Source organism: Balaenoptera physalus, assembly GCF_965194825.1.
Source record: "Balaenoptera physalus genome assembly, chromosome: 1".
NCBI lineage: Eukaryota > Metazoa > Chordata > Mammalia > Artiodactyla > Balaenopteridae > Balaenoptera > Balaenoptera physalus.
Window position 1 is genome coordinate 138,972,156 of NC_138882.1, and position 1,068,105 is coordinate 140,040,260.

A 1,068,105-nucleotide genomic window follows, 5' to 3' on the forward strand; every position below is an offset into this window, starting at 1 on the left:
TGAGCTGCTTGTAAATTTTGGAGATTAATTCTTTGTCAGTTGCTTCATTTGCAAATATTTTCTCCCATTCATTCTGAGGGTTCTCTTTCCGCTTTGTTTATGGTTTCCTTTGCTGTGCAAAACTTTTAAGTTTCATTAGGTCACATTTGTTTCTTTTTGTTTTTATTTCCATTTCTCTAGGAGGCAGGTCAAAAAGGATCTTGCTGTGATTTATGTCATAGAGTGTTCTGCCTATGATTTCCTGATAGTGTCTGGCCTTACATTTAGGTGTTTAATCCATTTTGAGTTTATTTTTGTGTATGGTGTTAGAGAGTGTTCTAATTTCATTCTTTTACATGTAACTGTCCAGTTTTCCCAGCACCACTTATTGAAGAGGCTGTCTTTTCTCCATTGTATATTCTTGCCTCCTTTATTCAAAGATAAGGTGACCATAGGTGCGTGGGTTTATCTCTGGGCTTTCTATCCTGTTCCATTGATCTATATTTCTGTTTTTGTGCCAGTACCATACTGTCTTGATTACTGTAGCTTTGTAGTATAGTCTGAAATCCTGGAGCCTGATTCCTCCAACTCTGTTTTTCTTTCTCAAGATTGCTTTGGCTATTCGGGGTCTTTTGTGTTTCCATACAAATTGTGAAATTTTTTGTTCTAGTTCTGTGAAAAATGCCAGTGGTAGTTTGATAGGGATTGCATTGAATCTGTAGATTGCTTGGGGTAGTATAGTCATTTTCACAATGTTGATTCTTCCAATCCAAGAACATGGTATATCTCTCCATCTGTTTGTATCATCCTTAATTTCTTTCATCAGTGTCTTATAATTTTCTGTATACAAGTCTTTTGTCTCCTTATATAGGTTTATTCCTAAGTATATTATTCTTTTTGTTGCAGTGGTAAATGGGAGTATTTTCTTAATTTTACTTTCAGATATTTTCATCATTAGTGTATAAGAATGTAAGAAATTTTTCTGTGCATTAATTTTGTATCCTGCTACTTTACCAAATTCATTGATTAGCTCTAGTAGCTTTCTGGTAACATCTTTAGGATTCTCTATGTATACTGTCATGTCATCTGCAAACAGTGACAGTTTTACTTCTTCTTTTCCGATTTGGATTCCTTTTATTTCTTTTTCTTCTCTGATTGCTGTGGCTAAACTTCCAAACCTTTGTTGAATAATAGTGGTGAGAGTGGTCAACCTTGTTCCTGATCTTAGTGGAAATGGTTTCAGGTTTTCACCATTGAGGACGATGTTGGCTGTGGGTTTGTCATATATGGCCTTTATTATGTTGAGGTAAGTTCCCTCTATGCCTACTTTCTGGAGGGTTTTTATCATAAATGGGTGATGAATTTTGTTGAAAGCTTTCTCTGCATCTATTGAGATGATCATATGGTTTTTCTCCTTCAATTTGTTAATATGGTGTATCACATTGATTGATTTGCGTATATTGAAGAATCCTTGTATTCTTGGGATAAACCCCAGTTGATCATGGTGTATGATCCTTTTAATGTGCTCTTGGGTTCTGTTTTCTAGTATTTTGTTGAGGATTTTTGCATCTATGTTCATCAGTGATATTGGTCTGTAGTTTTCTTCTTTTGTGACATCTTTGTCTGGTTTTGGTATCAGGGTGATGGTGGCCTCGTAGAATGCGTTTGGGAGTGTTCCTCCCTCTGCTATATTTTGGAAGAGTTTGAGAAGGATAGTTGTTAGCTCTTCTCTAAATGTTTGATAGAATTCACCTGTGAAGCCATCTGGTCCTGGGCTTTTGTTTGTTGGAAGATTTATAATCACAGTTTCAATTTCATTACTTGTGATTGGTCTGTTCATATTTTCTATTTCTTCCTGGTTCAGTCTCGGAAGGTTGTGCATTTCTAAGGATTTGTCTATTTCTTCCAGGTTGTCCATTTTATTGGCATATACTTGCTTGTAGTAATCTCTCATGATCCTTGTATTTCTGCAGTATCAGTTGTTACTTCCCTCTTTTCATTTCTCATTCTATTGATTTGAGTCTTCTCCCTTTTTTTCTTGATGAGTCTGGCTAATGGTTTATCAATTTTGTTTATCTTCTCAAAGAACCAGCTTTTAGTTGTATTGATCTTTGCTAACGTTTCCTTCATTTCTTTTTCATTTATTTCTGATCTGAGCTTTATGATTTCTTTTTTTCTGCTGACTTTGGGGTTTTCTTGTTCTTCTTTCTCTAATTGTTTTAGGTGTAAGGTTACATTGTTTATTTGAGATGTTTCTTCTTTCTTAAGGTAGGATTGTATTGCTATAAACTTCCCTCTTAGAACTGCTTTTTCTGCACCACATTTGTTTTGGGTCGTTGTGTTTTCCTTGTCATTTGTTTCTAGTTATTTTTTGATTTCCTCTTTGATTTCTTCAGTGATCTCTTGGTTATTAAGTAGTGTATTGTTTAGCCTCCATGTGTTTGTATTTTTTACAGATTTTTTTCCTGTAATTGATATCTAGTCTCATAGCATTGTGGTCAGAAAAGATACTTGATATGATTTCAATTTTCTTAAATTTACCAAGGCTTGATTTGTGACCCAAGATATGATCTATCTTGGAGAATGTTCCATGAGCACTTGAGAAGGAAGTGTATTCTGTTGTTTTTGGATGGAATGTCCTATAAATATCAATTAAGTCCATCTTGATTAATGTATCATTTAAAGCTTGTGTTTCCTTATGTATGATCTGTCCATTGGTGAAAGTGGGGTGTTAAAGTCCCCTACTATGATTGTGTTACTGTCGATTTCCCCTTTTATGGCTGTTAGTATTTGCCTTATGTATTGAGGTGCTTCTATGTTAGGTGCATAAATATTTACAATTGTTATATCTTCTTCTTGGATTGATCCCTTGATCATTATGTAGTGTCCTTCTCTGTCTCTTGTAATAGTCTTTATTTTAAAGTCTATTTTGTCTGATATGAGAATTGCTCCTCCAGCTTTCTTTTCATTTCCATTTGCATGGAATATCTTTTTCCATCCCCTCACTTTCAGTCTGTATGTGTCCCTAGGTCTGAAGTGAGTCCCTTGTAGGCAGCATATTTATGGATCTTGCTTTTGTATCTATTCAGCCAGTCTATGTCTTTTGGTTGGAGCATTTAATCCATTTACATTTAAGGTAATTATCTATATGTATGTTCCTATTACCATTCTCTTAATTGCTTTGGGTTTGTTATTGTACGTCTTTTCCTTCTCTTGTGTTTCCTGCCTAGAGAATTTCCTTTAGCATTTGTTGTAAAGCTGGTTTGGTAGTGCTGGATTCTCTTAGCTTTTGCTTGTCTGTAAAAGTTTTAATTTCTCTGTTGAATCTGAATTAGATTGTTGCTGGGTAGAGTAATCTTGGTTGTAGGTTTTTCCCTTTCATCACTTTAAATATGTTGTGCCACTCCCTTCTGGCTTGCAGAGTTTCTGCTGAAAGATCAGCTATTAACCTTATGGGGATACCCTTGTGTGTTATTTTTTGTTTTTCCCTTGCTGCTTTTAATACTTTTTCTTTGTATTTAATTTTTGATAGTTTGATTAACATGTGTCTTGGTGTGTTTCTCCTTGGATTTATCCTGTATGGGACTGTCTGTGCTTCCTGGACTTGATTAACTATTTCCTTTCCCATATTAGGGAAGTTTTCAACTATAATCTCTTCAAATATTTTCTCAGTCCCTTTCTTTTTCTCTTCTTCTTCTGGGACCCCTATCATTTGAATGTTGGTGCATTTAATGTTGTCTCAGAGGTCTCTGAAACTGTCCTCAGTTCTTTTCATCCGTTTTCTTTATTCTGCTCTGCAGTAGTTATTTCCACTATTTTATCTTCCAGGTCACTTATCCATTCTTCTGCCTCAGTTATTCTGCTATTGATCCCTTCTAGAGAATTTTTAATTTCAATTATTGTGTTGTTCACCACTGTTTGTTTGCTCTATAGTTCTTCTAGGTCCTTGTTAAACGTTTCTTGTATTTTCTCCCTTCTATTTCCAAGATTTTGGATCATCTTTACTATCATTATTCTGAATTCTTTTTCAGATAGACTGCCTATTTCCTCTTCATTTGTTAGGTCTTGTGGGTTTTTACCTTGCTCCTTCATCTGCTGTGTGTTTCTCTGTCTTCTCATTTTGCTTAACTTACTGTGTTTGGGGTCTCCATTTTGCAGGCTGCAGGTTTGTAGTTTCCATTGTTTTTGGTGTCTGCCCCCAGTGGCTAAGGTTGTTTCAGTGAGTTGTGTAGGCTTCCTGGTGGAAGGGACTAGTGCCTGTGTTTTGGTGCATGAGGCTGGTCTTGCCTTTCTGGTGGGCAGGTCCACATCTGGTGATGTGTTTTGGGGTTTCTGTGGCCTTATTATGATTTTAGGCAGCCTCTCTGCTAATGGGTGGGGTTGTGTTCCTGTCTTGCTAGTTGTTTGGCATAGAGTGTCCAGCACTGTAGCTTGCTCGTTGTTCAGTGGAGCTGGGTCTTGGCGTTGAAATGGAAATCTCTGGGAGATTTTCGCCATTTGATATTACATGGAGCTCGGAGGTCTCTTGTGGACCAATGTCCTGAACTTGGCTCTCCCACCTCAGTGGCACAGCCCTGACGCCTGGCTGGAGCACCAAGAACCTGTCCTCTACATGGCTCAGAACAAAAGGGAGAAAAAGAAAAAAGAAAGAAAGAAAGAGGAAGATAAAATAAAATAAAGTTCTTAAAATAAAAAATAATTATTAAAAAAATTTTTTAAGTAATTAAAAAAAAAAGAAAGAAAAGAGAGCAACCAAACCAAAATACAAATCCACCAATGATAACAATCGCTAAAAACTATACTAAAAATACCACCACAACAACAACAACAAAAAACGGACAGACAGAACCCTAGGACAAATGGGAAAAGCAAAGCTATACAGACAAAATCTCACACAGAAGCATACACATACACACTCACAAAAAGAGAGAAAGGGAAAAAAATATATATTTATATCATTGCTTCCAAAGTCCACCTCCTCAATTTGGGATGATTCATTGTCTATTCAGGTATTCCACAGATGCAGGGTACATCAGGTTGATTGTGGAGATTTAATCCGCTGCTCTTGAGGCTGCTGGGAGAAATTTCCCTTTCTCTTCTTTGTTCGCACAGATCCCGAGGTTCAGCTTTAGATTTGGCCCCGCCTCTGTGTGTAGGTTGCCTAAGGGTGTCTGTTCTTCGCTCAGACAGGAGGGGGTTAAAGGAGCGGCTGATTCAGGGGCTCTGGCTCACTCAGGCTGGGGGGAGCGAGGGGTACGGAATGCGGGGCAAGCCTGCGGTGTCAGAGGCCGGAGTGACGTTGCACCAGTCTGAGGCAGGCCATGTGTTCTTCATTAGACTTTGAATGTGTAAGAAATAAACTTGCATTGTGTTAATTTCTACACTATGAATATACATTATATACATGTGAATATTTACATATTGTTTTCACATTATATGTGTGAATAATCTTTTATGAATGATTTATCCAATAGTATATATTTTTAAAAGAGCTAGAGGAAGAGTAATCCAAGCAGAGGACCCTCCAGGTGTAGAGACCATCAGAAGGGAGAGAACACTGAGCAGCACTATGGTGGTCAGCCAGAACAAGCACCTTACAAAAGGTGGCCAAGAGGGGGGCAAGAAGAAAGTGTTTGACCCATTTTCTAAGAAAGACTGGTATGATGTGAAAGCACCAGCTATGTTCAATATAAGAAATATTGGGAAAACACTAATCACGAGAACTCAAGGAACCAAAATTGCATCTGATGACCTCAAGGGTCATGTTTTTGAAGTGAGCCTTGCTGATCTGCAGAATGATGAAGTTGCATTTTGAAAATTCAAGCTAATTATTGAGGATGTTCAGGGCAAAAACTGCCTGACTAATTTCCATTGCATGGGTCTTACCTGCGACAAAATGTGCTCCATGGTCAAAAAGTGGCAGACCATGATTGAAGCTCATGTTGATATGAAGACTACCCATGGTTATTTGCTTCATCTATTCTGTGTGTATTTTACTAAAACAATGCAACAATCAGATTCAGAAGACTTCTTATGCCCAGCACCAACAGGTCCTCCTAATCTGGAAGAAGATGATGAAAATCATGACCCAAGAGGAGCAGACAAATAAATGACTTGAAAGAGGTAGTCAATAAATTGATTCCAGACAGCACTGGAAAAGGCATAGAAAAAGCTTGCCAATATATTTATCTGCTCCATGGTTCTTTGTTAGAAAAGTAAAAATGCTGAAGAAGCCCGAATTTGAATTGGGAAAACTCTGGAGCTTCATGGCGAAGGTAATAGTTCTTGGAAAAGCTACTGGAGATGAGACAGGTGTTAAGGTCGAATGAGCTGATGGATATGAGTCACCAGTCCAAGAATCTGTTTAAAATTCAGACTTTTAATGGTGACAAATAAAAGAGCTTATTTGTGATTTTTTTTTTAAAAAAGGGAAAGAACTAGGTATGTTCTAGAATCTAAAACTGCTCTGTCTAATATGGTAGTCACTACTACACGTGCCTCTTTAGCAATTGAAATATGTCTAGTCTGATAGAAAACAAACTTATGGTTACCAAAGGGGAAAGCTGGTAGGGGGGAGGAGGGATAAATTAGGACTTTGAGATTAACATATACACACTACTATATATAATAGATAACCAACAAGGACCCACTGTATAACATAGGGAACTATACTCAATATCTTGCAATAACCCATAATGGAAAAGAATCTAAAAAGGAATATATATATAAATATATATACAGAATATATATATTTTATATTCATATATATAAAACAATGTACATATATATATAAAACACTGAATCAGCTTGCTGTACACCTGAAACTAATACAACATTGTAAATCAACTATATTTCAATAAAAATTAAAAATAAATGTGCCTAGTGTGAATTGAGATGTGATGTAAGTGTAAAATGCACATCAGATTTCAGAGAGTACAAAACAAAGAGAAGCTAAAATATCTCATTAATAATTTTGATAGTGATTATATGTTGAAATGATAATATTTTTATACATTTGGTTAAATAAAATATTAGTAAATTAATTTCACTTGTTTCTTCATAGTGTGTGAACTTGAAAATTTTAAATTATACCTATGCTTCACTTTTGTGGCTCACATTATATTTCTATTGGACAGTGCTGTTCTAGAGACTGACAGAAAGCTAGCCTAACAAACATTGGCATAAGCAGGAGATGGGTTAATTTAAGAGGTTATGTGTTAAGGGTGTATGTCACTACCACATTCACATTTCTTCATCCAACAAAGAAATGTTAAAAATTATCTATGCCCAGGCACTGTGTCAGGTTTGGCGACACAAAGATGAAAGAGGCATAAACCTTTCAAGAAACCTCTAGCACAGGGGAGGAGACAGATGAGCAAACCAAGAATTACAATACATCCATTTATGAATGTTCAGAGCTAAGGCGACACGAAGAGGGACACCTGGGGTAGAGGAGAGGCAGAGAAAGCTCTCAAGAAGAGTTACCGCTTGAGCTGTCTTTCAGGGGCAAGTAAGATACTCTTACAGACCCACCCTTATCCAGCCCTATCCCATCCTCCTTTCTCTCCAACTTCAATTTCTCCTCTGATAGCCCGTTCAATGTTCTGTCTAGATGTTCCATTCAATGGTTGACAAAAATGCCCATAATCAAACTTTAGCATCAACTTGCTTAAACTCAACGCTAGTTTTCCTTTAATGACATATTTTCTCTTTCCTCTGTGTCCACTGTACTGGAGACCATCTCCCTCTCCCATGTCCCACCCTTCATCCCCAACTCACTAGGTGAAGAGGGGTTGGCATTTTCTTAGTTCCCCATTTCAGCTTCTGTGTCAATCATTTGCTGCCATTGTCAAAAATAGCTTCTAGGTCCATCCTGCCTGCTTGCCCCCACTTTAGTTGTTTTTCTTTTTGTCAACCCCAGATCAACTCCAGGTCAAACTTTCCTCTATGACTTCAGCAACTGTGTCACAGTCCTCCTCTTTATCTCACTACCTGTCCTTATTATTCATGACTTCAGCATCCCTTCCATCATCCAGCATACTTACTTCACAGTTTCTTGACTTTCTCAAGTCTGATGACCTTAATTCCCTTAATTTCCATTGTATCTTAGTCACTAAAAGTATAGCCATATTTTGGACCTCATCTTTGTTTATTTTTATTATTTCACACTGTATATTTCACTAACCCCTAAACTATGTATCTACCCTTCCCCACCCTCCACATACCATACATATGCCTTAACACCTCCTGAATCTGCTTTTGTTTCTTATTGTGATCCCTAGGGCTGTGATGCTTCCTTATTCACTTCTCATAGTCTTGGGAGTAAAATCTGTGGTGAGGTAAGAGGAGAGCTTCTGGAAAGCAATCCCTCCCTCAAAACTCAATAATATCTGCTCTAGTCATTTTCCACTGACACTCACCTGGAATGCCTACTTTTATCTTGATAAATGTCATCCTTTCTTCAAGGTCAAACTCAAATTCCCTCCAGGAAACCAAGCACATGGATCTTTCCTTCTTTAGCTCCTACTACATGAACCAAATCAACTTTTGATTATATAGCTTAAGTCATCTCCAGATTATTTCTTATCTATTAGTCATTGCCCCAACAGAAATCTATAAGAAAAGGACCATACATTCTATTTCTTTGGCATTTCCTACCCAAAGAACACAATGCTGGATGTATATTTGGTGCTTAGATAATTATTTGATAAACAAATATATCATTTTTTATTTTGTTATGTAAATCCAGTAACAAAACATTCTGCTTATTCTCATAATTTCTTTGGCAGTGAAAAAATTGAGGAGAAAATAAAACTTTCTTGTGTAATCTCCTCAGAGAGGTCCCATTGAAAATCCTAATGGGAATATAAGCCTGGCAATTACTTCTCAGATTGGATCCAGAAGCCAGACCTGGTTGGGTGGGGTTGTTATTAGAGCAATCAGAAGCAGAAACCACAGAGCACCATGATAACAGCCAGAGTTTATGAAGCATCTCATAGCATTCTATACTTTATTAAGCATTCTATAGGCAGTCTACTAAATACTTTCTGATTATTATTTCATGCAATTCCTCCAAACCTATGAGTTAGGTATTCTATTCCCATTTTACAGATGAGGAAATAAAGACTCAGAAGTAGTAAATGACTTGTCCAAGAGAACAGCAAGTATCAGAGTTGGGGTTTGAACTCACATCTGTCTGACTCTAAAGCCTATGACTTACCCTTAAAATTCAATGAATATAAATTTGTTTTGTGAATATTAATTGGTTTGGGGAAGGTGTCTAATATTCCTTATTTCCTCTGGTAATACAACTCCCTTCTTTGGGGAGAAATTTCCTTCTTCTTTCCACCATGCTCCATCATGAAGAAGAAATGGTTACTGTCATCTCTCAACATGACAATACCTCCCTACCCATAATGTTTAGTCAAGGGAGAGATATCTGCCCAAGCTGAGCCAACAATACCTGATTTCCCAGATCAGAACCCAAGCTGCCCCAATTAGAATTCTTCCCCCAAATTCAAGAAACTAAACCTGTGTGTGAGGAGTGTTTCCTGTTAGGTACTCAAACTATACAAATGTAACCCTGAAGCCATGGCATGTCCTTCACTTCCTGAAAGAAGACTGCTTGCAGGAGAGAATAAAACTGACATGGAGAGAGAGGGAGAGAGAGCCAGCCCTATTGCTTGTGAACCGTCCCCACTCACCTTTTCTCCCTTGCTGCTTCTGACCTTCCCATGGTGAGTAGAACCAATAGCTTCCGCATTTTGCCCAAGCAAGTGCTTTCTGGCACTTGCAAAGGAGTCATAAATGATTCAGCCCAACCCAGGAAGTGCTGAAGGTCAAAAATCAGTAAAATTAAGACTCATTAGCATAATGAAGAAGTAAATGAAATACTGGAAGCAAGAGACAAAGCCAAGAGGTTGCAAATCAAACAGCACCAAGAGTGGATTAGGGGTGAGAGACAATGGAATTAAAGCCACCTAAGATCATCTATCCTGGAAGAGCTCTGTGAGACCTGAAACTATTTTCTTTTTAAAGGTCACTAGCCAAAATAAGAGCCAGTAGGTCAGCTTAGTTCAAAGACATGGATGGAGTAAGAGCAATAATCAGAATTTCATAAGATAAAATTATTCCTTTTAAGAATTAAGCCCAAATAAAGCTATCTCCATCTTAAAAGAGTGTTTTTTACTGGTATTCGCTACCTTCTTTTTAATGACCATTACAAACTAAATAAATCATATGTTAGACCCAAGGAAGGAATTAGAAGGAAATCAAAGACATTTGAATATGTAATATGTCATATTGGCTAAGAACTAAAGTTATATAGAATTTACTCACAGAAGAAAAAGAGGCTTGGCTCTTGGTAGACTTAATTTCACCAGGATGATGTGTTCAGGTTTAGAGTAGGTGAGAATCAGTCTTTGACAATGGACCAGAGAGGGACACTAATATGGCTGTAAAAAGAAGCTTTCTCAGTCTGCATTTTCATTTCAAAAATGTAGGTACACAAGCTTAATTTCCTAACTGGGTTTACCTGAAGATCAGTGTCAAGGAGCAAGCTCTAAAATGTAAATAATTCATTGGTTCACCGAGTGATTTTCCAAGCTACCACGGACTTTAGTGCCCTGACCTCTGGGAGAAAGGGGTGAAGGCTTGGATTGAAGCTTTTTTTAGCAAATCCTTTCCATTCAAAACCCATAAGCTTCTTGTCCTTGTCAGCAAGTGTCCAGAAGGTGCCTTGTCAACAGATCCCATTCGAGGGGAGCACAGCTGGGAGCTGACAGAAGTGGGAGGAGCCTTGGGAGCTTTTGCTACAATCCGGCCTGTGACATGAATTGAAAACTGCTTTGGTTTTTCAGCTGGAAGTAAATTACATTCCTTTGACTCACTTTCTGTTTTGTGATGTGCCTGTATGTGTACGCAGTATGTGTGGTTTGGACATGTACATGCACACATACAAGTGTGTTTATCAGTTGAAACTGGGCAGTGTTTTCACATAGTGCATAGTCTAATAAAAATTGTTGAATCTCCAATTGCTTCCTGTGGGTTTTGTGATCATTGCCCGGAATAAGAGCAGGATCCAATCCAACTCATTGCAGAATCTGCCACCAATACAGTCAAGTAGTGTGATCAAAAATTGTTGAAGGCTGCTAATTTAAATGGATAAATGTGCACCCAAGGTATAATATTAATCTTTCAACTTTTTTTTTGCTGAGGCTTTAAAATTAGGGCATGGCTTAGGATTTACACACAAAAAAGAGATGCTTATACAATTGCTTTTTTTTCCTCTTTAAGAAAATCATTGTGCCTCTATTTAGTCACTTACTGGAAATAGGCCATGGTGAAGTGTTTCTACCATAAAAAGGACAAATTATTAAGTTCTCTAAATCCTATCACTTTTACAGTTGACAATTAAACCAAATTATTACACCCATAAAACGGAATAAGAGAAGGTCCTTGCTAAATAAATCATTTCAGTTTCAGGGTTGCTTGATAAATAGTGATGGGAATATAAATTCTATTAAGTGAGAAACTCTACACTCTAAATTGGATACACATGGTGGACTTGAGAAATGAATTTGAGATGAGAAATATATTTGCTTTGTGAACCAAAGTAATATAGTGGTTGCTAAATTCATTAAAGCATTAGCTGATTATAATTCAGTGTGTCAATTTAATATAATGGGTGATAAGCTTTGCCCTAGTTCTAGTTATGATCTGTAATAAACCTGGATGTATATTTGTACCCCATTTTCAGACCGTGGCTTTTTCAGTCCCTTTGAACTAACATTGTTGATACCTTTTATCTGTAGCCTCAACTGCACTTCTTATGAACCTCTTCTGACAAAAGCTGGAAAGAATGTTAGTAATTGCATTCATTCCTCCCAGCAGGTGAAGCCAAGAATCATTTGTGTTTGCAGTGTGGTATCAGTGTACTGAGGGTCAACTCTGGATGCTTGAGTGCCCTCCATCATTTTATTCTGGTCCATATCCCTTATCTCCCCTTAGTTTTCCTCCCAGCTTCTTCAGAGGACCTGCTTATCAGGGGCTCTGGCACCTTTTCTGGTTTTACCAAACAATTTCTATGGTATCCATCTTCCACTTGCGGTTTTACGTCACTGGACATAACTGCCACAGAGGCCAAGAGTACTGAATATAAACCGGCAATAGAGGATCACTCATTGTCTCAGTCTGAGTTTGTTCAAAAAAATTGAGGCATTGCAAGTGTTGATGGGTGTAATTGATATTTAATAATGAAGAAAGGGCTTACACAAATATGGAAAGAGCTGCAGGATTATCAATCTGGTTGGCTGAAGCTAGAGAATCAAGAAAGAGTCACAAATATCAGACTGAGGTAAAGGAATAAAGAAAGAAGCATACCACTTATGGGGGGAGTTTTCAAACCAGTATGGCTGCTAGGTGAAAGCTCTTGAAGAAGTCTTGAAGCCTACCACATGGGGTTATAATAACTTTCCAAAAATTCATTTGCTTTACTTTACCTTCCAAATCTCAAGAAAGTTGTTCTCATTGGAAAACTCTAATCCAGAACCGTGTATGGAAGGAGATTTAAGGAAACACTCTTTCCAGGCCTAAAAGGGGATTTTGAAGATACTGCTAAATTGACAACAAACAATCTAACAGAGTCAACCCCTTTGGAAATTTGACAACTATGCCCCATTCCATTTAACTGCATTTAACTCGATAAGTAATATAAGTACATCATGCTTTTAATTAGCACAATGCAACCATCCTTTGACCACCAAAGACCAACAAACCCTCTTCCCAAAGAGTAGACTCAAGTCTCATATATCGTTTTAACTATCTCTAAATGATGCTTAACCCTCTTTAGCTAAGTTATACTTGCCCCTTTGAAATCCTGTAATACTAATGCTAATGTTGTGTTAAAATATCTAATGTTAGATAATACAACATGAAGAGACAGAACAGAAAAGAATAATTCATTAACATATGTAAATATAAACAAATCAAAGCAATAAGGAAGATGAGTTTAATCACTACAGTTATTGTTTCTACAAGTGATGATTTGGACATAATTGGTATTTATATCTTTCTTATTCCACTAAACTTTCCTTAGCCTCTTTGTTTTCGATAAGTGGTTCAGTTGGTTGTGGTTCTTTGCTCAATGGAATTACCCAAATCCTCCTGAAGGATCTGTCATCAGCAGTCTTGTCTGTATTGGGTTTCTGTAGTTTCTTATTATCTTTTGCTAGAGGACATAAGAATACTAAGAAACACACCCATAGAATATTCTGGGTTATAGTCATGTCCTCTTTACTCCCATTTTGTAGTAGCAACATAATTTCCCCTTTATAATCAGAATGAATTACCCCACCTATTAGAGTAACACCCTCCTTTGCTATTGGTTCAGTGGCATGAGGTACCCATAGTGGCCAGATGGCACTGGCAGTTTCTAGTTCATAATAACTATGTTGTGCCCCCTGATTCTAGGAATTAAGATCTTAAAGCAGCAAGCCCAAGTTGTAATATTGGGAATAGAAAATTTGCTAGTGGATTGTTAGGGGTAATAATGAGAGAATCCAGTTCCATTTCCACCCTATAGTTCTTAAATCCATACATCCTGGCTAAGGGTGAAATAACATCGTATACTGATTGCTGATTCAAAGCATGTACAGTATCCTGAGGACATTTTCCCAGCCTTGCAAAGTTTGTCAAGCACCTAAAGCCCTCCATCTATAACCTACAGAGGGTTATATTGTCCCTCTGATCATTGAAAGTCTCCTCTGTTGTGGTAGCCCTTCCATGAACATTTATATGACACAAAAAAATCCTAATATTCTATGCCAATTTGGAGGATTACATCTACTTATCTCTTCTCCAGACCTCCGTGTCTACAGTTTTCCAATTTTGTGTCTCCTCACTCCATGATCATCTAGCTAAACTGTTAGCGACTGCCCACAAAACAGTATAGATCCATACCTCTGTCTACATTTCCTTCCAAGAAAAATGAATAACAAGGGGCATTGCTCAAAGTTCTTTGTACTGGGAGGATTTCTCTTTGCTACCATTCTTTAGGATCACCCCTGTGTGGTGCTACAGTGTTGAAGCTGCCCACTTTAAATTGTTACTGGGATATAATACAGAATCATCTTGTAAACAAGCTCTGTGTTTGTCCATGAGCTGATCATAGAGGACTCACCATGAAGCTAGAGGTGCTGATCGGGGAAAAGAAGTCTGGCAACAGGAGTAGGGACCTCAGGAGTCTTGAGTAATTTGTCTGGGCAAATTGCTTGTGCCTCCAAGAGCTGCTTGGGCCCTATCGTGTATGTAGTACTTGATGATGAATTGCTGTTGTACACATCCAAATTTATAACTTCATGAGCCAGACAGCACACATGCTATGAGAAAAGCTTGTCATTTTATCATGAAAAGCTTAGGTCACATGGTAACTCGATGGCCCATTATCACACATTCAGTCTCTTTTAGGACCCAGGAGCAAGCTGAAAGCTGTTTCTCAAAAGGACAATAGTTATCTGCAAAACACAATATAACTTTACTCCAAAATTCAAAAGGTCTGCACTGTTATTTATCTATACGACTTGCCGAAGACTCCATATAGCATTCATATCTGTCATAGATACTTCACCACCATTGGGTATGCAGGCTTATACGGCTCAAGTGGCAAAACAGCTTGAAGAGCAAGCAACCTGGACCTGTTGCATAGCTTTTCCTTGTCCTGTTTTCCACTCAAAACTGACAGTCTTAACAGATTACTCAGTAAATGGATCAAATCCATGTTCCTAAATGAAGAATAGATTGCTTCAATACCCAAAGAGGTACCCTAGGTGTTATACATTTTCCTTACTGGTTGGAGCCACTTGTCCTTCACTTTGTAGTGATTATCTCAATGTATCCCAGAAATTCCTAGAATTTCTAGAAATTTCACTGAGTTTTCAAGCCCTGAAATTTGTGGTCTTACCCCCTGGCATGCATGAGTTTTATTAAGATGTACAAGGATATTAGCTACTTCCTGCTCACTAATTTCAATCAGCCTGATAACATCAATGCAGTAGGCCAGAATAATGTCCCATGGAATCACTAGATAATCAAGGCCCTTGAGCACTGGAGTATTGAAGGGGTCTGAGGTAAGGCCACCTAGTGAAGGTATATTGTTACTTCCCCTATATCAAAGAACACTTGTTCTGATTGTGCTTACTAACAAGTGTAGAAAAAAAAAAGCACCAGCTAGATCAACAGCTACCTACAAGATATCCGGAGCTGTGTTGATTTGTTCACTAAAAATCCACAACTGGTCAATAGTTTCAATTGAAGTCACCATCTAATTAAGTTTATGATAGTTCACTGTCATTTCCAAGATTTATAATTTCTCTGTCCTGGCCAAGTATGTAGGTAGTAGGTAGGTTGAATGGGTAAAGTGGTAGAGACCAATATCTCTCCATATTTCAAGTCTTTGATCAGTATTACTTTTGGTTTGCAATTTCAGTAGGAAGAGTACTGAAGAGCCTTTCCCACCATAATACCTCCCACTCCACGGATCAAGGTGCTAATATGACAAGTCTGCATATGCCTATCCTACCTATGTATTCAGAACTAAGAAACAGCCAGAAGCTTGGACTTATAGGCAGGCATGAGCCAAAACTCCATTAACCACCTGTTCTCCATAAGTTCCTACTTTTGACTAGTGGACCACAGTGGCACTTGTGTCTCCAGGAATGAGCATCAATTCAGAGTCAGTTTCTATTAATCCCTGGAAGATTTAGCTACCTTCCTTTCCTCAGTGTGCAATCACCCCGGTAAATGGACACAAGTCCCTTTGGGAAGGTTCAGAGGCAGACTGACAGCACAATTTTTGTAAGTATAGCAGATCCTTTACTTAAAGTGACCTTTAATATAGCATATTAGTTTCCTATGGCTGCTGTAATAAATTACCACAAATGTAGTGTCTTAAAGCAACACAAATACAAGTTTATTAACTTACAGTTTTGGAGGTCAAAAGTCCAAAACGGCCCAAAATGAAAGTGTTTGTAGAGTTATGTTCCTTTCTAGAGGCTTTAGGGGACAATTTGTTTTCTTGCCTTTTCCAGATTCTAGAGGCTACTTGCACTGGCTCATCACCCCCTTATATCTTCAAAACCAGCAGGGACCAGGTATTTCAAAATGGCTCCTTTCTCTTCTGCTTGTGGGAAGCCTGAGGGGATCCTTCTCTGATATTTACTGAGAGTTCCTGTAGGAAAATCTCACAAAATTGTGGGGGCCCTTATGCTTGGATGCCCCTGGAGTTTTTAAATCTCAGAGTTGTTCAGACTGAGTCCCCAGCAAGTGATTGATTACAGCTCAAGTTTTTCTAACCCAGCACTGGTTCCTGAGGAGGTTTCCACTGCTGACAACTCTTCAAGAACAACTACTGAACCCTGTGGGTTGAAGGAAAAAAAACCAGATTTCCAGATAGACTAAAAAACAATTTACCACTCAGCAAGAAAAGAGGTGAGAACTCAAGTTGAAACAATCTGTGTAGACAATGTCACCACAGAACTTCTAGATACTAAGAACCATGGAAGCCTGGACAGACCAGAAGCCATCTCCACCAGTGCATGGAAAAAGGAAAGAGCGTACCTGAAACAAGAAAAAACAGAGCCAGGAGGACCAGAGAAACATCTCTGATGACTTTTGGAGCAGGAGGACTCAGTAGTGCCTGAGACCATTTAGCTGAATAAAAAATTTTTCTTTTATTTTTCAAAGGAAGTTTGGGGTTTTTATAATTTACAGCTATAAGACTGAAGAAATACTGTTGTTAAACATCTGATTGAGCAGAAGCAAGAAGAACTACAGTCCTGCAGCCTGTGGAACAGAAACCACATTCACAGAAAGATAGACAAGATGAAAAGGCAGAGGGCTAGGTACTAGATGAAGGAACAAGATAAAACCACAGAAAAACAATTAAATGAAGTGGAGATAGGCAACCTTCCAGGAAAAGAATTCAGAATAATGAGAGTGAAGATGATCCAAGACCTCGGAAAAAGAATGGAGGCAAAGATTGAGAAGATTCAAAAAATGTTTAACAAAGACTTAGAAGAATTAAAGAACAAACAAACAGAGATGAACAATACAATAACTGACATGAAAACTACACTAGAAGGAATCAATAGCAGAATAACTGAGGCAGAAGAACGGATAAGTGACCTGGAAGACAGAATGGTGGAATTCACTGCTACAGAACAAAATAAAGAAAAAAGAATGAAAAGAAATGAAGACAGCCTAAGAGATCTCTGGGACAACATTAAATGCAACAACATTCACATTATAGGGGTCCCAGAAGGAGAAGAGAGAGAGAAAGGACCAGAGAAAATATTTGAAGAGATTATAGTCGAAAACTTCCCTAATGTGGGAATGAAATAGCCACCCAAGTCCAGGAAGTGCAGTGAGTCCCATACAGGATAAACCCAAGGAGAAACACACCGAGACACATAGTAATCAAATTGGAAAAAATCAAAGACAAAGAAAAATTATTGAAAGCAGCAAGGGAAAAATGACAAATAACATACAAGGGAACTCCCATAAGATTAACAGCTGATTTCTCAGCAGAAACTCTACAAGCCAGAAGGGAGTGGCATGATAGACTTAAAGTGATGAAAGAGAAGAACCTACAACCAAGATTACTCTACCCAGCAAGGATCTCATTCAGATTCGATGGAGAAATTAAAAGCTTTACAGACAAGCAAAAGCTAAGAGAATTCAGCACCACAAAACCACCTCTACAACAAATGCTAAAGGAACTTCTCAGTGGGAACACAAGAGAAGAAAAGGACCTACAAAAACAAACCCAAAACAATTAAGAAAATGGTCATAGGAACATACATATTGATAATTACCTTAAACGTGAATGGTTTAAATGTTCCAACCAAAAGACACAGGCTTGCTGAATGGATACAAAAACAAGACCCATATATATGCTGTCTACAAGAGACCCACTTCAGACCTAGGGACACATACAGACTGAAAGTGAGGGGATGGAAAAAGGTATTCCATGCAAATGGAAATCAAAAGAAAGCTGGAGTAGCAATACTCATATCAGATAAAATAGACTTTAAAATAAAGAATGTTACAAGAGACAAGGAAGGACACTACATAATGATCAAGGGATCAATCCAAGAAGAAGATATAACAATTATAAATATATATGCACCCAACATAGGAGCACCTCAATACATAAGGCAACTGCTAACAGCTATAAAAGAGGAAATCGACAGTAACACAATAATAGTAGGGGACTTTAACACCTCAGTTACACCAATGGACAGATCATCCAGACATAAAGTTAATAAGGAGACAGAAGCTTTAAATGACACAATAGACCAGATAGATTTAATTGATATTTATAGGACATGCCATCCAAAAACAGCAGATTACACTTTCTTCTCAAGTGCACATGGAACATTCTCCAGTTTAGATCACATCTTGGGTCACAAATCAAGCCTCAGTTAACTTAAGAAAATTGAAATCATATCAGGCATCTTTTCTGACCACAACGCTCTGAGATTAGAAATGAATTACAGGGAAAAAAATGTAAAAGCACAAACACATGGAGGCTAAATACGTTACTAAACACATGGAGGGTAAATACGTTACTAAATAACCAAGAGATCACTGAAGAAATCAAAGAGGAAATCAAAAAATACCTAGAGACAAATGACAATGAAAACACTACAATCCAAAACCTATGGGATGCAGAAAAAGCAGTTCTAAGAGGAATTTTATAGCTATACAAGCCTACCTCAAGAAACAAGAAAAATCTCAAATAAACAATCTAACCTTACACTTAAAGGAACTAGAGAAAGAAGAACGAACGGAACCCAAAGTTAGCAGAAGGAAAGAAATCATAAAGATCAGATCAGAAATAAATGAAATAGAAACAAAGAAAACAGTAGCAAAGATCAATAAAGCTAAGAGCTGGTTCTTTAAGAAGATAAACAAAATGATAACCCACTAGCCAGACTCATCAAGAAAAAGAGGGAGAGGACTCAAATCTATAAAATTAGAAATGAAAAAGGAGAAGTTACAACAGACACCGCAGAAATACAAAGCATCCTAAGAGACTACTACAAGCAACTCTATGCCAATAAAATGGTCAACCTGGAAGAAATGGACAAATACTTAGAAAGGTATAACCTTCCAAGACTGAACCAGGAAGAAAGAGAAAATATGAACAGACCAATCACAAGTAATGAAATTGAAACTGTGATTAAAATTTTTCCAACAAACAAAAGTCCAGCGCCAGATGGCTTCACAGGTGAATTCTATCCAACATTTAGAGAAGATCTAACACCCATCCTTCTCAAACTCTTCCAAAAAATTGCAGAGGAAGGAACATTCCCAAACTCATTCTATGAGGCCACCATCACCCTGATACCAAAACCAGACAAAGATACTACAAAAAAAGAAAATTACAGACCAATATCACTGATGAATATAGACGCAAAAATCCTCAACAAAATACTAGCAAACAGAATCCAGCAACACATTAAAAGGATCATACACCATGATCAAGTGGGATTTATCCCAGGGATGTAAGGATTCTTCAGTATACGCAAATCAATCAATAAGATACTCCATATTAACAAATTGAAGAATAAAAACCATATGATCATCTCAATAGATGCAGAAAAAGCTTTTGACAAAATTCAACACCATTTATGATAAAAACTCTCCAGAAAGTGGGCATAGAGGGAACATACTGCAACATAATAAAGGCCATATACAAGAAACCCACAGCAAACATCATTCTTAATGGTGAAAAACTGGAAGTATTTTTTCTAAGATCAGGAACAAGGCAAGGATGTCCTCTCTCACCACTATTATTCAACATAGTTTTGGAAGTCCTAGCCATGGCAATCAGAGAAGAAAAAGAAATACAAATTAGAAAAGAAGAAGTTAAACTGTCACTGTTTGCAGATGACATGATACTATACGTAGAGAATCCTAAAGATGCCACCAGAAAACTACTAGAGCTAATCAATGAATTTGGTAAAGTTGCAGGATACAAAATTAATGCACAGAAATTCTTGCATTCCTATACATTAATGATGAAAAAACTGAAAGAGAAATTAAGGAAACACTCCCATTTACCATTGCAACAAAAAGAATAAAATACCTAGGAATAAATTACCCAGGGAGACAAAAGACCTGTATGCAGAAAACTATAAGACACTGATGAAAGAAATTAAAGATGATACCAACAGATGGAGAGATATACCATGTTCTTGGATTGGAAGAATCAATATTGTGAAAATGACTATACTACCCAAAGCAATCTACAGATTCAATGCAATCCCTATCAAATTACCCATGGCATTTTTTACAGAACTAGAACAAAAACTCTTAAAATTTGTATGGAGACACAAAAGACCCCGAATAGCCAAAGCAGTCTTGAGGGAAAAAAAACGGAGCTAGAGGAATCAGACTCCCTGACTTCAGACTAGACTACAAAGCTACAGTAATCAAGACAATATGGTACTGGCACAAAAACAGAAACATAGATCAATGGAACAAGAAAGAAAGCCCAGAGATAAACCCATGCAACTATGGTCAACTGATCTATGACAAAGGAGGCAAGGATATACAATGGAGAAAAGACAGTCTCTTCAATAAGTGGTGCTGGGAAAAGTGGACAGCTACATGTAAAAGAAGGAAATTAGAACCCTCCCTAACACCATACACAAAAATAAACTCAAAATGGATTAAAGACCTAAATGTTAGACCGGACACACTGAAACTCTGAGGGTAAAAAATAAGAAGAACACTCTTTGACATAAATCACAGCAAGATCATTTTTGATCCACCTCCTAAAGTAATGGAAATAAAAACAAAAATAAACAAATGGGACCTAATGAAACTTCAAAGCTTTTGCACAGCAAAGGAAACCATAAACAAGATGAAAACACAACCCCCAGAATGGGAGAAAATATTTGCAAACGAATCAACAGACAAAGGATTAATCTCCAAAATATATAAACAGCTCATGCAGCTCAATATTAAAAAAACAAACAACCCAACCTAAAAATGGGCAGAAGACCTAAATAGACATTTCTCCAAAGAAGACATACAGATGGCCAAGAAGCACATGAAAAGCTGCTCAATATCACTAATTATTAGAGAAATGCAAATCAAAACTACAGTGAGGTATCACCTCACACCAGTTAGAATGGGCATCATCAGAAAATCTACAATCAACAAATGCTGGAGAGGGTATGGAGAAAAGGGAACCCTCTTGCACTGTTGGTGGGAATGTAAATTGATACAGCCACTATGGAGAACAGTATGGAGGTTCCTTAAAAAAGTAAAAATAAAATTAACACATGATCCAGCAATCCCACTACTGGACATATACCCAGAGAAAACCATAATTCAAAAAGACACATGCACCCCAATGTTCATTGCAGCACTATTTAGAATAGCCAGGTCATGGAAGCAACCTAAATGTCCATCGACAGACGAATGGAAAAAGAAGATGTGGTACGTATATACAATGGAATATTACTCAGCCATAAAAAGGAACGCAATTGGGTCATTTCTTGAGATGTGGATGGATCTAGAGACTGTCATACAGAGTGAAGTAAGTCAGAAAGAGAAAAACAAATATCGTATATTAACACATATATGTGGAACCTAGAAAAATGGTACAGATGAACCGGTCTGCAGGGCAGAAACTGAGACACAGATGTAGAGAATAAACGTATGGACACCAAGGGGAGAAAGCGGCCAGGGGGTGGGGGTGGGGGTGGTGGTGTGATGAATTGGGTGATTGAGATTGACATGTATACACTGATGTGTATAAAATTAATGATTAATAAGAACCTGCTGTATAAATAAATAAATAAAATTCAAAAATTTAAAAAAAACAAAAGAAAAATAAACCATCTGATTAGGGTGATTCGATTAAAGGTATTATAAATCATTCAAGAGTCTTTCGAAGTAGCTTTAAATAATATGAATTTGTAGTAAATGATGCTTGATTATTGTATAAGTAATCTTAAGTAAGCATAATACTCAAAATGGTTATAGCAGAAGTATACATTTAACAAATGTTCGATTTTGTTTATTCATTTTTGTTTGTAAAACTTTGTATTTAATTTTTCATTAATTTAGACTTTGTTTTATATTATTTTATTTATTTTAAATTAATGGTATCTTTAATAACATGCTTAGGTTATTTTTTTAGATGTAGAAGATATACAATCATTATCTCCCTCCAAACCCTGCCCACTTCCTCCCCATCAACAAATGACAGGCTACTAAGTAGATTTCCATATGTAGATCTTTATGCATATTTCTTATGTGTAATTCCAAAGATTTTTGTCCATATGCAAGTATGATTATATATCCCCCTTTGTTTTTACACAACAGGCAGCATAATATACACAGCAATCTTTCCCTTACTCACTGCATTTAACATCTAGACTGATAACTCCCAAGTTTATAGGCCAGACCTCTCCCCCTAATTCTAAACCCACATGTCTAACCACCTAATTAGCAACTGCACTTGGGTATATAATAGCCATCTGAAAATGAACTTGTCTAAAGTTGAACTCGAGACCTCTCTCCACACCAGCTCTATTTCTAGTTTTCTTCATCTCAAGTCACTAACATTTCCATTCTACCTGTTCAGGCAAGTGATGACACCCTTCAATTTCCCCCTATTTCTCTCACAACAGTTCCAACAATAAATCCTATTGGCCCTACTTCAAAATACATCCAGAAGTCAACTGTGGCTCACCATCTCTGTTTTGCCACCATCCTCTCTCCCCTGGATTATTGCATTAGCATTTGAGGTGATCTTCCTCTCTATTTCCCTGAAGCCCACTCTCAATGCAGCAGCCAAAGTCTGCTGTATCACCTGCAAGACCCTATGTGATGGGTACCTCCTATTCTCTAGACTCATCTTTTCTGATCTCCTCTTATTCTCACTGCTTCAGCCTCATGGCTTTTCCTTCTGTTCCTCTAACATTTCTTTCTGTTCTGTTCCTCAGCCTACTGCTTCAAGGCCTCAAATTACCTGCTTTAGTTTTTCTGTTGTCATATTCATTAAATTCTGTTTTAATAATTTTAATAGTCTTTAAAATTTTTGGTTTGTTCTTTATTTAAAATTTTTTAAATATCTGAGTCAGTATTAAATAGTTCGCCATTTTCTGTTTGCATATTTCTCTAAGTATTGAAAGCTATTTATTTTCCACCAAGCACTTCCTTAGAGAAATCTCATAAATTCTTCAATATAGTGTTTTCATATTCATTATCTTTATTTTCTAGATATGCTATGGTGTTGTTTTACATTTGCTTCATGAACTGGGACTTATTTTAAAATATAGTATTAAAATTTATAGTTAGAATGAAACAAAAAACAAAACCCAGCAGGGACCAGTAGAATCATTCTCACAATGACATCTCTTTGGTTCTGACTCTTTGGTCTCCCTCTTCCATCTTTTAAGGATACTTTGATTACGTTGGGCTCACTCAGATAATCCAGGATAATCTCTTTATTTTAAGGTCAAGTAAGTAGAAACCTTAATTCTGCAACCTGGTTTCCCCTTTGCCATGTAACAAGACACATTCACCGATTCCGGGAGTTAGGACATGGACATCTTTGGGAAGCCATTATTCTCCCTCCACACCTATTCTCTCCCTTTTAAAAAGGACTCTAGGTCTGTGATTTGGCTCAAGTATGGGAATTTGTTAAGGAAATATGACCGTCTATTATATCGGCTCATGTCAAACCTCTGTGATCACATCAAGTTTTGGTTTTTGTTTGTCTTGCTTATACAAATGAAGTAGGTGGCTCACCACGGTCCTAGGGACCCCATCATAAATTAGCCACCATTAAAGATCTCTACAGACAAAATCATTCTAATTACTTCTTGTATTTTGTCACTCAGGGATTTCACCACCTATTGAATTCAGAGTGCTTATTTCCATGGCAGCATCTTTGGCTTTCTTTGCAGAAAACTGCCACTACAGAACCTTTCAAGGATGCTGACACTGCCTTCACCAAATTATTTCTCAAAGCCTTGATGAAGGGTATGTACTCTGGACTCTCCTAGGTGATATAACCAGTAGGCCATTCATAATAAATCTACTCCAGGTTTCATATCTCCGTAAGCCTTCGGATACCTTCTTATATAGCAATTGTTCTCAACTGGAGCCAATTTTGCTTCCCACTACGGACATTTGACAATGTCTAGAGACATTTTTTTCATCATAAATTGGGGGAGGTGTTACTGGCATCCAGTAGGTAGTGGCTAGGGATACATCTAAACATTCTACAATCCACAGTCTCCCTCAACCTCCAACAAAGAATTATCTGGCTCCAAAATATCAATAGTGGTAAGACTGAAAAAACACTGCCCTACAGTATACCACAGGAATTCTGATATCTTAGCTTCATTGATTATAACCACTATTGAGCCCAGATTTTAGTCAACAAATCTAGAAACTAAGTCATTCCCAGCTTCTTGAGCTAATGCATTGTATTCAGAATCTCTAGTTGATGCATCCATATTTAGAAATTCAGTCTGATCAAATGTTATATTCCTCCCACCCTGGACTAACATATTTAAGATCTCTCTTTCTCTAATTTTATTTGTACCATTTTACCAACCTCTCCCTATTTCCCCCATATTCCAGTCCCTGGAAACCACTTTTCTACTCTCTGTTTTAAAGTTTAACTTAAAAGAAAATTAGATTCCACGTATAAGTGATATCACGTGGTACTTTTCTTTCTCTGTCTGGTTTATTTCACTGAGTATAATGCCCTCAATGTCCATCTATTTGTAGCAAACTGCAGTATTTCTCCTTTTTCATGGCTGAATACTATTCTGGTATAAATACACACTTCACTTTCCTTATCTATTCATCCCTTGATGAACACTTAGGTTGTTTCTATATCTTGGCTATTGTGAATAATGCTGCAATAAGCAAGGGAATTCAGATATCTCTTCAATATCCTGTTTTCATTTCCTTTGGATATATACCCAGAAGTAAGATTGCTGGATTTTATAGTAGTTCTATTTTTAATTTTTTGAGGAACCCTCATATTGTTTTCCACAGTGGCTGCAGCAATTTACATTCTCACCAACAGTGTATAAGTGTTCTCTTTTCTCCACATCCTCACCAACACTTGTTATTTCTTGTCTTTTGATAATAGCTACTCTAACAGGAGTGAAATGATATCTCATGTGGTTTTGATTTGCATCTCCTTGATGATAGTGATGTTGAGCACCTTTTTATGTACCTGTTGGCCATTTGTATATCTTCTTTGGAAAAACATCTATTCAGTTCCTTAGCCCATTTTTTAACTGGATTATTTTTGCTATTGAGCTATATGAGTTCTTTATATATCTTGAGATTAACTCCTTATCAGATATGATTTCCAAGTATTTTCTCTCATTCTGTAGGTTGCCTTTTCATTTCATTGATGGTTTCCTTTGCTGTGCAGAAGATTTTGAGGTAGTCCCACCTGTTTATTTTTGCTTTTGTTGCCTTCCTTAAGATCTCTTCTTATCCATACTTCCCAACTTTCTACTGATATGAATTGATAAACCTTATATTCTGTGCCTGTGCATCTGGATTATACTCAGTGCTGAGCTGTATTACAGGCTTAGAATCATTAGAGGTGGTGGGAGTTGGTCTTTGTTTTTTATTGAAGTAAAGTTGATTTACAATGTTGTGCCAACCTCTGCTGTACAGCAAAGTGACTCAGTTATATATATATATGTATGTGTGTGTATATATATATATATATATATATATATATATATATGTGTGTATATATATGTATGTGTATATATATATGTATTGTGTATATATATATGTATATGTGTATAAATATGTATGTGTATATATATATGTATGTGTATATATATGCATGTATATATGTATGTGTATATATATGTATGTGTGTATATATATGTGTGTATATATATGTGTATATCTCTATATATGTATGTGTATATCTCTATACATGTATGTGTGTGTGTGTGTATATATATATATATATATATATATATATATATATATACACACACATTCTTTTAAAAATATTCTCTTTTATTATGGTTTATCCCAGGAGACTGGGTATAGTTCCCTGTGCTATACATTAGGACTTTGTTGTTTATTCATTCTAAATGTTGTAGTTTGCATCTACCAACCCCAAACTCCCAGTCCACCCCTCTCCCTTCCCCCAACCCCTTGGCAACCACAAGCCTGATCTCTACGTCTGTGAGTCTGTTTCTGTTTTGTAGATAGTTTCATATGTGCCATCTTTTAGATTCCACATATAAGTGATGTCATATGGTATTTGTCTTTCTCTTTCTGACTTACTTCACTTAGTATGATCATCTTGAGTTGCATCCATGTTGCTGCAAATGGCATTATTTTGTTCTTTTTATGGCTGAGTAGTATTCCATTGTATATACATACCACATCTTTATCCATTCATCTGTTGATGGACATTTAGGTTGCTTCCATGTCTTGGCTATTGTGAATAGTGCTGCTATGAACGTAGGGGTACCTGTATCTTTTTGAGTTATAGTTTTGTCTGGATATATGCTCAGGAGTGGGATTGCTGGATCCTATGGTAATTCTGTTTTTAGTTTTCTGAGGAACTTCATACTGTTTGGTGGGTGTTGGTCTTAAGGATCAGCATTCACCTACAGGGAAGCTATCTCTGAAACGGTCATTACAGATTCTGCAGGCAAGAAGAATGTAACTCTCTTACATAGGGAAGGAAAGGTGCTTCCACTGGCAAGGGAGGCTCAGGGGAATCTGGAAGTTCCAGGTCCTCAGTTTAATTAAAATATAGCCAGATCTTCTCATTCCAACTTTAAAGGTCCAACTCTCCCAATCAGTGCCCTAAATTTAACATGAGAGAATAAAACTTTGGATTTGGTTGTCAGAAATTTCAACTCTGAGGCTACAGGAAATAGGATTTCCTTTTCGACAGTCATAGAAGTCTTCTGATTATTTATCTACCTTTGAGCTGGAATATTAGAGCCCTAAGTGCAGCTCCTCACCCTCCTTACGTTCTCTATTACATTTAGAAGCAACCAATCCATCTGACAGCACATTATTTCCATTACAGTGTTCTATTGCAGCAGCTTACAGCCTTGACTCCTATAGGTACTTGGCTCCAGGTGACTACAGTGCTCATTTAAGTAACTGTTTTGCTACCACCTGCCATAAACTACTAATGATTCATTACCACTGAAAATGAAGGTTATTAATACCTTTAAATCTAATCAGGTCAGAGAACCAATGCAAGACTCCCATCCACAAATTTCTGTGCCCTTAAGACTACTTTAAATAGCGAAAGTTGCATTAGTTTGGGTTTGGTTGAGAAAACAGAACTACAAGAAGTTTTATGAAAATAAGTACTTTAATACAGGAATTAGAGCTTACAAAATGGAAGGACCTGGGGGATCTGGGATATCTGGCATGCTGAAGCAGAAGAATTGGAGAAACTTTCACTGTGACATCAACGAAAGCCCTGGAACAGAGAAAGAAAGCTTCCGCTTGAGAAGTCTGCAAACCACTGTAACTTAAAAGTAAAAACTTCAAAAGGCGTTTGAAAGCCTGCCACGTATGTCTGCTAGACCACTCCAAATATAACAGCTTCTGCTTCACTTCTGCTTTCCCAGATCTCATGCAAGTACCTTCATTGGCAAATTCTAACCCAGAGACTTACAGATAAGGGAATCCTGGGTAATGTCGTTCTTGGCTTTAAAGGGACTGGTGGTGACGGTGCAAAGTTGATAACAAATGCAGCGCATTCACCCATTTTACAAATACTCATGAATCTCCACTGTTAAACTTTGCCACCTGTAACAACCCTGGTATCTCAATTCTTGCTTGTTTGACCACAATCTGCTTTTGAATATCCTTCCTAGCATTAATGAATCAGATTCTAAAAGTGACTGTTCAGCGTTTGATCCGAAGATTTGTTTTAACTTTGCTTTTCGGAACACTACCCTGGCGTGGAGGACCACGTTTCCGGACTGAATTGGGTGGTTCATGTGTTTGAACTTGATTTTGCTTTGTTAATCCTTTGGTCTTTTGAAAACCAAGTCTTCATGGTAGCTGCAGATAGAAGCCTTTCTGCATTTCCTTTGCTCCGTGATCCCGCCACCCCGATTTTAGTTCAAACATCACATCCTTGGAGAAGTTTAGCCTGACTTCGCATAGATCTAATCTACCCTATCAGATCAGATTGATTACATTCTCACAACAGTACTTTGTACTCCCTTACAGCATTTATCATAGTGTGTACTTTATACTTGTGCCATTATTTGATAAATAGCTCTAACTCCCACTGAACTATAAGTCACAGGAGGACAGAGACTATGACTGTTTTGCTTACCGTTACATCACAGTGCCTGATACATAATAGGTGCCCAGTAAATATTTGATGATGTGTCATCTGATAGCCTCATGCCATCCCTTGCAAAAGTGACAGCATGATATAAAGAAAGGAGTGCTAACAGACCATCAGGAGAGCTCGGTTCTAGTTCCACCTCACTTGCTACCTTGTTAGATGAGCTTGGGCAGGTGACTTAAACTTCCTGAGTTTCAGTTTACTCATTGGGAAATGAAGCAGTTGAACTGAAGGGAGGTCCATTTCAGTTCTAAGCCTATGACTTTTTTGTATGAATGAATCTTGTGCATAGAATTTTCTTAAAATAGGATATACTATCACATACTCCCACTGAATATGGGGGGTGTGGGAGATGTGGCATTCTGAGATGACCTCCCAATTTTTAGCTTGGATGACTGTTTTTTTTTTTAATATATCAATGAAAGCAATCAAAGTTTATAGCATGAGTCACGGATCTTTCTTTGGATTCAAGATTAACAATATCTTCCTTATTTTTACTTATTTTTATTAATTTGGGTCAGTTTTATTGGACTGCACTCATACTACCATTTTTCCTGAAAGGTAGCAGTGTGTTTTAGAGGCAAATGCATGGGCTGGGAATCATATAGATTTAGTTTTTAATCCTGATTCTTCACTTGCTGGTCATCTGATCATAATGAAGTAACTTCACCCCTGCGAGCCCCAGGTTTCTTTTCTTTAAAATGAGAATAAGGGACTTCCCTGATGGTCCAGCAGTAGAGAATCCACCTTCCAACGCGCAGGCTCAGTAGTTGTGGCTCACGGGCCTAGTTGCTCTGAAATTGAAACTGTGATTAAAAATCTTCCAACAAACCGAAGTCCAGGACCAGATGGCTGCACAGGTGAATTCTATCCAACATTTAGAGAAGAGCTAACACCCATCCTTCTCAAACTCTTCCAAAAAATTGCAGAGGAAGGAACATTTCCAAACTCATTCTATGAGGCCACCATCACCCTGATACCAAAACCAGACAAAGATACTACAAAAAAAGAAAATTACAGACCAATATCACTGATGAATATAGATGCAAAAATCCTCAATAAAATACTAGCAAACAGAATCCAACAACACATTAAAAGGATCATACACAATGATCAAGTGGGATTTATCTCAGGGATGCAAGGATTCTTCAATATATGCAAATCAATCAATGTGATACACCATATTAACAAATTGAAGAAGAAAAACCATATGATCATCTCAATAGATGCAGAGAAAACTTCTGACAAAATTCAACACCCATTTATGATAACAACTCTCCAGAAAGTGGGCATAGAGGGTACCTACCTCAACATAATAAAGGTCATATACGACAAACCCACAACAGACATCATTCTCAATGGTGAAAAAATGAAAGCATTTCCTCTAAGATCAGGAACAAGACAAGGATGTCCACTCTCACCACTATTATTCAACATAGTTTTGGAAGTCCTAGCCACGGCAATCAGAGAAGAAAAAGAAATAAAAGGAATACAAATTGGAAAAGAAGAAGTAAACTGTCAACTGTTTGCAGACGACATGATACTATAGATAGAGAATCCTAAAGATGCCACCAGAAAACTACTAGAGCTAATCAATGAATTTGGTATAGTTGCAGGATACAAAATTAATGCACAGAAATTTCTTGCATTCCTTTACATTAATGGTGAAAATTTTGAAAGAGAAATTAAGGAAACACTCCCATTTACCACTGCAACAAAAAGAATAAAATACCTAGGAATAAACCTACCTAGGGAGACAAAAGACCTGTATGCAGAAAACTATAAGACACTGATGAAAGAAATTAAAGATGATACCAACAGATGGAGAGATATACGATGTCTTGGATTGGAAGAATCAATATTGTGAAAATGACTATACAACCCAAAGCAATCTACAGATTCAATGCAATCTCTATCAAATTACCCATGGCATTTTTTATGGAACTAGAACAAAAAATCTTAAAATTTGTATGGAGACACAAAAGATCCCGAATAGCCAAAGCAGTCTTGAGGGAAAAATACAGAGCTGGAGGAATCAGACTCCCTGACTTCAGACAACACTACAAAGCTACAATAATCAAGACAATATGGTACTGGCACAAAATCAGAAACATAGATCAATGGAACAAGATAGAAAGCCCAGAGATAAACCCACACACCTATGGTCAACTAACCTATGACAAAGAGGCAAGGATATACAATGGAGAAAAGACAGTCTCTTCAATAAGTGGTGCTGGGAAAAGTGGACAGCTACATGTAAAAGAAGGAAATTAGAACCCTCCCTAACACCATACACAAAAATAAATTCAAAATGGATTAAAGACCTAAATGTAAGACTGGACACTACAAAACTCTTGGAGGAAAACATAGGAAGAACACTCTATGACATAAATCACAGCAAGATCTTTTTTGATCCACCTCCTAAAGTAATGGAAATAAAAACAAAAATAAACAAATGGGACCTAATGAAACTTCAAAGCTTTTGCACAGCAAAGGAAACCATAAACAAGATGAAAAGACAACCCTCAGAATGGGAGAAAATATTTGCAAATGAATCAACAGATAAAGGATTAATCTCCAAAATATACAAGCAACTTATGCAGCTCAATATCAAAAAAAAAAAAGAACAACCCAATCCAAAAATGGGCAGAAGACCTAAGTAAACATTTCTCCAAAGAAGACATACAGATGGCCAAGAAGCACATGAAAAGCTGCTCAACATCACTAATTATTAGAGAAATGCAAATCAAATCTACAATGAGGTATCACCTCACACCAGTTAGAATGGGCATTATCAGAAAAGCTACAAACAACAAATGCTGGAGAGGGTGTGGAGAAAAGGGAACCCTCTTGCACTGTTGGTGGGAATGTAAATTGATACAGCCACTATGGAGGACAGTATGGCGGTTCCTTAAAAAACTAAAAATAGAATTACCATATGATGTAGCAATCCCACTACTGGGCATATACCCAGAGAAAACCATAATTCAAAAAGACACATGCACCCCAATGTTCATTGCAGCACTATTTACCATAGCCAGGTCATGGAAGTAACCTAAATGCCCATCGACAGACGAGTGGATAAAGAAGATGTGGTACATATATACAATGGAATATTACTCAGCCATAAAAAGGAACGCAGTTGGGTCATTTGTTGAGACGTGGATGGATCTAGAGACTGTCATACAGAGTGAAGTAAGTCAGAAGGAGAAAAACAAATATCGTATATTAACGCATATATGTGGAACCTAAAAATATGGTACAGATGAACCGGTTTGCAGGGCAGAAATTGAGACACAGATGTAGAGAACAAATATATGGACACCAAGGGGGGAAAGCCACAGGGGTTGGGGGTGGGATGCGATGAATTGGGAGATTGGGATTGACTTGTATACACTGGTGTTTATAAAATTGATGACTAATAAGAACCTGCTGTATAAAAAAATAAATTAAATGAAATTTAAAAATTAAAAATAAAATCTAAATAAAAACATTTAAGAAATAAATGTAAAAAAAAAAAGAAGCTTTACTTTTTTAAAATATACATCAGGTTAGGTTCCAAAGGCTATTTCTGAACCCACTTGTTTATAACTTTAAAGTGTTGGAAGGGGTTTTTACATGTATTTCCTTGATGCAGTTCTAACTAAATTGAGGTATGATTTGTACCTTCACAGTTTTAAAGCCAAGTTCAAATTGGATGTTGTCTCAGGGAACGTTTCCCAAAATAGATCAGTGTCATCTACATTAAAAATTAGCAAAGCCTGTTGATCACCAAACCCCCCCGCAATACACCCACAACCCCCCCCCCACAAAAACCCACACCCACACACAGACGCCACACACTGATAATCTCCAAGGCAACCACAGAATGCCCCAATGTCTCTTTGCTTCCTCATCACTCCTTTGATATTTAGATTCCAGTAGGTGTTGAACCATTGCACATTCAAGAGCTGCACTAGAACTTCTTTCCATCAAGAGCATTTTCACCTTGTTTAGTCTTTACTCTTGTAACAAACTTTGAACCTTCTCCTGAATGAATATTAGACTAGTGGGTTTCCAGCATGGATGGTGACTCTCTGGCCACACATGTAGAAGGTTATCCGTTTTGCTCAAAACCTTCTTCATATCTTGCTGAAGCACCGTATTCGTTATCATTGGCATGATCTAATCTCTGTCCTTTCAGAAGCATTCCTTCTCACTATACTGCAAGTTCATCCATTTGTAATATTCATAATCTTTTCACTACTTTCTAATTTTAAACATTCATCTTGTTTTTTATACATTGTACATATACACCTCTTTCTACTAGCATTTACCACACATTGCTCATGGTAACTAGGAGATATAGGACAATCATCTGGAAACATGAAGGACCCACTTGAGACTCTTGGTCAATATTTTAAGGTGATTTCTGTCAGCACGGTTGAATGTTTTCCCCTAGGCACCTCCAGCTGAGATGTGGGTATGGAATAGAGGAGAATTGGATTTAGCCAGGGTTGTAGTTTTGCCTGCACGTAAGATGATGAGAGAGATGGCCAAGAGATTTGATTTGTGCAGTGACTACAAACATTGACCTTGGAGTTTTAAGCTGGATAGGAAGAAAGAGAAGATATTGAACCATGAGAAATAGTGATAAGATGGAATGATCAATTGATTGGAGATGACTTGAAGAGTCAAAGATCATTGGAAACAGCTGTCAGGGTAGAGAGAATGAGATGAAAAGATGAAAGATAGTGATCAGAGAGGAATGGTATGATGGCTGGGTTGCAGGTAACAATCTTGACAAGGTCTACAGTTTGACTTAGGGAGTGAGGAGGCTGAGGTAGGGTGGACAGCAAGATCATGGGGAGAAGAGACATTAAGGTTGTGAGCAGCCATGCTGTGAAAGCATCATATATACATATACTGAGATCACCAAGAGTTAAGATATAAGTAGTATGGAGAGCATGAGACTGAGCCAGGAGCTGAAATTGCCAAAAAAAAATGAGGAGTTGGGGTGATAACCTGGGAGTTAGTAGATAACAGCCAGGATTCCACTAGATGCTATAGTAATATTACTAAAAACCTCAGAACTGAGCATAAAGACCAATACTAACATTTTAGCCCATAGGTCTAGGCCAGTTAAGCACTAGAACCATGAATAAATCAAGCCCATTGACAAATTTTTATCTGAGGGACAATACACTTTTAAAAAGTTTGGATTAGTTGTCAACAGATAAAAATAGAAGAAATCTCATAAAAGTCCAATTTCCACCTTCTCTTGAAAAATGGAAAGTTTCGATGTTGGGCTCAAACTGACATACAGGAATAATACAGTGAAGTTGAGTGCTGACTGCCCCATCAAACAGTACACACTCGCTCCAGTTTACCACAGTCCCCACCACTCCCTCATGTCTCACTTGGCCTCTTTTACCAAGTTACTTATCAGTTCACCTATAGGCATTTGAGTTTTTAATCCTATCTCAAATCAATAGACAATATTTTGGCCAAATGACTGTAAAAGATTGCTAAAGCTATGCTTAAAAGTGAATCTCATAGAAGGAAAAGTATTTACGTGTTGGAGAGCTCTTTTCAGTTGGAATTTAAATTTACTGAAGTTTTACCGCCTTGCCCCACCACTTCACAAGCAATTATCCTCATTGAATCAACATTCCTAAATTACAATGCATTCCAAATTATATTCCAAATATATTCTTTGTGTCATAGAGATAAAGATTAAGAACCTAAAACGTACCTTACGCTCAACCTTCTTAACTTATAAGAAGAGAATGGAAGGAAGCATAGGGAGTTAAGGTAAGATGTTCAAGGTCATGAACCATGCTGCATGGCATAACTGGAATTTAAATTCTTGTCTTAACTCCCCCAAATTAAATTTAAAAATAATCATTTATCTGGTTTAGGATCTTTTGCAAATACTTTTGTTGTAAAATATTGCAAAAATTATTGCAAAAGCTTACAGAGTTTAATACATTAATATATGTGTACTTATCACCCAGCTTTATTAAAATTTCAAATATCTTTAGATTTGGGAAAGAAATATTTTAGATAGAGCTGAAGCCCTTCCCACATGTTCACCCCAAGTCTCTTCACTTCCCTTCCTCCTCAGAGGCAGCCATTATGGCAAATTTGGTATCTTTCATTTAGGAAGGCATTTAAAAGGAAATAAATTCTAAAAGTAATTATATTTATGGAGATATTTTATTCCTACTAAGATGTGTGAACGTACAGTGCTAAAAGGAGAATGCATATAGAGTTTATTTACAGACCAAAATCACCCTACAAAACGAAATGGAGCCATTCCAAATATGCCTCCAAGCGAAGTCCCAAATTGAAGCTAAGTATTACTGACTCAAGACAATACATGAGACTCATTGATTTCAATAATAAGAACTAAATCCTGTTTCTCCAAGAGTAAAAGTGAGGAGAGATGCTTCTAGGCAAGGCCAGGTTCGTGGGCATGCAACCTGTGCGGTCACACAGAGCCCCACAGCTCAAAGGGTCCCACACTTGGTTTAATGCTCTGCTATTGCTGTCTTGAAATTCTGGATAATTTTTGAACAAGGGGCGCCACATTTTCATTCTGCGCTAGGCCCTGCTTATTACGTAGCTGGTTCTGGTCTCGGGGCAAGTGAGAGCCAAACTGAACCTTCCATCCCCAACTCTCTCTCCCTAAGATGCAGCTGTCTTCTAGTGACTCCTGAGCTGACAGTGGCCGCCAAATTTGCTTTTTCCTCAGGAGGGTGCTGTTCTACCTTTAATACTCACTTCTAATCTTAGATGCAGACTTCATGCCTAGTTTCCCACGCACAGCTGTATATAAAAGAGGGAATGTTTAAGTAGGGTTTTAAAGGCCAAGTTACTTCAAAAGGGAAATGGACATGGAAATACAGATAGGTAAGAATTACAGTCATTTATTGAACTCTTACCTTGTGCCAGGTGCTATGCTAAGCAGAGTAAATGCAGTATTTCTTTTATCTGTACAACACCTTATGAGATAGATGTTATTATCTCCATTTTACAGGTAACAAAACTAAGGACCAGAGAGTTTAAGTACCTTCCCAATGGCAGATAGCTAGTGAGAGGAAGAATTAGAATCTGAGCCTTGTCCTGTCTGCCTCCAGAGACCATGAACGGAAGGCTTTTGTTTGTTTGTTTTAATCTCTCTAATAGATAGATCTTACTTAATCTAATCATTCATCCTTTGAATAAATCATTTCCTTTTGGTATTTCAAAAACATCTCTAGAGCAAAACATCAGAGTAAGAGGGATCAGTTAGTCTCACTGGATCAATGGCTTTCTAAGCTTAGTAAATCATTCCCAGGTCATCATTCAAACGAGCGCTCCAGGAAAATTCCTTGTTTCTCCATGTTAGAGGCCTTTGAGGCAGCTCACAAATGACTTAAATCATGAATAATCTGTGAGTGCTAAGGTGCTATTTTTGACAATAGCTTTAATGAATGTTTAATACATTCTAGATGTCATTTTAAGTATTTCGCATACATTGTCTCTTTTAATTCCCACTATCAGCCCTATGAAAGTGGTATGATTGCTATTATCCCCATTTTGCCGATGAAGAAACTGAGGCCCACAAATATATATATATATATATATATCTCAGTGAAAAGAATGAAGGTTGCATTGATAAATTAACTTGTCCCCAAATGCCTGGTAATATTTCCTCTACTCTCACTTTAACCCATTGTATAATGTGTGTGGTTTTATATCAGGAGGTACTGAAATTTGGAGGATTATGTTATTCTGTGCTGTGAATAGGATGTTCTGTAAAACCTGATTCAAGTAATATTCTTCTGAAACAAGCTTGGGCTGCTACATTGCCAGTCTTTTGTTAGATCTTTGGTGATCCCAGCCAAATTGGCCTTTTGCTTATTTTAAATTAATATAGGATCTTAAAGAGTTATATATTCTAAAAGAGGAGAGGGCTTATTAATACTGACAGTGAAGAGACACAGAGAGCAACGTTTCTTTGCTACTAAAAGTAACTACTTATACAGCTCATAGTCACAGACCCAAATTCAGGCTCTCTTTTCAGGTTGCATCCTTACCCAGCTCCAGGTTGGAAGGAGGCACTTTTCTCTGCCACCTCCATCACTACTGGGACTAGTCTAATTATCCTCAACATGTACATGTCTCAGAGTATGCTTAGTTATGTGGCAAATAGGTAAACTCTTTATCAACAAGAGAAAGATGCTCTCCAAAGGTAAGATCTCTATCAGCAAGAGAAAGATGCTCTCCAAACAATTCAGAAGGCCACCATTTGAGCCCTTCCTGCTTGCCCTAGAATTGACTTCTTTTAAGATGATTAAACTTGGGGACAATTATTCCATTTGTGTGAAACTCTTATACAGAAGTGTGGTCCTGGTCAGAATTTTATCTTTAGTTACTTTTATTCATGAAACATTTCATTGATCACTCTCTCCATCATATTTTCCTAAAAGAAAAATATTTTAACATTTTAAAAAATTTCTGGAACAATAAATCTTTATAGAATTATTTTTCTTAGTTAAGCTATTCTTATAAGTGTTAGCATAAGAACATTTCTTAATCTCTGACCCCAAATCCTGAAATTCAAAAACAAATTTTAAAATGAAAACATTTTTCCAAATTAGCAACAAACATATATGATTTGTAAACCTGTCCAAAATTAATATCTGTTCAACTGCTTGTCAAATCACATAAATATATTACGCATTTTGATAAATACTGAGCATAAACATTAAAATTCCATTGACCCTGAATCTCTTAACATAAAGGATAGTGCCTTTTTAAAAAGTTAGTTTAAAAATTTGTGGAAAATACTAATTTTTTCTAGAATGAGTCAAGAACAAGCATCAATTCTATTGCAATTTTTTTTTCATTTTTAAAGATTTAGATGCTGGAGGAATCTTTCCTGTAAGTAAGTAGATGGAAATGGAAGGAGTTTTGTGATAGAAATGTCACTCAGTTCTTGTAATTCTTTATGAGCTATGTGTTAAAATTATATAATGATTCATTATCAGGCTTTGTTTTATAGTCAGTTTCCAATTTGAGTTCTCTTAATTTCTTCATCTACCTTTGCAAACAAGGAACATGGAACCCGCCAGACTTCGAATAGAATTTTTTATCCACTCATTAAAGATACTCACTTTCTCCATATCCACACTAATATTTCAAATTGTTCTTTTTGTGTGGTACCCTGAAGGTGTTTATAACCTAGGGAATTTCCCATAGCAATTTAGAATAAGTATGATGTTTGTCTATTTTAGGGAAAGTAGAAAGAAGGGAAGTGTTGAAAGGGATTCTAGCCATGGGTGCCTTTTCATATTTCAGGAAAGAGTATGAATGGAAGTTAGATATCTGGAAATCAATTCCTCAGAACTACACTTGGAATGTTTCAATTATCCATAGGAATATATATATCTTGCCACAAGCTATGGGAAACCATTAATAACATTAATCAAAGTAGTGATATGTTCAGATTTGAGCATTAGGAAGATCACTGTGGCTGCAGAGAAGAGAGATCAATAGGCTGGGGCTGAAATGAAGGGACAGGTACCAGTGGCTAAAGGAGTAAAACCAAGACATTGTGACATTGTCACAATGTGACATTTAGACATTGTGAGCCACAGAAAGAACTTGGAGTTAGGGAAGTGCTAAAATTTGGCTACTGGTGGCTCAGAGCTACAGACTGGCACTATTAACTCATGATCTCCTTGAGATTTTATATCCATCTAGATCATAGGCCTTATGTAGAATGAATCCTAGGGAACAATGGAATAGGATATATTTTTATATATATATTTTTTAACCTTGAGAGTTCTGTTTTTTTTTTTTTTAGTACACCTTTATTGGAGTATATTTGCTTCACAAAACCGTGTTAGTTTCTGTTGTACAAAAAAGTGAATCAGCCATATGTATACATATATCCCCATATCTCCTCCCTCTTGCATCTCCCTCCCACCCTCCCTATCCCACCCCTCTAGGTGGTCACAAAGCACCGAGCTGATCTCCCTGTGCTATGCGGCCGCTTCCCACTAGCTATCTGTTTTACATTTGGTATTGTATATATGTCCATGCCACTCTGTCACTTCATCCCAGCTTACCCTTCCCCCTCCCTGTGTCCTCAAGTCCATTCTCTACGTCTACGTCTTTATTCCTGCTCTGCCACTAGGTTCATTAGTACCATTTTGTTGTTGTTAGATTCCATATATGTGTGTTAGCATACAATATTTGTTTTTCTCTTTCTGGCTTACTTCACTCTGTTATGACAGACTCTAGGTCCATCCACCTCACTACAAGTAACTCAATTTCGTTTCTTTTTATGGCTGAGTAATATTCCATTGTATATATGTGTCACATCTTCTTTATCCATTCACTTGTTGATGGACATTTAGGTTGCTTCCATGTCCTGGCTATTGAGTTTTCAGTAATCTCAATTCAAAAAGAAAATATCACGAATTGAATAATTTCCTAGATTTCTGTATGTTTTGGAAGCTAGTAAAATAAATCAACTTCTATTCCCATTAACAAATTCTTTACTTGTGGTAAACTGGCCTGAGTAATATGCTGTAAACAATTCTACCTAAATCCTATGCATTCTTTAAGGATTATCTCATATCTGATCTAAGATCTGAAACCTCAAATGAAACCAATTTACAGCAATCTCCATTTTGTACTAATTTGTTTACAATTAATTTCTACTACCCTATATTTGTCCATTCCTTCTATATTTTCTTGAGACTTCCTTTGGGGGTTGTAATAGATTGTTATAAATTATGGACACTTAGTATTTAGTCTTACCAATGTTTGTATCTTGCACAACCTATGAGATATTTTTTTTAGTTGGGATATAGGTGCTTTACAATGTTGTGTTAGTTTCTGCTGTACAACAAAGTGAATCAGCTATATGTATACACATATCCCCTCCCCCTTGGACCTCCCTCCCACCCCACCCCCCATTTCTACCCATCTAGGTCACCACAGAGCACTGAGCTGAGCTCCCTGTGCTATACAGCAGGTTCCCACTAGCTATCTGTTTTACACATGGTAGTGTATATATGTCAATCCCAATCTCCCAATTCATCCCACCCTGCTTCCCACCACCCGTCCACATGTCTGTTCTCTATGCCCGAATCTCTATTCCTGCCTGGCAAATAGGTTCATTTGTACCATTTTTCCAGATTCCACATATATGTGTTAATATACAATATTTGTTTTTCTTTCTGACTTACTTCACTCTGTATGACAGACTCTAGGTCTATCCATGTCGCTACAAATGACCCAATTTTCATTCCTTTTTATGGCTGAGTAATATTCCATTATATATATGTACCACATCTTCTTTATCCATTCATCAGTCAGTGGATGGACATTTAGGTTGCTTCCATGTCCTGGCTATTGTAAATAGTGCTGCAATGAACATTGGGGTGCATGTATCTTTTTGAATTATGCTTCTCTCAGGGTATATGCCCAGTAGTGGGATTTCTGGGTCATATGGTAGTTCTATTTTTAGTTTTTTAAGGAAGCTCCATACTGTTCTCCACAGTGTCTGTATCAATTTACATTCCCACCAACAGGGCAGGAAGGATCTCTTTTCTCCACACCCTCTCCAGCATTTATTGTTTGTAGATTTTTTGATGATGGCCATTCTGACCAGTGTGAGGTGATACCTCATTGTAGTTTTGGACTGCATTTCTCTAATAATTAGTGATGTTGAGCATCTTTTCATGTGCCTCTTGGCCATCTGTACATCTTCTTTGGAGAAATGTCTATTTAGATCTTCCACCCATTTTTGGATTGTGTTGTTCTTTTTTTTCCTTTTTGATATTGAGCTGCATAAGCTGCTTGTATATTTTGGAGATTAATCCTTTGTCAGTTGCTTCGTTTGCAAATATTTTCTCCCATTCTGAGTGTTGTCTTCTCATCTCGTTTATGGTTTTCTTTGCTGAGCAAAAGTTTTAAGTTTAATTAAGTCCCACTTGTTTATTTTTGTTTTTATTTTCATTACTCTAGGAGGTGGGTCAAAAAAGATCTTGCTGTGGTTTATGTCAAAGAGTGTTCTTCCTATGTTTTCCTATAAGAGTTTTATAGTGTCCAGTCTTACATTTAGGTCTTTAATCCATTTTGAGTTGATTTTTGTGTATGGTGTGAGAAAGTGTTCTAATTTCATTCTTTTACATGTAGCTATCCAGTTTTCCCAGCACCACTTATTGAAGAGACTGTCTTTTCTCCATTGTATATTCTTGCCTCCTTTATTATAGATTAGGTGACCATATGTGCATGGGTTTATCTCTGGGCTTTCTATCCTGTTCCATTGATCTATATTTCTGTTTTTGCGCCAGTAACATACTGTCTTGATTACTGTAGCTTTGTAGTATAGTCTGAGGTCAGGGAGCCTGATTCCTCTTGCTACGTTTTTCTTTTTCAAGATTGCTTTGGCTATTCTGGGTCTTTTGTGTTTCCATACAAATTGTAAAATTTTTTGTTCTAATTCTGTGAAAAATGCCATTGGTAATTTGATAGGGATTGCATTGAATCTGTAGATTGCTTTGGGTAGTATAGTCATTTTCACAATATTGCTTCTTCCAATCCAAGAACATGGTATATCTCCCATCTGTTTGTGTCATCTTTGATTTCTTTCTTCAGTGTCTTATAGTTTTCTGAGTACAGATCTTTTACCTCTCTGAGATTTTAAGTTACAAGTATTGTAGGCTTCTGAAGATGGGACTGAACTCTAAGTCTTTTCTGAGGCATCCAGAGTATCCAATGTAGTGTCACACAAAATGGATCCCATAAATGCCTATTAACTGATTCAATTATATCTCTTGGGTAGCATCCCTGTCTTTATGACCATTTAAAGAGGCTATCCTCTTTCTCCAAGTTCTCTTTTAAACATTAGTTTCTATGTTTCCATAAAACCATGGACTAATCAAGTAAACATGAAGAGAAAGGTGTCAGCTAGGTCACTTCATTATAAGGCTCATTTTATTTATTATTTATTTATTTATTTTTAAACATCTTTATTGGAGTATAATTGCTTTACAATGGTGTGTTAGTTTCTACTTTCTAACAAAGTGAATCAGTTATACATATACATATGTTCCCATATCTCTTCCCTCTTGCATCTCCCTCCATCCCACCCTCCTTATCCCACCCCTCTAGGTGGTCACAACGCACCAAACTTATCTCCCTGTGCTATGCGGTTGCTTCCCACTAGCTATCTATTTTACATTTGGTAGTGTATATATGTCCATGATAAGGCTCATTTTATAGGCGCCTCTCTTTAACACCATTAAAAACAGGGTTTCTGCACAACCCCAAACTTTATTATTTGGTTCTAAAATTAAACTGGGACTTATAAGTCCAAGGATGAAAAGAGATACAGGAAGGGAACACCTATTTAATGCCTACTCTGCAATGGAAAATTTATATCCCCTGTCCTATCATACCAGCAGTCTCTTGGGAAAGTCTGGGATGACAAAACACAGGAGAATTAAAAGCCTCTGCTCTCAGCAATCCTGTCTTGAAGGCTCTCTCTAATCCTCAGGAATATTCCAATGTTTGATATCTTCAATTAACCCAGACTCTGGGCACTCACCTAAGCTTTTATAAGGAGTTTTTATGGGAACTCCCAGAATCAGATCAAGGGAGTGAACAACTTGCCCCAGTTTCCTATAGATCATTCAAATTATCAAATTCTTTCCAGTAGCAGAGAGAAGGAAAGTTAGCAAGACTAGCAGCTCCAAAAACTTTGTCTAAAGTTGTAGGTGTAGTTGAGACCTCAAGCTAGCTTTGAAAAACAAGACTATAGTAGCTTCACAGTCTCTGGAGCCGAGGCCAGTGGCTTTCAATGTAGATAGACTCCAATAATGGTCTTCAAGCTGAGTGTGGGGCTGTATCTAGAGAAAGGTTGTATAAGGCTGAGGCAACTTGGCTTTGGGAACCAAATGATCTGTATGTAGCAACCTGAGTCTTGGCTTCTTGGAATCTAGCTGAGGGTAGTCTTAGAGAAGCGTGGAAAAGAGGAAAGAAAGAATACTACTAGCAAATGCTATTACTAGAAGAGGAAAGAATGCTACTGGACATTTTTGGAAAAGTTGAATTTGAATCTTGATTCTGTGACTTTTTGATTTTGAGTTAGGCATTTAAGCTCTCTGAACCTAAATATCCTTTTTTGCAAAAATAAGAGAATAATGATACCCTGCCTATACCAAAGAACCATCATGAAGATCAAATTTATTTCATCAATTCTTTAAGCAAATATTTATCATGTACTTTTTATGTGTCAGGCACTCTGCTACATGCTAGGGATACACTGGTGAGTACAGATGTGCTTCTTGGCCTGATGAAGATTTAGTCTAACACAAGTTTCTCAACCTCAGCACTATTGATATTTTGTACTGAATAACGCTTTGTTGTGGGAGGTTACCCTGTGCCTATCCTGTAGCAGTAGCCTCCCTACCCACTAGATGCTAATAATGCCTCTGCTTCCTGTCATAACAACCAAGAATGTCTCCAGGCACTGCCAAATTTCCTTTGGGAGGAATAATTATTGCCAGTTGAGAACCACTAGTCTAATGGGAAACAGGTGGATTCTGAGAAAGGGAAAACAAGTTTCTTTCTTTCTCCTTCTGGATGTTAATTAGGAAGCATTTCTTGGTGGTGGCTATCTTATGAACAAAAGGGGAATTGACTGATGCTGTAGGTGGCAAAACGAAAAGATGGAAGAAAACTTGGGGTCCTGGTAACACAATAAAAACTTAATCCCTGGAGTTTGCCCTATCTCTGGACCTCTGGATTTGCTGCTAAGCGAGATATTGCATTTCCATACTGTTTAAGTAAAAGAGTTTCTGTTGCTTGCAACTGTAAGAATCCTAATTCATATGGTCTTTCTTCATCTCTTCTTTCTTCATCCATAAAATGGGGATAATAAAACATTCTTTGTTTTACAGTGAGGATAAAATGTTTATAAAACATCTTGCCCACTGTTGGGCATCAAGTAACCAGTATTATTATAATGACTAGATTTATTTTTGATCTTTTAAGACACTCATCATCATTTGCATATGTCTCTGTTTAATGCCAATTCTTAATATGTGCATCAAATATTAATTTTCCTCACGGATTTCCTCAGAGAATGTTCCTTCAAACATACGGTACAACTTACCAGTCACTAATATTTGTTAACCCAATAATAATGAATGTCTATAATACTTAAACCTGCGGCATTCTTGGTAACCTGACTGTTTTCACCTCTCTATATGTGTGTTCACTCTTCAAGTTGTATATCTTCACTATAGTGTATTATTGCATTTCTGTCTCTTTGGTGAGAAGAGTCACTTCCCAAGAGGGACCTGAGCTAAAAATTATCTCCAGCCAGGAAGGATCATGGACATTATGACCCTTCCAGTGATGTAACATTAAATGTCCTTCTTATCCACACTGCAGTAGCCATTCAGGAAGTTTGTGATGGAGTTAATTAGTGCTCACCATATCCAGCTTTCCTTTCTTTCCTGGGCACAAAGGAACATGTCCCAGGCACTTACAGTTAAGTGGATCCATATGACTAATTCTGGACAGTAGTCTGTGTAGTATGTGACAAAGCAGTATTTGAGAGTGGGTGTCATCTCTGCAATTCTCTCTTTTGCATCTTTGGAAGCTATTTTTTTCCAGATGGTGTAGCCACAAATTGGAAAGAGCCTGGATCCCCACTTGGAAGGGAACAGGCTTGAAAAGCTGTCTGACCTAAAGGAGACGTGAGTGAGAAATAAACTTTTATGTGTAAGACCACTAAGGTTTCTGGGGTTATTTGTTACCTAAAAATAGCCAATCCTGTTTTAATACAAGGGTGTTCCTACTTATCCATTTCATGTCACACATCCTGGGGCTACATGAAATCCCTTTTATCTGGAATCACCTGGGAGGCAAGTGCTCCACATTGTGAATTTTCCAAATACCCGAATGGAACCAGTATGGAGGGGAGGTGAGATAAGGGGTTTGGACAGTTTTTATTTGGCTGTGTATCTTTTTGTCCTATGGCCCTGGAACATGTTAAATTGGGCCTGACAGCTAATTTAGGTTAACTTTCTCTTGGAGTGCTTTTGTGGGCTCTATGAAGGTGCTGTGCTGATGGCACCCTCTTCCATTTCTTTTGAACTAGGAAGATTCATCCTTATTCTAGATGGTAAGATTTGTGATTACTTTCTCAGTTTCCAGGTATCTTCTTACTCCTCCAGGTCACTCTATTGAGTAGGACCCAAGAAGACGCCGTACTGATACTGTTCTATGTGGCCCCCACCATCTATGGAAAACATTCCTGCATTGTTGGCCCTGATAAACTCTGGAATAAAAACTGGTCCCAATGTAGCAGTGCTCACCTGATTCTGGGTCCCTACACTAATCAGTCAACCTCTTTCCCACCTTCTACTTAACCCACAATCCTCTTTTGCTTTCTTAGACACCGGTTTTCTCCACAACATCTTCTGACTGCAGAGGACACATAAAATGTCTCCAAGTGGTGCCCTGGAAGATTCCCTCACTAGGACTGAGGTAAGAAGATTGTAACTGTACTTCTACTTCATAGGAGGCCAGGTAGAGACTCACAGCAAGGCAAATGCACTCCTCAAAGGTATCTCCTTTCCCATTTTTTCTGTCTGATCCCACGTTTATCTTTGATTTGACTGAGGGTTTAAAGAGACCTGGACTAGTTTCTAAATCTGCACATGGGAACACACGGAGGGAAAATTCTATCTCAGGCTCATTTTGCCATTCTGATATGTACAGTACAAGTGCTTTAACTGATACTAAGATAGAGCAAACAAGCCCCATGACAACATCTTGTTACATGAAGCTTACCTTTTTTTTTTTTTTTAAAGGAATTCCTTTTATTTTTATTATTTATTTTTTTATTTATTTAGTTAGTTTTGGCTGTGTTGGGTCTTCGTTTCTGTGCGAGGGCTTTCTCTAGTTGCGGCAAGCGGGGGCCACTCTTCATCGCAGTGCGTGGGCCAGTCACTGTCGCGGCCTCTCCCGTTGCGGAGCACAGGCTCCAGACGCGCAGGCTCAGTAATTGTGGCTCACGGGCCTAGTTGCTCCGCGGCATGTGGGATCTTCCCAGACCAGGGCTCGAACCCGTGTCCCCTGCATTGGCAGGCAGATTCTCAACCACTGCGCCACCAGGGAAGCCCTGAAGCTTACCTTTTTAAAGCAGTGCATTCTTTCTATTTTAATAATTTTTCAGTGACACATATTTTAAGTGTGTGCTTACATTATTTATAGATAACTAAAAAATTTTATTATGCATATTAGTTATTATGCCTAAAAATTCATGCCTTTGGGGAGTACTGATATATGTGAATTTGCTTATTTCTATATCAAATGTCCCCAAATGAGTATGCTTTAATAGTAATGTCACATGAAGAAATTGAAGAAATTTGTGGTATATGTATTGAAGAAAAAGAAGACATATGAGAGATATAAAACCATTCTTTAAACATTTGAAGGGTTATCTGTGGAAGAGAGATTAGAATTATTTCATGTTGACCTGGGGGCAGAATCAGAACCAATCCATGTGGAATTTTGGCTCAACATGAGAATGAACTTTCTGATGATTAAAACTGTGGTATCAACTGGCTGGCCATTTACCAAACCTGTTTCTCCTCATCCTGGACATGTAGTTAGACAACATTTCCCAGTCTCCTTTGCAGTTAGGTGTGTCCATGTGATCGAGTTCTGACCAATGGAATGTGATATTTGTTGTTGCAGGCCTGGTCCATAAGTACCCTCCTCGTACAATCTTCCATCCTCTTTCTCTCTCCACTGGCTTGATGTTTGTGATTCTGAAAGCTCTGGAAGCTAGATGTCAAAGATGGAAAAAGCCTGGGCCCTGAATCAGTGCTCAGAAGGGAGCCTGCTACCGATCAGGTAATCTACTTTGAACTTTACTTGACTAACTTTATTTGACTAGATTATTTGTTACAGATACTAGCACTGCCCTAACTAGCTTAATAACTATGAAAACAGAATGGGCTCCATTGGGAAGTACTTTTTGTGACTAAGGTATCCCTTCAGCAAGCGTGACTTAGAAGGAATTAAACATTTGCACAAGGGTTGAATTACATGTTCTGAGTTCCCCTCTAATCCTGAGATTTTTATTATTTTATTGACTCAAATATTTTTCAAACTACTGTACTCTCAGACTTTCATTTAACAGTTGAGAGCATGGCTCCTTTTAATGGTCCTCAAATTTCTCTTCTAATTTGCTGCTTCTAAACTGCTCTGAATATTTTAGACAACCAAACTTGTTAACTCTGGCCTTGAAATAACAATCAGTATGAAAAGGGCAGTATATGAATTTTTATATAGAGAGAATGATTCTCATTTTGCAATTTATTTACATGCATATGCACACAAAAGAAAAAAGATTAGAATGAAATACAGTAAGTCCCCTACATATGAACCTTCAAGTTGTGAACTTTCAAAGATGCAAACATGTGTTCGCATGTCCAATCACGTAAGTTAGTTCACGTGTCTGGCATACATTGTCACATGCATGCATCCTCTACAAGTGGTTGTGCTTTTGTGTACTCTACTGTACAGTAGTGTACAGAGTACAGTAGTAGAGTATCTTTATTTCAAGCCCAGGATGTCCGGAAGCAAGCATAAAAACAGCGGTGATGTAGCTGGTACTGCTAAGAAGCACCAAGCGATAACGATGGAAACAGAAGTGAAAACAATTGAGAGAGTGGAGCAAGGCGAAAAGATGGTAGATGTCGTTCGTTCTTATAACATGAGTCATTCAACCATTGGCCCAATTCTAAAGAACAAGGACAAGATCACGGAACGTGAAGTCTGCTGTGCTGATGAAGTCGACAATAATACTGAAAAAGTGGATAAGAAGAAGACAGTAATATGGAAGAAGAAAAATGATGGAGGAGATGGAGAAACATCTCAGTGTGTGGATGCAGGATCAGCATCAGCGTTGAGTCCCACTCAGCTTAATGCTGATTCAAGAGAAAGCTAAAAGCCTTTATGAAGACTTGAAGAAGAAACATGGCAAAGAATCAGAGGGTGCATTTTTAATGCCAGCCATGGCTGGTTTCATTGGTTCAAGACTAGAGCCAAACTTCACAACGTAAAAGTAAGTGGCGAGGCAACGATTCAGATACCGTAGTTGTCCGGGAATTTCCTGAAATGCTTCAAGAAATTATTGATGAAGGCGCATATTTACCTGAGCAGGTTTTTAATGTGGATGAGACAGGAATGTACTGGAAGAGGATGACAGACCGAAGTTATATCAGTAAGGAGGAAAAGTTGATGCCAAGCTATAAAGCAGCAAAAGATAGTCTAACTCTGTTGTTAGGTGGCAATGCTTCTGGTGATATGAAGCTGAAGCCTCTCTTAATTTATCATTCAGAGAACCCAGGAGCCCTTAAAAGCATAGCCAGGGGCTCTCTTTCTGTTGTGTGGAAGAGTAACCCCAAACCCTGGGTTACACAGGCCATTTTCCAGGACTGGTTTTTCCACCACTTTATCCCAGAGGTAGAGAAATATTGCTTAGAGAAGGACATCCCATTCAACATTCTTTTGCTGCTTGACAGTGCTCTGGGCTACCTCCCATTCATGGACAACTTTCATCCCAATGTCAAAGTAGTGCATCTGCCACTGAATACTACGTCACTCATCCAACCTATGAACCAGGGAGTTGTAGCGACTTTCAAGAAATACTATTTATGACACACTTCTCATCAGGCAGTAAAGGCAAATGACAAATCAGGAACAACCTTGCAACAATTTTGGAAGACTATAACATCTAGAAGGCCATAAAAAAATTGACTTTGCTTGGCGTGAGTTTACAGGCATCACCATGAATGGGGTTTGGAAGAACCTTTGCCCACAGTTTGTTCACGATTTTCGTGGATTTGAGAAGGTGGATAAGGCGTCCAAAAAGGTCTTCAGCAGTTTAGTGACCCTCAGCAAGAAGCTGGAGCTAGATCTGCAAGAGGACGACTTCATTGAACTCCTTGCTGTGCAACACGAGGAACTTACTAATGAAAACCTGATGGAATTGGAGGCCCAGAGAAAGGATGAAGAGAGACAAGAGGAAGAAGAAGTAACTGAAGAACCAAAAAGATTTATGATGCAGGAAATGGCAAGGGGATTTTCTTTATTTGAGGAGGCACTGTTAGTTTTTGAGGCACAGGACCCGAACGTAGAATGGTACACGAAGGTTGCAGCAGCTGTTCAGAACGCAGTCCAGTGCTACTGTGTCATCTATGATGAGAAAAAAAGAGCTACTGCCCAGACCTCACTGGATTGTTTTATCAAGAGGGTAGATAGAATTGAATCCAGCAAGGAACCAGAACCTGTGCCATCAACGTCAGGCCTGCATGAAATTGCAGCTTGCACTCCGTCTCCTACTGCTGATGATCCTTCATCTCTACCATCTCCCACCTCCTCTCCCTCCTCCAGTCAGTAACTCTTCTTGCCTGTTCACTCGATGCCAGCCCCTGTATGCCGGCTGTTGTACTGTACTACTGTACTTCTCAAGATACTGTACTGTAAGATTAAAAGTGTTTTTTTGGTGTTTTTTTATGTATTATTTGTGTGAAAAGTATTGTAAATCTATTACAGTACAGTACTATATAGCCGATTGTGTTATTTGGGCACCTAGGCTAACTTTGTTGGACTTAACGAACAAATTGGACTTATGAATGCACTCTCGGAACAGAACTCGTTCATAGGTAGGGGACTTACTGTACACAAGATAACAAAAGTGGTAATTTCTGAGTGCTGGGATTACTGTCAATGTTTAACATTTTTCTTTAAACTTTTCTGTACTATATTTTATTTAAACTAAAAAAGAAAAACAGATTATTTTTCATAATCTAAAAAAATCTAATAACTATTAAGGTTACTTTAAAAATTTAAAATAAATAGATTTTAAGTTAAACCTGTGAGGTATGACACAAGAATACAGCTCTGACAGTGGGTTTTGTCATAAACATTATGTCCAGACAGTGAAACTCTAGAGTGAAGAGTTCAGGTGATCTGCCACATGGCCTCCAGTTGAGGGATGCTGCTGTACTGTACACACACCTCAGTTTTAGTTTTATCCATCACCTGGCCTCCATTTCTCATTGCTCTATAAAAACGAAGAGCAAGGGAGAAGCTGCTGACATTAGGACTATTTATCCCATTCTTTATGGCTCATTTCATTAACTGATTGCTTACATACTACCTATTGTGGCCTCGTGGAAATCTTTGGAACAATTATTCACAATTGCAGGCCTTAAATGAATGCCTTTTTTGATGGATAACTTGGTGGGGTATTACTTTTTATTCGCCCAGAATTCTAATTGGATAACTCTCATTATAGCTCTCCTTTGTTTTATTACTCCCCAAGTCCCAATTTACCTTTCGATTACTTTTTGGTTTATTTGTTTTTCCCCTAAAATCTGCAGCTATCGTTTTACATATGATGTTTCTCTGATCGATTTTATTTCTATCCTTAAAATGACTCAAAAACTAGCCATGGAAGAAAAGTCAATTTTTGCAATATAACTAGACAATGGAAAATCTGATTGGTTGTCTCCTCCTGCCTCTAAATCACAGGAAAAGTCTATAGATTAACATACCTAATTTGGAGATGCCAAGTTAGTTACAAGAAGAGCTAGCCTGGGGTTTGCCCAAACTGTACTCAGTGCCATATCTCTGCCACTGGTGATGGACCACTGTTCTTTCCAAGTTCATATGTTTCCATAGACTGGGTTTTCATGGTTTTGGCCAAGTATGCTAAAGGGCCTTGGTATGTCTATGGTGAGCAGAGAGTTTTTAACAATGAAATGGTTCAAGCAGCTCTGAATCATTCTGAACACAGAGAACAAATGTTATAGGAGCCTTGAACCCGGTGTGTCTATGCTGTTCCTGCAAATGGTTGACAGTTAAGTCCAGATGTCTCAAAGGAGCCTTCCTGGATCTTGACTGGTACCAAACAGGTATATTATGCTTACACTTAGAAATATTTTTCAAACCAAAAATCAGCAACTGGCTCTGACAGCATAAGGAAGAGAAAGGTATTCAACATAGATGATGGTGACAACTAATACTTTGGGGGCACTGTTCTTTACATGTATCACTTATTTAATTCTCACAGCAATCCTGGGTGGTAAATATGTAAACAGTCAGTTAATTAAATGAGTCATGAGAAATAAAATAAACATTATTTTTTTTTACATCTAGAATAAACACAGTTTCTCCCTTGCATTCTCTTTTAATAGAGAAAGGAGAATTGGAGGCAAGTGAGGAATGTTAGTACTCCTATATCACAGATGAGAAAGCTGAAGCACAGAGAAATCAAGTTGCCTGTCCAAAGTTATATTGAATATTTAACATTGGAGTTTAAATTAGGAGACGTATTTGATATTGGAGACATGACGTGGGTGTAATGATAATAGTTTTCCTTTGCATACATTGCATCTAATCTTCGTAATAACCCTGGCAAGTAGGTATACCATCCCCATTTTACAGTGAGGAAACTGAGGCTCAGTTTTAGTGAGTTATTCATGGTTGCATAGAAAGAAATTGGTGGAGCCAGAGGAGATGCTCAGCTTTCTTTGACAAAAAAGCCTGCACTGTTTTACTAGATCACACCGCCAGACACATACTTCCTGAAGTTGGTCCCAGACCTTCTTTCTTTCTATTCCCTCCCTCCTTTTCATAACTTGCCCAAATGTTAGTCAAGGATATAATCAAGAAAATGAGAAAATTCGGATTTCAAGTAGATTAGAAAACAGGAAAATTGCCTTGTTTTTTTCTCTTCTGGATTTAGATATGGGGTTTAGAGTAGAATACTCTAGCTGTTTAAGAGTGAATAAATAGTAATAATGCTAGTCAAATAGCATCACCAGATAGATGAGAAAAGATGAAATGAAATGTAGTTTAATATGGAAATGAAATGTAGCTTAATATGATTGAGGATAGGCTCGCAATAGGAGGAAATAAGGTATTGATGGAATGGAAGTCTGGGAAGATTTAATAGAACAATTAATTGAAAATTAGACTCAAAGAGCATTGTGTAATATACATACAAAATCAGTTACACAATACATACAGTTTACTCTAAGGATCAGAGCCACTCCTTTATAAACACACATACACACACGCAGAAACACATGCACACATATCCTTATCTAATGAGGTAGGTCTCTCAAGGAAAGAGTCTTTTTCTGCATATGTAGTCTTTCAGGAGAGAGAAATGAATGATAATAGCATAAATCGATAGCAATTATTAGTTCAAAGCACTACCCATCATGTTCATTTCAGATTTAATATTTCAGATTCAATAGTACAAATGCAGGGTAGTATTTTAACATGATTTACAAGCATTTTCAATAAAAATAATTGAAAAACATCAGAAAAGTCTTTTGGTTTATTTTCCAATTGCATCTTTCATGTAGAAATTTTGGCAAATAAAAAAAATAACGTGAAAGGAAAAATAATTTTTTTCATTAATCCTTTCCAGAAATAAGTATTGCTAAATCTCTGGTATAAATATATACATGTATTTATTCAGCAGGTAGAAGAATTGCTATTAAAAATTAAAAACTGACTGCAGTTGCTCCTGCCTTCTAGATTAATGGCAAAATTCTTGTATAGTTGATAGATTATTATTCTGGTTTATTTGCAGAGAAGGAGGAGGAAAAGCTGTTGATGGGTCTTTTTGGTGACAATAATGTTGTTACCATATACCACCAACACACAACACAGAACACAATTTAGATGGGCAAGTGCAGGACAAAGGATGAGCTGTATGTTCAGGACAAAGGATGAGGAAAAGTAGAAGGAAGTTCAGTAGCTCAGATTTCAGGAAGGTCTAGCAACATGGTGGGAGGCTGTGGGTATACAAAGCAACAGAGCCAGTGAGAAACTGAAAAGAAATGCAAGACTGATGGTTGCCAGATTTCTGGGTCTGGCAACATCTGCCTTTGAACTGGAAATTGCTTCCGGTCCTATATTTTATCTACTGATTCTTCACCAACCCAATTTTCTCTTAAAATTTCAGTAAAATTCCATTACACAAAAAAGCTTTGTGTCTGTGATACTTTGGATGAAAATTATGTACAATGCACTTAAAAATCAAAATCATATTGTACATATAAAAATTTTTCTTATGGAAGAGCTAACTTTTAAATAATGAATCCCTTAGTTTTGGTATGTATTTTGATATGGACATGAATATATTTAGGCATATATCTTTGTATAGAATTCTATTTTCTTAATGACAAATGTCCAAAGTCAAGACACAGCTTGGCTGCAATTGACACATTTTGTTAAGAAACAGTTATGATTGTTATATCTTTATTCACACATTTTATTCTCTTCCAGTTAATCAACTTGTACATGTAGTTATCAATCCTGGCAGTTTCACTCAAGTTTATTCATCCATATGATAGCTAAAGTTGCCACCAAAGTAGCCCTAACCCTTCTGAGTTCTGAGTCCTTCTCAGACTTGGTCTGCTTAGAGATTTGAACATCCTTGTCTTTGACCTTGAGCCCTTCTGAGTCTGCTGACCTCTAAACCTGGCAGTGGAACGGGTTAGAGGAGCTGAGCAGCAAGGTCAGCAAAGGTCAGCTGAACCAAAGTGGTTAAACGTAGGGATCTTGCCCTCAGCTCCATTCATGCTGGTCATCGAGGTGCCTATGGAAGTCAGAAGGGTCTTGAGAAATGATATTTTTCCAGCTGTAAATATTACCTTATTTGGTCCTTGTATTATCTGTGAAATATAATTGTTATTATTATTCTCTCTATAAAGACGAAAAAACAGACTCAGACCAGCTCCTTGTCATGAGCTAATATGTGGCAACCTAAGGCTCTGTTAACTTGTTTTGTTGCTGTTCCTGCTCCCAAATTCTTGAAAATCCTGAAGAACAAACATAATATAGTTTGAATTATATCTCACTGATTTTATCTCTCTCTTCCTCTTCTCACTCTGGTGCAGTTGTTAAGGGGATTTAGGCCAAAAAGAAGTGGGAAGAAAGGAAGGTGTCACAATGGGACTTTGTACCTAAGAGTTAACTACACCCTCCTGGGAGCAGAACCGAGGTATGTCTGAAATCTTAGACTGTGAGTCTGATTCTTGTGGGGATTCTGTGGTCTCCTAAAATATTAGTGAACCATCACCGAAATATAACAAAATAGAATAGAAGTACTCCGTGTGACTTCTAAGTTTGAGATGCACTCGTCTCTACTTCCCCAGACTCAAGTATTTCACAAGCATTATCTTAGTCATCTAGCACAGTTTTATTCATTCCGCCTTGAAGAGGAAAAAAATCTGAAATTCAAAAATACTGCAAATTTGGGTCAAGGTCATACTAAAGCAAGACTATAATGAAAACAGGCATAATTTAGTTAAGTTTTGATTCATCTGGGCAAATGCCTGAGGATATAGATTGAGGTGTGACAATAGCCTTCTATGTGCTCTACTTCCTCTTCCCTATCTCTCTACTTCCTCTTCCTTCTCCCTACTTCCATCCTTCCTATCTCTCTCCAACATAGAACTCCCTGCCTGGTAAGTCTCTGTGTCTGAAGAGTAAATAGCATGTAGTTTAGCGTGGTATTTCATGTTTGCCCCTAATCTAGCTTTTCAACTTTTACCAAACACTTTCTGAGCTCTGTACATCCTGTGCATTTTTAGGTCTCCACGGCTTTCCATACAATGTTCCTTCCTCCTTGAAGCCCTCCCATCCTCCTCCAGTTTCCACAGGCCCTTTGCTTCAAGACTCACCTCCATGATTAGCCATTTAAGAAGCTTTCCCCAATCTCTGTTTCTCCCACTCCATAGTATTTTTTTCCTCTTTTACATCCCTTTCTACCATTGTAGGGAATATCTTTGTTTTGTCTGTCCTGAGACCTGGCTACACCAACTTTGGTTCCTTCAACATCTGCTCTGATTTTTTCAATGGCAGTTCCTTTGTTCTTATGGTTTCTTCTGGCCACATTTGACTGGTCTAGATGGGACTCCCATCTACAGTCAGAAGTTTATTAATCAGAGTCTTAAGATTTTTTAAACCAGAATTGAGGAAAAAAATAGTCAGGTTCTCTCTGGTGGCCAGAGTTGTTGGGAGTCAGGTTTGGGAAATGTAGGTAGCCTGCCATGTGCTTCCACAGAGAACAGTACTGCCTAAACTGCTGAGCAATGAAAAAGAAGGAGTTGGAGAAGAGAAATAAAATGCTGGCAACATCCAAGTCCTGCTTCCCATGGTTTCTGAGTTGAACCTTCCTTGCAGACCATGAGCCAATTTGCCAATTTGTTACCTGTTGTCTCTTAGCTCCAACCTACATTTCTTTAGTCTATAAATTGCATTTCCTAGACCCCTATACCAGCAGGCTCTTTGATAGCTTGCAGGAGGCACTAGAGAAGGATAAGAAGGCCCCAGAGGAGCAGGGTCTTCTTTTCTGTTTTCTGGTTGTTATTATCAGTGTCTTCCCAGCAGTGACAGTTTGCTACAGCTTCCAGCTTCTTTGACACTCCCAGTAGCTGATTTATTGCAGCCCCTCAGAGAGCTGGAGTGGGAATTGCCCCTTCCTCAAAGTCTGAGCATCAACTCTACAGTCACTGCTCTGAGATGCAGGGTTCTAGAAATGCAACCCTTCTGTTTTGGTCCCCTGGTCTGGAGGAGGTAGTTTCTTCTTGCAGTTACCATCTCTGTTCCCTCTTTGCCCTTTCAGCCTTCCAACACCTGTGAGACTATTTCTTATATATTATTCCCTCAGATAGCTAATTGTGATTTCTGTCTTTCTGACACACCCATTTAAAAAAACTCCCCTTTGGCTATTTGGGGTCTTCTGTGTTTCCATACAAATTGTAAAATTTTTGTTCTACTTCGGTGAAAAATGCCATTGGTAATTTGACAGGCATTGCACTGAATCTGTAGATTGCTTTGGGTAGTACAGTCTTTTTCACAGTGTTGATTCTTCCAATCCAAGAACATGGTATATCTCTCCATCTGTTTGTATCATCTTTGATTAATTGTATCAGTGTCATTGTTTTCTGAATACAGGTCTTTTGCCTCCTTAGGTAGGTTTATTCCTAGGTATTTTATTCTTTTTATTGCAATCGTAAATGGGAGTGTTTCCTTAATTTCTCTTTCTGATTTTTCATTGTTAGCGTATAAGAATGCAAGAGATTTCTGTGCATTAACTTTGCATCCTGCTACTTTACCAAATTCATTAATTAGCTCCAGTAGTTTTCTGGTGGCATCTTTAGGATTTTCTATGTATAGTGTCAAATAGCCAAAGCAATCTTGAGAAAGAAAAACGGAGCTGGAGGATTCAGGCTCCCTGACTTCAAACTATACTACAAAGCTACAGTAAGCAAGACAGTATGGTACTGGCACAAAAACAGAAATATAGATCAATGGAACAGGATAGAAAGCCTAGAGATAAACCCACGCACATAAGGTCACCTTATCTTTGATAAAGGAGGCAAAAATATACAATGGAGAAAAGACAGCCTCTTCAATGAGTGATGGTGGGAAAACTGGACAGCTACGTGTAAAAGAATGAAATTAGAACACTCCCTAACACCATACACAAAAATAAACTCAAAATGGATTAAAGATATAAATGTAAGGCCAGACACTATCAAACTCTTAGAGGAAAACATAGGCAGAACACTCTATGACATAAATTACAGCAAGATCCTTTCTGACACACCTCCTAGAGCAATGGAAATAAAAACAAAAATAAACAAATGGGACCTAATGAACTTCAAAGATTTTGCATAGCAAAGGAAACCATAAACAAGACGAAAAGACAACCTTCAGAATGGGAGAAAATATTTGCAAAAGAAGCAACTGACAAAGGATTAATCTCCAAAATATACAAGCAGCTTATGCAGCTCAATATCAAAAAAAAAAGGACAACTCAATCCAAAAATAGGCGGAAGACCTAAATAGACATTTCTCCAAAGAAGACATACAGATGGCCAAGAGACACATGATAAGATGCTCAACATCACTAATCATTAGAGAAATGCAGAGCAAAATAACAGTGAGCTATCACCTCACACCAGTCAGAATGGCCATCATCAAAAAATCTACAAACAATAAATACTGGAGAGGGTGTGGAGAAAAGAGATCCTTCCTGCCCTGTTGGTGGGAATGTAAATTGATAGAACCACTGTGGAGAACAGTATGGAGCTTCCTTAAAAAACTAAAAATAGAACTACCATATGACCCAGCAATCCCATTACTGGGCATATACCCTGAGAAAACCATAATTCAAAAAGATACATGCACCCCAATGTTCATTGCAGCACTATTTACAATAGCCAGGACATGGAAGCAACCCAAATGTCCATCGACAGATGAATGGATAAAGAAGATGTGATACATATATACAATGGAATATTACTCAGCCCTAAAAAGGAACAAAATTAAGTTATTTGTAGTGAGGTGGATGGACCTAGAGACTGTCATACCAAGTGAAGTAAGTCAGAAAGAGAAAAACAAACACCGTATGCTAATGCATATATATGGAATCTAAAAATATGGTACTGATGAACCTAGGGGCCGGATGGGAATTAACACACAGACGTAGAGAACAGACTTGAGGACACAGTGGGGATAGGGAAAACTAGGACGAACTGAGAGAGTAGCATTGAAATATATACACTACCAAATGTAAAATAGATAGCTAGTGGGAAGCAGCTGCATAGCACAGGGAGATCAGCTTGGTGCTTTGTGACCACCTAGAGGGGTGGGATAGGGAGGGTGGGAGGGAGGCTCAAGAGGGAGGGGATATGGAGATATATGTATACATATAGCTGATTCACTTTGTTGTACAGCAGAAACTAACACAACATTGTAAAGCAATTATACTCCAATAAAGATGTAAAACCAAAAAAAAAAAAACTCCCCTTTTTTTAAGGTGGTTCAAACTGAGGTTCTGTTACTTGCTCTCATATCCTTCCTGACCAGCACAAGCATGCTTTATGGTTACTGTTTAGAGTAGCAGCCACTCTGTCCTGAATGTTTACTATATGCAAAGCACTGTGTAACTACTTCATATGAATACTTTTATTTAATACTCTCATTGTTATGAGATAAGCATACTAACCAAAGAGGCTCCCTTCAGCACTCATCTGTTATCTTTACCCGGCTCCGTACACACACACACACAGGCTCACACACTGTGTTCCCACAGGTACCCAGAGGCACGTAAATCCTTTCCCTTTCTCTATCAGCAGCTATATGGGCAGACTTCATACCTGCTATCAAGGAACTGGCTTATTTCTAATACCAAAGGAAAAAGAGTTTCTGCATGACTGAATGGAGTGCATCTGATACGTGAGTGATATTGTCAAAAATACCAGACCAACCATGTGAATACTCTCTACTGGTCCCTCCACCAGCCTGGTAACTGTGGAAGGCAGACCTGGGACAAGGGGCCCTGGGCTTTGAATAGACTATCTTTGCTTTCCAGAAACTTATTTTAAAAACGAAGCCTTGCAAAGGAACTTTTGAATTTCCAAGGCCAGGGGCAGAGGGCCTTGATCTCATCTAACATGTTAAAGGTCCAAGTCTTTTATCTGGATACCTTCCTATAGATAGGAGGTAACCACGGTCCAGGAATAACTGCAGAACAAGTCCAATATAGAATCATTCACTGGGCACCAGAACATTCTGTCTTGATTCTTGATTCTAATACAGCATCCTTACTGTGTTATATTCTTATTGTTCAATCTAGTAAAGCTTTTCTTGAGAAGGGGTGTGATTTATCCATAATATTTGGAGATAACTGCCTAGCAGGGACCAGTAATAATTTGATGAAGGGCCAAGTCCTTCACTTGTTTTCTTTCACATCTGAGAACACTGAGGCATAATAAGGTTGATAAACTTACCGAAGACCACACTGTTAAAAAGTGAAAGATCTAAGCTCTGAAACGATATGGCTCAAACCTCATGCTTTTAACCGTTATACCTCACTACTTATCTCTTCAAAACTGTCATCAATACATGATTTCTTTTTATCCCTTCTCCACTCTTTAATCTTGCCCTCAATTTATAGGGCAGTGCCTTGCACTGACCAGAAACTCAAAGATTAAATGTTGAATATCTTTTAAAAAAGCACAAACAACCACCCTCTGTGAATTTAATCACCTTCCTCTTTGCTCTGAGGGCTTTGAGGAAGGCCCAAGCATTCGCCAGGCAATCACATCTCTGAGACCTCTGCCTCGTCTCATCCAGAGCAGTTCTTCTTTCTGTGTTGTATAGTATATCATCTGTTTTACATAAGATGTTGTCTGAGAAAAGGGCTTCTGCTACCAAAACAACTTTAAAATCCTCTGATATAGGGCTTCCCTGGTGGCGCAGTGGTTGAGAATCTGCCTGCCAATGCAGGGGACACGGGTTCGAGCCCTGGTCTGGGAAGATCCCACATGCCGCGGAGCAACTAGGCCCGTGAGCCACAATTACTGAGCCTGCGTGTCTGGAGCCTGTGCTCCGCAACAAGAGAGGCCGCGATAATGAGAGGCCCGCGCACCGCAATGAAGAGTGGCCCCACTTGCCGCAATTAAAGAAAGCCCTCGCACAGAAATGAAGACCCAACACAGCCATAAATAAATAAATAAATAAACCCAAAAAAAGTTAAAAAAAAAAAAAATTAAAAAAAAAAAAAAAAAAAAAATCCTCTGATATAGAAGATTCTTCAAACTACCTAAACTCATTCCTGTATATATATATATAATAGGAACAAGTAAAAGGGTTTGTCCTTATATATATATATATATATATATATATATGTATACATATATAATTTCTTTTCGCAGACACTTACCCATCTGTGGTACTTAAAAAGTTGAGCTGCTAAATCCTTAGGGACAGGCCACTAGTACTATAATACTGATGGCAGTAGAAAGAGGTGAAAATTGGGTGGTAACAAAGGTGGCAGAGTACATGGCAGAATAGGAGTGTTTCTCTTGCTGAACATCTTTGGAGAAAACATGAGTCATGTGCCTGCACCTCCAAGTGGCATTGCTGGCAAGGATGAAACCTCTGGGACTGGCAGGACAGAGATCAATGGAATTGCTTAGAGGACCCTGCCCAGCCTGGCTTCTGCTAGGTTCACTTTCTCACTTTTTTCTGGCCGCTGTTCACCTGTCACGTCCATAGAGAGCCTGCCCCTGACATGCTATCTATAAAAACATCTTCTCCCATTAGTCTTCCAACCCTACTCTGCTGCATTTACCTTAACTTTTTTATCTCTACCTGAATTATATTATATATTTGCGTTTTTTATTTGTTTATTGTCAGTCTCCGTGCACTAGAATGTAAGCTCTGTGAGGGCAGGCACTTTGTCTCTTGTATTCACTTGCTTCCCCAGTGCCATAGACACTCAATTCAACGTTTTGTTGATGGATGGATAAATGAATTCCTTATCCTGGACTTGTCTTTGGCAGAGCTAAAGCTCTACAACTTTATGCATTTCAGAAAGGGTTTGGAGCATACCCCTGGCCTATGGGGTTTTTTCCTTCTTTGCCAAATTAAGCTAAAAATGACTTTTCCTATCATGATTATTAAGTTTACACTGTGCATCTATGTTCACACCTATCGGGGAGGTAGAAATCCTTAGTAACTGTGAGGTTAACTTTGACTTACATTGAAAAACCCTGATATTCTCAAACACATTAACGTCTCATTTATTTAGTGCCCATAAATTTGTAATGGTATGGGCATTACAAATTGGTCTGCAGTATATTTTCTCCATTATTTGAAGTAAGGTTTTGCTGTGTCGATTGATAGTCTGAACAAGATTACAGGGAAACTGATTAACTACTTAACAAAATAAATTCTCATACAAGTTTTTTTTAGAGTATTCAGCAATACCGGTATACCCATGTTCCAATGGTTTAAATGGCTCATCTCTACAGAGTAAAGCAGATCCAATAGAACCTTGAATTGAAATGCTAGCTTTGGACCTTGTTTGACCCTTAAAACAATACAACTTTGCAGAGACTGGGACATGAAATTTCTGTATTCCATTTTTGGCAACAAAATTTAAGAAGGAATTAACAAAAGAGATGCATTCAAAGATGGTCCCCTTGATGGCTGAGACACAGATTGCACCTCTAAATTCCTCAGTTTCCTTGACTTGCTCATCTAGAACTTATGACATGATTGTTAGGCAAACTCATCTAGTTCCTAAGTCAGTCCTGACTAGGGCCAGAGTCATATTAGCAATCTTTGCTCCTGTCTGTAAAAAAATAATTTAAATAATAATATTGACCATGTCCTGAATATTTACTACATGCCACACACTGAACTATGAACTAAAATAGTATTTCCATTAACCTTCTTGATAAAGCCCATGAGTTAGGCATTATCTCATTTTACAAATGGGGAAACTGAGGTTCAAAGAGGTTTATTAATTTATGCCATAAAGTCCCATAGCTGGTAAAGAGCAAAGCCAGGATTTAGAAGCAAATGCTTTTAACCCCCAGGTCACTGCTCTTATCCAGCGCACCAAAGGTAGGTGGCCTTTGGTGCCATAAACTCAGCCACAGTGTGCTGAATAAACCCTGTGTGCCCTGGTATCTGCCATGTTTTTTCCCTCCAACACTCTTGTGGCTATCCCAGTCCATAGGCCTGCACCTTTGCCTTGGTTTCTCTGCCTAGCCCTGTAGTTATTTCCAGTAACAGCCTACTGGCTAGGCCCAATACGTAACTCAGATTTGGAGTGTTTCCCTTTCCTAAGGCAACTCCCAGTGACCTACTCCACCCCACTGATGGAAACCCTTTGATTCTCATGCCAGTCAGAATGGCATCTGAGCTTGCTCAGTCCTTAAAAATGCCCATTAGAGCCTTCTCCAGGCTCTGTAGACAACTTAATTTTCCCTCATCCCATCCTAAAGACCATGCCTGCCATCTTTTTTGTGAAGGTTCCATCATGTCTTGAGGTCTAATCCACTTTCCATAGTTTAGCCCAAAGACTTCTTTGGCAGAGGCTTTCTGCCCACATCATTATTTTCATTTCTTTCTTCTAGTGCAATGATTGAACTTGCTCAGTAGCAATTGTTTATCCAAGAACTTAGCAAAACGGCTATTGTTGATTGCAGTGCACCTGGAGATACAGCCTTGTCAGATGGTGCATTCTTATTCCAGGTGGATAAACTAATAGGGACAGTTGGCTACCCGAAAGAATTGAAAATCTTCTAAGCTGACATTCTGGGTAAATTAACTTCCTCACTTTCTTTATCTCCATCTTTCTGCCCAATCCACTTGCTTCTCCCAGGCAAATTTACTCAACATTCTTTTTGTGTCATCATCTTAATCCTGCCATGAAGACTTCTTCATCAAACCCTTGGCCCAGAACAATTCAGTTCATCCATTTATTATGTGACCATCTTCTAAATGTATGATTATGCATAAAACTCCATCTGACAAATTGGAAGGGATGTTGCAATTATCTCCCAACTCTACCTTTTTTCTAAACAAGCAACTATTCTTTCTCCTCCTGTCTTTCTATGTTACAAACACATTATCAGTTAACAGCAACTATCAAGATTTCTCTAATGCATTAGTTACGTCTCCAGTTGCAAAATAATACAAAATTAAAACGATAAACTGTATTTTAATAAAATACCACGAGTAGAATTAATTTGATTCATAAACAGTTTTAGATTTCTATAATTAGGGCCTATGGGGACCTTAAGAGTCAGGAGGTTGGTAATAAACATTACGCTGGGCAACCAAGGTACTGGACTGGGTGTCAAGGGGACTGAATTTCAGTTCTATCTCTTCCACTAGTCCTCTGTTATATTGGACAATTCTTTCCATATTTTTGGATTCTCCGAAAATACAAAAACTTGGACTACATGATGTCCTAGGTTCTGGAACATCCCATGATTATAGTATATTACAAACCTGTTTTAATGTTTTATTAAGGAACAGATGTTAACTTATTTAAGATTTTTAAAAATTTCATTGTAATCTACCAGATAATTTATTTCTCCACCATTCAAAATTTCAAAAAAATTTCTTTAAACTAGACCATTGAGGTTCCTGGTACTCTATTTCCCTTTTATTATCCCTAAGTCTATAATAAAATTTCATTTGAGTGTTCTAGTCCTGTGTCATCTGGGATAAGAGATATGAAGAGAGAGGCCCAGTGTCCCTGCTTGGATAAGAGTGTGAAGGGGGTGTGGGTCAGGATGGAGATGTCAGGGACAATCAGTGACTGACCCCAAAGGAAAAGATGAATCTCTGGGACAGACATGGGTTGATTCACCAGCTGCCCATCACCACTGAAAGATTCTTCTTTTGGTTGAAACCTAGAAAACTATGGGTTTAATATTTACGAAGAAATGAAGCTTTTCATTTATGTATTTAACTTTCATTCATTTTAATAGAGTAATTACTACGTGCCAGGCAGCAGGCTAGGAACTGGAGACACAGAGAGAGGAGAGCAAAGGAGCTCAGTGTGTAGAGACAAACATTAGCCCAATAATACAATTACACCATGTGGTAAGTGCTATCATGGCTCTGGTGTAACAGGTTCCCCCTGCCCACACCGTTTACACCCCTGTGATGTTCTTTACTCTACTACATGGTAGCAAGTGAGTGTGTGTGTGTGTGTGTGTGTGTGCATGTGAAGATCTGTGCATGAGAATAAGGTCCCAGTCCTTTATCTTAGCTAACATCTTTGCCTAGATACAAAAGGATTTCCATAGCCCAGGATTTGATATCTCACAAATGGAAAGGGATGCATTTCTCATTCTATGAGTGAGGAAGACTGTGGGTTCTCTGCTTTCAGATTACTCTCTATATCAACAAGATCTGATTACATCACAAATCACCTACAAGCAAGCACTCTTCACCTAAGTAAATATTATTTTCTTCTAAGATAACTTACATCTCTTATGAGTTATGAGGCTAATGCGTTTGTCCTATTAACATAACTTTTGACCCTGCTTCTTACAAAATAATTATCCTGGAAGGATACTGTTAAGAAACATCTGACCTCCTCCTAAATCTACTTATATTATAAAACCCACTATATTAGCTTGGAAAATCTGTGTCCAGACCAGGTGGACCTGACCTAAAATATTCTTTTTGATCATATTATCTCTCCCAAGATAGAAGATTAAAATTGTATATGTGGAAGAGCTCCGTTCACCCAATTCATCCAACTAAATTATGAAGGAAGATAAACTGAAGAATCTGACTTTGTCTAGGGCTTTTGTTATGGGAGTTGCTAATAAGCAATGGCAGCAAAAATCTAAAGACCATCTCATTGAGAGAGGATCTAGAGACCCCACCAGGAAACACACAAACCTCATGATTCAAGCCAATGTCAACCATTTGTAGGTTTGATCCTGTTGGTTCAGTTAGTTATTCATGAAAATGTGTACAGCATTATCTACCATGCATGCAAGATGATCATAAAGACAGAAGTGTTCTGATGTTGTTTACAATCTAGCTGGCTCTTTTATCTATCACAAACATATAAACAGTCCATGTTTATTAGCTGTGATATCCAAAAGATGTATTTTTCTTCTTATAACACATTGCTTCTGCACTAACAATGTAAGAGATCTGTGTTATTCAGTGTTGGCTGAAAATTTCCCAGCTACTCTTGACTATTGAGAAGAACACAGAGAAACATGATTCTCTACATAGTTGCTGACTCTCCCCTGTGTGGGATAGGAGGGTCCAACAGGTGCTCTGGGAACCCATCAAAATAAAAGCACATTTGTGAAAAGTGAAGTCAAAGGAATAAACTAAATTTCTTAGCATATGACCCAGTCTGGAATTTGTGGTTCTATTACTCTCATGGCCTGGTTTCACTAACTGGAGTGTTCATAGAAATGGTATCAGAGGAAGACCTGTGCACATCTCAGCACAGATGCTGGCAAAAGTCCCACCAAATAGAACTCAGCTCTATAACTGATTGAACCAAAGTAACCCAGGGCTGAGAAGCTTGCGATTTCCTGAAAAGTCTTTAATGTTGGGACTTTGAGATCCAATTCAGCTGCATTTCACTGCATGTTAATAGTCTTCTAATGGGATGAATCTTAAATGTTGTTGGCTTAGTTTTTGAGACTTTCTGAGTGCTCTTAAGCCTTGTAGAATGGTGCTCAGAAAAATATCTTTAGTGTGCTGGAATCTTGATGAAAAAGCTAACAGACTTAGACTGCATTCACTGAAATTTAATATGAAGTTGAGAACAGACTACAAATGGAGTGTTGTGTCCTGTTCTGGGTGCTGGACGTCAACAGTGACACTGACAGTTATAAAATGTAAGGTACAAGAAGTGCCACTCAGGAAGGAGCCTAGGAAGAAAGTTTTACAAATAATAGTTGAGATCATACTGGATGTTTTCCCTGAAGATATGAAGACTTGGGGTTGGTGAAGATGGCAGGAGCTTGGGAAAAATCGAGTTACAGAGAATTGGCTTGTTTAGGTTTACTCCAAAAGGATGCATAAAGACTCATGCAAGTTTCTAGTAGACAAATTTAGGGGTATAAAATTAGGGGAAAAATCCCAGATGTATTCAAATATAGAAAGAACTGTCTCTTAAAACAGAATCCACCCCAGGCTGTGATATTCCAGGTGAAGCTGGGGACTCCACTCCCTGTAATCTGTGATTAGAGGAAGTAAATCTGATTTAGGAACAAAAAGTTAAGGTCTTGGATTTGGGCACACCTGAGTGTGTATATCACCTCCATAACTTCTTGGCTATAAATATAAATAAGGAATTTACTTTATCTGAACCTGAGTTCTGTCATTTTAAAAATAGAGGTAGGGCTTCCCTGGTGGCGCAGTGGTTGAGAGTCTGCCTGCCAATGCAGGGGACACGGGTTCGAGCCCTGGTCTGGGAAGATCCCACATGCCGCGGAGCAACTGGGCCCGTGAGCCACAACTACTGAGCCTGCGCGTCTGGAGCCTGTGCTCCCAACAAGAGAGGCCACAATAGTGAGAGGCCTGCGCACCGCGATGAAGAGTGGCCCCCACTTGCCGCAACTAGAGAAAGCCCTCACACAGAAACGAAGGCCCAACACAGCCATAATAAAATAAATTAAAAAAAAAAAAAAAAGAATGAATGAAGAAAAAAAAAAAAAAAAATAGAGGTAACACTTTCCTCCACATGTTTGTTTTGTAATGAATGAATAAGACATTATGTGTCAATGGTCTATTGAAATGCTTAACACATAGAAAGCACCCCTGAGTAACTTGTAGGGTTCCTTCCAGTTTTAAGAATCCCAAATTCTGAGAATGGTGCAGTGAGTATATAATATTTTTTGCTAGGTAACTTTTTCTGTGCTTTTCTATCTTTTCTTGTACATATTATGGTCCTGCCTTAACATGTCACTTATTGACTGGGAGTACCTTACATTCAAATCTGTGACCAGAGGTTCTGAAATCAATGTAAGTTTGCTCAGGAGATGTTTGGTATGTTTAGTATTTCCATTATGGAATCATGAGTGAGCTCAAGTTAAGATGGTCTGTTTGACTTTGCCTTCAGTATTGGGGGGAAAAAAATCCCATGACACTTTACTGCCTCTTGGGATTTCAGGATTTGTGATTTGGATTTTCTATAAAGTAGCTCTATTGGAGAAGTCGTTTCAACTCTGATGACCTCATATTCCTTATCATGGAAACAAGAATGTTGATTAGATAATATTTAAAACCTTCCCATCTATAAAAATAACAGGATTTTACTATATGGCCAACTCTGTCAATATTTTTCTAGAAAGATTAGCACCTTGGAAAATGCAATTTGAATTCCAAAAAAATTTTATGATGGCAGAGAAGTAGGAAGAAAAAGTGGAAAAGTGTTCACTGGAAACTAATAAAGAGAAAAGTAAATTGTACTAATCCAAGGTTAGAAAAATACCAAATTTGGATTACATTAGAGACTTCAAATATACATGAGTCAGGAAATAAATAAAGACTAATGAAAAGAGATGCACAGGATGTCCTGGAAGACCCAAATCATGTACGAGTTGGTCAAGAAAACCTTCAAGGTCCCTTCTTGATAGAGGAGGAAGGGTTTGCCAGATGGACCAAGAGAGAAGACATATGGGGCTCATATCCAAGTGTGTGACAAAGGACATGCTGTATTTCAGGAGTAGCAAGTGGGACCAGTATGCCAAGAGTTCCAGGTGTATATAAAAAAGGTAGCAAAACTTGAAGTGGGAGAAGGAATGGTCAGAACTTGAAAATGAGTGTTTATTATTCTCTTCTCAAAAAACATTTAGGGGTGTGTAGTTATTCAGGGGACTTGATAAGTAATGCACAAAAAGAACTAACCAACTGACTTCTTTCATTCCTACCTGCCTTCCAAAAGCATTGACCATGCCCCTGTAATAGGGAGGGCAGACCTTGCATGAGATACACCAGGTATTCAAATCCTCACTCGAGGCTGCAGGGCATCCTTTGTCTGCACAACTCCATGGTTTGGGAACCTCAGTCTATGTCCAATTTACTCATACCCCCAACCCCCCTAAAATGTGCTCCATCCTGCTTGGGCTACCTGATTCGGCCGGCAGCCCAAGCTAATATCATTCTTGGTGCCGTCCTCAGGAATCTCAGGTAAACTCAGGACATGCTGCTTCACTATGCTCCTTTTTCAGCTCTGCTGTTTTCTAGTTCTCTCTTCCCCTGTTCAGAGTGATAAAGGGTCAGATTAATAAGCCACTAGCCAAGCAAGTTTCTGACTAGGGAATAAATTCAGGTCTCCTCTTGCAGGCACCCCTAATCTGTATGAGCTATTCTCCCAGAGCCCCCTAAGGAGGAAGTGAAGCCACCAGCCACCCCTCCTTCACAGGTGATCGTGAGGAAGGGAACGGCCCCTCTTTGTGAACTCTGCACTTTCTAAAGCGTTCACTACCTTCTCCCTTCCTGGTTCGTCTTATAACAACTAGAGTTTGGTCAGTTTTGGTGCCTCCCACAAAGCCCTTCAGGCAAACTTCTGGAGACCCTTTGTTCTTAAAATGCAACATACTTTGCAGAGTCTTTTGCCCTAAACTTTGGGCCTTCATTGCCCACCTGACGTCTTATACTGTTTTGGAAACTTTGTGGTGCCTATAACTGTATTTTGCCTTTTAGACATGGAAGTTTAGGAAATCAGGACAATTTAGAAGATTACTATCCAATCCCTTAATTGTTCAATGGAAGAGCTGAGGTCCAAAGACATGAAGGGGTCTGTCTAAGATTACATATTTGTTATTGGATACTGGAACCATATCAGTTAGGTTGCTCTTGGTTGTAAGAAACTATAACTCTAAACTGGTTTAAACAGTAACAGAATGCATTGTATCGTGTAACACGAAGTCCAGAGGTGGGACAGTCTACAAGGCACAATCAAGAGCTCTGACTGTATCACTTTGCTCTTTGCTCTGCCCTTCAACCAGGTGTCAGCTTTGGGTCAGGCTCTCATCCCTCATGCTCTCAACATGCCTGCTCACTGTAATTGTAGCAAAAATTATTCCTTGTTCTTATCTAACCAGTGAAAGAGATTCTTTCCTCCAACCATACAATGGAAGTCCTTCTTTGTAATCTGATTGAGCCAAATTGGACATGTGCTCAATCCTGCACCAATACAGCCCCTGGGGGATGCCTGTGCACTGATTAGCTTAAATCTGGGTCCCTGAATAAATCACTAGCTAGGGGATGGGATTACTCTAATTGGCTTAGTTGTTAGGATCCATTTTTTGGAGTGCAGATAACTTCAGCTATTCCTGAGATACATATGACTGTCAAGGAGTGGTGAAGGATGGTTATCTAAACAAAATTAGGAAGGAGGAAATGGATACTGTATAAACAACAAACAGTATCAACTATAGGAACCCAGGAACCCCATATATTCCAGTCCTATGTTGATTGGCTGACAAGAAGGAAGAAAGACGAAGGACTCTGGAGATTGTACTTGAAAGAGTACCACATTCAGAACAGACAGTGTGGGATTCCTTCTTATGAGTAATGATGCTGAGACAGTCCAAACAGAAAATAGCTAACTAAAGAGCAACCATTTTATTCTGCTGCCAAGACAATGCCACCTGCTATGACATCACAGGTAGATACAGCAGCACGTTTTATTTTCTGAAGTTGCCAAGGCAACATAGTCTGACCATGACAGTAGAATAAGGTGGGCAGCATAGAAACTGACTTTCCTTTTTTCAATATATTTTTTTCACTGTGAAAAGCAATTTAGACTAAAACAAAACTTATTGTTGGAGAATATTTTAGATACCCAGAGATAGGTTAGCCAGAGAAAAGATAATTAATTTTTTAATTCAATATTTTTTAGACATTCTTCAGTGGGTTAAAATGATCAATAAATTATTATGGGTCGGAGCCTTCTATGATGGGTCTCAGTTGCTTTGTTTAACTTCTTTGTCTAATTCTTTTTGACTTTTTGAATTTCTTATCAATATGACACAGGTCTGTGCAGATCTGGTTTTTTTTTTTTCCCTTGATTTTTTTTTCTCTATCAACTTCTGCCCAGCTCTCTTGAAGCTAACTGATGAGACTCATTCAATACTTTTTTGTACTTATACTCCACAGTGCCTATGATAGAACTAGACAAATAGAATGTATTTAATTATACTTGTTGGTGAATTGCTCTTTCCTTGTGTTTTCTTATTTTATTTTATATCCCACCACCAATTTTCTAAATTTATTTTTCTTACTTGCTTCTTTGTAGTAGAGATTTGTCCAAAACTAATAATGGTTGAAAATGCAGTTTACAAAACAGCATGAATCTCAGTAAAGAAGCATAACTTACACTATCTGTTTACCAGCCTAAGATGTAATTTGGTATACCTCTTTCATCTTTTCAGTTAGTGACTGAAACTTTCATAACCCTAATAAGCAACAGAAAGCCCAGCATCTCCTTCCTCAGGCTTCAGCACTAATTGTGTAAAAAACATGGGGCTTTCTCATTCATTAATTTATTCATAGAAAAAAATTATTAGGGCATGACCATTATGTGCTAGGCACTGTTCCAGATGCTGGAGATACAACAGTGGAAGAGTTCTGCTCTCAGATACTTTTAGATAGAGAGAAATGGGAAATCTATGTGCTCTAGTACTGATACTTTGATCATTTCTACATGGTTCACTGTTGAACACTCATTCTATACCATTAGGTTAAAACCTGTCCACAATTAGGTGTTACCTTTCCATGTACAGATCCTTAACCAGTGTTTCATTAGCACCTCACCCTGAGGTCCAGAGTTATTTTACCTTTGTTTGCATTCGTAGCCATTTCCTCCAAAGCTTAGAATTGAACCAAGAAAAATAAATCTTGCAGGAGTTGTATTTGTGTGAAATGATTTCCAGGTAACTTAATTTTTTTAAAGTAACTTTCACCATGGCTTAAACTTTTTATAGTGATCATGCATCAAATTTGTAAACAAATAAACAAAAGAACAACCAAAAATAATACATCTGGAGGCTTCTAGTCTCCATCTAGGATATAGAAAGCTGAAAAGAATGTTGCTTTTAACAATAGAAGATTCCAGATAATCCAACAAAATTCTAAGTTTTCTTAGGAAAGCCTGGACAGGGGAGAAACCACTGCTATGAGAAAAGCAAAAAATCCTGCCCAGACACTTCTCCCCTAAGGAACAAATACTTAGGTTGTTAGTGGAAGGGCAGCAAATACTTTTGTCCCCAGAGTACAGGTGAAGACGCATTTCAGCTGAGGGAAGGGGAAAAGAAAAAAACCTCTATGACTAGAGAACGGGCAGGGAACTGGACCTGGCTCAGATAATTTGAGGTCTCCTATTCTGGGGGAAGGGCAAGACCACCAAGTTTAAACTCTGAGACCCTTGGATATAGAGCCTGCCTAAGAATGAGGCAGAAGCAGGGCAACAGAGAATACTTCCCACATCCCACTACCACTACTGTGCTAGCAACCACCAAGTATCAAGTAATAGTAGTCTACTGCTGGGTGAAAGGCAAGAATATAGGAGAGACAACTTCTCTGATATGCAGGTGCACAGGGAAGGTGTAAAGCTAAGAGTAGAGCAGGAACATTGACAAAACCATCTGGCAAACCAGCCCCCACCTTAAGCACAATGTAATACTAGGAGAATGAAACTGGTGAGACACTAAAGCAACAACAAAGTTGAAACCAACTGAATTTCTGATCACGTTGACTCAAACCCCAACAGAAGGCATTATTCCTATTTGCAAGCATAAATAATATTGATATTTATTACACTCTCTACTGTTCTAGGTACTATATCCAGCATGCAATAAAAAGATAAAAATAACCACTGTCAAGAGACAAAACAATCAACAGGATCATACCCAGTGATTACCCAGGTATTGGGACCATCAGCCAGGAATTTAAATCAACAATGATTAATATATTGAATACTCTAGGAGAAAAGATGCACAACGTGCATGAACATATGGGGACTATCAACCCAGAGAACTGACTACTGAAATAGTATTCCAAACAGAAATGCTTGAAATAAAGGATACAGGTAGCAGAGATAAAGAACAACCTAATGGATACATCAGGGCAATCAATACGGCTGAGGAAAGAATCAATAAACTGAAGAAATTACCCAAACTAAATCACAAAGTAAAAACAGAAAACAGAACAGAGAATTCAGAAACTATGGAATAAGATCAATCATCTCATATACGTATAATTGGAACTCCAGAAGGAGAAGAGAGAATGACACGGAAAAAAATATTTGAAGAGATGACATCCAATAATTTTCCCAAATAATGAAATATATCAAACCACAAATCCAAGAATCTCAGAAAACCCTAAGTACAAAAATACCAAACACATGCACACCTTCCCCCCACCAAGAGACATTATATTCAGACTACTGGCAATGAAAGTTTAAGAGTAAATTGTAAAGGTATTCAGGGAAAATAAGACATATATAGAGAAACCAACCAACCAACCAAATTACAGCAGACTCCTCATCAAAAACTATGCAAGCTGGGAACCACAGAGTGGTATTATCAGAGTGCTAAAACAAAATCTGTAAACCTATAATCCTATACGCAGTGAAAAGACATTTAGAAACTGAGGGAGAAATAAAGACTTTTTCAGAAAAATAAAAGCCAAGAAAATTCTTCTTAGCAGAACTGCACTGCAAGAAATGTTAAAGACAGCTCTTCAAGCAAAGGAATGTGCTACCAGAGAGAAAAGTTGATGTACGCAAAGAATGAAGATCTCTGGGAATGGTGAAAATAAATGTAGATATTTTCTTTTTAATCACTCTAAAAGATAATTGACTATCTAAAGTAAAATTAATAATGATGTATTATGGCACATGTAAAAGTAAAATGTATGACAGTGACAGAACCAAGTATAAGTGGGAGGACTAGGGAGCATGTACTATGAGGTTATTACATAACACTTGAAGTAGTGTAATACTAGTTTAGGAAAACCATGCTTCATTAATGGTGAACATTGTGAACCTTGGAACAACCACTTAAAGTAAAATGTTTTTAAAAGATGTGTGAATAATAGACCAAAAGTGAAAATAAGATTGAAAGTAAATATACTCAATCCATAGCGAGTGGGGAAAAAAAGAGCTAGATATAGATGGAACAAGTAGAAAACAACTATTAAAATGGTAGGTTTTAACTAAAAAAATATATTAATTGTTACATCAAACATAAATTGTTTAAACAACAACTAAAAGAAATTATCAGACTGGATAAACAAGCAACTCAACTATATGCTCTCTATAAGAAACCCATTTTAAATACGGGTTAAAAGTAAAAGAATGGAAAAAAGACTTGCCATAAAAACACTGATCAAAAGAAAGCTAAAAAGGGTAAATATCAGACCAAGTAGACTTTAGAACAAGAAATATTACCAGGAAAAATGAGGGACATTGCATAATGCTAAAGGGGTCAATTTATCAGGAAGATGTAACGATCCTAAATGTGTATGAACTTAACAATGGGGCTTCAAATTATCTGAAGCAAAAACTAGTAGAATGAAGAAAAAATTGACAAATCTACATTATAGGTGGAAACTTCAATCCTTCTCTCTCAGTAACTGATAAACAAATGGATTTTTAATATCAGTAAGTATAGAGAAGATATGAACAACACTATCAATAAACCTGATCTAATTAACATTAGCAGAATACTCCTTCCAACAACAGCAGAGTACACATTATTTTCAAGTGCAGGTAGAAGTACACAATAGACTAATTTTCTGCAAAATGTTTCCATAAAAAAACTTCAATGAATTTAATGAATTGAAATTGTACAAAACATGTTATCTTATAGAAATAGGACTGATTGTCAACAGAAAAATACCTAGAAGACCCTGAAAAACTTGGAAATGAAACAACACAGTTCTAAGTATCCCATGGTTCAAAGAGCAAAACACGATGGAAATCAGAAAATATTTTTAAATGAATGAAAATTAAAACACAATATATTAAAATTTGTGTAATATAGCTAAAGCAGTATTTGAAAGGAAATTGCTACTATAAGATGTTTATATTAGACAAGAAGAAAGGTCTCTAATCAATAAGATAAGCTTCCACTTTAAGAAAATGGAAGAATATTTTAAATCCAAAACAAACAAAAGAAGGAAATACTAAAGATCCCTACAAAAACCAACAAAATATAAAGCAAAATAATGAGAGAAATCAAAGCTGGTTCTTTGAAATCAGTAAAAATCAATTAATCTCTAGCCAGTCTGATCAGAAAGGGGAAAGTCACAAATGAGAATAGTGACACCTTTACATATTCTACAGATATTAAAAGATACTAAGGGAATATATGAGCAACTTTATGCAATAAAGTGGCCATGGGCTGAGTGTTTTCAGGAAGAGTTTGGCTGGCTGTTTTAAGGGACTGAGTGACTACAAAGTAGAGAATAAAGAAATTTTTGTGGATGATGAAACTGTTCTATATTGTGATTGTGGTGGTTGCACGACTATATGTGTTTGTTAAAATTCACAGGACTGTGCATTATAAACAAACTATTTAATGTAAATTCATTAGTTTCTTTAGATTAAGGATCTCAATCGCCATTGTTTCTCAATCATCCTTGACATATGTAATAGCTATCCTTAACTTCTGGGCTTCTTTAACCTCTTGTTTTTAATTTATGTAGATTAAAAAGCTTAGATATCAAAAATTTTAGATATTAAAATTTCTTGTCATGAAGATTGGAGGAGATTATACAGGCAGGATAACTACATGCAATGCATGATTGGATCTTGAACTGAATCCTAGAACAGAGAAGGACATTATTAGGAAAACTGGTGAAGACCACAAGATAGAAAAATAGAGTCTGAAACATGATTTTTAATTTAAATATATTGCTTAAACTAATAATGTATGTAATTCAAATGAGAACAAGATTTAAAATTAAAGAAGAAAAAATACACCACGTCTTTGTGCTGGTGCAACTGAAGGAAGTCCCAGCATCACCCACCACTGGCCACCTCCTGAGTTGACTTGTGTACTGAAGCAAAGGACATAAGACAGGAAAGATGTGCTGCTCCTGAATGTCTGTGGCTGCCCCAGTCTCTCTTGATTCTCCATTCTGGGATATGTGATATTACTATTTAACAAGAAGGAAAGCTTAGAACTAGTCCAGGCAAAGATAGAAGGTGAGACATCTAAGCATCATCTCACCCTTGTCACAGACCTCTTAATGAAGCTTTGTGTGCGCCAATGGCAAAGAATCTGAAATCAAGAAATCCGTAACTTATTGCACATTTACGTTTTGCATATGACAACTCTTTATTGTAGAATGAAACATTTTCTTGTTGACATAGCCATCCATCACTTCCTGGGCAGGTCTAGAGTTGCTCATGAATTTCAAGGATCAACTTCCACACTTCTTTTGCAGCCCTCATGTGTTCACCACACAATCTGGCATTTACCTCTTCCTTCACATACAGCATTTGAGCCATTTCTTTTTAGAGATTATCCCATAAAACTTTCTCAGATCTATTTATCTGCGTGTCCTTGGTGCCCCTCAGTCTTCTGCCAGAATTTCTATATAATTGGAAGGAGTTCAGACTTTTTCTTTTTTTAAGGGAAACAAGCTTCCCTGAGTATTTCCTCAGTATGTTAATGCATCCATGGCAGATAGAACTGGCTGGTGTCCCCCATCCCCCAAAGAACACAATAAAAATGGATGCACCACCGAATTAAAATAATTTAAACTTGAATCTCTTTGGAAGCAAACATCCAAAAGGGAGCTAATGTTATTCTTTTATGATAAAACTTCTGTCTAGATTCCGCTAAGAAAATGACTGCAAGATCAGGGAAACTTCTCGATAGTTGAAGAAAATTTCCTTTACATTATAGTCTTAGATAACACTGCTCCCCAGCCACCATTCCTCCAAATTAATGACTTTTCTAAGGATATATGCATATAACAGGTAAGAATTTTCAAGCCATATGCTTAGATATGTATAGGAAATAAAATTTGTTTCCCTTAGAACTAAACCTAGTTTCTTCCTTAAGCCCTTGCTCCATCAGTAATGGGACACATGTTGCCAATTCAGAGTAAACTTTGACATCTTAGGCTTTTTTAGATGACTTAAGGAAAGTATTGTCCCTGCACACTTTTTCCTCAATCGTTTTTCCTCTGACAGGGCACCTAGGTTTCTGGCGGCCCTCAGAGCCTCCTGACAATGACATGATGGAGGAATTGTCCTAGCTCCCGGGTACCCCCAGCTCCTCCATCTTTCAGTGTCACATCCACATCCTCTTGGCTACACCAGAACTATTTTGCTGCTCTCACTGAGTGAAGGAGCTCAAGAGTCCACCTCTGGCCCATTGGCCTGGGATCTTCACACTGCATCTCCACTCTACTCCCATAATCATGATGATGTGGAAAACTCCCCAGCTGCTCCCCCCTCCTAGTACAGGTGGGAAGCCGAGCATAGGGCTTCACTAGTCTAACACCCTCACATTTCTCTGAGTGCATTACCATCCCTTACATCCACCACTTTGACATTGAAGGAGGGACAGGGATCAGTGCCACTTTTCAAAGCCCCTCACCAGGTTCTCTTCTGAATTTCTTAGAACTCTCTCTTCTCAACTCGGAGGTATTTTAACATCTCCTCAGTGTTTGTGCTTACTTATTTTTTTGCGTGTGTGATGGGGGATGAATGAGACAATGGAGTGGAAAAAAATAACTAGAAAAATGTTCTTAGAAATCTACAGTGTATTCCAAGACCTCAGCTTTTTTTTTTTTCTTTAATAGATTTTATTTTTTAGAACAGTTTTAGGTTCACAGCAAAATCAAGCAAAAGGTACAGAGACTACCCCTTACAACATGGGTATGCCTTCCCTATTATCAACATACCCCACCAGAGGGTCCATTTATTATAACTGATGAAGCTACATTGTCTGTAAATGTTCAACTAAATTGAACCAAAGTTCATACTTCACATTAGAGTTCACTCTTAGTGTTGCACTTCCTATGGTTTGGGTCAAATGTATAATGGATTATGGTACCATACAGAGTAGTTTCACTGCTCTAAAAGTCTTCTGTGCTTCACCTATTTATCCCTCCCTCTGCCTAAACCCTGGCAGCCACTGATGTTTTTACTGTCTCCAGAGTTTTGCCTCTTTCAGAATGTCATAAAGTTGGAATCATACAGCATATAGCTTTACAGACTGACTTCTTTTACTTAGAAATAGGCACTCTTCTAAAAGATTCCCCTACACTTCATTGATACTAGGATGCATCATTTGTAAGATAGATTACTATTTTATGCACCACTAGGGGAAAATATGCTGCTAATTGAATATGAACAATGCTTTCTTGCATTCTGAATTTTATTTTATACTAATCAAAGATGGCACTTAATGGATTTTTTAAATCAGAGATCACAATTGTTCACACATTAAACAGGAAAATCCAAGTGAAATAAATTATTTAATGTCTTTCTAAAACTCATTTATCTTTGGAGACTGTCTCTTCTTAGTAACTTTTGAGGGTCCCCACTTCAGAATTCCTGTTCCAGGATTTTCTTCCCAGCCCCTGACACCCATTTTCCAGTTTTGACACTGGAGCTTCCGGGATCTTACTAGAGGAGCATTTTCCAGCAGTCAGGAGGCACGTTGCTCCTAAAATCGTCCTGAGATGGCTTGTGACCTGACACCTGGAGTGACTGCAATGGTCCTGTCTCCCCACCTCAACAGCGGTCTTAGCCCAGGAGCAGCTGATAACAATTTCATCAGGACCACAGCGTGGACATGAGCGAGTGCAAGCCCCACGCATTGTCAGCACATCTTGATTTTAAGATGTTAAAACATGAAAAAAAAGTGCTCTTAGAATTGATGCTATACAGGTAAGCCATCTAATCCTCACAACCCTCTGAGGCAACTACGATTATATCTCCATTCTACAGATAAGGAACCTGTCTTCGTCTGTTCGAGAGGTTATAACAAATTACCATAGGCTGGGTGGCTCATAAACAACAAAAATTTATTTCTCACAGTTCCGGAGGCTGGAAGTCCAAGATCAGGGGACCAGTATGCTCAGGTTCTGGTGAGGGCCCTCTTCCAAGTTGGTTAAGAGGTTTTATCGAGTTTTAACCTCCTTCCCCCTTTACCAGTGGGCAGTGGGTGAGGCTGAAAGTTCCAAACCTCTAATCACTTTTTCTTTTTGGTGACCAGCCCCATCCAGAGGCTATCTAGGGGCCCCACCCTAAGTCATTTCATTAGCATAAATTTAAGTGTGCTCAAAAGTGAATGACATAAAACACTCCTGTCTCTCAGGAAATTCCAAGAGCTTTAGGAGCTCTGTGCCAGGAACCAGGGACAAAGACTAAATATATTTCTTACTAGGCCGCAAGCCCAAATGTCCACTGATGGATGAATGGATAAGTAAAATGTGGTATACACATACCATAGAATATTATTCAGCCTTGCAAAGCAATGAAATTCTAATATATGCTACAACATTCATGAACCTTAAAAACTTTAAGTTAAATAAGCACAAAAGAGCAAATGTGATGTAATTCCACTTGTAAGAGGTACCCAGAATCTGACTAAATTTACAGAGACAGAAAGTAGAATAGTGGTTATCAGGGGCTGGGAGCAGGGAGGGAAGAATGGAGAACTATTGTTTAATGAGAATCAAGTTTCATTTTGGGATGATGATGTCAACTAAAAATTGGCACTTGCCATCTGCCTCTACAAGGATTAAGTCACTAGCTACTGTAGTCGTTGACCTTCAACTCACCCCGAAGTGAGTTCGGGGTGGAGATCAGGAATGAGGCACTCTGTGCTCTGGCAGGACAGGCCTTCAGATAGTTAGATATTTTCCAGAGAAGATTTTATGAGTCCAAATTCTTGCATCTTCTCACATCTAGAAAAGCACTGAAATCATTAACAGAGACATCTGCTCCTCTTGACGAGCAGTATAACCTTCTGCAAGAAATGTGTGCTTGATTGCATGTATCCCCTTTCACCAAAATCACATATATACTGACTGCACCCACACCTTCAGAGAAGTTCCTCAAAGCTATCTGAGAGGGTATTTCCCAGGCTATAGTCCTCATTTTGCCCCAAGTAAAACTTAACTCACAAATTTCTAGAGATGGTTGGTGGTAATGGTGCACAAAAGTGTTAATATACTTAATACCTCTCAATTGTATGTACACTTAAAATGGTCAAAATGGTAAATTTTATGTTATGTATATTTTGTACCAATAAGAAAAAGGAAGAACACACACATACACACACACACATACAAATGCAATGTATGAGGCTTTGTTAAAGAATTGGATGTTAAGATATCAAGCGAAGCACCTCTATCTGTTGACTCTCTAGCCACCCTCCCTTGATAAGAAACTGTAGGGAAGCATTATTTCATGGTGCTTCCAGGGTCCTCCAGGAACTGTATCCATTGAAAACATAAGACCTGGCTTTGAAGCAAGGAATCCAGGAGATTCCAAGAGTCAGGGTAGAGAATTTGTGAGCAAATTCTTCCTCGTGGCTGATCATCTCCTAAATCTAAGGACTGGTTGTTCTTTTTTGAGTAGTCCATTGTGTTCAGTTTCCTGATGAGAACAAGGTGGGTGTTCAAATAAGCTTCATCTTTTAGTCAGATGTAACGAGTTTTGCCCAGTCAAGTTATTTATTTAGATGTATGGCACCAACTGGTATGGGCAATTGTGTCCAACCAAAATTCATGTGTTGAATTTCTAACTTCCAGTATTTCCATGTGACTGCATTTGGAGATAGAGTCTTTGAAGAGCTAATTAAGTTAAAATGAGCTCATTAGGGTAGGTCCTAATCCAATATGACTGGTGTCCTTCTAAGAGGAGATTTAGACACATACTACACAGAAGGACGACCTTGTAAAGACATGGAGAAGACAGCCATCTGTAGGCCATCTGAGGCCATGGAGGGAGGTCTTGAAGAAACCAAACCTGCTGACAACTTGTTCTATAACTCTAGCTTCCAGGATGGTGAGAAAATAAATTTCTCTTGCTTAAGCCACTCAACATGTGGTATTTGTTACAACAGCCCTAGAAACAATACACAATCTTTGAGGGAAACCTCTATTTGCTACAGATTGAAGCAAAAGAGTTTCTTGGATAAAAACTGTGGTATTTGACTAAACTTTTCTCCCCAAAGGGTAAGCTTGTTCCTACCTATATAATTTTCCTTCCAGATAAAAACACAGGACATTGTACACCTTAATTTTTTTTCTTTTTCTTTTGATACTAGTAAAAGACTGTGAGCTCCTACTTGTAGGGACATACTTCATTTCTTAAGTTGTTCTGTCGGTCTTTATAACAGACATTACCACTTTTCTAATGCACTGCTAAAGTGCTATAGCTTCCATTACTAAACACCTGTTTGCTCTGTTTAAAATGTTTTAATTTTCTTTTATTTGTTATAGATTCAGCTAGAAATGAATTAGCTTGATCTTGGTCATCAATTCAAAAGGGAGCCCTCAGGTGGTTATAACCAAGTGTTATAAAGCAAAACTTATAATGAGAATCAGAGGAACAAATAGAGATACAACATCTTCATGTCTTTGGCTGGAAAAAAAATACTGAATTCCTGGGCAAGATTTTTTAAAACATTTTTGTGTAAAGCAATATTCTATGTGTTTTACATGTAATAACTAATTTAATGCTTAGAACACCTTAGAGACTCTTATTATCCCTATTTAATAGTCACAATGAGCTTATGTTACTTGCCTCTAATCACAAAGCTGAGAAATGGGGGCGCCAGCTTGTGAATTCTGGCCTTGTGGCTCCAGGGCCCACCCTCTCAATGGCTATTCTTCAAGGCCCCCTCCCACTTGCACACCAATTTTTACTTCTGAGACTCTGGTTAGTTATGTTAGAATTTGCTTTTCATGATCTGTGTCTCTTGGTCTTTTATTCATATATACCACCTCTTTATCTCTGTGGGCTGCATTATAGGTAATTCCTTCAAATTATATTTTCCAGCTCATTGTCTCTTCAAGTCTGTTTAACTTTCTGTTTCACTCAACCGCTGAGATCTGTGTGTGTATTTGAAATCTACAAATCTTATTTAGTTCTAAAACCTGCCTTATCTTTTTTAATATTCTGGTTTTTGTTCCTTATTTTTTATTTTCTCTCTGATTTCTTTGAACCTTTTGCACATGGTTATTTCACATTTTCATCATATCATTACAATATCTGCAGTCTTTGGAAGGTCTAAGTCTTTATTGTTTCTGCTGCCTCTCAATTATTCCCTGTATGTTTTGTAGGTTTTTAAAGAAATTGTGGATTATATTTTATTGAATGAAATCTATGAGACTACCAAGAGCCTATGTTGGGCATGTTGATTGCAAGGATGTGAACATTTTCTTCCAGGCCATCTCATCTTACAGCTCCCTCCTCTGCTCTCTCTCTTCTTGCTTACTGTTACTATTACTGTTTATTTAATTCTTAGACCCTCATAAATTTCCCTTCACTCTAATAAGTGCTACAATGCTTTAACATTAGTTTACTGTGTTTGTGTAATTCATCATCTAATTATATTTTATCTGGAAGGCCCTTTAAAGTAACTAGTTGACCATATTGCCAGAAATTGAAAACCACATCTTTCTTTCATAAGGTAAAATTTTCTAGGCAGGATGAGTGTGGGTTGTCTGAAACTCTAAAAGATTTTTGCATACATTCTCCAGGAATATAACACACCTTCTGGTCATCTACGTGCAATCGTTCCAGACTCTTTGATTTTCTAATGAAAGAAATGAAGGTTAGAGGGGCGAAATGACTTGTCCAAGTTATTTCTGCAATTGAAAAACAAATTTAATAAAAGAATTAGAACTGATCACTAGGAACAAAGAAACTTTTCAGGTTTACCCAATGGTCTGTGAATTAGACTCAGAAAAAAATTGAGAGAAAATGGCAAAATTAGAGCTCTCCTAGCAGCAGACTGCTTGGCCTGTCTAAGCAATCCAGGATATTCAGCAAAGACACCGTCTCCACCCGTTTGGGGTTCAAACCACAGTTCTTTCCAACTTGAATCTGATCAGCCCTCACAAGACGGGGTGATAAATTGGAAGGAAAGAAAATTTAACAATTGATCAGATTACTTTTTGTGTCCTGGACACATAATAAGTTACCTCATTCCAGGATTCCATGGGAATGACCCAAATCTAGACGCTTTACTCTCCAAGACTCAAGAAAGCATATACATTTGCATTCTTAGATTGATAATAACAACTGGCTGGTATTATTCCAAGGGAAATTTTGCAAAAGTCTTGCTTGCCCAGAAACGTCCACATCAGGGGCTTGGGGTTTAAAACGTCTCAATTTTGTGGGCTCTGAGAAGGCCTGAGGTCACTTTGGATCACAGATTAAGGAGTGAGGAGGGAGATCTGTCTTAGCAACTTGTCAGAAGCCTGGCTCACCTTTTTGTAGTGAAGACAGCAGATTAGGGATTCCTATAAACTAACATAGACAGATCTTTCTGAAATCAGTGTATAAGTTTTTGTAAATAACACTTGTTATACCCCCAGTGGCTAGAGTAAAGCCACACATATCAAAGGCTTTCAAATAAATACTTGCTGATTGAATTTGCTATGAAGTAAAAATTATTGAACCCTGTTTCTGAGATTTAGTGGCAGAATTGCTTTGTGCCACTGGATGGTGCTGTAAAACCACTCACAAATACACACAATACAGATTCTGATGCTTTCTGGCCTCCCAAGCATGAGATATTTCTCTGTCTCAGCTTTTCAAATGACCTTAATCTGGATATCATGCACTTTTCTTTCTGAGAAAAGCTGAAAGCATTTCCAATTCATTCTTTAGTTAAACGACTTTATTTTTGTAGAGCAGTTTAGGTTGACAGCAAAATTAATAAGATACAGAGATTTCTTATATATCCCCTACCTGACACATGCATAGCCCCTCTGCATTATCAACATCCCCCACCAGGGTGGTACACTTGTTACAATTGATGAACTTACATTGACCCATCATAATCACCCAAAGTCTTCAGTTTACATTAGGATCCATTCTCAGTGTTGTTCATTCTGTGGGTTTCAAATGTAGAATGACATGTATCCATCCTGATATTATCGTACAGAGTATTTTTCACTATCCTAAAAATCCTCTTGTTCTGCTTTTTTCTCCTTCCCTCTGATTCATTCCTGGAGGCAATGATTGTTCCAGCAACACTTCTGCTAAAATTGGATCCACACTGGGAAGATTTCTACAGCTCTGACATTCGGATGATAGACACATCTATGAAGCATTTTGTTGTTTTTTTCAGGGGTGGCAGTTGTCGATTAATTAATAGAAAGAAAGGAAACCAGGAATTCTAGGCTTTGGGTCCCAGACCCAACATCCCCTTATGACTTTCCTCAAAGTGAAAATGTTTAACTTGACCAGTGATTTTCAAATTGTGCTCTTGTTCCTCAGTGACCTAAGGATTCTTCAGAGATACTTTCAGTTGCCAAGGGGTGTGTGTGTGTGTGCATTTGGAGGATGTGCAGAGGGGGAATGAGAGCAGGACTGTTCCTTCCAACCCTTTCAACCAGAATAGCTCCATGCCAGGGATGGGGATAGGAAACAAAATCTTTTTGTTGTCGTTGTTTTTAAGAATGTTACCCTCTTTCAGAAGAAAATTTGAACAAACTACCAGACTCAATGATCTCAAAGGCCCTTCCAGTCCTAACAGCTTATGGTTCTAAGTTCTTTCATTTCTTGGTTGAATATTTCACCTTGGCCGACCTGCATGCAGGCTAAGAGGATGAGGGGCTCTGGATTAGCCTGAAAGCAGCAGGCAGATCTCTGCTCACCCTCAGTGCCCTTCCCTTGGTGCCGTCTCCTCCCTGTGACCATGAATGCTGGCTGCCTGGCTCAAACAAGCCACCACTTAGGAGGAGGCCTTTGGAGAAAGATTGGAGAGACACAGAGCACTGGGGTAGTACAACTAATTGAAAAGATACCCACTTCTTAGAGTGGGCTTGGGAAAGTACATAGGCAGAAACTGAAGGCCACGGCCCTGTAACAGGAAAGCATCAACCCAGGGCCCACTGTGCATAGAGGCAGGAACCAAGTGTACACAGAGAAGAGGGTCCCAGAGATGGGCAGGTGAGAAGACGATGTCAACCAGTTCAACAAGCACGTTTTGAGTGTCTGCTGTATGCTGCACTCTAAGGATACAGAGAAGAATGTAAGGAGATATCAGGAGATGGGAGACAGACACATAAATGGAGAGCCATCAGGCCATATGTAAGTGCTTTGGGAATGAATGGAACAGGGTGTTAGGGCAATTGAGAGAGAAGGCACTGAATCTAGTTGGTGGGTTTGGGAGACTTTCTGGAAGGGCAGACACCTAAACTGAATCTCTATTGACCCAGAGACCACTGCTGTAATCATAGTTAGTGAAAAGGCTTTTATCAGTTTTTTATGAAAGTTGTTTTAAATTAATTTTTATTGGAGTATAGTTGATTTACAATGTTGTGTTAGTTTCTGTATGAAAGTTTTTAAACTCAGACTTCTGTATATTTTTGATGGTCACTTTCATCCCATATGTAGCATTAATAGCTACTCTTCAGTCAGTTCTAAGCATAGTGCTAAGCACTCTACATGTAATTCCACATTTAATCCTCACAACAATCTCATGATACAGGCAGGTATTAAGACCCTTACGTTGGAAACTTTTTATGGAAAACATCAAGCCCATACAAAAACCTTTTTTTAAGTATGATTATTTTTTTAATTAATTTTTATTGGAGTATAGTTGCTTTACAATTTTGTGTTAGTTTCTTCCTGTATAGCAAAGTGAATCAGTCATACATATACATATATCCACTATTTTTTAGATTTCTTTCCCATTTAGGTCACCACAGAGCACTGAGTAGAGTTCCCTGTGCTATACAATAGGTTCTTATTAGTTATCTATTTTATACATAGTAGTGTATATATGTCAGTCCCAATCTCACAGTTCATCCCTTCCCCCCTTGGTAACCATAAGTTTGTTCTCTACATCTCTGACTCTATTTCTGCTTTGCAAATAAATTCATCTCTACCATTTTTCCAGGTTCCACATATAAGTGATATTATACGATATTTGTTTTTCTCTTTCTGACTTACTTCACTCTGTATGGACCTACTCTCTAGGTCCATCCACATCTCTGCAAATGGCACTATTTTTTTTCCTTTTTATGGCTGAGTAATATTCTGTTGTATATATGTGCCACATCTTCTTTATCCGTTCCTCTGCTGATGGACATTTAGGTTGCTTCCATGTCCTGGCTATTGTAAATAGTGCTGCAATGAACATCAGGGTGCATGCACCTTTCGAATTATGGTTTTCTCCAGATATATGTCTAGGAGCAGGGTTGCTGGGTCGTATGGTAGCTCTACTTTTAGTTTTTTAAGGACCCCCCATACTGTATAATTAGTTTCAGTATACTCATCACCCAGTATGAATAGTTATCAACTAGGAGCCAATGGTGTTTCATCTATACCTCACACATTTTCTGATGTCAGGAGTATGTTGAAGCAAATTTCAGACATCATGTCTTTTCTGTACATAGGTCAATGCTTTAATCTAAAAGATAACAAGCAAATGTAACCACAAGTCTGCTGATAGCTAAGATGGAGTTAAGGGACTGGATTCACACTCCTGCCTGAAATAACCGAAGAAAAAGACAAAATATGTGAAATGATAGTGTTTTTAATACAGTGGATATCAGAAAATGAAGGACAATGATATCCCAGATATGAGAAACAGATGAGGTATGCCCTCCCCTTGCCCTGCTTATCACCCTGAGTTCAGGTGTGACAGGGAGGAGGAGCACAGAGAAGCAGGATGGGGTCCCTGAGCAGCTTTTTGTAGAAGTGATCATTTGACTGTAAAATTCAAATGGAAATGCAAATGACTCAAAATAGCCCAAGTAACTTTGAAACAGAAGAGCAAGGTTGGAGTAGTAGTACTACCTGATTTCAAAACTTATGATAAAGTTACGGTAATGAAAACAGTGCCATAATTGGCATCAAGATAGGCAAATAGATCATTGGATCAGAACAGAGGGTCCAGAAGTAGATCACATGTATATGAAAACAGATTTTTAATGAGGCACAAAGGAAATGAATGGAGAAAGGATAATCTTCAACAAATAGTATTGGAACAAGTAAATATCCATATGCAAAAAATGAAGTTTGATACATCACGTACAGTATACAAAAAATAACTCCAAATGGATCATAGATCTAAATTTAAAACCTAAAGCTACACAACTTTTAAACCTCTAGAACATTAGAGACTTTTGTGACCTTGGGTTAGGCAAAGTCTTCTTAGATATGACATCAAAAGAGTAATACGCAAAAATTAAAAATTGGTAATTTGGATTTCATCAAATTTTAAGACATGTGCTCTGTGAAAAATCCTGTTAAGAGAATGGAAAGACAGCCTACAGCCTAACAAAAGATGTTTGCAAATCATATGTCTGATAAAGGACTTGATCATATATATAATCAAGTCACTTCACCAAAGAAGATATAGATATAGACGTAGATATAGACAAAGATATAGACATAGATGAAGATATAGACATAGACGTAGCTATAGACATAGACGTAGATGTAGACATAGACGTAGATATAGATATAGATGTAGATATGGAAAATAAGAACTTGAAAAGATGCTCAACATAATTAAGCATTAGGGAGATGTAGATTAAGGCTAGAGTGCAATCCTATTACAAACCTATTATAATGGCTAAAAATAGAAACGAAACGATGGACCATGGTAAATGTTGGTGAGGATATAGAGCTTTAACTAGTATGGAACCTGGAGGCAGTTTGCCGAACACATTGCCAATTGCTTTGCTTTGCCAACTCTGCAAGGGGATATCTAGTTAGGGAACCAAAATGTGAGGTAAATGCAGTAAAATCAGACCTGAGAATATGGTCATTTGCCTTCCAAGTTAGGAACATTGAACAGTGAGGGACCTTAAGAGATCTGGGAGTTTTGAGGTTTAGTGGGCACATAACACAGAGTAGGCTTTAGGGGTTACTAACTGAACCACGCCTGAGGGATCCTCCTGAAAGAAGGTAGGCAGGGAGGTCTCTAAGCTGGGATATACATCAGCAGGACACATTTTCTTACCTGGACTGTCAGTCTTCACAGTTCAAATCCCCATCATGAATGGAAGTTTGATATTGCAACTCATCTGCTAAGAATGGAAGGGAAATTAAAGGGGGAGAAATATTGGATGCATTGTGGAAAAATATTGGATGTTGTCCTTCTGGTGAGGATTACCTATAAGTGTGAGGAAAACGCTATAAGTACTTTCAAACAAGCAAAACAATAAATCAAGTATTTAAAAAATATCATTAAGTTCTTATTTCTGATCAATAACTTAACACTATGAATTAACAAGGCAGTTAGTCAATAATGAGTATTCGACTTCAACAGTTGCATTTTTAGCCAGAGAAGCACACATTCAGGATTCAAATCATGGAACCGAGAATTGCAAAGTTTTTAATTGTTCTGGACACAGCTCTTCGTGCCCTGCTGCCCTTCCCCTTCCTACTCGGTCAAAACTGTGAGGTTGCCTCGAATAGTCCCTAACCATCTGGTGCCTTAATGTTCTCATCTGCAAAATAGAGACAAATATTATTGTTCTCAAAGAGCATAATAGGGGCCTAATATCTATTCCTTAAGTGAATTAATAGATTGGTTTCTTCAACACTTAAGTGTTATCACAGGTCACATCAGTGACCATTATCTTCCAGCGACTCTAAACCTTACAGAGGATATAAGCTATTTCCTGACTCCAACTGTAAAAACCAACTTCCTCATTTCAGTAGAAATGACACCATTAGCAACAAGTCAATACCATAAAACATGCATTTCCTAATATGGATATATTTTTCAAAATTTCTCAGTGTTTTTTTTTTTTTAAGTTGGAATGAATTTCAGCAGCCTTCCAGCTGTTACTGCTCTTTCGCATAGGAGCAAAGTGAAACCCTGAATGAATGAATGACTTGCTTATATTTACATAGCACAGACCCTGGGACTATTGATCTTTCTTCTATCCAAGAGCAAGTATTAGTAGAATTACCCATCCTCAATTAAATCCTAGGATAAATATAAGTATCTAATGCTCCATTAAACCTGCTGTTGGTACCACATGGCAGAGGTGAATCTGTTGTAAAAATTGACTGAAAGGATGGTAGGAGCCATAGTGATAATGGAGTTTGGCCACCCAGATTGGTTTAATCCCCAATCACTTTGAATTATCCTGAAGTCCTAAAAAGTCAACAGGGAGGATATATCAAAGACGGAGGATGTGGAAGGTCTGTTTAGTCCTGAAGGTAGGGCATTAATGCCAAAACACAGGATGGATTCAAATTCCAAAGAAATTGTTGGTAGGAGCAGTGGGGATGGGGAGTTGGGAGTGGGGGAATGAGATGAAAAACTTTCATGGAAGTCTCTCCCTATTGGGAGACACATCCCAGCCAAGCCAATCCTGGTGAGACCTGGATTGAGGAAGGGAGAAGTTGTTGAAAAGTAAGATGGGTCCTAATCCAATGGAACAAAAAAGTTATTTCCAGAATATGGAAACAAGTAAAAGGAGAGAAGATGTTTACCTGGGGGTTCTAGGTTATATTCATAGAAGTTACACATCTGCTGCTTTGAAATGTATACCATCTCAAACAGATATCCATGGCTGGATTTCCAGTGAATAAACAGGAAGCTCTGCCCCATGTTTTATTTGCCTGTTGGGTCTGCAATTATAAATGCAGTTAAGAGATTAAAGCTGGCCATTCCTAGCCACACCCATTATTGCTCATCATAATCTCCTCTGAACAACAAGAACAATTATAGGTCAGAATCATAGAACTTTAGAGTTAGAGGGACTCCCTGAACAGGGTTTCTATCCTTGACACTACTGACATTAAAGGTGTAATAATTCTTTTTATGAGAGACTGTTCTGTGCATTGTAGCGTGGGTAGCAGCAACCCTGGCCTCTATACACTAGATGCCAGTAAACAGCTCCCCAGTGGTGACAACCAAAAATGTCCCCAGATGTTGTCAAATGTCCCCTGGGGGTGGGGGTGAATCACCCTCTGTTGAAAACCACTGTCCTAGAACACTGTACCCAACCCCTCTCACACCTTGTACACATAAAAATTGAAAATATTTGTATAGGACAAAGAGTAAACTGGAGGGACTCTGAGAATAGCTATGTAAGCCTCAGTGAAAAAATTCATTACACTTTATACACTTATAGGAAAAATAAAATACAGAATATTAAATATTTAAATTTATACAAAAATTCTAAATAAACTCATTTCAAAATTTTAAATGAGAAATTTGAACTTACTTCCACTGACATATCTTTTTACTGACAGATATTATGCTTGAAATGATTTTATGCAATGCTGATCAAGATATTTTAATGATGATCGCTTCAAATTCTTAGTGGTCTCTATCAACGAGGAATTTCAGTCATACAAGCAGATGATTAAAAAAATTTAAATCATTGTTTATAGTCAATTGAAGATTTGTAACTTTTGATATTAAAGAACCTAATAGCTTATCCTTTTCTTATACAGATAAATCAGTGTTTAAATTTCTTATGATAAAGCGAAAGTATTTCAACTTTGAACTTTTATCTATCTTGTGTTTCAAAGTAATAATGAAGGTTGAATTTCTACGTCACACGTGTACTGTGCGAGCGGCTGTCCTGCAGCCAGTGTGGAAACCACTAAATAGGCTTCTTGGCCATCAGCTGCAGATGGACAAGAGAATCTGATACACGTGAAGACAGAAATCCTGGGCTACCATTTGTCACTGGGCAGACCAGAAAGGCCCACCATATGTCTGCACCCATCTATCCCCAACTGGCTGCATCTTGGCCTAAGCTCCAAGCTCTGGGCACCTGGCAACAAACTCCCTTCTGGTCCTTAGACTTTATCCAGGATGGTTATTGGTGAGCTCTGAAGCCAGCTGCTGAGATGCCCAGGCCGTAGAGCACCTCCTTGGCCGCACTCAGGGCATCATGGTGAAGCAACACATGGTAAATACGGCACAGTGTGCTAGCTGTCTTCTCTGGGGACTGCGAGCCTGGTCCTGGGACGCCAGCACTGCTAAGACCACTCCCCAAGGAGTGGTGATGAGACTCCTCTTGGTTAGAGGCACTGGCTCCAGAGCCTCAGCTACCAAGTCCCGTAGGGCACTCTGAGTGTTGAGACTCAGTAATTCATAGCACACTTGGAATCCATCTGCAGCACACAATTGTAACATGGCACACAGCTTCGGAAGCTTTGCCTTAGAGAATTCTTCCTGGCTCTAGGTGAGTACGCCATGGCCCAGAGAAAGGTGTGAGTCACCCCAGGTCACGTGCTAAGCTAATGACAGAGCTGGGACCGGAACCGAATTCTTCTGGCTTGCCGTACGACAACTATGTAGATCCTTCTTTTCTTGTCACATTTTTCCCCTCTGTGTCTTCCTTCCTCCCACTGACTCATTCACCGTAGATTTCTCATGTAACTAGCCTACTAATGGGTATATTTTACTGCTGTGTCTCTGTGAAGAAAGTTGCCACAGGAAGAGAGAAGAGTGAAGATGTACAGTAGAGAACATGAGGCAATATTTTCATTTTACTCCATCTAATATCTTTGGCTGCATCTTATGCTGAACACTACTAGATCTTGGTGACCTGTAAAGAGACACGGTGACCCAAAGGCTACAAATAGGCAAGAGGTCAAAATAAGATATCATTTTGTCTGAGAAAAAAAAGGAAATAATTTCAAGTGCTTGGAGAGACATGCAGTGGTTTCCAAACTCCAGTGTGCATGAGAATCTCATTGGAAGCTTGTTTAACTTATCTCGGCAAGTAATTCTAAATCAGTTGGTTTGGACTGAAGCTGACAGATCTGCATTTTAACAAGCACTCTGGGATTATCTGATTGAGAAATGCTGAAACAGGAGTAAGACCTTAGAGCTTGATTGCATTATATAATGGGGACATAGCAAAAGGTGAGAGGAAAATGATTTTTGTAATTAAAAAAATTCTAGTTTCTCTAAGGTAGCTCATATTCAGGGTATTCATGTTGTAAATTATTTCTTAGAGATAAAAAAATTCATCTCCTCTCCCTCTCTGCTTTCCTCCTCTACTTTCATCTATTTTGAAGCTGGGAAAAAGGGACTTTGGGTATTTTCCCTTAAATGAATGCAAGCCATTTATATAAAAACCCCATTCCAAGTGGAATAGCCAAGATGCAAGCTTCCCTGGTCTTCTGAGTCTTTGACCCTTTGCTGTACACCCCAAGTTCAAATACCTGTTAAGGCTCCCCTTGTTTTAGGCAACCTGATGTGACACACTTGTGTTAGACCCCCACTCCCTGTCCCTAGAAAAGGTGAGGCAGACAGTGAGAGAATAGGATAGAGGTGGTGTGCTAGTGACAGCCTCTCAGAATGTAGGATGTGGGAAAGCTCAGAGCACCGCTGGCCAGTTATGGTAGAGGCATTGCCCCAGGAAACCACAAGACAGAGTCCATAATGTAGGCCCAGAAATGGGCTCATAAACACATTTTTACCCTGAGTTAATAATTTTCTTCTCAAAGTCCTTCTGAATAAATCTTACGTGTGTACGTGTACATCATATTATATTGTTATAGATGTGTTATGTGTGTATGTGTGTGCGTGTGTGAGAGAGAGAGAATGATTACTACCATCTTACTCATGTGAAAAGAGAAGATTAAAAGCCCCTGACGTACACATCAAATACCATGATGCATTTACTTATATATTTTCTCATTTGAGCCATACAGAAGCTTTGTGAGGAAGGTAGACTTGATATTATTTTTCTCATTTTGAGGAAATGGAGATTTAGAGAGTTAACATGTTGTGTAACTTTGAACAAGTTATTCTTACTCTTCTGGCTTCTGTTGTTGTTTTTTAACCTACAAAGTCGGGGGATTAGCATAGCTTAATCCCATGGTAATAATATATCATCATTAACTTAGCCCAAATCACACAGCTAGAAAAGAACTTTAACTCATATCTTCTCCTTCCAAATTCAGTACATGTTCTTCTAAACAAATGGCTTATCAAAGAGGATGGCACTCAGAGCAGGTAACTGGAGTCCCACAGATCTTGCTGTACCTAGCGTAATGAAGTCAAGATAAGTCCCTGCGCAGCTGTCCATCTCAGAGACAGAATAGTCTGTGTGGACCGACCTCCTCTGTGTGGTCATGTGTTTGGGCTACCCTGAGGAGGTCGTCTGGCCCTACTCATGGGTATTCCCATGAACCCACATGCTCAGGGTCCAAGAGGCAGGCTGTGGTGAGAGGACCAGGAGAACAGCAGCAGCCTCCCATAGGATGGTTCCCTCTGCCAGAGCAGGGAGACAACAGCTTGCTGGAATTTTAAGGCAGCCACACCTGCATCCATTAGGCCTTAGTTTTTCCACCTCCCCACTTTGCAAGTGAGGAAATAGTACCTTCCATGCAACATCCAACCATGAGATATCTTGCAGTCTTGCAAGGTATCATGCAGTCTTGCATGGCATGGCAGAACAAGTCAAGCCTGTGAGTTAGAAGATCTCATCCTAGTTACAGAGAACTGTGTGACCTTGGGAGTGTCACTTAACCTCTTTGAACTCTGATTTCCACATCTTTGAAACAAATTCAGTTGGTCAAATAATCTCTAAGACAGGTGATTCTCAAGCTTTTAACAGACATTAAGAATGACTTGGAAGATTTGGGTATAAAAATGGGTTTGGTATCATACAGGTTCATCATATTAAACACAAATAAGAATGAACACATCTTAGATATTATATAATATTTATATTGGATATAATAAATAGAGGAACTGATCAATTTATACATTTAATTTCTTTCTAGTTTCCAAACAGGCAGTTTTAGCAAAATGTTATTCCTCAGTGTACATGTGTGATTAAACTGTTTGAATTTCATAAAAAAAAATCACCTGGGGATAAAATGCGTACTTGTGGGGGTCTTGGTTCCTATGATTCTGATTCAGTAGGTTGAAATAAGGCACAGGAATCTGATTTTTTAACAAGCACCCAAGTAATTCTGCTAGAAGTGGTCTGTAGACAATACTGCAAGGCTGAGGGTCCCTCCAGCTCATGCTGTGTGGAATATTCATCTCTCTCTGTAGTTTACCAATCACCAAGTGCAGGTGATTATTCAGGCAAATTATCTGCCTCATCCACCCCTTCCTTTGAATCCCACAACAAAGACAATTTTATGTCAGAATGACAGCAGTGACCTTTGATTTGAATTCCTGCTTCCATTATTTTGTCCTCACGTCCTCTTATCACAGTCTGCGTATATTCTTAACATCTTCTCGTCAAAACCATGCAATGGGTGTTGGTTGTCTGTAGGATGAAATCCAAACTTCTCAATCTAGCAATTGTCTCCAAATCCTTGTCTTCCGTGGGTCCTCCATAGGAATGCTCTGCACAAAGAGAATCTGACTGCTTGAAGTCTCCTGAATGAGCCTGTGTGTCCTCGCCACCAAGCCCTTTGCTCAGATTTCGTCTTCCTCCTGAAACTTTCCCCTTGACCCCTCTGTACCCACTGTCTAAATTCTATTCATTTTTTGAAGAACAGCTTTAAAGTTCACCTCCTTTAGGATGTATTTTCTGACCACTTCTCTTGACCGTGAGCTCTTTATTCCTTTAACCAGCCCAGCACCACGAAACAATCATTCTAACGTTTCTGCCTACATTGTGTACCTCCATCTCCTCACTTACCTAGAGCACAGTGGTGTCTCTAAGTAGTTATGCATTTCTGTATCCTCCACAAGGCTGTGCACAGAGCAGGTATTCAATTCAGAGGTACTGCACAGTCTTTTCTCACAGAAGGCCTTCACTGTTTCAACAACAAAGCTAGAATGAACCTGAGTGAGCTAAATTAACTTCTGACATTTTTCTCTGTTTGCGAAATACAAGAACCAAAACAGGATACTCCTCATCCCAGGATGTTACGAGAAACCATTTTTTCAAAATGAATAATTGTTGACCAAGAAACAAAATGAACAGGTGTATCTGCCTGCTTGGATTAAGAATGCTTCCTCTAAGTAATAACACAAGCTTTTTCCCCTCTATGAAGGATTTCCTGGCATCCTCAGCCATATTTGTTGCTGTTAATGATAATAGCATTTATCAAACATTACAAAGAATCATATATGTTATTTCATGTGATTTTCACAACCACCCTATGTATGAATCATTATTAACTTTCTTTTACAGATAAGGAAATTGAGGCTTAAGGGATTAAACAGTTTAACAAAAGTCACCAGCTGGTGTCAGAGCCAGAATTTGTGCCCAGGTCAGTCTGATCCCAAAGCTTAGGCATTTGGTCATTACATCATCTTGCTAAACTAACATCTTGCTGACCTAATATCACAGGGCCTTTCAGTTGTTGCTTGCAGGCTAGTTATCTGGGGAAACTGTAAAATTTTTGGAAGCCAGCTGTGTCTTTAATGCCTGGCACATAATAGGTGCTCAATGAAACCCAAATAAACGCAGACTGAAAGGGAAGATAAGAATGTGACAGATTATAACATGTTCCAGGCCAGGTGGTTATGACAAGTGCTAATAAGTGGCATCAACAACGTGAGAGGCGAAGAGAAAGGGAGTCCCTTCAGCTGCCACCAAGAAAGGTTGCGTGGAGGAGGTTGCCTTTGAGATAGCAATGCCCCTTTACCTGAGAGTCCCTTCCTCAGTACCCTTGGCCTGTACAAACTCCTGATCAGTAAACATCATGGTATGCACAGCACAGGGTCCTCAACCACTTAATCATTCAGATGATCTGTGTGTCACTTGGGTTCTTAGCTATAACCACAGGAACCAGCCCTAACTAGCTTAAGCAAAAAGGAATTTACTAAGGATCTTAGGGAGCTCACAAAATCTCCAGGAGGACCAGAGAATCAGTGTGAGGAGCTATTCAACCAGAAAGAACACGCAAACCCTCTGTGGACGAGGTGTTTACACCACTCCACGACTGGGGACAAATACCTCAACCTACAGGGGTGATGTTACATCAAGAATGCCCAAATCTCAGCCAATGCTGTACACCAAAGCTGGACACCCCAGCCACCCTTTTTATTAAAAGATGGAGTCCATGGGGTGTCTGCATCATCACTTTGCTCTCTTCCTAATCAGAGAGCGTGAGGTTGCTGGGGGAAGCCCAGATTTAGGTACTGACATTCGAGCTTCAAGATAGGCTGGGAAAAAGACTCTGGCTTCTTACTTGGCAGAGCAGAATTCAGAATGCAAGCCACTCTCCCAAATGTAGGAATGTAGTTCAAAAGATGCTGAGGGGTTCTATGAGGGATACCAGATGTTATTATCGTATAACAACAAGAATAGCTGAAACTTCCTGAACATATACTATGTGCTAACCATTTTGCATACATTTCCCTTTCTTCCTTGCAAGACCACACAACTGATAATATTTGTATCCCCATTTCACACAGGTGGATACTAGGGCTGGGAGAGGTTAGTTTAAGGCCATACAACTGAGGTGTTAAATTCTATACCAGATTAAATTACAGGTCCTGCTACTTCCCTGAACTTCCCCTATCATAACACTCTTCTTATGTTGTTGTTATTATGTACTTAACAGCTGCTTTTTCGGCTAAGTGACATGAGCATACAGGAAGCCTGTTTCCTGTTATATCCCCAGCACCTGTGATATTTATTCATTAACAGATACTCAACTTCCATTGTGGGTCGGGCACATTCAAATTGTGACTCAACAGTGATACACTGAATTCATCTGAAGTGCCAGGCACTGTCACTAGGTGCTGAGGGTGCTGTTGGAACAAGATAAGCAAGGTCCCTGCCTGAGGGAGACAGACAATCAACAAATAAACAAGTGTATAAAGTAACTGGAAGTAATATGTGCTATGAGGAAAACTAAAGCAAAGGAGGGGATAGAAAGTAATGGGGGTGGGGTGATGAAGAGGGGCTCTGCTGGGATGGTGTTCAATACACCAGAATGAAGGAGAGAATGACTCCTATGAAAATCTGGGGAACCATGATCTAGGTGGTGGGAATAGCAAGTGCAAAGGCCCTGAGGTGAGAATGAACTTGGCCTGTTCTGGGAATAACAAGACCAGTATGGCTAAAACATAATAAAGGGGAAAGTGGTTGGAGATGAGTTCAGAGAGATAGGCCAGGATATATACATTCCGGAAGCCACTCCCTGGTATGGAATTTAAGTTTTACTCAATACAAGGGCAGCATTGGAGGGTTTCGAGCAAGGGAGTGCCATGATAATGCTTTAGTTTTAACTAGATTATGGCAGAGGCTGTGTGGAAATTAGACTGGGAGTGGGGCAAGATTTGAAATAGGGGGGTTGTATAGGTATTTTAGCAGTAGAACAGCAGAGGGAGAACTTGGACTGGGGTATTTGGGATGAAAAGAAATGGCTGAATTGGGGGGTCTATTTTGAAGGTGAAGCAGACGGGTTTCCAAATGTATTCGATTGGGGGTGGATAGAAAACTGACTTGAGTAACTGGGTAAATGGAGATACCATTTCATGAGGTGCAGAAGACTTGGGTGGGAGAAGCTTTGGAGGAAAAACTCAGACTTCATGGTACTTGGATGTGGACACTTTGAGGGGCTTCCTGGGTCTGAGTGGAGATGTTCAGAGGCATTGGACGGATGGATGTAAGAGTCCGGATTTGAGGGGAGAAGTCAGGACCAGATGTACAAACATGGGAGACGAGTATACAGCTGAAGTTTCAAGTCTTAAGCCTAGATGATCACCTTAGCTAGAATTCAATAAACTTGTTAAATATTTAGGGATAGAGATTGTGTTGAAACATAGGTCTGACTCAAAGCCTTAAGGCACATAACTTGTCACATCCTTTCTGAACTTCAGGACAGGAAGAGGAAACAATTTTACTGAGGGAGAGAGAGATTGGTAGAGGGATAGAGACACTGAGGGAAAAAAGGGGTAGAAAGAGCAGTGCCAGATAAAGGGGAAAAACATGAAAGGGAGAGGCCAGCAGGGGATGGGGAAGAAGAGGGCAAGAGCCTACAGTTTCTGGCTGGGACTCCTTTAATCTTTAGTGATTTGTGTACTTACAGTCGCCCTCTGCCCACTGAGCGCTTTTCTTGGTTTTGTTGACTGCATTTTCTAAAATTATTCATGGAGCTAACTTTATAAGACCTCTTGGGAGCAATTTATTTCTATTTGGTATCAGGAATAGCTATCTTTTCTTGAGAAATTTAAAGCAAATCCTGAGAAATCTAGGGATCCCGTAACTAATCAGGTTTTTTTTTTTTTTTTTTGGTCGCGCCACGCACCTTGCAGGATCTTTGTTCCCCAACCAGGGGATTGAACCGTACCCCCAGTAGTGGAAGCGTGGAGTCCTAACCACTGGACCATCAGGGAAGTCCCACTGATCAGGTTTTCTTTTTGTGTATCAAAGCCTCTTGAGTGACATTTTTGCATCAGCCTAATTTCAACTCCATTTTAGGCCCCAATCATGTTTGTCTTTTTTTATGTATATGTGCTTCTTGTTTAAATTTCTTTGCTCTTTTTAAATATCCCTAAGAGTTACATCAACTGCTCTATAGAGCAAGGCAGGAAATAACAAACACATGCGGCATCTGAAAGAACCTTCCTTTCAAATCATCTGTTCCATTGCCCCTATAAACGCACTTGTCAGACGTGTGTCTCAACTTCTGGTAGAGAAATATGTCCCTCAGGTCCACCCAGGGACTGTCCCCCACATTTCTGCTCTGTCTTTCTTTTCCCAGGAGAGGGAGTAACGAAGCTCAGCTCTCCTTCCTCCAGTCACTCTACGAATGAGAAGTAGGATTATCTTAACTATTTATACCAGGAATAAAAGAGGCCCAAATGTGACCAGCATCACTTAGCATCACCTCTTTGGTCAAATCCAGATGAGTGTAGCTACTGCTACAACCAATGCAGTAGCAGGGGTTGCAGCTTGACAGTTTAAGTTGTAGTTGTCCTAGGATACAGTTCCAGGCACATACGGCAGACTGGTGGTTTGGGCCTCCAAGGATGTGTCCCTATGAAGGACTACCATCTGAGTCTAAGTCAGCTCACATCTGGAATGGAGAGGTCACCACTCTCCAGAAACAAGGTTATATCATGGAGTCTTTGGCAGTGGTCATGACCGAAGACATCAGTGTTACAAGCCTGAACAGGAAAACAGGAAAATGGTAGCCAAGAGCACTACATGAGATGGGCAACTTCCTGGGCACTCCCAGAGCAAATAGGGAGGAGTCTGAGGAAACCGGAAGTACTGCAATAGCAGGTGGGGGAAGAACCAGAGATATACTGTTTTGGTACGGAGTTATTGGTTTGACCTAGAGAAATTCTAGTTAAAGACTATTTTGAGAAAGAGTTCGATAATAACAGCGTAGACAATGTTTATGTAAATCTGCTTATGTTAGCATCCATGAACACTGGGGTAAATGTCCCTCTAATGCAGAAGAAGCCTTTAAGAACTCACTCACTGTTGGGAATGAGAAAGCTGTACACTGGAGAAGGGAGATGTAATTCCAGTAATCGATCATTTGTTTGTGAACTTTTATTAAGAACTGATTACAAGCTTCTACTGTGCTTGGGGCAGATCTACTTATAGAACAAAAGGCGATTGTCATGGAAACTGCAGATAGCTGCAGTCCTCTCTGGACCCGAATGAGGAGCTAAAACCCCTCTGACCAAGTTATTGTCTCTAGCTAAGACGCCCAGGAGCTTCAAGACCGTTCAAGTCAATAGTAGACTTCTGATTCTATGCATTACTCTCCCATTTTAGTTCTGAAATGAACTGTGAAATCAGGGCTTTTCTGATGAAGAGGACGATAACGACTCAAGCAGTTGACACATTCCTAAAGGTCTGTGTTGCCTTTTTTGAGCGTGCAAATCCACCCTTGTCTTTGCATTTGCGTTATCCTAGCTTACATTGCAGAGAGAGCAAGGGGCTAAGAACAGAGGGCATCTGATCTATGAGACGGACTAGGGTGAGTTGATCATATAATATGTACTTCTGTTTGGTTCACACTAATGATTTAAACAAGCCCAGAATCCCAAAGACAAATGGCAGAGACTAAGGATGAGTAGCTCACCCTTCTCTTAATGTACCTGCCCTCTCAAATTCCAGCTCTACTGCTTAATGGTTCTTTGACATTAGGCAAATCCCTCAAGCCCTCGGAGCCTCAGATGCCCCTTATGTTAAATGCACAGATCAGTTATTAGATCACAGAGTTATTTGAACAACAAATGAGAAGCTGCATGTAAAAAGTTTTTGGTTTTTTTTCTTTCAAATATTAGAACTTAGTGGTAATTTTACTTAGCTTCATGGAAAGAGGTTGGCACCCTGGTTAGGGCTATGTTTGCATTTATTCAGCTTTGTGTGCTTAGATTCTGGCACAGTGCCTGGTTTACTGTAGGAGTTTAGTAAATGTTTGTTGTTGAAGAAATGAGAAAGGGTTGTAGTCGCTTTGCTTGTAATCATTCTAATGTTCAATTCCAAGAATTGGAAGGGAAGTCTCAAGGTCATCTGATCCCTGACTCTGCCTCTGTCTGTAAAGAAGAGGTAGGTTGGTATACAATGAAAGCTCTTCCAAGGATATGACTGTCCATGGATCTCAAGGCTGATCAACGGGGGCTTTGGATAGAAGCGCCAATAAGACAAAAAACAGAGTGGAATTGGCCTACCTCTAGATGAAATAGGCTGTTTTTTGCATGGATGCCAGTAGATCTAGCTTCTCTAAAATAATTCCACCGTCCTTATCTTCCTGTTGGTTTATGGGATCATGTCTCTAGAAGACTCCAATTGAAAATACAATTATGTTCTCAGAAAATGGTAGCTTACAAAGTCATTAATAAGTTCTTGAACCAGCAGGGTAGGGACCACTGAACAGCAAGCTTTTCAAGGGAGGGAGGAGGGATTGAGGGTAGATTTGGGGTTATTTCTTGAGGACCATGAACAAGCTGGTGTGCCTAGGTGGGTCCCAGACAAGCTGGGAACATCCCAAAAGCACCAGGGAAAAGAGGACTCAGAAACTGTGGGAGGGACATCTAAGGCAGATGTGGCAAACTCTGTCATTTTGACCAATATTTAAGGTAATTAAAATTCTCAAAGCACGGTTACCTTAATTTTCTCACGTCACTCTCATAACAACTGTGCAAGGTGGTCAAGCAGGATCAAGATCATCACCCCACAGTTTCAAGTGAAGAAACGGAGGCCCGGATCAGTCAAATGGCCTGTTTAACACCACTCAGGTAATATGTAGCAAAAGTGGTACTAGAGTTTATTTCTTACAGCTCCTAATTGAGTTTTCATTAAATTCTACTGCCTCCTTGACTTGTACAACTGACCAAAAAAGCAGTGACAATGAAATACAGATAATACTAGCAGCCCTCTTACATCATGCTACTACTGTGTAGCAGGCATTGTGCTAAAGAGCTGAGAAACATTTTGTCATTTATTAACTATCACCTCATTTTACAGATGTGGGAAATGAGTCGTGGAGGGGATAAAATAACGTGCCCACACCCCTGCAGCCAGTGAGAGATGGAGCATGGACTCTAGTCCTGGTCTGTCTGCTGTCAAAGTCTGGGAGTGCTCAGAGCTTTTGCAGTAAAGAATCTCTGGGTTGGAAGGATCTTAAAGATAGCTTGGCATAACCGTCCATCTAAATCCTTCTCCAATGTCTCCCTAAATGCCTTTCCATGTGTTTGACTTAGAGAAAGCAATCTCCCTATTTCCTCGGGCAGCCTGTTCCATTTTAGGACAGTTCTCATTGTTAAATCACCAAAGGGAGAGATTTTTATTCTTTCAGCAGCAGATACAAGAACATTTTCACAGGAAAACACTTTGATAGCCTCACTTGAGGCCAATCTAAGCCTCTTGAGGTCTGAGAGTCGGCTGGTGCCACTTTAAAGAAAAGGACCAGGATTGTGTAAGAGAGGATGAATTGCAGCTCTCAGAGGGCTTGGAGAATGAGAGTATAAAAAAGGAGGAAAAGAGGGAGGGTGAGTAAAATGGTGGCATGATGAGCACTTCTTCATGTATCTCCTCTTTAACTACTACTCCCCAAAACAAAACAAAAACAAAAAATAAAAATAAAAAAAACTTATGCAAAGTCTACAAAACCCTAAAACATTTGTTTGGATTTTTATAGAAACCTTTGAAAGGGTCGGCCTGGGGATATTCCCAAAGGAATAGAGGTAGTGCTTGTATTCGGGGAAGCTGGCCATATGAGCATAATGGGCAGAGGGCTGGCAGATGACTCTGTGAGGAAGCTTTGTGGGTGGTAGAATGGAAGGTTGTGGTATATCTAATGAGATTTTATAGCCTACAAAGGCCTCAGTTGATGTTTGACTTCCAGTTACAAGAGTTCTCCAAGTTATTGCACTTATGTTTTTTCTTTCAGCTGGATTGTTTCAAGTAGAGAAGAGGAAAATTAGTCCAGTAGATTCTTGACATCCAAATGAGATACTTTTTGAGACTTTCTCAAATCCTCATCTTCACGACTATTGCCATAGACCATGATCTCCTATACATTAATCTGTAAAAGGAGGGTAATAATATCCGCCCAGCAGGGCTGTTTGTGAGAATTTAGTGAAATCATGTGTTAAGTAGAGATAAAACACCATAAAGAATCTGATGCTGGCAGTCAGCTAAGCTCACTCATTTGCAATGACTTGTTTTTCATAGTGTGACCCACATTTGTGCCTCAACAAAAATTTTAAATGGTGGCACAGCATGGCCTTTGGAGGGTAGCGTGAAAATAACTGAAATCTCAAATTTGAAAGCGTCAAGTGCCCAGATTCGCCTATGTCAAGCAATGTATTCAAAGTATCTTCCATATTCTCTGGGTTTGAAACCCTCAGATCTTTGCATGTTAGCCATCAGTTTCACACTTAAAAAGATGAATGATCCAGAATAATAGTGCCATCTTTTCTTGCCAGCTTTTTCCTCCAGCTAACAATGATCTCATCTCCGAGGTCTAATTCTGCCTCATATCCAGGAGCAGGCAGTAACTATTGATTCGATCTCCACTCCTTGCCTCTCTGTCATCAGCAGAGCTAGAAAGAGATGTTGTGCAACTGGCTGGAGTCATGTTGAGGACCAAGGGAAGGGCTGGGGTCAGAGATCAAAGCTTGTCTGGATGCCAGGTTTATGAACTAATATCATCTTGTTTTTGTCTCCCAGGGGAATTGTGAGAGGCAAAAACTGCACTTGTTTGATTAAAGAACATGAATCTTAAGATAGAATGAGTGAGATTGGTATCATAAATAATTTTGGGAATGATAGGGTGGTCACAAACACATTGTAAGCATCCGTGGGCGAGCCAGAACTCCAAGACTGCACGTTTATACAATCTACGTGAGCCCCTGAGTGCCCTGCGTGGGATGATTGACTCTCCTTGGAAAGTGACCAGCTCAGGTCCCCCAGCCCTCTGAAGATAAGACAGGGGAAGCGATGACAAGAGGGGAGAAGCTGAGAAATTGCATTCCCAGGACGATCACAGGGGATCAGCAGAGTGGCTCAGGAATGTTATTTCTTGCCGGAAAGATGTGACATTATCTCAGAACCATCTGGTGGCAGCAGGAGTGAGAAAGGGGAAGGAGGCTCTGAGCAGTGGTCACGTAGCCTTGTCTTACTGTTTGCAGATGCCCACAATCAAGCTATTTCCTGACAGAAGTGGGTCAGCTAATAGCCTTGGCTCAGGAAAAATGGAGCTTCAAGGAATTAAAGAGGTGATCTGGAGAGACTGTAGGATTCCTCTACCAAGAAACCTTAAGAGACACTATCCAAAGCTTCCTGTAACATGGGCAAAGTCCCCAGACTCGGGGAGAGTGTAGGCTGCTCTTGATCTTTCGTTGTGAAATTGATCTGGATTCAGGAGGGCCAGCTCTCTCGCAGCTTCAGTATAAGATGGCATTTATGGACTCCAGGGTTCAATCTGGCCTCTATATACCTTTTAGCCCACATTAGTGATTACAGAACTATTGGATTAGTTCCCAACTTTAAAATATCAAGGTATTTTACATAGAATGCAGATTTCTGGCTCCTCTGAAGAATGGGAAATCTGGTCACTCTGGGCCCACATTCTCACATGGCAACCCTTGGCTGGAATTGAGCAGCCTCTGTCCCCGGAAGCAAGGGATTTACTCTCCACTACCCCATATTCCCTACCCAACCACTTCACTTAAAGCCCCTGTAGGCATTTGTTTTGTGACTCTTGCCCTAGAATGCAGTATCAGTGATGGCAAGGAATGTGAGCATGTGTCCCGAGTGTACCTCTGTCCCCAGCACATGTCTGCACAGGGCACAGGCATTTAATAAATATTTCCTTAATAACAGATGGTAAGTGAAGACAGTTCTGTCGAAGCAGGTCTGCATTTAAATCCAGGCTGTGTGAGCTTGGGTAAATGATTGAACTTTCTAAGCCTCTGCTTTCCTCATTTATGAATTAGTACTGACCTCATAGCACAGTCCGAGAGAGGGAATGCAAAACATTTCACGTGGTGTTGCCCAGACTGAGCACCCAATAAATATTTGTTGAATGGCTGAAACCATGTTCAGTCACAGAGTTGTGATCCCTGGGCCTCCTTTTTTGGATAAAGTAGAAATTATTTCATGAAGCGAGCATGGGAATTGCAAAGTGCCAGAAAAGAATCACAAATAGCGACCAAAACAGTGGTTCTCGTGGGGGTGAGGGATTGCTGGGCAGGGAAGGATAACCTGTGCCTCCGTTTCATTGTTAACCATCAGGGTAACAGCATGATGTGCAGCACTAGGGGGGAGCAGCTGGGTGAATTTTAGGGATAGAGGTGGGGTTATGAGTACAGGATTTGGAGATGTGTAATGTGTGCTAGGCACTTGGCTAGGCTACTAAATCCATTTGAGACCTCAGTTTCCTCCATTAGAAAATGAAGATCATAATACCCACTGTTTGGGGTTTGGTCTGATTAGTTAATATGCAAATCCATATAATATGCTTAACATGTTGGCGAGCACATAGGAGATGCTTAGCAAATGATATAGTTATTGGTATGAGAGGGAAAGCACTGCTTTGAAGTTCACAGTCCTGAGTGCTGTTCTTTTTTTTTTTTTTAGTTTAGTTTTTTTTTTTTAATTGAAGTATAGTTATTTTACAATGTTGTGTTAGTTCCTGGTATACAGCAAAGTGATTCAGATTTTATATATATATACATATATATACTCTTTTCCATTATAATTTATTACAAGATATTGAATATAGCTCCCTGTGTTGTACAGCAGGTCCTTGTTGGTTATCTATTTTATATATTTAGTAGTGTGTATCTGTTAATCCCAAATTCCTAACGTATCCCTCTACCCCCCTTTCCCCTTTGGTAACCATAAGTTTGTTTTCTACGTGTGAGTCTGTTTCTGTTTTGTAAATAAGTTCATTTGCACTATTTCTTAGATTCCACATAGAAGTGATATCATATGATATTTGTCTTTCTTTGTCTGACTTACTTCACTTAGTATGATAATCTCTAGGTCCATTCATGTTGCTGCAAATGGCATTATTTCCTTCTTTTTTATGGCTGAGTAATATTCCATTGTATATATGTACCACATCTTTATCCATTCATCTACTGATGGACATTTAGGTTGCTTCCATGTCTTGGCTACTGTAAATGACTCTGCTATGAACATTGGGGTGCATGCTGGGGTGCATCCTTTCAAATTAGAGTTTTTTCCAGATATATGTTCAGGAGTGGGATTGCTGGATCATATGGTAACTCTATTTTTAGTTTTTTATGGAACCTCCATACTATTCTCCATAGTGGTTGTACCAATTTACATTCCCACCAAAAGTGTAGGCAGGTTCCCTTTTCTCCATGTTTTCTCTGGCATTTATTATTTGTAGACATTTTGATGATGGCCATTCTGACTGGTGTGAGGTGATACCTCATTGTAGTTTTGATTTGCATTTCCCCAATAGTGAGCAACGTTGAGTATCTTTTCATGTGCTTATTGGCCATTTGTATGTCTTGTTTGGAGAAATGTCTACTTAGGTCTTCTGCCCATTTTTTGATTGGGTTGTTTGTTTTTTTGCTTTGAGTTGTATGAGCTGTTTGTATACTTTGGAAATTAAGCTCTTTTTGGTTACATTGTTTGCAAAGATTTTCTCCCATTCTGTAGGTTGTCTTTTCATTTTGTTTATGGTTTCCTTTGTTGGGCAAAAGCTTGTAAGTTTGATTAGGTCCTATTTGTTTATTTTTGCTTTTATTTCTATTGCTGTGGGTGACTGCTTAATGCTATTCTTTATTCATCACCTTACCATGTGACCCTGGGCCATCCAACTTCCTGCTCTAAGACTCTGCTTCCTGTACTGTGAGAGAGTTAACGTGTGTAGTGGATCCTGCGGAGTGCCACCCCAAACTACCTTCAGAACAGAGGCATTCAGTACCCCCAGCGGCAGGGAGTGCTTGTTGGTTGCTGATGGCCCATGGCTGAGTTCCCCTTGAAGAATTGCTCTCAAAGATAACTATCTCATCCCAGTTTCCGCACACCCCTCCCTGGGGGTGGGTCTATGCAGAGGTTCAAAGTACAGAGAAGCTAATTTAGGACATCTCTGAAGGGCCATCCCAGCTTCAGAGCTCTCCCATGGGATCAGCTGAATTCTCTGTTTCATTGTAATTCAACTTCTCATCTGCCCAGTCTCCTTTCCCTCATCCCCTTATAGATGTTCCTGAGAGCACTCACCAAGAATTTGAGGGTATAAGTTTCCCTTTCAGAATATATTTCCAGGAAATATGACCAATAGCAATTTGGGTGATTTCAGCTTAGTCTCTCTGAGCTCAGAATTGTTTGGCTTGCTGTACTGCGCTTAGATGACAAGGAGTTGGTGTGTGTTACAGAGGAAGGTCAAAGTTATCTTCCTCCGAAATCCTTAATATAGACTCTAGACAATTCTCTATGAGAATTTTAAAATAACATGAGATAAAGGCAAATATTTTCTGGAAGGCCATGAGGATTCAAGGAAGTGGCAGGCCTCCTCTTGTGCAGCTGATGCAGGATTTGGGAGTTTGAGACACACACAGGGCAGCTCAATTAGATAAGCCTTTCAAAGGCCTGCATAGAAACCTGGCAGGGAAATCCTGTCTCAAACCTCGGGAAATGACCAAGGTTTCTTCCCCAAAATGCAAATGCAGGTTCTGCTGAGACCTTCTTGCCAGCAGGAGGAACGGAATTTGGTAGATGCTGCCTGCATTCCAGAGAGAGGAAATTAGGAAAATCAGCTGGGATGGGAGAGCCAGTACTGTCCGGCAGCACTGCCTCTTGCCGGCAGTTTTCTCCCCAGCATCAGGCCTGTTTGTGCTAGGAATGGTGAGGAAAGCCCGCCTTTTCTTGCAGAGAATTAGGCATCTTAAGCAAGGCAAGATGACCCCTAGGTGTCACTTCTGTACTCAAAAGGGGGACAGTGTGCTCAGCCCCTCAGAGAATGGGTCTGGGCCCCTCCAAGCACTGCGTGTGCAAAAGGAGCCGCAGTGGCAGCTGTGTTTGCACACACTCTCCCTGGGGACCCGATACTCAGAGCCATATGAGTCTTCCGTCTGGTTCAGAAGCAAAGATGCAGAGGCAAGAAGCTAAATTCGTCCTTCACAAAGATTCCCACAGAGGAAAGCACCTTGGCTAGAGCTGGAGGAGACCAAGATGGGGGGATGGTCTTAGGGTCTGAGCAGATGAGGGGAGAAGGAGGAGGCCCTCCTGCAGGACAGGGTACAGCATATCCGCCAGAGATTCCTCAGGCATCCAAAGGAGTTAAGGACATGTCTTGGAATCACAAAACTGATCCTTCCTTGGGCAAGTTCTTTAATTTCATAGACTGTTTATTTCCCCTTCTGTCTAACAGGAATGATAGTAAGAGTCCTGGCTTCATAGGTTGCTGTGAGGCCTAAGTGAGGTCACATATGTGTCTAGAGCACTAAGCTCAGGCCCTGACCCTCAGCACACACCCTCTAAAGCATTGCTGTCTTTAACCTCATTCTCCAAGGTAGCTGGAGCTGAGAGGTGCAGGCTGGAGGAATCTGGCTTCTAGGTCAAGTGTCCACCAAGAGTCAGTTTAAGAGACCCTGTTACACATAGCGACTCATGCCTGCAATTGTCATTGCATCCTGACGGGGTTGTCCTCCTGTATTTAAAGTCTGAATCACCATCATCAATAGAAAAGGATGGTCTTTCCCTTCCAATATTCCAAACTAGCTTCTACAGGTGCCTCTTAATTTCTATGGCCATCTAGTTTAAATCGGCAGAAGGATCCAGCAGAGTTGTTTTTTTCCATTATTGATGCTGTTATTACAACTAACTTGGATTTGTTGAGTGCCTACTATGTGTCACCTCATTTAATCCCTGTGCTCACTAGTGAGTGAGGTATCTCCATCACATGGAATGAAAGTCTCATGGAAAGGGAATGCTGGAAGAGAAGAAGAAAAATGGAGTAGAAGCAACATGGTAGTCAAAAAATCTCATTCATGAGTACATGTGGGACCCCTCCTGGGGACTCCTACTACTGGGGGGTACTCTCTGGGACCTAAAAGTTCTTCATTAACAAGTGGAGGCAAGAGCTAGCCACAGCTCACGTTACAGAGTCCTTCTGAACTAGCTCCTTGTCAAAGGTTTTGTGTTTTACTATAAAACATCTGCAATATCCTTCTCCATATCTCCAGGCCTGGATTTTGCTTTGCCAAAGAAAACAAACTTCAACTCCTACCCCTTAACATTCTCCTTGACATGGGAGCTCACCTTTTTAATTGAATCTTTCAGTTCAGAAGAATCTAGTATTGTCTGTGAGAACACAGAAGGACCTCTTTGTGAGCATTTCACAGAAGCTTCCTTGGGGGTTTCCCTAATCAGAGCCAGAACCCTCTACTAATGCTTTCCATTTCTGTGGGATAAGCCAGAACCTTCCCAGATTTCTTTTGGTCTGGAGAGGCCCCTCAACACAGGAATTGCCTGCCTGCCTGCCTGCTTTTCCTTTTTCCCTCTCTCCTTTATTTATTTATTTTTTTCTCCGTGTGTCTGTGTGTGTTTTAATCAAACTCACTTCCAAGTCCTGGCTTTACCACTGTCTATGTGCCCTTGGGCAAGTTAAACTCTCTGAGTCTCTAAAATGTATAAAGTGATTTCTAACACCTCTTTCAGCCCTAAAATCAAATTTAACGCTAATATCCAAGATAGTAAATAAGAGCTTGGGCATTGGAGTCAGTCAGGACTGGGTTTAACTCCCACCTACTTTGCCACTTACTTCATGACCTTGGAGTAGGAAGGCACACATTCTTTGGGTCTCAGTTTTTCTAGCAAGGAGATAGAATTGACCTCATATGATAAGAAGGTTGGATGTGGTAGCGGTACTGAGCAGTACACTTATTATGTGCCTGATTCTGCTCTAAGCTCTTTACATGTGTTGACTCATTTAATTTGCATGATATCTCTGTAATGTTTCATTTTGTTAAGGTCTCTGCTTATTTTTCTAGCTCGTTGGGAGTTTTTATTTGCTTATTTTAAACTGAATTCCATCACTTCAAACATAGGAAGTGATGGAATTAAGTTTAAAGTAAGCAAATTAAAACTCTGAACTATAACCCAAGTGGCTTCTCTGTCTTCATTCAATATGTTCTTTAACAAATATATTGTAAAGCCTATGGCCAAGAAGACAACACTAAGGAAGTAGTGCTAAACCTTTGTACATTAGAACGCTAGAGAGTTGTTGAAATATACAAATAGCTGATGGCAATGCCAGACAAACGAAATCTGCGTCTCTGAGGGTAGGGCCGGGTATTGACGTGTTTTAAAACTTCCCCTGTTTATTCTAACCATCGGCCAGGACTGAGAACCACAGCCCTATGTCATGAGTTTAAGGATACTCGTCTAGACTAATAAGCTGTGAAGGGGTGTGGATAAAGTGGTTATCAAATATGACTCTGGCTTATCACTGCACCCACATTTCTGCAATTAACCTAATTGTCAAATCTCCCTCTAAAATCAGAATACATTCTTTTTAGCATATTCCTGACCAGGCTACTCCAGTAATCCTCTCAGACAAGTGCTGGCTCCTAGTGATGACCATTTTCATGCCTCAATGTTTAGAAATATCCTCTAGGGTTTTGCCCAAATCAATGGCATAGGCTTATCATTTCTGAAATTCAACTTTTGTATAATTAGAAACTACTTATTTCCAGTCCTCTGGAACCTTACTCCATACTTGTCAAAGATCATAGAAAATTGGCTCTCTCATCAGACCTGTTAGCTTTCTCAACCCTATGGGTTATAACACCTATGTATTTACAGGCGAAAAGTTAAAGAAACTTTATGTCCTTTCCTATTCCTCGCTTATTTCAGGTTCTACATATTCAGAAACGCTGGGGGTGGCTGGCACTGACAGCTCACTAACAGCTCTCTCTGAAGAAATCCTCTTCACAAATCCCCTCTTAATCTTCAGCATCCCAAACCTCTTACTCTCTCAGTGTGTTTGAGTTATCCAATAGGCTCCTGACTACTTCCTGTTTGCAGGCCTTCTGGGTGGACAGCCTCAAAATTTGCTTCAGGGTCTAACATCAAGGCTATCTTGGTACTTTGGTTTACATCCCAGTTATCAAACCTGGTAAATGAATGCAAAACGCAAAACTGCCCACTTGGCTGTTTCTGTAAAAGTCTATTGCACAGCATTCATACTTGAAGCCAGCTCTCCAAAACCTTCCTCCGTGTCCTGGAAGCCTGATTCAACATAGCCTACGTGTTGGCTTCAGTTCCCTGGGTTAAGGGTTTTCGCAGTATACAGAAAACAGGTCAAAAATCTGTTGTGAATAGACGAAATAAATTGGCCTTTCTATTTTTTTCCTTTCTTCTCACTCTAAGGTAATTTCAACTTTTATTATTCCATGATTATATTCCCCAATTTCCTTTGCATACTAAGGGAGCTTATTATTATGGAGTCCATCATGGGGGATTGTTTAACATTTTAATTCTTATAATCCTCGCAAAATCTCTTGCAGGTGAGTGCTGCTTTGTTTATTTTACAGCTTGGGAAGCAGAGATCCTGAGTTATTAAGTAAACTGCCTGCATTCTGACAGGCAGCAAGTGGCAGAGCTGTGAGTCAAACCTGGGTCAGTCTGAGCCACTGTACTTTATGCAGCCACTGTTAGAGCAGCCAGCTCCGGCCTGCCCCAGGCATACATCATCAATGGACAATACTTATTCCCACTGGATCCAGATATACCCACAGAGTCCCCAACACATTATTCCCATGGCCACTCATTACCTTTCAGTGTTGGCAGGCAAGCGGAAGACTTGGCCATCTCTTCACAATATGATGGGTACTGCTGTATAAACCGTATCCTAAACAGATGACTTGAATTTTTACAGTCTATCAAAAATCCTAATTCTTTTGAACTAAATCCCTTTCCATTCTCTTAGAGCAAAGACTAATTCTGGATGCTCACCAATGTTCTGCACACTCTGGTTTCTTCCTAGCTTTCCAGCCTCATCTTGAATCCCTTCTCCCCTCTATTTCTGTCCTCTAGACACAGTGGGAATCTTTCACGCCCTCAAATAATCTATGTTCCCTTATCCTCAGGGCCTTGGCACATGCTGCCTTTTCTCTCTGTAATATTTATCTTCTTCTTTATCTGGTGAACTTCTCATCTTCCTTTAGACCTCCGCATGCTGTCTCTTGCGTCCCAGCTAGATCAGATCAGACCCTCCGTCTATCGTTTTCAACACTCTAGAACTTTTTTTCATGCAACTTACCATGTTTTGTGAATATGCACTCATTGTGTTGTTATTTAATCAATTCTATCACTTCTCCATTTACTTTCAAAGCCTCAGTGTCTGGCACATAGTAGGCAGACAATAAACAAATACAGACCAATGTCTTCAAGTTTCAAATCATTACAGGAGTCTCCTGAACTGCCAGTTTCCTTTGTCCTTTGAATATTTCAAGTATTAACCATAATAAACATGCAGAGAACCTGTCAGGAAATAATGCTTTTGTGAAATGGAACCACACCAGTCAGATGGCAACTCCCCTTTCCCTAGCTGACCCCTAGTCACATGAACGCAAACATGCTCCCTTGCTGGGCTATTCCACTTCCATCCATAGTCAGTGGGTAGAGTGATAAAAGAGAAAGTGGAAGTGCTGGGGCCAAGCTGGGATTTGAGTTCCAGCTCTAATTCTCTGTAGCTGTGCAACATTTGTCATGTGGCTAACTTCTCTAGTCGTCAATTTCCTCATTTGTAAAATCCCTCACTCATAGGATTCCTGGGGAGACACAATGGGCTAATGAATCTGAAGCACGTTCCCAGCACAGAGACTGGCTTGTTGTATAATACTACCTTCCCCCAGGGTACACTACATACCTGGGAAAACAGCAGTGAGTTTCTTCAATCAAGATATACGATTAAAATAGTTGACATTATGTTATGGTCCGTGGTCTAAAAATTCCTCATATATTAATCTATTTTAAACTCACAGGACCTGAACCAAGATGGCGGAGTAGAAGGACGTGCTCTCACTCGCTCTTGCGAGAACACCAGAATCAAAACTAACTGCTGAACAGTCATTGACAGGAGGACACTGGAACTCACCAAAAAAGATACCCCACATCCAAAGACAAAGGAGAAGCCACAATGACATGGTAGGAGGGGTGCATTCACAGTAAAATCAAATCCCATAGCTGCTGGGTGGGTGACTCACAGACTGGAGAACACTTATACCACAGAAGTCCACCCACTGGAGTGAAGGTTCTGAGTGCCACGTCAGGCTTCCCAACCTGGGGGTCCGGCAACGGAAGGAGGAATTCCTAGAGAAGCAGACTTTGAAGGCTAGTGGGATTTGTTTGCAGAACTCTGACAAGAAAGGGGGTAACAGAGACTCCACTCTAGTATTGGGTTGCCTCAGGCCAAACAACCAACAGGGAGGAAACCCAGCCCCACCCATCAGCAGTCAAGTGGATTAAAGTTTTACTGAGCTCTGCCCACCAGAGCAACAGTCAGCTCTACCCACCACCAGTCCCTCCCATCAGGAAACTTGCACAAGCCTCTAAAATAGCATCATCCACCAGAGGGCAGAGAGCAGAAGCAAGAAGAACTACAATCCTACAGCCTGTGGAACAAAAACCACATTCACAGAAAGATAGACAAGATGAAGACGCAGAGGGCTATGTACCAGATGAAGGAACAAGAAAAAAACGCCAAAAAACAACTAAATGAAGTGGAGATAGCCAACGTTCCAGATAAAGAATTCAGAATAATGATAGTGAAGATGATCCAGGACCTTGGAAAAAGAGTGGAGGCAATGATCGAGAAGATGCAAGAAATGTTTAAGAAGACCTAGAAGAATTAAAGAACAAACAAACAGAGATGAACAATACAATAACTGAAATGAAAACTACACTAGAAGAAATCAATGCAGAATAACTGAGGCAGAAGAATGCATAAGTGACCTGGAAGACAGAATGGTGGAATTCACTGCTGCAGAACAGAATAAAGAAAAAAGAATGAAAAGAAATGAAGACAGCCGAAGAGACCTCTGGGATAACATTAAATGCAACAACATTCACATTATAGGGGTCCCAGAAGGAGAAAAGAGAGAGAAAGGACCAGAGAAAATATTTGAAGAGATTATAGTCGAAAACTTCCCAAACATGGGAAAGGAAATAGTCACCCAAGTCCAGGAAGTGAGAGAGTCCCATACAGGATAAACCCAAGGAGAAACATGCCGAGACACATCGTAATCAAAGTGGCAAAAATTAAAGGCAAAGAAAAATTATTGAAAAAAGAAAGGGAAAAAAGACAAGTAACATACAAGGGAACTCCCATAAGGATAACAGCTGATTTCTCAGCAGAAACTCTACAAGCCAGAAAGCAATGACATGATATACTTAAAGTGATGAAAGGGAAGAACGTACAACCAAGATTAATCTACCCAGCAGGATCTCATTCAGATTCGATGGAGAAATCAAAAGCTTTACAGACAAGCAAAAGCTAAGAGAATTCAGCACCACCAAACCAGCTCTACAACAAATGCTAAAGGAACTTCTCTAAGTGGGAAATACAAGGGAAGAAAAGACCCTACAAAAACAAACCCAAAACAATTCAGAAAATTGTCATAGAAATATACATATGGATAATTACCTTAAACGTGAATGGATTAAATGCTCCAACCAAAAGACACAGGCTTGCTGAATGGATACAAAAACAAGACCCATATATATGCTGTCTACAAGAGACCCTCTTCAGACCTAGGGACACATACAGACTGAAAGTGAGGGGATGGAAAAAGATATTCCATGCAAATGGAAATCAAAAGAAAGCTGGAGTAGCAATACTCATATCAGATAAAATAGACTTTAAAATAAAGAACGTTACAAGAGACAAGGAAGGACACTACATAATGATCAAGGGATCAATCCAACAAGAAGACATAACGATTATAAATATATATGCACCCAACATAGGAGCACCTCAATACATAAGGCAACTGCTAACAGCTCTAAAAGAGGAAATCGACAGTAACACAATAATAGTGGGGGACTTTAACACCTCACTTACACCAATGGACAGATCATCCAAACAGAAAATAAATAAGGAAACAGAAGCTTTAAATGACACAATAGACCAGATAGATTTAATTGATATTTATAGAACACTCCATACAAAAATAGCAGATTACACTTTCTTCTCAAGTGCATATGGAACATTCTCCAGGATAGATAACATCTTGGGTCACAAATCAACCCTCAGTAAATTTAAGAAAATTGAAATCATATCAAGCATCTTTTCTGACCACAACGCTATGAGATTAGAAATGAATTACAGGGAACAAAGCGTAAAAAACACAAACACATGGAGGCTAAACAATATGTTACTAAATAACCAAGAGATCACTGAAGAAATCAAAGAGGAAATCAAAAAATACCTGGAGACAAATGACAATGAAAACACGATGATTCAAAACCTATGGGACATAGCAAAAGCAATTCTAAGAGGGAAGTTTATAGCTATACAAGCCTACCTCAAGAAACAAGAAAAATCTCAAATAAAAAATCTAAAGTTACACATAAAGGAAATAGAGAAAGAAGAACAAACAAAACCCAAAGTTAGCAGAAGGAAAGAAATCATAAAGATCAGAGCAGAAATAAATGAAATAGGAACAAAGAAAACAAGAGAAAAGATCAGTAAAACTAAAAGCTGGTTCTTTGATAAAAGACCTGTATGCAAAAAACTATAAGACACTGATGAAAGAAATTAAAGATGATACCAACAGATGGAGAGATGTACGATGTTCTTGGATTGGAAAAATCAATATTGAGAAAATGACTATACTATCCAAAGCAATCTACAGATTCAATGCAATCCCTATCAAATTACCAATGGCATTTTTTACAGAACTAGAGCAAAAAAATCTTAAAATTTGTTTGGAGACACAAAAGACCCCGAATAGCCAAAGCAGTCTTGAGGGAAAAAAACGGAGCTGGAGGAATCATGCTCCCTGACTTCAGACTATACTACAAAGCTACAGTAATCAAGACAATATGGTACTGGCACAAAAACAGAAACACAGATCAATGGAACAAGATAGAAAGCCCAGAGATAAACCCACGCACCTATGGTCAACTAATCTATGACAAAGGAGGCAAGGATATACAATGGAGAAAAGACAGTCTCTTCAATAAGTGGTTCTGGGAAAACTGGACAGCTACATGTAAAAGAATGAAATTAGAACACTCCCTTACACCATACACAAAAGTAAACTCAAAATGGATTAGAGACCTAAATGTAAGACCAGACACTACAAAACTCTTAGAAGAAAACATAGGAAGAACACTCTTTGACATAAATCACAGCAAGATCTTTTTTGATCCACCTCCTAAAGTAATGGAAATAAAAACAAAAATAAACAAATGGGACCTAATGAAACTTAAAAGCTTTTGCACAGCAAAGGAAAGCATAAACAAGATGAAACTACAACCTTCAGAATGGGAGAAAATATATGCAAATTAATCAATGGACAAAGGATTAATCTCTAAAATCTATAAACAGCTCATGCAGCTCAATATTAAAAAAACAAACAACCCAATCCAAAAATGGGCAGAAGACCTAAATAGACATTTCTCCAAAGAAGACATACAGATGACCAAGAAGCACATGAAAAGCTGCTCAACATCACTAATTATTAAAGAAATGCAAATCAAAACTACAATGAGGTGCCACCTCACACCAGTTAGAATGGGTGTCATCAGAAAATCTACAAACAACAAATGCTGGAGAGGGTGTGGAGAAAAGGGAACCCTCTTGCACTGTTGGTGGGAATGTGAATTGATACAGCCACTATAGAGAACATTATGGAGGTTCCTTAAAAAACTAAAAATAGAATTACCATATGATCCAGCAATCCCACTACTGGGCATATACCCAGAGAAAACCATAATTCAAAAAGACACATGCACCCCAATGTTCATTGCAGCACTATTTACAATAGCCAGGTCATGGAAGCAACCTAAATGCCCATCGACAGACGAATGGATAAAGAAGTTGTGGTACGTATATACAATGGAATATTACTCAGCTATAAAAAGGAACGAAATTGGGTCATTTGTTGAGACGTGGATGGATCTAGAGACTGTCATACAGAGTGAAGTAAGTCAGAAAGAGAAAAACAAATATCGTATATTAATGCATATATGTGGAACCTAGAAAAATGGTACAGATGAACCAGTTTGCAGGGCAGAAATTGAGACACAGATGTAGAGAACAAACGTATGGACACCAAGGGGGAAGAGCAGCGGTGGGTGGGGGTGGTAGTGGTGTGATGAACTGGGCGATTGGGATTGACATGTATACACTGATGTGTATAAAATTGATGACTAATAAGAACCTAGTGTATAAAAAAATAAATAAAATTAAATTAAAAATTAAAAAAAAAAAGATAGCTGGGTGCAAAGAAACTGGAAGTTTAATCAAGTCATTAGTTCATCATCCAACTATCACATTTTCTTTCCTGAATCCACTTAACATCTCTTCTTACTGTTTCAAAACCACTTGTGCCCAATGGAGGTCCATGAGCTGTTTCTGAAAGGTCATAGAGAACCCTCTGGAGACCAAGAGGCACTGGGGCAACGCAGCATCATATTGTCTTTAGTAAGAATTTCTGAACATTTGAGGACTATTACTATTTATTTCTTTTAATACCACTCAGCACCCCCTGTAAACTATTTTTTTTAATGAAAATGTGCTTTTTTTAGTTACCCCAGACTAGCTGAGGGACAAGATAAACAGTTTTTACAAATCTTGCTATTTCTTTTGTTGTAAGCATGATGTTGAAGATATGGGTTGTTACATAGCACAGTTACCTTTACAAGGAGTCCCAGGAAATATTGCTCTCTGACTTCACCCTCCTGAATCATTGTGGGGCTCATGAACAATTGGACAGTTTCTATATACAGACACTGGGAATTGTGTAACTGACCACAATGTTTCCCTTTTATTGTAGAATTGATTACTGAAAAGCTCAGAGTCAAACTTATGATTGACTTTCTATAGCAAGTGTGTTAGTTTTATAATAGGCATTAAATAAATAAATAAATAAATAAATAAATAAATAAATAAATAAATAAACTTACAAGAGCCCTATGAAGCAAGTACTAGTACTAACAGCTTCATTTTACATATGAGGAAACTGAGGTTAAGAGAGATTAAGTAACTTACCCAAAGTCACAGAGATAATCATGATTGGGCCAGGATTTAAACCCAGTCAGTTTATACTCTTTTTTTTTTTTTTAACATCTTTATTGGAGTATAATTACCCCACAGTGGTGAGTTAGTTTCTGCTTTATAACAAAGTGACTCAGCTATACATAGATATATATCCCCATATCACCTCCCTCTTGCATCTCCCTCCCACCCTCCCTATCCCACCCCTATAGGTGGTCACAGACCGCCGACTTGATCTCCCTGTGCTATGCGACTGCTTCCCACTAGCTATCTATTTTACATTTGGTAGTATATATAAGTCCATGCCACTCTCTCACTTTGTACCAGCTTACTCTTCCCCCTCCCCGTGTCCACAAGTCCATTCTCTATGTCTGCATCTTTATTCTTGTCCTGCCCCTATGTTCTTCAGAACCATTATTTTTTTAGATTCCATATATGTGTGTTAGCATACTGTATTTGTTTTTCTCTTTCTGACTTACTTCACTCTGTATGACAGACTCTAACTCCATCCACCTCACTACAAATAACTCAATTTCATTGCTTTTTAGGGCTGAGTAATAGTCCATTGTATATATGTGCCACATCTTCCTTAACCATTCATCTGTCAATGGACACTTAGGTTGCTTCCATGTCCTGGCTATTGTAATAGAGCTGCAATGAACATTGTGGTACAAGACTCTTTTTGAATTATGGTTTTTCTCAGGGTATATGCCCAAGAGTGGGATTGCTGGGTCATATGGTAGTTCTATTTTTAGTTTTTTAAGGAACCCCCATACTGTTCTCCATAGTGGCTGTATCAAGTTACATTCCCACCAACAGTGAAAGAGGGTTGCCTTTTCTATGCACTCTCTCCAGCATTTATTGTTTGTAGAGTTTTTGCTGATGGCCATTCTGACTGGTGTGAGGTGATACCTCACTGTAGTTTTGATTTGCATTTCTCTAATGATTAGTGATGTTGAGCATTCTTTCATGTGTTTGTTGGCTATCTGTATATCTTCTTTGGAGAATTGTCTACTTAGGTCTTCTGCCCATTTTTGGATTGGGTTGTTTGTTTTTTTGATATTGAGCTGCATGAGCTGCTTGTAAATTTTGGAGATTAATCCTCTGTCAGTTGCTTCATTTGCAAATATTTTCTCCCATTCATTCTGAGGGTTGTCTTTCCACCTTGTTTATGGTTTCCTTTGCTGTGCAAAAGCTTTTAAGTTTCATTAGGTCTCATTTGTTTATTTTTGTCTTTATTTCCATTTCTCTAAGAGGTGGGTCAAAAAGGATCTTGCGGTGAGTTATGTCATAGAGTGTTCTGCCTATGTTTTCCTCTAAGAGTTTCATACTGTCTGGCCTTACATTTAGGTCTTTAATCCATTTTGAGTTTATTTTTCTGTATGGTGTTAGGGAGTGTTCTAATTTCATTCTTTTATGTGTAGCTGTCCAGTTTTCCCAGCACCACTTATTGAAGAGGCTGTCTTCTCTCGATTGTATATTTTTGCATCCTTTATCAAAAATAAGGTGACCATACATGCGTGGGTTTATCTCTGGGCTTTCTATCCTGTTCCATTGATCTATATTTCTGTTTTTGTGCCAGTACCATGCTGTCTTGATTACTGTAACTTTGTAGTATAGTCTGAAGTCAGGGAGCATGATTCCTCCAGCTCCGTTTTTCTTTCTCAAGACTGCTTTGGCTATTTGGAGTCTTTTGTGTTTCCATACAAATTGTGAAATTTTTTGTTCTAGTTCTGTGAAAAATGTCATTGGTAGTTTGATAGGGATATACACTGAATCTGTAGATTGCTTTGGGTAGTATAGTCATTTTCACAATGTTGATTCTACCAATCCAAGAACATGGTATATCTCTCCATCTGTTTGTATCATCTTTAATTTCTTTCAGCAGTGTCTTGTAGTTTTCTGCATACAGGTCTTTTGTCTCCTTAGGTAGGTTTGTTCCTAGGTATTTTATTCTTTTTGTTGCAATGGTAAATGAGAGTGTTTCCTTAATTTCTCTTTCAGATTTTTCATCATTAGTGTATAGGAATGCAAGAGATTTCTGTGCATTAGTTGTGTATCCTGCTACTTTACCAAATTCATTGATTAGCTCTAGTAGGTTTCTGGTAGCATCTTTAGGATTCTCTATGTATAGTATCATGTCATCTGCAAACAGTGACAGCTTTACTTCTTCTTTTCCAATCTGGATTCCTTTTATTTCTTTTTCTTCTCTGAGTGCTGTGGCTAAAACTTCCAAAACTATATTGAATAATAATAGTGTGATTGGGCAACCTTGTCTTGTTACTGATCTTAGTGGAAATGGTTTCAGTTTGCCACCATTGAGAATGCTGTTGGTTGTGAGTTTGTCATATATGGCCTTTATTATGTTGAGGTAAGTTCCCTCTATGCCTACTTTCTGGAACATTTTTATCATAAGTGGGTGTTGAATTTTGTTAAAGCTTTTTCTGCATCTATTGAGATGATCATATGGTTTTTCTCCTTCAACTTGTTAATATGGTGTATCACATTGATTGATTTGTGTATATTGAAGAATCCTTGCATTACTGGAATAAACCCCATTTGATCATGGTGTATGATCCTTCTAATGTGCTGTTGGATTCTGTTTGCTAGTGTTTTGTTGAGGATTTTTGCATCTATGTTCATCAGTGATATTGGCCTGTAGTTTTCTGTCTTTGTGACATTTTGTCTGGTTTTGGTATCAGGGTGATGGTGGCCTCGCAGAATGAATTTCGGAGTGTTCCTCCCTCTGCTATATTTTGGTAGAGTTTGAGAAGGATAGGTGTTAACTCTTCTCTAAATGTTTGATAGAATTCGCCAGTGAAGCCATCTGTTCCTGGGCTTTTGTTTGTTGGGAGATTTTTAATCACAGTCTCAATTTCATTTCTTGTGATTGGTCTGTTTATATTTTCTATTTCTTCCTGGTTCAGTCACAGAAGGTTGGGCTTTTCTAAGAATTTGTCGAATTCTTCCAGGTTGTCCAACTATAGGCATATAGTTGCTTGTAGTAATCTCTCATGATCCTTTGTATTTCTGCCATGTCAGTTGTTACTTCTCTTTTTTCATTTCTAATTCTATTGATTTGAGTCTTCTCCCTTTTTTTCTTGATGAGTCTGGCTAATGGTTTATCTTTTCAAAGAATCAGCTTGTAGTTTTATTGATCTCTGCTATCATTGCCTTCATTTCTTTTTCATTTATTTCTGATCGGATCACTATAATTTTTTTCCTTCTGCTAACTGGTGTTTTTTTGTTCTTTGCTCTCTAATTGCTTTAGGTGTAAGGTTAGGTTGTTTATTTGAGAGGTTTCTTGTTTCTTGAAGTATGATTGTATTGCTATAAACTTCCCTCTTAGCACTGCTTTTGCTGCATCCCATAGGTTTTGGGTCATTGTGTTTTCATTGTCATTTGTCTCTAGGTATTTTTTGATTTCCTCTTTGATTTCTTCAGTGATCTCTTGATTATTAAGTAGTGTATTGTTTAGCCTCCACGTGTTTGTATTTTTTACAGATTTTTCCCTGTAATTGATATCTAGTCTCATAGCGTTGTGGTGAGAAAAGATACTTGATACAATTTCAATTTTCTTAATTTTACCAAGACTTGATTTGTGACTCAAGGTCTGATCTATCCTGGAGAATGTTCCATGAGCACTTGAGAAGAAAGTGTATTCTGTTGTTTTTGGATGGACTGTCCTATAAATATCAATTAAGTCCATCTTGTTTAATATATCATTTAAACCTTGTGTTTCCTTGTTTACTTTCATTTTGGATGATCCGTCCATTGGTGAAAGTGGGGTGTTAAAGTCCCCTACTATGATCGTGTTACTGTCGATTTCCCCTTTTATGGCTGTTAGTATTTGCCTTATGTATTGAGGTGCTCCTATGTTGGGTGCATAAATATTTACAATTGTTATATCTTCCTCTTGGATCGATCCCTTGATCATTATGTAGTGTCCTTCTTTGTCTCTTGTAATAGTCTTTATTTTAAAGTCTATTTTGTCTGATATGAGAATTGCTACTCCAGCTTTCTTTTGATTTCCATTTGCATGGAGTATCTTTTTCCATCCCCTCACTTTCAGTCTGTATGTGTCCCTAGGTCTGAAGTGGGTCTCTTGTAGACTGCATATTTACGGGTCTTGTTTTTGTATCAATTCAGCCAGCCTATGTCTTTTGGTTGGAACATTTAATCCAATTACATGTAAGGTAATTATCTATATGTGTGTTCCTATTACCATTTTCATAATTGTTTTAGATTTGTTAATGTAGGTCTTTTCCTTCTCTTGTGTTTCCTGCCTAGAGAAGTTCCTTTAGCATTTGTTGTAATGCTGGTTTGGTGGTGCTGAATTCTCTCAGCTTTTGCTTGTCTGAAAATGTTTTAATTTCTCCATCAAATCTGAATGAGATCCTTGCTGGGTAGAGTAATCTTGGTTGTAGGTTTTTCCCTTTCATCACTTTAAATATGTTGTGCCACTCCCTTCTGGCTTGCAGAGTTTCTGCTGAAAGATCAGCTGTTAACCTTATGGGGATTCCCTTGTGTGTTATTTGTTGTTTTTCCCTTGCTGCTTTTAATATTTTTTCTTTGTATTTAATTTTTGATAGTTTGATTAATATGTGTCTTGGCGTGTTTCTCCTTGGATTTATCCTGTATGGGACTCTCTGCACTTCCTGGACTTTATTAACTATATCCTTTCCCATATTAGGGAAGTTTTCAACAATAATCTCTTCAAATATTTTCTCAGTCCCTTTCTTTTTCTCTGCTTCTTCTGGGACCCCTATCATTTGAATGTTGGTGTGTTCAATGTTTTCTCAGAGGTCTCTGAGACTGTCTTCAATTCTTTTCATTCTGTTTTCTTTATTCTGCTCTGCAGTAGTTATTTCCACTATTTTATCTTCCGGGTCACTTATCCATTCTTCTGCCTCAGTTATTCTGATATTGATTCATTCTAGAGAATTTTAAATTTCATTTATTGTTTTGTTCATGATTGTTTGTTTGCTCTTCAGTTCTTCTAGGTCCTTGTTAAATGTTTCTTGTATTTTCTCCATTCTATTTTCAAGATTTTGGATCAGCTTTACTCTGATTACTCTGAATTGTTTTTCAGGTAGACTGCCTATTTCCTCTTCATTTGTTTGGTCTGGTGGGTTTTTATCTTGCTCCTTCATCTGCTGTGTGTTTCTTTGTCTTCTCATTTTGCTTAACTTACTGTGTTTAGGGTCTCCTTTTTGCAGGCTGCAGGTGTGTAGTTCCCATTGTTTTTGGTGTCTGCCCCCAGTGGCTAAGGTTGGTTCAGTGGGTTGTGTAGGCTTCCTGGTGGAGAGGACTAGTGCCTGTGTTCTGGAGGATGAGGCTGGATCCTGTCTTTCTGTTGGGCAGGACCACGTCCGGTGGTGTGTTTTGGGGTGTCTGTGACCTTATTATGATTTTAGTCAGCCTCTCTGCTACTGGGTGGGTTGTGTTCCTGTCTTGCTAGTTATTTGGCATAGGGTGTCCAGCACTGTAGCTTGCTGGTCATTGAGTGGAGCTGGGTCTTATCATTGAGATGGAGATCTCTGGGAGAGCTTTCGCCATTTGATATTATGTGTAGCCAGGAAGTCTCTGGTGGACCAATGTCGTGATCTTGGCTCTCCCACCTCAGAGGCACTTGCCTGATACCCGGTCAGAGCACCAAGACCCTGTCAGCCACATGGCTCAGAAGAAAAGGGAGAAAAAAAGAAAGAAAGAAAGAAAGAATAAAATAAAATAATTAAAATGAAACATAAATAATAATTATTAAAAATTAAAAAAATTAAAAAGTAATTTTAAAAACGAAAAAAAAAGAAAGAAAGAAGAGAGCAACCAAACCAAAAACAAATACTCCAATGATACAAACACTAAAAACTATACTAAAAAAAAAAAAAAAAAAACCAGACAGACAGAACCCTAGGAGAAATTGTAAAAGCAAAGCTATACAGACAAAATCACACAAGGAAGCATATACATACACGTTCACAAAAAGAGAAAAAGGGGAAAAATATATATATCATTGCTCCCAAAGTCCACCGCATCAATTTTTTTTTTTGGTTTTAAAATCAACTTTATTCAGGTATAATTAACATACAATAAAATATACCCGTTTTAAGCGTACAGTTTTAATGAGTGTTGACAAATTTATGCACTTTGTAACCACCAGCACAATCAAGATATAAAACATTTTATGAAAGATATAAAATTTTTCCCTCACTCCAAAAAGTTCCCTTGTGCTCCTTCACAGTCAAATTCTCACTTCCTACCTCTCTCCCACCGCATCAATTTTAGGATAATTCGTTTTCTATTCCAGTATTCCACAGATGCAGGGTACATCAAGTTGATTATGGGGATTTAATCCACTACTCCTGAGGCTGTTAGGAGAGATTTCCCTTTCTCTTCTTTGTTCGCACAGTTCCTGGGGTTCAGCTTTGGATTTGGACCTGCCTCTGCGTGTAGGTCACCTGAGGGCATCTGTTCTTGCTCAGACAGGACTGGGTTAAAGGAGCAGCTGATTTGCGGGCTCTGGCTCACTCAGGCTGGGGGAGGGAGGGGTACGGATGCGGGGCGAGCCTGTGGGGGCAGAGGCCGGCGTGACGCACCAGCCTGAGGAGTGCCGTGCATTCTCCCGGGGAAGTTGTCCCTGGATCACGGGACCCTGGCAGTGGCTGGCTTCACAGGCTCCTGGGAGGGGAGGTGTGGTTAGTGACCTGTGCTCGCACACAGGCTTCTTGGTGGCGGCAGCAGCAGCCTTAGCATCTCATGCCTGTTTCTGGGGTCTGCGCTGATAGCCACGGCTCACACCCGTCTCTGGAGCTCATTTAGGCGGTGCTCTGAATCCCCTCTCCTTGTGCACCCCAAAACAATGGTCTTGTGCCTGTTAGGCAGCTCCAGACTTTTTCCTGGACTCCCTCCCGGCTAGCCGTGGCGCACTAGCCCCTTCAGGCTGTGTTCACGCAGCCGACCCCAGTCCTCTCCCTGGGATCTGACCTCCGAAGCCAAAGCCTCAGCTCCTAGCCCCCGCCCGCCCCGGCGGGTGAGCAGACAAGCCTCTCGGGCTGGTGAGTTCTGGTCAGCACAGATCCTCTGTGCGGCAATCTCACTGCTTTGCCCTCCGCACCCCTGTGTCTGCGCTCTCCTCCGTGGCTCCGAAGCTTCCCCACTCCGCCACCCGCAGTCTCCGCCCGCGAAGGGGCTTCTAGTGTGTGGAAATCTTTCCTCCTTCACAGCTCCCTCGCAGAGGTGCAGGTCCCTTCCCTATTCTTTTGTCTGTTTTTTCTCTTTTCTTTTGCCCTACCCAGGTATGTGGGGAGTTTCTTGCCTTTTGGGAGGTCTGAGGTCTTCTGCCAGCGTTCAGTAGGTGTTCTGTAGGAGTTGTTCCACATGTAGATGTATTTCTGATGTATTTGTGGGGAGGAAGGTGATCTCCATGTCTGACTCCTCTGCCATCTTGAAGCTGCCTCCCGGTTTATACTCTTAGACCACTACATGATACTGTCTCTTGGTTGGAAATTTAGCAAGGAATCATAGGCAGTGAAAAGATCATTAGCTTTGGAAAGAGAAGAATCTCCCAGTTTTACTATTCACTGGGTGACCTGGCCAGCTCAGTTCTCCATTCTCTAACATGGGGATTGTGGGACTTCCCTGGTGGTCCAGTGGTTAAGACTCCATGCTTCCAATGCAGGGGGTGCAGGTTCGATCCCTTGTTGGGGATCTAAGATAGCACATGCCATGCCAAAAAATAAAAATAAAAATAAAATAATAAAATAACATAAAATGGGGATCGTGTTCCCCACCCCACCCTCTAGCGTGAGAGCCATGTGAGAGGACGAACGTAAACGCCCTGCACACGCCCGGCATCAGACAAACATCGGCTCTTTCCTCTCATGACAATCAAATCTCTTTCTTTCGTAAAAATGTGAACTTTGAGTTGTCTTGCCAATAACCTGGGAAGGGTAAAGAGAACTTTGGCCCTTGACCAGCTCTAGAGTTTCTCGGATACAAATTGTTGACATCGAGCCCACACAAAGCTGGAAACTCCCACAGGGATAACTACACGGGCTCTGACCCAGCACAGATTTCCCCTGAATTCTACAGGGTTTCAACACAGCTGAGGCTCTTAGAGAGCAAAGCCCAAGGTTCTGGAAATACAGAGCCCAGCATGGGGGAGGGGAGCACTGATCCTTTGAATAGGAGGGAGTCTTGGTGATCAGGTTTAGCAGACAGGGCTCCAGCCACACTGCCCCTGCCCTTCACAAACTTCATGAACGTCTCTCTAGGAACCTCCTTCACACAGCTTTACCCAGAGAAGTGTTTTTAAGAGAAAAAAAAAATTCTGACATTGGCCCTTTGATTGCCAGAGTCTCCCTGGGCTATAAAGGACAAGGGTCTGCCCAAGGTGGCCTTAGGACGTCTGCTGAGCACTCTGAGCCCCAAGAAGAGGTGGGAGTCTGCTCAGTGCCTCAGTCACAGCCGTGAAAGTGAGAACATAATGGATCCTATCTCCTAGGGTTACTCTGAGGATGCAGTGGGGTAATAAATGTTCAAAGCTTAGGACAGGGCTTCGCCCTTACTAAGCACTCCATGAACGTGAGCTGTAGTTGTGTTATTACACTTGTCTTAGATCACACAGCAAAGTGAGTAAAGAAACTAGAATTGGAGCAAAGATCTCAGAGAATCACAAGCCCAGCTCTTTCTGTCCCACAAAGCAGCCTCTCTCTGGCACGTCTGAGCCTCAGTATCCTACTTCATGGACTGAAAGGGCTAAGCCATGTTAGGGAGTCTTATAGGACATGTAGTATGAAAGAGTCTCCCCCAACTCTCCACCCCACCACAGATTCCACCCCCATGATCCCACTTCACTAACATGCTTCCCAGCCCCTCATCCCTCTGGGTTCTCTCTACCCTCACAGGCTTCCTTCAGCTCCAGAAAGTCCCTGTGGCATAGAAGCACACACACAGAGTTTTCTGATCAGTGTTTTCCTCTGAATTCCCATGTTTTGCTAGGCCGTGGACGCTGCATGTGGCGTCCCTCTGTCAATAGGGTGCCTGTGACCTGAGCTCAGGCATGGCAGATCTGATTCTGTCCTGGCCTGGGTCAGCTTGGCTAGTAAAACCAGGACAGTGTTCCAGTTCTGCGTGACTGAGGGGCGAGGAGCCCGGTTCCCATGGCGGCAGGTGTGTAGGGGCCATGGCACTGAGTTTGTGGGCATTTGGGCCTGGGAAGGCAGCACGGGCTGGGGGAGGCCTGACTGCTGGATTGGGCAGGAATTTTGGAAGAATACAGAATTCTTTGTCTGCTTCAAGTTAGATCTTACACAGGTGGCTTAGCTTCTCTGAGTTACAACTTCTCTGCAAGTGAAAGATCTTACTGCCCTCCTCGTGGGCCCTGGGGAAGATTAAGAGGGCAGTTAGTGTAAAGCATGGGGCAGAGACTCAATAAGTAACTGTTTACTTATCATTCCGTTCCTCTTCTCTTCTAATATAAATGCAAATAATGGATCTGGCTCCCAGGAAGATGAAAAGAGAAAGAAAAGAAGATAATAATTCAGTGTTATTCATGCTCCATGCAATATATCCTTTTAACTTCTCCGTAACCCTACAAGATAGGGATTATTATTATCCTCATTTTATGTATGAGAAAACAGAGGCTTGGAGAGCATAAGTAACTTGCTCATTATCACTAGGAAGCGGTGGAGTTGGGACATGAACACGGGCCTCCAGCCCCAAGCTTATCCACCACCCAAGCCTTTCTGACACCCACAAACTGAGCTGGCAGCCCTCAGCCAAGCAGCTGTGGACCAGGCCTCCTTGCAGCCTTTCTGGCAGGTTTTCCTGATAGCTGAGAATTCTTCTCAGCAAGGTTCTGCCATTTCTTCTCTTGGTTTAGTGTCAGCTTCACCTTTTTCTTTTGAAACCATAGATCTGTCAGCTGTCCACTCTCAGCCATACAAGGAGAAAATGCACAGCCAGGGCAGGATTATGGTCTTGGCAATCCAGACCCTCCTCCTGAGACTGTCCAAACTGGCCTGGGCCTGAGGCTGGAGGCATTTGTTGACTCTGGCTGTGGTCCCCCAGGATGTGCTTCTAATTCTCTTCATGGGTCATCTTACCCCCCCTTGGTCAGTGGTGGCTCATCTTCTGTCAGGGCTTGGGCCTTGCTTTGTCCATTTCATACTCCTTCCCACTTGCCCACCCCTGCTTTTGACTTCCCACAGTCCCTGGGTTGTGGTTATACCCTCCACTTTCTGGTCTTAAGGTATCAAGCAGGAATGGCCAGAGCTTGAGATGAATGGGAAAATTGCCATTGGCCTTCCATGTCCCCAAGAGCACCATGACTGCACAGGAACCCTCCAAAATAGTCTGGGCTTTGGAGGGATACACCTTCTACACTTGCAAAGAATACTTGGCTTCTCCAGTCGTCAGTTTTCTGGTTTCTTTGTCTGAAAAATGAGGGAATTGAGTCAGGTTCTTGCTAATGCTCTTTCAAGTGCTGACATCCTATGAGCTGGTGATTAAGATTTTTAAACATATTTTTAATCCTTTTCTTCTTTTTTTTCTGATTATAGAATAGTGAATTCTAATTGTAGAAAATCTGAATAACATAGAAAAGTGTAAAACAGAAACCAGTCGAACTCTTATCCCTCAGAGAAACTTAATATTAAGATATTGGTATTAATTATTCTTTTTCTTGTAGTATACATTTGTGTGTTTAATGTGGTTTTTGTTTTATATATTTATTATACAGTTTTTAATAAATTTAACCTAAATATATTATATAATTAAATATTATTCAAAAATATTAGTTTGAAGGCATCATAGAATCCCATCATTTATTTGTTTTCATGGTGTTGGACGTTGAGACTGTTTAAAGCTTTTTTTCCAATTTAATAATATTACAGTGAATATGTTATATATGATATTATAGAGCGAATATCAATAAATCTATGTGTATACTTAAATCATTTCCTTAGTCAGCTGCACTTAAAAATAGAATTACTAAGTTAAAGGATTAGAATTATTTTTAGTACCCAAATCCCTTTCAGAAGACTTGTATTGATTGATACTTCTACCCAAACTGAGTATGTGAGAATGTGAGTACTAATTTTACTGGAGTCTCAGTATTGGATTTGATTTTTTAAAATAACTTTGTCAATTTGAGAAATGGTATCTCATTGTTACTGTAACTTGCATTTGTTCTGTTACTTGTAAGGATAATATTTTTCACATAATAACTGGCCATTTTGATTTCTTTTTAAAATGAATTCTCTATTTATGGGCTTTACTCACTTTTTGAGTATTCATCTTTTCTTTTTTATTGATTTTTGAGAACTGTTTATTGATTTTGAGTATAAAAATCATCCCTTATTGATCTTTGGGAAACCTATTATATAAAAATTATATCCTTTGCCTTTCATATATGTGACATATATTTTCTATATTTATTGTTTCCTTTACTTTTGTTTATAGTAAATTTTAGCACATATATTTTAAATTTTATGGAGAAGAATTGATCAATCTTTTCCTTTATAGTTTCTTTCCTTGTTTTTTTGCTTGGAAAACCTATCTCCACCTTGAGATAAAAGAGTCTCCTATAATTTCTAATAATTCATTTCTACCGCTAATTCTATAACCAATTTAAATTTAGTTCATATATAATATGAAATTTGAGTCTATTTTTCTCTGATGATTAATAAATAGCTACAGGTTTGAACTATATTAATCAGCTTCCTTTGAAAAATGATATGATATGAAGTCTATCACATTTTGAAGTCATATATAAACAGTTCAGTTTCTAGACTTTCTCTTCCGTTGTATATGCCCATTTTCTTATCCTGTAACACTGTCCCTTGTCTTAATTATTATAGTTTTATAATAATTTTAATTACCTGGAAGTTCATGTTGTCCATAACTTTTTCTTTCAACAGTTCTTCAGCTATTCTCACTGCTTTGATCTTTCAGATGAATTTTAAAATCAGTTTGTTAAATTTCTCCAAAAAACTACCATTGATTCTTTTTTGAAATTACATTAAGTTCATATGCGAACCTGAGGTGAATTTAGATTATTATGACACTGAGTTTACCACTCAGGGATATAGTATATATTGCCACTTAGAAAAGTCTTCCTTTATGCCCTTAAGTTCCAATTTCTTTCTATAGTTCCTGCCTATTTCCTCTTAAGTTTGTTCCTACCTATTTTAAAATATTTTTGCTATACTCTTGTAACTGGGATCATATTTTTTATGACACTTTGTCTGTGGTTATTATTTCATGCTGATTATTTAGCATTAAACATGACTGTTTTCATTTAGCATTACATAATCAATAGTAATCATTTAGCTTTAGGTGATAGCATACAAATCGCACGGAAACAGCATTTCTTCCTTCTTACTGGTGCTAGGAAGCAGGGGATTTGCTTTTATTCCTGTTCCTAAACTCTCCCCACCCACCAAGAGTCAAGTATTCATTTCCGCACATACTGAGTGTCCTCCGTTTGTCCCATGCTGTGCTTGGCAGTGAGGCTCAGCACCTTCCACCTTAAAGTCACCTTTCTGAGTTTGTCCTTCCAAGTCCTCTTCCCCTTTAAGCCACAGTGAGAGGTTGGGTGTGTGTATTAATAACACTTTCTGGCTGCCTCACGATGCTTATTTGGAGGCTTCCCGGATTTGGTAGCATGGGCTTCCATTTTAATTAGCTTCTCAGTAGGTGTTTGCACAATTCATGAGATAAATAAGCCTTCTTTAGAAGTGAGAAGCCTGGCGCATAGTGGCCTGGTCTCCTGAGTAAAACTCCTGGGAGCCTTGTTTCTGGGAAGGGTGATCAAATTGTGACAGAGGAAATGGTGGATCTGGCTCAGCTCACTATGGATGAGAGGCTTGGCTGTTTCTGGAAGTGAGTGGCAAGCTAAGCCATATTAGAAACCCGAAAGGAAAAAAAAAATTCACTGATTCTGTCTTTATTTACTTTTTCAATATTTTTTAATTGTTGACTTTTGGCACTCATTTTGATTTGGGGAAATATTTTATTAAAATATTTATTTCTATTATTAATTTATTTATACTGCTGAGCTTTTTTTGGTGTCCCCTTCAGTTTGGCAGCTGAGTCGAGTGCCTCACTCTCCTCATCCTAGTCCTGACCCTGCTGGAAATGCCTCTGGAATGAGTGGAATTGTGGGTACACCCCCAAAGCTATGCCCATATTTAGCCTCTAGCATCTGTGAATGTGACCTTATCTGGAAAAAGGGCCTTTGCAGATATAATTAAGGATCTCAAGATGATCTCATTATCAGGGTGGGCTCTAAATCCAATGACAGGTGTCCTGAGAAGAGAGAAGAGAAGGCGACACAGAAGAGAAGGCCATGTAAAGACAGAGGCAGAGACTGGAGTTATGAACCCACAAACCAAGGGCAGAAACTGGAAGACGCAAAGGGGATTCTTCCTGAGAGCCTTTGGAGAGAGCACAGCCCTGCCAACGACTTGATTTTAGAATCCTGGCATCCAGACTATGAAAGAATAAATTTCTGTTGGTGCAAGCCACCAACCTCGTGGTCATTTGTTATGGTAGCCCTTGGACATGATTCCAGCCCCAAAGGCAGGTGTGCTGGGAAGAAGTTTATAAGTCATACTGAGGAGAAACCTCAACCATCGGGTCCAAGGCAGGGCAGCTGCAGGTGTTGCAAAGTGTGTAGAGAGAAACAGAGGTGCAAAATAAAAAGTTAAAGACAGATTCTGGCGAGTTAAATGGGCATGTGTGTATGTGTAAATTTCAGTTGACTCATCAAATATTTGAGTACTTTCTCTCTGCCAGTCCCTTGTGTGAGGCAGTATGTGGCCCTCACACACACGTGCCCATGCTCACTGAGCACAGACATGCATGATTTAAAGCAATCTTAAAAGACAGACTAAATTGTGAAGCTACTATAGAATTCTAATCAGCTCTTCCCAGAATACTTGCCACAGTTCTTCCAGCTCCCTAAGGAGACATAGCAAAAGCGTCTCTCTGTGATTTCATAACACCCTCTGTTTTCTACTAACGATGTACTTTCCCCACTGCGTAGTAAGGAAACGTTCTCTTACCTGCCTCTTACCCGCACTAACTGTGGGCTCAGTGAAGTCAAAGATTATCTTTTAAATCTCTATTTCCCCAGCACTATACATATATATACATATATATATATATATATATATATATATATATATGAAGAATAAGTTAAGCCCAAACCCCAAATAACATTTTGAGAGAAACAATCAAGGCCCCCCAATGTTAGATGTGCTAAGTGAGGTCAAAAAATTTTAACTTAGAAGATTTTAAAAAAGCGGAATCCCTAATAAACAAAAATGAGCAAACAAAAAGAGAGGGCAGTATGTGCAGTGGTCAAGCTTACAAACTCCAGGTCTGAACTCCTGGGTTTATGTCCTGTCTCTACTTTTTATCAGTTTGTCTCCTAGTTCTCTCATCTATAATATTGGACTCATAGAGGGATCTGTCTCATTGGGCTATGGTAGGGTTTAGATGAGTTATTATATGTAAAACTTCAATGCATTTTAATTAATATTACCCATTGAATCTAAAGCTTTTAGCAATGTAGCATCCTTATGCGGACTATCTTATAAACTTCATGCTGCATTGTTTTCATTTTTGCTTAAAGGGTCAGTTATCTTTTTAAAAGATTTTTAAAATTAAGATAAAAGTATATATTTAGTAGTATAGTTGTCATTTCTGGGGCTCTTCATTTCTTGGTGGATTCAAGTTTCCATCTGGTTTCCTTTTCCATTTGCTTGAGGATTTCCATGAACATTTCTTATAGTGTGAGTCTATTGGCTACACGATCTTTCACCTTTTGTATGTCTGTAAAAAACCTTTGTTTCTCCATTTTTGAGAGGTGTTTTCACTTGCTATAGAATTCTTGGTTAACAGTTTTTCTTTCAGTACTTTAAAGATGTTGTTCCATTGTCTCCTTGTTTCCATTATCTCTGACAAGAAATCATTGGTATGTTTATCTTTGCTCCTCTATACATAACCTAATTCCCTGCTCCACCTGCCTTGGCTACTTTTAACATTTTTTTTATCACTGGCTTTAAGAAATTTGATAATGATGTGCTTTGATGTCATTTTCTTCAAGTTTCTTGTTCTGGGGTTTCACTGAGCTTCTTATATTTGTGGGCTTATAGTTTTCATCAAATTTGGAAATTTTTCAGAATTTATTTTTTAAAAGATTTTAATGAACCCCTCCCCCTTCCTCAGGGACTCCATCTACTCCTTATTAGCCCCCTTGCAGCTGTCCTGAAGCACAGTGATGATTGGTCCATTTCTTTTTTTTTTTTTTTAATTCTCTTCTCTTTTTGTTTCAGTTTGAATAGTTTCCGTCACTATGTCTTCAAGTTCACTAATCTTTTCTTTTGTAACATCTAATCTGCTATTAATCCCACTTAATGTATTTTTATATCTTTCTTATCTCTCCTTAACATTTTGAACATAAGGAATACAGCTTCAACTGTATTTCTATCTCCTAATTCTAACATTTCTGCTAGGTAAGTGTTAGTTTTGTTTGATTGATTTTTATCCTCATTATGGGTGGTATTTTCTTCTTTCTGTGCCTGGCAAGTTTTCATTAGATGCCATAAATTTTGAATTTTACGTTGTTTGGTGCTGGATAATTTGTATTTCTATAATATTCTTGACCTTTATTCTGTGATGCTGTTAAGTTACTTGAAAACACTGTGATCCTATGGTTTTTAAAGATTTATTAGAGGAGACTATAGCAGTACTTTTTTTTTTTTTAATTAATAGCTACTTTATTTATTTATTTATTTATTTATTTATTTATTTATTTATTTATAGCTGTGTTGGGTCTTTGTTCTGTGCAAGGGCTTTCTCCAGTTGTGGCAAGCGGGGGCCACTCCTCATCGCAGTGCAGGGGCCACTCTTCATTGCGGTGCATGGGCCTCCCACCATCGCGGCCCCTCCCATTGTGGGGCACAGGCTCCAGACGCGCAGGCTCAGCAGTTGTGGCTCATGGGCCCAGTTGCTCCACGGCATGTGGGATCCTCCCAGACCAGGGCTCGAACCCATGTCCCCTGCATTAACAGGCAGATTGTCAACCACTGAGCCACCAGGGAAGCCCCTATAGCAGTACTTTATTTGAGATTAATTATTCCTTACCCAAGGCAGTTCATCCTTGGTACTCTAACTAATGCCCCATGAATCATGAGATTTTCCAGTCTGGCTGGAAGGTACAGGCACTCTTTCCAGCTCTATGTGAGCACAGGGAACTGTTATCTCTTATCCACTTCAATAATTCTTACCTTTGACTTGGGTTGTTTTCTCATAGGTATGTGATGATCAGTACTCTGCCATATACTTGAGAAGGGCTTTCGGCAGACCTCTGAGGTTCTCTCTGTTAAGCTCCCTCTTTCCTGGTACTCCATCCTGAGAAGTATAGTCTCCTTGTTCTCCTCTGACTCTCAGCTCTATCTTCAACTCAGGGAGTCAGCTGGGCTCTGCTTGGGTTACATGGCTTGGAAATTCTTTCAAGGGAGATTATTGGGCTCACCTCACTTGTTTTCTGTTTCTCAGAAATCACTCCCCTTCATTGACCAATGTCTAGGGTTTTGAAAACCACTGCATCATAATTTGTCAAGTTTTTTTTATTTTGGTTGTTTCAGTCAGGATGGTAAACCCAGTTAATTTATATTAAATGGAAGTGGAGTCTGAGACTGCTTTTTAAAATTTCATATGTCCTGGCTCCTGCAAAAGTCTGATACAGAATTTGTATTTTGCAAAACAAGATATTCTGGTGGATACTCCTTGTTGTACACAAGAGGACTAGATCTTTGATATTCAAAGTACTGTCCATGTACCAGCAGCATCAGCATCATCTGGGACCTTGCTAAAAAATACAGAATCTCATGCCTCACCCAAGATCTACTGATTCAGAATCTGCATTTAATAAGATTCCCAGTTGATTTGTATGCACATTCAAGTTTGAGAAGTACCAGACTGGCTAATTTCAAAGTTCCCTTCTAACTAAAATTCTTTTTGCCTGTGAAATGGGTAAGATGGTTTCTAAGAGAGCAAGGGACATTGTGGGAAAGTTGAATGTTAAAAGGTATGTTAAAGACATAATTTTCTAGGGTAGGTTTGTCATATTAACTGCAAAAATCCTAACAAAGGAAAAAATAAAAGAGCTAACAAAGGACAAAAAGGACAAATAAATACTCACTTGACTAACACATATTTTTGCAATTATTTGGTTAATGTTTCTCTATATGGTTTATGTGTTTCTTTTGTTTTTCACCAATCTATCCTAAGAGCCCAGATAGTGTTCGGCATGTGTCAGGCACTCAGTAAATAGTTTTTGATTGACTGAATGACTAACAGACTGAAAGTTTAGAGACACTGTCAAGGTGGGTGTTTTTATGCCTCTAAGAGGGACAATTTAGACACAGAGAGCTCAAAAGGGACAGAATAATTTGACTCAGAGAAGATGGCTCAGACTACCTAAGAAATATTAATATTCAAGAGAATTTCATAAAGGACGGTATCCCAGAAAGTTTATTCAGTAATTCAATAAATATTCTTTGTAACTAAGAGAAGTAACGAAGGGAACTGCAATTCCATGTAATTTCAAACAAAGAGGAAGAGTGTGTTACAGAGGAAATAGCAGGCAGTTTTGGAGAAAGTGACCGTGCCAACTCCAAATTTACAATAGCTGAGGACACAAGTCTTGGGGCAGCAGCTTTACATATAGAAAGAGCCTAGAGTTTCACGTCATGCAGATCTCCCCTTGAGTCTCTGCTTTTCATCAGTCCAGTGAAATGACTTGAGGCACTTTCTTAGTCTTCTCTGGGCCTCTATAAAACTGAGTTGGTGGAGATGATTATGATGGTGATCATAGTAGTGGTGATGCTGTTGTAGCTGGGTGGCACATAACTTGTATCTCAAGGAGTCTTTGTAATAATCAAATGCAGTGATGCCTATGAATGGATACTATAATGTTTATTAAGTGCTATGCAAATGATCATTATTCCTGGATTTTAGAAAGGTAATAAGAAAAACTCATGTGACTGCACAAAGATGCTCTCTAAAGAGCTCAGTTTGTAATATAATAGGTATAAAAAATGATAGGAAGAGGAACAGCTTTCCCAGAATGAATACAAAAATTTGAGACCATAAGAGTCAAGACAGCCACTTGATGAACGTGAATATATGCTTAGCAAGAAAACAATGAGAATAAGCTAGGTGGAAAATTGTTGAGGACAATAGAGGGAGTATTCAAAGCTCTGATGAAAATCAAGCCAAACAAAACACACACACACACACACACACACACACACACACACACAGTCAAAGAAGGACAGGGAGTCTTATAGCTTGGCAGATAGTGTAGAAGTTATATAATTCACAGGAAAACTCTAGCCTAATAATCCTCACATCTTCTCTTCTCTTTCTTTCCTATCTTCCCCTCTTTCTATCTTCTCAGGGAGAATTAACTTCATGCTGAAGAAGGAGAGAACAAATTGCCTTCATGTGTAAAGGGGAGAAAAACAGTCAAAGAAAGGGAAACTCCCACCATCCAGCCTCCCATCTCATGCTTGAATTTTCCCTTTAGCATCAGCCCCAACGTAAAAGTCTCCTTGAAAACCACTTCTAATATCTTCAGTTCACCACATCTTTGATCATATTATTCCATCTTTGGGCAACAAGAACAATTAGAAAATCCAGTTTGTCATAATTCTGGGCCAAAACAAGACTTCCCATATCTTCCTTTGGCCTGGGTCCCATCCTTACTGTAATTAAGTACAAACTAATTTTCTTTTTACTTAAGAATTACTTACACATTTAAACGTTTCTTCTATTTCCCTTCTCCAAGTGGAGTTATCATTTCTTCAGGCTGAACAATCAGTTTTCCTCCAAGAGTTGGATGCTTGAGTTCCTTTAGTATCCTCCAAAAGTGTTTTTACTCGATTTTAACCAAATGTTCCTCTTGGTTAAAAGAAATGGCTAGTGTGAAAGGACCAATGTTCTTTTGCTGAAAGAATATCAAAGATACCAGAAGAAAGAAATTCTTTCAACTCTCCTTCACTGAACTCACAAGTCCACTTATACATATACCCCTCCTTTTCTGGTATATTGGAGAAAGTAGCTTTTCTTCTAAGACTAATCCTTCCACCAGTGTTTTGGACCACACCACTCTGCTTTCCCAAGCAGACATTATCAATGATCCCTCCATCTTCCTTCCCTCAGTCCCTCTCAGTCTTCCTCTTCATAACTAAGCTTCTTGTCTGGTCTCACTGCCTCCATTTTTTCACTTCCCTCTTACTCTTTATTCAATGAAAACTGGCCACTGAGCCATCGCTTCACTGAAAATGATCTAAGTTCACCAGTAATATCCATAATTCTAAATAAAATGAATATTTTTTCCTTCTTACTTATTTCATCTCTTGGCAGAATTCAGTATTGTAGACCAACTCCTTATTAAAGCAATCTTTTTCTTTATCCTTCTTAGACACCAGGTTCTCTTGGTACACTCCCCACTTCTTTGACTTCTCTTTCTCATTCTTCTTTACAGACCTATCCTTTTTATATTCTGTCATTGAATAACAGAGTTCCTCAAAGATTAGTCCTACCCCCAACCCTCTTTTCTCACTATATAGTGTCTCCACAGGACATCCCACAGCTTCAGTTACCATACGTATGATCTGTGGGTATCTCGTAGCCCAGGCTTCTTTGAGTTCCAAACTGTCATATTCAAACTATCTATTTCACATCCACTTGGACGTCACAAAGACAACCAAACCAAAAATCAACACACCCCAAACTGGAATCATGCCTCCCCACAACAGTTCTTCCTAGTGTTCCTTTTTTCAGAAAACAACTTCAGTACCTTTCCAGTTTTATAAGCTAGAGACTTGGGATTTATTCTTTAGTCTTGTCTCCCTCTTTCTTCTCTAATATCATCCATCAGCAAGATCTGTAAATGCAAGGCCTAAATTGCTCCACATTCATGCATTTCTCTCCATCTCTACTGTCCCATCCTAGTCCAAGATATCATTTCATTTTTGCTGGACTACTGAAATCACCTGCTAACTTTTCTCCCACATTTTTTATTGTCCTCTCAGGATCTGCCCTCCACTCTGTATTCAGAATCATCTTTCCAAAATTCAAGTTTGATCATATCACCTCCCTGCCTCAAATTTTCAGTAGGTTCTCATTGTGTTTAAGGAAGAGCAAAATCCTTAAAATGCCCTGTGAGTTATAGTCTGTGCCTGCTTCACCAACCACCATCTCAAGTCAAACCAGCCTTGTTTCAGGTCCTCGTGGGCACTCTGCTCCCTCCTGCTACAGAGCTTTGGCACAAATTGTTTTTACAATCATGAAAATCTTCCCTCTCCCTTTCTTTACAAATAGGTCCAGGTGATTTCTTTTAATACTCTCATGTAACTGTATTTCCATCCTTTAGAGAACCGATATCAATTCCTAATAATACACTTGCATTTAAAAAATTGATTACTATCTGTCTCTCTAACTATAACATTATTTAATGCGAGTAGGTCTTTTATTTGTTTAAATATCTCTGTATCTCCAGTGTCTAGTATAGCTTCTGGCCCAACAGTATGCACACAATAAATTTTTGTGGGATGAATGAGTATATGGATAAGCCTCAATGATATCCTTTCATATCCCTACTCTTTTCCTGTGCTCTTTCTTCCTCCTGGCATACAGCCCCTCCTGCCCTTCTTCCCCATGCTCTTCTGCTAGACTTGCCAAATAAAGCACAGAGGTGTTAGAAGAGCATCTCTGTTCTTTGAGTGCTTTCATGTCTCTAGGTGCACGATTTCCCAGGATGTTAAAAGGACTTAACCAATGTGGTTTTTGACTCATAATTGGTGATCTTTGAGGAATCAGGGAGAACACATAATATGTCATACATCTGGGGGAACGTGATAGACAAATATTATCCCAATCTTTAGAAAGATAGAGTCCATCAGTACATGTTGAGCATGACATCAGTTGTACGAAAAATTCTAGAATAGATCATCAAGAATTTTAGAATAGATTAATGTATGGTGTGTGGGTCATTGAGAGAAAAGTAACTAGCATGAGTTCCCTTAGAAAAGTCATTCTAGGGGCTTCCCTGGTGGCGCAGTGGTTAAGAATCTGCCTGCTAATGCAGGGGACACGGGTTCGAGCCCTGGTTTGGGAAGATCCCACATGCCGCGGAGCAACTAGGCCCGTGAGCCACAGCTACTGAGCCTGCGCGTCTGGAGCCTGTGCTCCGCAACAAGAGAGGCCGCGATAGTGAGAGGCCCGCGCACCACGATGAAGAGTGGTCCCTGCTCGCCGTAACTAGAGAAAGCCCTAGCACAGAAACGAAGACCCAACATAGCAATCAATCAATCAATCAATCAATAAAATAAATAAATCTTTAAAAAAAAAAAGAAAAGTCATTCTATAATAGTCGCTTCTCTCAGTTAGTTAGGGTTTAGTAGATTGTACTAAGGAGGGAAGTGCTTTAGACACAATATGTCTAAATTTCAGAAAAGTCTTTGATCACATTTGTTCTGATATGTTTTTGCACATAGGTGAATGGCATACAAAGCTGAATTTATAGTTGACTGACCACCTATGAAACACTGACAAATGGATCGATGCTGATCTGGAAGACTGGTGGTGGTTTAACACACCTCCATTTTTGGTTAACATTTTTACTAAAAATGTAAATAAAATATAGAATACATTTTTATTAAAGATGTAGATTACAAATGTCGGGGTGGGGGTGGGCTCATAGGTAGCAGATTAGCAGAATCAGAATTCAAAATTATTTTTAGGCTAAAAGGAATTTGGTTTTAGGATTAAAACCAACAACATGAAGATTTTTCCCCACACGCATATGCTGCCTCATTTAACCATCATTGTAGGGTGTTAATATTATTAATAATTCTCATTTATGACATGTCTGAATGTGCCAGACTCTTTGCATTAGTTATGTCACTTAGTCTTTCTAAATCATGCTTTGATGTGGATATCATGCCTCCATCTTACAGAAAAGGAAACTGAAAATCAAACAAGTTAAATACCTTCTCTAATGTCTTAAAGGTAGTGCTAGAGCTGGGATTGACACACAAGTCAGTCTGACACCCAAACAAAAAACCCTCTTTTCTATACTACACTGGTTTTTCAGATAAAACGTATCAATAAAGTGTAAATGATGCACTGAGTTGCAGGAACTCAATTCTATAAGCACAGAAAGGTGGAGACACGGTTTCACAGTGGTTCGTGTGAAAAGGTGTGAAGGGCTTCTTTGCCTGTAAGCACCTTGTGAATCACCAGGGTGAGTCACTGACTTCTCACCAAATGAATATGATCTGGGCTGTGGACCAGTGCCCAGAACAAAGAAGGGCAAGAGCCACACTGTGCTCCACCGTGACTGAAACACGGTGCTTTTGGACACTCATCCTAAGAAAACACTGTCAATGTGAGCAAACCCAGGATAATTAGACCAGAATGATGAATTTAAGTCATATAGAAAGTGCTTGAAGGAACTACAATATAGAAGCCATGCTACCTCTAGCTATATACAGTTAGCATGTGTTAATGTATACTGTAGGACAGACACTATTCTGAGTATTTTACAGCCTTAATTCATTTAAGTCTCACAATAATCTTTGACATAGGTTCTGTTATTATTGCTTCTATTTTATAGATAAGGAAACTGAGGCACAGAGAGGTTATGTAACCTTTCCCAAGGTCACATAGTCACAAACTCTGAAAGGTTGGCTCCTATTTTCAATTGGAACAAGAAATTAGAAGAGGAACTATTTGGCCACAGAAGGAAAAATAACAGAGTGGGTGCTCTAGAAGAGTACAATTTGATTCCATCTCAAAAACTTAACAATTTACCTCATCTCAGAAGAATCTTGCTGAGTTCTCTATCACTGGAAGCTTTCAATCAGGCATATTTTTGAGGGATTCTACAGCATTGGAAGAGCGTGGGCTAACAAGATTACATGTTTCTTTCCATTTCAAAATGAGTCTATCAGTGTCAGCATAATCCCATATTGGTGCGTTGAAGTGAGAGCATTTATCTTCCTGGAGTCTTAAGGTGTGTTTGGAAAAATCTAGATTAACTGGAACTTAATTTACAGAACCTTAAATTAATCAAAACGTATTGTTGCATTCTGTTTTCAAAGGAGAAGGTGATTTTTAATCCTTCCACCCATAAGAACACACATCCAGACAGTAAAGATTTGTTGATCCCCTACTATATGTAAAGTTACATCGGATTCCATTTTTAACTGCCTATTGTTTGTTCCTGTTAATTATGAGAAAATTTAGGCTTGGAAAATTTAAGTGATTTGCCCAAATTGCCACAACTAGGAAAAGCATAACAAGGGCTGGAACACAGGTTTGTCAAACCTTGCTTTCCCCAGCGTACTCTACTCCTTCCCCCAAAAAATCAGATAGATGGATAGATATACTTCCCAAGTAATTTCAACAACAAAGTTTTCTACCTTGTTTCTTGGGTCATTTGCTCAACGAACATCACAGGGCACTCCTTTCACTAAGGGCCAGCATAATGATTGCTGGGGAGGCATACAAAGATTAAGCAAGCAAACAAAAAACATTGTCCTATCTCGAGGGGCTCAGTATTGAGTAGAGAGGCAAGTCTGAAAACAGGGCATTGCAAACTAGTGAGGAAAACTGAGAGCCAACTTGCCTGCCGTGCATCTTCCTATTAACTGGGGGTTTACTGTCCTCAACAACAGATTTATTCAAAAATATCTGAGCATCAACTCTGTGCCAGGCATGATGCAAAGCACTGTGGAACCGGGGGCAAAGCACCAAACGTGGTTTCTGCCCTCACAGAGGTTCCAGTTGCTTGATCTCATGTGTTCTGGCCTGACTCTTCTTGGAGTTTCCATATAGGAAACCAGAGAAACTGTGGAGTCACATCTTACTTGGATGTTAGGTTAGAAGTCAGTGAGAAAGACAAAAATAAATATAAACATGATTACTGTTGAAAATTGCTGTATCAGACATGACATACTATAACTCTAATCATCCAGAACAGCCAGATGTTTTTTTTTTTTAAATCCCCTGGTGTTGTAACAGACCATTTTTTACTTTGTTTTTATTTTTACCTAAGCACCAGACAGCAGGCTTGCTTTGACGGATCATGCTGTACGATAAAATCATATCTTGGAATATTAAATATCACAGTCAGAAAGCACAATGCAGGAACTGAGACGGAGTGAGGGAGTAGTATTTTTATGTGTCTCCACTTACTCTCACTGAGGGCCTGCACTCAGGGCTCTAAACTACGGAGAGCTGTGAGAGCTGCTTGGGGAAAAGCAGGAGACCCAAAGAATATTTGCAAGCAATGAAAGGGTCAGGTAGAATTGTTCTATCAAAGATATGGAGAAGAATCTGTGCCCTTGTTGGGATGGGGTGAAATTTGAGGGGAAAGAAAAAAAACAAAAAACAGAAGGATGTGGTAAAAATCACTACCCAATCCTCCAAGTCCCAACTACCAAGCCGAGGGCAATTCTCAAGCATCCGTGCAAATCTGGTCAAGCACGTGGGCAGCATTGGGCTTTGAGGTGGGGAGCCTTGGGAGACTCTTTTGAGTTTTGTCTTCTGCTCACGCATCTCTCAGAAAGTTTGTGACTGAGCCTTCCCATTTTTACTGGGGGAAGATAGATATAACAAGAGGCAGAAAGGTTCTTATACCTGAACTTCTCTTGGGAGAGCAATGTGTATATGTTTACAAAATACCTATTGAGAAGCTCTTTGGTTTGGAAGGTAAGATGCCCCCAAATCAGGCTCCACCCATAAAAGATGAATGCTGACTCTGGTGCAAAAGCCAGGGAAAATAACTGGTTCTCCTCCTGAGAGGGAGGTTCAGTGAGTTGGAGGAAAGAGTGAAAAGGAGAAAGAGGAAATGAGGCAGCTCTGTGATGGTGGAAAGCAGCATGCTGTTGAGACTGACCTCCCAGACACCCTGTAGTTTCTAGAAAATTCTACAACATCACAAAATGCTGGGTGTGGACAGCTTTCTTGAGGAAGCTACTGAAGGGGTCCCAGTGTGGGTGAAGGATGATTTGGGGTAAAACAGAGTTAGCCCACGTGGACACAGGGCCAAGCGGATAGGGAGCCTCCTCACTGAGAGTTTGGGGACTCTCAGGAACCCTGCCCTGAATTTCGGACACATACATCTGATTACCTCCTCAGCATCTCCACTTGGATGAACAAAAAGCACCTCAAATGTCGAGTCCCTCACCAACATCTGTTCCTCTCCAAAGGCTCCCCATCGCAGGAAATATTCCCACCATTCAGTGGGCTGCTCAGGCTACCTCTTCGGGATCTTTTTCACACCCTTTCCTGTGGTTTCATTTTCAAGTCCATCAGCAAGTACTGTTGGCTCTGCTTTAAGAGCCTACCCCAGGGAATTCCCTGGTGGCCCAGTGGTTAGGGCTCTGCCCTTCCACTGCGGGGAGCATGGGTTCAATCCCTGGTTGGAGAACTAAGATCCCTCGTGCCATGCAGTGCGACCAAGAAAAATAAAAAATAATAAAACGAGGCTGAGGATCATTAAAAATTTTTTAAAAATAAAAATCTACCCCAAACCTTCCAACTCTTAACACCTCTGCCACCACTAATCTTGTCAAGTCCCGGTCACTTCAGAAGACCCTTGCAGGAGCCTCTTGGCTGGTCTCCCTGATTCTGCATGTGCCTCAATATTGTTATTCTCCTCACAGAGTGATCTTTTAGAAATGTAGGTCTGATCATCTCAGTTCCCCTGCTTGAAACTCTCCAACAACTTCCCCATATCCTTACAATAGCCTGAGGACTCTCTGTGACCTGGCTACCAACTTTCTTTCCTACTCCTCTGCCTTCCGTGGTCTTGTTGCTGCTCTTTGCAGTGGGCAGACACACTGTATTTTCAGGGTCTTTGTATTTGCTGTACCCCAGTCTGGACCATTAATAATGGGTGAAGCTGGGATTCCAAGCCAGGTAGCTGAACTCCAGAGCCATTGCTCTTAACCACTGTCACTCACCAACCCCACAACACAGGTCATACTACCTGATACTGTATTACTTACCTTTTCATTTATTGGGTTTTTTTTTTTTTTCTCCCCCTCTAAAATATAAACTTCAGAAGGCCAGGGCCTTTGTCTTTTTTGTTCATCACACAGTGCCTGGCACACAACTGGCCACTCTATAAATATTTGTGGAAGGAATGAGCCTTAGCTGACATCTGTGATACAATGGCTAACACGTGCCCGTTAGATGCAATATTCACTAGTCTTTACAAAGTCCTCACTTTAATGAGGATGGAACTGTGGCTTGAAGAGGTTAAGTATTTGCCCACAGTACACAACTAAGAAGTAGACGAGCAGGGATTTGAACTGGGATCCGTTTACCTTCGGAGCCTAAGCTCTTAACTCCTGGGCCATGTTTGTCCTCCTACCCCAAGGTCCTGCTTCCTCTTCTCCCTGATCCCTCCATGTGGAACCTAGCTACACCAAGGAAGTAATTAATTTGTTTGAAGAGCTCAGAAAAACCTTAAGAAAACAAAAACACCTTGGTATAAAGCATTACACTTTTTATAACTGAATCGTACCTGTTCAAACATATAGTCCATTCCTCTGATTTTATAGCTGAGATTAAGGTGCAGAGAAGTTGAATGGATGTCTAAGGCTTCCAGATTCCAAGATGCTGCAGAAAAATCCCTGTGTAAGGAATCAGGAAATCTTCTAGTGAGTAACTGTGTGTTATGGTTTGAGTTATAGCCCCCTCAAATTTATATGTTGAAGTCCTAACCCCGAGTACTTCAGAATGTGACTTTATTTGGAAATAGGGTTGTTGCAGATGTAACTAGTTAAAGTGCTACTGGAGTACGGTGGGCCCTTAACCCATGACTGGTGTGCTTATAGAAAGGGGAAATTTGGACACAGATATGCACACTGAGAGAACATCACGTGAACATGAAGGCAGAGATTGGGGTGCTGCATCTACAAGCCAACAATGCTAGAGATTGCCAGCAAATCACCAAAAGCTAGAGGAGAGGGAAGAACAGATTCTCCCTCACAGCCCTCAGCAGGAATTCACTCTGACATCATGACCTTGGACTTATAGCCTCCAGTTCTGTGAGAATAAATTTCAGTTGTTTAAACTACCCATACTTGGTTATGGCAGCCCTATGACACTAATATACTGTCATCTCAGACAGGTCACTGGCCACCTCTGGACCTCAGTTTCTTTAATTATAAAACAAAAGGCATAGACTGGAAGATCTCTGAGGAAATTTTGTTTCTGGAATTGTATGACTTATCATTCTAGGGCTCTGAGACAAACACCTTTTTGGTTTGGAAAGCCTGAGACATGGGGTTGTATTTCACTCTTTCACAAAACTACTTGGTTCTATTCAGTTTGACAAATGTATATTTATTTCAGAAATTGGATTTGGTACTGGAAGTTCAATAGCAAATAAGATCCATCTTCTGACTTCAATGATGTATAGTCTTTTGGGAAAGACAGAAACCTAACTTAAATACATAGTGGTAGGTATTAATAGTCATAACATTTCTTAGAACTTTATGTATATCAGTTCATGTAATTCTCACATAACCCGCTATAAGCTAGGTATCATTATAATTATCTCCATTTTACAGATGATAAAGCTGAGAAACAGGGTAGTTAAGGGACTTGCCCAAGGTTACACAGTTAATTAGTGTCAAAGCATGAGATGTTCTGGGATTTCCAGAAAAGAGTCCTTATCCCAACCTTAGGGATCAGGGAAGCGTCTTGTAGGAGGTCACCTGATCTGAGTCTTGAGGGATGTAAGAGATGACCAGGTTGGAGAATTCTTGGTAAGGGGCGCAGGCTGCACAAATTGTGGGTTGATAAATGGCATTTGCCAGACATCTTAGTCCATTGTGGTTCACAGGTTTTAAGACTCATACAATTGTTGATTTCATCACTCTCAAAAGATATGAGGCTCAGAGAGGTAGCAATGAAACTGTAGAAAAAGCCTTGGGTTTATTATCCCCACCTGACAGATTTCTAATCCCCATTATACTGCAGGCCAGTGAATAAGTGACTTATTTAAAGTTGTACAGGTAGTAAATGAAGGAGTTAGGATTTGAACCCAGGCCATTTGGCTCCAGAATCAGTACAATAAACCACCTCCCTTCACTTGGACTCCATTAGGCTTCCTTCAGTGGACTGAGAATTACCATGACCTCCAACTTATTTATATCAAAATAAGCCTGTGGGAATATGTCGGGGAAATGCCATCCAGCATGTGTGTGTGTGTGTTTCTTTCCAACTCTGACAGTTCCTGAGTCTGTAAATCAGCCTTTAGCTCCTATGCATTTTGTTAAGCATAAATTATCACCCTCAGCCTTGGCAAAGATGCTGCAGTAACTTCTGCTTCTGCAGTAGCTCCCTGCCATCAGGTGGGAGGATGACTACTCTTATGGCCTATGTTTTGGAGTCAGAAGATGAACTTTCTTTTAGATTGATCATCACTGTGGTTTTCCTGAGAGCATGATTATGATTTTACAATCTGGAAGGCAAGTAGTGAGCAACAACAGCACATTGTAAGCTCCTGGAGTGCAGAGCTCCATCTTACTCATTTCTGATCCCTACTTGTCTCTATACTTGAACCAGCGCCTGGCCATGATGGGTGTACAATGTCTGAAGACAGCTGGGGTGAAAGAAAGCTGTTATGGTCTGAATGTTTATGTTGCCCTATGTTGCCCTAAAATTTGTATGTTGAAATCCAAAACCCCAAAGATGATGTATTAGGAGGTGTCACCTTTGCAAGGTACTTTAGTCATGAGGGCGGAGCCCTCATGAATGGGATTAGTGCCCTTGTTAAAGAGGGTCCAGAGAGATCTCCAGCCCTTTCTACCAGGTGAGGATACAAGTGAGAAGGCACCAGCTATGAAGCAGGAAGTGGGCACTCACCAGAATGTGATCATGCTAGTATCTTAATCTTTGAATTCCCAGCCTCCAGAACTTTGAGAAATACATTTCTGCTGCTTTTAAGCTGTACAGTCTGGAATTTTGTTATAGCAGCCTGAATGCAGCTAAGACAAAAGCCTTAGCTACAAGTGTGCTTCTTTCTTCTGGAGCAGTGGTTCTCCACTCAGATTACACGTTAGAATTACCTGGGGAGACTTTTAAAAATCTGATGCCCAGGGCTCCACCCAAGACCAATTCAAACAGAAATCTGCGAGTGAGGATGGAACTCAAACTTCAGTATTTAAAAAAATATTTATTCCCCAGATGATTCTAATTTTGCACCAAAGGTAAGAACTACTCTGTAGGAAGAGACCTGAAAAATGTTTATAAATATTTATAGCTCTAGATATTTTAAAGTCACACCTGTGGCTATTCTAACCAATTCACTTTTGTCACTCAATCTGTAAAAGCTCAGAGACAGTGGGGTGCAATCAGAAATCGGGGATGGTGGCAAAGAGCTATAAACACTAGCTCTGGAACCAGCAGGCAAGCTGGTTCTGCAACGGTGGCTCACCTTCAATTGTCTTTAAAAAGAAAAACAGTAATTTCAGTTTACTGAGTGGAGTTTTTCTAGAGCAGACCCCTTCCTGTTTCACGAACCACTTCCCCCTGTGGTTAAAATATCATGGGCCATCCACTGATTCTTATTTGCAGGCTTTCTCAACACACACACACACACACACACACACACACACACACGCGCGCGCGCGCGCACACACACACACACACACACACACACACACCTTTCTCAGGATAAATTTATTTTAAGCTGACTTTTTCAACAAAGCATTATTTTGTTTATGATATTTACACAGTTCTTTCCAGAAAGAAAAGCATAACCATATGATCAACAGGAGACTCCATGGATCACTGAGATGACCATGAGTGTCAGCCAGCACTCCTTGCATTGTGCTTTAAGGTGACTCTTTGGACCTCAGATTCTTCATGTGTCAGATGAATCAATGGGACAATCTGACTACACTAAGCTAATGTTGGACCATCTGACTACATTAAGTTAATGTGCTGTGAGTCTATGATTCATTTTTCTAGAGGACCCAGCCAAGTTGGAGATTCCCTTTATTCATCCAGTAGATTAAACTCTTCAGATTCTTAAAGTGGCTTTGTTTCTTTTAATTCACCGTCTCCCTTCTCGTACCACTGAGCTAGTTGAACAGTTGTTAAAAAAATAAATGTTTCAAGCTAGGGGACTTTTTGGACACAGATTATGAAACTTTAGTTGTGATGCTCGCCAAGCAAAGTGGGTAGTTTGTGTCTCTGTGGGGTACGGTAGGAGAGAAGAGAAAAAAAGATCTGCTTTTAATGCGTCAGAACTAACCACAAAATAATTGGGCCTACAGTCTAATCTAATCATGCTTTTGTTTATTCACTTCATATAAAAGTCTCTTAAGAATGCATCTGAGCACAATATATAATAATAATACTATAACATACATTGTGAGAAACTTTGGAAAACAATAAAATGTCCACCTGAAATAAGCAGTGTTCATAGACATACAAACCCATTGGTCATGCACATTTGTGCCATTTCTTGAACTACTGAGTCACAATGCTGAACTGAAAGCATGAAATAGATTTTACAAACAGAGACTGAAGCCACTCAGAGGCCTAACAAGTGTTATCAGAAGCTTCACATTTGCATAATTTACTACGTCAGTTCACATTTTATTATAAAATTCACATTGTTTTATTGTTTTCTTTTGTAATTAATTGGAACATGACATTCCTGCTTAACAGCAGGCAGGGGGCTTCCTCTTCAAAGTCAGTAGTTTGGGGACTCTCTGGAGAACCATCTGTGAGTTGCTTGTTAAAATGAATGTAGTGTTTCTTGTTAAACCGAAGCCACAATTATAGTAGAACCCAGTTAAAACTCAACTCATGTGTACAGATTTGGATAAAACAGGGGTAAAAACCACATCCCACTGCCCCCTACCCCTATCAAACTATACAAAAGTAAAAGCTCAATAGAAACCATTAGTATCTAATGTGAGAATCCTGTTTCCAAAACAGTTCATGAAGGGGTTGAGCAGTATTAGCAACTCAGACTGGGAAAAGGGCAGACCCAACTGGTGAGGGGGCCGTATGTCTCTCTTCAGCGATGTTCAGGTTCTATAATAATACACAATACAAAACGTTACAGGAAAAGTCGTAACTCTTAGGCAGAGTCTTCTACACAAATTGAACACCACCGTTGGCAGGCAATGTTAGATATATAAATTAATAACTTACAAAACATTACATTATATACATTAAGTAATAAATACACGGTTATAAACAGAAATGGAGGTGATAGCGCGGAAGGCAGTGCAAGAGAAAGACGGCAGCATTAAACTGGAAACGGTGTAACTGGTGTGAGCGTGAAGAGGGGCGCAAGAGAACAGGATGGGGGCTGTGCAACCCCAGTGGCGCAGGGGTTCGGGACCCGACAGGGCAACTGCTCATGAAGCTGAATTCTACACAGACTGTTACTGTGAACAACATGACTACCCCTTAGTTTGTTCAACTTTATTCTGTTTACAGCAAAAAAGTGCAACTCTAGAGGAGAAAAAATACTGTTGGAAGCAGGCAAACAGAGATACGTTATAAGGGCAACTGAGGAGTTGTTTGGGACCATAGGAGAAGGAAGTTGAATGTGGTTAGAAGCGTAGCCTTTCTATTTGCAAAAGTAACTATAGTCAAGTGAAAGATATTGCCCAAGAAAGAAGGAAGACCATTTTCTTTCCTTTTTTTTACCCCCAGAAAGAGTCAAAAAAGTTTATGTCAACTTTGAACGCTTATCTGTGTAGAAGTTAATACTAAACTCTAGGTATTCAACAGGCATTTTAAAGACGTGAAAATGTTTTACAAAAAAGGCACACAGGTTGGCAGACAAAGGGACAGGTGAGCAGGTTTAGAAATGACATTATTAGTCAGTCAGTTCAGTCACTAGAGGGGACAGATTCCCAAAACTTAGTGCAGAAAAATCTCTCAGTTTTGTGTCTTCCATTTTCAAGCCATTCGGTTGTGATGCGAACTTGGCCTCCAGAACGACAGAAAGCTTCAGCTCTCCACTAAGCTTGCAAGCAAGGCAAGTCAACTGTGGAATTTCCTGAGCTGCTATGTGCTTCCCGGTCTTGCATTCTGGCTCCAAACTCAAGTAACTGGAAAGGCCGGGAGGCCCTTGTCCTGTGCAGGCCTCGGCCCCCATGGTGGGCTGGCCCTACCGTACAGCTGGCATGCTTGTCAAGGGTGGAATGTTCATCTCCATATGAAGAGGGAGATTATGTGTCAATCGGGGACTTGTCTTCTGTTGTGATGTCTACATCAGTCTCTCCCAGTGAATCCCTATTTTCCGGATCGATCACACAGAGTGTCTTTGTGTTGCCAAAATAGTTGTGGCCCTCTCCTTCTTTTTCGGGGCCTTCAGAATCCTCCTCTTCGAGGGTCAGTTCAAATTGAAACTTCTCCATCAGACCCTGGCAGTCTCTGTTCTGCTCGTCCAGTGGTGGGGAGGGACTCTGGGGTATCATGCTCTGATACCAGTTCCTGTTATCTTCTAAAGTATCCAGAATGTCCTGGGCATCAGGCTGTACCAGGTCCGCCCAGGTCTCCCACAGCGGATGGACAATGTAGTCGATGAAGCCCACCTGGAGAAAAATAAGGTTACACATCTGTTATTGTTCAGGGCCCTGGAACACCAAAGAAGTCGTCCTGGTTTGCATGCAAAGAAAGAGCCACAACAACCCAAGAGAGGTCAATAATTCTGGAATCTGTTATTTGAGTACCTACTATATGGTGCATCCTGCACTGAATGCAATATATACATTATCACTCTTAATCACGCAGAGTAAGTATGGTTATTCACCATTCACAGAGGAGGAAACTGTGACTCGTTGAGATGAAATATCTTGTCAGAGATCACAGAGCCAGTAAGTGGTGGAGATGAGACACAGTCCCAACTTTGTCTGATCCCAAAGCCTGTGTTGGTCTCACTAGAACTGATTACTTTTCCTCTGACGTCTGCCAGGTAAGAAGTCTGGATGTAACCCTGGCTGGGAATGACTTTGTCACTCTTTGGATTCTGTGAGTCATTCTCTGAAGAAGGAAGCTCTAGGTCTACTGAGTTCTGACTCAACATTCTTTCCCTGATAACTTTAAAATATGCCGCTGTTTTAAAATGAAAGGGAGCCGGCCTCGTATGACTCTGAGATGTCTCAAGTTCTGTGGAATGTTTTTGGTTTGTAGACGACGTAGGTAAAACATTTGAAAACACTTCAAGCCCCTAAACAAACAAATATCCCCTCTGCAGACACGTCTGCAATTGTTTTAGATCCAGAGGGCATACCGTCATTTCCATCAGGAGAAAGAAGGAAAAATAAAGACAATTAAGCAGTTCCTTTGCTAGTGTTCCTGTGAAGAAATATGAAGCTTATGGTTCTGTTATGGTTTACACAGGGGCTATGCATCCTGCATGAGCTGGCTCTGTGGCCTTATACTGACCTCTCCACTGTGGGACAAACAGGAAACATTGGGGGTGGGAGCAGGCTGAGAGAAAGAATAGGCACTGGTTGAATGAGGGAATGGAATTCCCCTGTCATGGTCTGGGGAGCTGGAGAGATGCTGGGTCGGGATTCAGGGGTAGATGAGCAAAGGCAGCTTCTGTGCACCCATGGGCATTACATAGCTGTCTTTCCACACTGCTGGAAACTTCCCTTTATTAACATTCTGGATTTGGGCCAGTTATTTAACACATCAAAGTTGTACCATATCAAAGAACCTTAGTCATATGTGACTTTTATCTGTCTATCTATCAATCTATCTATCATCTATCTATCTTTTCTCTGGTGTTTCCCTAGCCTAAACAAACAGAATTCATACCACAGTCAGGGCATCTCTGATCTGCACTGATTACAAGAACTTCGACTGTGGATGATTCAGATATTTCTCTTGCTTCCACCCATCCCTCTTTCCTCCGTTTTACTTCTTTATGTATGTTTAGTGGTTTTTAGAGACTATTTTCAAGGTGTTTTCCAGGGACCCGAAAAATACAAGCTCAAGGCAATGGAGAAAATTCTATCAGCTGAACACAGTGCAGTCATTTTCTTTCTTCATTTGTTCTGCTTCTGCTAAATGTTCAGCACTTTTTTGAAAGGCAGCCTCTAGTTGCTTATTTCCTAGGCCCTGGGACGAGAGAACTCTACAAATCCAAAGAGCACCTAGTCAAGGGCTTCCTTCATTGCCAGGCTACTCAGACAATGCTCACCAGAGCCCATCTGTGGGAAACACCACGGTGGACCACAACATCATGGAAACAGTGAGACGTGTTCTCAGTGATGGACAGTGAAGAGTTTTGGGTGGAGGGTAGCTGGGTGAACTGGACCAAGAGGACAGCTTCTCCACCTGACACACTGGGGAAATACCTGCTATGTCTACGTCACAAGGCTGTTTGGAGGTTCAAATGGGATAATGTATGTGAAATGTGTGGAAAACCACACAGAACGTCATATACATACAAAACACCACTGTTGCTAACAAAAGGGCAATATGCTATTTAATTAACTAATTCATGAATATCTTGTTCTAATTAAGGCATTAGGGTATTTGAATTGGCCCTAACTTAATGTTATCATGTGTTTTTATGGCATATTAGACCTTCAGAGCACTTCCACAGATTTTAAACTCATTTGATTGGGTTTCTTTCAAAGGAACTATACATTGATATTATAACTACATGTAAATTTGGGAGTACAAGGTAGTGGGGAAAGAGGATAAATACTAACAAAAAATACTCTGAATGTTTTTGTGATAAAGGCCTTGGGCAGCCTAGAGACACAGTCTTAATCATGACTGCCTGGCTCAGGTCGTTTGTTGTCCTGAAAAAAATAGCATCTCAGCCGGCCCTGATGCCTTTGTAAGAATATCGATACTATCTAGTGCTACATATTTTGCAGCTAGCGGCATCTGGGGCATTTCTGCATCTCCCTGCCTACAGTGTAATGTCCCCCCAGTCCTTAGCACACAGGGAGTTTGTAGCTTTGGACACAACCAAAAGATGTCAGCATGCTCTCAGAAGTGTAGACATGACCTTGGAAGGGGACACAGGACAGCGCTTCAACTATGAGGCAGAGAGATGTGTGGGAATGAGATTCGTCACCTCTGGTGATGGTAGCAGTGTGCATGATTAGGGAGAGACAATGAAAACAGGAAACAAGGGTGAAAAGCAGAGGTCCTGGATAAAGACAGAGCTGGGGGAAACCTAGAGGGATGAGATGAAGGAGATGGCAGCATTCAGTTAAATCAGCAGGTTTTGCTAAGGTCATAGACAATGATCTACACTGAGGATACACGGTCCAAACTTTGATGGATTTCTGAAGACTGCTTTATCTCCTCGCTGTGAAATTGAGTGTAATGGAGAAGGCGAATGAGTCATGAGCATAATGGAACTAAAGAAGTAGTTGCTTCCTTATAATTTCATACACACACACACACACACACACACTTACACACACACACACACACACACACACACATATACACACATACGTATATTTAAAATAAAATAGAAAGAGCCCTCCAGTTCAGCCATCAGCAGAGCTCACAGAAACTTTGAAACCTTATATTAGATACCTGGGATTTTTCCACGGAAGCTGTGTGCTTATCACACATGGGGCTAATCTCCATTCCCCTCTCCCGCTCTTTGTCTCCCTGCTGGAAAAATTCCTCCATGATGCGGTCTGTCCATTGCCGATACAATTCCAGGGACTTGGTGGGGTTGCTCAGGTCTGCACAGTGTACCATGTTGCGAAGGACCTGAAATCATCAAATTTTGGAAATCCCATAAAATTAGGTATAAATACTACCAGAACATCTCATTCCTCTTGTACTAGTACACTTGGTACCAGACCCAAGAACATTTTAGTTGCATTATAATTATGGTGTTTGCAGGACACCAAAAAAGCAGGATTACAATGGTGCTGGCCAGAGTTGGTTATTTACCATTATAAGAGTCCCCAAAGGGAAAATGTGTCTTCTTTGATTGACAGTCATTGAATTTAAAAACTGGAAGGGACATTAGAGGTCAGATGCTGCCATGGTTTCTTCTCCTCAGTTTGGAAAAAATGCAAAGAATTACTCAAAGTAGATGTCTTCATATTTTCCACTTGTGGAAAGAGGAGACCAGCTGAGGGCAATTTGTATAACCAAAACAGAGCTAACAAAGTTCAAGTCAGTGGGATTTATATCCAAACATGAGCTTTTGGGATCAGCAGTCACGTATACCCTATTACAAAGAGATTTTGCTGTTTATTTTTAGAATTAAGCAATTCAATAAAAAGGGTTCTGTTTTTCTTCGTAAATTAGAGAATCAACTTGAATGTCCATTTTCCTTTGCTCGTTCTTAAAATAAGTCCAAAGCCGTAGTAGTAACTTAGGACATGCAACTAAGTAAGCTTGTTTGTTTTCTTTTTCTAATTGTTGTTTCATTAATTTGATGTGGCTTTGTGTTAAATCAAAGGCTTCTGTCAAATACCTGTATACGATCAGTATAGTTGTCCAGGAGAAGAACGCCGGAACTTGTAACTTTCTTTGTTTCTACCATTGTCTTCAGGTCTGCCAGCAGGCTCATGTGTTTGGACATATCAGTTGCTAAGACCTGAGGTTAAAAAAAAAAAAAAGGAAACTCTCAATAAACTCAGTTTATCAAGGAAATGGATTTTCTCTTCCCGCGAAAGTAAGTGAGGAACACAGGGAGGCCAAAGTCTTACCATGTCAATAACCATCTTCCTGAGTGTCTGACGCTGCTTCTTGGTGAGATTCTGGAAGATGTCACAGTGTTCTTCTTGGAGCAGTTTGAAACCCACGGCAAGGTGATGGTTTTCCAACACAGATTCATCATTATACATCAAAGCAAGTTCTGAATCTAATAAACAAGGAAAAATGATGATTTAATAAAAAGGGATACAATTCAAACTGTGGAATTCCCTCAGTGTGAAATCAGATCTAGTTCTCTCCATATGATTTCAAGAACCAAGACCCCATATGTCATTTTCTATTAGAGACAGTCTCCCTCTACAAAGAGAAATAGTCAGTTCCTAAGTAAAAAAAAAAAAAAAAAAAAAGTTTCCAGTAGATATTAGCTCATAAACTCTCTCTTTGATTAAAAGTCACAGTATTTTTAAAATCCTATTTTTCCTTTTCACTTCAGATGAAGAATTTGACATTTTAGGTAAGGGCATTCCCAAGCAATTAATCCTATTTTTATCTCAGTTTGTAACTTCCCTTATGTCTTCACAAATGTGTGCTTTGGAAAAAGAATAGACTGAAAATGCCACTAAACTTTACCCAAGGTATTAAAATTTTTCACATTATTTCACTTTTTGATATGTTTCCCAGCTCCATCAATTGTGAGTTTTGGATTTTTAAAGAAGATAATGGTGTGAGTGTAAAATTTCACTTTATCCAAATAATGTAGCTCTTTGGAGCTTTCTATAAATATGGTAACAAAACAATAATTTTTTACAACAATCTTGATATCCCAGTTTCTGCCCTATGGCCCTATACAACAGAAACTGCATTATCTAGATACCTAAACTACAGCGTCTAGCCTGCCTTTCACACAGAAGAATCACAGACATCCTTTGTTAGGCAGCGCCATGGTCTGCAATTGAGAACATGGTCATCAAACTCATGATGCCACATTTTCTCTTAGCCAAGAATGATAGCCAAGTGATGATAATATGTTACTAATTGTAGGTGTTGTTACACATAAACCACTGCTTTTACGGTGTGATTTGAGTTACATCTTCAGAAAAGGTGGTGGGATATGTGATGTCGTTTCAGCACTCTTGCCTTGTTCATCCTGCGATCAAGGGCATAGCTCTGCAAGCTGGCTTTTTATGGTACGTGGCTTTGGCAGAAAGACCATTTTTCTGTGTGAAGCTAACTGGCCTATATATGGAATGGTTCATGACACCACAGTACACCAGCTGATATAACCCACACAGACAAGCATCTGCCCAAAGTTTACGTGCTTTCAATAGAAAAACAAGGTAAAAAAAACCAAGGTACCTCACACTTAGTCATGCAAATATCCTGATGATAAAGTATGACAAGGGCTCTTTCACAGCAAGTAGCTCCAATATTTCTTAAAACTGTCAGCACTTGATGTTAATCTTGACCACAACAAGATAACCAGTATTCTCAGAAGAAAAAAGTACTTAGATTTTCAGCATTTAGAAATGGTACATTAACTGGGAAAAATCATGGATTTTCATTAACATGGATACTAAATATTTCGAGCATGACAAAAGCTTTAAGTAGGGCTTGGGATCCTAAGGATGGGCCAGCCCTTGAATTTCACTGAAGTCAGACCAATCCATACTACAGACCAGTGCATAATCAAACCTATGAAGTTGGAAGAGAGTGTGTGAGACTTTTAATGACCCGACCCTCCATCCTGAATTGTGGAAGCATTTTCTTGGAGTCTTATTTCTATATGGAGGCTCCCACGCTCAGATACAACGTTTGGACCTGCTTCCTCAGTAGAGAGGGACACTAGTGGGTCACCATGCTCTGTGTGAGAGCCCTGCATAATCCTGAAAAATCATTACCACATTATTCCCAAGCCTTTCCGTATCCTTACTGGATAATTCCACATGTGTTACTCTTTCCTCACATACTGCATTTTCCAAACATTGAGTACTTTTTATGGCTCCCCTCTGACCCTTTCAAAGTTCTCCATGCAGCTCAAAATGATGTTGCTAGACTGGACACAGTATCCAGGAAAGGTCTGACCAGCTTGAGTGGAATGGAAGGATTACCTCATTATTACCCTTATTATTATCCATAATGAAAACATCAGGAGGAAAAAAATGAAGCAGTGACTCATACAGTTATCTCAAATGACTGTTCTAGGGGCGAACTCACTTGTGTTGATGAGAAACTGATTGGAGACTCCAGGATGATCAACGTCATGAATGGCAGCTGCAAAAATGGCGGCCAGGATTTCCAAATCTGTGAAGACGGCCTGCAGGGCAAAATGAGTGCACTGAACTCCACGTTCCATTTGCCTATCCTGCTTAATTAGTTTCATACTAAGGTACCCCATTTCATTCTTGTTGGGAGAAAGATGGTTTGTTGATTTATACAATGTCTCAATATACTATTTTAATTAAATGTAGATTCTGTCCATCATCATAAGGTCTCTTATGTGAGAGGAATGATGGTCAGAGCCCATGCCCACATCGAGCTTGCAGGCTGAGGCTTGGGGAAGGCGTTAGCACAATGCTCATGGTAAGAGATCAGGTGATACCTGATATCTGTTTCTTGGATAAGTGGTATGACAGGATGGTGCTTATGCAACACAAGCACATGTACTGGTCAAAGAAGCACGTCAGACTGGCTCTGCTCTGATATAAAAAGCTTCATATACCTTCAGGCTGAATAACTAAGGCCAAATTCCAGATTTATTAGCCTGCCAAAAAGTTATTTCTTAAAGCTAAATTTGTAGCATGGTCAGAGCTTTCACACATTCATTCATTCATCCATTCAGTCAATACCCATCCACTCAGTGATTAGTATGGACAAGATTTGAGGACATTTCTGAGAAATGAGACCTAATGCCCACTGCTCAACTCCTTCATGCCATCCCGTGAAGCCTCCCTCCTCTGCCCCTACCTGTACGCAATGATTTAAACCTAGTATTTATTTAGGTATAAATTGCTTCTGGCTGAAATGTCTTTCATCATTCTGTGTGGTTACTTAAATCTTCTGATCCTTCAATTCAATCTAATTATGCAAGGACACATTGAACTTTCCCTTCTCTAAACATCTGTGGTACTCATACTCAATTTCTAGCAACACAGTAGGTAACAGCAGCAGACAGTTGATAAACAGTGTTGGCCCACCATGTGATACTGACACAGAACATAAAAATAATACTGTTTTTTTTTTTCCTTCAGGGCTATAGAACAGTCTTAGCTTCTTGGATTTCATTTCTCAGAATATATGGAACCCAAGCAATAGAGTTGGGGTCAGTTTAATCTTTCTTCACCTTTCAAGCTGAATCTGCAGAGGTGGGCTTGACTAGGGCGTGGCCAGTCCCTTCCCACAGTGAGCCTACACGTTTTGGAAATACCTGACCACCACTGCCATCTGTCAAGGAAGAGCATAGACTGCTGTACCCACTGGGCTGCTTATAGTGATACATACAAATGCATTAATCTGTGAGAGAAGCAGTCACAGCCACCTTCTAGAGAGATGTCTAACAAGTTGGAAAGCTGTCCCTCTTTGCTTCAGCATTGTTAATTCTTCAGTTCTAGATTTTTCAGTTACTTTTCCTTCAATCCATAGAACCAGTTTTATGAATTCTTAGGCGAATAAGCCTATGGATGCTTATTCCTAACAGGAACTCTATAGAACATTTTATATTATATTTCTGTGCTATCCCTCAGAGTACCTGGGATGGTGTAGGCAGCTCAGATCAGCACATGCAAACTGAGGATATACTATATACTAAATGCTGAACTAGACACTTATTAGGTACTAGAGACACAATGACAAATAGAGCACCTTATTAACTGCTTGATAATTAAATATTTTTCAATTGTAACAGAGGTAAAGGAAAGGTTACTCTGATATTAGAAAGCAAGCAGAAATGTCATCCATTTATATTAATAACCCAATTGATACATGCTCTACATAATAAAGAGCCAGTTCCAGTATGCACAAACATCTAATTACATTATTTCTATAAATATATCACATGTTGTACGGCACTTTTTAAAGAGGATGGGCAGGGTATGCAAAACAGATCATAACTACTCACATCTAACGCTGGCGTAGAAAGAAGAACATGGGTTGACTGGGCTACATCAGCAGCGTGTAGGCTGTTATGATATGCCACATCAGCATGGTAATGGTCTTCTAAAGTCATCATGTAGGTAACAAAGGTGTCAGATGAAATTTTGAATGTCTTTAGGAGGTCTCTTTCCTATGCGGCAAAAAGGATTAGAAAATAAATAAGTGGATGTCCAAAAATGAAGAAAAGCCAAATCAGAAAAGTAAACTGGGATGGAAAAAAATCATAAAGAGCATCTAATTGGATAACCAACATTCACTCCTGTTTACTCACCTGGAATATGGCATACATGATGCATGTTAGGGGCCTATTGTGTGAATATCCAGCCACATTGAAGATGTTAAGGCCCCATTTGTTCAGGTCTTCCAGCTCCTATCATCAAAATTAGAGACATTTAGAAATAAGGACAGTTTTGTTCACATACCTCATTATTTTTATTTATTATGGGGACAGGGGTTGGCTAAGTCTTTAGAGTATCTATTTAGAGTGTTCTGGTTGCATGAACATTTGAAAATGGAATGATCTGGGAAGGTGAGTATCCCCTTCATGCTGGTTAGAAGTTTCTGTATATATTTTTCAGAAAAGGGAGAGTGTGTGTTTATTGATAAATTTTGTTGCTGACCTCTAATTTTTTGCTGTATGTCAGTCCTCAACCAATGTTGCTTTCAGAAGTGGGTGCAAGTGATTAGAGATCATTCTAGACCCATTTCCCTGTCTCTCCCCTTCTCTGCTCACTGGTCCATGAGTAACAGCTAGAAAACAATCTCAGGGAAACTCCTCTGCCCTTTGGTTATTATCACTGAGAGCCATGTCAAGGAGACTTAGCTGCTAGAATGTGTGTAAGTCAACCCTGATTTAGTATAAAAGGTCATGAAGATGCTAGTCATCCATTACATCCTAGAGCTCCTGGGCCACAGAAAGACCTGAAAGAAACATCATTCCATCCTGTGTTGTGGGATTATTCCAAGATTATCTGATTAAAGGAGCAATTTATTCCATTATCAATTACTGCCCAGAGTAAGGGATCCAGGCTCTCCCCAGAGGCTTGGCCCAATGTGTAATCAACCTTCTTCTAATCTTTCAGATGCTCCCTCACTGAATGTTCATTTGTTCTCATTTCATATTCTCACAAGGCTGAGAGAACCTCAGCAGTCACCTTGCACAGCCTCCGAGAGGAGGTATGAATTCTTTCTGAGCCTTCCTCCACTACTAGGGTTTGGGCTCAAGGGTCAAGGCTGTCAATTTCTCTCATTTCTTCTTCAGCTCTACCAATCAGTGCAGACTTTCTCATCAGTCCTTGGCATACAGTCTCTGAAATATCCTCTGGGGTAATTCAGCCCTGCCTATTGCCCTCACCTTGGATTCTCCCAATATGTGTTCAACAGGATTCTCCATTCATGAGTTAATGGACCCAACTCAGGACAAAATATGGTCCTTTGGTATAGAAAAAGGGCCTTTAACTAGGTGTTCAACAATGGACAACGGGCTACATCAGCCTCATCATACTATTTAATAATAAAGCAAAAGCGATCACTGTTTTCTAGTAGGAGGTTTTAGACATCTGCCTGCTATAAAGCAGAGCTACATGAGCACACACCCAGCTCATACACACCTTGGCTAGATGATCTTCATTTTCCGTGTTGACTCCAAAGCGTGCGATACTTGTATTATTTAAGCTTGAACTATGCATCAGTTTTTTCACTCCGCTTATCTGTGTCATGAGCTGTTGCTTTTTCTTTTTCTCCCTGTCTTTCTGGGTGGGAGATGGAATCTCCACGTCATTCTGCTTGTCTGCAACAACACAAAAATAGGTTTTCCAGTCCCTGTGTGCCAATGAGAACCCACTGCAATATTCAAAAACAACTTGTAACGGTCTATAATGGATGGCTCATCTTATGAAGGTCTGTCATAGCGTTATCTCACTTGATCTCCAGGACAATCCGGTGATACATGATTTTATTGCTAAAGCAGCAAAGTGACGTCCAGAGGAGCTAAATAAGTTGTTCAAGAAGTGGCAGAGGTAGAACTCAATCCCATGTCCTCTGTTTGCAGGGTGATTTGGGTACAATTACACTCATACATTTTCAAGGTGAGGCATCAGTATTTATATGCAAATTTCTTATTAAAGTGAATAACTTGTATGTTTGTAAAAATAGAAAAGGTTCATGTAGCCAAGCCCAGGTTAATAAAAAAAGGCTTTATGTTTTGCTCACTTTATTATGTTTGTAATTATTTTTTAATTTAAAAGATCCATATAACAGTAGCTGGGTTCAGGTTAGACGAGTAGTATATATGTTAGAGAAATAAATGGCTTCTAATCTTCAAATGATTACTCTAAAGCCTTGGCTTATGACCATTTGAGGTTAAGAGGAAGACTGTAATTTCAGTTTTATTTCATGCCTTGTGTCTATGAATTCTGCTAGTAAATAATAACAACGCCTCTCATTGGTAACAGGCATTACATTTATTAATGTATTTGTGCTTATTAAATATAATCATCTCATTTAATTTTTTTAAAAATTCTGCTACAACAAGATGAAAGGAGAGCTAGGGTTAGTGAGAAAAACATATCTACCTGCTCATAGAAGCTCTTTCTTCTATATCATGCTATTAAAAATATCAGCAATCAAATATTCTATTTCACTTCACAGGGAGATGGATGGATCCCGAGTCCTTCTGAAAAATGCATTAACTCTCTCAGGTCACAGGGATGCCTGTGAATGCACTGAGGAAATCATTTATTGAGGTGCTCTACAGCTGCTCTACAGCTACTTCATTGAACTAAATGACACCCTGTGGCTGAAAGAGTTAATACAGCCTTCAAAAGTTCCTACACTTATCTCTACTTGTTTCAGCGAAAATGAGTCCAAAGACAACTTCTCTATTTGAAAATGACACATTTCCAGATGGCCTGCTGGGATCTAGATGATTTGCTTTCAACTCTTGCAGCTGATGGCATAGTCACACGTTCTCCCTGGAGACCTCCGCCTGCTCACACAGCCCTGTGGACAACTCATCAAAGCAAAGTGAGCGCAGGGAGGCGGAAGCAGCTGTCCTGGACCCTTGGCACCTGGCTGTAGGGCTGGAGCAAGAGATTTCTCTATCCCTAGCATCTCAGTGCTGTCTCTGGGTGCCCCCAAGTTCCTAGATTCATCAGCCTATGACTCTGCCTTAGGGAGGAATTTTAGTGGTCATCCCAGTTAGTTCAGGGGTTTCCAACCTAGTTCAGCATCAGAAGCACCCAGGGAACTTTTGAAAAATACAGATTTATGAGCCCCACCCAGTCCTACTGAATCAGTGTTTTTTAAAAATCTTCCCAAGTGACTTTGATGATCAGAGTCAGGTTTGGGAACCAATAATAATCCCACATGTTCACTTTCCAGATGAAGTCAGCAACTTTCCCAAGCTCAAAGGGCAATTTATTCAACAGATATTTATTTTGCAATCACTTTGTTCCAGACGCAGTGATTTAATAGCTTAGAACCCAGGCCTTCAGGTTCCCGTTAAAAGCTCTTTCTGGTCTCTCAACCTTTGGCATAAAAACTATATATGACATTACTTTTGAAATTACTTTTCTCCCTGTCACTTCACTCCTAATAATGACTACTTTTGCTAAAATAAAAGGCCACAATAGCCCCTGCGTTTCCTAACCATCAATCTTCACCATTCTTCATGCCTGGTTAACGAAGCTGTTAGATTCTTCTGTGCCAATGCAAATACAAAACCTCTAGTGAGACTAGCAGCTTTTTCCCTTTGTTTAATTAAAGATTCCCTGCGACAGCGAGAAATTGAGCCGAATCACTACTGTGTCTGGAACATTACGATAAAGAAGAAAGCCATTATCCACAGAGAGTGCCATTTTGACATTAATGGGTGTTTCCCTATGCAGGCATTGGAACAACTGATGGGTTTCCCAATTCTGAATTTCCTCTGCTAAATGCTTAGCCAGCCCCATGCGGAAATAACCTGAAACACACACTCAAAGAATCATACTACACGCTTTGTGAGTTCACATTTACAGAATGGTCAGACTACAGTGGGGAAAGAGTGGAACAGTACCAAATAAATAAATAAATAAACAGAGGCAAAAAACATCACATCAAAACTCTGATAATGGTGTCATTGAAGGTGCTTTTCTTGCTAGCTTACAGCATTTAATCATGCAAAATTCCTGAGTTCTCTTCCCTGTGTCTTGAGAATTCTATGTTCCAGCTTTGGAGACAGTAAGTTGGGAATTTAAAGGGGTGATTCTTCTCTGTTTGAAAAAATATTAACTAACTTGTAATATCACATCTAAATATCTTGCTTTAATCTGTGCTCCCTCCCCCTGGGTCCTTTACTTCCTCCTGTACCAGCAACCCGAGCCCATTATCCTGTATCAGCATCACAGAGTGCCTGCGGGGATGGTCTGGACACCATCCTTTTAAATGGAAACAACACAAGTTTCACACATTCCCCACAGTGAGGGATTTCCCTCCTTTCTGGATGACACATTTTAACTTTCAATGACTCTTATTGAGATACTGCTCTTCAAATTTAACTGAAATCAATAAGGTCTTCCCATTTTGTGCTCTTGGAGATGGTTGCTGTGCTCTGACAAGAGGCTCTTATATTACTGGAAGCTGTTAACAAACACATTTTTAGGTCCAACAATCCTGATTCTAAAGACTTTTCTCCATAGATTACATCTATTACTGAAAGGCGATTTTCTTCTGACAGCCTAATAACCTTTCCTAGTTAGAGAAGTGAGGTATTTTGATCTAGGAGTCAAGAGAGTGAAGTCATAGATCTGGCTCAGGAACATTTTAGCCAAGTAATCTTGGTCAAGTTACATACACTTCTGGGCCTCAGTTTTCTTTCTTGGAAAATGAGGGAACTGGATGAGGCCATTAAGGTCCCTTTCAGATCTGACATTTTGTGAAGAAGCCTTCATGGTCCTCCAGGAATACTCTCCACGCTCACAAGGCAGGATGTGGAGTTCCATGTCCTGCATTTGCAGTTTGGAAACAAGCTTTGTTTGTTTGCTTTTTAAGATTATCAAATTGTAAGCCTACAGGCTGTTCCAGAGAATCCAGGTTGCCAGGTATGTCTTAGCAAGACTGATAAACTCCGTCCATATAGAAAGTTAGAGCTGGAATGGACAGAGGGTGTCATCTACTCCAGTGTTCCCATTTTACAGTTGAAGTAGCTGATGAATCTTTTGTTTATATGATGGACTTTTTTCTCCTTAAATTTTCTCAAGAATATAATCTGTCTGTCTAGTCTGTTTGATCGGGTCTACCTTGTGTGTGCACATGAGTGTGCATGCAAACACACACACACAAACACACACTCAGGCTCACCACCCTCCTAATGTTGAGTGGGTAAGGACTGAGGTTCTAACAACCTACCTCAAACCACTTGTTGTTGATAATTTAATTTTTTTTGGAATAATGAGAAGCCAAATGATGGTTTTCCTCAAGAGATATGCCTCCATAGCAAATGGAATATTCAACAGAGTTGACAGTTACCCCTTCTTGAGATGCAAAGTGTTGAGACTGAGAACTCATTTTTATTATCTTCTCAGCCTCCTCACTTGATAGCCTTTGATGCTAAAATAAGAATAATTGGTATACTAAACTATTCCCATGGTCCTTGGCGAGCAGATAGTGAAAGAGGCTACAAGCCAAGAGGACTGCTTAGGTACAACCTTGGATGATGAAGGGCTCAGAGACTTCCTGCAGCTTTACTCCAGTGGTCAGAGTCTCTTCTGAGACGACAGACAAGCCCTGATATTTTAACATGCAATGTTTATGAAAACAAAAATGAGTTATTGCACTTATTGATTTTATTCTTCTTTCCCACAGTCATTAACCTGGAGACTGTCCTTAAAACAGTCCCTAGCTTATGAAAAATAATTGGGTGTCGCACACATGGACAGGAGAAGATGGCTGCCTTCAAAAGAATAAAGGGGGATAATGGAGAAGGAAAGGATCAGTATACAACACTTTCTGTTCAATTAGATTCTAGCTCCTCTTGGAGCTAGGAGGTACGAAAAAAATCTTCTCTTTGTTCTCTGACAAAGGTTGCCGCAACTGCCACTGGAGAAAACCAGGTGCTGCAGACACCCACATACTGGAAACAGTTGGAAAGGCATTTGTCAATCATGCCAATGCCCACTGGCCACAGAGTAGCGCCATGAGCTTTCCACTAGGCTGACCAAAGATTGATCTGCTGATAGCAGGAACTGCTTTGGCATTAGAGAAATAGAATTGATTTTTTAAAATAAAACTAGAAGAGGTATGTGTTTCCATAAGACATCAAGGCAAATGCTCATTGATTTAAGGATATGCAGCAATGCCAAAAAGAAGGGAGGTGTAATGTTCAACTGTAAGAATAGGTCATTTCCCTGGACAGTGGAGTTCTGCTAAATAAGGATAATTCAGTGGTAATTGAAAGTCAACAGAATCAGAGTCTAAAGGCTACCCATTCACTTTGAAGTACAGATTTGCAGGTTCTGCAGGTCTTATTCAAGAAAAATACACAACAGAATGGCTTTAAACATGAGATCAGAAATTCCTAGTAATCAAACAGGATGCATGACAGTAGTTGAGAGGCACTGATGCAAACCTTTCCGGTCAGTGACATGTGTTAAAGACTAGCAATGTGAAAGCAGAGATTGATAGGTAAGTATCAAATTAGGAAGATAATGATGCTGCTTGCAGAAGGCCAGCTCCTTCAGAGAGGTGGAGATTCTTTCTGCCCTCCCCCCATGTATCGTTAAGAAATACCTTAGCAAAGCAATAGCCGAATTATTTCCAAAGCTTATTATCATGGGTCAAATCACCATACAGTTCTCCAGCCATCTCTCGCAAAGCATCTAAAAGGAAACCTTTTGCTCAAAGCCCAGTTACCGGAAGAATTTAAAGAATACCATGTCAGAGGAGCCAATTGGAGTTGTCCCTAAGGCTTGGATGATTGCAACCCCCATCATCCCCCCCTTCAGAGGTCTTGACAGAGATGGAAGTGGGTGGGTAGATAAGGAGTGACCTGAGGTCTATATAAATTTAATTAGCCCATAATAAACTTCTCTCTTTGATGGGTATTTTCATTCATTTTTTTCACAACACCTTACAGCTTTTTTTTTTTTTTAACCTTAAAGATTGTCTTTAGTTCTTATTTTAAATGGATTTGTTTTTCTGTGACTTAACCCCATTCCAAACTCACATAGTGATGTTCCTGACAGGTTGCAGAAATTAATATTAAAAAAAAAATCTCAGTTATGGAATAAGTTTCCCAGTGAATTCTTACCTAAGAAAGTATTTGAAATGTATTCAGACACCTGGTTCCCCGATCGGCTCATTTCTGAAAGGTGTGTCAGCTCCCGGTTCAGCATTCTTTTGAACTGTTTATAAAGAACAAAAACATATTAACCACCTAAAAAATAGCAGATTATCATTTTAGATGTTTCCAACTTTATTAAGAACCAAGAGACCGAGTGAGCAGATATCATTAGATAAATGATACTGTTTCTACAAAATACAATAATGTGAAATTATTCCAACGTCACCTTAGGGAAAAAAGGTTTTCTTAAGATTTCTTAGAATTAACATCTGATTTCTTTTGAAGATACAAACATAGGAAAAGGAATTTTAACAGAGGTCAAGATCATTTCACTTAAAAATGTAAACACATTTTAAAATACGTTTATTGGAAATTAACTCTAAAATATAATTTGAGTTAATAACCTATACAGTGAGAGGTGATTAAATGTGAAAACTTTAAGGGAAAACAAAAGAAAAGATAAGCATCCTTTAAAAATAGAGATGTGTAAAAAGAATAGGATTAAAATACAACACAGTCTATTTAAATACAATGTAATATAACATGCCCCCATTTCACCATAAGCAGCCTCAGTGGGCTAAGTGATAACACAAATCATTACAGAGGTTTCCTACTTCACAGAAAACATTACACATGTAAATGTTTCACATTCTATCAAAGACACATAATGGTATCAAATTAACCCACCTTGATGTAACCCCAAGATACAGATAACAAATAGTTTGCCTCAGGCATTTTGGAATGCACTCCTTGTCACAATCCACAAATCCCTTTGAAAGAATTCACAGTTCTGAGAGAGCAGTCCCAAAAGGATCAGGAAAGCCTTGCAGATTCAGTGGTAAAATAATCAAAACTTATGATAGACAAAGCCTCCAAAATTTAGGGCGTTTTCTAATCCAAACAAAGCCCATCTTCGCACTCCATTCTTGCAAGAAGCCTATGTTCCCTGCTTCTTCCCTGGCAGAGAGAGTAATGAAATCAGGACGTGCACGAAGGAGCAAAAGCCTGTCCAAATGCATTCAGCTGGCTGGTTTGCAGCACTTATGAATTATGAATAGTCCTGGTGGCCGAAGGGGTTTCCACTCTAGATTAGTCCTGCTCAGCTGAACTCTGCAAGGTAGGAGCAATTCTTCTTTCCCGAGGGGATGCCAGACTAGGAAACACAGCCATCTTTTTAAAAGGAGAAGATTAAAATGGAGGAAGCCCCATGAATATTTAAGACAATCCGAAGTCGGTACCCTCCCCCTTTTCATCTAGGTGTTCTTCACCCTCTCTCCACTGCGGAGACCAGGACACTGCAGACGCAGCCTCCGCACAGAGCTCAGCCGCTCTAAGGGTTTCGAAGTGATGGTGTGTTTGATTAATTTACTTTCCGAACATTAAAAAAAAAAAATTGAAAATCGAGAACTGTGGCTCTTTTCAAACTAGGCTTTCAGTATACAAGAATATTTTTTAAGCTAGCTTTTGGGGAGATTTTTTTGCACACCAACGGCGTGCCAGTGCATTTAGACTTCTTTCACAATGAAACGAATGGGAATAGAATTAATGGATTTCGTTTTAAAAGTACTTCGTACGCAGAATGTAATTTTCTGCCCTCCATCAGCTCATTAATATGCACATGAGACTGCATTCGACAAATGAATTAAACACATTTAACCTTTCCATCTAGGATCTGGAGTGAGTTAGGAAATACAAGCTATCGTTTGCTGCATGAATGGAGAATTATTCGGGGTTATGAAAGACTGTGCTGTTTTGGTATTTCAGTGTTACATCTTCTAATTCATGCTAGAAATATTTAAGAATTAAATTAATTTTTATTTTGTTCTTGCAATCTGGAGCATGCTGAGGAAGTCTTTCCTATAGTCTCTCTCTCTCTCTCTCTCTCTCTTTCTCTCTCTTTCACCTTGTCAGCTTTAGAAAGATCACAAGCAAGAAGAAAGTCTGAGACTAGAGCCCTGCAGTGGGGTTCCCTACCCAGGCCCATCCCACTCCCCTCCTTCTCCCTCCTCCATTACCCCACCCCTGGACTCCCAGGAGTTCAAGTACAGCACGTTAAAGAAATAGCGAAGCACCATGGTAACAGCCTCCGCACGCAATTGGCTCTCTTTCCTGTGAGGCACTCCCCTTTCAAATCAGCATCCTGCACAGACAATGGCTTCACTTCAAGCATCCAGGCCCCCTTCATGCCACTGCCTGTGCCCAGGAGACGAGGCCTTTTGAGGTGAAGCCAATGCAAGTCAGTATTGCCGTCCTTTGGCTCACTGCTCTGTGCATCGTCCTCCAAGAGGCATGCACAGTCACCCTCTTTCTGGGGAACCCTGCTGGTGTACGTGTGGGTCTTCCCACGATATAATACGTTAGTAACAGTCACCAGAAATCTCCGAATTAATCATCTCAGCTAGTGCGTTTTACTTATCGAACTGCTCTGCAGTTTGAACTCCAGGTGAATCATGTAAGTTCTAAGTTGTTTATTTTTTTAAGACAAAACTGCTCAGTCATAATAGCCCCTCATTTTCAGTTCTCAAAAGACAGGCACTTACACTAAAGACTTAGAAGCTGGAAAAGACAGGTTTCTGTGCTCTGATGGATTAGCTGAATTTTGGCAAAGAAGCAAACTTTACTCGGAGCACTGCAAAAAAAATGTCTTGTAGAAAGCGTAGAGACAGATGGTTTTTTAAATTATGTCTCCGCACTAGACTTCACCAAATGTAATATTCAAGCAATCATCCTCATTTTGGTTCCTTTGGTCTCTTGGAAATACTTAGGAAGATTTTGGAGTCAATCAGGTTTGTACTAGTTGAATAATGCCATTTCATCTCATGTATTTGGTAAATATTTACTGAACCCCAAAATGTGCCAAGCAATGCATTAAGGATATAGCAGTAAAAAAACAAAAACAAAAAACTCCCCCAAACAAACAAAAACACTTTTCATGCTTTTAATAAGCGTTCATGCTAATAGAAATAGTCAGCTATATTAGGATATGTTCGTTAACCACAACAGTTACTAACTGTCTGGTGAGGCTGGGCCAACCCTTTATTAGCCATATTGACCCTTCAGCTCAGAATATAGGAGCAGCTAGAAATTCAATCATAAAAGACTAGGAAAGACTTTCCATCTTACTTTTTTTTCAATCACCTCCCGTTGCCACAGGATCCTGTTGGCATACATTGTCAATCAGTCCCAACGTGGGCACAGGGAGGTGGCTCTAAGCTACAGGACTGAGAATAAACCAAACTCCTCACCTTTCCTGCATAGCTCACAGATGGGTTAGTGAATTCATGTAAGTAGTTAACAGCTGAAAACCACCTCTCTCCTTCTCATGCCTAAATTAGTTCTCCTATGAGCCTTCTGCTAACGGCATGACAATGCCACCAAAACCCAAAGTCATTTTAAGGCAACCATAAAACACACAACATGATGAAGTACGCAGATGGAGGTCACTCAGTGTCAGAAACTGACCCAGTCCTTTAAATGTTGCTTAGCAACAGCCTTTGGTTTTCCTCCTCCATAAGGGAGGGTCCAACCACATTGACTAAGGCAATCACTGCTCTCATCATAAAGCGTTTATGAAGGGCCCACTTATATTGGGCTCTGTACAAGCTAAGCAAGGCAGACATGGCCTTGGAGCAGCAGACAGGGGGTATCTTTTACATTCTGGTAATGCAGAGTCCAATTAGTATGATTAGTGCTGGCCTGTGTGATGAGACACGTCAAGGAATGGAATAGCTTGTGTTTGAGGTTAAGGCCGGGGAGACAGTGGGGAAGCTTGGCTTAGTGGGGTTTTCAGTGTCTGATTCCCATATGGGAGTTGTTTCTGTTGAGCCAGAGGCAGCTACGATGTAGTAGACGAATCTAGACTTTCATTCTCAGCTCTCCATAACAGGTAACAGTCTGGTGAAGTCACCTTAGCTCTCATATACAAAATGAGAGTGATGCATGATTTTAGGATCTCAGCCCAAACCTGTCAAGATTCTATGATAAATTTTGTGGCAGCCTCCTACAGTCTGGACATATTATTTACCAGCAACCAAAATTTCCCAGAAAACAAAACTCTTTTAACACTACAGAGAAAAACAACCCAAATCGGAAATGCTTCAGTCCATAAGAATAGGTCAGCAACAAAAGAAGAGAAGCGGTTATCATCCCTTCAGAGTTTTATATTCTAAGACCCTTGGAGTCTCCTTGTCTCCTTATCAAGTTGGGTATTCCATCCAGATAAGAAAATTAAACAGCTCCTGAGGTTAACTGTGGCCCCAGGAGCTACAGGATTGAAAGGGAATAGACATTATTTACTTTATCAAATGCAGTAGAGAAATCCAGAAACAGGAGCACACTATTTCAAAGATAAATGTGTCTCTACAACCTAAGGTACACATATCCTATTTTTCTGTTAAGGAGCTGCCTTCACAAGAAAACCCTGTTAGAGCTTACCTAGAAATAATGTCCCCAGAGGAAATGGCCAAAGCCCCTTTTCAACACAGACAAGCAAAGTTTGTGAATGAACCCTTAGTAATACAAATTCCTCCAACGCTTCCTTAAGCTTACGCCCAACACTAGATTCATGAACACCGCCAGAAGTTAGTTATTTTCTGAAAAGGGAAAAAGATATCATTCTCTACTTAAATAATTCGATATTGTTTGCCTAGCATATATCTTCTCTATAAAATCATATGTGAATTTTTTTGAATAGGCTACCTTTAATAGTGGGAAGTTACTTAAAATATATAGAATAGCAAAAGCTGAAATTGAATTACACTTGATATAAACATTTTGTTTTATGGCTTCAATTTTTCTTTGGCTTCAATGCTACGTACAGAGAATATTTTCTTCCGAGCCAATTTCTCCTGAAGGGATGGAACACTTCATCATTTTTCTATATTTCTCATCAGAGGACTAGTTTGGGCTTTGCGCAAAGATCCACAGTAAAGCTAGAAACTCTCTTGAAAAGTTCTTGTTAAATCAGTCACACAGGAAGGCTGGACTAGAATGATCTCAGAAATTCATCCTGGTTCTAAAACTTGGTGATTCTATGTTTCTAAGAATAAAACCATCAAGAAGAGTAATAATACAAGGGACTAGTATCAAGCACATAAAAGACCTACTTTTAAGACTAACGTGGGCTTGTTAGGGGGTGACCTGGAAATCACTTAAGAGTGAATCTTTAGTGATCAAAAATATTCTTCAGCCTATCAAAGGCTAGATAAAGCAGGCACTTTCCTCTCATTGATAACCTTAAGATGAAGTAAGTAGATGAAAACTGCAGATGAAAAAAAGGTGCCCCTGAGAGGAAGACAGCCTCAGGAGTCACCCTTGTGGGTGGCCGTCTGCGCAGAAGCCCATCTGTGAGACAGGCGCCTTATTGTGTGAGATCTTCCTGTTTTTGCAGTATGAAACAACCGCCAAAGTCATTAAAGTCACAATGACTTTATTAGGGACTAAATTTTGACTCATATTTTACACTTTGTTAGTCATAACTTAATAAGAATTCCCGGGCATAAGAAAAAGTGAAGGGGCTGAAAATCCTGCCTGGAATCACAGTATGCTAGTAGTGGTAGAAGGAAGTTGAAAGTGCAGTGGCCGGCCCAGTTTAGTGAGAAATGGAAGTAAGGCAAGCTCGTCTCTTAGTTCTGGCACTCACCTGATGTGTGATCTTGGGTAAGATGAATTACCTTCTTGGGGCCCAGTTTCTGTAGTTGTAAAATGGCAAATTTCTCAGGTTCTTTCTGATTTTGAAAAAATTGCTTCTTCCATATTCCTAATTTTACATATGAAGTAACGAAGACCCAAGGAAGTGAAGGACTCGAATTCCTAAACACCTACACTTTCCTTTGCAAAATCTGATTTAAACAACAACGGGAATAGAGTGTACTTTTTCTAAACCCCTTTATCACACTCCGAATTCCCACAATTCTTAACATTTCAGGTTATCTGACAATGCATCTCATCTCTTGTCTCCTTTTCGTCTTTCCCTATGAACTCTACCATCTATTTGAAACTTGATGTCCAATTTCTTTAATGACATATTTGTCTTATTTGAGAGGCAAATGAAATTGAACTGAGTTGGTAATAGGGTTAAGAAAGGAATAACTTGCCATTGTCCGTTAATATCTACTTAACTGGAGACTATATAGTTCCATGATGGGGCATTCTAGCAGAAAAGTTCTGCTCTATTACTGGAGCAAACCCCTGGTGCTCCAAGGAATATAGTTAAGTCGTTCTAACTGTCCATGTGCCAGATCAGAAAGAAATGCATCTAAACGTATTAGAATTGAGTGATTCTCTTATTAACTGTCCAGTGATGTAATAATCCACAATAAATATGTAATGAAAAACAATCATGGACATCTCTACCATAATTCTGTAACAAAACATTGGCATTTATGATGAAGCTAAAATAGAGTAAATTCCATTTGCTGGTTAGAGGACTAGTATCTGTTGAAGAGACATTTTAAAAGTCAAGGTAGGGACAAACCATTAGTGCTTTCATACACAGAACTGAAAAAAATCAAAAGAATTTAAATATAACTTTGAATATAACTGCTCTACAACTTGATACTACGTCTTGAACAGGTCTCAAAATTATTACCATAGTTGTTTCTTCTTACCCAACTGTCTATCTATACTCTTTGCTGCTGTCTGTTTTTCTCAGAATTTCTGGAAACTTTTCAAGAGGAGATATGGCACACATTATTGGGATGCTAAAAAAACGGACTTTTTCTAGACCCAAAGTCATCCCCATAAAAATATTTAGAGAAACTTCTCATGAACTAACATTCCCCTAACTCTGAGAGTTGCTGCAGTGACACAATTTAATAGACAAAAGACACTATATTTATACCCAAAGACTTATATTTTCACTATGCATTTTTAACTATATATACATATATATGTATATATATGTATAAGCTATGATTTATAAATATAGTGTGTGAGTATATATATGTTTTCACATATGTAGGGTTTCTAGATTTAGTAAATAAAAATTCAGGATACCCAGTTAAATTTAAATTTCAGATAAACAACAAATGTTTCTTTTTAGTATAAATATGTCCCAGATATTACATGTCCTAAATATCCCTTAGAGAGACTGGATTTCAAAGTCATACACTCATAATGTGTAAGGTTTAGAGGTACCGTATATTTTTAGATAATTTAAAATATTCAAACTTGTTCTTTTTGACAGAAGTCTTTCCTTCTGATGAAAAACACCTGCAACTGTTACTGAAGCTTCACAGTTTCATTTTATGTACCTGACCTTTCCCTTTTAATATGGTTGTTAATAGTGACAGACCCCAAAAAAGGTACTGTGACAGATTGAGGATGCTGGCCTGATAATTACACACAGCAGAGGCTTTATTTTTCTACAGATGACAAAAATCACAGTAGCAATGAAAAAAATCAAGGAATCAAGGTAAACTCTTTAGTTACTCTTTTGTTTTCCCATTTAAGCCTTCTACAACTTCTTCTGTGCACGATGGCTAATATTTAACCTCAAGCTTCTAAAGCCAGTTCCAGGGCCATGGGACGTTAACGCGATTCCAAAGCAGAAGACTAAGGTTTCTTTTGAACGATTTCATAGCCAGAGGTTCTATAACTTGTTACATTTTTAAAATTAGAAATCTTACCATGGATCAGACCCACGGTCCTTTCAGTTTAGTGTCCTCTCCTGACCAGCGGAAAACACGACCTATGCTTTAAGTCCTTCATATTTAACTTGAAAGCAATGCCACAGAACAGGAAAATCATCCCCCAAACATTCTACTTTCTTTTCATAACCCCAGAAAAATTGGTCATGATTCTCTTCAAGAACTGATTTCCAATTTTATCCTATAACATCTCCTGGGTTGCTTAAAATCCTGCATTAAATATTGCCTTATTAAAATTTCCAATATTTTTGCAGCCATAAAAATCTACCATAGCTGATTTTTGAGATTACTACTATACCCCTTTTAAACACAATATGCAGCATATCTTGTGTTTAATATTAATCATATTGATTTCAGCTAGCAACTTTCACATACCCTTTGAGATAAAAGACAACGGGATGCTTCAAAACCTTCCCTGGGCATCTCTGCTTCTGGATTAGCAGTTTCCCAGGGTGTTGGGACAGCCCCTTAGTCTGGAAATTTTCAAGATCAACTCTAGGGACCATCAAATAAATAAAGAAAATCCCTGGGTTACATAGAAATATCCTTTTCTTCCCTGAATAAATATATGTTATCTGTTGGTATTTTGGTAATCCCTATGCTAGAATACGTCCTTGCAAATTGAGAAGAATCTACCATAGGTTAGAGGTTTGAGCATATTGTTAAACCATAAAGGATGAATACAGTAGTCTTAAGTAATTTTATCCTCAAAAAAGACAGTTATACTTGTTTTGCTTTTTGTTTTTCCTATTATTAGCTACCAATGTTTAGAAGAGATGGATGGATGCTTTGCAGAACAGTGCACCCCCAGATGTACAGGTTTGTTGGGTGCATGAAACTACTTATAAAAATAGTTTCAGAGTTAGATGCATAGGTTATACATGAAGTAGAAGGGGTTCTGACTACAGGATGGCCTTACCGGTGGGGTCTAACAGCATAAATAAGACTCTAACAGCCGACCCAACATCATAATAACATGACATAGGATCAGCTGAGTATACAACTGGGTCTGAAAATAAAATCCTATATTGTAACTTAGACTGAGAAACTTGGCAAGTTGTTGAGTTTCTTGGAGACTAAGTTTTTCTATCTTTAAAATGGGAAGGTTAGAAACAATACATATACAGTGGTTGGTAAGGTGTCTGAGACTGTTGTAGAATTTGTACTTAAAACTGAGTTTTTCTCTGAATTTTCAAAGAATCTGAGCTCTTGGGCACCTTTTTCACTTTGTTTGCGTCTGGGTGGAGGTTTTGGTTGGCTCTTTAGCACCTAAACTCTTTTCTTTTCATTGTTGACAAGAAATTAACTAGAGAATTCCCCTGATACGCTGCTGCAGGTGTGATGCAGTGCTATGTCATATAGATTACGTGACACATGAGTTACTCACAGAAGTTCTGGCTCGCTGGTTGACATTTAAATTATTCATCAGTCTAAGGAGTGTAAACCAGAATTGCCAGAAAGATAGATGAAACCTGTCAGATAAAGCCGTAACTCAAAATGGCGTTGTGTTAAAGCCATACCTTTAAAAAGTTTATTTTGGAGATATCCAGCTGTTTCAAATCTAGCCTTTCATGATTTCATGACTTAGCCAATTTCCTCAAATTAAGAGACTTTAGAACTCTTTATGTATTAACCAGAAGTCATGAATGGCCACAGATTCTCTGACATAAGGACAACTGTACCAAGTATGCATTTTACTCAGATTTCCAAAGTTCAGGTCAATCCAGCAGCATATCGGAATTAATTGATTATGTGGCCAAGGTGGGGATGAGAGGAGTACCAGCAATATGTCAGGAATGAAAAATACAACCAAACAATGGCAAAATGACTAAGCTCCTATGCTCCAGACACAACAGATATGGCAAATGGCTGAGTTTTAGACACAACATGTATTCACAGATATGCTCCCAGCTGAGTATGCAGTGGCTATTGTCAGTCTCTGTAGAGCTTAGATTCTTGTCCACAGGATGCGGACTTTTCAAGAGGAAGGTAAGCTGAATACCCCGATGTCGAACCAAACAACATCAAAAATTGCTTCATATTTCTGCTCACGAGGAAAGAACATTTGTCCCCAAGACTTCATTCTCTGTTATCTGATTGCATTTGGGGAAGGCTCTGGTGCAAGCTTTTGCTGCTTCTGAGGGTACTTTGAAGAGCCACTGTGAACCAGATGGGAATTTCTCATCAAAGCTAACAATTAGAAAAACTAGAATTGGTCATGGGAAGCACCTATGTGTAGCACGGTACAGTGTAACAGGAAACAGGATTCTTGGGTTCTAATAGATTTGCCACTAACAGTATAGTTGGTCCTCAACAAATTAAGTTTCTGAGCCATCATGCACATGATCCAACAAATATTTATTTGAATGCCTAGAGCTATTCTAAATGCCAGAACTACAAGAATGAACAAGGTAGACACAATTCATGTCACCAATAACCTTACAGTCAAAGGGAGGAGATTAGTAAAAACCAAGTTCTACAACAAAAACCAAAAAAAAAAGTCAAAAATCATAAATTGTGACAGCGAATTGTAAAACAAATAAACTACTGACTTAGGATAATTAGAGAAGACCTCTCCAAAGAGATAACATCTAAGCTGAGGTCTGAAAAATAAGAAGGTCGAGCTCTAGCTTTAAAATTCTATGATTATATGTTTTGTTGGCAAGTCATAGAAGAATATAATAAATTACCCTGTGGATTTCTTTTTAATTATTATTATATTTTTTTAAACTTTTATTGGTGTGCAAAATACACACAAAATAGTGCACAAAATGACCATACTTGTTTAACAAGCACTCAGGTGGGAAAGGAGAATATTACCAGCAAAAAAGTCCATTTTGCTCTCTTCCAATCATTAACCACCCCATTTCAAAGGTAACATCCTGATAAAAAATATTAGTTTTTCCTGCTGTTGTTCTTTCATAAAAATGTAAACATATATCATATTAATCTTTTGTTTTTCCTTTTAATTATTATTTTTAAGTCATTTGACTTTGAAGCAAAGAGAACAGATTTGATTCTAAGCATCATGATTTAGTGGCTGAGGGTCTTGGACACAGCTTGCAGCTTGGTTTCACATTGAATATGGAGATATAATAATACTTTCCTCTTGGTGAGCATCAGATGAGATAACATAGGTGAGAGTGCTGTATATGGAGCAAAGGGCTCTTCAGATAGGTTTCCTTACCATGCTATCTTGGATCGGGCAACACAAAAGTAACAAACAGCTATACACTTAAAGAAAGTGGCCCTTTATGTAATGCTGTATCTTGGTACCGCAGGAAGCTTTGAGAGCAAATAAGCTGTAAGTGAAGAAATGGGACTTAAAAATCTCCACACTGCCCCATAATTAATGTTCCCTCAGGCAGAACCAGAGTCCTTGGGAAAGTGCAGTCCTGGCTCATGTAGTTAGATATGAAAATTGTTCAAAGAAGAAAAATCTCTCCTGAATTATTTCTTACCAATATCTCCTCCTTCTACATTACTTTTATCAAAAAGCTCATTTTTTACTCATTTTAACTCAATATATTTATCTTACTTTAAAAAAAAGAGAATCCAGTCTTGCCCAAGGATTCATGTTTTTGTTTGTTTATTTTGGCAAAGTTCTCCTATCTTAGGATTTATCAAGGGCCCTGAAAAGCCTTTTTTTTTTTTTTTTTTTTATAAGAGAACTCTATATTTTTGGATGATTATAACTGCCTCTTGAGCTTTTTTTTTTTTAATTGGAGTTTATTTATTTGTTTGTTTGTTTGTTTATTTGTTTATTTTTTGGCTGTGTTGGGTCTTCGTTTCTGTGCAAGGGCTTTCTCCAGCTGCGGCAAGCGGGGGCCACTCTTCATCGCGGTGCGTGGGCCTCTCTCTATAGCAACCTCTCTTGTTTCGGAGCACAGGCTCCAGACGCGCGTGCTCAGCAATCGTGGCTCACGGGCCCAGTCGCTCCGCGGCATGTGGGATCCTCCCAGACCAGGGCTCGAACCCGTGTCCCCTGCATCGGCAGGCAGATTCTCAACCACTGCGCCACCAGGGAAGCCCCGAAAAGCCTTTTTTTGAAAAGCAATCTATGACCTTTCTCAGTTAGAAATTTTACTCTTTTACTATGAAGCCTTCAACAATGACCTTAGCTTAATGCCTCAAACATACAAAAAAGGATTATTAGTAAAGGAGTATTTTTAATTATTGCAAGCAAAATAAAATGAACGTCCTGAAATTAAGTTATACTGATTTTAAAGTGTTTCAAAAATAATACTGATAAATCTTGAGATATTATCAGGGAAGCGCCCATGCAATTGGTAAGACAGATGCAAATAACTGTGGTGCAACTAGATCTTAAGTGTGTTAAAATACAGCAGGGAAAAATTCAGTGGCAGCTCATCCTGTCAAGAACACAAGTAATGTACTGGCCCTGGCCAAGAAAAACATACCCATTGCATCAATAAACTCAGATCTAGCTAAATCATTCTGACTCAATTACAGAATGGAGCCAGGAGTAGCGATCGCAACGGACAGGGACTAAGGCAGGGAGGGCACTGTGCCCTTTCATCTTGGTGGATGGGTAGCATCTGGCCAGTGAAACTGACCCTTCTGGGCTATCTACAGCAGGAGTTGGAGTCCATCTCATTAGTGACCCATCAGAAAGTCCCTAGCTTCTCACAGGCAAATGGGTGTGCAAAAGGATACTGGAAGTGCACATTACCCCTGGATAGCCTAAGCATGTTCCACGAATTTAAAGTTTTTGAAAATGCAAAAAGTGTTTCCATCTTTAAACAGTGCTGTGCCCACCGGTGAGGTCATTACCTGTCCTAGCATTGGTCAAAACCAGGATAAGCTATCAAAACTCCCAATGCCAACAAATTTCCTAAATGACCAAATCAAGTAGAACTGCAGAGAGCTTTTCCAAATAAAACAAAACCAAAATCAATTACCACCAACTGACAAAAGCCTTCATCTGCTTTTCACTTCCCTCCTGACAGACAGAAGTAGAGCTATGCCTCCTTGATAATTTTTAGCCCCACTACCACTATAAGCAAATGTGGAGCCTCAAAAATGCAAAGCAGAATTTCAGGACTCAAGAGCTTACAAACTGGAGCACACATAAATAAAACCCCAGATAATGAAAATGTTAGCTATGATATTAACCAATATAAGATAGCTAAGAGGATGGTCTATGAAAATTTGATCCAAGTCAGGGTAGCTAAGGCAGGGTTTCAAAAAAGAAAGCCAAGAAGTCTAGCAGACCAGGAATAGGTTCGTAGTACAGGGCCTGAAGATGTATTTGAGCCAAAGGGAGGTTTTCTAGGCAACAGGATACCAAGAGAGGGGTAGAGCCAACATTCCTTCATTCTCAGGTTATCATAAAACTCTTCCTTGTTTTCAATAGATCTTCTGATATCGAGGGTAGAGAGGAAGTTGGAAGTCCAGTGTTGGGAACAACCAGAGCTACTAAAATTTTAGTCTATTTTTTTCAACTCTGTCAGTTCTTTTCCTATACTCAGCTGATTAACATGGTTATTAAATAATCTCCTCTACCCCCTTTCGCCCCCAGCAGTGAAATCTCCTTTTACATATTTTAACTTTTAAATTCAAGTCTTCTGTATCTTATTATAACGGCTAAAAAACTAAGTTTTCTTATCCATCCAGGAGTTAAAAATTTTCTTTTCATTTCCTACATTATATGCTAAGAAAATTTCTAACTTTGTCCTACTTGATAAAATAAGTAATGATTAGCAATGGGTAAATATCAAAAGAGCTAAAGTTAGACTATCAAGGATATTTTGGCATGGAATGATTTCCCTTAATAAACATTATCCACTAGTCCCTTTTTATTGGTGGAGGATATGTTCCACCCCCAGTGGGTGCATGAAACTGAAGATAGTACTGCACTCAATATATACAATGATTTTTCCTATACATTCATACCTATGATAAAGTTTAATTTACAAATTAGGTACAGTAAGAGATTAACAACAATAACTAATACTAAAATAGAACAATTATAACAATATACTGTAATAAAAGTTACGGGAATGTGGCCTCTCTCTCGAAATATCTTATTGTACAAATTTAATGCTTATACCGTCTCAATTAAGCACTTATCACACAGTGTGGCCATGACTTTTGCAGCTTGAGGCGCAAAACTGGCACAAATTTCTTTTTTCTTTTTCACAATTTCACCAATAGAAGATTTATTCTTGCCATAGATCTTAGCAACCTCAGCATATGATTTTTTTCTTTCCTGATTAAGTTGAGAACTTTTACCTTTTAACTTAAAGGAAGAACTTTATAACTTCTCTTTGGCATATCTGAATGGCCAGCAGCACTACTCTTGTGCTTTGGGGCCATTATTATGTAAAATGTAAAGTAAGGCTCACTTGAGCACAAGCACTGAGATACCAGGACAGTTGATCTGATAACCCCGCTGGCTATTAAGTGACTATCGGGCAGGATATGCTGGACAAAGGGGTAAATCACGTGCCTCCGGGTGGGTGGAGTGGGACGGTGTGTGATTTCATCACACTAATCAGAACAGCGCGCAATTTAAAACTTAGAAATTGTTTACTTCTGGAATTTTCCATTAAATATTTTTGGACTGCAGTTGATCATGGGTTACTGAAATGGTGGAAAGCAAAACCACAGATAAGGGGGAGGGACTACTATAAACGAGATGATCAGTTCTTCCCAAGTCATTTTCCCTTTATTTTTTCCTGCATCTGCTCATTTTAAGTAGTTAGGTTAATAGTTTAGAGTTTGTCAATGTTTTATGGCAAGATATTCGCAACATGTGCTTAACTCAGACATCTGAGTTAAACATCAGAACTCATCTTGAGCTACCTAAACACATCGAAATGTATCTCTATCTACTGTAAATGAGGTTTATTTGATTTAAAACGTTGACAAGGCATTAATTACATCAATATTGTTTCTAAATGTGTAGCTGCCAACACTGCTGAACCCAACTCCACCAAGATGTTGATAACACAACTCAAGAATCCAGAAATCTTATTTGAGTTGGGAGAGCTTTGCATAATTTGGGCCACTGGGCAGAAACATTCTGGGGTACAGGGACAGGGTCAACCTGAGATCACTGTCTTCGTTTCTACTTCCTAAGCTAACAGCTCTGCTAAGTAGCAGAGAGAATCAGAACATTGACTATTTTTCCACCAGTTGGTAAAACTCTCCAATTTATCACCTTCAGTTTCAGAGAGGGGAAAGGAAGAAATAGAAAGAAATTGAAGGAGTTTTACTAATCACAGGGTTTTTACTACTTAAACTTTGGCATTGGGATCAGTGGGAAAGCAAATAAGTATCAAAGCCTTAAAAATGTTGCCTTTTAATCCATTAATTCCATTTATGGGAATCTAACCTAAGAAAAGAATGAAGAAATAGGCTATTATGTTAACTGAAAAAGTTGGAAATAAATTATCTGTAGGGTAGCATTTCAATTATGTGAGGATGAAAATGTTAATCCTGGTTGCCTTAATGAGATTTTTTATCTGATGATATATGTATGTATATATATGTCTATTACATTAATATGTATTAATTCAGATATATTAATATGTATATTTATTCAGAAATTGAAACAGCAAAAAGCAAAGAGAAGAAAAACAAAACAACCAATGCCAGGGACATTTAAAGTAACTTGCTCCAACTATTTCCTGCTAGATTTTGATCACAAAATTTTCAGGAATACTAAATTAGTTCTCTTTACTTGAAACGATTAAGACATGTATAGCTTTTATTCATGAAGGGTAATGAGAAGGTTAAAAATCAATGCAAGCTAAAGAGGGAATGTCCCACGTCTTTCTTAAGCTTAATCAGCTTTTTGCTGAAGATGAAGAGCAAGCTGGATTTTAGTACCTTAATCTTCCACTAATTAACCTGATGACTCTGGAGAAGTCATGTCATAATAAAATTACTTTTCATTTAGATTGCTTTTTTATATTTTACAAAGATCTTTGGAGCATATTAGATATTTAACCCTCAGTTTTTATAATCCTCATCTATAAAATGAAGTCTTAAAATAGGTAATACCTATGGCTCCCTTATGGGCTCAAAGTTCTGGAATTTTGTCTAATGCAACCACATAAGACTATAGCTAGAAAGAATACATTCAGGTCTCTTTTGGTTAGGTTTATCAACTCATACTGACCAAAGACGTTAGATAGTTGCCAAATTATCACTCCACTTTGCCCCATTTGATTAGCTTTAGCACACAGCCTATGTGGTTGAGTTGGACAGATATTTTTATTTAATGATAACACCTCTTCTTGCTGTTTTCTTTCTAAAATAACCGTTTAAAATTTTCAGATATAAAATGCTAAGACCTCTTGTCTTAAATGCAAATTTTTAAAACTGGATAAGTCACTTTTACCTTCTGGTATCTGTACTCAAATTTCATTTTTATAATTTGCTGAGGGTTATAACATTATGCACCATGCTGTTAGCAAAGAATAAAGGGAACTGGGCCATTTAGAGTTTTAAAATGACTATCTTTAAGATGACCATATTCTGAATAGCTAAAAAAAGAAAAAGGAGATGAAATTGAGCCATGAAGATGAATTTTCTTTTCAATAAGTTCACTAAACTTCAATCTCTGAAGGTTTCTAAATGGCAAGTAATTAGCTGAAGAAACATGTGACTCATGAGCAGAATTGCATGATTTATAGCTTTTAAACTCTACTCCATAAAGAGAAAAAAGTATCAGGCACTTTTTAAAGAGAAAAAGATTATCAGTGACTTCCCACAACAGAAACAAAAGAAACAGGAGTTTTACTGTCTTCTTCATTTCTAAATAACTTAACAGTCATTTCTTTGTGGAAACACTTGGCTACTTTAAAGTAAATCAAACAAAGGAAGTTACAGTAAAATATCCAAGAGACTAAACAGTTTGGCACCAGTTGAGGGAAACATCACGTACAACTGGGCAAGACAGAGAGGGGTTGGCAGGTCTCTGAAAAATGCTAAAGTGGAGGGATGTGCAGAGATGCACAGTGACAATGGGCACAGAGCCTTCTAGAGTGTGAAATCTATTGACCGCGGCACAAGTTTGCCCTGGTATCTTCTGGTTTGGTAAGTCCTGGCTTCCAGAGCTGAGCTATCTCTACTTGCTGAGCACACGTTTACTTAGAAGTAAGATGTGCTGGAAGAATAGCACAAGAACAAGCTCCACCCTTGGCCTTTTCTCTCATAGATAACAATGGCATGGATCTGGGGAGCGTTCTAGACCAGGGCCTACTCTAAAAGAAAAAAAAAGATGAGAAAGACGTATAAAAAGATGTAAAACAAACCTTTATTCCATTGACATAGTGTAATTCTATTTTTCAAAACTAGTGTTCTAGATTTATACTTGCACTCTAAACATAATTACCTGATTTTTTTAATGTGGAGAGAAAGTCTCCCATTAAAATGACTTATTTATTCTATTTTGCAAATATCATCTCTTATCAGCTAGCCAGAGGTGCACCAATCAACGGTAATGTTCCTTCACTTCATTCCTGTTTTTTAGAGATTTTTTAAAAGATTCCTTGTTTTTTAGAGATTTGTTCACTTGGGTACTTTCAGGTGAATTAAGTGGGCTAAATGGATTAGAATTCAGTGGAGAAAATGGTTCTGTAAATACCAATGCAAAAATATTTCAATTAAGCAAAACAGATTACAGATCAAATTTACTACAAAGCACTAAACAAATTTCAAAATCTTCGATTTAGGTTTTGATAAGAATAGAACATGGAATACTGACTTACACTCAATAATACAACTCTATTTTGTCAGAAAGAGTAACAGAAATAATGCTGGATAAAGAATAAACAACTTAATTTTCTATTTCATCTCTGTATGAAGACAAATCTAAGGGAGACAGTCTCCATGTTACTTCTAGGAAATTTCCCTATATTGATTACTGCTACAGAAACATCGCTCCTCTGTTTTATGGTCATATTGCATGCATTGGAAAGGACATAGTATATGATGAAATTGCCCAATTATTTTAATAATAATAAAATGAAAACATAACAGGAATAGCCTCTCTCTGTTTTCTTTTTATTTCGGGGGTTGGGGGGGTAAGTAAAAAGGAAATCAGAGGGTAGGCTAAAGTCCTTTAAACAAAACTCTATTATCTTATCTTAGGTCATGTTAGAGAAGAATTTGGGGAAAAAAAATAGATCTTTAATTTAGCAAACTGATACAGTGGATTAGTTTAATATCATTATTTACAGTTTTATGGATGCTTTAGAACAATTTTCTATAACTATGGTTATTCTTCCACCTCTTCTATGTTAATGGACACTGCTTCCCAGCCACAAAGACTGAGCTGGAGGTTATTAATGGCCGATCTAGAGGCCCAGAATATGGTAATTGCAGATTAGGATTCTGAACCAGACTTACCCATCAGTGATAGCCAGAGTTAGAAGAATAAGACCTCCCAGAAACCACAACAAAATTCCCTTATAAGAATGATTAACTATCTCTTGCAAAAATCCTCAACAAAATACTAGCAAACAGAATCCAACAACACATTAAAAGGATCATACACTGCGATCAAGTGGGATTTATCCCAGGGATGCAAGGATTCTTCAATATAGGCAAATGAATCAATGTGATACACCATATTAACAAATTGAAGAATAAAAACCATATGATCATCTCAATAGATGCAAAAAAAGCTTTTGACAAAATTCAAAACCCATTTATGATAAAAACTCTCCAGAAAGTGGGCATAGAGGGAACCTACCTCAACATAATAAAGGCCATATATGACAAACCCACAGCAAACATCATTCTCAATGGTGAAAAACTGAAAGCATTTCCTCTAAGATCAGGAACGAGACAAGGATGTCCACTCTCACCACTATTATTCAACATAGTTTTGGATGTCCTAGCCATGGCAATCAGAGAAGAAAAAGAAATAAAAGGAATACAAATTGGAAAAGAAGAAGTAAAACTGTCACTGTTTGCAAATGACATGATGCTATACATAGAGAATCCTAAAACTGCCACCAGAAAACTACTAGAGCTAATCAATGAATTTGGTAAAGTAGCAGGATACAAAATTAATGCACAGAAATCTCTTGCTTTCCTATACACTAATGATGAAAAATCTGAAAGAGAAATTATGGAAACACTCCCATTTACCATTGCAACAAAAAGAATAAAATACCTAGGAATAAACCTACCTAGGGAGACAAAGGGCCTGTATGCAGAAAACTATAAGACACTGATGAAAGAAATTAAAGATGATACCAACAGATGGAGAGATATACCATGTTCTTGGATTGGAAGAATCACTATTGTGAAAATGACTATACTACCCAAAGCAATCTACAGATTCAATGCAATCCCTATCAAATTACCAACGGCATTTTTTACGGAACTAGAACAAATCATCTTAAAATTTGTATGGAGACACAAAAGACCCTGAATAGCCAAAGCAGTCTTGAGGGAAAAAAACGGAGCTGGAGGAATCAGACTCCCTGACTTCAGACTATACTACAAAGCTACAGTAATCAAGACAATATGGTACTGGCACAAAAACAGAAACATAGATCAATGGAACAAGATAGAAAGCCCAGAGATAAACCCATGCACCTATGGTCAACTAATCTATGACAAAGGAGGCAAAGATATACAATGGAGAAAAGACAGTCTCTTCAATAAGTGGTGCTGGGAAAACTGGACAGCTATATGTAAAAGAATGAAATTAGAATACTCCCTAACACCATACACAAAAATAAACTCAAAATGGATTAGAGACCTAAATGTAAGACCGGACACTATAAAACTCTTAGAGGAAAACATAGGAAGAACACTCTTTGACATAAATCACAGCAAGATCTTTTTTGATCCACCTCCTAGAGTAATGGAATTAAAAACAAAAATAAACAAATGGGACCTAATGAAACTTAAAAGCTTTTGCACAGCAAAGGAAACCATAAACAAGATGAAAAGACAACCCTCAGAATGGGAGAAAATATTTACAAACGAATCAACGGACAAAGAATTAATCTCCAAAATATATAAACAGCTCATTCAGCTCAATATTAAAGAAACAAACAACCCAATCCAAAAATGGGCAGAAGACCTAAATAGACATTTCTCCAAAGAAGACATACAGACGGCCACGAAGCACATGAAAAGATGCTCAACATCACTAATTATTAGAGAAATGCAAATCAAAACTACAATGAGGTATCACCTCACACCAGTTAGAATGGGCATCATCAGAAAATCTACAAACAACAAATGCTGGAGAGGGTGTGGAGTAAAGGGAACCCTCTTGCACTGTTGGTGGGAATGTAAATTGATACAGCCACTATGGAGAACAATATGGAGATTCCTTAAAAAACTAAAAATAGAATTACCATATGACCCAGCAATCCCACTACTGGGCATATACCCAGAGAAAACTGTAATTCAAAAAGACACATGCACCCCAATGTTCATTGCAGCACTATTTACAATAGCCAGGTCATGGAAGCAACCTAAATGCCCATCGACAGATGAATGGATAAAGAAGTTGTGCTACATATATACAATGGAATATTACTCAGCCATAAAAAGGAACGAAATTGAGTCATTTGTTGAGACGTGGACGGATGTAGAGATTGTCATACAGAGTGAAGTAAGTCAGAAAGAGTAAAACAAATATCGCATGTTAACGCATGTATGTGGAACCTAGAAAAATGGTACAGATGAACCGGGTTGCAGGGCAGAAGTTGAGACACAGATGTAGAGAACAAACGTATGGACACCAAGGGGGGAAAACTGCAGTGGGGTGGGGATGGTGGTGTGCTGAATTGGGTGATTGGGATTGACGTGTATACAGTGATGTGTATCAAATTGATGACTGATTAAAAAAAAAAAAAAAAAAGAAGGATTACCTATCTCTTTATTTCTATATTTATCTGTCCCATTGGGGTCATTGATGGTGAGTCAGATGGCCCTGGGTATGAATCCTGGCTCTCATCTTTACCTTAGGCAATTTATTTCAACTCTCTAAGCCACACTCTACTCATCTGTAAAATGGGGATAATAATAGTACCTATCCAAAGAGTTGCTGTGAGTATTTATTAATGACAGAATGTCAATCAGGAGCTTAGCACAATATCTGCACACAAAGTATACACCTGCAAAAATAGATTGGTTGTTCACTATTATTGTTCTATTGATAAATACAAGAGCTGAAGTAGACCATGGAGACAGTCCTCTCCAACAATTTTTTTTTTTTGTAGTTAAGAAAAGGCAAAGATTCAAAATGATTTAATTGCTTAAGATAAAACACCTCAATAAAGGCAGAGCTAGAACTCAAACTCATGGCTTATTCCCAGGCTCTTTCCACTTTGCTGTCTGTAGTACCATACATATCTGAGCAGTAGAGAAAGAAAAATTGGATCAAAACACTGTATAAGTCCCCTGCTTGGCCATCAGAACTGATTTTTATTCTATTCTGCCCTCTAATCCGAGGTCACCTGCAACATTTGTGGAGCCACATATCATAAGTCTAATTGTATAAGGATATAAATTGAGCTACCTCCAATACTCCTACTTTGAGAGACATCCCTTCCTATGGAAGGCCAGATTGAATTTAGAAAACTTGAACACCTTGGATATGGTAGTGCAGGGGGATCTAGTTCGTGGACCATGCCCTGCCCCCTTCTTTCCCCATGTCCTGGCACCACCAGGGACCTTGTATGTGGGTCCCATAAGTACACCCTCTGCTTAGACAGCCTGCATGTCCAAGCTTCTCCCACACTACTGTCTCAAGCCAAATTGCTGCCTCTTGGCTACTCCTTGGGCCTAAAGGTATGTTTTCCTGCAGCACACCCAGGAAAGAGGCCTGCATAGGTCCTGGAAGTGAGTTCAAAGCCATTTGAGCAGACAATGTGAGGGTGGATGTAGTATGGAAGGGGGAGCACAGGTGCTCCCTCGACCCAGCAGCCTCCTCACGTCCTGGAGCGGAGTACAGCTGGATGCAGACTAGGCTAGGCTCTCTATAAGCACAGTGCCCAGGAAGAGGAGCCCTCCTGCCCCATGGGGGGCACCGCTCTAATCATGTCATTTAATTTTGCGCCAAAGTGGAACTAATCCCTTTCAATAACTGATCACCTGTCTATCATCTTCCCAACAGAGTTCTAAGATGAATCCATTGATCAATACGATCTATTTCCTTTCAGTTCTGCTGGATCCAACATTTCCCATCCTTTCAAATTATACGATTGGATAGAGAATGACTCACCAACTGTAAGGGAATCAACCTATCATGGTCACATTCCAGTGACATGCAGCTTGGGTCCCAGGTGGCTCCAGGCTGGTAGAATTCTATGACTTAATTCCCTCCCACCCAAGAGCACAGGCAATCAGTTGGCTTCACGTTTGGTACTCTAGTACGGCTACACCTGAAGAATCGGAAAAATAAACCTGTAGAGCTGAGGGGACTCATTTCCCCTGACATGGTATCCGTAGCGGACTTTCTGATGCCCTTAGAGAAAAAGGTCCGTCTGTCTCCCATTCCCATCTTATAGACTTCCTTAGCAAACATTTACTAAAATGCTGGGTCCTGGTGTTCCATTCTCCAGAAAGTACTGATATTATTCAGGACTGCTCTTTTCAACAATAGAACATCCATTTTCATCGATAAGGCCCAAACCTTTGTACTACACATAAAATAGCCCCAGGGCAAAGCTAGTTGAGAAAGAAAAGTGTAGTGGGGGACTTTTAGGGGAAAGTTAGGTCAGTGACCAGCTGCTTGAACATAGCTCCTTACTGGGTATCACATCTTTTGAAAGACATTCAACATGCCGGGTACGAATGACCCCTTTGACATTTTTCACCTGAAAATTTTAGGCCAGAGACACTGTTTCTCAGTCAAAGCTCCCTATTTCCCCTCAGTCACAACGCCACTTCACTGGGATTGTTCTGTGTCGGTCCTTCCTCAGCCACTGTTGTTGCAACTCTGTAATTTTCTGCCTGCGTCTGTCAGGAAGGAGACAGGAAATTCTAGTCACCCTCACAGCAGCTGCGCCATTCCTCCTCTCCTCCTCCAATGACGTCGGTTGGCTTTGGTGACACGAGGTCAGGAACTGAGCTACAGTGAAGGTCAGGAAGATAGGTCAGTGTTTATGCCGCTGTTGGGCTGGGGACCCTGCTGAGGCTATTTGCTTTCTTCCTTTCTATACTGTTTCTCTTTCCGTTCCTCTTTTTATAATGCGCAGCCAAAGCATCCTGTTTTCAAAACATCTGACTGTTTTGCCCCTGAGGAACTCATGCTCTGATGCATTTCGCTGAAGTGTAAGACAATTCTTCTAATTCAGGAGGTGATAAAAGTTGAAACAAAAAAATTAATGAACAAATCTAAGAAGGCAATCTGTGGTTACAGAAAACAGCTCTCACGCGTCTAGCTGTTGGCAGAAGGTTCACTAGACATCCTTTTCATCTTGAAAGACAATGTCATTGCCTTGTAAAACTCCTACTTAATTTATTCCATCTTGTTGTAATTCTTGGGGGGAAATAATCTACAATACTGACCCACCTGGCTGCACCTTTCTCTGTAATTCTGGAATTCCACTTGGCCTGTGGCCAGCATTAAGGAATGAGGGAAATTTGAGCCAAGGAAAAGACTATGGTTTTGTAAGTCACAGAAACAGTTCCTCATCTTACTCTCTGGGCTCTGAAGCACACTTGGGATGGTTGCAATCTTTGAGTCACAGTTTTCTTCAAAAGGGTTAAGAAAAAGCAACAAACAAATCCATCCCTACCCAGATGAAGTGAATATAAAGACTACTTGTTTTCCTCTACTAGACACAGTCGACGTTCTACCATTTGCATGTAGACTGGCACACATGTAATCTCCAAACCCCTAAGCAAAACGCAGGTTCTCCCATCACCATTCTCATGCAAGTTCAGAGGCTGCAAACAAAACTCAGCAGTCACTTTGCTGATCAGAACTAGAGACAGATAGTTTTGTGCAAAGATGTAGCAGATGCTATTAATAAGTTATCACTTATTGAACTTTTGCTACACATCAGGGGCCTTGCTGAGTGCTTTAGACGCATTATCTCAATCTTCACAGCAACCCCAGTAAGGTAGGGACCACTTTCATCCCTGTTTTACAGATGAGAAAGTTGAGTCTTAGAGCAGTTAAGTGAGTTGGCCAAGGTCAAGTAGCTAGTAAATGATAGAAACAGGATCTGAACCATGATCTTTGGACTCCAAAGCCCATGCTTTTCACAAGCTTCCTGTATAGAACATCTTCACACTTACTTCCAAGTCTGTAACTCAGAGATTTGCCACAGCTCCTGTGTTCAGTGAGAGTAAGCAGAAGATGATCGAAAAAGACTACACAGTAATGATGATAATGATGATGATGACGATGATGATATTTTTAAACAGCAGCTCAGATGGAACACTCAAATAATTTTGAGAATATTTAAAATTGAATGTGAATTTTAGTTTTACCGCAGATAATTCAGTTCCCCCTAAACTGGTATAGATCAATTTCTTTTTGGTGGCCACAAAAATATTCACATTATATTATATTATATGTGCCATGGATTAACCCTGAGATGATTATCTGGATAATCAAGACTTCGGGATTGGGGGTGGGTAAAAAGAGAGCTAAGTAAAGAGAGAGAGATCTTTTTAAAAATTGAAACTGACTTCAGCTGTCATCTGGGCATTATTCATCCACTGGGTAATTGCTTTGCCCTACAACCTCTCCACTGTAGCTCTAGAAATAGGTGAAGCTGCATGCCTTCTACTTAAGCTAACTGTGTCAGCATTAAGGTTTAGCCCTTTCTTTAGGGTTAGCTCTATTCAACTTTCATTGCTTCCTGCACAGGACACCATAAAGGAGGAGCGGAAGCCTGAAGCGAGTGGAATTCTCACTGGGTCCTACACAGTCCCTGGTGTCAGAGCCTCATTAACTATACACTGAATATGAGATTATCTGTAATAAATTTGCAAGACAGACAATGTCTAATTTCAGCACTCTAGACACAAACCTGGTTAGAATCTACAAGGCATCAACAGTCAAAACGAAAACTCATGGCAATTTGCAGTTTCTCAATGAGTAATCTTTTTCTCCAGAGGGAGAAAGTTGCCCACTTTATCTTAGTGACTCCAGAAGAAAGTTCAGGGTGTCCTTTATGGTGAAACCTGCTAAAAAAACTACCCCTAAATACCAGATCTACATCTTGCATGTGTATCAATGATCACAAAATGCAAAGAACAGAGTATCTGTGAATGTTTCACAGGAGGCTAAAGCCTGTGTGAAAATCCTCCTACATGAACTCCAGTGTGGTTTGGAGAAGTTATGCAGTTACGCCCTCCTCTCATGGGGAAGCAGCTGGTTGAGATTTACAACAGCCTGGAAAAACCCAGAATTTAGCTTCAACTGAGAACTTCAGAGAAAAGTCAGTAAATAGTTAAACCTCAAACCTTCTTTTTTTTTCCAACTTGAATCTGAACTAAACTTTGAGAGAGGCTTATTTTTTTTTGCCCTGTCATTAACCAATAAACAAGAGTAAGAAAAGTCCACTCTCTGTACCACCCCCTCTACCCCGCCAACCTTCAGGACATGATGCTTCCTCTACTCAGACCCTCTGAGCAGGAGCCAGCAAGTCTTGAAGGGAAGGTGATACTTTTAACCCCAGGAAAAAGGGAGGAGGGACACACATGCGGGGCTGGAAAGGGCATGTTGGCAGGTGTGGAGCAAAATCTTTTCCCAGCCCCAGAACCTTAAGACAATAAGATAATACCTCAGGCTAGGATGATTGGGGATTTTGAAATGTGTATTTATGAGCGTGCAGTGTTAAGGCTTTCAATGAAAATAATACATACACAGACACACATATATGTGCATATAGATAGACAGATATAAAATTAACAGTCTCCAAGAGAAGAAGGCAAACAAAAAGCAACAACTCTCACTACATAAATTAGCACTCTAAATCCAGGTGTTACTTAAACAAATGATATAATGGGAGATAAATAAAGCTCTTCAACACTTAAGTTTTGCCTGGGCATTGTACATAAAACCATGTCTTTGCAGTATGGGTGGAATGACTTCATTTCGTATGAGTCCACTTTGCAAAGCAGCAAACTTTAAAAAATAACTTTCTTTTTTGGAGACAAAGTATATTGTTTCTTTTTTTAATCTTAGGTCATGCCAGCATCACAAAAGAAATGTTGGAGAATATCAGAACATCCTTCTGAGGAGAATTTCCGAATTTATGAAACTTCAGGGCAAACCATTCTCACCATCGACATACAGAAATCACATTATTTTCTTGTTCAGAAACACATATATAACACCTGATTGCAACGCAACATTTTACCCTATGGATTCATTCAGATTTTATCTTCCTGTTAATTGTTTACAAAAAAAAATAAAAAAACATTTTCACTTGTATAGTGATTGGTACACTTCATAAACAATAAACACCCCTCACCTTAAACACATTCCGCACGGCATCAATAAGAAAGAAGTTCTGGGAATTAAAGCCTGCTGAGGATCTTAAACTTTTGCTGTAGCATCACGACGCAAGCAAAGTGGGGCACTTTGGAACAGAATCATCGGAGGCAGATCAACAAAGCTGACAGTCGCGTCCCCATGCACCTCTGCTGCTGGCTGAGGCCAGGGCAGCCCCGAGCTCCCCGCGCGGTCACACTTTAATGAATAAAACGGTCATCTCTTACCTTGTTAGAAGCCATCTCACTGACAGAGCGGTAGGTCTGGATGGTCTCTAGCTGGTCTAAGCACCAGTCCAGTTCCTCCAGCGTTTCCATTGCTAACTTTTGATAAGATTCTTCTGCAAACAAACACACAGACATGTAGTTAGGCTGGAGCTGCGGCAGGCTGTCCATAGCCGAGTCACCGCTGCCGCCGCTGATGCCGGCGCTACTGAAGGTGGCCCCGTGCTCCTTCATTATTTGCACGCCGCCGACTCCTTCCTTCCAGCTCTCTCCACCAGGAGAACAAATCACCGTGGTGCTCTGCCCGGAATGGCTCGTGCCAAGTTTTCAACCCCCCCCCACCCCCGCCCCCAGGCTGGATGAGGTGTCTGCGATCTACCAAGAAACTTCCTCTGAGGAAGAAGGCGGGGAACCGGCTCTGAAAAGCTCATCTGCATACAGGAGTCCTAAAACTCAAGGCAGAAGCAGTCAGTTTTCTCAGGCTCTCTCTGCCTTCGTCATCTTGGGGCTCTTTGGGGTGCGTGATGTCATTTCTGAGTGTTTGCAGTCTAGAGGAGAAATGAGGGAAGCATTTTCTCATTTGGCTTTTCTTCTAAACGAAACGTACAGTCGAAAACTGGAGGGGGAAACTGACAGTTATGTTGTTGGAAGGCTAAGCAGTCATTCATTCTGGGGAATGTGCAAATGTTGGAATAACTTTCAATTCAGCAAACACTGACCAGCACAAGTCTTCCTCTCTCGCGAGTCTCCCTTTTAAGTAGAGGCAAAATGAGGTCTCCCTGATAAGAGTGCAGTCTCAGAGAAACTGTCTGGAGTTTTACATGAACACATTTATTGGCTGGGGAGTCGGGCAGTTCTTGTTATACTAAACAAAGCTAAAACTTCTCTTCTGCAACTGCCAGGATCACAGGGAAATTCTGAACCAGACTTTCAGGTGGAGCCAGATGTGAATGCTGCAGATTTTCTGATTAAAGCCAGGGCCTCGGATTTGTCACTGTAGGAATCCAGACTTTCTGTAAATATGTCTCAGCGGTCCATTCAAAAATTATTGCTTTTAAGATCATATTTTTGCTGGGTAATGAAACTCTTTTTCAGTGTTCACAATACGTCATTTCATACCCAAAAGTTCGTGAGTCTAAGCTAATACTTCAGGTTATTGACTTAAGAACCCTATGTTAATAAACACTGAAATTAATTTTATAAATGCTAGATGAACCAATGATGCTACAGACAGTTATAAAAACCAGTCAGACTCTCCTGCATGCATGGCTGATTTTTGAAAGGAACACCGTCCATTAACTCTACCAAGCTTTCTGGAATGCAAGCACACAACAGGCACTAATAAAATTAAAAATCTCACATGAAATTCTATTATAAGGAAAAGACTCACACATTCCTGTCATATTTAGAATACATTTTTCATATGTTCATGCAGAAATCCTAGGGAGATCACATAGCTTTTTTATTATTATTTGAATACTTTTATGTGTGTGGCACTCACACTTGAAGCAGAAAAGGGAATAAACAGAAGAGAGATTCCAAGTGACAGGAGCCACTTGGCACCGATGCACATTTCAAAGAATAGGTGTCTTGTTCATCCCCCACATATGCCTACCCTTCAGGATAAACGGGTTAAAATTCAACATCCTGTATGTCATACTTAAGAAGCCACAAAACCACTGAAGGTGACTTCCTCCATTTTTCTTTTCACACGCCTCAAAAATGTGCAGACAAGAATTGAAGTGTTTTTAGTAAAACTCATTTCAAGCCAGCCTTGCACATACCTTCCCTCCTTTCTTCCTCAGTTTTGCCATGCTGCTTCAACACGAAGAATCTCCTCACTGACTCTTTTGTGTGTCTGAAACACCCCCTTGCCTCTATGCCCTTCCAGAAGAGCGCTTCATCCAAGGAAGCTTTTCCTGAAGTGACAGAATCCTCCCGTTCTCCCTCCTGGCCTCTCATAAAAGAAAAAGTCCAACCACTTCCCAGTTAATCATGCTTCACGACCCTGGTGTCTTCCATATCACAACCTGTGGTCCTCAAGATCAGACATTCACCATGGTGGTGGGGAGTAAGTAACTTGCTTGGAGCATTTTGAACTGACTGCAGGATGATATATTACACTTCTCCTCCCCGGAAGAGGAAAAAAGGGATCCGATCTCCACCCACAAAGAAAATATGGTAATTATAGCACTGAAGCACTGAAGAAGGAGGAGAACTCTTCAGTGATCTGCCAATTAAGTGCCATCGCCACCACTCATTCCTTGTCTATTACACAGAATGAACACACGCATGCTCCTAGAGTTAGGACAATAGTGAGATGCCAGTGACTGGCCAGTGGATGTGGCAGGAACTTATTTCACTGCCCTCTCTGATTCTGGTCAGCCACAATATTTTTTTAGGTAAAAAGTTAAAATTTGAAGTTAATGAAAACTTGTCCCTTCCCAGATTCTTAATCCATGGTCAAGGCTTTCTTTATGTGCCATTTTAGAGCCTTCTTATCACAGTAACTGAGGCAGGAGGCACAGATGTCAGAGTGGGCTAAGGATGGGAGCATCAAACCCCAGCTACTTACTGGTACTGCCAAAGGAAAGGACCAGTGCAGCTCAAACTGGCCTCCACACTAGAACTTTGTGGCTCTAGCACCAGATCCGGTGCTTGGTACCTAGTAGATACTCAGTAAATACTCAGCGGGATGGAAACCACAGTGCCTGCCCAAGCAGCCTGAAAATATTGATACTTGGGTATCTAGAGGCTGAGGATACATCTGTAGCACGGTGAAAAGAGCACCAGCTTTGGATTGAGACTCAGGCATTTTGACTTTCTCTCCTACCACTTACTGTGTGATCCTGGACCTCCATTTCCCACATCTTAAAATAAGGAGAAGAATATTTATCTCATAAAGTTATAAAGGGGTTAAATGAAACAAAGTACAGAAAGTATGGTAACCAGTTCTTAGTAGGTGATCAGCACACAGGGGTATAATTATTAATGGCAGTAAAAGTAACCCCCAAACCTGGTATGTGTGGTGGGAGGAATAGGAAGGGAGATAGAAGAACTGCATATTCAACAAGGGGTTTTATAGTCAGGATCAGTTCCACAATTTGCAGGGCCCAGTGCAAAATGAAATGCATAGTCCCTTTTCAAAAAGCAGGAAAAAGTGCTGTGAAAGGTCTTAAAATATGAAGCTTTTTCCTTTCTTCTGAAGTTGCTCTCTCTTGACCTGTCATGGTGGTATTGTATTTTTTAAATAAACTTCTAAAAAATAGTTCTAGATTTACAGAAAAGTTGCAGAGCTAACACGGAGAGTTTCCATATACCCCACATCCAGGTTTCCCGATAGCTGACATCTTAAAATGGCACATTTGTCACAATTAATGAATGGCATGGTGTGTTTTATTTACTCTTTAAAATTGTGTTACTTCAGGCAGAGGGATACCAGGAGAAGAGTGCAGACCCTTATAGGACCCCAGAGGCCCTGCAGCCTCTGACTTAGGGCACATGCACAGCTTACCAGTTGCTGGGGTGCCCGAACCTGCTAACTTCCAAACGGCATGCTATGCCCCGGCCCAGGGCAGGCTCTGAGAAAGGCAGACATTTCCCTTCACCATGGTACCAATGCCCCAACCCACAGCAGACAGGTGACCCCTAAGGGTGCTACAACTTCTGCACCAGGATGTGCCAGATACCTGGATCAGGGTGGATAAGAGGATCACCCCCACCAAGACATGGCCTCTGTCTACCATGGTATAGCCATGCCGGCCCAGGGCAAGGACGGTTGCTCCCATGCCCCACCTGAGACTTTGCAAGGCACCCATGTCCAGCTCAGATCCTCTCTGCACCTGCGCCCAGGCCCCCGCTGGGAGTGGACAGCAGCAGTGGTCATGGGGTAGGGGTAGGGACATGGATGCTGGATGAGCCCCGGGGTGCCAAGGATCAGGGAAACAGGTGGGTGAGAACACGTCCAGGGGAAGCAGGTAGGTGGCAGGAGATGGGACAGTACGGGAGCCGAGGCTTCAAGCCACGGAGTATATGCTCCATTTTCCCATCCGACTTTACTTACAAAACACCAAGATAATAATATTATGAGTTTCAAGACTAACTATGGTGCCCTTGAGTGAGGGCCCCTGTGCAGCTGCACAGGTCACATGCCCATGAAGCTGGTTCTGTTCCTTTTCTTACAAAAATGACTCTGAGAAGGAACGATGCTTAGCACCCCAGAAGCAAGTCTCAAGGGGATAAGAGAAGGTATTGGGGCCATCTGTGGTCATGGGGTGACCCTACTGGTCAAGAATTTACGGAGAAGAAGGAGCAGGAAGAACCTCCCTTCTATTCTCCATTTCTTTTGCTCTTTCACTTCAACAAGAGCGACAAAGGAAGATTTACTTCCTTCTGCGGGTCTGGGAAGTATTGCACTTGACTCTGAGAAACAGGAAGAGAGGATGAATGAATAATTATAATTAGCATTAATCTGGTAATCATACGTGACATTCAAATAGCTCTTTTCTCAAAGGAGCGCCAAGCACACTACCCAGTAATCCTTGCAACATCTCTGTGCAGTAAACACCGAACAGATATGATTATCTCTAATTCACCTTAAGGCACAAGCTAAATCAGAGGTTAAACAGAGCAAGATTCCGGGCAAGACCCTATCTTGGTCAATAAAATAGAGGATTCACCTCAGGGCTGAAAATGCATGCATTCCTGAAATTGCTGCATTTAAAGTGGCATTTTACCCTTGGGTCTTTTCTATTTAAAATTGTGTAACTGCTTTCCTAAATGTTGTCATTTCTTGAGTCTCCTCTTCCCTTTTCTGATCCACCTAACACAGCCATTAGCACAGTATTTACTGTGCAGTGTTTACTCAGAAGACCTGGCTTGGTTCTGGTCCCGCCTCTTGTTTCCGAGGGTAACCTCAGGCGAGTTACTTAACTTTGCTGAGGCTACATTTCTTTATCTGAAAAATGAACATACAAAAAATACTTACTCTGTTCTCACAAGGAAGGTAGAATAGGAGAATACACACAAAACCAGACTCTAAGCCTTTAAGTATAATGCACATTTTGCAAATATCACATTTATTATTACAGACAGGATATAGGTGCATTGTAGACATTGTAGACAACAAGAAAATTACAGAGAAGCAAAAAATTTGAAATGATAAAAATGTCACGTTTTACCAAGCAGAAATCACCATCGCTATCCCCCTTGTGCATATCCTTTCATGTATGCATGTATATAATCAAAACTAGACAACACTCGTAATTCCCTGGCAGTCCAGTGGTTAGGTCTCCGTGCTTTCACTAACGAGGGTCTGGGTTTGATCCTTTGTTGGGGAACTAAGATCCCACAAGCCTCACAGTGCGGTCAAAAAAAAAAAAAAAAGAAAAGAATAGACAACACTGTACAAACTGTTGAGTAACATTCTTTTTTTTTTTCAGTCAATGATCTCCCCTCTTCTGCTTTAATAATTTTCCAGCTCAGCTAATATTTAGCACACATTTCAATATTCCCATTTTTTTCATGCAAATTCAGTAGAGAGAGAGAGAGAGAGTGTGTGTGTGTGTGTGTGTGTGTGTGTGTGTGTGTGTTTTAGCAGAAAGGTGTTGGGCAGGAGAGATGCAGAGAAGGGCAGGGCAACAGGAAAGGGCAATGAGAAACCTCAGCCTTGCCACGAATAGCGAGCTGCTCAGAGCTGGAAAGCATGGAAACAGATTTTAGCAGTGATGAAGTCAGTGGCCCAGCTGGTAAGAGACCTCAGGTGCCCTAAAAGTTGGCCCCAAGCTCTGTGCAGGAAAGCATGATCTTATTACTGATCTCTGGGAAAAATCAGGACGCAGGCCCTTCATGTACTTATATCATTTGACTTTGAAGCCCTCAGTATGAGGGTTTCTCAATATAGATGAGAAAAACTGGGGCTCAGACAGGTCCTAAATCCCTATTATTAGCAAGTGAAAGCATCACAATATACCCCAAATATAAATTTTCTACAAACTATATCTAAATGCAATTTTTTATTGAGATATGATTGACATACAAAAAAGCTGGGCATGTTTCATGTATACACCTTGATGAGTTTGAAGATAAGTACACACCTATGAAACTGCCATCATATATAATCTCATCTTAGCCATCGCCTCTAAAAGTTTCCTCCCTCCCTCTCTTTGTGTGTGTGTGTGTGTGTGTGATAAGCACATTTAAATAAAATCTACCTTAAATTTTTACATATATTATACAGTATGGTTAGCCATAGATACCATGCTGTACAGCAGGTCTCTAGGACTTAGTCACCTTGGGGATCTGAAACTATGTACCTTTTGATCAACACCTACCCAGTCCCCCTTCACCCAACCCCTGGTAACTACCATTCTACTCTCAGCTTCTATGAGTTTGAGTATTTTAGATTCCTAATATAAGAGATCATTCTAAATGCAATTTAAACACAGCTCTGTATGTATCAGAAATGTATTTGTCAAGATTCCGAGACTTTCTACCCCAATACAGTGCATAGAAAGGAAATGTAAACAACCTTTTGTTTATCTGCCTCACATAATCAGACCCTTTTCATTAGAGAAGGTGGTACTATTTGCAAGACTGTACGGTGGTTAAATCAATCAGAACAATTGCCACAGGCAACAACAGGGATGAATCTCATAAACGTTAATGTCAAGCAAAAGAAACCAGAGATTAAAAAGCACATAAAAATATGATGTAATTTATATAAAGTTCAAAAGACGCAAAAATAAACCTATGATGTTAGAAGTCAAGATAGTGGTTAACTTAGAGCGTTAGCAACCGGGCGAGAATTGGAGGGGGACTTCCATGGGGCCGACAATGATGTACTTCTTGGTCTGGGTACAAGTTACATGGGTCTGTTCATTTTATGAAAATTCACTGACTTCTACACCTGTGATTTGTGCACTTTTCTCTGTCTTCCTGATTTTCTGTGCATGCTTTCAGCAGAGAGACCCACCTAGGGAAAGCCTAGTTTTGTTTTTTTTTTAATTATTTATTTTTATTTATTTTATTTTTGGCTGCGTTGGGTCTTTGTTGCTGTGCGCGGGCTTTCTCTATTTGCGGCGAGGGGGGGCTACTCTTTGTTGCAGTGCCTGGGCTTCTCATTGGGTGGCTTCTCTTGTTGCGGAGCACGGGCTCTAGGCGCGCAGGCTTCAGTAGTTGTGGCTTGCAGGCTCAGTAGTTGTGGCAACCGGGCTTAGTTGCTCCGGGGCATGTAGGATCTTTCCGGACCAGGGATCGAACCCGTGTCCCCTGAATTGGAAGGCAGATTCTTTTTTTTTAAATTTTAATTATATCACTCTTTAATTAAGTTATTGATTTGTACATCATAATATAATGTATAATATGATAAAATTGTTGTTGATCACATCAGCTTCTCTCTTTTTTTTTTGACATCTTTATTGGAGTATAATTGCTTTACATCGTTGCGTTAGTTTCTTCTGTGTAACAAAGTGAATCAGCTATACATATATATATATCCCCATATCCCCTCCCTCTTGCATCTCCCTCCCACCCTCCCTATCCCACCCCTCTAGGTGGTCACAAAGCACCGCGCTGATCTCCCTGTGCTATGTGGCTGCTTCCCACTAGCTGTCTATTTTACATTTGGTAGTGTATATATGTCAATGGCAGGCAGATTCTTAACCACTGCGCTACCAGGGAAGTCCCAAAACCCCAGTTTTTTAAAAAAAAAAAAAGAAAGAAAGAAAAGAAACAAGAAACAAGGTTTCTAAAAATATGTTTCCTTTCCTTTCGTTGAACTGTAGCAATGGGTATCAACAGAGCTTGAGGGCTTCCCTGGTGGCCTAGTGGTTAAGAATCCACCTGCCAACGCAGAGGACATGGGTTCCATCCCTGGTCCGGGAAGATCCCACATGCCGCGGAGCAACTAAGCCCACGCACCACAACAAAGAGTAGCCACTGCTCGCCGCAACTAGAGAAAGCCCGCATGTAGCAACGAAGACCTAATGCAGCCAAAGTAAATAAAAACAAAATAAAATAAAAAATAAGAAACTTACGGTTATCAAGGGGAAAGATGGGGGCAGGCAGAAATTAGCAGGTTGAGATTAACATACAAAAAAGACAAACAAACAGAGTTTGAGTAAATCACACACAGCTGAAAAAGGATGTTGGCTTTTTTGGGGGTTTTTTTTGTTTTTTGTTTTTTTTAGGATGTTGATTTTGACATTGCATAGACCAGGATGCTCCTACGAACTCAAAATTCAGTGGAACATATTGGTGTCTGGCCCAGCTGTTTACAGATCCTGACTCTGCCATTTGTTTGTTAGCACTGTGACCTTAGACAGGGTAAGGAGCCTGACTGTGTCTCTGTGTCTTTACCTGTAAAACAGGAAGAGAGCATAAACTAGCTATGAGAATTAAGTGAAGCAAGGCATGCCAAGGCTTTGATACAGAGCTTAGTACCTGTCAGGAACTTTTTCCTCCACCCCACCCCCTACAAGCCTCTCCCTGGTCCTGGCCACTTTCCTGAGGGTAGGTAGCCATATATTTGGTAGCTGAGTTGGTAGAGTTGTGCTCTGGCCCTGGGCATTGGAGGGGGGGGTGGGTGGGCGGGGCGGCACATATAAAGTGGCCACGAAATCCTACAGTGTGCCTCTGGCTGCATGACCTCAGACAGGGAATTGGTTCTTGGTTAGGTTAGAGTTTGTTGGTTTTCACTTCTAAAATACAGAACTCGCCTGATGTATCATTCTGCTTTTACCCAATGCATATTGACACACCAGATCAGTGGACCTTTAGACATGGAGAATTGTATAAGAAAGCCATTTGTTCATTCATTTATTCCACAAGATATACGTTGAGTATCTACTACGTGCCAAGCCTGCTGCTGCCGGGTGCTGGGACCACAGCAACGAAGAAGACTCGGTCCATTGCACTGAATGATTACATGGGAAACCCCTTTCCCATCTTCAAAATGGTCAGTCTGTGAAGCTGGGTGCCTTATCATCTTCCTCCCCTGCCTTGCTCCCCATCCCAAGCTTATATAGTACCTTTGTGAAAATTAGAAAAATGTGCTCTCTCTTGGCAGCCATAGCCCTTGGGCAGATAGCTTGGGAAGTGACGCAAGGGTTGAATTTCAGCTCCCCTCACCACCTGGCCAAGTACCTTTGATCAGTACCCAAACTACACAATGACCTTTTGCAATGGCCCAGTGGCACATGGCACAGTCGGGGCCACCTAGCATGAAGCTTCGCCTGGTCACAGCAAAACCTGCACTTTTAGCCTCAAAATAAAGTAAACCGTTGATGTTGAAAGGAAAGCATCCCAAGACCTTTCCTAGCTCTTAATTTGTGAATATCATCAAATAACTGAAATAACATTAAATAAACCTCCATAAAATAACAAAAAAATTTAATTTGGTAGACTAATTGTTATCTTTAAATGCAGTTTTTGTTTTTGTAGACACAATTTCTAAAGCAAGGGCTCCCTTGGGGAAAATATTAAAGGAGATCTTGATGGAGAAAATTTAAAAAACCACTCTTCTGATTCTTGGAAGTAAGAAGTGTATATGAATTGGACTCTACATCCAGCTCATAACTAGCTTTTTCCACGAGCTTCTAGCCCTGTAGATGTCCTCCCTAGATTCAGTGGGCCTTGAGGTTAGCAGGCTTATTTCACTCCTGGTTCCTCCTCAAAGTGCAATAAGTATTTGTTAAAATGTAAAATTGTTTCATACATATGGAAATCAGCCTCTCTTTATTTAAGGGAGTTAGGTTGGGGCTGTGAGCCTATTTATTTAGTGATCTTGGTTATGATGTTTTTTCCCTGATGGTTAGCAACAGCTTTTCTTTTCATTGTAAGTTATTAAGTCCAAAGGTATATATTTTCTTTTGATCACTCTTTGGTAAATGAAATGCACCTGTGTTAGAGTGCAACTTTTCCAGAAGGCTGTTGTTTTAACCTTGAGTAAAACATTCTTAGAACAAATCCCAGGAACTGAAGAACACTCATACAGTCTGTAACACAGTTCTTCCAAAGGCCATCTGTAAGCCCCAAATGGCCTTTCATCAGGCAGGACTTTGTTAATGTGTCTTTATAAATATGAGGAACTTTGCAATTGCACATGACAGGGATTTCACTCTGGGTGGATTCACGGAAGAAGAGGTTCACCGCCCTCAAGGGAAATAACAGTGAAAGTAGGTCATTTTGATGCTGATCTCCTTAGCAAACTCCTGTAAGACTACAAGTTAAAAAAAACTCCAATCACAGCTAGCTTTGGTATATACAACTTGACAGTTTACCAAGCACTTTCACTTGTGGATCTCATTTTTTCCTTGCAAAATAAACCCCATGAGATAGAAATTATTATTATTATGACATACATTTTCCATTATGCATGTTAGAAATTTGAGGCCTGGAGATGTTTAATGATTTGCTCAAAGTCATCTGATGAGAGACAGAGAGAGATGAGAGATGAAGAGGAGGGAGGGAGAGAGAGGGAAGGAAGAAAGGGAGGAGGGAGAAGAACCAAAGTTCTCTGATCCTGAATTCCATGATCTTTTTTGCTAAGCCATGGGGCCTGTTATAAACAAATGGTCCAACTTTCTCTTTCTTTCACCCAGGCAAGATTGGACAAGGTGAAACTGTCTTTGATGTGCCAGCCTCATAGCCCTATTCCCTTTCAGTGTTCTTACCCTTGCCAAACTCTGCTCTCCAGAAGGACTCTGACTTTGGCTTTACTTACTAATGAGAGTCTGTACTCATTCAGTTAATAACATGTACCACAAATGTGAAAGGGTGCCCAAGGAGCTTAATTATCCACCTGTGTTGGTGTTACAGGGCAATGCCACAAGAAAGCAATCAGACATGGAGGTCAGTCGGTGTCCAATTATTTTTCTAATACATTAAATATATACAAGAAATATTTATGAAGAATATAGAGCAGTGGTTAAAAGCTTGGTCTCTGGAACTACACTGTCTGGGTTCATATTCCATTGTCTAATCTTAGAGGAGTTACTTAATTTCTCTCTGCCTCAGTTTCCTCACCCATGTAATGAGAATAATAATGGTATCTATATAATGGGTTGTAGTCTTTACTTAATGAATAAATGTAAAATGCTTAAGACAGTCCATGGTATAATATAAGTGCCAGATAAATGTTGGCTATTGGTTGTTGAATATGAGACAACAAATATTTATTTAATGAGTGGATTTTTTTTTGAGTGCCTATTATGTTGTAGGCTCAGCATGAAACTCCAAGGGTATAATGGTAAATTCTATGGACATAGTTTTTGCTTACTTGAAGCCTATATTCTAGCAGGAAGAGACAAATAATTATACAAAAACTTACTTAATTACAATTGGAAAAGGAGCTGCTACTAATTTTAGAGTGCCCTAAGAATTTATAACAGGGATAACAGAGGACTCAAAAGTCTAAGAAGTGGGATGTGATAGAAAGTTCAGGGAAGGCCTAACTTGGAAAGTTATGAGATTTGACGGAATAAGAATTAGGTGCAAAGAGGGAGGAAAGCATACCAGACAGGAAGAATATCAGGGTGCATTCCACGGACTAAGATCTGTCCATGTGGCAGGAACACACCGAGAGAAAAAGACTGGTGTGAGAAGTTCAGATCAGGCCCTACACAGCCATGGAAGGCCATGGAGAGAAGCTTAGAGTGGCCTAGCCAAATCTGCGTTTAAAAAAGATCACGCTCCCTGGTGGTCCAGTGGCTAAGACTCCGTGCTCCCAATGCAGGGGACCTGGGTTACATCCCTGGTCAGGGAAATAGGTCTCACAGGCCAACTAAAGACCCTGCATGCCACAACTAAAAATCCTGCATGCTGCAACGAAGATCCCGCGTGCTGCAACTAAGACCCAGGGCAACTAAATAAATGAATAGATAAATAAATATAAATAAATAAATAAAAATCTTAAAAAAAAAAAAGAGATCACTCTCCATGCAATCTAGAGATTGAACTTGAAGGCGGGAGTGGCTGCAAGGAGGCTAGCTAAATAGTATTTAAAAGCTCAGGATAAGGAGGAAGACAGATAAGTTTGATTTCTGGCTCTGTCATTTATTTTATTAGCAGTGCAAACTTGGGCAAGTTGCTTAATTTTCTCTAAGTCTTAATTTCCTCATTTCTAAAATTAGGGGATGTATATCTTTCCGGTGGGGTTGTTATGAGAATTAAGTGAAGTAATCCACATAAAAATACTTAGCCCAGTACCCAGCACCTAGTAAGTATTCATGCCAGTTGCTAGCAGCATTATTACTTATTTTATTGCTTTAACCTATGCAGGAAGTAGTGATGGCTAGAATTACGTTGTAGCAATGCAGATGGAGAGAGGTAAATGCATTTGAGATATTTATGAGTTGAAACCGTATCGTCCCTAGGACAGTGGTATTTGGTTGGTGACCAAAACTCTCAGTCATCTCAGCTTTTCAGGTCAGAATGCGATTTCTGTCAGTGTGCTTTAACTTCATTCCACTTTCAGTACTAGGCCAACTCATAAGAGTGCAATGAGAAATCAGAGACCAACGAATTAATTTACAGAGAGCAATAATTTATGGTAAGCTTTTCATGTCATCTAGTCATTACACGTTCCTCAACATGGGAGACCAAATGCTTATCATAAGATTGTTTGGCAAGCATCAAATCAGAGCAGGGGACCTAGTTGGATGGTTTTAATCTGCTTTACTCAAGCTTGATACGCTTAGCTCAAGTGTTTCCATTGGCCTGAAGTGCCCTTCCCAACTTTGTACACCTGGCTAACTCTTATCTTTTAGGATTCAGCCTAGAGTTATCTCCTCTACAAAGCTTTCCAAATACTCTGAGGTTGGATTAAGCTCCCTTCCTCTCAGCTCCCACAACAACTGTGTTCAGGCCTCTTATTTCCAACTGACCACGTCACTGGAATTCTTTCTCTTCGTTTATTTTACCCATGACTTCTTGAGAGCAAGGAACATATCTTTTTGGCTGGTCTTTAATGTAGCACAGTATCTACTTACCTAGTAGAAGCTCAAAAAAATATTGTTTCAACTGCTGACTTGCTCAACATATCAGTAGATGGGATATCCACTACCCAAAGGAATGGGGTCTTGGCTACTGAACAGTATTGGAGAAGCAATATCAGGAATTCCTGCTCTTGGTTCTTTTTTTACTAGTCTCCAAATAAACCACCTTCTTTTTGCTGATTTATTCAACGTTACCACAATTAATAAGCTCTCTATTTCTTTTGCATTCATGTCTTGATTAGATTTCTAGCTGGCTCATTTTAATATAGGGGATATTCTGTCTCCCAAGGGGACTTTTGCAAAATCACATGCAGGATTTGTTATTTAACTCTCACAGAATAGCTGCAGGTGTCTGTGCACTAAGCAATACTAGAATTCCAAATTGATTTTGACAGTTGTCATACAAAAGATACAAGTAAAGTTCAGAGGCAACACAGACAGATCTTAAAGACATGGGGGAAAGGGCGATCAGGAGGGACTTGGAGGCCACGTAAAGAAGAATGGGTGGAATTTTGAGAGATGGAAAAACTGAGGTAAGGCAATGAGCAGCATGAATAAAGGTATGAAATTAGAAACACGCCACACCTTTCAGTCCTATTTGGGAGAATAAGCATAATAGTCCTATTTGATTAGAACATTGGGTGTCAGCAAGGGTGCAGATTGGAATACATTTGCAAAAGTAGCATGGTCAGGCCCCGATATTGGAGAGTGTTTTATGCTAGACCAAGGAATCTGACTTTATTTGGCAGACAATGGGGAGCCATTGAAAACTGTTCAACAGAAGGATGGCACACACAGTGGTTAATAAATATCTTAATATTGTTATACAGTTGTTTAATGTTTTGCAGTTATAGATCTCTTTCATATGTATAATCTTTTAAAATCCTCATCGTGCCTTGTGAGAAATGTTTTACTGTCTCTATTTTATACAGGAAGAGACTGAAGTTTAGGGAGTTTAAGCATCTCACCCCAAATCCCATAACTGATAAATGCAGAACCCAGAGAACTGAGCCTGGGCTTTCTGCCTCAAGTTCCATGCTCTTGCTATTACAGTGACGCCTATAAGATGAATAATTGATCTGATAGATGTAAGTTGTAAGGATAATAAGATGGAGCAGAAAATAAGCACCTGGTAAATTATTATTATCAGGGATTACTATTTGCAGAAAAAGTTAGCCGCTAAGAAGTAATGAGGTCCCAAACTGAGTGGGATCAGGGGGAATAGAAGGGTTATATATACCTTAAATTTCTCTTTACTTGTAGAGTGAAAGTTGTCAAAGGAATTTCAAGAATCGATGGAAAGCAGAAGAAAAGGTGTTTGCCATTGGGAATGAACATGGTAAGTGGGGAGAAGAGGGGTAGAAATTTCCTGTCACTCAAAACGTTATGGGCTGAAATCTCTTTCACTTACCTATAGGAAAGTGCCTCCACCTAGCGCTCTCCGGGGTGATGTCTCCGATCACACAGGACTTGGGGTACTTCACCATGTGAGAACGGCATTGCATTTGACAGTCAAGAATTTGCCAAGAGCCCAAAGTACTACATACAGTCTTTGGCAGTTGACAAAGCATTTTCAAGTGTGCTCATTTTCTTCTACAAACAAAGCCATGAAAGTTCTCTCCATTTTTATAAATGAGATCATTGAGGCTCGTCAAGGTAAGGGGACTTTCTTTAGACTCTGGAATTTCTGCATTGTCCAGTATGATAGTTATTAATCACGTGTGGCTATTGAGCAGTTAAAATGTGGTTTCAGATGTGCTGCAGGTGTAACATACACACTGGATTTCACAGACTTTATATAGAAAAATGATGTAAAATACCTCTGAAAAGTTTTACATTTGACATGTTGAAATTATAATATTTTGGATATAGTGAACTGAGTAAAATACATTATTAAAACAAATTGCACCTGTTTCTTTTTATGTGTTTACTAGAAAATTTTAAATTTCCTATGGGTTTCGCATTACATGACGATTGGACAGCACTGTTCTAGACCATAAAGCTATTGCTATTGACGTGAGTACTCGAAAGCCAACATTCATTCCCCCCACACACTCACTTTAGAAGAGGTGGTAATAAGGATAATAATTGGAGTTATTATTTATCCATTACCAAAGTTTCTAAGCACTTTGCATGCATGAACTAATTTAATCTTCATCAAAATTTCATGACCTGAGTATTATTTTATATATAGTAGATCATTTTATTTTGCAGATGAGAAACAGAGAAATTCAGGAGCTCTCCGAGAGCCACAGATTTAGTGGCGTCAGAATTCAGACTTAGCCAGTCTGCCTCCAGTGCCATTAGGAAGGCTTTAGTGGCTGCCTCTGTTGGGTAAGTCCCAAGGAGACATTTGGATTGATTTCACTTTATTGTTGACCTACTATAACTCAGGCAGCGTGTGAGAGACTTTAGATATTATCTCATTTAATCTTTGCAACAACTCCATTAAGTAGTTATTATTCCTATTTTACAGGTGAGTAAACTGAGGCTTGGAGAGATTGCACAACCTGCCCAAAGTCATACTAGGTACATGGTGGAACTCAGTTTATAATCCGGCCTGAATCTAAAGTTGATACTCCATCACTACGTCAGTCTGTGAAAGAGCTACACCTGAACCTCCTGGGGGTGCTTCCCAGGCAAACCCCAAGGTACTGAAGCAGTCTCTCTGGGGTGGGCTCTGGGAATTTGTTCTTCTTAGAATTGCTTCAGGTGACCCTCATCATCAGCCAAGTTTAGCGATAACCACCCTCTCCGAGTCTTTCATTTTCCTGGGAGTCCCACCTCTTCAGTCTCTCCTGGGAGCTGATGAAAAATTGAAAAAAAAAAAAAAAAAAAGGAAAAGGAAAGAAACAAACAAAAACAGTATTTCCCTTAGACAGCTTCAGTGAGGCTGACCATTCATCTCAGCAGTGTCCCTTCTTCTTTCAAATCTTATAATCATCTGCCCTAAAATGTGGGCTGAAATGATTTAATTAAGCAGAGATAATCATAGGCTTCAGAGATAAAATAGCCAGTCCTCCTGAAAACATCCTTACAAACATCGAAGCAGTCCAGGGCTGTGTCTGAGATGAGAGAGGCAGGGATTTAGGGAGTGTAGAGGTGGGGGGCGATGGGAGGAAGGAACGTAGCGGTAGACCCACAGGCTCTCAATGTGATTTATGGGGTCCTGGATGATTCACTAAGAATCACTGGATGTGAATGAAGACACAGAATGAATAAAATCAAGTGACTCTTGGGGATGGGGTTGTGTGTGTGTGTGTGTGTCCCCACGTGCACGAGCGTGCATGAGCGTGCACATGTGGTAGGAAGGTTATGTTTTTGGCAGCCTTGTTTGCACATAGTCAAGCAATTGCTTTATGTGACAGAGTCAGAACTTCTGACTAGCACACAAATATAAAATTAGGTCCTAGGTTTCATGGCAACCCAACTCAACACAGTAGCAAACAAGAATTGTTTGAGAATCTGAGAAAGAAGCCAACATTGTGTATGTCACAGCTAGCTTGCCTTCCTTTGACCAATTTCTCCTAATTTAGCAGTACTTCCGTTCCTGCCCTAATTTCCCCTGGTTTGTAAACTACGTCACTTAACTGAACTCAGCTCCAGACTTTAGAAAAACAAAATTTTGTATTTCAGCAATGGTTTTCTTGGCATTTCTGCTTCTAAAGAATTTTACTTGATTCTGATTTTTCCTTTTCACCCTTGAAAGATCGTAGCTATCAGTTGTGTTTCCCTGTTTCTCCTTTTCTAATGGAGTGTCTAACACAGTATAATGCAGTGTCTGTTAAATGTGATTAAAGATTTCAGTGTTTGGTAAAAACCAATATTTACCAGGGAAATCCCGCCAACATAAATGTGCAGGCGAGGTAGAAAATATTGGCTCAATCTCCCCCGGACACACACATACAAACAAGAACTGTAAATGTTTTGCATGTCACTTCTGACATTTCTGGACTCTTTTTTGCCAGTTTCACACATGTATCCATTTAACACAGATTCTGAACAGTCTTAAAACTGGAATAATCTAGATAATAGACTCCAATAGTCATTTTTAAAGTTGTTTTCTTATTAGCTGAGGTTTGTTGTTGCTGTTTTGTTTCTTCTGCTCTGGTGGTTCTTCTAGCATTTATCACACACTGTCACGTAATTTGTTTAAGAGGTTTCCTTGAATTATGAGAGTTAATATTATTTGAAATAGTAAACAAGGGAATACTGATTTTTTACAAAGTAAATTATACTATAAAACTTATTTGCAGAAACATCCACAGACATTTTGAGATTAAGTCAGTCTTGTTTGAGTGATTGCTTTAATTTAGCAAACATTTACTGAATTGAATTTATTCACTGATTGAATTTATTGAATGAATGAAATACTGCTACACTTTGAATGAATTTCAAATAGTTGTAGTTTGGATTTGAAATTATTTCTCTGAAACTGAATAGCCCAGGCAGCCAGCAGACAGAAGGCCCCAGCTGGCACCTGGCAGCCACAGCCTCAGGAGGAAGACTGGAGAGGGTGGAGACTGAGTGAGTTTCACGTGGCCAAAGCTCAGGACCAACCCCTCAGTAAAAACTTTAAACTGCAGTTCCTATACCACACTTCCTCTTAGTACAGAGGGCTGGGTCTGAGACGAGGGAGAGGGAATGACTCATCTGCAAAAGAGGCCACTGAGATTGCTAATGGCAAACCCTGAACAGTGCCTGGTAAAGAGCAAGCACTTAATAAATGCTTACCTTATAAACAAGTAAAATGAAATCCAATAACCTACTATAACTTATGGGTTCAGTGTGGCATGTTCTGATCAAGATTTAGGAGCAAGAACAATTTCTATGTCTAGTCGTCATGATAAAATCCCTTTGGTTACTTTCTCTAACTCCAAATGCTCAAGTGCTTATGCACCAAAAACTGAAGGACCACGGGAAGGATGGATAAGGATAATGTTAGTCAGAGCAACCATTAATTGAAAGTCTGCCTGAACAAAATCTCTCTAATCTTCGAGACAACCTTGTGCGGTAGATTGCGTTATCATTAACGTATAGATGACAGAACAGGTGGGAAGGGAAATGGTGAATGAGGCTGGAAAGGTGGCCTGGGTGCCTGGGCTCAATAGCAGGCCCCAGTCCGGGATACAAAAGAAGCAAAAGACAAGTCGTTGCTGTCCTCTAGGAATGTGTGATCCGAGAGGGGAGCAGGAATGCTCAGGCACAGAAGGCAAACAGCAAGCGCACACTGTGGGCTGTGGGCTGGATCATCCGAAGACTGGGAGCAGCAAAGCCATGCTTGTGTTTTGAACAGAGCAGGAGCTTATTAATACATGCTTGTGGAAGTGCACTGAACTTAATTGAATTAAGAACCAAATAACGGTAATCTAGATGGAAAAGCATGGGATCCAAAATGAAATGCAAAGCAGCAGGGAGATAAGTCTTACTGAACAGAGGTTGTTGAAGAAAAACGGTTAGAGAGTCAGAGCGGGGCCAGATTGTGAAGTGCAGGAGTCTGGACTTGATGTACGTACGAGCAGCAAGGAGCTACTGGAGGTTCTGGTCGAGGGGCGAGGCATGAGGAAAGAGGGAATTTAGGACAATGCAGCCAACAGGAGTGTGTAAGATGCCCCTCAATGGGAAGCAGCTAGAGTTAGGGGTCCCAGGAAGACCCAACTGTGGGGATCTAAGCTGAAAACAATGCAGGCTAGAACAGGTGGTGACGATAGGATGAAAGAGAGAAGTTCTAAATAAGGTCTGGAAGGAAACAAATATATACCAATTCATGACAGGGCAAAAAATATACCATTCTCCATAAGAGATGACCAGGGAGAGGAAGGTGTGCAAAACTGTCAGCACGGTTTCTAGCCTTGGAGTGGACAGAGCAGAACCACTGACAGATATGAAGGAGTTGGGGGAGGAGGGGGAAACGGTAATTTGGACTCCCTGGAGTTTGGTGTGATTCCCATATGGTTCCAAGGACTTGGGGTGGGTCTCTAGTAAGTGGACTGAGCTCCAGGCATGGATTGCTGCTGAGGATTATGAGATGGGGGTCGTGAGCACACACTGCCTGCCCATGACTCTCCAGGGCAGGTGTCTATCTTCTAATTGGTTCCTGGAGAAAGGTCAATAACAAATACAAGATCCCACCCACGGCCTGCACATTATCTCACCAACTTGAGTGATTTCCAGCTCTGCAGGGCACAAGCCCAATGCAAGAGATTTCTCTCTTCTCAGCATCTGCAAGGTACAAGGCCAAATCCTCTGTGGAAAGGACCACTAAAGCTGGATGCGGCCCGAGAGACCAATCATATTTAAACCAACTCCTTGGTTCATAGGTGATACGACTGAGGCCAGGAGAAAGGAATGGACATCTCCAAGATCATACAGCCATTCCCTCTGTGAAACAGCAGGGACCAGTTTTGAATTTTTACAGAACCTGTTGTTGCCACTTCACTGTGCCTCAACTCTGACTGGCAACATTTAAAGTACCATTCATTTAAACTAGTATCTGTGGATACATAATAGGTGTCAGTCTCCATGCTAAACACAGAGGATACCAGAAGGGTAAATAGAGCAATCACTGCCATTGAGGCACTCACAGTCCAGGAAAGACTGTTTGAGAATAGGAGTCATTGCTTTTCCTCGGGTAGGAGTGATAGGGAAGGCTTCCTGGAGGAAGTTATGCCTTGGCAGGGTTTTAAAGGATGAATAGGAGTTTTCTCAGCAAGAAATAGGAAAAGAAGGTAAAAGTATTTTATAAGCAAAGGGAACAGCGTGTATCAAAGTAAAGAGATGATACAGTATAGTGCTTGGTGTTACTATTAAGGGTTTAGTAGTTTCATGGCAATTGAGGGTAGAGAAGGAACAGCAGGAGAGGCAGACAGAGCACTGTTAGGAATTTTAAAAGTATGTGTGTTGGGGGTGGGGGGAGTGAAAAACATGAGGAAGACATCCACAAAGTTCCTAAATGATATTCCTTAGAGTTATAATCAGAGATATATAGAGAGTTAGAGAGCAAAAGTCAGTAAACTTTTTAAAAAAGACCAGATAGTAATTATTCTAGGCTTGTGAGCCACATGGTCTGAGTTGCAAATATTCAACTCTGCCATTTAAGCATGAAAACAGCCACAGATAATACAGAAACAAATGCAAGTCACTGTGTTCCAATGAACCTTTATTTTCAAAAACAAGTGTACGGCCCGAGGGCCATGTTTGCCAATCACTACTACAGAGACATCCTGAGATCCTGACATCACTCTCGATACCTGTGGTAGACAGAACAAAGGCTTCCCAAAGAGGTCTACATCCTAATCCTTGCAACCTGTGAATATATTATGCCACATGGCAAAGGAGGATTAAGGTAGCAGATGGGAATATGGCTGCTAATGAGCTAATCTTAAAATTAAAATATTATTTTAGATTATCTAGGTGGGCCCTATGTACGAGGGTCCTTAAATGTGGAAGTGGAAGACAGATGAGTCAGTGTCCGAGTGATGGAATGTGAGAAATATTCAACTGACTATTGCTGCCTTTGAATGTGGAACATGGCCAGGAGCCAAGGAAGGCAGGCAGCCTCTAGAAGCTGGAAAACGCAAGAAAATGGATTTTCCCCTAGAGACTCCAGAAAGGAACACAGCTTTGCCAAAACCTTGATCTGTGTCGTTTTAAGCCACAAAGTTTGTGTAATTTCTTACAAGGGCCATAGATAACTAATACAATGCTCACGTGAGCTAAACCTTCTAAACATTGTGGTGAACTCTCCGGCCTCCAGAGTAAAGAACTCAGGTTTAACATCCATTTAAGTGCCTCATTTAAATGCAAAGGGTAGGTTAAAGAAATCTGGATTTGGATGTGGGGAAATTAGGCCATGCTTCAGTGAGTGTCTAGAATAAGGAGCTGCTTTTACACTGAACAGGCTTTACAGCTCCCTGATGAGGTAGAGGAGGCACTGAAACAAAATTTCCCGTGATGTGTGTTTCTCAGGGGGCTCCCAGACCTATACACTTGGGGATTTAGAGAACTGTGTGCGTGAGGGTGCAGATGAAAGTCCCAGAGCAGGTCCCGTAGGCAGGCTCAGAGTGGGGAAGTGGGCCGTCAGACATCAGCGCCTGACTTTCTCTTCCACCCACAGCAGGCTACCCTCTGCCCTCTGCTGTGCCACTGTAACATTTACGTCACAGGGGATACACTTTGCTGCCCTAACATGTGTGTTACAAGGGAAATGAGAGCACGAAGCTGGTGGCATTTGACAAAGGAGGCAGCATTCCAAAGACGAGCTTGGGCAGGCCCGGCAGGCACATGCTGTTAGGGGTCATTTCAGAGACAGCCACTGCCGCTGGGCACTCACAGAGGTAGGTCGGTTGAGGTCAAGGGCCTCTGCCCAAAAGGCCTCTCAAACTACCTTCCGTGGCCAGAGGCGGAGGCCATGGGTTCCAACCTCCCTTCCACACTGTAAACATCCTGAAAGCAAAGACTTCCTCACAGCAGCTAACGCAGTGCCTTCCACGCCAGAGCCAGGCGTCACTGCCCAGTGGCTAACTGATTATTAGTAAAATCTAGGAGACGGTGAAGGCAGATCTTGTCATAACAGTAACAGTTCTCACAATAAATTTGGAAAGTATATTTCAATGTACAAAATATCCTCACATACACTGTCTCAAATGATCCTCCTAAGGCTGCTAGGAAGGGAGTATTAGCAAACCCATTTTGCTGAGAAGGAGAATGAGTTTCATAGGCATTAAGTGACTAGATTAACACTCCACAGATTGCAACTGGAAGAGCTGGGCCTGAACCCAGGTCTTTGGTGTCTTAGATTGGGAGTTCATCTGCATCTTACAACTTCTCCTCCTTTCCTCCCTTCTCTTCGTCCCTCCCTTCTGGAAACACTGAGTATCTACTATGTACCAGACAACACTGTTCAAGGTCCCACAGATATAAAGTTAACTAAGAAGGTTCTGGACCTGAGGAAGATCATAGTTTGGCAGGGGAGCCAGACATGTCAGTGTGCAAACTATGATACAACCTAAGACTAAGACATTTATTGAGTACTCTATGTGTCGTGCACTGTACAACTAACGTTCAACATCTTATGATGTAGGTATATCAACTTCCCCACTTTACAGGTAAGGAAATGTAGCTTTAGAGTCATTAAGTATCTCGTAAGTTGCAGCCAGGATCCCCATTCTCTCCTGATTCCTCATCTCACACTCTCAGTCACTCTACAGTGCTATGTCACCGTAAGCACTAGCACAGAGCTCTACACCGGGGCAGTGAAAGAGCAGGGGAAAGACGGGTTGACCGTCCAGCAGAATTAGAGAAGCAGAATAAAAGATGGGTTGACCGCCCCTAGAAAGTGGGACATGTGCATTTAATGCAGCAGAGAGGAATGAACCAGGTCATTTAAAGATGCTCTTTAAGTTTGACCCCTGATTCTAAAAACTGAACATGAGAAGAGGGTATCCCACAAATCTGATGCCATTTAAAAATATTTTTCTGAGTAACTATTAGGTGCAAAGCATTGCCCAGGGGATTCCATGAGGAATCAGATTCAGGCCCAACTCTTAAGGAGATAATCCTGATTTGCACTGAGAGAGTAGAGGTGAAGCCATCTTCTAAGGTCACTGTGGGGTAGAAGAAAAAGTTCTGAACTGGGAGCTGGGAGATCTGGACTCCAGTCCCAGTTTTATCACCTGTTCACGCAGCAAGCCCCTCAGCCTCTCAGTTCCATTTCTGCAGCTTTGAAATCCAGTGTTGGAACAGATAATGTCTAGGGCCTCTTTTAGCTCTGATATTTTATTATTCTGTTTCGTTAAGGAAGTAGAGGAAAAGAGCTTACGTGTCACAGGGGACTGGAAAGGGAGAGAGTAGTTCACCTCACCAGAAGCCATCCCACAGGAGGTGCCTTTGGCACCCCAATCCTGCAGGTGCCCAGCAGCCGCGTGGTGTGAGCTGCCAGGGTCCCCGCCTGTTTTCTACTCTCAAACTTGCAAGGGATCCCCTAAATAATGAAACCACAGACAGGTACCCCAAGAGGTCAGTGTTTTTCAGCTGCCTTGCACATCCACAGCACTAAGTGGCTGCTTGAAGCTATTATACCATTATTATTGTTGTTGTTAGAGAATTACGGTAATTAAGACTATTTACTGGGAGCATTCTACACACAAGATGCCATGAGGGGTGCTTTGCTGACAATTACCTCCTCTTCTTGCCAAATTTAAGCAGTGTTACTGTCTCTAATCTAGAGATGAATCTGTGGCTGGAGAAGGTTAAATAACCTGCCTGAAGCCACACAGCCACCAGTCTGGGGCAGAGCCTGTACTCCCACCCAGGACCTAACCCTAATCCTAACCCTAACCGTAATCCTAACTTCATCCTCCTGCTCTATTTTGCTACAATCTGCGATGCTTCCAATCTGGGTACCCTTCCTTCACTTTAACCTGCCATGAGCAACTGAAAAGGAGGTAAAATGGCCGATACGAATCATACCATCATCTTACCTTACAGTTTGCAAAGCGCTTTCTCATAAATCCATCACCTGATTCTCATGTCAGCCAGAGAGCGAGATGGAGCATTATTTCTATTTTATAGAAGAAGAAACTGAGTATCAAGGGAAGTGAGTAACCTGGAGGTTTCTTAAACCCTCTTGCCATGCTAATCATGTACTCATCTAAATTTCTGACCACTCTGGGACATTAATTTTCAGAACATTGTGTCATGTGTCTTAAAATGTATCCGGTTATTTATATTTGCATTGCAGCATGGCTAATGTAGGGCCTTCCCGAAGAGATATTACCAAATGGCAACTGGTGTTTCCTTAAATCTTCTTCCAGGACTCAGTGTAAGTGATTCCCAAATAACTAAGAATAGTTCAGTGAGTGCTAAAGTTCCAAACCCTCACAATAATACAATTTTTTTTTTCTTTCAAAATGCCAGTACATTCATTGAAACCCATCCTCTTTACTGAGTTGACAGTGTTTATGTAAACTTCACAGAACATTTTGAACCTTCTTTTCTGAGTGTAAGGCTGTATGTAGTGCCATGAAGTAGATCACGAAGAACTTTCTTATAAATTTTCTACAAACTATGTCTAAATGCAATTTTAACATAGCTTTGTATACATCAGAAACATATTCATCAAGTCTTCCCAACTATATACCCAAAGAAAGCACATAGAAAAAGAAATTTAAATAATCTTTTGTTTCTCTGTCTCACAGAATCAGACTCTCTTACCACTAGAGAAGGTTGTGTGGTGGTTAAATCAATCAGAGCAATTGCCACATGAAACAACAGGGATGAATCTCATAAACTTAAATGACGAGCAAAAGAAATCAAATATTAAAAAGCACATAAAATATGATTCAATTTATATAAAGTTCAAAAGAGGCAAAAAGGAGTCTATGATTTAGAAGTCAAGAGAGTGGTTACCTTGAGGGGGATTGTGATTGGGAGGGGACTTGCGGGGGGCTTTCATGGGGCTGGCGATGATGTATTTCTTGTTTCAGGTTCTGGCTACGTGGATGTGTTCATTTTATAAAAATTCACTGACTTCTACACTTGTGATTTGTGTACTTTTCTCTCTGCATGTTATATTTCAATAAAACGTTTCTGGAAAAAAATCAATTAACTCTAGCTTCTTGGGCCTTGACATCTGTAACTAGCATCTTGTCGCTTCTGTCACTTCTGTTTCCCTTTGGAGCTTCTCAGTGGGAAGTGCTCCACCTTTAATTCTGAAATACCTCTACTAAGCTCAACCTTCTTATCTGCCTAATTTTGTAATTTTTTCATTGCTACTGGAGGGCAGAGCCAACGTGGTTTGAAGAAGAAAAGGTTCTACCATTTACAGTTGTTGAGTCCTTAAGCAACAGCTTGTTCAATGTGACTCTGAGGATCTCTACCTGTGTAACTGGGGTAATAATGGCTGCTTCATAAGGTTATGATTACTCGTCATGAGGATTACAGGAAACAATGTGTGCAAATGCCATCAGAAATCCTAGCATAATGGTACTCTTGGAAATCTGACTTTTGCCCTTAACTCCTCCCCACATTGCCCATTCTGCTTGGATCTTCGTCTAACATGAATCCCATCAACACTAGTATATAAAACAATAATATTCCCCACTACCCGGGAATTCCTGGGAAACCCCCATTGTCCATATTTTCTCTTCTGCTGCCATAGTTGAAAAGCATCAATACTAGGTTAATTACATCTACCACAAATGCCCGGGTCTAACCTCAGCAGGGCTCCTAGTGCAGTTTTATCATCTCGCTACTGATTCCTCATAGGTGTATATGAAAACATTCCCACTGCTCACAAATTCCCATTTCCATGTCTATCCTCTCACTTTTACCAAAGATCCAATTTCCTACTTCACTGGTAAGATAAAGGTCAATTTGAATTTTACCAACTTCACCCCATTCTTGCCCCAGGAGGCTTCTTTGTCTCCACTTTTACCTATCCATTTTAGTGTCTCTCCTCATTTTGTTTTGTTTTTTTCTCCTCCACTCTAGTTGTTTTTTTTTTAAAGACCTTGATAATTTCAGTTATAACCTCACTCATTTACGCCTTTAACAACTTGTTCTCCATGACCTTCACTGTTTCTACCTATACACTCCTTTATGTTTTTCCCATCCTACAACCTAAAAGCTTTTCCTTAGGCCCTGCTTCAACATTATCACAACATTCTTCTTTTATTGCCACCTTCCAGAGAAATAATTTTAATTTCTAGTTCCACTTCTTCACCAGCCCATCAACCTTCAATGTTTGTAGTCTTGTTTCTGCTCCCTCCATTCAATGGCAACTGCTTTCTCTCTCTCTCTTTTTCTCAAAACCCAGGGGCCTCCTGAATGTGAAATTTAGTGGGCACTTACTATTTATTTTATTTTATTTTTTACTGGGCACTTCTTAGTATCCATTGACATCTGTCACACTTGACTTAGTGACTTAGTGACTCTAATCTCTCCTTTGGCAATTTCATGTACTTCCATGTCTTTAAATGTTACTTTCATTTTGATAGCTCCCAAATCATTGTCCCTGATCTGTTACTGAAATGCCACATCTACGTTTCCAGCTGACTAATGCATCTTACCACAACATTATTCTACTTCTACAAATTCAAACTCATCATAAAATAGATCATTTTATGGAATAAACATTGTTCAAGGCATCTGATTTCGCCAACTGGCTATTCTACTAACTTGCAGAGTGATCATAGACAAGTCATTTACTCTCACTGGATTTTCTTCTACATGAAACAAAGGGATTGGGCATAATCATAATGACTTTAATAGCTGTGAAATTCTATAATGCTATGTTTAAAAAGATAAAGCCATTATCTTCTTCCCACCTACAATCTGCCCTTTTTCTTGACTTCCATATTTTTATTAATGGTACCCATATTCCCATAGTTATCCAAACTTAAAATCTCTGCTTTATCTTCCATGCCTCCTTTTTTTCTCAGTTTCTACAACCTACCAGTTGGCAGGCTTAGTGGATTCTACCTCAAAAATATCTACTGCATCCAGTCCCATCTTTCCCTTTCTCTCATTATAAATTATAGTCAAGCCCTCATTTAACCAACCGGGGCTTTTGCAGTCACTTTCTCACTGGTCTCCATGTTTTATACCATCAAAAGACTGATTTTCTTCACACATGACTCATTACATCAAGTGCCAGCTCAAAAATCTTTAATGACCCCCATGACCTTTCTAATACACCAAATACCTTTATTTGGTGTTCAGGGTTCTTTCTAACCCAGGTCTAACATCACATACTCTTCTCCTTTACTTAAATCTCAGCTGCAAACACAGGGATGGATTTGTTCCCCAAGTAAGTCCTGTTATTTTCACCACACTCTCCTGGTTTGTGCTGTTTTCTCTGAATGGATGATGTTCTCTGTAATCCTTTATTGAAATCCTTGCCATCAATCAAGTCCCAAGTCAGATGGAACTTCTACTTGACGTCTTCCTTGAATCCCACGGCTGGAAGCCATCTGTCCCAGCTCAAAACACCAGTGCCATCACGCTCTTCTGCAGTGACACTTTATCATGTTCTTAGCTGATTTAAAGTGATTTATATACACTCATTTTTCATTATCTGAAGGACAGAGGCCATGTCCCCTTTGTACCCAGATCCGTACTTCTACTGTAGGCTTATAATAGAAAGGGGATAAAAGAATGAATTAAGTACTTAATATTGTACCTTGTGTATGACAAAAAAATAAAAGTCACAGGAAACATGCCCTTAAGGAGTTGTCGGGGACACAAATCACTACCCAAGGAGACAGTTAGAAAACAATGTAAGATATTCTAACATATCAACACCAAATAGAATTGCCTCTGCTTTAGATTCAGATTTTGTTCCAGCTCAGCTCCAAGTAACTGGATGGTATCAAACATAAATTGCCCTGGGTTACTTTTCTTATGAGTAAACTGCAGAGTTGTCCAATTTAGCCAAAAAACAAACAAAATGAAGACAAACAAAGACAGCCAGTTAAATTTCAATTTCAGATAAATAATATATATTTTTAGTTCTTATACTATAATTTGTCCTTATAGTAAAAAATTATTTGTTATTTATCTGAAATTCAAATTTACTGGGCATCCTGCATTTTATTTGGCAGTCCTCAATAAGTGAACTGTTGTTAATCATCTCTGAGGCTGACTACTCCAACATTCTACATTCAACAGCATTTTCAGAGAAAGGAAGGATAAAGCTGTGCTGTTCCCTCGGCTTGTAATTCCTTTCCCCTAGATCTCTGCGCTCAGCTTTTAGCTCAGTTATAGATGCCATAAAACCCTTTTGACTCTTCTATCCAAAACAGCACCTTCTTATCCTTCCAGCTCCCTTCTCTGGTCACCCCTTATTCCATTAGCTTGTTTTTTTTTCATTATCTGAAATTATCTCCTCCGTTCCTTTGGGCACATGCTTATTGCCTGTCTCTCTCTGTCACTAGAATGTAATCTTCAGAGAGAAGGGTCTTTACTATCCTGTTCACTGCTGTGTCCCCAGCACCTAGAACAACAATGGCAGATACACGAAACACTTAAAAAACCAAAAAAAAAAAATACAATAAGTGCTAAAAATGAATTTTTTGGCCAAAGAGGACTAATGGGGTCCAAATGAAGAAAGCTGAGTATGGGTTAATGTGGTTAGGAAAGGTTTCTTGGAGGAAGTGGGACTTTAGCAATGCCATAGAGCGCTGGTTTGGGGGGAGAGTGTCTATCACCTGAATAAGCTTAGGAACATTTGCAAGCTATACAAGTCCCTGCCCTGCCCCACCTCCTCACTGGGTTTATCAGAATTTAGGGTGGTTGATAAGCACCATGTTTAATGTCAAAAGGCTCCCCAGATGATTCTGATATAACCCCTCTACCCCATTTGAGAACGTCTTTCACAAAGGATGGGTAGGATTTGGTTAAGCAGAAAGCCTTAAGAACAGAACAATGTGAACTGAGCACAAAGAGAAGAAAAAGAGCATCAACTCTCAGGTGGTGTGAAAGTACTGCTCAGATTGGAATAGAGTTAAGGAATTTGTGCTTCAGCTTGTAGGCAAAGGAGAACAAAGGAAGGATTTTCAGAAGGAAATAAAATTGTAAGTTGCTACCTATACTTTATACCAGGATCAGGAAACTCTGAGGAACCAAACACAGCCTACTGCCTATTTTTGTAAATAAAGTTTAACTGGAGCACAGCCATGCCCATTTGTTGACACACTGCCTAGGACTGCTTTTGCTGAAAGTTCAGCACAATGCCTGTAATACTCAACCCTTGTCAAGCTCTCCATGTCCTTTAAGATTCTGCCATTGCATAAATGGCCTTGCAGCCAGGGCTCCACTGATTCATTTTATGTGATGATTACATTTATGCATTCATTAATTCCTAGATGCTTGAAAGGATTTGGGATATACAGGTTCTAGGTTAAAGTGCTGGGTTCTGTATTTACACGACTTGTGAGTCCTACACCTTGCTCATCATCTACCATGATTATCATACTCTGTCGATATGTGGTTCTGATAACATATATCACTGGTATTGTAGGGTCTTCTAATCTGGCACCAAATAGGAAGATACAGTTATAAATAACCACATAGCAAGTTCAAGTCTCTTCTCAGAAACTGATATTTGACAGGATCGGTATGAAGCTTGGTTCCCAGCAATAGCACCAGACACATGAGCAGCCAGGGTGTCATGGCCAAGTTTTCCAGTAACTCCAAAAATATCTACTCTCACCTCTTTCCCCATAGAGTTACACAAACACTAACTTCCATCCTTATCACACTTTTAGTCCTCTCCCAACTCTAAGTCTTACTTCTGGGAATAACCTAATGTTTTAAGCAAATGGCTATAGAGTTTGGTTTCCTGAGAGCCTCCTCCTGGAAATGGTACTGTTTTAGATGGCTTTAAAAGAGTTTTCCATCTTCTCCTGCCCCCAAGGGTAATGTGGAAGCAAAATTCCCTTTTGGTTACAGTAGATTACACAGCATTTACTCAAGAAATATTTATCCAGACAGAGTTTATCATCCTATATGTTGGGGTTAAATGGTGAAAAAATAACCACTAGTGAATGACTTGTAAATAACTAGTTTTAGTGCCTAGACAGTGATATTCCAATATGGGTAATTTAATTAGAGTGGTAAGGATAAAGCGGTGATAATCACTGGGTACCACATAAGCCTACAGAATGGTCACCTAACAAAATCTTGGGGACTTCTTGGAGGAAGTGGTGTCTAAGTGATAAGCTGAAGGAGCTACATAGATCAAGAGGAGGTGGGAAGAGAAGCCAAAACAAGAGAAGTTCTAAAGGTCCAGAAAGAATAGAAGACTGGAGTCCCGTGTCAATAATATACTATAAACAGTTGCTGATTATCTGAGGATAGCTAAAAAGCTTTGTGGTAGATTCTCATCACTCTCTGGTATGTTGCATAAGGAAACAAGGGCTTTGGTTTATATTCTACTTTTTATACTGCCACCACTTTTTTGTGTGTGTGAGCTCTGGACATTGCTTAACCTTTTAGAACATCAATTTTCTCATTTGTCGAATCTCATTTGTCAATAGGAATACCTGCCCTTCAAGGACTTTGCAGGAATCCAATGACACAATGTGTGGGAACGTGCTTTGCAATCTCTAAAATGCAAGGGATTGTTATTCTAATTCCAGCCACCACCCAGGCCACTCCCTGTTTCCACCCACCATTGTCCATCTAGATTTGCTCAGCAAATGCAAGCTACTTTTAATGTCATCTGCTGACAATAAATCAAATAAATCAAGAGCCCCCAAATCCAGATTTTTAGATTCTCCCAGGCTACACAACACCATAGCCCACGTAATAGGTAACAGTAAGGTGACCATCAGGGAAACTTACCAAACTGTCAATCTGTAATTCTTTATGTTTTTCTTGCTCATTTGACAAATGTGGAAACCAATGGGGAAGAGTCCCATGAATGTCGCCCAGCTAGGGAGTGATGCTAAGAGCATCTGGTTTGTGGATGAACCGTGCATTTCCATCATCTCCTGCCTCCAAAGCCAATGGGTCCCTTCTGCTTCAGGACCTTCTCAAGTCCTCCAGAAATCAGTATAGGGACAGTGAACTGCAATCTGGAAGCAGTTTAGCTTTCCCCGTTTTCACCCAGGGAAGCTGTGTCCTAATCCCTCCCTGCTTCTGGGCTTACTGTAACTGAATAGTCCAAACCTCTGGGGTTTGGGAGGCTAATGACCACCTCCCAGACAAAGTTAATCAGTTGGATGAGCAGTAAGCTCCAAGCTTTAGCAAGAGATTTCTCTCAAGTTATAAACGCCCAGTGAACTTGCTACTTGTATTTCTCCCATCACAGTCATTCCCTAGGAGAAGTTCAGCAGGGATCCCTGTAATAAAAAGGTCTTTGTAACTCACATGGGTGTAAAAAACCAAACCAGTCATTTGGGAAAGGAACTCATTTATGCCCATGGGGAGGAAAGGCTAGGGGATACATTCATGACCTAGTTTTAGGTAACGTTTAAAATGAACTTTAATAACATTTTCATTTCATTGTTATTATTCTACCATGAGGTCACAATTATACGTTTGCAAAGAATTCTTTCTCTAATATATCCCGTGCTTTTGAAAAATATTGGCAGGCAATCTGGGGTAGTTAAAAAAAAAAAGAGTACTGTCCAGTGGCAAAAAGATCAGAGATCTAGCCCCAGCTTTATCACTTACTAGTATCGGGGATCTTGGCATGTCACTAAACTTCTCGGGGCCTCAGCTACCTCCTCTGTGACATACGAGTCCTTTTTACTCCAGGATCAACTGAAGCAAGAATGACAGCCACAAGAAGCATGAAAGTGACTTGAGGATCATGATCTCTGACTCAGTTTCCCATAGCCCAAAACTTTACAGGACTGGGAACACAGCAGGCCCTCAGGAAATACTTGCTGCTCAAATAAAGAAGCTCCAAAATGGGTCCTTAAAATAATGGAAAAAAGTATGCTTAAATTATTAAAAATTACCAGTTGACAAAAATCTGCTTATCTGATATTGGTAGTCTGGTGTATGTGGCAGCCATGTGAGGCCCAGAAGATGTCTGTAGCTTGTACTGTGGCCCATTCATGAACAAATGGTTTTCTTCTGAGTGTTTCAGTACACTACACCCGATGCACACACACATATATACATCCATGCTATCTTTTACTAGGGAGAAAATGGAGACTATTTGAGGTATTAATAGCTTGACCTTCAGAGCCCACCCATTTAAACATTATCTATCAAAAATGTCATGTTTGGGTGAGAAACCCCAATAAAAAGAAGACTAGAGAATAGGCTGTTTATGAACAATACATTTGGATACTAGAAATGGAGCTGTACGTGACAAGCTGCGATTGCCCAATCCATCCAGGGTAGAGAGATTGCCCTGGCATAGAGTCATCTTCCTAATGGAACTCAGACCCTCTGGAAATCAAAAATATAGAGAAGGGTAAAGGCCTTGAGTGCAGGATCTGTGTCTTAAGTCACAGCTACTTACACGCATGTAGGCATCTAACACATATTTGATGAATGTATTAATAAGTGAGGGACCGGGGAATGGAAAGAGCTCTGGACTGAGAGTCAAATGTGGATTCTAGCCCACATTCTATCATCAGCTATGTGAGCAGAGGGAAGTCATTCCAAATCTCTGTCCCTCACACGTGAAATGAGAAGACTGGATAAATCAGCAGCTCACAATCAATAAAGTGCAGTGAATGGGCTGATCTCTCCTCGGTGGGCAAGGAGAAGTGAGTCCAGCCAGAAGTGATGTTCCAGGCTGCAGCCAGGAATGCGGTCTGAGTGCTGACTAAGTGCCCAGAATTAAAGAGATAATATTCCCTTCCATGATCAGTATCTCAGGAAGTCTTGTGAAGAGGGGAACCAAAATCACCAGAAAATGAATTTATTCAAGGAAGCCGTTAGCTTTGGCCAGTCACTCTGCTTGTTGTAGAATGAGCCTGTCACTCTGAGAAATGAAATAGGACCCTTGAAAGTCTTCCCACATGGCTAAAGATAAAAGCAAGAACAATAGAGAGAAGACATCACTCTGGATGCCTGTGTTTGTGCAATAGAGCAAATGTCCTCAATATGCATTTGATTGCATTTTAATATTCATATCATTAGGAGTTTATATTATAGCATGTTACTTTTCCTTGTAATATTTTCATTCTGCCATCAACTTTATTATTATTAAAAAGTACTATAGGAACTTTTGGCTACCATGAACACAATGCTTTCCACTTTACTAAATGTTTTCATATCCATGTAAAAGGCTACAGTGATGCCCTCAGAGGAACCATTCAGGGGTAGAAAGCGGAGATGATATCTCAGTTCCATTGTGTGGAACTTCTCCCTCAGTGTGTCAAGAAATGTTTGTAAAGTGGAAATTTAAAAGATGTCAAGTGCAACATTCACCTGACTGGACACATACAGGTTTACCTGGAGTATTCTAAGACTGTGCTGTTAGTGGAAAGAACACAAGTTGTGAAAGCTTGGGTTCAAATCTGGACCCTGCCCCCTAAGAGTTGTATGACTTTGGACAGATGACTGAACTTTTGTTATGGGCAGCATATCTTTAATTTAATGCAATAATCTTCTCCAGAGTTTCTGTGTGAGGATGTAAAAGACTGTGAAACACCTAGCACGTAGTAGGCATTCCATAAATGTTAACCCTCCTCTTTTCTCCAGAAAGCTCTGCCCTTCTGTGGTCTACCTGTTCTCCATCACTGAACCAACTAAGTGAAACCTATTAGTTAGTCAGGCAAGCTTCCCCTTCTCTTAATTCCACTTACCAAAATATGTCCTCTTTTCCCCCAAATATATTCCTCCTCCTACTTTCAAAGATGTCATGAAGAGCCCCACCTAGTCTGATATGACTATAGTAGCTTAGGGGTAATCTTAAATTTGAAAACAGAAGTCAGTGTGAGAACAAAAGTATATTAGTGTATTGTTCCGTTGATGGACTTAAGATATTAAATTAATATAGTGTCATAGGATTTACCATTCTTTGTTGGTATACACTCTGTTATTATATATCTGAGGAATTTATGATAAGGAGCACACTTTGGAATTCACACCTAAATTCACTAACAAATGAGTAAAATAGTTTTTGGCAGACTTCTACATATAAAAGAGTAGGACAACCCTGTTATTACCATGTGAAATAGAAGGTAAACAACCATAATGGACTAATAATCTGGATCATTTAACCCTACTACTTAAAAGATTCTGCAGTAAATACTACAGTGAAGTGGCTTTTGGCATGAGAAAGTGAAGGTTAGAACATTTTGATGTGGATCTTTTAAATGAAGCAATACCATCATTTTATTTGTCCTGTTTTGTGGAAGACTTTGAGAATTGCTTTTTAAAATTTCTTTCTTTGTTTTGTCTTTCTGGTAGAAATGTAGTATTGAGAGATGTCCGTGAGCTAATGAAATTCAAAAAAGCTTAAAACGATACTTTCATTATTTGGCACAAGATACTCAGGAAAGTACTGAAAATAGGAAAGGCCCAAAATGAAACCTAGGAATACAAACATCTATTCATGAAATGGGAAACAGTAAGGACATTAGGCAATAATGGATTTTCCATCCTTATGGATCTTACACAAGATCTCTGCAGAGGAAGAGAATGAAACAACTCTAGGAACACTGAGAAATTCAGTCATGTTTCCCAAGACCCTGAATCAGAATCTGTGTGAGTCTATCTAACACGTAGTGAATGATGATATGGTTCATGGATGTCTAACAAGAAAACAGACAAGAGAAGAAGAAAGAATCAAACGCCCATACATGGCAACTCAAAAACAGAACTGAAGGACCTCTACAAAATCAACCAACCTTGCAATGACTAAACTTCATTCTAGACTAACAGCATGAAATACAACATTCTTCAGGAAGACAAATGTTTCTACCTGCATCTTGAATCATTGAATGTCAGGGTATGAAAGTGTCATCTCACAGGTAGGAGCCTAATTTCTGATCAAAGAAGTTATAAGGAATTATCATGCACATCATGCATATTCCAAGGAATCCTGTGCAAAACTTGGTAAGATATTCACAGGAATAAGAGCTGCTTTGAATTACTGAGGGCCTATTGAGAGCAGCAAAATATTCACCTATGCAACAAATATGTGCCAGCCATTTTTCTAAGTCCATGACAAGGTACCAAAGTGACAAAAATTCCTGCCCTCACGGAGCTTATATCCCATTATTTAACATCTACACAATCCTAACAACAGCCATAGAAGGTTATTATTGGCAGATAAGGGAACTGAGATATTTAAAAATTGAGTAACTTGCTTAAGGTCACAGAGCCTGTAACCAATGGGCCAGAATTCAAATCCAGTTCTGTGCAGCTCCAAAGCCTGAGTTTTCCACCTGATTTGCTACACTATATCTTATGAGCAACAGAAAAAAGATTCTGAGGGTCAGCACATCTACTGCAACTCAGGTGCATATTTTCCACTAAAGAATACTCATTGCTTGTTTGTGGTAAAGACTACAACTTACCAAGGAGGCAGCAACTCAGTACTATGTGCCGACCAACAGGCAGGCTCTCGTTCATCCAAAATTTATGAACCAGGTATGTGTCAAACCTTAGACCAGTTCCTGGGGATATAAGACATAGCCTTTGCTTTCAGGGAGTCTAGTGGGAAAGAAAAGCATATAAGTGGATCATCATAACATAGCAAGATGAGGTTGAGCTAAAGACAAGGATGTCTCCAGGATGCTCGGGAGAGAGCAGAAAACAGGTCAACACAGCCTGAGGGGAAGGACTTTTGAGCCCTGGGTTGAGTCTTAAGCAGATGGAGTTAGCTTGGTGCAGAAAAGGGAGGTGGAGTGAGAAAGCTCTAAAGTGCTTTGAGTAGAGACAGAGAATGACATGTGCAGGGAAGTGAAAGAGAGCATGGTGCTCAAGAAACTGCAAGTATTTCGACGTGTGGGGTGGGGTGTGAGAGGGATGCTTCTGCAAATGGGCTCTACTGTATTTGAGCAATGTGTGTGTGTCTGGGGGGAGGTGTTGCAGACAGGAAAGAAACTGGGGAACATATGTAGAAATCCAATAATAAGTTATGAAATCTATTTAATGGGTCTTGGCCAGTATTTATTTAAACAACAAAAGACTAGACTAGAATAGAAAACATCAGGTATAACACATGTAGTAAGATATTGTTTTATAAAGCACACGCATATGTGGGGACTGAGTCTTGATGTAAAATATACGTCTTACTGCGAGTCATGGTCCAAAAAGTTCTAAACCACTGGTCCAGTCTATCTTTTCCAACGGGCAGACTGTCCCCTTTGGACCTATTCAACAGAGCTCCCTTGCAGGACCTACTATCTATCTATTCCTGTCAGGAGACAAAGAGAGGTCGCTTGGAACAAATCTGTCCCAGTTTCTTAAATACTTTCCATACTCCAAAGTCCATGATCTAATTCTAAATCTCAAGTGCTCAAACAGATAAACTCCAATGACCAGGGCTATTTCTGAAAAGCAATTAATATTTCCTTTGAAGAAGTGAGAAGAAATACACACACAAAATGAAGCTTCAAATGACTCCAAGAAAGTTTGGGGCCAGCAAAAAGTTCTCTGACCCAGCTATGTTTTCCACCAAATGAATCACCTAGGTACAAAGCCAACACCTTTGAGTCATGAAGCACATGTGTTGTATCTTTGGATTCTTTTCCTTTATACAGGGATTTTCCCTAAAAAACTTTTTTGGATTTTATTCCTCACTTTCTCTTCTAATTCAATTTCTTGCCAGTTTCTCTGCTCTTTGATTTTTCCTTTACGATGTTTAATTTTGTTTCTCTCCTCTTTTGTCTCATCATTCTGAATTAATAAAAAAGTTCACATGCAAAGAAAATCCGTATAAAATACAGCTTTAAAAAAAAAAGAACTTAAGATGTTATTGTTTCTTTCTTTTAAATGTATTACTCATTTGTAAAGCCCAAGAGTTAAAGAGATCCCACAATATCAAGTGCTGGGGAAATTGATAACATGAGAAATTCTTTTCACCTGCAAGGAAGTGAGGGTGGAAGAAGAGGAAACCTTTTTGTGGGACTGGCATTTGAACAGCTCTTAAGAAGATGGGAGGAATTGGATATGTACAGACGGTATTAGGGAGAGATCAAAAGTGCGACAGAAAGATGGGAAGCTTGGGAGCTGAATTTAAACTGTAATTAAAATAAAGTTTTATAATTTAACCCTCAAAAAAAAAAAAAAGAGTTAAAGAGAAAGTTAACCGAAGTAGTTTAATAAATACTTCTTCATTAAATTATCTGGTTAATTTAGGCTAGTAAGATATTAGAGATTGATGATTCAAGTCAAAAATTGACTTTGGGCCTAAATTAATTAGATTGCTGGCCAATATCAGTAGAATTAATCAGAACTTGTGTTTTGTGGGTCAGCACACACATTTGTTTATGAATCAACAATCAGAAGTCAGTGTTGGAAATGACTATCTCTCAAGCCCTGACGATTTATCCTTCTCTAAGAATACATCTCTCTTCTTTGAGCTATAAAAACACCAATTGTTCTTGGGAGGCGATTTTGTACAACCATAGATTTCTTGAACTTGAAAACAACCTTAGAGATTATCTGGTCCAGAGTTTCTCAACCAGTTTTTTTTTTTTTTTTTAATTTTCTACCGGTTTTATAAGGTTAAAAACATAAAAGATCACATACCTTGCCCTTATGTAGATTCAGATGGCCCTTTTATTGGGATTCTATGCTTTTTATATCCGTATTGGCTAAGAAGAGTTTGTGAAGCTTTATTTTCTGTGGTTTCTGAAGATATTTTTCTTCTCTTTTTTAAATGAAAAATGAAAAATTGAATATGCTTTATTAAATATGTATAAAACTTGGGAATCACTAATGTAGTCTAATTCTCCATTTTACAGACCAGAAGAATGAATCCCTAAGATGATAAATGATTTTTCCCCATGCTCCATCCTCCATGGACCTGGTACAGGATATGCATAGCAGATGCCTAATAAGTAGCCATTTCAACCACCTTGAAAATGCCCATAAAGGAAAAAAGTGAGTAAGGAAGTGAGTGACAAGAAATCATCCATTGAGTTACCATCCCAAGGTTAACATTTGCCGGAGAGGGTGATTTTTCCAGGGGACTTCAGAATGTGTCCTTAATTTCTGTCCCATTTTAGTCATTCTGCCAAGAGCCCGGCAGCAAATAGCTGCTGCACATGAGGGGACATTTGTCCAAACAAGTGGTGTAAAAACAAAGCTGCTTTGTTTAGAGCTCCTCCCTGCTCCCTCCCTAACCTCAAGGACCTCAAAAAAGGTCATTTTGTGAAGTTCTGGTGTGTACATGAGTAAACTTGAATCATCATATGTCACAATTGGAACCACTCAGCCAAATGCCACTGACCAGATTACCATGGCGTCCCTAAATAGGTTATTATGGCAGGTCTGGGCTACTGGGTCACCAGGATACTCCAGCTGGGTTTGTTTTTCATCTTACCCACAGGGAGCTCGGGTCCATTGCAAACATCTATACCTAAAGCCATTGGAAAAATATCTTGAATTCATTCAAATTTACTTAGAAAGAACAGAAGGACAACAGAAATACTTATGTTACTTTTCAAATTATGTAGAATTAGTGTGTCTGAGGGAGTCTCAGGCACAGATCACATCCAAAAAGGTAGAAGGGAGGGGGGCGTGAGTTGATTACCTGAGTAATTTGGACACTTAAAACAATAAGGAGAGAAGAGCATATTTGATATGGGTCAGGTATTTGAAATACGTATGTTCACCAATTAAATCAAAATTATGGAATACTTATTCAACTTTCCAGCTCATTCCATTTAATAACCATAGCTACCATTCAATGAGCATCTACTACTTGGCAGGTATGTACTTGATGCTTTATGTGGATTGTTCTGCCATCCTTGCAAAGTCAGTTTTGTAAACTTTATCTTTCAAACTGCTAAGTAGTGAAGCTTTGATTTGTTTCCGTGGTTCTCTGTCTCCAAATGATGACTTGGCCTTCAAAAGCTCTAAATTCTCAATTCTCATTTTCCCTTTTAGTAACTATGTGACCTTGGGCTAGTTATTTAACCCCTCTTCATTTCATTTTCTTTATCTTCAAAATAGGGTAAATGATAGTCTCTAAGAATTTGTTATACATGAAAAGGGCACATAAAGCCCTTAGCTGGCACAGAGTAAGCATTTGACCTGTTGTTGGCTTTTATCATTATTGTAATGATAGCATATTATTAGTATATCTGCAAATAACCTGAACAGTTAAGATGCCCAGATGCTGAGACTAAAATTTTCAAATTGACCTCAGTTATCTGGGAATTTTTTGTAAAGGACAATTCTCAATTCATAATCACGTGGCGGGAAAAGATCAGGTCATTGCCAGTCCTTAGAGCCCACAGAGCTCAGGTTATGCTGTGTCACATGCATCAACAAATTTGACTTCAGGGAAAATTATATTAACGTAGGTCACCAGGCTTGCAAAAACCAACAACCATAAACCTTTCTCTTTAATAGGCTGGTTGCTATGAAAAGAGGGAAATTTGAATAAAAGCCATCAATTCTATAATCACCCCCAATGAATTAATCCCTCATTTTGAGAGCATGGGAGAGTAGAAACTGGTCTCAACATAGTTGAAAACAAAATTCATGTGTTTTGTGAATAATATTTATAGAATGGTGGCAGTGTATGATAACATGAATATGCACAGTAGTTTGATCTGGCAAGGCTGCTCACTGATTTGTTGTTATAATGTACTTGTTAAAAGAGCCTAGATTCTGGAGTCAGGCTTTCTGGAATCAACTCATGGCTTCTTCATTTGATAGCTTCCTGATATTGAAAAAATTACTTAAAGTCTTTAAAGCTCATTTTTCTTATCTGTAATACAGATATTATAACAATACATACCTCACTGTATTGTTTTAAAGATTAAGGGACACAGTGTATAGTAAAAAAGCACTTTGCCCCAATCCTGATATAGAGTAAGTGCTCAGTAAATCTTAGCTCTTACTATTTGTTGTCAATCAAAAGCTTTCTGTGTCAAGTAAAGATTGTGTACCTCTTCTGCACTCACGAGAGCTTGGCAATGGGGAGAGTTAATGGTGATTTCTCAGGTAAAGGTGCCCTTGTTGCTGATGGAAACCTGGCAAGCTGTGAGGAACAGTGGGACAGAGCATCCAGCTTGGACTCCTTTTAAGTATGAGTCAAAATCAGCCAGTGCCTGTCTATCATCATCCTGGTGGGCTGTGGTAGTTCATTCTATATATCATTCTCTCATGGAGGCCATGGTTCCTCCCTCTGAGCAGGGGCAAGAGGGGTAGTGGGGTAGGGGAAGGGCTCCTTGTGGCCAAGTCTCCAAAGCAGCTTCATGAACATTTATTAAGGGCTAGGATTCTAGTAGGGGATTCTAGTATATTTTATTACTCCTGGCATTGGAAATTACCCCTGCTTCTAAATTAAGCATCAATTAAGTCAGGCCACTGAAGTATGACTGCTGAGTGCTGTAAAGACCCACTTGGATTTTGTGTTACATTCACTTTTTTAAAAAATATATTTATTTATTTATTTTATTTTGGGGCTGCATCAGGTCTTAATTGCAGCATGCAGGATCTTTCGTTGTGGCGCATGGGCTCTTTGCTTCGTTGCGGCATGTGGGCTTCTCTCTAGTTCTGGCGCGCGGGCTCCAGAGTGTGTTGGCTCTGTAGTTGCGGCACATGGGCTCTCTAGTAGTGGCTTGCAGGCTTAGTTGCACCACAGCATGTGGGATCTTAGTTCCCCAACCAGGGATCCAACCAGAGTCCCCTGCATTGCTTGACGAATTCTCAACCACTGGACCACCAGGGAAGTCCCAGATTCACTTTTTATTGATGATTTCAAATCTCAAATGAGCTCCCAATACTGCCTGGAAGTCCCAATGAGTACTTACTTTCTGTGACACTATGTCCTACATTTTCCCTTCTCAAACCTCCCATCTGCCTTCCACTCCACAATTTAAACTATCAGATGAGAAAGAACTCTCTAAGTTTTGATTGAGTATGTGTAAGAACCTATCTCAAAAGATTGTTATGAGGATTAAATGAGTTAATAAATGAAAATTACTTAGAACATTACCTGGCACATAGTAAACTCAATAAATATTAGCTATAAGGATGGTGATTATTTCCTGTGCCTAAAGCCATCTCCTCCTCTTTCACCTGAAGCGGTGTCCCTGCTCCAGTCAAAAGACAAGCCCTCAACCTACTTTCTGGATCCCACTGCCCTTTACACGCTCTAGGATTGTTCCCTTGATTATTTCCTTTCTCTTTCCATCAGTAACCTCTCCTTGTCTCTGAAATTTTTTCAGCAACATACAAATATGCTTTACCATCCTCAAGTGTTCAACCCACTGTGAATCTGGCTTCTAACCTTATAAGTCCCATAAATCTACTCTTGTCAAGATCATCAATGACTTCTGTGTTGCCAAAACCAGTGGTCACTTTTCTATTCTCAACCTACTTCAACACAGCTGATGGCTGTCTCCTTCTCAAAATACTCTCCTCACTCAGGCTCTGTGATACCATGTTCTCCATGGTTTCCTCTTACCTCTCGGATCATTCTTTCTGAGTCTTCTCCCTGATCCCCTCCTTCTCTACTCAGAATCTCAATGCCATCATTCTCCCTGGATTTGTACACTCTACACTCTCATTCAAGCCCATGGATTTATTCACAATTTATATGCTGAAGACTCCAAATATGGATCTCTAGCCTAACCTTTCCTATGCTGACCTGACATCTACTCAAGGATGCATCACAACACTCAAAATTAGCAGCTAAAACCAAACTCTTGACTTCTTTCCCACCCCACCTTCCACAATTTCCTTCTCTAATCTTATCCATTTTAGTCAATGGCAACAACACCATACAGTGGCTCGAGCCAGAAGCCTGAATTTCATTCTTGATGCTTTTCTTTATCTTAGTGTTTCTACTTTTACCTCTCCTCATCTAATTGATTAGCAAGTCTTGTCTAGCCCATCTCCAAAATATATGGCAAATCTGTCCATTTCTTTCTATCCCTGCCTCTCTACCATCCAGGACTAAGCAAACATCACCTCCTTACCTAGACTGCTTCAATGTTCCTCTCACTTCCTCTTTTTTTTCCAATCCAACTTACTATCTACATTGATGCCTGAGTGAGTTTTTTTTTTTTTTTGGGGATTCACTCAAGCTGAATTTGTATTAAATGTCATATTCATATACACATATTTATTCAGCAATAGACTTCAGCACTGCATATACTTGAAATGATTAAGAGCATAGGTCTATCCTTAAAGAACAATATACTTGTCAGACCTACCTATAGGAGTAGTTGTTGAACCTCTTGACTTCCACGACAGAAGGATTTCTTTGTCAATCTGTGCATTGTTTAATTTACAAATAGCATTATGTTGGAGTACTAAGTGGTTGATATCTTTGTGTTTCTTGACATAGTTAAAACACATATCCAACATCATAAGTTTGAGGGTTACCTGTAATAAATGTTAGAGGAACAATAACCTATTCATCTTGATGTGCTAGTTTACACTCAGGAATCAGTAGACAACTCTTTGTTGAACTTAAGTGAATAGCCACTTGACTGCAGAAATAGTTCTTAAACTGAAAATCTCAATGCAACTGAGTGAGTTTTAAGAAGTTATATAACATTTTCCCTTCTACTTTTTGGTGCCTTCCCAGTTCGCTTTAATATAGTCTTAACTCCTTACTATCCCTTACAAGGCCCCACAAGATTAAACCCCTGCCCATCTCCAACCCCATTTTCTACCTGTTTCCCCCAGGTCACTCTGCTCCAGCCACACTGGCCTTCTTTCTTAAATACACCAAGCTCAAGACCTTTGAACATTCCATTTCCCTGCCTGGAATAGTCCCCTTTTTTCTTCTTAGCTTTCTGGCTTCAGGTGAAATGTCACCTGCTTGGAGAGACATTTTCTCATCTAAACAACCTTGCCTTCCTTCCCATTATTTTCTACCTCTGTGCCCTCTTAATATACTTCAAAGCACTTATCAGAATTTGTTTACTTTTCAGTTCATAGTCTGTATCTCCCTCCTGGTCCAAAAGGGGTAAGGTCCATTTCTATTTTATTCACCACTCCCTAATAAAATGCCTGATACTTAGTGGAATCTACAAAATACTTACTCAAAAAATGAGTGAATAAATAAGCAGTCATCAAAGTCTTAATTTGAGCAGTTGAAACGCTAGAAGAATTGAAGCAGAGTTTTGGCCAAACTCACTTAAAAAGCTGGACCACGACAAATTATTCTTCCAGAAAGTGGTGCCAAGTCCTGTTGATGATGGAGCATCTCGTGACTGTGATTGGATTTTTCCTCCCTCCAGTTTATGCAGATTATATGCCTCCTCTGTGAACTCCTTAACCCTGACTATTTAATTCCTAACCAAGAGCCAACTTTAATTCCCTGTCCTTGATGAAACCCCTCCCCGTATTGCTAGCCCACAAGGTCCTCGTGATCCTCAGAAAACTTAATAGCACTCTCTTAATAATTATATTCCATTTTGTGCACTTTTTAATGAGCCAGGCACTGGCTTAGGAAATGAGGATCAAATATAAAGTTCTTTGAACTACCATTTATTCAGCATCATTTGAACCAGGTTATGTTAAGCATTTTACAACATCAACACTCATTAATTCCCATGCAAACCCATTTTCTATTTATATTTTATTTATTTTTATTTAACAAATATTTTTATAGCACATACTACATGCCAGGCCCTCGTCTAAGGACTATACAGATGTTCATTCATTTAATCCTCACAACAAATCTAAGAGGTAGGAAGTATTACAATATTATCCTTACTTGATAGTGTGGGAAACTGAGGCAAAGACAAGTTATTTGCTCAAAACCACAGAACTAATAAATGACAGGTCAGAATTCAGGCCCAGACAGAGGGACTCCAGAGTCTCCATCCTCAAACATCATTCTGGACAACTTCCTAACGCCTATCAGGCAGGTGTGATTACTCCTGTACCACCCCGGTAGGGGACTCTGGACTCACAGGTTAACTTTGCTAGGGTTCCACAGTTAATTTAGGTATTCAACAGCAAATATTTATAGAGTGTCTAGTAAACGTCAGGCACTGTGCCGAGTTCTAAGATATACCATGTTTAAACAGACTTGTCCTCTGGGAGCTTACAATCCAGCTAATTCACGGGTAATGGGGAATTTAGATTTGAGTGTTTCTGACGCTAAAATTTATGACCTTTTTGTGATCTCATTCTAGTAGAGTTACATCAAATTGAGTTCAGACATGAACCCTCAACACACAGGTGGTGAAGGTGGGGCAGCTCTGAAAGGCTTCACTGAGGAGGAAACCACCTCTTACCACTTTTACCGTTATTTAAATGATTAAATGTTTCACACTGAAATATTCCCATCCTCACTCACTGCAATCTCCTCGAGGGCTGGGACCCTAATTTAATATTGTTCACAGTGTTTGGGACAGTGCTACACATAGCGTCAGTGTCCAATAAAGGGATCTTGAATGAGCTCTGATTGGGTGAGCTCTTGAAACAGTGAACAAAGCTGGCAGAAGTAGTTCTGCTACATTTAAGATTTCTTCAAGCTTCTTCAGACTTGAACACTTAATTACCATGGCAGACACACACTAGTTTTTTCTGGCTCTTTGGGGTCTGTGACTCAAAGACTGAATGCCATAAAACCAGGAGGTGTTCTGAATAGTCTCCTTACCACACGGCCTAGATCCTATGCACTTCCAGATTCAATATTGTCCTCCCTAGGGAGCCTCACAGCCCCATCCGCTGCTACCAAGCCCTCTGGAATGAGGAGTCCTGACTTGGTGACCACAATTTGTCTCATGTTTATGTGGCCAAAATAGGCAAATTGAATTCTCACATTTTTTTTTTCACCAGTGCAATGGGAAACATCCAGGGCCTTGGTCCTTGGAAACGATGAAAAACCAACCCAAATGTATAACAGAGCAAACACCACTGTTTGACATGCTGTCTTGTTTGTTTGGGGGGAATGTGGATTTATTAATAATAAAGTTTCTCCATGTGGCAGACACATCTGGGTCACAAAGTATCAGTCATAGAAAGTAACTCAGGAAAAACCCCATTCAGTCCTGCAGAGTCTGACATCTGCCAAGGCTGTGGGCTGTGTTTCTGCCTTTTGAGTTTTAACAGCATTTCAAAACAAAAGAGGAGATGTTAGGTGTGATCTCTCTCCTGTGATTCAGAATTATTATTAACAATGGTGCTCCTGATGGGAACATGTAAAACAAAACATCCCCAAAGTTTCAACTCCTTAAAGTTTCAACTCACAACCCTGAGTAGGCTGGTTCCCCAAATTTACACAGAAAGAAACAGACTAGTAGACTTCAATGAACAGAAGCACGTGGCATCTTCTGTAGAGACACATGGGCAAAGGAACAACATCTACATTTATTTATTTAGCACTTATTTATTTAACCTTCTGGCTGGGTTGGGCTGTTGGATTTGGTTTTACATCCTGAATTACAAAATTTATGATGGGAACGTGTGTCAGCTGTTTGCTGAAGGAAAGAAAGACCTCTGTTCTTTGTTTTAACTCATAGTAGAGCCAAGCATCCTACATGTTTATTTAGAGAAGTTAAAATATGTGACGAATAAGAGCCTAACCTTAGCTGGCCTTCCTCTTCTACATCTTCTGTTCTTTCCTCCTGATTAAACCCTGAGCAGGCTCCTGGTACCTTCTTCCTGGACTGCCCTTTACCAGGTCTCCTCTCAAACCCCTCTAATCAATCTGGCCAACGGCTGCCAAAATCAGAATCCGCTAAAATTTTCTGAGAGCTGAGCACATGCCTGCTTTGTGTATAACGTGATCAAATGCATATCCTACACTTAATTTGAGTCTCACAACCACTTTGTCACATAAGAAAGGGTACAGTATGAACAGTAGCCAAGGGCATGGGCTCAGGATCAGGCAGAAAGAGTTTCCAATCCTAGCTCCACTACTTCCCCCCCCGACCCAGTTTTATTGAGATATAGTTGACATACAACATTGTGTAAGTTTAAGGTGTATAGTGTGATGATTGCTACACATATATGTTGTGAAATGATTACCACAGTAAGCTTAGTTAACATATCCATCACTTCTCTACTTTTTAATGGAGGCTTTGAGAAAGTCAGTAGCCTCATCTGTAGAGCAGGGATAAGAACAGGAATTCCTTCATAGAGTTGTTTTGGCTTTAAGAATAATTTTATTGAGGCTATTTTGCATGCCATATACTTCACCTTTTTCAAGTGTACAATTCAATGATTTTTAGTAGATTTACTAAGTTGTGCAACCATCAACATAGATCAACTTAAAACCATTTTTACCATCCCAATATATCCCACATGAACCTTTACTGTTAATCCCTGTCTCCTACCCCTGCCCCAGGTTTTGTCTTTATGTCTTTGCTTTTTCTGGATATTTCATGCAAATAAAATACAATTTATGGTACCATACAATATGGAGTATCTCATGTCTGGCTTCTTTCACTGAATATAATACTTTTGAGGTTCATCCATGTTGTATGTAGCATGTATCCTTAGTTTGTTCCTTTCTACTGATGAATAACATTTCATTGCACGGATGTAGCACCTTTTTCTATCTATTCACCAGTTGATGGACAGTTGGGTTGTTTCCACTTTTTAGCTATTGTAAATAATGCTGCTAAGAACATTTGTGTCAAGACTTTCTGTGGATATATATGTCTTCAGTTCTCTTGTATAGATACCTAAGAGTGATTATATGGTCAACTTATATTAAGTACTCATAGAGTTGTTTTGAGGCTTGAACATTACATGAAAATGGCCTAGCCCAATGCTACACAGGGAGCAGTGATCAATGAAAATTGTGGTTGTTTTTGCTGCTGCTCTTTTAAGGAGGTTTAATATTGTTTACCATGTAGGTGAGGAGGCTAAAATAAAGCTCAGAAAGGGTTATCAACTTGCTCAAGATCACACAGCTAGTCAATGGATGATCTGAAATTCTCTCATGATTTCTGACTCCAAGCCTGGCACTGTTTCCTGCCACCATAGCAAACACACCACATTAACCATCCTGAAGAGCACAGCTCTGACAACGTGCTCCCCTGCAGAACAAATATCAGTGGCTCCGTGCTGCACGTAAAATAAATTTTCAGCTTGTGTGCTAGGTATACAAAGCCCCCTATTGTTTTCCCACCAATCTTTCCTTCCTACTCCCCCGCTACATACCCTTACCCTATCCTCCCTTCACGAATCCTTCACAATGACTTTCGTTCCAATAACTCAGCCCACACTCTTTGGGCCACTATACCTTTGTTTGAGCATGATCTACTTTCTTTCTTTTTTTTTTTTTTATTCAAACAGAAAGTCACAAAAATTATAATCATCCTCACCAGTTCACCCAGTCCCATGTAATTAATTTTTTTTTCATCTTGATCTTCTGTTAGCACTTTTCTGAATTCATCAGTTTTCCATTAGAGTTCTGAAAATGCTTATTCATTCAGTTCAGCAGTATAGTCAGTTACCAGAAACCTGTACTTGTCAGAGTCTTTTCCATGAATTCCTTGATCTACTTTCTTGAACAGTATTTCTCAACTTTTGCCCTGTGAAGTCTTACCCATCCTTTAGGGCAGAGTTCAAATCATATCTCCTATACCTTCATCGTTCTAGTGGCTCAGGACAAAATTAACCCGTATTAATGAGAACCTACTGTATAGCACAGGGAACTCTACTCAGTGCTCTGTGGTGACCTAAATGAGAAGGAAATCCAAAAAAGAGAAGATATGTGTATACATATAGCTGTACAGTACACAGTAGCACAATACTGTACAGTATACAGTAACAATACTGTAAAGCAACTACACTCCAAAAAAAAAATCATAATTATATAAACAATGAAAAACAATTAACCCATATTCTGCTAATCCACTTAGTTATAACAGGTACTCAGTGAACACACTGACTTGAGCTGAAATGGCTAAAAGAAACTTAGCTGTGTAATGAATGATCCGGCTATGGGAAATACTAATTTTTTTAAATTCAATAAAAACTTATTTATAAAATTCCTAGGTATAGGACAGTACAGAGTGTTATTTGTACCGAGGGTAGAAGCCTGCTCCTAACCACCGGCCTTCCTCTGAGTGTCCGGAGCACTCATGCTTCAGGCAAATTCTTATCATATGCTATTATATAACCATTTATGTTTGTCTACCCCACAAGACTGAGCTCTTCAAGAGAAGAAACTGTGTCTTATTCACTCCTGTATACCCATCACCCAGCACAATGCCTGATTCATGTAATAGTGAGTAGTCACGGGGTGCTTTTAGAGTGAATGAATGAATCAATCAATGAACAAGACGGTGAGTGAATGAGAGAATGTCTGATTTCAGAGTTCTAAAAGAGGTTTTTCCTTTAAGAAAGACTCTAATCTTCCCATTGGCCTACTGTTAACCCTTCTGCTGATTAAGTCAATAAGAACATATGAAGAATATTTTCCTCCTAAGTCCTTCCTTAACCCTTTCTAAACAAGGGCCACAAGAAAGGAATATTTAAGGAAAACAAGTTTTCAAATTATAATTGTATAAGCTCTAAGACATAGTGACTTTTTCCTAAGTAGGCTGTTGGATTCTACCAAAGCAGAGGGCTTTGCACATAGTACAAGCATTGTAAATAGCTGTTGAATAATTGGATCCAGCAAATTTTATTAAGTGCCAATGAACAAGACCCGGTTGCAACCTTCCCAGACTCCTGCCATAAGGGGGCTAACAAACATATATAATAGTAACAAGAACAACAATTATGTATTCAGTCATTACTCTATGACTGGCACTATTTTAAATGTCTTATATGAAGTAACTCATTGAATCTTCATAACAACTCTAAGAGGAAGGTATTAAAGATGAAGAAAATTAGAATGAAGACTCTGAGGTATCAAGCAGGTTTAAGAAGTCATTAGCCTAATAAGTAGTAGAAGGGGGATCTAAACGCAGGCAGTCTGGCTCCAGAATCTCCCTATGAGAATGCTTTTAAGCTGAGGTGAAGGACCACCTCCCCTTCATTTTTGTTTCCCCAGCACTCATAAGGACTCAATGACCATTTGCTATTGAATTGTGCCAACTACGGCTGGCAGGGATTAGGAAAATAATAAAGATACACTGTGTTATGCAACAATAATATAGCCAAAGTCAGGGTGGGAATGGGTGGAGGTTTTGGAGCCAAACCCATGAGACCTGGGCTTGAACTCCAGAATCACCAGTAACTAGCTCAGAGGCTATTTCTTCTCTGACAAAAAAATGATCCATCCCAACACCCACACACCACCATTTCTGGGCCAGGAGCCGTCTTGGAAGTTTGAAGGCTCTGTAAGATTGGATTCTAGACTCAAAGACTCAAAATAATTCAAAATAAAGATGACTAAGTCTAAGGTTAAAAGATTTACCTCAGGTCACACACCTGGTTGGTACCAGTACTAAAATTCAGTTTCCTGAGTTCCAGCCCAGTGCTCTTTCATTTAAGTCACACAGTTTCATTTGAGGTAGGGAAGTTGAACAAACACCGTAAGAAGCAAATTATTCAAAACGGGACTTTCCAGAGCCAGCCTAGAATTGGACAGCTGCCTCCTTGTGTTCAAGTGAGCCGTGCCCCAGTTTCACTACAGATCTGAAATCGAACTCTTGCTCCTGGTGATGTCAGAGGCCGGGGATATCTTCCCAGCAGTGAGTAATGGTCTGGAGATAATTGCCCCACTACTCTGCTCTGTCCTAAAATTTCTTCCTTGCCTCCTCTCCCTGCCAGGTTGTCCTACTCAATACCCAAAAGAAATACCTTTCAGTGAAGAGGACTTATTCCTAGAACAGAGGAAGACTGTCACCTCTCCACTGGCTCAGTGATTTCCTTGAGGGGAGACAAAGGCTTGAATCACACTTTCCTCTAGATTTTCTCTCGTCCTAGAATCCAGAGTAAGGCATAGATTAAATGTAGCACAGGAACAAAAGGGTATTGTCCAGAGAAAGCTGAACGTGATTGAAGCAGCAGATGTAAACACCAAACCCAGGGTGTGTGTATCTTTAAGGCAGGTACCTGTGTGGCCATCACCAGAAGCACTTTTACTTACCTGATAGCACAGAGGGCTAGTGCCAAGTATATAGGCTTTGGAGTCAAACAAGCCAGGGTTCAAATCCTAGCTTTGTTACTTACTAATTGAGTGCAATTATACTGCTAGTTACCCTCATTGAGGCAGGATATCATTGATTAAAAAAAGGAACAATAATATGGATTCTATAAGGGGTTGCTGAAGAAGAAAAGAGATCTCATGTGCAGAGTTCCTAATAGCAAATACAGTATTTACTTAGTAGGGGTCTAATAGTATGTTAATACTTCTCTCCCATGCCTTGTAATTGAAACAAGTGTTTTATGGAGAGCTCTTTGGAAATACACACTTTGGGGGTAGTGTAGAGCTGAAACTAATTGATCAAACCACTGTTCTCTCATAGATACTCCTAATGCAGAAACATTTCAGAATTGACCAAGTCCACCCTTCTGCTGAATGATGGAATCCCAAGTTAAACTTTCTACATCTATCTAGACAAGTTCTTCCAACAGGGGAAGGCAGAATGAGTCACTTCCCAGAGAAACTCCTTCTATTTTCTGCCAAATCTCTAACGGGGCAAATGGCTCATGGACACAAAAATCTCTCTTACAAATTTCACCCACTGTAATCTGCCTTTGCTTTCTGCCCTGGTAGCACAGAATGGTGAAGAAAGACTGTTCTCCGTCAAAGACTGGAGTGAATTCCCTCCACAGAAACTTGAGGAGTCAGGGGTGGGGGGGGAGGGTAATAAATAATTCCTCCAACAAAATTAGGAAATAGATGAGAAGTAGCACATTCCAGTGCTGTAGAAAAAGAGGAGGTACAGGTAAGTGTTTCTAGAAGTTGAGTAAAACAAGTTACTCAAGACTTGAAGAAAAGGTAAGATTTGGGGGAAAGGAACCTGGTGAGATGCTAATTCTCTAAACTCCAGAAAGTATCAACAGTTAAATAATTTGATGAGAGCAATTCTTTATTAAAAGATCAGTGAGACTTAGGAGGAAATTGCACCTTGAAGGCAGGATCATAGGTCCGAGGTATTCCAGACCGGGAGGGGTTACAGGAGCCACGTGCCTTAGGATTAAAATACCTGGGGATCTTAACTGAGATGCAGAGGTGAGAGCAGCCACTTGGAACCCTGGTGAACACAAGCCTGTGAACAGGGTATGGAGAATTGCCTGGTGCAAAGTGCTCTGCCCAGGGGCTGGAGGCTTCAGCTCTAAATACGTGCTTTCTCAGTGACAGGAGCACAGGACTCAGAAGGGAAATGGAGATAATGGAGATGTTCAAACTCACATTTGAGAAGGGAGGAGTCCCAAGAACGACCTGGAGAATAGGGTTGGTATTAAAATTTCCAAATTGTGTAAGAGGACGTGAATGTTTCAAACCCCGTTTGGTGGAAATAAGTAATATACATAAAGAGGATTCCCACCTCACTCCTCCACTCCCACCACCCTGAGATATTTTGGGCCAAAATTAACCTTTTCTGAGATATTTCTCCCTATTAAGTCTAAGATCATCGGTTGTGGTCTCTAGACATGGGGCACACGTTGACTGGCTTTATTGTACATCCTGTGAAGCCCAAGATTTTCTCTTTTCTCTCACAGCCACTCAATAGAGTGAACGACAAGGAAGATGCTGATGGGGTGTCACCAACACCGAGGCAGCGTGCTGCAGCTGCCTGGCGCCGTCCCAGGCTCAGAATCCCACCGCTTTGCACTCCTGGTCTTTCAAAACTATCATATGGTTTTCAAAACATTTTCCGGAGCTGAGAGGAATGGTTATTTTACTGTGTTTTGAAGAAAAGTCTCGATTAGTCAGAAGAAATATAAAGATTTTTATTTTCCTGGATCTTATATACTTTATTTGTAGTAGAGCTGGGCATAATTCAGGTCTGATTCCCTAGATGAGATTTTTGTTGGTGGGTTGGTCCCTGGGATGATTAGTTTTATGTGTCAACTTGGCTAGGACCCAGTTATTTAATCAATGCGGATCTAGATGTCGCTGTAGGCATTCTGTACATGTGGTTAACATCTACCATCAGTGGACTTCAAGTAAAAGAGATGACTTCAGATGATGTTGGTGGGCTTCATCCAATCAGTTGAAGGTCTTAAGGGCAATAACTGAGGTTGCTCAGTAAAGGACAGATTCTGCCTCGAGACTGAAGCGTTAACTCTTGCCTGAGCTTCCGGTGTGCACTGTGGATTTCAAACTGCTGGTCCCCACAATCATATGAGCCAAATCCTCAAAATAAGTCATATATACATATGTATGTATGTATGTATGTATGCACGTGTAGAGTCTCCCACGGGTTCTGTTTCTCTGGAGAATCCTGATATGGAACATATCTTCATATAGCTTTTTCTCTAGAGTCTTATTTCTACATGGTGCGCAATCAAGATCAGATTCTGTGTCTTATTCACATTAGTACTTCTCCTCTCCACCGGCTTGGTGACAGGCCATAATAAAAAAATGTAGCATAAGGAATACACTACCTGAACAAATGGATGAATGATGTAGAAAGAACTTAGGCCCATGGCCTAAAGAACTAGGATGCTTTTAAAAAGCAACACAGGACATGCATAGTCCAATATAATGTAATTAGAGTGGGCAGTTATGACACTAGGCAGGAATAATTGCAGGAGGCTTTCCATAGGTAACTTTTGAGTCAGATTAAGAGGACTGGGAATTTCCTGGTGGTCCAGGGGTTAGGACTCCACGCTTCCGCTGTAGGGGGCATGGGTTCAATCCCTGGTCAGAGAATTAAGATTCCACAAGCCTCGCAGCATGGCCCCCCCTCACCCAACAACAACAAAAAAAGGACTGCAGGGAAGGCGGTTTGGAAGTGTGAGGGATGTGGAGAGAGTGGTAAATCAGAGGGAGGCCTAGAAACATTCTGAGGGTAAAGAGAGACAGGCTGGTCAAAACTGTGATGAGAGAGGAAGAAATAATGGAAAACCAGGTCAGTGAAGACAGAGGCACATCGTGTTGACAAAAGGCATGAGAAGAACCCTTATTTTCCCCTGGGATAAAAAAGTAACAAACCGTCATGCGCACGCACTCACGTACGCACACACGCACATGGCATTGAGCTGGCACATTTAGGGAGCCAAAGGATTCATTGTTTGTCCGGGCAGGTACTCTGCATGTAGATGTAAAGGAGCTGAGTGCCTAAGACTGCCCAGCTGTACAAACATGCAAAAAGCCTCTCTCCATGCTTATGTACCACACTTAAGGTGTGTGTTGACTTCCTAGAACTGAGCCTCTGTTAGGTTGAGGTCCTACTAGCAATGCAGGGATGAAAAGGAAATCACAGTGTCAAGTTCTCGGGAGGATGACTGGCTCTTTGGTGGGACTGTCCTTCCAAAGCGAGCACACAGAGAACTGCAGAGGGTCAGCCTTGCCTTCGCCTTCGGAGAGACAGTCACATAGCCTAGGAAAATGAAACGGCTTTCTTTCATGAGCCCAATTTTCTTTCTGTGCAGATGGCAATCTAGATTCTGAAACAAATTTTTGTCCCATTGTTTCAAGTTCCCCAAAGCTGGAGCAGCCGGGCAGCTGCAAAGTCATTCAGTTTCTCTGTCCCCCATAAGTAAGCTCCTCCTTATAAGAATCCACCCCTGACTCAAGGAAGTCCATTTTCCCATGAGTAGAACAGCCATATTTCTCTCCTTTTACTTACAATTCATTGCACTACCTCTCTTTCGTTGTTAATTCTTTTTTCAGTAGGTTTTTGAGCACCTGCCCTGTGCCAGGCACTGACCATACAGCTAACGGTGTAAGCAAACAAGAAAATAGGCAGTTACAATATGTTAAGAATATTAGCATTTATTTAGTGCTTTCTGAGTGCCAGCCATTGTTCTAGATACTTTACATAAATTAATTTAGCTCTCAGAACAATAGTATCCTATGCCAAAGGTCCTATTATTTTCCCCATTGTACAGATGAGGAAACCAAGGCCCAGAGACATTGAATTACTTACCTACAATCATACAGAAAGAAAGGAATAGAACCAGAACTAAACTCAGGCAGTCTGGCTTCCGAGGTTGCCTTCTTAACTGTGCAGGTGGACAGAAGGGGCAGGTGCTGAGTATCTTGACAGAGAAAGCACAGGGGCTAGGGAGCACATAGGAGGTGTGGGCACAAGCCCAGACTTGTGGTTCAGGAAGTACTGTATTTAAAGTTCAAATCAGATCATGTCAACCTCATTCTCAAAATCCTTTAATGGCTCCCCAACTGGATTTAGAATAAAAGCTACACGTTCAACCATGGCTTACAAATGCTCTGCCCCATCTGGCCTCTCTGGCCTTGTGCCTTGCCGTCCCTCTATCAATCCAGGTCTCTGGCTGTAGCACCTTTTAGGTGTTAGTCACTGTCACCACCCACCCAGCTCCTACTCAGTGTTTAGGTCTCAAGACCAAGTCATTTATTTACAAAGGGCTTCCCCATCCCCTAATCTACATTAATCCCAACCATAACCAATGATAATGATAATTAGAGCAAACAGTAAATAAAACTAGCTGGTAGGCAATGTTCTAAATGCTTTACTTACAATAACATTTAAATTTTATAACAATTCTTATGGGAAGAACTAGTATTATTCCCACTTTCACAGGTGAAAAAATGAAGCAATATTATAGCATTCCGTACTTTTCTTCATTACAATGACCAAATGTATAATCATGTACCTATTCATTTGACATTTCCTGGGCAGTAAGCTCCACAAGGTCAGGGTCTGAATTCATTCTCCTCATCATTGTATCCCCAGTGCCTAGTACAGTGTCTCGTATAGAGTAGGCATCTAATAAATGTTTATTGAATAAATGAATAATGGACGTATATGAAACATTTCTCTCAAGACTTACACGTTACAATGAAAGGGATAGATGACAAAGGAATTAAGGGAAATTCTCTATTATATAGTACTCATTGAGGCTGCAGATAACTCAGTTCCTTTGGTTTCTCTCCTGTTGTGAAATTCTAACCACCCCCTTTCCGTTCGTTATAACATCCGAGGTTTACAATGTGGGGAGGCCAGGGCGGTGTGGTCTAGACTAGAGGGAAGAGCATAGGTTTTCAAGAAACACAGGTCTAGGTTTCAGTTCGGACTTAATCACTTACTGTGTGTCTTGAGTAAGCTCCATATACCCACTGAGCCTCCTTTTCTCAATCTGTGAAACAAGGACAATAACATTGGCAAAACAGTTCAGTTGGTGAGAAAATAATGTCTGCAGAGGGCCGAGCACAGTGCCCAGCATGGAACAGGAGTTTTTCTCCTGCAATCAGAGGCAGGCATGTGGGGTGTTGGAAATGATCTAGTGTACTAGACAAGCAGCACTAGCCAGACTAGACCCCAGGAATGTGAAGCCCAAAGAGTAACTGAGGGACAGGGGCAAAGGCTGCATTATCTGACCTGGCTGCCTCCACGGATCAAATGAGCTGGATAATCGCCATGGTCCAAGCTCGCTCCGAGGACACAGTCAAAGAGGGGGTGGGAAAAGTACACAAACCTCCGAGGGGTCACTTTTGGTCCATGTCAATAGCTCTAGCTGGGAGTAAGTCAAGACAATAAACCAAGGCAAAGATCCAGTGAGTTCTGTTGCCTGTTCTCTATTTCTAGGGGACAGTCCCTGCTTTGTTTCTCTTCTCTCTGGTGAAAGGGCTGTTCCCTGAAATGCTCCTCGTTTCCGAGAACAGCTCTGGAGGCAACTCCATGAAGTGCTGGCCAGATGAGAAGCAAGCAAGCTGAATTCACCCTGCCCGCCTGGGATCAAGTGGTTTTGGGGATGCAGGAGGGAGAAAGGGGAACTTAGATGGTCCTCTTCCTTCCTCCTTCATCTCCCAACGTCCACATTCATCCTTTTCTAGGTCAACCCGAGCTCCTTCTCATCTCCCTCCCTCCCAATAAAGAGGAGAGAAGGGAGTAGGTGGACACGGGGGTGTTGAGAGAGGCATAAAGGTTTTCCAAAAGGAGTCAAAGTCCTCTCTGGTGCTGACTCTGCTAGTAGGTTCTGTCTCCTCTCCAAAAAGAAGCTCTGCACCAGCTTACGCTGCTGTTCTCTGCTGAGCTCTGTGGGTTGAAGCACCTGTGCCCGTGTAGGTGCGTGCCCAACCCTGAACATGGTTTTTACATACAACCGTAATGGGTTGTGTAGCTGCAATTATTCTATCCTATAAAGTGAAGCCCTCTCAGGTTTATACAAAAGAAAACTCTCACTTAACTAAGATCCAGCTTATCAGAATGCTAATTGGACTTTCTTCTTCACACTCTGTTTTTAAGAGAAAAAGTCACACTTGTGTCGTGTTCTGTTACATTTGGTAACAGCTGCATTCTGCCCCCAGCTCCCTTAGCTTCCCACTGTATGTCCTGGAGACTCCTATCTTCAGCTCTAAATCTACTTCCATAAAATCAGATTTTCATGGTTTCAGGGGGAAAGAATCTTTCAAAAAAAGACTGCCTTCTAGATTGTATTACTATGAAAGAGAACGTGATCAGAACCTTCTAGAAAGATATCTACAAGGCTTGTTTTGGTTCCCTACTGATGCCAGCAGGCCTGAGCTCTCACCTGTCACACACTGACCATGTGCTTTGTGCTGGGTGCTATGGGAAGTGTGTTGTACAACACTAATAATATTGATACCAATATTGACACTTTCTAAGGGCCGGGAGCTATTCTAAGTGTTTTACATGTGTTTATGTATTTAATTCTTATAACCAACATATGAGATATGTACGATTTCCATCACAGTTTTATAGAGGCAACTGGGACACTGTCCCAAGATCACACAGTGGTGGAGCGAGGATTTGAGAGAGGCAGTGTGGCTCCAGAGTCTTCACTGTTAATCCCTATACATAGCTTTTCTCATTTAGCCCTTCCTGCAATTTTATGAGTAGAATATTAAAATACCCATTTTCCAGATATGAAAACTGAGTCTCAGAGAAGTAACTTGTCTAAAGGGTCGACCCATGATCCCAAGCCAATTCAGTTCAATATGCTGAGTACCTACTTTGTGCCAGGCTCTGTGCTAGACATGAAGAGCATAGTATAGTGCAAGAAACTAGTCACATTTAGTCGTTTTCATTTTTTTCCATTTCTTTTAACACTGTCACTTCTTGCTGAAGTGATGGATAATAAAGAGTTCACTTTGAGTGAAGGAAAGTCACCTGCAGTCAAGATTATCCAGGGATGCTGGTACTGGGCACATGCCTGAGAGCTAGAAGATATTTAGGCCAGGCTGAACGAAGCCAACTATGAGCCTCAGCTCCTTTCCAATCCTTTCTGATTCAGGAACAAGCATTCACCCTTTTGTCTTTGGTTATTCCATAAGCATTTATTGAGCATCTACTATGTTCCAGATCTTATGCTATAAATTGCGGATATATAAAAAGAGGATTCATACTTTATTTGGGACACTCTCAGTTTAGAACAGGTGAAAATTAAAATAAAGATTACAGCATAATACAACAAGTGCAATAATTGAGATTTTGAGATAATAATTAAGATAATAATTGAGAGTGGTTTTGGATGAGTTGTGGAAGATGGCGTATATGTTGAGATCTGAAGGATAAGAAATGCACTTTCCAGATGGGAATGGGTAAAGGAACTAGTATTTACTGAGCATATACTATATATCAGGTCCTGGATTGAGACTCTATATTTAGTTTAATCCAGACTCTAGAGTCCAATAATCAGAGGGTATAAAGAACTCATTCACCGTGACAACGTAAGAAAATCCCTGAGCTGAATATGTGAATGATATTTTCGGGGAAGGGCAGCCGAGGCAGAAGGAACAGCATGTACAAAGGCAGGAAGGCAAGGAAGAGCCTGGCGTATTTGAGGGACAGTAAGTTCAGTGCATCTCAGCCATTAGCTGTGCACAAGGCCAGGGGTTAAAGGGGGAGGTGAGGACAAAGAAGGAATTAGAAACAAATTCTGAAAGACTTTGCATACCTGGTAAGAAGTAAGGATCTTATCCCGAAGGTAAAGGTTAACCAACTCGGAAAACAGCATAATTGGGTTTTAGAAGAATAATTCTAGTACCAGAATAGAAGGTGGATTGAAGTGGGGAAAGACTGAGCACAATAAACCAAGTTGGAGGGCCACCACAATGGCTTAGGAAGGGAAAATGAAGCGCTAAACTGAAGGAGAGGAGATGGGGAAGAAAAGGAGGGTGTAAGATTAGAGGAAATGACTACAAGAATTGTCTGTGGGAGGCGAAGAGCAAGATAAAAGATAGTGAACAGCCACTCAAATCCAGGAATATGGGAAAAGAAGAGGTGGAGGGAGGGATGGGTCTGGGCCTCCAGATGAACCCCAAGGGGTTACTAAAGGTGGCCGGATGTCTAGCATTCCTGTACATACTTACTGATAAGTGTGTACACACTTACTGATAAGGAGTGCAGGGAGGAAAGGGATGGGGTGGAGAAGGGAGATGAGTACTGAGGCAACATGGTAGATTCTGACAACCGGATATGAAGAAAGCTGTCTGCTCAAGATGGTTCCCTGACTCTGAGCCTGGGAGGGGGAGGTAGGTGTGAGGGGAGGATTTGGCTCTGACTCCTGGGGCCGTCCAGGTAAACAGAGCTGTCAAGAACACCCAGAAACAGACAGATGTTTCCTGAAGGGCTCTCTCTGACACGCCTGGGAGCTGCATGACCAGGCTTGCGGCTGGCAGCAGCTGGGGTTTGGGAGGACACAGGCACGTGGGCAGCCTCCTGCGGGGCTCTGCGGATGAGGCAGCCGAGACAAGGGAAGCTTTTTTCCCAGCCTCGTCCTCCACCTTTGCTTTAGACCCCCGGTGCTGCCACAGCACAGTGCCGGCTGGCTGCATAGAGGTTGAGTCATAGATGACAGGCTGCAGCTAGAAGACACACAGAAGCAACAGAAAGGGCAAAATTGTGTGTGTGTGTGTGTGCGTGCATGTGCATGTGCAGGAAACTGTATTCAGGGAACTATCAAGCATGGTCTTGCGGGCAGACAATAGTGATTTGCCTAGATAATTTATGTCGCCAAATAAACATCAGGATGGGCTGTGCAGAGCTAAAGGTGAGACACATTTTTAAAAGTGGGGCGTCTCCCTTTAGGGTCTCAATGACAGGAGATGCTTTTGCACACAAAGCCTTCAGGCAACAATATCTAAGTTTTGTCTGAGCTTACTGTAACCGAAGAGAAAGAAAGGCCGGAACTAAGAGGCAAAAAAAAAGAAAGAAACTGTGTTTGGAGATAGGTCTGCTACAGTATAAACTTTTCCCTTTCTCTGGCTCACTGCTATAGCAAAACCTGATGGTTGTCTTTGTAAAAAACGTGTCTGTATCTAGGTCCCTGGCAGTGATTTGCTTCTGGGAGGGCCAGCAATCTATTTAATGACTCCATTGACGTCAATAGCATAACTGAAATACTTACTAACATGCATGATTCCAACTTTCAGGGGGGTGGGTGGATGGTGTTTCTCAGCAGTACAAAAAACGTGAAGTGGAATCAAGGCGGAATGAACTCCAGTCTTTAGGCAGCAAGTGAGAGTTGAGATGCTAAGGGTCTCATCAGTTCCATTTAATACTAAGAAACATTCACACTAAATTTAGAAATTAATTTCCAAATAGTGGAATAGCCATTAATGAGCAGGGTATTATTTTTGGTAACATTTGCTCAAGGGTAACATTTTAACTATTCACACTTTAGTTGACTTGTCAATGTTTTTTTTGCAACTTACACTTACCAAATTTTAGACACATACGGAATAATTGCAAATCCATATAAACAGCTTAATGTTGATGCTCTGAGGTAAACTTACAACAGGAGGGCTAATTTAGACAAAAGCAATTCTTATAAGACAACCATTTGGGAAATTATTCTCCGAATGACTAGGGCTTTTCTAGTGCATCTGCCCTATTGTCCTGTATGCAGACTGCCTAAATACTCAAGGTGAATAATTAAGGCAATTATCCCAATAATTCAGGCCACACAGCATTCAGAACAAAGAAAAAAAAATCTAATATTTTTGGTTTTTTCTTTTTTTCCTTTCCTCCCTCTCTCTTCTTCCCTCCCTCCCTCTTTCTTTCTTTCTTTCTTTCTTCCTTCCTTTCTTCCTTCCTTTCTCTCTTTTCTTTCTTTCCTTTTTCTTTCTTTCTTTTCTCTTTCTTTCTTTCTTTTCTTTCTTTCTCCTTCCTTCCCTACTTCCTTCCTTCCTTCCTTCCTTTTCTTTTCTTTTCTTTTTTCTTTTCTTTTCTTTTCTTTTCTTTTCTTTTCTTTTCTTTTCTTTTCTTTTCTTTTCTTTTCTTTCTTTCTTTCTTTCTTTCTTTCTTTCTTTCTTTCTTTCTTTCTTTCTTTCTTTCTTTCTTCCTTTTTGTTTGTAATTCCTTCCAATTTCTCCTTTTTCATGAGTGGTCATAGCCTTTGGTAACAAGATTGATTTTATTACTATTTGTTCTAAGTGTTGTAACCCTGCTTGACAGTTCTTGCTTAACGTGGAAACCGAGCAAACGTTCTGCTTGTGCTGGGCTTCATTTCCAGTCATCTGACTCAGATCAGCTCTCAGGCCATTGCTGTCATTCTCAGAGAGCCCTTTACTGGTGCACACACAGCCCATCTCTCAGCCTAGGCTCTGGCTGCTCTGGCAAAGAATGAGAACTGAATCAAGGTCATGACTTGTCAAATTTCTTAAGATCCAAGGTAACTCACTGAGCCTCTTGTTTGCTCCTCAAATAGAACCCACGTCTGACACACACACATGAACCTCCAGGGGGATATTCATAATCAAGCAAAGACATGGGAGGAACTCCTACTGAGAAACAGGCTTCTTAGGAGAAAGTCTCTTCTGTTTTATCAACCGGTAAAAAGCCATTTCCTCCCCAGAATGACCTAGAGGACACCTATTAGAAGAAATGGATTCCTATGAGCACTAAAAAATATTAATTAAGTCTGTTTCTCACTTAGGCCCACCTATTTCAGACTTACTGGAAAGCTCTGTATTGTCTCATCCTATTTCTCCATACACAGGCTTTTCTTGAAATACATCTAATTGACTGGTGTTGAAAACCATCATGAGCTGAGGCTGTGGATACCCAGGCTGAGAGACACTTCGGGTCTGCAGCAGTCTAGCCTGAAGTCCTCAAGGCAACGCTCTAGTCATCTTTGTGACATGGTTTGCTGTCATTTCCGATGACCCGTGGCCTTGGGGGTTGTTCTTCAAACCATCTTATCTGTTACATGGGTGACGTTCCTGCTCAATACGTTTATTAGTAAACTTTGGAAGAAGAAAATTAGTGTAGAATATTCCACCTTACACATTGATTTGGCTGCTAAAATGTTCCATATATGATACATATTATTAAAAATCAAGTCACATTTATAATAATCAGAAGTGCTGGTCATTAAAAGGAATACTTCTCTTATCCTTTGCAAAGCAAACGATCGTTTCGTAAAGGCAGTGAACACTTGATAATTTATCTTTTCAGTAAATTCTTACTTTCATGACATACCCATGATCACTACTGAAATGCATGCAAAAGCAAGGGATGGTTTGGGTGGGGAAAGTGGGACAATTATCCTACACACACACACACACACACACACACACTACACATACAATATACATATGCTCACACAGTCACTCATGTACACACACACACACACACACACATACCTACACAGTGATTTTCCTCAATTACCTTTTTTTTCCTGTTGAAAATAATTTGGGGGCCTGAAATCCTGAGAATTACTTCAATTTTCCAGTTTGAATGTGTATAGATGACAGAACCCAAGTTCCTCGATAAATTATCAAGTTCCTGCCTTGTTTGGAGTGTTCTTTTTTCAATTCTATTTTTTTCCCTTTCTGTTCCAATCCTTACGTATCATGTAGAGAAGGCCTGGAATTCATGTTTGGGAAGATGCAAAATGTGATAAAAATCGAGATGCCCATTAAACTCCACAGCATTAACATTTTCAACACCCCCCAGGAGGATTTACTACATTTTCTCCTTAATGTGGGAGCATATGATTTCCACATTGCTATATTTTCTGGGTTTTAAATCCTCTATTACTTTACTCTGGCTTTCCTATTTAAAGTATAAAATGCCAACTTTTTCGATTTAACTTTTTTTGTTCAAAATCTATGTGACCATACTAATATATAGATTTAGATAGTGTAGTTATAGAATGTGTCTTGAACTTCTTTCAATTTCAATGCAATAACTGATTTTTAACAGTAAAAACACGCATGGCTTTTCATAGCCATAGAGGTAAAATATTGACTCATTATTAAAATTTAATTTATGAGCATTTTCCTTAAGATAAAGTCCCTAAACTTTATGTAGCTCTCCTGCTCAATTCAACATTTACCTATCTTCCTACTATGTGAAAATAACTATGCAAAAGTATCTTAAATGATAAAGAGAGGAATAAGGTATAGACAGTCCCAGCCTTCAGGGAGCTCCAATGGAGGAGACATATAAGCCACAAATTGGAGTATATCCTAGAATGCAATTCTCTCCATAGCACAAAAAAGGGAGCAAGTACATTGATTTTTTTAAAAAAAAATCTGGATGCCTTTGCAGAAGAGAGAAATCTGTGTTGTAGCATGAGAGCTAAAAAGAATAAACTTGGTTAAACCATGAGGAGAAAGGTACTGCAGACTGAGAGATTTGCTTTGACTTCCCCCATGAATTTTTTCAGTTAATGATCAATTTGTAAGAGCAAATGTACCAATTTAACCATGGTTTTTGACAACTAGCTTTTAAAATGAATTGCATTTCCTTCATTTAGATGCATTTTAAAAAACGTTTTAAAAAGAAAAAAAAATCTTTCCTCTGGCTTTTCTCTGTCTCTCTCTTAAACTTGCTTTTTATACAAGAATACAGTTACCTAAGTCAGCCAGCCTTTCCCAACAAACTGGGTTGTTGTTAAATCTCTTTAAATTATTGTGGTTTCTTGTATCTTTTATCTTAGATTTCAAATGAAATACATGAGTTCAGCATCAGTGCTAATAAATGAAAATCTGATCTCATTATCACGATAAATCATCTTTTAAAGCAGCACGGCAGCTTTCAGTGTTTTTGTGTGCTGTGAGCCACTTATTTTTCATTCCCCTTTAAAGTTTCTATTTAAACACACCTCTTTGTCATATGCTGATAAATATTAAAATAACAGGAAAAATCTGCCTGACTTATTTAAGCTGATAATAAAAACAAAACACAGGATGTGTGTGTCCTCCTTCCTTTTTTGACTGTGGTTGAGCATTAAGAAGGTTTTGAAACCTATAATTATGTAATAATTGGTATCGCTACATTCTCTGCCCAATGAAAAGTCAGGATTTTTGTAGTTTGCCACAAAGACAGACAAAAACAAATTGCCTAAGTGGTATTGTCATTTCTCTGCTCCATTGTTTTAAAAGAATTTAGCAAAAGACTCTGTACTTGCCAAGCTCTAGTTACTGTGCCAATGATCACAACGTGATCTTTCCAACAGCATCTTTGGCTAATGAGCTAATTTATAGAACCATAAATATCACATATTCTCCTGATGTTTGTCAGTATTTATTACAAGAAAAAGAAAACATAGTTTAAATATTCGATTTGTTGTCAAAACCATCTTAGTAAACTTGGCTAATAGAAATGGTAGTGATGGTGCCTCACAAGTGGGCCAAGATGATGAAATGACAGGAGTTTCGAAACCACCCCCTTTGATCTCCAGCATGTAACACCAGTTACATGTTAAAACACTCTAGTTATTTCGTTTCACCTTATAAAACTTCTAAAGGACATAGTACATCAGCACACCACATTTTTAAAGTCCGTGGATAGAGTACCATTTTCTTCTATTTCATATCATGGGGCTCTAGAGGTAAACTTGACTTTGCTTAATATCTTCCTTTCACTTTTATTCTTGTTCTCAATATTTTTCTCACAAACATGTTTTAAAGCATGTACCATTAATACTTCAAACGCCAGTGAGCCAATGGAACCTACTGCCTTTGTTCTCTTCTTTTAAAAGTTGGACTTTTTCAGCCATAAAAAGAAATGAAATGGAGGTATTTGTAATGAGGTGGATGGAGTTAGGGTCTGTCACACAGAGTGAAGTAAGTCAGAAAGAGAAAAACAAATACCGTATGCTAACACATATATATGGAATCTAAGGGAAAAAAAAAAAGGTCATGAAGAACCTAGTGGCAAGATGGGAATAAAGACACAGACCTACTAGAGAATGGACTTGAGGATATGGGGAGGGGAAGGGGTGAGATGTGACAGGGTGAGACAGTGTCATGGACATATATATACACTACCAAATGTAAAATAGATAGCTAGTGGGAAGCAGCCGCATAGCCCAGGGAGATCAGCTTGGTGCTTTGTGACCACCTAGAGGGGTGGGATGGAGAGGGTGGGAGGGAGGGAGATGCAAGAGGGAGGAGATATGGGAACATATGTATATGTATAGCTGATTCACTTTGTTATAGAGCAGAAACTAACACACCATTGTAAAGCAATTATACTCCAATAAAGATGTTTAAAAAATAAAAATAAAAAGTTGGACTTTTGTATTAGCTCTGTTATATGTATGGCCATCACATCAGCAAGAAAACACAACATCCGAGCGTGGAAGATCGTAAGAATAAAGGGAAGGGAAACAGAAACCTATGAGGCAACATTAGGTGTTAGGTGATCTCAGCATGAGTTCATCTTACTGTTTCTCCCGTGGTTCTACTCAAATCCACTGCCATACTAGTGGGACAGATTAAAGAGGAAAAACTCCATTTTGCACTTTCAAAAATGTCATCTAACTGGTTGCATCTTATGGCAAGAAGAGTTTTACGTCCAACACGTCTCCAAGATGTTCCTTCAAGGTGGCCCTTCCTCTCCACAGCTCTCAACTCCACATGAAAAGCGTATGCGCAGTACTAAAAAAAATGAGAGGTTAGGTTTCTCTTAAAAAAAAAACACCTTTGAGGAACAAAGTTGGATGACCTCCAAAAGAAATGATTTGTGACCTGGAAAGAGCCTTTGGTTTCACACCTGGAAAGGATGTAGACTCAAGTGGGATGTATAGTTGACGCTAAGAGGAAAACCACTAACATTCACCATGGGGCCCTCAGGCCAATGTGGGAGCACCTGGGACCTTTGAGGTTAGCTCTCCTGGAGTTCACTGGGGCCGGCAAGCTGAGGGCAAAGCTGCACTCTTGCTCTTGTTCTGGGAAGCAGCATGACCACACATCCATCACATTCTGAAAGCCGAGGCACGCACAGGGTGGGAAAATTATTTCATCCTGCTTTTCGTTTGGTTTCACATGGAGTGAAGTAAAGCTCTAGTCTGCCTTTGAAAAAAGTCACCAAGAAACCTATTTGGAGGGCCGTGATGTGCAAACGAATGCTATTATTCTACAGAAGGTTCTGGAAAAGAGGCACATATGTTATTTTGAAACATGGAGCTAAGCCTCATGCCATGGCTTACCTGGCAGGTTGACTCTGGAGACAGATGGCTGACTAGCAGCTGGAGACCTCCTGTGGAGAGGGAGAGAAAGGAAGGTCTGAGTCTCTGTATGAATACCCCTCCTTGCACCCCCATGATCACAGAGGAGTTTTCCAGGTCAGAATGAGCTACCTAGTGACATAATGCTATCTCTGGAAGGCGGGCTCCTGTAACTCGTGGGTGACTGCAATTCTCACATCCAGATGGCCTGGAATTTCCCTCTGCACAGCGTCCCGGATGCTCCAGCACTCCAGGAAGGAAGTCATTTACTCCAGGTCCCTAACCAGTCCTTCTGCTTTAGGTTTCCCTGCCCCAGGAGGCCTTCCAAAGATGACACCCTTGCTCAGAAATGACACCAAATACAAGCGTGAATCCCAACTCCTTTGGGCAGTGCTATAGAAAGTTACAGCCGGAGGAGCCCTTGGAGATTAATCAGTCCAGGCCTCCCATTTTTGCACCTTAGACATCTGAGACCCAGAGAGATGAAATCACTTGTCAAAGGTCACATAGCCATTAGGAACAGCAATCTAGGTGGCTTAACTTATGGAAAAGTCTTTTCATGCTCGAACTGGGCATTATTCTATATCACAAAGCAAGCCTGCTCAACTCGAGTCAAACGAAACAAGCAAACAAACTCATGTTCCACAAATATTAGGGTTCCTTCTCCTTTTCTTTCTTGTTTTTCTTTCTTCCTTCTTTATCTTTTTTACCCCCCTCCCCCCAAAACCCTGATTTTCTTTGCTGCTCTTGCCATCCTTCTCATGCTTTGCCAGACTCTCCAGGATTCAGGGTGCATTGCTTGAGAGCCTCCCAGAAACAGGATAGAGCAGTGGCCCGCAAACTTTAGGGTGCATAGAATCGCCTGCAGAGTTTATTAAGACACGTTGCTGAACCTTACTTCCAGGGTTTCTGATTCAGTCTGCCTGGGGTGGGCTTGAGAGTTTGCATTGCTAACTAGTGCCACGTGGTGCTGATGCTGCTCATCTGGGGGCCACATTCCAGAGCCAGTGGCATAGAGGGCCGTCTGCCCCACTAAAGAGCAAACCGGAGATTAGCAGTGAGCAAGAGAGTGGCACTGCAGGCCAGTGGGTCTCAAACATGGACGCCATTTGATCACGTGGGGAGCTATCGAGAATATGATTCCCTTCCCCATCCCTGGAGGGTCTATTTCAGCGTGTCTGGGACAAGGCGTGAGAATCTGTAATGTTACTATTGCTCTGTGAATTCTGATGCACAGGCAAGGTTGGGAAGGAAGCCAAGTTCTAAATGGCCTGCAAAGGGGTTGAAAAGGAAGGGTTTCCCTACTGGTGTGGCCACAAAATTACTTTCCTAGATTTAAAGTATTCCAAATCCATTTTTGGTCCCTTAGGTGTAATATAGCTTCAAGGTAAAAATATCTTATTGTTGCAGGGTCTGATGGACAGGGTTCATATTTATCACTCATTTACTAGCTGGGTGATTCTAGGCAAGATACTTTTATTTTTTTTAATTTATTTTTTATTTATTTTTTTAAATGTTTAACCCCACTTCTGGGCTGGGTTTTTTTTTTTTTTTTAAATTAATTAATTAATTTATTTATTTTTGGCTGTGTTGGGTCTTCGTTTCTGTGCGAGGGCTTTCTCTAGTTGTGGCGAGCGGGGGCCACTCTTCATCGCGGTGCGCGGGCCTCTCACTGTCGCGGCCTCTCTTGTTGCGGAGCACAGGCTCCAAACGCGCAGGCTCAGTAGTTGTGGCTCACGGGCCTAGTTGCTCCGTGGCATGTGGGATCTTCCCAGACCAGGGCTCGAACCTGTGTCCCCTGCATTGGCAGGCAGATTCTCAACCACTGCGCCACCAGGGAAGCCCTAGGCAAGGTACTTTTAAACTCTCTGTGGCATGAAATTTTCAGGTATGATGTAGGGGAGGAAATTTTCTCTACCCTTCTAGGTTCTTTTGGCTGGTCTATTAATTAACTTGACATAAGACAGATTACCAGGTGACAAACAAATTTAACTACATACTTAAGGGAGCCCCATAAGAATATGAGACCCAAGGGCAAGTCAAGCAGTTGAGACTTATCTGTCATCCTGAGCTAAGGAATGGAACAGGAGCCTAGGGCTTCAAAGCTTAGGAGGGTCCTTCACCAGACAATGAGAAGAGCAGATGATTTGTAATTAGATGTTTGCCCTGCCAAACACATGGGTCATTCAGATAAAAGTTATCTCTGATAATAGCTCTGTCTCTCTTTGAGCCAGGCCCCCAACTACAATTATTTTAGGTAGTTGAAGGAGAGGTAAAAGTTTTTCTTGAATCTGCTGGGTCTTGATTGCCTTCAGCTCAAAATAATCCATGTGCCAATGTGGCATATTTTGGGATCACACATTCTGCTCTCCGGCGGTGACAAGCAAAGGGAAATTGCCATCCAATGTGTGTTTTTCTCTGCTAGGCGCTGTGCTGGGTACTTCTTAACTTCCATTGAGAGTATCATCATCTCACTTTAAGGATAAGGAAACTGAAGCTCAGAGAAGTTAAGAAATATGCTGAAGCACACATGGCTTATAACAGCAAGGTCAGGATTCAAAGCTAAGTCTTTCTGAATCCAAAGTGCATTTTCTTTGTACTATGCCATCTGCTGATAACACCTGCACTAATACTGAGGGCTGTTGTTCAGAAAAATTAAGAGATTAAATTCCAAACTCCTTAGCCTGGCATTCAAAGTCTGCTCTTTGGCCTCAACATATGCTTTTATATGCCAACCACTCAGTAAATACTTATTGAATGGAAGAATGAATGAATGAATGAATGAATGAGGGAAAGAACTAACTCATACTTTGCCAAGGCCAAACTTGATCACTTCCTTTTCCTTGAACACGTGCTATTCCTTTCCTGACGCTGCTCAGGCCGTTCCTCTGTGAAGGAAGCTTTCCTCTCACAAATCTGCACATTTAAGTGTCACCTCCATTCTATAACATTGCCAGTTATGGTAAGAAATATACATATATATTTGGCCTTCGGCTCCATTTTTGGCACAGACCTCCTAAAATCCTTGGAGCTTCCTAAGTGAGGAAAGCAATCAAGGTGTCTTTTGCTATGTTAATGAGGTGACTTTTGGACCAGCAACTACATAACCTAAGGAGGGGGTTGCCAGGGGACCCAACCATGTGATTAGAGAGTTTGAGCTTTAGGCCCACCCTGAACCTCTGGGGAGGGGAGAGAGCCTGGAGATTGAGTTCAGTCACCAATGGCCAATGATTTAATCAATCATGCCTTTGTAACAAAGCCTTCATAAAAACTCAAAAAGACTGGGTTGGTGGAGATTCAGAGAGAGTGATGCACTCGGAGAGCGTGAAAGCTCTGCGCTCCTTCCCCCGGCAACCCCTGCTTTGCTCTCTGCATCTCTTCCATCTGGCTGTTCCTAAGTCATATCCTTTTATAGTAAACCAGTGATCTAGTAAGTAAAATGTTTCTCTGGGTTCTGTGAGCCCCTCTAGCAAGTTCACTGAACCCAAGGAAGGGCTCGTGGGAACCTCCAACCTATAGCCAGTGGGCCACAAGGCCCGGCAAGAGCCTGGGCTTTCCACTGGTGTCCCCAGTGTGTGTAGTGGGAGAGGGGTGTGCGGTGGAGGGGCAGTCTCGTAGGACTGAGCACTTAACCCACGGGATCTGACGCTATCTCCAAGTTAATAATGTCAGAACTGAATTGAATTATAGGACACCCAGCTGGTGTCAGAGAATTGCTTGGATGTGTGGGGAAAAAAAAACCCATTATCAGAATCATACCTTCAAAGGTCAAATGCCATCTTCTCCAAAGAATGTTGTTGTAGGGAGGAAAACTTGCTACCCAAAATGCTCTTGGCGTACGGATTATTTCAAGCTGAAAAGGCCCAAGGCCCGAAAGACTGAGGAAGAAACTTTGACCTTTCCCTTAACAGCCTAAAAGAATGTAAATAGAGGAAGGGAGCTCTGACCACAGATAAGTATAGTATGAACTAGGTATGGTAGACAGGGAGGAACCCAGCAAAGTCTGTTTGTTAAAATTCCATTCTGTGTGCCATTGTCTGTCTCCGCATGGTCCGGCAAACATTTATTTACCAAACATTTGCTTTTCCACTTCCACGTCAATTGCCTTCCTTCCTTTTCAGGTCCCAAACCCCTACCCCACAATATCCTCTTTGGTCTTTAGCTGAAAATGGTGTTTAAGGTGAGGGTTTCAGCCACTTTGTCCAGTTACTTACTTTTCCTGGGCCTCTCCCATGTATACATGCTATTAAAGTTCTGTTTGACTTTCTCCTACTAATCTGTCTCATGTCCACTTAATTCTTAGACCAGCCTGAAGAACCTAGAAGGAAAGAGGAAAATTTCTTCCTTCCCAAAAAGGAAGCTAAAAAATGATTCCTCCTCTAATCTCGCATGGTGCTTCATTTGTACCTTCAGGGTTATTTCCTCATGTTACAACTCATATGGCCATGGACTATCCCCACCCCTAATCTATGACCCATTGATGGTGGGCTCCAGTTCTGACCCCTTTCACGTGCCCTCTGCAGGACCTACCAACTTGCCTCGCGTAAAGTAGGAACTCCATAAATATTGGTAAACTGTCGATTGAACGAACCATTGATGTGAAAATGATTTGAGAAGCCAAATACCATATGAATGTTTTATCTGGTTTCCTTTTCCTCTATAGTCTTGGTTTTACACACTCCCCACTGGTCTTCAGACTCAGAATCTGCTTGTGTTGCTGGGCTCTTTGCACATATTTTGCTCATCTGACCACTTTTCTCCTCCTCTTTAAGTGGCAAACTCCTTCACATGTTCTAGGACTGCACTCCGGCATCACCTCAGAGGATCCTTCCCTCCTGTGACTAGTCACTGCGCCACCTATACTTTCCTAGGCTTGCCCCAGCCTAGTGCCGCTCTTAACTGCATTACAATTCCCATTCTCTTGTCTGTCTCAACTAGGCTGTGAGAAATTTAAACAAAGATTGAATCTCATTCATCTTTGTAACCTTGTAATTGGCAAAATATTTGGTACGATACAGGTAGTCAATAGCTGTTGATTAGATTGATAATGTATTTTTTTTAATACTTTTATTTTAACTATCTTCCTGAGTTCCAAAGAAGACTTCTGTGAAAAGAGACATAGAACCAAAAGACCCTCAATATTGGAAATCTCTGCTTTCTTAATAGCACAGCGACACATAGCACCTGATCCTCCCAATGACTTCTTAAACATTACACAATTTACATAAACTCCTTTGTCCCAGGAGTTATTTTGAAAATATAACTTTTATTTAGAGTTAATTCGGGTGAGCATCTGTGTGTGTAAGTTTTGGAAAGGCAAGGAGTACGTTTATAAAGGTTCATCACTTTTTCTCAAGACCTGGCACAAAGAAGAAGCTCGATAGATTTTAAATGAATGAATGACATCTGGAGGCTGCATTATTGCTTGTGGGGCATGAGCGTACCAATTAGAAAACTGTGGTGAGTACCAGAAGAAAATGGCACTGGTTGCCCATTACGAGTCCAAAGGTCCGTAACTTACAGAAGAATCATAAGTTCTACGCCTGGGTTTGTAAAGATGGTGATATTAATGGGGAGGATAATATGGCCACAGCAGTTAATACTTTCCAGCCCTGAATAACACAGTGGAAAAAGAGCTGGACTATGAATAAGAAGACAGGAATTCTAATCCTGGTTCTGGCACCTTCTAACCATATAGCCCTGGGCAACTCACTGAACTTCTCAGTCTCTTCCTCACCTGGGGAGAACAGGCAGCAACTAACATTTTCTGCTAATTTACAAAGTGCCAGCTCCTGTGTGAGAGGTTTTACATATATTTCCTCCCTTACTCTGAGGAAATTTGGCTAGGTTCTATCCAGCTCTGAATGCTCAAGATTTTTATTATTCTCAGCTAATTTAAATCCCATGCCAAAGGACCCAAGGCAATGAAAGACTGAAAACAAAAATCAGTGGTTATTAATTCTTTCTCAAAGATTTCATACATGTTCATTTAATTATACCTCGGAAGAATGTTCATACAGAGATGTTACGTGATCTCCCGGTAGCCACCGGTGATGTGTGTGGTGTTAGTGACAGAGTTGGATGATGGGGACAGATCTTTGCTCCCAGCTCAATTCCCTGGTTATCAGTCTGCTGAATGTAGGTACTCTCATTCACATGTGATTTCTCCATCAGTCTGTTTAAAGTCAGTAAATGCTTTAGGGAATGCTTATCTGAATTAACAACTCTAAATGAAAGCCATAGTTTCAAAATTCCTGGGACAAAGGATATATAGGTTTTAATCTGAAGCCAAGAAATACAAGCCCAATCAAGCATCCCTCAATAGAACATTTCAAGGAAGTGCAAGGAAATCACCTCAATAGGAACTTTGAGATTTTTACCCTTTGGGTGGTAAAGCTCAGACAGACAATGAACTGCTTTTATGCTGAGCAAAGAGCCAAAAGATAAAGGAAATCTTGACTTATGAGAATTATAGTTCTATGTGGGAGTTCCTTTTCATATAAAAACAACACATTATCCAAATGTCTCTTGAAAACCATTCCAAGGACATAATTATTGCTTAAATGTTACATTCAAGGCAAGGAGTAGCACTTTGGAACCCAAGTCAAATATCCCAGAAAACAACTTCTGAGTTCTATGAACCTTACAGTTTCAGTTGTTGAGATAAGTGAATATCTGGGTTGGGGTGGGAGGGGGAATGCTCTTAGCATGGTGGATCCATTCCTGACAGATATTCTTGTCTTCGGTTGTCTTTATTTGTTTGAGGGTATTGACTATCTAGGAATAGAATACAGTGCATTAAATGAACCCTCAGTTTTCCAACCTGACCCTGCCAGGCTGCTGCATCACTCACTTCTCAGCCCGAGCTAGACCGAGGCAATCTCAACTCCCTTTGGTGAAGCTCTAGTGGCGGACATGTTGGTTTTAAGGAAGAACTTGAACTCAGTAGGAGGATCAACTCTGTACAAATATGGGTATGGATTTGGGAATGATCATTAGATGCAACTATTCTACTGCTGGTCTATTATGTTTGCTGAGTGTGGTTTGGACCAGAGGTGACACAAAGGGCCATGATTTGGAGGGTGGTCCTCAGCCAGAGTGTGAGAATTGGCTCTGGGTGAGCTCTCTATATGGCAACTATGGTCTTAGGGCACTCTGTATATGGCAACAGTGGAGGTTTATGTGGCTCAAAACCCCCAAGGCTATGGAAAAATCTGATCTCGAGAAAGTAGCTTCAGCCGACAGCCTATAATCAGCAGGGTTAGGCTGAATTCCCCGATGCTTTAACAGAGGAAGGACCTCCAAGCCCATGCCAACAAACCAGTAACTGAAAACACCCCGACACATCACCACTGGCACCCCGTCTCCCTGGAGCTGTGCAGTGTAGTGGCCTTGAGCTCTGCTATGTTAAAGAATCCTTTGGAATGTATCCTTATTAATCTCTTCCTCCTCAATTCCTACCTCCATCATCTTGGTCCAGGGTTTTACTCTTCATATTTTAATTCCTGAAACGCTCTCCTAGCTCATGTCTCTGCCTCAGGCTCTCTGACCTTCAGCTATTCCATAAGTTCTTCCTAAATGACTCTGTTCCAAAGCCTTCAGAGATTTCGTCCCATAACCCAGAAGACTGAATAGGTATAGTAAATGGAAAGATGTGAGATAGTAGAACATACATATATTGTTCTCTACCCTTGCTTCCTGACACAGAGCTCCTAAAATTCCCTGTAGTTTCCTAAGTAATAAGAGCACTAGTAGCACCTTTTGTTCTAATGAGGTGACTCTGGGTGGGGTCCTGGATTTCTCCCAGATGGGGGCTGGTCCCCAGAAACAACAAGCCATGATTAGAAGCTTAGAATTTTCAGCCCTACCCCTCATCCTCCAGAAAAGAGAGAGGGGCTACGAATGGAGTTAATAATTGATCATGCCTATGTGAAGAAGCCTCCAGCAAATCCTAATAATACAGGGTTCAGAGAGCTTCTAGGCTGGTAAACACATCCACACCAGGAGGGTGATGCACCCCAACTCCAAGGGGAAGAAATTCCTGCACTCGGGACCCTCTCAGACTCTGCCCTCTTCATCTGGCTGCTCACCTGTATCTTTTATCATATCCTTTAATGAACTGGTAAACATGAGCAAATGTTTCCTTGGGTTCTGTGGGCTGCTCGAACAAATTAATGAAATTAATTAAGGGGGCTGTTGTTGGAATCTCATAGCTGGTGGGTCACAAGCAAAGATGATAACTTGAGCTTACAACTGGCATCTGAAGTGGGGAGGGAGGCGGTGGGCAATCTTGTGGGACTGAGCCCTTAACCTGTGGGATCTGATGCGATGTCAGATAGCATCAGGATTGAGTTAAACTGCAGGACACCCAGCTGGTGTCGGACATTTTCTTGCTCTTGTGAGGGGAAAACCTCCACGTATTTGGTGACCAGAAATGTCAGAAGTGAAGTGTTTTGTGTGACTAGTAAAGAAGACTCACTGGGAAGACAAACCCGGGAGGGAAGAACTGGGTTTTTGCCTACAGAGGATGGAAGAAAACTGAGTTTTCCTTACGAAAGAGCACTGCAAGAGAATCAGGATACTAGGTTTCAGCACTGGCTCTGCTCATCCCCTCAGAAGTGAGCTGGTTTTGTACTAGTCATTTAATCTCCCTGAGCTTTGTTTCCTTGTCCATAGTGTGGTGGCAACATGTGGGTCATAAACATCATTTACAGTGATAATAACTGTGATAATGCATGTGAAAACTCCAAAGTATTACACTGTTTCTGGATTCAGCAAGAGAAACGTAACTATCACTTATAATAACTCACATTTATTGAGCACCTACTACTACGTGCCAGATGCTGTTATAAATGCTTTACAAATATTAACTCATTTCACCCTCAGAACAACCCTATTTTATAGATTGGGAAACTGAGCTCTGGAGAGGTGAAATAACTTGCCCAAGTCACATAATTTTCAGTTGGTAGAATTGAGTTATGAAGCCAATAAATAAGGCCCCAGAGGCCATATCCTATAAAGAAAAAAAGATGGAAAAATGGAAAGGATCACTTCCGAAAAAATAATTTTCGAAACATTTGGTGGTCTTTCTCTAACAATTAGTAATTCAGAGATTTATATGCATGACGAATACTTATGGAGCACACACTATGTGTCAGGCATTCTGCTAATTCTTAGAAAGTCAAGGAAAAGTAAATGTAAATTTCAAGGGTCCTTACGGGGACACACAGTCTAGTGGTCGTGGTAGAGATCCATACATGATTTGCAGAGTGCTCTGGGGCCACTGGGGGGCGCTCAACCAGGCTTGGCAGGGTCAGGGGAAGCATCCTGGTGAAGGTAACACAAATGAGTGTTATAAAAGACAAGCAGGATTCAGTGAGGCAATCACTGGCAGGTGGAGAGAGACACTTGAGGAAGCGAGAACAGTAAGTCCATAATTAGGATGGAGAATAGAACATGCAGGGAACAACCAGGCCACAACTGTCAGAATGTGATTCCATGTGGCCAGAGACCTGGTCTGATTGCACACCTCTGTAGGCCCTGGCACTTCCTATCAGAATGTAAGCCCTGAAAGGGCGGATAATTGTCTATTTTGGTCACTATTATATCACCAGGGTCTGGTACAAGGTGGTGCTCAATACATATTTGTTAAGTACACACATATACGTGTGGATGAATAGTACACTAAATAAATACTTGTTGAGTGAATTATTTAACAATAAACAGGGAGCACCATTGCAAATGAGGCTGGAGAAGCCTCTAGCTTTCCTGTATACTGCCTCCAATATAAACCCAATCAACTATCAATCAAAGTAACGAGCTGGATCATGAGGTGCCTTGGGGCCAAGCACACGCATTTAAACTTTATCGTAATGATCAGACTGAACCACTGAAGTGCCTCAAGCTGCAGAGTGACATGGCCAAACAGCAAGTGAGAAAGAGGACGCTGGTGGCAGTTTGGAGAACAGTTTAGAGGAGGAGAGACCAACGATGGGAAAAACTCCATGGGGCTATGCAGGACTCTCTCACAGGAAGCTCCCGGAAAAGGGATAGAACAGCGAATGGAAAAGTTAGCTTTCAAAGCAGGGTTTACTCTTGCTTTTAACAACACGCAATAAAAATTTGGATAAAAGCAAAGTAGAGGGTCGATGAATCATTTCACAAAGACTGGAGAGACAGGGTGTCCTAGAGTGAACACTAGCTGAGAAAAATCAGGAGATTTAGGATTTGGCCCTGGTGCATCTTTAGCCTATGGTGTGGTTGTGAGCAACTTGCTAGATTTCTGAGGGCCTGATTTCTCCTTCTGTAAAACAAAGAGGCTGAGTCATTTCTCAAAGTTCTCCTCTGGCCCTACCATCCCAGGATCATTGATTCTATGACCTTCTGATCCCTGTGATGGGTTTTAAATTGCTGGATAGTGAACTGCATAGCACTTAGACCCACAGATTGAAGTGATTTCGGAGGAGAAAATTACTGCAGTATTATTAAGTTCAAACCTTTCATTTAACAGATCAGGAGACCAATGTTCAGCCCTGTTAGTTGAAATGGCCAAGCTTATGCAGCTCGTTAAGGGCAGAAGAGAAGATAATCCCACTCTTATCATCAAATTACATGAACCTGTTTATATATTATCAAACAATAGGCAACCTGGACCTGAACTTTTGGTAAGTGTAATTTTAAGTTTGAATTCTCTGAACTCAATAGTTTATTCCAAAAGAATTTTAATAGAATTTACGGCCTTTGCTGATGAGTATTCACACTTTCAAGTAGTAAATACAAAGGTAAAAAAAAAAAACCCATCTCATTTTTTCATCTGTTGAACTCCTGTCTACTAAGTGTTAAAGGCACAAAGATAATAAGATCTGGACTAATTTCTAACATCTTACCGGTTCTAAAATACTATGGTGATCCATCCTAGTTTAAATTTTATCATGTATCCTAGCTAGGAGGGCAAATTTCCATGCATTAGTGTTGGGTTGTGGGTTTTTTTAGTGCTGTTCAGGGTTTCGCCTTTATGGAAAGGATTTATAACTCCACAAAAAGTGCATGCTTACTTGTTGGATGTTCCATGGAGGTTTGTCAGTACTGTGAAGTTGTTTCTCACACTTCGCAAGCTGGCAAGGACCTATAAGGAAAATGTTTCCACTGTTAGGAATGGTTAGGAACAAAAGGAGAGGAATGGGCAGGTTCAGACGCTACACTTAGAAACTACACCCAGAGACAGAGTGAGAATGAGCCAGGCCAGCATGATACGTACCTGGGCAAAAGGCGTTACAATCAAGTCATCGCCATGTCTGGTGAAAAGAGAGAAAAGAAACATTTTTTAAATGCATTTGAATTATAACTGTGTCATATAAGCTGTAATATGAAACTTCATCAGTGTTAGCAACACAAAAATGTTATACAAATTCTTCCACCTGGATATAAGGCAGGACTGATTTAGGTGCAGATGGGGATTTCAGGAACTTGACAGAAAAAAACCCACCAGGTTCATGGCTCCTGGATTTACAGTGGCTACACATAAAAACACTTGCAAGTAAGCATATATCTTCAGGGTATTTTCCCATTAAATAGCAGACCCAGAGTACTGTAATTCAAAGCAATTTGTGGATTTTGGTTGCCAGAGCCAGGAAATTCAAAAGGAGGGCTGCTCACAGGCACACACAGAGTTGGAAAAAATGGCATAACAGTCTGGATAAAGGTTAACTTTGGATTTCCTGGCTTTTGTTGATTTGAACCACAGCCTTAATGCCACTTAAACACAGATTTCTGTCTGGGAATCCCATTACTTTTTGTTTTTAAGACAACTTTTTTCTTAAAGTACCCAAGGAAAAGCTTTTAAGGGAGTGTAGTGTAGGGACTGAAACTACTATTATATCATTGTCTCTCACTTTGTCCCAAAGATCTGATTAAGCTGAACCTAGTGTTACATAAATCTGTACTTAGGAATAGTCAAAAGTGTGTTTTCAGAAGTGCACTCTCTCTCTGACACATGCTTTGATACCTCTTCTTAAATCCACATTCAGCAAGGTCTCCATTAAAACCATTAGAAGATAGGCTGGCCTGAGCTGCAGACGCACAATCAGGGCAATTCGCTATCACAGTGTAAATCATAACAGTCGCACAGAAGGTGGTGAACAATGAGTTTCCTTCACTGTCTGATCATCTTCTCTGTCTTCACGATCACCACACATATATGGCACCTTATTTGCTAACTACGAGAGTGCAACCAATGGTTATTAAACACCTGCCCAGTACCAGGCATTAGGTGAGAACTAGGGATCCAGGGTTGGATAACACCTACATCCTTGGGGGCCTCTTCTCTAGCATAGACTTTTACTTTGGGGTATTATTTAATACAATATTTTCCTTTCTACCTTGGTCTTTAGCTAGAAGTCCCCCTTCAATTTCATTAAACTTCCTGTGCATCTGATTTGTACAGTGACCAAGTGACTATAAAAAGATCACTGACAAGAGTAAGCATTCTTGGAGTGATTACCATCTGTCAGCCTCTGCATGAAATCTCATTTAGTTCTTGTAACAAGAACTGGGGCAACGACTCTTATTCCCATTTTATAGATAATATCAACGCTCAGAGCAGGTAAGCAACTGCTTAACTAGCACACAGCTAATAAATGAAAGAACTAAGACTGATTCCAAAAATCTATGCTTTTAAACATTATGTTTCCTGTTTTATGACGACCCTGCATAGTTGATTGAATTATACAGAATTCATGATCCCCACAAATTAAAACAGAGGAGACAGAAAAATGTCCAAAACACTGCAGTAGATATTATAAATACAGAATGAGAAATACAAACAATTGATACTTAATGGGGTGCAAAGGAGATGTGATAATTACAGATTAGACATAGTAGAAAAGGCTTCATTGAATGAGTGGTATTCGAGATGAACTTTGAAGGGCAGGCTTTAAAAGGCACGGATGGTAGGTGCTACTAATGAGAACAATGCAAGAACCGAGGCATTGAAATGGGAAAGTCCTGAACATGGAGATGCTTGGTGGCTGTTTAGAGCTGAGCAGTGACAGACATTTGCAGGGGATAAGACTCAAATGTCCCCCACACCCACGTTATGGACATTGTGGACAACGGTTGTGGAGCTGGTGCTCAACTCAGTAAAAGAAATGAGCCAGTGAAGGTTTTTAGTGAGACAGGCAAACAGAAAAGTGCTTTAGAAAGTATTGGGCTGGCCAAAAAGTTCATCTGGTTTTTATTTTCTTTTTTGGCTGCGTTGAGTCTTTGTTGCTGCATGGGTTTTCTCTAGTTGTGGCGAGCGGGGACTACTCTTCATTGCGGTGCACGGGCTTCTCATTGCGGTGGCTTCTCTTGTTGTGGAGCACGGGCTCTAGGCGTGCGGGCTTCAGTAGCTGTGGCACGCGGGCTCTAGAGCGCAGGCTCAGCAGTTGTGGCGTACGGGCTTAGTTGCTCCGCGGCACATGGGATCTTCCCGGACTAGGGATCGAACCTGTGTCCCCTGCATTGGCAGGTGGATTCTTAACCACTGTGCCATCAGGGAAGTCCCAGGTTTTTCCATAACATCTTATGGAAAAACCTGAACAAACTTTTGGGCCAACCCAATAAAATGCTATGGATACAAGAGATGGATGGAAGAGAGGAGAGAGCCAGGAAGATGGGTTAGGGGGATATCACCGTCATTCTGATGAGAAGACATTGGTGAGGCAGAGAAAGAAACAGGAAAAGACAACTGGAAGAGACCCTGAACGTCTTGCCAAGGACTTGGCATTGACTTGGATAAGGGGTCATAAAGAAATACTATTTTCAGTTTTAAAAATGGGTATCTGGGAAAATAGTGAAGTGGTGAGTATAAGTTAAAAAGTAAGGAGGAGTTGGAGGAGACGTGTCACTTTCTCACATGTTGAGTTTTAAGATATTTGTTGATATTCTGGTGGAAACAGCAAGCGGGAAGACTGAAACATGGGGGTTAGAGCTAGAGATTTAGGAGGTACCTACAACAGTGGGGCCCCTTAAAGCAATGGCAGGGAGTGGCTTCCTGGGGTGGGGTGTATAGAGAGAGAGAGTCAAAGGAAGAACCTCAGGGCTCTTGGAGAGGAGTCCAAACGAGACAAAGTTAAGAGAGGGGCAGTTGTGATAAATGCAGGGTGGTGAGTTATTACAAGAACTGCCCCTTCTCAAGCTATTTTTTGGAGATGGGTGAAATATCTTTCTATTTGTTCAGATTTCTTCTGTGAAGTTCACATTGTTCAGAAGACATCAGGGTGAGTTGGGTGTAAAGTGATAGTGTTAGACTTAAGTAGGTCATCTATGGCTCCTGGATTTCTGGAGTCTACATGTCCAACAAAAGTTAGATAATACAAGCAAATCTCATACAGATGTAGTACCTAAAGCTGATGTATTGTTGCATGAATGGGGAGTTACTAAAACTGTACAAACTAATGATTAAACAGAGGTTAAAAGAAAAAACACATTAAGAGAGGGCTCGGTGTCAAAATGACTATTATTATGAAACTTTTGAAGCTTAGGAGAGCAGAACACTCAGAGGCAAGAGACGAATTTTCAGATCCCCATTACTGGGTCCCTTAAAGAATTTGAGCTGTAAAAGCCAATGCTGTATATCAGACAGTAGCTGTTAGAGAAATGATCAGCTAATTCATAGATAATTCATCGCAAGTCGAAGAAACAAAAGAAAAAAACTTCTATTTGAGTATAGCCAGATTATTTATAAAACCGTTCTAAATTTTTAAAATCATAAGTTGGTACATTAATAATAAAATGCATGAATGTAACAAAACACTTGATTGGTTATGAAAACTGACGTACTTCTTAGTTGCCCAAACCACTAGAGACAATACCTCTCAGGAACGAGGCCAGATATTCAGAACCGTGGCACGAGCACCATCTAGTGACAAAACTAGCACATTACAATTTTGTAGGATAATTGGAGATCAGAACTCTGTGGGTCTTAGAATTGAGTGTAGGTCTGCTCTCAACAATGAATGCTTTTCTAGGAAGCAAAAATGCTGCTTCCTACTGCTACACTCTGGGTTTTATTAATTTTAACTTCCTCTGTTTCATGATTACAGGCACTTTGCTTGTAATACTAATTATCGTCTGCCTTAGAGAGAGACATATACTATTGTAGTGAAGAGCACAGCTTTTGGAGCCAGACAGCATTGGTTTGTTTCTCAGTTGCACTATTACTAACTACGAGACATTAGGCAACCTCTCTATGCCTCACTTTCTTCATTTGTAAAATGGGCGTTGTGAGAAATAAGTTATTATATATGTACAACTCTTACAACAGTGCTAGGCACATAAAGGCACTTTCGTTAGTTATAGTTATTCGTACTAGTAGTAGGTATCATTATTTCATTATAGTAGGTATCATGTCTATCTTCCCAGCTGGTGAGAACTTCTTTAGGGTAGTCATTTCTGCCCCCATTAAAATCAAGAGAACTAATATTTATATTGTACTTTACAGTTTACAAAGCATTTTCATGTCCCTTATTTCATGTGGTAAGAGTATGTTCTTGACCCTGGGGAACGGTGCAAGCACCTATCTTGTTGGTCAAGCCTGAAACCTTCCTTCCCCTCATCCCATAGTCAACCACCCACATCTGTTGATCCTAACTTGCAAATATTTATTAATCGCCCATTGGATCTGTTCTAATGTAGATCCCCATCCTTTAAGATGCAGATTACCAAAGCAGCTTCCCATTTGGCTCTTGGAAACATCTTTAGGCATGTCCACCCTCCAAACTGTTCTTTAGACTGTAATCAGAGTTATCTTTCAAAAACATTCGTCTGATTATGTATTTTCCTGTTTTAAAGCCTTTAGTAGCCCCCCACTGCTTGTCTGCAGCATAAATGCCAACTCCTCACATAGGCCCTCCATGATGAGGGAACTGCTTACTTCTCTGGCTTTGTCTCTCACCACTTCCTCATCCTCTCACGTTCTCTGCCTGAGCCATATTGAGCTGTGGTTCCCCCAAATGTTCTTGACAACAAGAGAGTTAGTGAGCACATAGCCCTTCCTCCTGCACACCTTTCTGTCTGGCTAACTCCTTTAGCTTAGCTGTAACCCCTGGAAGCAGGCTGCTCGCCTTGCCTGGCCAATCTCTCAAAGTCCAGTGCATCCCTTTCCACGGACATTGCCCTTTTCCGAAGGTAGTACAACTGCCTATTGACTTACTAATCTTTTAGCTCCCCTGAAGACAAAGAAAATGTCTCATTTGTTTGCAAAGTGCCTAAAGGTAAGTAAATTTTTGTTAAAAGAAAGAATGTGTATAATCTTCATAACAGCTGGAAAGGCAGGCAGAGCAGAGATTCGTATCATTATTTTTATTTTTCATCATTATTTAGAGTCTGTTTATGTACTGGATAACCATGTGGTTTAATCATCTAGACTCCCTGGATTTAAGCCGTGATTCCCCATTTACTGGGCAGGTTACTTAATCTCTCTGTGCTTCAATGTCCTCATCTTTAAGACAAGACTATTACAGTACCAACTACCTTGGGGTTATAGGGATTAAATGAGTTAAAATATGTAAAGGACTTTAAATAGTATATAGGAAATGCTTAATAAACGTGTGCTTTTATTTACAGGTAATTTAGACACTACAAAAAATACTCAATGTCTTAAAGCCATGGTGCTAGTAAGTATGATGGCTGTAACTCAAGTCTTAGACACCACATTGTACTTTTCTGGTAGTCCATCAATAAACAGGTCTTAAATTTAAGTGGGCTCTTATTTCTGCTTTTCCTCTTGGCTCTCAGATCTCATTTCCCTTGACCGCTCTCTCTAGAGACTACTTACTTCTCATACAAATGGTGGCTTAAAAAATTTCCTTGTCTGTGTAAGACTACAAATGGGACAACCAAATGAAGGAAACATGGCTCTTGCTTCCCTGTGGCTTTACTAGTGGATAATTAAAACTTGGTCCTATCCGGGGTGGTTCCCGCCACAGTTTGGGGCAATCTAACTGGCCTCACCAGTTTCCGGTACTTTATGTTCCCATTGGGAAATCTGTACCTTGGTATACAAAGACATTACGTTAAAGATGACTACAACACAGGAACGAAAGAGAAACCAATAAATTATTGCCACATCTAGGAAAGCATGTGAAATTTCCTTTTGGGATGCAATGGCGATCTTGTTTTCTTTACTACAAAGCTTTATTTCAGTCTCTCTTTTGTTGCTGTATGCTAAAGCCACTTTTAATTTTCCATTCATTTTTTAACTCAATATCTTTTTCACTCATTCTCCCTGCCTATATGTTTTCTCCTGAAAGAGCTCAGATGAGAAATTTTAAAAAGCTAGTGTTGTCTCTACTGTTAAGATTTAATGCTGAGGAATTATGCAAAGTTTTCTACCTCTTGTGTAAATTCATGACCTGTTCTGGAGAGAGGGGCTTCTGAGCGGGGAACACGCTGCAGCCCCCATCCAGCGGCCTTCACATCAAGACTCCAAACCTATTACTGTCCTTCTTTTTCTTGGCTTTATGGGTAGAAGGCAGGAGAAGCAGTAAGAGGTTCAGGGGCTGCTGTTCCTCTATTTCAAATCATCCTGAAGAGTAATAATCAGGTGAAATAGCTTTGAGAGCATTACTTCAGGTTAGCTCAAAATACCTGTGTAAAACTGGATTTTCCAACATGGTCCTGATAAAATGAAATTTCAGAAGAATCTGGATATTCAAGTTCTACTTCTTCTTGTGTTGAGAAATATAAATTCCTAAACTGACAAACACATGAAAGTTTTACTGTCATGTTGAAATATTTGCAAAACAAAATTCTGGGCTATTTTTATTCACCCAAAGCTTTTAATATATCTTGTTATCAGTATCTTTGATAGGATGAGATCATGTTTATAACTGTGTTTTCTTGGGAAGGACTATTCTTTATTATGAAAGTGTGCCCTTACTACTTTTTAAAGTTCTGGTTTGTTTTCTTTTTTAACATCTTTATCGGAGTATAATTGCTTTACAGTGCTGTGTTGCTTTCTGCTGTAGAACAAAGTGAATCAGCTATACGTATACATATATCCCCCATCCCCTCCCTCTTGCGTCTCCCTCCCACCCCTCTAGGTGGTCACAAAGCACTGAGCTGATCTCTCTGTGCTATGGGGCTGCTTCACACTAGCTATCTGTTTTACATTTGGTAGTATATGTAAGTCCATGCCACTCTCTCACTTCGTCCCAGCTTACCCTTCCCCTTCCCTGTGTCCTCAAGTCCATTTTCTACATCTGCATCTTTATTCTGTCCTGCCCCTAGGTTCTTCAGAAACATATATATATATATATATATATATATATATATTTTTTTTTTTTTTTTTTTTTTGGATTCCATATATATGTGTTAGCATACGGTATTTGTTTTTCTCTTTCTGACTTACTTCACTCTGTATGACAGACTCTAGGTCCATCCACCTCACTACAAATAACTTAATTTCGTTTCTTTTTATGGCTGAATAATATTCCATTATATATATGTACCACATCTTCTTTACCCATTCATGGGTCGATGGACACTTAGGTTGCTTCCATGTCCTGGCGATTGTGAATAGTGCTGCAATGAACATTGTGGTACATGACTCTTTTTGAATTATAGATTTTTCAGAGTATATGCCCAGTAGTGGGATTGCTGGGTCATATGGTAGTTCTATTTTTAGTTTTTTAAGGAACCTCCATACTGTTCTCCATAGTGGCTGTACCAATTTACATTCCCACCAACAGTGTATGAGGGTTCCCTTTTCTCCACACCCTCTCCAGCATTTATTGTTTGTGGATTTTTTGATGATGGCCATTCTGACCGGTGTGAGGTGATACCTCATTGTATTTTCGATTTGCATTTCTCTAATGATTAGTGATGTTGAGCATCCTTTCATGTGTGTGTTGGCAATCTGTATATCTTCTTTGTAGAAATGTCTATTTAGGTCTCCTGCCCATTTTTGGATTGGGTTGTTTGTTTTTTTAATATTGAGCTGCATGAGCTGCTTGTATATTTTGGAGATTAATTCTTTGTCCGTTGCTTCGTTTGCAAATGTTTTCTCCCATTCTGATGGTTGTCTTTTCATCTTGTTTATGGTTTCCTTTGCTGTGCAAAAGCTTTTAAGTTTCATTAGGTCCCATTTGTTTATTTGCGTTTTTATTTCCCTTTCTCTAGGAGGCGGGTCAAAAAGGATCTTGCTGTAATTTATGTCATAGAGTGTTCTGCCTATGTTTTCCTCTAAGAGTTTCATACTGTCTGGCCTTACACTTAGGTCTTTAATCCATTTTGAGTTTATTTTTCTGTATGGTGTTAGAGAGTGTTCTAATTTCATTCTTTTACATGTAGTTGTCCAGTTTTCCCAGCACCACTTATTGAAGAGGCTGTCTTTTCTTCACTGTATATCCTTGCCTCCTTTATCAAAAATAAGGTGACCATATGTGCGTGGCTTCATCTCTGGGCTTTTTTTTTTTTTTTAAATATTTTATTTATTTATTTATGTATTTATGGCTGTGTTGGGTCTTCGTTTCTGTGTGAGGGCTTTCTCCAGTTGCAGCAAGTGGGGGCCATTCTTCATCGCAGTGCGCGGGCCTCTCACTATCGCGGCCTCTCTTGTTGCGGAGCACAGGCTCCAGACGCGCAGGCTCAGTAATTGTGGCTCACGGGCCCAGTCGCTCCGCGGCATGTGGGATCCTCCCAGACCAGGGCTCGAACCCATGTCCCCTGCACTGGCAGGCAGACTCTCAACCACTGCACCACCAGGGAAGCCCTGGGCTTTCTATCTTGTTCCATTGATCTATATTTCTGTTTTTGTGCCAGTACCATACAGTATTGATTACTGTAGCTTTGTAGTAGAGTCTGAAGACTGGGAGCCTGCTTCCTCCAGCTCCGTTTTTCTTTCTCAAGATTGCTTTGGCTATTCGGGGTCTTTTGTGTTTCCATACAAATTGTGAAATTTTTTATTCTAGTTCTGCGGAAAATGTCAGTGGTAGTTTGATAGGGATTGCATTGAATCTGTAGATTGCTTTGGGTAGTATAGTTATTTTCACAAGGTTGATTCTTCCAATCCAAGAACATGGTATATCTCTCCATCTGTTGGTATCATCTTTAATTTCTTTCATCAGTGTCTTAGAGTTTTATGACTACAGGTCTTTTGTCTCCATAGGTAGGTTTATTCCTAGGTATTTTATTCCTTTTGTTGCAGTAGTAAATGGGAGTGTTTCCTTAATTTCTCTTTCAGATTTCTCATCATTAGTGTATAGGAATGCAAGAGATTTCTGTGCATTAATTTTGTATCCTGCTACTTTACCAAAGTCATTGATTAGCTCTAGTAGTTTTCTGGTGGCATCTTTAGGATTCTCTATGTATAGTATCATGTCATCTGCAAACAGTGACAGCTTTACTTCTTCTTTTCCAATTTGGATTCATTTTATTTCTTTTTCTTCTCTCATGGCTGTGGCTAAAACTTCCAAAACTATGTTGAATAATAGTGGTGAGAGTGGGCAACCTTGTCTTTTTCCTGATCTGAGACGAAGTGGTTTCAGTTTTTCACCATTGAGAATGATGTTGGCTGTGGGTTTGTCATATATGGCCTTTATTATGTTGAAGTAAGTTCCCTCTATGCTTACTTTCTGGAGGGTTTTTATCATAAATGGGTGTTGAATTTTGTCAAAAGCTTTTTCTGCATCTATTGAGATGATCATATGGTTTTTATCCTTCAATTGTTAATATGGTGTATCACATTTATTGATTTACGTATATTGAAGAATACTTGCATTCCTGGGATAAACCCCACTTGATCATGGTGTATGATCCTTTTAATGTGCTCTTGGATTCTGTTTGCTAGTATCTTGTTGAGGATTTTTGCATCTATGTTCATCAGTGATATTGGCCTGTAGTTTTGTGTGTGTGTGTGTGACATCTTTGTCTGGTTTTGGTATCAGGGTGATGGTGGCCTTGTAGAATGCGTTTGGGAGTGTTCCTCCCTCTGCTATATTTTGGAAGAGTTTGAGAAGGATAGGTGTTAGCTCTTCTCTAAATGTTTGATAGAATTCACCTGTGAAACCATATATTCCTGGGCTTTTGTTTGTTGGAAGATTTTTAATCACAGTTTCAATTTCAGTGCTTGTGATAGGTCTGTTTATATTTTCTATTTCTTCCTGGTTCAGTCTTGGAAGGTTGTGTTTTTCTAAGAATTGGTCCATTTCTTCCAGGATGTCCATTTTATTGTCATATAGTTGCTTGTAGTAATCACTCATGATCCTTTGTATTTCTGCAGTGTCAGTTGTTACTTCTTTTTCATTTCTAATTCTGTTGATTTGAGTCTTCTCGCTTTTTTTCTTGATGAGTCTGGCTAATGGTTTATCAATTTTGTTTATCTTCTCAAAGAAGCAGCTTGTAGTTTTACTGATCTTTGCTATTTTTCCTTCATTTCTTTTTCATTTATTTGTGATGTGATCTTTACGATTTCTTTCCTTCTGCTAACTTTGGGGGGTTTTTTTGTTCTTCTTTATCTAATTGCTTTTTTTTTTTTTGAATTTTCTTTTATTTATTTTTTTATACAGCAGGTTCTTATTAGTCATCTGTTTTATACACATCAGTGTATACATGTCAATCCCAATCTCCCAATTCATCACACCACTACCATCCCCACCCGGTGCTGCTTTCCCCCCTTCGTGTCCATACGTTTGTTCCCTACATCTGTGTCTCTATTTCTGCCCTGCAGACTTGTTCATCTGTACCGTTTTTCTAGGTTCCACATATATGCGTTAATATACGATATTTGTTTTTCTCTTTCTGACGTACTTCACTCTGTATGACAGTCTCTAGATTCATCCACATCTCTACAAATGACCCAATTTTGTTCTTTTTTATGGCTGACTAATATTCCATTGTATATATGTACTACATCTTCTTTATCCATTCGTCTGTCGATGGGCATTTAGGTTGCTTCCATGACCTGGCTATTGTAAATAGTGCTGCAGTGAACATTGGGGTGCATGTGTCTTTTTGAATTATGGTTTTTACTGGGTAAATGCCCAGTAGTGGGATTGCTGGGTCATATGGTAATTCTATTTTTAGTTTTTTAAGGAACCTCCATACTGTTCTCCATAGTGGCTGTACCAATTTACATTCCCACCAACAGTGCAAGAGGATGCCCTTTTCTCCACACCCTCTCCAGCATTTGTTATTTGTAGATTTTCTGATGATGCCCATTCTAACTGGTGTGAGGTGATACGTCATTGTAGTTTTGATTTGCATTTCTCTAATAGTTAGTGATGTTGAGCAGCTTTTCATGTGCTTCCTGGGATCTGTATGTCCTCTTTGGAGAAATGTCTATTTAGGTCTTCTGCCCATTTTTTCATTGGGTTGTTTGTTTTTTTAATATTGAGCTGCATGAGCTGTTTATATGTTTCGGAGGTTAATCCTTTGTCCGTTGATTCATTTGCAAATATTTTTCCCATTCTGAAGGTTGTGTTTATGTCTTGTTTGTAGTTTCCTTTGCTTTGCAAAAGCTTTTAAGTTTTACTAAGTCCCATTTGTTTATTTTTGTTTTTATTTCCATTACTCTAGGAGGTGGATCAAAAAAGATCTTGCTGTGGTTTATGTCAAGGAGTGTTCTTCCTATGTTTTCCTCTAAGAGTTTTATAGTGTCCGGTCTTACATTTAGGTCTGTAATCCATTTTGAGTTTATTTTTGTGTATCGTGTTAGGTAGTGTTCTAATTTCATTCTTTTACATGTAGTTGTCCAGTTTTCCCAGCACCACTTATTGAAGAGACTGTCTTTTCTCCATTGTATATCCTTGCCTGCTTTGTCATAGATTAGTTGACCATAGGTGTGTGGGTTTATCTCTGGGTTTTCTATCCTGTTCCATTGATCTATATTTCTGTTCTTGTGCCAGTACCATTTGTCTTGATTACTGTAGCTGTGTAGTAGAGTCTGAAGTCAGGGAGTCTGATTCCTCCAGCTCCATTTTTTCCCCTCAAGACTGCTTTGGCTATTCGGGGTCTTTTGTGTTTCCATACAAATTTTAAGATTTTTTGTTCTAGTTCCGTAAAAAATGCCTATGGTAATTTGATAGGGATTGCATTGAATCTGTAGATTGCTTTGGGTAGTACAGTCATTTTCACAATATTGATTTTTCCAATCCAAGAACATGGTATATCTCTCCATCTGTTGGTATCATCTTTAATTTCTTTCAACAGTGTCTTATAGTTTTCTGCATACAGCTCTTTTGTCTCTCTGGGTAGGTTTATTCCTAGGTATTTTATTCTTTTTGTTGCAATAGTAAATGGGAGTGTTTCCTTAATTTCTCTTTCAGATTTTTCATGATTAGTGTATAGGAATGCAAGAGATTTCTGTGCATGAATTTTGTATCCTGCTACTTTACCAAATTCATTGATTAGCTCTAGTAGTTTTCTGGTGGCATCTTTAGGATTCTCTATGTATAGTGTCATGTCATCTGCAAACAGTGACTGTTTTACTTCTTCTTTTCCAATTTGTATTCCTTTTATTCCTTTTTCTTCTCTGATTACCATGGCTAGGACTTCCAAAACTATGTTGAATAATGGTGGTGAGAGTGGACACCCTTGTCTTGTTCCTGATCTTAGAGGAAATGGTTTCAGTTTTTCACCATTGAGAATGATGTCTGCTGTGGGTTTGTCGTATATGGCTTTATTATGTTGAGGTAGGTTCCCTCTATGCCCACTTTCTGGAGAGTTTTTATCAGAAATCTGTGTTGAATTTTGTCAAAAGCTTTTTCTGCATCAATTGAGATGATCATATGGTTTTTATTCTTCAATTTATTAATATAGTGTATCACATTGATTGATTTGTGTATATTAAAGAACCCGTGCATGCCTGGGATAAATCCCACTTGAACATGGTGTTTGATCCTTTTAATGTGTTGTTGGATTCTGTTTGCTAGTATTTTGTTGAGGATTTTTGCATTTATATTCATCAGTGATATTGGTCTGTAATTTTCTTTTTTTGCAGTATCTTTGTCTGTTTTTGGTATGAGGGTGATGGTGGCCTCATAGAATGAGTTTGGGAGTGTTACTTTCTCTGCAATTTTTTGGAAGAGTTTGAGAAGGATGGGTGTTAGCTCTTCTCTAAATGTTTGATAGAATTTACCTGTAAAGCCATCTGGTCCTGGACTTTTGTTTGTTGGAAGATTTTAAATCACAGTTTCATTTTCTTTACTTGTGATAGGTCTGTTCATATTTTCTATTTCTTCCTGGTTCAGTCTTGGAAGGTTATACCTCTCCAAGAATTTGTCCATTTCTTCTAGGTTGTCCATTTTATTGGCATAGAGTTGCTCGTAGTAGTCTATTCGGATGCTTTGTATTTCTGCAGTGTCTGTTGTAACTTCTCCATTTTCATTTCTAATTTTATTGATTTGAGTCCTCTCCCTCTTTTTCTTGATGAGTCTGGCTAATGGTTTATCAATTTTGTTTTTCTTCTCAAAGAACCAGCTTTTAGTTTTATAGATCTTTGCTATTGTTTTCTTTGTTTCTATTTCATTTATTTCTGCTCTGATCTTTATGATTTCTTTCCTTCTGCTAACTTTGGGTTTTGTTGTTCTTCTTTCTCTAGTTCCTTTAGGTGTAAGGTTAGATTGTTTATTTGAGATTTTTCTTTTTTCTTGAGGTAAGCTTGTTTAGCGATAAATTTCCCTCTTAGAACTGCTTTTGCTGCAACCAATAGGTTTTGGATCATCGTGTTTTCATTATCATTTGTCTCTAGGTATTTTTTGATTTCCTCTTTGATTTCTTCAGTGATCTCTTGGTTATTTAGTAACGTATTGTTTAGCCACCATGTGTTTGTTTTTTACGTTTTTTCCCCTGTAATTGATTTCTAATCTCATAGCGTTGTGGTCAGAAAAGATGCTTGATATGATTTCAATTTTCTTAAATTTACTGAAGCTTGATTTGTGACCCAAGATGTGATCTACCCTGGAGAATGTTCCGTGTGCACTTGAGAAGAAAGTGTAATCTGCTGTTTTTGGATGGAATGTCCTATAAATATCAATTAAATCTATCTGGTCTATTGTGTCATTTAAAGCTTCTGTTTCCTTATTTATTTTCATTTTGGATTATCTGTCCACTGGTGTGAGTGAGTTGTTAAAGTCCCCCACTATTGTTGTGTTACTGTCAGTTTCCTCTTTTATAGCTGTTAGCAGTTGCCTTATGTAATGAGGTGCTCCTATGTTGGGTGCATATATATTTATAATTGTTTTATCTTCTTCTTGGATTGATCCCTTGATTATTATGTAGTGTCCTTCCTTGTCTCTTGTAAATTCTTTATTTTAAAGTCTATTTTGTCTGATATGAGAGTTACTACTCCAGCTTTCTTTTGATTTCCATTTGCATGGAATATCTTTATCCATCCCCTCACTTTCAGTCCATATGTGTCCCTAGGTCTGAAGTGGGTCTCTTGTAGACAGCATATTCATGGATCTTTTTTTTGTATCCATTCAGCCAATCTATGTCTTTTGATTGGAGCATTTAATCCATTTACATTTAAGGTAATTATCAATATGTATGTTACTATTACCATTTTCTTAATTGTTTTGGGTTATTGTAGGTCTTTTCCTTCTCTTGTGTTTCCTGCCTAGAGAAGTTCCTTTAGCATTTGTTGTAAAGGTCGTTTGGTGGTGCTGAATTCTCTTAGCTTTTGCTTGTCTGTAAAGGTTTTAATTTCTCTGTCGAAGCTGAATGAGATCCTTGCTGGGTAGAGTAATTTTGGTTGTAGGTTTTTCCCTTTCATCACTTTATATATGTCCTGCCACTTCCTTCTGGCTTGCAGAGTTTCTGCTGAAAGATCAGCTCTTAACCTTATGAGGATTCCCTTGTATGTTATTTGTTGCTTTTCCCTTGCTGCTTTTAATATTTTTTCTTTGTATTTAATTTTTGATAGTTTGATTAATATGTGTCTTACCATGTTTCTCCTTGGATTTATCCTGCATGGGACTCTATGTGTTTCCTGGAATTGATTGACTATTTCCTTTCCTATATTAGGGAAGTTTTCAACTATAATCTCTTCAAATATTTTCTCAGTCCCTTTCTTTTTCTCTACTTTTTCTGGGACCTCTATAATTCGAATGTTGGCACATTTAAAGTTGTCCCAGAAGTCTCTGAGACTATCCTCAATTCTTTTCATTCTTTTTTCTTTATTCTGCTCTGCAGTAGTTATTTCCACTATTTTATCTTCCAGGTCACTTATCTGTTTTTCTGCCTCAGTTCTTCTGATATTGATTCCCTCTAGAGAATTTTTAATTTCCTTTATTGTGTTCTTAATCATTGTTTGTTTGCTCTTTAGTTCTTCTAGGTCCTTCTTAAACCTTTCTTGTATTTTCTTTATTCTATTTCCAAGATTTTGGATCTTTACTATCATTACTCTGAATTATTTTTCATAAGCTGCCTATTTCCTCTTCATTTGTTTGGTCTGGTGTGTTTTTACCTTGCTCCTTCATCTGCGGTGTGTGTCTCTGTCTTCTCATTTTGCTTAACTTACTGTGTTTGGGGTCTCCTTTTTGCAGGCTGCAAGTCTGTAGTTCCCCTTGTTTTTGGTGCCCGCCCCCAGTGGCTAAGGTTGCTTCAGTGAGTTGTGTAGGCTTCCTGGTGGAGGGGACTAGTTCCTGTGATCTGGAGGATGAGGCTGGATCTTGTCTTTCGGTTGGGCTGGACCGCGTCTGGTGGTGTGTTTTGGGGTGTCTGTGACCTTATTATGATTTTAGGCAGCCTCTCTGCTAATGCGTGGGGTTGTGTTCCTGTCTTGCTAGTTGTTGGGTGTCCAACACTGGGTGTCCAGCACTGGAGCTTGCTGTTTTTTGAATGGAGATGCATCTTAGTGTTGAGTCGGTGGTCCCTGGGAGAGCTTTCGCCGATTGATGTTATGTGGGGCCTGGAAGTCTCTGGTGGTCCAGTGTCCTGAACTCAGCTCTCCTACCTCAGAGGCTCACGCCTGACACCTGGCCAGAGCACCCAGACCCTTTTGGGAAGTGTGAGGTCTTCTGCCAACGTTCAGTAGGTGTTCTGTAGGAGTTGTTCCACATGTAGATGTATTTTTGATGTATTTGTGGGGAGGAAGGTGATCTCCACGTCCTACTCCTCTGCCATCTTGAAGGTACTCCCTCTTTTTTTTTTTTTTAAGGGAGAATGATACTAGTTAACTTACATATATAATCCTTACTTGCCTAAATCTAAAGTTGGCAACGCTATGTAGGTTCTGAAGTTAGGGGAGAATTTTTCCTGGTTGGTAAAATTGAAAAGAGGGTAACCATTAGTATTAGGGACCTGAACGCAGAGTCGTTCAGAACTCGATGTCTGTTTCTACAGCTATAGACTGAGTTGGACTGTTGTCTTGAAAGTCTCTTCGTGTTCAAAATTTCTATAACCTTTTCGTCCTAAGTAAGGAATCACTGGAATTTAATCTGAAATTTGGTTAGAACTTGCTGGACAGCCTCTGAGTGACCCTGAGATGCATCAGGCTGTTTGTCAGGAGTCTGGGGGGTGGGGGGAGGCATTAGCTGCCTTCCAAAGCTAGTCTTTCACCCGTGAAGCACTATGTGAATGAAGCTCTAATTACTTCAGCTCAACACATCTCCTATGCTCTCCCTCGGGGGAGTCTAGAAAGCTGTTTGTTTTGGTGGAAGAGAGAATTCCAGGGATGTTCACTGTCAAAGCCCCCATCCAAACCTTGGTCAGAAACTTCCTTGGTTCTACATGATCTAGAGCAAAGAGGTTACCTCTACTCCACTCATGTTTTCTACCTGATAGGAGAGGTTCTACTTTGAAGTTTGAAGAACATAGGTAAATAAAGTCCAAAAGTTTTGCCTATGGTCTTTCTTAGCTACATCAAGGTATATAGCAAGGCAGAGAGTCATGGGGTAGAGGCAGGTTTCTCACTTCTCAGAGTCTTTGTTTCATCATCTATAGAGTGGAGATAATAACGGTGCCTACCTGACAGGGCTTTTGTAAAGATTAAAAGAGATAACGTATGTAAATGAACAGGGCCCTATGGTAAGCACTCACTAAATGTTTCCTTCCACACAGTAGCAGTGTTCCTCTTATCTTTCTTATTTAACTGCAACCTCCTTGAGAGCATGCAACCTTTTTGAGAATAATATCTGTTTTTAACGCATCTGTGATTTTTTTCCCACTGTTCTGCTCACCTTTTATGCCCAAAGCCTGGCACACTGCATGGCACATAGGAGAGCTTCAGTAAATTTTTGCCAAATGAGTGAATAAATGAATTTTGGTCCACCCAATGATTGAGACATTTTAGGGCAGGGGTGCCTCTATTAAAATCAGCTGGCGGAAATGCCCTGGGGAATACTTTTTATTGGTAGCTTTAAAATGCCCCCTGCCTCTTTCACAATAGGGTGACCCTTTTTAGCTTCCTTTCCAACAGCAGAAGAGAGCCCAGTGGAATTTTCCAGGCTGGAGACTTTAGAGAGCTACTGATATTTTTATAACATATGATGTTAAATACAATCGTACATGTGCCTAGAGACCTTTTAAGGCATGAATTCCAGCATCCAATTTTATTTGGTTTCAGAAACTTAATAAACAAGTAACACAACCCGGTCATTGTTCTTTAAATAAAAATTAGAGATCTCCAAGTAATAGCAGCAAAACAGAAACATCAGCCATGCTTAATAGGGCGGTGGAGTATATTCTATCTCACCCAGGAGCCAGGCAACAAGTGGGCATTGTGTTAAGGTTCCAGAGAAGGGACACAGACACGTGACTAGATGACAGCTTATTAAATGTCACCCAGCAAAGGCCACTCAGAGAGGATGCGTGTCACCAACCACCATTTTCCTTCTCTGCTGTAGCCTCATGCAAACTGCGCATGCCTTGGAAAGTTTGAGTGTGGTTTGCAAACAGTGTTAAGGTTCTCATGCCGTAAACGATTCAGCAGTTCAGGAAATGAAGCCAAATAATAAAAAATTTTTTTTAAAATGTCAATAACCGAAGTGAATCAAACACGGTTGCCTGAGGTTTTAAACACTCTTGGGGACCCCGGCTACATATTTCTCATGCAAGAGAGCATTAATGTCCTTAAGGTGGTCATCATTGTCACCTCTGCTCTGTTCATTTTTCTCCTCCCTCTCTCCTGTGGGTTAAAGGGGAACAGTTTGCTGCTCTGATGTGATGGGGTTAAAGATGAGGTAAGTGTGAAACTGGGAGCCAGACAGCTCGTACTTACTGCTCGCTTGGAAGTGAAGAGTTTCTCGACATCGCCTTTGGTGACAAGTCATAGTCGCTGTCTGATCTGTAGAGAAAGGACTCTCTGCGCTGGCTGTGCCCGGGAAAGGTGGCATGAAGCACCAGCCCAGAGGAAGAGCTGGCCTGGGGATCCAGCGGGCTCCGACCTGGGGAAGGGCCATTTTCCACATCAAAGCTTAAAGAGAAAGAAGAAAACTGGTCACATGAGAAACATAGAGAAGGGCATCTGACATACATACATGGAGAACCCATGCGTGCCAGGCACTTTACATAGCACTTCACACTTCATGGAAAGTTTTAAGGCTCCAAACAGCTCTGAGTTGCAGTCATTCTCATTTTATACAAAGGGAACAGCCCCACAGAAGTTCAGTCATCAGCAGAGACTGGAACCAGGATTTGACCCTCGGAGCAAAGTCCCATGGCCTTTCAGCGGCATGAGCAACATTGACAAATTCATAAAATAAACTGGTGATAATAAGCGACTCCAGATACGGCATCTCACACAGCTCTAAGTGCCAGACACTCAACTATCACTTGAATGAGTCTTCTTAGCTGGGAGGCTTCTTCCTGCCATAAATAAATATCACAGTCTCATTAAAGATACAATGTGCACATTTCTGAATGTTTCAGGAACAGAGTGCTAACCTGAAAACATCCACTGGCTGATTAAACGGGAGGTCCAGTCTGACACTTAATATTCATATGCAAGTTTAAGCACAGACAATGACTTAATTAACCTGATAATGCCAAATAGCCCTCCAGGGGTGCAGAGCTTTCTCTCTGGAGGAGGATACAGCTACTGACTCTGGCAGAGGAGTGCCGTTGAGATTTCTGGTCAGTCTAGCTCACTCTGGAAAGGTACCCTCAAGTCCAGAATTATTTGAACAAGCTCTGATCAATGAACACACAGGTGGGAGCAGTAGACATTTTGGCTGTTGTTTTCTCTCTCCTGGTCCTGGCGTTACTTTAGGCACTGTGTCCTTCCCATGCTCTCCACCATCCCCTATGCGTTTTTCCTGCATGCACAACCTCCCTTAGCCTCAGATTGACAGTAACCCTCTTGCCTAGTATTTCCCTAGACCACTCACTGCTCTCTGGCTAAAGCTCTGCAGAAAGGTGTTGGAGAAGGATGCTCTCTTTTCCAAGCTGGACCACAGTAGCGGGCTTCCTTTATACTCATCCAGCTGCCATAATTTATTTCTACATTTGTGGTTCTTTTCGTTCACTAGTTCTTATAGCCTTCTCTCTTGGAGTGGATTTTGCGTATTTCTTTTAGTTTATAAATTGTTTTCTGATCTATTATTCCATTTACAACCCTTATTACGACCCTGTGAAGTATGTAGTATGATCTCAGTCTACATTTGAGGAAAATGAGGCTTAGAGAGATTTTAAACACCTGCTCAAAATCACAGGCTAGCAACTGTAAAGTAAGAATTGGAAGACCCAAGTCTTCCAATTCAGTCCTCTACAACCTCAGACTTCAGTAATCACAGAACTCCAGAATGGCTCACTGGGTCACTGAGTGCAGTTTCCCTTCAGTCTCTACATTCAAGCGAAACGTGTGTTTGGTATGTAGAGAGTCAGTTGGATTATGAGCAACCTTGGCTGTTATCTTGGATGAAGACAAGGGAGGCAGTAAATTACCCCGAGGCTGTAGGTTTCACTGAAACAGGGAAAGAAGAAATGAAAGAATTCAGGGTCATAATGCTTCCCCAGAGACCATTCCGAGAAACTGCTTTTAGCCAACCCACAAACTCCGGGTGTCTGATAAGAAGCAGCAAGTGAGAATCTCCAGTTAAGAGAACAAGGAAGAGCCATAACAATCCAATGTATGTATTTGGGCTTTCACGGTACTGCAGACGGATTTTCACAGCAGGCTCGCGGTCTGGGATGGGACTGTCTTTCAGAGACTGCAGGCAAGCAGGCAGGTGGGCAATCACTCACACATTTCAGCCTGTTTGCCAGCCTGCCTGGAGGTAGAGCTATGTTGTAAGGCAAATACGTTGCAGCAAGTGAAAATATAACGTAAGCTGACTTGCACACTTTCCTTGGGTGAGATCTATACTAGTTGTTGAGCAAAATAAAGAGCTCCTTTGTGGATAAGGACTCCTTTGTGCCACCCAGAGCTTGTAGAACTAGGACTTGATGCTGGCTCTGAACTCTTCTTAAGGACAAAGAGGGAAGCCTCTTAAAAGGTAAAGATGGGACTACCTAAAGCTTAAGAGTGGGCATAAATAAGCTTTGAAATTTCATGAGTAATCATGTTGTAATTCATTTGGTATCTATCTGTACAGCCTCTATGGGTATTAAAACATTGAAATACTTTTTTTTTTTTGATGTGGACCATTTTTAAAGTCTTTATTGAATTTGTTACAATATTGCTTCTGTTCTATGTTTTGGTTTTTTAACCCCGAGGCATGTGGGATCTTAGCTCCCTGACCAGGGATTGAACCTGCAGCCCCTGCACTGGAAGGCAAAGTCTTAACCACTGGATGGCCAGGGAAGTCCCTGAAATACTTTTGTAACAGTTGGCAGCCATCCACTGCCCCAGACCATCCAGGATCTGCTGATGACTGGAACAGCAGGGGGCCTCTAGCTTCAGCGTGGTGGCCTGTGTCCTTTTAATTGGTCAGTGCCCATGTGGTACCAGTCATTAAATATTATGAATGTCACTGCTGTGTATATCTGGGCTAAAATCTTAGAAGAGGTGCCAAGTGGGTATGCCTACCAAGCTCTCAGAACTTTTTCCAGTGAGGGTTTCCACTAGGGCTCACTCTGCCCTGTTTCCTGCTGCAGGCATTCCTAGTGGGCAGAAAGTAAGTCCACAAGTATTACCCTTTAAGCAGACGTCACAAAGCATCTGCCCCCAGTGTCAGCAGGATGACCAGGAGGTTTGGTCCTGCCAGGTAAGCAGGGACTGGGCCCAGACACTAAAACTCCCTCCATGCTGCTTTCCTTTGTTTTCTTCTTTTTCTTTTTCCTTTCTTCTTTACCCTGCCTAAACTCATAGAAGAGCTTGCGGGAATTCAGAAAAAGCCAAGGAAGAATTCTCTGGGGCAAAGAAGCAGTTTCAGGGAGACAAATGGCCTTTCATATTCCCTGGGGCACTGTTTCAAAGCAACCAACACAGATGTACAACTTAGGAACAAACATGAGTCACCAACCAGACACCAGCTCCAGTCACAGCAAAATTAGTGGGCAGACATCACAATACGTCCCACAGATCCAGGGTGGGAAGAGGGGTGTGGGCAAAGGGAAGACGGAGGATAGGCTTAACAAGCAAAAGGAACAGGCCGCACAAACTGAAATACAATCAGGGAAAAAACAGAATCTGAAATATCGGAAGCGAACATACAAATGGGGTCATTATTTATTTAGAGTAATTTTTGGCCCTGCCTTAATCAGGACTCATATTTCACCTTTAGGCTTCTTTATATTAAAAAATACTATTATAAAAGTAAATAAGAATGTTATGTAAAATATCAACAATAGAGAAAAAATATTAGCAGGTTAGTATTTTCTTTCTGAGTGTTAATATTTTTCCTGCAGGCTTGAATCATGATTTTTTTCCACGTAGTGCGCAGTTTTCAGAATTATCATTTTCCATGCCCATGGAACTTAATGGTTCATCCAGAAGTCATGCCGAACTTCCTCAGGCATTTTCCCTATTGTGGGTCACCGAATTTCTAATTTTAAATAACACTGTAATTGCTACATTTGAGCTTATAGTTACTTCAATATTTGGATGACGTCACTGAGAAGTTTCAGATAGACTGAGAGGATGTCATGCACAAGTTTCTCAATAGTTGACGGGACCTGCCCAGAGCCAGCATATGGACTGAAACAGTATTGAAAGTGGCCTTTTTTCTAGGATCAGAGACACTCCCCCCACCCCCAAGTCCTGCTCTCTGACGTCCAGGATGCTGTATGCTGCTGTCCCCCGTGATTCTGCCTGCCTCGGCAGATCGCCCTGGACTGAGTCAACTGCTTGTTGTCTAAGACCTAATATTTTAACAACTTTCTCCTGCTTTGATTCTAGAGGTCTCAGCTTCTCGAGGCAGCGGCGGTAGTGGGTGATGCTGTGTGTGAGAGGTGGTGCTGCCCGTAACTGGAATGCCCTTCTCCCCACTGTCTCCAATCAATCACTACTTCACATTCAGCTCGTGCCACCTCCTCCTGTAAATATTTCCTAACATTGCAGCTACCAGTCCGATTTAGATACGTACTCCCCTTCTGTGTCTTCCTAGACTCCTTTACAGCAGTACTTGATCACAGTACTTGTAATCTCTATTTAATTTTCCATTTATTTAATTATCCACTTATTTAGCTGCTCCCCGATAGATTCTTATCTCCTAAAGAGAAGGGACCCAATATTACTCACTTCTGTATCCCAGGCATCTGAATCGGAGCCTTGTAAATAGTAGGTCTATCAAAAAATGTCAGCTGAACCAATGAAAGTCAATTTACTATGAAATGTTTCTCCTATCCCTTCCTTCTTCCTGCCTCCTTACCCTCATCTCAATTCCCACTGGCAGGGGTTTCTGCTGTTTCCTTCAAATGAGTCTATACAGATGCGACATTAACTTATTTGATAAGCTTTGTGAGACGATGATCTAAAAATAAAAATAAAAAAAAATAAAAAGCACAGCTGTGTTCTCCCTGAACAAAACAAACTTATATAGAAAAATCACTGGCTTAGATGTTTGAGATGGTGATATCTTTACACAAACCCCCATGATGGGAAAAGCCCTCCTATACCAGCTTCTGTCTGCCATCTTCTTGTCTCTTTCTTTTTAATAAAAGCAGGAACATTCTCTGCCCCACTTTCTCTCCTGGTGGACTCCATTGCCTAGGAATCTATGCAAAGCCAGCCCTGCACTGGTGCTAAGAGGGAGCCAGCAGGCGGCAGAAGACATCTACAGCTTCCCCAGCCTGCACTGCCCAGCCTCCAGCTGGAGCAGGTAGGGCCGCTTGCCAGTCTCTGAGGGAGAAATAGGACTGAAGCCGTATTCATAAGCCTGGGAGGAAAAATCAGGGATAAAGAACAGAACCACAAGGTGTACATGAAACCTTTTATTAAACGAAGAGAAGCTCTATTTCCAAGAATTCAAGCTAAGCCAGGTGGTTGCAGAATTGCCTGCAATTGTCCCCAGGGTGGTTGTTTCCTGATCCCCAATTACCTGCACATACCCCAATTTATGTAACAAAGAGTCATGAAGCAACATCCTAGGAATCACTCATTTCTGAATCAGAGGAGACTTTTCTTTGACAACTCATTCCTTCTCTAGGTAATACACTGTCAAATTCTCACAACTCTGGGCTGATTCTCTTCCCCCCATTTCAAAAGGAGAAAACAGAAGCCTCCAAAATGTGAAACTTCATTTGAAAAATTCTCAAGTGTGACCTCTTTTAATTTCATCCTGCAGTCTGTGCCCAGGGTCCTCTCCTCCATGGCCTCATAGACTCTTTTTGATCCCAGAACCTACCACGCTGGATTGTATTTCTCTGTTTACATTATCTCTCTCACTCCAGTAGACTGTGACCTTGAAGCAGGGACTAAGCCTTATTCATTTTGTATTCCCAGGGCCCAGAACTGAGTTTCACACTAGAAGGCATCCAACAAATATTTATTGAATGAATGTGAGGATCTCACCAGTTTATATCTCTTATCTGACAAAAAGCCATTTTTATTTGGATTAAAACCTCTGGCAGCTAAAGATCTCAGAGGAGTCCCCAGATGGAGTCAACAGGGTCCTCTTTCTCCATCCTCCCTGCAGTATGCCAGGAACTCCATCCCACGAGTTTTGGAGAACTTTTTTTGTCTATCATAAGGTGTATGTTTGGGTGTGGAGTGTGTGTGTATGTGTGTGTTTTTGAGTGATGGTATATTTGTGAAAAAATGCTGTGTTTCTTTACAGTTCTGTTGGAAAATATTTCCCTCAGTTATACTCAGAAACTAACATCTTCAAATGCTTGCTTACCACTTTGATAAAAATAACCATTCACTTATATACTTACATCGGCCATCACCTCAATGTGCTACCTGGTCCCTGTAGATGAGGAAGCTGCACAAGGGCATGCATTTTTACCCACAGTGACAGTGACCCACCTTTGTATAATTAATGGCTGCAGGCTGCAGCCAGTCCTAATTTCTAATGAAGGACTTAACTGTGCAAAATCATAGTCAGCATGATGTAGAGCCCATGTCCCAGCTGAAAGCAGGCAGACCTCCTCTGGCCATAGTTATGGCAGAATATCCCAGTTTTGCCCTAAGAATCCAGTTCCAGAGTCTTGACTTCCCTCCCGCAGAATAGGAAGGAGACCTATGATGTTCAGCTCATCTGAATTCCAGAAGCATCTTCCCACCGCTTTCCTTTTTTCCTAGGGGCTTTGAAAATTACATCCACTGCAATAATCCAAAAATGCTTTCCCCACAGAGAAGTTTAACCAGAGGGAGCAGAGTAATCCCAAAGAGCCCTGGGATTCTGCAGCCCTGGCTTCCAGCTCCTGCTCTGTGAAGAAATAACTGACACGAAACAGGGACTCCCCATATTCTGGCCCCCAAGCCTTAGTCTTTCCCCACTGAAATGAATGAAGAAATGAGTCAGTAGAAGATCTTTGAGATGCCTCTGAGATTAAACATGTTACAGAGATTTTAGAAATAGAAGATCAGTTCTCAAGTGTGGTTCAATGTGGTTTTACATTGTTAACGATAACTCATTCACTCAACAAATATTTATTAGCATCCATTATGAAACAAGGCACTGTTCTAGGCCTGAGAATTCAGCAACGTATAAGACAGACAAGGTCCTTGTGGGGAGAGATGGACAATAAATAAATCAAATGAGATGATTTCAGAAAGTGATAAATGCTATGGAGAAGATAAAGCATAATGGTATGGTAGAAACAGGTTTGGAGAAGAATGTTTCTAGGTTGGGTGGTCAGCAGGCCCACTCTACACAGCCTCGTAGACTGTCTATCGCTTTACACCGGGTGCACCACCCATCTTCCTCAGATGCTGTCATTTGAGTTGAGACCTGATAGAGGTAGTAGTAAATTTTGTCGTTGGGTTCCTTCCAATCTCTATTTCCATACCCTTTTAAGCCAAAGAATTGTGTCAAATGATATTTGGGTTTGAATGTGGTGCCATTTATTAAGCTAGTGATTTAATTTTCCTCTTCCCTGCCCGCCCCCTTTCTGAGTTGAGTTAGGTGCTCCATTGTCTCATACAGCTATCTCTGCATTGATGTCTATCTATTGATATATTCTACCATAACACTTATCCAGAATAATTGTAAGTAAGTGTTCTAGTTTGCCCCCAAAGGGCTGTGTTCCTCAGAGACACAGAACCTCTTCTTCATATTATTTATCCCATTGCTAAGGGTCATGCCTGTCAGAGGTACTTAGCAAATGTCTGATGAAAAAAAAAATGAAGGAATAAATGGTTTGAGACCAGGAACCTTATTCTAGCTCCTCTTTGATGCCCACCACAGACAGCAGAGACTTCTCCAACAAAAAGGAGTGTAAGTGGTGAGGAGATATGGAGTCATCTCCTGCCCTCTACTGTGATCACCCCTAAGAGCCAGCTCCATAAAGAAGAACCAGGGGGTTGCTACCAAATACCAAATACCACCTGCAAAGAATGGCTGGAATACCTTCCATAGGGCATCAAGCCCAAGAAGAAGGCAAATGATCCTATTTGGCAGTGATCATCCTCATCCCTTGATGTTGATGGTGGATGCAAATGCCATGAATATTCCTCCTGATGTTCCTTTAGCTGAGGACTCTATGTTGCAAGTTCTTTTATTTGTTGTTTGAGATCTTTTCTCAGGGTGTTAACATTTCACTAAGGAAATGCATAAACAAATAAGTAATATCAATACCTAATTTTTCTACTGGGATTATAAAATGAGGGTCATTTTAAAAAGTCTTTGTTTCAAATGCTTAGGAGCATATTTTAACGATCCTTTAATAACTTCACACTGTGTTTTTGCTATGTTATGTAATTTGATGCACAAGAAAAACAGGACCAAATGTAAACAATCCTACCTCATAATTATAAGAACATTATTATTTCTAACCTGTTTACAAAGTGTTCTGCCCATCTATTTCCAGGTAAAAAATAATTTTCAGAAATAGGAATGTTATAAAGTGTGTGTTTCTCTATGTTTTATAATTATGGCTGAAATTTCATATACCCACTCTCAAACTTTCATCCACTAAAACCTTCTAAGAGCTAGGACAACTCTTAACAGTAAAGGTCACTTCCTATAGGACAGTGATTCCCAGGAAAGGTAGGGGCCTCCCAGATGAGAATAATTTTGTGTGGGAATGTGTTTTGTATGTGGACTTTATAAAGCGGGGGTGTGGGAGGGTGGAAACTTACTACAAGGTCAAGAACTTACTACTTTGTGTTACTGCTGCCCTAGTTGCACTTTGGATGTACAAATTATCCTACTAGCTCAATATTTTTCAGCCTACTCTCTCCACTTTTCCTAAAAGGTTACCATAAAATATATTCAAATGGTTTCTTAACAAAATAAAAATACTCTCGTTTATAAGTTTGGTAGCCCTGCCAATAATAAACTCTAATAATTAAATATTTATTAAAATATATGGTACCAGCTTCCAGTAGCTCAAAGGCAAGTGAAACCACCTTTGAAAGAAATGAGATCAATCTAGGGAAACCATTTCTTACTCAACGAATGATGGTTTCAAGAAATTGTTGCTTTCTTTTATAAGTTCGCACATACCATCTGGAAATCTGTCCCAGAATTCTGCTTGAAATCTATAGCTAAAATATTGTAGATAAATGGTCATTTAGCATGTTTGTGTATACTCCAGTGGTGGGGGACATGTTAACCCCATGAGACACTGAATTTCACTTTTGTATTGATTTAATTGTTTAAAACTTGGGCCAGAAAACTTGAATTTATTTTAATCTTTAGCCCAAACCTCCTCTAGTAACCCCCACCAACCTCCATCCACTTACCCAGTCTCCCTCATTGTGGTAAATGAAGCCGCCATCTATTCAGTTGAATCATCCATGATTTTACATCCTTCCTCAACCCCCCTTCTTCCTTTTCAGTTGGCCAGGAAGTCCTTTCCCTCCTACATCAAAACTGTACACTCTATCTCTGCTGCCATCACTGTTTCAGGGCATTAAAATCTCACTTGAACTAGCGTAGCCACCCTATGAACCTCCTTGCTTCCACTCCCCCTCCATCCTCCAAACCCTTCTCTACATAACAGCAAGAGCAATCTCTTAACACACACAGCAAATCATGTCATTGCATTTAGCATAAAATCCTTACATAGTATTGCCCCTGCCACCCCTGCAACCTCATCTGGTACCACACTCGCCTTTGCTCAGTATAATTCATCTTCAAGGGCTTCCTTTTTGTTTCAGAAACATGCCAAATCCTTTCCCACCTCAGCAGTTCTGCATGTGTGGTGTTTTTTCACTGGTATATTTTCTTTGCTTTGAACAGTTCCTGGCTTATAGAAAGTGCCGAATAAATATTTGTTGAATGAATGAATAAATGCTGCTCTCTGCTTATTATCTCCTCTACTCTGCACGGCTGCCTTCTTCTCATTCTTTAAGCCTCGGATTAAGTCACCTCATAAAAATTCCTTCCCCAACCCATTGTTTAAGTAGGGCCCTTTTGCATCACAGTACTATTACAGCTTTTTGCTACATCTATTTTTATGTTCATTATTTTTGTAATTGTCTTCCTCTTGCATAAAACGCCAAGCTCCATGAGGACCATTTGTTGTGTTTACCAATGTATTAACTAGTGCGTGGCAATGTGCTTGGCACATATTGCTAGTCCTGGACCAATGTCTATTCAATGGATTAATGAATAAATAAATGAGTGTGTGAGTATATTAAACACCAACAATCAACTTACTGATTCATAGCAGATCCAACTTAATTGCTATTTTAAAAGCAACTCTTCTTCATTAGGAGAAGGACTCATTTATTGATTTCCTGTCATTGGCGTAGCACCCACACTAATCCTTAGGAAGCTCAAATTTAAAACATCAGTTGTTTTAAACATCATAAAAACTTGTTAGAGGTTTGAAGCATTTTTTTGTGATTATTACTCTGGGCTTATTTCAGAAAATGAGACTAGTTTTGAGATCAAATTTCACAAGTCATTGACCTTTCAGAGAGAGCTTCAAGTAGGTGTTGAGGTCTGCACTGAGGCTGCATTTCCAGTCCCCAGTTTGTGAAATGGCATTATTAATGTTTCAAGAACTTTGTATTTCAAAAAATTATAGTCTCTTGAGAATGAATAGGCTATATATCTCCCTTTTGGTGGAGTCAGGGGGTGGAAGGAGTGGCAGTATGGTTTGCTATTAACTCAAATACTAATCGTAAAATTGGTAATCATTGCCTCAGCCTCTGGTCTACAGAGCACTTAATAGTGTTTACATCAGTTAACATCTGGCCTCCAAATGTTATCAGTCTTGAACACTGCACCTGCCGACAGCCTGGAATTTGAGTTTTAAATATGTTCTTTTAGAAAGGAAGGGGGGGTGAGAGAAGGAAGATAAGAGAAAGTAGAGGTAGAAAAATGAGGTCACAGAATCTTTTTTCCTTGACTTAGGCAGTAAAGCTAAGAAAAGTGACACATTTTTTTCCTCATAGGTATAGAGCACTCACTGTGAGCTGGGCCACATGTTATGTGCTTGGTGGACATTAACTCATTTCATTGCTACATCACTCTGTGGGGAAGATGTTAACTTGATTCTATGGATGTGAAAACTGAAGTTCAAAGGGTGTAAAAATTTTGCTGAAGATCACTCAGCTATTGGATGGTGGATCTTGGATTTAAACCCAGTTTGATTGGAACCATTAACAAGTTCAATCAACTCACTCACATCAGTAAATATCTGCTCAGTCTTTCCTCTTGTTACTATCAATAAATCTCCATGATTATATCTGAAGTCAAGTCTTCTGTTCTGAACCCTACCCTTTCCCCCTATTCATAGACTATGTTACTTTACTTGCTCATGCATCATCATTTTCCATTTTGTACATCAGCAAGGAAATCTTTTAGGTGGAAGAAAAATAATACCAGATGGAAATCTGAATCTACACAATGAAATGAAAATTTTTTTGCTTCTTATTAAAATATCTGAAAAATATAACTGACTGAAAAGCAAAAACAATAACAATGTATTGTGATATTTATAACACATGTAGAAGTAAGACATATAACAATAAGTGCACAAAGGCAAAGGAGGGAGAAATGAAAATATATTGTGGAAAAGATATTATACTATATGTATACTATATGTACTGCTTGAAGGTAGATTGTGGTAAGCTAAAACTTACACTAGAATCCCTAAAGTAACCATTAAATTTTTTTTTAAAAAATGAAGAGCTATACCTAAGGAAATAAAATGGAAGCACAAAACACTTAATTACCCAAAACAGAGCAGAAAAAGAGAAAAAAGCATATAATGAAGAGATAGGACAAATAGAAAACAAATAGCAACATAGCAGCTATAAACCTGACCACCTTTACAGTCTCTTTGAATGTAAATGGTCTTAATACCACAATTAAAAGGCAGACATTTTCAAGATGGATAAAAGAGCATGACCCAACTATATGCTGCCAAGATAGATAATATTCTAGGCCATAAAACAAGTCTCAATAGGTTTTAAAAAATCCGAGTCATACAAAGTATGTTTTCTGATCAGAGTGAAATTAAATTAGAAATCGTAACAGAAAGATCTCTAGTAATGTCCCATGTATTTGAAACTAAACATTCTAAATAACTCATGAGTTAAAGATAAAATCAAAAGAGAAATAGAAAGTATTTTTAACTGAATAAATATAAAAACATGACATATCAGGATAAGGAGTGAGGAGACTTTCAAGATGGCGGAAGAGTAAGATGTGGAGATCACCTTCCTCCCCACAAATACATCAGAAATACATCTACATGTGGAACAACTCCTACAGAACACCTACTGAACGCTGGCAGAAGACCTCAGACTTCCCAAAAGGCAAGAAACTCCCCACGTACCTGGGTAGGGCAAAAGAAAAAAAAAAAAGAGACAAAAGAATAGGGACGGGACCTGCACCACTGGGAGGGAGCTGTAAAGGAGGAAAAGTTTCCACACACTAGGAAGCCTCTTCACTGGTGGAGACGGTGGGTGGCGGGGGGGAAGCTTCACAGCCACGGAGGAGAGTGCAGCAACAGGGGTGCAGAGGGCAAAGCGGAGAGATTTCTGCACAGAAGATTGGTGCCAACGAGAACTCACCAGCCTGAGAAGCTTGTCTGCTTACCCACCAGAGCGGATGGGGGCTGCAAGCTGAGGCTCCGGCTTCGGAGGTCAGATCCCAGGGAGAGGACTGGGGTTGGCTGCGTAAACACAGCCTGAAGGGGCTAGTGCACCACAGCTAGCCGGGAGGGAGTCCGGGAAAAAGTCTGGAACTGCCTAAGAGGCAAGAGACCATTGTTTTGGGGTGTGCGAGGAGAAGGGATTCAGAGTACAACCTAAACGAGCTCCAGAGAGGGGAGCGAGCCGTGGCTATCAGTGGGGACCCCAGAGACGGGCAAGAAATGCTAAGGATGCAGCTACAGCCATTAAGAAGCCTGTGTGCAAGCACAGGTCACTATCCACACCTCCCCTCCTGGGAGCCTGTGCAGCCTGCCGCCGCCAGGGTCCCATGATCCAAGGACAACTTCCCTGGGAGAACACACGGCGCGCCTCAGGCTGGTGTAACATCATGCTGGCCTCTGCCACTGCAGGCTTGCCCCACATTCTTACCCATCCCCCCACTGGCCTGAGTGAGTCAGAACCCCCTAATCAGCTGCTCCTTTAACCCCGTCCTGTCTGAGTGAAGAACAGATGCCCTCAGCGGACCTACACGCAGAGGCATGGCCAAATCCAAAGCTGAACCCCAAGAGCTGTGCGAACAAAGAAGAGAAAGGGAATCTCTTCCAGCAGCCTCAGGAGCAGCGGATTAAATCTCCACAATCAACTTGATGTACCCTGCATCTCTGGAATACCTGAATAGACAAAAAATCATCCCAAAAATGAGGCGGTGGACTTTGGTAGCAACGATATATATATTTTATTCCTTCTTCTCTTTTTGTGACTGTGTATGTGTATGCTTCTTTGTGTGATTTTGTCTGTATAGCTTTGCTTTTACCATTTGATCTAGGATTCTGTTTGTCCATTTTTTTTTTAACTATAGTTTATAGTGCTTGTTATCATTGGTGGATCTGTTTTCTCATTTGGTTGCTCTCTTCTTTCATTCTTTTTTTTCCTTTTCTATTACTTTTTAATTTTTTAATTTTTAATAATTATTTTTTATTTTCTATTTTAATAACTTTATTTTATTTTATTTTATTTCTTTCCTTCCTTCCTTCCTTCCTTCCTTCCTTCCTTCCTTCCTTCCTTCCTTTTTTTCTTTCTTTGTCTTTCTTTCTCCCATTTCTTCTGAGCCGTGTGATTGACAGGGTCTTGGTGCTCCAGCTGGGTGTCAGGCCTGGGCTCTGAGGTGGGACATCTGAGTTCAGGACATTGGTCCACAAGAGACCTCCCAGCTCCATGTAATATCAAATGGCGAAAGCTCTCCCAGAGATCCCTGTCTCAATGCTAAGACACAGCTCCACTCAACGACCAGCAAGCTACAGTGCTAGACACCCTATGCCTAACAACTAGCAACACAGGAACACAACCACACCCATTAGCAGAGAGGCTGCCTGAAATCATAATAAGGTCACAGATACCCCAAAACACACCACCGGATGTGGACCTGTTGATCAGAAAGACAAGATCCAGCCTCATCCACCAGAACACAGGCACTACTCCCCTCCATGAGGAAGCATACACAACCCACTGAACCAACCTTAGCCACTGGGGGCAGACACCAAAACAACAAGAACTACAAACCTGCAGCCTGAAAAAAGGAGACTCCAAACACAGTAAGTTAAGCAAAATGAGAAGATAGAGAAACACAGAGCAGATGAAGGAGCAAGATAAAAACCCACCAGACCAAACAAATGAAGAGGAAATAGGCAGTCTACTTGAAAAAGAATTCAGAGTAATGATAGTAAAGATGATTCAAAATATCAGAAATAGAATGGAGAAAATACAAGAAATGTTTAACAAGGACCTAGAAGAACTAAAGAGCAAACAAACAATGATGAACAACACAATAAATGAAATTAAAAATTCTCTAGAAGGAATCAATAGCAGAATAACTGAGGCAGAAAAACGGATTAGTGACCTGGAAGATAAAATAATGGAAATAATTACTGCAGAGCAGAATAAAGAAAAAAGAATGAAAAGAATTGAGGACAGTCACAGAGAACTCTGGGACAACACTAAATGCACCAACATTCGAATTAGAGGAGTCGCATAAGAAGAAGAGAAAAAGAAAGGGACTGAGAAAATATTTGAAGAGATTATTGTTGAACACTTCCCTAATATGGGAAAGGAAATGGTTAATCAAGTCCAGGAAGCACAGAGTCCTACACAGGATAAATCCAAGGAGAAACATGACAAGACACATATTAATCAAACTATCAAAAATTAAATACAAAGAAAAAATATTAAAAGCAGCAAGGGAAAAACAACAAATAACACACAAGGGAATCCCCATAAGGTTAACAGCTGACCTTTTAGCAGAAACTCTGCAAGCCAGAAGGAAGTGGCAGGACATATTTAAAATGATGAAGGAGAAAAACCTACAACCAAGATTACTCTACCCAGCAAGGATCTCATTCAGATTTGATGGAGAAATTAAAACCTTTACAGACAAGCAAAAGCTAAGAAAATTCAGCACCACCAAACGAGCTTTACAACAAATGCTAAAGGAACGTCTCTACGCAGGAAACACAAGAGAAGGAAAAGACCTACAATAACAAACGCAAAACAATTAAGAAAATGGTAATAGGAACATACATATCGATAATTACCTTAAATGTAAATGGATTAAATGCTCCAACCAAAATACATAGACTGGCTGAATGGATACCAAAACAGGACCCGTATATATGCTGCTTACAAGAGACCCACTTCAGACCTAGGGACACATACAGACTGAAAGTGAGGGGATGGAAAAAGATATTCCGTGCAAATGGAAATCAAAAGAAAGCTGGAGTAGCAATTCTCATATCAGACAAAATAGATTTTAAAATAAAGACTATTACAAGAGACAAAGAAGGACACTACATAATGATGAAGGGATCAATCCAAGAAGAAGATAAAATAATTGAAATATTTATACACCCAACATAGGGAAACCTCAATACAAAAGGCAAATGCTAACAGCCATAAAAGGGGAAATTGACAGTAACATGATCATGCTAAGGGACTTTAACACCCCACTTTCACTAAAGGACAGATCATCCAAAATGAAAATAAATAAGAAAACACAAGTTTTAAATGATACATTAAACAAGATGGACTTAATTGATATTTATAGGACATTCCATCCATTAACAACAGAATGTACTTGCCTCTTAAGTGCTCATGGAACATTCTCCAGGATAGATCAGATCTTGGGTCACAAATCAAGCCTTGGTAAATTTAAGAAAACTGAAATCATATTAAGTATCTTTTCCGACCACAACACTTTGAGACTAGATATCAATTACAAGGAAAAATCTATAAAAAATATAAACACATGGAGTCTAAACAATACACTACTGAATAAACAAGAGATCACTGAAGAAATCAAAGAGGAAATCAAAAAATACCTAGAAACAAATGACAATGAAAACATGACGGCCCAAAACCAACGGGATGCAGCAAAAGCAGTTCTAAGCGGGAAGTTTATAGCAATACAAACCTACCTCAAGAAACAAGAAACATCGCAAATAAACAACCTAACCTTACACCTAAAGCAACTAGAGAAAGAAGAACAAAAAAATCCTCAAAGTTAGCAGAAGGAAAGAAATCATAAAGATCAGATCAGAAATAAATGAGAAAGAAATGAAGAAAACAATAGCAAAGATCAACAAAACTAAAAGCTGGTTCTTTGAGAAGATAAACAAAATTGATAACCCATTAGCCAGACTAATCAAGAAAAAACGGGAGAAGACACAAATCAATAGAATTAGAAATGAAAAAGGAGAAGTAACAAGGGACACTGCAGAAATCCAAAGGATCATGAGAGATTACTACAAGCAACTATATCCCAATAAATGGACAACCTGGAAGAAAAGGACAAATTCTTAGAAAAGCACAACCTTCAGAGACTGAACCAGGAAGAAATAGAAAATATAAACAGACCTATCACAAGCACTGAAATTGAGACTGTGATTAAAAATCTTCCAACAAACAAAAGCCCAGGACCTGATGGCTTCAGAGGCGAATTCTATCAAACATTTAGAGAAGAGCTAACACATGTCCTGCTCAAACTCTTCCAAAATATAGCAGAGGGAGGAACACTCCCAAACTCATTCTAGGAGGCCACCATCACCCTGATACCAAAACCAGACAAAGATGTCACAAAGAAAGAAATTATAGGCCAATATCACTGATGAACATGGATGCAAAAATCCTCAACAAAATACTAGCAAACAGAATCCAACAGCACATTAAAAGGATTATACACCATGATCAAGTAGGGTTTATCCCAGGAATGCAATGATTCTTCAATATATGCAAATCAATCAATGTGATACACCATATTCACAAACTGAAGGATAAAAACCATATGATCATCTCAAGAGATGCAGATAAAGCTTTTGATAAAATTCAACACAGATCTATGATAAAAACCCTCCAGAAACTAGGCATAGAAGGAATGTACATCAACATAATAAAGGCCATATAACAAAGCCACAGCCACCATCATTCTCAATGGTGAAAAACTGAAAACATTTCAACTAAGATCAGGAACAAGGCAAGGTTGCCCACTCTCACCACTATTATTCAACATAGTTTTGGAAGTTTTAGCCACAGCAATCAGAGAAGAAAAAGAAATAAAAGGAATCCAAATTGGAAAAGAAGAAGTAAATCTGTCACTGTTTGCAGATGACATGATACTATACATAGAGAATCCTAAAGATGCTACCAGAAAACTACTAGAGCTAATCAATGAATTTCGTAAAGTAGCAGGATACAAAATTAATGTACAAAAATCTCTTGCATTCCTATACACTAATGATGAACATTCTGAAAGAGAAATTAAGGAAACACTCCCATTTACCACTGCAACAAAAAGAATAAAATACCTAGGAGTAAACCTACCTAAGGAGACAAAAGACTTGTATGCCGAAAACTATGAGACACTGATGAAAGAAATTGAAGATGATACAAACAGATGGAGAGATACACCATGTTTTTGGATTGGAAGAATCAACATTGTGAAAATGACTATACTACCCAAAGCAATCTACAGATTCAATGCAATCTCTATGAAATTACCAATGGCATTTCTCACAGAATTGGGACAAAAAATTTCACAATTTGTATGAAAACACAAAAGACCCTGAATAGCCAAAGCAATCTTGAGAAAGAAAAATGGAGCTGGAGGAATCAGGCTCCCAGTCTCCAGACTATACTACAAAGCTACAGTAATCAAGACAGTATGGTAGTGGCACAAAAACAGAAATAGAGATCAATGGTTCAGGATAGAAAGCCCAGAGATAAACCACACATATATGGTCACCTAATTTTTCATAAAGGAGGCAAGAATATACAATGGAGAAAAGACAGTCTCTTCAATAAGTGGTGCTGGGAAAACTGGACAACTACATGTAAAAGAATGAAATTAGAACACTCCCTAACACCATACACAAAAATAAACTCAAAATGGATTAAAGACCTAAATGTAAGGCCAGACACTATCAAACTCTTAGAGGAAAACATAGGCAGAACACTCTATGACATAAATCACAGCAAGACCTTTTTTGACCCACCTCCTAGAGCAATGGAAATAAAAACAAAAATAAACAAATGGGACATATTGAAACTTACAAGCTTTTGCACAGTAAAGGAAACCATAAACAAGACGAAAAGACAACCCTCAGAATGGGAGAAAATATTTGCAAATGAAGCAACTGACAAAGGATTAATCTCCAAAATATACAAGCAGCTCATGCAGCTCAATATCAAAAAAACAAACAACCCAATCCAAAAATGGGCAGAAGAGCTAAGTAGATATTTCTCCAAAGAAGATATACAGATTGCCAACAAACACATGAAAGAATGCTCAACATCACTAATCATTAGAGAAATGCAAATCATAACTACAATGAGGTATCACCTCAGACCAGTCAGAATGGCTATCATCAAAAAATCTACAAACAATAAATGCTGGAGAGGGTTTGGAGAAAAGGGAACCCTCTTGCACTGTGGGTGGGAATGTAAATTGATATAGCCACTATGGGGAACAGTACGGAGGTTCCTTAAAAAACTAAAAATTGAATTACCATACAACCCAGCAATCCCACTACTGGGCATATACCCTGAGAAAACCGTAATTCAAAAAGAGTCATGTACCACAATGTTCACTGCAGCACTATTTACAATAGCCAGGACTTGGAAGCAACCTAAGTGTCCATCGATAGATGAATGGATAAAGAGGATGTGGCACATATATACAATGGAATATTATTCAGCCATAAAAAGAAACAAAATTGAATTATTTGTAGTGAGGTGGATGGACCTAGAGTCTGTCATATAGCGTGAAGTAAGTCAGAAAGAGAAAAAAAAATAACATATGCTAACACATATATATGGAATCTAAAAAACACAAAATGGTTCTGAAGAACCTAGGGGCAGGACAGGAATAAAGATGGAGACATAGAGAATGGACTTGAGGACGTCAGGAGAGGGAAGGGTAAGCTGGGACGAAGTGAGAGAGTGGTATGTACATATATATACTACCAAATGTAAAATAGATAGCTAGTGGGAAGCAGCTGCATAGCACAGGGAGATCTGCTCGGTGCTTTGTGACCACCTAGAGAGTTTGGATAGGGAGGGTGGGAGGGAGATGAAGAGGGAGGAGATTTGGGGATATATGTATTTGTATAGCTGATTCACTTGGTTATAAAGCAGTAACTAACACACCATTGTAAAGTAATTATAGTGTAATAAAGATGCTAAAAGAAAAACAAAAGAAGAAAGGATAAGGAGCTTGTCCAAGGGAAATAGTATGTAGACCTTTTCAAAATTAAAATTTGAAACCAGATCTGCCTGACTCAAAATAGCTACAGTATCTTCCTAATAAAATTATAAATTCATTAAGAACAACAACAACAACAAAAAAACAAGCCATATCAAAATCTGTGGGATGCAGCTAAACCTTACAGGGAAATCTATAGCACTAAATTTTTATTAGATAATAATAAAATAGACCAGAGGGCAGACAGCAGAAGCAAGAACTACAATCCTGCAGCCTGTGGAACAAAAACCGCATTCACAGAAAGGTAGACAAGATGAAAAGGCAGAGGGCTATGTGCCAGATGAAGGAACAAGATAAAACCCCAGAAAAACAACTAAATGAAGTGGAGATAGGCAACCTTGCAGAAAAGGAATTCACAATAATGATAGTGAAGGTGATCCAGGACTTCAGAAAAAGAATGGAGGCAAAGATCGAGAAGATGCAAGAAATGTTTAACAAAGATCTAGAAGAATTAAAGAACAAACAAACAGATGAACAATACAATAACTGAAATGAAAACTACACTAGAAGGAATCAATAGCAGAATAACTGAGGCAGAAGAACAGATAAGTGACCTGGAAGGCAGAATGGTGGAATTTGCTGCTGCAGAACAGAATAAAGAAAACAGAATGAAAAGAAATGAAGACAGCCTAAGAGACCTGTGGGACACCATTGAAAGCAACAACATTCGCATTATAGGGGTCCCAAAAGGAGAAGAGAGAGAGAAAGGACCCGAGAAAATATTTGAAGAGATTATAGTCAAAAACTTCCCTAACATGGGAAAGGAAATAGCCACCCAAGTCCAGGAAGTGCAGCGAGTCCCATACAGGATAAACCCAAGGAGAAACATGCCGAGACACAGAGTAATCAAGTTGGCAAAAATTAAAGACAAAGAAAAATTATTGAAAGCAGCAAGGGAAAAACGACAAAAAACATACAAGGGAACTCCCATAAGGTCAACAGCTGATTTCTCAACAGAAACTCTACAAGCCAGAAGGGAGTGGCATGACATATTTAAAGTGATGAAAGGGAAGAACCTACAACCAGGATTACTGTACCCAGCAAGGATTTCATTCAGATTCAATGGAGAAATCAAAAGCTTTACAGACAAGCAAAAGCTAAGAGAATTCAGCACCACCAAACCAGCTCTACAACAAATGCTAAAGGAACTTCTCTAAGTGGGAAACACAAGAGAAGAAAAGGACCTACAACACCAAACCCAAAACAATTACAAAAATGGTCATAGGAACATACATATCGATAGTTACCTTAAACGTGAATGGACGAAATGCTCCAACCAAAAGACACAGGCTTGTTGAATGGATACAAAAACAAGACCCATATATATGCTGTCTACAAGAGACCCTCTTCAGACCTAGGGACACATACAGACTGAAAGTGAGGGGATGGATAAAGATATTCCATGCAAATGGAAATCAAAAGAAAGCTGGAGTAGCAATACTCATATCAGATAAAATAGACTTTAAAATAAAGAATGTTACAAGAGACAAGGAAGGACACTACATAATGATCAAGGGATCAATCCAAGAAGAAGATATAACAATTATAAATATATATGCACCCAACATAGGAGCACCTCAATACATAAGGCAACTGCTAACAGCTATAAAAGAGGAAAGTGACAGTAACACAATAATAGTGGGGGACTTTAACACCTCACTTACACCAATGGACAGATCATCGAAAATGAAAATAAATAAGGAAACAGAAGCTTTAAATGACACAATAGACCAGATAGACTTAGTTGATATTTATAGGACATTCCATCCAAAAACAGCAGATTACACTTTCTTCTCAAGTGCGCACGGAACATTCTCCAGGATAGATCACATCTTGGGTCACAAATCAAGCCTCAGTAAATTTAAGAAAATTGAAATCATATCCAGCATCTTTTCTGACCACAACGCTATGAGATTAGAAATCAATTACAAGGAAAAAAACGTGAATAACACAAACACATGGAGGCTAAACAATATGTTACTAAATAACCAAGAGATCACTGAAGAAATCAAAGAGGAAATCAAAAAATACCTAGAGACAAATGACAATGAAAACACGACGATCCAAAATCTATGGGATGTAGCAAAAGCAGTACTAAGAGGGAAGTTTATATCTATACAAGCCTATCTCAAGAAACAAGAAAAATCTCAAATAAACAATCTAACCTTACACCTAAAGGAACTAGAGGAAGAAGAACAACAAAACCCAAAGTTAGCAGAAGGAAAGAAATCATAAATATCAGAGCAGAAATAAATGAAATAGAAACAAAGAAAATAGTAGCAAAGATTAATAAAAGTAAAATCTGGTTCTTTGAGAAGATAAACAAAATTGATAAGCCATTTGCCAGACTCATCAAGATAAAGAGGGAGAGGACTCAAATCAATAAAATTAGAAATGAAAAAGGAGAAGTTACAACAGACACCACAGAAATATAAACCATTAAGAGTGAAAGACTGAATTATTTCCCACTAAAATTAGGGGAAAAGAAATATCTGTTCTCATCACTTCTATTCAGCATTTTACTAGAGGTTCTATTCAGTGCAATAGGCAAGACAAAGGTATGAAAGTATCTATATTAGAAAGGAAGAAGTAAAGTTGTTTCTATTCATAGATAATATGATTGTCTATGTTGAATATTCACTGCAGCTTTGTTATAATAAAAACTGGAAACACCCTAAATGTAAGGGTTCATGAATAAACAAATTATAAAATATTTATATAATGCAATACCACTTAGCAATAAAAAGGAATGAACTAAAAAAAAATTTGTGATTACCACTTGTGACCCTCCACCTATTTTCTCATTTTTTGCACTGTTTTTAAAGCAAAACTCTTCAAAAAGTTGCCTTTATTGGCTGTCTCCATTTCTTCAACATCTGTGTAATTCTTAGCACATCATAATCAAGATTTGGTCCAAAGCACTTCGTACAAAATTCCTTCTGTCAAGATTATCAGTGCCCAAACCAATGATCAATTCTCAGACACCATCTTTCTCAAAGGGTCAGGAGCATTTGACATAATCTTTCTCTTATTTTGACTTTCAAGATATCATCTTCTCCTGGTTTTCATCCTATTTCATTGACTTCCCTAAGTCTTTAATTTCTTCCCAAACCCTACATGTTGGCAGAGTCCCTGGGCTCAGCTCACAAATCTGTTTTCTTTATCTACATTCATTTCCTATGTGATTTGACCATTGCTCTTATCATGGTATAAAATATTACCTGTTCAGTAATGACTCACTAATGTGTTTAAAACAGTGATGATTATAGGAATAGTACAATGAATGGCCGAGAGGCTCACTAACTAGACAAAGCTGGAAACCGCAAGAGGAGCAAAGACTATTGAAAGGACAAACATTTGAAAATGTGGTATGGACGCCAGGTGCTGCCAGAGAGGGGCCGAGACTGTGCTTTCCAGTGTATTCGAGACACTGTCTGCACTGCTTTTGTGAATCACTGTCCTCAGCTCTGGTGGTAATTTTATGTAAAATGCATCCAATTTATATAAAACTACTTAGCATTGATTTCGCATCTGAAGAGTTTCAGAAACATGAACATTCCAAAAATAAATGGTGTCATGATTCTATTAGAGCTTAAGCAAAGTCTCCAGGCTTTGCTGTTCTTCGCCATTATTTTTGGAAATTAAATCTTCCTGTAATTTAAACCAAATGCCTCTGCGCAGGTCACAGCTTGCCCTCATCAGGGTAGGCAGTCCCTCTCTTCCTTCCCCAAAGCCAAGGTTAAGGCGGATCAGTCAGGCTTGGGAAGTGGCCTTACAAGTACAATCTCCTTGGGGAACTGAGGATCCTTTTACCTCACACCTGACCCTCACATGGAGAATGAGAGCCCTAAATCACTAGGACAGGCTTCAGCTTTTCTTCCCAGAGCAATCCTTTCAAAAGAGAGTTACAGGATCAGCGTTTTGAAGTAGATAGAGAAGATTTAATTTTTTTAATGAATGTGAATTCATATTCCTCTTCAGATATCAATTCCCATTCATGACTCCTTATTTTGGAAAGGGCATTGTTACTTTACAAATCCAGCTTTTCAATAACAGCAACAATCATTGCCTCCAAATTTCAGTACTGAGGAAACACATTGCCAAAGCATTCTCTTCCTTTCAATTGCTTCTCCTACATCCCAGTGCTTTGACTGACTCACTCACAAACAGTTAAACAAGTCATTTGAAGGGCTGATTTATTTGATAAAGACATCCCCTGAATACTTTTTCTAAGTTCTGTCAATAATCCCATTTCCTCGTTTTATCTTTTCACAACCAATTCTCTCAACATGGATTTCCTCTTTAATACTCAATTATCTTAACTTACTGGTAAATTACCCAGTCAAACCAAAACATCAGTTTCAGTAATCAAAAGGACAGAGGGCTCTTCACGTAGTGTTTATGACTCACATATTTCTGACTCACAGATGGATGTACTGTGTTCTGTGCCACCTCAATAACATAGCATTACTTGGACAAATAAAAGCCACTACCTTATGCAGTCTATCTAAGTTTCTTGCATGTTTCCTTCTCAATTTTATAAATGAGTCACTTCTTGAATATTCTTCAACAATTTGTAAAATTCTATTCTGGAGTATGACCATTCTACTCTAGACAAGGAAGCCATGATACTCTTTCTATTTCTCCATGCAGGTTTTACAACTTAGGAACTATTTTAATATAGAATTGAGAGTTGCTTAAGGCCATTTATTATTTAATGAAAATAGAAGCAACTTTTATTCTTATTAGGAAAATTTAGTTTGGGAATAGTTGATTTTTTTTTCTGTTTTTAGGCTAACAGTTCTTCTGATGCACAAGCTATAAATCTCATTGTTAGCCTGGAAAAAAATATGACAGAAAAGGGCAGGAAACATCCCTTAATAATTCCTGCAGTGGGACTATCATGTCTGCTGGGTACTCAAGGCACTTTTCAAAGAACTTCTTTTTTTTTTTAATTGCAGCACAAAATACAAAGTGTAATTGAACTTTCCTGTGTCAAATCCTCTAATACATCGCCATTGTAGACAGAAGAAAGTTCAAACTGATCTGTCGGGTAGTCAAGGTCCTTATGGTATAGTCTGAACCTGACCTTCTAAGCTAGGATCACTTATCTATGCTCTAACCAAGTTGAATTACACACTCTCGCAGAGATATATTTACTCGCTTTTGCTTATGCTCTTCCTACTTCCTAGACTATCCTTCCATCTAGAATATGCTTTCTGACATTTTCACAAATCCAGATCCATGTGTGAGCAAGGGACTAGGTGGGGGATGGAAAACCCAAGAATTAGGGAGAATTCGGCAGCTCTAACTCTGGGAGTGACTGTGCAGAGACTGTTAAGGTTCTCTATGTTGTCAGCCCCATTAAGAAATACTCAAAGTGACTCAAGGGGTCCTATATATAGTGGGAAATGATTGCCCTGGGAAAGCTCTACTTAGAAGCAGTTTAATGTAATGGATCATGCAGAGGCTTTGGAATAAAACAGACCTGGGTCTGAACAGAAGCCCTGCCATTAGCTAACTAAAAGGGCTTGGATTTAAACTTTCTGAGCCTTAGTTTCCTCGTGTGTAAAATCATGATAGAAGAGAAAACTAAAGGCTTGCTATGAGCATAAAATTGAATATGTGTAAAAATATAGCTCTTCAGTTCTACAGTTCAGTAGCAATGCCAGCAAAGAACAAATGTAGAACAGAAATGGAAGTATAGTTTATGTAGACAGAGGATTTGAGATTTTATCATTACCTGCCCCGACTCCTGAAATGTAATTCCCCACGATCTGTAGACATCACATAGCAGATCTAAAAGTTTTCATGTGGCCTTAGAAGCTGCTGAAGTGTGGAGTAGGAATTCAGGAAAGAGTTGAGAACCCCTAGATCTGTGAAGGCGTGGTGGCCACCTGGTAACAGAGGTTCTGGGGGGGGGGGGATGGCCCAAAGTCAGGAGACTGAATAGAGTCTTGGAAGATAAGCAACTCAGGAAGAGCCAAACTGTATGGCAGGCATGGGACTGGCTGCCCCAGAGGCTCACACAATCTTTGTCTTCTACTCTGCTTTGAGGCTAAGAGTGTTCAAGTGACATAGTTTCAGCCAATGAGATGTAGCTGGAGATCTCCGGGAAAGGGGTTCCTTCCTAAATCTTAGGTCAGACATACAAAACTGCCATTTCTGTAGGTTAAAAAGTAGCTGAGGGCTTCCCTGGTGGCGCAGTGGTTGAGGCTCTGCCTGCTAATGCAGGGGACACGGGTTCGAGCCCTGGTCTGGGAAGATCCCACATGCCGTGGAGCAACTGGGCCCGTGAGCCACAATTACTGAGCCTGCGCGTCTGGAGCCTGTGCTCCGCAACGGGAGAGGCCACGATAGTGAGAGGCCTGCGCACCGCGATGAAGAGTGGCCCCCGCTTGCTGCAACTAGAGAAAGCCCTCACACAGAAACGAAGACCCAACACAGCCAAAAATAAATAAATTAAAATAAATTAAAAGTTAATATTATTTTTAAAAAAAGTAGCTGAAAGTCAGCAATTTCAGATGTTCAACCTATAAAAGACAAACCTTTCTAACTAGGAGAGCTCTTCATCCTTTTTTACTCTAGGAGAGCTCTTCATCCTTTTTTACTCTTTCTCCTTTTTTTTTTTCTTTCCTGGAACAGAGAACTCAAAGCACAGACAATCAGTAGCAATCTTATGGCTTTGAGGATAAGCACCAGGGTGGCAGGAAAAGAAGATAAAAGGATACTGAATCTCCAGACACCACTGAGTAACATAAGGTCCTGGACCACCTACCTCTAATATTCCTGTTGCATGAGACAAATACAGCCCTCACGGTTTAACCACTGTAGTATGGAGTCTTGTTTGCATCTGGAAACACCCCTAGTTGATGTCATGGTGCTGAGTCAGAAGGCAGAGAACCAGTGGACTTTAACTGGGCCAAAGAACTGACCCCAGAGAAACTGGCTTCAGGGAGTAAAGTACCTCTCAGGATGATCAAAACATTTGAAGTAGAAACCAACCTTCTGCTGCCCCTGCAGGCAACACGGTATGAGTCCTTTTCTGGAAAAGAAAGGAAGAGAAGGGAAAAGAAAAGACAGGAGGAGAAGGAGAAGGAACATATTGCTCCTTCTCCTAGAACAATAGTTCTAAGAGAGCTGCAGTTTTAAACAGAGTGGTCAGGTTAGCAAAGCAGATATCTGAGGAAATATTTGGCTGACGAAACAGGAAGTCAAAAGGCCCTAAGGCAAGAACATCCTTGTATTTTTTTTTTTGAATTTTTGAATTTTATTTTATTTATTTTTTTATACAGCAGGTTCTTATTAGTCATCAATTTTATACACATCAGTGTATACATGTCAATACCAATCGCCCAATTCATCCCACCACCATCCCCACCCCCACTTTCCCGGCTTTCCCCCCTTGGTGTCCATACATTTTTTCTCTACATCTGTGTCTGAACTTCTGCCCTGCAAACTGGTTCACCTGTACCATTTTTCTAGGTTCCACATACATGCGTTAATATACGATATTTGTTTTTCTCTTTCTGACTTACTTCACTCTGTATGACAGTCTCTAGATGCATCCACGTCTCAACAAATGACCCAATTTCGTTCCTTTTTATGGCTGAGTAATATTCCATTGTATATATGTACCACATCTTCTTTATGCATTCGTCCGTCAATGGGCATTTAGGTTGCTTCCATGACCTGGCTATTGTAAATAGTGCTGCAATGAACATTGGGGTGCATGTGTCTTTTTGAATTATGGTTTTCTCTGGGTATATGCCCAGTAGTGGGATTGCTGGATCATATGGTAGTTCTATTTTTAGTTTTTTAAGGAACCTCCATACTGTTCACCATAGTGGCTGTATCAATTTACATTCCCACCAACAGTGCAAGAGGGTTCCCTTTTCCCCACACTCTCTCCAGCATTTGCTGTTTGTAGATTTTCTGATGATGCCCATTCTAACTGGTGTGAGGTGATACCTCATTGTAGTTTGATTTGCATTTCTCTAATAATTAGTGATGTTGAGCAGCTTTTCATGTGCTTCTTGGTCATCTGTATGTCTTCTTTGGAGAAATGTCTATTTAGGTCTTCTGCCCATTTTTGGATTGGGTTGTTTGTTTCTTTAATATTGAGCTGCATGAGCTGTTTATATATTTTGGAGATTAATCCTTTGTCCATTTATTTGTTTGCAAATATTTTCTCCCATTCTGAGGGTTGTCTTTTCATCTTGTTTATGGTTTCCTTTGTTGTGCAAAGCTTTGAAGTTTCATTAGGTCCCATTTGTTTATTTTTGTTTTTATTTCCATTACTCTAGGAGGTGGATCAAAAAAGATCTTGCTGTGATTTATGTCAAAGAGTGTTCTTCCTTTGTTTTCCTCTAAGAGCTTTATAGTGTCCAGTCTTACATTTAGGTCTCTAATCCATTTTGAGTTTATTTTTGTGTGTGGTGTTAGGGAGTGTTCTAATTTCATTCTTTTACATGTAGCTGTCCAGTTTTCCCAGCACCACTTATTGAAGAGACTGTCTTTTCTCCATTGTATATCCTTGCCTCCTTTGTCATAGATTAGTTGACCGTGTCATAGATTAGGTCCTTCGGTTTATCTCTGGGCTTTCTATCTTGTTCCATTGATCTATGTTGCTGTTTTTGTGCCAATACCATATTGGCTTGATTACTATAGATTTGGAGTATAGTCTGAAGTCAGGGAGTCTGATTCCTCCAGCTCCGTTTTTTTCCCTCAAGACTGCTTTGGCTATTTGGGGTCTTTTGTGTCTCCATACAAATTTTAAGATTTTTTGTTCTAGTTCCGTAAAAAATGCCTTTGGTAATTTGATAGGGATTGCATTGAATCTGTAGATTGCTTTGGGTAGTATATTGATATACTATACACAATATTGATTCTTCCAATCCAAGAACATGGTATATCTTTCCATCTGTTTGTATCATTTTTAATTTCTTTCATCAGTGTCATATAGTTTTCTGCATACAGGTCTTTTGTCTCCCTAGGTAGCTTTATTCCTAGGTATTTTATTCTTTTTGTTGCAATGGTAAAAGGGAGTGTTTCCTTAAATTCTCTTTCAGATTTTTCATCATTAGTGTATAGGAATGCAAGAGATTTCTGTGCATTAATTTTGTATCCTGCAACGTTACCAAATTCATCGATTAGCTCTAGTAGTTTTCTGGTGGCATTTTTAGGACTCTCTATGTATAGCATCATGTCATCTGCAAAGAGTGACAGTTTTACTTCTTATTTTCCAATTTGTATTCTTTTTATTTCTTTTTCTTCTCTGATTGCCATGGCTAGGACTTCCAAAACTATGTTGAATAATAGTAGTGAGAGTGGACATCCTTGTCTTGCTCCTGATCTTAGAGGAAATGCTTTCAGTTTTTCACCATTGAGAACGATGTTTGCTGTGAGTTTGTCGTATACGGCCTTTATTATGTTGAGGTAGGTTCCCTCCATGCTCACTTTCTGGAGAGTTTTTATCATAAATGGGTGTTGAACTTTGTCAAAAGCTTTTTCTGCATCTCTTGAGATGATCATATGGTTTTTATTCTTCAATTTGTTAATATGGTGTATCACATTGATTTGCATATATTGAAGAATGCTTGCATGCCTGGGATAAATCTCACTTGATCATGGTGTACGATCCTTTTAATGTGTTGGATTCTGTTTGCTAGTATTCTGTTGAGGATTTTTGCATCTATATTAATCAGTGATATTGGTCTGTAATTTTCTTTTCTTGCACTATCTTGGTCTGTTTTTGGTATCAGAGTGATGGTGGCCTCATAGAATGAGTTTGGGAGTGTTCCTTCCTCTGCAATTTTTTGGAAGAGTTTGAGAAGGATGGGTGTTAGCTCTTCTCTGACTGTTTGATAGAATTCACCTGTGAAGCCATCTGGTCCTGGACTTTTGTTTGTTGGAAGATTTTTAATCACAGTTTCAATTTCATTACTTGTGAGTGGTCTGTTCATATTTTCTATTTCTTCCTGGTTCAGTCTTGGAAGGTTATACCTTTCTAAGAATTTGTCCATTTCTTACAGGTTGTCCATTTCATTGGCATGGAGTTGCTTGTAGTAGTCTCTTAGGATGCTTTGTATTTCTGTGGTGTCTGTTGTAACTTCTCCATTTTCATTTCTAATTTTATTGATTTGAGTCTTCTGCCTCGTTTTCTTGATGAGTCTGGCTAATGGTTTATCAATTTTGTTTATCTTCTCAAAGAACCAGCTTTTAGTTTTATTGATCTTTGCTACTGTTTTCTTTGTTTCTATTTCATTTATTTCTGCACTGATCTTTATGATTTCTTTCCTTCTGCTAACTTTCGGTTTTGTTTGTTCTTCTTTCTCTTGTTCCTTTAGGTGTAAGGTTAGATTCTTTATTTGAGATTTTTCTTGTTTCTTGAGGTAGGCTTGTATAACTATAAACTTCCCTGTTATAACTGCTTTTGCTGCATCCCATAGATTTTGGATCATCGTGTTTTCATTGTCATTTGTCTCTAGGTATTTTTTGATTTCCTGTTTGATTTCTTCAGTGATCTCTTGGTTATTTAGTAACATATTGTTTAGCCTCCATGTGTTTGTGTTTTTTCCTTTTTTTTCCTGTAATTGATTTCTAATCTCATAGCGTTGTGGTCAGAAAAGATGCTGGATATGATTTCAATTTTCTTAAATTCACTGAGGCTTGATCTGTGACCCTAGATGTGATCTATCCTGGAGAATGTTCCGTGCACACTTGAGAAGAAAGTGTAATCTGCTGTTTTGGGATGGAATGTCCTATAAATATCAATTAAGTCTATCTGGTCTATTGTGTCATTTAAAGCTTCTGTTTCCTTATTTATTTTCATTTTGGATGATCTGTCCACCGGTGTGAGTGAGGTGTTAACATCCCCCACTATTATTGTGTTACTGTCAGTTTCCTCTTTTATAGCTGTTAGCAGTTGCCTTATGTATTGAGGTGCTCCTATGTTGGGTGCATATATATTTACAATTGTTATATCTTCTTCTTGGATTGATCCCTTGATCATTATGTAGTGTCCTTCCTTGTCTCTTGTAACATTCTTTATTTTAAAGTCTATTTTATCTGATATGAGTATTGCTACTCCAGCTTTCTTTTGATTTCCATTTGCATGGAATATCTTTATCCATCCCCTCACTTTCAGTCTGTATGTGTCCCTAGGTCTGAAGTGGGTCTCTTGTAGACAGCATATATATGGGTCTTGTTTTTGTATCCATTCAGCAAGCCTGTCTTTTGGTTGGAGCATTTAATCTATTCACATTTAAGGTAATTATCGAAATGTATGTTCCTATGACCATATTCTTAATTGTTTTGGGTTTGTTTTTGTAGGTCCTTTTCTTCTCTGTGTTTCCCACTTAGAGAAGTTCCTTTAGCATTTGTTGTAGAGCTGGTTTGGTGGTGCTGAATTCTCTTAGCTTTTGCTTGTCTGTAAAGCTTTTGATTTCTCCATCGAATCTGAATGATATCCTTTCCGGGTAGAGTAATCTTGGTTGTAGATTCTTCCCTTTCATCTCTTTAAGTATATCATGCTACTCCCTTCTGGCTTGTAGAGTTTCTGCTGAGAAATCAGCTGTTAACCTTATGGGATTTCCCTTGTATGTTATTTGTCGTTTTTCTCTTCCTGCTTTCAATAATTTTTCTTTGTCTTTGATTTTTTCCAATTGGATTACTATGTGTCTCGGTGTGTTTCTCCTTGGGTTTATTCTGTATGGGACTCTCTACGCTTCCTGGACTTGGGTGGCTATTTCCTTTCCCATGTTAGGGAAGTTTTCGACTAGAACCTCTTCAAATATTTTCTTGGGTCCTTTCTCTCTCTCTTCTCCTTCTGGGACCCCTGTGATGTGAATGTTGTTGCATTTAATGTTGTCCCAGAGATCTCTTAGGCTGTCTTCATTTCTTTTCATTCTTTTTTCTTTATTCTGTTCTGCAGCAGTGAATTCCACCATTCTGTCTTTCAGGCCACTTATCCGTTCTTCTGCCTCAGTTATTCTGCTATTGATTCCTTGTAGTGTAGTTTTCATTTCAGTTATTGTATTGTTCATCTCTGTTTGTTTGTTCTTTAATTCTTCTGGGTCTTTGTTAAACATTTCTTGCATCTTCTCAATCTTTGCCTCCATTCTTTTTCCGAGGTCCTGGATCATCTTCACTATTATTATTCTGAATTCTTTTTCTGGAAGGTTGCCTATCTCCACTTCATTTAGTTGTTTTGCTGGGGATTTATCTTGTTCCTTCATCTGGTACATAGCCCTCTGCCTTTTCATTTTGTCTATCTTTCTGTGAATGTGGTTTTTGTTCCACAGGCTGCAGGATTGTAGTTCTTCTTGCTTCTGCTGTCTGCCCTCATCCTTGTATTTTTTTAATTGAAGGACAGTTGCTATAGAATATTATATAAGTTACAGATGAACAATATAGTGATTCACAATTCTTGAAGGTTAGACTCAATGTATAGTTATTATAAAATATTGGCTATATTCCCCGTGTTGCACAATATATCCTTGTAGCTTATTTTATAGTTTGTACCTCTTTCTCCCTTACCCCTAGGTTGACCCTTCCCCTTCCCCTCTTGCCACTAGTTTGTTCTCTATATCTGTGAGTCTGCTTCATTTTTGTTGTATTCACTAGTTTGTTGTATCCTTTAGATTCCACACATAAGTGATATCATACAGTATTTGTCTTTATCTGTCTCTTATTTCACTTAGCATATTTGAATAACAGCAAACAGGCCAGGGTAGCTGGGGCAAAGTGAGTGAGGGGGAGAGCAGGAGATGAGGGGAGGGGGCCATTTCATGCAAGGCTTTCATAAAGCATGTGTGAGAAAGAAAGACAAGGGCCAATGATGCCTGCAAGGTTTTATACCTAAGCAATTAGAAGGCCCTAGATGTCATCCATCATCTGAGATGAGGAAGACAGTGGAAGGCGTAGATTCTGGTCCTGGGGGTGAAGACCAGATCATGTTAAGTTTGAGATGACAGACATCAAAGAAGAGGTGTCAAGTGGGCAGCTGGATATAAGTGGAGAGAGACACATTTCAGGTTCATATGAACGTTTCCCAGATTGATAAGTCAGGAGTAGTCTGTGTAGGTATGCTCTTGTTTTTGAAAAATGAAAGATAAATTTATGTTTGCATCCATCTGTTCTCAGTCTCTTGTATACTGATATTTGTTTATTTTTTAAATTTAATTTTTATTTTATATTAGATTATGGTTGATTTACAATGTTGTGTTAGTTTCAGGTGTACAGCAAAGTGATTCTGTTATAAATATACATATATCTATTCTTTTTCAGATCCTTTAACCATATAGGTTATTATAGAATATTGAGTAGAGTTCCCTGTGCTATACAGTAGGTCCTTGTTGATTACCTATTTTATATATAGTAGTGTGTATATGTTAATACTAAGCTCCTAATTTATCGCTCCCCCCACTGACATGGTTGATGTGAGGAGTTTGGGAGGATTTAGGTGAAATAATGTATACAAAGGGTATCACAGAATAGATGTTCAATAAATAATACCTAATATATATCGTGTTCTTATATTTTTCCAGGAATTTTGGTAAGCACTATGCATAAACTAACATATTTAATCTTTCCAGTCAATTGATGGGGTATATAATATTTTAAGCTCATTACATAAAAGAGGATACTGATGTTCAGACAACTTAAGAATCTTGTTCAAGTTCAGAGAGCTGGTAAGCAGCAGAACCTGGTTTCATACAAAGATCTTCTACTCTTGAACCAATGTTCTTAACCTGTATACTATACCAGAGTAACAAACTCAGAAGCCCTTAGGGGTAACGTAAATTCATGCCGTGATTCCTATATCTAATGCCCAGTCAACATTTACACACGGGTATCTAATGGGCATCTTAGACTCCACATGGCCAAAACAGAATCCTTTATTTTCCCAACTAAATCTGTCTCTCCTTCAGTCCTTCAGTTTCCCATATCAATTAATGGCATTGTCATCTGCCCAGTTGCTTAAGCCAAAAACCCAGGAATTGTCCTTGATCTCTCACTTTTCCTCAACAGATGCATCCAACTCATCAGCAAGGCCTGATGGCTCTATTTCCAATATTTTTCCCTTATATGTATATTCTGTTCATATTCACAGGTCCAAATGTGATTTCAAGCTAATGTTCTCTGTTATCTTGATTTTTTTCACTACTCGCTGGTCTTTGTGTTTCCATTCTTGGCTCCTATAACCATCTTTACCCATAGCAACCAGAATAAACTTAAATATGTAAACCAGACAGTGCTTTGAAATCTTCTACAGCCATCCATCACACTTAGAATAAAACCCCACATCCTCACTACAGCCTATATGGTTCTCCATGATCTGCTCTCTGCTATCTTTCTGACCTCATTTTAAACTAGTGTCCCTCCTTGCTCATTATATTTTAGTTGCATTGTCCTTCCTTTTCCTTGAACAAACCAAATTCTTCCTGCTGCAGGTTCTTGCCCTTGCCATTGGCTTTGCTTATCATCCTCTGCCCCTGGTTCTTCATGTCACTGAGGCCTCAGAGCAAATATTATCTCAAGAAGGCCTTTCTGGTCTACTCCATCTATATTATCACTTCCTTCCACCAACAATCCACACCACAGCATCTTATTTTATTTACTTCATTATGTACTTACCGTTATTTGAATTTTTCCTGTTACTTGATTTGTTGACTCATTTTTATCAGTCTGTCTCCAGTAGGATGCAAGTCTCATGAGATGTGAAACTTTGCCCTATCTTACTCCCTGCTATATCTGCAGGGCCTAGTACAGTGCCTGACACATAGAAGACCTTCAACAAAGATTTGTTAAATAAATTTGTTGATTTATTGGTTGATTGGTTGAATATCAGATAACAGGGAGTAATTGTTGGGGTCTTGATGAACTAGATGCATATTCAGCTTAAAAAAATTTAAATTTAAATTTCTTTAAAATACTTTATTGGCCAAATCAAAAGGTCTGTTAGAACTGACAATCCCTGCAGCTCACCACTTCACCTCTTGACCCATCCTCACCAATTCTATAAGGTTGAAGACCTGAAAACCTAGAGACAGAATGACACAGAATTTCAGTATGCAAATAAGAAACTGCTTCCAAGCAAAATATTCTTGTCCTAGATCTGTAGTGATTGCACCAATAGAAGAAAGTATCCAGCTACCCAGTCTTCCTTTAAACATGACATATACAATGAGTGTGTTATTTCCCCCTGGTGGGAAATTTATTGATGGGAAATGTTGCAAAATCCATGAAAACAAATTTGTGTTCAAAGGAAAATGAGGGATTGAAACCTCCACTCACGAAAAACAAAATAAAACAAAATAAAACTGGAGACTCAAAAAATAGTATGAATTTACATAAGTTAAACAGGGTGCTTTTATTTAATTGATTAATTAATTTACCTTTTTTTTTGATGTTAAGATTTTAACTTTTTTCTCATGTACACAGGGGTCTCACAGATAAGGAAATGAAAACCCAAAGAAAGAAGTAGTTAGGCTTTAAACAGGGTGCTTTTTAAAAGATTTCATGGCTAGGTTAAGCATCAAATATACCTTCTCTGGTTGCTGGGCCCAAATATTCAGTTTATAATTTCTAGAACCCAAGTCTAGATGCATACTGGGTGGGGCTGTGCATAAGTCTTGCTTCAAAGTCTATCAGGAGAAATGCCATGGGAGTTAATGTATCCATACACAAGCAGAAACAGGCTTTCTTCACTTAATTCAGTTCGAATCCACTTGATGAGTGTAAAAGAATTCCTCTTACTCGGGATTTCCCGTTATAAAATGTGAGGGTAGAAAATATTTGAGCTAACATTAAGATTGCAGTAGTTCTTAGAAATACTATGTACTGAGTAGAGTAAGATGAGGATAGATCATGCGCTCTAGGTTTCGGAAACAGGAAAAAATACTGATGGTAGTAGACAAAAGCCAGATTGAAGTGGGTTGAGGGGAGAATGAGAGGGAAGGAGATAAAGACAACTTTTTAAAGAGTTCTGCTGTGAAGGGGAGGGCAGCTATGGAACAGACACTGGAGGGGGCTCTGAAGTCCATCTGGCTTCGTTAATGCCATGCTTGAGTGCTTGAGAGGAGAGAATGATGATCAAGGTGCAGGAGAAGTGTTGCAGGTGGGAAGTCCTGCAGAAGGCAAGAGGGCATAGGGTCTAGTCTACAGTGGAGAGGCTGGACTGGGTTCATGGATTATGTCCAAAGAAAGGGCAGAGGGCATTGCTAGATTTGGGGACAGTTAGGTGAATTAGTTCTCCTGTGATCTCTTCTATTTTCTCAGTAAGAGTGAGATAGATGAACATGATTCTGTAGGTTTTAGGAGCAATGAGATTGTGTGAAATAGTTGTTTTAGAGACTGGGAGAGTGCATTGACCTGAAACACGAAGTAAGACTTTTGAGTATTGCTGACAGCTCATTTGAGATTTGTGGTCATTAATTTCGAATGAGCCCACGAAGCATGGTTGAGTGTTATTCTCCAGCCATGTTCAGCTGCTGTTTCTTGCGTGGATGCTGAGGAGGTGAAGAGCTGGTCTAACAAGTTCTGAAATGTTGACCGTAAGTATGGTGGGCAGCTAGGGATGTTTATAAAGGGGTGATTTTAATGATAAACCCTGAAGTCTAAGCTGGATACAGAAAGAAATAAGGGATGTGTGTGTGAGGAGTTGAGGGGTGTGAGGGACAGTGGGAAGGTGGTAGGGTCAGTGAATTGGAAGTCATCATGGGGTACAAGCCTAAGCAGAGGGGAATAGAGAGATGAGCTGGAAAGATAGAAAGTGGGAGTCTGACAGTGGGATACTCGACATCAAAATTCTGGAGATGGTTCAGTTATTGGTAACTAAAAGGGCTAGGATAAACATGGGAGAGAAAATGGCTTAGTTGGTGTGGAGGAAAAGATTATTCAAAGTAATAGCAAGTAACCATGAGACCAGAATATTGAATGGATCGTATACGTGGGTGTGGAAGTTATTGCAAATGATGACAAAATTTATAAAGGAGAGAAAGAGTGAGTCAGATGCTGCAATATTCAGTGAATTAGGAGGGACCCAGAGGTGGATGACTGCACTCAGGAGGAGTGGTGGGTGATATAGTCTGATGGCATACACTTCAAAGGAGCCAGGTTTTCAAGAGAGAAGGCTAATAAAATGGCCCCTAAGCAGTAATGAAAAGTAAGGAGGATGCCTTCTCTACCTCTAGGCCTTACAGTGCACAGAGTATGGGAGGAAAAAAGGGAGCTATCTCTTGAGGGCACTGCAAGGGTAGCTCAGTGGCCAAGAGAGAGGCAGTGTCAGAGCCAGGAAAGGGAACAATGGGCTAAGAGACTGAGAATGCAGGAAATCTTGATGATTCCCAGACCAGGAGTTCTAGTGATATGGTGGAAAGGTTAGGGGAGATTAGTTTATATTGGGGGATGTGTCAGGCCATACAGGGCTAAAGGTCAGGGTGATTATGGAAGGCTTGGACTTTTAATGGTAACAGAGGAAGACAGGAACTAAGACATAGGAGAGGGATGGTGATGGAGGGTGAGACAATCAGAGGGAGGAAAGAAGAAAAGATTTTGGAACTGAAGTTCCTCAAGGATCTTACCTGTTTGAATATCAAATAACCACAGAAGAGGAGAGACAGAGAGGAAAGAACATAAGGTACATAAACAGGAGTCTTGGTCTCGAATATGATTCTGTCATTTAATTGCTACGTGACTTAGGAGAATTTATATATTTAATTCTAAATTACATAATCTATAAAAGAGTTTTAATACTGCATACCTCATAGTGTTGCTACAAAGATTAATTGTTGATTAATACATTTTACTTTTTTAATGAAAAATAAAGTACACTGGATTTATTTTTTGGTTGCTAAGCATGCATTTCATTTTTAACAATATCTTAATTTACCCTTAAGCAATTTTGTCTTCCCCATTAGAGAAAGTCAGTTGACATAACAAACAATCAGAGGTCCTACATAACCTGGCTAAACAAGATGTCCCATCCTTGGAATTTAAATCTCAGCTAGAGGGACAAAAGAGCTAAAAATGGCTAGAGTTCCTTTTCATCCTGGTGGGGTGGTCTTTATCAGATGGTCCTGTTTGGGAGGCTCTCTGGGGGGTCCTGCTTCTTTCCTCCAGGGCTGCCTTCATTCCTGCCTATTTTCAGGGCTGGCTTTTCAAGCGTCCAACAATTGTAGGAGCTCCCAATAGCTTTTCAGTAAATTCCCATTTGTTTAAGTTAGTCAAAATCAATATCTGTTGTAAGAAACCAAAGAAACCTAACTGATACATTAATACATATTATATAAATGTTGTTATTGCAACTGCTACTACTAATAGCAGTAAAAAACAATGTGTCTGTTTACCACTTTAGACAGAAATAGCCAAGGCTTAATTGGAAAAACAAATGAAGAGATCAAGTTCATATTCTTCCCTGGAGCCCTGGCAATATTTTCAACTTATTCTCCTTCAAAGGACTATCAATCCGAATTGATGTCATTACCCATCTCCAACAAGGCTCTCAGCAACAATTTTAAGACACCTTTCTAAAGCTATAAATTTGCCAAACCAGTCCCAGTAAATCCAAGTCTATGCCATTATGAAACAGTAGCGGAGGGAAAGGCAGTTTAAGAATGTGAGTGGGGAAGGATAAATCACAGATAAAAAGATAAATTAGCAACCTGAAAAAGCAATGACTCAAAAAAGAGAGCATCCATTCTAATTTATAATGCAAAAGTCTCCGCTGTCATCATCCATCTTAGCCTGCAAGCAGCATCCAAAGCTTCTTTGCAATTTCAATAATCAGTTTGGATAACTAATATCCATATTCAAAGCCCCTCAACTTCATACTCCATTAAGAGGATGCGGATGTGCCAGGCTCCTGAACGTCTCCCATTTTATCCCTTGAAATTTAAGGAGAGACAATTTGGAAACTGTAACATGTTTGCTCTCTCTAATGTATAGGAGGTGAGGCTAAGAGAAAAGTACCTGAACAAAGAAATACTGAATATTAATCTAAGCTATAATGCTTTGAAATAGAAGGGGATCAAAGAGCGTTCTTGTTATCAGGTACTCTGCTCTTCTCTTTCTGTGGTAAGTAAAAGCATCCAATTTTGGCTGCTTCGCCTTGTCTCAGACCACCTCCAAGGCTCCAGACGTTCCTGTCCTCCCTGCTTCCTTCCTTTTACTTTATTTTGTCTTGTCATTAGGTAGCTTCTGCTAGCCATTGTGAATTTCTCTGCCCAAGCTGGCTTGGTGTATGTAGCTTCCTCAGCCCCAAATTCCATGTTGCCTTGGAAGACAAGGAGTCAGGTCTTTCTAGTTTTAAGGGTTTTGATGTTAATCATGATAGAAAAACTATCAAGGAATCACAAAAATAATAAAATAGAGAAATGACAAAGGTTTCCAGAATTGTACAAAGTATATAGTCTCTGGTCTTTCATTTCTACATCCTGGTGACTGGAAGTCCTTTTGCACTCTTGCTCTCTGATTTTGCTATTGAGGATGAAGCCCATCTCCATCCCTAGCCTTTGTCTGATCCTGCCTCTCTGCAATGTCACGCAGAATCCTTCCTCAACAACAGTCTTCTTGCCAGTGCTTGACCTGAAGGTTCCAACCATAATTTTTGAAAGCATAATTTTTGGCAAATGGAAATGAGACCATTAAGGAGATTTTATTTGGATAATTTGATCTCTGTGTTGCAATGTCAGATGAAGTAACATCTCTTCAAATGTCATGGCCCAACCCAGATCATTAAAGTAGCTTTCAGCATAAAAATGGGGTGTAGAATCCAAAGGTAAGCCAGGGACAAAGGAAGGGCTAATACTGTGCTTTGTGACAGTCTCTGAATTTCAATTTTTCCCATGACTTGGTCTTCATAGGCAGAATAGAGACAGCACACTTTGTGACCACAACTGAAACCACAACTTAGGAAAATGCTTTACATGTGAAATGATTTGAGTCAACTATAAAAGCTCTCTCTTTGATGGTTTACTAATCAGTTTCAACCTGAGAAACTTCTATGGCAGCAAGTAAAAGCAATTGATTCTTAGTAGCAGCCAATAGAATTAGATAAGAATCATGCCACTTACATTATGATATATTACATGCCCACTGGTACCTGCGACCAACCCCTGTCATTACGCTGCCCTTGCCACTGGACCATATTCCAAGGGAAACCATATTAGAAAAAGAATCTTCTAGGGACTTATCTTTCCTGAGCCTATATATAACAAAGTTCTCCACTTGTGAGAATGGGACTCCTACATATTAGCAGCCCCTAAGTGAGAGGTAATTTGACTTTATTTACTCAATCTGAGAAGACAGACCACTGATGCTATCAAATGCTGCTGGCAGAAATGGTGCACGTTAGTAAATGCAGTGAAAGCATGATTTTTCTATAAAAACTAATTGAACCCCACAGTTAAAACCCAATGAAACAGATTTTTAAAAGATGGCTATTGCTATTCTTATAACTCTATGTACCCAATCAACCAAAAATTGTTTTAATTCTATCAAATACAAGGTCCTATGCTAGATGCTAAGAGCGCTAAGATGAGGAAATAGTATTTCTGCTTGCAAGAACATCACTGTCTACTGGTAGAATAATATACGCACAAGGATCTGAAAGAAGATTACATCCAAGATCACAGCATTTCTGGAGGATAGGGAAGAGGTCCCACGGGGGTCATAGAAAGATTAAAATTTGTTGGGCTGGAGGTAGGGCGATAAACACTGATATTGAAAAGGATTGATTGCCTAGGAGGAGCATAACTTTTTAGCAAATGGAAATGAGACCATTAAGGACAAGACACAGAAGTGCAGCTGCTGGGTCATCTCACTACTTCCCTCCTCTGCACTTTCCAGACAGCTGAGAAAGAGACAGATAAAGAGAGAGGCCAGTAAATTCCTTTCCTAATGACTCTGTCCTTGGACTTTGTAGGATATTCTCTCTCTCTTTGCATTTGAGAGCTCAGCAGACCCTGAGTGGGAGTATCCTAGCTTCTGTCTAGTCCTCTGTCTAATAGTTAGGAGTTACTGTTTTGGATGGGGGCTGAATCTTCCTGCGTTTCCCATGCACTGAATAGTGATATCATCACTATCTGTTTGCACCCAACAGCCTTACAGAGGTGTTGGGTGGGCTATTACCAGGCTACTGCTGCTTCCCCCAGTGTTCTTCCTGCTTTTAATTTCTCCCCCATCAATCCATCTGATATAATGTTGTCAGCTTAATCTTTCTGTAATCCATTTCTAACTAAGCCGCTCCCAACCTGAACATCCTTCAGTGACTTCCCATTGCCTATCTAGCTAATGAAAGTTCTCAGTGATCTGGCCTCAAACTACTTTTCCAGCTATACCTTTTTTTTGGTCTTTTCTTCTTAAATCTTAACCAGCAACTACACAGAATTTCTCCAATTGCATGTGTACAATTCAGTTTCCTGCCTATGGATTTTGCCTGTTATTCTATTGTTTGGAAAGCACTTTTTCTCTCCCACTCTTGAAATCCCAGCCATCATCCAAGGATCTTTTCAAATGCTGCCTCCAGAAAGTTTTCTCACAATATCTCCAATATACTCTATAAATTATATGCTTAATAGCCTCTGAATTAATTCAAGAGATATTTAATAAACAGCTACTATGTGCACAGTACTATTCATGACACTTAGGATTTAAATAGTTACAGTTAAGAAATCTACTGTTTAATAGGAGAGGGGAATATAAAGAGTTAACAACATAAATTTATTGAGAAAACATGACTGCTGCTCCTACTAGATTCCAGGCACACACAAAACTATTTTTTGGAAGTTTAAAGACAATTTCCCTCTTTTTTTTTTCCTTATATGGATCACAGTAGAAGAAATATACACCATTTTCTGTCTAGAGTTAGAAACACTTACACTCTTCAATTTTACAGCCTCATCACTGGTTGCATTTTAAAGGAAAAAAAAATGTACCATTACAGTTTAAGGATGAGGGTATAATTTAGAAACAGAAGAGAAAGAAAATAGAATCATAGAGGATAGCCTGTCATAAATTTAGGTCTGGAAAAATCCAGTGATTTCACAAATTAGCTGAAACCTGCTTACTTGAGAAGTTATAAACATTCTTTTTTTCCTTATCTTCTAGAAATTTTACCTAGTATGTTGTCATTAATTGCTAGTAGAAACATGGCCAGAACCCTTCTCCCTGCTCTTGTGTTTACACAGTGTAGGGAGATCGGTTACAGACCCACACAATTTTAGAGATTTGGATTGGGTCTTAGAAATCAGGAGTGACCCAGTGGTTGTCTACTTGTATGCTATGGAGATCTTTGAGGGTAAACCCAGGTGGGGTTAGGATTCAGGAAAATACTAGCAGGATTCCAGGCATCTACTCTCCAGGCTTCACATCCAGAGAACTGCAATTTCATTAATTTTATTTAAGTTTCTGAGTAGGATCTTACTTTTTAAAAAGTTTCCTGTGGTTTAAAACCACTAATCTAGGCCATTTCTTTTATTTTCCAGTGAAAAACCTGAGGCTCAGATAGTTAATGGGACTTGCTCACGGTCACACAAAGGCTGTGACAGAGCAGTACTCAATAACTTAATGTACATCTCTTCATTTCAGAACATTCCCCAAAGGAGTCTAGAGAAGGAATTAAGGGATGGATGAATGGATGGATGGATGGGTGGATGGGTGGGTAGATGCACGGATGCATGGATGCGTGGATAAGTGATTGAGTGAATGTATAAATGCATGTGTGTTAGGGTTTGATCCAGTTTAACCCATGCTGAAGTGCATTCATTTCATGGTGCATGAAAAGGAAAATGGATTGGGCATCAGAAGTCTTGGATATCAATTTCAGCTCTGCCATTTACTGCTATGGGAATATGGGAAGGTTTATCCTCTACCAGCTGCAGTTTTTTCATCTACAAAATGGAGTTAGTAATACATTCCTCTCACGGTTACAATAAGGAGTAAATGATATATTGTTTAGAAGAGCCCAGGTGCAATTCTAGTGCCAGGAATGTTAGGAGATAATAAATAATAATTGCATGAAAAAACCCAGTCCTTGTTAGAGAAATAAACATTTTCACTATAAAGTATTCTAATAAGAAATGTAAGACTAATAAAATTAATAAGCCAAACCATATAAATATTCCAAATAGCTAGGTTGGTTATTACCCATTTGCTTCTCTCTACCCCTACCTACACTCCAATCCACTCTCCATCCTTCTCTGTGATCTATGGGGTTGACCCCTAGATTCCCTTGCCGTCTGACTTTTGGTTGAGTTAAGCCAATGGAAGGCACTAAACAGAGACAGGCAGGCAGGAGAAGAAAGATGCCACAGCATTTCTTTTCTTGCTCTCTCCAGCTTGGCACTGCGGTTCTGATAGTGGCTGCATGCTACACTGTCCTAACCCTGTTTCCTCCTCCTGCTCCTTCCAGACTAGCACTACTAACTACTCCCCACTCTGGTCAGACCTTAGGCACCCCAATATCCCTTATTGGTTCCTTTAACTGCCTATACTTTTGCAGATAAACCTTTATCAAATTACATTCATAATCCCAGATGGATGTGCTTTCTATTTCTTGCCAAGACTGACTATGACTGCTACATTGTTGGGGTTAACTGTTGATGATGAAATGTAACAGCCTCATACGGCCTTCAAAAATGAATAAGGTAGATTAAACATGATCCAGTAGATTAAATGTGGCCACCAATGACCCACATGGGCAGGGGCCTAGAGGGGATAAGCTAAGACCTCTACAAACCACTGTTTTCCTCCTCTTATAGTTAATGACCCATCTTACTTTTCACATTGAAAGAATAAACTTGGAGCAAATGAAGCAGGTAGGATGGCATAAGAAGAGAGTAATTTAAGTTCAAGGCTTTATTCAATCTCAGAAGCAATGGAATTTGTAGCTGGGGCTGGATTTAGGGCCATGACTTATCCTCAACTCATTTTGCTGTGCATAGGGACTGAGATTGATGTTGGGAACACGTGGTCCAGAGAGTCACAGTCAAATCCAAAAAGAATTGGGCAAATTAATGATTGCACTACCTCTGAGATAGACTTCTTCTCCAGATAGCTTTCCCTTTCCTGTGGCTAAATGAGTTGTTTCAGTATCCCTTTTCCTTTCTTCTCTTGCATACCATGCACTGACTAGTTGGGAAATGAACATGTCAAATTGTGTCCCCAGCTAATAATTGACTATGCTTTAAGACATTTTCAGGGATGTCTTAAGAAAGCAGGCTCAGGGCTAAATTGCATTGCCTTCTCTAATAATAAAGTATGCTTTTGTTAAAAGTAACATATTGCATTTAAAGACTAACTTGTTAGATGAACTGGAACTGAATCCATGAAAGTAATTCAGGAAATTCAGATATTGAGTCGAATGTTCATAGTTAAATACTGTGGTACCACTGGATAACACTAGTGTAGCCAGTTTACAGCAAAATATCAACTCTGTTGGGGATAAAATAAGAATGATTTTTTTTTCGAATTCCTTTCTTCAAATATACTTTTGAAAATTTCCTTTGCTGTGACACTTGAATAACATCCTGGGCAGACACCGTAGCTCTGCAAGCAGTTTTAGGAGTATAATTCATGCTACTTTAAAACTCCAATTTCATGTTTCCCCCTCCTCACTGCAGGCAAGGCATTTGGCCTTTACTCCTTCACTCCACCTCCCAGTCCAGCACCTTGTGAGACGGGGCACAGAGTTTCTTGTTGAAGTATAGTTGATTTACAATGTTGTGTTAGTTTCAGGTGTACAGCAAAGTGATTCAGTTTTACATACATATATATCTATTTTTTATCAAATTCTTTTCCCTTACAGGTTATTACAAAATATTGAGTATAGTTCCCTGTGCTATACAGTAGGTACTTGTTGGTTATCTATTTTAGAAACCCAGCCCAGGGTTCTCTGCACTGTGATACCACTGGCTCTCTCATCTCCTTCCTGGCATCTCCCAGCCCCAGGATCTAGTCTCCTGTATCATGCTAGAAAAATCATGTTCTTCACTGACTGTCAAAACTCTTTGCCTTTACAGTGAAAATATTTGCAGATACTAGCTCAAACTATAACCTTTCCATGGACACGTTTCCTATTACCTGCAATCTGCTGAAGAGATCTCTGAGACCTTTTGTCTGCATCTTTATACACTGCCTGTGCTGAGCTTTCCACCTCCTGGGCTCTGTCTACTTGTCAGTACACCCCATTACCTCTTACTAAACTTCCCTCACCTGTCACAGCAGGTTTCTACTGTCTGTTACTAAAAAGTCTAGACTTTCTGCTTTCATCCTTACCCACAGCTGTTCAGTTTCTAACCACTACTCCACCCCAGTAATTGTTCTATTCCAGGAGGTGTGTCTTATTCTTGCTCCTATCCTCCTACTGTTATTCACCCCTGCCAGCCTGGCCATATTATGAGAGAGGATCACTTTCAATTTCATTCAGTTTGCACTGAGCTGCCCTAGCCAATTATGATTATTTTGTATTCTGAATTTGTCGTAATGAATTGTAGGTATTTACCCCAAATTTAAAGTAACGACTTGATTTGTTAATGGGTTTTGGAATTACTCAGACCTAAGCTTTAATCCTGGTTCTGCTACTTGTGATTTGGGAGGAATAATCTCTTTGGTTACAGAGTCTTGATCTGTAAAACTTAATGAAGATAACATTTAGGTTAAGCAAGGCATATTTCATTAGATATAAGACACTATTGATTTTAAGATACATTTATGGGCTGTTGATATTTAAGAGAAATATGTGTCTTAGAATTGATGTGAGAACATGTGTACAACTCTTCAGCCCAATATCTAACCAAGAGTAAGTGCTCAGTAGATCGGAACTCATTTCCCCTTCCTTGTCTCTGTGATTTCCCTTTACTCCACTGTCTTCTTCCTCTTCAAAAATCCATGAAAGTTATGAAAAAACACCAGAAGGGAAAAGTAGGGGATGAATAAAAGATCTGAGGATTCTTTTGATTTTTTCTTTTTGCCTAAATGGAGCCTTTGTTTTTTTTTTTTTTTCACTTAAAGTCTAAACATAGTGGTGATCCCAGAAGTACAGTTTCCTGGACAAAATGGTTGTTCTACTTTAGGAGTTAGGGAACGTTTCATGGACCAGGAATAAAATAGTTTTTCAATAAGAAAAAGCAGATCTTGCTTAGCTTTCATTGTATTATCCCCAAGATCAGAGTATATCTCTTGCCACAGGTATGTTTAGGGGGACATTTCAATTTTTTAATGCAGACATGCTATTTTTGCACAGTAGGCATCCATATGGCAAGCAGAAAGGGCTGTAAAGTTAAGCAGGACAAGATTATGGAGAAACTTTTGGTCATGATAATTAGTTCAAATTTTTCTCCTGAATGTGATGGGAGAGCATGGAAAGATTTTATGTGGATAAGAATTTTACTGTGGATCATCATATCTGCATTTCCAAGGAAATCATCCAGGGCAATGTGATGAAGAACTGAATGAATGAAAGCAGAGGTGCTCTAACTCTACACTGGAGCCCAAAGCCACCAAGGTTCTTAAATTCCAAGCCACAGTAAATGCATGGTGGAGGAGCAATGGACCAAAAGCAAATTAAAACAGGGAAGTCCAGCCACACATATGGTCCCCATTAAGCAGGAAGTAGGAAAAAAATGGACTTTACTATATACAGTTGTTTATTGCTTTCAAATTTAGTTTTCAGAGAGGAGAGCCTAAAACAATGAAAAGCACAAACTATGTTAGGTCAGTTTGAAACCTATTATTCTGCAGTAATAATGTTTATAGTGCTTAGGTGAAGTTGCTATAAAACAGAAATGCTGGGCTTCCCTGGTGGCGCAGTGGTTGAGAATCTGCCTGCCAATGCAGGGGACACGGGTTCGAGCCCTGGTCTGGGAAGATCCCACATGCCGCGGAGCAACTGGGCCCGTGAGCCACAATTGCTGAGTCTGCACGTCTGGAGCTTGTGCTCCGCAACAAGAGAGGCCGCGATAGTGAGAGGCCTGTGCACCGCGATGAGGAGTGGCCCCCACTTGCTGCAACTAGAGAAAGCCCTCGCACAGAAACGAAGACCCAACACAGCCATAAACAAACAAACAAACAAACAAACAAACCCAAAGTTTAAAAAAACAGAAATGCTGGGTGAAGGTAGTCAAAAGGTACAAAGTTCCAGTTATAAGATAAATAAGTACTGGGGATGTAACAACATGATGACTGTAGTTAACACTGCTGTACAATATGTTTGAAAGTTGCTGAGAGAGTAGATCCTGAAAGTTCTCATCACAAGGAAAAAACCATTTTTTTTCTCCTTTTTTAAACTCTATGAGGTGACGGATGTTAACTAAACTTACGCGGTAATCATGTTGCAATACATCTAAGTCAAGTCATTATACTATAAACCTTAAACAGCACCATATGTAAATTATATCTCACTTATTTATATATATAAAACTGAAAGAAAAAATAAAATCAGAAATGCCACAGGTATATAGCAAGGATCTAGGGATTAAGACAGCCCATGGAACACCTGGATACCATGTCTGGGCACCAAGAGTCCTATTTGCAGACTTAACAGGCATCTTAGGGTACACATGGAAAGAGATTTTAGGACTAATGATTTCCAGCTGGAAGGCAATAGCTGGAAAGGAGCTCCTGGGGAGGGCAATAAAATCTCTCTGAATAAGAAAAAAGCCAAGGTACCGTGGTCCTTTCTTAGGACAGTTATTTATGCTTGGCGGACAAGGTTGTGCCACTGAAGTACATCTAGTTCAGTCTCTAGGAGCTTTATACAGCTTCCTCAGAAAGGAGATTTTCTTCAGAGAGTTCAATGATGCACAATGAAATAGTGTCCATAGGAATACAGGCTAATTAACTATAGGGTCTCGAGCTGAAATAAATGCATAGAGCCAGTTAAGGCCCTTATTGATTTAACTGGAAACAAGAACAACAGTAAGAACCCATGTCTGGAAAACAAGGCTTGACTGAGCTACCGCCAAGAAAGAGGAACAAAACTCCAGGGGCCTCCATAGACTTTGGAGGCAATATATACCATATTATGATGCTCTGCCTAAACTCACTGACCAATGACTTGAAGGCTTCTAGCTCTGAGAAAGGTCCACAGAGAGAGAAAGCCCTCCTGCCGTGCTGTGCTGTGTTGTGCTCCAGTGCACGCAGCCCTACCACTTGCTCCTTAGTACTGAGCTTATCCAATGATGCTGTCACTGTCGGTGTAGATTAGGAAGGTATATGGAGTTTACAGCATGTCTCAGAAAGTGTATCATGATGGCAGTCTCCAGGATTCGTGTCAATTCAACAAATATTTAATGAGAACCTAATGGGCCAGGAACTGTTCTAGGTGCTTATGATAGGTCAGTGAACATGAAAGAAATGACATGAAGGAATTACATTCTAGTGGAGAGAGAAGACAATTAAAAATAAAATGATAAAGTGTATTTCATAGTATATTAAAGAGTGATACATGCTACTGAAAAGAGTAAATAAAACAGAGCAAGGTAATGAAGATCAGGAATTGGGGTGAGGGAAGTTAGGTCTTTTGGAGAATGTGAGATTGGAGCAAAGGCCTGAAGGTGGTGAGGGGGTTAGTCTTGTGGACACAGGGATGCAGAGCATTTCGGACAGAGGAAACTGCTGGAACAGAGGTTATAAGGCAGGGGTGTGCACATATGCTCTGACTGAAGAACAGCACAAAACCCCATGTGGCTGAGAGAAAAGAGTGAGAAGAAAAGTAGAAATCAGAGAAGTAGAATTTAGAGAAGTAATGAAGGGGCAGATTAAATAGGCCCTTTACTTAGGTTCTGAGAGAAAGAGGATTCGATAGTGGCTCTACACAAAGTTTGGAACCAACTGTAAGCAGGTCCTGTCACATGAAAGAGGAGAGGTTACCTAGCAGTGACCAGGACAGCAGGGAGGAGCAATTTCCCCAGTGGCTGAACCTCATGTGATACATGTTGCTGTCACTTTTCTTGGTAGAGAAGACTAAGGTAAGAATCCAAATTTATCGATAGGCTGTAGACAGTAGTTGCTCACAAAGAGGGCAGGAAAAAATTCTGAGGGAATCCAAGGAATTCTCTAGAGTACTCTCTGATGCCCCATGTCTGGGGGTAGAAGGCAAGAATAGTTTCTGTCAGTACTGTGCTCTCAGGACTGCAAGGACTTGATCCATCAAGATTAAAGGCTTGGGTTCCCCTCATTGGGTAAGAATATCAGCTATCTGAGATACAGGCTGAAGGCTTTTCTGGTAACTCTGTATGAGAGACCTGCTAAACAACAGTGCTACAGTCTGCCATATGCTTAGGAACGTCCCCAAGTTACGACGACATCTTCTGAAGCTGTCTTTCGAAGCTAAGCAAACCTGGTTTGCTGCCATGTACTAGTTGTAGAACTTTGGGCACAAAGCTCCCCCACCCCTTACTTAGTTCCTCCTAAGGTGCAGTTTCTTTCTTTATAACTCAAGGCTAATTAAAGTATCTACTTGAAAATGTTGCTGAGATGATTAAATGAGATGATGCATGCACAGTACTTAGTAGAGGGTTATCTTATTATTAATAAACCATTATCATTTACTCCAGTATATAGCATTATTATTTAACTGGCCTTAGACAGAAGCATAGATAATTCATCTATAGGCAGGAAGGTAGAGTATTTGAGAGCAGACACTAGTAACTGGGAGTCTGTGGAAATCTTCTATTGCTTCACTTTACCCAGTGAATTAGAAAAAAGGATCATCAACTGAGAGTAGGGATAAGAGAGGAGGTCTTGAGGTTTGAGCAGCAGGGGAGGTATGAAATACTCACCTAGAATTTTAGGAGGGTGAATGGACCTGGAATGTATAGCCTGATTGCCTGGAGAAAGGCCATGCCTTTTACACAAGTAAGAAGTTGTATCTGGCTAGTGTCTGAGTCTTAGTAGAGACTCATAACCATGTAGTATCATGTTCACACTACATGGGATTCAGGTGATGATGTGGCCCAGGCTGTCCATCATGAATGGCATATCTAATCTTTCTAGCCTTAATATCAGGCATGCCCTGCCCTGCCATGCTCCTTCAGAGGAGAAAGTGCTCAAGCAAGTCTTGATGTCTCAACTAGAAGGCAAGGCTTTCAACACACACCTCTAGTGTGCCTACACCTGCCGCTCTACTCCTCCTCCTCAGCCCATATCAATGGCCCTATTGGAAATTTCTTAGGAGCAGACTTCTAAAGGCAAAGGGAAAAAATGGAATAACTAATTATGGTCTTATGATCAGGAGCAGAAATAGAGTCTAGTGTCAACGGCTGTGATAGCAGTGTCATCAACAGCCTGCTTTTTGTGATGTGACCTTGGCTGTGGTCCTGGCAGCTGCCTAGCTTTCCTCTCTCCTGCCTGTTTGACAAACCTTGTCCTGTAGGTTCTTCGTGATTGCACGAACTACCATATATCCTTTCCATAAATTCGTCTACTTTATAAGGGAGCCCAGATTGATTTCAGAATCTTGGAACTAAGAAACCTGACTGATAGATAGAGGGATAAATATCACTCATGTGGAAGTAAAAAGATCACTGACCCTAAAAGCAATGTAATCAATCATAAGGACATATTGCAGTGCAAATGGAAGTCAGTATAAATGCATAACCAAATACCTGAGAGAAAAATGTCAACACTAATCATGAGTTTCAGAAATTGGCTGGAGTCCATGTTATCCTCCGTGAGATTGGGCTTGTATGAAGGGCAATCAGAGCATCCCTCAAGACAAATGCAGAGTTCAAGAAATGTTTTAGGATAATGATGCCCATGAGCCCATAAAACTGGAATGTGAATGTTCATAGCAGCTTGATTTGTAATAGTCCCTAACTAGAAACAACCATATATCCGTCATCAGGCAAATGGAAAAACAAATATCATGCAACAATAAAATGGACTATTATTCAGTCATAAAAAATGAACTACTGATATATGCTACTGTATGTGTGAATCTCACACAATATTATGCTGAGTGAAAAAAGCAGACGCAAAAGAGTATATACTGTACAATTCTTTTTACACAAAGTTCTAGAACTGGCAAAACTAATCTGTACTGATAGCAATCACATCAACGGTAGCCTGAGGCAAGGGGGTGGGGTGAACTGTAAAAGGGCACAAAGCAATTTACTGAGTGGTGGACATGTTGTATCGCTTGAGAGGTGTGGTGGTTCCAAAGATACATAAAATTTTCAAATCTCATCAAATGCATCGCACTTAAAAGTACGCTCTCCATTGTACATAAATTATATCTCAACAAAGTTGATTAGAAAACTCACAAGCTAGCCAAACACAAATTTATGGTAAACATAAGCTCTGACTTAACAGGGTATTTTGTGTAGATTTTGGAATCAAACAGCTGAGTCTGAATCTAAGACATTCCCTTCATTTTGTAGCTATGTAATCTTGAATAAATTATTCCAGATTTTAGAATATTGGAATCCTCACCTATTTTACAATGAGGATTAAAGGAGATAACGTGAAACTACCTAGCACACAGTAGAAACTCAAGAAATAGTTTCCATATACAACTGAATTGAATTCATGGTGCTCTGAGTAATACTACACACCAGCTTACTTCTGAAGAAAGCAGAATTAGCAACTCCTTGCATGAAGATCCCTGTGGGACAAGAAATCCTTAGACTGAATTACCACTATCTATGGAACACACACAAAAAAGGTCTAAAGCTTATGAGGTGGTCTGACACGAGACTAAGGATTCATATCTGGCACACACCATTGAGCATAACAGAATTCTGATGAAAGAGTCTGAAGCTGTACGAGGTTGGCGCATGTTCTCTGGAGTCAAGACAATCCTGGCCTGCTGCTATTTACCAGTTAAGAACTTTGGGCATGCAAGTTCCCTCCCTAAGCTTCAGATTTTCATCTGTAAATGGGAGTATATACAACACCCACTTCAAATGGTTGCTGTGAGAATTAAGTGAGATAATACAGGGAGAGCATTTAGCAGAGTATTATTTTGTAATTACTAAATTGATGCCTTTTCTGCATTTATTTAATTGACCCATCCATTGTAGTCTATGTGTTATTTGTGATAGCTTTATTTTAAACAACATACAGAATAAGTCCTGTTTTGTAAAATTTGAGTGACTTTGGAGGAGCAAGAAAGTATAGTGTAGGAAATTAATAATTTTATTGTATGGCTCTGGTTATAACAATAAGCTTACTATGATAAAGCATATTCTAGGCTCTCCATATCTCCATCTCTTCAGAATGAGAATCTTTTGAAGAGAAAGAATATTAGTGCTTCCCTTGACAATTACCTTAGGAGTCATCCCAGAAGAATCTTCAGGGAGTTAAGCACTTATTAATAATTTGCTTGGGCATCTATAGCAGGAACTGGCAGGTGCTAGCTAGAACAGCTCGCTGGAAGTAGACGCCACCTACACCATGAATTCTTTGAGGATGCATTCATCTTTCTACCCTCATCACCTGGAACACAGTACACCCTTAACAGTTGTTAGCTGGGGTCGGGGAGAGGGAGAGTAAAAGCAAGCAGTACCAATGATAACTTGTATAAAAGAACCTGTGCTCATCCTCAACGCTCCTTTCAGAGAAAATGATGGGAATGATTAGCAACCATTTATGATCAATGGCCCAAAATGACAAAAAATATTGAAGGAGGCACACCTAGACAGCATGGAACATTAACAACATAGGCTATTTAATTTATACAGGAAGCAGTTACAATTAGTGGAAAAATGTACCGTGTGATTGTGAAAATAAGAGGTTTCCCTTAGGTTTGATTCAAAATTAGTCTAAGTAGTTGAGCTACACAAAAGATAAAGAAATCACATTTTAACACCTAGAAAGCTACCCTATTAATTGGTAAAATCAAATGCGAAGAGGATTAACAAGCTGAGATCAGACCTTATGGTTCTTCATGCAATTCTAAAGACTTAATTTCAGGATACAAAAGTACTCAAAGAGTGTTTTGTAATTACAAACCAATAAGAAAATCCATCCAGGAGGAATAATTATATAATTTCTGCATGGCTTCATTGTGCGAGGCTCGGAGAACAGGAATAGATTCCTCTATCATTATGAGCGCTGCAGGGAATGACTCACCATTACAACTGGGACGGCATCCTAGAATAGTTGTTTTTTTTTCCCCCCCGTTGTGTATCGTATAAGAAATTAAGCAGGCTATAGTTCCCAGTAATTTAAAAAAAATTTAGAAACCCCAAACCTGATTCAGTTTCTGAGACTCTCGCCAGTAACAAGATCAGCAATAGGGTTAAGCTATTATTAAAAATATAAGAAATTTCTCTTTTGAAAATGTTTTTCATTTGCCTTAAATTGTTGGTCTTCACTGGCAGGAAATTAATTTATATCTTCAGTGACCTGTGGTTTCATAAATATTTATGATAGCAAAATGCCATCTGTGTAAATAATTGGGGCATAGTTTCTAAATTCTTGAGACTAACATCATATATCACATGATGTTGAGACTAACACCATAAATTAAGAAACATTTCATTTGCTTTAATCCTGCTACTGAATTTTAATCAGTAAATATTATAACAACCTCATTATAAACCTACATATTATTAAGAATAAATTATGGCACTCAAGACTAAAAATTTATCAGGTAATAAAGAAATAACATGACTATAAACAAGTTATTCTAAAAACAAAACTAAAAACGATCTTTTTAGATGTTAGCTGAACTTGTGGTAATTATTTCACAATATATGTAAATCAAATGGCACACCTTCAACTTACAATGATGTATGTCAATTATTTCTCAATAAAACTGGGGGGAGAAAACGCTTAATCTTTTAACCTTCCATTTATCTCAAAGAGAATTGAGAATTGTAAATTTTTGCCCCATAAATTGTGCTTATTTCCTCAGTTCCATTACTATTTTCAGCAAACCTTGTGGCTAAAGAAAAAAAAAAATGTAAGATTTCCTTTCAGTATAAACCTTGGTAATCTTTCACCAAAAAGTGGGCTCAGCCTTGGATGTTTTGTCTGAGAAAGAATAAGAAAACACTAAGGGGCAGGAGGGGTAAGCGGTGATATAATTAGTCCATCTTAAAACACGCTGTAATGCAGAATCTTGCTCATATTTAGCCCTATAACCCATCTTCAGTTTAATTTACATGTTTTAGACTCATATACTAGAAATTCAAAGACAAATGAAAATCAGGCCCTGAGCTGGAAGATCATACAGTTTCTGAAATTCCACACATGATTATATGAGTTCCACACTCTCTGCCCTATAGGTTCCCCACTCCAGGCACGCTTGGGCTACCTGGGTCAGATCCCAGCTGTGGCACTAACCAATCTCTTTACCTGCGACAGATTCCTAGCAAGCATACTGCTGAACCAAGCCAGCTGCTGGCAAAATGAATGAAGGTCTTTACAATAAATGACCCACGTCCCACAGCATTGTTTATTATTATCCCACTGAAAAGATTGTTTTTTTTAAAGCTAGGATATGATTATACACCTACCATGCTCAAGACTTCTATGTTCTTGTTGCTTCCTCCACCTTCCGTTTCAGGGTTACTAGACACATCTATTCTTTGGTCACTGGGCTATATGTGGGATGGGATGTTGGCATGTGGAACCGGGGTGCATGGCCCGCAGAGGGTCCATCTATGCTCCAGGCCAAACAACCTCCTGTTGCTGAACCTTCAGGGACCCTGAAACAGGAGCCTTCTGGGAGATCATCTGAACCTATCCCAGAATGGGATTTCACTCCTGTGGGGTATATTACAAGTTTCCCTGAAGGAAACTGGATTGGAAAGAGAAATTAAAAAAGGCCCTGGAGAGAAAATACTCAGGTGTGAGGGTGGAAAGCAGTGCAGGCCATGGTGAGGAGTGGCAGAGGTCCTGGGGAAAAAGTGACTGTGCCCGACCATTTGGAAGCCATGCTACTGCCACCAGTGACCAGTGTCCTTGGAAGATGATAGTTTATGAACTCCTGATTCCTGGTATATTGCTTCAGCTCCCTTCTTCCTTTGCCCCTGCAGTCACTGTATGTGTCCAGAAAGGTCCCAGCAGGAGGACAGATATTACCGCATCTTGAAGAACAATGGAGTTAGTCAGCCTATCTGAATGCAGAAAAATACCAGGGAAGGCAACAGGGCATGGACGCAAGGGAGTGGGACTTGAAACTTTGACTGGAAAGGGCCATTTACTAGTTGTATGACTTTTCTGTTTCCTTTTTTCATATGTAAAATAGAGAAATTAATAATAATACCACGATGAGTGAGTGTAACATTAAGATGTAGAACTCTAACACCAACTATTTTGCAATCACTCAGAAGAGTGGGTTTTTGTATCAGGTTTAATTAATGACCTCCACATCCAAGACTCACTAGGAAAGGGACCTGAGGCTCCTTGCAGGATATTAGCCACTTGGTTTGCTCCTAAGTCTCTAGATTCAAATTAACGTTAGTAGCTTAATAGTGTATTAATACAAAGCCACAGCCTACTTGATCTCCAGTTGCATTCTTCCTGCAGCTGAGTACTTACTTGTAGCAGTCATGGACTTGGTCCAAAAAAGCTCTTTGCAAAGAAAGTACTAAAAGCAGTGTGATTTCCTTGGCCTACTTCTCTTCCATTCAAGCACACTAACTTGCCAACTCAACAGAAACCTGTTCCTTCCTATTCCAGTGAAACAGCAGAAAATTTTGAACAGAAATATACAGCAGCAGGGTCTTCCTTTTCTTTCTCAGATTGAATGCTAGTGCATTTTAAACGCTTTCAGGATGAATCTTAAGTTGTTAGGGATTCTAAATTTTGTCTATGTATTTCTTGTTTGCCTTAACCTTAGGTTTCAGTTTATTTTTTATTCAGATCTTTAGAGAGAAAATAAATAAATTTATACAAAATATGGATTCCAAGTCCCAGACAGGAGATTCTGAAGAAACCAGTGCTCTTCAGGTTTTGTATTTTCCCTCATCAGCAACGGGAAAAGAGCAAAGATGGTTCTTCACTGTAGTTTAGGTGGCATATCTGTGGAATATTTCAATTCAGTTTTTACTGTGAGAAACACCATTCCTGAATATTCTGCTTATAAAAGCAATAAACATGATGTGTGTCTGGCTGATTTTTTTACCCTCTTTAACAGTAGGAAAGACTGCTGCTAGCTATAAGATATTAATATCTATAAATTATTTTGCTTTTTTGGTTGGGTGAAGTGAGTTGATTTATCGTCTGTTATGGACAAGAATACAGTTCTAGGCCAAGCATACAATTAGACACGGTCCATTTTCAAGTGCAAAGAACATGGAGAAAGAACAAAAATACAAACTTTGCAAACATATTTTTTATTCCAAATAAAGAGATCTAATTTAGGCCATAAGTGGGAGAGTCACAAATACCTGTACCCTGCCAGCTCCATGAAAATTAAATTACTGAGTGATATTCGTATTTGGTAAATTCAACAGAGACCGCGGCAACAAAAAACTGATTCAGACTTCAATCTCTGAAATTTGATTTAGCAGAGTAAATTATTTGTCTGATTTCAGATTTATATGGTTTTTAATCTCTTTTTTGTCATTTTTTTTATCCTGAACACCAGCTTAGTGTTCGTTTTGTTGTTATTGTTCTTTCTAAAATTCTGATTAGTGACAAACTTTATTAACAATCAAGGCAGTGTGATCTTCATGTAAAAAAGAAATATGAGGGGGCAGAGTGCCTACAGAATCTTCTTGTGCTCACACCTGGTCACTTGATATTTTCCCTACAGAGATGTGCTGGCCTAAGGGCCATGTCATTTTGCAGAAGTTCTCCATGTCCGAAGTTTTGATGGCAAAACAACCCTCAACACTTCAGCGCTCCAGGCAGTGTCTCTTTGAGAGAATAACAATGTCTTAATCTCAGTACCTAGACTGTTGATACAGGAAGGCCTTGGATATAATTCTCTCATTTCAAAGATGAAGCAGTTAAGACCCAGTAAAGAAAAGTGACTTACTCAGGGTTATCTAATTTGTGGCAGAGCTGGCTCCAAAGCAGGCCTCCTGTTCCTAGTCCAGAATTTTTTTCCCATACTGTTTGGCCTTGGCAGGCTGTAATCAATTTTCACTTTTAAAGATACAATTTTTTTTAACGTAGTTCCTCAAAAAAGAACACATTCTCAGAGCTTTGTGGCTTTGTGTCATTATCAAGCCATCAATATCACTCTTGAAAAGAAATTCAATAAAATGCTTTATCGAAGTTTCAGCCTCTTCTTGCAGGGGTCTCTTAAAATCCATTGAACATACTAGTTTTGTAAGGCATATTAACTAGCCAATTCTTACTAACAAGATATGCAAAAGAGAAGGATAACAAAAGGTGAAGAAGGTAATGAAGCTCCCCCAAATCCAATAGGGCCAGGAGTCTTAGGAACTTGGTGACATATTTCCCATTTTACAGATTAGAGAGACTGGGTGATTTTCCCAAGGATCTACTTGCATGGCAGAGCTAAGATCTCAGCCTGAACCACTTTGATTACAAGCTCAAGCTCCTTGAGTCAAATATTTGTAAGTCAAGTACAAAGACAGGGGGAGGGTGTTCTTTAAAAAGATCAAACTACGATTTACAAAAACTCCTTTTTAAGTCTCTGACATAAAAATTTTCCCTATATTACTCCTCTGGTCCTCTGGCAATGTTCCCCGTGGAAGAAGGTCAAGAACCTAAGACTCCTTTTAGTTATGTTGTTAATACATAAAGCAATGTTATTTAAACCTTTGGGTGCTTTTGTTAGTCAAAGATATCACTGATTTTCTCTCCTACATAGGGAAATGTACACAAGGTCATGGGAGCCCTGGAAAAATATAAATTTTTCAGAGTAGCTCTATTCTTCTGGTGCCAGGGTGACTTTTGATTGGCCCCAGGAGGTCACCTTAGTCACATTTTAAGTTCATTTGTCATTCTTGGATTGCTCATCAGAAGAGACTAAGCAGGGCTTCCCTGGTGGTGCAGTGGTTGAGAGTCTGCCTGCCAATGCAGGGGACACGGGTTCGAGCCCTGGTCGGGGAAGATCCCACATGCCGCGGAGCAACTGGGCCCGTGAGTCACAATTACTGAGCCTGTGCGTCTGGAGCCTGTGCTCTGCAACAAGAGAGGCCGCGATAGTGAGAGGCCCGCGCACCGTGATGAAGAGTGGCCCCCGCTTGCCACAACTAGAGAAAGCCCTCGCACAAGAAACGAAGACCCAACACAGCCATAAATAAATAAATAAAAATTTAAAAAAAAAAAAAAGAAGAGACTAAGCATTAAACTCCAAGTAGTAAGCTGTGTACTACTGATTATTCATTTTAGGAAACACACCTTTATCAAATTTTTATAAGATATGCAACAAATGGATAACAGAAATGTTCCTGGAAAGATGAGTGCAAATCAAAATCTAGTTTAATTTTTTTTTAATTCACTACTAATAATGACTCCTTAAATATTAATAGTAATGACTCACAGTTACGTAGTGTTCAAGAGCTGACCAAATATTTTCACATACATAAATCTCATTTAATTCTCACAAGCAACCATTCAGTAAAATTCAAATATTAAGTGACCGTTAATCTATCCTATGAATTGGGCTAGGCCCTAGAGATACAAAAATAAATAAGAAATAGCCCTGGCCTTCAAGGAATTCACCATTTTTATTATTATCATCTTATGTAACATAGTATGTAAGCAAAGCTTGTAAGTTAGAATATACTTGCCCATTGAGTCCAGTTATATCCAGACTGAGACTGGAGTCGTTTGAAACCAAAATTTATTCTTGTCTTACTACATCAAACTTCTGCTTAGCTTCGGAGTAGAAATGTGAGGAAAGTGGCTGTGCATTTTTTAAAAAACAGTCTCCCTTAATATATTAGTTTTTAGTTTATGACTTTTATAAATCTGGGATTTTTAAAGGCAATGTGCACCCTTGTAATCTCTCCTGCTATTACACAATCCTTTGCATTTCCAAGGTTAAAAGGAAAAGTTTTCAGCATATGTTTGCTTAAACAGAAACAGAATCCAAGTTATCATGTTCATGTATGATTTCAACTAAGCAATTCACAAGGGATAATTGCTAAACATGCGATTATATATTATCCTGGGACTCACAACTGAGACAAAGACTTGGGGAGAGTTTACGTGTGCAAAAGGAAGGTGATTAAAGGGTTAGACAAAGAGAAATTATGAAGAAAGGTTCAAGGAATTTGGCTTTAGGATGAGAGCTGAATAACATCTTGATAACAATCTTCATGTACATGAGGAGTTATTATACCAGCTGTGTTTTACCTCTAGGGATGGAAGAAAATGAATTCAAGCTGCAGCCCTAGGGATTTAGGTTAGCTCTGAAAAGCTATTTGCTGACAGGTGAGATTGTCTTACTGGAAACGGATACCAGGGGAAGTTGTGGAATCTCCCTTAAAAAACAAAAAAAGATTTCTAATCTCTTTTTATAGCTCAAATGTGACATGGCCCCAGGCAGAAAGGTGGACCAGATAGATAGCACATCAAGGTTCCTTTCATCCTAATGACTCTATAACTATGATGATTTCAGCCACTAAAAACATCCTACCGTGGGGCAAAAGCCCATTTGATGCTGAAGTTATCATACCTGAAGTTTCCCTATTACTTTGCTAATAGTTCCATATAAACATTCCGTATAGACAATAGCTTCACTTTATGGTTTTCCTCCAAATGTCAGCTAGAATCAATTTAGAGGTGTCTTGATCAATGTTTCTAAAGGTTAAAAGGCCAAATGTAGGAAAGTGCTAATATTTTGTAAACTGTTGTCCCCCTCACTCATTGTTTCATTTTAATCCCAAACCATGGAGAACCCAGTAGAGATTATCATTATAAAGCTCTGAGATGATAATATCCCCCTATGAGTATCCCCATAAGCTTTTTCTCACCAAATTAAGTTGATACTGGACTTCAGAGGTTGCTCAGAAGCAAACCAAGCACAGCAGAGGGATTGGAAGGTATGGGATATGGTGAACCTAAGACATCACTCCATTCAGTTCATTTATTTGACAACAAAGAAATAGGCTCAGGATTATTAAAGAATTAGTGCAGGATCATACAGGCTAGCAAAATACAAAGCTGAGATTAGAATTCAAGTCTTTTGACTCCTTATACAGTGACTGTTTTATAAAGCATATTTTTCATATTAAAAGGACCAAATGTTTCCAAATATATCTAGATGTTAGAAGACCAGACAAACAACTTGAAATTCCTTTCTTGTGGAAACATCGGACTTTTCTCTCCATGCTATGATAATGAAATCAGGAGGGAGGGATAGATTGGGAGTTTGGGATTGACATGTACACACTGCTATATTTAAAATAGATAACCAACAAGGACCTACTGTATAGCACAGGGAACTCTGCTCAATATTCTGTAATAACCTAAATGGGAAAAGAATTTGAAAAAGAATAGATACACATATATGTATAACTGAATCACTTTGCTGTACACCTGAAACTAATACAACATTCTTAATCAACTATACTCCAATATAAAATAAAAATTTTAAAAAAATCAGGTATCTTCCTGCATGGACAGACATGTGTAACAGTTATTCCATTCATATGTGACTACCATATTCCATAAAATCCACATAAAATCCATGTCTTTTCTAATGGATTTGATAGATGCTCACTTGCCAATTTCCCCTAACTGTAAAGAGTAGGCTTTAGAGGCAGAAAACCAGGTTAATCTTGACTTTTCCAACTGCTAATATTTCTGTGGCCTTGGGCAAGTCAATTAATCGGTTTGCTTCCCCTTCTGCAAAATGAAGATTTACCTAGATTGACCAAGATATTATTACGTTAAATACTTAGCACAGGCCTGGCAAACACTAAGTGCTCAGTAAACTATAGGTGCTGCTGTTATTATTATTGTTACTATTATTATTATTTCCATATACTTCAATACTCAGAAAGTTACCCTGAGATGTGATGAGAAATACAGCCTTTCCATTAGGCATACAGATATAAAAGAGCTCTTTCTTGGGAAAACAATCCCCCATCCCCCAAAGCCATGAAATCCATGTCTTCAGTGTCAAAAGTTCAGTTTAACTGACATTTTCTGCATTTCCTGAGGAGCCAATATATGTCAGAGGCTCTACTGAGTGCTGTGGATATAAAAATGAAGGAAACAGTCATGCTCCTCAAGGGTTGCATGGTCCAGAGTTGAAAGAAACAAATAGATAAATACAATATGACAGGGCAAAGAGAGCAGAAAGGGCAGTACAGGATGAGAGGATGGGGGAGAATGGCGAAGGGTGTCGGGTGGAATTTGGAAAGGCTTGTCAGAAAATTCCATCACTTCAGCTGAGTCTAAATTTTAAGCAACAAGACAATGGAGGTTCATGATCCCTGAATAGTTTTTTTAAAACTAAAATTTTGTAGGCTAAACTAAAAGAGGTCACTGATCAAACTTGTCCCTTATCTGTTTCATCTTAAGTCAGTTTGACAGAAAGGATTACAAAATATAATCGTCTGAGTGAGAGAGAGAGAGACCGTTATTTCTGCACCACGCCTGGCACATCAGTAACTGTTTGCTGGGTAAATCTTTTTCAGTGAATCTGCAATTTGTTGGAGGTAATTATCAATATAAGAAGGTCATTTGGAGGGAGATGCAAGAGGGAAGAGATATGGGAACATATGTATATGTATAACTGATTCACTTTGTTATAAAGCAGAAACTAACACACCATTGTAAAGCAATTATACTCCAATAAAGATGTTAAAAAAAAAAAAAAAGAAGGTCATTTTATTATCATCTTATTTTTACCAACACAACTCCTCAAAGATAATTATTCAGGTAATGTTCTCAACTCCTCACTTCAGCTTCCATGTGGATTCTTATTCTTAACTTGACAAAAGGCAGACACTTTAAATAAAGGGGGTCATTAGCAAAATCCTCAGGGTTTCTATTGACCGGATGTTAACCTAATTATATGGCTCACATTTGCTTGGATGTGAGCTAGGATTCTTAATGTCCGCTAATTTTTAAATATGCACTGGTAAAAACATCTTACTTGTAATATAACCCACAGGTCAGCATTATAAATAAGTTCTGAGACCTGTGGATATGTAGGAAAAATCACCTATACTCTATCACTCATCTAAATAACCTCAGAGGAGATAATTAGATGTTTAAACTGTTAAATGCTCAAGATGACATAGCTCACAAAATGTATCAATATATAAGGTCGAATTGAATCTCTTCCCACAGGGCACTAGCCCCCTAGACCCTCATTTTAGTAGCTCCACACACAATGCATAATAGTTTTCATAATGTATACTGCATTAGCGTATAGGCAGGGTCACAGCAGCAATGAGATAAAAAGATTACATGGCAAGGTAAGTTCCAAGCAACATTCCTTTGAAATAACTTTCCTGAGATTATTTGGAAACACATTATGAATATAAACATATTTTGACTCTTTGCTTTAAAAAGATAAGTAAAATGGGAAACAATTTACCTGATAAAACATATTGAAATATCTATATTTTGTTAGAATAAAAATACACTAAAAAACCCCAATCAAGACTTGATAATATTGATAATATTTATGCAGCGCTTGATGCTTTGAGCTATAGAGTATCCATGGGAAGTATTATTATATTGTCGAAGAGGCTGACTTCATAGTGAAAATGCACTTTTAGCAAACAGGCTATGGGGCTTGTTCCCTTGGCAGAGAAATTTCCAAGTCAGCACTGACTCTTCTTCCATTCAGGACCACTTGTTACTAAGTGCTGTTAGTTCTAGCCCCTTTGCTCCTGGTGAATTTATCTCCTCTCCATTTTAGGCAGGCAGCTTATCAGTTTGTGACTCTCATATTCTCATACCTAGAATAGTGCCTGACAGATAGTAGGTGCTCAATAAATACTTTAAAACAAATGAATGCATTCCTATATCGCCACATTATCCTATTTCCTCAAACCCCTCCTCCCACTTGTCTCTGAAAACTCCTAATTGGCATCATGAGCCAGATTTTCTATTCTCTCATGTACCTTACACACGGTTGCTTAACCAATTACACTAAAGCACAGATTTAATGGTTTTACTCCCTAGATTAAAGCATTTAAGTGTCTCCTTATTATTACAAACTTCTCATCCTGGCATTTAAAATCTGTCACTAATGGCCCTAATCAAACTTTGACCAGATCCCAGCCTTCAGTTTCAAAATAAGATCCTTTGTATCATTCCTGTCACCCCTCAGACCATCTTGCCTATTTGACTGTGTTCATGCAGGTCCCTTGGCCCACATGGCTGCACCCACCATCTTTATCTGCTGAAATATCACCAGTCCTTCAGTATTTATGTGAAATGCTACTTCATTCCAGATGCACTGATCAGATACTATCATTTCATCTTATACACCTATCTTATTCTGCCTAGTAATATAGTTATATGTGGGTCCATGTCTTATTCCCAGTATTCTAAGTTCTCTAAGGCCAACGACTGTATCTTATTGATACATAGCTTTTATCCTAAAGCATACAGTAAATGGTCAATACATATCTGCTAAGATGAAGGGAATCCAAAAGATAGGTCATAGGATCAAAAAATACTACCTCTTTGAACACATGGTGGGGAAAGCAGAGGATGAATGTAGAGTTTCAAAAACTGGGATTTGAATCTTAGCCCTGCCTTTACAAGATGAGTAGCTCAGGCAAGCTTTTTTATTTTTCCTTTTAACCTGACTGAAACCGTCTCCTCATCTATAAAATGATGACAATTACTTTATCAATCTCACAGAGTTGTCTGCCAGACAAAGTGAAAAATGGAAGGGATGTTTTGTAAACTTGAAATGTTATAAAGATTCAGCAGTTTTCCAATTGTACGCCATGTAACTTGTTGGCTCAAAAGAAATGGAAGCTACCTGGTAATTGTGAGTCCTTTCCTGCCATTCCTGGTGGAGAATGGGGACTGGGTATGCATAAGAACAGAAATGGAGACTATTCTCCTTCTGCCAGCGGTCCAATTGGCCAGCAGAGGAAAAAAATCAGCATTTGGACACATATTTTTAACATTAATGCTCAGCTAGGTCACTAAATTGCTATGTTACAGCATGTAGAAAGATTCCCTATAATAAATTATTTTGAGGCTTAGAGTTTATCATATTTTTAATGTATTAAGCTGACAAAGCAGCTTAAAGAAAAACATTGCCAAGGGGTTTCTTTTTCCTCGTCTGCTTCCTCTTGTGTATTTTCTTTTTGCTAAATTCATTAAAAAAAAAATACAATGATAAGAGTCTGTCATTTTCCTTGGAAAATACTGTAGCTCTACTCTGTGCCCATATCATGGTTTTGGGGCGCTTATTTAGAGCTCGACACAAAAGACTGTGTATAGCGTAGAGACCAAGAGGAAAGGGTGCTGGTAACTAGGCAGGGCGGTTAGACCAGTCCTGCCCCCAGGGAAAGACATTTCCCAGGCCACTTTCTGCTTCAGATATCCCCAATGGTAGAGACAAGCCGGATGCAGGTTATGATATCTGAGTACCCTGGACGAATGTGGCTCATTGAGACATAATCTGATTTTAGAAGGGCTTATCCAACTCACATTCCTTGTCTGAGGCTTTCCCACATTTCTGGAGAGCTGATGACATTTTAATAATTTTTTTAAGTGCAGGGAAGGAGACAAAGTCTGCCCATTATCTGAGAAAATATAACAGCTACGTCTTTGGAGTGAAGACTGGGTTCTGAATCAGTGTTTTTCTGTTCCTTCATTTCATTTTTGTGCAGGTTAACTAGACACTCTGGACTGGTTTGAAACCTCGCAATGACGTCAATGGGGCAGAGAAATTGGAGCAGCAGAGACAGCTGCAATGCAGCAAGTCTACTGAGGTTTTATTCTTTTCTCCCAGGGTGACATCTGAGACAGATATTATCAATCAAACCCTCCTGGCTCAGCACCAAATCAAAGGCACTTTATCATTCAAAGCAGTAAAAGCTGCAATTAGATGATCTGCTCAGCTTTTTCCCTAGGAATATCTTGTTCACGACAATTAATAATGCAATTAAACCTAAATTAAACAAGAAAATGCGTACTAAAATATTTCATTTAAATATGGGAGTTCTTTCCTTTAATGGTTCAATTATCAAATTATTAAAGATCACTCTCTACATATATTTTGTATAACAAATTCAAAACAAAGTATTACCTCTTTTGAAAATACTAATAAAAGCCAAATGATAAACTTTAGCCCGTTTCCAAGAAATGTCCAAATGTCCAGGAAAAAAATATAGGTACATAAATAGCAAAGCTTTACTATCATTTAGAAAACAACAAACAACAAACAACAACAACAAAAACCCAGGGACAGTTTACAGGAAGGAAACCAGTGCTCTGCGAATTAACATTTCTTTCAAAAACATTCAAAATAAAACCAAAAAGAAGAAAACAGAGCCAACTGCTTTTTTGTTTGTTAAGCACAACGTATTATTTACTGACTTTTCAAGCGTCTCTTCTTGGGAATTGTCTTCCTTGCCTGAGTATAAAATAGCATATTGAAATCTGAAAAAATACAGCACTTAATCTAATTATATAGTTTTAAAGTAAAGATCTTCATTCTGTCTGTCTGTCTCTCTTTTTAAAGAAGAAAACTTTAAACTACTAAGGACACCCAAGGCTAATCTTAGCAAATCTAACTAATAAACATCCTTAGAACAGATTTTTTTTTTTCAAAGTTGCCTGGAAGAGCTAGGCATTGAATATGCTCACCAGAAGGAAGAACACAAAACTGACTGCTATCCTGTCTCTCCTTGCTTTCTGGAGTGTTTGTTGGCAGACACAATGCTGGTGAAAAAAATAAGTGCAAAGTGGACTAGAGAGAAACTGGGGGTAAAAATCAGGGAGAAAATACCAATGTCAGTCTCAAGGTGATGTAGCCAAACTGAATGGGATTCAAAGTCATTTAGTCTAGAAAGGCAAACTGGCCAAAAACAAGAAATATAGAAAACAATATTCTTCAGCAACTGCCTTTTATCCAGGAAAGCATCATCAGCTCACTCAACGTTATCACACTAGGTAATATTATATAGGATGTATATTTCTCTATCTTAATAACAGATTCCAAAACTAGGAAAGGCCATGATGCAGGAGACTTACTATTTTAATGAGGAATAAAAAAGAGGACATGTGTTAAGTCAGCACTAAGAGTTTAGTTTAGCTAGAATAACAAATATCTTGCCAATCAGTCATGTTTACCCAAGTGTAGGGTACCAAAAGTTCTCTTTATTATTTAGATTTAAACAATAAGTTCCTTTTTTCCACCCTCTTTCATCCATTTAGCTGCGAAATAGACAATAAATCATAGCTAACGCTATGAAATACCTTGTGCATTATTTACAAAGCTTCCTATCTGATTCAGCCCTAAAGTTTCTCCCAGAACGAGATCCATCATTCCTTTATCCATTCCTTTCAGTCAGCATAATGGTAATAACATGGGCACTGAGGCCTGTGGATGTGGGTTTATATCCTAGCTCCATCTAGATACGTATCCTTGAATAACTCAATCTGCAAAATAATAATGAAATGAAATGACACATGAATGAACATCTTGTAGGCATTCTAAATGTGATAGCTATTATTTTTAGATGTTTGTTTAAAATGTGTATTATTGTGCTTCAGTGCCAAGTACTGTGCTATGCAGTCAAAACACACACACACACACACACACACACACACACACGTGCATGCACACACACAGAAAATAACAAAATGCACAGGGTAAACCAAGCTACCAACCTGAGAATCATTCTTACCTTCCCATCTAATCACCACTACCACTACCAACAAAAGCAGAGTAGGGCCCCTTCACAGCTGTCGGAAATGTCTTATCAGCCAATGTGCCAAACCTTGCCAATGTCATAAACAAGCAAGTAACAGCCCAAGTGGTCACCCAGCCTAGAGGATTCTACCTCTTTTACCCTTCTTGAATTGGTTTCCTCTTTATCTGGCCACAGATGACCTAATTTATGTCATTATCATCTATTTCCTGGATTGTGACAACAGACTCCTAACTAGTTCCCTTGCTTTGAGCTTTACCTATAAGACCATCCTTTTAAAGGATAATCTGGCAATGGCACCCCCTGCTTAAAAACTTTCATGACTTCTTCAAGCTTTTATGGAAAAAGTCTCAGAAGGTCACAAAAGATCCTAAAGGATATGCAGCTTGACTAACTTTCTAGCTTTATCCAATGACTACCTATAGTTTATTTCTATATTTCCCCTAGCTAGGCACAGAATGGCATGCTGTTTTTGAAAAATCCTGAACAAATCAGTATCTAAAATTTCAGTAGCTCTACCTTACCAAGAAGAGATTTTAGTATTCTTCCTGTGGAACAGGGATGGATCTTTAGCGTGCCTCTTGGGCAGTTCGGTCCTATTCCTTTCCCATGGTCATTGTTTTGATTGAGGAAATAGGCACTGGATTCTGCAGCCATGAGAAAGGATACTAGAAGTTCTAGAATCAGATTCAGTTGATTGAGGAAATAGGCACTGGATTCTGCAGCCATGAGAAAGGATACTAGAAGTTCTAGAATCAGATTCAGATTTAAAATCTACACATTCTGTGTGTCCGCAGTTCTTCTAAGGAATGTATAGCCTACCATTTCAATCCAGAAATCGCAGGGACGCCAGAAGTGAGAGCCCACGTCAGCCCATGCAGGAAGTTAATCATTTATTGACAACTACCGTTGTCCAAATGACCTGAGCATCCTGGATCATTTACTCATTCATTTAGCAAATGTTGATTGACAACTGTGTCATCCTAGACACTGCGAATTCAATGGTGAACAAACAGGTTAGTTTACTTTTATTGAGCATCTGCTGTGGTATGCTTCTTTCCTTCTAATACATTTTGATGTGTAAGCAGCCCATGACGGAGGGCCCTTTTTGTCACTGGCAAGATCTCCCTCTCACACCATCCTACTGGGTCTTCTTCTCCAGTAATTTCTAGTTCTGTGTGCAGTTCCTACCCTCCACTGTATCCTGTGTTCTAATACAAAGTGTAGTCTCACTGTCTCTTGCCAGATTAAGGAGAAAAGTGTTTCTTTAAGCAGGCAGAGCAGGCACCTAGATAGTCTGGTATTGGCCATTCACCATTTGATGGTATTTTGATATTAAAAAAATATGTACTGGGTGAGTTTGCCTGGTAAGGTTGGCAAACACTAATGAATAATTGACTTGGAATTAATCAAGGCAGTAAAGAATGAAAGTGAATTTTTTTCTGACAGGTGATTGACAGGCAGAAACTAAGTATTGAGCATAAATGCTTCATTTTCCAGACTTAATTATAAGGTCCTTGAGGGTGTTTCCCTTATTTACATCAGTTTCAGCACACAGTATACCTCATATAGTACCTCCTTGTCCACAGTATTATTCCCATAAAAATTTGTGGACTGTTGCTTTTGGAAGCAATTAAGATATTTTCAGTTGAAAGTACCAAATATGTTTAAGTAAACTGGGAAACAAATACTATTTTTCTGTTAATAAAGGCCACAAAGGAATTTAAATATATTCACTAAATAAAATGTAAATATGTATAAATTTATAAATAATAAATTAAAAATTAAAAGCACTGTCATTAGCAATCAAGAAATCAATACTTATACAAATTGTCTTTATTATGTGGTATAAAGAGTAAGAGTTTTAGAATCATACAGACTAGAGTTTGTGTCCAAATTCTGTTCATAATATGCTCCATGAAAATGGGAAAATTAATATCATCTAAGTCTCAGTTTTTAATAAAGGGATGATAGCTTATCCAGTAGTTTATTATGAAGAATAAATGAGTATGTATAAAGTATCCTAAACTGGCATAGAGTAAATATTTAATATTTTTAAGTGATATACTATAATTTTTTTCTATTTTGAGTTTTTTTGGGGGGCACAGGGAAAACTGTTACATGGAAATTTCAGAATATGTCACTATAGTGAGTTTTTTCAAATAATATATAAGAGAATAAGAAATGCATAGATAATCTCTTTCTTTTACTGTATTTAAAAAAATTAATTGTAGGCATTGTGAGACTTTATAGTATTTTAAAGTCTGAATTATAATTTCAAGACTTGTCCTTTGTATCACAGAAAGTGATTTTTAACTATATGACTAAATTTTTTGGGTTTTCATAGCAACATAATGCCTACTGACGCTTGTGACAACTCTTCCAAAGCTCTGTTTACTGAGCCATCATGGCACCCCACCTTTAAGAAAGGCATTCCTGTTGCTTACTCAGAAATCAACACCAAAGGCCTACACTAAATATCCTTGAACAGGGTTTCCTAAAATGACACAGAGCCTGAATATTTATTATCTGGCTTCAACATGCTATGGACACAAGCCAAAACTTGACTTATTCCTGTCTGCAGCTTATGATACTTCTCAATGACAAAAAGATCTCCCAGGGCTTTAAAACTCTGCTGCTACAGAGTGAATTTTAGTTTTAAAATAAAATCCTCCTTTGGGTCAAGTATTCACAAGGAGGTAAGAAGATCAAAGACCAAGGCTTGTCCAAGGCATGTTTCTCTAAAATCACTTGAACTCATGGAGGTGCATAAGTCCCAAGTCACAGAATTACAACTCAAACACACACACACACACACACACACATACACACATGCAGTCTTTTAACAAATATTTATTGAGCATTTACTGTGTGACAGACACTGTTCTGCACATGTAAGATATATTCATTAACCAAACAGACAAAATACCCTGCCCTTATGGAGTTCACATTCCACCTTGGGGTATGGGGTGAGGTGGGAGAAATGGGGAAAGAAACTATAACAATACACATAAGCCACAGTGTAGACTTTATCTTTCCCTGGACCAGTCATGCCCATATCTATTATCATTCCTTTGCATTTGCTTTGCTCCCTACCTGGAATGCCTCCTTTGTCATCCTGCTAGACCAAGGTCAAATATCACCTCCTCTGTGAAGCCTTATGCTAGCTCTCCTTGGGGCCTCATGGAGCTTTATTATAGCTCTTTTATGGCATTTCTCAGATTGTCTTCTAATTGACATGTGTCTGTCTCTCTCAGTGGCAGACAAGTTCCTCCGAGGCAGGAACCTAGCAAAGACTAATTCCTAGTAAGTGTTGTATCACCAGGGTCACCCACTACAGAGCATAATCAAGTACCACCCTCAATGAATATTCAGTTAAAGACTGAATGCAGTTTTATTCTATAATAAAGAAAAGAAAGATTAATTGTGAGGTTAGCTATGACTAGGATGTTTCCTTGCACACAATCCACACTAAAGTTTGGCTAATACACAACTTTAAGAAAGATTATGCTTGAAATTGAACTATTTCATGTGAAATATAACAGCATTGTTTAACTAATAGCTGATTCAGCAGGCATGGTAATTCAAAAGCAAACTTTTAATTAGTTGACACAAATAGCCTTGATAGAAATACTAATTTTATGACTTGCTTATCTTTTTTTTTGATTCTCTCTTTTTTTCTAATTTGAAGTTTTTTTTTTTTACTTTTATTTATTTATTTATTTATCTTTAGTATTTTTGGCTGCATTGTCTTCGTTGCTGTGTGCAGGCTTTTTCTAGTTGCGGCAAGCAGGGGCTACTCTTCATTGTGGTGCATGGCCTTCTCATTGCGGTAGCCTCTCTTGTTGCTGAACACAGGCTCTAGACACATGGGCTTCAGTACTTGCGGCACACGGCCTCAGTAGTTGTGGCTCGAGGGTTCTAGAGCGCAGGCTCAGTAGCTGTGGCTCACGGGCCTACTTGCTCCGTGGCATGTGGGATCTTCCGGGACAAAGGATTGAACCTGTGTCCCCTGCATTGGCAGGCGGATTCTTAACCACTGTGTCACCAGGGAAGTCTGGCTTGATTATCTTTTAAAATGCTTAATTTTACGTGTGCTATAATCATTTAGATAAGTTGAGTTTAGTTAAGATGTTTATTTTCTTCAACCTTCTAATTATCACAAGAAAATTAAATTACTGCGTTACTCTGAGAAAGAAGTCTTAGCCCTCTAACTTACTGTGATTGGCATAGTGGGGATTACTTTGGGGAGCTGCAATTTAAGGCAGGGGATATTCCAAGAGTGGAAGTCCTCGTAGGCTTTAGAAAGTGTCTATGCCCCACTGCGGTATTAGATCTGTGGTTCTGTAGGCTGGACCCTCTCAAGACATTATCTATCAGATTAGCTTTTCTTCAGTCTATCTTCAGCTCAGCTATGCAATCAAAGAGGAAGCTGCATTTCTGATTCAGAGGAAGGTATTAGGAGCAAGCTAACATCCCTTCCTGCAATCAACTGTCAGGGTAATGTTAGGTCTTCTACTAAATAGATAGCTGGAGCCATCTGCCTTTAACCAGCGTATAATACGAAGCACTACGTAGCTGTTGATACTAAATAAGAATGTCTTCCTTCTTCATCTTTTCTCTACTGACTTTTCAAGGAAATAATCTCATGGGAAAGGTTTATTTCTCTGCCCCAAATTTGAGGCAAACGCATTCACACTTCTCTTGCATAGGCCCAACAATTAGCTTCATGCTGGTAACAGCAAATATGTGATGATCGATAGAGTTCTCTTACTTAGAAGCGTGTGCTTTGCTTGAGCAGGCTGTATGCAGTTCCTTTAAATAGCATAGGAAGGAAGAAGTAATGTAATTCTTCAAATATTATATACACTTTTCCTCATTAAAGTAGGCTCACAGGCATTCACTCATACTGCTAGTGTTATGGTGAAAGTCTCAAGAGTAGGATAATGTCTATAGCACAGAGAAAATTATGAATATATTTTTTGGAAGTCTTGGTTGTTTACATTCCAGCTAAATAAATTAGTTGTTGATTGAAATGAGTTTTTCTGCTCTCTGTACCTATCAGTGACTACCAGTAAAAGATAATGTATTTGAATTTTTGTGAGTATTCAAATTTTACTGTTTTTTAACTTCATCACAGGGACCTGGTCTCGGGCACATTTTTTCCTTTTGGGTAATTAAAGCAAAGGGCCTTCTCTGAGCTAAAAAAAAAAGAGTATCTTTCACGACATAATTGCACACAGGACTGTAACCTAATGGTCAAAAATCAGCTCTTGAACGTTAGTTTCTGTGTGGTGTTTAGCAGTGACAAATACACTCTCTCAGGCTCTATAGATTTTCTATCTATTGTTTCAAAGAATAAACAAGTATTTACTGATTTCTGGAAACATTTACAAATCTGTAACTTAGCTTCTAATATGATTACCTTGGGAGCCAACACAGTTTCAAGTTAAGCCCATAATCCCACCTACTAAACATACTAAATGTAGGTGTGCCCTGCTTTAAGGAACCATGCAGTACAAAATATACGTTTACATAAAACAAATAAATTGGGAAGTAATTTTACTATAAAAATAGTTCTTCTTCTTGCTAAAGGATTTCCCCTAGGGTTCCTTTAAAGTTTAGTTCCGCTAGTGCATTTAAGTGATGTTTATGTATAATTAAACATTGAAAATGTAGAGCTCAATTTTATTTTCTCACTGAATTCACCATTAGCTATAGCTCAACTGGAAAAAAAAGTGTCGGTAAAATAACTAAAAAAAATTATGTAAGTCAAACGAGCCCAACTAGAAAAAATAACTTTACACTTAACTCTTAAGGAATTGATAAAAAGAGATAAATCTTATCAGGTAGAGGGCCTATAAGGGTACTCTAGGCAGCTTTCCAAGCCTTTAGCTGTTGAACCTTGAAAACATTTTAATTGAACAATTTACTTGTGAAGTTCCATTTTGATCATTGAAAATTGCCATCAAAGAGTTGACCGAGCCATTGGGTCACCTCGAAGATTCTTATACACACAAATAGACTTTTGTGGGTTTAGTAGCACTTGCCTGAATTTTTTTTTTTTTTTGCCTGAATTTTTTCCTCCAAAAATATTGAGAATAGAATACTACTCTACTTCTATGAAAGCCGCCTTTGCTTTCGTAGAAAACACTCAAACCAGTCTCTGCTTCCAGGCTGGCGCCACACAGTGGTCTATGGTCTTCCCTGCTTTAAGACCCTTAATGGTCCCTCGTACTTTTGGGGATAAAGTTGAAATTATTATGAGGGCTTATCTAGCCCTGTCTGTCTTTTCTGCATCGTCTCAGGCATCCACTTCCCTTCTTATGATTTGGAACAGCAACAGCTTTTCCCCAAATGAATCATGCTCAGCTATGTTACACCTGGAAGTTCTTTCTTCTGATTCTCTGTCTAGTTTTGGCCTACTTATCCAACAGAATTCTAGTTATGAATCACTTCCTTTATGCCCCCATCTGATATAGGTGAAGCCAAAGAAGGTTATAACATACATTATTGTTTTAACACATTGATTTATAATCAGTGATTTATTTGTGGGTTTATTCTATCTGATGGTTACACAACTTTAGATCCCAGAAGCCTAGAGCAGTACTTAGTACATAGTAAGTGCTCAATAAATGTATGTTGGAAAGCTGAATGAATCAACCATATCAATGGATTAGTGGAATTTTTAAAAAGTTAATTTGAACAGCATACCATGACTAAAAAGATCCCCTGGATTTTCAACAAAACGCTAACCAATTTATAAATATTTGAAGGTGATGAGATAAGGAGTAAAGAGGCTAATATTTGTTAAGTTAATTATTTGGACTAGGCACTGTGCTACTTTTCATCTCATTTAAATACCACAGACACATAATACCTATATCATTTTTCATATTTCATTCTTATTATAACTTAGAGTTATTGAGAGTTTCATATGTGCCAGTAACTGTGTTAGGTGATTCACATCATGTCACTTAATTGTCACAGCATTTCAAGGGAAGCATTATAACTTCATTTACAAACAAGAAAATTAGCGCTCTGACCTGCCCAAGCTCATAGAGTTGGTAAACAATGAAGCTGAGATTTTCACTCACACTGATCTGGTTCTCTAGTCAGTGTTTATTTCATCGAAACAACATCACATCACCCAAATTGTTTTTCAGAGGTCTATGAAGATATTAATAGGTTGCTCCACTCCCCAAAAAGGTTTTACAGTTAGATAAGTTTAAAATACTTTTTCCCTTTTTAAATATATCCTTTTTTAGAAATTCGCAATGACATTAGTTGTGTATCACAGCTCTGAAAGCATTAAGAAATCTGCATAACTATCTAACCAAGTGTTTTCAAGTTTTAAGAAACTGCCTCCTTTTCCTTTCTTCACAGACCACTCACATTACACCCCATAAAGTTCATGACTGCCTTCAACTTAAGTTATACTAAAATAGGGTAAAAGGGGTTCTTTTGACCCCAACTTCTTTTGAATTCCATTCTTGATGGGAAGATTAGAAATTCTAAGTTCCTTTTCCTTTCATGACCCCTTTATTTTCAATTGACCCTAGCAAAAAATACATGATCAGGAAAAATTGTGGTCTGATTTATGAGAACTAATTATGCTCAAAATTGAAAGTATTTTTCTTCTCTGATTTACTCATCAATACCACCAGAAGTATTTGTTGAATGAACTGCCTGAAACCTATGCTACGCACTGGGCAAAAAATTATGCCAGCTGTAATTTCTGTCCTCTGGAAGCCTTGGCATTCAGAGAGTTGGAAAATGAAATCCCCAAATAAGCAATGCCTGTGTTTAAAATGTATGCTCATATTCCTCTGTTTTGATGTATATGTCAATCTGGGACTGTGAGATGCTACCAGGCTAAATCAGTGTAAAATCACACAAATCACTGCTTGGTTCTACCCATTGTCTCCCATGTACCCAGAATTCCATGTTTCTTATTGTCTTAACTCTCAAAATGAAGACACAGTTCATAGACAGCGAAATATTTAAACAATGCAAAGTAGTTTACCTCTCTCCCACAGCTCTAAACAACAAGATTTTTAAGAATATTCAACTATTCATTAGCCACATAAAAATACATATTTGAGAATGGTTAAAAAAATCTTTACAATTTGTAGTAACTGCTCATTACCTTATATTTCTTTTCGTAAGAGTCTAATAAAGGAAAGCTTTTCAGAAAGTCTTACTTTAAATTTCAAGTTGAGAAAAGTGAACATCATTCACAAATTTTACCATGGCCTGAGGAAACAGATAGTTTATTCTTACAGAAAAATTTCATCCAATTCACTATCTACTCCTATAACCTAAAAAAAAAAAAAGATAATGTAAAGAACTTTTAATATATGAAGGTACTCAAAGTATTTTTCCTAAAAAAAATCACACAATTTTACAAAGCATAACATTTTCCCGTTGTTTTGTTTATATTTATTTCTTATTATTCAGTGATTTTAAATATGAAACCATGTCTCAGCTCTATTCCTGAACTGTCAGATGAAGTTTGTTGTTCACAGCGTTACCACACCTACCATATCCATGAATGTCTCCGGGGAGGAGGTAAATCTCCAACATGCAGCATCCTGAAGGGCTGGTGCTGTCTCAGTATCCCAGCACTCAGGAACTTAGTTCATTTCATTAATTTCCCTGTGTTCTTGAGGCCACATAGTTATTGCTTAGCTCTTTGTCCTTTTAATTTTCTTTCCGATGGCATGCCACTTCCCATTGCAGAGTAGATATCATTTTCGATATGAATACAAATGACTTAGCAATCAACATGTAAGCATTCAGCTGGAACATCATCAGTGGTTTCCTTTAGACATCAAATGAGAAAATCGATTTTCAGTCACATCTGAATGATAGCTTCCCATGGTGCGTGGAGCATTTCTTCCAATTTACCTCAGAAAAGGAAAGCATTTGAGTTTCTAAAATTGTTGAAAAATCTCCCTTTAAACAGTATCCTCTGTTTTCTCTCTCATTTTGCATTTTCTCCTCCATGCCTGGTGATGTGTCAGCATGTTTTCGGGTTTTCTTTTAACTGAGGTAGTGATCAGATTAATCAAATACAATTCTCTCTCCTTCTACCTTTTGCTTTGCGTTTGGAGCTATCAAACCTCCTGTCTGACTCGTTCTGCGTTGTTTAGCCCATTCAGGGCACGATGAAAGAACACCTAACACACAGGGTCAGATTTCCTGAATGACATATGTTAGACCATAACAAAGGAGAAAACCCTGGAGAGATTATAAGTCCTTTTCATCGCAGGAGATTACAGAGCAAAGAAAATGTCTATGTTACACAAAGAAATAACAGCGTGACTGGAATAACAAATTCTCCTTTGCCCAGGTTTGGGATCAACATCCCTGACTGCTCTAAGCATGCTGGTGTGCATTTAAACTTCCACCTCTAGCCCAGGAAGACCGGCCTTTAAGCAGATACAATAGCCCTTAACAGCCACTAGGATCATCATTAACACCACACAGCAGTAAACAGGTTCAAAGATCCTCAGATCCTGAAGAACTAAAGGCATCTTCCAGAGTGACAAATTATACCCCAAAGACATTCAACAGAAAAGACAAGGGTCTCAGCATTCTGGATCTCTGAGTGGAATGTGATCATGGCTACAGCTCACAGTGACAAACACTGGTTTGCAATCAAATGAGACATGTCTGCATGGCTTCCCCTTTGTCTCTTATTATAGGACTTAGTCTTATTTAACATCCTTCTGGATCCTGATAATCCTGTATTTTAACTGGATCTGTGCTACTAAAGGGATACCCAGTTTCTTTACTTCAGATTTGCCTCCACATTTCAACTTCCCAAACCTCACTATGTCCCAGAGAAGCTGACCTTAAGATAGGACTCATTTTATACAATGGCAGCAACAGGCATGAATTTATATACAAAATGTATATATATATATATATATATATATACATACACACAGGTGATCAAAACTTAGACATGAAAACCAGTTTTCTAACTGGACTTCCTCTTGTGTCCTGGCCCCGCTACAGTCTATTGTCAAAATAGTAGCCACAGTAGTTCTTTAAAAACCTAACTCAGGTCACATCATTCATCAGCTGAACACGTCCAGTTGTTCCCCCTTTCATTCAAAGCGAGAGATAAAGTCCTTACAGTGATGTACGAGGCCCTAGTACAATCCCCAAGATCTCCCTAACCCCACTACTCACTAGGTGTTCCCTTCCTCACTCTACTTGAGCTTGAGCTGGTCCTTTGCTGTGTGTAGAACATGCCAGGCATGCTTCTGCCTCAGGGAGTTTTCAATGGGTATTCTCTCTGCCTAAGATGCTCTTCCCCAGTTCCCTCTCTGGCCCATGCCCACACTTCCTTAAGTCATTGCTCAAATGTCCCCTTATTACTGAGACCTCCCCTGACCACTCCTAACCTGACACTCTCTTTACCTTGCTTTATTATGTTTGTGCACAGCATTCATCACCTTCTCACATACCTAATTTATTTATTGTTTGCATCATCTGTATCCTCGCACTAGAATGTGACTGCAAGAGAAACAAGATTCCTGCTGCTTTATTGTCAGTGCCTACTTTAGTGCCTAGTTCACAGGCTTACAGCTCACAAGAAAGAAGGTAGTTGGTCCAGTTCATAATTAAACAGAAGTTTTGGGCTTCCCTGGTGGCGCAGTGGTTGAGAATCTGCTTGCCAATGCAGGGGACACGGGTTCAAGCCCTGGTCTGAGAAGATCCCACATGCTGCGGAGCAACTGGGCCCGTGAGCCACAACTACTGAGCCTGCGCATCTGGAGCCTGTGCTCCGCAACAAGAGAGGCCGCGATAGTGAGAGGCCCGCGCACAGAGATGAAGAGTGGCCCCCGCTTGTCGCAACTAGAGGAAGCCCTCGCACAGAAACAAAGACCCAACACAGCCAAAAATAAATAAATAAATATATAAATAAATTAAATAAATTAAATAAATAAATAAATAAATAAAATAAACAGAAGTTTTTATGAAAATAATATTTTGGGTCAGGATGAATGTTCCAGTAACTCTCCTACAGGAAAAAGTTTTATTTTCTTTTGTGGTTTAGGGAGCAATATAATTGTTGAGAAGGACTAAACAGAAGAGAGAGGCATTGGGGAATGTAGTTCATTTAATACAATAGGGCAGCATGATGGCTTTTGAAAATGCTAAAAAGGATTGTTTTTAGATTATGAAGGAAATATAAAATTAGCAAAGGCTATCTGGGAAGACTTTGATAAGGGGAATTTTAAAGATATATGCCTAATTCACTACCACAACTACCGCAAGAGACTATGCTTTTACTCTTGGAAATAGAAAAAAAGGCACCTTATATTCATTTTCAGTTCCATAGGATTATCAAAAAGCTTAAGTTCCCTTTTTTTTAAATAACAGCTTTATTGAGATATAATTCACATGCCATAAAATTCAACTTTATCAAGTGTCCAATTTGATAGTTTTTAGTATATTCACAGTCACGCGACCATCACCACCATCAATTTTAGAACATTTTCATCATCCGAAAAAGAAATTCCATCTCCATTACCTTGCCCCTAGCCCCTGGTAACCACTAACCTACTTTCTGTTTCTATGGATTTGCCTATTCTGAACATTTCATATAAATGGAATCATATAATATGTGACTTTTTTCACTTACCATTAAGTTTTTAAGGTCCATTCATGTTGTAGCATGTATCAGTACTTCATTCCTTTTTATTGCTAAAAAATATTCCATTTTATGCATATATCACATAAATGAATATATGTTGATTGCCATTTTAGTTGTTTCCATTTTTTGGCTATTATGTATGAATAATGCTTCTATGAACACTCAAATACAAGTTTTTGTGTAAATGTATGTTTGCATTTTTCCTGGATATACACCTAGGAGTGAAATTGCTGGATCATATCATAACTCTACGTTTTACATTTTGAGAAACAGTCAAATTATTTCCAAAGTGGCCACACCACTTTTCAATGTCATCAACAATATCTGAGGGTTCCCCTGTTACACTGGTGGTGGGAATGTAAATTGGTGGAGCCACTATGGAGAACAGTATGGAAGTTCCTTAAAAACTAAAAATAGAGCCACCATATGATCTGAGATCCCACTTTTGGGCATATTTCTGGAGAAAACTATAATTTGAAAAGATACATGCACTCCAATGTTCATAGCAGCACTATTTACAATAGCCAAGACATGGTAGCAATCTAAATGTCCATTAACAGAAGAATGGATAAAGAAGATATGGTACATATATACAATGGAATATTACTCAGCCATAAAAAAGGATGAATTAATGCCATTTGAAGCAACATGGATGGACCTAGAGATTACCACACTAAGTGAAGGAAGTCAGATAGAGAAAGACAAATATCATGTGATATCACTTATAGATACAAATGAACTTATTTATAAAACAGAAATAAACTCACAGACACAGAAAACAAACTTATGGTTACCAAAAGGGAATGGTAGGTGGAGGGATAAATTAAAAGTTGGAGATTAAAATATATATTCTACTATATATGGAGTAGATAACCAACAAGGACCTACTGTATAGCACAGGGAACTATATTCAATATCTTGTAATAACCTATAATAGAAAAGAATCTAAAAAAGAATATATAGAGATATATTCTATATCTATGTCCATATATGCATAACTGAATCACTTTGCTGTACACCTGAAACAAACACAACATTGTAAAACAACTGCATTTCAATAAAAAAATTTTTTTTAAATGTCTGTGGATTCCAATTTCTTTACATCCTCTCCAACATTTGTTATTGTCTGTCTTTGTTATAGCCATTTTAATGGATGTGAAGTGTTATCTCATTGTGGTTTTGATTTGCATTTCTCTAATAACTAATGATGTTGAGCATATTTTCATGTGGTTATTGGCCATTTGTGTATTTTCTTCAGAGAAATGTCTATTCAAATATTTTGCCCATTTTTAAATTGGATTATTTGGCTTTTTATCGTTGAGTTTCAAAAATTCTTCATATATTCTGGAAATAACTCCCTTATCAGATATATAATTTGCAAATATTATCTCCCATTCTAATGATTGTCTTTTCATTTTTTAAAAAAAATTAATTAATTAATTTATTTTTTTGGCTGTGTTCGTTTCTGTGCGAGGGTCTTCGTTTCTGTGCAAGGTCTTTCTCTAGTTGTGGCAAGCAGGGGCCACTCTTCATCGCGGTGCGCGGGCCTCTCACTATCGCGGCCTCTCTTGTTGCGGAGCACAGGCTCCAGACGCGCAGGCTCAGTAGTTGTGGCTCACGGGCCTAGTTGCTCCGCGGCATGTGGGATCTTCCCAGACCAGGGCTCCAACCTGCGTCCCCTGCATTGGCAAGCAGATTCTCAACCACTGCGCCACCAGGGAAGCCCTGTCTTTTCATTTCTTAATGGTATCCTTGGAAGCACAAAAGTTTATGATCTCAATGAAGCCCAAGGACGTAATTAACAAGATAGAGTGGTAGCACAGGGATTCAAACGCAAGTTAAAGAAACTAAGTCTGAGAGACAGCTTGCTCATGGTCACTCATCTAGAAGAACCCAGAGTCAGGGCCCAAACCTAAATCCTCTGACTCTGTATTTCATGTGCAGTATGTCATGCTGCCTATAACAGATATTGTTGGTCTTCTCATAAAAGCTGAACTACTGGTAGTAGAAATTCCTCACGATGGGGAAAATAAAGAGTATACATATGAAATACATTACTCTAGGATTATGTCTGCAAAATGGATTTCTTTTGGATTTCTACTAATGCATGTCTTGCTGATGGAGTGGATCCCAGTTTCCAGCTGAGAGGGCTGGGCAACATCAGGAAATAAATGGAAGAATAGTGACGGCAGAGACTTGCATACTTATAGACCAACACATCTTAAGATTTGTGCTTAAAGCTCACAAGGAGGAAAAGCAACAGGGAAAAACAATGTTATCTGATAGCACAAAGACACGTAGGCCATCCATCAACAGCTAATAGCACGAAAGACACCAACAGCTAATAGCACAAAAGACACTTTGCCTGAGCAGGCCGTTTTTCTTTTAGCAATAAGTCACGCACCAGTGCCGGGTGGAGATATTCCCAGGCTGGCGCTGAAAATCTGAAGTGTGATGGGCAGCTGGACAGCCTTTAACTACTTAAATAGGGCATCACTTATCTTATTTCACTAATTTTTAACCTCACTAGTTTTAAATGACATTTAAAAAAAATTATTTTACTCAGAAACAATTTTACATGCTGAAACGTGATCTTATTAGTTCAAGTATCTTACAATAAATGTGGCTCTGAACAAAATCTTATGGGCTAAGGAATTTGAAAAGTTATTTCCAAGCCATCTCCTAACATGGGTATTTCTTTGATATAAAAAATTAGAATCTATACTATTTGACCTAGAAATAGTAAAAGCAATAATAATGATTAACAGTAGTAATAAACAATAATTATTATTACTTATAAGCAATAATTACTATTACTTATTAATATTAGTTACTACTATTATTATTTTTACATTAGTAATAATAGTATTATTTTAAGTGATAGTGATGAGATTAATAATAATAATGATGATAATAATACCTTTTACATAGTACTTTGGAGTTTACAAAATGCTTTCACATATATTGTTGCATTTAATCCTCATCACAACCTTCTAGGGTTGAGTATCCTATCTTCATTTTATAGATAAGGAAATTGAGATCCAGATTCAGTCTCAACAAACATCAGTGTATCAGGTGTATGCTAGGTATTGCCACCCATGCAATCTTATCTACCACTCACAACACCATTTGAGGAAGGTATTGTTAATTCCATTCTGCAGATGAATCTCAAGGAGAATTAAAATTTGCCCAATTCTATAGCTAGTAAGAAGCAGTAAAGAAATTTGAGCACAAAATTTTTTTTGACTCCAAAGTTGTGCTCTTCTAGTAAGAAACCATAACTCCTGAGAATGTTTATAAATTAAATTGTTTGACAAAAAGTTTTCATGGTGATTATAAAGATGGGAAGCTGTATTTTGCTTCTGAGCCTCAACAAGAAAAACAATGGCAATAAAAATAAAAATGGTTCACATTCATTGAATACTTACTATATGTCAAACATTGGGTTAAGTAAGCACTTTGAACTTATTATCATTTAATCCATATAACATCCCTATATTACTACATCTGTTTAAAATGTTGAAAACTGAAACTAAGAGAAGTTTCAATAACCTACCCATGACCCCAGTATGGTTAATTGACTTCAAGTCACGTTGAATTGGGTCTTCTGTTTCTCACAAACAAAAACACAATAGGTAATTCATCTATCCATTATCCTAATGATTGGCAATCCCTTAATTCATTTCTCAGTTTATCTTAGGTCCAGCACCAGTCGTCCACGCACTGTGACTGGAAACCAGTATAGACTGGGCAGCAAGCTGAGATCTGTAGTTACAGAACAGAGAGAAGCTAGCTGGCTTACCCGAGATCTGATATACGAGCTAACAAAATATACCGGCTCTGTTAGATACTAATCCCAGATGACAGCATCGACAGACTGTGGAACAGCCGCTTTCCCTTGCCTGGAAGCCACAGATTGTTAGGTTCTGTGTGTGTGTGTGTGTGTGTGTGTGTGTGTGTGTGTGTGTGTGAGATTAAAGGGTCACCAGGATGATAGAAAGCAAAGTAGGCAAGTCCATGAACCTTACTGCTAAAGAACCTTGTGAAAGCACAGCTTGTCCTGTGCATTAGTTTTCAATTAAGGATAAAGTGAGGCCGCAGAAAATCCTTAGAGCCTCAAGGCACCTGAGCACTGACCATTTTGTACTCTAAAAGTGTGGAGCTTCCAAAGACCCTCACAATACCAACACTGACTAGAGCACTTTTTTTTTTTTTAATTTATTTATTTATGGCTGTGTTGGGTCTTCGTTTCTGTGCGAGGGCTTTCTCTAGTTGCGGCAAGCGGCGCCCACTCTTCATCGCGGTGCGCGGGCCTCTCACTATCGCGGCCTCTCTTGTTGCGGAGCACAGGCTCCAGACGCGCAGGCTCAGTAATTGTGGCTCACGGGCCTAGTTGCTCCGCGGCATGTGGGATCTTCCCAGACCAGGGCTCGAACCCGTGTGCCCTGCATTGGCAGGCAGATTCTTAACCACTGCGCCACCAGGGAAGCCCTAGAGCACTCTTTTTTTCAGCAGTAAAAGTTCTTGGATTAAAACTAGATTTGATGAATACCTACTTGGCATTGATAAGTACCCACATTGGTTGTGATGAGTGTTAAGCGCTTTACATGGTTTCTCATTTAATTCTCCAAAGAAGCTTATATAATTTGATATCATTAACTCCATTTTAAAGATAGTGGAATCAAAGATGAACGAGATTAAGTTATATGCTGGGGGTCACAAAACTTGTGGGCGAATTTAGGAATTCAGCCCAGATATATTTGGCTTTAAAGCCCTTGCTCTGCGCTATCTGAAGCCTGAGTAGAATATTAGCCACCACTTATTAGCTGTGTGTCCCAGGATGAGTCATCGATACCATTGAGCCTCAGGATCTTCATCTTTAAACACAAATAATAACAGAGTTGCTGTGATGATGAAAGACAAATAGGTAAAATATAAATAATAATACTACCGACTTCATAGGTTTGGTAGATAACTTAAACAGAGAGTTTGCAATGAAAACCCCTGGTAGACAATAAGATACCATATAAATATGAATTTTAAAATAATTTGAGCTTCTGTGACTAAGAGATTCTAAAAAGATGAATTGATTTTCTTATTCAAAGAATTGAGTGTTAAACCAGAAACGCACTCAGAGTAAGATTATCCTGATACTTTAGACTTGGGTAATTATCAAAAGGCTTCCACGGAAGACAATTTCCCAGCACCCAGTCTAAGAACACATTCCAAAGAAAACAAAGGCTATTCTGTGTGCATGTGTGTGTGTTTCTATTGAGGTTTGCATGCCTGTTCCTGTTTGTGCATGTCGGTGCTACCATGAGCTTTACCAAACTGATTTTGCCTCTCAGTGTGGTCATCTGGAGCGGTCCAGATGTTCTGTGGGAGTTGTCAAGCACCCAATTTGAATGCCAAAAGAAAGGTGCTTACAGCAACCATTCCAAAATAACGTGTTTCCAAGATTTGGGAGTATGTATTATAATTTTCAAGAAAAAAAATAAGAACTGTTTTTTCATCTTTCAAAAGATTGGTTGTATCTGGATATTTAAAAATTCCTTCCTGACAGTGCACACATGTCCTTTAGGATTCGACTCTGATCTGGAAATAATAACCTATTGATGTTCTGACAGCGCCACTCTGGAATTATTGCTGGAGGGCTGGATGCCAACTTGGCTTCTGATCATGAAGGCTAAAGGAGAACCTCCTCCTGATGGCTCTTTGTTTTCATATTTAAATAAACCTTAGAGGCAAAGTCAGTATAATTAGATCTTCAGAGGCACTAAGATCTTTAGAAAACTTTCCATGAAAAAAAAAAAGATCTCAGAGGTCACTGAATCCAACTTGGTCATTTTGCAAATAAAGAAACTTAAACAGAAACTTGTGTAGGGGCACTTGAGTAGCTAGAAATTGTTTTCTATAACTATAGTAGATACTTGTCTCCATCAAAAAACAAACGAACAAAAGCAATAACAAATCCCTAAGTTGTGTTAAACTGTTGGCTGAGTGCTAACTCCGTTAGGAGGGTAGAAAGCTGTGGCAATGTGGTGTGGTGGACAACAGAGGAGGAGGCAATGCTTAGATACCCACAGACCTGAATTCAAATCTCATTTTGCCACTTAACAAGTTAGCAAGTAATTTAATTTCTCTGTACCTTAGAGAAAGGTTCGCATCTACAACATGGAGATAATACACTGTACTATTTAGTGTCAAAATTTTTAAATCTAAGAATTCCTTTTTTTTTTAGGGTGCTTTTTCTGCCACTCTTGGCACTGTGCCTAAATCATCACAGTGGCGCATTGGTTTGAGGTGACTCTTAGCCAGTGGAATGCTACTGATGTTCCTATCAAAAGCGCACACCACACCAACCCAAACTGAAATTTACATAATTGCTCTAATATGATGCATCTTCATTTATCTAGAAGAATCTGAAATCAAGGTTCTCAAATGTTTCCTCAGAATATTCTGGAGATATAACAAAATAGAAAGATGATCACTTTTTATAAGCCTTTGGGTTAGGGAAAGAGTACTCAAACTCTAGTCAAAGATTTATATTCAAGTCTCATTCCCTCATTCAACAAATATTTGTTGGGCACCTTGAAATAATACAGCACTTGGACTTATGTTCTAGTGAGGAAAAGAGGGACTACAATGAATTAAACAAGTATATAATATACTGACAGGTAAGTGAATAAGAAAAAATAAAGTGGGTTAAGGGACATGGAATTGTCAGGGAGGGATTACTTTTGAGTAGAATCAGAAGGAATTCAGGTAGTGAATCATGGGAAAATGTGGTAAAAGAATATTCCAAACAGGACTAGTAAGTACAAATACCTTAAGGTAGAAATAAGCTTGGAAAGGCAGAAGCTAGATCATGTAGACCTCATAGGTTCTAAAAGAGACTGTGAGTTTTAATTAGAATGAGAAAGGAACCCACTAGATGGTTTTACATTTAAAAGGACTACTCTGGCTGTTCAGTGGAGAACAGACTATAAAAAGGGGAGAGAAAGGAAGCAGAGAGCCAGTTAGAAGGGCATTTCTGAAGTCCAGGCTGGTGATAACGGTGGCTTTGCCTAGTTTGGTAGAGGTAGACATGGTAATAAGTAGTCGGATTGCAGGTAATATTTGGAAGGTAGAGTCAGTAAGACTTACTGACTGATGAAATGCTGGGCCTGAAGAGAGGCGTTAAGGATAACATCTAGATTATTGGCTAGGGCACCTGGATGAATTTAGTACCACTTCCCAAGAAGGGGAGCACTGGCATTAGAGCAGGATTTTCCAGAGTTCTGCTTTAGGAGCTGTAAGCTTGAGATGCTTATCTAGAGAGAGTTAAGAAGGCTCTTGGATACACAAGTTTGGAGCCTCAGGGAGCAAAGTGGGTTGAAGAGATGAACGTGGGAGTCACCAGTTTGCAGACAATATTAAAAACCAGGATCTGGTTGAGATCACCTTGGGAGTGTAGACAGAGACAAGAGGAGAGACAAGACCTGAGCAGCGGGCCACTTAGAAGTCTGGAGGAGGAGGAGCCAGTGAGTAGCTGGAAAACCAGGGCAATATACTGTGTTTAAAGCCAAGTGAAGAAGAATGTTTCAAGGAGGAGGGAGTGAATAGATAAGATGTACGTTCCTAGTTACCTTGATAAAAGCAATTTCAGTGGAGTTGTGGGAATGAAAACCAGATCTGAGTGGACTGAGGAAAGAATGTCAGATGAGAAGGTAGAGACAGTGACAGCTTTGCTATAAAAGAGAAGACACATAAGGTTTGTTTCTGATGGGGAACATGAGGTCCAGAGAGGGACTCTTAAGGATGGAGATATTATAGAATGTTTACACTCTGAAGATAATGGTCCAACGGAGATTGAGAAATTGAAGTTTAAATGACATAATAAATGTGAGTGTGCTTTGTAAATTAGAAAACACTATACAAGTTTCAGATGTTCAGTAATTTGATCTAAATGAACATTTACAGTCTAACCTTTCATAACCCACATCTCACAAAACATTGCATCATGTCCCTTTTATAAATATTTATGATGACATCATAAACACTCTCCTGACTACTTCTTGTTTGTGTTCAACTCACAAGAGTTGCTTTGTTAGTCACAATAATAGCTATTGAGTTTGAGAAAAGATGAAACTGTTCATGTGCCAATGAACTTATCCTTTTAAGGTCCTTTCATTCACTCATTCTTACTGGATCTGAAGCCAGATAAAAACACAAATGCCACTTTTTAATCCACTCTAATAAGAACATACCAAATGCCTACTACTTAGAAGGCAATAGTAAATTTTGTGAGATTTACACATTAGTTAAATCATTTAGACATCTTATCAACCTGTCTCTAAGACCCATCTTCACCCTGTCTCATACTTTGCACTTCTATTGATTCTTCCATGTACAAAGGCAAGGACATGGAACACTATAATATATTTCATGAGTGACTTTGGCTTTGTAAAGCATCAAGTACAAGAAATTGAGCAGGAGCGGGAAATAAAGCTGGAGAAGTAGGCAATAAATATCCTCATACTAATTTGGATGATAAATGTCATTAATAATTTTTAACACGGAATATCATGGCTTGATTGGTGTTTTGGAATGATTGAAGGTGGATTAGAAGAGGATGAGTGAGAAGTAAGGGTGTCAGGAGCCTCATTTAGCCATGCATTCAATGTCTGGAGTACCTATAGGATGCCAGGAATTGTGCGACGTTCTGGGGAAACCACCAAGAAAAAAATGTAACTCTGCCCTAGTGGTAATAACTATATTACATATATATTTTAAAATAAATAAATACATAGAATAAGGTATGATATGTATTAGAACATAAATATATAATAAATAGCATACTGGTAATAATCGACAGACAGGTAACTACAATGTATGATCACCTCTTGGTTATATTATGGAAAATTAACCAATCTGTGGATCAACCTGCTAAGAATTAATTTGAAAAACCTATTTGTGGAAAAATTTAAATTCATATGAACCAGAGGGTATCTATTTGGAGGCATATATTTTTGAAGCTGAAAAGTCATAAGGTAGTGAGTGTCTGGGGTAGCCATGATGGGTCATGGGAAGTTGTGAGACAGGAGAAATTATAGGTAAGCAGAAGACATGAGAAAAGAGAAGAGACATGTAGGGCTGGAGGAGCAAAAGGAAAATGGAGCAAGTCTACAGAGGAGACATCATGAAAAATAGAAAGCTCATTCAGCTAATGAGAAAGAAACAGATAAGAACATAAGACTCCAAAGGCATCTTGGCTTCAGCTCCAATCTAGATGCACTTTGAAAACTCCAGCCCTATTACTTGAGAAAACTTGCGTAGGTCTGCATTCCTTGCAGACCTACAAAGGACTTGGAAAAAATACTTTGTTGGCTGTCTTTACTAGCTGATAACTTTGAGCAAAGGCAAAGGGTGGAGGATGGGAGAGACAAGCATGAGAAAAGGTTTATGTTCTCGGTTCATGCAGAAATAAAAGATATTTTGAAAGCATTTTGTTTTTATAAATGAAGCATGTGTAGCCACTTTTACACTCAACAAATGCTTCGAGGAAAACTCCTGCCAGCTGACAGTGTTTCAGATTGTGTTCCGTAGAACAAAGAAAAGAGCATGTTTAATTCACAAGGTACTTTATCCATGAATGAAAGCACAAAGTGGACAACAGCAAAAAGCAGGATCAAGGATGGCCCCAGACACAAAAGTGGTTTCTTTAAGGACCCTGTTTTTTAGACTTCCTCCATCTCTGCCCTTCGATTCCCTTTCATAAAGCCTGCCCCTTAGATGTGCTCAGGGCTCATTCTATCAAACAACCACTTAGTCATACCAGGAACCCTTACAGAGCATCCCACTATGTGTTTGGTACTATGCTAGATGTTGGGATAACAGAGGTGAAAACCCCCTTTTTTTTCCTTTAAGAGCCCAGTCTAGTGGGGAGCTTGGGCAAATAACAAACAGGTAAACAACAGAGGATGGAAAATGGATGTTGTAATAGGCAGAGTGCTGTGGGGACCTAGAGGAGAAGCCCCTAACTCCTCAGGGTGGTGGCAGCCTTCAGGGAGGGCCATTTAGCTGCCTTAAAGGAGGAGATGATAAAGAGGTAAAGAAGGAGGAGAAAGGAATTTGAAAGAGATATCAGGACATGTATTAAATAATGTCTCCCAGGTACATCTGGAGATTGGATAGTTCCAAACCCAAATGAACGGATTCTCAATGGTGGCATATCAAGCATTATGGCATCTTAGCAACAGAGCTATTTTTGGATCAGTTGACTTCTTTGATGCCCCTCAGATCACACCACACACATTATTCCTTTACAGGTTTTATGAGGACAGTGTCCAGGCCACTACCAGCCGGCTGTCTGCTCTGGCTAATGTCTGTATGTAGGAGGATTAAGGTGAGGAGATGCTGAGGGGAAAGTGATTACACTTCTACAGCAGGAAGTGATTCAGTTCAACAAACACTTATGGACACCTACAGGTTACTTATTCGCTCCCCCCACTAGACTATGAACTCTCAGAGTGCTGAAAACTTATCTAATTAATCTTTACATACCCTGGCAGTTAGCATAGGACCTCGCACAGAGTAAGTATAAAGCTTGGTCCATGAAGGAAAGCTCTACACCCTGTAGAGAAGATAAAAATTTGATACAAAACAAAACAAAAAAGCATGAGATTCTTGACTCCCTCAAGCCACAGAAGAGGGGGGTGGTTGCCATGAATACATTTTAGAATACTGCAAAGCAAAGCAAGGTGACTGTACTGCCAGGAAATCTGTTGGGGGTTCGAGAGAGAGAGATGATATTTAAACAGGAAAGCAGCCAAGATTTGTGAAGGCAAAGGGTATTTGCATGGGGTCTAAGGGATAAGAGGAGGAATTTGATAGCTGGGGTATGGGGGGACCAGCAAGGCAGAGAAGTGTGGCATTCCATTAAAGCATGATTATTAGTCCGGTGTGGGGCATAAAAAGGCCTGGAAAATTGTGAAGCGGGAGAGCGAGGCAGACCCACGTGACAAAGGACCTTGTAATGATTCGTTTTATGGATCAACCTGGCTAGGCTACAGAATCAATATTTAATCAAACACTAATCTATGTGTCTCTGAGAAGGTGTTTAGCAGATGTGGTTAACACCTACAATCAGTTACTTTAAGTAAAGGAGATTACTCTCAATAGTGTGGGTGGGGCCTCATCCAGTCAGTCAAAGGCCTTAAGAGCGAAAACAGGTTTCCCAGAAGATGAAATCCTGCCTCAAGGCTGCAGCACTAACACCTGCCTGATTTTCCAGTCTGCTATTTCAGTCTTAAGATTGTAACATCAATCCAGCCTGGGTTTCTAGCCTGCTGGCCTGCCCTACAAATTTTGAACTTGCCAGCCCCCATAATCATGTGAGCCAATTCCTTTAAAAAAGTCTCTCTCTCTCTTGCTTCTGTTTCTCTGGAGAACGCTGACTGATACAAACCCCAAGGGTCAATGTTAAAAAGCACAGACCTTGCTTAGGTAGCAGTCATGTATTGTCATTGCTGCTACAGGCAGTGCCACCACTCCATCTGCTCCCTTTGTCTTGTGATAGAGGGAGAATATAAGAAATACTAAATGTATTGGGAACTCCACAGTGATCCTGAGTTTCCCATATTCCAAGGCATTTAAGTAAACAGCACTGGGAATAGCTTCCAGGTACAGAAAATAAAACTTGCCACTGAAAAGTTTCTAAAATGGATTTCCCCTCTCCTAGTATCAAGCAGTGTTGTGATGATCACCAGAATCCCTAAACACAGCTCTGTTACACCAAAAATCTTCAAGTGTAATTATGTTTCAAAACACAACAGATTTGTTTTTGTATTTTCAAAAAGAGATGTCATCCAAATAGATTTTTATCATCTCTATTTTCTACAGCTACTTTGATGCTTTTATGGTGCCTTTTTACTGAAGGGTTCAAAATGTGCTACTGACATTATAATATTAATTTGTCATACAGCTGAGTTAACTTCAATGAGCATTTACCAGTATCGCACCAGGTGCTGTGAGAAGCACAGAGAAATACAATAACATCTCAGCTACCCACAATACTGGAGGAAAACCTCATTCTGGATAGCAAATCTATTAGTTGAACAAATATTAGTTGAACAAATATTTAATGAATGTTTACTATGTGACAGGCACTCTACTAGATCTGAGATAAAGAGATGAATCAAACATGGTTACTGCCATCAATTATTTATAGTACATGAGAATAACAGATTAACAAAAATACTCAGATTTGTTAGATGTTCTTCACTGATATTTTATTTAGGAATATAAACAGTCTTTATTGTGATAGCTGCAAAAATCCTTAACAAAATACTAGCAAACTGAATCCAACAATACAATAAAAGGATCATACACTGTGATCCAGTTGGGTTCATTTCAGTGTTGCAAGGATGTTTCAACATATGCAAATCAACCAGTGTGATACTCCACATCAACAAAAGGATAGACAAAAACCACATGATCATCTCAGTAGACGCAGAAAAAACATTTGACAAAATTCAACATCCATTCATGATAAAAACTCTCACTAAAGTGGGTATAGGGGAAACATATCTCAACATATAAAAGCCATTTACAATAAACCCACAACCAATATAATACTCAATGGTGAAAAGCTTAAAGCCTTCCTGCTAAATTCAGGAATAAGACAAGAATGCCTACTCTCACCACTTCTATTCAACATAGTACTGGAAATCCTAGCCACAGCAATCAGACAAGAAAAATAAATAAAAGGTATCCAATTGGAAGGGAGGAGGCAATACTGTCACTATTTGCAGATGACATGATACTATATATAGAGAACCCTAAAGTCTCCACACAAAACCTATTAGAAGTAATAAATGAGTTCAGTATCAGGATACAAGATTAATATACAGAAATCTGTTGCATTTCTTTACACTAACAATAAAATATCAGAAATAGAAAGTAAAAAAAAAAAAAAAAATCCTGTTTAAAATCACATCAAAAAATAAAATACTGGACTTCCCTGGTAGTGCAGTGGTTAAGAATCTGCCTTCCAATGCAGGGGACATGGGTTCAAGCCCTGGTCCAAGAAGATCCCACATGCCACGGAGCAACTAAGCCCACGCACCACTACTGAGCCTGCGCTCTAGAGCCCATGAGCCCCAACTACTGAGCTCACATGCCACAACCACCGACGCCTGCACACCTAAAGCCCATGCTCCGCAACAAGAGAAGCCCCCACTCACTGCAACTAGAGAAAGCCCGCACGCAGCAACGAAGACCCAAGGCAGCCAAAAATTAAAAAAAAGAAAAACAATAAAATACTTAGGAATAAACTTAACCAAGGTGGTGAAAGGCCTATATGCTGAAAACTATAAAACACTGATAAAGGAAAATGAAGATGATTCAAATAAATGGAAAGATAGTCTATGCTCTTGGATTGGAAGAATTAATTTCTGAAAATAGCCATACTACCCAAAGCAATCTACAGATTTAATGTAATCCCTATCAAATTACCCACAGAACTAGAACAAATAATCCTAAAATTTATCTGGAACCATGAAAGACCCAGAATTGCTGAAGCAATACTCAGGAAAAAGAACAAAGGTGGAGGCATAACCCTCCCAGATTTCAGACAATACTGCAAAGCTACAGTAATCAAAACAGCATGGTATTGGCACAAAAACAGACATATGGACCAAGGAAACAGAATAGAGAGCCTAGAAGTAAACCCACACACCTATGGTTATATTTGACAAAGGAGGCAAGAATATACAATGGAGAAAAGACAGTCTCTTCAGCAAGTGGTATTGGGAAAGCCGGACAGCCTCATGTATCAATAAATCAATGAAGTTAGAACACACCCTCTCACCATACACAAAAATAAACTCAAAATGGTTTAAAGACCTAAATATAAGACATGATACCATAAAACTCCTAGAAGAGAACATAGGCAAAACATTCTTGGACATAAATCATAGCAATATTTTCTTAGGTCAGTCTCCCAAGGCAAAAGAAATAAAAGCAAAAATAAACAAGTGGGACCTAATTAAACTTAAGCTTTTGAACAGCAAAGGAAACCATCAACAAATCAAACAGACAACCTATGGAATGGGAGAAAATAATGCAAATGATGTGACCAACAAGAGATTAATATACAAATAGCTCATACAACTCAGTATTGAAAAAGACATACAGATGACCAACAGGCACATGAAAAGATGATCAACATTGTTAATTATTAGAGAAATGCAACTCAAAACCACAATGGGATATCACCTCACACTAGTCAGATGGCTATCATCAAGAAGTCTACAAATAATAAATGCTGGAGAGGGTGTAGATAAAGGGAACCTTCCTACACTGTTAGTGGGAATGTAAGTTGGTGCAGTCACTGTGGAAAACAGTATGGAGTTCCCTTAAAAAGCTAAATATAGAGCTATCATATGATCTAGCAATTCCAGTCCTGGGCATATATCCAGAAAAGATGAAAACTCCAGTTAGAGAAGACATATGCATCCCAATGTCCATAGCAGCACTATTTTACAATAGCCAAGAAGTGGGAAAAACCCAAGTGCCCAGCAACAGATGATTGGCTTAAGAAGATGTCATATATATCACAATGGAGTATTACTCAGCCATAAAAAAGAGTGAGATACTGTCATTTGCAGCAACATGGATGGACCTAGAGAATATTATACTTGGTGAAGTAAGTCAGACAGAGAAAGACAAATAGTATATGATATCACTCATATGTGGAATCTAAAAAATAATACAAATGACTCTATATACAAAACAGAAACAGACTTACAGACATAGAAAAAAAACTTATGGTTACCAAAGGGGAAAGGAATGGGGCGTGAAGGATAAATTAGGAATATGGGATTAACAGATACAAACTACTACACATAAAATAGATAAGCAACAAGGATTTACTGTGTAGCACACGGAACTGTATTCAATATCTTGTAATAATCTATAATGGAAAATAATCTGAAAATATATATATATATAACTGAATCACTTTGCTGTACCCCTGAAACTAACACAATGTTATAAATCTCTTATACTTCAATTAAAAAAAAGAGAACTAGTACCCAGTTTTCAACAAGAAGATTTTCTTCCAAATGCCACTTACCATATAAAATAAAGAATAAAAAAATATTTTAATGTTTTTAAAAAAGTCTTTATTGTGAAAGTGACACTTGATGTTAGTCTTAAACCATGAGTAGGTGTTTGGCAACTGCACAAGACTGAAGCAGGGAGGGAGCAGGGATGAATAAAGGCATAGTTTATTGTGGGTAGTGGGAACTTCGTGAACAAAGTCATGAAGTGAGAGGGGCTTTAATTTCTGGGAAACTGAATATAACGGTTACTTGAGATTGTGTTATAGACTTAACATAGTGCCTAGAAAAGAATAACTATTATTATCATTAGTTCAGCACAGATGATGCTTACAGTGCGACAGAAGTAGTGGCAAGAGATGGGTGAAGCCAGAGAGGTTAAGCAAGTTTCCCATGGAAGAGTCGTGAACCAAGCTAAAGAGATTAAATTTTAACATGCAGGCAATGGGGAATCACTTCAGGTCCAGCTACCTTAGCTTTCTGTTTTTGAAAAACCAGTCAAATTCCAGTATGTCTTCTTGTTCTTTCTGCCTATAAATCCTTTGACCCCAAAACACCCAACAAAGAAAAGTCCAGGACCAGATGACTTCACTGTTAAATTAACACAAATCCTTATCAAGCCCTTCCAAAAAAATAAAATAAAATAAAAGAAGAGGAAACACTTTCCAACTCATTCTATGAAGCCAGTACTACCCTAATTTCAAAACCACACAAAGATATCACCAGAAAAGAAAATTATAGGTCAATATCCCTTATGAATATAGATGCAAAAATTCTCAACAACATAGTAGAAAACTGAATTCAGCAACATATAAAAAGAGTTAGACATCATGACCAGTGGAATTTAACCCAGGAATCCAAGGTTGGTTTAACATATAAAAATCAATTAATATAATATACAATATTCATAAAATGAAGGCTAAAACCCATGTGATCATCTCAAAAAAGACAGTAAAAGCATATGACAAATTCCAACATCCTTTCATGGTACAAACACTCAATAAACTAGGAATAGAAGGAAACTTCCTCAATTTATGAAAAACCCACAGCTATCTTCATATTTAACAGTGAAAAACTAAATGATTTCCCCTTACAATTGGGAACAATAAAAGGATGTCTGCTCTTACCACTTCTGTTCAATATTGTACTGGAGGTTTTAGTCAGTACAATTAGGCAAGAGAAAGAAATAAAAGGCACCATGATTGGAAATAAAGAAGTAGAAACATTTCTATTTGGTGATGACATGATCTGGTAAATAGAAAATCTTAAGGAATCCACTAGAAAACTATTAGAGCTAATAAATGAGTTCTGCAAGGTTTTGGAATATAAGATGAATATACAGAAATCAACTGTATATCTACACACTAGCAATAAACAATCAGAAAATGAAATTAAGAGAACAATTTCATTTACAATGGCATCAAAAAGAATAAAATATTTAGGAATAAATTTGATCAAGTGATATGGTCTGAATGTTTGCATCCTCCCAAAATTCATATGTTGACATCCTAACCCCCAAATGTGATGGTATTACTAAGTGGGCCCTTTAGGAGGTGCTTACATCATGAGGGTGGGGCTATCATGAATGGGATTAGTGTCATGTAAAAGAGGCTCCAGAGTGACCTCTAGCTTCTTCTACCATGTGAGGACACAGTGAGAAGATGCTGGCTATGAACAAGGGTGTGGGCCCTCAAAAGAAAACAACCATGCTGGCACCTTGGACTTCCCAGCCTCCAGAACTGTGAGCAATAAATTTCTGTTGTTTATAAACCACCCAGTTAGTGATATTTTGTTATAGTAGCCTTAACAGACTAAGACATCAAGGAAGTGTAAGACCTGTATTCTGAAAACTACAAAGGGTTGCTTAAAAAAATTAAAGAATTAAATAAATAGAAAGACATCCCAAGTTAACTGATTGGAAAACTGAACATTGTTAAGTTGACAATACTCCCTAAAGTGACCTACAAATTCAATGCAATCCCTATCAAAATCCCAATGGCCCTTTTTTTTTTTTTCACTTAAATAGAAAAGCTGATTCTAAAATTTGTATAAAATTCCAAGGGATTTCACATAGCCAAAAACAGCCTTGAAAAACAAAGCTGGAGGATTCACAGTTCCTGATTTCAAAACTTAACTTGTATGATATCACTTATATGTGGAATCTAAAAAAGTAATACAAATAAACTTGTTTACAAAACAGAAATAGATTCAGAGACATATAAAACAAACATATGGTTACCAAAGTGGGGGGTAAATTTGGAGTTTGGGATTAAAATACACACAGTACTATATATAAAATAGATAACCAACAAGGACCTACTGTATAGCAAAAGGAACCATACTCAATATCTTGTAATAACCTTCAATGGAACCTATATATACATATGACTGAATCACTTTGCTGTACACCTGAAACTAACACAACATTGTAAATCAACTGTATTTCAATAAAACTGAAAAACAAAATAAAACAAAATTTTAAAGTCTAACAGGATTAGGAATAAGACTAACTTCTTAAGTGCTGTGTACCAACAAAACAAATGTATAGAATAAATTGTGTTAAATGTCGTGAAAAAAAAAACTTAACTTGTAATCAAGACAGTGTGGTGTTAGCATAAGGACAGACATATAGATCAGCGGAATAGAATTGAGAATCCAGAAATAAACTCATGCATCTATGGTTAATTGATTTTCTACAAGGATGTCAAGACAGTTCAATGGAGGAAAGAATAGTCTTTTCAACAAATGGTGCTGAGAAAACTGGCTATCCACATTTAAAATAATAAAGTTGGACCCCTACCTAACACCTATTCAAAAGTTAACTCAAAATGTGTCATAGACCTAAATATAAAAGCCAAAACTTTAAATTTTCAAAATAAAACACAGGAGTAAATCTTCATGACCTTAGTTTCAGAAATGGTTTCTTAGATATGACACCAAAAGCAAAAGTGATGATAGAGAAAAATAGAAATTTGACTACATCAAAATTAATGTGGTACAAATGATATCATAAAGAAGGTGAAAAGACGAACAGAATGGGAGAAACTATTTTCAAATCTTATAACTGATAACTGGATATATTTGTGTTTGGAATAAAGAACTCAATTAATTAAAGAACAACTCATTTAAAAAGATAATTCACAAAAAATTATATACAAATTACCATAAGCACATAGAAAGATGCCATCATTATTAAAGAGAGATGCACATCAAAACACAATTAGATACTACTTACTCCTACTAGGATAGCTAAAATAATAAAGACAGGCAATAACAAGTGTTGGTGAGGATGTGAAGATATGAGAACCCTCATTCATGTCCAGTGGGATTATAAAAATGGGGCAGCCACTTTGGAAATGTTTGGCAATTTCTCAAAAAGTTCTTGTATGACCTAACAATCCCCCTCCTAGTTATATACTTGCATATGAATGTTTCTCATTATTCATGAGAGCCAAAAATTACAAACAACCCACATGTCCATCTATTGCTGAATGGATAAACAAAATGTGGTATATACATACAATGGAATATTATTCAGTAATAAAAAGAAATGAAGTGTCAAAACATGCTACAACATAAATGAATCTGAAAACATTATATTAAGTGAAAGATGCCAGTCACAAAAGACCACACATATTGTATAACGTCATTTACATGAAATGTCCAGAGTAGACAAATCCATAGAGGTAGAGAGTAAATTAGTGGTTGCCTAGAGCTGAAGAGAGTGGGACTGGAGAGTGAATGCTAATGGAGAATAAATGCTAACACAGGGTGTATTTTTGGGGTGATGGAATATTTTAAACTTAGATTTTGGTGATAATTGCAAATTATGTGAATATACTAAAATGATTCAACTGTATGCTTTATAAGGATACATTTATGGCATGTGAATTATATATCAACTAAGATGTTAAAAACAACAAACATATGCTGAAGTCAGATATGGAAGCTACTATGGGAGATAGAATTGTCATAGAAAGTTTAAGGGAAGAAGGGGATTTCAGCAACCCTGAAAAATAGGATTTGGACATAAGGGAGCAGGTCACTGAAAATTCCATGGGGAAGCTGATGCAAATTTTTTTTAATGATACAGATAAGACAGCCATCCCAAAAAGAGGAGAAAACATATTTATTCTCATTTCTATTGTCTTTCTGCAAAACTTGGTAGGGTGATTTTGGTACACTGCAAATAATTCTAGCCTCAAATGATAGAGTAATAAAAATCATTAGATACCTGTCAGGACAGAGCTCCTACTACAAGTCAGACTTTCATTCTAGTTTCTCTTCCTGAGTGATTTAAAACAGTTCCATGTGGAATGCCAAGAAGCAGAATAAAGTAGGTAAGAAGTAGGTAAGAAATACCTGCCTGGAAGCACTCTATTACTGCCATCTATAATTTGTTCATTCCATCCTGAAGTTTGACTGAATCCAAGCTGACAAGAAGAATTACCGGATATAGAAAAAAGCTTTTATTCCGAACAAGATATTTGAACCAGAAAAGGCAATGTGATATGTGTGGGTCTTGAAATTGTGTGGTTATTGAGAGGAAAGAATGAATGTGGGAATGTGGAAGGTATCTAGGGTCACGGATGTTGCACTGTTGATGTACCAGTGGGCATGGGTTCATGTTCCCTCTCCCAGTTCTGCCATGAACTAACAACGTTATCCTGAGCAAGTTGACACTCAACCTCCAATCCATCCTCTGCAAAATGGCAGTATTTCCCAACTTACGGTATTGTAGAGAGGGTCAGAAATGATAAATGTTAACTAGCTCAACAAATCTTTATTGAGAATCTACTTGGAACTATGACATGATGAATTTTAAATTGTCTTTGACTTGAGGAAGCTCACAGTCTAGTGTGACAGCACTTTCTAAAGTATAATATACTGACCATAGATGCTATTTTTGTTTTTCTTCCACATGAATTACTCCTTCTCACACAAACTGGCTCATTTAGGCTTCACAACCCGTCCACCTATGTCAAAGCTGTTGGCTGGTTCATTAATGTAGCCTAGAGAGCATGCACTCACAAATCAAAAAAGGTTGAATTTCCAGGCCCTGGAGCTGCACACAGCAACTCAGCAGAGAAGTCATCCTTTGTGTTTACCCCTCATTTTTAGTGTGCAATGGGTATAAAGAAGTACAGGATTTTAAACATGGTAAGTTTTTCTGGGGCATTAATTTGCCTCTATGGTAAACAATTTAAAACATGATTTATAACTTAGACATATATTAGAATAGAGTCAAAATTTAAATGAAATTTTAATATATAACCTTGAGTCTTTAGGGAGAGCAAGCCGACTCCCAAAGTGTATAATGCTAAGGTAGGCAGATTTCAAGTATCTTAGCTCAAAACTGTGAGATTTGACTGTATGGATTGTTTATTGTGCAATGTCAGGGCCACCATCCACATAGACTCTGAGTCAAACAGTGTCCCCAGGAGTTATGAAACAGTGGTAATTCTTCAGCTGCTCATCTAGGCAAAAGTCTTGGTAGACTAAGTCCCTAAAAGTCATACTGCCTAGGATATGGCCTTCTAAGTCTTGTTCAGGATGAGTGGTTTTAATATATTCTTATTATGCTGTGAGCAAAAAAGGATAAGAATATCTAGCAGCAGGTTTTGGAAGTCACTTTCAGAAATGAGTTGGGGGGGTGGGCGGTGGACTTGTTGGCCTGTCAAATGTTTTTCTATCCTTGCTGACGTTTGTGAATCAAAACAAATATTGCAGTCATATAGCAGTGCCACAATTTTCAGAACGCACACTCACAAACTCTTAGTAATAGCAGGGATCATCACTCAACGTCAAAGAGCTGTTACTATCCCTCTGTGGAAATAATTAGGAGAAAAAACAGTATTCAGTATCTGTCCAGAAAAGCACAACAATCCACTGCAGGAAGCAAAGCAGCAATGAAATGGCTGGAAAGGCACCTTCTCCATTTTATCTCATCCCACATTTCTTAAAAGGCAAGCAGTAATAAGGCATAAAAGCTTTTGTGGAAATCACTTACCATCATCTGAAGACCACAAGATTGTTACTTAAATAAAACGTTTGAAAATGACTTTCAGAAATCCCTGAGACTCAAGATCTCAAAACACACTGCATGTGTCATACAAAGAGGGATGATGAAGTGCCCTTCTTCCCATCAGAGGCCCAAGTTTTGACTTTTTCAGTATATGAGAGCTAACAGAACCTCAAGTTATATACCTGAGTGTTTTTCTCCACCTATTTGTAGTAAGGTCCAAATATCTGGGCAGAGAAATAATAGCCTTGCCCATTGTTGCAACAGGCTCACTAGCACTGCTTGAGTTACACTAGCTACAAGATTCTCTTGGACTCTGATGCCGTCAAAGCTGTTTGGCTTCCTACTTACTAACCATCCATGCACCTTCTGCAGCTCTGTTAGGTGCTTGCTCTGGAAACTGCTACCTACCTGTTTTCTCTAGCATGCATAGGCTACCAGGAGCTTGAGGACAAACAACATGCCACTCTACTCTGTCTTCTCATCACATAACACAGGGTCTGGCACATAGCAGGTGACCAATAATGTTTTCTGAATGTCTGGAAAGAGATGCATTAATGCTCAAATTAAATGTTTATTTTAGGAGCTAGCAGTCAACCTTGTGGATTGCTTTTTGTGATAACCAGAGCATTATAGGGGCATAAAGAGGTTGTAGGACACACACCAGTCCATTTTACTGCCTTAAGAAGTTAGATGTTTGATGGGGTGCGGTGATTTTGAAAAGTGGAGATTAGAGCCTCTGGAAGTCTATCAAAGCAGAGTAGCCATCCATAACTGTCCAGTGGTGGCATTTACATGTCTTCCAAGATGTTCTGTCTTCAGCTACTTAATTCATTTTCCATTAGAAAGACACTAACTGTGTATTTCCTTAATTCAAGATCACTAGTAATAAAACATGATAGCCCCTTTTCTTCTGTGGTACTAATGTATCAGTAACCAATTTAAACTCCAAATTGTTGGTGAAGTTGAAAGAGAATAATTTAGTCTATGTTAGAATTTCAGAAATTTTTTTAAATCACATTTTTCAAATCCAGACTATTTATGATTAACTTTGATATCCTTTTTTTCATTGGATCATGTGCTTCCTAAGGAGCCACATCATATACTTTTTTGTATCCCTGCAACCCAGCACAATGCCTGACACATAGCAAGTACACAATAAATATTTATTTGAATGATGAATAGATGGATGTTCTAAGAAGGCATAATAGTTCAGTAGGAAAGAAAAGAGGAACTGGAACCTTTTGCTAAGTACTGACCTAAGAAGATTGGAAAGTTTACTTTTCTCCATCCTCACTAATTTTTCCTGTTGAAATAGAGTTGACATACAATATTATGTTAGTTTCAGGTGAACTGCATACAGACTTGACATTTGCATACATAATGAAATGATCATCATGATAAGTCTAGTAACCATCTGTCCCATACAAAGTTATTACAATATTATTGACCGTATTCCTTATGCTGTATATTATATCCCCCATGGCTTATTTATTTTATAACTCGAAGTTTGTATCTCTTAATTCCCTTCACCTATTTTGCCCATCCCCCCACACCCCTCCCCTCTGTCAACCACCAGTTTCTTCTCTGAATCTTTGAGTCTATTTTTGTTTTGTTTTTTTTATTTATTTGTTTTGCTTTTAGATTCCACATATTAGTGAGATTATATAGTATTTGTCTTTGTCTGACCTATTTCACCTAGCATAATACCCTCTAGATCCATCCATGTTGTCACAAATGGCAAGATTTTGTTTTTTAAGGCTAAGTAATATTCCATTGTATATATACATATATATATCCCATATTTTCTTTATCTGTTCAGATAACAATGGACACTTAGGTTGCTTCCATATCTTGGCTCTTGTAAATAACGTGCAATGAACACTGGTGTGCATATCTTTTTTTTAAAGTTTAATTTTATTTATTTATTTTTGGCTGTGTTGGGTCTTCGTTTCTGTGCGAGGGCTTTCTCTAGTTGTGGCAAGTGGGGGCCACTCTTCATCGCGGTGCACGGGCCTCTCATTATCGAGGCCTCTCTTGTTGCGGAGCACAAGCTCCAGACGCGCAGGCTCAGTAGTTGTGGCTCACGGGCCTAGTTGCTCCGCGGCATGTGGGATCTTCCCAGACCAGGGCTCGAACCCGTGTCCCCCGCATTAGCAGGCAGACTCTCAACCACTGCGCCACAGGGAAGCCCTGGTGTGCATATCTTTTCAAATTAGTGTTTTTGTTTTCTTCAGGTAAATACCCAGAAGTGAAATTCCTGGATCATATGGCAATCTTACTTTTAATTTTTTGAGAAACCTCCATGCTGTTTTCCATAGTGGCTGCACTAATTTATAATCCCACCAACAGTGCATGAGGGTTCTATTTTCTCCACATCCTCACCAACATTTGTTATTTGTTGTCTTTTGATGACAGTCATTCTGACAGGTGCAAGGTAATATCTTATTGTGGTTTTGATTTGTATTTCCCTGATGATTAGTGATGTTGAGCATCTTTTCATTTGTCTGTTGGCTATCTGTATGTCTTCTTTGGAAAAATTCACGTCCTTTGCCCATTTTTAAATCAGGTTTTAAGGTTGTTGTTTTTGTTGTTGTGTGAGATATTTGCATATTTTGGATATTAACCCCTTATCGGATATATCATTTGCAAATATCTTCTCTCATTCAGTAGGCAGCCTTTTCATTTTGTTCATTTTCTTTCACTGTGCAAAAGTTTTTTAGTTTGATGTAGTCCCATTTGTTTATTTCTGCTTTTGTTTCCCTTGCTTGAGGAGACAGATCCAAAAATATATTGCAAAGCCTGATGTCCAAGAACATACTGCCTATGTTTTCTTCTAGGATTTTTATGGTTTCAGATCTTACATTTAAGTGTTTACTCCACTTTGAGTTTATTTTTTTATATGGTGTGAGAAAGTAGTCCAGTTTGATTCATTTGCATGTAGCTATCCAGTTTCCCCAATACCATTTACTGAAGAGGCTGTCTTTTCCCCCATTGTATATTCTTTCCTCCTTTGCCAAACATTAAACGACCATAAAGTGTCAGTTTACTTCTGAGATCTGTATTCTGTTCCACTGATTTATCTGTTTGTTTTTGTGCCATTACCATACTGTTTTGATTACTGTAGTGTTGTAGTATAGTTTGAAATCAGGGAGTGTGACACTTTCAGCTTTGTTCTTCTTTGTCAAGATTGATTTAGTTATTTGGGGTCTTTTGTGTTTCCATATAAATTTTTTTTTTAATAAGTTTAAGCTAACTTTTTTATTTATTTATTTATTTATTATTTATGGCTGTGTTGGGTCTTCGTTTCTGTGCGAGGGCTCTCTCCAGTTGTGGCAAGCAGGGGCCACTCTTCATCGCGGTGCGTGGGCCTCTCACTATCGCAGCCTCTCTTGTTGCGGAGCACAGGCTCCAGACGCACAGGCTCAGCAATTGTGGCTCACGGGCCCAGTCGCTCCGCGGCATGTGGGATCTTCCCAGACCAGGGCTCGAACCCATGTCCCCTGCATTGGCAGGCAGACTCTCAACCACTACGCCACCAGGGAAGCCCCCCATATAAATTTTTAAATTATTTTTTATAGTTCTGTAAACAATACCATTGGTATTTTGATAGGGATTGCATTGAATCTGTAGATTGCCTTGGGTAGTAGGTTATTTTAACAATATTAATTCTTCCAATGTATAAGCACAGTATATATTTCCATTTGTGTCATCTTCAATTTCTTTCATCAGTGTCTTATAGTTTTCAGAGTACAAGTCTTTTATCTCTTTGGTTAGATTTATTCCTAGGTATTTTATTCTTTTTGATGCAATTGTAAACAGAACTGTTTTCTTAGTTTCTCTCTCTATGAGTTCATTGTTAGACTACACAACAGATTTCTGTATATTAATTTTGTATCCTGCAATTTTACTGAATTCATTTATTAGTTCTAATCGAGTTTTGGTAGCATCTTTAGGATTTTCTATAGTATCATGTCATCTGCAAACAGTGACAGTTTTGCTTCTTCCTTTCCAATCTAGATTTCCTTTTTTTTTTTTTCTTGTCTGATTGCTGTGGCTAGGACCTCCAGTACTATGTTGAATCAAAGTGGTGAGAGTGGGCATCTTTGTCTTGTTCCTGATCTTAAAGGAAATACTTTCTTCTTTTTACCATTGAGTAAGACATTGGCTGTGGGTTTGTCACATATGGCCTTTATTATATTGAGGTATGTTCCCTCTTTACCTACTTTATTGAGAGTTTTTATAGTAAGTGGATGTTGAATTTTGTCAAAAGCTTTTTCTGCATCTATTGAGATGATCATATAATTTTTATTCTTCAATTTGTTAATGTGTTGTATCACATTGACTGGCGAGTATTGATCCATCCTTGCATTCCTGGGACAAATCCTTCTTGATCGTGGTATATGATCCTTTTAATGTACTGTTAATTTGGTATGCTAATATTTTTGTCAAGGATTTTTGCATCTGTGTTCATCAATGATACTGGCTGTAATTTTCTCTTTTTCTGTGGTGTCTTTGTCTGGTTTTGGTATCAGTGTGATGCTGGTCCCATAGAAAGAGTTAGGAACTGTTCCTTCCTCTTCATTTTTTTTGGAAAAGTTTGAGAAGGATAGGTGTTAACTGTGCTCTAAATGTTTGGTAGAATTCACCTGTGAAGCTGTATGGTTGTGGACTTTTGTTTGTTGGGAGTTTTTAAATTATTAATTCAATTTCAGTACTGATAATTAGTCTGTTCATATTTTCTATTTCTTCCTGATTCAGTCTTGGGACATTGTACATTTCTAGGAATTCATCCATTTATTCTAGGTTGTCTATTTTATCAACATATAATTGTTCATAGTACTCTTATGATTCTTTGTATTTCTGTGGTGTCAGTTGTTAACTCCTCTTTCAGTCCCGTTTTATTTATTTGGCTCCTCTATTTTTCTTGATGAGTTTAGCTAAAGTTTAGCTAAAGGTTTATCCATTTTAATTCTCTTTACAAAGAACCAATCCTTAGTTTCATTGATCTTTTCTATATTTTTTTTTAGTCACTATGTCATTTATTTCCACTCTGTCTTTATATTATCGCTCCTTCTACTAACTTTAGGTTTTGTTTGTTCTTCTTTTTCTAGTTCCTTTAGGTGTAAGTTTAGAGAGTTTGATATTTTTCTCATTTCCTGAAGTAGGCTTATATTGCTATAAACTTCCCTCTTAAAATGGCTTTTGCTCCAGTCCATAGATTTTGGATTGTTGTGGATTTCGATTTTCATTTCCCTCCAGGTGTTTTTGGTTTCTTCTTTGATTGACCCATTGGTTGTTTAGTAGCATGTTTTTTAGCCTTCACATATCTGTGTTTGTTTTTGTCTTGTAGTTGATTTCTAGTCTCATACCCTTGTGGTCAGAATAGATGTGTGATATGTTTTTGATCTTAAATTTATTGAGACATGTTTTGTGGCCTTGCATAAGATCTATTCTGGAGAACATTCCACATGCACTTGAAAAGAATGTGTATTTTGATGTTTTGGATGAAATGGTCTGTATATGTCTATTGATTACTTCTGGTCTGATGTATCATTTAAGGCCAGGGTTTCCTTATTGATTTTCTGTCTAATTGATCTGTCCATTGATGTAAGTGGAATGTTAAAATGCCGTACTATTATTGTGCTACTGTCAATTTCTTCCTTTATGTTTGTTAATATTTGCTTTATGTATTTAGGTGCTCCTATGTTGGGTGCATATATATATATATATATATATATATATATATATATATATATATATATATATATATATTTTGGCTGTGTTGCTGTGCACGGGCTTTCTCTACTTGTGGCTAGTGGGGGCTACTCTTCGTTGCAGTGCGTGGGCTTCTCATTGTTGTGGCTTCTCTTATTGCAGAGCACAGGTTCTAGGTGCATGGGCTTTGGTAGTTGTGGCACGCAGGCTCAGTAGTTTTGGCTCATGGGCTCTAGAGCGCAGGCTCAGTAGAGCACGGGTTCTAGGCGCACGGGCTTAGATGCTCCATGGCATGTGGGATCTTCCCAGGCCAGGGATCAAACCCATGTCCCCTGAATTGGCAGGCAGATTCTTAACCAGTGTGCCACTGCGGAAGACCCTGCATATACTTTTTAAATTGTTATATCCTGTTGTTGTAGTGATCCTTTTATCATGTTATGTCCTTCTTTGTCTCTTATTACAGTCTTTGTTTGAAAGTTAATTTCATCTGATATAAGTATTGCTACCCAAGATTTCTTTTTGTTTCCATTTGCAGGGACTACTCTTTCCCATCCTCTCACTTTCAATCTGTGTGTATCTTTAGGTCTGAAATGAGTCTCTTTTAGCCAGCATACATACGGGTCTTGTGTTTTTGTTTTTGTTTTTGTTTTTGTTTTATCCAACCACTCTATGCCTTTTCATTGGAGCATTTAGTCCATTTATATTTAAAGTAATTACTGATAGGCATGTACTTATTGCCATTTTGTACATTGTTTTCCAGTTGTTTTCATAGTTCTTTTATGTTCCTTTCTTCTTTTGCTCTCTTTCCTTGTGATTTGATGACTATCTTTAGTGTTATGTTTAGAATTCCTTTCTCTTTTTTTTGTGGGTGTATCTATCATAGGTTTTTGGTTTGCAGTTACCATAAGGTTCATATATACATATAATTTTTTTTGATGTTCTCTTATGCTCAATTGCATTCTAATAACTCTACATTTTACTCCCCCAACTACATTTAATGTTTTGATGTCATCTTTTACACTTTTTTATGTGTATTCCTTAATTACTTATTGAGGATATAAATAATTTTACTACTTTTGTCTTTTAATTTTTCTACTAGCTTTGTAATTTGCTGATCTACTACATTTACAGTATGTTTGCCTTTACCAGTGAGATTTTACCTTTCATAATCTTCATATTTCTAGCTGTGGCTTTTTCTTTTCTGTTAGAGAAGTCCCTTTAACATTTCTTGTAAAGCCAGTTTAGTGGCGCTGAACTCTTTTAGCTTTTGCTTCCCTGTAAAATTCTTTATCTCTTCTTCAAATCTGAATGATAACTTTGCTAGCTTGTTCTTGGTTGTAGGATTTTTCCTTTCATCACTTTGAATGTATTGTTCCACCTCCTTCTGGCCAGCAAAGTTTCTGCTGAAAAGTCAGCTCACAGTCTTAAGGGAGTTCCCTTGTACACAACTAGTTGTTTTCTCTTCCTAATTTTAAGATTCTCTATTTATCCTTCATTTTGCCATTTTAATTATAATGTGTCTTGATGTGGATCTATTTGGGTTCATCTTGTTTGGGACTCTCTGTGCTTACTGGACCTAGAGGTCTGTTTCCTTCCCTAGGTTAAGGAAGGTTTCAGCTATTATTTTTTCAAATAAGTTCTGCTCCTTTCTCTCTCTCTTCTTCTGGAACTCTTATTAATGTGAATGTTGGTACATTTGATTTTGTTCCAGACGTCTCTTACACCATCCTCATTTTTAAAATATTCTTTCTTTTTTTTTTTCTGTTCAGCTGAAGTGGTTTCTACTATTCTGTCTTTCAGATTGCTGATCCATGCCTATGTATCATCTAATCTACTGTTGATTCCTTCTAGTTATTTTTTTATTTCAGTTATTATATTCTTCAGCTGTTTAGTTCTTCTTTATGTTTGCTAACTGTTGAAATTTTCATTCTCACTGTGTTCATCCATTCTTCTCCTGAGCTCAGTGAGCATCTTTATGATCATTACCTTGAACTCTTTATCAAGTAGATTGCTTATCTCCACTTGGTTTAGTTCTTCTTCTGAGCTTTTGTCTTATTTCTTAATTTGGAACATATTCCTCTGTCTCCTCATTTTGTCCACTTCTCTGTGTTTATTTCTATGTGTTAGGTAGATTGATTATATTTCCCGATGTTAGAGAAAGGACCTTGTATAGGAGGTGTCCTATGGGGCTCAACAGCACACTCCCCTATGGTCACCAGAGCTATATGTTCTAGGAGTGCCTTCTATGTGGGCTCCATTCACCCTTCTGTTGTGGCAAGGCTGACTGCTATGGGCATACTGGTAGGTGGGACTGGCCCCCAGCCCAGCTGGTTGAAAGGCCCTGCCTCATGTGGTGGCTGTAGGCCCACTGGAGGGAACATTAGGTTTTCCATGTGGTTGGCTGCATGGCCTTGTGGTGGGGAGCGTAGGGTTGCTGCCGGCCACTGGTGGGTGAGGCTGGGTCCTCATGCAACTGTCTGCGTGGACACAGTGTTGGGGCTGCTCAGCACTGGTGCTGGCCTGCTTCCACCTTCACAATGCTTGGGGCTTTTAACTTCCAGTTAGAAATGCTCTTACATTTTTGGTCAACAATTTTTGTTTTCCCCCACAAGCTATCTCTATCAATCAGGACTGAATGTAGCTACATTAGTAGGTACCTGGCCACAGTGTGTTAAACAAATTAGTTTATTTTTCTCCTATAACAAGGGACCCAGGGTAGGTAGCCCAGAGCTGTTGCTCAAGAACCAGGCTCCTACCTGCTCTATGATCCTCAGTGTAAGACTTTTGCCATCCTAGTTATGAAATGGCTGTTCATCTCTGCGAGTTGCGTGGAAAGAAGGGCAAGGGCAATATGAACTACAGATGTCAGCTGTGTCTGTTCCATCTTAAAGATACCCTCTGAGCAACTTCTGCTTATACCTTAATGGCCCAAACTGTTACATAGCCATCCCTGGCTACAAGGGAGTTCTGAGAAGGTAAGTAATTTTATGCAGGCACTTTGGCTCCCAAATTAGAATTAGGTCCCTGTTCATAAGGAGAAAGAGGAGGATGGATACAAGTTGGACACCTAGCAGTGTCTCCTATACCACCACCCATCCTAGAAGCACCCTGGCTGGCACAGTGTCAAGGGTCTTCTCTACATTGCCCTGCTTCAATTCACCATTCCTGTTAGTCTCATCTCCCTACCTCACTTCGTGATGCTTTGATCATGATCAGATTATTGTCCTGGATTCCAGAACTAATGCTGGATCTTGACCTATTATTCCCACTTTCCCCCTCTCTGCCTATTGATATTCTCCCTATTTGTCAAGGCTCCACTCAAATGTTTCCTACTCAGTGAAGCCTCCTTACCTCTTAATTAATCAGAATTAATCAGCATTTTAGTGTACTAATAAGTTAGGCTGTATTAGGATATAGTTAGTTGTGGATGGACCTGTTTCCCTCAGTAGAAGGCAAACTCTTAAAGATAAGGGCTATGTCATATTTTATTGTAGCTCAGTGTCTGGGAAAAAGGTAGGTCCTCAATAAGTATCTTCTGTACTAATGTGATGCTTTTCTTGATTCTTCAAGCATTTTCTGTGCTTCTTATTCTAAATCACTGTCTGTCTCCTGTGTTGAGGTTCTCACTCTGCATCTACATTATAAATACTTGCTATAACACAGATGCAAAGCATGGATGTGAGGGGAACTGTTCTCTCTGCCTAAGCTTATTCTCTATCTTATCCATCCATTCCCTGATTCTGGGAGGAGGGTTTTCTTTAGAGATCTTTCCTGGTGGCTGATGTGAGTGTTCAAGACAAGCCCCAAATGTTCCTTCCTTCTTGCCCTTCTCTTCCAAAGGATGGAGATATATATATAAATGAAAATTACCAGGTGCAGACAGATGTCAACAAAAGAGTGAAAGATGGATATTACAATATCATTAAGCCAGAAAACGACCCTGGTACGTCAAATGAAATAGAAAGCGTGGCCCACAAGGCAAATTTTGCACATATAACTAACAGCAGCTTGACATTTTCAATTCATCTGTGGATTTTTCCACTCAAAAAAATAAAAAGACAGTTCAGAAATTGTTTCCCCCTAACAGGGGTTATTTTTAAAGCAAGTGTTCTTGTAAATAAACTCTATTGTGCTTGCTTTCTAACATTGTTTCCCATTTAAAAAAAAACAACAACACTGTCAGTATGTTGGCACACTGCAACAAAATTCAAGTTCTTCCTGTGGTTTTCTATATCAGAAAATATTTCCATACTGAATTCTTGGCGAAGGATTGTAGTTTTTCTAATCTGGGGGAGAACCATGGGAAGCAACATTAAATTGGCAGAAGTGACTTTGAATCTTTTATAGTACTACCATTTACTGACTTTTTTAGAGGTTATATAGAATTGTTTCCCTTTCATTGCTTGTTTTCATGATACCTCAAGTGCATAACACATTGTGTTGCTTTCGTAGTTGGAGCAATGACTGACCTGAAGGGGAAGTCCATATAGTCACTGTATCACCACCCAGGATTGGCTGTGGAAATGTGGCCCTAAAGGCAACGGTTCTAAGAATTGCAGGGCAATTCTTCAAGCCCTGCCTCTCAGAGACCCAGAGAGAATTATATACGCTTGTTTTGGTTTCTCCCATAATCAGGGAGATGATCCCCACTCCCTGCTCCTAAGAGACCCAGAGCCAAAAAACAATCATCTGTAATGGAAGTTATATTCCAGGGCAAACCACACAGAGGCATTCTGAGATGGCTTTTCACTCTTTCTTTTTTTTCTAAGTCAATCTCCTTTCCCTTACATCTCATCCTTCACTAAACTGGGTAATAAGATATTGAAAATATTAGAAACCTGAATAAAGAAATTACTTCTAAAGACTGGTTCACTAAAATAAAGTCATCTCCAGGAATCTTTGCTCAATTCTTTCTGTCCTAGTTTAGAGTAGGTTTCTCTCCTGTGTATTTCCAAAGCTCTCTACATTCATTGCTGGCTGCTAGTACAGCATTTACCACAATATATTGTTCCAAGTTTCTCTCAACCAGAATTCTGAGAGCTCTTGAGACCAGGATCCTGTGTCTTAATAACCTTAGCATTCTCAGTGTTCAGGTCACTACAAGGAACACAGTAGGAGCTTAATAAATGTTTAATAAATGAACGAAGAGTAAAATTCCTAAGCTATAGCATATATATATACACACACACATATAAATGCATATTATATATGCACAAATATATATACATATGTATCCATATACTTAGCTTTGATTAGATTGATATCTCTGACAACCAGAAACTAGTAAAATTCTGCATCTGTTGAAGAACAGCATATGTGAAACCACTGTATCCAGACAGAGACCTAAAACGTTAATATGATGTTTTTAAATATATCTCACAAGCTTCAAAACAGAGAACTAAAATGTAAGTGGGTGGCAGAAGTAGGAAAACCAACTGCTACAAAGCTAATTTTCAAGACAGCAAAATGTACGTGAAATCATATTCCAAGTAGTAGAGCAAGAGCAATCTGTAATACACCTACTCCTCCCAATGAAAATGTACCCTTCATATGCATAAGACTTAACCATAACTTTAATGGGAACACATATCACATTCAAGCACTGCCATAAGCTGAATGACACCTACTTGTATTCAAATATAACACTCCCTTAAAGTCATAAGAACTTTTAAAAGATGGATATTTTTAAAGTTTGGGAAAATAAACATAGGGATTCCTATAAACAGTGTAAAAACAGTATAAAGATTGATTTTTGTATTTTTGCATTATAAAACAAGGCCATTTTGACTTTTCACTTGTTTTGTAGAGTACAAATGGAGATGTTCAACACATTTTGCCATTTCTTTCTTACATGATTAGAGCATCTTCAGCTCTTTTGACATTTAAATTATATTTTATGCTGCTTATGTAATAATGTGTCATTCTTTGCATTTAATTTGTAGTTGTAAAATCCTTTGTTTCCTGGCTCTGTATTTTTAAATCTGAGAAGCTTTGCTGACCTTTTCCCAGTTTCTAGCCCTCTCTGAGGAAATTTCATCAAGTGGCTGGCCCTTCTGGGCTTGCGAGATTGGCACTGCACAGAGTGAGACCACCAGTCGGGGCAAACTGCATGTTAACCAACTGCTCTCCACTCTTCATATCATTTTCATCTGGGTAAAGACATTTTAAAATGAGCATCAAGAACAGCCATCAACAAAAACAGAAATATAGATCAATGGAACAGGATAAGAAAGCCCAGAGAAAAACCCACACACAAATGGTTACCTTATCTTTAATAAAGTAGGCAAGAATATACAATGGAGAAAAGACAGCATCTTCAATAAGTGGTGCTGGAAAAACTGGACAGCTTCAGGTAAAAGAATGAAATTAGAACACTCCCTAACACCATACACAAAAATAAACTCAAAATGGATTAAAGACCTAAATGTAAGGCCAGACACTATCAAACTCTTAGAGGAAAACATAGGCAGAACTCTATGACATAAATCACAGCAAGATCCTTTTTGACCCACCTCTTAACAAAGGGAAATAAAAACAAAAATAAACAAATGGGACCTAATGAAACTTAAAAGCTTTTGCACAGCAAAGGAAAACATAAACAAGACAAAAAGACAACCCTCAGAATGGGAGAAAATATTGGCAAATGATGCAACTGACAAAGGACTAATCTCCAAAATATACAAGCAGCTCAATATCAAAAAAACAAACAACCCAATCCTAAAATGGGCAGAAGACCTAAATAGACGTTTCTCCAAAGAAGATACACAGATTGCCAACAAACACATGAAAGGATGCTCAACATCACTAATCATTAGAGAAATGCAAATCAAAGCTACAACAAGTTATCACCTCACACCGGTCAGAATGGCCATCATCAAAAAATCTACAAACAATAAATGCTGGAGAGAGTGTGGAGAAAAGGGAACCCTCTTGCACTGTGGGTGGGAATATAAGTTGATACAGCCACTCTGGAGAACAGTATGGAGGTTCCTTAAAAAACTAAAAATAGAACTACCATATGATCCAGCAATCCCACTACTGGGCATATACCCTGAGAAAACCACAACTCAAAAAGAGTCATGTACCAGAGATTGGTTCAAGATGGTGGAGTAAAAGGACATGCTCTCACTAGCTCTTGCGAGAGCACTGGAATCACAACTAACTGCTGAACAATCATCGACAGGAAAACACTGCAACTCACCAAAAAAGATACCCCACATCCAAAGACAAAGGAGAAGCCATAATGAGACGGTGGGAGGGGCACAATCACAATAAAATCAAATCCCATAAGTGCTGGGTGGGTGACTCACAAATTGGAGAACATTTATACCACAGAAGTCCACCCACTGGAGTGAAGGTTCTGAGGCCTGCATCAGGCTTCCCAACCTGGTGGTCTGGCAACGGGAGGAGGAATTCCTAGAGAATCAGACTTTGAAGGCCAGTGGGATCTGATTGCAGGACTTTGACAGGACTGGGGTAAAAAGAGATTCCACTCTTGGAGGGCACAAACAAAGTAGTGCGCACATTGGGACCTAGGGGAAGGAGCAGTGAACCCATAGGAGACTGAACCAGACCTACCTACAAATGTCGGAGGGTCTCCTGCAGAGACAGGAGGTGGCTGGGTCTCACCATGAGGACAAGGACACTGGCAGCAGAAGTTCTGGGAAGTACTCCCTGGCGAGAGCCCTCTCAGAGTCCACCATTAGCCCCACCAAAGAGCCCAGGTAGGCTCCAGTGTTGGGTGGCCTCAAGCCAAACAACCAACAGGGAGGGAACTGAGCCCCACACATCAGCAGACAAGCGGATTAGAGTTTTATTGAGCTCTGCCCACCAGAGCAACACACAGCTCTACCCACAAACAGTCCCTCCCATCAGGAAACTTGCACAAGCCTCTTAGATAGCCTCATCCCACAGAGGGCAGACAGAAGAAGCAAGAAGAGCTACAATCCTGCAGCCTGTGGAACAAAAACCAAATTCACAGAAAGATAGACAATATGAAAAGGCAGAGGGCCATGTACCAGATGAAGGAACAAGATAAAACCCCAGAAAAACAACTAAATGAAGTGGAGATAGGCAACGTTCCAGAAAAAGAATTCAGAATAATGATAGTGAAGATGATCCAGGACCTCAGAAAAAGAATGGAGGCAAAGATCGAGAAGATGCAAGAAATGTTTAACAAAGACCTAGAAGAATTAAAGAACAAACACCTAGAAGAACTAAAGAAAAAGCAAACAGAGGTGAACAATATAATAACTGAAATGAAAAATACAATAGAAGGAATCAGTAGAATAACTGAGGTAGAAGAACGGATACGTGACCTGGAAGACATAATAGTGGAATTCACTGCTGCGGAACAGAATAAAGAAAAAAGAATGAAAAGAAATGAAGACAGCTTAAGAGACCTCTGGGACAACATTAAATGCAACAACATTCGCATCATAGGGGTCCCAGAAGGAGAAGAGAGACAGAAAGGAACCGAGAAAATATTTGAAAAGATTATAGTCGAATACTTCCCCAACGTGGAAAAGGAAAAACCCACCCAACTCCAGGAAGCACAGAGAGTCCCAGGCAAGATAAACCCAAGGAGAAACATGCCGAGACACACAGTAATCAAACTGGAAAAAATTAAAGACAAAGAAAAATTATTGAAAGCAACAAGGGAAAAATGACAAATAATATACAAGGGAACTCCCATAGGGTTAACAGCTGATTTCTCAGCAGAAACTCTACAAGCCAGAAGGCAGTGGCATGACATATTTAAAGTGATGAAAGGGAAGAACCTACAACCAAGATTACTCTACCCAGCAAGGATCTTATTCAGATTCGATGGAGAAATCAAAAGCTTTACAGACAAGAAAAAGCTAAGAGAATTCAGCACCACCAAACCAGCTCTACAACAAATGCTAAAGGAACTTCGCTAAGTGGAAAACACAAGAGAATAAAAGGACCTACAAAAACAAACCCAAAACAATTAAGAAAATGGTCATAGGAACATACATATCGATAATTACCTTAAACGTGAATGGATTAAATGCTCCACCCAAAAGACACAGGCTCGCTGAATGGATACAAAAACAAGACCCATATATATGCTGTCTACAAGAGACCCACTTCAGACTAGGGACACATACAGACTGAAAGTGAGGCGATGGAAAAAGTTATTCCATGCAAACGGAAATCAAAAAGAAGCTGGAGTAGCAATACTCATATCAGATAAAATAGACTTTAAAATAAAGAATGTTACAAGAGACAAGGAAGGACACTACATAATGATCAAGGGATCAATCCAAGAAGAAGATATAGCAATTAAAAATATATATGCACCAACATAGGAGCACCACAATACATAAGGCAACTGCTAACAGCTGTAAAAGAGGAAATCGACAGTAACACAATAATAGTGGGGGATTTTAACACCTCACTTACACCAATGGACAGATCATCCAAACAGAAAATTAAGAAGGAAACACAAGCTTTAAATGACACAATAGACCAGATAGATTTAATTGATATTTATAGGACATTCCATCCAAAAACAGCAGATTACACTTTCTTCTCAAGTGCACATGGAACATTCTCCAGGATAGATCACATCTAGGGTCACAACTCAAGCCTCAGTAAATTTAAGAAAATTGAAATCATATCAAGCATCTTTTCTGACCACAACGCTATGAGATTAGAAATCAATTACAGGGGAAAAAAATGCAAAAAACACAAACACATGGAGGTTAAACAATATGTTACTAAATAACCATGAGATCACTGAAGAAATCAAAGAGGAAATCAAAAAATACCTAGAGACTAGTGACAATGAAAACACGATAATTCAAAACCTATGGGATGCAGCTAAAGCAGTTCTAAGAGGGAAGTTTATAGCTATACAAGCCTACCTCAAGAAACAAGAAAAATCTCAAATAAACAACCTAAGCTTATACCTAAAGGAACTAGAGAATGAAGAACAAACAAAACCCAAAGTTAGTAGAAGGAAAGAAATCTTAAATATCAGAGCAGAAATAAATGAAATAGAAACAAAGAAAACAAGAGCAAAGATCAATAAAACTAAAAGCTGGTTCTCTGAGAAAAGAAAATTGATAAACCATTAGCCAGACTCATCAAGAAAAAGAGGGAGAGGACTCAAATCAATAAAATTAGAAATGAAAAAGGAGAAGTTACAACAGACACCGCAGAAATACAAAGCATCCTAAGAGACTACTACAAGCAACTCTATGCCAATAAAATGGACAACCTGGAAGAAATGGGCAACTTCTTAGAAAGGTATAACCTTCCAAGATTGAACCAGGAAGAAATAGAAAATATGAACAGACCAATCACAAGGAATGAAATTGAAACTGTGACCACAAATTTTCCAACAAACAAAAGTCCAGGACCAGATGGCTTCACAGTTGAATTCTATCAAACATTTAGAAAAGAGCTAACACCCATCCTTCTCAAACTCTTCCAAAAAATTGCGGAGGAAGGAACACTCCCAAACTCATTCTATGAGGCCACTATCACCCTGATATCAAAACCAGACAAAGATATTACAAAAAAAGAAAATTACAGACCAATATCACTGATGAATATAGATGCAAAAATCCTCAACAAAATACTGGCAAGCAGAATCCAACAACACATTAAAAGGATCATACACCATAATCAAGTGGGATTTATCCCAGGGATGCAAGGATTCTTCAGTATATGCAAATCAATCAATGTGACACACCATATTAACAAATTGAAGAATAAAATCCATATGATAATCTCAATAGATGCAGAAAAAGCTTTTGACAAAATTCAACACCCATTTATGATAAAAACTCTCCAGAAAGTGGGCATAGAGGGAACCTACCTCAACATAATAAGGCCATATATGATAAACCCACAGCAAACATCATTCTCAACGGTGAAAACCCGAAAGCATTTCCTCTAAGATCAGGAATAGGACAATGATGTCCACTCTCGCCACTATTATTCACCATAGTTTTGGAAGTCCTAGCCACGGAAATCGGAGAAGAAAAAGAAATAAAAGGAATACAAATTGGAAAAGAAGAAGTAAAACTGTCACTGTTTGCAGATGACATGATACTATACATAAAGAATCCAAAAGATGCCACCAAACTACTAGAGCTAATCAATGAATTTGGTAAAGTAGCAGGATACAAAATTAATGCACAGAAATCTCTTGCATTTGTATACAGTAATGATGAAAAATCTGAACGAGAAATTAAGAAAACACTCCCATTTACCACTGCAACAAAAAGAATAAAATGCCTGGGAATAAACCTACCTAGGGAGACAAAAGACATGTATGCAGAAAACCATAAGACACTGATGAAAGAAATTAAAGATGATACAAACAGATGGAGAGATATACCAAGTTCTTGATTGGAAGAAACAATATTGTGAAAATGACTATACTACCCAAAGCAATCTACAGATTCAATGCAATCCCTATCAAATTACCAATGGCATTTTTTACAGAACTAGGGAAAAAAAACTTAAAATCTGTATGGAGACACAAAAAACCCCGAATAGCCAAAGCAGTCTTGAGGGAAAAAAACTGAGCTGTAGGAATCAGACTCCCTGACTTCAGACTATACTACAAAGCTACAGTAATCAAGACAGTATGGTACTGGCAGGAAATCAGAAATATAGATCAATGGAACAGGATAGAAAGCCCAGAGATAAACCCATGCACCGATGGTCAACTAATCTATGACAAAGGAGGCAAGGATATACAATGGAGAAAAGACAGTCTCTTCAATAAGTGGTGCTGGGAAAACTGGACAGGTACATGTAATAGAATGAAATTAGAACACTCCCTAACACCATACACAACAATAAACTCAAAATGAATTAGAGACCTAAATGTAAGACTGGACACTATAAAACTCTTAGAGGAAAACATAGGAAGAACACTCTTTGACATAAATCACAGCAAGATCTTTTTTGATCCACCTCCAAGAGTAATGGAATTAAAAACAAAAATAAACAAATGGGACCTAATGAAACTTAAAAGCTTTTGCACAGCAAAGGAAACTACAAACAAGATGAAAAGACAACCCTCAGAATGGGAGAAAATATTTGCAAATGAATCAACGGACAAAGGATTAATCTCCAATATATATAAACAGCTCATGCAGCTCAATATTAAAAAAGCAAACAACACAATCAAAAAATGGGCAGAAAACCTAAATAGACATTTCTCCAAAGAAGACATACAGATGGCCAAGAAGTACATGAAAAGCTGCTCAACATCACTAATTATTAGAGAAATGCAAATCAAAACTACAATGACGTATCACGTCACACCAGTTAGAATGAGCATCATCAGAAAATCTACAAACAACAAATGCTGGAGAGGGTGTGGAGAAAAGGGAACCCTCTTGCACTGTTGTTGGGAATGTAAATTGATACAGCCACTATGGAGAACAGTATGGAGGTCCCTTAAAAATCTAAAAATAGAACTACCATACGACCCAGCAATCCCACTACTGGGCATATACCCAGTGAAAACCATAATTCAAAAAGACACATGCACCCCAATGTTCATTGCAGCACTATGTACAATAGCCAGGTTATGGAAGTAACCTAAATGCCCATCGACAGATGAATGGATAAAGAAGTTGTGGTACATATATACAATGGAATATTAGTCAGCCATAAAAAGGAATGAAAGTGGGTCATTTGTAGAGACGTGGATGGATCTAGAGACTGTCATACAGAGTGAAGTAAGTCAGAAAGAGAAAAACAAATATCGTATATTAATGCATATATGTGGAACCTAGAAAAATGGTACAGATGAAACAATTTGCAGGGCAGAAATAGAGACACAGATGTAGAGAACAAACGTATGGACACCAAGTGGGGAAAGTGGCAGGGGGTGGTGGTGGTGGTGGTGGTGGGATGAATTGGGAGATTGGGATTGACTTATATTCCCTAAAATGCATAAAATAGTTAACTAATAAGAATCTGCTGTATAAAAAAATAAATAAAATAAAATTCAAAAAAAAAAATACTGTTGGTGTTAGAGAAGCTAATAAGGTGTAGTCTCTGACCCAAGAATCCTGACAACTCCAGCATGGAACATACCATTGAGCAAAGGTGCAACAAATACTTCTTGGATAGATGAGCGCATAAATGGATGTATATGAATCCTCTGCTTTGTCTAAAACCTAGCTCTTGCTTTGTCATTTCTTCATGAAAATGTAAATTTTGATAGACCCTAAAAGAGTGTTGCTGCCTATTGCCAAGCTCTGATTATTCTTACCTGTCTTGATTTGTGAGTCAAACCATTCTAACCCTACCTGCCAGGCAATCAAGCCCACACTGAGATCTCCTTCCTTACATTTCTAATTGGACTAGTCATTTTGCAATTCATCATGCCCTGCATTACTGCTCTCCTTGTATTGTTACATTATCTTGCTACTGACTGTTTTATTTTTTAAAGGCAATTCTGTTTACTTTCTGCTTTCCCAAAGAAGATAAGCCCCTTAACAGCAGGAACTATACATACTATAATGGATAAAACTGTGAGTGCTTGAGCTAGACTAGCCTGGCTTTGTCACTTAATATCTGTGTGACCCAGTGTAAGTGACTTAACCTCACGGGACTTTGGTTTCCTTATCTGTAATATGGAAATAATAGGAGTTCTCCACTCTCACTGTGTTGTTGTGAGGATTACAGTCATTAATATGTATAAAGTACTTAGAATAGTTCGTGACACATAGTATGTGCTCAGTAAATATCAGTTACATATTTGGTTTCTAAGCGTAGCACCTGTCACAAAATATGATAGAAGACATGAGATACTCAGCAAATAATTGTTAGAGTTTAGCCATAAAAAGGATAGTGAAAAGATGATGAGATATGCACATTTAAAACTATTGTAAAATTTTTCTATTTTTACCCTTTGTTCTTTGATTGACTGGTAAAGATAAAACATAAAAACCTCTTAAACTCTCCAGTGCCAATAGACTAACAATCTGGAGACCCCTGATGCAGTCTGGACTCTGACTTTAGCCACCTGGGTGACCTCTGGTGAGTCACTGAAGTGTTCTGATCATTTGTTTCCAAATCTCTCTGTTAGGCATAATAATACCACTCCCCTCAACTGAGTCTTTCAAATTTCTAAATGAGAGTATAAGAATAAGTGACTTAAGATCCTGACTCATCACATTCAGCAGAATAGCCTTACCCCCTGCTTCAGTGAGAAAACTAAAGCCGTCACATGTGATCTCCTTCAACTTTCTGCCACCATGAAGAAATACATCGAAAGATATGCTTAAGTGACTCCCCTCCTTTTTCAGAGAATGAGCTTTCCCTCCTGATCAGCCCTAACTTCTTAGCTATGTCCTTGATCTCCTTCTTTGCTATACCCTATGAGGTGATGAAAATGCTCACAAAAGAAGTAATCAGCTTTAAACATCTGCCAGCAATTATCCTCTCCCTTTCCTGTATCTTCAAATCACCCCTCTCTAATGCCTGTTTTCCCTCAGCCTGTGAGCCTGCTTAAGTTTCTCCCATTCCAAAATCCTTAATCCCACATCCCCTCTAACATCTAAGATCTCTCCTCTTTCATATAGACTTCTCAAAAGGCTTCGCCATTTCCCCTTCTTTTACTGGATTTGCTTGATATGGTAATGATTGATCTCCTAATTGCTAAATCCAACATTTTCGTATTCTAGCCCTCATCTAATTACATACATCTGATATGCTGAGTATGCCCTCCTCTTGTAACCCACTCTACAATTTCTGTGACTCCTTCATCTCCTGGTTCTTCTTCTACCTCGACCATTGTTTCTGTCTCTCTCCTCTGCCTCAGCTCACTTTCTGAAAGATGGTTTCCCCTAGCAATCTGTCCCTATTCCACTTGTCTTCCCTTGTGAGCCTTCTTGCTGGGGGAGATGGGGGGCGGTCTCATCATTTCAGTTACAACTTCTAATGAAACAATTCACACATCTTTGAAACAGGATCTGAAAGTGGGAATCAATCTACTTGGGTTTTGGTTGAGGCCCCAAGACAACAGATGTCAACTAGTCCCATACTCCAGAATGAAATTCTATAGCACTTGAGCAGAACTGGAAGTGGAAAGTACATCTTATATTATAGCTGTACTAATAATGTATCTTCACAAAGTGGAACTGCAGAGGTGAGGATGGGGAGGGGTCATAAGTAATCAGCCAAAGGAAACACACTGCTGGCATGTGTAGTTAGCATAGCGGTAGTCACCATAGCTCAGTACACAACTCTTCAATGAGCCCATGGAAGTGCTCAAAAGGGAAAGAACCGGGCTTCCCTGGTGGCGCAGTGGTTGAGAATCTGCCTGCTAATGCAGGGGACACGGGTTTGAGCCCTGGTCTGGGAAGATCCCACATGCCGCGGAGCAACTAGGCCCATGAGCCACAACTACTGAGCCTGCGTGTCTGGAGCCTGTGCTCCGCAACAAGAGAGGCCGCGATAGTGAGAGGCCCGCGCACCGCGATGAAGAGTGGTCCCTGCTTACCGCAACTAGAGAAAGCCCTCTCACAGAAACGAAGACCCAACACAGCCAAAAATAAATTAATTAATTAATTAATTTAAAAAAAAAAAAAAAAGGAACCTCTGCTTTGCTAAAAAAAAAAGGGAAAGAACCACCTTGAAACATCTGGAACAGCCAGAGCAACCCCATACCAGATTACACTGGTGCCAGTCAAGAGAGACCTTTTCTAACCCTTACTTTCCTCCCTCCTCCCATCTATTGTCTGCTCACAGTGTGGGAAGGCAGAAGTTTGACTTGAAATGCTGATTTGCAATTTCAACTACTACATAAGATCAGATATTTTAATTACTAAAATGAGACTATCTAGGGAACCAAAGTGACCAAAAGGGCTCAATGATGACTGTCTCTCAAGTTGCATTTATTAAGTATAATGAACACATCTATATTACTGGCCCAGACTCTTCTCTGAGCCTTGTGTTCATAATCCTAACATCCAACCACACATCTTCACCTGGATGCTTTAAATTACACATGTTCCAAACTAAACTCATCCTTGCCTAAACTTGTTTCTACCTCTCTATTTTTTTCTCAGATGGCATCAACCATCCTTGGTTTGCATATTTATGTCAATATCCCTAAGAGCAAAATCAAGTTCCAAGGATCACTCTATTCTTTTATACTTTATTCTTAATGCCATTGTGCTAACTCAAATCTTCGTTATTGTTTCCCTGGACTACTGGACTTTCTCTGACTGTAGTCTTGATATGTCAAATCTGCAGCTGACCCAGTGAAACCCTGCATTGTGGTTATCTATTTAAAATTAAAATCTGATGGCATAAGACCCTTCAACGATTTCTCATCACCCAAAGAATTCCCTTATCAGAATATTCTGGCCTTTAACTACTTCTTCATTTTCATCTCTAGTTACATGCTGCTTCAAATTGCATACTCCAGCCATATTAATATGTCTGGAACCTCTGTTTCCACCAACACACACCAATGCGGGTGTTTGCTGCTTTACTGTCTTGTTCTGTTATTGATACCTTGGAATGTCTTTCTCACCAACCCTCCTCATACTGCCAAACTCTTCTTCATCTTCTAAGACTCAATTTGGGTATCAGCTCCTTCAGGAAGTCCATTCTAGCACCATCTTCCTATATACAGACTATGTAGTTACCTCTCTTATACATGCTATGACGCATTTCTGTAGCTGCAGATACTGCTTCGCACTGTACCCTTTTGTCTATTTATCATTCTACTTTACTAGATTATATTTCTGGAGGGAAGTGATTATATTTTATCTATAAAGCTCCAAAGAAAAGTGTTTGGCACATGGCACACATGTAACAAACATTTTTGAAAAGAAGGAAGGAATTGTATAAAAGTATTTCACAAACCTCCTTTCATCACATTATTTCATTTGACTCTCAGAACAAAATCATGGAGTAGATATTTTAATTTCTATTTTACAATAAGGGAAACCAAGCCTTGGATGGCATAAGCAACCTGCTAATGACCACTGAGGGGATTAAATGTAGCAAGGATTATGTATCTATGTCTTCTAGGACCAGGACCCATGTTTATCCCACTCAACCACACTGGCACCTTTGAACGCTGAACCTAAATGTATATGTGAGATAAGGCATGAGGTGTTAACAGGATACTGTTAACAGGAGTTTCCGCTAGCCCTAAAACACCAAAAAGAGAAGAATCAAATTCCAGTCAAAGTAAAAGAAAGAACCAGAACTGAATATGAAGAGATGAGGTAAAGGGCCATCGGACCTTTGAGAGATGTGCTGCTTTACACACCACCTGCCTCTTAGTGCATCCTATTATTAAGCAGAGAAGTTTTTAAACTACCACGTAATTACATTGGATTATCCAAAGTAACTCTACAGTGCCAACTCTGTAACTCTCTGCCTGAGACACAATTGTTTCTCAGGCTGAATCAGAGTATGTTTTCCGTAGGAAGCCAGCATGGTTCTGGCACAACAAGAAAGCTGTTCTTTTGGTTTCAACATATTCATCTGGATCTCTATCTCATCTTAGAAAAGATTTCCACTCTTTCATGGCAGACTTAGGAGTCTGTTTTTCCAGTTTTGTCTATATATTTGAGATGACAACCTACGCTTTTCTCTCCCTGCCTCTTCCCTGCTCACTTATCTCCCACTAAAGTAAGAGGTAGGCTCATTGTCTCAAGGGAGGAATGGGGAAAGGCAGAAGGCTTTCAGGACAGCAGATAATGGCAACACAGAGAGGGCTCAACCCCAGTTACCAACTCTGCTCACTAGCCCAGGCCAGGTTCCTGAGAGTACAGAGGTCCTGGGCTCTGCTCCTCAGCAGTACCACCAGGAAGGTGTCAAGGCCCCAGGAGGAAGACGGCTTCTTAGGGTTGCTAGGCACACAGGATCAGAGGAAGACTTGCTTAAGATTCCATAAGGGCCACAAGCATGGCAAGGAAGCAGCAGAAGAATGCCAGACCTAAATAAATGATGAGGATAGGGACAACAGGCTTCTTCTCATAGTCAAGCCAGCTTGCAGGTCCAATGGCCAAAGACAAGGTTGCCCTATAGTCATACTTGGCAGTAAGACCAGGAGTTGTGACTCACCCTTGAACCGCTCACCCCTGACTCACCCTTGAACCTCAGGAAGGCCTAAGCTTAACTTTTCCACCAGGTCAATAGAATAGGACTCAGAAACAGAAGTTAAGGCATGTTAGTGAAAGTAAAGGCAGGAATATCTACTGTGTTTCCAAGTTTGTGAACTGAGATTCATAGATAAGTTATTGTCATCATTATCATTGTCACCATCATCACCATCATCACCATCATCACCATATACTGTGGAATTTCTTCAAATACCCGACTGACAGTAATTTCCAAAGCTACCTCTATTGCATGGGAGCTTGGCAGGACCACCTGAGGCCTACAATTTTGTGGGGCATTATATTGTGGGGAAAATGTGAATAGCACTGCAGAAGAACAGAGGCAACATCCCTACTTCTATATCTGAGCCTTTATCGCCAGGTCTTCTCCTGCTCCCACCCATGTTCTTCCTATTCGCTTTAAACAAAATCACAGGAGTTTGGGATTAGCAGATGCAAACTATCATATAGAGAATGGATAAACAACAAAGTCTTACCACATAGCACTGGGAACTGTATTCAATACCTGTGATAAACTACAATGCAAAAGAATATGAAAAAGAACGTGTGTGTATATATATATGTGTATGTATAACTGAATCACTTTGCTGTACAGCAGAAATTAACGCAACATTGTAAATCCACTATACTTCAATAAAATAATTTTTTTTAAAAATCACCAAACTGCAATATTGGACGGCTCGCTGGCATGCCTTGCCCTTCATGTTCCTCTAAGCGAGGAGCCCTGGTTGCATCAACTCTTGTATCCAGTTGCCACTCAGAGGAATAGATTTTCCAAACATAATATTTTTCATGCTACACTGCTGCTGCCGCCTCTGAGCTGTATCTGAATTTTCCTAATCCTGTTAAAAAAGTTGGATGACCTTGGTCTTCTCCGGCGCTTTGCTCTTGAATCATTGAGAAAGCAAAGAAGAGGAATATTAAATGCAAATGCACACTGTGTAAATCACTCGTGCCAGCCCGGGCTGCTGTCTAGGGCTGTGTGATCTGGAGACAACAAAAACAGTCTGCTTGAGGTATAGGATTTCAAGGCAATGAGAAAAAGAGAAACATTCCAGTCTCATAGACTCAGCAGCCTTTCACTTCTAACACCCTTTGAAGCTAGAAGGCCAATAAAGCAATTGTTTTTCTCTTTAAGAAAGGTCAGAGTTTATTTCTAGGCCTTTCTAGCACAACAAAAGTTAAGATCAGAGAAAAGCCAGCATATTTACATCAGTGTTCATTCAGTCCTATACTCCACATTCATCTCTATGACAAATATGAAACATCTACCCTGTGTCAGGCACTGCACGTGAGTCATTTCCTCCTTTTACAAATGGGGAAACTGGGACTCAGAGGATAACTTCCAGTTAGGAAGAGCTGGGATTTGAACTAAGGTGGGTATGATCTCCCCACTGTACTGCACTGCTTCCTCATCATGTCTTCTTTCATCCATGACACTAAATAATGCTTGAGTGGCTATTGAATAGACCCACATTTTTCAGGGCCACTCCAAGTCAGAACAATCTCATAAAAATACGAATAAGGTCATGACGTCACTCCATGGCTTGAGATACGCTAATGAATTATCACACTTAGAATAATATCGAACCACTCTTTCACGGTCCGCAAGTGATCTGGCCCTTGCCTAACCCTGGCCCTTCCCCTACACTCTCCGCATCTCTTGCTCTGCTGCAGCCATCTTGCCCTTCTTTCTGTTTTTTCAAGTTCCCCTCATTCCCTCACAGGGTTCTACATTGGTCTTTTGCCTGAAGGTTCTTCTCACAGATCCTGAAATGGATGACCCCTCACTGTTGAGATGTCAGCTCACAGACTGGCGTTGCTTATGTGTTTATTTTCTTGTCGGCTGTCTGCATATCCCTGGTATAAGGTAAGGTGATATGAGAGGGACCATGTCCCCCACTCACTGTCCTATCCCCAGCTCTCAGAACACTATGTGGCACACAGTAGGTACTCAATAAATATTTATTAACTGAATTCATTTGTTATTACTAGAAAAATTTTAAATGTTAAATCATAATCCTTTCCCTGGTTATTAATATATATTTGGCATTCACAAAATATTGAAGGTTAATATTGGCATAAAGTTTGATTTTGCCATTTTCATAGGCAACATATAACTATTGTTTAATATAATGCTGATTTTTTCTCATATCCACAGCTATTCTAAATTCAGAATCTGTTTTCTATGTTACTAGCAGCTTTCTTTTTTTTAAAAAAACATGATTTCCCATAAATATTTTATGTTGTTTATAGCTCCTTATTTTGATCATTCAATATTTGGTGACACATTGAAAACAATAAAATAAGTATCTGCTAAGTGGGACTGACTTATTAACAAGGTCCCAGTAAAACAAATGAAGTAAATTCCTCTTCCGGTTGGCAATACTTACAGCAAGTTTCATCTGTCCACTAGCTCCTGCCCTCTTTCTTCCTGCTAATGGTGACATTTCGACATATACATCTTGCCCTTGGAATGAGCTCTGCACAGCCCTTTAAACCAATTCTGAGAGCATCAGACTGCCAGTCTGGGACTGAGAAATTAAACTGACCTGGAAGGGGCTTATTTGCAACCTTGAACCCCATTTCTAATTGCCGGGTTTTTACAATATCCATGACATTTGAAGGCAGCATCCTGACTCTACCACATATTGGCTGTGTGGGCTTGGGTGAAATAATAATCAAAAAAAAAACAAAACAAAAACCTCCCCTAACTTCAGATTCCTCGATTGTAAAATGGATGTCCAGGAAATAGGCTTCTAGTCTTTATGATTTGTGTGCAGGAGGTTTGTTGGCCAATGCTTTTGGGAACACCACACTTATAAGGGGTGAAGAGAAAGGACTGGGCAGAGCAGATGAACGGTGATGCTGCAACAGAGGCTTCAGCTGAACCTACTACTGATGCTTTGGAGCTGGGATGGCCTTTCAGCGATGTTGAGACTAGGTACTGAATCTTGATAATCTACATCAATCAGTCACTGGATACAGGCTGCCTGCAGGAGGAAGTGTGACCCTGGACAATTGCTGTCTTTGGTTGACAGCAATTCCTGATAGGGAGTCAGGCAAGAGCCTTCAACTGCCAATACTTGGGGGCAGCTGGGGGAGTGAGTAGCTTGGTCCTTAAGGATGTCTGGGTGGTGCCCCGCAGCATCCACTATGCGGGGTTGGTCATATTTCTTTGTCAGATTTCACGTGATATCAAACAAGATCATGTGTGTTGAAAGCATCTAGCCTAGTCGCAAGCACTTAGATGACACTCAATAAAAATGTGCCATATGAATGAACAAAAGAAAAATGAGTAAATGGTTTATTGATGCCATGTTTTGTTGTATTTGCTAGTTCCCATGTGCTGCCCATGTTTGTCACCTGTGTCTCTCTTTCATAAAGTATGTGATTATAAAGATTTAACTTTTTAGAGAGACTCTACTGGGTCTACCATGAGGGGCCTGTCTCCACTTCACAAATTGATTCATTTTCCCACTTGCTTTGAACGATCAGCTACACTTTTAAGTTACAGGAAGGACTGTATTAAGTGGGTCGAGTTCGACAGCTACATGTTGGACCTTTGAAGACAGAATTTGGGGGATTTTTAGCATCAGAGTTAGGCTGACTGGAATCTAATCTTTTATAGAATTTTTAAAAAATCACTTCTATTTTTTAGGCTTTAAGGCTAGCCTGGCAAGGTAATATTTTCTAATCATTTCATTTCAGCTGGCCCATACATGAGATTTGCAGTAGAAACAAGGCAAATGTTATACATCTGAATCAAGAGAAAGTCATGTTATATAGTTATTTCTTTTACAAAATAAGAATTCATTTTCCTCTTTATGGAATAGATCTCCTATTTTAAAGAAATTCCTCCAATAAATACACTTTTACACATATTAATTAACAACCTTTTGAGATAAATACGTATTTCCCCATTTATGGAGAGATTTAAGTGACTTGCTGAGTGGCAGAATTTGTAAGGGACAGAGCTATAGCTTGTCAGTTTGACTATTGTGCCATGTCCACCTCCAATAATACCACAGTGATTTTGTTTTCTCTCTCAAAAATTTGTTTTCTCACTGTATAATTAGTTAATTCTTTAATTCCATTATGAAATATTTTTGTACCACTTATTATATACCAGGTCCAGACTGCAAGACAGTGTCACTAAATGCAAGTACTCACATAGGTAAGACCAACTACTGCAACAAGGGATGTGTCAGAACAAAGCCTTAGACCTTTGCGAGATGAATCTACTTCCTTCAGTGTCTTACTTGTTATTCAATCATTAAGTCAGGCTACTTATATGGTTTTCAAATTTCTTAAGAAGAAGCAGTCACTTTTAACCTCACTTTTAACCCTCAGGGGGAGAAATATCCTTAGAACAGGCTGTTTCTTCTCAAGTGAACATCCTGAATACATGCTACTTAGACTCCAATATAAATGAAACCTAATGGCTAGAGGAAAATCACATTCTCCTGAAATTGTACATTTATAACTCTAATAAGGTGAACAATGGCTCTGTTAATTTTTTGAAATCCAATACATTCACAATTACACTAATACAGGCCAATTTTCAAGGGAACAAAAATAAAATAAATTGCTTCTTTGGAGAAATCTCCAATGAGAGTTATCTTATGACATGGTATCTCCCTGGAGACTGGTTATAGAATTTTCTTGCAGAAAACATTTTATGTGATGAAAATGGAGTGCATTTGTTTCCTTGGAAACAAACCCTTTCACCTTCATTGCACAGAATTTTAAGCAATGAAAATTTAGTAATTAGGCCCAAAATCTACCTATTTTAAACTAGTGGAATTTTCAAACGCATGATATTATTAGAAGTAATGTGCAATAAAATCCAGTTAGCTCAGTTAAAGTCAAACAAATAACCTTTACAAATCTTAGAAGTATAGACACCTGGCATTCTAAACACTGAAATAGAATTACCTAAGGACTCGTACTTGAATAGGTTAGAAAATCCTTCAGTTCAAATCATCAGATGACTAAAATAATCTGTCCTAAAGAAAGAGCTAAGAAAGGCACAAGTTGAGTAAACAAATATTAGTTATTAGAAAGTTTCATCATGAGAAAGGCAGTACTGTGACTATTGGCCAGTAGTCTCAAGCAAATAACAGTTTTGAGTATAGAAAATGTTTTCTACAGGGAAACAAGAAGTCTGTTTTCTTTGCTAAAGTGTGTGGGGGAGGCGTCTTACAGCCCTTTGGTTTTTTTTCCCCTGAGCACTTATTTTTAGAAAATTTTTTATTCATGTACACTTGATTTACAATGTTCCAGGTGTACCGCAAAGTGATTCAGTTATACATATATGCGTAGTCTTTCTCAGATTCTTTCCATTACAGGTTATTGCAAGATATTGAATATAGCTTCCTGTGCTATACAGTAGGTCCTTGTTATTTATCTATTTTACGTACAGTGGTGTGTATCCGTTAATCCCTAATTCCAAATTTATTCCTCTTCCCCGTTTCCCCTTTGGTAACCATAAGTTTGTTTTCTATATCTGTGAGTCTATTTCTGTTTTGTAAATGTTATTTGTGTCATTATTTTACATCCCACATATAAGTGATATCATATGATATTTTTCTATCTCTAGCCCTTTTCTTTTTACAGAATCAACCAGAATCAGCCTCCTGGATATACCTGAGATATCAGATGCTTTCTTTTTTTGTATTATATACTATTTGCAGTATAAAGATAAAAATGTTGGGGGGGGGCACTAGACCAGTTAAGACTAATTCTGACATTTCTCAGGCTCAAATGATTACTTCGATAAAAGTAATCATATACTTTAATTAATTCTACACTTTATTTAGCTTCTATATTTTATTTAAACTCTAGAAGAAAAATGTTACAGAACATTTTTCTCCTTTTTTTCTGTTACAAAATTTTCTTTAATGAAATGATTTGGATAAGCTTTGAACATTTTACCTTGTCTTTAAAGTTCAAATCACTTAGAAGTGTCCCTAATGTGTAGACAGAATTATATTTAAAATTTTTTAACTTTGAAATAAATTTAACCTTACAGAAAAGTGGCAAAAATAGTAGAGAGTTGTGGGGTACCCTTCATCCTTCACCTAGTTTCCCAAAAGTTAACATCTTGCACAATTATAGTATAATTATCAAAATTAAGAAATTAACATGCTACAATACTATTAAATAAACTGTAGTCTTTATTCATAATTTACCAGTTTTTCTACTAATGTCCTTTTTTTCTGTCCCATGATCCAATTCAGTATCTCGCATTACACTTAGTTTTAAAATTTCTTTATTCATCTCTAACCCGTGATGGTCCTCCCTCGTTCTTTGTCTTTCATGACCTTGATACTTCTGAAGAGTACAAGTCTGTTATTTTGTAAACTGTTCCTGAGAAGTGATGCACCCTTTAAGTTTATCCTATGAAAGGGTACATGATTTCAATCTATCTTATTACCATTGATCATTGGTTAAACTTGATCATTGGTTGAGAATGGATCTGCTGGATTTCTCCACTTAAAAAAAAAAATTACTATTTTGCCTCTGTAGTTAATAAGTATCTTGGGACAGATACTTTGAGACTATGTTCTTTCTCAAACCCAATAGTTTTAGCGTCTACTGGTGGATCTTGCCTACAGCTATTACTGCTATGTTTTAATGGTGACTTTCTGTTTCTCTCATTCTTTCCACATTTATTAATTCGAATTCTACTGTAAAAAGGGGCTATATGGACAGTTTTTTGTTTTTATTTTTGGTTGGTTTGAAAATAATCATTTTACTGCTTTGTCCTAGGTCCTCTGAAACAATTTTAAGTTTTAGAAGATCAAAGTTGTTTTCTTAATAAGGCGGGGTTGGTATGAAGAAATGTTACCGTGGGCCAAGAAAGTTAAAGCTTAAAAAAAAAAAGAGAGAGTCCATAAAGCAAATGCTGTAAGAAAAGCTTCAATCTCTGAAACAATTTATTTGTATTTGATGTTAGTAACAAAAGAGGCATACTAGAAAGTTACCAAGTCTTGATTATTCAATTATGTATTCAATGAATTGAAGACATTTTGCTAGGTGAGGAACTGACCATTTTTCATGACCCAACTTAAATATCTCTTCTCAAAATCCTTCTCTGACTTACTCTGCAGAGTAATTATTCACCCCTTTTTTATTGTCTATTAGTGTGTGCCTCTGATATTTGCTGCTTTTTATTTCAAAGATTTTTTTGATGTGGACCATTTTTGAAGTCTTTATTGAATTTGTTACAATATTGCTTCTGTTTTATGTTTTGGTTTTTTGGCCGCGAGGCGTGTGGGATCTTAGCTCCCCAACCAGGGATCAAACCCACACCCACTGCATTGGAAGGCGAAGTCTTAACTACTGGACCACCAGGGAAGTCCCAAATTTTTTAAATTGTATTTCAATTGTGGACGTTCTCCCCTGCGCTCGACCCCTCTCCCTTTCTCTTTCCTCCAAGATCGCAAGCTTCTTGGGATCAGCCACCTCATCTGACTTACCCTTGTATTTCCAACACTTAACCCAGGGTTAATACATACAGGTCTTCAAATTAATGTTTAATAAGTTCTCGACAGATGGATGGATGGATGGGCCAAAATACCTGCCCTCAGGAAGCTTAATCTAGTTATAATTTGAATTATTACAGGCAAAATAAGGGGGGCAATATATAAAAAGAGTCTGGCTCAGCCATTAAAAAGTCGTGTGGACATAGCAAATTCATTTACCTTTCTGGGTTTCAGTTTCTCCATCAAAAAAACTGATTAGATGATTCCTAAAGTTATTTTCAATAATAATACATTCCATCATTCTAACGTCTATTTGGATATTGCTGAAATATGAATACTGTACTAATATGTACTCAAAATGTCCAATTGAATAAAATTTAAAGCAAGTACACATGTTCTTTCTAACACCAGAACATTTATATATTTTATCTAAATTGCATCATTATATAAAATTAGATCCTTTTTCATATGACTGTCAATCTGTTAGCTCTTCAGAACTAACCAAGGAGCATGATCATTTTCTATCTCAAGTTATGGCAAAAGTAAGCATTTTTGGTGCCTTCCCAACTCCCCTGGAACAACATTTACCAATTATGCTAATCCTGCTTCACACATGCTGATGTTGTAAGCACATCGCCTCTCGTGGGACAAATCCATAATTTGATAAATACAATTAAATGCTTAATGGCATCATACAGACTTCTTTCTGTGTAGAACAGCTTGCCTTAAACTTACTAATAAAAATAATATCTTGCATTTGCTTTGCATTTTATATTTCAAAGGGCTTTCGCATTCATCACTTTGTATGAGGAAACGTTAACAATATTTAGGAGCTGAACAGAAGTCATATATTGTTGTTATCATTACGGTGATATGACAACCTGGTGAGGTAGACAGGGAGAGTGAGAATCATTATCCAAGTGTACAAGTTAAGTAACAAAGCCACAGCCTGGCCAAGGGATCACTCATGATCACATGTCCTGTGACTTCCAGGTATTGTGAAGGGTATTTTGTCCTTGGCCTAAAGGAATTCACATCTAAAAGCTGGTCTATAAACACAATTAATATGTTTTTATTTGATGAACTGACGATGAGCGGAAGGCTAAAGTGTCTGTGATGATTATTTAATGGCAACATTTACGAGTTTAAAAGAATCAGAATGATACTAAAGCTTTCAGAAAAAAGCAAAAGAAATCAATAAGGGAGGGAAAGAAGGAATGGGAGGAAGGGAGGGAGAGAGGAAGGGAGGAAGGGAGGAAGGCAGGCCCACTCCCACTCATATCCTACCCCTTCACTTGAAAAAATCAAGTATCTGAAAATGCTGATGAACATAAATATTTCAGGAAGCAAGGTACACAGATATACAAAGGTACTCTGGAGGGACAGGCTTCAAAGCGGTGTCAAGAACGTTACATTTGAATACTTTCTTGTCAAATCTATTAGGATTTCAGTTATCATACCTGTTGAATTCACATGAACTAGAACAGCCTTAAGTCGTGCTATTTTCTTTTGTTAAAATCACTGTCCTAACAAAAAAGTCTCATTGTCCCACCTATTTCAAGTAGAACATGCTTAGTAGCATGTGGAAAAATACTGACCTTTTCAAATGTCAAGGTACGATAGGCTGGATATTCCCGTAAAGGGAAAAGAAAAGAGAAATAGATAAATGGTCAAAACACACAGCTCTTGAAAAATCCCAGTGAAACCCGAGACTCCTCAGGCCTTATGTATAAAGTATGTTATATCACAGACAAGTTTCTTTTTCTCAAGAGCATAGAAGAAGGCATCTACAATACAGCTATATTCTCCTAAAGGTGATCTAAGGGTTGGTTATATTTGTAAAATTAACCTATTTATCAGTCAGCCTCTAATAATTCATGATTTTCATTATCTGAACCTAGGTTGTAGATTCTACATGTTATTTCATAACAATTTTTTCAATATCAAAATAAATCTTTTAGGTCTAAAATTAAGTGAGAAATAGTATAATTTCTCTCCATATTTTAAAAAGAGTCCATCTTCAACGAGGACAAGAACAGTAGCAATACTAATTAACACTTACTGTGTACTTAACAGGTACTAGGCACCGTTCTAAGGGTTTTGCATATAGTAATACATGAATATTCTCAAGAACCCTACTAGGCGTTATTATTATTCTATTTTGCAGATAAGAAAACTGAGGATCGAAGATGCTAAACAGCTATCTCAGTGTTGCATAGCTAGTCAGCAGTAGCTCTAGAATTATAATTCAGGCCACATGACTCCAGAGTTATTGTTCTTAATCTCTACATGATGTTACAAAGGTACAAAGGAAGCAGGAAGGAAGAGAGGATGGGAGGAGGAAGGGAGGAAAGAATGGAGAATGAAGAAGGACAGGGAGGGAGGAAGACAGAAAGAGCTGGGAGGGAGAGAGGAGGAACATTGGGAAGGTGGAAGGGAGACAGAAAAAGAATGTCAAAGGAAATAATTTAACTCAAGTTTCAAAAGGACAGATGAGCTTTCTCAGTGAACAGTTGTGAAACTCAGCTAGTAAGTCACTGAGAATACTTTTGTGGAAGTGAAGCATGCTAACACGCTCATGTGAGAAAGCCGGGAGAGGGGAAGTTGTGGCAGAAATAGGAATGCTGTACTACTTCTTTAGGACTACTTACCAAGAACTGTGTTAGACCCATTCCCTGAAAACTGCTCCTAAGAGAATGAAAAATAAATAAATAAAGGGAAATTTTCCACCATGCATCTACTAGATGCAAATGTTAAATGGCCAGTTTTCTTCTTGAGCAACAGAGGTTAAGGCACAGAGTTCTTGGTTAATTCTTAGTTACTCTTGCCTATTCTTAGCCAAAGAATAAACAGAGCTCCTTTAAGAGACTCATAACTCACCACTGCCTAACCTTAGATCTGACATTCATGTTGTGATTGGACAGTTCCAAATAATCCTCTCTAGCTTGTTCTCCATAACTTCCCTCAGCTCAGGCAAATTGAACTATTTATTATTTCTCAAATTACCCCATACTTGCCCACTCACATGCTCAGTTTTCTTCATCTTTGATCAAATCCTACATTTTTCCAAGTCCCAGCTAAAACACCCCTCACCGCCACTACAAAATTTCCCTGATGGTTCTACCTGATGGCCCTAGCCAGAAGTGCTCTTTCTTTCCTCTGAATTCTTGTTTAACTTTGTCTGCATTTGTCTTTACACTTTTCACTTTCTTCTTAAATCTCTTACATGGATGATTCAACATCTTACTTCCTCAGGGCAGACTGTAATCCTCTGAGGCAGCACCACTATTTGGTCTATCTTTAGAGACCTCATGGTACTTAAAAGATTGATTTTGAGATCGTGGACAAAACAGGTTTTAACTAAATGTTTGTTTAATTTCCACCATATACATTACACTATTGGGGGCATATACATAATCATTATAGGGCACACACCCTTTGTAGATATATAATGTACACATGGGGCAACTAAAATGACTTAAACTAAGTTCTAGACTCCCAGAGGAAATACTATGAAAACAAACAGTCCTCATAATGATGTCTACAGAGGTCCCAAACTCAAATGCCTGTAGGGCCCGTGGAGGTAGCATTCGTGAGAGAAGCCAGCACTGGGCCTGGTGCAGGAAGAAGAGGGAGGGCTGGAGACAGTGGAAGTGGAAAGTGAACCCTTCAAAAGTAATCACTGCTCATTGTAAACGAGCTGGAAATAGTTCATTGGTACTGCATGGGAATGCCAGCCTATTGTGCCAGAAATTCAGATCTTGATGTGCAATCTTGTAATTTTTATATCTTTGCAACTAATCATTATGATTGTTTTTGTGGTTTTTACTTTAATAAAACACTGTGCAGGCAAATAAAACCCATTTGTGTGCTGAATCTAGGCTGTGATCACCAGTTTACTGAGATCAGACTTGAAATTTTCAGGCAGGTGTGATGGAAAGATAGAAGGTCAGAGATCTGTGACGTTTATATGAGACACAGGGAGTCTTTTCTCTAATTCTTGCCATCACTACTGGGGTAGGGGAAGGAAGCACTTACAATAAATTTCTCCAGGAGACTGGATAAGTGTAAGATGCCCCTAGCCGTGATATCTGCACAGAAATTTATTGTCTCACCGTCCCAGGGGCTGGAAGTCCAAAATCAAGGTGTCAGCAGGGTGGGTTCTTCTGAAGCCTGGGTGGGAGAATCTGTTCCATGCCTCTCCCCTAGCTTCTGGTAGCCTTGGGTGCTCCTTGGCTTAGAGATGGCGTTCACACTGTGTCTTCATGTCATCTTCTCTCTCTGCATCTGTCTCTGTCCAAATTCCCCCTTTTTTATAAGCACACAGTCATACTGGCTTAGGACCTACCCTAATGATCTCATCTTAACTTATCATCTGCAAAGATCCTATTTACAAGCAAGGTGCATTTACTGGTCTTGGGTGCTAGAACTTCAACATCTTTTGGGAGAACACAATTCATCCCATTAACAGTGATACCATCCACAATCCAGCGCTCCTTGCAGAGTTCCCTCTTCTCCTTGAAAATCCCAGCAGAAGTTTGTGCCATGAAGAAAGAACTGGGAACTGTGGCAGTAACATCAGTTAAAGGGCAGGGTCCTGGGACACAGAAATGCTTTTTTACTCTGGTGATGCAGAATGCTGAAGACAATATTATTTCTCCTGAGAAACAAGTAAATATCTTTCCTTCCTCCCTGTAATATGAGGATACGCTCAGCTATCTGTACATGTGGCCAAGTGCACTAGCAGCTGTTCTGTGTGTCCTGCTTCAGATTAATGGCCTTAAAGGGTCAGGTCCTACCTGATTCTACAGGACTTAATGTACCAACTGCCTCTGTACAGAGTGGCTCACTGGCCAAAGTCATAGTGAAAAACACACTGCTGCGTTTCTGCACATACAGGAACTGCATGGTGAAGAGATCTTTGGAAAGCCCCTCCTACAGTGAACCCCTGACCTTTCTACTCCTCTATTTCCTTCTCAAATGTCATTAGAATTCAACCAAAACAGAGATTATCCAGAACCTAGCTGGGCCACCCAACTATATATCTGGAGATTACATGGGTCTTAAATGAGACTCCTCTGTTTCTCTGAGGCCTTTATGATGTGAAGTCTTGAAAACCCAATTCATTTCTCTGGACAAATTTTGCTATGTGTAAGATGAAGAAGTTGAAGAACATTATAAATAAAGATGAAGAAAGTGATACACATAGAGGGGAATAGCATTAGATGTTTCTGTGAGAATCCCAGAAGGCTTTACCAAAGAGGTAACATTTGAACTGGTTTTGAAAAAAGTAGTGAGGAATTCACCAAGACTCCAAGAGGGAATGAGCATTCCAGGCAAAGATAAAAGCATATAACACATATATATGCAATCTAAGAAAAAAAAAATGGTTCTGATGAACCTAGGAGCAGGACAGGAATAAAGACGCAGACATAGAGAATGGACTTGAGGACACGGGGAGGGGGAAGGGTAAGCTGGGATGAAGTGAGAGAATGACATGGACATATATACACTACCAAATGTAAAATAGATAGCTAGTGGGAAACAGCCACATACCACAGGGAGATCAGCTCAATGCTTTGTGGCCACCTGGGGGGCGGATAGGCAGGGTGGGAGGGAGGCGCAAGAGGGAGGAGATATGGGAATATATGTATATGTATAACTGATTCACTTTGTTATACAGCAGAAACTAACACAACATTGTAAAGCGATTATACTCCAATTAAGATGTTAAAAAAAATTAATTGGCCATAAATATAAGGGTTTATTTCTGGACTCTCAAATCTGTCCCATTGATCTATATGTTTATCCTTGTGTCAGTGCCAGACTGTTCTGATTACTGCAGCTTATATTAAGTTTTAAGATTAGGAAATGAAAGTTATCCAACTTTGTTCTTTTTCAAAAAATTTTGGCTATTCTGTGTCTTTAGGATTTCCATATACATTTCAGGTACAGGTTGTCAACTTCTGCAAAATAGCCTGATGGAATTTTGGTGGAGATTGAGTCGAATCTATAGATCAATTTGTGAAGAACTGCCATCTTAACAATGTTGGGTCTTCCTAACTATGAATGTGAAATGTCTCTCCTTTTATTTAGATCATATTTAACTTTCCTCAGCAATGTTTTGAAATTTTCAGTGTTTAAGACTTGCACTTCTTTTGCTAAATTTATTCATAAGCATTTTATTCTTTTAAATACTATTGTGAATGGAATTGTTTTCTTATTTTTATTTTCAGATTGTTCATTCTAGTATATAAAAATACAATTTATTTTTGTATATTAAAAAAAGATAAAAGTATATGCAAAAGCAGAGAGGAAAGAAGAAAACAAGCAAGGAATTTATCTACTTAATTCTTAAATGCCACCAACTCTGAGACAGTTCATCAATGTAAGAGATGTAATAACAGTTTTGTTGTATTTTTTTTAGAAAGAGAAGCAATAACACATTACCTCTGCATCTCAATTTTCATGCACACCCTATTTTCAGCAAAGACGATATATGAAAAAGAAAAATGTCCCGCAATCAAGAAAAAACTAGGTGATCTGATAAATTCCTTCCAGCTCTAATATTTTATAAGTAAGTGAGCTGTCCAGTCCCAGAAACTAATTCAGTTGATCAATGAGTACTCGCTATGGATAAAGCTCTGAGCTGAATGCTAAGGGAGGGTGGGGATATAAAATAATTTAGAAATAGCTGTAGCCTTGGAAACTGATCAAACATTGAGGTAAATTCTGTGTGTTACTACCACATCGCTTCCAACCTGTATACTCGATCTGCTAATTTTTCTGCAATCAAGTACAATCTTATATCTAACAGTATTAAATGTTACCTTGCCAGATAATTTCCATAATTACAGCTTGTGAAGATTCTCTGGGCTCTCAAGTTTTCTAATGAAACTGTTTTAGTGTTACAATGGGGTGGCTATTCATAAACAGTTGTGAAGAGGGTCAGAAGGAATTTCTCATTAACACTCAAGTACCTGGGTCCATGAATTTGATTCAAGAAGTTAAAAAAAAACTCTATACTATCAATAATCCTTTTTTTTTTTTTTTTGCAATTCGTAAGAGCTTCTTGAGCAGACCAAAGAGAAAGAATGCAACTAGAGCAGTTGGAGTTGTGCATAATCTACATCTACTTATCTATGCTGCAGCCCACAGTCAACAATTTTCCAGAATGTCTGTTTTACTTTACACACAGGTGTTTGTCTTCTTTTCTTCCTTAGATGTTTTAAAAGTAAAAATGAAATTTTTAAAAATCTGATGAATACACAATGAGAAAGTGAAGGGGGGCAGAAGTCTGTCATGAGCATTTGGAAGATGAAAGCTGGACTGAGGAGTGATAAATGATGAGGCAGGGCAAGAGATAACACAGCCTAGTGACGTCCTGGGGGCTGCAGTTGAAAAGGAAGTCACAATGAGCTCTAGGCTGGAAAACTGGAAAAGCTGTTAAAAGATTTTTTATAGATAGATCTCAAGATATTTACACCCCCATGCCAAATCCTCAGGCAAAAATCAGAAGAGCTCCTCTAAAGAATTAGACTAACCTGTATGGTGAAAGTTCCAGGATATGTGTGTGGTGCTGGCGATGGAAGGGAAGCCCAGCACTAAGTACCCAGTTCAATGTCCTACCCACTCACTCTGCCTGATTCCCCTAAAGCTAGACCTGCTTTTGCACACGGAATTCTAAACCAGCACTTTTATTGACTCATTCCTAAATATGAATGGACAATCAAAAATCATCACACATTTGAGGAAAGCCTAAAACACGAGAGAGCCCCAGATAAAGAAACAGGAAATAGAGATAATTTGACAAAGTTTTCAAAATTAGGTATGCTCATGCAAGTGAACATCCACCTTGATGAGTGTCTCAGCAGAAAAGCAGGTTAAGAAATAACTGCTCTTCCAATGTTTGATCTATCCCTCCAAATTTCCTGTCTTCTGTACGTTTGATGAACATTCTATAGCTATGCTCCAAGAGCCCTAGAACCCTTGACTAAAACAATCAAGGAAATACAGTAGAAATAGAATGTTGCCAATGTTAAATATTTCTTTGGAGTCAAAGTAGATTTGGCAATGTAAATTTAGAATATCCAGGGGACAGTTTCAAAAAAGTGATAAATATACGATCCTGAATCTATTATCAGGATTCCCTACACCGTAAGCAAAATATGCCAACACTCAATCCTTTCTGCTCAGATTCCAGCCTTCCAGAGCAATTATTTAATAAGTACATCTGGCCAGCTAATCAAAAAGGAGAAAGGGGTTTTCAGACAATGGATGTGCCCATTAGAAAGTCCTCAGAGTCTCAGCATTCTGTATTCTACAGCAGACAATTTGGTATTTGATTAACATGTTATCAATTTCCTAGGGTCTGATTAACTCCTATGCAAGTTTAGAATCAAATTTTGTACCTCAACTCTTGATGAATTCACAAAAATAATGCCATTCTGGAATGTCTTGACTGGATGGCTAGGTTACTCCTTGCCTGGCAATAATCCTCTATATTTGGTGCATTTTTCTAAAACAGTGATTCTCAATTTTGGCTAATTAGGATTATCTGGGGAGCTGTTAAAGAAAATTCTGATGTCTGGACCATCTCCAGATATTCACTTTATTTGATCTTAGCTGGGACCTGGGCATTGATAAGTCGTAAGTGCTTCCCAAGTGACCCAAAAGTAAGCGAGAGAAGAGAACCATTGCTCTGAGGTAAGTTATTGTGGGTCAGGAGTTTAAACTAATACTGGGCTGCTGACAGCCCAGTATGAATCTTATCATCCATTTTTGATATCAATATTATCTTATCAATATTTATCATATTCATTTTTGCTCCACGATCAGACAATTTCAACAGGGGGAAATTATGGGGAGAAAGATTGTTACCTAACAGATAAAATAATTTTTAATGCCTGGAACTTCTTAAGAACAGATTGGATGGCAAACTCCCTAACCTTGGAAGGCTTTGAGTTGGACACAATTCAATTCAATATTTTCTGTGGACTACTGTATGCAAGGAGATCCAAAAAATGAGTTAAACACACACTCTGTTTTCAGAGAGGTTTCAATCTGTTTCCTTCTCATTCTAAGCTTGTATAATTTGCACATCAATTATTTTATTTTTATCAGACTAATAATAAAATTCAGAACCAGGCATTAGTACTTTCTGCCTTTTCCTGGATTTCACTTTCATTTAAAAATCTACTTTATTATTTGATGCTTTATCTACCTCTTGCTGACTATAAAACCTTAAACCTAAGGTTTTAAGTTTAAGGCAACTTAAACACTCTAAACTTTAGTTTCCTCATTTTTGAGAAAGGGTTCATAAGAGTAGAAGTGCTTACCCTCAAAAGATTCTTGCAAGCATTAAATGCATTATGCATACAATGTTCTTAGCACAGTGCCTAACACAAAGTACTTAATAAATGTTTATTATTGTCTATCAACTCTCAAAACAATATATTCAATGCATAATTTATACCTCTTTTCTTCCTGCTATTATTAGAGTTTAAAGAAAATGAGATTTTTATTAGAATTTCTCTAACTCAGTGACAAGAATTCTATTGACAGTGTTTGTAGTGAACACATTTTTGTGTTTTTAAAAAGGGATAAGAAGTAAGAAACACCTAACAAATGGAATTAGGCTTGTAGTTAATCGAGTTATAAGTGTTGCTTAGACAGACATTCGGTGCACATTTCGTAATCAGATGTTTCATTTTCTTCTTCACATTTGGGCTCTTCATTCTCTTAGAGCAGCTGTGTAATTCAGTGATTAGAATTATCTTATTATGGACTAGCACAGTTAATGTACAACACATGTATGAAAATAACAGGATCTTGTATTAGGAAATGATTACAACACAGAGCAGCAACAGCAATTCTGTACTCACTTGTCTTGATGAAACCCATTTTTGTTTTATAAATCATTAGATATTTTCCAACTCTGCAAAATAATGTAAATTGATGTTTTCCCTCACAAAATGCTAGTTAAAGAAAATTTTTGATGGCAATTATAATTGTAAGTTGATCAAAAGCTTTGAAATACCAAATGCAAATAAAGCAGCTCAAAGCATAAGACATCTGGAGCAACACAGCAATGCAACTCTGTGATATTTTTCTGCACTGCGAAATGTTCTAGTTCGGTAAACAGTTTAACCTTTTTGTATGCTATTCGCACATCTGATTCACATCCATGGGGGAAAGCACCTTTCGGTGCTTGAGAATTCTAAATGTGAGTCCCAATTTTGTCTTAAAACTTAACATCAAGGGAGAGGAGGAACAAAAAGGAAACTTGGCCACTTCAGATGCTGTCACAATCACTAGAAACAAGCTGGAGTGCCATCTTATTGCTTCGGGCAACACTAGATTTGGAAGTGGAAGACCCAGTTTAAGTTCTGTTCTGCTATTTACTTGCTGTGTTATCTTGGGAAAGTCACCACATTTCTCTTGAGTCTCTGTTTCCTCCTTTGTAAAGTGGGGAGGACACCACATCCTCCCTAGAGGTGCTATGGAGATTTGTCGGTTCATGGGAATGAAGTCCTCTGTAAACTGAAAAACACTTCAAAATGTTTCAAAATGATAAGGTGTGGATACATCGATGCCAGAGGCATGTGAGGAAACGCACATGACAGCAGAGACAGAGGGAGACTGGATCTGTATAATAATCAGGCAGTATGAGTGGCAGCGGTATCACGCAGTTAGGTGCATCCTCACCTCCTTGTTTATGATCGTCATCCTGACAGGGTCAATTAAACGAGAACCTATGCAAAGTATCTGGCTCACAGTAGACAGCCAGTAAGACTTTGTTTATTCACTTTCAAGTACTAACCTATGACTTATTTTTGCTATGTTTATATGGTTATTTAATTAACTCATTCAACAGACATTTAGCAATGCTTCACTGGAGGGAAAAATTATTATATAATTCTATTCTCATTAAGGTTTGGGGTGAGACAGACATTCAATAAGTAATTTCCTCAAGTACATAATTATAAATTGTAATGAATGCTCTGAAGGGAAGGTACTAAAAGGAAGCAACACAAGAACATTCAATTTAGAAGAGTTAGGGATGATTTCGACCTCTTTATGAGTACTTTGAGTTTTCAAACATGTCTCCCTTTTCTCTACAAATAAACTTAACCTCCTAAGTATGACTCAGTAGTAATAGTTCTTTGTATTTCTCCCAGAATCTCATTCAATTATTTGCCTATAATACTTACTCAATGTATATAAAGTGATCAACTTGTCTCACACTCTCTCTTTGGTCATTTTACTTGTCTTGTATCCATCCTTGGATAAACACATAAATTGTGAGTTAGCAGTATAAAAGATTAGTCCTGCCAAAGATGCTGCGACCATTCAGTCACTTCATTATGTAGGAAATGGTGATTGTTGCAAACTCTGAATCACTCTCTTTTGATAGAGAACCATAAACAGATGATACAAAAATACCTGATCAAAAGAAGTATGAGCCCTTCTAATCAACTACAAATCAGACCAAGCCATATGGATTGTAATGAACATATCATTTGTTGAGGTACTGCCAGTGAGAAAGCTGAAATCAAGGGGAGGCAGTGCCCTTCTCATCTAAGCCTACATGTAATCACACCTGCAAATGTCTCTGTGACATAAACAAAGCCCTAGACTATAATGAGTATGACTAATCAACATCTGTTAGACACTGACAGTTATGCTCACTTGGAGCTGAAAAGGCCAAGAAACATGATTTAAGATCATGTTTTGAGACACTTTAGTGGCAACAGAAAAAGAATTAGCTGTGATTTTTTTCTTTTTTTTAAAAAAGCAACTTACTATGATAGATGTCCAGCGGCTGCTTCTTCTATTTACAGTTCTGTTGTGTTGGGTATTCTGCTTGCTCCCTCCACATGCCCACTCCACCCTTCCCCACTCTGCTTTAGGCTACAAAAGGATGCCCACCGTGACTTACATCACCTGCCTCTCTTGCCCCAACTTCTCTTTGTGTTCAGCCAGTGGGGAGTGGAAGCAGGACTGAAGAGGCATTCATCCTCCAGGCTTACATCCCGAGGGGTCAAGAGAACTGCTGAAAGGCTCGTCTCCTTAGACGGCTATCTCCACTCAAACTTGCATGGAACGGCTCCCTCTTCTCTCCTCTTGAATCTTAGGGAAGTAAGGGCACCACTGTTTCTAATCTGGGTGACTGAACTATCCTTGGTGGCTTCCTTTATGCACCTTTGAACATAAATCTTTTTATAAATCTCCTCCAATTATCCTAATTTGGGAGCACAATCTGTTTCCTATTAGGATCTTGGCTAACACATACATATGTAAAATTTTAGATTAGAGGAAAGTTCACACATATTAGTGTACCACTTCAGTTTTTAGATGAACAGAGAGAAAGTTGCTTGCTCAGAGTGGCAAAGCTAGTGGAAAACCAATACTAGAGGGTATTTTTATCAACTAAGACAATGCTATAAGGTAATGGTTCTTAAAGTGTGGTCCCCAGACCAGCAGCAACAGCATCACCAGGCAATGTGTTAGGAGGGCAAATTCTCAGGCCCTTCTGTAGACCTACTGGATCAGAAATTCTGGAGTCAGGACCAGCAATCTGTATCTTTCAAGTCCTCTAGGTAGGTGATTCTGATGCATGCTAAAGTTTGCTAACTATTATTTTAAGGTATCATTCTAATATCAAACATAGGAGATAAGAAAAAGCTCACTAAGTCAGACTACTATGGGAGAAAGTTCATTTCAATAGGAAGCCTAAGTTAAATAATAGTCTTAAAACAGAAACAGGTACATCAATGTTCATAGCAGCATTATTTAATAACAGCCAAAAGATGAAAAGAAGGAAGCAACTCAAATGTCCCACAGATGGATAGGTAAACAAAGTGTGGTATATACATACAATATAATATTATTAAGACTTAAAAAAGAATGAAATTCTGACACATACTACAATGTGGATGAACCCTGAAGACATTATGCTAAGTGAGATAAGCCAGACACAAAAGGACAAATATTGTATGATTCCATTTACATGAGTGCCTAGAGTAGTCAAACTCATAGAGACAGAAAGTAGAATGGTGGTTGCTAGAGGCTGCAGGGAAGAAGGATGGGGAGTTGCTGTTTAATGGGTAGAGTTTCAGTTTGGGAGTATGAAAATGCTCTGGAGATGGATGGGGGTGATGGTTGCACAACAATGGGAATGTACTTAATGCCACTGAACTGTATGCTTAAAAATGGTTAAAATGGTAACTTTTATGTTATGCATATTTTACCACAGTAAAAAAAGAAACAAGTGTCAATTCTTTTAAAACACCAAAAATAACTGCTAGAAAACTGTTTCAAAGTTCATATCACATAAGGCTTTTCTTAATGAATCCTGGTGCTCAGGTCTTTTCCTGTTGGTAAGAATTTGGCACGCCTTAAATCTTTGTTCAAAAGAGCAACATTTCATCATTTACTTATAAATAATTTGCTAACGTTGATAAAGTGCTTTGTTTTATCACATAGGTTAATTCTCATGATTCATAAGGTTACAAAGTAAGATTCTGCGCTGTCCAAATTGGTCATATTAATCAGCTTGTGACATAGCTAACGCCGCTTATCCAAAACCTCAAAAGTTCCCAGCCAATTCCTAACAAGACAGGAAGGATAACGGTAGTTGCAGTATCAGTGGTAGTAGCAGTAGTAGCTGTTGTCATCATCACAGTTGTAGTTGCGGTAGAAATAGCTGATATTTAACTTGAGGGCTTACTACATACTAGACATTGTTTTATTTACTTTATATGTATTCATTCATTTATTTTTCTGACAACTATGTGAGGTAGATACTATTAATATCTTGTAAGCTTCACAGAGGTTAAAGTATTCCCATTTTCCCCAGCTGGTTATTGTGGAAGATGAAAATACAGATGGTTTGACTTCAGAATCTATGCTTCTTAGCCATTAAGCATTACTACCACCCTTAGTAATATCTACCATGTATTTGGCACTTACTGTGTGCCAGGAAGCATGCTATGTGCTTTTTCATACATTATCTCAGAAAATCATACTGAAGAGTTGGAGACACGACTTATGGAGTCAGTCCATCCACTGCGCTCTTCTATATACCTCAATACTTACACGTTGGAACTCTTCCCATCTAGTTAAAGCTGCTTAAGTTGGAGGCAGTGAGGAGCTCCAAGCTCCTCCAAACACCTCCATTCACACTTCCTTACTTAGAAACGTGACAGAAATTACTATTTTGACTATGTCCATTGGCAGTATTATCTCAAACTCTCATCAATTTCTGCTCTTTATTGAAAAACTAGGTTTAAGGAATGATTTAAAAATCAGAACCCTATTCACCAGTACTGACCTGCATTTATGAACACTTTCAAACTTTTTGCTAGAACAATTGGGTTTACAGGGTATCTAGTCTTGGCAGAAGTGCTGGAAATTTACAGTAAGGCTAACTTTTCAATTGAAAAGTGTTGACTGAATGACTTGATCATTCTGCAACCAGACAAATCAGAAAATCTCTTATCTAGGAGTACTCCACAGAAATTAACTGAGTCATCCATGTATCATTTTAGAAAGAGTCCCACAGACTTGAAACCTGATATCCTAACAAAAATATCTACTGCAAAAATCCTAGCAGTGTTAATATAGCCTTATAACTTCACTTACAAAACTATTGCTATGCTCACTAAAAGAATTATCCCATCATCACCAATTACATGTGTATTCTCCAATATACTTGGCAAAGAAACTCTAAGAAATAAAAATAATTTTAAGAAGTTTCCTGAGACATCTGTTGGTGTATTTTAGATAAATCTTCACCAGGATTGTCTAAAATAGAGTTTTACTAACTCTATACCCTAATTACAATGCATTAATTACCTTCCCCTTTAATTATCAGGTTCAATGATTAGCAAAGAATGTTAAAAAAAAAAAACTTGGTTATTTGGGTCAGTACAGATTTCATTTCTCCATGTACCATGAGCACTACAATCAAGACACTGGGCAGAAAAATGGTTGATGAGGAGACTAATGGGACAAAGGTAATGCTGTGAGAACAGAGACTTTCTGTATGACCAATGGTTTGACTTAAAATCACTCAAAAACTAGAAATTAGGCAAGCTAATTTCAGTAAAAATGATATGAAATCATTTGTTTGACTAGATTTTTCAGTTGCATCAAAATAATTTAAACCAGCTCTATAAGTAGAAATTGAATATTTTGATACTATGCTCAATAACTACTCATAAATATATATTAACAACGTACTATCATTCATAAAAGATATTAAAATGAATGTGCATCTTTTTAAAAAATATCCAAATGAAACCTCCGAACATTTCACTATAAGTGTCAAGGTTTGTTGTTGCTATTGTTGTTTTATATTGACGTTTAATTCATAGCAACGAGCTGCAAAATAGCTTTTATTGTCTTGGGTTGATGCTTATACAACTAAGATTGATCATATTCACCTCGTAGCTTAGAACAGTTTTGTATTCGCCAGTATCCAATTTGTCTTCAGAAAGACTTGCTTCACCCATCTCATAAAACGTTTAAAAATCAGGAAAGTTCCTAAAGGGAAAAACACCAGCAAATAACGTGGTGTTCTGCCTGGAATTGAATGCATCTGCATGAGAGCATACCATCTTCTGAGGCAAGGACTCAACAAATAAAGTCTTTTTGGTTGCCGCACTGGACTTATCATGAATTCTCATGGGAAGGCAGGTATTTTTTGCTGTTTTCTGAATGATTGGAACAGCCTTAAAACTTTTTTTTTAAAGTGCAAAGACAAAAATAGTTTTAAAGTTCACTGTACACCATAACCTTGAATAAATAGAGGGAAATGTGCTGGCATTAACAACCCAAGTTCATTACTGTGCTCTTCTCATTTCAGGTGCACTGAAAATAATGGATGATGGCTATCCATCTTAATTTAATTTGTATGTACTGTGTAGTATGTTTTTATGCATTCACAGTAGGCTATGACTTCCCATCTTCTGCAAAGTAATGGAGCATATGCTTTAGTATAAACAGATTTTGTAATGAAAAGTGAATTTCATTCAGAGACTACTTGGAAGCCTAAAATGTTCTGATAGATTGCACAGGGGGAAATATATCTGTAGAGCTGATTCATTGGGTTGAATGGCTATCATTCCAACTCAATGTTATGGAATTATATTGTTTATTTATGTGTACTTATTGGCTTGTTTTCCTCTGTGGTTTTAATACCATACTGGAAACTACAAGTATAGAGTAAAAAAGGTTGCCATGATCTTCACTAGAAAAGCCAAGTCTCCTTCTAGAGATTTATCATGCTAAATCAATGTCTAAATTCTATCGCTATGGACATGTACAGACAAATATTCAACTTCACTAAAAGAGGAACTCTAAGGCCATTTTTCAGTGGCAGACATGCTGGCCCCATTTCATAAGTTTAAGATACAGAATAAGAAGCAGGGTAAGACCAGGAAGTTTGATGAAAGCAAAAGTTCAAAATCTTTTTAAAGTTCCTGCTTTTTGGGAATTCCCTGGTGGTCCAGTGGTTAGGACTCCGCGTTTCCACTGCAGGGGGCATGGGTCCGATCTCTGGTCAGGGAACTAAGATCTCACATGCTTCGAGGCGTGGCAAAGGAAGGAAGGAAGGAAGGAGGGAGGGAGGGAGGAAGGAAGGAAGGAAAGAAGGGAGGGAGGAAGGACAGGAGGGAGGGAGGGAAGGAGGGAGGGAAAGAGGGAAGGAGGGAGGGAGGGGGGAGGGAGGGAGACTAAATAAATAAAGTTCAAGCTTTTTGGAGAAATATGTTCAACATAAGCCTTGTCTCGGGTCCTTGAGCTTCCTCAAGATCTAGAGAAGGAGGAAGCAACGTGAAGAAGCACATGTAAGGCAGGATTTCTCTTACTCAACAAAATTAACTCATTTTAACCTTTCCATGAAGAGTCATAGTGATTCTCCAGAAGCAGACGCCAATTTTTAACAAAAGCAACAATTTACAAATACATTTCCAATGCACTTCTACAACTAAACTAAGTAATCCAGGGGAGGCAATGTGATTTTACTCTATTGCTAATAACAAACCTTCATTTATCTGTTTTAGAAAATATTAGTTTCATAGAGAATCAAAAAGAACTTTCCTTTTATATAATTAATTTCCTAAAAAGTAGACTGTGATTTATTCTCTGGAATATCTACCTCTAAGAGGAAAATGTTACTATTGAAACAATACTTAAGGCACAATATCTAAAGAATTTGGAGCCAAAGAAACTTGGCATGTTAGTAAACTGGACATGAGGTTTCTAATTTCTAGTCCTCGCCACCATTAACTTTGCGGCTTGGAGGAAGTCATGTTCTGACACAGGAAAGTTGGGCTCGATTTTTTTTTTTTCATTTGTAAACTGAAGAAGTGGATCTAAATGATTTTGCAGATCCCTTCCATATCTAAGAATAAAAGATATTGGTTTGCTTCATTTTAATGAACCATATTAAAAAAAATGCAAGTCAAATCAAAATATAGAAAGGAGATCTATTTTGTAGGCATTTTAGCAAAAAGATGTTAGAATAACCCCAGATATTTTCTAATAGGTTGAAAATGTATGATTAAAAGATCTTAATGGTAACCTTCTAAAACATCAAAGATTCTAAGAATAACAATACTGCTCACTTTACCAGCTATACTCACAGCAAAATTAATCCCATCACTTCCCATGTGCTGCTAGAATGATAATTTCTGATTTACAGGATTTAGTCTATCTGGGACTAGTTACATTTTCATAACATTCGACATAAAGAACACTCAGCTAGACACACCTATTCAGGGAGAATCCCTGAAAGTATAATGCTATAAATTCAAAGCAGAATAATGGTACAATGCAGAAATTTTTTCTTAAAAACAAACAAACAAAAAACCCTAAAAGATCTTCTTAGTATTTAAAACTACTAGGGTCTCTTTGAATTAGCTACTAGAATCAAAGTATAAAAACTCAAAATCTTAGAGTTTAGTTTAGCCATAGATAGGTAACAGCAAAGGCTTTAGGCATCTTGATTCAGCAGTAATGCTTTTGGGGGATGTGCAATTAAACTCTACACCTAGAATACCCTCCATACAAACAACAGTGAGTTTGGAAACTGTATTCTCGATGAGTTCTAGTGTGGCTGGCCAGCAGTGGGAAATTCTAGCAAGCTACAAATAGTTTAGGCTAAACTTAAAATGTCTGCAATCATCTGAATAAAGGATTCATTTATTCATCATTGGTTGATGAAGCAAATACTTATTAAGCATTTACTTTACTAGGCACTATTTTAGGACCTATGGATACCATGATAAAGACACCAGTCTAAGTGCCTCCTCTCACAGAGCTTACTTTGAAGTCAGGGGAGAGGGAAATAAACATATACATACATAATATTCAGGTGGTGACAAAAGCTATGAAGAAACATAAAGCAGAGTAAGAGAACAGAGTAAAGAATCAGTGAAGACATCTTCAATAGAATGACATTTAAGCAAGGATGGATTTAAATGAAGCAAGGAACAAGACAGGATATTATCTAGGTGAGTTGTGTCATAGGGAAAAGAAACATTCCAAGCAAAGAAAGCACCCAGTTCTGATAACATCAATAAAGAATGAAATTATGGAGTAATTATTCCATGAGGACAGAGACCACATCCCTCAATGTATTTCCCAGCACCCACCACAGCATTTTGCACATTGTAGGAGCTGACATGTGCTTGGCACTGAGATAAATTGACTAAATAATTCAATGCCTGCTCATTTAAGGATTCAAGAAAGGAAGAAAGGATATGTTCACTAGCTTTATTCTATCAGCAATTGACCTCCATTTCATCAGGGTTTACTGAACGCCAGCTATGTGTTCAGCATTGCCAACTATGTGTTCAGCATTGTAAAAAACATTTTATTCTTTTATTATTTAAAAATGTATATTCTGCTATTAAAATCATAACATAAAAAGGCATTAAAAACAAAGTTGAAATGAGTCAAAACTATAAAAATATGCTAAATAGCATGTATTAATTTCTTCTTTCAAATTGTTCAAGATTTTCACCAAGTCAAAAGCAAAAGATCTAAGAATTAGATTTAGTTCAGAGCTTCTTGGTAACCGAGGGGGCAAAAAAGTGATGGGAGGTATATTAGGGTAGTAAAATTTTCATTGTGTGTGTGTGGTTTTTTTTTATTGGAGTATAATTGCTTTACAATGTTGTGTGTGTTTTTAAATAGAAGGTGTAATATGTTTTTATAAAGCCTTAATGAAAGCCATAAGGTTTACATAGCTGAGTGAAGCCGTTTATGGAAGGGTTAAAGGAAAGTACTCCAGTTAAGATGCTTTTTAGTGCTCTAACTTGATATAGAAATGAAACCTAAAAATTTTAAAACAAGCATATTCATTATAATCTGTAGACCACCTTTATTTATTTTATTTTATTTTATTTAACATCTTTATTGGAGTATAGTTGCTTTAAAACGTGTGTTAATTTTTGCTTTATTACAAAGTGAATCAGTTATACATGTACATATGTCCCCATATCTCTTCCCTCTTGCATCTCCCTCCCTCCCACCCTCCCTATCCTACCCCTCTAGGTGGTCACAAAGCACCAAGCTGATCTCCCTGTGCTATGCAGCTGCTTCCCACTAGCTATCTATTTTATGTTTGGTAGTGTATATATGTCCATGTAACTCTCTCACTTTGTCCCAGCTTACCCTTCCCCCTCCCCGTATCCTCAAGTCCATTTTCTAGTAGGTCTGGTCTGCATCTTTATTCCCGTCTTGCCCCTAGATTCTTCATGACCATTTTCTTTTTCTTTTTTTTTTTTTAGATTCCACATATATGTGTTGGCATACAGTATTTGTTTTTCTCTTTCTGACTTACTTCACTCTGTCTGACAGACTCTAGGTCCATCCACCTCACTACAAATAACTCAATTTCGTTTCTTTTTATGGCTGAGTAATATTCCATTGTATATATGTGCCACATCTTCTTTATCCATTCATCTGTTGATGGACGCTTAGGTTGCTTCCATCTCCTGGCTACTGTAAATAGAGCTGCAATGAACATTTTGGTACATGACTCTTTTGGAATTATGGTTTTCTCAGGCTATATGCCCAGTAGTGGGATTGCTGGGTCGTATGGTAGTTCTATTTTTAGTTTTTTAAGGAACCTCCATACTGTTCTCCAGAGTGGCTGAACCAATTTACATTTCCACCAACAGTGCAAGAGGGTTCCCTTTTCTCCACACTCTCTCCAGCATTTATTGTTTATAGATTTTTTGATGATGGCCATTCTGACTGGTGTGAGATGATATCTCATTGTAGTTTTGATTTGCATTTCTCTAATGATTAATGATGTTGAACATTCTTTCATGTGTTTGTTGGCAATCTGTATATCTTCTTTGGAGAAATGTCTATTTAGGTCTTCTGCCCATTTTTGGATTGGGCTGTTTGTTTTTTTTGATATTGAGCTGCATGAGCTGCTTGTATATTTTGGAGATTAATCCTTTGTCAGTTGCTTCATTTGCAAATATTTTCTCCCATTCTGAGGGTTGTCTTTTCGTCTTGTTTATGGTTTCCTTTGCTGTGCAAAAGCTTTTAAGTTTCATTAGGTCCCATTTGTTTATTTTTGTTTTTATTTCTATTTCCCTAGGAGATGGGTCAAAAAGGATCTTGCTGTGATTTATGTCATAGAATGTTCTGCTTATGTTTTCCTCTAAGAGTTTTATAGTGTCTGGCCTTACATTTAGGTCTTTAATCCATTTTGAGTTTATTTTTGTGTATGGTGTTAGGGAGTGTTCTAATTTCATTCTTTTACATGTAGCTGTCCAGTTTTCCCAGCACCACTTATTGAAGAGGTTTAGACCACCTTTCTTGAATGTTAATGTATTAATATTCTTAAGTGTATTTTTCTTGGATCCTAGAGAGCAACGATTCAACTAACCTCTTGAAGACTCACTAGCAGTGTTGACATTCTGAGCTGGTGATGGAAAGGAAAAACTCAGGGTGCATATGCAATATGTATAGGTTTAAAAGATGATGTTTGATTTCAAAGTTAAAGTGTTTGGACTTCTGCTTCTGACCATGATGGAATAGGAATTAACCCTCCCACCTCAAACAACAAGGAAATATATAAATATATTTTATTTATAAATAAATATAAAATATATAAAATAATGGACTGTGATTCCTTAGAGAAGGTAAAATAAGCCAGGTGAGTCCAATGAAAGCCCAGGGTACAGCCCACAGGTATCTGCCTGGCTGCAGTTCAAGGAGAAGAACCCAGACAGAGCCCAGCATTCTCAGTGACTTGAGAAGATCAGAGTTTAGGGAGGGTAAGGGGGTTGGAAACCACATGATAGAACACTAGAGATGAGGGAGTTGTACAGAGATAGAACTCCAGGGATCTGCTGAGGGTTGCCCATTGAGTCAGGCTGAATACTGATATGCAGTTGTGTGAGTGGAAACTACCCAAGGCTGAAGAATGAATCCCAGTCTGAACAATTATCAGAGTTTATGCAGAGCTTATCACAATTCATGTTTCCACCATCCAGTGTGATTACATGGAGTATCAATATGAATCACCATTTAGTTATCACCATAATAGTGAAGGATAATCAATCTTAGACTAAAGGCTACTGTGAACCTGCTTTAACTAGTTTAAAAGCAAGCTTCAAAAGAATCAAACTGATTCCAAGTAGCTTAACCATGCCAGAAAAAATGTCTATCACTACTTAAATGAACACAACAAAATCCAGCAGCAAACAATGTAAACCCCAAAATGTCCAGCATCAATAAAAAGGGGGAAAAAAGATCAATAAATAGGGGAAAATTCAGTAAAAAGACCCAGAAATAACAGACATAATGACATGTGCAGAGAAAGATCTTTTTAAAAAGGTACAATAAATATGCTCCATTTGTTTCAGGATATAGACAAAAATATAAATATAAGGAAGAAAAAAAAATGTAAGCTATAACAAAGAGCCAACTGGAAATTTAAAGATGAAAACTGCAACATCTGAAATGAAAAAAATATAATGCATTATATTGCCAGCAGATTAAATACCGCAGAAGAAAATTATAACTGAACTTGATAACCTAAAAATAGAAACTACCAAATCCAGTATACATAAAGAACCCTTTACTTTTTCAACTCAATTAGAAGACAAATAACATTTTTAAAAAGGGCAAAATATTTTAATGATACATTTCACTAAAGAAGAAATGTAAATGGTCAATAAGCACATGAAAATATCTTCAACATCATTAGTCATAGGAAAATATAAATTAAAACAACAACAAGACACCATAGACATTCACTAGAATGGCTAAAATTTAAAGAGTGACAATATCAAGCTGATGAAAATGTGGACCCCTGGAACTTTCATACACTGCTAGTGGAAATGTAAAGTGTTACAATCACTTTGGAAAACAGCTTAGCTGTTTCTTCTAAAATTGCATATATATTGATACTTACTATACACCATCCAGTAATCCCATCCTGCTATATTTACCCAATAGACATGAAAACATGTGTACATTTAAAGACTTGTACTCACATATCCATAGTGGCTTTATTACAATAGTCAAAAACTGGAAACAACCCAAATGTCCATCAGCTAAGTAGATTAACAAATTGTGGAATTTCCCTCCATAAATACCACTCAACAATAAAGGAGCAAACCTCTGATTCATAACAACACGGATAAATCTGAAAAGCATTATGTTAAATGAAGGAAACCAGATACAAAAGACTATACTCTGTATGATTTCATTTATTTGATGTTCTAGAAAAGGCAAAACTATAGTGACAAAGAACCTCAATGATTGCCAAGGGCTGAGGGGGGAGAAGGAGATTGACTGCAAAGTGGCAACAGGGAAGTTTTTAGGGGTGATGGCAAGGTTGTATATAAGCATTGTCCAATAGAAATGTAGTGCCAGCTATACATGTAATTTAAATATTCTACTAGCCACATTAAAAAAGTAAAAGGAAATAGGTTAAATTAATTTTAATAATATGTTTTATTTAATTTGAGATATCTAAATATTTTTCAATGTATAATCGATATAAATTATTAATGAGATATTTAAATGTTTTTCATACTAAGCCTTTGAACTCCAGTGTATATTTCACACTTAAAGCACAACTTAATTAGGACTAGCCACATTTTGAGTGATCAATACCACAAGTGGCTAGTAGCTACCATTTTGGACAGAGTAGTTCCATATCATGATTGTGGTGGTGGTTACACAACTGTATACTTTTCTCAAAACTCATTGAATCATACATTCAAAGTTGCTATAGTTTATTGTATGTATAAGATATAAAGCTGATTTTTTTTAAAAAACAGTTAAAGTAGTTGATTTGTGGGTTTGCTCACATAAAAGACCTTTCCTCCCACCCTGGAAGGCAAAGCTCTAGGACACAGAAGAAATACAAAACCAAACAAACAAGAAACATTCCTATGTGAGAATTTTATAACTGAATTGGGAAAGCAAAAGTAATACATATTATATTACACCGCAATCCATGACATACATAATACAGCAGTAGCTTGGTTCCAACTTCAAGTTCAGTAAATTAGTTCTACGAAGTAATATCACTGATTCTGAACCGGAATAGCAAGAAACATATAGAGAAATTGGCGGGTTATTTTTCTATGAACCTTGTCACTACTAAGTACTTTAGTTCAATGCAAGAAATACCGTAATCAAGAAACCTGATTTGTATCCTGGATATTCCACTACTAGCTAGCTATGTGATATAATTTCTCTGACCTTAGTTTCCTCTCCTGAATAATAATAATGGCTCCATTTTTAATTGCCTCATATATACTCTTTTAAATTAACTCATATATACTCGGTGTTGTGTCAGGCATTTTACGTCATTCCTTTCTCTCCTCAACATAATTTAGCAAGTACGATTATGCGAATTTTACAGATAAGCAAACTAAGACTTAGAGAAGTTAAGTAACTTACTCAAATTGCAAGCTACTAAGTACAGAATTGGATTTAAATAAAGGTTTTTCTAGTTCAAAAAGTCCATGTACATTCTATTAGACAGCATTCACTCCCAAGGTGGAGTTAAGACTGGATGTTCTCCCGGGATTGATGGTACTGTGTAGCACAAAGTAACGATCAAGAACTCAAATTCTGGGGTCATTAGGATAAGGCTAAAATTCTACCTCTGCTTTCCAAGGATTTTACTGAACCATCAGTCTCAATTTCTTCATACTGTCTAGTATGTAATGGTTAAATGCAAAGATTCTGGAGTCAGACTGCCCAGGTTCATTGCTTATTTGTTCTGTGATCTTGGGGAAATTACTTAACCCCTGTGCTCCTCAATTGCCCCCATCTTAAAAAAGAGGGGATAAGAACTTCCACAAAGGTTGTGAGGACAAAAAGTTAAGATAATTTAGGCATTTAGGATTGTGGTTGGCTCTAGAAATGTTGTTAGCTATTAACATTGTGCGTCTAGATGACTTTGGCAATCACTTTAAATTCTACAAGTCTATGATTCTACAATTTATAACTTATTGTGCACAGATAGTGAACAATTTTCCCTCTGAATTTGTTTGTGTCTTTGCCTTAAATAATTCTAAAGTGATTTTCAAAGTTTATAAGCTAACAGTGATATTTAGTTTTTAGTCGATTAGACCCTAATGCTAAAAAGAAACTGCTTTTAATACAATTGTCCAAAGTAAAAGAAGCTAGATTTGGATGTATATGTCTTCTGCTGCAGGGACTCATTAGGTCACTAGGTAAGTGAGAGATTTTTGAACAGGTCTTCTGTTACACAAGGACTATAAACTCCATTTATTAGTTTGAAAAGTTGTTAATCATTAAGTTTTCATAAAATCTAAAGTGCAGCCCTTCTTCTAACCTATCAAGCTGCTACCTCTTTCAGAGTCTGTGTTTTCTATTCCCTCTGTCTTGAATTCTCTTGCCCCATATAGCATTTCTTAGCTTCCCTCAGGTCTCTGATCAGCTATCACTTCCTCAGAAAGTCCTTCCCTAACCACCTTTTACTGCTCTCATCCATTTGTTTTACTTCATATCATTTCTCACCCCCTAACTATGAATTACAATGAATTTTTTTGTGTTTTGTGTGCGTGTGTATGTGTGTTTCCTCTGATTTCAAAGACTTTGTTTGATGGAGTGTCCATAGTACCTAGAACTGTACCTAGCACAGAGTAGAAGTTCAATTTAAAAAATAATTGAATGTATAAATGAGCCTCAGAGGTCCAAATGACCTCTTGGTCTGTGCTGGTTCTAAATGTTTGACTCTAAAATTTAAGGGGCATAAAGGTAAACTGCTTTGTTATTCTTCCTCTTGGTACAGAACTAAAACGTCAAATTACAAATATGTCCATTTGAAAATGATTGCTAAACAAGCAATTTTAAGGATAATTCAGTAAAGTTGCTTGAAAAATAAGTACGTAAATAAATGCTTGTATGAAAAAAGTTAAAGAAGAAGTTGACTTCAGCTAAATTAGATTTAGTGTTGCCCGTTTCCTGGAAGCCTAAGTTAAGCAAGACTAGGGTAAGTCTTTGCCTCCCTCGCTGCTGTCAGCCATTATAGAAAGGCATCTTGATAACAAGACACTTTGACCCAAACTACAGCCTAGAAGAGTGGAAATATGATGTATCATACTGAAAAAGAGCACAGCTTTTAGAACCTAAGAGCATCCTAGATCCTAACCTCAGCCTCACTGCTATGACATCATCCAGGGTATATTATTTACTGTCCCTATTCCTCAATCTCTTAATATTATGAAAAAAAGAGGTAAAACAATACCCACCTTGCTTTGCAGTTGTTAGAATTAAGTTATGTATCTAGAGCATGTACTCTAAAATCATCTTCAATAAATGCTGTTTTCTACCCCCTCTCTATTGCTGCGCTCTTTGCCTGGCTCTGAGCGTTTGGCCTCTAGCCTTCTGCTTGGATTACTGAAGCAATGACTGGCCTTCAGTCTTCCCTAAATTGGGCCCGTAGTCCACTAGCACAGTCTATCCAAATGCCACGGTCGCACTACCAGCCCTATCCTACAGTGACTCAACTATCTCCGTAACCTCAGAATTACATTTTCACCTTCAGATCAAGGTCTTAAGTGATTTCTAAAACACACTTACTACTCTAAATATTAAAGCACAACTATGGGCAATGTTTCCAAACTTTTTCTGGATTGTTTCTCCTAAGTGCTGAATGTGGCGGAGAAGGCCAGTTCAGGGATCTTTCTTGACTGAAGTCTCATCCTGTTCTGTGCTCACTTCCGCTTTCTGAACTCTAGCCTCACTGGACTTTTTCGGGTTCCTCTCAATTCTCACAGGTCCTTTGCACATGCTCTCCTCTCTGTCTCTAGTATTTTCCACCATCTTTTCTTTTGTTATGCCTACTCAAACCTTCATCTCTCAGCTTAAATGTTACTTCTTCTGAGAGATTTCCCCTGACCACCCCAGCCCCAAATCCGAATGGGCTTCCTTGCTAAACTCACGTCATCATGTAGCTTCTCTTTACAGTATTGATCAAAGTTGTGTTTTTAGTTTTGTTTGTACTACCATTTAATTAATTTATAATTCCCAATAACTTCATTTTTCAAGTTCCTTGAGGCAGGAATTATGTTTAATTTTATGTATCCTTGTACTCTGAGCACTTAGGACACAGCCTGGCACATAGTAGGTCCATGATAAATATATGAATGAATAAATGGATAATATGCAAAGAAAAAGACAGACTCAAAATTAAAATTTCTTACGTACAGAATTCATTATAGTGTTCTCTTTTTCCAAATGTTCATTACTTTAGCATGGTGATCTTCATCTAAAAATCTTAATTTCCACCGGAAAAAGTAAAAGAGCTGTTGACCCTTGGTCATTCATTAATTCAGTCTTTCATGTTTATCACAACTCATGTTCTATGACAGGCACTGAAGATGCAAAGATGAATAGTGTATGCAGCACAAGTTCTACTTCTAATTGTGTAAGCTTCTATTTCCTTCTTCTGTTGCCGTACTATGGATTTTAGATGTATCACCAGTGAATACAGCTACCCAATATAGTTCTTCTTTAGAAGTGAATATAGAATGAAAAAATACATAAAAGTGGTTAATGCTGATCATGCTGGTGCTGGAAATTTACCGGTCAGTATAAGTTAGCAGTTATTTAATGAACTCCACCAGCAATCCTTCACATTGCCATCCATCTAAGCCTCTAAAATACACTTCATCAGTGAAAACAAGGCAGTGTTATTGGGTCCCACTCTTGAGTAACTTCAACTCTGCTCTCTTTATAAATGGCCCCTCCTGTAATTATTAAAAACCGTTTAAATTTCATCTGCTGGGTATGTCAATGGATAGTAGTCAATTAGAAGAGATAGGAAAAGTATCTTAATTCAGAAAAAAAAAATAGGATCGGCATATTACAAAAACAATGAAAAAGAATGTATAATCTAACATGTAATTTTGCTTTGCAATCTCCACATAATCATTTATTAGAGTTATTAATACCCATGGGGAAAGAGTTCTTCTTATAAATAGAGACAATCAGAGAGCAGTAACCTGAATTTTATGGAACCTCATTCTTTAGAAGGAGAGTTTTCTTCTGAGCTTTTGAAGTTGCCCACAAGAGTTATGTCATTGCTTATAACCAAGGAAACCACAGGAAACTTGGTTGCTAGGAAACCACTGAATTATCTCCATGAAGATCACCACAGTAGTCTTGGTTTGAATAGAACAGATGCTAGGAAAATAAAATTATGAAGTTACAGTTACTTTTTTTTTCAACCTAGGATGCCTTTTTAATTGCCAGTTAAATCTTTTCACCTAAGATGAACTGTTTGTCACTTCTGAAAGGCCATCACACAGGTAGAACGGGGAGCCACGACAGGGTGCTGCCGGGGCTGCAGGAAACGGGCACTGTACAGTGTGTGAGTCTAGGCTCCAATGCACACATTCTTCCTTTTCCCAATTAATTCAGCTACCTAGGGAAGGGATGTAGTGACAGCTACTGTCACCCCTACTGAGGGATAGATTATTTAAAAAAATCACGCACACTTGCAATTGAATATTTTCAGAACTATGACTTCCAACATTCTCTAGTATGCTTTATGCAAAATAGAAGTCCACGCCTCCTTCTTAAAAATTTAAATTGAGCTGTGATGACACAATATAAGAACAAAGAAATGGCTAACCTTGGCCAAGCTTCTGAATGGTCCAATATAAGTTCCCTTTTAGAAAACACGGTGATCCAAAGTTTTCTTCAAATATCATACGTATTGTCCTGTCACCTGTCCTTCCCTCCATGGAATTATTAGTGATGTATTTATAAATCTATCTAAACTTGGTTAGACTACAAATATATTTCCAGCTCATACCATACCTGGAAAAATTAGGACTTATAGCCTGTCCACACCATGACAGGAAGTGATACTTCCTTTTATATGCCTCAAACCTAACTTTCAAGGTAATTCTTCTTTCTACTATTCTAGAACTACATTTACCTTATTCACACTCTTTTCTTTCTCCGGTTCTTCTACCTCTATGTTTGCCAAGGTCACTTTGTCCCAAAGTTGCCACCTCCTCCATATTACCAATTTATGTTTTTCAAAATGAAGTTATGGGATGCAATTCTGATCATCCCTTCTTCTGTTTTCTAAGAGTTAACTTGTCAGACACATAATTCAAGGGTCTATTGTATGCCTCTCCAAATGTAAATTTAGATTTTCATTTGATAGTCAAATGGATAAAAATCTTCCATAAACTTTATCCTGTGGGCAGTGATCCTGTGGGACCACTGGAGAGTTTTAAATAAGGGGGATGATATAAGCAAATAATCAGATCATGATAGATAACTTTGATGGCCAAATGACAAGTTTTAGTGTAAGACTACACTGGAAGTAAACAGAATAGTTAAGAAACTATCTGTGTATTTCAGAACACTCACAACAACAAGCTTGTCTTTGGGAGGGAAAAAAGCTGGAATATCACTAAACAAATAGTTTACAAATATTCAAGAAGCCTATGGCATTATCTCACATGCAATCTCAGGAAAATGACTGGCTTAGTGCAATGCCTTTTATACAGTACAAGGGAAGAAAAATCTCTACATCTTCATGGACAAGATGAAAAACTTAATTTTTTGCAAGTGCATTGTTAGTACAATGCCGTCTAAAGATAGTCCATTAATAAATGGCATATCTGTAAGAAGATCTATGTTGGCATAGCCAATCTGGTCCTGTCCTTGGCACTATCTTGTTCCTCTTTTGTAGCAACAACTCAGATCAACATATAGCTAACATGTTCAAGAAACCTGAGTACAATACAAATCTGAGAGGGAAATGACCAAGAGGTATTACAAAATCAGTATGCTAAAAATGAGCCACTTAGATAGTAGATAGTAGATAGTAGAAAGATAATAATAGTTGCAGTGTAATGAATAGCTCCTATTTAATAGGGTACTTTATATACCTTGTCTCTAGTCCTTGCTGAGCTCTGGCAACCTCAGTATCATTATTCTTATTCCAAAAATGAAGAAATTGCTGCTCAGAGAAGTTGCGTAAGAGTTAATTAGTAACAGAGCCAGGTCTTGTGCCCATGCCTAGTTAGCTCTTTACCAGTCTGACTGGTTGGTTTATACTTTGAGAATAACAAGCTCAGTGACTTAATGCAGAAAATTTTATTACTCACTCATACTACCTGTCTAAGTGGGTCATATGGGGGACTCTGCTTATTATAGTCACTTAGGAACCCTGGCAGATGAGGGCTCCTCTCTCTAAGGCTGCAGAGGCACAAAAATGGAGTGTGGTGATTCGCAAACTAACTCTTAGAGCTTCTGCCTAGAAATGCCATGCTCCGTGTACTCACATCCCAGGAGCTAAAAGCTGGTCACAGAGCTAAATCTAACTTACAGGGGGCGAAGAATGTGATCCTGCTGTTCCAGGAGTAAGAAAAGAACTGAAACATTTGTGAAAAGCCCTAGTGATTACCAGGCCCCTAAGGTCAAGTTCTCTCTACTTCACCTTGTTGAATATTCAATAGGATGACATTGAAAACAAAGATAAATGGACAGGTCTCCATTTCATTTAGGGTGAACAGATACAGAAATACAAGTACAGCCTAGAGTAGATCTGACACAGCAGCAGGAGGTATAAAAATACTTAAGATTAATGAGAGTAGAACCTTGCAGTGAACCATCATGAATAGGTTTACTAGTAGCATTATAAAGTCATGATTCAGAAAGCCCAATAAAAAATCCCCACACTTTCAATCCAGGTCTCCTGTCAAAACTTTCTTCATGAGCTCCAGGCCTCATCTAACTAAATACTAGACGTCTCCAATTGGATATCCAGGGTTCTTGGAACTCATCATTCCAAAACTGAACTTAATTAATTTCTTGTCCTTAAATTGTAACTCAGGAACATCCTCGCATTTGCCTTATCTGAACTGACACGGCCCCAAGCCAGTGCCCCAAGTTAGAAACCTCAGACTCCTTTCCTTCTCTTCCCTCTCCTCTTCTCTGCTTCAGACAGCTGACCACCAAGTTCATTTGATCTTTGCTCAGCAATGCCTCTCCTTGGTCTAAATTGTAGTTCCTCTCAGCTATTTTTAGAACTATTGCTATACCCTCTTAACTGATCTCCGTGCCTCCAGTTTGGTCCACTCCGAATCATTTTGCATACTTCTTCCAGAGTAATCTTTCTAAGACACTTCTTAAAATATGGTCTCCCTATTGAAAAGCCATTGACTGGCTTTCTAATATCCATAGAAAAAAGTTCAAGCCCAACTGTGTGAAACATAAGCCCTTCACAATTTGGATCCTGTATTTCTGGTTTCATCTTTTGCCTTTCAATCCATACTTCACTGGCGTGAAGCTACCAGCCGTTCTCTGAACATCCTGAACACTCTGCTGTTATGACTCTGTGCCCTTGTACATGCAGGTCTCTCCCTGGCATCAGTACCTGTCTCTTCACAGTCTGGTGAATTTCCATTCAATTTGTAAAGATCCAACTCAAATATCACTTTTCTCAATTATACTTCTCTCTTCAAACACCTCTATTATTATCCTTATCACACTGTGTTGGAATTATTTCTTTACAAGTCTATCTCCTCTGCTAGACTACATGCTGTGGTAGGAATTAATTGTCCTAGAACTTAACATGGGCCCTAAAGTTTTGGAAGAATTAGGATGGAGATGAGCTGGAGAATGAAATGCTAATTGGATGGAACTAATGGTGCGGTTTGCAAACAGTACTGTTGGGTTAAAATTTTTAGGAACTAAGTAAATTGTGAACATATCACTGGCAAAATAAAAAATCAAGATAGAAAAAATAAAAGGTGATTATTAGCAGTATTAATAAGTAAAATGTTATTGGCCTATTCACTAATTAGAATTCCCTAATGATTAATGACATAAGAAAATAAACTTGAGGGTCTGGGATATCAGGAGGTGCAGAATGGTCTTGAAAGAAGGTCATAGTGAACTGCTGGCCCCAGTCACGTAGCTCCCACACTCTGCTGATCCTTTATGATACTGTACCGACCAACCCCTTTATAAAAATCTCAGGTAGCAAAGAGCCCAAATATTAACAACACACCTGGCTGCATGCTCTTTGAGGAATTTTAAATTAGCACAAAGAAAAGTGTTTCCCTTGAGAGCTATTCTGGCATTTTATACTTACTTATTGCAACTGGTATGTGAGACCAAAGCAACACGCTTTTAATAAAACACTCCATAAACGTGGGAGGGGTGTGTTTCATTACCCTGGTGATAATTCCGCTTTTTTCCCTTCAGAGGAGAGAGGCTCTGAACCCCGCTGAGCTGACAAAATAGGCTCGATGAATCCCTATAGCAAGAGTAGCATTAGCAGTGGGATTGCATAGATTTCAGATCGCAAAAGCCTGGGTAGCATTTCTTTATTGAAGTTGCCTGATTGCTTTGGTTCTAATTTTCTCCCCAATTCCTTTCTTTCTCTATTGAAAATCACTACAACAAACAAATGAAACAATAACACCACAAGCAGCAGCGTGGGCTGAGCCCCTCATCACGAATGACAGCTGCACAAACTTGCAGTCAAAACACCTATTTTTGAGACTAATGCAAACAAAGCCTGTCATGATTTCCCCTAACCTGTCAAGATCAAGGGCGATGTGCACTGCATGCCCCAGATTTCTGTGCTCATGCTGGTCAAATGTATCCAGAATCCAGGAGAAGTTTCTGGAATCAGAGTGTCCAGCCATTCTGCTTATTATGGCAACCTATGGTTCTGTTTTCATCAGCTGCCAAGTTATTACTTCCCTAGCTGCATGTAGAACCACTCTAGATTTCCCTTCTCCCAAAATAAAACTTCTCAGATGCTCTTAGAGCTGCTTCATAGGAAGGTAAATGGCAGGAAATGCTGCTAGCTCATATTAAAACTTCCCCATTCATTAAATTTGTACCTTCTCCCATTATTAAGAGAACTTCTAAATTTCCCTGTTTGTACTTTTCTCATAAAAAATCCTTTTTTTAAATTCAATGACTTGTTCCAAACCACTTCATCATTCTATGTTTCATAAAAAATTTAATGGCATCTAATCCTCTAAGTCCCACTAAAATTACTTTGTATCTAATGTCAGCTCCAAGCCAGTCTAAGAGCAGATACTTATACCTAAAGCCTGTAGGTTCTGACTCACTTGGTCCCTAAATCACTGGTTCTCAAAATTTAGTCTACATGACAATCACTTGGGAGTCTGTAAAACATGCAGCTCCCCGAGACCTATGCCAACACTACTGACTCACTAGGTCCTGGGTGGACCTGGATGGGGCACAGGAGCATAAATGCTGATAAGCACCTCTAAGTGATTCTATTCCATACACTGAGACCCACCCATAAGCCAATGAGAACAAAGCCCCAGCACAGATATGTTTTCAGCCCCATCCTCACTAATCCTAACATTTGGTGTATCCTGATTTGAAAGCCATCAGGCTAAACCACATCCTCCAACATTTCTGCCCTAACTTAGTGTGCATGGCAGTGCTAGGCTGCAATTCTTGATTAGTACTTTGTTTCCAGCCAAAATGAGAACTGTGCCTAGAATCCCAGCCCAATTTGCTGGGGCACTAACACCCCGCCTAGTTTCCACCAGGGAGAGCCCTGTCCCAATTACAGTCTGAATTTCTACCAAAAACCAGAAAGAGTCCCCAGGAGAATGAAGGGACCACCACATATCTGAAAAAAGACTGGAATTATAGGTGAGATCTACCATATCTGATCCCACTGGATGCACGCCATCCCCCAACTTCTACATCTGAGCCTCCAGATGTCTAGAGTATTCATCGGGACCAGCACATTCTCTAACAGTTAGACCCTTAACCCTTTTACTGGATGACAGTTTGGGGGGTAAAACCACAGTGTTTGCCCTGCTCGCCACGTGAGAAATTTTTCTTACTGTATTTTACTTTGTTGCTATGATGTCATTCGCTAGACTCAGGGTCATTATATGAAAGATTCCTATGAAACCCTTTATTGTAACTACTGTAATGATGTTGGCAAGGATGTTGTTCACTAATTTACTCAATTTCCTCTTAATTTCTCCTTAGGGAGAAATTCCTGCCTGGTCTTGATACCAAAAATAGATTTACTGCTCATGAAAAATTGATTTGTTTTTTATCTCATGGACACTGAATTTTGTAAGTGAGAAGGCTTCTGTTTTTGACTTTGACTGCTAGAAAGCAGAGCCTACCTCTAGTGTTATGTTGTATGTTTTAAGTCACAATCCCAGCAACACTGTCCCCAGTTTTATTTTTCTATTTTCTTTCATCCCAATACTCTCTTATTGTATTTCTCATATCTCTTATGGGGTGTCTTAATTTTTTTTAACTGAATGAAGGTTTACTCTTGACTCCTTTCTGTCCTGCCCATCTGGGTCTAAGATAACAAGATAACTCAAAGGCTAGGGATGACCAGTGGTCCTATAAACAAGCATCTATGACATATCGACCTGATGCTCAGAAAAACTGCAACTCATCTGAGGGATTTTGAAGTAAGACAAAGTGCTTGCCCTTAAGGTACCTACAGTGCAGCTGGGGAAAGAAGACTGGCACATATAGACTGGCACAAGAGAACACAGTGCAACGGGAAATGTTAGGAACAAGGTGGTATTGATGGTTAATATGCCCGAGTTCAAAGATGAAGGAAATCACTGAAGGCAGGTGGAATTAGACGTTTTCCAAGAGATAGGACTTGAACTTGCACTTAGGTCATGGAGAGAATTTAACATTTTAGATTAATAGAATGGGAAGAAGGACATTCTGGACCAAATGAAGTATGGAGTATAATATAGAGTACAGCATGGAATAGAGGCACAATGGACAGAAAAGAAAGTTGAGGTAAAGAGACGTGAGTTTGGATCCTGGCTTGACATAGGTAGATTCCTTAACCTCTCAGCATCCTTCTCCTAATTTGTAAATCAGGATAAGGATGTCTACTAAGAGTCTCACTTTGATAAGAATTACAGATAAATTGTAAAACAGCTATACCTAGCTTGAAATACCTAGCACAGGTTAAGCACTCAAAATGAGCCATCTCTATGACAATGGTGAGAAGTCTGGAGGTGAGACTTAGTGCCTCTGGCCTGCAGATTCCTTCCTTCTACAGCAGCTGCTATACCCTGAGAAGTGGGAAACATAATTACATAGAGCTGGGGAAATGGTGGGTGGTCTGGTAAGTTAGCAGGTAACTTTGGACTTGAGATAGGAGGAACAAATGAGCTATTTAGAGTTACTAAACAGGGTAGTGACAGGATGAAAGCAGTGTTTAAAGATTAACGTGGTCATGGAGGAAGAAAATGAAGGAGAAAATACTACAGGCATGGGCACTAACTCAAAGGCTGTTGTGGTGATAGGCATAAAGTGACAAAGTACAGGATGAGGGAGGTGGCAGGGGACTGCAAAGCGGAGGCTTGGAAACACTTTAAAGAAAATATTTCTTTATTTTCTTTAGAAAGGATTTTGTGACTGACTATACAGGGGAGACGAATGAGTCAAAGGGTCAAGTCTTATCATAGTAATTGTCCTACAAATTGCCAGTTGTTTGTCTTTATCTCCCACTAGATTCTGAATTCCGTAAGGGAAAACAACATTTCTATCTGGGTCACCAGTGCCTAGCATGGTATTTCAAGCATAGATGACAATCATGATATTTTAAAATGCATTTCATTAATGAATAATGAATTCATGAACTAATTTTATTCATGGAAAATAAACTGAATGAATAAATAAATAACATTAATGACTACCACAAACAAAAATAGTGACCATGCATTGAGCACTATCTATTGAGCATTTTGTAAGACTTCATTTACATTAAATATCTTATTTCAATCCTAACAAAATTCCTATAGACCAGATACTGTTTTATCTGCATTTAAAATGAAGCACAGCAAATTCAGGCAATTTACCCAAGGTTGCTTAACTAGAAAATGACAGAGCCAGGACTCAAACCTATGTCTTCTGCTGCCAAAGCCTGTGCACTTACTCAGCAAAGTGGGATTGGGCCTTGGAAAAAGAAAGTCCTGTCAAAAGAAAAGCAGAAGTAATGGAAGCCAGTTACCTTTTATACACTTTTCACTTTATAAATATTTACTCTTCATATCAATTCCACAGGTAGATATTCAATTACAGTGATCTCCTGTGGATAAGCAGGGTCCCTAGAAAGAAAAAAAGGAGCTTCCTTGTTCTCAAGCACAGGAAAAACAAGTAGAAGAGAGTAGATGTGACAAGAAAAATCAGCCAGAAGATGACAGTAGAAGATAAACTGCAAAACCGCACTTGATGGGCTTCCCTGCTGGCGTAGTGGTTAAGAATCCGCCTGCCAGTGCAGGGGACACGAGTTTGAGCCCTGGTCTGGGAAGATCCCACATGCCGCCGAGCAACTAAGCCCGTGCACCACAATTACTGAGCCTGTGCTCTAGAGCCCGTGAGCCACAACTACTGAAGCCGCGCGCTTAGAGCCCGCGCTCCACAACAAGAGAAGCCACCGCAACGAGAAGCCTGTGCACTGCAACGAAGAGTAGCCCCCGCTCACTGCAACTAGAGAAAGCCCGCGTGCAGCAACGAAAACCCAACGTAGCCAAAAATAAAAAACAAACAAACAAAAAAAACGCACTTGATTAAGTGTGCAAGGAAGATGCAGGTTAATAAACATTAGGATTTGGGAAGTGAGAGTGAATGCTACCATGTTTCTTTGTTCCAATGCCCCTCTGATTACTTCTTTCTGCAAATACAGTTCCAATTGTATTTCTCTGTTATAAGACTGTATATATTGCAATAGCCCATTTCAAGAGCATTTTACAAAAATCCCCCCTTAAAAAAAAAGCTCTCTTTCCAGGCATCTGATGATACTTTAGAATAGATGACTTGTGAAGTAAACACATGCCATTTTAGCAGGCAAAGCTAGAGTATTTGTAGCTACACACACATTGCCCTTTTCATTCCCATATAGAAGTTTTCTGTAGTAAAGAATTTCAACTGAATTCAGAATTACCGAGTTGCAGCAAAGGAAACCACTCACAAAATGAAAAGACAACTTGATGAATGGGAGAAAAATATTTACAAATGATATGACCAATAAGGGGTTAATCTCCAAAATATATAATCTCATACAACTCAATGTCAAAAAAGCCAAACAACCCAATTAGAAAATGGGCAGAACACCTGAATAGACATTTTCCCAAAGAAGACATACAGATGGCCAACAGGAATATGAAAAGATGCTCAATGTCATTAATTACCAGAGAAATGCAAATCAAAACCACAATGAGATATCACCTCACATCTGTCAGAGTGGCTGTTATCAAAAAGACTACAAATAACAAATGTTGGCAAGGATGTGGAGAAAGGGAATCCTTGTACATCATTGGTGGGAATGTAAATTGGTTCAGCCACTGTGGAAAACAGTATGGAGTTTCCTTAAAAAACTAAAAATAGAACTACCCTATGAACCACAATTCCACTCCTGGGTATATATATCCTAGGAGAATGAAAATGATAATTCGAAAAGATATATGCACACCAATGTTCATAGCAGCATTATTTACAATAGCACAGATATAGAACCTAAATGTCCATCAACAGAAGAATGGGACAAGGAGAGGCGGTATATGTATATACAATGGAATACTACTCAGCCATAAAAAATAAGGAAATTTTGACATTTGCAACAATGTGGATGGACCTGGAGGGTATTATGTCTAGTGAAATAAGTCAGATTAAAAAGACAAATACTGTATGTTATCACTTATATGTGGAATCTAACAAAATAAAACAAACTAGTAAATATAACAAAACAGAAACAGACTCACAAGTACAGAGAACAAACTAGTGGTTACCAGTGGGGAGCGGGAAGGGGGAAGGGGCACAATAGGGGTAGGGGAGTAAGAGGTACAAACTGTTATGTAAAATAAGCTACAAGAATATACTGTACGGAAAGGGAATATAACCAATATTTTATAATAACTTTAAATGGAGTATAGCCTATAGAAACTTTGAATCACTATGTGGTATACCTGAAACTAATATAATGCTGTAAGTCAACTATACCTCAATTTAAAAACATTTTTAAAGAATTATTGAGTTACAACACTAGCACTAGTTCTATGAAGTATTTTAGATATTGCTATGCTATAAGAAGAGCCACTGCAGACCAAATGTACACAGAGGAAACAGTTATGGAGGTGAATCTAAGGCAGTGAACACTACCCAGTTTCCCAGAAAGCTAAGAGAAAGCCCCCAATTCCTCAAATTAAGACATTTTACAATGGAAATATTTTAAAATACATACTATATGGTCTTCTGCCACCTTAACGATGGTATGCAAAATATGTAATTCATCTTTAAATCACAGATTTGGTTGTACCTTAGTATCAACTGCAGAACTTTAAAAAATATCCATTTCCTGGGCCCCACCCCTCATGAATTAAATTAGAATCCCTGAAGGTTAGGCCAAGAACATCAGGCTTTCTTTTTTAAATGCCTCAGATGATAATAATGTAAAACCAGATTGAGAACCATTATTTTAGCCTATGACTCAGAGACATATTTATGAATATCAGTTATTTCTGCATTCACTACCCATAGCTATAGAAACTGACGGGGAAGAATTGATGAGACCTTAGGCTGATGATTTAATTTGCCCCAAATCTTGTTCTCTGTGAGTGAATAGGTCCTCACTATGTGTCAGGTACATTTATGCAGTGTATACTTCTCCATACACAGCACTTGATTTCTGCTGAAAAGGACGGGCTTGTCATTGGGTTGGCCAAAAAGTTCATTCGGGTTTTTCCGCAAGATGTTATGGAAAAACCCAAAGGAATGTTTTGGCTAACCCATTATATCAACATATCACCAGTCACCCAGGGCAAACCTTTGCAACACCAACTGGCCAACAGCAGTACATCCAACCCTCGGGTCTCCCATCCACAACCTCTATGTTCATTCTGGTTACTCAGGAACTGGCTCCTCATCATTAAAGTATGGAAGGGTATGGCTCAAACTGCTTACAGGGCCTGAACCAATCTAGAAATAGAAAAGTTTCACAAATTTGTCTCCAGATAATGCCAGAGACGATCACTTCTTGAACATCTGCTTTATGCCAGGCACTGGAGTAAGTGCTTTTCCTAACATTATCCTACTTGGTGCTCACAGGAACCCTAGGAGTGGGTATTTTGTTCAGGGTCCTGAACAAGACCAGGCTAGATAAGCCAAACCAAGGGGATTTCCTTACAGGGAATTTGTTACAGAGGTATTGAAAGAGAAGTAATGAAGTGGAGGTAAACCGGGTATCAGTAACTGCAAGAAGTAGCTAACAATCCTCGGGCTGGAAAAAAAGGGAAGATGTGCGGTTAACAGAACTTACAGACTCAGAGGAAGAGGCCCCACACAGTGGTGCACAGAAGGCTGAAGGGACTTGACTGCTACTAGGAGTAAGAACAGGAACTGAAATCTGGAGGCTTCCCTCTCTTATGCTGTGGAAAAGATGCTAATAGGATCTGAAATCAGGAAGGTGGTCTTTTCTTCCCACCTCCCATCTTTTGGGTTCCCATCAGTATCTCCCATTGTTAGAACCTGACTGGAAACAAGCTAATAAGTGAGTTTGAGAAATGTGGTCCACTGAGCTCCATCTTCAGCATCACAGAATGGTAAAATAAAAAAGGAGAGGGCGGAGTTTGGGGATGAGAGTCAATAGGTTAATAATTGGCATTTGTAGGTGTTATCATTTTCCCTGTTTTATAGAGGGATAAGAAAAAAAAACTAAGTAATTTGACCCAGGTTACAGTTAGCAAGAAGAGGAGATTGACTCAAATCTGTAAGCACATCTATGTTTCTAACTACTGACCAACATTGCCTTCTGTGTGGTACAGCCTTAAGATTTCCAAAGCACATGATAATAATCATATTCATTAATGAGAATTAACATTTACTGAGCATTTTTCACGTGTCAGGCTTTGGACTAAACCCTTTACATGGATTTGTTTATTTAGTTCTCACAATAATACTATGAGGTGGGTACTACAGTATTATCATCTTTGGTGGCAGTATAATGACATGGTGATCAATATCATGGGTCAAGGGCTGCAGACTTTCAAGTACCTGGATTAAAATCCCATCATTATCACTTATTAGCCTAATCTACTGTAGGTAGCTATTTAACTATTTTATACTTCAGTGTTCTCACGTGTAAAATAGGTTTATTAATAATACTTAGCTTAAACAATTGTAGGGAAAACTAAATGAGATAATGATATTAACTTCCAGAAATTCTGAATAAGCATTTGATAGGTACTAGCTATAATTGTTATCACCATTTTGCAGGTGATAAAAGTTGAGCTTACTCCATTGCATATTCTTGCCTCCTTTATCAAAGATAAAGTGACCATATGTGCATGGGTTTATCTCTGGGCTTTCTATCCTGTTCCATTGATCTATATTTCTGTTTTTGTGCCAGTACCATACTGTCGTGATTACTGTAGCTTTGTAGTATAGTCTGAAGTCAGGGATCCTGATTCCTCCAGCTCCGTTTTTCTTTCTCAAGATTGCTTTGGCTATTTGGGGTCTTTTGGGTTTCTATATAAATTGTGAAATTTTTTGTTCTAGTTCTGTGAAAACTGCCATTGGTGGTTTGATAGGGATTGCATTGAATCTGTAGATTCCTTTGGGTAGTATAGCCATTTTCACAATGTTGATTCTTCCAGTCCAAGAACATGGTATATCTCTCCATCTGTTTGTATCATCTTTACTTTCTTTCATCAGTGTCTTATAGTTTTCTGCATACAGGAAAACTGCATAGGTAGGTTTATCCCTAGGTGTTTTATTCTTTTTATTGCAGTGGTAAGTGGGAGTGTTTCCTTAATTTCTCTTTCAGATTTTTTGTCATTAGTGTACAGGAAAATGCAAGAGATTTCTGTGCATTATTTTTGTGTCCTGCTACTTTACTAAATTCATTGATTAGCTCTAGTAGTTTTCTGGTAGCATCTTTAGGATTCTCTCTGTATAGTATCGCGTCATCTGCAAACAGTGACAGTTTTACTTCTTCTTTTCTGATTTGAATTCCTTTTATTTCTTTTTCTTCTCTGACTGCTGTGGCTAAAACTTCCAAAACTATGTTGGATAACAGTGGTGAGAGTGGGCAACCTTGCCTTGCTCCTGATCTTAGAGGAAATGGTTTCAGTTTTTCACCATTGAAAATGATGTTGGCTGTGGGTTTATCATACATGGCCTTTATTAAGTTGAGGTAGGTTCCCTCTATGCCCACTTTCTGGAGAGCTTTTATCATAAATGGGTGTTGAATTTTGTCAAAAGCTTTTTCTGCATCTACTGATATTATCATATGGTTTTTATCCTTCAATTTGTTAATATGGTGTATCACATTGAATGACTTGTGTATATTGAAGAATCCTTGCATTCCTGGGATAAACCCCACTCTATCATGGTGTATGATCCTTTTAATGTAGTGCTGGGAAAACTGGACAGCTACATGTAAAAGAATGAAATTAGAACACTTCCCAACACCATCCACAAAATTAACTCAAAGTGGATTAAAGATCTAAATGTAAGGCCAGACAGTATAAAGCTCTTAGAGGAAAATATTGGCAGAACACTCTATGACATAAGTCACAGCAAGATCCTTTATGACCCACCTCCTAGAGAAATGGAAATAAAAACAAAAATAAACAAATGGGACCTAATGAGACTTAGAAGCTTTTGCACAGCAAAGGAAACCATAAACAAGATGAAAAGACAACCCTCAGGATGGGAGAAAATATTTGCAAATGAAGCAACTGACAAAGGATTAATCTCCAAAATATACAAGCAGCTCATGCAGGTCAATATCAAAAAAACAAACAACCCAATCCAAAAATGGGCAGAAGACCTAAACAGACATTTCTCCAAAGAAGATATACAGATTGCCAACAAACACATGAAAGGATGCTCAACATCACTAATCATTAGAGAAATGCAAATCAAAACCACGATTAGGTATCACCTCAGACCAGTCAGAATGGCCATCATCAAAAAATCCACAAACAGTAAATGTTGGAGAGGGTGTGGAGAAAAGGAAACCCTCTTGCACTGTTGGTGGGAATGTAAATTGATACAGCCCCTATAGAGAACAGTATGGAGGCTCCTTAAAAAACTAAAAATAGAACTACCATATGACCCAGCAATCCCACTACTGGGCATATACCCTGAGAAAACCGTAATTCAAAAAGAGTCATGTACCACAATGTTCATTGTAGCTCTATTTGCAATAGCCAGGACATGGAAGCAACCTAAGTGTCCATTGACAAGTGAATGGATAAAGAAGATGTGGCCCATATATACAATGGAATATTACTCAGCCATAAAAAGAAACGAAATTGAGTTATTTGTAGTGAGGTGGATGGACCTAGAGTCTGTCATACAGAGTGAAGTAAGTCAAAAAGAGAAAAACAAATACCATATGCTATGCTAACACATATACATGGAATTAAAAAAAAAAAAAGGTTCTGAAGAACCTAGGGGTAGGACACGAATAAAGACGCAGACGTAGAGAATGGACTTGAGGACACGGGGAGGGGGAACGGTAAGCTGGGACGAAGTGAGAGAGTAGCATGGACATATATACACCACCAAATGTAAAATAGATAGCTAGTGGGAAGCAGCCGCATAGCACAGGGAGATCAGCTCAGTGCTTTGTGACCACGTAGAGGGGTGGGATAGGGAGGGTGGGAGGGAGGCGCGAGAGGGAGGGGCTATGGGGATATATGTATATGTATAGCTGACTCATTTTGTTATACAGTGGAAACTAACACAACATTGTAAAGCAATTATACTCCAGTAAAGATGTTAAAAAAAAAAAAAAAAAAGTTGAGCTTTACAAGGTTAAATAACTCTCCTAAGGCAGACCTTAAAAGTGATACATGAAGTTTATTAGTGACACAGCCACAGTTTTTGGACTCCAGATTCTAGTTTCTTGGTCACTATAGTATAATCTGTCCTATAAATTTTATAAAGATAATTTCTAATCCTTATACGATGCTGCAATAATAATAGTAAATACTTCTATAATATTTAGCTTGTGTCAGACATTATTCTAAGTACTTACATATCTTGGCTCATTAAATCCTCACAACTCAATGAGGTAGGTATAACGTTATCTCCGGTTTTCAGATTAGAAGACTAAGGCACTGATGTTAAGTAATTCACTGGAGGATGCTTAGATGATTCAGTGGCAGGACTAAACTTCTAATGCACGACAGAAAGAAAGGTTTTATTGACCCCTTTTACCAGTGAGGAAACTGAGGCTCAGAGAGGTGACTAATTCAAGGTGAAGCAACAAGACAGTAGAAACGCGACAAATCTTCCCAATGCTACCACCATAGGCTGAACACTTCCCACTTAGTCCACGTTGCTATCAAGTTCTCTACCAAAAAATTGTAGCTTCCTTTAGAGTCATTGACATCATAGAACTGCTAATTCCATAGGCAGAATTTTCTTTATTCCTGAAGTATCTATTATATATCCTTTATTCTACTCTAGAAATTAGTACACACAGATGATGATTAGAATATATATATTTCAAGCAGATTTTTTTTAAAAAAATGACTTTAATATTTTCTAAATTTAACTTTGTTGAAATTTTATGAAGAAAGCGTAGTCCACAAAATAGCTGGGACATAGAATATCAGCTCTGTAAGAATCTCAGACAAAGGCTGGGGGAACTCAACATCCAAGTGAAGGGCATCCAGCACTGATGTTTTTTGAATGAGATTGAGAATGTTGATAATAGAAAAGACATACATTGGATGCAAACTAATCTCAACCTATGCCAATGTTAGAAGCTTTACCTCTTGAAGGCTAAACAATAACTGTTATGAAGAAAAACAAGAAGTAATGGATTAAAATAGAATTTCCTCACATGGGGGGAAAAGCCATGCAGAAAACTCTGTGGGATATTCAATAGCAATGAGTCAGGAAGACCATGATGGAAAAGCAGAGGAAGATTCAGAAGCTCTATGCTAAGAACTGAATGTACTGTGAGAGACCTCTTTCTCATTAAACATCTACAATATTCTCATAAGGGATGAGAAAGCTGGAGAGAATCCGCCTGTAATACACACAGTGGCCGCCTCCATGTTGCCTCTAAAATGAGGCCTCTCTATTAGCACTTGAAGGCACTTTGGTGAAGACATCCCCCGGCCCAACTTTGTTTTCCATATTTTCCATCAAAGTTAGACTTCCTACTATTTTTCCTATGAGTTCAGGCTATCTCAGCAATAACATCCAAACACCAAAACCTTTGCCAATGTTTTCAATGATTACGTTTTGAATTTTACTCATGCAATCAAGCCTCCTTTTTTTCCTTTTTTCCTCAATACTGTAATCCTAGTTATAAACCAGTATCTGCTCACTCACTAAAAAGATGACCATACTCTTTAACTGGTTCATTTTGTCAAAGTAATTCCTTAAGTTCATTTTATTTATTCAGTTTTCAACAACTTACAATACAGATATGTTCTACTGGTTCTTTCATGATAGTTTTGGAGGCTGGGATAGTAATACTTTGTCACAATTTTTCTATGTGAACTGGAATAACTTTCTCATTCAGGAAAGGAAAACAATGGCATAGAAACGTGGAAATGTCATAGCCTGGTGGGCATCTCCCATTACTCTCAGAACCGTGCCAATGAAACAAAATCTTAAAAAGCAATTATTTTAATATTGCTACACTGGACCTCTCTCATACAGTTAGAGACCTAAGACTTTACAGGACAGACATTGTAGAAACATCTGGGACAGAATGAGTTTTTGTTGGAACAAAAAGATTGCTCAAATTGAAGACTAATAAATGTGAAAAAACAGCAGGTCATTTAAACTGCCCAACAAATATTAAAATTATTTTTTTTTAAACTTGTTAGCCCATTTTAAACGTTTATTTTTATTTCTTCAAGGAGAGGCTTCTACCTGATAATTGGAAAGACTACTTCATAATTTAATAAATTTTATCTTTAATAGAGTTCACATGTACTTCATTTAAATATTCTCATTCTCAATTCTGCCTCATTGCTCTTAATAGAGTTTCATTGTATTACATAAAATATTTTTTCCTCCTCAACATTCAGCATCTTCAAACAATATCAAAGAGTCATTAACTCTCCCTTCAGTTTCTGCTCAGTCAAGCTGTGTGTAATTAGCTCCTTTAATCTTTTCTCTAAATAACTCTCTCCATTCTCTTAATCAGTTTGTGCATTCTCTGAAGTTTCTTTAATTCACTGGCATTTGTTGCACTGCATTACATGTGGCTTTACAGGTGTAGTATAAAAACTATGTACAGTACACTTAATTAACTACCCTGCAGAATATCCATGGGGAATTTAGAGCCCCAGCAGGTTTATATGACATATTTCACATGTAACCTGAGGGCTACCAGGTATATAAAACAACTGAGATAAAAGGTCAGAATCCTCAAGTTCCCTTAAATCGCCAACAAGGGCACCTGTGCAACCGTGACTCAATCAGCAGGAATTTTTAACAAAAAAATATAAATAGTTATATTTTAACCAGAAATACCTGTCCACACCCCAGAGCCCACTAAGAAATCTTTAAATAGAATTGAGAGAGACCAAGACAAAAAGGAAGAAGATAGAGGCAGAGAGATATAGACAACTCAGAAAATGAAAGAGAATGCTCTGAGCACACATTTTAATTTTTAATTCTGTTTGAAGTGAATCAATATGCACTAAATGAGACAGATGTGTAGTCTACCTGGTTGCAAAATTCATCGCTCTTTTGATCACCAGACCCATCTGATCTGAATGTGCCTGAGGTCAAGCTCCTCAGAGACAGGGAATGAGTCTATTATAGTACGCAGTAGTGGCTCTAAAACCAAAAACACTTCTTGCATGACTAAATGAATTCATGGGTGATGCCACTTTCCTTCCCCTACTGCCCACTCCCCTCCCCAAAGCTGTGACGCACACTTCAAGAGAACAGGAATATTCTCTGATCAAAGTTATAAAGTACTTCTACCCACCTGATAGAATCCTCATGTATTGTGTGATTTTCGTATGAGGTCCTGTGCCAGGCTATGGTGCAGAAAAGAAAGATGAGAGCTAAAATCTATGACAAGATTTAAAGTACAGATTAATATAATAAGAGGAGAAAATGTCACAGCTTTGTACAAAATGAATTGCCCAATAAATAACAAAGAAGGTCAGAGAAGGGAGAGAGAAAAAATTTTGACCAGATTCTAGGGACTAACTAGATGCTGCAGAGAAATAGGGAAAGGAAAGGAATATTCAGGGAGATGGGCAGTACGCCATGATGGTTAAGGAAAGAAGCTTTAAGCCAGGTAGGCAGTGGTCTGAATCCAAATTCTGCAGTTTGCTAGTCATGTAACCCTAGACAATTTACTCAGTCTACTACTAAATTTCCTCTTAGTAAAATGGGCATAATAATAATAGCCAACTGTATTGAATGCTCACTGTGTGCCAGCAAACTAGAAATGCTTTACATGAATTAACTCATCTAATCCTCACAAAGTCCAGGAGCTAGATATAATTAAGAGAGATCATTCTCATAAATTGCTCAGAACAGCACAGAGCACATGGTAAACATGAGGACAGGATTCTCATTACATCATTATCACCATTTTGAAGATAATAAAAATAAGGTACACAGAGGTGTGTGACTTGATCACGATCACACAAATTATAACTAACAGAGGCAAGATTAGAATCAGAAAGTTTTTCTAGAGACCCAGAAACCAACTTCTTCATAATGTGTGCTTTATTAATAACCTAATAGCTCTGATATGTGCCTGACAATACCCCAAGCACATAGAAAGCCTTAAATATTCGTGACTGTTTCTACTATTTTAGAGTAGACAAGAATTATACAATTCTTAGAGACAGATACAATTCATTCATTCACTTAACTGAAATTTAGAGGGTATCTACATATACTTGGCATTGCACTCAGTCCTGGGGTCATGAATGTAAATAAAGCATTGTCCTTGCCCAAAAATTGCCTACAGTATATAAAGGAAGTCAAATTCATAAATAAGTAACTGAAATACTCTAAGAAGTCTCTACAGAAATGATGATAAAGAAATTACACCTACCTCATTGAATTGTCATGAGAATTAAATTAAGTTGACATGTGTCAAATACTTAGACTAGTACCTGGAATGTAGTAGTCAGAAGAAATGCACTAGCTATCATTGCCTTTATTGTTATTATAATGCTCTGAATAGTGGTATACTCATGAAGAAAAAGAGAGCAAAATTAGTAAATTGATGGTCTGTTAGCCAAATTAAATTCCCAGTTTTGTTTTGCTTGGCTCACACAGTGGTTCGTTGGTTGGTTGGTTATTTATTTATTTATTTATGTGAATACATTGCCAACATTTAAAAATTAGAATATTACATAAAATCTAGATTTCCAGTATCTCCTGAAAAAAATAAAAATACGAAAGCACATTTCTGCCTGGAAAACACTAGCAAGAGCCAGGATTTAACCAGCTCAGAAGGCCTGGATGTCCTCATCCCAATGTATGGTGTAGAGACCAACTTGGAAGCAGCAGGCTCAGGGCCCCACTTGCACAACATCTAGTGGACAAGGAATGATATGGAATGCTGGCCTGAGGACATGCAGAAATCCCCCTATAGATTTATACATTTCCTAAAAATTTATTTATAGGATTTTCATCACGATCATGAATAGAATTTTTTTCCTATGTCTAAGTGGATATTGCTAAATCTCTAAAGAGGTGGGAATAAAGGTACTGACAACCTTTCCTAATACTGCAAATTGTAGGCAAACCAGAGAATACGAAGCCTGAAGTCTCACTTAAAAAAGAAAAAGAAGTTCCTCAGTAAGTTAAAGAATTATCATATGATCCCACAATTCCATTCCTAGGTATATACATAAACAACATAAAACAGCTACCTAAACAAGAACTTGCACAAAAATGTTCACAGTACAACTATTCACGATAATCAAAATGTGGCTACAACCCAATCGTCCATCAACTGATGGATGGACAAAATGTGGTGTATCTATACAGTACAATGGATTATGATACAGCCATAAAAAAAATGAAGTATGGATACCCGCTGCGACATAAATGAACCTTGAAAACATTATGCTGCATGAAAGAAGCCAGACATAGAAGGCCACATATTATGTGATTCCATTTATTTAAAATACCCAGAATAGGCAAATTCATAGAGACAGAAACAGAAAGCAAGTTAGTAGTAGCCAGGGGCTGGGGGAGGGGGAAATGAGGAGTGATTGCGTTAATGGATACAGGGTTTCTTTCCTTTTGGGGTGATGAAAATGTTCTGGAGCTAGAGTGGTGATAGTTACAAAACACTGTGAATGTACTAAAAGCCACTGGATTTTATACTTTAAAGAGGTTAAAATGGTAAATATTATGTGTATTTTAGCACAATTTTTTTAAAAGGCATTATTCACAGGACTTAGGTTCTCTAAGTGCACCGTATTTGTTCTCTTTTGTCCAAGTATCTTTGCTCAGTAAGCTTCTCTTACATGAATGGATGGTTTAATCAGCACTATGTGAATGAATATCAAATAATTATTGAGCGAAAGAAAGCATGACCTGATTACTCCTTACCAAGGAGTGTGTCATTTTAACTAACAATATTTTGTGACCAAGAAACATTTGGATATGTTTGCCATTATAAGTGTACAAACTAATTCATTAACCCAGAGTACTTCTAACCCCCCTCCTAAGGACATAACAATGAGCAATCACATCTCCAGAACCTTTTCTGACACAGGCAGTGAGTATCAAATGGGCAGAGATGTCTGCCAAAAAAGCAGGTGCTATTTGTTTATGTTCTACTTATAGCGCTACAAAATAAAAGCAATGTCTGAAGGGCTCTGGGCTTGACTTTCCTAAGGACGACTCCACTCTGCATTAACGCCCTCTCTTTATTTAAAGATGGCTCTCCTATATCCTGTCTACTCTTTTTCATATGAAATATCCCTATGTCTTTCAACTCTTTCCTTCTATACTGTGGTTTCCATAGCATTAAACAACCGGCACACCCTTCCTGGGATGCTTTCTCTTTGTTAATGTCCTCAAGGACAGCATCAAAAACTAGGCTCAGAGTTCCAAATGGAGTCCACAAAGGTGCCAGAGAAGGATTTCCAGAGTTCTGGAACCCACACTTGCATTGTTACAGTTTAAGTTAACATGTGATTTAGGGAACACCATGTTATTTGGTCTCCTATTGAGCTTGTTGCCAACAAAAACTTGGAGGTAGCTGTAAATGATTTTTTTTTCAAAAAGCTTAAGGGGGAGACATAGTCATACCATTATATCTCAAAGAAGGGACAGGGGGTAGGAATAGGGAAAGTGGGTCTGGAGAGGCTGGAAAAAAATGTTATAAGTAATATAAAAGTGATATAAGTATTTATCTTTCTCTGACTTATTTCACTAAGCATAATACTCTTCAGGTCCATCCATGTTGTTGCAAATGTCGACTTTTCCTTCTTTTTTATTGCTGAGTAGTATTCCATTGTGTGTGTGTGTGTGTGTGTGTGTGTGTGTGTGTGTGTGTGTGTGTATACACACACATATACACATCTTCTTTATCCGTTCGTCTACCGATGTACACTTAGGTTGCTTCCATATCTTGGCTACTGTAAATAACGCTGCTATGAACATTAAGGTTGATGTACCATTTCGAATTAATGTTTTTGTTTTATTTGAATATATATATACTCAGGAGTGGAACTGCTGGATCATATAGTAGTTCTATTTTAAGTTTTTGAGGAAACTCCATACCATTTTCCACAGTGGCTGAACCAATTTACATTTCCACCAACAGTGAACAAGGGTTCCATCTTCTCCACATCCTCGCCAATGTTTATTATTTGTAGTCTTTTTGATGACAGCCATTCTGACAGGTGTGAGGTGATATCTCATCATGGTTTTGATTTGCATTTCTCTGATGATTAAGCAATGGTGAGTATCTTTTCATGTGCCTGCTGCCATCTGTATGACTTTATTGGAAAAATGTCTATTCAGGTCTTCTGCACATTTTTTAATTGGGTTGTTTCTTTTTTGGATATTGAGTTGTATGAGCTGTTTATATAATTTGGATATTAACCCCTTATTGGTTATATTATTTACGAATATTTTCTCCCATTCAGCAGGTTGTCTTTTCATTTTGTCGATGGTTTCCTTTGCTGTACAAAAGCTTTTAAGTTTAATTAGGTCACATTTGTTTATTTTTTCTTTTGTTTCCTTTGCCTTAGGAGACAGATCCAAAAAATTATAGCTACAATTTATGTCAAACAGTGTTCTGCCTACATTTTCTTCTAGGAGTTTTATGGTTTCTAGTCTTACATTTAGGCCTTTAATCCACTTTCAGCTTACTTGTGTATATGGTGGTGTAAGAAAACATTCTACTTTCATTCTTTTACATGTACTTGTCCAGTTTTTCCAGCACCACTTATTGAGGAGACTGTCTTTTCTCCATTGTAGATTCCTGCCTCCTCTGCCATAGATTAATTGGCCATAAGTGTGTGGGTTTATTTCTGCGCACTCTATTCTGTTCCACAGATCTATGTGTCTGTTTTTGTGCTGGTACCATACTGTTTTGATTACTGTAGCTTTGTAGTATAGTCTGAATTCAGGGAGTATGATACCTCCTGCCCTGTTCTTCTTTCTCAAGATGGTTTCGGCTACTCAAGGTCTTTTGTGTTTTCATACAAATTTAAAAATTATTTGTTCTAGTTCTGTGGAAAATTCCATTGATATTTGATAGGATTGAATTGAACCTGTATATTGCCTTGGGTAGTATGGTCATTTTAACAATATTAACTCTTCCAATTCATTAACATGATTTATCTTTCCATCTGTTTGTGTCATCTTCGATTTCTTTCATCAGTGCCTTGTACCTTTCCAAGTATAGGTCTTTTACATCCATAGGTAGGTTTTTGCCTAGGTATTTTATTCTTTTTGATGCAATTGTAAATGGGATTGTTTCCTCAATTTCTCTTTTTGATAGTTCATTGTTAGTGTATAGAAATGCAACAGATTTCTGTATATTAATTTTGTAACCTACAACTTTACCAAATTCATTAACAGCGCTAGTAGTTATTTTGTGGCATATTTAAGATTTTCTATGTATAGTTTCATGTCATCTGCCAACAGTGAGTTTTACTTCTTCCTTTCCAATTTGGATTCCTTTCATGTCTTTTTCTTCTCTGATTGCTGTGGCTAGGACTTCCAATACTATGTTGAATAAAAGTAGTGAGAGTGGGCCTCATTGCGTTGTTCCTGATCTTAGAGGAAATGTTTCAGCTTTTCACCATTGAGTATGATGTTATCTGTAGGCTTGTCATATATGGCCTTTATTATGTTGAAGTAATGTTCCCCCAAGTCAACTTTCTAAAGAGTTTTTTTTTTATCATAAATGGATGTTGAATTTTGTCAAAAGCTTTTTCTGCATCTATGGAGATGATCATATGATTTTTATTCTTCAGTTTTCTAGTGTGGTATTATCACATTGATTGATTTGCAGATATTGAATAATTCTTGCATCTATGGGATAAATCCCACTTGATCATGGTGTATGATCCTTTTAATGTATTGTTAGATTCAGTTTGCTAATATTTTGTTGAGCATTTTTACATCTATCTTCATCAGTGATATTGGCCTGTAATTTTCTTTTTTGTGTAATGTTCTTGCCTGGTTTTGGTATCAGGGTGATGCTGGCCTCGTAGAAAGAATTCGGAAGTGCTCCTTCCTCTGCGATTTTTTGGAATAGTCTGAGAAGGATAGGTGTCAACTCTTATCTAAACATTTGGTAGAATTCACCTGTGAAGCCGTCTGGTCCTGGACTTTTTTTGAGGGGAGGAGTGTTTAAAATTACTGATTCAATTTCACTACTGGTAATTGGTCTGTTCATATTTTCTATTTCTTCCTGGTTCAGTCATGGAAAATTGTACATTTCCAGGAATTTGTCCTCCTCTTCTAGGTTGTCCCTTCTATTTGCATATAATTGTTGGTAGTAGTCTCTTATGATCTTTTGTATTTCTGTGGTTTCAGTTGTAACTTCTTTTTCATTTCCGATTTTATTGATTAGGGCCCTCTCTCTCTCTTTTTTTTTTTTTTGATGAGTCTGGCTAAAGGTTTATTAGTTTGGTTTATCTTTTCAAAGAACCAACTCTTAATTTTGTTATCTTTTTATATTTTTTAGTGTCTGTTTCATTTATTTCTGTTCTGATTTTTACGATTTCTTTCCTTCTACTAACTTTGAGTTTTGTTTGTTCTTCTTTTTCTAGTTCCTTTAGGTGTAAGGTTAGATTGTTTATTTGAGATTTTTCTTGTTTCCTGAGGAAAGCTTGTATTGCTATAAACTTCCCTCTAGAACTGCTTTTGCTCCATCCCATAGATTTTGGATCATTGTGTTTTTGTTTTCATTTGCCTCCAAGTGTATTTGATTTCTTCTTTGATTTCTTCAGTGATCCATTGGTTGTTTAGTAGCATATTGTTTAGCCTCCATGTGTTTGTGTTTTGGCAGTTTTTTTCTTGTAGATGATTTCTATTCTCATAGTGATGTGGTTGGAAATGATACTTAATATGATTTCAGTTTTCTTAAATTTACCAAGGCTTGCTTTGTGGCCTAGCATGTGATCTGTCCTGGAGAATGTTTCATGTGCACTTGAATGTATATTCTGCTGCTTTTGGATGGAATGTTTTTTATCTATATATCTCTCTCTATCTATATCTATATCTCTATATATCTAGTAAGACTATCTGGTCTAATGTGTCATTTAAGGCCAGTGCTTTCTTATTGATTTTCTGTCTGGATGACCTGTCCATAGATGTAATTAGGGTGTTAAAGTCTTGCTACTATTATTGTATTACTGTCAATATCTCCCTTTAGGTTTGTTCATATTTGCTTTATGTATTTAGGTGGTCCTATGTGGGGTGCAAGTTTATTTGCAATTTTTATATCTTCCTCTTGGATTAAGCCCTTTATTATTATATAATGTCCCTCTTTGTGTCTTGTAACAGACCTATACTCAGAAAACTATAAGATACTGATGAAAGAAATAAAAGATGACACAAACAGATGGAGAGACATATCATTTTCTTGGATTGGAAGAATCAATATTGTGAAAATGACTATACTACCAAAAGCAATCTACAAATTCAATATAATCCCTATCAAATTATTGATGGCATTTTTCACAGAATTAGAACAAAAAATTTTACAATTTGTATGGAAATACAAAGACCACGAGTAGCCAAAGCAATCTTGAGAAAGAAGAACAGAGCTGGAGAATCAGGCTCCCTGACTTCAGAGTATACTACAAAGCTACAGTCAGCAAAATAGCATGGTACTGGCACAAAAACAGAAATATGGATCAGTAGAAAAGGATAGAAAGTCGAGAGATTAAACCACACATCTATGGTCACCTAATCTATGACAAAGGAGGCAAGAATATACAGTGGAGAAAAGACAGCCTCTTCAATAAATGATGCTGGGAAAACTGTACAGCTATATGTAAAAGAATGAAATTAAAACACTCCCTAATACCATACACAAAAATAAACTCAACATGGATTAAAGACCTAAATGTAAGGCTGGATACTATAGAACTCTTAGAGGAAAACATAGGCAGAACGCTCTTTGACATAAATCATAGCCAGATCTTTTGTGATCCACCTCCTAGAATAAGGAAAATAAAAATAAACAAATGGGACCTAATGAGATTTCAAAGCTTTTGCACAGCAAAGGAAACCATAAACAAAATGAAAAGACAACCCACAGAATGGGAGAAATATTTGCAAATGAAGCAACTGACAAAGGATTAATCTCCAAAATATACAAACAGCTCATGCAGCTCAGTATCAAAAAGACAAACAACCCAATCAAAAAATGGATGAAAGATCTAAATAGACATTTCTCCAAAGAAGACATACACATGGCCAAGAGGCACATGAAAAGATGCTCAGCATCACTAATTATTAGAGAAATGCAGATCAAAACTACAATGAGGTATCACCTCACACCGGTCAGAATGGCCATCATCAAAAAATCTACAAACAATAAATGCCAGAGAGGGTGTGGAGAAAAGGGAATCCTCTTGCACTGTTGGTGGGAATGTAAATTGGTACAACCACTATGGAGAACAGTACAGAGGTTCCTTAAAAAAGTAAACATAGAGCTACCATATGATCCAGCAATCCCACTCCTGGGCATACATCCAGAGAAAACCATAATTCAAAAAGATACATGGACCCCAATGTTCACTGCAGCACTATTTACAACAGCCAGGACATGGAATCAACCTAAATGTCCATCAACAGAGGAATGGATATGGACAATGTACAATGAAATATTACTCAGCCATAAAAAAGAACAAAATAATGCCATTTGCAGCAACATGGATGGACCTATTTTCATAGTGAGTGAAGTCAGACAGAGAAAGACAAATTTATGGTATCACTTATATGTGGAATCTAAAAAAAGAGTACAAATGAACTTATCTACAAAACAGAAATAGAGTTACAGATGTAGGAAAGAATCTTGTGGTTACCTGGGGGTAAGGGGGGGAAAAATCAGAAGATTGGGATTGACATATACACACTACTATATATAAAATAGGTAACTAATAAAGACCTACTGTATAGCACAGGGAACTCTACTCAATACTCTGTGATAGCCTATATGGGAAGAGAATCTAAAAAACAGTATATGTATATTCTTATTACCATTTCGTTAATTGTCCTGGGGTTGTTTCTGTAGGTCTTTTTTGTTCCTTTTGTAAGTCTTCTTTTGTTCTCTTCTATTGTAATTTGATGACTGTCTTTAGTGTTGTTTGCATTCCTTTCTCTTTTTGTATGTGTATTTATTATAGATTTTTGGTTCATGGTTACCATAAGGTTTATATATATAGCAATCTATAAATATACCTGGTTATTTTAAGTTGCTTGTCTCTTGATTTCAAACTCGTTTTAACAACACTGCATTTTTACTCTCATCCCTTCACAATTACTGTTTTTGACATCTTATTTTATATCTATTTGCTTTGTGTACCCCATAACTGCTTATTGCAGATATAGATGATTTTACTACTTTTGTCTTTTAACCTTTCTACTAGCTTTGTATGTGGTTGATTTACTACCTTTACTGTATATTTGCCTTTACCAATGAGCTCCTTCTTTTCATAATTTTCATGTTTCTAGCCATGGCCTTTTCTTTTTTGCTTAAAGTCCCTTTAACATTTCTTGTAAAGCCAGTTTGGTGGTGTTGAACTTTTTTAGCTTTTACTTGTCTGTGCAACTTTTGATCTCTCCATCGAATCTGAATGAGAGCCTTGCCAGGTAGACTATTCTTGGTTATAGATTTTCCCCTTTCATCACATATGGTGCCACTCCCTTCTGGCCTGTAGGGTTTCTGCTGTAAAGCAGCTGATAGCCTAATGGGAGTTCCCTTATATGTAGCTTGTTGCTTTTTCCTTGCTGCTTTTAATATCTTTCTCTTTATCTTTAATTTCTGCCATTTTAATTACAATGTATCTGGGTGTAGTCCTCTTTGGGTTGATCCTGTTTGGGAATCTCTGTGCTTCCTGGAAGTTTTCAGCCTTTATGTCTTCAAATATGTTCTCTGCCCCTTTCTCTCTCTCTTTTCCTTCTGGGACTCCTATAATGTGAATGTTAGTATGCCTCATGTTGTCTCAGAGGTCTCTTAAGCTGTCCTCTTTTTTCTTTGCTGTGTACTGCCTCAGTGTTTTCCACTACTCTCTCTTCCAGCTCTCTGATCTGTTCCCCTGTATAATTTAGTCTGCTGATTCCTTCTGTAGAAGTTTTCATTTCAGTTATTGTATTCTTCACCTCTGTTTGGTTGTTCTTTATATCTTCTAACTCTTTGTTAAAAACTTCTAACTTCTCACTCTGTTCAACCATTCTTCTCCCGAGTTTTCTGATCATCTTTACAATCATTACTTTGAACTCTTTCTCAGGTAGATTGCCTATCTCCACGTCACTTTTATATTGTTCCTTCATTTGGAACATGTTCCTCTGCCACCTCATTTTGCCTAACTTGCTGTTTTTATTTTTTATGTCTCCGGTAGGTTGGTTATGTTTCCTGACCTTGGAGAAGTGACCTTTTGTAGGAGATGTCCTATGCCTCCCAGCAGTGCACACGCCTCTGATCAACAGAGCTGTATGCTCTAGGGGTGCCCCCATGTGGGCTGCATGGGTCCTTCTGTTGTGGTAGGCTGACTGATGTGGGTGGTCTGATAGGTGTGACTGGCCCCTGGTCTGGTTTGTTTCCAGGCCGTTCCTTGTGTGGAGACTGATGGCCCCTGGTTGGCAGGGTCAGGTTATAAGGCAGTGGCTGCAGGTCCCCAGGGCTAGTGCTAGCTCACTGACAGGCAGAGCCAGGTCCTGAGGTCTGGCTTCAGGGCCCAGGGGTTCCAGAGCTCATGTGGAACTGCTAGTGGTTGGGGCCAGTTCCTGAGACAGCTGACTGCAGTGTCCTGGGTGTCCCAAAGTGTTGGCCTGCTGGTGGGTTGGGTCAGGGCCCAGCTGGTCATAGGGTTGGTGGTGCCCTGCTGGTGGGTGGGCTCAGTACTGTGACATCAGGGTGCGGGACTGCAGTGGTTCTGGGCTGATGTCTGCCTGTTGATGCGTGAGGCTGGTCCTGAAACTAGAGCAGGCTCACTGGTGGGTTTGGCAGGGGATTCTGGGGGTGCCTGCCCATTGGTGGACCGAGCTGGGTCCTGGGGTCTCTGGATGCAGGGCCCTAGGGGGATCCTAGGTCTAGTCCTGTGCCCTTGTGTGTGGGGCCAGGACTTGGGCACTATGGTGGGCAGGGCCATGTTCAGGGGAGGTTGTGGGCAGCCTGTCTGCTGGTGGGTGGGGCTGTGTCCCTGCCCAGTTAGTTGTTTGGCCCCAGGTATCTCAGCATTTGTGCCTACAGGCTGGTGGGAGGGTGTAGCGCTGGGTCCTCAGGCCAGTGAGCTAGAAGGAGGATTGAAAAATGGCACTTGCCAGCACCAGTGTCCACGTGGTAATATAAGTATCCCAAAATGGCTGCTGCTAGTGTCTGCGTCCCCAGGATGAGCTCCAGTCGTCTTCTGCCTCTCTGGGAGACTCTCCAAGATCAGCAGTTCTGCCTGACCCAAGATCCTTTCAAATTAGCACTTTTGCCCTGGGTCCCAGAGCATGTGAGATTTTGTTTAAGAGTGGAGTCTCTATTTCTCCCAGCCCTCTGGGGTTCCTGAAAGTAAGCACTACGGACCTTCAAAGCCAAATGTTTTGGGAGCTTGTCTTCCCAGCACAGGGCCCTGAGGCTGGGGAGCCCAATGTGGGGCTCAGACCCCTTGCTCCTTGAGGAGAACCTCTGCAATTGTAATTATTCTCCCATTTGTGGATCACCCACCTGGAGGTATGGGTCTTGACTATACAATGACCCTACCCTCCTACCCATCTCATGGTTCCTTCTTTATATCTTTAGTTGTAGAAGATCTTTTCTGGTAGTTTCTGGTCTTTTTCATCAATAGTTGTTCTGTAAATAGTTGTAATTTTGGTCGGCCCATGAAAGGAGGTTAGCTCAGGTTCTTTCTACCTTGTCATCCTGGGATCTCATCCCAATAGTAGAATTTTTCTTAAAGATATTGCAAGAAAATGTCCATATACTGAGGTACTGAGAAGAGGTAAGGAAAGTCTTACTAAAGTAATTATAGAAGAAGTCACGTCTGCCTCCTTCACTTGTAGTGATTTGGATACTTATCCTTTTGGAGGAAGGTTAATCCTTTTTAGACACACACACACCACTCTTTACTGCTTTGTCATTATTTCTCAAGCATTTTCCATGGTATTCATCAACCTCTAGTATAAAAGAAGCACCCAGTGAACAGGATTTGTTTTGAAGTTTCATTTACATAGTGAGCAGTCTATTGGTGTACATTTATTTGTGGTGGCTTAGGGGTAAGTTAATAGAGATGAGGGTATAGGCTAAAGTATACCTGAGCCATGCCTTAGAGATCTACTGATGCCATGGAGAGAACACTACAGGGACAAACAGGAGACACAGCCTTAAATTCATCACCTAACCTCTTTCTTCCTCAGTGTTTTTCCCTTTGAAATGAAATGAAATGAAATGAAAGAGTTGGACAAGTTCACCTCTAAGTCCTTCCTACCTATAAAGTTGTATGACCTTAAGAAAATAAGAGGGCTTTCAGTTGCCTGCAGTGTATGAAAAATCAACATGTATTTTCCTAAGATTGTGGATAATACCTAGTCTTATAGCATCTAATGAGGCTTTTCTTGTAACATATTGTTTGAGATACAAAAGATCAGTAATAACATGCGGGCTATCCACAAAAGGTCTATATGCTCTCCTTTTCAAACACTAAATTCTGAATGCCGAAGAAGATGACAAGAGGTGACAGCAGGAGGAGAAAGCAATTCTCAAAAAGGTAATTCAATCTAAGTGTGACACTTAAGGTGTATCAGTACCTGGCAGGAAATCATGTATTCTCTGTAACCTCTTTACATTTCGGTTTTACAGGACTAAAAAAGTAAAGAATCACTTCAGGATATATTATCTAAAGTACTCAGCAAAAGGAACTTTAAAACTTGAATCCTACAGTGTACAGGTAACACTAAAGTTTAATATCCTGCTTTATCAATTCAAATTTCTGCATGTTGCATTTTTATAAACATGGATGTTTTTCAATCATCTAATTTCTACATATTCCTCAACTACAAATATACTGTCCATAATAAAAACTTCCTTGTTTCCATAGTAAGTTGACAGCCAAAATAACCCAAATAAAATTCTAAACCTAAAAAGGATCTCAAAATCCAAGTTATAAAAATTTAAAATATACACTCTACTATATATAACATAGATAACCAAAAAGGACATACTGTATAGCACAGGGAACTATACTCAATATCTTGTAATAACCTATAATGGAAGGGAATGTGAAAAAAGAATTGATATATATATAGTTATATGTGTACAACTGAATCACTTTGCTCTACACCTGAAACTAACACATTGTAAATCAACTATATTTCAATAAAAAAATTTTTAAAAGCTTGTTTAGAGAAAAAGTGAGCCTGTTTTTATGGTACCATCATACTAGAAATGATCTCTTAATATTTATATTTTATGCTGCTATTCAGTGCAAATTAAAAGCAATAATGGAAATTTCATTTAAAAAACTGTCATTATTAACATGACTTTAAACTCTAAAGAAAAGAGTATGCTTTAAAGAAATCTAAATGATTCATGTTTATAAAATAATGCTTTTATAGCTTCTCAAATAAATATATCATTTAAAAAAAGATTTTATAACCATAAAGGAGTGGTGTCTTATAGAATTGAAATCAAAAAATATTCCTTAAATTTCTGTGAATATAACTTACTAAGATAGAAAAAAGTTCTTAAACAAATCTTAAGGAATATTAAAAATAAATTAGAAACTAAGGTGTAGCAATTTTAGATTAATCAGTTATTTAGCTGAAAGAAATAAGTAGGAATCTCTTCAAGTGCATGTCTCTGAATGTCCATGTTTCCATGGCAACTATCTCTTTCCTTTCCTGCTTCCTAATATCCTCATCAATCAATATTTTATGATAATTGTTTCCATGGAAATTTGAACTTATCTTTTTCCCTAGCCTAAATTGCTACCTTCCCAAAAAGTGAACCAAAAAGATATAATTTTCAGCAAAGATTAATTTAGATTCGCCGGGACAAATTATTTTTAAATGGCTTATTGTCATTTTGTGTTTCACTTTACCACCTTCACTGCCCCCAGCTTCCCACTCCATCTACTTCTCCCTCTGCCATTCTCCTGTGTATTGACACATTTTTTTTCTCCAGCTTGCAAATCTGCCTCTTCCACCCTCAAAGACTTTTCCTCCATGAAGTTACAGACTATATATAGTAACAAGAACACTTATATATTCCAACTAAAAATTGCAGCAGACCTTTTCCTCCTGAAAAAATATGTACATAGACACGTTAATCAATCTAGTTTAACATATTTATTGAGTGCTTGCCCTGTATGTTACAGGCATTGAGCTGAGTACCTGTGGATATGATTAAGAGTAAATGATGGCATTTGCTCCAAGAGTTCAGAGCCTTGTGAAGGTGTAAGGACATGAAACAAATACTTTCAGAGTACAAAGTGTACAGACACACTATATATCCTAATCAAGGTTTCACAGTCCTGCTAGATAAACACACAAATACCTGACACACACACACACACACAAATACAAGCACAAAGAAGCATGGAATAAATATTAGAACAGAGATTTGAGCAAAGAATTAAACGACAGTAAATCTGATTTTTAATAATTATATGGACAGAACTCCATCCAAAATGGTTTAAATGAGAGAATATAAGGAAAGGGCTATTTACAAAGTTAACACTTAGCTTCCTCCTGGAAATTTTTTCTGACCCAGACCCTCAGTATCCCCTAAAATGAAGATTAACTTAGGTGTCACTCATTTATACCCTGTGACACTCTTTTATAAATCTACAATGGTATTTATCAAATTCAATTTTATAGATTTTCTTTTCTGTGCCCTTACTAGATTTTCAATCTGGGAGAGCAGGGAGTATGGTCATTTCATCTCCATACTGCTATAGTGTCCAAACACAGTATGTGTTTAAAATATACATAAAATACATGTGCGGCAGTATGCATATAAAATAAATGTGCAATCTTTACTAGAAGGACAGAATCATAAATAATCAGAGATATAATGTCTAAGAATTAGTACAATGCAAAGGTAATCATAGCAAATGCTAAAAGCAGAAATACAAAAATGTGCTAAGGAAGAACTGAGAGTAGGAATTAATCCTATGATAATCAAGAAAATTGTCTTAGTGGATGGTAACAATTTGAGTTATCCTTTGAAGTTCGTTTAGGATTTCATCCTACAGAGATAAGGCAGGATGGTGGGACATGAGTGACAGCATGGAAGCAGGATAGAAACAGCATGCTTAGAGAAAGATATGCATTGACTGGATGTCAAAGACATAGCTGAGGGAATGAGGTTGGAAAAGTGGATTGAACTATGGTCAGAGCTTGACTGCTGATGGACTTCAATACCCAAAATTAAACAGACAATAGGGAACCATGTAAGGACAGAGCAGGGTGTTAATACAGTCACCAAACAGAAACAGGCCTTATCTGGAAACCATTCTTAGAAAGCTTCTTGCATGTTCCACCTACTCTTTGTTAAACAATTCTTACTGCATTTATCAGATAGATATCCATCTGGTCCTGGCACCTATCTGTACAATTAAAAGCTTTATTCACTACCTGTCTTATAAAAGAATAGAATTCTTCTAATTCAGGACTTTATGAAGACAACATAAAATTTAATTCAAAGGGATTTAGCCACTCTGTGAGGTGAAACCTATGTACAGTTAACCAAACAGTGAACTGGACATAAACCTACTGTCTGTAAACCATAAGAAATATACTTGTGGTTCTGGTATTAAGGAATTGATCAAACAATGGGAAATATCTATGTCTTGATCCCATTTTGGATTTTCCATTTCTGTGATCCTGGACTGGTCTTCTTGAGTGTCCCATTATATTCGACATTCCATGTCAGTCTATTAGTTTATATAAAAGTATGGTTTGTATTAAGGATTATGTTTAAATAAGAAGAATTTTTCCATATTTCCATCTGCAATTATTCAGTTATTAATTAATACAGCGAAACATATCCTATTTCCTCAACCCAGAGATATGAGTTATTGTAAGGCAAATAATTAATTTAATATCCCCCTCCATGCCCAGGCAGGAGATAAGACATTAAGCTCAACTGTAAGGTCAATTCCAAATTCAGAAATTTTAAACTACAAATTTTGAAAGGGGGAGGAAGGGTTGAGTGTGCTTTGGTTTTAAGAAATACGGTAAGTTATTATCTCAAAAATCCTATCAACTCTTCCCCAACTCTGTTTCTATAGTTCTAGCTATTGGTTATTTCTGATAGCTGCTGCACAGATCTCCATGGAGGGCTCCTCTTCTTAAGTGCTTACTCAGCAAAACACTTGCGGACTCTTACCCTGCTTTCCTGGGAATAGCTTCACTTGTTTTGAGTTGTATTTCTGCTCTGTGTTATTCTTTCACTGAGAGTTCTCTAAGCTGTGCTGTACTCCTGGCTTTTTAGTGAGACAGGACCATCATATCCTCAAGGCACTGACTTTGGTTGCTCTAGCTTATGTGTTCCCTAGCTTTAGGAATTTAATATTTTCTGTGTGAGTAGTGCAAAATAGAAACAGCAGTTAAAATATATCAAATGCTATGCACTGAACAGCAACAACAATTTCCATTCATTTTCCTGCTAAATTGTCACAGTAATCTTGTGAAGTTCTATTACATTTTATATTTTACATATAAGAGAACTGAGTCTCAGATCAAGCAGCATGCCTAAAATCATATATCTAGTTAGGAGCCTGAGCCAAGATTCATAGTTAAGCCTTTGTAACTCGAAAACCAACATTTTTTTTCTTTTTTCTTTTAATTTAATTAATTTATTTTTTTATACATCAGGTTCTTATTAGTTATCTATTTTATACATATTAGGGTATATACGTCAATCCCAACCTCACAATTCATCCCACCACCACCCCCTCCCCACCACCACCTTCCCCCCTTGGTGTCCATATGTTTGTTCTCTACATCTGTGTCTCTATTTCTGCCCTGCAAACCGGTTCATCTGTACCATTTTTCTAGGTTCCACATATATGCGTTAATATATGATATTTGTTTTTCTCTTTCTGACTTACTTCACTCTGTGTGACAGTCTCTAGGTCCATTCACGTCTCTACAAATGATTCAGTTTCGTTCCTTTTCATGGCTGAGTAATATTCCATTGTATATATGTACCACCTCTTTATCCATTCATCTGTCGATGGGTATTTAGGTTGCTTCCATGTCCTGGCTATTGCAAATAGTGCTGCAATGAACATTGGGGTGCATGTGTCTTTTTGAATTATGGCAAAACCAACATTCTTAAATACTGGGCTTCAGGTGCTGTGCCTTCAGAAGATTAGCTGAGGAGGGTGAACAAGAGATGTAAGGTATAAGGACTGAAAAGCAGAAATGGACATGAAGCTTTAACTTTGTGGCCAGAATGAAGAAAGCCAACTGGTATTTATGGGCATAATTATATTCTGCAGCTTTTAAGGAATATATGTCTCCACCTGGAACTTTCCAATTTGATTTACATTTTTCTGAATGTTTACACATCACATCTACATTAACATTTCAACAAAGCTTAATGCCAAAGTAGTTACATTCAAAGGCAAAATCAGTTTTGTTTACTCAACAGAAATACTACCAATCATTTCCTACTTATGCTGGAAATAATTTGTCTTTGAATACTTAAGAATTTGTATAAAAAATACTACTCAACAATTTGCAAGGCTTCAGGGTAAGCTTTTTCTTTTTATGTAATCAATGATATAAAAGTAAATGTAGAAGATTATATACTTCAAAACAGTAGATTAAAAGCACATTAGAGCAGAATAGTTCTTATGACAAAATAAGTTAATTCAGTGTGTCCAAGACATATTTCTTTCTAATTTCCACTATATCTACATGACTCCAAAATGAATAGTTAGCTTAGGAAATGGGGGAGCAGTAATCTTATTACTAAGCACAACCAAATTAATTAAGGAAATGGGAACACTCATCACTGAAAATGAATAATTAAGTGTTAATAAGGATTAGATGAATAAATAAATGATCAAATTACTTATACATATTCTATTTTTTAAACATACAAATTACTTATACATGTTTATTTCTTTCATTCTAATTCTCGTTCCTGGAAGGAAGAATAAGGGCACCCAAAAGAAGACTTGATAAGCCATTCAGTATAACAAAAATTGGATGAAGATTTTCTAAACTAAAAACTATTAACACACAAATGCACCTAAAGGCGACACAAAGGTATCACTAAACCTTTTTGTACTAAGGTTAAATGACAGTAAAATTCTAACACCTACGTGGGGAATTAATATTTAAATTTAACCCCAATAACTAATTAATTATGAAACGGTAAGCACATAGTAAGCACATGTGCTATTATTCACTGAATATCTACCTCTTAAAAACGTACTGGATAATGAATAAAACACTAGACCAGGAATTTGAGAACTGGACTTTAGTCTCCACTCCACTTAGACTAGCTGAGTAACTAGGGCAAGTCTGATCCACTACTTTGATTCCCTCTTCTGTACAGAAGGAGTTTGGACTAGATCACTCAATGATTTCTAAAGCCTCTTTCATCACTGACATTCTATGATAATATTGTGTGATCACACTACAGAGACTGTCAAAGAAGTATAACACAGCTCCTACAATCAAAGTATAAATTACACTTACTGAAAAAAGAAGAACAACATACAAAAATGACACCCTGGACCCAGATATTGATTTTTTTGTTTTATTTTGCTTTTCTTTGGTTATAAATTCTAGATCATAAGCTATTTCCCAACTCAAGTTATTCTAAATTGAAATACAGCCACCATGTAGATCATTTCAACAATTCTAAAATGCACATTTTTTCACATTTTAATATTTCTGAAATTAGGATGTTACTTAAATTGATAATTTATATTCAATGGCATATGGTAATAGTCATCAGTAAATATTTTGTTCCATGAATGAATGGATGAAATAATAAAAGATTGATATGAACTAAGAACAAGTTGATTTTAGTCTCTAATTTCATTTCTATTAATGAAACCATAGGGAATTTCTTTCATATTTAAAATAATAAATTTAATATATTATTCTTGAAAACTATCTGTGGGCAAATGCTGGACTTTGATTTTAAGTATTTAAAGAAGAAGTTCTATACAGAAACCTAAGGAAGTACATAAAAGTGTTTTAAATATTAATAAAACATATCAGCAAATTATATACTTATTACATTTAAAAGCAACCAAAATGTTTATCTTATTCCCAAATTCATGTTTCAGAGTTGTAATATGGGAAAAGCAAAAATAATTTAGGTGAAAAAACTGCAAATTGTTCTGGAAAGTTTTGTGCGTGTGTGTGTGTCTTTTTTTTATATATAGCCAATATTTTATAATAACTTTAAATGGAGTATAATCTATAAAAATACTGAATCACTCTGTTGTACGCCTGAAACTAATATAATATTGGAAAGTGGGTTTTTTTAGTCCTCTGATTCTGTAAGAAATACCAAAGACATAAATCTTATAGAATATTTTTTAAACAAATGCTACTAATAGTTAGGAGTTGGCACTCAAGTTGAAATATATGGTATAACATTCTAATAACGATTGGGGATCAGAATGCAAAATGCAAGAAATCAGTAAGGCATACTGCAACTTTAGAGTTCCATATAGGTAGCAGGAAAAAATAGACTTCAGAGTCCCAGAAAACAACTAGACCATGAGGATAAGAAGCAGTGAGACAACTTCTGGTAAGTGGTCTAAGGAGAAAGCTCCACCTGGCTTCCATTTGGATTTGATCAATGGTAAACACCAGCAGGTAGTCATAGGGTAAAAGAGACCCATGCCATGCATATTTCTTGCATGTCCTTCTAGCTCTGGACTGCTCTCTTTTCTTTTCTTTTCTTTTTTTCTTTAAGTAGTCATCACCTTCAATTTCCACATCTCCTTTGGGTGGGTCTTTAGCGTCAGCTCATAGCCCATTAATACTCTTTGACTTCTTGCCACTTCAGGCCTAGGTTTTTCACTGCTGTTAGGCTCTTGGTGTCTCATAGACCCTCGCTTTGTCCCCTACTTTGACCACACCTCTGTAAGAAGTTCCGTCACTAACATCTCCTTATTACAGCCATCTGATTTGAATTCTGTTTTTGCTGTCTGACTAACAAAGGCTAGGAGAAACCCAGGTGAAACCTCCAATATGAATAATCTTGAGGAGTATGAAAATCTAATTCTGTTTAATTATACCTCAACATTTTTTTCACAACTTACCTCATTACTCTCAGGAGAAAAGCACTGACTCAACTTTCAGTGATTCTATTGTTAATCCTGACCTTTCTGAAACCTCATTAGGCTGTTCAGCATTGACAGCTCTAACTCATTTCAGTAGTAAACATGCTGGATGTTCCTTATGGATTACTTTCTGCAAGAGCATCGTCTATAAAACAGTCAGCTTCTGATTTGATAGTTGATTTATTTTAAAACATTTAGAAATTTTCTACTTTGAAATTTAGAAAATGAACATATCAAAAGGAAAAAATAAACACTCCTTCACTCAATGTTATTTTTTAAAATAATAATTGCTCTATTTGGGGTATAAGCTAAGCTTTTCTAGGGCTTGAAAGAATACTAATTAAATCATTTATCCATAATATAATAGTATTTTAGATAGGTACAACGGTGCCTGGAGGGCTTCTGAGACCTCAGGGGCAGCATATATGGTAGATTGGTGGTGCCTAGGGAAATGGGGCTGGAGCAGGAAAGAAATGACAAATGTCACATAACAACTGCCTGACAGGTGACCAGACACGCTAAAGAGCACCTGGACGATAACCTCTTATGCTCTTTATGTTGTAGGCTTAGTAGCTAAGTGGCTCATTAGCCAGGGACTTATATAATTTTTCTCAGGACTCAAGGCTTTCAAAATTGGCAAGGCAACCAGAATAATAAGTAGCATGAGGACAGCCTGGTTGTCAAGAAGTGCAAGGTCATAGCCAGTGTATGGGAAACAGGCTCCAGATACTCCTAGACTCACATACCTAGGAAACCAGCCAGAAGGTTGTAAGTCAGAAGCTCCTGGCTCCCAGATTTCTGTAACTCAACTTACATCACTGAGACACTTTGAAAAATAAAGTCTTGTTCTCACAGTCATCAAAATGCCATCCTTTACAAAATTGCTAAACAGCAGGCGACATCACCAGTGTCTGAGGGTCCTCCACCTTGCTTTTTTATGGCCTTTTGTTACCAGGGCCTAAGATTTTAGATATTTTTATTCCATATCAAAGCAAGACTCTTGTGACATTCTTTGTATACTTAGCATTTGCATGGGTCAAGGCAGAAACCCATGTCCTTAACGCTTGTTTACTCTGTTGCAGCTTCCCTGTGAGAACAAGAGTCTTTTCATCTTCACTCACACTCACTCATTCATGCACCTACCCCATTGTTTATTTTATTTCAGTAAACCTTTCTCAGGTGTGTAATACACACCAAAAACTATCCTACAAGATACATCAATAGATTAAACCTTTGTCAAGTGTCTAGCTTTGAGGAGTTCAAGTTTTGTGTGAAGGTAAATAAATTGTAAAACCAAGAATAAGACATGGAGGACAGCTATGGACTGAGTACACAGATGATGGGAGTAGCTAATACTTCCTGCAAGACATGAAGGAAGCCTTCAGGGAGAGTGATACTGGAGTTGGACTTAAAGAATGAATAGGTTGGTGGGAATGTAAATTGGTGCAGCCACTATGGAGAACAGTATGTAGGTTCCTTAAAAAACTAAAAATAGAGTTACTATATGATCCTGCAACCCCACTCCTGGGCATATATCCACAGAAAACTATAACTCGAAAAGATACATGCACCCCAATGCTCATAGCAGCACTATTTACACTAGCCAGGACATGGAAGCAACCTAAATCTCCATCGACAGATGAATGGATAAAGAAGATGTGGTGTGTATACAATAGAATATTACTCAACCATAAATAAGAATGAAATAATGCCATTTGCAGCAACATGGATGCAACTAGAGATTATCATACTAAGTGAAGTAAGCCACACAGAGAAAGACAAATATCATATGATGCCACTTATATGTGGAATCTAAAAAAAAAAAAAACAAATGAACTTATTTACAAAACGGAAATAGACTCACAGACATAGAAAGTAAACTTATGGTTACCAAAGGGGAAAGGATGGGGAAGGGATAAATTAGGAGTTTGGGATTAATATATACACACTACTGTGTGTAAAACAGATAACCAATCAGGACCTACTGTATAGCACAGGGAACTATACTCAATATTTTGTAATAACCTATAAGGGAAAAGAATCTGAAATATATATATTCTGAGTCACTTTGCTGTACCCCTGAAACTAACACAACACTGTAAATCAACTATACTTAATTTTTTTTTAATTTTAAAAATAAAGAATGAATAGGCATTCTCCAGTATAAAGTGGGAGAAGAGCTTGTCAATATGTTGCCACAGCAGGTGCAAAGGCTTAAAGGCAGAAAATAATATTTTTTCCTTGTATCTTCGGTCCCTAACCCTTACTTCAAGGCAACACCCATCACCTCTGAGAGAGTCATGTTAATTCAGAGAGAGGGGTGGCAGCACTTTCTAGGGAAGACTGTCTCACTGAAGCTCCTCAAAAGACCTAGCTGGAGATTTCCCTGTAGAAATGAATACCAGCTCAGTGGCCTAACTGTTCGAATAAAGATTATTTTTTCAATATTTATAAGATGTTTGAATTTAATTTAAAAAAATCCCTTAATTCTTAAAACAGAGGGTTGAAATGGATAAATATTGAGCTATGATTAATTATGAGATGGATCAAATATAAGAAGGTATAGAAGTTTGAAACATAGGTGTCTATTTTAATTCAAGCATCAAAAATAGCTCTACAATACTCTTCTCATTTATATGCACTCATATTCTTTCATGACTGGAAGAAACAGGAGTGGACATTTAACTATTGGATCGAGAATGTGTATTCAAAGAACTATATCATCCATCACGTGGTCTCAATACAAAGGCTGGAGAATTGCTGATCCATCTATTTTCTCTGCCCTTCCTTAAGTTTATGGAGGACTTGGGCCTATTGTCCAGGGACACTTTAGCAGGTCTACATTCTTATAAATAACTCTAGGCACACTGGAGAAACTGATTTATTCTATTCAGAAAATTAGAAGGGAATAATAGAACATACAAGGGGCTTGATCTGGGTTAAATAAGCACAATGTATTTTAAAAATCATCTTAAGCACCTCATTTTACAACTCAATGTCAGGTCAGGTTGACTATTCTTTTTGTGAAAACTCCCTATCAGAAATGCTGGGATCCATTGATATAAATGCTGCTATGCATGAAAATTTTTATATCATCCCTGATTCCAAGACTATTTATAAAAATATTATATCCCTTACCACTTGTGCAAATTCAATAGTTTACCAATATCAATAACCAATTTTTCACTGACCTAATCATTTCCAAGCTTTGCAAAGCATCACTTCAACTCGTTATATCTGTTACATTCCTAACTGAAATCCTTTGACACTGGAACCATTCTGAGGTATTCAGCTAAACTTTGATCAATATATACAATTATGTTTTGTTACAACTGAGTAGCAATTGTTAAAAACACAGTAGCTGTGTTTGTTTTTTCTCACCACCACATCTCCAGCAATGAATGAATGGAGGAATGAAATGTCTGTTAGGTGGAATGTTGAGCAAGGCAGGTCATGGAAATGAGTTTCAAGGACAGTAAAGCTTGTTGCAATTAGGAGTTAATAAGAAGCTGGCAACAAAGAAAGATCATAAATTTGGAGAAGCTGCCAGAATTTTGACTGTGAGAGAGCACGGTCAGGACAGTAAAGAATTGTTGACAAAGTAGACCAAGACACCAGCACAATAAGCAGGGGATGCTTTTGTAGACACTGTGAGTCATCATCATGCTGCGGCAGTGAATGTGTCGCATTGTAACCATCACTTTGTGGTTTAGAGTGGTTTTCAGTCTTCTGATTCCCTCAAGTGCATTGCCCAAACTTACAGCTTTCAAGAGTATTTTACAAACATCAAAGTTTTTGAGAACTATTCCTCTAAGTCCTAATATCCCCATTAAAAAAGAAGTTAGAAAAGACTAGTGTTTCCCAACCTTGACTACACATTAGAATTACCTGTGGAGCTGTCAAAACAAAACAAAAAAACAAACAAACCCTAAACCAGAGCCCAGGAACCACTTTTAGCTCAAGTAAAATAAATCCCTGAGTACGGGATCCAGACCTGGATTTAATTTTCAAATTAAAAATTCCAAGGGATATTCAGGGTTGAGAACCAATGAAACAAATAATTTTCACCTTCTCCTCTTGCTCTAATATCTTATCATACTGACTTAGTAAGAAACTAGACAAGAGACACATTCTCATCTTCACAGTTTTGTGAGGGTTTTAAGTTTGGTCTCTTTCAAATCCTAGGGCACAAAATGAATGCTATCTATTACGAGGCAGCTGGGTGCAAATAAGCTTCGCAAGGTCTTAGCTGATCGATGTTTTAATAAGGTCAGTGTACAGACTAGCTATACCAACAGAACTACCAGCTACCAGGCTCTGCCACATGTGGGAGGGCTGCATAAACACCTACACTCGTTAGTCATCTCTCATCAAAAGGGCTCATGCCTAGAATATAGAGATCCTTGTTAATAAACATGTGCTTCATTGCACTCAACTAGGGATGTGAATTATAACACAAATAGTCAACAGCTTTAAATACGTAAGTGCATTTCATTGGATTTGTAATGGATAATGCAATCCAGATACCGAAAGTTTTCTTTTTAGAAACCTGTTAACACACGTCATTGCTTTTCATATAATCTTAACATTGAAGGGTTTTTGAAAGTTAGCTTGTCTAATATCCTACCAAATTTCAACCCAAGGTTGAAATTCCATTCTAGCATACTTTATAGACCTCTGCTTAAACACATCCTCTCATGGGTGAGCCCGACTTCTAAGCGTCACCAAATTCACTGTTATCTCTATTTATTAGGACGCTCTTTGGTAAACTTAAAAGAAATTTCCCTCATCTTTAACATCATCTCTTCTTCCTAATTCACCTGAAGCCACATAGAACAAGTCTAATTTCCTATACTGTCTGAAAGCATTCTAAATTCTTGGAAGAGACCTATACAGCATCTCTAAGCTGTCTCCCCAGTGTACCCTTCAAAGCCTCTTCTGTAAATGCTCCATGATGCTGATGGATGGAATGCCATTTTTGCTTAGGTGCTATAACTACTACAGTTCCCACGATTAGCATCCAACAGTTTATCTGTCAAGTAGAAAAATGCATTTTGTAAAGAAACCCAGAGTATCTCCTGCTTTTTATTTTAACCAAGATATTATAGTGTTTGGTTTGCTTGCCCAGACAAAATTATCCATTTCTTTATGGCTCAGGAAATGGAATATTAGCAATTTTCAAATGCTAAAATGACTAAAGTGTTCAACATTTTGCAAACTAGATGAATAAGCAACCCCCCCACTTCTGCTCCTAAGACAAGCAAAGACCCATTTGGGGAACCAAGTGTGATCACTTTTAAATCGCTTCCGTATGAACATCACTATTATGTCCCTCTCTCCCTGGAGGTAATTAAGAACTTCTAAAACAGATGTTCATAAGCAGTAAGAGGATATTGAAAATCTCTCCCTTTTTGCTAGCACAAAACTCATGGTTTCCTCTAGTGTATTAGCTTAAGTAAAATAATAAGATTCAACAGATTACATGGCCATAATATTATCTTTCATTAATTCCAAACAATGAGTGTAATTCACAGCACTGCAACAAAGCCTTGGGAAAAAAAAAAGAAAAAAATCTTAAAATTGGACAAAAGCTTAGACACTTTATAGTTCAACCTCCTCTTCATCCTCTTCTTCATGAAACTGAGAAGTCTTTACTTTTAGTGGGAGGACAGTCTGAACTCATGTCCAGGAGACATCAGATGTTTGGCTCCTTCTTTAGAAAGCATGGTCACTTGAATAACCACTTCCCCACGCTGTAAGAACACTAGTGCAATAAAATGATAAATGCTATATTGCAAATCAATTTCCATCACTATCAAATCTGAAGACAGTATAAAATCCATCCCACCCAGTTCTTTCCTCTCCACTCAAATAAGGTTAAAATTTGTCATTCTCACATTCTCCTGGGTTCACATTTCTGGATGTAGACGTGACCTAATCTTTATCTGGTGAATAAACAGGCTCTTTGTCATTTTCAAGGGGTGGGTTCTACAGCTTTCTTGAAAAAGGACAAACAACCTAGTTGCAGCTGATAGAATATGCTGCCCACTTCTATCTCCACTCTTCTGATGGCATATCAATGTTGCTCTAAACTTTCTCTTATGTCTATTTTACCTATTAATCTGTCTCTTATCAAGAAGAGTACCGCTCTTCCAGGCTCAGAAGGAGGGAAAGGACCAAGCAGGGGTGGCCTCACAAGCAAGAGACACTGACCTCACACTTAATATTTAAGAATCTGAATATGGTTGCCTACATTCTCCTACAGCTGAAATGACCGATTCAATCATCTAAAGCAGCACTGTCTAGTAGAATATAGTGTGAGACACAAAAGCAAATCACATATGTCACTGTAAATTTTCTAGTAGCCACATTAAAAGAAGCAAAAAGAAACAAGTAAAATTAATTTTAATAATATACTTAGCCGAATATATCCAAAATATTATCATTTCAACATATAATCAATACAAAACTTACTATGAGGTATTTTACATTATTTTTTCTTTTGTATGAAGTTTTCAAAAGCTGGTGTGTATTTTACACTTATATCACATCTCAATTTGGACTAACTACATTCCAAGTGCTCATGGTCACATATGTGGCTAGTGGCTACCATATTAGATAGCACAGGGAGAGTGCTACATCTCTCTGAATGTTCTTTCAGGGAAAAAAAAAATTATTGTATTATATATTTTAAATGAAAGAACAAATTTTATAACATGTTAAAACTCTTAGAATTTATTAGGTCCTATGTATTTTTCTTCCTAGTTTTTGCATAATACCTAAAGAGTTAGAAGTAGCAGTCAAGAACATTTGGGAAAGGTCTTATATCCACTAGTCCTACAAAATTTAGTCCTGAAGCTTCAGAACACAGTGATAAATATAGCCAGATTGGGAACCACAAGACATAATTTATTGGTTGTGTTCCCTTCTGAATCAAATAAGAGCTGTTGGCATTCATGAAATATATTATGCCATACTAGTTTAAGAATGAATCTTGGCAGAACCGTCATTTATGATTTAATTTTCACAGAACAACTTACTTAAAAAATGTTTCTGAAGTCAGGGTTGGATTACTATTGTGTGTCTAGATTTGGAATTCTATTTGGGATTTTACCTTGCTCACTGATGTTTTGGCCAAAAATTGTTTTAAATTCTCCAGGATTCCACTGTAAGAGGTACCTCAAAAACAATGTAATACAGCCAAAGAAAATGAGCTGTCTCCTGATTCCACATTATATAGGGAAATCTTAAAAGACATGAGTATATATGTGTTAGCTTCCAAAAGACTCCCATCCTTTAAAAATGGCTTATGTCATAACGCTAGAACAATGCTGAGTACAAACAAAGGAAGAAAGAGTCCTTATCCTCAAGAAATGTGCGATCTAAAAGGCTGTACCCCTGAAATGAATATAATATTGTAAATCAAATATACTTCAATAAGTAAACAAATATTTAACAAAAAAATAAAAGGGGGAAAAGTCTGGCAGAACTAGTCATGACTAATGTTGTGATAATATAGTAAGAAAATGGCTATTCTTTTTAAATTGAAATATAGTTGATACACAATATTATATTAGTTCCAGGTGTACAACATAGTGATTCAGTATTTTTATACATTATACTCCATTAATAGTTATTATAAAATATTGCCTATATTTTCTGTGCTGTACGTTGCAATTTTGTATCATTTATTTTATACCTAGTAGTTTGTACCTCATAATCCTCTTCCTCTATCTTGCCCCTCCCTCCACCACGCTCCCCACTGGTAACCACTAGTTTGTTCTCTGTATCTGTGAGTCTGTGTCTGTTTTGTTATATTCATTCCTTTGTTCTATTTTTCAGATTCCACATATAAGTGAAAACATATAGCATCTGTCTTTCTCCGTCTGACTTATTTCACTAAGCATAATACCCTCCAAGTCCATCCATCTTGTTGCAAACGGCAAAATTTATTCTTTTTTAATGGCTGAGTAGTATTTCAGTGTGTGTGTGTGTGTGTGTGTATACCACATCTTCTTTATCCATTCATCTGTTGATGGTCGCTTAGGCTGCTTCCATATCTTGGCTATTGTAAATAATGCTGCTATGAACATTGGGTGCATATATCTTTTCGAATTAGTGTTTTAATTCTTTTGGATATATAACTAGGACTGGAATTACTGGATATTATTAATTTTTGAGGAACCTCCATACTATTTTCCATAGTGGCTGTACCAATTTACATTCCCACCAACAGGGTACTAGGGTTGCTTTTTCTCCACATCTTTGCCAACATTTATTATTTGTTGTCTTTTTGATGACAGCTATTCTGACTGGTGTGAGATAATTTCTCATTATAGTCTCTATTTGCATTTCCCTGATGATTAGTGGTATTGAGCATTTTTTCATGGGCCTGTTGGCCATCTGTATGCCTTCTTTGGACATCTTCTCACACCATATACAAAAATAAACTGAAAATGGATTAAAGACCTAAATGTAGGATCAGAAACCATAAAACTTCTGGAGGAAAACATAGGCAGTGTACTCTTTGACATGTCTCAGCAATATTTTTTTGGCAAGGAAAAGAAGAGCAAAAATAAACAAATGGAACCTAACCAAACTTAAAAGCTTTTGCACAACAAAGGAAACGTCAACAAAATGAAAAGACAACCTACCAAATGGGAGAAGTATCTACAAATGATATGTCTTATAAGGGGTTAATATCCAAAATATATAAAGAGCTCATAAAAATCAGTTTCAAAAAACCAAACATGGGCAGAAGACCTGAATGGCTATTATTCTTTACAGCATCTCTGGCACTTAGCAAAGTTCCTGGTATATACCAATGAATGTTCATGATACAGCAAACTGAGGGCTTCCGTAAACAAATTTGTCTTCGGTAGGGGATGGTAATTTAAACATATATTACACATGTAACATAACAGATCATGGTAGAATAAATAGAAGTTAAAAACGATAAAAATAAATGTACTCCCCTCAATGTGATATGAAATGTGTACATGCTTGTATTAATTTTTTATTGCTGCTCGAACAAATTACCACAAATTTAGTGGTTAAAACAATGCAAATTTATTATCTTACAGTTCTGGAAGTCAGACATCTGACACAAATCTCATTGGGTTAAAATCAAGGTGCTGGCAGGGCTGTGCTCCTTTCCGGAGGCTCTAGGGGAGAATCCATTTCCTTATCTTTTCCAGCTTCTAAATGCTGCCTGCCTCCATTTCTTGACTCATGGCCACCTTCCTCCATCTCCGAAGCCACTGACATTACATCTCTCTGACCATTCTTCTATAGTCACATACCTTTCCGATCACAGTGGGAAAGCGAGAAAGGCTATGTTTACTTCTCTGAAAGGTTACATCTCTCTTTCTCCCTCTCTCTCTCTTTTTGTCTCTCTCTCATTCTCTGTCTCTCTTTCCCTCTTTCTGTAATAGGCCAAGGGTATGAAAAACAATAGAGATAGCATGCAGATAGCAATTTACATTAAAAGTGAAAATTCTATTTAACTCCCCCTGGCTATCTGTTTCTTATTCCCTTCAGAAGTTCCATCAGCCTGAAACTCCCTACATTATAGAAGAATGAGAAAAAATATTCGATAGCAGAGATGACGTATCACCTACACACCTGATAATAAAATATATCCGAGTAATAAAGTTGCATCCATCATGGGCAAAATATAGTTAAAATCACTTTGGCCCTCATCATTTCATCCTACGGGAAGTGTAGCCAGAAGATTCACATATTTGTATTTTAAAAAGCAGCTGCTCTGCTGAAATACGTATTCAAACTGTTGAGCAATGAACCATTTCTGATATTTACCTTTTAGTGGACAAAATATTCGATCAGAAACTCCCTGCCAACCTCGCTGTCAACAACCTAATATATTAACATATTTAAATGCAAAATTTTTTTTTCAGGGTTTTTGCTGCAACAATTTATTTTATATCGCAACATTTCATCTCCTATCCATAATCAGGTTTCTGACACATCATTTTAGGTGAAAAAGTATGCTTTAAAAAGTAAAAATATCTGGCCTCTTAAACATTTAGTATTGAGGCACAGGGGGAGAGCACCTACATAAATCACAGTCCAGACAGAAAAGGAGTAGCTCTAGAGGGAACGAATGGAATGTGTTTAAAAATAGTGTCTCGTTACTGACCTATAGTACTAACCAGTCACCCATTCCCATCTACTTGTTATCAGAGTATTGAAAGAAGCATAAAAATCAGTTGTTTTTAATGTGATTTTTTAAATCCATGAACAGAATAATTTTTTTGCTAAGACTAATAATAGCTATTTTGTGCCAAGCATCAAATTAGCTATATTATTAATAAATACTTTCTCTATTTTTATCCTCACAGCAACTCTATGCAATAGATATTGCTAGCCAGAAGATAACTGAGGCTCAGAGAAGGTAAGTGGGTGCCAACCAGAAGTTACTCACCAGGTAAGTGTTACACGTATGCTATTTACAGTGCTAAGCCAACCTCCAATACAATTAAGCACTGCCAGCCACCAGGCATTTACAAAACACTACCTTCAAACACAGAGACTATAAAAACTGGTTAATTAAGATAGTCAGTGGTTAAGTTACTTATGCTTAAGATCATGTAATAAAAGAAAAACTAATTTAATATTCCTTAGTTCCTAGACTGTAATTCTCCCTCAAAATCAAAATCAAGATCAATAAAATCAAGCCTTTGATTTGAGTGATGCTCATCTAAATTGTCTGCACTTTCAAAACCTGGCTTGTTTAATATCTTCTCTACCAAGCTGGCCACGAAAACATAATCTAAATTGATTTCTCTCTTCTTTTAAGTCCTAAGACAGTTTTATTGGAACTCTATCATAGGGAGATGCCGTGAAACTAAGGACGTAGTAGGGGTAGGGGCGATAGGGAGAACAATGACACTTAGAGAAGGAGAAGCCTAAGGGGGAAGCATGACATGAGAGGATGCTGAGAGCCACCTGCGGATACTGAACGCATGCAGCGTGTGTTCCAGAGCCATGGGGGAAAGTGAAGTAGAAGTAGGGTACGCAAGAGAAGGGTGTCATTCAGGAGTGACCCATGGGAGAGGGGAAAATAAGGCATCAATCCATACTACGAGTCCTAGTGACTTAGGGGAAGCAGGGAATAGGCCTGGGAGAAACCAAACCAAAGTGTGAGAAAAATAAATGGCCTGCCATCAAATGAGACAAAGCCAATTAAGAATCATAACATGAGCTCTACCCTCTTAACAACTTTTTTAAAATCACACAGTACAGTATTGTTAACTATAGACACTATGTTGTATGACAGATCTCTACAACTTATAAAAAAAAGGGCACAAGGAATTTCTGGAAGTATTGGATATGTTTATTACCTTAATTGTAGTGATGATTTTTTCACAGGTGTATGCATATGTCCAAGCTCATAAAAATGTATACATTAAATATGTGCAGTTTTTATATATCAATTACACCTCAATAGAGCTTTTAAAATAAAAGAATAATAACAAATATGAGGCCTATGACTACCTGTCCAAACACATTACAAGTTAGCAAATCATGATCTCTTTTGTGACATATTTGTACCAAAACACAAACCATGGCCACAGGATGGAAATAGAAAAGGCAGCCTTCAGAATTACATAGAGGAGGGTTCAAACCTTGAATGCACCACCTTCTACCTGAGAGACAGAAGAGCTAAGTGCCTAAGAATGCGAGCAATTGCACAGACAACCTGGATCTAGTGTGACAAATCATTCCAGTTTGCCTGGGACTATTGCAGTTTTAACAATGAAAGTTCTGTGTCCTGGGAAACCCCTCAGTCCTGGGCAAACCAGGATGGCTGGTCACCCTACCTGAGCTGAATCCCATTCCCATCGTTAACCCACTGTGAGACCTTGGCCAGGTTACCTCATCTCTGTGTGTCTGTTTTCTCATCTACAAAATGCCAGTGATGATAATGGGGCCTACTTTAATGGAGCCATTCAGAGCAATAAATAATTAATACACATAAAGCTCTTAGAGAATGTCTGGTACATAATAAATGGCAAGTGAAAGGAGTTATCGTAACTTAAACTTGATGAAGCTTAGATTTCTTACCCGAAAATGAAGACGATCATATCTACTTCACATGTTTACTGTGAGTAAATATTAAGTGAAATTATATATAACTCCCTTCTCTAGGATCTGAATATAATCACATGTATGGTATTATTTATTTGATAAACATTTAATATATATAAGTGAAAGCATTTTGTACAATGCTAAACAATTATAAAACTACTATTAAGGTATTAGAGGAAGGATAAATGGATCTCAACTACTTACAGATAGAGATCAATAGGAATGAGATAAATACAGAATACACCCAGACCACCCCTCTGGAACACATTTAGCAATTAATATACCATCTTTTCCACACTGCAAAGGCTAACATGGTCTCTGAAAAAATACATTTTTCTAGACTGAAATACCTCTACTTTGTAGGCTCTAATTCCCAAGAAATACTGAATACAATTCTCGTGATCATGGGAAGAAGGTCCTGAATGTGAAATGAAGAAACTGTCCGTCAGCCCACCTCCTGCATTCTCAGAGGAAGAGGGCTAATATTCATTGCACTGTGGAGAACAGCTTTGTGTCATGGGGTTCAGAAAGCACCCTCCAATTTGATCACTTTTAAGCACAGTTATAAGCTGACAGAATTACAAGAGCTATACGTGCCCTTTGTATACCTTCCTATACACACCACACTCCCAATCATTTCTCTAAAAGGATTCTACATTTGTGGTAAACAGCTGTGGCTTAGGATGATGAGGAAAGAAACTGGGTTCAAGGAACAGAAGATGAAAGAAGGAGAGAAGAAAGATGAAAAAATGTCTCTGAACACAGGAAGCTAAGGAAGGAGCAGTAAACCTGCCTTGTGTTCTAACCTCTAGTATGACAGTAGGACCTTGAGTGAGTCCTTTTACCCCTCTGGGCTCCAGCTTTCTCATCTATATGAGTGCATTTAGTGGGCTCTGTAGGGTCTCCTTAAACCCTGTAAATGTAATTAGATATTTCCTTAGAACTCTTTAGTAGCTAAAGCTCTGCATGTAAAACATGAGCAAACTGAAATTTTGCAAGCATTACTTCTTTTCCTTGTGAATTCTTGAAGAATATAAAATAGATGATTTGATGGCATGCATACATTTGAAAATTGACTTTTTAATTTTATGTACATATATTTATCCATATGAGAATTTGCACACAATAGAAAGAAGTTTATGAAACCAATTAAGTCCTCCAGAATTCAGATTCTGAGATGGAGTTCAGGATGCAGGATGTTTGTTCAGGAGTGCTTTGGGGCTGAACGCCTGTGGAAGGGAGCGGAGGGAAGCAGGATTGGCAGAGGGAGAATCTGAGCTGCAATGCAGGTCCTCCCGCTGCTTTGGTTAACCCCATTGGACGTCAGAATTGTTCCATATTGAAGCAAAATGGCTGGACCCTTAACCCGCAGCCTCCATCAGCCATGAAAGTGGGCTGCTCTGGGAATGGCATGATCTTGAATGAGGAGGCCAGAGCTGAAAGAAATTTTTCTTTGGAGGAGTATCTGGATGGCATATCACCATGTTCACCATAGCACATGAATAATATTAATCTATAGATAAACATTTTCCAGGAGATATATCAAATTTTATAAAAATACCAACTTTGCATTCTATTCATGGCACGAATAGATGATTAAAATAAAATTTTACTCTGATAATCTACCCAAATTAGCAAATAAATGAAAGTATTAAGTCCATTAAGATCTTTTTGAAGGTCAAAAGTGACATTTTAATAGCATTTTATTAATTCCCTTTGCAAATTATCATGCACTTATATATTCACATGTGTATAATGTTTTCTACCTCTACCCATGGTCATCAAACATGAACGGGTCATTCTCTTTTTTAGAGAGAGGGACAAGGGGAAAAAAACCCTTCTTACCCTTCTTTTTCTCTTCATTCTCAAACACTCAAATTAATGATTTATATCTCAGATTCCATTCCCTAATCTTTTCCCCCAGTTAAAAATGTTCACTCCATGGACTGGGGTTTGAATTTGATTCTCTCATATATTAACCCATTAACTGTGAGGTTGGTATTATTTAATACCCTGTTTTAAGGTATGATCAAGTGACTTGCCCCAAATTCCAAGACTAGGAAGAAAAGAACTCAGGATTAAAATACATACTCTAGAACAAATGTTAATATTCTCCTCATTTTGTTTTCTTCCAAATTTAATTTTTAAGACAGACTACAGGATTCAAGAAGTAGCTCTAAAGGCAAAAAGATACAATATGTCTAATTTAGAAGAAAATTTCATTCTTTTTTTTTTTTTTTTTGGCTGTTCCCTGCAGCTTGCGGGATCTCAGTTCTCCGACCAGGGAGTGAACCCGGGCCCCGGCAGCGAAAGCCCGGAATCCTAACCACTAGACCACCAGGGAACCCCGAAAGTTTAATTTTTAAAAGTAGAAAAGTCACCATTTCTTTGCACTCTCCACCCAAGTTGTGATACTGTTTTTCACATTTCCTTTGGGAATTTTCAAGATCTAGGTCCCCCACCCTGCTTCATGCTGTTCTTTTGTCAATAAAGTAATTCAGTGTAGTTTCTCCCATTCTCATTGGATGGTAGCCTTTCTTGCCATTGTTCTTCCACTCCTCAATGTTCAGTCTGTCCTTTGTGGGCCCCAACAGGAGCAGCATTCATTTCTATGGTAACAATGATGTTCCCCGCACAGATCTCCCAACACTACTGACTAACACAGCCTTGCAGGATAACCTCCCTTTCACTATTTTTAGTTAGTGAGGTCCAGCAAGGAAAAGCTGAAGGGATCTTTTTTCACGAAGGCATACCTCAGAAGGGAACCAATGTTGTGTGTTTTCTGGGCCCTGTTGAATCTATATGCTATATAATCTAAAGGTGTTGCTTTTAAAGTAGGGCATGGCTTTGCAATACAAGAACAACATTATTTGCAGATTCTATAGAGCATTGTGAATCTCGTGCATTAGTATGAAAATTTAGGTAAACATTTTATGTATATATGTGTGTGCACATATATAAAATTGCTAAATATGTGCAGAGGAATCAACATTGCCCATTATACTAAGTATTCATTAGGTTCTCACAGAGCCAAACAAAGAAGCCACTGCTTTGTTTCCCAAATGTTCCAAATTCTATTTCCACTAAATGATGTCACTAATGTCATGGTTACAATACTGCACAAAGCCTCATTCCTGCCACTGGCCACTGATACAATAGATCATTTCAGCAGCTGAGTCATTAGTAACAAACAATAGATTTTCTACTGATCTTGAATTAAATGTATATTCTCACTTGAGCTTATGATTTACGGAAACAAATTTTAAAAGTTGCTCAGTGTTTCATTAAGTGACAACGAACATCCTGTACTGTTCATTTTTTAAATTTTTTAATTTTTTGTGGATATATGACATTATGTATTTTTAAAAATTTTTTTAAGATTTATTTATTTATTTTTGGCTGAGTTGGGTCTTTGTTGCTGCACGTGGGCTTTCTCTCGTTGCGGCGAGCGGGGGCTACTCCTTGTTGCGGTGCGCGGGCTTCTTGTTGAGGTGGCTTCTCTTGTTGCAGAGCACGGGCTCTAGGCACGCGGGCTTCAGTAGTTGTGTCACGTGGGCAGGAGTTATGGCTCGCGGGATCTAGAGCACAGGCTCACTAGTTGTGGCGCACGGGCTTAGGTGCTCCGCGGCACGTGGAATCTTCCCGGACGAGGGCTCGAACCCATGTCCCCTGCAATGGCAGGCAGATTCTTAACCACTGTGCCACCAGGGAAGTCCAACAACCTGTATTCTTGAATTCATTGAGTCCACATCTGTCTCAATAAGCCTGGATGACAAAGCACTGAATGAGAGAAACTTAGTCAAAAGAAATGTTTTGTTGTTGTTGCCTAGTCCCCAAAATTGCCTCCATTTCAAGTTATACTTCTAGGAGTATTTTAAAATATATTTTTATTTCTTTATGTGGGTTTTTCACACTGCTTTTCTTTAATTTTCAGCATCAGTATGGGAAATCTTAAATATTTTTTCCCTCCCTAAGGCAGAGAGTAACTCAGGGTTCAATTTGTATTTTTGCAAAAGAAAAGTGACAGGCATTTTGATGAGGTACGTAACAGTGGAATATTAAGAGCCAAGAGTTGCTAAAAGCAAGTTCTTGGCATCACTGGTATCAAGACCCACCCCAATGCCTTCCATGTTTATACTTTCAGGAAGACCCAGACCATACTGCAAATGAGCATGAGTCAGGCCCTATAACCCAAATTCCTGCTCTATTCCCTTGAAAGATTTAGAAAATCCATGCTTGTGTGATCCAGTTTTAGAACATATGCTAACATACTATTTTTAACACAAATCAGCTACATTTTAATTACATGAGTTTTTTTAAAATATGAAATAGAGGCCTAGTTGAAAAACCTCCAAAAATATCTCAGTGCTCTTACTCAGAAAATCTCTTCAGCATCCTCTTATTATTGAGTGAGAAACCCTGAGATGGGCTTTTTGTTACTCAAACCATAGGACTCCTATTTTAAAGCCCATCAGCTGACAGTACAAACACAGATGCCAAACTCCCACCTTAGTCCCTCTTCCAACAAGCAGGCATTGGAAATGTATGAAATGCATGAGGCTGACAGGACAGGTGTTAACATTCAAGGACCAGAAGCTTTTCCCATTCATAACTGAAAGGATAAACTGAGGCCAAAACTGGTAAAGTGACTTGTTCATGATCAGGCTTCAGGTTCAAAGTGGAACTTGTAGTAGAACTTAAATTACTTATCCTAAGTTTATACTCTTTCGTCTGCCCAAATCACAAGTAACTAATTTTTAAAAAATTAATTCAAATATAAAAGATAGAGAATCTAGTAAAAGCTCCACAGTTCAGGGGGTCAATCAATTACTGCAGCAACTGTAGCAGACAGGTTCAAGATGAACCAAGAACTAATTAATTGGGAAGTCTTCTCCCCTCCCCCCAACAATATAACTTAAATATGAAGAAGTCTATATGTACTCCATCACTGACTGACAGGTTAAAAGTAGACTTCTTGTGTGTCCTCTGACATATCAAGTGAAAAGGAAGCTACCTCAAGTAGTCTCCCAGCCAGAAACGTTTAGACATTTTCAACCATGTTATCAGATATAAAATGTTCGTTTGAGGATGAAGAACACTGGGCTGTGAATCAGAAAGCTATTCCAGTATCACCGCAGCTCCTTGATTAAATGTGTGCTCTTGATCAAGTTAACTCCTTACCTGCCAAAACTATTGAACAAAGGAGCCAGACTACACAACCATCATGTTCCTTTTATCACTAAACACCCACGAATTCCATGATTTATTTCTCCTTGACTATTTTCTTATATAGCTACACATTCCACAGAATTACTAAAAAGCATATTGAATACCATATTCATATTGTTCTACTATCTCAAAGCAGATAATATCTGGTCAAGTCTCTTTTCCATCATCCCCAAGTCATAAGAGGGTACACTCGTGGGAGCCTGTAATATTGACTGAAGAAAAGATTACTCATTGTTATGTAGGAGGATGGTGGAGTTGATTGCTCCTTAGCTGTCAGGAAATGGCTCATCTAGAAGCCTTCGAGTATGGGGGTGGCTCAAAAGGAAAAGTTTACTCATAAATACAAGTGATGCCTGGGTAATGGAATTTTAGTGATCAAAAGCCAAGGGAAGTGATGATGGCAGTCACCTAAACCTCGTGTTCAGAGAATGGTGCAAGAGGAACAGCAATGAGGAAACTGTGAGCTCTCTGCCTGAGTTAAGGGACAAGTTGCTGGCACGCGATGAGTAAGAGAGGATACTGGAAGCAAATCTGAAAATGGTAATGGTCTGCCAAGGACAACTCTAGTCACGATCCGAAGAACAGAACTGATGTGCACACCTGGTGGAAATGACTCATCTGTCACTTAGCCCGTTAGCCCTATTAACGCCAACAGGTAGCCATCGCCAGTACTGACAAGGTCACAAATGCTAAATAAACAAGCGACACTTCCCTGGGCAGGGCAGGACAGCTGATGCTGGGGTGTGATTTATTTGACTGGCACTTCCAATCTGCCTCTTCAAAGGGCCTGAACTTGCACCACCCAAAGTAGGTAAGGCCAAAGTCTTAGCATAGCAGATCGTAATCAGTGAAAGCCCATGGTAACAACAGTATTTCCACAATCTCCTCAAACAGAAAAGTTATTGTTCAATCACCTTCAGAGCCCATGTCTGTACCATTTGGAGTTATGGGTCTAGGGCATGAAAAACTACTTGGAAATTTCTGCTACCTCTAAAACATTTAATTTAATTCAGCTCAACCTTTGTGGGGCACCATAAGTTATCTCAGAACACCCACGTGGAAGAGTTTAGGAAACACTGGACTGGAGCTCAGCATACCTGGCACAGTAGCTAGCGATAAAGTTTGGAAATCTGACCCCTCAGCATACAGGGAATATAGGCCATTCTAAGGAAAACTATGGTTCCTTTTCTTTGGAAAACAAAAGGAGCAAACACTAATATAATGCTTATTATTATATGCCAGGCATTGTTTCTAAGATCTTTGCATCCATTGATACCTATCATCCACTCAACAATCCAGAAAGGCAGGTATTATTATACCCATTTAACAGCTGATGGAACTGAGGCACAAAGAGGTTAAATACGACCAGTAAGCAGTGAAGCTGAGAGCACAACTCGGTCAGGCTCCAGGGTCCTTACCCGTAATCTCAGTGCTGTTCTGTCTCTCAAAGTAGAGATAGAAAACTTCATAAATTTTGTATTTCACCAAATCTTGCCTCATTTCTCACTGACCAGTTGTCTAACAATTACAAACAAACTCATAGGAATTAATACTGTAAGGCTAACATTTGCTATTCTCTAAATAAAGCAATTTACAAAATCCTCTCACTCTTAGTTTTGCTATCTTGCTTCCACTTAGAGATCTCATACTGGACTAAAAAAATCTAAAGTTCAGAGAGGTTTATTTGCATTGACTCATTAGAGGTTTCATGTTTTTTGGTTCTTAAAAAGTACACTCTAAGAGTGGTTCATACCAGAGTCCAATGCATGTGAACACTGCAGTTCTCTTTTATTCAGTAAGATACAAAAAGAATAAATACTGAAGAAGGATAGTATTCCTTTGCGAAGCAATGATACAATTTTTTTCCCCATTGTACATTCTTCCTCACTCCTCACTGTTAACAGTTATAACCATTATTCTATTCTTAAGGCCAAAAACATGTAATTCCTGATAATTCAGAATCTTACAGATAAAAAGTTGACAATATTTTGTGCAGATAAGAAAGAATAAGAATAATATATATCCATGTTGACTACTCGCCAGACATGATTACTCAATTTACCACCAAGAACAAAACGTTTTCGGTGTCCTACTCTCTCCTGACTGTCTTTCCACTCTGCTCTGCTTTCATCTCTGTCATATTTCTTTGTGCTGGGAGATATTTAAAATGGGTACAGACAGTTCTGGGCTATGGCGAAAGGAAAGTTGAGGTGGTGATACGTTTAGTTTGTGCTTAATTTAATATATTTCTCTGTCTTAATTTTGTGAGGTTTATGGTTTCTGTCATGTTCTTAAAATGTGTAACTTTGTGGTTTCTTTTCTAATTTTAAGTAAATGTTTACTTTTGTACTTCACTTTGAATTCAAAATTTTGCATTCTTTTTCATCATCTGTGTAAGTTTCAGGCCCCACAAAACCTGGATTTGTTCTGCTCCATGTAAACATTTAGAAATCTCTATGTCATTTAAGACTTTATTGAATATTTCTCTAAATTGTCTCCTCCCCCACCTCTATCACCATGGACTTAGTCCAAGTCTTCACTATATGCAGCTTAGGTCATTTGTACTCACTTCCTAACTGGTTTCCCTGCCTCCAGTTTTGCCCATTTCAAGTGTCTCTGCACACTGCTGTTAGAAAATAATTTAGCTAAATTAAAAACACTCCAGTAGTGCCCCCACCATGTACAAGATCAAGTCTGGTTCCCCAACAGCCCCAGTCTTGATCTGGTTCTCACTCCACGGCCTGCTCTCCCTCTACCCGCCATCTTTCTCACTTCTCTGCTCAGCATATTACTGCATACAGTTCCCTGAGCACAACATTTATTTCCATGTCCCTTGTCCCACTGCCTGTCATGTCCACTCCCAATTTCTTAGCCAGACTCTCACTCACTCTTTAAGACTCATTTTGCATGAACATCTCTTCTTTGATTGAATCTTATATCTTTTTTACAATAATCCACACATATACATCTTTATGTCTCTGTCCGCTACCTTAATGCATCTTGGGCGTTCAGTATATGTCTTAGACTTCTTCGTGTGTGCAGCATCTTAGAGAGTGCCTCCCATATCACAGATAATTTATCAATGCTTAATGAACTTCCAGCTACGTATATGAACAAAATTATGAGGCACATATTAGGAAAATATTTTGGTAAGAGAATTTTGTGATATGAATCATTTTAGTGAAACATGCTGGAAGGAGTTACTTGAGGGATTGTAGGGATTTGATCATACCTCTAAATTTGAGTTAAGGATACCTTCTCTTTGGGAATCAATATTGTCTCTGGGAAGCAAGAAGAGTTAGATTAGACTTCAAAACAGAAGAAACAGAAATGTGGCAGCAAGCACTATTTTGAAACTCTAAAATGAAGGAAAAGATTTAAAGGAGATTAAAGATCAGTTGGGAAAGAGTCATAAGTTCTGAGTTAAAGCTCTATCTCTAAACATACATCATACACCTAGCAGGAGCTTCACCTATACCATGTGGTTGGAATTAGAATGCAGGTGGGTCAAATACACATATTGGTTGGTTATTCCAGCTGTAGGGGACTTAAAAATACATCATTATTACAAGGAAATGGGTATCTTAGGTTTTTGTTTTTTTTTAAGCTAGGACCAGTAGTTACTCAAGTTTATGTTTCATAAAAGTGGCATCAGTGGCAGTAAACAGAATAATTCAATAGCTGATGTACATAATAATGACCAAGATTCAAGGAAAGGTAAAATTTTACTTAGGACATAATAACATAAGGGAGGAATATGGAATTTTTTATAGAAATCTTTATTCAAAATTCTAAAAATAATACCTTTCCCTCTTAGAGTTAAAATTCAGTTTTAGCGATGTGGAATATCTCATTTACACCTCGCAAAGCATAAAAGAAATGTAGTGTTAACTTTGCTGAACATGTGAGTTTTGACTTTAATATAATACTATAAACTATAATATATAGTCAAATATAATTGGCATAAAATAACAATGTTCTCAAGTTCCTTTGCCCTCTGTAAGTCCAGAAAGTTTTATCTAATGAAAGATATAGCCAATCTTTCAAACATTTACCTAAAAAATATTGAGCTTATAGTCCCCCCTGCTAAGGCAATTGAAACAAGCAGCATATAGAAACACTGCTGAGTCATCAAATAGTCCATTATTTTTTTCTTTTAACACATCAGTCTTCTCATTTCACAGCAGATATCCACCTATGTAAAAAATTACTCAAAGCAGTAGTCAAAATTTTTAGGCATGCAAAGCCTTTTAAAAAAATTTTTTTAATCTGTCAATACTTGGAGGATCAATCAACCTACCCTAACAATTTTTAAATCCATACAAATAAGAGATAAATTATAAACTCCTCAAGGGCTTCCCTGGTGGCGCAGTGGTTAAGAATCCGCCTGCCAAGGCAGGGGACACGGGTTCGAGCCCTGGGCCGGGAAGATCCCACATGCCGCAGAGCAATGAAGCCCGTGCGCCACAACTACTGAGCCTGCGCCCTAGAGCCCGCTAGCCACAACTACTGAGCCCCATGCACCACAACTACTGAAGCCCGCGTGCCTAGAGCCCGTGCTCCGCAACAAGAGAAGTCACTGCATGAGAAGCCCGTGCACCGCAATGAAGAGTAGCCCCCGCTCGCCGCAACCAGAGGAAAGCCCACGTGCAGCAACAAAGACCCAACACAGCCCAAAAAAATAAAATAAATAAAAATTTTTAAAAAACTCCTCAAAATAGAGTGCAGTGTGTTGAAAAGGGCTTGAGACACACCTGAGATTCAATCCAGAATCCACCCCTTCTCAGCTATATGACCCTCAGAAGACACTACATCTCTCAGTCAGTTTCTTCAGAAGCTAAAATGAGGCTAAAATAATTCCTACCCCATATTGTTGGTGAGAAAATTACAGGAGAAAATGCATGTAAGAAGATTAGCATAATGTTTGGTCAACCTTCAGTGTGACTCTCAGTGCCCTCCTATAACCAAGTGAGAAAGAGATTTTTGTTTTAATTTCAAGACTATACCTTTAGTCCTTGCCAATCATTGTCCCTAGCTGACTATAATTTACAATGCTCAACCTAATTTTCTCATTTGCTTCTAGACTACTGCAAAAGAAAAACAAAAATATTGCACCATCCAAGTTTCACTACAGAACACAATTTTGATGCCTATTTGGTTCTATTTGGACCCTTTGCTGATTTTTAGGTGAATCAGTTCCAAGTGCTCCAGAACTTTTTAAAGGAGATTAAACTGGATTTCCTCTTTTCACTGCCGTTAGAAATCTGTTTACATAAGTTTGATTGGTTCTGTTCATCTTTGGGAAAGAAATCCAGTTTTTCAGGGAAAAAAAATCTATAGGGTCCTGGGGCACTTGAACAGAGACCCCTGAAATAGCAGCTGCTCTCAGGTGGTACAATAGGAGGGTTTAGTTTCTATGCTCCCCTTGAGTATCCATATGTAAGTTATATAAGTTGAAACCACTAAACCAGTTCAATGAAATCCAAACTGCTGAGTTTTGTACTGCTTTAAAAGAGGCCTTCTGTTTCCTAACCAGCATGAGCTTGGGAAATTTTCCATTTACTTGGAGGGCTGTCATGTAAAGCTGCTCGACCAGTTTTACTCAAAGATTCGATACAGATTAACTGAAATAATGGAATGAATCCAATTAGTTGACTTCTCCATTTCACTTTATTTTATAACTGCATTCTATGGTCAAAATTCAAAGGAATTCTCTTTAGTTTCCTTTCCTTCTTCTAAAAGCTCTAAAGAGCTATTGTTAAAGTCAGGGGCTCAGACTTATTTTTATTCCAAAAGCACTAAGAAATGTAGCTACTCAGTAGAACACACAGTAGGCACTCTGATCCATCTGTCCCCTTTTTCTTTTATGAGGCCTCTTAAAGCTCAACCCATAGCCCTAAACTCAGAATTACATCAGACTTTTTACAACTGCACATTTATGGAAAGAACACATGAATTTCACACAGTAAGAAAACAGTTAATATTGAAGATTACATTGTAAAGAATTACACCATTGCTAGAGTACAGTTCCAATTTGATTCACTAGCTACTGGGCTCAAACTATTGATGTTGTTTAGAAATTTCATAGGCGTTACATAGTCAAAGATTTTTAAGTAATACATTCAATTAATTTTTTCCAGCTTTATTCAGACATAATTGACGAATAGCACGTGTACATTTAAGGTGTACAACGTGTCAATTTGACACACTTATATACTGCAAAATGACTACCACCATAGCATTAGCTAATACCTCCATCATGTCACATAGTTACCAATTCTTTTTATGGTGACAACATTTAAGATTTACTCTCTTAGAAACTTTCAAGTACATAAGAAATATCATTGACTATAATCACCATCCAATCCATTGTATATTAACAATTATATCTACTTTTGATAATACAAAATAATCAGTCTTTTCGATAATAGTTTTCTTCCTTTAACAGCTCAAAAACTTTTCAATGCCAGTGAAGTCTCTTCTTAAATACGGACTGTCTGACAAAAAAAGCCACCGCAATACACTTCCTCAAGAACAGTGAAGATATAAAGAAAAGAGAAATGGTGCTTTATTGAGCACCTGCTGTGTGCTGGGAACAGGGCTGATTGCTTTCCCTGCATTATCTCTTTCAAACTTCTTAACAATGTGAACTAGGTAACATTACCAAACTGTTCCACATGAGGAAATGGGGGCTCAGGAAGGTTAAGTAACTTACTAAGTTCTCAGGGCTATTAAGTGAGGGACTCCGAATTTGAACTGTGTTGTTCTCTACAATTTTTTTTCCCAACTCTGGCCATGCCTTCTACTTCATTTTAATTTATTCTCTTCCTCAAATTCAGTACGTAAATCTCTCATTCAAAAATGTATTTCAGACACATGAGAAGAATCACTGTTATTATGTATGTAGTAATAAACCAGTATATTAAGATATACTGGGGCTTCTCTGTGGCACAGTGGTTGAGAATCTGCCTGCCAATGCAGGGGACACGGGTTCGAGCCCTGGTCTGGGAAGATCCCACATACCGCGGAGCAACTAGGCCCGTGAGCCACAACTACTAAGCCTGCGCGTCTAGAGCCTGTGCTCCGCAACAAGAGAGGCCACGATAGTCAGAGGCCCGTGCACCGCGATGAAGAGTGACCCCCGCTTGCCGCAACTAGAGGAAGCCCTCGCACAGAAACGAAGACCCGACACAGCCAAAAATAAATAATAAATAAATAAATAATATTTTTAAAAAAAGATATACTGAGCCCCAACATATACTTTCTTTAGATAAATAAACAAATGCATTATTATTTTTTCATCTATTAATGTTAAAAATACATCATGAATTAAGTAGCAGTAGTATAAATTCCTTCTTCTGGAAAACACATGAAGAAAATATACTTTATGCTATTTTTTGGTTTGAGAATATAAATATTAAAACACCATTTTAAAAGCTATTTAAATGTAATAGCTATATGAATCACTCCAACTTCTACACAAATAACTTTAATACTTACTTGAAGCTATGTGGAAAAAAAAATAAACAGAAGTTGGTTACAAAGGAACTACTGCATGATTAGTGATCTCCATGTATGACATTTTCTTTGAAAATGGGTAATCAAACCCTATATATCTTTCTAAACTTTTATATTAAAAATAAAATTGAGGGGTTTGTTTTCTCCAAGAAAAGTAACTCCTTTAAAAATATTTATTTACTATTAACATATCATATATATCCATTATGTAAAGCACTTGAAATTCATATATTCATTTATTCTTTCCATCTACTGGTTACCTACTAAGTCAGAATCACACATCGAATCATACATTAGGCGCTCTATTTATATATGCAAGAACGCGATCTCTCTCCTCAAGTTACTCATGACCCAGGAAGAGAGGGGCAGGAAAACAACATGTTCTATGTTGTGATAAATGTTATTATAAAGCACAGTAAACCTAACTGGAGCACATAAGAGAGACAGCTAACTCTGACTTCATCTGCAACCAGGCAGGCTTCTATAGGACATTGAGTCCTGTTTTGAGGATTCAGTAGAATGAGACAAGTGGAGAAGGAAGTGAAAGTGTTCCCAAAACTGGGTATCGCATAGTCAAAGACAGCATGTTGTAGAATCTGCAAATAGTTATATAGAAGCTGGGTCCTAAGTTTGAAGAAAAAGACAAAAGGAAAATAGAGAAGTTGATAAGGCCTAGTGACAAAAAGCATCTGAGGCCACATTAACAACTTCTGACTTTGGACCATAAATGCAAAACACACCAATATAAAGGGGCATTGTCAATACAAAGATAGTGCCCATTTGACTACTGGGAAAATGCTGGAAGCTTTTTGCACATATGTGAGTACTGAGTGGCCAAAAAACTGAGAAGCCAATTACTAAAAGTGAGTCATTTTAAACAATATTTCACTAAAGAAAAGCCAGCAGTTTTTCTTTGAGCCATCATGCTCTCTAAGCTACTTTGCTTAGCACGTTTACCCAAGAAGCAGTTACTAAGACCTTAATACTTCTGTTTACAACACAATGTTAATATGGGTCAGTTTTAGTGAAGGAATTATTCTATTCAACAGTAAATCATTTGAGGATTCTCTCAGCTCTTACCCACTTCCAATCTTACCAATTCCAGAAAAGATAGGCTGAAAGATTTCAAAGAAGTTGGAGCCAAGATCAGACACATCAGATTTTAAGCAAAATTATCCAGTGAATGAGGTATGGTTTTGTCTTTACTACTTCCTTTGATAAGCCTTCCTCTCCCTCCCCTATCCCAATACGCTGAGCTCAGGGCTGACTCCCAAATGGCTCTTACATGACAACACCTGAGGTCCTTCTTAAAATGGGCTCAAACTGTTAATCCCATCTTTATCTTTGCTCTTTCTGATCAAAAATTTCATTTCCTGAGTAAAGTTACTCCTTTAAAACTGCATCCAAAAAAGTCTCAGACATTTCAGGATTACATTTTTTGTGTGTGCCACATGAGAAATGCACCTGCTTTTATTTCCAGTCATTTCATCAAACCCTTTACCTATTCTTTATTTTCTAACACCCCGTGCCTGAGTATATTCTTCTTATTAAACAGGCAACCCAAAACAAACAACTTTTCTCCCTAGGTGTCAGGCTTATCAAGAGAAGTGTCACCTGTCATTTTAATCTCCTAATGCAGCAAAGAACGTTAACAGAAGATGTGGCACATATATACAATGGAATATTACTCAGCCATAAAAAGAAACGAAATTGAGTTATTTGTAGTGAGGTGGATGGACCTAGAGTCTGTCATACAGAGTGAAGTAAGTCAGAAAGAGAAAAACAAATACCATATGCTAACACATATATATGGAATCTAAGAAAAAAAAAGGTCATGAAGAACCTAGGGGTAAGACGGGAATAAAGACACAGACCTACTAGAGAATGGACTTGAGGATACGGGGAGGGGGAAGGGTAAGCTGGGACAAAGTGAGAGAGTGGCATGGACATATATACACTACCAAACGTAAAATAGATAGCTAGTGGGAAGCAGCCGCATAGCACAGGGAGATCAGTTTGGTGCTTTGTGACCACCTAGAGGAGTGGGATAGGGAGGGGGGAAGGGAGGGAGACGCAAGAGGGAAGAGATATGGGAACATACGTATATGTATAACTGATTCACTTTGTTATAAAGCAGAAACTAACACACCACTGTAAAGCAATTATACTCCAAAAAAGATGTTAAAAAAATTAAAAAATAAATAATAAAACAAACAAACAAAAAAATACATCCAACCTACTCCCTCTCCGTAGCCTTTCTCTTTGGGGATGCGAAGAAATATGTATTTGTGCCTCCAGCCCCCTTCTTCCTGCTGGCAAAGGAAGGGGAAAGAATTAAGTATCCCTTTAACAGACTTAAAGATTCCTCTAAAGAGAACAGAATGCTTGTTTCTCCATTCAATGACAATGAGGACCTGAGCGTCCTGGGTGCCCTCTGCTAAAAGGTTTACTTGCTAGGAGTTAGGCATAGACAAAACTAATATCAGGAATCACTCTTCCTGCCAATACAAGAGTCCTCCTAGTTGAGAAGGCTGAAAGATGAACATAGAGTCCTAGGAACAGCCAGTGTTCAGATGGTTCAACTACCTTCCCTGACAGGAGGACCCTTCTCATCCTCCATCCTGAAGGCTCCAGTTTGGATGCTGATGGAGGGAGGGGAATGCCGAAGCCCAGCTGCATCCTCCCAACCTTCCATTCTTAAAGAAGAAGCCGCTGAACTCACACTTTCCTCTCAAACACTCACCAAAATTGATTAGAAAACATTGATTAAGTCAGTTACGGAAAGCAATAGCCACGTATGCCTATTTTCAACCGCAGAACAATAATACCAGAAAATATAACAAAATAATATCCACTCTGTACTGCATACCAATTATGAGATCCTTCATAGATATTTTTTCTAATCCTGCCATAAACTCCACAAGACAGAAGAAATTATTCACCTTTTTTCAGATTCAGAAACGGAAGCTCGCGACTATATGGCTTTTCTGGGTTACAGCTGACTGAAGCCAAGATTAAAACCCATGTTTTTCTGCCTTCAGAGTACATATACACGTGACAATAGGTAGGTAGACAGATAGATAGATAAACAGACAGAGAGAGAGATAGATCAGACAGAGAGAGAGAGAGAGAGAGAGAGAGTGAATACTGTCTTTGGTGACCTCTGATATCAGCCACTAAGAATGGAAAAAAATGTTTTGGTATGTAGCATACTGAAACCTAAATAAACTTTCAGAGAAATCATTTACCACGCACTCTTTGTGTCTTAAAAAGTAATGAATCTTTCTGTTTTGGGCATGCAACTGATTTCAACAAGAAAGGTACTCTTTCCAAATTACAAAGTCCTTTACTTGAAGATACACTAAGAAGCCAGGAAACAAGACAGGCTACATGTGGAAAATATACTGCAAATGCAATACAATGCAAATGTTCATTCTACTCACTTAGTTACTCTGTCAATCAATAACTATAGCCACAGTGTGTTCACTACTTTCCAAACTCTGCCTTAGGTGCCCTATGCAAAATAAATAACAACTCTCTTGGCCCATGGGAAGTTAACAGTTTTATTCAGAGAACAAGAATGTAAATAATTAATTATTTCATAAAGTGTGTGCTAACAGAGGTAGAAATAGAATTCTGTGGGATTCTGGGGAGTAGCTATAACTCTTCCTGGGGGAATAGGGAGAGATTTTACTAAATATATGACTTTTGAGATACACACGCTCAACTCCATTTTTTTAAAAACTAGGAGTGAAAAGACGTCACAAAAACTGAAAACACATACAGAGTATTTTTCACGTGGACATTAAGCTCTCTTGATTCATGACCTTATTACTCCGTACCTGCTCATATGCAGCAATCTTCTATCTGACCTTTTCCTACTCCAATCATTCAACAATCTACTGCCACCAGATTCTTAAATCAATGCCTTCACCAGTTCACTCCCTGCTCAAGAGCCTATTTGCTAACAATCTCAACTATTTTTCCCATTTTAAAAAGACCACCAAATTGTGAAACATCATCTAAAATCCTGCAATTTCATATCCTACTTCTACCATTTTGGATACTTCACAGACATCTTCCTTTCCTCCATATTTTCAACCACTCCCTAGAGTGGGTTGCCAATCTTAAAGCAAAACAAAAAGAATTTTCTCTTCACCCCACTTTAAATCTTAAGTCAATGTCCCTTCATCGTGGAATTCTCTGATCTCATACTCTAGATATCGAGACCCTCAGCTGTATACTTTTATGACTTCAAGTTCTTTCCCTGCAAAACATATACTACATGGTTTACCATTAAATTCTTATGCAATTATTCAATTAATGCCTATATAGGAGTATATTTTATGTTACCTGTTTTTAGTTACCACTGAAACTCCAAAACCTAGTATAATGATGGGGCACAAGGTAAGAGCAACTAGATAATATTTTAAATGTGTGACTGACTGAATCAATGAATCCTGCTCACTGTACACATCTCGCTCTAGGTGTGTACCATACCAATATGTACCAATTTTATTCCACCACCTAAAGCCCTGGTACTCTTGCTGTTCTGAGCTCCTGAAAGATCCTCCCTAATTTTTCTCTATTCAAATTTTGTAAATCCTTCAAATTTCTAGAAAAAGCTTAATAAAGCCTTCGATTTTATTGACCTCTTCTGTTTCTGATTTATCATACAACTTAGACATAAGTTGAATAAGGCAGCGTCAACATGTCTTATTCTCTTCCCAGTAACATTTTTCTGATTCATAATCTTTTACCCAGTGATAAAAATACCCTCCATAAATAATTTTTACTGTAATCCAAAATTTTAAAAAATATTTTTATTGTTGAAAATGATGACAGTCTTTAATCAAACTAAAATTTGAATTATGGTTTAGCCCATTTTTGCAATCAACAATAGGAAATGATCCAAACTACATAGAATAAGAGTATAATACAAGGAAGTATTAGAAGACTAAGCTGCAAAGAGGGCCCTAAAGGACTCAGATAGATTGAGAAGCTCCTCTCCAGCAGAGAGAAGATACCAGAGAAGAAATAGGATGGTGACCTGAAAGTGAAAAGGTTTAAGTAATCCCCCACCTCAATTCTATCAAGTAGAGGGAGTGAATGCTTTAGCAAACAGAAATAACAATGCCAGTCCAGTTGAGGGGCTTCTGGGAGAAAGTGGACAGTAATATCAAAACTTTAGGACCAGAGGGGGAAAGCTAGAGCAGATGGAACTGAATAGAGGTAGAAATAAAAAGGAAATATTGTTACTTCTAAGATTCAGCACATGCAGCAGGAGTTCCTAGAAATAAAAAGGAAATATTGTTACTTCTAAGATTCAGCACATGCAGCAGGAGTTCCTGGACAATGCCAGTCCAGTTGAGGGGCTTCTGGGAGAAAGTGGACAGTAATATCAAAACTTTAGGACCAGAGGGGGAAAGCTAGAGCAGATGGAACTGAATAGAGGTAGAAATAAAAAGGAAATATTGTTACTTCTAAGATTCAGCACATGCAGCAGGAGTTCCTAGAAACGCTAAGGGTTTGAACAGAAAAGTAAGGGTCTCTCAAAACATAGAAGGAAAAAGAACAAAGGTGGTGAGTGAGTTCAATAGATTTACAGGCAGAGGTTTGTACAGAATTGTTCAGTGTCTGAATGCTTTCTCCCCTTTTATAGCCTTTTAATGTTTGGTATATATTTCAGAGAATATTTTCTGTAGTTAAGCCAATTCATAAAACTATGTGGGATATAACTAGAGGACCAGGCAACCCAGCAATATTCCATGATACCATGTATGAATTAAATTTATTGTCTAATAACATCAAAATAATAGCTTAAATTAGGGCTGATGACTCTTTTTCTACTGAAACATTCTGACCTAGAGTCCAAAGGAGTTGATTACATAGCAAAAAAACTCTTTTTCTCTCTTTTAAAACATGAAATTTAAAGCTTTCAACTCGTTATTTAGAGAGAAAACTCGAGGTTGTAAATCTTTATGAAGTAACTACAGTTAATATGTTCAACATACAATTCAACATCCACATACACATAAGAGTTAAGGGTATGGAAACCACTTAAAGGGAAAAAAAAGAAGAGGAGAGAAAAAGCTAATTCACAAAGATGGTGGTGGGGAAGAACTATAGAAACAAAGAGATAGAAAGATTAGGAAAACAGAGGATTCAGTAGAAGAGGCAAAAAGAGTCTGATAAAATACAATGACAGAGAAGCACAGAAAGATCAAGATTAGGGGAGAGAATTCTGAGAAGTGCAGCGTAGGGGTGGGCTGGGACCTGTGTCACTGGGTTAGTCAAGCTGTCATTCATTAAAGCAGGTGATTCACAGAATCATCATCCATTGTCTCTATCTCTTTGAAATGCTAATTAAAAGTCTAATATTAATAGCTAGTCCAAGAAGCACAAGACGATTTGAATGGAAAGCTTAAGGCAAAATTACAAAAAAAAAAAAAAAAGAAATTTACTTTCAGCCTCCTTTCCTGCCCCTCCCATTTTTTCAGGTTTGGTGCTTTTGTCTTCTCCTGTTTGGCGTATCTACTGGCTTTCTGGCATCTTTCCTGGGTTTGTCTTGCTTTCAGCTGGCTGCTAACATCTTCCAGCTAAAGTTCTAACTAAAAAATCAAAGTATACCCTCAAGTACAGGTATACCTAGTTTTATTGCACTTCTTTTTATTGAGCTTCACAGATATTGTGCTTTTTACAAGTGGAAGGTTTGTGGCAACCCTGCCTTGAGCAAGTCTGTCAGTGCCATTTCTCAACAGCATTTGCTCCATTCATGTCTCTGTGTCACATTTTGGTTATTCTCGCAATATTTCAAACTTGTTCATTATTATTTTATTTGTTATGGTGATCTGTGATCAGTGATCCTTGATGTTACTATCATAATCGTTTTGCGGAGCCACGAACCAGTCCCATATAAGACAGCGAACATAATAGATAAACATGTGTGTTCCGTCTGACTACTCCAAAGACCGGCTGTTCCCCCATCTCTCTCCCTCTCCTCCCTATTCCCAGAGACACAATAATATTGTAATTAGGTAAACTAATAACCCTACAATGACCTCTAAGTGTTCAAGTGAAAGAAAGAGTCAAACATCTACTTTAAATCAAAAACTAGAAATGATCAAGCTGAGTGTGGAAGGCATGTTCAAAGCTGACAGGCTGAAATCTAGATCTCTTGTACCAGTTAGCCAAGTTGTGAGTGCAAAGGAAAAGTTCGTGATGGAGATTAAAAGTGCTAAGCCAGCGAACACACAAATGACAAGAAAGCTAAGCAGCCTTATTACTGATACGAAGGAAGTTTCAGTGGTTTGGATCAAGCCAGCTACAACATTCCCTTTTAAGTCAAAGCCTAACCCAAGCAAGGCCCTAACTCTCTTCAATTCTATGAAAGCTGAGAGAGGTGAGGAAACCTCAAAAGAAAGTTTGAAGCTAGCAGAGGTTAGTTCATGAGTTTTAAGGAAAGGAACCGTCTCTATAACATAAAAGCTCAAGGTGAAGCAGCAAGTGCTGTTCCGTAGCCCATGTATCAAGGAATAGTTTTGATTTTCAAGTCTTATTATTTAAGAAATACATTTTGTAAAGCCATAGTTACGTAAGATAGTGATTCCTCTGATGGATCAGGACAAAGTAAATTGAAAAGCTTCTGGAAAGGATTCACCATTCTAGATGCCATTAGGAACATTCATGATTCATGGAAAGAGGTCAAACATCAACATTAACAAGAGTTTGGAAGAAGCTGATTCCAACCCTCATGTATGACTTTGAAAGGTTCAGGACTTCAGTAGAAGAAGTACTGAGAATTTGGAGGAAAAAAATGATTTAGAATATTACATAAACTTAATTGATTAAGCAACCACAGGGCCTGAGAGGATTGATTCCAATTTTGAAAAAATTTCTACTGTGGGTAAAATGCTATCAAAAAGAATTGCATGCTACTGAGAAATCACTTCTTGAAAGGAAGAGTCACTCAACGTGGGAAACTTCAGTGTCTTATCTTAAGAAATTGTCATGGCCACCCCAATCTTCAGCAACCACCACCCTGATCAGTCAGCAGCCATCGACATCGAGGCAGGACCCTCCACTGGCAAAAAGATTATGACTCGCTGAAGGCTTAGAAGATGGTTAGCATTTTTTAGCTACAAAGTATTTTTAATTAAGGTACGTACATTGTTCTTCAGACGCAATGCTATTGCACACTTAATAGACTACAGTAAATATAAACATCACTTTTAAATGCACTGAGAAACCAAAAAATTCCTGTGACCAGCTTTATTGCCATATTTGCTTTGTTGTGGTAGTCTGGAACCCAGACTGCAATATCTCCAAGGTATACCTGTATACTACTTCTCAGAGGCATGTATACTTTAAGAGAAGAGACCTCTTAATGCATTCAGTAAATTGGAGAATAGTATGCATTAGTCCTCGGATTCAGTGGTGAATAGGCACTACCCTCTTGAAGCTAAGTGCCCCTCTCAAAGAAGCCAGTGAGCAGTGAGGAAGGATGAGCAAGGAGAGCCTGGGTCAGGTACTGGGTGGTAGAAACCATGGGAAGCAAGATGGTCTGGTGGGTGCAAAAGTGTTCATTGCTCCACTCTGCCCATATTGCCTTGTAGGATGCTTTCTCCTAGAGAGTTCTCACCCGATGCTTTTGCTAAAAATTTCAGTTGCACAGTGTTGAGATTAAAGTGACATCTAGGAATAGAAAGCTCAATTATTTTTGGACAGCCACCACCCTCTTAGGTTGTGACACCCATTTTATTTTTTATTTCATAACTAAGACACAGTGTGTGCACAGAATAGAAGTAAGGGAAGGGGAGAAGAAAGGGAGGGAGGGAAGGCAGAAAGCAAAATGGATTGCTTGTTAAGAACTGAATAATGATACCACGGCATATCAACCTCTATTTTAGAGACCCTACCCCGAATGGAACTGAGAGTCTATTTGCACATGGAAAGATTAGGTATGCCACCTTGCCCTTATGAAATTATTTTAACTGTTTGTACATACCATCAAAGAAAATTAGACCATATCCTAAGGATTTTCACCAGTTCAGTATCTTAAAGGATACTTTACAGTTGATCATTCAAAGTGGGTGCATTTTACACAAGTCTTTACACAAATCTTAGAGTTGAAAAAAAAAAAAAAGCATAAACTGTAGTGTCTCAGTATTGTAATTGAAACATTCAGGTCTCTCGTCAAGAAAGCCATAATTACTGTGAGCAGTATTATCTCTACCACTTCATTATACTGCCAACACTGTAACACTGTAGAGAATGTCTTAGAAGAGATTATTAAATATTGACATCAGAAATAATAAGTGCCAAGCACTTTATATGTATTACTTCAATTCTCAGAACAGTTTTATGAGGTGGGCACCATTTTTATCCCCAATTTTACTGAGGAGGTAACAACATTTAGAAAAATTGTACTACTTGCCCAAGTAATAAGGCCAGTTGGTGGTATGGTCATGGTTTACATTTAGATTTGGTCTGTCTCAGCCGTGGGCCAGAGCTACGTTCTATCTAACTAATCATTTTATCATCTACTTCAATAAATTTCAAATTCTGTTCAATGGAAGCCCCAGGCTTTAAAGGAGCCACCTCTGGGGCCACCACAGAGGGATGGAAAGTTGAGGCGACCATGGAGTAATAGTCCTTCTCAAATGCAAACCAAGCAACTCTGCTTAAATAAGTTTTAAAAGCTTGAGTCCAGATTGTAATTTAACTTGAAGAACTATTTTTACTGCTAATAGGAAACAAAGAAAAACTTTGAGAACCATTGATCTAGATTTTTTAAACTTGACTTTTTTCCATGATAAGCATGAATTATTGAAGAGCAGTGAGTACCAGAACCATATGGGGTTCATCAAGAACTAAAGAGAAAGGAAAAACACAATTCCACCTCCGCATTAATAGGAAATGAATCTTACAGGCAGCTGATCAATAATTAAAAATGAAAACAAGTGCTCTCTAATTTACTTGCAGGCTGCGCCCAATTCTGGAATAATAGGCAAACACACAAACACACACACAGACACAGACACACACATAAAAGTAAATACATGGGTCACTAAAATATTTTATTTTTCTTCTACATTATGGATTCCAAAATTTTGTCATTTTAAAAAATATGAATTTGATTTTTTGTTTTGGGTGTACTGCACCAAATTTTCACCAGTGGGGGATGGCTTTCCTCCTAGCTAAACCACACATATTGATCATGAATCCATTTCCCTCTTTGACCACGTCTCCTTGCTCCATCCCCATTTCCATTGCCCTTCTCTGTAAAGGAATGCCAGATAAAAAAAGAAGTGTTATTAATTCCTATTGCATTAATCCATGTTAAAAGAGTTTATAGCCTCATCTATGATTCTCTAATCAACTATTTTAGTTGATTTATTTAAATACCCCAAAATGCAGTATTTGCTATCAGAAGCCCAGATTTAAATACTAATTTTGTCACTACATTTGACGATGTCACTTAGTTTCTCTGAATTTTCTGAAATTAGGATTAATAATTTCTGGTGAGCAAAAAAAAAAAAAAAAAAAAAAAAACAGGATACCAGTTGAAAATACTTTTGTACATCAAGCAAATATAATTTATCATTATGTACACTGGATGAAAAATTAAAAACTGGTCATTTCAAAGTTAAGATTATAAAACAAAAATATCATAAACTTAAGAGTCAAAATATTTCATGATTTTATGTCTAGATGTAAGGAAATGATTTCATTATGTTATGATGATTACAATTAAGAAGAAATTTTGTCCACAGTTCTATCTATTATAGTAGCATGACTTGTAATTATCCTAAAAAGTAAAAGTATCATTCATAAATATCATATATAAATAGATATTGGGATTGTCACTGCTTAAGAAAGAAGAGTCAACAGACTCTTTATCTTCTAATCTAAAACATTTTTAACAATGGTAAATTGGAAAAATATTTGCTCTAAAATATTTGTAATGTAAATCATATTTATCTCAAAACGTTTCTACTCAAACTCTCTTGTATAAAATTACATTCTACCAGCTTAGAGCAATCTTCCTGTATAATCATACAGTTTCAAATTTTACTGGATTACAATACTTTAAAAAAGTGCATAAAGATAACAGGTAAAATAAGGGTCACAAATATAGATATGCATTTTCACAGTAACACTGGGCAAGAAACTGATAGTATTACTCAAAGCAAATCTTGGTTTGCAAGTGGGAAAGAGAAAGAGCAAGTTTACTCAGTCATGTACTGTACAGTAGTCCTTTACAGGCATATGTCATGGCATTACAAGGTGACGTGTACATCCTCCCTCACAAGGCCATTTGCCCAGCTTATTTTGTTGGTTTCTTTGAAGTAAAGAACACAGATTTGTGTTAAGAGGATATATTCTCATCTGTTTTTCTGTGTGGCCAAAGTCTGAAATACTGCTTACAGAAATTGGAATGGAGTTTCTGGCAATAAGAATAACAGCCAGCACTTTACTGAGTACCCACTACATGCCAAAAACTACGCTGAGTGCATTATAAAAATATCAATAATAGCAAACAAATAGTAGTTTTTATGTGCTAATCAGGGTCCTAAGCACTTTTAATATATATTCACTTGTGAAATTCTCACAACAGTCATATGAATTAAGTGCTATTATTAACCCCATTTTACAGAGCAGGAAACAAAGACATAGAGAAATTAAGTACCTTTTCCCTGGTATCAGAGCTAACAGAACCGGGATGTATACCCAAACTTCGTGACTCCAAAGCCTGAGCGCTTATTAATCTTGAAGCCATGCTGCCATCCTATAGATCTCTACTAATTAGGGTGACATGGGGATAATAGAGGACATGAGACACAGTGTTATCTAGATCTAGAAAGGAATCATTGACATTATCAAGTCCAAGCTCTATTCTGACTGAGACTAATTATTTACCCAAGGTCCAAAGCCAGTTAGGTCAAAGCAGAAAGTATAGCCATGAGTTCTGATCATATCCATGGCCCTTTCTACTGTACAGGTTAAACTCTTGAGAAAAAAACCCTATCATTGATACTTCAAGGGCATTTTCTAGGTTTGTATAAGTAAAAAAACTAAACTTGTATTCACATCTTATCTTATAAAGCAATAATGACCAAATGCTATTGATATTTAAAATTCTTTTTCAGGGTTGTAACCCTGACTAACTAAAAAGGACAGTGAAAACAATAAAACAGTTCATCAACCAGAAAAAAAAGTATATTATTAGTGTTTATATTCTGAAACATATATTCAACTAGATTCTTCAAAACTGAAACTAAGAATAAAATTGCTAGTCTAAATCTATTTGCGATCCTAAGCTTGACATTTAATACTGTGAAATTTTCCAGCACTCACAACGAAAATGAAAGCATAAAACTTCTATGGTTGGTAAAGATCTAAGTGTTTACTGTACCTAAGGAGATAAAATAATTTGCTTGCTGGAGCTGCAAACAGAGAATCAGAGTTTGGTAACTAATTAGCTGTGAAATGGGGGAGAGGAGGTTGAGTTTAAAATTTGCAGCCTGGGAGATTTAGATGGTGTGATACCATAAACCAAATTAGGAAACTCATGAAAGCATCAGTCTGGGAAGAAATTAGTTCAAATTATTTCAAGCCTGTTAAATTTGTAGTGTGGTAGTTTAAGCTGGCATAGCAGATAGTAGGGATGAAGGGTAGAAAGGTATTTTTTTTTTCCCCCTTCGTTGTACTTACATTTCGTCTCAGTACAATTGTGTTCTTTGAAAACATCTATCTTTAATAAAATCCTAGATTTCTACTATATGTGGTACTCCAAATGGTTTATTAGGCCCCTGAGGAAATCAAGATATTAGCTTCTTAGGCATTGTTTCAAACTTTTACTCCTTTTTATGCACTGCTATAGTAGGTTTTTTTTCTGTAGTACTTCTATATTAGAAGTATGCAGCTTTCTTATAAATTGTTTGTTTTTCAGACATTACTTCTATCATAGCCTTCCTTAAAATATCCTAACTCTCTTAATATTCTCTCAAAGCCGATTTTTTAAAACTTAGTAAGTTCTAATATGTCCTTGAACCAAATCTTAAATGTTACCATATTTCAATCACTGGACTCCTATTAAAAAGAATAAAGATGAAATGGACAAGTGAAGTGCTGGTTGAGAGGCTATAAATTTGAAGAGCCAATAAGGCTATAAATCTTAACCCTCTATCACACACATGGTCTTCAAAGTGGGACATGCAAGGCATTTTACTGAGATATTGAGATATGGGAATAAACTGTTTATATATATACATATTTGTATAAGATATTTTAAAATGTCTATTTAGTATACATACATAATATTTTAGTCCAGTATTTCATATTTATAATTTTTATATGTATTAAAATAAATACATATATATTGAATTTGCCTGAATTTTTTATACTATGCAATAAAAATAAATAATAATATCCTTCTAGAGGATATTAATATGCTCCATTTCATGTGCTTCCTTTATCAAGAAGTAGGTCAACTTTACTTACATAGAGTTTATTATTTCATAGTGAAAAAGAGAAATCATTATAATTTATTTATCTATCCATCCATCTACTGATATAAGAAACATTTATTAAAAATCTGTCTTCTTACAAGGAAAAACATTATATCCTTATTCATAATTTTAACATTTGTAGGTCTAGAAAATTCTTTGCACACATTATGTGCCTGATAAATTTTGATGAATAAATGTATGAATTGACCTAGTTTGGTGTAGCTTCCCTAGAAAGAAATTGGAAAAATAGATTTAAAGTCTTGGATACAGATGCTAGCTTAATGCAAGGTTTTTCCAAGTGTTAAAGTCAGTCAACAGTGGAATGGTTTCCTTAGGTAGTGAGCCTCCCATCTTTGAAAACGTTCACACAGAGCCTGGTGACCAGCTGCCAGAGATGTGATGCAGGTTGAGTGGCTACTTGATTGGGTAAGGAGTAAAAGAGGCAACCTCTGAAGTACTTCCAACTCCAAGGTATATTGATGCTAGACTTATAATTTTTAGAGACATGCTGAAAATGCCTTGGTAAAAGATCTAATAGAATACTATTGAAAGTAGTGTTTTTCTATTGTTTGTACCTATTAATGATTATTTCTCTAGTCTCTAGAATGCTTCGTAAGGACAAGCAGCTCTACTCCACATTAATGGAAGATACTTGCATGGAGAGTCTCTCAGAGTGGAGAATCAAAGAGCCAAGAGGCAGACAGAAGCACAAGCACTAGTGGAGAAGCAGTACAAGAGCTAAAAAACAAACTCAGGCCGAAATAACCCACAGAAGTAATGATCAAATACGTATAACTGAGATCTTCCTGAATACAAGAGTTTTCTCCTTTATTTTACAAGCATTTCTTCCTGAGGTCAATTCTCCAGGTAAACAAACACAACATATCTTTATGAAGTACTAATATAAGAAACAGAAAATAGTAACTCAGTTCAGAAGACTAATCTCTATAACACTGCCCTAATTAGCCCTCTCCACACTGATCCTTTATTCCTAAGACTTTATCTCCTAAGCATCATTATTAAGCTTATACTCTACCTCTTTATTCTTTTACTACATAACTGTTAATTATTCTAATGTTGGTTCAGGCCTGCGTGTTTCCTTTCTCCCTCAGGTGGATTGCGGGCTATTTAAAGATAAAGACTTTGTCTTGTAATTATCTTCCCCAGAAATCAATGGAATGTTAATGTTAACCATTTTCTCCACCTGGAAGTCCCTCTCCCTTTTCCCAGATGTCTGAACTCTTTCATTACTAGAGGGCCAGTTATTGTGTGGAGTCTTTCAAAGGTTCTATAGCTCCTAGTAACAATTTCCTTCTCTGAACTCTTATGTAGAGTGTTTATTGTCTCCACCACTAATTGGAACTGAGCATATGCCACCTTGTCCTTGGCAACACTTCTGCTGTCTGAGCCAAAAACAGGATCCTTCCCCTGGAGAGAAAGCATGCCAACGTTGTGAACCCACGATAAGCTTATTTGTCCTCCTCAGTACATAGGAACCTTGAGGAAACCCAAAATACTGCCCATGGTCTAGTGAGAGGGCCAAAAGGTTGAATAGGATGAAGATGATATCCTGGCACCATGCAGTTTAATCGCAGCTAACTGGAGTACAGCTGTAGTACCTATCTTTCAGTGCCACCACAATGATAAACCTTAGGTAGGCCTAAGTCTAGGAGGACAAAAAGCATCGGTAGGACCTTAAGCAAAATCAGTTACAGGTTATAGAGAGCTCTCCAAGGTACCACAGGACTAGAGCCACTCAGTCTACCCACCCAATGGTAAGAGTTCTGCTTCTCTGTGTTCCTTATGTGACACTGTTTATTTACTTACTTACTTGTTTACTTATATACCTATGTGACTCCCACTATTATAATGCCAGACACCTGCCTTAATCTGAATCCTACTGTACCTAGCAAAATGCTATAGTGCGCCTATTATCCTTACTTAATTACGACATGTTTTTGCAACTGGCCTGGCTATCTACACTGTTGACCAGCAGCAAAATTTCCTGACCAAATTTCCAATGGGCATTTAAAAAATGTATATATCTAGTCTCCCAACATTAATGAAAACTCTTAAAAGAGAAATTGTGCCTCTGTGTATCAATAACTCTTGTTGATAAGGAATACTTAATTTTTCTTTGACTTCTATGTATAGTCTAATGCAGGCCTCTGTCATGAGTGACCACACAGTGAATTCTTGTTTGGCTGACCTAAACTGAAGAAGCCAAACCCAGGGCTTGAGTGATGCCTACAAGTGAACCAGAGAAGTACACTTAGCTTCTGCAACTCTCTGAGTGTACTGTCTAATACACTAGCCCTCCAAACCAGATCTGGACAGACTTCCAGCTTAGATTTAGGTTAGTGCTATATAGTAGAATAAAAGAAAAAAAGAGTATGGTTACATGTGTAAATATCTAAATGTGTTTCTGGATGCAAAGAAACTCCCATACATTACTGATTTGCAAAAGATTGCACAAAGGATGCAATATATTGAAAATAATTTTTTAAAATATTTCTGGAGCAATAAAATGCTGCTGGATAATTTCTAAAGTATGCTGCTGGAGCATCCCATAAATTTGCATGGGACATTTAAATAACTCTATGTGAACCATAAACTTATTCTAAAAATTGCTTTTTAAATAAATTAGGCTTCAGTTCCTTAATTAGTGATTTCTAGGCTACGAAAAGCACTAATACATTTAGTTGTCATTTCAATAATGTCAAAATAAAATGTGCAGCAACTACTAGCCCCCATCAATGACACTGAAAGTTTTTGCCAGTTTTAACCAGGTCATCAACACTATATGTCATCACATCTGGAAGCATCTGAATGTGAAAATAAGAACTCCTACCATTAATTTAAGAATATAATTACTCCCAAAAGCAACAAAAAATGGTGTTTTCAATTTTATAGGTAGTTTCATCATTATAAAATATGAAATTATATAACTGTTACATCTTATAGCATTTTATCCTTAGATCACAATCTATATCACAAAACCTTTTCATTATTATCATACACATTTGTATTCTGCCTCAGCACACAGTGGGCTCTCAATTGATATTGGCTGGATAAATATATAGTGGAATATGCTTGATTATTCCATTTCTTCTTATGTTATCTTGCATTTCTTATCTCTCTTGTATTGTATCACTTAGCTAAGACATTTCATCTTTTATTCCTTTTAGATTCTCTTGACATTTTGCCTCTCACTGACTGGATTACACTTGATATCACAGTTCACAATTTTACCTAAAAATTATTTGTGTAATTTATGTCTCTAATATCTATATTCTTCCCTCCACTGAAGGAGGGTACATTGAAGAGGATGATGCAGATGTTAAAGTATGACAGTCGAATAATGATGGCAAAGATAATACAGGCAATAAAATAGGAGTATGTGGAAAAACAGAAAAATAGTGTCTGGGGGACAGTAGCTATTCGATACATATTTATTAAATAAATATAAAAGTGAATGAATGAACTCAAACTTCACTTTTTCTTTTAAACTTTCCTGACCTTTGGAACTGAATTAATTCATCCCTTTCTGCTGTTCTGTAAAATAATCACAACAATAATAGTAGTTAATAGGTACCAAGAGATTGTTATGTGTCAGACACCATTTAAAATACCTTCAAGGTATTAACTTACTTCATCCTCACAGCAGCTCCATAGGGTAGCTACAATAAGCTCCTCATTTTATAGATAAAGATACTCAGACACAGAGAAGTTAACCTACCCCAGGTCACGCAGTCAACAATCAGTCAACAAACTGCCCACCCACAAACAGACAAGAACTCCTTGACATAAGCATTTTGTATTGTTTATCTCAGTTTCTCCAATGCCTAGTTATAGAACAGCACCTGGAATATAGCAAGTGCTTGGTAATTTTTGATAAATGAATGCATGGATATCTTAAGAGTAATGAATAATATGAACCAACCATACAATATAAAACCAATTCCTGACCTACTTGCCAACTACAGGTCTCCAAAGTTGAGAGGAGCTCCCAGCCATTTTCCTATCACAGGGTGTGCGCTGCCCAACCCCTTCCTCTCTTTGCCTCTGGATGAGGAAATATTAATTTGATCTCTGTTATATCACACTGCTGTCATCCTCACTTCCTTATATCATCAGCCTCACTGGCCTTATTTCTAGTTCTTAAACACACCAAGCATGTTCCCACCTGAAAGCCTCTTCTGTTCTTTCTGATGGAAACGCTCTTTTGCCAAATTTTCTCATGGGTAGAGACCCTTAGCCAGTCAGATCTCAGCTCAGTCATGATCTGCTCAATGAGGTTTCCTTGACCAAATATAAAATTACCTTAGGCGGAAGCCATGTGCTTCAGTTCAGCTTGGCAGGGAGATAAACTTTGGAATTTTAGATACAAGTCCTGGTTATTATAAAGTAACTTACTTCCAATTTATATTGTCCTTTGGGCATTTTTCTCCCAAAAGTAACTCAGAAATAAGAGGAGTAGCTGGGCCAAAACAAGCTGTAGGCCCACCTGTAATCTTTGGCCATTATACAATCGAATAGCACCCCAAATTCTATGATTAACCCTACAAATATTCATTTGCCTCCTGACTGAAAAGGGAAAATTAATGTACGAATGAGCAAAGTCATGGTGACAGAAAGTGACAAAGAACAATCTTGAAGGGAAAAATAAAATGCAAAATAGTATTCCATTGTTAAAATCTAACTAGATATATATGAAATTCAGGTCTTTTTATAAACCACCGAGCCATAAAATTGGTCCCCTAGGCAGTCACCTCTGCAATCACCATTGTCAAGCCTTCAAATGATATAAGAGAGGATTACCCAATTTTCTGGATCCCTTTCTCACTATACACTAGGCCAGAGTGTCTCAGCCTCAGCACTAATGACATTTGAGGCCCGATAATTCCTTGTTGTAGAAGTGTGTTCTGTGCATTGTAGTATGTTTAGCAGCTTCTCTGACTGCCACTCACTAGTTACAATTAGCAACCACCCCCCATTCCCATACCAAGATATGATGACCAACAATATCTCTAGACATTGCTAAATGTCCCCAGGGGGATAAAATTGCCCTCAGTTGAGAACTCCAGAAATAATTCCTTCTAAATCCACTGTAGTTTGGACCAAAGTATGAGAAGAACTACAGGTTTACAACTATGTGGCTTGCATTTCACTTAAATTTGTAGCAGTCTTTTCAATAAACAATGCCGGGAAAACAAGATATTCACATGTAAAAGAATGAAGTTGGACCTTTACCTTACACCCTACACAAAAGTTAACTCAAAGTGAATCAAAGACCTAAGCATAAGAGCTATGACTATAAAACTCCTAGAAGGAAACATAGGAGAAAAGCTTTATGACTTTAGATTTGGCAATGATTTCTTAGCTATGACACCAAAAGCATAGGCAACAAAAGTAAAATTAGACTACATAAAAAATTAAAACTTCTGTGCATCAAAAGATACACCCAACAGAGTGAAAAGGCAACCTATAAAATGGGAGAAAATATTTGCAAATCCTGTATCAGATAAGGAGTTAATATCCAGAATATAGAAAGAGTTCAACAACAACAACAAAAAACTCAATTAAAAAATGGGTAAAAGGGACTTCCCTGGTGGTAGAGTGGTTAAGAATCCACCTGCCAAAGCTGGGGACACAGGTTCAAGCCCTGGGCCAGGAAGATCCCACATGCCGTGGAGTAACTAAGCCCGTGTGCCACAATTACTGAGCCCGTGCACCACAACTACTGAGCCCATGCACCACAACTACTGAAGCCCGCGCGCCTAGAGGCCCTGCTCTGCAGCAAGAGAAGCCACTGCAATGAGAAGCCTGCACATTGCAACAAAGAGTAGCCCCCCACTCGCCACAGCTAGAGAAAGCTCGCACACAGCAACGAAGACCCAATAATATTTATTTATTTATCCAAAAAATAAATAAATAAAATTTTAAAAAATTAGCCCCTATTTAAAAAAAAAAATGGGTAAAAGACTTGAATATACATTTCTCCAAGAAGATGTAAAAATGGCCAACAAACACATGAAAAGATGCTCAATGTCACTATTAGGTAAATGCAAATCAAAACTACAATGAGATATTAGATACATCTTATACTCAGTAGGGCAACTACTGTCAAAAAAACAGAAAATAACAAGTGTTGGCAAGGATGTGGAAAAACTGGAACACTTGTGCATTGTTGGTGGGAATGTAAAATGGTGCAGCCATTAGGGAAAACAACCACTATGATGTTTCTTCAAAGAATTAAAAATAGAATTAGCATATGATCCAGCAATTCTACTTCTGGGCATATACCTCAAAGAATTGAAAGCAGGGTCTCAAAGTGTTATTTGTATACCCATGTTCATAGCAGCATTATTCGCAATAGCCAATCAGTGGAAGCATGAGACCAAAAGGTCCATAGGTGAATGAATAGATAAAATATGGTGGTTTCCAAAGGCTGGAAGGAAGGGAGAATGGGGAGTTGTTGTTTAATGGGTATAAAATTTCAGTGTTGCAAAATGAATGTGTTCTGGAAATTGGTTGCAAAATAATATGAATGTTCTTAACACTACTGAACTATATACTTAGAAATACTTTAGACAGTAAATTTTATGTTATGTGTATTTTACCACAATTAATTTTTTAAAATTGTATCAGTAAGGAGCGATGAGTAAAACAAAGGCAAATTCTCTCAGATTTGGAAATCCAAGATGCAAAGCATCATCCTAGGAGTATCAGGGCCTTAAATATGGGTTATTATTAGATACTAGGACCCACCGGCATCTCTGAAAAAAGAGCAGCCTCTCCACTGGGTACCACTGTGATTTGCCTTTGGTTCTGCATATTTCAAAGTATGTCAACTCAGTCATTACTTCACTCATTCTTAATTAAACACTTAAGTAAATAAAAATTCATCCAGTGCCGATTATAAGTCAAGCATAGCACCGAGGGAGTAATAGTGTATAATTCAACTCTGGGGAAGCAATATTTGATTTTTGGAAATCTGCAGCTGAACACAATCATAGCAAAGTTTAGTAGTTAAGAACACAGACTCGGGGGAGATTAACCAAGATGGCGGAGTAGAAGGACGTGCTCTCACTCCCTCTTGCGAGAGCACCAGAATCAAAACTGGCTGCTGAACAATCATTGACAGGAAGACCCTGGACTTCACCAAGGAGGATACCCCACGTCCAAGGACAGAGGAGAAGCCACAGTGAGACGGTAGGAGGGGCGCAATCAGAGTAAAATCAAATCCCATAACTGCTGGGTGGGTGACTCACAGACTGGCGAACACTTATACCACAGAAGTCCACCCACTGGAGTGAAGGTTCTGAGCCCCGCGTCAGGCTTCCCAACCTGGGGGTCTGGCTACGGGAGGAGGAATTCCTAGAGAATCAGACCTTGAAGCCTAGTGGGAATTGATTGCAGGACTTTGACAGGACTGGGGGAAACAGAGACCCCACTCTTGGAGGGCACACACAAAGTAATGTGTGCATCGGGACCCAGGGGAAGGAGCAGTGACCCTGGGGGAGACTGAACCAGACCTACCTGCTGGTGTTGGGGGGTCTCCTGCAGAGGCGAGTGGTGACTCTGTTTCACTGTGGGGATAAGGACACTGGCAGCCGAGGTTCTGGGAAGTTCTCCTTGGCATGAGCCCTCCCAGAGTCTGCCATTAACCCCACCAAAGAGCACGGGTAGGCTCCAGTGTTGGGTTGCCTCAGGGAAAACAACCAACAGGGAGGGAACCCAGCCCCACCCATCAACAGTCAAGTGGATTAAGGTTTTACTGAGCTCTGACCGCCACAGCAACAGGGAAGGAACCCAGCCCCACCCAACAACAATCAAGTGGATTAAGGTTTTACTGAGCTCTGACCGCCACAGCAACAGTCAGCTCTACCCACCACCAGAGCCTCCCATCAAGCCTCTTAGATAGCCTCAACCACCAGAGGGCAGAAAACAGAAGCAAGAAAAACTACAATCCTGCAGCCTGTGGACCAAAAACCACAGTTACAGAAAGATAGAGAAGATGAAAAGGCAGAGAGCTATGTACCAGATGAAGGAACAAGAAAAAACCCCAGAAAAACAACTAAATGAAGTGGAGATAGGCAACCTTCCAGAGAAAGAATTCAGAATAATGATAGTGAAGATGATCCAGGACCTTGGAATAAGAATGGAGGCAAAGATTGAGAAGATGCAAGAAATGATTAACAAAAACCTAGAAGAATTAAAGAACAAACAAACAGAGACGACCAATACAATAACTGAAATGAAAACTACACTAGAAGGAATCAATAGCAGAATAACTGAGGCAGAAGAACGGATAAGTGACCTGGAAGACAGAATGGTGGAATTCACTGCTGCGGAACAGACTAAAGAAAAAAGAATGAAAAGAAATGAAGACAGCCTAAGAGACCTCTGGGACAACATTAAATGCAACAACATTCGCATTATAGGGGTCCCAGAAGGAGAAGAGAGAGAGAAAGGACCAGAGAAAATATTTGAAGAGATTATAGTCGAAAACTTCCCTAACATGGGAAAGGAAATAGCCACCCAAGTCCAGGAAGCGCAGAGAGTCCCATACAGAATAAACCCAAGGAGAAACACGCCGAGACACATAGTAATCAAAGTGGCAAAAATTAAAGACAAAGAAAAATTATTGAAAGCAGCAAGGGAAAAACGACAAATAACATACAAGGGAACTCCCATAAGGTTAACAGCTGATTTCTCAGCAGAAACTCTGCAAGCCAGAAGGGAGTGGCATGATATACTTAAAGTGATGAAAGGGAAGAACCTACAACCAAGATTACTCTACCCGGCAAGGATCTCATTTAGATTTGATGGAGAAATCAAAAGCTTTACAGACAAGCAAAAGCTAAGAGAATTCAGCACCACCAAACCAGCTCTACAACAAATGCTAAAGGAACTTCTCTAAGTGGGAAACACAAGAGAAGAAAAGCACCTACATAAACAAACCCAAAATATTAAGAAAATGGTCATAGGAACATACATATCGATAATTACCTTAAACGTGAATGGATTAAACGCCCCAACCAAAAGACATAGACTGGCGGAATGGATACAAAAACAAGACCCATATATATGCTGTCTACAAGAGACCCACTTTAGACCTAGGGACACATACAGACTGAAAGTGAGGGGATGGAAAAAGATATTCCATGCAAATGGAAATCAAAAGAAAGCTGGAGTAGCTATACTCATATCAGATAAAATAGACTTTAAAATAAAGAATGTTACAAGAGACAAGGAAGGACACTACATAATGATCCAGGGGTCAATCCAAGAAGAAGATATAACAATTATAAATATATATGCACCCAACATAGGAACACCTCAATACATAAGGCAACTGCTAACAACTATAAAAGAGGAAATCGGCAGTAACACAATAATAGTGGGGGACTTTAACACTTCACTTACACCAATGGACAGATCATCCAAAATGAAAATAAATAAGGAAACAGAAGCTTTAAATGACACAATAGACCAGATAGATTTAATTGATATATATAGGACATTCCATCCAAAAACAGCAGATTACACGTTCTTCTCAAGTGCGCACGGAACATTCTCCAGGATAGATCACATCTTGGGTCACAAATCAAGCCTCAGTAAATTTAAGAAAATTGAAATCATACCAAGCATCTTTTCTGACCACAACGCTATGAGATTAGAAATGAATTACAGGGAAAAAAACGTAAAAAAGACAAACACATGGAGGCTAAACAATACGTTACTAAATAACCAAGAGATCACTGAAGAAATCAAAGAGGAAATAAAAAAATACCTAGAGACAAATGACAATGAAAACACGACGACCCAAAACCTATGGGATGCAGCAAAAGCGGTTCTAAGAGGGAAGTTTATAGCTATACAAGCCTACCTAAAGAAACAAGAAAAATCTCAAGTAAACAATCTAACCTTACACCTAAAGAAACTAGAGAAAGAAGAACAAACAAAACCCAAAGTTAGCAGAAGGAAAGAAATCATAAAGATCAGAGCAGAAATAAATGAAATAGAAACAAAGAAAACAATAGCAAAGATCAATAAAACTAAAAGTTGGTTCTTTGAGAAGATAAACAAAATTGATAAGCCATTAGCCAGACTCATCAAAAAAAAGAGGGAGAGAACTCAAATCAATAAAATCAGAAATGAAAAAGGAGAAGTTACAACAGACACCGCAGAAATACAAAGCATCCTAAGAGACTACTACAAGCAACTTTATGCCAATAAAATGGACAACCTGGAAGAAATGGACAAATTCTTAGAAAGGTATAACCTTCCAAGACTGAATCAGGAAGAAACAGAAAATATGAACAGACCAAGCACAAGTAATGAAATTGAAACTGTGATTAAAAATCTTCCAACAAACAAAAGTCCAGGACCAGATGGCTTCACAGGTGAATTCTATCAAACATTTAGAGAAGAGCTAACACCCATCCTTCTCAAACTCTTCCAAAAAATTGCAGAGGAAGGAACACTCCCAAACTCATTCTATGAGGCCACCATCACCCTGATACCAAAACCAGACAAAGACACTACAAAAAAAGAAAATTACAGACCAATATCACTGATGAATATAGATGCAAAAATCCTCAACAAAATACTAGCAAACAGAATCCAACAACACATTAAAAGGATCATACACCACGATCAAGTGGGATTTATCCCAGGGATGCAAGGATTCTTCAATATACGCAAATCAATCAATGTGATACACCATATTAACAAACTGAAGAATAAAAACCATATGATCATCTCAATAGATGCAGGAAAAGCTTTTGACAAAATTCAACACCCATTTATGATAAAAACTCTCCAGAAAGTGGGCATAGAGGGAACCTACCTCAACATAATAAAGGCCATATACAACAAACCCACAGCAAACATCATTCTCAATGAGGAAAAACTGAAAGCATTTCCTCTAAGATCAGGAACGAGACAAGGATGTCCACTCTCACCACTATTATTCAACATAGTTCTGGAAGTCCTAGCCACAGCAATCAGAGAAGAAAAAGAAATAAAAGGAATACAAATTGGAAAAGAGGAAGTAAAACTGTCACTGTTTGCGGATGACATGATACTATACATAGAGAATCCTAAAATTGCCACCAGAAAACTGCTAGAGCTAATTAATGAATATGGTAAAGTTGCAGGATACAAAATTAATGCACAGAAATCTCTTGCATTCCTATACACTAATGATGAAAAATCTGAAAGAGAAATTATGGAAACACTCCCATTTACCATTGCAACAAAAAGAATAAAATACCTAGGAATAAACCTACCTAGGGAGACAAAAGACCTGTATGCCGAAAACTATAAGACACTGATGAAAGAAATTAAAGATGATACCAACAGATGGAGAGATATACCATGTTCTTGGATTGGAAGAATCAACATTGTGAAAATGAGTATACTACCCAAAGCAATCTACAGATTCAATGCAATCCCTATCAAATTACCAATGGCATTTTTTACGGAGCTAGAACAAATCATCTTAAAATTTGTATGGAGACACAAAAGACCCCGAATAGCCAAAGCAGTCTTGAGGCAAAAAAATGGAGCTGGAGGAATCAGACTCCCTGACTTCAGACTATACTACAAAGCTACAGTAATCAAGACAATATGGTACTGGCACAAAAACAGAAACATAGATCAATGGAACAAGATAGAAAGCCCAGAGATTAAGCCACACACCTATGGTCAACTAATCTATGACAAAGGAGGCAAAGATATACAATGGAGAAAAGACAGTCTCTTCAATAAGTGGTGCTGGGAAAACTGGACAGCTACATGTAAAAGAATGAAATTAGAATACTCCCTAACACCATACACAAAAATAAACTCAAAATGGATTAGAGACCTAAATATAAGACTGGACACTATAAAACTCTTAGAGGAAAACATAGGAAGAACACTCTTTGACATAAATCACAGCAAGATCTTTTTTGATCCACCTCCTAGAGTAATGGAAATAAAAACAAAAATAAACAAGTGGGACCTAATGAAACTTCAAAGCTTTTGCACAGCAAAGGAAACCATAAACAAGACGAAAAGACAACCCTCAGAATGGGAGAAAATATTTGCAAACGAATCAACGGACAAAGGATTAATCTCCAAAATATATAAACAGCTCATTCAGCTCAATATCAAAGAAACAAACACCCCAATCCAAAAATGGGCAGAAGACCTAAATAGACATTTCTCCAAAGAAGACATACAGACGGCCATGAAGCACATGAAAAGATGCTCAACATCACTAATTATTAGAGAAATGCAAATCAAAACTACAATGAGGTATCACCTCACTCCTGTTAGAATGGGCATCATCAGAAAATCTACAAACAACAAATGCTGGAGAGGGTGTGGAGAAAAGGGAACCCTCTTGCACTGTTGGTGGGAATGTAAATTGATACAGCCACTATGGAGAACAATATGGAGGTTCCTTAAAAAACTAAAAATAGAATTACCATATGACCCAGCAATCCCACTACTGGGCATATACCCAGAGAAAACCGTAATTCAAAAAGACACATGCACCCGAATGTTCATTGCAGCACTATTTACAATAGCCAGGTCATGGAAGCAACCTAAATGCCCATCAACAGACGAATGGATAAAGAAGATGTGGTACATATATACAATGGAATATTACTCAGCCATAAAAAGGAACGAAATTGAGTCATTTGTTGAGACGTGGATGGATCTAGAGACTGTCATACAGAGTGAAGTAAGTCAGAAAGAGAAAAACAAATATCGTATATTAATGCATGTATGTGGAACCTAGAAAAATGGTACAGATGAGCCAGTTTGCAGGGCAGAAGTTGAGACACAGATGTAGAGAATGGACATATGGACACTAAGGGGGGAAAACTGCGGTGAGGTGGGGATGGTGGTGTGCTGAATTGGGCGATTGGGATTGACATGTATACATTGATGTGTATAAAATTGATGCCTAATAAGAACCTGCAGTATAAAAAAACAAACAAAACAACTAATACTAAACTTTCATTGGGTTATTTGTATGGAAATATGTTAATATAAATGTTTCAGACATTACATGAAATTTCTAAAAATCTTATATTTGTATTTGTATGGAAATATGTTAATATAAATGTTTCAGACATTACATGAAATTTCTAAAAATCTTATATTTGTATTTGTATGGAAATATGTATGGAAATATGTTAATATAAATGTTTCAGACATTACATGAAATTTCTAAAAATCTTATATGTTCTGGTATAATGTTATAAGTCATAATCCTAGTTATTACTTTAAAATGTATATCTCAGAAATAACTAATTTTCTTGTCAACTGCATTATTATGAACTTTCATCAAATCTTTTACCGTGGTCATTTTTAAGTCTTTTTTCATTTACAGACAGTTCTGGGTGTACTCTGATGATTTTGCAAATATGTTCCTATAAAAGGGTTTCATCTTCAAGAAATTCATGGAAAAGACTCTGATAAGTACAGGTTTCTGGTAACTGACTGTACTGCTGAACTGAATGAATAAGCATTTTCAGAACTCTGATGAAAAACTGATGAACTCATAAAAGTGCTAACAAAAGATCAAGATGAAAAAAAAACAACAATTAATTACATGGGACTGAGTGAACTGATGAGGATGACTATAATTTTTGTGACTTTCTGTCTGAATTAAAAAAAAAAAAAATCCCACAAGGACTCAGAGGCAAAGAATATACAAATCAATTTTCACTGCAAAGTAAAGGAGCTGTTACAGTGGAGGATTACTGGACTGAATGTCAATATTATGACATAGTATGAGTGTGTTTCATGTTTGGTAATTGCAATCATTGTTGCTTTTGTTGTGGTCATCCATGTACAATGCTTGGTGTCAGTCTATTTATGTCTTGTAAAAATAAAATACAGTGTGTGTGTGTGGAAAAAAAAAAAAAAAAAAAAGAACACAGACTCGGGCCTGACTACCTAGGTTTGAATTCTGGCTCTGCCACTTGCTAGCAGTGGTCATTTTGCTTTTTTGCCTCAGTTTCCTCATCCTTAAATTGGGGTTACTAATAATACCTTATTCATAAAGTTGCTATGAGGATTAAATGGTTTAATATTTTTGAAGCTGTTAGAACATCACCGGACGTGTAATAAGGGCTACATAAGTACTCATTAAACAAATTCACAAACATGTGCTGAGCATCTAATTAAATAAAAAAGACCCTGCTAGAAGCTTGAACATTTGCTTGAACTGTGCCCTAGAACCTACTACTTAACATAGTGAAAGGGGATTCCTAGATGTTGGTTTATTTCAAGAAAATGTTCAAGTCCTTGAAAATATCCCCTCCATCTGTGATGACTGAGAACAGATTGTTTAATGAAGAGGAGGTGTGGTTTAATGAAGAGGAGGTGTGACGACTGCTAAGTTTCCTCGTACCGGACTCACAGTGTAGTTACTTCTCCTGTCCTCACAGCTTTGAACTGCACAGAAGGAAGTGGGGAGCAAGCACGTTGTCATGGTGTGCACACTATGATTGCTTTCCAAGAGAAATGCACCATTAAAATCAAATATTGTTTAAGAAAAAAAAAGCAAAGACAAAAAAATGCGAAGTTAAAAATGTATCTACTCTATCAAAGTAGAGTCATGGATAGAATTATAATGATGCTCTCTGAGCAGGAGCCTGAGCTGCATTACAAATGTGAAATCTTTTATGAGAACCAGATGGAAACAATAAATGCCTAGAGAGCTGAGAACATGTTAAAAATGAAAATCCCAATCCAAACACAATAACTATGTCTGATGTATGCTACTGCAGAACCAGAAAATATTTAGAACATAAACTCCTAAAAGGTTGTCTTTCATTGAAAATTAAACAACTCTTAAGAGCTCCCAACTGGTAAAAACTTGGATAAAAAATCTTGCATAGAAGTTCAAGAAACAGCACTTGGACCTGGGCAAAAAGGGATAAGACATAACTCTTGATATTTGTGATTATTACAGTAGAAAAAGGAAAACAATTATAAATTCTAGGTCTCAATTAACAGTAAGTTTCTTGAGTACCTAGAAGGAAGAAGTTTTAACTACCATAACCTAGAAAATCATATATAAATTCTCTGTGTTTATATCAAAAAAAAAATGGGTTGTCTTTCATTTCATACATCCATTCATGTTTTAGAAATATTCTAATTGTTCGACAAATAGTGTCTGTGCAGGTTTCCTCATACCCTATAATCCTGGATATTACATTATTATATCACCCTCTGCCTTGCCAATATCTCAGTGGTAAAACAGTGACCAAAATAAGTTTGTCTCATATGCAACAGAAATACAGACACCTTAGAAAAAAAAATTAAGAAATTCAGTTCAAAAGTTACTTGCCAGGGCTTCCCTGGTGGCGCAGTGGTTGAGAGTCTGCCTACCAATGCAGGGGACATGGGTTAGAGCCCTGGTCTGGGAAGATCCCACATGCCGCGGGGCAATTGGGCCCGTGAGCCACAATTGCTGAGCCTGCGCGTCTGGAGCCTGTGCTCCGCAACAAGATAGGCCGCGGTGGTGAGAGGCCCGCGCACCGCGATTAAGAGTGGCCCCCACTTGCCGCGGCTGGAGGGGGCCCTCGCACAGAGACGAAGACCCAACACAGCCATAAATAAATAAATAAAAAGAAAAATAAATAAATAGAATAAAATAGAATTAAAACAAAACAAAAAAAAAACTGGTCTAAAAAAATATATAAAGTTACTTGACAGACACCATGCAAGGTAAATAAGACTAAATTATTGTGGTGGTCGTTTTGAAACATATACATATATAGAATCAACATGTTGTACACTTTAATATGTGTACATATGTTGTACCATTGTATAAATGGTATATGTCAATTATACATCCATAAAACTAGAAATGAAAACAAAATAAAATAAAATCCTTTGCCAATTAAAAAAAAAAAAAAGAAATAGCACCTGGCCTCAAAGAAGTTAGTCTAATACAACATATGGTTACCAGAGGGGAAGGGTCAGTGAGGAGGTATAGTCAGGGAGTTTAGGATTGACATGTACACACTACTATACTTAAAATGGACAACCAACAAGGACCTACTGTATAGCACAAGGAACTCTACTCAATATTATGTAACAACCTAAATGGAAAAAAAAAATCTGAAAAAGAATAGATACATATATATGTATAACTGAATCACTCTGCTGTACACCTAAAACTAACACAACATTGTTAATCAACTATACTCCAATATAAAATAAAAAAATTTTTTAAATTTAGTCTAATACAATGACCTCTAATACTTTTTCTTCAACATAATGTCTTACGAATGACATTTACAATTCTGATACTCTGTCCTAAAAATACTCATGTTGCTGTTGTTGTTTTAATAGCCTGGTTGTAGCATGGGGGGAAAAATGGTCATGGTAATTTAAACTTATGTGCAATTCACACTGCATTTACTCTATGAATACGCTTTTCACTCTTGCTGATTCATGACATATTAGTGACATGGGAAGAACCACTGTTCTAGTGTGAGTAAAAGAAACATACTTCCAATTAAAGAAATATACATGTATTACTGTCCTATAATGCTGAAGACTGATCCAACTTTCTGCCCTTAGAAATACAGCTAAAGGACTCACCAGTTTATATGTATATGTTAAAGCAAGGCGAGAAGTCTGATTAATCTTTGACAGGCTGGTGAGGTTGATTATAATATCACATGATGCCAAGAAGTCTTGTAGGAAGAAAACAGAAGAAAGTCAATGGGGCAGAAATTTAGAAAGTCACTGAAGTGTGGCGGAGGAGTAAGACAGATTGTAGAGGGCTAATCTGTGAGTGTAAATTGAAGTCCTGCATATAGGAAAAAAGAAAAATAATATCTACTCAGTGCCTATTATGCATCATATTATTTGACTCAACCTTCACAAAAATAAAGTTGATGGCATAGTGGGTATAATGGGAGGAACAGACTAGATTATTTATTTGCCTAAGATCACACAACTAGTAAACAATATAATCAGAATAAGAATTAAAGTGTTTTCATTGTAAGTTCGATATACTTTCCTTATTGCCTGTGCATCTCTCTCTCCTCTCTCTCATACTTACCTATTGTGAAATTTTAATATTTTTTTAATTTAAAAATGTATATTTGCATATAAAATTGCTTCTTTGAGGGGCAGTTACTTTTACTATTTTATCTATCACTATAATTATTTAGTAATTATTTCTCATTGCACTTTAAATTATCTGTTCACATTTCTCTCTCCTATTCAACTTGGGGGCTCAGTGCTTAAACCTGGAAGGTACGCAAACAGTCTGCCCAATTCATTTTTTATTCGTTCATTCATTCATTCAACAAATATGTATTAACTGCCTATTATGTGCTAGCTTGTGTTATGGGTTTAGGAGATTTAGTAATGAACAAAATAGGCAAAGTCTCTGTCATTATGGAGTTTATATTCTAGTGGGAAAAGGCAGACAGTAAGACAGATGATAGCCAGAGAGAGATGATGTAAATATGGACATGAATATAGTTGTGCGTGTAGATATATACATACAGACAAAGATGTAGAGCTATACATCAGGTATGGATATGTACTGTAAAGAAATCAGAGCAGAGTTAAGGATAGGAGGAAGGCTATTTTATATTGCTTTTGTATCGATGGTCAGGAAGATCCTCTCCAATGAGATGAATTCAAGCAATGATCTGAAAAAAGGAAGAAGGCCATACAGATATCTGGGGGATGTTGTTTTCTGACAACACAAAAAGGCAGAGGCTTTGATAAGGGATGCTGCCTGGACTGTTTGTTTGAGGACCAGCAAGTAGATCAGTGTGTCTGGAATGGTGTGGGGAGAGAAAGGAGTTTGAGAAGTAATCGGCTGAAACCAATAGGGCCTTGCAGGTATGGCACATACATATCCAATACACACTCTGAGTGACATGGGCTGCTCTTAAAGGATTCTGAATAGAGGAGTGGCACAATCGCTCACATGTTATAAAGAATCACTGTGGCAGCTGCGTGGGGAATACACTGTAAGGAGGAAAGGGTGAAAAGCAGGAGTGTCAGGTAAGAGGTTAATTTAATAATCCAGGTCTGAGATAATGGCGACCTGGATCAGAACGGCGGCAGTGGTGGTGATGAGAAGTGGTCAGATTCTGGAGACATTGTGAAGGCAGAGCTGACAGAATTTGTTGATGCATTTGGAATGTGAAATACCAGAAAAAAGCAGGTGCCATGGAAGACTCCAAGATTTCTGGCGTGAACAATCAGAAAAATGAAATTGCATTTTACCAAGATGGAGAAGACTGGGAAACAGATAGCAACAAGGGTGGGATGTCGGGGGTGAAAATTATGACGTCAGTTCTGGACATTCTCAGTTTTAGCTGTCAAGAAGGCTGTTGGATAGATACATAGGTCTGGAGTTCACAGAAGTCTGGCTAAAGATACAAATTGGAATCATCAGTGTACAGATATTATTTAAAGTCACGAGTCTGAGACACTTGGCCTAGGGAGTGGTGTAGACAAAACAGAAAGGGAGAGAGAGAGAGAGAGAGAGAGAGAGAGAGAGAGAGAGAGCACATTCCTCTGGGGACATTCCAATGTTTAGAATTTGGGGAGAGGAACCAGCTGAGGAGATTGAGAAAGAACAGCTTCTGAGGAAGGAGAGAGATTATAGTATCCAGGAAGCCAAGTGAAGGCAATGTTTCAAGAAAGAAGAAGTAATCAACTGTATGATATGCTGCTGATGGGTTAAGTAAGGTGAGGATTGCTAATTGATCATTAGATGTGGCACATGGATGCCATAACCTCAGTAAGAACACTTTTAGTGGAGTTGTGAGGGGAAAACTTGATTAGAAGTTTTCAAAGAAGGACTGGAGGAGAGTAAGTGTAGAGAGACATATAGACTATTATTTTGGAGAGTTCTGCTGTAAAGGGGAACAGATATAGGGTAATAGATGGAGGGGTTCATGGGGTCAAAGAGGGCCTTTGAAAGAATAGAGCTATAGACTGATAGATGTAATCAAATAGGAAGGAAAACTGATGAGGCAGAAGACAGCAGGGACAAGTGCAAGAGCAAAGCCCTTTGAGGGTGAGAGGGGAGAGGCTGGCCTTAACCAGGTACACAGAGAAATAGGAAGGAGGGCAGGAAACATGGGCATGGAACAGGTAGGTGGTAAATTCAGTGAATGAGTGAGAGGTTTGCAAACACAACTACACGCCTGGGACATTCAGCCCATCATCTGTGTCCCAGGCCTTGAGGGGACTGGAAAATGCCCTTTCATCCTCCAAAATACTTCCCTTTGCCTCTGCTCTCTATTGTGTCAAATTCAGAGGTTAATTTGTCTGGTTTAATGTTTATTTCGCTAAAATGGAATAACACATTAAACCCCATGAGTCAATTATGCTTAAGTGCGAATGAATTTGTCAGGCCCTCACTGTGAGAAGGCTTTTAATAAGGGAACATGAGAGTATGATAACTCTGGATGTTTTCCCATAGGAGTTGGGAGTTGGGGGTTAAGAAGGGGGGTGGAGTGTATTGTGTGAAGGAGCACCGCTGAATCTGTGGACCTTGCCAATATGTACGATGTGTAACTCTAAATCAGAACACATGGGCTAATTCTTGGTTTACCACTTTGTAGCTTGGTTACCCAGCATCAGTCAGTTGACCTTCCTGAGTCTCAGTTTCCTCATCTGTAAGTAGAGGTGAGGATTAAATGATATAAGGTGTATGTGGTAGCATTTTTCTATTATTGCCCCACTTTTTATTTAAAAAATTAAAATACTCCTATCTTGTTCCTTTCTCTCCTGGAGCATATTTTCTGCTTGCTCACACCAGCAGTCTGCTTATACCTGACCTCTTGCTGGTACATCAGATTCCCATGTACAGCTCACTATCCTTAATACTGATTAACTGCTCAAGAAAATAAGTCATCATGACAGATGCTGATTCAAGGCTCACAGACATTTGGAAAGGGGAGCACCACCGTTGCTCTGTAGACCTTTAGTTTCATAATCAGATTGACACCACTTGGTAGTCATGAGAGAGCATTATATTTTATACTTGTATACTTTCAACACTAGAATCTATCAAATAAAATGATTTCATATGCCAAATTATTATATACACTCCTTGGTTAGATAAAAGATCCTTAATGGCAAAGCATATCATGTTTGCATCATTCCACAATACACATTTGTTGATTGGAATCAATAAAAAGTAAAAATGCAAGCCACGTATCAGAATTAATTCACTAAGCAATGTCTATCTGGTTTTCAGCCATTGAAAAAGGACTAACATACACAAATATAGTAATGCTTTAAGAAACTCTAAACATAAACATCTAAACTTCCAGAGTACTAAATACTTGGCAAAAGCATTTTTAGGGTTCACATAAAATAGAAAATTCATTAATACATTTTAAAGCCAAGTCACATTTTTGAAAATCTGATATGTATAAAACTTCTTAGAAACCTTTTTTTCCTTCTGAACGTCTTTGCCAAGTTACTTTGCAGAAAACCAAAGCACTCTATAAACACTGGCATTCAATATTCATACCATAATGCATAAAGTAAGGATGGTAGAGCAGGTAATTATTAATCCCTTTTGACAAAAAAGCTACCAGCCACAGATGTATGCATATGTGCTTACTGGGCATTTGAGATGCAGCTGGCATTAAAACCCAAATCCCTTGAATCCCGAGCAAGTACTGTGTTTATAAAGATAGCTCTTTCATAATAAGATAGCTCTTTCATAATATTAGACTCTGCAAAGCTTTATTCAGATGAAGCAGTTGCTTAATTTAATCTACAGTTACCAGATAGGTTCCTAAAAATCTTATTTTTATTAATTTAGACAGAATCAGAAACTTGGCATAATTCTTTTGAAGCCCAAAAGTATTTTACTTTATTGCACTGTCGCAAAGCTTTGAGTTTATATGGATAGCCACTTATCAATGATGTACAAATTCACTTGAACAGAGCCCCTAGTCTTAAAGATATAACCTTTTACTGCCTTTCAATTGCTCAGAGACAGAATCAACCTGATCAAGGATAATGTGAGAAGGAAGTCTTTGTCAAAAGAGAAGCCATAACCTTTATTTCTATTTTCATCCTTAAATACTCTTGGAAACGACCAAGAAATACAGAGCAATTTGACTTAAATGCTGTAAAGTCATCTGGATAAAGGTGAAATACAACTTTCACTGGACTGAACATTGGTTATCTGAGCTTTCTGTTATCTTTCTGCAGGAAGCATGAAAGTGATGTAAAGACCCATGAGGGTAGTAAGACCCAAAGGTACCATTTAGTCTAGCCCCTTTCTCCACACTGTCTCTCCCTTAAGTGGTCCCATAGAGCAGAAACTCCTCCCTTTCCGAAAAGTAAAATGTTTGTGAGGCAATGTTCATGGTATTTAATCATGTTTATTAAAATGATGTTCTTTACATATAACCCAAATACACCTGCAGCATTTTGTACTCATTAGCAATAGTTTATCATTACTTTCTGTCCTATAAACTTATCTTTCCCCTTCTTTCAGAAAACAGGTTCCAATTCTTTGTGCTTTTCAACAATTCTATTTAATTTTATAAATATCATATATGAATAGGGAAATAATTGTTTTATCTATACTTTACTGATGAGGAAGTTGAGATTCCAAAAGGTTAAATGACTATCCCTATGCTGCTCAAAAAACAAAACAAAACAAAGCAAAACAGTTTGTAAGTGGTGGCGCCAGGATGCATGTCTAGAGTCTATGACTCTAGGTCCTAAGCTCTTTTCCCATTGCCTCTCTTGAATAAACTTTCTTACATAAACAAATCACTAGGAGGTTAGATTCTACTGACTAGGGAAAACAACACAGGGACAGTCTGGTACTTTGAAAAGAACATTATTTTTTTCAATTTAGTAGTAATTTATTTAAATTCACTTAGAGAAAAAGTGTTTCATCAGCATCTAGTTTCACTAATGGAGACAAGTATCAAATTCAGGAAGGTAACTGGAATTTTAAAGAATAAAGAGCATTTTATGGCCAAAGTCATTTGCAGTTGTCTCTGTGAAAAATGAGAGTGATTAAACCCCATAATGCAGAGTGATTTCTTTTTCTTTTTAAATTTTATTTTACTGTTGTAAGAACACTTAATATGGGCTTTAAGATAACGTACTATCCTATGAAACTAAGGAATATCTAAGTGGTCTAAAAAGAATGAATTTAATATGTACAACATTGCTCAATAACAACTTATTTAATTAAACCATGTCATATCAAATATTTAATTTATATTACTACATATATATATTACAAATTGTTATATGAAATCATAAGCTCTGGATACATTTGTGAACTGATGTCTGCTGGTTACCTCTCATTGGCCAAGGATTGTGCTAAGCATTGTACACACATTACTTCATTCAATCTTCACAGTGGCCTAATGAGATACAAGTAGTATTTTTCTAATTTTGCAGATGCAGAAAAGAGGAACTAAGGTTAAATGGTTTGCCTGAAATCTAGTATCTGGTAAAAGGTGGAGTTGGGATTCAAATGCTGTGCTCTTTGCACTGCCCAGCCTCCTAAAGTCCCATGTTGTTTTGGTAAATTTGAGCATGTTAGAGACACAACCCTGTTTTCTGGGTGAGCTCAGTCCTGGCTGAGCAGGCTGATAGGTAAGGACAAAGGCCATGGTTATCCCCAGGAAGTTAACATCTGCATGTGGATTTCAATGGTAACATCTCAGAAGGGAGTCTGGGGCAGTTAAGACATCAGCAAGAGAGACTTGGATCCCTGAGTTTCTTTGTCCTGCCTTCCTAAACTGCTCTTCAGGAGGCCTAAATAGTTCTGATGGTGAGAGACAGGTTTCCTGTGTAAACTGCTGAGGTAATTGTGGCCCAAATAAGCCACAAAAGCACTCTCAGATTCTCTGCACTGTGACAAACAAGTCTGTGCTTATTAATTTGTGCAGAAATATAAAGGGTAGCAAGGAGACATTTTGAGAAAAATGAGTTTTTGATGACACTGGAATTTTTCCAAGGCATTTGTTCACTGAATCCTATATTGGCTTTTTATATGTAGGATCCTGAAATAGACAAGGCATCTTCTTATGCTTTTTTCTTTTTTTACTTTTTTTTTCCTCTCAAGCTTATTGGTGCAAGTGGATGGAATTCAAAGTGCTTTTCTTCCTGTCTCTTTCGCACAGTATATGATAACACATGGCTTTTTAAAATATGTTGGTGATAGCAGCCAAACAAGGCTATAAAGTTTCTTATTGGGGATGTAAGCTATTCACATTGGGTCTTCTGATATGCGTTTCAATATAATTTAGCTTGGTTCATTAAAATGTGATTATCACATGATAATAAATGAATGATATTTTGTTTCCTCAGTATGTAGAAGGGTCACACTGTGAATATTATAAAATTATTTCTTTACAAATGCAAGTGCACTTTGACTCTTTCAAATTAGCACATTTCATACCCAGTGATGCTTTTCAAATAATGAAAAATAATTTCTGCTTTACCAACCGAGGTTGACAATAATGTGAATGTTTGTGTATGTTTAGAGATTTGGTAAGATAATTAAACAGTAGCATCTATTATGTGACTTATAATGCATGAAGTATTCCACTAAGTACTTTAATACATTTTCTTAGGAGATAGATAGATAGAGAGTGGGATAGATAGCAAATACATTTTTAAAATTAAATTAACATTTGAAAATATTTAAACATAAGGCTATTTTCTCCACTTTGAAAATGAAGGAATTGAGGTCCAAGACAGATAAGTAACTGGTCTAAAATATCAATAGCAAGTCAAGAGAAAATACTGAAACCCAACCTAGCTTTCTTGACTCCAGACAATGTAACATAAAACAAAGATCAACAGTAAAAGTAAAATTCAAGATAACATCAAAATTACATAATGATAGAACCCCATGTGTAGTATATTAAGAAATTATATAATATTCCATATTAATGATACAAGCTTTATAGTTTTAGAAAAAGAAATAACATCTCTTTTGGGAGGAAGAAAAAATTGAATGCTACAGACATCCATCCTCTTAGAAATGGTTTCAAGTACCTAAAACCAACAGTTTATCACCAAGAAAAGTCCTAAACTATTATAGATACCTCTAACCCTCCACTATGACTGCTTCAATAGTTTACTTTTTAAAATGGCCCACAAACTTATTCATAACTTGTCAGTATATTAGTCAATTATTAAGAATTAAACTCAAATTTTGATATGAGAACATATTGATGAAATGGAAATAATTAATTCTGTACTTTTAAAATATGAGGCTCTTTTTGATCCCAAACTAATACTTTCCATCTAAGTGTGCTCCCTTCAAACTAAAGAAAACATATATAAGAGTTTATATATGGAGAGAGGTACAGAGATAGAGTAAATATGTAAAAACACTAACAATCAGTAAATCTAGGTAGAGGGTGTTCATTGTACTACTATTCTTTCAACTTTCTGAAATTGTAAATCTTCACTACCAGTAACCTCTCCTTGACCCACAGATAGGTCCATCCTCCTCATTTATTCTGCTGCCATTCCTGGACATCTTAGATGCATATAATCTTAATGTTATAAATTGTCTGGAAATTTCTATGACTCTATCAAGCACAGCTACCCAGAAATTTGTTTCCCGGGGCTTCCCTGGTGGCGCAGTGGTTGAGAATCTGCCTGCTAATGCAGGGGACATGGGTTCAAGCCCTGGTCTGGGAAGATCCCACATGCCGTGGAGCAACTGGGCCTGTGAGCCACAGCTACAGAGCCTGCGCGTCTGGAGCCTGTGCTCCGCAACAAGAGAGGCCACGATAGTGAGAGGCCCACGCACCGCGATGAAGAGTGGCTCCCGCTTGCCACAACTAGAGAAAGCCCTAGTATAGAAACAAAGACCCAACATAGCAATCAATCAATCAATCAATCTAAAAAAAATTTAAAAAAAAAAGAAATTTGTTTCCCTATCTACTTATTTATCTCTTACATTGGTGGTTTTCAACCATCTGGAGAGTACAGAATCTATGTGTGAGACTCCTCCAAATTTCTCCAAGCCTAGATTCATCCATGTTTCTTTGTTGGGAACTGGGACCAGGAAAAAGATCATCACTATCTTAGTTTTTCAAGGAATTCCAAAAATGGGTCCAAGAACACTAATGTTTCACAAAATACAGTTTGAAAGCAGTTTCCCTTAAAGCCACACTACCCCTACCCCTTTATTTCCAATCAGTGTAATTTGCAGAAGTTGGAGTTGTGAGGGGTATAGGGAGGAGGAGGGGGACAAGCCGGGCCTGTCAGGGGTGCATGCCGAGTGACAAGTGTTCTCTTCCACAAAAGGTCAAGAGAAGTAGTCATTCGTATTCTCCCTCAAAGAGAAAATGTCTAAGTTCTAGCAAGAAGCAATCTGAGAAGGTCAACAAATTACTTTTATTTTTTTAACTTAAAGTACACAGTGGGATTCAAACATATCTCTGTCAAACAAGTTACTAGGAGTGACAGAGGTCCCAACCTCTCAGTTCAGAAAAAAATGAGACAGCACCAAGTGAAAGTTTTCACTCCTGAGGATGTCTCTTCTAGAATACAGGGTTATAAATTCACAGTTTCCTCACTCTGCAAGTCATGGACTCTTACTTCCAAGTTCCCCGGGGAAATTTTATCAAAAGCTCAGTGTCAATATTTTTTAGATGCTGCATCAGTGGGAAAATATCGATAATTAAGCATTCTAATATATAATATGCAGATATTTTAAAGGCCAAATAACAAATATATTCCTCTGTACAACACTTCCACTGAGACAGTTAATAAGAGATATGTAGAGCTTCCCTGAGCTGAAACACCAAACGTGCTGTTTGATACATGAAGAACACCCAAATAAATAACTGTACAGTGCTACAGACAAATATTTACTTTACAGCACTACAGGCTAGGTAATATGATTTGTACACAGTGGCTTAATTAAATAGGCTACCATGTAAAACACTTAGCCTCTAGTGAGATATTGTAATTAAACCTGTATCTACAATATCATAGAACACAAAATAGAAAGCAAGTTAGAGTAGCCCTACTGGCAGAAAGGGAACACAACTATTAAGAGATGGATGAAGTAAGGATGCTTGTAGAGTATCAACTAAGCTTCCTTTTCTCCTCCTTCATAACAGGCTAAAGGGAAAGTACTATAAGAATAAAGAACAGGACATAGGAACAATATTCATTTTTTCTTTTATTTTTTCATCAAATATTTACCAAGCGCCAGCCTTTCTTTAGGTGCCTGGGATATAGTAAACAAGACAGAATCCCTGCCCTCATGCAATTTGGCTGGGTTGGTATACAGTATAAGAGAAAAACAACATAACAAAGAAGCATGTCTTTTCCAGTAATGTATTTCCAGGTAATGATAAGACCCAAGAAGATAAATAAAGCAGAACAAGGGACAAAAAAGGGAAAGGTGCTTTTTTAGACAGAGGGGTCAGCAGAAGCCTCTCTAGCAAGTGATATTTGAGTAGAAGCCTGAATAGAAGTGAGAGAGTGAGCCATGTCAACATCTAGGGAGCTAGACTTCCAGGCAGAAGCAATACCAAGTGCAAGAGCCCGGAAGTGGAAACATGCAAGGTTGTTGAAGAACAGAAAGGAGGCTAACGTGGCTGGAGAATAGGAGATGAGGTCACAGGTAGCGTGGAGCCAGATAATGTAGGGCCCTGTAAACCATGGCAAGCATTTTAGATTCTTTTCTGGGAATCATTTAAATGCCTCAAGTATAATGTTTCTGACGTCTTGACAGTGACGTTAGAGAAGGAAGCACCATAAACATCCAAGTAGAAAAACTAGGAGACGACAAAAGAAGGAAGAATGGGAAAAGAAAGCAAATGGAATTTCACAAAAGGGCTTAGACTTTAGCAGTTGGGCAGCAGGCATGCCTGCTGGGCCGCCTTCCGGTGTGTGTCCTGGAGGGTTGTCATCATTACTTTACAAAGCCCTTTTTCCAGTAAGTATTTTTAAAATCCAATATATTGAAGACTTGCAGACACTAAAAGGCCAGGAAAATGCCATTTATAGACTTGCATTACTGAGAAAATGCTTGCTCTCTGATTAAAGCAATAGAATCACGCTACGAGGCATAGATTTCCACTGGCATTGAGTTCAGACTGTGGACTAAAATAATCTTTGTAAAAAACTCACCAGGATTATACACAAAACATAACACAAAGCACCCCTAGTAAACGAGGACTGAGCTACTAGGTTTTCCCCAGTTGCACCCATCCTCCCAAGCACCTTCGCTAAGATTGTTTGATGCATTTGGAAGTAGTGCATCAACTAGAACTATGCACAGCATCATGCTGGAGGTGATAAATGCAAGGGATACCAAATTTACATACTTCCCTCCCAGTTTCCATAAACCATAATTTGTTAAGTCATAAAGAATGTCATAAGCACAGTTTTTGATGTTTTGGGATATACACAATAATTAGAAGCCATTATCTCTCAAATGCACATTCTCCCTTTTCCCCCTGCTTCTAATCATCTCACCTTCCAATCCACTCTCCACAATGGAGTGCAAAACATCGTTCCAAAGTAAAAGCTATTTACGGCAATCCCCTTCTCACAACCTTGCAGTGGCTCCCCACTGATGATGGAATAAAGCCCCAAGTTCATGACATTGGAAGCCCTAGGGTATGGCTGCAATCTATAGGCAGAGTCTGACTTCCTATCTCTCCCACCTTGCACTTTAGGCTGTAACTCCAATGAACTTTGCTCACCTTCCCCCATGCTCTGAGTCAAATCCCAACTCAGCCCCTTACTTGCCGTGTAATTTTGGGCAAATTACTTGTCGTCCCTGTGCTTCATTCATTTTTCGATAAAATGGAAGTAACAGTATATAACCCATGGGCCTTTTATAGCACAAAATAAGCGAATATATTTAAAACAATGCCAGATGCATTTTTAGTGCCAAAATAAATGTGAGCTATTATTACTGTTATTATTTGTTGATGGAATTTTCCTATTATTGTTTCTTTGGCCAAAAAAAAAAAAAAAAAAGAAAAATGCCCTCCTGCCCACTCTTCTCCTCAAAAACTCCTATTCATTCTACAAATGTCATCTCCTCTCCAAACCTTCCCCAACACATTGACTCACTTTCTAGCGGTACTTATTTCTTCTTCTGCTCTTATGACAAGTTGAGTGTCATTCTTCAACAGCATTATTTATACACCATTGATTAATTATTAATGCATAAGTTTGTCTTCCGGGGGTATATGCGTTCTTTGAAGCCAAGGGCTCTATCTTTCTCATTTTGTATCTCCCAGAGTAGGGCCCAGAGCATAGTAGGCTCTCAACAAATGTTTTGTTCAATCAAATGTTGAATCAGTAAATATTTAAAGACAGACATTTCTCAAAAAAATGTCCAATACTGCTAGGAAATAATTCAAGGAAATTTAAGAATAACACAATGCACAGATTTAGTAGATTTAGCTAACAAACTAGGACTAAATTGTATAAGACAGTAGATGTGCTTAAAGGTTCAGAGAAAGGTTAAGCATATACTATTCATCACTTTCATTTTACTCTTCTCCAGTTATTCTAGCTTTGTCTTGTCAGGGGTAAGTTCCTTTAGAGTATGAACTATGCCTTTTAATACTTTTGTGGTCAAATATGAGGCACAAAAGTGCACATTTCATAAAAATGAGGAAATATTTCCAAGGTACAGGTAGAACTAAATAGAGAAAAGGAAGAAACACCTAAGTCTTCTTTCTAATACTAACTCTGAAAGCATATTGTCCTCTGTGAAGCATATCCCATGCGCAAGCAGGGACAGACAGACAGACAGAGTGGTGCTCACCAATCCATCTGCTCTTCAAGAGCAGTGTGGTAGGCCTGGGATGTACTCAGGACCATCACCAGTAGCTTCCGTCACAGAGCATCATGCTGCTGATAATGGAGGAGAACTGATGACTGAGGTTGGAACGTGAGCAAGGGAGAGAAGGTTGACAAAGCTGGACACCTTGTGGCAAGTGCCAGTCAACAACGAGCAGGCCCCATAAGACAAGGAGGATAAGCTTATGTCTCAGGAGTTGTCACCCCTGATTTGGGGCTAGGGATCAATAATATGGCGACCTTAAGGACTGTGGCATTAATTTCCCCACTCATCAATGCTCGACATTCCACTGACACTTTGCAGTGTAGGATATGTTTTTTATCTATATTGTCTCATTTCAACTGACATGGAGTTTGGTGTCCACTTCTTGGTTTCAGAATTCAAAGAAGAGTTTAGAAATTTGGGATAATGGTACAGAGTCAAAATAATGATTAATGGAGTAGAAATACTTGGAAGAAGCTAAAGCAACTCAGAACATTTTTATATCTGCAGCAAGCAACATTGAAAAGAACACACATTTAGAGTATTCTTATCTCCCAAATGAAACTTCAATGAGGTAATACGTGTGAACATTCTAGTAAAGAACCTAAAGTATAGTCGGTGTTGGAATCCATGCAGATCAAAGCAGCATTTTTTACTTTTCTTGCTCACAGCAGTGCTCAATTATACATGTTGAGTGAAAAAAGAAATCCTGGGACTGGTTAATAATGATCTTTATTTTCATGTAAGTTTTTATAAATTTTTTCTTTATATCCATTGAAGACCAAAAAAATTATATATATATATATATATATATATATAAAATACATATATAATTCAATACCTGGACTATGAAGTAGGAAGACTGTGTACTAAGTGAGGTTATAGAACTGCTTTCTCCAGAGTCTTAAAAATAGGCCAGATTCCCATATGTCAAAGATGGAGTAATTGTGGTCCTGCCCAAGGGTAAAAGGAAGCAATGAGATAATCACCCAAATTCCTTCCAGATTTAGGATTGCGTAAATACTCTGATTAGTGACAACACATTGAACATTTACTATTTGTCAGAGATTTTAAAAATAATCCCAGAGTCAGTATTTCACAAGTGTTTCTTAAATCTTCTGCCATTAATCCACACTTCATAACTTGGGTTTTCAAAACCAGAACTACACATTCATCTGACCAAAATACGAAATCTACAAATAACTGAAGATAAAAAAAATTGTTCAGGGGGTTTAGATATAAACTGCATCCTCTGCATTGTTTAGCTTCATCATGAAAATTACTTTAATTTCAAGGCTGGAATCAAAACAATCCAGTCTTCTTAAAAGACATCTACTGTCTACTGTAAAGTAATAACATGTTTTTGGAGACTTCTAAGTGCATATCTTGGAATTTCTAACTTAAATGCAAGGTTTGGAAAATACCAATTGTTGATCGTGAAAGAATGGTTACATTTCATCATGACAAAGAGGCAAAAATAAAGTACTTATGCTCTTATTTCCTCGTGTAAATTACATATGATGCTTAAAAAAAGGAGCACATAATTTTTAGGATTAGTGAAAAAGTCATTCAAATACATATGTGTGTGTTTTATGAAAAGAAATTTTCATTGAATGTTTCATGAAAATAAATTAGAAAAATATTAAACATGCACTCAGATAAAACAATAGAAATAAATATAAATATAGACTTAGGAGTTAAAACAAACTGTGATACAACTTTTCTAAGAAACAGAAGAAGAGGAGTGTGTGAGTTGGTAGGTAAGAACGGGTGAAAATGAATCATGGTCATAATTAAAGTTATTTTATAAGTTTGATGGTTAGTGGATTCTTTAAACCTATATTATGGTACATCATACCAAAGTCATGTGTTTTGTTTTTTAGCAATTTGCAGAAAATTTTTTTTAACTTAGCTAGAAAAAGATCACTTTAATAGCATAAGTAACCTCAAATACCATTCAATTGTTCTTTGTGTAATTTGCTGCAAGAAAATTTGTATAATGCAGGAGTGAAACTGGCTCTTTACTCATCTTAAAATTTGGGTTCTTTTGAAAAGAAAAAATTCAGTATTTATAGCTCTACCTTCCTAGCACATCAAAAATCTATTCTAAGTAAAAGAAAGGTCATGTTATTATATTCAAGAACTCTTCAATAAGGAAATATTACCAAGGTTTTATGAAGATTTACCACTATCTGAAAATCAGTTAGTTAAAATTAAGTATCCTTCTTTTCAAATTATTAACCCAACTGGTAAAACATATGAATCTATTATCTAATTATGTTTTCTCACCTTTATTCCTTTTATGAGAACTAATTAACAATATACTTATATACCTTCTCCTATTCAGTTATACTACTTAGCAAACTATGTGCAAATACACACACATTAGGGGTTGGGTAAATCATGAGACACAAGACTTCCTCAAATCAGTACATACTTATATATAAACCTTCTATTTATTAAATGCTACCACTGGTAGGTTTTGAAAAACTAATCACGTGGACTCTACAAATATGAGATTACAATTAAGTAAGATTTAACTCATCAAAAAGATGACCAAAAAAGTTCCCCAATAAAGCAATTATGTGAACAACAGTGCATTGTCAGAAAACAAAAATAACCATATCATTTTTAGCTAGGTAAAGTATGTGTACTGGCTTTAACATGTGGTGCCCATCAAAGGCAAGCTACATATTTCCAGGGGTAACTAGAATTTGCCAATATACTTTGCAGTATATTAGGCAGACAAACATTTCAGACGAGTAAAAAAACAGAATTCAAGTAAATATTAATTTTCGAAAACCAGATATCCTCAGTTTATAATGTTGGTTGGCAATCTAGTATGCAGTCAAAATCCCTGTGCTAGAAATGTCTTTAAGAGGTAATAGCTCCCTGCACTGCTATGGTCCCTGGTAAATAAAAATTATAGGTACCCAATTTTGAAAGGTATATTAATCTGAAAGAAAATATAACCTTCAAAGAAATCTGAAAAGGCCTAGCTTTTACAATTAAAGTTTTAAAATTTCTTTTGTGCTTTTCCTTGTATTCGGTTATTATACTGGTTTAAGGAAGCTACTCTATTGTACATAACATATATATTAAAGGTGGCAGCCTCAATACAGTTTTTACAGAGGGTTCTGGAATTTACTTGGGCATTCCCAAGTAAATTGGGAATTTATTTATTATTATCTATAAATTTTATGTCGCTTCTTTACAACAAGAATCTCTTAAAGATAATAGCAATTTGAATCATAAATAAAATTAATTAACCATGTAATTTCAGAAGTGGGAACTTAGTTTTCCCTTTCCTTAAGCAGTGTAAAGATAGAGGCAATAAATCAAAACCACTAGTTTACATACTACAAAAAATGGCAATGCTGTAAATTAAGTTTGACTTTATACATTGTCTCAAGAAATAAATCCAAACGAAGATTGAATCACTTATCCTTGTACCAAAAATATACTATTAAAAAACATCATCAACAACAACCGCAAGATACACACAAAAAAGTCAGCAATCACCTCAACAGAGATTAAACAAAAAACTGAATTTTTATAACTCCTTCAATACTCGGTTGCCCTCGAATTAGCTAGGTGTTTTTTTTAAAAGCAGTAATTTTAAAGACTCTCTACAGTGAGAGGCTTATTTCATCTGGAAACAGCTAGTGGCACAGTGACATTAACGCACAGAGCACTATGTATTCTTCAGCTGACCTGCTCGCCATTCATCTCACACATGTGTTCTGTATTATGAACAAAATTCAAATGTCCTATTTGCTACATTTCTAAATCACTGTTGCTAATGAAAACCACTCCAGACACCTCCAAGTCCCATCTTACCACGTATGAGCCACAGTGAAGCGACGACGCTGCCGAATGCTTTTATTCACCAGCAACTTTCTGAAAAAGCATGGTGAGTTCCTTGGCGAACTGCGTGGAGAAATTTTAGGAGATGTAGGTCTGTTTCCCGGTAGCCTCGGAAGCTCAAGTTCTAAGTGCATTTGCTCCTTGAAAGTCTTTATGCAAACCTCAGATTCAGAAGCAGTAAGTTCTTTTGAAGAATCTTTTGCTGTCATGTCTTATATGGAGTGCTGGCTTTCACCATCCAAAACAAAAACCTCAAACATAGCAGAGACACAGCTGCAGGTTAGGAGGCTGGTAAGTCTGCAAACTGTTCCCAGTTTAATTTAGGAAGCTGTGGCTCCAGTGTAGGAGCTGCTTAGAGCAAGAGCGGCATAATCGAAGAATGGCAAGTCAGGCTGTCACAAGGAGCTTTATCAGCCTGGCTTTGCCTCTGAAAATGCGCCAAAGTGCTTCCTATGTCAGTAGCCTCCTTGTGGATGAGGTCTGTCTGCAAGCTACACACTGACACTCGCTGAATTCATTCAGCTGAATATACCAACTCATGAAATATTCATGAGGGCTTCTGATAAAACCTTTGCATGTATTTTTTTTTTAAATCTTTTCAAACATGCTGCATCCACTAATGGATAGTAAGCAAAACCCAGTCACCTATTTTTGTTTGCACAAAGCGCAGAACCAGAGCCCATCCAGCACGTGCGATGTTTGAAGTCTTCATTCAGAATTATCTTTCTCTGTAATGCACACAACAGTAACTCCACCTACCAAATGCTTATTGGCCCAGGACTATTTAAACAACTGCACTCTGTTTTCCCCTCAACAACACCCTCCATTGCCCAGATTTTCACAACACTTGTGAAGCCACTCTCATCATCAGTGAAAACATTAAATCAGGGATTGTCAAAAAGCCTAGCTAAAACAGCCCCCCAAATTCCATTTCTGAATGAAAGAGCTGATTTGCTGAAGTTTTTTTTTTCTCTCTCCCCTTTAGAAGATCCAAAACCGCATCCATATAGAAAGTGTCAGCTAACAGGAAAACATTAGATTTGGTTCATTCCCCTAAGGAATTTAAAGACTAATCTTTAATCCAATAAAAATTGCCCTCATTCTTCTGCTTAACTTCATTGTCCCTGAGGTGCCCACAGCAGCCACTCTCTGTTAGATGTAAAGTCACTTCTGAAAGTCAAAGTTCCCTAGAATGGAAATGGAGGTAACAACCAGGAGAGATGAACGCTCCCCGTTTCACCTGCAGGGTCCAAAGTCAAGCATCATGCATGTGTGTGCACGCATGCGCGTGCAGGTAGATGTACACAACAGTGTCTGTGTGTGGGTATCTTTACTTGCTAGCATGTGTGTACTTGGTTCACAAGGGCATGCCAGTGAGACATATGGGCAGGGGAGTCCAAAACTATGTCTCAAGCTCCAAAGCAGACCATTGTAACCTGAAATTTCATTTAGAAATATACTGGCATGCAGCTTTTACACTTTAAAAGAAGTAAAAAGAATATTTTAGTGCTTGAAGTGTACAGATGTTGTGAAATTCTGTACCTGCAATGTCTACTACTAGGGCCAGCCTGATCTCACACAAATTTGGCAAAACAGAACTGGGGCTAGTCAATGAGAGTGACAGTTCAGGAATGATTCACAGTAAGACTTCAGTGAAAAAGCAACAAATTCATTTTTTCCTCTAAGGCGTGAGAACTTCCACGTTTATAAAATCATTTATATATGTCATATACTCTGGCTGAATATCTAAAGGGCTGAATAAGAGCAGACGATGACCTGTGTATAGGAAAAAATAAACCCCACTCTAGCCCTTGGGGGAAATGGTTTAAACTTAATAGGAAGGATTTAAACTCCGAGTTTACAGGTACTGCCTTGGAAGGATATAAGTATTGCAATAGTACCCTAAAATATATTATGAACAAAAGCAAAGTCATGGAATTTTAAAGTTTGAGTGAATCCCAGTAATCACCTTGTTTGCCTCCTCATTTTAAAGACAAGGAAACAGACCTAGAGAACTTCAGTGACTTGTCCAAAGTCCTATTTGTAGTTGACATTAGAGCAAAAGCTAAAACCAAGGCTTTCTGATTCCCAATTGAATGTTCTTACATTATACGATAAGAGAGGTCAACAGTCATTTTGTCCAGCAAAGCCCTAGCACACGCACTTTATATATTTGAAGATATTTTAACTGCTCTATTTGAGAATAAATTGTTAGTAATGTCGTGAGAGAAAATATAGTTAAAGCTATCTATTATTTACTGCATTATGAAAACAAAGCTAGGACTTTCTTCCAACAATAATGGGATATAAAACTGGAATGTGAGAATATGTGAATCTGCCAATATTCAGAGTGACTTATTTGCAAAAAAATGAAATAGCCATTTGAAGTCTTTCTCTTATTCACTTTTTAAGGCTGCCAAAACACAATAAGCATTTTAGGGATTTTTACCCCTCTCAAAATTATGGCAAATTTCACAATCCAGATTTAGCTGTATGTGAACTGGGATTCAGATAAGGAAATGTTGACATAAATTTACCTAAAGCAGCATAGCGGTACAATTATAATTACTTTCTAATTCTTACTGTCAACTTACGTGACATTATATGACACTTCACATTATTCTCCCTTTGCCTAAATAACATTTAGGAATACCAAAGACAGCTAATTGAAATACAAAACTTAAAAGATAACCAGACTGTTTTAAAGTCTGAATTAGTTACCTCTGAGAAAAGGAAATGCACGTTTACAGATATATGCACAAAAGTTTGTTTCTAGAGTCAAAATGCTATAGAAAAACTTGATACTGTGTTAAATATTGAAATCAAAGATGAATATAGGGCTTCCCTGGTGGCGCAGTGGTTGAGAATCTGCCTGCCAATGCAGGGGACACGGGTTCGAGCCCTGGTCTGGGAAGATCCCACATGCCACGGAGCAGCTGGGCCCGTGAGCCACAATTACTGAGCCTGCGCGTCCGGAGCCTGTGCTCCGCAACGGGAGGGGCCGCGATAGTGAGAGGCCCGCGCACCGCAATGAAGAGTGGCCCCCCACTCGCCGCAACTAGAGACAGCCCTCGCACAGAAACGAAGACCCAACACAGCCAAAAATAAATAAATAAATAAATAATTTTTAAAAAAAAGATGAATATAGACGGTAAAAAACAGGAGATGGTATCTAAGAAAATGTAAAACAAAAGCACAGTAAAAGCAAATAACACCCTGCCATAGTTTAGCAAAGAATACACTGTTTTGAGAGATAGAGCCAAAGAACAGGAGAAAAAGGTAAGAAGAAAGCAAATGGAGTTACTGTGCCCTTCTGAGTGCCTCGGAAGGAGCTAAAGAACCAAGTGAAAACCCTCCTGTCCACACGCAATGCTCAGCTGTTTCTCCTCAAAGGGAGAAATGAGTAACTGAGTTAATTTATTAATGTGCAGATAATTCACCTTGGGAATTACTTGAGAATTCCAATTACAGCTAGGTCTCAATTTTAAATAATGAAATTCCTGGTATCCACATCCAGTCAAAGCAACAAGAATCAAGAATTATCATCATAAAGTATCATTCAAGGATCTGAATAGAGTTGTATGGTCAACAACAGTCAATAATGTATCATGTGTAAATATTATGGACAAATCAAAACGTTGATTTTTCATTAAATTGAAATGGAAAGCAAATTAATTTCAACCAAACAAAATGATAAACTTACAGTGCAAGTATTATAATATTGTTAAAATGTTTTTTAAAGGTAACAGCTTTGTAATCAATTTATTTTAAATGAAAATAATTGTACTCTTTTTATATTCAATATCTTTCAGACTTTAAAAGTTAACTTGGAATATATTTCCTCTGAACTGAGTGACTAATTTTTAACTAACTGTTCTTACAAAACTAAAGTATTTTAAAGGCACAAAACTACTGATTCTGTGCAATAATATTATACATAACAATATTAAATGCAATATAACATGGCTCACATTTACTGTAAATACAAAGCTAGAGATTTGAAAAGACAGAGTTTATTCAGAAGTTTCTTTTTAAAGAGGAACAGATTTAAGACTGTCAATATTAACAGTTAAATTACTGTGGATTGTATCTTTATTTATATCATTATTCAGTTCTCTTTTTTTAAAACAACACACCATCTGAGCACCGCCATTAGGCTCTACTCAATTGAGTAGAAAATACACAAGCTCTTCCTTCAGTCAGACAAGGTAGTAAGTAAATACAGAACAGCAAGAAACAACTGTTGCCTCTTTCAACAGAATACCCTATTCACCACAGATGGCAACTCATCCCAATTTCTCTATTTCAGTTAGCAGAAATGGAACTAGAGAATTATTCTAACATGATTGAAGAAAAGACAACATTCAACTGAATGAAAATATTAATAGTTGTCTAGCCATCTTGGAGAAGAACAATTAGCTGACCACTCTTAAGAATTAAGAGGTTATAAAGAAGGAATTTACATTTATTGCTTACCTCCTGGATGCCAGATATTATTGTAAGCATTTTTAATAAATTGTTTCATTTGGTTCTCATTACAAACATATCAGACAAGTGCTATTGAAATGCTTGTTGGACTTCCCCCTAGTATTAAACCATGAGGTCCTTTAGGGCTGGGTTGAGTCTTGTTCATTTCTAGAACATGGAACAGAGTTTGGCACAGAGTGGATACTCAATAAATTTTGTAGACCGAATGCACATTATTTTGCCCATTTTCAAATGAGAATATCAAGACACAAAATTGCATAGCAATTAAGGAGTTGATCTTACACCAAGCTTTTTGTAACAGAAGATACCTAATGAGACAGAAGAGGGAATGCAGGCTCCTAGGGTGGTCTAGTCATGCCACTAGAAGCATATGTTCACAAGTACTAAATGCCTTGAGTGTGAAGTTATCTAGCATGTTATTTTTATACAATGATATGAAGGCTTCACTTTTATCCATATGATACAATTAATAACTCATCATTAGTAAACTGATGTTCCAGAAAGATCAGTTTTAGCCTTAACCACCTTCAGTGTCACCTGAATCCTAGGGAGGAAGTGGGAAGCCTGTACTCTAAATGCTTGAGCATGGTATCATAAGGTTCTCAGAGACTGTCCTATTCAAGAAAGAAAAACCCTCCAGTGGCTCCACATTACACTCAGAGTAAAAGCAGAAGCCCACACAATGGCCTAATGTACTCCACCAGCACTGGATTCATCTCTCAGAATGTTTCATAGTATACTATAGTAAATATTCTCATTTGTCTCCTGAACTAACCTATGAGCTCTCTAAGGACCTAAGCTATCAATATTTTACTTATCTTTGTATCTCCAGAGCCTGAGATTGCATCTTGATTGATTAGTATTTATTGATGGAAAATATGAATAGAAAATTAAGGTAGTGCCCCAAATCATGTTCTCCTGTTAGTCTCAGATTTTTCTTACTGTTTTGAAAGTTAGTCCAGTCAATATCCTAACTTCTTATACTTGACCTTACACAGGATTCCAAAATGAACTTCCTAAATCATAGCCATTTGGCTATGTTTTGTCATTTTAACTAGCATTTCTTTGTTCTTTAAAAAATTTTTATTATCATTATCCTCATTATTATCATTATTATTAATATCCTCACTGCAATGCAAAAGCAGAATACCTATGCATTGCAATCTCTGTTCATTAGGTGGTATACAGGCAGGAAAGACTTGCTATGCCCTCTCTTCACACTGCTTTCTGGTTTTGGCAGAGTAATTAGGTGCTTCTTTCACAAGGGCACATTCTATGAAGGCAGACTGCATAGACAAAAAAAACTAAGGACGCTCCTCTCTTTGTTTCCCAGGTCATTGTTAACATCAAGATATATTAGCAAGGATGAGTCAGATACCTATATGCCAGATACCAAGGAGAGAAACTCTTCCCTTGGTGTTTTAAAATCTGCATCAAAAGAGGGTACTCCAGTTCCCAAAGATAATACTAGCCTGTCAGCAAATTACCCTAAAGGGTGATTTCAAATGAATACGATATTAAGGACATATATGTTAAAAACAAAGGCACATTTGGGGAAACCTCTTTCTCTAAAATGAGCTTTCATCTTTTTGTTACTTTCCACCCTGTCAGCAGTCTTCTATGAAATATGTAAGAAAAAATGGTATAGTATTAATCTACAGTTTAAAATTTTAAATGTAAATAATTATCTCTGTAAGACCAATTAATTATGATACTAGATACTACAGAGATCATAGAAAGAGTACAGCACACGTGAAAATTAAGTCAAATTCATTCCATTGCTCTTAAAAAGAGAATAATTTTCAGGGATCCATTTTGTGTTTAAGTATACAATTGCAAGCTAAACAAAATTTTCCTAAATTAATATTTTAATTGCATGAGTCTAAAAAGGGTACAGAATACATATCAATATGGAAAATATTTCCAAAATAGTGGGTTAGATCAAGATTGGCTCACTTAATTTCAAGATTTGTTTACTTATTACACATTTTGTTAATTTTAAATCTATTCATATTAAACTTTTAAAATTCAGTAACATTAATAATGATGGCTTTTTGACTCATAATTAAGAAAATAGAATTTTATCTACCAAGAGCGACTAGTGTTAAGAAGTAATTCAAACTTAATTTCATATAAATATTTCATATCATTAACACTGTAATATTAGCATATGTAAAATTCAAGACTGGAGACATATTTATATAAGCATGCTGAGCTTTGTAGCAAACACTTTTAAATAAAATATATATTTTTGTAAAGTTCCCTTGGCTACTCTTTTATTTCTTTTATTTTTAAATGTATCATACAATATGGTTAACATTTTCGGTGCACTGTTCTATGAAATTTAACACATGTATAGCTTCATGTAACCACTACTACAATCAAGATACAGAACAGTTCTGTCACCCCCAAAAATCTCTCTTGTGCTGTACCTTTATAGTCATAGTCTCCTCTACTCCTAAAAGATGGCAAACCCTAATCTACTCTCCATCACTATAATTTTGTTACATTTATTAATAGCTCGCTCCTTTTTATTGCCAAATAGTATTCTGCTGTATGGATGTACCACAGTTTGTTCATCCATTGAAGAACGCTGAGCTGTTTCCAGTTTGGGACAATTACGAACAGACCTGTTACAAACATCCATGTACAGGTCTTTCTATAAATATATGCTGTCATTCCCCTGTTGTAAATATCCAGGAGTAGGACTGCAGGCTCATACTAAAGTGTACATTCATCTTTACAACAAAATGTCAATCTGTCTTCCAGAATGGTTGCATCACTTTGCATTTCCGTCAGCACTCTATGAGAGTTCCCAGTTGCTCCAGACTCACCAGCACCTCTTTTCATTATTTTTTACTTTAGCCATTCTAATAGATGTGTAGTGGTATCTCATGCTGATTTTAGTTTATATTTCCCTAATGGTTAATGTGATTATCTTTTTGTGTGCTTATCTGCCATCACTATATCCTTTTTGGTAATGTATGTTCAAGATTCTTGCCCATTTTTTAGTTAGGTTGTTTCTGTTTTAACAATTGAGTATTCTTCCCCAATCTGCGCACTAATATTTACTTTTCAGAGTTCTCAAATAGCAATCCACGCATTCCATCCAGGATTAAAGCTGTATTCAGTGGTTGAAACAAAATGGAATGTGATTACTCCCAACTCCCCTGGAACCAGAACCTTTAATAGAACACAGTCGTCCCTCAGTAGGCACAGGGGACTGGTTCCAGGACCCCACACAATACCAAAATCTGCAGATGCTCAAGTCCCTTATATAAAATGCTGTAGTATTTGCATATAACCTATGTACATCCTCCTGTATACTTTAAATCATCTCTACATTACCTATGATACCTAGTACAATGTAAATACTATGTAAATAGTTTTAAATACAATGTAGATGCTGCGTAAATAGTGTAAGTAGTTGATAGCATGCAGCAAATTCAAGTTTTGCTTTTTGTAACTTTCTGATTTTTTTCCTAATATTTTCAACCTGTGGTTGATTGAATCTGCTGATGCGGAACCCGCGAATCAGGAGGAGGATGAGCTGTAACATCAGTTACAAAATCTGAAATTTTCAAATTGATTTTATAGTTTATAACCCTTTTGATTAATCAGTGCTCTTTCCAAAGCCCGCAATGTTTACATTCTTGACTTTGCTGTTTCTCGGCTTCTTGGGGCTTGCAGCTTGGCCCATCTTCAGTCATTTCCTAAAGCTGACTCTTGCAGTGATTAGTCCTCCATGCCACCACTGGGGCAAGGCGGTGGGGCGGGGCGGGGGGGCAGTAACTACCATCGAGGCCCAGCAGAAGGTTTCATGGTTTTTGTGGCTATTGAAAGAACCCCTTCTAGAAATGGACTCTAGGTGACTCCCAATCTGCATCTCCTAGCCTCTCAATCTGTATCTTCTTTCCCCACTGCCAGCTGTGGCACCATGAATACCTCTTAAAGAAACCTGATCTTTTTGCTCCTTCTCTTTACTTCTCTCCATTACTTCTACTAATTCATACACTCTTCAAAGATACACTTACTGAGTAGGTACTATGTGCTAAGAATATGATTCCCTATTTTCCTTGGTAAGCCTGGGTTATTGCTTGAAATTTGCACACTTGTTACTAACATAATCTAACATAATCATAATTCTAAAAAGCTTCATGCAATTTTAATTTTATCTGCCTTAATCAGTTTTTAAATTATTTTAATTAACTTTTAAAATTTATTTTGCATTTGAAGAATTTTTTTTTTCTATACATATATAGTAAGTCATCACTGGCATGACAGTACACTTTCTGAGAAAGTTTCAGCATCAGACTTACAATTCCTTTCTTGTCTGTACGTGCCACACAAAATATTTTATGCTCTTAGAGAGTAAAGGCCATAATTTATTTTTTGTTTGTTTGTTTTTGTTTGTTCTTTTTTTTAAATTGAGATATAGTTAATCTACAATGTTGAGTTAGTTTCAAGTGATTCAGATATACATATATACATATATTCTTTTTCAGATTCTTTTCCAGTATAGGTTATTACAAGATATTGAGTCTATATCCCTGGGATATAAGACTATCCCAGGACAGTCTTATCCTGACTGTTCTACAAGACAAAATGTGGACGGATTCTTTGTACAGAGTTTCAGGAAGTTTTTTTCCCTTGGTCTACCCTGTCAGTGCCTATTCCTTGCTCCTAACTCAGCCTATGCTTTTTTCAATATTGAAGAGAGGTAGATGTCCATGCAGTGATACACACCAACAAATACAAACAAACAAAAAACCTCTTGTTTCAACTCTCCATGAATTCCAAGTGGGGCACAGTAGGCCCTTGTTGTTTATCTATTTTATACATAGTAGTGTGTATATTTTAATCCCAAACTCCTAATTTATCTCCCCCTCCAATCCCCTTTGGTAACCATAAGTTTGTTTTATATGTCTGTGAGTCAATTTCTGTTTTGTAAGCAAGTTCATTTTTATCATATTTTTTAGATTCCACAAATAAGTGATATCATATGATATTTGTCTTTTTCTGTCTGACTTACTTCACTTAGTATGATAATCTCTAGGTCTACACATGTCGCTGCAAACGGCATTATTTCATTCTTTTTTATGGCTGAGTAGTATTCCATTGTGTGTGTGTGTGTGTGTGTGTGTGTGTGTGTGTGTGTGTGTGTGTGTGTGTATACCACATTTTCTTTATTCACCTGTCGCTGGACATTTAGGTTGCTTCCATGTCTTGGCTATTGTAAAGAGTGCTGCTATGAACATTGGAGTGCATGTATCTTTTCAAATTAGAGTTTCCTCTGAATATATATTTTTTATGTGTTAGCCTCTTTATCTAAACCTCTCGCGCACAACTAGAAAGTGGTTTCTTTTTACTGTTACTTCTTTTTTTTTAATTAAAATTTACTTTTTTTTTAACATCTTTATTGGACTATAATTGCTTTACAATGGTGTGTTTGTTTCTGCTGTATAACAGTGAATCAGCTATACATATACATATATCCCCATATCTCCTCCCTCTTGTGTCTCCCTCCCACCCTCCCTATCTCACCCCTCTAGGTGGTCACAAAGCACGGAGCTGATCTCCCTGTGCTACGTGGCTGCTTCCCACTAGCTATCTATTTTACATTTGGTAGTGTAGAAAGAGTTTTGTGCGTGTTAAACAAATGTTTAAAAACCCAGGAATATGAATCAACAGTTATCTATTCATTTACTGGTGTTAGTTAAATGCCAACTATGAGTCAAGCACTGTGCTAGTCTGAGGAAAATTGCAATGAATAAGCTAGACGTATGCCTGCCCTCATGGTACTTAAAGTCTAATGGCACAACTATCACAGCCTAATTCTAATCAATATTCAAAACTAATTTGCCTCCTCATTCACCTGATCTCCTTTTAAAGGAGGTCAAAGCCAGGTTCTCTTCTATTTCCCTCCGTACTTGGAGTCCTCCTTGTCTCACAGTGGATTATTCTTATCCTGACTGTCCTACAAGACGAAATATGGACGGATTCTTTGTACAGAGTTTCAGGAAGTTTTTTTCCCTTAGTCTACCCTGTCAGTGCCTATTCCTTGCTCCTAACTCAGCCTATGCTTTTTTCAATATTGAAGAGAGGTAGATGTCCATGCAGTGATACACACCAACAAATACAAACAAACAAAAAACCTCTTGTTTCAAGTCTCCGTGAATTCCAACTGGGGCACACGTGATTTCTGTCGCATTTTAATAATAAATAGCAAGTAGTTTTTCTTTCTATTGAACCAAAGTCTGACTCTCAATAATGTCGTCCTATTGATTTTAGTTCTGTCACTTCGAACTACAATGAATAAATCAACTGAATGCCCTTCAAAGATGTATCCTCTAACACATTTATTTTCCCTCCTAAATAACTACAGCTCCTTCAACTTTTTCTTATGAAACACATATTAGATTTTTTTTTTTTATAATACTTAGACTGAACCTCTGTGAGAGGTTTATTAATTAGTTTGCTAGGGCTGCCATAACAAAGTACCACAGACTGGGTGGTTTAAACAACAGAAATTTATTATCTTACAGTTCTGAAGGCCAGAAGCCCAAAGTCAAGATGTCGGCAGGGTCAGTGCCTTCTGAGGGCTGTGAAGGAAAGATCTCTTCTAGGCCACTCTCCTTGGCTTGTAGATAGCCATCTTCTCCCTATATCTCCTCACATCATCTCCACTTTATGTATGTCTTGGTGTCCAGATTTTCCCTTCTTATAGGAACACCAGTACTACTGGATTAGAGTCCACCTTAATGACCTCATTTTAACTTGACTACCTCTGTAAAGGTGATCAAGTTACCTTGAAACAAGAGGTTTTTTGTTTGTTTGTATTTGTTGGTGTGTGTCACTGCATGGACATCTACCTCTCTTCAATCGTATCTCCAAATAAGGTTGCATTCTAAGGTAATGGGATTTAGGACTTCAACATATGAATTTGGGGGCTACATTTCAACCCATAACATTCCACCCTCTGACTCCAAAATTCATGTCCTCACAGGCAAAATACACTCACCCATTTTAATGTCTCCAAAAGTCTTTATTCTGTCATCAACTCTAAGTCCAAAATCATTTAAACCATCCAAATCAGTTACATGTAAAGCTTAATGCAAGATTCATCATGGAGCAAAGTTCCTCTCTATCTGTGAACCTATAAAATCAGACCACAACAATGATGGGACAGACATAGGATAGATATTCCCACTCCAAAAGAGATAAATTTTAAGGAAGAAAAGGGTCCCAATCAAGTCTGAAACCTACTAGGACAAATTCCATTAGAATTTGAGGCTTGATAATAATCCTCTTTGGCGCAATGCTCTATCCTCTGGGCTCACTAGGGTGGTGGTCCCACCCCCTTAGCCCTGAGCAGTGGAGGCTCTGCCCTCTGAAACCAAGGAGGTGGCTCCATTCTCGGATACTAAGAAGGTGGCCCCACCTTCTGAAACTGAGGAGGAGACTGCCCAACCTTCAGGGGCTTGTGTCCTGTGGGCCTGTGGTGTCGGGAACAGCTGCTGGCCTCTGAATTGCCTTCAAGGTCAGTCTTCACTTTCCTTGAAGGATGACACATGTTTGCAGCTGGATAGATATCAGCCTGTTTCCTGCCCATAGTATCCCAGAAGTCTGAGAGCCTTCCTTCATTTCATCCTGTTTATCCTTCAGTCAAAGCTGGCAATGTTTCCTTTGATATAAATTTCTCAAAAATCTTGTCGGCCTCCTGAGCAATTCATGGGAGTCCAAACTATCAGACAGATCTTTCCTGCATAACCACATCTCTATTCCTGACTTTTGCTAAGATAGTTGATTGGATCCATGAGTCACATGCTTAATTTCCTTGGCAAACAGTAGTCCAGTTACACCCTTGATGTTCTCTCTAGAACACATTTTCTCATTTTTTTGCAATAGGAATAGGCTGAGAATTTTCCAAGTCTTCAAGTCCCGGTTACTTTTTGTTTAACAATTCCTTTTTCAATTTATCTCTCTACTCTTGCATTTTAGTATTAGCAGCAGAAGAAAGAAACCAAGTCGTGCCTTCACCACTTTGCTTAGAAACCTCCTCAGCTACAAAACCCAAGTTCATCACTCATAATTTCTACTTCCCATCCAAAAAAAAAAATGAGAACACATTTCAGCCAAGTTCTTTGCCACTTTATAGCAAGGATCGCCTTACTCCAGTGTCCAAGAACATGTTCCTCATTGCCATCTGCTCAACAGAAGTACTTTTAACATTCAAATTTCTACCAAGTCTCCTCAAGGCAATCTAGGCTTTTTCTTTTTTTTTTTTTTTAACAACTTTATTGGAGTATAATTGTTTACAATGGTGTGTTAGTTTCTGCTGTATAACAAAGTGAATCAGCTACACATATACATATCCCCATATCTCCTCCCTCTTGCGTCTCCCTCCCTCCATCGAGTGTCTCTTCCAGTCTCTATCCACAACTCAATTCCAAAGCCACTTCCATATTTTAAGTACTTGTTACCACAGCAACCCACTCTCTGGTACCAAAATCTCTATTCGTTTGCCAGGGCTGCTGTAAGAAAGTATCACAGGCTGAATGGTTAAACAACATAAATTTATTGTCTCAAACTTTTAGAGGCTAGAAGTCCAAAATCAAGGTGTTGGCAGAGTTGGTTCCTTCTGAGGGCTGTGAAAAAAAGACCTTTTCCAGGCCTCTCTCAAGTGGGAGGCAGAAGGAGAAAGAGAGAGCAAGGTGAGGAATAAGACATCACTAGCATTTATTGAGGGCGGACTATGTATTAGGCACTTTTGCACACATTATTTTCACATTTAAACCTCACAAAACCCCTTTGAAATATATAATATGCCCTTACAGATAAAGAAACTGAATTAAAGAAACATAGGATGAATTACCCAAGATCACCCAGTCAGTAGGGATTCGTACCCAAAGTCACCAAACTCAAAACTCATGCTTTAATCCACTATACAGCATTGCAAAGGAAAAATGAGAAAGAAGCATAGGGATATGCCCTAAAGATAATCAACTGTATAAAAACCTGTTAGCTCCAATTATGTTATATCCTGAAACTAGATTTGCTTCTCTATAAATGCCATATTTCAATATAATACAAAATAATTTGAATATGCAACAAAAATGATTAGTTTCACCCAGGCAGCAATAAATTTCACTAATGAGTTATTTTTTAAAATAATTTTGTCTGAATGCACCCTTATCAGTTTTAAGTCAATTTTGAAAAAGAAGATATTGGCTTAATGTACCTTAGCGTGTTCATTCATTGCAACTCAAAATGAGAATTTGTTTGACATTCATGTGTAGTTAAAAACTAGAAAGTTGTCTTATATACCTCCTTTTCTTTATGATCTTAAATATTAAAGATAGAACTATCCTCCTATGATTCTATTTCTAGCGTGTTTTAGCTTCTAATAGACACTCCTGAGAGTTACATTTTGGGGACTCCCAGGTTAGAAACTTCATTCTCTTGGCTGAGATTACTACAAACAGCATTTTGGTATGAAATCTACACTGATTTTGCAAATTCTACACGCAGATTTTAAACCATTTCATTTGTGCTACATCAGCCATAACCAATATTTTCATCTTATTTTTGGTAATTTAGAAATTTTAGAAGTGGGATACCAAATTCTTAATGATACTGCTTTTGTTTAATCTCTTCTAATTTTTCTCTTTTTTTGGAAAGCAGGTCCACTTTTAGAAGATTCTCGAAGGTGCCGCTTCACACCAGCTGCCAAAATAAAATCTAGGAATTCTTTAATTCCTCCTTCCAATCTGTGCCTAGCACCATTTCTTGGTTCAGTTTTCTGGATTTCCAGACACATTTTGGGACTCAGTTGGTACAGTATCCACTAAAATTAATGGGCACCACTTGTCAAGCACAGAAGCCAAAGAAAATTTCAACTTCATGAGAATATAAACAGACTCAAAGTAAGGCATATTGAGAACATAAACGAAAATCAAATGAAAAGAAAAGAAATGCCCTACCCCTTTTATAGCAGGTGATTTGTATTCTAAAATCACAGTCTATGATTGCGGCTGTAGATTCCATCAGATTATTTTTTACAGCTAAGGAAATGTGCCTTTTAAAGCAGGGATCTAAATTTCTGAATCGTGACAGCAACAGCTGAAGACTAAAAATAGACAGTCAAAACAGCATTTTCTGTACATTTTCAGTTGTTAAAAAAGCAGTTACAGTACATTATGTGTGAAATATACCATTTTAACCCTGTGATGGCCCCACTGGGAAAAAGATTTATAACAGAAAATGTTATTTTATGCCTTCCTTATACCACATCCTTAAAATGGCAATGGCTCTTTTTCTTGATGTAATATTTTTTAATGTATTTATATAGATGTGTATGCTCTTTATTAACAAAGCATCCCTATTTCAAATAAACGCTGTTTACACATGGCTCGTCACATGCCTACACACACTCGCCTGAGAGGCTATTTGCTTTTACCTCTGCTTGGAAAGCTCTTTCTCTAGAGCTTTCTATGGTTCCCTCTCTATTTCCTTCAGGGATCTGTTCACACATCTTCTCCTGAGAGAAGTGTTCCCTAGTTATCCTCTGTAAAGAACCCCATCCTTCCTCTCACCTTACTCAGTTTCTTCTGCTAACAGCATCTATCGCTCTCTTGACTTTGTTATTGTCTGTCATTCCCACTATAATAAAAGTCCCATAAGGACAGATTCCTTTAGTTTTATTTTCCACACTGATGCCGGCACCCAAAATAGTGCCTGGCATATAATAGGTGTTTAATACTTGTCTACTTAATAAACAAAGGTCACTTAGTTAAACAGCAAGAGCATTTACTTTGTGCTCCAATTAAGCACCATCTGTCTCCTTCTCAGTCACCTCAATCAGGTCCTTAAGCAAATTCATTCATAAGGCCACTACAAAGGATGCTGAAAGACATGTTCAGAACAGCAGAGCAAAGGCGAGGATTAAGACTTGTCTTGAACTCACCACTTCTAATGGCCTTTTAGCGACCACTACTAGGACACCACTGAAAGTCTAACCTTCAATATGCAGAGGAATACTGCAATTATCTATTGCTTAGCTGGAGCACTTCTTGCTAGACAGAAGGCAAAGCAGACATGAACTTGTGACCTTCCCAGTGGAGTAGCTCTGCCACCACCACCCAGCAGGATTCAGATAGCACAATGGTAACACTGTGTGCGGAGGCATGATTCACAGGAGAAACAGGAGCCCCGCCAAAGGCAAGAAGGCAATCTGTACAGAATACTATATGCTGAGAGGGCTTTCTTTTCATTTCAAAATGAGAAACAAGCATTTGGGGGGATGGTAACTATCCAAGCAGCAATATGTGTCCCTTAGGTGGGAAGACCCAGGATGTGCAAATCGCTCCTTTGTTCTGGAGTGGAGTTCCAATAAGGAGCTTCACTATGGTAAACTAATCAAAATGTTTCTTGAACTTGATTTTCAGTTTTTCACAGCTCAATAAATATTGGAGAAATGTGGTGATGATGATGATGATAACAATTAGGGAAACAGTGCAAATATAACTGAGTTAATGACAAAAATATATACGGATAATGTTTAATGTGATTTTGAAAATTACCTATGAAAAACCCAGATATATATAAAAAATTGAGATGCTAAGGTGAAAGACCCTTAAATCTGCATAAAATTCTAAATGATTCAGTATTCAAAACACTGAGCTTGTTGTCAAGGAGATTTATGGTAAGCATAGTAATTCTCCTTTCCATTCTAGGCTATCATTTATACCATCCAGAAGCCCTGCATGATAATTAAGAACTATTTTGCCATAGATAGCATTATATTTCCTAAAGAGTAATCTTGATGCTTTTTATTAAGATTACTAAGCACAAAAATACAGCAATCTATGTTTACAAAATCTGTATGTGAAAATACTTATTGGAAACAAATTAACCCCCTGGTAAACTGAAGAGCAATCGAATAGGAGAATGACTTAAGTGAATGAATTATTTATCAGGAGTCTGTGCTTTGAGATCTAAAATAAGCCAGTTTCTTCATCATCACTGGGCAATTCCTTCAAACTTTCTGTTTCTCAGTTCCTCGCCTGAAGATGTAAATGTTCATACCAAGTATTTTGCAGGGTAATTCATGTAAATTAACAAATTATAATTTAAAATGTAAATGGCATTGCACTTGCAATGCAATCTGGTACATATATTTAGATAGTACACTCCCTTTGAGGATCTAAAAAGTGTTACAGACATAATCACATTCATTTTTAAGTATTCCCTGTAAATAGGGAAATTCCAGCCTCAATGTGGCTCCTTGGCTTTTTATACACAGTTCCCTGCTAGGTTACCATTTGTCCACTTTCCTAAACTTAAATAAAGTAAAACTTTCTCCTCAGGGCCTAAGGCAAGATTTTCAAAGCAAAGAGAAACTATCTTTAAAATACCATAGAATGAGTTTGTGAAGATTAGAATCTGTAACATTTCTTAGAAGAAAGAGCAAGAACAGTACATGACTGCCTCTGTTTCTCTACAGTATCCAAAACCATGCTCAACCTGGTTTTTTTTCAATTACAAGTACAAAAAAAGTACACAAAGAGAATAAACATTTGTTGAGGGATTATTTCCACTAAGTGCTTGAAATATCATTTCATGCAATGCTTAACATAATTCCATGATACAGGTTTTACTACATAGAAAATTTCATAGATAAACATTTGAGGCCTAGATAGGTTAGGAAACATTCAAAGTCAGAGCACTAGTAATGATGCCCCAAGGCTTTTCTGTCTGTAATTCTGTGTTCTTTTCACTACACCAGTGGTTCTCCAAGTGTGGTTGCATAACCTGCATCACCAGGTTATATTTCCTCTTGTGGTTATATTTCCTAAAGAGTGTTCTGTACCTGTTGTTAAAGATTGCTACACCGAATTGGAAACCCTGATGGTGAGACCTGCAACATGCTGTAACAAGTCTTCAGAAGATTATGATGCACACCGATGTTTGTGAACCATGATATTCCAAGATGTTTTCGGAGTTGATCTCATGGAATTCAAGCATATAATGAGATCAAAAGGGAAAAAATGCAGAAATAAATAATAGGTCAAGTTTCCTAAATACAGATTTACAGATTTACTGGGCTAGAGAAATCTGCCTTCATTTAAGATAGCAGGGACATTCTCAAACTCCTAAGAAATGCTTAGGTCAGGATGACACACAGGTGTTATCGCAGGTGTCAAATCAAATCAATTTGTTGTGACTGCCTGAAATGTGGAGGCCAGGTTTGTGAGGCTGCATTCAACGGGAAAGAATGCTGTGATCAATTAGTAAGGTCTGAGGACTTCCCTGGCGATCCAGTGATTAAGACTCCACCTTCCAATGCAGGGGGTGCAGGTTTGATCCCTAGTCAGGGAACTAAGATCCCACATGCCCCGCAGTGAAGCCAAAAATTAAAAAAAAAAATCAGTAAGGTCTGCCATGGGTCAGGGAGAAGGCACCCACTACACTGAAGCACCCAAGCAGTGTAGTGATCAACTCTCAGCACCTCTAATTATGCCTACATCTGAGTAGGCATACTACATCTACATCTGAGTACTTCCTATATAAGGAGCCAGCTTAAAGATATAGTTTTAGAGATTGGGGGCCTACTGGAGATAATACAGAATTGAGTTGAAGCAATTCATGATAATAACAAGCACAGCCCTATTATTGCAGTTGGACCAGTTATTGATAACACCAGTTATTGATAATGATTCTCAAGAACATCTTTGACTTTATTAAAAGTTATTTTATTGGAACCTCAAATGTATATTACTAAGTGAAAGCAGCCAACCTGAAAAGGCTATATACTGTGTGATTACAACTATATAACATTCTGGAAATGGCAAAACTATCGAGATAATAAAAAGATCAGTGGTTGCCAGAGGTGGAGTGGGTGGGAGAGATCATTAGGCAGAGCGCAGATTTTTAGGGCAGTATAAATACTCTGTATGGTACTATACAGAGTATTTTCTGTATATATGTATGGATATATGTCATTATACAGATGTCCAAACCCACAGAATGTACAACCCCAAGAGTGAACCCTATGGTAAACCACAGACTTTCGGGGAGTGATCATGAATGTCAATGTAGGTTCATCCTTGGTAAAAAAAATGTACCATTCTGGTGAATGATACTGATGCTGAGGGAGGCTATGTATGTGTGGGGCAGGGGATGTATGAGATATCTTTGTACCTCTCTCTCGATTTTGTTGTAAACCTGAAAGTACTCTAAAAAATAAAGTCTTTCTTCAAAAAACAAAGTATTTTATTACAGCTTCATCTAGAGAGATTTCTAAATACAGATTGGGAGAGAGGCCAAAGACAATACAGAATTTCCATCCTTGTGACATAAAAATTATTTCAGAACTACATTTCTGCCTAAAAGTTTTGCATTGTTTTGTATGTATTATATTAGGATTGTTTCAGAATTATTTGATGCATGAATGTGTCTATCTCCCCATCCAAACTGTGGAAAGCTCCTTCAAAGACACAGATCTTATTTTGTTTCTCTTTGCATTCCTCCCGTAATATCTTCCTGCAATCTTTTGCTCATAATAACATTTCAATATTCATTTAAAAATAAGTTAACAACAAAAGGCAAATAGCTACCAATTGTGAAGTGTCCACTGTGTTCCAGTAGCTTTGCAGATACTAAAACAACTTTGCACAATACATATTTTTATCTCCCATTGTACACTTAAAGAAACATGTTCTGAGGTAAGGTTCGAAGCTGAAAACTGGTAATTCCTGAAGGCTCGATTCAAACTTGGCTGTCTCACTCCAAAGTTCTTTCTCCAACTAGAGTGTCTTCTCTAATAATCAATTACTCTATAAAATATAGTATATATTTATTATTTTATAATATCTATTATAGATAAATATAAAATAGTCACTGAGTTTGAATCTATATAAGTAAACCTACATTCATTCATAATTATCTATGAATTAAAGCATTTCTTTGTCATCCATTCACCTTCAGTTTAGTTCTGTGGAAATGGAACTATATTAAGGAATAATTCTGTGTGGTTTCCAAGCAATGAGAAAAGGGACTTGGTTCTGGAGCTGATATTTTTTCCAATATTGTCAATTAGCTAATGCTCAAAGCTGGCTAGCCCTGGGGTTTCCTAATAAAAACAGAAGGGATAGATTTTCAGCCAAAAGAACACTTTGCTCCTAGAACTTTACCTAAATGCAATCAAAAGAATGTACAAGACAAAATATTCACTAGACTAGAAATTCTCTAGGGCAACCGTTTGTCACAATCAACTTTATGCCACAAAATAGGCATTCAGTAAACGTTTGGTCCTAGAGAAGCTAAAAACAATAGAGTGGGTTATCTTCTCCTCTCTTCACTGAAAAGGTAAGACTAATTAGTTATAGTATAACTGCATCTAAATAAGGGGAAAAATGAAAATACTGTCCAGAAATAGGCAGAAACAGCAAGTTGGAGTGTATCAAATAGGATGTAATCCCTTATATCTGTTCCTCCACTTCCACTACTTTTTGGTAAATATCACAGACCTTCAGGTTGATTCTGTCTCATCCAATTCCACACTCACCAATTGAAAAATATCATCATTCTTTGGCCTAAGTTACTTTGATCCCAGAAAGATTGATCTAGACGATTACAAGCTATCCCTTCTTCAGGAAAATATTCAGCTTTATTACACCTCTTCTCAAACAATCGAGACCTAGAAAGTATTCTAGGAAAAAAAAAAAAAAAAAAACCTAAGACTCAAAAGGATTTTGATCTCATGGATTTCCTGAGATCTCAAGATCTGCAAACACATAATCCAAACGACAAAAAAATCTTCTGTGTAACATAGCATAATATGGTCCTCTAGGGAACTGTACAAACACACCCAGCAGACCACTTGAAGGAATAATCTCTTAGCTTTTTGGGAGACTGACCATCTAAATGGCAAACTGATTTGTAAAACAATTGGCCATCTGACCACAAAATGTAAGCATCACAACACACCTGTATGTGAAAGTGCAAAGGACCTAAATGCTTAGAAACTTAAAAATCAAATATATCAGTTTAAAAGAAAAAGAAAATCCAACAAATATTCAGTAATAACATTTTAACAAAGTTTTTTTATACCATAGTCTCTACCCAGTCTGGCTGGAAAGAACAGTATGATTTCATAACAGGGAGACACAACAATAGTGGATATTTCTTGGTAACACAGATAATGGCTTTATATTCATATGATACAAGACATGGCATTTGAAAGTCCAAAGGAAGAATAGATCATGAGCTACTTTGTTTCATTAATAATGATGTTCATTTCTGAAATCTCTCAAATTATATATTGTTATATAAGATTATAGCAAAACACCTACTTAGGCATTCTAGAGATAATTATTTAGAATTAGTCAATTTTGGCACTAATCATTCTCCCTCGTTTTTATTCTTGATTTGTCAAAAATAGCTAATACTGCTGATAACAGCAACCTCTCTAAACACTGTCAGGGACTATCATATTCTACTTTTGAAACAGTCGAAATAAATATCATTCTCAGCACTTTCATTTCACTTCGACTATGTATCATTCTTCAAACTACTGATGGTTACATATGTGACATCTTTCCTTTATTCACTGATGGGTTCTTGCATTTAAGTCACATGAGGCTCTTCATGAAATAACTCGCTGAGAAATCTCCCCAGTATACCTATTACTATCTATTAATAGAAATGTCTAAATAAGTACTTAGTACAAGGCAGATTTACATAGCCGAGGAAGCCAATGACTGCTGTTAACATGTATGCTGCTTTCTAACAAGTGTATTGGTACTTGAAAGAAAATTTAATAGAGATGTCTTATGTAGAAAAAGCAGTCAAGTTATTAAAGGACCAGCTGCCATTTTCAAAGCACACAGTCATAATATTATAAGTTAAAGTACAAGAATTAGTCACCTATCTCAATTGCCTAGAATCTAGTCGCTGGAGAATTAAGCTGATGAAACCAAGATTTAAGTTTTGTGTGCCTCCCGGTCTCACTACTTCTAGTTTCTTCTCCCTCTCCATCCCCCACTACGATTACTTATCTTCCTAAATATATCAACCTGACTGTGTCATTCTCTTGCTTTGTAGGTTTCAACAATTCCAGGTAAATTCCAATCCCTTCAGTTAATGCCTCTCTTTTCTTATCCTGAAAAAAGTAATATATTCTTCTGAGGCAAACCCAAGCCAAGACCCTGTTCTGTCTGGCTCAGGGCTTTCTTTCAGCCTCATCTCCTGCCAACACTCCCCAAACCCATGAACACAGCCCTTGGGCTGTGCATGTTTTCACACGTCCATGCATTTAATAACTCATGTCACTTGCTGTGCTTGCAATGTTCTTCTCCCTCCTCTCCTGCTCAGTGAATTCCACTCAAGACCCCAGTATATGTCACTTGATTACCTCACTCTTGGAAGATTTCACCAACACCTCCAGGTTGCTTTTCCACAAGCTCTTGGTATTTCCATTGTATTAGGTAGGTACATGTATCGTAAAACTTATTACATTATACACCTGTTAATTACACATTAACATATCTATTTCCCCCAGTTTACTGTGAACTCCATGAGAATATGATTTACGTTTTAATGATCTTTATATTCTAAGTTTCTACCAAAGAGTAAATAAGGCATACTGTAGACCTATAGTTACTTTTGGCTAATTAAGTGAATAAAGTATGTATTCCAGAATATTTAATGGCAACATATCATACCAGTACCTCCAGTCAATAATCTTCCAAATGCATATATCACTCTTCTGCAAAGGATCACAGGAAAGAATGTAATCTAGCCCCTGCCGCTGGACATGTGTTTCAGAGTGCATGTTCCATTGTTAAGCTTGGATTGCCAGCTTCATATAAAAGAATGGAACCTTTACGACTCTTAAAGTGTAACTAACTTAGAAAATTACCTGTGATTCCTCATAAATTCTTAGTAATAGTCATATAATTAAATCAGTTTGAGTGCCTGCTACACTAGGAGTACAATAAAAATTTGTTGAATAAGTAAATAAATGAAAAAAATGAATAAAATTGTTAATGCATATAAAAATGCATTAGTTTGAGGATGTAAAGTAAAAGCCATTAATACATTGTTTACTATTTTACCTAAGAAAGCTGAATAGTGAAATGAACCTTCCAGATTGATATTCAGAAGCATTGTGAGTCTAAAATGGTTTTCTGACAAATTCCTATCTACTCTGGCTCAGAACTGCATTAGAATGGAAAATGAGCAAGCACTAGTAGAGTGCTGTCAAAGGATAATACTGAAATAGCAATACAAAGCAAAACCCTGAAAGGGTCTAATGAAAACACAAAAGGGAAAAGAAGCGTTAAAGAAATAAAACCTCTACCATAACCTAAAGTCATTTCTTTTTTAATGCTTTTGAGAATCACAATAATAAGCTGATTAATGTCCATGGGCAAGATTTAGAAATATACACCATAGCAAATGTCATAAATCTAAAATTTGAAGATGTTGATGAAATTTCAACAATATATATAATGCAGTAGATATTTTCAAGAAAGATAGTACTTTGATATTTTTAAAAAATGGTTTCTCAACTAAACAAGTGGCTAGGATAACCAACAGTTAATTGATTCCCAAGCCAATTAAGAGAGCTAATGCCTGAAAACAAGTCTTTCACACCATGTATGGTACTAATTGCTGTTACTCATCAAATATCCCAGCTGTCTTCCTTTTAGGCAGATGGTAGGATAACACTTCCTGGCCCCCTTGTGAGACGATGGAGCATGTGACTAATTCTGACCAATGATATGCAACTGGATGTAGCCAAATAATTCATTGCCAGGGTGAGACCCTCCAGAGCTCTCTTTGTCCCCTTGGACATCTTATGAAAATATTTGAGGTGGCTACTGTCACCCTGGATCTCAGAAGGATTATTTTTTTTTTTTAATTAATTTATTTATTTATTTATGGCTGTGTTGGGTCTTCGTTTCTGTGTGCGGGCCTTCCCCAGTTGTGGCAAGCGGGGACCACTCTTCACCGCAGTGCACGGGCCTCTCACTGTCGCGGCCCCTCCCGCTGCGGAGCACAGGCTCCAGACGCGCAGGCTCAGTAGTTGTGGCTCACGGGCCCAGCCGCTCCGCGGCACGCGGGATCCTCCCAGACCAGGGCTCGAACCCGTGTCCCCTGCACTGGCAGGCAGACTCTCAACCACTGCGCCACCAGGGAAGCCCTCAGAAGGATTATGATCAGTCTAGCTCATCCATATCCAAGGTGAATATGCAGTATGAGCAAGAAGACAACCTATACGGTTTTAAGCCTCTGGGAGTTTGGGGTTTTTTGTTACAGCAGCATGACCAGCTTATTCTGACTTACCCTGAGAAAGCAGGATGTTTCTGAAGTAAAACTAGATAGAATATTTTAGTACATCCCCTAATAGATCAAAGTAATAAAAAGATCTATGCTGTGCCAAAATATGCCTATGATTATTTTAGTATAATTCATTTTATTAAAGTATAGAGATGCTTTGCATTAAGAAAAATCTTAAAGTAATAGAAAAATATATGTAGGTTGGGTCATAATTACACGACAATATGCCGTCATTATGTCACTGAAATATTACTTCTAATCATCAGTTTGCTCTGGTACAACGAAAATATGACAGTTTATAAAAATATAATTTATAAACTGCATTTTAAACACACATCTACATTGTAATGTGAAGTATACTCACTATGTCACTAAAAAGCTAGAAAATACTAAATTTGTCACTGTTCTGGTCCAAACAATTAAAAAGGAAATATAAATTATGAGTTTAAGCTTTCTGAATTAATTTATCTTATCAAAGAGAGCTCTATGATGACAAATAACCCCCCCCCCAATAAGAATAACATCCCATTATTATAAGATCATACTTTAAACAATGAATAAAAATTTTCAAAATGTAATCTGTTGAGTAGAAGGGCACACAACTCTCTCACTGGAGGAAGGGACCCCCAAGACCAATGACTGTGCGTGCCTTGTTTGCAGGCCTATTCTGTATGACATAGCACAATGCCTAACACACAGAAGACATTCAGTAAGCATCTGTGGAATACATTAATAAATACATGAGCTTGGGCAATAGGGAGAGAAAGGAAAAAACCCCTGAGGGATCCCTTAGAATCTTAGGTACTTAAATATGAAACAAACTCCCGTTGGAGTTAATCTAGTCCAATCCCCTTTTTAGCAAGTGGGTAAATGGAGCCACAAAGAGAAGTCATACACTGAGTTAACAGAAGAGCTGGGATTAGAACTCAAGTCACTGGTCTCTCCGTCCATTATTCTTTCTATCATGCCATTCTACTCAACAGCAAGCACAGATTGGAGATGTCCGTAAGCACATTTTCCAGCTCTATCAAGTACGCATAATTTTGGTGAGTGCCTATTATGTGTCAGGCACTGTGCCAAGCACTTGGGGAGAAGGTGATAAGATATGATGTTTGGTTTATAGAAATTTATTCATGGCTACCTATCCATTAATTGGGAACCATCACGGTTAACAATGTTATATTTCAGTTCAATTTTTTCCCATCAGATAAACTGTTAAAACATGTTGTTTTGCATTTATGGGAAATAAAGGCATTTATTTTTAAGTAAAAAAGCTGACAAAATTCCTGGAAATGTTCATTACTGTTTAACGTTTAAAACTATGAAATTGTCTAATGTGGTTTGCTCCACATAAAACGTATTTAATCTTTATTCCAAGGATGCCATCTTTCTGTACTAGAATTACTTTGACAACAATATGTGCTTTGTAACCCTTTGAGAATAGGATCCTGCACCAATTTCACTGAAGTTTGTAACCACAGACTATGCAAAGCTGAATTCTAATTAATAGTACAGTAAAAGCTTTGTTCTCTTTGCTCTGTGGGGGGATGAGATAGATGCCTTAACTCTTTAAGCAGGCATCAATTCATGTCGCCCAAGGTGTTCCCATTCCTCTAGGTCACACTGCTCACCTTACTAAAGCTTACCCCTGAATAGAAGGACAGGAATTTAAGGAATTACTCACATGTCCCCACTCCATAAGTTTAGCACATATATATGTCTCACTTTACAGTCAATTGTGTATGACTCTACCCCCTTCAAAATTCAGTAAGTTCATTGAGAATAACTTTTCCTTTAAACAAAATAGTCAAGCATGCTCAGGGCAGTAAAAACAGAGCACAGTGAGCAAGGTAAATAGGAAATACAGCAATTTAACTTTAATCATTCCACCCAGGTATAACCACTGTTAATAGATCATGTTGGTATACATTTTTCTAGTCTTATGAAAAACACACACACACAACACACACCACACCCATATGTGTAAAAATGTTGTCATAAAGTTTTGTAGATTGTTTTCACCACTTGGCAATATATTCTGAACATCTTTCCACAGCAGCAAATATTCTTCTACAACATCGTTTTAAATGATCTGATAGCAATCCATTAAGTGGCTGCAAATTAAATCATGCTTACTTATTAGACTGTAGAATTTTTACCCTTCTACAGAATTTTAAACAATGCATTAGCAAACAGCTTTAATATATACACACACATATATATGCCACTTTATGAATATCTGTTATTTAGATTTATATCATTATTTCACATTACCAAAGACATTAATGGACACAGTGGAAGCACACAGAATTTTGTGGTGAACTGATTGTCACACTATGGTTTATGAAAGTTAACTACTCTTGCTATGACCAAAAGTACCAGGAACAGTGAATCCTGACCTTCTTGATTCTGGTGCATGTCTACTAAAAGCTGAGACTTAAGAGTCTTTGTTTACAGGTGTGATTTTGTACCTTATTTTTTATAGTACTTCGGAAAAATTCACCTTCGAAAATGATCATTTTATTGGTTGGCACATAAGCTGGGAAGACTTTTTAAGGAAACAACTCTTTAAGCAATTCACTTAAAAAGGACAGTGGTAGTACAAGTACAGAACTGTCATTTCACTTGATTTCATTTCAGCTGAGAACTGCTGGAACAGAAAGTGTGTGTCTGTGTCTGTGTGTTAGCATGTGTGTGTATGAGCACACGTATCTGACTTGGAATAAATTCTGTCCCAGCAAAAGTGCAGTATCAACCATTGAACAGTCATATATTTAGGATTTCCAGAGGCAATGTCTCCCAGTCTTATCATTTCTCAGAAACAAGGAAAATTGATTGTAGGAAGTCTGTTAGAAACTGAATTCTTCTGATATTTCACTCATCTTTGAAAAGGTATAAAGATCTTTGCGTACAAGCAGAAATAAGAACAAAAAGGCGGGGAAAGAAAAGAAAAATCTAGAGGCCAATTAAGAACGTATCTGCACAAAGCCAGGCTCAGCTAATAACCTCAGGTAACCAGTTTATTTCCAGAGCAGTTTGGAAGATTCTGCTTTTTGGAAGGCAAAGACTGTGTTATCTGAAGAATGAAGACCGAGGAATGAGTGTGTCAGCGCTTGCCTCAGGCCAATGTGAACAAGCCAAGGAGGAGCCCTGAACAGGCACTTAGTACCCACGTGGCTATAGGGGAAGACCATCCTACCACTGAATGAATAAACTACATTTTCTGCGCACGCACGGAAGGCTGCTGTTTGACAGGGGATGGTGAGCTAACAGCAATCAAATCTGGGCGAGAGTGTCGGAGCCCAGGTCTCAGAATCCCCTGAGAAGCTGCTGCTTGCTAATCTGTCACAAAGGCGCCCTCCCACTGCTGACAGGAAAGTTGCAGACCACAGCTGAGTAACCTTACTCTAGGGGAGCCAGTGAGTGACCCCTGAAGCACTAATCAGCAGTTATTTACTGACAGCTCCTGCATATTCCTCACTGTGCTGGGCACACTGGGAGTGGAAAGGAGGTTGCAGGCAGTCTCTCCCTTCAAGGAGCTGGAAGGGAGGCTTCCCACTGCCTCTAGTTTCAGACCTAAAGGCAGCACTGTTCTAATCAGTGATTTTGGAGTTTCAAGAATCACATGCACTTAAAAAACCTAAGTGAAAATGAGGGAGAGTGGACCTGACGGAGAGAGTATTTTAGGTAGTGCAATATACATCCAGTGGGATGTTGGAGCTGACTTGTCACAGCTTGAGAAGGCTGATTATTACATTTTCAGGAATTTTGCCACCAGTTGATATTGCATTGGGAGTTTAGAATCAGCCATGGTGGGAGTATTTATACCACAGAAATCGGCAAACACTACAAATCAAATTTTGCTCTGTTGTTTTCATCGCCATCACTGTTATTTTCTGGAGAGCAAGTGGTTCTTCCACCCACCATTGCCTACAACCCAGTTTATATCTGTCCTTGTCCATTTTATGCTTGAAATTATTAACAGCACCCACTTTCACTCTCAAAAGTATGTCAGTTTCGATAACAGTTATATGATCCCCCTAATTTTAGGACACAGAGATCTCTGGGATCCAAGACAGGAACTAGACCTGCTTCATGAGCCCTAAAGAACTGGGAACTGTGAATGCAGCAGAAGCTAAAGAGCTGATGCCCCCATTTCTTTTCCTCAGAGACCTCATGATGCTCCATCTTTGCTCATCTCTGCACTTGCTGTGTTTTTCCTCTTTCTAGAGTCAGTTTCCTAATCAGTTTTCACATGACCTCAAATAACTTCCTGAGCCCCCAAATTCGGATAACCTCCCTATTCTAGGGCCCTCCACAGACTAGCAATAGTCTTGGTATCCTTGCTTCAAAATTTTGAAAGAGAGAATCTGATTCACCCAACTCATACGTTTAAGCCAAGCGACACAGATCATATGTCCCTAAGAAGACAATAGACTCTGCTGCATTTGGGTCAGGGTTCTATCTCCACCCAGCCATGGTTGGGAGGTGTCCTATATCACAGTAGCAGACCTTCATCCTGGCACCTGTAGGCACAAGAATGTATCTATTACGTTTAGTGTTACAGATTCTCCAGCTACGCTTAACTGTGTGCTGTTTCCTGCATAAATGGTGCTCTTCCAAGCCTCCAACGCTTTGTTTCTGCCAGGAGATTCTCTCTCCACGCCCATTCCCAACGTCTCCTCCCTTAAGAACCCAAGCTCATCCTTCAGGCACAAGGCACATGTCACCTGCTCTTGGTAGCTTTCCATAACTCCTGTCACGTTATTGTTTTTCTCTTATCTGTCTTCCCATTGAATTACTCTGCAGCCTGCACTTTCAAACAAGACAAAGTGTTGCCTCACCAACTTCCTGGATATGTTACCTTAAGAAGGTTCTTTAGATTCTCTGAATAATAGAGTCAGGTTGTAAGGACTAACCTAATATACAGTGAGTACTCAATAAGTACTAATTATTATCATTATTTTTATTATAATATTATAGGTGAATACACTTATAATAGAGGAGCTATAAAGTTATAATATTATAATAGATATTGTCTCCCAAAGAGACAATGAATTACATAGGAAACCCATCGACTTGCACGGTTTGCCCTGGTCTCCTTGCTGTTTCTCAAACATAACAACAACACAACTTGCTTTCAAGGCCTTTTACTTTTTGTTCTCTCTAATGAGAGCTCACTTTTCCTGGATATATATGTGGCTCATTCCTTTATTTAATTCAGGTTTTTGCTCAGTTTTAACCCTCTCAAAGAAGGCTTCTAAGCTACTACCTAAAATGGCATCTACCATCATTCTCTACTTTACCAAGCTTCATTTTTCTTCATATTATTACCAAACATTCTACCGTTCTACATGTGTGTATGTGTTTGCTTACTGTCCCCCTTACAAATATAAGCTCCAGGCAAAAAAGATTAGCCCATTTTGTTCATTGCTGAATATACAGTGCCTAGAATAGTGCATGTTGTAAAATGGATGAATATTTCCCTAATATATATTAGGTGCTCTATAAATGTCTATTGATTTGAACTAACTAGATAAATGCAAAAATATAGGTATGTATCAAGTAGAAATTGAGTTCAGAGAAGGAAACATTGTAATCTTATTTTTTTACAAAGCTTTACAGTTTATAAAAAATGTTCACAAGCATCTTTTTTCTTACTCTTAAAATTCAGGCTTTCTATAGACACCCAGTGGCCTCAATGGGCACTGCTCGAAACTGCAGATGGCTCTGAGTTACAGAGACTGGTGTCCTTGTCAAAGAGCAGAGTAGATTAAAATGAAATTTTTTTAAAAGGTTGGCCATTATTTACTGAATGGGTAGGTGTGTACCAAAAAATGTATATATTTATATACATATATATATACACACATATATACATACACACACATATACATATACACACACAAATAGTTATTTCATAATCCCAAGAAATTGATATTATTCTTATGTTTCACAAATGAGGAATCTGAGACTCAGGGAGCTTGCCCAAAGCCAAGAGCCAGCAAAAGGCAAACCTGGGACAAAAATTCAAGCCTGACTCCTAAAGTGATGTTAAAAGATACAGTCCTGGTTCAGGAACAAACACTGGTGGTTCAAAGATTTCAATTAGCAATCATGGGCAATCTACTTCAGCAATTTGTTCTTGCCTCAGTTTCTCTTTTTCAAAGGTTGAGATGCTGTCTTCCATATCTGCCACTGATAGGTAATGGAGATAGTAACCCACCACCTTTGCTGTGCCTTGGGTTTCTCAGAGGAAAATGTGTGATGTGAATCCACTGTGCTACCATACAAAAGCAAATACCCCTTCCTTAGTCACTGATTCACTAGTACAGTGAAACACAACTCTAAAGGGACTGGATGCTTCTGGGATGTCCTCCACAGTTCTGCTGAGATCAAGATTCTCAGACATAAGGCATTAAATGAATGCTCAGATGTAAAGACCTACAAATAATAAATGCAATATATATACACACACACACACACATACATAATGGAAATTTATTATAGAAATTGGCTCACATTATTATGAAGGCCAAAAAAATACCACATCTGCTGTCTACAAGCTGGAGAATCAGGAAAGCCAGTAACGTAATCCAGCCAAGTCTTGGTCTGAGTCCAAAGGCCCAAGAACCAGGAATGCTGATGCCCCAGGGCAGGAGAAAATGGGTGTCCCACCTTAAACGAAGAGCAAATTCACCCTTCTTCTGCCTTTTTGCCCTATTCAGGCCCTCAAGGGATTGGATGATGCCCATCTACATTGGTGAGGATCATCTTCTTTCCTGATTCAAATGTTAATCTCTTCCAGAAACACCCTGACAGACACACCCAGAAGTAATGTTTAACCAGCTATCTGGGCTTCCCTTAGCCCAGTCAAGGTGACACATGAAGTTAACCATCACAGTAGCCTAGACTAAATCAAATATATGAATTGGATGGGGTAAGGATAAAGAAGTTTGAATATCAAATCCAATAAATTTTTACAATGAATCACTGAATTCAATCTCTTTTACTGTGGATGGAGAAGCAGTGTGAAGTGGTGGGAGAAGCCTGGGTTTGGCAGTCAGTGCTGCCACCTATGAGCTTCATGAAGTGAGGGGTGAATCACTTAACCAAGCTTCTACTTCCTCACCTATAAAAAATGAGTGTAACTTTTCAAGAGTATTATATTAAGAATAATATAGTTAAGCAAATAATAAGGATCTAAGATAAAATGAGCAGCCAAGAATAGTACTTCTTCTTACCATCATCACTATTACTATTGTTATTGCACTCCACCCCCATCTGCAAGTCCATTCATTTGTATGGACCTGCCAGAACCCCTGGCACCCGTTTCTCTCTCTCACAGACTTCTTGCGTCACATCTGACAGGAAGCTCACCTGCTTGGAGGGTTACTCATCCTTTATGTCAAACAGGCCTATCTCCTGGTACCCTATGTACTTCCCAATAATGTGATTGAAAATCCCATTTAAATGAATTCAGATTTTTAGAAAATTACCCAACATAAACACTACAAAACACAATAGTACCTTGTCTTTTTCTCAGAATTGGGTGATTATTATATAATAGAATCAGAAACAATGAAGCAAATATGAAATGTATACAATTTGTATGAATGCTCATCAGAGAGTACTGTTTCAAAGCTTGAATTAAAATGAATATCATGTGAGGGCTAAATAGTCTGGGTCATCCTTTGTGCAATTCTCAAATGATTATTCATTTGGAAAAGGTACACTATATTTAAACCTGCACAAAGTATAGCAACGTTAGGCTTACAGGAAATGAACAGTGCTACAATGCTGCCCCCTTGTGTTGGAAAATAAAACAAATGAAAATATGTTATTTCTGCTTACCTGGGAGGGGCTGAATGATACATAGTTATAAGCTTAAATATTTCAAAAAGAATTTTTAAACGAGCATGTTCACAATTGGAAGTGAGATTCCATAAATAAAAGGCATCTGCAATACAACTCACTACATAGATCTATTGCCCTTTCTATTTTATATAGCTCTCTCTACACCTGAGACAAACATGCTGTGGCCTTTCATCCATCACAAACTTGGCAAGAACTAGACTGAAATTACCTCCCATCCATCATCGAATACGCATGTACACTTTGTTCATTAGTGGCTGGTTGGGTTTACTTAACAGGCTAAAGAATGTGTGGGCCCTGGGGGATTGGGTGGTATTGTGGCATGGATTCCATACCCCCTGCAACTATTTTTTTTAAGTAAAATTTTTTTTTAATTTTAATTTTATATTGGAGTATAGTTGATTACCAATGTTGTGTTAGTTCCAGGTGAACAGCAAAGTGATTCAGTTATACATATAAATGTATCTATTCTTTTTCAGATCATGTTTTATTCCACAAAGCTAGATGACTAGAATGTAAAAGGTCCTCACACCTGTGTACCTTGTTCATCTGCTTTGAAGGCAGTTCTACTGATGACAATCACTGAGAGAAGAGACTAAAAGCAAGAACAAAATACTGCTTGAATGAAAGAAGGCAAGTGTATTCATTTCCTAGGGCTGCCGTAACAACGTACCACAAACTGAGTGATTTAAAAATATATTCTCCCACAGTTCAGGAGGCTAGAAGTCTGAAATCACGATAGCAGCACAGCCAGGCTCCCTCTGAGATGCTGGGTAGAATACTTCCTTGCCTCTTCCTGACTTCTGACAGTTGCCATAGGTCCTTGGCATTCCGTAGCCTTCAGCTGCATCCACTCCAATACCCGCCTCTATCATCACAAGGCCTTCTTCCTGTGTGTCTGTGTCTTCACATGGCATTTTCTTCTTCTTATAAAGAAACTAATTATATTGGATTAGGGGTCCCACCCTACTCCAGTATGACCTCACCTTGATCACATCTGCAAAGACCCTATTTCCAAATAAAATCACATTCATGGATACTGGGAGTTAGGACTGCAATACGTCTTTTGGGGGTCACAATTCAACCCACAACAGCAAGCTAAATATTCTCTCAACGCTCTTATGGGGAAGAATTTATTAATTTTTACCTAAATATTTCTGGTAAATTAATCTATTAGTGATCAGAGAGCATCAATCCAAAGGAGGATAGGAGAAAAAACACATGACAGAAGAAAACTGTCAAAAAGGATTATCTTATCTCAGGCTGCCATAACAAAATATCATAGGCTGTGTGGCTTAGACAATAAAAATTTATTTTCTCACAGTTCTAGAGGCTGGGAGTTTGTGATCAGAATGCCAGCATGGTCATGTTCTTGGGAGCACTCTCTTTCTGGTTTGCAGAAGGCTGCCTTCTCTGTGTGTCCTCACACGGCCTTTCCCTGGTGTCAGCGTGTGGAGAGAGAAATATCTCTCTTCCTCATTGTAGAAAGCCACTAATCCCATCATGAGGGCCCCATCCTCATAACCTAGTCTAACCCTAATTACCTCCCAAAGGCCCCTTCTCCAAATGCCACCACAATAGGGGTTACAGTTTCAACATAGGGATTTGGGGTACACAGTTCAGCCCACAGCAAGGATAGAGTAATCTAGAGGAAGCCCATGCCTGCTTTTTTTTTTGGGGGGGGGCTTATTTGCTTTAGTTTAGATATTCACTGCATTATACCTTGGGAACATCCTGAGCTATTTTGCAAGAATTTGGACTTCCCTCTCAGAGCTCATCACTTTGGGATGACTAATGAGGTAAACCATGATAGAAGGAGTCTGTACTCCAAACAGGCACTATATATAAAATTGAAGACAAGGGGCATACGACCATCATGGGGACTCTGTGCCTCCAGGTTTTCTGTTTCAGAGGTGAAATTGTGTAAACCTGTACACCAGAATTAACTATTTAGAACATATTGACAAGAGATTACCTCTTCTCCTCAAGGGCACATTGACCCATCCAGAGGTGAATGCTAAGTGGAGTTGCTGTGCTGACCAGGACAAATGTTTTACTCTGTGGTTTGTAGTTGTCATGTCCTTCACTACAGTGTTGTTCACATGTGTTCCCAAACCTTTCCCTACAAAGGACCCTTTCGATTATTTTTCTCTCATAGCATGTATGTTTTAGAAGCGTTTGGGTATCTTTTCTAAAACCAAGAACAGTTAACGTTTGAATGAATACCATATACCAGGTACCATGCCATGGAGAAGTTACAATTAACTCATGTAACATTCACACATATCCTATGATTTTCAGATGGGACATAAAGAATGTTTAGGGAACTTACCCAAGGTATCAACATTGGTAAATCACAAAGCTCACTCAAGAAATCTGATTCCAGAACCCACTGGCTCAACTTCACTAATTCTAACTTTTTCACATGACAGCTACTGTGGTAGTGTTTGTTAATTAGTTTTTTAACTAGCAAATTTCAAATACTTGTAGGCCCTGTCATCAATATTTTCTCAATGAGGAAAAAGGTTCAGAGGGTTTAAGAACTTTGCCCAAGGCCATAAAATATAGAGGACAGAGGCATGATTCAATCCCACATCTTTCAGACATCTAAAGGCCATGTTTCTCCTTCTATACCAAATTGTCTACTCAGGACCAGCTATATTATTTGTGAGACCCATTGAAAAATTAAAATGTGGCACTCCTGGTTAAAAAATGATTATGAATTTCAAGGCATCCACTAAGCATGAAATCAATAGCTGGGACCCTCTGAATTTGGGACCAGTCACACGCCAATGAAGCTGGGCCTGCACCTACATCCATGCCCAATAGTTATGAGGGTGTCGCAGGATACAAGCAAGCAAAATAGATCAAATTTCTTTGTTATAACACCTTTGGCTACCTTTTCTATACTCTATTTTATGGCCACGTTCAAAACTCTTTGAAGAAATTTGCTAGGAGTATCCAAGGAAAGAACAAAAAAACACACAAAGAGGCAAAGAAGGAACACAACACTAAAGGCTGGTAAGTGTCTTGGTCTCAAAGCTCAGAACCATAGATCACTTGAATAATAATAGAACTAAAAGAGTAAAGATCAGAGTTCAGTCCCCTTTGTTTGGAGACAACGGGAGACCACAAAGTGAGTTAATGACCTTTTATGAAATATTTCAACTCTGGGTCTCAATTATTTTTATTTTAGAATGATGTAAAACTAGATCATTTCTAAATGGCTCCCAGGACTAAAATTCATGACATGGTATAGATATTTTAAGTATGTACTCTACAGGGCCATGTAAGTTCTAAAAATTTTTGAAAATGAGACTGTTTTAGTTCAATGTCCTCCAGGAAAGCAGACTCTGAGGCCGATTTGCATGCAAGAAGTTTATTGGGGGGGGCGGTGCCCATAAGATCATCAATACCTGTGGGGAAGTGACAAAAGCAGGATTTGCAGAGAACGTGATACAGTCACGATAAAGGTCTCAACCAACTCCACAGGGGACTCTGAGCTAGGATGGTCCCTGAGAGGTGTCCTGAATTGGGCACACACAGATACATCAATAGTCACTGGATGCAGATTGACCCTTGGGCATGACAGTCCTCTTCAGACAAGGGCAAGTCAGAGAGGATAGTGGTGCCCGGCAGCTGGGGAAATGAGTGCTTCAGTCCTGTAAGGGCGGGGGGGTGGGGTCAAGAGGGGATACTGGCAACAATCCAAGACGAACTCTATAAAGACAATACAATTTTATTCAGTACTCATTCCAAAGATCAATAACCACTGTCACCTTTTCTCCCGAACTTCTGCTTCCAGCAATATGGTAGGCTAAGAGTTTTATTGACCTTCTGCAACAAAGCAGCTGGATCTTCAATAGGACCTAATTTGTGATATATTGCTGTGCTCACAAGCCCCACTAAAAAACAAATAAACCTTAAACAGGGCAGCCACTGAATGCAGTAAGCAGTGAGAGTTGAGGAGAGGCAGAGTTGCCTCGAGGGCAAAGGACCACAACAGGACTGCCAATGGATGCAGAATGGGAGGAAATAAGCCTGTTATTCCTTCACCAAGCCAGGTCCCTAAGGGTCTCAAAATGGTCCTGGGTCGGTGGCATCAAAAACAGACCAGCAAACAGACACAAATATCTCTGGAAGAAGCCACCCCAGCTTAGGCTGGCAGGATTCTCACATAATATGATTAAGTAATGAGCTCACATTAAAATGTCCCAAAACACATTAGGGTCAGCTGCAATGAGTGAAAGTCAGAGGTCTCCAAGGACTATAGATGTTGGAATTGCCCAGTACAGAATGTAGAATTACTAGGTTTGAAATGTTTAAATAAGTGCAGAATAAAATTACAAAGAAGAGTGATACTACACTGTAGTTTTGCAAGATGTTAAGGGAAACTAGGTAAACAGTATACCAGGTTAAGGGTACTCAGCTACATATGAATCTACAATTATCTCAAAGTAAAAAGGTTAATTAGAAAAAAAAGCAGTTGCAGCAAAAAGACAGATCACCTACAAAGGACAGCTGGTCAGACAGGAGAGCAGTCTTCTGACCAACATGAAAATCAGATATGAGTAGGTGGAAACATTGAGAGAAAATGACTGTCAGACTAGTATTTTCAATCAAACAAAGCAATCTTTTAAGAAAGAGAGAAAGTAAAGGCAAACTCAGACCATCACCAAACCTTCACTAAAGGAACTTCTGAAGGATGTAATTCAAGAAGTAATGATCCCAGGGCAACAGATCTAAGAGGAAAGAGCAAATGGTGAGCAAACAAAATGGAAGATGTGTTACTTAATCCAAATAAACAAATTTGATAAGAACATCAGATATGTGGCAGTTGTTTAAAAATAGGGCAGAACTAAAATAGCATGATAAATAAGGAAAATGTTTGAAGGTTTTGAGGCTTTTTTTGGAGGGTTGTGGCTTAAGAGTAACCACTAAGAATAGTAGAAAACAAAGAATAAAATTGTGGGAAAACTACTTCAATCAATCAAAAAAAATCAAAAGAAGAAAAATGCCTAGAGGGAATTCCTTGGCAGTCCAGTGGTTGGAACTTCACGCTTTCACTACCGAGGGCCCGGGTTCAATCCCTGGCTGGGGAACTAAGATCCCACAAGCTGCACAGCACAGTCAAAAAAACAGGAAAAAAATGCATAGAAAAATGGACAGAGAAAAAAAATAATATGATAGAAACAAGCCCAATGGTACCAGTAATCATAATGACTATGAAAGGCTTAAATCTGTCCTTTAAAACACAGAGATTATGAGACCAGAAAGAAAAACAAAACAAAACCATTCCAGATATACACTATGTATGAGAAACACTCCTAGCTCATAAAGACATGGAAATTTTGAAAACAAATGCATGTAAAAAGGCACCCTAGACAAATACATGATGGACAAAAAAGCAAAAACAAATAATCAGACAAAATAGAGTTAAAGTCTATCATTACTAGCACTAAAGTGAGTCACTATATAGTGATGGAAAGTTTATTACATCAAGAATATATAAAATTATACTAAAGGTATTTGCAGCACATATAACTGACAAAACATAGTATTCAAAATATGTAAAGAATGCCTGAAGATCACTAATAGAGAAGAAAATACAGAAAATGGATAAAACATACAAGCATGTCACAGAAATAAAAAAACAAATGGTAATAAGCAACTCTATGCCCACAAAACTGATGTACATAAAATGGACCAATTCCTTCAATGACACAATCTGCCAAAACTCACACAAGAAGACACAGATGATCTGAATAGGCCTATATCTATTAAAGAAATTAAATCAATAATTAATAACCTTCCAAAACAGAAAGCACCAGGCCTAGCTGGGTTCACTGGTGAATTCTACTGAACATGAAGGAAGAAAGTATACCAATTCTCTACAATCTCTGTTAGAGGACAGAAGCAAGGGGAATACTTCCTAACTTATTCTATGAGGCCAGCATTACCCTCATACCAAAAACAGACAAGTACATACCAAGAAAAGAAAACTACAGAGCAATATCTCTCATAAACATAGATGCAAAAATACTCAACAAAATTTTAGCAAATTGAATCCAAAAGGTATAAAAATAATTATACATGACAACCAAATGGAATTAAATGGTATGCAAGGCTGGTTCAACATTCAAAAATCAATTAGAATGATCCATCACATCAACAGACTAAAGCAAAATCAGATGATAATATCAATAGATGCAGAAAAGCATTTGACAAAATCCAACACCTATTCATAATAAAAACTCCCAGTAAACTAGGAATAGAGGAGACTTTCTCAACTTGATAAACTATCTATAAAACCCTACAGCTAACATCATATTTAAGCATAAGAAACTTGAAACTTTCTCACTAAGAATCAGGTATAATGTAAGGATGTCCCCTCTCATCACTCCTTTTCAACAATGAACTGGAAGTCTTTGCTAATTCAACAAGGCAAAAAAAGAAAATAAAAGGTATATAGATTGGGAAAGAAGACATAAAACTGTCTTTGTTCACAGATGACATGATCATTTATGTAGCAAATCCAAAAGAATCAACAACAACAAAAACCTTCTGGAACTAATAAGCAAATATGGCAAAGTTGAAGGATACAAGATTAATATAAAGTCAATTGCTTTCCTATATAGTAACACTGAACAAGTAGAATTTGAAATTAAAAATGCAATACCATTTACAATAGCACCCCTCCAAAATAAAATGCTTAGGTATAAATCTAATTAAATATGTACACTATATATAGGGGGGAAACTACAAAACTCTGATGAATGAAACCAAAGAGGAACTAAATAAATGGAAAGATATTCCATGTTCATGGATAGGAAGACTCAATATTGTCAAGATGTCAGTTCTTCTCAACATGATCTACAGATTCAATACAATCCCAATCAGACTTCCAGCAAGCTACTTTATGGATATCAAGAGACTGGTTCTAAAATTTAGATGGAGAATAGCCATGTACTATTGAAGGAGAAGAACAAAGTTGGAGGACTGACACTACCTGACCTCAGGACATACTATAAAGCTACAGTAATCAAGGCAGTGTGGTACTGATGAAAGAAGGGACAACTAGATTGGAATAGAAGATAGAGCCCAGAAATAGATCTCCGTAAACATAGTCAAGTCTTTGACAGAGGAACAAAGGTAATACATGGAGCAAAGTCTCTTTAGTAAATGACACTAGAACAACAGAACATCAATATGCAAAAAAAACCACAAAAAACAAATCTGGGCACAGACTATACCCTTCACAAAAATTAATTCAAAATGGATCAAAGACATAGGTGTAATACGTAAAACTAAAAAACTCCTAAAAGATAACATATGAGAAAATCTAGGTGACCTTGAGCATGGTGATGGCTTTTTGATACAACACCAAAAACACAGTCCATGAAAGAAATAACTGATAAGCTGTATATCATTAAAATTAAAATTTTCTGCTCTGCAGAAGACAATGTCAAGAAAATTAGAAGACGGGCCAAAGACTGGGAGAAAATATTTGCAACAGACATCTGATAAAGGACTGTTATCCAAGATATACAAAGAACTCTTAATACTCAACATTAAGAAAATAAATCCAATTTTAAAATGGGCCAAATACTTGAACAGACACTGCACCAAAGAAGATATACCAATGGCAAGTAAGCATATAAAAAGATCATATGTCATCTGGGAAAATGCAAATTAAAACAACAAGATACCATTACACACCTATTAGAATGGCCAAAATCCAGAACCCTGACAAAACCAAGTGCTTCTGAGGATGTGGAGCAGCAGGAACTCTCATGCATTGCTGGTGGGAATGCAAACTGGCACAGCCACCTCGAAAGATGGTTTGGCAGTTTCTGACAAAACGAAACATACTCTTACCACACAATCCAGCAATTATGCTCCTTGATATCTGCCCAAAGGATCTGCAAACTTATGTCCACTCAAAACCTGCACAGGGATGTTTATAGTAGGTTTATTCATAATCGCCAAAACTTGGAGGCACCAAGATTCTCTCCAGTAAATAAACAGATAAATAAATATGGACATACAGACAATGGACTATTATTCAACACTAAAATGAAAGGTGCTTTCAAGCCATGAAAAGATATGATGGAACTTTAAATGCATATAACTAAGTGAAAGAAGCCAATCTGAAAGGATACATACATATGATTCCAACTATATGACTTCTAGAAAATGCAGAACTATAGAGACAATAAAAAGATCAATGGTTTTGGGGGTGGGGGATGAATAGGTGGAACACAGAGAATTTTCAGGACAAAAACTCTGTATTATATTATAGAGATGAATATATATTCATAGAACGTATAGCACCAAAGGTGAACCCTAAAGGAAACTGTGGACTTTGGGTGATTATGATGTGTCAATGTAGGTTCATCCTCGGTAAAAAAAAAAAAAAAAAAAAAAAAAAGTACCATTCTGAAGCGTGATGTTGATAATGAGGGAGACTGCATGTGAGGAGGGCGGGAGCAGAGGATATATGGGAAATCTCTGTACTTTCCTCTAAACTTTCTTGTAATCCTAAAACTGCTCTAAAAAATAGTCAAAAAATGGCAAATAAACACTTGAAAATTTGCTGAAATTCATTAGTAATTATGTAACACAAATCAAAGCCACAACGAGATATCATTACATACTGAATAGATTGGCAAAAACCAAGATGTCTGAAAATATCAAGGGTCAGATAGTGAATAGATAAATAGGAACTTTTACACACTGCTGGTAGGAATGTACATTTTCGACCTCTTTGAAAAATAACTTGGTGTTTCCTGGTAAAGTTCAAGGTGTACACCCTCTATGACAGCATTGTCACCAGTGCATATTTCTTAGAGAAAATCTTGCACAAATGTACCAGGGAGACAAGTATAGATAACATTCACAACAACAGAAACAAAGGTAACAAGGTTATTTCAAGCTCCACCTTACTTTATCCCACTCATTATTTCAGGTATTTCACAAACATTTACTGAAAGTCACTGGAAAGTCACCGGAGAATCGCACAAGGAGAAAACCCTCAGAAAATCAAGGAACTACAATCTATATCTACATCGCTTTGTATATCTACATCTAAAATAGCATCTATGCATGATGTAATACTCTGTGTGCATACGTGTGTGCCAGCAGGTGTGTATGTGTCTTTTAAATAAAGTGGCTTTGAGAACATGGAGGAAGGAGTGAACTATTGTGCTTGGAAAGGAGAATAATTGATGGAAAGCCCTCAGAGAGGAAACAATGAGATGCTATCACTGTTACTAAAACCAACAGCTTTTGTTTCCTGAATTAAAACAGGACGGTTCAGCCAAGAAACTAAAAATACTGCTCTTTAAAATGTGCTGAGTTAAGACGTTCTCAAACCTTAAATATGCCCCAGTGGTAAGAATGAAACTTTGGCAATTACAGCAGCTCTCTCAGAGTTGCAGCACATCATTCAGAAAGCACTGCTTCAGGTTAAATATCAGGAAGAGTTTGCTGACAGCATGAAAGAGCCTTGAAGAAAACTGTGGAATCTTCTCAGGATCCCTCTTAAAATATCCCAGGGGCTAATCAGTCTGGAACCTAAAGACATTTGAGTGACTTCTGTATGTCATGCCATACTTATGGTTCTGTATTTGCTGAATTATAAGAGGTGGATTTCTTTTTCTAGATCAATGACTTTCTTATTATTCCATTTAATTTAGTCAAAATTTATTTGTTCAGTCCCTAATATATTCCAGGCACGCTGTGAGGTCTCAGAAATACAGAAATGAATAAGACACACCCTGTACTCAAGAAACTCAGAGATCAATAGACTAGCATGCAATACAGTAGGTGATGTTTTTTTCTTCCAGTTTTATTGAGATACAGTTGACATACAGCACTTTATAAGTTTCAGGTGTACAGCATAATAATTTGGCTACATACATCATGAAATGATTATCACAGTAAGTTTAGTGAACATCCATCATCTTATATAGATACAAAATTAAAGAAGTAGAAAATTTTTGTGCATGATGAGCTCTCAGGATTTACTCTCTTAACAGCTTTCATATATAACATACAGCCGTGGTAATTATATTTTTCATGTTGTACATGACATCCCTAGCACTTATTTACCTTATAACTGGAAGTTTGTACCATTTGACTACCTTCATCCAGTTGCCTCTCCCCCCACCCCCGCCCACACCTCTGGTAACCACAAGTCTGTTCTCTTTTTCTGTTTTTTTTTGTTTTTGAAGTATAATTGACCTACAACACTATGTTAGTTCCTATCATACACAATAGTGATTTGATACGTCTATATATTTCAAAATGATCACCATGATGAGTCTAGTTACTGTATGTTATCATATAAACATATTATATATTTGACTATACTCCCCACATTGTACATTTCATAACCATGACTCATTTATTTTGCAACTGGAAGTTTATACTTCTTAATCTCTCTCACCTATTTCTTTCCTCCCGTCATTCCCTTCCCCTTTGCCCATTTTAAAATTGGGTTATTTTTCTTTTTACTATTGAGTTGTAAGAGATCTTTATACTCTTGCTATATAAGTCCCTTATCCGATATATGATCTGCAAATATTTTCTTCCATTCTATGGCTCTCTTTTCACTTTCTTGATAGTGTTCTTTGAAGCACAAAAGTTTTAAATTTATACAAAGTCCAATTTATCTTTTTGTTGCTGTTGTTGTTGCTTGTGCTTTTGATGTCATATCTAAGAATCCATTGCCAAACCCAAGGTCACAAAAAGTTACCTCTGTGTTTTCTTCTAAGAGTTTCATAGTTTTAGTTTTTACACTTAGGGCTCTCATCCATTTGAGTTAATTTTTGTATATGGTGTAAAGTAAGGTTTCGACTTCATTCTTTTGCCTGTGGCTATCCAGTTGTTCCCGCACCGTTTATTGAAAACAGTGTCCTTTCTCAACTGAATGGTCTTGGCACCCTTGCCAAAAATCAATTGATCATGGGTTAATTTCTGGACTCTCACTTCTGTTCCACTGATCTGTATGTCTATCTTTATGCCAGTAACAGTCAGTCTTGAAGTAGGTGATTAATAGATGTGTTACTTGTAACATCAGAATTATGTTTACAAAATTCAAAAGGGGATCTGGAAGAATTCCCCCAAAGAAGCAAAATATGAGCTGGATTTGAGTGACAAAGGTTATGGTTAAGATACTAGACAATTAACTGAGAGAAAGAGGTATAAATCCCTACTCTTCAGGAAACAGGCTAGAGTACCAGAATGAGCTTTGTGTGAAGCAGACCTGGGCTTGAATCACAGGTCTCACTGTTATTAATACAAGCTTGAGCAACTTACTTAAATGCTTCACTTGTGTTATGTGTATGTGTGTGTTAGCTTGCACACACATGCCACTTATACTGTAGTAATGGATTATGCCTTTGTTGTTGTCATCATTTTTTTTTTAGGCAATAGGGGGAAGACACATTTCTGTGGGTAGAGAATAGAATATCCCCTAAACGGGTAGATGTTCCCCCAATACCATGCTTGACTTTAGAGGGTATTTCATAAACTGCCCATGGCCTGGAGAAGCACTTGTCTACATTTCTTGTCCCAATCTTCAAAACAGAAAGTCACTGTGTGTTAATACTAGGTTTATGGGCTGTGCCATAACTGCTATTGAGATGGATATGGCTTCAGAGTATGGGGAAGGATTTAAGGAAAAGACAACACAAATTACTTAAATATATCTTCTCCTATAGAATGAATGCAATAGATTCTCTCATAACATATCATTTTCCAGCAGGGCCAAGCATTCATTATCTTACATCTGTGTTCCTGCTCATGGTTCTTGAGGTACTCACAAACTGTGCAGTATTTTCAACAAAAACACAAACAGACATGAGTTTGGCTACTTTACTTTAAAAAGAATACAAAGGATTTTTAAATTTTTTGAAAAAAAAATTTCTAAATTGAAAAAAACTGCATGTAAAATATGCAACAAAGTGACATTCCAATAAAATATAAAGAAACTGGAAAAAGAGAATGAAAAAGTCGCATGAAGGATAAGATTTGTATACAAATAAACTTGAGACTCATTCTGGCCATTCTAGGTCTTGCTGTGGTTTCAGCTGAGGTGAGAGGCTTGAACAAATTAAGCATTATATTTCTATTTTTTAAAAATTTTCTCTTAATATCCCAGTATTTAAAAAAATAAGAAAAAAAAGAATTTAAGAAAAGCTCTATCCATCTAGATATTGCTTTACAGATGTGAAAAATCACAGCTATATTTGACAGTGAACTGTTTCCTTAAGTTAAATATTTGGGGTTTTTTCCCAAGATCATGATAATTTATTATATGTAATTCCCTTAAAATGTGTGAACATGATATATAAACTAATAGTTTATTTTTAAATCTAAGTACTCATTAAGAGTTTTAATGACAATTCAGTTGCCACTGCCTCAGTAGAGCCAAGTGTTATAATTAATAAAAAATATTATCTAAGAACTACAATAACTCAAAAAAGGTGATCTAATTTGGCAATACTTTCTATTAAACGCAAGTTCTCTGAACAATATAACTCATAATTATGCTGAAATAAAGGTAAGAAAAATAAATAGAATGTAATAAAAATAATTAATGACATATATTAATTGTATTATTCATTTAAATATCACTGGATCATTCACAGACCATTCACTATGCAAAATAATCATTAAGTTTAATCACCATTGATACTTTGCTAATGTGTACTCTTGTAAAAGCATATATACACATTTTTTAAAATTTCATAGTTATGAAGGTAGGAGGGCTATTAGTTTCTTAATGCTGCTATAAAAATTATCACAGACTTATTCGTTTAAAATAACACAAATGTGTTACTGAATAATTCTGAAGTTCAGAAATCCAAAACTGGTCAGCAGGGCTGTGTTCTCTCTGATGGTTCTAGGGGAGAATCTATTTCCTCTCTTTTTCTATCTTCTAGAGGCTGCCTGCATTCCTCACTCATGGGCACCAAACCATGACTGTTGCTTGTGGTCACATGTCCTTCTCTGACTCACCTGCCTCCCTCTTATAAGGACCCTTGTGATTACATGACTGATTATTCCGGATAATCTCCCCACCTCAAGGTCTTTAATTAATCACACTCACAAAGTCCCTTTATCACATAAGGTAATGTATCTACAGGTTCCAGGGATTGTGGGGCTGTTATTCTGCCCACACAGAGGATAAAGCTTTTTTTAAATCTTGCCCTGTTAAATTATAAATGTAAGTGTATGTTGTGTGGGACTCCAATTTATACTCTTGTTCCAAACCCTGTAAATGTTGGGGGTGGGCCTGACGTTCCCCCAAAACGACAGCCTACATAATAGGAAGGCACTGAGATGATAAATTAGTATTGGGGCTGAAGAGAGAATTCCTGTGCCTCTTTTGGCCTAGACTTCAAGTACCCTAGATATTGTTGCGGGTGCTTTGGAATTCCAAGGGTGAAAAATGTTCCAAGCCCTATGGAGGTGGCCTGAGAGCTAGTTGCTGAGATCCACTGCCAACAGGGGGCTATGCACTGATGATGACTAAGCAAAATCCAGTTTATTACCCTTTAGTGAACACCTTCTATGAGTCAGGTGCTCTGCTAATTGCTTAACTCTCATCATCTCACCTAATTTTCACAACAGCTTTAAAAGGTAGGTATTATTATTACGGATGCAGAGCCTTAATATCAACATGATTAAGTGACACGCTGGATTCAAAGTCTAGTTTGTCTAACTATAAAACTGGTGCTTTTAGCCACTATAATGCATTTCCATATTTGATGAATCATTGTATCTAATTATACATTACTGGGGAAGCTCATTTTCCTTTTATTATGGACAAGCCATTAGGAAAGTTGTTTAAATGTTACAATTGTGCCATGGCAATTAAGGGTTTATTTGGCTTCAGTGGTACATGGGAAAGTACTCCCTGAGGTCAGAAGGATGTATCAAAGGTGATCAGTAAAAGACTCCCTCAGACAGTGATTCTCAAACTTTAGCAGACCTCAGAATCACCTGGAAGGTTTATTAAAACACAGATCATGGACCATACACCTAGAGTTTCTAATTTCATAGGTCTGGGGCGGAGCCAGTAATTTTCATTTTAACAAATTCTCCAGTGTTAATACTCTAGCTTGGAGACCACACTTTGAGAATATCATCCTAAGGAAAGGAGTTCCCTTAAGAATGCAGAATCTCAGTAGACAAGAGTGAAACCCACAGGTTTCTGCCATGGTTTCCTACAGGGAGATTCACCTTATGTCGCCAAATCTTGGAGTATCAGGATTTGTTTCCTCAGAGCGGACATTCAAACCAAGCTTAGAATTATGAGTGGAATTTTGACAGCTAGGAAGGAGAAGATGAAAAGGGGATTCTGCAGCAAGTAGAAGGAAAAATTGCAAGCTAGAACAAGGGATTTATGTATGGGAGAAATGGAATATAAGCTGAAAGACAACTTTAGTGCAGACTTTGGAGAGGTTCACTTAAAGAAACCATAATGCCCTATTTTTTTATGTGGATTTTCACAGTTTTCAAAGCACGTTAGCATGCATCACCATTTTTCAAGTGTTTATGGAGCAGGGACTACTCATTCTGCAGTGTACTCTAAGCTTTGTAAAGTGAAAAACAGGATGGTCCTAACCATAAACTGTTTTTTGTCTACTTGGGAGACAATGACTTATTTCCAGACCCTTCAAGAAGACGGAAGTCCTGAGCGAGGTTATACATTGTTTTGTTGGCAAAAAAAGTACAAATTCCCAAACTCAAACTGAAATAACAGAAAATCAAAATCTCACTCTCATCCATTTGTACACTACCTTTGGATCTTCTATATTCTCTTTCCTTTTTTACTTTCTGTCCCCTTTTCATAAATAGTGTACTGGTATAGAGACATTCTCACTTGTACATGGAAAGCAAAAGGGTAAAGCATTGTTCACAGTACAATCATGCCATTCCAAATGGGACAATATCCTCATAATCTCTCACTCCAACTACTATAGAGTAAAAGTAAGGATAAGAAGGAGGGGAAACTTGATGAAATTAACCAAGGGTCACAGTGGGGAATAACATTCTCAATTTGAGGATGCTGAGTTGATAGCAGACCAGGAGGGAACACCTCGTTTTCATGAGGGTCCCGAGTCAAAGACGGTGAATTAGGCATTTGGGACTTATGGCCAATGGGACTTGGGACTGAGTGTAATTTTGCTAAAAGGAAGGAAAGATAAACACAACTTTCCTACCCAAGCATAGAGCAGATTTCCAAATAGTTCAAAGAAATATATTTCTTACCTTGGATACAGAATAGAAAGAGTTTATTGATCACAAAGAGTGGAGAGTGCAGAATAGCTCTACTCTGTAGTACTGAATGCTGTTTATGTCCACCCAGATCCCCTCCTCAGGCTGGTGCACCCCTAACCTGTTTGCTGTAATTGTTGGAGATAACAGTACAGAGAATTGCCCTGGACCAAATGGAAGCACCTTGCCTGGGAGGCTATACCTCTCCCCACTCTCCACCAGGGTTGACTCCGTCAGTGACCTGCTGGTGTGAAATAGAGAAGGCCGGCCCCCTTGCCTGAATGTGAGACTAGCTCTGTCATGCCATTTATGGTCTACAGTATCTTGTGGGATCAGACTGAAGCCAGTCTTTACTGCGACCACATTCTTTTTTTTTAATTGAAGTATAGTTGATTTACAATATTGTGTTAATTTCTGCTATACAGTAATTTCAGTTATACATATATATACATTTTTTATATTCTTTTCCATTATGGTTTATCACAGGATATTGAATATAGTTCCCTGTGCTATACAGCAGAACCTTGTTGTTTATCGATTCTATATATAATAGTTTGCATCTGCTAATCCCAAATTCCCAATCTATCCCTTCCCCACCCCGTTGGCAACCACAAGTCTGTTCTCTATGTCTGTTTCTGTTTCATAGATAAGTTCATTTGTATAAGACGACATTCTTGCTTGACATTTTTCCGCTGCCCTGTTATGTTTTCCTCACTTACTTTCTTCTGAGAGCACATTCCCAATAAATCCCTTAATCATGGGTCTCTATTTCAGGTTTTGTTCTGAGGAACCCAATCTAAGACAGTTGATACCAGAAGTGTTCCTGGGAAGCAGACTCTAAAGATGGGAATTCTGGAATTAGATCATTTTCCAGCTAGATGCCAATAAGAACACCATCACTGGTGATAGGTAGAGTGGGGATAGTCCTTGGAATGCTAGAGCATGTTTCTGGCTTCCACCAGTGGTCACCTGTGATGGGATACAGGTGGAAGGGGATGCAATGGCTGGAACAACACCCTGAGTATTTTAGTGCTCTGAGGAAATAATAACTATAAGAACTGGGGAACTGGTTGGCTGTTGCTAAGCACCATTGATTTAAGAGAGAAAATGACAGGCTTGGATCTGTTAATCACCAATTTTAATCAAAATGTGAGAGCAGGAGGGATTCCTTGGTAGCATTTAAAGAGAACTTCTGCTCCTGCAGCTGGACGGCAGTCATAGGAAAACAAGGACAGAACTTAATTGCTAGCAGAGCTTCAGAAAAGGTTGACTCTCAGCCTAGGCAAGTCTGTTACACAAACTCAGGGCCCTGCAGGGAAGGAGAGGCATCCTGACACTTGGAAGGAGATGTCTGTGAAGATACAGTTAAGAACCTCAAATCCGGAGGTTATCCTGAATCCTATGGGCCTGAAGAAATAGCCAATTCCCCCTTATCGGAAGATAGAACTAGACACACATACACACACACACACACACACACACACACACACACCTGAAGTTATACAAAGGCCTCAAATGAGGCAAGTGCCTTAGAAGATATTTTTTTTAATATATTTATTTTATTTATTTATTTTTGGCTGCGTTGGGCCCTCATTGCTGCGTGTGGGCTTTCTCTAGTTGTGGTGAGTGGGGGCTACTCTTCATTGCGGTGCGCATGCTTCTCATTGTGGTGGCTTCTCTTATTGCAGAGCACAGGTTCTAGGCGCACAGGCTTCAGTAGTTGTGGCGCGCGGGCTCAGTAGTTGTGGCTCACAGGCTCTAGAGCTGAGGCTCAGTAGTTGTGGTGCACAGGCTTAGTTGCTCTGCAGCATGTGGGATTTTCCCGGACCAGGGATCAAACCCATGTCCCCTGCATTGGCAGGCAGATTCTTAACCACTGCGCCACCAAGGAAGTCCTGATATTTCTTATCCTTCTCAAGATTTGCCCTACCTCCTCTGTTGGCTCATAACTAGAATCAAATCTTAGCGTAACCTAACTCAGGAAGTGCTGGGCCAGCTAAGGCAGAAGAGAAAGTATATGCCTAAAAAGCTTCAGGACTTGGATAACACATTACCATCAGGAACTAGGAGCAGTCCCTGATGGGGCTAGATGAAGAGGGGACAGAATATAAAGCTGGATTAGGGAGAGTTTTGCAACATGATAATACTTTCCACTGATACAGGATTTAATGCCCTAGTAGGGACCCTGGTGACAGTTGTAACAGGATGTTGCAAAGGCTCTTAAAAGCTTGAAAAAACCAACGGCCTATATTAGACAAAATAGAGATGCCAAAATTGCTGTAGCAAAGTGTAGAAGAAGGGTTTAAAAATCAAAGAGAAGCATGTATAGGTCCTCTATTAGACAGAAAACCCTGAAGCTATCCTGAGGAAGGCCCAGAAGACACTCCCTTTATAAAGGCAATGATGTTAGAGAGATAACTGCATCGTTCAATAGGCTGGGAATAACATCAGGAGATATTGTGATAGTACTGTGTTCCCTAATAGTGGTACGGATGATAGACTCTGGGAATAGCATATGCCAGGTGGCAGCACATAACCACTAGAAGAGAGTTGGACAGAATTACTATAAACTGTAGCAAGTTCAGAATGAGTCAGCAAGGCCTAACCCACAGAAATTTATGGAAATGGCTCATAGAACACAGTATTCCTAGGAACAAGATAGATGGGCAGCCGAAAAGGGTATAGACACACACATATACAATAGAGATCAAGAACTGATGAGAAAAAGTTTGAGGTCAGCCACCCTCAATGAAAAGCTATGTTCACATGCCCAGTTCTCTGACCCAGAACACATCATCTAAAGGGAAGCCCCTGCAACACCACAGCTAGCCCTGTGGATTATGCAGACCTTTCAAGGCTGTTGAACACAGATTGATGCTGATAACCAGAGATCCCGAATACCATCATGGCCTTCCCTTTAAGAGTAGACGTGTGTGGAAGTCAGCTGATAAATGGTATCCTAACCATGTTTGTCTCACAGTGGTCATTTCCCTGGTTTCCAAATGCATAATTGGAATGAGTATACTTAGCAATTGGCAGAACACTAACTTTGTTCCTTGAATTGTAAAATTAGAGATGTTTTGTAGGAAAGCCAAGAGAAGATCCTGAAGGTGCCCCTACAACCATATCATGAGAATAATAATTTTTTTAATATTTATATTGCATCCATATAAGCTTCTTAGGCTATTATAACAAAGTACCATAAACTGGATGGCTTTAAACAAAAGAAATTTATTCTCTCATAGTTCTGAAGGCTGGAAGTCTGAAAGCAAGGTGTGAGCAGGGCCATGCTCCTTCCAAAGCCTCTAAGGGAGGATCTTTCCTTGCCTCTCCAGCCTCAGGTAGCCCCCAGGTATCCCTTGATTTGTGGTAGTACAACTTCAATCTGCCTCCTTCTGTCTTCTCTCTAGCTGTCTTCCCTCTGTATCTGTATCTGTGTCTAAATTTCCCTCTTCTTATAAGGACACCTGTCTCACTAGATTAAGGGCCCACCCCACTCCAGTATGGGTACATCTTAACTAATTACATCTACAATGACCCTATTTCCAAATAAGGTCATATTCACAGGTACAAGATGGTAGGACTTCAATATATCTTTGGGGGATATACATTTCAACCTATAACAGCATCTAAAAGGGAAGACAGAAATCAGTGCCACCCTCAAAATCTTAAAGAACATAGGAGTGGTAGTCCCCAGCATAACACTATTTAATACACTAGTCTGGCCCCTGCAAAAGTTAGGTAGACCATAGAAGCTTAGGGACTATCACAAGTTAATCAAGCAGTCACTTCAATTGCAGCTGCTGTACCACATGTGGTATATTTACCAAAGCAGATTAATACAGTCTTGACAAATGTTTTCCTTTTAATTCTTATCAGGAAGAAGAATCGTAAGTTCCCATTCACATGGACAGACAACAGTGCACATCCACAGTCTTGCCTCAGGGCTGTTTTAATTCTCCTTCCTCTTGTCATAATATTGACAGAAGAGCCTTCTGGACCTTCTGCAGATCATCACACTGGTCCACTATATTGATGATGCCATGTTAATCATATGCCTTAGAAGGATGCCTTAGAAAGACACACGTGCTCCAGAGGGAGACAAAACCCAGAAAGATTTAGAAGTTTGCACACAAGTAAAGTCTTTAGGGGTCCAGTGTTATAGGCATCCCAGGATATTCCCTTGAAGGTAAAGGATAAGTTATTTCTTTGCATCTCTTAGCAGTAAAAAAGAATCATAACGTTTGATGGGCATCTTTGCTTTTGAGAAGCAGCATATAATACACTTGAGAATACTGCTATGACCCATTTTTCAGATGATATAGAAAGCCAGTGAGTGGAGCTCAGGGCAAGGAAAGGTTCTGTATAAGGTCTAGGAAGGTTGCTTGGGCTACATCACCCGTGGTACTGGAATTATTGATATTTGTGGCAGCAAAATACATGATGTACAGTACACACTCCTAGGTTTCTAGAGAAAAGCTATGACATCTATAGCAGAGAACTCTGAACTATTGAAAAACAACACCTGGCATGTCCTGGGGCCCCATTAGAAACTGAGCATCAAACAATGGGATCTCAAGTGACATCAAATGGACCATATAGCCAGAATTGCCCATCACTCGCTGTATGCAGTGGTGTGCTAGAGACAGTTCATATAAGCACATCTCTTCCCAACTCCACATTCTGTGACCTTACTTTGGCAGCTTGAAATCAGCCATGATGGGAATATTTATACCACAAAACTCAACAAATGCTACAAAACCAGGTGGTATTTTTCAGAGGTGATTATTAAACATTTGCCAGCACACCACTGATACTAATAGACCCAACAGGTCATATAGTTAGGCGACCCCAGCAGCAATCCACCATAACATGAATGTGATACATTTAGGATCAAATGTGAGCAGGCCTAGAAATATATTTGTGCAGGGAGCTGCACAAATATATGTCCCAAACCCCCATGTCATCTGTCACTGTGACAGCAATGCTTTTCCCTCATTTCACACCTATGAACTCATGGAAGGCTTCCTGTGACCTACTGATGAGGAGGAAAAAGCCCAAGATGGGTACATGGCTAGGTCAACTCAGTATGTGGGTGTAAGCTGAAAATGAATTGCTATTGTGCTACAGAATAGCCCTGGAAAATTGCAGTTAAGGGAAGAAAAAGAGAAGTGGACTGAGATTGGGATATATGAACTAAGGACTTAGCTGTCTGGCTGGTCAGGACCCTGGAATATGGAAGTTTGGAAGATGGGTATAGGAAGGTCAGGGTAAGGGGCATGTGGATGAACCTATGAAGGTGGACACAAAGTATGGGGATTGTTAGAGTGCATGTTCATGCCCACCAGAGAGAATCCATTGCAGAAGAAGAGAAAAGAACACCAAGGATGAATCAGAGAGTAGATATCAGCCAGATTCTGCACGTGGCTACCCTGAAGCCTGGTCAGTGGTCTTCTGAACAGAGTAGCCAGAGTGGTAGCAATGGAGAATATGAATGGACCTAATATCATGGGCTCCACCTCTTCAAAGCTTATCTAGTAACTGCTGCTGCTTAATGTTGGGTCTGCCAGCAACAGAGAGCAATGCAGAGACCATCCCTCAAGGAGATCAACCTGCCACCTGGTAGCAAATTGATTACATAAGACACTTTTCACGCAGGAAAATGGGTGAATGTTTAATCTATGTTTAATGAAGCTAGGACTAACATGTATTCTTGGTCTGAGTTTGCCTTTCTTGCCAACAGTGTCTCAGCCAGCCCACTAGCCAAGGACTCAACATGTATAATGACCAAATTGGAATCCCACATATTATCAACTTGGGCCAAAGGATCACTTTACAGCAAAGGAGGTATGGTGGAGAGGAAATGCCAAGGGGTACACTATTCCTACTACCACCATACCATCTAGAAGTTGCCAGCATTAGAATGGAATGTAGTGGACTTAAAGTCATTATTGAGGTGCTAGCTTGAAGGAGACACCCTTATGGGATGGGGCACTGTACATGTTAAGTACTCTTAACATGCTTCGAGCGCCCCTCTTGGGAACCAGCACCACTAGACTCATAGAGCCTAAAGTGGGGGATTAGGAAGTCATAAATGGTCTCCAAATTGTCAAACTCAATTCACATTCCCTGCCCTAGCCTGGCTTGGTAGTAAAAGTACAAGGAATAAAGTTTGGGGACACTTATGGTGCCCTAGCCTATGGAAGTTCATAGAGAAGGATGCTCTGTAATTGCCAAGTCTCTACACATAACAAAAACTAAACATATACTAATAGGAGTGTCAGAATTGGAAACCTACTACAATTGACTATAATTTTACAGATGCAGAAAGATGGGTATCACTTAAATATAAAGTCCATTGGGGACCTGTATCAGTGAGATCGTGTAGTATGAAACAGGGTACATGGCTATACCCATAAGAGACTCAAAATCAGAACTTACTGAGATTTGGCACTTAATTTATACTCCAGTCCATTACAACATCTGTTATATGGGCAAGAGCTGCTATTGTTAGGAAGTTAACTCTAACCGACATTTTGTAATGATTGTAGTCTAATTCATAATGTAACTACATAATAATGAGGAAATTGGTAAGGATAATTTGATTTATTTTTTAAAAAATCCTATCATAATACTAATATCAATGATCAAATGTATTAGGGAATTGAATTAAAATCCCTATAGAATTTTCTCCCAATGGAAGCTAATTAGCCAGAGGAGGAACTAGATTTACTTGGCAATCAATTAATCTTTACATTAAATCAATCTATTAATGCCTTACATAAAAGTCATATTTTGGTGATAAAAGGAGGTAAAGGGGTTGACAAACATGTGCAAGATTACAAATAAACCTGTGCTGGATATTTGGAAAACCAAAATATTTCTTTAAAACAATACCTATACTCTATTAGATGAAACAAGTAATTAGTATTTTGTTATTTGCATTTCTGCTTATTTTTTGGGGGGGGAGGTTCTATAAATGGTGCAAAAGATGCATGAAAAAAGAACAATAACAAGCAAGTTATAATTAAGAGGCTTGACCAAAAGTCAGGTGGGTGGACTGTATAATACAGTTACACTGCAGCTGGACTGGAAGAGTTTTTGGTTATCTCCAGGGACAACCGGACATCAGTAGCTGATTTTTGGTCAAGATAACAATGAGTAGGTTAACAATGTATAATGTGCTGTGTAAAGTTTAACACCACTGATGGCACTCAGGGCCAGCTTGATTGTTGATGGTTTACAACTACTGTAACCAATTAAAGAGACTGACTTGACTACAGGAGAGAGATCTGCCTGGAAACTTCTGCCAGAGCTCTCCTGAAAAAAATTCCTCACTTGCATCTTGGCGGCTCATGATCCAGAGACGAAGTGCATTCTGTACAACCAAGAAAGGACCCTGGGGACTCCTCTTGGACGTCTTCTGCACTTTTTCTCCTGCAATCGTTTATACTTTGTCTTATTAAGAGGCTTCCTTGAATATGGGCTGAGGAAATCTTATGAGTTATTTCGATTATCCAAACTGTATAATCTTTGCTGAAATTACAAAGGCATTCTTGATTTAAGTTTAACACCATAGTTAGTAATAACTTTCACCACTTCCCAAATGATATGTGTACCTTATAAAGGTAAGATTGTTTTTTTTTTTTTGTCCTCCAGTCTTTCTGGTTCCACCATTTCTGGAACTAGGCTGAGAACCTAAGGCCCTGGATGAGCATCTTCAACAGTTTTCTTCAGTTTCTGTTTCCACTCCTTAGGCCCAGCCAGTCAATGGCTTCAACCTTATCCCCTGTTTTGTTTTTCTGTTTCATTTCAGGTCTAGAGAATTTCTTTAATCTGCAACTGCTGTGTTTTTCAAGCAGAACTTACATTTTATCAAAACTCTCCATGTATGTATTTTCAAAGATTGTTTAATCTTTTATTTTAACTGTGTTTCTTAAAAACAGCATGAGGCTTAGGGGTCATATGATCCAATCTGACAGGCTCTGTCTTTCAATGAGATCATTCAGTCCATTCACATTTAGTGTTATATCATGTATAACATTTTACTTCCAATTCTCCTTATAGTTACCAACCTTATAAAGCTAGATAGCAAGAGGACATTTTTTTCACTTTGTTGTACCCTCTTTGTATTTTTCTTTTTTCTGGTTTGATTACATTGATTTTTATTTCTTTTTTCCCCACTTTAATTTGAAAAGACTACTATACTTTTGTATTCCATTAATAGCTGTTTTCCCTTTCCCAGTGCTTATAATCAAAACAGCTTCTATACTGTTATGTGACCACAAGATATGTTATGTCCTTTACCATTATGTGCTCTTCCCTCACTTCTCCCAAATACAGTTGGTCTTTTATAATATTTTCCCTACCCCCCAACTACTCAGAAGCAAACTTTGCAGGGCTTTCATTGAAACCCCCAAGTCCCAGGCTATGCTAAAATGGTTATTATATTTATTTCCAGATTATTATGAGTTTTCCTTTCATCATGTCACTTTTATTCCAGAATTTTTTTTTTTTTTTTTGCCTTTGTTCTAAGCCCAGGTTGCTTGGTTGCTTGGTTGATGTATTTTTATTTAGGTATAGTTGATTTACAGTAATTACATTAGTTTCAGGCATACAATTTAGCTATTCTGTATTTTTACAGTTTATACTCCATTAAAAGTTACTGCAAGACAATGGCTATAGACTCAAGGGGATGGAGTCAAGATGGTGGTGTGGGAGGACGCCTAGTTAGCGTCTCCCCACAACTAGGGAGCCTGTCAGCCACTGGTGGGGGACCCTGACACTCAACTAGACAGGAGGAACCCCCAAGTGAACCGATAGGACATGGTGGGACTGAGGGGGGAGGAGAAGTGGAGGCCAGACAGGATCAGCTCCCAAGGCGGGGGAGATAAGGAGAAGCAGGCTGGAGGGGCCCTACGAGAGGAGCAGGAGAGGAGCAGAAGGCGACTGCCCCGCCCACTTGTGTCCCAGGAATCTGCTGAGCTCCCAGGTGAGGTCCCCGCTCTCCAAGGCCCCCCACTCCCCTTGGCCACATTGGTCCTGGGGGCATAGGAAGGAGGCTGAGGGGAGAACAGGAGAGGTAGGTGGGAGGGGCCCTCCAGGACCAGAGCAGGAGAGGAGAGGAGGGCAGTTGCCCTGCACACTCAAGCCCAGGAAGCCTGCTGGGCTCCCAGGTGAGGTCCCCTGCCCTCTGAGACCAGGAGTGCGGGGCACGCCTGGGCCCCTTCTGTTCCATTGAGCCTAAGCCCCACCCCCCACAGCCCCTGGGGCCTTTTCCAGCCCTGTGGGTCCTAAACATAGGCCCCGCCCACTGCCCAAACCTTGCCCCTGCTTAAGCCCTGCCCTCCACAGCCAAGGCCTTTTCCCCCGTTTTTCTTTTTTTTTCTTTTCCCTCCTCCTCTTTTTTACTATTGTGGTACTGTTGTACCTTCCGGTTGTTGATTCATCTATATTTTTATTTTTATATTCTTTCTAACATATGTGTTAGTTTCCTAGTCTAATTTTATTTTTTACTTTGTTATCGTTCTCTCTTTTTTATTTTTTATTTTTTTTCCCACCCCACACAGCTTGAAGGATCTTGGTTCACAAGCCGGGGGTCGGGCCAAAGCTCCTGCAGTAGGAGCTCCAAGTCCAAACCACTGGACTAATACAGAACCTCAGATACCAGGGAATAATTATCGCAGTGAGGTCTCATGGAGGTCTTCATCTCAGCACCAAAACCCAGCTCTACCCAATAGCCTACAAACTCCAGTGTTGGAAGCCTCAGGCCAAACAACCAGTAAGACAGGAACACAATCCCACTCATTAAAAAAAAAAAGAGAGAGAGAGACAGCAAAAAAATATGTCACACATGAAGGAGCAAGGCAAAAACCCACAAGACCAAATAAATGAAGAGGAAATAGGCAATCTACCTGAAAAAGAATTGAGCATAATGATAGTAAAGATGATCCAGAATCTTGGAAATAGAATGGAGGCATGGACTGAGAAAATACAGGAAATGTTCCACAAAGCTCTAGAAGAACTAACAAAAAAACAAACAGAGATGAACAGCACAATAACTGAAATGAAAAATACACTGGAAGGAATCAATAACAGAATAACTGAGGCAGAAGAACAAATAAGTGAGCTGGAAGGCAAAATGGTGGAAATAACTGCAGAGGAGCAGAATAAAGAAAAAAGAATGAAAACAATTGAAGACAATCTCAGAGACTTCTGGGGTAGCACTAAATGCAACAACATTTGAATTATAGGGGTCCCAGAAGAAGAAGCAAAAAAGAAAGGGTCTGAGAAAATATTTGAGGAGGTTATAGTCGAAAACTTCCCTAACATGGGAAAGGAAATTGTCACCCAAGTCCAGGAAACATAGAGAGTCCCATACAGGATAAACCCTAGGAAAAACACACCAAGACACATATTAATCAAACTAACAAAAATTAAATTCAAAGAAAAATTATTAAAAGCAGCAAGGGAAAAACAAAAAATAACATACAAAGGAATCCCTATAAGGTTATCAGCTAATTTTTCAGCAGAAACTCTGCAGGCCAGAAGGGAGTGGCAGGATATACTTAAAGTGATGAAAGAGAAAAACCTACAACCAAGATTACCCAGCAAGAATCTCATCCAGATCTGACGGATAAATCAAAACCTTTTCAGACAAGCAAAAGCTAAGAGAATTCAGCACCACCAAACCAGCTTTATAACAAATGCTAAAGAAACTTCTGTAAGCGGGAAACACAAGAGAAGAAAAAGACCCACAAAAAAAAAACCCAAAACAATTAAGAAACGGTAATTGGAACATACATACCGATAATAACCTTGAATGTAAATGGATTAAATGCCCCAACCAAAAGACACAGACTGGCTGAATGGATACAAAAACAAGACCCATATATATGCTATCTAAAAGAGACCCACTTCAGACCTAGAGACACAAACAGAATGAAAGTGCAGGGATGGAAGAAGATATTCCATGGAAATAGAAATCAAAAGAAAGCTGGAGTAGCAATACTCATATCAGATAAAATAGACTTTAAAATAAAGACTGTTACAAGAGATAAGGAGAGACACTACGTAACAATCAAAGGATCAATCCAAGAAGAAGATATAGCAATTATAAATGTTTATGCACCCAACAGAGGAGCACCTCACTACATAAGGCAAATACTAACAACCATGAAAGGAGAAATCGACAGTAACACAATAATAGTAGGGGACTTTAACACCCTACTTACATCAGTGGACAGATCATCCAAACAGAAAACAAATAAGGAAACACAAGCTTTAAATGACACAACAGACCAGATAGACATAATTGATATCTATAGAACATTTCACCCAAAAGTGGCAGAATATCTTTTCTTCTCAAGTGCACACTGAACATTCTCCAGGATAGATCACATCTTGGGTCACAAATCAAGACTCAGAAAATTTAAGAAACTTGAAATCGTACCAAGCATCTTTTCTGACCACAATGCTATGAGATTGGAAATCTATTACAGGAAAAAAAACTGTAAAAAACACAAATACATGGAGGCTAAACAGTGCACTACTAAATAACCAAGAAGATCACTGAAGAAATCAAAGAAGAAATTAAAAAATACATAGAAACAAATGACAATGAAAACACGATGACCCAAAACCTATGGGATGAAGCAAAACCAGTTCTAAGAGAGAAGTTTATGGCAATCTCACCTCAAGAAACAAGAAAAATCTCAAATAAACAATCTAACCCTACACTTAAAACAACTAGAGAAAGAAGAAAAAAGAAAACCCAAAGTCAATAGAAGGAAAGAAATCATAAAGATCAGAGCAGAAATAAATGAAATAGAAATGAAGAAAATAATAGCAAAGATCAAAAAAACTAAGAGCTGGTTCTTTGAGAAAATAAAATTGATAAACCCTTAGCCAGACTTATCAAGAAAAAAAGGGATAGGATGCAAATTAATAAAATTAGAAATGAAAAAGGAGAAATCACAACTGACACCGCAGAAATACAAAGGATTATAAGAGACTACTACAAACAACTATATGCCAATAAAATGGACAACCACAAAGAAAGGGACAAATTCTTGGAAAGGTACAATTTTCTAAGACTGAACCAGGAAGAATTAGAAAATATAAACAGACCTATCATAAGTAATGATATTGAAACCATAATTTAAAATCTTCCAACAAACAAAAGTCCAGGACCAGATGGCTTCTCAGGCGAATTCTATCAAACATTTAGAGAAGAGCTAACACCTATCCTTCCCAAACTCTTCCAAAAAAATTGCAGAGGGATAAACACTTCCAAATTCATTCTATGAAGCCATCAACACCCTGATACCAAAACCAGAAAAAGATATCACAAAAAAAGAAAATTATAGATCAATATTACTGATGAACATAGATGCAAAAACCCTGAACAAAATACTAGCAAACAGAATCCAACAACACATTGAAAGGATCATACACCATGATCAAGTGGGATTTACCCCAGGGATGCAAAGATTCTTCAATATACACAAATCAACCAATGTGATACATCACATTAACAAATTAAGGAATAAAAACCATATGATCATCTCAACAGACACAGAAAAAGCTTTTGACAAAATTCAACACTGATTTATGATAAGAACTCTCCAGTAAATGGGCATAGAAGGAACCTCCCTCAACATAATATTGGCCATATATGACAAACCCACAGCAAGCATCATACTCAATGGTGAAAAAATGAAAGCATTTCAACTACGATCAGGAACAAGACAAGGATGTCCACTCTCGCCACTCTTATTCAACATAGTTTTGGAAGTCCTAGCCACAGCAATCAGGGAAGAAAAAGAAATAAAAGGAAAACAAATTAGAAAAGAAGTAAAACTGTCATTGTTTGCAGATACGTGATACTATACACAGAAAATCCTAAAGATGCCACCAGAAAACTACTAGAACTAATCAATGAATTTGTAAGGCTGCAGGATACAAAATTAATGCACAGAAATCTCTGGCATTCCTATACACCAACAATGAAAAATCAGAAAGAGAAATTAAGGAAACACTCCCATTTACCATTGCAACAAAAAGAATAAAATACCTAGGAATAAACCTGCCTAAGGAGGTGAAAGTCTTGTACTCAGAAAACTATAAAACATTGATGAAAGAAATCAAAGATGATATAAACAGATGGAGAAATATACCATGTTCTTGGACTGGAAGAATCAATATTGTGAAAATGACTATACTACCCAAGGCAATCTACAGATTCAGTGCAATCCCTATCAAACTACCAATGGCATTCTTCACAGAATTAGAACAAAAATTTTTACAATTTGTATGGAAACACAAAAGACCCCGAATAGCTAAAGCAATCTTGAGAAGGAAAAACGGAGTTGGAGGAATCAGGCTCCCCAACTTCAATATACCACAAAGCTGCAGTAATCAAGAGAGTATGGTACTGGCACAAAAACAGAAATATCGAACAATGGTACAGGATAGAAGGCCCAGACATAAAGCCACACACATATGGTCACCTAATTTATGACAAAGGAGGCAAGAACATACAATGGAGAAAAGACAGCCTCTTCCATAAGTGGTACTGGGTAAACTGGACAGCTACATGTAAAAGAATGAAATTAGAACACTCCCTAACACCATTCACAAAAATAAACTCAAAATGGATTAAAGACCTAAATGTAAGACCAGACAGTATAAAACTCTTAGGGGAAAACATAGGAAAAACACTCTTTGATCTAAACCACAGCATGATCTTTTTTGACCCACCTCCTAAAGTAATGGAAATAAAAACAAAAATAAACAAATGGGACTTTATTAAACTTAATAGCTTTTGCACAGCAAAGGAAACCATAAACTAGACAAAAAGACAACCCTCAGAATGGGAGAAAATATTTGCATATGAAACAACAGACAAAGGATTAATATCCAAAATATACAAATAGCTCATGGAGCTCAATATCAAAAAAACAAACAAACCAATTAAAAAATGGGCAGAAGACCTAAATAGACATTTCACCAAGGAAGATATACAGATGGCCAAGAGGCACATGAAAAGATGCTCAACATCACTAATTATTAGAGAAATGCAAATCAAAACTACAATGAGGTTTCACCTCACACCAGTCAGAATGGCTATTATCAAAAAATCTAGAAACAATAAATGCTGGAAAGGGTGTGGTGAAAAGGGAACCCTCCTGCACTGTTGGTGGCAATGTAAATTGATACAGCCACTATGGAAAACAGTATGGAGGTTCCTTAAAAAACTAAAAATTGAACTACCATACGACCCAGCAATCCCACTACTGGGCATATACCCTGAGAAAACTATAATTCAAAAAGAGTCATGTACCACAATGTTCACTGCAGCTCTATTTACAATAACCAGGACATGGAACCAACCTAAATGTCCATCAACAGATGAATGGATAAAGAAGTTGTGGTACATGTATACAATGGAATATTATTCAGCCAGAAAAAGAAACAAAACTGAGTTATTTGTAGTGAGGTGGATGGACCTAGAGTCTGTCATACAGAGTGAAGTAAGTCAGAAAGAGAAAAACAAATACCATATGCTAATGCATATATATGGAATCAAAAAAAAAAAAAAGGTACTGATGAACCTAGTTGCAGGGCAGGAATAACGATGTAGACATAGAATGGACATGAGGACACGGGGTGGGAAGGGGAAGCTGAGGTGAAGTGAGAGTAGCATCGACATATATACACTACCAAATGTAAAATAGTTAGCTAGTGGGTAGCAGCAGCATAGCACAGGGAGATCAGCTCGGCGCTTTGCGATCACCCAGAGGGGTGGGATAGGGAGGGTGGGAGAGAGGCTCAAGAGGGAGGGGATATGGGGACATATGTATGCATATGGCTGATTCAGTTTGGTGTACAACAGAAACTAACACAGTATTGTGAGCGATCATACTCCAATAAACATGTATTTTAAAAAAAAAAGTTACTCAAAAAAAAAAAGATAATGGCTATAATTCCCTGTGCTATACACAATATATCCTTGCTGCTTATTTATTCTATACATAGCAGTTTATATCTCTTAATCCCATACACTTCTCTTCCATCTCCCCACTGGTAACCACTAGTTTGTTTTCTATATCTCTGAGTTTGTTTCTCTTTTGCTACAGACATCCATTTGTATTATTTTTTAAATTCCACATACAAGTGATATCATGCAGTATTTGTCTTTGTCTGACTTATTTCACTTAGCATAATACCCTCCAGGTCCATCCATGTTGTTTCATATGGCAGAATTTCATTCTTTTTATGGCTGAGTAGTATTCCACTGTATACATATATGCCACATCTTCTTTACCTATTTGTCTGTTGATGGACACTTGGGTTGCTTCCATAACTTTGCTATTGTAAATAGTGCTGCTATGATCATTGGCATGCATGTATATTTTCTTATTAGTGTTTTCATTTTTGCAGATATGTAACTAGGAATAGAATTTCTGGGTCATACGGTAGTTCTATTTTTAGTTTTTTGAGAAATCTCCATACAGTTTTTCATAGTGGCTGTCCATGCATAATTCTTATTTATCACCTGTACTACATATTCCCTTATAGTCCACAATTGTCCACTTAGTTTTAACTTCACATATCGCAAGATTCATTTCTAATCACTGTTTCTACTTTGTCTTCAACTATGTGGAGTTTTCTGTTTTAATCTGCTACTTGTTAAAGTTCTTTATCGAGTATTTTCCTCAGATTGGGTATGTAGATGATATATGCTCTAAACCATTCTATCTCTACAAATACCCTTTTTTTTCCCAAGAGAGATTACATTCATTTTCTATTCTTTCCATAATAAATGACCACAAATGTAGTGGCTTAAAACAACATAAATTTATTATTTTACATTCAATGGACTAAATGTTTGTGTCCCCTCAAAACTCATATGTTGAAACTCTAATCCCAGTGTTTTGGAGGTTGGCTCTTTGGAAGGTAATTAGGTCATGAGGGTGGAGCCTTCATGAATGCAATTAGTATCCTCATAAGAAGAGGCCAGAGAGCTAGTTAGGTCTCTTTCTGCCTTGTGAGGATACAAGAAGTTCACAGTCTGCCACCCAGAAGAGGGCTCTTACGAGAACTGACCGTGCTGGCACCTTTATCTCAGACTTCCAGCCTCCAGAATTGTCAGAAGTAAATGTCTGTTGTTTATAAGTGACCCAGTGTAAGGTTATTTGTTATAGCAGCCCAAACTGACTAAGACATTACAGTGCTGTAGGTCAGAGGTCTGATATGGGTCTCACCAGGCTAAAATTAAGGTGTCATCAGGGCTGGGTTCCTTTCTGGAGGCTCTAGAGGAAAGTCTGTTTCCTTGCCTTTTTCAGCTTCTAGAGGGCACCCACATTCCTTGGTCCATGGCCCCTTCCTCCATCACTAAAGCCAGCAACAGCAGGTCAAGTCCTTCTCACACTACCATTTCTCTGGTTCTCTCCAGCTAGGAAATGTTCTCTACGTTTAAGGACATATGTGATTAGATTGAGTCCACCAGGATAATTCAGGATAATCTTTCCATCTCAAGGTCCTTCATATTAATCAAACCTATCATTTTCCTTAACACAGTTGTGAATTACATCTTGGTATCTTGGTTGAATACAGGATTCTTGGGTTGCGGTCCTTTTTTCTTAGTAGTCTGTAGGTTGTACCCTTCTACTATTTAGTTTCTCATGTTGAAGATTAATAGTCAAATTTCATTTTACATTTTTTTCTTGTAACTGAATTGTTCTTTCTTGCTGAAAGCTTAAAGACATTTTTCTTATATGTACCTGAAATCCCGGCACTTTGCTAGAGTATGTCTAGATGTGAGTCTGTTGTCATCAGTCTTGCCTGGAATTGTAAGCACATTCAGTTTTCAGACTCAGGTCTTTCTTAAACTCTGGGAAATACTTGTCTGATATTTATTTAACTATTGCCTATCTTTCATCTATGTCTTTTTTTTCTTCCAGAACCTTTATTATTTACACATTAGGGCTTATTGAACTAAATTTCGAGTATTTTTTTTCTTTAAAGATTTTTTTACAGCCTTGTATTTTTCTCTGACATTTGAGATAGTTCTACCACTTGATCTTTCAGAACATTAGTTTATGTATGTGTACGCGAGCTGTGTGTTTGTATGTGTCTGTGTGTGTGTGCTATTTTTAATCTCAAAGATTTTACTCTGTTTTGATTCATCTGCTGAATGTTTTAAATGATTTTCATTTCAAAAAGTCTTTCTTTGTTCAATACTTGAATGCCAAGTACTTTGTTTTTGCCTTAAGTCTTTGTCTTCCCCAATAACTCCACTTCACAGGAACCTCCTCTGTGTTTTCTCCTTGCTCTTCATTTCTCCAGTAACTTAATGCCCTTAGTTGCACTGATATTTTTCCTGGTCTTCTCCTGGGGGCTTAAGGTGATGGGGTTCATTAAGCAGTAGCAGTCTTGCCAACCTCCATTCTTATAATTCAATACTGTGGGGGGTGGTACCTCACTGGTAGCATGTCGAGGCATCAAGAGGAAACCTCTCTCATATTCTTGCTTTGGCTTCTTCATGCTCTCCCATCCTAAAAGGTAGAAAGGATCCAGCAACTGGTTAGGTTACTTCTCAGTGTTTAGGAATCCAGAAGTAGAATATTAGATATATTCCTATGCATGTAAATTTGCGTGAGATCACGAGTTTCTGAGGGCTAAGCTGTTGCAGGATGCAGGCATGCTCATCCTCATTCTGGGACTCTTCACTGCCGATTTCCAGGCTCTCCCTTTGCCAGAAGGGAGAAAGTCCTATCCTATCTTTGGCAAGGTTGTGAAAGAATCTGAGGTTACTTTCTTATCCTCCAGGACCTGTCTACTGGCAGAAGAGGAAGAGCTCAGAGTGGATGAGAACTGAAATGCATTTAAGCCACTGTCTTCCCAGCATCTTTAAGAATGTTCTCACTCCTTTATCTGCAACATCATATCTTTAAAAGGACTGAAGCAAAAAAAGGCAAAGTGTCAACATTTGTTAAATCTAGATAGCAGGTATAGCAATAGATGGTGAGTGCTTGTTGAATTATTTTCTGTACTTTTAGTTTGTTTGAAGTACTTATAAACCAAATGAACTTTTAAAGTATTAATGCTATATTTATTCTGATGACTTATCAAATTTCTAACTCCTCCAGACCCATATACCTCTAACTGCCTATGGCCATCACAAACCATCGCCACCTTCATACTTGACTTGTCCAAAATGGGTCTTTTGGTTTATACCCATCAAAATCTTTCCCCATGTGTTTCTAATTTCAACAAATGGCACCACTATCAACCCAGCCGCTCAAGCAAAAAGCATAGGATTGGTTGTTGATGCCTTCCTCCCCCAGACTTCTACATGCATTCCCTTTAGCAAGCCCTATCAATATACTTCTAAACAGCAATTAAATCCTTTCACTTCTCTCCAGCTCCTCTGGAATCATCCTGTTTCAAATCACTTTTCTGCAATAGTCTCTGCTTCCACTTTGACCCTGCAATTCACTATACCTGTACCCAAAACACTATTTTTTTAAAGTCAGATCCTGTCATGTTTTTTTGTTTTTTTTTTTAAAGTACTTATATTTACTATCCTAGATGAACTGCAACTAACTGGAACGATCTTTCCTTTTTTTTTTTTTAATTAATTTATTTATGTATTTATTTTTATGGCTGTGTTGGGTCTTCATTTCTGTGCGAGGGCTTTCTCTAGTTGTGGCAAGCAGGGGCCACCCTTCATCACGGTGCGTGGGCCTCTCAGTATCGCAGCCTCTCCTGTTGCGGAGCACAGGTTCCAGACGCACAGGCTCAGTAGTTGTGGCTCACGGGCCTAGTTGCTCCACGGCATGTGGGATCCTCCCAGACCAGGGCTCGAACCCATGTCCCCTGCACCGGCAGGCAGATTCTCAACCACTGCGCCACCAGGGAAGCCCCCCTGTCATGTTTTTAAAACATTGTAATGGCTTCTCATTGCTCATAGAATAAAACAAAACTTACTATAGCCTACAAGTAACTAGGTGATCTAACTCCTCCCTGCCTCTCAAATCCAAGCTTCCTTCCTCCTCCCCTTTGCTTTCTGTGCTCCAGCCACACTGGTCTCCGGTCTCCTATTCAAATATATTAGGCTCTTTCCCATCCCAGGGCTTTTACGTTTCTATTCCCTCTGCCTATTAAGAGGCTGCGCCCCGGGCTTCCCTGGTGGCGCAGTGGTTGAGAGTCTGCCTGCCAATGCAGGGGACACGGGTTCAAGCCCTGGTCTGGGAAGATCCCACATGCCGCAGAGCAACTAGGCCCATGAGCCACAATTACTGAGTCTGCGCGTCTGGAGCCTGTGCTCCGCAACAAGAGAGGCCACGATAGTGAGAGGCCTGCGCACCGTGATGAAGAGTGGTCCCCGCTTGCCGCAACTGGAGAAAGCCCTCGCACAGAAACGAAGACCCAGCACAGCCATAAATAAATAAATGAAAATAAATAAATAAATAATTAAAAAAAAAAAAAAAAAAAGAGGCTGCGCCCTCTCACCACCACTTTTTGAATAGATTAACTGCTTCCTATCATTTAGGTATCAATCAAATATCATCTCCTCTCAGAGGTCTTTCATAGCTACCTTATCTAAGTACCATTCCTTTGCTCAGCTCATAGCTACTCCATCACATCACCCTGGTTATTTCCTTCATCATATTATTTCAGTCTATAGTTTTCTGTTAATTATTGTAATCACTATTGTAATCAGCTTGCACCTCAATGAACAGACTCATGCCTTTATCAACTAACTAACCATTTTACTTAAGATTGGATTAGTAAGTACATCACATAATAAGAAGACATAATGAAGGGATATTCAGCTTTCATCACATTGGCTGGCACACTCAGATGTAAGTACTTTGTACAAGTGGGTCTTTCTTGTCTGAAGAACAACCAACTAACTGGCTTGGGCATTCTATAAACCTCTTCCTTGCATGCAAATTACAGCTAGTAGTTATTTTGAATAATAATATATTAAGCATAACAGATCCAACTGTATACAACATACTTATATAACTTATTTATACTTTTAGATGACTGCCTTTGTAAGATTCATGATCTGGGCATCCCCTTTATGTAAACCTCCACTACAATTGTATATCTCTCCCAGCATTACTTATGATACAGGTTCAGATGCCATATCAGAGAGAAGCACAAAACAACAACAGAACTGTATTTACTTCACATTAAAACCCAGTGTGGTGTGGTGGCTCTCTATGAAGTTGTCACACACTCAGGGCCCTTCAGTTTTGCTGCTGCATCAGGCCCGTGGTGTTAACCTTGGCCACAAAGTGCAAGCAACCTCACCACTGCATACTCACTGCTGCCCACAGAAAGGGGGAGAATGGAAGGAAAAGGATGTCCTTCGATTTCAAGGGCATGACCTGGCCAGAATCTAGTGTAACTAGGTTCTAGCTAGACTAAAAAGAAGCTGCAAGAAAGGCCAAAAGGCCTGTTTTCTGGGGAGCCTTGGGCTCAGTTACGATTCTAAAGTTTTCTTACTGTTAGAGAGAAGGAAAGGGTGGACATCAGGGGTTCTCTCCTATGTACCCCTTTAGAATGTAAACTTCATAAAAACAGAGATTTCTCCATTACATCCCATTGTATCTCAGCTCCTAGAACAGTGTCTGGCACAAATATGTCCTCCTCTGACCATTTTCCTTGCCTTTGTCCTGACTCAGCAGCCATTATCACTGCTCACTTGGACTAAAGCAAGTCTAATTATCTCTGTGTCTCAATACCAATCTATCTTCCACACTGCCATCAAAGTGAACTATTTAAAATAAAAACATTCTTCTTTGATTCCATTTCTTAAAGGTCTCCAGTAGCTCAGCAATGTCCTTAGGATAAGATCCAATGTACGAGCAGAGCCTTCAAGGTTCTTGCCAACTGCATCTCACCACACTCACCCTGTTCTACAGCCAAATAAATATGAATACAGTTCCTTCAACATTCCATCCTCTTTCATGCTTTTATGACTTTACACACGTGTTGTTCAATCCAGGAAGACTCACAGCCATTCACTCTCCTGCATTCCCATAGTACCTTGTACATATTACATATGACATAATTTTGTAGTTTTTTAATTTACATGTCTGCCTCTTCTATGAGACTATAACTACTGAAGAGAAGGACAGAGACCATGTCCTGTTCATCTTTCAGTTCTTAGCCCTGAGTTAACCACAATATTTTTTCATTATTTTTGTTGTCTGAAATGACCACATATCTGAAGGAATAAAGCACTATTAGCTTATCTAAAACTAAGAAACCTGTTTTATCCGGGCACCTAACATCTCCTGCAGGACACTGGGCAGCCCCTGCCCAGGAATTTATGGATGTCAGGATGAATGACACATAGGACTAATAGATATGAAATTAGCTTACTACTCATATAATAAACAGCAAAAGGATTCCCCAAGGAGAAGGGCTCAGGTTCCGTCTAAGGTGAAACAAAGTTGAGAGGGAGGTGGAAGGTGGCTTAGGGTTTTATTATGATTAAGGGTTAGGCGGTAGGGCCGGGATGAGGATTCCCAGAGAGAGCAGAGTTTTGCATCTTTTGAACTTCTCACAGGCACCAAGGGAGGGAGTGTCCAGATGTACTTATCCTTCCTAGATGTGGGGCAAAAAGGAAAGGGGAGAGGCGGAGAGTTGAAAGCCGTCAGCCACCAATCATCAAAAATGGAGTCTTTCCCTATTATGAAACCTTTCATGCCCATGATCATACTTAGGTTGAAGTCATTTTTATTTTTGTTTTACCTTAAGGAAAAAGTGCCCACCTTGCAAGGTTGTTGTGGGAGTTAAGTTTAAATAAAATAGGAGATGGAAAGGGCATTATATACTATAATGTATTATAATGAGAATATTATCTATATTACACCAACATTACATTATTATATTATTATATTATTGTATAATATTATATTATTGGTATTATATTTAATACCAATATTAAAGTATTATACCAATTATTATAATCATATAGACCAGATCCTATCCTAAGTACCTTCTATATAATATATATCCTAATATATATCCTAATATTCTAATACAATTTTGACCTTATTGAGAATATATAAGCAACGAGGTATGGAGTGGATGATGCATGATTTTAAATATCCACTGTCTATTATCTCACGTACCTGACAGGGGGAATCCAGGGGGAACTTTGTGAATTGCTGACTTGTAGATTGCAATGCCTGATGCACAAGTCACAAATGCAGTTTCTGTAGCCAAAAGATTTCAGTGGGTGGTAAAGCCTGGTGGGAGCTAAACAGATGTGTCATCAATTTCCCATCTTCACACCAGCTTTTGTTGAATCTATGGCATTTGTGCACAGCATCTGTGGGTATTTTGATCTTTAAAACAGGGCTTTAGGCTCTGTAGTTGAGAGGCAACCCCAAAGCATAAAATATTTTTATTGAAAACTCCATCAGACTGTAAACTTGTTACAGATTGTGGGAGCAATAAAACATAGCCCATGTTTCTGAACCACCACCTCAGCGGACTGACCGCATTTCCCTTCCGTGATAATGAGAACAGTTGAAATTGCTCCCAGCCTTCCAGACAGCAACAGGGCAACTGACACCACTCTCCCCAATGTAGGTGAAAGTTGGGACAGCGGACATTAAGGACATCACACCTAAGTTAATAGATGCCCAAATAGAATCATCATGTTCACAACTGAAACATTTAGAGAAGCAAAGCACAGCCCTCAGGCAGACAGAGGTGGGAGACAAGCAAACTGATATTTATAATCTTCTTTGAGGGAATAACAAAGGAGAAGCCAGAACTGTTTCTTATGAAAAAGTGCACCATTAGGAAAACCCTGAAACAAGATTCCCTGCCTACTTTATCTCTGAGCTCTTCCTATTCAACTGAAAATGCAGCTGACAATAGTTCTATTGCATCATTAAGATGTGAGCATTCTTAGAGCAGTACTGTTATCTCACACCTGAGAGTTCAGTCCCACCACAGGTCAGCTGGCATGGCACAGAAAAAAGAAATGCCCCCAGACAGAAACACATGCTTGGTGATCTGGAACAATGTATGCCTTTGGTTGAAAGGACAGTAGAGGGTCCGCACCCCCTTATTCTCAGCAGATGACTTAACCTCCTACTTCTGAGAAAATCTAGGCCAGAGTCCTCAAAATGTGGTCCCCAGGTCAGTTCCTCAAGTTTCACCTAGGAACTTATTAGAACTACAGATCCCCAGCCCTATCTCAGACACCCAGCTCTAGGGTTGGGGTTCAGCGATAAGTTGAACCAACTTTTTCAATAAATTGTCCAAGTGATTCTGAACCACTCTAATATTTGACGACCACTGATCTCCACCTTTGGAAATAAGGTTCTCCTATTTCTCTCCTTGTCATTTCCAATATATTCATTCTTTTCTGCATTGGATTTACATGTCTCAAAAGAAGATATTTCTAATTGTGTCTAAAGGTTATCTTTCCTTGTGCTACTCCTACTATATTCTATATTAATTATTGCCCATCTCTCTTATCTTCAATCTCTCCCTATCTACCAGTTCCTTCTGTTCAGCATAGATAAAAATGTCTCCACATTATAACACTTTTCCATAATCTTGTCTACCCCAATCAGCTTCCATTCTCACTCTTTTCACTAACAAAAAACTTGAACGAGTAATATTTTATTGCTATCCTTTCCTCCTCAGCTCTAATTTTTGCTTTTTTAAAGTTGTATTTTGTCCTCTAGTATCACTTTTTTATTTTAAGTTTTTAATTAATTATTTATTTATTTTTGGCTGTGTTGGGTCCTCGCTTTTATGCACGAGGGCTTTCTCTAGTTGCGGCAAGTGGGGGCCACTCTTCATGGCGGTGCGCGGGCCTCTCACTATCGCGGCCTCTCTTGTTGCGGAGCACAGGCTCTAGACGTGCAGGCTCAGTAGTTGTGGCTCACGGGCCTAGTTGCTCCGTGGCATGTGGGATCTTCCCAGACCAGGGCCCGAACCCGTGTCCCCTGCATTGGCAGGCAGAACCTCAACCACTGCGCCACCAAGGAAGCCCCCAAGTATCACTTTTAATATAGTATCCGATATACAAAAGAACATATGTACCTGCCCAACAGAACTAGCACAGGATCTATGCATTGCTGTGCATTCCTCTGCATCCCTCTGCCTCCCTGGTTCACTCTTAATCCCATGCATTCTGATACCATGATGCTACTAAGACTTCCACTAGTGTTACCAATGTCCACTAAATTGAATTATCCAAAGGCCTTTTCTCTGTCCTCATCTTACCTGTACTCTGTGCAACTTGTGTTTTTGCTGACCAAACCTTCCCTATGGCCTAACTTCTGTCCTTTTATAATAATTCTCTATTCTAATTCTCTTCCTATTTCTCTGTTCATGTTCTGTCTTCTCCTTGCTCTTCTTTCCCCCTTATTTGACCCCTTGTTATTATTATTCGTTAGGGCTATATCCTTAGTTCAAGACAAAAATTGATATTGACTAATCTCTGCATACTTGGTCTGGGTAATCTCATTCATTCCATTACCTCATTACCACCTGTACACCTATGACCTCCAAACTATGATATTCACACACACACACATTTTTAACGGCTCCCAGACAATATCCACTTAGTAACATGTTTAAAGTACTTTAAACTCACCCTATTCAAAACTAAACCCACCATCTTTCCCTTTATACCTTATCCCCTCATTTTTTGTCCTTGTTCATGGCATTTCCATTCATCCAGCTGAACAAGAAACTGCTGCATGTTCATGGCTTCTCCTCCATGCTCCTAATCCACATTCAACTACGCACCACTTCCCATCCATTCAACCCCAGGGTTGTTCAGTTTTCCTCCTCCTTCTCATTCCCACACCTACTGCCTGCTCAAATCCCTCAGCATCCATCACCCACCTCGCTCTGAAATCTTCCTCTCTAGATTTTCAACCTTCAACCTTTCTCTTTCCAAACAGCCTCTACATTGTCTCTCATTATCTTATTACCTTACAGATCTATATTCAACTTATTTAAAAAATCCAATGGCTTCAATTTATTAATATGGATAAAGGCAAAACTGTAAGACCCTTCACGTTCTGACCTCTACCCACCTTTTCAAACTCAGATTTCCCACCTTTTACTTAAGCCATATCTCCATCCACACCATCTCACATACCCTACATGCCCTATGAATACTTGCATTCCTTGAATATGTCACTTTGTCTCAAGGAGTCATGGTCTTGCCCATGCTATTTCCTCCGTCTGAAATGTTACTTCTACTTCTGTCCAGCAGATATATGCTTGCTCAGCTTCAGAGTCAAGGACAAATAATAGCTTTCACTGTTGCTTCTCCCCTCCAAGGAAGAATTCATTGCTCCTCACCTGTATTCGTATTCTAGAACTAAATATATTGTATTATATTAATTTGTCTACATCTACATTTCTCACTAAATCTGAGGGTTTTAAAGATTCATTCATTTTTTTCAACACTCTCTCCTGAGCCCCTGGCAACCACTGATCTTGTACCATCTCTATAGTTTTGCTTTTTTCTAGAATGCCATATAAGTGGAATCATACAGTACGTTGCCTTTTCATACTTGATTCTTTCATGTAGCAACATGCATTTAAGGCTCAACCATGTCTTTTTGTGGTTTGACAGCTTATTTATTTTCATCATTAATGTTGCACTGTATGGATGTACCACAATTTATCAATTCACCTATTAAAGCATATCTTTATTGCTTCCAGCTTTTGGTGATTTTTAATAAATTTGTTATAAATATGTTTGTGCGGGTTTTTGTGACAATGTAAGTTTTTAAATCAGTTAAGTAAATATCTAGGAGCATGATTGCCAGATCATATGATAACACTATGTTTAGTTTTGTAAGAAACTGCCAAACTGTATTCCAAAGTGCCTGTGCCATTTTGCACTTCCACCAGCAATGAATGAGAGTTCTTGCTCTAAATTCTCGCCAGTAATTGGTTTGTTTTGTTTTGTTTTGTTTTGGATTTTGGCCATTCTAATAACTGTGTAATGGCATCTCATTGTTTTAATTAACAGTTCTCTAATGGCAAATGATGTTGTACATCTTTTCAAATGCTTGTTTGCCATACGTATATTTTCTTTGATTTGTTGTCTCTTCAGATCATATGCCCATTTTCTAATTGGATTATTTGTTTTCTTATTGTTGAATTTTTTATGTTTCTTGTATATTTTGGATACAAGTTTATTATCAGATATGTGTTTTGCAGATCTTTTCTCCCAATCTGTGGCTTGTCTTTTCATTCTTTTAACAGTGCCTTTCACAGAGCAGAAATTTTTAATTTTAATGAAGTCCAACATATCATTATTTTTTCTTTCATAGACCATGGGGTTTTTTTTTTTTTGGTATTTTATCAAAAACTCATGGCCAAATCCAAGATCACCTAGGTTTTCTCTATGTTATCTTCTAGGAGTTGTGTAGTTTTGCATTTTACATTCAGGTCTATGATCATTTTGAGTTGATTTTGGTGAAATATGTAAGGCTTCTGTCTAGATTATTATTAATTTTTTGACATGAATGGCTATTTTTTCCAACACAATTTGTTGAAAGATTATGTCTTCTCAACTGAAATGCCTTTACTCCTTTATCAAAGATCCGTTGACTGTATTTTATCGGTCTACTTCTGAACTCTCTATTCTGTTCCATTCATCTATGCCACTATTCTTTTGCCAATATAAAGCTATCTTGATTATTGTAGGTTTATATTAAGTCAAAATCAGGTAGTGTGACTCTTCCATCTTTTTTCTTCTTCAGTATTTATTGTGTTGGCTATTCCAGATCTTTTGTCTTTTACACAAAGTTTAGGATCAGTTTTTCAATATCTACAAAATAGCTTGCTGGTATTTTGACTGGAATTGCATTGAATCTATAGATCAAGTTAGGAAGAATTACACCCTAACAATTTTGAATCTTTTAATCCATGACTATCATATATATATTTATTTAGAATTCCTTTGGTTTTTTAATCAGAATTTCATAGTTTTCTGAATACATATCCTGTACATATTTTTAATTTATATCTAAATACTCCTCTTTTTGTTTTCATGCAGTTATAAATAATATTATTATAATATTTATTTATTTCAAATTCTAATTGTTCATTTCCAATGTATAGGGAAGTAATGAATTTTATATATTAACCTTGTAATCTGCAACCTTGCTCTACTCATTTATTAGTTTCAGAAGTTTTATTTGCCAATTCTTTGGGATTTTCTGCATAGACATTCATGTCATCTGCAAACAGAGACTGTTTTATTTCTTCCTTTCCAAATTGTATGCCTTTTATTTCCTTTCCTTTGTTTATTGCACTAGCTAGGACTTCCAGTGTAATACTGAATAGGATTGGTCAGGCAGAACACCCTTACTTTGGTCCCAATCTTAAACGAAAGCATCTAGCTTCTGACCATTAAGTATGTTAGCTATAGGTTTTTTGTAGAGGTCTTCAAGTTGAGGCAATTCTCCTTTATTTTTAGTTTGCTGAGAGTTTTTACCATGAATGGGTGTTGTATATTGCCAAATTCTTTCTCTGCATCAACTGATAAGATTACATGATTGTTCTTCATCTATTGGTGTGGTAGATTACATTGATTGGCCTTAAAATGTTGAACCAGGCTTGCATACCTGGAATAAACCCCACTTGGCCATAGGGTATAATTTTTTTTATACATTGTTGAAGTTTATTTGCTAAATTTTTTGAGGACTTTTGTATCTATTATGTTCATGAGAGATACTGCAGTTTTCCTTTCTTATAATGTCTTTGTCTGGTTTGGGTGTTAGGGCAACACTGGCCTCATAGAATGAGTTGGGAAGTGTTCCATCTACTTCAATTTTCTGGAACAGATTGTGGAGAATTGGTATCATTTCTGTTTTAAGTGTTTGGTAAAATTTGTAAGAAAACCATCTAGGCCTAGAGCTTTCTTTTTCTTGGTAGGTTAATAATTTTCTATTCAATGTCTTTAATAGATACAGACCTTTCATGTTATCTATTTCCCCTCTGTGAGTTTTGGTACTTTTGAGTCTTTCAAGGAATTAGTCCATTTCATCTAAATTTTCAAATATGTGGGTATAGAGTTGTTCACAGTATTCCTTTATTATTCTTTTCATCTCCAGGGAATCAATAGTGATGTTCTCTCATTTCTTAAAGTGGTAATTTATGTCTTTTCTTCTTTTTCTTGGTGAGCCTGGCCAGAGGTTTATCAGTGTATTGATCTTTTCAAAGAACCATCTTTTGGTTCCACTGACTTTCTCTACTGTTTTCCTGTTTTCAATTGCACTGATTTCTGCTCTAATTTAATTATTGATTTTCTTCTGCTTGCTTGAGTCTTAAATTACTCCTTTTCTTTATGGTTTTCTAAGATAGAAGAAGTACTGATTTCGTCTTTTGTTCTTGTCAAATATATCTCTATATAGAGATAGACATAAATCGATATATAGACATATATATAGGTATAGATATAAATTTCCCTCTAAGCACTCCTTTTGCTGCATCCCATAAATAATAGTAAATTTTAATTTTATTTTCACTTAGTTCAAAATATTTTTAATTTTCTCTTGAGATTTCTCTTTGGCCCATTTGGTCTGTTATTTACAGTTGGGTTTTTAATCTCTGAATAGTTGGGACTTTCCAGTTATCTTTCTGTTATTGATTTCTTAGTTAATTCCACTGTGGTCTGAGAACATACTTTATATGATCTTTACTCTTTTAAATTTGTTAAGGTGTGTGTGATGTATCTTGGTGAGCATTCAATGGAAGCTTGAGAAGAATGTATACTCTGTTGTTGTGGGATGAAGTATTCTAAAAAATTTCAATTAAATCAAGTTGATTGATAGTGCTGTTCACATCAAATATATTTGTAATGATTTCTCCCTGTTTGGTCTATCAATTTTCTGCAGTGTTGAAGTCGATAAGTATAATAGTGGATTTGTCTATTTCTCCTTACTCTTGCTATATTTAAAGAAATTTTTAAAAGCTTGAGAACATCTTCAATGTGGTAGGCAACCTCTAAATTGGTCCCCAATGATGCCCACCTCCTCATATTCAGGCCCTTGCACAGTTCCTCCCCTTGAGTGTAGGCTAGATCTAATGAACGGAATTTGTAAAAGTGATGGGATGTCACTAAAAAGATTTTTGACTTCTCTCTTGCTCACCTTCTATTGGTCTGTCTTTCTCTATCAAAAACCCTTGCTCCATAAAAAGCAAACTGTCATGTCATGAGTAGCACAATGGAGAGGCCCATATAGCAAAAAACTGATGTTTCCAGTCATCAGTCAGCAAGGAGGTGAACCTGTCAAAAACCGTGTGAATGAGCTTGGAAGCAGATCCCTCCCACCCAGTCAACCATTGAAATGATTGTAACACTGGCTAATAACTTGACTTTGGCCTTGTGAGGGATCCAGTCAGAGGCACCCAGCTAGGCCACAACTAGATTCCTGACCCACAGAAAATATAAGATAACAATGATTGTTACTTTAAGCCATTAAATTTGGGGATTATTTGTTACGCAGCAATAGATAACTAACACATGTAGGGAAAAGAAAACTATATAAAATTACCTCACATATTTAAAAACTAAATAAATATAAACTTTAAAAACAGAAAATACAATAATCAAAATTGAAATACTCAATATAATAGGTTTTACAGCAAATTAAACATAGTTGAAAAGAGAATTAGCAAACCAGAAGGCAGACCAAAAGCAATTACCAGAATACAGCCCAGGAAGACAAAATTTTTAATTATATATATATGAAAGACATTAAGAGAAATGGAAGATAAAAAAGTAGATTCAAAATACATTTAATCATAAGTCCAATAGCAGAGGAGCAAAAAGCTGGCAGAGAAAATATCTGAAGAGATAATGACAAAGAATATTCCAGATCTGATGAGAAAGACACCAACTGACATATTTGAGAAGTCCAGTAAATCTCATATAGGATAAATAAAAGGAAATCCACCCCTAGTTACATCAAAGATGGAATTCAGAAATCAAGAGCCCACCCCCCCAAAAAATGCAGATTATTTACACAGAAAAACAATTAGACTTACAGCCATTTTCCCAACAACAGTAATGGAAGCCAAAAGGCACGGGGAAAAGTGTTGAAATAAAGAAACTGCTATATAATGACAAAGAAAACACTTTCAAGAATGAGAGCAAAATAAGGACATTTTCAGAGAAACAAACCAAAAAATAAGAGTGAATTCTAAAGGACTTACTTCAAGCAAAAAGGCAAGTAAGTGATCCCAGGGCTAGTGTATTTGGGGGTTAAAATATATAGATAATTAAAAACTGTAAACAGGGAAGGGCTAGAAGGAGTTAAAGAGTTAAAAGATCCTCATGGAGGAAAGTTAAAATTATAGATTAATTGTAGACATTCAAGGCTGAGTATTGGCTTATTTTCCTAACTTGGTTGTGGTGACATTGCTTTGATAAATTTGGTAGATCAATAAATTCCTTTAATTATTCAAAAAGTGAAGACCACCAGAGGCTTGGCAATGGCCACATCGCAAGTGTGACCCCAGACTAAAGGTGAAAAGAGGGGGGAAAAAGTTGGGGAATGTCAGGAAGAATGTGTTTTTCCCACTTTTTGATGTGTCTTCCAAGTGTCAGGAATGCCACCAGCTTAACATTCCTAACCTCCTTCTGCCTTTTTACTCAGTCTTCCCTGGAAAGAAAGAGTAATTTAATCTGCACTGGTCTTTCCAGAAGGAGAAGGTAGACATGCACAACTCAGTCCTTCCTTCCTACTGTCTCACTGGGGCAGGATTCTACAACTCCTCCATTTTCAAATTTCATAGAGGTAGATTCTCCCTCTGAGGACGAGGGCTGACTGTACAGGCCCAGCACCTACTATTACTGGGTGGTAAGTCTGTATGATTACGGTGTACAGTGTTAGCAGCCTACTTGCCCACAGACACAGAGTACATATTCCAATATTAACTTTATCAGTAATGAGGATAACATCTTGTTTTCATATCTGACTTCTTCTTTCATCATATTTCCAAGATGGTTCCAATAACTCAGGTGGTGAAGTTCCTCCAGAACCCCCAATAATAGAAAACACATAATTCTGGCTATTCAGTCTATGTATAACAATAAAATAACAATAATAACAATAACATCAAAATAACCACTAAGTGCTACATATATTAGATTTTCTTTCTCACACAACTCTGAAAAGCTGTATCATCTCCACTGTTTATTCGTTTGAGTTTTTGTAGGATAAAGAAACTCATCCAAAAGGTAGCAAGATGGAAGTCCACCCAACTGGACTCAGGTCCTCACTCTTTCTTTCTCCACAGTAAATCAAATCATTGTCCTTCTATTCCAGGCCTTTTGCCTGCAGTGATGGCCACCTCCCTTCACCAATATACTCTCCCCAAACAAGGGCTAAATTTATATCATTGTTTTTCTATTTAACTTTATATACCTTGGGCAGTAACTTTTATTTGTTCTCACTCAGATTCCTTCACTGGCTTTAAATACTTGATCTGTAGCACATATTCCCAGACTTTTGACATATTTAGAACACCAACCAGGAACTCAAGGTCAGTTTCACCCAGTTACAACTGTCAAAGCAATTATCAGAGCAGGAGTCATATCCTAGAGACTTTTACTAGTCTAGAATAGGAGTCATCAAACTGACTGGCAGGCAAAATCTAGCTTGCTGCCTGTTTATGTAAGTAAAGTTTCACTGGAGCTGAGCTACACATTCATTTATGTACTGTCTACGGCCATGTTCACACTACAATGGCAGTGCTGAATAGTGGCAACAGAGACTATAAAGCCCACAAAGCCAAAAATATTTACTAACTGGCAGAAAAAGCTTATTGACCCCTCGTCTAGACCTGGAGATTGATTCCACATTCTGCGTGTTCTAAGTAGTGAGTGTAAGTAGTGAGTATATACTGCACCCCTTACCTCTAGGACCTTTCATCAAGTTGATGGCAATGATGGTATCTGGAACCCTACTTCCTCACTTCTAATCAAATGGTCTTTCAATTAGATTCCTCTGCCAGCAATTCCACCGGTATTCATCAATATTGCAAAGGAAGTATTTTTAAGGGATATACTGAAATGCTTTTAGTTGCTTAGACTTAAAAATAAATTTGGAGTCAATGACTGAATACTCTCACACTTTAAAAACTATCCAGGTAACTGAAAAAAAAAACGGACATATTATTACTAATATGTGGTGTTGGCTGACTGCATGACAAACTGGATAATGGCTAAATCTTCCATTTCACTCAGCATGAGGTTAGTGATACTTGAAACATGGTTTCTAATTTTCAAAAGGCTTTAATGGATAATGATCAAGAGAAGAGAGACTAATGTTTGTTGATTGCCTAACATGTGCTTTTTACTAAACTAGGTAGTTTGGAAAGATTACCATATTTAATCCTTACAATAGCCTATGAGGTAAGTATAATTACTCTCTTTATACAGATGAATATATTCAATTTACAGAGGTAGACAAGTGTGCCCCACATGTCAGAGTCTGGATTCGATACTTCTAAGAAAGGAACAATTCTGCAACTCCCAAAGGGTCTTTGAGTAAAATGAACTCCAACATTGCAAGGTACTCCAACACTGCAAGGTACATTTCATCTAGAGTGTTATTCTAACAGATAAAACACCAACGCCCAACAAAACTGTACTCCTGCTGTGCCAGTCATTACCTCTTTAGTTGTTGGTTTGTGAGGAATTTGCTTCTGGGGAAGAGTCTGGAATAGTAATAAGGGCAATCAGAGAACTCAAGAAAGCATGTATTTACCAACTGGTATGGAAGCAGCATTTCAATATTGTAACAACTGGTAATACTGCACCAGTGCCAACTTGCTGAAAAATAAATCCGTAGAAATCTTCTGAACTCCAAATCTGCCATCATGCAGAAGCAAACCAAGACTAAACACATAAGTTATGTGACTGAGTAAGCAATGCAGGAGCAATATGCCCGTTTTAGTGCTCAATGATTGGTTATGACTATTCTAATGTTAATTCAGCTGAGGAGCAGATGTTAGTCAGTGCTTTTCAAATTTTTAACCCATTCCCCCTACGACGCGTTCACATGCTTCTCTATCACATACAGACTGATGAACCATTTCAGGCTAATAACTGTGAGAGCTGAAGTCTCAGTGATCTAATTCTTAGTGTATTTGATAACCACCAACTAAAAGCTTTCCTGCATCATTCAATGAGCACATACTGGACTACTCATCAGCACTGTACAGCTCAGCATGTGGCAAGGGTATACAGCACACCATAAAAACCACATATTTTAAGGATTTACTGTGATAATATTGCACAGTGATTTAATATATTTAGTTTTTCTCCTTAACAAATGAGTTAAATGAAAAGTGATTTTTTTAAAGCACCATATTATTATAATTTAAAATTACATAAAAAATAGAGAAAGTATTTTTCTTTTTAATAAGACTCCATGCTATGTAAGCAGACTATTCTTGGAAAATATTTGGAAATTATGTAGAGCAAAAAGAAAAACCAGAGAAAGTGCTAAAAACTAAATATGTGATTAAAAACACGTATTTGAAGAAATATCATGGCACAATTTTAACCACAGTTATAAATTATATGTATTCAATTAACGTTTCAACACTAGATTAAAATAGCCTCTTTCACAAACACAGACTCTGCAAAACAGTCCAAGCATCTCTCATAGTACAATTTTCATTCCTCTTTTGATTTATAATGAAGTGTTTTATTTTCTAGATAATCACAAACTGAAATTAGTAAAGTGGGATTACAATGAAAAGAAGCTAAGAATAACTATATTTTGAGTACAGTAATAAGAATATCTCCTGTCATTCATCTATATAATATATATGTTTTACTTCCTTTAGGCACTCATATAATTTTGCTTTTCTAAATTAAAACATCATATTGACATACACTAATAGTTTTTTTTAAAAAAGATCATAGGCAGTAATTTTGCTTTCCTTGTCATTAATAAAAACTCATCTCATTCCTTCCTCAATAGGCCCCTTCCAATCTTAAGAGGCAGGAGATACCTCCACTCCTCATTTTGCTACCCAAAGGGAAACAAATTCTCAAAATGTCAAAAGCCTTAGTTACTCCACAGATAACTAACATTTTAATAACAAGAAATTGTATCGGGAGTAACTGGAAAATAAAACTTCGAACTGACATTTAAGTTGGGGGTTACTCACCACTCCTGGCTTACAGTTGTAATAGCAATGCTTGGAAGTGTCACCAAAGGAAGCGTGGTCGGTCTGGAAATGCCATCTCCCTCAGGAGTCCTTGCCCTTCCGCTCTGTCTTTGGGACAGTGGTGGCAACTGCAGGTTTCCTGAGCAACACCTTCTCCCTCTCCAGAGGTCGATCCCAAGTGTGTTACTAGAAGAACTGTAGGATTTACTCAAGTTGCATTCAAAATAATCTTTAACATTCTAGAGGAACCACAGGGAAAGAAAAAAGAGAAAAAGAAAATGAAATTCAAATGTTTAAAATGATGCACGATGGAGTAAAATAAGAAGCTAAATGATCAAGCTAAATGATGAAGAAGCTAAATGATCACTCATAAAGTCCTGATTCATTATCTCACAATCAGAATCGAACACTGACGTCAAAAGCTTAAGAGAAAACACATAGGCACAGGGGGCTAATTCTCAAATTTTAAACACATCAGTTGCACAGCCTTGGTGATCTTTAGGACTGTCGATAATATTTTCCAGTTAGAAGCATGTGGATTGCAGGGCTTTTTATCTTCTTTCTCTTTTTTAAATTATTCTTTTTTTCTTTCTCTTTTTTAACTTGCTAAAATGAAAGCTTTTCATAGAAAATAGATTTTGGACATCAGTGTTATCACTCTGCAACACGGGAACAAACTATACTTGCTAAAGTATAACATTTCTTGTTCAATGTTTTAAAGTAAATATATTTTCTGTCTCAGGCCAGCAAGATACTCATAACTGTGGGTAACTGGGTAACTGACTTTTCCTATTCTTACAAAAGGTCTCCTCAGAGTTGAGGGGATTTGGGGGTGGGTTTTTTTTTTCTTGTCAAACATACAAGAGCTCAGAAAAAGAAGAATATACTTTATCTGGTCCCGAATTGAACTGCCATGTGTTCAATATATGCCCTAATGCTGACATGAATGAAATACTTGTGAGAAGATAGAGGCATTGTATTATAACCAATAATAAGAGTTATTCATTCTTCCTATATCTCTTGGTGACTCTGGTTCCTGGTACTGTGGGGAGTGGAAGCCCCAAAAGAACCTCTGCCTGGGTCACCATTCACAACGGCTTAAAGACAAGAAATGTTACAGCAATGCAAGTAGCCACTGACAGCAACTTGGAGTTTAAAAGTTATAACTGTCACTCTCCACTCGTATCTTAAGCAATAATGGAAGTCCTAACACCAGGCCAAGGTCTCTCACCTGGAAGTCATTCTGTAGCCCTAAAAAGACAGGTACTTCCTACTAGCCCTTCAGAATAGACTTAGGAGAGCCTGGGACTAGACTGCCTTAGGTTTAAACAAACTAAAGTTCTCCGCCCACCACTCCTCCACCCATCCCTGTGCTAGTTCATACAAGGATAATTAACTCAAGTTTAAGGGTCCAGCTGGGTTCAGTCAACAAATATTTTCTGCACACCTATTAAAGTCTTGCTCTGTGCTACTTAAGAAAGGATACATCAGCAAAAAGAGACAGAGCCTGTATTCTAGTGATTATGCTTATCTCATCCATGCAAAACCACATTTTCATGATGAAAATCTGGGCATGAATAGGCCTGACAATTTTCAGGGGCCCCACTCTCTCCACCTGGAAATGGGATATCATCATATTTTTTGTGCTTGACTTATGGTTTTGGAATACCACTTATTTAAAATTCAGTAGAACCACAATTCAGTAACAGGAAGGAGACAAAACAATTTACAATTTTCCAGAGTTTGAAATATTCTGGAATGTGGCCAGTGTTTTACTGTTTAGTAACTGGTTATATTAAATCTACTGTAGGCCTAGCACTTATGTGTGTGTGTGTGTGTGTGTGTGTGTGTGTGGGTGTGTGCGTGTGCACGCGTGTGTGTGTTAGAAATAAGAGGCTGAGGAGAAAGCATAGTATATGTAAGTTTCTTTCTCAAAAGACTTAGAGACTAGTTGAGGAAACAGAAAGTCTTAGGAGAGACAAAGTCTTCCTAAAGAGATTCAAGAACAAACTAAAAGTCAGAACTTTTATAACTCGGTTTGTTCCAAATATGCATGTAAAGAAAGTACTGATTATCTGGAAAGCAAAGCAGTGTTTCTTGTATAGGTGGTAAAGCATATACTTTACCACCTATACAAGAAACACTGTACCAAAGAACAGAAATGAGGATGTCACTTAGTTAAACCACCAACCACAATAGTCTTATAGTAAAGTTATTGGATATTTTTCCTCTTTTAGAAATGGAAATATTACCAACCAGGTTTAACTGCAGTGAATAGATTAAATGGGTACTTATTTGGTACTTGTTATTTGAAAAGTAACAAAGTCACACCTATCACAAAATATATCCCATACTGACTTGGGAACAAGCTTGAATTTACAGATTTGGAGTCATTCTTTGAAGAATTTGTTTCAAAAGACCTCAGTTAATGTGAAAATGCATTGCCACAAAAGAGCTTAATGGAATAGCTTTTTAGAAATTAAGTTAAATACTAAAAACAGTAACATTGTTATGCAAACACTCATTAACCTAAGTTGAGTTATTCATAATTACCTCAAACTTTCTAATTCATACTCATAATTACTGCCCCAAATTGGCTAACATCCTCAAAGGCAAAATCTAATTCAGTCAATTATAAACTACTGAATTTGTGATCTTGGACTTATTTTCCTATTTTAACCAGCGTGATACTGGCCAACTACACCGCTCATCAGATCAAAGATTTGGGGGAAAAAAACATTAATTTGAATGTTACTTTTGGAAATCACACTGTTCCCTTTGCCAGAAACTCTCTTCCCCCAGATCTTCACAGGGCTCACCCCCTCAATGCTTATATGTCCTCACTGTCCATATTTCATCTCTTCATGTTATCCTTCTACGAACACCTATTGTCACCATCCAACCATTCTTTGCCTCCTGACCAACTTCATTTTTCTCCACAGCTCTTATCATAGCTGGGATTATTTTATAACTTATTGATTGATGTATGCCCTCCCCTCTAGAATATAAGCTACAAAGGGACAAGGACTCTAATCCCTAGAACCTAACCAGTGTTGAGTGCATAATAGGTGCTAAATTAATATTAGGTGAATATTTAAATCACTGAGTAACTGTTTGTTGAGCTGAAATAATGAGAATATAATAAAATATCCTTGACTTAAGGGTGAACCTTTCTTCAGAGTGTGGTATAAAAAAATATAATATCTGCCAATTTGCTTTTGTTGTAAGGGAAGAGATACTGTGTGTAACATCTGATATGATCTTCTGTACTATACTGGAAAGGTTGAGGGGCATGGTGAAAAGTTTTAGGTTATGACTGTCCACCAGACATAAAGTACAAGCCACAAATGGGAGCCAAATGTATAATTTTAAATATTCTAGTAGTCACATTAAAAAAGTTAAAAAAAAAAAGGAAACAGGTAAAATTACTTTTAATAGTATATTTTACTTAGTTTAGTATATCCAAAATATTGTCATTTCAACATGTAATCTATATCAAAAATTATTAATAACATATTTTATAGTCTTTTCTATTTGTATTATTATGTAATCAAAATCCAAGATGTATTTCACATTTACAGCACCTCCCCATTCGTACTAGTGCTTAATAGTCACGTGTGGCTAGCGGCTACCATGTTGGACAGTGCAAATCTAGGTAGTAATACTAACCCCACCAGTCTAGGTGGGGTTAGTATTCTTCAAATGTGCTTTTCTTTTTTGGCACATTCTTCTATGCAACCTTCCCTGTCTTTTGATTGTGGTAACCATTACCTCAGGGAGGATTAGGATTATTACTGCAATGATAGAATGAAAAGGAAAAAAATCATTGATCATCCTTTATAGACAGGATGCACTGCTTAGTTTTATTCTTCCAAAGAAATAGAATCTGGAGCACACAGTATACAAATAGTATTATGGGACAACCCCAAGCTTTTTTTTTTTTAAGCAATACAGAATTTCTAAATTCCAGAAGTTTCCCCTTAGATATCCTAACCAGAGCATGAAGGTCTGAACACAGCTTTTTACCACTGGTACTGAGGACTTAGAATATGACTTAAGGGCAGTTGCCTTGTGGTCAAGGAGCAGGGAAGGGGGAAAGAAGAAAAGGAAATATGGCACAGGTGATGAGACTAGATCACTAACCAAGTGTCTCAACACAAGAGTAGAAACGGCAATGGCAAAGGAGTGTGCTTTGGTGGGCAAGAGCCCCATGGCACAACTAAGTCTCACTCTGCATTTGCGGGTCCTAGAAGTTTTTACAAACCCAGATAGGGACAGAGAAGAAAACTGAGAATTAGCCTCAGCTTGCTTGCCAAGGGGTTTTCTGCAGCATAAGGTAAAGGGACCAGGGGTTCATGGGGTGAGCAGCCCAAAGGGCTGCACAGAAAGCAAAGCTGAGTCTTTTAAACAATCAGAGCTCCACTGAAAGGTTAGGTGAAGAGCCCAGGCAGCAGGGGAGAAGGTCAAATTTACTTCTCAGCGAGCTGAGAAGGTCCCCTGCTCCGGCTGAGAGCCCTCACCACCTGTTACACCTACCATGTGCCTAAGCACACTGGATCAAGGGCAGAGACTGACAACCAAATATCTGGGGAAATGAGCTATTCCTCAATAGGACAACAGTGAGAACCAGTGGAAATACAAGGCAAGGACAATACCACACACCTGTGACTATAATGTCAATTAATGTTGTTTTCCCACTTGCCCACATGGAAGGGAAGGAGTAAGAACTTGGAGAAATACTCATAGACTGGGCATTTACTCAAAACATACCAGTTTACATTATTAATTACCAAGTTCAAGTTCCTCCCAGCCCCTCCCCCATCTGTGAAATAGAAGTTTAACAACAAGATGAGCTATTACAGACAGCAAGGAAAATGACTTCTTTTTCCTTCCTCCCTCCCTTCCTTCCTTCTGCACATCTGATTAGTGGCATATAATTTTTAGCTCAATTACAAACAGAAGCTGAGTAAACACTGGACAATTAAAAACACACTAATGGGGGACTGGTCAATTGAAAGCAAAAAAGACAATCTCAGCTGACCAAGATGCAAAGCTATTAAAAATGATGAGTCTACAGACTTCTTCAAATGACCCAGAGCAGAGCTTCTCAAATACAATGTACATATGTAGTCAGCCTGGGACTTACGTATATTAAAAATGCACTTGGTACATAGTAGGTTCTCAAAAATATTTGTAAAATGAGTAAATCAAAGGATATAATTAAATGTGAAAATCCTTAGATTTCAAGGAAAGCTTTGGGAAGGAAATGCGGTTTCTTTTTAGCCTTAAATAATAAGTAGAATTTGTTTAGTGAAGATAATGGAAATTTACGTATGTATATAATATACATATGTAATCACCTTGGGAATAAATTCTGATCTTTGGGTCTGAGGGATGGTTCTGAAATTCTGCATTTCTAATAAATACACAGGTGATGCTATTTCTGCTGGTCTGAGGCCCACACTTGAGCCAAGTCCTAGAGGATGGGTTACAAACAGCTGTCAAAGACCCCACCATAGGAGATGACTCAAGGATCAGCTGAACTTGGATAAAAGTGTGCAAGAAAGTCATCAAGAAATGCAAACAGGGTGAAAAGAAAAATTTCCACAGATTGGTGGTTTTGTAAATGAAAATCACAAAGCTCAAACTGAGCCCATCTCCAAGCTGCAGAGAGGGCAGTGTGCCGGCTGCCTAGCATGCAGAGTGCTGGGTCCCAGGGCTGCCAATGTCCAGGTCACAGAAACACCTAGCGACAGAGTGGTACTATTAGACAACCTTGCCTGCCCTTGGAACAGAATTATGGAGTGACTTCTTTATTGAGCAAAGAGTGGGTGGAATCGGTAACTGACTTTTGGAACTTACATCATCGGCCGTCACTGTCATTACACTCCTGCTTTTCTTCATTATAAAGGGGAAAAGCAGCCCCTCTTAGGGTGTCTGTTATTCAGTGCAGCTTTGCTGACAATTTTTAAGACCTGCAGGGGAAAACAAGACACACACAAAAAAGAACAGTTCAGTATCCTTAAATACAAATACGTAGCTTATTTGTATTCTCCACACTAACATCTGAATGTACACAATGCACATGTATAAGTAAATATCACAATTTACCAAGCCAATTAAATCTAACATGTGAGGAAAGAGGTTCACAAAATGCAAAAATCCAAGACATCAGTGCAACGATATTTGAGAGGAGAGAAAAAGAATAGACGATAACAATTAGGTTCCCAAATAATCGATGATCCTTAAGAATACAGAAATAATATGTATTAGTGAAGGGCTTTAGACTTAGAAAGTACTTTCCCATATAATATTTCATTTGATCCCCATAACAATCTGTGAGATTATTTTCATCTTTTTTTCTAATGAGAGAACAGAGGATCAGAAAAATAATTGGGCCAAGGTAACACAGCTAAAACATGGCAGATTTAGAATTTAATGAATATGATCCATTGATACTATTGTCAAAGAAAAAAGGAAAAGAAAGAAAACCAATACAAAAATATGCATGACCAAAAAAAATCTTAATTTCAATTGTACCATCAGTTTAAACCTCTTACACGTATAAGTACATAGGCAAGTATTCATCACAGAGAATTTTAGCAACCAACAGTTAGAAAGAGCTAGTATTCCCTGGTTTAAATCACACAAACTTGGCCATTCTGAAGCAGAGGCACTGCGGTTCATGACATTTGTTTTGTGTAGATCACTGGAAGCCACTTCAGCAACAAAGAACCTCAATAACATTACCAAAATTTAAGGATGCACCCCCACTTGTGCCAGCTCCAGAGGAAAAAGTCACTGGTTTATGAAAACTCAGGCTATTAAAACAGGCCCAAGTTTAAAGTTCAGACATACAATAGTCTAAAAGAGAATATGAAGAATTCTGAGTTTGCAGAATTGAACTGGAAAAGGTACAGTATAGAAACCATTGAATCCAAGAAGCGTTGGTCCACATGGCGGATTCTCAAGATCTTAACATCAAAAATGGCCTGCATCGATGCTGAGCTCAAGAAGCTCCTATGTTTTCTCACTCTGTACATTTAAAACTCTTAATACATGCCTGATTTGAAGAGTCTGCTTCTCGAACATGAAGATATATATAGATTAAGAGCGTGATGGAATTGTAGCTATGTGACTAGGAATACTAAGTAGTGGCATTGTCCCATCACCCAGGAAACCAGGGTTGAATTTATAACACATAATTTGATGATATTATGCAGGAGTTGGCAGTGAAACTGACAGAGTGGATAAGAGAGTGGGGGGAGGGAGAAACTTTGCCTTTATAAGTCTTCTAGGGAGAGAACCCCACAGGCCTTTCAGGTGTTCAATTCAATATGCCAAGGAAAAGAATTTCCTCAGTATACACCAAGGAATGATTACAATTACTGAACTCCTCTAACACTGACCAAAGAGGAATAGGCAGAATTTTAGAGCTTTTTACTCAAAGGCGGTTTGAAACTTAACAAAAGTCAACAAATAACAGACATTTTATCTCTGTTATGTTCAGTCTTGAGTGCCTCTATAAGGCCGAACCTGAAAAAAAATGTTTATACTCCTAAGCAAAGAAAAAGCAAGATTAAAAGATGTAAGTTTTAAATGCAGGATATAGGATTAGATATCCCCAATCAGTATAATTCTGTAAAAATGTGAGCACAGAAAATTATTAAAGAAGCTGTGTAAAATTAAAACAGTGAACATTATATAAGAGTTATTGGAGGTTTTTCTTTCTTTTTCATATTTTCCAAATTTTTGTGATATATTCTTTTCTGAGCCAAAAAAATGATCCATTTTGCTTGGCAGGAAATGCACTTAAAAATAGGATAAAACAACACAACTGGAGTAGAATCTCTAGGCTGTCTTCAGCAGGGAGAAACAAGGATCAAGTTTCCCCAGCAGAAATGAAGAGTAAGACCTTAGCTATATCTCCTTAGAAGTGAACAAGGCATTCTAGGATCCAGATGAAGCTCAATGCAAACCCAGCCCTCAAGAATTTTAGGTCTAGTCTGGCAGGGAAGACTTACATATATTAAATGTGCACTTGGTACAGAGTAGGTTCTCAAATATGTTTGTAAAATGAGTGAATCAAAGAATATAATGAAATGTTAAAATGCTTAGGTTTCAGGGAAGACTTTGGGAAGAAAATGACGTTTCTTTTTAGCCTTAAATAATAAGTAGAATTTGTTTAGTGGAGATAATAGAAAAGTATATGGTGTGCAAAAATATGGGAAAGAATTTAATGTACTAAGGGTGTGACACATGCAGGAAGATGCCATGCTAAGGAAATTTATAACAGGCGGAAAGACATGTTCCAGGGTAACATCAGTAGATTTGGGGCATGCAAGAGTATTTTTGTGAGGTCTTAGCCATGAAAATAAACTTATGTTTTAAAACACTTTGAGTGTGAGAGCTGACTGGATAAATTCACGTGCCTTCGACTGGGAGCATGTCCTGGCTAGGAAAAAGCAAGACCTCAAGTTACAAGGAAGTTTTCCAAATGTTCTACATTTAAAATATATTACTTTTACATTCAGAAATAAAACCCAGCGTCTGTTATATATTGGGCTGGCCAAAAAGTTCGTTCGGGTTTTCCATAAGATGTTATGGAAAACCCCGAACGAACTTTTTGGCCAACCCGATAAAACAAAATAAAAGAGAGGAGAGATTGTTTTCTAGATAGTTTACGTTTGCCCCTCAAGATCCACTCCAACACCTTCTCCATCCTGGCTGTACCCTAGGAGGCTGGTCCTCACAGACTGAGTCCATGGGCTCTCTAGCCCTCTGGCTCCTGGGAAATGCATCAGGAAGACAGGAGGAAAGAAAGGTTCCTCTCTGCTGGCTAGAGTGTAATAGTGGCGAAAGCCCTCTACTCTAGATCACAGTTCCTGCAGTCACCCCTCTCTAAGGAGATAGGTTTCCCTGGGTTCCATTAACTACTGTCTCCACTTGACCCTTCAGGCATAAGGCTGGTAGCAACTTTCCACTGTTGCTAGCTAGCCTCATGGTGCTGCATCATGCCTTTGTGGTTATCCTCAACCCTGTCCACACCTTTTGTAAATAGTTCCTACATTAAATTCTCTTTCACTCCCTGTGGGAGTGCAATCTGTTTCCTGCTGGGACCCTGACTGATAACAGATTTGCTCCAAAAACTTTAAAAAGCCGGAGGGCAATTTTAAAATATCCTCCCTCAGTGCCTCATACAGTGACTGATACAAAGCAGGGTCTCAATAAATAACCGTTAGAGAATGAATAAGTAAAATCTAGTTGGAGTTCTAGAATGGTTTTATGGCTTTTAGAAAAGAAGATCAGCAGGCATTATCTCAAATTGCTTTTGTGAGGCAGAAACAGTTTTATGTCATCACTCGTGGGTGGCAATGGTGATTCTGTTTGGGAATTCAGAGAAATGTTACAACATGTTTAATATTACATTGTTATATTATTGTATTATACTATTGTTATATAATAGTATACAATATAATTTAACATAATATATTGTGTTATAATATTATGAAATAGAAGAATAGATATTATACATGCCATGTTATTGCTGATTGCTAGTGTCAGCTGCCTTTCGTTTAGGCTAACATGGATGGAGAAATTATCTTGTGCCAGTTTATACTATGCATATAAGAGTTCAATTATGTCTCATTAGAGCAGCCAACCAAATAAGGTGGGCACAATTATCACAACAGGTGAGGGAATCAAGTCTCGGAACAGTAATAAAATATGCACAAAGTCACACACTCTGCTGGTTCAGACTAGAACTTTATTTCTAAAGCCAAGTCTCTTAACCAATCACTATGCAGCTGATTGGGTCTTATTCACATCTTTTCAAGGCAGAAGTGAACGAAGTGATTTTTATTTATTTTTCTGATATTGGAATACAAGTTAGGTTGATCAGTCTTCTGGAATCATGCTCCCTAATCATGTAAGGACAAAAAGCAGTAATTTTTAAAAGATACTGACGTTTTTAAGCGCCTCAAATTTAAGGCAAATGTAAACAAGAGAAGTCAGGCTCTCTTAATTTGAGATTATTCTTCCATTAGCAAAATTTGCTTCTCAATACATAGAATGCCATTTGGTTCATTAAAACAAAGTGTTTCTAAGAATTTCAAAGTTATGAGTAAGTATGATGACTATAAATTCCATTTCTGGCACATATGAGTAGCTTTCCTGTGGTTTTATCTTTCACCACTTAAAAGATGCTTTTAAACTTATATTAATCTTTTACAACATTCTGTTATTTTCTAAGACTACAGTATTCTTCATATAATTATTTATTTACCTCTTTCTCCACAGAGATATAAAAGCTAAAATGAGGAAAAAGACCCTGACTGACTGCTATAGCTATAGTGTAAATTTCTCCTTCGGCAGGTTTCAGTTATAAGTACTAGTAATCTCTGATTGATAGAAAGCTCAATGAATAATGATAATCATTCTAAAATCCTACATTATGGATATAAACCATGATGAAATGATCAAACCCTGAAGAGATGAAAAAAATAAGGGTAATACTTTGAGTTTTTAAGAAAGTTGTTTTTTCCAGTTTAAAGATTGCCCTTTATTCTGAAATGATGTTCAAAAAAGTTTCATTTTGTTTTTTGTATAATTGATTTATTGAACATTCTGCACATGTTTTAATTTTTCTCTAATAACTGTTTTCCATCTGCAATGTTAAATCTATTTCCTCTTCCTTAACAGCAGCTCAAATTGAGTCCATAACTTATAAGTGCTTTAAATCCCATCTCCTTCCCTTTTCTCTGCTCAGTGGCCAGGATCTGTGGGGCCACTTGGTGGCCGGTGTGTAGGACTTGGAAGGGCCAGAAGGAATAATCTACTCTTTTATTCCTCCTCCCCCCTCTTTTCTTTAGGTTCTAGCTGTTTCCACACTGCAGCAGAGTGGAAGAGTTCATGAAAAGGGAAGTCTTCTTATGTAACTGGGCATTTAATTGCAGTCCTCTGTTAAGTGTCATTGCTTCTCTGACAAAAAGAGACTGTATATTGATGCCCTCTCTAAGGCAGGTGTCCAAATGCTGGCTCTCTTCTTAGGGGTAAGTAGGAGCTTTCACTGGGAAAAAAAAATAACTTTTCTCATCTCCTCAGTTCCCATCCCCACTGGTACACACTGAAACTCTTGTTGGTAAGGTTCCCTTAAGCACGTCTATTCTTCTGATTAAAGTAATGACAAGATGGCTCAATCCACAATGTACTTATCCAGAATAAGCTCAAGCATCCTTGTTACCCCAAGTGGCGAAGGTTAAGCTTCTTTGCTGCCATCTCTTCTCTCTGCCCTGCTATCTCTCTCCATTTCCCCTTTCCCTTGCTCAAGGGGACATAAAGAACCAATCAGAAATTCTTCTGCATAAATGATCAATGGAGAAATGAGATACCGTGTCAGTTTTTTTATCATTGTCTTTCAGACCAAAGCCAACCGTTCAGTTACTCTGCTCTGTGACGCTGGGGCTGAGACATTGCAAACTGTAGTTCACAAATTCTCTTCCCAGCTGGCTTCCCTTAGGTGCTGACAACAGGAATCGTGAGGAGGAAAGTGGAAGAAGAGAGTTGGAGAGAAGGGACTCTCTTCCTTTTCTCAGGAGCATGAACAACACTGGCCCCCCCACCCCAGGCAGACCCAGAAACAGCCACACAACACCCCATCGATGTCTGCTCACCAGCTTCAGAGCCACCCCTTGGTGCTTCCAGCTCCTAAGGTGGTGACCCCTCCTTTTCACTGCTAGACTCTCATAATACTATCTTCCCTTTCTCCCTCAGCACTAGGAATGGTAGCTGCTTCACTAACCTTCGGGTTACCTGGCTGGCCTGTTTTCACTTTCATTATTCATATTTATGTACTCCATTTATTATATTAAATCCCTTTTGTTTTCCTAAAGGATATAGACTCTAACCTTCTTTTTATTGACGGCACCCCCAATCTCTAGAAGTGGTTCTTCATCTTCAGTAGGCCAACAATTCACTTCCCCAACACCTCTTCACATACCATCCTCCCCCGACCCAGAGTCAGTTGATATGAGGACTGGAAGGTTGCTGGGGTGATGAGTGGTGATGAGTGGTGTCAGAACCCACATGGCTCCCTCTCAGGGGGAGCTGCCCGAGCACTTTTATATACAGCTCTCCTTGGAGAACGTGGGATATTTGGACGGCTCTTGGTCCTCTGTTTAGGGTTACAGTCTCCATTTTTTTAAACAGGAAAAGTCCTACTCATCACTCTTTCAGATGTGAAAATATCCATTTTTGAGATGATGATAATGTAATGCGGCATGAGCATTTCTTTCTTCCGTTTCTTAATGGCCTCAATTGAGAAAATTAGACATCGGCAATTTCTATGTCATTCCTCTAGTTCTCTGGAAATTTTACTGATTCCTAAAGTACAAATGTCTAAGAACCTCTTTACAGTGGATATTAACCTTTTAAAATAAATAGCATAAAGTCTCATTCAAGAAGATAAGGGTTTTCTGTTTTGGGCTGGGATCTAATGTAGTATGACTGGAAGGAAGAAATGCTGGCCAAAGAGGAGTGTGACGTGCTATCCGCATTCACGGCCCCACAGCCGCCTAGCAGAGCTATCAACCTCGCTCTGGGTCTTGTGAAAGGGTTGTGGTATAATTATCCACAAACTTTATGAATCTAATGAAATTCCAGGAAACCAGCAGAAGTAAACACAAACCATAAAACCAACTCTCTAGACTCAGCAAATGGATAAACATGGCCAGAAGTCCATACAGAAAATATAAAGTCCTCCCTGGAGTTTATATCTACTGGTCTCATCACACTTTCAGAAACTCAGGGCTACTGTGCCCAGTTAGAGCTGATTTTGGATTTGACTGTTGGGGAGATAAAAAGGAGAGACAAATGTGCTTCCTCCCAAAAACTCTTGTAATGGGATGCAAATAATGGAGAGCAAAAAACAATTGATAAAAAAAAATAGTGTATGTAATACAAAAAGACATGTTTTATGTAAAATTTCTTAAGACTATAAGCACCCAACATTTAGATATAGGCATTTCTGGGAGAGAAAAATGTTTGTTTAATTAGGCAATAAGCATCAAGGACTTTTGAGATAAAAATTGAGAAGTATTAAAAATTAATATGAACTTAAACCATTAGCTTAGCCTGAGAGAATTATAAGTAACAAAAGAGATAATGGCATTCGTTTAATAGTTGTCAGACTGCAAAGTAGCTAGGCTAAATTCTGCTCTGAGTAAGACATGTCTCCTAAACAACCACTTAAAACCAATTTCTACTATAAAATGTGTTCTTTGTAACTTACTAATAGAACACAAACTTGAAATCAATTCACATGTTGACAAGAAAGAAAGAATTCTTATTGTACAATTTGTTTGGATGAATGTCAATTCCTGACAACAACAGAACAGAGAGAAAGTGACAAACTATTCCCATGTTTCTACTAGTATAAATACTGTAATGCCTTAATGGGTTTATTAGTGAGTTTCTCTCCAATAAAAACAGTCTAAATGGAAAAATTTTAAAGTGTTGAATTATTTTTCCTACTCTAAAAAAAGTAACTGGTACACTGATTAATTTTTTATAGTTTAAAGTGCCATAAGACATTATATAAACTGCTTTGTTTTTTCAGCCTCTTAAATAAGAGGGAAAGAACAAAGAAGCCCTACATTCAAATGACATATTCAAGCCATATATTCAGATAAATGAACAATTTGATATTGTAAGCTCTCTCAACATCTGAGGGTTTCCATCTCAGAGTTATCATTGTACCAAAGTGATGACGTGATCAGGAAGATTTAGGAAGCATGAGGAATTTTACTACCTCCTGAAGTGAACCATAGAAGGTCTACAAACAAATGTAAAGCGCCAGTATGGATGAAGGATCTTCAGTTCCCTTAAGTATTTGTGGGGAACGTGCTCAGGCTCAAATTGAAATATTTTAATTCCACCTTCAGAGCTACTTAGTAACTTTCACAAACCTATTACAGCTGCTCTAGGACCCCAATTAATGTTACCAAATTTCAATGAGAGTATAACAAATTAAATTGCATCTATGATCCAAAATTCCCATTTCCACCCAAAAAGAATAATGACACTTCTTTTCCTTCAGTTTCCCAAGAGCAGCAACAAAAACCATTGAGAACCCAGTGTGTGACAGAGACTTGCTAGATGCTGTGAGTAATACAAGATGAATATGACATAATCCTCAACCTTAAAATGTCCACTGTCTAGTCTTCAGAGAGATGAATCAACAATTTTTCATTCTGCAATACTTATGCCTCCTTGGCATGCGTCAGGCTCACAGAGCAGAGTGATAAGTGCTGTGACAGGAATAAACAATGGGTTCATTAGGCGAACAAATTAGTGAAGGCCACCTCTATGGGTAAAAATCATCAAGGAAAGCTTCATAGAAGAGGTTCCAGTAACTGGTTCCAGAGGTTCCAGTACTGTAACTAAGGGACAAAGAAAGAAGCCCTTCTTCTCCCCCTCTATGTATTCTCCAGAATGATCTTTTGAAAATGCAGAGTTCCTTATATACTTCCCTGCTTTACATCCCTCATGGCTTCCTGTTAAATTTAGGATAAGCCAAAACCCTTCATGTGACATACCAGTCCCTACAGATTCGGTCCCAGCTTGCCTTTTCAGCCTCAACTTCCTATGTTGGCTTCTACTCGCTTCCGCACCTTACCCCACATCACTGTCCCCTTTAACTCATTTATCTTTAACCAAACTGCATTTAGGGTTTACCCAACATGCCTTCCTTGCCGCAGGACTGTTCCTGCGCTGTAATAATCTCTCCATTTTGCCTGGTGAACTCATTCCTCAGCCTTCAGCTTACGGGTCATTTCTTCAAAAACTACTTTACTGACTTCCCCTACGTGTCACGGGGCCTTATCACATCATTACTTTTTTCTTATTCATACTATTCATCATGATTATATATTTATTTGTAAGAATGCGTAATTTTGCATTGTAGTTTGCAGAACGTATGGAGCCTATGAAAAGCTACTCCTTTATGTAATCTCATACAAATTTACATCAAATTGAAAAACTTGGACTACGAAACAACTGTAGATCTAAAACAGCTAAAATGGCATAATAATTTGCCTCTGCTTTCTCCTATGCTTGAGCAAGAATTCACAAGTATTTTCTTCTTCTAAATTAGGTCTCTGCTTCAATACCTAAAATAATTTTAAGTTAATGCAGAAGGCTCTGAATGTTCATTCACAAGTGCTATGTCTTTAGGCTTTTTAAAACTGTCCACCAGTATAATGCTTTTCAAACATGTTTCATGGAACATGTGGGAGATAAATAAGATTTTGGTCAAAGTCTTCTTCTTAGGCTCAAAACCCCAAATACTCATCATCAGTGTAAAAGTCTTCTTTTCTTGAGAAGAAGACTGAAATAACAAAGTTCATTATTATTTTAAGCAAGCAAGCACACACAATTTCTGTGTGCTCCTTTCTCAGAAATACAAATACTACATCATTACAGACTTCCTATGAGAAAGACGCAAAAAATGTGAGGAATCTTCTGAGGACATCAAATGAATTAATGGCGTGCCACTTACTGGCTTTACTGAATTAATGGGATATTAACTCTGGCAATGATTACCACCTATTTAGAAGCAGACACCCAATTTTGGGCCAAACAGTCTGTCCCAGCCCTACTAAAAGTTTGGGGGTCCAGACTGAGGTGAACATATGAAGAAAAGAGGAACTCTCTCAAAAACAGAAGGCTGAAACTAATATGGCAATACCAGAATGTTGTGTAACATTATTTTGATAGAGCATAAAGGAATATATGGAAATATTTTTATTGGTCTTTAAATATCTTCATATTCAGAAACTATAATTTCTTTGTTTATTTTTAAAGATGCAAAATTAGACCACACCCTAAGAATGGACTCACTCATGAATTTGACAAGTACCTAATACATCTGATATATAAGTGATGAGTAAACAGACTGAGCAGGTATTAGAAGACAAAGATGCTTGGCAGCCACAAAATCTCAATTTTTACCTATTTTATATTCTGGGGCTCTATGGAAGATTTTATTTGACAAGAAGTTCTGCCAGTTAGAAAAGTTTGAAAACCAGAACTGCCTATAACACCCCTCCCCCATTAGTTCCTTAGAGCAGTGTTTTTCAAAGTTTATTTATTCGAGTGCCGTCTCTGTAACATTTGCCATATGGGATTCGCTCATTTTACAGATGAAATACAGACCCTATAAAAGCTGATTTGTCATTCACCTAATGATGGCACAAGGAGGACAAAAATTCCAGTAACCTGGATTTGGTTCCACTTCAGTGCTTACGTTTGCTACCTCTAAATTAAAGGGTTTTGTCTGTTTTTGTTTGTTTTTGTTTTAGCAAAACTTTATACATTAAAGAGCATGCTAAAGCACACACACAAAAGACTTCAGCACAAAGCAATTCATTTATGAATTCATATATGCATGTACTCAGGTACTCTTTTATTCATTCATTTATCTGAAAATCATTCACTGAGTACTACTGAGGGCCACGGACTGTATAGGCCCTGAAAATACATAGATGAAAAGGCATGAGCTCTGTCTTCAAGGATTGTACAGTCTAAGCAGAGTAGCAGAGTGGAAATAGACAAGTGATGTAACTACAGGGGTGGCAACAGCATACAGGAAGGTTATATAAGACTGCCTAGGAGGACCAGGAAAGGAATCACAAAGATACATCTGAACCATGCTCTTGTAGGATAAGTAAAATTTTATCAGGAAGGTGAAGGAGAGCAGTTCATTCTAAACAAAACAAGACTTCCTCTCACTGATCTTTCGCTACCAGTAAGAGCCCAATTAGTGATTATGGAATCTTTGATCCTTCTAATCTTGTACTTCTATTGGTGAAAAACAATTTTCTGTGTCTATTTTTGATTTGGCTGCAATCATATAATAAATATTAAATGTGGTTAAAATGTTGCGTGCTTTAGAATGACAGAAGCAGTAAGATTTCTGGTTTTAGTGATAGGCATTTGTAGATTCTCCAATATAAACTACATTCAATGCAAGCCAGCAGTTGTATAAAGGAAAGCTCTCTGAAACTGGATTCAGACAATTCTAGGTTGAGATTCCAACTCTATCACGTACTAACTGTGGGATGTTAGCAATTTGCGTGACCTCTCTGAGACTGTGTTCTTCCTTGTAAAAACAGGCACAATGCCTCCTATCTCACAGGGTTATTGTGAGGATTAAATGAAATAGTGAGCAATGCCTAGCAGGGTCTTGTATGTAATAGGTCCTCATTAAGTGGCTTGCTGAATCACAATCCCATCAAAACATTTCAGTTAAGTCTTATCTATTGACACCTCACCACAAAGATGCCCTCTTTCAACTTCTTTCCTTTTAAAAAACACAACTGAAATAACACGACCTTATATAACTGTGCTTTAGAGCTATTTATGCCTGAATTTTATTATCAAGAGAATATAACAACTGCTTCACAGGGGAAAGACAGTCTCCAGGGATCTGAGCAGAGAGTCAAGATGAATCTGACAAGGTAAATACTACAAACATCACAAAAGGGCAAATCATAAGGTGAGGAAATAATATAGTGTCTGAAATGGCATTAATCCCAAGTCCTTTAAACTATAGTCCATTCATGGATGATTGTGGGAAATAACAATACTGAAAAATTATTATACAACCATGAATGTAATATAGAACACTATTCCTCAGTCTTTAATGAATAAGAAGCGGTACCTATTTCTCTCTTCTATCATAAAGCTAAATAACATCATCTGGGTCACAAAAAGTCTTTTGGCCTTCCCTCTATTTGACAGGTTTTGTGTGTATGTGTGTGTGTGTGTGTATAATGAAAATACAGATCAAATTTTTGTAAAAATATGAACTTCAAACACAGAATGACAGAATGCAAAGGTTACACAGGTCTTCCTTCTTAGGGAATTATAGATAATTTGAGATAGTATTGTTATTTTCTTTTTTATCTTTGCCAAGATGATAATTAAACAACTACCATTATCATTCGTTAATCATGTTAAATCTAGGACTATATTAAGTAATACTGAATAGAGAGAAAATTACCTTCAAAGTCTACAATTTCTGTCTGTGAGTTCACCTGTTTCATTATCAAGTGGCCATGTTTTTAAGTGCCAGACAGGAAATGAGGCAATGGTCTCAAGCCTAAATCTTATGAGATCTTTATTCACTTACTTAAAGAAAATAAATAGCATAGGTCTACTATTTGACAGGCACTGCTACCAGCAGAAGATCCCCAGTTTGCCTGCCAAAGAGTTCACAGTCTAGGACACTGCAGTGCTGAATGGAGATAATGAGCATTATTCATTATGTAGAGAAGAAACACATGAAAAGGATTGATTAATGTAAATAAGAGGATTATAGATTTATAGGAGCATGGTTCTGCAGGATGAATGGATTTCCTCAGAGCAAATGGGCTGGAAGAATAATCCAACTGGAAGATGCATCATGGAGATGTTCAAAATTATGGTATGTTTGGTGAAGTATATCCAGTTTGTATGGCTCTGAAGAATAGGATCTGAAGGACGAAAAGCAATAGAAAACACAACTTAAGAAATGTGGAAGAGACAGAACATGTTAATCTTTTAATGTAATGCTAAATGGTAAGACTTTAAATGGAGGTGGGAAATGTTTTGAAAGAATGTAAATAGGGGATTGAAATGTTCAGCTCTGCACTCTAGAAAATGTATTCTTATGGCAAGAAGAAAGTAAGCTGAAGAGTAGAATTTTGAAAGAAGGATAGTAAGAAGACTGATAACAAGGCGTCAATAGTGACAGAAACCAAGGAGCTTTAAGGAGGAGGCACAATGGACATGGTCTTATGACACAGAAAGGTCAAGCAAGATAAGAACTGAGAAGTAATTACTAAGCAGAGAAAGTAGTTGGTCATTAACCAGTTTTGAAAAGAAGAGGCTTCATAAAGTGAGAGGGATAGAAGCTTGATTTGAGTGTCTACAGGATGAGATTAACATCTTTGGAAGCCCTGAGCACTGAAAAGATTAGAGTGTCTCTGCATGTGGGATTCAAAATAAAAACAACACTGAAGAGCCAATTTCTGTTAGCTGAGAAAAAAGTCTAAAATAAATCAGGTATACACTCAACCTTATGACAAAAGGAGGATTTCTTTATTCCTAGAACAAAGTACTGACTCTACCCTCATACAAACCTCCAACAAATGACTGGCCAAGAAGAACTCATTTTACTCAAAGATAAATGAGAATCAAAAAGGAAAGAACACAGATCTATGCAAGCAAATGAATGAATGAAGGAGCAAACCAATGAATGAATAAAAGAATAAAGAGGTAAGTAAATGAAAGAATACCACTAGAACAATACTATCATGAGACTAGATAAAAATTTTAATTAAGCACATTGCTATTAAATTGTGTCTGTGTGTATGTGCGTGTAAAGAAAGAGCATGTGTTTGAAAGAGAGCAAGAGAGAGAGAGATCACTTCTATAAAATAAGATCACATAGAAGAGATGTAACAATTGAGAGAAGTGTCTAATACATGGTAGAAGACATTCCATAAATATCTGTCAAGTGAATGACCTGTAAAACAACAAAAGAAGATAAACATGAATACATGAATTGGCAAAGTTTAATGAAGTAGTGAAGTACATAATAAAATCAACATAAAAATAAAGGCCGAATTGGAAGCAGCAAAAAGCCGAACTGGCGATGTTAGAAACATATTAGGTAACAGACTCACTTAAAGTAGGCTAAGTAAATTGGAAATGAGCAAAGAGTTTAAAGGAATTAGAGAAATAATGACAAATAAAGAAAAGAAGAAACACATAATTAGCATCTCTGAAAAAGGAACCCCCAAAAAAGGAGGCATTAATATGAGACAAATATCTAAAGGTATAATTTAAGACAATTTTTTAGAAATAAAAGAACATTGAAGAAGAATGAATAGATATACAGTATGGTCCAGGAAAAAGTGACCAATAACAATCATATCTTAGTAAAGTTAATAGATTCAAAAATGAAAAAAGAATTGAGTAAAAAAAATGTAGATTCTAGTAAAAAAATTAAGCCACTAATAAAATTTCTAAAAATAAACATTTTTATCACTGTATCATATAAGCAATCATACAGGCTGTTCTCTTGTGTCTAGTTTCTTCTGTTCAACTTAATGTCACTGAGTTCCATCTGTTTTGTCACATCTACCAGCAGTTCATTCTTTTTTTTTTAATGTATATTTCTGAGAGTACTCCACTTTATAAATATATCAAAATTTGTTTATCTTTTCTCCTACTGATAGACAATTGAGTTGTCTATCAGTAGGAGTATTATGAATATAACACTGCTACTGACAGGAGTATTTGGGAGTATTATGGGAGTATTATGAATATAATGGGAGTAAATTATGAATATAACTGCTAAAAATGTCTTGTACAGGTTTTTGTTTGTTCACATATATTTATTTCTCTTAGGAATTACCTAAGTGTGAAATTTCTGAATATAATCACAGAGTACGCTTAAGTTTAAAAAGAAACTACTAAGCAGTTTTCCACCATGATTTTAATATTTCACATGACAACCAGCAATATATGAGAATTCCAGTAGCTGCAAATTCTCACCAGCATTTGGAAGTGTCAGTTTTTGGGGTTTTTTGGTTTTTTGTTTTTGTACTTTAGACATTTTACAAGGTTTGAAGTGGTATCAAATTGTGGTTTTAACTTCCATTTCCCTGAAAATTAGTAATGTTGAGAACTTTGTCATGTGCTATTGTCCTTTGGCAAATCATCTTTTATGAAGAGTCTGATCAAATACATTGACTATTTTAACTGAGTTATTTGTGTTTTCATTATTAATTTTCATAGGCAGTCCTTATATATTGATACAAGTCCTTTACTAGATATATCTCCTCCAGTTTGTGGCATGCCTATTCAGTTTAATAAAAGTGTTTTTTTAGTGAGAAGTTTTTAATATTAGTGAACTCAAATTATACATTGTTTTCTTTTACATTTAGTATATTTTATATTCTAAGATCTTTGTTATCCAAAGGCACAATGAGCTTTTCCTATTTGTTCTTCTAGAAGTTTTATAATCTTACTCTTTATATTTAATACTATGGCCCATATGAAATTAATGTCTGTATGAGGTAGGAGACAGGACCAATGGTCATGTTGTTCCAATATTTATCCAATTGTTAAAGTGCCGTTGTAAGAATCAACATACCTGAAGTAAAAACAACCTGTTAAAATTCACTAACTTTAAGTTAACTAATGTACAAAGTTCTATAACATCAACATAATCAAGATATAGAATATCTCCATCATCCCAAAGAGTTCTCTCTTGCCCATTTGCAATATATCCCTTCTCCTACAACTAGCACCTGGCACCCACCAATATATTTTTTGTCTCTGTAAGTTTGCCTTTTCTAGAATTTAATATGAATAAAATAACACAGCATGTAATCTTTCATGTGTAGCTTCTTTCACACAGCATAATGCTTTTGAGATTAATCCATGTTGTCATGTGTATCAATAGTTTTATTGTTACTGCTGAATAATTGTCCATGATATGGATGTACCACAATTTGTTTATCCACTAACCAGTTGATAGACATTTGAGTTGTTTTGGGCTTTGGGTTACCATGAAAAAAGCTGCAGTAAACATTCAAATATAATAAAACATTTGTTAAAAAATATGTACGTTTTCATTTATCTTGGGTAAATACCTAGGACTAGGATAGTTGAATCATTTGATAAGTGTATATTTAACTTCGTTAAAAAACTACCAAGCTGTTTACCAGTGTCTAAACTATTTTGCATTCTCCTTAGCAGTGTATCAGAGTTCCAAATGCTCTGCATACTTGCCAAAACTTGCTATTATCAGCATTTTTTTGTTTTCTTATTTTAGCTATTCTAATAGGAGTGTAATGGTATCTTACCATGGTTTGGATTTACATTTCCCTATACTAAAAATCTTGAGCATCTTTTCATGTGTTTACTTTTCATTCATATATCTTCTTTTGCCAATTATGTGCTCAAATCTTTTGTCTATAATTGTATCTGGTTGTTTTTTCTCTTTACTGATTTGTAGGAGTTATTCATATATTCTAAAAACAAATTTTATACCAGACATATATTTTGCAAATATTTCCTCCAAAGCTAAGGCATGTAGCTCTATTTTCTGGATAGTGTCCTTTATAAAGCAATTTTTTTTAAGTTTTATGTTTTCCAATTTATTTATTTATTTTATATTGTGTGCTTTTTTGTGTGTTATAAGAAATCTTTGTTTAACCCGTGGTCACACAGATTATCATACATTTTCTACTAGGAATTGTATATATATTTAACTTCCAACGTAAGTCTAAATTCCAATTTGAGTTTTTTAAATATATGGCATGAGTTATGATCCAGATTATTTTTCCCCATATGCATGTTAAAACATCCAGCACTAATAGTTGAAAATACTATCGTTTCCCTCATTGAATTATTTAGGTGCTGTACTCTAAAAATTACTTAATCGCATGGATTCCACTATGTTCCACCAGTCTTTAGTGTCTATCCCTACATCACACTGTCTTCAAATCAGTTAGTATAACTCCTCTAACTCTATTTTCCTTTTTCCAAATTGTTTAGCTATTGAAAGACCTTTATATTTCAATATAAATTTAAGTAATATCTTAAAAGCTTACTATAGCTTTATTTCTAAGTGAAGTTAGAGTGGAAGATAGCCATGAACCCCTAAAAGATCCAAATATTGGTGAAAAAATGGCACAGAAAGAATATTCCTCCCAAAGAATGGCTCTGGAGGCCAGGTGGGCTTGCATTCATGGGTCCCGTGGGACTGTAACAATGGGAGAGAGAGTTCTTAGCAGACTACAGCCCCAGGGCACTGAACAGACAGCAGACTAAAACACACCCCAAGTCTTTCTGAGAAAGAGGCCTATTTGCTTGTCCAGAAGCTTTAGCCTGAGGGGCAGGCCTCCCTGGTCTGACACACTTCCAGAGGCTTCCAGATGTGTTCTCAAGGAACAGAGGCTGGTGGATTCAATCTTTGCACTCTTTCTCTACCTCACTCCAGCTCCCTCGTATCTCCCAAAGAAATTTATACCTTTGTCTGACATCCTGATTTTTTGTAGCTGCTTCCAGGGGTCACCTCTATATCGCTTGGCTCTGGTGCCCAGCAGGGCTTATGGTCACAGGTCCCATAAGACTGTAACCAACAGAGAAAGAGTTCTTGAATAGCTACCATCATCAGGGCTCAGCAAGAAGCAACAGTCCCAGGAGCTGAGTTTTTCTGTGAAGGAGGCCTATTAGCTAATCACCATAGCTGCAGCCCGAGGGGCAAGCCTCTAATTAAATACATATATAAAAGCTGACTGTAAACCTTTCCAGAGACCTCAGAAGGTGGGTGCTACCTTTGTACTCTCCCTCTGCTGCACTCCAAAGTGCCAGCATCTCTTGGAGGGAAGCTCTTTCACATCTTGTGCCTCAGTATTTATATCTGGTGCCCCAGTTTTTGCAGCTGCTGCCCATGGGGTGCCCCTTGAATGCCTGGCTCTTGTGTCCAGGGATTCCTGGGTCCCACGGGACTGTAACAATAGAAAAGACAGTCCTTGGCAGGCTATCACCCCCAGGCACAAAACTGACAGCAGACTGAAATACACCTCCAGTCTTTTTGTGAAAGAGGCCTATTTGCTTGTTCTGGAGCTTCAGCCTGAGGGACAGGCTTCAGGTTTGGCACACATCTAGAGGTCTGTGAAGGGGCTCTCAGGAAACAGGCTGGGGATGTCATCCTTGTGCTCTCCCTCTGCCTCACTACAGTGCACTGGTATCTCCCAGAAAGAAGCTTATACACTCATCTGGAGCCCCAATTTTTATGACTCTTGCCCAGGGGACAACTCCAGATGACCTGCCCGGTTGGCCATCAGGGCTCATGCTTATGGTCCCACAGGACAGTATACTTTTGCATACTTTAACAGCTGCTGACTGAGTGTCTGGCTTCCAATCAGCCTAAATCTAGATGCTGACCAAGATACCCCACTGTGGAACACTGAAAAGTCTAGGCACAACCTCAAAAACTGGGAGCTACTAACAATAAAATAAGCTTTTCAGACAATCACAAAGGTTTGGGAGACAACCAAGGGCTAGGGCACAGCTGAATGATAAGCTTCTTCTCCTACACAAGGCCACTCCTTCAAGACTAGGAGAGGTGGTTTCTTCATCTAAAACAGAGAAATATGTTCCAAACAAAAGAACAAGATAAAAACTCAGTAAAAAACTTAATGAAATGGAAATAAGTAATTTACCTGATAAAGAGTTCAAAGTAATGGTCACAAAGATGCTCACTGAACTTGGGAGAAGAATGGATGAACACAGTGAGAACTTCAACAAAGAGAAAATAGAAGAAAGCACCAAATAGAAGTCACAGAGCTGAAGAATACAATAACAAAACTAAAAAATATACTAGAGGGGTTCAACAGCAGACTAGATGAACCAGAGGAAAGGACCAGTGAACTCAAACAGGAGAGTGGAACTCACCCAGTCAGAGCAGCAAAAAGAATAAAGAAACAAAAAAAAAGTGAAGATAGCTTAAGGCACTTATGGGACAACATCAAGCAAACTAACATTCGCATTATAGGGGTCCCAGAAGGAAAAGAGAGAAGGCGGCAGAAAACTTACTTGAACAAATAATGGCTGAAAACTTCCCTAACTTGGGGAAGGAAACAGACATTCAGAGCCAGGAAGCTCAGAGAGTTCCAAATGAGATGAACTCAAAGAAACCCACATCAAGACACATTATAATTAAAATGTCAAAAGTTAGAGACAAAGAGAGAATCCTAAAAGCAGCAAGAGAAAAACAACTTGTTACATGCAAGGGAACCCTCATAGGATATCAGCAGATCTTTCAGCAGCAACTTTGCAGGCAAGAAGAAAGTGACATGATATAGTCAAAGTGCTGAAAGAAAAAAGCTACCAACCAAGAATACTTTTTCCAGCAAAGTTATCATTCAGAATTAAAGAAGCAATAGCATTTTCCATACAAGCAAAATGTAAAGAAGTTTATTACCACTAATCCAGCCTTACAAGAAATGTTAAAAGGACTACTTTAAGCTGAAAAGAAATGGTGCTAATTAGCAACAAGAAAACATATGAAAGTATAAATATCACTGGTAAAGATAGTGGATTAATCACTTAAAGAGCTAGTATGAAGGTTAAATGACAAAAGTGGTAAAAAAATAATTATAATTGCAATAATTATTTAAGGGATACACAAGATATAAAGATGTAAAATGGGACACGAAAAACATACAATTTGTGTGTGGGGTGAGAGTAAAAATTTAGAGCTGTAGAATGCATTCAAACTTAAGTTGCTACCAACTTTAAATAGACTGTTATAAAATATAGGTAGTTACATATAAGGCTCATAGTAATCACAAAGCAAAATCCTATAGTAGATACACAAAAGATAATGAGAAAGCATTCTAAGCATAACACTAAAGAAAGTCATCAAACCACAATGAAAGAGAGGAAAAGAAAAATAAAAAAGCAGAGAGGAACTATCAGAAAACAATTAACAAAATGGCAGTAAGTACATATCTATCGATAATTACCTTAAATGTTAATGAACTAAATTCTCCAATCAAAAAGCATAGAGTGGCTGAATGAATTTAAAAAACAGAACATCTAATTCTGCTTACATGAGACTCAGTTCAGATGTAAGGACACGCATAGACTGAAAATGAAGGAATGAAAAAAGATGTCCCACACAAATGGAAACCAAAAGAAAGCTTGACTAGCTATAATTATATAATTATATCAGACAAAATAGACTTTAAAACAAAGACTGTAATAACAATCAAAGAAGGGCACTACATAATGATAAAGGGGTCAATACAACCAGAGGATATAACATTTGAAAATATTTATGCACCCAACATAGGAGCACATAAACATATAAAGTGAATATTAACAGACCTAAAGGAAGAAATGGACAGCAACACAATAATATTAGAGGACTTTAATACCCGCTTACATCAATGGAGAGATCATCCAGTCAGAAAATCAACAAGGAAACACTGGTCTTAAATAACATTGTAGGTCAGATCATCTTAACAGATATATACAGAACATTCTATACAAAAGCAGCAGATTACATATTCTTCTCAAGTGAAGAGGGAACATTCTCCAGGATAGATCATGTTAGGCCACAAAACAGGTCTTAATGAATTTAAGAATACTGAAATCATATCAAGCATCTTTTCCACAATGACAGGAAAACAGAAATCAATTAAAAGAAGAAAACTGGAAAATTCACAACTATGTGATATTAAACAAAATGCTGCTAAACAATGAATAAGTCAACAAAGAAATCAAAAGACAAGTCAAAAACACCTTGAGACTAGTTAAAATGGAAATACAACATACCAAAATTTATGGGATGCAGCAAAAGCATATAAGTGAGAAGTTCATAACAATACATGCTTACCTCAAGAAACAAGACATTTCAAATAAACAACCTAACTTTACACCTCAAAGAACTAGAAAAAGAAGAATGAAGCCCAAAGTTAGTAGAAGAAAGGAAGTAACAAAGATCAGAGTGGAAATAAATGAAACAAAGACTGTAAAGACAATAGAAAGATCAATGAAACTAAAGCGGTTCTTTGAAAAGACCAACAAAGTTGACAAACCTTTAGCTAAACTAACCAAGAAGAAAGGAGAGAGGGCTCAAATAAATAAAGTTGAAAATGAAAAAGGAGACATCACAACTGATACCACAGAAATACAAAAGATTATAAGAGACTACCATGAACAACTATACACCAACAAATTGGACAATCTAGAAGATATGGATAAATGCCTAGAAACATATGATCTTCCAAGATTGAATCATGAAAAATTAGAAAATCTGAAGACTGATTACTAATAAGGAGGTTGAATCAGTAATCACAAACTTCCCCGTGAACAGAAGTCCATAATCAGACAGCTTCAGTGGTGAATTCTACCAAACATTCAAAGAAGAATTAATACCAATTCTTCTCAAACTCTTCCAAAAAATAGAAGAAGAGGAAACTCTTCAAAACTCATTTTACGAGGTCAAGATTACCCTGATACCAAAACCAGACAAGGATACCCCAAGAAAAAATTTCAGGCCAATATCCGATGAACATAGACGCAAAAATCCTCAACAAAATGTTAGCAAGCTGAATTCAACAACATATTAAAAGGATCATGTAACTTGATCAAGTGAGATTTATTCCAAGATGCAAGGATGGTTCAACATCAGCAAATCAATCAAGGTGATACACACATTAACACAATGAAAAATAAAAATCATATGATCATCTCAATAGATGGAGAAAAAGCATTTGACAAAATTCAATATCCATTTATGATTCTAAAAACTCTCAAGAAGTCAGTATAGAGGAAACATAACTCAATATAATAAAGGTAATATATGACAAGCCCACAGCTAACATCATACTCAACAGTGAAAAACTGAAAGCTTTTCTTCTAAAATCAGGAACAAGACAAGAATGTCAATTCTCACCATTGTTTATTCAACATATTATTGGAAGTCCTAGCCAGATCAGTTAGGCAATAAAAATAAATAAAGTCATCCAAAGTGTAAAGGAAAAAGGAAAACTGTCACTACTTGCAGATGACATGATATTGTATATAGAAAACCCTAAAGACTCTATCAAAAAACTGTTAGAACTAATGAAAAAATTCAGTATAATCACAGGATACAAAATCAATATACAAAAATCTGTTGGGTTTCTATACACTAATAACAAGCTATCGGAAACAAAATTAAGAAAACAATCCCATTTACAATTACATCAAAAAGAATAAAATACAGAGGAATACATTTAACCAAGGAGGTGGAAGAACTATACACTGAAAATCATAAGACACCAGTGAAAGAAATTGAAGAAGACACAAACAAATGTGAAGGTATACTGTGTTCATGGATTAAAAGAATTAATATTGTTAAAATGTCCACACTACCCAAAGCAATCTATATATTCAATACAATCCCTACCAAAATTCTACTGGCATTCTTCATAGAAATAGAACAAACAATCTTAAAATGTGTATGAAACCACAAAAGACACTGAATAGCCAAAGTGATCTTGAGAAAGAAGAACAGAGCTGGAGGAATCATGCTCCCTGATTTCAAACTATACTACAAAGCTATAGTAATCAAAATGGTATGGTTTATATTTATCTGAAGAAAATGAAAAAACTAATTTCAAAAGATATATGCACTCCCACGTTCACTGCAGCATTATTTACAATACGCTATAAAAATAATCTAAGTAGCATCCATTGGTGGATGGAAATTCCTTCAAGATGTTTGCATACACTTCTTTCTTTTGCTTCTCCATTCTTCTCCATGTATTCAAACTCTTTAAAATCAGCTTAAATCTCATGCCTCTCATGGGACTCTATGCCCCTCTCAACTCTGAGTACAGCAGACTTCAATTATTGTTTAATTGGTCAATATTACTCCAAACTAGAGTGTAGGCACATTGATAATGAAAACATATATTTTTCAATCTGTCACAATATTTAGTTTTTTAACTGATTAAGTTGGTTTCAATACTTGAGTTACCCCAGTAAAAAAAAAAATACAAAAACAAAAAAAACCAATACTGAGACTATGAATATTTGCATTTGCTATGGTGTCTAATGTATCCAATGATTTAAATATCAGAACTCACACATTAAAAGAATCATACACAATGATCAAGTGGGATTTATCCCAGGGATGCAAAGATTCTTCAATATATGCAAATCAATCAATGTGATATACCATACTAACAAACTGAAAAATAAAAACCATATGATCATCTCAATAGATGCAGAAAAAGCTTTTGACAATTCAACACCCATTTATGATAAAAACTCTCCAGAAAGTGGGCAGAGAGGGAACCCACCACAACATAATTAAGTCCATATATGACAAACCACAGCAAACATTATTCTCAATGATAAAAATCTGAAAGCATTTCCTCTAAGATCAGGAAGAAGACCAGGGTGTCCACCCACACTTGCCACTATTATTCAACATAGTCTTGGAAGTCCTAGACACAGCAATCAGAGAAGAAAAAGAAATAAAAGGAATACAAATTGGAAAAGAAGAAGTAAAACTGTCACTGTTTGCAGATGACATGATACTATACATAGAAAATCCTAAAGATGCCACCAGAAAACTACTAGACCTAATCAATGAATTTAGTAAAGTCACAGGATACAAAATTAATCTTGCATTCCTATACACTAACAACAAAAGATCAGAAAGAGAAATTAAGGAAACAATCCCTTTTACCACTGCAACAAAAAGAATAAAATACCCAGGAATAAACCTACCTAAGGAGGCAAAAGACCTGTATGCAGAAAACTATAAGATGCCAATTAAAGAAATCAAAGACGACACAAACAGATGGAGAGTATACCATGTTCTTGCACTGGAAGAATCAATAATGATGTGAAGATGACTATACTACCCAAAGCAATCTACAGATTCAATGCAATCCCTATCAAATTACCAACGGCATTTTTCACAGAACTAGAACAGAAAATTTTACAATTTGTATGGAAACACAAAAGACCCTGGATAGCCACAGCAATCTTGAGAAAGAAAAACAGAGCTGGAGGAATCAGGCTCCCTAACTTCAGACTATACTACAAAGCTACAGTCATCAAGACAGTATGGTACTGTCATAAAAACAGAAATATAGACCAATGAACAGGATAGAAAGTGCAGAGATAAACCCACCCACTATGGTCACCTAACCTATGACAAAGGAGGCAAAAATATACAATGGAGAAAAGACAGCCTCTTCAGTAAGTGGTGCTGGGAAAACTGGACAGCTACATGTAAAAGAATAAAATTAGAACACTCCCTAACACCATACACAAAAATAAGCTCCAAATGGATTAAAGACCTAAATGTAAGGCCAGACACTATAAAACTCTTAGAGGAAAACACAGGCAGAACACTCTTTGACATAAATCGCAGCACAATCTTTTTTGACCCACCTCCTAGAGGAATGAGAATAAAAACAAAAATAAACAAATGGACCTAATGAAACTTAAAAGCTTTTGCACAGCAAAGAAAACCATAAACAAGACGAAAAGACAACCTTCAGAACAGGAGAAAATATTTGCATACAAAGCAACAGACAAAGGATTAATCTCCAAAATATACAAACAGCTCCTGCAGCTCAATATCGAAAAAACAAACAGCCTAATCAAAAAATGGGTGGAAGACCTAAATAGACATTTCTCCAAAGAAGACATACAGATGGCCAACAAACACATGAAAAGATGCTCAACATCACTAATTATTAGAGAAATGCAAATCAACAGTACAATGAGGTATCACCTCACACCCGTCAGAGTGGGCATCATTAAAAAAATCTACAAACAATAAATGCTGGAGAGGATGTGGTGAAAAGAGAACCCTCTCACATTGTTGGTGGGATACAGCCACTACGGAGAACAGTATGGAGGGTCCTTAAAAAACTAAAAACAGAACTACCATATGACCCAGCAATCATACTACTGGGCATATACTCAGAGAAAACCATAATTCAAAAAGACACATGCACCCCAATGTTCATTGCAGCTCTATTTACAATAGCCAGGAGATGGAAGCAACCTAAGTGTCCATCAACAGATGAATGGATAAAGAAGATGTGGTACATATATACAATAGAACATTACTCAGCCATAAAAAAGGAACGAAATGGGGTCATTTGTAGAGATGTGGATGAACCTAGAAACTGTCATAATGAAGTAAGTCAGAAAGAGAAAAACAAATATTGTGTATTAACACATATATGTGGAATCTAGAAAAATGGTACAGATGATCTTATTTGCAAAGCAGAAATGGAGACACAGACATAGAGAACAAACATATGGATACCAAGGGGGGAAGGGGGATTGGGATGAATTGGGAGATTGGGATTGACATATATACACTATTGATACTATGTATAGAATAGATAACTAATGAGAACCTACTGTATGGCACAGGGACCTCTACTCAGTGCTCTGTGGTGACCTAGATGGGAAGGAAATCCAAACAAGAGGGAATATATGTATACGTATAGCCGATTCACTTTGCTGTACAGTAGAAACTAATACAACACTGTAAAGCAACTACACTCCAATAAAAATTAATTTAAAAAAAAATAAATTTCAGAACTCTCTAGCTTCCAGGGTAAAAAATGTTTAGATTTTAACTGTATTAAAATAAACATACAACTTGATGTACTCAAACACATGTATTCACACATACAATCACATATGATTGGACATAGAAACAGCCTTTCCATGAAAATGCAAATCAACATAAGGCAAATAATTCTTTTGGTTTCATTTAAGTAGAAGAATTGAAATCAAATTTGAAAAATAAGCAAAGATCATATTGGATTTTGCCATAGTGGGGAAAAACATATTCATCAAGCTTTAAGTTACAGAAATTCCGCAAGTCATTATAAGAGTTACAGTTCTAGCAATTCTAAATCGTTCATACAGATCTTCCTTGACTTACAGTGGGGTTATGTGCCGATAAACCAATTGTAAGTTGAAAATATCTTAAGTCAAAAATGCATTTAATACACCTAACCTACTAAACATCATAACTTAGCCTAGCCTAACTTAAACTTGCTCAGAACACTTACATTAGCCAACAGTTGGGCAAAATCATCTAACACAAAGCCTATTTTAAAATAAAGTGTAATTTATTACTCATGTAATTTTTTTTTTTTTTTGGCTGTGTTGGGTCTTCGTTGCTGCGTGCAGGCTTTCTCTAGTTGTGGCAAGTGGGGGCTACTCTTCATTGCGGTGCGCAGGCTTCTCATTGCAGTAGCTTCTCTTGTTGCGGAGCACGGGCTCTAGGCGCGCGGGCTTCAGTAGTTGCAACACACGGGCTCAGTAGTTGCGGCACGCGGGCTCAGTAGTTGTGGCACACGGGCTTAGCTGTTCCACGGCATGTGGGATCTTCCCAGGCCAGGGATTGAACCCGTGTCCCCTGCACTGGCAGGCAGATTCTTGACCACTGTGCCACCAGAGAAGTCCCACTCATGTAATTTATTGACTACTGTACTGAAAGTGAAAAAGAGAATAGTTGTCTAGGTACAGAATAGTTGTATCAGTTGTTTATCTTCACAATCACATGACTGAGTGAGAGTTGCAGCTCACTGACATCACCCAGCAATATGAGAGTATCCTACTGCATATAGCTAGCCTGGGAAAAGATCAAAATTAAATATTCAACTTAAGCTTTCGACTGAACATATATCTCTTTCACACCACTGTAAAGTTGAAAAATTGTTAAGTCAAATCATAAGTTGGAAATCATTTGTATTCTCAATGGTACAAATAATATTTTAAGATTTTTTTTTTTTTTAAGGATCATTGGCAGGGCTATTTAAATTTATTTTTTTTTTCATTTTTTTATTTTTTTTATAGCTGTGTTGGGTCTTCATTTCTGTGTGAGGGCTTTCTCTAGTTGTGGCAAGCGGGGGCCACTCTTCATCGCGGTGCGCAGGCCTCTCACTATCGCGGCCTCTCTTGTTGCGGAGCACAGGCTCCAGATGCGCAGGCTCAGTAATTGTGGCTCATGGGTCCAGTTGCTCTGCGGCATGTGGGATCTTCCCAGACCAGGGCTTGAACCTGTGTCCCCTGCATTGGCAGGCAGATTCTCAACCACTGCGCCACCAGGGAAGCCCTAAGAATTTTTTTAATTGCGGTATAGTTGATGTACAGTATTATATAAATTTCAAGTGATTTGCAATTTTACAACACAGTGATTTGCAATTTTAAGGTTATACTCCAGTTATAGTTATTTTAAATATTGGCTATATTCCCTGTGTTGTACTATATTTCCTTGTAGTTTATTTATGTATACATGGTAGTTTGTGCCTCTTAATCCCCTACCCCTATACTGCCTCTCCCCCCTTCTCTCTCCCCACTGGTAGCCATTAGTTTGCTCTCTATATCTATGAGACTGTTTCTTTTTTGCTATATTCACTAGTTTGTTTTATTTTTTAGATTCCACATATAAGTGATATCATACAATATTTGTCTTTCTATGTCTGGCTTATTTCACATAGTATAATACCTTCCAAGTCCAGCCATGTTGTTGCAAATGGCAAAACTTCAATCTTTTTTATGGCTGTATACTATTGCATTGTGTGTGTGTGTGTGTGTGTATGTGTGTGTATACCACATCTTCTTTATCCATTCATCTGTTGTTGGATACTTAGGTTGCTTCCATATCTTGGCTATTGTAAATAATGCTGCTATGCATATCAGGGTGCATGTATCTTTTCAAATTAGTGTTCTCATTTTTTTTCAGAAAAATACCCAGGAGTGAAATTGCTGGGTCATATGGTAGTTCTATTTTTAGTTTTTTTGAGAAACCTCCATATTGTTTTCCATAGTGGCTGCACCAATTTACATCGCCACCAACAGTGTATGAGCAGTATCTCCACATCCTTGCCAACATTTATTATTTGTGGTCTTTTTGATGATAGCCATGAGATTTTTATAAATTTATGGATTAGCTATTTAATTTGAAGATAGTTAAACTTTAAAACTATTGAGTTAGCCAAATTAACAGCTATTCAAACTTGGCGTGATTCAGTTGGGGAATGTTTAACCTTTGGCAGGATTATGAATCCACTGAAGGCTCTAAAATAGGAAGGAATATGTGCTACATTTATTGTTCATAGCTATAGTTACTGTGTACTCTGTAGTATTCAATACATAATAACATAGAATTTTAGCTTTTCTATGAGGATGTCTGCTGAACACAATGCCCCAAATTGAAGGAAACTTCTGAGCAGAGGAACACTGTAGCCATAATGCTAATGCAAAGTGCCTGTTCTAGGGCCCCCACTAGAGCAGCAACCACACGGTGTGAGGCCTGCCAGAGAGTACTAAGAAGATGTCCCCGTCTTTTCCCTGGCCACCTCTCAGTCAGATGCTGAGTTATCTGGCACCTCATTAAAAGGACAAATATTTTCAGCAGTAACATGTGCCTTCCTTGGCTTCAATTCTAAACATACTTGACATTATGGAGCATTTTATTTGTCAAAAAAATGTATGATTTAGTTTTATTTTATATTTTTAGCAATTAGCTATGAGTTACCCATAGTGTAAATATTAAGGTGTGAAAAGCAGGATATTAATAACAGAGCTTGCATAACATTGTACAGTTTTACAAAGCCCTTTCACATAGGAGTCTCATCTAATTCTCTTAACCCCATAAGGTACACATATAATTGCTAGTCCCATTTTACGGATGAACAAATGAGGCTCAAAAAGGACAAATGGTTTGCCCAAGGTCACATAATTAGTAATATGATACAAATTAAGGACTCAAATTAAGACCTCAATTCCAAGTTCAGTGTTCTTTCTACTCTTATGGCCTAAATTGAAATTAGTTCATGTGTATCTTAAAGGCATTTTGATCTTCAAATGCCTATACTTCTAGGAAAAGACTGACTATTCAGTTACCACGGTAATAAGTAGTTACCCAGTGGGGGTTCAAACTTATTTAACTGGTCAGTGACAACTCACCTCAAGAACCAAGTTTCTGAAAATCAGCCAATCAATGACACCTCAGGATTACGAAAGCCAGTGATCACACTTTTGAAAGTCAGAAAATCAACAACAGACGAACACTGGTAACTATGCTTCTACAACAAATGGTCAACGAATCACTAAGCAGTTCTGTGTTGTTTTAGGCCCCCAAACACCTAAACTCTATGCTTCCCCCAAATTTCACAAAATCAGATTCATGCTTTGCTCACAAAGGGCCGTGCCTAAAATGCAAGGCTCTCCCATGCTTATAATAGTAAGAAATTCAGTATTTTGTTTCAGGTATTTAGTGATGGTCTCGTCTCTCAACAAAGATGATAATTTATGCATACAGATTTGTTCTTCCTTTTAATTGTTTAAGAATAAATTCTCAGGAAAGTGACTATTAGGCAAAATAGCGCAATGACATATAATGTCATGCATTTTTCTCAGAGTTATTTTGATTATCAATGTTGTCAGCAGTGTATAAATATATCTGTGCCCTAACAACTTCAACAATACTGGATGCTATTATATTTTTAAATATTTGCTGACTTAGTAGGCATAAATTGGTAGTTTAATGTAGTTTTAATGCTAGTTCTAGAGAATTTTTCAAGGGCACAGATTGACATGAGTATGAGAAGACCATAAAGGATCCTAGGGAAGTGAACTGGGAAGGTACAGAAACAAAATTATGCCCATTGTGGGTCCTACTGGTAACTACAGGCAAGAGAAGACAATTACTCTTTAGAGGAATTAGCCAGCTCACATGCTTTTTAAGAGGGAGTGCTGTAAATTGGGCTCCCTGTGAGGGAGATGCAGAGTCTGAGCTCAACATTCCAGGTAATTATTAGGGAGCACTCTCCGGATTCAGGTTTGTGAAAATGAGGACAAGGAAGCAGATCTGGCAGGGGCAGAAGCCAAGCTTCAGTGCATCCCCAACAAAGGTCTCGAACAATCCTACACTGGGTCCAAAGGACCCTTTATACTTGACGTTGATCAGTCCTTGGATTCAGGCTGCTCCAGGAAGGGGACAGAACCTTGGTGAGGGCAACTGACTGAGGGTAATTCCTGAAAGAACTGAGAACCATTCATCAGTCCTGATGGAGGGTCTGCTTGGTGTAGCACAGCATCCATTAATTTAAGGGACATTTTACAGAGGTATAGGCAGGGTTAAGGAAACTGACCAAAGATGGTGAAGCAGCCAAAGACTAGTAACAGTGGGGAGTTATCATCAACCCTCCATCTGAAGGGAGACGGAAGGGTACAGTGTCACTGAAACCTGATAAGGGCTGGAGTCAAGAATGAGGGGCGGGGCTTCCCTGGTGGTGCAGTGGTTGAGAATCCGCCTGCCAATGCAGGGGACACGGGTTCAAGCCCTGATCTGGGAAGATCCCACATGCCACGGAGCAACTGGGCCCGTGAGCCACAACTACTGAGCCTGCGCGTCTGGAGCCTGTGCTCCGCAACAAGAGAGGCCGCGATAGTGAGAGGCCTGCGCACCGCGATGAAGAGTGGCTCCCGCTCGCCACAACTAGAGAAAGCCCTCGCACAGAAACGAAGACCCAACACAGCCAAAAATAAATAAATAAATAAATTTATTAAAAAAAAAAAAAAAAAGAATGAGGGGCTATCTGACAGTAGCTACAGGAACACAGCGGCTGCCAACACTATGGTCTGGGAGTAACGAACACCTCAGCTCTCTTCATCTTCCCTTTTTTCTTCCTCTACTGCTTCCCAGAGGCCAAAATCAAGAGGATTCCAAAGGACAGGAATACCATTAATGTAGAACTAGAGATCAGCCTCCTAGAAGAGAGAAGAGCAGAGGATGGATTTGGAGGAACAAACAGAGAAAGACCAGCATAGGCAGGGAAATATTTTGCTACTCAGAAGATTTACATTGTATTGATGGCCACCTACTCAGTCCTGACCTGATTCACTTTTCTTTAAATTCTGAGTCCTTGCTAGTCAAAAGTCAGCAGAGGTGTTCTCAGTGGCTGATATCATTGGAGACTCCTTCTGTCCAGGTATTAAAGGGAAATTGAAGCAGCATAGCTGGACCTATTGTCCAGATTATTTCTTTTCTGGTCAGATCTCAAATCTAGCCATTGTGTCACCTTCTCCTGTCTTGTAGTGATCATGATTGAATATTTGGGAAAGCAGCATATACTAACGTTGTGGGAAAGGCAAGCCAGCTGCGCTTCCTCCTTTTGTCATTCTTTTTCAGAGTCCTTATATAAGGCAAGGAAGATACTGAGACCAAGAATAGTATTAGACCTATACTGGTCAATGCAAGCAATGAGAAGAGAAAGAAGATGGATGTAACTAATCTTCAATAATCTAGGGTAAACAGTCCTGAAGTCTGGTCAGGAATCAGTACTCTTCAAATGCATAAGTGACCTTGAGCTAAAGTGCAATTGACCATTCTCTTTCCAAGTTTCTTTCATATCCCTTGTACTTCAGCTATAGAGGCCTCGTCACTGTACTTGACAAACGCTTTAAGTCTTTCAATGCTTTTATTCATGCTTTTTCTGTGCCTGAATGCCTACTTAACTGGGTTCCAGCCAATCTCCTACTTCTTTTAAAATCCACTCCAATCACATTCTTTCTCTGTAGCCTTTCACACTTTTGCTTCCTCTGGTCTGAATTAAATCTTTTCTCACCTGTTCTTCTATAACACTTTTTATACATATTTACTTTATATTATTTATGTTTTACCTATGTTTGTTTGGGAGCTTGACTCTTCCCCTACTAAGCTGTTTATTTTATATATCTTTTCATCACATTCACTAGCAGGTACTTAACATCTGTTAAACAAATGAATGACCAAGTAATATTTCATATGAAACCTTGGAAATATCAGGGACAAAAAACAGCATACACCTGTGCCTGCTACACAGTAGGCATGTGTTAGTTCTGGGACTGTTTGTCCTGGGATCCACTCTTCACCCTTCCCCAGTTTGGTGTATATTTCAGGAGTATTGAACTTTGACTACTGTATTTCCCAGGAAGCCCTGACGGATGGCTTACGGCTGGGTTCAGACACTAGAAAGACTCATAGGGAGCGAGAACGCAAGGGAAACTGTTGTTTGTTCTCGCTCCCCACTGCTGCAGCAGGGGCCCCAATAAAGCCTTGCCTGAATTTCTTGTCTGGCCTCTAGTCAATTTCTATTGATTGGGGAAGGCCAAGAACCCTGGTCAGTATCAGATTTATCGTGCCCAACATGGGGCAGTTGTCGTCTTCTAGGGAGAGGATCTGGGCACCTCCGGGACCACTGAACGCAGCTTCCCCGTAGGTGACAAGTGGCCACCTGAACCTCTTGTTCCAGTGTTACCACATTTGTTAAGTCTGCCTTCTTGGCCCCTGGAGGCCTCAGTACCCTCATTCAGGCAACGCTCTTCCTCTCCCCCTTTTCTCTCTCCTGATATCTCTCTAGTTCTCCTCTCTCTGTGCTCTCTTACTTCTGGCCTATCCTTCCGAGAGGGTGGCCATCGAGCAGCTACAGCATCACTCTTCTCAGCTTGTGAGGCCATGCTCCCTCTGGCCGGCAATGGCTCACCTTGACGGGTGACAGGCAGAGGTGGGAGAGGCTCGCCTCACACCATGCAGACCCTGGTCCATCAGGCTCTCCCTGATGGGAGATTTATGAGAGTGATAGAGGTTTAAACCTCATTCCATGTAGTGGCTGGAAGTCCTGTCGTCCCAGTATTCTCACCTTTATTTTCCTGCTGTCTCTTTCTCTTTTTCAGACTTTTCTGTCCCTCCTCCCTTTACCTCTCCCTTGATCCTTACACCTGCACTCCTGTGCCTTTTATCCTGAAAACTTCTTATTTGTGTCTTTAAGTTTTTGTCATTGGTATCTTTGTTTTATGTAGTTTTGTCTGTCCAACTGCTCCTGCAAGTCTCTACCAAGATTATGGGCACGGTTGAGCATTTAAATCTTGAAATACAAACGCAGCCTACATTGCCTATGACTCCAGCCTTGGGTTACTTGGTGGGATTTTAAAGGACAAAAAGAAAAGAAAAGAGCTTGCATTTCTCCTTCCTCTGCTTTTGCAATGTAACTATTCTTTCTGTCTGAGCTCAAGGAGCTTGCATCTCTCTCCTCTGCCTTTGCAATCTAACTATTCTGCCTGGGCTCTCAGGAACTACCTGATTCATCTGTAGTTCCCCAGACTGAGGGAAAAAAGGGGGGCCATTTTAAATTCAAGCAGGAAAACTATGAGATCTCTGGTTCTGTCTGTCTTTATGTAAAAATTCACTTGTAAATGAGCTGTATTTAATTAGCTTAAAGGAAACTGAGCACTTACATACATTCTCAGAAATATAAAAGAGGCTCACCAGAATACATTTTGGGTTCATGTGATCTAGGAAATATTCAATATTAAATTAATACCTGGTATTAAAACTAGCTTAACCTTGTGGGTTTAATTAATACAGACCTGTCTTTAGAACCATCAACATTAGGTATAATACTTTTATTGTACCTAGGGTTACTGAAAGTCAGTAAGTGCATATTGTTTTGTCATGAAACTTGTCAACAGGGAAAATAACCTGATATGATTGATTTTTTAAGTAAATGTAACTGGGATAAGAACTTTTTGGTAAACTCTATAGGACTAATTATGTTTTGGAAACATCCATCTAAAACAGTCCCTCCAAATTTTGGTAACTTTAAAGTAAGTTAAATGATAGGAATTCATTGAGTATCCAGGCCATTTCAAATAAGATAAAATATTGGGAACATTAATTGCTAAACAGGTCTAAATTTACCTATTTTTGTCTTCTTTTTTTTTTTAATTTATTTTTGGCTGTGTTGGGTCTTTGTGGCTGCACGTGGGCTTTCTCTAGTTGCGGCGAGTGGGGGCCCCTCTTAATTGCAGTGCGCAGGCTTCTCATTGCAGTGGCTTCTCTCGTTGTGGAGCATGGGCTCTAGGCACGCGGGCTTCAGTAGCTGTGGCATGCAGGCTCAGTAGTTGTGGCACACGGGCTTAGTTGCTCCGTGGCATGTGGGCTCTTCCCGGACCAGGGCTTGAACCTGTGTCCCCTGCATTGGCAGGCGGATTCTTAACCACTGTGCCACCAGGGAAGCCCCCTGTTTTTGTCTTCTTGTGAGGGAGAAACTAAAGATTTTTGGTGCCACCTTGAGATGTTCTCTACCAATCTATAGAACGATGACGTAAAAGACAGTTCATGGTTGTTTAAGGAAAGTAGGATGTGTGTTTTCAGAAAAGAAGGTATGAGGAATGGAAATAAATTTTGTTAAAGGAAAAAGATTGATTTTTGTTCTAAAGCTGGTTATTTCTAAATGGAAAGAAAAGGGACAAAGTATGGCTACAGAAAGTAGCAGAACATTTGCAGAAGAGGAATATTGAGAAAAGAATTTTGTACGTGGTCAGGATTTTCTAAGGTTGAATTAAATTTAATTAGGTAAATGGGTTTTATTAAGAGTAGGCTGATGTAAGACTGGATTTCGATTCTCTCTCTCATAAGAGAACAAAGTTTTCCTGGAATGTTGCTTTTGATATCAGATTGTGTGAGTTTCTGTGCCTTTAAGTGATCTGTATTTATTTTTGAAATCTTTTTTCACCTTAGCTCAAGGAATAATTGTTTCACAGAGACTTATGAGTCTACCTGACCAGGTGTTTTTAAATTTTTTAATATTTTTGACAGACTTCCTAAATATCAAATTCTAACTAAAGTTCTTTTGACCTCCAAGTAACTTTGGGGTGCTTCAAAGGGCCCTTGGAGCATTCCCAAAGAGAGATCCTAAACTAATTGGGTTCATTTGGTATGTTAAATTACATGGGAAACATTGTCCAAACTCGCTATTGCCTGTGTCAGATGGAATCATCAGGCTCTCCCCAATTTTATTGCAGCCTCCAAACAGATAGGGGAAAGGGTTTGGGGTTCTTCTCCTGTCTAGTCTCTCACCTTAATCTATATCCAAAAAAAATCCTCTGTGGGAATACTCCCACCTCTAGGCCCTCAGATCCTGACCCCCATGGCATTTTGCATTGCGCCCAACTCCAATTCCTCCAAGAGTTCCTTTTTGCACCTCTAGGACCCCCTTCACTCCAGGCCTTGGCATCCCATTCACTGTTACAGACTACCTATTGGGTTGGCCACTTCCAAGCAGCCCACATCCTAGGTTTTACAGATGCTCAATCTCGAGGAATACACCCCAACACAGGGAAACTTACTATAGTACATAAGTTTTATAGACAACAGATTCCCACTCAAGGAGAGCCCTGGCAATGCACTGGCACTGGTTCAAACGTCCCCTATCGGGGACCCCCCGCATGAGGGACTGGAGACCAGAGACGTCTGGTTAGGAATCGATGGGAGAATAGAGGACACTCAAAATCCCATTAGGTAAGAAGGGAATTTGGAGGACACTCTGACCCCCTTCCGACAAAAGCCCCCTGGTAAGTGTCTCCGGGACGCCAGGCTTCATTTCTAGGAGCTCTTGGCTGCACATTACTCAGCGTGGGAGGGTCCTCTTCTAAGCCAGAAGAAACACCTCTGGAATGTATCCTTAAAAATTGGAAATTTTTTAAAATAGATGGGCTGAAAAGGGGAAAACTTAACCTCTACTCTAACACTGCCTGGCCTTTATATAAGTTGGGGGGATGGAGAAAAATGGCCTGAAAAATGGGTCTCTAAATTACAATACCATCTTGCAATTGGATCTTTACTGTCACAAGATGGGGAAATGGACTAAGATTCCATATGTCCAAGCCTTCACGGTCCTTTACCAAAACCCCACTCTACGTGGCTCCTGTAGTCAAAAGCCTGGGGAATCAGAAAGCACTCCCAACATTTTAGATGATCTCCTAACATTTCCCAATTCTCAGGGGGGAAACCAAGTTTCCCCTGCTTCTCCAGAGCCACCTGCTTCTCCAGAGCTACCTGCTTCTCCAGAGTCACCTACTTCCCCAGAGGCACCGACTTCTCCAGATTGATCCCTCTGACCAATCCCAAACTCCACCTCCCTATGTCCCTTTATACCCTCCGATACCCCAGGAGGGAGAAACTAATCCCTCCAGGGTAACTCGTAGTGGAACTTCCTATCACTCAGGATCAGGAAAAATATGCCCTCTTAGGGAAGTAGCAAATGGTGAAGGGACAATCAGAGTACATGTGCCCTTCCTTTTAACCGATTTAGCCCAATGCAAACAGAGACTGGGTCAATTTTCTGAAGACCCTAGTAAGTTTGTTGAAGGGTTTCAGGCCCTAACTCTGGCCTTTGATTTAACTTGGAAGGATGTCGAAATAGTTCTATCTACTTGCTGTACCCCTGAGGAAAAATAGAGAATTTGGGCAGCAGCCCAGGGGCATGGTGACCAGCTTGCCAGGGACCAACCTGAACGTTTTGTTATGGAGGAGACACAGTCCCAAACCAGGAGCCCTGTTGGAATTATAATTCCCGGGAGGGAACAGAAGCTAGGAAGCACATGATCCAATGTGTATTAGAAGGGATGAGAAAGTGTATCAAAAAGTCAGTTAACTATGAAAAGGTTAAAGGAATGACCCAAGAAGAAAAAAATCTAGCCCTCTTTCAGGGACGGCTTGTGAAGGCTTTTAGAAAACTTACTAACATTGATCCATCCACTCCCGAGGATCAATCCCTGCTGGGACAACATTTTATCAGCCAGTCTGCCCCTGATATTAGGCGGTAACTCCAAAAGTTACAATTAGGCCCACAAACCCCGATGCCCCAACTCCTAGAGGTGGCCTTTGGGGTATTTAATAATCGAGATCAAGCTGAGGAGGAAGAGAGAACCCAGTGTGCAAACAGGCAGGCCAGGGCTCAAGCTAAACTGATGGCCATAGCTGTCAGCCATGCCTTGCAACCTCAGGACAACCCAAGGGAGCCAAGGAAGTCTAACCATCCACCTGGAGGTAAAACCAGCAAGGGGGAATGCTTCAAATGTAAGTCAACCAGCCACTGGGCCCAAAAGTGCCAAAAAGAACCCCCTGGTCCATGCCCAGTCTGAAAACAAATAGGTCATTGGAAGTGGGACTGTCCTCAGTCCCAAAGGGGAAGGGGGCTCCCTCTCCCAAGATGGCCATGCTGGACGACTGAGGTGGCCCCAGGGATTCTGGCGGCTCCCCCCAGCGAGATGTCCATCTTCATCCAGAAGCCCCGGGTGGGCTGTTTTTAAATTGATACGGGAGCCACTTACTCTGTCCTGATCTCTCATGCTGGGCCTCCTTCCTCCAAAAACTGTACTGTGACTGGTGTTGAAGGAAAGTCTCACACTCGTTTCTTCACTGGGCCTCTTACTTGTCAATTTGAACAGTGTTTGACCTCACATGGCTTTTTAGTTGTGCCTGAGTGTCCTACCCCACTTCTGGGGAGAGACTTTCTGGGCTCCCTCAGAGCCATATTACAATTAGGAGGCCCCGAGCAGCCCCTTTTCTTGACTCTAAGACAAATCAGCGGGAAGAGCAAGGTCCTATTCCTAGCCATATTCTACACACAGTAAACCCTGCAGTTTCGGGCAAAGAAATCCCTGGGAAGGCTATAAATGCCCGACCTGTAAAAATTAGCCTTAAGCCAGAAGTCGCTTAACGTAACAAGAGACAGTACCCCATAAAGCTGAAAGCAGAAAAGGTTTGCAACCCCTCATAGATAAATTCTTACAACATGGCCTCTTAGTGCACTGTCAGTCTCCATGCAATACCCCTGCTCTACCAGCTGTTAAGCCAAATGCGGAATATCGAATGGTACAAGACCTTAGAGCAGTAAATGATGCAGTGGTCCCTATACATCCCCTTGTGGACAATCCTTATATTAGTCCAAATTCCTGGAGATGCCAAATGGTTTACTGTGCTTGACCTCAGGATGCCTTCTTTTGCATCCCAGTTCATCCCTCATCTCAATATCTGTTTGTCTTCGAGTGAACTAACCCTCACTTGGGCCAAATGCAGCAATATACCTGCACAGTATTGCCTCAGGGCTTTCGGGACAGTCCATACTTGTTTGCCCAGGCCCTAGAAAAAGAACTGAGGGAAATACACCTAAAAGAAGGAGCCATTCTACGGTATGTAAAAGACATATTAATATGTAGTCCCACCACGGAGGCCTCAGATCAGAACACCACTGAAGTCCTTAATTTCCTTGGGGCCCAGGGGTACAGGATCTCTCAGAAAAAAAGCACAAATCTCAAAGCAACAAGTTAAATATCTGGCATACATTATAAACCTTGGAAGCAGACAGTTATCTCCAGATAGAAAACAAGCTATATTAGGCCTAAGCACCCCAAAGGAAAAAATAAAATCTTTGTACTTTCTCAGGCATGGCACGATGTTGCAGAATTTGGATTCCAGGATTTGGACTAATGGCTAAGCCTCTATATGAAGCCACTAAAGGCCCAGATACAGAACCATTACTGTGAACTGGAACAAGAAAAGGCTTTTAATAATATCAAACAGGCCCTCACCAGAGCTCCTGCTCTGGGTCTCCCCAGTTTAAAAAAAAAAACATTTATCTTATACGTAGCTGAAAAACAGGGGACAGCTCTGGGGGTCCTTGTACAAAAGCTAGGAGAAGTTCCTCAGCCTATAGGCTATTTTTCCAAACAACTAGATTCCATGGCCCAAGGTTGGCCAGGCTCTCTCCAGGTAGTAGCTGCCACTGCTTTATTAGTGGAAGAAGCTAACAAGCTTACCTTTGGACAGCCACTGGAAGTCCAGACCCCCATCAAGTACAAGGGATTCTGGAGATTAAAGGCCACCACTGGCTAACTGGAGGCCACCTTACTAAATACCAGGCTTTACTGCTTGACTCCCCAGAGCTAACCCTCAAAACTTGCCATACCCTTAATCAGGCTGCACTCATGCCCACTGAAAGCCCAGAACTAACACATTCCTGCCTTGAAACCTTGACCAGCTTTACGCCTGTAGGCCTGATCTAACAGACCAGGCCACAGAAAACTGGGAGGAAGAAGAATGGTTTAATGATGGCAGCAGTTTCATTAAAGATGGAGTCAGGAGGGCAGGGTATGCTACTGTGAGCACTTACAGTGTTATAGAAGCAAAACCTTTGTCACCTAACACTTCAGCCCAAAGGGCTGAACTAATATAGCCCTAACTCAAGCTTTAACCTTAGGGGAAGGAAAAATTATAAATATATATACAAACTCAAAATATGCCTTCCTTGTTTTACATGCCCATGCAGCTATCTGGGAAAAAAAAAAAGGAGTTTTAAATGCAAAAATTCCCCTGTAAAATATGGGGCTGAGATATTACATATCATAGAAGCAGCTCAAAAACCAAAACTAGTAGCAGTCATTCACTGCCATGGGCACTAAAAGGAAAATTCTCAATTTACCCAAGGGAACAACAGGGCAGATTGGGAGGCAAAGAAAGCAGCCCTAATGCCCATACCAGGTAGAAACCAATATTGAGAAAAATCAACAACAAGCCACTCGGCTTCAGCAGACAATTAACCACCAATCCTCGCTATTCAATATGGGCGGGGAAATTGAAAACTGGTTCTCCACAAGGTATAAAACAATTTCTGTCAGGAGGTTTTCATTTTCTCATAACCCTTCTCTTTTCAGTCATACTGATTTATGCCATATTTCGTCTAGTACTCTGTTGTCTTCCCTACTGTTGTAAACTTGTGACTAAGACTTTTCGGTCCAAGAAGGAGACCTGGGACCAACAGATCCAGACCTTCCATTCTAAAAATGGAGAAACATGTTAAACTTTAACCCAGAGATTAACAAAAATGTACACCCAAGCAGAATGGCTTCTTGGCAGGGGCGACAGCACCTCCCCTGCCTGGTCAACAGTTAAGGAAGCCCTCCAGGAGTTAACCAGGTTCCTTCCCTTTTTAGGCCTTTAAATGGCTATTGTTGTTCTCCTTTTTAGCCTTTATTTGTTTAACCTTTTGGTTAAGTTTGTGTCTTTTAGGCTTCAACAGTTTGAAGTAAAGCTCACAATGGCTCAAGGAATTTTGCCCAATCCAGTGGAAAGTGGCCCAGGTCCCTACAGGTCCTTGGAAAAGTCAGAGAGGGAATTTTACACCTCTAGGGTAGGCTAGGGTCTGCGGCACCTGTCCAGCAGGAAGAAGTTTCAGAAAAAGACAGCTTCGGCCCCTTACCCCTTAAGAATAAGGGTGTAGAGTCTCTGAGGGGGGGAATGCGACAGGCCTGGGACCTGGGACTCTTTGCTGCAGTGCTGCAACGCTTGCACCTGGACACACCTCTCCTTAAGCAACAAAATGCAAAGAAACTATACGGGACTAAAAATAACGTGCAGTTGGGACAAAATTATGGACTAAAGACACGGAAACCAAAAAACTCAACTGCCACTTCTGAAGAGCTGGGAGCAAAAACAGGGTGTCAGGAGCAAAAGCAGGGTACTGAGCATGCCCCCTGCACACAACACCACCTAAGGGGTGGGCAAACCACCTAAGCTAGCCCTCTGGCCAGACCCCTGGACACGCCCCTACCCTCACCCCATATAAGGAACAAGCTCGCCCCTCCCTGTCAGCGAGCAAGCAAGCAGGGGAACCTGTTGCTTGTTCTCGCTCCTCCCTGCTGCAGCAGGGGCCCCAATAAAGCCTTGCCTGAAAAGAAAAAAAAAAAAAAAAAAAGAAACACTGATAGAAGATTGGAAGGCAAAAAAAAAAAAAAAGAAACACTGACAGAAGATTGGAAGGCAAGAGGAAGAAAGAATCCAGGGTATCAGTTTTCTGCATCTCAATTTCTTCATTTCTAAAATGAGAATAATAGTTATCTCATAGAGTATACTTAAAGATAAATGTGTAAAGAGTTCAAGTAATATAATAATACCTGGCATATAATAATGCCTCAACAAATTAGTTTTTCTCATATTTAAGTACTTTCTAAAATTTTTCATAATGACTTTATAATCTTTAAAAACTTCTCTGCTAATTGCATTCATTTGAAAATGTTACACAGAAACATACTTTCAGGCTATCATTCCCAACCATGAAAATATTTCAAATTGTATGAATAGAGACAACAGTGATTAATAAGTCTATATATCTACAATGTGTGATAAATTATAAAAAATGTATTAATCAACAGTTTTAAGGTCATATATTTTGGGAACCCTGACCACCAACAATTTAAGTAAGTTACTGAAGAGGACACTAAAGAATTTGGCCTGTGCACTGACACTAATAAAAAAAGATTTAACAGTAAATAAAATATACATCCATTTTATTTTTCTAATTTAATCAATCTCAACCCAACAATAAAATTTTACACACATATTATATATGTACATATATATAATATATATGTAACTGTTTATATTTGTTTTGCTCATTTGACAAAATGCTAAGTATTTTTCATTGTGTTCTATGATATTCATAAGAAGCTTTATGGTCCTAAACAAATACTTTTTAGACAGCATCTTTTAGTTAATTGAATTTTTGTAAGGATGGACAGCATTAAATTATATAAAGAAATATTTTTGATAAAAAAATGCTGTGTATTACTGATTAATAATGGGGAAATCTAAAATTAAAACTACAATAAAACAATTAGTAAGTGATTCAGGTTAAAGTTGGAGGTTTAGAATATGTACTAAAACTTTTTATCTATATTGGCCTTTAAATCCAGAGAAATTCATCCTGCCCCTCCCCCTTATATCAATTTTTGAACTACTTTGTACATGAAAATAAATGAGCTGCAATAGGATGAAGATCAGAATATAATATAAAGAAAAATGAGAAAGAATTACAGAGAATACCCTTGATTAAACTGTGGAGAAGAAAATCAGAATTTGGCAAAAATCTCTAGCTCCATTTGTGAAGTACCATGTCAAGCCCCAGTATGTATATGTAGAACTCAATGCTTCTACAAAAATAAAGTCTTAGACACTGATCTGATGAAAAAAAAATCTTGATAACAAAAGATAATTGTTCATTTTCATATATTCAATTAAAAGAGTTCTTTTATATCAAATTCCCAAAATAATTTTTAAATGTCTTTTAAAAGAAAAATTTAGGAAAGTTTTATGATGACTATTACACTAATTGCTTCATACAACATAGTTAAGCTTAGAAGATAAATGCTTTAAACTGATCATTAAAAAACTAGTTTCTTGCACCTTATCTCACCCTTTATAATCCACACATCACACTCTACCATATTTATCTTCATTATTTTTTTGTAGATCGTTCTACTGCTTAAAAACTCCTTATCTCACACTTCCTGGGTTCTATTTTCTTGCTCCTGACCCCCTCCTCCACCCACCCGCCCACACACACAACTTCAAAGCCCTGCCTTTTTTACCTGAGTGAAAAGGACTTCCCTCTCTAAACTGTCAGTTGATTTCACTTGGCCTCTGTACCACCCACCCAGAGCCCAGCATTTTCTACTTAGGATTGTTATTTTCCCCTCTCCTCTTCTGGACTGTGAGCTCTGGAACAGCAAGGGCTTTCTATCATTGCACCAGTACTTCGTATGGTGCTTGGCACATAGTAGGACCACAACAAATATTTTCAAATGAATGAATATTTGTATATGAAGATGTGGATCCAGATGCCAATTCTGCAGATCATTGGACAAATCATTTAATTTCAAAAGGCTTTAAACTGTCTTACCTCTAAAGTGGGAAAAATAATAACATCTGTATTTCTTCCTTACAGGGATGTTGTCAAGATTCCATGAGATGATATATGTGAAAGAACTTTCTTTACTTGTAATGTGTTACACAAATGCTTTTATTTTACTTTTTTATATTCCTCCACAATGCTTAATATACAGTACTTTGCACATAGTGCTTTGCATGCAATAAGTATTCAATGAAGCATGCTGAATGATTGAAGACGGAGAAAAAATCCACATCCATTATCACTGCCATTCTGTCCCCGTTTGAAAACTGTGATGGCTGAATAGCTGCCTTTTTCTCTTCTCTAGACATTAAGCAACCTGACCTTTACTTCAGCAATCTATTCATTGAGTGCTGAGGATTACAAGGCTGCTATGGTTCTGAGTTGTTAGTAACTCTTTGATCTAAGTACTAAGTAAGGTACAGTGGTTTAACTGTACACTGTTCTTTCTTTACTTCCCATTCTCACAGTGAACCCAGTGTCAGCTGAAACACCGACCTTACTGAGAGGTATCTCTCATGATTGCATTTTAAGGACTGTACATTATTCAAGGCTAGAATCTATCTCTTGACTGTGTTTCATTATTTGTCATTAATTACTAACAATTATTCAATAAATTGCACGTTATTTCATTACTCATAAACATAACCCTTCATTATGTCATTACTCATAAACATAACTATTTTTCTAAAAATGATTTCAGAAATTATTTTAAATAATTTGGTGTGTAGGTGGTAATTATTTTTAAAATTTACATTTTCTAAAATATGGCTAAATCTGGCACTTATAAATTTGATAAAAAACGTTAAGTCTGATAAGCGAAAAGGAAGAAACTGGATAACTTACACAGTACATATGTAGGGTTTTCCCATAAAATTTATCATGAAACCAAAATGGTAACCATTAAGAAAACAATTATTAATTTCATCTACTCTTTTTTTAAAAGCATATTTGCATCTTATTCTTAGTACAATACTCAACATTTTCACAAAAGAATCATACACACACACACACACACACACACACACTCTCCATATTATATTGTATTCAGAAGAGAAAAGTCATATTCAGAGCTTAGGCAAAATTGATTAATATATTAAACAGACCTCTAGAGATAGGATTTAGGATGTTATGTTTCTTAGCAAGCATGATTACAGTATTTTTATTGATACATATTATGGAACTGCCACACGATTCAGCCAGGCTGACAGGCACAAGGAAAGCGGTAGAAGTGGGAAGCCCACTGAATGTCTGGTCAGATGATGGAAGGCTGTGTGTCTGAGTATCAACCCTTCAACCAAACTATTTAGAAATAAAAATAAAGTGCAAATTCTAATGACCTCTGTGCCTGGCATTATACCAACTGGTTTTACATCAACGCTAACAATCAGGCTGTGAAGTATTTTACTTATTCTCATATTATAGATAAAGAAACAGAAGCTTTGAGAAGTTAAATAACCTGTCCTGGGTCCCAAAGCTAGTGAAGGGATATGTCTAAAACCAGAACTTCTGTGTTTAACTACCATCCTATACATTAGTTAGCAGTTAAACTAACAGATCGGTTTAGATTAGAGCAAAGAGGAACTGTGTTTCACCAGGGGATGAATCATGAATGTGAATATTTTAGATCTTAATTCTCATCTGCAAGCCCTGGTTCAGCACTCCAGGTCCAGGACCAAGTCTGACTTTCATTTGGGGAGATGTAAAGCATACTCAAAAGAGCTCAATTTACCCTGCCATTTGAAGGGTCCTGACTGTACGTCTCACCCTAACAGTCAAGTTTCTATCTTGTGCTTGGCAGTAAATCTCTACCTTGAACCCCAGTTCTGATAACTAAGTCCCTGTTATGCCCCCTTGCTGCTGGTCAAAATATTCTGCCCAGGATCTCAATGTTGATCACATTCCAGGGCTGCAGTGCTGCCCTTGGACATCAGGCTTAAGGCATGGTCCTTCCTCTAATTGTGCCATCTCTAATTTAATAGGTCCAACTCTCTTGACCTGGATACTCTTTTTCTTACCTACTTGGCTTTTAGACCATTAAAATTATTTATACTTCAACCTACCTAGGTCACAGTATATTGCTATCTATCACTATGCTCTCTGATCATCTTTCATGGTTCTCAATTAAACAAGGACAGGCTTAGCCACACCCATTAGTGACAATAAGATACTCGTTTTAGTGTTGGTAATTTATTTAAATGGTCTGATCTACGTGGGGAAAATGAAAATGCAGTCCCTCTCCTCTCACTATAAACTTTAGTTATTGGTGGTTTAAAAGATAAATTACTGCATTGAAACTATTTTGCTAATTTTCTTGTTAGTCTCAAAGACATTTACCAAGGAGTGCCATCTAGGCACTCAGATGAGAATTTATTTTTTAATTAAACCCCAAATATGATCTGGATGATTTTAATGTGTTCTAAGTAGAAAGGGATTTTTTAACCCTCTACTCTTTACATTTTTAGTTTTGTTTCGGTTTGTTTTTGTTGTTATTGTTTTCTGGCTAGTGGCAAGGGAGGTAAAGGGGTTGGTGGAAGACTATTGAGAAATGATATCCTTTGATAAAATAACTTTGTGCTTAATAAGCAACTGAGTGTGCTATTGTGAGCATTCCAGGGCATGACTTGAAGACAAAGTAACACAAAAGAGCATGAATATGTTGGTTCTGGGGACATGGTTAGAATATGCAAACCTTTTACACATTCCTTGGCCTAGCTCTGAAATTTATTCAGCTTGGAGAAGAATATAAATGCAAACTAAAACAATCCTCTTGGGAAATAATTCTCTCTGTCTCTCTGGTCAAAAATTTCTTGGGTATTTTAAATCTTAGCATGATACTATAAAAAATGGAGAAAGTAAGCAAGCATTGAATGGAAAAAATACCTAGTCTAAAATTAATCTTATGACATATGTGAGCTATCTCAGTTCTCAAATCCTTCCCACAATCATACTCACATTTTCTCATCTCTAATGAAAGCAGTCAAAGTTCTGGAGATAACGATGAAAGACTCTAATTGCCTTTATGGGAGCATTTTCATGAGATGATGAAAAAAATCACAAGTTATACCTTAAACTGGAATTTTGTCTTTCATATAAAAGACACAAAAATCCACTTTTTTAAAAAATGTGATAAAGGCAGGTAATAGGTGCAGCTCTATTCAAGCACTCCGGTTACCAAAAATTAAATAAACTAATACTAATATCACCTCAGAAATTTAAAAGAGTGGATTTAAATAGATTTCAGCTATTGAAAAATGTGCATGAACCATGTAGCCTCCTTCTCAGAAAAATAAGGTGGAACTCCAACACACTTTGATGTAATTTATACATTGGAAACTGACACCTGATAGTTAACTCCATGTAATGATTGGTTACTATCACTGGTTCACAAATTAATTCTTTCTGTAACATTCTGTAAGCTCCTGCACTCTGTGTACCTACAACATACACACACACACACAAACAAACCCAGACCCCTGCTGTTTCATCCTTCTGGAAATGTTGCAACTAACATTGGTTCAAAATCCCCAGACTTTAAACAATTATATTTATTGAACACCTTCCAAGTGACAAATATTCTTGAGTTACATAAGTTATGTTTATTACTCCCAAGAATCTGGAGGGTGGCTATACTTATTTTCATTTTACAAATATGGAAACAAGGGCACAGAATGAATAGCTTTGCCCAAGATAACACATTTGGAATTTGCATCCACATAAATGGCACTGATTATACCTGAAATGGAAAATGATTTACCTGCCTTATCTACTTGCACTTCCAAAGCTGTCTGATTATGAGCCTATCCAAGAGCATCTGCCAAGAATCAGACTGAGTGTCTCATTCCCCAAACCTGGACTTGATCTGTGAACATCTGATCCTATTCCACTGCCCATCCGTGACCCAGATTATCAGTATTCCCCATATTGTCTCTGGATTGGTGCCCTTTTCACCTGCTCAATCAGTGCCTAGCAGACTCCCTGCCGTATAGTAGGCACTTGATAAATATTTGTTCAATGAGTCAATAAATAAATTAGTGTTCTATGGCTAACCCCAGCTACATGGAGGAGAGAGGAGCAGTGGAAAGAAAATGTTAACCCAATTGTGTACGTCATCCTTTGAAACCCAAACTAATTTTCACACTCTGCAAAGCCCTTCCTTAGCCACTAAGCCGCGTCATGCAGAATTCCCTCTGTTCCTTGTACACTCTTATACCATCAGAGTGTTTAAGCATCTCTGTCTCTCACTAGAAAGCAGTGTTCCCAGGGCCTGGAACGTGGTAGGATGCTCCACTACTGTTAAATGAATGGGGAATGATGAGAGAAATGCCTATATTTCATCAGAGGCAGCAGCAATTGGTGAATTGTCCAAGAGATGGAATAAGCTTAGACCAGAGGGAGTCTAGGGAGCCATCTGGGACCTTAAGAATTAGAAAGTTTTTATAAAGCAGAGGACATCAATGTCAAATATAGCACTGAAGAGAAAGAGACTGAGCATAAAGAAAAGAAAGAACAGGGGGGCAAGAACCATGCCTCATATGTTCACCTCTTTATCTCCAGGACCCAGCCCTGAGTCACCATTTGTTAGCCATTCATTAAATGTTTATTAAATGACCACCAAGCGAGTGCACCGGTGACTTCTGTAATAACAGTGTCAGTGGAATATGCAATATCAGAGTCAGTGGATAAATAAACAGATTTTGATCAAGAACAGAATGGTGAGGCAAAGTATGTATTCTCCCTCACCCACTATGCCTAGAAAATCAATAAATAGGGGTTGGTTGACAGATTTACATCTGCTCCTTTCTGAAGTGTGCATCTCTGTTTGAAAAAAGACACTGACCACTCTGAACAATGATGTAGGCCATAGAGAACAGTTCCTAAGTAAAGGGGATAACAAGTCAGATTTATAATTTAGTCTAGGGCTTCCCAAGCATTTTTAGAGTATGACACAAATAAGAAATTATAATCTCTATATCATATATTAAGGCCAAAGACAATGTTACTTACAGCTGAACACTGAAAGTCGTAGCCCAGGAGATTATATATCCCAGGCACCCCGATGGCTAAAGCAAATCTGTAATCCATGCTCATCATGCAAGCTGGGAAACTCTGGTTTGGTAAAAAGTTGGGGGAACTGCCAATCTGTCAGACAGGCCTTTTTAAGTGTAAGACACACATATATTACAAAGTTAAAAAAAAAAAAGAACTTTGCATTTACCTGTTATTGTAGATCAGGGGTCCCCAATCCCCGGGCCACAGACTGGTAGCGCAGAGCAGGAGGTGAGCAGAGGGTGAATGGCGAAGCTTCATCTGCTGCTCTCCATCGCTCCCCATCGCTCGCCTTACCGCCTGAACCATACCCCCCACCCCACCCCCCCATCCGCGGAAAAACCGTCTTCCATGAAACCAGTCCCTGGTGCCAAAAAGGTTGGGGACTTCTATCGCAGATTGCCAGGGAACCACAATATTTGAACAGAACTGGATTGATTTTATCCAGGATTACTAAATCTTCTTTGGCCTTCCTTCACTTTATACTCTGAAAACCATGTTCTCTAAAGTCTTACTGGCCCATCCTCTGGTTCTTAGAGTCTCATTTAAACATCTTTGTTCTCTCTTTTTATTTTTAATAGATCTTTATTGGAGTATAACTGCTTCACAAGACTGTGTTAGTTTCTGTTGTACACCAAACTGAATCAGCCATATGCATACACATGTCCCCACATCCCCTCCCTCTTGAGCCTCCCTCCCACCCTCCCTATCCCACCCCTCTAGGTGGTCACAAAGCACGAAGCTGATCTCCCTGTGCTATGCGGCTGCTTCCCACTAGCTAACTATTTTACATTTGGTAGTGTATATAGGTCGATGCTACTCTCACTTCACCCCAGCTTCCCCCTTCCCACCCCATGTCCTCAAGTCCATCCTCTATGTCTACGTCTTTATTCCTGCCCTGCCCCTAGGTTCATCAGTACCATTCTTTGTTCTCTTGGTAGATGTTTTTAAAATTTTCATTACAGAAAATTTCAAACATACTCCACAACAGAGACAGACTACTATAATGAACCTCAATCACCAGCTTCAAAAAATATTAACTTGTGACCAATCTTACTCCATCATTTTATTTCCTCCCCTTCAGACATCGTATTATCTGCAAGTACTTCATTATACCTCTCTAAAAGTTAGGTATTCTTTTTAAAATGACCACAAAACTATTATCACATCTTTTAAAATATCATTAATGATAATTCCTTAATATCATCAGAGAGTTCTATTCATATTTTCTAAATTTTTTATAATTTTTATAATTTGCATCAAGATCCTAACATAATCCAGACATCGCAACTGGTTAGTATACTAATGTGTCTCTGAAGTCTCTTTAGTCTATTTTTTTTTTTATTCTTTCAGTTCTTTGTTAAAGGTATCTTTTCTCTAGCAGGGTTTCTCCCCATAACCCAGAATATGCTGATTGTATTCCTATAGCCGGGTTCAACATGTTCCTAGGCTGTATTTCCAGGAAATGAGTAGTCACATCTAGAGCTCATTATGATGTACACGTTATTGCTGTTGGTAGTTTTACCTAACCTGATCATATTTTGGAATTCATACCTCATCAGCTAGTTTTGTTACAGGTATTTTCTATAGGTTTGGGGCCTTGTTATCCTAGCTGCTTTTTTGGTTTTTTATGGTGAATTCAGGAAAATTTTAAAACTAGCTATCATTACCATATTCTAAAAATATTTCCTAAAATTGACTTTATTTTTTAAAGTTTCAAGAGATATTGCTTTAGTATTTATTTTGAGTTTGAGTATGTTAATGACAGTTCTCTTATCTTAGATTTCCTCTAACTTACGTGACATATGGATGCATATTAAAGGAAAAGCATGCTCGGGGATTCTTGGTGTTGACAAATTATTTTCATTATAATTTTTCTTATATTTATGTAACACTAAACAGGAATGAAATCCTTTGAATTTTGCTCTCATATAATCTTAAAAGTAAAACAAATTTACGAAATAAAAAAGAAAATTGTCAGGGTTTAAGATGCTCAGTAATGATTAATTTCTCTCCCTCCCAAAGTGGAAACCAATCAAGAGAAAGAGACAGACAGATGGAAATCAAAACCTCATCTTTCATACTGGTAAGGCAGCTAAAGAACACAGCTCAGCGTTAGGATGAGCATTCCCTGCCTAGCCCTTCCAAGTCCAAACCTCGGGACAACATACTTGTACAAAGTTTGGGTCTACTGAGCAGCCACAACATATAATGAATCAGTGCTTATTATCCTTCAACAAGGTAATTCACTCCACCTCTGTGGACAAGAATGAGGGTTGGAGCAAGATGTCAGGAGTGTTTCTTTAATGGGCATATATCCACACAGAAATAGGGAGAGGGGAGAAATTTCCTCTCACTGAAATTACAAAACAATTACCAATCAATTTAACTACATTAAGTTAATGTGATATATAATGTTTTTCTAAAACTGAGTGAACTAGTAGAAAGCTGTATTTGTCTACAGTATTTATATGTTTTATGTCAGTTGCTACTGGCTTGATTATTATTGCTTTGCGCATATTTTGATCATTGATTAATTTTCATTATTTTCCCTTTTTAATGGCAAACTCCTTTGGACAACCAATTGGTCACTTTCTGTGACAAAGAACATATTAGTATACCAAAATGCAATACCAATGTTTCTTAACTATTGCTTATGAAAATATCTTCACTGAATTGCAAAGCATAAAGAAAGAAATGTTGCAATTAGTACAAAGATAGAATCCACACAATCACCCAGCACATTCATATGCAAGATAAACATCCTATGGTACATATTCTTTTGTATTTGACATCCCTATAGCAGTGTCCTGTGATGATTCAATTCTCCCAACTCTTCTCAATTCAAACTAGGGCAAAACTTTTGCATTAATTATGGTGATGTCAGTTGACTTTCACTTTGTTCCAAAGTAAATGTAAAGTCAACAGAAAATGGGCATCCACATAATCTAGAATATTTTATGTCAATTACTTTACATCATCAAATAGAAAATCTAAACATTCTCCTTATATTCATGGATAACTAAAACTAAGTTGTCAAGGTTCCAGGTATCTGTAGATGCCAGTTTGAGAAGTACTGGGCAGAGAAGGGGAATACACAAACATCTGAGGTTGAATACATGGATGACAAAATGTGGCAATACAGCAAGTGATAAAATTCAAACATATCCAGAGGAAACTAAGAATTCACATACTACCAAAGGCAAACATCTCTAAAATGGGAGCAAAAGGCTCTCTCTTCCCATCCCGTTCAAAAATGGTCTACTACGGAATAGGGATTGTTAAGTAATGGAAGGGAGGCTGAAGAGAACAAAGATAAGGACGTATACAAAATCTACTGTAGAGTTATTGAATCAGCCCAGAGGCATTGCACAGTCTAATCTCAACATGAGATGAAAAGTTTGTTCAGTCTTCTAGAGGATGAACTGGTCTCTTTTTGTCTGTAGGTCACTGTGTGATTCTAAGGGACCACAGTTACAGCAGCATGATGGCAGGAACATAGATTATCTTCACAAATGTTCCAGACCAGAATTTAGAGCTTAACTGTATCACCTATCTCTCATTTCCTCTGTTAACAGGTTGTTTGGCAAACAAAATCAGGGCCACAGGAATGGTCCATCGCCATTCTGTGGTAAATTCTCTGTCCTTCTGTTAACAAAATTGCTAATCTTTTAAATGTTAAAATGGCCAATCCTGAAGTCTGATTTGCTAACCAGGTGATGTAGGCCAAAAGAAGAGAATGCTGTATACAGGCTGGTAAAAAGGGCCACATGTTTGTATGAGAGAAGGATGAAAAAAACTACAAAATTAAGCCTAAATGTTATAACAATGCTTTTAAACTTCTTATTCCTCTATACTACATTTAATCAACATTGTCACATTTTATCCAAGATAATGAAATGTTTCCAAGTAAATGTAATCCCCAACATGTCATCAAGCTATATTTCAAAAGTGTTTGTAAATCAGTTACTTGGAACTTGTAGCCAGATAACCCTCACAGCTGCTTAGAACTCAGATATAGTTTCTCATATAAAAATAGCTTATAAATCATGTAGGTACAATGATATTATTAGAATTACCATTCAGCTTCATGTGGATAAAAGAGACTTCTGTGGACTTAACCACCATTTATAACAAGGAGGTGGCAAGGAATAAACACTGATTATATGAATTCAAATGTTCACAGCTGGACTGAACTCATTTTTAACACATTCAAAGAGGTTATCGGTGATTACAATGAGTTGCCCTAAAACTTAAAGTTGCCATCTGAGAATGAAACTTCAGAAAGAAACCACAAATAACGAAATTAATTCTCAGTAGAAATAACACACTCCAAGAGGTATATACCTGAGTCTACTTGGACACTTTCAAGTCTAAGCAAAATAACTAATGTACAAAGCCAGGAAAATATGTCTGAAAACAAAAGAAAGCTCTACCCTAAATATGGGTATTATGAAACTGCCTGCAGGAAGAGAATGTGGCCTGTGTGAAGTCTCAAAAAAAGGGGGAGTCATAGGTCAGGTCCCTGCAAGTTTTTGTAAAACACCACCAATGGCAAAGAAATACTGAGTTTGCAAGGCACAAATATCTGGTCACTAAAATAACTGACTTCAAATATTCATTTACTCCAAAAATATCTCTTGAGTGTGTATGATGTTCTCAATGGTGTTGTAGGCAACAGGGACAGTCTAGTGATTAAACGGGATAAAAATTACATTCTAGGTGGAATAGAAAGAAAATAAACAAAACAAAAAGATAAAATATTTGGCTATGTTTGATGATGAGCAATCCTATTGGGAAAAAAAATAGAGAAAAGAAGGAGAATAACGAAGAGGTAGAGGGGTATAATTCTAAATAGGTTGATTAGGGAATTCTAAGTAGGTCTAACAGAGAAGGTGACTTAAAATTAAACCTGCTGATGGTAAGAGGAGCAATGTGGATACCGGATACAAAAAACAAAGAATGAGGAAAACAGAAATGCTAAGGCCTTGGGGTAAAAGCATGCCTGGGGTGTTTGAGAAATAGCAAGGATACCACTATGTCTGGAATGCTTGCATCATAGGAAAAAAGAAGCAACTGAGGCTAGTCTATGTAGGCCCTTATAGACTATTCTCAGGAGTTTCGCTCTTACTCAGGGTCAAATGGAAAATCACCGCAGAGGGTTAATATGACCTGACTTGCATTTTAACAGCATTACTTTGGGTACTCCGTCAACATTAGACTGGGGGGAGGAGTGCGTGCAGGTTGTAAGGGACAAAGCAGAGGAAACAGATAGGCAGCTACAATATTGCAGGCACTAAATAATAATGGCAAGCACCGTTAATGGTGACAAGCATGGTGGCAGTGGAAACGATGACAAGACGTTGGATGATTTTGATGGTCGAACTGACAGAATTTCCTGAGAGATTGGGTGATATGCAAAAGAAAGTGAGACGTCAAGGATGCCTCCAAGATATTTAGCATGATCCACTGACAAGGCAGGGCTGCAGTGATCTGAGGTGGGGCAACTTGGGAAGAATATATTTGTGAGACTGACAGAGTTCACAAGACTGTTCTGTGGCTGAGGCAAACAAACACTTAAAAATCTCCATCTCCCTGTATGTTGATTCCATGCTCACCAGGAAAGCTTTCAATCATTAATGCAATCCACCCAATGGTATTAGGGAGACAGTACCCAGGATAACAAATGTGAGTATTTTAGTCATAATAAAGTTTATCTTCTATCACTTTACAGAGGGTGCTCCATTTACACCCTCGCTTGAGAAGTCTGAAATCATTCTCATATTCATTTCTCTCTATATAATGTCTCATATTCTCTGACTGCTTTTAAGTATTTATGTTTATCGCTAGCCTTTGGCAATTTAATTTTGACGTGTGTGTGTGCTTTTCTTGTGTTTCTCCTATATAAATTAAACAAAATAAGTTTATTATTAAAATCTTAGCAACTACAAAAATTTCAAACCCAGATGGCTTCATTGAAGATTTCTATCAAATATTTACGTAAAATACAATACTAATGCGACAAAAACTCTTTTAGATATGTGAAGATGAGGGAATACTTCCAACACATTTTATGAGGCCAGCGTAACTCAGATACCTTAGCCAGACAAAGAAAGAAACAAGAAAACTACAGATCAATATCCTTCATGAATATAGATACAAAAAACTCAAGATATTTTTGGAAATTGAATCCAGCAATATACAAAAAGGGGTACTACACCATAACCAAAAAGGTTTTATCCCAGAAATGTAAGGTTAGTTTCACATTCAAAAAATCAATCAATGTAATTCACCACATTAATAAGACATATATTATCATCTCAATAGACACTGGAAAAAGGATACCTGAATTTAAAATGTTTTAAAACTCTCAGAAAACTAGCAACAGAAGACATACTTATCAAAATTCCTTCTATTGATGAAAGAATGAATAACTTCCCCTTAATATTCAGTAAAATAAGTAAGGATTCCAATCTCACCACTTCTATTCAACAGTATAATAGTAATCCTAGCCATTGCAGCAGGTGAGAAAAGGAAATAAAAGATATACAGACTAGAAAGAAATAATTAAATTCCTAAATAATTTAGAAAAAAATGCTTATAGAACAAATAAGTTTAACAAGATCTCAAATTTAAAGCCAATATTTAAACATCAAGTTTATTTTTATATACTAGCAACAAACAATTGGAAATGCTTTTTAAAATATGAAGAAAGGAAAGGAAAGAAGAAAAATAACAATAAAATAGTATCTAAAACCATGGATTATTCATTGATAAATTGAACAATTTATGTGTAGACTTGTACAATGAAAGCTACAAAGAACTGGGGGGAAGAAATTTTAAAAGACATAAATAAGTGGAAAAACATACTATGTTAATGGAATACAAGACCAAAATTGTTCAGATGTAAGTTCTTCCCAAATTGACCTACAGATTCAACTCAATCACAATTTAAATCTCAGCAAACTCTTTTGCAGACTTTGACAATATGATTCTAAAATATGTGTGAAAATGCAAAAAAAAAAAAAGCTAGACTATGTATGAAAATGCAAAGAAAAAGCAAAAACAAATTTGAAAAAAAAAAACATATGGAGGAATTATACTGTTGGATTGCAAATTTTACCATAGAACTACTGTAGTCAATACAGTGTGATACTGGCATAAGGATAAAACATAGATTAATGGAACAGATCAGAGAATCCATAAATAGACAAGGCATACATAGTCTATTGATTTTCGACAAAATGCCCAAGGTAACTCAGTGGAACAAAGAAAGTCTTTTCAACTAATGGTGCTAGAACAATTCAGTGTCCACATGTGAGGGGAGGGGTAGATTCATATTCATATCCACATAAACCTCAATCTTTATCTCACACTATACAGAAAAATTAACCTGAAATGGATCATAGACCCAAATGTAAAAGCTAACTCTCTAAAACTTATAGAATAAAATATGGGAGAAAAATATCTGTTATCTGGGCAAAGATTTATTAAATTGAACAGAAAATCACTGTTTAAGAAAAATTGTTCAATTGGACTTCACCAAATTTTAAAAGTTCTTCTCTTTGAAACACATAATTAACAAAATGCCAAGGCAAGACACAGACTAGGAGAAAGCATTATAATACATGTATATGACAATGGATCTTTTTCCAAAAAAAAAATATATATATATATGTATATACGCATGCATATATATATACCACATGTATGTACATACAAACATACATACATACACACACTCTTACAACTCAGTTATAAGAAGACCAAAAAAACCTACTTTTTTACTTTGGTTTTTGTTTGTTTGTTTGTTTGGTTTTGGTTTTTTGGCCATGCCACACGGCTTGTGGGATCTTAGTTCCCTGATCAGGGATTGAACCAGGGCCGTCGGCAGTGAAAGCGCCAAGTCCTAACCACTGGATCGCCAGGGAATTCCCAAAACCTACATTTTTAAATGAACAAAATATTTGAACAAACACATCAAAAAAAGATACACAAATGGCCAGTAAGCAAATCAAAAGCTTATCTTTCACCATCAGGGAAATGTTAATTAAAACCAAAAAGATATACCATACCAAATTCACTGCAACAGTTAAAAGTAGAAAGACTGATAATACCAAGTGTTAGTAATGATGTGGGGCAACAGAAACCCTCATATGTCACTGGCTGGTGGGAATGTAAATGTTAAAGCCACTTTGGAAAACAGTTTGGAGGCTTCCTATGTAGTTAAACATACAGTAGTCACATATGACTCAGCAACTCCACTTCTATGGATTTATCAAGTGTGCCAGTTATCAGTTTATCGACTCCCAGCTCCATATTCACATTTCATTGTCTGCTCTGTGATAATGGAGCTTAACCCTGTAAATATTTCTCCTCTGCCAGAGGGCACAACATAAGGCTCTGTAGTAGAGGGTTCTGGAAAAACAGTGGAGAAAGAAGAGGTTTCTCTTTCTGGTTCTGGTGCACTCCTCACGTCAGGCTCCTGCAGTATACACAATGCTTCCCTGAGGTGCCCAGGGGTCAAAAGCATATGGCACCTTCTCGCGAGCAGCTTCATGTAGCACTTTGTAGTAGAATGCCACTGTCAAGGCACCTCCCTGTGAATAGCTTCCCCCAGGACCCATATAGTTGCTTCCCTAGCAGTGCCACCTGTTAAGCACCTTCCCTTGAACAGCTTTCCCTGGCAGCAGACAAAGTATCACTGGCAAGGCGACTCCACTTGACCAGCTTCCCTCAGCACTCCCTTAGGATGCTTCCCTGTTGAGTGCCACTGCATGCCCCTCTTGGTGAACATCTTCTTCCCTTGATACCCAAGACGGTGATTTCCCATTGAGTGTGGCCATCTAGGCACCTGCCCTTGAACAGCTTCCTAGCCCCCCTTGGGTATCTTTGCAGTGAGTTCCAGAGTACAGCATCTCCCTGTGGACACTGCCCTCCCTCTCCAGCACTCCTGAAGGCAGATATCAGGCACCTCATGGATAGTCTCCACCTTCCGTTGAGCCATGAACATACCCTCTCAAATGAGCCCTGGATCTCAGCTCAGGAAGGGGAATGGCCTCCTCCGTGGGTGCTCTATCTCAATCCTAGGGGCAATGGCTACTCCCTATTATGCTAATCCTGTATTCCTTAGAATTTTCTTTACCTCTTCATAGCCAAGTTCCCATTAGCCCAATCCTCTAATAATAATCTCCTAGTAATAATTACCTGCTATTTTTATGATTTTAACAATATTTCTCCATGTTCAAATTACTGTGTGGTTTCTATCTCTTGATTGAACCCTGACTAATATACCAAGACAAACGAAAACTTACATCCACAAAAAGACTTGTACATAAATATTCAGAGTAGCTTCATTTATGATAGCTAAGAGTTGGAAACAACTCAAATATTCATCATCAGGGAAGTGGTTAAACGATTTATACCATATCGATACAATAAAATACCGTCAGCAATAAAAATGAACGAACTAATGATATGTGAAATGACATGAATGAATCTCAGAAATATTTTGTTGAACAGGAGAACCACCCACAAAAGAGTATATACTACATGATCCCATTTATATGAAACTTAAGAAAGAAAATTTAATCTATGGTGAGAGAAAGCCTGTCAGTGGTTGCCTGACGCTGAGAGTAGGGCATGGGAAGTGCCTGGAACTTGGCATGAGGGACTCTGAGGATAATGGAAAGTTCTACACGTTAACTGTGGCTGATTTTTCACAGTTCTATATGTTTGTAAAATTCATCACACTGCACCTTAAAAACTGGTCAATTTTACTGTTTAAAAATTATACCTCATAGTTGATTTAAAAATTAATGAGTTGGGCTTCCCTGGTGGCGCAGTGGTTGAGAATCTGCCTGCTAATGCAGGGGACACGGGTTCGAGCCCTGGTCTGGGAAGATCCCACATGCCACGGAGCAGCTGGGCCCGTGAGCCACAACTACTGAGCCTGCGCGTCTGGAGCCTGTGCCCCGCAATGGGAGGGGCCGCGATAGTGAAAGGCCCGCGCACCGCGATGAAGAGCGGTCCCCGCACCGCGATGAAGAGTGGCCCCCACTTGCCGCAACTAGAGAAAGCCCTCGCACGAACCGAAGACCCAACACAGCCAAAAATAAATAAATAAATAAATAAAGTAGCTATAAAAAAAAAAAATTAAAAAAAAAATTAATGAGTTCACAAATTGATTAATACATTAGTCCCTGTTCATTCAATTTTGGTGACGTTGTCCCCCTGAGCTTACTCAACTCTTAATATACTGACAAAACTGAGTTTCCAGATATTCAAAACTAAGGACTTGGCACTGCATGATGATTTTATACTAAAGAAGTTCCATTTGCTAGACTTTCCCTTGATACTCTCTCCTTCTGAGTTCTCTCTGTGCTACGATTACATTAAGGTGGGAATGACAATAAAGCAGGGACAGTGAACGCAGCTGTGTCACTCACATACAGGTTACTGAGACTGTAGAAAAAGCACGGTACCTCACCAAGGCCCCACACTTTAGAGATGTCCAATCTGCTCCAGACAGTGATTGAGAGACATCCAGTAAGGAGGAAGGCTAAGAAAAGGACCCATGGTTGGCAAAACAATAGTTTTAAACAAAATCATAATTTTATTCTTCTCCTGGTTAAAAACACTTAACGACTTCATAACCCTCCCTAAATTAAATTAAATTGAAGCTCTTCATCTCAGCTTTCAGGGCCCTCCACAGCACATCCCAAATGTTTCTCCTTTCTACAGCTTACCTCTCTATGCCACAACCAAACTGGAGTATTTCTTTGTGTCCAAGCATGTCCTATGGTTTCTCACCTCAAGGTTCATTCTCTAAAATCTCACAATCTTTCCCTATATCCATTTGTTGAAATATAATTTATCAAATATTTAAATATTCAACCAAGTCTCCTGATGCTTGTTGTCAGTCCTGACAAGCTTTGAAGAGTGCAGAGCTCATGGCAGGAGGCTAGTCTCTCCTCATCTTGTGCTTTTTGCTTGCTGGAACTAAGTAAGAGAGGCTCCCAGAGACTTGTTCATAGAGATTAGGAAGCCCTGACATCCACCCTGGCTGGATAGAGAAAGAACATGCAGGCCAGCTTGAGTGCCATCATGGAGTTGGCAAGATGATGCGGAACAAAGACCCCAAAGTTATAGGGATAGGTGACCACAGAGCCTGAGGCCCTTTTTTGGAAAAGAGATTTCTGAAGCCAGAAAGCCCACTGAAGTGGCCAGGCCAGCAAGGCTTAAAGACACTATAGTACAGTGCATTTTGAAGAACAGGAAGAGAACTCTCTTCTTTATATTCTAAGCCCAACAGAAGGCACTGAAGAGAACCTTGAGGGTTCTCGTGAATTCTTCCAGTGGCACACCCATCCAGAGAAGGGAGATGCAGAGCTCAAGAAAGATTTGACTTCCCCAGTCTAAGGGGTCCATGGGGACAAAGCGAGTAGGCATAAAGCTAACCATTACCTAAAAAAGACCATATGCACAGCACCTGTGTGGACATCCCTGCACACTAACAGGCCACCAGGATAAGCCATATCCAAGATGTACTACAGTGAGAGCAAAGGCACTTTCCAGCATCACCAACATAAAACCAGCTATACTACAAGATCTCTGTCTTCCTCCATTCTGCCCACCTTTCCCCAAACCAAAAGAGCTTAACCTTGAAGAATAAAATGGTGAAGGTATCTCTGAGGCAGATGTGCCTCACCCCTACAATAAAGTCAGGGTTACAGCTCTAGCCCACAGTATAGAAGGAGGGGGCCTTGATTCAGATATGAGAATGAAGTCTTAAACTAGACTAAACTAAGTTTTAGTAGCTGAAAATGATTTAAAAGTTATAGAATCTATCCAGGTTATTGTTAAGGGATGCTAACAGGGGTTTCACATAGCACAGCTAAATATTTAGACTTGAAAAAATAAAGGTATTTCATATTTATAGTGTAATGAATGTATATACCTCAACAAATCATTTACAAGTGTTGACAACTGTGGGAAGAAGTAGGTCATATAAACTCACCTCTGAAAACTGCCAAAGATGCTATGTTGGAGGTTCTGTTGGATGCTGAGATATTTATTACCCACAGAAGGATAAATTGTTTGCAATACTAATTAAAGAGTCTGTCATGTCATAGAAACCCAGAACACAGAAATGATAGGTGGAGAGGCCCCTTAGCCAGATCGGGGGGTGAGCAGAACTCTCCATGGCAATTACAAATTCAACAGCTAGGATTGTCTGGGCTTATGGGTATCACTGTGGATGTCAAACTATAGCCCATTGAAGTGATACAAACTTAAGAACAACTACTCCAAAACAGAGTTGCTTTACAAATCACTTTCACCTCAGAATTCCTTAACAATTCTATAATGAACACAACTGGACCATTCTTCTGCTTATGATTCTGGAAAGCTGTCCAACTGGTCACACCATCTTTTTTAAAATATTTTTTTACTGAAGTATAGTTGATTTACAATGTTTCAGGTGTACAGCAAAGCGATTCAGTCACATATATATATATATAGAGAGAGAGAGAGAATATATATATATATATTCTTTTTCAGATTGTTTTCCATGATAGGCTATTAAAAGATATTGAATATAGTTCCCTGTGCTACAGAGTAGGTCCTTGATGTTTATCTATTTTATATATAGTAGTGTGCATCTGTAAACCCAAATTCCCAACTTATCCCTCCCTCCCTTTTACCCTTTGGTAACCATAAGTTTGTTTTCTATTCCTGTTTTATAAATAAGTTCATTTGTATCATATTTTAGATTTCACATATAAGTGATATATGATACTTGTCTTTCTCTGTCTGACTTACTTGACTTAGTATGATAATCTCTAGGTCCATCCATGTTGCTGCAAATGGCATTATTTCATTCTTTTTTATGGCTGAGTAATATTCCATTGTATATATATACCACAACTTCTTTCTGACTTTTGGGCCAAGAAGCAGCAAAATAGAATGTCCCGTGTCTTCCCCCTGCTTCTTTTTATCTCCCTTTTTTAGTTGCTGTTCTTTCAAGTAATATGGCCAGGTGGAAAATAAACTACATGTTAAAGAAAGCAGCCTTTTGGTTTTGGTCACTAAACGGTCTTGGAACAAAACTTCTGTGACAAAAGAGATTATAAGAAACCCAAATTAGTTTTTGTTTTGTTTTGTTTCAATTTTTTTGAATTTCAAATCCAACACAAAATGAGTTCGTAAACCATTTTCAGCTGCCAAGTTAATAGTAATGAGTAAACCAGTTTAACTGGAAAGCTTCCATTTGTCTAAGAGAATACAATGGTCTCTAAGTTTCCAGCTCTGAGAACACATTTCTTCAGTGACGTTAGACCCATCATCAAGGCAATCCTGAACACTCCCATGTGTACTACTATTATTCCTCTTCAAAAAAGTATTTGTGTTTGGACTGCCTGGCTAAATTAGGCTACCCGGAAGCATAGAAAAAATTTTCTTTCTCAATTTTGTTAGCTCCTACAGCACCAGTAAAATCACTAGTGTCCAATAAATGCTCTTATGCTATTGGCTGCTTTTCCCATCTTGCCCACAGGCCTAAATCCACATTTATAAAGCAATTTATGAATGTCAGGCGTCAGGTACTTCAGATGTACCAAGTATTATGATTATATATTGAAGGCGTGGATAAGAAATGTTTGAGGTACATGCAGTTAGATGGTAGTTTGTTTCCCTCAAGATCAAACAGAAAGTAAAAACCAGGAAAAAATAAACTCAACTACCTGAAACAGACAAACAAATCTAACTAAGCCATCCACTCAGATAAGCCTTATATGGCAACTTTGTTACCAGAACTGTCTATAATTGTCTTATTCCCACTTATGTCACACTCTAGAAACAGGCAAGTAATATTCAATTTCATCATGCAAGCATATGTAGAGATATGCCATTCTTAGAATAATTATATTTAACTGAAAGGAAATTTTAGATTACAGCTTTTAAAAAATATATCTTTATCCTTAAAAAATTTGGAAGAATGATATGTTTAGGTACAAAACTTCTTATTTGCAAATGTAACAAAAAAAGCTGCTTGGAAAAAATATATTCTATCTTTCAACATCTACTGATTTAAAAATAATCTAACAAAGTGATTAAATGTATTTTCTTATGAAATCTTAGCCTTATTTTTTCAGATGAAGAAAGTCGAGTTTAGATATATGACCAAACTTACCCCAAGTCAGATAGCTAGGAAGTGAAAAAGCTGAAAGTCCAAAATATATCTCATGTTTTTAACTGTTAACATGTGGTGTCTCTCATGGCCACGCATGGCTTTAGTAGTAGGAAATTTTCATGGGCTCTCTAAATAGCTGTACCTTGGGAATGAAAGGGCAAAGTTTCCCATACAGGAATTAGAGTGAAGCCAAATGATGGAGGAGAAGGCAGCAAAGGAATCTTTTTAAGTATCTTCCTTAGAATTTTTCCTGGGACCTTCCTAAGGGGTCTGACTACGTTTCCAGTGTTTAGGAAGTTAGGCCTTCTCAGCCTCGCTCTTTCTGGCAACCCTGCCTAAGAATGTAACTCTGACATCACCTGCTCTCTTCATGATCCCTCAGTGTACCCCCAGGGCCTTCAGAATAAATCCACAGTTCCTTAGCATGATAGATATGGTTCTTAAAGAAATGGCCTCCATCTAAATCTCCAGTCTCATCTTTTCCCTCTCCCTTATCCATATGGATCTTAGGAATTTAGTAATTTCCCCAACAATCATACACTTTCAGACCTCCATGCCCTCTGTCTGGAGCTGCTTCCTCCACATCCTTAGATGTCTGGCACAGCTCCCACGCATCCCACTAGATGCCACCCATTTTCTGAGGATGCCCTTGTGAAGCCTTCTTGAATGTACCTCAGGTACTTCACATACAACTCTAATTCCTACATGGGTAAAATTTCCCATGTAGGAATTAGAGTATCTAGCTCCAAAGACTGAAGTCAAATAATGGAGGAGAAGCCAGGATATTAATCTTCTAAAGTATCTTCCTTTAAGGATCTTCCAGGGACTGTCCTAACGTAATGAGTATGTTTCTGAGCACACACGCATGCGCACGCACACACACACACACACACACACACCTTTTGACTGCGAGCTCTTTGAAGGCACAGATGTATTCTTCTCTGCCTCTCTTCTCAGTATTTTGCACAATGCTTGGCATGGAGTGGGTCTTCATTTATTTATTCAGCATTTACTCATCACATGCCAAGTACTAGGCACCACACTATCTCAGAATGACAAGTCAGATGAACTTGACTTCTGACTTTATAGAACTTACCTTTCAGTAAATTTCAATAAGTATCTGCTGAATTAAATCATATTCCTTATTATGGTTTGCTTAAATATTCCCACTCATAAGCAGCCATGCATGCTGGTCCTTGTGCCTGGAATATCCAATGCCCTCCTCCCTCCACGTTTACCCAAATTCAGTTTGTCCTTCGAAATCCAGCTCATATTCCATGCTCCCAAGCTTTACATAACCAGTCTCATCTATGCTGACCTCCATAAGAATTAAACTCCCTGCCATCATCTTTCCTTCCTCATACAATTCACCCTCTGACTTTCTTACTTCTACCAACAGCCACAGCCTCCTCCCAGTGACCCAGTGCAAAATCCCTGACTCACCTTTGCCTCTTCCTTTGCTCAGCAGCTGTTGCATCCTGCCGCATCCACCCCTGCAATGCCACGGCAACCTGTTCCCTCCCTTTAGTTCCCAGTGCATTTACCACCCTCCAGCCCCTCATGACTTCTCTCCAGTCTATTGCTACAGCAGCTCTCTTTCTTTGTCCCGCTCCCCATTTCAATTCATTCCAGGTTAAGCTTCAGAGTTCTATTATAGTTCTATTTATTTTTACCTTTGTTCATAAATCCATAATAATACTTCCTCACTACCTCACAGATAAGGTTCAGACTCCTCCCTTGACCCCACTTTACTTTTCTAACGTTAGAGGTTTACTTCAGGTAAACACATATGTGTCATGAATATGCCTTCAGCCAATTATCTTTGCTCTGCTCCTCCCTCTCTGCTCATCTGAACTATTATTAAATCCCAATCATGGTTCCACACCTTTCTCAAAGCAGTTTTTTTTAATTAATTAATTTATTTTTTATAAATTTATTTATTTATTTATTTATTTTTGGCTGTGTTGAGTCTTCGTTGCTGCACGAAGGTTTTCTCTAGTTGCAGAGAGCGGGGGCTACGCTTCATTGTGGTGCGCAGGCTTCTCATTGCGGTGGCTTCTCTTGTTGCAGAGCATGGGCTCTAGGAGCGCGGGCTTCAGTAGTCGTGGCACGCAGGCTCAGTAGTTGTGGCTTGCGGGCTCTAGAGCTCAGGCTCAGTAGTTGCGGTGCACGGGCTTAGCTGCTCCACGGCACGTGGGATCTTCCCAGACCAGGGATCGAACCCGTGTCCCCTGCATTGGCAGGAGGATTCTCAACCACTGCCCCACCAGGGAAGCCCTCAAAGCATATTTTAGATTGTTCCCTCAAACTCCCTTCCCCATAGATGACAGAGAACTCTCCGTCCTCAGAAGCAGCATGGAACTTCATAGCAAATTTTGCTACAATATATTTTTGCCCTGTGTTTTAGTTGTTTGTTTATTGTACCACTCAATTAGACTTGAGACCACTGAGAGCCATTTTGTGGGTCAGCTTAGAGTGACTCTTCTGTTTTCACATGCACTTTTTGCATATCTGAATGTAATACTGGATCACAACACTATAATGATTTGTTTTTGTGGCTATTTCCTACACTATGACAGTCCCTAATGTTGAAAGACCATGTATTATTTTTTAGTGTATTTTTGTGCCTGGCATACAGTCAGTGCTCAGTAAATTTCTCTTGCATGGATTAACACAAAACTTTGGAAATATCTCCTAAATACATCAGTTAGAATGAATAATATGTTTCACTTACAGCCAGTATAGTCTTAAATATAGCTTCCCTCTAATTTTCCATGGTGTAAGATTCATCTCCACAACTACACTGAAATGAAAGATTAGCTTGATTTAGTCTTTGGGTTTTACTCTGGGTTCTCTGAAGAAAGATATTGGTATACACTTCACTATTCCCCTTTGTTATGACAGTTCAAAATATATAACGGTTATCAATAGATGTTCATTAGCTGCTTGACAGGTTAATTATTTGATTAAGGTAGGAAACAGAGAATGACCCAAAATGGGATTTCTCTTATATAATAACAAGCTGAAAGTTTTATTTCCTAACTTTAATCTACTGAACAAAATTTTTGCGTGTTACGCCAAAGACTATTTTTTAAAGTAAAATAAACTTTAGAGACAGTTTAGACCAGAAATTAAACTTGGGTGGCAGAAAGAAAATTTGAGTGTAGACTCCTGAGAATCTATTGAAGTTTTTCTCCAGGTAAAAATATATATTCTCAAACATCCACACATCATTTTGTATACCATATAAAGTCATTCAAGGTCTCCATTAAGGTCATTTGTGACTTCAGATTAAGAAACTTTCTTTGGCCCTCGTGTTAAAGATGAAAAATCTCAAGTTCAAAGACGGTAGGCACTTGCCCACAATCACACAGGTATCTTACCCCCAGACTCCTGCTCTTCCCACTATACTAAGTGTTAAAACAAATAGAAATGTTTAACACTATAAATGCTTAAATGCAATGCTGTTATTTGAATACTGTTAAATAATCTGCATCCTAGCAAGTTCAAGAGATCCTACACCTGTGTTTTCTTCCATTTACAAACTTTCTGAGAAGCCCAAACATGACTCAACTTACTGAGTGCAAAATCTTAGATTTTCACTCTGGCAACAAATATTTGACTCAACGCATCTAGCAGATATTGACTGCTTTTTATGTGTTGAGCTTTACGCTAGATGATAAAAGCACAGAGATGAATAATACACATACAAGGAACAAAGCTAGCCACTTCATCTGTTCTTGGAGACAGGAAGTATGTTTAGTTCATCTGGTGCCCAGCACAGGGCCTGGTAACTAATGAGTACTCCTAAGATTTTTGTTTAAAATAATATAAGAGGTGGTACATGGCCTTAAACAGCTCATATTTTCTTGAAAATTTTTTTCATTGTTATTTCTATTTTCCCAGACTGAATCATCAAGCTGTTGCATTTTAAAATTTTTAGTATCATTAGTGTTAATCATAACACTGAAAAATTCTAAAGACAAACCAACTAAACTTTTAAGAGGTTATAATAAAAATACACCTATTCATTTAAAAAATCAGGATAATGTTTTTAATGTCCTAAGAAAATCATTCTGTTAAAATCCAATTAGTCGTTATTTTTTGGCATCAAGTTTAAAAAGCATAAGTATATGTTTCTCCTTTTAAACTTTTATTCTTTTAAATAAATTATTTTAAAGTATGCTACACTGAATATAGCTTCTTGGTTTAATCTACATTTATTTTGAGGAATTTACATTCATTTACTTCCATTACAACTTCTTCATGCTTTCCATAGTTTTGTGTATATATATACATTTATATATATATATAAATGTAACTATATATATATATTTAAGCCACAATCCTTACATTTGTTGATGAATAATTAACTAATAGAACTATTTTTTTTCTCATAAATGAGATCATTTTCTTTCTTTTTCAGATAATTTTGCTGTTAGTGTATAGACACACTACTGATTTTTGTATATTAATTTTGTACCCTGCAGCTTTACTAAATTCATTGATTAGATCTAACAGTTTTTTGTTAGAGTTGTTAAGATTTTCTATATACAAAATCACGTCATCAGCAAATAGAGACAATTTTATTTCTTTCTTTCCAATTCTGATGCCTTCTATTTCTTCTTCTTTCCTGATTGTTAGACTATTTATTAACTGAATTTTAAGGACATGGTTAGATTTCACAGTTTAGCTTTCTTTCTTTCTTTCTTTCTTTCTTTCTTTCTTTCTTTCTTTTTTTTGGCAGCTCTGCTTGTGGGATCTTAGTTCCCCAGTCCCACCAGGGGTCAAATCCAGGCCACTTTCACTTTCACCCAGTGAAAGTGCCAAGTCCTAACTACTGAACAGCCAGGAAATTCCCCAGTTTAGCTTTCTATTAACTTTGATGAACACCTTTTTTTGTTTCATGTTTTGTAGCATACACATACACTACCTTCATTTTGCTTATTTCTTTTTTTCCTATATTTAAAATCACAGAAAAATATGTATCTAACAAAAGAACTCAGACCTAATCTTGGAAAGCTGAAGGTAAAAAGTATGGGATTTTAACTTCAGCTGTTATAGTTATTTCCAAATCCTAAAGGATAGAACAAAATTTCATATCTTACATATGCCTACTGCACAAGCCACTAGTTACAACTGGTTTCAGAAATAAATTATTTTTCCTAGTACAATCTTTTTAAGCTCATCATTCAACACAGTGAAATCATACAAAGCATTTATTAGCTTCAAGGTCTTTTTTGGTTGCACAAAAACCTTCACTTGCACTTGTCATTTTTAAGCAACAGAAACCTAAGAGCTAATAAATCAGTAGGAATGATTAACATTAGAAGAGCTTTTCCAAAAAATCCAAGGAAAAACAGGAAATTTTTTTCTGCCTTTCTTATTAAAAGAAAAAGAAAGTAAAGGAATGAATGCAATTAGAGTACCATGGTATTTTCAAGTCATCTCCCAGGGCTACATCAGTCACTAGCACTACATGTGGCTGCAATAAAGAAATGGAAAAGAAAAAAAAAAGCAATGATCTAGAGGAAGAAGAAAGAATCAGTGAGACCAAACTGTAAATTGTACAAACAAAATTTTCTAAATTAGACACCTTATTAAATCTTAAAAGTATGTGTTTCTGCTATAGGGGTTTTTTTTTAACAACTTTATTTCCACATAATCTCTAATATTATCCTCTGCACTCAGGAGCCAATTAAATTTCTTGTCATTCTGCACATTTATTTAATAATCTAGAACACAAAATAGCAAAAAGTATCAGTGAAATACCTTCTTAAGAAAGACAGTGTCGGGCTTCCCTGGTGGCGCAGTGGTTGAGAATCTGCCTGCCAATGCAGGAGACACGGATTCGAGCCCTGGTCTGGGAAGATCCCACATGCCCCAGAGCGACTAGGGCCCTGAGCCACAACTACTGAGCCTGCGCGTCTGGAGCCTGTGCCCCGCAACAAGAGAGGCAGCGATAGTGAAAGGCCCGCGCACCGCGATGAAGAGTGGCCCCCGCTTGCCGCAACTAGAGAAAGCCCTCGCACAGAAATGAAGACCCAACACAGCCATAAATAAATAAATAAATAAATAAATAAATAAATAATCCTTCCCTCTACTTTAAAAAAAAAAAAAAAAGAAAGTGTCAATTCTTAGGCACTTTAAATACAAATTACATACAGAGGCCTCACTGGCTAGAGATACATTCCTAATCTGAACAGAAAAATTGAGAGGAAAAAAACTCTTCACACAAGTAACTATGCATATCTCATCCAGCTATGAAACTAAAAAAAAAGTATTTCATTTTTATAATGATGTTTTATATCCAAACAGAAAAAAAGCATCATAAAAGTACAATCCATTAGATGTGCTTGAAACAAAACCATATCCCAACAAGGCTGCCCATCAGCTTTTACCTTATATCGGGTCCTCAAGCTACTACCGAAGCTAGCATACTAGAGACAGTATCTTTATCGCTGTGAACCAAGTTTGAGAAATACTGTTTCAAAAGCTGTACACTTAGATGTGGTAAACACTTTATCCTTTATGTAAATGGGTATTTTATGTAGACTACAAAGAAAAATGTAAATTGTTTTGTTCTTTATATATGTAAGTCTAGGATATCTATCACTATGGTAGCTTAATGCCAAAGACCTGGCTGGCTGTTATATTCTACTTAGAAAAGTATACAATGAACATTTTCAGCAATTGACGTCTTTGATATTTCAAGCAAATTATACTCAGAGAATACAGTGGAAATTTAAAAAAAAAAAAAGAAGTATTTTCCCTGAATTGTGGAATCCTCTTTTAGAATCACCATTTTTTTTCTGCTTCAAGCCCTATAAAGACTCTAAACAAAGCAAATGTTCTCTCTTATAAGAAGAAAGAATAGAGACTGGATAGTTAGGCACACTTCTTTACTTCCATTAAGTCCCACACTCTTTCTCTTTACCACAGATAACCTTTAGGCATCATGGTCTAAAATACACAGTAAGAGAAAAATAATCTTTTGCATAATGATAGTGATAGAGATGGAGATGCAGAAAGAGAGCACAGAGATAGAAATATGAGTTAGAAACAAAAACTGTTAGAAAACAGTATAAGTGTTTAGGTTATTCAGTGTGAGCATAGAACGCCAGAGTAGCAAGAAGCCTTAGTGATCATGTGGGGTAATCATTTCACTTATACCTAAGAAAATGAGACTCAGGGAGGTTAACTGTCTAGTGGCAGGACTACTGGCTCCCAAACAACAGAATGTAGCCCCTGTTAGCCACCCAACTGTCAAATGTTATCAATATTACATAGGAAAATGGCTATTCAACAATATCAAAAGAATACAAGGACCGGGCAAATAACCTAACAGAACAGGGCAGACCAGGTATGGACATCAGGACATTGGGACATGGTGGGGAAGGTGATGTGCTGTAGAGTTTATGATCCATGTAAAGAGGGTAAAAGGGTAAAACTACTTGACTCGAGTGGATTTTCACCTTGTGGGGATACAGGTCTGTTGTTACTGGATATACTGAATTTTCAAGAGAAGTCAGAAATCCACATATTTAGTGGAACTCCCCTGATATTTAATTGTGAGAAACTAATTCAAGTTTCTTAACTTCCACACAGACCTAACATATCTGTAGCCCAGGCACTGTCTACAGATTGCTAGCTCATGAACCTTGGTGTACAGCAGCTCAAATGTCCTCAGAAAACCTTTTTATACATGGTCAATTGGTCAAAAGTTGGTGTCTCTAGTTACTTCATTAAGATAACCAATAGACTTCAGGCTAGGGAACTTTTCAGTGAAACCTCTTTAAGATGGTTGGTGTAATTTGCCTTCATTTTCCCTTCTCAGCTTTCCTTGATGGCCACCTAATTGTACTGGCTTCTCTAGACTGACAGACAATCCACTTCACAGCCTTATCTTCTTCTTTGGTTTTGCTGAGAGTGAGTTTTGGGGGTTAAGGTTTATCTGAGTGAAGATTTTATCTCTTTGCCCCCAAAATCAGCAGCCTTGCCTACAAATGCAATTGCATTAGGATACCACAAGCAAAGAAAAGATGTCAAATTTTCTTCAGGAAATTATGAATGATGCAGAGATTGCTTTGGAAAGATCTCCTTGGAGAACTGGGAGGGATAATCCCTGTTTGCAAACTGAATGACGTTAGGTGCCATTTCCTATGCACTGTCTGTGTAATACAGCCCAGGCAGGCACAGCCAAAAGAAAACAAAGCAATTTCAACCTCATCAAAACCTTCCCACTCCATGTTCCCTGGTTTCTCTCATCTTGCTTCTTTTAAACTCTCTGCTGGCCCTGTCATTAATCCATTCAATAAATAAACACTTACTGAGCACTAACAACAGTGAACATAGACTCTATCCTCATGGAGCTTAAATTCTAGAGGCAGGGAGAGATATAGATGGACACGGTGAGTGCTGGTAAAGGTTTAGCAAGCAGTTCTCCAGGGAGAAGACTCTGACTTGTAGTGTTTGATGATTTGTTATAAATACTCCCACCATAGCTGATTTCAAGCTGTCAATGTACATCACTGAAGGCAGAGTTGGGAGAGACATCAGTAGCATGCCATTGTATGTTTCCACCATACAGATGTGATCGATGAAAATAATCACAAGAGCATAAATAATAGTAAAACGTAGCAAAGTAATTAGGAAGTGATGAGTTTTTAGTGTTATTACCTAGTTTTTTTCATATAAATTATTTCATTGTAAGTTTATATAATGGAACTTTTAATAATGTCTGTGTTCTTAACAACTAGCTCTAAAAATTACTGAAAATTTAAAATTTGGTTATCTTGGCTTTGTACAAGCACACTACTGGATACAGACAGATTGATAGATAAATGGATTTTTAATAAAATGAAAAAGGAAGTGATAGATTAGGCAAAAAAAAAAAGGGGGGGGAGAGATAAAGAATAATAGAGGAGGTTATCCATTGAAAGAGATCTAAGAATCAGAAACCCTGAGGCTAGAAATGGCCAGCCAATGAGAGAATGTCTTCTACCACATACCCAGTATAATCAATCAGTGCTTTAACATTTCCTGTGACAGCAGCTCCCTCTTTAGTGCCCCACTCCATCTTTGGATATTTCTGACTGAGGGAAAGTATTTCCTTTTATTGAACTAAAATCTATCTTCTTGTACTTGTGGTTTATAAATTGTGCTTTGTTAAGACTTAGGAGTTCTATAAATGGGACCCAAGGATCTCAGAGACCTCAAAGTCTGGTGAGGAGAGGGATGGGAAGACTGGCTAGAAGGAGACATTTCAGCTTCTGCTCTAAGTAGTTGCACAATTTACACATTTATATAATAGAAATCTTAAACTTGTATTTGAGAAAACAGTTTTATTTTTAAAACCTAGTCGAAACCCACTTCTATAATTATATATACTTATTACTTATATATTACTTATTATATACACTTGTATATTATATACTTCCACCAATTTATAAATTTCCACAACGATACATGTCTTTGTCTCAGTAAGGACAGGCTAGATTATGCAACAGTAACAAAATAATCCCCGAAGTCTAAGTGCTTTAACATGACATAAGTTTATTTCTCATTCATGAAATGTGCTCCAAGTCCATGTGACATTGCTTACTTTTGCTCACTTTCACTCATCATAGAAAGTGACAAGGTTACATGTTCAAGGAAGAAGCAGAGAAGCACATACTTCCTATGCTCAGAGGAGCAGAACTGAAAACAGTATTGAGCTGCACTAATACCTAGCACACCCTTCCACTCACTGGACTATATACTACTTATACCCCTAATAACTTTAACCAGGACTATACAGAAGTTGATCTTTAAAAGTGACACGTGAAATTCTGACATTTACCATTACTTTAACCTATTATTCCCTATTGAAAACCACCGATTGAAGAAGGAGAAAACATATCTTTCCACCACTTGTGATTTTGACTTTTAACACTTTCAAAGAGGTTGTCTGTGACTACAATGAGGGAACTTAATGTTGCCATCTGAGAACGAAACCTTCAGAAACAAACCACAAATGGCAAAATTAGTTCTCGGTAGAAATAACCCACTCCAAAAGATATGTACCTGAGTCTACTCAGGGACTCTCGCTTATTACATTCAACAAATGCTAAATGGTAGAATACTTTCTTTTCTTTCTCTTCTCTCTCTCTTGACTTTTGTTAAGTACTCTCAGCTATTTTACCTCTATTTTGGGGGTTGTGGAAGCTTCTTACCCATACATTGCAAAATAACCCTCTAGACAAAGGGTTGGTAAACTACAATCCATGGACAGAATCCAACCTACGCCTTGTTTTTGTATGAACCATTAAGAATTGCTTTTGCATTTTGAAAGGGTTATAAAAACAAAAATAAAAATATGCAAAAGTGACCTTCTGCATGGCCTGCAAAGCCTAAATCATTTACTTTCTGGACCTTTTCAGGAAAAATCTGCCTACACCCACTCTAGAACAAAAAGCCCCATATTCACTGGAAATCTATGGTTGAAGTTCAATGATTCCATTAAATTCCATCAGGAAGTTAGGAAGCATGGACAAAAAAATAAATAACTTATCTACTAAAGTTATTTTGCAAGGAAGCATTACAAGGATTTCTGGGTAAACCTAGCTCCAATAAGGCAATTTTTCCAAAATAAGAAGTCTCATGAATTTCTCAGAAATGTGGACTTCGGGAAGGAAAGTTGTCCTTGTAGGTGAAGAGTTTGTTAAAACTCAGTAAAGGGGCAAAATTAGCAATTCTTCTGTAAACCAAGCATTCCTACATGTAGATAAGCACAGACATTTTAGGGCAGTCCAGATGTAAAATATGATGAAATTTTAATATGAGTCAGATTTCCATAATGATGATAATATCATCATCATAAAAGTATTCACACCCAGTGCCAGAAAGATGTAGTATATAAAAAGAATGAGTAAGAAGTTGTTATAAAATCTTGGGAAAAGAAATTAAAGGAGAGTCTTGTGAAGCTCATTTCAGGACAGATAACAGAAAAACTCACCAAGAGGTTGTTAAAATTATAGATAGAGAGAGAGAGAGAGAGAGATAGATAGATAGAGATTTTCAAGAAGATTATGCAGAGAATTACAGATGGATGATTCTATCACTTAGGATGTATTCAGGTTCAAACAACAGAAAACCTAATGAACAGTAAACAATAAGACAATTATTTTTCACTTCTACCAAGCGTGGAGGTGGCATTTCCAGGGTTCATTCTGTTGCTTAATAGGATCATCATGAACCAGCCTCTTTCCATTCTTGTGTTCCATACCTCAGCTCAGTGCACTGGCTTTTTGCCCTCGTAGTCACAGAATGACTGCTACAGTTTCATATATAGTTATCACCGCAACAACATCCCAAGAAAGAAGGGAAGGAATGATGCCAATGACCTCTCTTCATATGTCTACCCTTTTCATTGGGAAGAAAATTATCATTCTCAGAAAGTTCTCAATAGTCTTTCCCCAAGTCTCTTTGGGTCACATCCAAGTATCTGGATTTTCAACTTCTAGTGTAAGGGGACAAGACATAAAAGAAGAAAGGGGTAAGAAATACTTTGGAGTTACCAGCCAAGCAGGTCTGCTACTGATCTAAATGATATTGGGAAATTTCATTAAAGAAATATCCACACTCTTCTACTTTCACTCTGAGAGACAGGCTAGGTCTACTGGACCTTTGGTATCATCCAAAGTAACCATTCTAATGATATGGGGTATCACTAAGGAGCCTGATTCATCTGGACTTCTGAACCTGGTCCTCCTTATTGCTTGCACACCAGCCCAACTCAGAGACCTGAGGAAGCAGCAGCAAAGTTGCATTCAGAATCAACAGCACAAAAATCTACCAAGAAAACTTTATTGTAAGATGAGATTGTAAAACGACAAGAAAGGTTTTAAACAAGAGAATATATTGGTGAATAAATTGGATATATATGGAATATTTTGGTGGAGACTACATATATATTTCAATGATGTCATCTCTAAAAATATTTTTTGGAACATTCATGTAGAAATGACTTTAGGGTCAATTCATAAGTCACACAAGGAATTCAGTCTTATTCCTTTCGATTTCTTCATAATTAATCCTTTAATATTTTTTGCATACAGAGCCCTGTCAATATTTTTTATAAGTAAAACTGCCCAGTTAATTAAAAAGCTTAATCACCAGATTTAATTCCTAATAAATTTAAACTGCTTTCTTTAAGCAGACTCACATTAAAATATTTACTATTTCTCATCACTGAGAATTTTTTTCAAAGTATCTTTCATCTTAAAGGTAGAGTTTATTGTGTAATTTTCAAAACATTTGTCAAAACAAATCAACAATAAAGCCCATGACCTTCTTTCATCTTCACACCAAGCATGTGAAAGATACTCTAGTTAGGAAAAATCATAGACACAACTCATAAGACTCAGTTCTTGGCCTTGAGGAGTTGATCGATTTAACAGAAAAAGAAAAAAAGAAGACTAAATTCTGAAAGTTGGGTTCTATTTCCACTCCACAATTTCATTCATCCACAAAAAATTACTATCACCTAGTATATAAAAGGCACTGAGATGGGGGTGGTGAAAATGAAGGACTGTACTTTCATGGATTCACTGCCTGGCAAAGACAACAATAACACCATGTAGAAAGTGGTGAGTAGAATAAAGGAACTATATACAATTACAAAATGTTACATCAGTGGAGCTCATGGGTGACCAGGCATGAAAGAAGAAATCGTGGTGCTCATGTTGCTATTAACAAGATATTAGGATTGACAGAAGTAAAAGGTATATGATGAAACTAGAGGTACCCAATATGTAGGTAGGTATTAATCAAAAAGTTACAAGAAGTTCAGACTTTATTTGCAGGCAATATGAAGTCAGCAACATTTTCTACAAGGAAGTTGGATAATCAGTCAGAACCAAGTTCCAGGAAGAAGAACCTGGTCAGATGAATTCATGGTGGGAGACCGGATGCTCAGAGACCAGTGAGAGGAGTACTGTAAATAGATGAGATGTTCTGAGGTGATGAGGGCCTGAACATGTGCAGACACAGTAAGAACAATGAGGAAGGGACAGACACAGAGGCAGTTCCTCTCACTCCTGGCTGCTTTCACAATTACCTGTGGAATTTTAAAAATTCAGATGCATGGCAAAAGAGAACACGAATTCTGCAGAAGAGGAAACAAGAATGGTAAATACACATAAGAAAAGATGCTCAGCCTCATTAGTTATCAAGAAAAATTAAAATCACTGTGAGATTCTACTTTACATCCTCCAGTATGAAAACAAAAAACAAAACCAAAACCTTGGGCATTAACGAGTGAAGACAGAAATATGGAACAACACAAATTCTCATGTATGGCTGGGAGTACATGGATACAACCACTATGGGGGGGAAAAAGTGGCATTATTTTGGAAAGTTGAAAATGTAAATGTGAAGATGCAGTCCAGTAATTCTGCTCCTAGGTATATGCCCTAAAAAAGTTGTATAATATGTGCCTCTGGGGAAAAAAAGAAAAACAATCTAAATATCCATCCATGGGACAGGGGATGAATCAATTGGGTTGTAGTGGTAAGTGGGGTACTATATTAAATAAATGAGCCACAGCTGTAGGCATCAGCACAGACGAATCTCAAAATGATAATGGAGAATAAAAAAGGCAAGTCACAGAGTATAGACAGAAGGTTCAACAAACAAAATTTGACCATATGTTGGTTAGGAAGACACATATCTGTAAGAAAACTACAATGAAACCTAAGGGGAAAATAATTTTAACATTCAGAATAGAAATTTCCCTTGAAGAGAGGGAGAAAGAAATGGTAGACCAGTAGTACTTAAGAGACTTCAGTTCTACTGGTAATGTTCCATCTTTTTGAACTGGATGGTAGCTTTAAAAAATCATTTTATTATATCCACACTTTATTTTTGTATTTTATATTGTATTTATTCTTCAATATCTATGAAACCTTCATGACTCAAAATAAAGATACTTATACCCCAACATATCCAGGGATGGGTTTTAGGAGCGGTATTTTTAAAAGGCTCCACAGGTGACTCTCACACAGGCTAGGAATCACTGTATTAGGACAGCAAATTTGGCAGGAGGTCAACAATTTTAGGCTGTAGTATAGGAGTATCAAATGACACTCAGTTGTGAACTTTATTTCTAGAGAGAGAAACAGGTACCATTAACCAAAACAGGGAATTCAGAAGGAGAACTGGATTAGGAAAAACTATGATCAAGATAAATTTAAGGTACGAATACGGCCAGGATCATTTGTTGAAGGTAACTGGTTAAAGCAATTAATTTTTCAGTTAATTTTCATTAAATGGGGAACCTTTATCTGTCTGAAGACCAGAACTGGAGAAAGTAGACTCCTTTAGGAGGTAGCTTCCAGCCCCAAGAACTATTATATGGAATCTATGCAACTTCCCAGGAAAATATGACAAAAGGACTTGTTAAATTGCTTTAAAATTAAAGGATTTTTAAAATAAATCATAACAGGATTAGAACCTCCCAAATTGCCAGTCTCTCTAATAAGGGATATTCTTGTGCTTATCTGCATTGGAGGGGATAGCTGTTGCTATGGTAATTACTCTCCTGCAACCTTAAGAATAAAAAGGCTGCTGTTTATAAATGACACACCACTTTATTCTTTCCAAGGGCAGCATGAGCTATGCTCCCTGTGCCTGACCAAGCTGTGTTCAAGTTGGAGTCATCACTAGAGACAGAGTGCCCTGTCTCCTACTCTGCACGCATCTCTCCTCAATGGATTCACACAAGCTGTAGGGTTTGCAAATTATGGTCAGGGTAGCGGAAATTTTTTTATTAAGTTTTCAAGTAGTTAAATGGATTCTGAGGTTCTGGGGAAAGAAATTTCCCTTTCTGGGGACCTCCATGCATTACTATTAACCCTGATTTATCTTACAGAGATACAGGAAGTGTCCAAAAGTAAATCAGTGCTGATCAAATTATTTCTAACCTCTCTTATCCTGCAAGTTCCTAAGAACTAAAAGTGGATGAGTGAGTCATTATCACTGTAATTATTTCAATTAGTACATCGTCGGAGCTACCACTGATTGTCAATATTCCACATACATTATTATTTATTATAATAAAACATCAAGGTAAACATTATTATCCCTACTTTGTAGATGAAAAAAGTAGGAATCAAAGAGATTAATTTTCCCAGGGTCTCTGCTATCAAGGAGTACAGGCTGAATTAAAAATCAAAATCCAAGAAGTTAAAAAAAAATTTTTGATCCATCTTACTGAAAACGTGTGCTGTTCCTCTGCTTCTTGATCTCCTCTTCAAGTAATTCTAATTGCCCCCACTGAATCTCTTGTATTAATACACATTTCTGACCACACAGAGTCTAATCTCAAAAGTGAGAAAGCAATGATTCGATTAATCTTTACGATTTGATACTTTACCTTACCCATAAAATAAGATTACTAGAATTTCAAAAAGTACCTATCTAACTTAAATATTTGAAGGCCCACTTTTTTTTCTGTAGAGAATTACTGAGACTAACTGCAGTCATTCAAGGAGATTAATGTGGTTATTCAGGGATAGAATCCATTCTTCATTTTTTTTTAATTAATTAATTTCTTTCTTTCTTTTTGGCTGTGTTGGGTCTTCGTTTCTGTACGAGGGCTTTCTCCAGTTGCGGCAAGCGGGGGCCACTCTTCATTGCGGTGCACGGTCCTCTCACTATCGCGGCCTCTCTTGTTGCCGAGCACAGGCTCCAGACGCGCAGGCTCAGTAACTGTGGCTCACGGGCCCAGTTGCTCTGGGGCATGTGGGATCCTCCCAGACCAGGGCTCAAACCCGTGTCCCCTGCACTGGCAGGCAGACTCTCAACCACTGAGCCACCAGGGAAGCCCCGTTCTTCATTTTTAAAGATATTTCCTTCTGTGTATCTGAGAAAATTTAGAACTAGACCACCTGAATATACTGCAGAGAGAAAAACCTGTATCTCTCCGATACAGGATCTTGACAGCACTCCCACCCCTGATCTCAGTCTCCAAATGCTCTGAAAGATAAATATTGTCACTATCACTTCTGCCTTTTAAAGTCTGATCAAATCTGAAAATACTCACTTATTTGCCCCCTTGGCCTCACAGAAGTATCTGACAGCAAAGACCTTTTCTAACCAAATCTTACAGTCTTTTTTCCTAATCAGTCTCTTTCTATGTTTGATACTGCTCTTGTTCTTTTCCGTCAGAATTTTTTTTCCTTAACCTGATTTCTCTGAAATGATACACTTCTGGCCTTTTTCTACCGCTGAGGTCATTCTTTCTCTTCTTTAATCATCACTGCAGATATTTCCCTGCGCTTTACAGAATAAAAGCAAACACAAGAGAGAATGAGCAGAGAGATATTAGAGAAAGTGTTATTAGTAAGTATCTGAGACTAAGTAATACAAACAGCAAACTCATTCAGAATGGGCTCTGATGTTAGACTAACCAAATCACAGCTCTGGCGCACCTACTAGCTTTGTGACATTCAGTCATTCAGCCACCAAATACTGAGATCTTCAACGTACAGGCATAGTAATAAGTGCTGAATAGGCAGTGGTAAACAAAGTAGTTCCCTGTGGTAGATTATACTAATGTTTGCCAAATATTTCATTTTTCCTCTCTTGGGTGCCATCCTCATAGAAGGATTATACATACCCATCCTGTTGTACAGTACTTAGGAGTGGTCATGTGACTTGCTTTGGTCAATAAAACGGGCAAATATTCAAAACCCGCCATGTGGTTCCATGTCCCTTTTCCTTCTGCTTCCTTGACAACTGGCAACGCTCCAGATGAAGGCTGTTCTGTCAGCAAATAACAACACAATAAATGTGTCTCTAAGCTTCCACCTCCTAGGTGTGTTGCAGGGAATTAAAAAAGGCAATGTACATAAAGTTCCTAACTTTTATACATGTAAGTATTAAACATCCATCACATAACAGGCCCTCAGCTAGTTGAGGAAAACATGGTTTGAGTACTTTGAGTACTTCCCATATTTATACGCAAGACACACAAATAAGGAAAAAACTGCAGTTTTGTATATATGGTGCTGGGAACACAAGGTAGGAATAGATTATTCTGCCAGGTAAAACTAAGCTCATTAAAGGAAAATTAGAAGTTTTCTCCAAAGAAAGAGACAGTAGCAAGAATGAAGGAGGGAAGAGAAAAAAAGCATGAGAAACTAAGAAAAAGCATGAAAAAAGATCACAGCACTCTAGGAAAATTACAAGTAATTTAATAAAGTTAAAGAATAGGATGCAAATATGGAAAGAAGCAAGACACCCGGGATGGCATTTAAGGGGAGTCTAAGGGGGAAGGGCACCGTGTGCCAGGCCCAGATTTGGCTTTCAACAGGAAAATAACCACAGCCAGATTTGCATTCCAGAAACATCCCTCAGAAGGCAGTGTTGAGGGTAGAAGAGGCTGAAGCAGAGGCTAGTTAGAAGGCAGCCAAGGCATTCTAGATGAGATGTGATGAGAGCAAAATCAGTGGCAGTGACAGCTGAGCAATGAATTAAAGAAATAAATGAAATGAAATAATGAAATATTTCAAATGAAATATTTCATTTCAAATGAAATAAAGCAGAAGAGGCCCCATATTTTTGTCTGACAGAAGAAATCTTACAAGTTTATCTGGAGAAACATATTCCTGAGGTGCTAATCTTTGAAGAATGACACTAGTATATGGATCCTTCTAAAATGCAAATCAAGTAACACAATGAACATTATGTTTAATTACAGTTTTTCAAAAGACATATTCTTATAATATATATAATGGTAAGATTATAAATTATACTTATTGGTTGTTGAAAAGATAGGGAAGACTAAATATATGAATATAATGCCTAAATAATCCCACTACCAACAGATAGCTATCTTTAATTTTAGTGTGTATTCTTCTAGCCCTTTTTGCTCATTCATATAGATACAGAACACAAACACAATTCTGTTTTTTTCTTAAAATACATTTTTTATGTAGAATCCGGCCAACATAGTAAGTTGCAATAACAAAAAAGGAAGGCTAGAGTTTTCCAATTGGGATTGGAAGAAAATAAAATCAATTCCTGTGCATACTGCAATGACTTAAGACTCCTCAATAAACCACACGCCCACTGACACACACACATAAACCTTCAATTATTAGAACAGTCTCGCTTTGATATTTAAGGCTCAGTCCTTTTGCTTTAAAATTTCAACCTTAAACTGAATTCAAAGCTCTTCTATTCCCCTGCCACCAGTGAAAGCTGGATTTGAGTTGACTCTTAAAAGCTGTGAAAGTGAAGTGAGGCATCCTGACACCCCACCTCCTTCCTCTTAAAGGCTAACTCCTCCAAAGGAGGGGAGGGTAAAAGGGGCAAATCTCTCCTAGTTTTACTGGGAGAGACTAGCATCCTCTCCCATTCTTTTCCTGGTTACTGTTTCTCTGATTAATAATGACACACTGGCTTCCATGCAGCAGGCATCTTGATAATGTCCCTTGCACTGGGCCTCTGTTCCCAAACACTGTACTCCCCCCAAAGACAACCATCTCTCCAGGGTACATTGTAATTAACCTTTGTTCTCAGCTTTGGAACTCAGCTGCAAGTCCAGAAAACAAGAATAATCTCACCTGATATTCTATTCTATGACTATGTTTTTTTTTGGGTTTTTTTTTTGTTTTTTTTTTAAACATCTTTATTGGAGTATAATTGCTTTACAATGGTGTGTTAGTTTCTGCTTTATAACAAAGTGAATCAGTTATACATATACATATGTTCCCATATCCCTTCCCTCTTGCATCTCCCTCCCTCCCACCCTCCCTATCCCACCCCTCTAGGTGGTCACAAAGCACCAAGCTGATCTCCCTGTGCTATGCGGTTGCTTCCCTCTAGCTATCTATTTTACATTTGGTAGTGTATATATGTCCATGCCACTCTCTCACTTTGTCACAGACCTACTAGAGAATGGACTTGAGGATATGGGGAGGGGGAAGGGTAAGCTATGACTATGTTTATGAATGTTTTTGTTTTGTTACAAAATTCTTTTTCAAATTATAAGCATTTTAGAAAAATGCTTTTTACAGAACTTATTTCATAGAGAAAGGCTGCTTACAAAAGTAGTATCACACAGATGGTATTATATTTTACTTTATTTAATTTGTACTTGATTGTATGCATTTTCTCAATTCTTTAAATACTCCTCAAAAAATGCTTTTTATGGCTTTAATCATAAGTAGTACAATATTTTCTTATTATAGACAAGTTGCTTCCCATTTTTGCCCATTATGAATAATGCTGTGATTCACATTCTTGTTTATATATCTTTGATTACTACCTTAGGTTTTATCCTAAAAATGCAAATGAGTATCAACCTTTTATGGTTATTGATACAAACTGATGACTTATTTGCCTTTTGAAAAAACTACACCAATTTTTATTTCTACCTACAGTTTAAAAGATCCTTTCATAACAATTTCTTCAATACTAGCTATCTTTCCTTCTGAAACCTTTTGTAAATTATCAGTTTGGTAGCAGAAAAAAATGGTACCCTCTTGTTTTAAATTGCATTGCTTTGATTACTATGGAGAATTAATATTTTCAAGTGTTTATTAGCTGTCAGAGTTTTGGATAATTAATAACACTCTCCCCCCCCCAACACACACCAACCCCTCTCGGTCTCTGTCTCTCCGTCTCTCTCTTACATACACACGCTCTCACACTCACTCACACACACACACACACAAACACACACAAACAGTACATTAATAATCACTAAAAATTGAAGCAGGAATCACACTAACCTAAAAATAACTTTCTTAATGTTTAGTCTGGTCAAAAAAGAAAACGTAACTTTAGATAACAATTGGGCGTCCTAAGATTCTTCTAACATTGAAACATAAGCAGCAGAGGTGCATCCAAAGAAAAGAGAAAACAGAGAAAGAGCTGAGCCATGCATGTGCGATTTTTTTCTCCTAAATCCTTAAAACCAGATAAGTAAATTCTCCTCACGTAAGACAGAGTGAGAAATGGGGAAATGGGTTAAGGCCGATGGGTTCCTGTGGAAACATGAGGCAAGGAAATAGGATCCATTCCTTACATAAGCCATATGTACAAATTATTTTATTGACTGCCTTTATGTTCTTGGCCCATTTTTCTTAGAGGGGATTAGTATTTTTATTATTGACTTATAACTGCATTTTATTTAATAAGGATTCATCTTGGGACTTCCCTGGTGGTGCAGTGGCCAATGCAGGGGACACAGGTTTGAGCCCTGGTCTGGGAAGATCCCACATGCTGCGGAGTAACTAAGCCCGTGTGCCACAACTACTGAGCCTGCGCTCTAGAGCCCGTGAGCCACAACTACTGAGCCCGTGAGCCACAACTCCTGAAGCCCGCGTGCCTAGAGCCCGTGCTCCGCAACAAGAGAAGCCACCGCAATGAGAAGCCCGCGCACCGCAACGAAGAGTAGCCCCTGCTCGCCGCAGCTAGAGAAAGCCCATGTGCAACCAAGACCCAACACAGCCAAGAATAAGTAAATAAATGAATTTTTAAAAAAAACTAAGGATGCATCTTTGTCATATATACATCAACTGTTTTTCTCACTTTATTTCTTGGCTTATAATTTTATTGAGCAGAAACTCTTAATTATGCATTTGGTATCTCAATGAGACTTTTTTTTAAGTTTCTGTACATTTAAATAAGTTTAAATGTACAGAAAATTTGCAAAGATTGCACAGAGTTCCTATATACAGTCTACCCATTTTCCCACTAATGTCCTTTTACTGTTCCAGGATCCAATCCAGGGTACCATATTGCATTTAATCTCAGTTTGATTTTTAATTTTGGTTGTACTTCTTCTTTATTTAATTTACAGAGCCAAGAATGTTAAATTTCTTCTCTCAAATTGACCAATCATTTGACAAGTAATTACTGTGTTCTCCAGTGACTACAAACACCAACTTATTCTTATAAATAACTTCCAAATTTGTATTTCTTAAATTAAATTCCTACAAAAGCAGAGATGCAATATTTAACTTTGGCTCTCAAAGCACAAAAGGCATTTGCTCAAAACTGTGTGTTGAACGCAGAATGAATGAATATTTTTTCTGCAAAATGTGATAATTTTAGTATAGCCATATACTTTTTGATAACCTAGAACAACCAAGCTATTCCATAACTAGGTATTTACCCATGACAAATGAAAACATATATGCACACAAAGACTTACTTTTTAAAAAGTGTGTAGCTGGGGCTTCCCTGGTGGCGCAGTGGTTGAGAATCTGCCTGCCAATGCAGGGTACACGGGTTCGAGCCGTGGGCTGGGAAGATCCCACATGCCGCGGAGCAACTAGGCCCGTGAGCCACAGCTGCTGAGCCTGCGCGTCTGGAGCCCCTGCTCCGCAACAAGAGAGGCCGCAACAGTGAAAGGTCCGCGCACCGCAATGAAGAGTGGCCCCCACTTGCCACAACTAGAGAAAGCCCTCGCACAGAAACGAAGACCCAACACAGCTAAAAATAAATAAATAAATAAATAATTTTTTTTTAAAAAGTGTGTAGCTGGCGTATTTGTAATAGCCCATTGCTGGGAACAACCTAAATCCCAATCAGTAGGTTAACTGATAAACAAATTTTGATATATCCATACAGCAATTAAAAGGAAAGGCATTGACTGGAGGGAAAAAAAGAGACAAAAAGAGTACATATTGTAATCTATTTATATAAAATTCTAAAACTACACACTAAGCTACAGTGAAAGAAAGGAGATCAGTGACGGCCAAGGGCTGAGGCGGAGGGAGAAGTGACTGCAGAAGGAGGAAATTTTGATGCTAATAGAAATATCTCGATGGTTGTGGTTGCTGTGGTGGTTTCATAAGTGAACTCATTTAATACCAAAAAATCACCAAATCGTAGACTTCAAGTGAGTGTAATTTATTGTACATAAGAAATACCTCAGTAAAGCTGCTTTCAAAACATTGCAGAAGGTGCACAAAATCATCTGTTCATTATAGCAATATACGTTACAACTCATTCTTTATCCATTTATTTCATCATTATAAATTTCTGTTTTCATGTTTTCTCTCCATTACACACACATATATGATAGTATGCTTTTTTAAAAATGAACTCTTTTTAATTTTTAAATGACTTTCTTTTTATTGAAGTATAGTTGATTTACAATGTTGTGTTAGTTTCAGGTGTACAGCATACTGCTTCTTCTTCAGACTCTTTTCCATTATAGATTATTACAAGATACTGAATATGGTTCCCTGTGATATGCAGTAGGTCCTTGTTGCTTATCCATTTTATATATAGTAGTGTGTATCTGTTAATCCTAAACTCTTTATTTAGGTAAATTAGGAGTTTGGGATACTGTGCTTTACATGAATTTAGTTATAAGGATAAAGGAGCAAAAAGATTTAAAGACTACCAATCCAGAAAACTGGAGGAAAAGAATGATGATATGTCTCTTGAACTGTTTCTATCAACCAGCAGCTGTCTCAAGCAAGGCCTTGCAAGCAATGTGCTTTAGTCAATTCACGACTGAATTTTCTGTCAAGTGTCCGGAGTGCCCCAGTCCTTCTGTTCACCGGGCTCTCTACTCTAGGTATTACCCAGAGCTCAAAACTTGGCCTTCTGCACTGTTCTGTCTTTATTCGAAACCTTTGCTTAGAGCTCGAATACACTCACGGCTTCCAACATCACTGTGACGCTGAAGACTAACAAATCTGCACTCCAGATCTCTCACTGGTTTTCCTTTGCCTCAAGCCCTGCGGCCTGTTGGACACACTAATTTCCAAAGTTCTATTCCAACTCAAATATTCTAATCATATATCTTCCCAAACCAGTTCCTTTCCATACTCTTGCATTACTGCCAAAGAAAAAAAATACCCTGAAGTTATCTTTGATTCATTCACCTCTTTTACTTTAAAAATACTAATTTCTGCCAATTTTCGTCTTCCGGTCTTAATTTACTGTCTGTGGCAGTGATTCCTTGAAACCATGGTGGACCCTCTCCTCCAAAAAACCACACTGGTACACAACATTTTCATATAGTTTTTCATTTTCATGGACCACTCCCCACTCCCAACCCCTAACCAAAAATGTATGGATCTCTATATTGTTCACTTCTAAAATCTGGATTCTGTGATGTGGCTCTTTCTTGAGAGTTCCAGAACCACTTTCCAGACAGCTGTTATTTTACGCTGCACAAATATCTCAAACTCAGGAGGTTCAAAACTCAATGTGCCATCTCTCCACCCAAAATTGCACCTTTTTCTTGCTCCTTTTTTTTAAGTGACTCGCAACACCGTCCTCCCAATTATTTAAAATAGTAACTTGAATAGTATTGTTAACTCCTTTCTCCCCACACCCCTCACATCTAAATGGTAATGATGGTAGTCTGACAAAACTGGTCAAGGGTGTAAATACAGCTTCATTCGTCAAGGTGGTAAATGGCCCATCATATACACTCGAGTCTTCTGTGTATGAATAAAACAAGTGACTCATTCCTTTCCAGTTTGGTAGCCAACACTCCAAATCCTCAAGACCTCACCCTGGGATTCCATCAGGAGCCTCCTCACTCTCCCTGTTCTCAATCTTTTCCAGTTCTAACATCTCCCACCATGTATTAAAGTGGATTTAGCTTTTCCCTCCCTGGCCCCCTACAGAAACTCGTGTCCTTATCCTCATTCTAAAGTCTTTCTATCCCTAGTGCAACTTATCCAGGGCTGCCTGGACCTTTTAGAAAGCATCTGATAACTAAATAGAAAATAAAGAGGCTAGAGAATCACTGTTTACACTCTCCCACCCCACATCCGGTGCTATTATTTGCATTTTCCTGGGGAACTTCACAATAATAAGCCTCCTAGTATGACACATATAGTTTCATACAGGAGGCTAAGATATTCATGCCCCCATGATAGCTACGCAGGTCCTGGAACTAAGAACAGCTTTATCTATGTATCTCAGCATTCCCAACAAACATTAATACTTCCAAAGCAGGGACTTCCCTGGTGGCACAGTGGTTAAGAATCCGCCTGCCAGTGCAGGGGACACGGGTTCAAGCCCAGTCCGGGAAGATCCCACATGCCTCGGAGCAACTAAGCCCACGAACCACAACTACTGAGCCCACATGCCACAACTACTGAAGCCCACGCACCTACAGACCATGCTCCCCAACAAGAGAAGCCACCGCAATAAGAAGCCCGCGCACCACAAAGAAGAGTAGCCCCCGCTCGCCACAACAAGAGAAAGCCCGCGTGCAGCAACGAAGACCCAACGCAGCCATAAATAAATAAATAAATTTCTTTTAATGTTTAAAAAAATTAATTAATTAATTTTAAAAAATATTTCCAAAGTGTGCCAAAAGATGAAAAAAATTGAGAGGCATTGCAAGCACAAAAAAACCCTCAAGAGTCTAGAAACAATGAATTTGCATCATGGCATTTTACTGTCTGGGGAATTCAATGTCACCAACCTATAGTTAAAACCTAAATGGTTATGGCCAATTACACTCGGAAGGGATTTGTTAAAGTTGGTTTACGGCCGGGGGAGCAGCAGAAGGTGAGAAGTGCTAGCTCTGAGCAGTCCGTGCAGCTCAGGCATGGCGGGGCTTGGAGTGTCGTCACCAAAGGAAGGAGTCCAGTGGAGAAACTAAATCCAGTCAGGAACTAACTGGAGGACCCGGGAATCTAGAAAAGGAATCCTCAGAGCAGAAGCTGAAAGCCAGGAGCAGAACCCAAAAATGAGTCAGAGGAAATGTAAAAGGTCAGACCTTGGGGAAGGAAGCAAGAGATGCCAAATCAGCAGAAGGCTGTGGGCTGAGATCAGGGATGAGTCAAGTCAGCTGTGCTTGAGGTCAAAAGAGGGCTCTCCTCTGAGCCACCAAGAGGGTTAATCATTCTTTACTGAAATGAAATGAACTAAACTTAATTCTTTGTCAAAACCTAAATAATTCAGTACGTTATTATAGTCTGTGTAATGACGCTATGTTTTTTGGTTTTACTTTATGTTTCCCCCCTACTTTCCTCATTTCTCTTCTGAATGCTTTTCTATTTTATGTAATTTTTATTTAATGCTAATGCAAAAGCAACTTTCAAGTTGTTCCACATAAACAAAAGAAAATATTTTTTTAACTTGATTGAAATTAAGTATATGTAATGATCTCATATTATAAAGGGAAAATCCAAAACATTTTTTATCATTAATATTATGATTATTTGTATTACTAGCAGCTACCATTTACTAAATTTTTTGTAACCTCATGGCATGTACTGTGCTAGGTGACATTTACTCCTCACGATATCTACAGGAGGAATTATTAGTCCCAAAACAGACAAGGATACCAAAGCTAAAAGAGGTCAAAGACTTTTCCCTGGATCCTAGAACTCATAGATGGCAGGAATGAGATTTAAATTTGTGACGTGTCTGATTCCAAACCCTGTGTTCTTCGTTACTGCACTAAGCTAAATTTTGTTTAAAGATTCTTGTTTAAATATGACCCACATAAAACGGGCCATTTGTTTAATGAACAGCTGTCAAAGCACTGTGATATTAAGTACTTTTCCAGGCACCCCTGGGGCAAAAGAAAAAAAAAAATCCAATACAGCCCAAGTCTTCTAGAACTCTGAAGTTAAGTTTGAAGACAGAATCCATGAAATAAGGAGAAAATTAGACCAATGTGACATGTAAGCCTTGAGTTTGAGTCCTAGAGATGCCCCTGCCCAGCAATGTGACCCTGAGCAAGTTATTCCTTCTGTGTGAAACTGACATCATAAGGGTGTGAGCTTCACAGGAGCCTCTGAGGATAAGATGGGAAAATACGGACCAGTGGTTCTCAACCTCAGCTGGTTTCTCCCCACCAAAGGATATTTGGCAATGTCTGGGGGCATTTTTGGTTGTCCCAACTGGAAAGAAAGGTAGGAGTGCTATTGCAAGAGGCCAGGGATGCTGCTAAACACCTTGCAATGCACAGGACAGGCCACTCCTCCCCAACAACAAGGAATCAGCTGGCCCTAAATGTCAATAATGCGGAGGTTAAGAAACCCTAATGTAGAAAAAACACGTAGCAGAGTGCTAATGGTATGTAGTACCTTCAGACTAGCTCTTATTGCATTTACATAAAAAGATGGCAGGCACTGTATGTACTTGAGCAGCAAAATAATATTCATAATTTTAAAATAATGGTGAAAAAGGAATAATAATGTTAAAACATAACCTTTAAAGCCAAAGACTTCACACAGCAATGTAGTAGGTAAGAGCATAGGCTTTGGAATCAGATGGGACCTACCTTTGAATACCAGGTCTGTGTGATGCTGAACAAATTACTCAGACTTTGAACCTCTTGGTTTCTTCATCTTTCTAATGAAAATAAATGTATCTACTTCTCTTTGTTTTGGTGATGATTAAATGAGATCATTTATGTACCTGGAACATAATAAAACTCTCAATAAGTATTTTTAATATATTGAGTCTTAAGCAGGGCCTAGAAAAAGTACTTTGGATTAGTGAAAGGAAAAATAAATCATTTATTTCTATATAAACTTAAGCAAGGTACTTAATTTAGTAGAGACTTATGGTTTGTATCTTCAAAATGTGTATAAAATACCTCTATTGCAAAGTTACACTAAGAATTAAATGAATCAGCATTTTAAAGCACTAAGTAAGGTGCCTGGCATATGGTGGGGGGGGCAGTATTCGATAAATATTAGTTACCTTCTCCCCAAAGAGTTAAAAAAAAGTTTTTATAAAGGTACCAAGGTTGAAATAAATAATAAAAATTGCCTTTGCTAGAGCAGAAAGTCTGGCCTGAGAAGGACTGGGAATACTCCATAATCTACAACAGTCCACCTTGGAGAAGCCCTCTGCATTTGAAAGGTAAGTTATACATACACCGCATCTCCTTCACACCACTCTTCAGCTTTCAACAAGCATCCTTCTTTTGACCTAGGAATGCCACTGTGACTTACCTAGGCCCAAAGACAGCACAGCCCTTGGCTGCAGTTACTGGAAGAACAGGAATTGAATTCTTCAACTACAAATGTAACTTGCATTTTATGAGAACCAAAAAGATCCACAGCAATAACTATTCATAAATGAGCTAAGCACAAGGCATGATTTATTAGAAGGCATCTGCCACTCTACCTCTAAAAAATAATCATTAATGAGGCTTTATGATCATCTCTGAAAATCACTGTTTGTCAGTCAGTAATACCAGAGATGAAATTACCTATTCAGTTACTGACTGCCAAGGCAGACTATATCTAAGAGTATAATGAATGGTATTTCAGAAAACACAGTTTACATTTCAATGAAAATAAGAAAATCATCATCAACCATCCAATTCTAAGCTATTAACGTTAAGGCCTTTTTAAATATCCTGTACCATTGTGCTTAAGATAATTTCCCAACCAAATGAAGGCAATGTTTAGATCTCATTTACCCTAGTATTTCAAGTATGAAAGATGTGTCCATATACAAATGAAATAAAAAATATAACACATATAACTTTGCCAGTCTAAATGGCTTAATGAGTGCATTTTCCATTTGAAATTACACATTAGCTGCCATCTGGCAAAGTTGATGATCTTATGGTAAGTCTATATGATTCTCTGATGCAGTTTCTGAATTCATTTTGCCTTTTTATACACCCAATATCTACCCACCTACCACATGACATGTTCAAAAACAATTTTACTTTCTGTTACAACCTACACATATTCTAAAGGCCTCACCTGTCTGTCAAAAAATGAACTACTTCCTACTTTCCTTTCTGGGAAATAGAGAATAACAACAACCCTGCACTGGATGCATTCACCTGATTCTATGTCATTCTGAACATAAATCAGCCACATGGAAAAGGTTCTAGGTCCAGTGGTTAAGATTCCCCACTTCCACTGTAGAGGGGACAGGTTCAATCCCTGGTCGGGGAACTAAGATCCCATATGCCATGCGTCATGGCCAAAAAATAAAATTAAAAAAAAGAAAACAAAAGAAAAGGTTCTAGCCTTTATCAACTGTAAGATACATGTAGAAACCAGGAATACAAACTTTTGTATTGCCTGCATCCATTTCCAATGTGGTCTAATGCTATTAACTTTCCAAAATCATGACATTTGTCAGGTCTTACCATACTAGAACTCCAAAAATCTTAGAAGTCCCCCTCTGCCCTTAAGATAAATAACATACTCCATAGACTCACATTCAAGGCACACTCAAGTTTACAACGTGACCTCATTTCACCTTTCAAACACATCCTCCCTTCCTTTCCTATATGGACAATTGTCTAGAGTTAAACTTCCCTCACTCGGCCTTATATTGTCTGCTTTCAAACACTTGTGCTCTTCACCTACTTGGTAGACCCTCCCTTTACTCTCTATTGACTCAAAGCCCCACTTACACCTCCCCTACTTATTGCCTCAAGGCCACTCAGTCTGTGGGATTAGTGAGGATCATACAGTCTGGAGGTTGCAGCTATGTCCTCAAAGACACCACAGGCAAAGTAACAAAACCTATGGTATCTGGAAGGCATCTAGCACTTAGGGAAGTCAAGGAAAAGGATCCCTGTGAAGGTGGCAGGGTTTAAACCACAGAGTTCCCCAGACCTTCCAAGCCTCCGAAGCAGTAACTACCCATTCCCTGCCAGATACCTTCTACTGACAACAACCCAAAAGCCGCTCAGGCCGCCCTGCTCCAACCACCTGCTTAAGCAGCCTCCTACTCTTTCACAGGACACCATGGCACATAAGAAAGTTCTTCAGGCTCCCTAGTAATCAAAGAAAGCAAACTGAAAACAGCAAGGAGATCACTTTTTTCTCCTCACGTTAACAGAAGACTGACAAAACTCAGAATTATTGGGATCTGGGGAAATGATCATGTTGATGGATAGTTGTGAAAATGTAAATTGGTGTAACCTATTCTGAAAGGCAATTTGGTGGCAAAAAGCCTTTAAAATGTGTATAGCCTTTAACTCAGCAAATTACAAATATTTGTATTAGGATGTTTATCAAAGCATTGTTTAATTGCAAAAATTACAATGGAAGCAATTTAGTGATCAACATTAAAGAAAGGATTAAATAAAGCACCATGCATTTATTCAATAAAATACTATGCAGCCATTCATAAAGATGTAGGAAATCTATTATTTTTCATTCAATTTTGGGTGAATAGACCCAGTTATACTATAGCATATACACTATGATTGTGAATCTATACAGAGGGACAGCTGGAAAAATGTTTTCCACTGCTTTTAGGCATGGTTCCCTGATGCACCTGTAAAAGGATGCCTGAACCATAAATGTGGTACTTCTTGTGTGTTGATCACCTCCAAGTTCAGATGAGTCTTCTGGCACATGTGCTGCTTTTAGAGGTCAAGGACCCCCAAGGATCTTTACCATTTCATCTTGAGAAAATTCAAGTTCTTCTTCCTTACAATTAAGGAACATAGTAGGAGAGTGTCTGTCTATCTATACTAAAATGTCATTTATAACAATACGTATGATGTGAAAACTGAATTTTAAAAGATAAGACATTTCTAGAGGATTCACCCATCTGGTTCAACATCTAAATATCATGCACATTTTCCACATTATCATAGCCCTCAAATCAGATACATCTCACAATCGGTAGTATCTTACAATTGTTCTCAGAGAGGCAGCAGTAATGAGCTAGTTGTCACGACCTGCACATTTATGAAAACCTGCAGAATGAGTGTTAGTTTGGTTGCAAGAAAACCCAAGAGACAATAATGGAACACTGTTTTAACATCTAGAAACCATATGCTTGTGAGGAAGCAAAAGGAAGAGTGGAGAATCAAGCATTTTTAACAACATTCTTGTAGAAGGAATCACAAAGCAAGCTCACTCTACATGATTGCTAAGCATCTTTTCAGGACCAGCACTATTCCTGGCACACAAAGTGATAGTGCATGAATGGGCACAGAAATGAATGACTTGGAATTCAAAAGGGATTCAGAAGAGATGAATTCTGAATATGAGTAAGTCTTTAGAATAACTTATCCAATTTATTTTAGTGCATGTTCTGTTTTATGCACCCACAGGAGAAATATATGATACATTTTATATTTAATTAAGTTTAAACATATTCTTTGAATCAGAATAAAATTAACATTCTAAGCGATAACAAAACATTTTTATAGTTTAATTGAAAGTATGTTTTTCTTAGTGATACATAAAATAATGGTGTATCTTACAACAGAAAGCATATTAGATTAATTGAAATATAGGAACAGAAGTTCTAGAAAGAGGGAACCAAGGAAACCAAATGAAAGAATTTACATTATTTCATGGAACCTAAGATTCTTTGATGCTGGCCCTTCTCTTATCATACAAGATAGTGTCAACAGAATGTTTTTTTACACAGCCATGTCATGACTGCCACCTGGCTGATGGCTATTATAAGACACCATCAATTTAATATGCATCATGATTTGAGATGTTAAATTGCAGGGGGAAGTTGACTTTACAATTGATCAAGTCAGTAATGCAAGAAAAATATCGGGACTGAAAGGCGTATGTCCAAAAGTAAAAGATCCATTCCTTCCCCCACACAATCAATTAAAAATGACATACACCCAGGCACATCATCTTGAAACTTCAAAATTCCAAAGATAATAAGATGATGCTAAAAGCTTCAAATTGGGAAAAAAATGTTCACATTTAAAGGATCAAGATTCAGAATAGCATCAGACTTCTCTATAGCTAAAAATGGCAGCAAGAAGACAATGAAATACTCCATCAAAATGCTGAGGGAAAATGACCTCCAACAAGAATCCTACAACCAGAAAAACTATCCACCAGGTGTAAAACAATAAAAATATTCTCAGATATAAAACGTCTCAAAAACTTCACCTTCAACATAGCCTTTCTTAGGAAGATACTGGCGGATGTGCTTCATTCATCGAAACAAGAGACTAAATTAAGGAAAAGCAAAAGATATGGAAATCAGGAAACAAGGGATCCAACATAAGAAAGAGGTAAAGAAATCTGCAGAATGATTGCACTGCAGATACTATTAGCTCTCCACCAAAACCCATTCCCTCTTCTCTGGACACACAGTTAGACATTATCTCAGCCACCCTTGAAATTAGACTTGGCCACAAGACTGAGTTCTAGACAATGATATCCAAGTGAGAGGGGTGTGAGCCACTCCCAGGACTATGTCCATGCCTGACTGAATGGAGTTGACCATGACAACTGTGGAATCCATGTACTGAAAATAGTAGTACCTCTAACCAGGGTCCCTGAGTGACCACAGGAAACAGAGCAGCACCCCACCCTATTCACCTAGAAGAGCTCAGTAGTTTTACATGAGTGAGAAATGTACTTCTGTTGTGTTTGAACCATTATCCATTTGTGAACTACTTGTTCCCTCAGTCTAAGATTACCCTAACTAATTTAGATGTAAAAGGAAGATTCCAAAATGACAACGATGAGCAAATGTATGAACAGCTTGAGGATGCATGTGGCCAAGAAAAAGACGAATGTATAGGTGGTCTGATTAAACTAAATATATTAAGAAGAGATTTACAATTTAGATGGAGATTTTGATGGTAAAATAGTGAGAGAGACTTCGAAAACTGAGCAAAATAAAATAATTACAACAGTCATAAAATATGGGGAAAATATTGGGTTGGCCGAAAGGTTCGTTCGGGTTTTTCTGTAAGATGTTACAGAAAAACCCGAACGAACCTTTCGGCCAACCCAATAAAAACATTTATAAGAAAGGAAATGTAATCATATCATAATATGCCAAAGGATTCAGCTGTGAGTGATAGTTACAGTCAGAGCAATTTAAAAATTAAATTGAGGAAGCAAAGTAGGCGAACGTATGTGTGTCATCTTCCATAGCAGGAAATAACTATATAAAGAAGAAAACTAAAAAAATCAAGAAATAGCATAAGCATCTTGTTTTCACAAAATGGAGGCAAACATGAAAAAACAGTGAACTATTTGAAGGTAATCCCTCTAGGAAGTAAGAATCAGAGGTGCGAAAGGGTACAACAGGGCAATGGGAACCACTGCTTTCGATGACATATCAAACTGTAAACTTGCAATTTGATAAATGTGCCAACATTTATTACATTTTTGTGTGAACAAAAATACCAAATTTGTTTGCGTTAGGCTGAATTATAACTTCTCCAAAAGGTAACACTAGCTTTCTCATGTTAATTGGAAGCTCTAATTGGCAGCTTTATATGCTGTTGATTACTTTTAAAAGATATGATTATGGAAATAATTTGATAGATAAAATATTTCAAAACAAGGGAGTCAGAGGGGGGGAAGTAAAAATGGCTGTGAAACTAACCAGGCCTAATCCTTTCATTTTCTAGACAAGAAAACTGCAACCCTTCTGGGAATCTGCTACCATCTTCCGCAAAAGTAAACCCCAAGCTGTTAAAGTGCAGTGGAAGAAGAGCCTTCATCTGAAAACTGGAGCAAGACCTCGAGTGCTTGGCGGCCACAACTCCTCAATTTCCACCATAATCTCCTCTGCTATTACCACACTGGTTTGGGCTGGGGGCACTCTTCCCACCTATAGCTGTTGCCGGATTGGATATTTCCCTTAATTTTCATAAAACAGATAAGACAACTAAACAAGACTTTCTACAGATTTGGAAGATAGATAGATATAGATAGATAGATAGATAGATAGATAGATAGATAGATAGATAGATAGGTAGATAGATAGATGATAGATAGATAGGTAGATAGATAGATAGATAGATAGATGGTAGATAGATTAAAAATAATCTGGATAATCTTTACAAAGTAGGACATGCTTTCCTTAACCGGCAAACTTTGTTCCATTTTAGCTACTGTCTGTTTAGCATATACCACCAATGAGCCCACACTGAAACACTACCTTCCACAAGTCACCCAAGTGAATAAGACACAGAAAAAAGCAAAGCTTCCTTCCTCATACCCATTTCCAGACCAGCTTTCACAGGCCAGTTTCACGACTGAACACACATCCCAAAAGACTGACATGAAAGAGGCCCAGCATTCTTCCCACAGAAATATGACTTTCTCCTGTGACCTCAATTGGTCAACTTTAGCACCTTAAGTCTAGAATTGCGGAAGAGGAGAAGGATATGGCCTGAAGGTGTTTCTTCACAAAGAGCAATTGAAAATCTTTCCCAGTTACAAAGATAAATTACTAGCAAACCTGAGACAGGAACCTTACTCCCCGGCTCAAAGTCAAGGGTTCTTATCACCATACAATGCAATTCATCTTTACTGCGGATCAGCACATAAAAAGCATGGCAGTTAAGTCGGAAATAAGGAAAAGCTGCCTTTCTCAAATCTTCTTTCAAGGAAAAAATCTTGTGGCCAAGGAGATGACAAAAACCTTTACTGAAGATATTACAAAAACCTTTTTTGAAGATTTTTATGAGTCAGGCAGAGCCTCATTGTTTTCAAGAGAGAGCCACTGAAAGTTGCATTCTAGGTTGTAACCAACATTCACATTTTAATCACAGTTTTCCCATTTCTTCAACCATTTAAGAGACCCAAAGACCTTTTATATCTGGACGAAACTTATTACTATATTGCATCATTCAATAAATCCCTCTCTTTGAAACTCTTTCTATATATTCTCTTCCCCTCACAATGAGGTTTACCTTTGATATTTCAATGCCAGAATGTAAGAGTGTGTTGCTATATTGCTCTTCATTGAAAAAAACAGACGCTAAGGACGGCACTCAAAATTCCTGGTTATGATACTCACTTTTGGAAATGTTCACCCATTATCTTATTTACACAGTACAGATACTATTAATAGAATTTATATAACACCTTCTTTCAGAGGAAAAAAAATGCACTTCACATCCATTATTTCATTTATCTTTGTACTCACCCTCGGAAGTGTAGTCAGGACAGTTGCCTCACCCTATTTTAATGGAAAAAAACTTAACCTGAAAAGATTATCCTTGATGTGGATAAACAGCTTCTAAGTAGAGTGCCTACATCAATTGGAGAATAAACCCTCAATTACAGAATATTTCTATCAATACCCTGAATGAGAATAGCAAAGTAGAAATACTGGAATTCAGCCAATTTTATTCTTTTTAAGATAAATATCTGTTCTTGGATATTATTCATATATGTCATTAAAATTTTTAGAGCAACAAAATAGCCCAAAATAACTAAATGAAAATTTACACAAAAAATAAAGCACAGTATTTCATGAATGAATAGTATATAATACTGTCATTGTCTGATTTGTCAGAATTTCACACTTACAGATGCCATTGCAGAAGGAAATTATGACCTTTTCCACCCACAATTAGCTTAATACTAATTTCTATTAATATATACTTTGAGTTTTATATGTCAGTCAGCTATCTTGACACAGTGACAACTTATACAAAACTTTAAAGGACTGTAACTTCTAGGACTTTAAGATAAGTAATAATAACTATTTTAAAACTGTCATATTTTAAGAAATCTCCAGATTATACATTATTGATACAACACAACAAATATTTTTAAAGCTGAAAAATATTCTTCATATGCAATGACAATGATGGTTGCCTACCCAATATCCATTCTCCCCTTCTTTCTTAATAATAATGGAATCCTCCCATTTGGGGAGGTACTGATTTCCCCAGATTAAAAAAAAAAATTTTTTTTAAACCTTCTATTTCTCACACCTCCCTGCCATTAAGGATGGGCACTGACATAGTTCTGGTCAATAAGATATTAGTAGAAGTCTACCAGATGCATCTTCCTGGGAGCTATCATTTTCCTTATTAAAAGGACTATCAGCTGATGTGTGCCTTGCCTTTTGTCCAGCCGCTTCTTCCTGCCTGTAGTACAGAAGGCATGCTTGGAGGCTCACTAACTGTCTTTCCACCAAGAGAGGGAAAGCCATACACTAACGGTGGCAGGGCCAAAAGCAAGAAGGAGCCTGAATTCTTGATTACTTCAAGGGTGGTGCAGTTGCTCCAGCCTTGTACTCTCTCCCTCCAGATATCTCATGGCACGTAAAACAATAATAAACTCCTTACTTGTGATTGCCAAGGGGAAAAGATGAAGGGGAGGGATGAATTGGGAGGTTGGGACTGGCATATGCACACTAGTATATGTAAAATAGATAATCAACAAGGACCTACTGTATAGCACAAGGAACTATACTCAATACTCTGTAATAACCTGTATGGGAAAAGAATCAGAAAAAGAATAGAAATATGAATATGTATAACTAAATCACTTTGCTGTACACCTGAAACTAACACAACATTGTGAATCAACTATATGCCAATATAAAATTTAAAAATTAAAAATTTTGAAAATAAATAAACTCCTTCCCTGTTAGTGTTACATGTCAAATTTTACTCTCAGATGAATACAATCCTGAAAAAATAACAAATATATCCCAATTGAATTCTTCTTTCCTCTCATCAAATGGCTTAATGCAAAAATTAATCCCCTACACTTAAGAAAGGCAAATCCAAATGAAAAGTGGGCAGATACTCTGTCACACAATAAATTATTTTCCATCTTTTACATACACTTACTGTGAATGGCCATCCTTCTTTAACCTTTAAAGTCCGGCTTTAAAGTATTTCTCATTCATGTGAAAGTGTGAAGTCAGAAGGAAACAAACCTAGACTAAACAGCAAAGAGGGTAACCAGCTCTGCTATACATTTTTGCCTATAAACCAAATGAAGAAACCATTTTTTTCAAGACTCATTGGTATTCTCCAGCTGTATCTCCATCTTACTGAAGATTATAGATAAGTAGGAGGTGTGACTCACAGAAATAGTTTTCCTCACATAAATTTCACCCATTGAATAAAATCTGAAATATTCTCTGAGCGATACAAAATAGAGACTTTTGGATTCTTATGCTATTCTTCATGCTATGAACAATAAAATAAAAATTTTACAAATTATCCAAAATTTTCACACCCAAGATTCCTCAGAATGATAATGTTCATACCAACTAGCCTAAATTTCACAGTCCAAGATCAGTAATTACAAAGATCTGTAAACACTAATTTTATCCTTCAAAAATGTAAAATGCAAAGTCATAACAATCACTTTACGTATTCAGTTGGGAATGTATTTGGCTGGGAGTAACAGAGAACCTAATAAATAGTGGAAGAAATAGGAGTTTTATTTTTTTCCTCTTGGAATAATAGACTGGAGGTAGGCAGTGCAGAGCTGATATATCCACTTTAAGATGTCATCAAAAATCTAAGTTTTACCATCCTAAGTTTGTGGTTTTATTCCTCATGCTTGCAAGACAGCTGCTCACCTCAAAGCAAAAACGTGATAAGGGTCAAGGGCAAGAGCCTTCTCCTTGAGAAACTTTGCCTTTTCAAAAATGTACGTGGTCCCCAGAAATCTCCATCTAAACTTTGTAATGTGGGCCATTCCTAGCTTCGAGGGAGACTGGGAAGTTGAATAATTTCCCTTCCAGCTTGTACAGCAGAGGAAGATGAAAGAGAAAGAGGGTGAATGGATGCTAAAGGAGCGATCCACAATATCACTACACCTCCAGACCAATTAAATCTAGAGCCATCCTCATTAGCATGCTCACTATTGTAATTATCACCATCAGCATTAAAGTGTTTGTTCCCCAAGTTGTGTTGTGTTGTATCCATATAGTTGGGTAGTCCTCATCCAACCATGATCTCTCTAATTATTGTAAATTTCGGACCAAATCAAGGTATTATATTATAATAATTTCAAACTAAAAATTTGATTCCCTGGAGTGCTTTCTTATGAATAATACAGTGGTCCCTCAGTTTGCGGGGAGGGAAGAGGGTGGGGAAATTGGCTTCAGGACCCCCACAGATACCAAAATATGTGAATGATCATGTCCTTTATATATAATGGCATAGTACAGTGGCACCTCAGTATCCAGATTCCACATCCACGCAGTAGGTCAGCCCTCATTCAACGGCGGGTGTGGAAACCTGCGGATATTGACTATGCTTAATTACACAGGCTTATCCAAAAATTCCACTAATTTTGTGTCAAATAATACCTCATAATCTAAAGTTTCACCAAATCATAATGCTAGAAAGAATCTTAGAAATTATCATAATTCAAAGTCTTAATTATACCCTGAGCCTTATACAGGGGATGTCATTTACCCACTTAGTTGCATAGCAGAACAAAAACTCAGGGCTTCTTATTCCCAGTCCTCACTTATGCGGTTATTAAAGAGCAACCCTAAAAACAAAACTCCTTTCACTCTTTTAAAAGATGTAAAATCACTAGGAAGAAAAACCTGTCATTCTATTATTTGTTTCCCTACAACCGCCTCATTTTTCTGCATTGAGTTTTTCACCATAGTATACATCATGGCACTTCAAGTCATTCCAGGGTCTTAGTTACAGAGAAGTACAGAGTAACTTCCTTTAAGGATATATAGGTAGCTTCCTAAAAGTAATTTCAACTACTCTAATAAATACTTCGTGATCTCTGAATGTAGAGACATGTATCATTCTGTGCTCTTAAATTATTATGATCCATAATATAGAAAAACCATGGATGTCACTTTCTTCTTACTCTCAAAAAGTCCCCAGTCAGTACATCAAATGCCACTCTATGCTTTCTTCTTTCAACCTATAACATTTGATATGGGTGAAATTAGGTTAAAATGACCACGAGAGCAGCCTTACTAGAGGAAGGGAGAATAGCCTCCAAGGGCAATGTTTCTCTCTACAGTGAGAGAATGAAAGGAGACAGGAGCAGAGGAAGAATCTTTCTAAGGAATCTAGAGATCTGTGTATGTGTGTGTATGGAGGAGGAGGGAGCAAGTATTGTAGGCTGAGTTGCCTGTTTTTATTTCCCACAGTCTGTTTTAACATCTGCTGGTCCTGCTATATCCTTCTCACCTACTGGCTCCCTAGAACCTGCAGGAAAACAAATTCCTCAGCACACCAATGCATGGTGCCACAACCCACAAGCCTTTAAAGGTGAGTCTGTCTATAAAATGAGACATTTAAGTCACTTTCCCAGCAAAGACCATCCACAGATATCATCATATGGTACAAACAATACAAAAACAGAATCTAGGACTCTTCCTTAGGAGTTCATAAATCTCCAAGGTTATATGCAAACTTTTGAGTTTATGTTAATTTTGTGGGATAATTGGTCCATATGTTCATCAGATTTTCAAACATACTTATTTTTTAAAGAGTACCATCATGCCATCCCAACTTATTAAAGTATTATTTTCTCTTTAGAAAAAGGTACTGAAAACCCATGCCTCAATATAAAATTTTAAGTCTTCTCAAAAGAAAGTGATTCTGATTTCTTAAAGAAAACATAAAATTAAGAAATGCTAAGAACTCATAATAAACAAGCCCTGCCATTATTGAATTAAAGGAAATTAAGCTCCCTATGGCCTTTCAAGGTATCAATGTTCTTAACTATAAAACAATAGGATTGAAATAGGCAATCTCTACGTTCGCTTTCAGCTTAGAAAGGCTGTTATTCTATGAGTCAGCACTGTGGTGTAAACCAGGATAGCCAAAACCAGAATCCTGTTATCTGTTCCTTAATCTACACGAAATATCAGTACGTTGCTTGTGCAAATAATGTCATTTATTTTCTCTACTGTTTAAAGTCCATCTGATATAGGATTTTTTTTAGCAATTCCCAGAGATGGCAACAGATAACAGATATTAATATTTTTCAAATGCTTTAAGGTAACTTAGAGAAAAATATTCAATACAGAAAATACAGCATACATAGATTTTTTTTTGTCTTATATTCCACTGGCAAGATGTGACTTAACATTAAATTATTCAATTATAGTAATATTAATTAAAGTAAATAAGAGATGTACTAATTTTTTAAACTGAGGTTATACTGTGTCTCTGAAACAAATGCAAATTACAGGAGAACATAAGTCAAACTAGTGTTTTCTACTATATTAACAGATAACGTGGCTGAGGAGTTAAGAGTTTTTTTAAAAAGCATATATTTCCAGTGCCGACAAGATGGCATATACTTTCCTCCTCCCCACTTCATATAACTCTAAACCTTGAAAATAAGGAAACAGGCAACCAAAGGAGGACTCAGAACAGTGAAAAGGAGGTGGACTGGTTAGTGGCCTTGAACTAGAGGAACAACAGAGCAGAAGGTACCTTATGACCGCCTACCCAATAGCAGGTTATGCAGGTCCAGGGTCTCCCAACCCCCGCAATCTAGCAGTAGGTGATACAGGTGAGCTTACATTCCTCCCTTGTGTCTAACTGCGATCCAGCCAACAACAACAGATGGCCTCTCAGCACCGGCATGGGGATTCCTGCCATAACAAGCTCCAGGCCCGGGAGTGCTCCTTATCCCTGCAGGCCGAAAAAGCCCTTCCCTCACCTACAGGCATCAGTGGCACTGGCCTTGGCAGGCCCCTTCTGCCCCCTTCAGGGACATCAGCAGGGTTCAGTGGGAGCTCCAGAAGCACCAGTCAAGCCAGGCAGACTGAAGCAGCACCATAAAGCTTCTGGAAAGTAAACTGTCATTGGAACCACAGCCCACAAAAGTAATCCTGGACATGTGTACTAAACCTACACAGGGTGACTGTCTGCTAAAGTATAAGATTTCAATAGGACCCAGACCCTTTTAACATTGTAGCCAAAATACCCAAGACATGATCACAACTGGAATGAGAAAAGACAATCAACTAAAACCAACACTGAAGTGAATCAGATGTTAGAATTTGGAATTATTTAGTAAGAATTTTAGAGCATCCATTATAAAAGTGCTTCAACAAGCAAATTCAAATTCTCTGAAAAAAAAAAGAATAGAAAATTTCAACGAAGATGCATAAGTTCTAATAAGTTCTAATTGCCAAATGGCAATTATAGAACTAAAAAATACAATAACCAAAATAAAACGCTCACTGGATGGGTTCAATAGTGGAGATGACAGAGGATAGAATCAGTGAACTTCAGAATAGATCAATAGAGTTTATCCAATCTGAACAACAGAGAGAAACTAGACAAAAAAACCAAAACAAAAAGGAGGAGGAGGAGAAGGAAAAGGAGAAGAAGAACAACAAGAACAGAGCCTCAGGGTCCTGTGGGACAGTAACAAAAGATCCAGTATTCATATCATCACTTCCCAGAATGACATGAGAAAGACAGTAGAGCTGAAGAGTATTTGAAGAAATAATGAAATAATGCTAGGAAAAATTTGGTGCATGACACAAACCTATAGATTTAAGAAGCTGATCAAATCTCAAACAGAATAAACCCAAAGAAATCTATACCAAGACACAACATCACTAAGCTTCTAAAAGACTAAAGACAATGAAAGTATCTTAAACTACCCCGAGAGAAATGGCACATTGCCTTTAGCAGAGCATCAATTCAAATGACAACAATTTTCTCATCAGAAACCATGGGGGCCTAAAGGAAGTGGCACATTTTTCAAGTGCTGAGAGAAAAGAACTGTCAACCACAAAGTCTTTCCCAATATGAGTTGTTTAAATAATATTCAATGAGTGAAACAAAAAACATAACACTGTCTTACACTCAGAACAACAGCATTTAAATAGAACCAAGAGAAGAGACCTAAGTACATATAGTAATAGCCAGAGCAACCACTGAGAAAACTGTACAAAGAGATACACTCAAGAACACTATAAATAATTCAAAATGGAATCCTATAAAATGTTCAAATAACTCACAGGAAGACAAGAAAAGAGAAATAAAGGAACAAGAAACAGAGGAAACAAAGAGAAAACATAATAAAATGGCAGACTTAAACGCTAACATAATGCAGAGAAATTGAATCACTCATACATTGCTGGTCGGAATGTAAAGATACAGCCCCCCTGGAAAATAGTTTGGCAGTTTCTTATGAAACTAAACATGCAATTATCATAGGACCCAACAATCACACCCATGGGCATTTATCCCAGAGAAGTGAAAACTTATATCCACACAAACACCTGTACACACGTGTGCATACCAGCTTTAATCATAATAGCCAAAAACTGGAAACAACCCAAATGTCCTTCAATGCCTAAACAAGCTGGGGTACAGCCATACATCGGGACAGTACTCAGCAATAAAAATGAACAAACCATTGACACATACGACATCTTGGATGACTCTCTGGGGAATTATGGTGAGTGGAGGACAAAAACAACCTCAAAGATTATACAACCTATGATTCCATTTATATAACACTTTGGAAATGACAAATTTATAGTGATAAAGAGAAGATTAGTGGTTGTCAGAGGTTAGGAATGGGGCAGGGAGTGCGAGGGAGGTGGGTGTAGTTATAAAAAGGGCAGCACCAGGGCTCCTTGTGGTGATGGAACTATTCTGTATCTTGACTGTGGTGGTGAATACAGGAACCTACATATGTGATAAAATTGCACAGAACTAAACACTTACACAAATAAGTGTAAAACTGGTAAATCCGAATAAGAGCTGCAGATTATATCGTCTCAGTCTCCTGGTTGTGATATTGTGTTATACTTTTCCAAGATGTTACTCTTGGGGAACACTGAATGAAGGGTACACAGGATCTCTCTGTACTATTTCTCACAATTGCATGTAAATCTACAATTGTCTCAAAATAAAAAATTTAATTAGAAAGAATACTGGGTGAAAGTTGTGGGGAAGCTGGTCTTTCACATAGTCTCAAAGTATCACTTTACAGAGTCTATATTAACCTCAAAGGAAAAAAAAAGGATCAATTTGGTAAGGACCATCTTTCAAGTGCTCTGACTTACTCACCAGTAATGGGACAAACAGACTCTCCTGTTGTGATGCAATAGGAAGTACATATCACCAATGTAGGAGTATTCTTGCTGAAAATATTTAACCTGAACCTAACCAAGTGAGTAAGCCATTAGACAAATCCATACTTAGAGACACTCTGTAAGTCAACTGCCCTGGACTCAACATAAATATTAATGTCACAAAAAGAAAAAATAGACAAGGGGACTAGCATAAATTAAGCTTTTAAAAATACTGTGCAGATAGTATAAAAAAAAGAAAATAACTGAAAAGAGTTGATTCTCAGAGTGTATACAGTCACAGAAAGACATCTTATGCCACCAGCATGGCAGACTGAGTTCATGTGAACCAAATTCCCTTCCGCTACAAACACATATATACTTAGATTTTTAAAAGACCGGAAAAATTGAAATAGGTTAAAGTGTTAAGCTTGAAGAAAAAAAAAAAAAGAAAGGTAATCTGTAGCTGTCAGAACAGAAAGGAAACAGATATGGTAATAGCAGGCACAGAAATCGGTAATACAGCAACCCAAAATTATACACAACTTAGACGCAGGCACAAATGCCAAGAGGCTGGAGATTTCACATGTGTTTAGGGACAGGAAACTTAGTTTGGGACCCATGAAAAGAAGGAGCTGAGACCTCTGCCTAAGAACCCTGAAAGAATTGACCATTTAGTTTAAGAAGGACTAGGAGTTTGGCCTGGAAGCAGCAAGAAAGTTTGTCTTTTCCTGGGGCTCTGGAGAGAAGGAAAAAAAAAAGGATTCTTTGAATTAAATCCCTAAACAACCTCCCCCCACACAGTTTGAATTTACATCACCTGCATGGTATAGGAATCGCAAGCCAAGAAATTAATGAAAAAGCCGATTCTACGGATGATTACTAGACTTAACGTGGTGATCATTTCACAATACATAACAAATAGCAAAGCGTTACGCTGTACACCTGAAACTAATAAAATGTCAATTATATTATATGTCAATTATACCTTAATAATTTTTTAAATCTGATGGATCCTAGACCAGCAAAATCCCTAGGTTAATCTACAGAAGCAAACACAATATCACTCTACAGGGAAACTTCCAAAAACTAGGAAGAATATGGCTACCACAGGGAAAAACCAAAAGCAGAAACTCAGCTGAAGATGAGTTCATAATCCCAATAATAAACCACATGAGGAAAGGATCCTCCTTTAAGCGGATATATAGTTCTGGAAGAACCAGTAGACCCAACCACTGGGATGAGTAACTCCCAGAAGAATTCAAGTAAGAAAACAATCTGATACTTATTATAAAATAAGTATAGGTATAATTATTAAAGAGACAAAATATGGATAGAATCCAAAATAAAAGGATAGAAAAACTCAGGGAAAAAACAGGAAGATATGAAAAGGCATCAAATAGCACTCCTAAAAATAAAAAAATAAATCATAGCTCAATGGAAATTTAAGCAATAGATATCAATAAAGAATTAGTTAGCTGGAAAATAGTCCTGAATAATTACCCAAATGCCTTTTTAAAACATTTCTTAATAGAAAATAATACAGAGGTAACAGACACGAGACATAAAACAGGAAGGTCCAACATATATCTAAGAATTCCAGTGGAAAAAATAGAGACAATGAAGGCAACATAATGTATGATGAGATATGCTATGAATTTTTAATAATTCAAGAAACAGAAAAGTCATCTGATTAAAGAAGCATAAGAAATCCCATGAAGAAAACGTAAAAATAAACCCACACCTGGGCATACCTCAGTAAAACTGCAGAACACCAAAGACAGAGTAATCTCTTTTTTGTAAATCGAAGTATAGTTGATTTACAATGTTGTGTTAGTCTCAGGTGCACAGCAAAGTGATTCAGTTATATATATATATATATATATATATATATATATATATATATATATATATATATATATATATATATATATATATATATGTACATATAGTTTTTCAGATTCTTTCCCATTATAGGTTATTACAAGATATTAAATATAGTTCCCTGTGTTATACAGTAGGTCCTTGTTTACCTGTTTTCTATATAGTAGTGTGTATCTCTTAATCCCAAACTTCTAATTTATAGAGTAATCTTAAAAGCAATGAAGAAACTACTCATCATCAACAAGAGAGACAATATCTTCAAAATGATGAGAAAAATAATTGTCAACTTAGAATCCTGCTCTCAGATAGTCTATTATTCAAGTTTTAGGATGACATAGTTTCAAACAAACAACAACAACAATAAAAAGATTAAGAGTTTTATCTGTATATGCTTACCAAATAGCTACATCTAATAAAGAGGAATTTGAATCTAGAAGGAAAGAGAGAGATGCAAGAAGCAATAGCAAACATAGAAAACGTGGGTAAATTTAAATAAGCATTGACTATGAAAACAATCAAAAAAAAAGGAAAAACTAAATATATAAAAAATGACATAATGGCTGTAAAAAATGTAGTAGAACTATATCACTATACAATATTATGAAACATGAAGTATGATCAGAATTATAACACTGTAGAGCCTTTTAGTATTCGAGAGTAGATATTTTGATTAATATCATCTGTTAAGACAAAACGTGAATGTTGAAAACATAAAAATACCTCCTACTCAAAGTATAGAAATATATACAATATTTAAATCAATAGACTGAAAAGAGACTAAAGAAAGTATAAGTCCACTAAAAGGAAAGAATGGTATAACAAGGAGGGACAGAAGAGGATCAGGGACATAGAAATGTCCTCCAGTGAGAAGTGACACTATATTTTAAAAGATGAAAACGGGCAAAACGAATGTGCATGAAGGAGGTGTTGCTACAGGATGGCTTCCCCAGGGCAGCCGACTCCAAGATGAAGTTGAGCATGCAATTTTATTAAGCACTGCCTTGCTATCAACATCTGAGAATGGGGAAGGAAGCAGAAATGGGCAAAGAGAGACTTGGTGCTGCAACACAGCCCCATGGGGGTTTCCAGAGCCAGAATGGTCCTTCAGAGTTACTTGGAGTTGGATTGAGATGGCCGAGCCTTTATACTCTAACATGGATCAGCCACTGGATGTGAGCTGCCCTGGAAAGTGGCGTGACCTTGGACAAAGGGGCTTTCTACAGTTCAGGCAATCCTCAAAGGGACTGGCCCTCGAAGACCGTCTGCTGATAGATAGCACTCCCACAAGCTGGGGCAACAAGCTCTCCTTGAAGGAGGGTTTGGCACATCACAGCGTCTGCCATATTACCACAAGGTGACTGCAAAAAAAACAGCGCTCAAAGGAACCCATTTGTCCCGTGATCAACATCCCCAACACTTTCTCCGAAGCCTGCTGCTCAAATGTTCTTGGAAAGAGCAATGACGTTTTATGCCATAATAATAAAAGATAAATCCAAATTACTAACCCCCAAATCTTTCTAACTCAAGACTACATCACGTACCTCTTGCTCCCTAATCAAAGTAAGCCAAATAAGAGATTAAGAGCAACCTTGGACTCTTTATGCCTTCACAATTTTAAAGCTTCAGTTTGTAAACAACACGAAAATACCATTTCTGTGTCTAATATTTTTATCATACACAAATCCTTACTCGGGCACAGTACTATTATTAAATACCTGTCTCTAGACAGGCAAAAGACTCCAAGATCAGAAAACCACATATGATTGATATCTCATTCCTCATATCAAAACCAGTTCTATTCAAGAGAAACAAGCATGCTTAAGTGGGTACCCTCTAGAGAAATTCAATATAATTTATCTTTGTAAAATACGTCAAGTCAGAAATAAACTAAAAGGCAGATCGGCTGAGAAAAAAAATACAAGTAGACATATTGCAAAATTGATTACCTCACAACTGTTATGAGAAATACAGAGAGATGATAGATATACAGATAGATGGCCTCAATGTATCAATCATGCCTTCTCAACCATTCCAGTCTACTCAAAAACTTTACTTATTTTTTGTAATTGGGATTGTTGTTGAAAAAGAACACAAACAGCCAGCAAATATGTTACTAGCCAAGTCCTACAAGTACAGATTTGAAGAGTTGAATAGACCATTGTTATGCTGAAGACACATGTTGACATTAAGGGGATTTCTCTCTTGGCATATCGTAATGTAAATGAGGTACCCTCAGAGGCAAGTGCAGCTGAATTTCCTTTCACCTGAAGTGAAATCATTTACCTTATCCACCTTCATGTCGAATTCACGCACAGATAACTTCCAGACCCCTCCCTACACCTTAGGCTTAGGTAAAAACACTAGGTAAAAGTCCCCAGATTATTTTTGCTTTTATGAAAATTATTGGCGTAACAACCAGCTTTTAGTAAAAGGAAGATGGGGAACGTGGATGGTCCACTAAAAAAAACCCAGCATCTGTACTTTTTTTAAAATTTAATGTGTCTTTTATTCTCACACTGTAGCCCAGGGCTTTCAAGTAGCCGGAAACCTCTGAATTTAAAAGATGTTTGTGATTCAAAGAATAGCTATATCTCATACAGATCGAAGAGATGAAATGCACAGATTTATCATTTCTGTTTAGTAATATCATATACATGTGATGTCAACATAATGTAAATGTAATGTAATTTTAGGCAGGAGCCTCAAAATATTTCTTCAAATTTATCCCAGGCGTGTGTATACACATATATTTGTCTTTAAAATGAACCACACTATTTAAGAGCTATTCCTCTGTGCTCTCTTCTTCATACTTGCTTTAAAGCTATTGACTACAGTAGGTTCAGAATAATTTGAAATACAGCACTTGGAAGGGGGGTGGTCTGTGAAAAAAGAGAAGGAAGCAAAACAGGAAGATGGAAGAGGAGGGAAGGCAGGAAGGAAGCGGGAAAAAACCCTACACACACACACACACACACACACACACACACACACACACACACACACACACACACACACACACACACACACACACACACACACACACACACACACACACACACACACACTCGTAGCTTAGAAAGGGCCAGGCCCTAAACACACCCCAGCACCCCTCCCCAAACATGAGACAAAGCTTCCCAAAAGTTCCTAGCGGAGCCTTCGTTAAGCCGTGGCCTGGGTGCACCCACTTGGTGCCCCAAACCCCGGGCAGGCAGGACCATCCTGGGGCCGCAGCCCTGCAAACTCTCAGGTACTTCAGGCTCCCTCCCGTGCCCACTGTCAATCACCTGGCGCAGCGCGCCAACCCTTCGCCCACTCCCGGGCGAATCCTTCTGCCCTTCTCCATCCTCCCTTGGCTCTCTCCTTCCCAGGGACTTTCCAAGGAGTTCAGGGCCGAAGGTAGAGGCAGAGGAGGAGCGAGCGAAGAGTAAGGGCCGGCTGGCGGATTTACCACAAGGGGTAGGAACGTCGCGGTCAAGGCGACCATCCTGGCGCGGCCCCATATTCCCCCCGCGCTCCCTACGAGCCCCGCAGCACCCACACTCTCCATTTCGGCTTCGCTGTGTGACCGAGTAAGAGACGGGGGGAAGTAAACCCGCAGCCTACGGGACAGCCCTTACCTCCGGCTACCCTCGCGGAAGCCGCCCTCGTCCTGTTCGACGCGCCGCCGATGCACTGCCGCGGCCGCCGCGCTCTGGACGCCCGGGCTCCGGCGGCGGCTCCGCCCCGCGCAGCTCGTCCGTGCGAGGCGAGCCAGCCCTCTGCGCTTCCCTGCCTGGGGCACGAGAGGCGGCGGGGAGACGCCGGCGAGACGCCGGCGAGACGCTAGCGCGCCGCTCGCGTGCAGCCCGGCCGGCTATCCGCAGCCCGCAGCCACCGCGGAAGCGGGGCCGGCAGCCCCGGAAAGGCGCGCACAAACCGTGGGCGGCTGCGGAGCGCGCACGGACCCGCCGGCGTGGAGGACCCCGCAGGGGCGGCACGGACGGCCGCGACGCGCCCCCGAGCTCCTGTCTCCTCAGCTGGCCCCCCAGACTCCCCCTCTGTTCTCCCACTGCCCCGCTCCCCCGGAGAGACAGCTCGCCGGCGGCACTTGGTCTGCCGCGCTGCGCTCTTCAGCCCGGCGCGGGGAATAACAATTGGATCATATTGCACGGACTAGATGCTGTGTAGTAGGTTGTAACTGCTGCGGCGGCCACCTGTCAATTCTAAGGAGCAAGGCACACGGTCCCCAGCCTTCTGGCCTCTCCCCGATTCCCCACCCCGCTTATTTTCCTCCCCCACCTACCTCGCCGACCGCCCGCAGTACTCCACCAGCACTAGACCAAGGGAGTTTTGCAAAATAACCCTCACTCTCAGCCGGGAGCTCGCGGCATCTCCCTTCCCTCCCCGGCTGAAGGATTACGCACAGCCCTGCGTGCCTAGCCAAAGCCGGATGCCGAAAAGCCTGGTTTGAACCCCACACTCACCGGCCCCCCCACCCCCATTCATAATCCCAGCGGCCGTCTGCCACTACGCACCCTCCCCCCGCCGGCCGCGCTCGCCGCGATTGGCAGTCCCTGGAACGTGTCAGTCACTCGCTCTTCAACTGCCGTGAATACGGTGCTAGAGGCTCCGCTGCCAAGGGGGGACACAAAGAGGGATGGGGAGGGAGAGCACTCAGAGCTCGGGTGCGGGGAGGCGAGGGAGTGAGTGGGGCAATTACGTGGAAGGAGCCCGAGGGACGGTGAGAGCCCGCTGCTCTCGGGTTGCACACAGGAGGTCCAAGAGTGGATCAGCGCAGTGCTACTGAGCCAACCGGTCAGATCACCACCGCGGAGGTGCCCCACCAAGATACCCTGGGAGTGGGTCCCAAAACTTGGGGAATTTGTTTGACCCAGCAACAGGCACCCGGGAGCCTGACTGCCCCACCTTGAAAGAACGCAGCTGCGTGGAGGCCTGCCAGCTATGGGGGTCTTGGGGGGCGGGGGGCGATGTGAGAAACACAGGCTTCCTTTTCCCCAGTTGTCCAACCCTTGCAGTCATAGAAAGAGAGAAGAAAGATGGCAAGGAAAAGAGAAAGATAGGAAGGCAGTTAACTCTGCCTAGTGAGCTGCTCCAACAAGCTAGAGACCAGAAAGACCTTAATGGATAAAATTGGCTTATTTCTCAGTTTATGCCAATAAATATTAGGGCACACCCATTTGCAGCGAGCACAATATACTGTGCCAGATGCTGGGGTACAGAGATGATTAGGACACAGTTCCTAAACCCAAGGAGCTCACAGCCTAGTGGGAGAAGCAACTATGAAAGCCCAGAACGGACGATACAAGTATTATTACACAACAGAAACACATACCAATTACATTGGTGGGAGGAATTTTCTCTAGCTGGAGGGGGAATCGGTCATGGAATTAGATCCCTTTTGAACTGTGCATTAAGGGGCAAATAACAGTGTCCCAAAGAAATGGCAATAACCTTCTATTATTCAGCAATTAATCCAAACCAGCTTTACATACCCACTCATTCAAAGTCACACCTGAGAGCTTATTAATGTAGATAGGTAATGAACTCCTGCCCTGCACTGTTTCCCATTTACAGTTTCGGAGGAAACATTACCAAACACTAGCCCTTGGAGTGTAGAACTCCTGGTCCTCCCCAGCTGAGATGCTGCCTTCTTGGGCCTGTTGCTTTACATCCTATACCATCTACCTTATCTATTAGCTTGAAATTGAGCCCGAAGCCAAAATTAATAATATGGAAGCAATGAGCATCTGGAGAGAAGCCAATAAATCCTGCAACGCAGTCATGCTTCTGACACAGTCTCTGTAAAATGATGACAATATAATCTTTTTTTCCTGAAATCCAGTGATGATTAATTAGTCAGACTCATTAAATATAAAGAGACCGTTGCCCGAATAGAGCGTGGGATGGGAACCTAAACTGTGATTCAGTCTCAGAAAAAAAGAACCAGTCTGAGTGGCACGCTCCCCCTCTCTGAATATTAGAACTTTGAAAAGTATTAACGATTACTAAAGCACTCAAGGTTATTATATCGTCTTCTGAAAAATATGTCCAAAGTGGTCTTGTTGCAAAAAAGAATTAAATGGACTCCAGTATGAAGATGATGTCATCGATTAAACTATAAGGCAGAAGAGGCACACATGGAGGGGATAAGAGGCGCAGAGGATTTCCAGGGAACCCAGTAGCAGGTCTCAGGGTCAACAAAACTATAATCCTTAAAGATGAGGTAGTTGCTATGAGATGTAGGAGCCCTATTCCTTGTTTGCAAGAACTGGTGAGCACAGAGCTGTTAGCAAAAGGTCTCCTGAACCAAATTTACTTCAGGGACTCAAAGGGAGTACGTTTACAGAGAAGCCATCATTACTGGAAGCAGTCTGTTTTTGAGGCAGCAATAAAAGTGAATCTGTAATGTACTGCTGCATGACAAACCACCCAAAACAATGGTTTAAGAAGATACCAGTTATTGGCCTACAATTCAATGAGGTGACAAATTGGGGTGGGCTCAACTGGGATGGCTGGTCTCCATGTGGTGTCAGCAGGTCTCACTCATGTATTTGGGCCTCAGGAGGAAAGGCTTGGACACCTGGAGACTCTTTCCAGAAAGCTAGCTCAGGCTTTTTCACATGGAGGTGAAAGAGTTCCCAGTAGCAAGAGAGAGGGCAGGTCCCAATGTTCACACCCTTTCAGAATTCTGCATGTGTCATGTTTGCTAATGTCTTATTGGCTAAAGCAAGTCATACAGCTAAGAATAGAGTCAATGTGGGAGGGCATGGATATGGAACGGTGTCATTGTTGGAGGTCTTTAATACAACAATCTAACACAGAAAGTAAGAGCTTTTTGACTGAGAGAACAGGAAAGCTACCTTGAAGCATCCATGTCAGAAACTTTCTATAAGGACTGACCAGAAAAATATAATTCATTCAGTAGTGAGGAGTGATAAAGAAGAAACTGGCACAAAAAGGATACAAAGATACTATAAAAGGATACAAAGACACCATTTAAAAAGAAGCGTCAAAATTTACCAAGAGATGAGGAAAAAAGAGTTGCCACAGAGCCAATGAAAATTGTGACTATGTATTTTGAAATGAAAAAGAATCCAATAGGTAAAACATGAATAGGATTTATTGTTGCCAGGTAATATTCTAACCACTTTGCAGATATGAACTCAATAGATTCTCAAAACGACTCTGTGAATTAGGCATCATTGTTATTCCTATTATGTATATGAAAAGAACTAAGATACTTAAAAGTTAAATAACTTGTTCAAGATCACACAGCTAGTCAGAGGAGGAGCCAGTATTAAAACCCACTCATTCTTTCTCCAGTGCCTGTAACTCTTATTTATTAAGCTATATTTCCTCCCTAAATGAAATATATTTACTATTATGTTAACGAATCAATATGATCTATTATGAAAGATAACAGCACAAATGAAGAAACAAAGAAAAGAGATGAGGCTGAAATGAGCTGATATAAATCAGGTATGAAGAAGAAAAAGAACTAAACCATCACAAAAATGAAGACAACACAAATTGGAAGAAACACAGAGAGGAATAAGCACTGTGGATAAGCAAGTAACAGGGAAGACAGGTATAAGAAGAATGGCTAACGTTAAATGAAAATAATGAGAAATATATTCTTAAAGTATTACATGAAAATGACAGCAATAGAAGAAATGTAATGAAGAGCCAGCATACCTAAAATCAGAGTCTCTGAAGGAGAAAACCTTAGCAGTGGGACAGAGCAAATACTTTCAAACAGAATTATGAGAGAATTTTCCTGAAATTAAAAAAAAAGTCCTGAATCTAAATGTTGAAAGTAAACAACATGCACTAAAGAAAGTTGGTTTATGATAGTTAACTCAAGACATATTATTCCTTACAATTTAATTTCTCTCACTAGGGAGAAATTAAGTTAAAATTTTCTCTTAGGGGGAGCAAAAATGAAAAATAAATTATGGGGACACATTATATTCGATTAGATTATAGTAGATTAGAGTAATCCTTAGGATTATATTAGCATTCTCTTTCTGTGCTTTAACACTTTATCATTTCTAATTTTTAGTACTTATATCTTTTTTTTTTATTGAAGTATAGTTGATTTACAATATTGTATTGATTTCAGATGTACAACATAGTGATTCAGTACATTTATAGATTATACTCTATTTAAAGTTACTACAAAGTAATGACTATATTTCCCAGTACTATACAATAGATCCTTGTTGCTTATCTATTTTATACTTAGTAGTTTGTATCTCTTTTCCTGATTAATTTAACAATATTTTAGATGTTTTATTTTTATAATGATAAAAACCCAGCTTTTAGAATTATGTATTAATTCTAATCACTTTCATTTCTTCTTCTAAATGACTTAGTTCTTTGTTCCTGTTTTCCTTCTTTTTACTTAGTAGTGTTTCTCTACATTTTTGAGTTGATGCTTATTTAATTAATTAAGCTAATGCTGTGTCACAGAATCCTGCTAGGTAGTGTTTTCTTTTATCATTATTTTCTAAAAATCCTTCAAGTTTTGTTCATGAGCATGTAAGAGAATTTTTTAATAATTTCCAGATGGAAAGATTTTTGATTTTTTGATTTTCTATTGATTTCTAGTTTTATTGCATTTTCAGCATAGAATTGTGTCCATAATTCCTTATTTTTAGATTTTATTAAAGTTTTTTTATGGCTTAATATATGGCCATTTTTCATCAATTCAGGCTGCAAAACCATCACAATTTGTAGAAAATATGAGAGTATATCTGGAAAAGCAAAGTAACTAAATTGAAAACTATTACAAATAATAAGCAGTATATCAATATAAAATATATTTTTACATATACACATAACAGTTAGACAATATAATGAATATAATATCTAATTTATATTAACAACAAAAAAGCTGAAATATCCAAGAATACACTAAACAGGAAATGTATACGATCTATACACAGAAAACTTTGGTAGACTACTGAAGGACACAGAAGAAGTATGAACACATAAAAAGGCATTCCACGTTTTTTTTTTAATTTTTTTTAAACATCTTTATTGGAGTATAATTGCTTTACAATGGTGTGTTAGTTTCTGCTGTATAACAAAGTGAATCAGCTATATGTATACATATATCACCGTATCCCCTCCCTCTTGTGTCTCCCTCACACTCTCCCTATCCCACCCCTCTAGGTGGTCATAAAGCACCAAGCTGATCTCCCTGTGCTATGCAGCTGATTCCCACTAGCTATCTATTTTACATTTGGTACTGTATATATGTCAATGCCACTCGCTCACTTCGTCCCAGCTTACCCTTCCCCTGCCCGAGTCCTCAAGTCCATTCTCTATGTCTTCATCTTTATTCCTGTCCTGCCCCTAGGTTCTTCAGAAACCTTTTTTTTTTTTTTTTTTTTTAGATTGTATATATATGTGTTAGCATATGGTATTTGTTTTTCTCTTTCTGACTTACTTCACTCTGTATGACAGACTCTAGGTCCATCCACCTCACTACAAATAACTCAGTTTCATTCCTTTTTATGGCTGAGTAATATTTCATTGTATATATGTGCCACATCTTCTTTATCCATTCAACTGTCGATGGACACATAGGTTGCTTCCAATCCTGGCTATTGTAAATAGAGCTGCAGTGAACATTGTGGTACATGACTCTTTTTGAGTTATGGTTTTCTCAGGGTATATGACCAGCAGTGGGATTGCTTGGTCGTATGGTAGCTCTATTTTTAGTTTTTTAAGGAACCTCCATACTGTTCTCCAGAGTGGCTGTATCAACTGACATTCCCACCAACAGTGTATGAGGGTTCCCTTTTCTCCACACCCTCTCCAGCATTTATTGTTTGAAGATTTTTTGATGATGGCAATTCTGACTGGTGAGAGATGATATCTCATTGTACTTTTGATTTGCATTTCTCTAATGATTAATGATGTTAGCATTCTTTCATGTATTTGTTGGCAATCTGTATATCAGCTTTGGAGAAATGTCTATTTAGGTCTTCTGCCCATTTTTGGACTGGGTTGTTTGTTTTTTTGATATTGGGCTGCATGAGCTGCTTGTAAATTTTGGAGATTAATCCTTTGTCAGCTGCTTCATTGGCAAATATATTCTCGCATTCTGAGGGTTGTCTTTTCATCTTGTTTATGGTTTCCTTTGCTGTGCAAAAGCTTTTAAGTTTCATTAGGTCGCATTTGTGTATTTTTGTCTTTATTTCCATTTCACTAGGAGGTGGGTCAAAAAGGATCTTGCTGTGATTTCTGTCATAAAGTGTTCTGCCTATGTTTTCCTCTAAGAGTTTGATAGTGTCTGGCCTTACATTTAGGTCTTTAATCCATTTTGAGTTGATTTTTGTGTATGCTATTAGGACTGTTCTAATTACATTCTTTTACATGTAGCTGTCCAGTTTTCCCAGCACCACTTATAGAAGAGGCTGTCTTTTATCCATTGTATATTCTTACCTCCTTTATCAAAGGTAAGGTGACCATATGTGCGTGGGTTTATCTCTGGACTTTCTATCCTGTTCCATTGATCTACATTTCTGTTTTTGTGCCAGTACCATACTGTCTTGATTACTGTAGCTTTGTAGTATAGTCTGAAGTCCGGGAGCCTGATTCCTCCAGCTCTCTTTTTCTTTCTCAAGATTGCTTTGGCTATTCGGGGTCTTTTGTGTTTCCATACAAGTTGTGAAATTTTTTATTCTAGTTCTGTGAAAAATGCAATTGGTAGTTTGATAGAGATTGCATTGAATCTGTAGATTGCTTTGGGTAGTATAGTCAATTCCACAATGTTGATTCTTCCAATCCAAGAACATGGTATATCTCTCCATCTATTTGTATCATCTTTAATTTCTTTCATCAGTGTCTTATAATTTTCTGCATACAGGTCTTTTCTCTCCTTAGGTAGGTTTATTCCTAGGTATTTTTTTCTTTTTGTTGCAAAGGTAAATGGGAGTGTTTTCTTAATTTCACTTTCAGATTTTTCATCATTAGTGTATAGGAATGCAAGAGATTTCTGTGCATTAATTTTGTATCCTGCTACTTCACCAAATTCATTGATTAGCTCTAGTAGTTTTCTGGTAGCATCGTCAGGATTCTCTATGTATATTATCATGTCATCTCCTAACAGTGACAGCTTTACTTCTTCTTTTCCGATTTGGATTCCTTTTATTTCTTTTTCTTCTCTGATTGCTGTGGCTAAAACTTCCAAAACTATGTTGAATAATAGTGGTGAGAGTGGGCAACCTTGTCTTGTTCCTGATCTTAGTGGAAATGGTTTCAGTTTTTCACCACTGAGGATGATGTTGGCTGTGGTTTTGTCATATACAGCCTTTATTATGTTGAGGAAAGTTCCCTCTATGCCTACTTTCTGTAGGGTTTTTATCATAAATGGGTGTTGAATTTTGTCGAAAGCTTTCTCTGCATATATTGAGATGGTCATATGGTTTTTTTCTTCAATTTGTTAATATAGTGTATCACATTGATTGGTTTGCGTATATTGAAGAATCCTTGCATTCCTGGGATAAACCCCACTTGATCATGGTGTATGATCCTTTTAATGTGCTGTTGGATTCTGTTTGCTAGTATTTTGTTGAGGATATTTGCATCTTTGTTCATCAGTGACATTGGTCTGTAGTTTTCTTTCTTTGTGACATCTTTGTCTGGTTTTGGTATCAGGGTGATGGTGGCCTCGTAGAAAGAGTTTGGGAGTTTTCCTCCCTCTGCTATATTTTGGAAGAGTTTGAGAAGGATAGGATTTAGCTCTTCTCTAAATGTTTGATAGAATTCGCCTGTGAAGCCATCTGGTTCTGGGCTTTTGTTTGTTGGAAGATTTTAAATCACAGTTTCAATTTCAGTGCTTGTGATTGGTCTGTTTATATTTTCTATTTCTTCCTTGTTCAGCCTTGGAAGGTTGTGCATTTCTAAGAATTTGTCCATTTCTTCCAGGTTGTCCATTTTATTGGCATAGAGCTGCTTGTAGTAATCTCTCATGATCCTTTGTATTTCTGCAGTGTCCGACGTTACTTCCCCTTTTTCACTTTTCATTCTATTGATTTGAATCTTCTCCCTTTTTTTCTTCATGAGTCTGGCTAATGGTTTTTCAATTTTGTTTATCTTCTCAAAGAACCAACTTTTAGTTTCATTGATCTTTGCTATCATTTCCTTAATTTCTTTTTCATTTATTTCTGATCTGATCTTTATGATTTCTTTCCTTCTGCTAACTTTGGGGTTTTTTTTCCTTCTTTCTCTAATTGCTTTAGGTGTAAGTTTAGGTTGTTTATTTGAGATGTTTCTTCTTTCTTAAGGTAGGATAGTATTGCTATAAACTTCCCTCTTAGAACTGCTTTTGCTGCATCCCACAGGTTTTAAGTCATCGTGTTTTCATTGTCATGTGTTTCTAGGTATTATTTGATTTCCTCTTTGATTTCTTCAGTGATCTCTTGGTTATTAAGTAGTGTATTGTTTAGCCTCCATGTGTTTGTATTTTTTACAGATTTTTTCCTGTGATTGATATCTAGTCTTATAGCATTGTGGTCAGAAAAGATACTTGATACGATTTCAATTTTCCTAAAATTACCAAGGCTTGACTTGTGACCCAAGATATGATCTATCCTGGAGAATGTTCCATGAGCACTTGAGAAGAAAGTGTATTCTGTTGTTTTTGGATGGAACGTCCTATAAATATCAATTAAGTCCATCTTGTTTAAGGTGTCATTTAAAGCTTGTGTCTCCTTATTTATTTTCATTTTGGATGATCTGTCCATTGGTGAAAGTGGGGTGTTAAAGTCCCCTACTATGATTGTGTTACTGTCGATTTCCCCTTTTATGGCTGTTAGTATTTGCCTTATGTATTGAGGTGCTCCTATGTTGGGTGCATAAATATTTACGATTGTTATACCTTCTTCTTGGATTGATGCCGAGATCATTATGTAGTGTCCTTCTTTGTCTCTTATAATACTCTTTGTTTTAAAGTCTATTTTATCTGATATGAGAATTGCTACTCCACCTTTCTTTTGATTTCCATTTGCATGAAATACCTTTTTCCATCCCCTCACTCTCAGTCTGTATGTGTCCCTAGGTCCGAAGTGGGTCTCTTGTAGACAGCATATATATGGGTCTTGTTTTTGTATCCATTCAGCCAGTCTATGTCTTTGGGTGGGAGCATTTAATCCATTTACATTTAAGGTAATTATCGATATGTATGTTCCTATTACCATTTTCTTAATTGTTTTGGGTTTGTTATTGTACGTCTTTTCCTTTTCTTGTGTTTGCTGCCTAGAGAAGTTCCTTTAGCACTTGTTGTAAAGCTGGTTTGATGGTGCTAATTCTCTTAGCTTTTGCTTGTCTGTAAACGTTTTAATTTTTCTGTCAAATCTGAATGAGATCCTTGCTGGATAGAGTAATCTTGGTTGTAGGTTTTTCTCTTTCATCACTTTAAATATGCCCTGCCACTCCCTTCTGGCTTGCAGAGTTTTTGCTGAAAGATCAGCTCTTAACCTTCTGGGGATTCCCTTATGCGTTATTTGTTGTTTTTTCCTTGCTGCTTTTAATATTTTTTCTTTGCATTTAATTTTTCATAGTTTGATTAAAGTGTGTCTTGCTGTATTTCTCCTTGGATTTATTCTGTATGGGACTCTCTGTGCTTCCTGGATTTGATTAACTATTTCCTTACCCATGTTAGGGAAGTTTTCAACTATAATCTCTTCAAATATTTTCTCAATACCTTTCTTTTTCTCTTCTTCTTCTGGGACCCCTATAATTCGAATGTTGGTACGTTTAATATTGTCCCAGAGGTCTCTGAGACTGTCTTTAATTCTTTTCATTCTTTTTTCTATATTATGTTCCATGGTAGTTATTTCCACTGTTTTATCTTCCAGACCACTTATCCGTTCTTCTGCCTCAGTTATTCTGCTATTGATTCCTTCTAGAGAATTTTTAATTTCATTGATTGTGTTGTTCATGATCGTTTGTTTGCTCTTTAGTTCTTCTAGGTCCTTGTTAAATGTTTCTTGTATTTTCTCCATTCTATTTCCAAGATTTTGGATCATCTTTACTGTCATTATTCTGAATTCTTTTTCAGGTAGACTGCCTATTTCCTCTTCATTTGTTAGGTCTGGTTGGTTTTTATCTTGCTCCTTCATCTGCTGTGTGTTTCTCTGTCCTCTCATTTTGCTTAACTTACTGTGTTTGAGGTCTCCTTTTCGCAGGCTGCAGGTTCATAGTTCCCGTTGTTTTTGGTGTCTGCCCCCAGTGGCTAAGGTTGGTTCAGTGGGTTGTGTAGGCTTCCCGGTGGAGGGGACTAGTGCCTCTGTTCTGGTGGATGAGGCTGGATCTTGTCTTTCTGGTAGGCAAGACCACGCCCAGTGGTGTGTTTTGGGGTGTCTGTGACCTTATTATGATTTTAGGCAGCCTCTCTGCTGGTGGATGGGGCTGTGTTCCTGTCTTGCTAGTTGTTTGACATAGGCTGTCCAGCACTGTAGCTTGCTGGTCATTGAGTGGAGCTAGGTTTTGGCGTTGAGATGGAGATCTCTGGGAGATTTTCCCTGTTTGATATTATGTGGAGCTGGGAAGTCTCTGGTGGACCAGTGTCCTGAACTTGGCTCTCCCACCTCAGAGGCACAGCCCTGACGCCTGGCTGGAGCACCAAGAGCCTGTCATCCACACGGCTCAGAATAAAAGGGAGAAAGAAGGAAAGAAAAAGATAAAATAAAATAAAATAAGATAAAATAAAAAGTTATTAAAATAAAAAACAAAAAATAATTATTAAAATAATTTTTTAAGCAATTAAAAAAAAAGATAGAAGGAAGAGAACAACCAAACCAAAACAAATCCACCAATGATAACAAGTGCTGAAAACTATACTTAAAAAAAAAAAAAAGGACAGAGAGAAGCCTAGGACAAATGGTAAATCCAAAGCTATACAGAGAAAATCACACACAGAAGCATAGACATTCACACTCACAAAAAGAGAAAAAGGGAAATATATATATATATATATATATATATATCATTGCTCCCAAAGTCCACCTCCTCAATTTGGGATGATTCGTCATCTAATCAGGTATTCCACAGATGCAGGGTACATCAAGTTGACTGTGGAGATTTAATCCGCTGCTCCTGAGGCTGCTGGGAGAGATTTCCCTTTCTCTTCTTTGTTTGCACAGCTCCTGGGATTCAGCTTTGGATTTGATTTGGCTCTGCCTCTGCCTGTAGGTCGCCTGAGGGCGTCTGTTCGCGCCCAGACAGGATGGGGTTAAAGGAGCAGCTGATTCAGGAGCTCTGGCTCACTCAGGCCGCGGGGGAGGGAGGGGTACGGATGCAGGGCAAGCCTGCAGCAGCAGAGGCCGGCGTGACGTTGCACCAGCCTGAGGCGCACCATGTGTTCTCCCAGGGAAGTTGTCCTTGGATCACGGGACCCTGGCAGTGGTGGGCTGCACAGGCTCCTGGGAGGGGAGGTGTGGATAGTGACCTGTGCTTGCACACAGGCTTCTTGGTGGGGGCAGCAGCAGCCTTAGCATCTCATGCCCGTCTCTAGGGTCCGCGCTGATAGCCGCGGCTCGCACCCGTCTCTGGAGCTCCTTTAAGCAGCGCACTTAATCCCCTCTCCTTGCCCAACAGCAAACAAAGAGACAAGAAAAAGTCTCTTGCCCCTTCAGCAGTTCCAGACCTTTTCCCAGACTCCTCCGGGCTAGCTGTGGCACACTAGCCCCCTTCAGGCTGTGCTCACACAGCCAACCCCAGTCCTCTCCCTGGGATTTGACAAAAGCCAGAGCCTCTGCTCCCAGCCCGCGCCTGTCCCGGTGGGTGAGCAGACAAGCCTCTCGGGCTGGTGAGTGCTGGGTGGCACCGATCCTCTGTGCCGGAATCTCTCTGCTTTGCCCTCTGCACCCCTGTTGCTGCATTCTCCTCCGTGGCTCCGAAGCTTCCCCCCTCCGCCACCCACAGTCTCCGCCCGTGAAGGGGCTTCCAAGTGTGTGGAAACCTTTCCTCCTTCACAGCTCCCTCCCACTGGTGCAGGTCCCATCCCTATTCTTTTGTTTCTGTTTTTTCTTTTTTCTTTCGCCCTACCCAGGTACGTGGGGAGTTTCTTTCCTTTTGGGAGGTCTGAGGTCTTCTGCCAGCATTCAGTAGGTGTTCTGTAGGAGTTGCTCCACATGCAGGTGTATTTCTGATGTATTTGTGGGGAGGAAGGTGATCTCCACGTCTTACTCTTCTGCCATCTTGAAGCTCCTTTATTTTTGTTTTTATTTCCATTACTCTAGGAGGTGGATCAAAAAAGATCTTGCTGTGAGTTATGTCAAAGAGTGTTCTTCCTATATTTTCCTCTAAGAGTTTTATAGTATCCAGTCTTACATTTAGGTCTCTAATCCATTTTGAGTTTATTTTTGTGTCTGGTGTCTGGGAATGTTCTAATTTCATTCTTTTACAAGTAGTTGTCCAGTTTTCCCAGCACCACTTATTGAAGAGACTATCTTTTCTCCATTGTATATCCTTGCCTCCTTTGTCATAGATTAGTTGACCATAGGTGTGTGGCATTGTCTCTGGGATTTCTATCCTGTTCCATTGATCTATATTTCTGTTTTTGTGCCAGCACCATATTGTCTTGATTACTGTAGCTTTGTAGTATAGTCTGAAGTCAGGGAGTCTGATTCCTCCAGCTCTGTTTTTTTCCCTCAAGACTGCATTGGCTATTCAGGGTCTTGTGTGTCTCCATACAAATTTTAAGATTTTTTGTTCTAGTTCTGTATATAATGCCATTGGTAATTTGATAGGGATTGCACTGAGTCTGTAGATTGCTTTGGGTAGTATAGTCATTTTCACAATATTGATTCTTCCAATCCAAGAACATGGTATATCTCTCCATGTGTTGGTATCATCTTAAATTTCTTTCATCAGTGTCTTACAGTTTTCTGCATACAGGTCTTTTGTCTCCCTAGGTAGGTTTATTCCTAGGTATTTTATTCTTTTTGTTGCAATGGTAAATGGTAGTGTTTCCTTAATTTCTGTTTCAGATTTTTCATCATTAGTGTATAGGAATGCAAGAGATTTCTGTGCATTAATTTTGTATCCTGCAATTTTACCAAATTCGTTGATCAGCTCTAGTAGTTTTCTAGTGGCATCTTTAGAATTCTCTATGTATATTATCATGTCATCTGCAAACAGTGACTGTTTTACTTCCTCTTTTCCGATTTGAATTCCTTTTATTTCTTTTTTTGCTCTGATTGCCGTGGCTAAAACTTCCAAAATTATGTTGAATAATAGTGGCGAGAGTGGACATCCTTGTCTTGTTCCTCATCTTAGAGGAAATGCTTTCAGTTTTTCACCATTGAGAATGATGTTTCCTGTGTGTTTGTCATATATGGCCTTTATTATGTTGAGGTAGGTTCCCTCTATGCCAAGTTTCTGGAGAGTTTCTATCATAAGTGGGTGTTAAATTTTGTCAATAGCTTTTTCTGCATCTAGTGAGATGATCATATGATTTTTATTCTTCAATTTGTTATTATGGTGTGTCACATTGATTGATTTGTGTATATTGAAGAATCCTTGCATCCCTGAGATAAATCCCACTTGATCATGGTGTATGATCCTTTTAATGTGTTGTTGGATTTTGATTGCTAGTATTTTGTTGAGGATTTTTGCATCTATATTCATCAGTGATATTGGTCTGTAATTTTCTTATTTGTAGTATCTCTGTCTGGTTTTGGTATCAGGGTGATGGTGGCCTTGTAGAATGAATTTGTGAGTGTTCCTCCCTCTGCTATATTTTGGAAGTTTGAGAAGGATGGTGTTAACTCTTCTCTAAATGTTTGATAGAATTCACCTGTGAAGCCCTCTGGTCCTCAACTCTTGTTTGTTGGAAGATTTTTAATCGCAGTTTCAATTTCAGTGCTTGTGATTGGTCTGTTCATATTTTCTATTTTTTCCTGGTTCAGTCTTTGAAAGTTATACTTTTCTAAGAATTTGTCCATTTCTTCCAGGTTGTCCATTTTATTGGCATAGAGCTGCTTGTAGTAGTCTCTTAGGATGCTTTGTGTTTCTGTGGTGTCCGGTGTAAATTCTCCTTTTTCATTTCTAATTTTATTGATTTGAGTCCTCTCCCTCTTTTTCTTGATGAGTCTGGCTAATGGTTTATCAATTTTGTTTATCTTCTCAAAGAACCAGGTTTTGAGAGAGTGGCATGGACATATATACACTACCAAACATCAAATAGATAGCTAGTGGGAAGCAGCCGCATAGCACATGGAGATCAGATCGGTGCTTTGTGACAACATAAAGGGGTGGGATAGGGAGGGTGGGAGGGAGGGAGACGCAAGAGGGAAGAGATATGGGGACATATGTATATGTATAACTGATTCACTTTGTTATAAAGCAGAAACTAACACACCATTGTAAAGCAATTATACTCCAATAAAGATGTTAAAAAAAAAAAGAACCAGGTTTTAGTTTTATTGATCTTTGCTATTTTTTTCTTTGTTTCTATTTCATTTATTTCTGCTCTGATCTTTATGATTTCTTTCCTTGTACTAACTTTGGGTTTTGTTTGTTCTTCTTTCTGTAGTTCCTTTAGGTGTAAGTTTAGATTGTTTATTTGAGATTTTTCTTGTTTCTTGAGGTAGGCTTGTATTGCTATAAACTTCCCTCTTAGAATTGATTTTGCTGCATTCCATAGGTTTTGGATCATCGTGTTTTCATTGTCTCTAGGTACTTTCCTCTTTGATTTCTTCAGTGATCTCTTGGTTATTTAGTAACGTATTGTTTAGCCTCCATATGTTTGTGTTTTGTACGTGTTTTTCCCTGTAATTGATTTCTAATCTCATAGCATTGTGGTCAGAAAAGATGCTTGTTATGATTTCAATTTTCTTAAATTTACTGAGGCTTAATTTGTGACCCAAGATGTGATCTATCCTGGAGAATGTTCCGTGTGCACTTAAGAAGAAAGTGTAATCTGCTGTTTTTGGATGGAATGTCCTATAAATATCAATTACATCTATCTGGTCTATTTTGTCATTTAAAGCTTGTTTCCTTATTAATTTTCTGTTTGGATGATCTGTCCATTGGTGTAAGTGAAGTGTTAAAGTCCACCACTATTATTGTGTTACTGTTGATTTCCTCTTTTATAGCTGTTTGCAGTAGCCTTATGTATTGAGGTGCTCCTATGTTGGCGCATATATATTTATAATTGTTATATCTTCTTCTTGGATTGATCCCTTGGTCATTATGTAGTGTCCTTCCTTGTCTCTTGTAACATTCTTTATTTTAAAGTCTGTTTTTTCTGATAAGTGTATTGCTACACCAGCTTTCTTTTGATTTCCATTTGCATGGAATATCTTTTTCCATCCCCTCACTTTCACTCTGTATGTGTCCCTAGGTCTGAAGTGGGTCTCTTGTAGACAGCATATATACGGGTCTTGTTTTTGTATCCATTCAGCAAGCCTGTGTCTTTTGGTTGGAGCATTTAATCCATTCACATTTCAGGTAATTATCGATATGTATGTTCCTATTACCATTTTGTTAATTGTTATGGGTTTGTTTTTGTAGGTCCTTTTCTTCTCTTGTATTTCCCACTTAGAGAAGTTCCTTTAGCATTTGTTGTAGAGCTGGTTTGGTGGTGCTGAATTCTCTTAGCTTTTGCTTGTCTGTAAAGCTTTTGATTTCTCCATCAAATCTGAATGAGATCCTTGCCAGGTAGAGTAATCTTGGTTGTAGGTTCTTCCCTTTCATCAGTTTAAATATATCATGCCACTCCCTTCTGGCTTGTAGAGTTTCTGCTGAGAAATCAGCTGTTAACCTTATGGGAGTTCCCTTGTATGTTATTTTGTCAGTTTGATTACTATGTGTCTCGCCTTGTTTCTCCTTGAGTTTATTCTGCCTGGGACTCTCTGTGCTTCCTGGACTTGGGTGGCTATTTCCTTTCCCACGTTAGGGAAGTTTTCAACTATAATCTCTTAAAATATTTTCTCGGGTCCTTTCTCTCTCTCTTCTACCTCTGGGACCCCTATACTGTGAATGTTGTTGTGTTTAATGTTGTCCCAGAGGTCTTTTAGGCTGTCTTCATTTCTTTTCATTTTTTTTCTTTATTCTGTTCTGCGGCAGTGAATTCCACCATTATGTCTTCCAGGTCACTTATCCTTTCTTCTGCCTCAGTTATTCTGCTACTGATTCCTTCTAGTGTATTTTTCATTTCAGTTATTGTATTGTTCATCTCTGTTTGTTTGTTCTTAATTCTTCCCTGTGTTTGTTCTTTAATTCTTCTAGGTCTTTGTTAAACATTTCTTGCATCTTCTCGATCTTTGCCTCCATTCTTTTTCCGAAGTCCTGGATCATCTTCACTATCATTATTCTGAATTCTTTTTCTGGAAGGTTGCCTATCACCACTTTGTTTAGTTGTTTTTCTGGGGTTTTATCTTGTTCCTTCATCTGGTATATAGCCCTCTGCCTTTTCATCTTGTCTATCTTCCTGTGAATGTGGTTTTTGTTCCACAGGCTTCAGGATTGCAGTTCTTGCTTCTGCTGTCTGCCCTCTGCTGGATGAGGCTATCTAAGAGGCTTGTGCAAGCTTCCTCATGGGAGGGACTGGTGGTGGGTAGAGCTGGTTGTTGCTCTGTTGGGCAGAGCTCAGTAAGACTTTAATCCGCTTGTCTTCTGATAGGTGAGGATGGTTTCCCTCCCTGTTGGTTGTTTGGCCTGAGGTGACCCAACACTAGAGCCTACCTGGCTCTTTGGTTGGGCTAATGGCAGACTCTAGGAGGGCTCATGCCAAGGAATACTCCCCAGAACTTCTGCTGCCAGTGTCGTTGTTCTCACAGTGAGCCGCAGTCACCCTCCACCTCTGCAGGAGACCCTCCAACACTAGCAGGTAGGTCTGGTTCAGTCTCCTATGGGGTCACTGCTCCTTCCGCTGGGTCCCGATGTGCACACCACTTTGTGTGTGCCCTCGAGGAGTGGAGTCTCTGTTTACCCCAGTTTTGTCAAAGTCTTGCAATCAAATCCCACTAGCCTTCAAAATCTGATTCTCTGGGAATCCCTCCTCCCGTTACCGGACCCCCAGGTTGGGAAGCCTGATGTGGGACTCAGAACCTTCACTCCAGTGGGTGGACTTCTGTGGTAATAGTGTTCTCCAGTTTGTGAGTCACCCACCCAGCAGTTATGGGATTTGATTTTATTGTGATTGCGCCCCTCTTACCATCTCATTGTGGCTTCTCCTTTGTATTTGGATGTGGGGTATCTTTTTCGGTGAGTTCCAGTGTCTTGCTGTCAATGATGGTTCAGCAGTTAGTTGTGATTCCAGTGCTCTCGCAAGAGGGAGTGATCGCACGTCCTTCTACTCTGCCATCTTGAACCAATCTCTCCAAAATTTCATTTTTTAAACCATTTTCACAGAAAGGGAACAGTTTTTTCCCCCAAGTTGGAAATCTTATTTTTGTTACAAAGAGGAACAGCCAGAGCTTCCCTGGTGGTGCAGTGGTTGAGAATCTGCCTGCTAATGCAGGGGACATGGGTTCGAGCCCTGGTCTGGGAAGATCCCACATGCCGCAGAGCAATTAGGCCCGCGAGCCACAACTGCTGAGCCTGCGCGTCTGGAGCCTGTGCTCTGCAACAAGAGAGGCCGTGACAGTGAGAGGCCCGTGCACCGCGATGAAGAGTGGCCCCCGCTTGTCGCAACTAGAGAAAGCCCTCGCACAGAAACGAAGACCCAACATAGCAATCAATCAATAAATCTTTAAAAAATAAAAAAGAGGAACAGCCAAATGGAAGCGATGCATAGGGCAAGGTCTGGGGAAATGGTGCAGAGCTTCTTTGCTGTCTCTGAGCAAGCCACTCTCCTGCAGCCTCCAAGTCTTCCTATATAGTTCTCTTTATCTTCTCTATTTGGTGAGACATCATTCATGTACTTTTTTTCATACTATCCTTTTATTCTCTAGACATGATTTCCTTTAGTTCTTTGGAGATATTAATAGCTCATTTAAAGTCTTTGTGTGATAGGTCCAACATTGGGGCTTCCTCAGCATACTTTGTATTTGGTGTTTTTATTTTCCTGTGTGTGGCCCATACATTCCCATTTCTTTGCATGAATCATAAATTTTTGTTGAAAACTGGATGTTTAAAATAATATATTGTATTAACTCTGAGAAATTAGATCCCCACCCCTCAGTGTTTGTTGTTATTGCTGCTTGTTGTTTTTGTCTTTTCTGCTTGCTAGTTTAGTGACTTTCCTGGACGAATGCTATGAAATCTATATTCTTTATCATGTGCAACCACTTTGGCTTCTGCTCAGTCATCTTAGTGTGGTCAGGTAACTACTGGACAGGGATTTCTTTAATGTCTTGACTCATTTGGTCTCCCAGCCTTTGTTGAAGGACTCTGTATGTGCATGGGGGCATGCCTTCAACACCCCAGAGTCAGTTTAATGTTCTGCCTTAGCTTCACTTCCTGCTTGCACAAAGCCTCAAGGACAACTATATGTGACAGTGTAGGGCCTTCTCAGGTTTTCCTGCTGCATGTCCACAGCCCTGTATATGAGTGTGATTTTCTAGATTCTCAGGAATATTTGGAGCTTTTCAAAACTCTTATAGACTTCTTTTTCCCCAGGTTTTCTTTAAAGATTTTTGGTCAGTTTCTTATTAGCCCCAACTGGTAATGCCACGGCAGGCAGCTGTTATGCTAAATAACTGCTGCTAATTCTATTCAACAAATGGCCTGTGGGGAAGGCTGTTTGCACAGAGCAGAGCTCTGAATCAGGCCAAGTAAAAGACCTGGAGAATAGAGTTTTTCAATGAACTTCCAGACAGGTCAATAGTAACAATCCTCTTTAGATGGGGCTTTTAGAGAGCTCAAAACCTGTTCTGAACCTTTCATTGGCTACTAGGTTGCTAGTTTCACAGAGACTATATTTGCAGGGTGTGTTGTTGGGCTTGTAGCTGGTGTGTTAAATTAAACTTACTAAGCGGATTATGACCTGTAAAATGAGGAGGCACAAGCCACCCATGTGGGGTCAGCAGGTAGGTCCCTCAACACCCAAGCTCCCACTTCGGGTAAATGGAAACTTCAGGGCCTTTTTGACTGAAAGTGCAGTTTCATTATACTCACACAAAGGAAGTAAAGTCACAAGATTTATTACTGACAAATTCTAGAAATGGGAGGGTAGGGTTGGGAGGGTGCAACGAGCAGGGGGAAGGGCAGTCCTCTGTCCCAGGTCTCCAGTGGGCCGGAGATAAGAGAGCAGAGTAGCAAGCACCTATTACTTACAAGGTGGTTGGGGCGACAGTCACTAACTTTTCATGGGCTCAACTCCAGTTATTTTAAAAGATGCGCTGGGGAAAGCAAGGCAGGAACATGTGGCAGGAATCCTAAACTCAGGTCCTTATCTAAATGTCCATGCTTGGTGTGAGCAGGGTTGTCATACTGTAAAGTGCCTAGGCAACAACTCAAAATAGCTGTTTTCTCTTCACACAGGGTTGATTATTTTCAAGGCTACCATGGAGCTGGGGAAAGGGATATGGGGTTAGGGCAAGTTAAAAGCCTCAGTTTTATCGAGATGTAGTCATTTTTCTTGAATAAACACTCTTTGGATTGTTACAAATCTTTGATTTTCAGAGTTTGAAAAGGTTGATTTTGACAGATTTTGCCAGTGTTTTTATTGCTTTTATGGAAGAATAGATATTTGGAGGTCTTTATTCCATCATTCCAGAAGTAGATATTGCAGACATTTTTGCACATATAAAAAATTCTTCCTTTCAGTTTGGTGAGCACCTTGAAGATAGGAACTGGAATAATGGAGGGTAAGTAGCATAGTAGACCGATCATTAGAGAGGAAGAGACTAGCTTTCTAATCAAACAAACTTGGATTAAAACTGTTTTGCCATTTACAAGCTGTACAACTTGGAGACTCAATTTTCCCTGAGACTCAATTTTCTTACCAGTAAAACAGGGAAAATACTTTCCATGCAGGCTATAGTGAGAATAATAGGTAATGTAAGCAATATTAAAGATAATATCAACAACAATAATCCAAGAAAACTCCAATTAAATTTCCCTCTTCAGTCCTGTTATGATCTAGATCTTGTGTCAGCAGTCAGCTTTTGGGAAGTACATCTACTTCTAGACTGGAAAAAATCCTGAAAATGCTGACTCAATACATTGATACAGTCTGAAAATTGTCTAAGTGATGTCAGCTGAGAGGGCTTTACCCAAGATTTTATTTTTCAAAGCATCAATTGTTCAGAGAACCTGGAACAGTCCTTTCTTCAAGGTTCAAAGTGTGTCTATATATGTTGAAGATATAAATTGTATACTAAAGCTTACATAGCAGGATCTTTAACCAGTATCAGAGGGACACAAAAACCTATTGGAGAATGAGACTGAGTGGTTGTGATTATTTTAATCCAGTGACCAGTAATCTCAGAATGGAGGAAAGTAAAATTTTCTATTGATAGTACATTACTATTTTCCAGGAGTTTAATCAAAATTTCCCTTAAGGGTAAGAGCATATTATAGATTATGAAAACTGAAAATTCTCCAGGGCCTTGCCATGAAGTGTAAATTTTGTGAAATGTCTCTATGAATAGCATGCTTCCTATATAAACTTAACATGGGAAAGATTGAGCATCTTTTCTAATTTGATGATTCTTCCCAGTAAGCAATTACAATAGTGTTAACCTAATTAAGAAATAGGGAGCAAATCAAACAAGCCTATTTTTAGCCCTCCTATTTTTATAAGGCACAATAACAAACTTTTGCAAATTCCAGGGGCTTTAAGAAAACTCAAAAATAATTTCAGGTTTGAAAAATATCCTGATAATTTTTTTCTGTTTTTGTTTTTTTTTTTAATTTAGAATCTAGTCTTGAGAATGGAATAGGAAGAAAAAAAAAGTATAAGAAAATGTGGTTGTTTGATTAAGACAAATCAGAGGTGGATGAAATAGTGAAGGTGGTCAAAAGATATAAACTCCCAGTTATAAACTAAGTAAGTCATGGGGATATCATGGACTGCATGGTGACTATAATTAATAATACTGTATTGCATATTTGAAAGCTGCTGAGAGTAAGTCTTAAAAGTTCTCATCACAAGAAAAAATATTTTTAACTATATACAGTGATGGACATTAACTAGACTTATTGCGGTGAGCATTTAACAATATATATAAATACTGAGTCATTATATTGTGCTCCTGAAACGAATATACGGTTTTACGTCAGTGATATCCCAATTTTAAAAAGATTGCATCCTGGATCCCTGAGAAGTAACACTTGGCTACCTAAGTAGTCAAACTGACAATAAAATATTTTCAAATAGATATAGAAGCACAATGTGGAAACAGCTCTTTTACAAGTGAGGAAATTTTGTTCCTTAAAAACAATAACAAATGGGACCTAATGAAACTTAAAAGCTTTGGCACAGCAAAGGAAACCATAAAAAAAAAAAAATAGCAACAACAACAAAACAAGGGTATGATACAATCAACCAAAGGCAGAGCTTATTCTGGTGAGATGTAGAGTTCCTGCTATTTGGGGGCATTACCTGAACAGTAAAGCTCTAACACCAATTTATTATCTTACAGAGCTAGCCAAATTCTAGTTTTGTATTTAGTAATATTTTCCCCCCAAGGGAGAAAAATAGACTTTATTTACAAGTAATAACATTTAGAAAAGATCCATACCTAATGCTTAAAACCCTCCCCATCCCTCCAAATCTTACCCCAGTGCATGACTGGGGAAGGCAGGGGTGAGCTGCCTCTAAAGGCTGCCCCTGCTATCTCCCCAAGGCATGGGGCCCATCTGTCCTGGAAAAGAGCATCCCTTGGGCAACCGTGCCCTTGGGTGGATGGGTGCACGTGGGAGTGAGCATAGAACCACTTGGTCAATGACCAGTCCTGAACTTCAAAAGCAAGTTCCCCTGCTAGGCCCAGCCACCAGGAGCAGCAGGGACCAGGGCCTGTTCCTCCAATGGTCCCTTCTACAATCAGAGGCTGAGAGGAGGACTGACTGAGCCCAAGGACCCAGCCACTGAGTGCCAACCTCAAATCTGGCTGTGATGGAGAAGTGACTTTGCTCTAAGAAAACATCAGGAGGCAAGGCAGGGAGAAGACTGACTGTCAAGGCTCCAGGCCTCCTGGGACAACTCTGAGAACACATCTATTTACCTGGTGAAGGTCCAGGTACCAGGCTGGGATGTGGGCAGGCATCACTGTCTATCACTAGGGATTTGGCGACTGTTGGCCTGGGAGCTGAGAGAAGGCACAGAAAGAGACAGTAGAATACATATATATATGCATATATTTAGTAATAAAGGCTTCATAAGCGCTCTTTTTTCCTTAACTTTGTGAATATGCCCATCAAAATTATATAAAATTTGCCAAATTTAACACATTCCATAGGTCCTTTACAGATTTATGTACTATTATAAACCAAAGCAAATAAATTCATCCCTTTTAAACCTACATTCATCTACTCCCCCAGGTTTTCTCCTTTACTAGGCTTTTTCTTGTTCTGGAACAGGATGTGCTTTTACTTTAGGAGAAAAGGACTCTCCTTTTTCTTGAAAAACAAAATCATATACCCAGTTGTATGTCTCCAAAGATAGTCTCAACCACCCATATTGATTATAACTTTTAATTAATGTAACTACTCTTATTTTACAGAGAAACCAAAAGGTAGGTAATTCATAACAGTCCATCATTCACAAGTCTTTTAGCCAACCAGCAAATCTCACGAATACACATAATTCAATAAATTGAATGCATCTCTTTTTTCATCCATTTGATGCTCTCTTAAAGAAGCAAAAAATAAACATTTTCATTAATGTAATCCTAAAATATATATCCACTCTGTAGAGTATGTAAAACTAAGAAACAAAAGTTTATAAACTTACAATTATGCTTAGTAATCAATGTTTCAGTATTCCAAATTATCCAACTATTCAAAGATTATTCAAAAATAACTTGACGTTAATACAGATATTTAAGTTATCTAAGGATCTTGGAAATTAATTTTAAGTTGGCACACTATAAAACATGGTTATTGCTATTAAAATGTTTGTTGGAATTATTATTCAACTCAGTTGAACACAAATTTGCCTTATTCATAACCTTAAACTGTATGTAGGAGTAACATTAACTTATTTGATCAAGAAACCAATATATGAAGTTTAAAATATTTAGCTTAACTAGTCTTTTCATGAGAAAAACAAATCCAAACCTTAGTTTTTTAACGTATGCTTACTTCATACTCCATAATGATTCATTTAAAGAAAAGACAAAAAGTTATTATTGTTTTTTAAAACCAAAATCACTAAACCAGTCTAATTTGTTCAAATATTCATCAAAATTATGTAAACTTAAGTTCTTTTTTTTTTTAATATTTATTTATTTATTTAGGCTGCACCAGGTCTTAGCTGTGGCACGTAGGATCTTCGTTGTGGCATGTTTTAGTTGCGGCATACGGGATCTTTTTTAGTTGTGGCATGCGGGATCTAGTTTCCCGACCAGGGATAGAACCCGGGCCCCCTGCATTAGAAGCATGGAGGCTTACCCACTGGACCACCAGGGAAGTCCCAATAAACTTAAGTTCTTAAGTTCTACAAACATTGTCCTAAGCCAGCAGCTTATGTAAGAAGAATTTTTTTTTTCCTTAAAGGTCTAGCACATTTATAGTCATTAGAAATTGGGCTTCTTTTTATTTGTGAATTTGGTAAATATTTTATTTCATACAGCACTTATTTATCTCTTCAAATGAATCCAAACAAAGTTCCTGTATTTTAAGAGACAATTATCTAATCTATTAACACGTTCTGCAGTTAGGAAACTACTTTTCTGATCACAGGCACACAGAAACAGAGAGTTTTTAGCTTGTTTTACAACTCAGTCACAGGTCAGATGTCAACGTGAAAATACAAAACCTCACTGGTCTAGATCTCAAACGACTGTTTTTCTTCCTAGTGTGCATGAAATTTTTAATTGATTTGAGCTCACTAACAGACAAAAAACACAACCCAACTGGATTCTGTTTTCTCTCACCCAGCAGAGAATAGATCTGCATCAACTTTCCAAGTGATCAGATACAAAGCCAAATACACAGTTTTAACTGCTACACACAAAGAATAACTTAGCCAGGAAAGTACAAAGTGGGGCTCTGAGGGGAGGAGGTGGGGGATGAAACTGGAGAGGAAAAAACCGAGAGATTCGGCAAAGTCACTGAAATTCACCCTAGGAGCCAAGAAAAGATGTGTGTGGGCTTAGGAGCCCATGAAGTGTACATCTCTGTCAACACAATTCACTTTTTTTTGCCAGGTGAGTTTTATTGGTCACCTTGGTGGATGAACTCCAAAACTGTTAAAGGTCTAATTCTTTTTTTTTTTTTTTTTTAATTTATTTATTTTTAGCTGTGTTGGGTCTTCGTTTCGTGCGAGGGCTTTCTCTAGTTGCGGCAAGCGGGGGCCACTCTTCATCGTGGTGCGGGGGCCACTCTTCATCGCGGTGTGCGGGCCTCTCACTATCGCGGCCCCTCCCGTTGCGGGGCACAGACTCCAGACGCGCAGGCTCAGCAGTTGTGGCTCACGGGCCCAGTTGCTCCGCGGCATGTGGGATCTTCCCAGACCAGGGCTCGAACTCGTGTCCCCTGCATTAGCAGGCAGATTCTCAACCACTGCGCCACCAGGGAAGCCCAAGGTCTAATTCTTGAGAGATTAAAAATCATGATTTCATACAAATACAAGACAAACACGTCATATTTTTTATTTAATTCATTAATTAATGAGAAGGTTATTAAAGATATTAAAACTGGCCCAAAGAACACTTTAATAACAAGATATATATAGGGAATTTAATCCAAAATGTTGGGACAAGTTACCTGGATAAGATACAAGAGTGGTTAAAGTCTTCCAGGGCAACAAATTGTAAGCTTTGCTGTATCTATCTGTTCCACTGGATGGAAATTATTTGCCTCTATACCATACAAAAATCTACAACTTAACTTCTGCTCCCACTGCGTTATAAAATACCTTAGTCAATAAAAAGCCCAGACAGTAGCACCCTGAAGGAATGCCCAATAATCTCTTTTTCCTATTTCTATGTTTTAGATCATTTTTCTGATTCCCTATTTTCTGTTGTAATACTCCTTTTTACCTTGCATAAAATTAGTAAGTATACAAGTCTTTTCTTTTATTGATTTAGACTCAGCCTTTGAGTTTTCATGATTTTCCATCTTGGCTCTCTCTTTCCAGGAACTGGATTTCCATCTCCAAATCCCTGGCCCATACTTCCACTCGAGGTCAGGAGGTTTGGCCAGGCTATGGATGAAATCTTTTAGATCCGTTTTCTTCTCCTGGTCTAATTAGCTATAGGCAGGGGGACAGCAATGGCAGTGAGTGGAGAGTGTTCCTTAAGTAAGGAGATAGAGTGGGGCAGGTACAGTGTTCAATACATGTAGTAATAATACCTCAAGAAGAGAATCAATCACCTGTGGGAGGAAGACCTCAGAGAGGGCAGGACTTTTCAGATATTTCCAACTTAGAAACATGACACTCCATGAGCAAAGTCAGGGGTATCTAACATCAGACACTAGTTCTTTCTGCTTCCTCTTCACTCTTCTCATATATCCTGAACCTGCCTCCTTAACTTTTCCTGGCCCACACCCAATTCAAGGCCTTTCTTAGGGGAAACACCAAGCTGTCTCTAAGGTACTTACGCTTACTTTTTCTTCCACCCAGTTAATTTTTAAGTATAGTGAGTGAGCTCAGCTCTCCAGGTCTAGGTATTTGGAGCTTAATGATGAACACCATAGAGTATGTGGGATAGGCACTTACTATCTCTTAGTTATTCTGCAAAGTAATGATATCTTGGAGGAATTAATTGGAAAAACTCTGTAAATTAAAATCTTATTATAGTAAACTGTTTGGAGCATGAATGTACAGAGGTAATACATTTTTAAATTCTTTGTAACTATTGTCAGTAACAGTTTAGAGATTATTCACGTGAAAAGAATATTAAAATGTAATTTGCTTCTCATATTTTATTGTCTTAGTTTATAGTCTGTGTTTCACTATGCTTGGGTGATTTGTGACTTTTGTTCCTAGTCAGTAAAAATTTTTTCTCTCTTGGTGATTATGCAGTCAAAAAGGCTTAAGAGGGAAAGATCTAACTAGTGTTTCCATGAATTTGTTCCAAGGACATTTATAAGAAGTGACTTCAGAAATGGTCTTCAGTGGTAGGGTAAGAGCATGGTAGAGAAGAGAAAAAGAAAAGAGGTGTGTTTTGAAATGCTTCGTAGGTGATTCTGATGTTCTTATATGGTTTCCTGCTGAGAACAACCACGTGTTTGAAATGATGGCTATGGAACAGATAAATTAGGTGTGATGCTTAAGGACTAGATCTTTAAATACTAATTTTAAAAAAACAACTCTGGAAATTTAGGTAACCAATAGGCCAATAAAAGGAAGTTAAAATGATGACTGGTGGGTTTAGAAATCAAGGCTTGTAGTCTTACCTCTGCTCTAAAGAAAAGACATTGGTAAGTTTGGGGTTTATTCTTTATGCTGTATCAGATTTCTCAGTGAAAAAAAGCAAGATGATTAAATTATTCCTTTCAGGATCTATTTTATAAGAATTCTTATTTTCAAAACATAAAAGGTTAATGTTTCTTATTCCCTTGGAGTCAGATCTTATAAAGAATTAAACAGCTCACTAATGCTTTCATAACAGACCAATCACACAGTAAGATCCCACTTTCCTGATAATTCACCTCTGCTAAGATACCCTTTAATCATCAACTGTTTATTGAGCATTCTTGGTATTTGAAAACAATTAATTCCTGATGAATGCCTAGATGATTTATATATATACTATCCAACCTTCTTCAGAGTTTTTAAACAGTAATATATTAATGTCTACATGTTTTTAAAGGGGTGAGCTTTCACAGCACGGTGGCAGAATAATTTTGAGTGTGCAGTACTGAATGTTATTGTATGCAGTGAAAGAGAAAAAAGTGACTGAGTACAAAATTAATAAGATAGATAGCCGCACGGAATGTGGCTTACACCGTGTATAGCACACCAGCAGATCATAGCCTCTGAGTATGAGTAATAAACCAATAAAAAGGTGAAACACTTCTTTAATCCACAGGGCTTTCTTCATATTTTCTGAGGTTTATAGCATAAGTTTTCCTCTGCAATAATAAATCCTTCTCTGTGGGATGACTTGATACTGGCAATCAGGGTTGGTTTCCCACATAAGAGAAAAAGAAAGCCAGGCTGATGCCCAGGCGGTAGTATTTGAGAGACAGTGTGGTGTAGAAGAGAATTCATGGGGAGAAATGTACAGACATGAGTACTATTTCCATTTGGTCTCTTTGGACCAAATATGTAACTCCTCTTAAACTTAATTTCCTCTTCTATGGAGGAATACCTTCCTGCCTACCTCACATCATTTTTCACAGCTCAAGAGAGAAAAAACCCATGTGATAACACAAGTAAACTATAAAGAACCAAGTTTTAATTTGCTATGTAAATGTAAGGAATCACAAGTATGAGGGCACCAAAAGAGTCCTTGATCAAAACACATCTCTCAAAGGGCCCAATTATAACTTTTCAGTGTTATTATCTTTCCTGAATTGCTTCAAAACCTATGGAAAAGTAGCCTATTTGCTTCATAGATTATCAGTAGTCCATCTAGTACATTAGTAAGTGCATTTGTTGGTTGCCTATTTGGAAACTATGCTCAACTAAAGATTTGTGTTGCTTTCTTCATGACAGTCTCTGCTTTAAGGGGTTGAATCACATCAGAGTCAATTGTTTCTCCGGCCACCCTACATGGACAGATCCAGAAGCTGAAGAGCAACAAGGTCATGCTCTGAGTATATTACACTTGCTGCAGTGTTCCCAATTTGACAATGAAACAAAATAAGCATTTTCTTGCCAAGACTTAACTGCTACTTTTAAAATGTCCACCGTGATTCACTCAGGTGACTCATTATACACAGGGTCTACAGTCTGACCTATGTTCAAGTCCCATCTTCCTCAACTGTGTAACCATGTATACCTTTGTCTATAAAATGATGGTAGTTGTCAAGTCTACCTTCAAAAGACCTGACTGAAGGGAGATAGCAAGCAGAGTTCATGTAAGGGTTTAATAGGTCAGGCTTAGGAGTAAAAGACATCACTTCTACCACCACTTCTGCCACTACCTCCTGCACCAAGCAACCATCATTTGTCACTTTAACTATTGCAATAGCCTTCTACATGGTCTCCCTGCTTTCAGCCTCACCTCTTTAATTCTTTTCTCCGTAGAAGTCTCAGATGAACATTATAAAATATGTCAGATAACATTGCAGCAGATAAAGCCTTGCTGCCAATTATTTATTTAAGAACCCAGTCATTGAAGCCTTCGTAGTCTTTAATGGTTGCTCTAGGCTGCAATATCTAGCCAGTCACTTGGGAAAGAGAGCACACTTGGAGAATATATGGAAGGTTTTTATGGCTTAGGCCTGGAAGGGGCACGCAATATTTCTATCCACATTCTATTGGCAAGACTCAGTCACATGAGCCCTCCTGGTTGGAGGGGGAGGGAGAATTGGAAGACATATTCCCTGTCTGAGTAACCACTTCTCAACATTCAATAATATCGCTACCTTCTGGAAGGGGGTCTTAGTCTTTAGTAGACTAGTTGACTTTGCCACAAGCATAGCATCAAGAACTCTGTCTATTTAATTCACTGCTATATCTTCTGAACCTAGAACAGTAGTGGCTTGTACATGATGGAAATTCAGAAATATTTGTACAATAAATGAGCTTTTCAGGAATCCATGAGATACATTTCCTGTAAGAGCTAACACACTGCTTGGCACAGAGCACATGCCCCATAGGTGTTAACATAGTGTTAGACTATCCTGTGTGTTCAGTGATCTTCATTGCATGGACTTTCCAACAGATGGAGCATATACGTTGCCTTGCTTATTTCTATCTCTTTCCCAATGTCTTGAGGCTTCTTTTGGTGGATGACAGCACAGGTCAACAAAAAGTGTTGACATAAAGGGGAGTTGCAGAGTATAACTACAGTAAACAAAACATCCTACCCTAAATATCCTAAAGGTGGTCTTTGACAATACAACAAGCTATTTAGCTCTCTTGTACTTTATGCTAGATTAATCAGAGTCAAGCCACATTAAACTGTTAGGGATCTCTTAAGCATGGCTGCAGTTCAGCAGCCTTGGCTAACGAGAAATGTCATTAATTCTGTCAAAACAGAAATAAAATGAAATTATCAACTGGGATACCATTTGCAAACTCTTGTCTCACTATTTACATGGAAAGGAACTTACTATTGAGAAACATATAATTATTATGTCTTAGTCTTAAATATTAAATTATTATGTCTGAGTCTTAAATACATAATTATTATGTCTGAGTCTTAAATATAAACACAAAATAGCCCTGAAGTTTGTTAAAGAAATACAATCATAATTTGTATGCAATAAGATTAAAAGGCCTTGTTTATTTATGGCCCATCATTTTCATGTATATTATCTTGCAAGGAGTAAGTAAATTGTAATTATCAATATGTTTCTACCTTAGTTGGTTGGAATAAAGAGATATTAAAGATCAATAGCCAATGAGTCAGGTATGAATGCTTGAGTCTAGAAAAATGGGTGGGGTGTTGTAGAATAACAATAATGAGGCTTTTACTGTCCTTTCAAGCCCTCTCTATACGTACATTTCAGTCAGAAGACAAAAACTAGAGTAATTTAAACAGGGACGTTTTAATATAAAGAATTGTTGAGCCATCATATGAGATTAACTATAAGGTTGGAAAGAGAACTCTGAAGGATACTTTAGGACTGAGGGAGAATACTTGCAGAAGGACAAACTTGGAAGGGTGATTCATACCTTACTGAAGAAAGTAATGGATAGTGGAGAAGTTCCCTGAGTTTCACTGCTCATAGTCTCTAGCAAAGCACAAACGACCTTTGCTAGAGACTATCAGTGCTTGTTTCAGAAGGAAACAAGCACTACTGTCCACGTGTGGCCTGAAGCACATGATGTCTGCATCAGAAGGCCATGGAAAACAAATTTCCAGTGGTGCAGTCAATCCAAGGCTGATGAATAAGCATGTGGAGGGAGTAAGGTACCACTGTGGGTGCTTCTAGAACGGGGAACCGGAAAGACCTCCTTCATAAGCCTAGTGAACTTCTGTGTATGGCTTGGGCTGTAGTAGCTCTAGGTTGCTGCACAAGACAAAAGTCAGGTGTCTGGTTTGCTGGATGGCCTGCTCCATGGGGCCCCCAGTGTATGTGCACATGGGGTTGAGGAGAAGAGGTAAGGAACTGGTCTGCCTGGGGCTTCTGGCTATGCCACTGCTGCCCATATATGCTGTGAGAACATGAACAACTTACTTAACCTTGCTCAGGTTTTATTTCCCTGTTTGTCAAATCAGGTAGTGATGGTGTTCACTTCATGGGATTGTTGTGAGGATTAAATGATTTATCACATGTAAAAGGCTTAGTATGTTAATAATGCATAATCAGTGATCATTATATGTTTCCTATCTCTGCCCTTGATTTACTGTCACTATGATAATAGGAAGTTATTCATTCACTAAATATATTACTGCTGGCTGTGGTTTCCAGGTACTGTCCTTGGTGCTGAAACCTTCCCCTAAGGCTTACTTCCTTCAAGCCCCAGGTTGTCATCCATAAAAGGGATGTGATAATAAAATAATAATACCAATTTCAAAGGGTTGTTCTGACAATCTAAATGAATTAGTGTATGTTAAAGATCTTTATTTCTGTATTATTGTTGAAACCACAATAATATACTGGGTAAATATGCTTTCTTTAGCTTTTGAACATGAGATCAGTGAAGACTTTTTTCTTTAGTGCCCGTTTCCAATAAAAGAGGTTAAAAATTGGCAGTGAAAACATTCTTATGTGGAATTCTATACCTTTTAAGTGTTCTTAAGTGAACTTGAGTCTATTTGGATAAGATGATTGCATGTTCTTTTACTATAAAGGACAATAAGATTCATATCACTTTATCACAGAGAAAATGATTTTATACCATTATCTAGGAGTGACTTTTACATCAGCTACTCCTATTACCTGATTATTGCAGAGAGAACAGCTACAGATGAACGATTCTCAAACTAAAGATTAATTTTTTTGTATTTGTCTTCTAAAGTTCTTTAGAACAGACTGCCCTACTCATTAACATAGATACACATTTTATAGAGTTATCTTGAAGGGTATACAGGATGTAGGATTATCCAGACTCCAAACTACCGGGATTTAAAAGAAAAAAAAAACTGAGTAGAATTCATTATTTTAAAAATTCTTACATATATAAAGAAACAAAAGTAAAAGAAACCATTATTCTATCATGTAGGTAACACATGATGACACTGTTAAGAAAATTAAAATAAAACATGAAAGTGATTTTAATATTCAAACAATCCAGAGGATGGAAAATGAAAATTTTAAGTTCTCCCATACACTTCCCAACAGCTGCTCCTCCCAAGAAAAGCTTTGGAATACTTCTTTGTTTATTTTCAGAAAAATTTTATGTATACACCAGGATATATATTTCCATATATATTTTTTCATTATTTGTACAAAATAGTCATATATACACATAAATTTATAAAATAATAATAACATACCTTGTATGTTTCTTTTTTGCTGATCCTTTTATGCTAATACATGGAATGAGCCATCTCACTCTTTCTTCCTGGCAACATTATATTCCATTACTTGAAAGTTCATTTCATTTAACTAATTTCCCACTGATTATAACATTTATAATTATATTTTATTTTATTAATACTAATAATATTTTAATAAATATCATTATGCATCTTACTGAATTTTGTGCATATATCCATTGAGTAAATTCTTGGCAGTCAGATTCAGAAGGCATATTTACTTAAAATTTTGTTTGAACTATAAAATTACCATTTAAAGAAGTTACAATAATGTCCATTCTCACCAAAATTATGACAGCACTCTTCATGTCACCACAAGCACTGGGTCTCATCTAAGTCTGTAACTTATCCCACTAAGAAAGGTGAATAAAAATGATCTCATTGTCACGTTTATTGTGACTTGGATTTATTATGAGTGAGAATGAGCATTTTTCAGTATGTTCATTGGACATTAATTTTTTCTATAAGCATTCTCTTCATTTTATCCCCCTTAACTTTTTCTGTTATCTATTTCTTATTTTTTCTTATTGATTTAGATGTGCTATGTGTGAATCCAAGAATAAACCCTTTGTCAACCTTCTGTGTCAGTCCTATCTTTTATGGTTTCTTTATTATGTAGCCTTTTAGAAAAGCCTTCCTAACTTCAAGATTAAAATAAATTTATCCATGATTTATCCAAAAACCTTTATCATTTTGTACACATAAAAATTACAGTTCAACTGAAATGTTTTTGGTGTGGATATTTTCTTTTGGTTTTGGATATAAATAGATCTTTTAAAAAATGTACTATTAATCAATTGTTCCTGCACCATTAATTGAGTAAACCCATTTATTCCACTTTATTTGAAATAACTTATTTAAAATAAATTAAATTCTGATATATATCGGAGTCTATATCTAGACCCTATTCCATTAAACTTCTATTTCTTATTCTGAAATGGTTTTGTTTTTGTAGTGTCCTAGTTTGTTTTGATATTTTGTTAAGTAATAAGTCAATGCCATCCTCATTAATCTTCCCCCCCACCCAAGGTTTTTCAGGATATTCTCGAATGTTTATTTTTCCAGATGAATTTTAGTATTATTTTCTTCATTCTCCAGGTTTGTTGTTGTTCTATTAGAATTTATATTGCATGGTCTTTGTTCTTCATTTACTTAAGTGTTCTTTTACCTCCCTCAGAGAGCTTAAACATTTTCTTCATACAGGTCCTATACATTCTTTATAAGATTTACTTCTAGATATCCATTCTTCTGGTTGGTATTTATTCTTTGATTCTATTTTCTTATTGACAGGGATTTTTTTGGGGAGGCATATACTGGGAAGTTATTTATTTTTGTTTAATAAGTTTTCAGTCCATCACCTTACTGATTCCTTTTGCCTCTAATGGCTTTTCAGATATACTTAGTTTTTCTACTTTATATAATCATATCATTTGCAAATAAAGATAATTTTGCTTTCTCTTTTGCTTCATTTATATTGCTAATATAATTATCTTGTCCAATTACATTAACTAATCCTTTTGCAGAAATATTAAACAATAGAATTAGTAGTCACTATTATTATTTCACTGTACTTCTTTTCAACGTTTTTATTCTTATGTATTTGCAAAGATAATAATAAAATTTATATATTATAAATTATTTTACAAAGTATTTTGTCTGCAAATTTTAACAGAATTTTTATGCTACAGAAATTTTTGAATTTTAGTTTCCTTCAGTTTACAGATAGTGCATTTCCCTTTCACCAAATATTCTTTTAATGTTAATTTTGATGAATGTATTTGTTTAATCATTTAGTTATGCCATGATTCATTTAGTCCTTATCATATTATTGAGTAAATAAATATCTCTAACTCTTCAACTTCTCTAAAGATGTTGCATTCATTCATTTATTTGACAAAAATATATTGAGTGCCAATATGCAACAGGCAGTATTGTAGATGATAGAGACAAAATTCCTGCCTCAGGGAGCTTACATTTCTAGTAAAATATATAACAAACAAGCAAAACATATGTTATATAAGAATTACAGAAGATGGAAGATAGGGAATAGGAACAAGAATTTCTAGAAAAATGGGTTATAATTTAAATAGCCTGGTAATGTAAGGTGTCATCTGATGTGCTGTTTGAACAGAGAACTTTAAGAGTTAAGGAGCGAGCTATATGTGTGTCTGATGGAAAGCATTTCAAGCAGTGCCAGTGCAAATGTCTAGAGATAGGCTTTTACTTATGTGTTCAAAGAACAAGGAGATAGAGTGGCTAGAGTAAATGATAAATGGACCAAGAGGTAAATGGTAAGAGTAGTGGTCAGAGAATAAGTGGCCAGGTAATAGGGAGCATTGGTGAAAACTAAGACTTTCAACCTGAGGGAGATGGGGAGACTTAGAAAGTTTTACACAGCGGAGAGATATGATCAGACTTACATTTTTAAAAGATCACTCTGGATGCTGTACTGAGTGAACTAAAATGGGATAAGAGTGCAGTAGTCTAGATAAGAGATGAAAGTAGTTTGAACTAGAGAGATAGTGGGGAAACTAGTGAGAAGGAGTCAGATTCTGGATATTGATGGTAGTGCCAATTTTCTAATAAATGACATAATGGAAAGAGAAGTTAGTGATAAATGTAAGGTCTAGACCTTGACTGCTGAAAGAATCGAGTTGTCATTTAATGAGATTGGGAGGAGCAAGATGGGACAATCATATGGTCAGGTTTTGTTCAGATAAAATTGACATGCAAATTAATCCCCCAAGTGGAGAGGTCAAGTAGGCAGTTGGATATTTGAGCCTGGAGTTCAGGGGACTGGTCTGGCATAAAGAAATAATTCAGAAGTCATCAGCATTAACATGATATTTAAAACCATAAGGATGGGTAAAATAACCTTGGAAGGAAGCACAGAGAGAAAATATGTTAGGACTGAGTCCTAGGGTATTCCAATATTTAGAAGTCAGGACATGAGGAGAAACCAGGAAAAAGAGACATGCATGACCTTTGAGGTACGAAGAAAACCAAAAGAGAGTAATATTCCTGAAGCTAAGGTGAAAAAAAGTGGTTCAAAAAGGAATGGTTAACTATGTCAAATGCTTACTGCTGGGTCAAATAAGCTGAAGACTACGAATTGATCTCTAGCTCTAGAAACAAGGTGGTCACTGATGGTTTTTATAAAAGCTATTTCTCTGGAGTGGTGGAAAGGAACGCTCCCTGGAGAGAAATCAAGAGCAAATATGGGAAGCAAGAGCAGCAAATGTGAGAGAAGAGGAAGGAGAGGATGATAGAGATTTAGCAAGCTGAAGGGAAAGTAAAAAGCTGAGTGTAAAATAATAGAATTGCCAGGCAATATGAGCCCCCTTGTGGCTACAGGTCCTAAAATTAAACTGAGAGCAGTCACAAAACTTATTTTTCTCCAGCCAATTCAGCAGCTCGAATACAAAGATGGAATACCTGGAGAAGTTGCTTTAATCAGAATTCTATTTGAGCCACATGAGTGCAGCAGAGGGAGAAAAAGTCAGGAGAATGCCTATAATGAAGGAACATTGAACTGAATGGAGAGAGGAAGAAATTAGGACATGAAAAGGACAAGGTGAATAGTAGGTCTTGGAGGGGTTTATGAATTGTTAGAATTGGGTTATGTTAACTCTAACAGCCTTTCTAAAGTTATCTTAGAGGGAATTAATTGTAAAGACACAAGTGGTGTTCAAAGAATTAGGATGTTCAGAACTGAGACTATGCTCTTGGGCAGCATGACAAAGTCTAGGAGATAACAATGGAAATGGAAATCTCAGGTGGGGTGGAGATAAAAACCATTGGAAGAGAAGAGGTTTAGTAACTAAGAGGTCAGGGTTTTGAAAGGATTGTCGATACAGATATTGAAGTCACTAAGATTTGATGCAGGAGCAGTGCTTGAGATATTGGTAGTGAGTCAGGAGATCAAATCTTTGAGTGAGAGGGAATAATCCACAGTCTTCAAAAAAATTGCACAAGAAGTGGTAGCAGGTGGTATATTCTACTTAGGTTTAAAGCTGGGGGTGGAGGTGGTTAAGAATATACCAGTGAGAAAGTTACTGCATTTGCAAGAATAGCCTTGTGTGTAACTCTGATTATTTCCTTAAGTTATATTTCTGAATAAAATTCAAAGGCTATGAACATTTTTGAGCCCTAGATCCAATTGTCAAATTACCCTCTAGAGATGTGGCATCGATTTACAAATTCACCAGCAGTGTATAAGAATGTGCTTTTTAATGATCTTCACTGACACTGAAAATTATCAGTTTAAAACTCCTTGCAAATTTTGAACGCGAGAATTATATCAAACTGTTGCTTTCATCTCATTTCATTCATTAAATTAACATCTATTGAGTGCTTACTGTCCAGCACTATGTTAGACTCTGGATTTGTCCCTGCTTTTATGGAGGCTATAATCTCACAAGAGAAAGACTTTACACAAATAACTAATTAATTACTATTGTGTCAACAGTGACGGAAGAAAAGTACTGGTACTGCAAGGGAGTACCAGGATAACAAGGAAGACCTATCCCATCTTGGGTGTGGAGTAAACACTTGAAGTGTTAAGCTGAGTCTAGGTGATTAGTGTTAGTTGGTGAGACATTTTTAAGATTGTTTTTGGAAATTTTATTCTTCATTTATAGATTTTATGATCATGTGTTCTGTACACTTTTAATTGAAACTTGCATCTGCTTTTAAACAGACAATGTATAATTTTAGATGGTTTTTCTCATGGCATGTCTTAGAACAGAACACTAGTGAAATGTTGTCTTTGTGTTGGCTATTCTTTACATAACATTGTACCCTTTTTCTCCTCTCCCCACCCTTATAGCCTGGTAACAGACCCTACCTTCCTGGCCCCAGGGAGGTGGGCATATGACAATGAGTGGGCTAATAATGTACCCAATCGACTGGTCAAAAGTTGGGCACATCCTTAGGTCATGTAGGAACCTTCTATTTAACTGAAGCTGGTTGGGAAAAGTATAATTTCTTCTCCAGAAACAAACCTGTAAAGATATAAATCCAGAACTCCCTGTGGCTGTAGTTGTATGCTTATGGGACTAGGTAGCCTGGGAGGACAAAGTTAACATCTAGAGAGAAATAGGAGATATTTAGATGGAAAGGGAGAAAGGGAGTACAGGAGGGAGAACAAGAAAGAGAGAGGAAAAAGACAGGGAATACAACAGTCAAGTCCCTGTACGCAGCCACCCCTGAGGCCAGGCCAGAGTTCCTGCCAGCTTGGCTCTTCTGCGGCTTACGTGAGCCAAGAGAGTCCCGACTGATCAGCCCTATGAGACTAATCAGTCTCACCCATTAGCAACAGGCAGTGTGCCTTGTTGAATATATTAACATTTTCTTATGTGTGTGTGTTTTAAATTTTTATTGGAGTATAGTTGATTTACAGTGTTGTGTTAGTTTCTGCTGTACAGCAAAGTGGATCAGTTATACATATATTGATACATATATCCACTCTTTTTTAGATTCTTTTCCCATATAGGTCATTACACACTACTGAGTGGAATTCCCTGTGCTATACAGTAGGTCCTAATTAGTTATCAATTTTATATACAGTAGTGTATATATGTCAACCCCAAACTCCCAATTTATCCTTCTCCCTTCTTTCCCCCTTGGTAACCATAAGATTGTTTTCTACATCTATGACTCCATTTCTGTTTTGTAAATAAGTTCATTTGTACCATTTTTTTAGATTCCACATATAAGCGTTATCATATGATATTTGTCTTTGTCTGACTTACTTCACTCAGTATGACAATCTCTAGGTCCATCCATGTTGCTGCCGATGAACATTTTCTTATTTAATTTAGTACCTGACACACAGTAGGAACTTAATGATTGATTCATGAATTGAATTGAATATGAATTAATGAATTGATTGAATGAATGATTCAAGAACAACATTTTTTAAGCAGTATACAGAAAACACAGGGTTTTGTTAGTGGTGATGTTTTGTTTTGTTTTGTTTACAACACTGCAAAGATCCTAAACTGGTGCTGTCTGGATAGCTTCAAGAAAGCAAGACAAGAATTGGTTCGGAAATATCAAGTTCATCAAGGCTGTATGTTTTAATTGGATTTTTAGGGATGAGATATGTTTCAATGTACTTTTATTTAATAAAAGTACATAATGTTGCTATTATAATGTTGCTTCTGGAAGCCTTCTTCCTGGTGGGTTTTTTTTTTTCCATTCCATGTATTGATGTATTAGTAAACTCCATCTCCATACAAACAAAGGGAGAGGAGGACAAATAACAGTGTGTCCTCTGTTACATTGTTAAAGCTGGGGTCTAGGGAGTAAGTGGAGCCAATAGAAATGATCCTGGCAGAAATACAATGCTTCTTTATTTACCTGTTTTAAATAAGAAGGAAATCATCTTTTACCTGTATTTCTTACTAGTGTTCAGCTCCCAAAATTCTTTTAGAACATAAAACACTATAAAATGAATAGGAAAATATTTCCTTTTGCATTGCTATAGAAACATGCACTTGGCTTTACTTTAATATTTTAAAAAATAATAAAATAGGGACTTCCTTGGTGGTGCAGTGGTTAAGAATCTGCCTGTCAATGCATGGGACACAGGTTCGAGCCCTGGTCCGGGAAGATCTCACATGCCGTGGAGCAACTAAGCCTGAGAGCCACAACTACTGAGCCCGCATGCCACAACTACTGAAGCCCATGCACCTAGAGCCCGTGCTCCACAACAAGAGAAGCCACCACAATGAGCAGCCCGCGCACCACAAAGAAGAGTAGCTCCCACTCGCCATAACTAGAGAAAGCCCGCGTGCAGCAACAAAGACCCAACACAACCAAAAATAAATAAAATAAAATAAATTTATAAAAATAATAATAATAAAATAAAAAGGTAAAAACCATGACGTTACTTCTAAGTTCCATTGACTATAATGCCACCACAAAACTGATACTATAAACTTTGCATACACCGTTTTCCTTTCAGAAGCACTTTTCGAACCATTAATTTCAACATGTAGTACAATGTAGTACACGTAGTACAATGGATAAGTCACAATGTCTTGAATCAGAAAGTTTAGTCTGCATTTGGACAAGTCACTCAGTCTCCCTAAGCATGTTTGCTCTTCTATAAAGTGAGGATAGTAGTACCTACCCATTTGACGGGTAAAGAAAATGAAGAACAGGAAGAGTAAGTGACTTGGCCCAAGGTACTATCAGAAGGCTGGCCGAGGCAGACACAGGAACTCAGTTCTTTTGTCTTTCTTAGGATTCCTTGAAGGATATTGCAAATAGTAGCTACTGTTCTATATATAAGTACATAAACAATTTTAGGAAAATTGTTTATATATTCTGTAGAAGTTTTTTTAAGAATAATGACAAATTAATTTTGTAACACATGATACAGGCTCATTATAAATAATACATGGAATTTTAAAAAATATCTGAGTCACATTCCTCTACCCACTGAGAACAATGTAATAGCCAATACTTCTTGTACATATGTACGGGGACAGATTAAAGAACAGAACTTTTGCTTTTGTCTGTCAACATTTCAGTCAAAGACCCAAAGTTGAAAACAATCCATGAGAAGTACTCCTATATCCTATAGAAGCCTGGAGACTCTTTCTAAGGGTTTCTGGTTTCAACTTCTTACTTCCTTTTTTTTCCTTAATTTTCAAGGGATCTTTAAAAAGTCCGTGTCATTCATTCTAAATTGATTTTCCTATTTATCAATCTTCATATTCGGATCTTTCATTTCAAAAAAAATTTTTGAAGATCTTTTCTGCCTCTTTGTTGGAATCTCTACTTCAAAAACACCAAGTGTAGTTATGTTTTGTCATCTTTTTTCTTTACTTCTAATATCTCTAAAATTGCTTTAAACTCTTCATCTTTTGCCTCTTCATTCAATGTGATCATTTCAACCCTTTTCTCCATGTCAGTAATTTGAATATGAGTCATATATATTCTGTTCTTGGTGGTTCCCATTTATTTACTCATTACATAATGTCATTATTTTGGTAGCACATTTTTTTTCTCATCTCTGCAGTTTCCTGTCATCTTATTCTGTCGATTTATCAGAATTTTCATTTTACCAAACTTGTGCTTTTTTAAATCCTTTTATAGCAAAAAATGATTGCAAGCGATTGCCTTCTGACCCTTGAGTTATATTTTTTCCAGTCTCAGTTGTCCACTTTTCTTTTTCATATTGTTTCCTTCCTCCAAATTTTTAAATTATATATTGTTTGCATAGTCGCCATACAATTTTTTCATATATATCTAATGTTATTGTTGACTACTCTGAATATATATTTTATTTCTTTGATATTCTACTGATGAATTCTCTAAAATTCTCTTCCCACGCTATCTGAGCTGTAGTTTGAGAATAAGGTATGGGTTTGGTGAGATATCATCTTGGGTTAGTGCAGTTTTTGTAAAATGGCCTTAGTTTTGCTCTCTTTTGGTGTTCTGTTAACTATCTCTTATAATTATTTACTTGACCTGGAGGGTGTATAATCTATTCACTGGGGGTATCTTCAGGCCTTTTAGTGTTACCACCATTTAATATGAACCATGCATACTTCATCAGAGTTAGCCTATGCTAGTTGTTAACTTGGCCTATTTTGCCCCTGTCCTTGAAGCCACTTCTATTCTATCTAACACAAGAGAGGAAAAATAAAAGATCAGAATTTGACCTCTTTTCTTTCACTAGAACTGATTTTGTGGAGTTGGGGCCAGATCAGGAGCCAACAAAGCAAGGCTCAGGTCTTCTTTCTTTCCATGGCTACATATATTTTTAAATGTTATGTCATAAAACACTGCTCCTATTTCCCTGTTACATTTCTTATGATTACATTTTTGCTAGTTTTTGTTTATTTTACTGTTTTTTTTCTCATTCAGTTAAGTACTAATAAGGAAATTATGTGATTCATCCTCCCGCCATCATTTTTACCCAGGTGTTATTAGTGGAAAATAATGTTTTTATATTTCATTCATTCAACATGCAATATATTTATGAAACACCTACTTTGTTCCAAGTAATGTAGCTACACTCCCATGGGCCAGAGGAGAAAAAACGTTTCCATGATGCAAAATTTGCATGATCTTTTTCCCCAACCTCTCCAAGCTACATCAGCCAGTACTTTTGATTTTATCACTTTGGCAACTTACAAACTTTTCAAGCTCCCTAGTTAATCATTCATATCCCCAATCTTGTCTGCATCACCAGCCATGACTTCTATTCTCTCTTATCTCCTCCAAAAGCTTTGACAAAAGCAGAATGATCTCTGTACCAGAAAGGAAGGCTGTTAGTACTCAAAGAACTGTAGAACTGAAACCACAAATAACAATAAAAGTAATTGATATAGATTGACATCCATGTGTGGATTCTACAAAAACAAGAAAACAAAGAAATTCTACTTTATTAACTAAGTAGTTATCTCTGAATTGTATTTATCTCCAGATTCTTCAGCTTTCAGAGGAGTCCTTTTGGCCTCTGCAAACATCCAGGGACAGGAAAGAGGAGCTGCTGAGATTACAGACCTCGTTATGCCCTAAAGCCTAGTTTACCCTGAGTACTTAGCAAAGAAGAGATGATATGACCATTATTTCTTATTCTTGCTTGTGCAAAGAGCGTTGTCAAGACTGAGTGTGATTGGTAATCTCTTCAATTGTTATGGAGCAGATCTGGGGATGTTATCAAGTAGCATAGCGCTTTTCAGACTGAGTGCTGCCATGCATGTAGCCGGGTGTGTGCCCAGTATGCAAAACTAGAATGTCTCGGTGGAGCAGGTAAACACTTGGTATTTGTTCTCTAATCAGAAATACAAATTTCTGCATAATAACACCCCACTATTAGTTAAGGTATTTCTTTGCAATAAATATAGTCTGTTATACTCTGTTATACAGTGAAACTAAATCACAGGTTGCAATGAGCTCCACATTTCTCTTCAGAAGATTGCATTATACATGTAAATTAAACTTCAGATTGCTTTATACGTGTATGGTAAAGTTTAAATATATATTAAACTACTTGCTTTGTCACTTTTGATGGTATCATATATTTTGTGGAATTATTCCAACTTAGCAAGTGTGGAAATCGATGTATTTGTATAACTTATAATGAGGTGTAGCAGAAGCTCTCCTTGACTCTGTAATCTAGGAAAAAATTAGTATTGGCCTCTCAAAGAATGTAACATGATTTTTTATTTTTAAAATATAAGTCAGTCAAATATAATGCCTTTTTTATATACATAATTTATAAAACCAAGAGGAAAGGTGAGGTTTCCAAGATGTATTTTATAAAGCAGGGGTCCCCAGCCCCTGCTTTAAAATTGTCTTCCATGAAACTGGTCCCTGGTGCCAAAAAAAGGTTGGAGACCACTGGTTATAAAGGATCTAGGGTTTCTCAGACTCCATGATCTGAACTTTATTTCAAGATTCAAAAATCCAATTGCAGGTTTGAAATGTAAACACTTAGGGCTGATAACCCACTAAATTACTGAAACTTGTATGTGGATGATTATGGTAGTTACCTATTATCTTGATGCCCAGTATCTGTGCTTTCTTCTGGTAATGAATCTTGATTTTCCAAAGAAAAACTAGTCTCTCCCCTGCTTTCTGACCAAGATCACAGGTGGTACATGTGGTTCAATTCTAATTTAAATACATCCTAAAAACAATCAGCCTAACACATCTGCTGGATACATTCAGTGCTTGGCTCTTGAAAGGCAAAGAGATGTTCCCAACAGGAACATTTATACCAGCTATCTGACCCTTCTTCTATAAGCCCATAGCCAGGGCTGTTACAGGAAATTTCTTTTATAGAAATCCATGGGAGCTTGAAGTAGAGGAAAATTTTGAATGGAAAGTTGAGAATGGAACTGAGATATTAAGACTATCTACAGAATCTAAACAGGTTACAGAACATGAAACCACAGTCAGGAGAGAGCAGTTGGAATATACATGTGAGAATCAAAGAGCCAAAAAATGATAAGTTAAACAGGTACCAGAAAAAGGGCTGTTTTCTACGGCTAGTTTTTTCCATCTTTTTGCAGCCTTATGCTTAGACAAGTCAGCTGCATTTAAATGCAAACACCAGATATCCACTTGTTATACACTTGATATGATACCTTGATCATAAGATACCTGTAAAGCTGACATATGCATTCACAGATCATTGTATATCTGATCTTAATGCTGTCAGGTACTATAGACCTAAACTTAAAATACAACATAACAGAAATCACAGGAGATGGAAGTCTGAGGATTGGAAGGTTCCTTGGAAGCATCTGTACAGTGATAGCCCCAGAGAACATTCCAGAGGAACACAGCGGTGGTTTATGGTTTAGTAGCATAGACATTCTGGGAACATTTGGGGAGAAACTAAGATGCTACTCACTGCAATATTGAGCTCCCACACACTCAAATACTCCAGCTTTAAATTCAGCCAGGAGCAAAACAGAAGAATGGGAAACTTCTCTTACCAGACAGTAAGCACAAGGTAATAGCCTCAGAATCACAGCTCTGCTGAATTCCTCATTATTAAATTGTATTTTTAATGACCAGAGGCACAAAGGATGCCAGCCATTTAAGAGCCACTCCTTCTTTTCAGAACCCAGCTGGCAGAAACTGTAATTCCCAGCAGCTCTTGAACAGGTATCCCAGCAACAGCACCTTCCCCTGACTAATTACAGGCCAGCGGGGCTTTCTCTTACCTGTCACTTTATTCCTTATCTCTCTTCAGACACTCTTCCAACTGTGCCCTGTATCTCTCTAAATCTTGAGTTCTCTGCATCCTTCTTCCTCTTCAGAGGGCCTTCTCAGAACCACTTTTACTAGGGCTCACACCTTCTGTGCGTACACTTTTGGTACACACCATTCTTGTACCATGAGTTCCCTTCTGTGTTCTCTCTTTGGGAATAGTCCATCTTTTCTCTCATTCTTTTCTAACTTCTCCTCTTTTTCCCTAGCATCTGGGCATTCCCTCATTCCTCAGTATATCTCCTAATCTTAACAAGAGTAATTTTTCTCATAATTTTCCCTCCAGAGAAAGAGCTTAGTGTTTAGCTCTATAGAAGTTGACGTAGACACAGTTCCTTGCTTACCCAACCTCCATTACTCTCACTTTCTTTATTTCTAGAACAACTCTGATCTGGTTCAAGTAACCACCATTACTCCACAAAGCCATGTGCTTCAGAAGAAATGAGCTCCCCTTGGGTGATTCCTAAGTACTGTAAGCCAACTGAAATCATCTCATTCCTTTTTCTTTTTTTTTTAAATTAATTAATTAATTTATTTTTGGCTGTGTTGGGTCTTCGTTGTTGCATGGGGTCTTTCTCTAGTTGAGGCGAGCGCCGGCTATTCTTCATTGCAGTGGCTTCTCTTGTTGTGGAGCACGGGCTCTAGGCACACGGGCTTCAGTAGTTGTGGCACGCAGGCTCAGTAGTTGTGGCGCATGGGCTTAGTTGCTCCGCGGCATGTGGGATCTTCCTGGAAGAGGGCTCAAACCCGTGTCCCCTGCATTGGCAGGCGGATTCTTAACCACTGTGCTGCCAGGGAAGTCCTCATTCCTTTTTCTAAGCATAGGCAGGTGAAAGCCACCCCTTTCTTCTAAATGCCATCATTCTGCTTTAATAATAATATGTTAACCATTTGTTGAGATCATATTTCATCTCAGGCTCACTGATTTATAAATGATCTTTCTTTCATCTTCCACAGTTCTGCAAGTATGTATTATAATCCCCTGAGCTTTAGAAGATATAAATTCATACAAATAACAAAGCCAGGACATTAACCCACTTTTTGTTTTATCTGTGGTACATTCAGTCATTTTAATTAGAATTTTTTCTTCCTTATATACAAAAATTATTTTAAACATGAACATAATTACTAACTGGTATTCTATGGAAAGAAAGCTCTTTATGAATATAATAAAAATTAAGGTTATTAATTTGCTATATCTACATTCAATTATATTTGAGCAATATTTTTCTAATTACCTTATTAATACATTATAAAACTTGGAAAATCAAAAGAAGAAACAACTATCTCATAATCTAAAAGTAACTACTATCAATATTTTCATATGTGTTCTACCAGTATTTTTTAACTCAAGCTTATAAGATTTATAAATGCATTGTAAAGTTGGTATCATATTGCATGCGCTATTCTGTAGCTCATTTTTTAAATAAAGTAATATATAGCGAACAATTTCCCCCACCAAAAATACTCTTCCACAACATGATTTTTAATATCCTTGTATGATATACAAATATATTTTTCTTAATTATCCTACATAGTTGGACATTTGTTTTTTCCAATTTTGTAACTGCAGAACCAGACCAAACTGGTCCTTTCCTGTTTCTAACAAGATATTGAGTTGTTTTTCAGAGACAACAGAACAAAACCACAAGTCATGCAGCAAAAGCATGTGCAGAGAGGCAAATTTTGACCTTGAATAACGACGTGAATCAAAGTTTTCTCCCCACCTCCCACCCCCACCATGTAACCAAAGAACTAGGATATGACCAGAACCTAAAGGCAGATCTGGAAGATCAGGTGCTGAAGTCTCTTAACCATACCTTACCATAAATTGCCAAGTTCCAAACCCTCCAACCAAAATCTGTCCACCAGCGCTTCACGTATCAACTATCCTCCCCTAACTTATAAAAATTTGATTGAACCCCAGATGGGAGAGAGATTTAAATCCTTTCTCCTGTCTCCTTGCTGGTCGACCTCGCAATAAAGCTCTTTCTTTTCTCAAAAGCCAGTGCCATGCTATTGGCTTCTATGGGTGTCGACAGTGAGCCCTTTGCTCGGTAACAATTCTTGCTATCATAAATAAGACTATGCTAAACATTTGTATACACATATTTTGTCCATTCCTCTACTTGCTTTCTTATTTTTTTGTTTTTTTTTCCATAGTATGGATTAATTTTATTTTTTTCTTATTAGTTAACTATTTTATACATATTATTAGTTAACTATTTTATGCATATTAGTGTATATATGTCAATCCCAACCTCCCAATTCATCCCATCACCACCACAATCCCACCCCCTGCTTTCCCCTCTTGGTGTCAATACGTTTGTTCTCTACAACTGTGTCTCTATTTCTGCCTTGCAAACGGGTTCATCTGTACCATTTCTCTAGATTCCACATATATGCATTACTATACAATATTTATTTTTCTCTTTCTGACTTACTTCACTGTGTATGACAGACTCTAGGTCCATCCATGTCTCTACAAAGACACATAGTCCTTTCTATGGCTGAGTAATATTCCATTGTATCTATGTGCCACATCTTCTTTATCCATTTGTCTGTCAATGGGCATTTAGGTTGCTTCCATGACCTGGCTATTGTAAATAGTGCTGCAATGAACATTGGGGTGCATGTGTCTTTTTGAATTACAGTTTTCTCTGGGTATATGCCCAGTAGTGGGGTTGCTGGGTCATATGGTAATTCTATTTTTAGTTTTTTAAGGAACCTCCATACTGTTCTCCATAGTGGCTGTATCAATTTACATTCCCACCAACAGTGCAAGAGGCTTCCCTTTTCTCCACACCTTCTCCATCATTTGTTTTTTGTATATTTTCTGATGATGCCCATTCTGACTAGTGTGAGGTGATACCTCATTGTAGTTTTGATTTGCATTTCTCTACTAATTACTGATGTTGAGCACCTTTTCATGTGCCTCTTGGCCATCTGTATGTCTCCTTTGGAGAAATCTCTATTTAAGTCTTCTGCCCATTTTTGGATTGGGTTGTTTGTTTTTTTAATATTGAGCTGCATGAGCTGTTTATATATTTTGGAGATTAATCCTTTGTCCATTGATTCGTTTGCAAATATTTTCTCCCATTCTGAGGGATGTCTTTTTGTCTGTTTATAGTTTCCTTTGTTGTGTAAAAGCTTTGAAGTTTCATTAGGTCCCATTTGTTTATTTTTGTTTTTATTACCATTACTCTAGGAGGTGGGTCAAAGAAGATCTTGCTGTGATTTATGTCATAGAGTGTTCTGCCTATGTTTTCCTCTAAGAGTTTTACAGTGTCTGGCCTTACATTTAGGTCTTTAATCCATTTTGAGTTTATTTTTGTGTATGGTGTTAAGGAGCATTCTAATTTCATTCTTTTACATGTACCTGTCCAGTTTTCCCAGTACCACTTATTGAAGAGACTGCCTTTTCTCCCTTGTGTATCCTTGCCTCCTTTGTCATAGTTGACCATAGGTACGTGGGTTTATCTCTGGGCTTTCTATCCTGTTCCATTGATCTATATTTCTGTTTTTGTGCCAGTACCATATTGTCTTGATTACTGTAGCTTTGTAGCATAGTCTGAAGTCAGGGAGTCTGGTTCCTCCAGCTCCATTTTTTTCCCTCAAGATTGCTTTGGCTATTCGGGGTCTTTTGTGTCTCCATACAAATTTTAAGATTTTTTGTTCTAGTTCTGTATAAAATGCAACTGGTAATTTGATAGGGATTGCATTGAATCTGTAGATTGCTTTGGGTAGTATTGTCATTTTCACAATGTTGTTTCTTCCAATCCAAGAACATGGTATATCTCTCCATCTGTTTGTGTCATCTTTGATGTCTTTCACCAGTGTCTTATAGTTTTCTGAGTACAGGTCTTTTACTTCCTTAAGTAGGTTTATTTCTAGGTATTTTATTCTTTTTCTTGCAGTGGTGAATGGGATTGCTGCCTTAATTTCTCTTTCTGATCTTTCGTTGTTAGTGAGTAGGAATGCAAGAGATTTCTATGCATTAATTTTGAATCCTGCAAATTTACCAAGTTCATTGATTAGCTCTAGTAGCTTACGGGTGGCATCTTTAGGATTATCTATGTATAGTATCGTGTCATCTGCAAACAGTGACAGTTTTACTGCTTCTTTTCCAATTTGTATTCCTTTTATTTCTTTTTCTTCTCTGATTGCCATGGTTAGGACTTCCAAAAGTATGTTGAATAATAGTGGTGAGAGCGGACATCCTTCTCTTGTTCCTGATCTTAGAGGAAATGCTTTCAATTTTTCACCATTGAGAATGATGTTTGCTGTGGGTTTGTCATATATGGTCTTTATTATGTTGAGGTAGGTTCCCTCTGTGCCCACTTTCTGGAGAGTTTTTATCATAAATGGGTGTTGAATTTTATCAAAAACTTTTTCTGCATCTAATGAGATGATCATATGGTTTTTATTATTCAGTTTGTTAATATGGTGTATCACATTGATGGATTTGCATGTATTGAAGAATCCTTGCATCCCTGGAATAAATCCCACTTGATCATGGTGTATGATCCTTTTAATGTGTTGTTGGATTCTGTTTGCTAGTATTTTGTTGAGGATTTTTGCATCTATATTCATCAGTGATATTGTTCTGTAATTTTCTTTTTTTGGAGTACCTCTGTCTGGTTTTGGTATCAGGGTGATGGTGGCCTCGTGGAATGAGTTTGAGAGTGGTCCTTCCTCTGCAATATTTTGGAAGAGTTTGAGAAGGATGAGTGTTAGCTCTTCTCTAAATGTTTGATAGACTTCACCTGTGAAGCCATCTGGTCCTGGACTTTTGTTTGTTAGAAGATTTTAAATCACACTCTCAATTTCATTACTTGTGATTGGGCTGTTCATATTTTCTATTTCTTCCTGGTTCAGTTTTGGAAGTTTATACCTTTCTAAGAATTTGTCCATTTCTTCCAGGTTGTCCATTTTATTGGCATAGAGTTGCTTGTAGTATTCTCTTATGATACTTTGTATTTCTGCGGTGTCCGTTGTAACTTCTCCTTTTTCATTTCTAATTTTATTGATTTGAGTCCTCCATCTTTTTCTTGATGAGTCTGGCTAAAGGTTTATTAATTTTGTTTATCTTCTCAATGGACCAGCTTTTAGTATTATTGCTATTGTTTTCTTTGTTTCTATTTCATTTATTTCTGCTCTGATCTTTATGATTTCTTTCCTTCTACTGACCTTGGGTTTTGTTTGTTCTTCTTTCTCTAATTCCTTTAGGTGCAAGGTTAGATTGTTTATTTGAGGTTTTTCTTGTTTCTTGAGGTAGGCTTGTATAGCTATAAACTTCCCTCTTAGAACTGCTTTTGCTGCATCCCATAGGTTTTGGATCTTCGTGTTTTCATTGTCATTTGTTTCTAGGTATTTTTTGATTTCCTCTTTTATTTCTTCAGTGATCTCTTGGTTATTTAGTAACATATTGTTTAGCCTCCATGTGTTTGTGTTTTTTACGTCTTTTCCCCCTGTATTTGATTTCTAATCTCATAGCGTTGTGGTCAGAAAAGATGCTTGATATGGTTTCAATTTTCTTAAATTTACTGAGGCTTGATTTGTGACCCAAGATCTGATCTATCCTGGAGAATGTTCCATGTGCACTTGAGAAGAAAGTGTAATCTGCTGTTTTTGGATGGAATGTCTTATAAATATCAATTAAATCTGGTCTACTGTGTCACTTAAAACTTGTGTTTCCTTACTAATTTTCTATCTGGATGATCTGTCCATTGGTGTAAGTGAGCTGTTAAAGTCCCCCACTATTATTGTGTTACTGTCGATTTCCTCTTTTCCTCGTTTTATTGAGATATAATTGAAATGTGGCACTGCATAAGTTTAAGGTGTTCAACATAATGATTTGACTTATATACATCATGTAATGATGATGACAGTAGGTTTAGTGAATATCCATCATCTCATATAGATACAAAATTAGTGAAATAAAAAATATATATATGCATTTTTTCCTTGTGATGAGAACACTTAGAAAAGGGGGTCATTTTAATGCATTACTTTGGTTACTAGAAGGCTGAACTTTTTTTTATTTTGTGAATTTCCTCCTCCTGACTTTTAACTATGTTTATTTGGAGAGTTATCTTTTGATGTTGATTTGTAACACATGATAGGGTAGGATAATAATAATTTGCTATATCCATTACCAAAAATTTCAATTTTCCATTTGCCTTTTATTTTTTAATGAAAATATTTAGCTTTTATTCCTTTTAAAATATATGTACCATTTTTTAAATCAGGAAATAACTAGAAGTATAAGAAAAAAGTGAGAAATCTCAAATAATTTTCCAGCTTGGAGACAACACTGATAATATTTTGCTGTATATCTGTCCAGCCTTGATAGATGGATACATAGATGACTGGATAGAAATGTGTATGTACAAACAGGCAAACACATATCATTTTATAAAAGTTGGACCACATTTGCTGTTTTGTAGCCTGCAACATTTGCGCTACTATCCTTACAAATTCACCTTTTTTTTTTCACTTTTTAAAAGTTAATACTTTACTTTTTTAGAGCAATTTTTGGATCACAGCAAAACTGAGGGGAAAGTGGAGATATTTCCCCTGTACCCTTGTCTTCACACATGCATAGACTCCCTCATTATCAACGTTACAAATTCATTTTTATGCCTGTGTCAGTTTTTCTTTAGGACATATTTATAGAATGTTTATGTTTTTGATGTAAAGAAGTGAACTCAAATTTTTTACAACTGAACAGTGTATACTGTTAACCACATGCGTAACTCCTATAAGGTGGAGAAGATGAAATTCTACAGAATGTCAAATTTATACAAGTATAGGCAGCAACAACTGTGGCACTTATTCTATCTGGTGGATGACAAGATTATTTTGATATCTATTGTAACATTCACATTAGTTTCAGGACATTAAAATGGTGAGAAAATATGTGTTTCTGGGAAACAAGAAACTTTGGATCTTAAAGCTGTTTATTGTGAATTAAAATGTGGAAGTACATGCACCCTCTCATTTTTATTTCAATGTATTCTTATCTGTTTTACCTGTTTTTCCTTCTAGATCAGTGACTCGCAATCATTTTCTATGAATATAAATATTTTAGGCTTTACAGGACTAATGGTTTCTGTCACACTACTGAATTCTGCATTTGTAGAGCAATAGGCTCCATAAAGCATATGTAAACAAATAAATGTGTTCCAATAAAACTTTATTTACAAAAATAATATCAGGCCAAATTTGATCCCTGGGCCTCAGTTTGCAGACCCTTGTTCTAAATAAATATTAGAATCATTTTGCTGTGGGGGAATTTCATTGTAATTCCATCAAGGGTCAAATTAATCTGGGGATGGTTAACATTTTTACAATAATGCAACTTCCCATCTTGGAGCAAGATACATCACTAAACAGATTTGAATTCTTTTATGTCCCATAGCAAAATGTCATCTATCTTAAAAACTGACCAAATTATTTGTCAGTTACCGCCTGTACAGTGCACGTACCATGGATCAGTCTCTCCATCCTTTAATCTCAGAATACATCACTTTGTACAGAGCCCATTCTAAGGATAGGGTTATTTTTTTTATTTTTATTTTTTGGCTGCACCTTGCGGCATGCGGGATCTTAGTTCCCAGACCAGGGATCAACCGGTGCCCCCTGCATTGGGAACACGGAATCTTAACCACTGGACTGCCAGGTAAGTACCAGGAGAGGGTTCTTTTCTCTTCCTACTTTAGTTACAGGTGTGTGGATAACTGACTGTGTGGTTCAGCTTTTTTCTTTTTTTAATTTAATTTTTTTTGAGTAGTTTTAAGTTCAAAACAAAAATGAAAAAGAAGATACAGAGATTTCCCATACACTCCCTGCTCCTACCCATCCATAGCATCCCCCATTATCAACACCACTCAAGAGTGGTACATTTGTTACCAAGGTTGAACCTACCTATACATCATAATCACCCAAAGTCCATAGTTTACCTTAGAGTTCATTCTTGGTGATGTACATTCTATGGGTTTGGGCAAATATATAATGACATGTATCCATCATTATAATATCATATAGAGTATTTCACTGCCCTAAAAATCCTCTGTGCTCTGCCTATTCATCCCTTCCCCTCTAGCAACCACTGATCTTTTCACCGTCTATATTTTTACCTTTTCCAGAGATCAAATAGTTGAAATCAATGCATCCATAGCCTTTTCAAATGGGCTTCTTTCACTTAGCAATATGCATTTCAGGTTCCTCCATGTCTTTTCATGACTTGATAACTATTTATTTTTAGTACTAAATAATATTCCATTGTCTAGATGTTCCACAGTTTATTTGTCCATTTACCTACTGGAGGACATCTGGGTTGCTTCCAAGTTTTGGCAATTATGAATAAAGCAGCCATAAACATCCTATGCAGATTTTTGTGTATACATAAGTTTTCAACCTCTTTGGGTAAATACCAAGAAATGAAATTGCTAGATCTTATGATAAGAGTATGTTTAGTTTGTAAGAAACTACCAAACTGTCTTCCAAAGTAGCTATATCATTTTACATTTTTACCAGCAATGTATGAGAGTTCCTGTTTCTCCACATCCTCACCAGCATTCAATGTTGTCAGTGTTCCATATTTTAGTCATTCTAATAGATGTGTAGTGGTATCTCATTGTTTTAATTTTCCTGATGACATATGAGATGGGACATCTTTTCACTTGCTTATTTGCCACTTATGTATCTTCCTTGGTAAGGAGTCTGTTAAGGTCCATGACCTATTTTTTAATCAAATTATTTTCTTACTGTTAACTTTTAAGTGTTCTTTGTATACTTTGGATAACAGTCCTTTATCAGATATGGCATTTGAAAATATTTTCTCCCAGTCTATGGCTTGTCTTCTCATTCCCTTGGCATTGTCTTTTGCAGAACAGACATTTTCAATTTTAACAAAATCCAGCTTATCAGTGATTTCTTTTATGGATCATATCTTTGGTGTTGTATATAAAAAGGCATCACCATATCCAAGGTCAACTAGGTTTTTCTCTATGTTATCTTAAAGGAGTTTTATATTTTTGTGCTTTGCATTTAGGTCTATGATTCATTCTGAGTTAAATTTTGTGAAGAGTGTAAGATCTGTGTCTAGATTCTTTTTTTTTTTTTTTTTTTGCATGTGGATGTCCAGTTGTACCAGCACCATTTGTTGAAGAGATTGCCTTTGCTTCATTGCACTGCCTTTGCTCCTTTGTCAAGGATCAGTTGGCTATATCTATGAAGGTCTATTTCTGGGCTTTCTACTCTGTTCCATTGATCTTTCAGTCTATTCTTTTTTTTTTTTTTTGGTCTATTCCTATACTGCACTTTTCTTGATTACTGTGGCTTTATAGTAAGTCTTAATGTTAGGTAGTGTCAGTTCTCCAACTTTGTTCTTCTCTTGCAATATCGTATTGGCTATTCTGGGTTGGTTCACCTATTTTACCAGTAGAATTTAGGTATTAATAACTTCTTTCTCTTACAGGTCGAGGCTTCAATCAACTGAAAAGAGAAAGCGAAGAGAGTGGGAAGGTTGATGGAAGAGGATGATAGATCTGATAAACATATTCTGAGAAGCCAGTTTGGCCTTAATGCATTAACTCCCTTGCCCTCTTAACAGAAACCTGCTAATGGTTTCCATTTATTCCCACAAACACTTTCTCCCTTTCATGATTTATAGCTAAGATATAATGTGAGCACATTTCTCTCGTTGGCATAAGAAACAGAGCTAGGGAATTCCCTTTTATTACTGGTTTCCATCCTGAACAGCAACAATAAATTCTTACTTCACTGAGCCTGAGACAATCACATTTGTTATCAATGCGTGTGTCATTTTCTCCTTTGGATATAAGATGGTATGTTTGGAGCTTTTCCATTTCCATAAAGTTTCCTTAGAAACATTTGCCTTGCAGAAGAATACACTTGCATTGTAGATGGGAGTTTGGTATAAGGGTCATTCTGGAGGCTTTAGCTGAACTCAGATGGAATGAAACTACCATGCACCCTATGTTAATTACACATAACTGATATCTTCTATTGTAGAAGGGAAACATGCAAAAATAAAAGACCAATTTTCCTTAATTCAGTTTAAAAAAAAAAGTAAGATAGAATTCAAAATCTATTGACATTAGTAGATGAATTATTGGGGACAGAATCTAGGAAATTTAATTGAACTCTTCATTCAAATATAAAATGTGTCCTTATTAAGAAAAAAAAAAAGCTCCTTTTACCTCACCTTTTTGCCTTAGGTATCTCGGGATTCTCTGCTGCACAGAACCATATTGTTAACAGGTGATCAATAACATTCATTGAGAAGAAGATTCCAGTTTTGCTTTTTCCATAACACTAAGCTATATTTTTCTCTTATAGCCATCTGTATTTAATGTTAGGTAGATGCATTTTTTCATCTTTTGATTTTTTTTCTTGCTTCTGGACCACATAAAACCTCTTCTAATTACTTTCTTCTTTTTAAGTGTTCTTAATTCATATCTGTTATGGAAAAATTATAAAATACCAGTAGACAGAAAAGGTGAATCATTCAAAATTCTACTACTCAGAGATAACCACTGTTTAAATGTTGGTTCTTCCTGACCTGTGTATCATGCATTAATATACAATATGTAAAAAAAAATGATATTTGATTCTACATATTCTTCTGTACCTGCTTTCATTTGAACATTTTTTGTACTGATAAATATAGACTTATATTCTAATTTTAAAGGATTCCATAAAATTTCATTATATATATATATATGTGATAATTTAGTAAAACCTTTATCGTTGAACACTAAGATTGCTTCACTTACAAAAATGTCGTTTAAAAAATACCTCTGCATGTTTTTTCTTTCTGTAGGATAGATTTCTAGAAGAGAGTTACAGGGTTTAAGTGTAGGAAAATTTTTAAGGCTGTTGATGCATTTTGTCAAATTATTCTTTGAAAAGGTTGTAACAATTACACTTCCACCTGGATTATGTAAAAGTTCCTACATACCTACACTTCATCAATACCAAGTATTTACATACTTATGCTAATTCACTCCTAAAGGGCATATTTTTATTTTCAAAGTGGTTGCTATGGGTTAAAAGAACAAAGAAAGAAAGATCATATCATTTTTGAAAATTACAAAAGGTCTGTTGGTTGTTCCCCATTTACTGAACCATCATGGAGTCCCATCTCAATCTCTAACTCATATTAATATAAATCCATATTCCTAATTATTCCTGTAGCTAAATGAAATGTATTAAGAATTGTTTGTTTCCAGCAAAGCCACTATTAAACCTGAGAATACTATTCATTTCAAGATACTGCAATTATCAATCTAAAAAGCTTTTAACCAAGTCCATAAGGCTGAATATTGGCATCCTTTCCCAGTGGTTTAATGAAATAAACAGCATAGAAAAGAAGCTTAAATTGAGCTGCCAGTTTAAGACTTGGGACTTCTACCATCTTCTGACTGAGATTTGACCCAGCTTTTTTTTTTAACTTCTAACTGCTTCTATATAGGTGATTCTTCACCAATATTCTTCAAAATGGAGAGGTTACCAGACATTTTTCTTCAGCTGAATCTCCAGGTCCTTGACATGGCAAAAGGGAGACATAAAATTCTGTAGGTTTTCCTGTTCTCAGTTGTGATTTAAAAAAATAATAATGACAGAACGTTAAAATGAGATCTTTTAATCTCAGGTGTTTTTTGAGGGTTTTGTTTTGTTTTGTTTTTTGTTTTTTTGGCCGCTCCATGTGGCATGTGGGATCTTAGATCCCTGACCAGGGATCAAACCTGTGCTCCCTGCAGTGGAAGCACGGAGTCTTAACTACTGGACCACCATGGAAGCCCTTTATCTCAGTTTTGACTAATGTGGTACATAGCAGATATCAGACTGCAAGTTCAGCCTATAAAGGGGGTGAGGGGTGGATATAGAGACAGGACTTGTAGAGAGATTCCTTTGGAAAGAGCTTGGCTTTTCTGTGATACCCCAACCTACTCCACCCAAAATGAAAAAAGGGTTCATCTCTGTCCCCTTTAGCTACTTGCAAGTTCTGCAAGAACTTTAGATTGTTCTCTAAAGCTGCAGAACACTAAGGAATGTTGCCTTAACCCTCATATGAGAAAGATTAACATGACCTGCAGGTAAAGGATAAAAGTCGCTGCCTTGTTATGAGCCAACACTCCCAGACTGTCGGGGTGAGCCATGAGTGCCTGTTCCTTGTGGGTCTGATATGAACCAGACAAGAGAGAAGGCCAGCCTGGAGCTATGTTAAGCCCCTTCTTGAGGAATATCTAGAAGGGTGAAGAACTCCAATAAGGAGAATCTGCTGGAGAGAGGGCTGGAAAACTAGGGACTGGTGTGGCATGGTGGCGTTGGGTGGAGAGTGAAAGGCAAAGCATTGCCTGCATCAGGGCTGCACGGAGGCCACAAAAGCCTCCCAAAAAGTGAGTCCACTTGAAGATCGTGAAACTATGTGGCCAAGATCAGAAATAGCAGTTGGCCTCCTTGGGCAGGAAGTGAACAGAGAGCAGAGGCCCTGGAAGCTGGTGGCTCACCAACTAGAAGAAGTCCAACTTTTCAGTTAACCTATAAGGGAAAATCAATATTTTGGACTGGATATTTTAAACTTATGATCCAGACTGATTTGAAAGTTAATGAGAATTGTCTCTTGGGACCTGACAGAAATAAAGTTTTATCCAGGAAAAGGGCACTATTTCCTCTCTAAAAAAAAAAAATATTTACGAGAAAAATGGCGGACTTTTTTTTTTTTAATATAACGCTATTTATTTATTTTTGGCTGCGTTGAGTCTTCGTTGCTGCGCGCAGGCTTTCTCTAGTTGTGGCGAGCAGAGACTACTCTTTGTTGCGGTGCTTCTCGTTACAGGCTTCTCATTGCGGTGGCTTCTCTTGCTGCGGAGCACTGGCTTTAGGTGCGCAGGCTTTGTAGTTGTAACGCGCGAACTCAGTAGTTGTGACTCGCAGGCTTAGTTGCTCCGCGGCATGTGGGATCTTCCCGGACTAGAGCTCAAACCCGTGTCCCCTGAATTGGCAGGCGGATTCTTAACCACTGTGCCAGCAGGGAAGCCCCAATGGCAGACTTAATGATAGTGTTGGAGCCCAGGGCAGGCAGTCTCAAAATATGCCTCAGGGACATATTATTTTGAATTAAAGTTACTTAAGAAATTGCTGATGCTAAAGATACAAGTCTCTATACTATTGGCCCAAATTTTCCCCCAACACTCAGCTCAAGTCCACCTCCTTTGTGAGAAGTCTCAGTGATATCTCCCTCTCTGAACTTCTGTGTGGCCTTGTCTATACCTCTGAGCTGGTGTCTTGTGACTTGTAGCTACCTCTAACCAGGCATTATCTATTATTTGATATTCAAGACCTGTCTTAACAGCACTGAGATCAAGGACCTTGCCTCATTCCTCTCCATTTGTCCTATAGCCACGTACTCTCAGTGTGGAATGAGTTGAGAAGGAATGAAATCAATACCCGGCTGGAGTGGCATCATGGAGCTTAGCTACACAGCAGGTTCTGAAAGATGGCCAAGAATCTCCCTCACAAAGAGAAGAGCTGATACTCAAAATACTGAAGCAGAATGGACTCCCAAACAATCAGAATGGACACCAGCTATAATGGCTGCATGTAATGGCTGAATATTCTCCCTGCCTAAGGGGATACTAGTTATGGCATAAATATAGGAATATGAGCTCTTCAATTAAATAAACTGCATTGAATCACGTGGCTGTTTAACCATAGAAAAATGCTCTTTGTACTCAATCTCCTTATCTTTAAAGGGTGTATAAAAATAGTACTTTCTTCACAGTGTTGTTAAGAAGATTAAATATGCTAGAATAGACAACACATTTAGAATTATACCAAGTATATAAATGCTCAGTAAGTGTTGGTTATATTTGTTAATTTCTCTGAGTTACAAGGCCACGTCTGTGCACGTAGCCTGGTAGGAGGCACCAGGCAGAGGTGGCACTTGCAGTCAGACTGTCTAAGGCTGTTTATTAGTTAGCCGTTGTTGCAGCAAAACCCCTGCTAGACAGTAAAAGAGGGACATACTCCCAAGCACAGGAACGAGAATGGGAGGTCAAGCACCTCCAGGCATCTCACTCTGAGGTTTCATCCAGATACAACAGATGCTGGGCTTACAGCAACGAGATTTACTCCAGAATCCACCCACTGGTAAGGAAGTGATATATGGCAAAGTCTCCTAACACAAACTCAGAGATGGAGTAGGGCGCTGATCTATGGGATGATGATCATTGATGTCTATAGCTAAGCAGAGCGGAAGGAATAAGGACCTTCCTGGGTTCCCTACAAAATTTGGGTGCTCAAGAGGATAGTGTTGATGATGATCATGATGATGAAAGAATCATTTAATTATTCATCCAATCAGAACATTTTCTTGAGGGTTTACTATGACCTGGGAATGCAATAGAGAACTAGACAGACATGGTCTAGCAGGTCCAGATGAATACTATGCAATATTCCAAATTTACCACCCTTAAAAACTTGTAGTGACCATGTAGAAAGGTAAATGCTCTTTACTTTGAAAGGGAGCTGCTGACTTCCACAAATTTGTTTGGCTGGTATCCTAGAAATCAGAGTGGGAAATATTTAGATTATAAATTTCACGATCTGACACCAAAGCTCTCAACCCCAGGCAGCACTTAATCTAACACTTCTAAATTCAAATCTTAAAAGAAGCTTTTTTAAAAAAGTAAAAATAAGAAAATTCTTACTCCCTGAGAGTGCTAATCATTCAGGGCAGATATGATGTGCCAATTTGAATAGAAATATCCATCTTAGCACAGTTCATTTTTTCCCTTAGAAAGATAACTGCATATTGAATTCTTTCTTTTCTCTAGGGTGAGTTCTAAAAGGTCTTAGAAAACATGCTGTGCCCAGTAGAGAAAAGCTTTGTTCTTCTCTTTGGCTTCTCTCTGTTCCTTTTTGGTAAGTAATCATGCTTTTTAATAATGTAGTCAAGGAGGGTGTGAACACTCTGCCTCTCTAGTTCTACAAGGGGAGCCAGAGGTGTCAGAGACAAAGCATAGGAAGGACTCCAGAGCTTCAGGCCAGCGGCACTTTCAAGAGCCAGCACGATACCCACCATTTCAATTTCACGAAATTAAATTTGCCCACAGTGATAGATGCTTTGGAAATAGAGAACCTCACATCAGCACTGCTTCTCCCACACCCCCCCCCCCCACACACACACTTGTGTTTTTGTTCTTAACCCTTCAACTGGTCACAGGGCGAAAGACGCACACCAAATTAAAAATTTTTTTCTTCCTCTGGCCTCCTAATGAGCTGATCATCTCTCTCACTTGAAGGACTGTCATCCTTTTCATAACATCAGGTAGCAAACGGCTTCCTGGCAGGTGTGTGGTAGCTCAGCTTGAAACACAGCTGGTATTAGGATCAAGAAGATGAAACAGAAAAAGAGTTTCCTCTCCAGCTTTAATCAGTGGCTCTCAGCAGCACCCAGGCCAGCAGGCAGTCTGCATTCTGTACTTGCCTTTCCTCCCACTTGAAGGAAAATAGAGGGTGGTAATGAGAAGAAAGTGAAGGCAGCTCACAGGTGGTCAGTGACCCAGCCATGCTGGGACTGCTGTCTCCCTTTATTACCCACCTATCACACATGTGCTTTGCTTTTTCTAATCCTAACTCTGTGAGCTTCCCTAGCATTGAGCCCTGGCAGCAGATGTGCTGATAGTTTTTTTTTTTTTTTTTTTTTTTTTAATTTATTTATTTATTTTTGGCTGTGTTGGGTCTTCGTTTCTGTGTGAGGGCTTTCTCTAGTTGCGGCAAGCGGGGGCCACTCTTCATCACGGTGCGCGGGCCTCTCACTATCGCGACCTCTCTTGCTGCGGAGCACAGGCTCCAGACGCGCAGGCTCAGCAGTTGTGGCTCACAGGCCCAGCTGCTCTGCAGCATGTGGGATCTTCCCAGACCAGGGCTCGAACCCGTGTTCCCTGCATCGGCAGGCGGACTCCCAACCACTGCACCACCAGGGAAGCCCGTGCTGATAGTTTTTAAATCCACTCTAAACATCGCTGTGCCCTGAGCAAAACAGTTGCTCCAGAAATGTTCGATCATGATCATAAGCATGGAGGATGGGAACATGAGAAAACCCAAGCTCACAATATCTTGATTGTATTCTTACATTCAAACAAATCTTTGAATGTTAAGTAGCTATTGAGTGATTACTATGGGACAGACACTGATGGTCTTCATAAAAGTGAATAAAAATGGTCATAGCCCTGCCCCTTGGAAGTTACATTTAAATGGGGGAAAATAAGTCAAATGAGTGTGAATTTGTAATAGCGATCAGTGCTAACAAGGAGGAGTTCAAGTTGCCAAAAGGAGGAATTTTAGAAGAATTTGATCTAGACTAAGGGGTCTAGGAGGTCTTTTCTGAGCAAGGACAATTGACCTGAGATCTAAAAGATGAAGAAGAATTACCAGAGGTGGAGGATGGAAGGAAGAGGAAAGTATATTTCCAACACATGGAAGAGCATGGGCAAATTCCTGAGGCCAGAAACAGCACCATGAGGACTGAAGGCCCAAACAGGGGGACTATGAGGGCCATGGGGGACACAGTATGAGATGAGGCTGAAAGGCATTTGTATCCTGGGTTAAGGATTTGGGACTTGATCCTAGAGGCAAGGGAAAACCATTTAAGATTTTTTCTGAGGGTGAAGGTGAGACAGGAAGGGGGCAGGGCACAACCTTTAAAAGAATGACATAGCCCAAGGACATGACATAAACTGATTGGAACCAAGAAGGTCCAAGATGGGTTGACTTCCACTAGACCTTGAGCCTCAGTATATGCTCTTTGTAACACATCAGCATGCTAAATGACACACCCACAGGGGCCATGACAGTTCCAAGGCTGACCATAAAGGTCAAAAGTGGGTGGTGCCCCAATTCCTGGAAATCCACCCCCCTCCTCAAAACAGCTGGAATACTCCTTCCACTCATTAGCCTATGAAATTACCCACCCCTATAAAAACTGACAACTCCTATACGCTGGTGCCACTCTCACCTTCCGAGATGGCCCACACTCTGTCTATGGAGTGTGTATCTCCATGAATAAACCTTCTTTCATTTTACTATGGCTCATTCTTGAATTCTTTCCTGTGCAAAGCCAAGAACCCACACTTGGCGGCCGTCCCAAGGACGAGGACATGACCTGGAACCATCCTTTCGCGCCCCACTCTCTTTCCTGCATCAGAGGGGGAAAGGTTTTGCATTTTGGAATGTACTTTCTGGTTGCTACAGTGAGAATAGATTGGAGGAAACCAAGTTTGAAGAAGTCTAGGCAAAATGGATGGGGGCCTGGGCTAATGCTGACAATACAAATGGAAAAAAGTACATAGAGCCTAGATGTATTTAAGAAGTAATTGGTACATTATTTTGGTTAGTCACAATTCAAATCATCATTTTTATTCATTAATTCACTAAACAAATATTTCTTAAATGCGTATGTGCTAGACTGTGGAAGAATAAGTACAATGAATAAAGATACAGTTCTAACTGGAAAACATTGCAAGCATCCATTTAGCAGGACAGTCAAGAGTGTGGGCGTAAGAGTCAGATGGACTGCTTTGATTTCTGACCATGCTTCTAATGGGGAGCAGAATATGTGACCCCAAAATATGTCACTTTGGCATGTGGATTGTTTTGAACCGAAGGCAATCAAGATTCAGCAGACTCAAGAAAAACACTTATCTCTCCCTTAACTAAAAAGAATTTATATAGTGGGCCTGACCTGGAAAGAGAGCTAATATCAGAGTTTACTTTTTTATCTGAAATGGCAAGGTGGACATCTAATTACCAAACATCTGCTCTTTTTATTGTTCTGTGAATTTTTCTCCTCCCCTTTGAAGCCCCAGGCCCCTATCCCAGGATGGCATATAAGTCTCAACTTGCCCTTGGGTCTCATATCTTTGGGACTCCAGTATATACAAAATTAAATTTGTTTTTCTTCTGTTACTCTGTCTTATGTCAATTTAATTATCAGACCAGCCAAAGAACCTAGAAGGGAAGAAGGGAAAATTTTTCCACCCCTACCCTTCTTACCACCTGTGTCACCTTGGGTAAGTCAAAGACTATGAGCCATTTTTATAAATGGACATTAATGGTACCTATTCATAGAGTTGTCTTGAGGATAAAAATCAGATGATGCATGTCAAATTAATGATAAGATGATTGCATTTAGAAAGTAATAAATGGCAGCTATTTTCCTGATTCATAAAACAATTGAAATATCAAAGATATGTCAAAGTTAATTTGCAAATGCAACGCTTATTTAAAGGATACATGATTATAAGGTAGATACTTGGAGAGTCCTTTCTAGTTAATGATGTGAATTTACCACAAGCTAGCTTACTATCAAGGAAGCTATATTATACTTCACACATCATGTCCCAGATGTGTAAACTGGTATAGAAGACATATGCAACATAACCTACGTTACATAAATATCTCCTCCACATCATCTATAAATACCATTCTCAAGACCTCCCCATGCCTGTTATGGCTGAAATAAAATTATATCTTGTTCACTCAAAGGTAGCTATAGACTAATGCACAGGATAAAGCCATTATATTAATTTGACCCCAATAATCTTGCTTTTGTAATCTTCCTTACCATAAATAAAACCCCATTGTAATGATCAGCAATTTTATGTATAATAGCTAATGACTTTGGGCAATTCTATCACGGATCCTGCTTGGCAATAAATAGATTAGCTGGTTGAAGTCAGATACACTCTGTGTTTTGAGCAAAGAATCAAAGAAGAAGGTAAAATGACCTTGGAAAATCTCCCTCACCTTCTCTTATTTCATTCAAATGTTTTCAGAGGCATTCATGCATATCAAATAACCATAAAAAATTTTGGGATAAATAATGCTAATATTGAAAACAGTTTGAAAATCCTTGGAGCAATGAGATGACCTATACTTGGTGTAGAAATGTTTATCAGGCTCAAATTAAATAAATTCTTCAGCCAATAAAACTCATGTAGGAAAAAGTCTTTCAAAGGGAACATCTTTAATGTGAATTCCATGTTCATAACTGTTTCATTTTTCTTTACCCTTATTTTAATGACTGATTTTGGATTTAGTATGGTTTGAAATGGGGTCTCAGAAACAGATCACAAAGTTTAACATTGATCCTATAGGAGATAAGGGTTCTACTCACAAAGGCACTCTTGTGACCATCATCTAGAAATGGATTAAGTCAGTGGCTTTCACATTTTTCTCAGATCCTAACAATTCTTCAGAGGTGTCTCAGAGCTGGAGGAGGGCCAGGGGAGGCTAGGAATTACCTGGATGAGTACAGTAAGTTCCATCCCAGTCTCATCCGTTTTATATGTTAACGTTCAGTACAACATGTCACTTGATGAAAAAAAAAAGTCTGAAGCTTTAAAAAATTTGTTTTTAAATCACTGAATGAGGATTTCTGCAAAGCAGAGGTGAGTGGGTTGTCAGTTGTATGGTCCCAAAGCTTCACATACTTTTTATTCTCTCTGCAATCCTATTTTTCCTGTTCTGCCTCTTTGTTTCTTCCCCTTCTCTTTCCTCTTTCTCCTTCTTCTCCCCTTCCTTCTACTTCTTCTCTATCATAATAAATATTCGTTCTGTACTTAAAGACAAAAGAGAATGTTGAGGGTGGAGAGAGTCAGTTATGGGAGGTTTCTAGGAGAAGCACAGTAAACAAGGGTGATTGTGATGCAGATTTAAGTTGTAGCCTTCTTCATGATAAGAGTTTCTAGAGATTTGGTCATCCTCCTCTTCCAAGTACAGAGAGGGAGACACACTTAAGTGGAGGTTTCCTTTACAGATGTGTTTCTTACAAAAAGGCAACTTCTAGTTGGTTTTCAGAGCCCTTCCCATGTCTGCTGTTTCTCAAAAAATAACCACACTAAAACAATGAATATGCCAAAGAGACATATTTTAGGTTGGCAAACTCTACTCCCCTACTCTCCCATGTATAAATGTTACTAAACTTTTGTTTGATTTTCTCCTGTTTGTCTCACGTCAATTTAATTCTTAGACAAGCCAGAACCTAGGAGGACAGAGGAAAATTTTTCTCCCTGACAATTTTATTATCCAGAAATAATCACTAAATAATTTGCCTATTTCTTTCTAGACTTCATAAGGCCTACTTGCTTTTCAGAATAGAAATTCATTATGAATATTTCCCCATGTCATTATTCTTCTACAGCACATTTTTAATAGCTACATAACATCCCATGTTAATTTATAAATAGCATGCTTGTTCATACATTTTTAACACATTTTAATTATTTCCTTTGAATAATTTCCTAGAATTAGAATTGCCAAGTTAAGGAGTATATCCATTTTAAGGCTTTCGATGTATACGTACAGTCAAGATGTTACCGAATTCGTGTAACAAGTGTTGGTTGGAAAGGAAAGGTTTCTTTGTTGTTCAGGAGGCCAGAAACCTGGGGAGAAAGTGGACTCATGTCCAGGAACCAACTCCAAAGATTCTACTTGACCATGAAAGCTTTTAAAGGGAGAAAGGAGAAGTTGATCGCAGTTAATTGTTTGGGGAGGGGGTCAGAGTCTTCGTTGTCTCCCCACCCTGTGTAGACTTTCTTCTGTTTGGCTGGCGGTGAGGTAACAGTGCGGTGCTCCTCCACCTCGGTGGGGGACTTAGTTCCTGCAGAAGAACTCAAAGGTATTGTTATGTGTATCCCTTGAGGAGAAACCAGGACCCTGCTTTATCACTGCGTTATTGTTTCTTGATTGTTCCTCCTTTGTTTCTGCATTCCCTCACCTTTCTGATTAGCCACTATTTGAATCTGCCCTTTGGAACTCAGGGAAGGTCTAGGAGGCTGAAGCCTTTTTCCTGCAAACAGGAAATGGGAGACCCAGAAAGGATTTGTACCCAGGAGGGCCCCTGCGAGGGTCCTGCTTGGTTTCAAAGATACTCTTCAGAAAGTTTGTATTATAAATAGGGAACTCGCTGGGTGTCCTTTTTCGTTACAATAATGCAGGCACTTGCTGGAGGTTATGCATCTGTCCAAGAGTAAGGACAATTTGTGGGTGAAACCTGAATGCGTACATAACTGGGGTCACAGCAAAATTAATCCCATGTCTAGAGGAAAAGATAAAAGCCAAGAGGTGAGGAAAATGACACAAATGTTCAGTGGCATTTCTGGTCATGTGTTTCTTTCATAAAACGACATTCCTTATATTTGGTCAATTAATTTGTATCACCTCTAGTCCATTCCCATTAGTGACTACAATACTTTCTGCCTATTCCTGTTCACTTGTCACTTCACTGGGAGTGTGTGTATGAAAGTGAATTTCCACCTTTGCTGTTGGGTAGGTCTTGGTGGAACCAAGCAGGACACTGTCTTTGAGTTCTTCTGCAGGAACTAAGGCCCAACCGGGTGGAGGATGGTGACTTCAGGCTGAACACAAGAGTCCTGGAGCACCACCCTGTTACCTCACCACCAACCAATCAGGAGAAAGTTTGCCCATGATGGAAGATAATGAAGACTCTGACCCCACTCCCCAAATGATTCTCCCTTTAAAAACTTTCATGGTCAAGCAGAATCTTGGGAGTTGGTTCCTGGACATGAGTCCACCTTCTCCCCAGGTTGCTGGGCTGCTGAACAAAGCAAACTTTCCTTTCCAACTAACGCTTGGCTCTCAAGTATTGGCTTTCAAGCAGCAAGCTGCCGAACCTGAGTTCGGTAACATCAGAAGGGTCAGTTTAAACTTTTCAATAAAAAGCACTTTTGTGGTGCATGGTAAATATTCAGTGAGACCATGCTGGAGGTTGGAAGGATGAGAAGGATCTTATATTTGTTAAGAATCTACTACGACCCAGCAATTTGCCTACATATATTATTTAATCCCTCAATTACTGTCTAGGTAGTTATTATAGTCATTGCTATTTTTAAAGGATGAAATTGAAGCTCAAGATTAAGTGACCTATGTGACCCTGCTGCAGATAACTTGCAAAGCAGGGGCTCCACCCACACCCTGCTGAATTCCAAGCTCCTTCCTGCTCCCACCACCTCCTTGAAATGGAGGCGCCCACAAATGCGAACTCCACACAGGCATGTTCTAGCAGGCTCTCCAGTCTTTTTCCATTGTTCCTTTGGGTACCGTCTGGATTGATGTGCTAAACACTTAAATTAAAAGATAAAGGGCTGGGGCTTCCCTGGTGGCGCAGTGGTTGGGAATCCACCTGCCAATGCAGGGGACACGGATGCTAGCCCTGGTCTGGGAAGATCCCACATGCCGGGGAGCAACGAAGCCCGTGCACCACAACTACTGAGCCTGCACTCTAGAGCCTGCGTGCCACAACTGCTGAGCCCACGTGCCACAACTACTGAAGCCCGCGTGCCACAACTACTGAGCCCGTGTGCCACAACTACTGAGCCTGCATGCCTAGAGCCCGTGCTCTGCAACGAGAGAAGCCACTGCAATGAGAAGCCCGTGCACCGCAACGAAGAGTAGCCCCTGCTTGCCGCCAACTAGAGAAAGCCCGCGTGTAGCAACGAAGACGCAAGGCAGCCAAAAATTAATTAATTAATTAATTAAAATAAGTAAATAAAGGGCTGAGGAAGGAGAGGTTTGGTGCCTTGGGAAAGACAGGGGACATGAGCAGCAAAGAACCTGGCACAGAGTAGGAGTTTGGCTACTATTTGTTTGTTAAATGAGACATTTAAAAGTACAAGCTGTTTTCAGATGCCACTTTATTCTTTTCTTTCACCAAGATACCACCAGGTATCCGCTCACTGAGATGACAAATGAAATCAGAATATCACTTTGGGATTGGGGTTCAGGTCTTGATTTCAAGGCTCCTGGCTAGAGTCCTGTGCAGAACTTCAGATCAATTTCAGCCAAGACACTTCATTTGCACTAGAAACCTGGAGCTGAACAGACTTGGAGTGTGTGTGGTGGGGGTGAAGTGGATGTTAAGATTAGGAGGTGTGAGAAGGAGATTTGCTTCTTGACACTCCCTGTGGGAGTGGGAGGGGCCTTCTGCGCCAGATTACCTCTAGTGGCTGGAGAACTGCGTTCAGCTCTGACCTTAAAACTATTCTTCTTCCTGAACCCAGGACCCCGACTTCCTTCTGAACCTAGTCTACTTCCTTGAGAAGGAAATGGAAACTCAGAAAGGGGAATACACGAAGCCAGGGCCACACTGAGAGTGGAAGATGACAAAACTCCAGGGCAGAGTAAAATTCTCACTTTGAGGCTGGCGTGAGACAGTCAGTGTTCTGATTCCTGAAGGGCTATAATGGAATCTATGTTGACTCCAGAGAAAAAGTGGGACCCCAGTGCTTTTGTGTCCTGTGGGGTTGTTTTCTAGTCTTTAGAGGCCCTGAGTTCTCTTACTTTTGAAGAGCCCACCCTTCAAAACCAAGCATATTACAAACACCCACATCCCATATTACATTTAATGCAGGTACAATATGTTTCAGTTCAGTGGCAAACTCTTCCGGGAAAGACATGTAATTACTCATTTATTCATTTCAGTTTTGCAGTTTTTTGTGTGTGTATTTTGAGGCCAATGTTTTGTTCTTTAGGCCTTGAATATTTTCATAAGCTCTCGGCAAGTTGGTCCTAGAGATTTTGGCTTTAGGGCTGTCCTACAAAATTGAACAAAGGTGCCTCCCTCTAGGCAATTGAATTTTTAAAAATGCTTACCCTTCTTGGGTTAAATTCAAAGCCTTTGTACTTCCAGTTAGGATTCAGCAGGTGATAGAAGGTAAGCAGAGGGGCTTCAGAGCTAAGAAGCTTCCTTCCTAAGCCAAGGAGGACTGAGGTTGGGTCTGAGGTTCCGTGTGGGGTGAGTTTAAAGGCTCAAGGTTGGGAGGCCTGGGTTTCTCACCTGGATTCCCCCTTTCCTTCATCAGGCATTCCCTCCAAATGATATTCAGGGGGGCTAAATTCCTCAGCCCAACACTCACTTTATAATTAATAGCCTTTATTCTCTATCTTTTCTGGCTTTCAATAAACATTAAGGTTGAAACCTCTAAGGCTAAACTTTTCCCAAGATATGTACTTGAACGATCCTTGGGGCTGGGGGTTCATTATCTTCATCATGGGTGTTGAAAGCCTGAGTCAATAAAATTCACTAAAATGATGGGGGAGGGAAGCTAAAGATGAAGAGTCTCCCTAATCTAAAAATGGCATTATAACAGGAGATTGAACTTTAGAGCACATGCCAGCCTGGCAGGGACAGATACTTTCTAGGTATCAAAGAGGGTATCACAGAGGGGTCCAAGCTCAAATGCCTTTAGGGACCAGGCTGGTAAGGTTAATGTTGAAAATGGCCAGTTATAAAACCACTGGACATGTGGAGTGTGTAGCACAAGGAGTGTATGTGCCCAAGGTTCAAATGGAAAAAAGCAAGTGAATGAACATTTTCTTTCCCTAAATTTTTCACTGAGAGACTCAAGGAAGGGAGAGGATGTTATCTCTCATGTCCTCTTGTACATATTCAACAGGCATACTTTAGCTTCATAAAAAGATTAAAGAATTCCTTGTGGAAATTACAATTTAGTAGAATAAATTATTTACCCAAAGGTTTAGATCAGAGACCCAACTACAACGGGGAAAACTGAGAAAGATGTGCACCTAAAGAACTGAGTATCCAACATTTTTTCCGTTTGGTGTGTACCTAAATAATAAATGAGCAAAGTGATCAGAAATTTGGCATGGCAACATCTTCAACATTTTCATTCAATTTAAATTATTTTTGCTGTTCTTTAAAGTCTTTATTATGGAATTTTTCACACATTCACAAAAGCAGAGAGAATAGTATAATGACGTACCCATCAACCAGTTTCAACTAATGTCAATATTTTGCCATTATTATTATTTCACCGATACCTACCCCCCCCACAGTACATACACACACACACACACACACACACACACACACAATTTTTTTTCCTTTGGCTGGACTATATTAAAGCAAATCCCAGATATTGCATTCTTTCTTTGTATATATATTTGCATATACACTATATATGACATGAACATAACCACAACATCAATATAATACCCAATAAAATTTTTTTCAATTCTTCAAAATCATGTAATTCCCAACCTGTGTTTGATTTTTCCTGATAATTTAAAAATTTTTTTTTATAATTGAAGGTCCACATATTGAATTTTATTAATATGTTTCTTAAGTATATTTCAATATATAGAAGTTCTTCCTCCTTTGTTTTCATATCATGTATCTGTTGAAGAAAACAAGTCATTTGTTTTGTGGAATTGCTCACATTCTGGATTTGGCTGATGGCAACTTCATGGTGTCATTTGACATCTTCCTCTATGCTCTGTAATTCTTGGTTACTTGAGGTTAAATCTAGAGGAGAAGTCAGCAAACCGTAGGCCAAAACTATAGGCCACCCACCTGTTTTTGTAAATAACTCTTTTTGGAAGACGGCCATGCTCGTTTATTTATGTCTTGTCTATGACTGCTACATCAGTAGAGTTAAATAGTTATGACAGAGACTGCATTGCCTGAAATGCTGAAAATATTTACTATCTGGCCCTTCAAGAAAACGTTGGCCAATTGCTGATCTAGAGGCTTGAATAAATTCAATGAACTCTCTGAGTTTCAAACATACTCTTTCCTACCCCTCCCCATTGTGTAGCAGCAATACTAGCCCCTCATGGTAATCAGGGTCCACTGTGACAATCAATATAGTAATTCCTTTATTTACTGGATGGCTTACATGCATGAGGCGCCCAATGTGGCCAGGTGTCTGTCACTGCTTCCAATTCAGGAAAGTGTGCAGAGGCCTGCCCTGAAAGGGGCCTCTCCCACTCCCGTGGGAATCAGGACCTCTCACATAGCAGAACTGAAGGTTGTGAGGAGAGAAAACGCCACGCCCTACCTGGGTCACTGGAAGTAACGAAGTCAAACCTAGCTCCACGCATTGCCTCCTGAGCCATGTAGTCAAGCTACTGAGGAACTATGAGAGTATGACATTATAGAAGCCAAGATGATGTAGTATTTAAAGGAAGGAAAAGTTATCAACAGAGTCAAATGCTGCCAAAAGATGAAATAAAATAAGGTCTGCAGCGAGGAGTCACTTTTCTGCCTAAATGCCTTCAAAAACTCACCTTTCCCTACAGAGAAATAGTCATGAACGTGATGTAATAATTGGTATCTGCTCAGGACACATGAAGTTTTTTAAACAGAGGCACTTAGGATCAGGAATTGGTCACTCAAGTACTGGCAGGCTGAGAGTGTAAAGGGGAACAGGACGATAACCTGGAGAGTAAAAACTGCAGGAAGCAAGAACTCCTCCTCAGAACGGGGGACTTAAAGGGAAAGATGATGTTTCCAGAACCAGAGAACTTAAAGGAGGAGTTCTGAGAGCCTGGAATTTAGACTTCTTGGAGGAAGCTCTGCAAAGCTGGTACTCAGACCACCGAGGAAGGAGAATCCAGCAGAGGCTTCGATTAATTATCAAGGAATTTTAAGGTCCATCTGGTGAAGGACCAGCAGGGCTGGCTCACTGATTGTCAAAGGGGTTACAACCCAGCAGCTGCTGGCACCCAAGGGGCCTTAGAAAGGCTGGAGCCAACTGTCCATGACTCTCGAGAAACATGGACAACAGGAGAAGTCAACTTTCTCCTTCTTTCGCTCTCCAGCGCTTTCTAGTGCCTCCTATTGGCAAAACGTAATAGAGAAGCAGCTGGCATCCTAAACTGCTTTAGCCATTCTACACCTGCCATGTACCCGCCATGTACTCTTCCAATTCCACGCATCCGTGCGTCTGTTGCCTCTGCCTGAAATGTCCACCGATTCCCCAGCCTCTTTATCCACTCCAAGTCTGTGAGATAATTCCCGTTCCTTACCTGTCCCCAGCCTGACACTCTCCAGCTTGGACTCCTGGAGAGCCTTGGGCATCCCTCTAGAGCACTTATTACACTGTGGCTGCTTCTCTATCAGGACTTGGGGCTGCTGGTGGGCGTGCACTGTGTCTCACTTGTGTCCACAGCCCCAGTGGCCATTAGCATGCCCGGAACATAATCGTCAAATCTGGCTGCTGACTAAGAAGTTACAAGGAGGGGAGTAGAGATGATAAGCCTGAGATTGGATTGTGGAGGGGCTTATACGCCCAGCTTTGGAATTCAGATTTTATTTGCCCAGTACTGGGTGTCGACTGAAAAAAAATACACAACCTAAAAGTTGAGAATTATATTTTCTTTGGCGCACTTGCTGAGGACTTAAGCCTGGAAGCTTCTCAGATAGTTCTGAGGGACTGCTCCAAAGAGGTAAGAGAGGAGCCAGGAAATATAGGAGTTTCTGCAAAAAAAAAAAAAAAAAAAAAGGAACATAAAAGACTACTGGTGGGGGTGTGGTGGTGGTGGTGGGATGAACTGGGAGATTTGGATTGACATGTATACACTAATATGTATAAACTAGAAAACTAATGAGAACCTGCTGTATAAAAAAAAAAACAAAATAAGATTCAAAAAAAAAAAGACTACCGATAATTAAATAAAACATCTCAAGTTAATGAATTTAGCACTTTTCTATGTATGGGAGGATACAAGAGCCTGGGCTCACTGAAATCATTCCTTTGATCTGCACCTTAACTGCTGGGCCAGTATCCTGCTCTCCTTCATCCTGAATCCCCTCAGAGTACACAGTCTGGGACAGCTGCCATGGCTGATGACTTGATGGCCGCAACATCCTTTTCTTTACTGATATGGCAGGCGACATTCTTAGTCCACACTGGGTAACTTGTGAATGCTTTTGACAGCATGGTGAAAACTGACCCTCCTGGTAGTCAGACAGACTGGACCAAGGCAGACTGGGAGCATGGAACTTCTTAGGAAACCAGTGGTATGGGGTGAGCAGAAGCAATGGAATGGAGGAAGGAAACCACAGTGGGAAGGAGAGAAGATACAAATATCCTGGAGACAGAATCTTCAAGGCTGAGTACTTGTTTAGATGGGGAGAAGAGGCAAAACTAACTCCCAGACTTTATGCGTATGTTTCTTGAAGGGTGATGGCCCCATTTTCAGAAAGGAGAAGAGGAGAAAAAAAGAGTTCATTGTGAGTGAGGAGAAGCTGGGTTCAATTTCACTCACCTGGTATTTCGGTTGCTAATGGGGAGAGCCTCAATTTTAGCCTCTCTCAGCTCATGTTAAATTGTATAGGTTCATAAGTCTTAAACTTTGATATTCACAAACATCTCCAATGGTAAAAAAGTCCTTGTGGCCCCCTCCCTCTCTCCCTTGACTTAATACTGAATGATCAATGTCTGTCTCTAGCCACTTGTTTGTGAACATTTCTCCAGGTGATGGAAAGAGATGTCATAGTGAGGACGGGACGATTACCATTAGCAGGGAGGGCTAGGGACAGAGGAAGTGGCAGGAGATCATGGGTGAAGCAGGAATGAAAACAGGTGGGGACACAAGGCAGTGCCAGGTCTCTGGACTCCAGGGCCAGCAGCGTGCCATCCAAGCCAAGCTAGTGGTGGCATAAAAAAGGCTGCATAACTGTCTACCATCTTCAAATTGCTGATGTGAGTGAGCTGCAATCATGAAACAGAATTGCCTTTTCTTTTCTTTTCATTTTTTCTTTTGGCTGCCGCGCAGCTTGTGGCATCTCAGTTCCTGGACCAGGAATTGAACCCAGGCCACAGCAGTGTAAGCCCGGAATCCTAACCACTAGGCCACCAGGGAACTCCCCAGAATTCCCTTTTCTTTTCTGCTTTCCCATCTCCAGCCTGGGAGACCTGTATCCATCCTACCCACAGCAAAAATTCCCAAGTGCCAGGTCTCTGATTAAGAAATATTGTTTTTTTTTTTTTTAGGTTAAAAAATGTTACACCAGTAATAAATGTTCACTTTAGGGAAAAAAAAAAAAACACCTAGAAAATGCAGTAAGGGAAAATAATAATCTCATCACCTTGTCTTCTCAGATAAGTACTGTTGATATTTGGTCTCTTATCGGAAATTTATATTATTTGTATATGTGTGAATATATACATTCACACATTATTCCTTAATGTTTCTCCCAGATTTTAGGTGGAAAAAAATAATGGTCAATCTTCTGAAGTCACTAATGGATGTTTTTCAGTCCTACTGCACAATCTGGAGTCTGAGTCCCCTGCTGACCTCAAAATCCCACCTAGCTAAAGCCCTGGCATAACCAGGTCAGCTGCCTGCCGACTCTGCAGTGCTGCACACACCCCAAATGAGGAGGGTCTCTCTTGCATAAGTCCATGACAGATTTTTTCAGCTAGGGAGTCCTAAATGCCAGCAAGAAGTCTCCAAATTCTTGGGACTATTTCAGGCTTTAAGCGTGCTCCAAATGGGAGGACTACAAGGGCCAAGCATTTCCTCTGGGGCAGGGGATAGTTGGGGAGGACGGAGAGAAGAATGAAGAACTCTCATTTGGAAAACGCCCACTATGCACCAGTCAGGCACTGCTGAGTGAACCATTATTTATATCAAAGGTTCAGGGGACGCAGGGGAGAGGCCTCTGTCGGCATCCTGTTTGAAGGCCGGCCGGAACATCAGACTCTGGGGAGAAGTCCTTCACTCTGAATTTTTCAGAAAAACCTGAAAAATAGAGACAAGCCAAGGATTTCAAAACCAGCCCCTTAAGAACAACTGCAGGTGACGCTGTAGTCACTCTGTAGGGCTGGACTGGTAATGACAGCTTCACATGCGAAGCTTCCCATAGATGACCAGCAGGTGGTAGCAGAGCACAACTCAAATCAGGAGGGCTGTGGGCAAGATCTGGGAAAGAGAAGTTGGAACCATCATGCTTTTTTTTTTCTTTTTTTTTTTGGATTGATGGATGCTCTTTTCACCTCATGGATAACTTAATGAGTCCCACCGCAGTTGATTAGCCCATGATTGTCTCCTAACCCTTTGGAGATTTGGAGTCTGGGGATCCTATGTTCTCACCCACCACCATTCTGGTTTTCACACTCCCAAGTCAGAAGATCTTTCCTATAAGAAGCACAATATTTGATAAGCTGGTTTCAATCTTTAGACCTGGACTCCTTCTTTCACTCGACCACTTACTAGTTCTGAATTGGAAAAGTTACTAAGCCCCCATTTTCTCCTGGGGATGTTAACCGTATGAGGATTAATTAAAATAAGAACATAGGGTTAAATCACTAGCACAACACCGGCCACGTGGGAAGCTCTCAGTAAGTGCCCGTTACCTTGCCCCAGGCCAGACAACATAACGGTGAGGTGAATCGAGAGATTATCTATTATAGGGAGAGGTATCATTTCAAAGAGCTTTAAAGAGGCAGAGAAAATGATTCTCAAACCAGCATTTTGCTTGTTAATTTGCTTTTAACTCTGCTGTGCAATGCAAGCATGCCAACACTTCTTTGTCCTAAACACTTCACTCAAATTGATCTTGTTCAATAACATTCAATAAAGTTGCCAAAGGCTTACTAGGTAACACACGCTATCGTAGACCTTGACGATATAAACATAAGACATTTGATTTGTTTATATTTTCAAGATTTTATGTTGATGTTGGGTCTGTATTTTTTTTTTTTTCTTGTAATGTCTTTGCCTGGTTTCAGTATTGGGGCATTTTTAACCCCAGTTTTAGGAAGTATTTCCTCCTCTTTTTTGATTGTGGAAGAGATTGTGCAGAATTGGTATTGCCTCTTCCTTTAAGTTGGAAAAATTCATCAGTGAAAACGTCTGGGCCTAGAGTTTTCTTTGTGGGAAAATTTTTAACAACAAATTCAATTTCTTTAGTAGATATAGAACTGGTCAGGTTAACTATTCCTTTTTGACTAAGCTTTAGTAGTTTGTGTTTTTCAAAGAACTGGTAAAATTTATGTAAGTTGTTGTGCTCTCTACATTTTTATTGAGTTGTGCCACTCTGAGCTATTAAACAGAGAGCACAATGGGCAGAAAATAACACCTAGAAAAAGACTGACTTTGAAAAGTGCCTGGCTTGAAACGTGATGAGGAGCCCAGTGACGCTGAGATTATGGTTAGGCTTCTAGCAGCTCAATATGTATTTATTCGGGAAAAAAAAAATGATGGGTGTACTTTGTTTCAGGCACTGTTCTAGGCATTAAGGATATAAAATTGAAAAAACAATTCCATGCCCTTTGAAATGTATAAGATTATATTTTAATGAAATATACAGGCTATAAAAAGTAAATTATTAATATAACTTTAAAGAATGGTTTTATTTTAAAAAGAAGAAGAATGACTTGAAAAGGCACAACTTAGATAGTTTGCTTTTGGATGGTCTCTCTGAGGTGAGGAAATCAATTTGAGCAGAGATCTGCCTGAAGTGAGGCAGTGACCCACGAACACACTGGAGCATTTCGGGTTCACAGGTCCTAAGTGAGAACCAGGGTGTCAGTGTTCTGACTCTCAATATGTTCTTATCCAGGTTAATTTATCTGACCTCTTGACAAGGATCTCTGTGGGTCCTCCTTATTTGTGTTTTTCTTTAGCTTTCTTTAGGGAGAGCAAAAAAATACTCATGCAGCCCATTTTAACATATATTACTGCCATGTTGGAAGAAATGTAACGTTTTTCTTTCTACAAAGACACTAACTTATGAATTTCCATTTCTTTTCTGCTGAGAGGATACAAACATTTCTCTGCCTTTCCTCTGCCTTGCTCCCCTCTCTTCCACACTTCTCTTTGCCCCAGAAGGCTGACCTGTATGGACTGCAGCAACAGGACTCAAAGCCCTCTTTCTCAGGTTGGGTTTGGCTGGTTGAAGCTCTGAGAGGAACCTGGAGGGAGGTGAGGAGAGCGATGGTTATTCCCTGGATCTCTCACTGAGGGGAGCTGCAAGGCCTCCAGTTTTCTGTGTCCCTCAGCCAACCCTACTGCTCCTCTCAAAGTGGCTGATTGTCTTTCTCTCTCTGTCTCTCTCTCTCATGTTCTCGGGTGGGAGCTCCATCCCCTCCTCTCTTGGGACCCAGGACAGTAACAGTTTTGTTGTTATTTTCTTGACATCCTTTTGAAAAAGGAGACCAAAGTCGTAGAGAAATAGGTGGGTTGGAATGGATATATGATGGGCGACCTGCTCAGAATCTCTTATCACACCCTCCTCAGAGGACTTGAGGACCCTCCCTTCACTAACCAAGTCCTTGTGAAGGGGCACCTGCATCCTTGAAGAGCTCGGTGGTGACTCCTCTGGGACTGGAAATGACCATGCAGTATGATGCCGTGGAATTGGGTTCCTGCTTCAATGGGAAAAATAGATATGGGTGTGGCAGAGGCCAGGAGATGGTACTTAAGAAAAGCAATAAAGTAGCACAAATGCTACTGTAAGCCACCAGACAGAGAGTTAATCCAAGTATTTAACAGTAGCCTTAAACTAGAAAATGAGGAAAGAATATAGCTAGGAAAATAAAGAACAAAAGAATGAAGATTTAAGCATGACAATCTATGTCTTGTTCATTGAATCTGGGGGAAAAGATTTATATATTTCATGCAGTCATCTGCATGTTTGAAGGTTTGAGGGTCTAGGGTGAGACCTGTCATCTTAAAGGAGACCATAGGTTTCCAGAAGATTCCCAAGAATCCCCAGCTTGAGGTCTGGTAGGAAGCACCACAGTTGCAGCTCTCATGGTGGCAGTTAGCTCTGCAATTGTCCCCCTGGGTGGAGCAGCTCCAAGGCCTTCCACTTGGCCTTTCCCACCATAATAGCTCTCACTCCTTGGGTCAGAGAACAAACATGGTGATTCTGACAGTTACAAAGAAAGTCTATTCCCACTCCATAATCTGGGACTGGGAAAAGAAATAACGTAAATCTGAGGCTCAGGCCAGGACTCCCCCATCACTGATCTCCATAAACTCTAATCCATGGAACACTGTGATGTTTCTGATCTCTGGGAATCAGTGTAAATTCACAGCGAGTATCTAATAACATTTGGAAGATCTGGGTATTTACCTGTCTGCAGTGCACCATTAACTTAGTAAATGGCTGCAGCTTCTCTTTGTCGAGGGTCTTTGGTTCTATAAACTGGCTTAATTCTAGCCACCTGGTAAGAAGCTGTGAATCTCCACTATGGGTCCCCATGTCTTCTCAGCAAACCCCCAAAGTTTCATCCTATATATGTCAAGCAACATCTTACTAGGCTGCCCATCCATTTCACTTCTAGAGACTCTGTTATCAGTTAGCCATCACCACAGATCCTTGTGGTTAAAGCAATCCTGCAATTCTCCTTTCCCTATCAAATTAGTAGGTCTGACATCACAGAAGAGGAAAGAATGTTCCTTGGTTAAAGGTCTGAGGGTAAACCCAGTCATGGTCTGGAACATGAGAAATATCTGAGGTTTGTTAGGGATACCCACCATTTGAGTTTGTTGATTTCAAGGGAGAGCTTGGGAATTTGTGGTAAGGTTTAAGGTTTACATTGCAGTGCCTATGGATATAAAAAATTTGCAAGGTAATCCTTTAATATTACATACAGAAATTTCTCCTTGTGAGTTAGTCAGCATTTGTATTATTGTTTAATTCAGTCAGTTTACCCACATGCTTACCAATTTGTTTGCTGAAGAATACATCTTTTATCTCACTCTGTCCTTCCAGGTTCCATTTCTTTCTTATCAATGTTATTGGGTGGCTCTTTTAGCAAAGATCTGTCAGTGGTAAACTCTAGGTGCACTGTTCTTTTCTCTCATGACTTCACAGATATTATTCTATTTTGGTTCCCACTGTTGCTTTTGAGAAGTCTATTTAGAGTTTAATTGTTCTTCCTTCGTAGAGTGTCATTTTTTCTCTGGTTTCTTTTAGTATCTTTTCTTTCTGTTCATGGTTTGGAAGTTTCATCATATGTCTGGTTATGGATATAGTTTTATTTACAATTTGGCCTTGTGATTCCTGGGTTTTAAGATTCGTGTTTTTCTCTAATTCTGAGCCATTGTCTGTCAGACAACTCTTTGAATAGTACTGTTCTTTCATTCTCTTCATTATCTCTTCCTAGAATTCCTATTACACACCTTTTCTCTTCACCCCCATATCTTTTAACTTCTCTTTCATATATTCTTTTTCTTTATTTTTAGGGGCAGCATTCTGGGTAAATGCATGAGCTTTATCTCCTAGTTCACTAAATCTCTCTTTGATTGTGTTTATTCTGTTGTTGAATTTTCCATTACTTTTAAAATTGTAATGACTATTGTTTTACTTTCTAGAAGTTAATTTGGTTCTTTTTAGAATCCACATGTTTGATTAGTAATAATGATTTTCTGTGTCACTTTCCATTTTTTATTTTATATCTTTAGTTATTATCAGCATGCTAATTTTAAAGTTCTTATGTATCTAACCTGGTTTTTATTGGGTATGATAACTTGTTCCCATAGTGCATGGTTTATTCTTTTGATTGTGAGCTTCTCTTTAGTGAAAGTTATCTGTGGGAATCAGGTGTAGCTCTGTTGAAGGCAATTGCTCCCGCTGTGTGCCTTAGATTTACCAGTGGCAGTCACTACTTTTTAATTTCAATAACTATATATTTTATTTCTGTAAGTTGTATTTGTGTGTTTTTCAGATCTACCTGACTTTTGTTAATATCTCTTCCTTATCTCATATATTTTATTCCTTTGTTACTTCAGTTAAGTTGCTCTCATTCATCTTAGAGTCTGATAATTCCAATTTCTTAAATTCTTGAAGGGTCTAATTGTGACTTTTTCTTCTCTCTCTTATTCATGGATGGTTGTGTCCTCATGTGTTTCATAATTTTGGACTGTGAGTTCATGTTTCGCTGATTTAAATCTATGTAATCCTGTGGAGTCTGGATTGAAGATGTATCCCTCTAGATTAGTTTTGAATTTGCTTTTGGCAAAAGCTGTAAGGATATTACACAGGACCACATGTATATTAACATCTTGACTTGTTGGTTATAGACCTTGCAAAGAGTGTAAATTTATTTCCCAAACTTGTGCCAGGACAGAACTCTGGTTATAAATTCTCAGGGAAGATTTTTTTCCTACTCATATCCCAGGACAAAATAGACAAGGTTACTGTTATTCCCCCTTGCTAATAGCAAAATTTTATCTCATATTTTCACTGGTGGTGGAGTCCTTCAAGGAACCTGATCTTAGTTCTAAATCTATGTCTCCCAAAGACTTGACATCTCATTTGCCCCTAAGATGCTACTAAAACACCAAACTCCTGTGTTACTTAGACCAGCAAACAGTGCAGAGAATCAGCAGCAGGAGTTCAGGTGCTTACGGTTCTAGTTTTCAGTTCCTATTTGTTTTAAGCCCACGAAAATATGCCTTCATTTTTGTGGGATTATCTAAGCATTTAAAAAGATATTTATCACAATTAATGAGCATTTCTAGTTTTTCTAATAGGAAATATGTTTAACTTATTTAACCCACTCTAATGCTGGGAGGAGAGACCTCCTTCTGCATTATTTAGAATATAATTCTAATATTAACCCTCTAAGCTATGGCTCTTTGCATGCAGCACTTTATCACCACCAACAAAGCATGGCTCTTTTAAATGAAGTTCTGGCTTTCCAGACTCTTGTTTTGGCCATAGTCTTAAAAGACTATTATCCTGGCCACAGTCTTAAAAATTTTATTTGGGAAGTCAAAGCTGAAAAGTGACCTCTTCGAGCTGTATATATCTTCCTCATTCCCTGGACTAATGAACTTTAGCCCATGACTTAGTGTTAATAGGAACATGGCTGTGGAATAAGGAAGTCAGGAAATTACTGGAAAGAAAAAGTAGGTCAGGTAATAGTTCACAATATACTGGCTAATAAGGCTTATCTTTTCCAGTATCTTCTTTTTTGAATATGGTTCTCTTTCTTTCAACATTTTATTATAAAAATTTCAAATAGAAAGTTAAAAGAATGATATAATGCACACCTACAAATCTACCACCTGGATTCAATAATTGTTTACATTTTTCTACATTTTAAATGATATGTATGCATAAGGAGTTTATATACGTGTATATATGTATATATACTTATATACAATCATTTGAAAGTAAGTTGTAGACATTTTGTACCTCACCTAAGAATGAAGACATTTTCCTACATAACCTAAGAACGTTGAACAATAATTCCCAGGTACCATCTAATTTCCAGTCCATTTGTAAATGTCCAAGTGTGTATTATAGCTTGCCCCACACCCTTAACAGTTTTAGATAAAGAGAACACTCTTGGCTGATATTGGATGTTTTTAGTATGACAAAGCTTTGGAAGAAGGGGATGGTTATTTCATTCTTTGTACAAAAAGCCCTTGAAAAAAAGGATATAATCTAAATAAATATTCTTCATTTTCCAGTATATGAGAATATTGGAGCTGCAAGAGTCACTTTATCAACCTCAGTTTTTCAGATCTAATATAAATCTCCCAAACTCAACAAATTTTTATATGCTATAATGTTTCCTATTTAGAATGTTAGTTGGTTTCAACTGCACATAAACTTTTTAATCTTTGCAGAACTGATATTATTACAGAAAATGAATAGTTATACTTTCGATTTAGGCTTTCAAAAACTACCTGTGATAGTCACCTTAGGACTGAGGGCGTGGGCACTGAATCTGCCTCTCTTTGTTTCCCAGCCATGATTCATGAAGATGCACCTAGCTAGCCAGCTCCTAAGGTAGCCGCAAGGGGTACAAGTGAGTTGGTCTAGAAAGCTGAGGCATACCCTAGCTGTAATAAAGCAGACAACACAAATATACAAAAACACCATCTTGGCCTGATTCACATCAAGCCATTCAGAGCTACAGTTTAGCTCCAGCTAACATTTTGCCATTACTATAAAGCCAATGGCTTCATTTTTCAATTTGTAAATTCCCTGGCGTGTGCCTCCCAGGGCTTAAGATGCCAGTCTTTAACTGGGTAAGATTTCAAAAGTAATGATCATAATATGTTAGCTATTTGAAATAGGATTAACATTACATGTCTGTAAGGAATTTTTATTTTTAGAAAACTAATTTTCTCCTATGGAATGTTTTAAAACCATATAGTTTTCTAGCTGTAAGTGTGCGTATTTCTGATGAAGTTAAGGCTGATATGGCTGACCTACATTTCTATACTTCCAGGTACTACACGGCATGAATCTCTTCCTTCCCAGCCTGATTTTTCTCTCTAAATATTCTCTCTCTTCTGCTATGCTATACTCTCCATGGCCAAAACACCTGTTAATCCCCTTACTCTCCAGCAGCCTTGGCCTACACATCTGGTGGAACTATTGAATCCATCTGCATATCTCAGCTGAGAGCAGTTTCTCTGCTCATTCTTCATGACCAGAGCACGAAAGGCAGATAGGCTTGTACCAGAAAATGCTGAGAACATATTGCTGAAGTTACTGAAAGGGAAATTTAGGGAATTTGAGGCAGTCAATTTGCTACAAGGACTCTAATGGGTCAGTTGCCCTGGAGAAAATGATGAACACTTCTCACTTCAAGTGCCCTCTACTGCAGATCCAATACCTCAGACCTGAGAAAGTATAGCTGCCTCCTGTGCACCTCTCATCCACTTCACCGGGCTTTCATTTCCTTTTGGCGTTTTCCTATTTAAATGACCTCATTTGTTAGATACACTCATCCTTTCCTCTGATGTTTTGATGATATTAGGAAGCGTAAAAATGTGATAATGCTATGTGGCACAGAGGGCTTTAGAGCACACAGCACTCAAAGTGACCTTCTACTTTTAAGCTTCCTCCCAACCCTACCCCAGGGAAGAAACAACAGGTAATTCTTTCCACACTGATACCCAATGACTGTATCAGTGGTGGGTGCATGACTAAAGGCGACATGCATCCAAGCAGATAGAATTGCCTAATAGGAGTGCTGGAAATTAGTGACACCAATCAAACTATCTCCCTCTGTTATTCAGAGAGTAGAATACAGAGAAGAGCTTGAATCTACACATATTCAGAAAAAGAGATGCCTGAAAGACAACCTGCCCTGGAGTTGGGACAGAGATCATGAAATTAGCATCTCCTGGAGCTGCCTCGGTCGCTGACAGGCTTCCGGTCCCAGTGCCAGCTCCAATCTTAATCTGAAGTAGTTGGCCAGATAGGTGGGTGCCCATGGATCATTACAGGGAAATCAAAAGGGGCAGACTTAGAGCCCAGGGGCTCAGTACTAAGGTAACTAAGAATGTAATTTTTCAAAATTAAATCTAAAGTATCCCCATTCATTCAAATAATATCAGTTCTGCAAAGATGAAAGATTTTACATGCAGTTGGAGCCAACTAAAGTAGTAAGTAGGAAAGATTCTTGCATATAAAAACATCTTGAGTTTGGGAGATTTACATTGGGTCTGAAATAGTAAGGTTGATAAAGTGATTCTTTTGTAGCTCCATTATTCCCAGAATAATTGGGAAACATACCATAGAAGATCTATCTGGCTAAGGTTATTTCCTTAAAATAAACACTTATTTCCTTAAATTCTCCTAACTGTTCTTTGAAATCAAAGAGCTTATCTCACTCAGAGATATACAACACCTTAAAGTAATTAGATAAGGTCCAAGACTAGATAAAGTATTACATAAAGCAGAAGTGGGGATTCTGCTTTAAACAGGAGGGTGGACTAGAGATTCTCAAACAAATAGACATCCCACTGCAAAACACTTAATGCTGGACAAAAAGTTAATGAAATCCTCAAGGTCTAAAAACTTGACCAGGGAGCTGAAACAAGAAAGATAAGAAAATCAAAATTCAGATATTAAATTTAGCAAATAAAAATATAGAACACCCAGTTAAATTTGAATTTTAGGTGAAAAAAAATTATTTCATGGGACATGCTTGTACTAAAAAATTATCCATTGTTCATCCTAAATTCATATGTAACCGAGTGACCTGTATTTTATCTGACAACACTGTCCCAGGACCAAATGGTTACTGCTTATATGCTACTGGGCTGAGGCTTTGTATTTGCAAACAGTGGGGGCTAAACCTGGGAGCTTCACACAAAGCTAGGACCCTCTCTCTGTCCAAGGGAACCAATAGGGAAATGTGTCTGTCTCTCCTACATCTCTGATTAGAAAAAAAAACATAGCCCTAGTAAGTCTCCCCATGAGAACATGGACTGGAATTCAATTTGTATTTACAGTTTGGTGGGTGAAATTAACGTTCTAAAAGCTCGGTAGAGCCCCTGACTCAGAAGACGATGCAAATTCACTCTGAGGGAAAGCATGTTTAACTCAGATCTCTTATAGTTTCCAAAAATGAAGTTCAATCAAAAATGATTCCACAATTTTAAAAAACATGCAACCGTAAACCAGCCACTATGAGTTAGAGTTAACAGAAATAACAATAGATTTAGATGACCTAGGACTTCAAATATCGACTTTATCAGCTACCAAATATGAGGTAATTACTAATAAGCTATGTTAAAAATAGATATTGAGTTTTTTTTTAGACATCTTTATTGAAGTATAATTGCTTTACAATGGTGTGTTAGTTTCTGCTTTATAACAAAGTGAATCAGTTATACATATACATATGTTCCCATATCTCTTCCCTCTTGCATCTCCCTCCCTCCCACCCTCCCCATCCCACCCCTCTAGGTGGTCACAAAGCACCGAGCTGATCTCCCTGTGCTATGCGGCTGCTTCCCACTAGCTATCTATTTTACATTTGGTAGTGTATATATGTCCATGACACTCTCTTACCCTGTCACATCTCACCCCTCCCACTCCCCATATCCTCAAGTCCATTCTCTAGTAGGTCTGTGTCTTTATTCCCGTCTTGCCACTAGATTCTTCATGGCCTTTTTTTCCCCCTTAGATTCCATATATATGTGTTAGCATACTGTATTTGTTTTTCTCTTTCTGACTTACTTCACTCTGTATCACAGACTCTAACTCCATCCACCTCATTACAAATACCTTCATTTCATTTCTTTTTATGGCTGAGTAATATTCCATTGTATATGTGTGCCACATCTTTATCCATTCATCCGATGATGGACACTTAGGTTGCTTCCATGTCCTGGTTATTGTAAATAGAGCTGCAATGAATATTTTGGTACATGATTCTTTTTGAACTATGGTTTTCTCAGGGTATATGCCCAGTAGTGGGATTGCTGGGTCGTATGGTAGTTCTATTTGTAGTTTTTTAAGGAACCTCCATACTGAGATTTTTAAAATAAGCATAAAATAAGATACAATAAAAATGCCTAGAAGATTTGAAAGAGAATTCCTCAAGTTAAAAAATAATGTCATTGAAATTTAAAATTCAATAAATATTTGATACAATAAGGCTAGGCTACTCTAACAAAAAGATCCAACAATAATTCAATGCCTTAAAGGAGACTAAAGTTTACTTTCCTCCCACATAATTGTCTGAGGGAATGTTCAAGGTAAACGTTGAGCCTCTATTTCATTTGGCCATTCAGGGATACACTATCCTCCAGGTCCTTGTTTTCATCTATATTTGGGGTAGTGAGTTGTAATGGGTTTCAGATAGCTAGAAGGGAGAAGAGAGAATGGAGGAGTTATGAATAGGCCTTACATTTCCATCCTGGAAGTGGTATACTTCTATTCTGTTCATGTTTTATTGACAAGAACTTAGACCTAAGTGTGCTCCTTGGTAATTCCTCCTCTCACCCCTCCCCAACCCATTGACCCCAGGCATACATTGTCCTACTTTCTGTAACCATAAATTACTTTGAATTTTCCAGAATTTTAAATAAATAAAATTATATGGTATATACCCTTTTTTTTTTTGGTGGTGGTGGTGTTGGGGTCTGGTTTTTTTCACTCAATAAAATTATGTTAAGATTCATCCATGTTAGGATGTGACTAGAGATCATCATACGAAGTGAAGTAAGTCAGAAAGAGAGAGACAAATACCATATGATACACTTATATGTGGAATCTAAAATATGACACAAATGAACCTATCTACAAAACAGAAATATAATCACAGATATAGAGAACAGACTTGTGGTTGCAAAGGGGGAGGGAGTTGGGGGAGGGATGGAATGGGATGTCAGGGTTAGCAGATATAAGCTGTTATGTATGGAATGGATAAACAGCAAGGTCCTACTGTATAGCACAGGGAAATATATTCAGTATCCTATGACAAACCATAATGGAAAAGAATATTTTAAAAAAGAATGTATATATATATATATATGTATAACTGAATCACTTTGCTGTACAGCAGAAATTAACACAATATAGTAAATCAACTATACTTCAATAAAAAAAGATATATCCATGTTACTGTATATATTACAGATGTTGGTATATATTAAAAGCGTTGGTGTACAAATCTTTGTATGAATACGTGCTTTTATTTCTCTGGGTGAAATGGCTGGATCATATGTGAGGTGTATATAACATTTTAAGAATGTTAAAGCAACCTTGCAGGTTTGGAATAAATCTCACTTGGATATGCTATATAATTCCTTTATATATTGTTGAAATAATTAGCTAAAATTTTATTAGAAATTTTTGAATTTACATTCAGGAAGGATTTTATTCTGTAGTTTTATTTAGTCATAAGGTCTTTTTCTTGACTTTGGCATCAGGGAAAACTGGTTTTATTGCTTGCGTGAGTAGGGAAAAAAGTCCCTCTACTTTCGTTTTTCTTGAGGAATTTCTGTAGAATTAGTATTATTTATTCCTTAAATATTTAGTAGGATTCACTGGTGAAGTTAAGTAAGCCAGGAATTCTCTTTGTGTGAAGATTTTTAACTACAAATTTAATTTCTTTAATAGTTATTATGATGTTTAAATTATCTATTTCTACTTGAGTGATCTTTGGTAGTTTGGGTCATTCAAGGAATTTGTCGTATCATCTAAGTATTGATTTTACTGAGAAAAGAATGTTTACAATATTCCCTTATTTTCCTTTTGATATCTGCTGAAACTGTTGGATATCAATCATCTCTGTCATTCCTGATTTTGGTAACTCTGTCTTCACCTTTTTTTCCTGCTCAGTCTGGCTAGATTTTATCAATATTATTGGTCTTTTAAAGAACCACTTTTTTGTTTTTCTCTCTTGTTTTTAGGCCTTCTGTGTCATTGTTTTCTGCTTAGGTCTTTATTACCTTTTTGCTGTAAAATCTACCGTGTCTGATATTATTATAGGCACTTCAGCTTTCTTTTAATTAGTGTTAGTGTCATATAACTTGTTTCATCATTTTACTTTTAGCTTATTTGTGTCTTTATGTTTAAAATAGGTTGCTATGATCAGGTGTAGCTCTTATATATTTCATCTTGACAAAAGAAACTACCAGAAAAAACCTACTGAAAATATTATATTTAACAGTAAATTGTTGAAAGATCCCCCCTGGTAATGAGATAAAGATGCTTGTTCTCACCACTTCTATTCAACATTATAATGGAGGAGCTAGCCAGTGAAATAAAACAAGAAAAAGAAACAAATGGATTAAGAATGTATGAGAACAGGGCTTCCCTGGTGGTGCAGTGGTTAAGAATCCACCTGCCAACACAGGGGACATGGGTTCGAGCTCTGGTCCAGGAAGATCCCACATGCCACAGAGCAACTAAGCCCGTGCTCCACAACTACTGAGCCTGCACTCTAGAGCCCACAAACCACAACTGCAGAGCCCAGGTGCCACATCTACTGAAGCCTAGAGCTACACACCTAGAGCCCATGCTCCACAACAAGAGAAGCCACTGCAATGAGAAGCCTGCACACCACAACAAAGAGTAGCCCCCACTCACTGCAATTAGAGAAAGCCCACATGCAGCAATGAAGACTCAACACAGCCAAAAATAAATAAATAAAATTAAAAAAAAGAATGTGTGAGAACAAATAAAACTGTCATTATTCACAAATTAAGTCATTGTGGATGTAGAAAATCCAAAAGGATCTACAGACCTTTTATTAATTAGAATTAATCAATACATTTATAAACACTATAAGGTTTGTATACAAAACCAAATTCCTATATACTGACAATACTAATAGAAAATAAATATTTTTAAATTATATCACTTACAATAGCATCAAAAAACCATCAAATATCTAGTAATAAATCTAAGAAAATTATATATGAACCTCCATACTGAAAAAAAAACCATTATTGAGTCAAATTAAAGGAAATCTAAATGAATGAAGAGCTATACCATGTTCATGCATTGGAATATCTGATACTTTTGAAATATAAAGTCAAGGAAATTCCCCTCAAAATTTTTGACACATTGATTTGGGAAATTAACCAATTGATTACAGTAAGTCCCCTACATATGAACCAGTTCCATTCCAAGAGTGCATTTGTAAGTCCAATTTGTTCATTAGTCCAACAAAGTTAGCCTAGGTACCCAACTAACACAATCAACTATATTGTACTGTACTGTAATAGGTTTATAATACTTTCCACACAAATAATACATAAAAAACAAACAAACACAAAAAATAAAACATTTTTAATCTTACAGTACAGCACCTTGAAAGTACAGTAGTACAGTACAACAGCTGGCATACAGGGGCTGGCATTGAGACAGCAAGCAAGAAGAGTTACTGACTGGAGGAGGGAGAGGAGGTGGGAGATGGTAGAGCTGAAGGATCATCAGCAATAGGAGACGGTAGGCAAGCTGCAATTTCACTCATGCCTGATGTTGATGGAACGCATGTTTGCATCTTTGAAAGTTCACAACTTGAAGATTCGTAGGTAGGGGACCTACTGTATAGGATTTGTATGGAAATATAAAGGACCAAGATCAGTCAATGCAATCTGAGAAAGAACAAAGCTGAGGGACTTATAATCAGATATCAAGATTTATGGTAAATCTACAGTCATGAAACAATATGGATACTGGCACAAGGGCAGACAGAAAATAATGGAACAGAATGGTGTCCAGATACAAGCCCACACATAATATGTTTAAGACAAAGTGATACTATAATTCAGTGAGGAAAATGATAGTTTCTTCAATAAATGGACCTGAGTCTATTATACCATAGGAAAAAAATAAAGATTGTGGTAAGCAGAGTACTAAGGATGGTCTCCCATGATTTCTACCCCCTGGTATCCATGCCTTTGTAAATTCCCTTCCTCTTGACTGTTGGCAGGACCTGTAACTTGCTTTTGATCAATAGAACATGGCAAAGGTTAAGGGATTTTTTAGAGGTTATTAAGTTCTCTAATCAGTGGACTTTAAATTAACCAAAGGGCAGATAATCCTGGGTGGGCCTCACCTAACCAAGAGAGCCCTTTACAATAGGATCTAGGGGTGAGCAACCCAAACAAGCCAAATATCCCCCTCTCCCTAGCTGACTTTGAAGAAAGAAGCTGCCATGATTCAAAGCTGCAAGAAAATTAATTCTGCTGTCGTATTAGTGCGGAAGAGGACATCGAACCTCAGATAAGCCCCTAGCCCAGTTTACACCTTGATTGTAGCTTTCTGAGTGGAAGACCCAGCTAAGCAATTTCAAGGACTGCTGACTCATGGAAACTATGAGATAATAAAACATGTGTTGTTTTACGCTACTATATTTATGGTGATTTGTACACAGCAATAAAAAACTAATACAGAGAATCTTAACTGATACCATACAAAAAACAAACAAACAAGAGAAACCAAAAAAAAAAAAAAACAACTAACTCTAGATGGATTGTGAAAGTAAGTAGAAGAATATATTGATAATCCTAAAATAGGTTAAAAGTTCTTAAACAGAACTCCAAAAATGATAACCATTGAGAAAAATAATAAATTGTACTATATTACAATTATGTTTGAAAATTCACATATGTGACAAAAGATTCACACCCAGAATATATTTTAAAAATTTTACAAATCAATTGAAAACAAAAGCAAATGACCAAGTAGAACAAATAGGCAGAAGACTTAGTCAAATACTTTTAAAAAGCAGATTATCTGAATGACCAAAACATATAAGAAAAGATGCTTAATCTCATTTCTCATCAGAGAAATGCAAAACATTGGTCTACCATACTATTACACATTCACGCAGATGCCTGAAATAAACAGACAATTGTCATCATCTAATGAGATATCGTGGAAGCCTGGACTAGAATGGTGGTAGAGGGACTTGAAAACCATTACAGATTCAAAAATATTCCCTGACAGCCTTCCCATTAATTTACAGTGCCTTGAAATATCAGACTTTGAGGCCATAGACAAAATATTTAGTAAAGAGATTTTCATAAAGATAGGCCATCAATATTCATTTAATGTACTCTGGTGTCTTGTTTTATAAGTATATCATTTTGCTTTAAAATATATACATATAAAACTACCTCTATTTATATATACACACACACACACACACACACACACACACACACACATATTTCTCTCCGTCATGTACCCCTGTGTGTTGCCAAAATAGTCTGTGTGAAATTGCAAGCAATTCTCAACCAATCTGAGACCCTTAAGACTAAATATTCTGCTTATGTTTTGCTGGGCCACACAAGTAGTATGAATTTTGACCCCAAATCCATGTGATGGAAAATCTGAGGACAGAAATCTGAGGGGGATGGAAACCTGAGGTAGGAATACTCAGAGCAGCTTTTCTTTTTCCTTTTCTTTTTTCGACTGAGTCCTGAGCAATGGCTGAGATCAAAACGTAAGCCCCACCATTTTTCTCTGCTGAGCACGATTTTATCCTGTTCACCTCTGAGGTCCTCAACTCATGGGAAGGTCTCCCCACTCTTTTTCTCCCTAGATGTTGCCCTCTCAAAACTAGGTTAAAGGTCATGGAGATCAGTTGATGATCCTCCATGATCCAAAGTTAGCATACTTCTCTGGAGTTTTCTTACTTTCTCTTCAGTGTAACCATACATTAAAATGATGTTTTAATCTAGCATTTTTTTAGCTATGCTATATTGGGAGAGATTTCTCTGAACATCTAGTTTACTGTATTGATGAATAAAGAGAGCTTTTATGTTATTTTTGAGAAGGAGATACATATATACAAATAATAGTAATTTGCTAATAGACAGTTGTTTCCAGGTGATAAAATAAGAAAACTAAAGCAATATCTTGATGTTCTTTAAAGTGTACCATGATTTCCAAATGTTCTACACCTGAAAAAAGTTGATAAAAACTGAGATAAAAGAGAAAAAAGCCATGGTTACAATTATTGTCAACAAGGCTAGTTCTTTACAGGATGAACATATACTTTGTTGTTGAAACTGAGACACTTATAAGATTGAAAGGAGTCTCATGTATACATAAAGGGAGAGTAGGCCAGACACAGTGAGATGGATAATCACCTTATTTATAACTCCACATCTAAAGCACAAAGTTTAGAGCACCTATCACATTTCTATTCTCTAGTATCAAAGATGAATTCTGGGAAGAGTTTAATATTATAGATATGAATTATTTGTCTTTATTATTTAGGAAGATAAAAGTAATATTTTGCTCTCAGCATTTAAAAATTGACAGATAACCTTGGGCAACTAAATACTGTGATGACATTTTTCAGTATTTTTATCTTAACTCTGAATGAAATACCAAAAGAATTTTTTTTTACAAAAATTTAATTAAACTACAATTGATCTAGAAAGATATCAGTGAGGTATAATGAGCAGAGCTGAGGGATCCAGCCATCCAGATATTAAAATATTGAGTAGCTGGTGATAATTAATAAACTTAGTAGAGGAAAATAGATTGAACAATCAATAAAAAAGAATAGAGAGCCTGGAAATAAAAATATACTTGAGGATTAGTAGGTGATAAATGTGGCATTTTATGTGAGTGAAAAAAAGGTTTTTTTCCCAGAAACAAATTGTGTTGGGACAACTGATTAGCCACTTGGAAAACATAAAAGCTAAATCATTATTCCACTCCTTATTATTCCACTCCTTATATCAAAATTAATTGCAAATAAATGAAAAATATTAACCCCAAAATAAGAGCATAAATATAAGAAAAATTAATTATCAATGAAGTGTTAGAATTTGGTATACTTTTCTAAGTATGATGCAAAACCCAGAAGGAATGAAGGAAAAGTTGAAAAATGTAATAATGTAAGAATGCAAAATGTATGAATGGCAATAATACTACAAAGTCAAAATATAAGTGAAAAACTGTAACAAATGTTTCAATATATGAGAGAAAAGGAACAGCTTTTTAATAAAAGAATTATTGCATACTTCTAGTAGTAGCCGTGGCAGAGTCTTATCAGATTTACTCTCCCATAAGCAACTATAAAACTTAACACAACTGCTTTCTGGCATTAGACAAGGAGATGAGGGAAGGAAGCACATGGAGAAACCCCATATTTAACATGGCTTTCTCCCTTATTCTCTAAGCACAAGAAAATTAGGCCCAGAAGAGAGCATCAGTGTTGCTGGGAGTGTCAGTTTGAGTGGTAAGGCAGTTGGTATTTAGAGGGCAAGGTACTCAATAGGAACAAGTTGTTAAGAATCTTCAAAACTCCCCATGAGGTGTGGTTCCTTGGGTCCTTGGCCAAATTCTAAGCTGTGTATTTACTGGGTGAAGCTCTAATATCCCTAGTAGAAAAGAGCTGCTTGTGAATTAAGACCTGATTAGTAATAATAGCACAATATTGGGGAAAGTTTAGAATTTCATCCCAGCCATAATGAAAAGACATTGAACAACACCCAAGAGATTTAGTTGTAACTCTAGAAAGGTCATACCTAGGAATAATAGTAAAGACTAAAACCTAGGATGGGACAAAACTGAAATATACCCTCCTCAAGTAGCATAAAACAAATGTAAATAAGATCCAAGTGATCCATAAATTCTTTAACTGCCAAAAAGAATGAAACTCAACATTTGGAGGAAAAAGATAACACAATCCAGAGCCCCTACAGCATATTATTCATAATATCCAGCATACAAGCAAAAATTACTACATATGTGAAAAAAACAGGAAATCAGGAGATAAACCAATTAATAGAAGCAGGCACAGAAATTCACACATTGAAGTTAGAGAAACATGTTTAAATAATTATAATTAACAAAAAGGAAATAGAAGAAAATATGGGCAAAGTAGAGGAAAAGTATAACATTTCAAGAGACTATTAAAAGCTATAAAAAAGAATTAAAAGAACAAGAACACATTGGATAGTTTTAACTACACACTGTTCATAGAAATGACATTAACTAGTGACCTCAAAGACAGATCAAGAAAAAAATAAACAAAACTAAGAATAAAGACAAAAAAAGATTGGGAAAGAAATAGACATGTGGACCTAGACCAGAATAACTAACATGTGACTCAAGAGTTTCAGAAGGGAGCACAACTAGGGCACCTACCAGGCAACAGTGGGGGAACCACAGACACCTAATGGGATGGGAGGAACCCCCAGTGACCAGGTAGGATGTCGGGCATGGGGGGAGTGAATGGGGAGGAGAAGTGGAGGTGGGACAGGGCTGGTGCCCCTGAGGGGCGGCTGGAGAAGGGGAAGGGATCCCACGCCTAAAGGGGGAAATTGGGGAACCGTTGGGAGGGCAGAGGATCAAAAGGGAGCATGGCCAAGTTTCCCCTGCCCACTTGGGCCCCCAGGAACCTGCTGAGATCCCGGGCCTGATCCTCAGCCCACCGAGACCCCCTCCAGCCATGCGCATCTGAGGGAGTGGAAGGGAGGGAAGGGGGAGCAAAAGTAAAGGCCAGACCTCTGGGACTGACACCCCTGAGGGGTGGCTAGGGGAGGGGAGGAGTTCCTACACCCAGCGGGATGCACCCACAGTTAGGGGTCCAGCGGTGATGGGGGAGACCCTAGGGGAGACGGTGGGGGAGTGGTGCGAAGGAATGGAAGGGAACATGGCCAGTGCTTTCCCTGTCCACTTAAGCACTGGCGAGCCTGTTGGGCTCCTGGGCCTAAACCTCTGCCCTTGGAGCCTCCCTCCTGCTGCACAGAACCCAAGCCCCGCCCCTACACCCCCACCCAGGGCCCTACCTCTACACTTGGAGACCCCCTTCAATGCGCTTGGCCTAAACCCCAACCACACACCCTCACTCAGGCCCTACCTCCAAACTCAGGAACTCCACACTCCAGAGGCCCTCCTTTCTACATGCTGCATCTCCCCTTCCGTGCAGGTCCTAAGTAGACGCCCCGCCCCACGCTTGAACGTCACCCTACCTAGGCCCCGCCCCAAGCTCAAACATCACCCCCCCACCCACCTAGGTCCCTTCCCACCCTAAACCCCACCCTACCTAAGTCCCACACCTGGCTAAACTCTGCCACTATAGCCAGGCTTTTTTTCTTTCTTTCTTCCTCTTTTAGATTGGGGTTCTGTTTTACCTTGTTGATTCTTGTTGTTGATTCTTTTATATGCTTATTTGTCCTAATAAATCTTTATTTTTCTAATTTTATTTTATTCTTTATACTTTGTTATTGTTCTCTCCTTTTGGCTTGTTCCCCTCCCTCCCTTTTATATTTTTCTTTTTTCTTTTTTCTGTTGTGGTTTTATTTGACCTTGTTGCAGTTGTTTCAATTATAGTTTTATTTTACCTAATATTTTTTTATCTTTCTAATTTTTAAAAAAATTTTTTTTCTATTTCTTTAATTTTTTTTTTTAAATTTATTTATTTATTTATTTATTTTTGGCTGTGTTGGGTCTTCGTTTCTGTGCGAGGGCTTTCTCCAGTTGCAGCGATCGGGGGCCACTCTTCATCATGGTGCACGGGCCTCTCACTGTCGCAGCCTCTCATTGCGGAGCACAGGCTCCAGACGCGCAGGCTGAGTAGTTGTGGCTCATGGGCCCAGTTGCTCTGCGGCATGTGGGATCTTCCCAGACCAGGGCTCAAACCGCATCGGCAGGCAGATTCTCAACCACTGCGTCACCTGGGAAGCCCTATCTTTCTAATTTTATTTTGATTTTTATTCTTTAATATTGTACTGCTCCTTTTTTTCTTTCTTTCTTTTTTACCGTGCCACAAAGCTTGTGGGATCTTGGTTCCCAGGCTGGAGGTCGGGCCCGAGCTCCTGTGGTGGGAGGTCCAAATCCAAACTGCTGGACTAACAGAGAACCTCAGACCCCAGGCAATATTAATTGGAGTGAGGTCTCCTGGAAGTCCTCACCTGGCTCTATGCAACTTCATTCAAACTCCAGTGCTGGACGTCTCAGCCCAAACAACCAGTAAGACAGGGATATAGCACCACCCATCAAAAAAAAAAAAAAAAAAAGAAATGACAAAAAATATGTTACAGACGAGGGAGCAAGGTAAAAACCTACAAAACCAAATAAATGAAGACGAAATAGGCAACCTACCTGAAAACGAATTCAGAGTTATGACAGTAAAGATGATCCAAAATCTCAGAAACAGAATGGAGAAAATACAAGAAACATTTAACAAAGATCTAGAAGAACTAAAGAGCAAACAAACAGAGATGAACAACACAATTACTGAAATTAAAAATACTCTAGAAGGAATCAGAAGCAGAATAACTGAAGCAGAAGAATGGATAAGTGAGCTGGAAGATAAAATGGTGGAAATAACTGCCATGGAGCAGAACAAAGAAAAAAGAATGAAAAGAATTGAGGACAGTCTTAGAGACCTCGGGGACAACATTAAATGCACCAACATTCGAATTATAGGGGTCCCAGAAGAAGAAAAGAAAAAGAAAGGGTCTGAGAAAATATTTGAAGAGATTATAGTCTAAAACTTCCCTAACATGGGAAAGGATATAGTCGATCAAGTCCAGGAAGCACAGAGAGTACCATGCAGGAAAAACCCAAAGAGAAACAGGCCAAGACACATATTAATCAAACTATCAAAAATTAAATACAAAGAAAAAATGTTAAAAGCAGCAAGGAAAAGCAACAAATAACATACAAGGGAATCCCCTTAAGGTTAACAGCTGATCTTTCAGTAGAAACTCTGCAAGCCAGAAGGGAGTAGCAGGACATATTTAAAGTGATGAAAGGGAAAAACCTACAACCAAGATTACTCTACCCAGCAAGGATCTCATTCAGATTCCATGGAGAAATTAAAACCTTTACAGACAAGCAAAAGTTAAGAGAATTCAACACCACCAAACCAGCTTTCCAACAAATGCTAAAGGAACTTCCCTAGGCAGGAAACACAAGAGAAGGAAAAGACCTACAAAAACAAACCCCAAACAATTAAGAAAATGGTAATAGGAGCATAAAAATTGATAATTACCTTAAATGTAAATGGATTAAATGCTCCAACCAAATGACATAGACTGGCTGAATGGATACAAAAACAAGACCCATATATATGCTGTCTACAAGAGACCCACTTCAGACCTAGGGACACATACAGACTGAACGTGAGGGGATGGATAAAGATATTCTATGCAAATGGAAATCAAAAGAAAGCTGGAGTAGCAATTCTCATATCAGACGAAATGGAGTTCAAAACAAAGAGTATTACAAGAGACAAAGAAGGACACTACATAATGATCAAGGGATCAATCCAAGAAGAAGATATAACAATTGCAAATATTTATGCACCCCACATAGGAGCACCTCAGTACATAAGGCAAATGTTAACAGCCACAAAATGGGAAATCAACAGTAACACAATAATACTAAGGGACTTTAACACCCCACTTTCACCAATGGACAGATCACCCAAAATGAAAATAAATAAGGAAACACAAGCTTTAAATGGCACAATAGACCAGATAGATGTGATTGATATTTATAGGACATTTCATCCAAAAACAACAGAATACACTTTCTGCTCAAGTGCTCATGGAACATTCTCTGGGATAGACCATATCTGGGTCAGAAATCAAGCCTTGGTAAATTTAAGAAAATTGAAATCGTATCAAATATCTTTTCTGACCACAATGCTATGAGACTAGATATTAATTACAGGAAAAAAACTGTAAAAAATACAAACACGTGGAGGTTAAACAGTACACTACTAAATAACCAAGATCATGGAAGAAATCAAAGAGGAAATCAAAAAATACCTGGAAAAAAATGACAATGAAAACATGACGACTCAAAACCTATGGGATGCAGCAAAAGCAGTTCTAAGACAGAAGTTTATGCCAATACAATCCTACCTCAAGAAAAGAGAAAAATCTCAAACAACCTAACCTTACACCTAAAGCAATTATAAAAGAAGAACAAAAAAACCCCAAAGTTAGCAGAAGGAAAGAAATCATAAAGTCCAGATCAGAAATAAATGAAAAAGAAATGAAGGAAACAATAGCAAAGATCAATAAAACTAAAAACTGCTCCTTTGAGAAGATAAACAAAATTGATAAACCACTAGCCAGACTCATCAAGAAAAAAAGGGAGAAAACTCAAATCAACAGAGTTAAAAATGAAAAAGGAGAAGTAACAATTGACACTGCAGAAATACAAAGGATCATGAGAGATTACTACAAGCAACTATATGCCAATAAAATGGACAACCTAGAAGAAATGGACAAATTCTTAGAAAGGGACAACCTTCCAAGACTGAACCAGGAAGAAATAGAAAATATAAACAAACCAATCACAGGCACTGAAATTGAACCTGTGATTAAAAATCTTCCAAAAACAAAAGCCCAGGACCAGATGGCTTCACAGGCGAATTCTATCAAGCATTTAGAGAAGAGCTAACTTCTCAAACTCTTCCAAAATATAGCAGAGAGAGGAACACCCCCAAACTCATTCTACAAGGTCACCACCTAAAACCTAAAAATAGAAAACTACAGGCCAATATCTCTGATGAACATAGATGCAAAAATCCTCAAGAAAATACTAGCAAACAGAATCCAACAGCACATCAAAAGGCTCATACACCATGATCAAGTGGGGTTTATCCCAGGAATGCAAGGATTCTTCAATATATGCAAATGAATCAATGTGATACACCATATTAACAAATTGCCGGAGAAAACCCTTATGATCATCTCAATAGATGCAGAATAAGCTTTTGACAAAATTCAACACCATTTATGATAAAAACTTTCCAGAAAGTAGGCAGAGGGAAACTACCTCAGCATAATAAAGGCCATATATGACAAACCCACAGCCAACATCGTCCTCAATGGTGAAAAACTGAAACCATTTCCTCTAAGATCAGGAAAAAGAAAAAGTTACCCACTCTCACCACTATCATTCAACATAGTTTTGGAAGTTTTAGCCATAGCAATCAGACAAGAAAAAGAAATAAAAGGAATCCAAATCAGAAAAGAAGAAGTAAAGCTGTCACTGTTTGCAGATGACATGATACTATACATAGAGAACCCTAATGACGGTACCAGAAAACTACTAGAGCTAATCAGTGAATTTGGTAGACTAGCAGGATATAAAATTAATGCACAGAAATCTCTTGCATTCCTATACACTAACGATGAAAAATCTGAAAGAGAAATTAAGGAAACACTCCCATTTACCATTGCAACAAAAGAATAAAATACCTAGGAATAAACCTACTTAAGGAGAAAAAAGACCTGTATGCAGAAAACTATAAGACCCTGATGAAAGAAATTAAAGATGATACAAACAGATGGGGAGATATACCATGTTCTTGGATTGGAAAAATCAACATTGTGAAAATGACTATACTACCCAAAGGAATCTACAGATTCAGTGCAATCCCTATCAAACTACCAATGGCATTTTTCACAGAACTAGAACAAAAACTTGCACAATTTGTATGGAAACCCAAAAAGACCCCGATTAGCCAAAGCAATCTTGAGAACTAAAAACGGAGCTGGAGGAATCAGGCTCCCTGACTTCAGACTATACTACAATACTACAGTAATCAAGACGGTATGGTACTGGCACAAAACCAGAAATATAGATCAATGGAACAGGATAGAAAGCCCAGAGATAAACCCATGCTCATATGGTCACCTTATTTTTTGATAAAGGAGGCAAAAAGTATACAATGGAGAAAAGACAGCCTCTTCAATAAGTGGTGCAGGGAAAACTGGACAGCTATATGTAAAAGAATGAAATCAGAACACTTCCTAACACCATACACAGAAATAAACTCAAAATGGATTAAAGACCTAAATGTAAGGCCAGACACTATCAAACTCTTAGAGGAAAAGATAGGCAGAACACTCTATGACATAAATCACAGCAAGATCCTTTTTGATCCACCTCCTAGAGAAATGGAAATAAAAACAAAAATAAACAAATGGGACCTAATGAAACTTAAAAGCTTTTGCACAGCAAAGGAAACCATAAGCAAGATGAAAAGACAACCCTCAGAATGTGAGAAAATGTTTGCAAATGAAGATACTGACAAAGGATTAATCACCAACATATACAAGCAGCTCATGCAGCTCAATATCAAAAAAAACAAATAACCCAATCTAAAAATAGGCAGAAGACCTAAATAGACATTTCTCCTAAGAAGATACACAGATTGCCAACAAACACGTGAAAAGCTGCTCAACATCACTAATCATGAGAGAAATGCAAATCAAAACTACAATGAGATATCACCTCACGCCTTTCAGAATGGCCATCATCAAATAATCTACAAACAATAAATGCTGGAGAGGGTGTGGAGAAAAGGTAACCCTCTTGCACTGTTGGTGGGAAGGTAAATTGATACAGCCACTATGGAGAACAGTATGGAGGTTCCTTAAAAAACTAAAAATAGAACTACCATATGACCCAGCAATCCCACTACTGGGCATATACCCCGAGAAAACCATAATTCAAAAAGAGTCATGTACCACAATATTCACTGCAGCACTATTTACAATCGCCAGGACATGGAAGCAAGCTAAGTGTCCGTTGACAGATGAATGGATAAAGAAGATGTGGCACATATATACAATGGAATATTACTCAGACATAAAAAGAAACGAAACTGAGTTATTTGTAGTGAGGTAGATGGACCTAGAGTCTGTCATACAGAGTGAAGTAAGTCAGAAAGAGAAAAACAAATACCGTATGCTAACACATATATATGGAATCTAAAAACAAAATTGTTCTGATGAACCTAGGGGTAGGACAGGAATAAAGACGCAGACATAGAGAATGGACTTGAGGACACGGGGAGTTGGAAGGGTAAGCTGGGACAAAGTGAGAGTGTGGCATGGACATATATACACTACAAAATGTAAAATAGATAGCCAGTGGGAAGCAGCTGCATAGCACAGGGAGATCAGCTTGGAGCTTTGCGACCACCTAGAGGGGTGGGATTAGGAGTGTTGGAGGGAGATGCAAGAGGGAAGGGATATGGGGATATACGTATGCATATAGCTGATTCACTCTGTTATACAGCAGAAACTAACACAACATTGTAAAGCAATTATACTCAAATAAAGATGTTAAAAAACAAGTTTCAGAAGGGAAGGATAAATAAAATGGGATGAAATTGACATGTGAAGAAATAATGGTTGAGAATTTTTCAAGTCTAATAAAACCTATTGACGCTCAGTTAAAAGAAGCTCAATGAATACCAATCTGGACAAGTAAAAAAGAAAGCACACCTAGACTTATAATAGTCAAACAACTAAAAACAAAAGATAAAGAGAAAAATCTTAAAAGCAAACAAACTAACAAAGAGAAATTACCTTAAGGAAACAACAATTAAAACGATGGCTAACTTCTCAACAGTAACAATGGACACCAGACACCAGAAGACAATAAAAAGACAACTTACAAATATGGAAAATAAGTGCAAACTTTGAATTCAACTTTGAGCAAAAATATCTATCAAAATTGAAGATAAAATATAGATGTTCCCAAACAAAGCCTGAAAGAATTTGTCACAATTGATCCACAGTACAAGAAAGTTCTTTAGGTTGAAGGGAAATTATCCCAGATGGAAGCACAAAGATGCAAGAAGTAATAAACAAACAGTACAAAGGGGAAATTTGAAAGACTCGGTACTGCCTAAAGCAGCAATGTAATGATATTTCAGATGTTTATGAAATACACAGAAGTAGGAGAGGGATTCGTTAAATGTCTCTCAAAATTATTACATATTAGAGAAGTGCAAACTAAAACTCTAAGAAACCCATACACAACCATCAGACTGACTAAAATTCAAAAGGCTGACAATATCAATGTTGATTAGGAATTGGTATATAAAGCAACAGAACTCTTCAACCTTACTGACAGCAGTGTAAATTAGTATGTATTTACATATGTATTTGTCAGTATGTATATATTAAAGCTAAACTAAAACCTATCCTGTGATTCAGTGATTTTACTCAGATATGAAGTGTGTAAAAATTCATTAAGCTTACACTGAAGACTTGTGTAGTTTACAGTACATAAGTCATATCTTAATTAAGAAAACTTAGATCACATATATGAAAAATAATGATAAGAAAGCAATGAAATTATAATAGCCCAGTAGAAAATTAGGGAATGAATAGGAAGGTAGAGAAAAACAAAAGGCTTATAAACATGAAAATATGCTCAACTTCACTCATCAAGTTAAAATTAAAATGGCAAAAAGATACTTTAGACAATTTCAGGTGGTTTCTTACACTTGAAACCAAGAGTCCTGACAAGTAGATTTGCGAAAGTATGCCAAGACATAATTATGTATGAGAATGCTCACTTCAGTATTGTCCATAAAAGTAAAAGATTAGAAACAACCTAAATGTTCACCAATTTTGAACAGCTTACATAAATCATTGTACTTTGATATAATGGAATAACTATGTAACCATTAAAATAATAAAGTAGGTATATTTGAGTTTCTATGGAAATATCACCAAGATATATTAAGGGAAAAGGGTAATTTTATAACAGCAAGCAGTATATGATCCCAACTATATAAAAATTTTAAATGTACGTGGTATAATAATAACAGGTTATTTTTAGGGAATAGGAACTAAAGATCGAGAATGGAGGGAGACAACAATTTTTATTTTATATTTCCATGTACTGTTTGAAATTTTTTATGTTCGTTTCATTTACATTTTAAAACTAAGCAAGAAAGAGAACATATCTGAATCCTAGCCCAAATACTAGCCCCCAAACTCAAATTGCTAGAAAACTAAGTGATGAAACAAATGTTCACAAATGACTGTAAATCAAGATTTCTAAAGGAAGTAAAGAATCAAAGTACAGAGCTCTTGATGTTTAAAATGAGTAATTTTTCATTGCAAGTGGCTATAATGCCAGCAAGTATTTGGCGTGGGTGATATATTGAGAATACAGAGAGAATAACAGTAAAGAGAGACAGCTGGATCTAAAATGTTTTCAAATCCCTTCCAAAGGCAAGGCATGTTTGTAACAATTTTAAAAACACAAATGCTAACAATGGGTAAAAATAATATAGTAACTATTCACATAAAATACAAGGATTACTTCATATTTTTCAAATCTTTGCTGAAAGCAGTAATCATACAAACATAAAATAATCCTAAAATAACTTAAATTCATAGAAATTCTACTTGGACTTTCCATTTCTCATATTTGATCTCATATCAATTCCAACATTGCTTATGATTTATAATGATAAAAATTTCACAGTCATAATTTACACATCTTTCGTTATAACTTTAGGGACAAAAAGGAGAATTAGGATAATTAAATTTTATAAAACAATTAGTGATGCATGTCTCAGCACTTATGTTTATAACGTTTATTAACATACCAATTGTGACTAAAGAGAAAGTGTTATCTGCATGCCAAATACTTAATGACAAGTTTAAAAAGTACAATATCTACAATATAAGTATTTCACTACAAAATTAAATATCTTCCAAATTTTTTCACAGTTCAGACTTTTTGAATGGACATGTTATTTAAAATATCCTGTCAAAGATCCTTACAAAATTGAATTTGATGCCATACATTTTACGTATAATTAATTTTGAAAAATAGCAACTTTCCACAATAAATATTGATTGATAAACTTTGTATAAAAATATTTCATTCAATATAAAAACCCATGGAAACCATTTCTTGATGCTCATACAAATGCAAGTAACAATATTTCAGCTCTAAAGCAGTCTGTTGTATTCTAAGCTGCTCGCCCAACATCATGATGAGGTACAGGAACACTTTCCTGCTTTAAACAATTGTTCAAGAAGGAGTAAAACTACTGACTTACCCAGTTTCTTTTTATAAACAGTTCTTCACATTTTTGGTAACTATGTTTAAATTTTTTTCTCAAATGTGGCTTCTTTTAATCATAATAGAGTGGACAATTTTAATTTTGTGTTTTAAAGTTTGAGAATGTGTTTTCTCAATAGTAAATACTTTAGAAGAGTCTGTAACTATCAAGATGACCCTTGAAAGATGAAAAGTAGAACACATTTCTTTTAAAAACTACAAGAAATAATTTAGAGAGAGGTTTTTTTTTCAGCCAAGTCTACGTGACATATGGTTGCAGTATGTCTTGATTCATTTAGCACGTCATCCATGCCCACGGGAGACCCGTGGGCACAGCTCTTACAGCCTAATCTTCATATTGTGTCAACGAAAGTAGCTTTGGAATCTGGTATCAATTTGTGGAGGAAGTTTATCTTCTCTCAACTTTTGAGTAGTTAAAATGCATATTCCTAAGAGAATATAACCATATGTTTGATATTTGGAAAGAGGGAGTTGGTTTTATTGGAAATGGATGAGAGGAGGTAGAAGAATGTCATGCTTAGGGTCATAAAACCTTATTCTCGGTCCAGGATCACCCACTGGTTTGGGACTTTTATCCAGGTCTTTTTACTACTCGAGACTAGGTTTAAAAATAAAAGACTATCTGTTCCTATTCCTCTTGTCACTATGTAGCTCATCTCTAAATGGGAACACAGGGCTCCAATAGGAGGCCCCTATTCATACTGATGTGTATCTCGTCTTCTTTCTTCTTCTTTGTTCTTGGGGGCTTTAACCTAGGACATCTATAATCTCATTAACCCTGACAAATGATTTATCTTCAAACAATCTGTTTAAACTTGAAGCCATAGCTCAAATTATTAATTTCTGAGTTTATTTTCATGAAGCTCAGATTTAGAGAGACTGATTCACAGCTTGTGTTGAAATTTTAGGCCTTTAAATGAAATACACAAAATTCCAGATTTATCCTAAGTTTAAAAGTCCAAACCTATATTTCAGCTCCTCTCTCACTTAAAAAAATTTTTATAGGATCTCTGCAAAGAAATGAAGAATATCTAACCAAACTGAAGTACAAAACATTCTAAATTTTCATCTAAATGGTAATTTTCATAAAGACCCAATAATATATAGTAATACATATAGTGAAATGAACTTTCAAAAGTGAAGATCAGAGCCCTAGCACACTGACAGTAAATATGATCTAAATTTGTATATACCAATAGGCCAAACTGCACCACTTCAACCTGCTCTATGAAAAGAAAGTCCCTTGGAATTTCAATTTCTGAAATGTTTTTGTTTGTTTTGGGAACTGAAGCTGCACCAGAATGGTATCAGTGATCTCAGGTTTAATGTGCTGTCACAAAATTCTTTTAACTCAGACCTGCAGCACTATGGTGGCCCTGGGATGTCTGAACTCACTACAGAGTACACACAGCATGGCAAAACCTTGGGCTGACTGGAACATTTATCAGTTTCTCTTTCCTGTTGTTCTGGGTCCCACACCACAGGAGAATGGGAGGGTGTCATGTCTCAGAGGACTTGCTCAGTGTTTAATCTCCAATTATATGCAGAATGGGGCAAAATGTAAATTTCTATCTATGTATATTCTGTGAGCAGTATTAAAAATAATGGTCAATTTTACTAAAATTTCCATACATGGAATAATTCTTTCTGTTTCTGAAACTATAAATCACTGAAAAAATCATTGAAAAAAATTTTTTTCTCTCTTTATATTTGTATAGAACGAATTATTCAGTGAGTTGATATGGGTCCTCTACCTTTCTCTTGTAAGAGAGTCACTGGTTGAGTGTGTGAGATCCTGAGACATCTCAACAATACTTACAGCATGAAACTGCTTTATTGATTTCTAGCTGGCAAATGATCATGAAATATGTGAAAAAATATCTATCAATTGGGGTCTCAACAGCTCATTTCATATGGTCACAACTGGAATAGAGACGGGGGAGGATTTTATTTATCGTAATAGTAAATCAGTGGAATCCTCTCTCAGTCTAAGTATGAAACTAGTGATGTTTAACAACTCATAGGAATATTTTTGAGGACTAAAGTATTTATTTTGACAATACCGATAATCTTGAAATTCTTACTTATTGCCATTGAGCAACTATCTCTGCAGGTTTCTTAATTTAGTTTGTTGTTCAATATGCTGTCTGGGTTTTCTTGCCGTACCAAGAACTGAAATAAACAATAAACATTAAAGTCTTTAAAGGCAAAGACAACATCTGTGTAATTCTCACTTAATTTTCATCCAGTGTTATATTTCTACTTAATAAATTTTATTTGATTACAAGTCAGTTTTTTTTAATGGATGATAATGTAAGGTATGGGTTAAAAACATAATCACTAGCACTAAAAAGATCTGGGTTTATATATGGGTTCCACTAACTCTGTGACCTTGGGCAAATTACTTAATCTTCTAATATTTAAAAGGAATGTAATAGTAGTACATGTCTCATACAATTATTTCAATAATTAATTGAGCTAAAGTATGGAAAGTATTAGCACAGTGGTTGGTTTATATACAGGAAGAATGCTCGGTAAGTGAGGAAAAAAACAGTGTACATGCAAGTGGGAATGGGGAAGACGATTCCAGAGTGATACACAGTAACATTTAGCAATCTAACTGTAGCAGAAAGTGAGCATTTCAACATCTTTTAAAGAGAAGAGGTGAGGCAGACATTATGTTTTCATAAGGGCTTGTGTTCTCATCAAAACACTTGTTGTGGGTATCACCATTCTAACAGGTAGTTTCATTCTATGGTACAGATCTTAGATTTGATACATAAACATTTGTTTCTTGTATATCTTCACAAGTATATCCCCTAGACCAGGGCTAAATCCTCTATCTGCAACATTCAGTTGAGTGCTTACCACAGAGTAAGTACTCAGGGAAAGTATGTTAAATTGAAACATCTTCAAATCACACAGTCTAGTAGCACAAAATACAAATACATCGCACACTTTTAAAATGCACAAGGATGCCTATTAGGTATAATTGTGTGTATGTGTAAATTAGTGCACAGCAAAGACAACTCAAGGTAAAATAACCACACCCTTGAAAACACAGTTACATTTCACAAGTGTTAGTGTGAAGTGTTCTTTCAGATGTGAGTGTAATTCAGATGACTAGCTCTTTCTACATGGGTTCAATGTTCAAAAAAAATAGTATTGTTGGGTTTATGGCTAGCTAGACACAAGCCACTGGAGACCTTCCCAAGGTGCTGATTAATCATTAGAAGAGTCGGTCTACACTGCTAGGCTTTTGAAGGCTTTCTCACATTTTTTGTCTATATTACTGAGTGAGGACAAACAGATACCATTCGTTTTGAAACACTCATTTTCAAATTTGCCTCTGACAGTTTTCTTTTCTCTCCCCTAACCAACACTATAGTGGAATATATAACCCTTCATATGACTCATTACATCATAAATCTGAGATGTGTCTGGAATGAAATTAGACAGTTAGGTCACACATCTTGTTTTCCACTATTTTCTGAGTCTGAGTAGAACAAGTCTGAAATTGAGGCATGTAAGATACAAAAGTCTTCTGACCAGAAGTTCCTAAATTGAAGTTATTTTCTACAAGGTGTGAGCAACTGTCCTGGAGGATTCTGATGTCAGTGAATAAACAGTGGGATGGGAATGGGGACAACACTCTTGACTCATCAGTCAAAAGCACATCACTCTCTCTCTTTTTGATTGAAGTGACTCCTAAATAATAGACAGACCTTTCGTCATTATTTTCTTCAGGGAAATTTCCCTCGAGTTTCAAAAGTTCATCCAATCCTCCTGAGAATGGAAGGTGTGGTGAAATTATATTGGGATGCTGATCTGATAATATAAAAAATGCCTGGGTTTCTATCTCCCATGAGTTATTACAGAAAGAATCCTTAGGTAGAGAATTTTTGCTAGAGAAGCATTTGCTGACTGAGCTATTTACAAGCCCTTGCTCTTCCTCAGTTTCACCTGATTTAGAGTTGCTGAGCAGGGTGGCGTATTTAACAGAGGGTTGTCTCCTGCTTTCCTCCTCACAGGTTATCTCTGTGCTCTCAACCTCAGAGAAGTGAGCACTGCTGCATTGGTCACTAATACAAAGAGAACCCTTTTCAAGATCCCGAGTCATCAAAAGTAGAGAGACTGTAGTTGGTGGCACCATCTCATCTTTATTTTTCCATGATGTATCAACACTGATATCTTCTGAAATGGTTTCAGGCTCCAAAAGAAGAGGACCAAATGTCACTGATTCTGTATGCTTGATAAAAAGATGCTCAAATGTTTCTGGCTAAAAGAAAAGACACATTTTAATACTCAATTGTATTAATTTTTTTTCTTTTTGCTTCACTGTGATATCATGGAAGAAATGGAAGTGTGAAAGGTTAATACTAAAGGACATAAGTCAAGTACAAATTAACTGGTTTTGGTCTGAAATAAACAGATCAAAAATCATAAGGGAGAGGCAGTATAAGATAGTGTTTAAAAGTGGGATGAGACAGACATGAGTCATTCTGTTTCTATGACCATGGACAAGTACGTCAACGTCTCTGCCTTTCAGTTTCCTCATCTGTAAAATTGTGTTCAATATTTACTTCATGGTGTTGTGCAAGGAATAAATTAGATAGTGTCTGAAAGTGCTTAGCTCTCAATAAAGATTGGTTACTGTAATTAGAAAGTGCTATCTTCAGAAGAATTCCTAATATTTTATAGCAAATTACACTTCCATGAACTAAAAAATTTAACCCAAGTTTAAAAAGTAAATTGATATAAAATTGAATGAGCAAAACAACTTGTCCAAAGATAGCTAAAATAAGTACTCCATGACATAAGATATATGAAGGTAAACTATATGTGGCCTTATCTGCCTTACATCATACTAAAAATCTGTTTATGACTATCAGAAAATAAGAACTAAGAATATCTATTTGTTGAAAACAATGAAGGTGAAAGAGATGATCACAGACTTTTAAATTACCATTCCTTATAAATAACTTCATATAAAAATACAAACTATAGGACATGTGGAATGAAGACAAAGATGCAAAACAAATGTACATCATATTTTTTATAAGAACAGTGGTTACATCACAACAAAAAATCCTGCCAAGCAGCTACAAGCAAGAATCTGTGCGCAAAAAAGCTCAACTCATACAATGTAAACATGTTGAAAAAACAAATGCAAAATAAAAATTACTGTGGACACATCACATTAAAAAATTAACACAACTAAATGAAGTGCTATAGAAAATGTGCTCAATTTTTATGTTATACATATAATTAAGCTTTTGAATTTTACAATTTTTAAACTAATAGAATGAATTCAGATTTATTGCTTGAAATAACAATATAACTGACTATTCTTCATAATGGCAAATATATTCCATATAAAAATACAATTCATTTAACATAGTTTTGAACTCTTAAATGAAATATATTGGTGATTATAACCATAAAGGAATAAATATATGAAACACCAAATATAATGGAATAGACTTATACAGATATTAAAATACTGCATAATAACAAATACTATATTAACACAACCTTTTCTATTATTCTATGAACATAGTATGTGAAGAGAAAACTGTTCCTGTGCCTATTTTCTTTCTGACAGAAATCTATTAGATTTATAATTTTCTTCAAAAATTTTCTTGCTCATTTTGTGTTTCTTAAGGTTATGACTATATATGTATTGAATTTCTTAAAATTTAAAGTAACCTAGAAATTAAGATCTCCAAATAAAGGAATGTCAGGCTATCAACATGAAAACAAAAAATACAAATAGCACATAGCATACAGTCAAACTCACAGCTGTTCTTCAAATGATGTGTTTGGCATATTTCATGCCCTCTAAAACTTCATAATTGGTAACTAAGTATTATGTCAAATAATTTACATGTCTTCAAATGCATTTGATGAAAGATTTCACTAATAATTAAGAAATCACATATCCATATATTATTAAAGTATATTTTATAAATGGGTCACAAACATTTATTAAAAGTATGTTTATTAAAAAATCATTTCAATCACCATATGCATCTAATTTTTCAAGATTTTAGAACAGTCTGGAAGCATACTGAATATGTATTCAGCTGGTAAGAATTAAAGAATATCCTTTCATATTTTCACACTTCAATTTTACTTTACAATGATGTCTATTAAAAGTTAGTGAAGGGGGAAAGGACACATTCTTCCTGATTTTGGGGGGTTTTTTTTAGATTCAAATCAAACTATGAATGAAATCTAAATGTAAGTAATATATATGTAGCCTAAATCTGAGTAGTATTTGGGTTTATCAAACAGAGGCTTTGGTTTATTTTGAATGTGAGCAATATACCACACAAGTTAAATTCATAGAAATAGCAGGTGGTCTTTTTTTCAGGTAGAAAAGTCCTATGTTTGCCTTGAACCAGTTCTAAAAACTCCAGAGAGTCTCCTTTTTTGCATCACTGCCCACTTACCTGACTCCCAGAAGCTTTGGGTGGTTCAGTGTAAATAAATTAAATTTAGTAAAGAATTTCATGAGGAGGTTGAATTGGAGGTTGATGTGTTTTCTGATCTGGTCAATCTGACCTGGATATGTCAGGTCATCCTGATACAAACTGTAAATTCTACTGGCCTTTGACCAGAACAAACTGTCTTTCTTTGAACTGAAATGGAAGTTAGCACTTAAGCCATTTTTAAGGCTATTGAAAATGAAAATTCCCATATTGATCAAAGTTAGATATACATAAAAGCTATCAATATAAGACATTCAAAGGAATACCCAAATGGGTCAGTTTATAGGCTGAAGTGTCTAAAAGAATATAAAATGGAAAATTTTGGACAGAAAAATATGAACTAAATATTTTGACTGTATTCTATATTTAGAGCCATTGTATTTGCAAAGCTATGTGTCAGAAGTTGCAGTTTTCACCTAGTCACAGCATAGTCTACTATATATTTGATGATGTCTAATAAATCTGTGGTAAGAGCAACAGTTATAATTCTTTAATGTTTTATGACAAAATGACAAATCAAAAGCTAGATATCATAAATATTACTTTTTAAACTTTAGATGACTTGAAAAGTAATCATACATCTAAACTGAATTAGACTCAGACGTATACCTTGACCCCAAATTTACCCATCTATTTTAAGTTCTAAATCAACATAATCCACCATATTTTAGTCCTCAATAGTTCCACCAAAATTTTTTAGATTGTCTCCCCTTCTTCAAAATGTAAAAATCTTCTAATACTCTACAGAATGTTGGGAAGTTGGTAGATTGGGTTCATCTGTAGTGACCATGATTAGACTTCAAAGAATGTCCATTCTCTGTTCAGATAAAATAAAACAAAATAAGAAAGAAAAATAAAAAAATCACTCAGAAAGCAAAAGATAAAAGATTTCAAAAAGATGTTCTGTCAAGCATGAGTTCTGGATTATAAATTCTTGTGTTATACTACAGTAATGCATGTTTTTAGGAAAAGATAAAATTCTGAATTAAGGTGTCCTCTTCCATTTTCTTAATGCATGCCCTAATATCACACTCTAAGGACAGTCTTAATGATCCCAGAAAAGGAAAAACTATAGAGGAATAACAGAATAAGTAGAATAAGAGAAAAACAAAGAGCTGGAAAAATAAAAAGGAAGTATAGGAACAGCACTATTGAAGAGTTTGGAACAAGAAAGAGTAAAAGAGTGTATCTCTGAAAACAAATATTTAAAAATTGAAAGAAAGAAGAGTTGAAATTGTGAAGAATAGAATAACAGAATCATTATCATGATTTTTTTAACCTAGAAAAATGTTCTAAGAAATCATCTGGTCCACATTTCTCCCTTTTTATAGACAAAGCAATCAAGGCTTAAAGTTGCACAGCTAATTACAGCAGAGTGAGGCCCCTGACTTTTTTTCTAATCCAACAAGCTTTCTATAATACAATGGAAGATGAAAAGATATTCCAAACACAAGTAGGGAGGAGAACATGTTGTTTTGCTTTTTCTATTTGTTGTGATATATTTGAGCTGATTAAATTCATCCTCTCTTCTGGTTCCTTATAACCCAAGGGCATACATATATAGATATTAAGAAGAACAAGAAAATAGAGAAAACTGAAGTCATATTTTAGAGCAGTGAAATATACATTTCTAAGCCCAGTCATGTGCCTTTCTAGAAAGAACTTCTTACTCGAAGCTGCACCAGCTCTTCTACACTTCTGTAAAGCCATTCTAGCAATTTCAGGGATGCTCTGCCTCAGATCCATGAGGATGGTGTTCTGGGAACTTGTGGGTTGCTGAGCTTCTTATTTGGAGAGCTAGAACAGGCTGAGGAATCTAGGATGGTCTTTGAACCACAAGAAAAAAATCCATTTGTTTTTAGATTTAACACTCTAAAGTAGGGTGTTAAGTGGAGTACACTCTTGTGGAAATAGTCATAAATGTAGACAACAAAGGAGCAGGGTTAGACTCCCCCCACCTCAAATATAGATGGTTTGGATTTAGAGGAAGAAAGTAATATTTTAGGCAAAAATGCTAAAGAAAAAGGTAAAACACAAACAAATTGGCTACAGTCTTTTAAACACTGTGAAATTTGAATTAGAAGAAAGGCAAGGTTATTGACTCACTGCAATACATTTTCCTACCACAAGAATTCAACCTTTGTTTAAAATTTTTATTTTTATGCTCTTTAAAAACTTTTTAAAAGATTCTGATTTTTTTCATTTATTTTATTGAAGTATGATTGATTTACAATGTTGTTAAAGATTCTGATTTCTAAAGTATCATGAGAAATGGTGTAGAGAAGTATTCTGGTTCAAGATGGCAGTTTGAGCATATATATTTCTCTCTTATCTCTGTAGAGACTCTGTTAGGATGAAAGTACATGAATAAATCAAATATATACCCACAACAAAGAAGATAGTCTGAGAAGGTTAAGAGGGAATGAGATTTTTGAATTTCTAAAAGATGGAAAACTGAAGGAGATGAACAAAGGAAGCTGCAGACCAGAATATCTCCAGAGTGGGCTATAGCTGAAAAGAAAGACAGTTTGCCGTGTTGAATACAGTGGAGATGGGAGGGAGGGCACTGGGGGGGTGAAAAAATGGAAGGTAAAAACACAGGAAGAAATGAGACCTTTGGCTGAAAACTGGAAACTCTGCATATGAATGGGGCTCTTCTAACTCTGCTGCACATAGAAGAGCCTGCATACTCTCCACACCCAAATTGAGGTTTTATTCTCAAAAGTAATTAAGAAATTATCTGGGGAGGAGACCTTCAAGATGGTGGAGGAGTAAGACGTGGAGATCACCTTCTTCCTCACAAATACATCAGAAATACATCTACAAGTGGAACAACTCCTACACAACACCTACTGAACGCTGGCAGAAGACCTCAGACTTCCCAAAAGGCAAGAAACTCCCCAAGTACTAGGGTAGGGCAAAAGAAAAAAGAAAAAAAAAAGACAAAAGAATAGGGACGGGACCTGCACCTCTGGGAGGGAGCTGTGAAGGAGGAAAAGTTTCCACACACTAGGAAGCCCCTTCACTGGCAGAGACGGGGGGTGGCGGGGGGAAGCTTCGGAGCCACGGGGGAGAGCGCAGCCACAGGGGTGCGGAGGGCAAAGTGGAGAGATTCCCGCACAGAGGATCGGTTCTGACCAGCACTCACCAGCCCGAGAGGCTTGTCTGCTCACCCGCCGGGGTGGGCGGGGGCTGGGAGCTGAGGCTAGGGCTTCGGAGGTCAGATCCCAGGGAGAGGACTGGGGTTGGCTGAGTGAACACAGCCTGAAGGGGGCTAGTGCGCCACAGCTAGCCGGGAGGGAGTCCGGGAGAAAGTCTGGAACTGCCTAAGAGGCAAGAGACCATTGTTTCAGGGTGCGTGAGGAGAGTGGATTCAGAGGACCGCCTAAACGAGCTCCAGAGACGGGCTCAAGCGGCAGCTATCAGCGCGGACCCCAGAGACAGGCATGAAATTCTAAAGCTGCTGCTGCAGCCACCAAGAAGCCTGTGTGCAAGCACAGGTCACTATCCACACCTCCCCTTTGCGGAGCCTGTGCAGCCCGCTACTGCCAGGGTCCCGTGACCCAGGCACAACTTTCCCGACAGAACACACGGCACGCCTCAGGCTAGGGCAATGTCATGCCAGCCTCTGCTGCCGCAGGCTCGCCCCGCATTCCGTACCCCTCCACCCCCCAGCCTGAGTGAACCAGAGCCCCCAAATCAGCTGCTCCTTTAACCCCGTCCTGTCTGAGCGAAGAACACATGCCCTCAGATGATGTACACCCAGAGGCGGGGCCAAATCCAAAGCTGAACCCCAGGAACTGTGCAAACAAAGAAGAGAAAGGGAAATCTCTCCCCAGCCTCAGGAGTAGTGGATTAAATCTCCACAATCAACTTGATGTACCCTGCATCTGTGGAATACCTGAATAGACAATGAAGCACCCCAAAATTGAGGCAGTGGACTTTGGGAGCAACTGTAGACTTGGGGTTTGCTTTCTGCATCTAATTTGTTTCTGGTTTTATGTTTAACTTAGTGTACTATTTTGAGTTTATTATCACTGGTAGATTTATTTATTGATTTGGTTGCTATCTCCCTCCTTTTTTTTTTTTATATAGTTTATATATACTTTTTCCTTTTTCTCTGTTTGTGAGTGTGTATGTGTATGCTTCTTTGTGTGATTTTGTCTGTATATCTTTGCTTTTACCATTTGTCCTAGGGTTCTGTCCATTTTTAGTTTATTTTTTTAAGTATAGTTTTTAGCACTTGGTGGATTGGTTGTTTGGTTTGGTTGCTCTCTTCTTTCTTTCTTTTTTTTTTGCTTTTTAAATTACTTTTTAATTTTTAAATTTTTAATAATTATTTTTTATTTTAATAACTTTTTAATTTAATTTAATTTAATTTAATTTTATTTATTTATTTTTTTCTTACTTTTCTTCTGAGCCATGGGGCTAACAGGGTCTTGGTGCTCTGGCCGGGGGACAGGCCTGTGCTCTGAGGTGGAAGAGCCGAGGTCAGGACATTGTCCACCACAGACCTCCTGGCTCCACGTAATATCAAAAGGGGAAAGCTCTCCCAGAGATCTCCATCTCAACGTTAAGACCCAGCTCCACTCAACGACCAGCAAGCTACAGTGCTGGACACCATATGCCAAACAACTACCAAGACAGGAACACAATCCCACCCATTAGCAGAGAGTCTTCCTAAAATCATAATAAGGTCACAGACACGCCAAAACACATCACCGGGCATGCTCCTGCCCACCAGAAAGACAAGATCCAAGCCTCATCCACCAGAACACAGGCACTAGTCCCCTCCACCAGGAAGCCTACACAACCCACTGAACCAACCTTAGCCACTAGGGGCAGACACCAAAAACAACGGGAACTACGAACCTGCAGACTGCAAAAAGGAGACCCCAAACACAGTAAGTTAAGCAAAACGAGAAGACAGAGAAATACACAGCAGATGAAGGAGCAACATAAAAACCCACCAGACCAAACAAATGAAGAGGAAATAGGCAGTCTACCTGAAAAAGAATTCAGAGTAATGATAGTAAAGATGAACCAGAATTATAGGGGTCCCAGAAGAAGAAGAGAAAAAGAAAGGGACTGAGAAAATATTTGAAGAGATTATAGTTGAAAACTTCCCTAAAAGGAAATAGTTAATCAAGTCCAGGAAGCACAGACAGTCCCATACAGGATAAATCCAAGGAGAAACACTCCAAGACACATATTAATCAAACTATCAAAAATTAAATACAAAGAAAAAATATTAAAAGCAACAAGGGAAAAACAACAAATAACATACAAGGGAATCCCCATAAGGCAAACAGCTGACCTTTCAGCAGAAACTCTGCAAGCCAGAAGGGAGTGGCAGGACATATTTAAAGTGATGAAAGGGAAAAACCTACAACAAACATTATTCTACCCAGCAAGGATCTCATTCAGATACAACGGAGAAATTAAAACCTTTACAGACAAGCAAAAGCTAAGAGAATTCAGCACCACCAAACCAGCTTTACAACAAATGCTAAAGGAACTTCTCTAGGCAGGAAACACAAGAGAAGGAAAAGACCTACAATAACAAACCCCAAACAATTAAGAAAAAGGTAATAGGAACATACATATCGATAATTACCTTAAATGTAAATGGATTAAATGCTCCCACCAAAAGACATAGACTGGCTGAATGGATACAAAAACAAGACCTGTATATATGCTGTCTAATAGAGACCCACTGCAGACATAGGGACACATACAGACTGAAAGTGAGGGGATGGAAAAAGATATTCCATGCAAATGGACATCAAAAGAAAGCTGGAGTAGCAAGTCTCATATCAGACAAAATAGACTTTAAAAGAAAGACTATTACAAAAGACAAAGAAGGACACTACATAATGATCAAGGGACCAATCCAAGAAGAAGACATAACAATTGTAAATATGTATGCACCCAACATAGGAGCACCTCAGTACATAAGGCAAATGCTAACAGCCATAAAAGGGGAAATCGACAGTAACACAATCATAGTAGGGGACTTTAACACCCCATTTTCACCATAGACAGATCATCCAAAATGAAAATAAATAAGGAAATACAAGCTTTAAATGATACATTAAACAAGATGGACTTAGTTGATATTTACAGGACGTTCCATCCAAAAACAACAGAATACACTTTCTTCTCAAGTGCTCATGGAACATTCTCCAGGATAGATCATATCTTGGGTCACAAATCAAGCCTTGGTAAATTTAAGAAAATTGAAATCATATCAAGTATCTTTTCCGACCACATTGCTATGAGACTAGATATCAATTACAGGAAAATATCTGTAAAAAATACAAAAACATGGAGGCTAAACAATACACTACTAAATAACCAAGAGATCACTGAAGAAATCAAAGAGGAAATCAAACAATACCTAGAAACAGATGACAATGAAAACGCAATGACCCAAAATCTATGGGATGCAGCAAAAACAGTTCTAACAGGGAAGTTTATAGCAATACAATCCTACCTCAAGAAACAACAAACATCTCAAATAAACAACCTAACCTTACACCTAAGAGAAAGAAGAACAAAAAAACCCCCAAGGTTAGCAGAAGGAAAGAAATAATAAAGATCGGATCTGAAATAAATGAAAAAGAAATGAAGGAAACAATAGCAAAGATCAATGAAACTAAAAGCTGGTTCTTTGAGAAGATAAACAAAATTGATAAACCATTAGCCAGACTCATCAAGAAAAAAAGGGAGAAGACTCAAATCAACAGAATTAGAAATGAAAAAGGAGAAACAACAACCAACACTGCAGAAACACAAAGGATTATGAGAGATTACAACAAGCAACTATATGCCAATAAGATGGATAACCTGGAAGAAATAGACAAATTCTTAGAAAAGCACAACCTTCCGAGACTGAATCAGGAAGAAATAGAAAACATAAACAGACCAATCACAAGCATTGAAATTGAGACTGTGATTTAAAATCTTCAAACAAAAGCCCAGGACCAGATGGCTTCACAGGTGAATTCTATCAAACATTTAGACAAGAACTAACACTAATCTTTCTCAAACTCTTCCAAAATATAGCAGAGGGAGGAACACTCCCAAACTCATTCTACAAGGCCACCATCACCCTGATACCAAAACCAGACAAAGATGTCACAAAGAAAGAAAACTACAGGCCAATATCACTGATGAACATAGATGCAAAAATCCTCAACAAAATACTAGCAAACAGAATCCAACAGCACATTAAAAGGATCATACACCATGATCAAGTGGGGTTAATTCCAGGAATGCAAGGATTCTTCAATATGCGCAAATCAATGTGATAAACCGTATTAACAAATTGAAGGAGAAAAACCATATGATCATCTCAATAGATGCAGAACAGCTTTCGGCAAGATTCAACACCCATTTATGATAAAAACTCTCCAGAAAGTAGGCATACAGGGAACTTACTTCAAAATAATAAAGGCCATATATGAGAAACTGACAGCCAACATCATTCTCAATGGTGAAAAACTGAAACCATTTCCTCTAAGATCAGGAACAAGACAAGGCTGTCCACTCTCATCACTATTATTCAACATATTTTTGGAAGTTTTAGCCACAGCAATCAGACAAGAAAAAGAAATAAAAGGAATCCAAATTGGAAAAGAAGAAATAAAACAGTCACTGTTTGCAGATGACATGATACTATGCATAGAGAATCCTAAAGATGCTACCAGAAAACTACTAGAGCTAATCAATGAATTTGGTAAAGTAGCAGGATACAAAATTAATGCACAGAAATCTCTTGCATTCCTATACACTAATGATGAAAAATCTGAAAGAGAAATTAAGGAAACACTCCCATTTACCATTGCAACAAAAAGAATAAAATACCTAGGAATAAACTTACCTAAGGAGACAAAAGACCTGTATGCAGAAAACTATAAGACACTGATGAAAGAAATTAAAGATGATGCAAACAGATGGAGAGATATACCATGTTCTTGGATTGGAAGAATCAACATTGTGAAAATGACTATACTACCCAAAGCAATCGACAGATTCAATGCAATCCCTATCAAACTACCAATGGCATTTTTCACAGAACTAGAACAAAAAATTGCACAATTTGTATGGAAACACAAAAGACCCTGAATAGCCAAAGCAATCTTGAGAAAGAAAAACGGAGGTGGAGGAATCAGGCTCCCTGACTTCAGACCATACTACAAAGCTACAGTAATCAAGACAGTATGGTACTGGCACATAAACAGAAATATAGATCAATGGAACAGGATAGAAAGCCCAGAGATAAACCCATGCACATATGGTCACCTTATTTTTGATAAAGGAGACAAGAATATATAATGGAGAAAAGACAGCCTCTTCAATAAGTGGTGCTGGGAAAACTGGAGAGCCTAGATGTAAAAGAATGAAATTAGAACACTCCCTAACACCATACACAAAAATAAACTCAAAATGGAGTAAAGACCTAAATGTAAGGCCAGACACTATCAAACTCTTTGAGGAAAACATAGGCAGAACACTCTATGACATAAATCACAGCAAGATCCTTTTTGACCCACCTCCTAGTGTAATGGAAATAGAAACAAAAATAAACAAATGGGACTTAATGAAACTTAAAAACTTTTGCACAGCAAAGGAAACCATAAACAAGACGAAAAGACAACCCTCAGAATGGGAGATAATATTTGCAAATGAAGCAACTGACAAAGGATTAATCTCCAAAATTTACAAGCAGCCCATGCAGCTCAATTTCAAAAGAACACACAACCCAATCCAAAAATGGGCAGAAGACCTAAATAGACATTTCTCCAAAGAAGATATACAGAAACCCAATAAACACATGAAAGAATGCTCAACATCACTAATCATGAGAGAAATGCAAATCAAAACTATCATGAGGTATCACCTCACACCAGTCAGAATGGCCATCATCAAAAAATCTACAAACAATAAATGCTGGAGAGGGTTTGGAGGAAAGGGAATCCTCTTGCACTGTTGGTAGGAAGGTAAATTGGTACAGCCACTATGGAGAACAATATGGAGGTTCCTTAAAAAACTAAAAATAGAATTACCATACGAACCAGCCATTCCACTATTGGGCCTATACTCTGAGAAAACCATAATTCAAAAAGAGTCACGTACCACAATGTTCATTGCAGCTCTATTCACAATAGCCAGGACACAGAAGCAACCTAAGTGTCCATCAACAGACGAATGGATAAAGAAGATGCGGTACATATATACAATGGAATATTACTCAGCCATAAAAAGAAACGAAACTGAGTTATTTGTAGTGAAGTGGATGGACCTAGAGTCTGTCATATAGAGTGAAGTAAGTCAGAAAGAGAAAAACAAATACCGTTTGCTAACACATATATATGGAATGTAAAAAAAAAAAAAAAAAAAAGGTTCTGAAGAACCTAGGGGCAGGACAGGAATAAAGACGCCAATGTAGAGAATGGACTTGAGGACACAGGGAGGGGGAAGGATAAGCTGGGACAAAGTCAGAGATTGGCATGGACTTATATACACTATCAAATGTAAAATAGACAGCTAGTGGGAGGCAGCCACATGGCACAGGGAGATCAGCTCAGTTCTTTGTGACTGCCTGGAGGGGTGGGATAGGGAGTGTGGCGGGGAGACGCAGGAAGGGGGAGATATGGGGATGTGTGTGTATGTATAGCTGATTCACTTTGTTATAGAGCAGAAACTAGAACACCATTGTAAAGCAATTATACTCCAATAAAGATGTTAAATAAATAAATACAAAAAAAAAAAAAAAGGAAATTATCTGGGGAGGAATCTAGCAGCTGTGAGGTACTGGTGTCTACGACCATAGCTCTCCTCATCTAGCCAGAGCCCTGTCTACCCATTTAGGCCAACAATCCCTGCTTAGGTGCATTATGCTCTCCCAGTCAGCCTGTCTATTATTTTATTCTTAAACATGAAAGAAAAACAAAGGATTTCCAGATATTTGGGGAAATTGTGAGATTAAAAAAAATAAAGCCAAGATAAATAGGAGGAGAACATGATCCTAGCAGAAATAGAGAATTCAGGGAATAGAAGAAAAGAGAATCTCTAAAACAAACAATGATCCTCTAAATTGGTATTTCTAGTAAGACTTAAGAAAATATTGCATGCATAAAACCAGAACAGAATACAATGAAAATGAATACTTGGAAATTGACAAATATAAATAGCAAATAAATGTTTAATAGAAGTGCTAAAAAAACAGGGTATGGCAAGGTCTCAAACGTAAAACAAAAAGACAAAGAAACAGAACATATTAGAGAAGTGATAAGAAATATAGAAGATCTATGCAGAGGGTTCAACATCCATCTAATACAGATTCTAGAAAGAGATCCAAAAAAAATAGGATGAGAGGAAGTTATCAAAGAAATAATTGCTTAGAGTTGACAGGAGACATGGAATCAAAAGTGTCTTCAAATGAGGACAAAGTTACATAAAAAAGAATCTCCCTAAATAGATTTAGACCTATCTCTAAAATTTTAGAACATCAATAATGTGGAGATATTTGAAAAGTCAGAAGTCTGCAAGTAACCAGTGAGGAGTAAAAATCAGACTGGCCTCTGACTTCTCAGAAGTGATACTAATGCTAGATGATAAGGCAGGAATTGTCTCAAAGTTTTATTGGAAAGGCTCGTCGACCTGGAAATTGATATTCCACCAAACTATCAAGCAAGGAAGGCACAAATAAAAAGAATTTCAGGCATGCACAGACTCTGACTTACACAATATTTCCTGGCAGGTCATTTAAGGAATTAGTTAATCAATAAGGAGGAAGGGAGAAAAATCTAGAAAACAGTATGCATTAGAAACCAGTTAAGGGAAAATTCAGAGTGATGGCTTGCAGCAATTTTAGAAAAGGCCTAATCCAGATTGCAGTAGGAGGATAAAGGGTTTCCTGGACAGGGTGCCCTGGGAACAGGTCTCAGTGAAGAAGCTTATATAATAGCAGCGCACAGAAGGTTAAAAAAAATTTTTTTAAGAAGCAATTAGAAACTCCAGAAAAAGCAAAACAAACATAAAACATAAAAACTAAAAATGAAGCCAACTAAAATTTGGCACAATTTAAATCAACAGGGTGGAATGTTTCTAAAATTTTTTTAAAAAACATTCTCCTGTGACACTGGAACCACCAAAAAGTGTGGTAATATAATCACATATTACTTGCTTCTGCAAGGAACAATATTTACATACTCATAACAATGCAAATGCAGTTTATTGGGTTTTTTATTTTTTAAAATGAACCCATAGACAAATTATAGCACGGAACATGTTATCAACCCTGACTTAAGTAAAAGTGTAAAGTTACAGTTGACAGAGATTGGGAAGTGGAGTGAGAAATGGAGGGAAGGGTAAGAGTGCTAATGTCTTTATTTTATTAAAAAGAAAAAATGGGGGAAGGGGAGCTCCAAGAAACAGTCTCTATTTCATGGAACAAGAAATGGAGTTTAAGAAGATTCTTCTGAGGTTGCAGAGTGATTACTGAAGGAATTGAAAAAAGTGACAAACTATATATGGTAGGAGCATGGGGAAAGAAGGGGAGAAAAAGTATGTGTATAAGTAAATCCTCATTATAGCCAGAAATCAGTAAATAATGTCTACATTTCATAATGCCATAAGCATATTATTTTTAGAAATATAAAGGTGACCTGCCAGAAAAATTAAAAGCAAACCAGTTTAAAGTAATGGCACTTGGGAAGCAAGACTAAAGGCAGAGAAGGGTGCAGAAGAGACTATACTGCCCAATAAATGTTTTTCCACACTATTTCACTATTAAACCATGCACACTAGGCATACCGTAATTCAAAATGAGTTTTTAAAATAATGGGACATATCAAGGAATATATTCCCAGAGAACAAAGAGACATATACAACCATGTGTCCTGTAGCATTGTTTGTAGTAAATACAAAAGAGTTTTCTATCCATCAGCAGGGGAATGGATATATGAATCGTGGTATATATACATAGGATGAAATATTATGGATCAAATGATTAAACTAAATGAACTATATCAACATGAAGATATCTCAAAAAGAATGCTGAGAAAATAATAATTTTTGAATGATATGGGAGATGTATTAACATTAACAATAACCAAATGTATTATTGTTAATTGGTCATGGATACATACATGCAGGTGTAAGAAAAAAGGTGTTGTATAAAAGCACGAACTAGACAAATACATACTATATTCTTGAAAGTATTCTTCCCTAGGAAGGGAAGGAGAGACCAAAACTAGTAAGGGCAACAAGCAGGACAAACTTTATCTATAATTTTTATTAATAAAAAAAAATACGAGGCAAATATGAGAAAATTTTAAGATATTGTGTTAGTACACAGATGTTTTTATATTACTCCATTTTATGTACTTATATTGTCTTAAAATAATTTTAAAGGGTAAAAGGAAATGGAACATACAAAAGAAAGAAAATCAAGGGGAAATTATATAAGAGAATTTTCATCACATGTGGTATCATCCTATGCTGACATGTTGTTTTAAACAAATGTGGGTTTTTTGGGAAATACCTCAAAATACTGGCTTTTTTCATCTTTGATTTGAATACTTACAGGTTTAGTATGGATTTTGATTTACTATAAAGGGAAGGAGAATGATAGCTTAAAAAGTGGAAGAAATTAATTAATTAATTTTAGGAGACATTTTAGAAATCAGGTTTATTGTCTAGAAATTACAGGTATAGATAAAAATCAATGTTCAGAAAGATCTGAATTTGAAGAACAAATTAAGGGAAATAGTTTATACAAAAATTATTACCTCCTTTTAAACAATACTGTATTTGAATTATTTTTAAAAACAATGGGCTCCCATAGTCTGTTTGCTTTGCAAAGCGTTGTGGGTTTTTTGTTTGTTTCCTTTTGTTTTAGAATTGGAAATCTCAAATTTTGCTTATCCATTTCATCATTTGATGGATATTTGGGTTGTTTCCATGTTTTGACCATTATGAACACTGTTGCTATGAACATTCATATACAAGCTTCTGTGTAGATATATGACTTCATTTCTATTGGATATATACCTAGCAGTGGATTGCTGGGTCATATGGTAATTCTATGTTTAACTGTTGGAGAACTGTCAGACTATTTTCCAAAAGCGCTGCACCATTTTCACATTCCCATCAGCAGTGTAGGAGAGTTCCAATTTCCCCACATTCTCACCAACACTTATTATCTGTCGTTTTTATTATAGCCATCCTAGCTAGTGTAAAGTGCTATCTTGTGTTTTTGGTTTGCATTTCCCTAATCGCGAATGATGTTGAGCATCTATATATTCATTTGTGCTTATGGCTATTGGTACATCTTCTTTGCAGAAATGTCTATTCAGATCCTTTGCCAATTTTTTTGCGTGTTGATATGCGTAACATAAAATTTACCATTTCAACTATTTTTAAGTGTACAATTTAGGGGCATTAAGTACATTAAGCAATACATTGTTAATATGGAATTGATGGCTAGGGTATCAATGTGAGGTCCAAATGATGGACCTGAGTTTAACCAAGATTTTCACACCTAAGAAAAAAGGTGCTGTATAAAAGCACGAACTAGACAAATACATACTATATTCTTGAAAGTGGGTGCCCTATGGATGATCAAGACAAGCTACTGAACCACTCTATGCCTCAGTTTTGTCATCAGAAAATATAAGGCTATTAGGTCTATGAGAGAATTAAATAAAATAATATGAATATGAAAGTATGGAGCAGATAGTAAATTTGTCTTGTCCTCTTTAGAAATATGATGTGAATTATACTATATTATTTTCCCCTAAAAAGATATATTTTAGTTATTTAGGAGATTAAAGTAGAAGATGAAATTTTAAGAAGTTATTGAATTTTAGAAGATTAGATTTTTATCATTAGTAAAACCTTTGAAATTATATTCTTCTTTACTCTTCAAATATTCCTAAAACTGATTTATTCCTAATTGTGTACCTGTTAAGCCCTAGTAATAAACTAAGCATCTTGAAGGCTAGTTATGCTTTAATAATATCTTAAGAAGATTATGAAGTCTAACACTGGCAGAAGTAAAAAAAAAAAAAAAAATCAGTCTTACAAATAAGGACATTCACACCTACTGTACTTAAAAAATTCTTCACACTTCCTCAGTTTACCAGAACCTGGGGAAATGTGATGATATTTCCGTCTATTGTATATGTCTGCCGGATGATCTGCTGTGGCATTACACTCCTCCTCAGGGAGCTCAGCGGGGTAGCACATAGGCTAAAAACAGTCACTGACTGAACCTACATCCACCAAGTGGTTCCTTGTGTCGGGCATTTTCTGGAAAAGGGAAAAGCCATTTGGTGTAGGTTCGAACTGCATTTTGCTGAGGTGGGCCTAATCATTTCCCTGCCCTGGTAAACACTTAGAAACCATTTTCCTGGTGGTTCATAGAGAGATTTCAGAGATTAACATATTGAAGACAGAATGTTTTAGCTTCTCTGAAAGAGACAGTAAGATGGTTATTCCCTGCATTTATATGTACTGACATAGTGAAGCTTTTAAATTTTTATTTAGATTTTTTTAGACAAAACTCCTCTCACATTAAAAGAAGAAAAAAACCCAATATTTAAGAAAAATAATCTCCTCCTTACTCTTTGTCTTTTAATCTCCCTGCTTTCAGCTTGCAAATGTGCTAAGGTACTTCCTACCACAGGGCTTTGCATTCACGGGTGGACTTGCCTGTGCTCTAACCTCCACCACAAATCCTAGTTAATGACTACTCATCTTCCAGATCTCAGCTCACCTGTCGCTTTCCTAGCTTCACCAGCTCACCCCCGTCCCACGCACGACACTCAGCACACTGGGCCCCTTTCTTTCACAACACGTAGTTTATCATCATTACTGTCTGTAATATTATCATAATCTATATTACATATAACATATATAATGTATATTATTTATTTCAGTTATAAATTGATTAATGCTTATCTTCCCCATAGACTGCACACTCCAAGAGTTCCTGTTTTCTGACCATTTTAACCCCAAGGCCTAGCATAGTGACTGGCATAGGATAACTATTCAATAAGTATCCCTTGAATGAATGGATGGAATGAATTAATGGATTTTAAAATAAGTAAACCATTTTAGAGAGAGAAAAGAAAAGTTCTTTCTATTCTGCTTTCAACCAAGTCACTCCTCTATGACCTCACTGTCTTACTGCCTAGATGGTAAGGAGAATCTCTTACAAATTGTTTTCCCAGAGCCTAGCAACATCCTAGACTTACATGTAAATACTTATTCTCATTTTGTGCTTGCTGAATGAATGAATGAATGAATGACAAACAAATACATATGGCTGAAATATCACTATCACTACAATAAACGTCACTGTAAGAATTCATAACGGAAGAGAAAGAAGAGGAATAAATACTTTACTAATTGAAAAAACCATCAGCTCTGCTTTAATGAAAGGAGACTCCGTGGCTTACAGTGAGTAAGGGCATAGCTGAGAAGTGTATGGGTGTGGGGCTGGTTAGATTCAGGCTAAGTGAAGTTTCTATAACGAGAATGACCATATGTAAAACTACACTGCTACCATGTCTGAAGATATGGCACTGTCTCTTCCGCTGAAAGATTACAGTTTAAATGTCTGCATTATTTTGCCCACATTATTACATATCTGTTCACTCATTCATTCATTGGTAAACTGTAGAGCAGTGTTTTCTAACTGCAAATCATATCCGTTAGTATGTGAATGAATGTAGAGTGTTGTAACCAGTATTTTTGAAATGAAACAGAATTTTGAAAACAGACGGTGTTGCAAATAGTAAAACTGTTTTGAGCATCTTTTGTTTCAGTTTTGCATGTTATCTACATCTACTCATTTACTAGGTTGCAAGGTAAAGCATTTTTCTCACTGTGGGTCATGGTCAAAAAAAAAAAAAAATTGAAAGCCAGAGGGAACACTTACTAATAGAACAGCCTCCAAAGTCAGACAAATTAGAAAACTAAGCCAGACTCTAAAACAAGTTACCTAACCATTATAAGCTTTAGGTTTTTTCTTCTATAAAATGGAGATTATAATACTTATCCCACAGGGTAACTGAAAGAATAACATAAAACATGTAAAATAATGATAACTAATATTTGTTGAGACAATACTGTTAGAAGTACTATCTTCTTTAGTCCCCCAAACAACCCAATGAGGTAAGTTCTATTAAACCTCATTTTACAGGAGAGGAAACAGAGATAGATACTGAGAATTGAAGTAAAAATCTTAATGAGTGTAAGAATATGTATCTCAGTGATTTGCACATAAATAAATGGAGATTATTATAAGATATCAGCAAGTCATTAATAAATCCTGACTTTAGTACTTTGCATTTAGCAGGAGGAGCTCAACAATAGTTGTGGTTGGTAAAACACAGCCCTTGAACTCGGAACACTCTTCACGATAAAAAATAAAATGCTCCAGGAACTTAAAGGGGGCAGAAATTCTTCTGAACTACGTTTGTTCACAAAAGGCTTGGGGAAAGAAGAGCTTAGAGCAACGTCTTCATTGACGTGGAAGGGTCTGTAGAGGTGAGGAGAATAGTATAGGCATGACTAAGGCCCACGGACAGAAAAAATGAAATCTGCAGGTTGATAACAGATTGTAGAGAGAAGTCATTGAGTACTTGATCTTGTAACTAAAAGAAAACCACTGAAGACTTGTAACAGTGACTAATGATGACACAATTATTGAGACTGCATAATAACCTCCATATGATTATTGTTCAAAACAGCATGAAGATATTTTGCCATGAAAATTGAACTCTATTTTCCCAATTTTATGGGTGGAAAACCAACCTTGCTTCAAGGGAAATTATGGGAATTAATGACACATTTGTTAAAATCTAGAGTTTTCTGAGAAATTCTATTATAAAGTGCAAATTATTTTATTAGAGTTGACTAATTGTTTCATAAAGTAGCTTGAAAGGAACTATCTTCATAAATGTAAGTTTTATTATGATAATTGCATTTTTCAGATTGCAGTATTTGAGGAAAGGATTATTTATATAGTTTTTAATTGATTTAAGTAATTATGGAGATAATTACAAGGGTTAAAAAATATTGATTTCAGCCTTTTCCTAAGGACAATCAATTTATACCAAAAAAGTATATACAAATATTTGTTCTCCACCAGATTTGACTCTAATATTCTAATATTTATTTTATTATATACTGTGACAACGAAGAAAGATATGTATTTGTTAACTCAGATGATAAACTACCTATTGAATTTTTTTTGTCCTGGTTTCAAATCCTTGCATCTTGCTATTCTTGAAAACAAATAACAGATTAAATAGACTCATATTAAGATGAATTGAATAAAATAAGATTTAAACCTTATCCTTAAAATGTTTTAAACCTTAAAAATGTTTGAAGCTCTAGAAGGCATATAACATCTAAAATGCGATCTTATATATTCTGGGGTTTAAAAAACTGAAAAAGGGACCTTCTGAAAATTAAGTCCTTGTGCCCAGGAACAATTCTTGGGGTTTGGAACATCTTCCCAAAACAGCTTTTTCATCCTACAAAAGATAAACAAGGCATTAGAAGTAAAGAAAAACATTCACATTGAAAATGTTAATAGTTAATAAATGTACAAACTGGAAATTTATCTACCAGACTGGTTATGCTTCAGTAGGATCAGATTCACTTTCACATGCTCTACCATGAAGATCTCCGCCAACTTTCTGTCTAGACCAAAGTTAATGATCACTATAATAAACATAGCCAACTCTTATTGAAAACTGTTTGCCAGGTACTGTGCTAAATGCTTTGCACAGGTTTTTCTCAGAGAAAATTAAATATTAAATATGGTCATCAATTGAGTTTCAGAAACAATTCTACTGGATATGGCCTGATCAGCTCACTTGTCTGAAAGGTAAATTCAGATTGTAAAATCACTTTTCCCTCTTCAGTGCTAGAAGACAAAATTTTCTGTAGAGATTTGGCATGTGTGAAATAACCTCAATGGTCCGGACCTCTCAGCACAGAGTAATGGGGCACCCAAAGAACCATCCAAGAAATTCAAGGCCATTTGCCAAACCAGACAGAATGGGGCCACTCAGCGCTGACGTTTAAAAAGCAAAATGCCTACTGACCATAAGTGAACTGACGGCTTCAGATAAATCTTCACCACTAAAAGTTCTCAACCTAGATTGTACAACTCTGAAAGCCATTCTTCTCACCTCTAAGAACATACTGCCTAGGATTTCCCATTATAAGCTTGTTATTTCATGAATGTATACACAGTAAAAAAAAAAAAAACAACTAATTTCTTCCCTGAGGCTTATGTGTACTAGCAAAACGGAGTGTGGTTTCCTGAAATCAGGCTATTTCTTTTTATGCCATCTCATTGCCATCAAATACATATAAAAATATTTAGAACACTTTAGTGTTTCTGATTTGGATTTAAAATCAAGGTTTAAATGTGTTCAAGATTTTAACAACAAGTACAATACCTTTGGTGTGATATTAACAATGTTCCAAGCAATAAGATGGAAGAGGAAATAATTATTGGCACAATTACATATAGACCTGCATCATGCTGGTGCTTTTCATCATCTGAAAAAGAAAAAATTCACACAGCTCTGAAGCTTGAGGAAATAACATCTTTCTGAATCAGAAATTATAATAGACTTTTTTTCTGATTTCAACATAAATCTGAATGACCTTTAAAGATATAAAAATCAGAAAGAAGAAGATAAAAGTATAGCTTTGATCACATTAATAAAATTATTATTTTGGTCAGAATTATGCTTCTTGTAATTTAGCAAAACATTTTTTCAAAAGTATTTATTTGCCAGCTCTCTCCATCTGGTCACTTTTAGGTTATGTGAGTCCAAGTGTCAATAAAAGTTGTTATGATGACTCTTTGTTTCAGCATCTGCTTTTAGAGGAGGCAACCTACAACACCCACCAACCTCTATCTTGCTCACTCCAGACACATTGACCTCCTTACTGTTTCTTGAACCAAAAAGCATGCTCACTCTTCAGGGCCTTTGCACTTGCTATCCCTTTGCTGAAATGCTCTTCCCCTTTGTTCTTGCAGGACTTTACCCAAATATCGCCTTCACAGAGAAAAAGACCATTTTTGGCCATCCTTACTAAAGCACCACATTTTAACTCTATCCCTTCATTTTACTTTTATTTTGCTTCATGCACTTATTTCTATCTGACATTATATTATACATGATTTGTTTATTGTCTGTCATTCTTATTAGAGTACTGGAGTTTAAGCTCCATTTAGGGCACAGACTTATGTTCACTGTTCAATCCCCAGTGCTTAGAACAGTGTTCAGTGTATATTTGTTGAACAATACATGAATGAAGCTTTATAATTATTTTAATTCTAAAACCAGGTGAAATGTTTCTCTCTTGAAACTTCATTATTGGGTTGCTTGGATTTGAAGACAATCTGAAAAGTAAAAGCAAAATCAAAATGTTCCCACTTCAAGTACAGTAAGGTGAATCAGAAATATAAGACACCCTGTGAACTTTTTTCTATAACTATTGCTACAGTTTTACTTTTAGAAAAAGATTTCCTTTAGAAGATGATTAAAATTTAAAGACTCATAAATATGAGTCAAAACATATTGTTTGGGTAGGTGTATTTATATTAATTATACAGAAAATTAATATTTTTCCAATTAATCTTTATGATGATGTATTTTATTGTATAGCTGGATACTTCCCTTTATTTTGTTTCCATCAACTGTTAGACTGAAATTTTTACTTACCAATACAAGAACACAATACCACACCTGATTATTCTTCTTACCACCACCATGGAACCATGTACCCTTACTGCAGTCACGCATGAGGCATCTACATAAGACTCTGGGCTATTCCATGATTCCATCAGAAAGAGAATAATCAGATGGCAGCATTACTGCTAGCTAAGGAGGAAACCACACATCTGTGTAAAAAGAAACTAAAAGTAAACATTTTTACCTTGGGTGAAGTTATCAATTATCTTCGGTTTCCCCACTCCCTCCATAAATATTGGGTAAAGACTAAACTGATACTTCTCAATGGGGATAAAATGATCTGAGGAGAAAAAATATTTTAAAGAGTCATTCCCACTGAATTAATATAAATGAGTGAAATCTATGTAAAAAAAATGTTAAGTGACTCTCTCTTATATTTCCATGGATGTAAAACTGATGACTTATGGGTTGAAACTGATGTATTAAAAACTGATGATTGTTACCTATGGATTGAAACTGATAATTAGGGAGTTTCAAAGACAATCTAAGCACTACCAATTCTACTGTAATGACAACAATTTCACAAATAATGTTTTAAAATCTTACCCAAAGATAGACGATTGCAATTTTTCAAAGGCATGTTCCAGTGATAGCTGGTTTGTTCAAGTTCAGGGTGTAGGAGTTGTTTTATTTCCCTTTCCAGGACAATACACTCTACCTCCTAAGACCAAAGCCAGCAATATTCCCTTTTCATAAGAATTTAGTTTACTCAGCCTCCCCATTCAAGGCAGCTGGGAGACTAAAGTCTCATGAAATCCCATACAAAGAAGATGGGAGTGGGGACCAGGAATTCCCTTATATATCCAGGTGTCTAGATCTATGAAGGGTGATCGTCTTCATAGCAAAGCTCAAAATGGATCTATCAGTGATCTATCATTTTTACAAATGCTAATAAGATATAAATATTATTCCACAAGAGATAAATCTCTTTGAAGCACAGAGAGTAACCACCTAGACAACAGTATAGTAATGAACTGGATTTAGTTCTCTATCAATAATTTGTTTCTATTTACCTTGATGCTAAATTCTAGGGTCTTTGCAATGAAATAGAAGTATGTGCCTTTGGGATGATGTTGTAAGTAAGAACATGGCAATCCTTAGCTTCCCTGCTTAAACCTTACTCAGGCTTGGAGACTCTGTAATGTGCGCTAATATTTTGCATTTTAATCACCTTGTGGGGTAACTGGTCTACTTTGGGAATATTATGCTGGCTTATGATCCTCAGACCTTCAGCCTGGCCCTCCCACTCATTGCTAGTGGCATCATAAGTTGGTACACAATTTGGGAAAACAATTTGTCAGTAGATATCAAAAGCCATTAAAATGGTTTTTAAAAAAGGTTAAGCTGGAAGCAACATAAATGTTCTCAAATAAATAAATGGTTTATGTAGATTCTTGAATAAAATGCTATACAATCATTTAAAAAATAGTTATAAGGATTGTGAACAAAATAGAAACATGCTTGTGATATATCAAAGGAACAGATCATAAGAAAAGTGGTAGATGATATGATTACAACTACATAAAATATTTAAATGGAAAAGGATCAAATGAAATAGAATTAAATGTTTGTAATAGGATGACAATTTAGGCAGCAAGATCTATCATCTACATTTTTGAAGTTTTCATTAACTGACTATGTTATTTGAATCAATAATCTGTAGCGTCATACTAATCCATAGGAGAAACTTAATTAAAGTACAGTAAGCTTACCATGGACATAATACTTCTTAACAGAGGAAGAGATTCTAAGCCATTTAATTTCATTGTCTTCATGAAGAATTTTCCACTCAAGAATAAAATACATCAGATTGTAATCACTGGGTGATAGCATCCAGGAAAGAATTACACAACTGCTGTTTAAAGGATAAGCACTGAGTGACTGCACGATATTTACTGTGCGGAAAAGAAGGAAATTTATTTTTAAATTCAAAATTAATGAAGATCTCCTCATTGCCTTTAGGAACATATAACCTACTGAAAAGGGGAGAAGGAAGAGAAAGCAGACATTTATACAAATAAATAAAGCAGACATTTACACATGGCAATTATTTTTGTATCACAAGAGTCATATAAGCAGAGAGGTGTGGGAATATATGCTATGAGGAGAAATAAGATTCTACCTAAAATCCAAAAAAGAGATTTTTGGATATTGTCAAAAGGTGTTCTCTACTGTAATACTGTACAAGCCTATTAATCATTCTAATTCCCTCCAAATCTTCTCTTCCGCTGATGGAGTCGTGCTTTCAAAGCACAAATCTGATCATTTTAACACCTTCTCCACAGAGTCCCACTTAAAAGCCTCCAGACTTCCGCATGTGAGAACAAAATTCCTATCATGCATACAATTCCCTGAGGTCCATGCCTCAGAGTCTCTGTCGGCCTTTCTGGACGTTTTTTGCACCAGCGCCAACCTGGTCTTCCTTCATATCCTCTCCTGGACCACAGGACTTTTGGTCAGATTTTTCCTCTCGGGGGAGCGCTTCCCCCGACCTTCTGGGGAAGTTTAATTCCTCTACTGTATCCTCAAGAAAGCTTCTCTGACCCTCAATACCAGGTTAGGCTCCTATTTTCTTCTCTTTTATAAAATTATACTCCTTTCCTGGGAACACTCGTCCCAGTTTGTAAATAGGCATTAACTTGCATGATTATTTGATTAATGTCTGTCTCATCCATTGGACTCTGTGAATGCAAAGTGAGGTGTACCTTTTCTTACCTTTGCTCATGGGCCATGAGAATGTTAAATTAAAATTTGCAGAAGAAGCACCAATTGAATTGATGGCCAGAACGGTAACAGAGTGTGCTTGCTCTGTCCAAAGGAAAGTGAATTTAGTGTGATTTCCTACATCTTCTGACCATGTTCCATTGAGGGAAGTATGATGTTTCACCACGTATCTTCTCACACTGCACAACGAGTCATTTTTCATCAGGGGCTGCGGTAAACATAAAAGTTGATTAGCTCAAGGGCTACAGGGCTTTTTATACTGACTGAGCTCATGGAACTCCTATTAAACATTTCCCATTGGTAAGCAGGGGTCAGGCCAGAGCAAGCACTGCTGAATTCAAGGCTGAGGTATGGGGCTCTGACCACAGTCTCCCTGAAGCCGTCTGGGTGGCTATGGAGCATGGGAAACTTATCTCCCCCTTTTTGTTTTTTTTTTTAAGACTCAAAGGCTAAATCATTTGAAGATAATGAAGTATGGATACAAATAGGACACTTTTCTACCTGGAAGTTTCACTCTAATTCTAGAGAAAAGAAAGACTGAAAGAGAGTTGAGAGTTTCTTCATCTAAAAAGCAAAAAAGGAATAACCCTCTGTTTTCATAAAGCAACAACTAGAGAGAGTTGAAAAGATATTAATCATCACTTCTATTAATCCTGGTAAGACTGGTCACTCATTTTTTTTCTTCCCTTGATATGCTGCCCCTTCCAGTAACAGAGGCTATCAGGACAGTGTACATGGAACCCTAGAATTTGTGCCTTCAGTTAAAAAAAAATCATACCAGGTCACTGATGATTCAGTGTAAACTATATAATTAGTCCAGTTGTATTCATCCATTCTACAGAATATAACATGTCCCACTTTCCCCATCACCTTCACCTGTTTCAGGTAAGATTTAAGTGCTACCAACCCCTTGTAAACCCTTAGAAAGCGTAACCCTATACAATAGACTAGAACAGTGTTTCTCAATTTTTGTCATTGAGATTCTTCTAAGTCAGAAATTGAGAAACATAAATACAAACAAACATAAATATGTCCCTGCAGGGCGTGGAAGAACCTGGGTAGGTGGTGAGTAAGATTTTAGCAGCCACTGCAAGAAATAAATGTCTGAAAAATCATGAAAATTTTGCATTTTGTTTTTTAAAAAAATCTATGTCAGTTTTCATATACAAATATTTACTTTCGTAACCATCAAGTAAAATTGATGATAAAGTCCTTACTTTCTAGTCCTACAAGCTGCTCTAGGCTCATCTTGTGTTATTTCCTGCCCCAGCCCTATAACCAAGCATTTTTTCACAGAGCCCTAGTTCCTTTTATTGGAGAATAGTATTAGAAACAAATCTGGGAATGCTCCTTACTACCAGAATATGGATTTCTCAGCTTACAGATCAAGGAAATACATCTGTGTATACTACATCTGCATACACACATATCTATGAAAATTTCTAAATGAATCCATCTGTATCCATATTAAGCTAAACATGAGTTCATACTGATGTCTCCAACCCTAATCCATTACCACATGGATCATTCCGATCTTCTCCTTGCTTGTCTGTAACCAATTCAACAGTGAGAAACCTGTGTCCTTCCTACCATCCATCATCCAATGCTTAATTGTTCAATTCCAGTTTGCATATCTAATGATACAAGAATTGTTAACCCATACCTCGTGAGAGAAATGACTTTATCAACTAGAACACAGTGGTTATGTACAGTTTCTTTTGCCTTTAGTCTTAAGAATCTACTCATTAACAAGGTTACCTAGGCCTGAACCTTTTTCTCCCTTTTCTCCTTCAGTAAGGCTGTTCCATACACTTGTAATACAGTTAGTTTCTCTTATTGCAGTCTGGATTCCATCCTGGGATTCTCCAACCTCCTAACGATTTATCTTTAATTTGTATACACTAAGGTTTTTTCTTTGTGGTATAAGGTTTTATGAGTTTTGGCAAATGCATAATGCTATGTACTCACCAGGACAATATTATACAGAATAGTTTCACCATCATAAAAAATCCCCTGTTCTTCACCCATTCAAACCTTTCCCCAATCAACCAAACCCCTGGAAACCATTGATCTTTTTGCCATCTCTATAGTTATGCCTTTTCTTGAATGTCCTATAAATGGAATCATAATGTAGCCCTTTAGGCAGCCTTCTAGCACTTAACAACATTCATTTAAGAGTCATCCATATCTTTTTGTGGCTTTATAGCAGTTTCTTTTTATCGCTGAATAATATATTCCATTGTATGAAAGTATCAAAGTTTTTTGTAAGAAGGTACCAAACTATATTCCAAAGTGGCTGTACCATTTTCCATTCCCACCAGCAAAGAATAAAAGTTCCTGTTGCTTTGCATGCTAGCCAGCAATTTATTGTCAGTTTTTTTGGATTTTAACCATTCTAATAAGTGTGTAGTGGTATCTCATTGCTGTTCTAATATGTATTTCCCTAATGACAAATGATGTTTGCTATGGACTGAATGTTTGTGTCTCCCTAAAATTCGGACCAAAAAAAATACATTCACTGGGATAGAAATCAATTCATTTGGGGGAGAGAACGCTTTGAAAATTTCTAAGCTGTACACTCATTGTTTTTGGAAATATCCATTGTGTACTTGCCATCATACAAAAAGAATAATCTAAATGCCCTTGAGATATGTAGGGAAGGCCACGTTTACTCTGTTTAGAATTAAATACAAATGGAATTTTTGGACTTGAAGGAACACTAGATATCATCTAGTCCAATCTTATGTTGACACAGATGAGGAAACTGAGGCTGAAGGGTCTAAGTGACTTTGTCAAAATAGCACTGATTAACTATACTATGTTAAGCCAAGAATAGAATAAAAGTCTCCAAACTCCAGGCCAGTGCTCCCTCTATTCTACATCTTGGCTCTCTGTAATCACTTCTCCAAATTGAAATAAACTTGGGATTGCAGAGACTAAAAATGATAGAATTATTAAGTAAGTCTTTTTACAATGAAGTCTTTTTTACAATGAAGCAAATCTTTCAAGAGTATAGAAGTAAAATTTAAGAATAACATAAAAATCAGGAATACCTTCCAAAGCAAAGTGACATTTCTCTCTTTTTTAGTGTTGTCTTCATTAATTATTCTCCAAAATTCAGGTCCTCTGATAGGAACTGCAAAATAACAAGGAGCCCAAGTTATACATATGTTCTTGGAAGGATTACTTTTCAGTTACATTGGAAGCACATACTTATGCATTTTTAAGACACGTTCACAAAATCTTTGCAAACCTTTTATATCCGTGACAATTGTGTAGGCTGGAGTACTCCAATTACTCCAATATCCCAGTCCATCTAGCCTCTTACAGCGCACCTGGACAGCATAGACGGCACACAGGTCTGGCACCGGGAAACTGGCAGATTTTAATTTTGCATCATACACCTCAAATACCTGTAAAATAAGTCAAACTATTAAATTGATCACTACTAACACATATGTAGCTAAAGGGCCCTGAAGTGCATTTTATTTTAAACCCTAACACTATTCCAAAATTAAGAGAGAATTGACTTTGTGTTTTCTGGCTTTATAAATACTCTTATTAGGCTTGAATCATGAGCTCCTTCAAGTTAAGGATTGCCTTGGTCATCTTGTTATTTCCATCTCGTGACAAGATTTGGACTGGCCCACTTGCAACCTCACTTCCCAATCACTCTTTTACCCTATTACTAACCTCTGTCCACTAATCCTCTATACACAAAGACTTTTAAGAATTTTAACCTAGTGGTTAGATAGGGCCTGCTGTAGAGAATCTCTGATATTCAGTCTCCTCAATAAGCAAGTAAACTGTCACATTTATTACAGCTGAACTCATTGTGATCTAATTCTATTCTAGGGTTCCTGCTATTTCTAGGTCTTTGCAGGCTGCCATCAGAAGACTGACACAGGAAGGCATCATATGCACACTTGTCACTATGGGTGTGATTCTGGTTGTTTGATAAAAGCAGCTTCTTCCAAAATGTGTCCCATTGAACATGTGTGTACTAAAGAACATCGTTAAAGGGGAAAAGGTTCCTTGGTAAAATGAGTTTGAGAAACATAAGATGAAATAAAGTCACAAATGTTTATTAAATTCAGGACTTCTCCAAACCTTTAATATGTAATATACCATGATTCTACACTAGGGACATATGGTGATTCAGGGTTTCTTAAACTTTATTAAACCATGTGATCTTTCTTCAAGAAACATTGTATGGGATCAATGTACTATAAAACACATTTTGGGAAATGATAAATAGCAGGAAAGTTCATTTCTTAAAAGGGTTAGAATTAGATCAATCTATTTAATAAAAAGAGCTATGGAATACAGGAGGATGTACTTTTATGCCAATAAAATAAACCTTATGCAATAAAATTCTTAAACAGTTATAAGAAATAATATTTAGTGAGGCAAGCTGAAGAAATTTCCAGGTAAAAGGTACCTTCCATTGTACTTCTTTTCCACTTAAACCATAGCGAATCTGGAACTGAAGATTATTCTCTGGAAAGACTGGCTTCTCCCAAGATATTTTCAATAATCCAATTTTTACAGTAATTTCTGCTTTCACACTAGATGGAGGCAGTGGTTTCACTAGAAAATTTTTTTAAAGTATTATATAACAGTCATTTAAACAGTAACAATATTTTTAAAATGTTATTATGATGTTATAATCTTCCATATCTTCTATTTATAAATAACCTCTCTTTCTCAAAACCTTCTCCTTCATTATCTCATTTGATCCCCTACAACTTTATGCGATACATAAGAAAGGGATTATCTCTATTTTGAAAATAGAGAGGTTGATTGAAAAAAGATCAATGCATCGTCCATGTCACTCTGCACATTAATTGTAAGACCCGATTAGAAATGGAACCATTGGCTCTGCATGCAAAAGATACCATACTGATCACATGAGGAATATCAATAGCAAACTCTGTTCTACATAGAGCTTTAATTAAAAGCAAGAAACTATACACCGCATTCATTTCCACACGTGTGAGTTTCAAAATCTTCTACTGTCTGTTGTTAGGTATTTCTAGGTCAAGGTCAGAGGAAGTCTTGCAGAGTAAAGCCTTGGTTCTCTACAATCTGAGGAAAATAAGCTTTTTAAAGGGTAGAAATAGAGGCAAAGATGAACAGAACAGCAAGGGCTTTAAAAAATAATAAAAGGCAACATGCAAACTCAACGTATTTGGGAACTAACATCTCACAGCTCAAGCACAACAGTGTGAACCTCTGAAGCTACAGACTTTATCAACAATACTTCTTTAGACTGTTGATGACCAAAACACCTAAACTTTTTAATTACTATACAGTATCTCATGCTTATTCAATTCCTCATATGCCAAGAAGACGTTCTTCACCAACCAGTAAGATGACATATATTTCATCCTTGAAAAGATAATTCCTCTTCAGGAAAGGAAGTATGAGCGTTCAAGAGACCCTAACACATTAAAGCTGTGATTGCCCTTGACGGAATCATATGGTTATCACATGTATATATTCCATGAATATGTAGTTTATAGAAAGAATGCTTTGAAGTACAATGGTTTATGTGATCCCCACAATACCCACATTAGGGAGGTATAAGGAGCTTTCCACATTCTATAGGTGATAAAATAGTCACGGAGCACTTAAGTGACTAGCCCAAGTTTACAAAGCTAGTAATAAGTGGAGCTGGCATTTGGATTCCAAAGTTGAATTTTCACATTGTTTTCTAGTACTCAGTAGGCAATGTAAGCACAATTTAAATGCCTTATGTTAGTACTGAAAAGAATAACATTAAAAATTGTTCAGATATCGAACTGAATCCATGTTGCAGTTGTCATATAATACATTTGAGGGTATATCTGTGCATGTCTGTAGGGTAGGGAGGTAGGACAGTTCCTTGCTATCTTAGGATATTTAGTACCAGAGAAGTATTGCTTACAGTAAACTCACTTAAAATGGAACCAAACTAAACAGGAAGGGGCAGTGAGAGGGCAGATCAATTAACTGGGACTTCATATTGAAAAAAATTTTTTAATTATGACAACTTTATGCTATATTTAACAAAATATAGGTTTGAATTCAGATGTGTACTAATTATTTGAAAATACAATGGATCAAATATTAATTTTTGGTACAATTCCCCAACAAAATATTATATAGCATCAAAAGATACTCTTCTACATTTGCTGCAAAATCATAAATGGATCGTTTCCCAAAGATTTCACAGTGATACTTAGAGTAATATATCAATATCTCCAAGGGGTCTCTTAATCCTTTGAAATCAAAATATCCTTTTAAAAGAATGTTTAAAATGTTATAATGGATGTCATCATCCTTGTCTATTTTCTCTTTATTTCATTTGAGTTATTTTGAATCCTTCTGCTTCCTACCCAGCCTTACAAATTAAAGCCTTGAGCTATGACTACTCAGATTACAAAACCCATCAGAATATCCAAATTAAACTTTTAGATTAAAAGCATCAAATGTTTTCATAAGTACATTGGGAAAAAAACATGAAATAGTGCATTATTTAGAATAATATTACTACTAAATTTATACCCAGTGATCAATATAATTCATCAAATTATATGCTGAAAATCTTCCTATTATTGATTTAAAATAAAGCCAAAAGTGTAAAACTTTCTAAGGCTAATTGTCTTTTCAATTTCACTGTAAGTAGGAAAAAGAATTTTTTTAATCTAGTGTGATCAGAAAATTCAACAGTTACCCTGAATCAACCTGAATCCAAATATGCTAATAAAAATGAAGACATACATATAGTTTTTGACATACCCACGGAATCAGGAATGACACATGTTGGTGGAGAGTCCAGTGAACCCAAGGAGTGATTAATTCTAATCCACATTGTATAGCCGGATAATAGGAAGATTGGCTGAAATAGGCATTCGTAAAAACCATCTCTCTGCAAGTGGCAATCTTTGGGTTCAGATATGGGATGTATAGATGGAACATCAGAACAGTAAAGGCTGCTCCTTAAAAGATACAAAAACAATCAATAAATATACAACACTGATGAAAGCAATAAGATATTTGAGAATTCTGCTTTGTTGTTTAAAATAGACAGTTTTTGCTCCATCTAAAAGTAGCTGTTCTTATTAGAAAGGCATTTTTGAATTCTCAGCTATACAATCTTTCCATGGAAATAGAAAATAACCCTTCTTAAATATTTCACTAGACACTAAGTGGGTATGCAAATGAAATAAATGACAATGTTCTAACAAGGAGGTGGGGATCCAATTGGAGATAGAACTTACAACACTTTGGAAGCTACGCTAATATTATACCGAAGTGATCGAATTTTTAAAATAAAGATCACAAGTGGTAATGGGGAATTCCTGAGATGGAAAGGAAGATAAATTCCTTGCACTTTAAATTCCACAAAACAAATTGAAAACATAATGATAGTAAATTGTAGCTTAATTGACATTGTCCTAATCTTTTCTAGTTCAAAGCAATATAATTAAAATAATGTCAATTATTGACTTCTATATGGATCATATAGTCAGGTATATCACTTATTTTCTCAGAGAAGAAAATTAAGAAAATATTTTTTTATCACTACATCCCAATCAACACTCCACCTCAGAGAATACAAAGCATTTCTCCTCTTCTTTGCAATAGCCTTTCTGCCATTATTTGCTTTAAATATGGTATTTAAGTGGCTAAAGTAGCAGTTACTGTTTCCATAAGAATGGGAGTAAGGAGGTTACAAGAAAATGAAAAATCTGTATTTTCCTGTCTCTCATTTTCCATTTTTGGTGACACCTTTTTCTTCCCCAATTCCTCAAAATTACAACTGTTTGTGTGTGTGTGTGTGTGTGTGTGTGTGTGTGTGTGTGTGTGTGTGTGTGTGAATCAGCGTGGTGGGGGGGGGGTTAAATGAGAAAGAGGGATGAAGAGTCATCTGTGCATAAAAAATAAGAACCATGACCTTGTACAGAAGCACAGTAATAGTCCACTTGGAATCCAAAGGTTAGCATCATTATCGTCACGACAGATATAACCATTTATTGAATGTTTACCAGCAGAAATCATATCACTTAATTATAATTAAATAAAATGTCATTAATTCTCACAGAAGCCCTGCAAGTCCTATTATTCATTCCATTTTACAGGCAAGGAAATTGAGGCCTTAGAGAGGTTAAAAAAACTTGAACACGTATATTCAGCTAGTTTCATGGTTCTTCTATAAATATTAGGAAGATAAATGAGTCCAAGTGCTTATGGAATAGTTGTCCACAAACACCATTTTTAATGTGAAAATGCCATGGAAAGAAAGTAAAGACAGATTACAAAAGTAAAATGGTGTGCCATGAATATTCTATTGATTTTAAAGTTCTCATATCAGGTAAGATGAAGACAGCTATTATTCCCATGTGAGAAACAAAGAAATTGCCTCATTTTTTTCTAATATTACTTAAGAATAGACTGGTAGCATTAGGAATAAGAATCAGAACACAGTATTTGAGGAAATGGATTTGTTTTTCAAGCAGAAATTTTAGATTTTAAGAATAAATGAGCACAAGCTATACAAATTGAAAGTTCCAGTACAAACTGAGACGGGGTGTTTAAGAGTAGTACACACACTTGGAAACTACTAAAGAATGTTATAAAAATTGTCCTAATCAAGAGTGTTATTATTTTAGATAAAGGTCTTTGTAGAGAGAAGAATACTATAGGAAGACGATGACTTGAATTCTTTTCAAATCAGAGAACGGTAAAAAAAAAAAAAGCCATGCAAATTACTCTTTACTAGAATTGTTTAATCCTTATTAAGTAAACAAAGTTATGGTTACCAAAGGGGAAAGGGCGGGGAGGGAGGGATAATTTAGGAGTTTGGGATTAACAGATACACAGTATTATATATAAAATAGATAAACAACAAGGATTTACTATATAGCACAGAGAATTATATTCAGTATCTTATAATAACCTATAATGAAAAGAATCTGAAAAAGAATAGATACATATATATATATATATATATATATATATAAAACTGAATCACTTTGCTGTACACCTGAAACTAACACAACATTGTAAATCAACTATACTTCAACTAAAAAATAATAATAATCTTACTTATTTCTAAAGACCATTCATATTATCTCTTACAATATCTGTACCACTACCTCCAACTTTTTTCTAAAACATTTATCTTCAGCAAATGATACGAGGCTTCTATAATCCTTGATATTCTCCTCTAGCCAATTCTCCAAGTCAAATTAAAATGTATAGACATTAATTTTTTGTATTTCATTTATTAACTAAAATGCAACTGTGGAGAATTAACTGATCATCAGAAAAAAATAATCTGAAGTAAAAACAAATTACAATCTTTTTGTGTGTGAATTTTTTCAAGAATCACCAATTTATTTAACCCTCTAAAAATTTCCTAATTAAGAATATTCTACCTTCCTCTTTCGGGAATAAATCTACAAGACTACTGCTATGGTGATATTTTACAGGAGATGTTTATCTCACCATATCCACAGAAAAATAAAACAGCAAAAATATACATACCTATGATACCTCAACTGCAAAGTGCTTCCCACAAGTGATTGGATTGCACTGGGTGACCATCTGCAAGTCATTTTAGTTAAGTACCCATCAGTTTCACATGATATATTGATATTGACATCTATTTAAAACACATTAAAATATTACTATAAAGCAAAAACACCAAACATTTTTAATGAAAATAAAATTTCCTTAATATCTTTAATGGGACTCTAAGATAGAGTCCATAATAAAAGTGTATCTCATGGAATAAAATGAAGAAAATCCCGGGATTCTTACCAATCACATATAACTCAGCATAGCGATGGTGGCACTCATGCTCATTGCAGCAGTACACTGCGTCATAGGTGAACTTTCCTCGGGGTTTGGTTGCATTCAAATTAGGAAAAGTAACTTTGCTAACATGGTCACCCACAACATCATACTGGCTTTGGGGAATTTTCTCAGCTAAATTCATCCACCAAACAATCTTTTTTGAGGAAACTATCTTGTTTTCATTTTTATAGATGCAGTGAAAAGAAACGTTAGAGCCAACAGTTGTCAGAATTTTAGGTGGAAAGTATATGACATCTGTAATGGGGAAAAAAAGGTAGGATGTTAGATGAAGACAGAAAACATCACGTAAGCAATTGATACCATGTAAAAAAAGATTCACAAGGCATTCAGGATTATACCGCCCAAAATAAAATGAGTGTGCTGAGAGACTGCAGAACTGTAGCTGCCTGTTCATGTACAGTTAGTAAGAGCCCCAAGCATTCCCATTCCCAAGTGGCTTGAGCCTCCATAAATGTCCTCAGTATTTTCTAAACACAGAGACTTATGCATTATAAAATATGTTTTAGAGAGTAATTGTCACTTGCTAACTGATAGGCAGAAAATCAATGAAAATGAATTGTAGTCTAATTCCACAATGGTATGTCTTCCATCCGACTCTGCTTTCAGAATCAGTGAACCTTAGCGCAAGTTCTTAAGTCAAATCCCTACAAAACAAAATCCTGAAGAATAAATGGTGATAGCCACTGTCTCGTTTGGATACATGAAAATTTCAAGTAAGCAGGTAGAGAAATAAGCTTTAAATAAGAAAACTTGTTAGGAAATGTAAAATCAATGATGCACCAGTAAACAAAGCAGGCAAAACTGTGAATACTGTTCTGTAGTATCATTTGAAGTTATTTAGTGCCAGTACCCAGTGGTTGAGGACAAGGGGAAATCAGTATTTTTCTAAAATATTATTTTTAATGCCTTACACTATTCCATACTACTCTTTCAGTCTCCTATTGTTGGAAACATAGTTTGTCTCTATGTTTTATTAGAAACAATAAAAATAAATGAATGTTTACATAGGATGAAATTATTTCTGCCATAGTGTATTACAAAAACAGGGTATTTCAGTTGTACAATTTAAGGTAAGTTATTTTCTGCTGATAGAATATGAATATCTGTTTTCATACATATTTGGATTACCCTCAAAACAAGTCCAAAAAAACCTTGATTAGTTTTTATTATTTTTCTCTTTTCAGTAATAGCATGCTAAACTTCAATGCCTTTATATTTATAATCCATATAAGATATTTGCATCTTGTATGTCTACAGTCAAGGATAAACAGGAAAAAATTTATTTATTTATTGTAAAATAAGGAAACAATAATGATTTTCTTCTCATGACCAAGTATCAATACCTTTACAGAATCTACATTAATAAATTTTATTTAAAAAGGAAATTCTATTGATAAATATTAGTGAATTACTCAAAAGAACATAAATCATGGATCAAAACATTTTAGATAAGTTATTTTAAAATGTGTTATCATAGCTCTAGAAAATAGCTTTTTTTTTAAATTCTTGGAGCAGATTACCTATCTTTCTTTAAGGAAAAAATATTTTCTTTAATCTGGTATAAGAGCTACACAGGAAGTGTAGAAATTATCTAATATCTGTTTTTCCTCTTCCTTCACAGCAACAAGAATGCAGTTAATAAAGGTACTACAAGAATTCAGCAATTCTAAAGTTGTTTTTAGTATGTAAATTGCAATATTCTTGTACTTTATAAGTTCTGGGAAGGTCCTGAGTTTTCCTCTAAAAGCCCAAGATCTCCCAACAGCTACAGAGAAAGAACCTATCCAATTCATTTTAAAAGAATCCATAAGATGCGACTTCCCTGGCGGTCCAGTGGTTAAGACTCCACGCTTCCAAAGCAGGGGGCGCGGGTTCCATCCCTGGTTGGGGAACTAAGGTCCCACATGGCGGGTGGCCAAATAAACAAATTTTTTTAAAAAGAGAGATAAGACCTACAGAATTAGAAAATAAAGGGATTCATACCCCATTTAAAAATAAATAAAAGAATCCATAAGAATTCCTTGACTAGGAATAGTCAATGCTCCATTAACTGTGCACTTGGTAGGTTCACCTTTAATATATTAATGAATAAAAAGTAGTAGCTACAAAGGTACTGAGAATTAGCATTCTCTCTGCAGTAATACATCAAGTAACCTCTGTTTTTTTTAAAAAAAAAACAAACCCAAAGTGTTTGGAAATGAAAAGGTGGGTGTGCTAATTCATTCTAAACAAATTAACACCTCAATCATACAGAACGTTTCTGTTTGGTGGATGCCGTTTCTGTTTGGTGGATGCCGTTACAGCACCTATCAGTGAACAATGGAGGTGAATCTAATAACATTAGGTAACTAGACTTAAGGGAGAAGGATTCAAATCCCTTTACACAAGAACAGGAAGTCCCCGAGTTTGGAGACATACTTTGCTGTTGCACACCTTTCAGGGAATAAACCTCAAGTGTGGTCAGCACTGTGAAGGGCAGACATTGCAGCCAACGTAACTCAGCAAACCTAAACCTAAAAAACCTAAGCAGCACTAAAACCTCATTTACCAGGAATCATGAAGGAAACGAGGCGTTCCACTAAAATGCTCTATGTAATTAGGCTTACTGCTTACTAGCTTTGAGAATCAATTTTTAGTGCCACCAGAAATCTTGCATAATTATACGTTTATGCACTTAATTGTTTTACTAGTGGTTACAAACATGAGCTTTGGAATTAGGCTACTTTCTAACTGCATTAACTTTTACAAGTTATTTAACCCTATCTAACTCTCAATTTCTTTGTCTATGAAACAGGAATAACAGTACCTATCTCACAGGGTTGTTGAAAGGATAAAATGATAGTATGTGCAAAGCACTTAGAACAGTGCCTAGACACAGGAGGCACCCTATAATTGTCAATATTATTATTATTATTCAGTAAGGAATTATCAATCTACTTCTACCTTTTATTTGTGATTCAATACGCATTACATCATTACAGTAGACAATACTGTGATAGAGAAATGTGCTTGGGAGATACTAAAGTGTATAAGCTTTTCTCCCCACTCTTGGTGTCCTAGTCTACTTTCTATTTGGCAAGTTTCTGTCTTTCCCTTAATAATCGCATGGTACCACTTAGTGGCATAGGAGCTAACCAAGTTTGTTAAATTAGTAAGCTTAACTTTACACTCATTGCTAAATCAACAAATTCTGCCCTTTGGGGCAGCCGTTTGCTCACTGTCTGGATTTATTTCTCACTTATTTTCAGGTTTTTCTGTTTGGGATGTCTACAGTCACTAGAGGGACACACCTGTGTTGAATAAGTAAAAGGCTAGCTGTTAATGGTAATATTGTTGGATATTGCACAAGCAAATAAATTGGCAAAGCTTCTTTTCAACAAAACATACCTTTATTACCTTCGTGTACTCAAAACACTAAATATTTGCCTATGGAAGGGCATATACATGTGTATGTATGTGCTTTATAATATATTAATAAATCTGATTATATTATATATGAAAGCATAAAAATATGATACAAAATATTAAGAAACCAAGCAAATTTAATCCTACAGATATTGACATGAACTAGGAAAGTAATAGAAGTACAAAAGGGTTTTGCATAAAGCAAAATAGAACTAAAAATATGTCCATCCAAAGGTCTAAGAACCTAAGTTGAACAATCCAAAACAAAATCTCATATAAGTGTAGCACAAGTAGCTATTATTCTGGATCAAATTTTCATATTCATCCAACTGAATACATAATATTGCTAAGAATCATTATTCTAGGAAGGTATAAATATATAACTTGAATATCAGCAAACTTTAAAAACAATGATGATTCTTTTAGAATTTCCCTTTTCTTCAGAGAGGCTAGGTTCTCAGATCTAATAAGAAGTAAAACAGCAAAGAATGAAGCCATTTTCTTGTGGAAGAGAAACATTTCACCAGACAGTTAAATAAAGTACAAGCCACAAGCCACTCAGAGTGGAGCAGGGGCTGTTGCCTCTACTTCCTTTGTCAAACTACCCTCTCCTACCACCCATTCACCCCATCCCACTGTATAAAAACCTCCATGGGCCATTCACTGAAATTTGATGTTGTTAATTCATTCCTCTCTACGTATTTCACAGCTGGTCATTAAGACCTATTAATCAATGATACATAACTGAACATAGAACAAAAGTTGAATTTTCAGCTTCATATTACTCACATCGTGATACTCCATAATTATTATTTGAGGAAGAGAGATGAGAAATTCCTGTCTTCTAAGTCTGTTCACTCAAGGTTCCTGACTTTTCCAATGAGAATTAATTCCTCCTGGTGCTTAGCACTTATTTTAGTTCTTCTCACAATCTTACTTGTGCTAAGCAATTAGTTACATATCATGTCAATCTCCCACCTTCATTAGACTTTGAGATTTTGAATATTGAGCTTGTCAGCTTACAAGCTATGATATTTACAAGCTATGATCTACTATTTCATGAGTGCTTACTAAGGGTCAGCACTGCAGTAAGCACTTTATGTGCATTATGAACTATCCACATGAAAAGTCCTTATTTTACAGATGAGGAAATCGAGGTATAGAGAGGTTAAGAAACTTTCCAAATAAGTGGTAATAAACTTCAGTCAGACTCCGAAGTCAGGGCTCCTAAACCACTACTGCTACTTACTTTTTAACAATCAGTGCTTTTTAAATAGTAAGTAATCAATAAATAAACCTATTTAGTTAAATGTGTTGAATATCTGCTGAGTGTTTTACATGGTCCTTGCTATCTACACATATCTATAATCAACCTGACTGAGTTTGAGTAGGAATAATTTTTGCACGTTTGACAGATCAGACAACTAGTCAAAGGACCATGAACTGTCTTCCTATAGTCACACCCTGGTTTGTGCCAGGGCTAGCACCATTAGACTCCTGGACCTCTATGTAAAATATTGCACCTCAACTCCACGAGGAAGCTGTGAATAAATTGCAGTTTCTCTGATGTTACAGATACCTTTAAAAATATGAAAATTGAAAGTAAAAACTCTGAAAAGCAAGCACCTGGAGTGAAAAGAATTGCTTAATTATATAATATGTAATACTCAAATAAAATTTTAATACTTAAAAATCTATGCCAAATAAATATATCTGATTTTCAAGTGTAAATTCAGGAGCTGTCAATACAAGTAGTGTTCTGAATTTGTAAATTTGGAACTATTATATTAACTCTCTCTTTTGGGTCAGAAAGAGTAATTCAGCAAGATACTGCTATGGATGCACATAAATGTGGGAGCTCTCACACAAGTTTTCATTAACAGGTTAAAAATTTAAATTGCTCAAAATTTAAATTCACAGTTAATATGGTGTTCCTCCTTTAGGTTTACTGCCACAAAATTTAAGATGCATTATAATATGCCAAAGGCAAATTCAGGAACCACATTCCCCTGTCAGTAGAAGTGACTCTTATAAAACCTACCTTGTATGGTAAAGGTAAAGGGGGTGCTCCAGTCACTCCAGATTCCTGGGCCATCCAGTCTCTTGCTCCTCACCTGAAACTCATATGAAGACCCAGGAAGCACACTGTCTACTAGCAGAGATGTAGCTGAGACAATCTCATCAGCCTGTTAAATATTATTTGAAAACATCAGAGCATCAGGTCGGTGTGAAACCTTCACCAAAACTGATCACAAGCAGGTCTCAACTAATCTCAAAGAATTAAAATCTTACAGAGTAGTTAGCTGGCCACAGTGGAATTTAAAAGAGATCAATAACCCAATAACAAATGTTTGACTGACAAGAGTCAATACAATTTTAAATAGCCTGTAAGTCCAAGGAAAAAAATCACAATGATAATCTGCATTTAACTGAGTGATAATGAATATTGACCTTTCAAAATTTGAGAGATACAGCTAAAGTCAGTGGGAAGCTTCAAGCCTCTGCTGACATCTGTAACACACACAGTAGAAGATGATGCACAAGGGTGGACAGAGAACTATAAACATTCCTAGAACAAAGTGTCACAGAAGGAGGGCGTGAATAATTTTAAGGACCCAAGGCTGATGATCAGCTATAGTGAATCAAAATATCTAAGAGACCTAACTGCATGAAACAACCAATGATGTACTCCAAAGATATTGAACTCCCTGGCTCATTAGACTGTGGGGCACCACAGACTAAAAATGGCGAAAAGCATCAGAAATGCATTAAACAATTTCAGATCACCTGTAGTTCAAATCCTATTATCTCCATTTTACAGATGAGAAAGCTAAAGCCCAGAGAAGCCGCAACTGCTTTTTCCATACATGACACCGGATTCCCATTCTGTTCTTTATGAATATAAAGTCTTAAAAAATTAGCCCAGATCTAAAAAGACAGGTTTTTACCTCTAAATTAGATAACAATTAGTTTCACAAATTAAAGTGCCAAAGTCTCTGCATGGCCCACAAGGCTCTTTATGACCTCCTCCTCCCCTCCCCCTCTTTGATGATCCACTAATATATTGCCCTCACTCACCACCCTGGCCTCCAGCTTCTCATCCAGCTTAGGGCCTCTGAATTGCTATTTTCCCTATTTAGACTCCAATTCTCCCAGATATCTACATCACCACTTCCTTCAAATCCCTGCTCAAATATCACCTTCTCAAGGAGAGCTTCCCCTACCTCCATTTAATATTTCAACCCACCCTCTCCCACTAGCATTCCCAAGCTCCCCTCATCCTGTTCTACTACACAATGGATCCTGAGTTCTTGGCACCTACAAGGCGCTCAATACTTACTGAAAGAACGAAAAAAGGATTTGACACACTACACATGTTTGTACTGCATGTAAACAAATACATTGAGCAATAAGAAAAAATAAGGATGACATGTAAAATGAGAAACCAGAGAAGGTCTTTAGGTGAAAATATTATAATTATGAATTCAATAATTCTGTATCTGGACTTCTTGTAGCCATTAGTTGTGTGTGTGTGTGTGTGGTGTGTGTGTGTGGTGTTAATGAGAGGGAGAGGGAGGAGAGGGAGAGGGAGGGTGAGAGGAAGAGAGAGAGAGAGAGAGAGAGAATTAATCTAATATACATAAACTTTTGGAAAAGGAACTTTTCCTCGCAGTAAATTCTGGGAGGAATTTGTCATACGCCTCAAAATATAACATGGATCTACATGTAAGAGATATTGAGTAACATCAAACAATTTTTCTAAAATCATTTTATGGAAGATGCAGACATGCTGTATATATGCTCATTTCTTATGCTGCTCTTGAATGAATGCCAGTGGTATGATATTAAATTATGACTGATTCTGCTCCAGAAGCAGTATGCACATTTGGTATGCAGAGGTGTTCTGTATGGGATTTGGAGGGGGTCTCACCTTTCCTTAATTGCTTCTCAACTTTTCATTTTATTTACTAAAATATACTTACTTTTCTCATATTTTTTGTAGAATTCTCTGAATATTTCACTTGATATTGAAGTTGAAATGGTACCAATGTTGGGCTGGACCAAGAAATCTTTAAATTACCAGTATCTGTGATTTTCATACACAAACCTAATGGTGGATCAGGCTTCACTTAAGAAAAAAAAAGAACACTTTTAAGTCATGTAATTTTCATGATAATCATAAAGTGAAGTCAAAATGAGTTTTTAGCATATCCTATTCTTTCAACTAAAGTGTCTTTATCCAAAGGCTACTTACAGAACCAAACTATTGGTTCTACTCCTGTACCTTACTATAGCAATCCACGTATCTTCATTTCCTTCTCTCTACATGGTAAAAACTATAAATCAGTAAATGATGTTATTTTGATAAATGTGAATTCCTGCTGTAAAAAAGCCTGCCTTACTTTATTTAACCTAGCTTTTGCCATGCTTATTTGAAGCCTCCCCTGACAAAACCCACTGTTTTAGCAAATGACAAGGGGAAAAAGTATATTACAGAGCACTATTTGGAAAATGCATATAAATTTTGCATGCAAAGATCAAAGCACATATTCATGCAAATTCATGTAAATATGCATGCAAAATTCAGTATATTTATTACTTTTAAAATACAACAAATCCAGATATACCCATTCAAATAGCCCAAACCATGCACAGTTTACACGCAGTAAACACAGCATTAGCAGGCCCTGGCTTGTCACCAGAAATGGGGATGGAGTTTCTTATCCTAATGGGGTATTTAACTCAGTTTATAATTTCTGAGTTCACGTGTATATGTGTTTTTATGTACACCTATGCATTTGTGTATACTCATACATGGAGATTTGTGTGTGTGTGGCTTTAAACATCGAATATAACCTTTAAATCATTTGTAGAAACAACGCAAACATCTTACAATAAAGGATTGATTGAATAAATAATGATTCATCTCTTTAAGGGAAATCTATACAGCCTTTAAAAATAATATTAGAGAAGAATATTGAAAATGTTTAATACTGTTAGTTTTAAAAGTTTATTGAACAACATCTATACTTGGATTCCTGATTTATTAAAATTTACAAATTAAAGGATATTTGTAAATACATATTAAAATAGAAATAAATGCCAAAATAGTAGATAATAAATGAATAAAATAATTTTTCTTCTTTGTGCATCTCTATGCTTTCAAGATTTTTGTGATTAACAGGAATTACTCATGAACACAGAAATCACCATTACATTGAAATATTTACTGACTTTTATTTTCAAGAAATAAGATGGCACATTCTTTACACATTCTATATTTTCATGAATTTAGTCATAGTTTTTTTTCTTTTCCTTGAGTCAAAATTAATGAAGCTTTCACTTTCTGTGACATATTACAAATTTTAGTTACTCTAAAGCAGGGATATCTAAACTCTAAAGTCCAGAAACAACAGGTGAAATTCACTGAGTTCTTGTGACCAATAAGACAGAAAACAAAGACACCAAACAGAAGTGAAATCATAAAATTATAAACTATTTTACATTTCCTATTTGCATACATATATGTCTTCATATTAGAAATCTAAAAATAAATCTTTCCCTGGACCCCCTATGTACTCAGTCCCAGACCCCATCTACCTGCTTCTTTCAGAGGAAAATTCCTCCAAAGAGCTGGCATACTCACTTTCTCCACTTTGCATCCCATTTTCCTGAGCAACCTATTCTGATCAGGTCTTCCTTCTCGCTAGTGCACTGAAACTACTCTTACCAAGGTCACTACCCTTTGCCAAATCCAATGTCAACTGTCTGATTCATTTTACTCCATCTCTCAGCAGCATTCCTACTGCTTGTTCCGTGAGTAGCTGAAATACTTTTTTCACTTGGCTTCCAGGCCACCACACTCCTTTACTCCTCTTTTCTCTCTGATCACCCCTCAGTCTTTCTCTCACTGAACTCTAAATACGTGCTCTCATACAATCCCATAAACATCTGTATGCTAGAGACTCCCAAATGAACTCCAGACTCATATATCCAACTATGTACTCAACATCTCTTCGGTTTCTAATAAGCATCTCAAACATAATATGTCACACACCTAATCCTCTCTAATATCCCCATCTCAGCATCTGGTACCACTATTCTGGTACCACCCAGGTCCAAGCCTAACTATTATCCTTGATTCCTCTCTGCCCTTCACACTCCATACCCAATCCACTAGAACGTTCAGTCAGCACCATCTCCTAAATAGATCCCAAGCCTGATCGTTTCTTTATTTCTCCACTGCAACAACCCTAAGCCAACGGGATGATTCCAACAGCTTCCTATCTGATTCCTCTGCTTCCACTCTTGCAACTACCCTTCCTTCCTTCCTCATCAATTTCCTTCTTCACATGCAGCATAAATTTTAAACATATGCATGCTTACACACGCACACATGCACACACACACACACCCTTGATCATATCACTCTCCTGGTTCAAAAGCCTCCATTGCAATTAGAATAAAATCCAAAAGTTGTAACCCTGGTTTATAGTATGACCTGGACCCAGATGACTCTCTAACCACATCTCTAAATATTCTCCTACTTCATTCACTCCAAGCAAAAGAGTCTTGTATTTGGTTCTTCCAACTTCCAAGCTCATTCCATCCCAGGAATTTTGTGAGTGCTATTCTTCCTGCTTAGAGCACCTTTTGTTTTTGCATGGCTATCTCTTTTTCTTTCAGCTTAAATGCTATCTCCTAAAAGAGGACATCTATAACGGAAATAATAGCCCCTACACCTGACATTCTCCATCACACAACTTCTCTTATTTCTTTCATAGCACTTTTTTAGATATTATCACATATATCCCAATACAAGGAAAGATTTTTTCCCCAAAATTATCCGAAACAAGACAAAATCATTTTTAAGGTTCTTATAAAGTCTATCGCAGCAACTTCTCTTAACTACTTTACTTTTAAAAACAATTTAATTCAGTGCTGGCTCTAAATATTTCTAAAAATCACCTGATAAAACTGGTTTTAAAAAGAGAAAATGATGATACTTTATAGATTTTGTATTTTTCCCTGTGGTATAACGTCATGACTGAATTCCTTGGATATCATTGTAATTACGTTGTGGAGATCACAAATATATCCCTAGAGGACAAGTTATTTAAAAGTCCTAATGTTAAATACGATGTCATATGCAGATTCAAAAAGTGCTATGTCCTCAGTAACTTAGATAGAAGTGAAGGTAAAGCTGTGTGGGAAAGTGTGTCAGATACTTGGAAAAGTGGCTCTAGTGATGTCAAAAACAATGATGCAGAGATGCATATAAAGAGTTTGTATACAATCGTTTCAGGAAATGTAAATGTAAAATAGTAACACTGTTAAATTATGTATCATATGTAATATATAATTTAACATACACATACAAAACTGAGTTAATAAATTAAATAGTTTGTTAACATTCGCCTATATTATTCACACTGAATAACTGAATACACGGAATATATGTAATTATACATTCCAGTTGATCAAATAAATTTGGGGAATCTTTGCACTGAAAATATGGGCCTTTGCCTATTATTTGAGTTTTTCTTAAGGTCAGATTTGTACTGCAAATTATTTGTTTACGTTTTTCCTGTTTCTCTCTGCCCACTACTGTCTGCCCCTGTTCTGTGAGGCATTCACCATTGTTTCCCCAGCTCCTAGGTCAGTGGCTGACACCCATGAGCCTCTAAGAAATGTTTATTGAAGGCATAAATTCAGGTAAAAAGAAGCTTTCAATTATTTTCAGAAATAGTTATCCTAGATGTGAAAAAGTAATAACCAAGCAATAAATATCCATTAGACGGATCCAGGATTTAAAGAAATCAAACTGTTTTCAAAAAGAATTTAAGTTACAATTGCAGAGGTATCTATACTGCTGTTAAATCATTCCAGAAGCTGCTTTTAATACTCCCTAGAACTACACTTACCATCTTTAGAGTGTTGGTCAAAGCAAGATAAGCTAGTGAAAAATTTTGTAAGCAATCTTCAACCTGTTTGTAGGACTGATGTTGATATCTATTACCTTTTTTATGCACAACTTACCAACATTAATGGGCTGAACTGACATTGGAGGTGAGTGAAAAATTACTCCACCAGATGTGATTTTCAAATACATAAGAAGGGTGTAATTGATTTTGACTGTTGGCACCGGCACGTGACATTCACAACATTCATGAACACTGCAGTTGCACTGAACAACCTGAAAACTGCTTTTCTGGGGGAGCAGGGGTGACTCTTCTAATACTTCAAGCCTATATGGAAAAAGAAGAGCTAAATATTAACACAGATGTGAAAGCACTGGATATATTTAAAATGTAGGACACAATATCCAAACTGAGGGCAGCTATTCTGCACACTCAGCTTAAAGAGCATCTGGGGAAAAAAGATACATTACAACAAGGATACAAAGACAAGGTTTAAAGCAGGTTAGCCATCAGAAATAATATAAACAAGAAGACAGTGAAGTACTGAACGGAAAGAAAAATTGTGATCCTAAACCCTATATGCAGTAAAAATATCTTTCAAAATAAACATGCAATAAAGGCTTTTTCAGACACGCCAAAATGGAAATAACTCATTATCATCAGACCTGCATTATAAAAAATGCTAAAGGAAGTCCTTCAGACAAAAAGAAAATGATAGTAGATAGAAGTCTGGTTCCACACAAATAAATGAAATTTAACTAAAAGGGTAGATATTTACTGACTGATTAAAGCAAAAATAATAACCGTGTAGTGTTGGGTTTATAACATAGGTAGAAGTAAAATGTATGACATTAGTACCAAACTTGGGGAAGGGGGAGATCTGTAAGTACACAGTTGTAATGTTCTTCTACTATACACAAAGTGGTGTAATAGCAGCTAGAGGTATAATATCAGTTCGACTATAATAAGTCAAAGACCTATATTCTAAATCCTAAAGCCACCACTAAAGTAATAAAACAAGAAGTTACAGCTAATAAGCTATGATAATCAGCCAATGGTGTATGAGTGTAAAGATAGAAAAATAGATTAATGGAACAGAAGAGAGACCAACACCTATATGTACAATCAATTTTCTACAAAGGTACAAGCAGTTCTGTGGAGAAAAAGTAATCTTTTCAATAAATTGTGCTGGAACAGTGGGATATCTACATGCTCCCCACCCCAAAAAGTAACTTTAATCCACACCTCCCACCAGATCTAAAAATTAATTCAAAATGGATCATCAATCCAGATGTCAAGTCTAAAGCTATGAAGCTTTTAGAAGAGAATATGGGAAAAATTTTTTGTGGCCTTGGTTTAGATAAGAATTTCTTAGATGCAACACAAAAGCATGATCCATAAAAGAACAAATTGATATTGTTATAAAGTAGAAACTAACACACCACTGTAAAGCAATTATACTCTAATAAAGATGTTAAAAAAGAAAAAGAACACATTGATAATTGGACTTCTGTCAAGATTGAAAACTTCTGTTCTTCAAAAGACACTGTGAAAGATAAAAAAATAACAAAAGACAAGCCATAGACTGAGAGAATACATTTGCCAGTCATCTCTCTAATAAAGGACTTGAATCCAGAAGATATAAAGAACTTTCATAACTCAATAATAATATTAAAAAATCCAATTTAAAATAGGCCAAAATGTCAATAGTCACTTCTCCACAGAATACACAGAATGAAAAGAAGCATGTGAAAAGAAGCCCCAAATCACTAGTTATTCAGGAAATGCAAATTAAAACCCCAATGAAATACTACTATCCACATATTAGAATGGTCAAAATTGAAAAGATTCATCATATCACGTACTGAAGAGGTATGCAGGAACTGGAACTCTAATACACTGCTGGTAGGAATGTAAAATGATACAACTCTGGAAAAGAGTTTTGCAATTTCTTAAGCTGTTAAACATACACCTACTATATAATTTACATATTCCATTCCCAGGTATTCATCCAGGAGAAATAAAAGCATATATCTTTACAGAGATCTGTACACAAACAAGTACAGAGAATTGTAGCAGCTTTCTTTGTAAGAGCCAAAACCTGTAAACAACTCATTTATCTATCAATAGGTGAGCAGATAAACAAACTGTGGTATATTCATATAATGGAATGCTACTCAGCAATGAAAAGGAATGGACTGCCAGTAGATTCACACAGCATTAATGAATCTCAAAATAATCACGCCATGTGAAAGCAAGACAAAAGTTCTGTAGGAATGCATTTATATAAAATTCTAGAAAATGCAAAGAAACCTGTGGTTACAGAAAGGGGCAGATCAGTCATTGCCTGGGGACAGTGGGGGATGGGAGGTGGGGCTGGTGGTAGGGTACCACAGGTAGGAGTAGAGGGTGGGATTACAAAGGGGCAAGAAGAAATTTTGTGATTGACGATAGATTCATTTTCTTTATTATGGTGAAGATTTTATGAGTGGTTTCATATATCAGAACTTATCAAGTTTACACTAAATATGTACAGTTTATTTTATATTCTTATATGTCAAAAAAGCTGTTTACAAACAAAAGGAAATCTAGGGAAAAGTTTTTAAGCAATACTTTGCCTGCCACTGTAAACCTACAAATGAATGGGTTAACTTTAAAAAATAACTGTAATTATCTTATAGGGATATCCAACTCAAGGCATAGAGAATAACAGCATGCAACCAAGACACAGAGAGTTGTTATTTCTGATTTTTTCGTGTTTGTTTTTTTAATCTGTCTCATCCCATGGAGAGTCTAAGCCTTGGTATAAATGAGAAGACTTTAGGGTGGAAGTTCATGGCAGGGGCGGGGGTGTATCCATGCCTCATATTCCCTGTCTTGCTTGAGCTACCCCCATTCTGTCCATAAACACCTGCTGCCTCGTATCCAAGCCACTGCATGCTTTTTAAAGAACCTGGGGACAGGGAGAGAGTATTAATATTTAGGCATGATCACTGCCTTCAGAAAAGACCTCAGTCTTTTTGGAGGAAAAAGCTGTAAGAGATAAATATACTAACTAAAAATTCAATGTCGAGAAAGTGTTGCTTTAGAAACTGTGCTAACTAGCCTATACATGAGTATTCCGATATAAACACAACATGAGAGAAACGGACCCTAACCTTTCCATACACAGCCCACGACTATTAAGTGTTTTGAATTATGATAGATTTTTCATATCATAATTATCTAGTCATAATGAGCTAGACTTTAGTATTCCCTTAGTCCTAAAAAAAAAACATCAATCAGGAAACAATATTTACAAGACATTTTAATGTGCAAAGCAATATCCTGGGCACTGTGGAAGGGATATTGTTATTGTAAGAAGCACACTAAATTAACATTGAGACCTAAATCAGGTTTTTCTGTTTGCTTATGAACCATAAGAACATAGACAAGTAAGTTCATCTTTGTGAGCCTTGGTCTCCTTAAACAGTAAAACAGAGAAAGTGCCTGAACCATCTGTCTTTATAAAGTTGTTGTGAATATAAAGGACAATTACATAAAAGTATTTTTTTAAAACTTTAAAGGGCTATACACCCAATTCCATTTTGAATTGGAGGTGGAATGACTTAGCACTTTCAACTTTATCTAAATCTTTAAACAAATTCAATGAAATGTTATTTTTAAAAATATCACGCCATGGCTTTTATGTGTTTTTCAAATATTAAAATAAAAGCTTTTATCAGAAGAGTATGGAACAAATTAAATGAATTGTGGTATTTATGTCAGAAATATGCTTGCAGTTTGTATTATGCTTTGACTGAAGAACTCCCAAATTTTAAGCCACAAATAGAACTGAACAGAAAACAAGACATATACTCCAGTAAAATTTTTTAAAGGATAGGAAATTCTGGTGATATTTTTCTTTTTTAAAACAAAAAGAAAAGTTAGAATTACACTGTCTTACTTTACATGGTCTCACCAATGCCATCTTTTTCTAAATACAGTGGACATTTGTAGAATACGGCTGATTACCAATGAAATTAACTCACTGGTCTCTCTACCACTTCACTGTTGTGTTCTATTTAACCAATCTATTTTCATTTTCTTTACAATTTAAATATATGCAAATATATATATTCATAATAATGACTTTATACAATGATTATATATTATATAGTATGTATATATACAACATATATTGTAGTATTTCATAATTTGTGTTTTTTTTTTAAAAAAACTCCATTCAGTAATTTCCCAAACCACTCCAACAGACAACCCCATCATGAAAGTCTAAGAATGAACCTAAACCTAGTTTTCAAATGCTCTAAACAGGGGTGAGAAACCTGCAGCCCAAATAACACCCGTTTTTAGAAGGACTTCTTACATTAACCAATGGTTTAAAACAATACAAAGAAAAGAGGAAGAATATTCCATGATTCATGTAAATTATATGAAATTCAAATTTCAGTGTCCATAAACACAGTCGTGCTCATTCATTTACATATTAATTGTGACTACAAGGTTGTGATAGAGACAGTATGGTGGGCAAAGTCTAAAATATTTACTCTCTAGACTTTTAAGAAAAAAATTTTTAATCCCAGCTATAGGCCAAAAACATTTTGTACTCCCTACAGGTGGGTATTTGATGGGCAAAAGACACAAAAATAAGGAAACCACATTAAATATATCATCAAATTTCATTACATAACATACTTGCAATGTACACAAAACACCTTGAGGATCACTAATTCAATTTTTCAAACCACCTTATTAGTTCCCTTATGAGGGAACTAATATCACCTACTTTACAAGTAAAAACCTGAGCTCAGAGAGAACGTAGACCTGAAATTCATCTTAAGTCTCATGTTTCCATGTTCAGTGCTCGTTTCATTACACCCAAGCTATCTTATCATTACAAGCTGTCTTATCATTACAGGATAAGTTTCACTTTTACCATTGTCATTTTATTTAGGGGATTGATAAAGACTTTAATGGCCACAACTAAAGAATAATTATAATCTGAATTATGTTAATATTTCTATAAATCAGAATATTAGAGAATTACAGAATTATTTCAAATTATTTTTTCCTTGAGGAAAACATTAGATATTTCTCATATTTATGACAGCAGAAGTTTCTCCAAGTTTGTGTGAAACCTGGAATACACCAGCCTTCTTACTTGCCAAAGTCAGCATTTGAACTTTTATTACCTTCCAAAAGATTTTTAAAAGTTTTAAGTATTTAAGAACATCAAATGATACTTTAAAATTTTGATAATACTACTTTTAAACCATCAAAATTTTAACGTAGTATAAGTTAAAATGATGATCAAATTTTTAAAATAAGAAAGAGATACACTGGCTTAAAATAACCAAAACTTAAGAATTTCTGAAATTCTTGAAAAATGGTTACGCAGCAAAATATTTTATGCGTTGCCAACACACACACACACAAATTCAGTGCCACTATTTATTTAATTTCTCTATATGTGAGTAAACTTTACTTGCAAGTGAAAATAGTGAAAAAAATTGTCAAATTTTAAGTTTGGCTTCTTTGCAAATTTCACAATTTGGGCAATATTTCTACTCAAAAATTAGATATATAATTAGTACTGAAATTTCATCTTTTAGGCACAAATGCTTTATAGAAAGCACATTCTATCATCTGACCTTTGATCAAATTACTTGTTCCCCCCAAATTTTTCTATGAATATATTAACGCTTCTCTAAGCAAAGATCTATACTAAATTATTATAGGAATAACACCAAATGAGTGTTCTTGACTGTGACATAAACTGAAAGCAAAACATAGTGGGCAAACCAATAAACATGAATTGGAACATTTAGCATTAGCTTTGTGTATAATTTAATCAAGTCACATTTTAAATCTCAGACTGGTAACCTATACAAATGTTACTTCCCAAAATCTAGTTTACCAATCCCAAGTAATTTCAAAGAACAGGTTAGTGTCCCAGACTAGTCTCATCATAATAGATTCCTGGACCCTCCATGGAGAATTCAGTAGGTCTGGGGCCAAGGAATCTGTTTTTAGTAAGTGTCATAGACCAGCGGTTCTCAAAGTATGGTCCCCAAGCCAGTAACATCAGCATCATCTGGAAATTGATAGAAATGCAAATCCAGCCCAGACCTCATGAATTAGGCCCAGGTGGGAAGTTGACTTAGATGTATTTCATCAAGGAGACAAATTTAAGAAGCATTCTATAAAACACAAAGTACTCGTCAGATGTACAATATCACCAAACAAATGGAAAATCAACAAGGATGAGAGGGAGGAAGAAAAAAGAAAGAAAATAAAAAAGGAATGCAAACAAAAGCAAATAGACCTAAATGTACATCAAGTTAACAATACAACCACCTGAGGCGGAAGGGGAGGGGATATCCTAATTAACTTCAGAACACAGAATTTTAGCAAAGGCAAAATGAGTCTAAACAAACATTGCACTCTAGTTACCCTATTTGTTTTCTATGGTGGTATGGCTTAGCTATTCCAAAACTACTTTGTGTGTATTCTAGGACTGAGCAACTAGGTAATATATTGTTGGAAAGGGAAGCAAGATTTCTCACTGCTAGAAAAAGGAGTTACAAAAAAAAAGAAAGAAAAGAAAGGCTAGGATAGATCCTGTGGTTTTGAACTAGAACAAGAGACATTAGTATGAACACATGCTTTTAATATGTGTATATACAGAGAGATATAAAAATATAGACTTGTGAGTATTATATACACACATTATGTGTGACCTGTGTGTATGCATACATATAACTAACTCTGTACCTGAGTGGGCCTAGAAACAATACCACCCAAGTAACAGTGAGCATCTAGCCCCCCGATACCACTTTGTAAACATCATTCTCCAACAGAAAGGAATCAGGGCTCCTTGGAAAAATGGCTGATTCCAGGGTCAGAGCAGGAAAAGTATAAAATCAACCTGAAACATCTTGTAGTGCTAGAAAGTAAGGAGTCCTATTTAAAAAAAAAAAAAAGATCTAACACATCAAAAGGACACAGAGGCCAGTTTACATAAGTGCCCACTGCCAAATATGGGACAGTGTGAGCAATAAAATAAATAATGATAGTAACTAAATATAGCTCACAAATAAAATAATAATCCATGAGCCCATCTTGATAGGAAGGAAGACAGGAAGGAAGGAAGGGAGGGAGGGAGGGAGTGAGGGAGGAGGAAAAAAGGAGGGGGAAGGAAAGAAAAAAGGTAAGAGAGAAAGAATGGAAAGTGTACTTCTCACAGATCCTAGCACTGTGGCCTGCACACACTGTTTCTTAATTAAATAACACTATGCCTAAAATGTCCCAATTAACATTGTGCACATTTGTTTACAAATAATGCATCTTTCTTATCTAAAAATTTCAGTTGTTCTTTTTTATATTGTCAATTTCTCTCCTCATTACGTTCATGTTTTCCTTTATATCTTTGAGCATGTGGAGCACGCTAAAACTAACTGTCTGCTAATTCTATTATCTCTGCCATTTCTGGGTCTGCTTCTATTGTCTAATTTTTCTTTCGGCGTTATGTTTTCCTGTTCCTTCATATATGTACCATTTTTTACTGGATGCCAGACATTGTGAATATTACATTTTTGAGTGTTGGATTATGTTATTTTGCCTTAAAGAATGTTGGATTTTGTTCTGGCAATCAGTTAAGTTACTTGGGTGACTTAAGTGTGAACCTTTTAAGCTTCTTTTAAGCTCTTTTGGGGGGAGTATAGAATAGCCTTGACTCTAGGGCTAATCTGGCCCCACTTTTAAAGTGTGGCTATTATGGGGTTTCTACTGAATGTCAGTGATACTCAACAAGGTCTCTCCAAGTCTCCCTGTTGGAAACTTTCATTATTCCTGGCCCTGTGTGACCTCTGGGAATTTCTTAGATTACAGCTCTTGGTAATTGTTCTCTTCCTAGAAGTTTTCTTGCCCAAGATCATAGACAGATGGGTATTCAGCCAAAGAATCAAGAGGACCCCAGTGCTAATTCCTGTGTACCTCCCTGCTTCAGGTACCCTGCCCTATGAATCAAGCCCCCTTTTACCCTCTGAACTCTTCTGTCTCCTCAATTCAGCAATATTGCTGGGCTCTGCTTGAGTTCCCCAGCCTTGTGCCATGTCCTGGAAATTGCCTCCAGCCCGGAAAACCTGAGTAAAATAGAACTTACTTTGTTTCCTCCTCTCAGGAATCACGTTCTGTTCTGCCTTTGTCCAATATCTGAAAATAGATGTTTTCTACTTTTATCGACTTTTCTAGTTGTTTATGACAGAAGAGTAATCCCAGAACTTATTATTCCCTCATGGCCAGATGTCAATTTTGCTGACTTTTTATATTAACTTCTGAAGATATGTATTCACATAGTTCAAAACTTGGTTTTCTTTAAAGGGAGTAGTGAAATGGGCTGATTACTTGATGGAAATGTGTGATCAAGGAAATCTATTACCGCAGCATGTGTATCAGCTGAGAGGAAAACTTGATGATGCAGAAGAGAGAGGGGATAACTGCCAGAAAAAAGTCCTTGAGTGACAACAGGGGATGGGACTCAAAACACAGAAGAAAGGGTTCATTTTAGATTGGAACCCAGGGAATTCATCAGCAATTAAAGAAAACAAGGAAACTGTATAGGCACAGACATGAGCAGGCTGGTAGATTTTGGTGAGAAAAGCAAAAACTTGAACCCGCCCCCTCCCCCTCCTGCTTTCCCAGTGAAAATATAAAACAAGGTCATCAGCGAGTCTCTTTGGCTCTCTCTAAGGGAAGCCAGCTGCCATGTTGTAAGGTGCTCTATGGCGAATACACAGGACAAAGAACTGAAGAAGGCCTCCAGTCATAGCCTGGGAGGAACTAAGGCTTTCTGTCTAGTGGCCCATGAGGAACTTGGAAGCCTAGGGAGTGAGCTTGGAAACAGATCCTCCTGAAGTTGAACCTTGAAATAACTGCACTCCTACCTGACACCTGCATTGCAACCTTGTGAAAGACCTTAAGGCAGATGTCCCAGTTAAGCTGCACCTAGATTCCTGACCCACAGAAACTGTGAAATGATGAATGATTGTTGTTTTAAGCCACTAAATTTTGGGTAATTTATTATATGGCATAGATAGCCAAGGAAGATATTGGTACCTGGAAGTAGGATGCTGCCATAACAAATACCTAAAAATGTGGGTGTGGCTTTGGAGCTAGGTGATGGACAGAGGCTGGAAGTATTTGGAGAGGCATGATGGAGAAAGCCTAAAACACCTTGAACGGACTGTTAGTAGAAATCTACAGTTTGAGGACACTGCCAGTGAGGACACGAAAGGGAGTGAGGAACATGATATTGGAAACTGGAGGAAAGGGAATCTTTCTTACATAGTGGTCAAAAGCTAAGTAACACATCTGCAGTTCTGTGGACAGTATAGAATGTGCCTACTGATCTGGTGATCTATTTCAGATTTCCAAGCAAGTGCTGAAAGTGCCTCTTGGCTCCTTACTGGTTCAAGAGGAGAGATATTCATTGACAAAAGGGCTGTTGAACAAAGGAACTCGTACTTGAGAGTTGTAAAATTCCCAGCCTCTCCAGATGGCTAAAGATGTTTGAAATGGCTTCTAAGCAAGATCAAAGAGAAGGCAGAGAAGAGCTTATTTCTAAGAGATCTGCGGGCTTTTATCTAATGGAGTGAACCCCAGTAGGATTCCCAGGAGGCTGTGTGATCTTGTGAGAGAATTACAGTAGCAGAAACACTGCTAGCTTAGACTGAAGGAGTACAAAATGAAACAAAGCCACTGGATTCCCAAAATTGTGCCAACCGGAAGCATGCTGAGAAAACTACTCAGCTGCAGAGATGTATAACCTTTCATAAAAAAGGGAAGGCGAATCAGAGGGCAGAACCAAGGGCCCAGAGAGCAGAGCCAAGGGGCATGGAGATTTACTCCTGAGGTTGCGGTGACAGAGGGAATAGGCCTGACATGACGGGTAGGGGGAGGGATGGTCAAAAAGTGGGATCTTTGAAACTGAGATTAGAGAAAGAGCAAGCTTATCAACAATGACAAGATCCATGAGAGTGGGTAAGCTAGGTTGGGTGAAAAAGAGAAGAGTAAAAGTAAAGCTTTCAAGAAATTGAAGATCATCCAGGTTGATGCTGAAATCACCAAGAATGCTGACAAGAGTGGCAGTGAAGAGACAAAGTAAACTAGGTATTAGCAGTTACAAAAGTCCAAACTCCCTGGATGACCCTTGCTTATTCATCCACCTTGATTTCTCATCATTCCCCAGCTTCCCAACCACAGAACTTTTCAAGTCCTCAAATGTCTATATGTGACTGTGTTCCTTTGCAAATGCTCTTCACTCTCTCTGGCTCATTCTTCTCTGCCCCCTTATAATCTAGGCAGATACTTCTAGCATATGTTTCTGAAAGTCCCCATATTTATTACATCACAGCATTTTCAAACTTTGTTATGTTCTTTGTCTTTACTATCAGCTCCAAGAAGGCAAGGGTTGAGTCTGAGTTGTTTAACACTGTTCTCTACACTCAGCTCAGTGTCTGATGTACACATAGGCACCTCACAAAGGAAGAAGAGGATTTCCTTCCTAGGTCTAAGAGAAAATTCAAAAGTAACACATTTGTATGGTATCTCTCCTTCAGTTTCTCTGACAAACATTAATATCTGAGCTTAAACAATGCTTTCCCTTAAGGGACATATTTATAGGGCTTTAAATCCCTTATAAACATTAGGTTTTAGTTCCTTTTAAATACATACTTATTTACACATGGAAGCATTTGAAAGACTTCTCTCATGAATTCTCTAATGTCTTGGGGAGGTGATTTTGATGAAAAACTTTTCTATAGTAACCATCCTTATGGATTTCCTCTTCCACAGAGGTTTCATTTGTTATGTTGGCCAGGTCTTCCTCCTGATCTGAAGAGTCTTATTTAAATTTTTGGAGATATATTGCCCAAAGATGCACACAAAAATAGAATTCAAGGTGGAAATAGTATGTGACAATTGGTAAAACTAACCAAATCATACAATGGAGAGAACAATTAAAGTGGCAAGAAAAAAAAAAAAGAAAAGAAAATGCTTCTCAAATTGCATGCAATTAGGTTTTCCTGTATTAATATTTTTAGAAACCTGAGTTTAAATAAAAGCAGGTCAAAAGAATCTTCTAAATTCATCATATGAGCAAGTTGAAAAATCTATTTAGTTTATCATAATTTTCTCATTTTTCTGGGTCTTACCATTTAGATGAACAGACCAATGACTACTTAGCTGACTGAAGTTCAAATTTGCAGCTGTAGCTAATTTACTGTGCAATTTTGTAATGTTCTGACATATTCATATATAATATCTTTTTCAGAAAATGCAGACCTCAGACATAACTATGGCCTATACATTATAAAAATTATAAAATATAAATCCTTACACATAGTCACAGAGCTTTAAAACTGAGCACATTACCCTAGCCCACTGATAATATTTGAAATTCTCTTGAATAGGCACCTAGTGAGATTTTAATCATCACCCAAAGTATTCAGGTCATCACAAAAATGTACTACATTGCAAAGGAATTCTTTTCTCTGAGCTAAAATCTGTCTTGGTTAATACAGCAGGAAACTTTCTGCCCAGACGTCAAATATATCCTCATCCACCACAGTGCTTCCATTCTTCTCTCAATACTCTGAAGTTGAGGTGAGCCTCCTTCATTTTAAGACCAACCCTTCATCTCTGCTCTTTTTCTGGAACTTGCCTATTCAACCATTCACTCTTTGTCATGTACCTTCAATGGGTCCCCTTCTACCACATCTTCAATTTTTCTCTCCCTGCTGGGTCATTTTCTATAGACTAGAAACAAGCTCATTCTTTCCCATCCTTTACATGTTCACCTTTGGCTGTGCATTGCCCATTACTCCTCCACCTTCCCACTTTACTACTTCAGCTAGGCTTCCTGGGCCTCTAGAGATTTATAGCCCAGTCATTCTGTTGTGGACATTTATCCACCTGGCTGCCCAGCATCTGCCTGGAAAATCTACTCTTCTGTTAGGCTGAAACACTAGCAGCTACGGCACATTCTCACCAGTCAGATACTCCCATTCAAGACACTGGCCCTAATGAGAATTGCACTCATTAAAGCAGCAGGGGCTAGCAGGGGCTTCTAGATTCATCTAGTGACCAGCATTAGAGGTGGAAATGATCACAGAGACACTCAATGTCCAGATGTGATAGCAGGGGCACCCTATCTGGGCTACTCCTGTGGGGTGACTTTAAGAATTAGTCCAGGGAATTCCCTGGATGTCCAGTGGTTAGGACTTGGCACTTTCACTGCGGGGGGCCCAGGTTCAATCCCTTGGTGGGGAACTAAGATTCCACAAGCTTTGCGGTGAGGCCAAAAAAAAAATTAGTCCAGTAGTCTAACATAAGTTATAAATACTAACTACAGTCTGATAATCAGTACATAATGAGGATGGTAGCAGCTATGCGAATTTTCTTCTAAAATTTGTCTTATTTACCTTTACACCAGAAATTTTCAAATTTTAGTTCCATCAGATTCATCTGAAGGGCTTGATAAAATACAGATCGATGGGCCTCACCCCCAAAATTTCTGATCCTAGTTCTGGGATGGAGTTATCAAATTTAAATTTCTATAATATTTCCAGGTGATGTTGATATGCTTCTCAATGCTACCTGCCCACACATTTTTGTTATTAGCTCTTATTCATTCCTGAAGTTTCAACTTAGCTGTCTCCTTCCTTGGGAAACCTTCACTCCTCTTGCCACCAGTGCGCTAGACATCCCCACATAAGGCTCTCACACCAGTCTTGTGCTCCCACACCTTCGTGTGCCTACCAAGTGCACATCAGTAACCACTAAAACTGAAACCCTATTTTGATACATATTTGTACATATCTGTCCCAACCACTAGCCTGTGAGTGGCTCAAGAGCAGAGATCATAACTATTCTTTTTCTAAAAAAAGATAAGACAAAATATATTTTTTAAACTAAAGGCAAGATACAAAACAAAGAAGAATGTTGTATAAAGGTTAATGGGAAAATACATCAAGAAGATGTAACAACTAAGAACATAGATCCACTCAACAATATAGTCTAAAAATACATAGAACAACATATGGCAAAACAGTGAGAATAAATACATAAATCAACCATTGCAGTTATTTTAAAAAGTTGAGGTAAAATACACATTTAGTAAAGTCTATGAATACATCTTTTTCTTGACATTTTTGTTTCTTTAAAATTTTTTTACTGTGGTAAAATATACATAACATAACATTTACCATTTTAAGTGTACAGTTTATTACATTAAGTACATTCACATTGTTGGGTAACAATCCCTACCATTCAACTTCAGAACTTTTTTCATCTCCCCAAACTGAAACTCTGAACCCATTTAAACAAGAACTCTTCATTACCCCTCCCCTAGTCCCTGGTAGCCATCATTCTACTTTCTGTCTCTATTCATCTTTATATGGACAGTTTCTAGCACACCGCCCCTTAATTATATGACCTCAATAACTGCAGAACTGAGGGAGGTGAGTGACATTCTCCTTAAGCATCAAATAAAAGAACAAATGAGAATGAATTTTAAAGAGTTAAAATTCAAATAGAAATGGTATGTATTATCACTGGAATTATTAGAAAACTTGAATGACATGTTAGCTGTTAGAATCATAAGTGTATGGCTGTTTGAAACCACCATCGTGGCTCTCTACCTAGCACAAATAAATAAAAAGCACTTACATTTTTAAGATAATAAAAAGATCAAATATGAGAGAAAAATCCACCAGAAAAAGAAATATAAACTATTTCCCCTTCTCCGCTCAAATATCTAAGACTACTGAATTGAGTTCACGCTTCTTTGAGAATATATGCCCATCCATATCTGCAATGTCTTGCTACCTGAACCAACATGAGAAGAAAAGAGGAAACCTAATGGAGAAGAAGGTTGTATAAAAAATACAGAAATGTACATTGATATAAAAGGAAATGCAGAGATAGAAGAGCTTTCATAATCTACTTCTGTATATGGAAGCTCTTGCATTTCAAAAAAACTTGTGTCATGGAAATGTCCAAATTTATTTATTTGGTACTTACAGAAGATATAAAAGATGGACCTTAAGGTCATAATTCTTGAAAGGACTCTTAAATAATGACTCCATATAGCAGATGAATAATTTCAAGTCCTCTTTCATCCAGCACTGTATGTTCCAGTTTGCACCTGAATTAAAAATAAACTAAATTAAACCCGAAAAAAACATTCTGAACAACTCAGTGAAAGAGAAGAGCTAAATTAAATTTACCAGTGTTCTGATACAACTTCCACTGCCCATTCTGAAAGAAAAAGAACAGGCTCTAACTGGTTGTATGTGTTTGCCCATTTAGTCCCTTTGGCCTTCAATTTCCTTTTTCATAAAGTAAGAGAATTAAATTCAATTATTGTTTCTCAAACGTTTTTAAGATCCTGAACCACTTAAGTAGGACAGAAGACCCCAAAACTCACCTAGCTCAGTCCATCCTCACTTTCCAAGAGACGAGAGAACATGAAATATCAAGGTACAAGCAAATTTGGGGCAGTATTTAAGTGTCTGCTTTAGCAATAAAGCATGGTGATTCACATTGGAACTAAGATGCATATCTTAAATTCTTGTTATTGTAATATTATAGACCCCATATACAACCTATGTGAGTATATTTCCCTGTACACTGAAAAACTCACCTGACAATGATAAACTATTAGTGATTTGTAATTTAGAGAGCAAGAATAGCAATAGTTGAAAATCATGACTAACTTAAGACAACACTAATACTTATCTTTAAGCACCACTAACATATTTCCCCATTTGAAGGATTTCTAGCTAGTAGGGACTTTGTGTAGGTTGAGCCCTATGAAGTAAACAGCCCATATGGCAGAATATTAAATGGAAATCCTGAATAACCACCACTTAACCTAGTAATTTTAGTTACAAAAACTTAAACTCATTTTAAAATAATGAATTATTAGCCTTTATATGTATACGTAAAATTAAAATCTGCATCAAAATCATTTCACTTGATAATCAAAAAAAGTGCTAACATTTTTTGATCATTTCACAGCTCATCACAGGGATCCTAACATTTTAAGTTCATTCTTAATATATTTAATAATCATTGGAATGGCTAAGTTAAGTTCCCTTACAAATTAAAAAAATGTGTCATTTAAAATTAACTTAAATGCTTATAGCGTCAGTTGGAGACACTGGGAGTTATTATTTCTAACTTGTTTTAAAACTCTGATTTTATTGCACAGTTATGCTTTATCCTTACTCCTAACCTGATTTCAACAAACTGAGTGTTTCTTCCATCTAATCAGTGGTGCTTTGGCCCTCCAAGGGACATCTGGCAAAGTCTGGAGATATGTTTTGATTGTCACAACTGGGGAGTGAGTGTTAACAGACATTAAGTGGGCAGAAGGCGGGGATGCTTCGAACATCCCACAATGCACAGAACAGTCCCCCATAACCAAGAATTATCTGGCCCACAATGTCAATAATTTTGAGGTTGAGAAATTCTGACTAACCCTACATAGGAGTGTTATATTATGTACGTCTTTATTTTCACACTGTAGGTCTCTACAGTGCTAAGTCAATTGTCTCTGCTCTATTTAGCTTTTCCAGAGGCTTGGAGATAATTTTGTTGTTTAGATTTCCAGATGCAGAATTATTAACAACATGAGCTACATTTAGTAAGCATTATACGTAAACAAAAAAAAAACAACCTTGATTTGGTTTTTTGATCTCTCCTTGGTTACGGAGAGATTCCTTGCTTGCTTTAACTAACTCAACAGTATTATCTGCCATTTGATATTTTATCTACTTAACAAAAATAAGTTGTACTTTTTCCATTTTAAAGCCAATTTAGAAGACTACAAGAAATATATTTTAAGGTTAAAAAGTTCCCTCATTACACTTTTATTTTATTTTTAGGGGATAGAAAATAATTGGGGACTTATTAGTTTGGTCCTAATTTTATTACTAATATAAAATGATAATGTGTGCTTAGAATCACATCCATAAGACATCTATTTCACACAGGTTTCAGAGAATAGAAACATTTTGTTCAATACAGTTAAGTAAGAGGTAATGCTTGGAACATTAAAATACTTACCTATTTGTTGAAAAACTAAAGAATTTACTGTTGAAACAAATGCCTTCCCTTCAATGTTGTCTGCATGTACAGAGCAGTTTTTATCTTCCTCGCTCCAAAAGCAACAGTGGAAAGTTGTTTTGGATGATAAGTTAGATAAGTAGGTACCACTTGAATTAAGTTTAGTTTCAACAACTGCCTCATAATGTCCACTCAAATTTGAAGTGTTCTTTGAGATTCCAGCAGGCAAGAGGAAGTCATATGTTGTATTTGGTGGCATGCAAGACAACTTAAATTTCCAGGGAGTAATTGGATATGCCAAGTTAAATGCAGTTATCACATAAATAAATTCTGTTAGGACATTTAAAAGACACACAGAAAAGCAATTAATCATTTTGACTAGACATAAATAGGAAGTATCTAAGATTAAGCCATGTAGTGCTCAATAGTAATTACTTAACTTTCTAAGTGCTCAATCAGTGCCTAATGCATAGCTCTGTGCTTCCAGTGAACAAAGTGTTACACTTAAAAGGGTGCATTTATTTATAGAGGTAACTTCACTCTTTAGCACCCCTTTTTGGAAATTCACACTTCATTTTCCTCATTAATCTAACATCTCATATTTATATTTTAATGATAGGAAATTATAGCTAAATATTCCAATTTCCTTTTCTAAAAAATAAATTATTCTAATGAACTTCCAGCATAAATGGTATCTGGATGTGCAATTATATAAGCAAACATTAACGTGCTGTTTTAATATTTCTTAATGAGAATAACACCAAAATGTTAACACTACTTTCACTGAGTGCTTTTAGAAAGGGTTTGTCTTCAACATCAGGACAGCTGGATGATTTCCTGAATCTGCCCATGGTTCTCCAGATATATGACATCATATAAGACATGTCCTTAATGCATTCTCCAATAATTGATGCACAATGACAGACTTCTTACAGGAAACGTCCACTGCTGATTAAAGACAATTTATCACTTTTTAGACACATAAAATTAAGAACAATTTTATAATCCTGTACCCCCCGCAAAAATCCTCAAAAGTGATACTTGTTTTTTAATGAGTAGTTGCTTGATGATAAAATAATGAATTCTCCATAATTCTTTCTTTTATAAGTTACCCTAACTATCCAACAGCTGTGTTTCCTCATATACAAAGTAATGAAGAATGAAAATTCTAAGAATTTTTCATGGATTTGTATAGAATGAGACTTTTGAAGGATTATGGTAAACGTAAACATGTAAGAAAATAGAAATTTTTTTAAAAATTCACGAAAGTATTGTTCTAAGTTACAAAAGTAATACATGTAAAAATATTCAAATATACAAGTAATGACTGTTAACAATTTGGTTTCTAGAACTTTCTATTAATGTTAATTAATATAAACATGTATCAGATGCAAAAATTAAGGCAAAAATGATTAACACGACTAGTATTATTTTTCCCACACTGATAACAATTAGGTATTATAACATCACCAAAAGTGAATCCTCACTGCAACTATGTTCCTTTGGACTTCAATCCTTCTAACATTTATTTCTGAAATTAGAACTCACTAAAAAGAGAACTGGGTATTTCTTTCATTTTACAAAACCATGAATATGTATTGGTACTAATTAAAAGCATTATATTTTCTAGCTGAACATGGAAGATTCGGTTGGCTGAACTGAAATTAGCCTAAAATCCTCAAAGAAGTATTTAAAACTTAAAATGTAATAATGAATGTCTTAGACATAGTAACTACTGAATCAGTTTAATTAAAAGATGATTCTATTTTGTTTACATGCTTCCTTTGCAAATGATATTTCTTTCCCTCCAAAGAGGGAAATATATTCATCTGAAGGCATATGTTATCATGTTATCATATGACATCTGTTATCATCCTATCATATGTTATATATCAAGGCCCCAGACCTCTTCCAATTCACAAAACTTGACCAAACCACAAACCTTTTGGAAAGCCAATGTGAAACATTAGCATGGAGCCTAATAAAAATTAGATAGAGAATGTAAGAGAGAATGTTACCACTCTTTGATAGCCCTCTGTGGTCTAGTTTTTCTGAAATCTGCAACAGTGGAATTATCCTGGATATTTTCAGTAAATATATATATGGCTAAAATGACAACAGTATACATAACAAGGAAAGCTCCAAGAGCACTTTTAAAGATTGGAAGTTTGGGATTGACATGTACACACTGCTATATTTAAAACAGATAACCAACAAGGACCTACTGTACAGCACAGGGAACTCTGCTCAATACTCTGAAATAATCTAAATGGAAAAAGAATTTGAAAAAGAATAGATACATGTATATGTATAACTGAATCTCTTTGCTGTACACCTGAAACTAACACATCATTGTTAATCAACTATACTCCAATATAAAATAAAAATTTAAAAAAGAAAAAGATTAGAGTAGCCAAAAAGATGCCCAGAACTAGCTGACACACAGGTAATGGTTGCTAGAGAAAATAGGTTTTCTTAAAGATAGCTTGACTTTAATTTCAAAAACTTGGAACACAGTCTAAATAGATGATTTGAGTTAAAAAAAAAATCAAAATATCTCTAGAATGCTGTAAGAAACAACTGAGAATAGTACAATGCAGAGGTTAAGGGCACTGACCCTCTGAGCAGTGGAAAATTTGCATATAACTTATAGTTGGCCCTCCCTATACACGGTTCCTCTGTATACACAGTTCTTCTGCATCTGCAGATTCAACTAACCTTGGATCGTGCAGTACTGCAGTATTTACTACTGAAAAAAATCTGAGTATAAGTGGACCTGCGAAAACCCATGCTCTTCGAGGGTCAACTATATACTCAAAAGTCACTGGCATTGTGTGACTACTTTCCAACAGAAGCCTGCTATGCTTCACAGAAATTTAAAACACAAGATTCTAAAAAAATGTCTATTAAGCTTTCTCTCGAGGATATTCGAGAGATAGGAATAGGTAGGAGGAAGACTAGTATACATTTAATTTTTGAAAGCATTCTTCTGGTGATAGTCAAGGTGGGAATTCCCAAGGTCTACACCATCCCTTGATAATATCCCCTTATAACATTATCTTGTCATTGTTTACCAGAGTCATAATGGGGAATACCATTTAAAATGACATTTCCTTTCCATTTTAGAACAAATCTGTTATTCTGTATGGTAGCCATTTATTTTAAATATTATCACCAAGTAAACTGCTCCTGGATACAGACAATTAAAGTTTTGACTATCATCTGATATACATATTCATAATTTAATAATGCTACATTTGCTAAATAAAATTAAAATATTTAAATGTCATGATATCTTGTTTCCAAGTATGTATAAGGGTGTTAATGTGTATGTATAAATATTCTGCACTGTAAAAGAAAACCAAGTTAGAAAATAAATGATGGGCAAGGAGAAAAAATTTGCAAAGTGTAATAAATTCTTAGGGCTTGTGATGGTTAATGTTATGTGTCAACTTCACTAGGCCCACAGGGTGCTCAGACATTTGGTCAAATGTTAATCTGGGTGTGTCTGTGAGGCTGTTCCTGGATGAACCAGTAAACTGAGCAAAGCAGATGCCCTCCCTGATGTGGGTGGGCCTCATCCAATCAATTGAAGACCTAAATAGAACAAAAATGACTCGGTAAGAGGGAACTCCTCCTGTTTGACAGGCTTGAACTGGGACATCAGTCTTTTCCTTCCTTTGGACTCAAACTGAAACTTTACTCTTCCTGGGTCCCAAACCTGCCATTATTTGGACAGGAACTTACACCATCAGCTCTCCTGGGTCTCCAGCTTGCCAACTGCAAATCTTGGGACTTCTCAGCCTCCATAATCATGTGAGCCAATTCCTTATAATAAACCTCATCCTAGATATATACAAATCCTATTGGTTCTGCTTCTCTGGAGAACTTTGACTAATACAGAGCTAAATATCTACATTTTAGAAATTTCTAAAAATCAATTGAGACAAATAAAATCCAACAACAAAACAGTCAAAGTATGTGAATTAGAAAATCACATAAAAAAATAGAAATGGTCACTAAACAGTACTCAATCTCACAAATAACCAAATAAATAAAATTAAAGTGAGATGTTGTATTTTGCTTTGACAGGGCAAAAAGGTAAAAGAATGGTAACATGCATCTTTGGCAGGAATGCAATGGAATACCACTCATATACTCATGCTGGGACTGCAAAAGGCACAGAGCTTGGTGGAGAAGATTTCACAGTATCTATCAAATTCAAACATGTGCTTACTACTCAACACAGAAATTCCTCTTTAGGAATTAATCTGTAGAAATACTCTTCCAAATACACAAAGATATATGTATACGAATTTCAATGTAGCATTATCTGTTATGGAAAAAGAAATGTCTATCAATGGGGATTGTTCAAATAAATTTATAATTTAAGGCACATTCATACAGTTCATTGTCATGCAACCATTAAACAAGTAAATCAGTAAACACTGGCAAGAATAGTTGCGATGATAAATTGAAAAGCTGTTAAGTGGAAAAAAGAAAAATGCAGAATGTATAGACCAGTTCTATTTTTGCAACTAGAGATATGAATGTGTGTGTGTGTGTGTGTGTGTGTGTGTGTGTGTCTGTTATGTTCCTGGGAGGATACACATCACATTGTTTCCAGGAGGTTGGGAAGAGTTTTCATTTTCACACTTATACGTTTGTTTGGTTTGCATTTTTAATCATAAGCAAGAGAATTCCTAACTGGAAACGGGAAATTTGATTAGCCATTAAAGGAAATCAGCATCTCTAAGGGCAAAATCTCTACCTCATATATGGATACTTAAAAAGCAAATAACTTACCCCAATGTAACAAAGCCACACAGAATTTTTGACAACTCATCTTACTTCAGAGAAGTGCGCCTGAAAAACAGTAAATCTAAAACAAATACACACGCACATAAAAAAACTGACATATACACAAGCCGTCTGTGGAAAAATATAAAAGGAAAAGGATTATAATTAAGAATTCTTTAAATTGTAATCCTCTATAATACTCTGGATCAGTATCAGTGTTTAAGATGAACGTAAAACTGTAAGTTATAGATTCATTCCTATGCACATGCTATTTTACATAGTTAAAATATAAGCAGTACATTCATACATGGCTTAATCAAAAAAATGGCAATGTTCCTTTATGACATGAAAAATCAGGACAGGTATCACAGATGAGATTGAATTTTTAACTAAACAAAAGTGCTCACAATGTTAATTAAATATGTACAGCTGATCTAACATTATAAGTATCACACGCTTCATTTTTTGTGTGTGCTCAGTTCTTAAATTTCTCTTATTTCCTAAAGCCTTTATCTTTACTATGATACTACAAATCCAAATGATTATAGCATAGGTAATGCACTGCACATTTATTTCCGATAAAGACGAGGAAATTTTCCCATATGCTTTTGGAAACCCCCGTTCATTTGCAAATGAGGTAATATTCATTCACATTGGCGAGTTATCAGTAATTGAAGGAAAGTCTGATGGCTTCATATATGCAGATGATAGGGATGACTTCAGACACAAACTTTCCCATGAGTTCTACTCAATTTGAATATATTATGAATAAGATTATTTGTACTACTATGTTAACATATTGGGCTTAGATTTGTAAAGGAACACTAAAGGCTTTTGATGTCCGAGTCTTTTTCATTATCTCATATTTGGAATTCAGTTCATTATATGAAAATTAATCTGAGGTAAAACGCCCTGAATTAAGCATCGGGAATGTTGGGTGCCAATCAAGGCTCTTTGACTAATCAGCTATAGGACTTGGGACGTCACCACTCTAGACCTCAGGTTCCTCATCTACAAATCAGACTGAAGGATGATCTCTACAATCCCTTTCAGAGCTGCCTATGATTCTGGGGAGACTTTGGTTTAAAACAGTGATCACAGCTTGAGCACAAATAATATTATAAAGTATTGAGTGAGTAACATGTCTCATAAGTCATATTTGAGAACTGGTAGCATGTGATGAGCAAATAGAAAAACGTGTTTGTTTAGTTCACAACTTACATGACTCTTAGGAAAAAGATGGACGAGTGTGACCATTTTGTAGTCTTGTAAATTTGTTTGTCAGACTGAGTTTTTCACCAGGATTTTGGTTCTTTACACACTTGACATCAGAATGTATCTTTAGGGTTTCTAGAAATCGGTTCAGTGTGCAATCTTAATTATCTAATGGTATTAAATGTGTGCAAAGTCCTCCCAGTTTTTTTATGCTACTTGTTTCTGATACAACATTGTCTCATAAAACCAACCCAAGGTCAATTTCATAATCAGGATGTGTCATAAATGCAACATATCACTAGACTAAGTGTTTCGACTGAACTGACTAGTGACTAAGTAATTCAGTCTAACAACTGATTTGACTCACTGTTAACTCAACTGATCTACTGAGTCAAGTGGATCAACAATACATCATATTGTTCTTCCTTACATAAGACAACCATTCTTTTATTTAATGTTCCAGGCAAAACACAAACTACTCTTAGGTTTGAATTCTTGCAATCAGGTTTCACTCTTCTATAACAGAGTAACAATCACAAGTGTAAAGAGGGCATAGCCGTAACATTGAAGAGACTGTGAAAGGTGATATTTACATAGACACAAAGAAAGAAATATTTATATCCACCCTAAATTGTACCAGAAAGGAATATAAGAGGTTTATAAAAACGTAAATAATAGGGAAAAAATGACATATCTTAAAACTGTGAGGAAAAAAATCAAGCAAAGGGAAAGTTAATGGTAAGATGACCAAAATGAGTATAATATACAAAATGCCATTAATTGAAATTCACTTCCTACAGATGAGCTTTTAATTTGTTTTAAGCTTTTTTTTAAATTCAGAGAACTTAAAGTGAAACCAACAGTTTAGGGGGAAAGTACGAATAATCTAGAAAAATAATCTAACACTAAGAACAGAAAGAAATTTTGCCTGAGTAACTTCATAAGATAACAAGTAACATCCTCATAGGTATCCTAACAGCACCGAGTTTCACGGGAATTTAAAAATTCAGTCATTTCTCACTCCCTCCACTGCCAACACCCTGCTCCAAGCCACGATCATCTCTTCCCTGGACAATCAGAAGGGCCTCCTAACTGGTCTCCTGGCTGCAGCCCTTGCTCCCCAATTCAATCTGTTTCCAATGCAGCAGCCAGAATGGTCTTGTTAACATATGGGTCAGCCCATGTCTCTTTTCCAAAACACTGCACTGCTCACCTTTTCACTCAGAGTAAAAGTCCCAGTCCTGTGCAACACTACAAGGTCCTGGATCTCTAGTGCCCCTCTGACCTCATCAACTGCTGCTCTCCCCTTTGCTCGAGTCACCTTCTCAGAGGAGCCTTCCCTGAACAGCCTACCTAAAATTCCAACACCTTCCCCACCCCGTCATGTCATATCTGCTGTTCTGTTTACTTTTGTTCTCCTTATTACTTAACACTATCTAACATGAATATGGTTCATTATTTTTCTTGCTTATTTTCTAACTCTTCCTGCTAGAATGTAAACTCCTCTAGACCAAGGGATTTTTTTACTGTGTCCTTTTCATGCTATCCTTCCCACATAGAAGTCTGCCTCTCATACAGAAGGTGCTCCATATATAGTAACTGAATGAATGAGTGAAGAAATGAATAAATGAGTGTCAAGATAAGACTCTTTCTTGAAATATCCTTTGAAATAGGCTGGTGGTATCACACCAAGACAAAATTGAATAAAAGCAATCTTTAAAAGAGGCATTCTAATATCATCCAGATACAGCTCTTTGAGAAACTGTCGTAATATCAGAGAGAATTTCAGAATGGTGATTCCTAACTATTTTTGGATCATTGACCTTGTTGAGAATTCGGTGAGAGCAATGTACCAACGGGCAGGAGGAGGCACATATACCTAAAATTAAGGCTATAATTTCAAGGGGTTAATAAACGCTCTGAAATTTATCCAAAGCTCCCAGATTAAGAATTCCTAATGTAGATAAATGAAGTGCACATCCCTCTATAATTATAGCTCCATGAATTGAGTCATTGATAGACATCAAGTTATGAGGAGCTTGAGATAATATGGCCTAACATTTCTCCTGGAATGTAATCATTCTACATTGATAGTTAAAAGGAGTAATGTGTCTTATCTGAAATATCTGAAGAAATCTTTAGTAAACTATACGATCACCCATAGTCTGATCTAAACGACACATCCATTATATCTGGATGTACAGGCACTAATTCAATTTGCATAATATACCAAACATAGTAAAGCATATTAAACATATCACTAACTAACTCTTCAGTTATTACTAAACTTAAAACAAAAGGAAAAATAATAATCTGTATTCTACATAAATTATCATTTTATCAGACTTTAATATCTATTGTAGAGAACTTTTGTGTTATTTTTATGTATCAAATTCTACTTATATATAAACAGAATAGTCTCAATTAGTGTTTGAATGAGACTTTGGGCAGAAAAGAAATTAACTACAACTTTCTCCAATGATCTCAAAAAGTCTCTAGATTTGTAGAAAATTTTACGAGTAAGAAAAGCAATTCTGGCAATACTGTTGTTTTGATGAACAAACTCAATGAGCTCCATCTGCCACTAATTTTTGCTTTTACTTTCTGCTAGAGAAGCTGCCATGTATCTTTCACCTAAATAACAACATTTAAGCATTTTATTTAAATATAAATGAAAAACACTCAGAGTATCAAAATTTAGCAAATATAGCCTGGTCTATTTCTAGTAACCTCATTATTTTAAGTATGTTTACTTTTATTTCTTCACTTAGGATGGAAATTGGTCATGTCATTCCCATTAAGTAGCTGTTATAGACTTAAATTAGTTTTTTAATTAAACAATAAATTTCTTCCTTCATCCTGGTATAAGCATTTGTCCCTTTGAAAACATAATTTCGAGCTCTTTAATTCCTGATATGACTCTAATTGTGTGTTCTTGTTGCAAATTAATTCCTTGAAATTAGAGTAATAAGCTATGATTTATTGACCTAGGTACCAAAGTCAACACAGTTGAGTCAAAATAGGCATCTTACCGATATACAAAGTAACTTAAAATCTGTACATAAATCAACTCATTTAAATATTAGTTGAATACTTGGTAAAATGTAAGTTATTACATGGGGTGCTACAAATACAGAAATTAAGAAGAAATCATCATTTACTTTAAGAAATAATATTATATTTTAATTTTTATTTTATACTGACATTATTTTATTATTTTACATGTCAAAGTACTATAATTCCAGTATGAATAAAGTGCCATGGGACTTCAGATTCAAGATGGCAAACTAAACAAACTGATCTTCTTTTCCTCCTGAGATGCCTTTAGAATTATAGTAAAGTCAATCCACTTAGAACAGAGAGAATGACAGGACCAGCAGCAAAAAAGAGATTTAAACAAACTTCTGGAAGATGAAACAAAGACTAACAAAGTAGAATGAAGGAAAGAACTACCTAGGACATTTGGGTAAGGCTCTGTCATCAATGAGGAAACAAACTTGCTTGGGGGAACCCTGGATGTTGGATACTTTGGTCTCTATATGTAATGTTTGACTTCTTTATCCTCTCATAAACAACAAAATCTAGCTCCCTGTAACTGTCAGTGGAGTGGTTTACAAACAACCAAAATCAACTCTGGCTAGTTTAAGTAGTGCCAACTGAAAACTGTCACTTGCTATCTGGAATGAAGTCATTAGCTACTGTAGTCGCTGACCTTCAACACACCCTGAAGTGAGTTCAGGGTGGAGATCAGGAATGAGGTACTCTGCGCTCTGGGAAAACCTGGCAGAACAGGCCTTCAGATAGTTAGATATTTTCAGAAGATTTTATGAGCCCAATTTCTTGCATCTTCTCACATCTAGAAAAGCACAGTCATTAACGGAGACATCTGATCCTCGTGACTAGCAGCTACCCTCTGCCAAAATGTGTGCTTGACTGCACATACCCCCTTCACTAAAATCACATATATACTGCCCCCCCACACCTCTTCAGAGCAGTTTCTTAGAGCTGTCTGAGAGGCTCTCTCCCGGGCTATAGTCCTCATTTTGCCCCAAATAAAACTTAACTTACAACTCTCACATTGTGCATTTTTTTAAGTCAACAGTAGAAAAGGAACTTACTAAAGATTACTGGGTACCTCACAGAACCTCAGTGAGGACCAGAGAACCCAGCCAGTAAAGCACACAGTCAAGAACCATACTCAATATCTAATGTAGAATTGCTCTAGAAAAGACAGCCCTGACACCACAACAGGACACTGTATGCTATGACTAAAACCATAGTGCCTACTACCTCTGAGTTCTTCTGAGCTCATCTGCCCCTTCATGTCCCACACTTCTCATCTAAAATCTGGCATGAATGCCTCTAAGTGGTAAAACCTAATTCACAGTCTACCTTCAGACAGCCAGAAAACTTGGTAAAATATGGATCTATAATGTGGGGAATTCCCCAAACACAAACAAAATATTCAAAGGTGTCAAATGGCCAAAGAGAATAAATAATTGTCCTTTATACTCCTATATGATAAAGGGGGGGAAATACAAGTTATCTGAGGAGAACTTGGGCTTCTAGTATAGGCTTGGCACCAACATGGTAAAGACCTTATACATCCTGATACTTAAGGGGATAAGCCTTCAGCATAAATGGCAGCTCCTTACTCAAGTGCCTAAAATGAAGCCTGTCAGATGGCAAACAATGCCCATACACACAGAATTCACATTCTTCTTATTTCTTCACGTAAAGCCACCCTGAATGGAGACATGAGCTAAGACATGAAGAAAGTCTTCAGCATAATGGAAAAATTTTGTAAAAAGAAAGATAGAAAAAGAAAACCTACCACAGGGGACACAGAGATAAATCAGAGAAAAAAAAGTAGCTTTAACAAATGTTAATGAGGATGTGTCAAAAGACTTTGCACCCATAAACTCAAAGATTTTTCTGACAAAGGAATATCAGAGGAAGAAAGAGCTTTGGGGGAAAAAAAAAAAGGAATAGTTGAGAAAAATTTTTTCCAATGGAAAGGTTAGAAAACACATTTGCATAATTAATTCCTCCCCAAGGTGGGGGGGAGGGGAATAAAGTCAAGTGATTCATATCCAACCAATAGCATTTACAGAAAAAAAGAATAAAGAGAAAATGATCAGCAAAATAATATAAGAAAATTTCCCAGGGCTGATAAGAGACATAAGTCTTCAAACTGAAAAAAAAAAAAAAAAAAAAATTCTACCAAGTTCCAAGAAAGAGGAATGGAAAAAAATCCATTCCTAAACATATCATTAAGAAATTGCAGAAGAGTACAGAAGAAGAGAAGATAGGAAGAGTTTCCAGAGGAAAAAAATCACTAAAGGAATGATAAACAGAATTAAAACAAATGTTTCATCTCAAAACACTGAATTCTAGAAAACAATCCAGTAATGACTGATGGAAAATCATTTATAGTTTAAAATTCTATTAGCCAATCAAGCAAGTATCACAGCAAAACAAATATATTTTCAATAATGCAATGATTTAGAAAATTTATATCCCGTGAATCTCTTTCTCAGAGGTAATTTTATGATGTATTCCAGCAAAATGAGGAATAAACCAAGAAAGAGGGATTCAGGGACTCAGGAGCCAGGAAAGCTTGACTACAACCCAGCTGATGACTCTGCAGACTTGAGAATGACCTGTCCAGATAGCAGATGGGGTACAGATGACCGCTGAAAGGAAATGGCCAAGAAAAAGGTGAGGACAGAAGGCAACTTAATGCATAATATGATTCTGAAGCTGCAAAACTTTGAAAATAAAACAAACAAAAAACCAGAATAACACGAGGGAAAAAAGGAAGCCCTAGTTCAAAATTGAAGCCACTAGTCCAAATAAGAATATGCATTCAATAAGCTTCAAAAAGAAGAATGAAATGGATTCCAAAAAATAAAGGGAATGAGTAAAAAACTTAAAATTAAAGACATAATGAACAAGGCTCACATATCTTCTCCCAATAAGAAAAAATTCAGCTAACTGGGAAAAGCCTTATTAAAAAGTCCTGATCTAAATATGAATTGAAATAAAATATGGCACAATTTTGAGCAAATGCTGGAATTAAAAAATCCATTTGAAAGAAGAAAGAATCCCCTTAACCTTGATTCTAGGAACATTCTCCTTTGGGTGGCTGAGAAGTCATATTGAATGAAATAATCCTAGAACTCTTCCTGGTTCTGCAATGAGTAATACTTACAAAGTCACAATAACATTAATGCTGCTATTTATTTATTTTTCAACTTTTTGGCCTAACCAATGGACAAAAATGAAAAATTTAATTACAAATATTAAGCATAACATATTATCAATATTCTCACTGTACAGCTGTCAAAATTGGAGTGGTATAATTATAAAAGGAGAGATGGTGAGAAGGCAAAGGGTGAAATATCCCAACCTCATAAAGTAAGGAGTCAAGAGAAACCATCTGTAGTGAATGGAACAAGAAATGGTCGTGGAATTATAAACGGAACCAATAAAAGAGGTCAGAAAATTAATATAATTATATGTAGAGGAGGGTCAGAGAAAGAAGGTGAAATTAGTAAGCTAAATTCTTTCCTACTATGGTACTTGTTTAAAGTTGATAAATGAAAAGAAAAGGGAAAAAAGTCAATATAAGCATTTTATATAGCCCTACAGAGGTAGCCAAAGGAGGAAACAAACCCAGAAATGATTAAAGTTAGTTGTTCTCAAAGTCAGGAATAAAAAAGTGAAGGGAGTGGGGCAAGGTGCCACTGTGTTTTATTACAGTAGGCTTTTGTAACCATGTGCATGGATTCTTTTCATGCAAAATTATTATTTTGTCCTTTTAATTAAATTAAGTACTAATGGATTTCAAAGAAAGTAGCTACTAACAAAGTCCTAGGAGCTAATTAAAGGTTCACAGAAATGACATATTAGTTGAACTCCAAGAAGTACAATACAAAGGGAGAGAGTAGTATTGTGTTTCCTCTATTCTAAGATTCACAATATTTTAACACCTCTGACACCAGGATCCTTGTTAAAATCGATGTCATCTTACAACCACTGATGGCCTGGTAGCAGCTGTGATCTCGTTGTCATTGATTGCATACACAGAAACCTGGGGTGCTTTTCTAATGACAGACTGGACAATTTTAATCCATCAATATTTCAGTTAACAAACTATTTAAAGACCATTTGAGGAAGGAAGGAATATGAGCCCTGTGTGCTATCTGAAAACCTTCTGTGGACATCTTTTGCTAAGATCAATATAGAGCCAGCATAAAATTTGCAAAATGGACCAACTTAAAAGAAAATCGCGGAGATTGATTCAAGATGGCGGAGTAGAAGGACGTGCTCTCACTCCCTCCTGCGAGAACACCGGAATCACAACTAACTGCTGAACGATCATCGACAAGAAGACACTGGAACTCACCAGAAAAGATACCCCACATCCAAAGACAAAGAGAAGCCACAATGAGACGGTAGGAGGGGCACAATCACAATAAAATCAAGTCCCATAACCGCTGGGTGGGTGACCCACAAACTGGAGAACAATTATACCACAGAAGTCCACCCACTGGAATGAAGGTTCTGACCCCACGTCAGGCTTCTTAACCTGGGGGTCTGGCAACGAGAGGAGGAATTCCAAGAGAATCAGACTTTGAAGGCTACTGGGATTTGATTGCAGGGCTTCGACAGGACCGGGGGAAACAAAGACTCCACTCTTGGAGGGCACACACAAAGTAGTGTGCACATCAGGACCCAGGGGAAGGAGCAGTGACCCCATAGGAGACCAAACCAGATCTACCTGCTAGTGTTGGAGGGTCTCCTGCAGAGGAAAGGAGTGGCTATGTCTCACTGTGAGGACAAGGACACTAGCAGCAGAAGTTCTGGGAAGTACTCCTTGGCGTGAGCCCTCTCAGAGTCAGCAATTAGCCCCACCAAAGAGCCTGGGTAGGCTCCAGTGTTGGGTCGCCTCAGGCCAAACAACCAACAGGGAGGGAACCCAGCCCCACCCATCAGCAGTCAAGTGGATTAAAGTTTTACTGAGCTCTGTTCACCAGAGCAACAGCCAGCTCTACCCAGCACCAGTCCCTCCCATCAGGAAACTTGCACAAGCCCCGTAAATAGACTCATCCACCAGAGGGCAGAGAGCAAAAGCAAGAAGGACTACAATCATGCAGCCTGTGGAACAAAAACCACACTCACAGAAAGAAAGAAAAGATGAAAAGGCAGAGGGCTATGTACCAGATGGAGGAACAAGATAAAACCCCAGAAAAACAACTAAATGAAGTGCAGACAGGCAACCTTCCAGAACAAGAATTCAGAATAATGATAGTGAACATGATCCAGGACCTCAGAAACAGAATGGAGGCAAAGATCGAGAAGATGCAAGAAATGTTTAACAAAGACTAGAAGAAGGAAAGAACAAACAAACAGAGATGAACAATACAATAACTGAAATGAAAAAGACACTAGAAGGAATCAATAGCAGAATAACTGAGGCAGAAGAATGGATAAGTGACCTGGAGGACAGAATGGTGGAATTCACTGCTGTGGAACAGAATAAAGAAAAAGGAATGAAAAGAAATGAAGACAGCCTAAGAGACCTCTCGGATAACATTAAACGCAACAACATTCGCATTATAGGGGTCCCAGAAGGAGAAGAGAGAGAGAAAGGACCCGAGAAAATATTTGAAGAGATTATAGTCAAAAACTTCCCTAACATGGGAAAGGAAATAGCCACCCAAGTCCAGGAAGCATAGAGAGTCCCATACAGGATAAACCCAAGGAGAAACACACTGAGACACATAGTAATCAAACTGGCAAAAATTAAAGACAAAGAAAAATTATTGAAAGCAGCAAGGGAAAAACGACAAATAACATATAAGGGAACTCCCATAAGGATAACAGCTGATTTCTCAGCAGAAACTCTACAAGCCAGAAGGGAGTGGCATGATATAATTAAAATGATGAAAGGGAAGAACCTACAATCAAGATTACTCTACCTGGCAAGGATCTCATTCAGATTTGATGAAGAAATCAAAAGCTTTACAGACAACCAAAAGCTAAGAGAATTCAGCACCACCAAAACAGCTCTACAACAAATGCTAAAGGAACTTCTCTAACTGGGAAACAAAAGAGAAGAAAAGGACCTACAAAAACAAACCCAAAACAATTAAGAAAATGGTCATAGGAAAATACATATCAATAATTACTTTAAACGTGAACGGATTAAATGCTCCAACCAAAAGGCACAGGCTTGCTGAATGGATACAAAAACAAGACTCATATATATGCTGTCTACAAGAGACCCACTTCAGACCTAGGGACACATACAGACTGAAAGTGAGGGGATGGAAAAAGATATTCCATGCAAATGGAAATCAAAAGAACGGTGGAGTAGCAATACTCCTATCAGATAAAATAGACTTCAAAAGAAAGAATGTTACAAGAGACAAGGAAGGACACTACATAATGATCAAGGGATCAATCCAAGAAGAAGATATGACAACTATAAATATATATGCACCCAACATAGGAGCACCTCAATACATAAGGCAACTGCTAACAGCTATAAAAGATGAAATCGACACTAACACAATAATAGTGGGGGACTTTAACACCTCACTTACACCGATGGACAGATCTTCCAAACAGAAAATTAATAAGGAAACACAAGCCTTAAATGACACAATAGACCAGATAGATTTAATGGATATTTATAGGACATTCCATCCAAAAACAGCAGATTACACTTTCTTCTCAAGTGCGCACGGAACATTCTCCAGGATAGATCACATCTATGGTCACAAATCAAGCCTCAGTAAATTTAAGAAAATTGAAACCATATCAAGCATCTTTTCTGACCACAACGCTATGAGATTAGAAATGAATTACAGGGAAAAAAACGTAAAAAACACAAACACATGGAGGCTAAACAATACGTTACTAAATAACTAAGAGATCACTGGAGAAATCAAAGAGGAAATCAAAAAATACCTAGAAACAAATAACAATAAAAACACGATCCAAAACCTATGGGATGCAGCAAAAGCAGTTCTAAGAGGGAAGATTATAGCTATACAAGCCTACCTCAAGAAACAAGAAAAATCCCAAATAAACAATCCAACCTTACACCTAAAGGACCTAGAGAAAGAAGAACAAACAAAACCCAAAGTTAGCAGAAGGAAAGAAATCATAAAGATCAGAGCAGAAATAAATGAAATAGAAACAAAGAAAACAATAGCAAAGATCAATAAAACTAAAAGCTGGTTCTTTGAGAAGATAAACAAAATTGATAAACCATTAGCCAGACTCATCAAGAAAAAGAGGGAGAGGACTCACATCAATAAAATTAGAAATGAAAAAGGAGAAGTTACAACGGACATTGTAGAAATACAAAGCATCCCAAGAAACTACTACAATCAACTCTATGCCAATAAACTGGACAACCTGAAAGAAATGGACAAATTCTTAGAAAGGTATAACCTTCTAAGACTTAACCAGGAAGAAACAGAAAATATGAACAGACCAATCACAAGTAATGAAATTGAAACTGTGATTAAAAATCTTCCAAAAAACAAAAGTCCAGGAACAGAGGGCTTCACAGGTGAATTCTATCAAACATTTAGAGAAGAGCTAACACCCATCCTTCTCAAACACTTCCAAAAAATTGCAGAGGAAGGAACACTCCCAAACTCATTGTACGAGGCCACCATCACCCTGATACCAAAACCAGACAAAGATACTACAAAAAAAGAAAATTACAGACCAACATCACTTATGAATATAGATGCAAAAATCCTCAACAAAATACTAGCAAACAGAATCCAACAACATATTAAAAGGATCATACACCATGATCAAGTGGGATTTATCCCAGGGATGCAAGGATTCTTCAATATACGCAAATCAATCAATGTGATACACCATATTAACAAACTGAAGATGAAAAACCATATGATCATCTCAATAGATGCCAAAAAGCTTTTGACAAAATTCAACACCCATTTATGATAAAAACTCTCCAAAAAGTGGGCATACAGGGAACTACCTCAACATAACAAAGGCCATATATGACAAACCCACAGCAAACATCATTCTCAATGGTGAAAAACTGAAAGCATTTCCTCTAAGATCAGGAACAAGACAAGGATGTCCACTCTCACCACTATTATTCAACATAGTTTTGGAAGTCCGAGCCACGGCAATCAGAGAAGAAAAAGAAATAAAAGGAATACAAATTGGAAAAGAAGAGGTAAAACTGTCACTGTCTGCAGATGACACGATACTATACATAGAGAATACTAAAGATGCCACCAGAAAACTACTAGAGCTAATCAATGAATTTGGTAAAGTTTTAGGATACAAAATTAATGCACAGAAATCTCTTGCATCCCTATATACTAATGATGAAAAATCTGAAAGAGAAATTAAGGAAACACTCCCATTTACCACTGTAACAAAAAGAATAAAATACCTAGGAATAAACCTACCTAGGGAGACAAAAGACCTGTATGCAGAAAACTATAAGACACTGATGAAATAAATTAAAGATGATACCAACAGATGGAGAGATATACCAAGTTCTTGGACTGGAAGAATCAATATTGTGAAAATGACTATACTACCCAAAGCAATCTACAGATTCAATGCAGTCCCTATCAACTTACCAACGGCATTTTTTACAGAACTAGAACAAAAAAATCTTAAAATTTGTATGGAGACCCAAAAGACCCCGAATAGCCACAGCAGTCTTGAGGGAAAAAAATGGAGCTGGAGCAATCAGACTCCCTGACTTCAGACTATACTACAAAGCTACAGTCACGAAGACAATATGGTACTGGCACAAAAACAGAAATATAGATCAATGGAACAAGAAAGAAAGCCCAGAGATAAACCTACGCACCTATGGTCAACTAGTCTATGACAAAGGAGGCAAGGATATACAATGGAGAAAAGACAGTCTCTTCAATAAGTGGTGCTGGGAAAACTGGACAGCTACATGTAAAAGAATGAAATTAGAACACTCCCTAACACCATACACAAAAATAAACTCAAAATGGATTAGAGACCTAAATGTAAGACTGGACACTATAAAACTCTTAGAGTAAAACATAGGAACAACACTCTTTGACATAATCACAGCAAGATCTTTTTTGACCCACCTCCTAGAGTAATGGAAATAAAAACAAAAATAAACAAATGGGACCTAATGAAACTTCAAAGCTTTTGCACAGCAAAGGAAACCATAAACAAAACGAAAAGACAACCCTCAGAATGGGAGAAAATATTTGCAAACGAATCAACAGACAAAGGATTGATCTCCAAAATATATAAACAGTTCATGCAGCTCAATATTAAAAAAACAAACAACCCAACCCAAAAATGGGCAGAAGACCTAAACAGAGATTTCTCCAAAGAAGACATACAGATGGCCAAGAAGCACATGAAAAGCTGCTCAACATCACTAATTATTAGAGAAATGCAAATCAAAACTACAATGAGGTATCACCTCACACCAGTCAGAGCGGTCATCATCGAAAAATCTACAAACAATAAATGCTGGAGAGGGTGTGGAGAAAAGGGAACCCTCTTGCACTGTTGTTGGGAATGTAAATTGATACAGCCACTATGGAGAACAGTATGGAGGTTCCTTAAAAAACTAAAAATAGAACTACCATACAACACAGCAATCCCAGTACTGGGCATATACCCAGAGAAAACCATAATTCAAAAAGACACATGCACCCCAATGTTCATTGCAGCACTATTTACAATAGCCAGGTCATGGAAGCAACCTATATGAGCATCTAGAGACGAATGGATAAAGATGTGGTACATATATACAATGGAATATTACTCAGCCATAAAAAAGAACGAAATTGGGTCATTTGTAGAGACGTGGATGGATCTAGAGACTGTCATACAGAGTGAAGTAAGTCAGAAAGAGAAAAACAAATATCATATATTAACGCATATATATGGAACTTAGAAAAATGGTACAGATGAACCGGTTTTCAGGGCAGACACCAAGGGAGGAAAGCGGTGGGGGGTGGGGGTGGGGGTGGGATGAAGTGGGAGATTGGGATTGACATGTTTACACTGATGTGTATAAAATGGATGACTAATAAGAACCTGCTGTATACAAAAATAAATAAAATAAAATTCAAAAATTCAAAAAAAAAACTAAGAGCCCACAAATAGCATTCCCCTGGGCCACAGTCCCCCTCTCCCAAGGGAACAGATGAAAAAAAGAAAAAAGAAAATCTCAGAAACCATAGTGAAGCATTCTTTTTTGAAGTGCTATATAGCAAATAGTCTTGATAACCCAGAGTATGATACCATTTGGGAGAATACTGACATCAACAACACTGAGTTGAAAAGTGATTCAGAAAAACCGGATTCTGAATAAGAAAAAGAATTTCTTAATGGATTTCTTTGACTTTTACTTTCCTTATGAGAGTGATATGATTTAAACAAAAATCTTAACCTGAGTAATTCTAAAAGAGCTCTTTCAGTAGATATAAAACAAAAATTCTAAACAATGAGAAAGCATTGTAAAATAAATAGGCAGAGCTTTTTCTTTCTTAGCAGTACAAAAGCGGTGGTGTATCTTAAAAATCCACGATGTCTTAGATTTAAAGAATTACAACTAACTAGAAAGAGTGGTAACTAGGAGGAATCAGAGATTACTTTTAATTTGGATAAATCATAACAGATTTCAGAGAGGAGTGAGGATTTAACTGCCTCTTGAAGAATGGGGAGGAATGTGAAGCATATCATAAGTATTATTTTAAAAGGTTTTCTTACAGAACTTTTTCTTCTCTCAGATCAGACCTGTAACCAGCAGTGTTACTGCAAGACACCCAGGTCACTAGAGAAATACTCAGCTACCTCCTGGGTAGGTCATGATCCTAACAGATAACATCTTCATAATATAACAGCAACTACAATTATCAGGTGCTTATTATGTATGTGCCAGTATGTTTTCTCTCTGCTTATGCATAAACACATATACACACACACACATATATGTGTGTGTATAATTTATTTTCTCTTTCATCTCCTACACACTGACCAGTTTGTTTCAGAAACTTTGTTGGTGCATACAGAAGTCTAATTATTTGATTATCTCATAGGTTTAGACACCCAAATAACAGGTGCTAGTTAAAGTAAAACGAGGAAATATAATTCTGAGAAAAACTAAGTTGTCCTATGCCTTCACTAAACAGCTATTTGGTAACAGCTGTTCTTAAACATGAGTTCACATTTTAAAGCCTATTATAATACCATTATAGACGTCGCTGAGAATCCTTACTTGGCTCACATCTTTAGCTATTATCTAGTACAAATAGATAAAACATTTATACATTTCCATAAACATTATAGAAATTATTAGCCCAAGAGTAGAGTCGGTCAGTCAGTCCGTCAGTCTGTCTGTCTCTTTCTCTTCCCATTCCCTCCCTTCCTCCTTCTCTCTTTATCTTTCTCATTCACTGTTATACACACACATATATATACAGATTTGTAAGTCTACTGTTTCTGGATTTTCTCTCTAATTGGCAAAGACTTAAAAATTAATATCAATGTCACAATGCCCCTTTAGGGTGTCTCCATTTCGGTCATTTTTATTTGCTAATCCATAGTACTCTAGTCTGATTTAAATAGGTCCACAGGGTACCAGAAAATTTCATTAAAATAGTTCTCATATGCGTGACTCTCTCCTTTAAGACCATCCACGGACAATGGTCCCCACAGCTCTGTTCTCTCCTCAGCGAGTCTACATGCTATGCTCAGCAAAGCCACAGCTTTAACCCAGCCGACTGGACCACTTAAAGATGCTAATGCCAGGCAAAACTGAAAGTGGGCTGTATTCACTTTGGAGGACACTTTATTGGTACGATAAAATTGTATAAGTGGGAAGAATCTAGCCTATCAGTTCTATGGAAGAATAAGTGACGTGCTGACTTTCATTCAGTGAGAATCAATATCCACAAAAATTTCACATAGCCTACCTTAGACATATTCAGTGTTCATATTCTGGAAAAGATTTTAGGGACTTCCCTTGTGGCCCAGTGGTTAAGGATCTGCCTTCCAGTGCAGGCGACGCAGGTTCAATCCCTGGTCGGGGAACTAGGATCCCACATGCCACGGGGCAACTAAGCCCATGCGCTGCAACTACTGAGCCCAAGTGCTCTGGAGCCTGGGCACCACAACTAGAGAGAAGCCCACGCACCGCAACGAAAGATCCCACATGCTGCAATGAAGATCCTGCATGCTGCAACAAAGACCTGACGCAGCCAAATAAATAAATAAATATTTTTTTTAAAAAAGATTTTAAACTTCCAAGTTGATGGCACTTAAATTTGACAGGGATTTTTTACTACATAACCAGCATTTCTGTGTCTGATATTTCTTATAAACATCTACTAAATCTCACTTAAAAATATTACAATGGCATTAATCACATCTTTAAGCTTGGCACATCAGCAATGTGGATTGAAGGGTTACAAGAGTGGATATTTCTGGTTTTCATTTTAAAGCCAACAGGAAGCATGAGGATAATCATAAGTCAGAACTATTGAAAAAGGTTGTTAAACATATAAATACATATTTTAAAGTAGTATCCCTTTAATAAAACCCTACAAAAACAGAAATATAACTCAAGAGAATCACTCCAAATTAATGAACGCATCCGTTCAGCAGGAATATATAATAATTTTAAATGTGTACATGTAGTATAACCTCAAGATAACATATATTTATTACAATGTAGCCTTGAAATGTATATGGTGAAAATTCAGAGTACCACAAGGAAAAAGACAGATATCCACATATATGGTAGAAAATTTTAATACACTCTCCTAAAGAATGAATAGAACAGCAGACACAAATACATAAGGATATATGAGATTGAAATAATACTAACAAATGATACTTGAACAAAAACATTAACAAATTTGACATACGTTGAACTCTGCTCCCCCAAACTGTAGACAGCATATTATTTTTAATCACCAATGGGGCATTTACAAAAACTGACCACGTACAAAGACATAAGACAAGTTACAAACAAATCCAAAGGACTAAAATCATACAGACCACGTTCTCTGTCCACAGTGTTTTTAAAACAGAAAAAATAGCAAAAATATAACTACACAAATGCCATATATTAGGATATTAAGAAAAAAAGTGAGCCATTGGGCAAAAAAGATATATTTTAAACTGATGATAGTGAAAAAAGCATCTCAAAACTTAAATTATTTTATGCAGATAAAGCAGTACTGAGAGGAAATTCAAAGTCAGAAAGAAACATCATTCTTAATGTGAAATGACTTCCCCTGTGAGCACTTCAAATCAACATTATACCTGAGGTCCTAGGCAAGGCAGAAAGAGAAGTGGAAAAGGTTTAAGGATTATAAAGGAAGAAACAAAACTGTCATTATTCATGAATGACAAGAAAAGTGGAAAATCCCGAAGTATCTATATGTAAGTTGTTTAACTTAATTACAAAACTTAGCAAGATTGCTGGTGGAAAATATAACTACCTAAAACCAAGCATTTTAAACCCTTCCCAACTTATTATATGAAGCCAGTATTACTCTGATACCAAAACCAGACAAAGACATCACGATAAAAGAAAACTACTGACCAAAATCCTTTATGAATATAGATGCAAAAATACTAGCAAACCAAATCCAGCAATGTATAAAAAGGATTATACACTATGACCAAATATGATTTACCTCAGGAATGCAAGTTTGATTTAAAATGTGAAAATCAACAACATATCAATCAATCATAATAATAGAATAAAAGACATGACATGTCCATAGAAAAAGGGTTTGACAAATTCCAATGCCATTTCATGACAAAAACATTCAACTAGGAATAGAAGAGAACTTCTCCAACTTGATAAAGCTGCATATGAATAACCAATAGCTAATATCATACTTAATGGTAAAAGACTGGCTGCTTTCCTGCTAAGATCAGGAACAACACAAAGTTATTCACCTGCACTTTCTATTCAACTAGAGGTTTTAGCCAGGGCAATTGAGCAAGAAAAAGAAACAGAAGGCATCCAGATTAGAAACAAAGAAGTAAAACTATCTCTATTCTCAGACGACATGATCTTGTATGTAGAAAATAATAAGGAATTCACAAAAACTATATTGCACCTAATAAATAAGTTCTGCAAGGTTGCAGAATATAAGATCAATGTACAAGAATCATTTCTATTTCTGTGCATTAGCAATGAACAATCTGAAATACAATTAAAACATAATTCCATTTCCTATAGCATCAGAAAGAATAAAATACTCAGGAATATTTTCAACAAAAGAAGTGCAATTATTTGTACACTGAATGCTATAAAACATCACTGAAAGAAATTAAAGAATACCTAAATAAATGGAAAAAATCCCACGTTCATAGACTGAAAAACAATTTTATTAAGATTGTAATACTTCCCAAATTGATTCAATGCAATCCCTTCAAATTTATAGCTACATTTTGTATATATATTGACAAGCTGATTCTAAAATTCATATGTATTGATATATGCAAGGGAATAGCTAAAACAATATTGAAAAAGAAGAACAAAGTTGGAGGATTCACTTCTGATTTCAAAACTTGCTTCAAAGCTACAGTAATCAAGACAGTGTGGTACCTGGTATAAAGACAGAAATATAGATCAATGTAACAGAGTTGAGATTCCAGAAGTAAACCCTTACATTTTTGGCAAAATGATTTTTGACAAGACACTTAGATATGGGGAAAGAATGGTCTTTTCAACAAATGGTGGTGGGACAAGTAGATACCCAAATGTGAAAGAATGAAATTGGTCCTTTCCTTCATTCCATATATTCAAAGTAATCAAAAACCTAAACATAAAAGCTAAAACTCTAATATTCTTATAAGTAAAACATAGAAATGAAGCTCTGCAACCTTGAATTAGGTGATGGCTTCTTAGACTGAAATTAAGTATAAAAATAGATAAACTAGACTTAAAAACCCTTGGGCTTCAAAGGATACCATCAAAAAAGTGAGAAAACTCACAGAATGGGAGAAAATATTTGAAATCCTATATCTTAAAAGCGATTGTACACTATATAAAGAACTCTCACAACACAACAATAAAAAGACAAACAGTCCAATTAAAAAATAGGCAAAGAACATTTCTCAAAAAAAAGATATATAAATGGTCAATAAGCACATGAAAAGGTGCTCAACATCATCAGTCATCAGAAAATGCAAATCAAAACCATAATGAGTATCACTTCACATCCACTATGATAGCTTAATCAAGGTTCTGAACTGTAACAAATGTTGACAAGGAGGTGGAGAAATTGGAACCCTTGTACAATGCTGGTGGGAATGTAAAATGATGAAAACTGCTTTGGAAAATAGTTTGGCAGATTTTCAAATGTTAAACATAATGTTACATATGACTGAACAATTCTACTCCCAGGTATATACCCAAAAGAGATGAAAACATACATTCACACAAAAACTTGTATGCAAATGTTAGTAGCAGCACTATTCATAATAGCCAAAAAGTGAAAACTACCCAAATGTCCATCAACTGATGAATGAATGAACAAAATGTGATATATCCATATAAGGGAATATTATTTGGCCATAAAAAGAATGAAGTACTGATCCATGATACAGCATGGATAAACCTTAAAAACATGCTAAGTGAAAGAATCTGTTCACTAAAGGGCCCATGATTTTATTCGTCCAGAATGTCCAGAATAGGCAAATCCATAGACACAGAAAGTACATCAGTGGTTTCCAGGGATCGGGGGGGGGGGGCATGGGGGGTGAATGCTAAGGGGCATGGGGTTTCTTTTGGGAGTGACAAAAATGCTCTAAAATTAGATAGTGGTGATGGTTACATAACTCTGTTAATGTACTGAAAACCAGTGATTTGTACACTATAAAAGGATGAATTTTATGATATGCGAATTATAGTCCAATAAAGCTATTATTTTTAAAATACTTTTAAAGGTCAAGTTTATTTCTATATGGCAGTAACAGAAACACAATGAATTTTTTGAAAAGATTCATTTAAAATAACTTCAAAAATATGCAGTTCCTGTGAATAAATCAAACAAGGTAATGTTCAAGGACTCCTAAGGGAAAAATTAGACTATGTTTACATTTATCATATTAGAGAAGACCTAAACATATTGAGAGACAGTCATGGATTCTAGAACTGAATATTTACAAGGTATCAATTTCCTTTTAATTGTTCATAGACTCAAAACAATCTCAATAGAATCTCCATTAAATTCCTAACAAATTTTTTAGAACTTGACAAACTGATTCAAAAAATGTATATGGAAAGGTAAAGGGCCAAGGAATGCTATAGCACTCCTGAAAAAATTGCACCAAGTGGAAGGATTTACTCCCCTACCTACCAGATAGCAAGACAATTTAAACCTGTAGTAATTACAGAAAGAGACCAAAGGAACAAATACAGAGCCCAAAAACAGACCCACACATATTATCAACTCTTGATATTTGAAAACAGTAAGTATTTGTTGTTTTAAGCCACTAAATTTGGGGGTACCTTGTTACACAGAAATGGATAACTAATACATTGCTGCTCACCAGTATTCTCAGATTTATTTTTTCTTTTAGAACAGAGGTTAACCTTCCCCACCTCCTTGAAGTTAGGCATACCATATGACTTCTTTTGCGTCTAAAGTATGAGTGTAAATCATTCATGTCACTACCAGATGGAGGCATTTAAAGCTAGTTCATGACTACCCACACTTTGTTTTCCCGTACTATACCAACTGGGAAAGTCCTGTGTTCCAGATTGTACAGCTACAGAATGACGGAGGTTCCCTGAATTTAGACCTGACAATAGTTGCCCTGGACAGTTGCCTTAATCCAGAGGAAACTCTTCTTGAATGAAAAATAAACCTTTATTGCATTAAGTCAATGAGATTTGGGGATAATCTGTTACCGCAGCATAACCTAGCCTATTTTTACAGATACTAGGCTCGATCTCACTAGTAATTGAAGAAACAAACAGTAATGATATAATACATACCTACCAGATGGGCAAAAATTAAAGGTCATGATAATACTAAATTTTGGCAGGGATGCAGAGGAATGAAAGTAGGAATATAAATTGGTGGAACCATGCTGGAAAAGTGTGGCATTATCTAATAAAGCTGATATCTGCAAGCCCTGTGTTCTAGTAATTTGACTAGCAGTTTTATACTCTGAAGAAACTCCTGCATCTAAGCACCAAGACATTTGTACAAGAAGAATCATAGGTGGTTTATTTATAGTAGTGACAGAAAGAAAGGGACAGAAGGAGGGAGGAAGAAGGAAGAAAGGAAAAAGGGAGGGAGGGAAGGAGAGAAGGACAGAAATGACCCAAATATCCTTAAGCAGAATGAGTAAAAAATAAAGGTATTATATTCATATAATAAAATATATCCAGTAATGAAAACAAATAAACAACATCTACTGTCAGCAACAGCATTCAATCATCAAAAAAAATTACTGAGCTCCCCTTATATGCTTGGCTCTATTTCAGGTGCTAGGCTCTATTTTGGAGCAAAACAGGAAAAAAAAATCCACCCTCATGGAGTTTGCATTCTAACAGAAATGAGACAGGAAAAATGGGACAGGAAAAATGATTAAGTCATACAGTATTTTTAAAGGTAGTAAGTACATGCGGAAAAGCAAAGGAAAGGGGAAAATGTTTTGCAAGGTAAGATGTACAATTTTAAATGTGATAATCAGAGTAGCCTTCATTGAAAAGGAGACAACTGAACAAAGATTTAAAAGAAGTGAAAGTAACAGAGTAAGTCCTGTGGTATCTGGGAGAAGAGCGTTCCAGCCAGAGCAAAGATGGTCTCTGATATACTCAAAGAATAGCAAGGAGACCAGTGTAGCTGGAACTGGGTGAATGAGAAAAACGGCAAGAAGTGAGATCAGATGGGTAAACGGGAGAGAAAAAAACAGGTAGCACCTTATAGGTAATTCTAAGGATTTGGGTCCTTTAAGACTTTACTCTGTATGAACTGGAAAGGCTCTGGAGATTTTGGAGGAAAAAAGTGACATGATCTGACATATGTTGCAAGAAAATAGCTCTAACTGCAATTTTGAGACTGGATTATGGAGGGAAAAGGATGAAAATGGGGAGACCAGTTAGGAGGTTCTTGCAATAATCCACGTGGGAGATGGTGTCAGCTCAGACCAGGATGGCAGCCATGGAGGTGATGAAAGCAATTATATTCAGGAATTATTCTGAAGATAGAGCAAAGAGGACTTCCTGACACATTACATCTAAGGTATGAGGGAATGGGAGATATCAAAGATGACTCCAAGTTTTGGGGCATGAGCAACGTGAAGGATGAAGGTAGGGAAGGCTGCAGATAGAGTGGGCTTGGGCAAGATGAAGATTCCGTTTGGAGCATGCTGAACTGGAGATGTCTACTAGACATCCAAATGGAAATGTTGAGCAGGCAGGTGGACATAGAGGTCTGAAGTTCAAGGAGATAAGTCAAAGCTTGAGCTATCATTTTGGAGGCATCAGTGTACAAATATAGAGATTGCATGAAATCATCAAAGAGTGTAGAAAGAAATGAGCTCCCAAGGACTGCAGCTTAAGATATTCTAAGGTTAAAACCTCTGAGAGCAGAAGAGAGATCAGCAAAGGGGACAGAAAGCAATGGCTAGTGAAGAAGGAGGAAAAATCAAGAGTACATGGTGCCCTGGAGGTCAACAAAGAAATATTACAAGGAGCAGAGAGTGATAACTGTGACAATGCTACCAACAGGTGAAGTAAGATCAAAGGTGACAACTGACTACTGGATTTGGGAGAGGTGATGTCACCGGTGACAGTGACAGGAATAGTTTTGGCAGAGTACTGAAAACAAAAGAGTGATAGAAGTAGGTTTAAGAGAGAATGTGAAGAAATGAATCAATGATAGGGAATACAGACATCTCTTTTTAAAAGTTTATGCTTTCAAATGGAGAGGATATGGCTTAGTCTCATAAGCATAATGTTAAGCAAAAGAATCTAATGAAAGAATGCCTCCTATATTCATCTAATTTTTTTAAGTAAAAGGAAAATTGTGATTAGGAAGGAACAAGCAAGAGGTTTCTGGGTATTGGCATGTTCTCTTACTTGTATGGTAAATAATGCGTATTTGCCTTGTAATTATCTGTTATAATGATTTGCTGTATTATTTGTCAACCAGTACATTTGTTTTATGTACTCTTCTCCCTGTATATGTCATAGTTCAAAAAATTTAAAGATTAATAAGATCATGTGTATGAAAAGACAACAGGTAATATCACTACGGAGTTAAGAGAAGTTTTAAAAAATATTTGAGGAGGAATATTTCAAATTATAAGCAGACCAAATCTGAACTGAAACTCCAAAAGTTTATATGTACAAGGTCTGGCCAGGAGGTGAACACTTGTGCCTTTCTGATTTAATTAAAAGTGGAATTTGTAAATCACATAAAAATCTTAAAAGAATTAGAGCAGACTGTAAGCCCTTTTCTTCATTTTTAACTCCACAGGACATGTTTTTTAGTTATGTGTTTGGCTCTCAGTAGGGAAAAGTGCAGTGCAATATCTGCCAAGGCAATTCTTTTCTTTTTTCTGGATATTTTTTAAGTTTTATTCCTAAGACCCCCTTGGGATACTGCACTTCACAAACACAAACCTTTTAGTTATATAATAGTGATCTAACTGTGAAGACACACTGTTTTTTTCTGGGTAAATTCATTACAAAAGAGGAATAGAGCTTCTGCCAACCACGATGGCTCTCCCAAGCCATGAATGAGTTGCACCACGAGCAGATCCATCCACTGTTTTCAGCTGTTTTCCAACAAGCGACTAGAAGCCAGGATATTTGAGTTCTCCTACTCTCTGTTCATTCAACAACCAATTTCTTTAACATTCTGGGCATCTCTTTCAAAGGAGATGATCATCTACGTCACCAGAGACTATGATGGAAGACAAATGCCTGAATAATTGATGCCACTTCCAGTCCAAAGGTGAAAAGGCAAGGAAAATAAATTTAAATGTCTTCATAAAAGAGTACTTCAAATCTATTCCACTCTTCCAAACGGAATACAAAGCACATACTAGGTGGGAACACATTGTTTTATTTTAGATCAAAGCCACCGAAAAGAGCCAGAGACACTTCTAAACCTATCCCAACTACTGATGACTAGGTCTCAAATAATTTTGAATTACAAGGAAGAACAAAAGCTATTCTAACATTCTGTCTGCTAAAACAGGTCAACAGTTGTTTGTTGTTTTTTATCAAAAGGAAATAAAAATCTCACTGACACTTTATAGTACACACTTCTTGTACAACTTTGTGTGTGTCTGTGTGTCAATTCCTAATTTCTGGTTTATCTGTTTAGTTAACTCTGCCATTTTTCTAGGATTCATCCCAAGACAACTAAAATGCATTACTAAAATTGGCACCTCTGCTATTGAACTTAATTTCAGAGAGGCTCTAAAGTGGTCTGAAACCATTTTTTTAATATCCTGCACACAACTTCATGCTAAAAAGTAACACTGTTCAAGAGCAGAAATTGATAGGAAAGGTGCAATTTTTGTTTTCCTCCTAAACAATTTTTATTTCCTCCAAATATACAATACTGAAAGTGAATAAGTACTATACTAAAGCCACATGTTTTTGTTGCAGTGTTGCAAATATTAACTTCAAGTTGAACATGATTCTTTAAGCTAGACTCAGAGATGATCTAAATATTTACATGTAAACTACATATTTCTGAGCTCTTTTATAAGTGTTTTTCTCTTTAAGTTTTGGTTGGAAAACCCTAAAATCATAAGTCATAAATGCATATGAACAAAAATGCCAAGATCAGTATAGATTTTTAAAATTTCATGAAATTATGAATCTAGCAATGTTTGTAACGTGTTAAAAAGTGAAAGAATTATAAATTTTTAAGTTGGGAAACATCTTAGATATTATTAAAAGGCCCTCAGAATTTGAATCCAACCCTCTAACTTGACAGATGAGAAAACTGAGGCCCAAAGAGATTAAACTAACCACAGCTGTCACCATAAACGGCAAATCATACCAAAAGCCAGATGTTCTGACTCCAAGTCCAGAGCTCTGAAAGAATATTTGTTTCAACATACTTTAATACTTAAGGAAATGAAAGTTAACAGAGGACACTCCAGGCAGCCCCTCAATATAAGGAACTCCCTCAGGCTTACAAGAGCCAGTCTCCTCTTCTGCTTGCAAACCCAAGTCCTAGAAATAACACCCCCAAATACCCACTTTCTCAAATGGCCTCATCCTACCTGGGGTTTCCAAAATGATTCCTCGGTTGGGTCTCGTTTTCACATCCCTACAAGTCCTATTAAATAAGTGCTTTGGTTGGGATTGGGTTTTGTTGTTTTTGTTTTGTTTTATTAATTTGCTTGGGGAGAGCCGGAGATGGTGGAAACAGAAGCTCCGGGCTAAACCACCCCTAGAGCACATTTTTTTTCTTTTGTCATCCAAACCAAAAAATCCTTCCTCCGGGCCCCAGGGCTTACTGGTTTCCGTCGCAGTCCCTTCAGTTTCCAAAGTAGGAAGGAGACCTGGAAAAGAAGTTGGCCAGGTGGCACGTCTTTTCCGGGGCACCCGGCAGGTGCGCGCCCAGGCTCGGAGGGCTGCCCTCGGGCGCGCGCTCCGATGCGCCTCGCCCCGGGGGAACGAGAGCCCCCGCCGCCCCTCCCGCCTGGCGCGGGCCCCTCCGGTGGCGCCGCCGGACCCGCCCCGGCCTCCCGGTCCCCAGGTGGCCAGCGGGCTCCGGCCGGCCACGCGCGCCCCGGCGCCCGGCTCCTCGCGTAGCTGGGAGAGGGAAGAGGTGGCAGAAGGGGGTAGAGGAGAGAGAGAGTTGGGTCTCACCTCGAGGCCCAGGTCCCACCCAGGCGGAGGCAGAGATGGCGGCGGCGCGGGGGCTCGGCCGGCTGTAGGCTCTGCGGTGGGGCGGCTCCAAACTCCCTGCCGAAGGTGCCGGGCAGCTGTCAGGAGAGAGGAGGCAGCGGAGTGCGGAAGGAGGGGCTGAGGGCGAGCGGAGGGAGAGGCGGGAGTTGGGGGAGAGAAGAGAGGAAAGGCCGGGTCGCCGCCCGCGCGCCCCGCGCCCTCCGCCACCGCTCCCGGGGCGGCAGGAGTGGCCCCCGAGCCGCCAGGGCTGCCGCGCAGGTGACGGGGGCGGCGGCGGGGATGCGGCTGCGCGTGGCGGCGGGCCTGGGGGAGGAAAAGCGAGGAGTTTGGGGAGAAGGACCCTGTGCCCGCAGGGAAGCCGAGACTCGCGGCGAACTCAGCAGAAAGGTGGCGCCGCTACCTTACCCAACTGTCAGCTACCGCGCGCCCACTCTGAGCCCGGGGGTCTCAGACCCTGAACTGGGCCCTGGGGTTCCCTCTGTCCCTCCCACTTCCAGACTTCCAGGCCTCTGTGCATCAGGTGTGCAAAATGCTACAATAAAGATTGTAATAATCGGGAGGAGTGGGAAAGGAAAGTGAAATGGAAAAGACCAGAAGTAGTCAGGTAGTGAGTTTCCTGTCACTGAGAATGTTTCAGCCAAGCATTTTGGTCGTATCTGTCAGGAAGGCATGATTCTTTTCAATCTTGAAATTCAATGGCATTTGACGTAGTAAGTTTAAAAAAAAAAAAAAAATCCGTCCTTGAATAGTCTGATTCTGACCCCAAAATAATAATCATTTTCTTGCTCTCCATTCAAAATGTTCACTCATTGATTTCTTCATTAATACATTTTTGCTGAGGCCCTACTGAGTGCCACACAATATGCTAGGTGCAATTATTATGTTCCTTGAACTTGGAGTTATGACAAGCAAGTATTCATATAATTACCAGTTGTGATGGATGATATGAAAGAAACCAACAGAGTGCGGAAGAAAGACTAAAGGGGAGTAGAGTACTCTGGATTGGGTGGATGGTTAATTTTCAACTGAACTTGCCTAACATCCTCATAGGAAGAAGCATCAGAGACACAGAAAGAACTTAGCCCAGAGATGGGTAGAGCCAGAAGCAATGTCTCCCTGCTCCCTGACCCAGACACTTGGCCAACCTGTGGAGCTTTGTAAACGGAACTTTTCCCCCAGAGGAATATCGTCCCAGGGTCAGTGTCACTTTAATGGAGACAAATGTCTTCACTGGATGAAAATAAGAATTGGAGTAGAAATACTGACTTCCTCAAATTATTGTGAAATAAAACAACCCAAGAGAATCCTTAATTAGATAGTTGCTATGAACTAGCGTATTAGTTTTCTAGGGTTGCCTTAACAAATGACCACAGGCTCAACGCTTAATACAAGAGAAATATATTTGTTCACTCTTCTGGAGGCCAGAAGTCCAAAGGCGAGATGTCGTCAGGTCCATAGACTTCCCCAAGGCCTAGGAGAGAATCCTTCCTTGCCTCATTCAGCTTCTGGCGGCTCCAGGACTCCATCGGCTTATGGCTAAATATCTCCAACCTCTGCCTCCATCTTCACATGGCCTTCCTCTCTGTGTCTGTCTTCTTCTCTTCTGTCTCCTTTAAAGACATTTGTCATTGGAATTGGAAACCATCCAGGTAATCCAGGGTGATCTCAGCTCCAAATCCTTACTAATTAAATCTGCAAAGACCCCTTTTCCAAATAAGGTCACATTCACAGATTCTAGAGTTTAGGATGTGGACATATTTTGGGGAGAAGCCACCATTCAACCCACTAAAGCTAGTAAACTAATAGGGGCCAAAATCATTGTCTACTGTGGAATCAGGGTGTCATTCCAGGCCCACTATTTAAAATTGTACTGATACTAAGCATAATTAATGATTTTATTGTGAACTGCTAAAAATGTGTCATTAAACTTGGGCTTATGAGGAGTAACTGTAATAAGGAAAAGAAGTACAGAGGCTCAAGCTTTTAATTCATGTCTGAGTCACAGGAAATATTTGAAGGCCAAGCATAGCTTGCCAGAAGCTACCATTGTTAAATTAATACAGAAATACACTCCACATCCATATGTATGGATTTCTGATAGTGTGATCCAACACTGAATGTCTGCTAGGCACCAGGCTCTGAGTCATGAGCTCCTATGCAGCTTACATTCTAGGTTATGGGACACGTTTGAAACTCATTTCCTCTGGCACAGTGTCTGATGCATACCTGAAGCTTGAAAAAGAGTTGTTGAATGAAGAGATGAGTACAAATAAATCACTATCAATCAGCTAGGCAATTATCACCACACTGAAAAACATCTCCATAATAAGAAGATAAGATTCATTAGAGCAAAACAGATTAGCACCGTGACTCATTCAGTATTTTCCTGAGTGAAGGAAAAATCCCTAAAAGGAAACCTTTGATTTAAAAAAGAAAATAATGAGATCACCTATCTTCTCTTTTTTAAAAAAATCAATATGTGCCTATTTACACAGATACAAATCCTGCTGGGAACAATCAATCATAACTGAAGTTATGGTTACTGAAAGTGAATAAAATATTTTGTCCAAGTATTTTGGTTGATAGTTTCAACTATTAATTTCATTATGTTGATGCATTACTTCTTGAAACTCTTTACAAACAATGATTTCAATGACTCCACTCTCTCCTGGTTCACCTCCTTCCTCTTTGAGTTTCCTTCTTACTCTTCTACTCTTACAATTATAAACCATCAACCAATACATTAATATCTACTAAACTGAGTCCAACTCATTGACTTACTTGGGTCATGAGCCCATCTCTGAATCAGTCATGGTGGCCAATAACTTCGAATATGATGACCGGACAGGTGTGAGTCACCTGTGCACTCCTGGAAAACAAGAAATGGGAAGAGAATTGATCTCACTCTAACCAAATAACTTACAGTGGGGGAAAAGTGGTACCTCAAAATAAAACTAGGATGATCTTACTGAAGGAGCAGTGGGCAAAAAAGCCCAGATACATATCCACTACAGTAGACACTCAAAAAGTTTTGCTGTGAACTGAACATAGTTTTAATTGAAACAGTTGGCACTTCACCCTCTTTATGGTGTTCTAAATGTTTCATAGAAAGTTATTTTTAAAGAAATGACAATTGCAACTATTGATTATGTGTCTGATTACCACACAAATCTTAAAATTTTACATTTACAAGGACTTTGAAAAATGCTTTTATATGCATTGGAGGCCATATAATCAAGCACATGGGTTCTGGAATCTGATTGCCTACGTTTTTATGCACACCTATTATGAGACATTGAATAAGTTTCTTACCCTCTTTCTGTCTCAGCTTCCTTTTTTGTAAAATGGAGATGATAATAACCACCTCTCTGAAATGTCATCAGACGTAATGAGATAGCCACTATGCCTTTAGAATGGTGCTTATTACCTAGTACTCTATTATGCTTGCTTGTTATTCAACTCATTTAGTCTTCAAGCATCTCTGGAAAACATTTTGGTACTTTGTTGTACGTTGAAAATTTATTTTTCCCTTAATAGATAATCAATATCTATTGTGTATCAGGTACAGTTACCAAGATAAAGAGCATGGGTCCTTTATTCCCAAAAAGAGTAAAGTGAGGATTCCCAAAGTTCAACCAGGTTGGTATAGGGCACTCCGTGCAGGGGAACAGAGTGTGGAAAGAAAGGCACAGAGGAGGAAAGGCATGGTACCTTAGGGAAATTCAAGCAGTATAGTGAGACCTCAGGGTATGTTCAGAAAAGTATACCTGGAAAAGTACTTAGAAGTCTATTAGGAAGAACTTTGAAGGTCATGTGGATTTTGAAGGTCATCTGGACTTTAACCGTTATGCATGATGAAATGTTGAAAACTTTTAGACTTAGGAATTATGTTTTCGGGTTTGTAGGAAGGAAAGCACATCCCGGGTGTGTTAAGTATGGCGGAAAAGGTAGAAGATAAGCCTAGAGCCAGGCCTAACAGTGAAGAAACTAAGCCATTGCAGTAGACCAGTGCTTCTCAAACTTCAGTGTACAACCAAATCAAACTTGGGGTATTTAAAACACAGATTCTACTTCAGGAGTGCTGGGGTGAGACCCTGGAGTCTGTACTTTTAATAAGCTCTCAGGTGATGTCAATGCTGCTAGTACCCAGTAGGACAACAGACTATTTAAATACCACTAATGCCATTGCCAACAAAAAGAAATTTATATGTAATGGACATCAAACTTTTAAATCCTCATGGAGAAATAATTTGCAGCTTATAAAGTTACAACTGCTAATTGAAGAACTATTACGTACAACAAGCTAATAAGGTAGAATTATTTTATTTTGATCCTTAAAATATCTCTGAGAATAAATCCTTTTAAAGCCTGAATATCCAAATGAAAATTACTAGGGTATATGTGAGGAGGCAGCTGGGTTAATGAAAGAAGCATAATACAGTATACTGTGATGATTCTTTTATGTGTCAACTTGGCAAGGCTACAGTCCCCAGTTATGCAGTCAAACTCTAATCTAGGTGTTGCTACGAAGATATTTTGTAGATGTGTTTAAAGTCCATAATCAGTTGACTTTAAGTAAGACAGGTTATCCTAGATAATCAAGATGGGCCTGGTTCAGTCAGTTGAAAGGCCATAAAAGCAGAGCTGAGGCTTCCCTTTTGAAGAAAAAATTCCACCTGTGGACAGAAGCTTCAGACCATAACCAAGAGTTCTAGCTTGCTGTTCCTGGCAGTCTGCTCTAGGGATTCTGGACTTGCCTAGCCAGGCCCTGCAATCACATGAGCTTTGCAATAAATATCTTACTATGTATCTTCTACTGGTTCTGCTTCTCTAGCTGAACCCTAACAAATTTTGGTAACTGGAAGCAGTGTGCTGCTATTAAAAAGACTGAAAATGTAGACATGGCTTTGGAATTGGGCAATGGGCAGAAACTGGAGGAATTTCAAGGAATATGATGGAAAAAACCTATCTTGCCTTAAACAAGCTGTTAGTAGAAACATGAATGTTAACAACTCTGCTAGTGATGACTCAAAAGGAAGGGAGGAAAATGGCAGAAAAAAACATATATCACCTTAGAGAGTACCTAAATCATCACTTATAGACTGTTGGTAGAAATATGGACGTTAAAGTGGCTGCTGGTGAAGCCTAAGAAGGAAGTGAGGAACATGCAATTGGAAATTTGAAGAAGGGGGATCCTTTTTATACAGTGGCTGAAAGCTTAGCAGAATTGTGTCCTGCAGTTATGTGGAAAATAGAACTTGTATACAATGAAATTGGACATACAGCTGAGGAGCTTTCCAAGCAAAGTGTTGAATATGCATCCTGGCTTTTTCTTACTGCCTATAGTAAATTGCAGAAAGAAAGAGATGAATTGAGAAAAGAACTCTTTTTTTATTTTATTGAAGTATAGTTGATTTATAATGTTGTGTTAATTTCTGCTGTAGAGCAAAGTGATTCAGTTATACATTTATATACATTCTTTTTTTAATATTCTTTTCCATTATGGTTTATCATAGGATAGTGAATATAGTTCTCTATGCTATAAAGTAGGACCTTGTTGTTTATCCATTCCATATATAATAGCTTACATCTACTAACGCCAACCTCCCACTCCATCTCCCCCAATCCCCTCCGCATTGGCAACCACAAGGATGTTCTCTATGTCCGTGAGTCTGTTTCTGTTTCGTAAATAGGTTCATCTGTGTCATATTTTAGGTTCCACATATAAATGATATCACATGGTATGTGTCTTTCTCTTTCTGACTTACTTCACTTAGTATGATAATCTCTAGCTGCATCCATGTTGCTGCAAATGCATTACTTTGTTCTTTTTTATGGCTGGGTAATATTCCATTGTATATATGTACCACATCTTCTTTATCCATTCATCTGTCAATGGACATTAACATTGTTTCCATGTCTTGGCTATTGTGAATAATGTTGCTATGAACATAGGGGTGCATGTATCTTTTTGGATTACAGTTTTGTCTGGATATATGCCCAGGAGTGGGATTGCTGGATCATATGATAGTTCTATTTTTTGGTTTCTGAGGAACCTCCTTACTGTTTTCCATAATGGCTGCACCAACTTACATTCCCACCAACAGTGTAGGAGGTTCCCCTTTTCTCCACATCCTCTCCAGCATTTGCTATTTGTAGAGTTTTTAATGATGGCCATTCTGATCGGTGTGAGGTGGTTTTGATCTGCATTTCTCTAATAATTAGTGATGTTGAGCATCTTTTCATGTGCCTATTGGCCATTTGTGTTTCTTCTTTGTAGAAATGTCTATTTAGGCCTTCTTCCCATTTTTTGATTGGGTTGTTTGTTTTCCTTTTTGTTGTTGAGTCGTATGAGCTGTTTGTATATTTTGGAAATTAGGCCCTTGTCAGTCACATCGCTTACAAGTATTTTCTCCCAGCCTGTAGGTTGTCTTTTCATTTTGTTTATGGTTTCCTTTGCTGTGCAAAAGCTTTTAAGTTTGATTAGGTCCATTTGTTTATTTTTGTTTTTATTTCTATTGCCTTGGGAGGCTGACCTAAGAAATCATTGGTACAATTTATGCCAGAGAATGTTTTGCCTGTGATCTCTTCTAGGAGTTTTATGGTGTCATGTCTTACGTTTAAGTCTTTAAGCCATTTTGAGTTTATTTTTGTGTATGGTGTGAGGGTGTGTTCTGACTTCATCGATTTACATGTGGCTGTCCAACTTGAGGAAAGAACTCAAACAAAAAGGAACCAGGGCTTGATCTGAGAAGTTCTCAGCTTATCCAGTTTCAAAAAAAAAAACACAAAAATTAAGAGATTCACTACCAGGAAAGCATTCTGCAGAGAAAAAACCAAGAATGTGGCTGGTCAACCTTTGGCTAATACTTCAGAAAGATTAATAAGTCAGAGTATTCAGTCCCACAAATCTCTCTGGAGAGATTGACTCATAGTTCCCCTCAAAGCTCTAATATAGAGATGGGATTATCTGGGGAACATCTATAGACAAGCCTCTGTTCTTCTGGAGTGAATTCCTTTAACATATGCAGGAGACCTCATAGATTCTTGACAATTTTATACCAGTAGAAACACTGCCAGCTTGGAATTAAAGAGACAGCATACAAAATGGAAGAAAGTTGTTGGACCTCCAAATTACTACATACAGGAAACAGGCTGATAAAACTACTCAGTTGCAAACACAGCTCATACAAAAATCCTGGAGCCCACCACAGACCTAATGAATAAAAGTGTCCGGAGATGGGGAAACAGAACTGTGTATTTTTTTTAAAATATCTATTTATTTATTTTTGGCTACGTCAGGTCTTAGTTGCGGCACGTGGAATCTTCACTGCAGCTCAGGCCTCTCTCTAGTTGTGGCACATGGGCTTAGTTGCCCCGCAGCATGTGGGATCTTAGCTCCCCGACCAGGGATCGACCCGCGTCCCCTGCGTTGGAAGGCAGATTCTTAACACTGGACCACTAGGGAAGTCCCCAGAACTCTGTATTTTAATAGGCACGCCAAATGAAACTAGAGAAAATTTGCTTTTGGAAGCAAGCAAGAATTACAGTTTACCTCAAACACTGGAAACACAATCATCAAAAGATGTGGTAGATTTTTCAGTATATAGCTCTTGTAAACCAAACTAAAATCAGTGAATAGAAAGCATAGGTAGCTAGATTTAAATCAAATCAAAGAAATAACTTTCTAGCTCTCATAGCCATTAGAAGTGAAATGGGCTTCCTGGTGAGTCCAGGCCAACAAACTGATCCAGAATCAAAGCTTGAGTATCAGGGTCCGGCCTTCTTTCTGTCTTCAACAAGAGGTACTGTTTGATCACATCTCAAGAAAGATCAACTTCAAGAATGGATGGGAAATGTGGTTTATTATGTTTATCTCTAGGCTGATTTTCCTAGTGATTTGTGAAGCTGTTTATAGAAGATGAGAAACTAAGGACACTTCTGTCCAGGTTTCATAGCTATTTGTCTTAAGAATTTATTTTAGCTTATCAATTTCATGATATTTATTTCTGAAAACATTATGACTGCAAATTTAGGGATTAAGAGGCAATGTTCCATGAGTGCTGTGATCTAAATATGCAAGATTGGCCTGAAAATAGAGTTGTACTTATGTTGACTATTATTCCTACATGGAACAATTGTCATATGAATACTGAGAATTCACATTTTTCTTGTGTGAGATACAGGTACATACGTATTCTGTAGGTAATGCTCAGTAAGTTAACTGCATAATATATATTTATCTTCCTCTTTTCAGTTGTAAACTGAGCTTAACAGGATGATAATGAAAGGAATGATAAAAACATCAAACATTCAAAAAAAATTTTTTTCCACCATTCAGCTTTATTTTAGTGCTGGTTTTTGGTTCCCCATGAACTGCATGAGTGATAGTCTTGGCCACCTGACTGGAGCCCCTTGAGGACTGGGCACTGTGGGCAGGATGCCTCTGAAAAGAGCTGAAGATAAAGGAATCATGCTTATCTTTAACACCACTGGGGAAGGCCCAGGCTGAGGGCAAGGAGAGTTTCCAGTACCACCTGGGGAGAAAATAGGAGAAGCTTGGGCACCAACTCCTAGTGGCCCCTCAACCTGGTGAGACATTAAGCCCTTCATCACTAGATATTTTTAAATAGAGACTAAAAGACTGTCCATCAGAAATATTGTAAGACAACATTGGGTGGGAAAGAGGTTAGACTAGAGTGATGGTAATTAAGGCCGCCAGCACACCAAATAATCTATGATTTGGAGCTGCAACTTCAGAGTATATATATGTAGAAGTTTTTGTGTATAAATGATGTTACATATTTTAAATGTTACCTACCACCCACAGTACAGTTGAATTACAAAGCATGAACAATTTTTTCCCTCTAAAGGTGACGATTGCTTTACTTACTTTGCCAGCATCTGTTCTTCATTGTATCTAGGTCTATCTATCTATCTATCTGTCTTATTTTCCAGCCAGTTGGGGTAAATCAGTAAACCTAAAACAAGAAAATTACTTGATGCAGATTGTTTAAACATACATACACAGGCTTTGACTTTAACCAGTTCAGTTAAGCATTCAAAGAACCACTAAGTAATTTGACAGCTTATGATGTGTATGCGTCATAAGTGGTTAACAAGCAATGAAAGAAAACACTTTAAAAATTTAGAAAGGAAATTAAAGAACAAATAAGAGAAATCTAAATTTCCAAATATTTAATAACCAGGATAATTAGTATCAACTAATAAGGTTTGGTTATCTCAAGTGCTAGCATTTTCCTTAAATGAATGATATTCAAAATTCCCCTTACTAAAATGCTATCTTCAGGCCCAGAATTTATCCCAAATTATCCAGGGCACATAGTTCCTGTAATACTCATTATGTAACACAGTATTCTATTCATATAGTTGTCCATAAATGCTTTTTGAGTGAATGAAGCATTTCATGAAAGAGAGACAAAGGGAATAAATATATACAGAAAAAATGAACATTTCATTGCTAAGTTGCAAATTATAAAAACAAATACTAATGACAAGGAAGTTTAGACATTAAAATATTTTAGGCAATTCTTATGCTCTTTTAAGTAGTTCTAAAAAGGTTTTTTGGGGTATAGAAAGAAAAAACATATCAATTTATAATAAAAAATTAAAAGGGTATTTAGAAAACCATTATACAAACACCAACCTACACACAAATGACATATCATACCTTCTAGGAATTTTATGTCCCATGTAATATTCTTAAGGTATAGCCCTGATCATTTTATGCCCCTTTTCAAAAGTATCTGTGGTTCTACACTGCCTACAGAAAAAACATACATATAAAATCATTCTGGCATTCAAATTTGTTTTTAGTGTATCATCTGAGATTTACTTTACCAGTGTTTTCTTCTACTACAGAGGTCAACTCATTTTTTTTCACTTCTTGCTTTTGTTCATGCTATTCCATCCTGAATGTGTTTCCTTCATTCCACATCACCCTTCCTTCAACCATTACCCATCACCACCATCTGTGGGTTGAAATCCTAGCCATATACCAAGATCCAACTCAACTGACCCATCTTTGTAATCTCCCAAACTGGAGCTCTTCTATCTATGGCCTATGATCATTTGCAAATTTATTTAGTGTCTATTTTATAAAGAAACACTCTCTGATTCATCTAATGGTTAGTTGTGCATATATCTATATAAAATGCATTGAGGGCAAAAGTTGTGTCTTATAAATGTTTTGTTCTGTTTTTAATCTCCCAAAGTGTTTTTCACATTATATTGGATGTAGAATTTGCTCAATTAATATGCATTGGGCTGAAGTATAAGAAGCAAATCTTGTAGTTTTTCATTTGCATAATTAAAAGGAACAAAAATAAACATTTTTTTTATAAGTACTTTACAATGATTATTGACCTATTGCACTGTTTAAAAGTCACATACCAAAGGGAGATTTTTATTCTAAATTTCCAAAGCATATATATTATAGGAATTATATATGTAACATAATCCCAATGGATTTTAAATTATATATGCATAGGAAAAAAGACAAGAAATACACCGAAATGTTTCCAGTGGCTATCTTTAGATTACCTAATTTAGGAGATTGTTTTCTTAGTTATTTGTACCTTTCCAAGTTATCTAAAAGGATAATATGATCAGAGGAAATGTAAGATCATGTGTTCTTTGAAAACTATTCCTGAGAGCTAGAGCCCTTCAGATGATCCTTAAGGCCTGGGATAGCCCAGTTCCTGTCAGGTGCTGTTCACTGGCTAGCAGACCCAATCTGTAACTCCTTTAGGCTCCTAATCTATTGGAACATCTTTTTGTTGTTTTTTTTTTTTTGCTCTTTAAAATGCTACCAGCATAAATAAGGGAGAATTTTATTACCCCCGACTACCTAAAAAGCTATATAACACCAATAAAACTCACAGCAGCTATTTATTTTTATTTTTTAAATTTTTATACAGTTTTTAAAGTTTACTCTACATTTACAGTTATTACAAAATATTGGCTATATTCCTTGTGCTGTACAATACATCCTTGCACCTATCTAAACACCCAATAGTTTCACAGCAGCTATTTCAACTGTGACCTAAAAGCTATTATGAGTTGAAAGGCAAATCAATTGGAGTATTTGTTTACAATTTACTACCAAGAATAAAACTTATTTCACGCCAAGCTTTAAATTAGTACCAGAACCTGGACTAAAATATGACTTTTCCTCAAGGAATTTATCTTTTACATTTTTTCAGTATTTCATGCTATATCTTCATATTTATTATCTATTTATCTCTTTACCAGAAGTGGGCATCAGGGTGTAAGAGAAATTACAAAGTTCTCCAAATTTTATGCTTAAGCCAAAGTAATTATTTCCTTGCATCTAAAAGAATACAATAAGAAGTAAAGTTAAGAGAATAAACGTGGAGAAATTACTCCTCGACAGTTGCCCGAGGGAGACTGCTATGAATGAACAGTTGGCTGGAATCATTTCAGAATCACGCAGCTAAATGACGTTTTCATAGAATTGTGTTTCAGTTTAAGTCCCTATGGACCTTAAAGGAAAGTGATCAATATATCTGGTAATCCTGATGATTGGTACTCACATTCTATAGGCCAATTTTCACATAGCACAAAGCACTTTGTCCTCTGCAGGAGTATTATGGGATTTAAGAGCAAACGGTACCTGGGTATTCGCTGGCCTATAAACCAAGTCTCATAGTTAAGCTGTTGCAAAGTTTACACATTTACAATGAAAAAGACTAAGTGTTGTGGGGTTTTTTGTTTGTTTTTTTCAGAGCCCAGATTCTAGTTCTGAGCTACTAGGTTGTAAAAGACATAGTATCCTGTTCATTATTTTAGTTACTTGCCTTGATCGTATCAATGTAACAGTAAGGAAATCTTTATTAGCCTGGTCCTACCAGAGAGATACCCAATACAAACAGATTATAGCGGACACTTACTATTTTATCAGCAAGCTCCCCTTCTCTTCTTCTGGTCAACGTATTTCCTTTTGGCAGAGGAACTGCTCTTCTCCGACTCCAGGCACGTGCATCTACTTGGGGCTGCCAGTTATAGCATCCTGGCTTCAGAGGCTACGTAGCACGTCATCCGAGCTGGATCTATCATAGACTCTTACACGCCTGGCTCTGTAGTTGGTCAGTGGGGTGGGAACATGACTAGAGAAAGGCCAGTCAAGGTTGTTCTCTAAGGCTTTGCCAACAGGAGCTGGGCTGGGGGTTCCAGGGGGTGGGAGTCAAAGGGGTGTTCGAGAGCTTTTTCCCCTCAGATGGTGAATCTGTGTGGTTGTGAGCTGCAGCTGCCAGCAGCCAGGCTCTCTGCCACATGAATGAACAGAGTCTACAGTAGAAGACAGAATTTGAATTTGAAGCCACATAAGTAGGTGTTGAGAAAGTGTGTCAATTATTTTTATGCCAGTGAGCTTAATTTCTTCAGTGAAGTCCTGTTTTACCAACTAATAGAAGCTAAACCCCAATAAATTCCGGGTCCTATTTCCTTTTCTTAACTTCTAAGCAGGGGACAATTGGAGGGGAAGGAAAACAGGACCCAGGATAAGCAAAGGTCCTGATCTTTGTCATTTGTTGAATTTGGCGTCTGTTGAATCGTCATCCTGTCTGTTTTTCAGGTGTTGATCTACATGGGTCCATGCCAAAGGTCACTTCAGGATCAATGACTCTCCTTGCTTGCCCCTGAAGCCTTTCTGAAGTACACTAAGAGGTGTTCACCAAATACCACTCTGGGCTATAGGCACCTTGGTGAGGCTTTACAAGGCCCAGAACCATTATCTATGCTACTCTCAGGAATTATTCTACTGCTACTATACCTTAAGTGAGTCAAGTTGGAACTCTATGAGACTGCTTTAGATTTGACTGCCTTCATCACACAGCGATTCCTACGTACTACCCCATGCTGCCCCAAGTTGCCAAGAGCCCTACGGCTTTCTCTCCACCCCTAGCTCTATCTAGGTTAAAGGGCAACGGCTCTTCCTACTCTGTGATTCCTCGGTTCTTGGAGTCCCCCTAGATTCATTGGGAGTGTCTGTTACTGCTCTCCCTTAGGGTTCAATCCTCTGATATAAACTTCATAGGTTACTTCAAAATTTTTGTTTCAATTATAGATTGGCCATACTTGATAGGATGAAACATATTTGATCTAAAATACCAATAAACACAAATTGTCATTGTGTGTTGCTTAGTGATGGAGTCATCTACGGGGTGCAGGGCCTCTTTCTCAGGGGTACACCGACTTAGCTCTCCCTGCTTCCCTCTTAGTGTTCTTCTTTTCCCCCTAACTTGGGAAAGCTCTCTTAGTGTTCAGAGCTTGAATTGGCTCTTGGTCGGTGTTTCTGAGACTCAAACACAGCCTGCTATAACATCTCCTTCTGTGGCAATGGATACAAAAATGCCCATGAATGGAAGAGGGCTAAGGGGTAAATACCTGGGAAAAAACATGGCAGGTAATATATCAAACTACTCCTCCACAGAGGCCACATGAGGGAAAAGTGAGTCTTGATGGTACCTAACTCCTGGCCCTAGGCACTGGGTCCCCACCATGAGTGCCAGCTCCTGTCTTCTTGAAGCCTCGCTGATCAACTTTTCTTTTAATTCTGTGAACTTCCTCAGGATCTTTCCTTAAGTCTCTCTTTTTACTTACACAATTCAATCTAAATTAGCTAATCCAACATAATAGCTTAGCCAAGAAGGGGAATTTTTATTTCATGGAATCAGGTAGAATCGAACAGTCAAATAATAGAAAGAGCACACACGTAGCTGGTTTTCAAGAACCCTAAAACCATCAGTAATTTCTCCATGTCTTATCTCTGCTTCCCAACAGGGGTGGGCTTCATTCCCTCTTACTGACTAAATCTCTCTACAAGGTAGGAAACATAGTTACTGACATTCCCAGGCTTTGCATCTACTGGTCTTTGCCACCAGATAAAGGAGGAAATATATCAAGGTGTAAAGTTTCTATTCATTTATTTCAGTGGTTGAAATGTAAAGAGAAAGAAAATCCTTGAATTTACCAATTCTTCTTTCATGTTATGTGAACAATAGATTGTGTTTGGATTTTAACTGTGTGGAAAAAAAAAAATTCTTCTCTATGACAAAGCCCTTCTAATGCTCCCTTTTAAAAGTATATAAAGCAGTGGGAAGCAGCCGCATAGCACAGGGAGATCAGCTCGATGCTTTGCAAAGACCTAGAGGGGTGGGATAGGGAGGGTGGGAGGGAGGCTCAAGAGGGAGGGGATATGGGGATATATGTATATGTATAGCTGATTCACTTTGTTATAAAGCAGAAACTAACATGACATTGTAAAGCAATTATACTCCAATAAAGATGTATTTTTAAAAAAAGTATATAAAGCAAAGAATGAATTTTAAAAGTTCCTTTGTGTCTTTTCTTATGTTAAATGATAAAAAGAGAAAGTAATGAGAATAAAAACAAAAGAATGTTTTAAATGGGTGAAAACAAACAAGCAAACAAAACCCCAATCACATGTTAATGCCTTCGCAGTCCAAATTAAATGTGATAAAATACAACAAAGAAGGATATCACATTCCCAACATAGAATAATTTTAAAGTCAAGGAGACTGAACTGTGATAAATATATACCCTATGTTCCTCTACCTAGCCCAAGCACAGGGCACTTCAAAGATTGTGTTTCAGTTGTATACTGGCTGTACTTGACATCATGAAACATACTCCATTTGAAACACCAATAAACACAAATGTCCAATGCGTGTTGCTTAGTGATGGAGTCGTTTATAAATGAGCCTCTGTAGCTATTTATAATAAAACAAATACAAATATTTCTGGATCTGTGAAGATAGAAGTTCTAAGTCACTATCACCAAAACTCCACAATTGATGGAAGAGTATTTTCAACTTCTTGCAAAAACTTCCAGATGCACCCATATCTTCTTCCTCTATCCCTTCCCCAATCAGATATCCAATGACATGCGATACTGAAAGATGCAGAAGATAACCACTTCAATTTTTATAGTTCCTTCTATTTTCCCCTGATACTGTTTCCCTCTTTATCAGGAGTGGGACAATCAGTTATACAAACAACAGAACCCTAGTAACTTGAGTGCCTGCCATGACAACTTTCACATTGGCAACTTTCACTAGATTTGTAGATTCTTGTGGTAAGATGAGTTACAGCTGAATTCCCTGAATGTTTCAAAGTCAAATACTCATTTAGATCAATGGTTCCCAGACTCTGGATTTCAAAAGTGAAATTTCAAAAATGTGTGGTGAACCAGCATAGGTTTGCCAACTTTTTCTTTGCCAAGTAAAGATTTAGGGAAAATAATGTTCTCTCCTACTCGCATCCCTTCACAAAATAAAGGACATTTTAAGGCCAAAGTAGTATGCAGGACATTATACCAACTTTTTTAAAAAAGGGGCAGTGGTCATCATTTCCAAGTACAAAGAGTAGACAACTATGCACTGTTTCCATCATAATTCTGACAGGGAACAGATGGCACCTTCTAAGGGTTAAACTAAAAATATTTCAGTGAAGAGACTATTTACTGAGGTGCAGGCAAAAATTTTTAAAAAGCCAACAAAAGATGATGAGTTACCCAGAGACTAGCCACAGCAGGAAGCCATTACTTCCTTGGGGCCTGAAGGGCTGAAGAAAGAGGACAGTGTCTCCGGAGCCAAGTGAGAGCTGGAGATGACAGAAACTGGACTTAGGACAAACGCAGCCACTGCCAGAACCATGATGAGGAAGGGAAAGAGTGGGGCTCACGATAACCTATCCGTCTCCTCCATCATGCATGAACCCAACTGGAAATCAGAGGGCAAGGGGCCCTGCATATTGCAACTGATAGAGTCAGCCTCAGGGAGCACAGAACAAGTCAAAAAAGGGTGGGAAATGGGTCCACTAGAACATAATGATATACTCTGGTGAGGGGGAATGGGACCAGACAGAGGAAAGGGTATACATGTGAATTTCTTTTTTCACTTCAATTGCAGGAAAATTACAAGAGAAATTTTATTTTAAGATATAATATTGTTTGTAATTATATGCTTGATACATTTGTCAATTAGTGGCTCCATAGTCAATAGTGTGACATCAAGTGGTGCTCAAATGGGCAACTTGTTCCAGTACTTTATTTTTACCACACTCATTATTAAAAATTCAATTTCACGTAGGTATAAAATAGAAGCAACACTCAACACTTTTATTTAGTTTGGAACATTTTAAGCAAATTAAGGAATGCCAAAATACAGCCTCTATGCCTCAGAGACTTCTACCCCAGAGGTTCCCAAACTATGCTACACGTTGTTATCACTTGGGATCTTAAAAAATAAAATACTGATGCCTAGTTCACACCCCAGACATTCTGATTTAACACTATGGGGTGAAACTTGGAATAGGAATTTTTAAATAAATGTTCTATTTCAGTTTTAGATTTTAAAGAAAAGTTGTAAAGATAGTAGAGTTCCCATATACCTCATACTCAGACTTCCCTGTTATTCACATCTTACATTAGTATGATGCATTTGTCACAATCAATGAACGAATATTGATAGACAATTTTAACTAAAGTCCATACTTCATTCAGATTTCATTAGTATTTAATTCATGTTTTTCTTTTGTTCCAGGATTCCACCCAGGGTACGACATTACAATTAGTCACCACATCTCTGTAAACTCCTCTTGGCTGAGATGAATTCTCAAAATTTTCTTGTTTTTGATGGCCTTGACAGTACTGAGGAATACTTGTCAGTTATTTTGTACAATATCCCTCTGTTTAATGTTTTTCTCATGCTTAGATCTGTCTAATGTTTTTCTCATGCTTAGACCATGGTTATAGGTTATGTGGGAAGATCACAGGTAAAGGGCTATTCTCATCACATCATATCAGGAGTACATACTACCAACATGACATTACCATCCTGAGCACCTGGTTGACATAGTGTTGATCAGCTTTCTCCACTATAAAGTTTCTCTTTTTCCCCCTTTCCATACTGCATTTTTAGGGAGGAAGTCAATATGCATAACCCACATTTAAGAACTTTGTTCTTAAGGGAGCTTTGTTCCACCTCCTTAAGGACAGAGGATCTATACAAATTATTTGGAATTCTGCATGGGAGATTTATCTATTCTCTCACAATTATTTAGTTAATCATTTATTTATATTAGCATGGACTCGTGGATATTTATTTAATATTCTGGATTATAATCCAATACTACTTAATTTATTTTATTACTCAAATCGTTCCAACTTTGGCCATTAGGAATTCCTTCCATTGGCTCTTGTCTCCCTTGATATGCCCCATTAATATTGGTATATTTTTTGTTGGTATGTCTACACATTCTGGCACTCTAAGATGCTCCTGGCTCATCTTGTATATTTCCTTATAATCAGCCATTTCTCCAAGGATTCCTCGTTCCTTTTATTGGAGAATAGTATTAGAATCAAATATATGGGTGATACATGTGACCTTGCTTCTAGGCCCTTTCAGCTGACAGAACAAAAAAATAAAATATATGTGCATATAGCTAATCCATATATATAAAATCCCCACATGTATATGTAAACATCTGTATCTATGGTAAGGTAACCATGAATTCATACTTATGTCTCCAAATCTAAGCCATATTCACAGGGATCATTCCTTTCTCCTCCCCTTGCTTGCCTATAAACTCTCACTCCAACAGTAAGAAACCTGGCTCCTACTAGCTGACATCCATTTACTTAATTTTTTAATTCCATTATACAACCATAGTAGTTTCAGAATTGTCAACCCATTCCCCCATGGAAGACTTTATCAACTGGAGTACAGTGCTTATGCACAATTGTTTTTTTTACTCCACTCTTTTCCAAAGTTTTTTAGGTCAGCCAACTTTTCCCCTAACCCCCTTACACTGAGGTTTTATTCATACTTTTATAACATAGTTAGATTATTTTGTCATGGTCTGTATTCCATCCTGAGATCCCTCAACCTCCTAAATATTTTTTTTAATTTGCATACATTAAGGCTCACTCTTTGTGCTGTAGAGTTCTATGAGTTTTGACAAATGCATTGTGTCAGGTACCGCAATTACAGTATCATACAGAATGATTTCACCACCATTATTCTCTGTACTTCACCTATTCAACCTTCCCTCCTCCCAAAACTCCAGTAATAACTGATCTATTTATTGTCTATATATAATTTTGCCTTTCCAGAATATAAAGTCATGGAGTATGTAACCCTTTCAGACTGGTTTCTTTCACCTAGAAATATACAGTTACCATTCATCCATATCTTGTGTGACTTGATAGCTCATTCTTTTTATTGCCAAATAGTACCTCATTGTATGTACGTACCAGTTGGTTTATCCATTTACCTATTGGAGGACATCTTGGTTATTTCCAGGTTTTGATGATTATGAGTAGAACTGCTGTAAACTTTCACAGGCACGTTTTTGTGTGGACATAAATTTTCAAATTAGCTGGGTAAATCCCTAGGAATCAATTTCTGGATCATATGGTAGTACTATATTTAGCTGTGTAAGAAACTTACCGCAATCTATCTTATAGCTCATGTTGCAAATTTTGGATTATTCAGAAAACTTATTACATTTTTCAATTTTGCACAGCCCCTTCTAGAAAGGGAAGAATATTGTGAAAACATGCCAATTCTCTTTGGGAAACATACTGTATTCTTGGATTGCAGTTGGTTTGCTGTATACCCCCCCAGCCCCCGCCATTTATCCTATCTCCTAAAATACAGTGTTTCACTATCATAAACATTTAATAGCTTTCCTTTTCCCACTGGTACCAGAGAGCATCAGGTGCATATTGACATAGCAAAGGAAAGTACCTTTTTGAACTATCTATCAAGTGCAGCTACTCAATGCACATTGGTTTTCCTTTTAAACTAGATCACTTAGTGTTTCTCTGTCACACACTCACTGATGACCATTTAACCTTGAGACATACATGAATGAATCAGACAATTTTCTAATGATGTTGAATTGGAAAGAAAAAGGTACCTTGATTCCTGCTTGTAAGTTTATTGTATCAAAATAAAGATACAAACTTTTAAAGAGGGCACTCTTCTGTGCTTGATAACATAGGACACAAGCTATTCTTTGATGAGCTTTTAAAGAAATCCTTATTTATTTTTAATAGTAAAATATTAAAGTCAAGTGTATACCTGCACATCTTGGGCATTTAAGGAAATGATCAATGTCATTGCAAGGTAACTGGCTGCCATCTTTTGAGAATCTAAACTAAACCAAAAACCGGAGAACCACAGGATTAGGAAAGAAAAGCATAGGGACCAAATAATTGCCTTTCCTCCTTCTGTTTATATAATAAATGCACTTATTGTTGCCATGGCAAAGGAGCCAGTCTGTTTCCCATTCCTCTGTCTCTACCCTTTCCAACACCAGAAAATGTCATATTTCATCATCACCTTTCTTGGACCATTATGTTTACCCATCTGCTTTGCACTTACTACTCTCCCCACAGTTTCTTTTCATAATTAATACTTAATGAAGAAGTGATTTCAGGTGAAGGAAGTGGTTTCAGACAGAGGAATCAGGAAGCAAAGAATGATGGGAAGGAGGTAAGGGGAAATATCTCAGCAGTTTATTTAGCCAGAAGAGCATTCCTAATCTTGGAAAGCCCCCTCAGATCCAAAAGGAAAAAACTCTAAAAATGCCCTTTAAAGCAAATTTCACCTTGTTGATAAGCTAAATCAACTTTGTAGAGGTCTGTTAGGGCTTTCTAAACAAGCTATTCTCTTTTGTCATTATTAGGCTGAGCTCATCACAGCATAAAGTCTAAATTAGGGGAATTAATAATACCACTACTTTAAAATAATCATGCAACACATTGGAGTATTCTGCCCAATTCATGATGCCACATTTTTTCACGGCCATAAGACACTAATATGTTTTAGAAAGATGGTAACAAAGGCCTACGACTACATTTATTCCCCTATTCATTAATTCATTTGTGTATTCAAAAAATATTTATTAATAGCATATTATGTGCTAAGTGCACTGATCTAACTTGAAATTTAAAATATAAATATGAGTAAGACTTTATCCCTTCTCTCAAAAAGTTTCCATTCCAATCCTGCTATACAAGAGGTAGTTAAATAAACAGGGTGGTCTTAGTTTAGAAAAGAGAAGACTGAACTCGAACAACTGTCCCTGAAAAGATAGTAAATTTAGGAAAATGCCACAATCTGTAGGAAACAATCAGTACGGGTGAGATAGGGTGAGATAAGTGGTTTCATCCTGTTTATATGCCCTGAAGCTTGAGTGTATAAACAATCAGCTCAAATGTTCTTTCTTGTTCATTGCATTCCGCCAATCTTGAAGGCAAAGGGATGAGGTAGCCTGCCTTTCCTTTCATAAATGCTTCAGTTACAGACAGATAGTCTTGTTAAAACAATCCTGCAGGACAAAGGTACTATGGGAAAGCTCAGGACAGGAAAGGTTCCAGCCTTCACAATCTGAGAAGAGTCCAGCCCAAGAACAATTTGGATTCTGCCTTCAAATATTTGAACAGCTGTCATGTGGAATAAGGAATAGACTGAATTTATATAAAGTTAAGAGAAACTAACTTGAGACTAATGAGTGGAGACTATAAAGAATAAACTTTCAGATCGATATTATAAACAAAAACTCTGGGGCAATACTTTTCAAATTTTAATGTGCAGATGAATCACCAGGTGATCCTGTTAAATGCAGATTCTGACTCAGGCCTGGTGTAGGGCCCAAGATTCTTCATTTCTAATGAGATCCCAGGTTGTGCTGGTGCTGCTGGTTCTAGGACCACATCTCGTGTATCACTGCTCTAGAATTCTCTGACAGTGGAGCTCATTAGGGCAGACTGGGTTGCCAGTCACTGGAACAATGTATTAAGTAGAAGCTGAATAACTTTGTCAGGAATACAACAGAAAGTATTTCTGCACCACATGTGAGAGTGGGCTACATGTTCCCTTTCAAATCTAAATGGTTTGATTCAGGGCTTTTTATAAAAGAATTGATTTTACAGGTGGTTGTTTCTTTTAAATATTAATATGCTGCACATAGATAATGAAGAAAGTAAAATGAGTCTTTTCTTCCCACTCCAATAGATGTGGAAACAGAAGATCTTAGACATTAAATGACTTGCCCAAAATTCACTGTGCTACAATGAATTTATTGAGCACTTACTCATAGCCAAGGTCTGGCACAGGGCTGGACAACCAGCAATGAACAAAACAGACATGATTCCTGCTCTTCGAAGGTTACAGTCGAGCTGAATAGTACACAACACACCCATGTGATAAATCTCATTTTCTATTAGCCCATTGAGTGATCAGACAAAGACTCTATGATCAGGAGAAACTGATGACAATGACAGTGAAATTGAAAAGGTGGGGAAAATTATCCATCATTTGAAGTGTCAAGTGCCAGAGAAGAGCACTGCTGAATTTTCCAAGGAGTTTTGGCTCTATTAGGATGGATAGCATGACCCTGACACTTTGACAGGCCATCGTTTCACCCCACTCCAAGAAAGTATGATATTAGCAAGGATTAAATCACCCCAATGTCTACAAACAAAACAGAAACTCTCAAAACACCACCTACTCACTACCAAACCAGCTGACCTACCCTTTCCACACACACCCCCACTTGGTAAGATGGGACAGAGACTTCCCATTTGACCCTTTAGAATCCTTCATACAGCAAAAATAGGCAGACAGTCCTCAGAGGAAGACACTGCAGGCTGATATCACTTGTGTGTTCAGTTTTGGTATAAAGTTAACCCAGAAATTTCTTTCTTTAACAATCTGGTCTGTACAGCACCTCACTATTACTCTCTTTCAATCCCTTCAATAATTCCCTGGATGATCTCCATCACATTTTATCTGTTTTTCTAGACTCAGTACCGTTAGGCCCATTTTTGATTAATATCCTCTTATTTTGTCTCATTCTTACCACAGGTTCCAATACTTTGGTCATTTCCCTATATCATCTTTATTTTCTATCCTTCAACCCACCATTCCTACCATCTGAGATTTAAGCTCATTCATGAAAGAAAAGATTAAGATAAGCTGAAATATCTTTATATAGTCTCAGGTCCCCTCGTCGTGTGTCAAAGATTGGGTTTCCTGGGAAACAGACCCAGAGATGGAGATTGATATGCAGGTGATTTACTGGGGAGTGATCCACAGAACACTGCCTGCAAAGGAATGAGGGAAACAGGATTGGACAGATGGGAAAGAAGAAGTGCAACTCAGCTGCCACAGATGCCTGAGACAACTTCACAGGGAACTCTGAAGCTGGGGTGACCCATATGAGATGTCTCTCACAGAGGAGAGGGGAAAGGGCTTTATACTGTCTACGTTGATCAGCCATGGGATGCGGGTTGCTCCTGAGGTGGAGGTGTAATCTTGGGTGGGTTGGCTTTCTCTCTCCAATGGCTAGTCTTAGGGTTGGACTCAGCTGTGTGATGTCAGCACCCCTGGCAGCTGGAGAGATGAGAGTCTCATTTCTCAGGGTATAATCTGCACAACATAACACAGCATCTGCTACAATCCACATCTTGTGCTGCTTGAATCCATTTGCTTCATGTAATAAATTTACCTCACCTGGGAAGAGCTCTTCCAGAATTCTGGTTAGTCTTTTCTCTTGGAAAAACTTTCAAGATGAAGGGTTGTGGGACAGACTCTAGCTTCCACTACTGCAGGTGGTCTCTGGACCACAGTTGATTCTTATCATTACGCTCCTCTACTTGTCATTCTAAATTCCCTCTACTCAGCTAGCATCTCTGTTAGTCTAGGTAGCTTAACTTGTGGGTGACCCAGACTTGCATTCTTAATATGTCTGAGCCACTGATTACCATGACCTCCTTCTCAGGCCATGGCTATTTCACTTGTACATTTACTATCAACTTAGGCAGGAGAGTATCAAAGGGAAACCTAGTGGTTTATCTGGATGCTAAATTTATTTTTCCCTGATGTCACCATTAACAGTCCTACCACTTCCAGGAGTTAATCGTCCCTACCAGGATGGTGTCTCTTTTTTGCTGCTTGTCTCCTGGTATGAGAAGCCTAAAGTGGCCAGAGTTAACTGAAGCATAACATTTAAAGGGACTTGCTGAGAAATTGTTCCCTGTGTGACATCCAGGAACTCTAGCCCTGTAAAAGCATAAATTTACCAAATGGATTACTGGGAGTGATGGTAAACAGGGAAATTCCTACTTCTACTCCTTGCTTCTCACGTATTCTACTGACTGAGAGTACAGCACTATATAATAATAATTAGTGCAGGGTGTGTATCAGTGAACTTTGGAGGATATCCAGGATATCCTGGAGGATAACACTTCATCTTTGCAAGGCATCATCTCTAAGCTGTCACCACAGCTGCCCCTTCAAATATCATTGCAACACTCCATCAGGCCAGCAGCTTCTGAATGGTACAGAATATGAAAGAGCCAATGGTCCCATGGTCATGTGCCCACTGCCACCTCTTCTTTGCTGTAAAGTGCGCCCATTAATCCAATGCAGTATTTTATTAGCTGCTATTTCAGTGTATTAAACACTCCCTAAGCCCCCATGGAGTGGTGCTGGCTGACACACTATAGGTAGGAAAGACAAAACAATACCTGGACTATGTGTCAATTACAGTAAATATGTAATTGCTCTCCTTCCAGGATGAAAGAAGTACAATATAATCAACTTGCCTTCAAGTCTATGGTTGGTCTCCCAGAGGCATGGCTGAACAACACACTCTTTATGAGAAGCAGCAGTTAGGGAAGCCCTAAATCAAGTGTGGAGACAAAAACCAGAATACTAGAGGAATTCGAAGCTTCTGGTACATGTTGCTATGGCAAATATTAAAAACAGCCCTAATCTTAACCAGGTTAATATAAATCCTCACACTGAAGGCCTATTTATTTCAGTTCCTATTGCCCAATATAACATGTCCAGCTTTCAACAAAAATTTACAAGACATGACAAATAGCAAGAAAAACACAGTCTAAAGAGAGAAAACAATTATCAGGAACAGACTCAAATATGACACAAATGTTAAAATTATCAGACCAGAAATTTAAAACAACTATGAACAATATATTAAGAGCTATAATGGGAAAAATAAAAGCAGACAACATGCAAGGGTCGGTAATATAAGTAGGGAGATGGAAACTCTAAGAAAGAATTTTTTAAAGGCTAGAAATCAAAAACACTGTAATAGAAATGAAGAATGCCTTCAAAGGGCATATCAACAGACTTAACACAGCCAGGAAAAGAATGAGCTTGAATACAGGTCAATAGAAATTCCCTAAACTGAAATTCAAAGAGGTAAAAGAATGAAAAACCAGAACAGAACATTTGAGACATATGGGACAATTTCAAAAGGGTAATATTTGTGAAATTGTAATGGCAGAGAGAGAAGAAAGAGATAATGGAACCAAAGAAATTACTAAAGGATAAAAATTTTCCAAAAATAATGAAAGTCATCAGACCAAAACATAGGAAGCTCAGAGTGCCTCAAGCAGAAAACATTTTTTAAAAAAAATAAGCATATCATATTCAAACTACAGACAAGCAAAGACAAAGACAAAATCTTTAAAAAGCCAAAAGAGAAAAAACAATGTACCTATATAGAGAAACAAGGTTAAGAATTACAAAGGGCTTCTCATCAGAAATCATGCAACCAAGAAAAAAGTGGAATGAAATATTTCAGTGTTGAAAGAAAAAAACCAAAAACCTAGAATTCTATATCCAGTGGAATTATACTTCAAAAGTGAAGGAGAAATAAAGACTTCAAATGGACAAAACTGAATGAATTCATCTCCAGCAGATCTAGAGATGCAAGAAATATTATAACAAGTTCTTCAGGGGAAAAGAGAAATGATACACGTACACTCATTCAATGGAATACTACTCAACAGTAAAAAGAAATGAGCTATCAAGTCATGAAGAAAACATAGATTAATGTCAAATGTATATTGCTCAGGAAAAAAAGTCAGTCTGAAAATTTTATATACTATATACCAATTATATGACATCTGGAAAAGGCAAAAGTATAAAATGGTAAAAAATCAGTGGTTCCTAGGGTTCAGAGGCAGGGGACAAGAAATGGATAGGTGAAGCACAAGGACCTTTTTAGGACATTAAAATTATCCTTTATGATAGTACTCATGGATATCATTTGGATTATGCATTTGTCAAAATCCATGGAACTTTAAGCATGATGAATGAACTTTTATGTGTGCAAATTTTAGAAAATTATTTAGGGGATCTCAGAAAGGAATTCAGAATGTGAAAAAAACCATCTAACTATATTACAAATATATGAAACAACCTCACTGAAGGGAGTTAGGGAGAAAGGTGCAGCCTTAAGTATCTTTGGAAGTGAGAGGAGGCTTAATACTAAAGGCAAAAGAAATTGAACATAAACATTGCACTCTAGCTAATAAAGTTGCATTCCATGGGGGAACAGGTTAACAATTCTGAAACTACTATACATGAACAATTAAGTAAATGTACAGCAGATGGCAAGAGCCAGGTTTCTCACCATCAGAGTGGGAAGAGAAGACTAGAATGACCCGTGTGGTAATGGACTAGAGCTGGAGACATCAGTATGAGCTCAGGTTTAGCTTAATACAGATATAGGTTGATACAAACATAAATATTTATAGATATAAGTATACACAAGTATTAGTATACACACATATATTTCCTTGCTCTGTCAGCTGAAAGGACCTAGAAGCCGTGACAACTCAGTAGCAATGAACACACCTAGCATCTAGATCTAGGTTTCTAATACCATTATCCAATAAAAGGAACTAAGAATCCTTGGAGAAATGAATGATTCTGTAGCTGGAGCAGGAAATGTACAAGATGTACCAGAACATCTCATAATACCAGAAAGTAAGGAAGTCCTAAAACAAATAAAAAACCAAAAACCCTACAATGATAGGAGCATGCCAAAGAGAACCAGGAGCCCAGGAGTCAATGGAAAAATCTCCCAATGGCTAAAAATGGAACAATTTAAGCAACAAAAGAAGTAAAGTTGCATTGGATTATAACCCAGAGCATAAAATAAATATCCATGAGTCCAAATGATATAAATAAATGATTGAATAAATAAATTAATGAGGGAGAAGAGACAAATCTACCATGCAGAAGGACTCTAAATAATTTATGTAGAGGTGGGGCATAATTCCCCACTTCTTAAGTGTAGGCTACACATAGTGACTTCCTTCCAAAGAGTACAATATGAAAAGGGGGGAAAAAAGAGTACATTTACTGTGGAGAAACCCGATAAACACTACCTCAGCCAAGTGATCAAGGTCAACATCCACATTGATAAGTCGCGTTGATGAAAATCATGCTTTACCTTTGTGATCTTCCCCCAAAAAACACATAACTCCAGTGTAATCATGAGGAAAAACATCACACAATCTCAGTTGAGGGACATTCTACAAAATACTTGACCAGTGCTTCTCAAAACTGGCAAGGTCATCAAAAATAAAGTTTTAGAAATTATCATAGCTGAGAAGAGTCTAAGTACACATGACAATTAAATGTAACGTGGTATCCTGGATGGCATACTGGAACAGAAAAGGGACATTAGGAAAATAATAAGGAAATCTGAATAAAGTATGGACTTAAGTTATAATCATGTATCAATAGCAGCACATCGATTGTGACAAAGGAACCATATCAATGTAAGATCTTAATAATAAGGGAAACTGGGTGCAAGGTACATGGAAATTCTCTGTACTATCTTTGCAATTTTTCTTTAGGTCTAAAACTGTTCTAAAACAAAAGTTTTTTTAAAACTAAATTCCTTTCAGGAAGATAATTATCTTTTTAGTAAAAACAAACAAAAAATATTTGCCATTATAATTATGGAATGATAGTCCCAGGGCATGATAGATAGAAATTTGGGCAAGATAAACAGAGGACAAAATTTGGAGGGAGTGATATTCCAAGAACCAACTTGCAGAAGGAGATTAGGGGCCCAGAGGTGAACAAAAAAGGAAGTGGAAAGAAATCAGTGATATTTCAAGAGACCCTGGAAATTGAAGAGTGAAGTCAGTCCCCAAAATATTTCCAGTGGTAAAAATGGTTAAGGAATTTTAAGAACAGTGTGCCTAAAATCTGATTTTAAAATGTTTTGCACCATTATTATGTAAGGTAACCTCCACCTCTGTGCTACCTCTTTCTCCATTTAAATACCTCTTCTAGACAGCTGCCTGGTATTTTTGAGAAATCAAGGAAAATGGGATGCTTTGGGGCACATTTTGGGTAGAGGAAAGAGAACAAAGCCACAAGAGACAAAATGCAGACAAGAAAAAGAATTCCAGGGACTCGCCTGGTGGCACAGTGGTTGAGAATCCACCTGACAATGCAGGGGACACGGGTTCGAGCCCTGGTCCAGGAAGATCCCACATGCCGCGGAGCAACTAAGACCGGGTGTCACAACTACTGAGCCTGCGCTCTAGAGCCCACAAGCCACAACTACTGAGCTCGTGTGCCACAACTACTGAAGCCTGTGCACCTAGAGCCCGAGCTCTGCAACAAGAGAAGGCAAAGCAATGAGAAGTCTGCACCCTGCAACAAAGAGTAGCCCCTGCTCACCGCACCTAGAGAAAGCCCTCACGCAGCAATGAAGACCCAACAACGAAGACCCAATGTAACCAAAAATAAATAAATAAATTTATTTTTTAAAAAAAAGAATTCCAGAAGCAGGAATACGGAACTAGAGGTGACTATATGAGACATAAGCCCTCTGAGTACCTTCAAAGATATGGACAGGGAGCAGGGAGATAATGGGTTTCCCCTAAGTCTGGAGAACAGGGGTGACGTGTACAGTATAATTCTGTGAGGCTGTTATGTAAAGAAACACATTACTAGTAGAGTGTAAATTTAGAGGCTTTTTTAAAAAACAGGAATCATGAAAGTATTTGTCACTTGGCAACTCCACGAGTGTAAAATATTAAACTCCAGTTCACATCAACCACTTCAAACAAAAGGAAGTTTCAATTTATTTGTAACCATCTTAGTTACAATAATAATATGTCAGCACAGAAACTTCCTTTCAATTATGTGTTCCTGGCTTTCTGCCTTCTTAAAATAAATAAAACAGCTTTCCCATCTCCCAGAACAAACACAACAGCGCCATGTAACAGTTAAGCCAAAAAGCAAAACCTCCTAAGCAGAGGCAATACCGCTTAGGCCAACTTCTAACTCTGTTGACGTTCATCTCCCTTTCTTACATAAGTGGAAATGTTTTCAAGATGCACTCTATTTCACTGATGGCAGAATCTAGGTCTGTTAGCAAAGCAACGTTCCTGTGGAGAGCACATTAGATGAGAACACAGGGGAAGCTTGGGTCAATTCAACTTTATGAAGCAGTTATTCATTGATTATAACAGGCAGTTTGATAAGGGATACAAAAGTCAGTAACACAGCCTTGTCCTCAAGAAATGTCCAGTCTAATAAGCGAGGTAAAGCAAGCCAATAAATAGCTGTTTAAAAATACAAAGAAAGTTTGCAAGATGAAAAGAGTTCTGGACATTGGTTGTACAATACTTAACACTGCTGAACTGTACACTTAAAAATGATAAAGATGGTAAATTTTATGTTACATGTATTTTCCCACAATTAATTTTTTTGATTTTAAAAAAGGGAAAACAATTAAAAAATTAAAAATTAAAAAAATTAAAAAGGGAAAAGAGTGTGAGAAAAAGATAATTGATTGACCACCTCCCCACCTTGGGGGAATAGAGAGGGGAAGGTTAGCATTGGTTTGGCTCCAAGGAAGATTGGAATTTGAAGAGACTAGAATACAAGCAGGATCTTACCCAAGAATATCCACTTTAAGAAAAAAATGACACACAAACTAGTTCAAAATCCAGTATGGGGAATCAACTATCAAATGCCAAGAGAACAAGTAGAAATACCTAAAAACCAGGTTTGGTGTGGAGGTGCAGAGAAAAAAGGACAGAGATGGGCAAAGAACTGGCAGAGTCCGAGGAGAACTGGCAGAGAACAAGAGTGTTCCAGAAATAGGAGAAAAACTGCTGGGGCAGTTGCTGACAACTGCTTAGGGCAAGTTTAACTTCCTTTCTAGGTCGTTATGTAAGCAATTCAGAATGTGTCGGGACAGAGTTTAGATAGCTAGATAATAAAAACCAATGCTGGAGAACAAATTCCAAGGATCTGCCAAAGAGGAAGGAGGAGGAAGATCAGGAAAATCTTCCTGAAGAAAGTGATCATTAAAGTGAACTTTAAAAGTGGATGGATTTTGTCATATGGGTTGCGGGAGGGGAGATCCATATGAAAAGAACAACATAACTGCTGAAACCAGGAAAGGTCACAGATCATGGTGGCATACCTAGCAGATGAATTTACCCAAAATGTAGGAAAATTAAGAGAATAATGTGAGATAACCCTGGAGAGAAGACTAGGGCCACACACTCTTGGTCCTGCAAGCCAGAATGAAGCATTACACAAAATTAAACTGGCAGTAGTGTTTTTAATGTAATGTAGGGAGAGAGACTACATAAAAGACCTATCTGAAGGATTTTGCAGTGACTCAGTTAAGAAGATTGTACCTGATATGAGGTTTCATCTTGATTATTGCTGGTATTTCCAGCTGCTAATCCCTAGTACATAGTATGTAAATAATAAATACTTGTTGAATGAATAAATTAATGCAGAGTACACATTTAATGAATGAAGTAAGAGGGCTTGGGCTAAGATAATGACAATAGTAATGGAAAGTGGGGAACAAATAGAAAAAAATATTGACAAAATCAATATAATTTAATATTAAATTAGAAGTGGAGAAAGAATATATGATTTTGAAATTAGGAGCCTGGGGACTTCCCGGGTGGTGCAGTGGTTAAGAATCCGCCTGCCAATGCAGGGAACATGGGTTCGAGCCCTGGTCCAGGAAGATCCCACATGCCGCAGAGCAACTAAGCCCGTGCACCACAACTAGTGAGCCTGCGCTCTAGAGCCCATGAGCCACAACTACTGAGTCCACGTGCCACAACTACTGAAGCCCGTGCGCCTAGGGTTCGTGCTCCGCAACAAGAGAAGCCACCGCAATGAGAAGACAGAGCACTACAACAAAGAGTAGCCCCCGCTCGCTGCAACTAAAGAAAGCTCACACGCAGCAACGAAGACCCAAGGCAGCCAAAAATAAATAAATAAATAAATAAAAACTTAGGAGCTTGGATGCTTTGAGAAGGAAGGGAGAAGATGCTGTCTTCCATCCCCACCTGTGGGTAGAAAAGATTTTTTACCTCCAATCTTTCTCATTAGAGGTAGAAACTCTGGTTGAGCTTGGTAAATACCTACAGCACAGAAAGAAGCATAAAAGTAGATTATAATTGACATGAAATTGAATTTACAAATTGTCTAGCTACACTTTTTAGAGTGCCCATAAACAGTGTTCCTAGCTGACCCAAGAACCTAACCTTTTAACCTAAAAGGATTCTAAGCAACCTGGATGCTTCAATGAATAGATAGCTTAGGTCCCACTCCATTTTTCTCAGCAGAAAATACAAAAAGAAAAAAAGCTAATTAAATAGAAATGCTGCCCTATAGCTCATCTCACAATTTTAGAAGCAATCCATTTTACTTTAACTACTGCTAACAGATACCTTCTAAAAGGCAAGAATACCGGTAAAAACGAAACTCAACGTTCCCAGCTCACAATGTTTCCATCTCTGCCCTGATGGATGACAAAATAAGCAAGATGATCTACATACTCACTACCGTCATATCTGGCTATTTGCTAAAAAGGATGTTTGTTCTTTATACCAGAGATTCCCCTAGGCAGTCAATCAGAGGAGAATGGGGCTCTCTCCTAGCAGAGAAAATGTTAGAGAATGAATCACAATGATAAATCTGACAACACTTCTCTTTGAAGTCTTAAACTAAAGGACAGGTAAAGGTTATCTTAAGAGTCTGTTATTTAGCAAAAGAGAGTTACTTAATGAGATATTCACCAAGAAATCACATTTCTTGCTTCAGAGTAACATGAGAAATTTGAGGTTTTTCTGAAGTTTTACAATCTGAGCACAAACAGACACAGATCTGTTAGCTGGATATGGGACCTCTTCTGAAGTTCTTTGATCTCCTTGATACATTCTGTGTGTATAGGAAATTAATTCCCTGTACCATTTACCATAAAGAGATTTTAAGTGCATAACAAATATTAACCACTTCACATCTGAACTAACAGCAGCAAATTTTGATGACCAGGCTGATCTCCCTGCCAGCAGCAAGGACTTGTTTGGAGTAAGGGAACAGAAGCACATGATACACCCATATATATGATTGTATATTGCTCAACCAACAGTTTTTATCTTGGAGTGGTAACTTTGTGGTCATCTGGTCTATCCAATCCCATGCTTTGCAAATAGTGTTCCATCCTATTATTTAAAGTCGAGGGACATCCAGATTCCTCAGCCTCCCCTACAAGTTTGGTGCAATATTCCAAGAACTTGATCAATTATTTACACTTCTGAAATCAACTACATCATCACAGTCCTTTCTGATTCTTAGTTTAAGTCTGAGGAAACTCACTCCGTCAGGAGGTTGGAAGATACTTCCACAAGTCATCCAAGAGGGTGCAAACCTAAATACAAGCACTTCAGCCTTGAAATGCACAGCAATTAGCTGGTAAGAACTTTTTCTTAGATCCAAGGATTAAAAATACACAGGATAGGCCATTTTCTGCAAAATGTCTTAGAAGGGATGAAAGATTAGTAGAAAATGATGTGGGGTCTTAAGACAGTGTTCATGGTAAAGAACTGCTATGTCTCCTCTTTCCTCTAAATACCATTCTTGCCACAGCGCAGACTGAAACTACTAAGACTGAAAAGAGAAACATTGAGAAAACCCATGGTGCATTAGGGAAAACAGACTCTCTACCAAAAAACAGAAATTTAAGAAGCACAAGGGAATTTGTTCTCACAGAAGAAGAAGCCTGGGATAGTCCTCATAAGAAAATTCATATTATCCCTAGGACGGGCCTCTAAATAAATTGTATTACCACCGACAAATTTTTAAGATTTTTCTAAACTAACATCAGGACTATCAGAAAATGTACTATCCTCTTATAAAATTCTTCTCTTAGTCCTCTACCTCACATGGTGTTTTCTATATTTATCTTTGGGGGCACTGACAGCAGACTCTCATCATCTATTGAACACTTGCTAGTGCCAGGCAGTATGTTAAGTGTTTTATAAACATTAAGTCTTTTAACCCTCATAGCAATTCCTGTAAGTTGGTAGTGTTAACCTCATTTTAGATATAAAGAAACTGAAGTGCGAAGAAATTAAGAGAACTGCAGAGAGGTTGTATGGCTAAGAGGTAGCAGAGCTAGGATTCAGATCTCTTATCCCAGCACGGTACTGTTTTCATTGCTATGAAAATGAAGGATGGACCAAGTACAAGCTTGACTACTGCACTGCCATGTGGGCTACAAAAAAAAAGCCTTCTTCCTCATGTCCCTCTCACCCCTAAAACTGAACCTACAAGTGATGGGGGCCAGGAGGGTCCCATACAAATTGGAATTGCTGAAAAGCAGCTTGGAAATGGGTGTTTCAGTGTTAGTTAATTCGGCTGAAGTAAAGAATGGTATGAAGGGCCAAGTTTAATCTTCAGTTTTATTCAAGATGCATAATCAAAGAGGAAAAGTCCCAAGTACATCTGCTGGTCCATAAATGTAACCAATTTTATTTATTTAAATGTGATTGAAGCTTCCTCACTGTTGGATTCTGGTAGAAACCTTACTCAGTTTTTCCCTAACTATGTGTATGTATTTAGGTAGAAATTTATATGAAATATGTGTGTATATATATGTATGTATAAAATCTCACATAACACTCCAGTTATCCACTATTTACTTACTACACTTTCAACAATCCAAAATCTAAAAGGAAAACAGGAAGTAGGCAAAATGTTCTCTTTGCACCCAAAATAAATAGAGTAAACATCAGGTACTTTGAGCACTGTGTCATCCCTGCACGTGTCCACACTAAGAGCTCTTATCCTACTTGTTACTGCTCACGACCTCGGTATTTGGTAACCTGTTTGTTTTTCCACTGCCGATAAGAAGTTAATAGAAAGGGAAGATTATTAGAGGCAACGGTCCTTGTCAGCAGCAAAAAGTGACAATTGACAGGCAAATAGCTAAACTATAAAGAGTGCATTCACATATAGTAAATAGTAGCTTAATATACTGTTGCTGAAAGAATGGGTGAATGAGCAAACTTTCCAAAAAAATCAAATACACAATCATTTTAGCAGCAATTCATGTGAAAAAACCTGGGCCTTTTAGTTACCTGTGTGCAGAATATGAGTCAAGAATTAGTGTTGTACAAACTTATGGTTACCAGGGGGGAATAGGAAGGAGAAAGATAAATTGGGAGATTGGGATTGACATGTACACACTACTATGTGTAAAATAGATAACTAATAAAGACCTACTGTATAGCAGGGAACTCTACTCAATACTCTGCAGTGGCCTATATGGGAAAAGAATCTAAAACAGAGTGGACATATGTATATGTATAACTGATTCACTTTGCTGTACACCTGAAACTAACACAACATTGTAAATCAACTATACTCCAGTAAAAATTTTTAAAAAAAGAATTCATGTTATATTAGGTTGAATAAACTGTTCCATGCTAGTTGGGAAGGAATAGAACTAACCTGAGCAACCTTTAATAAATGCATGTTTGTGTGTGTGTGTGTGTGTGTGTGTGTGTCCCTCTGTCAGAGTGAGAAAGTGATTACTGTAAGGATTCAGAGATCTCACAGAGTGGAGAGAGCTGACCCTCATGGAAACTGGAGCCAGGCACTGGGGAGCCACGTGGTCTGTAGGCAGCCACGTGGTCTGTGGCCTTCTCTCAATAGGGCTGTGTCTCTCCTGTGTTTCTCCCTGTCAAACTGCACTGTTGCTCTTGCTCTGCTCCATGAGGCTGTAACTAGTCATGTCTCTGCTTCAGCCTCAATGCTAGACCTTTCAGGTCCTCTCCTTAGAGATAGGTCTTTATTCCAAATTCCCAGGAAAGGAATCTAATTGGCCCAAACAAAATTAGATATTTACCATTAACCCAACCAGTTGTGGCCAAGCATGGCAGGGTCAAAAGTTATCTAATAAATGCCTAGAGCAGCCCTTAAGCATTTATTCATTCAACCACTCATTCACCTGTTCCCTCACCACATAGAGCTCACATTTAAGAAGAGTTAACGGTCTTATTTCATGTTTCACATTCAAAGAAACAGATATCAAGAAAGTAGACCATGTTCATAGATGAATCACTAAGTCCACGAGAAATTTAGAAGCCATATCTCATGAAGAATTGTTCAAGACTCTGAGGCTGTTAGTGTAGAAAAGAGAAAACTCATTCAGTCATTCATCAAGAAATTTCATGAGTACCTACCTACTTTATTTCCCACACTGTTCTAGTTGCTGTGGTTATAATGGAGCACAAAATGAGACCCAACTTTCTCACATAGGAAACCTGCTTCACGATCAAAACCTGATTGCTGTCTTCAAATTTTAAAGATTTGTCATGTATAAAATACATATTTATTCTATGCTGCTTTAGAAGGCAAAACTCATCAGAGAGTGAAAGTTATAGAAATGAAGATAGAAGAGTGAACTATCTAACCATCAGTGGAGTCCAGAAATGAAACGAAAAATTCCATGAGATTGCACCTCCCTCCCCAGCTACCACAAGTGGTGATAACTATCAGGAATATTGTCAAAGTGACTCTGGCAGAGGAGAAAAGTTGAACTAAGATACTTGCTAAAGTCCCTTATAACTCTAAAATTCCAAAATGGAGCATCAGGGAACGGAGTTCAGAATCATAATACCCACATCTGAACCTCCAGTTTACCTCGGAGAGAGGGCTTCCCAACAGGCTTAATTATGTTATTCCCCATCCTCGTTCCTCTCAGATGTACTCTCTGTACAGACGGCATTGCAGATATGCTCAAAGAGACCCACAGTGGCTCCAAAACAACATTTTTATGAGTAATGTTGTAGGCTGACTGTACAAATTGGTAATAGAAGCACTATAGGATCTATTGTCAGTAATCTGTTTTTAGAACAATACTGAAAAATGACACAACTTCTAACCAGAAAGGGAAATAGGCTGTGTGTGTGTGCGCGAGCGTGCATGTGATGGTAATAAAGGATTTACGTAAGCAACCTTGGAGATCATCTGTAACCCCTAAGATGCAATGCTCTCTATGGCAACAGTGGAAGGCACAAAAAGCCAAGATTTTTACATGCAGATTTTGGAGCCACCAGATGTGGGTTTGAGTCCTGGCTCCCTCTTCTCTGCTCTATGCCTGTTTCCTCATCTGTAGAATGGATATAATTACATCACAGATGACTAAAAGAGAATAATACATCTATGGCACTTAGCCCAGTGCAGTGCCTGGTCCATAGCAAGCACTCAACATACTCTAGTTACAAAATTTACATAATAGTGAACAGGCAGTGAGTGTTCTTTTTATGTGCAGGGCAATGTGCTGACTGCTTTGCCTACATTTTCTTATTGTTCTATTCTATTTTATAGATAAGAAAATTGAGACTTAGAGGTGTTCAGTAAATTGTTCAAAGTCAGACGGGGAGTGACAGAACTGGAATTTCAACCCAAGAAGTTTTAAACCAGGAGTTTAAAGTCGACTCGTTTCTAACTACTGAATACAGCTCCACATCAAGCGTATTCTCTCTGCCTGGCATCTTTAACACCAGGCTTCTGCTTGAAATAGTATCTTATTGTGGTTTTAATTTGCATTCCCAAGATTACTAATGAGTTTGAGTACATTTTCATGGTTTTGTCTTTCTCTCATTGATCTGTAGAAATACAGAATACTAATTATGTAATTGATTGCCTGATACACACACACAAATACAAGTGATATATATGTATGAACTATATATATGTGTGTGTTTGAACTATACATACATATCTAGCACAGTTACACATTACCATAACATAACATGTATATGTATGAACTATATATATGTGTGTGTATGAACTATTTACATACATATCTAGCATAGTTATACATTACCATAACATAACATATATATGTATGAACTATATATATGTGTGTGTATGAACTATATACATACATACCATGCAGTTACACATTACTGTAACATAACATATAACACACAACACTTGCCACAACAGTGTGTGAGTGTGATTTTTTGAAGCCCAGGTCATTTTATGACACAAATAATCTTGTATCAATTCTTTCATATTATGAAAGGAATTAAATGTTGTAAGCATTTAGTTGTTTAAAATAAAGTTCCCAGGCATATGTTTGTGTGTAAAATTGCTATTGCAAATAGAATCGTACCTTTTAATTTCAACTCCTTTTCTAAGTTTTTGTTGCTATTGTACAGAAATACAACAGATTTTTGTATATTAATTTTTATCCAACAACTTATCTAAACTTGTAGTCAATTTTAGTAACGAATTTGTATTCTGTACCAATTATCATAAATGCCTCATAATTAAAATTTCCCTCTTTCCTGCTAATTCTTACATTCCCCTTTTTCTTGTTAGTTTGCTTCCTTCTGTTTGTTTGTTTATTTTGTAACAGTAAATACCTGAAAGATGTGTCTAAAGTTATTATACTTTATTATACTTACATTTGTCAGGTTGCACATTACATCCCTAGTACTTGTTTATCTTATAAATGGAAGTTTGTACCTTATTATTTTGAGCTTTATTTTCATCTCTGTGCCTTAATTTTCTCATTTGTAAAATTATAGTGTTGGGATACATAATCTTCAAAATCCTGCCTACTCTGACATACTGAGATTCTGTGGAAGCTATAGCAACGCTTAGTTTCATGCATCCTCTGGGAACGGAGATCCTTTATAAGAAGTCCGTATTCAACAAACATGTCTTTAAATCCCACGAAGCAGAACTGGGCCTGGGACAAGTACTTTAATACAAAGTTCTATTTGTCTTCAAGTGACCCTGATCAAACATATGATGCTTTTGCAGTACGTCTTTCTTTTTCAACTTCTTCCTTATCTCCTCTCTAAGGTTCTTTCCCTCTGTCTTAGTCAGCTTGGGGCACTATAACAAGATAGCATAAACTGGGTGACTTTTAAACAACAGAAATTTATTTCTCACAATTCTGGAGGCTGGAAGTATGAGATCAGGTGGCAGCACAGTCAGGTTCTGGTTAAGTGCCCTCTTCTGGGTGACAGACTGCCAACTTCTCCTTGTATCCTTACATGGAGGAGAGCAGAGAGGGGAATCAAGCTCTCTCCTGACTCTTATAAGGACACTGAACCCATTCATGAGGTTTCCACCCTTGTGATCTCAGCAAATCCTAATTACCTACCTAGGCTCCGCCCCCATAATACCATCACACTGGAGGCATAGGGTTTCAACTTATGAATTTCAGGGGCACATAAACATTTACTCCATAGCACCTTCCATTTCAAATTCCTGGGTCCTTCTCCTTATCAACTCACTACTCTTTCTTCTCCAAATTGAGCTAGTTCCTGTACCAATTAATTCATTGACTAATTATATTTTAGTATATAGTATGAATATTTTAGTCATACTATGAAATCAAATTTTTCTTATCCACTATACTATCTAGAGTTTTGTTTTCCCGGTAGGGGAATCTCAGGCATCATTAAATATGTGTGAAAGAAATTTGGGAATGGAAAGAGGTCAAAATAATCTTACAATTTACACATATATAATTTCTCCTACCAAGAAGAGGCTTTATCTTCCATATTACCTAAGTCAGGACCTAACCCCATGATGGCAGAGTATTTTTTACTAGGTTTGTGCAGAACCTATCATGAGAACACTGGTCTAACCTACCAGAGCTCACTTCTTTTTTTTTTTTTCATTGCCTTAGCACAGGTTACACAGCCATCTTCACTTCCCAGAATCAAAACTCAATTCTACTCCCTCACCTTGCCTTTAAAATTGCTTTGCTGAAAGCATTCGGGGATTTTTGAGCACAAGCCACCCATTCTCCTTGCATAACCCTGCAATAAACCTTTCTCTGCTCCAAAACAAAAACAAAAAAAAAACCCCTCAACTCTACTACAACCTACTATCTACTGCAAGAATTCCAGATACTTGAAATAATTTCAGAGCCAGGAGTCAAAGGAAGGTCTAGTTGATCCAAAGCTAGCTTACTTGATAATTGTTTAATTGCATACTTGGGAAAAGCACCTCCCAAAGTGATTCAGCAAACATATAGTCCATGAAATATAAATGGGCTTTGTGAAGTACAGGTGCAAGATACTATGGTCACATAAATTTGGGAAGCACTATGCAAAGCAAAAGCAAACAAGTTTATTTAGACCAGGAGTCCTCAGAACCTTAATATGCCATCGTATACTGGGAATATTTAAGAAATTCCCAAGCTCTTTTAAACATGCTCCCATTTTTTTTTCCAAAGGACATCTGTGAAAGTTTGGATTAATATTTAGCAAGCAGTCACTTCCTCTGCATCTACTGTAGCTAAAGTATACTTTCCAAACCCATTGATGTTGGGCTTGGAAATGTGACTTGCTTTGGTCCATGCAATGTTAGGGATATGATTAGAACAGAGACTTAGATGGTTCTTGTATAGATCAGTTTCCCTCTTGCACTTCTCCCTTTGCCCTGAGAACCTGTCCTGGTTAGCCACTTGTCCAGAATGATGACAGATACACAGAGAAGATCAGAACCCAATCAGTCAGTAGCTCGGAATGAAGCCTTGGTGACCGGAACTCTGAAGTAGAGCCACCCGATGGAGCCTGGTCTAGATCAGCCTAACTGTTGTTGAATTGCCAACCGTAAGCATGAAAATAAATGTGCATGGAGGATAAGCCACTGTGATATTGAGGCTGGCAGTCAGCAAAAGCTGACTGAGCACATCTCACTAGAGTAGTGTGCCATGCAAAGCAGTTTGAGAAAATGAACTCTAACACCCTTCAAAATTCCTCTTTCTACCATCCTACCATCATTCTCCAGTGTTTAAGAAAATTTGCGCAGCCTTTCAGATGTAATATAATTTTACAGTTTTCATTGTGTTTCACATGTATAAATATGTGGATGGGGAATGATAAAGTTCCCCACAACAAAGCTCACGAGTTAGGACGAGCAGCCCCATTTCCCAACCAAATGGGGGGACTTGCAGGGCTAATAATGGGCAAAGATGCCTGTGGAACTCAGATCTCCTGAGTCCTAGCCCTGCTGCTTTTCCACTAAACTCTGCTACCCCTCTTAATTTTTATAAAAAGCCCTTCATGATTTTCTGTGTAATTAGTTCCAAATTTCTATTTTCAGATATAGGTCCTGATTTGGAAATTCTGTAATTAAAGAATGCCTTCAAAACAACCTCCAGTTGAATAATATGAGTGTGGGTTGCATGTTTTGAACATTACTAATACCAAGAAGCCTTCCATTTATTTAGTTGCACAAAAATAGTCATCCAATGTACTCTACTGAAATGGCCCAAGTGACTTTAAAAGCTATTCTAAAGGGACAGAGAGCGGTGGGAAATGACTAAATAGCACAGAAAGCAGTGCTCTACTCGTCAAAGTTCAAAAATTAGTAAATCTGGGTGGTAGAAAGAAGTGAACTAAAGGAACCAGGACATAGTCCTGAGCAAGTCCCAAAATTTATAATGTGGACAAGTTATGTTCTCAAATGCTGAAACCAGTAACTGGCTGGGCATGTTTTTAAAAATATTCCTATTGAACTCGTTTGAGGGCGGGTGATCTTCAGCATGGCATTCCCCGGTATGTGGCCCCTGCTGTTGGCCAAGCGGCCCCGGGCACCGCCCGCTGCTTTAGGACTGCAGGGCTCCTGGCTTCTGATGCCCTCCACAGAGATCCTAGGAAGCATTCAAGCAAGGCCTCAGAGTCCTACCGAGCAAAACTATTTCTCTAATGCGGACACTGCCTTACACTTCTTGTAGGAGTGGAAACAGTGCAGCATTTCTGAAGAACAATTTGGCAATTTCATTCATCCATTTATCCATCATTCAACAAAGACATATTAAGCCCCCTTTCCATGCCAGGCACTCTTCTAGAGGCTGTAGATACTGCAATGAACAAAGCGGACATAAACTCTCTGCCCTTTTGGAGCTGACATTCTAGTGGCAAGGGTGGAAAGGGCAGGAGGAAATAAGATACTCTGGGGGAGAAAAATAAATGAATTAAAATGTCATTAATAAGTAACAGGTAAGAAATTCTATGAAAAAAACTTAAGCATAATGGGGAAGGGAATGGAAGTAGGTTATAGTTTTAAATAAGGTGCTCAGGGAAGATCTCAAGGATAAGGTAACATTTACCCCAAAGTTATGTTTAAAAGTTTATAGCTACAAAAAACAAAGACCTAATGGAAACATACCAAGTGCTCTTTGTGATTATCTTAAGAAGATGGGATTTGGGGTAATTTTTTGTGTGCTGTACTCTATGTTTGTGTGCTTGTGTGTTTTTAATTAATGGGAATTTTTGAGAATGTCAGGCATCTCTATTTTTTAAAAGGTCCCCCAAGGCAATTCTGATGGCACAGTCAGATATAAAACTGTTTCCTTCCCACCCTATATTTTAGATTCTAGGTAATTCTAAATAAAGATCTCAATAATTCTGAGCATACTGAATTCAGTATTTTATTTTTTGTCCACATCTTTATTGGAGTATAATTGCTTTACATTGTTGTGTTAGTTTCTGCTGTACAACAAAGTGAATCAGCTATACGTATACATATATCCCCATATCCCCTCCCTCTTGCTTCTCCCTCCCACTCTCCCTATCCCATCCCTCTAGGTTGTCACAAAGCATCGAGTTAGATATTTTAAATCTTCCTAATATTCCCATCAATTAGTTTTCTAAAGAGTCATACATAAATACCTCATAGTGCATTGTGACAAATAAATGATGTAATTCAAGTGAAGACGTTGGCATCCTGCTCAATAAATGTTTAGCTACCATCACTGTTGTTATTAGTGTATGAGGCTTAATGGAGAATAAGCTATTTGACCCAGACCTTGAAAAAAGAATGGGATAAGGATGGGTAAAAGATGTGGTTAAAGGTCAGATATTGGATTTTCTAGGCAGGAGAAATGCAAGGCCAAAGACATGGGCAATGAGCTGATCATGAGCAAAGGTTTTCATTCCATATACACTGCTGGGCTATTAGACCAGAAGCTTCCACAAGTGCTGAGACTGCATCCACCTTGTTCACTGCTTTATCCCGGAACTTAGCACAGCACACAAAAGAGATACAGATATTTGTTGAGTGCTCAAAATATTTTGACCACAACAAAAAGGTGTCCATTTTAGATGTGTTCTAAAGTCATTCTATGACATCAGTCATCATTTAAATAAGGTGCTAACCAGAGCCATGCCAAGAAAAGGCGTTAACCAAGATACACTCAAGCTATAAAATTAAATGTAATCATTTGTTGGATTTGTATGCAATAACAATTCATTTATCTGACATGGTTAGGAAATTAATAAATTCTTTAGAATGGAAATATCTCTTTAATGCTAAAATGTTTAAATTTTAACAAAGTTGGATGGAAATATTTAAAATTTTTATTACAAGTACTGTGGCATACAGAACAAAAGTGAGCCTTTCCTTTAATGAATCTGAGTCGATCACGGATCACAAATTGTGAACAGCCAAAAAATACCTTTGGCTACCTTAAGCAAGCAAAGTATTTTATTGGGATGTTTTAGAGTAGTACCCCAAGTTAAAGGAAAACTGGACGACCAACCTTGAAGAGGTCAGGGGCCATGCAGGAAGCTGTGGTCTAAGCGGAAGGGAAGAATGAAGCATTTCTTCAGGGTACCACCACCAGGATAAAGCAGCTCCACTGGCTTTGAGTCACTCTGCTCAATACCCATATTCCTGCAAGAAAACAGCTCAGCTGACCTGGCTTGGGTGATATACTCGACCTTATCCAGGAGAGGAGAAGACACCTTAAGTGATGGTTCCACTGGGACTGAGTACAACTTGGGAAGGGTAGCTTTGCAAAGGAAACTCACAGTGCTGCTTCCAAAAGAGAGCAGAATGAAAGCTGGACACCTGAAAACACAGAGGTCCAACACAAGAATTAGTGATCATTTTGAACATCAATTATAGTACCAGTTTATAATCCAGTGATGTTCTTGGAACCTAGTCATCTGTTCAAGGCTACTTTCCCCCTTCACTTAATGGTCTCAGACTTCTGTACTTCTGGGAGTTCTAATTTTTATAATTCTTTTATCTCTCTTTTTCTTTTAAAATGATTATTTCTTTCTCGCTACTTTCAATTCGCCTGCTTTGGGTACTTTCAATTTACCTACTTCACTACTTTTAATTTACTTGCCTCCTTTACTTGGCTATGGACTAGGAAATGAAAGAAACAAGCTTATTAGATGTATGTGTATAATGAGGCTATAAGTGAGTATAGGTCTATGAGTAAAATTCAGGTGATAAACACAGACTTGGTGTCATCTACATTGCTGCTCAGATACTTATCTTGCTAATGTTTACTTGTTTAGCTGATTTGATAGCAACTAGATGAGGAATTTCTCTGTAAATGGTATGCTCCCATTTTTTTAAAGGACACGATGTTCTTTTACCATTTTTTTATTTCTTCTTCTTCATAGCACTGAAAAGAAGGAAAGGGCAAATATTTTCTCAGTTTGACAAGCATACAAATGGAGCTACAGAGAGTTTGAAGTACATGGATGAGAAGGGGCTAGTGCTAGGCCCCAAGTGTCCCAGTCTCCATTCTAGTTAATAGATTCAGCTATGTCAATATCAGGAGATCTACAGCATCATAGGTCAGAGGCAGCTTAAAACTCAGGGATCACTAAGGGATAGAACAAGTAAGTGTATAGTACAGACAGAAAAGCACAGAGAAAATTTCCTATGTAGCTGTAGAACAAGCACAAAATCCCGAGACCAGTGTATTGATAAGTAAATGGGAACAAATATAGAACAGCTTAAGTTAACTAAATGGAAACAAACATAGATTTCATCGTGCAATCACTCTTAACAACAACTTGGAGGAAATACTGAAAATATGTTTGCCAATTTTCAGGTGACACAAAACTGGGAAGTATTACTCATATGTCAAATGACAGGAAAAAGATTCTAGGTGGAACTATTGGCTAGATGAAAGTTAACATGAATTTATAAAATTATATATGTGTGTCTATAATTTAAATTTACAGTCATGGTACAGGGGAAGTCTGGCTTGACAACAGTCATAGGGATTTTGGTTTACTGCAAATAAAGAAATAATAATACTAATATTTACTGAACATAGTAATAGGCATCATACTAAGTTCTTTACATGTATTATGTCAATTCTCACAACAATTCTACAAAAAGTGGGCACTATTATCAGCCGCATCATTATCATAATCTCCATGTTACAGGTGAGAAAACTAATAATTTGGGAAATAAAATTTCCAGAGTCCAACAGCTTATCAGTGTTGAAACCAGGAGTTAAACATACCTAAATCCATGCCTTAACTAATATGCTACTGTTATTGTTGAAAAATAAATTCCATTAATAAAAGACTCGAAGACGTCTCTTTGCAATGCTCACATTTCTATTGGAGTACTGTGTGCATTTTTCTGGGGATCAATAACTTTTTTGACCTATATATACCTTTTATAAAGATTCAGTCACAGTTTATCCTGAGAGCATCGGAAAGCATGCATATAAGATATGAATGAGGAAACTAAGAAAAAGAGTTTGAGATGCCTTAAAACACACAAATATGAAACAGAATTATGCATGGTGTTGAGGAAGGAGCCTACGTGTTGGAGTTAGCCAGACTGGATCCACCCCTCTTGGCTGGGTGACCTTGCACCAGTTTCCCCATGTGTAAAATGTGTGTGATGATCCCTTCCTGACACTATAGTTGGGAGCACTGGAAGCAATGCATGTGAAGCTCCTTGGTTCACTTCTTCTACATAGAAGTGCTCAAGAGATAGTATTATTATTGCTCTTTGTGGAAGTTAAAGGAAAATGGACTTTATCTTGATATTAGGAAGAACCTTTAAAGATGGCAGCTGTCAGAAAGGGCATTAGCTGCCTCATGAAATAGTGAACTGCCATTCTGGGCTGGAATAGGGGGGAGGTGGGGAATGACACTTAGTCAATTTATACATACACTTTAGGAGAATACGGCACTGTATTGGATAAGGATTTGGATTAAGTGTTCTCTGAGGTCCCTTTTAAAGTTGAGATTCTGAATAAGAACAGGTGAGCTTTCTTCCATCTCCAGAAACGTGCTGACTAACCAGCAGTGCGACCCATGATTTGAGATGCAGCAGTGGGGTGAGGTGAGTACCTGCAGACACTGTCACCATCTTACCCACTCCCCACGGGCTCGAGGACACACCCTTTCCATAAGTCTGGCAAAGTAAAGGACTATTTATAATCCCAGGTTAGCAAGAAGTCTTTGTATTGTTAAGCAGGTAACTTTGGCATCAATCATGGGTGTATATATACATATATATAATTTATAGCCACAGCTAAATAACCCAGAGGGATAAAGTTAGTTGAATAAGGCAGAAATGGAAAAGGAAAGGACAGACAGCATGACTGCTTGTTAATTTCTTTGGCCACTGCACCCTTCACCCTTCTCCCAGATGACAGCCCTGTTTGTGAATTATAGCATCTGGTCTGAGTTGCTTCATTTTACTACCTCACACTAGCATGCCATTGGTGAATTGATTTTATTCCTTTTGTTTTTAATGACTGTTTGGGAGTAACTCATATTTACATGATGTTTTGAAGACCTGAGTTGCCCTTTGCTTTATCTTTTGAGCCAGATTTCGTAGTGGTGTCTCTATTTACAAAGGCAGAAAAAAAGTTTTACTAGGTTACTAAAGTCTGGGAATTCATCTGGGATGATGAAAAAGAGTAATTACAAACTGACCTCAAGTGCTGGGGAAGTGTTCTGAGCATTTTGTTTACCAGCCAGAGAGATGAAATCTACCTCTTTGAAGTTTTCTGCCTGACACATTTCTGGCCAGTCTAAAGTAAAGTTATGAGATTTTCTCATGTCACGGGATGCTGAATTTCTATTTTGGACTTTGGATTTTTCACAATATGAAATTTATTAAAGTCAAAATATACTCTGTCCCATGCTGCTTGTCCTGCCTGGAAGTCTCTTCCCCTCAGTCTTTTTTACCAGACCATTTTTTACTCATCCTTCAGGTCTCTGCTTAAAGATACTACTTCCTCATAGAGCCTTCCCTCTCTACCCTGCCTTAGGTCTCTGTGTTCCATGCTTTCTTAGCACTCTTCCATTTTTCTTCTCTATCTCCTCAACATTTGTAGTTATGTATTAAAGAATAAGATACCAGTGTTTGGCACTTATGGTAAGTGCTCAGTAAATACATGTTGAATGAATGAGTGCATTCTAACTTTTCATGACATTAAATCAAAGAAAAGTAACTCAATGTTAAGTTTCTAATAGGGTAAGTCTCCTCTAAAAGTTAAAAGTTCAACTCAGCCCCTCACTACTGCTTTTTGTTTGCACAACTTTGGTCCACATGTCTTACTTTAAAAGTATGACAATATAGAATTTTATTTGTAAGTAGTTCCTTCTTGAAAACATGATTCTCTGTTTGTCCATCAAAGATTCGGACAAAGGTCTTTCAGAAAAACAGTTCAACCACATCATTTTTTGAACGGCCACGTGGGCAGAAGCATTCATGCACAAAGGTCATAAGCAAGGCAAACATTACAAAGGCACAAGATCTGTCACAGTTTCATTACTGTTTTCCCTAATACTTCCTGGGACTATATTGTTGTCAAGATAATGTTTTGGGGGAAAGTGAAAATTTAACTCAAAATATGGGCGTATTTAACCAATAGCAGTGGTTTCCAGTTTGCCTCAAAGATTTGCTTTTTGGTTTTTCCATACCCTGACCTCATAACCCCACTCTTATTATAGATTCTTTTTTCTTTTTAATTATTTTTTAAAATGTATTTACTTTTGGCTGCATTGGGTCTTCGTTGCTGTGCACAGGATTTCTATAGTTGCGGCGAGCGGGGACTACTCTTGGTTGAGGTGCGCGGGCTTCTCATTGCAGTGGCTTCTCTTGTTGCGGAGCATGGGCTCTAGGTGCGCGGGCTTCAGTAGTTGTGGTGCGAGGCTCAGTAGTTGTGGCGCACAGGCTTAGTTGCTCCACGGCATGCGGGATCTTCCTGGACCAGGGCTCGAAGCCGTGTCCCCTGCGTTGGCAGGTGTATTCTTAACCACTGCACCACCAGGGAAGTCCTTACTATAGATTCTTGAGGTCAGGGACAAAGTCCACAGTATTCTTCATCTTCCTCTTAGTGCCTGGCACAGAGAAGTTGCTCAATAAGCAATCACTGAGTAAATGAGTAGATCCTACCATAAGTATGGTTCTCCTTGCACAGAAGCAAATTAAGGTGTAATCAAAACAATAAATGATCCAGAAATTCCACTCCTGGGTATGTATCTGAAGAAAAACAAAAACACTAATTCGAAAAGATACATGCACCCCAATGTTCATAGCAGCATTATTTACAATAACCAGGTTATGGAAGCAACCTGAGTGTCCGTAAACAGATGAATGAACAAAGAAGATGTGGTACATATATTTACAGTGGAATGCTACTCAGACATAAAAAGGAATGAAATTTTGCCATTTGCAACAACATGTATGGGCTTGCATGGTATTATGCTAAGCAAAAAAAGTCAGAGAGAGAAAGACGATTACTGTATATTATCACTTATATGTGGGATCTAGTTAATATTACAAAAAAAGAAACAGACTCTCAGATATAGAAAACAAACTAGTGGTTACCAGTGGGGAGAGGGAAGCGGGGAGGGGCAAGATAAGGGTAGGAGATTAAGAAATACAAACTACCATGTATATAACATCTTATGGAAAAACCCGAACGAACTTTTTGGCCAACCCAATAAAAAAACTACAAGGATATTTTGTGCAGCACTAGGAATACAGCCAATAGTTTATAATAACTATAAATTGAATATAATCTTTAAAAATTGTGAATCATTATGTTGAACAACTGAAACTTATGTAACATTGTAAATTAACTATACCTCAAAAAAATAATGCTACAAAAACAATAAATAAATAGAAACCTTTATATCAGCAGGGGAAGTTTGATTATAAAATAGGTAGCTCTTTAATCCAACATTACTTGATTACCATTCATCACAATATTGTCTTTCTTTACCACCACTTTCAAAGAACACCTTTGGACTTCCTCTTTGTGAATTAAACCTCATGAAAAAAGACTGTCTTGATTATTACTTGTACCCTGTTTACTGCCCCGAGATGATTATCAGATGTCTCAATTAACCACTTTAGTCATCATAGTTGACTTCAAATAGTCCTTGATAAGTGTTTCTTATTTCTAGGTTTCCTATTCTATTCCACTGATCCTTGTGTACCTCTCTGTCAGTACCACACTATCTTGATTAATAAAGCTGTATAGTAAGCATTAACATCAAGAAAGGTGATTCTTCCCACACAGTTTTTTTAAATGTAATACATTTTATGTTTGAAAATCTTTTATTGCCACTCTATTGTATTTTTCCTCAACAAAAAATTATCTATAAATTGAAAATAAATTTCTCTTTACTTCCTGTAATAAAAGACTTCGTGTTAAAACAAAACAAAAAAACACAATTATTTAATTATTACAAAATATTTTGGACATTTTTGAAATAAGGGTAGGACCCTCGCTCATGCTATTGCTTGGATATAGAAAACACTCATTTCAATATCAAGAATGTTCATCATTTAAGGTTTCACATGAAGTTTAATTCCTATTACGTATACATAAAAGAGTTTTCATTATAAATCTTAACGGCAAAGTCATAAGCAACTTTGGGTTATCAGTGGTAAATCATCATGACTAAAATCAGAATTTTTTTTTTCACACACACACACTGTATTTTATTTTTACAAGAGATAGATAAACTGACCCCAAGCATTGTAAATGGATGACCACAACAAAAGCAACAATGATTGCAATTACCAAACATGAAACACACTCATACTATGTCATAATATTGACATTCAGTCCAGTAATCCTCCACTGTAACAGTTCCTTTACTTTGCAGTGAAAATTGATTTGTATATTTTTTGCCTCTGAGTCCTTGTGGGATTTTTTTATTATTATTCAAACAGAAAGTCACAAAAATTATAATCATCCTCATCAGTTCACTCAGTCCCATGTAATTAATTTTTTTTTCATCTTGATCTTTTGTTAGCACTTTTATGAGTTCATCAGTTTTTCATTAGAGTTCTGAAAATGCTTATTCATTCAGTTCAGCAGTATAGTCAGTTACCAGAAACCTGTACTTGTCAGAGCCTTTTCCATGAATTCCTTGAAGATGAAACCCTTTTATAGGAACATTTTTGCAAAAGCGTCAGAGTACACCCAGAACTCTCTGTAAATGACAAAAGACTTAAAAATGACCACGGTTAAAGATTTGACGAAAGTTCATAACAATGCAATTGGCAAGGAAATTTAGTTATTTCTGAGATATACATTTTAAAGTAATAACTAGAATTATGACTTATAACATTATACCAGAACATATAAGATTTTTAGAAATTTCATGTAATGTCTGAAACATTTATATTAACATATTTCCATACAAATAACCCAAAGAAAGTTTAGTATTAGTTGTTTTTTTTTTGTTTGTTTGTTTGTTTTATACTGCAGGTTCTTATTAGTCATCAATTTTATACACATCAGTGTATACATGTCAATCCCAATCGCCCAATTCAGCACACCACCATCCCCACCCCACCACGGTTTTCCCCCCTTGGTGTCCACACATTTGTTCTCTACATCTGTGTCTCAACTTCTGCTCTGCAGACCGGTTCATCTGTACCATAAGATCAGAAATTTTTCTCTGTGTGCTTGTTTGGTAAGGAAGCAAGGGATTAGGCAGAGCCCCACTAGGGATTTACACTATTTCTTCAGAACTTTATGAAGGTTGCTAATAGTTGCTGTTATTAATTCATGTTCTTTCATAGGAGGGAAATGAAATTAGAGCTGCTCTGATTTGTTTCACTGCACAGAACTAGAACCAATGAGTGGAAGTAACAAAACACCTACTTTAATTCATTGTTAGAAAGGACCAGCCCACCATTCGCAAAATTCTACTGAAAATATGCAGCTGCCAGTTTCTTGGCCTCTGGTTTTGTGCTTTCATCACAATGGAAGGAGCTTATCATAAATCCTAGAAATGATATTTGATCTCCTCGATGATGGTGGTGAGGTAAGGGTAGTTATTTCAGCCTCTTGTGGGCTAGTAAAAGGCCAGCATTAGAACAATAAGAGTTTGAAATATAATCCTATTGTTCAGGGAGGAATGTGCTCATCTAATGGCCCAGTAAAATTTGAAGAGTTTCAAATAAAAATTATGGACTAGAATTTAGGGGAAGAGATGCCTGAGGGAGGGTGAGAAGGGACAGCCAGGCGGAGAGGGAAACGTTTCCCCCTCAAGTAAACTTTTTTCATTTTGTTGGCTGTATGCTGTACTTAAGAAGGCTCGCTGGCTGAGTCTGCCCTAATCTCACATCAAATATCACTGCTGTGTGCTGTGTGCACAGGTCAGGCATGGGTTTCTCCCTTTTTGGCAGCTCTGGGTCAGTGCAATAATCCTTGAAGGGGTTCAAGAGGCACCAAGAGAGGAGTGAGAACGGGAATGAATTTATGGTTTGCTTATCGTTATAAAGCTAGAGTGCCCGCGGAAGCTGATCTGACTGGGCCCACATAGGCCAGCCTAGCCCAGTTAGAAAGGTTATGTATGTATCAAGTAACTACAGAAGGACACACACACACACATACACACACTCTTTGGCTAATTGTTATTAATGGGCACTCTCACCTGAACCCAATTACTCTAACTGGACTCAGTATATTAATTTACTCTGTCTTTCTCTTTCTGTCTAGAAATTCCAGGTGTTAATGTCAAATTTCCCAGTATAGCGCCTGATTTCTGCCCTGTGCTTTTTCGAGACGACCTAGAGATAGTCATTGGTTGCCAACAGCTTAAAGTCCAAATGCCCAGACCCAGCATAATCTAACTCCAACCTAACTTTCTAGCCCAGTATCTTCTCTTGATGAATCTTCTCCAATCATCCAATCCCCTAAACACACCCTATGATGCTGTAACTCTTGACGTTGGCTCATGCTACTTGCCATCAATGCCTTCCAGCTGTTCTCTATATTGTCCAAAACTTTCAAGAAGATTAGGCATTGGTTCCCACAGATTGATCTTGTCATAGCCCAGGACACAGACTAATTCCACGCTTTGTACACAGACAAAGCTCTGGCTCCCCCAGATTGGCCCACCTGGCTCAGCAGAGCCCAGTTTTATAGAGAGTAGTTGCAAACTGGCAGTGTGACGACCATGTTTACAGAAGTATTTCCTTTGGCACAATTTGAGTATGCATGACATTTAACAAAAACTTTCTGAATTAGTTGCCAATGTTTAAAAAGTAGACCATTCCACATTATTTTTTTTAAAGCTGGATTTCCAGCTTCTTTCAAAATATCAGGAAATATGCATCTGAGTTTACCTTCCTGAATAGCAAAAATCAGGCAGCACTGATGGAGTAGGAGCTGTCCTTTCATTTGAGGCTCGTCTCTTTGATTTGCTACAGTTCCCAGTGCTCGCACATTTCTTATAACCAACTTGCTTTACTCATTTAGCCCACCTAACTGGATGCCGTGGGTATTTGAGTTTGTACATCACCACCCCTTGCACCAAGGAATTGTTAAATTTTATCCTCCAGAACATATAATTCTATAGAGCTATAGCCTTTCCCAAGAAGAGCCACGAGACAGCAAAGCAAAACAAGCTGGACACCCTAATTTTGTTCAGTCCTTCTCCCAACAAATGTCATCTCCTCCCTCCCACACCAGAGAGGAATATATGTCCCAGTCTGCTGTGAATTGTGTTCCAACTCTCTTTTTTCCAAGGTTGTGAGACAAAACTGTTCCTCCTGCTCTGCCATCCATTATTATAGTAGGCTTTCTATTTTAGAAGAGTTTTAGATTCAAAGAAAATTTGCTACCATAATACAGGTTGTTTCCTTATACTATCCCAGACCAAGTTTTCTCTGTTACTAACATCTTACATTAGTATGGTTTGTTTGTGACAACTGTAAACAAAAATTAATACATAATTATTAGCTGATGTCCATACTTGATTCAGATTTCCCTAGTTTTTAACCCAATGCCCTTTTTCTGTTCTCAAGATTCTTTCCACATGACATTTAGTCATCAAGTCTTCTTAATCCCCTCTTGGCTCTGAGAATTTCTCAGACTTTCCTTGTTTTCTATGACTTTGACAGATTTTAGAAGTACTGGTCAGGGACATTATAGAATGTCCCTGACTTAGGAGGTGACTGAGATTTTTCATCATGATTAGACTGAGGTTGTGGGTTTCAATAAGGAAGACCACCGAGATAAAATGCCATTATCATCACGTCATATCCAGAATATAAACTATTGATGAATATAAACCTTGATCACCAGGCTGAGGTTGTATTTGTCAGATTTCTGCACTGTGAAATTTCTCTTTTTTCCCCTTTCCATACTGTACTTTTTGAAAGAAAGTCACTATGTACAGCCCATGCATCAGGAGTGGGGAGTTACACTCCGCCTCCTTAAAGACAGAGGACCTACATAAATAATTTGGAATTCTGTACGGGAGATTTGTCTATTCTCCCTTTCTTTATTTGTTTGTTTGTTTGTCTATTCAATCAATTATTTATATCAGTATGGACTCAAGGATATTTATTTTATCCTTTGGATTATAGTCCAATGCTACTTTATTTTATCACTCAAAATTCGTCATTGGGAACTCTTTCCCTTAGCTCCTGCTTCACTTTAACACATCCCCATTATTGTGGGATTTTTCTTTTTCTGAGCACTTCCTTACTTTCTGACACTTCAGGCACATCTTCAGGTATAGCAGGCTTATCTTTTATTTCCTTCCATGATGCTAAAATTGACCATTTGTCCTAGAAGACCTAATTCTTTTTATTGGAGAATGGCATTAGAAAACAAGATTTGGTTGCCTATCATCCATTTTATATATTTTTTATTTATTGACAATTCATTGTACTGGTGAGGATGCAGAACTGGGACTCATAACATAGGTTGCTGATGAGGACGCAAAATGGTACAGCCACTTTGGAAAACAAAATGGCAGTTTATTACAAAACCAAACACACACTATTCAATGCAGAAAATGCCCTCTTAAGTATTTAACCAAGTAAAAAGACTCAGGGGTGTCTCAGACAAGAATACAGCCAGCAGCTCAGCTAACATCTCTGGTCATTATGCAATCTCATTTGGCTAAATATTATCTCCCCAAATTACTTGAGATAACATAAATTTTTTCTTAGTTGCAAAACAACTTTATCCTCAGATTTTTAAATTAATCATTGAAATGTTGAAGAGAATCAGCTCCATAATATTAACATTTTTGTATTAAGTCTTCATGTTGGATATTTTATGTACTTAAAGTGTTGAGTTTCACTTGTTAGAGTTAGGAGGTTAATATAAAACCTGTCATTAAGCAGTTGATTTAGTCTTCTATTTTAAGTTGACATTTTCTTGTTTGTTTGTAGAAACGGAACATGTTTTTTAAAAAATAAGTTCAACATCTTTACAGGTTAGAGCCCACTAACCTTAAAATTGCTAATATAGTGAAAAATATGCAGTTAAAGAAAATTCTCTATTAGGTTAATGTAATCACTAAAAGCACCACAGGAAAACAAGTATTGACTGTTCCTGGTAATGAGTTTACCCACAGATCTACTCATTATCTTCACATTATAAAAGACTTCAAGAAAGAAGATAAAATTCTTCTTTTTAATTCCTTTTTTAATGCCGTTCAGGGTTAGGAGGACAACAGAGAGAATGATACTCAGCAGTAACTTGGCCCTACATGCAGCATGTAAACCTCTCTAAGCAAGTGGCATTTCTTCTACAAAAAAGCAAATTTCAATTCTTAGTAAACCTTTATTAAATTATTTATTATTGGCTTTGCTCAAAAACGCAGTAAACATAGCCAGGGGCAGCATTTAGAATCTCTGTAGCTTGATAAAGGGCTTCTGACCTGTGCTGCCTATAAAGAGGGTTAATTTATACTTCGTTTTTGTCCATAGTTAGAGTTACTGTATCTCAGATATACCTCAGACAGTCTCAGTTTACACCTGTTTCCAAGCATAATGAATGGTACCTATTTCCACTGTCAGAAGTGTCCCAGTTAGGATGGCAACCTATAACCCACACTTCTAGCTTGCTGTCCATATAGGTTGGCATTTGTAGAGTGCAAAATCACTACCCTTGAAGTTAGAAAACTTGGGTCCAAGTAATAGCTAGGTTCTTATCTAAGGCTGGAGAGCCCAGAGGTTTTCCAAGGATGTTGCTGCTTTTTCACAGTGTTATATGGACTACATGAAAGCATGGAAATGCAACAGCTTTGTAAACCATAAAGGACTAAACAAGTACAGTATTACAACAACGAAGCAAGTGGGTGGTAGCAAAAGTGAAAACTATAATGGAATACAAGAATTTAAAATGTTTAATAATTTTTTGACCCAGTGTCACACCTCTCACTTAAAGTGGTTCATCCTTTCCTCCTCTCCCCTCCTTCCTTTGTTTTCTTCCTTTCAATATTTTTGAGTCCCTACTATGTGCCAGATACTATTCTAGGTGCCATATGAAGAAAGGATACCAAAACAAAAGACTAAGATGCAGCCCTTCCCCACATTAATTAACCCATTCAATCATTTATTCAATATTCATTGAAGACTTCCTATTCTATCCCTAATACTCAAACATAGTATATCTTTTTATTCATTTAGAGATTATATGTCCAGCAATGAAACTTTGAAGTTTTTCCCCAAATATGTATTACACATTTTTTGTAAGATTCATTTTCCTAAGTATAGACTATATATATATACACATGTATAGACTATATATATATATATATATATACACATATATATATAGATTCTATTGAAAATTTGAAAATTGAAAAATTTGGAAAATTGTATTTCTAATTAGATTTTACTGGTATATAGGAAAGCAGTTGCTTTTCATACTGATATTGCATCCAGTAAGCTTGATAAATATGGTTTTTTTCTAATAATTTATAGATTCTCTTGGATTTTCTAAGTAAATAATGACATAGACTGCAAATAATGACTTGTTTATTCCTTTTTGGTCTTTCTACCACTTATATCTCTACTCCGACAGTGAGCAAGTGGTAACATAAGCAGCCGTGTTGCCAGAACCGAACTGTTTGACAACAGCGTGTGTTAGCTTTGCCTGTTTTTGTGCTATCTTTAATTTGGTATGTACCCATTTGGATCTGGTTTTTTTCACTCCACATTATATTTGTGAGATTCATTCAGATCTTTGTTGTGGTTATGGATCATTTATTCTTATTGCTGTGAAGCATTCTATCATATAAAAATTCTGCAATTTACTTATCAATTCTACTGTTGATGAATAGTGGGATTATTTCCAAATTTGAGCTCTTATAAATAGTGCTGCTAAGAATGTCATTAAATTTGAAGCCATATTTTTCACATAATTTCTTTCAAGTCAGAGTCCCAAACCCTTGAAGGTAGCACACACCCATATAACCAAAGGAAAACTACCTCTGTGTTCCCAAGTCCCCCATTATTTGGGGAATTATGTTTTCATCTTATAGTTACAGAACAAAACTAGCTTGAACCTCAACCACATCAACAAAAAATTAATCAGTCAATCTAAGATAGAAATGGAAAATTTTATTCGAGCCACATCTGAGGATTATAACCCGGGAAGAGCATCTCAGAAAGCTCTGAAAACTGTTCTTCCTGTTAGAAGTCAAGACACAGTTACATAAGGTTTTTGAGACAGAGGGCTGTACATTGGATGACATATTATTGACAGTTTACATAATCCAGATCTAAGCTCCTTGTGACCCCTTATCAAGAAGGAATGTTATCTTTAAGGAGTTGTCTTATTGATGCTAGAAGAATATTTGCTCTTTATGGCTGAGCAGGTATTTCTGCCAATGGGGAGGTCTGGTCGATGCATGATGCAGGTACACAATGCACAATAGGCAGGAGAGAGGAGGCCAGAGGGCAGAGAAAATTTTTTATGTTTAAAATTTTCTTGTTTTGCCATAAAATATGAATTCTACTTCACAACCACATATAGCAGAGTTTCTTCCACTGGTCTCATTGTCCATTTTACTCTGAATTCTTTATCTTCACCCCGTGACTCACAACAGCTATCTCTCTCTCTCTCTCTCTCTCTCTCTCTCTCTCTCTCTCTCTCTCTCTCAGCCCACATTAACCCCAACGGGCAATCATTCTCCTCTTCTTCAATTCCCCACTCCCTAGATGTACCAGAACACCAGAGTCAACGCACTAGGGTGTAACGTAAGTTTGCGTGAGAGTCTGGCCAAGGGAGGGAGAGGCAGTGGGGAAGCCAGAGCGTTTCACCTCTGCTGGGCAAACGACTGAAATGTTATTAGATATCTTTGTCCTCAAAATCCTTGAGCTGTCCTCTTCAAAGGAATGTCTCACTGGCACTGTGTTAGCCTCAAGCCCCAGTCCTTCCAGCCACGATTTCTCTCTTCTTCTTCCCCAGACTCCTTCTCCTCTGGTGTATTCCCCTCCCCGCAGCCACACCTCTCTCATCTTTCTTCCGCGAAGCCCAATTTTCTCTCGCTTTATTATGCCAGACCCTTCCTCTCTTCTGGGTCCCAGCCCTTGACACTCAAACGGCTCCTCTGAGTTTAAATAAACAAAAAAGCCATTTTCTCCTCAGAAAAATTGTGCTGCCAGTCAAAATAGAAACTTTCCGTCTACTCATTAAGTGAATTAAATAAATGCAATCCAAGGACTAATACTAAGAATTCATTTTTCTTTTACTGACAGTTGGAATTTAACCAAGTGTGAGCCCTGACTGCAAATATGCCCAAATCACACGGAAGTTAACTTATGTCAATAGAATCACCACCAGGGGGCGGTAACACCAAAGCATTTGTATATTTCAGGACTATCTCCTACCCTCACCCGCCACAGTATCCCTGCCCCTTCTGCTAAACAAATGTTAACATCCTCAGTCTTCCTGCCTCAGGCACAGACAACTCAAGTGGTCGCTGCTGGGGATGTGGACCACCAAATGCAAGATTATTAGGACGTGGTTTGGGTTATTTGGGTTTTACACAGTATTCTTTGTCAACTTTATTGAAAACATGTTTTCATGAGAACCTATCTCATTCCACCTACTGCTGGCTAAATTTATCCCCACGGAGTTTAACAACATGGAGGGATTAACTAGGGACCAAACCATTCCCTGAGTACTTTGGACATAACCGATTCTGTGACTGTGATTCACCTTCATTGCTTCAGCCCTCTGTCCCTGAATAAAATGCATTTATTTATGCTTTCCGTGGTTTGTTTACCTCTTTTTTCCTTCTTTCAGATTTGGAAAAGCAAAGTTGCTTATTCTTCTCTTTCTTTAAAAAATAGTTTTAATTAATACACAATTAAAGCAATCCCATTAAGAGCTAAGTAATACATGTTAACTTCTGCTCAAATTCCTCTAGTGGCTTCTCACCTTTAAGCAAAAGTCAAATCCTAACAATGACCCAAAAAGCCCATAGGATCTGTCTAGCCCCTGTACACACTATCTTATCTCTTTCCACTCTCCCCCTGAGTGCTCCTTGCTAGCCAACAGGCATGCTCTACCTCAGGACTTTGCACCTGCTGGTTCCTCTTCTTGGATCATCTTTCCCCACTGCCACCCCCATAACTGCATAAGTCTTCTTTCACTTCCTCCAAATATCATCTTCTAAGTAAGCCTTTCCTGGCCACTGCATCTTAAATGAAAACCATCATCACTCACCCATACCTATGTGCACACTCACTCTCTCTATCCCCTTCCTTTCTTTATTTTTTTGCCTTAGCATTTCCACTAACATCCCATGCCTTTTACTTATTTATGTAGTTTATTCCTTGTTTCTCTACAAAAAAGTAAGCTGCCTGGGTGTAGGCTTTTTAAATATATTTTATTCACTGCTCTATTTCCAACACCTAGAATAATATCTGGCACATAGTAGGAGCTCAACAAAAATGTATTGAAAGGATGACTAAACAAAACAAATAGACCAAAAAAAAAAAAAAACAGAATTGCATGCTAAAAATAGTTCCATCACGTTTGTTCCTTCTCATTATTCACATCTCTGCTCAATAATCATCTCTATCCACGTTACTTCAGTAGCCTTTCCTAAAAGTCATTCTCTATGTCTTTATCCTGATTTACTTCTTCATAGCATTCACCACTGCCAAATTTAATTACTCAAATATTTGTTTACTTTGAATAAATAAATTATTTGTCTTGCCCAGTTGAATGTAAACTCCATGAGGGCAAAAAAAAAAAAATTGTCCTGTTCACTGCTGTATCTCCTCAGCTTAGAATTCTTTTTAATCAAAGATCTTTGACCATATATGTGTGGGTCTATTTCTGAACCCTTGATACTGTTTCATTGATCTATATGTGTGTCCTCTCTCTAATTTCACATTGTTGTAACTAATGTATAATTTTATAATAAGTCTAGAAATCAGGTAGTACATTAATTTCTCCCCAAAATCTTGCTGGGATTTTGATTGGGATTGTACTGAATCTATATATCATTTTGGAGAGAATTGACATCTTAACAATTTGAATCCAATCCATTCAGGGATATATGTTTGAGGATCCCATAAGCAGAGATGACTCATGCCCTATTCCTTGAAAGAGCTCTAGGAAAGTGGCAACACCCAAAAGGAAAGGAGTTGATGGTTTTAAGCTTCATTAGAGATGACCTTGCACCAATGGTGGCCCCAAAGGTGCAGAAACGACTGGCCCTAAAGAGATCAAGTAATCAGAAGCGATGAGTATCTCAGCGGTGACTCATGATGGATAAATGATCAGGGAGGTAGAAAACTTGCTCCTCGCCATAAGGTCTGGGCTCTATATGCTGCCCTAGGTTTCAACTCCAAGAAAACTGGAGTTGAATTTCCCATCAGTCCAATTTGATGGGAAGCACAGAGTTGAAGTTAAGGCAATATAAGGAAAATGAGAAAATTAGATGTATTAATCTAGATTCTCCAGAGAAACAGAACCAATAGGATAGATATACATATACATACATAAATGTAGAGGCTGGAAAGTCCCAAAATTTGTAGCTGGCAACCTAGAGATGCAGGAAGAGCCAAAAGTCTAAGAATCAGGAAAACTGATGGAGTTTCAATCCAAGTCCAAGTCTCAGAGCAGAAGACTAATGTCCCAGCTCAAAGACAGAGAGAGTGATTTTTCCTTTACTCAGCCCTTTTTGTTCTTTTCAGGCCTCCAGTGATTTGGATGAGGCTCAAGCACACTGGGCAGGGCAATCTGCCTTACTGGGTGTACTGGCTCTAATGTTAATCTCATCTAAAAACACCCTCACGAACACACCAATAATAATGTTTAACCAAATATCTGGGTATCTTGCGGCCAGTCAAGTTGACACATATAATTAACCATCACATGAGATCATTGTTGTACCCTAATTTCTGGACTGAAATTCATACTTGCGACATTAGAATCACTTTTCTGACTTACTGTTTAAGACATAGATCCATTGGCTAACCTGAATAGAAAAGTGGAGAGGAGAAGAAAAAAAATTACAGAAGTTTTTTCACCATTTATCAAAAATGAAGGTACAGCTTCAAGATGGTGGAAGAGTAAGACGTGGAGAGCACCTGCCTCCCCACAAATATATCAGAAATACATCTACATGTGGAACAACCCCTACAGAACACCTACTGAATGCTGGAAGAAGACCTCAGACCTCCCAAAAAGCAAGAAACTCCCCACGTACCGGGGTAGGGCAAAAGAAAAAAGAAAAAACAGAGACAAAAGAATAGGGATGGGACCTGCACCAGTGGGAGGGAGCCGTGAAGGAGGAAAGGTTTCCACCCACTAGGAAGCCCCTTCGCAGGTGGAGACTAGGGGTGGCAGAGGGGGGAAGCTTCGGAGCCACAGAGGAGAGCACAGCAACAGGGGTGCAGAGGGCAAAGCGGAGAGATCCCTGCACAGAGGATCGGTGCTGACCAGCTCTCACCAGCCCAAGGGGCTTGTCTGCTCACCCGCCAGGGCGGGCGGGGGCTGGGAGCTGAGGCTCGGGCTTCGGTCGGATCGCAGGGAGAGGACTGGGGTTGGCGGCGTGAACACAGCCTGAAGGGGTTAGTGCGCCACAGCTGGCCGGGAGGGAGTCCGGGAAAAGGTCTGGAGCTGCCGAACAGGCAAGAGACTTTTTCTTGCCTCTTTGTTTCCTGGTGCGTGAGGAGAGGGGATTAAGAGCGCTGCTTAAAGGAGCTCCAGAGACGGCGCGAGTCGCGGCTATCAGCGCAGACCCCAGAGACGGGCATGAGACGCCAAGGCTGCTGCTGCCACCACCAAGAAGCCTGTGTGCGAGCACAGGTCACTATCCACACCTCCCCTCCTGGGAGCCTGTGCAGCCCACCACTGCCAGGGCCCCGTGATCCAGGGACAACTTCCCCGGGAGAAGGCAAGGCGCACCTCAGGCTGGTGCAACGTCTCGCCGGCCTCTGCCGCCACAGGCTCGCCCCGCGTCCATACCCCTCCCTCCCCAGGGCCTGAGTGAGCCAGAGCCCCCGAATCAGCTGCTCCTTTAACCCCGTCCTGTCTGGGCGGGAACAGACGCCCTCAGGCGACCTACACACAGAGGCAGGGCCAAATCCAAAGCTGAACCCCAGGAGCTGTGCAAACAAAGAAGAGAAAGGGAAATCTCTCCCAGCAGCCTCAGAAGCAGCGGATTAAATCTCCACAATCAACTTGATGTACCCTGCATCTGTGGAATACCTGAATAGACAACCAATCATCCCGAACTGAGGCGGTGGACTTTGGGAGCAACGATATATATATATATTTTTCCTTTTTCTCTCTTTGTGAGTGTGTATGTGTATGATTCTGTGTGTGATTTTGTCTGTATAGCTTTGTTTTTACCATTTGTCCTAGGGTTCTGTCTGCCCGTTTTTTTGTGTTGTTTTTTTTTTTAGTATAGTTTTTAGTGCTTGTTATCATTGGTGGATTTGTTTCTTGGTTTAGTTGCCCTCTTCTTTCTTTCTTATTTTTAAATATTTTTGATAATTATTTTTTATTTTAATAACTTTAATTTTTCTTTCTTTCTTTCTTTTTTTCTCCCTTTTACTCTGAGCCGTGTAGATTACAGGGTCTTCATGCTCCAGCCAGGCATCAGGCCTGTGCCTCTGAGGTGGCAGAGCTGAGTTCAGGACATTGGTCCACCAGAGACCTCCCAGCTCCAGGTAATATCAAACAGCGAAAGCTCTCCCAGAGATCTCCATCTCAACTCCGAGACCTAGCTCCACTCAACGACCAGCAAGCTACAGTGCTGGACACCCTATGCCAAACAACTAGCAAGACAGGAACACAACCCCACCCATTAGCAGAGAGGCTGCCTAAAATCATAATAAGGTCACAGACACCCCAAAACACACCACTGGACGCGGACCTGCCCACCAGAAAGACAAGATCCAGCCTCATCCACCAGAACACAGGCACCAGTCCCCTCCAACAAGAAGCCTACACAACCCATTGAACCAACCTTAGCCACTGGGAGCAGACACCAAAAACAACAGGAACTATGAACCTGTGGCCTGTAAAAAGGAGACCCCAAACACAGTAAGTTAAGCAAAATGAGAAGACAGAGAAACACACAGCAGATGAAGGAGCAAGGTAAAAACCCACCAGACCAAACAAATGAAGAGGAAATAGGCAGTCTACCTGAAAAAGAATTCACAATAATGATAGTAAAGATGATCCAAAATCTTGGAAATAGAATGGAGAAAATACAAGAAACATTTAACAAGGACCTAGAAGAACTAAAGCGCAAACAAACAATGATTAACAACACAATAAATGAAATTAAAAATTCTCTAGAAGGAATCAATAGAAGAATAACTGAGGCAGAAGAACAGATAACTGACCTGGAAGATAAAATAGTGGAAATAACTACTGCAGAGCAGAATAAAGAAAAAAGAATGAAAAGAATTGAGGACAGTCTCAGAGACCTCTGGGACAACATTAAACTCACCAACATTCGAATTATAGGGGTCCCAGAAGATGAAGAGAGAAAGAAAGGGACTGAGAAAATATTTGAAGAGATTATAGTTGAAAACTTCCCTAATATCAGAAACGAAATAGTCAAACAAGTCCAGGAAGCACAGAGTCCCATACAGGATAAATCCAAGGAGAAACACAACAAGACACACTTTAATCAAACTATCAAAAATTAAATACAAAGAAAAAATATTAAAAGCAGCAAGGGAAAAAACAACAAATAACATATAAGGGAATCCCCAGAAGGTTAAGAGCTGATCTTTCAGCAGAAACTCTGCAAGCCAGAAGGAAGTGGCAGGTCATATTTAAAGTGATGAAAGGGAAAAACCTACAACCAAGATTTTGCTACCCAGCAAGAATCTCATTCAGATCTGATGGAGAAATTAAAACCTTTACAGACAAGCAAAAGCTAAGAGAATTCAACACAACCAAACCAGCTTTACAACAAATGCTAAAGGAACTTCTCTAGGCAGGAAACACAAGAGAAGGAAAAGACGTACAGTAACAAACCCAAAACAATTAAGAAAATGGTAATAGGAACATATGTATTGATAACTACCTTAAATGTAAAGAGATTAAATGTTCGAACCAAAAGACATAGACTGGCTGAATGGATACAAGAACAATACCTGTATATATGCTGTCTACAAGAGACCCACTGCAGACGTAGGGACACATACAGACTGAAAGTGAGGGGATGGAAAAAGATATTCCATGCAAATGGAAATCAAAAGAAAGCTGGAGTAGCAATTCTCATATCAGACAAAATAGACTTTAAAACAAAGACTATTACAAGAGACAAAGAAGGACACTACATAATGATCAAGGGATCAATCCAAGAAGAAGATATAACAATTGTAAATATTTATGCACCCAACGTAGGAGGACCTCAATACATAAGGCAAGTGCTAAGAGCTATAAAAGGAGAAATTGACAGTAACACAATAATAGTGAGGGACTTTGACACCTCACTTACACCAATGGACAGATCATCCAAAATGAAAATAAATAAGGAAACACAAGCTTTAAATGATACATTAAACAAGATGGACTTAATTGATATTTATAGGACATTCCATCCAAAAACAACAGAATACACTTTCTTCTCAAGTGCTCATGGAACATTCTCCTGGGTAGATCATATCTTGGGTCACAAATCAAGCCTTGGTAAATTCAAGAAAATTGAAACTGTATCAAGTATCTTTTCCGACAACACTATAAGACTAAATATCAATTACAGGAAAAAATCTGTAGAAAATACAAACACATAGAGGCTAAACTCTACACTACTAAATAACCAAGAGATCACTGAGGAAATCAGAAAATACCTAGAAACAAATGACAATGAAAACACGACAATCCAAAACCTATGGGATGCAGCAAAAGCAGTTTTAACAGGGAAGTTTATAGCAATACAATCCGACCTTAAGAAAAAAGAAACATCTCAAATAAACAACTTAACCTTACACCTAAAGCAATTAGAGAAAGAAGAACAAAAAGACTCCCAAAGTTAGCAGAAGGAAAGAAATCATAAAGATCAGATCAGAAATAAATGAAAAAGAAATGAAGGAAACAATAGCAAAGATCAATAAAACTAAAAGCTGGTTCTTTGAGAAGATAAACAAAATTGATAACCCATTAGCGAGACTCATCAAGAAAAAAAGGGAGAAGACTCAAATCAATAGAATTAGAAATAAAAAAGGAGAAGTAACAACTGACATGGCAGAAATACAAAGGATCATGAGAGATTACTACAAGCAACTATATGCCAATAAAATGGACAGCCTGGAAGAAATGGACAAATTCTTAGAAAAGCACAACCTTCCAAGACTGAACCAGGAAGAAATAGAAAATATAATCAGACCAATCACAAGCACTGAAATTGAAACTGAGATTAAAAATCTTCCAACAAACAAAAACCTATGACCAGATGGCTTCACAGGCAAATTCTATCGAACATTTAGAGAAGAGCTAAGCACCTATCCTTCTCAAATTCTTCCAAAATATAGCAGCAGAAGGAACACTCCCAAACTCATTCTACGAGGCCATAATCACCCTGATACCAAAACCAGACAAGGATGTCACAAAGAAAGAAAACTACAGGCCAATATCACTGATGAACATAGATGCAAAAATCCTCAACAGAATACTAGCAAACAGAATCCAACAGCACATTAAAAGGATCATACACCATGATCAAGTGGGGTTTATCCCAGGAATGAAAGGATTCTTCAATATATGCAAATCAATCAATGTGATAAACCATATTAACAAATTGAAGGAGAAAAACCATATGATCATCTCAGTAGATGCAGGAAAAGCTTTCAACAAAATTCAACACCCATTTATGATAAAAACCCTCCAGAAAGTAGGCATAGCTGGAGCTTACCTCAACATAATAAAGGTCATATATGACAAACCTACAGCCAACATCGTTCTCAATGATGAAAAACTGAAAGCATTTCCTCTAAGATAAGGAACAAGACAAGGTTGCCCACTCTCACCACTATTATTCAACATAGTTTTGGAAGTTTTAGCCACAGCAATCAGACAAGAAAAAGAAATAAAAGGGATCCAAATTGGAAAGGAAGAAGGAAAGCTGTCACTGTTTGCAGATGACATGATACTATACATAGAGAATCCTAAAGATGCTACCAGAAAACTACTAGAGCTAATCAACGTATTTGGTAAATAGCAGGATACAAAATTAATGCACAGAAATCTCTTGCATTCCTATACACTAATGATGAAAAATCTGAAAGAGAAATTAAGGAAACACTCCCATTTACCACTGCAACAAAAAGAATAAAATACCTAGGAATAAACCTACCTTAGGAGGCAAAAGACCTGTATGCAGAAAACTATAAGACACTGATGAAAGAAATTAAAGATGATACAAACAGATGGAGAGATATACCATGTTCTTGGATTGGAAGAATCAGCATTGTGAAAATGACTGTACTACCCAAAGCAATCTACAGATTCAATGCAATCCCTATCAAACTACCAATGGCATTTTTCACAGAACTAGAACAAAAAATTGCACAATTTGTATGGAAACACAAAAGACCTTGAAGAGCCAAAGCAATCTTGAGAAAGAAAAATGGAGCTGGAGGAATCAGGCTCCCTGACTTCAGACTATACTACAAAGGTACAGTAATCAAGACAGTATGCTACTGGCACAAAAACAGAAATATAGATGGATGGAACAGGAGAGAAAGCCCAGAGATAAACCCACACACACAGTCACCTTATTTTTGATAAAGGAGGCAAGAATATACAATTGAGAAAAGACAGCTTCTTCAATCAGTGGTGCTGAGAAAACTGGAGAGCCTAGATGTAAAAGAATGAAATTAGAACATTCCCTAACAGCATACACAAAAATAAACTCAAAATGGATTAAAGACCTAAATGTAAGGTCAGACACTATCAAACTCTTAGAGGAAAACATAGGCAGAACGCTCTATAATATAAATCACAGCAAGATCCTTTTTGACCCACCTCCTAGAGAAATGGAAATAAAAACAAAAATAAACAAATGGGACCTAATGAAACTTAAAAGCTTTTGCACACCAAAGGAAACCATAAACAAGACGAAAAGACAACCCTCAGAATGGGAGAAAATATTTGCAAATGATTCAACAGACAAAGGATTAACCTCCAAAATTTACAAGCAGCTCATGCAACTCCATATCAAAAAAACAAACAACCCAATCCAAAAATGGGCAGAACACCTAAATAGACATTTCTGCAAAGAAGATATACAGATAGCCAAAAAACACATGAAAGAATGCTCAGCATCACTAATCATGAGAGAAATGCAAATCAAAACTACAATGAGGTATCACCTCACATTAGTCAGAATGGCCATCATCAAAAAATCTACAAACAATAAATGCTGGAGAGGGTGTGGAGAAAAGGGAACCCTTTTGCACTGTTGGTGGGAATGTAAACTGATACAGCCACTATGGAGAACAGTATGGAGTTTCCTTAAAAACCTGAAAATAGAACTACCATATGACACAGCAATCCCACTACTGGGCATATACCCTGAGAAAACCTTAATTCAAAAAAAGTCATGTACCACAATGTTCATTGCAGTTCTATTTACAATAGCCAGGACATGGAAGCAACCTAAGTGTTCATCGACAGATGAATGGATAAAGAAGACGTGGCACATATATACAACGGAATATTACTCAGCCATTAAAAGAAACGAAATTGAGTTATTTGTAGTGAGGTGGATGGACCTAGAGTCTGTCATACAGAGTGAAGTAAGTCAGAAAGAGAAAAACTAATACCATATGCTGACACATATATATGGAATCCAAAAAAAAAGGTTCTAAAGAACCTAGGGGCAGGACAGTAGTAAAGACACAGATGTAGAGAATGGACTTGAGGACAAGGGGAGGGGGAAGGGTAAGCTGGGGTGAAGTGAGAGAGTGGCATGGACATATATACACTACCAAATGTAAAATAGATAGCTAGTGGGAAGTAACCGCATAGCACAAGGTGATCAGCTCGGTGCTTTTTGACCAAATAGATGTGTGGGATAGGGAGGGTGGGAGGGAGACGCAAGAGGGAGGAGATATGGGGATATATGTATATGTATAACTGATTCACTTTGTTATAAAGCAGAAACTAACACAGCATTGTAAAGCAATTATACTCCAATAAAGATGTTTAAAAAAAAAGGAAGAAAAATTAGTGTGAACTTATTCTACCAAATTTAAAAGTGTTCTTATTATAAAGCTACACATTTTTTTAATGTAGTACCAGTTCAGGAATAGATAAGTCAAAAAGAAGAGAAAAACTAGAAAGAAACTAGGTGGATATAAACTTTTACTATATGTTAAAGTTGATATTTGAAATTAAATTATTTATCCAACTTACTAGCCAGCTGAGCTACCTGGCTAAAAACACCAAGGGAAATACTCTTGCCTGATATCATTTACGAAAGTAAATTCTAAGCGAATGAAAGATAAATGTTCTGTCAACGAATCCATAACAGATCTAGGAGAAAATATTTTTCTTCTCTTAGCGTAGAGAAGACATTTCTAAGAATACATACAAATTCAAATTTTTAGGAAAAATTAATATATTTGCTACACAAAACTCAGAAAATTCTGCAGGTAGGAAAATCACATTACTACCTTTTGCTAGTCTGTTATCTAATATTATCTGATTAAAATATATATATTTGTAAAATAAAAGAAAGTGTTTATAATCTTAATATGTAAAGAACTCTTACAAATCAATAAAAAAGATAAATGTCCTAAAAGGTATGTAGGCAATTCATAAAAGAGAGCAAATGGTTTTAGGAAAAGGTATGAAAAAGAATTCAATATCACCAGCTTTCAAACATGCATTCAATTAAAAATAACAATAAGGTTGGAGTGATTTTTTTCTGAACAAATTAGCAATTCTTTTAAAATATGAAAACATGTTTTTTCGGCAGGGAAAGAGTATTCTCAAGAACTGCTGAGCAGGAAGATGATTTGGCACCATGAAAAATGTGTTCGCTCTTCTATCCAACTTTGCTCTTCTAGAAAAGTATCTTAAAGAGCTAATTAAGGATGTGCACAAAGATGGACTTGTGCCTCACATCCACACAGCTCTGTCTTCTCATCTCTTTGGGGTCTGAACTCAAATGCTTTTTTTCACAGTGAAGCCTATGCCACCCAATCTAAAATTGTAAGGACCCACATACTACTTATTCCCCTTCCCTTCTATATTTTCCCCCGTGGCACCTGTCATATCATGTATTTTATTTTCTTATCTAGTTTTTATTTTTCTTTTCCTACTGAAATATGAGTTCTATATGGCAAGGATTTTTGTCTGTTTTGAACACTGCTATGGCCAGGGACAGTCCTACATTTTATGGATCCTGACACACAATTCAGGCGTTCTCCTTTAAAAAGAAGTGTTTTACCCCAAAACTTTCGAATTTCAAATTTTAAAAACTTGATAAATAAAATAAATATTATTAAATCTAGAAAAATGACAGTGTTGGTAAATTAAAGCTCAAAATTTGAATTATTTTGGTATTGGCTGGATTTCAAAAGGTATTCCTAAAGGTAAGCCTGGGAATAACTGATACACTTTTACTTTTTTTGTAGTTCAAAGAGTTCATTCACTCATTCATTATGTTTTGCAGATTTATTGAAATGCAATTCACATACCATAATACTCACCCATTTAAAGTGTGCAGTTCAGTAGTTTTTAGCATAGTCAAAGAGTTGTGCAAACATTATCACAATCAATCTAGAACATTTTTATCACCTAAGATAAGTTTGTACCACACTTTTCAGTTGATAGACATTCAGGTTGTTTCCTCTTTTTGTTTGTTTGACTTTTTGTTTTTTGTGTTTTTTTTATTAAGATGAAATTTACCTACTACACAATTCACCTTTTTAAAGTGTACAGCCCAATGACTTGTAGTATATTCAAAAGCTGTGCAATCATCACCGCTAATTCCAAATCATTTTCATCACCGCAAAAAGAAACCCATACCCATGAGCAGTCATTCTTCATTACCCCTTCCCGCAGCCCCTGGCAACTACATAACTACACTCTTTCTGTTTATTCTGGACATTTCATATAAATAGAATTATATAATATATGGGCTTTTGTGACTGTTTTTTTCCCACTTAACATGATGTTTTCAAGGTTCATACATGTTGTAGCATTTATCAACACTTCATCTCTTTTTATGGCTGAAAAATATTCCATTGTATGGATAGACCACATTATCCATTCATCAGTTGATAGACATTTGGATTGTTTCTACTTTCCAATTTGGGCTATTATGAATAATGCTGCTATGAACATTTGTATTCAAGTTTTTGTGTGATATATGTTGTCATCTCTCTTGGGTATGTGCCTAGGAATGGATTTGCTGGCTTGTATGGTAACTCAATGTTTAACATCTTGAAGAACTTCCAAAATTTTCTATAGTGGCTACACCATTTTATATTCCCACCAGCAATTTACAAGGGCTCTGACTTTATCCTATCCTTGCTAACACTTGTTATTGTCTGTCTTTTTGATTCTTGCTATTCTAGTGGATGTGAAGCTCATACTGTCTAATGATGTTGAGCATCTTTTCATGTGCTTATTGGCCATTTGCACATCTTTGGAGAAATATCTATTCAGAATCTGTGTCTATTTTTCAACTGGGTTGTCATCTTACTATTGAAGTGGGATGAGATGTCAGTGGAGCAGAGGGGTGACATGATCTGATTTACATTTTACAGGCTCACTCATGCTGCTCTGTTGAAACTAGCCTTAAGCGGGAAAGGGGCAAAAGCAGGGAATCAGTTAGGAGGTTAGTGCAATAACCCAAGTAAGACCATACTGTCTTGAACCACTGGTATCAGCAAAGGTATGAGAAGTGTTTTGATTCCAGATACATTTTGAAGCTAGAAGCAACACAATTTCCTGATGGAGTGCCTGGGGGATGTGCAGTAATGAGATGTTCTAAAACACTCCAGGTCTTTTGTTCTGGAGAACCGGGAATAATAGGAAGTGTCAGGAGTTTTGATTTTGGACATGCTAAGTTTGAGATGCCTATTAGGCATCCGAGTGGAGAGATGATGTAGGCAAGTATTTTTTTTTAAATATCTCAAGACAGAAGATGCTATGTTTAAATAACAGGTACATAATTTCTCCAGACACATCCATTCTCAGCCCCAGACAAGGTCTCTCGATGCATCCAGCGTGCTTTTCTAAATGAAAATTCATATATACAAGCCCTTGGACCAGAGAAGCTTCCTTGAGAACTATTTTTTCTTATAGGCATTTTACAGTGATGTTGGTATAACCAAATTTCTACTAAGAATTTAACTTTACGCTTAGTTGGGCAATACAACGAAATATCTAGCTCAGTTTCTTTATAATCTAACTAACTGCCTCAATCCACCTGTAAAACATCAGATCTTCCCCAAATGCTCTGTGTATGAGGGGGACACATTACTCCTTAAGTAGTACTTTACATGTGTGCATTCTTCACTGTAGTGCACAAAATGACTCTTCAGAATATGTACAGCACTTTTTTAAAGTGTTGACGTTTTCTCTCTTTTCCAAAACAGCAAATTCTTGACTAACCATGTCCCAAACAACCACCTTCAACCCTGGGATGTTAGCAAAGCTGTAACTAGGGACTCGATTCCTCCCGGTTACACATATTCTTGGACTACTTCTATCAACCACAATAAATATGGGCTTAAAACTAGACAAATTCCCCAAGTTTAATTAAGATTATCCAAACAAAAACACTGGGGAAAGAAATCTGCTGGTCTCCTTTCCAAATATAATGCATCCCAAAGTAAAATATAAAAGTTTTAGTTTAATAATGTACATAAAAGTCTTTGTTCAAGTATAAATGACAAGCTTGATTTTAAAGGAAATCACCCTCTGGTGGCCCAGCTGTAGGAAGAAAGAAAATCATCCCCATCATATGTATATAATTGCATTCTAAAGCAATCTTGGGGACCTTGCACACCGTGTTTGGGGTCACATGTCACTGCTCTACTCCAGGAACATGGTCACATGAAAGCAGATTGTAACTCATGAGTTATTATACACTGGGATTTTTGCAAATAAGGTACTTCATGAGGCAGAATGGCAAAAAGGACATTTAAATGCAGAACTTATATTCATCTACAGGAATAATATTTCCCAGTTGTGAACTAATTACTATGCTTGGAAAATGCTAGCATCCTCATAAATATTTTGGTTAAATTAGGGTGCAAAACCTGAATTTTGCAAACTTCGAAAAGGCACAATTTTGTGACATCTCCTAAGCATTTCTCTGAGAGCCTAAGGAATGCTATTAACTTCATGAAACATTTCACTCTCTAGAAGAGTCTTCATCAAGAAGATGCCTCAGAGGTAAAGACTTCCTGAGGACTGTAAGAAAAATCTGTGGGTTCATTAAGTGGAGGAAAAGAAACAACTATGAAATGTAGGACCAGCTGAGAACTCACCGTGAGGAAGGGATGAAGTGTGATAGGCTTGCTCCTGGCCCAAAATATTACTATCCTTCTATAAACTGCTGGAGTGCTTTTTTCACTTTACTGTGGAACATTGCCATTTCTGCGAATGGGTTCCAAGGCATGCCCTTGTAAAAATGCAGCTGCAGCCCAGCGTGGTAACTGCACGAGGCAGGTATGGATGCGTTCCAGATGTGGGGAAGATGATCACAGTCATTCACTCTTTCTGGGAAAGAGTATGAACCGACTGCTTTCTCCTTAAACATCACAAGATATCAGCTCTACTAAGAAAACTGATTGGTAAGAGTAGAAAGGTGGGTGATTTGGGAATATGAAGAACCCCGGGAGGTGGGGCAGGCTAAGAGGAGGCCTCCGAGTCAGGAGAGGAGGCCAGCAAACATCACAGGTTTAATGGACCCCAAGGGCATTAGGGGATAGAGAGGGCTGCAAAAATTGAAGTAAGAAAGACCTTGTTCTTAGGAAAGGAGGTGGAAATTTACACTTTCCTTCCTTCAAACTGTTCACAGTACCCTGTTGCCAAGATCCAAAACTCAGGCAGGTACCTTGAGTATTAAAGGTCAGCTATGTTAGGGTTTAGCCTTCCTCAGAAGGCTTGGCCTGGTAACCCATGGTAGCATGATATTGTTTCTGTGGGAAAAGTGTTTCAAAGTGTAAGCCAGTTGTTTGGAACACGATAGAGAATCTCTTCATAAGATTACTCACTTCTGGGCAATTCTTTATGTGCATTCTCAGTTTTAGAATGTAATCAGTGTGTTTTGAATCTCCAAAATATATTCTGTGGTATATAGAAAACAAATGAACCTTTTATAAGGAATTTTAAAATGCCCAACATTTGTGTTACCGAGATGAAACTTTTGTACCGTACATTCATATACAGCAATACTCCCTACTGACATTTATTACTTAAATGATATAGGTGCTGCAGAATAAATGTCTCTGTTTCATACATATAGCAAATCCAACAATCTATCACTTCGATAAACCATTCCATTAATAGGGAATAACTACAAATATTCTATACGCAAGTACTTTGTATCGTTCTGGAAATACAATCAAGAGGCAATGCTTTAGGGCTACACATTAAGGCTACCTTGGTTATTTAAAATGTGTATAAGCAACAAGGGCACTTTTGCAAAAGGTAGTATAAATTAAACAGTATCTCCATCTTAGGAAAAGAAAAGCTATTACAAGCCAGCTACACATCCAAAATGGTATCTTACAACTTCCTGCTATTGTTCTAATGCAGGACAGATTATTGCTCATAACTGCACATTTCAGAACACAAAGAAACTTTCATATTTTTGTTACCTTTTAAGCAAGGTGACATCAGAATAAAAACTTTTAAAATTAAGCTTTTTTTTCTGTTAAAGTAAAATTTATTACAATACAGTAAGTGCAAGTGTTATTAAAAATGCTGGTTAAAATTATAAAGTGTCTATATAATTTTTCTAATATAAATATTGGAAATAACAACTTTAACAGTTCTATACGTACATAGTACACTGAAAACATAAAATCATGCACAAGGCTAAAATATCACTTTGCATATTATCCTTTTAGGTATCACTCTTGTCTTCTCCTGATCCCAGCATCATTCCAGAATATGAAGGGGTTACAAACTTCAAGGTTTCAGTGTTTTGACTGTATGTCTGTTATCACACATTAACAATGCTTTAAAATCATTCCTTATATTCTAATCACGTGGTTCCAGTTCCCATATTTCCCTTTCTCGATAGGCCTTGGACAAAAAGTTGAGCTAGAAAACCTATGATTACAGGACCCAGCATGACATGAATTTTCAATGACTCATTTAAAAGTGGCATAAAGTGTTTCATATATATATATATTTTTTAAAAGTCCTACAGGACATGAAAGACAAGTACATCACATGTAAATAAAATTAAGCAGCTCACCCTCTGCTTGCTTACTTGGCTCCACGTCTCTATAGAAAGGAGAAGCCGAGCCATGAAGAAGACAGGGCAAATCAGAACTGCTGGGAGTGTGTGTGTTTGGGGGTGCTGGTGAAGGTGGGTGGGCAGCAGCCCAGGGAAGGAACTGGGGAGAAATGTCAGATTATGAAGGGAAATCAAACGGCGTTACTTATCCATTCTTCCCCATCCTGCTAAAGCAGGGGCCGTTTCCAGCCCAGCCTCCCTCCCCTGCCTCCCAGTGGGGGATCTGTCCCCCCAGCACTGTGAAGGCAGCCACTGCCTTTCAGACAATGTGAAGTCATAGCTGTTCCCCACACAGAACACTTCACAAATGTGAGGAACAGGCTATACAGTATAGGTTTGGACATTTCACAAATACCAAGGATAGTCTGAAGTAGGCCTCAACATATGAGGGGCAGGGGAAACAGTTTTTACAAGCAGCTAACGCCCAGAGAGGCTAAGGGGTTCAGCCAAGGGGAAGGCAATGTTTCTTCCTTCATGACAGCGCTTCTCAGACTTTAATGTGCCTGCGATTCACTTGGGGTCTCATCAAAATGTATTAGGTTGAGGATGGGGCCCCAGACGCTGCATCTGTGATAAGCTCCTATGCACCACGCTTCGAGATGCTGATGCTCTTGGTCTATGGACCACACTTGGAGAAGCAAGAGTCCACAACATAAAGAGGGAGCCGCCTCTGTCTCTCTGGGCCACAGGTATATCTTGGAAGTCCTGGGCAGAGCTGAGACAGCCCCAGCGCTATGTGCCCACTCAAGCACATCCCCGGGCCAAAGGTGGAGATGCAGCACACTGAGTGAGCAACTGCCTACAAGACTGTGTTAACATATTTTCTGAGAGCACCATGACTATATGAAAAGCTAAACAAATAACATAATTCAACTTGAGTAAATGGAGAGGTCTACTGGCTGGGAATAAAACTAACCTTTTCCCCATGTAGTCCTCCTTAAAGTGAACATGATTACAAAGGTATAAAGAAACAGTGTATTAAATTTCATGGTAAAAGGCCACATGTGCACACATATACATACAGTATGAATTCTAAGAAATTAAATGCATTTTATCAGAATAAAGTACGTGCTACCACTGCTCCCAGCTAAAATCATCTCCTCTTCCAAATACAAGGAAAAAACCTTGAATTGTAAGGAAAATCACTGCATTGCCTGCCAGCACCAGGCCACAGGCTCCCCACTTGATCTGAAACACAAAAAAAGAGGATTAAATCTTTACTTTCTTTATACTGTACTCTTTGCAAATCTGTTATTTTCTGCTTCAGAAACATCCAATTAAATATTACATAAAACTGCTAAAAGGCTTAATAATCTAATAGACAGGAGAGAGGGAACTGTTCAGTAATTAGTCTAATTACTTCGTGATGCTTATTAATTAAGTCTGGTATCATCCTTAATGTTTTCCCCATTAGACATATTTCTCTACTTGTTTTCAGTAGACAATGACTGCCTTAAGTAAAATACATGAAGCAAGATTACAAAGGGTCCAATTACAATATTGGGTACTGAAAGTTCTGTATGTATTGCCTTCTTTCATGAAAATAGGAATTGGAGAGTTATGGATTGATTTGTTTCTTTTCTAGGCAAGAAAAGGTTTTAAATAATACTCTGTATGCAATAAAAAGAGCTTTCCAGCAGGGCAGAGTTTTCCAGAGGCACAGCTGGGGATGAGAGTACCCTCTAGTGGGCATTTTTTGTTTTAATTTAACAAATAGAAAACATCAATGAAAGTTTCCTCATAAAACGTGATGCAGTATTTGAAAGGTAAAAATAGAAATCTTTAGGGCAAAATTTAAGAAGTACTAGTCTAAGGCACAAGAAGAATAAGATCATGAAAACATGACATCTAAAACCTTCCACGCGGACTTCCCTCATGGCGCAGTGGTTAAGAATCTGCCTGCCAACGCAGGGACGGGTTCGATCCCTGGTGCAGGAAGATATCACATGCCACAGAGCAACTGAACCTGCGCACCACAACTACTGAAGCCCATGTGCTGCAACTACTGAGCCCGCGTGCTGCAACTACTGAAGCCCGCGCTCCTAGAGCCCGTGCTCCGCAACAAGAGAAGCCACTGCAATGAGAAGCCCACGCACTGCAATGAAGAGCGGCCCCCGCTTGCCGCAACTAGAGAAAAGCCCACGCGCAGCAACGAAGACCCAACACAGCCAAAAATAAATTTTAAAAAACCAAAAAACAAAAAACTTCCACGCTTCTGTTATCTAGACAGAGTTCAAACTGGCCTGGCATTCCAGACCCTTCCCAGTCAGGCTTCCCCGGCCTTTCTGTCCTCAATCTCAACCACTCCCTTTTTGCTCCATCATATTGGACTGCTCTTTATTCCACATACTGCATTTTTGCACTTGGGTGCCATTCCATACAATAGCCTTCCCTACTTTACTCAAAACGTTATTCATCCTTAGAGGCCACATCAAGTGCCAGTAATTTCTCTCTTCTTGGTGCTCCTATGGCATTCTGATCATGTTTTAATGACCACACCTGGTATATTTATAGTACATTTGCCCATCAGGCTAGTTTCTGTGCTCTTTGAGAACAGAGACAGTATCTGGTTCTTATTCCTAGTGTCCTACAAATAGCATATACACCAAAGATGTTTACTGCATGAATAAATAACACTTGTGCAGATCTGATATTCAATGCACCAAGTAAGAGTTTCATGAAGTTGAAACAGTATGTCATTGTGGGAAATAAAAGCAAATAGTATGAAAGACAGTGAATGCCAAAGAACTGAATAAATTATACCCATAATGTGTATTTCAGAGACAAAAAGAAAAATTTTATATTGGCTATCGATGAAATAAAGTGCATATTTTATGTCAAGACAAGAAAAAATTAAACATAAAATTTTTCTCTGCCTGTTTGGGCCTCCTCCCTCCCCTTCAGTGTGTACTGTGCATCTGCATTAACCAGACTTCCTTCGGAGATAACTTTCCTTTTTAATCTCATAAAGGGTCACAAGTGCTTAGGAGATAACCTTCCTTCTTAATCCTGTAAGGGGCCACGATTACCCATGACCCACTACTTACTTCATACATGCCAATCTGGATTGCGTAAACTGTCAATAGTATGTCATTTGACATATAACCATTTGTCTCTAAAACTTATGTAACTGTGATTTGATCTCTAACATGTGGAACAGTCGTCTTCCAGGTTATGATCCTCAGGTCAGCCCAAATAAAATTTTCCATTTCTTTTTTAGGTCGATGATTGATTAATTTTTTTCTTCAACAATATGAAGATGTCATCTTATTCACTGTATCTTCTAGTACCTGTACAGTTGTCCCTCAGTATATGCCTATTGTGTTGAGGATTGGGTCTATGATCCTATCTGCAGGAGAAGAATTTGATATGTTGTGATTTATAATAAGAATTTGGTCTTTGTCCCCACTTCTTGCACAGAGCTTCTAAAACCCTTGGAATTTCCTAAGTGATGAGAGTGGTAAAGGTGACTTTTTTATGTGAATGAGGTAACTTTGGAAAGCCCCTAAGGATAGAAGCCGGTTGCAGGAGGAGACAACCATGTGACTAGACAGTTAGAACTTTCAGTTCCTTCCCCCAACCTCCAGGGAGAGGGGGCTATGGGGCTGGAGGTTGACTCGATCTCCAGTGGCCAGTGGTTTGATCCATCATGCCTGTGTAACGAAGCCTTCATAAAAACTCAAAAGGATGGGATTCGGAGAATTTCCAGGTTGATGATTTGCTGCTCTGGGGCAAGTGGTACCCTCAGAGAGGTCATGGGAGCTCCATGGTCTTTCCCCACACCTTGCCCTGTGCATCTCTACCATCTGGCTGCTTCTCAGTTATATCCTTTTACAACAAACTGGGAATCCAGTGAGTAGATGGGTTCCCTGAGTTCTAACAAATTAATCGAACCCAAGGAGGGGGCCATGGGAACCCCTGATTTATAGCCAGTCCGTCAGAAGCACAGGTAACAAGCTGAACCTGTGACTGGCATCTGAAGAGGGAGGCAGTCTTGCGGGACTGAGCCCTGAGCCAGTGGAATCTGCTGCTATCTCCAGGCAGGCAGAGTCAGAATTGAGCACACCTGTAGGACACCCAGCTGGTGTGGAAGAATTGCTCCTCAGTGGTGTGGGGAACACCCCCCCCCAATCCACACACACACACACACACACACACACACACACACACACATACACACATTGGAATTAGGTGATCAGGACCCCTTTTGATGTTGACTTTGGAACTAGAAGAGTATTGCTATAGTAGTCTCTGGATGGCCCTACAATAAAAGGTAAGGATTTCAGAACAAGTCTAGAAAATAGCTTACAGTAGAAAAAGCAAGAAATCACTTGGTCTGGCTAAAAGTTGTAAGAGAAACAAAGAAAGCATTTTGCAAACATGGGCAAGATACTGACAGGTAGCTCTAAATTGGGGGAATAGAGAAACTAAAAATATGCCTGGCCTTGAGGATTAAGTCGAAGCAGGGGAAATGAAATTTGTGGTTCCAGACGCAGGCCTGTGGAGTAAACTCAGCAATAACTGGGCAAAACAATAGATAACAGAACTTACCACGGCCACACGAGCAAGAATAACAGGAAATCCAAAGGCAGAAACAACAATTCCGGTAGTGAAAAAATAAGCCAGTTCCCGACAGGCACTACTTGTTGCATCGGAGTCATATGTTGCTCGTTTGGCAATGAAATAGGGGATGGGAGAGATGGCATGGAATATCAGGACAAACAAGGGCCAGTAAACACTGTTGGTTGCACCCAGAAGAAACCCAAAAGGAAAAGTTACAGTTACATCATAATTAAAGATATAGTACTGTTTCAAAGTTAATATTACTTTAAATGTCTAGGTCAACGATTATTTTCAGTTGTCACTATTAATACATGAGATGATTTCTACCAGGAACAGCTAAGAAGTAGCGATCATTAAAAATTACTAGTCCATTAATCTGCAGATAACTTATATTGTGTTAAGAAACAACTATACAATGTAAAATCTAGAATCTTTATTGTTTTCTGTATTATTGAGCTGTAATTTCTTTAGGGACAGAATCTTAACTTAGTCATCTTTGCTTTCCCTATAGAACATAGCACAGTGCCTTGCACATGCTAATTCAATAGAGATCTTTGGAGTGCATGCAGGTGGAAACTTTCACTTGCTTGGAATAAAACCCAGATTCCTTGCCCTAGCCTACAAAGCCTCACATGATTTGGCCAATTTCTTCCATTCATTCTGTGCCATCTTCCCTTCGTTCGCTCAATCTGTAGCCACACCAGCCTTTCTGCTCCTTAAACACTCCCTCTGCCTGAATGCCCTCCCCTGCCTCATCAAGCCTGATAAGCTTATTTATCCACCAAGTCTCAGCTTAAAGACAACCTCTTCTATGCAGCCCTCCCTGACTCTCCCAGGGAAACTGAGATTTATTTTCTCAAAGCTCTCACTGTACCTTGTACACATCTCTACTACAGCTGTCAGCTTACTGACTGGACTGTTTTCCTGTCTCTCACTCGTAACGAGAACTGTAAGCTCCTTGAGGACAGGACTGTGTCTCTTCATTCTTGTGTCACCAGCTGGTCCAGAGGAGGTTTTCAATAAATGCTCATTAAATGAATACATCAATTTTAAGAAGAGCTTTTGTCTGCACAAATACAAGTGACCCAGGAAGGGACTGGGTTCATAATTTGGACTTCATTAACTCGTTGGTTAGAGCTTGGTGCTAAACTGACCGAACTCCCTCATACCCATACTAACAGTGACACAAAGACACCAAAAAAATAGTTCTTTTGGAAATGATAACTTACCCATAATCCTCTAAGGCACATCCCAGCATAAGAAAAGTCAGCCCAATAGCCCCACTGAAGGATAATGCCACAAGAGCTGTGAAAAATAAAACCAAGAGTTATAGGTCCCAGTTGTTGTCAGGGACTGGGGGCGGGGGGGGAGAGGAATGGGGAGGGACTCTTTTGGGGTTGATGAAAGGTCCTGGAATTAGAAAGTAGTAATGGTTGCACAACCTCGTGAATATACTAAAACCCACAGAATTTTACACTTTAAAAAGGTTAATTTTATGACATGTGAATTATATCTCGATTTTAAATGTTTTAATAAAAAAAAAGAATGCAGTGATTTACTTATTTCATTGGTTGATGTTACATTTGACTAGCAAATGACCACCTATGTGCATCATTTTTAAATCATCAGGTGGCGGAAGAGCTCAAGCCTTTCCAGTACTCAACCCCAAACTAACGTATGAATTCCCTCTATATTTGTCCCAAGAGCCAGCCAGCCAGTTGATACAACTCCACTGAAGGGAAACTCACTACCACCTGAGGCAGGTCATTTCATTCTGATAGTTTTTAAATGCTGAAAACACTTTTTCCTTAAATTGAACCCCAAACTGCCTCCTAGCAATATATACCCTTTGATCATTGTGCCCCCCAAACCACAGTGCTTCAAGTATTTGAAGATTGGTGCTTCCCAATTAGTGTCCCCTGAATATTTATTCCCTGCATCTGTTACACTAATCTTTGAGGAGGCAGGAACATACTTGTTTTGTCCACTGCTGAGTGGGAGACGGAATTTGAGTTGTTAAAAAATCTTGAGCTCTGAGTCACCAACATGGGTTCAAATCTTAACTCTGTCACTGACTGGTTGTGTGACCTTGGGTAGAAGGTGAACCTCTTTAAATCCGATTTTTCACCTGTAAAATGCGAATAATGGTGCCACCTTATTAGGGAGTTTATGGGAATCAAATGAGATAATCTATGTAAAGTGCTTGGATGTGCTTTGATAAAGGTAGCAATCAAAAGCACAGGACACTGAATTATCCAAATATTCCTCTGAAAAAAAACCATAATACTCAAAATTTGTCACTGACTAAACTAATTAACATTTTGATTGCTTCCTTTTACTTTAAAGGCAATTTGGGGAGACTTCTATAGGAAGATACCAAGGTGATTTTAAAACATCTGGGAGTACACAGATGTTAGGGGACAAGGAAGCACCGTCAGTTTTATATATTTTTCCATTTAGCACATGTCACTTTTGGAAAAAAAAATGTACAAAAGTAACTTGTCCCGTATTGTTTCATTACAGAGGATCTTTTCGTCATTGGCTTTGTCCCCTGCCTGTGCCTGATCACCTGCACGACTCTCTCCTCCGGGAGACCATGCAAAGCTAGGAATCACAGATCTCTTCCTTCTGTTCTGGGACACCAGTCACTCAGAGGTCACAACTATATCGCCAGTTGATGCTCTTTACCCCCCTTTTTCTTTTTCAGGAATTGCATCCTCGGCCATCTCTTAAACTTGGAGCTAACCAGGAATAGAATTTCATCTCTCTTGTCACTTCACACTCTTGCTGGGACATTGCATTCAACCCAAAGCTCCCTGGTACCACAAGGACCCAGCTACATCTGATGCTGCAGCCCAGAGTAGGTCCTAGGAGCTCGGCCTGCACCTCCAACTCCAATCTGGACTTCTGTGGGTAGCCAACAAGGACCTCAACTTCAACACGTGTAAAACTGAAACATCCCCACCTTCTCCTCCCAAACACACACTTCTTCCCTTTGAAGGTTCTATCTTCAAAGACCGACACCAACCCTACACTCCGTTTTCTAGAAAATCAGTAAGTCAAGGTGACTCAGTCTCCCAGACCTCACTCAAACACACTGCTAAAGACTGAGTGATTGGGCTTCCATGGTGGTGCAGTAGTTAAGAATCCATCTGCCAATGCAGGGGACATGAGTTCGAGCCCTGGGCCAGGAAGATCCCACATGCCACGGAACAACTAAGCCCGTGCGCCACAACTACTGAGCCTGCACTCTAGAGCCTGCGAGCCACAACTACTGAAGCCCGCGGGCCTAGAGCCGGTGCTCTGCAACAAGAGAAGCCACTGCAATGAGAAGACCGCACACCGTAACAAAGAGTAGCCCCCGCTCACCGCAACTAGAGAAAGCCCATGCACAGCAACAAAGACCCAACTCAGCCAAAAATAAATAAATAAATAAATAAAATTTTAAAAAAAAGTGACTGAGTGATTTTGTCCCTCCCCCCAAATTCATACATTAAATCCTAAAGTCCAATGAGATGGTGTTAGGAGGTGATTAGGTCATGAAGGTGGAGCCCTCGTGAATGGGATTAGTACCCTTCTAAAAGGGACTCCATAGAGCTTCCTTGCCCCTTCTGCCATGTGAGGACACAGCAAAAAGATGGCTGGCAAGGAACCAGGAAGCAAGTCTTCACCAGACAACAAATCTGCTGGCACCTTGATCTTGGAGATTCCAGCCTCTAGAACTAAGAAATAAATGTTGTTTAAGCCACCCAGCTTATGGTATTTTAGTCCTAGCAGTCCTAAAGGACTAAGACAACCACCTCTTCTCTTGTGCCCTCAGCTACTGTCCCCGTGTAGACCCTATCATCTCATGCCTGCCTTCATCTCATGACTCTGCCAATCCATCCTCCGCACAGCAGACAATGATGTCTCAAATACATAAAGCTGGTGTGACCCCTTCACAGGTGCTTTCACAGCCTATGAGTTGTTCTAGCACTGGAGGCGCACCTCTGCCATTGTTCTAGCACTGGAAGTGCACCTCTGCCCCGCGTCACATGTTCTCTCCACTTAGAATAAACTCTGCCCTCACCCGATCCTTTGCCAGGTGAAGCCCTACTGATCTTTTTAGATTCAGATCAAGAATTGCCTCTTTTGCGAAAGTGGTCCCCTGCCTCCCTGGAGCAGGGTTCAGTAATCCCATCTGTATTAATTTCCTAGGGCTGCTATTAATAATGTACCACAAACTGGGTGGCTTAGAAGAACAGAAATTTATTCTCTGACAGTTCTAGGGGCTTGACACCTGCTCCCTCTGAAGGCTCTAAAGGAAGACTCCTTCCTTGCCTCTTCCTAACTCCTGGTAGTTGCCTGCAATCTTTGGTCCTCCCTGGCTTGCAGTTGCATCGTTGCAATTTCTGCCTCTGTCTTCATATGGTATTCTTCTTATACGTCTCCATGTCCAAATTTCCCTTTTCTTATAAGGACACTGGTCCTTGGGTTAGAGTCCAACTAATCCAAAATCATCCTAACTTGGTTACATCTGCAAAGACCCTATTTCCAAATAAGGTCAAATTCACAGATACTGGGGAGTTAGAACTTGAACATATTTGTTTGGGGGACACATTCAACCTACAACGCCATCTTTGTGCTCCCACTGTATCTGAGCACACCTTAGACATTTAAACAGTAACAATTATTTCCAGCTCTGTCAAACAACAATGACTTCTCATTTATCTTTTTATTCCAAGCCTCAGGTATACAGTAGTCCCTCTTTAAAAGTTGAATAATCTGCAAAAAGCTTCCTTTCCTTAGTCCTTTTCCATTTCATAGCCTATCTTCCTTGTTACTATATCACAATTTCTAACACATTCACACATAAACATTATTATGTGATAGTTTCCGGGCATGACTAAACACAGTGTAGTGCTGATACTTGTCATCTGCTTTCTGCATTGGCTTCAAATGGATATATTTCATAATGGACACTGTCCAAGTAAATCATGTTTACTAAATTAATGCCGAATATAAAAGTCAGCCAGAAATAATTTTAAAATGTGTCTGCTACTAACAGTTTCACACTCAGCTAAATTCCATAGTGAACACACACATGTGTACAAAGACACCCATATGCATGTTTACAGCACATATTGATTAACTGGAGAGGGAAGATCTTTGGGTACAAATATCAAGGATAGGAACTCCCACGTGGAAAGAGTTATGCTACTCTATTCAAAAGAATAGAAATCTAAGAGTGTCCTACCAAACCAACGGGAAGCCTTCCAATAACCTCTCCTACAACTGCCATTCCCCATTCCTCTGAAGGCAAATAGATGATGGAACTGGTGTTCTTGGTACCCCTTTTTAAATCAACTGCCCCATTCAAAAACACGTACTGCACAAAGACCTACTGTATAGCACAGGGAACTATAGTTAATATTTTGTAATAACCTATAAGGGAAGAGAATCTGAAGAATATATAATATACATATATATACATATATATATATCTGAACAGCTGTGCTGTAGACCTGAAACTAACACGATATTGTAAATCAACTACACTTGAATTTTAAAAAAAGTCCTGCACAAACACTACCTTCTTGTCTGTCCATAAATGAATAAACGCTGATGAAAGCAGCGATAAAATTCCACCTAATCTACTCTCCACAATTAAGACAAATACAGCATTTCAGGGCGCTTTCCGCTGACACCCGCCTGCAGCCAACTCTGCCCAATTGGAAGAATCATCGGGAACAACAGATTTAAGTGCCCCAATGCCGAGACAACGGCTCCTCTGGAAGAAACGGGAAACTCAGCGAAGCGGCAGGAAAAGGGAGGAGAGGCATTAGGGTGGACATGTCAGGAAGTGAAAGCCCAGTTTAAAACTCGGCAGAGGAGGGGGTGGGGGAACGCTCCCAGGAACTGGGAAGGAACCGGGGAGGTGATGCCCCCCGGGGCTAGCCGGGGTCTCCCAGGGAGGGACTGCTCCCGGCGAGGGCTCCGCCTGCAGCGACCCGGACACTCCGGGCAAAAGCGTGAAGGCTAGTATCCTTGCAGAAAAAGGGGTGAGGTTCCCCAAAACACGTCTCCACCCGTACCCCAAGGGGCGAAGGGAGCAGGCGAGCTGCTTCCCACCGGGAAAGGAGGGAAGGGTGGCAGGTCTGGGGGAGGCCGTTCCCCACCCACGCGCTGAAAGCGCAGCTCCAGGCTCAGCCCGGAGCCGAGGCGGCGATCCCACGGCAGGACCAGCGAGCCGGGGACCTCGGATGTACCTTTAACGCCCGCCATGTCTCCCGAGCTGGGGCCGCGGCTGTTTCCGGCTTCTTGCCACGGCCCCTGCCCCCGCCCAGGCCCGGTCCACGGCCGTACCTAGGGTGCCGAGCCCGCCCCGCCACGCAGAGCTCCGCCCCTGCCGAGCCAGATCTCCCCCGTCCCCGCCACTCAAAACCCCTCCCCTACCGGTTCCGATAGATCATCCCCACGGCTCAGCCACTCTGAGCCCCGCCCCCGCTGGTCTCCACCCACGCCACTCAGAACCCGCCCCTGCCGGTCTCGATCGACAGTCCCCCAGGCCCAGCCACTCAGAGCCCCGCCCCTGAGGGTCCCGATCTCCGCCTCCCACGCCCCCGGCCCAGTCACTCAGAGCCCCGCCCCTGCCGGTCCCCGCCCCCGCTACGCAGAGCCCCACCCCTGCCCGTCCCATTCTCCCCCTGCCCGGCCACCCAGAGCCCCGCCCCTGCCGGTCCGAGCCCGCCCCTGCCACTCAGAACCCGCCCTGCCCCGCAGAACCCCGCCCCTACCCCGATCACGCTGATAGGCTTGCCACGCAAACCCGCTCTCTCTCCATAGCCGCGACTTTGCTCCACTAGCTCTCCTGCTAGGTCCTAAGCATCTGCCTAATCCCGGAACTGGCCCCACGCTCCTCTCTTCCATCTGTGGCTGGGACCCTCGCTCCGCCGAACCGCTAGGTACGCGGGCCCAGACGCTCCCCCGCAGCCCACTCGCGACGCGTCCAGCACGGCGCGGAAGGAATCTCTGCCTGAGGGTGGAGAAGATGGAGAGGGGACTCGGAAAGTTACAGTCGGTAGAGGAGGAAGGAATACCCTCTCACTCTGGCATTACATTCTCGAACCCTAGCGTGCGTGTGCCTGTCTGCGTTTACGTAGCGTGGCTATGGCGGAGGTAGGGATGGGGACACCAGAGAAGAGGCCCCGAAGATCCTGTTGTTGGTCTGGCCTTGCCTTGCTTCATACAAACTTGAGCACTTTTCGAACACTAGCGTTTTCTTCGTTACACCCTGGTTTATCTATAGAGACAAAAACCAATAAGCTGTTTTGAGTCTGAGGCTTTCGTGAACCTTTAAATAAATAGCTATTATTTTTATCCTTGGGGCCTCAAGGTCTGTAGGTAACCAAGGCCAATTTAGACTTCACAGGGCCATTTCGTACTTTTCTCACAGAAACGGAGAGTTGTCTTGGTGGATACAATCTGCAAGAGACGTTAAATACCATCCGGTCGAAGCGCTTCATTTTACCTTTACGGAAAGAGGCTCAGAAGGGATAGGACTTGCCTGCTTCACACAGCTCTTTGGAGAAGGTTGGATTATGGGCCACTTATCTCTTATTCTAGCTGAGAAGCCCTCCACCTTATGGTGCTGCTCCGCTTCTATTGCTTTTTCTTAATTTTAATTTTGAAAGATAAAGGGGTTCGTGGGAATCCAGGTTCCCCTGACTGTATGAGTACAAATTCTCACCACCGTCGCCTTTCAGGATCCCTGCTCGGTTCCCTTCCCTTTTTCAAAACTGTACACTGAGCATGTTATTGTCTCAACACAACGTTTAATTACTTGTGAGTTTATTTTTCTAACTCCTCCCATTTCTCCTCATAATGGAAAGTACACTTATTAAAAACTGTGTTGCTCTGATGGTTGCCAGAGGAGAGGGGCGTGTGAAGTGGGGAAAACAGGTGAAGGGGATTAAGAGGTACAGATTTCCAGTTAGAAAATAGGTTAAGTCATGGGGATGTAGTATACAGCATAGGGAATGTAGTCAATAACACTGTACTTTGTATAGTGACAGATGGTAGCTAGACTTATGGTGATCATCACTATGTTGTACACCTGAAATTAATACAATATTGTAAGTCAATTATACTTCAATTTAAAAAATTTAAAAAAAAACTTTATCACACACCCATGTATATACCACCAAGACTTAGAAATACAGTATTACATATATAGTTGAAGACTCCTGTCATCCCCTCTCAATTCTATTCCACTCCTACCCTCTGAAGAGGTAACTATTCTTAATTTATTTATAATTCCCATACATACTTCTATCCTTTTATAATATAAATGTATAAAAAATTGTCTTGCACATGATTACATTTTGTATAGATGGCATCATACATGCTTCTATAATTTGTTTCTTCCCTCAACACTGTTTTTGAGATATATTGATAGTGATACAGAAAACTCTAGTTAATTCATTTAAGTGCTGTGTAACATTCCATTAAATGACTATACCAGAAAAAAAAACAAACAAACAAAACTGTGTTGCTAATCCCTGGCTCACTGCAGAGCTTGCAGATCCAGAATTACACTGCATTCTTTACTTTGTAGCCTGCAATCTATTCAGGGTCATTGAGAACTTCTCTTTCCCTATGTTGAGGTAAAGCACTCAGGGGAAAGTGCCTACCACCCAAACCCTGGAAGCCTGGGTTTTTGCTCCCGTACTGAAGTGCAAAGCTGCACTCATGAGGAAGACTCTCCTTAACTGATGATTTTCCATGGGGTCAAATCTCCCATTTCCCCTTCCATTCCCAATCATCCAGAAGGTGTCTAGAAAACCATATGTAAGGGTTTGCCGAAGCCTTCCATGTCAGCCTGAGGCCAGTCCCATGGAAGGGAAATGAGTTTGGAGAAAAGTGACATTACTTCAGAGGCACAGCTTGGTTTGAGTACTGCCTTGGGCTTAGCAGTAAGAAACTGGAAGATAGTGAGAAGCAAAAAGGTAAGGAGTTTGTCCCAGGGTAATGTCTGGAATCAGAAAAATGCAGAGACGTTATTTGTCTCCAACAACTTTTCTGCCCATACCAGCTGTCCTTTCCAGTTTACAAAGCACTTAAAAGAGAAAGCCGTCTTGCCAGAGGCTTTAACCATCTCCTGAGAAAATCTGCTTTCCTCTTGCCAAGTGTTCACTGAAAAACTGTTCATCTACTTACCCATTCTATGTTTCCTCAACAATAAAAGAGGGGCCTTTATAGAGGGGGATTGGTTCGAGATGGCGGAATAGAAGGATGTGCGCTCTCTCCCTCTTGCGAGAGCACCAGAATCAAAACTAACTGCTGAACAATTATTGACAGGAAGACACTGGAACTTACCAAAAAAGATACCCCACATCCAAAGACAAAGAGAAGCCACAATGAGACGGTAGGAGGGGCACAATCACAATAAAATCAAGTCCCATAACCGCTGGGTGGGTGACCCACAAACTGGAGAACAATGACACCACAGAAATCCACCCACTGGAGTGAAGGTTCTGAGCCCCACGTCAGGCTTCTTAACCTGGGGGTCTGGCAACGGGAGGAGGAATTCCAAGAGAATCAGACTTCGAAGGCCAGTGGGATTTGATTGCAGGACTTCGACAGGACTGAGAGAAAAAGAGACTCCACTCTTGGAGGGCACACACAAAGCAGTGTGCGCATCAGGACTCAGGGAAGGAGCAGTGATCCCATAGGAGACTGAACCAGACCCACTTGCTAGTGTTCGAGGGTCTCCTGCAGAGGTGGGGGGCAGCTGTGGCTCACTGCGGGGACACAGACACTGGCAGCAGAAGTTCTGGGACATACTCCTTGGTGTGAGCCCTCCCGGAGTCCGCCATAAACCCCATCAAAGAGCCTTAGTCTCCAGTGCTGGCTTGCCTCAAGCCAAACAAAGGGAGAGAACTCAGCCCCACCCATCAGCAGACAAACAGATTAAAGTTTTACTGAGTTCTGCCCACCAGACCAACACCCAGCTCTACCCACCACCAGTCCTTCCCATCAGGAAGCTTGCAAGAGCCTCTTAGATAGCCTCAGAGGGCAGATAGCAGAAGCAACAACTACAATCCTGCAGCCTATGGAACAAAAACCACATTCACAGAAAGATAGACAAAATGAAAAGGCAGAGGACTATGTACCAGATGAAGGAACAAGATAAAACCCCAGAAAAACAACTAAATGAAGTGGAGTTAGGCAACGTTCCAGAAAAAAGAATTCAGAATAACGATAGTGAAGATGATCCAGGACGTCGGAAAAATAATGGAGGCAAAGATTGAGAAGATGCAAGAAATGTTTAACAATGACCTAGAAGAATTAAAGAACAAACAGAGATGAACAATACAATAACTGAAATGAAAAATACACTAGAAGGAATAAATAGCAGAATAACTGAGGCACAAGAACAGATAAGTGACCTGGAAGACAGAATGGTGGAAATCACTGCTGCAGAACAGAATAAAGAAAAGAAATGAAGACAGCCTAAGAGACCTCTGGGACAATATTAAATGCACCGACATTCACATTATAGGGGTCCCAGAAGGAGAAGAGAGAGAGAAAGGACCCAAGAAAGTATTTGAAAAGATTATAGTCAAAAACTTCCCTAACACGGGAAAGGAAATAGCCACCCAAGTCCAGGAAGCGCAGACTGCCAAGCAGGATAAACCCAAGGAGAAACACGCTGAGACACATAGTAATCAAACTGACAAAAATTAAAGACAAAGAAAAATTATTAAAAGCAACAAGGGAAAAATGACAAATAATATATAAGGGAACTCCCATAAGGTTAACAGCTGATTTCTCAGCAGAAAATCTACAAGCCAGAAGGGTGTGGCATGATATACTTAAAGTGATGAAAGGGAAGAACCTACAACAAAGATTACCCAGCAAGGATCTCATTCAGATTCAACAGAGAAATCCAAAGTTTTACAGACAAGCAAAAGCTAAGAGAATTCAGCACCACCAAACCAGCTCTACAACAAATGCTAAAGGAACTTCTCAGTGGGAACACAAGAGAAGAAAAGGACCTACAAAAACAAACCCAAAACAATTAAGAAAATGGTAATAGGAACATACATATTGATAATTACCTTAAATGTGAATGGATTAAATGCTCCAACCAAGAGACACAAGCTCACTGAATGGATACAAAAACAAGACCCATATATATGCTGTCTACAAGAGACCCACTTAAGACCTAGGGACACACACAGACTGAAAGTGAGGGGATGGAAAAAGATATTCCATGCATATGGACATCAAAAGAAAGCTGGAGTAGCAATACTCAGATAAAATAGACTTTAAAATAAGGAATGTTACAAGAGACAAGAAAGGACACTACATAATAATCAAGGGATCAATCCAAGAAGAAGATATAACAATTATAAATATATATACACCCAACATAGGAGCACCTCAATACATAAGGCTACTGCTAACAGCTATAAAAGAGGAAATCAACAGTAACACACTAACAACAAAAGATCAGCAAGAGAAATTAAGGAAACAATCCCATTCACCATTGCAACAAAAAGAATAAAATACCTGGAATAAACCTACCTAAGGAGGTAAATGACCTGTACTCAGCAAACTATAAGACACTGATGAAAGAAATCAAAGATGACACAAACGGGGTTCCCTGGTGGCGCAGTGGTTGAGAATCCACCTGCCAGTTCAGGGAACATGGGTTCGATCCCTGGTCCAGGAAGATCCCACATGCCGCGGAGCAACTAAGCCCGTGTGCAAGAACTACTGAGCCTGTGTGCTCTAGAACCCGTGAGCCACAACTACTGAGCCCACATGCTGCAACTACTGAAGCACACGCGCCTAGAGCCCGTGCTCTGCAGCAAGACAAGCCACCGCAATGAGAAGCCCGCGCACTGCAATGAAGAATAACCCCCACTTGCCGCAATTAGAGAAAGCCTGCGCGCAGCAACGAAGACCCAACACAGCCAAAATAAATAAATAAAATAAATTAATTAATTTTAAAAAAAAGATGACACAAACAGATGGAAAGATATACAGTGTTCTTGGATTGGAAGAATCAATACTGTGAAAATGACTAAACTACCCAAAGCAATCTACAGATTCAATGCAATCCCTATCAAATTACCAATGGCATTTTTTACAGAACTAGAACAAAAAATCTTAAAATCTGTATGGAGACACAAAAGACGCCGAATAGCCAAAGCAATCTTGAGGGAAAAAAATGGAGCTAGGGGAATCAGGCTCCCTGACTTCAGACTATACTACAAAAAGCTACAGTAATCAAGACAATACAGTACTGGCACAAAAACAGAAATATAGATCATGGAACAGGACAGAGAGCCCAGACATAAACCCATGCACACACGGTCAACTAATCTATGACAAAGGAGGCAAGGATATACAATGGAGAAAAGACAGTCTCTTCAATAAGTGGTGCTGGGAAAACTGGACAGCTACATGTAAAAGAATGAAATTAGAACACTCCCTAACACCATACACAAAAATAAACTCAAAATGGATTAGAGACCTAAATGTAAGACCAGGCACTATAAAACTCCTAGAGGAAAACAGAGGAAGAACACTCTTTGACATAATCACAGCAAGATCTTTTTTGACCCACCTCCTAGAGTAATGGAAATAAAAACATAAATAAAGCAAATGGGACCTAATGAAACTTAAAAGCTTTTGCACAGCAAAGGAAACTATAAACAAGATGAAAAGACAACCCTCAGAATGGGAGAAAATATTTGCAAATGAATCAACAGACAAAGGATTAATCTCCAAAATATATAAACAGCTCATGCAGCTCAATATTAAAAAAACAAACAACCCAATCCAAAAATGGGCAGAAGACCTAAATAGACATCTCTCCAAAGAAGACATACAGATGGCCAAGAAGCACATGAAAAGCTGCTCAACATCACTAATTATTAGAGAAATACAAATCAAAACTACAATGAGGTATCACCTCACACTAGTTAGAATGGCCATTATCAGAAAATCTACAAACAACAAACGCTGGAGAAGGTGTGGAGAAAAGGGAACCCTCTTGCACTGTTGGTGGGAATGTAAATTGATACAGCCACTATGGAGAACAGTATGGAAGTTCCTTAAAAAACTAAAAATAGAATTACCATATGACCCAGCCATCCCACTACTGGACATATACCCAGAGAAAACCATAATTCAAAAAGACACATGCACCCCAGTGTTCATTACAACACTACTTACAATAGCCAGGTCATGGAAGCAACCTAAATGCCCATTGACAGACGGATGGATAAAGAAGACATGGTACATATATACAATGGAATATTACTTAGCCATAAAAAGGAACGAAATTGGGTCATTTGTAGAGAAGTGGATGGACCTAGAGACTGTCATACAGAGTGAAGTCAGAAAGAGGAAAACAAATATCGTATATTAACACATATATGGGGGACCTAGAAAAATGGTACAGATGAACTGGTTTGTAAGGCAGAAATAGAGACACAGATATAGAGAACAGATGTATGGACACAAAGGGGGTAAGTGGGGTGGGGGGTGGGATGAATTGGGAGATTGGGATTGACATATATACATTAATATGTATAAAATAGAAAACTAAAAAGAACCTGCTGTATAAAAATAATTAAAATTCAAATAATAAATAAATAAATAAATAAAGTAACTTTCACATACACAAAAAAAACCCCCAGAAAGTAAGACTTTAGAAGCTGAACCCTATCCCCAACTTGCCATCAGTTGTGTTACTTAGAAGTATATCCATGTCCTCTGTCACACTGTCCAGGACTACACAGGACTTCTTGGATAAATTTTTATATTCTCTCCTTGCATTCAATTCTCTCACACTATGAACTAGGTTTTATTATCTCCACTTTACAGATGGGAAAACTAAAGCTCAGATAGTAACTAGTTGAGATCAAGCCCTAAACAGTTTAAATATGAAGTCAGACAGTCAGCACTTGAACTGTTCTCCATAGTAGATCTTATGCACTAAGAAGTCAGGAACTGCCATAGTAATTACAAATAACATCCCTTAATGTTTAACAGGGCAATCAAATTCATGTATTAGTTTGATCTTCCCTTACACATCTACTAATATCTTGCATACAGTATACACAAAATATTGGTTGAATTCACAAATATTAATAAAGTTCACCGTATATAGTATCATCTTTCCCTATCCTACAGAAAAGATCTAACCTCAACCTCAGCTCTGGGTAAACCTCTCTGTGCTTCCATTTCCTGAGCTAGGATTTACAAAACATGCCTCTCAGAACTTTTTGCAAATTAAATGAGAAAATGAATATATATAACAGCACCTAGGGTAGTGCATTCAAGATAGAGGCAGTGGCACCCTATCTGCACTGGGGTGGCTCTCAAGTCAGTGCTTAAGTTAAATGCAAGTTCGATGCAGCACTATTGTAATCAGTCAGTGTTAATTTTCCTTCCTCAGTCTTAACCACCGCTTTTTTACACATAGCCACTCCCTTTACAGAACCTACAATGTAAGTCTGCCATTTTATGCAGACAGATCTCTGTCAGCCCAGGGAGATAGAAAAAAGGGCTAAGGCACATTTTACTTCTGGTTGCCTTTTCCCACGCATGTTATCCCCTCCCTACCACCTGAGGTTTCAGTGTAATTCCAGCCCCAGTACCGACCTGCAGTGATACTTTGTTTTATCGACTATCAGTAACAATAACAATAGCTACTATTTAGTGAGTACCTACCCACTTGATTACGGACAGTTTATATACACAATCCCTAATTCCTCCATTGCAGGGTTGCTAGAATTGTCTGTTTTACAAGCAATAAAATTAAGATTTAGTGAGTTTAAGCAATTTGCCCAATATAACAGTCCTTAAGTGGAAAAACCAGGATTCAAACCCAGTCTTTTGGTCTCAAAACAACACTGTACCATTATGCTGAAACACCATGGTTTATGTATAGAACAACCAAAACCTGTCTACTTGACCTAAATTCCCCAATAGATGTTTCCAGCAGGGAAACTGTCCTGTGGCTGCGATAACTGGTTCTGGAATTCAACTTGCATGTTCATTCCTTATACAATATGTGTTTCATCAGCATCATTAGGGTCTAACTTGAACGTTCTTCCAGACAGAGACACAACACTGATAGTTCAAATGCTTTTGATTTGCAACATCTGCTTCCAAATGAACATGCTGCTTCTCTTCTTAAACACTTTAAACGATCTGTTTTCTATGACAAAGTCTCAGACTCCCAGGATCAATCCCTTTGCCTCAGGACACAAATGCATTAATATCCTAGCTAGAACACCAGGATTTCTATGCTGATTCTTTTTGAAACATAGCATTCATGCAGCATGATAAAAAGTGTGTCTGTGTATGGGGGCAAGGGTGGCAACGGGGGTGGTTAAAGTATAAACCAAGAAATCCTGTCAGATCATGTTTTGGTGCAAATGTATTATATGCTTTCCATATTCTTTCTCCATAACTTTTCTTAAAAGTGAATCAGAAGGTATAATTCAAGCTTGTCATCATATTCCCATGAGCGCAAAAATAACTTATATTTCTAAAAATATTTTTGAGCCTTTTAATATACATTACAAATATTTTAGACCAATCACATTTTGTTGGTGTAACATATTTACAAAACAAAAAATATATTACAATAAATATGAACGAAACAGTGAATCTGATCAACAACGAGCTCTGTCACAACCAGATATTTAAAAGGAATGCGAAAACCTGTTGGTCTGCATATGTTAAGAGTTTTGAGATGAATAGGGGTCCAGAACTATAATGTATCTGGAAAAGAGATAGGGAACATCCCAAATTTAAGTTAGGTAAGATTCTTTCTCATTGCTAATTACATAATGTTTAATGATGTTTTAAACTGTGAATATTGATGAATTATCCAAACATGATACAAAGCTAATATAGTTCTATCATTTCAAAATGTATGTGACATTCACATAATATCCTTTTAATTATTATCATTATATACTGTAGTTCACACAATATCTACAAACGTGAATGAGAAAAAAGTCACAGCAACATGTCTCACATTCCAGTTTTAAATAAGACAAGCACATACTGCATCAAACATTATTTTATAATATGTTAATAAATAACACCTAGTTTTTTATGGTTACTTTGAACAGTTTATAGCTGTATATTTAAAAAGAGAACATTGTAGGTGAGTTTCACATTGTCAGCAAAAGGTAAAATAAATAATGAATCTTTATAACAAAAAAAGAAAGAAAGAAAGGAAAGGAAAGGAAGAAAGAGAGAAAGAAAGGAAGGAAGGGAGGAAGGAAGGAAGAAAAGGAGAAAGAGAGAAGAGAAAGAACGAGAGAGTTGTATACAGAACATAAAGTATTTTTGACATGCTGCTTTTCTGGTACAGTCTGCCACAAGAAAATGAAAATAGAAACAAAAAAATGATTGTCTTTTAAAAACAAGTTTTGAAAGCTTTTTACCATACTGAGCACGAACCTTTTAAGACTAGCATGGAGATCTTTTTTGCCATCTGCTTTGCATATATATCCTCTGCACACTGTGTGTGTGCACACCCAAAGAGATCTACTAAAGTCACAGGATAATAACAACTGCTTGCCCCTTAAAATGAGAAACAGCCAAAACACTGAACTGAAATCCAACCAGTCTGAAGTCTACAAAGGTTTCAGTCTTGCTTTACTTTCACAGATGTCCCCGTGTGACTGTTGTTCCTGTGGACCCCCAGCAACTTTTCAAACAGTAAACCCCACTGTAATAATCCAAGGGGTCCAATTTCATCAGGTGGGAAAAGGAACCTGGTTCCTAAAAAAGCCAGTCCTGACAAGCCATCGGACTCAGTCTGAAGGGAGCTCAGCTCTCTCGCTGCAACTGCCCCTGTCTGGTTACTAGTGGTTAGCGTTGTCGTCTATTCTTGTCCCACAGCTACTCACAAACCCGGAGGACAAGGGGGTCCATACTACACATGCTTCCTGATCGACTGTGAATGCGCCAAACTGCTTCACAACATGCTCCCAGCAAAGAGCATTTTCTCTGCTAAGCAAAAGGAAGAGCATTAAGCCTAATGGCAAAATTAGAAGTTTCTTTCCAATCAGGTTGTTGTTATGGTATTAAGACTTTTTCTTCAAGCATCCAGTTTTCTAAAGGGAAAAGAAGGTAGCAGCCCAACTTTCTGAGCAGGAATACAGATTTCTACACTCTCAGAGTCCCTATTTTTCTTTAAGCAGCATTTTCACGAAATTTTAGCTTATCCAGGAAGCGTTGGTAGTAATCACTGGATTATAATATAATCACCTCCCACGTAATTCAGGTTCTTTTACATCTGTTAGTCCTCTTGACCAAAAGAAGTATAAAGTATTACGCTAGAGACCATGGTAAATTTCCACTGAAAAAGATACTTGGTGCTTGTGTTCCTGGAGTCTATGCAAAGCCATTGCTCAAATTATATCTTTCCAAGAAAATATGAAAACCATTTAAGTCCACCAGGTAATCTTATTATTATAACTTTTGCTCATCATCCTATCCTCGGACACTGAGATGGGTGCTATGCCTTTGGTGACCTCTATTTTCCATTCCCCCACAAAACGCTGAGTAGGCTCCCCAAAGGGCAGGCTGGAATGCTGTAAAACTCTGCAAGCTCATCTGAGTAAAAGTTCCTCTCCTGCTTTGGACCTTTTATGGTGGGGATCTGAGGAAACAAACATCCACATTCCTTATCAATGAGGAATTAATTTACGAGTAACTTAACAGTTAAGTACTGGATACACGTTGCTGGAGTTTTTTGGTTCACCTGTGAAAACCTCAGAACTGTGACACACACTAAGCATTAGCACAGGTCTGCAGCAGAGATGGAAAAGCTCATAAATTAATACAAGGGCTTTTGGCCTTGATTTTCAAATTCAGACCAGGCATCATTGAGCTCCATGAAAATCATCTTTGCATATTGTTCATAAGGTTGCCCAGTAGCCTATAGAAAAAAAAAAAAAAACAACACACACATTAGATACCACAGACCAAAGTTTTATTTCTATTAAATTTTTCACTGCTAATATGTGGGCTCTAAGGAATTGAAATGTTTTTCTATTAGGCCATTTCTCTTTTTACAGCCCCATCTACATGCCCCTAATTACTATGACCTCCCCAGAAAGCCCTCCCCCTAGGGATTCACATATGGTAGTAGTGAGCAGTCACTGAGTAGGTAATAGAGAAGCTACTGGGCAGCACAAAATGTATCTCCATTCTCCAGAATTATCTACCACATGACAAAGGTTCATGACTGCCTATCTCCAATTGATTGGCTATATTTTGAAAAACCCATTTCCCCATTTTTTTTTTTTTATAAATTTATTTATTTTTGGCTGCGTTGGGTCTTTGTTGCTGCACACGGGCTTTCTCTGGTTGCGGCGAACGGGGGCTACTCTTCCTTGCAGTGCTCAGGCTTCTCATTGCGGTGGCTTCTCTTGTTGTGGTTGTGGAGCACAGGCTCTAGGTGCACGGGCTTCAATAGTTGCGGCACATGGGCTCAGTAGTTGTGGCTCACGGGCTCTAGAGCGCAGGCTCAGTAGCTGTGGCTCACGGGCTTAGTTGCTCCACGGCATATGGGATCTTCCCAGATCAGGGATCGAACCCGTGTCCCCTGCATTGGCAGGTGGATTCTTAACCACTGCACCACCAGGGAAGTCCCCATTTTCCCATTTCTAAAAAAAGTTCTTGGAGACCAATAACATAGGCATACAGTTTGTGAATTTTTCTGGGCTGTTTCCCTTTCTCTTTGATTCATTGAAACACATTATTTCTTTACTACTATTCAGATTAGTCACAAAAAGTGTGGAGAGATGAAAATCAAATACATCAAATTCAAGTATGTGTTCCCAAGCAGGACTTCAGTCACAGCCTCACATCATAGGACTGGTATAGTCAGTCCATAAGACAGCAAGGGACCGAATTCTGTCAGGGAGGTTTCTGTGTATTATGCTGATCTCAACTGGGCCATCCAGTAGTTGAAGTTTCTGACAATGTGCAGCACGTATATGTGTATGTACTTCAATGAAAACATAAACTGGCATAATCAATATAGTGAAGTGTTTAGTTCCATTTTGAATATTTTGTTAATTCTCACCAAGTTTGCCAACTACGTTCTAAAGCTTTTTCACTGTATAATCCTGGCTATATATCCTGCTGTATCTCTACAGGAGAACATTTTCCTGTCCAGCTCTTAGCCCACCTGTAAGTCAAGACACAGTTTGTATCTGTTCCCTGAAAATTAGTCAGTGGTGAACCTTACACCTAAGGAAAGCCCCCATTCCATTATTTGTAATATATTATTTGATTCCTTTTTTTCTGTTTCATAAAGCATAACTATTTGTTTAAATACCTTTTTTGAGCCCATGGGATTTATTTTATCATATAAATGGTCTAAGCAACAAGTTGAAAGTATGATGCTTTGACGCATACTTGTAAACTAATGACGGGAGGACCAGGCAAGCGGTGGGGGAGAGCAGGTTGTACTCACTTTATCTGGGTGCACCACCAGCACAGCCTTCCTGTACACCTTCTTCACCTGCTCTGGTGTGACCAGGTCTGCCATGCCAACTGGTTTCCACTTAGTCTCCCCAGCCCATAGCATGGTGTGCATCGTGGACAGAAGTGCTCTGATATTTCTCTCTTTGCCTTCAATCCATTCCAGAATCTGTAAACACAGGGGCAGTTAAGAGATTCAAATGCTTTCGAGTCCAGAGGGTCTCCACTGTGACTCTGGAAACCCCTCCTGCTCCAGCAACATCGAGTGCCTGCATACTCCAACCCTCCCTCTACCTGCTTTGCTTCCTCCACCCCCTACCTTGTCTTTCTGGTTAACTCTTCATCGTCCTTCAAGAGCCTGCTCAGGAATCTCATACTGCTCTGCCTTTGAGAGTCTGAATACCTTCCTTCTTCTCTGGCTCCCCGTGAGTTAATTACTCAGTCCTAAAGCATAAACTCCATGAGTGCACACACCATGTCTGTCTGGGTCCCTGCTATCTGCTCCGTCTAGTATAGTGACACAGAGACACTAAAAAAAAAAAAATCCCTTGGAAAAAAGAACAAATTTCTCCAGGCTAACTTTTAAACATGCTTCTATCATAATATGTGGGACACTTTATTGTCATCATGTGTTTGTCTTTCCCTGCCATTAGGCAGACCTGTTTGAGGAAAGGTAGTGTTTTTTATATATCACTGTAACTCAGAAATCAAATAGTATGCCTGGCATGGAATAGAGCTCAAAAAGGTTTGTTAAATGAATACATTAAGTCATTCATTCAAACTATGAGCATTCATAGTTTGAATCTTCATAGTTCGAACAAATGAGATGATTAAATTGAAGGGTTTGTAACAATGCATCAGCATTTAGCACATAACAGAAGCTCAGTCAAGGCACATGATGGCTACTCTCCCAAACCATTTAATACCCCATACCAACTAAATAACCAAGCATGGTTTAAAAGACACAAATAACTTTCTTTTATAGAAAACTGTCAGAGTTTACCTAATGAACAAAGGTTCTTGAGATGGAGCACAAGGTTTTTGGAAGGAATATAAAACCTTTTGGATGTTGTATGAAGTGCAAAGCAAATACAAACAAAGGATCCTATATTGTACTCCAAATAGTATCTGTACATCTTCAACAAACGTTCAGATCTGTAGGGAAATTATGCCGAAGAACAGTGGTATATTTTTTCAAAATGTGTAACACTGACTAGCTGTACCACTCCTGATTTTGGAGTAACAGATTAGACCCTCATCTTCCAGGCTGTTACAGGGTCAGTATATCTCGTCATGTGGACATTCAGCCTCTCTGTCTGTGAAGAGCAGTCCACTTGCCTTGATCTTCACAAACTCTTTCACTATCTCACACCATTCATCAATATAACCACCCTTTTGTTCCCAAATTAACCATCATCCACGATAACATCCTCAGCTATAAAGTAATGTCTCCGTTTCCTCATCTATGAAATAAGGGCGTCACTGGTTTGCAAACTTTAAAAGAAAAGAAAATAATGGGGAAACATTGTCTTTCCCAAATAAAATCTTACCTAGACTTCCAAGAATCAAAAACAGATAAAAGCAGAAATGCTCTGGTTAAAAGTGAAGGGAAGCAGTGGGGAAGCCCAGGACCTCACCTCCCTCAGCCCTCCTCCCTGCCACCTTCCCAAACCTCCAGGTCTAACGTTACAGGAGTGAGTAATTCCCAGGTACATCAGTATTTCCCTCTCTGTCAGCAAAGAAGAGATCCTGAGGGCTTCAGTTGATCTGGTCTAATATAAAGCTCTCAAAGCAGAAATAGAGAACATAAATAATGCATTCTTCTTACCTCCACATCATAATGACTTACCTACAGATCGGAATGCCATCTGAACAATAAGATCACCTCCTAAAGAGTGCCATTGCTTATTTGAAAATGTAAACAAAGAAAATCTATACTACCATACCATGGAATAAAGTGCATTTTATTAAAGAAACGAAACAGCATACATACACAGTACTCCCCGAAAGCACTTTGCTATTAAAGGACACAGCTGTACTCAAATCACAGCTACAGGAACCAAATGAAATAAAGTGGATGCTAGAAACCTAACATGGCACCTTCTATAGGTTAGTCCCACACTGACAGCTCCACACACATAATAATCACCCTGGGTCAGAGGCTCTCTCACCTTTAATTTCTCAGGATCCATCTCCTTAGCCATTTCCTCCTTTCTCATCTCAGCTATTGTTCGAGGGCCCTTTTTGTCTTTGTGAGCATTAAAACCTTGACCAGAGAGTAGGTCTTCAAAGTCAGCTGCTTTTTGTTTCCCTTCTGCAACATAATATTTTTTAAATTATTATGGTTTTTACTCTGAAACATAATACCATATCATTATGTCACAACACTTGGTCTTCAAGGTGCTTTCACATGCACTGAGCCCTCAATTACCTCAATTACCTCTCAATTACCCTGTCATGTCCATTTTACAGATGAGGAAAGTGAAGTCTGGAGAACTTAAGGGATCGTTCAGAATCATATACCATGTCCATGGCAAAGCTTGGACTTGGGGCGGGATTGCTAGACTAAATCTAATTCCATGTCCACTGTTCCATCTTTTTATAGATGAGGATATTCATGATTCTACCCCCTGCTCCCTCCCCCACGCCACCCAGACCCCAGTCACACAACTAGTTAGTATCAGTGATGGGACCGAGACCTGGGTTTTGGTACTTGAAACCCACGCACGCCACTGCTTTCCTGCCCACACTCAGCTGACACTTTTAGTCCATCACAGTGCTCTTTTTCCCTAAGTCTGGTTTTAGCCTCACAATCTTTATCAGTCTGTTTGGAAAAGCAGCCTAGCATAGCAGCAAAGAGCAAAGACCCTGGAGACAAACTCTCCAGGTTTGAATTCCAGCTCTGCCTTTATTAGCGATGTGACCTTGGGGCAAGTTCCTTGCCATCCCCATGCCTCAATTTCCTCATCTGTCAACCAGGCATGGTGTGCTTAGAACGTGCCTGGCTATTTAAATATTTGTTGTTAAAACAAAAAACAGAACCAAAACACAGGAGTACATGCAGTCCATGCCCTTCAACCAAAGCTGGTGTTGGAATTGAAACCCACTTGCCAGCTCTATACCGTAAGGCATTCTGAACGTACACTGTCATACGCACACACTAAAATGTGAGTGCTCTGAGACTAGGGATTTTGTCTGTCTTGTTCGCTGCGTATCCCCAATGTTTTCTACACTGAAGACGCTCCATAAATATTTGCTGATTGAAGACACTCACCCCACATCTACTCAAAATGAAAATGGAGGGGAAACCAGGTGACTCTACGGAATTATCCAGGAATATCCACTGCTAACTAAAGAACAAACATAATGTTGTATTCCCAATAAGAGAGTCCCTGTCATGTTAGTATTGTGAAAAGTCACCTGTGTCATATCCAGTAGAGTGTGGCGGTGAAGAGCAGGGGCTCTAGGGGCCCCACTGTCCTGGTTCAGATCTTGGCTCTGTCACTTACGAGCTGTATGGACTTAGGAAATTACTGACCTCTGTCTACAACGTGGGGTTGGTTTGGGAAGATTATATTAAATAATATGTGAAAACTGAATAGAATAGCACCTGACATATAATAAGCACTCAATAAATGTCAGCTACAGCTACTAGAAAAAGTAGAAGAATTTCATTTTCCATGTTCCATAGGAAGGCCTGTTTCCTTATCATGTCCCTATACGTTTCATTCTTAGGTATAATCAAATCAACTGAAATGTAAAATATATCATAACAGGCCTTTTAGCAAACTCAAGTTTAACCATCCCTGCTATGCAAAATATATTATTTTTCACTCGCTATCAAGAATCCCATTTGAAAAAGGAAGAATCCCATCCAGAGTATCCTCCAGCCTTAGCTGTTGGGCCATTTTGTGTTCTTGTAACTTTCTTCTCAGAAAAGAGGAAAAAACCATCACAGGAAACCCAATGATCTTAGGAACATCCCCCAACCAGAGGATAATCAAGACCAAACGTCCAAGATAAGTCCACTCCTCTAAATGGGGTCCAAGAGCAAATGTGAACACAGTGCTCGAAAGGTTCCCAACCTTCCTCTTCTACCCTCTCTTCCAAAGGAATGACAGCTTCAAGATGCAACCACCCCTCCACTCACATCCATTCAATACCCATTTAGTGCCTACTACATGCCAGGCACTCTGCTAGGTGTTAATGATAATGAGGCATTGGTCTCAGTGTGGAGAGAGACAGACGGGTGAGCCAGCACTCACAAAGCGATGTGTCAGGAGCCTGGTAAAAGCTGGAGCTCCAGGCACCACGCTGGTGTAGGGATCGTGCTCTGTCTCTACAATTCAAAGATTGTGTCAGAAACTATCTCTTTCTTCAGACATACATACATTTGGGTACCCTATAGCCAGGCTCCATAGCGTCATCCTTACCCAAGTTAGCTGCTCCTTTCCCACGTTCGTTCTGGCCCCCAGGCACGGATGAGAAGCTCACGTTGTAGTTGGGTCGGTTCTGGGGAGAGGAGTGGGGCATGCTGGACTGTGGCTTAGACTGTGTCTGCTGCCAGCTGTAGCCACCTCCCTGCTGCCACCCTCCACCCATAGGCTGGGGAGATGCTTTCTGTGGCGAGCTGAGAGGTGGAAATCCTCCACCCAATCCAGTTGGTGTGGAGGGTTTGCTGGCAAATGAAGAACCACCTACAGAACAAAAAAAAAAACAACAACAAAAAAAGAGAGATGGAGAAAGAAGGTAAAGCTATTTTGAGTAGCCTCTAACTCCTGTGTCTCAAGTTACTGTTTACAGTGACTTCAGTGGAACTTCCCTTGACTGGTGGCACAATTAGCCTTCCTAATAGTTAAATAAATTGCAGTCATATATTTCCTTTAATCCCCACAATGACATTTTTAGGTATGTATTAATAGCCCCATTTTTTCTTTGGATGAACAAACTATAGCTCAGAGTAGTTAAGTGACTTTCTCAAAGTCACACAGCCAGAAAGTGGCAGAACTGGGACTTCAGTCCGAGTCTTTAACTCCAAGCCAGAAGGGCCCTGGCTCTTCCACTATGCCATCCCAGCCCTCCTTCCCACCCTCTCAGCAGATTCTACTTCTTCACTGGAGCAAAAACTATCAAACGACAAGAACAGGGAATAAAACAAAATACATTCACTCATGAAGGTGCTACTTAAACTTCAATGAGCAGGATTATTCATGGTCTGTTATAAATACAAGCATGGTTAGTGCCTATGAGTAAACCAAGAGGTTTTGAAATTTCATAAATAGGTTTCAATTTCACACTACTTGCATTTCAGTGCAGGAGAGTAAACACAGCTAACACGGTGACAGCCTTGAATAGGGCAAAGAATCTTATTCGAGCTTTAAGAAATGATATTACTTTGTGCTGGGAATTTAAGTAGAATCCTGATTCTGTAACTCCTAACTTTTAAGTACTCACTGCATATATGCTGGGCTTTTTCTAAAATACGAAGACCAGTTGTAGCTCATGTTTAAAGAGGTAAAATGAGAAGCTGAAACGTGGTGATCTCCAGGGACCCTTTCAGGCACCAATTCCAAAGCAACAGTGATAATAAAGTAACATTTGTATAGCTCTTCAGAAATTATAAAACATGTTTCTAAATATTACTGCCTTCAATCTACACAACACCCTTCGGAAGTAGGTAGTATTACTAGCCCCACTTTATTTATTTATTTTTCTTTCTTTGTCAAAATTACCATTTAAAAATTTTTTTTTAAGTTTTATACAATTTTTAAAGGTTACTTTCCATTTAGTTATTACAAAATACTGGCTCTGTTCCCTGTGTTGTACAATACGTCCTTGAGCCTATCTTACACCCAGTAGTTTGTACCTCCCACTTCTCCACCCCTATATTGCCCAAGCCCCCACTCCCCAGCACTGGCAACGCCTAGTTTATTCTCTATATCTGTGAATCTGCTTCTTTTCTGTCATATTCACTAGTTCGTTGTATTTTTTAGGTTCCACGTATAAGTGATATCATACAGTATTTGTCTTTCTCTGTCTGACTTATTTCGCTTAGCATAATGCCCTCCAAGTCCATCCATGTTGCTACAAATGGCAAAATTTTGTTTTTTTTTATGGCTGAGTAGTATTCCATGATATATATATGCCACATCTTCTTTATCCATTCATCTGTTGATGGACACTTGGTTGCTTCCATATCTTGGCAATTGCAAATAATGCTGCTATGAACATTGGGGTGCATGTATATTTTCAAATTAGTGTTTTTGTTTTTTTCAGATATATACCCAGGAGTGGAATTGCTGAGTCATATGGTAGTTCCATTTTCAGTTTTTTGAGAAATGTCCATACTGTTTTCCACAGTCTGGCCCCACTTTAAAGATGAGGAAAGCAAGGCTCAGGGAGGTATACTGATATGCTCATGATCACACAGCTAGTTAATGGAGCTGGGACTTGACTATGGCCTTCCTATCTCCACATGTTATGTTCATTTCCTGCAGCCATAATCCCTAATCCCTCCCTAAATCTCTGAGTCTTTCACTACAACTCATCCCTTACTTACTGTGTCTTCTTTATATAGATACTGTTCCTCTGTTCTGATCTGGGCTCCTCTTTCCTTTCCCACTAGGAATGTTGTGTTATGACCATCGGACCCAGAGTCAATCTGAGTTTGAGTCTCTGCTCTGTTGTTCACTCGTGCATTCATTCTTGCATGCACTTATTCATTCATTCATTCATAGAGTCATTCATCAGTATCTGTTGAGCATTACTAAGTACCAGATACTGTGCACTGGGAATATAGCTGAAAACCATCTACAGAGAATCCTTGCTCTTCTGAAGTTCAGTGAAAAACTTATCTCCTTGACCACAATTTTGTCAGCTGTGAAATCAGAACGATGTCTACGTCACAGGTATATCATGAAGGCACAATGGCTATGTGAAAGTTCTTCACAATCCCTGAGTTAAGCGGATAAGAGACGTTATTTTAAAATAATGCAATTTCATATGCCCAGCATGCACCAGGACACCATAAGGGCTCAATAAATACTTGGTAATAGGAAAAAGTAATGACAGGGTTATATTCTGAAGGTTGGCATTGCTCCCTGTCAGCGTCTAACTCAGAACATGAAGCCCCTCTTTGTGAGCCCCTGGGCCCTTCTGCCAACAGTGCGTCAACATATACCTTAGGCTGGGTTTGCATTCTGCGCTGGGAGTTCATTTTATATTTTAAGGATGCTTACTATCTTCTTTCTGAATATGTATATGTTTATTATTTAAAAATTCAATAACATAGAAAGACCTGAAGAACTTAAAACATACTTCCATAGTCCCACCACACTGTCATTTATTTGTTCATTTATAAAACACTATTGAGCATCTTCTCCATCCCAGGCTGCAGATACAGTGGTGAAAAGGCACTTGCTGACTCTGATCTCAAGCTGTTCATCAACATTGTAGGACTTTCTGATGTCTTCCCTTCCAGAATATTTTCTACCCAGGTTTAGCAATTCTAATTTTCAACGCCACTGAAGCGGAGGACTGACAGAAATACAAAGCAGTAGCTAAACCCAGAGGCCACCGCAATCCTCATTAAAAGCAAAAGCAGTGGTCGTCAAACTTGGCTGTGCATTAGACTCACTTGGGGAGCTTTAAAAACTCTTTATAACCAAGCCACAGCCAAACCAATTAAATCGGAATATCTATGGGAAGAACTACAGTGTTTGTATCAGAACTGTTCAATGTGAAAATACCTAAAGGTATTTTCTACCTTTTCTCCTTTCTACCTAAAGGAGAAGGATACTACCTTTTTAAAAAAATTGCAGCTATATAATTTGGAAGTTTAATTTTTACTCTAAAGCAATTACCTAGGAGTCAAAAATTCTAATGTGTAGCGCTTGCTCATATACCTGTTCACTGTGTAGCTTCAGGAAAGTCACTTACCTAAGTTATGTGAGTTGAAAAATGGGGAAATTTAGGAAACTAGTTTCCCCAGCAGTTTTTAAGAATTACTGCATTTTAAAAACAACAAAGAACTCTTGAACTCCTCCTAGTAGGTATGCTGTGGCAGTGATATGGATGCGGCTATTCTGAAACTATTTTTGTTGTCTATTAATGTTGAGATCCAAGGAAATGGAAGATACACATATGGAATAGGGGAAGGTAAGGAAGAACCCTGTGGTAGTGGATGGAGTTATATACTGATATATGTATTTATATCCACTCATCACCTATCTCCATCTCCTGAAAGGCAGAGCAATGACACCCACCCCCGTACCAAAAAAACATACTTAGAACACAGATTCTGGTTTCTAAATACCACTCCCCACAAAAAGGAATGAGGATTCTTGGAAATGCCTGATTCCAGGACTGGGGCGTAAAAAGTTCAAGACAAGCCTAGAACATCTTGTTGTGCCATAAAGAAAGAAAGTTCTCAAAAATGATGGAATCAAGTGAAAAAGATATAGAAGCCAGAACAAAGGAGCTTTCACAAACTAAATGTGGGACAATGTGAACATTAAATAATGACAATAATAGATGATAACCAACTGAGTCCAAAAAGAATCCACTAGTCTGTTATGATGTGAGAGAGGGAGGGAGTCAGAAAGGAAGGGGGGAGGGGATGGAGAGAGAGGAGATTCTGCCTTAGCGTGAAATGCTAATTAATATGTAGAGAAAGAAGGACAGAATCAGACAATCACAATTCTGCAGATATCATGGTAATGCCTGCTTCAGGCAAGAATCACTAATGAATGCTAAAACCACTGGGTAAAAGTCAGATGGAGAACAGGATATTCTCAAATAGAACAATCTCAAATTATCTCCCCAGATTACTCATTAATTACTATAGGGAAAAATGGTAACTTTATGGTGAAGAAACCTGGCAGACATCACCTTAACCAAGTGATCAAAGTTAACAAATCAAGACGTTCTCAACTGGCCTGTACCCTTCAAGGATCGATGTCATGAAAGGCTGAGGAATGATTCCAGGTTAAAGGTGTCTAAAAGGACATGACAACTAGATGCAAGACATGATGCTGGAGTTTTTAAAAGAACTTCCTATAAAGGTCACCTCTTCAGAGAGGCCTTCCCTAACCACTTGATATCTAAAATAACACCCCAGCCCATCCCCTACTCGCCATCACTTTCTGCCTTATTTTTTTCACAGCACTCTGCACGGGGGTTATAGTGCAAACTCCAGACCTAGACTTCATGGTGTTGAAAGCTTGTGATTTGGGCAAGTTACTTAAACTTTTGTGTCCATGTTTCTTCATCTGAAAATGAGGACTATAACAGTTCCTACTTCAAAAGATTATTGGGAAGATTAAATGAAATGATACATGTAAAGCACTTAAAATAGAGCCTGGCACATAGTAAAACCTCCAAATAAACACTAATTGTTTTTATTACTTGACATTATATTATATATTTATTCATTTAGTATTTGTTTCCCCTTCTAGAATATAAGCTTTACGAAGGCAGGAATTTTGTTTTTGTTTTGTTAGTTTGGTTGGTTGGTTTTTACTAAAAGAGTGTTAGCACGTAGAAGGCACTTAGTAAATAGTTGTGGGATGAATAAATGGGTAAAAAATGAACAGTGAATAAGATTTTATTTGAAGTAGAACTTTGCCTGTTATACATGATGTTATTATTCTAAAATGTGAAGTTTATTTTAAGATACAAAAAAGAGAAATAATTTTGAGAGTTCTTAAAAGGAAAAAAGGTCTAAAGGGTATAAAAGAAAAGGTCAAGATTCTGACATAACTACTGGCAAAAAATAAAAAGGTAGTCACAGTCTCATTCCCTGCAGACAATTCGGCTCTAAATGCCTCAGGAGGGCTTTCGGAGAAACTAAACTATCAACGTGGCTCATTTAATCCTTTGTGCGAGGGCTGCCCCACCCTTATTTATTTTTTTTTTTAATTAATTAATTTATTTTTATTTTTGGCTGCATCGGGTCTTTGTTGCTGCGTGCAGGCTTTCTCTAGTTGCGGCGAGCGGGGGCTACTCTCTGTTGCAGTGCGTGGGCTCTAGGCGCGCGGGCTTCAGTAGTTGTGGCTTGCAGGCTCTAGAGTGCAGGCTCAGTAATTGTGGCGCACGGACTTAGCTGCTCTGTGGCATGTGGGATCTTCCCGGACCAGGGATCGAACCCGTGTCCCCTGCATTGGCAGGTGGATTCTTTTTTTTTTCTTTTTTCTTTTTTTTTTTAACATCTTTATTGGAGTATAATTGCTTTACAATGGTGTGTTAGTTTCTGCTTTATAACAAAGTGAATCAGTTATACATATACATATGTTCCCATATCTCTTCCCTCTTGCATCTCCCTCCCTCCCACCCTCCCTACCCCACCCCTCTAGGGGGTCACAAAGCACAGAGCTGATCTCCCTGTGCTATGCGGCTGCTTCCCACTAGCCATCTATTTTACGTTTGGTAGTGTATATATGTCCATGCCACTCTCTCACTTTGCCCCACCCTTATTTAACAACTCTGTACTGCCCAGAGAAGGAAGGAAAAGGAGGAAGAAAAGGTTTCAGAACACACTAGTCCAATGAACTACTCCTTGAAGAAAGGTTCCTTGGTGAAATAGTTTAAGAACCCTGCACACTGTAATCCCCTATTGGGGAGCATCGCCATGAGCACTGATTCCCAGAAGTTTCTGCAGTGACCCAAATCCACCGAACCCCGTGTTCCCAAAATTACTTCCTCACGAAACACTTATTTTATAACAATAATTAACATATGATGAAAATCAGTTTGGATATACTATAAAGAGAGTCTATTTTCTGTATGGAATTTTAGAAACTGACCCGAGAGCACTGTCACCAATGGAGAGAAGAGGGGTACAGCATGAGGATCTCACCAGAAACTTCACAGTAAGGCCTATGCACAGCTGGCCCTACATGGCACAAATCTATCTGACCAGCCTCATGTCTCAGTGCTTCTCTACACATTCATTACTTTTGCTGCAGCCAAACTCTATTGTCAGATGCTCCTGGAAGTTCTAACTTTATTTATGCTACTACTTCAAAATTAGTCATTAGAGAAACGGATTAATAGGGGTTAGTTCCAACCCAATATCTGAAGCCTGTTTCCTTTTTTTAAAAGTCAATCTCAGGTTTTAGAGTATAGCTTAAAAATACACATGATTTTAGATCCTAGGTAACAATACCAGCTTATTTTAACACCAAAGATTTCGATTTGAGGCTTGGTAGCCATAAGTAAATGTCATTTATATCTTAACCTGCTACGTTTATACCTAATGTCCCAAGGTCGGCAAAAGGATCCAGAGTCTGGGGTTTGTTTTGATGGGTGGGAGTACCATGCAACGAGCCTGTTGGGCTGGTGGCAGCTGACTTGCTTCCCATTCCAAAACCTCCTGAAAAAAATAATAAGGTCATTGAAAATGAGTTAGTTGTCCAAGGCTGAATTCTGAAATTCAGAAATCCAGAGCTACTGCTCACCTTGCCTCTAAAGGCAAATTAAGACAGGGTTTACAAATGTGTTAGGAGTTGCTAGACTTATTTCCCTGACTTAAGTGAGTAGCGGCCTGGAGCAGAAACAGGGAACAGAGAAAGCATACGTCATTTCCTGGCCATCCCTGCAAACTATCATGTCTAGCGTTTAATCTCACAAGTCACCTGACTTCATTCTTTCCTATGGGATTTTGAGTCAGGCCTGAATTCTGGTTCTGCCACTTCCTAGCTGAGTGACCTTTGGCATGTTGCTTAACTTCAATATTTTCTCATTGGTTAGATAAAGAAACAGCAACTGCTTTAGAAGGTTCTGTGATAAACATATAGTGTGTGCGTGTGTGTGTGTGTAACTTGCACAGCATCAGGAACACAATCACACAAGACGGCTCTCAGGAAATACAATACTAGCCATCAGAAAGAGAATTTATTTATTACAGACAAATCCAGCCCGAAAACAAGTCCTTTGTGAAGAAAGAAAACCATTCAGATTATGCAACACCTACTCTATGCCAGAAAATCTCACATAAGTTATTTCACTTAACTGTGTGGAACAAGAATTAGGAACCTCATTTTACAGATAAGAAAACTGAAGTTAAGACTTGTAAAAAATCCAAGAGCTTCTAAACGGTTGAGTTAGATATAAACCCAGATTTGTCTAACTCAATTTATTGTCAAGGCATTTAGCAAATGAGACTTGGACAAGTTAAATACCATATAACATGCAGCACAACCATGCCATCAAGGGCAATGTGAAAAGCTCCGCCAGACTGTGAGCCTTTAGGAACTTTCATAGGTGGGCTTAACAGTCGGTGTAAGTACTCACTTCATCTTGGGTAAAGGATTATGCTTCAGCAACCGGTTAAGTGTGCACAAAATTAATCTGCTGACCATTACCTGGTTTAGTATTCCAGTCCCAACCTCCTGAAACATCTGGCTGAATGTTCACAGCAGGTGTACTAGAAGCTGCAAATGAGGAGAAGAAAAAGAGTCAGGACAACATAGCTCAGAATCCACTTTTCTGAATTCACACAGGAAAATGCTCTTCCTCTCACGAGGCCTCATGACCTGTCCGGGTCCCAGGTGATTCAACTCCCCCTCTGAGCTCTCCCCACATTCTGCAACATTGCTATTTTGTGCCTTCATCTATGGTTACTTACATGAGCACCGGTAGAAGCCATATACTGTTTGTCTCTGTTCCTTCTTTGGCTCACTTTTATTTTACCTCATAACTACACTTTGAATTATAACCGCGCATATGTCTGTCTCCAATAAACTGTGAGTTTCTTGAAGGCAGAAAATTATCTTATTCATCTTTGTGTGTCCCATCTCTACACTTAACACAAAGTCAGCTGGCAATTAAAAACAGTGAAATGAAACTTAAACTCAATTTGCCTTGCATTGGCATTAAAAAGTGTACGAGAGGCACAGGCAACTTAGAACTGAAATTTTGTTTTCTCCTCTGCTGTGACATGAATGGAGAATGATGAGTCAATCAGAACATGTACTGGGGACTGACTAGATACCATCCACCATGCTGGTGTCAGGTATGTGTATACTGTCACTCAAAACAAACTCACTGCAGCTTCAAAATAGATCATTCTGACCCCTCTCAAAGTTCCAAATATAGAATTTAAAAGAAATGTTCAGCTAAAGAGAATTGGATATATTAGAGGAGTACACACTAGTAGAGTAAGTTTTTTTCTACATCTATAAAATTCAAATAAGAAATAGGATGCCATAAGACAGAATTTCTTTCTAAGACTCTTCTAGGTTCTGTTCATTAAATCAGTGAGTACAACACAAATACTAAAATAACTTTGCAAGTAGGATTTAAGATACAACACACACTCCACCACCACCACCACAAGGATCATCAAAGGACCAAGATCAGCCTTACCAAGCCTTACATTTACCTGTTTTGTTTGCTTAGTACGAACCAAGACATTGTGTACCTTCCCATCATCGAGTTAAATAGAACATGCCATTATCAAAAATAACAGTTCTTCCCTTTTAGTTCTCCCTTCCCTTTTTCCATAGTAATCCATGAAAACTGAGGTGGAAATTAGACAATTTTACTAACATTTGCTCTTTGATTTCCTGTAAACTCTGACCTTAGTCTTACATCTAACTAGGATGCAGAACTAGGAATTAGTACTTCAACCTTATTACTAATCAAACCCTCAAATCCTTACCACCTACCACACGTAAGGCACCACACTAGAGAACAGAGAGCTTAAGGACACAGTACCTCTCCTTAAGAAACTTAAAATCTGTTGGAGAGAAAGGAATAAACAAATGAAACAGTAATTACCCAATATTTTAAACTTCTATTTTACCTTTTATTATGGTTACTTGTTTAGTTTTTCTTCTCAAATTGTGCCCCAAATGATTATTCTCTTCAGAGTAGATATTCAATAAATATTTATAAAACTCAAAGGCAATATTTCTTGATTTTCAGAAGAGATTGATGGTGCCTTGTAGAAATCCAAGGTGGGCAATCTGACCTCCCAACATGACATCTGAGTCTCACCTGTATATGAAGAGGATGCAACTGACCCACTAACAGTGGAGTAATTCCCTTCTCATCAAGGATGGTGGAAAATTCTTTCACTCACTAGCATGGCACAGATCAAAATAAGAAGTGTAGCCACAAAACGAAGGAGTGCTAACTGTCTGAAACTGAGTTATAAACATCTTCTAACATGCTCACAAGAGAGAACTGAGTCCACTACTGCCATGCCAAAGTATGAACACCCATACCCATGGGACATAAAAGGTAGTACTCATATGAAAACAGTAAATTCAAAGTATTAAAGTCAGGAAAATGTATAACCTTATTAACATTATCATTATGCATCAAAGAGACTTAGATAGGAAAAAGTTACAATTCATTTTATATTTATATATTATATAGAAAGACAGATACATAAAACCGACCATGTGCCAATAACTCTTCTAGGCACTACAGAAACATTCATAAACAAAACAAACAAAAACCCCTGCCTTTGTGAGCTCATGTTCTAGTGGGGAGAGAAAGACAACAAAAATAAACAACACATAAGTAAATTATTGAGTATATTAAAGTTGGCAAGTACAATGGAAAGGAAAATGCAGAGTAGGAGCAGTAGGATGGGTTTCAATGTGAAATGGGGCAGAGTAAACCCCATCGAGAAGGTGACAGCTGAGTAAAGATCAAAGAGGTGAAGGAATTAGCTATGCCGATGTCTGGGGAAGAGGGGACACCCAGTGCAACAACAGAGAGGCCAGTGTGGCTGGAATGGAGTGAGCAAGAGGGAGAGAATGGGAAAGGAGGTCACAGCCCTGGGTGCTAGAGCACAAAGGGCCTACACAGGCCATTTCAAGGACTTTGGCTTCCATGCTCATTGAGACACAGAGATTTTGAGCAATGACGTAAACTACACTTTAAATAAGTGAACAAAAACAACAGCTTTAACCTATCTGCCTGCGTCTTTCCTCTCAGGGTAGCCAACTTCCAATCAGGAGATTCTTTTAAGTGGGCACTACTCAAAGGTCAGAGGTGAATTTCTGGTATGTTGTCCTGTGGACCCACTTCAAATAGTTTGAGATTTAAGACCAACAGGAAATCTCCCATAAAGGTTGTTCTTGGACTGCTTTCTCCTTTTCGGTTGTTACAGTTTGACCAGTGTTGCACAACTCATCTTCCTTTTGCATTTGCATGGCTTCCATGAAGTCAAACTGATGACTGGACTGCATTCTTCAAGGGGACTCAGAGTGCCTTCAACAACAAATACATCGTCCTCTAGGTTGAGGCCAATGATGTTCAATATCCTTCAACATCAGGAATGAGCTTCAGTTTTCCAGCTCAAAGTCATCTGTCCTTCACTGAAGAGCTTTGGTTTTAATCAGTGTTACCTAAGTGATACCTTTTCGCTCTTACAAATGGATGTGATTACGATTCTTTCTACAAAACCTAAGTCTCTAACATAGAAATATAATGTGGGCCATGTGTAATTTAAAACTTTTCTAGTAGTGACATTAAGAAAGGTAAAAAGACACTGGTAAAATTAATTTTAACAAAATATTTTATTTAACCCAATATATTCAAAAAATTATATCAAGTGACCAATATAAAAATATTAATAAGATATTCTACTTATTTTGTACTGAGTTTTGAAATCTGGTATGCACTTTACACTTAGAGTGCATTTCAAATCAGACTGGCCACATCTCAAGTGCTCAACAGCCACATGTGGTTAATGGCTTCATATTAGAACTAGTCTAATATACCAGGATATTATATTCTAAACTGTTCTGTGGAATACTAATTTTGTGAAATGCTCATCATATCACATTTTATTAACCTAGGACTCATTTCTTCACATTTCAAAGACTTCAACTAGTATGCATCTTCCAATCAACTAAAAGTGGCAGTGGGTTTTTTTTCTTTCTTAATAGTACATAAAATAAAGATATGTGCTACAATTAATGGTGCCCTATAATTCTGTGCATGTAGCTCTAATGTAAAAAAAAAAAAAAAAAAATTTCAAATTAAATTTTAGGAAAGCTGAGTAAAACAAAGTTAAGTAGACTTCTTTACTGTAAAATATCTCAGAGCTTTTAATATGTTAATGTGAATTGTTAATTTTCAAAAGAGAGATGCATTATGTAGCTTTCCAAAAGAACCCCACCTACAGGGTGCTTTTATATCTGAGCACCTCCTGCTATCTGTGGAAAACCATGCTCCACTGAACACAATGTAAAATACTTCCTCACCATGCACTGTAGGTGAAGGACTTCTCGTAGGCTGAAGAAAGGGGTCACTGGAAGCACTGGCTGTGTTCAGAAAAGAGCCCAGCAAATCTTGACCTGACGGTTTAGAAGGTGCTCCAAATGGGTCAAAGGTGGCACCTAGAAAACAACAGGAGAAAGGTATTTCTTGGTCCTATGAGTTCACCCATTCAACAACTACTGAAGAGCCGTCACTCTTACAAGGCTGTAGGCCAAATCCTTGAAAAATCAGGATGATGCCTGCCTCACGGGCTGTTCCACAGACCCATCTTATCCTTATAACTTCCTCCAGGGTTAACAATGGATCCCAAGGATTTCTGACCACACATGAATAATCCCTTCTTTGTGGACAAAGGAGAACTCTGGATTTACCTGTTGGATGAACCATAAACCCTATAAGCAAGGGCCCCTTGCGCCTTCGGGCGTCTTAATAACATAAAATAAGTCAGCCAAGCTTACAGACTAATAGATGAGTGGTGAAACAATGCCTGGACAATAGGAGATACCCAATGAATGAACTGTGCTCATATTCAGTGAATTCGGGAACCAAAACAAGGCAGGGGGCCCTGCTATTAAGGTGAACAATAGAAAACCTCATTGACCAGGTTTTGTTTAGTTTTGTTTGTGTTCTTAGTGGTCTCTGGCCGACGGAAAGTTAAAAAGGGAAGAAACTGAGCGTGACAAAAACTGAACTCTTATCATACCTTGTCCTGTGAAGCTAAAATATTTCTGAAACATTGCCTGTCAACAACTTGCCAGAAACTAGATGCAGATGTAGTGAAATGAGAAAAAGTTTGTGAATGAACCAAGGATACTAGAAAAAAGTGGCAGCTGAGGTTTCTAGCAAAAATGCAATAATATTAATACTGTATCATTTCTTCAGGGTTTACCGTTGTCTCTCATAAAGAATACCTCAGCTGATCCTTAATATCTCCCTGTCAGAGAGAAGCGATATTATCTTCATTCCACAGACAACAAAACTGAGGTTCAGAGAGCCAAGTTTCTTGCCCAATGTCAAGCAAATGATAAGGCTGGACTCATGTTCAAGTTTTCTGATTCCAAATTCCAGGAATTTCCCAAAGGCATCTCACATTCCTCACAGGTGTGAAGTGAATGTGATGAAAACCATGCAGCGTGGCATGTATATAATTGGGCTTTAATTTCTCATTATTGGTCAAGGGACAAAATTCCATTTAGCTCCCTGTAGTAAGATGTCACTTCCTAATTTGTAAGTATCAAGCTAATGGGCTGACGGTTTCCTGGAGTGAGAGTGACCTATTCTAGGAATAGACAACTAGAATCAAACAAGTTAACGAATAAATTCCACTCTCAAAACCCAGGTAGGATATATGATTTAATATGTGTTCAGCTATGACTTCATTGGCATAATGCTCTCCTAATATCTGCTGGGCAGCAGATGAGCCTTCTGTAGCAGCAATGAATCAATGATATGTCAGGCACTCTGTTACACGATGTATATCCCTTACCTCATTTAATACTTACAAAACTTTATCCCTTCTATAAAATGAGAATACTGAGATTTATAGAGTAACTGTAAGAGGACATTGGGTTGATTCTTCTACACCTAAGTTTGAAGTCAACCAGTAGAGGATGCTAAAATCTTCTATTACTTGGTATACTTTTAATATCAACTTACATTAAATTAGCAACATTCTCTAATAACTAAAAGTGAACTTCCCAACACAAGACAAGAGCTAAAATTTAGTCTTTACAACAATGCTGATAAGGTAAGTATTTCCCCATTTTACAGCTAAGAAGATTAAGGTTTTTTAATAAGCCTACACAAATAGGTAAGTGCCAGTCCTGACATTCAAATCCAAGCCTTTAACTCTGGACTCAGTGTTCTTTCTACTTCCTCTTGGAGGACAGAATACCTGAGTTCCAGATCTGGATTGGCACTAATCAGCTGTGTATCCTTTGACACATCAATTAATACAGCTGGCCTCAATTTCACTGTCTATAACCTGAGGCACAGATTTAACTAATGTCTGAAAGGCCCCCTCTAGATCTGACTCTGGAACATAACTATCTGCCTGGGACTATGATGAATTAAATCACTGAAAGTCACATAAGGCACATGGTCTTAAAAACGTGACCATTGAGTACTATGCTATCTTGGATCCTGAGGACTTCTTTTCCTGACAGAGCTTTTGTTCACTTTGGTGAGTAAGAACTGCTGAAGGATAGAGGAAATAGCCTGGGATTCAGGGCACCTGGCTTCACAGTGTGGCTCCATCAATAACTAACGTAGGAACTTGAGCCTCAGCATCTACAGTCCATGATTCTGAAACTCACTCATGTAAAGAATGCCTCCAGTTGAATCACCATAAATCAAGACCAACCCAAAGCCTTCTGAGAAGTGAAGGATGATCCTGGGAAAGAAAGTTCTAAAGGTTACCGCATGCCTGGAGAGTTGAGACATTCCTCTTTACTCTTCCTAATGTGATGTCATCTTGGTTAATGGGTGATGATAACAAGGGCAGCTAGTTCTTTAGAAGCTATAATGGACCTCTGCTTACCCAACTCTACTGTCTTGCAAATGTTAAAGAATTGTGGATGACCAGTCACAGAAAGGGTTGAGTCTGTGGCAATGAGCAGAGTGAAGCTGACTGAGCCTCATGGGGCTCAAACTCTGTATCTGGCACCAACTGCTCTGCTCCACCAGCTGTGCTGCTGGCAGTAGTCCCTTAAATATGTCTTGAAGTAAGCAAGTACTTCTCTGCACAGCCAAAGTGTACTCAGAAAACTACAATTCCAGGAAGGCATTACGGGAAAGCTCTGGAGTCAAATGGCCTGGTTTTGGACCCTAGGACTAGCTGTATAAAAAAAAGTATGCTACTAATTTGACACTAAGCCTCTATTTCCTCAACTATAAAATGGAGATAATAGCACCTATGTACTGTGTTTTTATAAAGATTGAATTCATGGTTAGTGTCAAATTCCATGTTTGGCAAATAGTAAGTAGCCCACAAAGAGTACCTGTTATTATTAACAACAATTCATCAATCTACATCTCCGAGCAGAAATAACTAAAGCAGCTCAGGGACTGAAGCCCTGAAAAAAAAATTAAAGTAAGGGTGACAAGCTCAAATATTCATTCTTAGACTGTCCTACCAAAATGGACAATATTTCTATTTCCTCTTGTGGTCCCCATTGAGATGAAGATATAGACCTTTTGGGGACTACTAGGGAGATCAGAGAAGTCTAGGTTATTAGGAAAGTTCGATCCCACCTGCTTGGCCCAAAAGTTATAACTCAACACTGAGAGGTACAGCGCAACATGAAAAAAAAATTACCTTCTCCTACTCTCAATGTTGGAGACGCGGAGGTGGAAGTGGTGGACCGGCGCGGTGTTGACTGGGTAGATGTAGGTCCGCTCGGATGAAACACGTCGTCCACCCCTGACTGTCCAGCCCGGGCAGGGCCGGCTGCACCTCCACCCCCAAACAGGTCACTCAGAAGTTCGGAATTGGTGGGAGGAGCCGCCGGTGAAGAGAAGTTCTTACTCACTGCAGACCCTTCTAGACCCAGAAGGTCCACGTCCTCAGGGGGTGGAGGGGCAGCTGGCTCCTGCTGCTTTTTGCTGGGCTTCCTGGCTCCATGAGGTTTGTCGCCATTGGCATTGCCATGTGGGCTGGAAAGGGTCAGAAGTTCATCATCCGACTGCTCGCTTTCCTGATTCACCAGGGCAGCGTGGTCTTCCTCACAGAATGATTTCTCCGATTTCTGATCTAAGGAAGGCCGTTATGCCAGGAAACAGTTACTTACCAGCCACAGCATTATTGCTTTTTGTTAGGGTCTATGTACATAACTTCAGAAAGAGAAAGAGCAGCCTGAAAAAACACAATGCTTTTAGACCCTTACCAATGGAAAACCTGGATGTATTTCACATTACATTCAATTACTACTTGTTGAGCATCTGAGAGGCAGTATAGCATAGGAGTGAAGAGCAAGAACTCTAGAATCAGCCTGAGTTTGAATCTCATCTCTGCTGCTTACTGGCTCTGTGACACTGAGAAAGTGACTTTACTTCTCTGTGCCTTGGTTTTCTCCTCAGCAAAATGGGAGTAATAAGTAGAACCTAGCTCACATTGACTATTGTGAAAATTACATGAGATGATATATGGAAAGTGCTCAGATCAATAGTAAGTAGTATTTAAGTGTTTTTTATTATTTTTTTAAATTACTACTATCATCACCATCTTCTTCTTTTTCCCAGCACTATGCTAGGTGCTTTGAAAAAAACATTATCTCCTAGTCCTTTGCTGCCTCCTCTCACTGTCTTTTTCTTCTCCATGTGGCCTGCAGCCAAAAGCAAGGTCTTTCTCCCACAGTCTGGAGCAGAAGTGAAGCCCACACCTAATAAGTGAATAGAGGGAACGGCTCTGCTTAGGATGGTCCATACACCAACCTAGGAGGAGATACTTTCAGCATAAAATGGGGCCTCTTCTGGGGAAGGAATGGAGAGGCTGGTGAGTGACTTTCCAGGCCCTCCTTGAAACAGATCCCTCTTTCGAACTTTGTTACTTACTGTCAGATGGATCCACGTTCCAAATCAAGTACAGATCCACACCCCTCATCCCCAATTCTGAAATGCGAAAAGCTATGAAAAAGGAAAGCTTCCCCTAAATTGGTGGAAAAATCTGACTGGGACTGACATGAAAGTTATTTATAGTCTTCACTGATTTCACTCAGGGTTATGAGTTATGTTTCACTACAGACATGTTAACGTGTTTGATAACACGTTGTCTGAGATGCCACTGGGGGTGCTAAGCAATATGCAGTTTATGTACCGTATCATCTTTCTAACTTGCAAAAAATTCTGCATTCCTAAACCCATCTGGCTCTGCGGGGTTCAGATAAAAGATTGTGCATGTGTGCTTAACCTATTTTATAGCCTGATAAGAATGATTTCTAAATTACTTACTAAAATAGCAGTGGAGAGTAAAAGTAAAGTTTTCTTAAAAGCCCTTATGTGAGGAAGAAAGATACAGGTGAAACTAAGAGGGGGCTGGGAAATCTACCTGTTACCTAGATTTCACTGGGTTTTCCAATTTTTTAAATGTTATTGGTCCCATTTCTCAGTAGAAAATTCTGAAAGCAAGCCTTCGATTCAAAGGAATGCTATGAATAATTTTTTTATCAAACATGGAAAACTCTGTGTAGGCAATGGGAATACTGTCTTATGTTTACACGGCAAAGGAAAGTCAATCAAGAGGATTTTAAGTACATTATCACCAAAGCCAGTTTCCTACCCTTTTCTTAAGAAAGTCCTTACTATGGAATTCTAGATTGAACTTGGCAGTTAACCTCAGCAAACTCTAAAACAAGGATGGCGAATGGGTATAGATCAGAATGCCAATGCTAGTCTACTAATGGTAGCAGTCTGAAGTGTCACATCGGGAAGGATTCTAAACACATCTCCAGGTTTGGCAAAAAAGGATACTGTGATCGAGCCCAATTTCTGCCAAGGTTGTTAAAGCAAGTAGCAGAGATATGTAGGCAAAGTGTTTGCCTTCCCTGTACCAGGGGAAGCTCACCTCTGCCCTGCTAGTGGTTACAGCCCTGGGTGGGGTGGGTGGAGTGGTGTGCCAGATTTTATATTTTTAAGGGCAGGAGATAAGAGTCCTTTCTTAATTTCTTTGTGTGTCAGCAGTGCAAAGGGACATCCTAGAAAATATCATGATTATTCATAAATCCAGGAAAGATGTGATCCAAAACACTGCATAGACAGAAAAGATAAAGTTCAGCTTAAAATGGCCTTTTGCATCAATCTAAGAGCATCCATGGAGTTCAAAGTAGGGAAGCTCCTGATTTGGAAAAGGAATGAGCAGGAAGAATGTGAAACAAGGAAGACCCTGGATGGATGACTTCTAAATGCTGCTTTACTTCAGGCCGCATTGAGGACTAATCCTCTTTATATATAGAAGAACCACGTAACTTAACCACCTAACCATGTAACTTGGAAGAAATGCTTGGAAGTACCTTGCCAACAGAGAGTGGAAAAGAAGCCACCTTGCCCAAAATGTCTGGGGTTGTCTGGAGGGATGTCTATTGGAGCCTGTCCTATAAGACAAAAGACATCAAGGAAACACAGGAAATAAGTCAATGTGATGAATCACACAGAGGCTTTGTCCTGAAAACAAAACCACCAGGTGACTCATACCTCCTAAGACCAGAGTATCTTGATGCTCCTGGTGAGAAGAGAAGAGGATGCTGGGGTTGACATCTTTTGTGCAGTAATGTTCCCATGGGGGGGTTAAATCTATCACTTTGTCATGGGGCTGTAGTTCTACATCCAGAGTCACCTGAAATAGCTGAGGATATTTTTCTGGTACATCACATGCATCCAACTCAGGCCTAAATAGGGATTTAAAAGAATAAGATCAGTGAAAAACAATGGAACCAGTATGATGTTCAGCACAGAAACCATTGTTGATTGATTCTTAGTTTCACTCTGAGATGCATTTCTAGGGAAAAATCAACCATTAACCAGATAAGAGACTTTACTTTTCTGAGTCTCAGTTTCCTTATCTAGAGAAAAGAGGAAAATAATGCCTACCAATAGAATTTAAATACTACTGTATGTGAAAGCATTCTAGATAGGAGGGCAGATATATCCAGACAGTATGCACTGGCATGACCAAACCAGTTGTTAAAATAGTGAAATAAGCCCAGAGCTACCACCTTGAGCTCTTGAATGTCTACTCCTAACCTGACCCCAGCAACTCCCACCTATCAACCCACCTTCAGCCACTCCCTTGAGTTCTCTAGGCCACACTTTAATATAGCAACTAAGGGTGCTATAATATTTGGTGCAGGGGGTCCCCCAGGACCCTGCTTCAGTGCTGTGGCCTGGCATCCATTCTGCTGGGTCATTGCTCATATCACACTGCTGATTCCACTGCCTTCCATGTTGCAAAACACAAAGGGAAACACAGATGCAAAGGACCACAGTATTGAAACTTTGTTCCCTCTTTGTTCACTCTTGTTCCCTCAGATGGTATTTTAGACCTTTCAATTTGAAGTCTGATCCACTTGTGTTTAGGACAAATCACACCCAAATGAAAGTTATAAAATGCAACCAGCCTCTGTATGTTGCTAAGCCACATGCTACAGCCCTGAAGCACAGGATTTGGGGGGAAGCTGCAGCATGGCACTAATGAGCCTTTAGCACTTGACTCCTAGCATTTCACAGCTGCTTGGATTGAAAAGGGATTTTGGCCCAAGTAGCACTCACTTGGTGAACTTTAAAACTGTTGTGTCCAGTGGAATGAATCCAGTATGAAACTGAAGCTGGAATATCTGAGTGTTGGTCACCTAAAAATACAAGAGAAGCACATTACAATCAATCAGTGAAAAGGGAATCAGATCAAAAGATTATGTTTGGGGGAGTCATACACCATCAACTGTTTCTGTATCTGCGTCTTTGTTTTCTAGGAATATTAAACAACCTCCTCATTTGGAGCTGACCCAGCTTCATTTCTAGCCTCTCCTCTCCACAAACTCTGCCTTGGCAAGCCATTCCTTTACCTGTTAATGCCCTATGTTCTTACACCTTGCCATACTTTGACTCATCCCATTCCTTCTGCCCAGGATGCCCCTGCTCCAACCTGATGAACTCATCCTTCAAGGACCACCTTGAAGGGTCACGTCCTCTGTAGGCTTTCTGAACCACCATTGGATAAAACAAACTGCTCCCGTTATGACATCTCATCCTACCTCTACAATGGTAGTGGATATTTGTACGTGTGTGAATTTCCCCTGAGCTCCTTAAAGGCAGAGATACAGTTTTACTCTCGTCAATCCTAAACCCCTAGGCAAAGACTGATACAGAGCATGTACTTAGCAAATATTTAATGAATTAAAATACAATCACTTGCTATGAACATTAGGGTGCATATACATTTTCGAATTAGTGTTTTCATTTTCTTCAGATAGATACCCAGGAGTGAAATTGCAGGATCATGTGGTATTTCTACTTTTAATTTGGGCGAGGGGGCTGGGGTGGGGGGGGACTCCATACTGTTTTCCATATTGGTATAGCAGTTTACATCCCTCCCAACAGTGTACTAGGGTGCCCTTTTCTCCACACCCTTGCCATAATAACACTTGTTATTTCTTGTCTTTTTGACAATAGCCATTCTGATGGGTGTGAGGTGATAACTCATTGTGGTTTTGATTTGCATTTCCCTGATGATTAGTGATGTTGAGCATCTTTGCATGTGTCTGTTGGCCATCTGTATGTCTTCTTTGGGAAAAAAGGCCTATTTAGGTCTTCTGCCCATTTTTAAATTGTGGGTTTTTTTTTTTTTTTTTAACATTGAGTTCATAGCAGCATTATTCACAACAGCCAACATATGGAAGCAACCTAAGGGCCCACTGACAGATGAACGGATAAAGAAGATGTAATATATGGTTATTACTCAGCCATAAAAAAGAACGAAATCTTGCCACTTGCAACACCATGCATAGACCTGGAGGGTGTTATACTTAGTGAAGTAAGTCAGACAGAGGTAAATACTGTATGCTTTATTTATATGTGGACTCTGAAAACAAAACAAATGAACAAACATAACAATACAGAAACAGACTCACAGACACATGGAACAAACTAGTGGTTGTCACAGGGGAGAAGGGTGAAATAGGTGAAGGGGATTAAGAGGCACAAATTGCCAGTTATAAAATAAATAAGTCACCCGTCCATTTTTTAACTGGGTTGTCTGTTTTTTTGATATTGAGCTACCCGAGCTGTTTGTATATTTTGGAGATTTATCCTTTATCCATTGCTTCATTTGCAAATATCTTCTCCCACTCTGAGGGTTGTCTTTTCATCTTGTTTATGGTTTCCTTTGCTGTGCAAAAGCTTTTAAATTTCATTAGGTCCCATTTGTTCATTTTTGTTTTTATTTTCATTACTCTAGGATGTGGGTCAAAAAAGATCTTGCTGTGGTTTATGTCAAAGAGCGTTTTTCTTACATTTTCCTCTAAGAGTTTTATAGTGTCCAGTCTTACATTTAGGTCTTTAATCCATTTGGAGTTTATTTTTGTGTATGGTGTTAGGGAGTGTTCTAATTTCATTCTTTTACGTGTAGCTGTCCAGTTTTCCCAGCACCACTTATTGAAGAGCTTGTCTTTTCTCCATTGTATATTCTGGCCTCCTTTGTCATAAATTAGGTGACTATATGTCCGTGGATTTGTCCCTGGGCTTTCTATCCTGTACCATTGAACTATATTTCTGTTTTTGAACCTATTTGTAGGGCAGGAATAGAGACGTAGATGTAGAGAACGGACATGTGGACATGGGGGGGAAGGGGAGGGTGAGATGAATTGGGAGACTGGGTTTAACATAAATACACTACATGTGTAAAATAGACAGCTAGTGGGAACCTGCTATATAGCACAGGGAGCTCAGCTCGGTGCTCTGTGATGACCTAGATGGGTGGGATGGTGGGGGTGGGAGGGAGGTCCAAGAGGGAGGGATATATGTATACATATAGCTGATTCACTTCATTGTACAGCAGAAACTAACACAACACTGTAAAGCAATTTTACTCCAATAAAAAATAAAT

At 38.2% G+C, this 1,068,105-nt stretch overlaps 4 protein-coding genes, 3 long non-coding RNA genes and 1 pseudogene across 27 annotated transcripts in view; 3 read left to right on the plus strand and 5 right to left on the minus strand.

Moving 5' to 3' along the window:
- Positions 1 to 4,251: 4,251 nt before the first annotated feature.
- On the plus strand, positions 4,252 to 12,703 carry LOC309641287 (small ribosomal subunit protein eS1 pseudogene; annotated as a pseudogene). Its single transcript has one exon. The product of its transcript is annotated as a small ribosomal subunit protein eS1 pseudogene (transcript).
- Positions 12,704 to 61,313: 48,610 nt separating this feature from the next.
- LOC309641537 lies at positions 61,314 to 79,768 on the plus strand. Its single transcript, XR_014252676.1, has 2 exons — positions 61,314 to 65,194; positions 65,524 to 79,768. It is a non-coding gene; the product is annotated as an uncharacterized lncRNA (long non-coding RNA).
- A 66,234-nt stretch (positions 79,769 to 146,002) lies between these two features.
- Positions 146,003 to 747,641, minus strand: PDE4B (phosphodiesterase 4B). 10 transcript variants are annotated; one of them, XM_082419762.1, is made up of 17 exons: positions 747,623 to 747,641; positions 638,182 to 638,294; positions 632,320 to 632,558; positions 284,406 to 284,600; positions 266,463 to 266,499; positions 266,260 to 266,330; positions 255,188 to 255,237; positions 190,161 to 190,273; positions 163,789 to 163,882; positions 158,111 to 158,289; positions 156,772 to 156,870; positions 156,466 to 156,630; positions 154,566 to 154,665; positions 152,405 to 152,559; positions 152,170 to 152,292; positions 151,269 to 151,451; positions 146,003 to 148,288 (listed from the first exon to the last, which is right to left on the minus strand). In XM_082419762.1, the coding sequence occupies exons 2-17, from the start codon at positions 638,221 to 638,223 to the stop codon at positions 147,923 to 147,925; spliced, it is 2,211 nt and encodes a 736-aa protein (XP_082275888.1). In that variant the 5' UTR covers positions 638,224 to 638,294; positions 747,623 to 747,641; the 3' UTR covers positions 146,003 to 147,922. The 10 variants fall into 10 exon arrangements, with proteins under 10 accessions (XP_082275888.1, XP_082275886.1, XP_082275889.1 ...); XM_082419760.1 differs by lacking the exon at positions 747,623 to 747,641 and adding an exon at positions 746,958 to 747,324; XM_082419763.1 differs by lacking the exons at positions 632,320 to 632,558; positions 638,182 to 638,294; positions 747,623 to 747,641 and adding an exon at positions 551,071 to 551,988.
- On the plus strand, positions 397,796 to 705,844 carry LOC309641583. Its single transcript, XR_014252699.1, has 2 exons — positions 397,796 to 398,664; positions 705,702 to 705,844. It is a non-coding gene; the product is annotated as an uncharacterized lncRNA (long non-coding RNA).
- Positions 398,520 to 412,317, minus strand: LOC309641517. The gene is made up of 2 exons (XR_014252656.1): positions 404,150 to 412,317; positions 398,520 to 400,618 (listed from the first exon to the last, which is right to left on the minus strand). It is a non-coding gene; the product is annotated as an uncharacterized lncRNA (long non-coding RNA).
- Positions 747,642 to 845,587: 97,946 nt separating the features above from the next.
- Positions 845,588 to 993,260, minus strand: LEPR (leptin receptor). 5 transcript variants are annotated; one of them, XM_082419056.1, is made up of 22 exons: positions 957,925 to 993,260; positions 954,885 to 954,972; positions 945,953 to 948,860; positions 945,598 to 945,642; positions 915,812 to 919,965; positions 915,034 to 915,363; positions 912,985 to 913,108; positions 899,021 to 899,229; positions 894,964 to 895,109; positions 893,022 to 893,166; positions 887,519 to 887,809; positions 887,243 to 887,360; positions 884,492 to 884,691; positions 882,150 to 882,298; positions 880,962 to 881,121; positions 880,762 to 880,844; positions 877,700 to 877,916; positions 876,697 to 876,879; positions 875,169 to 875,264; positions 873,677 to 873,779; positions 872,665 to 872,740; positions 845,588 to 852,967 (listed from the first exon to the last, which is right to left on the minus strand). In XM_082419056.1, exons 5-22 carry the CDS (start codon positions 915,915 to 915,917, stop codon positions 852,140 to 852,142), a joined length of 3,564 nt encoding a protein of 1,187 aa, XP_082275182.1. In that variant the 5' UTR covers positions 915,918 to 919,965; positions 945,598 to 945,642; positions 945,953 to 948,860; positions 954,885 to 954,972; positions 957,925 to 993,260; the 3' UTR covers positions 845,588 to 852,139. The 5 variants fall into 5 exon arrangements, with proteins under 5 accessions (XP_082275182.1, XP_082275184.1, XP_082275183.1 ...); XM_082419058.1 differs by having other exon boundaries at positions 919,840 to 919,899; positions 954,885 to 993,260; XM_082419057.1 differs by having other exon boundaries at positions 919,840 to 919,915; positions 954,885 to 993,260.
- Positions 993,261 to 1,017,155: 23,895 nt separating this feature from the next.
- Positions 1,017,156 to 1,029,141, minus strand: LEPROT (leptin receptor overlapping transcript). The gene is made up of 4 exons (XM_082421328.1): positions 1,029,002 to 1,029,141; positions 1,023,983 to 1,024,058; positions 1,022,742 to 1,022,928; positions 1,017,156 to 1,019,378 (listed from the first exon to the last, which is right to left on the minus strand). The coding sequence occupies exons 1-4, from the start codon at positions 1,029,015 to 1,029,017 to the stop codon at positions 1,019,262 to 1,019,264; spliced, it is 396 nt and encodes a 131-aa protein (XP_082277454.1). The 5' UTR covers positions 1,029,018 to 1,029,141; the 3' UTR covers positions 1,017,156 to 1,019,261.
- A 9,175-nt stretch (positions 1,029,142 to 1,038,316) lies between these two features.
- DNAJC6 (DnaJ heat shock protein family (Hsp40) member C6) overlaps positions 1,038,317 to 1,068,105 on the minus strand; it is a 166,132-nt gene continuing 136,343 nt past the window's right edge. For all 7 annotated transcript variants that reach the window (XM_082453394.1, XM_082453397.1, XM_082453392.1 and 4 more), the window contains 11 exons: positions 1,065,774 to 1,065,853; positions 1,064,700 to 1,064,893; positions 1,064,519 to 1,064,599; positions 1,061,830 to 1,062,264; positions 1,058,498 to 1,058,632; positions 1,054,637 to 1,054,705; positions 1,053,526 to 1,053,645; positions 1,046,708 to 1,046,971; positions 1,044,446 to 1,044,588; positions 1,042,267 to 1,042,443; positions 1,038,317 to 1,040,721 (listed from right to left, as the gene is read on the minus strand). In XM_082453394.1, the coding sequence (XP_082309520.1) occupies positions 1,040,620 to 1,040,721; positions 1,042,267 to 1,042,443; positions 1,044,446 to 1,044,588; positions 1,046,708 to 1,046,971; positions 1,053,526 to 1,053,645; positions 1,054,637 to 1,054,705; positions 1,058,498 to 1,058,632; positions 1,061,830 to 1,062,264; positions 1,064,519 to 1,064,599; positions 1,064,700 to 1,064,893; positions 1,065,774 to 1,065,853 (1,800 nt within the window). In that variant the 3' untranslated portion in view covers positions 1,038,317 to 1,040,619. The remainder of the gene's footprint in view (positions 1,040,722 to 1,042,266; positions 1,042,444 to 1,044,445; positions 1,044,589 to 1,046,707; positions 1,046,972 to 1,053,525; positions 1,053,646 to 1,054,636; positions 1,054,706 to 1,058,497; positions 1,058,633 to 1,061,829; positions 1,062,265 to 1,064,518; positions 1,064,600 to 1,064,699; positions 1,064,894 to 1,065,773; positions 1,065,854 to 1,068,105) is intronic.

What these genes read in the sequence shown, in the direction of transcription:
- PDE4B (XM_082419762.1), bottom strand. Translation starts at nt 638,223, where the DNA reads ATGAAGAAAAGCAGGAGTGTAATGACAGTGACGGCCGATGAT. An exon ending in GTGAGATGGCTTCTAACAAG is followed by an intron (nt 163,883 to 190,160) that starts GTAAGAGATGAC and finishes CTTTATAAACAG; the next exon opens with TTCAAAAGAATGCTGAACCG. An exon ending in TTTCTACGCCAGCGTTAGAT is followed by an intron (nt 154,666 to 156,465) that starts GTGAGTAGTTAT and finishes TTTGCCCTGCAG; the next exon opens with GCCGTCTTCACAGATTTGGA.
- LEPR (XM_082419056.1), bottom strand. Translation starts at nt 915,917, where the DNA reads ATGTCTTATATGATGTCATATATCTGGAGAACCATGGGCAGATTCAGG. An exon ending in TTGCAGTTGAGGTATCATAG is followed by an intron (nt 884,692 to 887,242) that starts GTATGTATATTT and finishes GTATCTTTTAAG; the next exon opens with GAGCAGCCTTTACTGTTCTG. An exon ending in AATTGTCACGGATATAAAAG is followed by an intron (nt 880,845 to 880,961) that starts GTTTGCAAAGAT and finishes GTTATTTTGCAG; the next exon opens with TTCCTATCAGAGGACCTGAA.
- LEPROT (XM_082421328.1), bottom strand. An exon ending in TGTGCCTTAGAGGATTATGG is followed by an intron (nt 1,022,929 to 1,023,982) that starts GTAAGTTATCAT and finishes TGCAACCAACAG; the next exon opens with TGTTTACTGGCCCTTGTTTG. An exon ending in TTCTTGCTCGTGTGGCCGTG is followed by an intron (nt 1,019,379 to 1,022,741) that starts GTAAGTTCTGTT and finishes TTTGTGTTTCAG; the next exon opens with ATCAAGTGGGGAGCCTGTGG.